The sequence below is a fragment of the Saccopteryx bilineata genome, chromosome 7 (assembly GCF_036850765.1).
Source record: "Saccopteryx bilineata isolate mSacBil1 chromosome 7, mSacBil1_pri_phased_curated, whole genome shotgun sequence".
Classification (NCBI taxonomy): domain Eukaryota; kingdom Metazoa; phylum Chordata; class Mammalia; order Chiroptera; family Emballonuridae; genus Saccopteryx; species Saccopteryx bilineata.
In genome coordinates, this window is record NC_089496.1 from 22,709,211 (window position 1) to 23,862,643 (window position 1,153,433).

Below are 1,153,433 nucleotides of genomic sequence, written 5' to 3' on the forward strand. Positions count from 1 at the left end.
AAGAACTGCTTGAGCAGGAAGGGGAGATGGTCTTTGAGATGGGAGTTCACCATTCTCCCAGGTTGTGGTTCCTGAATAAATCTCTTTCCTTTGGCACCAGCACTTATCACAATTTTGGCTTGTTGTGGCAAATTTCTGTCTCTCTCCTCCCCTCCCGCAGCCGAGGCTCCATTGGAGCAAAGATGGCCCGGGCGCTGGGGATGGCTCTGTGGCCTCTGCCTCAGGCGCTAGAGTGGCTCTGGTCGCAACATGGCGACGCCCAGGATGGGCAGAGCATCGCCCCCTGGTGGGCAGAGCGTCGCCCCTGGTGGGCGTGCCGGGTGGATCCCGGTCGGGCGCATGCGGGAGTCTGTCTGACTGTCTCTCCCTGTTTCCAGCTTCAGAAAAATGAAAAAAAAAAAAAAAAAAAGTTTTATTAAAGGAGGAAATTATTAAATATGCCAGCCGCATATGGCTGACACAGGGTAACAGACCCAAATTGTGCAGCCCTGAATATATAACCCTGAGACAGGTTATATACCCTTGATCACGCACAGGTTGGCGGGAACAAGAGGCAGGGGGATGACACAATCATTATCAAGCTTGTAATATTTTCTTTTTTTTATTATAATTTTATTTTTTTAATGGGGTGACATCAATAAATCAGGATATATATATTCAAAGATAACATGTCCAGGTTATCTTGTCGTTCAATTATGTTGCATACCCATCACACAAAGTGAGATTGTCCTCTGTCACCTTCTATCTAGTTTTCTTTGTGCCCCTCCCCCTCCCCCTTTCCCTTTCCCTCTCCCCCCTCCCCCCGTAACCACCACACTCTTATCAATTTCTCTTAGTCTCACTTTTATGTCCCACCTACGTATGGAATAATACAGTTCCTGGTTTTTTATGATTTATTTATTTCACTTCGTATAATGTTATCAAGATCCCACCATTTTGCTGTAAATGATCCGATGTCATCATTTCTTATGGCTGAGTAGTATTCCATAGTGCAGGGGTCGTCAAACTTTTTATAAAAACCGCCCACTTTTGCAGTGCTGGTCAACCTGGTCCATACCGTGCAGCCAAACAGCGCAGTGATTGGCCCATCATGAAAGCTGGAACGCCCACTAGTGGGCGGTAGAGAACAGATCTACCAGCACTGCAAAAGTGGGTGGTTTTTATAAAAAGTTTGATGATGCCCTGGCCAGTTGGCTCAGTGGTAGAGCGTCGGCCTGGCGTGCGGGGGCCCAGGTTCGATTCCTGGCCAGGGCACATAGGAGAACCGCCCATTTGCTTCTCCACCCCCCCCCCTCCCCAGCGCCTTCCTCTCTGTCTCTCTCTTCCCTTCCCGCAGCCGAGGCTCCATTGGAGCGGAGATGGCCCAGGCGCTGGGGATGGCTCCTTGGCCTTGCCCCAGGCGCTAGAGAGGCTTTGGTCGTGGAAGAGCGCATCGCCCCCTGGTGGGCAGAGCGTCGCCCCTGGTGGGCATGCCGGGTGGATCCCAGTCGGGCGCATGCAGGAGTCTGTCTGACTGTCTCTCCCCACTTCCAGCTTCAGAAAAATACAAAAAAAAAAAAAAAAGTTTGACAACCCCTGCCATAGTGTATGTGTGCCACATCTTCTTTATCCAGTCATCTATTGATGGGCATTTTGGTTGTTTCCATGTCCTGGCCACTGTGAACAATGCTGCAATGAACATGGGGCTGCATGTGTCTTTGCGTATAAATGTTTCTGAGTTTTTGGGGTATATACACAGTAGAGGGATTGCTGGGTCATAAGGTAGTTCTATTTGCAGTTTTTTGAGGAACCACCATACTTTCTTCCATAATGGTTGTACTACTTTACATTCCCATCAACAGTGGATGAGGGTTCCTTTTTCTCCACAGCCTCTCCAACATTTGCTATTACCTGTCTTGTTGATAATAGCTAATCTAACAGGGGTGAGGTGGTATCTCATTGCAGTTTTGATTTGCATTTCTCTAATAACTAAAGATGAGCATCTTTTCATATATCTGTTGGCCATTTGTATTTCTTCCTGGGAGACGTGACTGTTATGTCCTCTTCCCATTTCTTTATTGGATTGTTTGTTTGTTTGTTGTTGAGTTTTATGAGTTCTTTGTAAATTTTGGATATTAGGCCCTTATCTGAGCTGTTGTTTGAAAATATCATTTCCCATTTAGTTGGCTGTTTATTTTCTTTTTTTTTTTAATAATTTTATTTTTTTAATGGGGTGACATCAATAAATCAGGATACATATATTCAAAGATAACAAGTCCAGGTTATCTTGTCGTACAATTATGTTGCATACCCACCACCCAAAGTCAGATTGTCCTCTGTCACCTTCTATCTTGTTTTCTTTGTGCCCCTCCCCACCCCCTTTCCCTCTCCCTTTCCCCCCTCCCCCCTGTAACCACCACACTCTTATCAATGTCTCTTAGTTTCACTTTTATGTCCCACCTACGTATGGAATAATGCAGTTCCTGGTTTTTTCTGATTTACTTATTTCGCTTCGTATCATGTTATCAAGATCCCACCATTTTGCTGTAAATGTTCCGATGTCATCATTTCTTATGGCTGAGTAGTATTCCATACTGTATATGTGCCACATCTTCTTTATCCAGTCATCTATTGATGGGCTTTTTGGTTGTTTCCATGTCCTGGCCACTGTGAACAATGCTGCAGTAAACATGGGGCTGCATGTGTCTTTACGTATCAATGTTTCTGAGTTTTGGGGATATATACCCAGTAGAGGGATTGCTGGGTCATAAGGTAGTTCTATTTGCAGTTTTTTGAGGAACCACCATACTTTCTTCCATAATGGTTGTACTACTTTACATTCCCACCAACAGTGTATGAGGGTTCCTTTTTCTCCACAGCCTCTCCAACATTTGCTATTACCTGTTTTGCTAATAATAGCTAATCGAACAGGTGTGAGGTGGTATCTCATTGCCGTTTTGATTTGCATTTCTCTAATAGCTAAAGAAGATGAGCATCTTTTCATATATCTGTTGGCCATTTGTATTTCTTCCTGGGAGAAGTGTCTATTCATATCCTCTTCCCATTTTTTTATTGGATTGTTTGTTTGTTGTTGAGTTTTATGAGTTCTTTGTATATTTTGGATATTAGACCCTTATCTGAGCTGTTGTTTGAAAATATCATTTCCCATTTAGTTGGCTTTCTGTTTATTTTGTTAACAGTTTCTCTTGCTGAGCAAAAACTTCTTAGTCTGATGTAGTCCCATTCATTAATTTTTGCCTTCACTTCTCTTGCCTGTGGAGTCAAATTCATAAAATGCTCTTTAAAACCCAGGTCCATGAGTTGAGTACCTATGTCTTCTTCTATGTACTTAATTGTTTCAGGTCTTATGTTTAGATCTTTGATCCATTTTGAGTTAATTTTTGTACAGGGGGAGAGACTATAGTCCAGTTTCATTCTTTTGCATGTGGCTTTCCAGTTTTCCCAACACCATTTGTTGAAGAGGCTTTCTTTTCTCCATTGTGTGTTGTTAGCCCCTTTATCAAAAATTATTTGACTATATATATGTGGTTTTATTTCTGGACTTTCTATTCTGTTCCATTGGTCTGAGTGTCTATTTTTCTGCCAATACCATGCTGTTTTGATTGTCGTGGCCCTATAATGTAGTTTGAAGTCAGGTATTGTAATGCCCCCAGCTTCATTCTTTTTCTTTAGGATTGCTTTGGCTATTCGGGGTTTTTTATAGTTCCATATAAATCTGATGATTTTTTGCTCTATTTCTTTAGAAAACGTCATTGGAAGTTTGATGGGAATTGCATTAAATTTGTATATTGCTTTGGGTAATATAGCCATCTTGATTATATTTATTCTTCCTAGCCAAGAACAAGGTATATTCTTCCATCTCATTATATCTTTTTCGATTTCCCTTAACAATGGTTTATAGTTTTCATTATATAAGTCCTTTACATTCTTTGTTATGTTTATTCCTAAGTATTTTTTTGTTGTTGTTGCAATGGTGAAGGGGATTATTCTTTTGAGTTTGTTCTCAATTGTTTCATTGTTGGCATATAGAAAGGCTATTGACTTTTGTATGTTAATTTTGTATCCTGCGACCTTACTGTATTGGCTTATTGTTTCTAGTAGTCTTTTTGTGGATTCTTTGGGGTTTTCGATGTATAGGATTATATCATCTGCAAAAAGTGATACCTTTACCTGTTTATTTTCTTATCAGTTTCTATTGCTGAGCAAAAACTTCTTAGTCTGATGTAGTCCCATTCATTAATTTTTGCCTTCACTTCTCTTGCCTGTGGAGTCAAATTCATAAAATGCTCTTTAAAACCCAGGTCCATGAGTTTAGTACCTATGTCTTCTTCTATGTACTTAATTGTTTCAGGTCTTATGTTTAGATCTTTGATCCAGTTTGAGTTAATTTTAGTTCAAGGGGACAAACTGTAGTCCAGTTTCATTCTTTTGCATGTGGCTTTCCAGTTTTCCCAGCACCATTTATTGAAGAGGCTTTCTTTTCTCCATTGTGTGTTGTTGGCCCCTTTATCAAAAATTATTTGACTATATATATGTGGTTTTATTTCTGGGTTTTCTATCCTGTTCCATTGGTCGGACTGTCTATTTTTCTGCCAATACCATGCAGTTTTGATTGTTGTGGCCCTATAATATAGTTCGAAGTCAGGTATTGTAATGCCCCCAGCTTCATTCTTTTTCTTTAGGATTGCTTTGGCTATTTGGGGTTTTTTATAGTTCCATATAAATCTGATGATTTTTTGCTCCATTTCTTTAAAAAATGTCATTGGAATTTTGATGGGAATTGCATTAAATTTGTATATTGCTTTGGTAATATGGCCATCTTGATTATATTTATTCTTCCTAACCAAGAACAAAGAATATTCTTCCATTTCATTATATCTTTTTTGATTTCCCTTAACAATGGTTTATAGTTTTCATTATATAAATACTTTACATTCTTTGTTATGTTTATTCCTAGGTATTTTATTTTTTTTGGTTGCAATCGTGAAGGGGATTATTCTTCTGAGTTTGTTCTCAAATGTTTCATTATTGGCATATAGAAAGGCTATTGACTTTTGTATGTTAATTTTGTATCCTGCGACCTTACTGTATTGGCTTATTGTTTCTAGTAGTCTTTTTGTGGATTCTTTGGGGTTTTCGATGTATAGGATCATATCATCTGCAAAAAGTGATACCTTTACTTCTTCTTTTCCGATATGGATGCCTTTTATTTCTTTGTCTTGTCTGATTGCTCTGGCTAGAACCTCTAGCACCACATTAAATAAGAGTGGAGAGAGTGGACAACCCTGTCTTGTTCCTGATTTAAGGGGGAAAGCCTTCAGTTTAGTGCCATTTAATATGATGTTAGCTGATGGTTTATCATATATGGCCTTTATCATGTTGAGATATTTTCCTTCTATACCCATTTTGTTGAGAGTCTTAAACATAAAATTGTGTTGTATTTTATCGAAAGCCTTTTCTGCATCTATTGGTAAGATCATGTGGTTTTTGTTCTTTGTTTTGTTGATATGGTGTATTACGTTAACCGTTTTACGTATGTTGAACCATCCTTGAGATTCTGGGATGAATCCCACTTGATCATGATGTATTATTTTTTTAATATGTTGTTGTATTCGGTTTGCCAGTATTTTGTTTAGTATTTTAGCATCTGTATTCATTAGAGATATTGGTCTGTAGTTTTCTTTTTTTGTGCCATCCTTGCCTGGTTTTGGTATAAGGGTTATGTTGGCCTCATAAAATGTGTTTGGAAGTATTGCTTCTTCTTCAATTTTTTGGAAGACTTTGGAGTAGAATATGAACCAAGTCTTCTTTGAACTTTTCATAAAATTCGCTGGTATAGCCATCAGGGCCTGGACTTTTATTTTTGGGGAGGTTTTTAATGGTTTTTTCTAATTCTTCACTACTAATAGGTCTGTTTAGGCTTTCTGCTTCTTCTTGACTCAGTCTAGGAAGGTTGTATTGTTCTAGGAATTTATCCATTTCTTCTAGATTGTTGAATTTAGTGACATCAAGTTTTTCATAGTATTCTACAGTAATTCTTTGTATATCTACGGTGTCCGTGGTGATTTCTCCTCTTTCATTTTGGATTTTGTTTATATGAGTTCTTTCTCTTTTTTCCTTGGTAAGTCTTGCCAAGGGTTTGTCAATTTTGTTGATCTTTTCAAAGAACCAGCTCCTTGTTCTATTAATTTTTTCTATAGTTTTTCTGTTCTCTAATTCATTTATTTCTGCTCTCATTTTTATTATCTCCTTTCTTCGGTTGGTTTTGGGTGTTCTTTGTTCTTCTTTTTCTAGTTCCTTAAGGTGGGAAGTTAAGTGGTTCACGTGGGCTCTCTCTTGTTTGTTCATATATGCCTGAAGTGATATGAACTTCCCTCTTATCACTGCATCCCATAGATTCTGATATGTCCTATTGTCATTTTCATTAGTCTGTATATATCTTTTGATCTCTGCGCTTATTTCTTCTTTGATCCATTCATTTTTTAAAAGTATGTTGTTTAGTTTCCACATTTTTGTGGGATTGTTTTCCTCTTTTTTGCAGTTGAATTCTAGTTTCAAGGCTTTATGATCAGAAAATATGCTTGGTACAACTTCGATTTTTCTGAATTTGCTGATGTTGTTTTTGTGGCCCAACATATGGTCAATTCTTGAGAATGATCCATGTACACTGGAGAAAAATGTATACTCAGTCACTTTGGGATGAAATGTCCTGTCGATGTCTATCATATCCAGGTGCTCTAGTGTTTTGTTTAAGGTCACTATGTCTTTGTTGATTCTCTGTTTGAATGACCGATCTAGAGCCGTCAGCGGTGTATTAAGGTCTCCAAGTATGATTGTATTTTTGTCAGTTTTTGTTTTAAGGTCAATAAGTAGCTGTCTTATATATTTTGGTGCTCCTTGGTTTGGTGCATATATATTAAGAATTGTTATGTCTTCTTGATTCAGGTGTCCCCTTAGCCATTATGAAATGGCCATTTTTGTCTCTGAGTACTTTTCCTGTCTTGTGGTCAGCATTATCCGATATGAGTATTGCTACACCTGCTTTTTTTTGGATGTTATTTGCTTGGAGTATTGTTTTCCAGCCTTTCACTTTGAATTTGTTTTTATCCTTGTTACTTAGATGAGTTTCCTATAGGCAGCATACAGTTGGATTTTCTTTTTTAATCCATTCTGCTACTCTGTGCCTTTTTATTGGTGAGTTTAATCCGTTTACATTTAGTGTAATTATTGACTTGTGAGTTCCCTATTGCCATTTTATATCTTGCTTTCTGTTAGTTTTGTATATTGTTTGATCCTTCTCTTTCGTTTTTCTATCTTTTGTTTTTATTTGGTTGTATTCCATACATCTTTCCTCTGTTGCTATCTTTTTTATCTCATGTGCTTCTGTGGTGGTTTTTTCAATGGTGGTTACCTTTGAGTAATGAAAAGGGTCCCTACCCTGTTCATTGTAGCGCACTATTTTGTGAGTACTTTTGCACTCCATCATCCTTTGCTACTGTTAATCTCCATCTTCTCCCTCCCTTTCTTTTTGTTGTTGTCACAGTTTAAATTTGGTTTTATTGTGTTCTTCTTGGAGCTTTTACTTGTGGCTCTGTTTTTTTTTTGTTTTGTTTTTTGTATCTGATTGGAGAACCCCCTTTAGTAATTCCTGGAGTGGGGGTTTTCTGATGATAAATTCCCTCATCTTTTCTGTATCTGTGAATGTTTTTATTTCTCCTTCATATTTGAAGGATAGCTTTGATGGGTATAGTATTCGTGGCTGACAGTTCCTCTCTTTCAGGACTTTAAATATTGGGGTCCACTCTCTTCTAGCTTGTAGAGTTTCTGCTGAGAAATCTGATGGTATTCTAATAGGCCTTACTTTATATGTTGTATTCTTCTTTTCCCTGGCTGCCTTGAGAATTTTTTCTTTGCTGTTGGTTTGTGCCAATTTCATTATGATATGCCTTGGAGTAGGTTTGTTGGGGTTAAAAAACTCGGAGTTCTGTTTGCTTCTTGAATTTGAGGCTTTAGTTCTTTCCACAGGCTTGGGAAGTTCTCATCTATTATTTGTTTGAGTATGTTCTCCATTCCATTTTCTTTCTCTTCTCCCTCTGATATACCTATTATTCTTATGTTATTCTTTTTGATGGAGTCAGATAATTCTTGTAGGGCTATCTCATTTTTTTTAATTTTTGAGTCTCTTTCTTCTTCTCTCTGTTGTGCCTCAAGTTGCTTGTCTTCTATTTCACTAATCCTACCTTCTATCTGGCCTGTTGTATTAGCTAAGCTTGTTACCTCGTTTTTCAGCTCATGTATTGAGTTTTTCATCTCTGTTTGATTTGTTTTTATAGTTTCAATTTCCTTGGAAATATATTCTTTGTGTTCATTGAGTTGTTTTCTAAGCTCCCTAAATTGCCTTTCTGTGTTTTCTTGTATATCTCTGAGTATTTTTAGGATTTCTATTTTAAATTTGCTGTCATTTATCTCCAAGGTTTCCAATATATTAAATTTTTTCTCCATAGATTTTTTTCTCATCTATCTGTGCTCCCTCTCTTTCTTTTGTATCCATGATATTCGATTTTCTTTTCCTTAATGGCATCTGAGGGTGGTTTCGTTGATAGTATTAATGAGATTTAATAAAGAATAAAATGTTAAAAAAATAAAAAATCAAAAAGAGTGTTTTTAAAAAATAAATAAAGAAAAATAAAATAAAATTAAAAATTTTAAAAAAAGAAAATTATTCCCCCCTCTCCCTTTTTCCTCTCCTCTCCTCTCCCCTCTTTCTAGAGAAAATCTTGTGGTGAACTGTGAATTATATTGTACTAAATAGAACAAACAATGCCTGTACTGGAGGGCTTGAATTGGGGAGAAGTAATAAAGGGGCAAAAAAAAAAAAGGAAAGAAAGGGGGTATGGACCCACAAAAAGCAGATAAGGAAAAAATTTGGGTCAAGAATAAAATGATTTGCTTAGAGTTGTTGGTTGACTAAGAGTTATAATTAGAGGAATAAGAGGGAAACAGGAAAATGGGGGGACAAATTAAAAAATTACTATTGTATTTAGTGGAACAAGAACTAGATAAAATGAAGAGCCAGGGATGGGAGCACTGCTAGTGAGTTAATAAGGTGCAGTAAAAAAACCCCAAAATGCCACAAACATAAGTTTGAGTCCCAGCTAAGATAATTTGTTCATTATTGAGGTTTGAATGAGAGGAGACGTAATGGAGAAAGGAATAAACTGATATAGAGGGAGAAAAGAAAGAGAGAGAGAGGAAAAAAAAAGAGGGAACCACTAAAAGAAGAAAAAAGAGGAGAGAGAGAGAGAGAGACTTAGGGTTTTGGAGTGCAACCCTCATAGAGAGAAAGGAAGAGGAAAGAAAAGATAATGGGAGATGTAACACTTATGGGTAGTGTAGTTGAAGGAGAGGAGAGAGTAAGACCAGCAGAGAGTTAAACAACCAAATTGGAGGAGGAAAAAAAAAAAACAAGAATGAAGATAAGAGAAAGAAACGAACAAATATAATAAAATGGGATAAGTTATAAAGTCTGCGGATTATTCTTGATTTTGAGAGGTTATCTTCTTGCTTTTTCTTTTCTCTCCCTCTTCCTGGTCGGTGACTCTGTACCCCGGGTTCTGCCCCTTTGGCACGCTCAGATAGAGGTTTGCAGTTGATAAGTCTCTATGGCAATGTCATGTATTGTGCTTCAGTCTCTTTGGCAGTCGAGGCTCATTAGCATTTATAGGCTCCAACAATGAGAGAGTCCGTGTTCCTGGAGCCTCTCTCCTAGTCTTTCCTTCCTCAATTAGTAGCCTGATAATCCAGCTATGGGGTTGCTGCTGCCTCTGCCTGGATAGTTAGAGGCTCAAAGAGCTGGCCACTCCCCACTCTATTCCCATTCAGCACAGGGCTCTGGGTAAGGCTCAGTCAGTCAGAGCTGCTAACATAATCAGGCGGGGCTTCCGCCTACTCAAAGACCTCTGGCTCTGCCACTCTGTCCGGTAACACGGGTGGGCACCCACTCCTGGGGCGCTTGGAGGAAACTCTCGCTCACTATCTGTGCGCAGACCAGGATATCAGGCTGGAAGTCTCACCCTCTGAGTGAAACCCCCTCCCACACGGAAAAGTTGCAGCATTGGAATTGGCTCTTGCTCCCTCCCCGTGCGCAGCTCCCTCAGGGCGCTGGGGCGGCTCGAGATTCCGCTTTTGGCCCACACAAAGGCCCCTGACTCTGCCTCTCTGTGGGATAACACGGGCTCCCACTCCTGAGGTGCTGGAAGGAATCTCTTGCCCTCTTTCCATGTGCACCGACCAGGATATCAGGCCGGCCACCTCATTCTCTGAGTGAAACCCCTCCCACACGGAAACGTTCCAGCGTTGGAATTGGTTCTTGCTCTCTCCCCGTGCGCGGTTCCCTCAGGGTGCTGGGGCGGCCCGAGATTCCACTTTCAGCCCACACAAAGGCCCCTGACTCTGCCTCTCTGTGGGGTAACATGAGCGCCCACTGCTGAGGCACTCGGAGGAATCTCTCGCCCACTATCTGCGCGTGCTGACCAGGAGATCAGGGAAAATGGCTGCTCCACTTGTCTTTCTTTGTCTGGGTTTGGCACAAGTCTTAGCTTGATTTGACTGGGTTGCTACAGGCACAGTTTTTTCTCAGCTTGGATCACCGTGCTACAGCCTGGTTCGGCCGTTTGTGCTGCGGCCTGGATCTATTCACCCCCTTTACCCGCCTCAGTTTCTATGTTCTCAGTTTCTAGTGAAAGCCGCCCTGTTAAGGTTAGTGAGGAAAGCGGATCATTTCTTACTCCCTATTTTCTTCGGGGTTTGATTATATATTTAGCCAATTTTTTGCTCGACCATACCTTCGGGTGTATTGCGAAACATCTAGAGGCTCCAAGTATAGGTTTTTCTGTTTCTGGTTTAAAATCTTGTTGAGTTTTGGGGGAGATTTATCGGTATCGCTTCCTACCATGCCATTACGCTGAAGTCATCCCTATAATATTTTCTATAGGATTTATAAAAAACATTCCTACATATTCAAACTTATAAGGTAACACAATAGTGAAAAGTGTTGTTTTTCATATTAAAAGACATTCCCAAATCTTTTAGTGTTCATTTTCCATCCCTTTGCAGGGGTCATCAAACTTTATAAAAACCGCCCACTTTTGAAGTGCTGGTCAACCTGGTCCCTCCCGCCCACTAGTGGGTGGTCCAGCTTTTATGGTGGGCCAATCGCTAGGCTGTTTGGTTGCGTGGTAGGGACCAGGTTGACCAGCACTGCAAAAGTGGACGGTTTTTATAAAAAGTTTGATGACCCCTGGTCTAGAGGTATATACATGAATCACACGTTTTCAGGATGGGAGAGGGAGCTTACATGGTGTCAGGGGATAAGTGTTTGTGAATGGCCCATTAAAGAAAAAAAGAGGGGAGAGGAAAGGGCCTGCTTAATCCTCCCTCTCTGCACCTGACTAGCTAGTCACCCCTCCTCCCATAGGTATGGGGGAAGGTCAGGGAATCCAAGTCTCCTTTCTCTCCTGCATTTACAACACAATGCCATTGGCCATCTTAGTTTTCATGCTAATCACACAAGCATAGAAATTACACTTACAAAATCCTTCTGCACGCCTAGCCCAAATTAATAAAATGTTCTTTAAATTTCCAAATTATTAATATTAATTCTGTAGCTCTTGGGACTTTACAACACTAGGATTTGCTATCCTATTATCTATATCTCTGTGTTATGTTGAGATAAGAAACCCCCCTTTTACTAAGAGTCTTAAAAGGCATTTTATGATTTAGGCCAAGCGTTCAGAGAGAGTTTGTGTTGGTCAAATAAGTTTTTAAATATGATATATATGTTTCCTCGCTTATAGTTTGTATTGGGTGTGGGGGATATGCTGTAAGCAGACAGGGTGGTCATAGTTGGGGTTTTTTTCTTGTTTTTTTTTTTAAGATTTTTTTATGATTAGCAGAATGGATTAAAAAAGAAAATCCAACTATATGCTGCCTACATGAAACACATCTAAGCAACAAGGATAAAAACAAATTCAAAGTGAAAGGCTGGAAAACAATACTCCAAGCAAACAACACCCCAAAAAAAGCAGGTGTAGCAATACTCATATCTAATAATGCTGACTACAAGACAGAAAAAGTACTCAGAGACAAAAATGGTCATTTCATACTGAATAAGGCGACACTGAATCAAGAAGACATAACAATCCTTAATATATATGCACCAAACCAAGGAGCACCAAAATATATAAGACAGCTACTTATTGACCTTAAAACAAAAACTAACAAAAATACAATCATACTTGGAGACCTCAATACACTGCTGACGGCTCTAGATCAGTCATCCAAACAGAGAATCCATAAAGATATAGTGGCCTTAAACAAAATACTAGAACACCTGGATATGATAGACATCTACAGGACACTTCATCCCAAAGCGACAGAATATACATTTTTCTCTAGTGTACATGGAACATTCTCAAGAATTGACCGTATGTTGGGCCACAAAGATAATATCAGCAAATTTAGAAAAATTGAAATTGTACCAAGCATATTCTCTGATCATAAAGCCTTGAAACTAGAATTCAACTGCAAAAAAGAGGGGGGAAAACCCACAAAAATGTGGAAACTAAACAACATACTTCTAAAAAATGAATGGGTCAAAGAAGAAATAAGCGCAGAGATCAAAAGATATATATAGACAAATGAAAATGAAAATACGACATATCAGAATCTCTGGGGTGCAACAAAAGCAGTAATAAGAGGAAAGTTCATATCACTTCAGGCCTATATGAACAAACAAGAGAGAGCCCAAGTAAACCACTTAACTTCACACCTTAAGGAACTAGAAAAAGAAGAACAAAGACAACCCAAAACCAGCCAAAGAAAGGAGATAATAAAAATCAGAGCAGAAATAAATGAAATAGAGAACAGAAAAACTATAGAAAAAATAAATAAAACAAGGAGCTGGTTCTTTGAAAAGATCAACAAAATTGACAAACCCTTGGCAAGACTTACCAAGGAAAAAAGAGAAAGGACTCAAATAAATAAAATCCAAAATGAAAGAGGAGAGATCACCACAGACATCATAGATATACAAAGAATTATTGTAGAATACTATGAAAAACTATATGCCACCAAATACAACAATCTAGAAGAAATGGATAAATTCCTAGAACAGTACAACCTTCCTAGACTGAGTCAAGAAGAAGCAGAAAGCCTAAACAGACCAATCAGCAGGGAGGAAATAGAAAAAACCATTAAAAATCTCCCCAAAAATAAAAGTCCAGGCCCAGACGGTTATACTAGTGAATTCTATCAAACATTCAAAGAAGACTTGGTTCGTATTCTACTCAAAGTCTTCCAAAAAATTGAAGAAGAAGCAATACTTCCAAACACATTTTATGAGACCAACATAACCTTCATACCAAAACCTGGCAAGGATGGCACAAAGAAAGAAAACTACAGACCAATACCTCTAATGAATACAGATGCTAAAATACTAAACAAAATACTGGCAAATCAAATACAACAACATATTAAAAAAATAATACATCATGATCAAGTGGGATTCATCCCAGAATCTCAAGGATGGTTCAACATACGTAAAACGGTTAACGTAATACACCATATCAACAAAACAAAGAACAAAAACCACATGATCTTATCAATAGATGCAAAAAAGGCTTTCGATAAAATACAACACAATTTATGTTTAAGACTCTCAACAAAATGGGTATAGAAGGAAAATATCTCAACATGATAAAGGCCATATATGATAAACCATCAGCCAACATCATATTAAATGGCATAAAACTGAGGACTTTCCACCTTAAATCAGGAACAAGACAGGGTTGTCCACTCTCTCCACTCTTATTTAACGTGGTGCTAGAAGTTCTGGCCAGAGCAATCAGACAAGACAAAGAAATAAAAGGCATCCATATCGGAAAAGAAGAAGTAAAGCTATCACTTTTTGCTGATGATATGATCCTATACATCAAAAACCCGAAGGACTCCACAAAAAGATTACTAGAAACAATAAACCAATACAGTAAGGTCGCAGGATACAAAATTAACATACAAAAGTCCATAGCCTTTCTATATGCCAACAATGAAATATTAGAAAACGAACTCAAAAAAATAATCCCCTTCACGATTGCAACAAAAAAAATAAAATACCTAGGAATAAACATAACAAAGAATGTAAAGGACCTATATAACGAAAACTACAAGGCATTGTTAAGAGAAATAGAAAAAGACACAATGAGATGGATAAATATTCCTTGTTCTTGGATAGGAAGAATATATATAATTAAAATGGCCATATTACCCAAAGCAATATATAAATTTAATGCAATTCCCATCAAAATTCCTATGACATTTTTTAAAGAAATGGAACTATAAAAAACCTCGAATAGCCAAAGCAATCCTAAGGAAAAAGAATGAAGCTGGGGGCATTACAATACCTGACTTTAAACTATATTATAGGGCCACGATAATCAAAACAGCATGGTATTGGCAGAAAAATAGACACTCAGACCAATGGAACAGAATAGAAAGCCCAGAAATAAAACCACATATATATGGTCAAATAATCTTTGATAAAGGGGCCAACAACACACAATGGAGAAAAGAAAGCCTCTTCAAAAAATGGTGTTGGGAAAACTGGAAAGCCACATGCAAAAGAATGAAACCCAACTACAGCCTGCCCCCGTGTACTAAAATTAATTCAAAATGGATCAAAGACCTAAATATAAGACCTGAAATAATAAAGTACATAGAAGAAGACATAGGTACTAAACTCATGGACCTGGGTTTTAAAGAACATTTTATGAACTTGTCTCCAATGGCAAGAGAAGTGAAGGCAAAGATAAATGAATGGGACTACATCAGAATAAAAAGTTTTTGCTCAGCAAGAGAAACTGGTATCAAAATAAACAGACAGCCAACTAAATGGGAAATGTTATTTTCAAACAACAGCTCAGATAAGGGCCTAATATCCAAAATTTACAAAGAACTCATAAAACTTAACAACAAACAAACAAACAATCCAATAAGAAAATGGGAAGAGGACATGAACAGTCACTTCTCCCAGGAAGAAATACAAATGGCCAACAGATATATGAAAAGATGCTCAGCTTCATTAGTTATTAGAGAAATGCAAATCAAAACTACAATGAGATACCACCTCACCCCTGTTAGATTAGCTATTATCAACAAAACGGGTAATAGCAAATGTTGTAGAGGCTGCGGAGAAAAGGGAACTCTCATCCACTGTTGGTGGGACTGTAAAGTAGTACAACCATTATGGAGGAAAGTATGGTGGTTCCTCAAAAAACTGCAAATAGAACTACCTTATGACCCAGCAATCCCTCTACTGGGTATATACCCCAAAACCTCAGAAACATTGATACATAAAGACACATGTAGCCCCATGTTCATTGCAGCACTGTTCACAGTGGCCAAGACATGGAAACAACCAAAAAGCCCTTCAATAGAAGACTGGATAAAGAAGATGTGGCACATATACACTATGGAATACTACTCAGCCATAAGAAATGATGACATCAGATCATTTACAGCAAAATGGTGGGACCTTGATAACATTATACGGAGTGAAATAAGTAAATCAGAAAAAAACAGGAACTACATGATTCCATACATTGGTGGAACATAAAAACGAGACTAAGAGACATGGACAAGAGTGTGGTGGTTACCAGGGGTGGGGGAAGGGAGGACGCAGGAGGGAGGGAGGGAGAGAGTTAGGGGGAGGGGGAGGGGCACAGAGAACTAGATAGAGGGTTACGGAAGACAATCTGACTCTGGGGGAGGGGTATGCAACATAATTTAATGACAAGATAACCTAGACATGTTTTCTTTGAATATATGTACCCTGATTTATTAATGTCATCCCATTAACATTAATAAAAATTTATTTTAAAAAAAAGATTTTTTATTCATTATAGAGAGGGGAAAGAGAGAGAGAGAGAGAGGGAGAAGGGGGGAGGAGCAGGAAGCATCAGCTCCCATATGTGTCTTGACCAGGCAAGCCCAGGGCTTTGAACCGGCAACCTCAGCGTTTCCAGGTTGACGTTTTATGCACTGCGCTACCACAGGTCAGGCCTAAGGCTTAGTTTTAAGACTAAGCTTTTTCCCACACTCTTGACTGATTGTATGATGTGGGGTGGTGCACTCTCATGAGGAATCCCATTATGCTTCAGATAACTGACTTTGTATCAGAGACTTCCTTATTTGTATATTGGATTAATGGTTTTGGTTTCTACGCTATAAAGTGGGGCTGACCAGGAGCTTGCTCTCTCTCATTTCCTGAGATTAACATTAGAGAGGAGGGCAGAGAAAGGCCATGTCGAGGAGGCCAAGAGAAGCAGCCAAGATGGTGGAGTGCTGAGTGAGAAGCCAGTTTGTGCAGGGAGAAGGAAGGAGATGAGGAACAGAGGTGAATAAGTCTGGTGAGCTAGAAACCTTTGATTCTAGGAAACTCGGTTAAGTCAGTGGCTTTGTGAGCACTGAATGAGTGGATTTTGGAGCCCAGTGTGTGTTTTTACTTGCCCACCAGGTGCAAGCTAGGATTAAAGATGATGGCCCACCAGTTTTTGGCTTCATTGTTTCTTTACCAGCTGTCCGAATCCAATGTGGACCTGCATGTGAATGGCCACGATGGCGGCTACTGGCTTTAGAGTTTGTAAATGTTAAGCCTAATCCAGAGGGACCCGAAACATTGAAGACACGAACAAAATCCATGGATTCCACACCAAAGCTTTATTGTCTAGCTTGGCCAAGCAGCGGCAACTCCGACAGAAATCTGAGGGAGAGAGTGCTGGCCCTTTGTTCTACCTAGTTTTTATAATTTTGCAAGTGGGAAGTATAGAAGCAAAAATTGCAATTAGGTGCCCTTTACCACTATTGGTTATAGTCATGTCCTTTAACATGATAGGACCATGTTCAATTTGCAAGCCATACATTATTTTGGAGAAAACAAAATTTATAAGTCAACACAATGGTAGAAAGATGTCTCTTTACATATTAAAAGGCATTCCTATATTCTTTTTTTTTTTCCTGTATTTTTCTGAAGCCGGAAATGGGGAGAGACAGTCAGACAGACTCCAGCATGCACCCGACCGGGATCCACCTGGCATGCCCACCAGGGGGCGATGCTCTGCCCCTCCGGGGTGTCACTCTGTTGCAACCAGATCCACTCTAGCACCTGGGGCAGAGGCTGAGGAGCCATCCCCAGCGCCCAGGCCATCTTTGCTCCAGTGGAGCCTCGGCTGCGGGAGGGAAGAGAGAGACAGCAAGGAAGGAGAGGGGGAGGGGTGGAGAAGCAGATGGGCACTTCTCCTGTGTGCCCTGGCCGGTAATCGAACCCGGGACTTCTGCACGCCAGGCCGACGCTCTACCACTGAGCCAACCGGCCAGGGCCTATATTCTTTAATGTTTATCTACCATCTCTCTGTCCAGAGTCACACACATTAACCACATGCATTCACATAGGAAAGGTAGTTTCCATGGGGACAAATACCAGCAAATGGCTCATTACTATAAGAAAAGGTTTATTTTGGCTTTTCTCTTCCTGTACCTGGCTAGCCATTCACCCCTTTCCCCACAGGTGTGGTGGAATGTCAGGGAATCCATGTTTTCCTTCCTTTTTCATTTGCAATACAATGCCAAGGGCCATCCTGGTTTTAGACCAATCACACAGTACAGAGATTATTCTCAAAATTTCTCTGCACACCGTAACCCAAATTAATAAAATGTTCTTCAAGCCTCTTAAAATATTAATATTAATTCTGCAGCTTTTGGTACTTTACAACACCTGTGGGTGAACTGGCGCAGTGGCTCCTCAGTAAATGTGATTTTTATACTTATGTGTGATTTACACCAGCTCAAGATGGCTGATCGCATTCCTGCTCAGGTAGGGCTGTTACATTGTAAATTGAGAGGTTTTTGTGTACTAGAAGGTTTTGAGAGGAAGGAGAAAGGAGACTGGGACCCCCTCTGTTCCCCACACCTGTGAGGAGGAAGGTAAACAGCCAGGAATGTGGAGGGGGAAGGGAGATTTGAGTAGCCCCTTCCTCTCCCCTTTCTTTCTCCTTAATGGGCGATTTACAAACGCTTATCCTCTGACATCATGTAAGCCCCCTCCCATCCTGAAATCATGTGATTAAGGCAGGGGTCTCAAACTCGTGGCCCGCCCACCAATTTTGTGCGGCCCGCAGACTAATCAAACTTTGTGGATTAGTCTGCGGGCCAGTCTGCGGGCCGCACAAAATTGGTGGGCAGGCCACATGCGGCCCACAGGCCCGAGTTTGAGACCCCTGGATTAAGGTATGTACCTCTTTGTCTAGATAGACTCTAGACAAAGTAATCACAAGATCCATGTATGTGAACCTGTGTTCTGTAAAGGGTATATAAAATGTAAGAAATCTAATTTCAGGGAGCACATGTCTTTGGAGCCACAGGCCCCATGTGCTCTGCTGGCTTTAATAAATTCTCTTTTTCCTCTTATACCAGGGATGGGCAATCTTTTGAGGTTGGTGTGTCAAAATTCGCCAAAAAACCGAGCATAACTCGGGTGGTGTGTCACTTTGAGAAAAAACCCCATAATTTCCCGATATTTATAGTTTAAATAACAAAAATGTATAATTTAAATATATAACTGGGCCCTGGCCGGTTGGCTCAGCGGTAGAGCGTCGGCCTAGCGTGCGGAGGACCCGGGTTCGATTCCCGGCCAGGGCACACAGGAGAAGCGCCCATTTGCTTCTCCACCCCTCCGCCGCGCTTTCCTCTCTGTCTCTCTCGTCCCCTCCCACAGCCAAGGCTCCATAGGAGCAAAGATGGCCCGGGCGCTGGGGATGGCTCTGTGGCCTCTGCCCCAGGCGCTAGAGTGGCTCTGGTCGCAACATGGCGACGCCCAGGATGGTCAGAGCATCGCCCCCTGGTGGGCAGAGCTTCGCCCCTGGTGGGCGTGCCGGGTGGATCCCGGTCGGGCGCATGCGGGAGTCTGTCTGACTGTCTCTCCCTATTTCCAGCTTCAGAAAAATGAAAAGAAAAAAATAAATAAATAAATAAATAAATAAATAAATAAATATATAACTGTATTTAATAAACCAAAAACTAATTATTTAACTTACCTGCCTAGTGACTTCTTTGTTCATCTGTCAGTTGGTTTCTTTTGTTAGTCTTGATATTATTTAACTTGTGTGGGGTGCCCTGAACTAAGATAAGTGAGGGGGAGGGGGAATTCTTTAACTAACCTGCCTATTAGTGTTGCTGAATTTCATTGGCTAAATCTTCAATTGAAGGTTGGTATTTTGTACACTTCAAGCCCAAGCAAGCACTACTAACTTCATCTGTCAATCTGTTCTTTTGTTGATTTTGATATTAGTTAATGCTGAGAATAAGGTCTCACAAAAGTATGTAGAGGGGAAAATTGTGAGTAAAGCCATTGCTATATTTTTCAGGGTGCTAAAAGTGTCTGGTAATCGGTTCCAGGCACTCCAAATTTCCTGTTTGTAGTGGCACTCCTCTTGATTCTCCAAGTGGCACCTTTCCAGATTCTCAGCTTTGACCTCAAGTTGACAAACACCTGAGCCCAGATGCTGTCTTGAAATTCTGCAAATTGCATCTTATGTAAATTAAGATGGCTGTCGCTATTTCTAATGGCGGGAAACGGCACCCATAGCACAGGCCCTTGCCTCTCCCAGCCTCCCCCTCACTTATCTCAGTAATGATGGTCAATTAGAAATCCACGACACCCCAGAACAGTAGATTGGATAATGGTGCTGTGGTTATGTGGTTGCTGGTAATGGCGATCACAGGGCCCCCAGAGATGCGTCCCTCGTGGCATTCCGCTGTTCCCTACTCCACCAGCCAGAAGTGAGGTCAAAGATCCCCTAAGGGCCTAACCGGAAGTCCCAGAACTAGACTGCTGTGTGCTGGAGTTCTGTTGTTTTGGCCTACAGACCTCCGGCACAGAGTGTCTGCACTATAGCAAATGTTTTATCCTCGGCTACTGCACCTGGCCGTGCAGAAGCTGAGGATGAAACGTCCTTCTTGGCATGTGGCCCCATACTTCTCTGGTATGTGGCCGCATGCAGCTGCATGTCATCGAAAATGGCTACACGGGTCAGTGCTGACACGCGTGTCATAGGTTCGCCATCACGGTCCTTTACTGGTGTCTGAGTGTCTATCCTCCATTGGGTTGCTTTCCTGCAACAGATTTTGGTGCGTTGGCCAGGAAGCAAGGAGGCAAAGACACCGCGTTTGGCGGACTTTGGGTACCCCACTGGGGGCTCCCAAACCATCCTGTAGACATGCCCACTGAGTGCACACCGGAAATCTTCCCTGTGTGGATGCCTCACAGGGCGGAGAAAGGAGTTCCCATCTGCAGGTCCCAACAAAATTCAGGTAACAGAGGAACGAGAATCAGAACGCGTCTAAAGCACAGTAGGGTATACTAGGCAAGGGAAGCTAGCTGAGGTCCTGCCCTACCAGGCAGAAGGGAGGCCTAATCACCCTCTGGAGAGTCACTAATCACCCTAGGTTAGGAACAGCGACTGTGCTCTCTCCACAGTGTGGGGAAGGGGCTCCATGTGTTTAACTTGCCGCCCTCTCCTGGTGTGTGGGAGGTTGTGTGGAAGAGAGTGAGTGTGGAGCAGCCGGAGACAGTCTGAAGTGAGTGACTTCCCCTCTAAATTTCCCCTACCCTTCCCCAATTCCTTCCTGTGGTGTGATTGTTGTCTGTTGTGAAAGCATGGGAGGTTCACAGGGGAAACCCACTCCTTTAGCCACAATGGTTAAGAATTTTAAGAAAGAGTTCTCAGGATTATGGAGTTACTATGTCCCCATGGAAATTGAGAACCTTTTGTGAAGTAGAGTGGCCAGCTTTGGGGGTAGGTTGGCTGGCAGAAGGAAGCTTGGACAGGTCTGTGTACAGAAGGTGTGGCAGGTCATCACTGGAGATTCAGGCCACCCAGATCAGTTTCCCTCCATAGACACTAGGCTTACGTTGTTTCTGCACCCACCCACCCACCTGGCTTAGAGGTCAGGTTTCTACAGTCCTGGTAGCTAAAGCAGGGAAGCGTTCCACCAGACCCAGAGAGCTGCTGCAGCCACTGGTGCCAGAAATTTTTTTTTTTTGGTGCCAGAACTTTTAACCTCTAGTGAGCCAGAAGAAGCAGAAGCTCTGGCTCCCCAACCTCACGTGCCGGCAAGGATTTATCCTTCCATACCAGACTCTCTGTCCACCCCAGAGACCGCCTCTTAATCATGCCCGTCATTGCCAGATTTATCAAGTCCTAGCATAAGCTCACTGGAGTTGGAGGTGACTCCCATTGCTCAGTTAGAATTGGGTCCTGGCTCTCCTCCCCTAGCTGGGAGGTTATGCTCAAAAACAATGCCTGGTATGCAGATGCCTCTGAGAGAAGTAAGAAATAAATGAGCAGGGGAATATAGTAGAAGGATGGGTACTGGTGTATCAACCTTTTACCACCACTGACCTTCTCAATTGGAAGCACCACACCCCTTCTTATACAGAAAAGGCTCAGGCTTTAATAGATTTGATACAATCCATGTTTCAGACCCACAATCCTACATGGGCAGATTGCTATCAATTACACCTCACTCTGTTCAATACACAGGAAAGACATCAGATAATATAGGCAGCCATTAAATAGCTAGAGGAGAATGCTCCTTAGGAACACCAGGATCCCCAGGAATTTGCAAGGGTCCAGATGCCAGGAGAGGATCCTAAGTGGACCCTAATGAAGAGGAGGGCTTGGGACGGCTGAGAAGATATAGAGAGGCTCTTCTCCAAGGCCTGTAGAAGGGGGGCTAGAAGGCTACTAATATCAACAAGGTGGCAGAGGCTTTGCAGAGGAAGGATGAAAGTCTGGGAGACTTTTATGAGAGATTGTGTGAGACTTACAGAAGGTATACGCCTTTTGATCCAGAGAGTCCAGAGAACCAAAGAATGATAATATGGCTCTTGTCAGCCAGAGTAGAGGATATATAAAAAGGAAACTCCAGAAATTAGAAGGTTTTGTGGGAATGAACATAACCCAATTCATGGAAGTAGTCAATAAAGTCTATGTGAACAGGGAGATTACAAGCAGAAAAGAAGATGAGCACTGAATGCAGAGAAAGGCAGAATTTATAGCAGCAGCCCTCCAACAGAAAGGAAAAGGAAAACCTCCTTTTGAAAACGGGAGGAAAACAGGCAAGGGCAAGAAAAAGCAGTCTGGCAGAGCTGCCCTGCAACGTGATCAGTGTGCCGTCTGCCGGGGAACCGGTCATTGGAAAAATGAATGTCCCAGTCGGGACAAGAGGGAGGCGTGCCTGCCAGCCGCTCCCAAGCAGAAGGCACACTGTTCAACATAGCTGAGGAGTCCCTCGTGGACTGCGGGTGACCAGACTCAGGGGCCCCCACTGAGTCTGTGACACATGGGCCAGAAACTAAACTTCCTGATTGACACAGGGGCTGAACACTCGGTGGTGACACAGGCAGTAGCACCACTCTCCACCCATGGAGTGGACATTGTGGGAATCACCGGAAAACAAGCCAAGCAGGTGTTTTATATGCCCCATAAATGTACAATAGGAGGTCATGAAGTTATGCATCAGTTTTTATACATGCCTGACTGTCCAGTGCTCTTGTCAGGACATGATCTGCTGAGCAAATTAAGAGCTACTATATCCTTTGCTGACAATGGCCGGCTGGACTTGCAGGTGCCTAAGCTGAGGCTTGCTTAACTCTAACTGTTCCTAGAGAGGAGGAATGGAGGGTTTTTGCTACCAAGTCTGGGCAGCCGCTGAGCCAAAAACTAATTCAAAAATACTCTGGAGTTTTGCTGAAGAAAATCCCCCCAGGTTGGCAATAAACCAAGTGCCAGTGAGGATAGAGTTAAATAAAGCCTGGGGCACTGCCTGTTAGCCAAAAACAGTACCTGATTCCTAGGGGGGCCTTGGAAGGAATCCAGGTGCATTTACAGAGGCTTCCGGAGCATAAAATTATTATCCCATGTCAGTCACCCTGGAATACTTCTTTGCTTTCTGTCAGAAAACCAGGGACTAATGATTATCGGTCAGTACAGGACTTTAGGGTTATAAATGAGGCAGCAGTGACTCTACACCTGACAGTGACAAATCCTTACACCCTCCTAAGCCTCCTCCCTGCTCAAGTCTTATGGTTCACTAGCTTGGACTTAAAAGAGGCCGTCTTTAATATCAGACTGGCTTCTGAAAGCCGGGAGCTTTTGCCTTCCAATGGGAGGACCCAGCCACAGGGGCAAAGGCACAGTACACTTGGACTAGGCTCCCACAAGGGCTCAAGAACTCCCACCATCTTTGGGGAAGCCCTCGCTCGAGACCACCAGAGGTTTCCTGCACAGGATACCGGGTATGTTCTCCTTCAGTACGTGGATGATCTGTTGCTAGGTCATGAGATTCTCCAAGGATGTGCTCGAGGAATGAAGAATGGATACAAGATCTTGAAAAAGAAGGGTCAGATCTGCCAAAGGCAAGTAAAATACTTGGGATTCATTCTCCAGCAGGGGGAGAGGAGGCTAGGAGTAGAACAGAAACAGGCTTTTCAGAACATCCCAACCCCACCACTAGGAGACAAGTCATAGAGTTCCTGGGTGCAGTAGGATTCTGCTGTTTGTGGATCCCCAACTTTGCAGTATTGGCCAAGCCCCTCTATGAAGTCACAAAGCAGGGAGAAAAAAGCCCATGGAGTGGGGGCCAGAACAGGACTGTGCTTTTTGGACTCTTAAAAAGGAGTTACAAGCTGCCCCTGCGCTAGGTCTTCCTAACCCGGCGAAGCTTTTTGTACTGTACGTCTCAGAGAGAAGCAAGACAGCGGTGGGTGTACAAACCCAGGATATGGAGTCATGGCCTAGACCGGTAGCCTACCTCTCCAAGCAACTAGATGGGGTGGCAAAGGGCTGGCCACCATGCTTGAGAGCCCTAGCAGCCACAGCTATGCTGGTAGAAGAGGCAGACTAACTAACTTTAGGATGAGACCTAAAAGTATGGGAACCACATGCTGTGGTGACTCTAATGAATGCCAAAGGACATCACTGGCTCACTAATGCTCGCCTCAGCAAGTACCATGGTCTACTATGTGAAAACCCAAGACTAGTAATAGAGGTGTGTACCACTTTAAATCCAGCAATGCTGCTCCCAGTGAATGAGGGAAAGCCGCAGCACAGTTGCTTGGAAGTACTTGACTCGGTATACTCCAGCCAGCTGACTGGACTTACTGGATCAGCCCCTAAGGGAGCCTGAATGGGAGCTGTATGTAGAGGAAGCAGCTCCGTCAGCCCAAGGGGAGAAAGGCAGGCGGGATATGCTGTAGTGACCCTAACAGAGACGGTAGAGGTGCAGCCTCTACCCCAAGGCACTTCTGCTCAGCCCTCAGAACTGATTGCCCTGACTCGAGCCTTAGAGCTCAATGAAAAGAAAAGGGTGACTATCTTCACAGATTCCCCGTTTGCCTTCCTCACTCTCCAAGTACATGGGGCAGTTTATAAGGAGAGAGGACTCCTGACTGCTGGGGGCAAGGATCTTAAATATCCAGGAGAAATTCTCCAGCTGCTGGAAGCAGTCTGGAAGCCAAAACAAGTAGCAGTAATCCACTGCTGAGGCCACCAGAAGGGAGGAACGGTAGAAGCCCAGGGAAATGCCAGAGCAGATGCAGAGGCAAAGAGGGCTTCTACTCTGCCCTACCACGTGGGCACTATAGCCCCTCTCATCCTGTGGGCCCTGGAACTTGCATCCAGATATTCCAAGGGAGAGAAACGATGGAGAAAGAAGGGGCAAAAGAATTAAAGGACGGCTGGATGCAACTGCCAGGTGGTAGAGTTCTCGTTCCTCACCTACTGGCACCAGCAGCAGCCCAGGCTTTGCATGCTGCCACCCATCTGGGACGGAAACGACAGAAAACTGCTAGGGAGGTATTTCTATATCCCTGCCTTGGCTTCCATAGCCAAGAAAGTCAGCCTGCGTTGTTCATCCTGCCATCAGAATAATGCAAAACAAGGACCTTCAGTGCCCCCTGGTGTCCAGTCATATGGCGCAGCCCCCTTTGAGGATATTCAGGTGGACTTCACTGAGATACCCAAGAGTCAAGGTGACCAGTACCTGTTGGTGTTAGTATGCACCTACTCAGGATGGGTAGAGGCTACCCCACATGGACTGAAAAAGCCAGAGAAGTAACAAGAGCATTGCTCAGAGAAGTTATTCCTAGGTTTGGACTGCCACTCTGGATAGGCTCAGACAATGGCCCAGCCTCTCTGGCTAAGGTAGTACAAGGAACAGCTCAAGCACTGGATATTACCTGGAAGCTTCACACGGCATATAGACCACAGGGAAGGTGGAATGCATGAATAAGACTCTGAAGTTAGGCCCTGGCCAGTTGGTTCAGTGGTAGAGCATCGGCCTGGCGTGCGGGGGACCCGGGTTCGATTCCCGGCCAGGGCACATAGGAGAAGCGCCCATTTGCTTCTCCACCCCCCCCTCCTTCCTCTCTGTCTCTCTCTTCCCCTCCCGCAGCCAAGGCTCCATTGGAGTAAAGATGGCCCGGGCACTGGGGATGGCTCCTTGGCCTCTGCCCCAGGCGCTGGAGTGGCTCTGGTCGCGGCAGAGCGACACCCCGGAGGGGCAGAGCATCGCCCCCTGGTGGGCAGAGCATCACCCCTGGTGGGCGTGCCGGGTGGATCCCGGTCGGGCGCATACGGGAGTCTGTCTGACTGTCTCTCCCCGTTTCCAGCTTCAGAAAAATACAAAAAAAAAAAAAGACTCTGAAGTTAGGGCTTAGCAAATTATGTCAGGAAACAGGTCTTAATTGGGTGCAAGCATTGCCATTAATATTGTTTAAGATTTGGTGTACCCCCTCCAAGAACACTGTATTCACCTTATGAAGTATTATACAATAGGCCTCCTCCCAGTATTACGTAATTTGCCAGGGACTGCCCGAGAATTAGGAGAAACAGAACTACATAGACAATTAGAAGCTTTAGGCCAGATGGCCGATGCCATATCCAACTGGGTACTAGATAGGGCTCCAACCAGTTTGTTTGCCCCTGTACATTCTTTTTCTCCAGAAAACCAAGTGTGGGACGAGGATTGGAATCCAACTACCCTCTGGCCCAATTGGAAAGGACTCTACACTGTGATCCTGACCACTCCCACTGCTGCCAAGGTAGAAGGCATATCCGCCTGGATTCACCACAGTCGGCTGAAGCCTGCAGCCGCAGTGAAAATGCCCTCATAGACAGCAGAGACTGACCCTACCAATGTAAGTTAACCCTGGGGGGGACAACATGCCCGCTCCAGCCACAAACCAGGAGCTGGCTGATCCACGTATGACCGAAGCTTGAGGAACCTCACCATGGGGCTCCTTTTAATTGGACTCTGGGGAAGGAGGGAAACTAGGGCAGAGGCCTGTGAGCTGTGTGTCCATATCACCAAGGAAGGTCAGGAAATCTCCACCACCTTGCCTTTCTATGGTTTCTATGAATGCCAAGGAACTCAGAAAGGGGGGACGAGTTTGCGGATGGAAAGATAGACCAGTTATGGAACAAACCAGGGTCAAAGGAAAGCCAGAACAAGTCACTTTAAGTTTTGATGCATGAGTCATGCGGATAGGGGGTGTAGATCTCTCAGCAAGGAGAGAAGCTATAGTGGACAAGAAAAGTATATAAGTCCTTTTATAAGGAAGCAACTGAGCCCCTGCCTCCAGCACCACAGTCAACTAAGAACTTATTCCTTAGGATGGCTGAGGGAATAGCCCATTTCCTAAATGTCACCTCTTGCTGTTGTTGTAAGGTACCAGAGGCTACAGAATTAATATTAATATTTTAGGAAGCTTGAACAACATTTTATTAATCTGGGCTAGGCATACAGAGAGATTTTGTAAATGATATCTGTACTTGTGTGATTAGCATAAAACTAAGACGGCAGATGGCGTTGTATTGTAAATGCCAAGGGTAAGAGACACTCGGATTCTCTGACCTTTCCCTACACCTATAAGGAAGCAAGTGAATAGCTAGCCAGGTGTAGGGAGAGAGAAATTAAAATAAACCTTTTCTTGTACTGATGGGCCATTTACAGGCATTTGTCCCCATGGAAACTACTCCTTCCCTCCTAAAAGCGTGTAGTTAATGTATATATCTCTGAACAAAGGAATGACAGGTGAACACTGGAAAATATAGGAATATTTTAATATGTAGAGTGACATTTTTACTATTATGTTACCTTGTCAGTTTTAATGTGTAGAAACATTTTTTGTGAATCCTATAGACAAATTCAACTTGCTAATGAATTGTGTCCCATCCCCCCTTCATCCTTTTCCCAAACCTGTGTAGGTAAAGACAAAGGTTGTGATTCATGCTTTTTCCCTGCCCATGTATGATTAAGAATATATAATCAACCCCTAGAATATTAATGGGACACATGATTTGGGATTTTGGAACTGCCTGTGTAAGCTATCTACGGCCGGCATATTTAATAAATTTTCTCCTTTAATAAAACTTTTCAAAACTTATTTGGACTACGTGCCTCTACGAAAACCCGCAGAATTGTGGATTAGGTACTTTATAACACTGTGTATGTGGGGGAACTCTAATGCGGGACAAATAGCCATGGGAAGCCAAGAAACTAGTTCCCACTAGGGCTAGGCCAAATGTAACAACCTGCCACCCCTCTGATGACAGCCAATGGATTTTAAAATATGCTATCATAGGGCAATATTGCTTAGCCAGAGGAGGAGGAAATCTGACTGAATTAGTTGGAGAACTGACTTGCCTTGGGCAATGGTATTATAATGCCACCTCCAAGCACAGTGAGTGGTGGGGAAACCAGACAGAGAAATCCGTTGGCCAGATTCCTGAGTTAACTGGAGCTTGGTGAGACCCAGGCAGGACCAGAGACTGGATAGCACCATGTGGACTTTACTGGATCTGTGGGAACAGGGCCTATACCCGCCTCCCCAGGAATTGGGAAGGAAGCTGTATAATAGGTATGATAAAGCCCTCCTTTTTCCTCTTGCCTTTGAAGACAGGAGAACTGCTTGGCTATCCAGCTTCTTAGCCCTTAAAATGGGTAAAAAGAAAACTCCAGTGTAAAGCCAGTAGCTGTGGCCACCATCACAGCCACCTGGCCCATGCAGGTTCGCATTAGATTCGGACAGATGGTAATGGAACAACGGAGCCAAAAACTGGTGGCCATTAGCTTCAATCCTAGCTTGCACCCAGCAGGCAATTAAAAACACATTCTGGGCTCCAAAACCCACTCATCCAGTGCTCACAAAGCTACTGACTTATCCGAGTTTCCTAGAATCAAAGGTTTCTAGCTCACCAGCCTTATTCACCTCTGTTCCCCATCTCCTTCTCTCTGCACAAACTGGTTTCTCCCTCAGCACTCCACCATCTTGGCTACTTCTCCGGCCTCTTCCACATGGCCTTCTCTGCTCTCCTCTCTAATGCTAATCTCAGGACCTGAGAGAGCAAGCTCCTGGTCCTCCCCACTTTATAGTATAGAAATCAAAACCTTTTTTTATTTTTTTTTTTAAATTTTTTTTATTTATTCATTTTTTAGAGAGGAGAGAGAGAGGAGAGACAGAGAGGGAGAGAGAGGAGAGAGAGACACAGAGAGAGAAGGGGGGAGGAGCTGGAAGCATCAACTCCCATATGTGCCTTGAACAGGCAAGCCCAGGGTTTCGAACCAGCAACCTCAGCATTTCCAGGTCGACGCTTTATCCACTGCGCCACCACAGGTCAGGCCTGAAATCAAAACCTTTAATCCAATATACAAACAAGGAAGTCTCTTATACAAAGTCAGTTATCTGAGGCATAATGGGATTCCTTATGAGAGTGAACCACCCTACATCAAAAAGGGTGGGAAAGGCTTAGTCCTAAAACTAAGCCTTAGGCTATAAGAATCCTGCCTGCTTACAGCCTGTCCCCCCACATCCAATGCAAACTATAAGCAAGCAAACATATACATCATATTTACAAACTTATTTGACCAACATTCCATCCCTTTTGCTTGCTTCATAATCTAAAGCAGTGGTCCCCAACCTTTTTTGGGTCACAGACCGGTTTAATGTCAGAAAATATTTTCATCGATCGGCCTTTAGGGTGGGACGGATAAATGTATTACGTGACTGAGACAGGCATCAAGAGTGAGTCTTAGATGGATGTAACAGAGGGAATCTGGTCATTTTTTAAAAATAAAACATCGTTCAGACTTAAATATAAATAAAACGAAAATAATGTAAGTTATTTTTTCTTTCTCTGCGGACCGGTACCAGTCCATGGCCTGAGGGTTGGGGACCACTGATCTAAAGCACAGGTATTCCTGCACAAGGAAATTAGCCACATTACACAAATTACAACAACATGACAAATCATACAATTTCAACAATTACAAAGGTACATTTTACTAGTCTCTGAGCACTTTGCTAAAAGCACAAAATGTCCTTGGCCTTCTTTCTAGCCATGGGAAAAGCTTCCCGGGGCAGGAGAGTGCTTCCAGCAAAGCTGCCCCTCACCCCCATCAGGGTATTTCACATTGTCTAAAATTTGTAAGTCCATCCAACAATGGAGCCAATGCCCACTCGGTTATAGTCCAGAAATCAGTCCACGCACATGGGGCCTCAGCCAGCCCCCTCATTTCTGCCATCCTGGCAGGTCTTACACTGTCCCAAGGAGGAGCACGAGGCAATGGCAGTCAGCATTTTCATCTCTGCTCCAGAGAGCATGATGGCACCCAACCCTATGCCCCAAAATCGCAGACCTACCAGGGGTGTAGTAGGTGCTCCTTGCTGCTGGGCTCTCACCTTCTGGAGACTACAGATTGCAACTCCAGCCCGATTCTCCTCATCCTCCAAAGAGGAACTGAAAACATCACCTCCTGCTGCCAGGCTCGAGCCCTGGGCCACCGCTGCCTTCTGCTCAGCAGGCCTTGCAGCCCCAGCTCCGGCCTCAGCCCCAGCCTCCTGCCACTGCTGGCCCTGCACAACATCCAGGGCAAACTGCAACTCATGAACCTGTGATTCCTTCTCCAGCGTCTGCTTCATTTCCAGACAACTCTCGCAAACCTGGTCGGCCTCCTCCTCTGGCTTTTCCTCCAGCTCCAGGTTCAGCATCTGTTTCTCCTACATTTGCTCCAGCTCCTTCCACTGCTCGGTTTGCAGGTCCCAGGCAGCCTCTTCCACAGAGCTTTTGGTTTCCTCACGCATGGCTGTAAAAGTCAACCAGCCTACGGTCCCCAAAAGGACAGCCATGGGGAACCATAACAGCAGCCAATCCTCTACTCCACTGCTCAAAGGTGGTGGTGGCTCCATACTGATCTCTGAATCCTGCCAACTATGTAAATGTAAATCCAGTAGCTGTGGCCACCATCACAGCCGCCTGGCCCATACAGGTTCACATTAGATTCGGACAGACGGTAATGGAACAACAGAGCCAAAAACTGGTGGCCATTAGCTTCAATCCTAGCTTGCACCCAGCAGACAAGTAAAAACACATTCTGGGCTCCGAAACCCACTCATCCAGTGCTCACAAAGCCACTGACTTATCCGAGTTTCCTAGAATCAAAGGTTTCTAGCTCACCAGCCTTATTCACCTCTGTTCCCCATCTCCTTCTCTCTGCACAAACTGGCTTTTTCCTCAGCACTCCATCATCTTGGCTGCTTCTCCTGGCCTCCTCCATGTGGCCTTTCTCTGCTCTCCTCTCTAATGCTAATCTCAGGAACTGAGAGAGAGCAAGCTCCTGGTCCTCCCCACTTTATAGTATAGAAATCAAAACCTTTAATCCAATAACAAACAAGGAAGTCTCTCATACAAAGTCACTTATCTGAGGCATAATGGGATTCCTCATGAGAGTGCACCACCCTACATCAAAAAGGGTGGGAAAGGCTTAGTTTTAAGCCTTAGGCTATAAGAATCCTGCCTGCTTACAGCCTGTCCCCCCACATCCAATGCAAACTATAAGCTAGCAAGCATATATACATCATATTTACAAACTTATTTGACCAACGTCCAAATAGGAGACTGGAAAGATAATGAGTGGCCCCCAGAGCAAGATAATTCAATACTATGGACCTACCTGGTCACAGGATGGATCTTGGGGATATCACACCCCCATTTACATGATAAACTGAATTATCCAATTGTAGGCAGTTTTAGAAAGCATTATTAATGAGACTGTCAGAGCCCTAACCCTCCTTGCACATCAGCCAACTCAGATGAGAAATGCTATCTACAAAAACAAGTTGGCACTAGACTATCTGCTAGCAGCAGAAGGAGGAGCATGTGGGAAATTCAATCTCACAAATTGTTGCCTGCAGACAGATGACCAGGGCCAGGCAGTTGAGGACCTATTCAAAAGGATGACAAAACCAGCACGAATCTGTGCAAGTCTGGCATGGAAGGGACCTTGATAGCCTTTTTGGGGGATGGTTCTCAACCTTTAGTGGGTTTAAAACCCTAATAGGAGCAGTGTTACTGCTCCTAGGAATCTGCCTAAGAAGTCCATGTCTGTGTCACTGTTAATAAACAGCTTAAAGAATATGATTTAAAAAAAAAACATCACACAGCCACTCTCAGGCCTTACCCCAGGGGCCAGATGAAGAAGGTGAGACTCCAGTATAATAAATGAGGTTCTGGAGGTCTCAAAAGGGGATTGTGAGATAGGAAACCCCCCTTTTTAACTAAGAGGCTTCAAAGGCATATTATGATTTAGGCAAAGCATTCAGAGAGATTTTGTAAATATGATATTTATACTTGTGTGTGATTTAGATGAGAACTAGACAGCGCCGCTCAAGATGGTCGATCCGTACTCCTGCTCAGGAAGGGCCGTTATATTGTAAATGGGGAGGTTTTCATAAGAGAAGGTTTTGAGAGGAAGGAGGAAGGATCTCTAACCCCTCCCTTCTCCACACCTGTGAGGAGGAAGATAAACAAGTACGGAATGCAAGGTGGAAGGGAGATTTGAGTGGCCCCTTCCTCTCCCCTTTCTATCTCCTTAATGGGCGATTAACAAACGCTTATCCTCTGACATCATGTAAGCCCCCTCCCATTCTGAAATCGTGGGATTGACGTATGTACCTCTAAACAAAAGAATCACAAGATCCATGTATGTGAACTTGTGTTCTGTAAAGGGTATATAAGATGTAAGAAATCTAATTTCAGGAAGCATGTGTCTTTGGAATCACAGGCCCGGCATGTTCCGCCAGTTTTAATATAAATACTCTTTTCCTCTTATATGGTGTCTGAGTGTCTATCCTCCATTTGGTTGCTTTCCTGCAACAACTACATACACCTCTGTTAGTAATACCCTATTAACTCTTTCCCAGAGACAGCTCACCTTCAATCTTTGTTCCTTTCCTCTCCCTCTTTTAATTTGTCCCTAGTTAATTCCTGAATCTCTTTCTCTCCCTTGATGTGTTTTTACAAACTTCCTTCGACCATGTCTGTGATCATGCTTAAGCATAAGACTAGTTAGTACCGGTATGGCCAGGGGCTGACATCATGGCCATTCACATGCAGGTTCTCATTGAATTCAGGCAGACAGTAAAGAAATGGTGGAGTCGGAGGACAGTGGGCCATTCTGTTTATTGGTATCTCACCAAGACAGGCAAGCCACAAGAAAACCAAGGGATAAGGCAAAGGATAAAGGAGGCCTCTGCAATGCTGATAGCAAGAACAAAGAGAAAGCGAGAGCCCCTGGTCTGCTTCATTTTATAGTGTAGAAAATTAAAGCCTTTAAGCCAATATACAAATAAGGAAGTCTCTGATACAGAGCCACTTACCTGAGGCATAAATGGGATTCCTCATAAGAGTGTACCACCTCCTACCAGGTCAAGGGTGTGGGAAAAATCTTAGTTTTGAGAAGAACTTAGTATTTGAAGGGAGGGAAAAGGCTTAGTCTTAAAACTAAGCCTTAGGTTTAATGACTTGGCCAGCTTACAGCCTATTTCCCACACCCCATGCAAACTATAAGCGAGCAAACATATATATCATATTTACAAACTTATTTGACTAACATTTCACCCCTTTTGCTCACCTTACAATCTAAAGCACAGGTATTCCTGCACAAGGAAATTAGCCACATTACACAAATTGCAACAACAGCACAAATCATACAGTTTCAACAATTACAAAGGTGCATTTCACCAGTCTCTGAGCACTTTGCCAAAAGCACAAAATGTCCTCGGACTTCTTTCTAGCAATATAAAAAGCTTCCCAGGGCAGGGGGAAGGCCTCCAGCAAAAACGCCCTCTGCACCCATCAGGGTATTTCACATTGTCCAAAATCCATAAGTCTATCCAACAAAGGAGCCAGTGCCCACTCCAGTCATAGTCCAGGAATCAGTCCATGCACATGGGTCCTCAGCCCCTGCCCTTTATCCCTGCCATCCTGGCAGGTCTTACACTGTCTCTAGGAGAAGCACGTGGCAATGGCGGTCAGCATTTCCATCTCTGCTCCAGAGAGAATGATGAGATACACCCCTATGTCCTCAAATCACAGACCTACCAGGGGCGTAGTAGGTACTCCTTGCTGTTGGGCTCTCACCTTCTGGAGACTGTGGGCAGCATCTTCAGCCTTCTCATTCTCAGTAGAGGAGCTGGAAACACCAGCTCCCACTGCTGGGCTCAAGCCCCGGGATACAGCGCCTGCCGCCCCGCAGGCCTTGCTGCCCCAGCCCAGGCCTTGGCACCAGCCTCCTGCCACAGCTGGCTCTGGGCAACCTCCAGAGCAATCTGTAACTCATGAACCTATGATCCCTTCTCCAGCACTTGCTCCATTTCCAGGCAAATCTCATGACCCTGGTCGGCCTCTTGATCTGGTGCTTGCTCTAGATCCAGGGTCAGCATCTCTTTCTCCCAAATTTGCTTCAGCTCCTTCCACTGCTCAGTTTGCAGGTCTCAGGCAGCCTCTTCCACAGAGCTCTCAGTTTCCACATGCATGGCTGTAAAAGTCAGCCAGCCTACGGCCCCCAAAAGGACAGCCATAGTGAACCATAACGGCAGCCAGTCCTCTACTCCACTGCTCAAAGGTGATGGTGACTCCATACAGATCTGATCTGAATCCTGCCAACTATGCCAGTTGTATAGCCAACGGCTGCCGCCCTGGCCATTCATATGCAGGTTCTCATTGAATTCAGGAAGACGGTAAAGAAATGGTGGAGTCGAAGGATGGTGGGCCATTCTGTTTATTGGTGTTTCACCAAGACAGGCAAGCCACAAGAAAAGCCAAGGGAAAAGCAGAAAACCTGCTTTTCCCATGAAGGGCAAGGAATCAGGGAGGCCCCTGCAATGGTGATAGCAGGAACAGAGAGAAAATGAGAGCCCCTGGTCTGCTTTATTTTATGATGTAGAAAATTAAAGCCTTTAAGCCAATATACAAATAAGGAAGTCTCTAATACAAAGCCACTTATCTGAGGCATAAATGGGATTCCTCATAAGAGTGCACCACCCTCTATCATGCAACAGTCAAGGGTGTAGGACAGGGGTCCCCAAACTTTTTACACAGGGGGTCAGCTCACCATCCCTCAGACCGTTGGACGGCCGGACTATAAAAAAAAACTATGAACAAATCCCTATGCACACTGCACATATCTTATTTTAAAGTAAAAAAAAACAAAATGAGAACAAATACAATATTTAAAATAAAGAACAAGTAAATTTAAATCAACAAACTGACCAGTATTTCAATGGGAACTATGGGCCTGCTTTTGGCTAATGAGATGGTCAATGTCCAGTTCCATATTTGTCACTGCTAGTTGTAACAAGTGATATGATGCGCTTCCGAAGCTGAGACATGTGCTTCTCACGTCACCGAAAGTAGTACTGTATGTGAGTGACGCTGCGCTTTGTGGCGCCGCCACATACATAGTACTCCAGGAGGACAGGATGCAGATACATCCTGTGCTCCTCTCACTGACCACCAATGAAAGAGGTGCCCCTTCCAGAATTGTGGCAGGGGCCAGATAAATGGCCTCAGGGGGCCACATATGGCCCGCTGGCCGTAGTTTGGGAACCCCTGATATAGAGAAAAGCTTAGTTTTACAAAGATCTTAGTATTAGAAGGGAGGAAAAGGCTCAGTCTTAAAACTAAGCCTTAAGCTATAATGACTTTGCCAATTTATAGCCTGTTTCCCAAACCCCATGCAAATTATAAGCGAGCAAACATATATATTTACAAACTTATTTGACTAACAGTACGTGTGATGTATTTAAAATGGAGAAAAGAGAAACTTTTTTTTTTTGTATTTTTCTGAAGCTGGAAATGGGGAGAGACAGTCAGACAGACTCCCACATGCGCCCACCGGGATCCACCCGGCACGCCCACCAGGGGCAATGCTCCCGGGCCATCTTTGCTCCAATGGAGCCTTGGCTGCGGGAGAGGAAGAGAGACACAGAGAGGAAGGAGGCGGGGAGGGTGGAGAAGCAAATGGGCGCTTCTCCTATGTACCCTGGCCAGGAATCGAACCCGGATCCCCCGCACGCCAGGCCGATGCTCTACCGCTGAGCCAACCAGCCAGGGCTGAGAAACATTTTTTAAAGTAAAATTTTGATGTGAAAAGAAGCAGCCTCTAGAGTCCATAAAAGTGCTAATAAAAACTCCTCAGTTTCCACAAAGGTCTGTGTTCTCCTATTCTTCTCAAATGAAACCTTTTCTTCAGAAATCAGAATTCAACATAACTGTTGTTGTTGTTTTTATTTTGACAGAGACAGAGAGAGGGTCAGATAGGAACAGACAGACAGGAAGAGAGAGAGATGAGAAGCATCATTGCAGCCTCTTAGTTGTTCATTGATTGCTTTCTCATATGTGCCTTGGGGGGGGGCTACTGCAGAGCGAGTGACTCTTTGCTCAAACCAGCGACCTTGGGGTCAAGCCAGTGACCTTGGGCTTCAAGCCAGTGACCTTTGGGCTCAAACCAATGACCATGGGGTCATGTCTATGATCCCACATCAAGCCAGTGACCCTGCGTTCAAGCTGGTGAGCCTCTGCTCAAGCCAGCAACCTCAGGGCTTTGAATGTGGGTCCTCTACATCTCAGTTTGACATTATCCACTGTGCCACTGCCTGGTCAAGTATAACTGTTATTTTTAATTGTTTTCTGCTTTGGTACTTGTTTTACAGCAGTTACAAGATTTTAACTATTCTTTGGCACTATTTTTTTTTTTTAGTTTATTCATTAGAGAGAGAGAGAGAGAGAGAGAGAGAGAAGAGGGGGAGGAGCAGGAAGCATCAACTCCCATATGTGCCTTGACCAGGCAAGCCCAGGGTTTCGAACTGGTGACCTCAGTGTCCCAGGTCGACCCCACTGCAGCACCACAGGTCAGGCCGGCATTATTTTTTTTACAACACTTTATTTTGTGAATTACTGAAAGAACATTACCACCCAGCTATAACATTGTCTTAATTGAAAATTCTCCTCCGAGTACCAAAGTTTTGGAGTCCAACTCATCTGTAAATTGAAGACTACATGAACGTAAGTGCACCATGCTGGGCATTCCCTTAACTAAGAACTCTGCTTTTCCAGTGTCACAAGGGACAGCCCTTAAGGTTTGCCAAAAGAGAGAAATAATTATGAGGGCAGATTTTTTTTTTAATTTATTCATTTGAGAGAGGAGAGGGAGAGAGAGAGAGAGAGAGAGAGAGAGAGAGAGAGAGAGGAGAGACAGAGAGAGAGAGAAGGGGGGGAGGAGCTGGAAGCATCAACTCCCATATGTGCCTTGACCAGGCAAGCCCAGGGTTTTGAACCGGCGACTTCAGCATTTCCAGGTCGACATTTTATCCACTGCGCCACCACAGGTCAGGCTATGAGGGCAGATTTTAATGACATCTGTTTCTGTTGATAAGATTGGTGACTTCACAGCCATTCGTGACATGGGGGAAATTATTCTATTCTTTTTTTTTAACATTCCTTTTTATTATTATTTATTTTAGAGAGGAGAAAGAGAGGGAGAGAGAAAGAGAGAGAGAAGCAGGAAGCACCAACTCCCTTATGTGCCTTAACCAGGCAAGCCCAGGGTTTCGAACTGGTGACCTCAGCGTTCCAGGTCAATGTTTTATTCACTGCGCCACCACAGGTCAGGCATTATTCTATTCTTCAGTTCAAAGGAATCTACTACATATGCTTTTACTAGTTCCAAGAGGAATATCATGACATAGCATGCCTTAAACCCACTTAATTACTATGACAATCTCTGAAGATTGTCATGGTAATTGACATGCAAAACTTGCCATCCCAATTTTAATGTCTAAAAGTATTCTCAGAAAAGTGCTTTTAAAATTCAAATATTTGTCAAATTAAAGAGAACTACTCTAAAATGTGTTCATTTTTCTTGACATTAAATATAAACCTTAGCCTGATTCTGTTCTCTATTTTGACCAGGAACTGTGATTCTCTGTGAATATTAGCAAAAGAGCAAAAGAGATTGTTTCATTTAATTTTATTTTATTGATTGATTGATTTTAGAGAGAGAAAGGGAAAGAGAGAGAAAGAAACATTGCCTTGTTGTTCTACCTATCTATGCATTTATTGATTGATTCCTGTATATGTCCTGACCCAGGATCGAATCTGCAACCTTGGCATATGGGGACAATGTTCTAAAAAATTGAGCCAACCAGCCAGGATGAGAGATACTGTTTTAAAGTACATAAAACATTTTTTTATTATGTAATAAAGTATGTGTTCTATATTGCCCTTGAGAATATCACAATCATGATTTGTGTTCTGTGTGTATTTTTAGTACATATTTAAACTAATCGTGAATCAGATATTCTAAGATCATTTAATTAATTACCTGCATTACCTAACCCCTACTTAAATTTCTTCTCTAGACATATTACTCCTACAGACTAAATTATTCATCTCACCAAACTTTCTAAGCTGACAAAGCCACTTGACTTTCTAGCTAAAGTGCGATTGTGAAAGCAGGTCTTAGCTCAACAAATACTTTCTCTTTTATTAAAAGATAAGAGTGAAGAGCCATCATGTCTAAAAATAGATACTTGCAGCTTAAAATCTGTCAGACCATATGTTGTACCACTCCAAGATCCAGGAAACAAAGACATCCTTCTCCTGGGGGTATGTATTATTATAATCATTCTAGGGGATCAAGTGCAAGTCCATTTGTATGACTGGGCAGTCATTTAAACATCTTTACAAGAGAAACGGAAATTGAATCCTGGGGATGGTGGTGGGGGGGGAACATTAGTGAATTGGCACTGGCCTGATCTGCATGCATTTATACCTGTGTGGTGGGAATGCATATGACAATGTGAATTTTCTCCCAATGTCCTTGGGAATTCTTTTAAGGAAATTACTCTTCTTGTTTCTCATTGACAGTAAATGGAATGACTACAAAATACAAGATTTGAGGCAGTTTTCACCCATCAGCAAGATAGCATTTTATAAAATATTATAAGATCTTTGTAATTAATTTTCTGTTTGTAATTAGTTTTTGTATTGGAATTTTAATATTTTTTCTAGTGGAGATATTATTCCATTCTTTTCAAGTGTAAAAACTTGTTTTAAAATTTGAAATAAGATTTTCAAAAATACTGCCATTAGTCTCTGTTTTACATGCATAGTGTACATTTTAGAATATTTTCCTTATTTTATGTGGTGTGAACTCAACCATTTTCAGAGATTTAATTATAGTGTTATGCTAGAATATCATTTTGAAGCTGTGTATATAATACATTGAAGCAATTTGGCAGTTATTTAGTTTGGAACACAAACAATTTAAACTTCCAAAGGGGATTCTTTCCTACCTTTGTAACTGTCAAATCTCCACTTCCCTTTAGATTGCAGAGACCCAGCTACACTGGCATGTTTACGAAGCCAAACACTTTAGAAATGTTAAGGTTAACAGGTCCGTATCTTCTCTGCTTGGCAATGATTGTGTAGGCTAGTTTTAAAGGTGAGATGTCTGGGTTTTGTCAACTAACAAAAGAACTTCCATCATCTTCAAGTGATGTAAGGGAAAGGAGGAAATGCTATCAGGCAGTGTAATTCTACTAGGATGTGAGGCTATGTTTCTTTTCGTTTTTAAAATTATATACATGTGTACATTTATGTATATGAAAAGAAAGATTTACATACACGATACAAAGATACAAATGAATATACAGTAAAAACTTAAGTCTCTCTCCTTTTTCTTAGTTACCCAATTCCCCTCTCTGGAGGCAAACACTACTAGTACCCAGTTTCTTGGGGATTCTTCCAATGATAATCCATGCATTTGCCAACATATATGATATGTCCTGTCTTTTTCTTTTTCTTTTCTTCTTCCTTTCTCTCCTTTCACACAAAATGTAGTATACCATACACTAGTCTCTGTTCCTTGAGTTTTTACTCTTAAAAAAACAATTGTTCCAACTCAGTACATATAAAAGTCATCATTCAAGCTACTGTTTACACTGTAATCCATTGTACGAGTATACCATAATTAAACAAGCCTCTTAAAAATGAGCATTTAAAATATTCCCCATTCTTTACTATTATAAATAGGCTAAAACAAATATTTTATTTGGACATATTTTGTGTTGCTCAAATGCAACATTATCAAATGAAAACCTAGGAATTGAAATTATTGGGTCAAAGAATATAAGCATTTATTTAATTAATTAATTTATTTATTTTGTATTTTTCTGAAGCTGGAAACAGGGAGAGACAGTCAGACAGACTCCCGCATGAGCCCGACCGGGATGCACCCAGCACGCCCACCAGGGGGCGACGCTCTGCCCACCAGGGGCGATGTTCTGCCCCTCCGGGGTGTCACTCTGTCACGACCAGAGCCACTCTAGCACCTGGGGCAGAGGCCAAGGAGCCATCCCCAGCGCCCGGGCCATCTTTGCTCCAATGGAGCCTCGGCTGCGGGACGGGAAAAGAGAGACAGAGAGGAAGGAGAGGGGGAGGGGTGGAGAAACAGATGGGCACTTCTCCTGTGTGCCCTGGCCGGGAATCGAACCGAGGACTTCTGCACACCAGGCCGATGCTCTACCACTGAGCCAACCGGCCAGGGCCAATATAAGCATTTTTAATTTTGACAAATGGAACCGAACTGTCCTCCATGAAAGTTGTGTCCAGTTTCGCTTCCAACAGGACCTACTTCGTGTTTGTATTCCAAAAGGAATAAAAGAACGAATGTATTACTTTCACATTTTATAAATGTCAGAAAATTCCAGTATTTGAAAGATAGAAAATATAAAGTAAGAAATAGAAATCTGACATTACATAGTAACCATTTCATTGTTTATGGACAAGCAAGAAAACCATCATTACGTAATAAGGAAGAATTTTGATTGAAAACTGTTAAATCTTTTTATTTCTATTGATAATGCTATTATTAAAAGTAATACAGAGTTATTGCCAAGAATAATGATAACAAGAGAGGAAATGTATGGTATATACAGAACTTGCATGATACATAAAACAAGTAAATATATAATTAGACTGTGGCTTTTAAAAAATCTGTTTTACAATATTAGTTATCATAATGCTATAAGATTCAAAATTAGCCCTCAAATATACTAATAGCTATTTGGGAAGTTCATCTAAAAATTATATTAGGAAAAATATTCCTTGAAGATATAACGAATCTTGACCAGAAGACCAGATACTGTGCTATTTATAAAATGAAAAAAGCTTTATAAACATAAAAATAATAGACATGATACAGAAATATCTAAGTTTTGGAGGTAAGAGCATTAAGGGATATGTACAACCAGATAGTTCTTTACTTGGTAAGGTTTCTATAGGTAGCAGATGATTATTTCATAAAAAGGAGAATGAAGTATGCATTGGCACCAGCTCAGACTGTCACTCTAGACTAGATATTTGTGATGTGAATTGATTAAAATGAAATTTCATGAAGAATTGACAAATTAAAATCAGAGTTATCTGCTCTATAAAATTTTGTAAAATGCTATGAACTATAGTTTTAAAAATTAGAAACAAAAATTAAGTCCTCTTTATTAGAAAAATAATTCTTAAGAATTCTCAACATCTTTTTGTCATTGAAAGTTCATTTTGTCATTCAAAATTCATGTTCAACTGAAAGTCAATACCACTGTCTGGATTTTTCTGACTCTATTACAAGAAATGCTCTGAGTAAGAGTGACTGAATGAAAAGTTTTTAAAACAAAGTCCCACATAGCCAGTTATTACATTTAAATTATGTCTACAACATTAAAAAAAAAAACTTGATCAAACAGCTAATGGTCAAGTCAGTGAAATATAAAGCAGTCAAACAAGTCTTTGGCATCATATAAGCAAGGGATAGACTGTCACTTGATTTTTTATTATATAATCACCCAAATATTTATCATACTACGTATATTGTTAGCCCTGTTGTCAAATGACATGAAAAGGGTGAGGAAAAAAATCCTTCTTTTCAGTAGTCCTTTAAAATTAACCTAATTGTAGAACTCTCACATATTCTAGCACAACATATGAGTCAGAAAGCAGAGCCCCAATGTAGGATGCACATCAAATGAAAAGGAAATAACACTTCTTTAAGCAAGAATGAGCAAGAAATGTACTAAAATGATTATTTGTGTTTAACACTAATATTAAAACTTCTGCCCTGATTCACTCACACCTGCATGTTCATAATTATCATCATCGTCATCATCTTCATCATCATGATCATCACCACCACCATTTCCAGCTTCAGCATCATATGTAGTACCAAAACATTAAGTTTTAAGTTTAAAAGGTAAATTTTTCATCCTATAATCTTTTTGACACTGATTTTATTTCTGCAGCTATTTGGTTTTGGCCATCTTTAAAATGTTCTTGAATTTTACACACCAGTATTTTCTCTCTCAAGAAGATGTCATTTCATACAGTTCAGAAAATATAAAGAGAATTGATTTGACATCTCTTCAGATAAACAAGTCTCCTTGTGTAAAATGCAGGCGTCAACCTCCGGATTTCTAGAATAATTTATCTTACATGTTCTCCAGGTGCTGCTACCATGGTGACAGAATAACTGGTAACATTCTGGACTGTTTTATTAAGACAGCTGTTACCATTATTCCTTAAAACAGTAAAAATGGTTTTAAAAAATGAATGATAACTAAAATGAAATGTTTCTCAAATTATTGCCCCATTTTCTGTCTCAGCTAAACACAATATCTAGGCTGAATTAATATTCTACAGACATTTCTCACCTGCAACTTCTATTTTTTTCTTCATTTTTATGTAATTCTTTTAAAAAATCATTGAATTCATTAATAAACAGGACAAGTGCCCAGCCTGACAGCCAAAATCTTCACAATCAGCTAAAAATCATTCATACAGGTTGATTAGACTCAGTTATTAAAATATTCAGAAGGCAGAAGGATAGAATAAAATATATCTTTTTATTTCATTTTTGTTTTTCTACATATTATCTTTCTATAAATTTTGTTTTATTTTTAATTAAATTTATTGGGGTGACATTGGTTAATAAAATTATATAAGTTCAAAATATACATTTCTATGACCATGATCTCTATATTACATGTGTGCCCACCACCCAGAGTCAAGTCATCTTCTGTCACCAAAAATTTGGAAATATTTATTTTTAGATTATGTTTAATTATTTTTGAAGCAAACATTACTTATGATGAAATTAGCCAGACATCTAATTATCTTTCACACTTTGCAAAAAGATTCTCAGATAAGATCACAATGATTTGTTTTCTATAAAAATAGCCATGGGTAATGAGTTCTATATTTTTATTAGCTCATTGAAGTCTTAAAAATGATCCTGGAAATAAGAAAGTATTAGTTTTGCTTTACAAATGAGGTGAGTGTAGCTCAGAAGAATTAAATAACTCATCCACAGTCATACAGTTAGGAAGGTTGTGACAGAGCTGGACTGGTAACCAGATCAACCAACTGCAATCACTAAGCTCACTTTTTTTGTGAGTGAAAGCAAAGCTATTTCATAGTACTCATCTCCAGAGAATAGAGCCAGAAGAAATTAGTTTGAATCATAACAGGAAGTATTGAAGTTAGCTACAGCAAATGTTATTTTGGCAACGAGGGAAGGAGCACTCAGAGAGTTACTACGATGGAATTGGTAATGTTCTAATTCTTGAATTGAGTACAGGGTTGACTGGTGTTCATTATATCACCATCCTTTATCCCTTATGCATGTGTTACATTTTTAGTACGTATTAAGATATTATGTAATAAAAATATTTAAAAAAAAACTTTTTAATGAATTCTTGAGGGATGTTGTGAAATTTTTGTCTAAGTATCTTAAGAAATCAAAGCAGATATTTCCCCCAGGTAACCTCAATGTAGTTAATGAGCAGGTATCATGCAGCCCACCGTGGCACACTCAGAAGTCTTGACCATACACTTACCTACCATTACTGTTTCTTTGCTATTTCTGTGTCAGAACTCAAATGACTCCACTAGGTATTAGAGAAAATCTGTTCCTAAAATAAGATTAGTACAAAATCCCAAGAGGATTAAGTCTTCCAGGAAGGTCATTTCGATTCAAGAGGACATTTTTGAATTTAGATTTTAGTATTTGGGTAACTCTTATTAAGCCAACAGGCATCTTTCCTTGATATTAAAATACTAGATTGAGTTTTTATAATAACAAATCATTGTAACATCATGTTAAAGCACAAACATTCATTTTCTTAAAATAATTATTTCTTTCTGTTAGTACATGTGTTCTATCAAAGTGACCTTATTAAAAGGAGGCAAAATCACGATTATTTTCCAGGCCTATCTCATTCTCACAGATATTTGCTGTGACAACCTGCATTATGATTTGGTCTTGTTCTTTTGTTTTTATTGTAAAAGCAATCATGCAATGGTCAGGAAAAGTCAGCCCCCAATTCCACTTTCAGAGATAACCATTGTCTTTGACCACTTGTGTTTAATTCCTTCATTACCTCCATAATTCTAAATGACATTTATACAATATGATTTCTTCTTTTTACATGACCTTATTACATTTTATTTTTTACTTTTATGAAATTACATTTACGTAACCTAAAATGTTAAATACTACTGGAAAGCTTCTAATGAAGAACAGGAGACTATGAAGGCCCTATCTTGCTCAGTCTCTCACACCCAGTCTTCAGAGGCAAGTTCTTTCAACTCTTATCTCTTCCTTTAGCTATTATACCCATAATTCTAAATACTATTCTTATGCTGATATTTTTTTTTCCATTTTAGGTGTCTCTATATCAACTTCTTACTATGAAAATTTTGGATTTGGCTCCTGTACGTAACTTTTCCACATTCTTTTCTACTTACCTTATAATTTTTATCAAATCATTTTGACTATTATTTTGCATTACTATTACTATGCCAATATTGCTTATAACTAAGCCACATATTGTTGTTTTGTTTTCTGTTTGCCTACTGCTAATTATTTCATGAACTAAGGACTGTAGAAGTTTATTTCATCTATTGAGCAAATGTATCATGTGAGCTCTCAGTTCCAGGTTTTTTTCTCAGACACATCCCTCTTGTAGTCCTCCTGATTCTGTCTGGATGGATCACTCTCCAGACCTTTTGCATGGTGGCAGCCTAGAATTTATCTAATTATTATGCTAAGTTTTCCCTTTGCCTCATCCCTTGTGTTGAATTCTTATTTCCCGGAATTTATGTCTTCCTGCTTCACGACGTTTTCTGCCTCATTTTAGTGGAGTCTATTAACTAATAGCTTTCTAAGAAAGAGTTTGTAAGAATAATATGTTTTAAATTCTGTAAATCTAGAAGTGTCTTTAATTTACCCTCTGTAATAACTTGTTCAGAATCCAGGGAGGCTGGGAATAATTTTTCCCTAAAGTTTTTATAATGTTAGTCTCTTGTCTTTTAGCTTCCAATGTTGCTGTTGAGAAGCATGGTACCCTTTTAACCCCTAAATCTATTTCTTTCCCCATGGGAGCCTTTTAAAACCTACATGGTTTCATTCATAGATGTTTATTAAGCAGCTGTTACTGTGATATGTTCTGTTTTAGAGGCTAGGGAATTATAGCACTGAAAAAGAAAGGCATATATCACTGCATTCTTGTGGTGGTGGGGGGGCACAAATAATAAACAAGATGAATAAAATATATAGTATATTAGATAGCAGTAAGTACTGGAGCAAGGAAGGAGAATATGCAGTGTCATGGGTGGAAAGCTCTATAAGAAAGGCCTTATTTAGAAGGGAACTTTGCGTGAAGACTTGAAGGAAGTAAGGAAGCAAGTCAAGCTGATACCTGGGGCATGAGTGTGTTGGGCAGAGAGAACACTAAATGCACAGACCCTGAGTCCGGAATGTCTGTCTTGGCTAGGGAACAATTAGGAAGTCAACATGGCTAGAGCAAAGCGAATGAGGAAAAATGTAACAGGCTATGAGCTCAGAGCAGCAGGATGCAGCCAGCTCTGTAAGAACTTGGCTTTTTATTCTGAAAGAGATGAGATGCTATTGGAGAGTTTGAGCAGACCTGTGACTACTCTGACTTTTGGTTGTTGGGTAAAGAATGAACTGAGGGCAGAGGTAGGACAAGCACTTAGAATGCTATTGCAGTAATCCAGGTGAAAAGTGGGGTGGCCCCAGTGATGGCAGTGGAGTGGTAAAAAATGGTCAAACTCTGAGCATATTTTAAAGGTAGAGCAACATTGTTTGCTGACTTACTGGATGTGGAGTGGGAGAGAAAGAGAAGAGTCAAGCATGCCTCTCAGGTTGTTGACCTTCAAAAATAGAAGAAAGGAGTTGCTTACAACTGAGGAAAAGGTTGGAGGGCAAATACCAAAAGTTCAGTTGTGTTCATATTAAATTTGAGGTGCCAAGTGGAGATACAAATAGAGAGTCTAGGAAGAATTCCAAGCTGAAATATGAATGTAAGAATCATCAGCATGCCCATGGTATTTAGAGTCATGTGCATGGATGAGATCACCCATGAAGTAAGTACATATAAAAGTCCGAGGACTGAACCCTGAGGCACTTTGGCAGTTAAAGGTGAAAGAGCTGAAAGTAATCAGTAGAAAAGACAGAAATGTCGCAGCCAGAAAGTTAAGAGGAAAACTAGGTAAATGTCAGGTGTCCCTGCAGTCAAGTGAAGAAGTGTCTCAGAAAGAATCATCTGTGTCAAATCTTGCTGATAGATCAAGGAAGATGAGGCTGTAGAGATAGATGACCATCGATTGGCAGCATGGAGAGCAGCAGAGACTTTGGGTAGAGCAGCTTCAATGGCATTTTGTGGATGAAAAAATGATTAGAGTGGATTTAAGAGAGAATAGGCAGAGGGAAATTGCAGATGGCTGGAATGCTGCCAAAAAGCAAAAGTGAAAAATAAAGAAGCAATTGGGGAAGTGAAGAAAAGATTGTTTTTTCACACACACACACACACACACACACACACACCAAGACAAGAGAGGAGGGAGCGAGGGAGGACATATTTGTATTCTAGTGAAAAATAATCCTGTAGAGAGAAATTTTGATGATTCAGGAGAGGAAGGGAAGAATTACTGGAGCAATCAATCTTGCTGAGTAGACGACAGGGGATGAAGTCCCCAAAAGTTAGCCTTCTTAGAAATGTTCATCAAAAGTAACTCAAGAGGGTAGAACATGGGTCTCATGATACAGGTAAAAAGATATTGTTGTAGTAGAGTTTGTGGAAGATCTCTTTTAATTGATTCCAAATTTTTCTCAGCAAAATAAATAAAATAGCTGAAAATGAGATGCTAGTGGACAGTTGGAGTTTAATGAAAGAGAAAGTATAATATAGTCACTGTGAGAAAAACTGAATCATGGAACTATGGTATGAGTCATGTAGTATTAGGAGCCCACTTGGGGTTAGTACCATTAAAGTGAAATAATTCAGCATGATTTTTCTGTAGTCTTATTTGTGGAGTTTAGGTACAAACAAAGAGTGAGCTTATAGTTGGATTTAACCAGAGTTGTGGTTTTCTTAAGTAAGTACAAAGAAGGAAAAGGCATAAGAGATGAAGTTACAAAATCTCTTTATCCCCATAGCTCTGTGATTTTTCAGTGGTTTTCTTACTGTAGTACTTTCATGCATCATACTAAGCAACCTGTGGACTCTTTTCAAAGTGTAATGTCATACTTTTTATTTTGGGGGAATTCTCTTGTGTTTATACTCTCCACTTTCTCTGATATCACTTTCTAAAACTTGTGCTGGTTGGATGTTGGACATCTATTTTTTCTTATCTTTTCCTATATCCTTCTCTGCTTTGTTTTTTTCTACCTTCTGGGAAATTTCCTAGAGCCTATTTTCTAACACATATTGAATTTTTCACTTTTTCTCTTCTTTTGTTTTTCAAGAGCTGTTCTTAGTCACTGAGTATTAGTTTTTAAGAGCTTCTCATTCTTGATCTTGTACATGAACAATACTCTCTCTTTATCTCTAGGGATGTACATTATATAGGCTTTAGAATTTTTTTCTCCAATTTCTATATTGACTTTTTTTCCCCCTAAGTTCCTTGTTTATTTTGGCTCCCATTTTCTCATGTTAAAAATTTCCTCCTGGAAAGGGAACCCTCCTGCACTGCTAGTGGAATGCAGACTGGTGCAGCCTCTGTGGAAAACAGTATGGAGATTCCTCAAAAAATTGAAAATCGAACTGCCTTTTGTCCCAGCCATCCCACTTTTAGGAATATACCCCAAGGACACCATAGAACGGTTCCAGAAGGAGAAATGTACCCCCATGTTTATGGCAGCATTGTTCACAATAACGAAGATCTGGAAACAGCCCAAGTGTCCGTCAGAGGACGAGTGGATTAAAAAGCTTTGGTACATATATACTATGGAATACTACTCAGCCATAAGAAATGATGACATCGGATCATTTACAATAACATGGATGGACCTTGATAACATTATACAGAGTGAAATAAGTAAATCAGAAAAAAACTAAGAACTATATGAGCCCATGCATAGATGGGACATAAAAATGAGACTCAAGAGACATGACAAGAATGTGATGGTAACATGGAGTGGGGTGGAGGGGTGGGGAGGGGACGAGGAAGGAGAGGGAGGGGGTGGGGGGAGGTCAGGGGCACAAAGAAAATGAGATAAAAGGTGACGGAGGATGATTTGACTTTGAGTGAGGAGTATGCAGCATAATCAAAGGTCAAAATAATCTGGAGATGTTTTCTCGGAACATATGTATCCTGATTTATCAATGTCACTGCATTAAAATTAATAAAAATAAGATTAAAAAAATTTCCTCCTGGTAATTCTTGCTTATCGGTTTATATATGTATCTATATTGGCAGGACCTGAGTGTACTCCTCTGAGGATCACTTGGTAGAGTTAGGGAGTCTGAGAGCTTCCAGAGAAAGACTTCTGTGTCTTCTCTCGGATTGATCCATTTCCTCAAAGGATTCTTGCAATATCCCATTTAGGAGTATACTCTAGCCTTTGAGGTTCTGGAAGCCAAGAAGGGAAATGGGGTCAGAGAGATTTACTAAATCCTCCTGTATTAGTTTGGCATCTTGCCCCTGACCTCAACTGTTCCTGTGTCTTCAAGTCCAGAACCAATCTGATTCAAAATTTCTAGGTATAAATTCTAGTTTCTACTTACACCATGTAAGGATCTTGGAAGCTGAACACACTGAAAAATCAGCACCTCTTTTTGGAATCATGAGAGAGAAAGACACGGGGCAAAATGGCTGCCCCCAAGATTGTAGAGACATATGAAAACAGGAGGTCATGGATTATCAGAACAGAGACTCCTGAGCGGAAATGGTTTTAGAAACCAGTGCTCAGGTAAGAAAACCTGAGTTGTAATTGAAAAGTTGCTGAAAGCTCAGTGTGGACAAGTATGAGAGTTAAAAACCTGTATGTTTATATGAGCTAGATAATTGAGGCTTGAACACTAAATATATATCTAGATAAGACTTGTATAAGAAACTAAATAGAGCAAGAAATGCCAGATGGTCAAGCTGGATTCAGAAAAGGAGGAGGTACTCAAGATCTGGAGCATTCATTTGATACTGGAGTTCTCCAAAGAATTTTTGGAAAAGATTAGTCTGTGTTTTATAGACTACAGGAAAACCTTGGACTGTGTGGGTCATGAGAAGCTCTGGATTACTCTGAAAGAGATGGACATGCCTCAGCACTTGATTGTCCTGATATGCAACCTGTGGACAGGAAGCCACTGTCAGGACAAAATATAGAGAGGCAAAGTGGTTTCCTATAGACAAAGGTGTCAGACAAGGTACATTCTATCTCCCATTTGTTCAATTTGTACATAGAACATATCATATGAAAAACTGGGCTAGACTTGAAAGAAGAATAAAAGTTGGTGGAAGAAACATTAATAACTTAAGATATGCAGATGACACCATCTTACTGATAGAAAGTAGCAAGGATTTAAACAACTTCTGGTGTAAGTGAAAAAAGAAAGTGCCAAAGCAGGACTGCATTTGAATATGAAGAAAGTAAAAATCATGACTACAAAAGAAATATATAACTTTATATTGATGGCAAAACATTGAAATTGTTAAATATTTTCTTACCTTGGTTCAGCCATCAGTTTAAATGGAGACTGCAGTCAAGAAATCAAGAGAAGGCTAAGACTTAGAAGGGCAGCAATGGAAGAATTAAGAAAGATCATCACGAACAAAGATGTGTTATTAGAAACCAGGGCATCATCTACACCCTCATTTTCCCAATTAATGTGTACAGATGTGAAAATTGGAGAGTGCAGAAGTCTGGTTTAAAACTATTTATTTGAAATAAGGTGTTGGAGGAGAGTTCAACAGATACCCTGGACCTCCACAAAGATGAACAAGTGCGTCCTACAGCAAAATAAGACTGAAAATTTGTTGGAGGCAAAATTGACAAAAGTGAAGCTGTCCTACTTTAGGCTCATCATAAAAAGGCATTTTTTGAAAAAGACAACAATAGTGGGAAAAATAGCATGGAGCTGGAAAAGAGGAAGACCAAATATGAGATTAATTGATTCCATGAAAGAGGTCAAAGGCATGAGTCTCCAGGAGCAGAGCTGTTAAGGACAGGACATTGTAGACACGACTTATTCATAGAATCTCCAGGAGTCAGAGCTCATTCAATGGCACATAATACACACACTCAAATGTGGGTGGAGCATGCAGCGCATTCCTAGCAGCTGCGGCTAATGCAATGCTGTGAGAATACTTCAGCTCCCAGAAGCCTCCTGGGCATACCCAGGAAGGAGGCTCGCCTGCTTTAAGGAAGTGACTTAGCGCCAACCACACAGCCCCCTGATCTTTTCAGCCATTGGCTATGAAGGACACGCTGTAACATCCTATTGGCTGAACCCATCTATATAAGCTAGCTTACTTCCTGAATAAAGTGGATCTGCATCACTGAACCTGGTCCCCGGAGTCGGGTTTTTGCGTCTCCGTCGTCCTCACCCCCTGCAGGACTTGTCCACACTCAAACACAAAATTAAAAATAATTCAATAGAACAACAATTCTTTATTCTTGTCTCTTCTCATTCTCCAACCTTGCAGAAAATGAATAGTGAATTATAAATGTTATTTCTGTTTTCTGAGAATGAAGGAGATTAGCATACAGCAAATCTTTATGACTTGACCAGGAACTATATTCAGTTAAAAATATTTTTATAGATGGCCCTGGCCGGTTGGCTCAGTGGTAGAGCATCGGCCTGGCGTGCCAGAGTCCCGGCTTCGATTCCCAGCCAGGGCACACAGGGGAAGCACTCATCTCCTTCTCTACCCCTCCCCCTCTCCTTCCTCTCTGTCTCTCTCTTCCCCTCCTGCAGCCAAGGCTCCATTGGAGCAAAGTTTGCCCGGGCGCTGAGGATGGCTCTGTGGCCTCTGCCTCAGGCACTAGAATGGCTCTGATTGCGGCAGAACAACGCCCCAGATGGGCAGAGCATCGCCCCCTGGTGGGCATGCCAGGTGGATCCCGGTTGGGCGCATGCGGGAATCTGTCTGACTGCCTCCCCCTTTCCAACTTAAGAAGGATACAAAAAAAAAAAGTAAAAAAAAAAATTTATAGGAATTTCTCAGATGCTTTACATAATTAGCTGGGGAAGGTACTAGTCTCTATTTTTATTTTATTAGTGTTTCCTTAAAAAGCTTCCAATATTTCCTTATTTGGAAGAAATGTTACTTAATTTTTTGAAACCACTTTATCACAGATTAGTTTTTTTTAGTATTATTAATTTTAATGGGGTGACATTGATAAATCAGGATACATATGTTCAGAGACAATATCTCCAGGTTATTTTGACATTTGATTATGTTGCATACCCATCACCCAAAGTCAAATTGTTTTCTGTCACCTTCTATCTGGTTTTCTTTGTGCCGCTCCTCTCCCCCCACCACCTCCCTTCACTTCCCCACCCCCAGTAACCACCATACTCTTGTCCATGCCTCTGAGTCTCATTTTTATGTCCCACCTCTGTATGGAATCATATAGTTCTTAGTTTTTTCTGATTTACTTATTTCACTCAGTATAATGTTATCAAGGTCCATCCATGTTGTTGTACATGATCTGATGTCATCATTTCTTACGGCTGAGTAGTATTCCATAGTATATATCAGCTGTCAAACTTTTTAAAAAAAACCACCCACTAAAGCAGTGCTGGTCAACCTGGTCCCTACCACCCACTAGTGGGCGTTCCAACTTTCATGGTGCGCCAAACATGTGCTGTATGGTTGCTCTGCTACCGCCCACCATGAAAGCTGAAATGCCCACTAGTGGGTGGGAGGGACCAGGTTGACCAGCACTGCAAAAGTGGGCAGTTTTTATAAAAAGTTTGACAACACCTGGTATATATGTACCAAAGCTTTTTAATCCATTCGTCCACTGACGGACACTTGGGATATTTCCAGATTTGCGCTATTGTGAACAATGCTGCCATAAACATGGGGGTGCATTTCTACTTTTGAAATAGTGCTATGGTGTTCTTGGGGTATATTCCTAAAAATGAGATAGCTGGGTCAAAAGGCAATTCGATTTTTAATTTTTTGAGGAATCTCCATACTGTTTTCCATAGTGGTTGCACCAGTCTGCATTCTCACCAGCAGTGTAGGAGGGTTCCCTTTTCTCCACATCCTCGCCAGCACTTATTCTGTGTTGTTTTGTTGATGAGCACCATTATGACAGGCGTGAGGTGATATCTCATTATAGTTTTAATTTGCATTTCTCTAATGATTAGTGATGTTGAACATTTTTTCATCTGCCTATTGGCCATCTGTATATGTCCTCTTTGGAGAAGTGTCTATTCATTTCATTGTTCATTTTTTGATTGGATTGTTTGTCTTCCTGGTGTTGAGTTTTACAAGTTCTTTATAAATTTTGGAAATTAACACCTTATCAGACGTATTGTCAAATATGTTCTCCCATTGTGTAGTTTGTCTTCTTATTCTGTTCTTATTGTCTTTAGCTATGCAAAAGCTTTTTAGTTTGATATAGTCCCATTTGTTTATCCTGTCTTTTATTTCACTTGCCTGTGGAGTTAAATCGGCAAATATATTGCTGCGAAAGATGTTGGAGAGTTTACTGCCGATGTTATCTTCTAAGATGCTATAGTTTCACAGCTTACATATAAGTCTTTCATCCATTTTGAGTTTATTTTTGTGATTGGTGTAAGCTGGTGGTCTAGTTTTATTTTTTTCCAGGTAGCTGTCCAATTTTCCCAACACCATTTGTTAAAGAGGCTGTCTTTACTCCATTGTATGCTCCTACCTCCTTTGTCAAATATCAGTTGTCCATAAAGATATGGGTTTATTTCTGAGTTCTCTGATCTGTTCCATTGATCTATATGCCTATTCTTATGCCAATACAAGGCTGTTTTGAGTACAATGGCCTTGTAGTATAACTTGATATCAGGAAGTGTTATACCTCCCACTTTATTCTTCCTTTTCAAGATTGCTGAGGCTATTCATGTTCTTATTTGGTTTCATATAAATTTTTGGAATATGTGTTCTATATCTTTGAAGTATGTCATTGGCATTTTAATTGATATTTCATTGAATATATAAATTGCTTTGGGTAATATAGATATTTTAATGATGTTTATTTTTCCTAACCATGAGCACGGAATATGCTTCCACTTGTTTGCATCTTCCTTGATTACTTTTATCAATGTTTTAAAATTTTCTGAGTACAAGTCTTTAATGTCCTTGGTTAAATTTACTCCTAGGTACTTTATTTTTTTGGTTGCAATAGTGAAGGGGATTGTTTCCTTAATTTCTATTTCTGACAATTCATTTATAAAACTGCCTCTGATTTCTCAGTATGACTTTTATATCCTGCCACTTTGCTGAATTCATTCATCAGGGCCAGTAGTTTTTTAACTGAGACTTTAGGGTTTTCTATATACAATATCATATCATCTGCAAATAATGATAGTTTTACTTCTTTTCCAATTTGGATGCCTTTTATTTCTTCTTCTTGTCTGACTGCTGCAGATAGGACTTCCAGAACTATGTTGAATAAAAGTGGTGAAAGGGGGCACCCCTGCCTTGTTCCTTATCTTAAGGAGATTGCTTTTAATATTTACCCATTGAGTATGATGTTGCTATGGGTTCGTCATAGACGGCCTTTATTATATTGAGGGATGTTCCCTGTATTCCCACTTTGCTGAGAGTTCTGATCATGAATGGGTGCTGCATTTTATCAAATGCTTTTTCTGCATCTATTGAAATTATCATGTGGTTTTTCTCCTTCCTTTTGTTTATGTGATGAATCACATTGATTGATTTGCGACTATTGTACCAGACTTGCCTCCCAAGAATAAATCCCACTTAATCATGGTGTATGATTATATTCATATATTGGTGGATCCGGTTTGCTAATATTTTGTTGAGGATTTTAGCATCTAAATTCATCAGGGATATAATTTTCTTTCTTTGTGTTGTCTTTACTTGGTTTTGGGATCAGAATTATGCGTTCCTCATAAAAGGAGCTTGGAAGTCTTCCTCTTGAATTTTTTGAAATAGCTTGAGAAGGATAGGAGTTAGTTCTTCTTTGAATATTTGATAGAATTCAATTGTGAAGCCATCAGGCCCAAGACTTTTCTTTGTTGGGAGTTTTTTGATAACTGTTTCAATCTCATTTGTTTTAGTTGGTCTGTTTAGGTTTTCTGATTCTTCCAGATTAATTTTTGGAAGATTATATGTTTCAAGGAATTTTTCCATTTCATCTAGGTTGTCTAATTTTTTGGCATATAGTTCTTCATAGTATTTTCTTACAATATTTTATATTTCTGTTGTGTCAGTTGTTATTTCTCCTCTCTCAGTTCTAATTTTATTTATTTGAGTGCTCCCTCTTTTTTTCTTGCTGAGTCTGGTTAAAGGTTCATCAATCTTGTTTACCTTTTCAAAGAACCAGTTTCTGGTTTCATTGATCCTCTGTATTGTTTCTGTAGACTCTATGTCACTTATTTTTGCTCTGATCTTTATTATTTCCTTTCTTCTACTACCTCTAGGCTTTACTTGCTGTTCTTTTTCTAGTTTTTTTAGGTGCAGGGTTAGGTTGTTTATTTGAGCTTTTTCTAGCTTCTTAAGGTATGCCAGTAGTTCTATAAACTTCCCTCTTAGGACTGCTTTTGCTGTATCCCATAAATTTTTTATTGTTGTATGCTTGTTATCATTCATTTTTAGAAAATTTTTTATTTCTTCTTTGATCTCATTGTTAACCATTTGTTATTTCATAACATGCTATTTAGTTTCCAAGTGTTTGAGTATTTTTCAGTTTTTCTGTTGTGGTTGATTTCTATTTTCATGCCATTGTGATCAGAGAAAATGCTTGATATGATTTCAATCTTCTTAAATTTGTTGAGACCTCTTTTATGCCTAACATGTCATCTATCCTAGAGAATGTACCATGAGCAATTGAAAAGAATGTATATTCTGCTGCTTTAGAGTGAATAGTTCTGAAGATATCTATTAAATCCAGTTGATCTAGTGTGTCCTTTAAGTCTGCTGTTTCTTTGTTAATTTTCTTTATTGAAGATCTATCTAGTGATGTTAGTGAGGTATTGAAATCCCCTACTGTTATAGTATTGCTGTTGATCTCACCCTTTATATCCATCAAAGTCTGCTTTATATATTTAGGTGCTCCTATGTTAGGTGCATAGATATTTATAATGGTTATATCTTCCTGTTTGATTGCTCCCTTTATCATTACGTAGTGACCTTCTTTATTTCTTACTATAGCCTTTGTTTTAAAGTCCATTTTGTTTGATATCAGTATTGCTACCCCAGCTTTGTTTTTCATTTCCATTTGCATGAAATATTTTTTTGCATTCTTTTACCTTCAGACTGTGTGCATCTTTTGTTTTAAGGTGTGTCTCTTGTAAACAGCATATGTATGGGTCCTGTTTTCTTATCCACACAGCTACTCTTTGTCTTTTGATTGGATCATTTAATCCATTTACATGTAAGGTTATTATTGATATGTAGTTGTTTATTGCCATTTTATTTTTTAAAGCTGTATTCCTCTTTTGCTATATTCTTTTTCCACTTTGATTTGTTTACAACAGGCCCCTTAGCATTTGTTGCAGCATTGGTTTGGTTGTAGTGATTTCCTTAAGTTTTTTTTGTCTGGGAAGCTTTTTATTTCTCCTTCAATTTTAAACAATAGCCTTGCTGAATAAAGTAGTCTTGGTTGTAGGCTCTTTCTGCATTACTTTGAATATTTCTTGCCATTCCCTTCAGGCCTAAAGTGTTTCTGTTGAGAAGTCAGATGTCATCCTTATGGGAGCTTCTTTGTAGGTGATAGTCTTTTTTTCTCTAGCAGCTTTTAATATTTTCTCTTTATCATTTAGCTTTGGTATTTTAATTATGATGTGTCTTGGTGTAGATTTCTTTGGGTTTCTCTTTAATGGAGTTCTCTGTGCTTCTTGAACTTGTGAGGCTTTTTCCTGCATTAATTTAGGGAAGTTTTCAGCTATGATATGATTGAACAATGTCTCTATCCCTTGTTTTTTCTCTTCTTCTTCAGGGACCCCTATGATGCGGATATTATTTCTTTTCATGTTGTCACAGAGCTCTCTTAGAATTTCCTCAGAGTTTTAGAGCTCTTTTCTTTTTTATGCTCAGCTTCTGTGCCTTTATTTATCTTGTCCTCTAACTTGCTGATTTGATCCTCAGCTTCATCCATCCTGCTTTTAATTCCTTCCATTGTGGTCTTCATTTCTGATATTGTATTTGTCATTTCTGACTGATTATTTTTTATTATTTCAATGTCCTTTTTTATATTTGCAATGTCTTTATTTAGGTGTTCGTAATGACCATCTATTGTTGTTCTAAGATCTTTGAACATCCAAACAATTGTTATTTTAAATTCTGCATCCAGTAACTTGGTTATATCTGACTCATTCAGGTCCTTTTCTGGGGATTTCTCTTGATTCATTTGTGTTGCATTTCTCTGCCTTCCCATTTTGTCTGTGTATAAGAAGGTTTGGCCACTGGTGTCCAATGGGTGCAGCCTCTGTGTTTCCTAGGTATGGTCTGTCTGCAAGCTCACCATCCTCTCTGCTGCTGCTGTCTAGGGCATTGGAATATGGGTGTTGCTGGTGCCAGCCCGCTGGCGCTGTCACTCAGATTTCTGCCTCTCCTCTATGGGAGGACCTATGATCACATACCCAGGTCTACAAGGTTGAATGGCCTTGGCCTCAACCCGCCCACATGGGTGGGGTTATGCACTGAGAGGGGCTGCAAGCCTCCGCATCACGGGCTGGGGTGAACACCTTTGCTCAGCTGTGGTCTTCACCTGTTTCCAGGCTTTCGCCCGGCTCCTGGGGGTGGAGCCTGCTCACCAGTCGGCTGCCAGCCTCAGCTTCGTGAGCTGGGAAGGGCTGTGCACCTGCACTCAGTCACAGGACTCCACCTGTTTTGGGCTTTTGCCCCATCCCTGTGGAGGAGCCTGCTCTAGTCAGCTGGAAGCCTATGTTCCACAGGCCTGGTGAGGCTGTGCACCTGCGCGCCCTTGCTTTGAGGCAGGTTTCCACCCCTTCAGGGACTCCTAGCCTTCCCCAGCATGTGGGATTGCAGGCAGGCCCACAGCTGGGCCTGACAGCTTTTGTGCATTCCCTTCCCCCACACCACCAGGCAAGACTGAGCTCACACCCAGGACCTCAGTTTTGGCCAGCTGGCTTCTGCCCCTGCCGACTGAACCGGGCTTCTACATCCCACCACCCATCCTCCAGAGAACCCTCAGCAGTGTGGGTGGGGGCGCTGCAGCTCAGACCCTAAGACTCACTACTGTAGTCCTGAAAGCTCCATCCTTCTAAGCAACTCTGCTCTGAGTGCCGCGGGAGAGCTTGTATGGCTGGTGTCCTGCTTCCCTTTGCTGGTATTGCTGGTTCCAGGGGAAATATTCGCTTCATACTTGGCATGTGACTCAGCCCAGGGGTTAGGGTGGCTGTCCCTCAAAGTGTTTTTCCCTGTACCTCCTAGATTACACTCTCTTCCCACTGCTACAGCCCTCTTCTCTCTCTCCATTGGGTGGTTGTGAGAGAGGTTTTCTGCTCGGTCCCTTTAAGAAGAATCCTGGGTCTGAGAAATCGGTTTCTTTCTCACAAACAGTATCCTGACTTGTTTTGCAGCTAAATACTGTCTGTACACCTCTTCTAAGCTGGGGCTTTGTTCCTGGGGCTCAGGACCCTCCCCTCTCTGTTAAACTCACTTATCACTACGCAAGTCTCTCTGGGCTGCCATTTGTTCCCAGGAGCTGGGCAGCCCTCTCCACATTTCTGCTTTTCCTGCCAGTCTCTGTGGCTTCTTTGGTGTTCCTTGGTTAAAGAGTCCTCTTAGTTTAGTCCAAGGTTGGTTTTTCCAGATGATGGTTCTTAAAATTAAGTTGTAATTCACTTTGGTTCTGGGAGGTGGAAGTTTGTACATCCATCTACTCTATCGCCATCTTGCCGCTACTTGTCACTGACTAGTTTTAATTAATGTATTTGCAAATTATACTACTACTGTCCTATGAAGATTACAACAATGTAATTGCAAAATTTATATTCTAGCTACCTTTAGAAAGTTTCACTGTAGATATTACATATAATTATCTTTTGAATTCTTTGAGACTCTAATTATCTTAACAGATTATAACTGATCATTATTATAATATCCTATTCAAAGTTCTACCATCATTTAAATGTTTAAATGAAGCTAGTTTATGGAATGTGTCAAGCTACAGAATTGCAGTGTGGTCTACAAAAAGTATAATTAATAGCCACAATATCTTTCTTTAGTTGAAAGTAAAATTTCTACTTTTAATTTTTATAAAGCATTCCAGTTTTTAAATTTACAGTTTTAAGGACAAAATTGTCAAGTTCCTTTTCATATATTTGATAGGCAAAGATATATAAATTAATTAAAAATCCTGATTTAAAACCACCAAAAATTAGGATGCAGTGTCCTGTGGTAGCAGGGAGAAAGTAAACATACCATGATTAAGGGGACTAAACTTTACTATATAAAAGGTCCAACATCAAGTCCTGTTTCTGCCTTTTATCAGCCCCAAGACTTTAGGAAACTTTTTTAACCTCTCTCTAGTTCAATGTCCCCATATCAAAGTGGAGATAATGCTTTCTTCATAGAGTTGTTAGAATCATATTGAGATAATGTGTATAAAACATTTCGTACATGACTGATAGATACTTGAGAGATACTCAACAAACATTAGCTGTCACAAGTATTTTTATGATGAGCAATTTGAACGTTTTTCAGGTTTCATAATTTCTGGTTCAAAGAGATTGGACATTTTATTGCTGAGCAGTATTCTATAGTCTATTCCTTTTTTTTCAGGACACCAAAAACTTTCCTAGTATATGTCTACTTGTATCTCATGGTTCATGTCTGGTCACATGACCACTCCTTGCTGCAAGGGAGGCTAGAAAAGTACTTGTGTTTCTAGCTTCTGTCATGAGAGTTTACAAAGGGAAGACAGGTTGGGAATTGCTTTTGAGTAGCCAATCAACAGCCATTGAAATAAATTTCCCAGTTTTAAGTTTTATGATGAAAGTTACATGTCATTCCTTTTATTAAAAAGTTCTGGTTATCTTATTTATATATTACTATTTAAAATGCACACAACATATTCCAAAGTAAATGTAAATTTAAATTGGAAAGAAACCAGTAAAATATTTTAAATTTTAAATGGGAATAAGAAGCTACTTGCTTTACAATTAAGAAAATAATCTTAAATTACCATAAAGAAATCTTTTTAAAAATAAAAATGTAAAATTATGAAATGTGTAATTGAAATACTAAAAAATCATATTGTTCAAAACTGCACTGTCCAATAAAATATCCACTAGCGACAAGTGCCCATTTAAATTAAAGTTAAATTAAAATTTCAGTCCCTCAGTTGCACTAGCCACATTTGAAGTGTGCAGTAACACATGTAACACATGTGCCTAGTGGCTACTGTATTAGTGTGGACACAGATATATTTCAGTGATTATGGAAAGTTCTATAGAACAACACTGCTCAAGAATGAGGGGGAAAAGAACAAGTAACAATCATTTTCAATCTTTAGAGTAGAATCTCAATTGATTCCAGGAACTATCAAAGAGTTATGGGTATGTTACCACAAAAAGATTTAGTTAAACATTTAAGAAAATATTGAAGCATGAGGAGAGAGAGGAATAAAATATTCATTTGTTTTTTAATAAATATTTATTGATCACCTACCACATGCCAGAATTTTGGGATATAAATGAAGAAACTAAACAAAATAACCATTTTAGGGGCACTTCTGGCATGAGATTGGGGAGAGACATAAAATAAACAAATGGTGTCAGGTAGTGGCAAGTGCTGTGAAAAAAAAAATGAAGCCAGGCAAGGAATGGAGTATAGATTCAACATCCAACTAGTACAAGTTTTAGAAAGTGATAACAGAGAAAGTGAAGGGGTAAATATGAGAGGAGGATACTTTTATAGGGTATTAGGAACAGCCTTCTCTAATAAGATGATAATTATGCAGAGGGGATTAGGAAGTGAGCTGTCTGGCTATTCCTAGAAGAACATTTCAGGCACTGAGAATATCAAATGCAAAGACCCTGAGTCAGGTGCATGTTTGGATATTTGAAGAAAGGCCAAACAGGTCAATGTAGCTAGGTCACACTAAGTAAGGCAGAGAGGGTAGATAAGTTCAGAGACTAGATTTGATAGGTGTTAGGAGGATCTGGGGTTTTACTCCAAATGATATAGAATTCTATGAAAGGGTTTTGAGTAGAAAAATGACATGATGTGACATATTTTATACGAATCAGTCTGTCTGCTGTGTAGAGAATATACTATGAAGATGCAAGAGAAGACCCAGAGAGACCAGTTATGACCTTGGTGAAAATAAGGTGAGAGATGGTGGTGGCTTGGTCCAGTGTGGCATTTGTGGAAGTGGGAAAAAGTGGCAGGATTATGGATACATTTTAACACTTTACTGTTGGACTGAGTGTGAATTATCAGAGAAAGAGAAGAGACAAGGATGACTGCAAGATTATTGGCCTAAGGAACAAATAAAGTAGTATTACCATTTACTAGGATGGGGAAAACTATCAGAAGAGCAGGTTTTGGGCATTCAGTACTAGCTTTGTCCTCAACCACCTGTGTCACTGGTACATGAGTTGTTTGTTAAATGTGCAGTATTCCTGTGTCCTTTAGGTTTGGCTTTGGACCCATGATATATGAAATTTACATTTCCAATAAACACTCCATGAATGCATATTCATCTTATGTTTGAGAACCACTGTAGTAGAAGCTATGAAATCAAGAAATCAACAAATATAATCTGGACATTAACAAAATATCAAGTTTTTTTTAAACTACTATAGAAATGTTTAAAGATAAAAGCTAAGATCACTCTTATAAAGGAAAATCAGCAAACTTTATAATTCTAAATCATAATTACATCTGTAAACAATGAAATTCCATATTTTAAAGTAATAATTTGGCACTGGCTGATTGGCTCAATAGGTAGAGCATTGGCCCAGTGTATAGACATCCCAGATATGATTCCCAATCAGGGCACACAGGAGAAGTGACCATCTGTTTCTCTCCCCCTCTTTCTCCTCCTTCTCCTCCCCTTCTCCTCCCGCAACCAGTAGCTTGATTGGTTGAACACTGGCCCCAGGCTCTGAGAATAGTTTGTTGGTTGGAGCATCAGCCTCAGGTGATTAAAAAAGTTCAGTTGATTTGAGCATCAGCCCTAGACTGGGGTTGCTGGGTGGATCCTGGTTGAGGCATATACGGGAGTCTGTCTCACTATCTCTCCTCCTCTCATTAAAAAAAAAGTAATTTAGGATATTTTTTCAAAAAGTAGTAGTTTGTCATATATCAGTTTTCTTGTCCATCTAGATGTCAGATTCAATTCCTTTTAACACAATTAGTGCTTTCAATTTTTTTTGGGGGGGGGATTTTTCTGAAGCTGGAAACGGGGAGAGACAGTCAGACAGACTCCCGCATGCACCTGACCAGGATCCACTCGGCACGCCCACCAGGGGCGACGCTCTGCCATGACCAGAGCCACTCTAGCACCTGGGGCAGAGGCCAAGGAGCCATCCCCAGCGCCCGGGCCATCTTTGCTCCAATGGAGCCTTGGCTGCGGGAGGGGAAGAGAGAGACAGAGAGGAAGGAGGAGGGGGGGTGGAGAAGCAAATGAGCGCTTCTCCTATGTGCCCTGGTCGGGAATCGAACCTGGGTCCCCCGCACACCAGGCCGACGCTCTACTGCTGAGCCAACCGGCCAGGGCACGCTTTCAAATTTTTAGGTAGCTTTTAGTAAATCATGGCTGCAGAGTTCCAAATGGTACTTCAGTCATTTGATTTAAGAAGGAAGTTTGTGGTTATTATTGCCTGATAATTTATTCCAAGAGATTATCTAGTAAAGGTTAATAGACTGCCACACATATGCACACATAGGGGTATATAAACACATTCAGAATCACTTTACATAGCTTCACAATGGTTAGTCATAGTCCTGGTTTCCTGGATGAAGGATGGGGGCATATAAATTAATGTGAAAATGTATACTAATTATGAGGATATAGGAAGAATTCAAATAGTTTGTTATTTTGCTCATTTTAAAAAAGGTATACAGTTCACATAAGATCAATTTGTTAAGCTCTTTAGAGAGGCAAAACAATTAATACTCAAATCACCTTTGGCAGTGAAGGTTGTGGTTTTTTTTTTTTTCTGAAGCTGGAAACGGGAGAGACAGTCAGACAGACTCCCGCATGCGCCCGACCGGGATCCACCCGGCACGCCCACCAGGGGCGACGCTCTGCCCACCAGGGGGTGATGCTCTGCCCCTCCAGGGTGTCGCTCTGTTGCGACCAGAGCCATTCCAGCACCTGGGGCAGAGGCCAAGGAGCCATCCCCAGCGCCGGGGCCATCTTTGCTCCAATGGAGCCTCGCTGCGGGAGGGGAAGAGAGAGACAGAGAGGAAGGAGAGGGGGAGGGGTGGAGAAGCAGATGGGCGCTTCTCCTGTGTGCCCTGGCCGGGAATCGAACCTGGGACTTCTGTACGCCAGGCCGACACTGTACCACTGAACCAACCGGCCAGGGCTGGCAGTGAAGGTTTTTTGCAAGGACATGCTGGGATATAAGATAGCCCAGGATGTTATCTTCTGAGTCATAGAGTTACTCTGGAAACATCCAAGACTGAGAACTATAGCAGAGCAGGTCTCATGGAAAAGTGGAATCATGCCTAAATTCTCTTAGTTCACAAGACAGCTTACTTTCCAAGAGGGAGAGACTGTGATTAGGTCCATACATCACAATTCAAAATGGAGTGCTAAAACTGGTTAGTTTTTTGACACACTAACACACAGGAGGTCAGTCTCCTTTTATCCAGTCTTTTCAGAGGTCCAAACATTTGTAGCCCAGGATAAATAAAACTAGTTTTATTCAAATCCAGAACAAGTCATTGCAACTCAAGACAGTTTTCCTAAGAGGACATTATAAGGGTAGTCAGTAATTAACATTTCACAGATCATGGCTGAAAGAGACGAGGCCCTGGAAGATAAATTATTTAAAATTTTCTTGCATATTTAGATGAAATATATTTTTACTCCAAAACCATTTATACAATGCCTAAGAAAACTCATTTAGTTTGTATTTTATGACTGCTGAGAAGTATAAAAATCCTTGAAGATTGGAAATTAGTATACATTATATACAGTAATAAATTGCAATGTCTTAGATCATAAGTTTATAATTCCATCTTGATAATAGTAACAGCTTAAATTTCCCTAATGCTTTATTAGGTTCAGTAGGCCACACTAAATGAATACTAGTATTATAAGTCATAAATAACCACTTGAAACCAAAACCTTTAACCAAAAAATGTCCTACATTTTTAAATACATTTTGTAAGCATGTACAGGGTGGGGCAAAAGTAGGTTTACAGTTTTGAGTACACAACACACAGTTTATTGTTTTTTTTATGATTTTAATTTGTGTTTACATAGATTCAAGTGTCCCACCAAATATATCTCCCCCCACCCCCTTATATCTCCTCTGCCCTCCCATGCCCCCTCCCTTCAATGCGCTCCCCCCTTCCCTCCAGGATTTGCTGTCCTGTTCTATATAATGCTGTGTTATGTATATATAATTTCATTAATCTCTTTCCCTTCTCTGATCCCATCTTCTCTTCTACTTTCAGAGGGAAAGTAGAACGCTTTCCCTCTGGTCCCTTTGATCCTGCCTCTGCCTCTGTTCCATTGCTCAGTTCACATTGTTCATTGGATTCCTCAAATAAATGAGGTCATATGGTATTTTCCTTTCTCTGCCTGGCTTATTTCACCTGGCATAATATTTTCCAGGACCATCCATGTTGTCATGAAATGTAAGATTTCCTTCCTCACGGCCATGTGGTATTCTGTTGTGTGTGTGTGCATGTGTGTGTGTGTGTGTGTGTGTGTGTGTGTGTATACACACACCACAGATTTCACTGAGGGAAAAATTTTTTGTTGCATCCACAAAAACACTTGTTCTTACCTAATTTGAGTGTGCTGACCTCAAATCTGACATTACTTTTTTCTCTGTAAGCTACAGGTTTTTTGCAATTCAAGATTTTAGGTTTTCATCTTGTAAAATTTCCAACATTTAGTTTAACATAATGAAGTAGAATGTCTTCTTGGACATCATCTTTGTGAAAATATAATAATTTATATAATGTAGTAAATACACTAATACACTAAAATATATGATTGCATCAGGATTTCTCTACAATTTCAAAATAGAACATATTAAAACACTTATTTTAATCAAAAAATTTGCACAAAACTTATTTAAATTCTATTCAGGCAAAAATTTGAGTTTGTAGTTCTTGCGTTTGTGCACTTGTTGAGGACAATCTCATTTGCTGCTCCAGCAGTTCAATCCAAGAGTCATTGCACTTTAACTCCAATTTAAAAACCAATGCAGGTGACGTCACGGAAATGGCGCCGTGAGCAGCGCGTCCGACAGATCTCCCCAAAATCACAACAAATTTATCAACTAGAAACAGAAAAATTTATCCTCGGAGCATTCCGGAGTTCCACACAAACTGAAAGCAAAAGGACTGTTATCACTTGAATCTGAGAGACGAGGGTGTGGAGGAAGCTACCGCAGGGACGTTCATTCAAGCCGCGGAGGAAGTGCCTGTGGTGAGTGAGCCCACACTTGGGAGCCGGGAGCAGCCGCTGGCGCGCGCCCGGTATGATTACAGACCGAGTACCGCCCACACTCGGGAGCCGCGGAGGGAGTGCGCCTGTGTGCTATCAACAAGACCACCCTCAAATGCCAATAAGAAAGAGGAAATCGAATATCATGGATACAAAAGAAAGAGAGGTAACACAAATAGATGTGGAAAAATCTATGGAGAAAAGACTTAACATATTGGAAGCCTTGGAGCTAAATGACAGAGAATTTAAAATAGAAATCTTAAAAATACTCAGAGATATACAAGAAAACACAGAAAGGCAATATAGGGAGATCAGAAAACAACTCAATGAACACAAAGAATATATTACCAAGGAAATTGAAACTATAAAAACAAATCAAACAGAAATGAAAAACTCAATTCACGAGCTGAAAAACGAGATAACAAGCTTAGCTAACAGAACAGCCCAGATTGAAGATAGGATCAGTGAAATAGAAGACAAACAACTTGAGGCACAACAGAGAGAAGAAGAAAGAGACTCAAAAATAATAAAAAATGAGAAAGCCCTACAGGAATTGTCTGACTCCATCAGAAAGAATAACATAAGAATAATAGGTATATCAGAGGGAGAAGAGAAAGAAAATGGAATGGAGAATATACTCAAACAAATAATAGACGAGAACTTCCCAAGGCTGTGGAAAGAACTAAAGCCTCAAATTCAAGAAGCAAACAGAACACCGAGTTTTCTTAACCACAACAAACCCACTCCAAGGCACATCATAATAAAGATGACACAAACCAATGACAAAGAAAAAATTCTCAAGGCAGCCAGGGAAAAGAAGAGTACAACATATAAAGGAAGGCCTATTAGATTATCATCAGATTTCTCAGCAGAAACTCTACAAGCTAGAAGAGAGTGGACCCCAATATTTAAAGCCCTGAAAGAGAGGAACTTTCAGCCAAGAATACTATACCCATCAAAGCTATCCTTCAAGTATGAAGGAGATATAAAAACATTCACAAATACAGAAAAGATGAGAGAATTTATCAACAGAAAGCCCCCACTCCGGGAAACACTAAAGGGGGTTTTCCAACCAGATTCAAAGAACAAAAGAAAACAACACCACAAGTAACAGCTCCACCAAGAAAACAATAAAACCAAACTTAAACTGTGACAACAAAGGAAAAAAAAGGGGGAGAGGATGGAGATTAACAGTAGCAAAGGATGATGAAGTGCAGAAATACTCATAAGATAGGGTACTACAATGAATATGGTAGGTACCCTTTTCATTACTTAATGGTAACCACCCTTGAAAAAACCACCACAAAAACACTTGACTCAAAAAAGGTAGCAACAGAGGAAAGAAGTATGGAACACAAACAAACAAAAACAAATGATAGAAAAACAAAAGAGAAGAATCAAACTAGATACAAAACCAACAGAAAGCAATTTGTAAAATGGCAGTAGGAAACCCACAAGTGTCAATGATTACACTAAATGTAAAGGATTAAACTTACCAATAAAAAGACACAGAGTAGCAGAATGGATTAAAAAAGAAAATCCAACTGTATGCTGCCTACAAGAAACCCATCTAAGCAACAAGGATAAAAACAAATTCAAAGTGAAAGGCTGGAAAACAATACTCCAAGCAAACAACACCCAAAAAAAAGCAGGTGTAGCAATACTCATATCTAATAATGCTGACTACAAGACAGAAAAAGTACTCAGAGACAAAAATGGTCATTTCATAATGATTAAGGGGAAGGTGAATCAAGAAGACATAACAATCCTTAATATATATGCACCAAACCAAGGAGCACCAAAATATATAAGACAGCTACTTATTGACCTTAAAACAAAAACTAACAAAAATACAATCATACTTGGAGACCTCAATACACCGCTGACAGCTCTAGATTGGTCATCCAAACAGAGAATCAATAAAGATATAGTGGCCTTAAACAAAATACTAGAACACCTGGATATGATAGACATCTACAGGACACTTCATCCCAAAGCGACAGAGTATACATTTTTCTCTGGTGTACATGGAACATTCTCAAGAATTGACCATATGTTGGGCCACAAAGACAATATCAGCAAATTTAGAAAAATTGAAATTGTACCAAGCATATTTTCTGATCATAAAGCCATGAAACTAGAATTCAACTGCAAAAAAGAGGGGGAAAAACCCACAAAAATGTGGAAAGTAAACAACATACTTCTAAAAAATGAATGGGTCAAAGAAGAAATAAGCGCAGAGATCAAAAGATATATACAGACAAATGAAAATGAAAATACGACATATCAGAATCTCTGGGATGCAGCAAAAGCAGTAATAAGAGGAAAGTTCATATCACTTCAGGCCTATATGAACAAACAAGAGAGAGCCCAAGTAAACCACTTAACTTCACACCTTAAGGAACTAGAAAAAGAAGAACAAAGACAACCCAAAACCAGCCGAAGAAAGGAGATAATAAAAATCAGAGCAGAAATAAATGAAATAGAGAACAGAAAAACTATAGAAAAAATCAATAAAACAAGGAGCTGGTTCTTTGAAAAGATCAACAAAATTGACAAACCCTTGGCAAGACTCACCAAGGAAAAAAGGCACAGGACTCAAATAAATAAAATCCAAAATGAAAGAGGAGAGATCACCACAGACATCATAGATATACAAAGAATTATTGTAGAATACTATGAAAAATTATATGCCACCAAATACAACAATCTAGAACAAATGGATAAATTCCTAGAACAATACAACCTTCCTAGACTGAGTCATGAAGAAGCAGAAAGCCTAAACAGACCAATCAGCAGGGAGGAAATAGAAAAAACTATTAAAAACCTCCCCAAAAATAAAAGTCCAGGCCCAGACGGTTATACTAGTGAATTCTATCAAACATTCAAAGAAGACTTGGTTCGTATTCTACTCAAAGTCTTCCAAAAAATTGAAGAAGAAGCAATACTTCCAAACACATTTTATGAGGCCAACATAACCCTCATACCAAAACCTGGCAAGGATGGCACAAAGAAAGAAAACTACAGACCAATATCTCTAATGAATACAGATGCTAAAATACTAAACAAAATACTGGCAAACGGAATACAACAACATATTAAAAAAATAATACATCATGATCAAGTGGGATTCATCCCAGAATCTCAAGGATGGTTCAACATACGTAAAACGGTTAATGTAATACACCATATCAACAAAACAAAGAACAAAAACCACATGATCTTATCAATAGATGCAGAAAAGGCTTTCGATAAAATACAACACAATTTTATGTTTAAGACTCTCAACAAAATGGGTATAGAAGGAAAATATCTCAACATGATAAAGGCCATATATGATAAACCATCAGCCAACATCATATTAAACGGCATAAAACTGAGGACTTTCTACCTTAAATCAGGAACAAGACAGGGTTGTCCACTCTCTCCACTCTTATTTAACGTGGTGCTAGAAGTTCTGGCCAGAGCAATCAGACAAGACAAAGAAATAAAAGGCATCCATATCGGAAAAGAAGAAGTAAAGGTATCACTTTTTGCTGATGATATGATCCTATACATCGAAACCCCAAAGGACTCCACAGAAAGATTATTAGAAACAATAAACCAAAACAGTAAGGTCGCAGGATACAAAATTAACATACAAAAGTCCATAGCCTTTCTATATGCCAACAATGAAATATTAGAAAACGAACTCAAAAAAATAATCCCCTTCACGATTGCAACAAAAAAAATAAAATACCTAGGAATAAACATAACAAAGAATGTAAAGGACCTATATAATGAAAATTACAAAGCATTGTTAAGGGAAATCGAAAAAGATACAATGAGATGGAAAAATATTCCTTGTTCTTGGATAGGAAGAATAAATATAATCAAAATGGCCATATTACCCAAAGCAATATACAAATTTAATGCAATTCCCATCAAAATCCCTATGAGATTTTTTAAAGAAATGGAAGAAAAAATCATCAGATTTATGTGGAACTATAAAAAACCCCGAATAGCCAAAACAATCCTAAGGAAAAAGAATGAAGCTGGGGCATTACAATACCTGACTTTAAACTATATTATAGGGCCACGATAATCAAAACAGCATGGTATTGGCAAAAAAATAGACACTCAGACCAATGGAACAGAATAGAAAGCCCAGAAATAAAACCACATATATATGGTCAAATAATCTTTGATAAAGGGGCCAACAACACAAAATGGAGAAAAGAAAGCCTCTTCAACAAATGGTGTTGGGAAAACTGGAAAGCCACATGCAAAAGAATGAAACTCGACTACCGCCTGTCCCCGTGTACTAAAATTAATTCAAAATGGATCAAAGACCTAAATATAAGACCTGAAACAATAAAGTACATAGAAGAAGACATAGGTACTAAAATCATGGACCTGGGTTTTAAAGAACATTTTATGAACTTGACTCCAATGGCAAGAGAAGTGAAGGCAAAGATAAATGAATGGGACTACATCAGAATAAAAAGTTTTTGCTCAGCAAGAGAAACTGATATCAAAATAAACAGACAGCCAACTAAATGAGAAATGATATTTTCAAACAACAGCTCAGATAAGGGCCTAATATCCAAAATTTACAAAGAACTCATAAAACTCAACAACAAACAAACAAACAATCCAATAAAGAAATGGGAAGAGGACATGAACAGACACTTCTCCCAGGAAGAGATACAAATGGCCAACAGATATATGAAAAGATGCTCAGCTTCATTAGTTATCAGAGAAATGCAAATCAAAACTACAATGAGATTCCACCTCACCCCTGTTAGATTAGCTATTATCAACAAGACGGGTAATAGCAAGTGTTGGAGAGGCTGTGGAGAAAAAGGAACCCTCATTCACTGTTGGTGGGACTGTAAAGTAGTACAACCATTATGGAGGAAAGTATGGTGTTTCCTCAAAAAACTGCAAATAGAACTACCTTATGACCCAGCAATCCCTCTACTGGGTATATACCCCAAAACCTCAGAAACATTGATACGTGAAGACACATGTAGCCCCATGTTCATAGCAGCACTGTTCACAGTGGCCAAGACATGGAAACAACCAAAAAGCCCTTCAATAGAAGATTGGATAAAGAAGATGTGGCACATATACACTATGGAATACTACTCTGCCATAAGAAATGATGACATCAGATCATTTACAGCAAAATGGTGGGATCTTGATAACATTATAAGGAGTGAAATAAGTAAATCAGAAAATAACAAGAACTACATGATTCCATACATTGGTGGAACATAAATACGAGACTAAGAGACATGGACAAGAGTGTGGTGGTTACCAGGTGTGGGGGGAGGGAGGACATGGGAGGGAGGGAGGGAGGGAGGGAGAGAGTTAGGGGGAGGGGGAGGGGCACAGAGAACTAGATAGAGGGTGGCGGAGGACAATCTGACTTTGGGCGAGGTGTATGCAACATAATTTAATGACAAAATAACCTAGACATGTTTTCTTTGAATATATGTACCCTGATTTATTAATGTCATCCCATTACCATTAATAAAAATTTATTTAAAAAAAAAACTCAAATGCATGCCATTAATTGTAACAAAAAATTAAAATTGCATAAAAACTGGAGCATACATTAAAAAATGGATTTCAGCTCTGAAATCAGTGATGCAGAGATATATAGAAACAGTTCTAAAACATCATGCAACAGAAAATGGAAAGAAATATTGTTGTTCAGCATTTTAATCCACTCGTCCACTGACAGACACTTGGGCTGTTTCCAGATCTTGGCTATTGTAAACAATGCTGCAATAAACTCAGGGTGAATTTATTCTTTTAAATCAGTGATTTGGTACTCATAGGCTATATTCCTAAAAGTGGAATAGCTGGGTCAAAGGGAAGTTCCATTTTTAATATTTTGAGGAATCTCCATACTGTTTTCCACAGTGGCTGTACCAATCTGCATTCCCAACAGCAGTGCAGGAGGGTTCCCCTTTCTCCACATCCTCACCAGCACTTATTTTGTGTTTTGTTGATGAGCACCATTATGACATGTGTGAGGTGATATCTCATTGTGGTTTTAATTTGCATTTCTCTAATTAGTGATGTTGAACATTTTTTCATCTGCCTATTGGCCATCTGTATGTCCTCTTTGGAGAAGTGTCTATTTATTTTCTTTGCCCATTTTTTTATTAGATTGTTTATCTTCCTGGTGTCGAGTTTTACAAGTTCTTTATAAATCTTGGTTATTAATCCCTTTTCAGACATATTGGCAAATATATGCTCCCACTGTGTGGGTTGTCTTTTTATTTTTTTAATGGTGTCTTTTGCTCTGCAAAAGCTTTTTAGTTTCATATAGTCTCGTTTGTTCATCCTGTCCTTTATTTCACTTGCCTGTGGAGATAAATCGGCAAATATATTGCTACAAGAGATATCAGAGAGTTTACTGCCTATGTTTTCTTCCAAAATGGTTATGTTTTCACGACTTACATTTAAGTCTTTTATCCATTTTGAGTTTACTTTTGTGAATGGTGTAAGTTGGTGATCCAGCATTTTTTTTTGCAAGTACCCGTCTAATTTTCCCAACACCATTTGTTAAAGAGACTGTCTTGACTCCATTGTATGCTCTTACCTCCTTTGTCAAGTATCTATTGTCCGTATAGGTGTGGGTTTATTTCTGAGTTCTCTGTTCTGTTCATTGATCTATATGCCTGTTCTTATGCCAGTACCAAGATGTTTTGAGTACAATGCCTTTGTAGTATAACTTGATATCAAGAAGTGTGATACCTTCCACTTTATTCTTCTTTTTCAGGATTGCTGACGCTATTTGTGTTCTCTTTTTGGTTCCGTATAAGTTTTTGGAATATTTGTTCTATATCTTTGAAGTATGTCATTGGTATTTTAAAAGGAACTGCATTGAATTTATAGATTGTGTTGGGTAATATAGACATTTTAATGATGTTTATTTTTTCTATCTATGAACACAGTATATGCTTTCACTTGTTTGTATCTTCCTTGATTTCCTTTAATAATGTTTTTTAATTTTCCGAGTATAAGTCTTTAACCTCCTTGGTTAAATTTACTCCTAGGTTTTTTATTTTTTTGTTGCAATAGTGAAGGGGATTGTTTTCTTAATTTCTCTTTCAGACGGTTCATTGTTGGAGTATAAAACTGCCTCTGATATCTGAGTATTAATTTTATATACTGCCATCTTGCTGAATTTATTATCAGGTCCAGTAGTTTTTTGACTGAGACTTTCAGGTTTTCTATGTATAGTATCATATCATCAGCAAACAAAGATAGCTTTACTTCTTCTTTTCCAATTTGGATGTCTTTTTTTTCTTCTTGTCTGATTGATGTGGCTAGGACTTCCAGAACTATGTTGACTAAGAGTGGTGAAAGGAGGCACCCCTGCCTTGTTCCTGATCATAAGAGGATTGCTTTTAATATTTGCCCATTGAGTATGATGTTAGCTGTGGGTTTGTCATAGATGGCCTTTATCATGTTGAGGTATGATCCCTGTATCTTATTTTGCTGAGAGTTTTGATCATAAATGGGTGCTGGATTTTATCAAATGCTTTTTCTGCCTCTATTGATATTATCATGTAATTTTTATTCTTTCTTTTGTTTATGTGTTGAATCACATTGATTGATTTGCAGATATTGTACCAGCCTTGTCTCCCTAGAATAAATTCCACCTGATCCTGATGTATGATTTTTTTCATGTATTGCTGTAACAGGTTGGCTAATATTTTGTTGAGAATTTTAGCATTTAGATTCATCAGGGATATTGGCCTATAATTTTCTTTTTTTGTGTTGTCTTTGCCTGGTTTTGGAATCAGGATTATGCTCACCTCATAAAAGGAGCTTGGAAGTCTTTCTTTTTCTTGAATTTATTGAAATAGCATGGAAAGGATAGGAGTTAGTTCTTCTTTGAATATTTGGTAAAATTCGCCTGTGAAGCCATTTGGCTCAAGAATTTTTGTTGGGAATTTTTGATAACTGTTTCAATCTTATTAGATGAAATCAGTCAGTTTAGGTTTTCTGATTTTTCCAGATTGATTTTTGAAAGAATATATGTTTCGAGGAATTTGTCCATTTCACCTAGGTTGTCTAATTTTATGGCATGCAGTTCTTCATAGTATTTTCTTACAATTTTTTTTTATTTCTGCTGTGTCATTGTTACTTCTTCTCTCTCATTTCTAATTTTATTTATTTGAGTTCTCTCTCCTTTTTTCTTGGTGAGTCTGGTTCAAAGTTCATTAATTTTGTTTACCTTTTCCAAGAACTAGCTTTTGGTTTCCCTGATCTTCTGTATTGTTTTTTTAGCCTCCTTATCATTTATTTCCACTCTGATCTTTACTATTTCCTTCCTTCTACTTCCTCAGGGTTTTACTTGCTGTTCTTTTTCTAGTTCTTTTAGATACAGCATTAAATTGTTTATTTGAGCTTTTTCTAGCTTCTTAAGGTATGCTGGTAGTGCTCTGAACTTCCCTTTCAGGACTACTTTTGCTGTGTCCCATAAATTTTGAGTTGTAGTATGTTCTTTTTTATTTGTTTCAAGGAAATTTTTTATTTTTTTCCTTGATCTCATTGTTAACCCATTCATTATTTAGTAACATGCTATTTAGTTTACAAGTGCTTCAGTGTTTTTCAGTTTTTCTATTGTAGTTGATTCCTAGGTTCATGCCATTGTGATCCAAAAAGATGCTTGATATGATTTCCATCTTCTTAAATTTGTTGAGACTCATTTTGTGTTCTAACATGTGGTCTATCCTAGAGAATGTACCATGAGCACTTGAAACAAGAATGTATATTCTTCTGCTTTCGGATGAAAGGTTCTGAAGATATTTATTAAATCCAGTTGATCTAGTGTATCCTTTAAGTCTGCTTATTTTTTTGTTCATTTGCTTTTTTGAGGATCTAGCCAGTGATGTTAGTGGGGTATTAAAATCCCCTACTATTATAGTATTGCTGTTGATCTCACCCTCTATGTCCATCATAATGTGCTTTATGTATTTAGGTGCTCCTATATTAGGGGCATAGATATTTATAATGATGATATCTTCCTGTTGTATTACTCCCTTTATCACTATATAGTGACCTTCCTTATCCCTTACTATAGTCTTTGTTTTAAAGTCTATTTTGTGTAATATAAGTATTGCTACCCCAGCTTCTTTTTCATTTCCATTTGCATGAAATATTTTTTTCATCCCTTTACTTTCTGTCTATATGTATCTTTTGTTTTGAGGTGTATCTCTTATATACAGCATATGTATGGGTCCTGTTTTCTTATTCACACAGTTATGCTGTGTCTTTGATTGGAGCATTTAGTCCATTTGCATTTAAGGTTATTATTGATATGTAATTGTTTATTGCCATTTTATTTTTTGAAGCTGTATTCCTTTTTTGCTATATTCTTTCCTCCCTTTGATCTGTTTACAACAGGCCCCTTCACATTTCCTGCAGCATTGGTTTGGTTGTAATAAATTCCTTGAGGTTTTTTTTTGTTTGTTTGGGAAGCTTTTTATTTCTCCTTCTATTTTAAACGATAGCCTTGCTGGATAAAGTAGTCTTGGCTGTAGGCTCTTGTTCTGCATTACTTTGAATATTTCTTGCCATTCCCTTCTGGCCTCAAGTGTTTCTGTTGAGAAGTTGGATGTCATTGTATGGGGGCTCTTCTGTAGGAAATAGACTGCTTTTCTCTTACAGCTTTTAGTATTCTTTCTTTATCTCTTAATTTTTGTATTTTAATTATGATGTGTCTTGGTGTTGGCCTTTTTGAGTTCATTCTTAATGAAACTCTCTGTGCATCTTGAACTTGTGTGACTTTCTACTGCATCAATTTAGGAAAGTTTTCAGCTATGATTTCTTCAGTCAGATTCTCTATTCCTTGTTATTTCTCTTCTCCTTCAGGAACCCCTATGATGCGAATGTTATTTCTCTTCATGTTGTCACAGAGCTCTCTTAGAGTTTCCAGAAACTTTTTGAGCCTCTTTTCTTTTTGCTACTCTGCTTCCGTAATTTCGTTTATCATGTCCTCTAACTTGTTGATTCAATCCTCAGCTTCATCCATCCTTTTAATTCCTTCTATTGTGGACTTCATTTATGATATTGAATTTGTTATTTCTGATTCTTTTTTATTATTCCAATGTCCTTTTTTTGTTGTTACTTTTATTATCTTTTTTCTTTTCTTTTTCTTTTATTTTTTTTTTCAGTTTAAAATCCCACATCTTTATCCTTAAAACTCACCTTAATAAGAGATTCAGCAACTCTCTTAACCTATTTCTGTGTATTTAATTTTTAAATTTTTTAAATTCATTTTAATTTATTGTGTTTACATAGATTCTAGTGTTGCCCTGAATGTATCCCCTCTCACCCATATTCCCCTCAACATCTCCCTTGACCCCTCACGATAGTGTCTTCCCCCTTTCCTTCAACTTTATCCCATACTATCATCCCCTTTCCCTCTGTTCTCTTTTTCTCTGGTCCCTTTGATCACTCCTCTATCTCAATTCTATTCCTCAGTTCACATTGTTCATTGGATTCCTCAAATGTGTGAGGTCATATGATATTTTTCTTTTTTGCCTGGCTTATTTCACTTAACATAATAGTTTCCAAGCCCATCCATGTTGTCGCAAAAGGTAAGGTTTCCTTCTTTTTCACAGCCCCATAGAATTCCATTATATATATGTACCACAGCTTCTTAATCCACTCATCCACTGATGGATACTTGGGTTGTTTCCAGATCTTCGCTATTGTGAACAATGCTGCCAAAAACATAGGGGTGCATTTCTTTTTTTGAAACAGTGCTATGGTGTTCTTGGGGTATATTCCTAAAAGTGGGATAGCTGGTTCAAAAGGCAATTCGATTTCCAATTTTTTGAGGAATCTCCATACTGTTTTCCACAGTGGCTGCACCAGTCGGCATCCCACCAGTAGTCCATTGGGGTCCCTTTTTCTCCACATCCTCGCCAGCACTTATTCTGTGTTGTTTTGTTGATGAGCACCATTCTGAATGGTGTGAGGTGATATCTCATTGTGGTTTTAATTTCTCTAATGATTAGTGATGTTGAGCATTTTTTCATCTGCCTATTGGCCATCTGTGTGTCCTCTTTGGAGAAGGGTCTATTCATTTCTTTTGCCCATTTTTTTTATTGGATTGTTTATCTTCCTGGTATTGAGTTTACAATTTCTTTATAAATTTTAGTTATTAACCCCTTATCAGACATATTGTCGAATATGTTCTCCCATTCTGTAGTTTGTCTTTTTATTCTGTTCTGATTGTCTTAATTGCGGAAAAGCTATTCAGTTTTATATAGTACCATTTGTTTATCCTGTCTTTTATTTCATTTGCCTGTGGAGATAAATCGGCAAATATATTGCTGCGAGAGATGTCAGAGAGCTTACTGCCTATGTTTTCTTCTAAGATGATTATGGTTTAATGGCTTATATTTAAGTATTTTATCTGTTTTGTGTTTATTTTTGTGAATGCTGTAAGATGGTGTTCTAGTTTTGTTTTTTTGCAGATAGCTGTCCAATTTTCTCAACACCATTTGTTGAAGAACCATTTACACCATTGTATGCTCTTAACTTTTTTGTCAAATATCAGTTGTCCATAAAGGTCTGGGTTTATTTCTGGGTTCTCTGTTCTGTTCCATTGATCTATATGCCTATTCTTATGCCAGTACAAGGCTGTTTTGAGTACAATGGCCTTGTAGTATAGCTTGATATCAGGAAGTATGATACCTCCCACTTTATTCTTCCTTTTCAAGATTGCTGAGGCTATTTATGTTCTTTTTTGCTTCAATATAAATTTTTGGAATATGTGTTCTATATCTTTGAAATATGTCATTAGTATGTTAATTGGTATTGCATTGAATTTATAAATTGCTTTGGGTAATATAAATATTTTAATGATGTTTATTCTTTCTAACCATGAGCACAGTATATGCTTCCACTTGTTTTTTTTGTTTGTTTTTTTTTCCATTTTTCTGAAGCTGGAAACAGGGAGAGACAGTCAGACAGACTCCCGCATGCGCCTGACTGGGATCCACCCGGCACGCCCACCAGGGGCGACGCTCTGCCCACCAGGGGGCAATGCTCTGCCCATCCTGGGCGTCGCCATGTTGTGACCAGAGCCACTCTAGCGCCTGAGGCAGAGGCCACAGAGCCATCCCCAGCGCCCGGGCCATCCCCGCTCCAGTGGAGCCTTGGCTGCGGGAGAGGAAGAGAGAGACAGAGAGGAAAGCGCGGCGGAGGGGTGGAGAAGCAAATGGGCGCTTCTCCTGTGTGCCCTGGCCAGGAATCGAACCCGGGTCCTCCGCACGCTAGGCTGACGCTCTACCGCTGCTTCCACTTGTTTGTATCTTCCTTGATTTCTTTTATCAATGTTTTATTATTTTTTGAGTACAAGTCTTTAATGTCCTTGGTTAAATTTACTTCTAGGTACTTTATTTTTTTGGTTGCAGTAGTGAAGGGGATTGTCTCCTTAATTTCTATTCCTGACAATTTATTGTTGGTGTATAAAAATGCCTCTGATTTCTGAGTATTACTTTTATATCATGCCACTTTGCTGAATTCATTTATCAGGGCCAGTAGTTTTTTGACTGAGACTTTAGGGTTTTCTATATACAATATCATATCATCTGCAAATAATGATAGTTTTACTTCTTCTTTTCCAATTTGAATGCCTTTTATTTCTTCTTCTATTTGATTGCTGTGGCAAGGTCTTTCAGAACTATGTTGAATAAAAGTGGTGAAAGGAGGCACCCCAGCCTTGTTGCTGATCTTAAGGGGATTGCTTTTAATTTTTGTCCATGGAGTATGATGTTGGCTATTGGTTTGTCACAGATGGCCTTTATCATTTTGAAGGATGTTCCCTATATTTCCACTTTGCTGAGAGTTTTGATCATGAAAGGGTGCTGGATTTTATCAAATGCTTTTTCTGCATCTATTGAAATTATCATGTGGTTTTTCTCCTTCCTTTTGTTTATGTGATGAATCACATTGATTGATTTGCGAATATTGCACCAGCCTTGCCTTCCCAGAGTAAACCCCACTTGATCATGGTGTATGATTTTTTTTTTCATATATTGCTGGATCTGGTTTGCTAATATTTTGTTGAAGATTTTAGCATCTAAATTCATCAGGGATATAATTTTCTTTCTTTGTGTTGTTTTTGCCTGGTTTTGGCATCAGAATTATGCTTTCCTCATAAAAGGAGCTTGGAAGTCTTCCTTCCTCTTGAATTTTTTGAAATAGCTTGAGAAGGATAGGAGTTAGTTCTTTGGATATTTGGTAGAATTCACTTGTGAAGCCAAGGACTTTTCTTTGTTGGGAGTTTTTTGATAACTGTTTCAATCTCATTTGTTTTAGTTGGTCTGCTTAGGTTTTCTGATTCTTCCAGATTAATTTTTGGAAGTTTATATGTTTCAAGGAATTTTTCCATTTCATCTAGGTCAGTGTTTCCCAACCTTTTTTGTGCCATGCCCCACCTTAACCTTTTTAAAATTTTTATGTCCCCCCTATGTAACATACATAATTTTTAACATTAAAAAATTGATTTGTTCACTTAATAAACATAAATGATAGGTTCTAGGAAGAAATCACTATGAAATTGTTAACAAAACACAGTAAGTAAAATTTCAAAACATATAATGAAAAACAGAAACTTAAATTCCAAATAATTTTAATACAGATTTTTCTATATTAATTTATTATTTTAATTTAGTGTGATCCTTGCACTTGATGCTTGCTGCACAGAGATTTTATATTAGGTTCCAATTTGGTTAGGTTTAGTCTCAAGTCTCCACGTTGTGTTATATCCAGCCGATTTCTTTTTTTTACTAGTAAATCATTTACAGCACTAAATCCACATTCAGCTAAAAATGAAGATGGAAACGGTAGCAATAGTTTTCTTGCACATTTGGTTGAATTTGGGTATTTGATTTCTGTTTCCTCACAAAGCCATGCCATCGCTCCTTTGATATTAAATAAAGCTTTAACTGACTCATCATTTTGCAATTCTGCGAGTTCTTCTTGATACTGCATATTTGATATATCAGACAAATCCACTAACATTGGCTGAATCATCCATGTTGGGAAATCAATTTGTTTTTTGGGGTTTTTTTAATAAATTTTTATTAATGTTAATGGGATGACATTAATAATTCAGGGTACATATATTCAAAGAAAACATGTCTAGATTATCTTGTCATTAAATTATGTTGCATACCCCTCGCCCAGAGTCAGATTGTCCTCCATCACCCTCTATCTAGTTTTCTCTGTGCCCCTCCCCTTCCCCCTAACTCTCTCCCTCCCTCCCTCTTGCATCCTCCCTCCCCCCACCCCTGGTAACCACCACACTCTTGTCCATGTCTCTTAGTCTCGTTTTTATGTTCCACCAATGTATGGAATCATGTAGTTCTTGTTTTTTTCTGATTTACTTATTTCACTCCGTATAATGTTATCAACATCCCACCATTTTGCTGTAAATGATATAATGTCATCATTTCTTATGGCTGAGTAGTATTCCATAGTGTATATGTGCCACATCTTCTTTATCCAATCTTCTATTGAAGGGCTTTTTGGTTGTTTCCATGTCTTGGCCACTGTGAACAGTGCTGCTATGAACATGGGGCTACATGTGTCTTTACGTATCAATGATTCTGAGGTTTTGGGGTATATACCCAGTAGAAGGATTGCTGGGTCATAAGGTAGTTCTATTTGCAGTTTTTTGAGGAACCACCATACTTTCCTCCATAGTGGTTATACTACTTTACATTCCCACCAACAGTGTATGAGGGTTCCTTTTTCTCCACAGCCTCTCCAACATTTGTTATTACCCGTCTTGTTGATAATAGCTAATCTAACAGGGGTGAGGTGGTATCTCATTGTAGTTTTGATTTGCATTTCTCTGATAACTAATGAAGCTGAGCATCTTTTCATATATCTGTTGGCCATTTGTATCTCTTCCTGGGAGAAGTGTCTGTTCATGTCCTCTTCCCATTTCTTTATTGGATTGTTTGTTTATTTGTTGTTGACTTTTATGAGTTCTTTGTATATTTTGGATATTAGGCCCTTATCTGAGCTGTTGTTTGAAAATATCAGTTCCCATTTAGTTGGCTGTCTGTTTATTTTGATATCAGTTTCTCTTGCTGAGCAAAAACTTTTTATTCTGATGTAGTCCCATTCATTTATCTTTGCCTTCTCTTCTCTTGCCATTGGAGTCAAGTTCATAAAATGTTCTTTAAAATCCAGATCCATGAGTTTAGTACCTATGTCTTCTTCTATGTACTTTATTGTTTCAGATCTTATATTTAGGTCTTTGATCCATTTTGAATTAATTTTAGTACACGGGGACAGGCGGTAGTCGAGTTTCATTCTTTTGCATGTGGCTTTCCAGTTTTCCCAACACCATTTGTTGAAGAGGCTTTCTTTTCTCCATTTTGTGTTGTTGGCCCCTTTATCAAAGATTATTTGACCATATATATGTGGTTTTATTTCTGGGCTTTCTATTCTGTTCCATTGGTCTGAGTGTCTATTTTTCTGCCAATACCATGCAGTTTTTATTATTGTGGCCCTATAATATAGTTTAATGTCAGGTATTGTAATGCCCCCAGCTTCATTCTTTTTCCTTAGGATTGTTTTGGCTATTTGGGGTTTTTGTATAGTTTCATATAAATCTTATGATTTTTTGTTCCATTTCTTTAAAAAATGTCATAGGAATTTTGATGGGGATTGCATTAAATTTATATATTACTTTGGGTAATATGGATTTACTGTATTGGTTTATTGTTTCTAGTAATCTTTTTGTAGAGTCCTTTGGGTTTTCAATGTATGGGATCATATCATCAGCAAAAAGTGATACCTTTACTTCTTCTTTTCCGATATGGATGCCTTTTATTTCTTTGTCTTGTCTGATTGCTCTGGCCAGAACTTCTAGCACCACGTTAAATAAGAGTGGAGAGAGTGGACAACGCTGTCGTGTTCCTAATTTAAGGTAGAAAGTCCTCAGTTTTACACCATTTAATATGATGTTGGCTGATGGTTTATCATATATGGCCTTTATCATGTTGAGATATTTTCCTTCTATACCCATTTTGTTGAGAGTGTCAAACATAAAATTGTGTTGTATTTTATCGAAAGCCTTTTCTGCATCTATTGATAAGATCATGTGGTTTTTGTTCTTTGTTTTGTTGATATGGTGTATTACGTTAACCGTTTTATGTATGTTGAACCATCCTTGAGATTCTGGGATGAATCCCACTTGATCATGATGTATTATTTTTTTAATATGTTGTTATATTTGATTTTCCAGTATTTTGTTTAGTATTTTAGCATCTGTATTCATTAGAGATATTGGTCTGTAGTTTTCTTTCTTTGTGCCATCCTTGCCAGGTTTTGGTATGAGGGTTATGTTGGCCTCATAAAATGTGTTTGGAAATATTGCTTCTTCTTCAATTTTTTGGAAGACTTTGAGTAGAATAGGAACCAAGTCTTCTTTGAATGTTTGATAGAATTCACTAGTATAACCATCTGGGCCTGGACTTTTATTTTTGGGGAGGTTTTTAATAGTTTTTTCTATTTCCTCCCTGCTGATTGGTCTGTTTAGGCTTTCTGCTTCTTCATAACTCAGTTTAGGAAGGTTGTATTGTTCTAGGAATTTATCCATTTCTTCTAGATTGTTGTATTTGGAGGCATATAGTTTTTCATAGTATTCTACAATAATTCTTTGTATATCTACGATGTCTGTGGTGATCTCTCCTCTTTCATTTTGGATTTTATTTATTTGAGTCCTGTGTCTTTTTTCCTTGGTGAGTCTTGCCAAGGGTTTGTTGATTTTGTTGATCTTTTCAAAGAACCAGCTCCTTGTTTTATTGATTTTTTCTATAGTTTTTCTGTTCTCTATTTCGTTTATTTCTGCTCTGATTTTTATTATCTCCTTTCTTCGGCTGGTTTTGGGTTGTCTTTGTTCTTCTTTTTCTAGTTCCTTAAGGTGTGAAGTTAAGTGGTTTACTTGGGCTCTTTCTTGTTTGTTCATATAGGCCTGAAGTGATATGAACTTTCCTCTTATTACTGCTTTTGCTGCATCCCAGAGATTCTGATATGTCGTATTTTCATTTTCATTTGTCTGTATATATCTTTTGATCTCTGCGCTTATTTCTTCTTTGACCCATTCATTTTTTAGAAGTATGTTGTTTACTTTCCACAATTTTGTGGGTTTTTCCCCCTCTTTTTTTACAGTTGAATTCTAGTTTCAAGGCTTTATGATCAGAGAATATGCTTGGCACAATTTCAATTTTTCTAAATTTGCTGATATTGTCTTTGTGGCCCAACATATGGTCAATTCTTGAGAATGTTCCATGTACACTAGAGAAAAATGTATACTCTGTCGCTTTGGGATGAAGTGTCCTGTAGATGTCTATCATATCCAGGTGTTCTAGTATTTTGTTTAAGGCCACTATATCTTTATTGATTCTCTGTTTGGATGACCGATCTAGAGCCGTCAGCGGTGTATTGAGGTCTCCAAGTATGATTGTATTTTTGTCAGTTTTTGTTTTAAGGTCAATAAGTAGCTGTCTTATATATTTTGGTGCTCCTTGGTTTGGTGCATATATATTAAGGATTGTTATGTCTTCTTGATTCAGTGTCCCCTTAATCATTATGAAATGACCATTTTTGTCTCTGAGTACTTTTTCTGTCTTGTAGTCAGCATTATTAGATATGAGTATTGCTACACCTGCTTTTTTTTGGGTGTTGTTTGCTTGGAGTATTGTTTTCCAGCCTTTCACTTTGAATTTGTTTTTATCCTTGTTGCTTAGATGAGTTTCTTGTAGGCAGCATACAGTTGGATTTTCTTTTTTAATCCATTCTGCTACTCTGTGTCTTTTTATTGGTAAGTTTAATCCATTTACATTTAGTGTAATTATTGACACTTGTGGGTTCCCTATTGCCATTTTATAAATTGCTTTCTGTTAGTTTTGTATCTTGTTTGATTCTTCTCTTTTGTTTTTCTATCATTTGTTTTTGTTTGTTTGTATTCCATACTTCTTTCCTCTGTTGCTACCTTTTTTAAGTCAAGTGTTTTTGTGGTGGTTTTTTCAAGGGTGGTTACCATTAAGTAATGAAAAGGGTACCTACCATATTCATTGTAGTACCCTTTCTTATGAGTATTTCTGTGCTTCATCGTCCTTTGCTACTGTTAATCTTCATCCTTTCTCCCCTTTTTTTTTCTTTTGTTGTCACAGTTTAAGTTTGGTTTTATTGTTTTCTTGGTGGAGCTGTTACTTGTGGTGTTGTTTTCTTTTGTTCTTTGAATCTGGTTGGAAAACTCCCTTTAGTATTTCCCGGAGTGGGGGCTTTCTGATGATAAATTCTCTCATCTTTTCTGTATTTGTGAATATTTTTATATCTCCTTCATACTTGAAGGATAGCTTTGATGGGTATAGTATTCTTGGCTGAAAGTTCCTCTCTTTCAGGGCTTTAAATATTGAGGTCCACTCTCTTCTAGTTTGTAGAGTTTCTGCTGAGAAATCTGATGATAATCTAATAGGCCTTCCTTTATATGTTGTATTATTCTTTTCCCTGGCTGCCTTGAGAATTTTTTCTTTGTCATTGGTTTGTGTCATCTTCATTATGATGTGCCTTGGAGTGGGTTTGTTGTGGTTAAGAAAACTCGGTGTTCTGTTTGCTTCTTGAATTTGAGGCTTTAGTTCTTTCCACAGGCTTAGGAAGTTCTCATCTATTATTTGTTTGAGTATATTCTCCATTCCATTTTCTTTCTCTTCTCCCTCTGATATACCTATTATTCTTATGTTATTCTTTCTGATGGAGTCAGACAATTCCTGTAGGGCTTTCTCGTTTTTTATTATTTTTGAGTCTCTTTCTTCTTCTCTCTGTTGTGCCTCAAGTTGCTTGTCTTCTATTTCACTGATCCTGTCTTCTATCTGGGCTGTTCTATTAGCTAAGCTTGTTACCTTGTTTTTCAGCTCTTGAATTGAGTTTTTCATTTCTGTTTGATTTGTTTTTATAGTTTCAATTTCCTTCATAATATATTCTTTGTGATCGTTGAGTTGTTTTCTGATTTCCCTAAATTGCCTTTCTGTGTTTTCTTGTATATCTCTGAGTATTTTTAAGATTTCTATTTTAAATTCTCTGTCATTTGGCTCTAAGGCTTCCAATATATTAAATCTTTTCTCCATAGATTTTTCCACACCTATTTGTGTTACCTCTCTATCTTTTGTATCCATAATGTTCGATTTCCTTTTTCTTATTGGCATCTGAAGGTGGTCTTGTTGATAGTGTTAATTAGAATTAATAAAAAAGAAAAAGAAAAAAAAAAAGGAAAACACTCCACAAAAAAAGTAATAATTTATTATTTCCCCCTTTTTTCTTTCTTCTCTTCCCCTCCTCTCACCTCCTTAGGGAAATACCGTGATGACCTGTGAATTATATTATGCTAAATGGAACAAAAACTGCCTATAATGGAGGGCCTGATTTGGGGTGAAGAGTTCAAGGGGCAAAAAAGGGAGTAGGGACCTACTAAATACAAAAAAGAAAAAAAAAGTAGAAAATCTTAGACAAGCATAAAATGATTTGCTTGTAAGTGATGGTTGACTAAGAGATATAATGAGCGGGATAAGAGGGAAACAGAAAAAAGGAGAGGAAAAAAAATAATTAAAGAAGAAAAAAATAAAAATAAAAATAATAAGTAAAAATCTGTTGTATTAAGTGGAGCGAAGACTAAATACAATGGAGACTTTGGGTTGGGAGGAATGCTAGTGAGTTAAAAAGCAATGTAAAAAGTGCCCAAAATGCCACAAAAGCAAACAAATAAAGGAAAACCAAGAACAAAAGCAGAAGAAGAAAAAAAAGAACAAAAAAAACCCCAAAAAAACTTGAGTCCCAAATTAAATAATTTGTTTGTGATTGAGGCTTAAATGGGAGGAAAAGTAAAAGGAGAAAAGAAGAAATGAATATAAAGGAAAAAATAAGAAAAAGTGAGAAACGAAGGAAGAAAAAAAGGAAAGGAAAAAAACCCAAAAAAACAAAAGGGGAAAGAGTGAGAGTTAAGGGTTTTGGAGTGTAACCCTAAAGGAGAGTTAGGATGAAGAAAAGAAATAAATGTAACACTCATGGGTAGTGTAGTTCAAGAAAAGGGTAGCATAAGATGGGCAGGGAGTAGAAGGACCGAGGTGGAAGAAATATAAATAATAATAAAGGCAATAAGATAGAAGAAAGAAACAACAACAACAAAGAATTAGTGGAACAAGTTATAAAGTCTGTGGATTTTTCTTGATTTTGAGAGGTTAACTTCTTCCTTTTTCTTTTCTCTCCCTCTTCCTGGTTGGTGACTCTGTTCCCCAGGTTCTGCCCCTGTGTCACGCTTAGGTAGGAGTTTGCAGTTGATGGGATTCTATGGCAATGTCATATAATTGGCTTTAGTCTCACTGGTAGTCAAGGCTTGTTGGCATTTGCAGAGTCCAACAATGAGATAATTTGCTTTCCTGGAGTCTCTTTCCTAGTCTCCCCTTCTTGAATTAGCAGCCTGGTGATCCAGCTATGAGGTTGCCACTGCTTCTGTCTGGGGAGTAAGAGGCTCAAAGAGCTGGGAAATCCCCACTCTATCCTCACTCAGTGCAAGGCTCTGGGTAAGGCTCTGGCAGTCAGAGTCTCCAGCGTAATGAGGTGGGGCTGGGAGTCAATTGTTGTCAAGGTGACTGTTCAGCGCCTATCATTCAGTTGGACCACTCAACCCAGGCTTTCCACACTTGGTAGCCTGTTTTGGCTGGGAAGAAGAAGCACTAGTCACTGCTTGTTGTATAGATCTTAATATCTGCCAAGTCCCTCTTGTTAGGTATATCCCTGAATATGGAGGCTCTGTCAATCAGAAGTTGCCCCCACCCCTTTAGTGAAAGGCACTGAAAAATATCACGCCTCTTGTCTTGGATCGCTGAACTGGGAGAGATCTTATCAATTAGAGCCCCGTGGGTGCGTAGATTTCGTGGGTTAAGCTAATTTCAGTGATTGGATCCGCAGCTGTGCTCTAGAAAGTATTTCAGGCTGCCTGCGCACCCCTCCCCCCAATGCTTGATTGTTAGCTTGAATGGTTGGGTGAGGTGCCCTGCCCACGGAGAGAATCTCCTGACTAGGAAAGACAGTCTTGGCGCCCCTCCCGGACCGCAGCACGGGGCACGTGCGCGGTTTCTCGGCACGCCAGTGGCCGGGGTCTCTCCGGACCGCGGCACAAATCAATTTGTTTTAAATCAGAAAATCTTTCTTTTAAATCAGCCGATAGAATATTCAAATGATTGACAATAACAAGTAAAGCGGTATCAGTTACTTCATATTTTTGGAGCCAATGAAACTGTTTAAAGTTTTTGTTGTTAATATGTTTCTGACATAACTCAATATTGGTAATGAAACAAAATATCTTTGCTTTTGCATTGACAAGAGTTTTATTTGTTCCTTGAAGTTGCTTATTTAATATATTTAGTTTTTCAAAGATATTGGCTAAATAACTCACAAAATGCTTTACCATCTATTGTTAACAGATACTTTATTTCAGGTTTGTCACTTAAAAAATCACTGAGTATCAAACAGTTCCATAAATCTTTTCAAATAGTTTCCTTTAGATAGCCATCTTACTTCAGTATGAAGTGAAAGTCTCACATGGTCTTCATTTTGTTCTTCACAAAATAGCTTGAAAAGACGCTCACATTTGGCACTAGCTTTAATAGCATTAACACACCTTATTACTGTATGTAATACTTCATTCAGAACAGGCGAGATGTTTTTAGCTACCAAGTTTTCCCTATGAATAACACAATGCACAAGAATCATTTCTGGACTCGCATCTTTCATCAATTTTAAGCAGCCATTTTTCTTGCCCATCATATTGGGAGCATCATCTGCAGCACAAGATGTTATATTTTTCATTGGTATATCATTGACATCTAAGTAGTTTTTTAGCTTATTATATATATCTTTGGAGGTAGTGGTGCTTTCTAATCTTTTACAGAACATTTCTTCAGCAAAATGTCCTTTATCAATATATCTTATGTAAGTTATCAATACTGCCTCACTGTCTCTCAAAGTTGATTCATCCTTTTGCAAGGAGAATTTTCTTGTTTTCAGCTTTTCAATAAGTTGTTTTTCAATATCCTCACTCATTTCGTCTATTCTTCTGCTAACAGTATTGTCACTGAGTGGCATAGCTTTTACATCTTTGTCATCTTTTTCAAGAACCGTTTTAAGAAATGCTGATATTGACGGTTTTATTAAATTCTCTCCTATAGTGTGATTTTCTCCAGTTTTAGCGTTGAATAAAGAAATTTGATAACTAGCTTCCAGAATACGATTATTGAAGTATGAGTAGTAAATAGAGACTTTAATGTTGTTCTTTTTTCAAAATTTTTCTTTAAAGTTTTAAAGTAACTCAAATCTGAATTAATATGAGCACTATGTTTCGCCTTCAAATGCACTTCAAGACGACCTCGTTTCATTGATTAGTTTGTCAAGCATTGCTGGCATAAAAGACAAAAAGGAATCCGCTCATCGTGAACAGCGGGTATGAACCCAAATTTTAAATATTCCTCCGAATATTGAAGAGTTTTTTTCTTGCTTGCACCACTCATTTTACTATGGGCTATAAGAAATAAAAATAAGATCAATTAAAAACTAATATTAAAATATGTGTTAAAATATATTCAATGTGACATAGAGTAAATGTATACTAAAAATTCATATTTATTTAAATGTATATAACACATTTACTACAATACCACTGCAAATCAAAAGGTATCTATATTTTTTCCACTTGACAAAATTTTCTGGAAAGTTATGCTTCTAAAATTAAAATTGTTGTGCATGCACTATTATAGCCCCAATAATATTCATAAAATATTAGTGCTTTCTAGCCCTGATACAAGAAGTACTTAATACAGAGTTTAATATTGATAAAAATAAAATCAAATACTTTCCAATTATATCTATACTATATATATGTATATTTATTAAATCAACGAGCTTTTACAACAGTTTTGACTGACACTTATTTCAAATTAACACCAACTGAATGATGTGAAACACTACAGAAGTTGCAATGGGCCAATTAGGTGAGAATAACTGTGTTGTTTAGCGAGTTTTTAAAACATCCGGGGTTCCCCGCGGCAGATGGCATGCTCCGCGGTGAACCCAGGATGAAGTTTACTTGACGACGCCAATCACCCAGTTGATATTTTGGTCTCATCAAACAAAATTATACTTAATAATTATTTACCGCAATTATTTAAGAATTGCATTTTTTATTAAATTTGGCACCGATATCTAGGATTGCATTTAAATGGTCTGGGGCAAAAGAGTTAAAGTCGTGTCGAGTCCATTTTCAAATTGCCCCCCTTAACTATCGAATTGCCCCCCTGTGGGGCATGGGCCCCACGTTGGGAAACACCGGTCTAGGTTGTCTAATTCTTTGGCATACACTTCTTCATAGTATTTTCTTACAATATTTTGTATTTCTGTTGTGTTAGTTGTTATTTCTCCACTCTCATTTCTAATTTTATTTATTTGAGTCCTCTCTCTCTTTTTTTTTTTTTTTTTTTTGGTTAGTCTAGTTAAAGGTTCATCGACCTTGTTTACTTTTTCAAAGAGCCGGCTCCTTTTTTCATTGATCCTCTGTATTGTTTCTTTACCTGCTATGTCATTTATTTTTGCTCTGATTTTTATTATTTTCTTCCTTCTACTACCTCTGGGCTTTACTTGCTGTTCTTTTTCCAGTTTTTTTAAGTGCAGGGTTAAGTTGTTTATTTGAGCTTTTTCTAGCTTCTTGAGGTATGCCTATAATGCAATGAACTTCCCTCTCAGGACTGCTTTTACTGTGTCTCATAAATTTTGAGTTGTATGTTCATTTTCATTTGTTTCAAAGATATTTTTAATTTCTTCCTTAATCTCATTGTTAACTCATTCATTATTTAATAACATGCTATTTAGTTTCCAAGTGTTTGAGTATTTTTCAGTTTTTCTGGTGTAGTTGATTTCTAGTTTCATGCCATTGTGATCAGAGAAAATGCTTCATATAATTTCAATCTTCTTATATTTGTTGAGACCGCTTTTGTGCCTTAACATGTGGTCTATCCTAGCGAATGTACCATGAAGAATTAAATAGAATGTATATTCTGCTGCTTTAGGGTGAAAGGTTCTGAAGATATCTATTAAATCGAGTTGATCTAGTGTGTCCTTTAAATCTGCTGTTTCTTTGTTAATTTTCTTTCTTGAGGATCTATCTAGTTATGTTAATGAGGTATTGAAATCCCCTACTATTATAGTATTGCTGTTGATCTCATCCTTTATATTCATCAAAGTCTGCTTTATATGTTTAGGTGCTCCTATGTTAGGTGCGTAGATAATTATAATGGTTATATCTTCCTGTTACCTTGCCCTGTGGGTGGGACTACAGGCTTGACTATTCTTGCTTGCCCGACCTGCAGCCACAGTTCGGACCACATTTGTGCACCCCTTTCACCGGAGTGCCACCCTCAGCTTCCGCCCCGGCCCAGCATGACTGTGCTCATGCCAAGCCTCAGTTGCAGGCAGTCCCGGCTTTTGCCCCCATGTTCAGGATTTCGCTTACGACCAGTCCGCAGCTGCAGCCGGCCCCTGGCTTGAGGTCCTGCTGTCTTGCGCCCTTTGGTGAGCCCTCAGCAGTGTGGGTGGGGGCGCTGTAGCTCAGACCCTAGCACTCAATACTGTATTCCTTATGGCTCCCTCCTTCTAAGCGACTCTGCTCTGAGTGCCGCAGGAGAGTTTGTTTGGCTGGTGTCCTGCTCCTTCCCTTTGCTGGTATTGCTGGTTTCAGGAAAAATATTCACTTTAGATTTGGGGAGTGACTTAGCCTAGGTGTTAGGGTAGCTGTCCCTCAAAGTGTTTCTCCTTGAGAACACTCTTAGATTATACTCTTAGATTATAATCTTCTTAGATTATACTCTCTTACTGCTACTCCAGTCCTCTCAGCTCATCCCATCCCCCACCCCCAGGTGAGTGGTTGTGAAAGAGGTTTTCTGTGCGCTCCCTTTAAGAAAAATCCTGGGTCTGAGAAATCTTTTTCTCGCAAACAGTATCCTGTCTTGTTTTGCAGCTAAATACTGTTCATACGCCTCTTCTAGTCTCTGGGGCTGCAGGCTGGGGCTTTGTTCCTGGGGCTCAGGACCCTCCCCTCTCTGCTAAACTCACTTCCCACTGTGTAAGTCGCTCAGGCTGCCATTCACTCCCAGGAGCTGGGCAGCCCTCTCTCCACATTTCTGCCTTTCCTACCAGTCTCAGTGTGGCTTCTTCAGTGTTCCTTGGTTGAAGAGTCCTCTTAGTTTAGTCCAAAGTTGGTTTATCCAAATGATGGTTCTTAAAATTAAGTTGTAATCCACTTTGGTTCTGGGAGGTGGAAGTTGGTATGTCTGTCTATTCCACTGCCATCTTGGCATGCCACTGTTTATTCTTGTATTATTATAAACTATTGTATTATCTTCCATACAAACAAATGTAAACCTACTTTTGCCCCATCCTGTACTCATTCAAGTACTCATTTTGTTTGGAGAGGAACTTAGCAAAATGAAATAATATTTAAATCGGGCTCTTGGATCAGGACTAGGTAGAACTTCTGCTCCCCAACTATGGAAACCTGGGAAGGTCATTCAGCTTCTCAAGTCTTTGGTATTTTATTCTATAAAATGTGGAAGATACACTACTATGCTTCCTCCTATTTTCTTTATTTATATACCTCTCAGCTCTAAATTTTACTCTTAGTAAAAATAATTATTTTTGGCCCTGGCCGGTTGGCTCAGCGGTAGAGCGTCGGCCTAGCGTGCGGAGGACCCGGGTTCGATTCCCGGCCAGGGCACACAGGAGAAGCGCCCATTTGCTTCTCCACCCCTCCGCCGCGCTTTCCTCTCTGTCTCTCTCGTCCCCTCCCGCAGCCAAGGCTCCATAGGAGCAAGGATGGCCCGGGCGCTGGGGATGGCTCTGTGGCCTCTGCCCCAGGCGCTAGAGTGGCTCTGGTCACAACATGGCGATGCCCAGGATGGGCAGAGCTTCGCCCCTGGTGGGCGTGCTGGGTGGATCCCGGTCGGGCTCATGTGGGAGTCTGTCTGACTGTCTCTCCCTATTTCCAGCTTCAGAAAAATGAAAAGAAAAAAAAAATAATAATAATAATTATTTTTGGTTTTAGTATTTAATATTTCCTTTTTCTTTAGTTTAACTCTAATTATAAAGGGCAGTAGTCACATTTGCAAAAGAAGCTTAATTTTATATTCCTTAATTATTTGTTATGAAGACCTGCCATTGTGAATGGATTTCTAATATTGTGTAAAATGTGATTCAGCAATTACTACATGGGGGTCTGGTGAGTATCTGTCTGACTAGAATTGGGAATTGGTTGGGGGGAGGAGGTAGAGTTAGAACTACAGAGTAATACAGGTAAATTATGGAAGGCCTGGGATGATGGATTTAGGAATCTGACGTTCATCTTATGGGCAGTAGGAAATCATTTAGTGAAAGTTGAATCTTAGAAAGCTAATCTGACACAGTTATGAGAACTAGAATATCATGGGAAGGAGTGAAGCTAACACACACGCCTGGAGTCTTCTGAGATATTCAAAATATGACATAATGAAAGTCCAGTCTACTGTGTTGGCTAAGGAACAGAAAAAGCTGGAAAGAAGTCAAGAGACTTTGGGAAAGAAAGGACACAGGCCTAATAGATATGATGGATGAAATAGAGAGAGGAATACAAGATGTCTCCAAGATTTCAAATTGAGGAGACTAAAAGAAGGTCATGAAACTGAAGTAGAAAAGTTTGGAAGTGTTGCTGCTGGAGGGAAGACCTTGAGCAGTTTTAGCCATTTTGCATGGCACGTGATGGTGAGAAATGTTCAGTAGAAATGATAGCTGGCAGTGTCTTCTAATTAGGGAAGCAAAGCCATGAAGATGGAAAAAACAGTGAAACAACTCAATAGATAATTATTCTATCTAGTTTAGCATAAAAATCATAAATTAAAGTTTCCTCCGAATAATTTTGGTCCAGGTTACAATAAGATAACCAGTTTTATTACCATAGGACCATGTATCTGGATCCTCAATGTATTATTCCAGACTTGGACAATTTAAAAGAAGTAATCAGTAAAATCCTTGGTATTTCAGTTTCACAATGAATTCTTTTGAAAAATGAGAAAGATGAACACCTATTTGTAAAAAAGTCATTGAGGAGATATTTGAGGGAGTCTAACTTATGTGAAATCTGACTCATTTGTAAATAGTTTGTATAACAAGATACAGAATTCACCAGTGGGTGAGGTACATTAAAGAGATTACTATTGTCCTGAGCAGACGGTGGTGCACTAGATAGAGCATTGGCCTGGGACACTGAGGACCCAGGCTGGAAACCCTGAGTTGCTGGCTTGAGCACAGGCTTACCAGCTTGAGCGCAGGTCACTGGCTTGAGTGTGAGATAATAGACATGACTCCATGGTCGCTGGCTTGAGCCCAAGGTCACTTGCCTGAGCAAGGGGTCACAGTCTCGGCTGGAGCCCCCCGTCAAGGCATATATGAAAAAGCAATCAATGAACAACTAAGGTGCTACAACTATGAATTGATGCTTCTTATCTCTCTCCCTTCCTCTCTATCCCGTCTGTCTGTGTCTCTCTCCTCTGCTAAAAAAAAAAGAAAAAAATGATTACAATTGAAAAAGCCTATGTACATTTTAAATATTTGTAGACAAGGACATGATTAAATTGCATATTGATAATTTACTCAGGTAAAAACTCCAGAAAGTCACATGTTAAAGAAAAAATAAAGCTAGAATTATAGGGGGGAAATGTGTCTGCATTTAAATGAAAATGAGTTTAATGTCAATCCTATTATATTGTCATTAAAATATGTGCCACACAAATATGAATTAAGCACGGAGAAAAACACAAGATAATTGTGCATTGGTTAAATTAAATGAGGTATATAGAATTTGGTAAGAATCCAGGAAATAGAAACTAAAATGATCGAATATATTTTAAACTGACTATATAAGAAAGGGCTAAAGAAAAAGACAAGTTGTGGCCCTGGCTGGTTGGCTCAGCAGTAGAGTATCAGCCTGGCGTGTGGAAGTACCCAGTTTGATTCCTGGTCAGGGCACAGAGGAGAAGCAACCATCTGCTTCTCCACCCCTCCACCTTCTCACCTCCCACCCCCACCCCCCGCAGCTATGGCTTGGTTGGAGCAAGTTGGCCCCTGGTGCTGAAGATGGCACCAAGACCTTGCCTCAGGTGCTTAAATAGCTTGGTTGCTGAGCAATGGAGTAACGGCCCCAGATAGACAGAACATCACCTTATAGGGGTCTTGCCGGGTGGATCCTGGCTGGGGTGTATGCAGGAATCTGTCTCTTTGCTTTCCTGCCTCTCACTTAATTAAAAAAAAAAATAAAGAAAAAGGCAAGTTGTAATATCCTGCCTTCTGAATATAGTAGGTATATGTTGTCCCAGGTAATAAGACAATATAGGAAAAAAGATCACCTTTTTGTTTTTTTCTTTCACAGAATCTAATGAATTGCTTCAATTGCTTCTGCAGTTTTGTGAGGTCCAAGTCTAGGAATACGTACTGGTTATTAAAATGAATTGACTGATAGGTTTTATCTGACCAATTTGTGAAATACCAAATAACATGGAAATGGCAGTCATGATATACTGGGGAGAGGAATGGAGAAAGCTTCTCAAAATAGGATTTAGCTACAGTTAGAGCCATTTCTTGTGTGATGTTCGCAATAGGTACTCTGTCTTGCCAATAAGGCATCAACACTATTTAAATGAAAAATATAAAAAGTACCTTTAGAAATCTCTAATTCCTTTGGGCAAAACAAGTGTAGGATAGTATTTTCACTATTAAGAAGGCAAGTCAACACTGAAAGAAGTATAGCTTAATTATTAATTTATACATATTATAAATAGAGGATCACTAGATTCAACTCCAGTCAGGAAAGACAAACAGGTATCATTTCCCTTTTCAATTCCAGTCATTGGAAGTGACTTCCACAGGTCCTTGTTGAGAAGGAAATTGAGAATCAGATTCAACTTTATGTGATGTGACCAGTAAGTGCAACTCTATCACAGGACCTATACTATATATTTATGGTTCAGACAGGGCATTCACACAGGATGGCTATTGTTATGCTGGCTGTCATATTTTTATTTAACAATCTAAGAGAAGAGAGGTCAGAGCCCCTGACTAAATAGTCAGGTATTGCATGTTTTAAAAATTCTTGTGGTACACCAGTTGAAAATCGCTGCTTTATAAAGTTTTTGAACATTTTCAGCACATACTGAAACAAATACCCGACTTTCTTAGTTAATGAGAAAATAGTATTAACAAACAGAAATGTCTTGCCAGATATCCTAGGGTATCTTCCTCCTAGGCACGCCAATCTACAAACATAATCTCTCAATCCAGGCAGTATTTAAATTACTGCTCTGTTAGAACACTTGGTCCTAGTCCTAGCTTTATTCCTAGCTTGGTGGGTGACAGAATAAAAAACTTTTTCTTTATCTCAGTCCTTTTAGTCTTATGATATAATGTCTAATCTCCACTTTCCAATTCAAGTTAAGATAACAAGACAATATACTATATTTGGGTGTGCTACAAGCTGGCGCAATTATGTATGCATCATGGAGCTTGAGAACAAAATTTTTTTTTTCAAATCTAAGAATATCTAAATCAGGGATACTTAAGACTAGTCTTCAGTTTGTGGTAGACTTAAAATCTTTTAGTCTATTCTTTTTTCTCTTTTAACCCCACTTTTCATTTAATACCCCTTCTATGATTGAACTCACAGCTTATTTTAGTTCACACATAGTAGTTTTTCAGTCCAACCTATCTTAAAACAAAGAAGAAACATCCTCAATCTGAGTAATCAGCCAGAGACATTAAAATGTGTAGTTTAAATCGAGGAATGGAGAGTAAAGGGAAGGGGGGAAGTACTGAGGGAACAGATAAAAAAAAAGGAAACAGTAATGTTTAATTTATTAAAATGGCTCACTTCAATCCAACAAGTGTTTAAGGGTGCTATTCATCTTAGCAATGCCAAGACGAGGAAGACAGTCTCTACCATTCAAGAGTCGGGAGTATGAGGTAAAGCAAAAAGCGCTCAAATTATTATATTATCCTGCAGAGTAGCTAAAGGAAATACAAGGAGAAAGAAAACGGACATTAATTGAGGACGTTTTAATATACCAGGGACACTCACATATGTTAACTCATATATATTTATATTAACAACCCTTCCAAAACTTCCAGCTAAACTCAGGGAGGATAGGTAACTTGTTCAAGACCATTCAAGCTGGACAGTGTATACTGGCTCTGTCCTCAACCCAGGTTCCAAAGCCTAGGCTCCTTTCAGGACACCAGTGCTATGGAAACATCCAAGAAGGAGTGGGAGGGGAATGTTACTACGTGACACGAAGTTGCCACGGAAGGAACAAAGAAATCAGAAAAGCTACTTGGGGCGGCGAGTGAGGTGGGCCTTAAAGGATGAGCCGCAGATTAGGGGGGACCAGTGTGGGGAAGAGGAAGGGGTTTTCAACTAGAGAACTGATGAGATTTACTGGTACTCTCTCGAATCCAGCAGTCATTTTAGGCTGAAAACTGATGTCGGATGGGTCCCCCCATCTTTTCCTTTGGGTTTTTTTCAAGTGTTAATCAACATCACAGTTATGCATCTGTCGTTTTTTATTATTATTATTTCCTCCCATCTTCCATTCTGTGGGGTTGTTTCACTTTCTTTTTTCTCTTTTCATTGGATTCATTGGGGTAACACTGATTAACAGCGTTGGGGTAAAATTATACAGGTCTCAGGTGCACAATTCTACAACACTTCATCTGTACACTGTATTGTGTGTTCACCACCCAAGTCAAGTCTCCATCCATCACCAGGCATCTGTTATTTTTATACCTGAAAAAGCTCAATGTGTTAAAAGCGACCAGAATCCCTAGGGTGCTGGGTGGGAGTCAGACCGCAAGCCTGCCCCCCCCCCCACCTTTTCAGCCAGGCCAGCACGTGGGGAGCGTTAGTTCCTGGGAGACAGGCTCCTGACCCACCCGCTCTTCGCGCCGCAGGACCGGGTAGGAGGCTGGTGGCGGTAGTCCCCCGGGCCGTGCGGGGGCGGGGTGACGCGCGGGGGGCGGGGCCGCGGGCGCACCTGCCGGGCTCCCCGCGGCTGCGCGGACGACGTGCCCCACCTCCCCCCGCCCAGCTGCGCCGCCGTGTGTTTACGTGGAGACGAAGATGGCGGCGGCGGTGAGGGCGCTACCCGTGCGGCGGTGGACCGTCAGCCACTGAGCGCAGAGACTGGTTCCACCCCGGGAGGGGCGAGCGCAGGGCCGCCCTACTCCCTGGGCCGCGGAGCTTGTGGTCCCGCCTCCGTGTGACCCCACCTCTCCTTCCTGCCCCCGACCCTCTCTGTCTTCCCCAGCCTTCTCCGCAGAGGCCATGGAGGACGAGGAGAGACAGAAGAAGCTGGAGTTCGGCAAAGCGAAGGTATGAGCCGAGGCTGCAGGGTCCGCGGTGGGAGGCGGTGGCTGGAAGGGGTGGGAGAGGGCCTGGGCGGGGGAGATCGCAGCGGCCCTGGTGCGCCGCCTGGGACGGGGTGCTGCAGGGTCTGCTTGTCCCCCTCGCCACCCTCTCTCCTTTTCCCATGTCAGAAGCCTGGTGTTGCTACCCGGCACATACTTCCGTGACGATTGGTGGTGTGGCTTCTTTCTCGTGAGCCCCCAAATAAAACCTTTTTTACTGTATTCCTGTAAACTGGTACTGCTTTTAAATCTCCGATCTTTCACTTTTTGGAAGAGTTTTCTGGTAGTGCAGTCTTTGTGCTTTTCAGGGTGGGGATTTAGGGCTTTTCTTGATTCGGTAGGGGATTTGTACGCTGATCATGATCTCGGCTTTCTTAGGTGGCACGCTGGCACCCTTGGGTGTGTGATTGGCCTGTGACAGCTGCCTCATCAGTGGCTTGAGTATGCCACAAGTGCCAGCTGTGAACTTTGCGTTAAGGGCGTTTTTAGAAGCATGGCTTTGTGTGTTTGTGTTTGGAGGTCTTTGTCATGGCATGCGCTTTTGTCTAGTGTGGAATGTTAATGCAGTCTGTGAATGGAATTTCTAGGGAGAAAAGGTTCCCTAGTCTAAGCAACACCTATGGAATTCCTGCTTCAAAGAATTGAATTATTTGTCTTGATGAGTCCTTATGTGTTTGTTTAAAAATACCTTAAACACTACAAAATTATACAGTATTTTGCTAGGCTTCATGAAAAATTGGACATAGACAATATAAATTAAGTAACATTTTTTAAAACTGACATATTTGAGCACAGCTTTTGGCTGGCCTGAAAGGCCACTTTCCTCCCTAGAATGAAGTTGCCATTTATAGATTATATTCTGTTTTATTAGAGTTGATTGTTAGCAATTATCCTTGAAGCGCAATCAAATTATAATCTAGTTAACTGTTTTTTTTCTCTTCCTTTCCTTCCCCTTCCTCCAAAATAAACAAAGAAACAAAGGCGAAGTGGCCTATGATTTCAGTAATCATTGAAGGGTCATACAGCAGAGATGTAGTAGTAGATGCGCAACACAACTTTCTTAAATGAGTATGTTTATAAACTAGCTTCATACTCCTAAAATATAGTTGGCTTTCCCACAAGCCCCTTCAAAGGTCAAAGCTAAAGTGCTTGTATATTACTAGGCAGATTATATTACTGTGAGATCTATAAATGGAGAGAAAGGGGAATCGAGGCATCTTCAAAAGCCTAAGGTTGCTTACATTTCTGCAGCCTGAGGATCTGAGCAACTTCTATGAATCCAAGAAAGGGAGGTAAAGTGCACCTCCTTCCAAATGCATTGAAGTTCTAATTAGACATTGTTTGTTACTTAGAATTTTTCTCCTTGCCCCCCTGAAATATCTTTTCTAAATGTGAATCAGTCCTACAAAACATAATTTACTTTGGACAACACATTTCATAATAGAGTATTTATTTAAATTGCTTTGATTTGGCAAAAAAGAATTCTAAGAGTTTCTTTGTGTGTATGTGTGTTTTTTGTCTTTCAAATTCTGCCAATGGGGTAAAAATCTGACATTCATTTTTATTGTAGAAGATTATATTATTCTAGAGTTGACCCAGTTTTTCCAGTCAGAAGTAAATCTGTGAGACTTGTAGTAAGGGGAGGTGTGTTTGCTGGAGCATTAGCTGTACCGTATAAAAACACTGGAAACAACCTTCAAAGACTATTAGGAAAATTATTTTCTGAACTATATTATATATGGAGGGGAGAGTTTGGGTGAGGGTGGTGGAGGGATAGAGCAAAAAAGGACCCCCCCCAAAAAAAGAAAAACCTCATGGCTACAAACAAGTGTGGTGATTAGTGGAGGTGGAGGAGTTTATAGGAGGAATAAATGTGATAAGAGACTTGACTTAAGGGGGTGGACACAGAATGCGGTATTCAGAGATGTGTTATAGAATTGGGCTCCTGAAATCTGTATAATTATGTTAACCAGTGGCACCTCAAAAAATTATATTAAAAAATTATGTTATGTAAATGTGATGGGATATTATGCAGCATTAAGATTATGAAGACTGATAGGAACATGGAAAATATAAATAAAACAGCATCATCAAAAATAATGCATACAGGCCAGGCCCTGGCTGGCTGATTCAGTGGGTAAAGCGTTGTTCTGGCACACCAAGATCCCAGGTTTGATCCCGGATTAGAGCACTTTCAAGAAACAATCGATGAGCACACAACTAAATGGAACAACTAAGTGGAACAATGAGTTGATGCTTCTCTCTGTCTCTCCCTCCTCCCACTTCCTTTCTCTCTCTCTCTTTTTTTCTGTTTCTTTCTCTCTCTCTCTCCCTCTATCAATGGAAACAAATTTATTTAAGTACATACATTGTTTCATTTGTATAAACATGTGCTTTTAGATTAGGACTTAAAAAGTTTGGATTGCCAATGTAAAGTCATTCAGCAAACCTGTGCTGAGCTTCTGTTTTATAGAAGAAATGCAGAGGTGGTGACAGTCTTTGTTCTCATGTTGCTCACAGTGTAGTGGGAGAAACAGACACTGGATAATAAGTACAAGGAGTGGAGGAGGTAGTAGGATTTGGGGCGAATTTTTTCGTTTGTTAGTATGTGTTAAATGCTGCTACATTATTTTTAAGGCTTTTACAAAGAAGTCTCTTAATATTGATATTAATGCAGCCTAGCATAATGCCTATCAAATAGTAGATACTTGATAAGTATTTGCTTAATGAATAAATGAGCAGAATGAGTTGTTAATGGGTGCTGCATTACTAGCATGTTGTAATTTAGTAACAGTAATCCAGAATTCTGTTAGTTGAAAGTCTGTTATTGCTGGCATTAGAAATCACTTAAAATGATCATTTCTAAAACTTATTTAGATACTTGGTTCTCTAAGTGTCTTGTTTGTTCATTGAATTTAAATATTGTATTTGATGACCTGGTTTTACAAACCACAACTTAAAATTTTTTTGTCTAGTCACTGAAAAATTTTCTTTCTGTTTCTAGACCTTATAAATGATCATTTTTTAATGACTGGTTATGTATACAGTATAGTATACTTTGTAAAATGTTTTATACCAGCCAAAATTTATAATGATAGAATAAATTTTGGTATATGTAGGCATTAAAATAATTCTACAAAGACTTTTGAGTTGGGAAAATGCCACAAATAATGTGGAGTTAATGAAAATGTTGCCAAAACAAGCACAGGTACATCATTTGTATATGAACACACGGGGGGGGGGGGAAATCCACTATGATGTAAGTGATAATTGTTTCTGGGTGGTGGGTTTTAGGCAGTTTTAATTTTCTGTGCACTTTTAGCATCTCCAAATTCTCTACATTATATTTCTCTTATGAGCAGTAAAAAAATGTTTAAATGCCATTTTTAAAAAAACAAAGCTTAAGTTTTGTTGAAGAATATGTGATACAGATCAAGAAAAGAAGGCACAGAGTAACTTGGATTCCTAAGGGGCCTTGCTCTAGTGTAGTCCTGGAACTGTAATTCTTACTCCAGGCCTGCTTGTATTACATATACTACTCACAAAAATTAGGGGATATTTTATAGCTTCATATTCATTTTGAAATATCCCCCAATTTTTCTGAGGAGTATTGTTGGATTTTGTACTGCAAGACATTTATAGTTCTTTCTGTGTTTGTAGTTTTTACTGATTTTCCTTGCTGTCAGTTCTCATTGCCATGGACATGCTTGTCTTGCCTTGCTCCTTCTCATTGGCCTCTGCCCCTAATTCGCTATTTAGATTAGCTATGACAGGAGAACCCAGTAACTAAGGTAGGTAAAATGGTTGGTAAAAATAAAAGGCCAGTGGAGCTTGGTGAAAGGGCTTTATGACAGTTTAATTTTTCTTTTACTTACTGGTTTTTTGGTTTGCTATTTGGTCCTCAGCTACTTCCTCAGTGTTGATGTTGCAAGAAACCTCACCCGTGGAGGTGGGAGACATTGCTGCATCATTATTACTGTCATTTTACTTTATTGCTTGACTTTAGAGAGACAGAGAAAGGAAAGGAGACAGAGAGACACAGAAAGAGAGAAGGAGTTGTTCCATGTAGTTGTAAATTCACTGGTCACTTCACATACTATATGTGCCCTGACCAGGGATAAACCCACAACCTTGGTGTTTCAGGATGATGCTCTCACCGGCTGAGCTAACCAGCCAGGGACAAGACATTACTGCATTATTAAGTAAATATTTTCAGTTCTGGGCTCACCCCATTTACAAGGTGCTGACAGAGACTGCACCAAGCAGGTTGTCCTTGTGTTGAACCAAACTATTCTAATTTCTAACTCCACTTTAAATGATTTCATTGTTTTTCGAAGTAATATTATTTGCAATATTATATAAAGTATTGTAATACTAGCGAACAAAATTAGAGGACAGTGTATTTAGTATAAAATTATTACTTCTGTAAATTCACATTAAGTATAATTTTTAATATTCTATTTTATACTTTCTAATATTCTAATATTCGAGTGTAACATAATGCAGTAAAACCAAAGTTTTTAAAGATGTGAAACAGTATTCTATTTTATTTGTTATTTAATATACTTTGTTTTACAGCAGTTTTAGACTTGCAGAAAAAAATGTGCAGTACTTCTCCCAGGAAGAAATACAAATGGCCAACAGATATATGAAAAGATGCTCATCTTCTTTAGCTATTAGAGAAATGCAAATCAAAACAGCAATGAGATACCACCTCACACCTGTTCGATTAGCTATTATTAGCAAGACAGGTAATAGCAAATGTTGGAGAGGCTGTGGAGAAAAAGGAACCCTCATACACTGTTGGTGGGAATGTAAAGTAGTACAACCATTATGGAAGAAAGTATGGTGGTTCCTCAAAAAACTGAAAATAGAACTACCTTATGACCCAGCAATCCCTCTACTGGGTATATACCCCAAAAACTCAGAAACATTGATACGTAAAGACACATGCAGCCCCATGTTTATTGCAGCATTGTTCACAGTGGCCAGGACATGGAAACAACCAAAAAGCCCGTCAATAGATGACTGGATAAAGAAGATGTGGCACATATACACTATGGAATACTACTCAGCCATAAGAAATGATGAGATCGGAACATTTACAGCAAAATGGTGGGATCTAGATAACATGATACGAAGCGAAATAAGTAAATCAGAAAAAACCAGGAACTGCATTATTCCATACGTAGGTGGGACATAAAAGTGAAACTAAGAGACATTGATAAGAGTGTGGTGGTTATGGGGGGGAGGGGGGAATGGGAGAGGGAAAGGGGGAGGGGGAGGGGCACAAAGAAAACAAGATAGAAGGTGACAGAGGACAATCTGACTTTGGGTGACGGGTATGCATCATAATTGAACGACAAGATACCCTGGTCTTGTTATCTTTGAATATATGTATCCTGATTTATTGATGTCACCCCATTAAAAAAATAAAATTATTTATAAAAAAAAAAAAAATGTGCAGTAAACATAGAGCTCCTACCTAGCCCCTCAACAACCCCACTTCCATCCGTATCTCCTCTTATTAACATCTGGCATTAGTGTGGTATATTTGTTATAATTGATAGGCCAATATTGATGTTATGTTATTATTAAGTAATACATAACATCCATAGTTTACATTAGGGCTCATTTTTTGTGTTGTACATCCTACAGGTTTTGACAAATACATAGTGTCCTGTATCTACCATTACAATTTCATACAGAATATTTTCACTGCCCTAAAAATTACCTGCACGCCATGTATTCATCTCTCCTTTCAACCTCTGGCAACAACTGATTTTGTTATTGTCTTCATAGTTTTGCCTTTTCTAGAAGTCATATGCTTAAAATCTTATAGTGGATAATATTTCCAGACTGACTTTTTTTTTCCTTAAGTGAGAAGTAGGGAGGCTAAGAGACAGACTCCCACATGTGCCCCTGACGGATCCACCTGGCAAGCCCCCTATGGGCCAATGCTCTGCCCGTCTTGGGTCTTCGCTCCATTGCTCAGCAACGAACTATTCTAGCACCTGAGGCAAGGCCATGAAGCCATCCTTAGGGCCTGGGGCCAGTTGCTCCAACTGAGCCATGGCTCCAGGAGGGGAAGAGAAAGATAGAAAGAGAAAAGGGGGAGGGGTAGAAAAACAGATGGTCACTTCTCCTGTGTGCCCTAATCAGGAATCAAACCCAGGACTTCCACACACTGGCTGATGCTCTACCACTGAGCCAACCAGCCAGGGCCTGACTGACTTTTTTCACTTAGAAATATTCATGTAAGTTTCCTCCATGTCATTTCATGACTTGATGGCCCATTTCTTTCAAATTTTATTTTACTGATTTTAGAAAAAGAAAGGGAGAGAGAGGCAGAAGTGAAAACGTGTATGTGTCAGGGATCAAAGCCATAACTTTCATGTTTCGGGATCATGCTCAACCAACTGGCAAGGGCTCCCATTTTTTTCAATCGTTGAACAATGTTCCATTGTCTGGATGGACCATACTGTATTTATTCATCACCTACTGAAGGGCATCTTGGTTGCTTCCAATTTTTGGCAATTATGAATAAAGCTGCTGTAAATATATATGTGCAGGTTTTTGTGTGAACATAGTTTTCACCTTAAGTGACATTGCTGAATCAAATGGTAACAATATGTTTAGTTTTGTAAAAAACTGACACAGTCTTCCAAAGTGGCTACACCGTTGCGTTCCTACCAGCAATGAATGATAGGAAACCAAAGTTTTGTACCTGTTATTCAGCATTTATATAATTGGCATTATATGAGCAATAGTTATTAAAATTTTTGCCTGTTAACATTCAGTAAGTAGTAACTATAGTATATGGTTTTTATCTTGATTGATTTTTTTTTTTTTTTACAGAGACAGAGAGTCAGAGAGAGGGATAGATAGGGACAGACAGACAGGAACGGAGAGAGATGAGAAGCATCAATCATTAGTTTTTTGTTGTGACACCTTAGTTGTTCATTGATTACTTTTTCATATATGTCTTGACCATGGGCCTTCAGCAGACCAAGTAACTCCTTGCTCAAGCCAGCGACCTTGGGTTCAAGCTGGTGAGCTTTGCTCAAACCAGATGAGCCTGTGCTCAAGCTGGCGACTTCTGGGTCTCGAACCTGTGTCCTCCACATCTCAGTTGGACGCTCTGTCCACTGTGTCACCGCCGGGTCAGGCAGTATATGGTTTTTAATTGTTAAATGAACATTATCATTTTGAAAATGATACCAGTTTTATGCAAAAAGAACAGTGCTCTTGGCACGCTTTGTATTAGGTTATTACTAGCAGGACTTTTCAATTACCGACGAAGTTATGGTGTGAAATTCTTCTTTGCATATTTGCGATATACTGCTCCACCACTATGAATGTTGCTCTTTACTCCTGTTTCTTTTAAACTTTCTAATTCTTTTATTCTTGCATGTGGCATACCTTGTTTTAAGAATGGATACAGCAGTTTGATATCTTCATCAACATTTATTGCAACAATAGTGCATTGTGAGTAAAAAACTAATACATTAACTTCAGGCTTTGTTGAAAAAAAACATGGCTTTTAGATCATAAGCTTTAAGAGAGATAATATGGAGGAAAGAAGCGGCAGAACAGGCTTCTTGGAGTATATACTACTAAAGAGAGGTTTCTGAAGGCAAATGGCAAGAACAGGGATAGGGAAGTGATTGGGTAAAAGAGCCATAAGATCCAGTGAAGATCCAATGTCCTGTCAGTGAAACTCAAAAAAGTTGAATGAGCACGTGGAAAAGAGGAGGTGAGAAGATTGGCTATATCCAAGTGACTGGAATATGACAAAATTGGGGCAAAAACTATTTTCAAACAAAAACACCTCTTATTTTTATTTATAAAATTTTTGTAGTAAGAGCTAAAATATGACTACAAAATATTTATCTATTATAGATTACTGGTTATTGAAATACAAGTAGGCCCTGGCTGGTTGGCCTAGCAGTAGAGCATCAGCCCAGCGTGTGGGTTTCCCAGGTTCGATTCCCAGTTAGGGCACACAGGAGAAGTGACCATCTGCCTCTCCACCCCTTCCCCTTTCCCTCTCTCTATCTCTTCCCCTCCTGTAGCCATGGCTTAAATGGTTCAAGCAAATTGGCCCAGGCACTGAGAATGGTTCCATGGCCTCACTTCAGGTGCTAAATTAGCTCGGTTGCTGAGCAATGGAGCAAAGACCCCAGATGGGCAGAGAATCGCCCCATACGGGGCTTGTCAGATCCATCTGGTCAGAGAGCATGCGAGAGTCTGGTCTCTGCCTCCTTGCCTCTCACTTAAGGAAAGAAAAAAATAATATAAGTATGTAAGTGAGTTTCTTCTAATATGGAAGCTAAACAAAATTCTCTTGATAAATTATTGTTAAATGAGAAGGAACATTATATTTATTTCTCATTAAGATTCCACTAACATTGAAATTAGGCATCTTTTATTGGTCAGCATCTCTTTCAAAGCTTTAATTTGTAAAAGCTTCAGAATTTTTAAAAGTTTATTTATAGGCCAGTCCTGGCCAGTTGGCTCAGTGGATAGAGCATCAGCCAGGCATCTCAACGTCCAGGATTCGATTCCCAGTCAGGGCACATATGAGAAGTGGTCAAGTGGTCATCTGCTTGTCTTCCCTTCCCTCTCCCCTTTATCTCTTTTCCTCTCTCGCAGCCGGTGGGTGGCTTGATTGGTCTGAGCATCAGCCCTAGAAGGGAGTTGCCAGGTGGATCCCAGTCATGGCTCCTGCAGGAATCTGTCTTTATCTTGCCTCCTCTCACTTTAAAAAAAAAAGTTTATTTATAGCCCTGACCTGTGGTGGTGCAGTGGCTGATGGCCTTGTCCTGGATTGCTGAGGTTGCCAGTTGGAAACCCTGGGCTTGCCCGGTCAAGACACATACAGGAAGCAACTACTACAAGACACTTCCCACTTCTTCTGCCCCTGTCTCTCTCTCTCTTTCTCTCTCTCTCTCTCTCTCTCTCAAAAATCAATAAACAAATCTAAAAAAAAGTAAATTAAAAAAAATAAAGTTAGTTTTGCGTCGTATGTGAGGTCATAATACTATTTGGTGTACTAGAAAAGGCACCAGGATGTTAGACATTTATTTGCTTATTTGTTCAACTGACATTTTTGAACGCCGTTTACAACTGTAGCTATGGACTTTTACTTAGCAAGCATATATTTCAGTGATCACAAATTATGTGTCTTATGTTGTGTGGGAATAATCCTGTCACACTACATAAATCTCAACAGGTGTTTTAAAGAATAAATGAGTTAATAATTGAGAGTTTTTTGTGTTAATAGTGCTAAATATAAAGAAGCTATGATTTATTTTTTAACTGAGGTGAAGTTTGCATAACAAATATCTCAAAATGAACAACTGTGGTGTTTATTTAGTACATATACAACATTGTGCGACTACCATTTCTATATAGTTCCAAAACATTTTTATCCCACAGTAAAACCCTGTACCCATTAAGAGCTCCTCTTCATCCCTCCTCTCCCTAGAAACCATGTCTGTTTTCAGTTTTTGTGGGTTTACCTGTTCTAGATTACTTTAAATGAATGGAATCATGTAATATTTGACCCTTAGTGTCTTTTTTCCCCTCAGTATGTTTTCTAGGATTATCCATGTTGTTGTATACGTATATCAGCACTCTATTTCCTTTTATAGCTGAATAATATTCCATTGCGTGTATATACCACACTTTGTTTATCCATTGATGGGCATTTGAGTTGTTTCTACATTTTGGCTATTTTAAATAGTGCTGCTATATATATTTTGTATTTTTAAGTATCTAAGTACCTATTTAGAGTTCTCTTGGATATATACTTAGGAGACTTACTAGATTACATGGGAATTCTATGTTTTTATTTTTAAGGAATTTCCAAACTGTTTTCTCATAGTGACTTATCTTTGTGTGAGAGAGACAGAGAGGGACAGATAGGAACAAACAGGCAGGCAGGGAGAGAGATGAGAAGCGTCAGTTCTTTATTGCGGCACCTTAGTTGTTCATTGATTGCTTTCTGATATGTGCCTTGACCGGGGGTGGGGAGCTCCAGCTGAGCCAGTGACCCCTTACTCAAGTCAGCAACCTTGGGCTCAAGCCAGCGACTATGGGGTCATGTCTATGATCTCACACCCAAGCCAGTGACCCCACGTTCAAGCTGGTGAGCCCATGCTCAAGCCGATGACCTCAGGGTTTCAAACCTGGGTCCTCTGCATCCCAGTCCGATGCTCTATCCACTGCGCCTCTGCCTGGTCAGGCCCCTCTTGGTTTTTTAAAGGACTTTTGGACTCTTCCCAAATTTAAACTGTTGCTTCTTTTGAATCATAGGTTCTTGGTGAGTTGACTAGAGCATGATTCTAAAGTTTGTTTTTTGTATGGGTCAGTGAGTCATTCCATTCCATAGCCAGCTGTTTTACAAGTGCATGCAGTTGGTTCAAGGAGCACCTGTTGGGTTTTTGGCTTGATCATTTTCTATAGCAAAGAGAGAAGAGAGAGAGAGAGAAACATTGAATTGTTATACTCATTTATGCATTCATTGGTTGACTCTTATATGTGCCCTGACCAGTGATTGAACCAGCTACCTTGGCATATTGGGATGACACACTAACCAGCTGAGCTAACTGGCCAAGGATTACCTTCTAAATATTTCTTGATTTATCCTCATTGTCTCTCATTTGGACAATGAAAAGGTTGAGAGTGGAAGAAAGAAAAGTATGAATTTTTTTAAAAGTTATTGATTTTAAAGAGAGAGAAAAAAAGAGAGAAAGAGAAATACCAGTCTGTTTCTGTATGTGTCCTGACCAAGGATTGAATCGGCAACCTTTGTGTATGGGGATGATGCTCTAACCAACTGAGCTATCCATCCAAAGCAAGAACGGTATGAATTTGGTAACAGTAACTGCCAATTTTGAGCCATTTCTGAAGCTAGGCATTATGCTAAGGCTTTTACACTTACTATCTCATTTGATCTTTATAACTATTTTAACAGCTGTGGATACTGTTATCTTTATTTTATAGCTGGGAAAACCAAGAAGTTAAATAATTTGCACAAAGTGATAGAGGCAGAACAAGGATTCAAACCCAGTCTCTCTGACCCAAGACATTGTGTTCTTTTTTTTCTAAGTTAACTGAGGGCAGTGGAGGCAAAGACGGACTCCCGCTTGCGCCCGACCGGGATCTGCCTGGCAAGCCCCCTATGGGGAGATGCTCTACCCATCTGGGGTGTTGCTCCATTGCTATATAGCAACCAAGCTGTATATTTTTTTAGTGCCTGAGGCAGAGGCCACGGAGCCATCCTTAGCACCCTGTGCCAACTCCCTTGAATCAATTGAGCCACAGCTGGGGGGGGGGGCAGGCAGATATAGAGAGATAAAGAAGGGGGAGGGGAAAAAGCAGATGGTCACTTCTCCTACTTCTTTGTGCTCGAACCAGGAATCTATCCCAGGACATCCATACACTGGGTGACACTCTACCACTGAGCCAACCTGCCAGGGCCAACATTGTGTTCTTAATTCAGCTCAGCACTGGCTCTTACATCTTTGATCAGGGTTCAGTAGGTAGGATTGAGAAGCCTTGCTAATTGCTATGGTCTGAATGCTTGTTTCTCCAAAATATACGTGTTGAAATTCTAACCCCCCAAGGTGCTGGTTAGGAGATGATTGGGAGGCATTTGAGAGGTGACTGGGATTAGTGCCCTTATAATAAGAAGAGGTATAAAAGAGTTTCCTTGCTCCTTCTGCCAAGTGAGGTTATAGCAAAAAGGTGGCCATCTGTGAACTAGAAAGTGGTGTCTGTACCCTAACTTGGACTTCTTACTCTTCAGAACTGTAAGAAATACATGTCCATTGTACATGCCCAGTCTGTGGTATTCCGTTATAACATTCCAAACAGACTAAGACAAGAGATGAGTACAGCTTTCCGACTTGAGCAACTGAAGAGATATTGGTGCCAGTCTCTGAAATAGGGAGCATGGACAAATTCGGGGGAAGAGAGAGTTTTAATGAAAAAGGCCTTTGAAATAATAAACATGGGCATATTTGGAGGGAAATAAATATTTGAGTAAAATAAAAATGAGTCTGTTTTGGATATGTTGAGTCGGGTGCCAATAGGACATTCTAGAGGACTGATCCAGTGTAAAATTGAATACAGGTCTGGAACTTAAGAGTGAAAGAAGCTCATGCTGTATATCAGTATTTGGTTTAAAGATACTGGCTGACATTCTGGGAATGGGGACTTCCCTCAGGAAGAACACTGAGTGGGATGCAGACTAAGAGTTGAATCCTGTGGGAACACCCAGGTTTAAAAGGCAGGTGGAGAAGGAGACTGCAAAGGAGACAGATCATTCACAAAGCTAGGAGTTGGTGATGTCTGTGAAACCAAGGGAAGACAGATTTTTCAAGTAAGGAAGAGCGGCCAGTTGTCAAAAATGAGAATTCAAATTACTGTGAGATGGAGAATAAATGGAAATGAGGAGAAGGTGGTGAATTCTACCTTATCTTTTCCAATTCTACCTTATCCTTTTTTTGGAAAAGCAGTATAATTGTAGTGATTATGAGCTTGGATTATACCAGACCATCTGGGATCAAATCCTGTCTTTACCATTTATTAGCTTTATGACTGTAGAAAAGTTACTTAACCTCTTTGCACTTCTATTCTTACATCTAAAAAATGAGGACAGTAATAGTACCAGCCTTATGACGATTCAGGTAATAGCTATAAAGCGCTTAGAACATTGTTAGACTATAAAAAGTGTTCAAGAAATATTAGTCGTCATCTTCCTCCTTATGCTGGAGCAGAGAGGATTAAGTTACATAGCAAAAAATTAGATTGGAGAAGTAGCTGGGATCAGATCATGAGGATCTGTATGTGTCATTAAAGTAATATGGATTTCATCATAAAAGTGGCAGAAAAACTATTGAAGAACGTATATATTTGGCATATTTAACCTCTGAAGAGGTCATTCCTTTTCTAAAAATATATTCCATATACCTATAGATATACCAGGTGGCAGTTTTAATGTTGTTGCTATACAGTAAAGCAGTGAAATCATGTTATTTTTTAATATCATATAATATATGGACTTGATTAAAATAGTTAAGCATAAACACCCTAATTCTAGTAGCATTTTTTTGTTCCCCTCAAAACAGATTGGTTAAGTGAGGGAGAAATACTAGAAGGTTTTTGTAAAGATACAGAGATTTCAGAGGAAGGTAAGAGTAGTATAGTTGGGCCTCATGGGAAACTGAAAAGCCATTTGGAACCAAGATAAGGTTGGGACAAAGTGCCATTCTTCTCACTGTTCTTTGTAGCAATAAATGAGGTGACAGTGGAATGAAACAAGTTGGTGGCATTTGAACAGTGAAGTGTAGTGACCTGTCAGTGTTGGCAGTTAGTTATGCTTACGAGATGTGGGAAAGTGTGTGGAGAGGCTAATGGAAGAGTCCAGGCCCCGGGACAGCATATTCCTGGGGCTTCTGCCTTATTCCTGTCTTTGGGATGAGAGTATTGGTAGATGTGTGATATTCGCATATAGGTCCGTGATAATTTATTAGTGAACATTCTTTATAGAACTGTAATGTGTGTTGGGGGGAGGCAGTGAAAATCTTTCAAAGAAAAAAAACAGTCACCATAGATTCATAACTTAAAGTAGTCACTATTAACAGCTTTAGAATTCTTTCTTTCTGTGTATAAGTATATTTTTAAACATAACTTCAATCGTACTCTTATTTGCAATTTTGGCCTCTTTTTCTCCAATTTTATGTTGAGAGCATTTTTTCACATTAAAATTTTTTTGAAAACATTTTTTCTTTTTAAAAAGATTTATTTAGAAAATTAAATTTAATGGTGGTGACATTGATCAATAAGAGCACATAGGTTTCAGGTAAATATTTTTATAGTATTTGAACTGTTGATGGTGTTGTGTGCCCATCACCCAAAGCCAAATCATTTTCTGTCATCGTATACTTGTCCCTCTTTACTCCCCTCCCCCTGGTAACCACTCCACTTTTTGAAAACATTCTCCTCTTTACTCCCCTCCCCCTGGTAACCACTCCACTTTTTGAAAACATTCTCAGTAGCTACATATACTCTATTGTGTGGTTGTGCAGTAGTGTAACCATGGATCTGATATATCACCTTATTTTTTAAAAGAAACTATGTAAGTTCTGAGGAATAATGCCTAAAATTATTTAGTTACGTCTCTTCTGTAAAAAATTATTTTTTATGTGCTGGCACTGTGCTTGACTTAGAATATTATATAGGCTTTGAATTTAATTTAAAAATCCTTCCCGTCTTGGAGTCTACCTTCTAGTTATTTTTCCTGAAATAATAATTTGACTTCATATAATCAATAATATGAGCCTAAAACAGTATTTTGATAATTTTATATACTTAGATGTGATTTGTTCTTAATACTATAATCTTTCCACTTTTCATTCTGTATCTTTTTTTATTTGGGATCATTTAGTAATAGACAATTCAATAAGAATTATTTTTTCAAGGAAGTTTTTTTAAAGTGTAGAATTCTAGTTTTCCTCTTTTATAATTAAGTGAAAGGGAGAAGAGATAAGAAAGGTAATAATTGAAAAAAAATTCTTCATAAAAAAAACAAACCCTGAAATCTGGGAGAAATCTTAAAAGATCCTTCAAATCTGCCTCTTCATTGTACAGTTGAAGAAACAGTTCTGCTCAAGTTAAGCGGCTTGTCCATTGTCACAGAGCTAGCTTATTAGAGGCTCTGTAGACACAACAGTCCAATAATCTATTAGATGTAATCCATATTCTTTTTGTAACATTGTTTTCTTTAAACAAATATTGGTGCCTACTATCTGCCAAATAATGAAATATGTTAAAATATGTAAAATTATGATCCCTGAGGCTGTAGAATCTGGTTTCTTCTTAGACATGGTTTTCCAACACCTTTATTGAAAAGAAATATGCACTGAATGAGAGATTATAGGATATAAATAGGACTGATGGCTCAGTAATGTAAAGTCTTGTGGTCTCTTCCATATCTGATTTCCTCAGTCTCTTTGGCACTGTTATTTTCCAACAGTTTGTTTCTCTGTTATGTTGTTGGAAAATGTGCCTTAGAGCAGTGGTCCCCAACCCTCGGGCCACGGACCAGTACCGGGCAGCAGAGAAAGAATAAATAACTTACATTATTTCCATTTTATTTATGTTTAAGTCTGAACGATGTTTTATTTTTAAAAAATGACCAGATTCCCTCTATTACACCCACCTAAGACTCACTCTTGATGCTTGTCTTGGTCACGTGATACATTTATCCGTCCCACCCTAAAGGCCGGTCCGTGAAAATATTTTTTGACATTAAACCGGTCCGTGGCCCAAAAAAGGTTGAGGACCACTGCCTTAGAGCACAAAATGTTGCTTTTGTCTTCTTTGCTTTCAGTTGCCCTATTTCCCTCTACATACAGATTGTCTTTGGGTCAACTGTAGTAATCTTTTGTTTCCATAGTTGGGCCCCTGCAGTTTTGCTGTAATAGTTTGTACAACATTCTTGTGCACGATTCATTAAGGAAAATTTAAAAAGTTTAAAAGCAGCACTGACAAGTACAGATAATCACCATAATTAGTATTAATTAGGATATCTTAAATTTTATACAGCAAAAACATAGAAATAGCTCTACTTTTAGCAATTTTTGAAAACTGGAAAGATTAATATTTTAAAAATATTTTATCATATTCTCTTTGGGATGTGTTGTGTGCCCGCCCCACCAGTCTTATCAAAAAAGTATTTGTTGCTTTGGTGATTTCATTTATTTATGCCTTTAAACTTAGTATTCTAGAATTTGAAGTATAATGACAAATGAAGGGAAAGGGAGATTAGAAAGCATGGCATGCAGATTGGTATAGTGGAGAGAATACTGGATTCTTGTTTGATTCTGTTCTGCCACTTACTGATTATGATCTTGGACAAGTCACTTGTATTTGTCTTCAAATCTCAACTTCCACATTCTTTTGTCAATACTTTCTGACTTCTCCCCATGTCCCCATGCAAATTAAATCTTTCTGTTGTATGCTTTCTTTACTACTTACACTCTTCCTTCAAAGTACTTTGTATTTTTTGAAAAGATATATTTCTGTATTTATATTTGTTTAATTTGTCCTTTTTACCCGAATTACAGTTTATAGAAGTAGGGTTTGTACATGATTTATCATTACCTGCCCTACCTTTAGCGCTGGGGTGGTCACATGACAGTCAGTAAATATTTGCTAAATAAATTAACTACTTAATACCTGTCATATGCCAAGTTATTTTCTTCATAGATATAATACTACAACCATACCTTACAGCAGGGGTCCCCAAACTACGGCCTGCGGGCCACATGCGGCCCCCTGAGGCCATTTATCCGGCCCCCACTGCACTTCGGAAGGGGCACCTCTTTCATTGGTGGTCAGTGAGAGGAGCATAGTTCCCATTGAAATACTGGTCAGTTTGTTGATTTAAATTTACTTGTTCTTTATTTTAAATGTTATATTTGTTCCTGTTTTGGTTTTTTTTTACTTTAAAATAAGATATGTGCAGTGTGCATAGGGATTTGTTCATAGTTTTTTTTTTATAATCCGGCCCTCCTGTGGTCTGAGGGACAGTGAACTGGCCCCCTGTGTAAAAAGTTTGGGGACCCCTGCCTTACAGAAAGGCTTCTTTGAGAAAATTAAGACAAGAGGTTCCACCTTCTTAACGATGTATAGAGGACTGTTGAGTTTATGAAATTGTACACTTAACTTTTATTTGTATCTCCCAACTCATTAAAACATCCTACCATTAGGACCATATATTTTATTTTATTTTTTTATTTTATTTTTTTTTTTCATTTTTCTGAAGCTGGAAACAGGGAGAGACAGACAGACTCCCGCATGCGCCCGACCGGGATCCACCCGGCACGCCCACCAGGGGGCGACGCTCTGCCCACCAGGGGGCGATCCTCTGCCCATCCTGGGCGTCGCCATGTTGCGACCCTCCTGGGTGTCGCCATATTGCGACCAGAGCCACTCTAGCGCCTGGGGCAGAGGCCACAGAGCCATCCCCAGCGCCCGGGCCATCTTTTGCTCCAATGGAGCCTTGGCTGCGGGAGGGGAAGAGAGAGACAGAGAGGAAGGCGCGGCGGAGGGGTGGAGAAGCAAATGGGTGCTTCTCCTATGTGCCCTGGCCGGGAATCAAACCCGGGTCCTCCGCACGCTAGGCCGACGCTCTACCGCTGAGCCAACCGGCCAGGGCCAGGACCATATATTTTAACTCATGTCTAGCACAATGCCTGGCACATAGGAAACATTCAAATGGACATTCAAGAAACACAACAGATTTTAATTAGCAGGTTTTTTGAAGTGACATAAAAAACCTTGGCATGTTTTTATACATCATTTTCAAAAGTCCTTGTTTTATTGAAAATGATCATTTATAAAGTTACAAATATTGAGTTTAAGGAATAATTTATAAATCATTTTTATTTAGTTTATTCAGCTTCTAGTCAGGTGATATTTACTTGAGGTCTGAATCATTTTTGAAAGTCAAGTGTATGTGGACATAATATCGTTCTAGTAACTCTTACAACTATTTCTGTGCCTGCATATGTTAACATTTTTATATTTGGCTTTCAGGTGACAAACACAGATGGCTATAGTATGAATTTTCAGCATTTCTTAGACTGAATGTTTTCCCAGTAATTTAAAGTGAATCATTTCAGTATCAAATGATTAATTGAGTAGTTTCTTATATTTGCCTTTCTGTTAGCTTGCCATTTTTTAGATTTAGAATAAAAATTTTTGATAGCTATAAGAAATTAGATTTATGATGGTCTTGTTCTATCTCTTTTATAAAGCAGAATTCTTGCTCAAAAACTATTGTAGGGGTGGACTCACAATATGATATACATAAATGGGTTGTAGAATTGGACACTTGTAAAATTATGTTAACCAATGTCACCCCAATAAAAAGCTATTGTGGGCATTACTTTGAGAATTTAATTTTGTCTTGTTATGGGGGGATGTTGTGGGCTATTGGAGGAGAGACATTATGGTGAGAGATTATTTTGTGTTTTAATTCATGTAATTGCTAATTTTAATTTGAAACCTTAGAACTATTTTATATAATAGAATTAGATAGGCCTATTATATCATCTTAATTATTAGGTTCTGTGAAACAGTACTTAAAATGATTACTTAGTGGTGACTTTAAAAGATAAGTTACTTCTTTTTGCTCAACATGTATTTTTTTTTTTTTTTAATTTTTTTTTTTCTGAAGCTGGAAACAGGGAGAGACAGTCAGACAGACTCCAGCGTGCGCCCGACTGGGATCCACCCGGCACGCCCACCATGGGGCGACGCTCTGCCCACCAGGGGGCGATGCTCTGCCCATCCTGGGCGTCGCCGTGTTGCGACCAGAGCCACTCTAGCGCCTGAGGCAGAGGCCACAGAGCCATCCCCAGCGCCCGGGCCATCTTTGCTCCAATGGAGCCTTGGCTGCGGGAGGGGAAGAGAGAGACAGAGAGGAAAGCGCGGCGGAGGGGTGGAGAAGCAAATGGGCGCTTCTCCTGTGTGCCCTGGCCGGGAATCGAACCCGGGTCCTCCGCACACTAGGCCGACGCTCTACCGCTGAGCCAACCGGCCAGGGCTTGCTCAACATGTATTTATCAAATACTGTTCCAGCCTTTGAAAATGTAGCAGTGAGCAAAAGTTCTTACCCTCATGGACTTTACCTTCTGATTAATTGTTCTGAAAAAGAATATTACCTCATATAATCAGTCACAGGCCTAAAACAATGTCTTGGTAATTTTATGCCCTTAGATATAATTCATTCTGAACACTAATAGGACCATTCTACTTTTTATTTCATATCTATGATTAACTTTTCACTTGGGTTCATTTAGTAATGGATGCTGTTGTCTTAGAGGTTTCTTTTTTAATCAAACGTTTTTATAATGCAGTTTTAATTTTCTACTTTGTATGTTTGTACATATTAATAAATGTAAATTATATATATAACCTAACAGAGTTGAAATTTTAAGCAGAGTCTTCATCTTTGTCCTGATATCCTCTGCTATCTGAATATATTTTCTAACACAGATAATAACATGGGCCTTTAAGAAGCTTTTGAAATTGCATAAATATCAAGAATGTCATCATTAATATATTTCTTGGTTTTGCATTATTTTTGAGGGATCTTTTTAACAATGTGCCTAGACTTTGGATTCTATTTACAGATAATAATGGTGTTTCAGTTGGTTTATTTTTAAGAATGAATCTGCTATCCTCAAAGTAGTTTAAATGCATTCCAGCAGCTTAATAATATACAAATAGAGGCAACTGGTGTTGCATCTGTTCCCTAAGCAGACATGAGGTAGAATAACTGGCTAGTTGCTGAATTGCTGGGAAAAAATTAAATGTGATATTTTTATATTCTACAAGGTCAGTGATTAGATAGTTCTGACTTATGAATTAGACTTTCTTTTTAATCAACGCTATATACTTTTCTTCATCTACACCAGACAAAATAAGTATAAAATATATGCTGTGTTATTCAGTAGAATCTGGTATTTGTCACATATTTTGATAATGATAGCAACACCATTATTAACACATGCGGACCAGTAGTTTTATTCCTAGCTTTACCCCAGTAGCAAGAGTACAAAAAAAGTTTTACATAAATGTTAAAGGCATGCTTTAAAATTAAATGCCCATTGCATTTTGAAGTTATTTATTACATGTTCTTACAAGCTAATACCATAAAAGAAGGTTTTTGTATCTTACTTGGCTTTCTGGATTGAGCACTTCATAAATCCTGAATGAATTGAATAGTCCACAATTAAATCAGGTAAAGCTACTTTCTTCATCCATTTTATTGTTTTTCTAAGGTAATACATGTTGAAAAATATTGGTCATTGGTCGGCAAGATCAACACCTTGCACATACTGTAGTTATACTGCACATGGAAACTGCTTCTTTATTTCCTCTCCAGTATGCCAGTTTGTCTTTTCTGTTTCACAAGAGGAAGCATCATGGATAATTGAAGTAATTTGAACTTCTCTTTTATCCTTCCAAATCAGTAATAAAATGTCACCTTTTTTCCGGAAGGCTATTTCACCTCTTTTAAGCATAAATGTGTTATCTTTGAAACGTTTTGTCAAGCCTCATTTGTTTGAATTGTTCACAAGCTCCTCTTTTATGTAGTAATAAAGTTTCTGCAATTGTAACGCTATTGTAATAGTTATCTTGGTATATGTGATGCCTAATTCCAGATACAGCCGAAGTAGTGACAGAATAGAGTCATTCAATTTTTTTTCTTCACCAGAGGAAATTTCCATATTGCAAATATACCCAGTCTTACTCTCACATGCCATTCTTACAAGTAAATCATATTTAATAATTTTAGCTGGGCTGTAGGTTTGAAATAGAAGACATCCCCTCCAGGGAATCATGCCTTCATCTAATGATAATTCTTGCATAGGTTTATATATTGTTTGAAATTTACTAATAAAGTGGTCGGGTACAGATTGAATTTTAAATAGCCTGGATGAAGATTTAATTGTATTTACATTGTCATTGAAATGCCAATAAGTCCAGATTTGTTCAAAATGATTCGACTCATCATCTGAGGAAATACTGGAACAGCTAGAACTGGATTTGTAGGCCAATATTCTTTCCAAGTATCCTTTCAAGTTCGTCTCATCAGCGCTATACGTCCTAAAAATTGTTTCGTATCTGTTAGAGTAACAGGAGACCACTTTATTGCTTATGAAATTTTGTGCTTTCCCAAATTTGGTTATAATATTATGTTCGATTGATGACAAAATAGTTCAAACAGATTGTCGTCAAAAATCAAGTTGGTGACTTCAGTGATGTTCTTAGAATCAGACATTATAACTGCAACCCCAGAATTACCTTCAAAAATTTTCCAAATTAGGTTAGTCCTCTTTTGACCAATCATTATCTTGGCAACCAAAAAGCAAATTACACTCAAAATCATGTGTGCAATTGTTCAAATTTTCAGATTCAGAATCACTTGAAATGACAATTTTTCGCCTTTTTGAAGGAATAACTATATCACTGCCACCATCAAAGCTTTCATCAGTTTCAGTTGGAATATCTGATAAATTGTCAGCAAGTATATCCAGAATTTTATCATGTTCTTTGTCACTATCTATGGTTACAGAGCACCTTAAAATTATCAAATTGATAAAAAAAAGTTATTTTTATTACTAACAAGAGCCTAATCACTTTTAATTACTTTTGTAATTTTTAACTTCAGCGATTGCATTTTCTGTTACACTGTTTCTCTCTAAATGACAATGAAAAACCAAAAATTCTCATGATTGGCCACAAGCATTAGAACAGAAAACACCAGAATTCTCCTGATTCATCTCCAGTGTGTTAAGTTGCTTTAATACCTTATATCATATGATATTTAATGGCCATCTTTGTAATTTGTCTAATTAATAGTTATATAATTAATTTATTGCTAGTATATTTCCTCTCTTTAAGGCACAAGGGACTTACACCTGTTCTTATGCTTTTGTTTCTCTTTTTTTTATTTATTCATTTTAGAGAGGAGAGGAAGTAAAGGGGGGGAGGAGCAGGAAGCATCAACTCCCATATGTGCCTTACTTAACCAGACAAGTGCAGGGTTTTGAACTGGCGACCTCAGCATTCCAGGTCGAGGCTTTATTCACTGCGCCACTGCAGGTCAGGCTTGTTATATTATTAAAATTCAAGCTAGTTATAATGAGGTGATGAAGGCTGTGAGTCTGAAGCCTGCTTTATCTTTGTTAAAAGAGACGCACATAATTTTTTTATTAAGAAAAATGATACATTGCAATATTTTATAACTACTATTTGTCATAAATTATTAATAATGGTTTGTATTAATATTAATATTATTTTAATTGAGTTAATCCAGTGTTACCAAAGGAAATAATACATACCTCTGATTTTAGGTGGTGACAGATATTTTAGGTGATATCCTAATCTAGTATTAAATACCTCTGGATAGTATTTTAAGAAAGTTACTACCTTTCTAGATTTCCTTTAAGTTCATCTGCTAATGACAAACCAAACGTCTGTTTGATGCTCATACATTCTTTATACCCTTCTCACAATTGCCTGTTTGTTTTATAACCTTCAGCAGTAATATCTAACTAGAATTTTAATAATGCAGTTTTATTTTTCATTGTATTTACTTCTGTTCACTATTTTGTTAAAGAAATTACAATTGCTACTGGCTATTAATTTCTATCAGGGGTAGAAAGTCTCCTTTTAAAATAAACTTAAATAAGTTAAACACAAGTTAAACATGTTAAGTAGGCCCTGGCCGGTTGGCTCTGTGGTCGAGTGTTGTCCCAGCATGTGGATGTCTCAGGTTTGATTCCCAGCCACAGCACACAAGAGAAGTTTCCATCTGCTTCTCCACCCTTCCCCCTCTCCTTTCTGTTTATCTCTCTCTTCCCCTCTCACAGCCAAGGCTCCACTGGAGCAAAGTTGGCCTGGGCACTGAGGATGGCTCCATGGCCTCTGCCTGCCTCAGGAGTTAGAATGGCTCCAGTTGCAATGGAGCAAGGGCCCAGATGGGCAGAGCATCGCCCCCTAGTGGTCATGCCGGGTGGATCCCGGTCGGACGCATGCGGGAATCTGTCTGCTTCCCCGCTTCTCACTTCAGAAAAATACAGTCAGTCAATCAAGAAATAAGCAAACAAACATGTTAAGTAAATAAGTATAAGTGGCACTAGGACATGGCAAAAATTCTGATGATTAAGGTATGAGAAGCACTGTTTCATATTTAAAGTTTTTGTAGTTTTTTTCCATTATAAACAAGGCTTGCAGTGATTAGTTGTATAGCTAATTCTTTTTACATGGACTAATTTTATTTAGTGTAAATTAATAGAAGTCTCAGAAATTCCACAAAGTACATTTATTTAGAACTCTTAGGTATTAATAATCAGAATTTACACTTTTAATAATTCAGAACTTATACTTTCACCAAGTGGTGAATGAGACTGCCTGGTTTTCCTTACTCTACCAATTCTGGGCTAATTTTTTTTCTTTAGACATATTTTTAGTTCCTCTCCATATTTGAAAAGCATTTATTCAGAAATACTTAATGTCTTTGCTATTTAATAATTATTTGTATAATAAAGACTAACAATTATACTTTTACTTTGTCATCATTTTAGTGATTGTTTAAAGAAAGTGATTCCAAAGCTGTTTTTTTTTTTCAGTGGTGATAAAGAAAAAGGATCTTTGACAGTAATGGCAATTTCTTTTTCTTCTTCTTCTTTTTTTTTTTTTTTTTTTTTTTTTTTTTTTTTTTGGTAGCTTGCGCAGTTTCGACAAAGGAAAGCTCAATGTGACGGGCAGAATCCTTCCAAGAAGAAAAAGAGGAAGAATACTTCAAGCAGTAAACGTGATGTAGCAGCATACCATGCTTTGAATATTGAGCAGTCACAGAGTGATGAGATGTACAGGAATAGTTCTCAGGAAGTAGAATCAGCCGTGACTCCTGAATCCACAACAATGAGAACTCTACACAGTGGAGAAATAATCAAACGTGACCAGGTCTTCTCTGCTGAAGTAAGTATTCATATTTTTAAACATTAAAATTGTAAGTGGAAAGTAGTGATGATAACACTCTTTAGCACCCTGTGCAACCTTTATAAGTTTGATTCAATAAATGTTTATTAAGCAACTGTAATACACCAAGAATTGAGCACCAAGGATACACAGGTAAATATGAGAGTCTCTGCCCATTAGGAAGGTCAGTCCACTGGGGACGGCAGATGTAAGATAGACTGTGTACCCTGATTCAAGCTATGCTAGCAACAATGTCCATGGTACCCTAGAGCAGTGGTCCTCAACCCCCGGGCCGCGGACCAGTACCGGTCCGTGGGGCATTTGGTACCAGTCCGCAGAGAAAGAATAATAACTTACATTATTTCTGTTTTATTTATATTTAAGTCTGAACAGTCTTTTATTTTTTAAAAATGACCAGATTCCCTCTGTTACATCCAAGATTTACTCTTGACGCTTGTCTTGGTCACGTGATACATTTATCTGTCCCATTCTAAAGGCCGGTCTGTGAAAATATTTTATGACATTAAACCAGTCTGTGGCCCCAAAAAGGTTGGGGACCACTGCCCTAAAGTATCATGATTTGGGAGAATGCCCAAATCAGCCTTGTGTGCTTATTGAGCTAGAGGCAGAGAACTAGGAGATGCAATCTCTGTGCCAGAGATTACATCCACGAAGACATGAAAAGGTATGATGTACTTAGGAAACCTAAAGTGGTCTAGTTTTAAATGGATCACAAAGTGATGGGGATGGGATAGTGGGAATAATGAAGGACAGGAGATTGTACCTGGTCTGTAGAAGGTTCTCAATAAATATTCATTTTCTCCCTCCCCTTAGTGATATACAGTAATTTTCCAGAATATAGAGATGAAGGAGAAGCTTAAGAGTGGGTTAGGATGGTGACTGGAATGGTGGAACCACCAACTGAGACCAGGAGCAGAGAATGATGGGGTGTTTAGGAGGAACAGAGTTAGACAAAGCAGATTATTATAATTTGGATTGTGCCTTAGTATATTCATATGGAAACAGAAAGATTTAGACATATGGGGGATTGAGCTTTATTCAGGAGATCAGGAGTGCCAGAGAAATTTGTTGTTCATCACAAAAAATGTATCTTTTTTAGGCTTGACCTGTGGTGGCGCAGTGGATAAAGCGTCGACCTGGAAATGCTGAGGTCGCCGGTTCGAAACCCTGGGCTTGCCTGGTCAAGGCACATATGGGAGTTGATGCTTCCAGCTCCTCCCCCTTCTCTCTCTCTCTCTCTCTCTCTCTGTCTGTCTCTCTCTCCTCTCTCTCTCTCTTGCCCCCTCTCTCTCCTCTCTAAAAATGAATAAATTAAAAAAATATATCTTTTTTAGTTTTTCCTACTGAGAGTGTGTTGAGCCTCTTGGTGTAATGTTTTTCATTCATTTGAGAAGTTGTCAGCCATTGTTTATCTTCAGATATTCTCTGTCCCTTTCTCTCTTCTCCTTCTGGGTCTTCCATTATGCATATGTTAGTATGTTTGATATTGTTGCACAGATCTCTGATGCTCTGTTCATTTTTCTTCATTCCTTTTTTTTCTTTTCCTCAGACTGGATAAATTCAGGTGAACTATTTTACAGTTTGCTGATTCTTTATTCTTCATCCTTACATCTGCTCTTAAGCTCCTCTAGTGAAATTTTTATTTGTTATTTTTAACATCAGAATTTTTTTTTTTTGGTTCTTTCATACGTTTCTTCTCTTTACTGATATTCTGTATTCAATGAAACATTTTTATAATTTTTTTCAGTTTTTAAAGACATTTTCTACATTCATTTGACTTTATTTAAAATAGCTAGTTTAAAGTCTTTGTTTATTAAGTCCAATATCTGTGTTTCATCAGAGACAGTTTCTCCTAACTGCTATTTTTTTGTGTGTATGGGCCATATCTTTTCATTTGTATAGCATGAAATTTTTTGTTGAAATCTAGACCTTTTGAGTAATACAATAGGGCAGTTCTGGTACTTAATTTAGTTTGAAGATGTGTTCATTATATTTTTCTGCATAATAAATCAGCATTTGCTCTCTTCACTCACTGGTTTTCGGGTGCAGAGAGTGTCTTTTTATCGTCAGTCACACCGTTTTTAGTATATAATATGCATCAGCAAGTGTACCATGAGGGCTTCTGTCATAACAATATTTCGAATGTAGCCCTGGTCAGCTCAGAGGTAGAGCATCCATCCAGCGTGTGGAAGTCCCGGGTTTGACTCCTGGCCAGGGCACACAGGAGAAGCGCCCATCTGCTTCTCCACCCATCCCCTTCTCCTTCCTCTCTGTCTCCCTCTTCCCCTCCTGTAGCCAAGGCTCCACTGGAGCAAAGTTGGCCCGGGCACTGAGGATGGCTCCGTGGCCTCTGCCTCAGGCGCTATAATGGCTTTGGTTGCAACAGAGCGATGGCCCAGATGGGCAGAGCATTGCCCCCTAGTGGGCATGCTGGGGGGATCCTGGTCAGGCACATGCAGGAGTCTGTCTGCCTCCCTGCTTCTCACTTCAGAAAAATACAACAACAACAAAATATATATAGAATTTAAAAGAGGGTCATATGAATCAGGAACCACTGCTACAGAATTTTAGAATAGGGGTAGGGCTTATTTCTGTTCCTGGCATCAGTTACTACATCCTAGAGGTAGACTTAAAATTTGGTCTTCGGTGATAAATAAAATTTCCTTAAGTAGAGGAGAAAGGAGACAATGATGGTTCATATTTGTTGAATGAAGAGGTGAAACATCTGTGTCTTCTCACTTGTAAAAAGAGAGGGGGCCTGACCTGTGGTGGCGCAGTGGATAAAGCGTCGACCTGGAAATGCTGAGGTCGCCAGTTCAAAACCCTGGGCTTGCCTGGTCAGGCACATATGGGAGTTGATGCTTCCTGCTCCTCCCCCCTTCTCTCTCCCCTCTCTCTCCTTTCTAAAATGAATAAATAAAATAAAATAAAAAGAAACTGCTGTAGGCCTGACCTGTGGTAGAGCAGGGGATAAAAAGCAACCTGGAACACTGAGGTCGCTGGTTCGAAACCCTGGGCTTGCCTGGTCAAGGCACATGTGGGAGTTGATGCTTCCTGCTCCTCCCCCTTCTCTCTCTCCCTCTCTCTCTTCTCTCTAAAATGAATAAATAAAATCTTAAAAAAAAAAAAAAAAAAGAGAGGGAGAAGAATGAAAGCAGTGAAAATTTTAGGTTTTCTCTTTGACTCTTCTAAGCACAGTACCTCTCAGCTGAGAGCAGCTTGGAAAAGCCCCTTACTTCATCCCAAATTCCAGGGATATAAGGATGAAACAAGAATGTCTTTAAATGTACTTTCTAAGCAGCAAAGATATTAATAACAACAAGGGTGGTGGTTTTTCTTCAAGTTGTTACTACTTTTCTAGCATCAAGATTTGTTGATTCTTCCTTTTGAAGAAATTGAACTTTTTTATACTAACATGTTAGTACTTTTTAATTTAACAGAGACACAAGAATTAGTGGGATGATATCTTAATTGATGTTTTGTCTTACAAATGATTCTTAGTGATATAAGACCTTGTGCTAATGTGATACTTTTATATAGAGAAAAATGCCTGGTGTTAAATGATATGTTATATAGCCATTCTTAATTAGAGTGAAAATTTTAAAGATCTGAACAATTTTTAGTTTTTCAGTGATATTTTTATGAGTTTTATATTATTAGTACCAATAATGATAAGTTAATAAAATACAATATCTAGGAAGGGAAAGGACTTAATGTAATTGGTTTTTACTTCTGTTTTAGCCAGAAAGTGAAATTTCCACCACAGCCGATGATTATAGTTCAGAGGTAAGAATAAATAACATTATGATTGGCATTGTATATTTTTCTTGAAACTGTTATTGATTATTAGTACTTCATTTTATTACTTTTTTTCTTTGTTAGTACTTTACTTCTTGAAACTCAAATGGTCCTGTATTTTTATATATAACAAAGTAGACCATAACATGATTTAAATGACCTAGAAAACGTGAAGGTTATGTTTTTCTGATATCTTTTTTCCAGGTTATTAACTAAGGTCTTAAATCTGTATAGATAAATTGGATGTTCATTAGATAAAAAGCCCTTTTTTATTTTCTAGGACTACTTCATACTGGTTTTCTAGCATATACAATTTATTATAGGTATCCATATTTAACCCAGTAAACATTTCATAATATAGGCTATTTCATTTTGAGCTATTCTTTTTGCAAATGATTGAATTCTAGTTAATTATACAAAATTCATTTATTGAAATTAAGGGTGCAGTAATGATTTTTAATTTAATAAAAATCACTGATTAGGCATTAGCTACTTTAAGAAACACCTTCTTTATGTGTTATTAATAAATATGTCATTTTATTAACTTTTTCTTATTCTTTTAGATATGATTGTTATTTCTTTGGTCCACAATTTGAGGACATGGAAAATATTCCTTATTATTAATGGTTCAGCACTCAATGTATTCCATAAGTTTTGATTCCATAAGCACTCGATGATTTCCATAATATTGTAGGTTTCTAATCTTTAAAAAAAAAAACTGGCCCTGGCCGGTTGGCTCAGCGGTAGAGCGTCGGCCTGGCGTGCAGGGGACCCGGGTTCGATTCCGGCCAGGGCACATAGGAGAAGCGCCCATCTGCTTCTCCACCCCTCCCCCTCTCCTTCCTCTCTGTCTCTCTCTTCCCCTCCCGCAGCCGAGGCTCCATTGGAGCAAAGATGGCCCTGGGCGCTGGGGATGGCTCCTTGGCCTCTGCCCCAGGCGCTAGAGTGGCTCTGGTCGCAACAGAGCCACCCCCCGGAGGGGCAGAGCATCACCCCCTGGTGGGCAGAGCATCGCCCCTGGTGGGCGTGCCGGGTGGATCCCGGTCTGGCGCATGCGGGAGTCCGTCTGACTGTCTCTTCCCGTTTCCAGCTTCAGAAAAATACAAAAAAATAAAATATAAATAAAAAAAATAAAATAAATACTTGATTTTCCTGAATAAACATACTACTATTTTGGATTGCTAATGTGAGTGAAAACTTTGACACTTCTAAGTGTTTAAAAGCTGAGAACATACTTATTAGTAATCTGGTCAGGAAAATAATTAAGTAGAGTTAAATCAATAAATTGGCTACATAAAGTTGCCTCTGTGTGAAGAATCCCAGTTTAAAATTACAGTTTACAATTCAAAGAATCTGCCCTTGTGCCTTTAAATCTGGGACTTGTATATGAAAATACTGCTTTTCTCTTTCTGTGGTGCCTTAATTTTTATAGCTTGTCTTTCTTAATTGAAAGTTTTAGATGTTTCGGCAGCTCAGAACTTCACAAAGTGCATTTTTTCTTTAAACCAAAGTGAATTTTTATAAGCCATGTGTCTGTACACCAAACTCTCTCATGCAGAGCTATGAAATTTAGGTAAAATATATATAGCCATGTTTTCAAGTTTAGGATAAGAGTAAAATTTAATTTTTATTAATATAAATTTAAATGCTAAAGAATCAAAAGATTGATTTTAAAATTATTATGAAAACATAAAGTGATAATGGAAATTTTTGTTACAGTGAGATACTTTTGCCTAAATTTTTAAATTAAAACACTGTTGGAAATTTTGAGGTCCAGAAAAATGTATGGAAGCTGTATATCTGTGATACTTACTAAATATTTTGTATTTTACAATAAGGTACCAACAGTATTTATTTACTTATTTTTATTTAGTTTATTGAGGCGACATTGGTTAACAAAACCATACAGGTTTCAAGCATACAACTCAACAAAACAGTATCTGCATAGTGTATCGTGTACCTGTCGCCCAAAGTGAAGTTTCTTTCTGTCCCTTATTTATCCCTCCTGCACTTACAGCTTTAAATCACTGTATAGTACAGTGTTTTTTGCATAATAAGCACTCAAATGTTGGAAGAATGATTGACATTTGAAATGGTCGTAATGACTTTTAGATACTTAAATTTAGTCATTATGTCTTTGCCAATGAGGCATTTTTCTAGGCATGAGTGGTTAGCAGAAATATAATTGTTAGCTTTAAATAAAGTTCTATTTAAAATTATAATATATCAGGAAATTGTTTTTATACAGGTAAATGGTTGCAGTTTTGTGGTGAGGACAGGAAAGCCTGCAAATTTATTAAGGGTACAGTATTTAAATCTACTTGTAATACTAATGTTTTATACTATTTAAAACCATCTGGCTTACTAACAAGCTTTTTCTTGCATGTACTTCTTTCTGTGGGTGAATCCTCAATGCTTTTAATGTTTAACAAGACAAAATCACCCACTTTTTGCTCTAAAACTCAATTTTAACAGAATTTGCAGGTACTGTGTTTTTACTTTTGAGGAATGTATAACATTAACAACAGCGTAGGTTGCCATGCTGGTAAGTTCCCAGGTCCTGAGGGATGTTTTAAAGTGGATTTTGCTTTGAATATTTTAATTCCTCTTTCTGAGCATTTATGCTAGTGTCAAATTATTCAAAATCTTGGATTGATTTAGGACGAAGAATTTGGTGTTGATGATTCTTATTCTGAACGTGGAGCGCAGACCCACCTAGAGGTAATGGAAAGTGAATTGATCGGGAAACAGCATGAGATTGAAGAGCTAAACCGAGAACTGGAGGAAATGAGGGCCGCCTATGGGACTGAAGGACTGCAGCAAGTATGTTTACTTTGTGTGGCTTTTGTTACACAAACAAAAATAGGAAATTTGAATGATTGTATATATACATTCTTTAAAGATAGCCTTATTAAGTGGTAGTTTATAGTTATCGTATAATATCTGTCATCATATATTGTATATCATAAACAACCTTAAAAGCAGGATTTCATTAACTGGGCTAATAAACTGTGGACTCTTTTTATTTAACTTTATGAGATAGGTAGGCTGAAATCACTTCAGTACAGTAGATGTTTTTGTAATTAGCTTGAGAGAAAATTATTGTGCACATCTCATCAAAATATGATGTAAGCTCATTAAAAATGTCAGCAAGCCCTTGTAAATAGCCTCTTGTGGTTAGAATGATATCTGTTTTTCTTGAAAGTCAGTTATAAAAAGAAGAGGAAATAGGACATTGATGAGGAGGACAGGATACATCTCAGTTTCACCCTCTCCAGAGGAGAGGAAGGGTTGACCGTGGCTATGATGGTGTTGCCTGGCAACAGGCTGAGGCGTCCCCAGACAGAAAGGCACTGTCCTTCTGGAAGTAAGGACGTGGATAAGTTAGACCTGATACATTTTGTTCCTACATTCAGATACTTAGTTTAAAAGTTGATCTGGAGGTAAAACCAATGCTTGCAAGCTCTAATAACTTCAGATATGGAAAGGATGGCTTACAAATTGTGATAGTTCTGCCAGTGAATTTTTAAATCATATTTTTGAAAATATTACTTGCAATAATCAATTCTGTTTTGAAAAATAAGTCTAGCACTGATGTCTTTTAGTTACAAGAATTTGAAGCTGCCATTAAACAGAGAGATGGCATCATAACCCAGCTCACTGCCAATTTACAACAAGCGAGAAGAGAAAAGGATGAGACAGTGAGAGAGTTCTTAGAGTTGACAGAACAAAGTCAGAATCTACAGATTCAATTTCAGCATGTAAGTATTACTAGTGGAACAAAGTTATTAAGTAATTTTTAGTAAGCAATTTAAATTTCCCCCCACACTTTCCAAAACAAATTTAAATTACCTTAAATCCATTTGCTCTTACAAATGATTCTTAGTGATACCATGTTGGAAAAACTGGTAAATATACCTATTTGTTAACCAAGAATATAATTTATACTTGTTGAGTGGTTTCTTGCTTTTATTTTTTGTACTTCTTCTTTGTCTATATTTTGAAATCCTACAGAATTTTGTAAGTCTGATTTGGTGGAATTTTGTAGAAATTAACATGTAGTCACATCCTCCTTTTGCCAACTCTGGTCTGAGCCACAATTGTAACTGGACTGCATAGACACAATTTACCCTTAATTAGAGCCATCGTAACCTAATTGTTTAATCAGGGTTTCTGATGGCAAATAGTGGGAAATAGTTGGAGATAGCTTACAAAGGGAGGGATTTAATGTAAGGAGACAGGCTCATGGAACAGACCCCAGCCAGAAGCGCACGGCCTCTGTAGTGGGTTGGAGTCAGAAACCAGCAAGTCCTCAGAAATCCAGGAAGGACAGTCTCTCAGGCCCCAGTTCTTCCTGCTTATCTGCCTCAGTCTTACCTCTCTCATTGGACTACTTCCTCACTTTATCACGGGAAAAATAATCTTCCTGGTTCAGTTGGGGTAATGTGCCCATCCTTACCCTTTCAGCCATGGCAGTGTGTTTGCTGGGATCTCAAGCCTGTAAATTCAGCCCAGTTCCCAGAGAGCAATTGTGAGCCAAGTTAATAGACACCCCCAAGAGGTGTCTGTTCCTTAGTGCAGTCACTTCAGAATTTAATACTTTGGGGTTTCTTTTATGTTTTTAAGTTACAGGCCAGTGAGACCCTGAGAAACAGCACTCATAGCAGCACAGCTGCAGATTTACTACAAGCCAAACAGCAGATCCTCACTCATCAGCAACAGCTGGAGGCACAAGACCATCTCCTGGAAGATTATCAAAAAAAGAAGGAAGACTTCAAAAAGCAAATCAGTTTTTTGCAAGAGAAAATTAGAGCATATGAAATGGTATGTTTATTTTAAAGGGGCCAACTTGCAGCAGCTTTATAGTTAACTTTAAAGTTTTGTATGCAAGTGTTTCATTTTCTTCCATGAATGACAAGATGTTGTCATTAAGAAGAAAAGTTCTTTAAGTTTATTTAATTTAATTTTTTTTTTAATTTTATTTATTCATTTTTAGAGAGGAGAGAGAGAGGGAAACAGAGAGAGAGAGGGGAGAGAGACAGAGAGAGAGAAGGGGGGGAGGAGCTGGAAGCATCAACTCCCATATGTGCCTTGACCAGGCAAGCCCAGGGTTTTGAACCGGCGACCTCAGCATTTCCAGGTCGACGCTTTATCCACTGCGCCACCACAGGTCAGGCCGAAAAGTTCTTTAAGTTTATAAAATGATTTATTTCAAAAGCTATTAGGAAACTCACAATAGTAGTTTTAAGATAATACCCACTACTGAGTTCCTTGAAAATGATCAGCGTATGTTAAACTGAGTTTTCAGAAGAATCTAAATTTAAAACTAGAATTTCTTCTCTCTCTCTCTCTTTCAGTCTATAGGCATTTCTACTCATTTTGGCCATGGTTATGAAATTCTGAAAATACTATTATGACAAAATGAAATTTTATGGATTTTAACTAGAAAAAATAAAGTCAGTTCTCTTTAATTACACTAGTTATGGTTTTTAGTTGCATGGAACACTTACTAGCAAATAAGTGCTCCTGGGAGGGGGGCACACACATACATAAATGTCTCCTGTAGATTATAATCTTAAGTATAAAACAGCTCATCCTGGTAGATTATATTTTATTTATTTTTCAAAAGATGAAATGAAGTTCAGAGTTTTAAGTGACTTGCCTGTGGCCACCCCACTAACAGTTGCCAGTGTTGGGATTCAAACTGTCCGGCTGGCCCAGAGTCAGACATCATGCTACACTGCACGGCCCCCTAACGTCTGTCCTCTCCTCTGCATCCGTCCTCTCCGCAGAGCTGAAACAAGAAGGCAGAGTATGGTTGCCTTGTTTGACATCAGCTGGGAATGTGCATGTCCAGCAATTCAATTTTTTGCCACTGTGCACTTCTGAAAATGATTATGAAGACTGATTTGGGAGTTAAAAATCAATTTTAGCAGTAGGTAAATTCACAAGTTTGTCCTCATTCACAGATATAGAATTGTGAATAATGGGGACCGATTGTATATACAATACATTATTTTTATAAACGTAGGAGATTCTTCTGCAAGAGGTTGAGAAATTACCAAGACAAGACTATTGTATGGTTAATAATGAAAGTATTAGCTAGCATCTAGTTTTGTTCACTTGGTACCAGGCAGTATTCAAAGTCTTTTGCACATATTAACTCAGTGAATCATTATAACAGCCTCTGAGGCAGAGGTACCGTTGTCCGTTCTACAGATGAAGATACCAAGGCAAAGCAAGATGAAGCAATTTGCCCAGGTGCACAGGTAATAAGTTACTAGAACCAGATAGCAAACCTAGGTAGTCTGACTTCAGAGACTGTGCTCTTAGAAAAATAGAAAATACACAAATTTAAGATACTGAAATTAAGAAATGGGCATGGTTTACAATCAAGGTAGTTTAAAAATTGTTATCTGAAGGTTTACAAAACACCTGTTCCATACCAGAGATAGTTATGCTTAAAATGTGCCCTTTTCTTCACTGGACCTCATGGAATAGTTGGCCATGTACACAGGACACCACAAAACAAGGATGAGTGTAAGTAAAACATGTTGAAAGTTCTTAGTAGATCTGGCTTCATAAAGGAAGTGATTCAGGGTAGGCTTTAGGGAGGTGATATATGAGGTAGGTCTCTAAGTTGGAACAATCTCTTTTTACTTGTATTCTGTTTCCTCGGCAGTTGGCCCAATGTCTGATACATAGCAGCTACTCAGTACTTACTTGGTAAATAAGTGAATAAATTATGGATCTGAACTGATAAAGGTGGGGAGGACATTTTAGACAAAGAGTGGAAGGTGCATAAGGACCCAGACTAATACATGTTGAAAATGTATAGGAAATGGCCCTGGCCGGTTGGCTCAGCGGTAGAGCGTCGGCCTGGTGTGCGGGGGACCCGGGTTCGATTCCCGGCCAGGGCACATAGGAGAAGCGCCCATTTGCTTCTCCACCCCCCCCCTTCCTCTCTGTCTCTCTCTTCCCCTCCCGCAGCCAGGGCTCCATTGGAGCAAAGATGGCCTGGGCGCTGGGGATGGCTCCTTGGCCGCTGCCCCAGGCGCTAGAGTGGCTCTGGTCGTGGCAGAGCATCGCCCCCTGGTGGGCAGAGCATCGCCCCTGGTGGGCGTGCCGGGTGGATCCCGGTCGGGTGCATGCGGGAGCCTGACTGACGGTCTCTCCCCATTTCCACCTTCAGAAAAATACACACAAAAAAATTAGAGAAAATGTATAGGAAACAAAAAAATAGTTTATAAAACAATAGCCTTTGAAAGTGAGTCCTTCCAGGAAGAAAGGAGAAAGATATTCTAGGTTAGAAGAGCCTAGAAATTGGATTTTATTGTATTATATTATACTTATTTGGCAGAATAATTTAAGATTATTTAAAATTTAAATCACATATATAGAGGGAATAACTTTTGTTTATTTGAATGCTACAAAGAATACTTTTATTGTCAGTCTCTTTTTCTTCATATACATATTTTAAATTCTCTCTTTGTTTCTTTGAATGAATCCTCCCCAGGAGTAGTTCCATCAGAGTAGCTGAGGGAACTAGAGCAGTAGGGTGATAGTTGAAACTGTGTTGGTTCCCTAGACCAGTGGTCGGCAAACTCATTAGTCAGCAGAGCCAAATATCAACAGTACAACCATTGAAATTTCTTTTGAGAGCCAGATTTCTTAAACTTAAACTATATAGGTAGGTACATTCTTTATCGAGGTAGTGCCTGCACATGGTATTTTGTGGAAGAGCCACACTCAAGGGGCCAAAGAGCTGCATGTGGCTCACGAGCCACAGTTTCCCGACCAGGGCCCTAGACAATTGTATTGATAATTCCAGGCTTACTCACATCGTCTTAGTCCTCTGTACTTCCCACAGTACAGTAGTCATAGGTAGGAAGTGTATTATTCCCTACTCTCAGGTCTGTGTCCAGAAGTAGAGGGATTGTATCTCTAACCACAGGGCTTTTTAAATTTTTTTGCAACACAAAATAAGTGGTTTAAAACCATATATTTTGAAATAAAGAATACTAAGAATAATGAACCACAAATTTGTATCATGTAATAGTTGAGTGAAGAAGTAATGTTGTTTGTTTGCAATTATATCTGGTAATGGACAATTTTGTATTAAATGATACTGTTTTATGAGGGATTTTCTCCCACAGAATATCAGGAAATAATATTACAGATTTAAAACAATGTTGACATTTACTGTCTTATAGTTCCCAAATGCCTTATAGATTTTTATAGTATGTAAATATATTACATTTATATATAATAACACAAAATATATTATTTTAATATAGTTTCAAGCATATACTGTGAGACAGAAAATACTATCATTATTTTATAGAGATTTCAGAGATTAAACTAATTTAAATGTCATATGGTAGTGCAGAAATTAAAGTAAGAAGGCTTAGTCCTTGGTAATAACTTATGGTGACATTGGATGGAATATGTGATACCAGGACAAAAAGCTGATCGTATTTTGCTTGAGTGGCTGCCCAGGAGAGCATCCATTGCCTTGGTTAATTTATGTAATAAAGAATCTGGCCTTTTACTTGTAGGCTCAGAAATCTGATTTGGTTTTTTTTTTTTTTTTTATCAATTGAGACTTGTGCTATCTCAGAGGTGAACTCAGGTTTTCCAGTTCAAGAGACTGTTTAAACTTTGATTGTAGGATTATTAATTTGTAATGAGAAATAATTTTCCCAGAGACCTGTATACTTCAAGTTTATTGGATTTTTGGAAAATCCTATACTTTTGGGAAGCCTATTAGTAATCAGAGAAAGTTGTTTAGTGGGCATGAGATAACGGATGTTAGAGGAATGAAACATTCAGGGCATTAGGCTGTGATAACCTGATGTATTCATCTCACAGTAGGAATATTGTGCCTCTGGACTGAAATTCTTAAATTCTATTAACTACAACCTCCTACTTTGTTTTCTACATTTGGAATGTTTTTCCCAGAGGGATCAAAATTCTTCGTGTCAGGGTGCCTTGGTCCTCTTCCCTGGACTGTGCATGAATGGGCTGCCAACCTTTTCCTCCGAGGCTTTGCTTTTTCTGGGCTTTCACATTCTTTCGTTATACATGTTAATATATTCATTCAAGGTGCCTTTAAGTCCACTTGGCCTTGGACTTTTCTTTCCTTAAGGTGATATAGCTTACCTATTTATATTCTGTCCCATTCTGTGGATTTCACTTTTTTCTTTGTTCTTGGAACTCTAACCCTTAACTACTCAGAGTAACAGAGGCAAAGCTTCACTTCATCTCCAGGGCTTCTGCTGGACTCTCTTTTGGTAGAAAACTCCTATGAATGAGTGTGATTATTATAATCACAGCTTGGACATGTGTGCTGGGTTTAGGCTTATCTATATATTCAATACTTCCAAAATAGAATCCCAAACCAAGAAAAAGTATCAGTCCTGCTTTCAAATCTCTATTTAAACCAGAAGTGTAGGATCAAGTTAATATGCCATAAATTGTGTGGTTGTCTTGCATCTCATCTAAGTCTATGCAACTTAAGTGTTGCATATTCCTAAATTTCTAAGCCCCAGAAATGAAGTTAAGGCAACTGCCCATCAAACACCTTCAGGTTGTTAGAATACATGAGAGGAACCTTGGTTTTTAATACTTTCTTCTATAAAGAGTACATAATAAATAAATACTCTAGCTATAGAAAATACTGAATAGTTAGAATGTTGATCAGTTGGTAAGAAAGATGAAAATATATATAATAGTTTAGACAAATTTTAAATTTACTCACTTTTTTAAAAGATTTTATTCATTTTGAGAGAGACAGGAGAGAGAGAGAAAGAAAGGCAGGAGGAGCAGGCAGCATCAACTCCCATATGTGCCTTGACCAGGCAAGCCCAGGCTTTTGAACCGATGACCTCAGCGTTCCAGGTTGATGCTTTATTCATTGCGCTACCACAGGCCAGGCTTAAATTTACTGACTTTTTATGTTAAAACTTTTCATTATTACAATATAAGAAAATTACTTCTTCTCAAGAAAGCCATATTATTGTAATGTTTGCTCACAAGTAGTGCTGGGTAAATAAGTCCTTTGTCTCGTTGACTTAGGAAGAATTGAGGGATAGGCCCAACAATCACTTTTTATAGAACTATATAAAAATATTACTCTTTTGGTAATGGGATTAAGTGACATTAGTAGCCAGGAACTAAAATGTCATTTTTATATTTTCATTTTTTTTTTCAGGAACAAGATAAAAAGGTAGAAAGCTCAAATAAAGAAATAAAAGAAAAAGAGGCAATCATCAAAGAATTAAATACAAAAATAATTGGGAAAGAAAAAACAACTCTTGAGCTAAAGGATAAAATTATAGCTGCTGACAAATTATTGGAAGAATTACAAGAACAGGTTGTACAAAAGAACCAAGAGATAAAAAATATGAGTTTAGAGCTAACTAATTCCAAGCAAAAGGAAAGACAGTGTTCTGAGGAAATAAAACAATTAATGGGGACAGTTGAAGAACTTCAGAAGAAAAACCATAAAGATAGCCAATTTGAAACTGATATACTACAAAGAATGGAACAGGAAAAAGAAAGACAGTTAGAACAGCTCCGGGCAGAGCTGGATGAGATGTACGGGCAGCAGATAGTGCAGATGAAGCAGGAGTTAATAAAACAGCACCTGGCACAGGTAGACGAACTGAAAACACAGCATAAGGAAGAAATGGAAAATGCTTTAAGATCATGTCCAAATGTTACAGTCAATGAAGATGAAATAAAGTTAATGAATATGGCACTAAGTGAACTGAATATAAAATTAGAAGATACTAACTCTCAAAAGGAAAAACTCAAAAAAGAACTAGGAATACTTTCAGGAGAAAAGTCTGCTTTACAAAGACAGCTTGAAGACCTTTTTGAGGAATTGAGCTTTTTGAGGGACCAAATTCAGAGAGCTAGACAGACAATAGCTGACCAAGAAAGTAAACTCAATGAAGCACATAAGTCCCTTAGTACAGTGGAAGATTTGAAAGCTGAGATTGTAGCTGCATCAGAATCCAGGAAGGAACTTGAATTAAAACATGAAGCTGAAGTTACAAATTATAAGATAAAACTTGAAATGTTGGAGAAAGAAAAGGATGCTGTGTTAGACAGAATGGCTGAATCACAAGAAGCAGAATTAGAGAGACTAAGAACGCAGCTTCTGTTTAGTCATGAAGAGGAACTTTCCAAACTAAAGGAAGATTTAGATATTGAACATCGAATAAATATTGAAAAACTGAAAGATAAATTAGTCAGTCACTATAAACAGCAAATAGATGGCTTACAGAATGAAATGAGTCAAAAGATAGAAACCATGCAGTTTGAAAAAGACAACTTGATAACTAATCAGAACCAATTAATTTTAGAAATTTCAAAGCTAAAAGATGTACAGCAGTCCCTTATGAATTCAAAGTCAGAAGAAATGACTCTTCAAATCAATGAACTTCAAAAAGAAATTGAAATACTCAGACGAGAAGAGAAGGAAAAGGGCACACTCGAACAAGAAGTTCAAGAGTTACAACTTAAAACTGAATTATTGGAGAAACAAATGAAGGAAAAAGAGGATGACCTTCAAGAAAAATTTGTGCAACTTGAAGCAGAGAATAGCATTCTTAAAGATGAAAAAAAAGCCCTTGAAGACATGTTGAAAATCTGTACTCCTGTTAGCCAGGAGGAAAGATTAATTTTCCTGGACTCCATTAAATCCAGGTTCAAAGATGGTAGCTGGCAAAAAGAAATAGGAAAACTGACGGAGGCAAATGAGGACCTCAAAAAACAATGTATTCAGCTAACTGAAGAGATTGAGAAGCAAAGGAACACTTTTTCATTTGCTGAAAAAAAATTTGAAGTTAACTATCAAGAGTTACAAGATGATTATGCTTGCCTTCTCAAAGCAAAAAATGATTTAGAAGACACTAAAAATAAACAAGAGGTAGAGTATAAAAGTAAGCTTAAAGCACTTAGTGAAGAGCTTCATCATTTGCAAAGAATAAACCTAACTACAACAAAAATGAAAAGTTTAATCTTTGATGACAGCAAAAATTCTATAGCAGAACCACTGGAAATTGGTGAGGTTGTTGAGAAAGATACAACAGAACTTATGGAAAAACTTGAGGTAACTAAGCGAGAAAAATTAGAACTGTCAGAGAGACTGTCTGATCTTTCTGAACAATTAAAACAGAAACATGGTGAAATTCATTTTCTAAGTGAAGAAGTTAAATCTTTAAAGCAAGAGAAAGAGCAAGTTTTATTGAGGTGTAGAGAGCTAGAGATCATAATTAACCATAATAGGACAGAAAATGTAAGTGGATGTGATGTCCAGTTGAGCTCTTTAAAAGATGGAGTTGTGACTATGATAAGCAGGGATTCTGGAGGATCAGTTTCTAAAATAAATAACAATTTTGGTGAATCAAAAATAATGGAGGATGAAAAAATACCTTTTGAAAATCTGACAACTGGAAAAGAAAGCACAGACGAGCAGTTGTTTCTGGACCAGTTGCCAACAGCGACAGAGGAATTGTCACTTGGGATGACTGAGCCAAGGGAAAATGATAAACATCAGCAGGAGCTTAGTGTACTTAAGTCAGAGCAGGTATGTTTACTCATTTACTTATTAGCTAAATCACATTGCTAATGTACATTTCATACTAAAAAAAAGCTCTTATCTTCCTGAAAGATAAATTAACCTCCTTGCTGGAAAATGAAAGTGAACCCTATACTATAATTCTCATTTGAGTCTATCATTTATTATTTCTTTTATCTGTTTTTTTAAAAACACTGTTGGCTTGCTTTCTGTTCATTTATGTTGTACATTCTGTTCAATAAATAAAAAAATAGTAATGGTTTTACATTTTCTTTGGAAAGGCAAGAGTTTAAATAACTTTGTTGAGAATGCTATAGAAAGGTTACTTTTTACTATTTTGTTACAATCTCAAAGATTGGTTTCAGACGTTTATTTCATACTGGTGTTTTTAAGGTTCCCAATGGAAAATTAACTCTTAAACTTTAAAGTATTCTATATAGTTGTTCAGTAGTTATGAAACTATATTTCCCTGAAAAAAAAAAAATCTCAATTTAAGTCCTAGAATATTCTTCGAGTATTGTTATATCTACAAGGGGAAAAAAGTATTAATCCTAGACACAGGTAAAGAATGCATGTCATAATAATAGATCACTCCTAACAATTTATATTTGCTAGGGACTAATATTTGAAATAACCAGAAAATTTTGCTGGGTATCTTGTAACATAAAGATGCTAAGTCAGGCTTTATGTGTTTCTTCATTACTTAACAAGTATTTCTTGAATCTCTTGCCAGGTATAGAAGTATAGTGGCAAACAAGAGAAAGAAGATTGCTGCTCTCAGCATATATTCTAGCGAGGAAGCAGGCAGTATATCAAGAAACAAGTAGAGTAGTTAGAAATAGTTATAAATCCTATCAAGAAAATAAAACATGGCCCTGGCCGGTTGGCTCAGCGGTAGAGCGTCGGCCTGGCGTGCGGGGGACCCGGGTTTGATTCCTGGCCAGGGCACATAGGAGAAGTGCCCATTTGCTTCTCCATCCCCCCCCCCCCCTTCCTCTCTGTCTTTCTCTTCCCCTCCCGCAGCCAAGGCTCCATTGGAGCAAGGATGGCCTGGGCGCTGGGGATGGCTCCTTGGCCTCTGCCCCAGATGCTAGAGTGGCTCTGGTCGCGGCAGAGCGACGCGCGCCCCGGAGGGGCAGAGCATCGCCCCCTGGTGGGCAGAGCGTTGCCCCTGGTGGGCGTGCCGGGTGGATCCCGGTCGGGCGCATGCGGGAGTCTGACTGTCTCTCCCCGTTTCCAGCTTAAATAAAGAAAAAAAGGGGGCGGGGAGAAAATAAAACATAATGCGATAGAAAATGATGAGTAGTGATGGTGGCAGCATTACATAAGCTGGTCAGGAAAGGTCTTTTGAAGGAGTTGACACTTGAACTGAGATCTGAATGACAGGGAGGAGCATGCCACATGGGAGTGAGAGCTATTGTGAAGACATAGATGACTTTGAGTTACAGAATGAAGCTGTGTTTAGTTGATTTTGAGAGGGAGAGTAGAGGAAGAGTTTGAAGAAAAAGCTAAGAGACCAGATCTTAGAAAGCCTTACAAATTTTGTAATATGTTGATATTTTACTCTGTATACAGTAGGAAGCCACTGGAAAGTTTTCTCTTTATTACTCTAATAATGTTCATATTTGTGATATAGCAAATGTGAAGGTGTTTATCATTTTAATAATTTAGAGTTAAATTCAAATTGCATAACTATTAATGCTTTTTTAAATATCTGGAATTGTTTTCAAAACCATAAACTGGTTTTAATCTTATTATTCCTAAAAATACCAGAAGTCATTTAAATATTTTTAAAAAGCATTATTAGGAGAGGGCCTGAATTTGAATGGTCAAATTTTTTTCAATAAGAATTTTATTTCTCTACTAAAGACATTTTCAGTGATGTTTAATACCTTCTCCTTGACATAACAGGAAGTGAAGAGAGGCAAGGCCATAAACTCTCCCTGCTTAATCATCGCTACCAAGACAAACCCCCTATTCATAGGGAGGAGAGTGAAGTATGTGTGTGTGAAGGAGCTCACAGAAGAAATTGAGCAATATTTTATACAACAGTGACACGAGCAATCTAAATATGCTTAGAAATGATGCTAAGGCCACAGAAAAATAATGCCACTGCAGGAATAATAAATAGAATATATTTATTTCTGCTTAATAAATAGAATATATATCTTTCACAGAAACTAAAATAAATGCAGGTGTTGAGTTTTTTATTTAATAATTAAAGGTAACAATTTTTTTTATTTAAATAATTTTATTTTTTTAATGGGGCAACATCAATAAATCAGGGTACATATATTCAAAGATAACAAGTCCAGGTTATCTTGTTCAATTATGTTGCATACCCATCACCCAAAGTCAGATTGTCCTCTGTCACCTTCTATCTAGTTTTCTTTGTGCCCCTTCCCCTCCCCCTTTCCCTCTCCCTTTCCTCCCTCCCCCCGTAACCACCACACTCTTATCAATGTCTCTTAGTTTCACTTTTATGTCCCACCTACATATGGAATAATGCAGTTCCTGGTTTTTTCTGATTTACTTATTTCACTTCGTATCATGTTATCAAGATCCCACCATTTTGCTGTAAATGATCCGATGTCATCATTTCTTATGGCTGAGTAGTATTCCATAGTGTATATGTGCCACATCTTCTTTATCCAGTCATCTATTGACGGGCTTTTTGGTTGGGTAACAAACAATTTTGAAGTATTTTTCCTTACTATTTTAATATAATTAGGAATTTTGACCAGGAGAAAAATAAAGACCTCAAAGAAATCTTGTCACTGATGAAGTACAAGGAAATGGGAGAGTGGCAGAAATGTTACTGATAAGATTGATTATTGATGCTTGGGGACAACATGGATTAAAGTGTGTTTGTGTAAAATTGAAGATAGTAATGAAAATTGAAAAAGATATTGGGAGGCCTGGCTGGTTAGCGCAGTCAGGTAAGAGCATCATCGTGAAATGACAAGGTAGCAGGTTAGGTCCCTGGTCAGGCACCCATGGGAAGCAACCAGTGAATGCATGCATGACTGACTGGAACAACAAATGAATACTTCCCTTCCTCCACCCCTCTCTCTCATCCTCTATCTCTTAAAAAACTAACAAACAAAATAAACAGAAACAAAGCTCTGGTGAGATACCATGGTTGGTTGAAACATCGTCCCCGGAGTGCAAAGGTTACCAGTTTGATTACCTGATCAGGGTACATACAGGAGCAGCTCAATGTTCCTGTCTCTCTCCCTGCCTCTCTTGGAAAAAAAAAAGAAAAGAAAAGAAAAAAGAGTCTTGGACCTTAAAAACTACAAGAAGAACCACTAGAATATCAGCTTCTTGAAATCAAGGACCCTGTCTGCTGTATCCTTAGGGACTAGAACAATGACACATGATAGGCAGTTAGTAAAAATTTTAAAATGAGTGAATAAAAGGAAAAGTAAACAAAACAAAGCCAGTTTATTAAAAACCAACAGTGAAGCAGCGTAGGCCTTCATGTTGGAGTTGGAACAAGATCAGGATAGCTTTTGTCACTGGCTATTCATCATTGATCCATAGGTCCTAACCAATGCAGAGACAAAAAGGTTTGTGGTATAATTGGAGAAACACATAGTTGTAATAATTAACAGATGTAATAATGACATACCTAGAAAATTTAAGCAAATGAACTGAAAAGCTTTAATGTATGATAAATATGAAAAAATCAGGAAAGTGTAAGAACAATATAAACAAGTGTCCTTAACGAAGGACATGAGACATAAGTGAGAAAACTATTTTCTCAATGGGAGATATTTAATATTTTAAAATGTCAGCTCTATAAAAATCCATAAGACATATAATTCTAATCAAAATTATAATGAAAAGTTTTTGAAATTTGATTTATTTGGTTTACAGTTCATCTAGAGGAATAAATGCATGAGAAGAGCCAAGAATATATTTGAAAAAGTAATCCAGAATGCATGGAACATGCCATGCAGAGGACAGTTTTTAGCTTTATAGCAATTTTACAAACAAATATTAAAAATTATTAGGCTATTTAATAGAATAACAAAGTAACACACTCAAAGAAAGTAGAAGGAAGGAAATAAAATTAGGAACAAAAATAAGCAAAGTTGGAATAACCAAAAGGGGAAGAGTTTTTAATGATATTGAAAGCTTATTCTTTGAAAAGATTAGCAAGGTGAAGGTATTTGACAAACCTCTGAGAGAATGATCAATGAAGAATGAAAGTGACTTAAGTACAGGTATCGTGGAGTTTTTAAGAATCATAAAAGAATACTATTCAATAGCCTATGTCAGTAATTTGAAAATATAAACTAGATGGTTTTCTGGGAAAATACAAATTGTCACTAACTCAAATAGAAATGCAAAAATCTGGGGAAAAAACAATATCCATTTAAGCATTTGAAATAGTCAAATTTACACTCTTTCCCAACCAAAAATATTCACTGAGACCGTTTTATAAGTGGGTGTATCAGCTCTTCAAAGAACAAATTACTAAAATACTACGAAAGAGGAAGGAAGGGAGGGAGGAAGAATCAGTACCCAGTATATTTTAGGAGGCTGGTATAATATTGATACCAAGACTTGACAAGAATGGTATAAGAAAATAAAATTACAGACTAATAATCTCAATTATGAGTATAGTTGCAAAAACCCTAGATAAAATATTAGCCGATTATTCCAAGGAATGGAAACACAGTTCAACATGTGAAAAAAAATCTATTAATATAACCTCTACATTCATGCAGTCATACTAAGAGGAAACCATTATCATTTTAATAGATGCTGGGAAAGAATCCATAATTATAAAAATTCATTTATAAATTAAAAAACTAAGAAATCATGCCTGACTGGTGGTGGCACAGTGGCTAGAATATCAATCTGGGACGCTGAGGTCCCAGGTTCAAAAACCTGAAGTCGCTGGCTTGAGTGTAGGCTGACCAGCTTGAGCACAGGGTTGCTGGCTTTAGCGTGAAATCAACAGGATCCCACGGTTGTTGGCATGTACAAAGGGTCACTGGTTCTGCTGGAGCCCCCTGGTCAAGGCACATACGAGAAGTAATCAGTGAACTACTCAAGTGCAGCAACTACGAGTTGATGCTTCTCGTCTCCCTGTCTCTTTCTCTGCCCCCCTCCGTGAAATTTAGAAGCATTTCTATTAAAATCAGGTGTAGGGCTAGGATGCCCACTATGAACTTTACTGTTTTAACATTGTCTTGTAGTTACTGTCCCATGCAGTATGACAAGATATAAGAGAGGATTTGAACAGAAGAGACAAGTTTTAAACCCTACATAAGATGTTTTGAGCTTAAGAAAATTATGAAACATCGACGTACCTCAAGACCTGCCTGTGTGGCGATACATACTGTGTTGATAGTGATATAACACAGAAATGTAATTTCACTCAAGTTAATCTCTATATTCACTGTAGTTCCAATGAAAATTCCAATGAGGTTTTTCATGGAGCTTGAAAAATTGATTCTAAAATTATGCTGAAGAGTAAATATTCAAGAACAGCTAAAACAGTCCTGGAAAATTAATTTTATCTGATAGGAAGACATTAAAAAATCATAATAGTGTGGTTTTGATGCTGGGATGGAGTAGGAGATGAGTGGAGTTTAGTGGAAAACCCAGAAACATAACCAGGTGTTTGTGAAATTTTAATATGTGAAAGAAGAGGCCCTGCAAATTAACATTTATTTAATATAATTTAATGAGCCTCTAGTATTCTAGATATTGAGGATATAATAGTGAATAAAAATAGGCAATAAAGAAGAAAGCTTATATATCAGAGGAGCTAGACATGAAATAAAACTGACAAATGCATAACGTCAAATGGTAAGAAATGCAACGAAGAAACTAACAATTATAGTATAAGGAAACACATCTACAGAAGTGGGTTGGTGCATGCTTTTCTTATGAAGGGCAGGTCAGGGGAGACCTCAGGTGGTACTCACGCAGACTTGAGTGAGGTGAGAGAAGCCAAATCAGCAGGTCAAGTCTTTGGTGTTTAATGAGTGCTTCTTTGGAAAATATCATTTTGATGTTTGGGGAGTTAGAGAATTAGATCCTAACCCTGTAGAATAAAATAACTCCAGGTTAGTCAAAGATGTTAACATAAAATCAAATTAGGATCTTGATAAGGAAGGACTTTTAATGACAAAAATACACGGGTAAAGATTTAAAAATGTTATTACGTCTGTTTTACAAATACCACAAAACAAGTTAAAGTATTGGGATTAGATGTTTTCCACATAGAGTAAAAATAGGATTCATATCAAGAAGGTGTGAAGAATATGTAATATACAAAGAGGGTCAAAATTATACAAATTAAGGATATGTATAGACATTTGTTTCAGAATAGGAAACCAAAATGGCTAATAAACATGAAAAGATACTTTTAACCTTATAACATATAACAATAAAACAATTTTCTTCCTATTAGATTGCAAAATAAGTCTCAGTATAAAGTGTGGTGGGGCTAGGGAGGCGATGAGTACTCACATACACTGCTAATGTCAATGTAAATTGGTACAGTTAAATAAAAAATAATTTGGTAAAATCTAATATAGTTAATGTGCATTAGCTACTATCCAGAAATTACATTTCTTGGTGGTTCTCAGCGTGGTCCCTGACCAGCAACATCAGTATCACTTGGAAACTGGTTAAAATTCAAATTCTCAGACCCAGAACTAGAAATTCTGGGGGAAGGGCCCAGCAATATATTCTAATAAGCACTCCAGATCTGATGTATGTGCTAAAGTTTGAGAACCACTCCATTAGTGCCTGACCAGGCAGTGGCGCAGTGGATAGAGTGTCGGCTTGGACACAGGATCCAGGTTCGAAACCCCAAGGTCACTAGCTTGAGCGTGGGCTCATCCGGCTTGTTTGCGATCTCACCAGCTTGAGGGTAGTGTTGCTGGCTTGAGCATGGGATCATAGACATGACGCCATGGTCGCTGGCATGAAGCCCGAGGTCGCTGGCTAGAGCAAGGGCCACTTGCTCTGCTGTGTCCCCCTCTGGTCAAGGCACATATGAGAAAGCAATCAATGAACAACTAAGGTGCTACAACTATGAGTTGATGCTTCATATCTCTCCCTTCCTGTCTGTCTGTCTCTCTCTGTCTCTCTGCTCTCGCTAAAAAAAAAAAATATTTATATAAGGCAGTGGTAGTCAACCTGATCCCTACCGCCCACTAATGGGCATTTCAGCTTTCATGGTGGGCGGTAGTGGAGCAACCAAAGTACAAATAAAAAGATAGTTTTGACTATAGTAAGTTGTTTTATAAAGATTTATTCTGCCAAACTTAGTGAAAATCCAATATAAAGTACTTGGTAAGTAATTACCATTATATACTTTAACTTGCTGTAACTCTGCTTTATAAATTTTATAAAGTAAAGTTATTTCCCTATTTTATAAATCACCATTACTGTGGAACCGGTGGGCAGTTAGAAAATTTTACTACTAAAAGAGATAGAAAAGTGGGCGGTAGGTATGAAAAGGTTGACTACCCCTGGTATAAGGGTATGTGTATAAGAGTTATTGCTGTTTTGAAGCATCAAAAATTTGAAATAATCCAGTTGATCTCCAGAAAGGAAATGAGCAAATTGTGGTATATTCATATATACTATACTACAGTTCAAGTAACAACCTGTACCTCATGGATAACTCTCAGAAGCATATTGAATGCGAAAAGTAGTTCGTAAATTAAATGCCATTATGCACCATTTATGTAGATAGTTTATTTTTAAAATTGAATTTATTGGAAGTGGAATGTAAATTATTAGAACATCAAATATAGTACATTGTTTACAGATGTATTGAGAAGTGATAGTATAAGGAATGGAGGGAGTGGACTTGCAACTAATTTGTGATAATGATTGTTTTATGGGAAGTAGGAATGAGAATACAGTGGATTAAATTTTATATTTCATTCTAAACCAAAAAAGCATGTAGGGAGCAGAGAAATGGAAAAAAAGACAAAATGTTAGTATTTCTTAATTTGGGGTATGAATACATAATTGTTTATTACATTATTCTTTGTATTTATTATATTCAATGTACTATTTTTAAGGAGAAATCAAAGATAAAGTCATACAAAATATCAAAATTTACCGTAAAGTTGATCTAATGAGAGCATTGTGCTACTTTCCTTGAAAGATGTTGATCAATGCATCAGAATAAAAAATGAAAAATTAAATTAGACTTCACTTATATGACATTTTAAACTATAATTTTATATATTTTCCCCATTGTTCAGTATATGTAAGAAAATAGAAGTTAAATGATTTATCATTTTAAAAAAATGTAATGTGTATATGCATTCACTTTTAAGAATGATTTAAAGCTCCAGATGGAAGCTCAGCGCATATGCCTCTCTCTGGTTTATTCAACTCATGTGGATCAGGTTCGTGAATATATGGAAAATGAAAAAGATAAAGCTCTTTGTAGTCTTAAAGAGGAACTTATTTCTGCTCAAGAGGAAAAGATCAAGGAACTTCAGAAAGTGCACCAGTTAGAGCTCCAGAATATAAAAACACAAGAAACAGGTAAATATTTTTGACAAAATTACAAGTACTATGAAGCCAATAAATATCACTTAGAGGCCACCATCCTGTGATTCTGTTCTTATCTTAGAACCTACAGAGGAAGGTAACTGTATATACTAGTCGTGGATTCATTTGTTCTTATAATCATTGAACATTTATTAAGTGCTTAGGAAATCTACAATCACTGAAATATTTTCCCACAGGAAGTCACAATCCAGGGAGAAAGTAATATAAAATAAACTGTTACAAAATGGTAGGACAATTTCTATAATAGAAGAATGAATAAAAAGACTGGTGGTAGGAGGAGAAAAGTCCAGAACTCCTAGGAGGATGAGTAGGGTAAGAAAGTGGGCAGGAGTAGGGAGGTTGGAATTTTAGGGCAGCCTTGTGAGTTTTAAACAGAGATGTGAGAGACTGCATCCATCTGAAGTATTGAAGCTCAAGGCATGTGAAAAATTAGTGAGAGATAAAGCCCAAATTATTGGCAGGAGCTTGATCAGAAATAGCTTTATGTATCCCAACTGAACCATGTTTAAGTTTTGAGCTGTAGTGGGGGTTAACATAGTAAGAATTTTTAGATGACACTGTTGAAACAAATTAGGGAAGATGAGATTAATGGTGAGAACAGAAGCAACTTTGGCAGTAATTTCAATAAATAATAAGATGTTGAACCAAGTATCATTGAGGATGTTAAAGAAAGTTCAAGAGTTAAGAAGTAGGCTATTGTCTATAATTAATATTAGCTGTAAAAGGGGGAGAAATTGAGAATGATCCCTAAATTTCTAGCTTGGGTAACTGGATCCATGATGACTCCAGTTACGAAGATGATAAAGAGCAGACTTCTGGGGAAAATACAGTAATAAATTCAGTTTGGAAGGTATTGAGTTAAAAATAGTTATTGACTTTGAAAAAAAGATATGTCCAGTAGGTAGTTAAAAATAGAAGTCTGAAATTCAAAAGAGAGGGTTAGGCTCAAGACAAAGATTTGGAAATCACCAAGTGATCTGTGGTCAAAGACAGGGATAAGATGGCCTGGGGGACTACTGAGAGCCAGAAGACTAAGATGGTACTATGGGAAGCAACATTTAAGGAACCTTAAATGGATTTAAGTCAACATCCTCCATTCCAGGTATCCCTAGGTCTCCACTCTTGACATTTTCCTGTGGGAATTTGAGATGGTTCATAAGTTTGTCCCATGGGATTGGTCTGTTGAACAGAATAGAATTTAAAAAGTGGCTTAAATAAGAATACTATTCTTTTTCACTTTGAAAGGTCTTGGGTTTTAATTTAATAAGAGTTTAAGTGTGTATTTTTATTGATATCCTCTTCAGATAGAATCTGTCCATTGTTTTTCAAGCTGCAATTTAATGCGTGATGAGTCGGTTTAGTGAGTGATGACCAGTTTTGTTTTTTAATAAATAAAAGAGTGGGGTAGAACAGAAAACACTGGAATGCATGGTATGTAGAAAGTAAATATTGATTTGTAAAATTTTTGTTTCAGTTTTACATGGATGTATATAATGGATTATGATGTATGATTTATTTCTTATATTGGGTTGCAGTAAAAAATTGGTCATGGCTTAATATTTTGTAGATAGAAATTGAAAATCCTACATATTATCTGAACCAGTTAACATTGAGCAACAGAACATAACTCTGAACGAAATAAAGAATTTAAAACTAACCTTGAAGTTGCCCTCTTAGTGCATCAGGCAGCACTCATAAAACTAATCTTATTGCAGAGAAAGCTTTCCAGGTCACACAGGTTTACTCTGATAATAGTACTTAAGTCTGTAAAGTGAATGTCTTTCTGCATTATCTTCAATTAGGTGATGAAGTGAAGCCTTTACAAATGCTCATTGGAAAACTTCGCAAGGCAGTATCTGAAGAATGTGCTTATTTTACACAGGTAAGATATAAAACAAGTACTTTTAGACAAGAAATGCTAATTTTTTTGTGGGGAGGCATGAGAGGAGGGGAGATAGTGAGGCAGACTCCCTATGTGCCCCACCAGGATCCACCTGGCAACCCCATCTGGGGCTAATGCTTGAGTACCAAGATATTTTTAGTGCCTGAGGGCACTGCACTCCAACAGAGCTATCCACAGCACCCAGGGCCATGCTTGAAGCAATTGAGCCACTGGCTGCAGGAGGGGAAAAGCAAGAGAAGGGAGAGAAGAACTGGGAGAGTAGCAGATGGTTGCTTCTCCTGTGTGCCCTGACCAGGAATTGAACCCAAGATGTCCACACACCAGGCCAACACTCTACCCACTGATCCACCAGCCAGAAATACTAAATTTGAAGTTACTACTAATTTGATAAGCAAAATCATCTAACTTAGTTTTCCTTTCTATCTTACTTCACTAAACAAAATACTCTGGAGTTTTTAAATTTCAAATGAGCAGTTTAAGATTTTTTTCCTGATAATAAGTTTGAAACAAAGGAAATTCAGGTAAATTATCACAGTGGTAGAACAGACAACAGGTATAGCTAATAAGAAAACACTGAACCAGTAGAGCCTCAGGCAAGTCTGTTTCCTGCCCCACTTTGGTGGTTGTGTGAAAAACTATAACTACCAATTATAATAATATTTGTGAAGATGGGGTGAAATGGGAGGTCTTATACCAGGGGTCTCAAACTCAACTCAGCATGTGGGCCGCAGAGCAAGATCACAGCCATTCAGCGGGCCGCACTAGGTCTACAAAAGGCAACTGTTATGCAACACTTTTCTCACTGCAGTTGAAAACAAAAAAAAATCAGTACAACAAGCACAATCGTACATGCAGTTACTCAGTGTCACAAAACGACCAGAAACTGTAGTTTGCATCACAACTGCTGTTAACTAAGCTAATATCTAGCTAGGATGCTAGAGAAATGAAAAATACAAGTAGGCCCCTAGGCTTACTTAATTTTATCCAACATATTTTGAACTTCGTGGATTAGTCTGCGGGCCGCACAAAATTGTTCGGCGGGCCGCGATTTTGAGACCCCTGTCTTAAACACTGCTGGTGGGAGTGCACTATCTTGAGAAGCAGCTAGGCAGGGTTGAAGACCTCATGAGAATCCCACAACCCCTCCTCTACTTCTAGATTGGCTCACATGTGCACAACTAGGTATGTTCATTGCAAAAGTGTTTCTATTAAGTTGAAAATTGGTAACAACTCATGTTTCCATCTACAGCAAATGTGATATATCTGTTTAATAGAACACCACTTAGCAGTGTTTTATTTGTGTGCTAATGTCAGTAAGTCTGAACATTAAAAAATAAAAACATGCGTCCTAGAGTAATCACCTCTGGGCAGAGAGAGAAGTGAATTGAAATGAGGCACAGAGCTTCAAATTTGTATGTAATTCTCAATTTCATTTAAAAACTGGACATAATATGACAGAATATTAGTATTGATTAAAGCTAGGTAGTAAACTTTTTTCTGCATATTTGAAATAGTTCAAAATTTAAAATACATGTTTCAGCTTGTCCCTGATCTCTATCCCTGCCTGTCTGTTTCTAAAGTGAAGGGAGGGTAGTTCAGTTGGGATAGGTAAAGGGGCATTACTGATTCTGATGACCTATAAAATAGTTCAGAGCACCGACTACATTGCACACATGCGTGCACGTGCACACACACGCGGCAGAAATAACCACACCCAAGGCCTTTATTCATTCAGCGACTCTTCAGCCTCCACCTGCATCTCCCTTGAAGGGTTCAGGCATTGTTCTTTCCTGTCCACTGTTGATAGTAAATATGAAAAGAGGGTCCACATCACAAGAGTTCAGCTTTTTGTAATGGGGCAGCCCTCTGAGGTTGTCACGAATCCTAGTTTTGTCATTTATCATCGTTGTGGTGGACTAATTATTATATCTCTGAATCTTCTTCATCTGTAAATTGGATGATTATTCAGGTTTCTATCAACTCTGATGAAAATTCCAACTTAGGAACTGTGCTGAAAATGTAATCAACTCAGTTATTGACAATAATAGTTTAAGCAGATTTCAAGAAATAGCAGTAGTAAACATTTGGGCTTTTAGGTCTAGAAGTTCATTGTTATTTTCAGTTGTGTGAGGGGCTTATGTTAGAGAGGTTATCAAAGGATTATGGGGGCCCTGGCCGGTTGGCTCAGTGGTAGAGCGTTGGCCTGGCGTGCAAGGGGTCCCGGTCCGATTCCAGGCCAGGGCACACAGGAGAAGCGCCCATCTGCTTCTCCACCCCTCCCCCTCTCCTTCCTCTCTGTCTCTCTCTTCCCCTCCCGCAGCGAGGCTCCGTTGCAGCAAAGATGGCCCGGGCGCTGGGGATGGCTCCTTGGCCTCTGGCCCAGGCGCTAGAGTGGCTCTGGTCGCAGCAGAGCGACGCCCCGGAGGGGCAGAGCGTCGCCCCTGGTGGGCGTGCCGGGTGGATCCCAGTCGGGCGGATCCCGGTCGGGCGCATGCGGGAGTCTGTCTGACTGTCTCTCTCCGTTTCCAGCTTCAGAAAAATACACACACAAAAAAAATGATTATGGGACATGTGTTTTATTTTTTTTATTTTTTATTTTATTTATTTTTTATTATTTTTTTTCCGAAGCTGGAAACGGAGACAGTCAGACAGACTCCCGCATGCGCCCGACCGGGATCCGCCCGACTGGGATCCACCCGGCACGCCCACCAGGGGCGACGCTCTGCCCCTCCGGGGCGTCGCTCTGCTGCGACCAGAGCCACTCTAGCGCCTGGGCCAGAGGCCAAGGAGCCATCCCCAGCGCCCGGGCCATCTTTGCTGCAACGGAGCCTCGCTGCGGGAGGGGAAGGGAGAGACAGAGAGGAAGGAGAGGGGGAGGGGTGGAGAAGCAGATGGGCGCTTCTCCTGTGTGCCCTGGCCTGGAATCGGACCGGGACCCCTTGCACGCCAGGCCAACGCTCTACCACTGAGCCAACCGACCAGGGCTGGGGCATGTGTTTTAAATGATGATAGAGTTGTCTGTTGCTCAGGAGAAAGAACCAGAATAATGTGTCAAATATATTTTTTTTAATTTTTGTATATGAACCACAGAAAACTCTCCTTTGTTACTGAAAAGTGTATGAATATGATCTACTTAATGTTATAATTTCTATAAAATTTATAGACTTCTTTCTAGTCATTTTTAAACTTTTTTAAAAATTGATTTTAATTTATATGTTTAATTTACATAGATTCAAGTGTCCCACTGAATACATCCCCCCATCCCCGTGTTCCCCTGAACATCGCCCTTGCCCACCTCCCCACAACAACCTCCCTTCTTCCCTCCAGGATTTGCTTTCCTGTTCTCTATAACGCTGTGTTATGTATATATAATTGCACCAATCTTTTTTCCTTCTCTGATCCCATTCTCTCATACCCTTTCCATCTGTCTGCTTTCCCTCTGGTCCCTTTGATCCCGCCTCTGTCTCTATTCCCTTCCTCAGTTCACATTGTTCATTGGATTCCTCAAACGAGTGAGGTCATATGATATTTTTCTTTCTCTTCCTGGCTTATTTCACATAGCATAATAGTTTCCAGGTCCATCCATGTTGTAGCAAAAGGTAAGATTTCCTTCTTTTCACAACCACATAGTATTCCATTGTGTATATGTACCACTGCTTTTTAATACACTCGTCCACTGACGGACACTTGGGCTGTTTCCAGATAGATTTTGGCTATTGGAAACAATAATGCAATAAACATGGGGGTGAATTTCTTCTTTTGAATCAGTGATTTGGTATTCATAGGATATATTCCTAAAAGTGGGATGGCTGGGTCAAAAGGCAGTTCAATTTTTAATATTTTGAGGAGTCTCCATACTGTTTTCCACAGTGGCTGCACCAGTCTGCATTCCCACCAGCAGTGCAGGAGGGTTCCCTTTTCTCCACGTCTTCACCAGCACTTACTCTGTGTTGTTTTGTTGATGAGTGCCATTCTGAAAAGTGTGAGGTGGTATCTCATTGTAGTTTTAATTTGCATTTCTCTATTGATTAGTGATGTTGCACATTTTTTTCATATGCCTATTGGCCATCTGTATATGTCCTCTTTGGAGAAGTGTCTATTCATTTCTTGTGCCCATTATTTGATTGTATTATCGTCCTGGTGTTGAGTTTCATAAGTTTTTTATAAATTTTGGTTATTAACCCCTTATCAGATGTATTGTCGAATATGTTCTCCCATTGTGTAGTTTGTCTTTTTATTCTGTTCTTATTGTCTTTAGCTGTGCAAAAGCCTTTTAGTTTGGCATAGTCCCATTTGTTTATCCTGTTCTTTATTTCACTTGCCTGTGGGAGATAAATCAACAAATATATTACTGCAAGAGATGTCGGAGAGCTTACTGCCTATGTTTTCTTCTAGGATGCTTATAATTTCACAACTTACATTTAAGTCTTTTATCCATTTTGAGTTTATTTTTGTGAATGGTGTAAGTTGGTGGTCTAGTTTCATTTTTTTGCAGGTAGCTGTCCAATTTTCCCAACACCATTCGTTAAAGAGACAGTCTTGACTCCATTCTGTGTTCTTACCTCCTTTGTCAAATATCAATTGTCCATAAAGGCGTGGGTTTATTTCTGGGTTCTCTGTTCTGTTCCATTGATCTATATGCCTGTTCTTAAGCCAGTACCAAGCTAATTTGAAGTATGATACCACCCACTGCATTCTTCTTTTTCAAGATTGCTGAGGCTGTGTTCTCTTTAAGTTCCATATAAATTTTTGAAATATTTGTTCTATATCTATGTCTATGAAATATGTCATTGGTATTGTAATAGAAATTACATTGAATTTATAAATTGCTTTGGGAAATATAGACATTTTAATGATGTTTATTCTTCCTATCCATGAACACGAAATATGCTTCCACTTGTTTGTATCTTCCTTGATTTCTTTTATTAATGTTTTATAATTTTCCAAGTACAAGTCTTTAACCTCCTTGGTTAAATTTACTCCTAGGTACTTTTTGTTGTTGTTGTTGCAATAGTGAAGGGGATTGTTTTTTAATTTATCTTTCAGATAGTTCATTGTTGGTGTATAAAAATGCCTCTGATTTCTGAATATTTTATATCCTACCACCTTGCTGAATTCATTTATCAGGGCCAGTAGTTTTTTGGCTGAGACTTTAGGGTTTTCTATGTACAGTATCATATCATCAGCAAATAATGATAGTTTTACTTATCTTAAGGGGATTGCTTTTAGTTTTTGCCCATTGAGTATGATGTTGGCTGTGGGTTTGTCACAGATGGCCTTTATCATGTTGAGGTATGTTCCCTGAATTCCTACTTTGCTGAGAGTTTCGATCATGAATGGGTGCTGAATTTTATCAAATGCTTTTTCTGCATCTTCTGATATTATCATGTGACTTTTCTTCTTTCTTTTGTTTTTATGATGAATCACATTGATTGATTTCCGAATATTGTACCAGTCTTGCCTCCCCAGAATAAGTCCCACTTGATAATGGAATTTTTTTCATTTATTGCTGGATCCAATTTGCTAACATTTTGTTGAGAATTTTAGCATCTAAATTCTTCAGGGATATTGGCCTATCATTTTTTTCTTTGTATTGTCTTTGCCTGGTTTTGGAATGAGAATTATGCTCAACTCATAAAAGGAGCTTAAATTTTTTGAAATAGCTTGAGGATAGGAGTTAGTTCTTCTTTGAATATTTGGTAGAATTCACCTGTGAAGCCATCTGGCCAGGGCTTTTGTTTGTTGGAGTTTTATGATAACTCTTTTGATCTCATTTGTTGTAATTGGTCTGTTTAGGTTTTCTGATGCTTCCAGATTGATTTTTGAAAGTTTATATGTTTCAAGGAATTTATCCATTTCAACTAGGTGATCTTAAGTTTTTGGCATACATATCTTCATAGTATTTTCTTACAATTATTTTTATTTCTGCTGTGTCAGTTGTTACTTTTCCACTCTCGTTTCTAATTTTATTTATTTGAGTCCTCTCTCTTTTTTTCTTGGTGAGCCTGGTTAAAGGTTCATCAGTCTTGTTTACTTTTTCAAAAAAACAGCTCTTGATGGGTATTGAAAACCCCTACTATTATAGTATTGCTGTTGATCTTGCCCTTTATGTCCATCAAAGTCTGCTTTATATATTTAGGTGCTCCTGTATTAGGCACATAGATGTTTATAATGATTATATCTTCCTGTTGATTTTCTCCCTTTATCATTATGTAGTGACCTTCTTTATCCTTTACTATTGCCTTTGTTTTAAAATCTATTTTGTCAGATGTAAGTATTGCTACCCCAGCGTTTTTTCATTTCCATTTGCATGAAATATTTTTTTCCATCCCTTTACTTTCCGTCTATGTGTATCTTTTGTTTTGAGGTGGGTCTCTTGTAGACAGCATATGTATGGGTCCTGTTTTCTTATTCATGCAGCTTCCCTACATCTTTTTTTTTTTTTTTTTTTTTTTTTTTGCATTTTTGCATTTTTCCAAAGCTGAAAACAGGGAGGCAGTCAGACAGACTCCTCATGCACCTGACTGAGATCCACCTGGCATGCCCACCAGGGGCGATGCTCTGCCTCTCTGGGGCGTCGATCTGTTGCATCCAGAGCCATCCTAGCACCTGAGGCAGAGGCCACAGAGCCATCCTCAGCGCTCGGGCCATCTTTGCTCCAATGGAGTCTCGGCTGTGGGAGGGGAAGAGAGAGACAGAGAGGAAGGAGAGGGGAAGGGGTGGAGAAGCAGATGGGCGCTTCTCCTGTGTGCCCTGGCCGGGAATCGAACCTGGGACTCCTGCACGCTAGGCCGACGCTCTACCACTGAGCCAACCGGCCAGGGCCCTACATCTTTTGATTGGAGCATTTAATCCATTTACATTTAAGGTTATTATTGATATGTAGTTGTTTATTGCCATTTTATTCTTTAATCTACATTACTCTTTTACTAGGTTTTTTCCCCCCCACTTTGTTCTGTTTACAACAGGCCCTTTAACATTTCTTGCAGCATTGGTTTGGTTGTAATGAATTTCTTGAGTTTTTTTGTTAGTGAAGCTTTTTATTTCTCCTTCAATTTTAAACGATAGCCTTGCTTGATAAAGAAGTCTTTGTTGTAGACTCTTGTTATGCATTACTTTGAATATTTCTTGTCATTCCCTTCTGGCCTCAACTGTTTCTGTTAAAAAAGTCAGATGTCATACTTATAGGGGCTCCTTTGTAGGTGATTGACTGCTTTTCTCTTATACCTTTTAGTATTCTTTCTTTATCTCTTAGCTTTGGTATTTAAATTATGATGTGTCTTGGTGTAGGTCTCTGGATTTCTCTTTAATGGAATTCTCTGTGCTTCTTGAACTTGTGTGACTTTTACCTTTATCAGTTTATGGAAGTTTTCAGCTATGATTTCTTCAGTCAGGTTCTCTGTCCCTTGTTCTTTCTCTTCTCCTTCAGAAACCCCTATTATGCGGATATTGTTTCTCTTCATGTTGTCACAGAGCTCTCTTAGAGTTTCTTCAGACTTTTTGATCCTCTTTTCTTTTTGCTGTTCTGCTTCCATGGTTTTACTTATCTTGTCCTCTAAATTGCTGATATAATCTCTTCTTCATCCAGCCTGCTTTTAATTATTTCTAGTGTAGTCTTTATTTCCGATATTGTGTTTGTCATTTCTCTCTGATTCTTTTTTATGATTTCAGTGCCTTTTTAATGCTTGTTCACTCTTTGTTTAGGTGCTCATTATGTCCATCTATTGTTGCTCTAAGATCCTTGAGCATCCTCACAATCATTATTCTAAACTCTGCATCCAGTATCTTGGTTATTTCCATCTCTTTCTGGTCTTTTCCTGGGGATTTCTCTTGTTGATTCATTTGATTTGCATTTTTCTGTCTTCCCATTTTTCTCTGAATAGACTGCTCCTTTGGATGTGTTGTTTGTATAGCTAGCTGAGTATAAGATTGGTGTTGTCTGCCTCTAGCTTTCAGTTGTGTTGTTTCTAGATCTTCTTGAGTTGACCTCAGCTGTTTGTAATCTGCTGTGGGCTACTTGTCTGCTGCTATTGCTCTTTTTGCTATTTGTGTCAGTGTTTTCTATGCCTTCGCTGGGTCAGGTGTAAGGAGCCTTGCCTTAAGATACCACTCTAACAAGGGTTGTTAGGTTCTGAACTGGTGCTTTCCATATCTGGCCACTGGATATCCCAGCCCTGGACCTCCTTGGCTGGAACCTGACACAGACCAATGGGGGTCACTGCTTATGACTGGCCCTTAGCAACCTTATTCTGTAGCTCCAGGTGATCCAGAATTTGTAGCTGCCTTTGCTGGGCCCTGATGTTGCTGTAAATATCAGCTGCACTCTGAGGCTGGCTTTTATCTACTCTTTGTCAGTGTGTGTGACCTCTCTCTTCCTGAGGTGTGGTCTTTGTCAGGCACTGGCACTGTCAGGCGCACAGGCTTGCTGGCCACAGCTTGGGCTGCCCCATGGGCATGGCAGACTCCTCGCTTCACTGGGCTCTGCCCCTCATCATTGCCGTGCAGGCCACTGGGCTCTGCACCCTCTGGGCTCACATGAGGTCTCTCTGGGTTCCACCCCTTGTTGCTGCTGCATGGGCCACAGGGATCAGCCCCCCGCTGCCACACAGGCCAAGCTCTGCTGACGCTGCTACACCTGGGCCCTCCTGCCTTTTGGAGGGTACTCAGCAAGTTTGGGGGCGTGGTGTAGCCCAGACCTCAGCACTCAAAATCTGTGTCCCTCATGAGACCCCAGCTTCTAAGCATCTCTTTGCACTGACTGGAGCAGGAGAGTCTCTGGTGGGTGGGTGGGGTAATTGCTTCCCTTTGGTGACTTGGTTATCCCAGGGAAAATGGTCACTTTAGATTTGGGGAGTGACCCAGTACAGGGGTCTGGCTGGCTGTCTTCCACAGTCTGTCCCTGTGCCCCCGAGACTACACTCTCCTCTTGCTACTTTAGTCCTCTTGGCGCTCCTCGCTCCCGGAGCCCCGGGTAAGTGGCTGTGTACGAATTTTTCTGTGCAGTCTTTTTAAGATGGAGCCTGGGTCTGAGAGTTCTGTCTCCCTCTCACAAACAGTAACCCAGCTCTTTTCAGCTAAATACTCTCTGTATGCCCCCTCTAGTCTCTGGGGCTCCCTGCTGGGGTTTCTGTCCTGGAGCTGAGGACCCACGATGCTCCAGGCAACCCACCTTGCCATGAGAGACCCTCCTGGCCGCCTCTCACTCCTGGGTGCAGGGCAGCCCTTTCCACGTCTCCACCCTTCCTACCAGCTCAGTGTGGCTTCTTCAGTGATGCTTGGTTATAGATTCCTCTTAGTTTAGTCCAAAGTTGCTTTTTCAAGATGATTGTTCCTAAATTAAGTTGTAATCCACTTTGGTTCTGGGAGGTTGGAGTTGTAACATCCATCTATTCCGTCGCCATTTTCTCATTTTTTTTTTTTTTGTATTTTTCTGAAGCTGGAAACGGGGAGAGACAGTCAGACAGACTCCCGCATGCGCCCGACTGGGATCCACCCGGCACACCCACCAGGGGCGACACTCTGCCCACCAGGGGGCGATGCTCTGCCCCTCCAGGGCGTCGCTCTGCCGCGACCAGAGCCACTCTAGCCCCTGGGGTAGAGGCCAAAGAGCCATCCCCAGCGCCCGGGACATCCATGCTCCAATGGAGCCTTGGCTGCGGGAGGGGAAGAGAGAGACAGAGAGGAAGGAGGGGGGAGGGGGAGAAGCAAATGGGCGCTTCTCCTATGTGCCCTGGGCGGGAATCGAACCCGGGTCCCCTGCACGCCAGGCCAATGCTCTACCGCTGAGCCAACCGGCCAGGGCCCATTTTCTCATTTTTAAACTTTGATCCCTGTCTTCAGGTGTTTTTTCAAGGGTAGTTGACATTACAGAGAAAACATCACAATAGAATCCAAGCTAAAAGTGGCAAAGTACAAGATATATTCATTATTAGAAAGAAACAGAAAAAGTTTTGTGCAGTGATAATTAACAATATTTTCCTGATCTAAGAAGCATTCCATTTCCTATACAAATAAAAAAAAAGAGTTAGACTTGGTTATTTCTTTTGCAGATTGAATTGATGTATGGAAGAGTGTTTTCTTACTGATTTTTCTGTCATTTTGTCTGTCTTTTGCATATAGGAAAATTTAATAATCTTTAGAGGAAGAAATCTCTTTTAATTTAGTAAAATACTCAATTTTTTTTTGTTAACAGACTTTTTGCAATATCCTTGGTGAACATACTCCAGCTTCAAAATGCAAAGTAAATGTAGAAGAGAGAGAGTGTTCTGGTGTTCATACTTCTGAAAATCGGGAACTAGAATTGCAAGATTGTAAATATGAAGTTCAAGGTAATAAAAGCTTACTGTATTATTAATCAGAATATTTAATTTTCTTAAGTCAGTTGATGATAAACTTTTACTTTCAATTATGATTTAATTAGCCAATTTGTCACCGTAATATCTTTTCTTTATTTCATATTCACGAAACTTTATTCAGTATACATTTTTATTTATTTTTGTTTTGTTTTTGGTTATTTTGGGGTTTTTTTTTGTATTTTTCTGAAGTGAGAAGCGGGAATGCAGACAGACAGACTCCTGCACGCGTCCTACCAGGATCCACCTGGCAAGCCCAGTAGGGGGTGATGCTCTGCCCATCTGGGCAGCTGCTCCATTGTGACTAGAGCCATTCTAGCACCTGAGGCAGAGGCCATGAAGCCATCCTCAGCACCCAGGCCAGCTTTTGCTCCATTGGATTCTTGGCTGCGGGAGGGGAAGAGAGAGATAGAGAGAAAGGAGAGGGGGAAGGGTGGAGAAGCAGATGGGCGCTTCTCATGTGTGCCCTGCTGGGAATCAAACCCGGGGCTTCCAAACGCTGGGCTGACACTCTACCACTGAGCCAACCGGCCAGGGCCACGTTTTTATTTTTATAATGCGATACTTGTGATATGAAAAGAGCTGGAGCTGCCCACAGGTTTTCCTGACTCTTTGTCCCCTGTTTTTCTACTCACTCCCATTTTTTCCTGATTATAATTCTCTCCTTAATTTTATACCATAGATCCTGACCTTTAAAAGTTATTTTATTTATTTAATAAGTTTATGTCAAAGGTATTTTTTTTAAAGAAGATAAATTTTTAATTGAAATCTTATATTAGTTTTTTGTTTTGTTTGTTTGTTTTAGATAGGAAGGGAGAGAGAAAAACATCGATTTGTTGTTCCCCTTAGTTCTGCATTTATTGGTTGATTCTTACATGTTCCCTGACTGGGAATTGAATCCGCAACCTTGGCATGTTGGGACAATGCTCTGTCTAACCAGCTGAGCAACCTGGCCAAGACTTTTTAAATTAAATTAGTTTATTTTTATAAATTGCAGCTTCAATTAGTTTCTTGGTGTCTCTTGACATAAAATTTTTTACCCTTATCCATTTGAACAAAATGTATACAAATTCATGAATACCAAGAGAAATTAACATATTAATATGAATTTGTCAAGTTAATCTATGTAGCAGCTGTTTTACATTAATGAGTTTCTTATTAAATATAAAAAGTTGACTTCTAACAGGCATATGAATAATGAATAGATGAATAATACTTATTAAAAGCAGATTTTTTCTATGGAATGAAATTATAATTGTTTGTTTATCATCTAGACTTTCAAGAAAATATGCAAACTCTTCTCAGCAAAGTAACAGAAGAATACAAGAGACTTTTGGTACTTCAGACGCGATTAAGTAAGGTCTGTGAAATGGAAAAATGTAACTTAATGTTTTCATTTATTGTATTACCTGCTGTTTTGTAAGCTTTATCAATCAAAAGTTTTTTAAATAAGTAACGTGAAAAAGGAGATTAGGCAAAAGTGACATATTCATAGTATCAGTGAGTTGAAAAAATTTCTACAAGTTGAACACTATTTACTCCTTAAGCGAGTTTTTAAAATTATGATAAAGTAAAATATATATAAAATGTCAAAGTGTAAACTTTGTGAAGGTGTTGCATTTAATTTTATGTATAACTCTAAAACAATGAGTATGTTTTAGAGAAAAATAGTAAGTAGTTGTTTCGAACACAGCTAATATGTTTCACACAGTGTTATAATTGTCAGATTTCTTTTCAATCAGTTTTCCAGGGTTCCAGTAGGCAGCAAACTGCCTCCCAAACTGTTGGCTCCTTCCCATGGGCTTAGCTGCAGCGTCCTCCACCCCGTACTCAGCTCTCACTCCCCTTTTCTGTTTTCCAGAAACTGTATGAAAGTTCTCTTGATCTCTTTTATTTTCTTTTTTATTATAAGTTTATACTTTTAAAGATTCTTCACTATCATTTTTAATTGAGTTCTGGAGAGTAGAGAAGAGGTGTAGATCAGAGATCACAGACGTAATGCCTACCCAAGCATAGCACATAAAGTAAATGGGAAGACCAGGTGAGAATTGGGGAGGCAGGACCAGGGAAGCATGCCTCATCTGACGGGGCAGAGGCTGTTCCGCTTAGCTCTGACGTGGCCACATGTTGAATGGGTCCAGTGGTGCTATTCTTTCAATTTACAAATTTCATGTGGTCCTTTGCTTTTAAAAATGTTGATAAGTATTAACAACCAAAAAGCCCATCAATAGATGACTGGATAAAGAAGATGTGGCACATATACACTATGGAATACTACTCAGCCATAAGAAATGATGACATCGGAACATTTACAGCAAAATGGTGGGATCTTGATAACATGATACGAAGCGAAATAAGTATATCAGAAAAAAACAGGAACTGTATTATTCCATACGTAGGTGGGACATAATAGTGAAACTAAGAGACATTGATAAGAGTGTGGTGGTTACGGGGGGGAGGGAGGAATGGGAGAGGGATAGGGGGTGGGAGGGGCACAAAGAAAACAAGATAGAAGGTGACAGAGGACAATCTGACTTTGGGTGGTGGGTATGCAACATAATTGAATGACAAGATAACCTGGACTTGTTATCTTTGAATATATGTATCCTGATTTATTGATGTCACCCCATTAAAAAAATAAAATTATAAATAAAAAAATAATAATAATAAAAGATTGTTATTTTAAATTGGAAAGCAATTAAGAAAAAAACCAACAAGAAAAACTGGTCCCCAAAAGAATACTGTGGCCTGAATTTAAAGCTACGTCTTCACTTTGCAACTTTACGTGTTAAACACATGCTCAATATATCTTGAATTAATTTTCTTTTTATTTCTATACTTTTTTGACATTGTAATATTTGCTACTTTTTTTAGAATATTATCTTCCCATGGCCTCTGTGGCTTTTTAAGCCCTCACTGGCGGCTCTGTGCAGCCTGTTTGTAGTCACCAAGAATCTGTACTTCACCCCTTACCTGGGCACCACTCTGATCCACACTCTCGGCTTCCAGGCGCCATCCTAGATTAGTTCTAACTCCTGAGATGCGGAATCCTGTATCTAATTGGATAGCTCTATAGTTGAATTTCCTTTAGGTATATCTCAATGAACACATTGAAATTTGAATTTATTAATTTTTCCCCATTAAGCCAGTTTCTTTTCTCAGTTTTGAAAAACTACATTTAACCAGAAACTTGGGGTTAATCTAGACCGTTTTGTCCCCTAACCCCTGATCTTCCAATATACTGCAATGTGTTCTGAAGGGAATGTAAAAGGAATGAAGGATGTATACTTTGTTCTCATCCAGTTATCCCACCATTAATTTTTTTTTTTTTTTTTGTATTTTTCGGAAGCTGGAAACGGGGAGAGATAGACAGACTCCCGCATGCGCCTGACCGGGATCCACCCGGCACGCCCACCAGGGGGCGACGCTCTGCCCACCAGGGGACGATGCTCTGCCCCTCTGGGGCATCGCTCTGCCGGGACCGGAGCCACTCTAGCGCCTGGGGCAGAGGCCAAGGAGCCATCCCCAGCGCCCGGGACATCCCTGCTCCAATGGAGCCTTGGCTGTGGGAGGGGAAGAGAGAGACAGAGAGGAAGGAGGGGAGGGTGGAGAAGCAAATGGGCGCTTCTCCTATGTGCCCTGGCCGGGAATCGAACCCGGGTCCCCCACACGCCAGGCCGACACTCTACCGCTGAGCCAACCGGCCAGGGCCCCACCATTAATTTTTATTTGCTAATTATATTCCAGGTTGTTCTGTGTAGTATGAATAAAGCAACATACCATATAAATAAAGTCACTAGACTGAATTAATTTATAAACTGGTAGATTTTATAAACTAACTCAAAGGATATGATTTACATAGATGAAATAGTTATCCAACATTTAATTAAATGTTTAAAAGAGAAGCACTTTCAAAATTAAACACACAGGTAGATGAGCGTAGGCACAAGTAATAATTAAGGAAGATTTCTTGGAGGAAGTGGTGTTTGAATTGGACCATGAAAGATGTCCAGGCTTACATAAGAAAGGGGAGGGTGAATAGCATTCCAAGTGGGAGAGGTGATATGATCAAAGTCTTGTAGGTGTGGGTGTGATATATTTGGGACCTGTTGCCTAGAGAGTAATGGACTCTAAAGTTAGAGAGGATAAGCTACACCAGGGGTCCCCAAACTTTTTACAAAGGGGACCAGTTCATTGTCCCTCAGACCATTGGAAGGCCGGACTATAAAAAAAAAATGAACAAATCCCTATGCACACTGCACATATCTTATTTTAAAGTAAAAAAACAAAATGGGAACAAATACAATATTTAAAATAAAGAACAAGTAAATTTAAATCAACAAACTGACCAGTATTTCAATGGGAACTATGCTCCTCTCACTGACCACCAATGAAAGAGGTGCCCCTTCCAGAAGTGCGGTGGGGGCTGGATAAATGGCCTCAGGGGGCCACATGCGGCCCGCAGGCCATAGTTTGGGGACCTCTGGGCTACACGAAACATCGAATGTTAGGCTGGGCTTTTATCTTGTAGACACTGAAAAGCTGTTGGTAATTTGTGATTTTGGACTAGACATCAGAAAGTTGAACATTTAGAAGATTATCTGGTGGCAATGGAGGTAGAAAAGAAGAAGGGACAATTCATAATATATTTTAAGGAAGACCTAAAAAATTTAAGTTATTTTATGTGGAAGGAAAGTAGAGAAACAGGGCCAAGTTAACTCTTTTTTTCATTTCTTGTGTCAATATAACTTGTACCTTATGTGTATAATGAGGCACAAAGTATGGGTGGTTGAGAGTCCCAAAGACCAGCTCCAGGTCCAGTGATGGTTTCTTAAAAGGGCTCACAGGATTCAACATACATTTGTACTCAAGGATAAGATTTACTACAGCAAATGAGTGCAAAGCAAAATGCGCTTGGGAAGGCTTGAAAAGGCTGTTGGAGCAGAGTCTGGAGGAAAGTAGGGCAAACTTCTGAAACCCTTTCCCAGTGGAGTCATAGGACAGCATTTCTGTAGTAATAAGTTGTGACAGTATGTGCTAAGTGTTGTCTCTGAGGAGGCTCACCTAAGCCTAAGACTCCATAGGTTTTGAAATTTTTTATTAGGTATCAGTCGTATAGGAGTCTTCTGCTTTGGTGTACTATAGGATACACCAAAATCCAGACTTCTAGAAGGAAAGCATATGTTCAGCATAAACCATTGTGTTTACACAGTTGAGGCATGAAATGGTCTTATAATTTAGGGTTTTATTTTAATGTATGCTACTGTTTACCAGCTAAGGATCCAGTTGGCAACCAAGGGTCAAACTTGTAAACAGGCCTTTCTAAAAGATAGCCAGTTTTGCAACCACTAGGTTAACTCTTTTCTGCACAATGGGTAAAAGTGAGTATACATTTTAACCCAGTAAATTAACTACAGCTGCAGAGGGGGGCACCTCAGAGGCTGGTTGGAATCAGTCAGCTGTGCAGTAACCAGCGCCTAACCTATTAGCCTCTTGTTCTAAACCTCCTCATTTTAGCCACATGGAAATAATTAATTTCCCAAATGCACCCTGATCTGTCACACCCTTGGGCTTTTTTGCATGCTGTTCTTCCTGCCTCACCCTACCTATCTCCCTCCAGTCTGCTTGGTGTGTTTCTGCTTGTTCTTCCAGTTGGTTCAGATGTTACTTCTTCTTGTCATCTTCTTTGCCTATTCCTAGACTTGGACATTTCTTCCTCTATTCTCTTAGCATCTATATATTCTCTTAGCCTCTGCTTATTGCACCTGATAAGGGCAGTAACCAACTGAAATAGCCTTCTGGGGAAACAGCTTTTATCCTGTTGCTCATCTGTTTCTACAGTACCCTTTGTTCATCTATCCTAGTAGTTCAGTCCTTTCCTCTTGCTTTTAAGTTGCTGAGTAATCTAGATTCTATCTTATCTAATATATTTTAATCATTCTTACCCAAATCAAACCCCTCTAAACAAGACCATTAATTTCACTACCTATAGTCATTCTTTCACAGACGCTCTTACTTGATCTTCCTTATTGCCTTTTCTAATCATGGCCCAAAGTAATTGAGGCACAAGTCAAATTTGACTTCTTCCCATAGTTACTGAGACCCATGTCTGTCTTCTCTGTCATTGCTCTTAGAGTTAAACTTTATAGTTTAGCACCTAATTATTTTATTTCCCACTAGTTGATAAAAGTCTGTGAAGGCAGTATATCATATTTATATTGATTCTTTTGTATTCTTATTCTCTTTTGTCACAATACTGGCCACATAGTAGATGACTATTAAATATTTGATGAATGACTAAATACATATATGCATCTGACATATTGCTGGTAGTTTTAATAGTTAAGGAAATAAGCTGAGGTTTGTTTTTATTATGTTTCTTCCTTTTGTGTAAAGAGCAGCATACCAGTTGTCGGTTATTAGATTGCACATAGATAATATCCAGAGATGAATAAAAGTGATATTATCTAATATTATAAAATTTACTGTTTATGAGTTGCAATTTGAAAGGCCAAATCATATAAATTGTCATGAGTTTTATACCAAAACAATATGCATTTCCTGTTTTTGTAGTGAAATAAATTTTCTTCTGTATATTAAAGAACATTATACTTCACTAATATATTTTCAGAGCTCTGGAGAGAATGGGATATGAATCACTGTGTCAGGAGAACATGGAATAACTTAGAAGGGAAAGTATTTATATCAGAGTATCACAATTTTAGGTGATTTTGAAAAAAACATTTTAAATGTTAAGTTGCTTCAGTGTGGTTTTCCAGATACTGGATCATATATTTATGTCACTGCTTTTCTTCTATTATTTTCAATAGGTTCAAGGACAGCAGACGGATCATGTGAAACTTGAGTGTGCAGAGGAAAACATACCAAAGGAGGAGACAGAGTTTTCACCAACCCGTTCTCAGACGACTGACTTGCAGGACATGGGTACATTTTGATTGTATACCACAACATGGTATTTTTGTACCAGATATTCAGTAATTTGATCTTTTAATTAACAGTTTGAGGCAGCCTAGTGACTTTGAGTATTTCATTGTCACGTCTCTTATTCTCATTTTTCCCATCCTCAAAATTAAAGGTTTGGACTCATGTCTCTGACCCCTTCTCACCTTCTTACTTCTGTGATTCTAAATTGTTTTCACTTAAAAAGTATAAAAGTGATAGGCTTAGGGGTTCTATAGTTACAAAGATAGAAGTGATCTTGAATTAGACAATTCATGATTTCTGGGTTTTATCCATCAAAATGAGCTTAAATTGAAACCCGAGTTGTTAGTACTAAAAAGCATTATTTTTTCAAAGGGGACTGAATATTCTCTGCATACACAAAAAAATTGATTGTGGTATTTCACTAAGAAATTTGTATTAAGTGTATGTTTTCTTCTGTTTATATAACTTAGATGTCAGTCATAAAAGCAAATTATCTACTCTGCAAGATACCGAAAAAGTTAAACAACTTGAAGAACAAGTTCAAGAATTAGAAAACCTCGTATCCTCTTTGCAGAAACAACTGAGAGAAACTGAAGAAAACTATGGGGCAGAGATCCATTGTTTGCAGAAAAGGCTTCAAGCTGTTCCTGAGTCCACGGTTCCGCCCAGGTACCCATCGCCGTGTAATTTCACTCGCTGGTATTTGTAACTTAGTGACAATCATAGTGTGGTTGTTTTAGGAAGAAAATATAACTTGAGCAAATTTTTTGAAAGAGATGGGTGTAGCATTTCCAAGAAATAAGGACTTTAGGTAATTCTTTATCTTGAAGCAATAAAGGAACAGAGACAAAATGGTGAGAAAGATAGGAGAACCAGAAAGAGCAGAAAAGAAAGTCAAGAGAAATGAGTTTTTTCATTTGTTTAATATGAACATAGAACATGAATTAATGATTCACAGCAGAAGAAACTTACTTGGGCCTATAGCATTTGAAAGAATGTATCATCTCAAAAATAAAGATATACATGTTTTAACAAATTTAATAAGACTGTTAGAACTTCAAGTTACTGAAGTTTTTAGAAAATACTTAAATGATACTGTTATGGGAAGAAAATTAATGTCATTTTTTGGAATATGGCATTATAGTAAAATTTTGAATATTAAACCTGATAATTATTGAGATTTTATCACGTAGAAACATCCATAGAGGTGTGCAGAGATATTTATGCAGTTCTATATTGTTGTATCATTTGTAGTGAATATTTGGAAACAATCAAATGTCTATCATTACAGATGTAAGTTATGAAATGGGATGATGACAACTTGTATCTAGCCATTTGGGGGCAGAATGAAAAGAGAATGGGAGAAAGGAAGGAAGAGGTGGGACGGGGAGGGGAGTCGGGAAGGCAGCATGGGTGCACGTGGAGAGGGGAGTGAGGAATTGTGTTAGCTAAAAAGAAAATTATAATTCCCCCATTAACCTTTCCCCCATTGTTCCTAAATATTAATCTTACCTTACTGTTATGACCCAAGTTAAACATTTTAAGAATTTTTTTAATAAAACACCAAAAAGTAACAGATTAAAAATAAAAGCATTTCAGAAGTGACTGCATAAATTAAGAATCTTCTTCCACTCACTGCCACTGCTCCCCAGTTCCACTAGAGATAATCATTGTCACTTTCACGTACATTCTTTCAGACTTTTTTGGTGGGGGTGGGTGTAGATGAGTGTGCATATAAATAATTTTTTAAGAAAAATGAGGTTTTACAAACTTTTTTACTCAATAATTTTAGATAATTTTTTTTAAATGTCTGCACCTATAAATAGCACCATGTCATACATTTGTAGTAGACTTTATAAAATGACAGCAAATTCAATGGTGCTGTTAAAACACTGTCATTCAATTATGTTACTTGTATGTGGAAAATTAATCAAACATGTGATTTAAGTACAGTATCTATAACTTTTGACCTATCATTTTTGTTTCCCCTGCCCAGTACAGATTCATGCATGCTTTGTATTTGGACTAACAGTAAAACTTACACAAGACTCTTAATTATTTCTTTTATTTATATTTAGCTTCTCCATTGATTCAGCGGTAATTACTGAATCTGATATTCAGAAAGCCGTGTACCCTGGAAGTTGTCTAAAACAGAACATCGATGGTACAGTGGAGGTAGTATATCTTTTTTTTTTTTTTTAATAAATTTTTATTAATGGTAATGGGATGACATTAATAAATCAGGGTACATATATTCAAAGAAAACATGTCTAGGTTATTTTGTCATCAAATTATGTTGCAAACCCCTCACCCAAAGTCAGATTGTCCTCCGTCACCCTCTATCTAGTTCTCTGTGCCCCTCCCCCTCCCCCTAACTCTCTCCCTCCCTCCCTCCCATGTCCTCCCTCCCCCCCCCCCTTGGTAACCACCACACTCTTGTCCATGTCTCTTAGTCTCATTTTTATGTTCCACCAATGTATGGAATCATGTAGTTCTTGTTTTTTTCTGATTTACTTATTTCACTCCTTATAATGTTATCAAGATCCCACCATTTTGCTGTAAATGATCTGATGTCATCATTTCTTATGGCTGAGTAGTATTCCATAGTGTATATGTGCCACATCTTCTTTATCCAGTCTTCTATTGAAGGGCTTTTTGGTTGTTTCCATGTCTTGGCCACTTTGAACAGTGCTGCAATGCACATGGGGCTACATGTGTCTTCACGTATCAATGTTTCTGAGGTTTTGGGGTATATACCCAGTAGAGGGATTGCTGGGTCATAACGTAGTTCTATTTGCAGTTTTTTGAGGAAACACCATACTTTCCTCCATAATGGTTGTACTACTTTACAGTCCCACCAACAGTGAATGAGGGTTCCTTTTTCTCCACAGCCTCTCCAACATTTGCTATTACCCGTCTTGTTGATAATAGCTAATCTAACAGGAGTGAGGTGGTATCTCATTGTAGTTTTGATTTGCATTTCTCTAATAACTAATGAAGCTGAGCATCTTTTCATATATCTGTTGGCCATTTGTATCTCTTCCTGGGAGAAGTGTCTGTTCATGTCCTCTTCCCATTTTTTTATTGGATTGTTTGTTTGTTTGTTTGTTGTTGAGTTTTATGAGTTCTTTGTAAATTTTGGATATTAGGCCCTTATCTGAGCTGTTGTTTGAAAATATCATTTCCCATTTAGTTGGCTGTCTGTTTATTTTGATATCAGTTTCTCTTGCTGAGCAAAAACTTTTAATTCTGATGTAGTCCCATTCATTTATCTTTGCCTTCACTTCTCTTGCCATTGGAGTCAAGTTCATAAAATGTTCTTTAAAACCCAGGTCCATGATTTTAGTACCTATGTCTTCTTCTATGTACTTTATTGTTTCAGGTCTTATATTTAGGTCTTTGATCCATTTTGAATTAATTTTAGTACACGGGGACAGGCTGTAGTCGAGTTTCATTCTTTTGCATGTGGCTTTCCAGTTTTCCCAACACCATTTGTTGAAGAGGCTTTCTTTTCTCCATTGTGTGTTGTTGGCCCCTTTATCAAAGATTATTTGACCATATATATGTGGTTTTATTTCTGGGCTTTCTATTCTGTTCCATTGGTCTGAGTGTCTATTTTTTTGCCAATACCATGCTGTTTTGATTATCTTGGCCCTATAATATAGTTTAAAGTCAGGTATTGTAATGCCCCCAGCTTCATTCTTTTTCCTTAGGATTGTTTTGGCTATTCGGGGTTTTTTATAGTTCCATATAAATCTGATGATTTTTTGTTCCATTTCTTTAAAAAATGTCATAGGAATTTTGATGGGAATTGCATTAAATTTGTATATTGCTTTGGGTAATATGGCCATTTTGATTATATTTATTCTTCCTATCCAAGAACAAGGAATATTTTTCCATCTCATTGTATCTTTTTCGATTTCCCTTAACAATGCTTTGTAATTTTCATTATATAGGTCCTTTACGTTCTTTGTTATGTTTATTCCTAGGTATTTTATTTTTTTTGTTGCAATCGTGAAGGGGATTATTTTTTTGAGTTCGTTTTCTAATATTTCATTGTTGGCATATAGAAAGGCTATGGACTTTTGTATGTTAATTTTGTATCCTGCGACCTTACTGTATTGGTTTATTGTTTCTAATAATCTTTTTGTGGAGTCCTTCGGGTTTTCGATGTATAGGATCATATCATCAGCAAAAAGTGATAGCTTTACTTCTTCTTTTCCGATATGGATGCCTTTTATTTCTTTGTCTTGTCTGATTGCTCTGGCCAGAACTTCTAGCACCACGTTGAATAAGAGTGGAGAGAGTGGACAACCCTGTCTTGTTCCTGATTTAAGGTAGAAAGTCCTCAGTTTTATGCCGTTTAATAGGATGTTGGCTGATGGTTTATCATATATGGCCTTTATCATGTTGAGATATTTTCCTTCTATACCCATTTTGTTGAGAGTCTTAAACATAAAATTGTGTTGTATTTTATCAAAAGCCTTTTCTGCATCTATTGATAAGATCATGTGGTTTTTGTTCTTTGTTTTGTTGATATGGTGTATTACGTTAACCGTTTTGCGTATGTTGAACCATCCTTGAGATTCTGGGATGAATCCCACTTGATCATGATGTATTATTTTTTTAATATGTTGTTGTATTCGGTTTGCCAGTATTTTGTTTAGTATTTTAGCATCTGTATTCATTAGAGATATTGGTCTGTAGTTTTCTTTCTTTGTGCCATCCTTGCCAGGTTTTGGTATGAGGGTTATGTTGGCCTCATAAAATGTGTTTGGAAGTATTGCTTCTTCTTCAATTTTTTGGAAGACTTTGAGTAGAATAGGAACCAAGTCTTCTTTGAATGTTTGATAGAATTCACTAGTATAACCGTCTGGGCCTGGACTTTTATTTTTGGGGAGATTTTTAATAGTTTTTTCTATTTCCTCCCTGCTGATCGGTCTGTTTAGGCTTTCTGCTTCTTCATGACTCAGTCTAGGAAGGTTGTATTGTTCTAGGAATTTATCCATTTCTTCTAGATTGTTGTATTTGGTGGCATATAATTTTTCATAGTATTCTACAATAATTCTTTGTATTTCTATGATGTCTGTGGTGATCTCTCCTCTTTCATTTTGGATTTTATTTATTTGAGTCCTTTCTCTTTTTTCCTTGGTGAGTCTTGCCAAGGGTTTGTTGATTTTGTTAATCTTTTCAAAGAACCAGCTCCTTGTTTTATTGATTTTTTCTATAGTTTTTCTGTTCTCTATTTCATTTATTTCTGCTCTGATTTTTATTATTTCCTTTCTTCGGCTGGTTTTGGGTTGTCTTTGTTCTTCTTTTTCTAGTTCCTTAAGGTGTGAAGTTAAGTGGTTTACTTCGGCTCTCTCTGGTTTGTTCATATAGACCTGAAGTGATATGAACTTTCCTCTTATTACTGCTTTTGCTGCATCCCAGAGATTCTGATATGTCGTATTTTCATTTTCATTTGTCTGTATATATCTTTTGATTTCTGCGCTTATTTCTTCTTTGACCCATTCATTTTTTAGAAGTATGTTGTTTAGTTTCCACATTTTTGTGGGTTTTTCCCCCTCTTTTTTGCAGTTGCATTCTAGTTTCAAGGCTTTATGATCAGAAAATATGCTTGGTACAATTTCAATTTTTCTAAATTTGCTGATATTGTCTTTGTGGCCCAACATATGGTCAATTCTTGAGAATGTTCCATGTACACTAGAGAAAAATGTATACTCTGTCGCTTTGGGATGAAGTGTCCTGTAGACGTCTATCATATCCAGGTGTTCTAGTATTTTGTTTAAGGCCACTATATCTTTATTGATTCTCTGTTTGGATGACCGATCTAGAGCCGTCAGCGGTGTATTGAGGTCTCCAAGTATGATTGTATTTTTGTTAGTTTTTGTTTTAAGGTCAATAAGTAGCTGTCTTATATATTTTGGTGCTCCTTGGTTTGGTGCATATATATTAAGGATTGTTATGTCTTCTTGATTCAACTTCCCCTTAATCATTATGAAATGACCATTTTTGTCTCTGAGTACTTTTTCTGTCTTGTAGTCAGCATTATTAGATATGAGTATTGCTACACCTGCTTTTTTTTGGGTGTTGTTTGCTTGGAGTATTGTTTTCCAGCCTTTCACTTTGAATTTGTTTTTATCCTTGTTGCTTAGATGTGTTTCTTGTAGGCAGCATATAGTTGGATTTTCTTTTTTAATCCATTCTGCTACTCTGTGTCTTTTTATTGGTAAGTTTAATCCATTTACATTTAGTGTAATTATTGACACTTGTGGGTTCCCTACTGCCATTTTATAAATTGCTTTCTGTTAGTTTTGTATCTAGTTTGATTCTTCTCTTTTGTTTTTCTATCATTTGTTTTTGTTTGTTTGTGTTCCATACTTCTTTCCTCTGTTGCTACCTTTTTTAAGTCAAGTGTTTTTGTGGTGGTTTTTTTAAGGGTGGTTACCATTAAGTAATGAAAAGGGTACCTACCATATTCATTGTAGTACCCTATCTTATAAGTATTTCTGCACTTCATCATCCTTTGCTACTGTTAATCTCCATCCTCTCCCCCCTTTTTTTCCTTTGTTGTTACAGTTTAAGTTTGGTTTTATTGTGTTCTTGGTGGAGCTGTTACTTGTGGTGTTGTTTTCTTTTGTTCTTTGAATCTGGTTGGAAAACCCCCCTTAGTATTTCCTGGAGTGGGGGCTTTCTGTTGATAAATTCTCTCATCTTTTCTGTATTTGTGAATGTTTTCATATCTCCTTCATACTTGAAGGATAGCTTTGATGGGTATAGTATTCTTGGCTGAAAGTTCCTCTCTTTCAGGGCTTTAAATATTGGGGTCCACTCTCTTCTAGCTTGTAGAGTTTCTGCTGAGAAATCTGATGATAATCTAATAGGCCTTCCTTTATATGTTGTACTCTTCTTTTCCCTGGCTGCCTTGAGAATTTTTTCTTTGTCATTGGTTTGTGTCATCTTTATTATGATGTGCCTTGGAGTGGGTTTGTTGTGGTTAAGAAAACTGGGTGTTCTGTTTGCTTCTTGAATTTGAGGCTTTAGTTCCTTCCACAGGCTTGGGAAGTTCTCGTCTATTATTTGTTTGAGTATATTCTCCATTCCATTTTCTTTCTCTTCTCCCTCTGATATACCTATTATTCTTATGTTATTCTTTCTGATGGAGTCAGACAATTCCTGTAGGGCTTTCTCATTTTTTATTATTTTTGAGTCTCTTTCTTCTTCTCTCTGTTGTGCCTCAAGTTGTTTGTCTTCTATTTCACTAATCCTATCTTCAATCTGGGCTGTTCTGTTAGCTAAGCTTGTTACCTCGTTTTTCAGCTCGTGAATTGAGTTTTTCATTTCTGTTTGATTTGTTTTTATAGTTTCAATTTCCTTGGTAATATATTCTTTGTTCATTGAGTTGTTTTCTGATCTCCCTATATTGCCTTTCTGTGTTTTCTTGTATATCTCTGAGTATTTTTAAGATTTCTATTTTAAATTCTCTGTCATTTAGCTCCAAGGCTTCCAATATGTTAAGTCTTTTCTCCATGGATTTTTCCACATCTATTTGTGTTACCTCTCTTTCTTTTGTATCCATAATATTCGATTTCCTCTTTCTTATCGGCATCTGAGGGTGGTCTTATTGATAGCACTAATTAGAATTAATAAAGAGTAAAAAGAAAAAAAAAAAAGGGTAAAACACCCCACAAAAAAAAACAGTAATAATTTATTATTTCCCCCTTTTTTTCTCTCTTCTCTTTCCCTCCTCTCCCCTCCTCAGGGAAATATCGTGCCTATAATGGAGGGCCTGATTTGGGGTGAAGAGTTAAAGGGCCAAAAAAAAGGGAGTAGGGACCTACTAAATGCAAAAAAAAAAAAAAAAAAGGAAGAAAATCTTAGACAAGCATAAGATGATTTGCTTGTAAGTGATGGTCAACTAAGAGATATAATGAGAGGGATAAGAGGGAATCAGAAAAAAGGACCAAAAAAGAATAATAAAGAAGAAAAAATAAAAATAATAAGTAAAAATCTGTTGTATTAAGTGGAGCAAAGACTAAATACAATGGAGACCTTGGGTTGGGAAGACCCAAAATGCCACAAAAATAAACAAACAAGAGAAAAAAAAATAAAAACAAAAGCAAAAAAGAGAAATAAAGCCAAAAAAAAAGCCTTGAGTCCCAAATTAACTAATTTGTTCGTGATTGAGGATTATATGGGAGGAAAGTAAAATGAGAAAAGAAAAAACGAATAGAAAGGAAAAAATAAGAAAAAGAGAAAAACGAAGGAAGAAATAAAATAGGAGAAAAAAACAAAATAAAGCAAGACAAAAAAAAAAAACAAAAGAGGAGAGAGTGAGAGTTAAGTGTTTTGGAGTATAACCTTAAAGGAGGGTGAGGATGAAGAAGAAAAATAAAATGCAACACTCATGGGTAGTGTAGTTCAAGAAAGGGGAAGCATAAGATGGGCAGAGAATAGAAGGACCGAGGTGGAGGAAATAAAGGCAAAAAGATAGAAGAAACAAACAACAACAACAAAAAATTAGTGGATCAAGTTGTAAAGTCTGTGGGTTTTTCTTGATTTTGAGAGGTTAACTTCTTCCTTTTTCTTTTCTCTCCCTCTTCCTAGTCGGTGACTCTGTACCCCAGGCTCTGCCCCTGTGTCACTCTTAGGTAGGGATTTGCAGTTGATGGGATTCTATGGCAATGTCATATAATTGGCTTTAGTCTTGCTGGAAGTAAAGGCTTGTTGGCGTTTGCAGGGTCCAACGATGAGAGAGTTTGCTTTCCTGGATTCTCTCTCCTAGTCCCCCCTTTCTGAATTAGCAGCCTGGTGATCCAGCTATAAGGCTGCAACTGCTTCTGCCTGGGGAGTAAGAGGCTCAAAGAGCTGGGAAATCCCCACTCTATCCCCACTCAGTGCAAGGCTTTGGGAAAGGCTCTGACAGTCAGGGCCTCCAGTGTAATCAGGCGGGGGTGGGAGTCAATTGTTGTCAAGGTGACTGTTCAGCGCCTATCATTTAGTTGGACCTCTCAACCCAGGCTTTCCACACTTTGTAGCCTGTTTTTGCAGGGAAGAAGAGGCACTAGTGTCTGCTTACGACTAGTGTAGTATAGACCTTACTATCTGCCAAGTCCTTCTTGTTAGCGTTTATCCCTGAATATGGAGGCTCTATCAATCAGAAGTTGCCCCCGCCCCTTTAGCGAGAGGCACTAAAAAATATCACGCCTCTTGTCTTGGATCGCTGAACTGAGAGAGATCTTATCAATTAGAACCGAGGGTGTGCAGATTTTATGGGTTAAGCTAATTTCAGTGATTGGGTCGCAGCTGTGCTTCCGAAGGTATTTTAGGCTGCCTGCGCGCGCCTCTCCCCCAACGCTTGATTGTTAGCTTGAATCGCTGGGTGAGGTGCCCCGCCCACGGAGAGAATCTCCCAAGCCTCTCCCGCTCGCCCCGCCGCTGGCGGCTGGACCGCACCAGGCGCAGGATAATGGAGCCCCCTGGGTGTGCGGGCCAGCAGGGCGCCCTGGGCGCGTGGAATGCCCAAGGCACGCGCGCGAATGGGGCGCTCCGGGCACCGGTGGCCGGCGACCCCCACTCGCAGTGTGCGGGCCGCTGGGAACGTCAGCGGTGCTCAACCGGACCGGGTGCGCTCGCGGCGGCGGCTCGTGGCGGCCGCTCGCGGTGGCGGTTCGCGTGGGCTCGCGGTGGCGGCTCCCGGTTCCCAAGTATATGGGCTGACTCACCGCAGGCGCACTCCCTCATGGCTTGAATGAGCGTCGCTGCGGTAGCTTCCTCCACACCCTCGTCTCTCAGATTCAAGTGATAACAGTCCTTTTGCTTTCAGTTTGTGTGGAACTCCGGAATGCTCCGAAGATAAATTTTTCTGTTTCTAGTTGATAAATTTGTTGTGATTTAGGGGAGAGCTGTCAGACGCGCTTCTCACGGCGCCATTTCCGTGACGTCCGGTAGTATATCTTTAAACTGTAATGTGCACTGGTTTTTTCTTACTGTCATTTTTATGTCTGTGGTTTAGTAATGATCCAATAAGTAGAATATGTTTGCTGAGAAGTAAATAGTAAAATATGAGGATCCCTTTATACGAAAAGACCCCAGTGGAGACTCCAATATGCTCTAGTTTAAAATTTACCTTATTTTGTATTCCACGGGCTGTGTAACAGATTAGTGATAGTACCCCAGCCAACAGCTTTTCTTCTCACCAAGGAAGTTGGACCAGACCATAAAATAGTGTTGAGGAATCTCCTGAACCCAAGATGCTAGGACTGGCACAGTGGATGAGGTATCCTTCAGCACTGGCCATGTGATATGTAAAAAGCCCTCATCTTTTACAGTATAGGCCGTCGAGGTACACCACCTCTCTGCTCTCCTCAACATTGTGTGTATTCCTGACTATGGACATTTTCTTTAGACTTAAACTGCAAAACTCAGGTCTTAGTAGATTTATAGTTCTTAAGTCCTACAGAAAATAAAGTTCCTTGTCCTCTCATTCTGGATACAGAGAAGAGATCTTGGCTGAATTTTCTATTCTTTTGTACTCATCCATGTGGAGTATCTGTTTTGAATATTGTTCAGATAATTGGTAAACAAATGCTTTTATGCTGAGAACACATATACATTTTTAAGTATGTTTTTTCTATTTATAAAACTAATTTGTATTTATAGAAAATTGGATAATATTAATAAATACCAAGAAGAGATTTTCTTATAATTTCATGAGCAAAGCTAGCTAGCCACTGTTAACATTACTTAAAGTGCAATACATCCATATTAGGCATTACATTTAGGGAGTATCTTTATCCCACCCTAGAACTCTGGGTTAGTAATTATAAATATATAAATACTTTCTCACTTTGCATCTTTAAGTTCACAGTAGTTAGTACAGTTATTTGTAGGATTATACACTAGAATTATTGTTTTTAGTTGAGAGCAGAACTGAAATTTATTTATTAAAACTTCTCAGAAGTTTTCTAAGAAATAGTGATCTTATGAAATATATGAAAGTAGAGGCTTAAAAGTAAGCTGTGTATAATAAGTGTAAAGAAGTACGTCATATTTTGCTTTTTCATTTAGTTTTCTGGCGGTGAATTTGGAGGGGAACAGGAAACAAATATGGTTAAGTTGCTAGAAAAGCAGTACCAGGAACGATTAGAAGAAGAAGTGGCTAAGGTAAGTTCATGGTTTGTCTGGAAGACTATTGGGGTTTATACTCCCTTTGAGCCTTCAAAGTACGTAGATTTTATTGATGGTAATGCACATTATTTTTTTGTTATAAGTTTCATCCACAGCTCATCTTTAAGTTGTCAGATACTGGTATTAACCACAGTTGCCTTTAATTGAAATGTCCTTCTCTTGATGTGGAATAGTAATTAGAATCTTATAAGAATATCAAAACAATTTTTTATAAATTTGTTATCTTGTGAGTAAGCAGTACCTTGTGTAGGAGTTTGGCCTTTTTTAAAATAAAGTTGGGGAATATGACAGGAAATGAGAAGGAAGGTGGTTGGTCTTTGTATATTATTTTTGCCTATCTTCTCTCAGAGAAGTTACTGTGATGTTAATAACTATAGATACTCTCAGCTAATATGCCAGAGCCATTCTTCTAAACTCTTAAATACCAAATGTATCACCTAGTCTACCATTATGATCCCATTTCTTTTGTCTTTGATAGGATATACAGGAAAGGTAAGGAATTAGGTTAAAGATAAATTAGATGAAGAGGTTAAGAACCAAGGGCAAGGACTTATTCCCATACCACCAGTTGTGTTGGTTCTGGGCCCACTTAGATGGGGAGGTCGGTGTCAGCCATTGCCTGTAACCAGCCTTGGGCTACCTGTTTGGAGCCACTGTGCTAGTCACTGATGGTGACTGCGTCTACTGGGCCTGGGTATGTGAGGGACAGGCCAAGCTGTGTACAAGGGTGGGCTTCCTGCATACTGAGCTAGGCGTAGATGAATAAAATGTCCAGGGCTTTCTGAGATTGGTGTCCACCTGTTGACTCTTCCACCACCCCCTGATATTGTGTGGACTTCATAGCCTTTGAAGAAAGACTGTAGAGTGGGCCCCAGCTGGCCATGCCCCACTGCCCCTTCCACAGGGCACAAGCTCAATAGGGCAGGGAAACCGTGAGACTGGGTCAAAAGGGTAGAGCTAATGGGTCTTCTTTTTAGGGTCATTGTAGTCAGGCACTCAATGGGGAGAATGTACCCCTGTTTCAGAGACCACTCAGTCTCTGCCAGAGGCTCCAACCCTAGTTCTCCCAGGAGCATCACACCTCAGTTCATGTTGAGTGCAGCCAGCTGTCCCCTCTGCAGGAGCAAGCACAGCATGGTGGGGCTGCCAGAACTTGGGAAAATAGATCTAGGCAATCTTTTGTTGGGGTTAGCATTGGCCAAGCCCACCAGAGGGGTTGAGCTTCAAACTGCCTAGCCACACCCACTCGAGCCCCAGACCAGGAGCTGGGATCCAGAGGTCCCAGCTCTGAGCAGCTTTCCTTGAACATATGTTTTGCTAAGTTGTGTTGCCTCAGTCACTGATATTTCATCTCTGCCTTTTGACATTTTGCTATAGTAGGCATATTTTCCACATGACAATATCCAGAACATTGTTACCAAACTCTGGTTTTGTCTGAGCTAGCATAGGCATTCAGTAGGTCCATTTTGGTAGGTGAGATATAGTGGTAGAGTTGTCTGGGTAGAAACTGTATAATATATAGTGTTTAAGGTGGTTGAGCTCTATAGCTAGACATACTTTGATTAGAATCACTGCTATAACATTAGAATAAACATTTAATATGGCTCCTAATCTTGCTACATGTCAATTTTCTCAGCATTGACTATTGCTATTATAATTATTTTTCCTAAGTCAGTTGTACCATTATACTTCTACGAAGATTTGTTCAGATGTGGAGGGTAATAGTATAATACTGCATTTTAGAAGATGAGCTTACAGAAGACTGCAGGATTTTGATTACCACCTTTCACCATGTATTTGCTTTGTGTTTTAGGGTGAAATTACTTTTATCTTTCTCTTAGTTTTCTAATCTATTAAATTGAGGTAATAACAATACCTATCTATATGATTAAATAAAATATAAATCTAAGTGAAAGATAATATAAATGAAATTTCCTATAATACGGATTAAATGAAATAATAGGAGGCTTTAATAATGATTGCCACTGCTTTTATTGTTGTTCTTGTTACCATTGATATTCTGCTGAAGCAGGACATTGTTCAGCCTCTTGAGAGGAGATAGCACTTGGGGGGAAGAAGGCTAGCAGGAACCAAAGGGAATCTGGATCCCAATGGGTACATCAGGTTCAAGACCAGGGTATTAAAGCAATAGTTCATTTATATTACCTGGACCAACAGAAAAAAGCATTGGTTAACCGCCTCACCAGGTGGTGGCTCAGTGGATAGAGCATCAACCTGAGACGCTAAGTACCCAGGTTTGAAACTCTGAGGTCTCCAGCTTGAGTGCAGGCTCATCTAACTTGAGCACGGGCTCACCAGCTTGAGTGTGGGTTCACTGACTTGAGCATGGGATTGTAGACATGACCCCATGGTCACTGGCTTGAGCCCAACGGTCACTGGCTTGAAGCCAAGGTCACTGGATTGAGCCCAGCGTTGGTGACTTGAGCAGTAGGTTACTGGCTCAGTCGGAGCCCCCTGGTCGAGGCACATATGAGAAATCAATCAGTGAACAACTAAGGTGCCGTAACTATGAGGTGATGCTTCTTATCTCTCTTCCTTCCTGTGTGTCTGTCTCTCTTTAAAAAAAAAAGGGGTTGCCCTGGCCGGTTGGCTCAGTGGTAGAGCGTTGGCCTGGCATGCGGGGGACCTGGGTTCAATTCCCGGCCAGGGCACATTGGAGAAGTGCCCATTTGCTTCTCCACCTCCCCTCCTTCCTCTCTGTCTCTTTCTTCCCCTCCCACAGCCAAGGCTCCATTGGAGCAAAGATGGCCCGGGCCCTGGGGATGGCTCCTTGGCCTCTGCCCCAGGCGCTATAGTGGCTCTGGTCGTGGCAGAGCATCGCCCTGGAGGGGCAGAGCATCGCCCCCTGGTGGGCCGAGCTTCGCCCCTGGTGGGCGTGCCGGGTAGATCCTGGTCGGGTGCATGCTGGAGTCTGTCTGACTGTCTCTCCCCGTTTCCAGCTTCAGAAAAATACAAAAAAAAAGAGGGGGGGGTTGAAGGTCAGTAGGCACGAAGGTTTCAAAGCCCTTGAATGCTTTATCTTAGACCAGGGGTCCCCAAACTTTTTACACAGGGGGCCAGTTCACTGTCCCTCAGATTGTTGGAGGGCCAGACTATAAAAAAAACTATGAATAAATCCCTATGCACACTGCACATACCTTATTTTAAAGTAAAAAAACAAAACGGGAACAAATACAATATTTAAAATAAAGAACAAGTAAATTTAAATCAACAAACTGACCAGTATTTCAATGGGAACTATGCTCCTCTTAACTGACCACCAATGAAAGAGGTGCCCCTTCCGGAAGTGCAGCGGGGCGGGATAAATGGCCTCTGGGGCATGCGGCCCTCGGGCCGTAGTTTAGGGACCCCTGTCTTAGACTATGGCAACCAGACTTTCTGCTTTGCAGATTTGCTCTGGAGATGGGACTTTTATAAAGTTATTTGTGCAGTTGGTTATGAAAGGTTTGGATTTGTCAGAGCTAAGTCTGCTGTTGAGAGTTTCTAAGTACCTGTGCTAGATGGGACAAAAGTAAGTTGGGATTTAGGATCATAGTTGTTGTGGAAAGTGAAAATGAATGAAAGAGTCATACTTACCAACCACATAGATCAAGTATTTCACTTCTGGATATTTATTATAAAGAAGAAAGGATAAGCACAATGATATAGTTATGATTTTATCACAGTGGTGTTTAAAATAGTGTAAGAATGGAATCAGTCTAACTGTCCAACATAGAAAATTGATTGAATATATTTATACTGTATTTGTTTAATCTGAAACTTTAAACTTATTGAAAATTATATGGAGGCCTGACCTGTGATGGTGCAGTGGATCAAGCGTCGACCTGGAAATGCTGAGGTCGCCGGTTCAAAACCCTGGGCTTGCCTGGTCAAGGCACATATGGGAGTTGATGCTTCCTGCTCTTCCCCCCTTCTCTCTCTCTCTCTCTGTCTCTCTTCTCTAAAATGAATAAATAATAAAAGAAAATTATATGGAAACGTATTTTTAACATGGAAATATGTTTATTATAGTTAAGCTATAAAGGAGATTATAATATTAGAACTGACATTTTTCTAAGGAAAACACATAGCTGTATGCGTATCCATATTGGTATTGAAAGAGGAAGACTGGGAGAAGTGTTACTGAAGTCATTTTTCTTGGAAGAGAGAAATCTAAGGGCTTTATTTCTCTCTTTCTAATTTCTGTACTGAACATTTTTATTACTATCATAGTAAGAATTTTAAAACTTTAATTTTAAAAGGCAGGCAGTATAATAAATACTTTTACATTAGATTCAGCGTAAAATAAAGAGTCTTCCTATATCACTTTATCATAGGGTTTCTTTTAGTCTTAAACCATGAGGCTGTTGTTTTCTTTAATTCATGTAATTTTTAATGGTGAATACTTTTTAAATCCTGCTGGTATTTAAAAGTCTAATCCTTTTTTGTTTATCTTTTAGGTCATTGTGTCGATGAGTGTAGCATTTGCTCAACAAGCTGAGCTATCTAGAATATCGGAAGAAAAAGAAGATACTCCATCATCCCAACAAGCACATGCTCTCTGTCAACAAGGACAACGACATTATTTAAATGAAATGAAATTGCCACAGGGTCAGGTTGGTTTTCAGACTTTTGAGACAATGCACATGAAATTTAAAGAAGAATTTAAACCACTTAGTAAGGAGTTAGAAGATGGAAAGGAAGTTCTTTTATCAAACAGTGGTAATCTTGATGATACACTCGAATCAAAGGACCATGAACTAACTATTTCAGAAGAACTCTTCTCCAAAGATAAAACGTTTATAGACAGAAAATCTGTAAGTATGCTTCCTTTAACATAAAAACTTATATAAAATTGTGACAGCCTTTGCTATACAGATACTATATTAGCAGTGATGTTGCTTAACGGAGAAGGAAAGTATCAAATTCAGTCATAACAGTGATTCACATTATGAATGTGTTTTATTACTTCTGAGGTATAGGAATAAATGACAATATTATTATTGAATAATGCAAGTCTGGATCCTAGTATTCTTATTTGTCTTATGCACATTGTGCATGGTAAAATCTTAAAGTTATACCTCTATTAATTTTGTTTTAGTCAATTCAAGATTAATTATACTACAGTTTGACAGTATGAATAAAAGCTTTACTTAATTTAATATGATACTATCACAAGAAAAGAGCTACCCACGCAAGACAATTTAAAGCAGTGGTTTTCAACCTTTTTACACTTGGGTCTGGTGAAAATAGGAGAATTATTACCGCTAAGGCGGAAACACCCTGACATAAGTGAATTCAACTAAGATCATTGGGTAAATGATCTTCATACAACATCAGGGTGGTTAACTCTTTCGCAGACTAGCCCAAAATTTCTGACAGACCAGTCCATGGACCAGTGGTTGAAAAACATGGATTTGATAGTTACCTGGCAGGGGATATTCCATGATCATGAGGTGGTTTTTCTGGGGCGATGCTCACCCATTGCACTCTGGTTGTGCTGACCCTTGTGATTTCCCTAAATGTGGGAAACTCAACTGTATAATTTGTGGTAGTGATGGACTGCATTCATGTTCTCCCTTTTAAAAAAGAAAAGGAAAAGAAAAACACGGATTTAAAGCATTCTAGTCTGTAAATATCAATTCTTTACTTATTCACTAATGGAGAATCAATTCTGTGTCTATATCTCAGCTGTGCCTTTAACAGAAAATAAAGTCTACCTATTTTTAAATTATCTAAGTTCAAATTTTTATTAATGTTTAGGATAGGTTGTGTCTTGTTAGTGGCTTATTCAAATAAAATTGTCAACTCTTTATACAATACAAAACAAGATATTCATGAAAACAACTTTAGTTTACCAGCAACTATTCAAGGCTGAGTAATCAGGATGATTTGTTTAAGTAGTAGCTCTTTAGGAATTGAAGTACTTGTAGAAACCCATAGGAGCTGACTTCTTATGAGTAGGAGAAAGTGGAATAATAGCACTTATTTCCAAATAAAATTTATTGGAGATTGGCTCTTATCAGGCAGTTCTCTCTCTGTATTACTGTACTGACCACTAGCATAATATAAATTAAATAGGTAACATTTCTCATGTTTTATAAATTTAACTTCAAAATATAGGTATTACATTTATATAGGGTGGGGCAAAAGTAGGTTTATAGTTGTGAGTACACAAAACAAAAAGTTTATTCTTATATTATTATTTACTAATTGTGTTATTTTCCATATGAACAACTTTAAACTAACTTTTGCCCTACCGTGTTATTTCCCCATTATAAAATGTCAAGAGGAGAAATGGAGTTTTAGCTTCATTAAGAGTAGGATCTTGAGCCCTGGCCAGTTTGCTCAGTGGTAGAGCATCGGACTGGCTTGCAGGAGTCCCGGGTTCGATTCCCAGCCAGGGCACACAGGAAAAGCGCCCATCTGCTTCTCCACCCTTCCCCCTCTCCTTCCTCTGTCTCTCTCTTCCCCTCCCGCAGCCAAGGCTCCATGGGAGCAAAGTTGGCCTGGGCGCTGAGGATGGCTCCATGGCCTCTGCCTCAGGTGCAGAATGGCTCTGGACGCAACAGAGCGATGCCCCAGATGGGCAGAGCATCTCCCCCTGGTGGGCATGCCGGTTAGATCCTGGTCGGGCACATGTGGGAGTCTGTCTGCCTGCCACCCCATTTCCAACTTCAGAAAAATACAAAAAAAAAAAAAAAAAGTAGGATCTTGAGTATCCTTCTTAATTTTTCTCTCTTAGAACTAGACTACTTCTAAACTAACTGATAAATAGCTATTTTGCTTTTGAAGAATAACATTTAGAATGATAATAAACTAACCTCACATTAAGAATTATCATTAACTCATCTCTCTCCTTTTTTTCCTGTCTATCCCTCTCTCTGACTCTCTCTCTGTCTCTGTCCAAAAAAAAAAAAAAAGTCTATTTTAGCCTGACCTGTGGTGGCACAGTGGATAAAGCGTTGACCTGGAACACTGAGGTCTCCAGTTGGAAGCCCTGGGCTTGTCTGGTCAAGGCACATATGGGAGTTCATGTTTCCTGCTCCTCCCCCCTTCTCTCTCTTTCTTTCTCTTTGTCCTCTCTAAAATGAATAAAATCTTAAAAGAATTATATTTAAGACATGCTTTTTAAAAAATCATTTATAATAATTATGTATATAAAAATATCAGATGCTTTGTGGGGTTAATAGTAGAATTGCTTTCATATTTCTTTAAAATATTGATTCTGACTTATTTCTACGAAATGTGTTATGGTTGAATTTTTTTTAACTTTTATAGATCCATGATGAGATTTTGGTATCAAGCATGGATGCTTCTCAACAGCTATTGTTAAATGAAGAACAGTTAGAAGATATGAGGCAGGAACTAGTACGACAATACCAAGAACACCAACAGGCAACAGAACTGTTGAGGCAGGCACACATGCGTCAGATGGAGAGACAGCGAGAAGACCAGGAGCAGCTACAGGAAGAGATTAAGAGACTGAATAGACAACTAGCCCAGGTAGGTGTCTCAGCGACCCTTTTCTCCCTGGTTAATATAGTAGTAGTCTTTATATAACCTTAAAAAAAAAAGGCAGAATTATTGCCAAGATCTGAATAATACAAATACTCAAAATCAGGAATAGGCTCCATCAGCATAGCAGCCTTAGGTCTTGTTAGAGAAATCTGACTCATTGTTAGAGTGTGGTGTGTCCCTACCATTTTATTTCTCTTTGCAGGCACTGGAAAAGGGGCTGCAGGGTTGTTTGTTTTTTCTTAATCATTCCATTAACTGTATGTGGCAAAAACACTGACAATTTTGGAAAATTTTTGTGCTGAGGTGCAGTTAATATTCAGTTTTCCCATATTCATTTATGATTTTATGACCACCAATTAGCATCTCCAAGGTTTACCTTTATCTGTCCTTAACTCTTATCTTTTAAATCGTGAATGGAAATCTGAAGTAGTATGTTTCTTGATCTTTGTCCAAGGAACCATCTCTTCGTGATTTGAGAAATGCAAATTTACGTAATGCTCTAATCCCTTTCTTGGCTGAATTTACATACTCCTTGGTATTTGGGATCTGGATTCTTATCAATTGCTGTATATGATATACTTACAAAATCATTGCAGAAAAGCAACAAATATTTTATAAAAGTTATTTAAAATTTATTCAATTTTTCAAACTTAAGCTAAAAGGAGAAATAAGAAATAGAGAACTATTTAAAAATGTTCTTTCAAATAGAGAATAATAGCAAATTGGGAATTGACAAATCATTTGGGAAAACTATTTTTTGCTTTTCTTCATCTCATTTTGTGAATTTAAACTGAATTTTTCAATGCAAAATTGGTATATAAAATAATATTATTTGAGTTGCACAAATTTTGTTTTGTTCAAATTTTGCATTGAACTTTATATATGCTTTTAACCCCTTATTAATGGGATAAGAATCATAGGTAGAACCGGGGTCTGTTGGTCCCAGGGGGTTAAAACAAAATCTGCTTAATATTTCTGCCTTTATCTTCTATCGCAAACAATATTCTCTCATGACCTTTTTTCTTATTTAGAGATCCTCAATAGATAATGAAAACCTGGTTTCAGAGAGAGAGAGGGTGCTTTTAGAGGAGCTGGAAGCACTAAAGCAGCTGTCTCTAGCTGGAAGAGAGAAGCTGTGTTGTGAGCTGCACAACAGCAGTACGCAAACACAGGTAGTGTGGACTTTGACTCCCCTAGGAGCAGTGGATCAACAATGCAGTACGATCTGTTTGTCTTTATTGTTGGCGTGAAATGTGTTTCTTATAGGTATTGCACTTAAAATATTTGTGATTGCTTACATGTGAGGTAGGTGGAGCCAAGATGCCTTACATTCCACTTAAGGTAATATGAATCTGACATTGCTGGGCAGCAGCTTGTCTCACCAGCGACCAACCCAACAAACTTGATTGTCATACTATAGCATGCATTAGCTTGAACTCATTGAGCTTTTCATCTGTAATCTAGAGTCTTTTATCTTTTTTTGATAATGCTAATCTCTTGATAGAATATAGTTAAATATTATTTTGTATAGTATCTATTCTGCATGTAGAGCTTTCTTTTTCACCTCATAAGAACTTAAAGAATGACATGCTACTTCCAAGATGACAGGGTTTCTTTCTGTCTTGTCCTCTCTACCTTTACACAAACTTAAACAGGATGAAAATGAAAGCCAGGGGGAAGTAGACGAACAGACCATTAAAGAAAAGGAATTGGACAGAAAACTTGAAGAAGTGCCTCCTGATATTCTGTCCAATGAAAGGTATACAGAATATGTGTTTTTTTTAATACAAATGAATTAAAATAGTTGTTTTAGTGTTATAAACTTTATTTGTCCTTTTTATCTTGTACATTTATTTATATGTTATGCTGATATGTAAAGAGTAACAAGTTTTGGTCATTTAAATAGACAAACATTTAAAAATCTTTTGTATATAAAGTAATTTTTTAAGATACTGATCAGATAATTAACACAGTAACTGTTTAGGCATTATTTGGTTCTTGAACCTTTCTGGATTAATTTTAGTTTGCTCATAAGGCATTTTTATACTAAAAAACAAAATTGTATTTGTGGGTTTATGCCTTCACTGGATAGAAATACATTCAGTGCAAGGTTACCCTCTGGTTTGTTCATGATGAGGAAAAAAATTAAGTGTGATAAGTCCACATGTAGCTTTCATTCATTTACTGCTTAACAAATGAGAACTTTTAATCCATATTCCACTTTTACAGAGTACTAAATTAGTCATCCAATGTTAACAAAACTTTCCCTGACTCTGATTTTGTGATGTGTAAAATATAAATGAGAATAGTTACCCTACAGTAATATTAAGGACTTTAAGCACAATATTTTAAATTTTTTGTTCAAATGAAAATAGTTTAATTTTAAATTAAAACTAATATCTACTAACTTAATTTCCTCCTTTTCCAATTTCTGTGATTGTCAACCCTCTGTGTCCTCCTAACCTCCTTCCTCAGCTTGCATGGAGGAATTTGGCCCCTAAGGTTTTGGCTTCCCCATTGGATCATCAGTATGGAACACAGTCAGTACGGAACTCAAACAAGAAAGACAGTGTATGAAAATTAGAGTTACCATAGCAATATAAAATAAACAAAATGTTTATTTTATAATCATAAAATAATTATTTTATAAATGTTTATGTTATAATAGAGATAACTTATTTTTTATCTCAATTAGGTATATTTTTTAAATTATGCAATATTTAATTATTACAAATTTTTGTAGTGAGTGCTGATAAATTAGTATTCTTTTTTTTTTTTTACCACCATATTAATTTATTTTTCTTATGTAGAAATGTTTTCAAAATATTCTAGTCCTGGGGTGTTGGGCTTGAACAAAATCTGAGGAAAAGTTAAACTAAAACCCTTGACTTACTCTCTACTAACTAAATTACTTAGAGTTTTATTTTTAATATCCTTGCTTATATAAGCATAGAACTTGATCTAGGTGCAAAAATAGAACTGCCTCTTTCACTTGACAGATACTGAAGGGAAAAGTCTGCATTTATTACCTTGTCTTAAAATAGTTATGCCATGTGCCTGTGTAAACAGATATCCTTTAACCTGGTTGTTGGTGCTCTCCCACAGTGTGACATTGAGACAGAAAGCTGTCTTAAGACAGACGACCTTCTCTATGAAAGTCTTTTATTTTGTCTACATGTATTAAATATCAAGTTTGCCACTGTAATACCTTTGTTGAATTAAGCTGTTAGGATAAGAGAATTGTTTAGTTATTCAGAAAATTAATCAGCTCATCTTATGAATCACCATTTATAGAATTATGTTTTTTGACATGGAAAGATGTTTGTGTTTAGCAAAATTGAGCCCTTACAAAAAACAGTTTGTCCACAATAATCCCATTTTTTAATAATTTATTTATGAGAGAGATGGGGGAAAGTCTAGAAGGATAGGCATTAAAATGTTAATGGTGATTATCTCTGAGTGCTGAGATATTTTGGTGGATGGTTAGCAGTATTTTCTAACTTTTTAAAAAAATAAAAATTATTACTTGTCTTTTAAAAAAAGAGAAATACAACTTCATTTTATGTGGTTGAAAATAGTTTTCTTCTGCTGGTTGAAATGAGGGTGGTGTATGTAACCTGAGAAATTTCTGTGTCTGGAGTGGATATAAGGGCCTGTAATAATCTCCTCTGGTGTTAGCAGATAGTGATATTGCACAATAGACTTTTTTAAAAGTAAGTCTTTGCTAATTTTGTAATTTAATCATCTAGCTCATCACCGTTAATTTATACAAATACATATTTTTTATGGTAGAATTTTAAAATATGTTGTTGGACCCAAAGAAATTAAATGTAAAACATACATGAACAACCATGAATGTTATTACCAGTTTAATAATTTACATATGTGTGGATTGGGTACTACCACACTTTTTAAAAATTACCTTTTGCATCTCCTTAAAATTATTTTTTAATCTGGAAACTTTTAAATTTGTAAAGTAAATCAGAAACAAAAAGGACTTCATTCTAGGTGCTGTTGCCTATTATTTTAATAGAGATGGTCATATGATGCTTTATTTTTTAAGCAAATATTTTATAGTGCATTTTCTGTGAGACATAAGCAAAGTGCTTTTAAAAAGGTTAAACATTTTAATAAACGTTTCTTGATTTCTGCAGGTATGCACTTCAGAAAGCTAATAACAGACTCCTGAAGATCCTTTTAGAAGTTGTAAAGACAACAGCAGCTGTTGAAGAGACAATTGGTCGTCATGTCCTTGGTATTCTAGATAGATCTAGTAAAGGCCAGTCATCTGCCAGCCTGATTTGGAGGTCAGAAACAGAGGCACCTGTAAAGTCATGTGTCCATGAGGAACACACAGGAGGTACTACTTTATATTCTACTGAAACTATCATCAATAAACCTTGGAGTTCAAGGCACTGTGCCATTTATTGAAAATACAGAAAATACTGAAGTATTTTCCAGTAAAAAGATCTCCAAAAACAGTCGTTAGAGCCACTCTTCTCAAAACACCATTATGGATAGTATTTGCAAGTAGATGTCTTAGAGTTGTCATTATAAATACTCGGGGATACCACTGCACTATATAAATCAGAGGCTGTTTAATTTCTCTGCCAATAAAAGAAAAATATTGCATCACCACTCAGGACCATTCAGTAACCATAATGTGTAGGCACTGTCATGCAACCACCCTATAGATGAAGGAAAGATTAGAGCTAAAGAGCCTTTAAGAACCATACATCAGTTTCACATTGTTGAGATGGTTAGCAGAAAGTCTTTTTAAGAAATCCAAGATTTGAATTATGTTTGGACTGTCTGCTGCTCCGTCCTTTCTTCCTTTTGAAAAAGTGGTGTGAAGTATGGCAGAATGTGTGTGGATCCAGCAACTGGGTCCTGACATGACATAGCAGCTTCCTGCCTTCTGCTGTGCGAGCTCAGCTCTCCTTTGAATCTCTTCATTTCATTTTGCTGACATCCAGTTTCCTTTTTACCCCTCCCTCCCTCCCTCCCTCCCTCCCTCCCTCCCTTTTTTAAATTTCTTATTTCTTAGTGGAGAGGAAATTAGGAAATTAAAAGGGGAGAAAGATTTTGTCAGATGGAGAAATTAGGGTCGGCTCTTGGATCAGATCAGGCCCATACTTGACTACCATTCCACACCTAAGCATATCTCCCCAGTTAGAGGCTGACAGTCTAAAACTGCCAGTTTATGCAATTTTGAGAGCATTCTGTTTTTTTAGTTTCATGTGTAGAAATGAGAAGAAATTATGCCATTAACAGCAGGTTTGCCTTTTATAGGTTGGCCAGTTGCATGTTTCTGAGGGCAGAAAAAACTTGATTTGGAATCTTAAGTAAAAATACTTTTAAAAGCACCTCAGTTGAGGGCAAAGATCATATTAAAAATTGCTTTTAGTAAAATAAGATCTGAAATAATACGATATTTTAAAATTTTCACATTTATTCTTTTAAAACTTTGAAATATTATTCACACTAACTTTACCCTTGAGTAAGCTCTCAGTCAAGGGCTATTTTATTTCTAGAAATAAATCTCGATATATATATAAAAGAATTTGGTAGTATTTTCTTGGTCTCATAGTAAGATAAGAGTATTTATCAAATTATGCATTTTTAGAAATAGATATTTCATAAACTGGTTTCACTTCACCATTGGGGGCGTTGTTTTTCTGTTAAGAACTAAGCTAAACCTTATTCAAAAGACAATCTAGCCTGACCTGTGGTGACGCAGTGGATAAAGCGTCGACCTGGAAATGCTGAGGTTGCCGGTTCGAAACCCTGGGCTTGCCTGGTCAAGGCACATATGGAAGTTGATGCTTCCAGCTCCTCCCCCCTGTCTCTCTCTCCCCCTCTCTCTCCTCTCTAAAATGAATAAATAAAATAAAATAAATTAAAAAAAAAAAAGACAATCTAAAAAATGTTCTCTAGAGTACAAAAATATTTTATGCCTTTTTGTTAGCAGTTCTCTTAGACCTTTCTCAAAATGATTGCTGTAGTGCTCAGCAAATAACATGTCTTAAAAGAGAGCAAACTCACTCCCACAGCAGTGTTCTCCTAGCTATAAGAAGGAATAGATTGGCAATGCAAGTACAGAGGTTTGTGTTTATGTTCATTTTTTATGACAAAGTAGATCTTCAAGGACATCTGATTAACTTTCTTGCATGGTTACATCTAAAGCCCCTATTATAGGTTAAATATGTCTGGTCTATTTCAAGATATCCAGTAATACAGTGGTTTTTCAGTTATAAGCAATCTTATCAGTTCAATTCCATAAATATTTATTGAGCAACTTCTCTATGCCCTCTGCTTTATAATAATTTACAGTCTAGTGAAGTAGTCACTGAGGTTACAATTCAAGGCAAGGTAAATTTATAGTACTTAATACTTAAAAACACTTTATGTGCACTTGAATAGGTTAAGCCTCTTAAATATTTAATTATTTAACTGTTAACTGATTCAGAAAGAATAGTATTAGAATACAAAAGGTAAAATTAAATTCACAGTTAAGAAATAGTGTGTATAGAATATTAGAGCAGAGATAAGAATTTTGATGTTATTAGCACCATTCGGTATAATATTCACTTATTACCCTGGCTAGATAGCTCAGTTGGTTAGAGCATCATCCTGAAGCTCAGAGGTTGCCGGTTTGATCCCCAGTCACAGAGCACATACAAGAATAGAATGATCTTCTTGTCTCTTTCTCTCCCTTCCTCTCTCTCTAAAACCAATAAATTAAAAAAAATTAGTAATATTCATTTATCGTTTAATTACTCAGTCTTTGTTTTTATGATATTTAATGTATTTAATGATATTCTAGTCTTACTAGTAAAATTAGGATGACCATTTAATATCATTTGGGGACACTTACTAGATTCATTTTGCATCTTGAAGGTGTTACTGGTGATGTCAGCTCTCAGTTCTTGAGTTCAGCAAAGAAAGAATTTAGAGCCAAGAACTCAAGTGCAAGAGGAAGTTTATTTAGCCTGCAAAGCTAAAGTACACTCAGAGAAGGTTTGAGTGGGCTGCTCAGAGCACCGCCTTGGCCTTTTAGAAAGAAAGTCACGGAGGGAAGGAAGTGAGCCAGCTGCATGAACTCAGGAAACAAGTTACAGAGGCAGAAGAAAGGCTCTCTGCAAGAGACCTTCAGAGGGGTTAGCCTGGGACGAGCTGCCACTGCCCACTACTCCCCTGGCTGCAAGTCTCATGGGGATCCTCGGAACATAGGAGAAAAAAAGCAAAACCACAAGCCTGAAGAAAGAAAACTTGGGCATGCTCTAGATAGAGCACGCGTTGGGTTCTTTGTCTATAAGAGTTTTAATCTATTTTCTAAAGGTGGGAATTTTAGGGGAGGTTGCAGAGGAGGATCTCAATAGAATATTCATTAGCTTTCCAGGTGTGCCTTATATGTGCTGATGCATATTGAGGGGTCAGGGTCATTCTCTCTCATCAGTTTTCACCTTCAAAGAACATCACTAAAGAGGGACTGGGACCGCGGCAGGTCCACCCCAGTACAGTCTGGAATGTATAAAATAAGACCTTGCAATTCATTATCTGCCTGTAAATTGCTCACCAGTTGTTCAGCTGTCTGTCTCAGTTTCCTCCTCCCACTTGCCAAGGAATTTTCCTAGCTTCTAACTTACCTGCCTCAAAGGAAATGCAGAATTAATGTAATTTATAATTTAACACCTTGAATTTTTCATAAACTTTGAGGAAAATAATTGGCTTTAAAATATTGACAGTGTTTCAAATGTAAGAATTATTCCTGACATTTCTTCATATTTTTAATAGATGCATTATTGTAAAACTAAAATGAACTTTTGGTCCTATTTAATATAAGAGGAAAAGTTCACTCAATCCGATTATGATGCACCTTCTGCTTTTTCATTTTCATGTGAGTTTGTGTCGGAGCTAGCACTTGTGATCTCCTTTCAGCCTTCATGTCGGAACTTGCTTAGATTTTAAACATGTATGGACTTGTTAACTCTAAAAAAACAAATAATTGGTTTGTTAATGTTTGCTTCCTCATAAGAGTAACCTAGTTTATGAATTTGAAGGGACATTTTGAGACAGTGTGAAATCACTTGAACATGAGTGAATATTAGACTAGTTCATAAAAAGGGATTCCCCCAGGACATGTTGAAAGAAAATTGCTGCAGCCTGCACTGTGCTGGTTCCCAGTAGAATGCATATACTCCCTTAGGAAGCCAAGGGCTGAAGGAATCTCGTCTGTTGGAACTTCCTTTTGGAGCAGTGTGATGTTACAGAAAGAATGCTGGATTAGTAAATAGAAGGCCCTTGATTCTTGTCCTAGCTCACTGTGACCTGAGTACATCTCTTAGTCTCCTAGGGCTCTTCAGTTGAGCTTTTTCACCTGTCAGGTATGAGAGTCAGACTAGAGTCAGTGGTTTCCAGTTGGAGTCTAGAGATCTTCTGAAGGCCATTGGGACAGAGGAGGGCTCTATCATAACACCCACCCTACTTTAACTGAGAACCTTATTGTCATCTGTGTGGAATCAACCTGGTATAACCATTATCTGCAATTTATTTGTTTAATTTATTGATTTTAGTGACAGAGGAAGGGCGGGAGAGAAAGAGACAGGAACACTGAGCTGTTCCTGCATGTGCCCTGACTGGGGGTCGGACCCGCAACCTCTGCTTCCAGACGATGCTCCAGCCCGAGAGCGCTCAGGCCAGGGCCATTATCTGCTATTTTTAAGACACAGAGCTGAGTAGGCCCAATTGGAAATCATGAATCTATACACCAAACTGACCATTTTGAGATTTCTGTTGGTATGCTATGATATTGCCCTGTTGATGTATATTCTCTGATTTCCTCCTAAAACTATTATAAATGAAGTATAAACTTGATGTATTTCTCCTTATTTCATGGGAATAAACAAAAAGTTTTATTTCTTCTTTGGAACATATTCAGATTATTTTTGTTTACATCTTCAAAATATTAATAATATATATTAAGCTAGTTAATATCTTCATTTTTTTTCTAGGTACTTTAATATCTTCTTTGTTCATTATACATTTGAAAAAAATTAACACCAGTGACCTTTTATAAGCCATGTTGTTTAAATATCCTCTATTTTTTGCTTGAGATTTTCTCTGTGTAATACACAGTCTCTCCAGTCTTTTCCTCACCACTGGTTGCTTCTTTGTACCCAAAAAAGGAAAGAAAAGGCTTTTGTTGGCTTTCTCGACTTTGCTCCTCCATTTCTAGGTAAACCTCAGCAGCCTTGACAAGAGTCTGGGCCAGTCCTCCCTCCAGCAGCACTGGTTTCTGTCCCTACAGCACCAAAACTGCTTTCTCAAAGGTCAATAGCACCTCGCAGTTGTCAAATCCAGTATATCTTCTCAGTCCTTGTCCTGTTTGACCCGGGACAATAACATTACTGTACTGAAATTTCTACCTTTTGAAACATTTTTGTCTCCTGGAATATCTTTCTACTGTTTTGTTTTTTTTTTTAAATAATGACTTCTGTCATCTAAGAATCATGTAAGGTGGAAACCAGAATCATCTTTTACTTTTCTTTCTCTCTTGTCTTAAACATTCAGTCTTCTCCAACCTGTGCCCGGTCTTCCTCATAGTATTTCGTGTCTTCCACACTTATCATCTGGGCGATTGATACTGCTTTCTCATCACCCTCTTTTTTTTCTCCAGCTCTTCCTCTGCACTGCTGCAGTTTGTGTCCTGGTTCACAGGTTGGATGTTATCTTTCCTGCTCAAAAAAATTATTTACGGCCCTGGCCGGTTGGCTCAGCGGTAGAGCGTCGGCCTAGCGTGCGGAGGACCCGGGTTCGATTCCTGGCCAGGGCACACAGGAGAAGCGCCCATTTGCTTCTCCACCCCTCCGCCGCGCCTTCCTCTCTGTCTCTCTCTTCCCCTCCCGCAGCCAAGGCTCCATTGGAGCAAAGATGGCCCGGGTACTGGGGATGGCTCTGTGACCTCTGCCTCAGGTGCTGGAGTGGCTCTGGTCGCAACATGGCAACGCCCAGGATGGGCAGAGCATCGCCCCCTGGTGGGCAGAGCATCGCCCCATGGTGGGCGTGCCGGGTGGATCCCGGTTGGGCGCATGCGGGAGTCTGTCTGACTGTCTCTCCCTGTTTCCAGCTTCAGAAAAATGCAAAAAAAAAAAAAAAAAAAATTATTTACTTCCCCATTATTAGCCAAAACCCAGTGTCCTGTGAGATTTAAAACCATTCCCAACTTGGGTCCAGCCTACTTTCCATCTGCCTCTTTCGGCTCTTCCGGTCACCACACCCTCCTTCTCCACATGCTGTCGCCCCAGCCAGCCTTGACTCCCATTGTATCAGGCCATCTCTTCCCCAGATTTGTCCTGTTCTCTGTGTACATTAGAAAGAAAAGGTCACTAGCATGCATTTAATTCTCAGGTAAAGTTGCTGTACAATACAAGTATTTTTTGCTTGCTTAAACACTCATTGTAAACCATTAGTATTTCTTGCTTCCATAGTTTCTTTAAAAATATCATTTATTTTCTAGAGTACTTTAGTAACTTTGCAACATCAGAATTAATTTTAAATGCCAGGATCATTTGAGCTCATGTATATAAAATATCTCTGTTAAAACATTTTGTTTTGAATATGTGGTTAATGTAAGTAAATACCAGTCTAGTCTGTTTTTTAATTTTGAGAATAAAAATACAAAGTGAAAATTATATTAACTGTTCTTCCAATAATTAGATAAAGCTGTGAAATAGCAAGCTTATAAAATCATTTCCTAGAATGCAGTTATGTACTTTTCAGCCAGTGACTTATACAGAGTAGATGCCTGGTGAATCGTGAATATTGATTGTGCTGAGTTCAGATCTTGTATCTGAAACTGCATCTGGCATTGTTAGTACACGAGATTAAAGATGTATACTTAATGTGGCACAGCTACATTAACAAGACTTTCTAATAAATAGCTCTTATTCTCCTGGCTGACTGTGTCAATGTGAATGTTTATTCCACAAATTAAAGTTCCTATACTTGTAATTTGCTAACTTAGCAGTTACTGATAAATATATACTACGTGTAATGAAAGAATAGGTCATTTCTCTTCAGGAAATGTTCGGTGTTGGGCTGTAGCACGTTTTCTCGGTTGAGTGCTGTATTCCATGGCAGTGATAAATAACCTATGCTTTTGTTTCTAAAGCTTATCTTCTGCCCATGTAAACTCAATTTTCAATGTAAAAAATAAGAATAATGTATATTCATAAGTCCATAGTTAAATTAGATGCTCATTAGTCTAACTTCTTCCCAGTTTACCTCTTATAAAAGTAGCAAGCTGCAAAATGATCTTAGTCTCTGTTACTGCCCAAGGTGGCATGAGTGATGGTGCCTAGTATGGTGCTCAGAATCAGAGGGTCTGCTCCAAACACAAGCAGGCACTTCTGTTCTCCATACATCTGGAACATCCCATTGCATAATTTTTCTTTTCATGTGTTTTTTTTCTTATTACACTATGTAAATTCCTTGAGGATGGGATCTAGCTCTTGTCACTTATGTGTCTCCATTACTTAGTAAACCCTACATGGTAGGCACTTGCCTGTTGAAGGTTGTTTGAAAAGTTTTTAATAAAAAAAAAAGGTGGCAAGTAACCCAAATACTAATTTCTGCAAAGCTCTATTGATATAGCATTATTCCTTTACATTTTTACCTATTTGGTTTTCAGATAATATTATATTCTGTATTTATTTATTTTGTTGCATTGTTGTTGTTAAAAGACCTTTGTAGCGTCAATGACTTTAAGTGTTAATTTGATTTTATTTTTTAACCTTTTTTACTATAGTTATTTATTATAATTAATTTGTGCCTTTAAAATACTGTTATTCTAATTACAGATGTATCTATACCAGCTTATTCTGGAAGTGACATGCCAAGAAATGACAGTAGCATGTGGTCAAAAGTAACTGAGGAAGGAACAGAGCTGTCACAACGGCTCCTGAGGAGTGGTTTTGCTGGAACTGAAATTGATCCTGAAAATGAAGAACTTATGCTGAATATAAGCTCTCGACTACAGGCAGCAGTTGAGAAACTGCTAGAAGCCATAAGCGAAACTAGTAGTCAGGTAACCTCCTTATATTGCAAATGTACTGAGTTTGAAATATGTTTTCTTTTAAACCAGGGAACAATGAAATGTTTTCTCTCTACAGTTCCACAGAAATGTGTATAGGCTTCCCTTAATAATTGGTTGTCTTTGTGACAGCCAACACTGACTGGTATCAGTAGTCTTCTTTTCAGGAGGTAAAGGTTCATGTAAAGTGCTGATAGATTCTTCTGGTTCTAAAATTGATTTTCTAGATTGTTACGTGTTACTTGTTTTTTATACCAAAAGAGATTTTTAACTTCACTATTATATGAAATATTGCACTATAATTCAAAGGACCTAGTATAGGCTAAAGAATCTTAAAAATTAAGAACAAGTTTGGAGGACTTATGCTACCTGAGGTTGAGATTTAATATAAAGCTACAGTATTCAATACAGTTCTGTACTGGTAAAGAGTAAAGACCAATGGAGCAACATAGAAGTTCCAGAAATAAACCCACATGTGTAATAATCAAATGATTTTTTCAACAAAGACTGCAAAGCGATTCAATGGGAAAAGAAAAACTTTTCCCAAAAAATTTGGAACTAGATATCTAGATGGGAAAAAAAAGTAACCCTAGCCCCCACTTTACAACATACAAAACAATTATTCCAAGATAGATCATAGATCTAGTTATAAAAATAAAGCTATAAAGCTTCTAGAAGAAAACCTAGCATAATATCTTCATGACTAGGGAGTAAACATAGCATTGTTAGAGAATCCACAGAAAGCTAGCCATAATTTTATTTGATTGAGGATGTTAATCTTAATCGTTATATCTTCTGTGTTTCTCTAAAGTAATTACTTTTTTCTTTGTAATTAATATCTTGGACAGTAGTATAGGTTTTCCATAAATTTCCACCCACTAATTTTAGCATCCATTGGCAGATTTTTTTTTTTTTTTTTTTTTTTTTTTTTTTTTTTTACAGAGGCAGAGATAGACAGGGACAGACAGACAGGAACAGAGAGAGAGATGAGAAGCATCAATCATCAGTTTCGTGTTGCGACTTCTTAGTTGTTCATTGATTGCTTTCTCACATGTGCCCTGACCGTGGGCCTTCAGCAGACCGAGTAACCCCCTGCTGGAGCCAGGGACCTTGGGTCCAAGCTGGTGAGCTCTTTGCTCAAGCCAGATGAGCCCGCGCTCAAGCTGGCGACCTCAGGGTCTCGAACCTGGGTGCTTCCGCATCCCAGTCCGACGCTCTATCCACTGTGCCACCACCTGGTCAGGCTTGGCAGATTTTTGTGTACAATTATTACTATGGTGTTCTACTGAAGCTTTTATTTTCCATATTCCTTTAATTTTCAATTGGTGTTTTCTATAACAGCTGTCTCCTCATTCACATTTATTTAACTAATCAGGATCCATATGGACTCGTGGCTATTTTTTTTACTGGATTATAATCTAGTACAATAGTAATGTGTTTTGTTTCCAGCTTTGGCATTGAGAACTCTCAGGTTGGCTTTTGTGCCCTTTCAAAGTGTTTAGTTTTTAAGCATGTGTACTATGAGTGGGTCCAGGCCCATCTTGTATTTTTTCAGACCCAATCCTGGAGTCAACTGCTTTTCCAAAGACTTCAGGTTCTTTTTATTGGAGAATGACATTTAGAAGCCAAGATATGGATGCTAGATGTGCTTATTATTACTAGGGTGTCAATGACTTCTAGATCCTCTCAGCAAACAACTTGAAAATAAATGTAGTATATTATCCCATGCATCTATATATATATTTCTTTATCTGTATATATAGTAAAAAGCATAAGTTCATACTTATACCCATAATTTCACAGCTAACCTATATTCCTGTGAAAAGCAAATTTAATAATTAGAGTACAGTATTTGTGCATGTTTTGTCCTTAGCCTTATAAAGTCAAAATACTGTTTTTTCAAAGTATCTTAGTTAACTTTTTCCTTTCCAACACCATTCAATTTAATATAGTTAGAATCATTTGTTACAATTTTGATTCCATTTTGGGTTCTCCCACATTCTGGTTAATTTTTAAATTTTACATATCATAAAATTCACTCTTTGTGTGGACAGCTCTTTTGATTATGACAGAAGCATAGAAATATGTATCTGTCACTACAAACATGTTACAAATAGTTCCATCACCAAAGTTCCCTGGTGCTGCTCTTCTGTAGTCTGCCCCTCCTCCAACTCCTGCCCTTGGCAACCACTGGTGGCTTTCTATCCCATAGTTTCGTCTATTCCAGAGTGTCATAAATGAAATTATGTATCATGCTTTCTTTTGGATCTGGCTTCATGGCCTTAACAAAGTATATTTAAGATTTATATGTGTTGTTACCTGTATTAATAGTTCCTTTTTATAACTGGGGAATATTTTATGGATGCTATATATCCATTTACTGTTTAGAAGACATACAGATTATTTCCAGTTTGGGGTCATTAGAGAGTTTTGCATAGTAATCTAACTTATCTTTCAAAAGGATTAGAAATAGACTGGATGGATGGCAGGAATGAATGGGGCCAGGGCAGAAGCATAGAAACCAGTTAAGAGGAGCCACTTTGCTAGACTTACAGGTTAGGTGATAGAGTTAACATCTGAACCCTGGCAGTCTGGCTTCAGAGTCTATGCTCTTAACTGCCACTTTCTCTGCCTTTTGGAAATGAAAGGAGTTAATCACTCTGTCAACTACTGCTACTGGGACATGAAAGTTACAGACTGAGACATGGATCTGAAATCTGTGTGGTCATGGTAAGCTTACAAGAGCAGTTTCAGTGGAGTAATGAAGATGAAAGTGTAATTCGAGAGAAAATTTTAGGAAAGGAACAAAAGACTAAAAAGACAAGTACAAACTAGGTAAGTTAAGAAGAAAATTTGTGGTGAAAGGTATAGCATGTTGGTGTAGCTGGTATGATGTGTGCAAGGCCTGAATAGTTTTGTGTCCTAAACAGTCAAAGGGGGAGTGTGGGAAACTGCTTGAAACTGAGGGTAGAGGGCTGGGCATTGGTTACATGTCAAGTTCTTTATGAAGTTCAGGAGTATTAACTTTTTGCTGAAAAGTTGGGGAGTTGTTTAAATATTTTTGGCAATAAAATAAAAATATCAAATATGTGTTTTAGATTTCTGACATGGTAGTATGATTGATGGATAGGCAGGAAGATGGTAAGGACAGGTGCTGAATGTAGAGAAACAGGAAACTTAAAACATTCCAAGAGAGAAGTGATAAAGATCAAGTTAAGCCCTGGCTGGTTGGCCTAGTGGTAGAGTGTCGGCAGATATCCCAGGTTCAATTCCCGGCCAGGGCACACAGGAGAAGCACCCATCTGCTTTTCCACCCTTCCCCTCTCCTTTCTCTCTATCTCTCTTTCCCCTCCAACAGCCAAGGCTCTATTGGAGCAAAGTTGGCTCAGGCGCTGAGAATGGCTCCATGGCCTCCACCTCAGGCGCTAGAATGGCTCCAGTTGCAAGAGCAGCACCCCCAGATGGGCATGTCGGGTGGTTCCCGGTGGGGCACATGCAGTAGTCTGTCTTTCTGCCTCCCTGCTTCTCACTTCAGAAAAATACCAAAAAGAAAAAAAAAAAGATCAAATTAAGTAAGGAGGAAATTGATATAAAAATTTTTAGGAAGTTGAATTTGATAGAAGTTGGTGTCAGTGGTTGGATGTGGAAGATAAGGAAAAGGGGAGGACATCAGGCATGATTCTTGACTCTACCAAGTTGTTAGTATATTTTGTTTACTGAGATAAAGGATGCAAAGTAAGTGACTAATGAATTCTGTTTCAGATTATCTGAGTCTGAAGGGGGCATCTAGTAAAGATTTGCTGGAGTCTAGAGTTTGGGGAGAACTAGACTGGATGTTGTCATCACTTGAAAACTTTTGAATCCTTGGTATTAGAGAGAATACAGAACTAATATTTTTGTGCTGGTGGAATGCTGACACTTAAAAGAGACAATAGGTAGATATGTCTACAAAGGAGATCAAGATTGGGGAATAAGAGGAGCATTAAGCCAATCGTGTCATTAAAGTGAGAAAAGGAGTGATTTTGTAAAAGTATCAAATACCATGAAGAAGTCATAGAAGCTGAGGATGTGGTGTTACCAATGACCTTGTTGAGAACAGTTTTATGGAGTTGGTAGAGGAAAAATTCAATATTCATGGAGTTAAAGAAAAGGAGTTGAGCCTGACCAGGCAGTAGCGCAGTAGATAGAGCGTCAGACTGGGACATAGAGGACCCAGGTTTGAAACTTGAAGGTCGCCAGCTTGAGTGTGGGATCATCTAGTTTGAGCAAGGCTCACCAGCTTGAGCCCAAGGTTGCTGGCTTGAGCAAGGGGCCACTTGCTCTGCTCTAGCCCCCCAGTCAAGGCACATATGAGAAAGCAATCAATGAACAATTAAGGTGCTGCAATGAAGAATTGATGCTTTTCATCTCCCTCCCTGTCTGTCCTTATCTGTCTCTCTCTCTGTCTCTGTCACACACAAAATGGAATGGAGTTGAAAAATAGCAATTTCATGACATAAAACTGAGAAAAAACAGAAGAGCACTGGCTTAAGAAGGGGAGTGCTTTTTTAAAGGTTGGAATAGTTTATATTCACTAGCAGAGTTGAAGATGCAGGGGATGCACTTTGTATGAAGATACAGAGGGGATGTGCTTTGTGGAGCCAGCTCTGGAGAGGTGAGGGTGGACACCAGAACACAGATGGAAGATGTGGCCTTTGAATCAGAGACACCCACTCTCCATTAAGACTGGAGAGGGGGATTATTGCAGGTGATTTGGGGCTTGTGTTTGGGCTTGGGGAGGAAATGCATTGAAAAGGCCCCATAATCAAAGTAAATATTGTCAAGTTTGTTTTTTTTAATTTTACTTAGAAAATTAAAAATAACAGGGTAACATTGATCAATATTAGTACATAGGTTTCAGGTAAACATGTGTATAGCATTTGAACTGTTGATTATGTTGTATACCCATCACCCAAAGTCAAATCATTTTCTGTCCCCTTATATTTGACCCTCTTTACGGTCTCCCTTCAAATCCCCCTGGTAACCACTTCACTTTTATCTATGTCCACAAGTCTCAATTTTGTGTCCCACCTATGTATGAAATTACACAGTTCTTGGCTTTTTCTGATTTACTTATTTCACTCAGTATAATGTTCTCAAGGTCCATCCATGTTGTCATAAATGTCACTATGTCATCATTTCTTATGGCTGTGTAGTATTCCATTGTATATATGTACCACCTCTTCTTTATCCAATCTTCTATTGAGGGACACTTGGGTTTTTCCATGTTTCGACCACTGTGAATAGTGCCGCAATAAAAATGCGCGTGCATGTGTCTTTACGTACCAATGTTTCTGAGTTTTTGGGGTAGCTACCTAGTAGAGGTATTGCTGGGTCCTATGGTAGTTCTATTCTTAATTTAAGGTTCTTTTTTTTAATGATATGTTTTTTTATATTGTATAATTTTAGTGGAAGATACATGATTATGCCTTGTACTTAGTTTTAAGGTTTGGGGCTGCTTTAGGTTCCATAGGTACCTCCTGCTTTAATAAAAGAACTAGTAAGCAATTTCTATACTAAGTATCAGGGCATCTGCCTTATAGGCTAACTTCATAATATCTATTATAGTAGTATTTTACTGTATGTATTTGATTTGACACGTGATTTGCTCAGGGATATGACCCAATTCATATAATAATACATTAATTATGATGGATTTTACTTCTCTTTTGTCCAGACGGGCTACTTTGAAATTGGGCTTATAGTGAATCTATTGTGGTTTCCTGTTGTTTGGGATAGCTTTCATTATAACATGAGAAGAAGTGATTACCCTTATCCCTTAGAAAGGTAAAGCTCTTTAATGTATGATTTATTCAGTAGTCTCTTAATGATTCTGCAGAAAAGTTATGTTTGAGAATGTGGTTTCAGATTCTTGATTCTTGAGTCAGGTAGAACTAGAAATCAGTCTGTTCTGTAGGAATAGACTTTCAACAATTAAAGTTTTCAGAATCCAGAGAAGCTATTTAGAGCCATAGAAGATTGTTTACCAAGAGATTCCTAAGGCCTTGGTAGAAATTAATGATTAAGTAATTGATTCCCATGGAAAGACTTTTATTATATAGGCAACTCTCACAAATTAATTATCAGTTTTTAAGAATAATGGGTCCTCAGCTACATGTTTCTGTATTTTCTCAAAAAAAAAAAAAAAAAAAAAAAAGATTTTTCCTGAGGATGAAACAGTAGTACAAGTTAGGGTTTTGTTTTGTCACTTTTGTGTTTTAAATATAACTGCAAAGTATTGAGACACATTTTGTCAGTAGGTGTTGCCTCCAGTGCGCTGATTATAAGCATTGTTGGGGTTTTGTATCCAGGATTCACTCTCATTAGAGAAATAAGGAAATCAAAATCCAAAAGAGAGCAACACAGGTGTTTTACAATAAGGGACATATTTATGGGAAAAGGGGTTCAATAATTTGACATTGTACAAATAAAGCTATTTAGTTTGGGAAACATAACTCTATACCCCAAATTAAGCCTTCATATATACATTAAAATCTTGATTATCTGAAATCTTGGAATAATGAGCTAGTCTGGATAATTAAGTGTGTCTCCTACATATTGAACTTATTTTATTTTAACTTTTTTATTGCAGAAAGTTTTATACTTTCTAAAATTAAATATATATACATATATTACTAGAATTAGGCTAATTCAGAGTAATCTGCCTGAACAATAGTTGATGTTGGGAGATCTATTTGCCCCTATCCTAAATCATCTTAACTGCTGATGTGAGTCTTTTCGCTTCTAATTTTACTGTATTTTTGTGTGTGGTTATTTTCTTAACCTTGATCTATATCTTAGTTACAAAGGGATAACACTTAAAAATACACATGTGTGTATGTGTGTTTTCACATGGATGGAAACAGGTTTTTTGTTTTCAAAACTGCGCAGGGCGACTATAATTTGAATTATTTTAATTCAGGATCACCTTTCTGAACATGAATTAATATAGTAGTATGCTATCAGTTAATATACTGTTGTTATGAGGGCTGTTTGCCCCATTCTAAATCATCTTAATCTACTGCTTTCTTGAGTCTTTTTTTCCTCCCTAGTGTATTCTTTCTTTTCTTTGTAATTCTTACCTTGACCTAAATGTTTCTATTTATAAAGGAATACTTCTTACTTTCATGGTTTTGTTTTTGCTTCAGATAAGAGAAATTAGACACCAGATTATCCAAATAAACTGTAATTTGCAGTGGAAGCCAAGAAAGAGTTTCTCGAGAGGTATTTGACATGCTAAGCATGGATCCCACCGGTTCATAAATCTGAGCAGCTAGAATACTGATGATTTTGTATCTGCTGACGCCCCAGTAATGTCACATTTAGCTGAGTCAGTGGTAGGATTACCATCCTGGACAGGTGTTCAGACAACTAAAAGGCTCACATAAGAAACCATAATAAACAGAAATTTGTCATCGCCTAACCCAGAATTGTAAGAGACAGCTTCCCCTTCCTCACCAAAAACCTTCTCCCTAAAGGTTCTGGGCTTTTTGTAGAAACCCCATTTTCTCGGCCCTAATTATTATTGGCCTGAGTATTGACTGCTTTAAAAATTCTATGCAGTGAAAGTGTCTATGAAATGGATTTTTGTAAATAATACCTCCTTGCTTTAATATGGTTTTTCCATTACTATAGATAAAGATTTTATGGACTTAAGATATTTAACTACTAGATAGAGAAAAGACATCACAGTAAAAGCTTTTTCATTTATTTAAAACAACTTTCAGTTTTGAGGGTCTTTTAATATTAAAAAGTAAGTCGTTCATCTTTTAAAATTTTGCCTGGCTGGTTTATTCCCTATGCCCAGGTTTCTGGAGCTACAAGAAGGCTATTTAATACAACTTGCACTTTTAAGTTTTAGAGAAAGTATATAGTTTACCTTAAGTGATATAATTACCAACTAATATACAATGCAGCTTCTCAAAAAAGATGTGGATTTTTTTTTTCACATTAACGTTTATTACAGTGCAATATGGAAATAGGTTATAACTGGACTGTCTATACAGGGTGGAGCAAAAGTAGGTTTACAGTTATTCATATGGAATATAATACAATAATTAATAAATAATAATACAAGAATAGACTTTGTTTTGTATACTCGCAACTGTAACCCTACTTTTACCCCACCCTGTTTCTAGTAACTGCTTTAAAGAACACGTGTTATTTCTAAGGAAATGTCAAAAAGAAGTACTAACTTAGTTTTCCCGAAATAATTATGATTTCATATAGTGGAAGAACTAGATAATGTGAACTCAAACCTATTTAATTTCACATTTTTAAATTAAAACAAAAATTGTAATGGAATTGAAAAATGCTTGCTTATCTTAGAAGCATTATAAACTTGCCTAAATACCCTTTCCATAGCTCTGACGTGGAATTGGATCCTGTTAGGCAGACTTCTTCGTGGGCGTATTAATTCACATTCCACCTGTCAGGGTACCTATAGGTAAAGACATTAAACCACACCCTCTGTTCTGACCTTTCCTCAGGGGACACTGACTGAAATCCTTGGCTCCCTGTGACAGGCTATTTGAATAGCTCAGTTCATAAGAGGTTTTGCTTTTGAATTGAGTGAAGCAGCAAGAACAAGGGAAACAATGTTGCAACTACATTTCTCAAGACTGCTACTGTGGAGATTTAAAACTTGACCTTCCTTCACTGCCAGGTTTGGCTTGGAAGGGTTATTTATTTCAACAGACATATTTGATACTGAAAGCAGCTTTATTGCCCAGCCAATTAGATATTTATATTTTTATTCTTCCATTCTTCAAGGATTTAGTTAATCTAGTTAAAAAGGTGTTTGCTTGCTTTTACTTTTGTTTTGTTTTTGATGAAAACTGAAAGATCTAGTTAGGGTTTTTTTTGTTTGGTTGTTTTTGTTTTTTTTTTAGATTTGTGGGGTTTTTCTTTCCTTGTTCAGTTTTTTACAAATTAGTTTTGTAATGTTTCTTGGATGGTGCTAAAAATTTTCATGCTGTTATGGTATAGCTTGATAAACTTAAAAAGAATTTTTAATGTAATGGAGAAGTGATAGAGTAAATAAGGAAAATTGGCAGCTGCATCTCCTAGAATGGATTCTTACAGGACCTATTTGGCAACTGTCAAACTCAGTGGCTCATGGTTGGAAGAACAAGATGAAGACATTTATGAGGTTGAATCTCGGGTGCCTTTACCACATCCATTTCCTCTTTGTGAACATTTGGATGAAAATAACTCAGTAATTATTAATACTTCTATTTTTCATTTTATTCACAAAAGAAATGGGCACATATTAAAGCTTATTTCTAAAATTTCACTGCCTACCCCTCCTTATTCAGTAAGTATAAAAATTTGGTATTTTATACTTTTAGTTTTAGCTTATACTTTAATATTTATTTTTTTAAAAACTGTGTATAATGAGAAATAATGTTTAATGTGTTCAGGAAGGGTAAATGGAATAGAATCTTGTTTTGTTGTTTGATGTGTTATTACTATTTATTCATCCTGAATGTATGAAGGGTTAAATTTGGTCTCAGAGCCTGCAGCGTTGTCTTTAATTCCATAAAGCAGAAGGACATCATATTACAGTTGTCCTAGGCCAGACGAGCTTAAAAAGATCCTGCTTGTCCTGAAGTAGCTTGCTTTTATATGTTTATGAGGTCAATCCTGAGTGAAAATGCAATGCTTATATTTGAAAAAATAGCACCGTGGTACTTAAAACAGCTATGTGAATTGTCATGAGCCAATTAGGAAATGTTTACAATCCAATGTTATAGAGGCCAGAGTTCCAAAAAAGAAAAGGAGACCTGGAGTCTAATTTTCATTTCCTCGCTCACTCCCTTAGGAACTTATTTTCAGTGTTTTTAAAATGTCTACCCATCCTGTAGGAAATACTTTTCTTTGCTTTTTATATGAAATGTATTTTTATAAAGATTTTTCAGGATACAAGTATTTAACATAGGTTGGTATCTCAGGTTCATTTGACTTAAATATGTTGTGAATGATTTACTACAGGTTATTCCGTATAACTACAAGTTACTCAGCACTTTTTATGACTTTAATGGCTTTAACTATAATATATTAGCTAATATTTAACAAGCCAGATGGTTTTCAGAACAGTTTTGTTACTGCCCCTAAACTGTTACAAAGTGACAGAATATTTACTGATACTTTATATGTAATGGTAGGTTTCTTAAATTATTTATAAATATTGAATATGAAATATTTCATATATAGTAAATATTTGGTATTATATAGATATTAGGAATACATCATACCTCAACTGGGGAGAAGAGTTTTTCTTAATTATAAAGTATTTGGATGAACATTTGAAGGGACTCTCTTATTCTGTTAAGTGCTGATGCCATCTGCTATGATAATGAAATTTGTTGCCTAACTTCACTGTATTTGATTCTTCCAACTTTTTTGTTTTGTTTTATAAAACTGAAGTTATTTCTTGTGGTTTTATGGCAAATATTAAATGCCCTTTAAGGCTGGCTTAGATCCGATTAAGAAGTAGAATTTAGAAGCAAAGGTTTACCTAATTTTCTTAGCTGAAAGTACTAATTTTGTTGTAAATGCTCTGTTGTATTTGTACAGTAAATTTGAAAAATAGGGGAAAAAAATTCATATCCTTTTTAGTTAGAGCTTTTAACTCTTTTGGCAATTTCATATATTTACCAGGCGCCCAGTTTATAATGTACAGAAAAAAGATTACATATAAAAAAGCTTACGTATGTGTATTTAGAAACAATTGATTTATTTTTTAATATAGGCTGTGTTGTAAATTCAGGAGAGTAATTATGTAAAAACTAGTTTATCCTTTATGATCATGTTTCTTTATAATAAAAAATTAATGTATATTAGTTACCCACATTTAAAGGAAAATGCTCATTTTACCAGTCTAAATAAATATATACATTTTATTCTAAAAAAATGTATACATAATTATTTCTTTGTTGAGGTAACCACACATTATATGTAGTTTAGGAAATAGTTTAATTTAAAATGTATGCTTAATTTTTTATTATGAGTCCTAAATAGAATAATTGCATACTAGATATTTTAGAAATTGATTTAGAGTGACCATAAGAAGCTTTATTTAGTAACTCTAAAATCTGTTTGCTATGGCAAATATTTAGATATAAAGAGCAGATGTCTTTGAAAATAAAATATTCTTAAATATTATAATTTTATAGTACATTATTCATAACTGACTGTAAACCAGAAACTACTATGTTTGACTTATATTTTAAGTTTAAGATATCATGATATTTTAAAAATATACTTAATACTTTATATGTGAAATTTCCAATTCTTAGGACATTGTTGTGAGCCTGTGTATATGGTCGTTGCTTCAAAAATGTTTTTAATAGTGTTAATCAACTAGGACTGAGTACTCAATCTGAGCTCAGTTTTTTCCCATGTAGTTGTTTCAGTAAAAATAGATAAGCAGTCAGCAACCTAGAAAGTGGTTTTTCTGTAATTTCATGCAGCTGGTAACAATGATCAGTTTTTTTGAGAGGTTTGGCCTTGAGTCTGTATAATACTTGGGTTGTCATATTAAAATTTGTTTTAGAATGTATTAGAGTATGCCAGTAACAGCATTTTAAGAAGGCTTTGTTTATGGGTATTGCCTCTAAGGTTCTAAGGTTTTGAAAATAAACTAAGTATTCATAGAGAGTCTTGATGTTTCACAAATGCATAGAACATAAGGCTTTTAATTAAAACGGGTTATAAATGTAATTTCATTTTGTTTTGCCACTGTGATTTTGTTCATTGATGCCATTGTATTAATCATATATTATTAGTTCTTCACAATGTGCAGCAGGAGTCACAATTAAAGAAGAAATGTAAATGTAAAAAAAATTAAAGTCTATCATCAAGCACATAAACAGTTACATAAAATTCTTTAGTAAATATAAAAAGAACCTGTCTCATTAACTTTTTATATTGCTTTATACGATAGAATTCAGATCTTGTGATTTAAAGTGGTTTATTTCCAAAGTAATCAAATTTTTGTTTAATAAAACTAGGATACATCTTTTATGGAAAGTTGTGCATAATCTGGCTCTGGCCGGTTGGCTCAGTGGTAGAGCGTCGGCCTGGCGTGCAGAAGTCCCGGGTTCGATTCCCTCCCGGGGCACACAGGAGAGGCGCCCATCTGCTTCTCCACCCCTCCCCCTCTCCTTCCTCTCTATCTCTCTCTTCCCCTCCCGCAGCCGAGGCTCCATTGGAGCAAAGATGGCCCGGGCGCTGGGGATGGCTCCCAGGCGCTAGAGTGGCTCTGGTCGCGACAGGGCGATGCCCCGGAGGGGCAGAGCATCGCCCCCTGGTGGGCAGAGCGTTGCCCCTGGTGGGTGTGCCGGGTGGATCCTGGGAGTCTGTCTGACTGTCTCTCCCTGTTTCCAGCTTCAGAAAAATACAAAAAAAAAAAAAAAATACAAAAAAGAAAAAAAAATTGTGCATAATCTACTTGTCTTCTGACTTATGCCGCCTACCAATGTTAGCATATACTAGAAATATAAAATGACTGATGTTCAAAAGCATGCTTTTATTTTTATTTAAAACTTTTTTGAAAGCTTTAATGAGAAATGAAACTGGTATGCCCAACACTAATTGTTTTTCTTCATGTATACTTTCCCTCCTTGTGTAGCTCGAACATGCAAAAGTTACACAGACAGAATTGATGCGTGAGTCCTTTAGACAGAAACAAGAAGCAACAGAGTTCCTTAAGTGCCAAGAAGAACTACGAGAGCGCCTTCATGAGGAATCCAGGGCCAGAGAGCAGCTGGCTGTGGAGCTCAGCAAGGCTGAAGGTAAGCAACTGCTTTGGCAACTAAAGGTGGGGGAATTCCAGGTGTGAATACAGAGATTCTGATGCAAACCCGGTTTAGAAACCACTAATCTGCTCTGAGTTAGAGTGACCATTGAAAGGTAGTGTAATTTGCCTGGCCAGTGAGTGGTGGTGCACTGGATGGAGCCTTGACTTGGAGTGCTGAGGTCGCCGATTTGAAACCCAAGGTCACTGAGCTAATCCCTGGACAAGGCATGTAAGAGAAACAATCAATGCACAAGTCAAATGAAGCAACTACAAATTGATGCTTTTCACTCTCCCTCCCTCTGTTGCCCCTTTTTGTCTTTTTCCCTCAATAAAAAAAAGAAAGAAAGAAAAGAAAAATATGCCTGACCAGGTGGTAGCGCAGTACGTCAATCTGGCATGCGGAGGACCCCAGTTCAAAACCCCGAGGTCACTGGCTTGAGCACGGGCTCATCTGGCTTGAGTGCGGGATCACTGGCTCATGGACATGGTCCCATGGTCTCTGGCTTGAGCCCAAGGTTGCTGACTTGAGCAAGGGGTCACTGGCTCAACTGGAGCCCTATGGTCAAGGTATATGTGAGAAAGCAATCAATGAACAGCTAAGGTGATGTAACTGTGAGTAGATTTATCTCATCTTTCTTCCTATCTGTCTCTCTCTCTTGCTTAAAAAGAGAGAGAAAAGTAGCCCTGGCCGGTTGGCTCAGCGGTAGAGCGTCGGCCTAGCGTGCGGAGGACCCGGGTTCGATTCCCGGCCAGGGCACATAGGAGAAGCGCCCATTTGCTTCTCCACCCCTCCGCCGCGCCTTCCTCTCTGTCTCTCTCTTCCCCTCCCGCAGCCAAGGCTCCATTGGAGCAAAGATGGCCCGGGCGCTGGGGATGGCTCTGTGGCCTCTGCCCCAGGCGCTAGAGTGGCTCTGGTCGCAACATGGCGACGCCCAGGATGGGCAGAGCATCGCCCCCTGGTGGGCAGAGCGTCGCCCCCTGGTGGGCGTGCCGGGTGGATCCCGGTCGGGCGCATGCGGGAGTCTGTCTGACTGTCTCTCCCTGTTTCCAGCTTCAGAAAAATGCAAAAAAAAAAAAAAAAAAAAAAAAAAAAAAAAAAAAAAGAGAGAAAAGTAGTGTAATTTGTTTTCAAATTACTCCAAATTATTTTTTAAACTGTATATATTTTTAATTATAGAAAGTACATATAAAAAATTTTAGAAAATACAGAAATGGATGATGGTTAGTTACCATGATCTCACCATCCTAAAACAACTCTTACAATTTAAAGATGAGAAGCTAAAGCTAAGAGATGTTCATTTTTTAAGGTCACCTACCATTAAATGGCGATGCCAGGCTTTAGGCCTGTAAAGCCACATGCTCTGTTGTACCATGCTGTTGTGGGTGTTGGCCTTCTACAATCACCGAAAGTACCAACTAACTCTCTCTAGTATATTTAAAATGTGATTTAGTTCACAAGCATCTGATTTATATTAAACTTTCCAGGAACTTGTCTATTTATATCTGTTTAATAAAGTGAATTAACCCATATGATATGATACATTAGCATAGAAAGTTCAGAGAAATTTTATATTTGGGCATAATGATAACAAGAAAAAAGTTGCATTGAACATACTGTAGTTGCTATCAGCAGCAACAAATTGATCTAAGATTTCTAATAGCTTGGAATGATTTAAAGTTTTGCTAGCAATCTTCCCCCCTTTTATTGTTTCTGTAAAATGTAATAGTACAATTTGAAATAAGTAAGAATCCCATTTCCTGTTAATTTTTTCTTATAGGTGTCATTGATGGCTATGCGGATGAAAGAACTCTTTTTGAAAGGCAAATTCAAGAAAAAGCTGACCTAATAGACCGACTTGAGCAGGAGTTGTTGTGTGCCAGCAATAGATTACAAGAGTTGGAAGCAGAGCAGCAGCAGATCCAAGAAGAAAGAGAGTTACTGTCCAGGCAGAAGGAGGCTATGAAAGCAGAGGCAGGCCCAGCTGAACAGCGTATGTATTTTTTAGACTTTGTATGAAACAGTCCTTAAAATAAGTTGGAAGTGTCTTTTTTTCCCTTTCAGTGCCATTATTCAGGTATTTTATATAGGGATTTAAAAACCTGTAAGAATCTACGTTACTGGTAAATGTCTTTTTAGCCAACAATGTGGAATAAGGATACTTTTTTCTTTCTCCCTTGGCAAATTTTAACAGGAAAATACAATTCTTTATTTTTCTTTAAACCTCTAAGAGAAAGCTTCACATAATGAAGCAGGATATTTTTTATGTTGTGTAAGATTTAGTTCTTTTAATAGCAAAAAGACAGCAAAAACGTACACTTGGATTAAATAACTACAAGCACCAATCTGTCACTAATAGTGAGCAGGTGTGGGTGAATTTTGCCCTGCAAGAGAATAGCTTAGAAAGGTCAGTGGCTATTAAAAGCAGATCTAGTTCAAAGAATAGATTACTTTACCAATAACTTTTAATCTTTTCTTCAGTGAGGAAGTAGGTAACATCTTAAAATATTTTAGCAGAAAAACATAAATACCAGTTTTTGTAAGAACATAACTTGAAATGCTTTTTTGTCATATCCTTTCACTTTTAAATTTCACAAGCTGTTGGAACTGTGTGTAGTTTTACTAGTTCAATTTTATCAGTTTAGAAATACAACATATATTTTTGTATTATATGCTGTTTATTTCTGGTTGCTCAAATTTGTTCAACACAGGGTTACATTTGGAATTTTTAATGTGTAAAGTATACAGGTTGTATATGTAAAATATTTAAGAAACTCTGGTACGTCTCAAAATGTTACAAATGATATTCAAAATGGTTCTAACTTTTACTTCTTAATTCTTCAGTGTGTATATTATCCTATTTTAGAAAATAGAAAACCTGTAAATTATATTTTTGTTCTGTATGTGTTTGTGTTTTGTTTTATTTTATTCTCATAGGACTAGTAGATGCTGCAGTCGATGCAGCACCTGAATCAGGTGTGTTGATACAGTTGCATGGCCAGTCTTTGGGTGGTAAACTTGCAACTCCAAACACTGGGTGACCCTTTGGACTTTCAGCCAACTAGCATATCTCTAATTTTGCTGTTGTGTTTTATACTAATTTTTCTCTGTAACAGGCCTTTCCTTACAATAAAAAGACATCTTTATATTTGAAATTAACAACAAAGTTTCACAGTGACCATCATCTTATTATGTCTATTTTTCACAAAGCTTAAGGCAATTTTTATTTTTTCTTAAATGTTGGTTTATTAAGTATTTTTTTCTTGAACAGATATATTAAAACTCTTACAGCCTATGACTTTTCAACATGCTATTTCTGAAGCAGGAAGTATTAAGATGATGGTATCAACGGAACCAATGAAATTTCATATAAAGACTTTTTGGTTGACTTATATTAACATCTGAATCAGTATTGTTTTAATAGCTTTTGTATCTTTTATTATTGTATGATTGATATTAATAATAATAGCTAACAGTTATATAGTGTTTACCATACCCTAGGCACTAGTCTTTACATACATTAACTCATTTGATCCCACAGTAACTCTTAGAGATTAGTACTATTACTTTTCCCATTTTACATAGAAGGAAAAATAAAGGACATCATTTTAAGTGTCACAATGGAGATAAGTGGCAGAGCTAGGATTTGAACCCACAGCCTGCTCTTAAGCCCTGTACCATACTGCCTTTTCTGTTTGGCAGTTTTCCCTTGATCTACATACATGTGAGCATGCAAGACAACTCAGGGATATGGATCTGATCCCTATATGACTAACAGGAAATTCTGATTGCAGTTGTATTTCTTTTTCTGTAACTCTTACTTGTCTTGGTTAAAGATTTGCAGTGTTTGATCTTGTGTATTGTGTGCATATAAAATTGACTTTATGGGTTTAGAATGAATTGATTTTTGCCTGAGATGAGTTATTTCTGTGCTTAAATTTAATTAGACTTTGTTCTTTTCCTTATAGTAAAAGTGGGTTTTCTTTTTTTTTTGTCATTTGCTATGTTTTCAGTAATAGGACTTTTTTTGTTAATGCTGTTTAATTTTATTAATACTACTTGCTTACTAACATAGGAATGTTATTTTGATATTTTTATTAGAATATTTTCTCTATACATGTGGTTGAAATAAAACTGATCTTTATGTGATAAGGGTAAAATCTGAACATAGTTATGGGTTATTTTACTATCATAGCATCACTGACTTGAAATAATATATTTTTGCATTTATAAACAGAATTACTACAGGAAACAGAAAAACTAATGAAGGAAAAACTAGAAGTACAATGTCAAGCTGAAAAAGTACGTGATGACCTTCAAAAACAAGTGAAAGCTCTAGAAATAGATGTTGAAGAACAAGTCAGTAGATTTATAGAGCTGGAACAAGAAAAAAATGCTGAACTAATGGACCTAAGACAGCAAAACCAGGCATTGGAAAAGCAGTTAGAAAAAATGAGAAAATTCTTAGATGTAAGTATTCTCAATTGAATACTGTTTTTTCTCAGTGCTACCTGCTGCTATACTAGGTTGTGAATTTTAAATTATAAAAAAACTTACAAATTCTGTATTTTCATCTATATGTCTTTACCAGTTAATTGAAAAGCACTATTAAAAACAAAAATCCTAATAATTGTTAGCATCAGCAATCAGTACAGGCAGATTATGAAAAGGCCCTATAGGTTAGCCTTTCCAAATACATAGTTAAGAAACTCATTCTAGTCTTTCCTTTAACCAACAACCAAAGAAGGTGAAGATCCTAAGAGCTAATTGGCCACCATTGTTTCACCCACAAAAGATACACATATAGGTCCCTTTTCCCTTGGAAACAAGGAACTGGGATAGTTGTCATGCTGTCATTATCTCTTTCATAAAGATGTCACTTCTCCAATTTTGTGTGGATTTTCTTCTTTGGGGTTTTCATTTAAGCCCGAAGTTCTCTTCACAGATCAGAGAAACAGATCCTTACACATTATATAATTTTAAGTGTAAAACCTAGATTAGGATTGAAAGAAATTAATTTACTAAACAATTTATTCTATTTATTTTGTTTAATAACTAAATTAACAGTGGATTTTCTCCTTTGTTCCAAAAAAAGTAAATTCATTTAAGGAGAATATTTTTATTTAATTTTGTATTTAACATTACTTGAATTTTAAAAATGTGCTTCAAGTAATATTTAAATGCTTACATTTTTGTTGAAGAACCTATGTAGGATCTTTGTAAATATTTTGGTTTGGGGTATTCTCTGGTCATCAGTTGTTCATCTTCAGACAAAACTACTTATAACCAGAGGGATGGGAGGGAAATAATAGCTTCAGTACACATTATTACTTAAATTTCTATTATTAACTTTAGGAGCAAGCCATTGATAGAGAACATGAGAGAGATGTATTCCAACAGGAAATACAGAAACTAGAACAACAACTTAAGGTTGTGCCTCGATTCCAGCCTATCAATGAACATCAAACCAGAGAGGTGAGAACTTTACTAATATTGTCTACCTTTCAATAATTTATATATTGTCTGTAAAACAAGATGCATATTGTGAAAAACTTAAAAGGAATTCTGTTGTATGTAAATCTTCAAAATCAGAAAATTAAATATTTCTTTGACATGAGGAAGTTTTTTTTTGTTTGTTTTTTTTTCTGAAGTGAGAAGTGGGGAGGCAGAGATACAGACTTGAGCATGTGCCTGACCGGGATCCACCTGGCAAGCCCACTAGGGGGCGATGCCCGGCTGGGGCTTTGCTCGTTGCAACCAGAGCCATTTTAGCACCTGAGGCGGAGGCCATGGAGCCATCCTCAGCGCCCAGACCAACTTTGCCCCAATAGAGCCTTGGCTGTGGGAGGGGGAGAGAGAGATAGAAAGGAGAGGGGGAGGGGTGGAGAAGCAAATGGATACTTCTCCTGTGTGCCCTGGCTGAAAATCGAACCTGGGACTTTCACACACCTGGCCAACACTCTACCACTGAGCCAACCAGGCAGGGTAGGAAATTCTTAAAGCCCTAAAAATTGTTTGTATTTGACATTTGCAATCGTGTCCTCCTTACATTTATCTTGTAGTACTGCCCAATTAAACAAACTTCCCTACTCATTTCTCTATTCCCCATGCCCAACAAAACCAATCAAGGCTTGTCTGTTCTTTCACTCTTGACTTCCCCATCTCCATTTCTCTTCTCCGTCCACTCCAGTGAAGTTCCTAACCCCTCTGTCCCGGTGGGGTTTTTCCTCAACTCTGTTGAAGCTGGTCTGTGAAGGTACCCACAGCCTCATGACTAGGTCCAGAAATCACTTTGTCTTTGTTGCGCTAGACAGAGGCATTCAGTACAGCCTTCTTCCTGAAACACTTCCTTCTCATGGCTTTGTGACACACCTACTTCATTGGTTTCTTTCTCTTTGTTTTATGACTGAAAATAAAAGCTAGAGAACCCTAAGTCTTAGTAGTGGGCCCTCTTTCCTTCCCTATTTATAGTCTCTTCCCAGGCAGTTCTGTATAAATGACACCACATTTCTATCACTAGTCCTAACATCTCAGCCAAGCCCCAGGCTTGAATATTTAGCTGCCCACTGTGCTCTCCAGCTTAGATGCTGAGAAATTAGCATGTTCTCTTGTTGCCTGCCTGGCTCCCACCAAGAAAGATAGAGCATGTTCCTTCATTTCAGTAATTTTCCTACCATCTCTACCTTCCTCCTTGTTAAGACCCAGAATTCATTCTTGACTCCACTCTTTTTCAACCCCTACATCTAATCTGTTAGTGAGTGAGGTTTCACTACATTTTCCTATTCTTTCCCTTTTGTTCATCTTCCTGAATCCTAGCTGTTGTCATTTTTTTGCTTAGATAATTTTGGTAGCCGCCTTATTCTCTCTTGCTCCTATTTTTTACAAGTGTCCATTATTTCCTCATATAAAAACATAGCTAGAACTCCATACTTACCAAATGAATGCTACATGAATGAGGGAAGATGGATTGTGTAAATTGTAAAGATAGTTATAGAGAGATTGTGCCTGAGGTGAGACCATCCCAGTGTGTCATGACTCTGCCCTTCACTTGGTATCTGAAAATGGCTAAAGTCGCTTTCTAAAACTTGTTTACTTGTTTCTGAAACAGAGATTGTAAAAGAACTCATCTCATAGAAGTATTGGCCTGGTACATAATGAACACAAATATTATTTCTGAAAATAATTTTTATTTTAAAAAAATGATAGTATATCAATTTCTGTGCAGTTTAGTGGATTTTATTTCTCTTAAAAGTATTCCAAAGGAGTATAAAATGGCTATAAACTCAAGTAAAATGTTATCTACATTTTCATTGAATAGAAGTAATCTGATACAGAACAGCCTTATCTACTAGAACAGTGGAAGAAAAGTTATCAATCCCTACGGAGTTTGTAGTTATTGACCTTATTTCTAACAAACATATTTTCAGCTTTTAAAAAACAGCTCTGTTTTTTGAAACTCAAAAGAATATTTAGCTCTAGAATACGTCATCATTTCCTATTATTTGCTTTTTTATATCTGAGAATTGTGACATACTTAATGAAACTTCAAGAAACAAACAATGATGTATGTGTGTATTAGATTTTTCTCCAAGAACATTGAGTTCATCAGTTCTCTCCTTACCTTGCTAGATCTGATTCCCAGGCTTCTGATTTTCTCAAGATCAAAAATCTAACTGTAATAGTAGAAAATGCCATTTTGTTGTTCCTGCTTTGTTGTCTTTTCCTTTGACTTGACTCCAAATCTTAGTCTACCCAGTGGCGTTATTACTGTCATTCTTGAACCTATAATTAATTATAGATAAGTTTGCATATCTTTTAATGTTTTGATGAGTTAGTATCATTTTTAAATAATTTTCTCAAAATAGTTCACTTAAATAGGGTAGTATTTTCTTAGTATTACATTTTTAATTTTAGTAATAAGCTTTCTCTCTTCACTTAACTAGAACTAATACCATAAACTATTACTAAACCTTCCCGTGGCCTTCCATCATAGAACCATTTACTTGAATGGACCTGTGTGTCAGGCTCACATAGGGAACTTTCAGGGTGCACAGATCCCCCTCACCACCCCACATTCTCATATCTGCTGGGCTGCTGGAATGTGTAGGCCAAAAAAGCTTTCCAAGTGATTATATTAATGCCCCCCAGCCCCTCTCATCCCTGTGGTATTTAAAACCATTGCATTATTACGCATTCATTCTAACCATTGTGGAAAGAAAATAGAATCCATGAAAGATTTTTATTTAGGTAATCTTATCTCACATAAGATTCTAAGTTGGTACTATGTAAACTTGTCATCTTTATTAGATTTTAATGTGATTATGCCACTAGAGCTTATAATTCAACATTATTTAAAAACTAACTTTTTCCCGCCCTGGTCAATTGGCTTAGTGGTAGAGCATCGGCCCAGCGTGTGGATGTTCCAGGTTCAATTCCCAGTCAGGGCACAGACGAGAAGCGCCCATCTGCTTCTCCACCATTCCCCTTCTCCTTCCTCTCTCTCTCTTCTCCTCCCACAGCCAAAGTTCCATTGGACCAAAGTTGGCCCAGGTGCTGAGGATGGCTTCATGGCCTCTGTCTCGGGTGCTAGAATGGCTCTGGTTGCAACTGGGCAATGCCCTAGATGGGCAGAGCATCGCCCCCTAGTGGGCATACTAGGTGTATCACAGTCAGGCACCTGCGGAGTCTGTCTCTCTGCCTCCCTGCTTCTCACTTCAGAAAAATACAAAAAATTTTTTTTCTTTCTAACAAGAGAAAGTCTAGTCTTAAGAGAAAGCACCTTTTTAAAATGTAGTTCAAAGCAATGTTATTTCTCTGCTAGGGCTTAGTTCTATCAACTCAGAAAATGTTCCCATAGTTGGAGGCAGTAGTTGCTATTCTTATTTAAAAAAAAAAACAAAAACAAAAAACCCCATAACATCTAAAAATACTTTCTGAAATGAGGATAGATATATTATTAACTTGCTGAAAATTTTTAAATTTACAGTTTTTGTTTATTATATATTTCCAGGTTGAACAGTTAACAAATCACCTGAAAGAAAAAACAGACAAGTGCAGTGAGCTTTTGCTCTCAAAAGAGCAGCTTCAGAGAGATATACAGGAACGGAATGAAGAAATTGAGAAACTGGAGTTCAGAGTCCGAGAGCTGGAGCAGGCCTTACTCATTAGTACAGACACTTTCCACAAGGTGTGACATTGTCTTTGGGTTAATTTTTATCAAGTGTTTTAATGCAGTTTACTCTTAGTTACATGAACACAGTTCTTGAAACAATTGCTACTGACTTTTTTCTAGTACTGCATAATGACATATATATCTTTATGTCTTTGTTGACATTATAACCATTTCTGTTTATTCTTGTTTCCAAATGTTGCTTGCATGCCTTAGTTCTGAGAAAGGAATATTAATTAAACCAGAAGGATTTGGCCTGACCTGTGGTGGCACAGTGGATAAAGCGTCGACCTGGAAATGCTGAGGTCACCGGTTTGAAACCCTGGGCTTGCCTGGTCAAGGCACATATGGGAGTTGATGCTTCCAGCTCCTCCCGCCCTTCTCTCTCTCTGTCTCTCCTCTCTCTCTCTGTCTCTCTCTCTCTCTCTCTCTCTCTCTCTCTCCTCTCTAAAATGAATAAATTTTTAAAAAAAGTATCTTTAAAAAAAAAAAACCAGAAGGATTCATTACCTTTTCCACAATCAATAAGGTTGTGATTCTAAAATAATAGCCAAGTGAAAATGAATGTGGACATCAATTTAGGTTGATGCTTTAACCCAGATAATGAAATCTATTCCCATTATACTGAAAAAAGCAATAATGAATGAAAACAGAAGAGCAGGCTAAGGAAGCTTGAGAGGGTGGCAGATGAGAGGATATACTTCATTTTATCTGATGAATGAATTTTAAGAGTATCAAACATTCCAGTTTGAATTTGTGTAAAATGCATTCAATATCTGTAACTTTTTGATTATTCACTAATGTAGATTATCTATTTCTACATAGCAATTCTATTTCTATGAATTTCTAAATAGCAATACTATTTCTCCAATTAAAGAGAATAATCAAGATTTAATATCTGAAATTTTGAGGAAATTCTTATATATTTAAAGGTAGAGGACCGCAAACAGTTCGGAGCTATAGAAGCGAAAGCGGAATTGTCCCTAGAAGTACAATTGCAGGCTGAGAGAGACGCCATAGACAGAAAGGAGAAAGAGGTAAAGAGTTTCTTTTTAATGACAGATGTGGTTTGAATTATTTTAAATTCTTGAAAATATTTGAACAGAGTGGAGTTGATGGTCTAAAGCCAAATTTAGACTGTTTCTTAGCTCCTTGCCTGTGTTAACCTTGAAGACAGTAAACATTTGCTGGTGTGAGGAAGTGTGCCAGGTGGAGGGGACAGCGATGTAAAGGCCTTGATACAGCAAAGGGAGGCCGCTTTGGTAGATGTGCATTGAGGAAGAGGACAGTAGAAAGACAGTAATGTTAGGACAGAACGCAGTGTCTCTTCTGCTCACTTTACTTTGAGCTTTGAGTTATTGTTCCTTTGCTGTGGGGCTTTTTTCCTTTATATTGTATTGCCCTGGGAGATTATAGTGCTATTTTACAATATACTAAACATATTCTTAAAAGATTAATAATAATTATATAAAGTTTTGTTTTCTACTTTCCCTCTTCCCTTAAGAAACCCACTTGTAAAATAGTAGTAATTTCCAAGTCCTAATTAAATTATAACATTTAAACCTTTGTCTACTGTTAGTTTTCCTAAAATGTACTCAATATATATTGTCTAGCTATATCATATCATTTAAAATGTTTAAAAATTTTTAAATTACATTTTTATCTCCCCATAATTTTCTCAGGACATTTAATATATTTTAACAAATATTAATTGAACTTAAACAGTATATAAATGTTAATAAGTACTTTGAAAAATATAAGAATGATTTAGGGACATTTCATTTCCATGGAGAGATAGCACATTGTCATTGACACATTCTTCCTACCTGTCCATCCTCCACATTGGAGCTGGAGGCTTATGCCAACTCCCAATGACCATGTAGGGTGATAATTTGGGATGAAAACATAAGCGGGAAGCACACTGTTGAACTGCCTGCTGCGCGTGGCAGGCCCGGGCAGAACCTGCGTACTGTCGCCAGTGACCTGCCCTGCTGGCCTCCGCTCTTCCTCCCGAAGAGAAACCGTGGGTCAGAGATACCAGAACAGCCTAGCATCCGCCGTCCCCAACGACGACACACGCGTGTCCTTTCATGACCTTTCGTGACACGGGAGTAACACATCAGCTGTACTGGGGGATGACATCTTGGTGGTACAAGAATAATTTATGCTCTTATAAAGCCAAACAAAACATAATTGGGTAGGATGAGACCACCAAAAGTTATGTTCACAATGGAAAACAGAATGAGGACTAATTACCCTGGTGCAGCGTTCCATTAGCTATAACTCTACAGTCAGTATTCTGTTTAATTGTACAATTAATGAAGATATAAATTAAATTCATAGTTTATTTCTTCCACTAAATTACTTATTTGAATTGCCTCTCTCTGGAATAAAAAAAAAAATAGGGAGAGAACAAAAAAGAAGGAATGATTTAGACATCAGCTAAAACTACAATGCAGAATGTGTAGTTTAAAGAAGAAAAAATATAAATGACAGATAAAGATAATCATTTCTATGAACAGGATTATTTTCTCATTAACACATAATACTAATGTTTATATAAAAGGTTGTTGTTTATTTTCTTTTTTGGTTTTTGTGCAAGAGGTGGGGAACATTTGTGTATATGTAACCACTTCTTTATGTTTTGAAAAGAATTAACATTTAAAGATATATTTCACACTAAATAATTAAATTGTCCCTTAAAAGGATGGACCTTCAAAACTGTACACCCAAGTAGTGATAGTTAATTATGGATAGTTGATTTAAGTTTACTAATTTTATATTTCTATCATCATTTGAATTTTATATAACATTACTAATACCTTAATTTCTAGAAGCAAGTACCCAATGACTGTCTACTTTTTACTTAGAATCATAATTGTTTAGAACTGCAAGAGATCTTAGCCAATTTCCAGTTTTTACAGATCAAACCGAGCCAGACATGTTAGAAGAGTAAAGAGGTAACCTGACAGACGGCCCTCATCTACTAGTTTTTAATAACAGTGAGGTATCAGAACCTACTCAGCCTGTAACTGGAGGCTGAAAGACAGGAACGTAAAATTAAAACATACATCCTTTAATAAAAACCACTTAAGCAGTCTCTCTTGCACTAGGCAAATGTTTTCAGATATCTGATGGCATATAAACGTAAGATGTCTATATGTCATTATACCTGAGATACCTTTAGGCTACGATCATAGCCTAAACTTGTGTAAAACTTTTTTAAGTTATTATAATGTTTAGAAAGCAGAATGAATAGAAAAAGAAGAAAATTTTAAGAGATAAGATTTTGAGGAAGTTAAGAGAAAGGTAGAATGTAGAGAGAAATAGAAGGAAGAATTTCTTAAGAAAAAGAAATTTACCTAAGTTAAACCAGTAGGTTTTAACTGTCTAGAGCTCATGAAATCTACCTTACAGGTGGCAATAATAACTATAATAATAATAATAATAATAAAATAGTTACCTTTGTTTAGGTCTTTGCTAGAAAGTGCTAAGTGTTTTAAATGTCCTATGTTATTAATCCTTATGCTGTCCCTAAGTATAGGCTCTGTTGTCATCTCTATTTTATAGATGAGTAAACTGAGTCTTCAGAGGTTAAGGAACTAGCTTGTGGTCATATAGTAAGTGGTCGAGCAAAAATTCCTCCAAGTTATGTCTCTGATTCTGGAGCTGTGTAATGCTGTACAGCGAAAGTATTGGAGGGTGTTTTGCCCTCTTGGTATGAGTATTAAAGACTGTCACTCAGCATTTATTGAGCTCTTACCACATGGAGACCCCTGCGGTTTTGGGGTTCTTATAGACTCAGTAATAAGATAACCTGGGACTGAAACTGGCTGAGTGAAAGGAAAGAATGACCCGACAGTGTTATTTTTAGGAATTGAAGTCTCTCTAGTGATACCTCAAGTTCAGCTATTTATAACAGGAATATTAATGCTTTAGACCAGTACTTTTTTTAAAAAAATTATTTATTCATTTTAGAAAAGAGAGACAGAGACAGAGAAAGAGAGAGAGAAGGGGGGAGGAACAGGAAGCATCAACTCCCATATGCTCCTTGACCGGGCAAGCCCAGGGTTTCAAACTGGTGACCTCAGCGTTCCAGGTTGACACTTGATCCACTGCGCCACCACAGTCAGGCTAGACCAGTACTTCTTAAACGTGAATGTGCACATGAATCCCCTCAGGATCTTGGAGTAAAAATTCTGATGCAGTGGGTCTGGAGTAGGGCTTGAGAAACTGTGCATCTAACATGTTCCCAGGTGATGCCAGTTCTGCTCTTCCCTGTACCACACTTGAAAGAGCCAAGCTTTAGATCACAGAATAAGTATTTGACCTTAATCTAGTGTATCAAAAAGAAAATAAATACCATGTGTGGTAGGGCAACAATTTTGAACTTAAATATCTGTGTGTTGAAGTAATACCTGTCATCAAAAGTAATTGTAGAAGAGAGAGATAGGCATAAATACTACTGTATTAGATAATCTTGAAGATGATATAATCATCACAGTTTTCAACAAACTAATCTGATAACTATGTCTACACCACTCCTAAGTGTATTTAAGGTGTGTCTTCTGAGTTTAATACCACTGTTACAGAAAATAATTTAAATATGTCTTAGACATTAATTAATAGTAGCAGAATAAATATAATTAAGAATGGAAGGCTCCAGCCAGTCAAGATAGTGTAGTAGGTAAATGCTGTGCTCCCCTCCTCCGGTGACCACATCAAAATTATAGCTACATTATAGAACAGTCGGCCTGGAGAACCTAAGTCCTATGATGAAGGATACAAACAAAAAGCCTTATCAGGACTGAAATGAAAACAGCTTTCTCCCTCTTGCAAAAAAACAGCAGCAGTAAAGCTGCAGAGTATACTAGCCTTGTGACCTCAGGACTAGACACTCTTCTGTCTTCCTAACCTCTGAAATGGGGATGACCTTAGCAAAGATCTCATAATGTTGTTACAGGATTTTAAAAAATAATAATTCAAATAAAGCAGCTTATGGAGTACCTGACAATAAATTGTCTATAAATGATGGCTATTATTAATATTTTTCAATACTGTTTCTGTTAAGAAAGTATTAAGCTAAACAGTTTTGAAGGTCTCCGCCAGTGGTAAGATATGATTCAAATTAAGTGTCTACATGTGTCATCAGTATATGCCCCTTTCACATTATAAAGGTGATAAATGACTTATAGCAGGGGTCCCCAAACTACGGCCCGCGGGCCACATGCGGCCCCCTTAGGCCATTTATCCGGCCCCCACCGCACTTCTGGAAGGGGCACCTCTTTCATTGGTAGTCAGTGAGAGGAGCATAGTTCCCATTGAAATATTGGTCAGTTTGTTGATTTAAATTTACTTGTTCTTTATTTTAAATATTGTATTTGTTCCCGTTTTGTTTTTTTACTTTAAAATAAGATATGTGCAGTGTGCATAGGAATTTGTTCATAGTTTTTTTTATAGTCCGGCCCTCCAACGGTCTGAGGGACAGTGAACTGGCCCCTGTGTAAAAAGTTTGGGGACCCCTGACTTATAGACTGCGCTCTGAGCCAGCTGCCACTAAATGCTGTTCCTGCATCTTAGGTTGTTTTTAATACAGCAGTTCGATCATCTGGTAAATACACATTTGCAAATCTATTCATTAAATATTTATTTATTTATTATTTTATTTAGAAGATTAATTTTAACAGGGTGACATTGATAAATATAAGAGTACATAGGTTTCAGGTAAACATTTCTATAGCATTTGAACTGTTGATTATGTTGTATTCCCATCACCCAAACTCTGATCATTTTCTGTCACCTTATAAATATTTGTCCTTCGTTACACCCTTCCTCCCATCTCCCCCTCCCCACTTCACTTTTATCTATATCCATGAGTCTCTTTTTTATGTCCCACCGATGTGTGAAATCATACATTCCTTAGCTTTTTCTGATTTACTTATTTCAGTCAGTATAATGTTCTCAAGGTCTATCCATGTTGTCGTAAATGTCACTATGTCATCATTTCTTACAGCTGAGTATTATTCCATTGTGTATATGTACCGCATCTTTATCCAGTCCTCTATCGAGGGACACTTTGGTTAGCCATTGTGAATATGTTGCAACGGACATGGGGTAAATGTGTTTTATGTACCAATGTTTGCAAGTTTTGGGGGTAGATACTCAGTTAGAGGGATTGCTGGGTCATAGGTAATTCTGTTCTTAATTTTTTGAGGAACCCCCATACTTTCTTCCATAATGGTTGTACTAATTGCATTCCCACCAGCACTCAGTGAGGGTTCCTTTTTCTCCACAGCCTCTCTAGCACTTGTTACTACCTGTCTTGTTGATAATAGATAGCCAATCTAACAGGTGTGAGGTGGTATCTCATTGTAGTTTTGATTTGCATTTCTCAAATAGCTAGTAAAGATGAGCATCTTTTCATATATTTGTTGACCATTTGTATGCCCTCTTGGGAATAGTGTCAGTTCAGGTCCTCTCCCCATTTTTTAATTGGACTGTTTGCTTGTTTGTTGTTGAGCTTTGTGAGTTCTTTGTATATATTGGATATTAACCCCTTATCGGAGCTCTTGTTTGCAAATGTCATCTCCCATTTTGTTGGCTGCCTATTTGTTTTGTTGTCAGTTTCTTTTGCTGTGCAGAAGCTTTTTAGTTTGATAAAGTCCCATTCATTTATCTTTGCCTTTACTTCCCTTGCTTTGGGGGTTAAATTCATAAATTATTCTCTATGGCCAAGGTCCATGAGTTTAGTACCTATATTTTATTTTATGTAATTTGTTTCAGATCTTATATTTAGGTCTTTGATCCATTTTGAAATAATTTTTGTGCAGAGGGACAAGCTGTAGTTAAGTTTCATTCTTTTGTATGTGGCCTTCCAATTCTCAGCACCGTTTTATTGAAGAAGCTTTCTTTTCTGCATTGGGTGTTTTTGGCTTCTTTGTCAAAGACGATTTTTCCATATATATGTGGTTTTATTTCTGTGTTTTTGATTCTGTTTCATTCTGTATGTCTGTTTTTCTGCCAGCACCATGCTGTTTTAATTATCATGGCTCTGTAGTATGATTTAAAGTCAGGTGGTATGATACCTCTGGCTTCATTCATTTTCCTCAGAATTGCTTCAATTATTTGGGGGTTTTAATGGTTCCATGCAAATCTGGTAATTTTTGTTGTTTCTTTAAAAAATGACATTGAGATTTTGATGGGGATTGCATTAAATGTGTATATTGCTTTGAGTAGTATGACCATTTTAACTTTGTTGATTCTTCCAATTAATGAACATGGAATATTTTTTCCATTTCATTGTATCTTTTTCAATTTCTTTCAATAATGTTTTATAGTTTTCAGTATATAGGTCTTTCACGTCCTTGGTTAAGTTTATTCCTATGTATTTTATTTTTTTGTTGCAGTTGTAGAAGGTATTTTTTTAGTTCATTTTCTGAATTTTATCATTGGCATATAGAAAAGCAAAAGACTTTTGTACATTGATATTGTGTCCTATGACTTTACTGTATTGGTTTACTGTTTCTAATAGTTTTTTGGTGGAATCTTTGGGTTTTTCTATGTATAGGATCATGTCATCTGCAAAAAGTGATATCTTTACTTTTTTCCTGATATTGATGCCTTTTATTTCTTTCTCTTGCCTGATTGCTCTGGCTAAAACTTCTAGAACTATGTTGAATAAGAATAGAGAGAGTGGGCAGCCTTGTCTTGTTCCTGATTTTAGAGGAAAGCCCTTAATTTTTTCACTAGTTAGTGTGATACTAGTTGATGGTTTGTCTTATATAGCCTCTATTATGTTGAGGTACTTTCCTTCTATTCCAATTTTATTATTTTAAACATAAAGGGTTGTTGTATCTTATCAAGTGCCTTTTCTGTATCTGTTAATATAATCATATGATTTTTCTTTTTGTTGATGTGGTGTATTACACTGACCACTTTTCCTGTGCTAAACCATCCTTGTGCTCCTGTAATGAATCCCACTTGATCATGGTGTATTATTTTTTTAATGTGTTGTTGTATTTGATTTGCTAGTATTTTGTTTAGGATTTTTGCATCTGTATTCATTACAGCTATTGATCTGTAGTTTTATTTTTTTGTGTTCTTGCCAGATTTTGGGATGAGGGTTACATTGGCCTCATAAAATATGTTGGGGAGTATTGCTGCTGCTTCTGTTTTTTGGAAGACTTTGAGAAGGATAGGTACCAAATCATCTTTGAATGTTTAGTAGAATTCACTAGTATAGCCATCTGGACTTTTGTTTTCTGGGAGGTTTTTAATAGTTTTTCTGTCTCCTCCTTGCTATAGGTATATTTAGGTTTTCTACTTCTTCGTGACTCAGTCTAGGAAGATTGTATAAGTTCTAGGAATTTATCCATTTCTTCCAGGTTGTTGAATATGGTGGCATAATAATCTTTTATAATATTCTACTATGATCCTTTGTATATCTAATTTCTCTTTCATTTCAGATTTGTTTATATGAGTCCTCCCTATTTTTTCTTAGTGAGTCTAGCAAGTAGTTGGTTGCATTTATTGATCTTTTCAAAGAAACAGCTCTTTGTTGTATTAATTTTTCTATAAATTTTTGTTTTCTATTTCATTTAGTGCTGCTTTAATTTTTACAATTTCCTTTCTTCTGTTGACTTTGGGTTGCCTTTGTTCTTTTTCTAGTTCCTCAAGGTGTGATATTAGGTTGTTTACTTGAGATCTCTCTTGTTCCTTTTTTTCATGTGTGACAGGGACAGAGAGAGGGACAGACAGAGACAGACAGACAAGAAGGGAGAGAGGTGAGAAGCATCAGTTTTGTTTTTTTGTTTTGTTTTGTTTTTGTATTTTTCTGAAGTTGGAAACTGGGAGGCAGTCAGACAGACTCCCGCATGCGCCCAACCGGGATCCACCCGGCATGCCCACCAGGGGGCGATGCTCTGCCCATCTGGGGTGTTGCTCTGTTGCAACCAGAGCCATTCTAGTGCCTGAGGCAGAGGCCATAGCGCCATCCTCAGCGCCCGGGCCATCTCTGCTCCAGTGGATCCTTGGCTGCGGGAGGGGAAGAGAGAGACAGAGAGGAAGGAGAGGGGGAGGGGTGGAGAAGCAGATGGGTGCTTCCCCTGTGTTCCCTGGCCGGGAATCGAACCCGGGACTCCTGCATGCCAGGCTGACGCTCTACCACTTAGCCAACTGGCCAGGGCCGAGAAGCATCAGTTCTTTATTGAGCACCGTAATTAGTTCATTGATTGCTTTCTCATATGTGCCTTGATCAGGGGGCTACAGCAAAGCGAGTGACCCCTTGCTCAAGCCAATGACCTTGGTCTTCAAGCCTGTGACCTTTGGGCTCAAGCCAGCGACCATGGGGTCATGTCTATGATCCCATCATCAAGCCAGCGACCCTGCACTCAAACTGGTGAGCCTGCACTCAAGCCTGCAACCTTGGATTTTGAACCTGGGTCTTCTGCATCACAGGCCAACATTCTAGTCACTGTGCCACTGCTTGGTCAGGCAAGGCTGATATTTCTTTGATTTTCTGTTTGGATGATCTAAGGCTGTCAATGATGTGTTAAAATCTCCAAGTGTGATTGTGTTTTTCTCTGTTTCTATTTATAGATCAACTTGTAGATGTCTTATATATTTTGGTGCTCCCTAGTTCCATGCATATATATTAAGAAGTGTTATGTCTTCTTGATACAGTGTCCTCTTTATCATTATGAAATGACCATCTTTGTCTCTGGTTACCTTTGTTGTCTTGAAGCCAGCGTTGTCCGATATGAGTATGGCTACACCCACCTGCTTTCCTTTGCATATTATTTGTTGGGAGAATCATTTTCCAACCTTTCATTTTGAATCTACATTGTCCTTGCAGCTTAGATGTATCTCTTGAAGGCAGTATATGGCTGGCTGGTTTTGCTTTTTGATCCAATCTGCTACTCTGTGCCCCTTTATTGGTGAGTTTAGTCCGTTTACATTTAGGGTAATTATTGACACTTGAGGATTTCTTACTGCCATTTTTTTTTTTTTTTTTTACAGAGACAGAGAGAGTCAGAGAGAGGGATAGATAGGGACAGACAGACAGGAATGGAGAGAGATGAGAAGCATCAATCATCGGTTTTTCATTGTGACCTCTTAGTTGTTCATTGATTGCTTTCTCATATGTGCCTTGACCGTGGGCCTTCAGTAGACCGAGTAACCCCTTGCTCGAGCTAGAGACCTTGAGTCCAAGCTGGTGAGCTTTGCTCAAACCAGATGAGCCCGTTCTCAAGCTGGCGACCTTGGGGTCTCAAACCTGGGTCCTCCGCATCCCAGTCCGATGCTGTATCCACTGTGCCACCGCCTGGTCAGGCCCTTACTGCCATTTTATGTTTTGTTTTATGGTAGCTCTGTGTCTTTTTTGCTGCTTCTCTTTTTTGTTTCTGTCAGTTGTTTTTGTATGGTGATATTCCATACTTTTTTCTCCTGTTTCTTTTTTTTTAAGCTGTGTATTTCAGTAATGGTTTGTTTTTTTTTCCCTGAAGTTGGAAACGGGGAGGCAGTCAGACAGACTCCCGCATGCGCCAGACCGGGATCCACCCGACATGCCCACCAGGGGGCGATGCTCTGCCCATCTGGGGCGTTGCTCCATTGCAATCAGAGCCATTCTAGTGCCTGAGGCAGAGGCCAAGGAGCCTTCCCCAGCGCCCGGGCCAACTTTGCTCCAAGGGAGCCTTGGCTGCGGGTGGGGGAGAGACAGAGAGGATGGAGAGGGAGAGGGGTGGAGAAGCAGATGGGCGCTTCTCCTGTGTGCCCTGGCCGGGAATCAAACCCGGGACTTCCGCACGCCAGGCCAATGCTCTACCACTGAGACAACCGGCCAGGGCTCAGTAATGGCTTTTCCATGGGTAGTTACCATTAGGTTATTAAGAGAAAAATGTTCATATGTACAAGAGTCCTTAGTCTTATGAGTTCTCCTGCACTCCATCCTCTTTTGCTACTGCAGATCTTTATCTTCTCCCCTTTTATGTTATTGTTGTCACAAATTATCTTTGTTTTTATTGTGACCTTGTTGGAGCTTTTTTTAGTAGATTTTATTTGTTTTTTGTTTTCCTTTTCATTTTTCTGAAGCTGGAAACAGGGAGAGACAGTCAGACAGACTCCCGCATGCGCCCGACCAGGATCCACCCGGCACGCCCACCAGGGGCGACGCTCTGCCCACCAGGGGGCGATGCTCTGCCCATCCTGGGCGTCGCCATGTTGCGACCAGAGCCATTGTAGCGCCTGGGGCAGAGGCCACAGAGCCATCCCCAGCGCCCGGGCCATCTTTGCTCCAATGGAGCCTTGGCTGCGGGAGGGGAAGAGAGAGACAGAGAGGAAAGTGCGGCGGAGGGGTGGAGAAGCAAATGGGCGCTTCTCCTGTGTGCCCTGGCCGGGAATCGAACCCGGGTCCTCCGCACGCTAGGCCGACGCTCTACTGCTGAGCCAACCCGGCCAGGGCTTGTTTTGTTTTTTGTCTCTGGTTGAATAACCCCCTTGAGTATTTCCTACAGTGGGGGTTTTCTGATGATAAATTCCTCAGCTTCTGTCTGTCTGTAAAAGTTTTTATTTCTCCTTCATATTTGTAGGATAACTTTGATGGATGTAGTATTCTTGGCCTCTCTTTCAGTACTTTGACTATTTGGGTCCGCTCTCTTCTGGCTTGTAGAGGTTCTGCTGAGAAGTCTGGTGATAACCTAATGGGCTTTCCTTTATATGTTATGTTCTTCATGCTGCCTTGAGGTTCTTTCTTTGTGATCGGTTTCAGGCAATTTTATTACAATGTGCCTTACAGTAGGTCTGTTGGGGTTGAGGTAACACTGAGTTCTGTTTGCTTCTTGGATTCAAGACTCTTTCCATAGGCTTGGGAAATTCTCATCAATTATTTGTTTGAACAGGCTCTCCATTCCCTTCTCCCTCTCTTCTTTTTCTGATATACCCATTATCCTTATATTCCTCTTTCTGATGGAGTCAGACAATTCTTGTAGAGCTCTCTCAGTTTTTTAAAAATTTGTGAGTCTCTCTCAAGCTTTTCTCTCTGTAGTTTCTCTAGTTGCCTATCTTCAAGGTCACTGATTTTTCCCTCTATATGGCTTATTCTATTAGGTTAGCTTGCTACCTCAGTCTTCAATTCATGTATTGAGTTCTTCATCTCTGTTTTTAAAGTTTCAATCTCCTTGGGGAGGTATTTGTTTGGTTCATTAATTTGTTTTCTCAGCTCATTATGTTGCCCATTGGTGTCTTCTTGCATCTCCTTGAGTATTTTCAGAACTTTAATTTTGAATTCTCTATCACTTAACTCCAAAGTTTCCATGTGATTGAGATTTTTTTCTGAAGATTTTTCATTTTCTTTCTGAACTATGTCTCTGTCTTGTGTAGCCGTGGTATTCAATTTTTTCTTCCTTAATGGCATTTGAGAGTGGTATTGTTAAGAACCCTAACTAAAAAATTTAAAAATATATAAAAATTTTAAAAATTATATGCAAGAAGAAAAACCACATAAAAAGATAGAAAACAAACAAAATAAAAGACAAAACACTCTAAAAAATAAGAATAAAATATATAAAAATTAAAGAAAATGAAATTCAAAAGAGGAAAAGAACAAAAAGAAGGAAAAAAAGGAAAAATAAATTTCAGTTTTGAGAGGTTTCTTCCAGTAGGTGCCACTGTATTACAAGTTTTAGCTCTGGGAAGTTCCTGGGCTTTCCTCTGCTGAGATGTTGCTGTCACAATGATGTATGTGGGGCTGCATATGCATTGGTGGGTGGGGCGTGTTGCAATGGCTTTTCAGCTTCGACTTAATGGCTGTAGCAATGGCAGTCTTAGGTCTCCAGGTGCTCCTGCCCGTCTCAACAGACTCGGGGACCAGACACTGAGCACCTCTGTTCTTCAGGGGAGAGAGTGTCTCTGGAGAGCTAGCTAGGGGGCTTGTCTCTGTCCCTCTCCTTACAGTAAGGTGAAGGCGGCAGCATCTCGGAGGCTGGGGGACCTCCATTTAGCCTTCTCTGTCTCTGCAGAGTGCGGGCTGCAGGCAGAGCGTGGCCATGACCCTGCACTCGGGCTGCTTTGGTTTATCTCCCCCCCCCCTCCCGGCCCCTCCATTTCATTGCTGCTCCTGGCAGAAAGAGACCCAGTCACTCCAGGTTGCCCTCTCTGTACCCCTCAGAGAAAATACAAACAGCCTGAGCCTTCCTCCTTCCCGTAATTCAGCAAAAAAAAATAACCCAGTCACTCCAGGTTTTTCTCCTCTCCCCTCCAAAGCCCACCGGGATTGTGTTTTATCTTCCGCCCCCCTTTCACCCGTCCCACCGTTAGTCTATTCAGTGTGCAGATCTCTCAGGTGTGCCTGCGAGCCCAGCTGGGGTTCCTTTGCTGCCTTATAGTTTGTTAAATTTGTTGAAATTTCAAGGGGAGAGATCGGGAGTATCTCTCATGCCGCCATTACTGTGACTTCATCTCTTATTAAATATAAAATATTTATAAGTTGCTACAAAGCAATGACCTAAATGACTGTTCTTGTCCTCAGTCAAATCCAGTTTTTTAAATATAACAATAAGGAGCTGCTAATACTCATCATTAGCTTCAGTCTCTATATTACCATCAAAGAACAATTGCTTTATCATTAATGATCATCTGTCCTCAGAAGTGAGCTAAAAGTCCATTGTCCTATATATAGTTGGTCTCTAATTTTCTCCTAAAATGATATTAATAACTAACTTATTTTTTAGTTTTCTGTGTTTCAGACCTCTGCCTCTTGCTTCCTTCTGCTTAAACCAGGTACATGGTAGCCAGATAATTCATTGGGTATTAATATGAATTAATTGAGCTATTCTCACCTGGTGGTGAAATAACAGATTTAATTCTATAGCTTTCTTCAACCTTTTGATAAAAATTAAATTTAACATACAGTAAGAGTTTAGATATAGACTTTTCCTTCTCCCACAATCCTTTTCTGCTTTCTCAGAGGATATTTTAGATAGGAAGTATCCTCTGAAGTTTGCTTTGGGAGGCTAGTCTCAGGGTGTCAAGTTTGAGAAGGTGGAGGAAACACAGTTTCACCTGACTCGGAGGAGCCCCTTTCCTTGTCCTTACAGCGCACGTGTCTTCAGCATACACACTTTCTAGAGCTAATACAGCGTTCTTCATTCTTCTTTCTTGACAAACATATGTGTAAACAGTTTCTTCTCTTTCCTTTTGATAATTTTGGTTCCTAAGATTGCAAACTTAGAAGAACAGTTAGAACAGTTTAGAGAAGAACTGGAAAATAAGAATGAAGAAGTTCAGCAACTACACATGCAATTAGAAATACAGAAAAAGGAATCGACTACCCGACTGCAAGAACTCGAACAGGAAAACAAATTATTTAAGGTAATTAGTTAAGAAAAACTTTGCCTATAAATAATTTATAGTCTTTGTCTTGTGCAAATGTTGATATTATAAGCATTTGCTAAATGCAACTGTTAAGTAGCACTTAACAGAGGAACATTAGCTAAAGATGGATTATAATTAACTTCATTAAAAATGAAAAAAATCCATACCTTTATTTAAAATCAATAATATTTTAAGAATTATTGATTTACAATAACTATGATGTCTCTGATTTCTTTTTTAAGTGACAGGAGATAGTGAGACAGACTCCCACATGCACCTCAACCGGGATCCACCCAGCAACCCTGTCTGGGGCCAGTGCTTGAGTACTGAGCTATTTTTAGCACGTGAAGCTGACATGCTTGAACCAACCAAACTATCCTTAGTGCCCGGGGCCAAGGCTCAAACCAATTGAGCCACTGATGCTCTAGCTACTGGCCAGGATCTCTCACTCTTTTTAATTTGTACATTTGGGCACTATCTTTATAAGAGTTAATTTAAAGAAAGTTTAAAAATCACATGTAATGATCTGTCCAACTAAAATGGTTTTGTCCTCAGGATGAAATGGATAAACTGGGATTTGCTATAAAGGAATCTGATGCTGTCTCTACCCAGGACCAACATGTGCTGTTTGGGAAATTTGCTCAAATTATGCAGGAAAAAGAGGCAGAAATTGACCGATTGAATGAGCAAATTACAAAACTTCAGCATCAACTTAAAATTACAACAGATAACAAGGTACACTAAAATAGATTGTTACATGAAGTTATTTTAAGGGAGAATTTTAATGGGCAAAATGATGGGGTTTTTTTCTCAGTTTCTCTTTGAATGCAAAAAAGCAAATTTTAATTCTCTTTACCATTAACTTTAATTTAACAATCTGTATATATTTTTATCCCTTCTAATATTATCAGAGATTTTTCATGTTTTACAGGAATCCCTGGTGATTTAGAGTTCATTATATCATTCTAATGAAACCTATTAAACATTCTGTTTTATTATGAAGAAAATAAGATAGTGAAAATTTGGTGCCATCTGCTATAGACTTTCTATTTATATACTTCATTCTTTCAGTTAGAATATTTTGATGTTATTTTACTTACAGGAAATCAGCTACTAAAAGTGTAGATCACTTTGACAGAACTTTCTGAATGAAGGTCTAAATTAGGTGATTCTTTGATATGATGGACTGTTAGTCTATATTAAAATTAATGTAGTATATCCAAGAAATATTTTATTTTGTGTGATAAACATTTGAAGATCTTGCCCTAAAATAAAATAGAATTCTCAAAAATATAAATACATATTTATTGTATATATTACTTTTCTCCACTAATAGGTTATTGAAGAAAAAAATGAACTGATAAGGGATCTTGAAACACAAATAGAATGTTTGATGAGTGATCAAGAGCATTTGAAGAAAAATAGAGAAGAAGAAATTGAGCAGCTTAACGAGGTGATTGGAAAACTTCAGCAGGAATTGGCAAATACTGAACAGAAGACACCAGTGCATGCTCATTCTCTTCCAGAAGAAGCAGATAGTTTAAAGCATGAGTTGGATGTGGTAATAGCTGAAAAACTGGCTTTGGAAAAGCAAGTAGAAGCCACTAATGAAGAAATGGCCTTTACAAAAAATGTACTTAGAGAAACCAATTTTAAAATGAACCAGCTAACCCAAGAATTATGCAGCTTAAAGAGAGAACAGGAAAATATGGAAGAAACCCAGAGTATACCAGAGAAAAGTGTAAACGTGGCTGTGGGTGATCTGAGCAGAAAGAAACCTGAGCCAGCAGTAGTCCTTCCCGAGGGTGCTCCTCAAGCCCTAGAAACTCAAACTTACCTCAGATGTTTTGAAGAAAACAGCAGAGTTTCCATAAACAGTTTGGAAACAAAGGTGCTACAACTTGAGAGCACTGTGAGTGCAAAGAACTTAGAACTTACCCAGTGTTATAAACAAATACAGGACATGCGAGAGCAAGGCCAGGCTGAAACAGAAGTGCTGAAGAGGAAGATTGCAGACCTGTGCGCTGTACTTGAGGAGAAAGTGGCTGCTGCGGTTGTGAGTCAGGCCCAACTAGAAGCAGTTAAGGAATATGCAGAACTCTGTCAACGTAAACATGTGAGTTCTTCAGAGCCCCAAAGGACAAATGGACAGATTTTAAATCCACCAGCAGAAAATGAGATGGAATCAACTGTAGCAGCGTTAACCTTAAGAATCTCAGAATTAGAAAGCCAGGTGGTTGAAATGCAGACTAGTTTGACTTTAGAAAAAGAACAGGTGGAAATTGCAGAGAAGAATGCTGTGGAAAAGGAAAAGAAGCTACTAGAACTACGGAAGCTGTTGGAGGACAGTGAGGCGACACAGGGGGGCAAAGGGAGGAGCAGGAGCTCTCAGGGAGATTTCCAAGTTCCCAAGGTAGCTTGTGTTTCCCTTTTTTCATTAAGTTCGCTAAGAAATTTTCTTTTCCTTTGTTCATTAAGCTGATTGCTAATGTGCTAATCAATAATGGTGTTCTTTACATCTAGCGATTTATATATAAAATATTTTTATAAAAATATTACTATTCTATGCAGTCTTATCGCTAGAATAAATGATACAAACTAGATTTTGTATTCATTTTTTTTTTTTTTTTTTAGATTTTGTATTCATTATTGTGGTCTTAAATAAAGTAGTTAGAAGAAACTTAGAAATGTTAAGTTTAGCAAATGTCCTCTGAAACTTGTGTGGGGTTTCTCCTTTTCCCTCTAACCTGCATGTTATGTGATCACACTTTTAGGTAGTTGAAAATATTGTATCAAAATATATTAGTGTTCTATGGAATTAATATATGAGTGATAAAATTCTTTTCAGGTTTTATATCTGGTAATAAATTTTATTCTTATGAAAAATTTGTATTTCACCTGTACCTAGTAAAGGTATGAAATCACAGTTATTTCTTAGCAAAGGACTGATATGAAAGGACTTTAACTTTCAGAGCCTCACTTTATATATGTATTTTTGATTTTGAATAATAAACACATAGTCTTATCTGAACAACAGGAAATTAACTGATATATCAGGATTCTATAAATATATAACTTATTTTACAAAGAATAATAATGCCATTTACTAGGCTTTTTCTTCATAGCTTGCTAGAACTATAAATTACTATAAATAATATAAAAATAGTAATGTGATTTTCCGGATATATAGTATGTCTGTAAAGTCATGGTGCACTTTTGACCAGTCACAGGAAAGCAACAAAAGACAATAGAAATGTGAAATCTGCACCAAATAAAAGGAAAACTCTCCCAGTTTCATACCTATTCAGTGCAGTTTGATGTGGGCTCATGCACAGATTTTTTTAGGGCTCCTTAGGTAGCTATCCCGTATAGCCTCTACAGACTCGTCACTGACTGATGACCTACCAGAACGGGGTTTCTCCACCAAACTGCCGGTTTCCTTCAACTGCTTATCCCACCGAGTAATGTTATTCCTATGTGGTAGCACTTCATTATAAACGCGCTGATATTCACGTTGCACTTTGGTCACGAATTCGAATTTAGCGAGCCACAGAACACACTGAACTTTCCTCTATACCGTCCACATCTCCACTGGCATGGCCGTGGGCTGCTCTGCTGTATACACTGTGTTACGTCATCATCTGCGCATGAGCACATGCTGCCACATCATTCTATAGAAACTGGGAGGGTTTTCCTTTTATTTGGTGCAGATTTCTTTTTTTTTAAACACTTTATTTTTTTTAATTTATTCATTTTAGAGAAGAGAAAGAGAGAGAGAGGGAGAGAGAGAGAGAGAGAGAGAGAGAGAGAGAGTAGGAGCAGGAAACGTCTACTCCCATACGTGCCTTGACCGGGCTAGCCCAGGGTTTTGAACCGGCAACTTCAGTGTTCCAGGTTGACGCTTGATCCACTGTGCCACCACAGGTCAGGCAGGTGCAGATTTCACATTTCTGTTGTCTTTTGTTGCTTTCCTGTGACTGGTCAAAAGTGCACCATGACTTTATGGACACACTGTATAAGACTTCTAAGAACTATTTAGTAACACCTGGTATCTTTTGAAGAAAGTGATATAAATATGAAAGTTTTTTTAAATGGTACCAAAAATATTCTAAATAGTTATAAATTTTTAGAATATATATGAAAGAGTATTTACTTTTCATTTCTAGAAAATCATTCTTACTGTCTCAAGGAAACAAAATGATGGTTTTGGAAGAGTTCCCCTATTTGTTGAAAGAACATGGATCATTTCAACCTCTTTTACCTGATAGGCTGTCATTCCTAAAAAATCTTTATTTGAATACATACGTGCATTGAACTTGATTATATTTTTTGAAAACTTTGTGTTTCTTATGTTTTTCCATTGCCATATAGACTATTACCGAGCTAATTTATACCAATGAAGAAAGTGGATATTTTGGACAACTTGAGACTCTTAGAGCCGAGTCAGCAGCTGCCAAAGAAGAACTATACAGTTATAAAGAAAAGGCAGAAAAACTTCAAGAAGAGCTTTTGGTAAAATAAGTAACATAGCTCCTAGTTCACTTATTTTAACCTAATTTAATTTTATTTCAAAATATATTCTTGTCTATGAAAACAAACACAAATCCATAAGTTAAAGCTAGGAAGAAAATAAAGCTCTTGTGAATTTGATGAGAAGATACTATAAATTTTTTTTGCCGGTATCTTCTTACTTGATTTTCCTTGGAATCTTTGTTAGGAAGATGCTTTTAATATCTAATCTATTAATGAAGGAGGAGAAAGATAGATGTTGAAGAGAACTATATATCCCATGAGAATTAAAAATAGAAGCTGATAAAATGATTTCACTTCTATAATAATATATATATATATAGTTTCATATATATTTGGAGACTGTGTGTTTTTGAATTTTTTTTTTTATTCTGAGGAAAAGTATGAGAAAACATATTAGCATGAATTATACTCTCCTCTCTATCCTAAATTCTACATCCAGTATATCTAATTAAATTTTCTACTGTTTTCTTCATTATGTTTTTAGGTAAAAGAAAGGAATATGACATTTCTCGAGAAAGATTTAAACCAAGTTAGAGATCAACTCACAGTGGCAAAAGAGGAATTATCCTACTTCTTAGAAAGAGAAAATAAGACGGAGGTACAAGAAAACAGAAAGGCCAGCATATCAGAACCCCTTCCCGTTAAAGAGGGCAGAAACTCTGCAGCCCAGACAGACAGGACTGTCAAGGTCAATAGCAGCAATCAGACTCCACAAATCCGTGTCAGAAATGCAGGAATCCAAATTGATTTACAGAATGGATGTTCATCAGAAGAAGTTACTGAAATAATCAATCAGTTTACCGAAAAAATTGAGCAAATGCAAGAGCTACATGCTGCTGAAATTTTGGATATGGAGTCCAGACATATTTCAGAAACTGAAATGTTAAAGGGGGAGCAGTATGTTGCTGTTCAGCTGCTGACAGAGGAATGTGCTACCTTGAAGGCAGTGATACAGTGTCTGAAATCTAAAGAGGTATTTTGTTTTTTAGTTTCCACAAAGTTCTTGTACAGATTTGGAACCTGATGTTATTGTTCCTTAATTCATGAACATTTCTTATTTTGATAATATCCATGAAAAAAAAAGACTGTTGTAAGCCATGGATTACGTTTATTTTGAAAGGTCTGACAGACTTGAGTTCTTGTGTTTTTTGTGTGTTTATTTTTTTTACAGCATTACAAAGAACAGAACTATTCATTGGATCCTATATTTTTTGTTTTCTTCAATTAGGGATCGTCAGTTCCTGAATTAACACATCCTGACGCTTATCAGACTAGAGAAATATGTTCTAGTGGTAAGTTATGTAAATTTCAGAAATTTGTTTAGTACTTGTTTAAAAATTGTTTCTTATTTTAATAGTAAGTTGTTCTTTTCCTTATTTTAGATTCGGGATCAGACTGGGGTCAGGGAATTTATCTTACACAGAGTCAGGGGTTTGACTCGGCATCAGAAGGCCGAGGAGAAGAAGGTGAAAGTTCAACAGATTCATTTCCAAAGAAAATAAAGGTAATAAAAGATATCTTTTAGTAAAAGTTAGCCAGTGTGGTTTCTACATTGAACATAATAGTTTATTCAAAGTTATATAGTAAGATCCTTTATGGAGAGAGAATTGCAGAGCTAGAAGAAACCTTGGGGATCTATTTAGGTTTTTTTTCCCATATTTTACAGATAATAAAGTACAATATACTTATATAAAGATATTTAAAAAAGGCCCTGGCCGGTTGGCTCAGCGGTAGAGCGTCGGCCTAGCGTGCGGAGGACCCGGGTTCAATTCCCGGCCAGGGCACACAGGAGAAGCGCCCATTTGCTTCTCCACCCCTCTGCCGCGCTTTCCTCTCTGTCTCTCTCTTCCCCTCCCGCAGCCAAGGCACCATTGGAGCAAAGATGGCCCGGGCGCTGGGGATGGCTCTGTGGCCTCTGCCTCAGGCGCTGGAGTGGCTCTGGTCGCGACATGGCGACGCCCAGGATGGGCAGAGCACCGCCCCCTGGTGGGCAGAGCGTCGCCCCTGGTGGGCGTGCCGGGTGGATCCCGGTCGGGCGCATGCGGGAGTCTGTCTGACTGTCTCTCCCCGTTTCCAGCTTCAGAAAAATGAAAAAAAAAAAAAAAAAAAAAAGATTTAAAAATATTTTTTATTACTGAAATTTTTGTTTGCCAAAATGATTAAAGTGGTCTCAAGGACCATAATTTATCTCCTACATACTTCTTTTGGTCAAATTAGTGACTAATCATTAAATCTAAGAAGAGCACATTAGATAAATAGAAAGAATAAAGTTATAGGCCATCTTTTGGGATTGGCTTTCCCTCCATAGGAAGAGGGAGGGATGGTGTTTCCTATCTGTGATGGCTTTTCTAAATCAATCTAACTACAATAGATAGAAAGCTGCTTTGTTTAAAATATCCCCTTGTTTGACTTTGCAGTCTTTGAAGAAGTTGTCATAATTCTGGCTTGTGGGTTTTGGTTTCTAGGGATTGCTGAGAGCCGTCCATAATGAAGGCATGCAGGTGCTCTCTCTCACCGAGTCTCCCTATGGTGATGGAGAGGACCATTCTGCTCAGCACGTTTCAGAGTCTTGGCTAGAAGAGAGAAGGTCTTACCTCAGTACAATCTCATCTCTTAAGGATTTAATTACCAAAATGCAGGTGCAAAGAGAAACCGAGGTAATCAAGAATATGCACCTAAATAGTTTTATGATTTTTCTCAATCTTAAGGCACTTTACACATTAAGTTGTTGTTAATGATGTATTTTTACATAAATTACTATATATTACTTAAGTGTCCAAATCACATACTTGAAATTAAATTCACCTGCTCTTAGACTTATGATACTGATTTTGGTTAGTAGATAAATATTTCTTTTAGAGCCTTTTTTTAAACATGCTTATTTGGAGCTCACTTTTGTTTTTTACACTGTACTAGGTTTATGACAGTTCTCAAGCTCACGAGAGCTTCTCAGACTGGCGCGGGGAACTTCTGCTTGCCCTTCAGCAAGTCTTCTTACAGGAGCGCAGTGTGTTGCTAGCCGCCTTCCGGACCGAGCTGACAGCTCTGGGTACTAGAGACGCAGCTGCATTATTAAACTGTTTGGAACAGAGAATACAAGAACAGGTATCAACATGGAACTATATAAAACTTAAAAGAAAGAGTGCTTTTAAATAGTAATAAAATGAATTATTAGTTTTACAGTAAGTCTGAAGATTAAAATTTTTTTTTATGATTTTTTAAAATTTATTCATTATAGAGAGGGGGAGAGAGAGAGAGAGAGAGAGAGAAGGTGGGGAGGAGCTGGAAGCATCAACTCCCATATGTGCCTTGACCAGGCAAGCCCAGGGTTTTGAACCAGCAACCTCAGCATTTCCAGGTTGACGCTTTATCTACTGCGCCACCACAGGTCAGGCTGAAGGTTAAAATTTTAACAGGAAACACTAAGAATATTTACAAGAAAAATTATTACCTTAAATATTTTTATCTTAACTTAGAAAATGAGCAAGATTGATTTTTTGTGTGTATGTGTGACAGAAACAAAGATAGGAACAGACAGACAAGAAGGGAAGAGAGATGAGAAGTATCAATTCTTCATTGTGGCACCTTAGTTGTTCATTGACTGCTTTCTCGTATGTGCCTTGATTGGGGGGGGGGGGGGCAACAGCAGAGCAAATGACCCTTTGCTCAAGCCAGCAGCCTTGGGCTTCAAGCCAGCAATCTTTGAGCTCAAGCCAGCATCTATTGGGTCATGTCTGTGATCCCAAGCCCAAGCTGGTGAGCCTGTGCCCATGCCGGAAAAGCCTGTGCTCAAGCTGGTGACCTCAGGGTTTTGAACCTGGGTCCTCTGCATCCCAGTACAACACTATCCACTGTGCCACTGCCTGGTCAAGCAAGATTGAAAATTAACGAGAGGAACAAATATACAGTGATGGAAAACGATTTGCTTTTGGGTGATGTTATATAACATAATCAATAGTTCAAATGCTATAGAAATGTTTACCTTAAACCTGTGTGCTCTTTATTGATCAATGTCACCTCATTAAATTTAATTTTCTCAATAACATTTAATAAAAAGAAAGAAAATTAATGAGCTAATCATTCAACTTGGGACGTTAGAAAAAGAGCAACAGAATAAGCCCAAAGAAATTAGAACGGGTATGATACAGTCAGTTCTTAACATTTGCAATAATTCAGCTCTGTGAAGTTCCCATAAATGCTGAACTATCGTTACTAGTGGAAATTCAGGTGTCAATTTCTATGAGCTCCTGCTTGTGACACTTGTCAAGCAGTCAGTACATAAACTTGTTTTATGTGTGTTTCTGTTTAAAGACACTGTATTTGTATTGTTGATTCATTGATGTTAACTCATAGCCATCAATGCTATAACATACCTAAATGAAGCTTTTATCCAACATGTATCTTCTTCATAATATAAAGCTGTCTTATGCTTAGAAACTCTAGTACTTTATCACTATGCTTGGGGACCATTTTAAATAGCAAAATCACCAATAAAAAGCACAAAAGTACAGAACACAGCACTTAATGGTTGGCAACAAGGATACTTGTTCATGGAATAAGGGATGAAAAAAAAAAGCATAGCATCACCTTGTTTGACTTCAACTAGGAACTTGAACATCTGGGAATTTAAATTTTCTGCCACTGCGTGTTTGCAGATAACTAAAAGCACTGCAAGTATTGTTTTTGCATTGCAGATACATGTTAGTGAATAGGCAAGTTCAGAATACATAATCCACAAATAATGAGGCTCCACTGAAATAAATGAAAAAGAAGTTAGTGGAATATATACACTAGTACAATAGAGGCTAAAAATGTTAAAAGTTGATTCTTTGAAAGGCTAAGGTAATAGATACTTTTCTAGAGAATTAGTTAAGGAAAAAGTAAAGCACACTCTTTTAAAGTTAGCAGTGAAATTGGGGTCATAATCAAAGATAGCTAATACGTAAAAATAATTGAATGTTATGAATAATTTTATTTTAATTAAAAAGCTTTGGTGAGCCCTGGCCGGTTGGCTCAGCGCTAGAGCGTCGGCCTAGCGTGCGGAGGACCCGGGTTTGATTCCCGGCCAGGGCACATAGGAGAAGCGCCCATTTGCTTCTCTACCCCCACCCCCTCCTTCCTCTCTGTCTCTCTCTTCCTCTCCCGCAGCCAAGGCTCCATTGGAGCAAAGATAGCCCAGGCGCTGGGGATGGCTCCTTGGCCTCTGCCCCAGGCGCTAGAGTGCCTCTGGTCGCGGCAGAGCGAGGCCCCGGAGGGGCAGAGCATCACCCCCTGGTGGGCAGAGCATCACCCCTGGTGGGCGTGCCGGGTGGATCCCGGTCGGGCGCATGCGGGAGTCTGTCTGACTGTCTCTCCCTGTTTCCAGCTTCAGAAAAATGAAAAAAAAAATTAAAAAGCTTTGGTGAAATGGACATATTCTAGAAAATATCTTTATTCAAAACTCATTAAAAAAAAAGAACAGAAAACCTGAAAAGAGCTATAAATAGTAAAGGAACCAAATCAGGTGGTTAAAATTGGTTTATAACATGGCCCTGGCCGGTTGTATCAGTGGTTTGATTTCAAGTCAGGGCACACAGGAAAAGTACCCATCTGCTTTTCCACACCTCCCCTTCTCACCCCCCCCTCTCTTCTCTCTCTCTCTCTCTCCCTCCCCTCCTGCCCTCCAGTAACCATGGCTCGATTAGAGCGAGTTGGATCCTGGCACTAAGGATGGCTCTATAGCCTCTACCTCAGGCGCTAAAAAATGGCTCCAGTTGCAATGGAGCAAGGGCTCCAAATGGGCAGAGCATCGCCCCCTAGTGAGCTTGCCAGGTGGATGCCAGTCGGGGCACATGCAGGAGTCTGCCTCTGCCTCCCCTCCTCTCACTAAAAAAAATATAAATAAAATAAAAAATAAAAATTGGTTCATAATGCTTAGCGCCGAGATCTTGATGTTTGAGTACAGTCTCCATCAAAAGGAACTAGGACTTCTAGGAAAAATTACTGATTCCAGGGCTGGAGTGGGAAAGAACAAAGATGAATCTGAAATATCTCAGTTTACTAATAAGGAATTACTGAAAGAATTAAGAGGGTATGTCAAAAGATCACAGAAGCCAGCTTGAAGAAGTCCCTACTGGCTAATTTTGGGACAATTTGAACACCAAAGTATATAATGAGAGTGACATTATAAACCAAAGGGTAAAATAAGAATTCATGTGTTTATACTGTTATAAGATATAAGTAAAAATTATTTCTTACAGTAGAAAAACAACTAGCTTGTAGGAGAAATGATGGAATCAGTAAAGTCCCCTTCATTAAATGCTATGGTAGTATGATCAGGAAAGTATATTTTCATAGTCTAAAAGTAAACCCCCAGAAAATTCTTTTAAATCACAAAAGGAAAAGTAGTAACTTTATAGTGGAAAAACCTTCAGATACTGCCTTATTCAAGTGGTCAGTTAATAGCACAAAAATGTAACAGACATCATGTACTTCCTGATACAAAGGATACGACATCTCTTGTGCATAATTAAAAATCTACTCAGAGAGACATATTAACATACCAAATTCACCAGTGTATATATTTTTAAAGACACAATCACCTTATATTTCTACAAAGGTAGAAAACTGTTAAAAAATAAGTCGTATGATTGCCTGACCAGGTGGTAGTACAGTGGCTAGAGCATCAGCCTGGGTGCTCAGGTCCCAGGATCAAAATCCCAAGGTCGCCAACTTGAGCACAGGCTCACCAGCTTGAACTTGGGATCATAGACATGACCCCATAGTTGCTGGCTTGAAATCCAAGGTTGCTGGCTTGAGTCCAAGGTCACTGGCTTGAGCAAGGGGTCACTAGCTCTGCTGGAGTTCACAGGTCAAGGCACATATGAGAAAGTAATCAATGAACAACTAAGGTGCCACAACAAAGATTGATGCTTCTCATCTCTCTCACTTCCTGTCTGTTCCTGTCTGTCTTTCTCTCTTAAAAAAAAAAGTCATGTTATTATTATTACTTTAACAAATTAAATGGGAAAAAAAGTGATCGTCTCAAGAGAGAAGGCCAATTAATTAAAATGAAGGATTTTATATTTTAAAATACTTTAAGGCAAATAAACACAAAAAAAGAATTTCTTGCCTGACCAGGCGGTGGCGCAGTGGATAGAGCATCGGAATGGGATGCGTAGGACCCAGGTCCGAGACCCTGAGGTCACCAGCTTGAGCACGGCTCATCTGGTTTGAGCAAGGCTCACCACCTTGAGCCCAAAGTTGCTGGCTTGAGCAAGGGATTACTTGGTCTACTGTAGCCCAACGGTCAAGGCACATATGAGACAGCAATCAGTGAACAAATAAGGTGCCACAATGAAAAACTGATGATTGATGCTTCTTATCTATCTTTGTTCCTGTCTGTCTGTCCCTATCTATCCCTCTCTCTGACTCCCTCTCTGTCTCTGTAAAAAAAAAAAAATTCTTGAACTAAATGAAGGGTATGTCTGGCAAAATTCTATTACAAACATCATCTCTTATAGTTAAATGTTAAAAATATTTCTAAACAAAAGGTTTAGTAGTTTGTACAACTTTGTCCTAAATGTTTAGCTAGCAAAGCAAGAAAAATAAAGTAAGAATTGAAGGTGAGGAAGACCCCTTATTCAGTTACATAGTTCCAAGGAGAATCTATACACACAGATTTTTAGAATTGATGAAGTTTGATAATTTTGCTGGATAGAAGATGAAAATGTAAAAATATGATTTCTCAACAAACAAAATGTAATTTAAAAAATAATTATTTACAATAGGATTGAATGGACAAATTCCTAAAAGTACACCAACTATCAAAACTAACTCATGAATAGAAAATCTAATAGATCTATAATAGAGTTAGGTGGTCATTCTAAAATTCTCACAAAGAAAAGCCCTGGATCAGGTGGCTTCACTGGTGAATTCTACCAAATGTTTAAAGAAGAATTAATACCAGTCTTTCACAAACTCATCCAAATAAAGCAGAGAAGAGAGTACTTCCAAACCATTCTGTGAGGCCAGACTTGCTCTGATTCCAAACCAAAAGTATCACAAGAAGAGAAAACTATAGACCAATCATCCAGTGATGTAAAAATAACCAATGGGAAAATGGTTATTTTTTTATTATATCAAGATGATATAAATTTATGTTCCCATGGAAGACGGTGAAGAGTATCCAATAAATATATGAAAAGATGCTCAAATAAAATGTACTGTATTATTCATACTATGTAATAATATATATATATTTTTTGAGAGCGAGAGAGAGGGACAGACAGGAAGGGAGAGAGGTAAGAAGCATCAGTCTTTGTTGCAGCACCTTAGTTGTTCATTGATTGCTTCTCATATGTGCCTTGAATGGGGAGCTCCAGCAGAGCGAGTGACCCCTTGCTCAAGACAGAGACCCTTAACAAGCTGGTGAACCTGCAGTCAAGCTGGTGAGCTCCGGATTTTGAGCCTGAGTCCTCTGCACCCCAGGCTGGCGCTCTATTCACTGCACCACCACCTGGCCAGGCCATAATATTGCAATGAGTGTAAAGTGGGGCTACATGTGTCAACCCATTGGTTCACCAGCATGTTAAGTAAAACAGACAAGCTACGCCAAAATAAATACAATATGAGACCGAAGTTTTAAACCATGCAAAACAGTATGTTGTTTAGCATGTGTGTATGTAGCATAATATACAGAGTGTTGTGAAAACAACAAGGCTTAGGATTTGCTTCTTTCTTGGCCAGGTGGTGCAGAAGAGATATTTTCAGGGAGTTGTACACAGGGCCTTTAATTGCACAAGTGCTGTTTCTTAAACCAAGTACATGGGTGATTATGATACTATTCTTCATGTAAAGATTAATAACCAGAAGTAAATCCTAATGAAAGGGAAAAGAAAATAATGTCTTTCCAAAATAGTAGCATGTATGTTCCAATCACTCTTCTGTAGACTTCAGGTTGTTAATTTCATTGTCTTTATAACTCCCTTCACTTGATTTTTCACTTTGCACTATTACAGGGTATTGAATATCGAGCAGCTATGGAATGCCTCCAGAATGCAGATAGAAGGAGTTTGTTATCTGAAATTCAAGCACTGCATGCTCAGATGAGTGGTAGAAAAATGACTCTGAAAAAGGAACAAGAGAATGATCAACCAAGCCAAGGTATGCTGTATGCCAGGCTCATGTGATAACTGAAATAGGTGAAATATTTCACGTTGTCTCCCTTCTTATTATTCAGTTAAAACATATTTTGTTCTCAGTCTCAAATCAGAGAGATGATCTACATTAACTACACTAGGGGTTAAAGGATTGTCCGGTTGGTATTAAATATGTTTATATACGGGGTTGGGCAAAAGTAGGTTTACAGTTGTGAGTATGTGAACACATAGTTTATTCTTGTATTATTATTTTTTTTATACAGACAACTGTAAACCTACTTTTGCCTCATCCTTTTATCTGTATGTATATATATGTAGGTATTAACACACACACATACACACACACTTGACCCTTGAGCAACGTGGGGGTTAGAGACAGTTGAAATTCTGAGAATAACCTAAGATGGCCTTCTGCATACATGGATTCCCAGCCACAGATCAAAGATATAGTTGGTATTTTTCTTAAGAGTTGAAAAATATTGATTTGCATTAGGCTTCTCCACCCAAGTACAAACTTATACTTAGCTTTGGGATTAGAAATAAAATAAATGGATAATACTCAGTTTTGCTACACCATCTAAGATTATTGCTCCATCTTAAAAGCAACAGTTCCTGAAATTGGGGAGAAGCGATGGTTGTGAATGTGAGGGGGTTGCACAGTTACTACAAAGAAAACAATGCCCTGTGTGACAGCCCAGTAAGGACTTGCTTTAGTTAGTATAGCAAAGGATTTGCTTTTCTCTCCTGTAGAATTTGGAAACACCTTTTGCTAGCTATGTGTAGAAAGAGCATGACAGTGACTCCCACAGAATACTTGAATCAAAGAGACTGCAGTTTTCTGACATATAAACAGATATATTTAATTTAAAATGAAAAAGCATTGCCTTGACCCAAGTTGTTTAGCCCAGTGCTCATTATCTGTCTTTGTTTTGTTTGAAGCCCTTTATGAGGATAACCTGAAAGAAAAATCCACAATGAAAATAACTATTTATTAATCCTTTTTTAATTGTAAACTGTAATAGACATACAGAAAGTACAAAATGCAAAAATGTGCCGTATAACAAATGAAATGAGTCTCTGTGATAATGTTACCCGTGTCAAGTATCCCAGAAGCTCCCTTCCCAAACACATTCCTCCAACCTAGAAGTGACGATTATCCTGATTTTTTATTTTGTTTTCTACCTATTTATAAATATGTATTCATAAACCGTATAAGTTTAAAGTTTCTCTGCTTTTGAACTTTATCACTCTATGTATTTGTGTCTTGCTTCTTTTGCCTCTCTGTAACACTCTTCTAAGTCCCTGCAGTTCTCTCTGCTTCATTCATTTTTGTTACTTACAGAATTCCCATGTGTGGATATTCTACAATTTATACATATTTTAGCTAGTAAATCCAGTGCTAGTCTGTATATTGTCATATCATGTTTCTGATACATACATGCATGACTTTTCTGGGTATATACTCAGGAGTGGAATTGTGGGTAATAGGATACATATCTTCAAATTTATTAAATATTGCCAAACTTTTCCACAGTGGCCATATCAGTTTGTGTGCTTACTAGTGGTATATGAGAGTTCTGTTGCTTCACATCTTTGCAAACTGTTGTTACTGTCAGACCTTTGTTGCCAATCTGGTGGGTGTGCAGAGTATTGTTAGTGTAGTTTTAATTTATATTTACTAAGTACTGAAATACTTTAAACCTTTTGTCATATGATTACTAGCTAGCTGAATTTCTGCTTTTGTGTTGCTGCTTTAGATCTTCTCCCCACTTTCAATGAGGGTACCTCTTAATTCAGAGTTGCAGGTGGAAATCATTTGAGATTAAATTGAACTCTAGTGCCTGACCTGTGGTGGCGCAGTGGATAAAGCATCGACCTGGAAATGCTGAGGTCACCGGTTCGAAACCCTGGGCTTGCCTGGTCAAGGCACATATGGGAGTTGATGCTTCCTGCTCCTCCCCTCCTTCTCTCTCTCTTTCTCTGTCTCTCTCTCTCTCCCTCTCTCTGTCCTCTCTAAAAATGAATACATAAAATTTAAAAAGAAAATAAAATAAATGAAAAAAAAAAAGGAAAAAAAAAATTTGAACTCTAATTTTCATCATCTCCAGTGAAGACACATATCTTTGTCTTCAGTTTTGTTTATTGTAATGGTCCAAACACCTAAGCTTTTGCAAATTTTTTAAATTATACCATAGTCTTACATTTATCATTTAAAAGCTGAAGATTTTTAGACCCTGGCCGGTTGGCTCAGTGGTAGAGTGTCGGCCTGGCCTGTGGAAGTCCTGGTTTCGATTCTCGGCCAGGGCACACAGGAGAAGCGCCCATCTGCTTCTTCCGCCCCTCCCCCCCCCCTCCTTCCTCTCTGTCTCTCTCTTCCCCTCCTGCAGCCAAGGCTCCATTGGAGCAAAGTTGGCCCGGGTGCTGAGGATGGCTCTGTGGCCTCTGCGGCAGGTGCTGAATGGCTCTGATTGCAACAGAGCAATGCCCCAGATGGGCAGAGCATCGCCCCCTAATGGACATGCCGGGTGGATCCCAGTCGGGTGCATCCGGGGGAGTCTGTCTCTCTGCTTCCCTGCTTCTCACCTCAGAAAAAGACAGAAAAAAAATTTTTTTTTTAAGATTTTTATTTATTAAAAAGCAAAACAAAAAAAACCAACAGGTTTTTTGGAGTTTAGATTTAGATTTTTAGGGGACAAAAAAAACAAAACAAACAAAAACCCCACAAGATTTTAAGTATCTTTAAATATTTCAGAGAAAATATGTATAATGAGATCACAAGTTAAATATATTGCTTATATTAGGACATAGAATGAATTGAAGATCATTTTAGAGAATTGATTTGTATTAATTTACTTAAATAGAACTTCACTGAAAGCTTAGTTTCACTTTTTTTTTTATAGAGACAGAGAGTGAGTCAGAGAGGGATAGATAGGGACAGACAGGAACAGAGAGAGATGAGAAGCATCAATCATCAGTTTTTCATTGTGGCACCTTAGTTGTTCATTGATTGCTTTCTCATATGTGCCTTGACTGCGGGCCTTTAGCAGACGGAGTAACCCCTTACTTGAGCCAGTGACCTTGGGTCCAAGCTGGTGAGCTTTTTGCTCAAACCAGATGAGCCCATGCTCTAGCTGGCGACCTCGGGGTCTCTAACCTGGATCTTCCACATCCCAGTCCGACGCTCTATCCACTGCGCCACCGCCCGGTCAGACAGTTTCACATATTTATATATGTAGATCCTAGCCTCCCTGAGAAACAGTTGTAAAAGCCTGAATTAACATGACTGTCTTCTAAATTCAAGTCATTTCTGTCTCTTAATGTCAATAATAGGAATTGTAATATGACATGATTAACTTTAATAAAAAATTTTTGTTAAAAATACATTTATGGTAGAATAAAGTGTAGAGTAAAAATCTCCTCTAGAGTTGCCTTAACCCTAACGTTTAATAACAACTGTTAATACCCAGGTGAATATTTCTTCAGACCTTCTCAATGTGCATATGTATGTAAGTTCATATTTTTCACAAAAAATGGGATCCTGATGAATATTTCCATTTGTTTTCATTATAACAGGAATGTAGCAAGGGTTTAATTTTATTTAATTTTTTTTTTTAGAAATTAAGTTTAATAGGGTGAAATTGGTCAATGAAAATACATAGGTTTCAGGTAAACTTAGTTTGAACTGTTGATTGTGTTGTGTGCCCATCACCCAGTTTTTAAAGGAAAAAAACATGATTCAAATTGGGGTTTGGACTTCCCGCTTCTCTAGTCAAGTTCCTAGGGCCTGTCTGCGGAAGAGGACGGCCCTCACCAGCCAGCAGTGCCGCTCACGCGTCAGAGTTACAGGGCAACGCCGGGAAGCACTTTGTGTGGCTGTCAAAACCCATTGGAATTGTTTAATGTGAACTATGGAAATTCTGAATGAACAAATTCAGGTTTTTATTTACTAGTATTGGGTGAACACAAATAATTTTATTTCACATCTTGTGTCCATTTATATATTCTGTTAATCTTTTGTCATCCTTATATATTTATTATTCTGAAATCTTGGCCATTTAGGACTGTGAGGAAAATATGCATTAAAAATACAGTGTGTCCGTAAAGTCATGGTGCACTTTTGACTGGTCACAGGAAAGCAACAAAAGACGATAGAAATGTGAAATCTACACCAAATAAAAGGAAAACTCTCCCAGTTTCATACCTATTCAGTGCAGTTCGATGTGGGCTCACGCACAGATTTTTTAGGGCTCCTTAGGGGTTTCTCCACCAAACTGCCAGTTTTCTTCAACTGCTTATCCCACCAAGTAATGTTATTCCTATGTGGTGGCGCTTCGTTATAAACGCGCCGATATTCACGTTGCACTTCGGTCACAGATTCAAATTTAGTGAGCCACAGAACACACTGAACTTTCCTCTGTACCGTCCCCATCTCGACTGGCATGGCCGTGGGCTGCTCCGCTGTATACACGGTGTTGCGTCATCATCTGCGCATGCGCACATGCTGCCACATCATCCTACAGAAACTGGGAGGGTTTTCCTTTTATTTGGTGCAGATTTCACATTTCTGTCGTCTTTTGTTGCTTTCCTGTGACTGGTCAAAAGTGCACCATGACTTCATGGACACACTGTATTTATTTATATGAATTGCTAACTTTTGGGACTGTAATAATTTCATTTGCTTTGTAGTAATTACCTAAACTACAAATCAATTCTTATCAACAAAATATTAATAAACCAAGTGTGAGTTGCTAGAACACACTTTCAATACGAATCGTTTCCCGCTTAGAGCTCCTGGAGTGTGACATCCAGCAGAAGCAGTCCCAGATGCTGGAGGTGCAGGCGGAGCTGAGCAGTGTGAAGGACAGGGCCGCAGAGGTGCAGGAGCAGCTCAGCGCTGAGAAGATGGTGGTTGCCGAGCTGAAGAGTGAACTCGCACAGACCAAGCTGGAACTGGAAACAACACTGAAGGCACAGCACAAGCACCTGAAGGAATTAGAGTCATTCAGGTGTGCCAAGCTTCCTTATTATACACCTGTGTTAGTAAAGAAATTGGGATGATTTTTCTCAGATGTTGTGCAGATCTTGCAAAACTATGACATTATACATGATGTTTAAAAAGCATGAAATGCCCTGGCCATTTGGTTCAGTGATAGAGCGTCAGCCCATCATATGGACATCCTGGGTTCCATCCCTGATCAGAGCACACATGAGAAGTGACCGTCTGCTTCTCTCCCCCTTCCTTTTGCCTTTCTCTCCCTCTTCCCCTCCCACAGCCAGTGGCTCGAGTGGTTTGAGCTTTGGCCCCAGATGCTGTGGATAGCTCTGTTGATTCAAGCATCAGCCCAGACAGGGGTTGGCAGGTAGATCCCGGTCGGGGCACATGCGGGAGTCTAGGAGTCTGTCTCTCTATCTCCCCTTCTCTCACTTAAAAAGAAAGAAAGAAAAGCATGAAACTGTTATTTATAGGAAGAACCAGTGGAAAGGAGAACTCCAAATGTTTCCAAATAAGAAACTCATGATTAAGTATTGGCATATTCTCTACTGTGGCTTCCGTTCTAGTTGAGATCTCTATATAAGATAAACAATTTTGACCTTTATTTTGTTTATTTGACCAATTAATTTGAAATGGCATTTATGATCTCAAGAGAATTTATGCTTCAGTTAGCTAATATATGCAAAGTGCTTTAAAAAATTATGCTTGTAAAAGGAGTAAGTTTGTTGGTGTAAATACTGAGATACTCTGCTTGCTAAGGACATGTTACAAGCACAGTTCCTCTGAACACACAAACACATGGTATTTCTCATATTTAGTAAAAGAAGGAAAATTTTTTTATGTTATTTTGTAATAAGTTGTTTGCAATGATAAATAACTAGTTAGAAACAGTTAAATTGAGATGAACCACAGTCAAAAATCTTTAATCTTTACATGGTTTATATGTTCCTATTAGCTAGTTTATTATGTCGTTTCACTTTTCATTGGAAGCTGTACTTTCTCTCTTTCTCTCACCATATAGTCAAAGTACTTTTATGGAAGTTTGTCTCTCTGATTTAGGTTGGAAGTTAAAGATAAAACAGATGAAGTACATTTGCTTAATGACACATTAGCAAATGAACAGAAAAAATCCAGGGAGCTCCAGTGGGCCTTGGAAAAGGAGAAAGCCAAGCTGGGACGCTGTGCAGAGCGGGATAAGGAGGAGCTGGAGGTATTGTTATCTCCGTCTTTCAATACCTGTGGAAAATCCAAAACGGTAGAGATGAAATAGGTTGTTTGCTGTGTTGAATACTATTATAATGTTATAACTATACTAGGAAATGCTAGTAATGTGATGTTTTTTGTTTTGCTACATCCAGGGATAAATACAGACTGTTCTCTTGTAACATGTATTGTGGGATATGAATTAGTGCATGTACAATTTCATAAATAGGACTGTCATGTCAGTTTAATGCAGAAGTAGTTTGAGTTCCTGTTACCTCCTGGGGAAGAGGAGCAGTGATAGTTTTCTGAGAGCAGGAGTCCCTGCTACTGTATTTTAAGAAAATTTAAAATGAGTCCCTTCACTCTGGGCTCCGTCCTAGTCTTGCGTGGCTCTCAGCTCAAAGCATTTGGTCCTGCACACTGTCCCCACTTGAATGGTAGCCCCATGGGCTCAGGGCTCTCTGTCCACATGAATTCAGGACTTGCTAGCTCTGTGCTAAAGTCTGTGTAGCCAGCATTTCTGCCCTATTATTTTTGAGGGTTTTGTTAATATCCACCCTGGTATCCTGCAGGCTTAGTGAGCTCTCTGCCTGTCAAGGGCATGTCATCTCCTCAGATACTGATTACTATATTTTTATCATTACAGATTTACAAAGGTTTTGAGTAGTTTGCCCCTAACCCTGATTTCCTCTAAGTCCTATTATATATTATTAGTAAGTGATATCGGAAAACACAAAGTTTTTCAGGAATTCATATCACATTATACCAGAAATATTTGTATTTTTAAAGGTTATTATCTCTAGAAGAAATATACCCTGCGCCTGACCAGGGTATGTGGCAGTGGCAAACTGGATAGAGCGTTGGCCTGGGATGCGGAGAACCCAGGTTCAAAACCCCGAGATCGCCCTGGCTGGTTGGCTCAGCGGTAGAGCGTCGGCCTGGCGTGCTGAGGACCCGGGTTCGATTCCTGGCCAGGGCACACAGGAGAAGCGCCCATTTGCTTCTCCACCCCTCTGCCGCGCCTTACTCTCTGTCTTTCTCTTCCCCTCCCGCAGCCAAGGCTCCATTGGAGCAAAGATGGCCCGGGCGCTGGGGATGGCTCTGTGGCCTCTGCCTCAGGCACTAGAGTGGCTCTGGTCGCAACATGGCGACGCCCAGGATGGGCAGAGCATTGCCCCCTGGTGGGCAGAGTGTCGCCCCATGGTGGGCGTGCCGGGTGGATCCCGGTCGGGCGCATGCGGGAGTCTGTCTGACTGTCTCTCCCTGTTTCCAGCTTCAGAAAAATGCAAAAAAAAAAACAAAACAAAACCCGAGATCACCGGCTTGAGCATGGCTGACCATCTTGAGCAAGGGGTCTCCAGCTTAAGAGTGGGATCATAGACATGACCCCATGGTTGCTGGCTTGAGCCCAAAGGTCGCTGGCTTGATCTGATCAAGGGATCACCTGCTCTACTAGAGGCCCCCAGTCAAGGTGCATATGAGAAAGCAATCAGTGAACAACTAAGATGCCACAATGGAGAATTGATGCTTCTCATCTCTCTCCCTTCCAGCCTATCTGTGTCTATCTGTCTCTCTCTCTCTCTCTCTCTCTCACACACACACACACACACACACACATCCTGTTTCATATTTGTAAACTGGATATGGTTATTGTCAGGAGAGAAAGTATTATTTAGCTTAGATGTTTTTTGTTTATATTTTTTTGATGAAAACCACCTAGCTGTCCAAACAATTACGCTCTAACCACTGAAAATTTAAGTTAATAAACTGGATAATCAATGCTGTTACCAAATACTACCAATTTAGTATTAATAAAAGCACAATTGTGTACTTATAAAGTACTTTTAATAGTAATAGATTCTTAATATCAATTTCTTCTACAAGGATCTGAAATTTTCACTTGAGAGTCAGAAACAAAAGAATATTCAGCTAAATCAACTTTTGGAGCAACACAAACAACTACTGAACGAATCACAGCAGGAAATAGAGTCGCAGAGAGTGCTACATGATGCCCAGCTATCAGAAGAACGAAGTCGAAACTTAGAGCTTCAAGTACTTCTGGAATCCGAGAAAGTTCGGATTCGGGAGGTGAGCTGCACGCTGGACAGGGAGCGGGAGGTGCGCGCGCAGCTGCAGCCAGGCAGCGATGACAGCGGGCAGCCCCGGCCCCCCCTGCCCTCCGAAGACCTTCTGAGGGAGCTGCAGAGACAGCTGGAGGAGAAGCACAGTCGCATAGTCGAGTTGTTAAATGAGACTGAGAAATACAAACTGGATTCTTTGCAGACAAGACAGCAAATGGAGAAGGATAGGCAGGTTCATAGGAAGACGTTGCAGACAGAACAAGAGGCCAACACGGAGGGACAGAAGAAAATGCATGAGCTCCAGTCCAAAGTGGAAGATCTTCAGCGTCAGCTGGAAGAGAAAAGGCAACAAGTCTATAAGTTAGACCTTGAAGGGAAGCGACTGCAAGGAATTATGCATGAGTTCCAGAAGCAACTGGAACGAGAAGAAAAACGAGAAAGTAGGAGAGTTCTATATCAGAATCTTAATGAGGTAAATTGACAATTTAAAATATTTTTTAATGAATATTGCAGCTCACCTGACCTGTGGTGGCACAGTGGATAAAGCATCAACCTGGAACACTGAGGTCGCAGGTTCAAAACCCTGCACTTGTCTGGTCAAGGCACATATGGGAGTTGATGCTTCCTGCTCCCTTTCTCTCTCTCTCTCTCTCTCTCTCACTCTCCTTTCTATGATAAATTAATTAATTAAAAAATATTGCTGCTCTTTGATCATATAATTTTGATATTGGATTAAATTATTTAAATAACTATGGACAAATCACTTTAAAAGAAAATCTATAGAACTTTATTTTGGAATATAAATAATACAACAGATTCTCGATTAACATTCTTTTCAGCTTTGTTCTGTTGTAACATTGATGAGATGCAGTAGGAACTTAACTCTTGTTTACATAAATAAGCCTATGGCAAAGTTGGTTTCGTTACTTTGTTTCACTTGAGGCCATAGAACCTAACAACGACATTAAATGAGAGCTTACTGTAAATTGTGTTCCCTTCAGAAAGAATGCTGTTCATTTATAATTACTGCTTTTTCTTTTTCTGTCCAAAATTGCCAGCCAAGCACATGGAGTTTAACTAATGATCGAACGAGAAACTGGGTTCTTCAACAGAAAATAGAGGGAGAAGCAAAGGAATCAAGCTATCCTAAACTGATTGAAATGAATGGAGGAAGAACTGGCTGTAGTCGTGAATTAGAAATGATCGAACAAAAGCTTCAACATATGGCTTCAAAACTACAACATCTAGCCCAGAAAGCCTCCAATCGGTTAGCCCTGTCTGCCTGACCTTTGGAAAGATCTTTCTTAGACAAGCTGGGCAGAATCTGCTTCTCACTAATAGTTAGCCAAGGGTGGGGAGTTGGAATTTTAAAGTTAATGCCTGTTTACATTAGGAGGTGGTATTTTCTAACTCCTACTCCTGAGAACAGGCGTGTTAGCCCCTTGCCCGGGGAGAGAGAACACTCAGTTCAGAGGAGAGGCGGTAGGCCAGCCGAGTGCTTGTCTGACCCTGATGTTGGTGCTCGTGACACCACTGAGAGGATGTTTTGACTTTTTGTCTTTTTTTTCTTTTTAAAGACTACAGTTTGAAACCGGAGATGATGAAGATTTCATTTGGGTTCAGGAAAATATTGATGAAATAATTTTACAACTGCAAAAATTAACTGGCCAGCCCGGCAAAGAGGTATGACTCAAAAAAAAACCCAAAGGCCCTAGCCGGTTGGCTCAGTGGTAGAGCGTCGGCCTGGCGTGCAGAAGTCCCGGGTTTGATTCCCGGCCAAGGCACACAGGAGAAGTGCCCATCTGCTTCTACACCCCTCCCCCTCTCCTTCCTTTCTGTCTCTCTCTTCCCCTCCCGCAGCCGAGGTTCCACTGGAGTAAAGATGGCCCGGGTGCTGGGGATGGCTCCTTGGCCTCTGCCCCGGGTGCTAGAGTGGCTCTGGTCGCGGCAGAGCGACGTCCCGGAGGGGCAGAGCGTCGCCCCCTGGTGGGCGTGCCGGGTGGATCCCGGTCGGGCGCATGCGGGAGTCTGTCTGACTGTCTCTCCCCGTTTCCGGCTTCAGAAAAATACAGGGGAAAAAAAAACCCAAAAATACTCTTAAAAATATGGAGAACAAAGATGTAATGGAAACTGAACCATTTGAAACAGGCACCATATTTTTTAAAGCATTTTAATTTTATCATTTCATTCAAATATTAATAAAACTGATTGTCTTACCCCAATAAAAGAGTGAAACTTGAGGGGAAATTAACTTTCATTGTCATTATTGAATAATTAAGTCACCCTCTTATATTATGATAACCAAGTTTTGTTTTTTGTTTTTTACAGAGACAGAGAGAGAGTCAGAGGGATAGATAGGAACAGACAGACAGGAACGGAGAGAGATGAGAAGCATCAATCATTAGTTGTTGTTTTTTTTGTTTTTGTTTTTGTTTTTGTCTTTTTTTTTTTTTTGTATTTTTCTGAAGCTGGAAACAGGGAGAGACAGTCAGACAGACTCCCGCATGCGCCCGACCGGGATCCACCCGGCACGCCCACCAGGGGCGATGCTCTGCCCACCAGGGGGCGATGCTCTGCCCCTCCGGGGCATCGCTCTGCCGCGACCAGAGCCACTGTAGCGCCTGGGGCAGAGGCCAAGGAGCCATCCCCAGCGCCCGGGCTATCTTTGCTCCAATGGAGCCTTGGCTGTGGGAGAGGAAGAGAGAGACAGAGAGGAAGGAGGGGGTGGGGGTGGAGAAGCAAATGGGCGCTTCTCCTATGTGTCCTGGCCGGGAATCGAACCCAGGTCCCCCGCACGCCAGGCCGACTCTCTACCACTGAGCCAACCAGCCAGGGCCCAATCATCAGTTTTTCATTGCAACACCTTAGTTGTTCATTGACTGCTTTCTCATATGTGCCTTGACCGTGGGCCTTCAGCAGACGGAGTAACCCCTTGCTCAAGCCAGCGACCTTATTGAGTCCAAGCTGGCGAGCTTTGCTCAAACCAGATAAGCCCGCGCTCAAGCTGGCGACCTCGGGGTCTCAAACCTGGGTCTTCCGCATCCCAATCCAACGCTCTATCCACTGCACCACTGCCTGGTCAGGCAGTAACCAAGTTTCTTGAAAGATTAGTCTGGCTGCTACCCTCAGCACTCTGTGAATGTTATCATTGTCTTCACAGTTGACTAATCTGGTCAATCTTTTCAGCCCTTGTCTTTCTTGACCTCTTTGGAGCCTTGGACACATTTTACCTCTTGCATCTTAAAAACCCTCTCCTTATTTTTGTATCAGTATTATCTCATCTCCTCCATTCTTCTGTCAGTCACCTTCATGAGGTCCTCTTTCTCCTATCTGAATATTATTTTCTCTAACTATACCTGTGAAAGTTTATTCATTCATGCAGCCTGAGTTTCTCAGTATATTTATTTATTTTTTATTCATTTTTAGAGAGGAGTGAGAGAGGGAGAGAGAGAGACAGAGAGAGAGAGAGGAGAGACAGAGAGAGATAAGGGGGAGGAGCTGGAAGCATCAACTCCCATATGTGCCTTGACCAGGCAAGTGAAGGGTTTCAAACCAGTGACCTCAGCATTTCCAGGTCGACGCTTTATCCACTGCGCCACTCAGTAGATCAGCGGTTCTCAACCTGTGGGTCGCGACCCTGGTGGGGGTCGAATGACCAAAACACAGGGGTCGCCTAAAGCCATCGGACCCACCACCCACCGGGGTCGCAACCCACAGGTTGAGAACCGCTGCAGTAGATTTATTTATTGAACAAATACTTACATTGAGCCCTACTATGTGTCAGGTATTATCCTGGGTTCTGGAGATAAGTAAATAAAATTGAGAAAAATCTCACCCTTGTGGAACTTATATATAGTGCAGTGGTCCATATTTATTTATTTATTTATTTAGTGAGAGAGGATGAGAGAGGGACAGACGGGGAGAGAGATGAGAACCATCAGTTCTTCACTGCAACACCTTAGTTGTTCATTAATTGCTTTCTCATACGTGCCTTGACTTGGGTGGGAGGGGTGGCTCCAGCCGAGCCAGTGACCCCTTGCTGAAGCCAATGACATGGGGTCATGTCTATGATACCATGCTCAAACTGGTGACCTCGGGGTTTCGAACCTGGGTCCTTGGCATACCAGGCCGACACTCTATCCACTGTGCCACCGCCTGGTCGGGCCATCTTTATATTTTCAATTCATTACTAGACATCTTTCTTTGGGGAATGTACCCCATAGGATCTTTACAAATACCCATAGGAACTTGGGCCCTTAGGAACTTTACAAATACATTTCAAACAGCATTCCTTTCCTTTTCTCTTTCCTGTCCCAAATCCACATTTCTGGTTATGATATCACTCAGTTTAGAAAGTTCAAGTCACCATAGAACACCTGCATTCACTGTTACTTGCACATCTGAGCAGTCACTAAGTCCTGTGCCTCTGCCTCCTAAACACCTGTCCTCTGTGCCCTAGTTACTGCCCTCATTCAGGCCTCCAGCATTCCTCACTGGGCTGTGTGGTAATTCCTGATGTGTCTGCCTGACACCAGGATCTGTCTCTGCTAATTGGATCTACTTTACACTGTTTTACCAAAGAAGTCTTTCTCACACGTAAATTTTGTTTGTAGCATGCACATGCCTAAAGCCTTCCATGGCTCTCCACTGCCTACATGTAGGGCTGTTATCCATAAAGCGAAGGCAGCCTTTACTCTAGCCTTCCGAAGCAGCTGTAGATGCCTGAAACCAACACACTCTGCTCAAGCCTTTGTGTCTTTACACAGGCTGTTCCTTCTGCTTGTTGTATCCTCCCCTGTCTTCTCTCCTGCCTGGTAGATTCTGCTTACTATTTAAGGCTTAATGCAAGCATTGCTTCTTCATGAAATTGTTGTTCTTACTGGCTGTCCTTATTTTGTATGAGTTATTTAAATGTTTGATTTTATGCAATCTTACAACATTTTATCTTTCTAGACTAACTTCGTGGCCCCAAGTACCACTTGTGGCTCATTGACTGAAAGACTACTGAAACAAAATGCTGAGCTGACAGGACATATCAGTGAACTGACAGAAGAAAAGAATGATTTAAGAAACCTGGTTATGAACCTGGAAGAACAGATCAGGTGGTACCGACAGACAGGAGCTGGCAGAGACTATGTATGTCTGTTTTTAACATGGCCACATAGTAGAAATACTGCGGTTACAGTTCCAGCTGTCTAGTTTTAATCTTTACCCCTGATAATGTAGAAATATTAACAATCTCATTCTTAGTAGGATTATTGGAAAATTTTATAGGTATGACAAAATAATAATAGCTAATATTTATTGTATTAGTTGCAAAATTAATCTGCTCAGCAGAGGATCTTATACTTAAAGTTACTGTATAATTCTTCAATATCATTGCAGATTAGAGATTGGCTTTGAATGCTCCCTTGTTTGAGGTTGGAAAGCTGAGACTTCTGTGTCTCCCAGCAATATTTTTAGTATGTTTAAAGGAGGTTTTTCTTCAGAGACTAGTTCATAAAAGTCCCTTAAGTAGGCTCTGGTCTCTGCAGCCTTCTAGGTTTTCATTCGGTGGTGGCGCCAGCGTTGAAGCCATCGTTGCCTCTGAAAAGGAAGTCTGGAACAGAGAAAAGTTGACTCTCCAAAAATCCTTGAAGAGGGCAGAAGCTGAAGTGTACAAACTGAAAGCTGAACTAAGAAATGAGGCTTTACTTCAAAATCTAAGCCCTGATCCTGAGCACGCCGCCATAAAGGTAGGAGACCTCTTCCGTCTACACAAATAACAAGCGAAGCTGGTTTCTGCTCTTGCCTTGTTTCTTTTCCCATTAACCTTAGTTCTACAGACCAGGATTTAGGTGGCACTCGGGCTGTGTCTCTAGGTCTTTATTCAGTCTCTGTCATGAATGCAGGTCTGTGGCTGGTCACAGGCACGCCCAGGTCTGGGCCAAGTTCAGCTCTGTTAATGGTCACATTTGGCATCACCTGAGCTCATGGCTCTACTTGCCACAGTCTCGTTCCTAATACACCAACGGAAGTTATCTTTACAACTCCCAACAAACACTCTGCTGCTGTCAGTGTTAGATCATCGTGCTCTGTAAGATGGTAAGCCTTCGGAATAGCCTCTCTGCTGACTAATAATAAATATTGTAGTAAAACTATCTTAATCGGTTAACATAAAATCCAAAACCAAAAGAAAGTGTTTGATACTCATTTCAGCTACAGAGTTAACATAAATTTGATTTGATTCTTCAAGGGACAGAAAACATTAATGATGAAAAAGTTAGATGAACAACCATAATAATAAAAGTAGCTCTATACAATTAAATTTACAAACAGACAATACTGGAATGACAGAAATTTTTACAATAAATATGGTGATTAGGGGCCAACATCCAAAATAAAGAGCGTAACTATACGAAGAGTTCAGATTCCATTTTCTAAAAGAGGTGGATGTAGATGTGGAAGGTGCAGGGTAATTCTCTGTACTTTCAACTTTGCTGATAAAGCAGAAAACAGTGACAGGGTACCTGTGATTGTTGTTCTACTATTATTACTACTACACCTATTTAAAAAATAAAATTTAGGTTATCTTCCTCTAGAGAACAATATGAATGACTTTCCTTCTGATTGATTTTTAAACAGAGAGAGAGAGAAGCATTGATTTGTTGTTCTACTTATTTTTGCATTCTTCAGTTGATTCTTGTATGTACCCTGACCAGAGGTCGAACCCACAACCTTGGTTTATTGGGACAATGCTCTAACCAACTGAGTGACCCGGCCAAGGCCTGACTTATTAGTAATGCCTTTATGTTCTTCCCTTTTTTAAATGTAGAAAATTTATGGAAAGTACCTGAGGGCAGAAAGTTTTCGGAAAGCTCTTATTTATCAGAAGAAGTACCTGCTGCTGTTGCTGGGTGGCTTCCAGGAGTGTGAGGACGCCACCCTGGCCCTGCTGGCCCGGATGGGGGGGCAGCCGGCCTTCACGGAGCTGGAGGTGATCACCCATCGTCCAAAGGGCTTCACCAGGTTCCGGTCAGCTGTCAGAGTGTCCATGGCAATTTCTAGGTAAGCTACTTAAAAGAAAACTCATTTTAATAGACTCTAAAAGGTTTAGTTATTGTTCGTCTCTCTTTTCTCTGCCTGCGTGCTCTGTCCATTCATGTGGTATGAGACATTTACTACACCATGCCTGCCCCTTCGTCAGCGTGCACCCTTGTAGAAGGACACCTTATGCTGTCCTCTAAGACCCGGGCAAAGGACTGTCCCAGCTGCAGGCAGCTGGTGGTTTAGGGTTGGCACATTCAAGCTAGACTTTCTTTTCTTCTTCTTCTTCTAAATTTGAATAAGCCCTTGAACTAGTTCAGGCATATAACTAAGGGGGCAGGAGGTTATTTAGGCTGTGATGTAATTCATTTTCTTCATTCCTAAAACCACCCACTCTTGGCCCCGCTACAGAAAGCCCTGGCCTAACTGCATTCTGACTTGAGGGAAGCCTTCAGGGTGCTGGACTTGGCTCCTGTTCTCATCATTCTCCTAGTAGTTCCAGTCTTGGAACTCTGGGACCTGTTCTGTCGGGTTGACGTGGAGTCAGGACTCAAACTACATTGGGGACCCGGCACCTGGGCTTCCCATGCTTTCCTCCCTTTATTCTGTAGGAGACAGGCAGTCTCAGAGGAGTTTGTTTTTGTTTTTGTTTTTCCATTGATTTGAAAGAGAGAGAGAAAAGTAGAGAGTGTAAGGAACATCAGCTCCTTGATGCACTTAGTTCCATCTAGTTGTGCACTCATTGGTTACTTCTTGTATGTGTCCCGACTGGGGATCAAACTCATGACCCCAGCATGCTGTGGCAACACTATCCACTGTGACACCCGGCTAGGGCCAGAATTTGGTTTTTAAAGTGCTCCTGTCGGGTCACATCTGATGCATCTTCAGCGGTTTACCCTTTTTTCTTTATTTTTTTAAAAATTTGACTTAGAATTTTATAATTAGAAGCTGTCAGAGATCACGTAGTCCAGAATGTCATCTCACAGATGAGGAAACTGGGGCAGGGAGATGGTACAAGGCCAATAGTAACTGAGTTGGGACAGCCAGCCAGCTCCTGTCCTCATCCCTACTGGCTCTCTAAGGGCTCCGGTTTTCTATCTCACCAGTGATCTGATCCTCCCTGCCTCTGCCACTGGGCGCTGTGGCAGTCACATGGTTCCTGTCCCTCCCGCATCACCTGGCACAGCTTAGTGAGTCCTAGGAGAGGCGTTGATGAAAAAGACACAGTCTCTGCCTAAGTCCCTACAGGCAGCTCACATCCTAGGGGGGAAGGCCAATGTGCCCATAAGTAGAGGACATGAATTGGAGAGGTCAGAGGAGTTAACTGTTAGTTTTGATTAGAAGAATTTGAGAAGTCTCCATGAAAGCCAGTTGCCATTGAAGGACTTTGCTCTATCTCCCTCTTTTTCTTTTCCTTACATGTTCATTATATTTTGATCCTCCTTAAACTGAACCTTGAACTGATTGGAATTAGGAAATCAAAATTGGTGCATCAAAAACTCAGGGTGGTGTGAGGCAGGCAGCAGCTTACGGCAGCTGGTCTGAGACATTACCACCGCGTTCCCCGCGGCCCCTGAATCACACCCCCTCCTCCTGCCTTCCCAGCGGCCTTTGCTGCAGCTCAGGTCTTCTTCTCTTCCGTTGTATCTGCCCTTCAGACTCCATTCTCTTCTCCTCTGTTCCTTCTCACCCTTTCTTTGCCCATCCACTCTTCTCCTTTCTACTTTTGCCCTCCATCTCTTGTGCCCATTTATCCCTAAACCAAAACTGACGTTAGCAACACGGAGACCTCTGGTGCCTCTGGGAAAGCCTGTTCTTCTGCTCTTGTCAGTTTTGCCAGAAACCAAGGGGATGTTTGCATAGTTTTAGATTAGGCAATCACATGATTTTGAAATTTTTTCTGCATTCATATTTAAATGTTTGACTTGATTTTTGTGTAAAGTGTGTATTTATACCCTACAGCAGTGGTCCCCAACCCCCAGGCCGTGGACCAGTACCGGTCCGTGGGCCATTTGGTACCGGTCCACAGAGAAAGAATAAATAACTTACATTATTTCCATTTTATTTATATTTAAGTCTGGACGATGTTTTGTTTTTTTTTAAATGACCAGATTCCCTCTGTTACATCCGTCTAAGACTCACTCTTGACGCTTGTCTCGGTCATGTGATACATTTATCCGTCCCACCGTAAAGGCCGGTCCGTGAAAATATTTTGACATTAAACCGGTCCATGGCCCAATAAAGGTTGGGGACTACTGCTGTACAGTACATATATATGCTGTAAAATTTTTTCTGGGATCTTTTTTAGAATGAAATTTTTGGTTCGACGATGGCATCGAGTCACAAGTTCTGGTTCCATCAACATTAACAGGGATGGTTTTGGACTGAACCTAGGTGAGATCAAAATAGAATTTTTTCTTCTGTTTCTGATTGTCTAAAATTGCTGCATGTGTTTAATACCTTCAAAATAATGTTGTATCCAAAGATAGAGAGAACCTTTATGGCTAACAGCTGAGGACCTTTCTGCTTTAAAGAGTACTAATAGCTCATTTTTGTGGAGCACTTAGTCTGCACAAGGCCCTGCTGTTTTTGTCTGTATTCTCATGTGTTCTCTGAATCCTGTGATGTAGGCACAATTACTGTTGTTATCACCTTACAGGTGACAAACTGAGGCCTGAAAAGCATTTGTCATTTGCTCCAGGATACCCACCAGGAAGTGGTGGGGCAGCATCGAATCCTGGCAGTCTGGCTCCAGAACCCCTCCTCACGACTGCATTTACAGCGCTGTTCTCAGTCAGATGGAAGAGTTCTGGTTGGAAGTGTTCACAGTTTAGCTAGGTTGTATAATAATGATTGACAGTTAAAAATCTCTTCCCTCTACACCTAGAAGTGGAAACAGACATTAGGGTTCAACACTTCAGGCATGAGGAGGGCAGATGTGCTCTGTCTCGCTGTTGCACCACCAGTGTGTCTTCTACCAGGCCCTTGAGCATGAGCGAGAGAAAGAGGAAATGCACTTGGTATCCTAAGCAGAGTGGTTTGAAATGTGAATCTAAGCTTACACAGACAGCTGGAATGTGTACCATAATGATTTCTGTGTTGTAAGTTAGTAAATCTTGATTTCAAGTTTTTTTCTAATGAAGTCGTACTAGAATGGCTTGGCTACATTAATCTAATATTTTTTTAGCCACATCATCTTTTCCCCTAAACCGTACACCCTCAGGCACCATTCACCCCACCTCTAGTTATGTTTGTTTGTTTGTTTTTTGTTGTTATTTTTTTTCTGAAGTTGGAAACGGGGAGGCAGTCAGACAGACTCCCGCATGCGCCCAACCGGGATTCACCTGGCACGCCCACCAGGGGGCGATACTCTGTTGCAACCAGAGTCATTCTAGCATCTGAGGCAGAGGCCATGGAGCCACCTCCAGCGCCCGGGCCATCTTTGCTCCAATGGAGCCTTGGCTGTGGGAGGGGAAGAGAGAGACAGAGAGGAAGGAGAGGGGGAAGGGGGAAGGGTGGAGAAGCAGATGGACGCTTCTCCTGTGTGCCCTGGCCGGGAATCGAACCCGGAACTTCCGCACGCCAGGCCGACGCTCTACCACTGAGCCAATGTTTGTTTGTTTTTTAAGAAAATACTTCAATTAAAGAGTTTATTTTCTTTGAGCTGTAGTTCTAGGTTAGCAGAAGTACTCATGTTGAAATATAAACAAAATAACAGTGTTTCTCTCCTGCAGCAAGAATAACTAAAAATAACTTTAAATGAGGCATACTATTGTACAGCATAGTAGTAATCTTTTGAGCCTTTCTGTTTTGTAGAAAATTTTCAAGGACTTGGTATTTCTTTTAACAAGGTATGTTTGAATTATCTTAGGTGCTGAAAAGACTGACCTCTTCTATCATTCTTCTGGGGGACTGGAGCTGTATGGGGAACCGAGACAGACTACATATCGCTCAAGATCAGATCTGGACTACCCTAGGTCCCCTTTACCGTTTCAGAATAGGTAAGAATTTGCTACAGCTTGCCTAGAGTAGTTGAATATGCTAATACCTAGTAGACAAGGGACAGAGTTAGGGCTTTGACTTCTTTTCATTAAAATGGCTAAATACATCTTCAGGGATATGTAATTTACATAATCAAAGGCTCAGAATCAAAAATAGCTTTTGAATTTGTAACTGATTTTCAAAGATATAAGAAACAACTGCTCAAGTGTTATTTAGTAAATGCTGTAGATTAGGTATTGGGAAAGTATTGACTAAAATTAATAATCCCTGGACATTATGAAAAAAAGCTCTTGAAGTCTGCATGACAAGCTGCAGTTATGCAGTCAGCATTATCACGGACCTGTGTGCGCAGGGAACACAGATCAGCGGGTCAGTGCTCTGCCTTTCGAGGGCAGGACGGAGGCTGGGGGGTAAGTTACCTGCCTTGTTTCTGGCTGATACGGATTCATGTTTATATTTTTTATATCATAGGTACCCAGGCCCTCCAGCTGATTTAAATCCTGCTTCCTTAGCATGTTCTCAGCTCCAGAATTATGATCCGGACAGAGCCCTGAGCGATTACATCACTCGGCTGGAGGCTCTGCAGCGACGACTCGGGACCGTGCAGTCAGGTACTCGGCCAGAGTGTGAGACAGGCCTGTCACTCCCCTTTCTCTTGTGGAAACTGCTTGACCTTCCTCATTAGGATAATCAGATCTTACTGTTCTGTGCATACACTATCAGGTTAGACTTAGGAATTTAAGTCAAGACCTGATTTATCACCCCAGATCCCACTGCTCCCCTAAAAGATTTCCTGCTGTCCTCATTCAGCAGATACAACAAAATGCCCAGTAAGCACCAAGTACTCTGAGGCTTACAGAGGCAGCTGGAGAACATGTCCTTAAGTAAAACATGCAGATATGCAGATGCGCGTGGCCAGGTGACAGGAGGGAGCAAGAGCTTTAAGCACTTAGTGCAGCCATTAATCATACTAGCACTGTGCTTTTATGTGTGATCCATAAAACCCATCCCAGTCAGGGCTTTGTAAAAAGTGACCTTTTGCCTGACGGGTGGTGGCACGGTGGATAGAGCATCAACCAGGGTCACTGACGTCCCAGGTTTGATACGCCAAGGTTGCTGGCTTGAGCTCAGGGTCTCCGGCTTGAGCAAGGGAACACTCTTGGCTGAAGAGTCCCCCTGCTCCTCAGTCAGAGCACATAGGAGAAGCAATCAATGAACAACTAAAGAGACACAACTATGAGTTGAAGCTTTTCATCTCTCTCCTTTCCTTTCTTTCGTGCACACACTTAAAAAATATTTTTTTTTCTTTTTTTTTTTTTCCTGAAGCTGGAAACGGGGAGAGACAGTCAGACAGACTCCCGCATGCGCCCGACCGGGATCCACCCGGCACGCCCACCAGGGGCGACACTCTGCCCACCAGGGGGCGATGCTTTGCCCCTCCGGGGCGTAGTTCTGCTGCATCCAGAGCCACTCCAGCGCCTGGGGCAGAGGCCAAGGAGCCATCCCCAGCGCCCGGGCCATCTCTGCTCCAATGGAGCCTTGGCTGCGGGAGGGGAAGAAAGAGACAGAGAGGAAGGAGGGGTTGGGGGTGGAGAAGCAAATGGGCGCTTCTCCTATGTGCCCTGGCCAGAAATCGAACCCAGGTCCCCTGCACGCCAGGCCGACGCTCTACCGCTGAGCCAACCAGCCAGGGCCAAAAAAACATATATATATATATATATATATTTTTTAATTACCTTCTATTTTTTCTGCTCAAAAACACACAAAAATTTCATACTTAATAGCAATGGATTCTCTGTTCATTGTGGGAAAATCTCTTTTCCCTTCAGTTCTCTCCTGAATCAGAGGTTTTGGATCATTTTAATTTAATGTTCTTTAAGTCAGCTTTTACATTTTCCTTTTGCTTTTTTAAAGAGTTTTTTTCTCTGCTATCCCAGGAAACTTTCATCCTCAGAGCTGGACTTTGGCTTGGTTTGGTCTGGTTTGTGCTTTGTTTTGAGTACCCAAATTTCATAAGACTCAGATTTTGAAGTCCAGATTTTTCAAGAGACAGAACATTCAGCCTATGAGGGTACTTATTTTATTTATTTATTTTGAAGAGTCTCTCTCTCTCTCTCTCTCTCTCTGAGAGGAGGGGAGGTAGAGAGACAGATTCCCACATGCGCCCCAACTAGGATCCACCTGGTAATCCCCATCTAGGGCCAATGCTTGAATCAACCAAGCTATCCTCAGCACCTGAGGCCAACACTCAGACCAGCCAAGCCACTGGCTGCGGGGGTGGGAGAGGGGGCTGGAGAGAGACAGGGGAAGAGAAGTCACTTCTTATGTGCCATGACTGGGGATCGACCCCAGGATATCTGCACACTTTATCCACTGGGCCAACACTTTATCCCTGAACCAACTGGCCAGGATTATTTTTTTTAATTTTATTTATTGAATTTACAGAGGAGATGGGGTGAGTGAAAATTACCAACTCATAGTTGCTTCACTTTAGTTGTTCATTGGTTGTTTCTCGTATGTGCCTTGACCAGGCAATCTCAGGGTTTCAAATCGGCAACCTCAGCGTTCGAGGTCAACGATCTAGCCAGAGCCACCCCAGGCCAGGCATGCAGGGTACTCGAAAGAGAATCTTAACATTAGTCTTACCTTTATATAGAGCCAGCCACAGTGACTTTTAAATATATTCAAAATCTCTTAAAAATCTGTTCAGTATGAAGAAATTTTTAGGAAAATAAAAAGCATTATTATTTTTTTTTTTTTTTTTGTATTTTTCTGAATTTGGAAACGAGGAGGCAGTCAGACAGACTCCCGCATGCGCCTGACCGGGATCCACCCAGCATGCCCACCAGGGGGCGGTGCTCTTCCCATCTGGGGCATTGCTCTGTTGCAACCAGGGCCATTCTAGCGCCTGAGGCAGAGGCCATAGAGCCATCCTCAGCGCCTGGGCCAACTTTGCTCCAGTGGACCCTTGGCTCTGGGAGGGGAAGAGAGAGATGGAGAGGAAGGGGAGGGGGAGGGGGAGAGAAACAGATGAGCGCTTCTCCTGTGTGCCCTGGCCGGAAGTCGAACCCGGGACACCTGCACACCAGGCCGACACTCTACCACTGAGCCACCGGCCAGGGTAAAAAGCATTATTTTTAAATGGAGAGTAATAGTAATCTTCTGTATTTCATTGACTAGTTAACCTGGTATAGGTAACAATCCAATATTGTCATTGAACTATCCTGGTTTTCTCTCTTAGGTTCAACTCATTTTCATGCTGGCATGAGAAGATAATCCTTTCAAACATCATGAATCAAAGTGATTTTAAACAAATTACTTTTTATAAATCAATGGTTCTTTTGTGCTTTTGTATTGTGGATATTCAATGGGACCAACACGAACACAGCTTATGATTGTACACAAATCCCGAGCCAGCATATGAGGACAGACTGGAATTTGTATATAGAAGCATTGTGTATGTGTTCATGCACAATAATCATTAAATTACATGTGTATTTGTGGAATGCTAATTTAAATGGTTAAATTATAAACCTGGTGTATTTATCAAATGGGTGAAAAGATTAAACTGTTACGCATTATGACACTGCTGAATGTGTAGCTCGAGGTGTCCTGCACTTTTCTTATAAGGCTACTGAAGTTACCTGTTTCTGCCTAATATATTTGCTACTGGTGATGATGACAGATATCACTTGTAGAGACCTATTTTTGTATAATGGTAGAAGTTTTGAATTTTATGGGGTATTTTGTCAAGTACTGAAATAAAACTGACTTCACCATTTTAACCACTGTATTTGAACCCTCTTCATTTTTAACTAAGCCATCGTTCTTGGTGCATGTCTTAGTCCATTCTGGCTGCTCTAACAAAATACCATAGATTAGGTGCCTTATAAATAACAGAAATTTCTCTCTCACAGTTCTAGAGGCTGGGAAGTCCAAGATCAAGGTACCAGCACATTTGGTGACTGGTGGGGCCCGCTTCCTTGTTCACAGAAGGCTACCTTCTTGCTATGTCCTCATGTAGCAAGAGTCAAGGGAGCTCTCAGAGTCTCTTATGAGAGTAGCAGTCCTGTTCATGAGAGCTTCCCATGATGTAATCACCCCACAGAAGTTGCACTTCTGAATCCCAACGAAGTGGAGATTGGGTTTCTTTTTTTTTTTTTTTTTTTTTTTTTTTTCCATTTTTCTGAAGCTGGAAACAGGGAGACAGTCAGACAGACTCCCGCATGCGCCCGACCGGGATCCACCCGGCACGCCCACCAGGGGCGACGCTCTGCCCACCAGGGAGCGATGCTCTGCCCATCCTGGGCGTCGCCATGTTGCGACCAGAGCCACTCCAGCGCCTGAGGCAGAGGCCACAGAGCCATCCCCAGCGCCTGGGCCATCTTTGCTCCAATGGAGCCTTGGCTGCGGGAGGGGAAGAGAGAGACAGAGAGGGAAAGCGCGGGGGAGGGGTGGAGAAGCAAATGGGCGCTTCTCCTGTGTGCCCTGGCCGGGAATCGAACCCGGGTCCTCCGCACGCTAGGCCGACGCTCTACCGCTAAGAGATTGGGTTTCAACATATGAATTTGGAGAGGAGGGACACATTCGATCTGTGGCAGTCTGTATCATCTCATTACTTATCGGAAATATATACGACTTAATTTCAGAGAATATTATTGGCATATTCTCCCCCTCCATTGAGGAAGAACTTCCCGTGTACCTTTGTATCAAGGTTACATCTATGTATAGTATTTATAGATGTTATTTTCATGCTTAATCATTATTTTCTTTATATAATGTTGTGTCCAAAGGTGTATCCTCACAAAGCCACATCTACTAAGGTGATACTGAACTCATTTCACTCAAATAGTTGTAAATTTTATTAACCACAATATAATAGAATTAAACAGTATTTCTGCTGTGTAAGCCAGATCTAGATTGGGATCTCTCAAAGATAATAGAAATATCAATGTTATTTGTCAGTTAAGAGTCCTCCCTGATAACATGGCAGGTCACTAAAACAGCAGTAATAGTTATTTGATACAAAAAAAAAATATTTTTGTCTTACCATTGGGTATTCCCTGATTTATACCAATATAGACTATGAAAACAAATTCTACATTCTTGAAATTTTCCTCTACCTAAAATTTCCCTATTAGCAGCTGGCTTCCAGTAAGAGTTCTAGAAATAACAAATGTATTCTACAGCAGGTAGTTGGGAGGGGAGGGTTGTGGGTAAAAACCCTTCCACAGCTTACCATCCCAGGCTGTTTGCTGTGAGAGGAGGAGCAGGCGGACAGGTGCTCTGCTCACTCCCACTGGGTGACCACCAACCCTCTGACATTAGGCCTCTGCCATGAACTTGTCAGTGCTTATCAATACGAAGTCTTTGATTAGAAACTAAGTCTATTAAAAGTCTAAAATAAACTATTCACTAAACATGAATTAGCCTTTCCTCAGGGTTTTAACTTTGTACCATGTACCTCTCAAGCTTGTGAAACTGTAGGTCTCTTTTAAGAATAATGCTTTTTAAAGATATAAAATATATAGGATTGTAAAGGAAACCAATTATATAAAAACAGACAAATTAAAAAAAATTGTGATATAACATGTAAGAAGAAATAAGATCTAGCAGATCTAACAACTACCATAATTTCAAAGTAGTGATGAGAGTAAAAGATACTTCAATATCTACAATATCTATAATGTGATATGAAAATCCCTAGGATTTCTGTTTATAATCATGGTACTGCTAATACTAGTGTGTGGTTCATTGCCTAAATTCATAAATAAAGGAAATACTAAATTAGTTTGAAATTAGTACAAATAAGGATGGATTTTTTTCCCCATTCAAGTTCCTAGATTCTTGAATTCTCACTAAAGCACACATTTTACAATTCACGAAGACAGACTACATTTTTCTCAAAGATAATTTTAATGTGAAAAAGTAACAACAGAGTTCAACATGAGTCGTCCAGCCTTTTTTTTTATATATAATAATTTTATTTTTTTAATGGGGTAACATCAATAACATCCAGCCTATTAAACAGACTGTTATACCCATGAGGGAAAATAGTTTGGCGTTATTTGGTAAATACAGACTATGTGGTCAAAGTACAGGTGTAAAGACAGGCCCCAGTTATAATTTGAGTTGATTCTTGAACACAGCCTTTGCAGAATGTGACCAACGACACCACTCTCAAGGACCCTGCTTCTTAAAGCCTGTGTTCCCTGATCTCAGATTTTGTATTTAAAAAAAAAAAGCTTGTTGACCTACATTAAGTTTTAATAAACAGAACTAGTAACAGAAACATCTAAATAAATTCTGGAGAGGAAATGGAACCACCTTCGGCCCACATTACCCCTTAGAGCCTCTACTTTGGGTTTTTCACAACAGTATGACCATATGGAACCAGATACAGCTTTATCAGGTCAATGAAATATTTGGTAATTAAATCAAGTTAATGTAAGCACTCGAGAATTAATAATTACATTATTTTTAAGGAAATGTAATTAAGTCATTGTCATAGATCTGTCTGTTTCCTATAGAACATACTTCTTCCTAAGGACATATTTTTCTACAACATAGTTTCATCACTGCTAAGTATCATCATACCAAAACAATTAATAGGATTCTCTTACCCAAGGCTTTAAATTCTCTACCCACCCGTCCTCATACAAACACCACCCAGTAAGTGCATAAATAACCTAAGGCTTCCAAGTATCTTATTGGGCTTTTATACTTGCAGATCCAGTCCAAGATTTGAATACCCTGAACTTACTTCCCAAGAGCGATGTATGCTCTTAAATACCTGGAAATTGTATTATTTAGAATCTGCCAATAACCAATATCCCCCTAAACGATATTACTCATGAGCTTGATTTCCTTAAATAAAGCATATACAGTAAAATATCCATCATAAAACTATTAGGAAATGTCTGAAATGTCATTAGAGTTTATGAAACCATTCAATGAAGAAAATATAAAAACTGTTAAGCTGGCTGTCTTTTAAAGTTACACACAAAAAAGTACACTGAGAGTTGTTTCATAAACTTCATTCTCTTCAAATGCTTCTGCTGTTTACAGTGATGTTGCATGTATTAGTTCCTTGCAATATTTTTCATTCTGATCTTCGTTTGTACCGGATGACTGGGTTTTCAGGGGTGTGAATCATGGTTGTATAATTCACAGTGGGAAAATAACCATTAATGAGATCAAATTCATATAAACGAAGCATAGTGGACCAAATTGTCTTGATTTGCACATAGGCAAAATTCTCTCCAATACACCGATGACGTCCTGTAAATCGAAAGTTCATAAAAATCAGTTGAAATTCTTTTTCACTTCTTTTAGCCTGGAGTGATGAAATTTGTCTAGCTGCAATTTAGGTGAAGAGCTGATACAAGTATTCTAATAAAAAGATGATATTCTTTTTACATTATACGAGAATATAAATAGTTAATAAAAATCCCAGGAGTATTTCAACATCTGTTTTTAGAGGAAATAGCACTTGGATAATTATAAAATTACTTTTACAAATCACTTTTTCTGAAACTTAACATCTATCTAGTTTAGATAGATGTAAAGTTTGAAATAAACAATGCTAATCTAATTTGGCAATACACTAAAATGTTCCTAGCATCTTTCCCAAGAGAGCCCTAGTTAGTTGTCAATATAAACCTTCCAATCAAAACTTTAAAGGCCATAACAAAGGACAATGGAAGAATTAAAAAGGATTTAATAAACCTCAAATTGCAAAACATACTGAGTTTAAATTTGAAAGGCCATATATACAGAAAAGCTGACAAGCTGATTCTACAATGCATATGGAATGCAAAGGACCTAGGATATCCAAAGCGATCCTGAAAAAATCAAGTTGGAAGGATTTAGACTGACTTCAAACCTGACTTCAATACTAAAAGTATAGCAACTGATGTTTTAATCTGTAACAAATATATATTTGGTCTTCCTCTCACCATTGGCATAGAGCTCCTCAAACTCTTGGAATTTCTTAAGTGGAAAGAGCAAGGCGTCTTTCCAGCCACCTTTTTTTTTTTTTTTTTTTTTGTATTTTTCTGAAGCTGGAAACGGGGAGAGACAGTCAGACAGACTCCCGCATGCGCCCGACCGGGATCCACCCGGCACGCCCACCAGGGGCGGATGCTCTGTCCACCAGGGGGCGATGCTCTGCCCCTCCGGGGCGTCGCTCTGTTGCGACCAGAGCCACTCTAGCACCTGGGGCAGAGGCCAAGGAGCCATTCCCAGTGCCCGGGCCATCTTTGCTCCAATGGAGCCTCGTTTCCAGCCACCTTTTGAGTTTACTAATGAGGTTACTTAGAAAGCCCCTGAGGATGGTGGCTGCCTGCCAAGGGAACCAACCATGTGATCAGAGGGTTGGAAATGACTTCCAGGAGGGAGAGGTGTAGAATTAATGACTCAAGACCCATGGCTTAATCATGCCTTTGTGATGAAGCCTCCACAAAAATCCTTAAAATACAAGGGGTGTTCAGAGTTTCCAGGTTGGTGACCACTGGAGGTGCTGGGAGCGGGGCAACCAGAGGCACAGAGCTCCGTGCCCTTCTCCCATACTTGCTCTATGCCTCTCTTCTTCATTCAGGATATTCCTGAGTTGTATGTTCAGGCTAGTAAATAAACTGTTTGCTGAGTTCTGTGAGCCATTCTAACAACTTATGGGATCCCAAGGAGGAGATTGAGAACCTGTGATTTATAACGAGTTGAGTCAGAAGAACAGGTGACAACTGGACTTGCGAGTGTTATCTGAAATGGGGTGTGGGGAGCAGTCTTATGGGACTGAGCCTTTAACCAATGGGGACTCTGCTAACCCCAAGCAGAGAATGTCAGAAATGAACTGAATTGTAGGAACTCCGATAGTGTCCACAGAGAACTGGTTTGGGAAAAATCCCTGCACATCTGTAAAAATGTCCCTATTAGGAAAGGTTAAAGGTATTTGCAAATAAAATTCACACGGATTACTTTTGTTCTGATAACATCTGGCAAGCTATCAGAACAAGCACTTCAAATGTAAAATATAATCATCTTACCAGCTCCAAATGGCACATAGGCAAACTTCTCCCCTGATGCTGGATTGTCTTGTAAGTAGCGATCAGGGTTAAAGTCCAGACGTTCACTCCATGAGTCCTTAAGCCTTTGATTGACGGTGGGAGAAACACACACCTGATGTCCTGGAGGAATGGTATACCCTGCCACAGTCTACCAATGAAATCAAATCATTTCGTTAGATAATTTTAAAATAGTCTATCAAATAATCAGGTCATTGTGTAATAAAGCATTAATATACATCAGATATACATATATTTAAAAACTTGCTAGATGATAGGCCAGCAAAAAATTATTTTAACCCAAGATGAATTCCAAATGATCCAATATTGTGCTACAAGTACATACACAAATAAAAAAGTCAATAATGCCTCAGAGGTAGGAGTGGAATTTCAAGGAGCCTAGCATTGTCTGAGTTTTACACTTCCGTAGTTAAATTTTTTTTACAACAAAACATTATTTTTTAAAGATAAAAATATGCATTTCCATTTGAAAAACCCTAATCATTACATTTAAATACTGGGAACAGATTCACCTGTTTACTGTCTGTAGTTATGTGAAAAAAATTACTAGTCTATATTTAGAATATGTAAAACAAAATTAAGTAGAAGTGATTATTCTATTTTTTAATTAAAAAAAATTCTTTCTGAAAATCATCTTTTTGAGAAATTAAAATTGGAGGCATAGAAAGGGAGCTCTAACCGAGAGACGCACCTGAGGAGTTTTGGCCATTCTCATCATGGTCATTATAGGAGGTCGAAGTCTTAATGTTTCTTTTATACAGCGATCAAGTAAATTTAAATCCTTGAGCTAAAAACAGAAAACATTTCCTGAATTTTAAAAATATTTAACATACTTAAATAAGTCTTTTTTTGTTGTTTAATGAGAAGAAGGGATGCAGAGGCAGATTCCCACCTGCGCCCCGACCGGATCCACCCAGCAGGCACACTAGGGAGTGATGCTCTGCCCATCATGGGGCATTGCTCCATTCCGATTGAAGCAGATTTTTTAGCGCCTGAGGCAAAGACCATGGAGCCATCCTTGGCGCCCTGGACCAACTCCCTCTAATTGAGCCATGACTGCAGGAGAGGAGAAGAAGAGGAGAAGACAGAGAGAGAAGTGAGGGAGGGGGGTGCAGAAGCAGATGGGCATCTCCCTTGTGTGCCCTGACTGGGAATCGAACCCAGGACTTCCACACGTTGGGTGACGCTCTACCACTGAGCAAACTGGCCAGGGCCACTTCAACAGTACTTTAACTTAAATATTATGTTATAAATTAGAGTTTATTTAGTTAATTTTAAGTTAAAATTATCTTTTCTGGGTATTACAAAATAGCTTAGATTCTAGGTAGAAGTGCAGAGGTAAATGGTTCAAGGTAGCTGGGATTATCTTGTTCTTGTGGTGTCCAAGGCCAACAAGGGGAAAGAGGGCAAGGTATAACAGGAAGAGAGGAGATCACCCTGAAGAATGGCATAAAACAAATACAGAAATTCATCTAAAAAATAAAAACACTAGCAAAAATCATCCATGTAAGCTTTTCAAAACTTGGACACAAATGGTTATAGCAGAATTATTGATAATTTCCAAAAGGTGGAAACAACCAAATGTCCATCAAGGGTGGAGTGGATAAACAAGTGTGGTACACGCATCTGCTGGAATGTTACCAGGCAATAAAAGACTGAAGTACTGATACACAAGACAGCATGGATTAGCCCTGAAAGCATACTACATGGAAGATCATTCACAAAAGACCACATAGTGTACAGTATGAATGTCCTACTGCACATACGTCCAGAAGAGGTGAATCCACAGAGCAAACACAGATGAGTGGGTGCCAGAAGGAGGGTGCAGGGAAAGTGGAGGATAACTGCTAATGCATACTCGTTCTTTCAGAAGTGATGAGAATGTTCTAAAGTTAAGTTATGATGGTTTCACAACGGTTAATATATTTAGAAACCAGTAGATTGTATGGACATTTTAATATAATTTATTGATTTTAGAGAGAGAGACACTGATTTGTTGTCACACTGATTTATGCATTCATTGATTGCTTGCTTGTATGACCCTGACAGGATCAAACCCGCAATCCTGGTGTGTCGGGACCGCGCTCTAACCCACTGAGCTTCCAGCCAGGGCTAAGTGAGTGGATTATAGTATGTGAATTATACATCAATTAAGGCATTATTTGAAAAGTCACTGAAATCAGAAGTGAAAGAGGAGACATTACAACTGAACTTATAAAAAATAAAAGGGATTATAAGAGAAAACTATAACAATTGTATTCCAAAAAATTAGGTAATCTAGATAAAATGTATAAATTCCTAGAAAAACACAAACTACCAAAACTGACTCAAGAAGAAATAGGACAACTTCGTAAACCTGTCACAAGTTAAAGAAACTGAATTAGTAATCAAAAACTCTGACAAAGAAAAGCAGACATAGAGATGGCCTGTCTTGTGAAATGTTAGACATGTAAGAAAGAATTATGACGATTCCTTCACAAACTCTTCCAAAAAATAAGAAAAGGAAACACTTCCAAACTCATTCTGTGAGTTTGTATTATCTGATACCAAACCTATCAAAGACATAACATTAAAACCACAGATCAATATCCCTTATAAACACATGCAAAAATCCTCAGCAAAATACTAGCAAACCAAATCCAGCATAAGAACCTTTCAGGGAGGACTATAGGGAATTTTCATAAAGCAAAGAAGCAATGAAATTAATCTGTAGTACACAGAGAACCTCAAATTGTCCGCTTTATTTTTTATATTCTATTTTTTAAAAATTATTTTCAAGGCCCTAGCCCATTGGCTCAGTGGTAGAGTGTCAACCCAGCATGTGGAAGTCCTGGGTTCAATTCCTGGTCAGGGCACACAGGAGAAGTGCCCATCTGCTTTTCCACCCCTCCTCCTCTCGTTTCTCTCTCTCTCTCTCTCTCTCTCTCCCCCTCCTGCAGCCATGGCTCCATTGGAGTGAGTTGGCCCCAGGCGCTGAGGATGGCTCTATGACCTCACCTCAAGTGCTAAGAAGAGCTTGATTGCCGAGCAACAGAGAAAAGCTCCAGATGGGCAGAGCATCGCCTCCTAGTGGGCTTGCCAGATGGATCCCAGTTGGTGCACGTGCAGGAGTCTGTCTCTGCCTCCCCTCCTCTCACTGATTTAAAAAAAAAAAAAAAGTATTTTCACCCATCCCCACCCTCTCCTCTTTGGTAACCATAAAATTGGTCTCTGTATCTATGGGTGTTTGTTTTGCTTATTCATTTGGTTTTTTCTTTTAGATTCTACATATAAGTGAAATCATACAATATATCTTTCTCTCTCCAACTTATTTCACTTAGTATAATACCCTCTGAGTCCATCAAATACCTTCTTATGACAAACAGCAATTTTTTATTCTTTTTTACTGCTGAGTAATATTCCACTATAAATAAATATATTATATATATTATGTATATCATATTTTCTATATCCATAGATAGACACCTAGGTTGTTTCTATAGGTTGGCTATTCCAAATAATACTACAATGAACATGGGGTGCACATATCTTTTTGAATTAGTATTTTTCTTTGGATAAATACCCAGAAGTGGTATTCCTGAGTCATAATGGTAACTCAATTTTCATTTTTTGAGGAATCTCCAAACTGTTTTCCCTAATGGCCATACCGATTTACAATCCACTAACAGTGCATGAGTGCTCCCTTTTCTCCACATCCTCAACAGCACTTGTTTATTGATAGCTGTCTGACAGACTTGAGGTGGTATATGGTTGTGGTTTTGGGGTTGGTTTTTTTGACAGAGACAGAGAGAGAGTCAGAGAAATGGACAGATAGGGACAGACAGGAAGGGAGAGGGATGAGAAGCATCAATTCTTCGTTGTAGCTCCTTAGTTGTTCAGTGATTGCTTTCTCATATATGCCTTGACCAGGGGCTACAACAGAGCAAGTGACCTCTTGCTCAAGCCATTAACCTTGGGTTTCAAGCCAGCAACCTTTGGCCTCAAGCAAGCGACCATGGGGTCATATCTATGATCCCGTGCTCAAGCCAGTGAGCCCATGCTCAAACCTGCGACTTTGGGGTTTTGAACCTGGGTTCTCTACATCCCAGTCTGACGCTCTATCCACTGCGCCACTGCCTGGTCAGGCTGTTGTGGTTTTGATTGCATTTCCCTGATGTTAGTCATGTTGAGCAACTTTTCGTATGTCTACTGGGCATCTGCATGTCCTCTTTGGAAAAATTAGTCTACTCAGGTCCTTTGTCCATTTTTTAATCAGACTGCTTCATGGTTTTTGGTGTTGAGTTTTATGTAATCCTTAACAATTTTGGATATTAACCCTTAATTGGATAAATCATTTGCAAATATCTTTTGCCATTCAGTTGGTGTCTTTTCATTTTGTTGATGGTTACCTTCACTGTGCAAAAAAATTTAGTTTTATAACTGTTGTTTATTTTTGCTTTTGTTACTAAACTGTCCCCTTTAAAAACTAGCCTCTGATACTCAAATAAGCAGGAAATGAAAATCCAACAAACCTGGTCGTAAGTTAAAGGAGGCAGATTCTCCCCACAGACTGTCTTCTGTTCTAAATAACATTTTTCTTGAAGTGCCTTGTCCCTGGCCAGAAAGAAGCCCATCCAGGCGCTAGTGGTTGAGGAAGTGTGCTGCCCTGCCAAGAGCAGTCCAATCAGCATGCCTGCCACCTCATCGTCTGTCAGAGGACGTCCGTCCCTACAGAATGACACACACACAACTTTAACATTTTGGCAGACACATTTCATGCTTCAACCTTTAAAAAAGGATCATACATAATAAATTAATTTTTCATGTAAAACAGTCTTTCATGCATTTGCCCATCAGAAATGAAAATTTTTTTTCCGTTACGGAAATGACAGAGACCAACAGAAAATATGATTCTGACTGCAAAAGACTTCATCGTGGCCCTGGCCGGTTGGCTCAGTGGTAGAGCGTCGGCCTGGCGTGCGGAAGTCCCGGGTTTGATTCCCGGCCAGGGCACACAGGAGAGGCGCCCATCTGTTTCTCCAACCCTCCCCCTCTCCTTCCTCTCTGTCTCTCTCTTCCCCTCCCGCAGCCGAGGCTCCATTGGAGCAAAAGATGGCCCGGGCGCTGGGGATGGCTCCGTGGCCTCTGCCCCAGGCGTTAGAGTGGCTCTGGTCGCGGCAGAGCGACGCCCCGGATGGGCAGAGCATCACCCCCTGGTGGGCGTGCCGGGTGGATCCCGGTCGGGCACATGTGGGAGTCTGTCTGACTGCCTCCCCGTTTCCAGCTTCAGAAAAATACAAAAAAAAAAAAAAAAAAAAAAAAAAGACTTCATCGTGATTTCTAGCAAACTTTTCACTGTGTACAGTCACAGGGGTGCCGGTAATTTATGTCTTATCGATTTAAAAAGTCCAAAGGTTATAGTTACCAATTTTGCCAGGATCATTATTTTTTTAACTGGGCATATTATTTAACTGTGTAATCTCCTGCTTCAGCTTAGTATGAGATCTGAACAGCTCTTACTTGTAGGTAGAATCTAGTAAAGTTTGGAGAATGTCATCAATTTTTTCTTCTGATTGTCTGCGTTTCTGGATTGCCTTATAAAATATACTCTTGATCTCTCGATGAGCTCTGTCTCTGCGTCTAAAATTCAAAGATGGAAATAACTTCAAAAAAAAATAATAACTTCAGCCTGACCTGTGGTGGCGCAGTGGATAAAGCGTTGACCTGGAACGCTGAGGTCACTGGTTCAAAACCCTGGGCTTGCCTGGTCAAGGCACATATGGGAGTTGATGCTTCCTGCTCCTCCCCTCTTTCTCTCTCTCTCTCTCATTCTAACTCTCTCTCCTCTCTAAAATAAATAAATAAATAAACGAATAATTAAAAAAAATAATAATAACTTCAAAAAATTCTGACAGGAAATTCCTTTTGAAAATGACCAGGAACTAGCTTAAAGCAACCTTATTCAACTAACTTTGATGACTCTAAAATAACTGACAAAATTCAGAACCAAGTTGAAAAAAAAAGGCACCATGAAAATCATGTATTTTTAGGAATTTCTAGGGTCATTTCAGTGCAAAAAAATGTGTTTTAACATATAGATCCCTGAAGACACACTACCCTGTTCTAATTAAAGGTCTAAAACGACTGAAAAGATTATTCCCCCCCTTTTTTTTTTACAGAGAGAGAGCAGAGAGAGGGACAGATAGGGACAGACAAGAACAGAGAGAGATGAGAAGCATCAGTCATCAGTTTTTCTGTGCGACACCTTAGTTGTTCATTGATTGCTTTCTCATATGTGCCTTGACTGCGGGCCTTCAGCAGACTGAGTGACCCCTTGCTCAAGCCAGCAACCTTGGGTCCAAGCTGGTGAGCTTTGCTCAAACCAGATGAGCCCGTGCTCAGGCTGGCGACTTTGGGGTCTCAAACCTGGGTCCTCCGCATCCCAGTGTGACACTCTATCTACTGCACCACTGCCTGGTCAGGCAAAAAGATTATTCCTTTAGTATCATTTTTCAGTTGAACAGTGTAGCATATTCTTTTTCAGCTAACATGAAATTCTGATTTTAACGAAATAAACTCTTGAAGCAGATCAAGAGTCACTCTGGTTCTTCTATAGGATCTTGGGTTTGAAGAAGCCTAGGTTTTATTTAAGATTATTAAAACCTAGAATTTAGAACATGACTACAGCGTAAAGATTTGATTCTATTCATTTTCTGAGACAACAAAGTTTTATAGGGGGTAAAAATACCAGTAGAATCAGAAAACAAATTTCAACTCCTAAAATTTTACCTTTAAAATAGGGTGCTCACTAGGTAACAGGACCTGTGTTTTACATGAATTACCCACTTGACATCCTGTGAGGTAAAAGCTGTTATCCTCACACTTCCAGACAGCTGCATAAGATCACAGAGCCAGTGAGCAGTGGAACAAAAATGAAAACCAGGCAATCTGACTACCTTGCCCCCTCTTAATCAAGACTTCTACCAAAAATTACTGCCCTGCTTCACTATTAAGACTGTCACTGAGGATAATTGGCCAGAAGGGAAGATGTTGAAGTTTTAACAATATGAATACAACAGAGCAAAAAAACATAAGGCCTGTTAGGAAAAGGAATGGAATAACTCGGTTGAATCAGTCGAACTGAGTTAGAGAAAGATGGCTGGTGAAGGGCCTAGCACACCAAGCCCAGGAATTTCTAACTTCAGGAGACGGGGAAGGTGGAACTGGGTTCGACGCACATTCAAGGAGAACCCACTGCAGGCCCAGTCCCGTGCTGAAACTGAGAGGTGCCCTACCATGTAAGGTATCATGAATTCCAAAGAACTCCAGACCCTCCCCTGGCTTTCCCTTTCGCTCCCACGCTGTTTTTTCTGTTGCGTAGAGAGAATTGGCAGACATACAAGGAAAAGGGCCGACTCAGCTCCTCTCCATCTCTTACCTGAACACTAAAGAACCAACAACGGTAGAGAAAGCCTAGCAACATGCAAGTCCTGAGCGATACTTCTTTGTATCACAGACACTCCCTGCCATTCAGGTAACCCAACTACACTTGGCAAGGAGACAAAGAGGAAATTGAAGAAAGGTATTAATGTGTCAAACAGAAAAAAACTTCATTTACTATAAAATAGTCAAATGCTCGCTAACAAGTGCTTATAGGGCCGTATCGCTTTTAGGTAGAGTCAGAGATTTTCCTGAGGAGAAGGAATACATGAAATAAGTAGGATTTAAAATATTAGAACAGAGACACAAGTGACCTTTTTAATAAGCTGAAACTCACCTTAAATGAGCTCACTATAAAAAGAAAGCCTGTTGGCCCTGGCCAGTTGGCTCAGTGGTAGAGCGTCAGCCTGGCGTGCGGAAGTCCCGGGTTCGATTCCCGGCCAGGGCACACAGGAGAAGCGCCCATCTGCTTCTCCACCCCTCCCCCTCTCCTTCCTCTCTGTCTCTCTCTTCCCCTCCTGTAGCCAAGGCTCCACTGGAGCAAAGTTTGCCCGGGCGCTTTGCCCGAGAGCTGAGGATGGCTCTGTGGCTTCTGCCTCAGGCGCTAGAATGGCTCTGGTCACAACAGAGCTATGCCCCAGATGGGCAAAGCATCGCCCCCTGGTGGGCATGCCGGGTGGATCCCGGTTGGGCACATGCAGGAGTCTGACTCCTCCTCGTTTCCAGCTTCAGAAAAATACAAAAAAAAAAAAAAAAAAGAATTTACAAAAGGAAAGCCTGTCTTGAATTCTTAGAGAAGAATGCAGACTTATAATCTCTTCAAATTTATTTCCTTAAAGTTTAATTTTTTATTTTTCAATTACAGTTGGATTCAATATTATATTAGTTTCAAGTGTGCAGCATACACATGAGACATTATTTACTTATTTGTGACAGAGACAGAGAGAGGGACAGATAGTGACAGAGAGGAAGGGAGAGAGATGAGAAGCATCAATTCTTCATTGTGGCACCTTAGTTGTTCATTGATTGCTTTCTCATATGTGCCTTTACCGAGGGGACACAGCAGAATGAGTGAACCCCTTGCTCAAACCAGATGAGCCCGCACTCAAACCGGTGACCTTGGGGTTTCAACCCTGGGTCCTCTGCGTCCCAGTCCGATGCCCTATCCTCTGTGCCACCGCCTGGTCAGGCAGTCATGAGACATTTATATAACTTGCCAAGTGATCCCCCCAGTAAGCAGTACCTTGCACCAAACACAGTTATTACAGTACTATTGACTACATTCGTCATGCTGTACTATACATCCCCATGACTATTTTGTAACTGCCAATTTGTACCTCAGTTTGTTTAATGTTTAATTTTTACCTTTGTTAACACAAAGCATACCAACACTACAGTAACTATACAAAGTTAAATCACCAAAGGTAGTTCTTCATACCTGAAACTAGGCAAAGGGAGCCAACCTGGCAACAGCCAGGCTGCATGGCTAAAACCTCCATCCAAATCCGCATACAGTTGTGCCACCTTCTCATTGAGTTGACTTCTAATTTCCTTTCCATGCAAACAATGGCTGGCTGTTAAAATTATGAGCTCAGAAAGAGCTTCAAACAAATCTAGAGGGGAAAAGGTCATTCCCATTAATATTATCAAAATTTCTTTTGAAATGTCCTGTTTTCTTAGAAATACAAAACTGTAAAGGATAAAAAAGAATAAAAACTTAAGCAACAAAGACCTATTCATACCATCAGTACACTACATAATGCATACCATCAGTACACTACATAATGCATACCATCAGTACACTACATAATGCATACCATCAGTACACTACATAATGCATACCATCAGTACACTACATAATGCATACCATCAGTACACTACATAATGCATACCATCAGTACACTACATAATGCATACCATCAGTACACTACATAATGCATACCATCAGTACACTACATAATGCATACCATCAGAACACTACATAATGCAAGAAAGATATAATACATTTTAAAAGATTTCCACTGGGCCCCAGCCAGATAGCTCAGTTGGTTAGAGCATCGTCCCGATACACAAAGGTTACGGGGTTTAATCTCCAGTCAGGGCACATCCAGGAACAGATGTTTCTGTCCTCTCTCCCTCACCCTCTCTCTAAAAATCAATAAATTAAAATAAAAAAAATTATACTGGAAAGGGCTAAAATCAAACTTTTGGTAAAGGTAAAGCTTATGTATTTAAATTTACTTTTTTGATAGAATAAATCATTCCCATAGAACATTAGGTACTAAACATGTAATTAAATCAGTTAGACTTTTACTTGCCCATTGGAGGTAAAAAATAAACTTGCAAAAGTTTGTGGGTTTTTTTATTCAGTGGGAGGCAGGGAGGCAGAGAGACTCCCTAATGCGCCCCAACTGGAATCCACCCAGCAAGCCCCCTATGGGGCGATTCTCTGCCCATCTGGGGCATTGCTCTGTTGCTCTGAAACTGAGCTAATATTTTAGTGCCTGACACGGAGGCCTTGGAGCCATCCTCAGTGCCAGGGGCCAACTTGTTCCAATGGAGCCATGGCTGTGGGAAGAGAAGAGAGAAGGAGAGAGAGAAACAAGAGGGGGAGGGGTAGAGAAGCAGAAGGTCACTTCTCCTGTGTGCCCAAACCCAGAATCAACCCAGGACATCCACACGCCAGGCTGATGCTCTACCACTGAGCAAACCAGCCAGGGCCTGCAAAACTTTTACATTGTTTATTTAAAAATCTAATCATAACCATTTTTATATTATTTGTGCAACTGAGATGAATAATATATATATGTTAACTCATTTTAAGGTTTTGCTAGTGAGGTGCAATAATCACTTCCTCTAAGGTCTTTTGACTCCATAGTAAGCATAGCATGCTCTTTCTATAAAATTTAACATAGTTTTACATTATGTTATAGTTTGTTTTTTATACACACACATATATCCTTACATTTCTAATTATAGAAAGTAGAAATATTAAAGACAAATGCAAAACAAAAACATTCTGCTTACTTTTTTCTCCATTATCTCCCCAACTTTGAAAGTATTCCTTTGTTTCGCTTTCAATTATAGCAACATGCTGTCTAAAATGGGCTATGTTAAGGCCACTTTTTAACATTTTCTTCTGCTCCAAGAAAACCTTAAAGAAATTGAGGGCATACAGCATTAAAACACAATTGTGTTTTACCATGAGATCAGATCCATTTGGGTTGTAAGACTCAAAGAAAATAACTGTCAGAAAAATAGAAAATAAAAACAGAAAGAGGTTTTTTTAAAACTACACTAAAGGCACTTGCTGGTTAGCTCAGTACAGCATTGTCCTGATACGCCAAGGTTGAAGGTTCAATCCCCGGCCAGGGCACATACAAGAACCAGACAATGAATGCATAAATAAGTGGAACAACAAATAGATGTTTCTCCCTTTTTCTCTAAAATCAATTTAAAAAACTACACTGGTAGGGGAAACTTAGAGCATTTATGCATATAAGTAAAAGACACCTGTTACACAGGTCCTAGACAAATGATAAATTAGGAATCCCACTTCCTGACTTCTTTCCTATAAAACCTTTTCCCACTTCTGACTCCAGGACTTTGAAGAGGGCTTCCAAAACAACCCATATACCAATGCAATCTCCCAAAGGCCCATTATGCTTTGATAGGTTTATATTTCTTAACATATTCTCCTGTTTTATTCCCAAAATAAATATCATTCCTCACTGACACTATCTTCCAGAAGTTTAGTTAGAATATAATACAGTCTTAAAGTTAATTCACACTAGACAACTAATGGTTTTAACCCTTTTCTATTATAAGAATCTGATAAGTTGAGTGGAAAAATGGGTATATCTGTCCAGAGGACTTTTCCAGGGTTCTTGCTTATTTTGGCCTTGAGGAGAACCAACCATTTATTCCTCCCAAACTCCCCCACCCCAGAAACAACACTTAATGTCAACTGTCTTAACTACTAGTTGTTAGGGTAGTAGGTAATGTGTGATACGTTCACAGCCAGAGCCCACACCAAACAACTGGGCCAATTATCTGCTTTGTGTTTTACATCAACATGCAGCACTTTAATATTTGACTTTAGTAGGGAAAGAAATCACACAAACTTCTAAATCAAAGATCTCTAGCTCAAAAGAGCTCTTATGCTAGAATTTCAGGCAGGAGTGGGAAGGTAGGGCCTCCTAACATGAAAATGGGATTTTCTTGTTACCCTCTCAGATCAAATCCCAATGTCAAGTCATCATTGATTCTATTTCTTTGTACAGGACACCATTTAAAATTGCTCAGCCCGTGCCAGCCGCTATAAAACAAATACCCATTGTTTGTCAGTTACTCATGGCTTTCCTTCCTTTAAATGTCTCATGATTCTCAAATAAAAAGTCTCATGATTCTCAGATTTTTGAACCAAGGAATAAACTCTTTCAACATTTTAAATGTATATTATTATCCTACTGGCTATAAGTAGTAGGGTACAGATTTATCTTTCTTGAAGATAACAGTGTCACCTACTGGGTTAGGCACATCGTATGCAACTCCCTTCCCAAACACAGGCGTTGTCAGGCGACCGTAGACGTCTTCTGCACTCAGGTCTTCGTTTTTACTATTAAAAAGCAGTGCGGCAGCATCGCTCCCCAGAAGATAGGTAAATGTCTTGCCCACCATCGTAAAACTAAACACAGGTCCATACTAACGAGAAAAAAGTACCCATATGGAGGTTACCAAAAAATAGCACTAAGACACTAATTTCTTAAGTCACAAAACAACACATTATTGAAAATAAAAAACATTCATAAATCGTAATGCAATTCTTCCCCAGTCTTTGTCCAAATTTATAATTATGTTCATCCAGTTGCAAATGGAATATAAAATTTTTTATTGTTTTTTTCACTGTTTCTATTGAAAATATTTTCTATCTTATAGGCATCATAATGTCAGTAATCAACTATTCTTTCATTATTAGACATGAGTGATGTGTCTATTTTTTTATTTGTATACAATTCTGCAGTGAATATCTTTGAGAATATAGACTCCCCCACTTAGTTAAAGATAAATTTACAGGACTAGCTAAAGAATATGACCTTTCTTATGGCACTTGCTATGTGAAGATACCAGAAGTTTTAGTTATTTCATGCAACAATGTGCTTCAGTTTCCCTCACTTAAAAAATGGGGAATCTCCATCACAGGCATTGTTTGTTATAATTCACAGTCCACCACAAGATTTTCTCAAGAAAGAGGGGAGAGGAGAGGAGAGGAAAAAAGGAGGGGGGGGATAATTTCCTTTTTTTTAAATTTTTTATTTTATTTTATTTTTCTTTATTTCATTATTCATTTTTTAAAAAAAAAACAACTCTTCGATTTTTTATTTTTTTTATTTTTTTTTAACTTTTTATTCTTTATTAAATCTCATTAATACTATCAACAAAACCACCCTCAGATGCCATTAAGGAAGAGAAAATCGAATATCATGGATACAAAAGAAAGAGAGGTAACACAGCTAGATGAGGAAAAATCTATGGAGAAAAAATTTAATATATTGGAAACCTTGGAGCTAAATGACAGAGAATTCAAGATAGAAATCCTAAAAATCCTCCGAGATATACAAGAAAACACAGAAAGGCAATTTAGGGAGCTCAGAAAACAACTCAATGAACACAAAGAATATATGTCCAAGGAAATTGAAACTATAAAAACAAATCAAACAGAGATGAAAAACTCAATTCACGAGCTGAAAAACAAAGTAACAAGCTTAGCTAATAGAACAGGTCAGATAGAAGAGAGGATTAGTGAAATAGAAGACAAGCAACTTGAGGCACAACAGAGAGAAGAAGAAAGAGACTCAAAAATTAAAAAAAATGAGATAGCCCTACAAGAATTATCTGACTCCATCAAAAAGAATAACATAAGAATAATAGGTATATCAGAGAGAGAAGAGAGAGAAAATGGAATGGAGAATATACTCAAACAAATAATAAATGAGAACTTCCCAAGCCTGTGGAAAGAACTAAAGCCTCAAGTTCAAGAAGCAAACAGAACTCCAAGTTTTCTTAACCCCAACAAACCTACTCCAAGGCATATCATAATGAAATTGACACAAACCAACAGCAAAGAAAAAATTCTCAAGGCAGCCAGGGAAAAGAAGAATACAACATATAAAGGAAGGCCCATTAGATTATCATCAGATTTCTCAGCAGAAACTCTACAAGCTAGAAGAGAGTGGACCCCAATATTTAAAGTCCTGAAAGAGAGGAACTTTCAGCCACGAATACTATACCCATCAAAGCTATCCTTCAAATACGTAGGAGAAATAAAAACATTCACAGATACAGAAAAGATGAGGGAATTTATCATCAGAAAACCCCCACTCCAGGAATTACTAAAGGGGGTTCTCCAATCAGATACAAAGAATAAAAAATGGGGAAAATAGTACCTACATCATAGAACTGTTGTCAATATTCAATAAATTAACATATATTTTAAAGAATGTTATATATGTTAGAATATACATAATATATATAATACATATATATGTATTCTATATTAGAGTATATATATATTACAGTGCCTTGGACATAATAAATATTATGTAAGTGTTTTATTGTTATTATTACTACTACTAAAAGCATAAACTTGGAAATCAAACTATATGTAAACCCTAGATTGGTCACAAGCTAGCAGTGAGCTTACGAACAAATTATATCACCTGTTTCTCAGTTTTAGCCTGTATAAAATGAATATACCTAAAGGGATTTGTTGGCCTTCATTGAAGTAAACTATAAAGTACTAAGTACTGATACAAGTGTTTTATAATTATTAGTGTAATAAGAAGAAAAGAGAGTAAGATAGTATAGCCATAAACAGGTTTGTATATTTTAAATTAAGAACATGAGCTAGTTCCCATTGATGATTTTTGATTTCTCTTTAAAGAGAACACAAAGTCATCTGCTTTGATAGAAAGGTAGGAAGATTCAGACATTTATAAAAATAAAGATTTGAATTAGTCACTGTGGTGAATGGTAAAGTAAGCCAACCACAAGAACATAACAGGATTGTTGAAGAGTATTCAAAGTTTATTTAAGGTAAAGCAGGCAATTATGGTGCTAAAAAGGAGAAAATGATTAACAGGCTCCTTCTAAGGTTGGTATTTTACCAAATTAACATAATGAAAAGATCCAGGGGCAAGTCAAATTATGGCCCACCACTCAAATGATGGGCCATGGTCCCAAAGTAGAGGAAGAAGGAAAGTAAAGAAAGACAGCTGACAGATCAGAACAAAGTAAATGGAACTATGGACTGGAAGAGCTAATGAAGTCAAAGATGGTTATAATGGAAGGAGTTGCACAGGCAAACAAGGAAAAGGAGTTTTGTGGTCTAAGAATAGGGTGTCTATATTCTTCTTCTGGAGGTGAAAGTTAAGAATAATGACAAGTTCAAGGTGAAATGTGGAGTAAATGGCTGAATTGGTATGAGATAGCTCACTGGAGAGAAGGAGGGCAAAGACTTGAGTGGCCATAGTGTTGTGTGTGTCATTTAAATAGAACTGAAGTCACAGAAGACATGGAGGGCAGGTTAGAAAGTTCCACAGATGCACGGTTAAGAAAAAGATGAGTTAACTACGATCAATGAATACAAAATTTATGCCCATGATTTTTGCAAGAACTACAGGTTTTCTCAGTGGTATCTCCTAGATCACCCTAGGACATGGGAGAAGAGGGTCTCCAAGGCCCCCTCCCGCTCTTAAAGAGGAACAGCTCCAATTTTACCAGTTTCTATACCTGGGATAAACATAAGATCACAATTTTTTTTTTAATGTTCTGCCATTTAAAAGTTTGAAAAGCACTAATTTCTTGTCCTCTAATCATTCAGAAGACTTACCTTCTCATATGCATTTTCTAGGAATTCAATTGGACTTTTCCCAAATGCTATGGCATGCCCAAGAAATGGAATTGGAGAGAAAATGTATGGTGGACTTTTCTGCAAGAGAAAACAAAAAACTTCCAGTTCACATTTTAAGAGAGAAATCCAGTGAGGTTCATGACTAAATGAAATTTGCCATTAATACTAAAAAATTATGAAAAAATGAAGCATCGAAAATAATAAAGAACAGCCAAAATGCAAATATCTTAGGAAAATATCCATAGTAAAAAGAACAGAAACTCAAAACATGATGTAAGATAATGACTAGACAAACACTAAGGTATTGCAATTATAAAAGCTGAACAGTGTCCAGAATGTTCAATACTATCATTGGTGGCTCTAGCAACTTTCTTAAACATTAGTAGCAAACACACATATATGCACACACAATTCAGCAGAAAAATCAAACTGTAGTTTCTTCACCACTTATTCCTACCACCACTCACAATTTTAGCCCCAGAATCTTGCCTGAAGAAGGTATAGAAAAAAGCAAACAGCCTGACCAGGCTGTGGCACAGTGGATAGAGCGTCGGACTGGAATGCTAAGGACCCAGGTTCGAGACCCCGAGGTCGCCAGCTTGAGCGAGGGCTCATCGGGCTTGAGCAAAAGCTCACCAGCTTGGACCCAAGGTCGCTGGCTCGAGCAAGGGGTTACTTGGTCTGCTGAAGGCCCACGGTCAAGGCACATATGAGAAAGCAATCACTGAACAACTAAGGTGTCAAAACGAAAAACTGATGATTGATGCTTCTCATCTCTCTCCGTTCCTGTCTGTCTGTCCCTATCTATCCCTTTCTCTGACTCTCTCTCTGTCCCTGAAAAAAAAAGAAAAAGAAAAAAGAAAACAGTAAACTGAGGTAGAGAGATACGGGAAATGTTTAAGAAGTGACATATACCGATGAACAGAACACAGCTCATGCTTCTTTCACTGCAGATGAACTAGACCCACCGACTTTAGAGAGGAGATCCACTCTAGCAGGAACTCTTGGGCATAAAAGGTACTTCAGATGCCCCAAAGTGAGACTTGTAGTCTGACTTTGCAATATTAAATCTCCTGGAAATCAAATTTGCAATGATGAAAAAGCATGAGACTCCTCAGATCTTTGTTGGCCTCAAATATATAGTAAAGAGCACTGAAAATTCATTTTTCAGAAAATAGTAACAATCTTAAAATACTAAAGCTACCTTTCTTTCCAAAGATAAATACCATTTCTTCAAAAATCCCACGTGTATAAAAAATAACTGCCCCAAGCCTGTTACATCCAAAGAAAAATTATTTTAAAAGCTACTTGGTCAATAATTTGTACATTCCATTGCCAGTAATAGTGTAGTTTTTAAAAGCTGCTGGTTGTTGGCTGGTTAAGGATGCATTCATCAAGTAGAGAAATATGAAGCTCTAGTCAATAAAGCCAATAAATTAGAGAAATTGCTTTTATTAGCATCTTAGGAAGGTCCCTACAGCACTCCAATCACTCTCATTCTACCAAACTGAACACATCCCCCCTTCATGCTGCTAAAAATCGCGATCAGGGGCAAGGCCACAGCCCACAGGACCACACAAGGGCAGTCACTAGGACGACGGCCACCACGGCCCCCTCCAGACCTGCAACACACTATGGCGGCCAGTACGGCTACCAGAGCACTCAGCGCCACAGCCCTGACCCACAGCCTCCAGTTCTGCCGCGGCCATTCCGGCCACCAGTATCGCGCCCAGCACAGAATCAATGTGACCAAAAACGCGACAAGCACGACCCCGGCCAGGCCCGTCAGCAGCAAGGCCAGTGCAGTGGCGGCTAACCCTCGACCCCCGCGCGCCCGCCACCAACGCGCAGCGGGGGCACAGTTGCGGTTCCCGCCCCCGCTAGCCTTTCTGCCACGTTATTTGTCGTGCCCCCCTACCGTACCCCCAAAGATGCACGTACCGCCCCGGCTGCCAGGGGGGCAAGGTGGCCGATGGCAAGGCGGAGCAGGTAGACCAGGCTGAGCGTGAAGGCGCAGGCGATCAGTAGCATGGATAGGAGGTTGCCGCCAGTCACCTGCTCCATCGCCTGCTCCAACACCGACCCGCCCGCCTGCAGAAACCCCAGCAACACCATCCCAGAAGCTTCGATTCGCCGGAGACGCTGGAGGCCGAGGTCGCCGCCGTTCCTCCGAATCAACGGAGCGAGAGAAGTCGGCAGATGGGCGTCCGGGGGCGGCCCCGGCCCCAGGTCTTTTACTAACCCCAGACCCACCCCCTATTCCCGGTCCCGCGCGCACCACTTTGTGCGTCACAGGACGGGGGCGGGGCCTGACGCTGGCCACGCCCCTTAGTGTGGACTCTATAACGCAAGTGTCTCCTTACGCCTGGAGAGCGCACCTGAAGAAGCAGGCTGCACCTATGGCACAGGTCGTGCGGGGACGGACTAGAATGTGCGTTTAAGAGGAGATCACCCCCTGGGAATCCTGGGCCACCCGAGCACGTGTGCTCTGTATGTAGGGCGTCAGGAAGAGACGCTGAGAGGACGCGGGCGGAAGGATCTCAAGATGATGATCACGATGGTCCGGCCAGCGGCAGCGCATTCTGTGATTGCACCGCAGGCGCGTGAGGCGATCTCAGCCTATGTCGCGTCAGCGGGGCGGGTGCCGTGAGCTCCGCCCCCAGCCTGGGCGCGGGGGCCCGCTGCACCTGAGCGTGTGCAGGGGCCACGGCCTGGGGACTCGAGTGACAGCCCCAGTTAGACAGGTGAAGGAAGATTGTGAAACACGCCCGCTACGTGCTGGAGTGGGGGACGATGAGGTTAGTCCCGTCTCACCCTATCTGGAGTTGTTTAACGAGTCTGACAGGTGTTAACATGTGACCAGAAAGGTAACAAATCTTGCTAATTGGGTATGCTGGGTTACACAGGAACAGGTTTTCCAAAATAAAATTTTATGTTAACGGCTGTCGTGACCTGTTTGAGCCAACAGTTTCTACTTACTCTGGCCGTTTAGCGGGAATTCAGCCCCGCCGCCTTCATCTCACCCGCTCTTGTGGTTTCCAGTAAGCATGTCTGTCAAGGGAGTGCCAAGTGTAAGTCTCCTGGTTGCTGTCGCGAGCCATGGCTGGAGCTAATGGCTGTAGACAGTCAACGGAGCTAAGTATTGTGCTGGGCGCTGGGGCTACAGCAGCGAATGCGAACATCGCAAGGCCCTCGGGGAGGGGCAGGGACACCCAGCTGCCTGCCGGACACCCTCGCCCGGAGCTCTCCCTACCTGCCCAGTCGGCAAATCCAGAACACCCACTGTCTCCTAGCAGCCCCCCGCAGCAGTGGCAGAGCCCCGTCGTTTCAGAGACCCCCCAGGAACATGCTGTCGGTGTTGATCTGGGGCGGGGGAGGGGAGTAGGTACCGGAAAGGACACTTCTCACTGGAAGAGCCAAAGACGGGGTCCACCGACCATCGCAAAAAAAGACCCTGGAGGCTACCCTGTCCATCCCTTCCCCCCACGCCCCGTCCTGTGGGACTGGCGGTCCGCGTGATTCGTGGACGCCGACACCCCCCACCCCGGGCCTGTAAGTGAGATTGCAGTTAACTACTGTAAGGAGAGGAGCGCACAGGGAAATGTGACCATGAGAACAGTTTAGTGACACTGGTGAGGAGAAGAATAAATGCCTTTGTAACAGCAAAAGAAAAAAGAAAGTCATTGAAATTAAACTTAACCTTTATTCAGTGTTGGAATTCAAAGAATTTAACAACCATTCTCTGCCCTAATGACTGTTTTAAGTATAAAAAAAAGATAAACCTAAAGGTAGTCTATTATTTCATGCATTTAATAAATAAGAATAAAAGAGGTACTCAAAACTAGATTATGTTATAAGAAAGAATTTTAAAATATTAAAAAATATCAGCCTGACCAGGTGGTGGCACAGTGGGTAGAGCACGGGACTTGGATGCAGAGGTCCCAGGTTAGAAACCCCAAGGTTCTGGGCTTGAGTGCCGGCTTATCTGTCTTGAGCACAGGCTCATCAGCTCGAGCCACAGGTACCTGGCTTGAGCATGGGATCATAGACATGACCCCATGGTCGATGGTCGTTGGCTTGAGCCCAAAGGTCACTAGCTTGAAGCCCAAGGTCCCTCATTTTAGCCCAAGATGGCTAGCTTGAGCAAGGAGTCACTCGCTCTGCTGTAGCCCCTGAGACAAGGCACATATGAGAAAGCAATCAATGAACAACTAAGGAACTGCAATGAAGAATTGATACTTCTCATCTCTCTCCCTTCCTGTCTGTCTGTCCCTATCTGTCCCTCTCGCCAACCCTCTGTGTCAAAATATATATATATATATAACAAATAATACCTGACAAAAAAACAATAAAACTGATATTTAGGATATTTCCAGCCTGACTGGGCGGTGGCGCAGTGGATAGAGCATCAGACTGGGATGTGGTGGACCCAGGTTCGAGACCCTGAGGTTGCCAGCTTGAGCATGGGGTCATCTGGTTTGAACAAAGCTCACCAGCTTGGACCCAAGGTCACTGGCTCGAGCAAGGGGTTACTTGGTCTGCTGAAGGCCCACGGTCAAGGAACATATGAGAAAGCAATCAATGAACAACTAAGGCAGGGGTCCCCAAATTTTTACACAGGGGGCCAGTTCACTGTCCCTCAGACCGTTGGAGGGCCAGACTATAAAAAAACTATGAACAAATCCCTATGCACACTGCACATATCTTATTTTAAAGTAAAAAAGCAAAACGGGAACAAATACAATATTTAAAATAAAGAACAGTAAATTTAAATCAACAAACTGACCAGTATTTCAATGGGAACTATGCTCCTCTCACTGACCACCAATGAAAAAGGTGCAGCAGGGGCCGGATAAATGGCCTCAGGGGGCTGCATGCTGCCCACGGGCAGTAGTTTGGGGACGCCTGAACTAAGGTGTCAAACCAAAAAACTGATAATTGATGCTTCTCATCTCTCTCTCTGTTCCTGTCTGACTCTGTCTCTGTAAAAAAAAAAAAAAAAAAGAAGTGACCAGCTTGAGCCCAAGGTCACTGGCTTAAGCAAGGGGTCACTTGGTCTGCTGTAGTCCCCAATCAAGGCACATATGAGAAAGCAATCAATGAACAACTAAGATGCCGCAATAAAAAATTGATGCTTCTCATCTCTCTCGCTTCCTGTCTGTCCCTCTCTCTGTCTCTCTCTGTCTCTGTCACAAAAAAACGCCCCCCAAAACAAAGTTCACTCTTGAATCAATACAAATTGCAGCCATTTCGGCCTGACCTGTGGTGGCGCAGTGGGATAAAGCGTCGATAAAGCGTCGACCTGGAACACTGAGGTCGCCGGTTCGAAACCTTGGGCTTGCCTGGTCAAGGCACATATGGGAGTTGATGCTTCCTGCTCCTCCCCCTTCTCTCTCTCTCTGTCTCTCTCTCTCACTCCTCTCTCTCTAAAAAAATCAATAAAAATAAAATATTAAAAAAAAAAATTGCAGCCATTTCTACAGAGAGTTCTTCCATTCAAACCGGGCTTTGAGCCTCTGCTCACATTTCCATAATTCCTCAATAAGGAATTATGCTTATTGACAGGAATTATGCTTACAGGAAGGATGAATTCTTTAAAATGCCCTAAACCAGTGGTCAGCTAACTCATTAGTCAGCAGAGCCACATATCAACAGTACAACGATTGAAATTTCTTTTGAGGGCCAAATTTTTTAAACTTAAACTATATAGGTAGGTACATTCCTTATCGAGGTAGCGCCCACACGTGGTATTTTGTGGAAGAGCCACGCTCAAGGGACCAAAGAGCCGCATGTGGCTTGGAAGCCACGGTTTGCCGACCATTGCCCTAACCCACACTGTACATATGAATTTACCTTTACAGTTTTATTGAAGGATAGATAATAAAATTTTGAAAGAGAAAAACTAAAAAATCAGATGCTAAAGTCAAAGAACAAAATGTTAAACAGTTCACAAGGACTAGAAGTTCCCTTCATGGACACAGCAGTATCTGCTTGTATTGCCTAAAATGTACTTATCTGTCAGTGACAGATGCATTTCACTGCTCCTCAGTAAAGGGACTTTATTTCCTACTGTAAAAAAATCTCCATGTGGGAGAAATTTAATCCCTACCCACAGAGATTATGTCATCCCAGGATCCACAGCCTACACCTAAACCCAAACCCAAACCCCAGCCTTACCCCTCCCCAGCAAGGCTGTTCACAGGACACAATAACACGAAACATTTCTCTTGAGTTTTTCAGTAAGTGGCAGTTAAGCAAAACTGTCCCATTTGACACCTCAAGTCTAGACCCCTCAAGTCTATACTGCTGTGAAATGAAATGTGTATCTTTTTTTCCATTGATATTTTGAGAAAGAGGAAGTCAGTGAGAGAGAGAAGCATCAACTTGTCATTCCACTTACCTAAGTTGTGCACCCATTGATTGCTTCTCCTATGTGCCCTGACTTACGCTTGACCTGTTCACCTCAGGGGTCAAGCCAGTGCCCTTGGGATCAAGCCCATGACCTAGGCACTCCAGGACGATGCTCTGTTCACTGGACCACCAGCCAGGGCCATCTTCACTCACTTCTGTAGTTTTCTGGTAACTCATTGTACCAAACACACATCCACTAAGGACAAACACTTCTCAGCTCTGGGATGATGCAAGGCTGAGTAAAGGAAGAGAAACATTTTCCTAAATGCAGCTGAATTCATACATATTTCCCTGCTTTTAACAGAGATGACACTGTACATGCAGAGAGAAGTAGTTTCCCATTGTGTATCTTCTGGGTTTCAAACTATGCCAACCAGAGCATTTGATATAATAGGACTATCTATGCTGATGGATAGTTTTTAGTGACACAAAAGGTTTGGCAGTAGCTTTGAGATTACATCTTTATTGTAATAGGTCACAGCTAATTATCACTATTTTTTCTTTGATGCTTGCACTTGGTTTCATATCCAAGAAACAATTGCTTGACCCAAGGTTATGAAGACTCATGCCTGTGTTTTCTTCTAAGAGTTTTATAGTTTTACATCGTATGTATAGGACCAATCACTTTTGAGTTCATTTTTGTATATAGTGTGAGATAGGGGTCCATAGTCATTCTTTTGCATGTGGATATTCAGTTGTCCCAGCATAATATATTGAAATGCTTGTTTTAGAAACCATGTGTCTGTCAAAGAGGCAAAAACTATGGGTCCTGGTTCTGGGTTTGAAATATAGAGCCTGCATCTAATAAAGATATATATACACATACATACCCTGTTAGTTCTGTGTCTCTGGAGAACCCTAACACAGCTGGATTCCATCTCTCTCCACCCAGCTTCAGAAAGACTACCATAAGCTGTACATGACAGACCAAGACTTCAGGACCCATAAACCAGCAGAAAGAGTGCATCTTCCCTGATAGCTGTACAGAAAGAAAGGTCCAAAGGAAATTCTTAATGGCCTGGCTTGAGTCAAATGTCTTTCCCTGAGTCATTCGCTGCAGTTAGATGGGTAGAGGACCTTGGTATTAGTAGCTTCAGGGGTGGGGGAAGAGGATTGTATATGACAAGGTCAGCTCCACCTAAAATATAGGAAATGGTTTCCCCATACAAAAGAATATTTCTGATAGAAAGGGAGAGGCAGGCATGACAGGCAAGGCACCACTCACCAGTCCTATCTGGACACTCAGTTAGAGGATTACTGACCCAAGCCTTGCTTTGTGTGTAACAGAGCTCTCCCATTCCTAATGGAAAAACAGTAGGGATAGTACATTGATTTCAGTTTTTAAACCAGTATCTAAAACGAAACCACTCTGCTTTCTAACTCCAATAAAAGTTACTAATGTCCTAACTGCCTATAAATCTGGGGTCATATAAAAACATTATATTAAAAAAAATTTTAAGTAGAATTATTTGTTTTTAAATTCATTACCAGCCTGACCAGGCGGTGGCACAGTGGAAAGAGCGTCGGATTGGGATGCGGAGGACCCAGGTTCGAGACCCTGAGGTCACCAGCTTGAGCGCGGGCTCATCTGGTTTGAGCAAAGCTCACCAGCTTGGACCCAAGGTTGCTGGCTTGAGCAAGGGGTTACTCGGTCTGCTGTAGCCCCATGGTCAAGGCACATATGAGAAAGCAATCAATGAACAACTAAGGTGTCGCAACAAAAAACTAATGATTGATGCTTCTTATCTCTCTCCTTTCCTGTCTGTCCCTATCTATCCCTCTCTCTGACTCTCTCTCTGTCTCTGTAAAAAAATATATATATATCATTACCATAATTCCAGGGCAATAGAACAATGTACAAAATGGTGTTTGATATTTTATTTTAACATATTAGAATGGTAGTCATAAAATGTCATCATCTCTTAGAAATGCATATAAAGAGACATGACCTGCAATTCTCTTATATCCAGTTTTAATTGTATAGGTGCATCTTAAGTTTTCAGTTTTTATTAGGGTACACTGTTCAGAATTTAATTGCACATGTAAAAAGTTTGAAAGCTCTTATTTTGTCCATTATTTCATATGCTCCTATCATAGTTAGTGCTCGAGTTAGTTGGTCTCCTAAAGCAGCAGTGGACAAGTTGTTACTTTGCATTTTCCACCTATCAAGTGCTTGGTGGATTCTCTCCCTTAATGGAACAGTGCTGAAAAAAATGTTTAAATAATATGTAAATAAAATTGTTTTAAACTAATTAAATATATTTTTGTATAAATAGGTTTTTAGAGCAATTTACCAGATTGAAATGGGGATTAAATTAATTGGTAGGCCCTGGCCAGTTGCTCAATGAGAACATCAACCTAGCATGTGGATGTCCCAGTTTCAATTCTCTGTCAGGGCACACAGGAGAAGCAACCATTTGCTTCTCCACTACTCCCCTCTCTTTCTGTCTCTCTTTCTGTCTCTCTTTCTGTCTCTCTTCTCTTCCCTCAGGCATGGCTCAATTGGTTCAAGTACATCGGCCCACGTGCTGAGGATGGCTCCGTGGAGCCTCCACCTCAGGTGCTAAAAATAGCTCAATTGTGAGCATGGCCCCAGATGGGCAGAGCATCAGCCCCAGACAGGGGTTGATGGGTGGATATTGGTTGGGGCACATATGGAAATCTGTTTCTCTATCTTCCTCTTCTCACTTGGAAAGGAAGAAAAAATAATTGGTAAGGACAGTCCATATAAAAATGTAGCAGACTTTAGCACATAGAAAGGAAATGTCAGCCCTGTACCACCCCTTGATTTCTTGTAGAAAATAATCAATTCGTTTAACTTTCAACTCTGGCCTGGCCTGTGGTGGCGCAGTGGATAGAGTGTCAACCTGGGACACTGAGGTCTCTGGTTTGAAACTCTGAGCTTGCCTGGTCAAGGCACACACGACAAGCAACCAGTGAACAGCTAGAGTGAAGCAACTACTTCTCGTTCCCCCCGCCTCTCCTTCTCTCTCTGTAAAATCAATAAATAAAATCTTCTAAAAAAATTCAATTCTGATTTACACAAAACCTCAAAACAATAATTATGGATTATTTACCATAAACCAGTCCATTACTGCTACAGTACTACATGCTTGATAACTGTATCTCATGGCAACTCTAGGTAAGTGTATTCATTTTGCCAATGAAGAAACTGAGACACAGAAAAGTTAAAGGACTTTGAGAACATTCTACTAAATGAAATAAGTAAATCAGAAAAAACTGCCTGACCAGGCGGTGGCACAGTGGGCAGAGTGTTAGACTGGGATGCGGAAGACCCAGGTTCGAGATCCTGAGGTCGCCAGCTTGAGCACGGGCTCATCTGGTTTGAGCAAAAGCTCACCAGCTTGGACCCAAGGTCGCTGGCTCGAGCAAGGGGTTACTCAGTCTGCTGAAGGCCCGTGGTCAAGGCACATATGAGAAAGCAATCAATGAACAACTAAGGTGTTGCAACAAAAAACTAATGATTGATGCTTCTCATCTATCTCCGTTCCTGTCTGTCCCTATCTATCCCTCTCTCTGTCTCTGTAAATAAAAAAAAGAGAAAGCTAAGAACTATATGATTTCACACATAGGTGTGATATAAAAATGAGACTCATGGACATAGATAAAAGTGAAGTGGTTATGAAGGGGAGGGGGTTGGTGGGGAGGGGAGTAAAGAGGGACAAATATATGGTGACAGAAAATGATTTAACTTAGGGTGATGGGCACACAACACCATCAACAATTCAAATGCTATAGAATGTTTACCTCCTAGAACCTATGTACTCTTATTGATCAATGTCACACCATTAAATTTAATTTTCTAAATCAAATTTTAATCTCAAAACTGATTGAAATTTAAGTCATCCTCAGAGCCCTTGCCTTTTAAAAAATATATTTTTTTTTAATGTTTATTGTATTGGTTTTAGGGAGAGGAAGGGAGAAAGTGAAAGAGAGACAGGAACATTGCTCTATTTCTGTTCGTGCCCTGACCAGGGATCAAACCTGCAGCTCTGCACTTCGGTCAGTGTTCTAACCAATCAGGCTATCCAGCCAGGCAAGAAAGGGAGTGAGGGGGAATAAAGAAATATCAACTCATAGTTGCTTCACTTTAGCTGTTCATTGCATACTCGTTGTATGTGCCTTGACCTGGCAAGCCCAGGTTTTCGGACTGGCGACCTCAGTGTTCCGGGTCTACACTCTATCTACTGCACCACCACAGGCCAGACTCAGATCCCTTGCTGTTAACTACTACCCATACCAACACGGGTCACAAATATATAATAAACTAAAATCAGTGTTTTATAGCAAATTAGAGTTCATGTTAATATGAATGTTTTATAACCATGTAATATTAATATAATATAAATCAGAACATAAGAATAAGCTTATACTACATGTTGTCTTTCATACATACCTCTTCGTAGACATATCAGTTTCTGAGATTACCAGTTTTAATTTTTGACACAAAAATTGAAAATTTGTTTCAGTGATGTTGTTGGCAACTATCTTGAAGATCTTTTCTAAGATTTTCTCTACATTTGAACATGAAAAAAAATTTGGGTCATCACTTTTGAAAAACATAATCTATTTTAAGTTAATATTACACCTAAATTTCTTCTGTGCTCCCACCAAATGCATATGTCAAGTAAAATTGAGAAGTAAAATGTAGTAAAAACTTGATATATAAACTAGCTTTTTAATGTGCTTTATGTAGTATGTTGAGAAGCCAAGTTCATGCCTACTATAAATATGGTATATATATGTATATTTTATATTTTATATTCAGGTCACTTATTTAATGAATGTTGGCTTAGATATGGAGAGTCTGTAGTTTAATTTTAAAAGTTTCTAACTAATTTGAAACTATACTTATTTTGTTGTTGTTGTTGTTGTTGACCCAAGGTACTTTGGGAATTTTTAATAACTAGCAATCTCTCACCCCTCTGCGATCAACTCAAATATGTTCTGTGCTTTCTGGGTTTTTAAAAAATTATATTCATACCATTAATCCCTCAAGTTAGATTGTATTCTAATGATAGAAATGAAAACTCAACCTTCTAAGTAAAATTTTTAGTAAAGAACCCCATGTTCTTTATTAATTGTTCAGTAAGTACATCCCCATGATGACATCCTCTCTACTGTCTCTAGGTACCCATCCTGTAGTATGAAGACCCCTCGGGCATAAAGAAAGGAGATGAATGGCTAGGATTTTCTTGCTTTCACTGACTTTGATCAGTTGCCATTGCCCATTGTACTTTCACCATAGAGGCTAGAACCACATGAGTCCTCCTTCCTCAAAAACTTTAGTAACAGAATTTTAGCAAGGTGGTTGAATCATGAAATTTTCATATCTTTTATAAAGTACTGTTACCTACCAGGAATTAGTTATGGATCCTTCAAAATCCCTAAAAACTTTTTTTTTTCAGTGACAGAGAGAGAATCAGAGAGAGGAATAAACGAGAACAGACAGACAGGAACGGAGAGAGATGAGAAGCATCAATCCTTAGTTTTTCGTTGCAACACCTTAGTTGTTCATTGATCACTTTCTCATATGTACCTTGACCATGGGGCTACAGCAGACCAAGTAACCCTTTGCTCAAGCCAGCGACCTTGGGTCCAAGCTGGTGAGCTTTGCTCAAACCAGATGAGCCCACACTCAAGCTGGCGACCTCGGGGTCTCGAACCTGGGTCCTCCGCATCCCAGTCCGACGCTCTTTCCACTGTGCCACCGCCTGGTCAGGCTCCCTAAAAGCTTTTATAGAAATAAAATTACCACACAATGTCCCATATTTGTGATAATAATTAGCAGAACTGACTTGGTCAGCAAGTTAGAGAAAACAGCAAATGTGACTTTTAATTAAATTAATCTATTTATTTATTTATATTCAGTGAGAGGAAGGGAGGCAGAGACTGACACTTGCATATGCCCCAACTGGGATCCTCCTGGTGAGCCCAATAGGGGGCAGTGTTCTGCCCATCTGGGGCTTTGCTCAGTTGCTCAGCAACTGAGCTCTTCTTAGCACCTGAGTCAGAGGCCATGGAGCCATCTCAATGACAGGGCCAACTTGCGCCAGTGGAGCCATGGCTGCAGGAGGGGAAGAGAGAGAGAAACAAGAGGGGGTGATGTGGAAAAGCAGATGGGTGCTTCTCTGTGTGTCCTGACTGGGAATCGAACCCAGGACATCCCACCCACCAGGCCGACGCTCTACTACTGAGCCAACCAGCCAGGGCCTAATTTTATTTCTTGGGTTTTTTCCATCAATGAGGTTCAAGTCTTACAAAAGTTTCTGGATGGTAACCATGTATATGGATGTTTATTGTGACTTACAAGATGACTGTACATTTTTAGTTATCATCTCACTAGGTTATGAGATTATGCTGATGTAAGCTTCTGATTACATAAGACAAGAGTAAATAATAGAGTAATTTTGGGGACAGCTCTGTATATTCAGATTTTAGACATCCAGATTTCCGCAAGTCTGGAACAATGTTTATTAAATTGATTCAATACTTCTTAAATACTGCATTAAAATGGAGGACCTAAATCTGAATCCATTCTGAGGATTGGCAGTGAGCGGCAAAGTCAGAGTCATAGGAAAAAAGCTTAGTTGTCGGGAACCCAGACCCAGGGAAAAAATTGGATCGTGAAACTTCCCTCCCAGAGACTTGGAGAAACCAGTCTCCATCTGGTCCAATGGAAGGGCAACTAGAGAAAATGGACCTGCTCTATAAAATAATCAGGACAACCAGTGGGCACTTAAAGACAGAAGAAGGAACAACTGCAGACAGATGATCATGGTGGGCCAAATATTGACTGTCATCAATAGAAAGGATCTGTGGACTTCCTTCAAGGCCAAATATGACTTTTAGAACTACAGTCGTCCCTTACCATATCATGGTTCACTTTTCGTGGTCTCACTGTATCGTGGATTTCTAAATTGAATATATCTAATTTTGTATTGTGGATTTTTCATTATATCACGGGATTTTGTGATATATAAGTATTTTTATATATTTATTATTTAAATTAATTTTTGCAGTAAAATAAGCATTTTCTAGCCTAAAAAATTGAAAACTATAAAAAATATAAACAATATTAATTAAAACATATTAAAAGAATATTAAATCGAGCCTGACCAGGTGGTGGCACAGTGGATTGAGTGTCGGACTGGGATGCAGAGGACCCAGGTTCAAGACCCCGAGGTCGCCAACTTGAGCGTGGGCTCATCTGGCTTGAGCAAAAGCCCACCAGCTTGGACCCAAGGTCGCTGGCTCCAGCAAGGGGTTACTCGGTCTGCTGAAGGCCTGCGGTAAAGGCACATATGAGAAAGCAATCAATAAACAACTAAGTGTTGCAACACGCAACGCAAAACTAATGATTGCCTGACCTGTGGTGGCGCAGTGGATAAAGCGTCAACCTAGAAATGCTGAGGTCGCTGGTTCGAAACCGTGGGCTTGCCTGGTCAAGGCACATATGGGAGTTGATGCTTCCTTCTCTCTCTCTGTCTCTCCTCTCTCTCTCTCTCTCTCTCTCTCTCTCTCTCTCTCTCCCTCCCTCCCTCCCTCTCCTCTCCTCTCTAAAATGAATAAATAAATAAAAATAAATTTAAAGAAACCCAAAAAACTAATGATTGATGCTTCTCATCTCTCTCCATTCCTGTCTGTCTGTCCCTGTCTATCCCTCTCTCTGACTTACTCTCTGTCTCTGTAAAAAATAAATAAAATTTTTAAAAAAAGAATATTAAATCAAAATAAAATACATAGCGTACAGCAGATGAGTAGACAAAGACACACATATGGAAAATGAAGCTTTGGCCGCTTCCACTTGAGCTAGTTTGCCCATGTGAGATTGTACAGGGCACACTATTGGCTGATGGATGGGGGTGACAAACCAGAGCACTGTGTTCTGTACATATAAATAATAAAATAAATATAAGTTCACTACTTTGTGGATTTTTGCTTATTGCGGTGGGTTCTGGAACCTCACCCCCGCGATAGATGAGGGACCACTGTACCTATGGTGATATAGATCGGAAGTGATGGAGAAATAGGGGAGTGAATTCTCTGAGTCTGGACATAACCATGATGAAAAACATATCAAAGGGCCTTGAGACCAGTAGGTTGGAAGCAGACCACCCTCCACTTGGATTTAACTGTTTTCAATAATTTAGTTTGTTTGGGCCCACATTAAATAATCTGAATTATCAAAATAAAATTTTAGCCTTCTGAAAAGGGAAGATGATAAATATTTTAATGTCTCTGCCAGACTGTAAGTCTCTAATTTAAGCAAACTCATGTAATTTACAGATGATACTAGAAATATATAACTTATAAACTAGTCTCTCACTCATCACCTACCGTCTCTTTCATCTGCCCTCTGTAGATAGCATGCAATAGTGTACAATTGTTTTCCTTCACAGATTTCCACTGGAGGTCTCAGCAAAGGATTATCATCAAAATTTATATCCTCCAGTGAAGAAAGGTTGTAGATACCACTAGGCAGAGCTGTAAGATTATTTCCTAATAGAAAAAAAATTATAATTGAGTTGTACCATCTTTCTGTAAAAGAAAACTATGAAGACAAATAATAACTATCTAGGCCCTGGCCGGTTGGCTCAGTGGTAGAGCGTCGGCCTGGCGTGCAGAAGTCCCGGGTTCGATTCCCGGCCAGGGCACACAGGAGAAGCGCCCATCTGCTTCTCCACCCCTCCCCCTCTCCTTCCTCTCTGTCTCTCTCTTCCCCTCCCGCAGCAAGGCTCCATTGGAGCAAAGATGGCCCGGGCGCTGGGGATGGCTCCTTGGCCTCTGCCCCAGGCGCTAGAGTGACTCTGGTCGCGACAGAGCGACCCCCCGCCCCCCGGATGGGCAGAGCATCGCCCCCTGGTGGGCAGAGTGTGCCCCCTGGTAGGCGTGCCGGTGGATCCGGTCGGGCACATGCGGGAGTCTGTCTGTCTCTCCCCATTTCCAGCTTCAGAAAAAATAAAAAATAATAATAATAACTATCTATAGGGCATCTACTGTGCCTCTCTGGCAAAGTACCAGCGAACCCTCAAAATGCTGGTAAATCATAAGAATCGTAGATTCTTAGTTGTCCACTCCCTAGGATTGAAAAGGAAGACGTATAGAAATGGCAGTGGTTTCTTTCGCTCATAGAGGATGGCAAAATGAGAAAAGAGGCCGTCCTCTTAGAATACAGAAAAGGATTTCACCAAGTAGGTGTGATGGTAATTTTTTAAATGAACTTTTTATTTGGAATAATTTCAGATTTACAGAAAACTTGGAGAAATTGTAGAAGGTTCTTGTATACTCAGCTAGTTTTAGTTTCCCCTAATGTTATCATCTCATGTTATTGTGTTATGTTTGTCAAATCTAAAAAACTAACATTCGCACATCACTATTAAGTAAACTTTGGACATTTCTGGATTTCATTAGATTTTCCATCAATGTCCTATTCCTGCTTCAGAATCCATTCCAGGATTCTACATAGTTATGTCTTCTTCGTCTCCTCTGGTCTGTGGCAGTTTCTCAATCTTTTCTTATTTTTCAGTACATTGACAGTTTGAGTTAAACTGGTAGGTATTTGTAGAATATTCCTTAATTTGTATTTATCTGATATATTTTCTCATGATTAGACTGAGTTTTAGCTTTTTGGGAAGAATACCATGGAGTTGAAGTGCTCTCATCGTATCTCATAGGGGTATGAAGCTTGATTCCTTCAAGCTTCAGTAGGAATATTAAACTTGATACTTTGGCTAAAATAGTATCTGCCAGGTTTCTCCAATATAATGTTTGGATTTCTTTTTCCTTTCCATACTGTTCTTTAGAATGGAGCCTCTAAGCCTTGTCCACCCTCAAGTGGGGACTAAGCTAATAACACTCCTTCAAAATATATTTTTTAAAATTGACAAAGCAAAACATACACAATTCTACAACCATAGTTGTAGATTTTAACATCCCTCTGTAAGCAATTAACGTAGCAAGACATATATACCAGTAAAGACAGAGGAGAATCTAACAAAACTATTAATCAACTTGACCTATATGAATATCTATTAATAATACACAGTACCAAATATCTACAGAATACTTTTTTTTTTTTTTTTTGTATTTTTCTGAAGCTGGAAATGGGGAGAGACAGTCAGACTCCCGCATGCGCCCGACCGGGATCCACCTGGCACGCCCACCAGGGGGCGACGCTCTGCCCCTCCGGGGCCTCGCTCTTTTGCGACCAGAGCCACTCCAGCGCCTGGGGCAGAGGCCAAGGAGCCATCCCCGGCGCCTGGGCCATCTTTGCTCCAATGGAGCCTCGCTGCGAGAGGGGAAGAGAGAGACAGAGAGGAAGGAGAGGGGGAGGGGTGGAGAAGCAGATGGGCGCTTCTCCTGTGTGCCCTGGCCGGGAATCGAACCCGGGACTTCTGCACGACAGGCCGACGCTCTACCACTGAGCCAACCGGCCAGGGCTCAGAATACTTTTTTTAAAATAAAGAGTAAATGGTATGTTTATCAAGGTAGGCTATATTCTAGGTCATAAAGCTAGTACCAATCAATTTAAAAAGATGGAAAGCAAATAGTTCAGTTGGCCCCAAGGAAACAATTGCTTTCCTACTAAATATTCAATAGCAGAATAAATAGAAGAGTACATTCATATAGTGGACTAGATACAGCATTGTGTGAACTGTTTACAGCTACAAAAAATATTAATGAATTTCACAATGTTGAGTGAAAGAATGCAGACACAGAAGAGTACATACTTTTTATGAATTCATTTAAGGCACACTATTGGAAATCATGATAATAGTTAACCTTGGTTGTGATAAGGGAGAGAAATTACTGGAGGGAGCAATAAAGGGTTTCTGGAAATGTTCCGTTTCTTGATCTACGTCTTGAAATATGGGCTTTTTCAGTGTGTGAAAATTCATTGAACTGTACACTTACAATACATACTTTTTTATAATTTGAGATAGTCCTGGCCAGTTTGCTCAGTGGTAGAGCATTGGCCCAGCATGTGAATGTCCTGGGTTTGATTCCCAGTCATGGCACACAAGAGAAACAACTATCTGCTTCTCCACCCCTCTGCTTCCCTCTTTTCTTTCTCTTTCTCTCCCTCACTCTTTCCCCTCCCGAAGCCATGGCTTGGTTAGTTCAAACAAGTTAGCCTTGGGCACTAGAATGGCTCCATGGGCTCCACCTCAGGTGCTAAAAATAGCTCAGTTGCTAAGCAACAGCCCAAGATAGGCAGAGTTTTGCCCCAGAGTTTTGCCCCTTGCCAGGTGGATCCCAGTTGGGGCACTTGCAGGAGCTGTCTCTCTGCCTCCCCTCCTCTCACTAAAATAAATAAGTAAACAAGTGGCAACATTTGAGATATAATGGACATATTATTTTCAGGTGAGCAACATAATTTTTTTTTTTTTTTGTATTTTTCTGAAGCTGGAAACTGGGAGAGACAGTCAGACAGACTCCCGCATGCGCCCGACCAGGATCCACCCGGCACGCCCACCAGGGGCGAAGCTCTGCCCACCAGGGGGCGATGCTCTGCCCCTCCAGGGCATAGCTCTGCCGCGACCAGAGCCACTCTAGTGCCTGGGGCAGAGGCCAAGGAGCCATCCCCAGCGCCCGGGCCATCTTTGCTCCAATGGAGCCTTGGCTGCGGGAGGGGAAGAGAGAGACAGAGAGGATGGGGGGGGTGGAGAAGCAAATGGGTGCTTCTCCTATGTGCCCTGGCCGGGAATCGAACCCGGGTCCCCCGCACGCCAGGCCGACGCTCTACCACTGAGCCAACTGTCCAGGGCTAAGCAACATAATTTGATACTCGTATATATTGTGAAATGATCACTACCATAGATCTACTTAATAGCCATCACCATACATTGTTATTTTTTGTGTGTGATAAGAGCTTTTAAGATCTACTCTGTTAGCAACTTGCAAATATACATAAAGTATAATTAATTATATAGTCACCATACTGTATATTACATCCCCATGATCCATTTATTTTATAACTTTTGACTCCGTTCACCCATTTTGCCTATCCCTTTTCCCCCACCTATGGCAACCACCTGTCTGTCTCTGTATCTATGAATTTTGTTTTGTTTTTAAGATTCCACAGATAAGTAAGATCATACAGTATTTTTCTTTATCTGGCTTATTTCATTTAGCATGATGCTCTCAAAGTTCATCTTGTTGACACAAATGGCAAGATTTCCTTCTGTTTATGGAGGAATAATAATGTACATATACTACATTTTATTTACTCATCCAGCCATTGGTGGACCCTTAGAGAAATAATGCTGCATTGAAAATGGGGGTACATATTTCTTCAAGTTTCTGTTTTTGTTTCTTTCAGAGGAATACACAAAAGTAGAGTTGCTGGATCATATGGTAGTTATATTTTTAATTTTTAGGCAATATATACCTTTTTGATATGTGTATATATATATCAATAAAATATTTTAAAATACTGGCAATAACAAAGGGGAAAGAAAGAGACTATAGATGGGAGTCCTTTCAGAGACTGTTATACTCGTCTATGTAAGAAATGATGCTATTCAGAGCATTTAACAACTGGTATAGCACAGGCATGGGCCATCAGAATAGATGCCAGTTGTAAACACATACAACTATAGTGGCATAACCAGCAGCCTTGCAGATAGGGATGATAAAAGCCTGCAGGCTGGCGGCCCTGGCCGGTTGGCTCAGCGGTAAGAGTGTCGGCCTGGCGTGCGGTAGACCCGGGTTCGATTCCCGGCCGCGTCCATTTGCTTCTCCACCCCCCCCCTCCTTCCTCTCTGTCTCTCTCTTCCCCTCCCGCAGCCAAGGCTCCATTGGAGCAAAGATGGCCCTGGGCGCTGGGGATGGCTCCTTGGCCTCTGCCCCAGGCACTAGAGTGGCTCTGGTCTCGGCAGAGCGACACCCCGGAGGGGCAGAGCATCGCCCCCTGGTGGGCAGAGCGTCGCCCACTGGGTGGATCTCGGGTCGGGCGCATGCGGGAGTCTGTCTGACTGTCTCTCCCCGTTTCCAGCTTCAGAAAAATACAAAAAAAAAAAAAAAAAGCCTGCAGGATGGCATTAACAATGCAGATCTGTGGAGAGAGAGAGACTCTTCCCTGGGGACAACTACAAGCAGCTCATGTCCACCTACCTTCCTTTCATCTGATATTTTGGCTCCTTGGAAGAGAGGCTAACATCTGTTTTAAAAAAACAACCTAAACTGCATCAATTTCTGTTCTTAGTGAGTGATCACTTATATAGCTTTCTTATCTTGTGATGAAAAAACTAAGATTCTGATGTTATCTTCCTAAATTCACTATAGTTAGTGACAAAGAGGGATTATTCACCAGATGTCTTTTGTTTGAATGGTACTTTTACAGTATGCTACCTGCTTTCAAAATCTCATTCAGCCCTGGCCGGTTGGCTCAGCGGTAGAGCGTCGGCCTGGCGTGCGGGGGACCCGGGTTCGATTCCCGGCCAGGGCACATAGGAGAAGCGCCCATTTGCTTCTCCACCCCCCTTCCTTCCTCTCTGTCTCTCTCTTCCCCTCCCGCAGCCAAGGCTCCATTGGAGCAAAGATGGCCCGGGCGCTGGGGATGGCTCCTTGGCCTCTGCCCCAGGCGCTAGAGTGGCTCTGGTTGGGGAAGAGCGACGCCCCGGAGGGGCAGAGCATCGCCCCTGGTGGGCGTGCCGGGTGGATCCCGGTCGGGCGCATGCGGGAGTCTGTCTGACTGTCTCTCCCCGTTTCCAGCTTCATAAAAAATACAAAAAAAAAAAAAATCTCATTCAGTCAAAAATCACATCTATGACAGCTATTCCTGTTAGCTTTATTTCATGAATGGAGGAAACATGAACTTACAATATTTGAAGTCAGTCCTTCTGACTTCAGATTCAGCAATAAAAGTTGGTGACTGTGGGCATGCCAATTGTTTAAGCAATTTTCTTTTAGCTCCAAACCTACCTCTGTGGGCTTCTGAACTGTGTCACTCCTTCCTCACGCTTTTACCCCACGAGCCGCTGTGCCTGCCCATAGAAACAGCTGAATACAGTTTGCTGTTTCCCAACACTGGCAAAACTAGCGTTCTCTCTCTCTGTCTGTCTCTCTCTCTTTCTTCCTCTCTCTCTCTCTCCCTCCCCCCCCACCTCTCTCTCTCTCTCTCTCTCTTTCTCTCTCTCTCTCTCTCTCTCTCTCTCTCACACACACACACACACACACACACACACACACACACACTAAACCCCAAGCTCAGAGAAACCAGCACAAACTGAGCAGTGCTCCATCCTCAGATGTTCTTAAGTGCGGCCCCTCCTTCAAGCTTTTAAGTTATAATACTTCCAACTTTAATTTCAGCCATAGGGTGACTACCTTTGTGAGATAACCTTAAAATTCTCTTTTTATCCTTTCAGTTATGTAGTTAATAACATACTTGGTTCTGTACTAGAAGGCCTCCAGAGAACTATGCTTCCATTTGATACTGTGTTCTCCAATGCACCAGAAGGCTCTGGTCAGCCTATTTTATTCCTTTTCTTTTTTTCATGCACATATAATAGGTGAGAGGAGTATGTCATGTCCTTCACTTGGACATATAACCCTCCTGAAATACAGTAAAACTTTGTCATAGCACAAAAGTGGAAAAAGTTAAATTGAAGGGCTGAGTTACTATGACTTACTGCAAAATTAATGAAATGACTGATGCACACCTGCATTGCCATCTTACTGGGATTTCTGGGCTTCAGGAGAAAATGCCAGTTGCATTATATCTAAGAATTGGTGCATTCCTGTAGGTTTTACTGTACTACTGGTACAGTGGTACAGATGGTACAGTGGTAACAAAAAGATGAGCTTTGTTTTTAATCTGAAATTTTTCTAAATTTAAGAGGGTTTCCTGCCATTATGAATATGTTTATTAAACTGAAAGATATAATTTTATAAACTCAACTGTTCTTGTGGTTAGCTGGTAAAACCACTATGAAGATTCATTTGCCCAAATCTGATATAATTGGAAATGTATATACCCTCTGATCCAGCAATTCTACTTATAGCTTTGTGTTAAAGAAACTCAGTGCCTGTAATTTTTATTGTATCTAGAATGGTGCCTGATACGTGGTAAGTACTCAGTAAATATTGAATTAATAAATGTATGATTAGAATATGGAAGAGAATAATGGAATAATAGAAAAAAATCTATCAGTGATGGTTGTCTTTGCCTATGGGTTTAAAGGGAATATTAACTTTCAAACATGTTTTCTTGTAATGTTTTTTATAATAAATATGCATTACTTTTGTAATGAGAAAATAAGAAACTCATTGCTGATGACTACCAGGAACATGTAGAAGGATATTTACAATAGCAAACAAATTGGAAACAACTTAATTGTCTATCAACAGGATAATGGATTAATTGTTGTTTAATCATATAATTTAATATTATACAGTATTTTAAATGAATAGGTATGTATATATTATATTACATTATATTAACATGGATTAATTTTAGAAGTATGACCAAAAAAACCATTAGAAAATGGTAAATTACATACCATATATTGTGTTTTAATAAAGTTTAAGCCCAATACTTTTTATGAATGTATACACATATATGTATAAAAACATGGATAGTACACATCAATTTCAGTATAGTGGTTACTTTTAGTTTGGGGAGAGATACAAAAGAGGTTTCAACTCTATTATTTTATTTCTTAACAATAAAAAATACCAAGTAAATGTCACAAAATCAACATTCTTTATATCTGGAAATAGGTACATAGGTGCTTATTATTTTCTATAAGTTTGAAACATTTCGTAATGAAAATTATTTTTTAAAATACTAGTATAGTATTTGTTGTGCTTTGGGAAATCTTTAAAGAGAGTGTTTTACTTTTTGTCTGTTATGTAGTGACTTATTTTGTAAAAGACTGAAAGGTATTAGAATATAATAGGGTAATAGGGTATAGAAGTGGGATCAGGAAAGGCAGCAGAGAAGGGAAAACAGAAAATGACCTAAGGTTGTGTAGGTAGAATGTGTATGCAGGGAGGGATAAGGTCAGGTTCAGAAAGGGAAGAGAGGGTACAGGCAGAGAAGACAGAATGAAAAAATGTTCTGGTTCCCCAACTGAATCATTACCTCTTTCAGGAAAGAAACTGGACCTTATGTTCTGCTCACATTTTCTGTACCTATGATAGCCATTTCCTTTCAATAGACCCTTAATATGTTATCTGTTTGCTGTTGTGTTATTGTTAGTGAAATGCTTGACACTCACCACTTAAGTTTAGTCGCTGGAGTTTGTTTAGCGATAGAAAAGATAGTGGCAGATAACTTATTTGATTGTTGTGTGCATTTAAACTAACCAGATTTCTCAGTTCCCCTATATTACTTGGAATCTCTCTGATTGCATTATTTGAGATATCAAGTTCTTTAAGTTGAATCATATTAGACAGCTCTTCTGGAAGTCTTGTTAACTGTAATAAAGATGAAACAATTATATATATTATTATTTTTTACAGAGATAGAGACAGAGCAAGGGACAGCTAGGGACAGACAGGAAGATAGAGAGATGAGAAGCATCAATTCTTTGTTGCGGCACCTTAGTTGTTCATTGATTGCTTTCTCATATGTGCCTTGACCTGTTATAAAGTATTGTAGCCAGCGAATTCCACAGAGACACCAAGGTAGGTTATAGAAGAAGTTTTAGGAGCTTTATTATTAAGCCAGCGACATGCACGAGGCATAATCCCAAATCATGCAGTCTAGAATTTAGCTCTGAGGCTGCTTTTATAGACATAATCACATACTGGTTAGAGGAAAAAGAGGGGGAGCATGGTACAAAAGTCAGTTATTAACAAGCTTATTGAGTTTTTGCTGTCTTGTTACATTTATCTAAAGGATCTATCAAAAGGAAAAAAACATTCCTACACGTTAAGACCATAAGATAACACAGTAATGATGAATGTTTTACACATCTGACAAAGACATTCCCAAACCTTCTAGGATTTACAACCTATCCTTGTCGCCACAATAGTGGGAAATGTTTAGTTTAGGATGAGAGAAGCTAATGAAGTTACTTTTGCTAAGAGTGTTGGGGCTACTTATTAAGCAGTCTAAAGCTAGTCCCTGCTTGCTTAGTTTACAAGTTTTGTACATACAAAGAATTTCAAAATGATCCTTATTAAAAAGCATATAAAATGTTACAGAATACAGGTTTTCATGCAAGGGAGGGGGCTTGTGATCCCTGTGATCCCTTTGTCTAGAGCAGCGGTTCTCAACCTGTGGGTTGCGACCCCAGCGGGGTCGCCTAAAGCCATCGGAAAATACATAATGCATATCAGGTATTTACATTCCGAATCATAACTGTAGCAAAATTACAGTTATGAAGTAGCCACCAAAATTATTTTTTGGTTTGGGGTCACTGCAACATGAGGAACTGTATTGCAGGGTCACGGCATTAGAAAGGTTGAGAACCACTGCTCTAGAGGTATACGTCACTCTCATAACTCCAGGATGGGAGGGTAAGTCAGGATTAGTGTAGGAATTTTTAATTAAGTCATGTAAACATTGTTTCCTGAGGCTTTTAAGAAAAGAAAAGAGGAAGGAGTTTTCAGATAGGTTCTATCTTCTTTGCTTTGTCTAGCAAGTGGCTTCAGTCATTTCAGAGAACTATAGGAACTAGTTAAACTATGACTAGCTGACTTTTACCCCTGTAAGCTCTTCTTGTTTTTTCCTCCTCAGAAAGGAGAGGTAAGTGGGCCTGACTGTTCCTTAGCTTCTTAGTTGTTCAGTGATTTCTTTCTCATACATGCCTTGACTGGGCGCTACAGCAGACCAAGTGACCCCTTGCTCAAGGCAGTAACCTTGGGCTCAAGGTAGTGAGCCTTGCTCAAACCAGATGAGCCCACACTCAAGCTGGCAAACTTGCGGTTTTGAACCTGAGTTCTCTGCGTCCCAGTACAATCAATGCTCTATCCACTGTGCCACCACCTGGTCAGGCTAAATGATTATATATATATATTTTTTTTTTTTCATTTTTTCTGAAGCTGGAAATGGGGAGAGACAGTCAGACAGACTCCCGCATGCGCCCGACCGGGATCCACCCCGCACGCCCACCAGGGGCGACGCTCTGCCCACCAGGGGGCGATAATCTGCCCATCCTGGGCGTCGCCATGTTGCGACCAGAGCCACTCTAGCGCCTGGGGCAGAGGCCACAGAGCCATCCCCAGCGCCCGGGCCATCTTTGCTCCAATGGAGCCTTGGCTGCGGGAGGGGAAGAGAGAGACAGAGAGGAAAGCGCGGTGGAGGGGTGGAGAAGCAAATGGGCGCTTCTCCTGTGTGCCCTGGCCGGGAATCGAACCCGGGTCCTCCGCACGCTAGGCCGACGCTCTACCGCTGAGCCAACCGGCCAGGGCCTAAATGATTATATTTTTAATAAATATTTTCATGACTAAAACTTTTTTTTTTTAAGTAACAGGAGGGGAGGTTGTGAGAAAGATTCCTGCATGCATCCCAACTGGGATCCGCCTGGCAAGACTATCTAGGGCCGATGCTAAAATCAATCAAACTATTTTTAGCACCTGAGGCTGATGTGCTTGGACCAAAAGAGCTATCCTCAGTACCTGGGGCCAACTCAAACAAATCAAGCTACTGGCTGTAGTAGGGGAGGAAGGAGAGGAGCGAGAGTAGGAGGGGGAGAGAAACAGATGGTTGTTTCTCTTGTGTGCCCTAATTGGGAATCAAACCCAGGATATCCATTCACCGGGCTAATGCTATATCCACTGAGCCAATCGTCTAGGGCAGGGGTCCCCAAACTTTTTACACAGGGGGCCAGTTCACTGTCCTTCCAGCCGTTGGAGGGCTGGACTATAAAAAAAACTATGAACAAATCCCTATGCACTGCACATATCTTATTTTAAAAGTAAAAAAACAAAACGGGAACAAATACAATATTTAAAATAAAGAACAAGTAAATTTAAATCAACAAACTGACCAGTATTTCAATGGGAACTATGCTCCTCTCACTGACCACCAGTGAAAGAGGTGCCCCTTCCGGAAGTGCGGCGGGGGCCGCATGCGGCCCGTGGGCCGTAGTTTGGGGACCCCAGGTCTAGGGCCACTAAAATTTCTAAAATCAATGGAAGAGGGAAATTTTGGTCTTTTTTTTTTTTTTTTTTTTTAATAAATTTTTATTAATGTTAATGGGATGACATTAATATTTCAGGGTACATATATTCAAAGAAAACATGTCTAGGTTATCTTGTCATTAAATTATGTTGCATACCCCTCACCCAGAGTCAGATTGTCCTCCGTCACCCTCTATCTAGTTTTCTCTGTGCCCCTCCCCCTCCCCCTAACTCCCTCCCTCCCTCCTGCGTCCTCCCTCCCCCCACCCCTGGTAACCACCACTCTCTTGTCCATGTCTCTTAGTCTCGTTTTTATGAAATTTTGGTCTTAAAAAGGAGATATTTTCATTGTCACAAATTCTTTGCAACTAACTCCCTTGCCAAAGCTCACCACATATTGTATAGCATCCAAGTACCTCCTCAGTCTGACCCATCCTACTGATTCAACCCTAGGCTTGTTAACCAGCTTTCCTCACTCTCTAAACACTTGGTGTCCATGGCCGCCATATCCCTATCTCCCATTCCTAAATCTGACCTTGCTTTCCTTTATTCTCTTCCCTGAATTCTTTCCCAATTATTCTGTCCCACACTTAATCTCATTATTCCTACTTTAATCAGAATTACTTTTTATTCCTTGTATGTTTTCCTTGGCTTTTTAAATGACAATATACCTTTTATATTTTTTGTGTATATGTTCCTAAACATGATACATTTTGAGTAAAGGCTCAATAAACCCCTTTAGAATATATTCACATAGTTTAGCAATGTAACCTAAATAAATATTCCTAGTACAAAAAGTATTGCAAAATAACAGGAATTAAGATACTCTGCCAAGGTGAAGAAAAAATATGTACATTCAGAGAAATAAGACCATCATAAGTGGCTTTTGAAATAAAGGAAGTTCTATGAGTAAGTAAAAGAATTTTAAATATACAGGTCCCTCAGAAATATCTTTTTAAGATATATACTGGATATTGTGCTGAGTGTTCTTCCAGATATAAAAGAAATATAAGAAACAGTCCCTGGCCCTGGCCGTTTGGCTCAGTGGTAGAGCGTCGGCCTGGCGTGCAGAAGTCCCGGGTTCGATTCCTGGCCAGGGCACAGAGGAGAAGCGCTCATCTGCTTCTCCACCCCTCCCCCTCTCCTTCCTCTCTGTCTCTCTCTTCCCCTACCGCAGCGGAGGCTCCACTGGAGCAAAGATGGCCTGGACGCTGGGGAGTCGCCGCAGAGCAACGCCCTGGAGGGGCAGAGCATCGCCCCCCTGGTGGGCAGAGCTTCGCCCCTGGTGGGCGTGCCGGGTGGATCCCGGTCGGGCGCATGCGGGAGTCTGACTGTCTCTCCCCATTTCCAGCTTCAGAAAAATACAAAAAAAAAAAAAAAAAAAGAAACAGTCCCTAACTTCAAGGCGAGTAACTATGTGAAACAATTAGGAAACAGCCTTAAGTAATAGGTAACCCAGTGCCAAAATAAACAGTACTATAGCAGATATGTGGATGTTTAGAGAAGGAGATCTGTTAGAAAAAGGAACATGGAACCAGGCTATGGCACGACTGGAGAGCCAGGCCTATGAGGTAGGAGGCAGATCCAGACATGTGGGCAGCTGCATAGTCTGACATTCTTTTTTTTTTTTTAATAACTTATGTTTTTAATTTTTATTCTTTGTGAAATCACATACTTTTTTTTTTTTCTTTTACAGAGACAGAGAGAGTCAGAGAGAGGGATAGACAGGGATGGAGAGATGAGAAGCATCAATCATTAGTTTTTTGTTTCACGTTGCAACACCTTAGTTGTTCATTGATTGCTTTCTCATATGTGCCTTGACCGCGGGCCTTCAGCAGACCGAGTAACCCCTTGCTCGAGCCAGTGACCTTGGGTCCAAGCTGGTGAGCTTTGCTCAAACCTGATGAGCTCGCGTTCAAGCTGGCAACCTTGGGGTCTAGAACCTGGGTCCTCTGCATCCTAGCCCGACGCTCTATCCACTGCACCACTGCCTGGTCAGGCTAGTCTGACATTCTTTCAAACAAACATTCTTGTTTTTCTTTTAAGCAAGAGGAAGGGAGATTGAGAAAGACAGACTCCCACTTGTGCCCCAACCTTGATCCACCCAGCAATCCTCATCTGTGGCCAATGCTTGGATGAACCAAGCTAGCCTCAGTGCCTGGGCCTGATGCTCAAACCAGTCAAGCCACTGGCTGCGAGAGGGGTAAAGACAGAGAAGCAGGAAAGGGAGGGAAAAAGAAGCAAATAATCACTTCTCATGTGTGCCCTGACTGGGGATCAAACCTGGGATGTCCACACACTGGGCTGGCACTCTATCTACTGAGCCAACCAGCCATGCCCCAAACAAATATTCTTTACTTGCTCAAAATTTTTTACATGGAATGCCTAAGAACTATGTGTTGATGATAGATTACTATGGAAGGAAGATTCCTTTTGTGCACTATTCTTCACTTGGCAAAATAAAAGCCCAGTGTTTAACCTGACCCATCTTCAGGTAACTGTTTAGTGACCATCTGCTGTTATATAAATTAATCCTTTGGGTATGTCACTTCTACCCCAAAGAAGTTATCAAAGTGATCTTACCAGTCACTTTGTAGAGGAGTTTTTGCAAATCATTTTTTTTCTGTCTGTTGACCTTTGAAACAATGTAATGATGAGGAATGGTGCCTTTGTAACCACTCAATCTAAGTAGGCAAAAGATATGCAATTTGGATTCCAGAGAACAGTCCTCTGGAATGATGATGTCTGATAGTTTTGACAAGTTCTGATAAAAGGAAGGAGACTGGATGACAGAATAGTCAGGAGGCTCCTAGAGTAGTCTAGGCATGATGTCAGTGATGACGGTGGACCAGGATGGAGACAGTGACACTGGAAAATGAGGGAGATGGTCCAAGACCTTTTTTTTTTTTTTTTTTTTTTTTTTTTGTATTTTTCTGAAGCTGGAAACGGGGAGAGACAGTCAGACAGACTCCCGCATGCGCCCGACCGGGATCCACCCGGCACGCCCACCAGGGGCGAAGCTCTGCCCACCAGGGGGCGATGCTCTGCCCCTCCGGGGCGTCGCTCTGCCGAGACCAGAGCCACTCTAGCGCCTGGGGCAGAGGCCAAGGAGCCATCCCCAGCGCCCGGGCCTTCTTTGCTCCAATGGAGCCTTGGCTGCGGGAGGGGAAGAGAGAGACAGAGAGGAAGGAGGGGGTGGGGGTGGAGAAGCAAATGGGCGCTTCTCCTATGTGCCCTGGTCGGGAATCGAACCCGGGTCCCCCGCACGCCAGGTCGACGCTCTACCGCTGAGCCAACCGGCCAGGGCCATAAGACCTTTTTCAATGAGACAATTTTAGTATAAGATTCAGTGTGATGGTGATGGAAAAGGAACAAAGACAATTCCATGATTTCTAGATTGGCATAGCAAAGAGAAATGGAGAGGTTTCAAGGGAAGAAAGATAAAGTTTGAAGTTATGTTGAGTTTGAGACAATAGAAGAATAAAGGAACGAGATTTCCAGGGAAATTAAGAACTGTGGGACTGGACCACGTGAGAGATCAGCTGCAGTTATGTCCATGTGCATGTGGTGGTATGGCCTAGGAAGGAATTAATAGAAAAGAGAAAATTAATGACACAACCTATAGACTTAACATAGTTAGATACAAGAGGAGAAAGTGAGAGGATTATAAATTAGATAAGGAATGCATTGATTATAATACAGAAAATGTGTCTTTTAATACCAGAGCATGTTTTAAAACACAACATGTATTATTATTCATTCCATCGAACTTCAACTATTTCCTAGAGTAGCCTTCCTGGAAATGTATAATAGAGAGGTATTAGGTTAAGAAAGGTGATAAAAGTTTGGGAACTATGAATTAAACAGACAAAAACCCGTTTCTTTAATGCAGGACTCTTCTGAGCATTTAATATATTAACATTTATTGTGATTCTAAGAGAGCCCAGTGCTTCTCAAAGCCATCTGATAATAGGAACCCCTCTACCTACCTATCTTTCTTTCTTTTTCTTTCTTTCTTTCATTCTTTTTATTTTATTTTATTTTTATTTTTTACAGAGACAGAGAGAGAGTCAGAGAGAGAGATAGATAGGGACAGACAGGAACGGAGAGAGATGAGAAGCATCAATCATCAGCCCTTAGTTGCGACACCCCAGTTGTTCATTGATTGCTTTCTCATATGTGCCCTGACCGTGGGCCTTCAGCAGACGGAGCACCGCCCCAACACCCCCCCCACCCCCCCCACCCCCCACCCCCACCCCCCGCTCGGGCCCGCAACCCTGGGTCCAAGCCGGTGAGCTTTTGCTCAAACCAGATGATTCCGCACTCAAGCTGGGGACCTCGGGATCTCAAACCTGGGTCCTTCCGCATCCCAGTCCGATGCTCCATCCACTGCGCCACCGCCTGGTCAGGCCGGCTTTCTTTCTTTCTAACTTTCTTTCTTTCTTTCTTTCTTCTTTCTTTCTTTCTTTCTTTCTTTCTTTCTTTCTTTCTTTCTTTCTTTCTTTCTTTCTTTCTCTCTCTTTCTTCTTTCTTTTTCTTTCCTTCTTTCCTTTCTTTTTTTCTTTCTTTTGCCTCTCCTTCTTCCCTCCCTTCCTCCCTCCCTTCCTCCCTTCCTCCTTTCCTCCCTCCCTTCCTTCCTTCCTCCCTCCCTCCCCCCTCCTTTCCCCTCCCTCCCTCCCTCCTTCCTCCCTCCTCCCTCCTCCCTCCTCCCTCCTCCCTTTTCCCCTCCCTCCTTCCTTCCTTCCTTCCTTCCTTCCTTCCTTCCTTCCTTCCTTCCTTCCTTCCTTCCTTCCTTCCTTCCTTTCTTCTTTTTTGTTTTCTTTCTTTTGAGGAACAGTTCATGGCACTACTTTTTTTGAGGAAGACTTTGGGAAATCTTGTTCTAGATAGTAGTCTGGCCTCTATCAAAGGACTTTAATTTGACTGTGATGGTCAAATTAAAGAAGCCAGATAGTGTCCTTTTCATTACTGCAACTCAATATAAATCAGTTATGTTTTGATTTTTTAAAAGTAGTTCATAAAATTCACTCTTAGAGTTTAGGTAAAATGGAATGCTAAACTGTAAGAACATTCATTCCCATTGATCTAGCAATTTTAAGAAATCATTCCTGCCTGACCAGCGGTGGTGCAGTGACTAGAGAGTTGGATTGGGACACAGAGGACCCACGTTTGAAACCTGAAGTCACCGGCTTGAGCATGGGAGCATAGACATGACCCCATGGTCACTGGCTTGAGCCCAAAGGTCGCTAGTTTGAAGCCCAAGGCCTCTGGCTTCAGCAAGGTGTCATTCGCTCTGCTGGAGCCCCCTGGTCAAGGCACATATGAGAAAGCAATCAATGAACTAACGAGCTACAACGATGCTTCTCATCTTTCTCCCTTCCTGTCTATCCCTAGCCATCCTTCTTTCTGTCTCTCTTGTCTCTGTCTCCCCCCCCAAAAAAAAATTTCCTAAGGAAATAATAAAATATAAAAAGGGCTTTATTTATGAAGTTCATCACAGCATTATTTATGATGATGAAAATCACAACATCTCTAAATGAGATTAGTTACATAACAATATATTGGCTATAAGAATTATATCATGGGAAAATGCTTATGATACATTAAGTAAAAACAGAAGTTAAACTTGAATATAACCTTTTTATAATTACTTATAAAACCATATACATAAGAAAAAAAAGACTAAAGTACACTGTCAATATATGACTAGTAGTTATATTACAGCAACGTGCTTGTGAATGTTTTTTTTACTTTTCTTAAATTTTTCAAATTTCCAAAACTGTGTTCATATTAATCCATAATTTTAAAATTCCTTTTATAATTAAACTAAAATAAAAAGAAATGCATAAAATTGTCAACTTCACTTGGCATTTCATTTTAATGAAATGTTTTTCTATTAAACTTTGTATTGAGAAGTATATTTGTAAGTCATGTCTGTGGTTAAAAAAAAGTCTATCTTTAAAAAAAATAAGAGTCTAGCTAAATTTAAAACACATATACATACATTTCAGTTTAGATTCTGATCCCCTCTAATTCCACCTTTCCCCCAATGCCCAAAGTATCAGTCTCTTACCTTTCTCCCATTTATCTGACTTATATTCAGCTCTTCCAGTGATTGAAGTTGACAGAGTTCAGTAGGAAAATACATAAAATGATTGCTTGCGATGTTTAATTTCTTGATTCCTTTTAAGTTACAGATCTCTGAAGGGATTTTCTCTATTTGGTTTTCTGAAATATCAAGTACTTGCAAATTTTCTAAAGTACATACTTCTATAGGGAAAATTTTAAATTTATTACAGCATAAGATAAGAACATGAAGTGATGCCATATTGGAAATAGATGGTGGAATTTTCCTTATTTGGTTTTTACCAAGATCCAGGTATTGAAGGTTAATAAGAGAACATAAGTGATCTGAAAATATGAAGAGTTTGTTTTCACTAAACTCTAAATGAAGCAGTTGTTTACTGAAAGATATATCCACAGGTATTTCTGAAATATAATTTCCACTAATATTCAAATAATTAAGCTGCTCTAAGGCACACAAACCTACTGGAAAATACACTATTTTATTATAACTCAACTCAACTTCAGCTATTTTCCTGCAGTTTTTTACTTCAATGGGAACATCTGTGATTGTATTTCCTGAGAAGCCTAGACTGATCATATTATTAAGATGTGAGATATCTTCTGGCATTTTCACTATATTATTTCTGTTTACATAGAATTTTCTTAAATTTTTAAGCTTGTGGATGTTCTTAGGAAGCTTTGTTAATTTATTATCACGAATACTAAGGTATTCCAACATTACACAGTGAGAAATTTGCTCTGGTATTTCTTTCAATAAATTTTTATCGAGTATTAGAATCTCAAGTTCCCTAAAATTTTCAATTTTGTGTGAGATAACTTCTAATTTATTATCAGAAAGTTCGAGAGCATGCATTTTGAGCAATTGAAAAATTTCTACTGGCAAAAATGTAATTTTATTATGAGCCAGTAAAAGTTTTTCTAAATTTTTAAGCTCCCTAATTTCTTTTGGCAAACTACTCAGCAGGTTTCCAGAAACACTTAGTGAAACTAAGTTTGGAAGGAAGCACAGAACTTTAGGAAATATTGTTAACTCGTTATATTCCAGATTGAGAATGCTCAAGTTTTTTAAACTAGACAGAGTATCTGGTATATGTCTTAACTTATTATCAGCCAAACCTAAAATTTGCAAGTTTCTGAGATTCTCTAAGCCAGAAGGAAAATTCTCAATGTAATTGTCATCAAAATATAGTTCCCTGATATTCCAAAGCTGTGATATATTTTCAGGAATATATGATATTTGGTTGTGACAGGCATTTAATATCCTTAAATTGTGAAGTAACTGGATTTCAGGTGGAAGTGAGGATAACTCATTATCTTGCAAGGACAGAACTTCAAGTCCTAGGAGATCATGTAAGTCTGCTCCTTCAAAATTTTTTATTTCATTCTCATCTAAATATAGATATTTTACATATATATTTTTAAAAATATCTTTAGGGAATTCTTGTAAACCCTTGGCCCTGAGGTCAACAGCAAGGTTATCTGACCCTGAGTTAAGTCCTTTCTGATTTTCTTCAGAGAGTTGTGAGCTAATTTCTCCTATTGTTTCATGAGATAGGTCAACAGAGTCCTGATATTCAGCAATCATATCAGTAATTGATAACGATGGACTTTGTAAAGGTTCAGTTGTTGACTGCAAGCCGTCACATGTAGTGACTTTTTCGGAAAATTGAGGTTCCCTGTGTTTTTCATTTCTCTTAGACTTACTTTCAGAGGAGGGTGTTGATATATCCTCATGCATACCTAATGTATCCATTCTAGGAAGTGTTTCACAAATTTGGTCAGAAGGTTTCCCATCATAACCTTCCCTTAATGAATCTGGTGTTTCTTTAATAAATCCAGGTTCTTCCACCAACTGTGATTTAGATTCTTTCCTGAAGTGACTAGTGATATCCTCTAGCTCTTCTGAAATAACCTCTTCTTCAGACATCTTATTTGCTGACAGGTTTTATACCAATATAAGATTGTAACTCAGTTTTAATTTTCATGTTTAATTTTTTCCTTTGAACCTAGAAAACAAGTGTTGATATTAAAAGAAGATATGTAACAAAAATGTCAAAATTACAAATGAATTTAAATACACTTTTTATTCTATAATGAGTTTAATAAATATAAAAATAATATATTTATAACTAATAATTTAAATATGATTACTGAGTATGGATGGTTTATTGATTACATAGATCACATGATACTCTTGAAATCATATTAAAATTATAAACAGGAATAAACAGAAAAAAATATTAGAAAGGCTACCTAAGGGAATGAAGGAATTCAAGAGATTTTTAGAAGATGAAGAGGCTAGCCAGTGTCCCCCCATGCCACATGCCCAGTGCCATACACATTACCGACACTGTACAGATCTATAGATGATACTGATGTGTCTTGTCCCACAAGTTCAGTACACTATGACAACTTCCCAATAGGCAAAAGGAAAGAGGGGTTGCTTTCTATAAGAGTAACTAGAAGTAAAACAATCTTTTCAAGGACTAAAGACTGACTCTAAGTCCTTTAGGTGACTCCTGAGGTGCGTGCACAGCAGGGCAGCTCCTCTCCTCAGATGTCTGGGTCTCAGCTTGCATACGCAGGTCCCCTCTCTGAGTCTGTAGGGTTTTTTTTGTTTTTTTGTTTTTGTTTTTTTTTAAACTGGGATTTTTTTTTAATTTTTTTTTAATTTTTATTCATTTTTTTTTTTTTTTTAGAGAGGAGAGAGAGAGAGAGAAGAGAGAGACAGAGAGAGAGAAGGGGGGAGGAGCAGGAAGCATCAACTCCCATATGTGCCTTGACCAGGCAAGCCCAGGGTTTCAAACCGGCGACCTCAGTATTTCCAGGTTGACGCTTTATCCACTGCACCACCACAGGTCAGGCGAGCCTGTAGTTTTTAATAACTCAACCTCTTTATTTTGTACCTTTATCCCCAGGATGGCAGCTACTCCCGAGATTAAATCTTTTCTGTTAAACTAAGATGATTTCAATATTTCACAAACTCTCCAAGAAAACAGATAAAGAGGTAACATTTTCCAGCTTCTTTTATGAGACTAACGCTAAACTGTACATCAACACCAAACAAGGACAATATGAAAAAGAAAATTACAGGCCAATTTCACTCAAGGCAAAAATGTAAAAATTTGGCCCTGGCCGGTTGGCTCAGTGGTAGGGCGTCGGCCTGGTGTGTGGGTGACCCGGGTTCGATTCCCGGCCAGGGCACATAGGAGAAGCGCCCATTTGCTTCTCCACCCCTCCTCCTCTCCTTCCTCTCTATCTCTCTCTTCCCCTCCTGCAGCCAAGGCTCCATTGGAGCAAAGATGGCCCGGGCGCTGGGGATGGCTCCTTGGCCTCTGCCCCAGGTGCTAGAGTGGCTCTGGTCGCAGTAGAGCAACGCCCCGGAGGGGCAGAGCATCGCCCCCTGGTGGGCAGATCGTCGCCCCTGGTGGGCGTGCCGGGTGGATCCCGGTCGGGCGCATGCGGGAGTCTGTCTGACTGTTTCTCCCCGTTTCCAGCTTCAGAAAAAAATAAAAAAATAAAAAATAAAAATAAAAATTCTGCCTGACTAGTTGGTGGCGCAGTGGATAGAGCGTCAGACTGGGATATAGAGGACCCAGGTTCGAGACCCCGAGGTCGCCAGCTTGAGCGCGGGCTCATCTGGTTTGAGCAAAGCTCACCAGCTTGGACCCAAGGTCGCTAGCTTGAGCAAGGGGTTACTCGGTGTGCTGAAGGCCCGCGGTCAAGGCACATATGAGAAAGCAATCAATGAACAACTAAGATGTCACAATGGAAAACTAATGATTGATTCTTCTCATCTCTCTCCGTTCTTGTCTGTCCCTATCTATCCCTCTCTCTCACTCTCTCTCTGTCTCTGTAAGGAAACAAAAATGTAAAAATTCTAAACATTAAAAAATTGTTCTAAATATTATAAAAACCAGCAATATATAAAAAGGAAAATGTTTTATGACTTGCATTTGTCTGAGAAATGCAAGTTTGGATTATTATTTTTTTTTTTTTGCATTTTTCTGAAGCTGGAAATGGGGAGAGACAGTCAGACTCCTGCATGTGCCCGACCGGGATACACCCGGCACGCCCACCAGGGGCGATGCTCTGCCCACCAGGGGCGATGCTCTGCCCACCAGGGGGTGATGCTCTGCCCCTCCGGGGCATCGCTCTGCCGCGACCAGAGCCACTCTAGCGCCTGGGGCAGAGGCCAAGGAGCCATCCCCAGCGCCCGGGCCATCTTTGCTCCAATGGAGCCTTGGCTGCGGGAGGGGAAGAGAGAGACAGAGGAAGGAGAGGAGGAGGGGTGGAGAAGCAAATGGGCACTTCTCCTATGTGCCCTGGCCGGGAATCGAACCCGGGTCCCCCGCATGCCAGGCCGACGCTCTACCACTGAGCCAACCGGCCAGGGCCGCAAGTTTGGATTTTAACATTAGAAAATTAACATAATTTGCCACATTAAGAGGTTAAAGAAGCCTGGCCTATGGTGGCATAGCAGACAGAGCACCAGCCTGGAATGCTGAGGTTGCTGGTTTGAAACCCTGGACTTGCCGGGTCAAGGCACATATGACAAGCAAGCAGTGAACAACTAAAGTGAAGCAACTATGAGTCAATACTTCTCATCACCCCCCTCCAACCTCCTCCCTATGTAAAATCAATAAATAAAATCTTTTTTAAAAAAAGGTTAGGCAGTTGGCTCAGCAGTAGAGCTTCAGCCCAGTGTGTGGATGTCCTGGGTTCAGTTTCCAATCAGGGCACACAGGAGAAGCACCCATCAGCCTCTCTACCCCTCCCCCTCTTGCTTCACGCACACACATACTCTCTCTCTATCTCTCTCTTTCCCTCTTGCAGCCATGGCTCCATTGGAGTGAGTTGGCCCCGGGCACAGAAGATGGTTCCATGGCCTCCAAGAAGAGCTCAGTTGCGGAGTAATGCAGCAGTGCCCCAGAAGGGCAGAGCATTGACCCCTAGTAGGCTTGCCAGGTGGATCTCGGTTGGGGCGCATGCGAGAGTCTGTCTCTCTGCCTCCCCTCCTCTCACTGAATAAAATAAATAAGTAAATAAATAAATATTTTAAAAAGGAGGTTATAAGAGAAAAAACATGATCATTTCACTAGATGCAGAAGCACTTGATAAATTGTAACATTTATGATTTCACAGAAAACTTTTAACAAACCAGGAATAGATGTTAATTTTTTAATCTGTTAAAGGGCATTCATAAAAATATCTATAAAAGCCTGACCAGGCGGTGGCGCAGAAGAAAGAGCGTCGGACTCGGCTGCAGGTTCAAAACCCCGAGGTTGCAGGCTTGAGCGCAGGCTCACCAACTTGAATGCAGGGTCACTTGCTTGAGCATGAGATTATAGACATGACCCCATGGTCACTGGCTTGAGCACAAAAGTCATTGGAAAGATGCGAAGCATCAATTTTTGTTGTGGCACTTTAGTCATTCATTGATTACTTTCTCACATGTGCGTTGACCCGGGGGCTACAGCAGACCTTGTGACCCTTTGCTCAAGATAGCGACCTTGGGCTCAAGCTTGTTCAAACCAGAGAGCCCGTGCACAAGCCGGTGACCTTGGGGTTTCAAACCTGGGTCCCAGTCCGATGCTCTATCCACTGTGCCACCATCTAGTCAGGCTCTTTTAATTCTTGAGACATGCAGAGAAGTAACTGTTTTCTCCTGGCTCCATGTTTCCATTTGGAGGAGACACTATTTGTGTAATGCCCTTGGCCTTGAGCCTCATCTCCACAGTATTTCCCCTACAGAGACTTAGATGACTAATGATCTCAGCTCCTTCTGGGCTGTTTCCTTAGTGTCTTTCTGACTGTAAGATTTGTATTCTAAGTCAGCTATCTTCCACAGAGGTTTGCATACCTGTTGGCGGAACCAAGGTTGTTCACCTGTGTGATGACAAAGTGTTTACCATATTTCTCCATGTATAAGATGATCCCATGTATAAGATGCACTTTAATTTTGGAGTGCAAATTTTGAGAAAAAAATGTATTACATAGTTATTGAACTCAAGTTTTATATTCATCATAAAATTCATACAACTCCTCATTACTGTCAAAACTCCCATCCATTAGCTTGTCCTCTTCTCTGTCTGATGACAAATCACAATCTTCAACAACAATCGCAAAAACGAGCATGAAAAAGCAGGAAATGCAAGTAAAAAATCTACAACCACTGTATAAGACACATCCAGTTTTAAGACCCCAAAGTTTGAGGGGGAAAGTGTGTCTTATACATGGGAAAATACAGTATGTTGAATTCAGGTACAAATATTACAAGTCCACTTAGCTGCATACCAAAGCCACTTTCTCTAAACTTTTTATCAGTAATAAATGTAATATGCTGATGCCCCTTCTACCTAATTATATAAAGATTTTATTACATAAATATTTATTATGTAAAGATTTTAATATTGATTTTACGGGAGAGGAGGGAGGGGAGAACAAGTAATAGGTGCTTCACTCTAGCTATTCATTGGTTGCTTGTTGTATGTGCCTTAATCAGGCAAGCCCAGAGTCTCGGACCAGTGACCTCAGTGTTCCAGGTCGGTGCTCTATCCACTGTACCACCACAGGCTAGGCTGCCTGATTATATTTAATGACAAAGAATTTGGGGGAGGATTACAGTGTGTCATTCTTTGACCACTTCTCAAATTACAACATCTGGTGCATTGGCTGAATACCTTAAAAAATAAATACAGTTGGAGAAATTAAGGCTCTGGAGTGGTGCCTGACCAGGCAGTGGTGTAGTGGATAGAAGGTAGGGTGGGGATGCAGAGGACCCAGGTTTGAGCCTCGAGGTCGCTGGCTTGAGCACAGGCTCATCGACTTGAGCGGGGGATCCTAGACATGACCCCATGGTCATTTGCTTTGAGCCCAAAGGTTGCTTGTTTGAAGCCCAAGGTCGCTGGCTTGAGCAAGGGGTCACTGGCTCTGCTGGAGCCCCTCCACCTCCATCAAGGCACATATGAGAAAGCAAGCAATGAACAACTAAGGTGCCGCAATGAAGAATTGATGCTTCTCATCTCTCTCCCTTCCTGCCTGTCTGTCCCTGTCTGACCATCTCTCTGTCTCTATCTTTCCACTAAAAACAAAAACCAGCTCTGTGGTGGCAAGTATTCATAGTTTATGGCTTTAGAGATTTGACCTTGGCATTTTTGTAGCAGACCAGATTGTGCAGTTGGCTTTTGTGGGGATGGCATCTTCAGGTGGCTTTAGTAAACATGACACATATGGAATTGTGATCTTGATTTACAGGAGTGTTATCCCCAGGTGTTTTATTGTTTTTCTGCAAAAGGAATATTTTTGTTTTATTTTTATAGTGGTAAAATAGACATAAAATTTATTACTTTCACTATTTTAAGTGTAAAGGTAGTAACATTAGATACATTCACATTGTTTAACAAAAGGTGGTTTTATCTTTTTTTTGTTTGTTTGTATATTTCTGAAGTGAGAAGCAGGGAGGCAGAGAGACAGACTCCCGCATGCACCTGACCAGGATCCACCCGGCATGCCCACTAGGGGGCAATGCTGCACCCATCTGGGGCGTTGCTCTGTTGCAACCAGAGCCATTCTAGCGCCTGAGGCAGAGGCCATGGAGCCATCCTCAGCCCCTGGGCCAACTTTGCTCCAATGGAGCCTCGGCTGCAAGAGGGGAAGAGAGAGACAAAGGAGAAGGGGAAGGGTGGAGAAGCAGATGGACGCTTCTGCTGTGTGCCCTGACGGGGAAGTGAACCTGGGACTTCCACATGCCGGACAACACTCTACCACTGAGCCAACCAGCCAGGGCTCTTTCTTTTCTTTTCTTTTTTTTTTTATTGGCAAACTTATTAAACAAGGGCTGCTCTGGTTTCCATGTGTGGATGCCTACATGTTGACCATGAATGCAACACCCAACTTGTACTGGGAGACCAAGCCAGAGATGAAGTCTTTTCTTCCACTGACCTGTGTCCAACCCTGAATCAACGACTGAGGAACCAGAGTAATACTGTTATTTTAGATACTGCCACATGGTTCACTCCCAGGGTCAGTGGTAGCATATGCCTTTTCCAAATCTAGATAGATAGATATATATGTACATACATACACACATACATACAATTATACATAGACAGATCATAGGTATCAAGAGAGATAAAGCAACCTAAATCTAGAACAGATGCGGGAGAAGCAACTACCATGTCTCCTGTAGCCACTTCTTAGAGATAACCAGTGGTGAATATCATACAGATATTTTTCCCCCAAAATTGAGGCCTTACTATGTAGCATCATTGTCCAATACAGTAGCAACTAGTTATAAGTGACTGTTTCAATTTAAATTAAATTAAATTACAATTTAGCTCAATCACAGTGGCCATATTTCAAGGGCTCAGTAGCAACAAATGACTGGTAACTGCCTCATTGAACAGTGTAGATATTGAACATTTCCATCTTAACAGAATGTACATCAGAGTTAACATGATTTGAAATAAAATATTTGAAAAGAGTACCTTTTATGCCTGGAATGTATTCTTTTGAAAGGTTGCCAACACTTACTTAACCATTCCCATGTGAACATTTTCAAGGCTGACACACAGCTAAATAACATTCTAACAATGTATGTGAGAAAATGGTTCTCTCAGCCTCACAAGCAGTAAAGTCTCATTGCCAATTTAACAGGCAAAAATAGATCCCAACTCTGTTCTGTAAATATTAATAAAGTTGAACAATGATCCAGTGGAATTTGTTACATATATGAAAAACATGGACATTCAGGGAGCCACAGGACGATTTTATACCATGAACAGTAGCAACAAGTTGTTTCCTAGAGTGCCGGGAAAAGGCCACAGAGGCTAAAGCAACGTGGGTCAGGATGCACGCACATGAGGGGCGGGCATCCTTGGGCCAACGCAGAAGAGGGAGATGTGCAGAGCTGCAGGTGATGCGGGGAAATGGGAGGAGAAAACCGGAGTTTGGTTTAGAATATCGCTTAGTAAGTCAGCCCTTCAGTAAGTATCACCTGGAGTTTGCCGCGTCGCGCAGCGGAGCATCCGGTAACGGCGGTCCGGTGCCCGCGGCGAATGTCAGGCGTCTCGGCCGGCAGCTCCCTGGCGCGCTTGTGAGCTGGCCCGGGTCACACTGGAACACGGGAGGAGGGGGGCAGGCCAGCGCTTCCGTTCAATTCCCCAGCAGGGTCGCGAGCCAGCCGCCGTGTGCACGGGGAGAGCGCGCGTCTGGGTCTTTGGCTTGTGCATTGGAAAGTCCCTGAGACTGAGGTTCTGATTTAATTATCTGGAGATGGCCCCGGGCATCTGATTCTAAAGAGCAGCCAGGATAGAGAGCCACTGGCCTGGGCCCTGGTGCTCGGAGGTTCTCACCACGCCGATCAACCTGAGTCCGACTTCGTGGGTAGCCACGCCGAGAGGAGCTTCACCCGAGCTTTGTACATCTGATTGCGAGGTGAACAGCCGGCGATATAGGCCTGGTGAAAATGCCGCTTAGTAACGCGAGGGAGCAGCTGTCACAGGTCCACCAAACTGCACCAGGGAGTCCGACCTCTTTGTCTCGGTTACCCCACGCTGGTCAGACCTGTCGGGCTCCCCAACCGCCACAGTGAAGGTGAGTGACCGGAGCCCAAGGATAACCGAGCACCTTCATCTGGGAGAGGCGGTGACTGAGCCACTGATTAAAGGTATCCTCGAGACCTCACTGATGTGGAAATTTGGAGGCGGGTCTGCCTTTGCGATTATCAAGAAGAAAACTGGGGAGTGAGTGTGGGCAGGAGAGGTGGCTGAGCTTTTTTCCATACCTTCTCCCAACAGGAGGACAAGTCAAGCAAGTTACAAGACTAATGTACTCCTAATATAATCAAAACACCCAGGGAGAAAAACAGGATGTATTTGTAGAATTTGAGGATGTAATTGAAGAACTGGATATAAAGAGCTTTTAGAAAAGGGAAATAGAAAACTTAAACAGAATCTTGCTTGGTTTATCTATATCTAAAATAAAACGATTTAATAAACCAATAAGTTTTACCATGAGTGAAATATTCTGAAACTGACACTTGAATTCATATATATCTTTTGACAAACACTATTACATCTGTATTTCACACAAAATGTTCTTAGGGTGCTAGCTTAATTGCCAATGTGTAATTACTTTCCATAGCCTTGCAATTATTAATCAGTTTTAGGTCTTCCAATCTCTTCCATCACCACCAAATTCCAATTTGGAATTTAAAGTTGACTAATGAATGTGATTAACTTTCTAGAATTTATGAAAAGCAGTGAGGCTCCCTTTTATATATTCTACATGTGTAGCCTTAGTATGCTATTTTGGGGATTGAATTTACAGGTGTCATCTGCTTAATGCAGTGGTTCTCAAACTTTTAGAAGTCGGGGCGCATTTAAAATCCTACAAATAATTGTAGGTGCATTATATACAAATTTCTGAGAAATATAATAATTAAGTCAGATATTAAAAAAAAAAATATAAAGTCCAAGTGTGTTTTTATGGTAATTAAATGAAATAAATATGACAAAATTAAATTTATTCTGATATTAAAAAACATTTCAATGTTACATATTTTCATTTATGCTTTTTAGAATTTGTAAAAAAGGGGTTAAAAAATTAAAAAAGACAAAAAAGTTATCTTTTTATATATATAGATACATTCTTAGTAAGATTTAGTAAATTGTGGCCCTGGCCGGTTGGCTCAGTGGTAGAGCGTCGGCCTGGCATGCAGGAGTCCCGGGTTCGATTCCCGGCCAGGGCACACAGGAGAAGCGCCCATCTGCTTCTCTACCCCTCCCCCTCTCCTTCCTCTCTGTTTTCTCTCTTCCTCTCCCACAGCCAAGGCTCCATTGGAGCAAAGTTGGCCCGGGCACTGGGGATGGCTCTAGGGCCTTTGCCTCAGGTGCTAGAATGGCTCTGGTTGCAACACAGCGATGCCCCAGATGGGCAGAGAATCGCCCCCTGGTGGGCGTGCTAGGTGGATCCCGGTTGGGCGCATGCGGGAGTCTGTCTGACTGCCTCCCTGTTTCCAACTTCAGAAAAATACACACACACAAAAAAAAATTAGTAAATTGGGCAGGTCCCGGAACAAATGTGTTAAGTTTTTTCATTCTTATGTTTATGAGAAACATGAGCCTGATGTGTCCTAGTGATTTCTTCAATGTCTGGGCATATATTTGAAAGGCAAACTCCCATTTCCTTGTCAATACACTGAAGAATTCCTTTCTTTTTACTCTTGTGTTGAGTGCAGAAAACCCCACCATACATATCTTAACTTTACACCAAAGGATAGAAGAAACTTGCCTCCAGTCTTTCCGGGGAACATGGGGGTAGTGTAAACAATCCAGCACCTAATCAGGCAAGTGAGGTGGGGGGTTGGGCAGACTGTCAGCTTACAGCCAATTCCCCACACCTCTGTCCCCCAAAAATCTAAACTCCAAAAACCCTCTTGGTTTTTTGGTCCCCAACAGGCACATATTTCTCTGGAATACCATAGGGCACACCTGGAAATCTTCTAGAGCGCACCAGTGTGCCCTGGCATACACTTTGAGAACTGGCAATACAAAATTTGCTAGTGTTCTAGAAGTCTTTTTTTTTTAATTGAAATATAATTGACGTATAACATTTGATGTACATTTGATGTACAAAATAATGATTTGATAATTATATATATATATTGCAAAATGATCATCAGAAAATATAGTTAACATGTCATCATACATAGTTCCAAAAATCTTTTCTCGTGATGAGAACTTCTAAGATCTCTTTTAGCAACTTTTAAATATACAATACAGTATTGTTTACTATGGTCACCACACAGTACATTATATCCCCTGGATGTGTTGTAACCGAGTTTGTGCCTTTTGACCCTCTTCATCCATTTTCCCCACCCCATATCCCCTGCCTCTGGCAACCACTAATCTGTCCTGTCCTTGAGCTTGGGGGTTTTTGTTCTTAGATCCCACATATAAGTGAGATCATATACTATTTGTCTTTCTTGTTGACTTATTTCACATAGCATAATGCCCCTGAGATCCTTCATGTTGTCACAAATGCCAAGATTTCTTTTTTATGGTTGAATAATATGTATCACATTTTTAAAACTATTCCTCTATTGATGAATATTTAGGTTTCTTCTGTCTCAACTATTGTGAAAAATGCTGCAATAAACATATAGGTGCATTAACTTTTTAAGTTAATGTTTTCATTTTCTTCTGATAAATACCCAGAAGTAGAACAGCTGTATTATATGGTAGTTCTATTTGTAATTTTCTAAGGAGCTTCCATACTGTTTTCCATGTGGCTGCACCAATTTACATTCCCACCAACAATGCACAAAGGTTCCCTTTTCACCATTCTCATCAGTTATTTCTTGTCTTTGATAACAGCCATTCTAACAGGAGTGAAGTGATATATCATTGTGGTTTTGATTTCCATTTTCCTGATTAGTGATGTTGAGTACCTTTTTATGTGCTTGTTAGACATCTGTATGTCTTCTTTGGAAAAATGTCTATTCAGACCCTCTGCCCCTTTTTAAATCAGATCCTTTTCTCCCATTTAGTAAGTTGTTGAGGTTGCCTTTTCATTTTCTCGATGGTTTCATTTCCTGGAAGCTTTTTGGTTTAATGTAGTCCTGCTTATTTTTGCTTTTGGTGTCAAATTCAAAAGATCACCAAGATTGATGTCAAGGAGCTTACCCCCTATGTTGTCATTTAGGATTTTTAGGATATCAGGTCCTACCTTCAAGTCTTAATCCATTTGAGTTGGTTTTTGTGTATGATGTTAGTTCGTTGTCCAGTTTCATTCTTTTGCAGTAGCTGTCTAGTATTCCCAACACATTTTATTGAAGATCCTATTCTTTCCCCGTTGTACATATATATCCTTGGATCCTTTGTCATGAATTAAGTGACCATATATGTGTGGGTTCACTTCTGGGAAGTTTATTCTGTTCCATTGATCTGTGTGTCTAGTTTTGTGCCAATAAGATACTGTTGGAAACACAGATAATTTGCTGGTGTTCCAGAAGTCTATTGTGTTTGTGTGTTTGTGTGTGTGTGGGTTCATTAAAAGCTGCTGTTTAGTATATTTACCTTCTTTACTCAGCATAATGTAGAGGAGGAAAAAAACTCTTAATTTTAACATGGCAATTTATATTACCATTGCTCTTGGGAATATAGTCAGTTTTCTTTCTTTGGCTTAAATAACAGAAATTTATTTTCTCACAGTTTAGTTTTTGTATACCCTCCTTCTTTTAGAAAATTTAAATATGAAGGTTTTTTTTTTATTTAAACTTCACATTAGATTTAAGCAGATTGGGATTATCCTTATCTGAGAATTGTCTCAAGTTTTATTTATTTTATTTTTTAATTTTATAAGGCACACTCTTAGGTAAGAGGTGCTTTTCTTTTTATTCATTTTAGAGAGGAGAGGGAGAGACAGAGAGAGAGAAGGGGGGAAGGAGCAGGAAGCATCAACTCCCATATGTGCCTTGACCAGGCAAGCCCAGGGTTTCGAACCGGCGACCTCAGCATTTCCAGGTCGATATTTTATCCACTGCGCCACCACAGGTCAGGCTCAAATTTTATTAATTTGAAAATGAATACCAAAAACATTAATAGTCCCATTTCTCCTATAATAGTGTTTATCTGATCCATCTTGGAAAAATGTCTGTTCCTGTATCTTTCCTCATGCATATAATAATGTAAATATAAAATATTTTACCATTCATTTCATGACTGATATGATGACTAAGAAAGAGGGAAATGATTATTAACTTTGTAGCACTTAGTAAAATCCTGTTTTAAAACTGTTATACAACATAAAATAATATGTGGTCTGTGAAGAGCCCTATATTTTAAAATAGTAAATAACAAGTAAGCCAAAGTTCAAATAAAATTAATTAAAATCTAACTTTTAACTATATCCATTTAATTGTCAGTGAAATGGCTGAAATACATAAAATATCCAGACTGGCTTTTCTTCTTCAGAATGGTTCTGTGTACAAAATTAAATTCACTATTGACTGAAAGCAAACAATCTAGATGAAAAAATGGCACACGTTTGACTTTAGTAAAAATTGTTTATCTGTTTTTCTATCTGCAGATGACTTACCCTTTTAGGTTCATTCCCTTTCACTGCCCTACTGGTATATATATATTCACTAAACACAAACAGAAAGTATTATCAGCATCTGTAAACTATTACTGAGAAGGCATGCTTTTAAAACATCATATAGCATATTACAAAGTCAACAAATGATTTGCTAATGACTGGTTTGGGATACTTGTTATTGGCTTATATAATTGAGCCAGTGGCATAATTACATGATTCTGTAACAAGCAAAGCACTTGGTATGCTCTGGAGGAGACCTGCTTTGGGAAAACAATTGAGTTGAAGATATATATATATATGAAGATATATATATATATATATATATATATATATATATATATATATCTTTTTTTTTTTTTTTTCAGAGACAGAGAGAGAGTCAGAGAGGGATAGACAGGGACAAACAGGAACGAAGAGAGATGAGAAGCACCAATCAGTTTTTCGTTGAGACACCTTAGTTGTTCATTGATTGCTTTCTCTTATGTGATTTGACTGTGGGGCTACAGCAGACAGAGTAACCCCTTGCTCGAGCCAGCGACCTTGGGTCTAAGCTGGTGAGCTTTGCTCAAACCAGATGAGCCCACGCTCAAGCTGGTGACCTCGGGGTCTCAAACCTGGGTCCTCGGCATCCCAGTCCGACACTCTATCCACTGCACCACTGCCTGGTCAGGCTGGATATATATATTATTTTTAAACTGTACAATTTTGTTCCTTTTTTGTGGTAATGCTAGAAAACTATTTTTTTTTCCTGTTGAATTGTAGCACATACAATTTACTTCCTGTGCAAGTAGAGAAATTTTACTTGTAAAGCCCTGCAAATGAGTGAGTGGGGACAGGGGCTCATCCTTGGATTGTCTTCACTGTGCGATCATCAGGTCAAAGGGAATGAACATTTTCCAGACTGCATTACCAGATTAAACCAATTTTCAGTGCCACCCAAAATATATTCCCGTATGTTGTCTCAGCATTGTGCCATCATTAATTTTCATTAATGTACTTTGTTGAATTTTATTATTACATAAGTTTAATTTAGTAAGATTGTTTTTGCATTATTGTTAGCAAAGATTTATACTTCCCCAATGTTTAAAGTGGTTTGCATTTTCAAACATCTTCTTTGACCACACTTTATTGGAATTTAGGTATACTGATTTATATTTCTATTAAATCTTTAAAAAAATTTTTATTCATTTTAGAGAGAGGAGTGGGGAGCACGAAGAATTCGTGCATCTCATCTCTCTCTTCCTGTCTCTGTCCCTTTCTCTGTCTCTGTCTCAAAAAAAAAATTTAGTCATGTTGTTCATCAACAGTTTATTCTTTTTTGTTGCTGAGTAGAATTCCATTGTATGGATATACCTGAATTTGTTGCTTTCTGTTTTAGTTTTTATTTTTTTAATTTTTATAGGGAGAGAGAGAGAGAAACAGAGAGAGGGACAGATAGAAACAGGCAGGAACGGAGAAAGATGAGAAGCATGAATTCTTGGTTGCAGCATCTTAGTTGTTCATTGATTGCTTTTTCATATGTGCCTTGATCTGGGGGCTCCAGCAGAGATAGTGTCCCCTTGCTCAAGCCAGTTACCTTGGCTCAAGCCAGCAACCTTGGGTTTCAAGCCAGTGACCTTGACCTTCAAGCCAGCAACAATGGGGTCATGTCTATGATCCTGCACTCAAGCCGGATTAGCCCACACTCAAGCCGGCAACCACGGAGCTTGAACCTGGGTCCTCTGCATCCCAGGCCGACGCTCAATCCACTGCACCACCACCTGGTCAGGATGTAACTGATTTTTTTTTTTTTTTTTACAGAGAGAGAGGAGAGAGAGAGAGAGAGAGAGAGAGAGAGAGAGAGAGAGAAGGTGGGGAGGAGCTGGAAGCATCAACTCCCATATGTACCCTGACCAGGCAAGCCCAGGGTTTTGAACCAGCGACCTCAGCCTTTCCAGGTCGACGTTTTATCCACTGCGCCACCACAGGTCAGGCAGGATGTAACTGATTTTGTTTATTCACTCACCCATTGAAATATACTGCTCACAAAATCAAGGGATATTTTATCGCTTCATATTCATTTTGAAATATCCTCTAATTTTTGTAAGCAGAATATTTTGTGTTGCAGAAAATGTATCCTATAAATATAATACTTGCATACAGATTTTTGTGTGAACATAAGTTTTTGTCTTTTGGGTAAATATCTGAGTGGAATTACTGGGTCCTGTCATAGGAGTGTATTTAAATTACAAGAAATTACCAAACTGTTTTCCAAAAACAGTTGTGCCATTTTGCATTACTACTAGCCATGTATGAGTTCCGTTGCTCTAAATATCTATTTTTTTGCTTTCCTTTTTACTATGTACATTTAAAAGGCATTTTAAACACTTATCTCTCATGATGTTTTTAAAATATCTATAAATGAATATGCTCTCTGCCATCAAAATATATTAGTTTTTCTCTAATGAGAGACATTGAACAAAACTATAGATAAATGGAATGTGTAAGATGATTAAAGAGGGAAAAGTTGAAAACCACTCTGAGGTTTCCAGGCTAAGCAACTGGATGCAATTTGATAATGCCATTAACCAATCAGAGAATAGCAGTGTGGGGATAGAATGGAGTAAGTAGAAACAATTCTGTTTCCAGCTATGATGAAATTGAAGTTCCTTGTATAGGCAATTTAGGTGGAGCTAGAATAGCAGAAAATTGGAAATTAAGATCTAGAGTTCAGAAGAGAGATTGAGGCTGAAGTTTTATATTTGCAAGTCAACAGGGTTTTTAGTAACAGTTGAGGCCATTGGAATGGATAAAACTTGAAACAGGATATTGTCTATGAAGAATCAAAAATGCTTAGCACAGAATTAAATCAGACTTTTTCATTAAACTTACATAACCAAAGTTTTAATAGGGCTCAGATAGAGCACCATTAAAAATAAGCACAAGTTAATGTTAATGTGAAGAGTAGATGATGACATAGAAATCCTGTAATCTGTAGGATAACTTTAAATATAAGTATGTGTCTCTGAATTTACTTAGAACACATCAGTCTATTAGATTGGAAAGATCAGTTTCTAAGCTTATTGAATAGCAGATTAATCAAGTCAGCTCCTCAACTATGATATCACTGCTCCCCTAAATAAGGCAACCAAATATTTGGTGATCTACATCCTACAATGTAAAGGCACTATAAATAAATAAATAAATAAATAAGTTGTTAAGTCAACTCATTAAAATACAACATATAATGGGCTCAGTGGTAAAGCATCAGCCTGGCATGTGGATGTCCTGGATTCGATTCCCAGTCAGGGCGCACAGGAGAGGCACCCATCTGCTTCTTCACCCCTCCCCCTCTTGCTTCTCTCTCTGTCTCTCTTCTCCCCTCCTGCAGCCATGGCTCGATTAGAGCGAGTTGGCCTCGGGCACTGAGGATGGTTCCATGGCCTCCACCTCAGGTACTATAAAATGGCTCCACTCAGCGGTAGATCATTGGCCCTGCGTGTGGAAGTCCCGGGTTTGATTCCCAGCCAGGGCACAGAGAAGAAGCGCCCATCTGCTTTCCCGTCCTTACCCCTATCTTTTCTATCTCTCTTCCCCTCCCACAGCCAAGGTTCCACTGCAGCAAAGTTGGCCTGGGCTCTGAGGATGGCTCCATGGCCTCTGCCTCAAGCTCTAAAATGCAATGCCCCAGATGGCCCAAGCATTACCCCCTGGTGGGCATGCCAGGTGGATCCTGGTCGGGCGAAAAAAAAATGGCTCCAGTTGCAACAGAGCAAGGGCCCCAGATGGGCAGAGCATCACCCCCTAGTAGGCTTGCCAGATGGATCCGGTTTGGGCACATGCAGGAGTCTGTCTCTGCCTCCTCTGCTCTCACTAAAATAAATAAATAAAAATACAACATGTGCTAAATAAATGCAACTATGATTATCTAGAGATTGCCATTCAATCTGTCTGTCTATGTACTATGTGCTTGTGTGCCAGGTAGTTTTGTGAAATTCAATTAACTTTAGTAATCCAAATTCATTCCTGGTTTGGAATTATTTCAAGAGAAAACTAATCAAAAGTTAAGACTGACAGACCCTGTTACTTTCAGAGAGTGAATGGACTTATTTAGAGTGAGTCTCTGAAATCCTTGTTTTTTAAAGAAGTACTTAGGGAATTATGATGCAGGGGTCCATGAACTATACTTACAGAAATACTAGTTTATCAGATCCATTCTAACCAAGTCTTTTAAAAACATGTGAAGAAATGTTAATATATTACAGAATAATGTTTTAAATACGTGTCATTTATGGTTTAAGTAGAAAATACATTTATTAAAATCATACTGACTTTCAAGTATGTTTTGAAATTACACACAAAGTTATAGCAAAGCTGTATTTTAATTTCATCACATTCCACTCTAAATTCTTTAACATTTACCAAAAATAACTTTTTATACAGCTTACTATTTTTTCTAACATTATACAGATTATGAATCTACACATTTTTGTGTTTCTCTGAAAAATTAGAATAGCTTTTGAGGACATTATATAAAAGTAACTGGTATATTACACACCAAACACAAGTACAGATTCTGTACAACATAATAGTATATTGGTATATTCCAAGAGACTAAGTGCCTTGTTAAAAGTAATAGTTTAAGAAATCTTTCATGGAAAAAAGTCTGTATCACAAAATGTGGTGGCATAAATATCAGCCGTTTTCCTCTCAAGAATTTCTTTCGGTGGGCATTAACTGTCCATTTAGCTTTATTAACAGTTTTACCACGAGGCCAGCCTACAAATTAAAACACATTGATCATAAATACGAAACATGTTAGATGAGTAAATGACATACAGTGGGCAGTTCTCTAGCTATTTGAAAAGGAACTTTCTCATCAGGAGGCAACTTGTCAAGAAGAGTTTTTACTTGGGCTTTGAAGGGATTTAAGAAATGACCTGCTGCAAACAACTAGTGGCTCAGACAGGATACTGCTCAAAAACAGGAAGGACCGGCCCTGGCCAGTTGGCTCAGTGGTAGAGCGCCGGCCTGGCGTGCAGAAGTCCCGGGTTCGATTCCCGGCCAGGGCACACAGGAGAAGCGCCCATCTGCTTCTCCACCCCTCCCCCTCTCCTTCCTCTCTGTCTCTCTCTTCCCCTCCCACAGCCGAGGCTCCACTGGAGCAAAGATGGCCCGGGCGCTGGGGATGGCTCTGTGGCCTCTGCCCCAGGCGCTAGAGTGGCTCTGGTCGCAACAGAGCGACGCCCCCTGGTGGGCATGCCGGGTGGATCCCGGTCGGGCGCATGCGGGAGTCTGTCTCTCCCCGTTTCCGGCTTCAGAAAAATACATAAAAAAATAAATAAAAAAACAGGAAAGACCACTTATACCTTGATAGAAGAGATAGGTAATACTGACCAGATGTTTTTTAAATGGCAGAAAAGGAGAGTTTTACTATTACAAAACTGAAATAAAATATTCAGATAAATTTCTGACTTTGTGTGCTTAGGAAAAGCCTGCTCTTTTCCTTGGTCTTATATATTTTAATTTCATGTCATATTAGCTGTTTCCCTTGAAGTAAAATGGATTGTCATTTTATAAAAAAATAATTTTACTAATATAGTAGTTCATTATTAGAAATCCAGAATAATTGATAAGTACTTACCTGTTTTGTGTGTACTATAAAGCTCATTTTATTCTCCATACTATGGATCTGAAAACATGTATCAGCATCTCCCAACTGCCACATAAAACAGCCATACTTAAGACTGATGAGTAAAGCCTATAACATAATTAAAAACTATTGTATTGAAATATCTATTAAAAACACTAATCTCCTCTTACTATCTACACATATCTAGTCAGGTCTAATGTTAAAACAAAAAGTATTCAAAGAAAGCACCACACTAACCACACACAGCCTGCAGGACAGAGTTACATACTGTATATGGTAGACTCTTAGGATACTGCCTCAAACAATAATATTTTTCATCAGCTTGACAAAAAATTTTAAAATGTCCATTCTGTAGTATCTACATGCATATACACATATGCACAAGTATTATTTAGCCATGACAAATAAAGAAATCCCGTCACTTGAGACCACATAAATGGACCTTGAGGATGAAAAAATCAAAAGGTGAGGCCCTGGGTGTGTAGGTTGGTTGGTTAGAGCATTGTCTCGACACGTCAAAGTTGCAGGTTTGATCCCTGGTAAGGGTAGATAGAAGAATCAACTAATGCTTGAGCTGTGGTGACGCAGTGAATAAAGCATCGACCTGAAACACTGAGGTCACCAGTTCGAAGCCCCAGGCTTGCCTGGTCAAGGCACATATAAGAGATAATACTTCCTGCTCCTCCCCCCCTTTTTTTCTTTTTCTTTCTCTCTTATCCCCTTCCTCCCCTCTCTAAAATGAATAAAGAAAAAGAAAAAAGTGAAACAGTGCATAATTAAGTAGAACAACAAATCGATGTCCCTCTCTCTAAAGTCAATGAATAGAAGAAAAAAGTGAAAGGGATTAAGATGTACAAATTGCCAGATATAAAAACAGTCACAGGGATATAAAGTACATCATAGGGAATATAGTAGTCAATAATATTCTAATAACTATAAATGGTGTCAGATAGGTACGAGAATTACTGGGGTGATCACTCTGTAAAGTATATAAATGTCTAATCACTATGTTGTACACTTGAAACTAGTATAATATTTTATGTTAACTGTAACTGAAAAATAAATTTTAAAAACTCAAGTTCCTCCCTGACCAGGTGGTCACGCAATAGATAAAGCGTTAGACTGGGACACGAAGGACCTAGCTTTGAAACTCCAAAATCGCCAACTTTAGCATGAGCTCATCCACCTTGAGCATGGGCTCATCTGGTTTGAGGAAAAGCTCACTGGCTTGGACCCAAGGTCACTGGCTTGAGCAAGGGTTACTTGGTCTGCTGAAGGCCCGTGGTCAAGGCACATATCAGAAAGCAATCAATGAACAACTAAAGTGCCTCACTGAAGAACTGATGCTTCTCATCTCTCTCCCTTCCTGTCTGTCCCTATTTGTCCCTCTTTCTGACTCTCTCCCTGTTTCTGTCAAAAAAAAAAAAAAAAAAAAAATCAAGTTCCAGGTCAATTACTGAACTGAGCCCCATTCAGCCCAATGTCCCTACATATTCTCTATCTCCATTCACAGCATGGTAAAATAACTGTTGTCCATAAGGGTGATCCTGAGTTACCATGAAATGACTAAACTACGATTGGATACTTTGAGAAGCTCTATGACTACATAATAAAAACAAAAATGAGCCTGACCAGGCGGTGGCGCAGTGGATAGAGCATCGGACTGGGATGCTGAGAACCCAGGTTCAAGACCCTGAAGTCGCCAGCTTGAGCGTGGGTTCATCTGGTTTGAGCAAAGCTCACCAGTTTGGACCCAAGGTTGCTGACTTGAGCAAGGGGTTACTTGGTCTGCTATAGCCCCATGGTCTAGGCACATATAAGAAAGCAGTCAATGAACAACTAAGGTGTTGCAAGGAAAAACTAATGATTGATGCTTCTCATCTCTCTCCGTTCCTGTCTGTCTGTCCCTGTCTATCCCTTTCTCTGACTCTGTCTCTGTAAAAAAACAACAACAAAAAAACATAAAAATTAGGTTTATGATGAAATTGCCTAATCTAAAGTGTCCTTTTAAAATATACATATAAGCTTAGTTATTACTTTAACTGACTTGGCAAAAGGTCTATTCTCAAGAATCTAAATGAAAAAAATATATTTGAAATTTATTCACTTCCTATACAAACTAGAAAGCTACTCACCCTGTGAAATGTGTTAAATATGCTAAAAATAACAAATGACCCTATATTTGATATTATAGTGACTGGAAAAAGGAGCACAATACAGTAGTAAGTTGACATATTCCAGTGGGTATTCATAATCCCATCCACACTTCTTCCTGTCCCCCCAAAAGTTTTTTATTTTGTTTAAGATTTTACTTACTGGTTTTTTTAGAGAGATGAAAGAAAGGCCAGGGAGGAGAAGCAGAAATCATCAACTCATAGTATTAGCTTCTCATATGTACCTTGTCCAGGCAGGTGTAGGATTTCAAACCGGCAACCTAAGCCAGGGGTCCCCAAACTACAGCCCATGGGCCGCATGCGGCCCCCACCGCACTTCCAGAAGGGGCACCTCTTTCATTGGTGGTCAGTGAGAGGAGCATAGTTCCCATTGAAATACTGGTCAGTTTGTTGATTTAAATTTACTCGTTCTTTATTTTAAATATTGTATTTGTTCCCGTTTTGTTTATTTACTTTAAAATAAGATATGTGCAATGTGCACAGGGATTTGTTCATATTTTTTTATAGTCTGGCCCTCCAACAGTCTGAGGGACAGTGAACTGGCCCCCTGTGTAAAAAGTTTGGGGACCCCTGGCCTAAGCATTCCAGGTCAACACTTTATCCACTGTGCCACCACAGGTCAGGCTCCAAAAGGTTTTTTAACTAATTCTAATTTTCAAATGAAGCTTCTGTGTTAGAAATGATATTTTCCGTCGGCCTAGCGTGCGGAGGACCTGGGTTCGATTCCCGGCCAGGGCACATAGGAGAAGCGCCCATTTGCTTCTCCACCCCTCCGCCGCGCTTTCCTCTCTGTCTCTCTCTTCCCCTCCTGCAGCCAAGGCTCCATTGGAGCAAAGATGGCCCGGGCGCTGGGCATGGCTCTGTGGCCTCTGCTCAGGCGCTAGAGTGGCTCTGGTCGCAATATGGCGACGCCCAGGATGGGCAGAGCATCGCCCCCTGGGGGGCAGAGCACCGCCCCTGGTGGGCGTGCCGGGCGGATCCCGGTCGGGCGCATGCGGGAGTCTGTCTGACTGTCTCTCCCTGTTTCCAGCTTCAGAAAAATGAAGAAAAAAAAAAAAAAAAAAGAAATGATATTTTCCTTTTTCAAATACATATCTTTTTCATTTAAATCTGATTTTTAAATTACATAATATAATCACAGCTAAATTGTTTTTTAAGTTACAACTAGCATAAAGTGAAAAACCTCCCTCCTATTCTTGTTCCCAGTTACCTAGTTCCCTTCTCTAAAGGCTTCAAGAGACTTTGTATGCTTCACAAGCATATGTATTTTTATAAACATAATGTTCAGTTTCCTCCATTTAAAAAAATTGAACTATAATTGATATATAACATTAGTTTCAGGAGTAGAACATAATGATTCAATATTTATATATAATATATATTGCAAAATGATCATCAGTGTAAGTCTAATGTCTGTTACCATACAGTCAAAAATTTTTTTTACCTTGTGATAACTTTTAAGATTATTTTAGCATCTTTCAAATATGTTATACAGTATTAATTTTTAACTGAATTTGGATGACAGGGTTAATAAAATTATACAGGTTTCAGGAGCACAATTCTATAATACATCATCTGTATATTGTTGCAATACAGTATTAACTATAGTCCCCATGACTTATTTTATAACTGGAAGTTTGTACATTTTGGTCCATTTTGCCCACCCCGAATGCCTTTCCCTACTAGCAACCGCCAGTCTGTTTCCTGTATCTATGAGCTCGTTTTATTTTTTTGTAACATTGCACATATTAAGTAAAATCATGATATTTGTCTTTTTCAGTCTAACTTATGTCACTTAGCATAATGTCCCCAAGGTCCATCCATGTTGTTGCAAACGGTAAAATTTCATTATCTTTATGGCTGAATAACATTGCAGTGTACATTTTCTCTATACATTCATCCACCATTGGATACTTAGGTTGTTTCCATATCTTGACTATTGTAAATAATGCTACATTCAATGTGGTAGTGTATATATGTATATCTTTAGAAGTGTTTTTGTTTTTATACTCACCTCCATCATTTCTACACAAAAGGTAGCTTATTATATATGGTTCAACAACCTTGCTTTTTCACTAACTATATCTTAGAAATCATTCTACACAAAAATAATCTTCATTCTTTTGTATGGCTGCAAGGTATTTCAATGTAGAAATGTAATATAAGTATTAATATGTTAACCCCAATTGATAATCATTTAGTTTTCACCCCCCCCCCATCTGTTGGTATTAAAAATGAAACTGCAATGAATAGACTTGTATACATACCATTTCTAGATTCTTTATGTAGGCTGGTACTGTTATTTTATTGATTGACTGATTTTTATTATTTTTTTGTGAGGGAGAGAGAGAGAGAAAGGGAGAGGGATGAGAAGCATCAACTCACAGTTGTGACACTTTATTTGTTCATTGATTGCTTCACATATGTGCCTTGACCAGGAGGCTCCAACTGAGCCTGTGACCCTTGCTCAAGCCAGCAACCTTGGGCTCAAGCCAACAACCTTGAGCTTCAAGAGAGCAAACTCTGGGCTCAAGCCAGCGATCATGGGTCAGAGCCATGAGCCCACTCCCAAGCTGATGACTCCACATTCCAGCTGGTGAGCCCGCATTCAAGCCAGCAACCTCTGGGTTTTGAAGCTGGGACCTCAGCGTCTCAGGTGGATGCTCTATCCACTGTGCCACCATCAGTCAAGCTGGTACTGTTATTTTAGACATTATAGAACATGTCTAGTCAAAAACAGCTGAATATTTACCTTAGTTTCCATGTTGAGGAGATGAAGTCCTTTTATATTCACACCTACATACACAGGGATGACTTTATGATTGCTGGGGCTTGCCTTTGTAAATATCTGTCCTGTGAAAAAAGCTGCTCCATACGTAGGAATTTCCCAACAATTCTGCAAGAACATGCGCTGAAGGTGATGCATTTCTTTACTGACTCCCTCACTTGTACTAAGATTCTAAAACCAAATAAAGTAAAATAAAGAGATGTGAAAGGAGAACTTTGATTATCCAATAGGTCAACTAAGCAGTTTCTAAAATTAAGGCTGCCCCCAAAGAATAATAATATTGTGTGACATTACCCCAAGAGCACTTTTTCTTTTGAGATCTTATATTTTTAAAAGAAGTACCAAGGTCTAAAAACATTTTTTGTCTATGCTACTGTGTTTTTTAAATGTGTCATGGAGATATTTTTTCATGTTTTTAAAAATTCACTAGCCCTTACCACAGTATCCAATATAAAGAAGGTATTTAGTAAAAGATTCTACATTATTAAAAATAAAAATAGTTTCCTTTCAGTGTCAAGCATGTGAACCAGAAGATCCATTTTTAATTTCAGGACTATGTATTTTATAGTTTAAAACATATTAATAATACTAACAAAATTTCAACTACATTACAAAATGTCTTTTTAGTTCTATTAAATAGCTTACCTTATATTCATGAAGAATTCGATTTGTCCAGTGAGGTGCCTTACTTTTCAATTTGGTAATAGGTACTATGGATTTTAGATTTTCTTCACTGTAAGCAAATATGCCAACATCTTTTAAAGAAATTATCTTTAGTAGCTAAAGTCATATAATCATTTAGATAAGACTTTTAAGTAACTTTGAGTTAAAAAATACTATGTTGTAAAATATCAGAGAGCTTTACAAAAATTTAGACAAAAGACACAATCTTAACATTGCTCAATTTAGAGAACTGTTTCTTCTTTCAATAACTACAAAGTACTTTTGAAAATTAAAAACCACAATAAATAAACTTTAGATGTACTAGAACCTGTTCTTTTTCAACACATGAAACTAGTTTTTATAGTGGGATTCTTCAATGCATCTACCTTCTAACATTTTTCTAGTACTCATTCAGGTTTTAGTGAACTTATTTCAACATATAGTAGAGAAAGATAAATTGAAAAAGTGTACAGATTATCAAACTATAGTGAAATATATGAAAAATAACTTCGGAGAGAGTGTAACTTAAAGAGTGCTTTAACATAGGTGTTTTTTCCCCTTCTCATTCTATGCCTTTTATTACAGTTGTCCCTTGGTACCTGAGAGGGGCTGGCTCCAGGACTCCAGAGGACAGTCCTTTTTCTGCTGTATGCGTGGTTCACTCTGTGGTTGGTTTGATGTGTGAGTGTGGAAGCCACGGACACAGGGCTGATTGTATTTAATTCCAAACCAATATAAAAATATTTATTTCTAAACTTTCTGGATTAAACTGAATCTTAAGCATAGCACAAGACCACACATTATGTGAAATACTTACTTTAGGAAACCTTGCTTGTGTTTCTTACTCTCATAATTTCCATAAACTATTTGCAATAACAGACTTGCCAGTGTTATCAGTTTGGCATCAGGAGCTGTATAAAAGCCCTTCAATAAATTATATCTGGCTTCGTCAAAGAGAATAAGAATAGCTAGTGGGTCTTCAATCTTAAAAGAAAAAAAGTATAATTTGGTTATTTTAGCTATAATTTCGTGTTGGTTTCTTCTTTTTCCATTCATCCTTCAGATGGTATTACATCATCTCTCCTCTAACATTTACAGTCTAATTCAAATCCAAACATATTTTTTGGAACAGATCTTTTTTTTTTTCCTTAAGTAAGAAGCAGGGAGGCAGAGAGACAGATTCCCCTGCATGCGCCCCAACCAGGATCCACCTGGTAAGCTCCCTACCAGGCGATGCTCTGCCCATCTGGGGCTGTTGCTCTCTTGCTCAGCAACTGAGCTATTTTTAGAACCTGAAGCAGGCAGAGGCCATGGAGCCATCCTCAGCACCCAAGGCCAACTTGCTCCGACTGAGCATTGGCTACAGGAGGGGGAAAGAGAGAGAGATTGAGAAAAGGGAGAGGGAGAAGAAAGAAGCAGATGGTCATTTCTCCTGTGTGCCCTGACTGGGAATCAAACCTGGGATGTCCATACGCCAGGCTGACACTCTACCACTGAGCCAACTGGCCAGGGCCAAAACAGATCCTTTTATAAATGTAAATTGTATTCTTTTTTAGTGTGTATATATATACACACTCGTATCATATATACACACACACATATATATACATATATATACGAATATATATTCGTATATATATGATACGAGCTGCAACTCGGTCGGTATTTTTGTTCGAGATCCGAGCGAAATTCCGAGATACAAGTCGTGATTCGGGAAGCTGCCGCTAGTTGGCGCGTTGGTGCATGGGTCCAGTATCGGCAGTTTGATATACGAGTTGACTGACTTACGAGCTCGGTTACAGAATGAATTAAATTCGTATCTCAAGGTACCACTGCAGTTCTCTGCTTGACTAGAGAACAATATTTTATGTCTTCTGAAAATATAATTTCCACTTAGAATTTTCTTTTCTATTCTCCCTCATACCAAATTTCTGCTCCGTTGAAATTTATACAACTAATTAGCCCTTTATTAAGTTTATCTTTGACACTATACTTCCTATTTTCAAAAAAAATTTTTTTATACAATCTGTCTTCCATGTTGCTAATTCTCTAGGATAAATTCTCTTGATTCTTTTGTACTCTAAGACAATGGGAGTAAAAACAAAAACTACCCAAGGGCTTTATAAAGCAGTCAGACTCAAACCCTACCACTTACCAAAGGGATCTAAGGATTGAACAGAAAAAGCAAAGCAAACCCACCCGTGCAGGAAGAGCACAATTTCTACCTCTAGTGCCTGCCTATGACAGAAACTCAATAAATTCTGTACATTTAAATGATTGTAAATAAGATTTCCAAGCAAACCTTTTTTTCAACTTCCAAAGGAAGTCTCACGTCTCTTCTCAGGAAAAGCTGTGGTGTTTCCCTTTGGGGATCCAAATTAGTCAATTCAGCAAGTATTTCTGGCCAATCACGAACATGTTGCAAGGGTTTATGATAAGGTTTGAGTTGAAGGCCTGAAAAACATCTTTCCTTTTATAAATGATAATGTAAAAATAAATCAATTATATCAATGCATAGAAACTTTGTATTAAACTCATTGTAATTAAATACTGAATACACACTCATTAAAAATCTAAATCGGTGTATGTGGGAGTCTGTCTCTCTGCTTTCCCTCTTCTCACTAAAATAAAAATAATTTAAAAGAAGTCTAAATCAACATGGACTTTAATTAATAGTACCCAATTTAAGGTTAATTGTTTTGTTTTTAAAAATATAAGAATTAAAAATATAAGAATGAGAATAATTCTTTAAAAAAAGAAAATGTATTAAAATCTATTCAAGATCCTCAATTTTATGATAGCCAATTTAATTACAATACAATCAGTATAGTTTGGTTTTAAAAATTACAATAAAACCATTAGATAACCAATCACAACTTCAAAAAAATCCTTTATGTATTTGCAATACTTTGAGAGACAAATTATAGTGACATCAGAGTGATTTTAAATTAAAATATCTGAGAAAATTAATATAAAGAAAAATATTTTGTATTATTTTGAGCACTGAAAATAAAGGCAACATGGATAAGCACCATGTTTACTGGCATTCAAATAAAATTCCATTGCAGAAAATAAATGTTTTGGTTTTTGCCACATTGTTTGAATGAAATGGGAGCTGGGGGAGAGGGTGGGCCCAGAGCTTCCTGTTTCAACAGTTTGAACACTAATAATTTACATAAAAGAGACACTGTATCATTTCAAAATTTAGAAGTCAGTAATAAACTGATACTATACTGAAATTTACCAACCCACTCTCAAAAAAGAATAATGAAGTCCACACAAAAAAATAACTTTCTTACTAAGATTTTCTGAACAGATCCAAATAGTGAAATATTGCTGTGTTTCTTGAGAGAGACGCATTCCTTCCATTATCTGCTGCACTGAGGTATTATTTCCATGCTTCAGTTCAACAGAACGGTACGACCCATCCATCCTGTATATTCGAACTTTTTCATACTAGAACAAAGAAAGATAATAAGTTATACAACCCAATCCAACAAAATGCTTTAATTTCAACTTCATCTGCTAGGTATAGATTCCTAACATGAAAAATATCAGGAAAACAGCTTCGAGTGAGAATCTGCTGGCAATATTTTAAAAAATTTTACTTCTATTATCTATTATTTATATTTTCTAACATGTTTTCCTCTGGATATTCCATGGTCAAATTAAATATGAAAAACTAAGGCAAATGACTTTTTAAAAAATTCAATTTCAAAAGCTTCTGAGAAGATATTTTAAAGCCATTATGTACCAATGTAACTATCAAACAGGGGATATACATTGGTTAACTAAATCTGGCGTTTGTCAAGTACTTCACAAGTCTAGTGGGTCACAGATTATACTATAGAAATATGGACCAGCAAGAATTTGTCCAAAGAGGAATCTGCGATAAAAGACTTTGCAGTTAAAAAGTTATAAGCAATGCACCTTGAGCAAGTTTCTTTCCTCCAGTTCAGAAAATCCCAGAGACAAATGATATTCTCAATACATTTTTGATGTTATGGGAAGTAAATGATGCCTCTAAACAATCCAGGGCTTTGGATAAAAGTACCTAATTCCTATTATCTTATACATTCTAATATAAAAACTATGCCAAGAAAAAAAGTATGTTAACTATACAATTAGAAACTAAACTGCAATGAATTATAACAGAGAAGTGCCTATACCACTTATCTACTTTCTTGCTTTGGTCTTGTGCTCATGGAATAGTGTTTTGACAATACGTGTGTGAGTGTGTATGTGTAATTATCCCTAAAGGGAGAGATCATATATTATCACTTACCACTTTCAGCATTTCATGGCAGTAAATTCACAGAAATACTCAACAAAGCCTGACCACAAAGGCTGTGGCACAGTGGATGGAGCATCAACCTGGGAGGCTGAGGACACAGGTTCGAAACCCTGAGGTCCCTGGCTTGAGCATGGGACTATAGACATGACCCCATGGTTGCTGGCCTGAGACCGAAGGTTGTTGGCTTGAGCAAGGGGTCACTGGCTCATCTAGAGCCCCCGGTCAAGGCACGTATGAGAAAGCAATCAAGAAACAAATAAAGTACCGCAACAACAACTTGATGCTTCTCATCTCTCTCCCTTTCTGTCTGTCTGTCTCACTAAAAAAAGAAGAAATACTCAACAAAGACTTATCATCTCATTGATGGCAATGTCTGGAAAGTCTGTCTCACTAAAAAAAGAAGAAATACTCAACAAAGACTATCGTCTCATTGATGGCAATGTCTGGAAAGGCTCAGACATATATAGGTTATATCTGTTGGTTTCAAATTTTTATTCTGTATCTGTTGGTATGAATACTTTTATCTGATTTGCAAGTTTTCAAACCATTTCTAAACTGGTGATAGATTTATCATCACAGTAACTTTTAGGATTGGGTTTTTTCTCTAATTGTTAATTTTTTTCTACTTTAATGTCACTGTTATTGCTTTGGACATAATTAGATGGAAAGGTCAAGTTAAAAAGGCAGAACAAGGCCCTGGCCGGTTGGCTCAGCGGTAGAGCGTCGGCCTAGCGTGCGGAGGACCCGGGTTCGATTCCGGCCAGGGCACACGGGAGAAGTGCCCATTTGCTTCTCCACCCCTCCGCCGCGCTTTCCTCTCTGTCTCTCTCCTCCCTCCCGCAGCCGAGGCTCCATTGGAGCAAAGATGGCCCGGGCGCTGGGGATGGCTCTGTGGCTTCTGCCTCAGGCGCTAGAGTGGCTCTGGTCCCAACATGGCGACGCCCAGGATGGGCAGAGCATCGCCCCCTGGTGGGCAGAGCGTCGCCCCTGGTGGGCGTGCCGGGTGGATCCCGGTCGGGCGCATGCGGGGAGTCTGTCTGACTGTCTCTCCCTGTTTCCAGCTTCAGAAAAACGAAAAAAAAAAAAAAAAAGGCAGAACAAAAAAGGAAATCTCCTATTTTAACCCATTCACTTTCTTGAGGAGGAAAAATGAATCTAATAGTTAAGTAATTTGCTGAAACTAAATTAGTGAGTGACATTTAATGTCAGTTTTTACAAGTATAAAGTATCTCTGAGAAGGCCTAAGTAGAGACATAATGCTTCAATGAATAGAGTACAATTTGTAATTAGCACACCAAGTATAGAGATGATACTAGAAATTAGATTAATTTTAAGAGATTAAAAAATGTATTTATTAATGCAAGAATAAATGTCCAGGTGTTGTGGATGATAACCAATTTAATACTTAGGAAGTCTAACGAGGTTCTATAAAAGCAGTAGAGAAGCTAGCCAGCCATCCTTCCCCTCTTGCCAGAGATCCTCAAATTACTTTTCAGTTTAAGAAGGATGCTTGGCTCTAATAATTCTTACTGGTTTATTAAGGGCTTCCTTCAACAATTTTGCAGTCTCTTCCCAATTATTTTGTTTGTTTTCTTCACAAATATTTAAAGGGGATTTTCCTTGTTGATCTGTTATGTGCTAGAAGTGTGGGGAAAAAGAAGAGAATAAAGGAAAAAGGCATTACAAATATATGCAATCTAAGGGAAAATAGCATTCAATCAATCAAAGTTTGATAAAAAAAAAGTAGACTCTTCTCAAGGAATAAGTAAATGTTAACTATACTTAGTACAAACTGCTTTACTTAAAATAAACATGAACTGTCAAATATGAAAGACTTAAGGCACTAATGATGTCATTACTGTTTTTTAAAAGTTATAAATATAAATACAACAAAGGTTTTGTTAAAACTATTATTTTTCCTTCACAAAATAATTGTTAGTACAAATTCTAGAAAGTAGGTAGAAAACCTTTATCACTCTTAAATACATTTTTTGAGGAAATACGAAATTCAAAATGAAAAGAAGTTAAATTTTATGTACATTTGGAGATGGACAGTGGTGATGACTGCACAGCAATACGAATGCACTTAATGCCTCTGAATGTATTTAAATGGTAAATTTTATGCAAAACATATTTTACCACAATAAAAATTTTTATGTACTAAAGCAAAGTTTATATGTAATATTATTTTATATAATAAGTGAAATTTGTTTTTATTTTTCAGCTAATCTCTCAAGTATACTATTGAACATTTAGTGTCATTACTTGTTATTTACTGCTTAAACATTAGAAAAAAACCCTGGAAAATAACTTACCCTGTCAATTTCTGGATGCTTTAAGAGAATCTGCACTATTTCAGCATGTCCTCCTCCAGCAGCAAAATGAAGAGGAGAACTCAGATGTCCATTTAGAAGGTTTGGGTTGCACTTTCCTTTCTCTAACAATATGCGAGTTGCCTCAACTTTTCCAAGCCTACAAAAAAAAAAAAAAAAAAAGGCACCTAAAAATGTAATCTTCAAAGTTTTAAAACTTCAAATTTTAGAAGACATCTCAAACATATCTAAGATTTTTCTAGGAAGAGAGCAAGACACTGACAATGTGCCCTGGTCGAGTGGCTCAATGGACAGAGTGTCATCCCAGCACACCAAGGTCTCAGGTTCAATCCCCAGTAGGACAGATACAAGAAGCAACCAATGAGTGCAAGACTTAATAAAACAACTAAGTGAAACAATAAGTTGATGTTTTCTCTCTCTCAAATCAATGGAAATACTTTTAAAAAAAGACACTGACAATGTTTTCAGTGCCTAGTGACTGATTTCTTATGAATTATTCTGGTTCACTTCAACTAGATTTATTGCTGATCAACTTGGAGAAAATATAACCTCAAACACAAGATAGAGCATACAAAGTACAAAAATTATAAATTAGAGAGATAAAAAATTTAGTCAAAAATACAATGTATTCAGAATCAGAAAATAAACTTACTGCTTTTTACAAAGGCCTGACTATAATTTTTAAAATGGGCCCAAAAATATAATTCTATACGTAGTTGTTTATTGGGTAATTGTGATGCATGAAGACCTGTAAAAAACAGTCTCTGCTCTGATAAAGGAGTATAATGTAATTAGAAAGTAAAAAAAAACAAAAACATGGAAAAATTATATAATGCTCTAATATTTAAGTGACAGTTTAGGATACCAACCAACAAAATAAGATACTATATATACAATAGTTGTTAAATCATGATAGTATATAAATACTTTAAAAAATGTTGGAAAAGGAAGATTATTATTTCATTCTCAGATGATCCTGTAAAGAGTTTTGACAGACAAACAATTTGAACTGGATTTTAAAAAGGAATGAACTGAAGGGAGTTTGAAGAGAGATGTAAAATATTTCAGGTACTGGGAAAGGAGTAAGCAAAGCAAGAACCCAGACAGAGTGAGTCTGCCATTTGATGACAGCAGACACTGACATGAAGCTGCAGTTTGAAGCAATGATGGAAAATTCACTGTTTGGAAATAAATGGGTGTGAGGAGGGAAGAGGAAAGGAAATTTATTTTTGGATATGGTGCATTTGAGGGGAAAATAGCACATCTTCAAAACTGATCTGATTTGTCCTCAACTTACCTTTCTTCCCCTTCACATACCTGATGGTTTTCCTGTGTCCTGAACCTGCCACTTGTATTCTACCTCTTCTTACTCATGGGAATTTTTGCTCACGTTCTTTGCTATTCCCAAGAAGTCCTCTTCCCCTCCTCATTTTGTTCAGGTTAAATACTATTCTTTCTCTGAAACAGTTTAAAACTCCACCTCTTCCATATTCCTACTACATTTTAGAACTTTATTTTTGCCTCTTTTATGGAATGTACCTCATTTTCTCTATTTACACCCTTGTTTATGTACATTTCTTCTCTATCAGCCTAAAAATCCCTTTAGGGTAGGCTCTTTATCTTTGCATTCTCCATCTGCCTTGTACACAAAAAATTAGTAACTTAAACAGTTCAGTAGGCAATTGAAAATGCAGGTGTGGTATTCAACAGGAAGGCAAAGGCTTGGGAGATGTGAGAATACACAAATTCATCTAACCAAAGGAATTGCTGTTAAGGCTAGGAGAACGAATGAAATCTTAGAAAAATGAAATGCATCTTGAAATATACTCTTTCAGGAAAAGATACTAAGGGAGCATTTCAAGAAGTAATAAAAATAAGTAATACAAACTTTTTTTTTAGGGGCCTTCTGGCAAACACCAGAAGACCTACTAGACAAATTCAAAAAGAGCTGTAAGCACTAATAATATGACAAATATTATCAGATATAATTCACATAACAAAAGCTCTTTGGGACCCCACTTTTTAAGAGTGAAAAGGAGTTCCAGTAACAAGGTTTAAGAACCACTATTCTTTAAAATTCTCATTTTAAAGATAAGGAAGAGACCAAAAGGAGTAAAATAGCTTGTCTAAACTTATAAAGACAGACCCCAATAAACTTATAAAGATAGACCCCAAGCCTTAGTCTCTTGATGAGATAATACTGTCCTCCTCAATCCTTGTACCAATTCATTTATGAGTACATTTCCAAGATAAAGTCATTTAAGTTCTTTACTATATAATTAATCAGTCTTCATTCAAATTCACAATAATAAAATGATTCATCTGATTAAAAGTATAGGAAGGTGACCTATACCTTTTGGTATATTAAACTTGGTATCAAAGGATGAAACTCTTTTCCTTGGTGTATTGTAATAATAATATTTTCCAAAGAAATATACTGATGATTAATGAATTTTAGATTTAGACATCAAAATCTTTAAAATTATTACAATGCTTTAAAAGTTAACAGCCAAGCCTGACCAGGTGGTGGCACACTGGATAGAGTATAGGCCTGGGATGCAGAGGACCCAGGTTTGAAACCCAAAGGTTGCTGGCTTGAGCGCAGGCTCACCATCTTGAGTGCAGAGTCCCTAGCTTCAGCATGGGATCACAGACATGACCCCATGGTCACTGGCTTGAGCCCAAGGTTGCTGGTTAGAGCAAGGGGTCACTGGTCTGGCTAAGGTGGAGCCCCACCGTCAAGGCACATAAAAAAAACCAATCAATGAATAACTAAGGTGCCACAATCAAGAACTGATGCTTATCATCTCTCTCCCTTCCTGTCTCTGTCCGTCCCTAGCTGTCCGTCTCTCTCTCTCTCTCTTTCTCTCTCTCGCTAAAAAAAAAGTAACAGCCAACATTTATTGAGTACTTATTATATGCCAGGTACTCTCAAAGCATTTTCATTTTCATTTTCATTTTCTTCTTTAATCTTAAGAAAGGCACTATGACTAAACCCATCATACAGATAAAGAAACAGATCCTTGGAGACATTAAGTAACTGGCTAAAGGTCATACTTTTAGGAACTAAGACTTGGGACTAAAATCTAGGGACAATCCAAAGTACATTAAATACTACACCATACTTTTGTTTTTATGTAATAGAAGTTATTTTCTTCTCTTATACTAGAGAATAACTCCCCTGACTTCACTGCCTCTATCTTTCCCAATTCTACAGTGTACTTTCTTGAACTATATTCTCTGCCTCTTTTTTGTTTAGTTCCAGGTAAAGTATATGGGCTTTTTGAAATTGTGTTGCTGCTGGCAGTATTTACTAGTAATATGAAGAAACAATTATAAATTTAAAGAAGATTTGGGTGACTCTTTCTAAATCTGATATAACAATTTTCTGTAATAAGTGCCCTGGCTGGTTGCACATTGGATTAGAGAAGTGGTATTCAACCTGGTTCCTACTGCCCACTAGTGGGCATTCCAGCTTTCATGGTGGGCGGTAGCGGAGCAACCAAAGTATAAATAAGATAGATTTAACTATAGTTAGTTGTTTTCTGAAGATTTATTCTGCCAAACTTAGCAAAAATCCGACATAAAGTACTTGGTAATTATTATTATATGCCTTAACTTGCTGTAACTCTGCTTTATAAATTTTATAAAGTAAAGTTACTTCCCTACTTTATAAATCACCATTACCGTGGAACCGGTGGGCAGTTAGAAAATTTACTACTAACAGAGATACAAAAGTGGGCGGTGGGTATAAAAAGATTGACTCTCCCTGGATTAGAGTGTTGTCCCAGAGCACTGAGGTTGCAGGTTCACATCCAGGGTTGCCGGCTCAATCCTGATCCTGAGGTCACAGTTTGAGCACCCCTGAGGGCTTGACCCTTGGGGCTCTAGCTGGATCCTCGGTTGCCAGTTTGAGTCCTGGTCAGGGCACATATGAGAAGCAGTCAATAGCACAACTAAGTGGAACAAGGAGTTGTTCCTTCTTTCTTTCAAAAAAAAAAAAAAAAAAGAATTCTGTAATGGGCAAGCAAGAACACATGCATAGACTAAAGAAGCATACTGTTCAGGAAACAGCACATTTTTAAGGGAGAAAAGATGTATATATAGAGCAACTATATTTAGCTTCTTGATCACAAAATTGGAATCAGTGAAAATGAAGGCTTTGATCCTAATGAATGCTTTTAGGGGTTTCCTGAAACTGCAGCTTCCCAAAGAACTAAAAGGATACTTTTCTTACATGATGCAAGGTCAAATCATAAACAGTTAACACAGATAAGTTTTATAGAAAGTATAAACAAATAATTCTAATACAAAACAATAAAAATTACAAGAATAAATAAGGAACCTTGTGCTGTGCAGTGACACTTGTTCATCATTAGCTATCCTTCTGTATGACCTGGTAATGCCTGAGAACACTAACAATACATTTCCCATGGGGCAGACCTGGCAATTCTGAATAAAGGCACACAAACAGTAATCAAAGATCTAAACAGAAAGCTCATAGGCTAATACGGTAGGTAAAAAATGGCTGGAATGAGAATAGTTTTGAAAAGGAGCACTAACATTTATAAGTAAGGATTCATTCTTTCTAAAAGGAAAATAATAAATAATCTATTTACCAGCATGCATAATGAATGGGTGCCCAGTGGTCATTATCTAACTGGTTGACTGAAAATCTTTCATTGAGAAGACGGGTTAATAATTCTGAATCTCCTTCACAGGCACTTCGATGGAGAGGAAAATCATCTACCCACGGTCGTTCCCTATTCGTAAAAACAAACAGAAAGCTATATATCACTGAGCAGCTACAAATTAAATCACTTATGCAATGACTATATTAACTGCATGTATCATTTTAAACACTATTATAACAGCAGATTATAGTTTAAGAATTTAAGTTTTAAAAAAGCAATGTGGAATAAAATCAAAACAGTACTTGTCTTCTGTGACACTGCTCATGCTTCTCTGCCATTTTTCCTGTTTTGGAATTTGGATTTTTGAGTAGTCTGGAGCTCCAAGACCAAAGTATGGATTTATTACCACTTTATCAACCTAGAAAGAAAAATAAAAAAACCCTTAAGAGCTTTAGATACTTGACTTTGAGATATATATATACACACACACACACACACACACACACACACACACACACACACATAAATATAGCTAAGTATGGATGTCATCTTAATGTTTACAATTAGTAGATACATTTATCTCAGGGAAAAAAAAGCACATTGGATATGAAAGGTCTTTTGAAATCAGAGCCAAAATACATTCAATTCTTACCCGGTTTGTATACTGAAGATCTGATCCAAACAAAGGGTTGTAAATACAGGTATCTGCTTTTTCTAGGGCTAACATTTTACTCTTTATTTCTAGTGCACTATAGCCCATATGTAGTGAGTTTTCGGTCTGACCTGAATCAGTAGCATATGCAGGATTTATGACATTAGTTTTTATCCGCTCAAGAGGAGATGGTCGGAATAAAGCTGGAATAAAGTGAGATTGTGCATGACGTTCATCTAACCACCTGGCAAAATAGAAGAGATAGTAGAAGCATTTGCTCAAAAGTGAAGGTAAAAGCAGAACACCATCCAATTCTGATATGGGATACTTTCTAATATTCAGATCTTTGTAATTTTAATTAATATTGATTAAGTATTTCATTTACTATTAATTAGTTTTGTTAATGGACATAGCAAACTACTTTTAAAAATGCATATATCCTTATAATAATAAAAATCCCTTTCAAAACCACAAAACACTTTTAAGACGTAAACCACTGAGATACAGATACTTTAGCCCTGTTGTTACCGAAAGACAAAGGTATGATAGGTTAAACGTTCACTGATGAGACTAACTCAATACTAAATCTAGTTTTATAACAAAGGTATCTTAACAAGGCAGTCCTTGTCATTTTTGAAGATAAAACATGTTGCAAGCAAACAAGAACAATCCTGTTTCTGGAGTTTTCAGTTTTATAGTATATTTCAAAAACTGACAATTTCTTGCAAATCAAAACCACAATGAGATATCACCTCATAACTGTTAGAATGACTATTATTAAGAAGGTAAGAAAAAAGTGCTGAGGATGTGGGAAAAAGGAAACCCTCAGGCACTGTTGGTATAAATGTAAATTGGTGCAGCCACTATGTAAAACCATATGGAGGTTCCTTAAAAAAATTAAGAATAGCCCTGGCCGGTTGGCTCAGCGGTAGAGCGTCCGCCTAGCGTGCGGAGGACCCGGGTTCGATTCCCGGCCAGGGCACACAGGAGAAGCGCCCATTTGCTTCTCCACCCCTCCGCCGCGCTTTCCTCTCTGTCTCTCTCTTCCCCTCCCGCAGCCAAGGCTCCATTGGAGCAAAGATGGCCCGGGCGCTGGGGATGGCTCTGTGGCCTCTGCCTCAGGCGCTAGAGTGGCTCTGGTCGCAACATGGCGACGCCCAGGATGGGCAGAGCATCGCCCCCTGGTGGGCAGAGCGTCGCCCCTGGTGGGCGAGCTGGGTGGATCCCGGTCGGGCGCATGCGGGAGTCTGTCTGACTGTCTCTCCCTGTTTCCAGCTTCAGAAAAATGAAAAAAAAAAAAAAAAAAATTAAGAATAGAATTACCATATGATCTGGCAATTCCTCTTCTGGGGATTTACCCAAAAAATATGAAAACGCTTATTTGTAAAGATATATGTACCCACTATGTTCACTGCAGCTTTATTTACAATAGTCACGACATGAAAACAATCTAAGTGTCCACTGACAGATGACTAGATACACACACACACACACACACACACACACACACACACGCTGGAATACTACTCAGCCATAAATAAAGAAGAAATATTGCCATTTGCAACATGATGGATCTTGAAGGAATTATGCTACATTAAATCAGACAAGACAAAAACCATATGACTTCCATCATATGTGGATTATAAAACAAAAAGCAACAAATTAACTCTAACAAACCAACTCATACAGACTGTAGGATGGTAGTAACCAGAGGGCTGGAGTGGGGTGTAAGGGACAGGGCGTTGTTTAAAGGGAGTCAAAAATATGATATGGGAAGGAAACTAGAGTTTGGGTTGTGAGCACATAATAGAATATACAGATAACACATTCTAACGCTGTACATCTGAAATGTATATGTTATTAATGGATGTTACCTCGAGAAATTTAATTTTTAAAAATTCACCATTTAATAATACATATATTAGTAATTTCATTATTTCCTTCCCAAAGTGTTGATATCTATCAGAGCTAATTTGTACTATTAACATGTATTTGATTTATTAAAAAGTATTTTTAATGGTGGTTCTTACTTATCCAAGGCTATTAACATCCTTGCTGTAAGAGTAGCAAAGTGAGTGCTGGATTCACTACAGACTCTCATAATATCCTGTAAGCAGTAAAAAATTGGGCATCCTGGAATATATGTGTATTTAGTATTATCTGGAAAAGAAAAATAAAGAATTATGACACCATGTAAAAGGTTTAGAACTACATATTTTTTATTTAAAAGAATATAGTATGTTTAATAAAATTGTTAAGTATAACATAAACATTTAGATTTGGAATTAGAAGACCTGGATTCAAGTGATGGCCAGCTCTGTTAACTTAGCCACTTGGGTGAATGCAGTATTTAGAATCTTGGGAGAACTAAAGGAATTATCTCCTCTTTCTCCTTCTCAACAATGTTATAAAAACTCTGATTAATAAAATTTCCAACACCATTTAAAATACTGACCTTTTTAACTTACGTATGGCTGGGAGAAAAGTACATCTGGAATGCTAGATCTGGCTAATAAAATACATGTAAGTTCTATGTAGCAGCAAGCTAATGGGATGTCCACAGTGGGTCATTAATACAGAATTAGTATTATTGCTACCTTACATGAGGCTAGTACTCTACAGGTTCCAAAGTGATTTTCACATCTAATACCTCACTGAATTCACCCAACACAATGGATCAGATACATATGCTACAAATAAACAGCTGAGGCTTAAAGAGGTGATCTGCACAGGGCCACAACATAGTGGGCTGTGAGGTCTGCACTGAAACTCATTATTTTTTCTATTATTTTAGATGTCAAAGGCTCAAATCCATTTTTCATATTAAATTTAAGTTCTTTAAATATTGCCACTGCTGTTGGGCAGAGTGTTTTAGAACTATTAATGACACTGTCTTGTTCCAAATACAAGATAGGTGCTGATCATAATCCCTTAATTTTCCAAAATACTTAAAGATCTATTTCTATTTTAGCTATAGCATATGTTCTGAAAAATCCCTTGGTATAAATCTGACAACTTGTAGTTTCAATTATGACTTTCCTCCTCACATCTTTATTCTATATTTAAAAACAGAAGCAAAAACATTCAGAAGCTTGAATATTACAATTAACATGTATTTTACAACAATATTATAGTAGTAACTATAATTCCTAAATTCCTCAATAGATTTTAATATAGCATCTGAGGCACAAAAAGATTCATAAGATAAAACTTGAACTTTACCTTTGACAACTGATGGAACAATAAATAATGCTGCTTCTCTGCCCATCTTCTCTCCATCTAGAGGAAATTTCTTAAGTAGTACCACTCGTTTTCCTAATCATTTTTAAAAGTCAGTAAAGATAAAAATAATGGGCTTTAAAATTTTATATATATATTTACTTTGAGAATTAGAATTTTAAAAAAAGGCAGTAAGAGAAATTAAAACATAAAAACAGCCAGTTTTATTATATGCCCTAATAAAAACTGGTAATTCTGATAATATCCATTTTGTGGACAGTAGTCATGGTCCTGGTCTTGTCTCTGTAGAAGAGAAGCTAGCTTACAATGCATAGGAAGAAAAGCTGTCTTGCTAAGGACTAACAGAGCAGCTGAACAGCAAGGCACGGTGCAGGCATATACTTCCTCACTTAGAGGGGATGTAGATGGTACAAATTTTACTATAGTCTAAGCTGGCTAAGCAGGGTGGTACATATAAATTGCAAAATCTTAAAGTTTAGCCCCTCTTTACTTAATCTTCAACCTCTGCCTTCAATTTCAGATTTTTATTAAAATCTGATTGGCCTACAAATTATTGTTTTCAATTGAAACCAATATTCTTAGTCGGTTTTTCCTGATTGGCCACAATGAGGACACAAATAATAACCTACAGGCTTTGTACTCTAAAACCTCGTATCTTCTAGATATCTTTGCCGTAATTTTTATCAACCCTTCCAATCTCCCCATGCCAAAAAATAGAACCCCTTGCCTGACACTGTATGGATGCCTTCTGTGACTAGATAGATAATCTAAGAATTCAAGCAGCTTCATTTACTCACAAAAGACTGCAGTCAGTATTTGTGATTATTATGGCTCATTATTAATGTATCACCCAAACAATTATTTCACAAAATGGATTCTTGTACAAAATATAAATTTTAGATAAGACTAACATTCTAATAAACTTCAGAGGCAATATTTCATTTGCCCAGCTAGAGGCCTTGTCCTACTTAATCTTTCCTGCCTTGCTGCTTCCCCAAAACCAGTTCTGCTCCATTGTTTGATTGCCTGTTTTGCAAATAATAGCTGTAACTATGAGATCTGTTGTGCAGAAAAAAATAAAATTGACTACAAGTTGGGAAATGAAAGTTCTAGCCTTAACCCCCACCCCACTAATTAGAATACTATTTAAGCAGGTGACAACCTATGTCTACATTTTATAGATATGAAAATGATCATTTTCACAGGACCAATTTAACAATTTCATGAATAAATAAGTATGGTAGTGTTTTGTAAATTAGACATAGTATTGCATAAAAGGAAAGGCATAACTACTGCTATTATAAAATCACTGTGATTTTTATGTTTAAAAAAGGGAGCATATTAACCTATATATAAAACTATTTCCTACATTTAGAAAAACTCAATTGACTATGAGAGTCAGGATATGGTATGGGTCATTAATATAACTATTTAGTTAAGTAAAACCTTTGTATTTTAATTTCTTTTAAGAGCTACCTGAAAAAAAAATACTAGCATGTTTTACCAAGTCTACAGGCCTAATTGTGCTGGACACGTTGCAGGGTACTTGTCTACTCATAACTTCTTTTCGAGAAATTATCCAGGCCTCTGGGCCAGGGGACATTTTTGTTAATACTGACACCACGTCCATCACTTCTTTTGGTTGAATGGACTGACTGGTAGGTTTGGCTAATTTATAGCAAATTATGGCTTGTCTATCTCAATTTAAATATGTGATTTGGGTAATTGGACCTTTGTTTCAGGAATTTGATCTCAGGATAGATCCTAATAACTATAACAATTAGCAACAATGAAACAAATCTAAACGAAAATACAAGAGAAGTCCAAGACTGTGGTAAAAAAGACTGACAAGGCCCTGGCCGGTTGGCTCAGCGGTAGAGCATCCGCCTAGTGTGCAGAGGACCCGGTTTCGATTCCTGGCCAGGGCACACAGGAGAAGCGCCCATTTGATTCTCCACCCCTCCGCCGCGCCTTCCTCTCTGTCTCTCTCTTCCCCTCCCGCAGCCAAGGCTCCATTGGAGCAAAGATGGCCCGGGCGCTGGGGATGGCTCTGTGGCCTCTGCCTCAGGCGCTAGAGTGGCTCTGGTCGCAACATGGCGACGCCCAGGATGGGCAAAGCATCGCCCCTTGGTGGGCAGAGCGTCGCCCCATGGTGGGCGTGCCCGGTGGATCCCGGTGGGGCGCATGCGGGAGTCTGACTGTCTCTCCCTGTTTCCAGCTTCAGAAAAATGCAAAAAAAAAAAAAAAAGACTGACAAGTCTGTGGCACTCAGAGACAGCCTTTGGCATGCCTTCATCACCCACAAGGATAATCCCCTTTACAGCTAAGACCAAGCTCTAGATCATTTTATTAAAGAGTCAATCTGATAGAGAAAGGAAATGCTCTTTGTGGGACTCAGAATATATATCAAAGATCTGTAAACTTATGCACATACTTTAATCTTGTGTTACAATGCTCAGAAGGAAGGGAGAACAAATATCCAAAATAACTCATCAATCAAACTACAGGACTCAGCTTTATCTCTGCAACAAAAACAGTGTGTACTGAAACAGATGAGTTAGGCAACTACTCTCTATAAAGATGAATATAAAGAAAAAACACTGAGGAAGCTTTAAAGAGATGCTTTACCTCACTAACAACTGTTTCAACTGCTGTTTGACTGGAATTAGCTTTAACTTTTTAATTATAATGTCTGAACCTTAGACACAGTTTATAATTTCTGTAACTGCTAACTGCTATCTGCTTCTTGTGAGGTAACGGCTTGAAAAAAATTGATCATTAATTTTTAATAACTTTTACAGGCTATATATTACCTAACATTTTAAATGGGGCCTCAATCTTTCACGGTTAATACATCTGTAATTCTGTTTAGCTCTTTAAAAAAGGTTTTCTTCTTGTGACAGATTGAGAAGGAAACCTCTTGGTAACTTATAGGACACTCTCTGATCCATGAATCTTAACTTTTACTTAGTTATGAAGAGAGCTTTACAGTTTTCTCTGTCCTGGAGTAGAAAAATAAAAATAGCAGTTCAAAGAGACATAGGAAACTACACTTCAGCAAAAGTCGTTTGTATGTTCTTAAGTTTCATGCCACCCGAGTTTTCCCGTCTCTACTGAACAAATCATCAACAGTGACTTACTTAAATTTTTCAATTAAAAAAAATAAAAGATTACTTTTTCTTTTTTCAGGTTACTTCATCTGCGGGTTTGGCTTGTACCTTAAAATTTTTTTGAGTATTTTTCAAGTTCTTTAATTGGAAAGGAACTTTTTTTTTTGTATTTTTCTGAAGTGAGAAGCAGGGAGGCAGAGAGACAGATTCCCGTATGCGCCCGACCAGATCCACCCGGCATGCCCACTAGGGAGTGATGCTCTGCCCATCTGGGGTGTTGCTCCGTTGCAACTGGAGCCATTCTAGCACCTGAGGCGGAGGGCATGGAGCCATCTCAGCACCTGGAGCCAACTTTGCTTCAATGGAGCCTTGGATGCGGGAGGGGAAGAGAGAGATAAAAGGAGAGGGGGAAGGGTAGAGAAGCAGATGGGTGCTTCTCCTGTGTGCTCTGGCCGGGAATCAAACCAGGGACTTTTACACGCCTGGCTGACACTCTACCACTTAGCCAACAGGCCAGGGCTAAAATTATTTTAATATATTTCATAAAAGATTTTCTCCACAAGCATTTAAAGCAACTCTGTTTAAAAAAAAAGAAAAAAAGAGTTTCCTACCTCTGATACCCTGGTTTGCAGGAGAAATTGGTTTCGTGGTTTCTACTACATAATCCAATATGCCTTGTGTTATTTCACTGTTGCCTTGAAGTTTTGTTGCCAACAAAACTTTCTTTCTCTTTTTTTTCTGTCCTTCAATGGGAACTTCATGCAATAAAATCTTAGATAAGAAAAATAATATTAAGAGAAAGTTAAATCAAATTTTTCTGCCCTAGAATATAATAAGCCAGCAGGTTTTTTTAAAAATTTTTTGACAGAGACAGAAAGTCAGAGAAAGGGACAGATAGGGAAGATAGACAGGAGGGAGAGAGATGAGAAGCATCAATTCTTCGATGTGGCATCTTAGTTGTTCATTGATTGCTTTCTCCTATGTGCCTTGAAGGGGCAGGGAGCTACAGCAGAGCAAGTGACTCCTTGCTCAAGCTAGCGACCTTGGGCTCAAGCCAGCGACCTTGGGCTCAAGCCAGCAGCCCATGCTCAAGGCGGCACCTTGGTGTTTCGAACCTGGGTCCTCTGCATCCCAGTCCAATGCTCTATTCACTGTGCCACCACCTGGTCAGGCACCAGCAGTCTTTCTTAACCCTAGCCGCATATTGGAACAATCTGGGAGATTTTTAAAACAACATCACTGCTCAGCTTCACCTCAGACCTATTAAATCAGTGTTTAGGATGGGATCCTGGTGCTGGACCTCTTCAAGTTCCCCAAGTGTTCAAACAGTGCAGCCAGGACTGAGAACCAGAGCAGCAGCCTCCTGGGAACCTCTGCAATAGTCTTTAATATCATTCATATAACTAAACCTAAAAAGGTAATTTAAGCAAAATGCTACAGAAATTAGCTGGAGTTAAGTTAAATTACAAATATTTTATGATGTTTGGAATATGTTGCATAGAAAAAAATGACAATTTTATTTTGTTTTCCTTCCCACTCCAATTACATTTACTAATATATGTAATATGTATAATTGAAGACTATAGAAAAGTAACAATCTCCTAAAACTTAAAGGTAAAAGGATATTTTTTAGCAAACTATTAAAAGTAGTTCTTTGAAAAAATAACCAAAAACAATGTAAATTTTACTTTTAAATAAGCTGACTTTTGCCATTTAAATTTTTTTTTTTTTTTTCTCCTGAAGCTGGAAACAGGGAGAGACAGTCAGACAGACTCCTGCATGCGCCCGACCGGGATCTACCCGGCACGCCCACCAGGGGGCGATGCTCTGCCCCTCCGGGGGGTCGCTCTGCCGCGACCAGAGCCACTCCAGCGCCTGGGGCAGAGGCCAAGGAGCCATCCCCAGCGCCCGGGCCATCCCCGCTCCAATGGAGCCTTGGCTGCGGGAGGGGAAGAGAGAGACAGAGAGGAAGGAAGGGGGGGAGTGGAGAAGCAAATGGGCGCTTCCCCGCTTCTTCGATTTCGAAGCCGGGAATCGAACCAGGCTTCCCCGCACGCCAGGCCGACACTCTACCACTGAGCCAACGGGCCAGGGCCGCCATTTTTAAAAATTTTGGAAAGCCATTCCATAAGTTGTATTAAAAATTAAATGTGTAAATTAAAAGGAAAACCCAAACAAGTACTTTTAACATCTAATAATTTACATATATCAGTGAATAGAAAATGGTCAAAAGGGCCTGTCCAGGCAGCATGGATAGAGTGTCAGCCTGTGATGCAGAAGATCCAGGTTTGAAACCCCAAGGTCGCCAGCTTGAGCATGGGGTCACTGACTTTAGTGTGGGATCATAAGCATGACCCCATGGTTGCTAGCTTGAGCCCAAAGGTAGCTGGCTTGAGCAAGGGGTCACTGGGTCAGCTGGAGAGCCCCCCCAACCCCGTCAAGGCACACATGAGAAAACAATCAATGAACAACTGAAGTGCCACAACAAAGAATTGATGTTTTTCATCTCTCTCCCTTCCTGCCCGTCTGTCTGTATCTGTTTCCTTTTCTGAAAAAAAAATAAAGAAAATGAAGTGGTACCTTGACACACGAGTTTAATTCATTTCATAGCAGAGCTCGTGACTCAATTTGCTTGTGCGTGAAATCAAATTTCCCCATGTAAATTAATGGGAATGCAATTAATCCATTCCAGCCCCCAAAAACCATACAAATTTTTTGTTTTATATGCTTTTAAGTAAGAAAATGTACTTTATAAATAACAAATACATATATATATATTTATATATATACACACACACATAATAAGAGAGAATGTACAGAAATAAACTGGTTTATAGAGTATTTATCTTCAAGGTCAGGGAAAATGCTGGTGGAGGGGGAGGAGACTGGCAGAGGAGGTTTTCATAATCTCTACACACTTAACTCTACATTTAATTTAAAAAAGTAACTTAATTTCTATTTTTTTACTTTGCTTAATCATCATTATTTGGCTTCCTTCTCCTTTGCTCTTTTCAAAACGTTTTGGTGTGAAAACCCCTCCTCCAGCAACATTAGCATAACAATGTTTCTTCCCAAGCAGGAAGGTAATTAGCAATTTCACAGACAGCTGCTTAGTGCCATTTTTAACAATAAAAGTGAGCAAACCCAGAAAATACAAATTTTACAAACTCATTTGCCCAATAATCATCATTTTCTTCACTGAATTTTGGCTTTTTTGCCATACTTTCCTCACTTTGACTTAGAGGCCATTTCAACAAAAATCTTTCCATGGAAGTTTGTTTCTTCTTCCCTTTCAGAATGTTCGGCAGGCCATCTATTAGAGGGTGGCGGAAGCTCGTGATTCAAATATCCGCTCCTGACTTAAAGCAAAAAATCTCATAAGTGGCTACTCATCTCTCAAATTGCTCATGATTTAAAGTGCTCGTGTGTCAAGGTACCACTGTGGTCAAAACGTATACAGCAGAAAAAGAGATCTAGGATTGTCAATTCTAGCTTATCAAGATCTAGGTTGCCAACAAGAATTTACAGGATGCCTGCCAGGTGGTGGCGCAGTGGATAGAGCGACGGACTGGGATGTGGAGGACCCAGGTTCAAGACTCCGAGGTCACCAGCTTGAGCACAGCTCATCTGGTTTGAGCAAAAGCCCACCAGCTTGGGCCCAAGGTCACTGGCTCAAGCACGGGGTCATTCAGTCTGCTGAAGGCCCACAGTCAAGGCACATATGAGAAAGCAATCAATGAACAACTAAGGTATCGCAACGCGCAACGAAAAACTGATGATTTGATGCTTCTCATCTCTCCGTTCCTGTCTGTCTGTCCCTGTCTATCCCTCTCTCTGACTCTCCCTGTCTCTGTTAAAAAAAAAAAAAAAAGAATTTACAGGATATGGTAAGACTACACATAAATAAAAATAATAATGCAGAATGACATTCAGTGATAGCATATCAAATGTTAGTAAATTGTTCTTACTTCATATGACTTAGCTTTGTATTCCCGGGAATTTAGACTGGCAGTATTCTTTGGACGAATAACAGCAACATATGCATCTTCTATGTTTTCTGGATTTCCCATTGCTTTATCAAAGACAGAAATACCTTAAAAGATTAAAGGACACATAATCACTTTATACACAACTAAATAAGATGTTGATTTTTCTTAGAACATATATGCTTAGGTAGGCAGAGATGATTGATTATATCTTACCATTTAACTATTCAATACCTAGTTTATAATTTAAGATTTCCTTGTAGCCCTTTTTCCTTTTCTGTTAAAAGTAACACAAATTTAATAGGAATACCGCTTTTTAGAAGCTTTAACTGCATAACAGTCTGTCTTTTGTATATAAAAGTGACACAATTATAAAAATGTCTTATAAATACTAAACAAATATTGTCTTGTAATAGTGATTCATAATATTAAACAATTATTTTCTACAAATTACACAAGTAAATACTTTGTTAATAGTTTGAAAGCTGGAACTAGGTTGCTGCTATTAACATTTTCTTCAGAATCTGTAGAAAGAACTTTGATATGGATATTTGTATGACTTTATAATTTCTTTTGGAGGTACTTATCACAGTAAAAAACAATTGGTCAGTCGATAAAAGCTTTCTGACAGAGACAAAGACGTAAGCATATTTTCCACTTTCATTATCGAGTCCCTAGATAATACAAATTTTTTCCTTCAAATACATATGTATACATATAGCTGTGCACTTTTCTCTCCGGACTAATTTTAAATCTCTATTGTTATTTCCAAGGAGTAAATGAATTTCAAGCACTCTCTTGGTTGTTCAATAGTTCTATTTCATTAAATGCTATTATTGTTTTTCATGGCTAGATCAAAATGTATCTCTTTGTATTGTACTGAATATATTTTATTTATCATTTTTGTTTTTTAAGCTTTCTCTCATTGACATGCCAGCAAATTTCTAAAAGAGCATCAAATTTAACAAAAAAAAAAGAGCACCAAATTAGAAGTTTTCTGGTCGTGCTGAGACAAACCTTCTTCAATTTTTTTAAAGTACATTAAGCATTACAATGATCTGTTCATATTTAATGATTCTTTATTGCTTCAACTCTCATAGAAAAAAGCCATCTTTTTTTTTTTTTTAAGATTTCATTTATTTTAGAGAGGAGAGAGAGGGAGAGGGCGGGGAAGGAGCAGGAATCATCAACTCCTGTAACTGTCTTGACCAGACAAGCCCAAGGTTTTGAACTGGCAACCTCAGTGTTCCAGGTTGAGGCTTTATCCACAGAACCACCATAGGTTATGCCTTCATTTTCAAGATAGGTTTCTGAATGTCATTTGAGAGGAGATAGAGGAATTTAGATTTTGTATTCTCTTTTTTTTTTAACAGAGACAGAGAGTGAGTCAGAGAGGGATAGACAGGGACAGACAGGAACTGAGAGAGATGAGAAGCATCAATCATTAGTTTTTCATTGCGCGTTGCAACGCCTTAGTTGTTCATTGATTGCTTTCTCATATGTGCCTTGACCGTGGGCCTTCAGTAGACTGAGTAACCCCTTGCTGGAGCCAGCGACCTTGGGTTCACGCTGGTGGGCTTTTTGCTCAAACCAGATGAGCCCGCGCTCAAGCTGGTGACCTCGGGGTCTCGAACCTGGGTCTTCCGCATCCCAGTCCGATGCTCTATCCACTGCGCCACCGCCTGGTCAGGCAGATTCTGTATTCTCAACTGAAATTAAGACAGTCACTTTGGAACCTTTAATTCATCTCCCTATATAACAACAAAAAAGTCTTATAATTGGAAAATTTCTTTCAAAAAATTCTTTTATAATTCAGTGGCTTTTATCATTTTTTTTAGACATTTAAAAAAAATTTTTTTTATTTATTCATTTTTTTAGAGAGGAGAGGGAGAGACAGAGAGAGAGGAGAGACAGAGAGAGAAGGGGGAAGGAGCTGGAAGCATCAACTCCCATATGTGCCTTGACCAGGCAAGCCCAGGGTTTCGAACCGGCGACCTCAGCATTTCCAGGTTGATGCTTTATCCACTGCGCCACCACAGGTCAGGCAGCTTTTATCATTTTAAATAAACATTAGTCTAAGATTAAAACAACCATTAAAATTATTGCACAAAAATTTAAGATTTGGCCCTGGCCGGTTGGCTCAGCGGTAGAGCGTCGGCCTGGTGTGCTGGGGAGCCGGGTTCAATTCCCCGCCAGGGCACACAGGAGAAGCGCCCATTTGCTTCTCCACCCCCCCTCCTCCTTCCTCTCTGTCTCTCTCTTCCCCTCCTGCAGCCAAGGCTCCATTGGAGCAAAGATGGCCCGGGCGCTGGGGATGGCTCCTTGGCCTCTGCCCCAGGCGCTAGAGTGGCTCTGGTCGTGGCAGAGCAACACCCCGGAGGGGCAGAGCATCACCCCCTGGTGGGCAGAGCATCGCCCCTGGTGGGCGTGCCGGGTGGATCCCGGTCGGGCACATGCGGGAGTCTGTCTGTCTGTCTCTCCCCGTTTCCAGCTTCAGAAAAATACAAAAAAAAAAAATTTAAGATTTAAATAATCTTAATTTTTATTTTATATTATAAAAATTTTCACTTATTTAGATTCAATGAAACTACATATATTTCACCAGAAAAACAACAGTAAAACATTAGGATTGCAATATTCATTTTGAAGATGTATCATTGATTCTCACTGTGTATCTCACAGAATTTTTTTAGTTTTCCATAAGATCACTCTTTTTTTTTTTTTTTTTTCATTTTTCTGAAGCTGGAAACAGGGAGAGACAGTCAGACTCCCGCATGCGCCCGACCGGGGATCCACCCGGCACGCCCACCATGGGGCGATGCTCTGCCCATCCTGGGCGTCGCCATGTTGCGACCAGAGCCACTCTAGTGCCTGAGGCTGAGGCCACAGAGCCATCCCCAGCGCCCGGGCCACCTTTGCTCCAATGGAGCCTTGGCTGCCAGAGGGGAAGAGAGAGACAGAGAGGAAGGAGGGGGGGTGGAGAAGCAAATGGGCGCTTCTCCTGTGTGCCCTGGCCGGGAATCGAACCCGGGTCCTCTGCACACTAGGCCGACGCTCTACCGCTGAGCCAACCAGCCAGGGAAGATCACTCTTAAAACCTACCTCATGCAACAGAGCTTCCTATACTATGTGAAAAAGATGTTTCTTTTCTTCTCAGAATTTTATTAAGCAATTACTTTTCACTTTGATTAATGATTTCATAATCTCACAAATTACAAAATGTATGGATGCCTCTTTGAAGACTACAAGCCCCGAAAATAAAATCATTATATTGTAAATACATTATATAACATATAAAGCACAATTACTGAAACCTTTTTGTTTTTCTTCCTATTAAGCATATAAAAGAGAACACAAGTAAATTCTTAGTTATCTAAACACAATTTAAAGCAAATCAACTCCTGTGCTGATCAACTCATATTTAAAAAAACAAACAAACAAAAAACCCAGCCCTGGCTGGGTGGCTCAGTAGATAAAGCATGACCAGCTCACCAGAGGTTGCAGGTTGTGTGCGCACCCCCTCGGGGCACATACAAGAAGCAATCCAGAACACAGGTAAATGGAACTAGGTGAAACAATGAGTTGATGCTTCTTTCTTTCTCTCCCCCTTCCTCTCTCTCTCTCAAAAATCAATGGAAAATATTTTTAAAATAAAATGTTAAGAACCTATAAGCAAATTGCTTTATCAATGCTCATCATTTCTCTAAAAGATAGATATAAAAAACATAAACATATGGGTTACAGTATTTTGTTTTTACATCATTTAATGTTAATATACCACCAAGAGACTCTAAAAATTAGTTTTCAAGAAATATTCATACTTCCAGTGATATGAAAAAAGAAACAAAGGCTTAATTTAGGAAAAGAATAAAAGCTACTAATATATGAAGACAAAACTGCTAAGGCAGAAAATACATGCGAAGAGACTGGAAGAGCAACTCTTAGCTAAAAATAATAAAGGTATAACTAAAGTTTGCAATATACTTAAACTGCATTTTAAATAAGGATTCAAGTTACTCACTATAGGAAATATGGCATTTTTTAATATGGTTCATTCTATTCTGGAAAATGCTTAGGCATAAATGATGACTTGCTGCTTAAGTTACAAAGCTTTACAAATATGTAAAGTGGTTCTCAGTTGGTGAACCACTCACCAATGCCCTCCCATCAACATCCACTATGGGGAGAGCAGCATGCCTCCTAGCTCAAAGAGCTGTCATCCAAAAAGTGCCTAACTGGGATCATTTGAAAATACATAGAAGCATTTCTGGCTGTCATTATGACTGGGGTAGGAATGCCATTTATTCCCCATGGGGCACTTGTTAATATCTCTTTGGTATGCTAAACAGTCCTGTTTAACAAAATGCCAATGCCTTTAATAAGAAAATATCTACTATATAGAGTACAGATGTACAAACCTAAAAAAACTTTTACAATGGAAGAGAAGATTCAGTATAATATCAGGATCATAAAGTTATATCAGAAGTTCAAGTGGTGGTGGCACAGTGGATAGAGCATCGACCTGGGATGCTGAGGTCCCAGGTTTCAAACACTGAGGTCACCAGCGTGGGGTCACTGGCTGTTTAGAACCCCAGGGCCCCCCTCAAGGCACGTATGAGAAGCAATCAAAGACCAACTAAAGTGCTGTGACTACAATTTGATGCTTGTCATATCTTTCCCTTTCTATCTCTCTAAAAAAAAAAAAAAGTTGACGTCAACAGGATTGATTAACTGGTTTGCAAAGTACATGCTAATAGAAATTACCAACAATCAAAAATATCTTTATAAATAATTATAATAATAAAGTGTTATCTTAGGGCTTTGTAAGATGTTCTTGAGACAAAAAAAAAAAAAAACCCATCCTCCACCCTTGAGCAATGTTTCTCAACCTTTTAAAACCCATGTCATCTTTAAATAACCAAAACAACCCAAAAAAACCTGACCACAGCTGAAAACTCAATAACATGCTTTTTATTTTTATCCTGACCAGCCAAAATTACTTTCAAGTCTTTAAGTTTTTATTGCTTTCACTTTCTATATATAACATTTAATAGGCTTTAAAATATAAATAATACTGATGATGCTTATGTGCTAGACACTGTGCTAAGTGTTTTCAATAAATTAATTCATTTATTCTCCCTCAAACCTAATGATGTAGGATATATTGCTATCCCTGTTTTACAGAAGAAAATGTGGGTAGAAAGGCTAAGTTCCTTGTCCCTTCCAGACCTTTCATTCTCCTGAAACAAATCCACTATTTTTAAAGCAGGGGTCCCCAAACTATGGCCCTGCAAGCCGCATGCGGCCCCCTGAAGCCATTTATCCACCGCCCCCCACTTCCGGAAGGGGTACCTCTTTCATTGGTGGTCAGTGAGAGGAGCATAGTTCCCATTGAAATACTGGTCAGTTTGTTGATTTAAATTTACTTGTTCTTTATTTTAAATATTGTATTTGTTCCCATTTTGTTTTTTTACTTTAAAATAAGATGTGTGCAGTGTGCATAGGGATTTGTTCATAGTTTTTTCTATAGTCCAGCCCTCCAACAGTCTGAGGGACAGTGAACTGGTCCCCTGTGTAAAAAGTTTGGGGACCCCTGTTTTAAAGCATTATAACAAAGAGAAGAGATGGAAACTAAGTATCAGTAAGAATTCTCTCCCCTACAGGGATTTTTCTTACCATAAAAACCTCATTCTTTTGCTACTTAAAATGGTTTAGGGCAATAAAAAGAGAGGAAGTAATAATAAAGCAGAATAGAAAATACTTATTAGTGCTGCTTCCACCTCAGCTTGCTTTCAACCAATTCTACCAGTCGTCACTAATCAGGAACAAGCATCACCAATAAATTTTAAACTATGTTAATGACATTCTACTCTGCAATTTAAGATATTTAATAATCTTCAAATAGCTTTTGAAGGCAATTAAACTATATTTGGCTAACAAAAAAGGGACTAAATAATTGGAATCGGGAACCAAGTGAATTCCTACAGTAAACACCAAGTACATCTACTGAGGTTATTTGGAGAAGCATGATTTCATCTCTAGAATATATATTAGGTGTTACTGTAGTTCTATAACCCAATTCCAAAAGGGAACCAACTAATGCATTAACATGGAGTTACAAGAAAAAGATCATGGGATGAATTATTTTATATTGCTATGAAAATATTTTTGAGTTTTTGACAATTCTCCCAAAAAAGCTGAGGACAGCAAAGCACTTAAAAGACGAGAAGAAGGGAGAAACTGGGAAGACAGACAAGCTCTCCAAGAGTGAGATAGGAAAGGAAGTGAGATCCTGCGTCGGGTCGGCTAGATCAAAGACTTCTGGTGAAGCTTAGAGCAACATAGAGAAAAAGGAAAGGAAGAAAGCCAATAGCCTTAATAGATGGAGGTGCGCTGGAATGACGCGCTGTGAATCATTTTCCCTGAAATGACAAAAATAAACACTGTGCCCTGGAGGCTGTTCCTCCCCCACGCCTCTTACGTCCACTCCCGGGGACGGACGTGCACGCCTCTTGGCTCCAAGAGCTGCTACCCAAAAAGTGGCTCTGGCTTCTTCGTAAGAAATAAACTCCTTGCCTGGAGAAACTAGATGCGGAGACAGTCCAGCCTCCCACTTCTGTTTTCTCGCTGGAATCTGGATCTTGCTGCTCCTCGTCTCACCCGCGTGGGCGGCCGAGCACCTCCCAGGCCGCTACATTCAAGTCACTGAGTGGGACAGTCACCTGGGGGCTGGGGACCGTCACCGCCTTCTCACTCCTCCTACCCTTCTTTTTCCCAGCGGCCGGGCCCAACTTCCTGTGACAGGAAAACCCTCGGTCACCACCCGAAGGGGCCGGACGTGTTCTGTCGCGTTCCCTACCCCGCGCCTCGAGACCTGGGGTATCTGGACTCGCAGAACCTCTTGCCCACGGGCGGGTTATTGTTCTTCCGAGTCTTCGCACCTCAGCTTCACATCCCCCTCCTCCTCTCCCGAAACTACAGGATTCCAGATCTGTAACGGCCTTAGCGTCCCATCCCGCCGCCACCGGAGAGAGAAAACCGCTTCCGGGTTCACACCCCTAGCAGCCTCGCGGTTGGCGGCGGAAGAGCTTCCGGGTCGGCTCCGAGCTGCTGCCGTTCCTGCCGCTTCTCGCTGGGGTTGCGCGCTGTCTGGGGCTGCAGGCTGCTGGCTCCGGGACTGGGGCGCCGGGGGCGGGCGCGCCTGCGGCTGAGCGGGAGGCGGGCGACGGGGACTGTGCGCGCGCTCGCGCGCGAGGCTGGAGCATGAGCCGGACTTGCCCGTGAGGCGGCGGCGAGAGCCACCGCCCCCTCCTCCCCTCCCCCGAGGGAAACGGCGCGGCGGCCGGAGAGGGATGGGGGGCGCCCGCCGACTCTGAGCTTCGCCGCGGGCGCCGCCGGTCACGCAGTGCTCCCGCGGCTCTGCCGTGCGCACTCTCGTCCCCGCAGCCTCCGCCCCGCGGGCGCACCCGGGCCGGCGAGGAGGGGGCGCCCGCCCGGGTGGGTGGGGCGGGGAGGGTGCCCGAGGTCACCCGCTGCGCGGGAGAGGCAGGGGCCCGCCGAGAACCGCAGAGCTGCGGGGTCCAGCCGACCGTTACCCTCAGCCCGGGAAGTAACCGTAAGTCTCAGCTTCGCGGTACGGGTCTGTTTGAGGCTGTCTCAACCCATTTGGGGCTCCGAATTCAGCACTGCTAGTTCACGCCCTCCTGGTCTCCTGCAAATATGCCTCCCTGCTCTTATGGAGGATTGTCTGTCTGTCTGTCCCCATTCCTTTACAGGCAGTGTCCTCTATCTGCCCCGTGGGCTTTTCTCCCAGAGAATTTGCAAGCCTCCGGATCTCCGTGGCGCGTCCCATCTTCCTCATTCTGGATGCATCTCCTTGTCACTGTCCTCAAAGGATCTGTGCCTCCCATTTTTCTTCCTGGACCCCAGACCTTACAGCGTCCCCCGCCCATCCTTTGAGGTGTGAAAAGCCATGGGATCTCGAGGGCTGTAGTCTGGAGCGGACCGATGAAAGGGCTGTGATGGGTGGGGATAGGTGCGGATGTCTCTCGTGAACCTTTAATTTTGCAGCTTCTGACACCAAAACAAAAGAATGGGCCTCTCCCCTGGACCTTCATTCCTCTCCCTTCCTAACTGTGCATAAGCTGTTGTCTGTACGTTTCTTGCGTGAGTCGCAGGAAACTGAAACTATATCTGTAATTAAGCATATCCAGAGGAGGTTTTGAGAATGAGTCTCGCAAGCTGTTCACACGGAATAGCATATTAAACAATCTCTATTTAAATGAAGACCCGTTCCATAAGAGCTTCAGTAGTAGTAGATCTGAGAAATGTTAGTGAAAACAAAAGTTTGATGTTTCAAATGTTTTTTGGTTTTACATTTAGTTCTTAATTTACAAAGTGTGTGTGTGAGGTGAAAATCTTTGTCTTGGAAGATTTTGTTTTGTTTAGTGCTTAAAAAAATCCTATGCAGTGATTTTTAAAGATTGTATCAGATTATATCTGTTATTATTTTAAATCTTCAATTCCAGAGAGAGACTTTTTTTTTTAACTCATTTGGATCAACTACCTACAGATTAAATTGCTTAGTGCTGTGACCTTCATTCTTTTTTAATTTTTAAAAAAATTAACTGTATTTCCACGTTTTGGACTAGGTGTATTTTTCTCATTAAAATTTGGTTTGCTTTTTAAATTGCCACTGCAGAAATTAGATTTTAAAGTAATTTTAATGATGTCATTGATTGGCCAATAGCTCTTATGTGCCTTTATTCATTTGATATTATTCAAGGCACTATAGGAAGCAAATGATAATTTAAGAATAATTTTACTTTATTTATTTTGTTTAATTTTATTCAGAAAATTAACAGGGTGACATTGATTAATAAGAGTACATAGGTTTCAGGTAAACATTTTTATAGCATTTGAACTGTTGATTATATTGTATACACACCACCCAAAGTCAGATCCTTTTCCGTCACCTTATATTGTCTCTAGAATAATTTTACTTAAAATATTGCAAGTTCTTGAATAAAGAGGGACAAGTATACAATGACAGAAAAGGATTTGACTTTGGGTGATGGGCACACAATGCAATTAACAATTTACATCGTTTGTGGAAACCTACCATGTTTCTCCATGTGTAAGACAATCTCATGTATAAGATACACCTTGATTTTGGGGCCCAAAATTTGAAAAAAAATGTATTACATAAAGTTATTGAATTCAAGTTTTATTCATCATAAAATTCATACAATTCCTCATCACTGTCAAAACTTCCATCCATTAGCTTGTCCTCATCTATGTCTGATAACAAATCACTGTCTTCAACAATGAGTGCAAAAACAAGCGCAAAAAAGCAGGAAATGCAAGTTTAAAAATCTACAATCACTGTATAAGACGCAGCCAGTTTTTAGACCCCAAATTTTTCAGGGGAAGAATGTATCTTATACATGGGGAAATACTGTATGTTGATTAATGTCACTATTAAATTTAATTTTTTAAAAAATGCAAGTTATTCTATAAACTGTTCTGTAATACTATTAGCTTTGTTTTGTTTTTTGGAAAACATTGTCACTTTGTTAAAGGTAGATGTGTTTAATGGTTTTTTTCTTTGTTTGTTTACTTTCAAAACCTCCAAGAAGTTGACTTGGAACTGTTATTTGATTTTTAACTTCATACTGTTCACAGATTTCAGTTTGAAGTAGGCTCAGGTGTAGCTCCGGTTGTCTCTGGAAATGTCCTTTACTGACTACTTTCAGAAACCAAGCACTGTATGGAGATGAGTGTATTACTAAGCGTGCTTTTGTAAAATTGATCAGTTTCCAGATAAGAAGGGTACAGTGCTGTAGTGATGTGATGGGCGATAAGTTGGAAAGGTTTTTAAAAATCTCCACTGATCCCTGTTATTCTTGGAGGTAGCATATGGAAGATAGGACTGTATTTTCATATTATACTTTTTCTCTTGCCCACTGCACTGAGATTTTTGAGTCTTCAACAGAAAGCATTTCCAAAACCAAGCAGACTATGCCTAAGTGTGGGCTCTAACAGGTGGCTGCTGAGATGGGGAGAGTTTTGTTAGGTTCTCTTTTGTACTTCTAGAGCACTTCCCATTTTATTTTTTAAAATTTATTTTAGAGAGGAGAGAGAGTGAGAGAGAAAGGGGGGAGGAGCAGGAAGCATCAACTCCCATACGTGCCTTGACCAGACAAGTGCAGGGTTTTGAGCCGGCTACCTCATGTTCCAGGTCAGTGCTTTATCCACTGCACCACCGCAGGTCAGGTCTTGCCCATGTTGGAGAGAGTTGTCTTCTTTCCTCTTCCTTTTCTGCGGTGTGCACTTGAACTTGTGAAAGTGAAATACATGTGTTTTCAACTTACTTGTTGGTAAAAGTTTAAGCTAATTTTCATGTGTAAATAGATGGGAGAACTATGAATTAAATTGATCTTATTCTCTTTGAGTGGAAGTTAGAAAAGCTTCCTTAAGTGCTTTGGGTACTTTTTCACCTTTGAGAATGAAAACATTTTTTAGATAAAATTTTTAAATGATTTTCTATTAGACTTTATTTGGACACATTTACCAAAACAGATTTGAGAGTAGCTCAGTCATTATTAAAAAGAACAGTCTGAGATGAGGTTTTTTTCCTCTCCTTCCTGAGATGAATTTTATGCCTAGTTCTAAAAATGCTTAGGTATTTTATTTCTCGAAGTGACTTGCTAATGGCATAATTTTTGGATTCAGTTTATTTTTCAGACAACCTCAGACTACCTCTTTTTTTTTTCTTTTCCAGATAACTTATGTTCATACTCACTTCGTTTTACTGAACTGCTATTGAATACCTACTATGTTTGTCAGACACTGTGTTAGATTCTGGGACTAAGAGGATAAATAAGTTAAGGTTGCTTTCCTCATTGAATTTGCCAAGTCTAGATAATCAACACTGATACTATCCATCTGTCTTAACAGATTTCTTTACTAGGTTATTTAAGTCACTTGAGCAAGGGGTCACTGTATTTCAGGGTTGTTTCACATCTTTTCTATAAGAACAAACACAATAAATGCTATTTATTGAGTGCTTAATTCTTGTTAGCCAACATGCTAAGTGCTTCTTATATATTTATTGTACATTATCTCATTTAATTTTTAGGACAGTCCTAAGAAGTATTTATCTCCATTTAAAATCCATACGATTCTGGTTTAACATGCTACAAAAGATTTGACCTTATGAAGAACTATAATCTAGTTATAACCATTTTAAATTCCCTAATAATGCTTTAAATTGAAGAATTCTAATTTCATAAAGTATTAGTAACTTTTTTCCTTCTTATTTTAAACGAGAGAGACAGACAGGGATAGACAGGAAGGGAGATGAGAAACATCAACTTGTTGCGGCCTTTTATTTTTATTTATTCGGCCTTTTATTTTTATTTATTCATTTTAGAGAGGAGAGAGAGTAAGAGAGAGAGAAAGAGAGAAAGAGAGAAAGGGGGGAGGAGCAGGAAGCATTAACTCCCATATGTGCCTTGACCAGACAAGTGCAGGATTTTGAACCAGCGACCTCAGCATTCCAGGTCGACGCTTTATCCACTGTGCCACCACAGGTCAGGCAAGTTGAGGCACTTTAGTTGCTCATTGATTGCTTCCCCACATGTGCCTTGACCCGGGAGCTTCAGCTGAGCCAGTGACCCCTTGCTCAAGCCAGATGACCCTGCGCTCAAGCCAGTGACCACCGGGTTTCAAACCTGGGTCTTTGGTGTCCCAGGTCGAGGCTGTAGCCACTGCACCACCGCCTGCTCAAGCAGTACCTATTGTTTTCTAAAACAGATGAACTGTTATCAAAGGTAATTTTCAGTTGTTTGAACCTTTGAAAAGACAATTCTGTAGTTTATCATTGTTAACTGTAACAGCCCTTCAGGCATGTATAACTTTTTTTTTTTTTAATTCTTTATTGATTTTTAGAGGAGGGGAGAGAGAGCAAGGGGGTGGGGAGGAGCAGAAAGCATCAACTCTTTTTTTTTTTTTTTTTAATTCATTTTTAGAGAGGAGAGAGACAGACAGACAGAGAGAAGGGGGGAGGAGCTGGAAGCACCAACTCCCCTATGTGCCTTGACCAGGCAAGCCCAGTGTTTTGAACCGGCGACCTCAGCATTTCCAGGTCGATACTTTTATCCACTGCGCCACCACAGGTCAGGCTATAACTTCTTTTTGTTAGTTCAACAATGGTACCCTGGGCCTATAAAATGTATTAATAAAAAATGTGTGTATTCTCCTGGAAGGACAAAGTGTTGAGGTATATGAAGTTATTCACCTTTAAATTTTTTGTTTGTTTGTTTTTTGTATTTTTCTGAAGTTGGAAACGGGGAGGCAGTCAGACAGACTCTGCATGTGCCCGACCGGGATCCACCTGGCACGCCCACCAGGGGGCGATGCTCTGCCATCTGGGGCATTGCTGTGTTGCAACCAGAGCCATTCTAGCACCTGAGGCAGAGGCCACAGAGCCATCGTCAGGGCCCGGGCCATCTTTGCTCCAATGGAGACTCGGCTGCGGGAGGGGAAGAGACAGAGAGGAAGGAGAGGGGGAGGATGGAGAAGCAGATGGGCGCTTCTCCTGTGTGCCCTGACCGGGAATCGAACCTGGGACTCCTGCACGCCAGGCCGACACTACCACTGAGCGAACCGGCCAGTGCTTTTTTTTTTTTTTTTAACCTTTAAATTTTTTTGAGTTCAGCCCTGGCTGGTTGGCTCATTGGTACAGCGTCGGCCTGGCATGCAGGAGTCCCAGGTTCGATTGCGGTCGGGGCACACAGGAGAAGCGCCCATCTGCTTCTCCACCCTTCCCCCTCTCCTTCCTCTCTGTCTCTTCCCCTCCCGCAGCCGAGTCTCCATTGGAGCAAAGATGGCCCGGGCCCTGACGATGGCTCCGTGGCCTCTGCCTCAGGTGCTAGAATGGCTCTGGTTGCAATAGAGCGATGCCCTAAATGGGCAGAGCATCGCCCCCTGATGGGCATGCCAGTTGGATCCCCGTAGGGCATATGTGGGAGTCTGTTTGACTGCCTCCCTGTTTCCAACTTCAGAAAAATACAAAAAAACCCAAAAAACCATGTATAAATTTTTTTTTGAGTTCAGTTTTGACAACACTCTAAATGCCTTGGACAGTTTTGGTTTCTGTAATGACAATGTATTCCTTCTGGTTTAAAGATTATCTTACCCTTCTACTAATAGAATATGTACTTTATCAGCAATTCAATATGGTTTAATCGATCATTTTCAGAGCCTCTCACATTTTTTAAAAAACATGGTCTTCAATTTTCAATCCTTTTTATCGAAAGCCTCATTTATATTTTAAATTTTTTATTTTATTATTTATTTTTTTGGCCAAAAACTGTCAACAGCTTGCCATTCTTTAGGCTAAGACCTTTTGCTACTGGTTATATGTTCTTCTGATTTTAGGGCAGAAAATAATTATTCTCTATAATTTACTAAGAAAGGTAATTCTTGATATTTTTCTATGCTCAGTCTGATATATATTTTACTTGACATAGACAGTTTCTCCCTTTCATTGTAGCAGATTCTTTGATAATCAGGTCACTGTATTTTCTGATTGGAACAAAATTGGGTGTAGAATTCCTGTTCAAGGACAGAACAATAATTAAAGTATAAATGTGTTAAGTGTTGGGACCACAAAGATGAATAAGTCAAGATTCCTTTTCTCATTGAACTGTAAAATGCCTATTTAAAGTTCAGGAAGAAAAAGAAGGTTCTTTTGAAAATATTGAGATATTCTTCTCCAAATAGGCATAAAACCATTACTCTCCTTGTTAATGTATCTCCTCAGGATTTTAAGGATGGTATGTAAATAAATATATGAAGCCAGGGTTTTCATTCTGTGTCCTGGCATCAGATAATAAATGATTATCATTTGCTCTAGCAGTAGATGTTCTATATTACATATTTATTTCTAATTTTAAAATTATTTTGAAGTAATGTCAAACTTACAGAAAAGGTGCCAGAACAGTACAAAGTACTCCCTCACTCAGATTCCACCACTGTTAATTTTTAACTGCATTTCTTCTGTCACTTGCCTTCTCTCTCTTTCTGTCTGCATACATAGATTACATATGTGTGTGTCAATACATACCTGTTCTCATAGTTTTGGGTTTTTTTAAGATTTTTATTAATTGATTTTAGAGAGAAGGAGAGGAAAGGAGCAGGAAGCTTAAACTCATAGTAATTGCTTCTTATATGTGCCTTGACTGAGCAAGCCCAGGGCTTCGAACTGGCGACTTCAGCATTCCAGGTCATTCCTTTATTTTTTTTTATTTGTATTTTTTTTGTATTTTTCTGAAGCTGGAAATGGGGAGAAACAGTCAGACAGACTCCCGCATGCACCCGACCGGGATCCACCCGGCACGCCCACCAGGGGGCGACGCTCTGCCCCTCCCCTCTGGGGGCTTCGCTCTGTTGCGACCAGAGCCACTCTAGTGCCTGAGGCAGAGGCCACAGAGCCATCCCCAGCGCCCGGGCCATCTTTGCTCCAATGGAGCCTCTGCTGCGGGAGGGGAAGAGAGAGACAGAGAGGAAGGAGAGGGGGAAGGGTGGAGAAGCAGATGGGCGCTTCTCCTGTGCGCCCTGGCTGGGAATCGAACCCGGTACTTCTGCACTCCAGGCCGACGCTCTACCACTGAGCCAACTGGCCAGGGCCCAGGTCATTCCTTTATCCAGTGTGCCACCACAGGTCAGACTCATACTTTTTTCTGAACTCTTTAGAGCAAGCTGCAGATATGTTCCGTCATCCTTAAACCCTTCCTTCAGTGTCTGTATGTCAGAAACAAGATACTCTCATCCATTGCAGCGTATAAGCCTCCAAATCAGAAAATGAGCATTGGTCCCAACACTACTATGTAGTCCAAAGAACCTATTCACAGTCCATTGACTACCCCAACAATTTCTCTTTCTTTTTTTGTTCCTATCCAAGAACACGTCGTATTTAGTTTTCATGTCTGTTTAGACTTCTTAGCTGCTTTTTTCCTCAACAGTTTAGAAATATAGGACCTACATTTTGTAGTATGATTCTTAATCTAGGTCCATGTGATATTTCCTCATGGCTTCAAACAGGTCATGCATTCCTGGTAGGAACACCACAGAAATGAGGCTGTGCCTTTCAGTGCACTGAATCCAGAGGCATACGGTGTTGAACCATGCCACTGCTGGTAATTAACACCTTAGTCATATTGGTGTGCTTTCCTATTTGATCAGTAATTGTGGAGAGGTATTCCAACATTGTGCCAGCATCCTGTTTCTCATCAGACTTCTACTTACTAGCCTTAGGGTGGTGTCAGTGATGACTCCACTCTACACACTTTTATGATGATTGCCAAATGATATTTCTCTATTCCTTTCGCATGTATTAGTTGGTATCTTTTTGTGAGGTAGAACTTAACTTTCTTCGCTGTTAATTTCTTTATTTATTAAATCCGTAAGGACTCATGGTTTGCAGTTTATTTAGTGTGTTGTGGTTTATTATTGTTATTATTTATTTTGCTGTTTAAATTGTCCCTGATTTAGCCAGTGGAAGCCTCTGCAAGCTGGCTCCTCTGCCTGTTTATCATGTGCCATCTCATTCATTGTGCATTTCTGGCAGAACATGCTGTTCCTGGTTCATTTTGTACTTTGCCTGGTCTAGTCCTGGAATCAGCCATTTCTCCAAGTAGCCCTGTTTGGTTTTTGCTGTTATTGTTTATTTTGGTAAAACACGGTATTTAAAAACAAAGATTTAGGGGCTTAGTGTGTTCATTGCTACTGTGGTGTCATTGTTCATAGGCACAAGAACATGTATGAGTATTGAGTATGGTTTGTACGCACACACGTATGTGTATATATTATAAAACCGTAAGTTATGTTTCTGTACTTCCAGTTCCAGTCCAGTTCCTCGGGGTTCTTTCTAGCCTGCCTTCTTTCCATGTTTATAAATGCCTCCTCTGGCAGTAAGAAACTTGGCTTCACATTAGGCTCAATATGGTTATCATTTGCCCAGCTGTTTTCCTTACTTGCTCAGTGTGTTGTTATTCTCCCTGCCGTGTAGACCACCCTGTATCTCCCCCTACCATTGTGCATCACTGATTACAAGGTCTGGCTGTGCCTCTTTGTGGGTCCACAGCCCCTCACAGACGAGCTGCTCTCTATGCCCACACAGCACCCCATTATTCTCAGCTGTGGGCCAGTTGGCTCACACCTCTGCTGGCCTTCCTGACATGCCCTCAGTGCCCTGCATCCTCAGCCAGCATGCTGACTATTTTGCGTGGCTCAGTATTTCATTAGTTAATTATTAACTGTATTACCAAGGATTTACAAACATACATATATGTGCTGAAATATATACATAATTTCCACACACACAAATGATAACATACTATAGTAAATATTCTACATCTTGTTTTATAACAACTGCGGTATATAGTATATTCCATTGTGTGTGTACAGGTGTGTAAATACACAGGCACACACATCCGTGTGCACACACACTCCTACTGACCTCTGGTAGATTGAGTAATGACCATAAATTCCTTGCATCCTGGTATGCACTCCCCTTTGCAATATGACTTTGCTGCTTCTCCTATCTAGAGCTGGAATCTGTTTCTCCATCCCGTGAGTCTCGGCTGGCCTTGGGTTTGCTTTGACCAGTAAATGTGGTGGAACTGATGTATGAGTTCTGGAGCTTAGTCCTTAAGAGGCCCTCAAGGACTGCTTTCCTGCAACTGTGGTGTAAGGAAAGGAAGCTGGTCTAGCCTGTAAGAGGACGAGAGGTCTTTTGGGAAAGAACCAACATGCCTCAGTTCACAGCATCAACCAGCAGACCTGAAAGTGGGGTGTCTTGGACCCACTCACTCAGCTGACCCTTTATCTGAATGTACCCACAGAGGAACCAGAGGTGGAAGCAGAAAGAAACTACCTGGCCAACCTACAGAATTGTGGTTGGAGACAATAAGTTTGGGTTGGTTTGTTCTGTAGCAATAGGCATCTGAAACCATATCTGTGTTCATTTTTTTTAAATTTATTTTTATTTTAATTATTTTCTCTTTTTTTGTATTTTTCTGAAGTTGGAAACAGGGAGGCAGTCAGACAGACTCCTGCATGCACCCGACCAGGATCCACCCGGCATGCCTACCAGGGGGCGATGCTCTGCCCATCTGGGGTGTCGCTCTCTTGCAACCAGAGCCATTCTAGCACCTGAGGCAGAGGCCACAGAACCATCCTCAGCACCCGGTTCAACTTTGCTCCAATGGAGCCTTGGCTGCGGGAGGGGAAGAGAGAGACAGAAAGGAAGGAGAGGGGGAGGGTGGAGAAGCAGATGGGCGCTTCTCCTGTGTGCCCTGGCCGGGAATTGAACCCGGGACTCCCGTACACCAGGCCGACGCTCTACCACTGAGCCAACCAGCCAGGGTAAACAGCATTTTTATAGTCATTCTGTTGTCAAAGAAAAGCATCAGTGATAGTGAGATTATGGGGGAAAGTTCCTCTCAGACATTAATGGTGGCAGTAAGAATTGTGTCAACATTTCTGGGAAATAATCTGGTATTATTTATTAAAATGAAAATGGTATATACTAAGTACAAGATATTCATTGTAATCTTCTTTATAATAGAAGACTAGAAACAACCAAATGTCTGAAATGAGGCCCTGGTAGGTTGGCTCAGTGGTTCGATTCCGGTCAGGGCACACAGGAGAAGCACCTATCTGCTTCTCCACCCTCCCCCTCTCCTTCCTCTCTGTCTCTCTCTTCCCCTCCTGCAGCCAAGGCTCCATTGGAGCAAAGTTGGCCCGGGTGCTGAGGATGGCTCTGTGGCCTCTGCCTCAGGCGCTAGAATGGCTCTGGTTGCAACAGAGCGATGCCCCAGATGGGCAGAGCATCGCCCCCTGGTGGGCATGCTGGGTGGATCCCGGTCAGATGCATGCGGGAGTCTGTCTGACTGCCTCCCCGTTTCCAACTTCAGAAAAATACAAAAAGAAAAAATGCTGTTTATACTTAATTCTGCATTTCCCTAACCACCTGTGAAGCTGATGATCTTCTGTTTGTTTGTCCTTTTGGTTTTTCAATTCTCTGAATTGCTTATTCATAGCTCTGCTCATATTTTCCTATAGGAGATTTATTTTATTTTATTTTATTCTTTTTAGTGAGAGAGACAGATAGGGACAGACAGACAAGAAGGGAAAGAGATGAGAGGCAACAGTTCTTTGTTGGAGCACCTTAGTTGTTCTTTGATTGCTTTCTCATATGTGCCTTGACCGCGAGGCTCCAGCAGAACAAGTGACCCGTTGCTCAAGCTAATGGCCATGAGGTCATGTCTAGGATCTATGCTCAAGCCAGAGACCCTGCACTCAAGCTGGTGAGAATCATGCTCAAGCCAGATGAGTCCGCGCTCAAACTGGCAATCTTGAGATTTCGAACCTGGGTCCTCTGCGTCTCAGTCCGACGCTCTATCCACTGCACCACCACCTGGTCAGACTCAAAGGGTGTTTTATATGCCAGTATAAAACAATATTGTGTGATCTCTGTCCTCAAAAGTTTACCAGATAATTGGGAAAGTGGATTAAACATTTCATTACAGTATTAGATGGTAGTAAGTATTGATATATTATCAAGTTACAGAGGCAGGACATCTAACTGTTAGTAATGGTTAGGTAGCTATGATCAGGAAACTTGATAGAAATATGGCTTCTAAGCTGAATGACTTAGTAGGAGTTATCCTGTTGAGGAAGAGCTTGTAGGGAGAAGGGAGGAACATTCCTGGAGGGTTAGTAGTTCAGAAGTGGATCTGACTTATCAGAGATAGGCAGTGATGAGATAAATTCTGGGCTTGACCAGGGACTTTTCAGTAAGTCCTCAAGGGCTAGGAGCCTTGGGAAGGTTTTAAAATGGAATTATTTAGACAAGATCAGATTTGATCAAGTTAAGGTGGGGGTGGGGGTGAGATCTGGAAGCAAGGGCACCTATTAGGTAGGAAGTTTATCTGATGTATTAAAATCTAGTCCATGTTAGTTAACTAAATACTTATTGAGTACCTATGTGACTATAATGTGGGGAGAGATATATAAAATATTTCCTATTCTAAAGGAGTCAGTATTTTTAAATGACTAGAGACTAGATATCAACAATATGAGTCAGTATACTAATATTATGGCTTCTATCCTATGAAATGAGGGCAAGTAAGAAGTAGAATTAAAACTCAAATAGAGAAGATCTTTATGACCTCAAAGCACATATTCCTAACGTGTACTGAGCTGCCTTCCACAGCACTTATTTAACTATCACTCTGTTGCTTGTCAGCTACCTCAGCATCCCTGTGATATACGATTGGAGTACTATTACAAAGGTTTTCAGCTTAGGACACAAAGTATGTATTGAGGGATCTCTAGGCTTTCTCCAGGAGTCCTATCAGTTGGATGGGCTATAACAGGAAGATAAATGTTGGTCAGCAGAATGGCCACATTATCTGAATGAAGTAGTTTTTGTAAGTTTCTGGGAAACTTAGTGTTGAACTGATGGAACTGTGGAGGACAGGACTCTCGCTAAGCAGGCCCTGTTCCTAGAGGGCTGAATAGCATTCTTATTAATGTTGTCTCTTTTTTCCCCATTGTTAATCTATTAAATTAGCAATTTTTGACTCAAGCAAAATAAAGTATGGCTATAAATAATAATTTTATCGTTTGGTATCTGTTGGTCAAATAAGTTTGTAAATATATATGTTTGCTCACTTATAGTTCGTATTGGGTGTGGGAGACAGGTTGTAAGTAGGCTGGGTCGTTATAGCCTAAGGCTTAGTTTTAAGACTAAGCTTTTCCCCACACCCTTGACTGATTGCATGATGTGGGGTGGTGCACTCTCATGAGGAATCCCATTATGCCTCAGATAAGTGACTTTGTATCAGAGACTTTCTTGTTTGTTATTGGATTAAAGGTTTTGATTTCTATACTATAAAGTGGGGCAGACTGAGAGCTTGCTCTCTCTTGGTTCCTGAGATTAGCATTAGAGAGGAGAGCAGAGAAACTGGGAGGAGAGAAGAGGCAGCCAAGCTGGAGGAAGCGCTGAAGGAGAAACCAGTTTGTGCAGAGAGAAGGAGATGGGGAACAGAGGTGAATAAGGCTGGTGAGCTAGAAACCTTTGATTCTAGGAAACTCAGTTAAGTCAGTGGCTTTGGGAGCCCTGAATGGAAAGGGAAGTTTTCCCACTGTGTGTATTTCTCACCCGCCAGGTGCAAGCTAGGATTAAAGGTAATGACCACCAGTTCTTGGCTCCATTGTCTCATTACCGTCTGTCCGAATCTAATGTAAACCTGCACTGGCCAGGTGGCTGTGATGGTGGCCACGGCTACTGGCCATACAGTATCTCTCTAATTCTGTAAGGCTGTGCTTGCTATGTGATCTCTCCAGGGCTCAACGTTCTCAACTGTAGATTGATACACTTGGATAAATAATCTTCTGAGGGTAGTTCTTGTGCTGAAGTATGGCTTGACAGAACATAACAAGTACTTAGAAACTTAGGATATGAAATTCTGCTTGGAAAAACATTACATTTCCCCATAGAATAGAGAGGACTGGGAAGGAGGGACAAAGGTCAGGCTGATAACTTGGTATCATAGTGTGAAGAAAAACAAGGAAATTCAGGGGGGAGGTACTTAGGACTTTTTAACTGATCAAAAACGATTTGAATGTGGGTTAAGTGTTAGATATGTAAGGCAGTTGAAAGTGAAAAATAATAAGGCTCCTGTGTTCAGGGACTTTATATCCCAGTAGCCTTTTTCAGCTGACATTCCTTGAAAGAATTGAGTCCTAATGTTCCAAGCTAGAGGTTCTCAAAGTTTAACATGTGTCAGAGTCACTGAGAGGATTTATTAGTGCACAGTTGCTGGGCCCTACCCCCAGAATTTCTGATTCAGTAAGTCTGGGGTGGCACCTGAGAGTTTTCATTTCTAACAATTCCCCAGTTGCTTCTGGAGTTGCTAGCATCTATTGTATGAAATTAATTTATTTCTCTCCTGCCTCTAGAATGGTACTTGTTGTATACAAGCATTGAGAAAACTGGGGGGGGGGGGGGTATTTTCACAAATCATTTTTCTCTGTTCAGAGTTCTGTAGATGAGGGCTCTGATAGGGGAAGTAATAATATGAAATCAATTAATCTATAATTGCAAACCTGATCTCATAAGAGAAAGTAAAAACTTTACATGGACTTAGGAAGATTGATTTAGCAGTCAGGTGCAGATGGATGGGTTTGGGAAAAAACAAGGTTTAGGTCCATTTACTTGGGAACTTCTCTTATCTACCTTCTATCTAGAATGTGCCATAAAAGAGACCTCTCTTCATTTAGAATTGTGTGCCCTGAAACCTAGGTGGCATCAGACATGACAAGGACCAGGTTTTTCTTGCCTTTTTTTTTTTTTTTTTAACATGATCTAGGTTTTTATTGGTACTATTTCAGAAACTTGAATACACAAATATGAGCAGTATATAACCAGAAGGTTAAAAGTAAACATACGTACATGCAAGTTTCTGTTTACAAAGGTCATATGTGCAGATATATGGATTAGAAAAGTGTACATCTAGATTATGGCCAAACTTTTTAAAATGCAGAAATGTAAAATTACATCTGGAAAAAATGAAGAGTAGGTCTACACACTTCAAAAATCAAATGTTGCTTGTACCATGTGTATGATAGCTACAGGATTCAAGTGACAAGCAGTAAGGTCTCAAGAAATTAATATGGGAGGACCAGTTTTAAATATAGCATGCACCGTAATGTCAATATGCCAATTTGTTACCTAAAAGTTGTATTCATGATTCCTCTCATCACCTGTCTTATTCATACCTTTTATTCTTGGTGTAGTTTGTATATACTTGTTTCTCTTCAATTGGATTTCTGGCTTATAGTTTTTGTATCTTGTTTAACATATGTACATATACACACACACACATACTAAATAATTAATAATTCAGTAGGCTAGATTAGATAGAAAAAGCATTGGAAAAGTATGTGTGGAAAACATCAATGGCTTTATATCTTAATATTAAATTGCTTATACAAGAAGTATACAAGCTATACATTGCCAGCTTCCAGATCATATCTCCAGCCCAGATCTTTTTCCTCACTTCAGATTTGTATATCCTTTGGGCTACCTGACATCCACTAAACCTCTCAGATGTAATATGTTCAAAAACAGCAGAACTCCTGCTTCCCACTCACCTCACCTCCTGCCGTCTTTCCCTCTCAGTTATGGTAACTCTGACCTTCCAGGTGCTCAGGCCAGGAAATTTAGAGTTATTATCTTTTCCTTTTCTCTCAATGTCTACTTTCAAGATGTCAGCAAATTCTGTCAGTTCTTAGCTTAAGAGTACACCCAGAATCGGGTCATGTATTCACCATCCCCACTGCAGCCTCCCAGGTCTAAGGTACCATCATCTTTTACTTGGATTAGTGCAGCCACTTCCTAAATAGTCTTCCTGCTTCTAGCCTGGCTGCCAACCTCATTAGTCTTCTCGAGACAGCTGGGATGATCCTGAAATATAAGTTAGGTCATTTTATTCCTTTGCTAAAAACCCTCCAGTGGCTTCCCTTTTCACCCAGAATAAAAGCCTAGTGATTTACAATAACCCTTCAAGACCCTAAACCAGCGGTTCTCAACCTGTGGGTCACGACCCCGGCGGGGGTCGAAGGACCAAAACATAGGGGTCGCCTAAAGCCATTTATTATACAATACATACATACAATACATTTTTAAATAAAATATGTATTTCCGATGGCCGCGACCCACAGGTTGAGAACCGCTGCCCTAAACAGTCCACCTACCCCCATTATTTTTCTTGACTTCAGAGACTACTTTCTTCCTTACTCAGCTCTATGGTAACACTGGCCTCCTTTCTGTCCTTGAGCACATAGGCCATGCTCCTTTTCACCAGCTGGTTCCTCTGCCTGGAATACTCTTACCCCTATAGTACATGGCTCACTACCTCCTTCACTCCAGTTATGACATCTCAAAACTCATCTCCTTTCTGGCTTTATAATTTTTTAAAAATAACACCTTACACTGTTGAATATAGAGGGTAAACCCCATGAGGACAGTAGTTTTAGTTTATTTTGTTCCTGCTGTATTACCCTACACCTAGAGTAATGCCTGGCACATACTAGGTGCTGGATATTTGTCACATGAATTTATTATTTTTCTGCTTAGAGGAGTATTTCCTCTGAGACATGCCCCGGACAATCATGTGCTTCTACCATAGGCTACCAGTCATGGACCTCGAGCCTTTGTTATTCTCCTCCCTTTTCTAAAAGTGGTATCTTCTACACCTCTATTTTTAATTTGAAATTAGTGTTTGACTGATTTTTATTGTAACATATTTCCCCTGACATAAATTCTAGTTCCTAAGTTCATTATTATTTTGGGAAATAATTAAGCATCCTTTAATCCTCTGTAAAGTACATGAGTTTTTATATGCTGTCATTAAATGTAGTGTTTCCTAACAGTCATAGTAATATTTTGGTATACATCTTGCTTTTAGAAGACTCTATATCATGATTTATAACTTTGTACTATAGCTTTCATATTCTCCCAAAAGGTCAGTATCAGTTTCCCCTTGTAACACCCTAGACTGAGAGTACTTGATCTTGTTTTGGTTTTTGAGAGTTTGTAGGTTTTAGTGTTTTTGTGTAGCCAGTGCTTAATACCTACCTTGATTGGAGCAAGCCACAAAAGCACCTTGCTCTCATACTCTTTTTTTGTTTTCTCTTGGCCCAGCAAGACTTGAAGTTTATGTACTTGCTATGAAAGTCATACACTTTGAATTTTTCATTTCAGTTACTGTGTCAAATTGGTGGATCATGTTTTGAATCATGTCCTAACTTTTCAATTTGAAAGAGTTACTACAGCACTTACGTTCATTGTGTTGCTATTTCTTTTTTTTTTTTTTTTTTTTTTTTTCTGAAGCTGGAAACAGGGAGAGACAGTCAGACAGACTCCCGCATGCGCCCGACCGGGATCCACCCGGCACGCCCACCAGGGGCGATGCTCTGCCCACCAGGGGGCGATGCTCTGCCCATCCTGGGCGTCGCCATGTTGCGACCAGAGCCACTCTAGCGCCTGAGGCAGAGGCCACAGAGCCATCCCCAGCGCCCGGGCCATCTTTGCTCCAATGGAGCCTTGGCTGCGGGAGGGGAAGGGAGAGACAGAGAGGAAAGCGCGGCGGAGGGGTGGAGAAGCAAATGAGCGCTTCTCCTGTGTGCCCTGGCCGGGAATCGAACCCGGGTCCTCCGCACGCTAGGCCGACGCTCTACCGCTGAGCCAACCGGCCAGGGCCTGTGTTGCTATTTCTTCAGGATGCAGGGAGGCATAGGTGGCTCAAATTTCAATCCTTCCTATTTTTTTATATGTTATTATATTTCTGTGCCCTTCATTACTTCATTAAGATATATGAAGTAGCCCTGGCCGGTTGGCTCAGTGGTAGAGCGTTGGCCTGGAGTGCAGGAGTCCGGGGTTTGATTCCCGGCGAGGGATCACAGGTGAAGTGCCCATCTGCTTCTCCACCCCTCCCCCTCTCCTTCTTCTCTGTTTCTCTCTTCCCCTCCCGCAGCAGAGGCTCCATTGGAGCAAAGTTGGCCCAGGGCACTGAGGATGGCTCTATGGCCTCTGCCTCAGGCGCTAGAATGGCTCTGATTGCGGCAGAGCGACGCCCCGGGTGGGCGTGCCAGGTGGATCCCCATCGGGCGCATGCGGGAGTCTGACTGCCTCCCTGTTTCCAGCTTTGGAAAAATGCAAAAAAAAAAAAGATATATGAAGTATAAAGTGAATTAAAAAACTAAGTCCAGTACATGGGATGCAGGTTCTTATTTCTAATGTGGGAGAGTTCCCATTCTCAGACTGGGTCTGTTATGGCTTAGATAATAGAGAGTAGACACTAGGAAGCCCTTTATTTTATTTATATTTTGTTACTGTGGTAATAGAATATACTTAATTCTAAGATTCAGTATAAGTAGCTAAAGTTACATAAAGAATAAATGAATTATTTCTTCCAGATGCAAACCAGAACTTGAATATCAATGTGTATAGTAATATCTAGGGGCTTTGCTGAGAAAACTGATACCTACATGGCTTATGACATCCTGTGGGGAGGGGGAGAGCATAGGTTCAAAAATATATATAAACTTACCCATAATAGTGGATACATTAGAACCAACTTATGTTAAGCAATAAAGGACTAAATTATTACTTGTATGTCAGACTTCAATAGTATTATAATGTGTTCAAGGGCTATTAAATCAAATGAGAAAATGCGCATGATGAAAGTGAAGTACAAAAGGAAAAATTCCAGCCCTGGACGGTTGGCTCAGCTGTATAATGTTGACCCAGTGTATGGAAGACCTGGGTTCTATTCCCTGTCAGGGCATACAGGAGAAGCAACCACCTGCTTCTCCACCCCTCCCTCTCCTCTTTTCCCTCTCTCTCTTTTCCCCTCCCACAGCCATGGTTCAAATGGTTCAAGCAAGTTGTCCCCGGGTGCTGAGCATGGTTCCATGGCCTGCTTCAGGCACTATAATAGCTCAGTTGCCGAGCAACAGAGCAGCTGCCTCAGATGGGCAGAGCATAGCTCTGTAAGGGGCTTGTGGGCTAGGTCCCACTTGTGGCACATGCATGCAGCATTCTGTCTGCCTTCCTTTTTCTCCATGTCTCACTTAAAAAAAAATTCCAGTGTTATTATACAGGATGATCCATTTCTGCACTTAAAAGAAGGCCTTATGCATATGGAAAGAAAATAGTGCCAACATGTTAACATTGATTATTCCAAGGTTTAAAGATTATAATGATCTTTTTATTTTGTTCTCTATATTCTTCTGTATATTTTTCAATTTTATACTTTATATAATTTTACTTGTTTTTTTAAATTGTTTTTAAATAGAGGAGGGAAAGAGAGAGAGAGAGGAGAAGCAGGAAGCATCAACTCGTAGTAGTTGCTTCCCGTATGTGCCTTGATCACTCAAGCTTATTAAGTATTTTTTTAAAAAGGATAATTGTGTGATTCTAGTCGTTAATACTAATGATGATGGCTACAGTATTCTGAGTACTTACTGTTTAGCAAATATAGAATGAATTTTATATATTTTTCACCCTGTTTTATAATAACCCAGCAATAATGGCTTAATTACCTAGTTTTACATATTGAAGGGAAAGCCCCCAAAATTTTAAGTATTTTGTAAGCTAGTAATGTTCAAACCAGGATTCAAATAGAAGTTTGTCTTCAGAATTTTCTAAATATACTATAAGGCCTTTCCAAAACAATTTAGCCCCCAAAACCTGTGTTTACTCTAAAATGCAGGTGGGATTGTTGTATAGATTAAATAACAGAAAGTACATAAGCCACAGTACTAGATTTTTTTCCTTGAGCATTTCCTTATAAATCTAGCTTTCTGACCTTTTTATAATCTACTTCTGCAATATACTGATTACACTTTTGTTAAATATTGTCATTAACAACATCATCTGCAATTTAATTCTTTAATATTAAACCTGTTGCATTTCTTCAAAGAAGAATGAAGTTAATCTGTTGATGGGAATAGTGTTCTTTCTAGCTTGTGTTTATATAGTACAATTTTGCAATCACTTTTGGAAGTTTTGTTTTTATGAAAATCAGTGATATTTTGTTTAACGGGGTAAAGCTTATGTTTCTCACCTTTCTTTAAAAATGTTTAAGAATCTTTTTTTTTTTTTTTTTAATGTTTAAGAATCTTAATACTTTGTTGAGGCTTGAAAGGTTGTTGGAAGGACTTCTATTCCTTCCCTGGGTTCTGAACCAATTGAGAGTTCGAAACAGTCAACACATCCAGTTTTTTTCCTCCTAATTTGCTAACACCCCTAGGATAGGTGAAGGTCAGGAATAAGATACCCATTGGCTCCTTGCAAATGGAAGAAAGCATTAGGAATTGGAAAGAAGTGTTACTTTCAACACCTTTTTCAAGTTTTGTACTTTTATTTAGAAGTTAGTATCAAATGACTGCTGAAATGTATGATGAATTGAGTCCTAGCTGATAGCTATTCTTATAGTCAGCAAAATACGTAGAGATTAAATATAAATTGCTTACTCTGATGTGTTCAGAGTTACACTGCTTTTTATGGGTTCCATAAACACCTCCAAGAAAATCCAGAACAAATGTGAAGTACTTTTATATTTGGGCTCTGTATTTTTCTACTTGAGTGTCCTAAGTCCCATGTATGGAAAATATAAAGAAATATAAAACAGCCTACTCACAAGTTTACATTTTGATTGGATTTTTAAAAAACATTTCTTTAAATGATTTTATAGATTATTTTGTGTGGTTTAGTATTCCATTGAATGATGAACCACCATTTTCTCTGTTCAACTGATGAATAGCTAGATTATTGTATTTTACATTTTAAAAAAACTTAAAGATAATGTTTTTTTCTGAAAGAGGTGAGGGAAAGGATTGTGGCAGAGGGAGAACCTTCTTAAAATATAGAGATGACAATAACATATAGGCATAAGTAAACTGAAGTTAACAGTGTCTTGTTTGAGATCTTTTTGCTTTTCCTAGTCATGCAGATTTTCCCTACATTTTTTTCTGAAAGCACTTTTTTAGCCTTTCACATTTAGCTTTGTAATTCATCTGGAATTAGACTTTTGTTTGGGGTTTTAGGTAGGGTTCATGTTTTTTTTCCCCCATGTGGATACAATTGATCAAGCATTTATTGAGAGGAGATGTTTTAATGATGGAAAATAGTGGAACATGTTTGCATGTTGATAAGTAATCTAAGCTTAGATCATTAGGGAACTGATGGCATAGGAATTGGGATAAGGTAAATGAAAGATCATATATTTTGAAAAGGAAGGAAATGTTTTTAAGAAGGAAGGGATCAGGCCCTGGCCAGTTGGCTCCGTGGTAGAGCGTCAGCCTGGCATACAGGAGTCCCGAGTTCGATTCCTGGCCAAGGCACACAGGAGAAGCGCCCATCTGCTTCTCCACCCTCCCCCTCTCCTTCCTCTTTGTCTCTCTCTTCCCCTCCCGCAGCCAAGGCTCCATTGGAGCAAAGTTGGCCCAGGCGCTGAGGACGGCTCCATGGCCTTTGCCTCAGGTGCTAGAATGGCTCTGTTTGCAAAAGATCAATGCCCCAGATGGGCAGATCATCGCCCTCTGGTGGGCATGCCAGTTGGATCCTGGTCGGGCGCATGCAGGAGTCTGTCTGACTGACTCCCCATTTCCAACTTAAGAAAAATACAAAAAAAGAAGAAGAAGAAGAAGAAGGAAGGGATCAATAGCACAAATAGAACATTTGCCTTTGCTTTGAAAGGGATGTGCTTTCCTCCTAACAGGAATAAGAGAAAAGGCAATGCAGGTGCAAGTTGGTTTGTAAGATTGACTATGAGAAGATTAAAGCATTTCCTCTGAATGCTTTGCTTTGTTCATGAGCTAAGGGGGGTCCTGAGAGAGTAGGCCTAGGGTTGTAGAGGATTGAGGAGAAGTGATATAGTATGAAAGCTCAGTTTATTCTTCTTTCTTTTCTCTCTCATACCTTCAAATTCTGTTTGAGAGAGAATCTGATTGATTAAATTAGTGATTCCAGTATAGAGCCTTCTGTTTGGGGTAAAATCTTGAACATACCTTGTAGTAGGCTACCGCTGTGGACTTGCCTGAAAGTTCCCTTTGGATCAGATGTCCACCCTTACTTAGTCTAGGTAGCTACAGGCCAGTGGTAATGGAGAAAACACATGCTCTAAAACATGGTGGCTCACATGGCTGTCTTTGTTTAGAGGAAAACACTTCTTTCTTGGTCCCTCCAACAAAAGTCCTAGAATTAAGTTAGTGGTCCAGTTTGGATGATATGAACTAATCACTGGTTAGGGTAAAAGAAAACACTGATTAGCTAGATTTGGGCATTATGCTTTCCTCTGAAGTGGCTCCAACTAGCCCTATCTAAACCATGTACTGATTGTGGGGGGGGGGGGGGGGTTCTCCAGAAAAGTTGGATTGCTTTTTACCAGAGAACGGTGTAGCAGCTGCTGAGTAAATAAAAATATGTGTGAATATAATGGAAGGAAGCATTTGTAGACCTTTGATCTTTAAAGGACTATGACTGTCTTTTTGTAAAATCAGTGAATTAGGAACTGAAGCAATCATGTTGTAAAATGCTTTAATCTTCTTTTGGAATCTGTCTTTACTGTTAATTAGTGTCCTTTGACTTAATAGCAATGGACTGTGGGTATAAAATTATATATTTATTCCCACAAGTATAAGGAGTCTCAAGGAGCTCCGAATTTATCATTTGAAAATGATAAATTTCCTTTCAGCTTGCATCTTTTCCTTTTTTACCTTACATTAAGTTTTTCTTTAGTATGTTTTGTTCAGGGGACTTAATGGAGAAACATCCTTGTCCCAGTGGAGCCCGAGCTCTACGTCGATCAGGCGTCCTTGATTCTACTTGCCCGCACAGTGAGACACTCCTGCTTAACAACAGGGCTGCAGCCCCTTCCAGACTACTCTTGAGGCGGCTATGAAGAATTCTCCTTATTGGTACCAAGACCAGTTGCCACCTGAGGAAAGACACAACCAACACACAAGTTAGTTGCAAGAATCACACTTTCGGCCCTGGCCGGTTGGCTCAGCGGTAGAGCTTCGGCCTGGCGTGCGGGGGACCCGGGTTCGATTCCCGGCCAGGGCACATAGGAGAAGCGCCCATTTGCTTCCCCCCCCCCTCCTTCCTCTCTGTCTCTCTCTTCCCCTCCCGCAGCGAGGCTCCATTGGAGCAGAGATGGCCCGGGTGCTGGGGATGGCTCCTTGGCCTCTGCCCCAGGCACTAGAGTGGCTGTGGTAGCAGCAGAGTGACGCCCTGGAGGGGCAGAGCGTCGCCCACAGGGGCGTGCTGGGTGGATCCCGGTCGGGCGCATGCAGGAGTCTGTCTGACTCTCTCCCTGTTTCCAGCTTCAGAAAAAAAATACAAAAAAAGAAAAAAGAAAAAAGAAAAAAAAAAGAATCACACTGGCAGTTTATTACTCACAAATCTTATGGTGTGCCTGGGTACAGCTTAATGGGTCTCTTGGCATGCTCCTCTCAGCTGTTCTTGGTCAGAGCATCCATGTTCAACGTTGGAGTCTGGGAGACTACAGCAAGGGGGGAGGGCACTTAGCTTTAGTACCTTTCAAAGAGGTGTCAATCTACAGGATTATCACCTCAAACCACCTTTTTGGGAGTTCCTCGCAGGGAGCCCTTTTTATGTTAATCTACTGAAATGTCACATCAAGCCACCTTTAAGGTGTTCCTAGGGAAGCTTCTTGATTATGTTAACCTACAGAGTTATGACATCAAGTCACTTCTTATCTATATATAACTTCACTAACTGGGCCCTGAGCCAAAGGCAGAGTCTGCCTATCACATCTGTACACACTAGATTAATTCCTATCCAGACGGCATAGCCTTATTTATGTGCCTTCATGGCTTTTAATATTATATCCTAATTTATTTCTATATATCTTCCATATTTTTCTATATTTCTATATATTTAATTACTATAGATTATATTACTGTAACAACCCTTCATTATTTTAGAACAGGCGGTGGTAGGGTGTTTGGGGAGGACATTACTCCGAAGTATAAATTATTCATTGCAAGAAGATGCTTTTGCAGACATGGCAACAGACCACACACACTGTTTGTCAAAGTTGTCTTAATGTTTGACTTTAAGCACAAAGAACATTAGAAATTGTATCTTTTATCATCTTATTATACAATTGAAAGTATTAGATTGTGCCTGTAGGGTAGGTTCACTTTTGAATCTCTGTAATAGCATGTTTGCATGATTAGACGGAATCAGTGGGATAGCGCTTAGGGACAGAAAAGTAGTAAAATGTCCCCAGATTCTAAACCAGTTTAAGTTGAGGGCTATAGTTTTTAGTAGTAGAAGAGTTTGGTTAACATCAGATAAGCCGGATTCTGAAATGATCTTTGAGTTAGAAAAATGAAATAGAATCTGATAGAAAAGTAAATGTCTTTGTACTGTTTAAGAGAAAGGAAATAGAAATACATAGAAAAGTGCTTTTGTGTGGTACTTTTCTTGAAACAGTGATTGCTCAGTTACAGATTCTGAATATGTGAAGAATAGGAGAACGTAGGATTTCTTTGGAAAGCTGTGTAATGAAAATTCTTTTCCTGTTAACATGTTATTTGGTAGGCACGTGTAGCCCTACTATGAACAAGAATTATTCTGACATTCTTTTCCATAAACCCAAGGAAACTTGATTCATTGATACATTCAAAGGTGTTAGTTGGCTAACATCACACAGTATACATTGGTTTGGTTACATCAGCATTGTATCCTCTTTTTCTCTCACAATTGAAAGCATTTGACTCTCTTTCTTGCCCAACTATTCACAATATAGTTTCCAGTCATTTTTAAGTGCTTCACTGTCAATAGTGTACCAAAATGACACTGAGGAACATCTGTATGATAGAGAGAAGCTGAAACAGATAGAAAGATACTTAGATGATTTTTCAATAATCAGGGAGCAGAAGAAATATTTTTAATTATATAGTTATATTCACCTTTCTTGGTATGCAGTCCTGTGAATGTTAATACATTATAAATTGGTATGTACTCATTATCATAATCAGAATACAGAACAGTTCTGTCACTACAAAAAACCTTTGTCCTATCCCTTGATAGTCACACCCTCTTCCACCCTTAAACCCTGGCAACCACTGATCTGTTCACCACTATAGTTTTATCTTTGAAAATGCCATGTAAATAGTATCATACAGTATTAACCCTTTGAGATTGGCCTCATTTATTCAGCTTAATGCCTTTCAGGTTCATCCACTTTGTGAATTTCCTTTGTCAGGTGTATGATTTGTTAATATTTTCTCACATATACTGGTTTGTCTTTTCAGTCTCTTAACAGTGTTTTTTGCAAAGCAGGGTTTTAATTTTAATAAAATCTAATTTATAAATTTTTTTCTTTTGGAGATTATGTGTGTTTTTTTTTTGTAGTGTAGAGAGAGAAGAGAGAGAGAAACAGAAACATTGATCTGTTTCTGTCAAACCCACAGCCTTGGCATAGAGCAGGGGTCAGGAACCTTTTTGGCTGAGAGAGCCATGAACGCCACATATTTTAAAATGTAATTCCGTGAGAGCCATACAACGACCCATGTATGTTATGCATTATCCAATAAAAATTTGGTGTTGTCCCAGAGGACAGCTGTGATTGGCTCCAGCCACCCGCAACCATGAACATGAGCGGTAGGAAATAAATAGATTGTAATACATGAGAATGTTTTATATTTTTAACGTTATTATTTTTTTTATTAAAGATCTGTCTGCGAGCCAGATGCAGCCATCAAAAGAGCCACATCTGGCTCCTGAGCCATAGGTTCCTGACCTCTGATATAAAGCCAAGCTATGCCAAGGCTGAAGCTTGTGTTTGGGTTGTCATGTTAAGAATATTTTGCCTAATTTCAAGTCATGAAAATCTTCTCCTGTTATTTTCTTCTTAAAGTTTTAAGTTTTACTTTTAGCTCTATGACCATTTTTAGTTAATTTTGTGTAAGTTTTCCTTTTGGGTTCTTTTGTTTTTTTCTCACTTACTTACTTTATTTATTTAATTTATTTGTTGCAGGTACATATCTAGTTGTCCCAAAACCATCTATTAAAAATACAAAACAAAGAAACAGAAGAACCCTTTGTGCACTTTTGTCAAAAGTGAATTGACCAGCTTTGAATGGGTTGCTTTCTAAAATCTGTTTTCTGTTTCATGAATCTGTGTGTCTATCTCTTTGCCAATGCCACACTGTCTTAATTATTGTAGCTTTAGAGTAAGTCTTAAAATCAATTAGTGTTTATCCTTCGATTTTATTCTTTTAAAGATTGTTTTTAATTATTCTAGTTCCTGCCCTGGCCGGTTGGCTCAGCGGTAGAGCGTCGGCCTAGCGTGCGGAGGACCCAGGTTCGATTCCCGGCCAGGGCACATAGGAGAAGCGCCCGTTTGCTTCTCCACCCCTCCGCCGCGCTTTCCTCTCTGTCTCTCTCTTCCCCTCCCGCAGCCAAGGCTCCATTGGAGCAAAGATGGCCCGGGCGCTGGGGATGGCTCTGTGGCCTCTGCCTCAGGCGCTAGAGTGGCTCTGGTCGCAATATGGCGACGCCCAGGATGGGCAGAGCATCGCCCCCTGGTGGGCAGAGCACCGCCCCTGGTGGGCGTGCCGGGTGGATCCCGGTCAGGCGCATGCGGGAGTCTGTCTGACTGTCTCTCCCTGTTTCCAGCTTCAGAAAAATGAAAAAAACAACAACAAAAAATTATTCTAGTTCCTTTGCTTTTCCATGTAAATTTTAGAATCAGCTTGTCTCCATAAAAGTCTTGTCAGCATTTTGATTGTAATTACATTAACTCTGTAGATCAATTTGAGGAGAATGGACATTTCTAATTATGTCAAATCTGTAAAGTTTAAAAAGATCAGTATCTTTATAGAGATGAGATAGTATACCCATGACTTGAAAATCAAATACTATAGGGGAAGGAACAACTGGATGACAAGAAAGAGCTATGGAAATTAAAATATGATAGCTGAAATTTAAATTTAATAGAATAGATGGAGGATAAACTTAAGAAAATCTCCCTGAAAGTAGAACAAAAAGGAAGAGCGATAGAGCATGAAAGATTAGAAAATTAGAGTGTAGTTAGGAGATCCATTATCCAAATAATAGGAGTTCTAGAACAGGAGAACAGAGAAATTAAGAGGCAAAGATGATCAAAGATTTGTTCTAGAATTGAATGAGGGAGATAGAGCTATATTTTGGAAAAGTGAATGAAAAAAACCACAACTTTGATAGAAACAGAAAATAGAATAGGGTTGTTAGGAGCTGGGGGAGGAAGAAATGGAAGTTGGTGTTTAATGGGTACAGACTCTCAGTTTGGGAAAATGAAAAAGTTCTGGAGATGGATGTTGGTGATGGTTGCACAACAATGAGAATGTCCTCAATGCCACTGAAACTGTACACCTAAAAATGGTTAAAATGATAAATTTTATGTTATGTCAGAGTTTTATATTGAGGTCAAAAAAAATATGAGAGGAGACCTCAACAGCAGACAGAAAACTTCAGAAAGCTTTGAAAGCTACAGCGCACACACAGAACAAGCAACTACAAAACTAAACTGATTAAGAAAAACTCAAATCTAATTCTACAATTGTTAAAGGAAAAAGCAAATCAGGCTGATATGTGCTAAAGAGCACCCCCCCCAAAAAAGAAACAATTCTCCCCAGGAATTAGAGGCACAAGTAGCTCTGAATGAAAAAGTATAGAATATGGCTAAAAAGCAGAGACTAAATTCTTTATGAGGAGTAAAATTAGCCAGATCTTCTGCCCCATTCTGTGCAGCTGAGCCACTCCTCTTCTGTTATGGAAGAAGACAGGAGGTATGTTAGTGGGACAAAGTGCCAGAGGCTCAGGGACAGACAGTGGAGGATGATGCACCATTCTGGAAATAGGATAAAGTTTAAGTATACAGGCTAAATGCTATGCATGTCCCCAGCTTCTTTCCTCCACTTAAACTAAAACAATAGACCTAAACATCCCTCGTTGGGGGTCCACAGTGAAACCTTTCAGCCAGTTTCATCCTGTAGTGGAGCTTGCTGATTGCCAAGCCCTGCAATTACATATCCCAAAACAAACCTCAGTGTACAGTGCAGGTCTCTGTGTACCTCTCAGGAGTTATCCTAGGACATACTGTTAATTTTTTAAAACTATAACCATAGTAAGAAGTAATTTTGTATATCAGAACCCAGTATACACACACTACCTGCTAACTGTATGTGTGGGTGTTTGTATATGGGTGTGTCTTTATTTATTTATAGACTGTGTGTGATTGTAACATGAGGTTAATCATAAAGGTTGAATGCAACCTTATAACCCTGTTCATGTTCTTCAAATAGCTCATTTGAATGTAGGTTTGGATTGATTTATTCTATGACTTTTCTGTAAATTAGAGAAATCTCATTTAATATTATTCAGATTCATTAACTTTGTGGACATAAAAGGCTAATACAAATTTGTCCCATTTAAAATTTTAGTATATGTTTGGCATATATTTTCTTGTCTTTTTGTTTGCTTTGTTTTAGTGCATGTGTATGTTGGTTTAGTTTAAGTAACTTTAGTTTCCAGGACTATTCAGAAATGAATTAGAAGGAAGTAATGATAAGATTCTATGTTCTTCGAAATTGTCCTGCAGTGTGGGTTTGGATAGTCATTCAGCCCTTGTCTAGTGCTCGGATTTGGAGCTCTTTCAACCATCCTAAAGTTATCAACCAATAAGCAAGCAGAAAAAGGTTTCTGGAAAGAAAAAAATGGAAGAGTACTTATATTTATTAAATGCCTTCTAAATTAGACACAGTGCTAAACACTTAACAGTAGTTTTATTTCTCACAATAACTCATGCCCATTGTATAGTTAAGGAAGTAAATACAGAGGATTAACGGAAAGATTGAGATTCAAGTCTTTTTTAGTTTTTAAAACATTTTTACTGCTTTTTAGTTCACTCAAAATTGAGAGGAGGGTACAGAGATTTCCCATATATCCCCTTCACCCACACACATGCATGGCCTCTCCATTTGTCGGTTTCTCACCAGAGTGGTACATTGTTATAGTTCATGGGCACGCATTAACACATTGTAATAAGTAAGTCTGTAGTTTACCTTAGAGTTCATTTACAGTTAGTGTCATACATCTTATGGGTTTGGACCAATGTATAATGGCAATTATGCATCATGATAATATCATACAGAGAATTTTCAGTGCCCTAAAAAATCTTCTGCGGTGTGCCTATTCATCCCTCCTTCTCCCCGGTCCCTGGCAACCACTAATCTTTTTACTGTCTGCATAGTTTTCCTTTCCAGAATGTCTTGCAGTTGCAGTATTACAGTTTATAGCCTTTTCAAGATTGGTTTCTTTCACTTAGTAATATGCAGTGTTTTCTTCATGTTTTCATAGCTTGATAGCTCATTTCTTTTTAGCAGTATTCTATTGTCTAGATGTACCACATTTTATTTATCCATTCATCTAGGAAGGGCATTTTCTTTGCTCCCAAGTTTTGGGACTTACAAATAAAGCTGCTGTAAACATGGGTGTGCAGGTTTTCCCTTTGGAGAAATACCAAAGAGCATGCTTACTATATTGTATGGTAAGAGTATGTTTAGTTTTGTAAGATGTCACGGTCCAGCCATGACGAGTTTATTACGGGGTCTTCCAACGGGAAAAGGTGTGGAATTAAATAAATGATTGACAGAGACTTAAAGATATATACATACAGATGGGTTTGGGAGGACAGCACAGCGCACAGTCTCTACTGTTCCTAAGCCAATGCAATGGTGGCTCCCAAAAGCGCATCCATTTTTATTCAGGGAAAAAACGTCTATTAGCAATTTAATTTTTTCCAAGACAACTCAAAGACAACCCCCACCATACCATTTAAATCTAACTTTATACCAATAAGAAACTAGCCTCCAACCTCTTCCGGAGAACATGGGTGGGACAAGCGAGAATCAGGTATAGCTTTTTGTTAACTAGGCAGGTGAGGTGGGGGGTTTGGCCCAGCACCTCTGTTCCCAAGATATCCAGATTGTAAAAACACCCTGTTTATATATCAGATCCCCCTTTTGTATTTTTTTAAAACTTCAATTTGTGTTCTGTGATTTATACTCATTTAAATTCCCATGTTCCGATTTGGAGGCAGACTAGAAAAAAAAAATAAACAGCAAAATTAAAATAGCCAATGCTAACAGATACTATAACAAGTGTTCTAATACCGTGAAGTGATTAAAGCCTATTATATTATTAAGCAAAGCCTTAACTAATACAACAAGATTTAAAATAAAATTCTTATAGTCTTAAATGTCCTTATATATTAATGTAATTTTACTAAGTCCCTGTTGACATCATTACTGCTTCACATTACACTGGGGAACAATTTTTTTTTTTTTTTTGTATTTTTCTGAAGCTGGAAATGGGGAGAGACAGTCAGACTCCCGCATGCGCCCGACCAGGATCCACCCGGCACGCCCACCAGGGGGCGACGCTCTGCCCCTCCGGTGCGTCGCTGATTGCGACCAGAGCCACTCTAGCACCTGGGGCAGAGGCCAAAGAGCCATCCCCAGCGCCCGGGCCATCTTTGCTCCAATGGAGCCTCACCTGTGGGAGAGGAAGAGAGAGACAGAGAGGAAGGAGAGGGGGAGGGGTGGAGAAGCAGATGGGCGCCTCTCCTGTGTGCCCTGGCCGGGAATTGAACCTGGGACTTCCGCACGCCAAGCTGACGCTCTACCACTGAGCCAACTGGCCAGGGCCTCACTGGGGAACAATTTTTATTTTCATTTTCTGTTGCATGATGTTTTAGAACTGTTTCTGTATATCTCTGCATCACTGATTCCAAATCTGAAATCCGTTTTTTGGTGCATGCTCTAGTTTTTATGCAATTTTAATTTTTTTTGTTACACTTAATGGCATGCATTGGTTTTTAAATTGGAGTTAAAGGGCAATGACTCTTGGATTGAACATAACCACAAGGCAATTAATGTTTTAAAAACATCACTTTTACATAATTGTAGTTGTTTTTAAATGTAAAATATTATTATCTGATAAAAGCACCCTATTATTTTAAGTTTGAATCATGGCTTCTTTGAGTAGGCATAAATGTAAGAATAGTCCTGACACCTTCTGTTATATATGTGGCTGTTACACACTTCAACATCAAAGGCGCAATATTTCATCATTTGTGACATGTGCATATATTGCCTATTTTCAAGTTCCCCTTGGCGATCAAGACAAGAAATGGGCTCCTCATATTGTGTGTCATAATTGTGAGGAAATGCTTCATGACTGGACAAAAGGAAAACGCAAAGGAATGCCTTTTGGTATTCCCATGGTTTGGCATGAACCTAAGGACCACAGCAGTGACTGTTATTTCTGTCTGATCCATACAAAGAGCATGGGCAGGAAAAAATGGCATATGATCGCATATTCTAATATTCCTTCAGCAATACGGCCTACCCCACACTCTGAGACACTCCTGGTTCCACTTTTCAATGGTTGTATTTCTTCTAAGGACAAAGAAAGTGAACATGGTGATCAAGTGTATTTTGGTAAGTTGCATGAGGAAATGCTTGTAGAATCTGAAGGGTCTTCAGACTCCTTTGGACACAGAAGGAGTGTCCAAACGTGAAGCTCTGGAAGAAGGGATGCAAAATATTGTGAATGACTCTTTGGTTAATTGAGACAGGATCATTTTTCCCCCATTTCACATCAAACTTGGCTTAATGAAGCAGTTTGTTCAGGCTTTGAATAAAGAAAGTCAATGCTTTCAACATATTATTTCTGCTTTTCCTGCCTTGTCTTTTGAGAAGATAAAAGCAGGTGTATTCAATGAACCTCAAATTCGGACCCTCATACGTGATGAAGAATTTGCCAGGAAGATGAATAAGGAGAAGAAAGCAGCATGGCAGTCCTTTGTGGTAGTTACAAAAAACTTTCTTGGCAACAAAAAAGCAGAAAACTATAAACTTCTGGTTCAAAGGATGCTGTTGGTTCTCCACGACATTGGGATGTAACATGAGTGTTAAGGTTCACTTCCTGAACAGTCACCTTGATAAGTTTCCCGAAAATCTGGGAGCTTTAGTGATGAGCAGACTACTGCTGGAGCATCAAACAAGATTTTCCTCAACAAGTACACAAACGCAAGAGCTACAAACGCAATTTTTGCCTGAATGGAATTTAAATGTTTTGCGCAAATTATTGATTAAAATAAGTGTTTTAATATGTTCTATTTCAAAATTGTAGACAAATTCTGATGCAGTCATATCTTTTAGTGTATTAGTGTATTTACTGCATTATATAAATTATTATATTTTCACAAAGATGATGCCCAAGAAGACATTCTACTTCATTATGCTAAACTAAATGTTGAAAATTTTACAGTAAGATGAAAACCTAAAATCTTGAATTGCAAAAAATCTGTAGCTTACAGAGAAAAACTAATGTCAAATTTGAGATCAGCACACTCGAATTCGGTAAGAACAGTGTTTTTGTGAATGCAACAAAAATTTTGTTCCCCAGTGTTATTTGTAAATATAACCCAACCTCATTTCAGTTTGAGAACTGTTCCAAGGAGCAGGAGTCACATACATTTAGGAAAAGTCCACAAGGCATTGGAGTTGTGGTCACATTTCCACACTTTGTAGCTAGAGTCCAAGTCCCCATGACCACTGCTTCTAGCTGGCAATGATTCAGTTAGACTGGAAAAGCCATTTGTAGCATGTATGGAGACGGAGCTTCTGTTTTCTTTAAATTGGAGAGATGAACCCAGGGTGCCTTTTTCTGGAACTTCGCAACCATGGCATGGTGAAGAGAACCTTGGAATACACTATGCTGGGTGGCAGAGGTAAATTTGTCTAAATTAGGAGCAGGTCCCAGCCTAAATTAAGCATGGGGCATTAAGGCAGGAGGAATAAAGGAGACACTATATATTAAACAAAGGAGCAGAAAATAAGACTGTTAACACCCCACAACAGAGATTTTCGAGGGATGAATAAAAACCCGAATATTTTGGCAATGCATAGTAAGTGGCCCTTGTGTCCATAAGAAATGAGATCAGTTTACCTGCTACTTGGAAGAAATACCCTAGGCTCATCCACAGTGACTGGAGATTGGGGCAATGGCCCTGAGCACCTTTAGCCTTCAGTGGCAAGTACCAGCAGGCTGGGCAAGGTCAGGTCATAGGTGACTGGAACAGGGCTGGAAGAGATTGAATCCTCCCTTAAAGGAGCGAGGGGGAAGCTTACCTTCCAGTGTCCCTTTTCCCACAAAAAGGTATGGCCCTGGTGGAAGCTGAGAAGCCTGGCCGGCTTTAGCTCAGTGACCTTCCTTTCCACTCTTGAAGCAGGACCCTGATGAAGTCCTATGAAGCCCTTTTGGGGCATTGGAGCCTTTAAGGGCGTATGTCAAGAGCTGGTATTTTGCCTGATCTCTTTTGGGCTTTGTCTGCCTTTTCTATTCCTCTTGGTCATTATAGACCAGGTGTGGCCAACAGTTTTTGCACCTGGGCCAGACTAGAAAGAAAACTTTTTTCACGGACTGGACGAAATACTAAAATTTTAAAATGTTAAATACAAAAATGATTTGTTTAAGTAAACAAAATTTTATTATGTAATTTGTTTATGAATAAATGTGTGAAGAATATTTTAATATACAATATTTTAATAAAAATATATTTTAATAAAATAATTCCATACAGTATAAATATTCAAACTGTATTGCAATCAATTGAAACATTTAATTAATAGAATGAGCTTGAAGGGGTTATATTGCAAATAAAACAATTTTTTTATTTTACAAACAGCCTGGACACGTTTTCAGTTATCAACTGCAGCTATTGTCTATGCTACAATGCCACTCGATTCAGCACACTTGATCACAAAAATAACGAATTGTTTGACCTTGGGTGCGCACTGGCAAACTCCGCCTAAAAGAATGTGGGTTTCACATCACCGCTAAACGCCAAACAGTTCATATCAAGTACAGATGAGTACAAAAGTTGTAAATCTTTATAGTAGAATTTTTAAAAAAAATAAAGTATCAAGAATCCATTCGATCAATTATTGGAAGTTAACCCTAGATTAGTCATATGCAGAATTTTCCGCATATCACTATCTTCTTAAATATCTCGATTTCCAATAAACAAAGACACTTCCGCTTCTGAGTAGCTGAGATTTTAAAGTAGCAGATAATATTAAAAACTTAATCACAGGCCGCATAAACTCATTACGCAGGCCAGATTCAGCCCATGGGCTGTATGTTGGCCATACCTGTTATAGACATTAAAAGCCATGCTCAGATGAGGGGTTTGAGGTTCCTCATCCACCTATATAAACTTTTTGTATATTTGGAACTATTTGGAAAAAGAGAAAAACAACGTGATTAGCTGGATTAAAGAAAAGAGGATAGAAGTTTGCAGGAGAAACAGGTTTGGCATCTCCTGTAGGATTTCAGAGTCTCTCAGCTGCTGAATAACCCTGTACATCAGTATTCAAAAGAAATTTTTTAAAGTAAAAAGCATGATAAAAAAGATTTGCAGGAGTTCCAGGATATGACTCCCCCCTTTTTATATGTTATTTACAATTGACCTTTAAGCATTTGTTGAGCACACTTTATAATACCTTGACTTCAAATATTGTAAGAAATACTTGTCTTTATGTTAACTTTTAACAAAATATAGTAAACGCATTTTCAAGTAACATTTCCATACTTATAAAAACATTTCTACCCCATTAATTAACAGGCAAATTAAAGAGCACCTTAAAGCTGGAAAAATCCAGTGTGGCTTTCATTATTTTCCTGTATTAAAAAAATCTAGCCTGACCTGGTGGTGGCGCAGTGGATAGAGCATCGGACTGGGATGCGGAAGGACCCAGGATCGAGACCACGAGGTTGCCAGCTTCAGTGCGGGCTCATTTGGTTTGAGCAAAAGCTCACCAGCTTGGACCCAAGGTCGCTGGCTCCAACAAGGAATTGCTCGGTCTGCTGAAGGCCCACGGTCAAGGCACATATGAGAAAGCAATCAATGAACAACTAAGGTGTTGCAACGCACGATGAAAAACTAATGATTGATGCTTCTCATCCCTCTCTGTTCCTGTCTGTCTGTCCCTGTCTATCCCTCTCTCTGACTCACTCTCTGTCTCTGTAAAAAAAAATATATAAATAAATAAAATTAAAAAAAAAATTACACCTTTGTTAGGTAAATCTACTCTGCCTCAAGCTTTGCAGCTATCGCAAGCAGCCTGAAGTTTGAAGCAGTTTAGCCAAAATTAGCAAGTCTTTAGGGTCCATATTCCATTCTATTTAAATTTAAATGAGCGTGCTTTACTTATTCTATTTAAATTTAAAAATTTGTAGGGATATTTTAGTTTTTCAGTATTAAAGCCAGCATATCCAATTTTTGCATGCAAGAACTTAATTCAGGCCTTAAAAATAGACACATTTAGACAATATTAAACAAAGACTTCACATATAATTACATAAATCAAGAGTGAAACCCGGGATTTTAGAGATTACAACGTGGCCTGCTTGATGTTACTCAGGGCTATTTTGATAGGAACATAGTAATGAATAAAAACTAAACAGAACTCTCTTTGAAAAGTTTTGAGGCAGCCACATATTAGATTCTGTTTAGCCATATACGAACAGGCGTTTCTTTTGCCTGCTTTTCAGGCATAGAACAGGAAAGAAATAAAATGAGTTTAGAGAAAGAGAGTAATGGGGAAAAGCTGTAATTTTCCCAAACTCTTAAGTCTTTTCATTTACTAAAGAAAATTGGGTAATAGTACAACTTTAAAAAGCATTTGAGTCTTTTAAATATTTTTTTTTATTTATTCATTTTAGAGAGGAGACAGACAGACAGACAGACAGAAAGGAGGAGCAGGAAGCATCAACTCCCATATGTGCCTTGACCAGGCAAGCCCAGGGCTCTGAACCGGTGACCTCAGTGTTTCCAGGTCAACACTTTATCCACTGCGCCACCACAGGTCAGGCTTTTTTTTTTTTTTTTTTAATTTTTTTTTTTTTTTTTTTACTTATTTACTTTTTTAGATTTTTTTTTTATTTATTCATTTTTATTAGAGAGAGGGGGGAGAGAGAGAGAGGGAGAGATAGAGAGAGAACAGGGGGAGGAGCAGGAAGCATCAACTCCCATATGTGCCTTGACCAGGCAAGCCCAGGGTTTTGAACCGACGACCTCAGCATTCCAGGTCGATACTTTATCCACTGCGCCACCACAGGTCAGGCGCATTTGAGTCTTTTAATCATTCTTAAATTCTAATAGCTGATACAACTGGCAGCCAAAATCCCTCCATTTCAGCTCCCACCGAAAGGCAGGTATAGCTTATCCAGGAGGGGAATATTTTCCCGCTCCTCTTGGGCCTCCCGGGCACAGCCGTACCCCACTTGCACAAAGGTCAGCCTGTCGTAGAGCCGCCATTGCCACCATTTCCATGGCCACTGGGATTTGGGACCTGAGGCCTAAGCGGCACTTCCTTTGCTGCTGTGCTGCGAGCTCACAGGAGCCACACATTCCAGCACAGGAGGCTGTGTTGTGCACCCAACCCACACGCCCATGGGACACGTCCCCTCCTCCGCATGTGTGTGCTCTTGGGGCACGCCTCCTTTGCCGCCTGCACAAGTGGCTTCCTGCGCTTCCAAGAGGGGACCGTGGCTGGCCGCACTGGCAGTTGCTCGGGCGCAAGGAAGAAGTAGTCTCCACGGCTTCTCTGAATTCTTTGCCCCTCGGCATTATATTTAGACTTATACTCGTTCGCCTTTCCATTGTGGGAAAGTGTTTCCCTTTCCCACAATGTGGGCAAAGGTTTGGATCCTTAGGAGCCATTCGGGCTCCAAAAAGAGGCCAAGGGTGATATGGGGGGGGGGGGAGCAAGGCAGTTTCTAGCAAAATGCCCTGACTCCCCTCATTAGAAACAAGATCCACTGGCATAAATATTTCCCTGACTTTCCTTCTTTCGTTTGTTTTGCCTTTTATCAAAATACCCTGGAATTCTTGCCCTAGAGCCTGTGGCAAAAGCAAGACCTTCCGTGTATGAAGTCCTGATATCAGTACATGTTCTGATGTAAACTTTTTTTACTACTATTCTTTTAACTTCCTTAATCAGCCATGAAACAAATTCTTGATATTGTTCATCAGGACCTTGCCTGATATTGCTGAATTCCTCCATTTCTTCCCCTGCATCTCGAGCTTGATCCAAAGCTTGTTGGAGTGGGGATTTCCAAAGACCTTGGGAGCAGAGGGCGATAGAGACGCAAAGTTTAAAATGGCCACAGCTGTGATGTTCTTACCTCCTGAGTTATTCTCAGACTCCAAGTTTTTCTCATATTTACATTTCTCTGTTTCTACCTCATTCTGATTAAGCAACTTATTCTCAAATAAAAATATTTGTACAAAAAGAAAAAGGTCCCTCACTTTTGATCCTAGTTGTCCCATGGTTATTTACTCCCAAATTACTTTATTATTATATTCTCCCCCACACTGTCCTTAAAAGCATCACTCTCTAAAAGCTTTATACTTACTTCATGTGCACACTTCTGGGGAATTCCATTACCTCTCCTCTTTCCCTTATTCAATGGCCCCACGTTGGGCACCAGTTGTCGCGGTCCAGCCACGATGAGTTTATACGGGGTCTTCGAATGGGAAAACGTATGGAATTAAATAAATGATAGACAGAGACTTAAAGATATATGCATATAGATAGGTTTGGGAGGACGGCAGAGCTAACAGTCTCTACCGTTCCTAAGCTGATGCAATGGCGGCTCCCAGAAGCGCACTCGTTTTTATTCAGGGAAAAAACATGGTCCATTAGCAATTCAGTTGTTTTCAAGACAACTCAAAGACAACCCCCACCATACCATTCAAATCTAATTTTACACCAATAAGAAACTAGCTTCCAGTCTCTTCCGGAGAACATGGGTAGGACAAGAGAGAATCAGGTATAGCTCTTTGTTAACTGGGCAGGTGTGGTGGGAAGTTTGGCCCAGCACTTCTGTTCCCAAGATATCCAGATTATAAAAACACTCTGTTTATATTTTGGTCCCCAGCAGTAAGAAACTAAACTGTCTTCCACAGTGACCATACAGTGAATCAGAGTTCTGTTATTTTAAATCCTTGCCAGTATTTGGTGGTGTTCGTATTCCAAATTTTGGCCCATCTAATAGGCATGTAGTGGTATCTTGTTTTAATTTGCCTTTTTTTCATGACATGATAATAATATATTTTAATGTACTTATTTGGCATTGGTATATCTTTTTTGGTGAGGTGGCTGTTAAAGTCTTTAGTCCATTTTTAAAGTGAGCTTGCTTTCTTACAGTAAAGCTTTTACCAGTTCTTTGTATATTTTGGGTAACGGTCCTCTTTCAGATGTATCTTGCAAATATTTTGTTCCAGTCTGTGACTTGTATTCTAATTTTCTTGATACTAGTTTTTAAAGAGAAGTTTTTTGTTTTATTTAGTTTTTTTAATTACTATTCATTTTTAGAGAGAAGGGGGCAGGAGCAGGAAGCATCAACTCCCATATGTGCCTTGACCAGGCAAGCCCAGGGTTTCAAACCAGCGATCTCAAAATTCCAGGTTGATGCTTTATCCACTGTACCACAACAGGTCAGGCGAGAGCCACAGTTTTTAATTTTAATGAAGTCTAGCTTATTTCTATCATGACCTGTACCTTTTGTCTTATATCTAAAAAGTAATTGTCACATTCAAGATCATCTAGGTTTGGCCCTGGCTGGGTAGCTCAGTTAGTGGAGTGTCATTGTAACACACCAGTCAGGGCACACACGGGAATCAACCAATTAATGCATAAGTGTGTGGGCCGACAAATTGATTTTTTTTTTCTCCTTCTCTTTCCTCCCTCTCTCTAAAATCAGTAAATGAAAGTTTTTTGTTTGTTTTTTAATGATCATCTAGGTTTTCTCTTTTGTTATCTTCTAGTTTTGAGTTTGAGGTGTCTGGTCCATTTTAAGTTCTTTTCACTGACAATTTTTTTTTTAATTTTTCAATTATACTTTGCATTCAATGTAATTTTTTACTAGTTTCAGGTGTACAGCTTAGTAGTTACAATAATACACTTTACAAAACGATCCTCCGATATTTTATATATCCACCTGGCACACTAAGTGGTTATTACAGCATTATTGAGTATACAGTATTTTCTCTGCTGATCATTATGTCCTGTGACTATTTTGTCACTACCAATTTGTACTTCTTAATCTTTTTACCTTTTTCACCCAGCCCTCCTCATACCTCTCTCCTCCTGTCAATCTGTTCTCTGTATTTATGAGCCTGTTTCTATTCTGTTTACTTGTTTTTTAGATTTCACATATGGTATTTGTCTTTCTCTGACTGGCTTATTTTACATACCATAGTTCTTTCTAGGTTCATTTATGCTGTAGCAAATGGAAGGATTTCATTCTTTTTTATGGCCAGGTAATATTCTATTATACATATATGCCACAACTTTCTTGTCCGTTCATTTATTGATGGCCACTTGGTATTTTGATAGATTGTTTTGGGTAGTGTGGACATTTTAACAATGTTAATTCTTACTATCTATGAGCATGGTAAGTGCTTTCGTTTATTTGTGTGCTCTTCACTTTCTTTTTTCAATTTCTTTGTAATTTTCTGAGTACAAGTCTTTTTTGTTGTTTTTTTTTTGACAAAGTCAGAGAGAGAGACAGATAGGGACAGACAGACTGGAAGGAAGAGAGATGAGAAGCATCAATTCTTTCTTGCAGCATCTTAGTTCGTTGATTGCTTGTTTGTTGATTGCTTTCTCATATGTGCCTTGATGGGGGGGACTACAGCAGAGCGAGTGACCCCTTTCTCAAGCCAGCGACCTTGAGCTTCAAGCCAGATATCTTTGGGCTCAAGCCTGTGACCATGGAGTCATGTCCATGATCCCATACTCAATCTGGTGACCTCAGGACTTCGAACCTGTATCCTTTGAGTCCGAGTTCGATGCCTTATCCACTGCGCCACCGCTGGTCAGCCCTAAGTACAGATCTTTTACCTCTTTAGTTAAATTTATTCTTTACTATTTTAGGGTTTCTTTTTTTTTTTTTTTTTTGAGACAATTGTAAATAGTATCATTTTCTTAGTTTCTCTTTCTGTTAGTTCATTATTGGTATATAAAAGTGCAACAGATTTCTGAATATTTTGTATGCTGCTGCTTTACTGAATTCATTTATCAGTTCTAATAGTTTTTTTTTATATTATCTTTAGGGTTCTGTATATATCATATCATCTGCAAAAGAATGGCATTTTACTTTTCCCTTTCCAGTTTGAATGCCTTTTATTTTTTTCTTCTTTGTCCAATTACTGTGGCTAGGACTTCCACTACTATGTTTAATAAAAGTGGACATCTCTGTCTTGTTCGTAATCTTAAGGGAAAGGCTTTCAGTTTTACCCCATTGAATATGATGTTATCTCTGGATTTGTGACATGTGGTCTTTATTATATTAAAGTATGTTCCCTCTATTCCTACTTTGCTGAGACTTTTTTTTTATCATAAATGGATGCTAACTTTTGTTAAATGCTTTTTCTGCATATGTTGATATGATTATATGATTTCTATCCTTTATTTTGATCATGCACTGTATCGTATTTATTGATTTGCAAGAATTGTACCATCCTGGCATCCTAGGAATAAACCTTGCGTGATCATAGTATGTGATCTTTTTAATGTGTTGCTCAATTTAGTTTGCTGATATTTTGTTGAGGATTTTTGCATCTATGTTTATATAGAGTATTGGGCTATTTTTTTTTCTTTGTAGTGTCTTTATTCAGTTTTGAAATTAGGATAATGCATGTGAGTGAGGTTTATTGTCCGCCGGTCCTTTAAGAGGGTGCCTGACTTTCCAGCTGCCTCCCATCTCTCTTGGGCAGACAGAATCCCCACTGACTTTCACAGCCAGATGTTATATGGGCTTTTCTTCCCAGTACTGGTGCTGTGGGCTGCGGAGTCCAGCTTGTGGTCAAGACCTCTTCAAGGGGGACCTTTGCAATTGAGATACCTCTCCAGATCCTCAACTGCTGCACGTGGGTGCTAGGCCAGGCTTTTTAGTGTCCGCTTTTCTACCAGTTTCGATATGGTTTCTTCTGTAAATCCTGGGTTATCCTACAGCTAGTTTTCAGTGGGTTATTTGGGTTAATTGTTCTAATAGTTGTAATTCCACTTTGCTCCTGGGAGGAGGTGAGTGTAATTCTCACCTAGTCTCCCACCATCTTGAATCCTTGTGATCTGACCCATTTTAAGTTAATTTTTTTGAAGTGTGTAAGGTCCTTGTTTAGATTCATTTCTTGCATGTGGATGACCAGTTGTTCTAGTACCATTTCTTGAAGAGACTGTCTTTGCTGCATTATATTGCCTTTGCTCCTTTGTCAAAGTTCAGCTGACTGTATTTAAGTTTGTCTATTTCTGGGCTCTCTATTTTGTTCTCTTAATGTATTACTGTAGCTTTACAGTATGTCCAAAGTCAGGTAGCATTAGTCCTCTTAACATTTTTATTCTTCTTCAGTATTGTGTTGGCTATTCTGGTTCTTTAACCTCTTCATATAAACTTTAGAATCAGTTCATCAATATCCACAAAATAAAATTCTGGGGTTTAGTTTGAGATGACATTTCTTCTATCAATCAAGTTGCAAAGAATTGACATTGTGACAATATTGAGGCTTCCTTTCCATGAATGTGGAAAATTTCACCATTTTTTCAGTCATCAGAGCTTTGTAGTTTTTCTCATATAAATTTGTATGTATTTTGTTAGATTTATACCTAAGTATTTTATTGTTTTGAATGGTTATGTAAATGGTATTGTGTTTTTAATATGAATTTACTTGTTTATTGCTGGTATATATTATAGAAAAGCAATTGCCATTTGTGTATTAACTTTATATCCTGCAAGTTTGTTATGATTATTTGTTAGTTCCAGTTTTTTGGTTCATTTTTTTGGATTTTCTGTACAGATGGTCATGTTATATATGAACAAAGGCAGTTTTATTTCTTCCTTCCCATTCTGTATACCATTTATTTCCTTTTCTTGTCTTGCTGCATTAGCTAGAACCTCCAGTATGATATTGAAAGGAGGCCCTGGCCGGTTGGCTCAGCGGTAGAGCGTCGACCTAGCGTGCGGAGGACCCGGGTTCGATTCCCGGCCAGGGCACACAGGAGAAGCGCCCGTTTGCTTCTCCACCCCTCCGCCGCGCTTTCCTCTCTGTCTCTCTCTTCCCCTCCCGCAGCCAAGGCTCCATTGGAGCAGAGATGGCCCGGGCGCTGGGCATGGCTCTGTGGCCTCTGCCTCAGGCGCTAGAGTGGCTCTGGTCGCAATATGGCGACGCCCAGGATGGGCAGAGCATCGCCCCCTGGGGGGCAGAGCACTGCCCCTGGTGGGCGTGCCGGGTGGATCCCGGTCGGGCGCATGCGGGAGTCTGTCTGACTGTCTCTCCCTGTTTCCAGCTTCAGAAAAATGAAAAAAAAAAAAAAAAAAAAAAAAACAGAAAGGGAGTAGTGAGAGGGTCATCCTTGTACCATACCTTTGCATTGTACCTGTTCTTAGTAGGAAAGCTTTAAATATCTTCTTATTATGATGTTAGCTGTAGGATTTTTTTCCTGAAGTTAGAGGCGGGGAGGCAGTCAGACAGACTCCCACATGCGCCTGACTGGGATCCACCCGGCATGTCCACCAGGGGGCAATGCTCTACTCATCTGGGGCATTGGCTCTTGTTTCAATCAGAGCCATTCTATTCTAGTTCCTGAGGTGGAGGCCATGGAGCCATCCTCAGCGCCCGAGCCAACTTTGCTCCAATGGAGCCTTGGCTGCAGGAAGGAAAGAGAGAGAGACAGAGAGGAAGGAGAGGGGGAAGCGTGGAGAAGCAGATGGGCGCTTCTCCTGTGTGCCCTGATTGGGGATTGAACCCAGGATTTCCACATGCTGGGCCCACGCTCTACCACTGAGCCAACTGGCCAGGAGCAGCTGTAGGATATTTTGTATATGCTATTTTCAAGTTGAGATAGTTCCCCTGTATTTCTAATTTATTGAGAGTTGTTATCATGAATGGGTGTTAGATTTTGTCAAATATTTTTTCTACATCTATTGATATGATCATGTGATTTTTTTAAATTTATTTTTTAGTATCCTGATACAATGGATTACATTAACTGGTTTTCAAATATTGAAAGTTTCAAAGCGGTTTTCTAATATAAGATAAGTATGTCAGCAATCCCCAGTATAGCCTACAGATTTGGTAGTTTGCTAGAAGGACCCACAGGACTAAGTTGTACTCATAGCTAAGAATTATTACAGCAGGCCCTGGCTGGTTTGCTCAGTGGTAGAGCATCGGTCCGGCCTATGAATATCCCAGGTTCGATTCCCAGTCAGGGCACATGAGAAGCACCCCACCCTTCTGCTTCTCTACTGTCTCACCGCTCTTGCTTCTCTCTCTCTCTCTCTCTTCCCCTCCTGCAGCCAGGGCTTGATTGGAGCAAATTGGCCCTAGGTGCTAAGGATGTCTCCATGGCTTCCACCTTAGGCACTAAGAAGAGCTCAGTTGCTGAGCAATGGAGCACCGCCCTACATGGGCAGAGCATCGCCCTCCAGTGAGGTTTTTTTTTTCTTTTTTCTTGTGGGAGAGACAGAGAGAGTCAGAGAGAGGGACAGATAGGAACAGACAGACAGGAAGGGAGAGAGATGAGAAACATCAGTCCTTCGTTGTGGTTCCTTAGTTGTTCGTTGATTGATTTCTCATATGTGCCTTGACTGGGGGGCTACAGCAGACCGAGCAACCTCTTGCTCAAGCCAGCGTCCTTGGGCTCAAGCTGGTGAGCCTTGCTCAAACCAGATGAGCTCACACTCAAGCTAGCGACCTCGGGGTCTCGAACCTGAGTCCTCCGCATCCCAGTCTGATGTTCTGTCCACTGTGCCACCGCCTGGTCAGGCTTTAGTGGGCTTGCTGGGTGGATCCTGGTCCAGGTGCATGTGGAAATTTCTCTCTGCCTCCCCTCTTCTTGCTGAATAAAAAAAAATGTTCTTACAGCAAAGGGATATGAAGCAAAATAAGCAAAGAAAAAAAGTGCATGGGGAAAACAAAGCCCAAAGGAAATTAGGAGAAAGCTTCCAAGAATCCTCTCCTCGTGGAGTCAAACAGGCTGTGCCTAACTCCTCCAGCTTCAAATTATGACAGCACTTGTGAAATGTTGTCTAGTAAGTAAGCCCACTAGAAGGACTCAGTGCTAAGGTTTTATTGAAGTCTGGTTATGTACTCTCAGAAGAAAAGCTAGTGGTTAGCATATACAACACTGTTTGAACAAACAACTTAGGCACCCTGAATCATTCCTATGAGTTAGAGCAGCAATTTTCACCAGGCGTGCAATATGCTGCAATAATTTTTAAAACATGCAGTAGCTGACTTTAGTCAGGGGCATTGACCTCTTTACCCTTAGATTATCAAATAAAAAAATGACGACTGCCAATATAACAATAGCCATCTACTGTGAATGAATCAAAATTATAGCTATTTTTTGTCGTGCTTCAATATTTTAGTAATTAGTTTATATATGCCATGAGATGAAAAAGGTTGAAAATCTCTTGAGTTAAGTAATAGTGGGGACCCTCTTTAAATCCTCTTTAAATGAAGATACCAGCTGGCCAGTCATTAGGAACAGGCCTTGCCAAATATAACTGTGTCAAGCCTGCTATGTTAACTTTTTTCTACATACTTTTTTCTACCCCTTGGCACTTGGCTGAGGCATCTTGGTACCTGTGCCTTTTAGAGGCTAAACCTTTAAATTTCATTAACCATAAAGATCTATCTTAGCCAGGTGGCTTCCTCCTTAAGTTTTTATATTTAAGTTTCTTTTTTATGTAGCCCAAGTCATCAATACGAACAGCACAAATCAGACTGATAAGTTGAAATTGATCTGGAAACCCAACATAAGTCAGCAGCAGTGAGCCATCCCCCAGAGGGATCCAGAATGCCATCTGTTAGGAGTAGAGTGGGTAGAGGGGCCATACTCCTTGTGATGTGCTCTCCTCTGACTTGCAGCTTTTGGCAGGAATCACAAAATGCAGTTAGCCTCGACATCAGAAATATGGAGCTAGTCAGTAGCCAAATTTTAGATGGTCCCATCAGAGAGTAGTAAGTCATTTCTTGTGGGCATGTGGATGTGACCCAGACAATCCAGCCAGCATCCAGTGATGTTTTCATAGTTTAGGGCCCCACCGAGGAGTGTTCTAAATGTGCAGCACTGCCAGAGTCTAAGTTGTGTTCATTGAGCCTCTGCTCTCAGTTCAGTGGAGCTTGTGCTGAGGCTGAAACAGCCCATACCACACAGCTTCATCTTTTAGCATTAGAGTGAGGCCAAGACAATTCGAAACTGAATTAGAATTCCAACAGACCTAGCAGTTAGGCTTCTGCAGACCCAGACTCTACAAGGCCAGACAGCTGTGTTCCAAATCCAGGTAACAAGCATGGCTTTCTTAGCCCTTTTATCTTGTCAATCTTAAGAGTCCAAATTGACCCACTCAAAAATATACTTACCGGCCCTGGCCGGTTGGCTCAGCGGTAGAGCGTCGGCCTGGCGTGCGGGGGACCCGGGTTCGATTCCCGGCCAGGGCACACAGGAGAAGCGCCCATTTGCTTCTCCAACCCCCCCCCCCTCCCTCTCTGTCTCTCTCTTCCCCTCCCGCAGCCAAGGCTCCATTGGAGCAAAGATGGCCCGGGCTCCTTGGCCTCTGCCCCAGGTGCTAGAGTGGCTCTGGTCCCGGCAGAGCAATGCCCTGGAGGGGCAGAGCATCGCCCCCTGGTGGGCAGAGCTTCGCCCCTGGTGGGCGCATGCGGGAGTCTGTCTGATTGTCTCTCCCCGTTTCCAGCTTCAGAAAAATACAAAACACACACACACACAGACACACTTACCTGGCTGAAGAATCCTCTGCCTCGAAGGATCAGAACTTGATTTCATAAGAGCTTATTAACAACTAACTAAAAGCTGCTTTTTAAAACACTAAAAGTATATTACATCTAGAGATTGCCTCTCTTTTATGTTGTCTTTTTTTTTTGCTGAGGCTACAATAGGCAAAAGTCATCCATTATGAAGACTTACATTGTTTCTGATATGCAGGGTTTGAATTCCATCTGCTCACCAGCAGCAAAAGGCAAGGAAGTTTTGTCCCACTGCTTTTTTTTTTTCTTTGCAGCTTTTCCTGATCTAGCATTTATAAAATTAAAAGCACATAATATTTTACATTAGTTTTCTCATACATCCAGATGCAGTAGCCACAAAATTACAAAAATCATTTGGTAAAATTTGTCTGTTTTTCTTTGTAAATTTATTTAAATATTCTTAGAAGTAAATTTAGCATTTATATGGTTAGTATTATAGCCGTGTGTGTGTGTGTGTGTGTGTGTGTGTGTGTGTCTGGGGATATGTCCTGGCTGTAATGCAGAGGGGTGGGGTTGCTGCAGCAACAGCTAGATTAAAGAAACTGTTGAAGGTTATCCCCCTCCACCTTTTTTTCTCCTCTGGGTTTAGCTAAAGCTTTGCTCCAGCCCTCGCAACTGATTTAACCTCTTTTCTCTCTCACTTGTAGGAGAAAACAACGCAAACATTCAACATTTTTGGCCCCCCCAAAGCTCACCTTTGGGAATGTTTGGGCCCTTTATCCTCCAACCTTCAGAAAAGAACAGATACCAAAGATATCACCTGGGATATAATTCTCCCTCTCCCCCATTTTGGCCAGCACAGGCAAAAGTCACCAGAGGATCAGCAAACCAACTCCCCTGGGAGATGTTCCATCATTTTCACATTCCATAGGCAACCCTATCTCATAACAGAAAGAAGCTCATCTGCTGTTTCATGTTGTGGATAATTGCATAATTACTGAGGCATCAAAGACTCATAATTCTTCACTTTTTCATTGTTTCATTTCTCAAACAATGCTTTCACCATATTTTAGTGAGTCCAGGGTAGTCTAGCAAATCCCACTTCTGACAATGTATTTGTGGGCGTGGTCCTCAAAATCACCTCTAGGTTCAGTGATCTCTTGGAAGACTCACAAGATGTAGCATGTTGTTGTACTCAGCCTAAATTTATTACACAGAATTAGCAAACTGAAAAGGCATAGGAGGCATAGTCCAGAGGAAGCTAGACATGGTTTCTAAGAGTCCTCTCCCCATAGAGTCAAACAGAATGTGTCTGATTCCTCCACTGTCAAATTACAGCAATGCACGTGAAATGTTTTCTACAAAAGAAGCTCACTACAGACTCAGTACCTGAGGTTTTATTGAAGGCTGGTCACATAGGCACATTTTGTCTAGTATGTACCAGATTTCCAGGCTCTCAGAAGAAAAACAAATCTTTAGCATATGCCACATTGTTTATACAAACTAATTAGGTATAGTGAGCAACATCCATCAGTTATGGGATGGTGAACACCTTACTTAAATCCAGGTTTCCAGACACAAATCAAGTGACAGTATATTGTAAGCTGGCATTTCTAAGGATAGCCATCTAAAACCTGCAATGTTAATTACTCTTTTCTGCAGAATAGGGTGGCACATGCTAAGAGAAATGGGGCTGAAATTGTAATACTGGACATAGTTCAAATTGATAAATTCTCTTAGGTTCAGCAGGACAATGGGTAAGAAATGGTGAGAGCTAGAAGCTAAATAGTGCTATACTTTGACTCACTACTTCTAGATTTTTCCCCCTATACCAATAACTTAAAATTAGTCCTCAAAATGGAGGCTATAGTAAAGCCAGGTAGACTCACTGACTTGAAAACAATATGGAAGAGTGGGGTCTTTTCAAATAAGGATAATGTAAAACAACTTCTTTTGGCCCTGGCTGGTTGGTTCAGTGGTAGGAGCATCAGCCTGGCATGTGGATGTCCTCCTGGGTTCAATATTCGGTCAGGGCACACAGGAGAAGTGACCGTCTACTTCTGCACCATTACCCCTTTCATGTCTTTCCCTTTCACTCCCTCTCTTCTCCTCCCACAGCCATGGCTCCATTGGTTCAATGCATTGGTCCCTGGTGCTGAGGATGGCTTCATGGAGCCTCCACCTCAGGCGCTAAAAATAGCTTGTTGCAAGAGGCCCCAGATGGGCAAACGTGGCCTTAGATGGGGGTTGCCGGGTGGACCCCAGTCAGGGTACAAGCAGGAGTCTCTCTGTTTCCCCTCCCCTCACTCGGAAAAGAAGGGAAAAAAAAAGAATTTTTTTATTACAGCAATATTGTATTCTTTGTAGTTAGTGTAAGGAAGGAAAATGTTCTCGTTTAATACTATTTTGTAAACTTGTATTAAATTTGAATATACATAATTATTAGACATACATTAAGGAGCACTTATATTCCCTGAAGTTTAAACACAAATTTCCAATCATAATTCATTTTTTTAAAACTTCAAGTGTTTAATACTGCTTGCAAACAGTAAACATTAATTATTATCTTTACAAACAATATTTGATTACAAATTTCTAAACTTCCATAAATAGTATGTATTTTTTATCTTTTTTTTTTTCAATAGAATCTACAGTTGATTTAAGTTCAAGGACCCTCAGCTTGAGGCTGAAGGTTTACTTTTTGAGGCATAAGTAATTGTGTCTTTTTCTCAATGGCATCAACTTTGAGACGTTGGCTTCCTAGGACCAAGATAAAAGACTACCATTTTTCCATTTTCACTTCTGTTTATAAAATGAAGACAATACATTATTCAAAAATTTTGAAAGCAAACACTGCTGAAGAGTCAGAAATGCCACAGTTGATGGAATTAAGCTATTTGCTGACAGCATAGCATCACAGTCTGAAATGTTCATTTTTCAGCACTATGAACTCCTGAATTCAAATTCTGAAAGATAGTTGTGAAGGGGGAGTAAAGTTTAACACATAACATATTTTGAGTAGTTAGAAAGTCAAATGTATGAAAGCTGACTATTGCCTAGGAAAAATTTTAACTATCTGAAAAATGTACTTGTGTGGAGAGTTCTGTGTTCTGTGATCACTGAAAATGATTATGTGTTAATAAGAAGAGGGATACTTCACACAGAAGTTGCATCCCAGTTTGGACTCTTCTACTGTGGGCCTCATGCTGGCTATTTTCAGTGTTCACTTGCCAATTTGGCAAAAAGCAATCTGCTGCTGCCCTTTGCAGCTGTCTTCATTTCTTCCTTTTCTGAGTGTTGCATCGTTTTCCATACTCTGAAAGCCATTAGATATATAAGGTATCCAAAAGCAGCCAGGATATACATATGTTTTGGGTTATCTCTTTTTTCTTGGTTGCTTAGAAACCTCAGGTGGCCAGACTACTACATAGGGTTTTTTCATACTGTCATAATACCTTTATGTTTGTGTAGCCATTTTATTTTGAATGCTGCCATAGTGATTTATTGTAATAACAGTGGTTAATTCTCATTTTGGAATGTATATTACAGAGAAAGTTGCTTTGTGAAAAGATTTTTCTCAGCTTAGATCACTGTCATAGTATTCTCAAATAGTCATAAGTTTTCATGTAGACTGAGTATTTGTGAACTTTCCAGGGAGCCAACAAAAGTAAAGCCATATTTGACTTCAACTTAATATACAGTTTGGCAGGATAAACCCCAAATCTCTTAAACCATAATACATTTTTAGCAACGTTTTAGACTAAGATCTCTTGCTCCCTGCTAAATGTGTGTGTGTCTCTGTGTGTATGTTTGTTCCATATACTCCCAATGTAAGAGTCTATGTACAGTTGTTCCTGGTTTTATAGTAAATTCTTTGTCCCTCCAGTTAGGTTTTTTTGTTTTTCGTTTGTTTGTTTGTTTTAAGAAAAAGAGTGTGGAGAAGTGGGAAGCATCAACTAGTAGTAATTGCTTCCTGTATGTGCCTTGACTGGGCAAGCCCAGGGTTTCGAACTAGTGACCTCGGCATTCCAGGTCAATGATCCAGGCATCCTCCACTTAGTATCTTTTTTTTGGGGGGGTGAGATCAGTATTTAATTTTTTGTATTTTTCTGAAGCTGGAAACGGGGAGGCAGTCAGACAGACTCCTGCATGTGCCCGACCAGGATCTACCTGGCATACCCACCAGGGGGCGATCCTCTGCCCATCTGGGGCATTGCTCTGTTGTGACCAGAGCCATTCTAGCACCTGAGGCAGAGGCCATGGAGCCATCCTCAGCTCCCGGGCCAACTTTGCTCCAATGGAACCTTGGCTGCAGGAGGGGAAGAGAAAGACAGAGGGGGAGGGGTGGAGAAGCAAATGGGCGCTTCTCCTGTGTGCTCTGGCCGGGAATTGAACCCGGGACTTCTGCATGCCAGACTGACACTCTACCACTGAGCCAACCAGCCAGGGCCGATCCACTTAGTATTTTTAAATGCAGGTATAGGCTCTGGCCATTTGGCTCAGTGGTAGAGCATCGGCTCTGTGTGTGGAAGTCCTGGGTTCGATTTCTGGCCAGGGCACACAGGAGAAGCGCCCGTTTGCTTCTCCACCCCTCCCCCTCTCCTTCCTCTCTGTCTCTCTCTTCCCCTCCTGCAGCCAAGGCTCTATTGCAGCAAAGTTGGCCCAGGTGCTGAGGATGGCTCTATAGCCTCCACCTCTGGTGCTAGAATGGCTCTGGTTGCAATTGAGCAATGCCCCAGAGGGGCAGAGCATCATCCCCAGGTGGGCATGCTGGGTGGATCCCAGTCAGGCTCATGTGGGAGTCTGTCTTCCTGCCTCCCTGCTTCTCACTTCAGAAAAATAAAAAATAAATAAATGCAGTTATATAGAGAAGATTGGTTAGTACTGACAGTGACCTAGAAAAATAGTGACAATGCAGTTAACCTTGGTTCAGAAGATAGTTGAAAAAGAAATTTTTTTAAGTTGCCAAAGATCGGACAACTAATAAAACATAAAGTCTAGACCAGTGGTAGTCAACCTGGTCCCTACTGCCCACTAGTAGGCGTGCCAGCTTTCATGGTGGGCGGTAGCAGAGCAACCAAAGTATAAATAAAAAGATAGATTTAACTATAGTAAGTTGTTTTATAAAGATTTATTCTGCCAAACAGCGAAAATCTGACAAAGTACTTGGTAAGTAATTATTATTATATGCTTTAACTTGCTGTAACTCTGCTTTATAAATTTTATAAAGTAAAGTTACTTCCCTACTTTATAAATCACCATTACTGTGGAACTGGTAGGCGGTTAGAAAATTTTACTACTAACAGATACAAAAGTGGGCGGTAGGTATAAAAAGGTTGACTTCCCTGGTCTAGACTATTATGTAGTTATATATTCCTGATCTAAAATGTAAAGTTGGTGACATTTATCTTAAGGATTTACTGTCTTTTAAAAAGAGTATTGACTGCTAGCTACATACCTGTATAGCATGTTACTGTCATGAATATTGTGTGCAACTGTACACAGTGCATTTGTGTATTTATGTGTAGAAAAGCTACTGTAAAATAGGAAACAAAGATTTAAAAAATGCTACACTTGTATAGGGCACTTACTATGAATGGAACTCGCAGGACGGGAAGTTGCTCTGAGTGTCAGCAAGTGGTGTGTGACTGTGAGGGCCTAGGACATTATAAACAGCAAATACTCAGACTACACTCCATTTATTAAAAATAATTTTCTTTAATATTAAATTAACCTTGGTTACTGTAACTTTACTTTATAAATTAAATTTTTTAAAAACTTTTCTACTCCTGTAGTAATACAAGTTAAAACAGGACCACATTTTACAGCTATACAAAAATGTTTTCTTTGTATCCTTCTATAAACTTTATCTGTTTTGATTTTTGGTGGTTGGTTTGTTTGTTTTTTGACAGAGAGAGACAGACAGGGATAGACAAGGACAGGGACAGACAGGCAGGAAGGGAGAGAGATGAGAAGCATCAATTCTTCATTGCAACACCTTATTTGTTCATTGATTGCTTTCTCATAAATGCCTTGACCTGGGGACTACAACAAAGTGAGTGACCCCTTGCCCAAGCCAGTGACCTTGGGCTCAAGCCAGCGACCTTGGACTTCAAGCCAGCAACCTTTGGGCCCAAGCCAATAACCATGGGGTCATGTCCATGATCCCATGCTCAAGCCAGTGACCCCGCGTTGAAGCTGGTGAGCCCACATTCAAGCTGGCGACCTCAAGGTTTTGAACCTGGGTCCTCCACATTCCAATCTAGTGCTCTATCCACTGTGCCACTGCCTAATCAGGCAACCTTTTCTGTTTTTAAGTTAATTTTTTGTTTACTTTATAAGCTTTTTTGTTAAAAAATATAGGCACACACATATTAGCCTAAGCCTACACAGACCCACAGGGCCCTAGAGCTACAGGGTCAGATCATAGTTATCACTGTCTCCCACCTCCGAATCTTGTTTCACTGGATGGTCCTCAGGGGACTAGCATGCATGGAGCTGTCATTTTTTTTCAGTGCCTTTTCTGGAGCACCTAGAGGACCTGCCCAAGGGTCTCCTCAAGGAGCTGTCATTCTTTTCAGAAATATGTTCGCTGTGGTTTACCTGCTGGTTTCTTCTTTTTTTAAATCATAGATATGCTTATAAGCAGATAATGCACCATGAATATTCCTCTCTATTAATGAGAACCTCTCAGTGTTTTTGTCCATGTTTGCAGACTCGAAGGAATTTTTTGAGGTCTGCAAAAGCTTCTACTAAACCCTTCACTGATTTCTCTTAGGTTCTTTTTCTTCTACAGTTTCCTTTTCTCTGGCCTTTTCTTGAGCTGTGTGTTTCCAGTTCCCACAACTCCTCATTAGTCAGGTTCTCAGGAACTACCTTGAGGCACTCCACAATGTCATCCTCATCCACACCATGTTCAAGTTGTTTGCAATCTCAGCTACAACCTTGTTGCTTTTTACAAATTTCTGTTAACAACATTGCAGTGGCTATGATGTCACTAGGAAATAGGAACTTTTCAGCTCCCTTATAATCTTATGGGAACACTGTCATATGCAGTCCATTGTTGACCAAAGTATTGTTATGCAACATATGACTTTATTTTTTTAATGCAATTATAAATGAGATTAGTTTCTTAATTTCTTTCTGTTTTGTCATTAGTATATAGAAATGCAACAGATTTCTGCATATTGATCTTGTATCCTGCAACTTTACTGAATTCATTTATTCTAACAGTTTTTTGTGCAGATTTTCTATATATAATGTCATCTGCAGTTACTGATAGTTTTACTTCTTCTTTTCCAATTTGTATCTTTTTTTGCCTGATTGCTCTGGCTAGGACTTCCAAAACCATGTTGAATAAAAGTGCGGCAAGAGTGGACATCCCTATCTTGTTTCTAATCTTAGAGGAAAAGCTTTTAGATTTTCATGAATGAGTGTATATTAGTAGTACCCTTGTCAGAAATGGCCTTGATACTGTTGTGGTGTATTTTCTCTATATCCACTCTGTTGAGAGTGCTTTTCCTGCATCTTTTTTTTCTTTTGTATTTAGTGAGAACCAAGAAGCCAGAGAGACAGACTCCCATGTGCTCCAACCAGGTTTCATCTGACAAGCCCACTAGGGGACGATGCTCTGCCTATCCGTAGCCATTGCTCCTTTGCAACCGGAGCCATTTTAGCACCTAAGGCAAGGCCATGGAGCCATCCTCAGCACCTAGGGCCAGCTTGCTCCAGTGGAGCCTTGGCTGCAGGAGGGGAAGAGAGAGATAGAGAAAAGGGAGAAGTAAAAGGGTAGAGAAGCAGATGATCCCTTCTCCTGTGTGTTCTGACCAAGAATCAAACCCGGGGCATCCACACACTGAGCTGATGCTATACCACTGAGCCAACCTGACAGGTCTGCATCTATTTTTTTTTAAAGATTTTATTTATTCATTTTAGAGAGGAAAGAGAGAGTGAGAGAGAGAAGGGGAGGAGCAGGAAGCATCAATTCCCATATATGTGCTTTGACTGGTTAAGCCCAGGGTTTCAAACTGGTGACCTCAGCGTTTCAGGTCAATGCTTTATCCACTGCGCCACCACTAGTCAACCCTGCATCTATTGAGATAATAGGATTTTCATTCTTCATTTTGTTAATATGATATATCACATTAATTGATATGTGGGTGTGAATCATCCTTGCATCTCTGGAATAAGTTCTACTTCATTATGGTGTATGATCCTTTTCATGTATTATTGAATTTTGTTTGCTAGTCAGTTGGTGTGTGGTAAGGGTACAAAGGCAATTCAGTGAGGAAAGGATACTCTTTTCAGCAAATGGTGCTGGAAACTGTTGGGTGTCTATGCATAATATATAATAAACCTCAGTCCATACTTTATATAGAAATTAACTCAAAATGATCACACTTAAATGTAAAACATAAAATACAATTTTTTAGAGGAAAATTAAAGAGAAAATCTGTGACCTGAGTTAGGCTGAGTTTGACATATGACTCCATCCATAAAGGAGGAAAAACGATAAACTTAATTTCATCAAATTTAAAACTTTTGGTCTGTAAACAATGCTGTTAAGAGAATGAAAAGAGTCGGGGCACAAAGAAAACTAGAATAGAAGGTGATGGAGGACAATCTGACTTTGGGTGATGCGTATGCAACAGAATTGAATGACAAGATAACCTGGACATGTTTTCTTTGAATATATGTACCCTGATTTATTGATGTCACCCCATTAAATTTAATAAAAATTTATTTATTAAAAAAAAGAATGAAAAGAGAAGGAAGCTACAAATTAGAAGTATTTGTAAATTACATTTCTAACAAAGGACTTTTTACAGAATACAAAAGGAATTCATACAGAACAGCAAGCTATCTTTAAAAATGGGCATAAGAGCTAAATAAACACTTTATGAATCAAAAAATATTCATGACAAATAAGCATATGAAATTCTGCTCAATATCATTAGTCATGGGCATGGAAATTAATACCATTGTGAGGTTCCACTATACATTCATTAATATAGCAACCAAAAAAGGGGGGAAAGAAACCTGACAATTCACAGTGCTAAGAATGTTTATCTTGCCTGACGAGGCGGTGACGCAGTGGATAGAGCATGGGACTGGGATGCGGAGGACCCAGGTTCGAGATCCCGAGGTCACCAGCTTGAGCACGGGCTCATCTGGTTTGAGCAAAGCTCACCAGCTTGGACCCAAGGTTGCTGGCTCAAGCATGGGGTTATGTGGTCTGCTGAAGGCCCGCGGTCAAGGCACATATGAGAAAGCAATCAATGAACAACGAAGGTGTCGCAATGAAAAACTAATGATTGATACTTCTCATCTCTCCGTTCCTGTCTGTCTGCCCCTATCTATTCCTCTCTCTGACTCTGTCTCTGTAAAAACAAACAAGCAAAAAAACAAAAAACTTTTTTTTTTTTTGTAAATAAAGTTAAACAGCTTACCACATGTCCTAGTAATTCTACTCCTGGATATTTACCCAAGAGAAATGAAAACATACGCTCACATAAAACCTGTATGTGAATGTTATCGTAGTTTTTATTTAACAGTTGGCCCAAACTGGAAAGAACCAACATGTCCTGCAATGTGTGAATGGTTAAACAAAAAGTGATACATCCACACAGTGGACTACTATTCAGCATTAAAAAGGATTGAGCTACTGGTTTATGCATCCACATGGTTAAATCTTAAATGTATTTTTCTAAAAATGCTAAAGCCTGAAAAAGCTGTAGCTCAAAAACCTGGAATAGATTCCTCCTGCAAACAATAAAATCAAAGCCTTACAATGTTTATCTGTATTCCCATTGCAATATAAGTTCCATAGATGTGTTGGTTTGTATTTGTTTGTTCACTTATGTTCATTAGCTGAGCAAAGTGAATTTTAATACTTCTGGTTTATAGGTGAATAAACAACTCAAAGAGGTTATTTGGTAAAATAGAAACAATTTGAACACAGGTCTTTCTTACTCCTACTCCCCTTTTCCTGCCATCACAGTTCTTGCCAATACCTTTGTCTTAGCATAGTTTCAAAACCAGTCCATGGTCCTTAATTTAATTCTGTCCTATATGTTATAGTAAATTGGATAGCTTTTAAAATTCTCACTCTGGCCTCATCTTCCCTAGACCAGTTGAAATTAACCTTCCCTGGTGATTCTAATGCATGGTGATCAATGAAAGTTACTTCATGTTAATAAGTGTTTATTGAGTGAGTGAAGGAACAGAGTTGATAGCTTAATATTCTGTTTGTATATATGGTTTCTGTTTGCTGTAGTATATTGACTTCTCATGGCTTTTTTCTTTATATCCTTATTTATCTTTTTACCTTATCCCTTCACAACTGTCTTTTTTAGAGTCTTTTTAAAAAATTATCCTCTCCTTTTCACTAAGTCTTATTGCAAAAATAACTAGAGCATTTCTTTGAATGCAGAGCTTTCTGGAATTTTCTTCCTTGAGACATATCTCGATTTCAAGAGAAGGGTGGGGTTAGGACATACTGTTTGAATGAACTTTCTACTTGTTTCTATTCTGCCTAAAAGGAAGTTTACTTTTAGAATTAAAATTGTTATTCTTATCAATTGTTCTTATCTGCAGAAGGATGAATTGTGGATGTGCATGTGTAATATTGGGTTTTCTTCCAGTTAAATGAAGAATGAGAGCTAGTTATTTTGTTTAGATCAACAATGTAAATCCATGTTTATGACTTTAAAATAATTTACCTTTGTGGAAACATAAATTAGGAGTTACTTATTTCTGAAACATTTCATCTTCTGTAAAAGACTCCTGGTAGTAGTTTATTAATTTAAATGCACTTAAGTTGTTGCAGATTAACCTATAAATGGGAAAGCTGAGAGACAAATTTAAAGTGAAAGTTACAGAGCCCTTCACAGGTAAAAGTTAATCAAAAATTAGGGAGAGCCCTCTGGTGTTCATTGACAGGGTATATGTAATTTTTTAAACTTTTTTTTTTCATTAAATACTTATTAAGTTGTTGTGCTTACTAGTCAATTATGAAACATCACATAGATTTTTCTGTATAATTTTGAAGCCCAGAATAAGAAATTATTCATGTCTTTGAAATCAATGTCTTTAATAATCCATTAACTGCTGTGTCCAAAGTGAAAGGACACATCAGGCAAATTTCTAAACAAGACTTGTGGGAATAAATCTGAGAGGGAATGGAGCCATGACTGCTTTAAATGATGCGTTTCCTGGTGACTTTCAGGCTTATTGAGCTCATATTTTAAAAATGAAACATACTTGAAAAATAACTCAGAACCACAAAAAGGTTTTCAGATGCCATTATGCTTTCAGCATGAGTAACAATAATGTTTAAATGCACATTTAGAGTGTTATTTTAAATAAGTATACCCAATATGTCATTGCTTTCATAGATGTTTTTTCACGTCTTGGAGAGAAAATATTTTTTTATAGAACATTCTCTAAAGTAATAATGTAAATCAAAGAAAATGTTTTATTTATCAGTTTAATCCAGAACTCTGAAAATGTTCATAATTTGAGCTATAGTCTATCAGGGAAGAAGGATAATACCAAGCAACTGAAAATTTACAAATCCTTAGGAAGGACCCTTTAGAACTCACATGATATTCTTTATATTTGTTTATAGATAAAAATATACAATAAAATGAATGGAATTCTCAGTAAGAATAATAAATTCTTAAAGTGCTTAAAGCAGTACAACACAACAAATTATTTTACTGAGGATAATACATGGCTCCTCGATTCTATGAAAACCAAAAGAAAAATAAAATCCAGACTGTTGCTGAAAAATCCCCAAAGTGGCTATAGTATATTGTGATATCAAAGCACAGATTGTGGGAAAGGGGCATTTGCTCCTCGTTCAAGATGAAATGAGCCTGACCAGGCAGTGGCGCAGTGGATAGAGCGTTGAACTGGGATGCGGAAGACCCCATTTCGAGACCCTGAGGGCGCCAGCTTGAGGGTGGGCTCATCTGGTTTGAGCAAAGCTCACCAGCTTGGACCCAAGGTCGCTGGCTCCAGCAAGGGGTTATTCGGTCTGCTGAAGGTCCACGGTCAAGGCACATATGAGAAAGCAGTCAATGAACAACTAAGGCAGGAGTCCCCAAACTTTTGGCCAGTTCACTGTCTCTCAGACCGTTGGAGGGCCGGACTATAAAAAAAACTATGAACAAATTCCTATGCACACTGCACATATCTTATTTTAAAGTAAAAAAACGGGAACAAATACAATATTTAAAATAAAGAACAAGTAAATTTAAATCAACAAACTGACCAATATTTCATTGGGAACTATGCTCCTCTCACTGACCACCAATGAAAGAGGTACCCTTCCAGAAGTGCGGCGGGCGCCGGATAAATGGCCTCGGGGCCGCATGTGGCCCGCGGGCCGTAGTTTGGGGACCCCTGAACTAAGGTGTTGCAACGAAAAACTGATGATTGATGCTTCTCGTCTCTCTTCGTTCTTGTCTGTCCCTATCTATCCCTCTCTCTGTATCTTTCTCTGTAAAAAAAAAAAAAAGATGAAATGATAAAAAAGTACTTTAGGCTAAAGGTTCAGCAACTCCCTAAAAATGTAAATAAAACTTTACAAATTATGTAGTACAACCAATTTATGTATATAAATATTTGTGTATATATGTGTACAAGCACATATTTACATTATAAATAAGGTGATTATTTATCAAAATGTTAATAGTGGTTATCTTCCAATAAATAGACTATCCGAGGTGTGTTTTTTGTCCTTTTCCTTTATTTATATTTTCAAAATATACAAAAATATTTGCATAAAGTAAAATAATCAGTAACAAAGAACCTTATAAAACCCAAATGATGACCTCATTAAGTATAGCTGTGTGCCAGAAGATGTGCTGCTGTAGTAAGTAGGTAGTTAATGCCTGTCTCTAAAATGGGCTTAGTAGATAGATGTATTACCTGCCTGCTCACCTTGCTCTCCATACTCGGATATAATATTTAGCTAGAGGTATTCAGGAGCTTTTTATACAGTGGTTGTGTGCTCACCCAAGGAGTTTAAAAACCAATGCCTAGGTGCCACCCACTAGAGACTCTGATTTAATTGGTTTGGGATACAGCTTAGCCATGGGGCTCCGATGTTCTCCAGGTTATTAAATGTGTATAGCCAAGGTTGAGAATCTCTGTTTTATAGGAAACCTTAAAAAAAAGTTTTTGTTTTCTGTTGAAACGGTTACTGCCTCTACCAGGCATGGCCAACATATCGGCCCAGCCCACGGAATGAGTTTATGCGGCCTGTGATTAAATTTTTAATATTCTCCGCACAACGCACTGTGGAAATGAAATAAGTGATACTTTTAAATCATTATACATAAACTACGATATCTAACCATTGTACAACAATGAAAGTTAAAATCTCAGCTACTCAGAAGTGGAAGAGACTTTGATTATTGGAAATTGAGATATTTAAGAAGATAGTGAGCCTGACCAGGTGGTGGCGCAGTGGATAGAGCGTCGGACTGGGATGCGGAAGGACCCAGGTTCGAGACCCCGAGGTCGCCAGCTTGAGCGCGGGCTCATCTGGCTTGAGCAAAGAGCTCACCAGCTTGGACCCAAAGTCGCTGGTTCCAGCAGGGGGTTGCTTGGTCTGCTGAAGGCCCACGGTCAAGGCACATGTGAGAAAGCAATCAATGAACAACTAAGAAGTCGCAATGCGCAACGAGAAACTGATGATTGATGCTTCTCATCTCTCTCCGTTCCTGTCTGTCTGTCCCTCTCTATCTCTGCCTCTATAAAACAAACAAACAAACAAAAAAAGAAGATAGTGATACACGGAAAAGAATTCCGCGTGTGACTAATCTAGGGTTAACTTCCAATAATTGATCGAATGGATTCGTGATACTTCTTTAGTTTTTAAAAAAATTCCATTATAAAGATTTATAACTTTTGTACTTGCCTGTGCAATTTTTATAAGCAGTTGAATAATGGAAAATATGGAAATTTAAAATAATTTGCCAAGGAATATTTAGTAATCTTCAGCTCAACTTATATTTGTGAACAAACTTTTTCTTTAATGAATCTAAATAAAAGTACAAGATCAAGATTGAATGGTTTACATTTGGAGGTTGTGTTAAAAATAGCTACTACAAGTATAAAACCAAGATATTAAAAAAATAATAGGCGACACAAAGTGCCTCCACACGTCACATCAGTTTTTTTGTTCATTTGTTGTACTAAATTAAGTATATTTATTCATAAACAAATTACATAATAAAATTTTGTTTACTTAAACGAATCGTTTTTGTATTTAACATTTTTTAATTTTAATATTTTGTCCAGCCTGTGAAAAGAGTTTTCTCCCTAATCAGCCCGGGGGCAAAATCTGTTGGCCACATACCAAGCTTTGAACAAGTATATAGTATTTTCAACTTTTCTTAAAGCTATGTTTTTTTGTTTGTTTGTTTTATTAAATGAGAAGCAGGGAGGCAGAGAGACAGACTCCCATATGTGTCCCGATTGGGATCCAACCTGCAAGCCCCCTATGGGGTGGTATTCTGCTCATCTGGGGCCATTGCTCAGCAACCAAGCTATTTTAGTGCCTGAGGCAAGGCCATGGTGCCATTCTCAGTGCCAGGGGCCAGCATGCTCAAATGAGCCATGGCTGTAGGAGGAGAGGAGGGGGAGGGGTGGAGAGGCAAATGGTTGCTTATCCTGTGTGCCAGGACTGGGAATCAAACCCAGGACTTCCACACACCGGGCCGACACTCCAGCCAGGGCCCTTCAAGCTATGTTTTAATGTCCAGCCTGCCACTGAGTGTAATTGGGTAACTTGACAGACTTGTATTCTTGCCCCCCTCATTGATTTGAGAGAGAGAGAAAGGAAGAAAGGGAGAGAGAAAGAAGCACCAATTCATTGTTGCACTTAGTTCCATTTAATTGTGCACTCATTGGTTGCTTCTCATCTGTGCCCTGACCAGGGATTGAACCCATGACCTCAACATGCCGGGTTAAAGCTCTATTCACTGAGCCACCAGACAGGGCTTAGACTCTTCCATGCTTCTAGGTTTTCCTCCCTCTAGTCTGACTTCTACACTGTTAAAATAGCTGACTTTCTAAAGCATAAAATAATTACATCACTGCCCTTCATAAAAGCCTTTAGTAACCTGTTCTTTACAGGTTAAAGTAAAATTTTCTTAGTCTGAACCCAACCTATTTTCAGTTTTATTTCCTGTTAGTCCAACAATCTGCACTCACCACTTGAAATAAGGCTTTTGTTTCATACCTGCCTTTGCATATGCTGTTTCCTTTACCACTTACTTTGATCATAGTTCAAGAGTAGGTTCAAACTCATTTCTTGGAATGGACTGAAGTTAGCACTTATTGAGTACATTACTCAAGGATTGGAGTAGGTACTTTAAATAAAGCAGCTCTTACAATCCTCACAGCCATCCTTTAGCAATAGAAATTTTCCTTTTCTGTGCAGTTGGAACCTGAGCCTTTTAGAGGATAAGTAACTTGCTCAAAATTGCACAGCTAATGTACATACATAAACGTGAGATTTTGAACTTCAAATCCAATGATTGTTTTCATATTCTGTCCCCCAACCCACTTCACACTGCTTCATTAGTTAATGCCCATATGGCCTGACCTGTGGTGGCACAGGGGATAAAGCGTTGACCTGGAACACTGAGGTTGCTGGTTCCAAATCCCAGGCTTGCCTGGTCAAGGCACTTATGGCAGTTGATGCTTCCTGCTCCTCTCTCTCTCTCTCTCTCTCTCTCTCTCTCTTCTCTCACTCTGAAAATAAAGAAAATCTTTAAAAAAGATAAAATAATACCCATATGACCATTATTATTATAACCTTTTTCTAAACAGTAGGCATATTTTTTGTATTTAGCTTTGTTTTAAATTCCTTTTTTTGTCCTTTTTTTGCTCAATCTCTCCACCTCCATTTTAAATTCTTTATAGTAGAAGGAAATAAATTTAATGGTCTTAAGGTAGAATAAGTAGTTTCCATTGTTCTGTGTATAATCAGTTTTATTAGTTTGCTGTGACTGTCTCATTAACCCATGAGTTGTGTAGTCCTATAAAACCTTTACATTTGTAACGTGTTTTCGCTGATGTCCTTGTAAGTACTGAGCAGTTTCACCTTTTCTTTGCTATAACATCTATTCTGGATTCCTTATATGAGCATTACCCCACAAATTGGCTGAGTCAGATTTCTGCATAGTTTAATTCAGAGATTTAAGCGTATTCAACCATAAAACTCAGTTAACCTCATTTCCTGCCCATGTGAGGAGGAAAATTTAAAAGTTCATCTATGTAGATAACTTTTATAGTACAAAGTGCAGCCTGCAAACCTTAACAGTTTCTGTACAGGAAATGTTACAATTTAACAAGAAGTTAATTTGGGCAATGTTAAATTTTTGAGGGTTCTGTTTTTTTGTGGGGTTTTTTTTTGGGCTATTAAAATAAATTTAGTAAAATATAATATAGTTTGTCACTTCGCACTCTTTCCAGATTTATTAGTGTTCCTAATTGTGGTGGTTTCTTTAGGATACTGCTTCATAATTATTGTTTCCCAATTTAATTTGATCCTTTTTTCCTCTATTAGAATGTGAAACATGTTTCAGAAACATTCAAGAAGTGGCTGAAAGGGGAAGGAAAAAAGTGCCACTGCCTTTCAGAAAAAATAAAACAATATAAAATAAAATAAAACATGGGAAATACAACCACCAAATTCCGTAAAGCACTCATCAATGGTGATGAAAACCTGGCCTGCCAAATATACGAAAACAACCCTCAGCTGAAAGAATCCCTTGATCCAAATACATCTTATGGGGAGCCCTATCAGCACAATACTCCATTACACTATGCTGCTAGACATGGAATGAATAGAATATTGGGGTAAGTATTACTGTAACAAATTAGTGATAGGGGAAAATGCCCTCATCTCTGAAAATCTGCGCATACATACGTACATGTTATATGGTATCATAGTGAATTAAAGTTTCTAAAACTGCATATGCTTAAATTATTAAATATGACTTTAAATTATGTGTATATTACACCAAAACTTTTAATAGTGAGGTTGGTTCACATATTCTATTGCTATAAATATATTTTGCTTCTCAGTATGTTTCATAGTATGAATTCTTGACAATAGCTTAGTGTTTAATAAACGATTTTGGTTCTAGAAAAGTACTTGTCAGCTATCTACAAATTGCAGGAAATGGTGCCTACAGCAAAATTCTAAGCTCTGATTTACTTGTTTAAGTTGAAAAACAGATACCTTTGCCTTACTAGTTATGATCAGATTTGAGTTTATTTTAATGGGCTTCAGTTACTCAAAAAGTCTCTCCTAAAAGCAGAACATTTCCTTAAAACTAAAAATACTAAGAAACTTAATAAAGCCTCCTTAAGCAAATATATTTATTCGAAGATTCTTACCTGAATATGAGAGAATTAAATTTGATATTTGCTAGCTTATAAAATGAAAGAAGCTAGGATAGAAAAGTTGTACAAAAACAAATTTAGTTCTTGTAGAAGTAGATTAGGCAGCTGTGGAAGAAACTTTGCTCACACAGGGAAATAGCATTCTTAAACCTGTGTGCAAAGCTTTTTAGAACTTGACCAAAACCTTTCAACATTTTTAACACTTCCTTTAATACAAATTGTGGTTCAAATTAAGCTGCTCTTTTTCATACACCTGAACATACCGTGGGTGTTGTGTCTGCCGTGTCCTGCTGCTCTCTGCCCAAGTGTCCCAGGCACCCCTGCTCTCAGCTCTCTCTTTCTCATCTACATCTTACCTGCCCTCAAGGTCCTGGAAAGGCTTTAGCTATCTTCCTAGCCTGTCACAACCCACAGGAACCTCAGTCATCTTTTTTTCCCAACTTATATGGTTCTCTTTTGTTTTTAGTACTCATTTGGCATACACTATTTCATTGTATTTTAGAATTTGTATATCTTTTCTTTACCTACCTAAATTACAACTTTATAAAAGTGTCTTTTGTGTACTTCTAGCATCTAGCAGAGTATTTTATACAAAGTAAAAAGGAAATTTTATAAAATCATTGCACAAAGAAATATTCTTACAAATATTTCTGATAAGATTGGTAGTGATATAAATTAATGTGATTTTTAAAAAATATTGTGCAACAAGCCTGACGAGGCAGTGACACAGTGGATAGAATGTCAGACTGGAACACGGAGGACCCAGGTTTGAAACCCCAAGGTTACCAGCTTGAGCACGGGCTCATCTGGCTTGAGCATGAGCTCACCAGCTTGAGCACGGAGTCCCTGGCTTGAGCATGGGATCATGGACATGACCCCATGGTCTCTGGCTAGAGCCCAAAGGTCACTCACTGGCTTGAGCAAGGAGTCACTAGCTCTGCTGTAGTCTCTCCTCCGCTTCCCTCCCTGTCCATCAAGACACACATGAGAAAGCAATCAGTGAACAACTAAGGAGCCACAACAAAGAATTGATGCTTCTCATCTCTCTCCCTTCCTATCTATTCCTGTCTGTCGTCTCTCTGTCTCTCTGTCTCTGCCTCGGCCTTTCTTGCTAAAAAATAAAATAAAATAAAGAATATTGTGAAACGAAATGTGACATCTAGAAAATCTGTATACCTCAGTGAATCTGTATTTATACATAGATTAAAAATTTATTCAAAATGCAAGATAGACCAATGGATTGTAATGTAGCAGTACAAAAAGTTCATTGATATAATTTCAGATTCTACATTGCAAACTAATCTTTAAGATTCCAATTTGTTGAATTTTTGGTATAGTATCAAATATGAATATTCACAATTATCTAAGAAGGCTATTTTAAAATATTTTTACCTTTTCTAAGTGCATAAAGTCTAGATTTTCTTCCTGTGCTTGAACTAAAGCAAGAGAGACAGAGAGAGGGACAGATAGGGACAGACAGGAAGAGAGAGAGATGTGAAGCATCAGTTCTTCGTTGTGGCACCTTAGTTGTTCATTAATTGCTTTCTCATATGTCCCTTGACTCGGGGACTCCAGCCGAGCCAGTGATCCCTTGCTCAAGCCAGTGACTTTGGGCTTTAAGCCAGCAGCCATTGGGTCATGTCTATGATCCCATGCTCAAGCCAGCAAACCTGCACTCAAGCTGGTGAGCCTTTGCTCAAGCCAGCCACCTTCGGGTTTTGAACTTGGGTTTTTTTGTGTCCCGGGCTGACATTCTATCCACTGCGCCGCCACCACCTGGTCAGGCCATAAACATAAATTCTTAGGAGTCTCCAGTTATTTTTAAAGTTGTAAAAGGGTGCTTGAACCACAAATTCTTAAGAATAGCCGATCTGGTCAATATTCTTGGTTCCTGTAAGCAGGAATATATCTGTCTGTCTCCATCATGTGGTTATCATTCTATTAAGTGAATATTTAAAGACCTACAAAAAAGACGGCTATATATTCTCTTTTAGTTACTAGTTTGGACTACTTTTATGATTTGGCTATAATGTATATGATTATATTTTTATTTTATGTTTATCTTTCAAGTTCAAGCTAAAGTGTGTTTTCTTTTTTCTTAATTGCTTGGAGATTGGTGCCTCATAATTTTTTTATTAAAGCCTTTATTATCTTATACTAGAATCAGAAATTGCTTTATTGCTCTCCTATCCTAAGAATAAACAGTTCTAAATCTTTTAACCTGCCTGACCAGGCAGTGGTGCAGCATCGGACTGGGATGCAGAGGACCCAGGTTCAAAACTTCGAGGTCACCAGATTGAGCACGGGTTCACCCAGGCTTCAGCGCGGGGTTGCTGGCTTGAGAGTGGAATCATACACATGACCCCATGGTTGCTGGCTTGAGCCCAAGGCCACTGGCTTGAGCAAGGGGTCACTCGCTTCGCTGTAGCCCCCAGTCAAGGCATATATGAGAAAGCAATCAATGAACAACTAAGGAACCACAACGAAGAATTGATGCTTCTCATCTCTCTCCTTTCCTGTCTGTCCCTATCTGTTCTTCTCTCTGTCTCTGTCACAAAAATTAATTAATTAATTAATTAATTAATTTTTTAGCCTGTGTATTTTTTTGTTTTTCAAAACTTATTTAAATAGCACAGAGAAAATCACAAGTCAAATTAATTTAAATGTTGGTTGCTTTGGAATTAACTCTTAACATTGTGTCATGCAAAATCAGGATAAATAGCATTTACTCATTAGCATTGAGTGAAATCGCCATGCTATTTTAATTATTTGTGATCTAGGTTGCTTCAAATATTTCATTATATTTAACCTTGTTAATATTTCTCACAAATTTGTGGGCATTGTTTTCTCATGCTGCCTCATGTAACCTGGGTTACCTCCTTGTTAGCCTCAGTCTTGACCCTGACTCAGCTTGGTTAGATTTCTAACACTTGACATATATGGGTAGACAAAGGTAGACATACTACTCAAGGTCCACATAGCCATAAAGTAAAGCACCCATTTGGATTAAGGCCTTCATTTTATCTGCATTTCCTTTAGCTTTATGGTCCCTGCAACAGTAAGCATTAACTTTCCTCCTCTTCTTAGGCAGAATAATATGGTAAAAGAAGAGTAATTTAAAGCTTAGCAGCTAATTTGCATTCATATCTCTGAATCAAATGGTGTGTGTCTATATTGTACCACAGCACAGTGCCTCTTTCATGGGAAGCTAAGTCCATATTCATAAATAGTTATTATTTAATGTAGCACATACACTACTGGACTTTAGAGTCAACATGTTCTAGTATAGATATACAATTCTTTAGTTGTAACTTCTTGGAAAGTGATGCATAAAATGAGGATTATAATTTTTATTCCTTAGATTTTATAGAATAGCTTCTTTGGAAATAAAAGGGGTGTGTCTTTTGATATAAATAAATATAAAATACTTATTATATCATATATTAATAGCAAGCTCTGAGAATAAAAGTAGAGTTTCCAATTATTGATTTCCTTTTTTTACTTTCTTCTTCACAATATGCCTCACTTCTAGAATAGAATTTGGCAAATAACAACTGCTCAATAAAATGTTTGTTGCATAAAAGATTTAGAAGGAGTTAAAGGTATATGTCTTTGTTAGTCACTGGGAGCAAAGACTGTTATTTTGGAGAGAATTCAGTTGAAGATGATAGTAAAATATTCAAGAGAAAGGAACCTATAAGAATTTAGAATATGTCTTGAGGACAGATGAGAAGTTACTTAATCACAGAATAATAGTAGAAACCCTTTGAGAGAAACCATGATTCTGCCTCTACTGCCCATCATTTGGGTTCTGATAATATTTTTCAAATTATAAAGTGTATTCACAGAAACCATTGAAAGGTAAGTGGCTTTGTAAGACGATCTGCTCTCTAAAGAAAGAAATGTGTATGAAGGAGAAAATGGACTCAGGAACTGAATTTGCTTCCAGGAAGGGTGTGGAAAGTGGAGCCATCATTATGGGTAAAAGAGAAGTTGTACTAAAAAAATTTAAGAAGATATTGAAAAGGATATGAAAACCAAGATAATAAAAAAGGTCAGGATATGAACCAATAGTTAGCAATTTCAAGGTAAACACAAAAATTAAGGACAACAATGAAGAATTCAGCCCTTTACAAAAGTTCTGGTGATATGAAAATGCAATGTAGAATAAATGGAAGTAGCAGTTATAGGCTGGCCATTTGAAAATTAATTTAATCACATCTGCAAAGTCCCTTTTACCATATAAAGTAACATAGGCATAGCTTCAGGGATTAGGACATGGACCCCTTTGAAGAGGGGTCATTATTCTGCCTATCACACTCATCTACAGTGCACAACTCAGTCCATGTAGAATGACGTCTCATTTGGCGCTTACTGCATTTCCCCAGTGGGAAGAGTTCTGGTATGAGCAACTGGCATAGTTACTATAAGTAATAATAATTCATTTGTTCCTGCTTCAGAGACCATGTGTGCTTTCAGGACAATTTGATTAAATGTAGATGCTTAAAACTTACAGGGTAGTTTTGAAGGACTATACAGTGGTACCTTCAGATACGAGTTTAATTCGTTCTGTAACTGAGCTCGTAAGTCAGTCAGCTCGTATATCTAACAAATTTCTCCTATTTAAAATAACTGAAATAGATTTAATCCATTCCAGCCCTGTGAACCATCCCCAAACCATCCTAAATTATGAAAAAAGACGTTTTTAATTAAGAAACACACATGTATACTTTACCAATGCATAACAAAATATATGAAATAAAAGAAAAAAGTGTTATTTTGTACTGTATCCTTACCTTGGAGACAGATGAGTGCAGCTAACGGAGGTGAATGGCGGAGGAGGAGGGAGGGAAGGAGGAAGGGATGCAGGCACTGTAGACATGTAAACTAAAACTGCACTTTCTTAACACTAAATCTAACTAAAACTGCATTTTCTTTACTTTAAACAAAACTAAAACCACTTTCTTTACGTAAAATGAAACCACAAAAACTTAACTGTAAAAAAATGCACTTTTGGCCTGACCTGTGGTGGCGCAGTGGGTAAAGCGTCGACCTGGAAATGCTGAGGTCGCCGGTTCGAAACCCTGGGCTTGCCTGGTCAAGGCACATATGGGAGTTGATGCTTCCAGCTCCTCCCCCCTTCTCTCTCCCTGTCTCTCTCTCCTCTCTCTCCCTCTCTGTCTCTCTCTCTCCCTCTCTAAAAATGAATAAAAAAAAAAAAAAAAGCACTTTCTGAACCTTAAACTTAACGTAAGCGTAACATTACATATTTTTCATTTAATCATCACCTGTTCTTGCCTTTTTGGCTGCACTTTCGGGACTTTCACTTGCAGGACTTTTGAATAAAAATCTATCCAAAGAGGTTTGATTTTGCCTGCCTTTTAAAATGTTACGAAAGTGTGACAAGTGTCATTAGAAAGTGCTGAAACAAGTTGAAACTTTTTCTGGGTGTTTCTTTTCAGTGAAACTTGAAAGCTTCTCCCACATTGCCAGCATGTCTTTAATTTCACTTGTAGAAATCACTTCCTCTGACTCTACCTCCTCCTCACTACTAATCTCTTGCAGAAGCTCCATATGTTGTGTCATCTGTAGCTCCTTCAACTCCTCAGTTGAGAGTTCCTCCTCACGTTCCTCGATGAGCTCATTTCCATCACCCTCATCTACCTCCAGACCCATCAACTTTCCGAGGGACACAGTCTCCTCCAACGCTTCTACCTCAGTCTCGGTCTCTGATTCAAATCCTTCAAAGTCTCTGTTGGCAACAACATCAGGCCATAACTTTTTCCATGCCGAGTTCTTCTTGTAACCTCTTGCCATGCCAAGTCAATAATGCATAAACATATCACGATGTAGTGATCTTTCCAAAACTCTCGAAGGGTTAAAATTGTATTCTCAGTCACCTCAAAGCAGCAGTGGAACAAGTGCTTTCTGTAAAACTTTTTAAAGTTGGAAATGACCTGCTGATCCATAGGTTGCAAGATTGAAGTCGTGTTGGGTGGGAGATAGAGGACTTTCACGAATTTGAACTCATTGAGAATGTCATCCTCAAGACCAGGTGGGTGAGCTGGAGCATTTTCAAGGATTAGTACTGCTTTCATTGGAAGTTTATTATTTTCTTGAAGATATTTCTTCACTGCAGGACCAAAGACGAGATTTACCCATTCAATAAAAAACTGCCGCGTAACCCATGCCCTAGCATTGGTGTGCCACATAACCTGCAGTTTTTCTTTAAGAATCTTGTGAGTCTTAAAGGCTTGAGGATTTTTGGAATGATACACTAGCAGTGGCTTAACTTTACAGTCACTGCTAGCATTTGCACACAATACAAGGGTCAGACGGTCCTTCATGGGCTTATGGCCTGGCAGCTTCTCCTCTGTGGTGATGAAATTCCTCTGGGGCATTTCTTTCCAAAACAATCTTGTTTCGTCCCAGTTGAACACTTATTGGGGGAAGTAGCCTTCCTTTGCGATAAGCGCAGCAAAACATGCAATGTACTCCTCAGCTGCTTTAACGTCAGCATTTACAGCTTCACCATGCCTCACCACCGAGTGGATGGCAGATCTCTTCTTGAAATTTTGAAACCAGCCATAACTTGCCTTAAATGTATCTTCTGCCTCTTTTGAGGTTGATGGTTCTTTCTTCTTCATGTCGCCATAAATAATACGTGCCTTTTTGCATATTACAGTCCCCGTCACTGTATCTCCTGCCAGCTCTTTCTCTTTCAGCCACACCAGCAGAAGCTTCTCCATTTCTTCATGGATATTTGTCCTTAATTGGGACAGAAGTGTAGTTCCTTTCACTGGATTTGCGCTTTTGATGGCATTCTTTTGTTTAAGGATGGTACAAGTTGTAGATGTATTGCAGTCATACAGCCTTGCCAGTTCAGTCACTCGTACACCACACTCATGTTTTTCTGTTATTTCTTGCTTTACTTCTATCAACATCATTCTCTCCTTCTCACCACTGTCCTTTAAATTCACTTGTTTCGGCTCCATGATAGCATACAAAAAAAGTTAGTAAAAAATGAAAAACTGATGCAAGAACAAGTACAGTGCACGAGATTCAACTTGATTCTACAGGTAACACGTGAGAAAGAACGAGATGCTGGTGTTGTGCTGCTGATACTGTACCCGTGCGCCAACGCACCAACTAGCACCAGCTTCCCGAGTCACAACTCGTATCTTGGAAGTTTGCTCGGATCTCAAACAAAAATACAGACCAAGTCGCAGCTTGTATCTTAAAATATTTGTATGTTGGTCTGCTCGTATCTCAAGGTACCACTGTACTATATATACTTGTTACTGAGCCAAAGTCTTGTGCCCTGACACTTCAGGAGGTCAAAGGTGAAAATTAAAAATGTCAGAGCTTGGAGTAAGGCAAAGTTTATTGATAGAGAAGGCACCAGCTGAGAAAATGGGAGCCCTAGTAGTTCCTTGGATCCATTTCAGGAAAGTACTGAGTTCAGGCTCTGGCCAGTTTGCTCAGTCAGTTAGAGCATCTTCCCAAAACATCAAGGTTTCAGGTTTGATCCTGAAAGGGCCAAACAAAAAACACAAGGCTGGTGTGTTCACAAAGGAAATTTTATTTTTAAAATGCCTGGGTGTAAGGCTGAGACCAGCAAAGGATGTCAGTCCCAAATGGGGGCTATTGTAAAGTAGCGTTCCGCAAGTTTATGTAGAGACACCAAGGCAGAATACAGAATTTTTAGATGAGATTTATTGATTAAGCCGGCTGCATATGACGTACACGGGGTATAGCTACCCAAATTGTGCAGTGTCAAATACAACCCTGAGGCTGGTTATATACCCTTGACCACATACAGGTTGGGGGAAAAGGGGAGAGAGTGGAGCATGACACAATCATTGACAAGCTTATAACATTTGTCTAGATGATCTATAAAAAACACTAAAATTTTCAAGGTAACACAATAGTGATGTCATTTTATATATCAAAGACATTCACAAATCGTTTAGTGTTTATCTCCCCTCCTTTTCCTAGAGGTATATGTTACTCTCAGGATTCCAGGAAGGGAGGGAGAGTTAAAATCAGTGTAGGGCAGAGTTTGGGAATCTTTTTGGCTGAGAGAGCCATGAACATCACATATTTTAAAATGTAATTCCGTGAGAGCCATACAACGACTCGTGTACATTACGCATTATCCAAGAAAAATTTGGTGTTGTCCCAGAGGACAGCTGTGATTGGCTCCAGCCACCCGCCACCAGAACATGAGCGGTAGGAAATGAATGGATTGTAATACATGAGAATGTTTTATATTTTTTTTTATACTTTATTTATTGGTTTTTACAGAGACAGGAGAGAAAGGGGAGCATGGAATGGGAAGTATCAACTCATAGTTGCTTCATATTAGTTGTTCATTGCTTGCTTGTTGTATGTGCCTTGACCAGGGAAGCCCAGGGTTTCGAACTGGCAACCTTGGCATTCCAGACCGAAGGTTTATCCACTGCGCCACCACAGGCCAGGCGTGAATGTTTTATATTTTTAACGATATTTTTTTTATTATTATTAAAGATTTGTCTGCGAGCCAGATGCAGCCATCAAAAGAGCCACATCTGGCTTGCGAGCCATAGGTTCCTGACCCCTGGTATAGGGCATGCAAACATTTTCTCCTGTTGAATGGGAAAGAAGTTCTTCAGATAACCTTTATCCTTTTAGAGAACTATAGTTAAACTAAATGACCCAGTCGTCCTTGCAAGCCAGAAAGCTTCTGCATTCTTCTCCCTCCATTCTCTAAAGAAAGGATGAGGAAGAAGCCTGACTTTTCCTCTTTAAAATGGCGTTGCCAATACTAAGTTTTACAGTTCTTTGACACCTTACTACAGGATAGGGCAGGATTTATATGGATTTATCAGAGCTTTCGGCAAAAGCGGCTAATGTTGCTACATCTGCTGGTACATGACAGTTTTCTCCATGGGTTGGAGTGGCACCACAGCTCCTCAAAATGTTTGTGCCCTGACTCAATCGTCCCTTATCAGCATCTGGTTATAAGGGAGGTCTGGGCTGGGTGACTAAGTAAGCAAGTCCTCCCCCTCCTTTGGACCTGCATTATTCTTGAGATGGCAGCTGAATAGCCATTTTTATCTATCAGATCCCTGGTCAGGGCACATAGAAAGCTACCTATGAATGCACAGCTAAGTGGAACAACAAATGAATACTTCTTTTTCTTTCTCCCTTCCTCATTTGGTCTCTGTTGGGCAGATAAAATATATTATGCTCACTTTGTTAAAGATGGTGCTGTCCACGAGGAGGCCGTCACCCAGGTGATATTGATGTGTGTTGGGGGTTGGCTAAAGGCAGGCAGAATCCTTGTAGCCTGGGGCTTGGTTTTAGGATTAAGCCTTTCCCACCCTTTTTGATGTTGGGTGGTACAATCCAATCATGCCTCAGAGAAGTGACTTTGTATTAGAGACTTCCCTATTTTGTATACTGGATTAAAGGTTTGGATTTCTACACTATAAAATAGGGACAAAACGGGATCTTGCTCTCTTGGTTCCTGAGATTATCATGAGAGGAGAGAGCAGAGCAAAGAGAGGCCACATGGAGGAGGCCAGGGGAAGCAGCCAAGATGGCGGAGTGCTGAGTGAGAAGCCAGTTTGTACAGTTTGAGACTGGTGAAGTGTAAGGAGATGGGGAACAGAGGTGAATAAGACTGGTGAGCTAGAAACCTTTGATTCTAGATAAACTCGGATAAGTCAGTAGCTTTGTGAGCACTGAATGTGAGTGGGTTTTGGAGCCCAGTGTGTGTTTTTGCTTGCCCGCCGGGTGCAAGCTAGAATTAAAGATGATGGCCCATCAGTTTTTGGCTCCGTTGTTTCTTTACCGACTGTCCGAATCCAGTGCGAACCTGCATGGGTCAGGCTGCTGTGATGGTGGCCCTGGCTACTGGCTTTACAGTCTCTCTAAAATCAGTGAAAAATAAATACAGAATTCAGGTTTCTTTTATATCAAAGGAAGGGAAAATGGGAGGGGCTGTTTTTCTAAAAAATTCAAGTTCCAAGGATAATACTTGTAATGATTGGCATGTCTAAAGCAGGAGCTGTTAGCTTACAGACAGGAACAATGCAGACTTGAACAAGAGCAATTCACTGTTGTTGGTCAAGTAAGTTTTTAAATATGATATATATGTTTGCTCTCTTTTGATGTGGGAGACAGGCTGTAAGTAGGCTGGGTTGTTATAGCCTGAGGCTTAGTTTTAAGACTAAGCTTTTCCCCACACCCTTGACTGTTGCATGATAGGGAGTGGTGCACTCTCATGGGGAATCCCATTATGCCTCAGATAAGTGACTTTGTATCAGAGACTTCCTTATTTGTATATTGGATTAAAGGTTTTGATTTCTACACTATAAAATGGGGACAGACCGGGTGCTCGCTCTCTCAGTTCCTGCTATCACCATTGCAAGGGCCTCCCTGATCCCTTGCCCTTGCTTCTCTGGCTTGCCTGTCTTGGTGAGACACCAATAAACCGAATGGCCCACCATCCTCCGACTCTGCCATTTCTTTACCGTCTGCCCAAATCCAATGGAAACCTGCATGTGAGTGGCCACGATGGTGGCTCCTGGCCTTACAACTGAGCTCTAGAGTCTTGAATAATAAGAATAGGAGAGACCTGGAGTTCTCAAAGTTGTCTGGGATTCTCTGTTGCCTTAGAACCTCTTAGCTCAGCCTTTTTCTCATAAGAGATTTCTAGCTTGGCTAACTCATTCAAATTGAAGAACCTGGCTAGCCTGCAGCTAGTTTCTTTATGGTCAGGGGTTTTTGTTGTTTTTTAATGTAACTAGGATTTAGAGTTTGGCTGTGCTCCCTTTTAGTCCAATGCTAGTGATAACGGCCCTTCACATAAATGTAGGCACTATCTTTAGATATGGGGCATGTAAAGCCAGGAGCCACGGCTGCCACTATCAAAGCAGCCCGACCCATGCAGGTTCACATTGGATTCGGACAGTCGGTAAAGAAACAATGGAGCCATTTTCTTTAATTCTAGCTTGCACCCGGTGGGCAAGTAAAAATATACACTGGGCTCCAAAACCCGCTCACATTCAGTGCTCACAAAGCCACTGACTTATCTGAGTTTCCTAGAATCAAAGGTTTCTAGCTCACCAGCCTTATTCTCCTCAGTTCCCCATCTCCTTCCTCCTCTCTACACAAACTCTACACAAACTGGCATCTCACTCAGCACTCCGCCATCTTGGCTGCTTCTCCTGGCCTACTCCACGTGGCCTCCTTCTGCTCTCTGCTCTGCTCTCTCCTCTAATGATAATCTCAGGAACCAAGAGAGCAAGCTCCCGCTCCTTCCCCATTAGTGTAGAACTCCAAACCCTTAATCCAATATACAAAATAGGGAAGTCTCTAATACAAAGTCACTTCTCTGAGGCATGATTGGATTGTACCACCGCACATCAAAATGGGTGGGAAAGGCTTAATCCCAAAACCAAGCCCCAGGCTACAAGGATTCTGCCTGCCCACAGAGACACACATTAATATCACCTGGGCAACGGCCCCCACGTGGGCAGCGCCACTTTAACAAAGTGAGCATAATACATTTTATCTGCCCAACAGGGCATATCCTTAGATATGGAACTTATATGTTCATGTTATCGTGTATTTGTGTGTCTTTTAGTATAAGGTGACTGTATTATAGCATGTTTTTCCCAACTCATTTTCCAGTATCCTATTATAACCACTGAATTGGCTCAACTATTGATCTTATGACCCTAGCTCAAGAATACATGAAGAGTGTCAACGTAAAACAATTTCCAAACTTGTAAGGATTTTTTATGAGTTTATTTGAGTCAAGCTGTCAACAATTGCTGGGAAGCAGAGTCTCAACAGATTGAGAAAGTGCTCCCGAAAATGGCAGTTTCACCACATATTTTATACATTAGAATCAAAAGGAAAGCTGGGGTGGGGGTACATGAAGGTGATTGGTAACAGATAAGGGAGGCAGGAGAAAGTAAAGCAGAGAAATCTCTGGGATTGGATAAAAAGTAAAAATGTATACACTGAAACTTCTTTACATAGAGAGGCATAAGATAGGTAAATTAATTAACATGGTAACAATTTAGGGGTCTTGCTGGCTCCTGGTCTGGTGGGATGCCTGCCCTGAGGGGGCAGAAAGAGAAGATCACCCCTACATTTCAAAGGCATGTTATCAGGTACATTATTGTAGATGTAAAAGGCAACAGACAGGCTTCAGAGCAAGCATCACCTTTGTTCAGATAGAGAATAACTCCCTAGGACATGACCATTAACTATAAACCGCTTTTAATTAAAAAGTCTGAATTTCAGACCATCCTGTGTGTTTACTTTAGTCCCTGAGTCTGTAAGGCCACCATCCAGGCTTTCCCTGAGCTTGTCAGGTTCAGCATGTGGCCCTTTTTCATCCACAAGAGCCAGGCACAGCTCTCGGGTGTGGGTTTGGCAAGAGTTAAGGGAACTCCCCTAGACCTATCATTGGTAAAGATGACAATGTTAGAGCTACATCTTGGTCTCCTAGAACTAACCACAATTTACTCCTCTCAAAAAGGATTACACTTTATAAGTATATGCCTTATTATTTCAAAGGCTAGGAGATGACTTTTTTTTTTTTAAGATTTTACTAATTTATTTTTGAGAGGTAGAGAGAAGAGACAGGTGGAGCGGGAAGCATCAACTCACAGCAGTTGCTTCTCACGTGCCTTGATCGGGCAAGCCCAGGCTTTTGAACCAGCGACCTCAGCGTTCCAGGTCGACGCTTTATCCTCTGCGACTAGCAGATGATCTTTAAGTAGGGATATTATTCCTAGATTTAAAAAGTCCTAAACTTATTTATTACTTGCTATGCTTAAAATAAGGCAGAGAATAAAGAAAAATGTTGGTGCCGAATATTCAATAATGTACCCTAAAGCATTTATGTTACTAACATATCAGTCTCTAAGTGGCCCTGTTGCTCTCCTTCCTCTTCCCTTCTTTTTCTCTTGGCTTCTTTTTCTTCACTCCTTCATCTTCCTTTCCCTTTCCCCCCTTCCTATCTCCTCTTCTTTTATTGGCAAATACTGTAAAGATATTCACCCTTGCTTTTCTTAGTATTATTATTCTAGAATGGAGTTTTTCTATAACTAAGAATTAGTCATTCAACCTACAGTATTGTGAAAAAACAGTTCAATAGAAATTGTATTAACAGTTTAGAAGTAGGTTGTCTTTTAAATTTGTTACTGTCTGTGTATTCTTATTTCAGAGTAGGAAATAACTGGTTTTTTATTCTTCTTTTCCTTTACCATTTTAGGACTTTTCTTTTTGGTAGAGATGGAAATCCAAACAAACGAAATGTGCACAATGAAACATCTATGCATTTGTTGTGTATGGGACCTCAAATTATGATATCTGAAGGAGCCCTTCATCCTCGCTTAGCAAGGCCTGTGGAAGATGACTTCAGAAGAGCCGATTGTCTGCAGATGATCTTAAAATGGAAAGGAGCAAAACTTGACCAAGGCGAATATGAGAGAGCAGCTATTGATGCTGTAGATAACAAAAAAAACACCCCCCTGCACTATGCTGCTGCCTCAGGGATGAAAACTTGTGTAGAGGTAAACCTTTGTTTCTTTAATATTCCCTACAGTAAAATTTGTGTCTTGGTAATATGTAATAATCAGTGTTTGTTTTCTTATCTTAACAGTAACTTTCACTAGTCCTTTTTGTTATTTTTGTGGTTCTAAAAGAATCGTGTTTCCTTATAATAAAGCCATTCCCTGTTTTAGAAAAATATTAAAAACAAACCCACATTAAAACAGTCAACCTTGGGAATAAAATGAGATAAAGAGCAATTAAAAATGTGCTAACATCCCTGAAGACAGCAGGCATCAGTGAACCCTTGGAGTAGTACAAAGGTTCATGTACGCCCTCGTGCCTCCTGACCATCCAGAGGACAATCGGTTTATTTTAAAAATGTGGAAGGCAACATTAAAAAAAGGCAAATGTATGTTCTTTTTGTTTCCATAAATTGGTTATCAAACAAACATGATTTTAAGTTAATAAAACTGTAACTGGAACTAATTTCATTTTTTGAAAAAAAAACTCACTCCCAGAGGTTAGCGAGCATGAAAAGAACTCACTACTCAAAAAGTTAAACACTATCATATTGAGAGCAAGGGCGTTAGTAGAGATATGTTCTACCTTTTTTCCTGATTTTTAGCAGCCATTGTGTAATAAAGTTTATACATACTGGATATGGCAGCTGCTGGGACTGGGACTTACAGTTGGAATCTAGAATTGATCTTCTGTAAGCGAGGGATACGTGTCAATAAATATGTTTATTGGGGTCTTTTAAAAACATTGATAATTTTTAAATGTGCTTTTTTCTGTTTAATCTGTATTAAAATGTTTCTGAATATTATATTGAATTTAATTTTTTTCCTCTATATATTTCACATATATATGTATAATATCTAACAACAGGTTTAGATGAGGTCAGCCATATAATGTAGGATCTTAATTAAGCTAGGAAATCATTACTCTTTATAATATCACCACTACCTACAGACAGCAGGTTTTTCTCAGCTACATTCATGTCCATTTATACAGAACTCATAGAAGTTCTCTTGTATATTGTAGGTATATTTAAGTATGATTGGGGAGCACTATCAGTTGGATCACAGAGTTTATCTGCCTTTCCAGAAAGGTATACCTTTACTGAAAAGCAATGATCCTAATCAGAATAAACTATCTGAAAATTTAGTATTTCCTTAAGGTTATTCATGTATATATACTTTATACTTCTGAATTGATAAATATACCAACAAATATGGATGTCCTCCATTTTCTTACTCAGGTTAAAAAATTAGTTATGATTTCTTTTTTTTTTTTTTTTTTGTATTTTTCTGAAGCTGGAAACGGGGAGAGACAGTCAGACAGACTCCCGCATGCGCCCGACCGGGATCCACCTGGCACTCCCACCAGGGGCGACGCTCTGCCCACCAGGGGGCGATGCTCTGCCCCTCCGGGGCGTCACTCTGCCGCGACCAGAGCCACTCTAGCGCCTGGGGCAGAGGCCAAGGAGCCATCCCCAGCGCCCGGGCCATCTTTGCTCCAATGGAGCCTTGGCTGCGGGAGGGGAAGAGAGAGACAGAGAGGAAAGCGCGGCGGAGGGGTGGAGAAGCAAATGGGCGCTTCTCCTGTGTGCCCTGGCTGGGAATCGAACCCGGGTCCTCCGCACGCTAGGCCGACGCTCTACCGCTGAGCCAACCGGCCAGGGCTTACTGTGTTTTTTTAAAACTAGTACATAAAATGTATGTATTTAAAAACCCTAACTAGATAACTACTTCTTAGAATATTGTTATGAATCTTTGTTGTGTCCTACTCCTTTGATGAACAGGGAAGGTTTAGACTTCTCTTATAAAGTTTACTATCATGGGTAATTTAAAATTTTTCCCCCTAACTACTTATTTGTCTGCATCATTGTTTTTAGTCCTTTGGCCATAAAAATAATAATTATAACATTTGTATAACATTTTCCTAATTTTCATAATGCTCATTGGTACCAAGCATGATATAAAGGTTTGGGTTGAGTAAAATAATGTTATCGGGTATATATTACTTTTTCAGTAAAGCTAAGAGTACTGGTGTCTAGTTTACTCTTGTTCCTCACAGTAACTATTTGTTGGACCTTAAGTGAGTCACTCAACTTCTCTGACATATCATTCCCTACCATTCAAGAGGAAGCTATCACAATTATCTCAAAAGACGCTATAGCACTAATTTTCTGTTAATCTATCATTGCAATGAAATATATCCCAGTTCAGTGTCTACCCTTTAAGGTTAAATTACTTTATTCCATGGTTAAGGCTAAGCTGAGTATTTTTTAGTTTATATCTATGGTAGTATATCTTTTATATTTGTTGTTAAATTTTTTTCTCTGTATGTTTATTTAAGAACAGAGTTGACAATTATCAGTTAACTTTTATATGTGCATTTAATAGTTATTTAGAACCATAGAAATGAAAACTTTATTTTAAAACTTCACCTTCTCTTAATAAGAATTGTGCTTCATTTATTAACACAATTAATAAATATGTGTCTCTGTGTGTATCCATAGTAAGCTTATGGATACACACAAAGACACACATATACCTACCATAACAAAAAGCCTCTCAATCATAGAGTTTTGGGAACCTCCCTGGTGTATCAGTGGCTATACATAGATAATGCGGTGGGATTTCCAGCCCTGAAATTTCTCATGCTTTGTTGCTTCCTACCTAATTGACTTCATCATGAAGTTATTTCAACAGTCTCTCAAATTCAACATTTCTGAAACTGTACTGTCTTCTTTAGCCACTTGCTTCTCCACTTGACTCTCTCATTTCTTTAAATGATGCTACTACCAGTAAGCCTTGATACCTGGATTTACCTTGAACTGTTTTTTTGTTTTGTTTTTGCATTGAACTTATGCCACTTTTTTGCAAAATAGAGCTCTTCCTTTGTCTCTTGGCCAACCCTTTCTTTTCATCTTTATTGTCTACCCTTTTTAACACCAGGTGCTTATAGTGAGCTCTCACTTTGGTGAATTTTTCAGACCTTCATTAAGTAGGAAAATCTGGAGTTTCACAAATATTAATCATTCAGAATTATTTATGAGGTAACATAAATGCAAATAATAGCTATAATCGTTTGAAAATTGGAAGTGTTTATATGTTAAACACTTATTAAGGACAAACTATAAATAAAGCCCTTTTAATTCTAATTGTTTCATATTTTAAAGAATTGTTCCTGGCCCTGGCCGGTTGGCTCAGTGGTAGAGCGTCGGCCTGGCGTGCGGAAGTCCCGGGTTCGATTCCTGGCCAGGGCACACAGGAGAAGCGCCCATCTGCTTCTCCAGCCCTCCCCCTCTCCTTCCTCTCTGTCTCTCTCTTCCCCTCCTGCAGCCAAGGCTCCATTGGAGCAGAGATGGCCCAGGCGCTGGGGATGGCTCCATGGCCTCTGCCTCAGGCGCTAGACTGGCTCTGATCGCGGCAGAGCGATGCCCCGGATGGGCTGAGCATTGCCCCTGGTGGGCATGCCAGGTGGATCCCGGTTGGGGGCATGCGGGAGTCTGTCTGACTGCCTCCCCGTTTCCAGCTTCAGAAAAAAAAAAAAAAAAAAAAAAATTGTTTCAAGGATCAGCAAACTTTTTTTCCATGAGAGCACAGATAGCAAATATTTTAAGCAACTGCTCAACTTTGCCCTTATAGCCTGAAAGAAACTATAGATAATACACAAATAAATGAGCATGTGTATTCCAATAAAGCTTTGTTTGTTGACACTCCCACATGAATTTCTTATAATTTTCACATACTATAAAATAGTCTTTTTTTTTTCAACCACTTAAAAATATAAAAAGTTTTTAGTTCTTGGTTTATGCAGAAACAGGCAGCAGGCTGAATGTGGCCTGCGGGTCTCAGTTGTAGTGGATCCCTGCATTACGCAGATTGGGAAAGGGAGAAGAGGACTTCTGCTTCAGAAGCTTAAATATATGAAATAGCTTTATCAGTATGTAGCTGGCTCTGTATGGTTTAATTATACAAAGAACTTAAATATACTAAATAACGGATGCCCAGTGCAAAAAAAAAAAAAAAAAAAAAAGGACTGTAATACAATAAAGAATACACTTTTTTCATAGTTGTTGAGGTTTGTTTTTCTACTTTGCAATAGAGATGGTAGAGATGGACTTTGGAGAGGAGTGATGGGTTATGTCTATTAGCATAGCCCAATTAAAATCCAGTGACTTCTCGTCTTTTGGCAGACTCCCTAGAGAAGCCTAGTCATTAGACTTATTTTATTTATATTAGTGCTTCACCTGTTACAGTGATTTAATAAATGGCTGATGTGTCAGAGGTGGTTGTTTTTGACAGGGCTTCACTCTGTGAAAAGCATTTTTTTAAAATGAGTTTTATCTTAGATATTTCTTGTGCACTCCGTCCTTCTTGTGTATTCATAGCTTTAACTGCAGCTGCTTATTGTCTGATGAAATAGAGGTCACTAGAAAACCAAAGATGCTAAGTCACACTTTTCCTTTATAGCTATTAGGGCCTGTCTGACACTTTTTCAGTTATCAGAGCATTTCACACTTCATTGAAAAGCCATAAGAACCAATCACAGGTCAGACTGAAGAGTTTTACCTGATATATTGTTTTTAACATTTGGAGTTTTAAAACTGAAAAGAGTACAGAATTTGTAGTCCCATCTCAGCAATGGAGTCATGTTGCCTATCTGGGCCTCTGTTTTCTAATTTTTTAAAAAATATTTATTTTATTGATTTTAGAGAGAGGAAGGGAGGGAGTGAGAGAGACGGAACATTGATCTGTTTCTGTATGTGCCCTAACAGGGGCTTGAACTGGTAACTTCTGTGCCTTGGAACAATACTCTAACCAACTGAGCTATCCATCCAGGGCCATTTTCTAATTTTTAATCAAGAAAGATACTATCTGCCTGACCAGGGGTAGCGCAGTGGCTAGAGCATTGGATCGGGACACAGAAGACCCAGGTTCAAAACCCTGAGGTTACTGGCATAAGGGTTGCTGGCTTGAGTGTGGGGTCATAGACATGACCCTATGGTTGCTGGCTTGAGCCCAAAGGTCGCTGGCTTCAAGCCCAAGGTCGTTGGCTTAAGTAAGGGGTCACTCGATCTGCTGTAGCACCCCAGTCAAAGCACATAAGAGAAAGCAATCAATGAAGAACTAAGGAACCACAGCAAAGAATTGATGCTTCTCATCTCTCTTTCTGTCCCTATCTGTCCCTCTCTCTGTCTTTCTCTCTGTCACTGTCACACACACAAAAAAAGACATGATCTCATTAAATAAGAAAATGTCTTTATAAATAACAAACACTCACACGTACAAAATAAGAGAGAATGTAAAGAAATAAACTGGTTTATAAAGTGTAATTACCTTCAAGCTTAGGTGAAGATGCTGGCAGGTAGGGGGACATTAGCATAACAACAGCCCTTTCCAAGCAAGAAGATAATTAGCAATTTCACATATAGCTGCCCAGCACCATTTTTAACAATAAAAGTGAGCAAACTCAAAAAACACAAATTTTACAAACTCATTTGCCCAACATTCCACCCCTTTTGCTCACTTTGCAATTCACACCATAGGCATTCCTGTGCAAGGAATTAGGCACATTGCACTAACAAATTACAGCAACAGCATAAGTCATACAATTTCAAACAGACCTGTTACCCCCTCCATCAAGGTCTCTCATATTGTCCATAAGCCACATGTCCATCCAACAAGGGAGCTGGTGCCCCCTCTGGTCGCAGTCCAAGAGTCAGTCCACGCACATGGGGCCTCAGGCCTCCCCTTTCATCCCTGCCATCCTGGCAGCTCTTAAGATGCTGCCCCAAGGGGGAGCACGTGGCAGTGGTGGCCAACATTTCCACCTCTGCTCCAGAGAGCATGCTGCCATCCACCCCTATGTCCCATAATCATAGCAAACCTACCAGGGTCTCAGTAGGTACTCTTTGCTGCTGGGCTTTTACCTTCTGGGGTCTTCAGACGGCAACTTCAGCCCCAGTCGCCTCATCCTCAGAAGAGGAGCTGGAAACGCCTGTTTCTGCTGACTCAGAGCCAGTCCCCTGGCACAGCTCCAGCCTAGGCTCCTGCAGCTACCGGCTCTCCACAACTTCCAGGACAAACTGCAACTCATGAACCTGTGATTCCTTCTCCAGAGACTGCTCCATTTCCAGTTGCAACTCGCAAACCCGGTCGGCCTCCTCCTCCAGCGCTTGCTCCAGTTACAGGATCTGCATCTCTTTCCCCCATGGCCATTCCAACTCCTTCCGCTCCTTGGATTGTAGGCCTCAGGCAGCCTCTCACACAGAGCTCAGTTTCCTCTCACAGGGCTGTAAAAATCAACCAGCCCATGGTCCCCAAAAGGACAGCTATGGGGAACCATAACAACAACCAGTCCTCTATCCCAGCCCTCAAGGGTAGTGGTGGCTCCATACCGATCTGATCCAAATCTTGCTGCAAACTATGCCAGTTGTATGGCCAGTAGTCATGGCTGTCGTGGCCACACACATGCAAGTTCCCATTAGATTCGGGCAGATGGTAAAGAATCAATGGAGCCAAAAATGGTGGTATTCATTCAAGACTCATACTGGCCAACAATCAAATGCACGCAGGGCTCCCAAAGCCACTAACACATTTCCTGGTTCCACAACCAGGATAATCTTCTCCAGTTTTTCCTAGAATCAAAGGCCCCACCAGTCTCAGTCACCTCTGGTTCCCCATATGCACACCTTCTTCCTTCTCCTCTCTGCACAAACTGGCTTCTCTCAACACCCTGCCATCTTGGCTTCTGTCTCTTTGCCTGCCATCTTGGTTCCTTCTTCAGCATTCTGCATCCTCTCTCCTCTCACTCTGCCACCATGGCGTCTTCTCTTCCTTTTTCTTCTTCTCTCCTTTTTAAAACTTTTCTGGCACCAGAACCTCTCCTCCAGCTAACATTAGCATAACAGTGGCCCTTCCCAAGCAGAAAGGCAATCTGCAATTTGCAATCAACTGCCCTGCTCTGAGGGCAAGCACACATGTGCTACTCAGTGCCATTTTTAACAAGAAAGTGAGAAAACTAAAAACACAAATTTTACAAACTATTTGCCCAATACTCATGATTCAAGTAACCGTTCATGACTTAAAGCGAAAAATCCTGCCATGACTGTTCGTCTCTCAAATTGCTCGTGATTTAAAGTGCTCGTGTGTCGAGGTACCACAGTAAGTATTTGGAGGAGGTTCGTTAAAATGTAGCCCTCAGACCTGTAGCATCAGTAACTACTGGGAGCTTGCTTGTTATAAATAAAAATTGTTGGGTCCACCAGACCTCCAGACTCCAAGTCTGCATCCCCAGGGGTAGGCAGACTCTAGCAATGTTTTAAGAAAGTTCTTTTGATTATTATTTTGCATGTTACAGTTTGAAAAGCACCATTCTAGATCTCAAACATACATAGATTGAAGTATTTTATAGAGGAACAATAAGATATTTAAAATTAAGATAGAGTCCATAACAAGAAGAAAAGAAACTAAATGGTAAGGTCAAGAATTTGGGATTTGAGAGCAGCCCAAGATAGCCGACTTGGAGGATTGGGTGTCGGATGAGGAGAAGATGGTTCTGGATCGCCTGTAGCTCCAAGAAGGTTGCTGAGGGCCAGTCAAAAGCACTGATTCCCACTGGTCTTCGCCAGTTTCCAGCCTGTGAGTTCCAGGGCCAGTACATCCAGCGGCCAGATACAGAGCATCAGCTCAAGACCTAACAACCATAGTTAGAGTGGTATCTTAAGGAAAGGCTCCTCACACCTGACCCAGCTAAGGCAAAGAAAACGTTGTCACAAACAGTAAAAAGAGCAGTAGCAGCAGACAAGTAGCCCACAGCGGATTACAGACAGCTGAAGCCATCCCAGGAAGATTTAGAAATTACACAACTGAAAGCTGGAGTCAGACAACACCAACCCTATACTCAACTACACAAACAATATATTTGAAGGAGCAGTCTATATGGCGACAAAATGGGAAGACAGGGAAGTGCAATTCAAATGAATCAACTAGAGGAATCCCCAGAAAAAGAATTGAATGAAATGGAAATAACTAAGATGTCAGATGCAGAGTTTAGAATAATGATTGTGAGGATGCTCAAGGATCTTAGAGCAACCATAGATAGACAACATGAGTACCTAAACAATGAGATATCTGGCATCAAAAAGGACTTTGAAATCATAAAAAAGGATCAGACAGAAATGATAAACACAATATCAGAAATGAAGACTACACTACAAGGAATGAAAAGCAGGCAGGATGAAAAAGAGGATCGAATCAGCAATTTAGAGGACAAGATAAGCAAAAGCATGGAAGCAGAACAGCAAAAGAAAAAGAGGATCAAAATGTCTGAGAAAACTCGAAGAGAGTTCTGTTACAATAGGAAGAGAAACAACATCTGCATCATAGGGGTTCCTGAAGGAGAAGAGAAAGAACAAGGGATAGAGCACCTGATTGAAGAAATCATAGCTGAAAGTGTCCGGAATTGATGCAGGAAAAAGTCACACAAGTTCAAGAAGCACAGAGAATCCCATTAAAAAGACACATCATAATAAAAAAACCAAAGCTAAGAAATAAAGAAAGAATACTAAAAGCTGCAAGAGAAAAGCAGTCAATCACCTACAAAGGAGACCCCAAAAGGATGACATCCAACTTCTCAACAAAAACACTTGAGGCGGCCCTGGCCGGTTGGCTCAGCGGTAGAGCGTCGGCCTAGCGTGCGGAGGACCCGGGTTCGATTCCCGGCCAGGGCACACAGGAGAAGCGCCCATTTGCTTCTCCACCCCCCCGCCGCGCTTTCCTCTCTGTCTCTTCCCCTCCCGCAGCCAAGGCTCCATTGGAGCAAAGATGGCCCGGGCGCTGGGGATGGCTCTGTGGCCTCTGCCTCAGGTGCTAGAGTGGCTCTGGTCGCAACATGGCGACGCCCAGGATGGGCAGAGCATCGCCCCCTGGTGGGCAGAGCGTCGCCCCATGGTGGGCGTGCCGGATGGATCCCGGTCGGGCGCATGCGGGAGTCTGTCTGACTGTCTCTCCCTGTTTCCTGCTTCAAAAAAATGAAAAACAAAACAAAACAAAAAAAACACTTGAGGCAAGAAGAGAATGGCAAGAGATATTCAAATTAATGCAGAACAATTTCCTACAACCAAGACTTCTTTATCCATCAAGGCTATCGTTTAAAATAGAAGGAGAAATAAAAAGCTTCCCGTAGAAAAATTAAAAAAAAAAACCCTCAAGGAATTTATTACAACCAAACCAATGATGTAAGAAGTATTAACGATCCTGTTGTAAACAGAACAAGGGTAAAGAGGAATGTAGATTTAAGATTTTAGAAATGCATCCAAATTGAAAAAGAGGAAGTAAAACTATCATTATTTGCTGATGATATGATATTGTACATAGAAAACCCTAACGTCTCAGTAAAATAACTACTGGACCTAATAAATGAATTCAGCAAGGTGGCAGAATATAAAATTAATATTCAAAAACCAGTGGCATTTTTATACACCAACAATGAACTGTCCAAAAGAGAAATTAAGAAAACAATCCCCTTCACTACTGCAACAACAACAAAGAAAGTACCTAGTTGTAAATTTATCCAAGGAGGTTAAAGACTTGTACTCAGAAAATTATAAAACATTGATAAGAGAAATCAAGGAACATAATCAAATCAAAAATGGGCAAAAGAAATGAATAGACACTTCAAAGAGGACATTCAGATGGCCAATAGGCAAAAGAAAAAATGTTCAACATCACTAATCATTAGAGAAATGCAAATTAAAACCACAATGAGATATCACCTCATACCAGTCAGAATGACACATTAACAAAACAAAACATAAGTGCTGGTAAGGATGTGGAATAAAGGGAATCCTGCACTGCTGGTGGGAATGCAGACTGGTGCAACCACTGTGGGAAATGGTATGGAGATTCCTCAAAAAATTAAAAATGGAACTGCCTTTTGACCCAGCCATCCCACTTTTAGGAATATATCCCAAGGACACCAAATCACTGGTTCAAAAGAAGAAATGCATCCCCATGTTTATGACAGCATTGTTTACAATAATGAAGATCTGGATACAGCCCAAGTGTCCTTCAGTGGACAAGTGGATTAAAAAGTTGTACTACGTATACACATGGAGTACTATGGGGCCATGAAAAAGAAGAAAATACCTTTTGCAACAACAGGGATGGTCCTGGAAACTATTATGTTAAGTGACATAAGCCAGACAAGAAATAAAAATATTATATGACTTCACTCATATGAGGAATCCAATGAACAATGTGAACTGAGGAACAGAATAGAGGTAGAGGAGGGATCAAAGGGACCAGTGGGCAAGCGGACAGAGGGAAAAGGGATGAGAGGATGAGATCAGAGAAGGGAAAGAGCTTGGTGAAATTATATATACATAACAGCATTATAGAGAGCAGAAGAGCAAATCCCAGAGGAAAGCAGAGAGGGTGTTGGGGGAGGGGGCAGGAAGGATGTTGAGGGGAATTCAGGGGTGCGGGAGGATGTATTCGGTGGGACATTTGAATCTATGTAAACGCAATAAATTTAAATCAATAAAAAAATAAAAAATTTTGGGATTTATGTATAGAAAAATTGAATCATTGAAAATTTTTGGTTGGAAAAGTGCTATTGTGAAAAAGAAATACAGTTAAGATTAGCTTAATGGTTGTGATATAGGTCAGGTTTGAATGGAGTAATTCTAAAGCAGTGTTTCTTAAGGTCTTGCTACCCAAACAATGGTCCTAAGACTGGCGCTGGCATACATCATTTGGGAACTTGTTGGAAATACAGAATCTCATGCCTCATCCCAAGCTAACGGAATTAAAATCAGTAGTTTAACAAGACCTCAAGGTGATTCACAGTTACATGAAAGTTTGAGAAGCCCTGGCTCAGAGCACAGTCTGTGGGGCACCTACAATATAATCACCTGTAGAAAGTCCATATATCTACTCCCCACCCCAGATCCCTAGGACGACTGTCAGGCTGCCCAGCTGATTCCTACACAGTCTGACAACCATTGTGCTGGAACAGTGGTTCCAACCATGGCTGCACAAAAAGATCCCCTAGTGGAGTCCATACCTCTCAGACCAGTAAAATTGGGATTTCTTAGGGTGGGTCCCAGGCTAATATTTTAAACTTCTCCAGATGAATCTAGCGTGCAGCCCAGGTTGAAAATAAGTATACTAGAGGGAGTGATAAGAGTGAGATTATTATTGTACTAATTCTGGCATAAACTGCTAAAAAGCCTAGACTTGTGTGGTGGTATTGGAAGTGGAAAGAATAAGGAAGATGCAAGGGACATTGTAGAGACCTGGTAGTGTCTGGTGATTTAACCAGTTGATGCTGGTAAACAAGGGAGAAAGATTGAAAATGATGGAAGCTTTACTTTATTTACAACATTAATATTAACATAGTGAGCTACCTTTGTATAATATAATTTTTCTCGTTGATTTTTCCACATTTCCTATAAGTTTGTTCTCATAATCTGTTATGAGAATAAAATTAATTAACTTTATTTTTTAAGTAAAATGAACATAAATTTGAACCTGGGACTTTGAAACCTGTGAACAATAAACAGACATTTAAAAACTAAGAAGAGGTGACGGAATCGGTTGGAGCAAAAGGAGAATATATATTTTCATTTACAAGGATGGAGATTGAAGTAATATACTGCTCATAAAAATTAGGGAATATTTCAAAATTAATATGGAGCGATAAAAAAAGCATTTGATTTTTTTATTAAATAAGAATGTCAGAAATGCAACGACAAGTCAAAAAAGTTGTTTGGTTATGCAAATGACATGCAAATTAACTTTTTTTCATTGGTGAAAATGTGCTATACAAAAGGCTGAAAATATTGAAGTATCTGCATGTTCCCTGACCCTCTAATTTTTGTGAGCAGTATAGATTACCTACTTGATAGTCTTATTTCAGTCCACTGAAAATTAGGACTTGTTGGAGTAAAGAATATAGATCTAGAATTGAGTGTTACCTGCATACATCGAGTTGATAACTAAAAAACAAGATAAGGTATAGATGTGCAATCCAAGGAAGAGACTTAGATTAAGAATGAAATTACATCATTAAAGTCACAGCATCAATTTGGAGAATGCCTGTGTTTAAAGGAAGTGATAAGAAATGGCCTGTAAGAAAACAGAGAAGAGAAACAAAATAATACAGTGACAAGGATGCCAAGAGTATTTCAGGTGTGTGTGTGTGTGTGTGTGGGAGGGGGTCTGTCATGTGACATGCCACAGAAATGTAAAGGAATTAGGAGACTGGGGAAAGCTGTTGGCTTTGAGAGGTCTTAATGGCTGTCAGGAATATTGTTGTAGTAAAATGGTCAGGGTAGAAGTCAAATTGCTGGGTGTAATTAAGTCACTTGTAGAGGAAGTGGAGAGAAAGTCGGTGTCAGTCACTAATTTGAGAAATGTGGCTGAGCACAAAGGGAAAGGAACTAGAAGAATAACAGGACAGAGGGCCCTGCACTGGGACCCAGTAGAAAGTCAAAGTGAAAATGGAGGCAGAAATGGAGTGCTCTGGGTCATACAGGAAACACCGTGATGATGTGATTTTACAACTTGAACAGATTTTAAGAATCATCTTGTTTTTTTACATTTTTTCTCAAGATTACATAAGCCTCATTTTACAGATGGACCTGTGTAAACTGAGATTTGTGGAGGTAATATGCAGAAGTTATCTTTAGATTATGGGTGAGTGGGGTGGGAAGGGATTTGTCTTAAATACTAGGGGCTGCCCAGCTCCTCTTCCTCTGAGATTATTAATGGAAAGGAAGGCAGAATGGATGAACAGATATTTTGAGATGTTTCTTTTAAGATAGAACATTTTAGGTACCACCAAGTGTGCAAGAGAGGCCAAAGAACACATTCAAATAAAATATGCAGTCCTTACTTGAGAGTGAGGAAAATGATACTTAGAATGTTTTGGTTGAAGCATTTTGAGGCCAACTCTTTAGAACTAGATGTAACTAGATGCAAGGGCAAAACACCTTTCTTTGTGCAGCAACAATTTAACATACATCTCCACCTAATGCATCTTTTACTTACTGGTATCCCCAACCTTATTCTCCAAAGGTCAGCAAACTGAAATACTTTTAAAAAATACTCTTATAATTTCAGGCAGCACTGCTTTTAGCTAGCCAAAGGTGGGATACATGCTGATTATCCTTGCCAAGACAAGTGCTGCAAGTGTGGGCCCTCCATTCAGTCACTGATTATGATTCTCTTGACAGGTGCCAGTGTTACCAAAATCAAGGGGTTTGCCACTTGGGTTGCTGAATTCAAAAACAAGGTGCTCTGACTTGACTGGTGATGGCACAGTGAATAGAGTATTGACCTGGGACACTGAGGTCCCAGGTTTGAAACCCTGAGGTTGCTGACTTGATTGCAGGCTCACCAGCTTGAGTGCAAGGTTGCCAGCTTGAGTATGTATCATTGATATAATCCCAAGGTTGTTGGCTTGAGCCCAAAAGTCGCTGGCTTGAGCCCAAAAGTCGCTGGCTTGAGCAAGGGGTCACTGGCTCAGCTTGAGCCCTGTAGTCAAGGCACGTATGAGAAGCAATCAGTAAACAACTAAAGTGACATAACTACGATTTGATATTTCTCATATCTTTTCCTTTCTGTCTGTCTTTCTCAAAAAATAAAAAACTACATGTAGTTGCAAGGTAGATTTATTTATTTGCAGTAAGTAAAGGAGACAGGGGAGTCATATCCAAAGCTTTGTCTCTTCCAAGGGAGGCTTAGCCCTTGCTTATTACACTATTTGGTCAATTATATGTTGATTTCTTCTCTGTAGTTGGCTATTTTCAGCTCATCCTGTTTACTGACACATCTGCAAAATACTGTGCTATATTTTAACATTTAGTAAGAATAGAATTTAGAACTGCTCAGACCTTGAGACCCTTGTCCTAGCTAACAGTTCTTCTCATGCCAAGAGTCACTATTCCCAGAATTAATCATACATATGGTGCTTCCTTCACATAATGTATGGAATCATGGGTTGCTTTTACTGTTTTCCAAACTAGCCCTTGAGAACTGCATGTCTTTTTGTGTTCATTTATCAGCCACCCCTTAGACATCGCTGGCCAATATTTAGATCGTTTTCAGTGTACACAAGAGTGTACTGATTTGAAGTCAGTCTGGGAAGGCGGGCCAGCTGCATTACTATTTTGCTTAGAGCTGCTCATTTCCCTGTGGCGTCTGCAGGGCTATTTCCTTTACCACATCCAAGTCTTCTTTCTGGTAGCCCTATAATATTCTTAGGATCAGGGGTCCATATTTTATGTCCTTGTTTCCAGCCATCAGCAATCCCCATTCCAGATAGCCCCATGGGCATGGAGTATAGATTATGCATATTCAAAACCAGGATATATAGTCAGGGTTCTGTTTTCTCCTAAATCAGGGCTCAGCTCAATGCTATAAGTTCAGCTTTTTAAGCAGAAGTCCCAGGGGAAGAGCTCCTGCTTCAGTGGTGTTGAACCAGGATATCACTGCATGCCCTGCCCTCCTGGCTCCACTGGTTATAAAGCTATTCCCATCATTGAATTATATTTCTTCTGAGTTGGCTGATGGCTCACTTTTAAGGTCATTCCTACTAGAAATAATTTCAACACAGTTATGATCTGGGCTTCAAAGACTTGCCGTTGTGACAGCTTTCTTTAGTGATGCTAGGATTATCCAACAACATGAACTGGTATTGACTCATTCTCCTTCTGTCAGCCAGTTATTTCCCTTGGTTTCAGTGACCATGACTGCCTGGTGTGAGGCCCATAGTGAGAGGCTCTCCCATTGTTAGCTTTTCTACTTGTAATATTAACATGCATGTAACAAGCAGGGCAGCCTTCCTTGTACCACTGTGTCAACTTGCTTAGAAAAATAGGCAGCGACCCCTCTCATAGGCCCCAGTGTTTGAATTAAAACCCCTAGGGCAGCCTGACTCGTGGTGGCACAGTGGATAGAGCGTTAACCTGGGGTGCTGAGGACCCAGGTTCTAAACCCCAAGGTTGATGTCTTGAGTGCGGGCTCATCCAGTTTGAGCACAGGATCATCAACATGATTCTGTTTTTGCTGGCTTGAAGCCAAAGGTCGCTGGCTTGAGCCCAAGGTTGCTGAACTGAGCAAGGGGTAACAGGCTCAGCTGGAGCCCTCTGGTCAAGGCATGTATGAGAAAGCAATCAGTGAGCAACTAAGGTGACGCAACTACAAGTTGGTGCTTCTCATCTCTCTCCTTTTCTGTCTCTCTTCCTTTCTGTCTGTCTCTTTGTATCTCTCTCTCTTTCTCTCTTTATATATATAAACAAACAAACCAAAAACCTAGGGCAGTTCCTCAAGTCTTATGCACATACAGTTCAAAAGGCTTTTTCAAATTGGGCAGGCCCAAGGCAGGAGCTTCCTATAGTTTCATATTGTTTTTCAGAAGCTTTTTGTACTCTTTGTCCTACTCCAAGGGGGTATCCTCTTCTCCTTTCAAATATAGGTCTTGGCTGTAAGACCAAAATTAGGGATCCAGATTCTACGGAAGCTGAGAAAACCTCTCAATTGCTCCAGTTTCTTGGCAGTGCTGAACTGGCTAGTACAGCGTTAGGCTGCGCCATAGGCATCTCTGTCCTTGGAAAATAAGAAAACCCAGGTACTTAACTGCCGTTTGGATATCTGGGCCTTTTTCTAGGCTACTTTGTATCCTTTTTCTGCTACAAAGTTTAAGGTCAGCAGGTATTTCTGTCTGGGTTCTTTACCAGGGCTGGCAATTAGAATGTCATCTACATATTGTTGAATAGCCCCATTTTCAAGTGGGAGGTCCCCAAGTCTTTTTGCAAGGGCCTCTCCAAAGATGGTTGGGGAGTTTTTTAAACATAGTAACATAGTCCAGCAATGCTGAGACTTTATATGGCTGTCAGGATCTTCCTATTTAAATGCAAAAGTCTTCTAGGAATCAAGGTCCAAGAGAATGCAAAAGAAAGCATCCTTTTGGCCCTAGCTGGTGGCTCAGTAGATAGAGCGTTAGCCTGGCATATGGATATCCAGTTTTGATTCCTGGTCAGGGCATACAGGAGAAGCGACCATCTGCTTCTCTCCCCCTTCTCTCCCTCTTCCCCTCATACAGCCAGTGGCTTCATTGGTTCGAGCAAGGCCCCAAGTGCAGAGGACAGCTTTGTTGGAGTGCCTCAGCCTCAGGCGCTAAAAATAGCTCAGTATTCAAGCATCAGCTATAGACAGCATTGCCTGGTGGATCCTGGTTGGATCACATGCAGGAGTCTGCCTCAATATCTCCTTTCTTCTCACCTTAAAAAAAAAAAAAGAAAGAAAATCCTTTAAATCTAAAACTGGAATATTTGCTAGATCCTGGGAGACTGGACAACCAGGGTATAAGGTTAGGGACAGTAGGTTGTGGATTTGTACTACTTTATTCGTGGCCTTTAAGTCTTTTATAGGCCCTGGCTGGTTGGCTCAGCGGTAGAGCGTCGGCCTGGCGTGCAGGAGTCCCGGGTTCGATTCCCGGCCAGGGCACACAGGAGAAGTGCCCATCTGCTTCTCCACCCGTCCCCCTCTCCTTCCTCTCTGTCTCTCTCTTCCCCTCCCACAGCCACGGCTCCATTGGAGCAAAGATGGCCCGGGCACTGGGGATGGCTCTGTGGCCTCTGCCTCAGGCGCTAGAATGGCTCTGGATGCAACAGAGCGATGCCCCAGAGGGGCAGAACATCGCCCCCTGGTGGGCGTGCCAGGTGGATCCCGGTTGGGCTCATGCAGGAGTCTGTCTGACTGCCTCCCCGTTTCCAGCTTCAGAAAAATGAAAAAAAAAAAAAAAAAAAGTCTTGTATAAATCTATAGTCTCCCGTCCCTGGTTTCCTAACAGGAAGGTTGGTAGTGTTACAGGGTGACTGACAAGGCCAAATGGTCCCGGTTCAAGAAGCGCTTTTGGGATGGGGCAATTTCTGTTTTTGCCTCAGGTTTCAAGAAGTGGTGTTAAGGCCTGGGCCAGTGGTCTGAGTGCTTGAGTACTACTTTAATCAGCAGGTCATTCTTTGCCTATCCAACTCTGTGCCAAACAGCAGATTTACCTGGTCAAGAATCTCTGTGGACCCTGGTCTTTTGGGACCTGGTGAAATAAGACCATGAAATTAGTCCTTTCTCCTTGGGACTGAGTACATCAACTTTTTATTGATTTAACTACATGGTAGCCCCCAATTTACTTAGTAGGTCCCTTCCTAAGAGAGGAACTAGACACTCAGGTACATACATGTTAGGGTAGGGGTCGGGAACCTATGGCTCATGAGCCAGATGCGGCTCTTTTGATGGCTGCATCTGGCTCACAGACAAATCTTTAATAAAAAAAAATAACGTTAAAAATATAAAACATTCTCATGTATTATAATCCATTTCCTACCACTCATGTTCATGGTTGCGGGTGGCTGGAGCCAATCACAGCTGTCCTCCGGGACAACACCAAATTTTTATTGGATAATGCGTATGTACACTGGTTGTTGTATGGCTCTCATGGAATTACATTTTAAAATGTGATGTTCATGGCTCTCTCAGCCAAAAAGTTTCCCGACCCCTGTGTTAGGGGCTCAAAGAATTTCTTTGTGTTGGGCTTTCCTGACACCCCTTTTAATACTATATTCCCTCTTGGAGAGGAGACTCTTCCGGGTAGTAAGAACAGAGAAAGTGACACCATCATCTAATGGAAATTCAGTTTTCTTCCCTTTGATATTGAAAGTAACATGGGGCTCCTCATGGGAGAGTCAAACATTATCTTTTGGAGTCAAAAGTGGAGCCCCTTGGTTCCATCGGTTCTCTTTTTCTCTCTGGGGTAGCTGCGAAGAATGAGGAGCTTTCCTTCCCTGAGGGTGACTGGGGCCTTCTTTCTGCCAGGGTCCCTTTTGTTTGCAGTATACACGTTGTTTAGGCTCCAGTTTCACTGGGCATCTTTGGTCTCATGGTGGGGACCAGGGTTACTTACTCAGTGGTCTTCCTCCTCTCATTCCCGCATTCCCTGAAGCCTGGAGGGTGACAGCCAGAAAAGCAGCTTGCGTTTCCATCTTTCCTCTTCCTTTTCTTTCACATCCCTGTTGTCAGAAACCCTAAAGGCTCCCAACTGGGAAATGAGTGGTGGGTTCGGCTGTCTTGGTAACTTCCTACGGATATCCGAGCACTCTGGGATGTGAAGTAGGTCTTCAGGATAGCTTCATTCCTGGTCCTCAGTGTCTGCTGTGGTATATTGTCTTAAGCATTTTTTCAATCTTACTAGGAAGGCTGAAGGGTTCTCATGGGGCTCTTGGTAAATGTTTCCAACTTTGCCTCAATTTGCAGGGCAGCTTCTATAATACTCAGGGCGAGCCCTATCTATCTGGTCATTGGAGTCTCCCTGAGGGTTAGTGTTGGGAACTGAATCAGCCACCAGCCATCATATGTGATTATTAGGCTGAGTGGTATGTTGTTTATTAATAGCCTTTTCTTTGGCTTTTAACAATACAGTCATTTTTTTCTTGGCAATGAGGAGGATGGTAAGGAGGGATTGACTGTCTCCCCAATGAGATTAGGGATCATGAATATGCCACTAGTCAAGTGATAAACCTCTACAGATCAGCCCTAAGTCCCTTAGCATTTCCCTTCCAATTATACAGACCTGATGTCGAGAAAAGAATAGTTGCAGTGACCATCCCCCTCCCCTGTCCCAACCTATCTGAGGGGCACAGTTTGGTCTCTGGCTGCAAGGTGGGAGTTTTAATTGCCTGTTCAGGGGAAGTTTTCAAAGGTGTCCCTAACAGATCAGGGGTAACAAAGGAATCAGGAGGCTGATAGCTGGGAGGGGGAGCAAAAGAGCCTAGAAGAAACAGGCCTGGCAAGGGAGGCAGGGTCCCCCAGTTTAGAGACACCTGTGGACAGGAAATCAAAGGACTGAGGAATCCTCGAGAACTGGCATTGTAATGGCTGATGCTCAGCTTCCAACCCTTGGGTCTTCTTTAATATATTTTTCATTTTTCTTAAGAGGTTGTTTTTTTTTTTAACAGAGACAGAGAGAGAGTCAGAGAGAGGGATAGATAAGGACAGACAGACAGGAACAGAGAGATGAAAAGCATCAGTTTTTCGTTGCGGCACTTACTTGTTCATTGATTGCTTTCTCATATGTGCCTTGACCGTGGGGCTACAGCAGACCGAGTGACCCCTTACTCGAGTCAGCGACCTTGGGTCCAAGCTGGTGAGCCTTGCTCAAACCAGATGAGCTCACGCTCAAGCTGGCGACCTCAGAATCTCAAACCTGGGTCCTCCGCATTTCAGTTCGATGCTCTATCCACTGCGCCAACGCCTGGTCAGGCTCTTAAGAGGTATTTCTAACCCCTCAGACAACCTGGCCCTGATCAGCCCACCAAGTACAACTGACTTCTAACTCGTGAGGAAGGCCAGTAAGAGAATCCCAGAGTGAGTACCAGAAAAATGCCAGCACATTTACATGTGAGGCAAACGAGGCTACCCAAATGCCCACGCAAAGAACAATATCCAGCTCTTGCAGGTCAGACAGCCAGGCCAGAGATTGTCACCCTAGGATGTCCTGGATTGCCCTGCAGATGGTCCTCAGTCCTCCAGAGTTAGTCCTGGGTCAGGCCCTGAATCCAGCGTCCTGGAGACAGGTCCTGCCTGACCAGCCAGAAACCAAGTGCGCAGCAGAACTGAAACTTCCTTTCTGGCATCCCCATACCCAGAACAGGAATAGAAGCAATAAAGTACCACTCGCTTCCCTTTGGAAGCACTTGCTGAGCCACACAGGTGCAGGGGGCCACTCTGCTTCACTGTTGAGGCAGGCAGGCTGCGGTTCCCACAGAACGCATCCTCCATCCTCTAGAGACGCAGGCAGGTAAGCCCTGGTATAGCTGCTGCTGCCCACTGCTTCTCCAAGTGTCTACACCAGATCAAGAGGGAGTCCTTTTAGGAGAGTCCCGTCTGAGTCACCATTGTGTTACCAAATGTAAGGGGTTCGCCTGTTTGGGTGCTTTATTCTCAAGTAGACATGCTTGTTGCAAGATAGTTTTATTTATTTCATATCCAAAGCTCTGCCTCCTTAAAGGGAGGCTTGGCCATGGCTTATGCACCATTTGGTCAAATACATGTTGATTTCTTCTTCAGAGTTGGCTACTTTCATCCAGTTGAATTTCTGTAAGCTCAATCTGTGCACTGATACATCTGCAAACTACTGTGCTGTGTTTTTTGGGTTTTTTTAATTAATAAATAAATTTGTATTAATTTTAATGGGGCCTGACCAGGCGGTGGCACAGTGGATAGAGCGTCGGACTGGAATGCAGAGGATTAATGGGTGATATCAATAAATCAGGGTACATAATGTGCTATGTTTTAATACAGCAATAAGTAGCATTTAGAACTGCCCAGACCTTGAGGCACTTGTTTTGTCTAACACCAGGGGCAACAGTGAGATATAGGTCTTTGTGGACCCCTCACTCCTACTCCAGTCAAATCCATTTGGGGCTTCTCTGTGAAGACAAATTACCAATCCAGGCAAGAAATCTCACCCAAGTTCTAGAAATGGTTGGCAGTGACTTCCCATATTCCCTCTTCACAGACCCTTTTAAGCCCCAAAGTTGCAGTCTGTACTCAGTTATATCCTTTTTGTGTGTGTGACAGAGACAGAGAGAGGGACAGATAGGGGCAGACAGCCAGGAAGGGAGAGAGATGAGAAGCATCAATTCTTTGTTGCAGTTCCTTAGTTCATTGATTGCTTTCTCATATGTGCCTTGACCGTGGGGCTACAGCAGAGCGAGTGACCCCTTGCTCAAGTCAGTGACCTTGGGCTCAAGCTGGTGAGCTTTGCTCAAACCAGATGAGCCCGCGCTCAAGCTGGCAACCTCGAGGTCTCGAACCTGGGTCCTCTGTGTCTCAGTTCGATTCTCTATCCACTGCGCTACCACTGGTCAGGCGGTTATATCCTTTTGAGGTTTCCCTTACCAAAATTCTGGAATGGCAAAACCTCTTAAATTCTGTTGTCTTTGCTATTTTTAAAGACTGGGGCTTTAGAGTCAAGGTAGTTTATCTTGTTTGCTAATATTCAGAATCTCTCTTTTGGTAATATCTGTTGTGAAAGTAAGTCAAAGTATGGCTTTAAAGGTATCCCAGGTGTGCATTTTTTAAATCCTTTCTACGACCCTGATTAAAGAATCAGAGAATAAAGTCAGTCCTATTAGTTTTGTGGCAGTCAGAAGCAAATAATTTATTTTGTGTTTAGATATTAGATAATCTATGAGGCAGAAAGGATAAAAACAGTAGTAGAGTGTGCAATAGGTACAATAAGTCGTGGGCCTTTTACAAGTCCACAGTATGGAGTAGAGTAGGTAATATGAATACTAAATTCTACAGCCACATAGATTCTACTCTAGTGTCATTGTTTCTCAGTTTGTTTGTTTTTTTAATTTAATCTAGCTACTAATGCTGTTTTGTCCTTTTCCAAGAGTTTATACAGACAAAGACCCTCTAGCCTAGGGGTCTCAAACTCGCGGCCCGCCGAACAATTTTGTGCGGCCCGCAGACTAATCCACGAAGTTCAAAATATTTTGGATAAAATTAAGTAAGCCTAGGGGCCTACTTGTATTTTTCATTTCTCTAGCATCCTAGCTAGATATTAGCTTAGTTAACAGCAGTTGTGATGCGAACTACAGTTTCTGGTCGTTTTGTGACACTGAGTAAACTGCATGTACGATTGTGCTTGTTGTACTGATTTTTTTTTGTTTTCAACTGCAGTGAGAAAAGTGTTGCGTAACAGTTGCCTTTTGTAGACCTAGTGCGGCCCGCCGAACGGCTGTGATCTTGCTCTGCGGCCCACATGCTGAGTTGAGTTTGAGACCCCTGCTCTAGCCCCTCAGTGAGATCTTCTGAGCATGACTTTTTTTTTTTTTTTACAGAGTCAGAGAGAGGGATAGACAGGGACAGACAGACAGGAATGAGAAGCATCAATCATTAGTTTTTCGTTGCGACACCTTAGTTGTTCATTGATTGCTTTCTCATATGTGTCTTGACCACAGGCCTTCAGCAGACTGAGTAACCTCTTGCTCGAGCCAGCGACCTTGGGTCCAAGCTGGTGAGCTTTTGCATCAAACCAGATGAGCCTTTGCTCAAGCTGGCGACCTTGGGGTCTCCAACCTGGGTCTCCTGCATCCCAGGCTGATGCTCCATCCACTGCGCTACCGCCTGGCCAGGCTGTTTCTCAGTTGTTGTTTTTTTCTTTCTTTTTTTTTTTTTTTGTATTTTTCTGAAGCTAGAAACGGGGAGGCAGTCAGACAGACTCCTGCTTGCGCCCGACCGGGATCCACCCGGCATGCCCACCAGGGGGCAATGCTCTGCCCATCCAGGGCGTTGCTCTGCCGTAATCAGAGCCACTCTAGCGCCTGAGGCAGAGGCCACAGAGCCATCCTCAGCGCCCCGGCAAACTTTGCTCCAATGGAGCCTCAGCTGCGGGAGGGGAAGAGAGAGACAGAGAGGGGGAGGGGTGGAGAAGCAGATGGGCGCTTCTCCTGTGTTCCCTGGCCAGGAATCGAACCCGGGACTCCTACACGCCAGGTCGATGCTCTACCACTGAGCCAACTGGCCAGGGCCTGTTTCTCAGTTTTTTGTGTGCTAAGAATCTTCTGTAGATCAGAATCAGATTTGATTTCAGAGGCTTGGAGTAGGAGGGATATTCGAGGTGATGCTGAGATGCTGTATTCCTCACAAACTCCCTGGTGATGCTAGCACTGGTCCTCGGGTCACACTTTTTTTTTTTTTTTTTTTTTTTCATTTTTCTGAAGCTGGAAACAGGGAGAGACAGTCAGACAGACTCCCGCATGCGCCCGACCGGGATCCACCCGGCACGCCCACTGGGGGCGATGCTCTGCCCACCAGGGGGCGATGCTCTACCCATCCTGGGCGTCGCCATATTGCGACCAGAGCCACTCCAGTGCCTGGGGCAGAGGCCAAGGAGCCATCCCCAGCGCCCGGGCCATCTTTGCTCCAATGGAGCCTTGGCTGCGGGAGGGGAAGAGAGAGACAGAGAGGAAAGCGCGGCGGAGGGGTGGAGAAGCAAATGGGCGCTTCTCCTGTGTGCCCTGGCCAGGAATCGAACCCGGGTCCTCCGCACGCTAGGCCGACGCTCTACCGCTGAGCCAACCGGCCAGGGCTCAGGTCACACTTTGACTAAAGGTTCTGGGTAATAAATAGCACCTTACTTGACCATGCCCTCTGGCTCTGGAAGGTGGCTGCAAGAGAGACTGATTGGAGCCATGCTTAGCAAAATTTCTATAAAGGGCTGGGTGTAAAAGGTAAATATTTTAAGCCTCCTGGCCACAGTCTGTTTCATTTTCTTCTCGGTTTGTTTGTTTCCTTGTTTTTACAACTTAAAAAAAAACAACTTTAAGCCATCTTTGCTCTGAGGCTTACTCTTGGCCTAGAACAGGAAGCTGATATCATATCCCTTGAGCTTGTCATGTTAGTCCATGGCTTCCAGTTCTGTCATTGATTTAATTCTTTATTTTGTGGGGTTTCTTAAGATGACATTAGAGGAACTATAAGGATTCCAGTTCCAAAAGCAATAAAGGAACTTGACAGGAAGGTCAGTGTTTTTGTTGGAGGGAGGAGAGATAAAATTACTTGGAAGAAAATGAAAATAAGGCACTTTTATGATTAACTCCCATACAAAATTAAAACATCTGAAAAGTATTCACATGCAGATCATAAGTAAGAACCTGCAGAACTTTATGGTGGACACAGGATGCATCTGACTTTATTTAATTTATGTGATCAACCTATTACAGCAATTTTCTACTAGTGAGCTGCAAGAATTTTTAAAGCATGTACTACCTGACTATTTAGACAGGGGCACTGACCTCTTTTCCCTTAGATTGTCAAATAAAAAAATAACAATAGCCATCTGGTTGTGAATGAAACAAAATTATAACTACTTTTTTTTGTCAGATTGGCAAAAAATATATATATATTGGTGTGCCACAGAATTGTAGCAATTAGTTTATGTGTTCCTGAGATGAAAAAGGTTGAAAATCGTTGATATGTTCTGTGTGTTGGTATGATACCCAGTCATGGTTAAGAACTTGGTCAAACTTATATCTGGATCCCAGATCTACTACTTTCTAGTTGGGTAACTTTGATCAAGTTATTTAATTTTTCTTAAGCTTAATAATATCCCTGTCACATGGGGTTGTTAATATTAAAGAAGAATGTGCATTTAGGAAAACAGTCAGTATTTTGTTAGTACAATTGTTAAAAAGTACTGCACCCCAGATTCTGAAAGGCACTGTACCTCATTTCATCGACTTCACTTAGAGACATCCAGTTCAGATGAATTTTGAAGAGTTTTATTAGAGGAGGAAATTTTAATATGCCGGCCGCATAAGGCTGACAGGGGGCATCTGCAAGCCCAAATCGTGCAGTGCCAAAAATAGTTCAGGGGCTGCTTATATACCCTTGCTCACACACACGGGGGGTGGGGGGGTGGGGGGGAGCATGACATCATGGTACGAGCAGGCAACATTTGTTTAGGGCAGGGGTCCCCAAACTATGGCCCGTGGGCCGCATGTGGCCACCTGAGGCCGTTTATTTGGCCCCCGCTACACTTCCAGAAGGGGCACCTCATTCATTGGTGGTCAGTGAGAGGAGCAAAGGATGCATCCACATCCTATGCTCCTGGAGTACTGTATGTGGCGGTACCGCAAAGCGCGGCGTCGCTCACGTACAGTACTACTTCCGGTGACACCAGATGCACGGGTCACGGCTCCAGAAGCACGTCATATCACTTGTTACGGCTAGCAGTGACAAATATGGAACCGGACATTGACCATCTCATTAGCCAAAAGCAGATCCACAGTTCCCATTGAAATAATGGTCAGTTTGTTGATTTAAATTTACTTGTTCTTTATTTTAAATATTGTATTTGTTCCTGTTTTGTTTTTTTACTTTAAAATAAGATATGTGTAGTGTGCATAGGGATTTGTTCACAGTTTTTTTTTATAGTCTAGCCCTCCAACGGTCTGAGGGACAGAGGCCCCTGTGTAAAAAGTTTGGGGACCCTGGTTTAGGGGATACACAGAAACATTAAGACCTTAAGGTATCACAATCAAAAGATATTTACAAATCTTTCAGGGTTCATCTTCCCTCACTAGCCTAGAGCTATTTTACACTTTAGATTCCAGGAGAAGCCCTGGCGGGTTGGCTCAGTGGTAGAGCATCGGCCTGGCGTGCAGAAGTCCCGGGTTCGATTCCCAGCCAGGGCACACAGGAGAAGCACCCATCTGCTTCTCCACCCCTCCCCCTCTCCTTCCTCTCTGTCTCTCTCTTCTCCTCCCGCAGCCGAGGCTCCATTGGAGCAAAGATGGTCCGGGCGCTGGGGATGGTTCCTTGGCCTCTGCCCCGGGTGCTGGAGTGGCTCTGGTCGCGCCCCGAAGGGGCAGAGCGTCGCCCCCTGGTGGGCAGAGCGTCGCCCCCTGGTGGACGTGCCTGGTGGATCCTGGTCGGGTGCATGCGGGAGTCTGTCTGACTGTATCTCCCCGTTTCCAGCTTCAGAGAAATACAAAAAAAAAAAAAAGATTCCAGGAGAAGGGAAGAACTACAGTCAATGTAAGGTGGTATGTAAATTCTGTCTCCCATCGAAAGAGAAGTTTTTAGATTAACCTTTCATTTAGATTTAAAACTAAATGACCCATTGTTCTTGCAAGCCAGAAACTTCTACATTCTTCTCCCTCCTCTCCCTAAAGGAGGGCCGGGACAAGAAAGCCTGATAGAAAAGCCTGACCTTTCCTCCCAGAATATCAATACCAATTTTCAGCTTTCTGGTACCTTACAACACAACATTGTATTAGTTTTAAATGTACAACCCAGTGATTAGACATTTATGTAAGTTAGGAAATGATCACCTGATATATGCAGTACTCATCTGACACCATACATAGTTATTAAAATATTATTGATTATATTCCCTATGCTGTACTTTACATCCCCATGACTGTTCTCTAGCTACTAAGTACTTCTCATTCCCTTCACCTTTTTACCCATTAACTGAGCCCCTTAGCCATCTGGCAACCTTCAAAATAGTCTTTGGATCAAGTGTTTCTGGTCTTCTTATTGGTTTACTTTGTTATTTAGATTCCACTTATAAATGAAATCATATGGTACTTGTTTTTCTCTGTCTGACTTATTTCATTCAGCACAATAACCCCTTAAGTCTATCCATGCTGTTTCAGTGGCAAGATTTTATTATTTTTTATGACTGAGTCATATTCTATTATATATATGCAATTTATCTGTTGGTGAACATTTAGTTTCCTTTCATATCTTGCCTATTGTAAAATGAACATATAGATGTATATGTCTGTTTGATTTAATATTTCTCATTTCTTCAGATAAATACTCAGAAGTGGAATTGCTAGGTCCAACTTCGTCTCTTTTTATAATCTTGGTTTTAAAGTCATTTTGTTTGGTATAAGTATTACTACCTCATTTTTTTTCTGTTTCATTTGCATGAAATATATTATTCCATCCCTTTCAGTCTGTTGTCTTTCAATCTGAATTGAGTCTCTTATAGACAGCATATGTAAAGGTGTTGTTTTGTTATACATTCAGCCAACATATGTCTTTTTTTTTTCATTTTTCTGAAGCTGGAAACAGGGAGAGACAGTCAGACAGACTCCCGCATGCGCCCGACCGGGATCCACCCGGCACGCCCACCAGGGGCGATGCTCTGCCCACCAGGGGGCGATGCTCTGCCCATCCTGGGCGTCGCCATGTTGTGACCAGAGCCACTCTAGCGCCTGGGGCAGAGGCCACAGAGCCATCCCCAGCGCCCGGGCCATCTTTGCTCCAATGGACCCTTGGCTGCGGGAGGGGAAGAGAGAGACAGAGAGGGAAAGCGCGGCGGAGGGGTGGAGAAGCAAATGGGCGCTTCTCCTGTGTGCCCTGGCCGGGAATCGAACCCGGGTCCTCCGCACGCTAGGCCGACGCTCTACCGCTGAGCCAACCAGCCAGGGCCAACATATGTCTTTTGATTGGAGCATTTAATCCATTTGCATTTAAAGTAATTGGTGATATATATGTACTTATTTCATTTTATTATTCATATTTTTGATATTTTTTTCTTTTTAAAGAAAACCTTTTAATATTTCATATAATACTAGTTTGATGATAAAACTCTTTTAGCTTGTTTCTTGTCTGGAAAGCTCTTTATCTGTCCTTCAATTCTAAATGATAGCTTTGCTGGGTAGAATAATCTTGGTTAGGTCCTTGCTTTTCATCACTTTGGATATTGCTCGCCAATCCCTTCTGACTTGCAAAGTTTCTGTTGTGAAATCAGCTGACAGTCTTATGGGTTCTCTTGTAGGTAACTAATTGCTTTTCTCTTGCTGCTTTTAAGATTCTCTCTTTATCTTTAATCCTTGTGTCTTGGTATGGGCCTCTTTGAGTTCATCTTGTTTGGGACTCTGTGCTTCCTGGACTTGCGTCTGTTTCCTTCACCAGGTTAGAGAAGATTTCTGCCATTATTTTTTCTAATAGGTTTTCAGTTCTTTGCTGTCTCTCTTCTTCTGTTGGCTCCCCTGAGACACAAATGTTGGTACTCTTGAAGTTGTCCCAGAGGCTCCTTACACTATCCTCATTGTTTTGGATTCTTTTTTTCTTTCTGTTGTTCTAATTGGGTGTTTTCTGCTTCCTTATCTTCCAAATCACTGATTTGATCCTCTGCTTCATCTGCTGAACCGTTGATTACCTGCAATGTATTCTTCATTTCAGTTATTATACAGTGTGTCCGTAAAGTCATGGTGCACTCTTGACCAGTCACAGGAAAGCAACAAAAGACAACAGAAATGTGAAATCTGCACCAAATAAAAGGAAAACCCTCCCAGTTTCTGCAGGGTGATGTGGCAGCATGTGCGCATGCGCAGATGATGATGTAACACCGTGTATACAGTGGAGCAGCCCACGGCCATGCCAGTCGAGATGTGGACGGTACTGAGGAAAGTTCAGTGTGTTCTGTGGGTCGCTAAATTCAAATCCGTGAACAAAGTGCAACATGAATGTCGGCGCGTTTATAACGAAGCGCCACCACATAGGAATAACATTACTCGGTGGGATAAGCAGTTGAAGGAAACCGGCAGTTTGGTGGAGAAACCCCATTCTGGTAGGCCATCAGTCAGTGATGAGTCTGTAGAGGCTATACGGGATAGCTACCTAAGGAGCCCTAAAAAATCTGTGCGTGAGCCCACATCAAACTGCACTGAATAGGTATGAAAAAGTATGAAACTGGGAGAGCTTTCCTTTTATTTGGTGCAGATTTCACATTTCTATTGTCTTTTGTTGCTTTCCTGTGACCGGTCAAAAGTGCACCATGACTTTACGGACACACTGTATTTTTTATTACTTACTCATTCTTTTTTGTGGTTTCCTATTTGTTAAAATTCTCACTAAGTTCCTCTACTCTTCCCCTAAGTTCATTGAGCATCCTTATAACTAGTGTTTTGAACTCTGCTTCTGGTAGATTGCTTGTCTCCATTTTGTTTAGTACTTTTCCTGGAGTTTTATTCTGTTCTTTCATTTAGGACATATTTGCTCCTCATTTTGGCGGCCAGGGGACAACCCCATGGAGCAGAACTCACTTCAGCTGGGCTCAGGTACCCACTGAGTCCCCTCCTTGTGTCGCTTGTGGAAGTGGTTGGGTTGCTTCAGTGTAGTCTGTCAATCAGGTGCTCTGGCTCTTGGACCTTCTGGGAGGTGCATGCCATGATCATTTGCTGCCTGTGCCCTGCCCAAGGCCACCCAGCATGAACTGAAAAGTGATCTGCAGATGGCTGCGACTTGTACTGGGCTCAGAGGTGTCCAGGAGAGGCCAAACTGCAAACTAAGGCTGGCTGCCACCAGTGCCAGGCCTGGGGCCACTTAGAGAGAGGTGCAAGGCACACCAAGGCCAGATGCTGCTTGTTTGAGAGACTTTAGTCAAGTCCAGAGCCTTAGCCAAGACGGGCCATTTATGTAGATAAGTCACGGAAACAGCTTGGGTGGGTCCACAAGTTGGGTGGGGTGGGGTGTCAGGGAATCACTGGGGGGAGGGATGAACAGTATGAGTTAGTGGGTGGAGACTCAGATATGGCACCCACCCGCAAAGGAACAATGGCCTCTGCCAGCACTTCTTTCCAGGGGAAAGCTGTTCCTCCAGCCCTTGCCCTGAGGCCAGCAATTTGTTTCTCCCCATGTGTCCCTGGTGCCTTTCAAGCTGTTCCTCCAGTGCTGGAGCTCAGTGTGAATGAGTCTAAGACAGTCCAGGTGAAGGCCCTTTAAGAGGAATACCTGCTGGATGGTTCATCCTAATTCACAAATGCTGGAGGTTCAATCCCCAGTCAGTGCACATATAGGAACAGATCAAAGTTTCTCTCTCTTCCTCTCTTTCTAAAATCAGTCAATAACTTTTTAAAAAATCTTTAAAACCTAACTAGGTAGTGATACAGTATATAGAGCATCAACCTGGAACACTGAGGACGCAGGTTCAAAACCCGGAGATTGCGGGCTTGAGCACAGGCTCAGCAGCTTGAGCGTGGGATCATAGATGTGTTCCCATGGTCAATGGCATGAGCAAGGGGTCACTGGCTCAGCTGGAGCCCCCAGTCAAGGCATGTATGAGAAACAATCAATGAACAACTAAAGTGCTTCAACTACAAGTTGATGCTTCTCATCTCTCTCCCTTCCTGTCTCCCTCACCAAAAAAAGAAGAAAGAAAGAAGGAAGGGAGGAAGGAGAGAGAGAGAGAGAGAAAGGAAAGAAAGAAAGAAGAAAAAGAAAGAAAGAAAGAAAGAAAGAAAGAAAGAAAGAAAGAAAGAAAGAAAGAAAGAAAGAGAAACAGAAGAAAAAAAATGAAAAGAGGAACACCTAGAACTTCAGCAGCCGTCCATCTTACTCAGCCACAATCCCCACTGGTTTTCACAGCCAGAAGTTATGGGGACTTCCTCTCTTGTCACTGGAACCCTGAGTTGAGGGGCCTGGTGTGGGGCTGGGACCTCTTCAGGGGCAAAGCAACCTCCGTAGCTTAGACATCCTTCCCAGTTTTTATTCGCAGCACACAGCTGTGGCACCTGCCCATTCAGCTTCTGTGCCCTCCTACTAGTCTAGATGTGTCTTCTTTATGTCCTTAGCTGGAGAACTTCTGTTCAGGACATTCTCAATCATGGTTGTTTAGTCGTAATTTTGATGTGGTTATGGGAAAATGTGAGTACCACTATTCCCAATTTCACCATCTTGACCAGAAGCCTCCATCACTTATTTTGAGGAATATTAAGAATAATTTCTAGAAATTTATACAAGTGAAAGCACTGAATAATTATAAAATTTTAAGTAAAATTTTATTTTAAAATTGGACAGAATGCTTAAGAATTTCTTTTTAAGGCCCTGGCCGTATGGCTCAGTGGTAGAGCATCGGCCTGGCATGCAGGAGTCCCGGGTTCGATTCCCGGCCAGGGCACACAGGAGAAGAGCCCATCTGCTTCTCCACCTCTCCCCCTCTCCTTCCTCTCTGTCTCTCTCTTCCCCTCCTGCATCCAAGGCTCCAGTGGAGCAAAGTTGGCCCAGGCGCTGAGGATGGCTCCATGACCTCTGCCTCAGGCGCTAGAATGGCCCTGGTTGCAACAGAGCAACACCCCAGATGGGCAGAGCATCACCCCCTGGTGGGCTTGCCAAGTGGATCCCAGTCAGGCGCATGCGCGAGTCTATCTGACTGCCTCCCTGTTTCCAACTTCAGAAAAATACAAAAAAAAAAAGAATTTCTTTTTAAGTTTGAGAAATTGATTGATTGGTGGTGGTGTTGCTGTTATTTTTTTTTTTCCCCAGAGACAGAGAGTCAGAGAGAGGGATAGACAGGGACAGACAGACAGGAACAGAGAGATGAAAAGCATCAATCATTAGTTTTTCGTTGCGCATTGCGACGCCTTAGTTGCTCATTGATTGCTTTCTCATATGTGCCTTGACCGCGGGCCTTCAGCAGACTGAGTAACCCCTTGCTCAAGCCAGCGACCTTGGATCCAAGCTGGTGAGCTTTTGCTCAAACCAGATGAGCCCGAGCTCAAGCTGGCGACCTCGGGATTTCAAACCTGGGTCCTTCCGCATCCCAGTCCGATGCTCTATCCACTGCACCACCGCCTGGTCAGGCGTTGTTGTTATTCTTAACCAAAGGAAGTCCTCTTAATACTGATAAACAGAAATGCTGATCTTGGCCCTGGCCGATTAGCTCGGCAGTAGAGCATCAGCCTGGTGTGTGGATGTCCTGGATTTGATTCCTGGTCAGGGCACACAGAGGAAGCAACCATCTGCTTCTCTACCCCTCCCCCTCCCCTTCTCCCTCTCTCTCTTTTTTTCTTGCTCTCTCCTCCCCTCTTCTCCTGCAGCCATGGCTGGGATGGATCAGGACACTGAGGATGGCTCCATGGCCTCGCCTGAGGCACTGAAATAGCTGGGTAGCTAGCAACCAGCACCCCAGATGGGCAGAGCATCACCCTGTAGGGGATTTGCCGGCTAGATCCTGGTGGGGGCACATGTAGGAATCTGTCTCTGCCTCCCCACTTTCCGCTCTCACTGAATAAAAAATGAAAAAGAAAGAAATGCTAATCTTAAAATCAAAAGCAGCTAGTATCTAAATAACTTTAATTGTCATTTTGGGTACATACTATTGCATTCTTATTGTGTTTATTATACTTTTAATATTTTTAAATTTGTAGTATGCACTTATTTAAATGCATGGCTGCAAGTTTTTGAAAAAATCTTTTTTAGCTTTTAGTAAAACATGGAGGAGACTTGTTTGCTGAGAATGAGAATAAAGATACTCCTTGTGATTGTGCTGAAAAGCAACACCACAAAGATCTGGCCCTTAATCTGGAGTCTCAGATGGTATTCTCACGAGATCCCGAAGCTGAAGAAATAGAAGCTGAGTATGCTGCACTAGACAAACGGGAGGTAAGGTTTTTTTTAAATAAAAATTATATGGATTTTATATTAAATTTTTTTTCTGTAAATCCCACTTTGTGTGGTCTTCTTTGCAATATGCTAAATATCCTGTCACCTACATAGCCATAGTAGATAAATACATCCAGAAACCCTGGAGCTGGAATCTTCCCTCTAATGTATGACAGTATGTTTACTTACATATAAATAGAGATGCTGCCAGTTGATATGAATCCTAAATATGCCTACTAGTCTAAGACTCCGGTCTTCCTGTTCCTCAGCCTCTCCCTGTATCCCTGTATTCTGGATTGCTCTTATCAACAAACATGATTTGGTAACTCCTATATTTTTTTTTTTTTTTGATAGAGGCTGAGAGACAGAGAGAGAGTCAGAGAGAGGGACAGATAGGGACAGACAGAAAGGGAGAGAGATGAGAAGCATCAGTTCTTTGTTACGGCTCCTTAGTTGTTCATTGATTGCTTTCTCATATGTGCCTTGATGGGGGGAACTCCAGCACAGTAAGTGACCCCTTGTTCAAGCCAGCGACCTTTGGGCTCAAAGCCAGTGACCATGGGGTCACGTCTAGGATCCCACACTCAAGCCAGTGAGCCACGCTCAAGCTGGTGAGCCCACACTCAAGCCGCATGAGCCCATGCTCCATCTGGCAACCTTGGGGTTTCAAACCTGGGTCCTCTGTGTCCCAGTCCAGTGCTCTATCCACTGCGCCACCACCTGGTCAAGCAGTAACTCCTATCTTAAGAACAAAGACAGCTAGGCAGCCTTTCCCATTGACCACTATTCCTCAGCCCTGTTCCTATCTTCCTTCTGTTGTAGCCCATATCTCTAATCTTATGAGAAAAACAAACTTGAGAGTTAACTATACAAACCAGCATTCTTACCTTCCATTCACTCTTCAGTCCATAGCAATCTAACTTTCTTCCCTTATGTGATGTAGTTGAACTTGTCATGAACATCAAGAGTCATTTAAGGTGTTCATTATCTGAGTAAGCATTACCTCCATTTACTGAGTTGTTCAAGCATAAATTTGACATGCATTCTTGATTCCCCACATCTTATATCCAACCAATCTGGAAATTTCAAAAAATACATCCAAAATCAACTTACTCCTCTCAGTCTCCACTCCACCTCCCTAGGCCCTGGTCATACTCACTTTTTTTTAATTAAGTGAGAGCTGGAGAGGCAATGAGACAGACTCCCACTGGATCTACCTGTCAAGCCCCTACCAGGTGATGTTCTGCCCATCTGGGACTGCTGCTCTGTTGCTTGGCAACCAAGCTATTTTAATAGCACCTGAGGTAGGTCATGGAGCCATCCTCAGCACTTGGGACCAACTTGCTAGAACCATTAGAGCCATGGCTGTGGGAGGAGAAGAGAGAGTGAAGGGGGAGGGGTGGAGATGCAGATGGTCACTTCTCTTGTGTTCCCTGACTAGGAATTGAACCTGGGACTTCCACATACCAGGCCAACACTCTACTGCTGAGCCAACCAGCCATGGTCTACCTTCACTTCTCATCTAAGCCAATGTAACAGTTTTTTCTTCCTGGTTTCCTTCATTCTATTCTGGTTTCCTTAGAATCCATCTTGTACACAGAAGCCAGAGAAACAACTTTAAACATAAATTAGGTCATATCACTTAAATCACTTAGTAACTTTTTATTGTACTTAAAATCCAAACTGTTTGCTCAGATATACGTTATATCAGTGATTTTTAACTTTTTTACACTTAAGGATTGGTGAAAATAGGAGAATTATTTTGGGGACTGCTAAGGCAGAAATCACCCTGTACTTAAGACATTCGACTAAGACCATTGAGTCTATAATCTTCATATAATGTCAAGGTGATTAACTCTTTTGTGGACTGGCAACAGATTTCTAGCAGACTGGTTCATGGACTGGCAGTTGAAAAATATTATATGGTCTGACTGCTACCAGCTCTTCAACGTTATTGCAGACTTTTTTTCCCAGCCCACTTGGCTCTAATTATTATACCTAGACTACAGCAAGACTTTTGCATTTGCCGTTACCTGTGTGTGAAATCTCCCAGTTGTTTCTTGCTTGGCTCAATATCACTTCTTCAGACAGACAGTCTTTAATCATTCTTTCTAAAAAGATTCCTTCCTTCCATTATTCTTTAGTATCATATCCTATTCATCCTCCTTAGCACTTGTCATGTGCTATAATTATTTTGTTTATGTATTTGTTCACTTGTTTATTGCCTTTCTCTCCTATTAGATTGTCAGCTCCACAGAAAGCCAGTGCCAGTCTGGCCAGCTAGCTCAGCAGTAGAGCATCAGCCCAGTGTGTTGAAGTCCTGGGTTTGATTTCCTGCAGGGCACACAGGAGAAGCACCATCTGCTGCTCCACCCTTCCCCTTCTCCTTCCTCTCTGTCTCTCTCTCTAACCCTCCTGCAGCCAAAGCTCCATTGGAGCAAAGTTGGCCCCGGGCACTGAGGATGGCTCCATGGCCTCCGCCTCAGGCACTAGAATGGCTGTGGTTACAACAGAGCAACGCCCTGGATGGGCAGAGCATCACCCCCTGGTGGGCATGCCAGGGCATGCTGGGGTCTGTCTCTGCCTCCCTGCTTCTCACTTCAGAAAAATACAAAATAATAATAATAAAAAAGCCAGCGCCATAATTATCATTTTCAGCAGAATATTTTCAGTGTCACACACTGATGCATGCACAGTGGGCACCAGTAGATATTTCTTTAAAAAATTATAAGGCAATAAAATTTTTCTTTCTCAAATGATTGATTTTACGTTCAGTGCTAACTTGATTGTAAAAGAAACTAGCTATTGTTTGTGTTTAATCTTACTGTTTACTTTATTTTTTCCCATTAATTCCTAGTAGTTTTTGAACTGCTGTACTCTACAAATGGGAAAAAGAGATGAGTTTCTTGGAATTTACAGATTTACATTTATTACCTTTTGTGTTCCTTTAGTTTGGTTGTTTGATAGGAATGCTTGTTCAGATTAAGTACATATAGAGAGAGTGCTGATGTCCTAAGCACTTTCATGTGGCTGTTGAATTCACATAGTAACCTTGAGAAGACAATTATGATCCCTTCTGTTTTTAAATGAGAAAGATAAACCAGAAAATAGTTGAATAACCTGACAGGATCAGAGTGAGCTGAGTCTGATTCTTATGACTTCAAGTCTAAGCATTTTATTCCTATACTGCCGACATTTGACAACCCTTAATCTTGAATTAGACAGAAATTACAATGTAATGATTGATATAATAATACAGTGAGAAGATATTTGAACAATAACATTTCAAAAATGATGATGTGATTAAATTGAAAGACATTTATGACTATATTTAGGTCTTTTCTCCAAGATACTATCATAATTTATAATTAAATAAAAAATAATGATACTCATTATCAATAGATTTAACATTAAATGAATGTAGTGTAACTATAATAAACTATTATATTAAGTTAAAAAATACTTAACAGTTTGACACTAATTATATAGAAAAAACTAGTGTATATTAGAAGAAAATTGATGTATACTACAATGATCATTGTGGATATGGGTGATTTTCTTTACTATTATTTTTCTAGTCTTATGCACTTTATAAAATTTATAATAAATATATAGTGCTAAAAAATTTTTAAAATTTTTCTCCTTCCTGACTTTACTCATCAGTGCTAAACTTCCTTAGTGTGCTAGCAGACTTAAATATATACTCATATGGAATTTGTCATGTAACAGTGAGGTCACTTATCTGCTAGAGTATCTTCAACTTAGCGGTAAATCGTTAACACCTTTCCCAAATCAGAAAATATAATCAGCATATTTCTTACCTATTGATGAACATTGAAATAATTTAGATATTTTTGCCATTATAAACAAAGCTAAAGTGAATATTTACCTACATTTTACATACATATCTTTATCCTCTTGTATCACTATTGTGGTTAAAAACATGGATTCTGAAACCAGACTGACTGGATTCAGATCTTGACCCCACAACCTACTAAGTGACCTTGAACAACTGGCTAGTTAGTCTCCCTGCTACTTCAGTTTCATCTTCCTTAAAATGGAAATAATATGGCCCCTGCTTTATAGCGTAGTGATTCTTAAGTGTGTTAATATATTAATTGCTTAGAACATTATAAGTGTAATCTGTTTGCTGTTGTAATCATTGTCATTATTATATATACATTTTAAAAGTATAGTTCTTAAAAACTTATAGAAATTGGTTGAATCATGAGATATATACATTTTTAAGTTTAATAGAAGCTGTTAAATTGCTGTAAAAGATATTAATTTACTTTTTATCCGGTAACATCTTAGAGAATTCTTTTCCTCGTGTTCTTGCTAGCATTGTATAATATCAGTGTTCTTATTTTTTCCACTTTGGACAAAGATAGGGTACCTCATTGAATTTATTTTTTTTATTATTCTGTGGCTTGTTTGTTCATTTGCTTTTTTCCGTGGATTGCTTGTATATTCTTTTTTTTTCAGAGACAGAGAGTCAGAGTGAGGGACAGACAGACAGGAACGGAGAGATGAGAAGCATCAATCATTAGTTTTTCGTTGCGCATTGCGACACCTTAGTTGTTCATTGACTGCTTTCTCATATGTGCCTTGACCACGGGCCTTCAGCAGACTGAGTAACCCCTGACTTGAGCCAGCGACCTTGGGTCCAAGCTGGTGAGCTTTTGCTCAAACCAGATGAGCCCGCGCTCAAGCTGGCGACCTCGGGATCTCGAACCTGGGTCCTCAGCATCCCAGTCCGACATTCTATCCACTGCGCCACTGCCTGGTCAGGCTGCTTGTATATTCTTAATGCTGTGTATTATTCCATAGTCTAAGTTTTTCACTTTTATGGCATTCAGAGATATAACTTTTTTCTTTTTTTTTTTTTTTCTTTTTTTTTTTCTGAAGCTGGAAACGGGGAGAGACAGTCAGACAGACTCCCGCATGCACCCGACCGGGATCCACCCGGCATGCCCACCAGGGGGCGACGCTCTGCCCACCAGGGGGCGGTGCTCTGCCCCTCCGGGGTGTCGCTCTGCCGCGACCAGAGCCACTCTAGCGCCTGGGGCAGAGGCCAAGGAGCCATCCCCAGCGCCTGGGCCATCTTTGCTCCAATGGTGCCTCGCTGCGGGAGGGGAAGAGAGAGACAGAGAGGAAAAAGAGGGGGAGGGGTGGAGAAGCAGATGGGCGCTTCTCCTGTGTGCTCTGGCCGGGAATCGAACCTGGGACTTCTGCACGCCAGGCCAACGCTCCACCACTGAGCCAACCAGCCAGGGCCTAACTTTTTTCTTTTATGACATGCTAATATTATAATCATATGCCCCTATATTTTTTCTAGTTTTATACTTTGTTTTTAACCCATATTGGTTTTATTTTTGTCTACTATTTCATAATCTTAAAAGCACTATTTTCATAAATAAATATTTATAGCAACACTATTCACAATAGTCAAAAGTTGAAAACAGCCCAAATGTTTATCAACAGATGACTGGATGAATAAAGTGTGAGATATGTATACAATAGAATGTTACTCAGCCATAAAAAGAACCAAGGTGCTAATACATGCTACAAATATGGACCAGTCTCAAAAACAATGGCAAAGTAATAAAAACTGGACACAAAAGGGCAAATATTGAATTACTTCATTTATATGAAATGTCTAAAGTAAATAAATTCATAAAAACAGAAAGTACCGTCGTGGTTGCCAGGGGCTGGGAGGAAGAAGGAATAGGGAGTGACTGACTTGAGTATGGGGTTTTCTTCTGGGAAGAGGAGAATGTTTTGAAACTAGATATGGAGGGTGGTTGTACAAGATTGTGAATGTAGAGGCCACTGAATCGGACACTTTAAAGTGGTTAATTTTAAGTTTCATAACAATTTTTTAAAACACAAAACAATGCTTTTTTCAAATTTTATTTTTGTGCCTTTTACTTTGACCCTGATCAACTTTTAGATTTTTCTTCCTATACTAGAGTTTTACATGACCTACTATGTAATTGTATTAAGCTACATAATAATTAGGTTCTTTTAAAATTTATGTTCCCAAGGTGAAGTGTTTTTTGTGCTGTTTTTATCAGTAGAGGTCATTACCTCTACAGTGTATAATGCTATATCTCTGTAATTTCTTGACACATTTTAATTTAGCGTTTTCCTCCAGGTGATTACTTTAAAATGCTAAGATCCACTTCTTCATTCAGTCATTCTGCAAAACTCTGAGTGACTGCTCTGCCAGACACTGTTTTAGAAGTTTAGATTCAGCAAGGAACAAAGATAAACTCCTGCCGTCTAGGTGCTTATATGGGGATCCTCGGATTATGACAGTCTTGACATATGACGTTTCGACTTTACAACGCTTGCTCCCCTAAAAACTTTTTAAAAAATAGAGACATGAGTGTTTCTGCTTACACTGTTAGTGTTGTACTTACAGATTTCATGGGCGAACTAGTTTGGTTGTGCACAGTAGAAGAATACACAGTAACATGGAAAATGAGTGAGGGAATTGACGTCCCCCCAGTACACTTACCTGTGCTATTTTGGACTGTTAAAAATACTAGTGTTCCACCTGACCAGGCAATGGATAGAGCATCACCCTGGGATGCGGAGAACCCAGGTTCAAAACCCTGAGGTACCCTGGCCGGTTGGCTCAGTGGTAGAGCGTTGGCCTGGAGTGCGGGAGTCCCAGGTTCGATTCCCGGCCAGGGCACACAGGAGAAGCGCCCATCTGCTTCTCCACCCCTCCCCCTCTCCTTCCTCTCTGTCTCTCTCTTCCCTTCCCGCAGCCGAGGCTCCATTGGAGCAAAGTTGGCCTGGGCGCTGGGAATGGCCCTATAGCCTCTGCCTCAGGCGCTAGAATGGCTCTGGTTGCAACAGAGCAGCGCCCCAGATGGGCAGAGCATTGCCCCCTGGTGGGCATGCCACGTGGATCCCAGTCGGACGCATGTGGGAGTCTGTCTGACTGCCTCCCTGTTTCCAACTTCAGAAAAATACAAAAACAAACAAACAAAAAAAAACCCTGAGGTAGCCAGCTTGAGCATGGGCTCATCGGGTTTGAGCACAGCTCACCAGCTTGAGCCCAAGGTCGCTGGCTTGAGCAAGGGGTCACTCGGTCTGCTGTAGTGTCCCCCCCATCAAGGCACATATGAGAAAGCAATCAATGAACAACTAAGATGCCACAATGAAGAATCAATACTTCTCATCTCTCTCCCTTCCTATCTGTATGTTTAAAAACAAATGAACACAATTCCTGAGAATGGCAATTGCTATAAGGAAATAAAAACAAGGTGAAGTGTTAGAAGGCTGGCTGAAAGAAGTGTGCTCAATTTTTTGAAACCCAAAAGAAAAAACAGAGACACCAGCAAGTACTGGGCCTAGTAGAGCAGTGGTCCCCACCCTTTTTTGGGCCACGGACCGGTTTAATGTCAGAAAATATTTTCACAGACCGGCCTTTAGGGTGGGACGGATAAATGTATCACGTGACCAATACAAGTGTCAAGAGTGAGTCTTAAACGGATGTAACAGAGGGAATCTGGTCATTTTTTAAAAATAAAACTTCGTTCAGACTTAAATATAAATAAAACGGAAATAATGTGAGTTATTTATTCTTTCTCTGTGGACCAGAACCAAATGGCCCATAGACCGGTACCGGTCCGTGGCTCAGGGGTTGGGTACCACTGTAGTAGAGGACAGGCTCTGTAGGAGTGGATTGTGTGGTTACATCAGGGTGAAAGAAGGGGAAATTGAGCACTGTGGTGCTGAGAGTCATCTAAACACTCCCCCTTCCACCCTCCCACTCAGCAAGGCCGAGGCTCTTTCTCTAGTAGGAGACCTGCACACAGGACTTCACCTTCACTGGCTCCCGTTAGCAGAAGGTTTAACCTCTGAGCAGCTGCCTCATCTTAGGTTGAAGTACAGATCATGGTGCCTAGGTCTTGATTCCCCAGGTGGGAACAGCTCAGTAAGAAGTAGAGAATCTAAAAGGAAGGAAAGGGTCTGAGAATCCCAAAGACTTGAGCTGTTTTTCCCCTCTCTCCCAGTCTAAGCTCATGGATCAACTAAAGAGAGATTGGTATTAAAGGAAATTTGAAATATTTTTTCTATGAATGCCTTTCTTTTAAAATTTTAAGTTACTGATGATATGTTTGGGTAAATAAGTACTTGTTTTTTTCATTTTTTTAATGCACATGGTTTACCTATTTAATCAGGGGGAAAGCTGTTTTTATTGTGAGAAAAAATAAAGACAAATACTTCTTTCATAACTCCTTTATCATAGTTTTTTCTGAAACAGTTTTTGAAGACATTATCACTTTCTACATGCATCAAAGTGATATAGTTTGTATATCGGGCTGTTTCAAATTTCTTTTTCTTTCTTTTGTTTTTCTTAAGTGAGAAGAGGGGAAGTAGGCAAGTTCCCACATGCACCCTGACCAGGGATTCAGTGGCAACCCCTGTCTGGGGCTGATGCTAGAATCAACTGAGCTATCCTTAGTGCCCAGGCCGTCGCTTGAACCAGTCGAGTCACTGGCTGTGAGAGGAGAAGGGAGAGAGAAGAGAGAGGGGGAGAGAAGCAGATGGTCACTTCTCATGTGTGCCTTGATTGGGAATCAAACCCAGGACATCCATACACCAGGCCGATGCTTCTAGCCACTGAACCAACTGCCGGAACCTGTTTCACATTTCTTTAGTGATATTTTGGTAGCAGTCGTATATCTGATGCAAAAGAGGCATTTTCATACTCATTGTCTCTTTTTAAATTAGTTTTTTTTTCTTTCTTTGTATCAGGACTGACTGCTTTGATGGTTATTTCAGGATTGTGTTTAATCTGAAAATAGAAGCAGTTTATCTTTATAACAAAAGAGAAAGGCACCTTCATTTTAATCCTTCCTGCAGAAGAAAACACTAGTGTTCACTTGGGACTGAGCGATGTATTGAGATGCTTCACACAACCTAATTATAGTTCTGTTGCAGAGATTCAGAGCAAATGTCTTACATGTTCATGAACGCAGTATGTCTTTCTCTGTCAATAACTATTTTTTTCCAGTGTAACCTATTTAAGTTTAAAACTACATTTTAAAGACACTTAATCTATGCAGATTGCTGTATATTATACCTTTTGTTAATATTTCTATAATCAAATCTTGTTTTACTCAACACAAATGAGGTTGAATGATGGCTATTCTGGGAAAAAAAGCATTTACAAAATAATACCAGGAAATACACAATGCCACCACTAGAAATGAAAGCAGTCCCCAGGTTACGAATGAGATAGGTTCTTTAGGTTTGTTCTTAAGTTGAATTTGTATGTAAGTTGGAACAGGTACATTATTAGTGCAACTTAGACAGATATTTGTCTTAACATAGTGTTTATTTTTACCTTTCTGTGAATATAATTACTTAAACAATTTCAAATACAACCAACCTTAAACAATCTTGGATTACGCAGAAGGTGATGGTCTTGTTGGAGAGGATAGGACTGGTGTTAGAGACAGGGTTTGATTCTGCTGCTGGAGTCAGTTTCTGGAAGTAGGCATCAAGGGAGGCTTGTACAGAGCTTTTCTTTTTCTCATCATAAATGGCCCTGTAGCATCTCAGGCCTTGGTAACTGTGCGGTAACTTAGATGAACCTCTCTGTAACAGGATCTTGTTCCTCTGCTACTTCTGCTTCAGCAAGACAAAAGGCATCAGTTAACTCTTATAGAACACTTTTTCAGCCCTGGCCAGTTGGCTCAGTGGTAGAGTATTGGCCCAGCATATGGATGTCCCAGATTCGATTCCTGGTCAGGGCACACAGGAGAACCAACCAGCTACTTTATCCTTCCCCCTTCCCCTTCTCTCTCTTTCTCTCTCTCTTTCTCTTCTTCCTCTCCCACAACCATGGCTCAGTTAGAGCAAGTTGGCCCTGGGTGCTGAGGATGGCTTCATGGCCTTACCTCAGGCGCTAAAATAGCTCAGTTGCTGAGCAGCAGAGCAATGACCCCAGATGGACAGAGCATCAGGGCTTCTCAGGTGGATTCCAGTTGGGAGGATCCCACTTGGGGCACATGCGGAAGTCTGTCTCTCTGCCTCCCTGCCTCTCACTTAATAAAAAAGAAAAAGGGAACTTTTTCAGTTCTGGTGTTTCTAGGTCCCTGTTTTCTTCCCTAAATATCATCACCTCTGACCTGTGGTGGCGCAGTGGATAAAGCGTCGACCTAGAAATGCTGAGGTCGCCGGTTTGAAACCCTGGGCTTGCCTGGTCAAGGCACATATGGGAGTTGATGCTTCCTGCTCCTCCCCCCTTCTCTCTCCTCTCTCTTCCCCCCTCTCTCTCTCCTTTCTAAAATGAATAAACTAAAAAAAATTTTAAAAAAATGTTATCACCTGCTGCTCTAGTTCCATAAGGTCTTCATTGGTTAGTTCTTTGCCGTGGGAGATGAGTAACTCTATGATATAATTTTCACTGATGTCCAACTGCAGTTGATTACCAGTAGCCCTTATGGCACTCCATTTGTAAGTACCACTTATAGGTGAATCAGGCGTTTGTAACTCAGAATATCTGAGTTTGTAACTCTGAATATCAAGAAATATTTACCCTCTTTGCTGATTTAAGAGAGGTACCTGGAATCTTAAGTTTGAATTTGGAACTCATTTTCTAGAAGCCATGTCATGAGTAGTGTATAATTTATGTACTGGAGTATTACAAATTTAACTATATAAGAACTTGTTAGTCTTTTGCAGAGTAAAATGTGGTTCATAAATTAGCTTAAAAGCAAACTGGACATGCTGATTTGGGGGACTTTTCAAATGACAGTATGGAATTAAATGAAATTTTTTTCTTTTTTAGTTAATAGTAGCTCTATATAGAATAGTTTAGGTTAAATTTTTTCTTCTAGTTAAGTTCATATGGTATCTGTATATGTAGAGGCTCATGGCAGTGTAGCTGAACACCTACATAGGTACAGTAGGCTGTTAATGCAGTGTTGTGTGAAATGTATTGAGCATAAGTTTTCACTATGGTTTTTAAAAGGAATAGCACTACAGCCTGACCAGTAGTGGCACAATAGATAGAGCATTGACCTGAGATGCTGAGGTCCCGGGTTTGAAACCCCAAGGTCACCGGACTGAGCGCAGACTCACCAGCCTTGAGTGTGAGATCATCAACATGACCCGTGGTCGCTGGCTTAAGCCCAGAGGTTGCTGGCTGGGAGCCCAAGGTCGCTGACTTGAGCATGGGGTCATTGGCTTGGCCTGAGCACTCCGGTCAAGGCCTGTATGAGAAACAATCAATGAACAACTAAAGTGCGGCAACTTTACTACAGGTTGATGCTTCCCATCTTTCTTCCTTTCTGTCTCTTTCTCTAAAAAAAAAAGGAATAGCACTGTAGGACTGATTGAGTGATTGAGTGTGTGCTCTGCCACTGTTGAAAAATCTTTAACATCATCATGACTTTTTTTTTTTTTTTTTTTAGTGAGATTTAGGCACACAGGAAGCAAAAAGCGGGAGAGATGAGAAGCATCAACTCATGGTTGTGGCACTTTAGTTGTTCATTGATTGCTTCTCATATGTGTCTTGAATGGAGGGCTCCAGTCAAGCCAGTGACCTTGGGTTTTAAGCCAGCGACCTTTGGACTCAAGCCAGTGACCATGTGGTCATGTCTATGATTCCATGCTCAAGCCAGTGACCCTGCACTCATGCTTATGAGCCTGTGCTCAAGCCAGTGACCTCGGGGTTTCAAACCTGGGTTCTCCTCAGCATCCCAGATCAACACTCTATCCATTGCACCACCATCTGGTCAGACAGTGATTTTTCTTTTTATTTTTTTAATTATTTTTTTCCTGCAGAACATGTTCTGTATAAAAAGAAGCAGAATGAAAACTTTTGATGTTTTATTATTCTACCACTTATAAATAATCCTTGTAACATTGTGCTGATTGTCTTCCACTTTTCATCACTGGAATGACATTTTATATCTTGTTTGTTTTTAACCTGTATTCTTGCTATTACAAACTCATCATGGAAATCATTTTGAATGACTACTGACTATTCTAACTTGTAGATGTTCTGTAACTCCTTTAATGTACATTTGGGTTACGAACATTTTGTTACTTTTATAGCAAACATTGCAAATAACCAGTTATGCCCACATTTATGATTTTACCTTAGAATAGATTCACAGGTTCATGATAGATGCTTGGTTGTTAAATGGTATACCAATTTTTATTTTTACCCACAGAGGACCAGAGGGCCATCTGACTGCAACCTTACCAACATTGAATATTGTCTCTCTCTTTTTTTCTATTTTTAAGACTTGGCCACTTTGCTAGTAGTTAAAAGTAAAGCAATTTTTATGTTTAAATCTTGGCAGAGATTTATACAGTCAAGTCTGTTGCTCGTTTCTGTCAATACACTCATTGCTATTTACGCATTCTTGCTGCAAGGCATCCAGGGAGCAAGAAATTGACCATGTCAACTGAGAAATTATCCCTGGTGAATGGAGCACCAGTCACACAAGTTTTACTAAGAACTGATGAAATGGTTTCCATGATACCAAAAAAACAAAGCAAGAAATAAAGATAATATCTAATTCTAGAATATCTGTAAATCAACTACAGTGGATGAGGTTTGTAACCACCCAGAGCTCTCTAGAGGCTGTGATAAATGCTACCAGACAACATCCTCAATGGTTGTTGTTCTAAGTACTTGGGGATTTCTACTGCTTTTTAGGCTGTAGCCTTTATTCTATGCTTATTGCATGCAGTAAGCATAAATCTGCTTAAAGGATTGAGGTAGATATGTGTATCGATATTAATAATGAAAACGCAATACTGAATTAAAAATTAAAAAGCAGGTTGCCTAGTGATACATATAATGTTATGCCATAATATTATGGCAGCTGTAAGCCACATTTATGGTAGTGATTGCCATAGACAAGGGTGAGGAAATTCAGGGAAGTGTAGTGGGAAGGCATGTCACAGATTATGGGGTAGTTCTTCTTTTGTTTTATTTTGTTTTCAAAAGGACTTGAAACAGGTAAGATAAAAATGTTATCAATAATTGTTTTTCAGTAATAAGACATGTGATTTTATTTTTTATGTTTCCTGTTAAAAGGAAATAAAAGATAAAAGGATAACAAAAGAACAAAAAACCTGACATGATATATCACCTATATGAAAACTAAGGAGCATTAATGAACACTTGAATAAAAATACTGAAATAATGTTTATGATAAAAAGCCTGAACAGCCCTGGCCGGATGGCTCAGCGGTAGAGCGTCAGCCTAGCTTGCGGAGGACCCGGGTTCGATTCCCGGCCAGGGCACACAGGAGAAGCGCCCATTTGCTTCTCCACCCCTCCGCCGCGCCTTCCTCTCTGTCTCTCTCTTCCCCTCCCGCAGCCAAGGCTCCATTGGAGCAAAGATGGCCCGGGCGCTGGGGATGGCGTTTTGGCCTCTGCCCCAGGCGCTAGAGTGGCTCTGGTCGCAACATGGCGACGCCCAGGATGGGCAGAGCATCGCCCCCTGGTTGCCCCATGGTGGGCGTGCCGGGTGGATCCCGGTCGGGCACATGCGGGAGTCTGTCTGGCTGTCTCTCCCTGTTTCCAGCTTCAGAAAAATGCAAAAAAAAAAAAAAAAAGCCTGAACAATATGGCATAGTCACCACTGTCCAAATTAATAGGTACTTTATCATCCCAGTAGCATTCTCTCATCCAAGTAGTAACAGGCCCAACCCCGCTTAGCTTCTGAGATAAGAAGAGACCGGCGTGTTCAGGGTGGTATTGCATAGACCACAGTAGCATTCTAAATTGGATCTTAATAAGTGAAAATGTTTGAGGCTTTAATGATTAAAACTTCCTGAATGAACACAGTTATATTCATATACGACTCATTTGCAAAAAGACTGGATAAAAATACTTGAATTTTAATCATGGTTATCACTCAGCGGTAGGGTTATAGAGGCGTTTTTCTGGTTTGTTTGTTGTTGTTTTTTTGTATTATCCAAATTTTCAAAACTGTAAAGTAAGATGGTCTTGTCATTATAGTCTGATATTTTTATTTTAAAATGATAAGGTGCATGAGCTATGGCATCCTCTTTCCAGTTTAAAAAAGACTTGTGAAAGAGTACTTTGAAGTCCATGATATGGAGCATAAAGAGCTTTTTGCACGTCAATAACCAAACTGAAACTGAAAGATTAAATAAATGATCATCTTATCTTTGATTATAGGCATTTATGGTTTCCTAAGAGTGTAATAGCCAATTAACTTTACTTTTTCTTTTCAAAGCCATATGAAGGATTAAGGCCTCAGGATCTTCGTCGATTGAAGGACATGCTTATTGTGGAAACAGCAGACATGCTGCAGGCCCCACTGTTTACTGCTGAGGCTTTGCTGCGAGCTCATGGTAATAAAACAAATGTTGGGCTTCTGATAACATGTAAACCTTTTAGAGTTGAAAGATGGCTCTTTTTGTTAATTTTAATTCAGAACAGAGTAGTTTGTTAAACAAGCCTGAGGTTTTGGGGCAGTGGTTACTGTACAGAACTTAGTATCTTCATAACAATGTGTATTTTGAAGTACTTATGAACTGGCTATAATTATAGAAGAGAGCCTGACCAGGAGGTGGCACAGTGGATAGAGCATCAGCCTGGGATGCTGAGGACCCAGCTTGGAACCCCCCAAGGTCACCGGCTTGAGCACCAGCTCACCTGGCTTAAGCACAGGGTTACCAGCTTGAGCACGGGATCATAAACATCACTCTGTGGTCACTGGCTTGACCAAGGAGTCGCTTGCTCACCTGGAGACACACACACACACACCATCAAGGCACATAAGATGAGCAAGCCATCAATGAATAACTAAGGTACCACAACTATGAGTTGATGCTTCTCATCTCTCTCCCCTCCTGTCTGTCTCTCCTCCTCTCTCTCTCTCTCACTCTCTCTCTCTCTATCTCACTTAAAAAAATCATACAGTAGAAATAGGAAATTTCAACTTAAAAATCAAGCTACTAGCCTGACCAGACGGTGGCGCAGTGGATAGAACATCAGACTGGGATGCCAAGGACCCAGGTTCGAGACCCCGAGGTCACCAGCTTGAGCGCAGGCTCATCTGGTTTGAGCAAAAGCTCACCAGCGTGGACCCAAGGTCGCTGGCTGGGGTTACTTGGTTTGCTGAAGGCCCGCAGTCAAGGCACATATGAGAAAGCAATCAATGAACAACTAAGGTATCGCAACGCGCAATGGAAAACTAATGATTGATGCTTCTCATCTCTCCATTCCTGTCTGTCCCTGTCTATCCCTCTCTTTGACTTTCTGTCTCTGTAAAAAACAAAAAAACAAAACAAAACAAATCAAGCTACTAAATCAACTTATAGGTTGCCTAATTTTAGAAATGTGTCTGATTTGAGCAGAGTTGAAAGTTGGAATCCATAGTCTTGGTCCTGGTTTTGTTTTTGTGGGGGGTTTTTGTTTGTTTGTTTGTTTTTTATTATTCATTTTTAGAGAGGAGAGAGAGACAGAGAGAGAGAAGGGGGGAGGAGCTGGTAGCATCAACTCCCATATATGTCTTGACAGGCAAGTCCAGGGTTTCAAACCAGCGACCTCACCATTTCCAGGTTGACGCTTTGTCCACTGTACTGCGCCACCACAGATCAGGCATTGGTCCTGGTTTTAACATTTTTCCTAAAGTCAATTAAATACTTAATTTAACAGTTGTGTTATTAGTATTGTGTAAAAACTATTTCCCACCATGAAATGCACAAAGCGGAACTGTAGAGTCAACATAAGAACATACTATTCCTCTTAAGGTTTTTGTTTCTTTGTTTCTCTGTTTGTTTGGAGGACATTACTCACTTTACTGAGGAAAGGTACTCAGCTTATCTGAAGTTCTCTGATACTCAGGTAGCCATTCTGAGAGTTGTCACAGGCTGAGATGAACCCTCTCGTTACACACTTGGTATTTGACATTTAGGCTGGTTTCAAATACAAATTTTTTCTGATTTAAAAATTAATTTTAAAAAGATAAAGGTAAATGGCCATTTCAGTTTAGTCATTTTGAGACTTACCTATTTTAACTATAAATCTTTATGTAATCTATACTAAAATAGAATGTCAACTTCCAAAAATTTTATGTAATTATTTGATCAGAAGAAAATTTAAAAGTCCATATTTCATCATCCCTTGACCTCCATTGAATAATGTGGTATATAACCCTCCAAAACTGCTACCTTTAACATTAATATTTCTTGAGGTTCTGTACTTGACACTCTTTTCCACTTTATATACCAGTGACTCCTAAATTTTGGCATAAATAAGAATTGCCTGGGGAACTAACCAGAGATTCCTAGGATTAATTCCAGAAAGTCTAAGTCATTAGGTGAGAATAAGGCATAAAAAATGTGTTGTAAACAAGCCTACCAAGTGGATGGCTCTCTGATGTGCTGTGCACATTTATCTAATGAAACAAATGGTTTCAAACACCACTGAACGATAAAGGGTATATCTACAACCTGACTTTAATAAGGTAATCAAGGCTGTATTTCTAAAGCCCATTTAGCATTTCTCCTCAATCTAAGCGTATATGTACCTGACCTCATCATTTCTCCTGCTGTCTTGATACATGGGCATAGAACATTCATCTAATTACTCTAGCCAAAACTTGAAAGTCAGACTTGACTCCTCCATTTCTTATATTTGGCCAGTCTTCTCATTCTCTTCCTAAATATCTCTCTTCCTGCTCCCACCATCCCTAGTTGTTTCTGTACCCACTGCCCCCACCTTAAATTCAGGCTGTCATCATTTTTCATTTAACTGTAGTCTCTCAAATCCTAGTTTCTAGTGTTTCCTTTCATCCTTCACTCTGTTAATTATTTTCTCTTGCTATTAGACTTTTTTTAAAACGCAGATTTAAGCATCTTGCTCCCCTGTTGTAAATCCCCTCACCAGCTCTCCTCAGACTTGCACCCACCCAGAGTCCCTAGTAGACCTTCAGAACCAGGTTCCTTCACCTGGCTGCCAGTCTCCCCATTTCTTCACTTACCCACTCTTCCTTGTCTTTAGAAATTGCCTCTTCCAGGAAACCTTTTCTGCTCATTTGATCCTAAGTCTGCATTGAGTCCCTTCCTGTCTGTTCCCATTATATTCTATGCACATGAGTCATCTACTTAGACTGTAACATTGTGATAATCTATTTGCTTTTCTGTATTAACCTGGGAGCTCTTAGAGGGCACCTTTTGTTGGTTTTGTTTTGTTTTCTTTCTTCAATATCTGACATACATTAAGTCCTCAGAAATAGTAATAGAATGAATAGGTAATATTCCTGAAATGTTACTTACATATTTTTTGAAAATTCACCTTTTTATTATAAATTACATTTCTTCATTGCTATCTTTTCAAACTTGAAGTAAATCCTTTGTAGACAAATTTAGATCTGGGTCAAAAATGAAATTTAGAAATTCAGAATAACTTTTAAAATAATAGAATTTAAAAATAAAGTATTTTCTTTTTAGCCTGACCTATGGTAGCACAATGGATAAAGCATCGACCTGGAACACTGAGGTCACCAGTTTGAAAACCTGGGCTTGCCTGGCCAAGGCACATATGGGGGTTGATGCTTCCTGCTCTTCCCCCCTTCTCTCTCTCTCTCTCCCTTTCTCTTTCTTTAAAAAATGAATAAATAAAATCTAATAAAAACAAAAATAATATTTTCTTTTTATAGAGTAATACTGCTTAATAGTCATTATATAAAAACTTGTAAAGAAACACAGATTCCCTTAAATTGTGTTTTTTTAGGGTTTCACAGCACCAGAGGGTACATTTAAATATAATGTAGAGCCGGTAGAAAAGAGGAAGCTGTCTGTTAATGGGGAGACATGACACAACAGTTGTATTAGTCAGGGTAGGCTAACTGCTGAATGAAAAGTCTCAGTTCAAACACAGTAAACATTTATTAATCATGTATGGTTAAGAGTTTCTATTTATGGTTAAGAGTCAAATAGGGACTCTGTTCCACTCATTTATTCAAGGACCCCTAACTAATGGAGACTTTGCCATCTTATACAAAGTAGGTTTCTGGGATTAATTTCCTTGGGATTATTGCCACTCCAGCCAACCAGTCAGAAGGGGGGGGAAGCTTGGAGAAAGAAACGTGGGAAATTTTTGAGCCAGTCAGGAAATGGCATGAAACACTCTTGCACTTATTCCATTGGCCAGAATTCAGGTACATGGCCTCACTTAGCTGCAAGCAACAGTTCTACACTGTAGCATTTTGTATATCCCAGCCATTTCTGCCATAGATATCGGCATTCAGCTAGGTAATATAATGTATTATAACTCTTAAGTTACAGTATTTTATAGAATCTAAGGTTAAGTTTATCAGCAATTTTATTGTAATTAGAAGAAACATTTTCATCTCTGTGTACACATTATATCATCGGGCATTATTAAATGATTAGCTCCATTTTTACTCCATTGATATTTTTCTAAGTTACTTCTTTTACATAATAGAGATCAATTCTAGTAAAGTGATATCTAATTGACTTTTCTTATCTGTGATAAGTTTTCTGATAACTTAAGAATTCTATATTCATTTGCCTTTTAAGTCATAAAATAGAAGCTAATGCAGGTTTCAAATGAACATCTCTTCTGTATTGTTACTATAAGTAATATCAGTGACATTTGATAATTAAATAAGATATACAGAGATAAATGGTGTTAGTAAATAAAATAGAAAGTGTGCAGAGCTACAATTTATACTAATTGCTCTCAAAACCAGGACAGGCTGTGTTTGAGAGCTATTAAACAGAACTGTTTGGAAGATTTATAGATTGTATCCTTGGTAACATTCATTCATCTTTACACAGGAAAACTGATTTGAGTATTATATTATCTGTTGTCAAATTTAGTCCCAAAGTAATGAAATTGATCTTTGATTAAGCAGAAGATAAAAATATTTGGCAATATTAGCTAAGTAGTAACTGAATTTTAAGGAGGACTCTGTTAAGAATAGAAAGGTCATTCTCTGAGCATTTCCTCAGTAATAAAAGTAACATATAATTGAATACTACCTAATGAGAAAATAAAATTTACAAGATATGAGACCAAGGCTAATTTTGCTTGTGCTTAGAGTACATTATATTGAAGTATTTTTTAAAGCTCTGTTGGAGGCTCATCCTCTTCTGTAGGCGTTACACCGGTAGTTCAAACTGCTCTTCTCACTGCACTATCTTTCTGCAGAATGATACCCTTGCCTAGCAGGGCTTCTATAGGCATAGAGTTCTCCCTCTGGACTAGCCCTCTTTCTTTTTTTTTTTTTGTAACATTTTTTTAATTGCTGAGTTTTCTTTTTTTTTAACCATTTTATTTTATTTTATTTTATTTTATTTACAGAAACAGAGAGAGAGTCAGAGATAGGGATAGATAGGGACAGACAGACAGGAACGGAGAGAGATGAGAACCAGCAATCATTCGTTTTTCATTGCGACATCTTAGTTGTTCATTGATTGCTTTCTTATATGTGCCTTGATCGTGGGGCTACAGCAGACCGAGTAAACCCCTTGCTCAAGCCAACGACTTTGGGTCCAAGCTGGTGAGTTTTGCTCAAAACAGATGAACCCGCGCTCAAGCTCCGACCTCGGTGTCTCAAACCTGAGTCCTCCACATCCCAGTCCAACACTCTATCCACTGCGCCACCCCCTGTCAGGCTGGACTAGCCCTCTTTTTTATGAAAGCTATACCTTTATATATAACTGCCTGTTTAAAAGCACAGAAGATGATTTGACTTTGGGTGGTAGGCACAAATTGCAATATACAGATGATGTGTCATAGAATTGTATACTTGACACCTATACAATTTTATTAACCCCAATACATTTAATTAAAAAGAAAAAATAAATGAATAACTAAATAAAAACACATCCGGGATATCTCCAAAGTGCCATAAACTTCTCATGTCTAAAAACTAAAAACCATGTTCTTCCACCTTTACCTGATTCTGTAACATTCCCTATTTACGTAGAGAGCAACACCAACCAACTGGGTAAACCTGAGACACTAACTTTGACATTTCCTGTCCTTTAGATTTTATATCTTATTTTCACCAAATTGTCAGTTTCCTCTCTCAAATTATAAACTTCTCCCTTTCTCTTCATCGACGCTGCAACCACCCACCTAGTCTTAGCTGCCATCGTCTCTCACTTACACGACCCAGTCTTGCCCTGTCCAGTCTTTCATTTGTTTTCCAAACTATAGTCAGACTGATCTTTTCAAATGTAATCATGAGAACCTGCCCTTTTTTTTTTTTTTTTTTTACAGAGACAGAGAGTGAGTCAGAGAGAGGGATAGACAGGGACAGACAGACAGGAACAGAGAGATGAGAAGCATCAATTATTAGTTTTTCATTGCGCATTGCAACACCTTAGTTGCTCATTGATTGCTTTTCTCATATGTGCCTTGACCACGGGCCTTCAGCAGACCGAGTAACCCCTTGCTGGACCCAGCGACTTTGGATTCATGCTGGTAGGCTTTTGCTCAAACCAGATGAGCCCGCGCTCAAGTTGGCGACCTCGGGGTCTCGAACCTAGGTCCTCTGCATCCCAGTCTGACGCTCTATCCACTGCGCCACCGCCTGGTCAGGCCACCTCTTTTGATTATTAGAAATGAAAGGAAATTTTTACCAAATTGTGATAGACATGATTGTTATCCATGGAAGATTATAAAAGTCTAAATTCAGTTTTTAAATATTAACGAATATAACAGACCTGAATATTAATTTCCAATTGCTACTTTATAAAAAAATTTCCTTCTTTGGATGGCCTGTATCTCTAATTTATCCTCATCTTCTTTTACTATTATGAAGCTCTTAAAACATCCTATTTTCTGTTTTCTTACACATATTCATTTTGTTTTTCTTAAAGACTGGGACAGGGAAAAATTACTTGAAGCTTGGATGTCCAACCCAGAGAACTGCTGCCAACGATCAGGTGTTCAAATGCCAACTCCACCACCAAGTGGGTACAATGCCTGGGACACACTCCCTTCTCCAAGAACCCCAAGGACTACACGCTCTTCTGTCACCTCTCCAGATGAAATAAGTTTATCTCCTGGGGAATTGGACACCAATTTGGTATGGTTTGGTATTCAATGTACTTCCCATAGTTTTCTGTTTAACTTTTCCTCTTTTTTTCTGAAGTGAGAAGTGGGGAAGCAGAGAGTCAGACTCCTGCATGCTCCCGACCAGGATTCACCCAGCATGCCCACTAGGGGGCGATGCTCTGCCCATCTAGGGTGTGGCTCCATTACAACTGGAGCCATTCTAGCACCTGAGGCAGAGGCCATGGAGCCATCCTCAGTGCCCAGGCCAACTTTGGTCCAATGGAGCCTTGGCTGTGGGAAGGGAAGAGAGAGATAAAGAGAAAGGAGAAGGGGAGGGGTGGAGAAGCAAATGGGCGCTTCTGCTGTGTTTCCTGGATGGGAATCGAACCTGGGACCTCCACACGCCCGGCTGATGCTCTACCACTGAGCAAACCGGTCAGGGCCTGTGTTTAACTTTTTAATTATTTAATACTGTTTCTAGACCCTCTGGTCACATTCTTTTTTTTTTTTTTTTTTTTTTTTAAATGTTTTTTATTTTTAACTATTCTTTTTTTAATTTTTTATTTATTCATTTTAGAGAGGAAGGGAGAGAGAGAGAGAGAGAGAGAGAGAAGGGGGAGGAGCAGGAAGCATCAACTCCCATATGTGCCTTGACCAGGCAAGCCAGGGTTTTGAACCGGCAACCTCAGTGTTTCCAGGTTGACGCTTTATCCACTGCGCCACCACAGGTCAGGCAGGTCACATTCTTGTAATTGAATCCTCTACCTTTCTTAAAGGATTCCATTATTTCACACTTTGTTAAAATTTGTTATCACAGAATATCTTTGTGATCTCTGAATTACGGACTGAAAAACAGAAGTTTCTTTTCTCATTTCAAAACAGAAAATATAAAAATAGTTCAGGAAAACCACTTAATATATTTCTACTTAAAAGCTCTAGTTGCTTAAAGTTTTTACTCTACCATACTGAAATATTAAAAGTTGAGCTTGTATAGGCACTCAAACCTAAAATATGAAAATATGTTTTATATTTTCTTAAGGCATTGATACTATATTGATAATTATGTATTTGTTTTAGTAAAGCCTCTGGCATTTGTTATCTAGATATATTTCCATAATAAATGTTATTGAGAAACAGTACTGCCTTTGTCTGCATTTTTAGTTAGCATAACATTGGTATACTATTAAGGGAAATTTTGATGTTTCTTGAATGATTCAGCCACTCAAAATATCTAGGCCTTACTAGAAAACAAATTCCTACTTTTATAATTTACATCTGTAACATGATAACATTTGCTTCTAGTAAGTATGTCATTGTTTAGAAAATACGTAGTTTTATAGCAGGGTTCTCTGGGTAAAAATCATTAAATTGCTACTCTGAATATCCTAAGTTGCTATATTGAAAGAACAGCTACTCTGTTTTTGTAGATTTTCTGGGGTGAGTAGAGAATGAAGGATGTGATATTGAGGTGGTTCCTTTGAAATGGGCAGTTTGGCCTGACCTGTGGTGGCACAGTGATGGATAAAGTGTTGACCTGGAACTCTGAGGTCACCAGTTCAAAACCCCCGGCTTTTCTGATCAGGGCACATATGGGAGTTGATGCTTCCTTCTCTTCCCCCCTTCTCTCTCTCTAAAAATAAATAAATGAAATCTAAAAAAAAAAAGAAAGAAAGAAATAGGCAATTTAATCTTGATCTACTGTAATGGTTTGTTTCTTATACTTCCTTTTCCAAATGCAGTCACTGATTAAGGTCATACATAAATTTGGAATGTAAGAGTTTGACTTTTGCATTGAAACATTTAGATCTCACAATCATTTATAATGAGGTAGGCATGGTATTTGTTATTCAATCAAAGGTAGGCACTTTAATTTCCTTCATAACTTTGAAACACTTAACTTTTTATAATTACCAGTGTTTTTGCCTTAAACAAATGAACAATTAAATGTATTGCTCTCTCTCTCCAACATGTGACTTTATTAAAATCATTGCTCTTCTTTATCTCCAGTGTGACATTTGTATGTGCAGTATTTCTGTATTTGAAGACCCAGTGGATATGCCCTGTGGACATGACTTCTGTAGAGGGTGTTGGGAGTCGTGAGTATATATCCACCTTAGTATTTCTTACTGCATGATAGCTCTCTGCCTTGAGTTAATACTATGGATTACTTATATTGGGTACAGAGTTACGCTTTCATAGATTATACTTTACTACTAAGGAAGAAATTTATTTTTCTTATTTTAACATTTTCCCATCATTAATTTAATAATATTACTTAATTTAGCAAGTAGTGTTATTTAGTTTAATGTAAGGTACTGTAGGGAACAAAGCAGGTATATGTGAATATGTTTTCTTAGTATTTTAATTTATATTACATATAAATTTCAAGGCTACACCTAAAATCAAGTTTTTTTATAACCCAAGAATTTTTAAGAATCTGTTTTTATACTTTCTAACAAAAAAGTCACCTTGAAAATCTGTAAAAATATGAATGTTTAAAATTCCTTTTTAATCAATTCTAAATTAAATGTTTTTGCTCGACATGTTTGGGCATATATTACAGAAGAAAATTTTATTTTGTTCTCATGTTTATCTCTGTTCTCCTTCCCGTTACCTTGCCAAGATTTATACTTTCTCACATCTATTAACTTTGCTCCAATGTTGCACTTTTTAAGAGAGGTTTGTGAACAAAATGAAGATCAGTATAATGAGCAATAGGATATCATGTTTTCTCTGGAGACACATAAACCTAAGCAAAACCTGTCAATTAGTATTTAAGGAAATCTTTAAAATCAGAAGTTTACAGACTGTTGTATTTTCATGGAGTGCTGGGTATCAAATTTAGGGAGCAGGGAATACCATGTTGGGTGAGGGAGCATGAACATGTGCAAATTAAACAACTTTGTTGGGGTGTAATTGACATACAAGAAACCACGTATTTAACATAAATAATTTGATTGGCTTTGGCATATGTATATCACCATGGAACAATTACTGTGTTCAAGGTAATGAATATATATCCATCAGCCCCGAAAGTTTCCCCATTTCTCCTTGACATCCCTCCTGCCCTCCTCTTCCTGTCTCCCTCTTCTGTTCCACCACTGCCCTTCCCTCCAGTCTCTAGGCAACACTGACCTTTTCCCTGTCACTGTGGTTTCATTTTGAGTACATTTTTTTACCTGTTTTCCAACCAGGGTGTGAGGCCAGATTTCATTTAGAGCAGAAAAAAATTTGCTTTAAGAAAAGCTAGAATAAATAAGAATATCTAGTTGTTTATTTTAAAACATAGGCTAGATTCTAAACACAGTCTAATTAGCTAGGATCAAATCAATAGAGTTGATGCAGGTAAACTAATTGGCATGGGTCAGAGCTCACCATCCAAAGTGAACTATTAGCTATATTGTACTAGGAAGTATTATCTGAGTTCTACTAGGTTTGCTACTGTTGACCTTGGTCTCAGTGTGAAAACTGAGACACACACCTCTCCCCCTCCCGGAGGTTTACTGGAACATTTTTCAACTTCCTTGCCATTCCTAAGGTAACTCCTGACACAGGAACCATCGCCCATACTCCTCACAGACTAGCCTTGAGAAGTTTATGGTAAGATTTAAATATGAAAGATCTAATTGATGTTTTCCATGGAACCTTATCAGCCCACCTAGGAATCTCCTACGCACTCCTGCCAGGAAGTTCTTGCCAAATCAAGTGCCAGTAAAGCAAGTTTCAGGTTGGGTGATTCATATGTTGATAAAGCTGTTTTTAAATTAATTATAGACCTTTCATATTTCATGGGCATATAGAAAAAAACTCTTCTGTCCAAGAAGCAAAGAAGAATTTTTAAAAGTCCTTAAATATATAGTTTGAAAACCTCTCAACTTATCTTACACATCTCTACCCCCTTATCTCATCAGTCCAGCCAGATGCCTTGAAACATCTATGCCAGGGGTTGGGAACCTGTGGCTCACGAGCCAGATATGGCTCTTTTGATGGCTGCATCTGGCTTGCAGACAGATCTTTAATAAAAATAATAATAACGTTAAAAATATAAAACATTCTCATGTATTACAATCCATTCATTTCCTACCGCTCATGTTTGTGGTTGCGGGTGGCTGGAGCCAATCACAGCTGTCCTCCGGGACACCACCAAATTTTTATTGGATAATGCATAACATACACGGGTCATTGTATGACTCTTACATTTTAAAATATGTGACGTTCATGGCTCTCTCAGCCAAAAGGGTTCCTGACCCCTGATCTATGCCAAGAGCTTAAACGAAAGGGGAATGATTATTTTCTACCCAGACTGGAATAGCCTTCCTGCTGCTTGTTGTTGATTTAGTTAAGTGGTAACCTCTCTGTTTCAATTTTGTAATATATAAAAGTAATAGTATATAATAGATAATAGTAAGTACTTCATAGATTAGTGTCAGTTTATTGTTAAATGTCTTAATATATATAAAATGCTTAGAACAGGGCCACTCAATAAATGTTAGTTATCATCTTCCTAAGCACGGTAATAATCAGAGAGAACCTATTTATGATATAATCTGTGAAGCTGACCTACAAGATAAAAGTATAAGTAAAGTTTGTCCCAGATTTCTCTTTCACTGACATTTATCAGCTCCATGTTCTGCTTATGAATATAATGGAAAATTGTATTCTGATGTTGATTAATAGCATGGCTCTCAGGGAAATGGTCCTGTTTTCAGTGAGGTCTTCTCAGTTCTGTCATTTAATTTTCCAGAGATAATTAAACTTGCTCAAATGCATTTAGAATATATAAAATTTAAAAGTCATCACATAGTAACTGTGTCTAAGCAAGGTGTGTACCCTAATGGGGCTGCAGACATGTACCACATAACAATGATTTGATCAATGAAGAACCACATATATGAAGGTGATTCCATAAGATTATAATGGGTTATAAAAAATTATTGTTTGCAACGTTGAAAGGAAGGGCTGGACCTAACTATGATGTCAAATTACTGTTAGCTCTGGGTGGTTTAAGTAAATGAGGCTTAGCATGCTGTCCACCAGCTGTGTGTCCACACGTGTGTGTGCAGAACTCCTTTCCCTTTCCTCTCTTTCCTCTCGGTCCTTTCCCTCCTGCTCCTTCCTTCTTCTCTCCTTTTCTTCTTTTCTTCTTTCCTTCTTTCCTCCTTTCCTCCCTTTCCCTTCCTCCCTTTATCCCTTCATCCCTTCATCTCTTTTTCCCTCCCTCCCTCCCTCCTTCCTTCTGATGTCTACTCCCTCTCCAAAGGTACCACCCCCCACAGCCCTCTCCCTGCCTCCCAGTGTTTACATACACAGATGCACATACTTTACCTTTGATATCATATTTTCATTGTAGCCTCTATTTTAGATATACAGATACTTATCATTGTGTTACAACTGCCTGCAATATTCAGTACAGGAACATGCTGCATAGGTTTATAGCCCAGGAGCAATACCATGTAACCTAGGTGTGTAGTCGGCTATACAATCTAGGTTTGTGTTAGTATACTTTATAATGTTCATACAAGAATGGAATCACCTGATGACACATTTCTGGTATACATGACTGTATCTGATAAATTATATCCAAATTTTCACGGAACCTATTAATAACTAAAATAAAGTGATTGCTCTTATATGAAAAGGGGAATTCTACAATTAGCACCTTTTAATCTCAAGATCTTTTTACACTCTTAAAAATTGTCAAGGACTCCAAAGAGCTTCTGTTTATATGAGTGATTGCAATCTATATAGACACTGTATGGCCGGTATTCACAGCCATCATCACAGCTGCCTGGCCAGTGCAGGTTCGCATTGGATTCGGACAGTCGGTAATGAAACAACGGAGCCAAGAACTGGTGGGACATTAGCTTTAATCCTAGCTTGCACCTGGCGGGCAAGTAAAAACACACACTGGGCTCCAAAACCCACTAATTCAGTGCTCACAAAGCTACTGACTTATCCGAGTTTCCTAGAATCAACGGTTTCTACCTCACCAGCCTTATTCACCTCTGTTCCCCATCTCCTTCTCTCTGCACAAACTCTGCACAAATTGGATTCTCCTTCAACACTCCACCATCTTGGGTACTTCTCCTGGCCTCTTCCATGTGGCCTCTCTCTGCTCTCCTCTCTACTCTCTCCTCTAATGCTAATCTCAGGAACAGAGAGAGAGAGAGAAAGAGAGAGCGCTCCCAGTCTGCCCCCATTTTATAGTGTAGAAATCAAAACCTTTAATCCAATATACAAATAAGGAAGTCTCTGATACAAAGTCACTTATCTGAGGCATAATGGGATTGCACCACTGCACATCAAAAAGGGTGGGAAAGGCTTAGTCCTGAAACCAAGCCCCAGGCTATAAGGATCCTGCCTGCCCACAGCCCGCCCCCAACACACATTAATATCACCTGGGCAGCGCCATCTTTAACAAAGTGAGCATAATATATGTATTTTATCTACCTAACACACATTATAATAGAAATTAACACTGAAATAATTAATACTTGTTTATTCACTTTAAAATAATAAACCCATTCTATGTTATCATAAATAACATTTACTATGAACAAAAACTACTGAATGAATTAGAAATGTGGTACTGTTTGCCTTTCTGCAAATCTTTTTTTGTATTTTCCTGAAGTGAGAAGGGGGGGGCGGGCAGGCAGACTCCTGCATGTGCCTGACCGCGATCCACCCAGCATGCCTACCAGAGGGCGATGCTTGGCCCCTCTGGGGCACTGCTCTGCTGCAATCAGAGCCATTCTAGCGCCTGAGGCAGAGGCCATGGAGCCATCCTCAGTGCCCGGGCCAACTTTGCTCCAGTGGAGCCTTCGCTGTAGGAGAAGAGAGCACTAGAGAGAAAGGAGATGGGGAAGGGTGGAGAAGCAGATGGGCACTTCTCCTGTGTGCCCTGGCTGGGAATCGAACCTGGGACTTCCACACAGCAGGCCAACTCTCTGCCACTAAGCCAACCGGCCGGGGCTGCAAATCTTTTTAATGTCTAGCTTAATAGAAGATAGCTGTATTCTCATGTCTATTTATGTATTCAATCTGTTATAGTACACTGGTCACAGAAATTAGAGGATCAGGGAACATGCGGATACTCCAGTACTTTCAGCCTTTTGTATAGTGCTTTTTCACCAATGAAATAAAAGTTGGTTTTGCATCTCATTTGCATAATTGAACAACTTTCTTTGACTTGTTTGCTTTTCTGATGTTCTTGTTTAATAAAAAAATCAAATGCTTCTTTTCTTTATCACTTCATATTTATTTTTTCAAAATAAATATCCCCTAATTTTTGCAAGCAGTATGTATATATTGTTTGGTCAACACATATAAAGAAAATCTGAGTCCACAAACGTATGTAGATGGAAAAGAAGTGTATTCAGATAAGTGGGGATACTCTTTGGTACACATCAAAGCTCAACAATGGTCATTTCTTAAAGGTGTATTGGAGTGTAAAATTTAAAGCCATATCAGTAGGCTTTTTTTTTTCTCCTTTTCCAAGTGAGAGGAGGGGAGATAGAGAAACAGACTTCAGCCTGGTTTGACTGCTAGGTTTGAGGTGTGGTCAGGAGGGTATAGAGAGGACTCTGTTTTCTCTGAAGCCAGCTGAGATTGTGGAGGATGAAAGAGATGGAACAAAGGGGGCAGATGTGATGAGATCTCAGTAAGCTTTATAAATATATATCTATTTTACAGTGGAATTAAGAGATCAAGAGGACTAAAGGAGAAAGATACTGTAGGCAGTGGAATAATCAATCTGTTGTTGATGGTGATGACTAGAGAATGATGATTTAATTGCCTGGTTTTCCATTTATTTTCTGTAGAATTAAGTGTTAAATGCACACTTGAAAAGTTTGTTTTTTCTTTTTCTATAGGCAATATTAACAATAATAACAATAAAACTTTTGCTAAAATTTATAAATTTTTATTCTATGCAAGGTACTATGCAAATATTTTACATACATTATATAATATAATATGTATAACAACCCCAAGAAGTGCATATTGTTTCCATTTTACAGATACTAAAACTGAGGTCTAGAACATTTCAAATAAGTTGTTTAAAATCATATAACTTTTTAATGGCAGCCCTGGAACTCAAAATCCTGTTTTTAACCACTTAATTCACCTTGGACTAGATTCCTTCCATATTTCAGAATACCCTACTACCTCAGCCAGTGCACCTAGAGTAAGACCTGAAGACATTTTAATATTTGTCTAAATGAAATATAAACCTTTTCTTCAAAAAAGCATGCTATATTGTAGTGCTACCCCAAAATCTCTTGAATTATGCATGGTTTAATTCTATATGAATGCTCCCTTTTATTTAAAGATGTAGAATTTTGAGAATTGAAAGTGACCTTTTTAAACCACTCATTTCTGAATTTTTTTAAAATTTATTTATTAAATTTAATGCAGTGACATTGATAAATCAGGGTACATATGTTGAGAGAAAACATCTCTAGATTATTTTGACATTTGATTGTGCTGTATACCTCTCCCCCAAAGTTAAATTGTCTTCTGTCACCTATCTGGTTTTCTTTGTGCCCCTCCCCTCCCCCAACCCCTCTCTCCTTCTTCACCCCCTCCCCCCTCCCCCCACCCTCCACCCCTGTTGCCATCACATTCTTGTTCATGTCTCTGAGTCTCATTTTTATGTCCCTTCTATGTATGGATTCATATAGTTCTTAGTTTTTTTTCTGATTTACTTATTTCACTCCGTATAATATTATCAAGGTCCATCCATGTTATTGTAAATGATCCGATGTCATCATTTCTTATGGCTGAGTAGTATTCCATAGTATATATGTACCAAAGCTTTTTAATCCACTCGTCCTCTGACGGACACTTGGGCTGTTTCCAGATCTTCGCTATTGTAAACAATGCTGCCACAAACATGGGGGTGCATTTCTCCTTTTGGAGCTGTTCTATGGTGTCCTTGGGGTATATTCCCACTTTTAGGAATATACCCCAAGGACATCATTTCTGAATTTTTAATGTTAAATATGTTTCAAATATTAGAAAAATAGGAACATGTAAAATATATAAAACATGCAAATAGGTATATCTATATATTATATGTATAATGAATGGTTGGGCAGATTGTAAGTGTTCAATGTTTGTAAATTATGAATCAATGTATTACAATTGATATTTCACACTTAGTTCATTGGTGTTATTTTAATTATATTCTAATAGGAAATTCAGCATTAAGAAAAAAAATCTTAGATTGTATAAATACTATCTTTTCCTACTTTCTATCAATTGATCATTTTAACAGGTTTTTGAATCTGAAAATTCAAGAAGGTGAAGCTCACAACATTTTTTGCCCTGCATATGATTGCTTCCAGCTTGTACCTGTGGATATCATAGAAAGTGTAGTTTCTAAGGAGATGGACAAACGATACCTACAGTTTGATATTAAGGTATGCAGGCAATTATCTTTCCAAATTACATAATTTACTTTTATGAAACCTATACAAGAGATTTTATTTAGTATTTTTTTTATTTCTGAAAACACGAAAATTACATAAAGAGAATACAATTTGCTTTTGTCTCTGAGAAAGATTGCGTAGAAGAATGGTAGCATTGGCCCTGGCTGGTGGCACAGTGGTTAGAGCATCATCCTGAAGCACCAAGGTAACTGGCTCAATCCCAGTGTCACTGGTTAGACCCCAAGGTCAGCGGTTCAGGCCCCAGTCAAGGCACATATGAGAAGCAATCGGTGGGTGCACAACTAAATGGAACAATGAGCTGATGCTTCTCTCTCTCTCTCTTTCTCTCTCTCTCTCTCTCTCTCTCTCTCTCAAAAATCAATGGGAGCCTGACTGGTAGTGGTGCAGTGGTGGATAGAGCGTTGGCCTGGGACATTGAGGTCCCAGGTTTGAAACCCTGAGGTCAACAGCTTGAGCACAGGCTCATCCAGCTTGAGTGCAGGCTCGCTGGCTTGAGCATGGGATCATGGACATGGTCCCATGGTCGCTGGCTTGAGCTCCCCCTCTTCTATCAAGGCATGTACAAAAAACAATCGGGGAACAACTAAAGTGCTGCAACTATGAGCTGATGCTTCTCATCTCCCTTACTGTTTCTCTCTCAGTCGCTCGCTAAAAAAATCAATGGGGCCTGACCTGTGGTGGCACAGTGGATAAAGCGTCGACCTGGAAATGCTGAGGTCGCCGGTTCGAAACCCTGGGCTTGCCTGGTCAAGGCACATATGGGAGTTGATGCTTCCAGCTCCTCCCCCCCTTCTCTCTCTCTCTCTCTCTCTCTCTGTCTCTCCCTTTCCTCTCTAAAATGAATAAATAAAAAATTTTTTAAAAAAATCAATGGGAAAAAAAAGAATAGTAGCATTAATTAAAGTTTTAAGCTAAAACATTATTTTATAATCATAAAAGAAGTAAAAGTGGAAAGCTAAAGTAGTAAGTAGTTTACCAAGAGAAATAAAACTATTGCCTGACCTGTGGTGGCACAGTAGATAAGCATCGACCTGGTGTGCTGAGGTCGCCAGTTCGAAACCCTGGGCTTGCCTGGTCCAGGCACATAGGCAAGTTGATGCTTCCTGCTCCTCCCCTCCTCTGTGTGTGTGTGTCTCTCCCCCCTAAAATGAATTTTAAAAAATTATTTTAAAGAAAAAAAGCTATTGTTTTTATAACTGCTTGACTGTGGTAATCACAGATGTCAAGTCACTTTGTTGTATCCCTGAAACTAATAGTTTAAAAAAAGTTATACTTTATTATACTTCTTAAAAAAAAAGTTGTTTCATACTTTCCATTAGTGTTTTAAGTATTTTGAAACTAAAACTACTGCTTGTTTATTATTTCACTCTTTTTTCTTTTTGGCTTTAAAGTAAATTGACATAGGAACACACTGTGTATTAGAATTTAGAGTTAAAATATTTTCTGTTGTGTTTTGTTATTGCTGTTTAAACAGGCCTTTGTTGAAAATAATCCTGCCATTAAATGGTGTCCTACTCCAGGCTGTGAGAGAGCAGTCAGACTGACAAAACAGGGGTCCGATACATCTGGTTCCGACACACTCCGCTTCCCCTTGCTCAGAGCTCCTGCTGTGGACTGCGGAAAAGGACACCTCTTCTGCTGGTCAGTACAAGAGAAGATGGGTTCACCCTCGTCACCTTTCTAATCGTTTTTTAAAGACAATTTGTACCTTGCAGCAGGTCTTTAAATTGTAGTGTTTTATATCATTTCTTTAAAATTTAAAAATGTGTTTTGAGTTTACATTTATTTTGTGCGTGACATGTGCTGGGTACTGTGCCAAATATTTTGATACGTTGAGTTCTCCCGACTTTGCTGTGAGTTGAGTGCTGTTGTTATACCCGTTTTACAGATAAAGAAACTTGAACACAGATAAATTGCTCAGGGTTATGCAGCTAGGAATGGGAGAAGTGGGATTAGAGCCCAGTTCCATTTGATTTCAGAGCCCATGCACTTGAACTCTAATATCAAATTGCTGACCACAGATTAAAAAATGTTTAGAGTTTCACTTTTTTCCTTAAAATAAAAGTCTCTAGCATTGATTTTTAACCAGGGAGGCCTGGAATTACTAGGACAAGTTTTCCAAAATTTTATTCTCGGCCCCAGCAAGTAAGATTTTTATACAGTAGGTTTTAGAGTGGGACTCCAAAAAATAAACCTCTTAGATCAGGGGTCCCCAAACTACGGCCCGCAGGCCACATGCAGCCCCCTGAGGCCATTTATCCGGCTCCCACCGCACTTCCGAAAGGGGCACCTCTTTCATTGGTGGTCAGTGAGAGGAGCATAGTTCCCATTGAAATACTGGTCAGTTTGTTAATTTAAATTTACTTGTTCTTTATTTTAAATATTGTATTTGTTCCCGTTTTGTTTTTTTACTTTAAAATAAGATATGTGCAGTGTGCATAGGGATGTGTTCATAGTTTTTTGTTTTGGGTTTTTTTTTTGTATTTTTTGTATTTTTCTGAAGCTGGAAACGGGGAGGTCAGACAGACTCCCGCGTGCGCCCGACCGGGATCCACCCAGCACGCCCACCAGGGGGCGATGCTCTGCCCATCCGGGGCATCACTCTGTTGCGACCAGAGCCACTCTAGCGCCTGGGCAGAGGCCAAGGAGCCATCCCCAGCGCCCGGGCCATCTTTTGCTCCAGTGGAGCCTCGGCTGTGGGAGGGGAAGAGAGAGACAGAGAGGAAGGAGAGGGGGAGGGGTAGAGAAGCAGATGGGCACCTCTCCTGTGTGCCCTGGCCAGGAATCGAACCCGGGACTTCCACACGCCAGGCTGACACTCTACCACTGAGCCAACCGGCCAGGGTATAGTTTTTTTTTATAGTCCGGCCCTCCAATGGTCTGAGGGACAGTGAACTGGCCCCCTGTGTAAAAAGTTTGGGGATCCGTGTCTTAGATGATTCAAATGCACAGTTTTAGTTAGGAACTACTTTGTGTGTCTTTAATTGTCAGCCCCTGATAAATGCTCAGAAAGTATGAACTGATAATAAGTCAGTAATGAGTGACATGTAAGTATGTTTGTCTGTCATCAGTACTCTCTTCAGAGTAGATTTAATGATAATTCACTTTTGTTTTATTTAATTAAATGATCAAAGAAATAGTATTCTGCTTTTTGCTCGTTAACACATTTATCACATATGCAGGGATACTCTTTACTTATCTACTTATTGGAAACCAAAATCAAATTGTAGCACTGCTGGATAATAAAATGGCATATAATATAGTAGTCCTACCCTGAAATATCTGTCTCACCTTCGTCATCATTACCCAAACAATGATAATCATTATCATTTTTTCATTATCATTTTTATATGTATATAAATATGGCACTAAAGTCTAGGTCAGAAGTCACCAAACTACTGTCCAAACCAGGTTTTTTTTAAGTGAATGCTTTTTTTTCCCTTCAGTTCATTTATTGATTTTGGAGAGAGAGTGAGGGAGAGAAATAGACAAACAGAGCACTGTTCTGTTCCTGTATGTGCCCTGACTGGGGATCAAACCTACAACCTTGGCAAATTAGGACAATGCTCTAACCAGCCAAGCTATCTGGCCAGGGCTCCCACACCAGTTTTTAAAAATAAAGTTTATTGGAACATAGCCATATTCTTAGTATTAAATTCAGAAACATAGTAAAATTTTTTCTATAATCATAAATTTCAAAAACTGAAAGAAAAACTAAAAGAAATTCTGAGTGGAATTCTGCCCTTCTCTAGTGTATTAAGGAGAAGCAAATTTTGCTTCATGCAAAAGGAAGTTTTGCAAGAGATCTTTATAAAATAGGACGTGATTTTGGGTTTGCTTCTTTTTTTTTTTTTTTTTTTACAGAGGCAGAGATAGACAGGGACAGACAGACAGGAACGGAGAGAGATGAGAAGCATCAATCATCAGTTTCTCGTTGCGCGTTGCAACTTCTTAGTTGTTCACTGATTGCTTTCTCATATGTGCCTTGACCGCGGGCCTTCAGCAGACCGAATAACCCCCTGCTGGAGCCAGCGACCTTGGGTCCAAGCTGGTGAGCTCTTTGCTCAAGCCAGATGAGCCCGTGCTCAATCAAGCTGGCGACCTCGGGGTCTCGAACCTGGGTCCTTCCGCATCCCAGTCCGACGCTCTATCCACTGCACCACCACCTGGTCAGGCTGGGTTTGCTTCTTTCCCCAAAAAGCTCAGAAATATTCTTTAAAGATGATTACAAAACCCACATGAAATGTCAATAATAATTTCTTCTTTTTAAGAACTGCATGTGACAGTCAGTTGAGAGTCACCCCCAAGAGATGTCTGCCTGAATATAACTAAATGTATTCATTGTTAGGAGGGAAGGTGGGTGTAGGCATTTATTTCCCTTCCCACCACAGAGTAGCCCTTTTTATTATAAATTGTTTAGCCACTTTTGTACCCTTCATAACTCTGCCTAGAATGCTTTCTCCCTTAGCCTGTATGACTTGCAGCTTGTCTCATCATCGTGACAACATTATCCCTAGACAGCGTTCAAAACCTGGATGGACTCACTTAAGCCAATGACTTTCTCCTCTTTTTCTTTTTATTAAGTAGAACATGCTACTACTTATTTGCCCTCTAAACTGACACAAAGTCTTTTTTTTTCTGAGTTAACTCTTTAAAGATTTGTTATCAGAAATATTTCTTGACCATCAAAATCTTAATCTGAGAGAAAAATAATCCAAAATTAGCCTGGCCTGTGGTGGCGCAGTGGATAAAGCGTCAACCTGGAAGGCTGAGGTTACTGTTCAGAAAACTGGGCCTGCCCAGTCAAGGCACATACAGGAAACAACTACTACAAGTTGATGCTTCCTGCTTATCCCACCTCTTTCTCTCTCCATCGCTCTCTTTCCTCTCTCTAAAAATCAGTAAATAAAATCTAAAAAAAAAATTAGCCTGGTATAGTGGTCATTTCTCTCCTGTGTCACCTCTGAATATCTCCTGGTCCCTTTAATCACCAATATCTCCTTTAGAAAATGAGAAACTTACTTGGAATTCATCTCTTTTAATTCCAAAGAAGTCAAACATATTTTAGAGCTGTTCACTGAAATTTACTGGCAAGAATATTCTAAATAATAGAATAGTGAGGTTTTTAATCGGCTATGGAGCATTTATTTACTGAAACTACGCAAAGAAGCTTTTAAAATAGTGTCTTCACCACCACAGAACAAAATGAACCCCTGATAGGAAGGTTTGAACTGTAGTGATGAATCTGGTGAGAAATCACAGTATCTGCTTTCTAGTCTAGTTAATTTTCCAGGGAATTAGAGTACAATGTGGAGATTTGTCAGGGATTTGGGAAAACTTTGAAAGTTAATGTCTTGACATTAAAATTGTCTTCAGGGTGTTCTGATTCCTCCAGTAGCCAGGATGAGGATTTTGGTAACACATACTCCCTTGTTGGGATCAGGATTCGTGAGTTAAAGCTATAGTTTCATGCTTTGTCCACTCCTCCCTAGATGTCACAGACAAAGGGACCTTTAAGAGTCCACTGGACAAAATAAATTAATTTGTCCTTGTTTGTGGGCCTAGCAGTTGAGTCTCATCTTCTCTTGCGAAATCAGTCTCAAACCTTTAGCTTAATAGCTCTTGTTACGGAAAAAGATTTTTCCAGATTGGCAGTATTCAACTATTTAAATAGTAGAATCCTTTCATCTAACAGAACATTCCCAACTCTTTCTAGGCCAGGAATGAAAACATAATGCTATTTATTTGGTAGAGATCAATCCTAAGACCCTGTTTAAATAGCATGTCCTCCATACACAGTAGCATTATCCATCTGTATATATGCAGGTTTTCCCCACTACCATAAAGTGGAGTGTTCCGATGAAACCTTTCATAAGCAGAAAGGGCATAAAGTGAAGAAGCAGTTACCATTAATTTATATGAAAAATTTTAGTGTTCTCAGACCCAAAATATAACTTATTGAATCATATCAAATAACACATAAACCCTAAATAGCACTAACGTGTGGTAAAAGCCGTGCCACTCTTGCTGCTTTGGGTTTGTGGCCTGTACAACAGCTGCAAAACAGACGCTGAATGCTGTCTTCACTTTTCACCTTTTTTGTTTGTTTGTTTTTCTGCCAGTAGCATAGTATATATTGACACATTTTCAAGGAAAGAGCCATCCATTAATTTTTTTTTTTTTTTTTTTTTTTTTTTTAGTGAGAGGAGGGGAGGCAGTGACAAATTCCTACATGTGCCCCAACTAGGATCCACCCACCAAGCCCATTAGGGGGCAATGCTCTGCCCATCTGAGGCGTTGCTCCATTGCTCAGCAACCGAGCTCCTAGCACCTAAGGCGGAGGCCATGGAGCCATCCTCAGCACCCAGGGCCAACTCACTCCAGTTGAGCCATAGCTGCAGGAGAAGAGAGAGAGAGAGAAGTGGAAAAGGGAAGGGGTGGAGAAGCAGATGGGCGCTTATCCTGTGTGCCCTGACCAGGAATTGAACCCAGGACATCCACACGCCAGGCCAATGCTCTACCACTGAGCCAACCGGCCAGGGCCCATCCCTTAATCTCTTGATATTAGCAATCATATTTGGACAGGGTTAAGGATTTTAGGTTAGACAACCATTTTTTTTCTTTATAATTTCTTACCAGGCACCCTTTTCCCTGAATGAACCCACTCTATTAATGTCTCTAAATTTCAGTTCATTTTATGTGCCAAGATTCCCTTTCCCATTCACTTGTTTTCAGTGACATTTTGAGGTGCAGTCTCAACAGCAGGTACCGGATCTGTCAGAGTACTTGTCACCAGTCATTAGTGTCTTGGTTGAAACTTTGTTTAGGAATCTAGTTTTTACATACGTGCAGAACATTCCAGTATCTTTATTACTTCACTCAGAATAGCCTCTCTCCCTACACACTGATAATCCTGATCTCAGTCACCTCTCAGTCTAGTAGCATTGTTTTTACCACACTCAAAGAGCAAGTTTATTTTCTCAGATGCCTTTGTTTTCAGAGATCTTTCATGGTATTTAATGGCAGCCTCTAGCTCTTTCTAACCTACGGCCCTTGCTCTAGCTTCTCCTTTACTTATAAGCTTCTCCTTTTTATACACACTCTTAGCTTGCATAGGAAACTAGTAGAAATTCTGTCAACCACTTATAACACCCAGCAGTGATCCTACTAATTGGACTAGGACCCAAGGGAGCAGTAGGTGTGTGTCCTGTGAGATTCTAGAAAAGGAGACCTTCTGTTGCTGTCTAATGCAATGCAACTTCAGAGAATCAAGCATACTGATAAGTAGTGGACTTTTGAATAAATGGCATTTATATTTTCAGACTTTATTTGAAAACATTGGGCCCCCCCTCCCCCACGGTGATTATTTCCTTCGTTCTGTCAGAAAATGCTCTAACAGCAGAGCCAGTGATACCGGTATTGATTTTACTAGGTGAAAAAATACTGACCATGCTATTTAATTTCCAGGGGGTGGAAATCTTAAATTTAAAGGAAATAATTTATTTCATTGACTTCATTTGTTTTGTTTCAGATATTGCAGATATGTAAGTTTATTCTACACCTTAATTTTTGTTTTAAGTGAGTCATGAATACAGATTCTGTATTCCTACATACATTCTCAAGTACCATATGGACACACTGTCCCTAGATCTGTGCTGTGTTTCTATCACTAGCATACGATAGTGTGTGTGTCAACTTAAAATTATTACAGGTACCCCTCACATTTCTGGAAAGCAGAGTTGATTTTGATATTTACTAAAGTAAATTTACTACACTTGATCTTAGCCAAAAGGCCGAGAAGCGATATACTACTAAAGTAAATTTAATATATCTACTTCCATTTTTTAATCAACCCAATATTTTTTGGGAGTGACTGTTAAGTTACCACAGAGTCACTAAGGAACTCTACAAAACTGCATTTACAGAAAAGATTTTTCAAATACCAGGTTTGGTTATGTCAAGAATTTAAGGAAACTAAATTACTTTCAAAGTAATTGGTAATTTTGTTTTCTTTATTTTTATTTTGCTGAAGTAAGAAGTGGGGAGGCAGACAGACCAGGCAAGCACCCGACCGGGATCCACCTGGCATGCCCACTAGGAGGCGATGCTCTGCCCATCTGGGGCTGTTGCTCCTTTGCAACCAGAGCCATTCTAGCACCTGGGGTGGAGGCCATGGAGCTGTCCTCAGCACCTGGGCCAACTTTGCTGCAATGGAGCTTGGTTGCGGGAGGGGAAGAGAGAGCTATAGAGAAAGGAGAGGGGGAATAGTGGAGAAGCAGATGGGCGCTTCTCCTGTGTGCCCTGCCCGGGAATCGAACCCGGACTTCCACATGCCGGGCAGACGCTCTACCACTGAGCAAACCAGCCAGGGCTTGTTTTTTTTCTTTAAATGATTTTTAAGTATATGATTTAGTGGTACTAAGTACATTCATAATGTACATTTTTTCAGAATTTTTTCATCACCCCAAACAGAAACTCTGTAACTACTAAGCAAAAATTCTCTATCCTCCCGCCTCCTCATTCACTGGCAAACACCATTCTACTTTCTTTCTCTATGAATTTCCCTATTCTAAATATTTAATATAAGTGACATTATGCCATATTTGTCCTTTTGTTTCTGGCTTATTTCACTTTGTATAATGTCCCTTCTGTCTCAAGATTGATCGATGTTTCAGAGTATATGTAGCATATATCAGAATTTCATTTCTTTTTATTGCTGGCTAATATTCCATTGTGTGTGTTTACATGCCACGTTTTGTTTATTCATCTGTCAGTAGACACTTGGGTTGTTCCCATCTTTTAGCTACTGGGAAAAATTCTGTTATAAACATGGGTGTAAAAGTATGAGTCCCCGCTTTCAGTTCTTTTAGGTGTATACCTAGAAGTACAATCGCTAGATCTTGTGATAATTCTGTTTAACATTTTGAGGAACCACCAAACTGTTTCCCATAGCAGCTGCATCATTTTACATTCCTACCAACAACACACAAGGTCTCTATTTTTCTACATCCTCCCCGACACTTGTTATTTTTCATTTTTTAATATTAGCCATCCTAATGGATATGAAGTAGAATTGATATATTTTTAATATAATGAAATGTTACTTTTTAGTTTGTAAGATTTTACCTGAGAGAGACATAAAAATAGGAAAGGAGAGAGATGAGAAGCATCATCTCATAGTTGGAGCATCTTAGTTCTTATTGATTGTTTTCTCATATGTGCCTTGACTGGGGGCTCCAACCATGCCAGTGACCCCTTGCTTAAACCTGCGACCTTAGGCTTCAAGCCAGCAACCATGGGGTCATATCTGTGATCCCACACTCCAGCTGACAACCTCGGGGTTTTGAACTGAGCCCTCAGCGTCCCAGGCCAATGCTCTATCCACTGCACCACCACCTGGCCAGGCAAGAGTTAGGTTCTTAACAAACTAAACTTTGCAAATATAATCTTTGTTTAAAATGATAATGATGGCACATGCAGTTTGGGTTTTTCTCCCCCCAAAATGATATGTTGTTATTAACTATAGTAATTACCTTTGTATTATAGCATATGGCATTATATTGAATTAAAACAAGTAATTTATAAATGCTTTATGCCCTTTTTTTCCAGTGAGAGTGGGTAGGCAGAGACAGACTCCCTCATGCTCCCTGACTGGGATCCACCCAGCAAGCCCCCCACCTTGTGATGCTCTGACTGTCTGGGGCTACTGCTCTGTTGCTTGCAACCAAGCTATTTTAGTGCCCGAGGCAAGGCCATGGAGCCATCCTCAGTGCCTGTGGCCAACTTTGCTCTATCATTCAAGCCATGGCTGCAGGAGGGGAAGAGAGATAAATAGAGGAAGGGTGGAGAAGCAAATGGTTGCTTTTCCTGTGTGCCCTGAGTGGGAATCGAACCCAGGACTTCCACATGCTGGGCCGACACACTACTTGCACCTGTTCTTTTACCCTAATATTGGTGGAGAGTATTCTTAAATTGACTTTTCTGTTTTCCTCTTCAGGGAGTGCCTTGGTGAAGCACATGAGCCTTGTGACTGCCAAACGTGGAAAAATTGGCTACAAAAAATAACTGAAATGAAACCAGAAGAACGTAAGAGAAATTTTAAATAGCCGTGTTACATGTTTTCTAGCAGCCTGCAAAAGATAGTATGGTCCTATTTCGTAGAGTCTTCATTTAAGAAGTATTCAGGTTTGTTAAAGCTAGAGTCCCCGTTTAACATCACCTTTTTAATCAATATCCTTTTGATTTTGGAGATGACAGGTTTTTTGCAAGAGGGAATCATAGACAGATTCAGTGTTTCCAACTGACTTATTTTCAGCCTAAGATAGCCAGAGTAGACAAGAGTCTCCTTTAAGGATCCTCCTGCAGCCTTCCCTGTTATTCTGGGGTAGGACAGTTAGCTTCTCTAACTTATGGGTACAGATACATGATCTCTAGTTAGAGGAAGCTTTTCATTTCCTTGGAAGCTTACACTGGAGAGTAAGACAAGTTAATTACTTTGCTAACGCTCTGTAGACTAACATATTAAATATGATGTCTATAACTACAATGTTTTTACTGAGACTCTGTAAATACATTATCTCTGTTAATTCTCACAGAAGTGCTGTGAGGCTGGCTAAACAGAATGGCCATTCTAATAGCAACTCCTGCATTTAACAAGTAACTGTATCTGCTTTATAGTAGTTTTTTTTATCCCTTGAAGTGTTTTATGGCAACTATTTTCTTTCAAATTAGTATAAATGAAAATTAAGTTAGGGGTTTTTTTCTTTATGGAGTTAGTTTGAGTTATTACATATGGAGTTAGTTTGAGGCATTACAAATCAAGATTAAGAATTCACTCACTGAATCTACACTTATCATAAGCCAAGTACAAATAAAGATGATGCCATATTCAAAGAGTGCAGAGGCTCGAAGGAAAGCAGTCAGGTAAGTGTCATGTCATATGAGAACAATACAGAGTCAGGCAAACAGATTTGTAGTTGTATGTGAAACAAATTATTCTTCTGTTATTATTAATTATTGTGTCATTTTTCATACAAACAACTATAAACCTACTTTTGTCCCATTCTGTATAGTTGGGTAAAGATGAGAGTACAAAAACAAGAACAACTCAATCCAGTTGAGGGAGTGTGTCAAAGAACTTTCCTGAAGGGAGTGAGATATTAGTGGGATTTTTGCACATCTGCAGAGATGTGGTGGGTGTGCATGTCAACCGCCAAGATGACACTGGGAGAGGTAGCAGCAGCCATGAGACCTGCTGCAGGCTTGTATTATGTCAGGCAACATACTATGGTCTGAGAGCTGGTCCTCAGCATTTCAGATCACGAGGTACCGACTCAGCATTATTCAGATCATGGAGAAGAGACTGCTGTGTAAACCGGAATGCCAGTTTATTCATTGCTAATGAGAGCGATCCCTTTCACATGGTGAGGAGGCTCGTGTCCCTTATCCAGGAGCAAAGGGAAGTGGATAATCTCAGGATATTTTAAAGTGAGGTCTGATTAAATATTTCTGTCCTATACATTCATCATTCAATCAGCAAATACTCTTTTGAGTACCTGCTTTGTGCTAGGCACTTCCCAAATCAAAAACACCTGTAGAGATGGTTTCTGTTCCCCAGGTTCATCATGTCTGTCTCTTGAAAGCCACGTAGAGCTTGCCATTGCTTCTGACACCAACCCATTTCCCTGTTCTCATACCTATGGGTCTGTATATGAGTGTGAGTTCCATAAATAAATATGATTACCTACAACACCTTTGAACATACCAACACAATTGGATTTTGCATTCTTATCCTGCTTCTGACACCTAGAAACATCTGGGTTTCTATTAGGGATGGCTTGCTATCGTCCACATGCCTACCTTTTCTTATGCATACCTGTGGAGCTTAAAGTTAAGGTCCATGGGAGGAAATTGCAAGAGATGCGGCTGGAAAAGTAGGTGTTGCCCGATTGTGAAGGTTCTTGCCAAATTATCTGAATTTATCCTACTAACAGAATAAGCATAGAATACATTTTTTAAAATAGGGAAATGGCATTATCAGAAATATTCTTTTTTTTTTTTTTTTTTTTTTTTGACAGAGCGACAGATGGGACAGAAAGACAGGAAGGGAGAGAAACGAGAAGCATCAATTCTTCATTGTGGCACCTTAGTTGCTTAGTTGTTTATTGATTGCTTTCTCATATGTGCCTTGACTGGGGTCTTCAGCAGAGTGAGACCCCTTGCTCAAGCCAGCAACCTTGAGCTTAAGCCAGTGGCCCACACTCGAGCTGGTGAGCCTGCACTCAAGCCGGATGAGCCCTCACTCAAGCTGGCAACGTCGGAGTTTCGAACCTGGGTCCACTGCGTCCCAGTCCAGTGCTCTATCCACTATGGCACCGCCTGGTCAGGCTATCAGAAATATTCTTATCAAGATAGACAACTAAGAAAGGTAGACTGAAGGAGACAGAAACCAGAAGTAAGACAGCTAATTTTTAGTTTGAGACAGGTGGTGATTCATGATATCATTGGTCAACTTAGAAAATTCAGATAAAGAAGTAACTTTTGGGGGGAAATAATGAGTTTTGTTGTGGTCATTTTGAACTTGAGGTTCAAAATTGGTGTCTGCAAATTCAGGACATGTCAGGATATGTTTAATAAGATTTTAAAAGTTGCCTGCAGCTCAGAAGAGATGCTGAGAAAACTTAGAAGTCACTTGTCAGAAATAAGATGCCCTCTACACTTTTGAAGTGTACATTTAGAGATGGAAAGAGCTATATACAAAACTAAGGAATAAAAGAGTGTTATAAACTCTTTGAGAGAACAGTGTACCTGCGGTACATTGTGAAGATGTGAAGGGACAAAGGAGAGGACTGGTTGTCTCCAAAGAGGGTTAGACAAAGCTTTATAAGAGAATTGATGCACAAGCTGAACCTGGAGGCAGATCGATGTCCTTCACAGAGGCCAGAGTCGGAGGGCAGTCCAGGCGTAGGACAAGGGGGGCCGTGAAGCAGCATGGCATGTTCAAGGACTGCAGACAGGTCAGGACGACCAGGTGCCGAGACAGTGCAATGAAAGACCAGCTGCTCAGGCAGAAGTCCAAATCGGGTGTCTGGGGAGGGGTCCTGTGCGGCCCTGGGAGGTCTGGCCTTGTCCCAAAACATTGAAAAAGTATCAATAGGTGTTGCCAGATCATGAAGGTTCTTGCCAAATTCTCTGAATTTATCCTTGTAACAAAATAAGCCATTGGAAATATATTTTAAAGTTGGGAAGTGGCATTATCGGAGATATTTTTATCAAGATAGACCCTAGAAAGGGTGGACTTCAGGAGAGATAAGGAGTTTTGAGTAGGAGAGTGATAACTAAAGATGGTTACTTAGAAAGGTCACTCACCTGCTCCAGGGAAAGACATATCATTGTAAATAACTATAGTTTAACATGAACTAGCGTGTGAGAGTCAGGAAGGAACCTAGCAAGGCTTCTCTGTGTCCCATTGTACAAGCTGGACCAGCAAAGGTTTGTTTGCCAAACACTTGCTTTTCATCTCCATATGAATTGCCTTTACAACCCCTTCCCCCTACTCCTTAGCTCAAGATGGCATAGAAGCCTCAAATATCAACTTTGTCTTGGAATCTCAAATTTTTATGGAACTTGCATATGTACACATGTAATAAATTTGTTTATTTTCTAAAAAAAAAAAAGAAAGGTCACTCAGACAGAAGTGTGGATGATGAATAAGGAACTATTGAAACACAAGGTAAAAACTCTATTTCTCAGACAACCTCTGAATGTCCAGGTGAGGAGATGCGAGGGCTTGAACACGACAGAGGCAGCGCAAGTGGGAGAGGAGAGTTAAGATGTCACATTAAGTAGAAAATCGAGTGTACTAACTAGTTGCCTAAAAGAGTTAACAGACCACACAAGGTAATTACTACAGTTTATTTATATTATTTGATTCTTTTTTTTTTTTTTACTAATTTTTAGAGAGGAGAGAGAGAGAGTGAGAGAGAGAGAGAGAGAGAGAGAGAGAGAGAAGGGGGAGGGAGGAGCAGGAAGCATCAACTCCCATATGTGCCTTGACCAGGCAAGCCCAGGGTTTTGAACGGTGACCTCAGCGTTTCCAGGTCGACGCTTTATCCACCGTGCCACCACAGGTCAGGCTATTATTTGATCCTTTAATAGAAAATAGCTGCAAGTGCCTGATTTGAGATGTAAAGCAAGTATTTTGAAGTGGGTGATTATTTTCAGTTATCCCTTACAGTTCTAAAGTTGGATCAGTTACTTCTATCCACTAGTTTTTACTAGGGAAGGAGAGGGAGAGTGACCTGCCCAGTGAGTCCTGATTGGAAGCACTAGGACAGAATAACCTTACGCATGGTAGCGATCCTGATCATGAGGAAGGGAATGTAGTGGAACTAGAAAATGGTATACGTGGTTACTTCTGGTGGCCAAAGATAGGGAGACCTCAAATTAAAAACTGAAGATCACCCTCAGAAAGTCCCAACTAGGGTTTGAATTCAGAAACGTGGAGGAACTTGAGAAAATTGGATAGGAGGCGAGAGACATAGGGTACCTACATGGTCTACCAGAGAAGATAGAGCCAGCACCGCAGATAATGCTCCCAGTTGCCCAGAAGCACCCAGCAGTTTTCACTGTCCTCCACAATGAAAGGTGCTGAGCGCTACACTACTATAGTAGCCAGTTAAGTTCATGAAGTTTACGGTGAGGCTTAAAGCAAACAATAATAGGCCAGTTATAATACTTAAGTAGAACATCATCCTTAAATATACAAAAATAATATTCCAAAAAAGAAAAGTATGATTAAATGCTCTATTGAGTTTACATATTACTTGGGCTCATGATCTCATATCTGGCATAAACATCTTCAACCAAACTTGTAGATTCATGAGAAAGATTTTTTCTTTATGCCCAGTTTTCCAAAGTTATTGAATAATGAGACTCAAAAGGAGAGACAAAATCTAATTAATGGGAAAACCTACTAGAAAATAAACTGGCATCAGTTCAAATAATTAATGCCACATAAAAGTTCAGATGCTGTTTTTAAGCTCTGAAACTGCCTCTTGTGTGTCTAATCAAAGCAGGAAGCAGGAATGATTATATTTTTAATGAAATGATGGTTAACTTATCAAGTTGTCAAATAAGTTTTTGCATAGTAGGTAAATGGTTATTGAATGGAATTCAAATTGTCTTTTTAAGAATTCAGTCTTGCCTGACCTGCGGTGGCACAGTGGATAAAGCGTCAACCTGGAACACTGAGGTTGCTGGTTCGAAGCCCTGGGCTTGCCTGGTCAAGGCACATTTGGGAGTTGATGCTTCCTGTTCTTCCCCTCTTCTCTCTCTCCTCTCTAAAATGAATAAATAAAATTAAAAAAAAAAAGAATTCAGTCTTTAAAAAGAACTTTGATTTCACCTTCATACATGTTGACTCTACTAAAAGGTCTCACGTTCTGTTGTACTCTAATATTTGATTAAATGAAGTTAATATTTCTTAGAAGGAGACCTAAGCATGCAGGATTATAAAGGAAAGATGATCAAGATACAACAGACTTGTAACTGAAGTGAAGGGAAGAGGATGGGTGTCAGTGGAAGTAAAGAAGACTTACCAGGTAGATTGACGGGAGATAAGGTGTGCAGGTGTGAAGAACAGGATGGACAAAAGGGCAAGTATATGAAATGAGCGTGCTCATAGAACTAGAAGGGAAGGCATTTTACCCGGCACAAGATTTTTTTGTAATATCATGCTGAACATGATTTACTTCGTGCAGTCCACTAGAATGCAGTTAGGAACTAGCATTCTCTCCAAAAGGGGGAGAGAAACACTGTTCTGTTGCAGGCCACACAGCTGCTTTGTTTGAATGGCTTTGTGCTTTATTTATTGTAACAATGGACAATAAAGGTCATAAGAATATGTGAGAGCCTCTGAGCTAAAAATAATGTTGATGCTGAAGGGAGGAGAGAGACCAGTACATGTAAACAACAATTAGACGTTTGGACTCGGTGATTAGCTTTATAGCAGCAATACCCTTTGTAAATGGCATTACCTACCTCTCCTGTGACCTTATTGGCCATGAGTATAGTAATTTCCTTCTGAAACTCCTGTTCTCTACCAATTATCTCAGAATTCTCTCCACTAACACCTTAATCAAACTATCATCTACCAAATGGGTTTTGATCTGGAGTGCAGTCTAATCAGGTCATTTTGCTGTTGTTTTTCTTTGCTCTATGGAATTGAAAACCAGTACTTTACCATCGCGGTAGCTGCTGGGCTGTGGTTGACACAAACTTAAGGGTTCCTGTGGCAAGATAGCCCCTCCTCCAGTGCTGGACTGATCAGCGGGCTGCTCCTAGTCTCAGCTCTTCCAGTTCATATGCAGAGCCACGCCGTTCCAGGGCTCAGTCGGCTCAAACCTTTTTGCCTCCTTCCCTCTCCAGGGATTTATGTATGCAGGTTGGGTAACTTTTCCTTTTAAAATTCAAAATATCTGATTTCTCCCCTGCCTTTAATATTCGAGCTAACCTCTTACCCCCACCCTTCTGAGTGTCTGCATTTAATCAGACTTGACTGGATGGACCACTTTCAATGATTCCAGAGTGATTTCCGGACATCTCTTTCAGTAAAGAAAACATGGCTTCCATGAGCACATAGAGCTAGAAAACAAAACAAAACAAATTTGATTACTGACATGCTTACCGGAAAAAATAAGTGTTTAATCATCTGTTTAGAACTCTCCCCAGACCCTAACTCTCTCCACTGGGAGGGACAGAGAGTTTATAGAATGTAAAATGTCAAATTTAGAATATTTGTTTTTTGTTTGTTTGTTTTTTCAGTGACAGAGGGATAGATAGGCACAGACAGGAACGGGGAGAGATGAGAAGCATCAATCATTAGTTTTTTGTTGCGACACCTTAATTCATTGATTGCTTTCTCATATGTGCCTTGACCGTGGGGGTACAGCAGACCGAGTAACCCCTTGCTCGAGCCAGCGACCTTGGGTCCAAGCTGGTGAGCTTTGCCCAAACCAGATGAGTCCTCGTTCAAGCTGGCAACCTCGGGGTCTCGAACCTGGGTCCTCCGCATCCCGGTGGCGCAGTGGTTGGAGCGTCAGACTGGGATGCGGAGGACCCAGGTTCGAGACCCCGAGGTCGCCAGCTTGAACGCGGACTCATCTGGTTTGGGCAAAGCTCACCAGCTTGGACCCAAGGTCGCTGGCTCGAGCAAAGGGTTACTCGGTCTGCTGAAAGCCCGTGGTCAAGGCACACTTGAGAAAGCAATCAATGAACAACTAAGGTGTCGCAACGAAAAACTGATGATTGATGCTTCTCATCTCTCTCTGACTCTCTCTGTGTAAAAAAAAAAAAAAAAAAAGATTGTAGATCTCAAATATAATAGAATAAATTTAGTGTAAGATGATGAAGAGCATAAGGTTTGTGTGAGGAGGCGAGAGAGTCTGGCCAGGTAGACGAGGGCCACATCATGAAGGGCTTTATATTTTTGCTAGAGCAATTTGACTATTTTGTAATCAGTAGTAGTCAGTGGAGAGCAGCTGAAAGATTTAAAGCAGATTTGTGTTTCAAAGAGATTACTATGTAGGCTGTATTGTGGAGGTTGGGAGCTGGGGAGATAGGTTGGTTTTATGTTTTAATGTCTAGGGAAGAGGTGTGAAGGACCCTAGCTAAAGCAGTAAAGTCAGAAATAGAAACAGGTATGAAAAAGAGGTAGAGTCAGTTGGACATGAGGAGTGAGAGAAGGAGAAGGGCATGTCCAAGCTCGTGCTCTTCCTGGATTAACTCTGTGTTACTGGACTACAGGGGTTTGGGTCACCCGCCACTGCAATAACCTATAAAAAGAGACTGAGTCTGAGAGGGGAAACAGGCGTCTTTAATCAGGATTACCAGCAACTAGAGGAGACTGGCAGCATATCCTAGCCCAAAGTCTGCCTTTCCAGTCTCAGTCGCAAGGGCTGATTATATACTTTTTCAGGTAAGGTTAGTACAATGGGGCGTATGCAATTAGTCATAAAGTAGGATAGCTAGTTCCCATTCCCAGCGTCGGAAGAGTCATCAAGCAGGGTGGCTGGTTCCCAGAATCATTTCTTCTCCATGACGTTCTGATCTAATTGCAGTCTTGATTGCTTCTTGGGGTCAGACATCTCCTCAGGAATATGGGAGTGCCCAGCTTCGGTAGTTCTCCTGCATTCCTGAATGGAGGGGTGCTAAAGACAATCAAGGAAATAGGTTACATATGGTGGACTAGCAATCACATATATGTATGTATGTATATGAATATGAATATGTATATTATTGACTGTATACTATATATATAGATAGCCTATCGTCTGAGTAGATATTATATCACTTACCAGGGCAGGGGCTAGAGAAAAGAGCAAGTTTGGAAGCAAGGATAAGTTTAGTTTTAGCTATGTCACATTGTATTTAGTTTTAACTTATCTGAAATAATCATGGGTAAAGAAAGATGTTGATATTTCAATATAATTTTCATGTTTTTTACTATGAGGAAGACTTTATAGCAATTATATTTATAACTGGCCTATTTCAGAAATTACTGTCTAAGGTAACCATTCTTCCTATAATTTTCTTTGATGCAATAGTTATTGTAAACGGAGAATAACATAATGGTTTTTTATTTTTAACTTTGGTTCTCCCTCACCCCAGTTTATTCAGACAACTTTAGAAAGACATCTGTTTTAAATCAGGTTTCATAAATAGACCTTTTGGAATACAGCTCCTTATTCTATAATCATGCTATTTAAAATGAAGCAGTTTTTGCCCTGGCCGGTTGGCTCAGTGGTAGAGCATCGGCCTGGTGTGCAGGAGTCCCAGGTTCGATTCCCAGCCAGGGCACACAGGAGAAGCGCCCATTTGCTTCTCCACCCCTCCCCCTCTCCTTCCTCTCTGTCTCTCTCTTCCCCTCCTGCAGCCGGGGCTCCATTGGAGCAAAGATGGCCCGGGTGCTGGGGATGGCTCCTCGGCCTCTGCCCCAGGCGCTAGAGTGACTCTGGTCGCAGCAGAGCGAAGCCCCAGAGGGGCAGAGCATCACCCCCTGGTGGGCAGAGCATCGCCCCTGGTGGGCGTGCCGGGTGGATCCCGGTCAGGCGCATGCGGGAGTCTGTCTGACTGTCTCTCCCCATTTCCAGCTTCAGAAAAATAAAAAAAATAAAAAAATGAAGCAGTTTAAAAATGTTGCCACAGATCCTAGCTCTATGATTACAATTGAGAGACAACCTGCAAAGAACACTTTGGAGTTTTTCCCCTGCAGTTGTACTCTAAATCGTTTGTTTTTGTGTTTGTGTTTAATATCCCAAAGTTGTGGGAGTAAGTGAAGCTTATGAGGATGCTGCCAACTGCCTCTGGTTGCTAACTAACTCCAAGCCTTGTGCTAACTGCAAGTCTCCAATACAGAAGAACGAGGGATGCAATCACATGCAGTGTGCCAAGGTAAGAAACTAAAGAGAGTTCTGAATGTGTTGCAGTTGGAATCTGTATTTGATTGGTAATCCAAAGGAGTGTTGTAAACATAAAAATGGGGGGGGGGTTCAGATGGATTCTAGGATACTGCATTCTACATTCTTTGATGAATAGTTTAAGTGTTGATTTATATTACTAGATTTTGCACTTGTAGTGAATGTTAAAAATAAGAGTAAAGGATTCAGTGGTATTTGGCCAGAAGATCAGAAATGCCTGAGTCCTTCCCTGCCAGTCACCTTCCCCGGATAGGATCCTGAGAGTTTTGTGTACATATACATGATGGTATTAAGTGGTAGAGTGCTACTGTATATGGTTCTCTTGCAAAGCTGCTTTTGGAACACACAGCTTAGACTCAATGCCCAAGCCAGGCTCCAGGCAATCTCCATAGGTCCAAATCTAAATCTTGGTGTCTGTATATAGATGTGTGTATAATAAAGGTACCCAGAACATTGAGCAGACTTTAGATCTGCTGATGAAACTGTCAAGCAAGTAATTTATTACTATATTGAAATTGAAAATGCCAATAAAGACCTACTTCACTGAAAAATAATTAATATAAAAAATTACTGTTAGAAGGCTAACCTCCTGACTTAGTTGCATAGAAAGGAACTACTATATTTAAAACTAATACTCTGGAATTTGGCTAATAATATTTTATTAATCCATGCCTACACTTGTGAACATTTTTTAAATTGTAATCATAGTTTGGTTTTTTTTTCATTGGAATTACCATGTATGTAAAAAATATTTTAAATTATTGAGAGAATGACAATGTAATTTTTTATAATTTAGGATATGAAAGGAATCCAAATAATTAAGAAGATTCTAGTAAAATATATCAATATTTTCTAAGTATTACTTGATTTTTAACCTTGAAACTAATGATCATTATTATTATTATGCTTTTAAAAATAATGGCAGTTACCCAATGATTTCTAGATGCCTATACTACCATGAAATTAACATAAATGAGTTAGTTAGCTTAATGGAGACAGTAATAATAATTTCCTAAGAGGCAAGAAGAAAAACCTAATTAGTACAGCCTCTGAGCAACATGCTTTAAAGTGCTAATTAGTTCAGCTGATTAGGCCAACATCATTTCATTTATTTTGTGGTCTTCTCTCCAATATCCATATTAGTTTTTTCTTGGAAATTTTGATGTAAACTACATAGATATGTAAAGAAATGCAGGTTGGCTATAAAAATCAGTGGTTGGGCTACTAAAAAAGGGGCAGGAAGGATCCAGGATTACCTTTATCTTTTATAGCACATACCAGTAGTAAGTACTTGATAAATATATATTTATTGAGTGAACATTCTCACAAATTAATCAGACTGATGCTATCAGGAAGTTTATCTAAACAGATCTGCTTAAGCTCCTGTTGCATTTAAAAGGAACTTTTACTGCCCTGGCTGCTAGAGCATCGTCCCAGAGTGCCAAGGTCGCTGGCTCAATCCTAAGAGCACTGGCTCAACTCTGAGGTCATCGGTTCAAGCCCCAATCAGGGCACATATGAGAAGTAATCAATGGCACAACTAAGTGTAATGAGTTGATACTTCTCTCTTTCTCTCTCCCTCTCTCTCTCTCTCTCTTTTACCCTCCCCCTCACTCCTTATCTTCCTTACCTCTCTCACAAAAAAGAAACATTTACTTACATACTATGTACATGTAGTAGTCTTATTTAATATACCATCTCTAAAGTATTTGCATTGAACCAAAAAAAAGACAAGTAATTTTCTTTACTTTTCTTTAAATTTTAGTATAGTTGACATACATATATTAGTGTCACATGCATAACATAGTGATTCAACATTTCTATACCTGCCTTACAATGTGATCACACTAAATCTAGTAATCATCTGCCCCTTTACAAATTTTATCAATATTATTGACTGTATTCTCTTTGAGAAGTACTTCTTATGATGTAGAGGACATCTATAAAGTAATGGGCTTTCTACAGAAAAATTTTATATTTTTGGAATTAAAAAAAAAACATAAAGATGGAACAACAAGCAGTTTATGTGTAATTGAATTTATGCTCTAACACAATGACTAAATCATAATATACTTTTTGTAATGCCTCAGTGTTTATTATGATTCTGTAGAGTTGTTACTTTCTGAAATCAAATTGTTAAACCTTTTCTTTTTAATGACTAATTTGTCCCCAAAATAAGTTCATTATTTTAAAAACACTCCATATTCTATTCATTCCCCTTTATAGCATTTTCATGAGACCATTTAATTTGCATTCTTAGACATTTACTTTTAATACACAAATTTATTGAATTCATTGGGTTGTATTTGTTAATTAAATAGGTTTAAAATGTACAATTCTATAACCCATCATCTATATATGGTACTGTGTGGTCGCCCCCATAGTCCAGTCTCCGTCCAGCACCGTTTGCCCCCTCCTCCCTCCTCTCCCTCTTCCTTAGCCTCTTTCCCTCTGACAGTCACCACACTGTTGTCCTGTCTGGGAGGGTTTGTTGTGTTGTTGGTTTGGTTGGTTGGTTTTTTTCTTCTTCTTCTTTTTCTTATTTGCTTAATCCCTTCACATATTTCACACATTTTAAATCACTCAGTAGTAATTTTCTTCATTTAACTGTATAAACTGTCCTGCAACTAAATAATAAAGATTATTCAAATTCCATATTCTTTTTATCATAGAATATAGAATTTGGCTGTTTTATAGAAAAAGTCTTAAACTGCAGCAAAGGGTACTGGATCCAGTCAGGCACAGGGTTTGCTTATTGCCAGGCAGCGAAAGAATGTCAGACCCTTGAAACAAGCACCCAGTTTCTTGTGTCAGCGTGTGTTTGTATAGGGGCAGATGAGTGCAGAGACTTGAATTCAGCTTTCTGGTCATGACATACCACATAGAGAAAAAATGAGTAAAGACAGAGAAGACAGCGTAATTAGTAGGGAATATTCGATTGCTATATTCAGACTCCAGACTGTGCCCCTGGAGCTTTCACAAAATACTTGATCATTGATCATCAAAGCAAATTTCAATAATTTTTTTAGAAAATAATAATATAAACAACTTCTAGTCATAATAGAAATATAGAAATAATAATAAAGTTACAAAAGGGCTTTTCATTTAGAAATTTCAAATCTCTCCAACAACTCTAGAGAAAAAAAGGAAATTAAAGAATTTCTAGGAAACTAGGATAATGAAAATACTCTTATATCAAATCCTGAGGGCTATATCTAAGGCAATGCTCAGAAATGTATATAGCCTTACTCACTTAAAACAATATAATATAAGGAGTAAATAAAGGATATGACTTGAAAGTAGAAAAACAGAATAAATGTGAGAAAACCAGAAGGAAAGATTTAAAGATAAAAACAAATGAGTGAATTAAAAATTGAAAAACAGGCCCTGGCCGGTTGGCTCAGCGGTAGAGCGTCGGCCTGGCGTGGGGGGGACCTGGGTTCGATTCCCGGCCAGGGCACATAGGAGAAGTGCCCATTTGCTTCTCCACCCCCGCCCCCTCCTTCCTCTCTGTCTCTCTCTTCCCCTCCCGCAGCCAAGGCTCCACTGGAGCAAAGATGGCCCAGGCGCTGGGGATGGCTCCTTGGCCTCTGCCCCAGGCGCTAGAGTGGCTCTGGTCGCGGCAGAGCATCGCCCCCTGGTGGGCGTGCCGGGTGGATCCCGGTCGGGCGCATGCAGGAGTCTGTCTGACTGTCTCTCCCCGTTTCCAGCTTAAGAAAAAAAAAAAAAAATTGAAAAACAGCCTGACAAGGCGGTGGCGCAGTGGATAGAGCGTGGGACTGGGATGCGGAGAACCCGGGTTTGAGACCCGGAGGTCACCAGCTTGAGCGCAGGCTCATCTGGTTTGAGCAAAAAGCTCACCAGCTTGGACCCAAGGTCGCTAGCTTGAGCAAGGGGTTACTCGGTGTGCTGAAGGCCTGCGGTCAAGGCACATATGAGAAAGCAATCAATGAACAACTAAGGTGTTGCAACGCACAACAAAAAACTAATGATTGATGCTTCTCATCTCTTTGTTCCTGTCTGTCTGTCCCTTTCTATTCCTCTCTCTGACTTTCTCTCTGTCTCTGTAAAAGAAAAAAAAGTTTAAAAAATATAATTGAAAAACCATACAACTAATAAATTCAAAAAATTGGTTTCCGAAGAAAAAAAGATAAACCACTAAGCTTACATAAGAAAAGGGGAGTGAAGGAGTTCAGATACACAATATACAAAATAAGGGCAATTACCAATAAACAAAGCAAACTAAAATAATAAGAGATAGCTTGCCTCAACTCTTACAGGTAAATTTGAACTTGGGTTTGAAATGGATTGATTTTGTAAGAAAATATAATATAATAAATCTGACCCTAAAAGAGATATCCAAACCTATTGTCATAGAAGAAAATATTTCAGTGATCTACCTCCTTTGAATATGTAGGTCCTGAGAGTTTCACAGTAGAATTTCATCAAACCTTTAAAGAACAGGTAATTCCAATATGATTTAAACTGTTTCTGAGAGTTAAAATAAGGAATCTTTCAAATTATTCTAAGAAGATTAGAACCCTGATACCAGCATTTTACAAGATTTTTTAAAATTTTTATTTAGAAAATTAAATTTAATGGGGTGACATTGATCAATAAGAGTACATAGGTTTCAGGTGGACATTTCTTTTTCTTTTTTAACTTTTCTTTAAGACTTTATTTATTCATTAGAGAGGAGAGAGAGAGAGAGAGAAAGAAGGGGGGAGGAGCAGGAAACATCAAGGCCCATATGTGCCTTGACCAGGCAAGCCTAGGCTTTCGAACTGGCAACCTCAGCAATCCAGATCGACGTTTATCCACTGCGCCACCACAGCATTTCTATAGCATTTGAACTGTTGATTGTATTATGTGCCCATCACCCAAAGTCAGATTTTCCATCACCATATATTTGTCCCTCTTTAATCATTTTCCCCCAAACTCCACACCTCTTTTTAGCTATGCCCATGAGTCTCATTTTTATGACTTCACAGGATTATTAAAATTAAAACTGTAGGTCAATCTTACTTTTAAATGTGTAAGTCCTATTAAGATATTAGATGGGGGAAACCCACAGGTATTTGCAAATATCCAGCAAGTACATTAACAGTAATCAACTGACAATTATATATCAATAAAAAAATTTTAATTAAAAAATTGAATAAATGACAATGTGGGTTTTACTGTAGGAATACAAGAATGGTTTGGTTTTAAAACCATTGCGCTATTGCGCTACCTCGTCTTATCAGTAAATCCATGGAGAAAAAGTATATGTAATTTCTGTAGATGCCAAAAACTCATTTGACAAAAAACAATCAAAAACCATTCTTTATAAGACACTCAAAGAAATAGAAATAGACAAAATCTTCCTTGGTATTACAAAAGGAAACCTGTCTCAGACCGAGAGTTAGCATGGTATTTGATGGGGTGGCTGGAGGTGTTCTGACTGAAATCAAGGGAAGATCAGCGTGTGCTGCCTCACAAATGTTACTGATGTTGGACTGGAAATACCAGTCAGTATCCTGAGACCATGGAAAGGAATTGGTGATGTGAAGAATTGAAACAAGGTGATAAACTTATCATTTTTTACAGACAGCATGATTGCATATCTAAAAAACTCATAAACAATGAAAATTTAACTAACATTACAAAATTAATATGCAGAAAGTACTATCTTTCATGTGTGCCAAAAGCATCCAGTTAGAATATATATTGAAAGAAAAGACCTCATTTATCTAGAAAAAAGTTAGGTAATGTATATGAATTAAATGAAATATGAAGAAAATTTTAGACCTTGTGGTGGCGCAGTGGATAAAGCCTCGACCTGGAACGCTGAGGTCGCCAGTTCAAAACCCTGGGCTTGCCTGGTCAAGGCACATATGTGAGTTGATGTTTCCTGCTCCTCCCCCCCCCCTCGCTCTCTCTCTTCTCTAAAATGAATAAAGTCTTAAAAAAAAGGATTTTTTTTTTTTTTGACAGAGAGAGGGACGGATAGGAACAGACAGACAGGAAGGGAGAAAGATGAGAAGCATCAATTTTTCTTTGCAGCTCCTTAGTTGTTCATTGATTACTTTCTCATATGTGCCTTGACTTGGGACTAGAGCAGAGCAAGTAACCCCTTGCTTAAGCCAGTGACCTTGGGTTCCAGCCAGCAACCTTTATGCTCAAGCCAGTGATCCCATGCACAAGCTGGATGAGCTCCTGCTCAAGCTGGCTACCTCGGGGTTTTGAACCTGGATCCTCTGTGTCCCAGTCCAATGCTCTATCCACTGCACCACCGCCTGGTGAGGCAAAAAAGGGGGGGAAATTTTAAGATCTCTATCTATAGGACATAAAAGATGACAAATGAAAAGAGCAAAGTTCTGGAACAGAAAGAGTCCAACAAAAATACCAACAGGGTTGGGTGTTTTCCCCTCTGCATCTAGATCTGTTCATTCAAAAGTTCACGTATTAATAGAAAAACAAAGTTAAGCCCTGGCAGGGTAGCTCATTTGGTTGGAGCATTGTCCCAAAGCACAGAGGTTGCCGATTTTATCCCCGGTCAGGGCACATGCGGCAACAGATCAATGTTCCTGTCTCTCTCTCTTCCTGCCTTTTTTGTTAAAATCAATAAATAAAATTTAAAAAAAAAACAAAACAAAACAGAAAAACAAAGTGAAAATAGCTAGGAAAACCGAAAAAGAACAGTGAGGAGGAAACAGCCTTGTCAAACAGCCTTGTCAAATAGTAAACCACCTCCCACCAGTGGATAAACCTGAATGTCCAATGAATGGTAGTGAGACAACTGGACAGCTGTGTGGAAAAAAATGAAGCTGAATTCACACTGTATACTGTATACCCAGATAAAAATATATACAACTCAAAGATTTACTTTTTTTTTTTTTTTTTGGTATTTTTCTGAAGCTGGAAACGGGGAGAGACAGTCAGACAGACTCCTGCATGCGCCCGACCGGGATCCACCCGGCACGCCCACCAGGGGGCGATGCTCTGCTCCTCCGGGGCGTCGCTCTGCCGCAACCAGAGCTACTCTAGCGCCTGGAGCAGAGGCCAAGGAGCCATCCCCAGCGCCCGGGCCATCTTTGCTCCAATGGAGCCTTGGCTGCAGGAGGGGAAGAGAGAGACCGAGAGGAAGGGGGGGGGGGGGGGTGGAGAAGCAAATGGGCGCTTCTCCTATGTGCCCTGGCCGGGAATCGAACCCGGGTCCCCCGCACGCCAGGGTGATGCTCTACCGCTGAGCAAACCGGCCAGGGCCAAGATTTACATTTTTAAAAAATAGCCTATTAAAATACTAGAAACAAAAACAGCCTTGGAGTGAAAAGATCTTTCTAAGCATAAAAAAGGGAGGGGAGGTGCATTTTCATACTGGAATGCTCATTTTTCGGCATTGTCTAAGAATTATGGTAATTGAGAAACTGAAAATTTCTAAAAAATAAAAAACAGGTTTTATGTCAACTGTCCAACTAAGAGCCTTTTAAACTTGTTCCCAGTTTCAAAAACAATTTGTCAAAGTTACCAGATGTTTTCAAGTACACTGGTGGAGCTTTATCGACCTAATGAATAAGATTAACATGCCCTTAAAATGAAACATTTGTTGGTGTTCATTTTTATTATTTGGAAAGACTATCCTGTTGGTATTTTTAAAGATTCCTTTAGATCAGTGGTAATCAACCTGATCCCTACCGCCCACTAGTGAGCGTTCCAGCTTTCATGGTGGGCAGTAGCGGAGCCACCAAAGTATAAATAAAAAGATATATTTAACTATAGTAAGTTGTTTTATAAAGATTTATTCTGTCAAACTTAGCGAAAATCCGACATAAAGTACTTGGTAAGTAATTATTATTATTATATGCTTTAACTTGCTGTAACTCTGCTTTATGAATTTTATAAAGTAAAATAACTTCCCTACTTTATAAATCACCATTCGGTGGAACCGGTGGGCAGTTAGAAAATTTTATTACTAACAGAGATACAAAAGTGGGCTGTAGGTATAAAAAGGTTGACTACCCCTACTTTAGATTATTCATAATACTGTGACTTTCATTTAATTTATTTGTATAAGCAATAATTTTAAACTAACCCCACATCTTTCCATCATGCACGTAAGATCTCTAGAAGAAACATGAAAAAGAGGGTGGGTCTTTAAGATTTGTTCCTGGTCACGTGGGCAGGATTGTTTTATCTGTACAGATTGGTAGACTAGAAATCAGAAAATAACTCTCATATTAACATGGACAGATGTTTGCATATATGTTTTCTTTTGAAGTGCAAGTATGACTTCTGCTGGATTTGCCTAGAAGAATGGAAAAAGCATAGTTCTTCCACGGGTGGTTATTACAGATGTACTCGCTATGAAGTCATTCAGCATGTGGAGGAGCAATCCAAGGAAATGACTGTGGAGGTAAAGCCGGCACCTCTGGCTGAGCATGTGACAGCATTGGAAGTGTTTGCATTTCTTCTCCCATCTTCATCATAATGAGACATTAAATTGAACATACTTTAAGTCAGAGGTCTTAAATTCGCGGCCCACGGGCCGCATGCGGCCCGCCGAACAATTTTTTGCGGTCTGCAGACTAATCCACGAACTACAGTTTCTGGTCGTTTTGTGACACTGAAAAGTGTTGTGTAACAGTTGCCTTTTGTAGACCTAGTGCGGCCCGCCGAACGGCTGTGATCTTGCTCTGCGGCCCACATGCTGAGTTGAGTTTGAGACCCCTGCTTTAAGTGGTCTTTAAACAAAATAGCTCTATAAACTTGAGAGCTTTTTTAAAAAGTGTATTTTTTTATGTTGAAGATAAGAAAAGTCTTTTTTTTTTTTGTATTTTTCCGAAGTTGGAAACAGGTAGGCAGTCAGACAGACTCCTGCATGTGCCTGACCGGGATCCACCCGGTATGCCCACCAGGGGGCGATGCTCTGCCCATCTGGGGCGTGGCTCTGTTGCAACCAGAGCCATTCTAGTGCCTGAGGCAGAGGCCATGGAGCCATCCTCAGTGCCTGGGCCAACTTTGCTCCAATGGAGCCTCAGCTGCGGGAGGGGAAGAGAGAGACAGAGAGGAAGGAGAGGGGGAGGGGTGGAGAAGCAGATGGGCGCTTCTCCTGTGTGGCCTGGCTAGGAATTGAACCCGGGGCTCCTGCATGCCAGGCTGACGCTCTACCACTGAGCCAACCGGCCAGGGCCAGATAAGAAAAGTTTTATGAATCCCAGCGTTCCTCTAGAACAGGGGTAGTCAACCTTTTTATACCTACCGCCCACTTTTGTATCTCTGTTAGTAGTAAAATTTTCTAACCACCCACCGGTTCTATAGTAATGGTGATTTATAAAGTAGGGAAGTTACTCTACTTTATAAAATTTATAAAGCAGAGTTACAACAAGCTAAAGCATATAATAATAATTACTTACCAAGTACTTTATGTCGGATTTTCACTGTTCGGCAGAATAAATCTTTATAAAACAACTTCCTATAGTTAAATTTATATTTTTATTTATACTTCGGTTGCTTTGTTACCACCCACCTCATGAAAGCTGGAACGCCCACTAGTGGGCGGTAGGGACCAGGTTGACTACCACTGCTCTAGAATGACTTAAAAACAATTTTTTATTAAAGTATGGTTGATGTACAATATTGTGTTAGTTTCAGGTGTCTGGCATAGTGATTTGACATGTATATATCTTATGAGTGATCACCACAATAAATCTGGTAACCATTGTCACCATATAAAGTTATGATATTATTGACTATATTTTCTGTGTTGTATATTACATCCCCATGACAAAAACAATTTTAACATACTATCAACAATACAGTATTATGTTATAGCCTATAATAAATATCTTAGTGGGCTTGGCTGCCATAACAAAATAGTATAGACTGGGTGACTTAAACACAGAAATTTATTTCTCACAGTTTTGGAGACTAGAAAGTACAAGATCAAGATTCTTGTTTCTGGTGGTGACTCTTCCGGGCTTGCCGACAGCTCTCCCTTTGCTCTGTCCTCACATGGTGGAGAGAGAGCTCCAGTGTCTCTTTCTCTTCTTATAAGGGCCCCAGCTCTATGTGATTAGACCCCATCCCAATAACCTTTATCAGCTCACAGGCCCTCTCTCCAAATACAGTCACACTGGGTGTTAGGGCATCCACCTGAATTGGGGGGGGGCGGGTAAAGTTTATTTCATAGCAATAAGCAATGTAACAAAACATTGAAGATACGACAGACATAGCGTTTGAGAGACTTCTTTGCCTTACACTCTAGGATTATGGCTTTGATGGCTTGTCAAGAGAATACAAATGCAGGACTTTGTTTTATTTATAAAAGTCATTTATGGCCTGACCTCTGGTGGCATAGTGGATAAAGCGTCGACCTGGGAACACTGAGGTTGCTGGTTCAAAACCCTGCACTTGTCTGGTCAAGGCTTATATGGGAGTTGATGCTTCCTGCTCCCCCCCCCCTCTTTCCCTCCTCTCTAAAATGAATAAATTAAAATAAATTAAATAAATAAATAAATAAATAAAAGTCATTTATGGATTTTGTTTCCTAGGCTGAGAAAAAACACAAACGGTTTCAGGAACTTGACAGATTTATGCACTACTACACAAGATTTAAAAACCACGAGCATAGCTATCAGGTATGTCCCAAATAATTTCAAAAGCACTGAATTACACTGCTGTAAATAAAGAGAATGATATAAATTATTTCTGTTTCTTTAGTTAGAACAACGCCTTCTTAAAACAGCCAAAGAAAAGATGGAGCAATTGAGTAGAGCTCTCAAAGAAAGTAAGTTATAAGTGGCATGTGTGGTAATTAATGTAAAAGAGCCTTCAATGCTTATTAAATCGGTCACTTCATGGATAGGAAGTTAAGGCCCTTAAAGGAATACATCATCTCCATTAGCTCATTCTGGTGCTGTTTGCAATTCTCCAAAGCCCAGAGTGCAGCTTAGCTTTTGAAGCCTCTGGGATTTAGATTTTCCACCCTGTTTACCTTACCTCCTCTTGTGCAGCCCACAATGTTAGCAGATAAGCACAAATCATGGTTTTGTTTGCTCTGCGCTGCTGATGCTCTGTGATGTCGGGAAAAGTGGATGGGCCTAGACATCATCCCTGACCTAGTCAAAAAGAGCAAGGTTTGCATGCCACCCAGTTGCTGCGTCACTAAATTCTCAGAGACTTTAGAAAATTCAACAGAGTGCATATGAAATGGAAATCAAGGGTGGTTTGGGGAGAAATCATCTCACTGGTAAATAATGGACATTAGAGTTAAGAAGCACAGACCTGAGATAGAGTAAACTTAAGGATCCTAAAATGGAAATTCAAGAATAATATTCACAAAAATGAGTTCAGTACCTGAAACCTGTATGGTTTTATGAACCAATGTTATCTCAATAAATTCAATTTTTAAAAAAAGCTGAAAAAGAATGGATCGAGTACTGGTTCATCATTAGAATATAATATCTCACAATGACCAGAGTATAGATTCTAGCTTGTTCGCTTTAGTCATGTTTTAAAAATAATCAGAGTTTATATATAAAAGATATTACATGAAGCCCAAAAAGTAAAAAACAAAAAAATAAAAGCAACAAAAGATATTAAGCCTAAAAATGTAATCAATTATACAAGTGTTTTCTCCGGTTTATAAAAGTATCGTATTTCTCCATGTACAAGACGCACCCTCTTTCGAAAAATTTGGGGTCTACAAACTGAGTTCGTCTTATACAGTGGTTGTGGCATTTCAAATGCCACAGATGAACTGAGAACGAGGCAAGATATGAAAAAAGTCATTCATCATCAGACACAGATGAGGACAAGCTAACGGATGACAGTGATGAGGAGTTGTATGAATTTTACGATGAATAACACTTGAGTTCAATAACTTTATGTAATACTTTTTTTTCTTTTTTTCAAATTTGGGCCCCAGAATTACGGTGCGTCTTATACATGGGGAAATATGGTAACGGATGCTAACATCCTTTTTATGAGGATAATTCCCTAATTAAGACAAACCATGTGTGTCAACAGCAGCTTAGTCTCCTTAGTAATTATTAGCTCTTAGACTTCAGTAATGCCGTAGCTATATCACATTAGTATCAGCCTCTTGAAGTACTGTCCATGGTAAAAACTAAATAGAAAAAACCCTCACGGGCTCTCCCCGTGACTCAGGGGGTTTTGTCTGTCCATCACTGATGTATTCCTAATGTTTAGAACAGTGCTTAACACACAGTAAACATTCAGTAACTACCCGTAGCTGTGAATTCCTGTTTCTGTTCAGTCTCTCTGGGTTCTAGACAGCAGAGTCAGCTATGGAAGAGAAAGATACAAGGATTGGAGAGGAAGAAACAAAACTTCACACACTTCTCACTTATTATAAAGAGGAAGGATGTTTGCTTTGTTTTGTTTTTTTTACATCTTAGTTCAGATACCTACACTGGTATTTTGGAGTGGCCTGTATTTCCATGTGTGTACATACCCATGTAATTTCTCTCTACATACGTACAAATAATCTTATTTACAAAAGTACATATGAATTTAGACTCGACTGCTTAATTTTGATTTATTTGTAGTCTCAGACATTAAGGCCGTGAAGCATGGGACCTTTGAGTTGACCTAAAGCTGGATTGTTTGCCAGCAGGTGAGAACAGAACCCAGGGTTGGTGCATGGATTCCGTCCTAACTGCCACCAGTGCTCCTGGGCCACTGCAGTGTGTGTTTCATGTGTAATGCACACGGGTCACTCATGGGTGCTGTATGTAGGTTTAGTCTAGTTCAAACAAATACTGTTACACCGCTTCTTTAAGCTGTTTCTTACTGGGATCCTTGTCCTTTTTTTTTTAAGAATATGTAGTTGTGTAATTAATTTTATAATAGTGTATTTGCAAAAAAAAATTTCACCCTGCCTGGTTTACTTTACAGCTGAAGGAGGCTGTCCAGATACCACTTTCATTGAAGACGCAGTTCACGTGCTCTTAAAAACCCGGCGCATTCTCAAGTGTTCTTATCCCTATGGTTTCTTCTTAGAACCTAAAAGCACAAAGAAAGAAATTTTTGAACTCATGCAAGTAAGATATCCTTTTTAAATTAAATGTAAATGCAGTTATTATGAAAAACAGATTTTCTCTTTCAACCACTTAAGTTTTATCTTATTTGTTGTGGCTAGTAAATGATTTTGTTTTCATTTTTAGAATAGTTTTTAAATAAAGAAAAGTTTACCAGTAATAAACTAAAATTTTGTGGGCAAACGAGTATGTTAGGCTTGCTGGCTTGTGCTCTGCCTGACTGGTGCATGAGCACGGGGCAGCACCACGTGTGTGTGGTCTGTTTGAGGCTGCAGGTGCTTGCCCTCAGGGAGGCAGGGTGTAGATTGCGGATTGCCTGCCTCCATTGGGAGGGCCCGTGTTTGCTGTTGTTTGCCTGAGAAGGAGTGTTGTTGTCACACACACACCCCGCCCCCCATGACCGGGGCTTGTTTGCTCTTCCGCCATTACAAGACTTTAATAAACGAAATGGCTCCACAGTTCCTTCACCATCGGCCAGATCCAGTGAGAACCTTCATGGCCACGGCCACTGACCTAATATATTTTCTTTGTTTAAATGGTCACTCTACAGATCTGAATGAGTTCTGAGCTATACAGAGATTTCCTACCGCGTTTATTTCTTTGTTTTAAACTATTTGAGGTTGAAATCTGGCCTCATCCTAATTACATAATTAAGAATTTTATCTTTAAAAAAAATTACATACTAAGTGGGAAAGTTAGCATTTAGCAGTTTATCTTTTTTTTTTTTTTTTGTATTTTTCTGAAGCTGGAAACGGGGAGAGACAGACAGACTCCCGCATGCGCCCCACCGGGATCCACCCGGCACGCCCACCAGGGGGCGATGCTCTGCCCCTCCGGGGCGTCGCTCTGCCGCGACCAGAGCCACTCTAGCGCCTGGGGCAGTGGCCAAGGAGCCATCCACAGCGCCCGGGTCATCTTTGCTCCAATGGAGCCTCGGCTGCGGGAGGGGAAGAGAGAGACAGAGGAAGGAGAGGGGGAGGGGTGGAGAAGCAGATGGGCGCTTCTCCTGTGTGCCCTGGCCGGGAATCGAACCCGGGACCTCTGCATGCCAGGCCGACGCTCTACCACTGAGCCAACCGGCCAGGGCACTAGCAGTTTATCTTAACTAAAAAGTTACGTTGCTTAAAATACAAAAACACCTAAGTCAGCTGACAGCTGTGACTTCACATTCGTCTTTGTTTTTGAAGCCACCAAACTTCCTCCCCATTCTACAATTTTCCTGTCATCCTTTTGTAACACCGTCTGCTAATGTATGTCCCATATTTCTTCACTTCTCGGTATTCTTTTTCTCCACGAAGCCTTCCACACCGAACCCCAATCATAGGGGCCTTGCCTTGCCTCAGATTCCCTCAGTATTTGCATGTAGTCTGCACCGCGGGTCACGCGTTTGCATGTCCAGTGACTTGACTTGAAACTCACGAGGGTTTTTTTTCATATAAACAAATAATAAATACCTCATGCACAGCTGGTGTTCTCACTACTTCTTTGTGATCTATACCAATTGCATTGCTATAAACGCTTATCAAATGAGGGCTATTTTCTTGTCATGTGCAAATAGAAAAATGTTAAATAAAAGTTACTGGTAATTCAAAGTTTGGATTAATTTCTGACTTAAAAAGAGTTAGCTTTTACAGAGAAACCAGATAAACACTGGATTTGCTGTTGACTAATCCACTCAGCCAGTTATTTTTTTCCTCTTCTTACCTTAGACAGACCTAGAAATGGTTACTGAAGACCTTGCCCAAAAAGTCAATAGGCCTTACCTTCGCACGCCGCGCCACAAGATCATCAAGGCGGCGTGTCTCGTGCAGCAGAAGAGGCAGGAGTTCCTGGCGTCCGTGGCTCGGGGCGTGGCTCCTGCAGACTCCCCGGAAGCTCCGAGGCGCAGGTACGAGAGGTGCTCACTGTGGGGCTCATGCTGGCTCCAGATGCCGCCAGGCTTGTTTTTACCCAACTAGGATTTATACAACATGACTGATAAAAGCATAGTAGCTTCTTTTTGGTGATTTTCCCCCAAGTATTGTTTGTTTTTTCTCATTTTTTGTTTGGCACTTTGTAGTTTCTCACTAAATTAGGTAAGGTGAATTTCATCCTTCAGTGAATTCACAATTCAAAGAGTATGCTAATGTGTCATTTCAAATATGCAATATATGTGTTGTGGTGAAAGCCATAACCATCTTACGTTGTAGAATTTGGAAGCTTTGCCAACTTGTCATCATATTTTGTTTTGTGGTAAGAGGTTGTGAAGAAGTTAGGAATCTGATACTATCGGTTATTTAAGTGATCCATAGTCATCCATTAAGGAACAATTGAGTTTTCATTGTTTTAGATACTTATACTACTAATGCCTTTATAAATTGAAGTATATTTTTTATTCATAATAATCACAAGTATTAGAAATTTCTTTGACCCTATTTTTACATAAACATTTGTAACCTAGAAATAGAAGCAGTCATAACATGTTCTTTTAGAGCGTGGTGGTTTTTATTTTTCCACTGTTTGCACTAACATGAAGTAACTTAGAATTTGAGGGAAATAATGAAGGTATCATTTTAATTATATTCTACAGTTGATCTACTTGGGTTAAGCAAGTTCCAAGCATAATTAAAAAGTAATGTTCAAAGGGCTAGGATTTAATTTCTTGTACTATGTAATATTGATAATAAATCAAATGGTGTATCTAATTTCTTTGTAGCTTTGCTGGTGGAACATGGGATTGGGAATATTTAGGATTTGCATCACCTGAGGTAATTGCTTTGGGGGGGTATTGTTTTATTTTGTTAATTATATTTTTCCTTAGTGCAGTCCTGCTTGTATTTGCACCCTCTTCTGTTCTAAATCCTGAGATTGTCAGCAGTGTCTTTCTTTTATAATAAAAATGCCTTAGCAGAGACTACCTTTATAGTTTATGGCAGGAGTTGGGAACCTATGGCTTGCAGACAAATCTTTAATAAATAAAAAAAAACGTTAAAAATATAAAATATTCTCATGTATTACAATCCATTCATTTCCTACCGCTCATGTTCATGGTTGCTGGTGGCGGGAGCCAATCACAGCTGTCCTCCGGGACAACAACAAATTTTTATTGGATAATGCGTAAGGTACACAGGTCGTTGTATGGCTCTCACAGAATTACATTTTAAAATATGTGGCGTTCATGGCTCTCTCAACCAAAAAGGTTCCCGACCCCTGGCTTATGGTATTGGATTATGATCACATTATTAAATGTATCTCCCCTTTTATCATTTTAAATTATTGAACAGTCATAATTAAGGCCAATTTATAGCATGTATTTTTGGAAAATATCTTCAAATTGGTTAATAGAGATACAAATTTTATTTATTGGAAATGCATTTTTAATTGTATTGTTTTAGTCTGAATCTATTTTTTTAAGTTATTGCAGTAACCTGAGAGAATTGATTTATAATCAATTGCTAAGGTGGAGATGACATTGATAATATTTATGCAATAAGAAATGCTTTGCTTGGTTCCTTTCTGCTTCTCTTTAAGATTTTCACACTCTTCTTGTTTTTTCTTTGTTGTTATTATTTACCATTTTAAAATACAGAAGATCTAAAATATTAACACTGCAAATAGCAGTTGCTGAAATTAAAAATAAAATAGAGTGAAAATCTTCATCACATTGCTGCTTTCTGAGATTTAAATTGCTACTGTCACTGTTGAGTCTAATTTTTAAAGGATTTTAGCCATTCTCTCTACTTCTGTGCTTTTTTTATTTTATTTTATTTATTCATTTTAGAGAGGAGAGAGAAAGGGAGAGAGAGAGACAGAGAGGGACAGAGAGAGGAGAGAGAGAGAGAGAGAGAGAGAAGGTGGGGAGGAGCTGGAAGCATCAACTCCCATATGTGCCTTGACCAGGCAAGCCCAGGGTTTCGAACCGGCGACCTCAGCATTTCCAGGTCGACGCTTTATCCACTGCGCCACCACAGGTCAGGCTACTTCTGTCCTTTTTTATTCCATCTGATGCTTATGATACAAAAAGCTTTTAACTTTAATTCTTGGAAGGGAGCTGGACAGTGAATCCTTTATCATTTATAGCCCATTTGTTATCTGCAACTGAAAAACAGTGAAATTTATTATTATTTGGAAATGACTATGGCTTGTTTAAATCAGATGCTTTCTCTTTTCATCTTGTGAGAAATCACCCTATGCCTTTTCTGTTGGTAGATGTAGCCAAGAAAGTACTGACTTAGAAAACAGTTTGTGCATAGAGCTCTGATAGGGGAATTTGAAATTCACTTAACTCCCCCCCCCAAAAAATGTAACATCTTAATTAAATGTTTATTGTAAAACATTATGAACCCTTTCTGTACCTAATCTGTGCTTATTATTTCTATGCCATAAATACAGCTTTGGAGATATTGGGGGAAATGTATACATAAAAGGAGAAATAAAAAAGCTTCAATTAGCAAAAAAAAGAGTACTAAAGCTTTCAAAATTTTAAGGTAGAAACAATTTAGCAAAAATAAAACTTTATATGTAGCCACCATCATGTATGCATCATCTTATAGTTTCTGGCGCACAGTAACTTTAGGAGTCCTGAAATACTTGTCCTTGTCTATTTAGGACCTGCTAATATGACTGACACAGATTCATTTTGTGAAAAATAGGAAGGCTTCTCATCTCACTTGTGAATATTTAGAAATAAAATTATTGAGCTTTTGTTCTCTGGAGATTGAGAATTGTGAAAGTATAAATAACAATTCCTTCTTAAGGTTATTTTTATGAGTTAACAAATTGTATAGAAATTATTTAATTCACTTTTACTTTTCTCTTCTTTAAAGTCTTGGGCACATTGAAACACCAAGCTTTTATGTAAACCTTATTGCAAGTCTAAAGAATTAACACACCGTGTGAAACCTTATAATTTTGCATGTATGTAACTATCAAGTAACTGCCAAAATCATCTTTAAAAGTTAGCTTTTTGCCTTTATATAGATTCTGAAAAAAACATGTTGCCAAACTCCAGTAGACTATAAGGTTGAATTTATATGTTTTTCAGTAAAGTTAATTCTATCTTTTTGTTTTGTTTTGTTTTTTGTTGTTGTTTTTCATTAAAATGAACCAGTCAATAACAAGCACAACTGCTTTGTATCACTTTAAAGGCAATGGAGCCCAGAGAGAAGAGCGTGTCTGGAAGTCTGAGGGACACCAGAATGCAAAACCTACCTGTGTGACTTACTAGACCTTGGGCTATGTTCTTCCTTAATTGCTCATCTTCAGAACGGGGGTGGTGATACCATGGAAGTTCTGGCAGGACTAAAGCATCTCTTTCAGTCCCTGATAAAATTGGTACTCAATGAATGGTAGCAATTATTATTTAAAACAAAAATCTCCTAACCACTTATTTTACTGTAAATCTTAGAACCTCTTAATCTTCTCTGTAGCCTTAACACTGCCAAACCATTTGTAATATCCCAACTCAAGCCTTTCATATGCTTACATGAAGATCTTAGGATCCTTGGAAATGTTCAGATAAGTTTAATTTTATGAGAACAATTTATTCAAGTCTGCTGCATCCTGAGAGAATGCCATGTAATTTCTATCAGGAAAATTATATAACAGGTTTTTTTTATACAGTTGCTTTAAAACTGTTTAGTTTTCTTAAATTGAAAATAGGTATAATCTATGGGCAGTACCATTTTATTTAATTCAGAATAATTTTGTACAGTTATCAAGTATACAAAGTAAACAAATTTTCCCTAAACATAAGTCTCAAACTGAGCTAAAGTTTCACGTCATCTTGTTTAAGCGATGTGGTTCTCAGTGGTCCAGTGAACCATGAAGACGCAGAACAGTCATCCAGTTTTGGATGCGAGGCCTCCAGGCAAAGGGACGTGGAAACCCAGCTTAGCAGGAAACTTGAAAGAACCTAAGTATTCCCTCCAGGCACTCGTTATATCCTACACATTTGTTCCTAACCTGGTAACATGCTTACCATCTCTATTATTATTGAAGTCCCACTGCTTACACGGATGAAGAAGTTTAAGTTTAACCAGAGGTTATGATGTAAAAGTTTTATTTGTGATATGAAACCTGTCTTTATTTCAGTACTTTCCCAATGTAAGCGTATTGAGGACTCGGGGAACCAGGATAACCATAAACCTGCTCATGACTGAAAGAATCCATAGATTCTCAAAATTAGCCTTCTTATGTTGGTGTCATGCACACTGGCCTCTCTTCTCCTGTCTTGTGTCACTAAAATCTGGAAAAGTACATTTGTGTCCAGGTAACTAGCAGGTAGTCCTAGGTTCTGCCCTTTGTTGTAGCAAGCCCATGTTATCCCATTATCACAAATGTAAAACACAGTCAGAGACATCTGCCCAACTGTGCTCTTCCCATATGTTAATAGAAAACACTTCCCCTGCCTGTGTTGTAGATAATAGCTAATAATCCCCACATATTAGCTAATATAGGAAGGAAGCCAAGCAACATCTTGCTTTAAAGCTAACCTCGCATTTTTCTCTTAATCTAGTGATTTCACTTGTATGATTATACAGCAGTCTCCAAAATACAGAATCTAACAAGTCTGATGAGGATTTGTCAGTGTGTGCTTTTCTTTCTTCCTGTTGCAGAATATGAGTCACACTTTTCAAAGCAGACCTCCAGGGAGAGCCTAACTTGTATTAGTAAAGTCACTATAGGATTAGTTATAATACTTTTTAAAAAGATTTTATTTATTGATTTTAGAGAGAAAGAGAAGTGACAAGGAAGAATGATAAGTATCCACTCATAGTTGCTTCCCGTATGTACCTTGACCGGGCACCTCAGGATTCCAGGTCACCACTGTATCCACTGTGCCACCACAGGCCAGGCAGATTACTTATAATAGTAAATAACAAGACCCAGGCATATGAAATAAGGCTCCGTTGTGATTTAATATTAGAGCTTGTAAGTATTCTCGATTTACCCAGGCAATTGTAACGACTACTTAAACTATTTATTTTTTCATTTTTTCTTTTCTTTTTCCTTGGCATGGCAAAACCTGAAGTTTCTTCCTCCAAAGCCAAGTGATTTTATAATATGTTTATAAAATCACACATTTTTTTTTCCTGGAAAAAAAGTGTGCTGTTTGTTTTATTTGCATTTAAAAATTGGCATGCTCTCCTGTATTTTATAACCTCTGGTTTATGCAGGAATATGCTGAATTTCAGTATCGGAGGAGGCACAGGCAGCAGCGCAGGCGCGGGGATGCGCACAGTCTGCTCAGCAGCCCCCCAGACCCCAGTGAGCCGGCTGAGAGCACTTTAGGTAAGTTCTCGCTGGGTATGTTTCAGTCTCTTACTTCTCTTGAACTTATTCCTAAAACTGAGTGAGTGGTTATGAAACAGTTGTAATTTAGCTGCACCATCAATATGTCACTGCTTCTAGTGGCACAGGATGCAGCAAACGGGGGGGGGGGGGGAGAGCATGGGTTGCGGAGTCAGACAGGGTTCAGGACCCCGTGCCGGCTGCGTGTCACTCTGCGTCCCTGGACCTCTCCAGTCAGCACTCTCCTCATTCTAAAGAAGTAACACTAATAGCGCCAGTTTGGGGCTCATTGTGAGCTCTGAATGGGGTGATGTGTGAAGTCCGTGAGCGCGAGACGTGCCCAGGGAGCACTCGGAAGCTGTCGCTGCCGGTACTGTGTTCCTGGACTGCTTCTCTCTTAGCCTCGTTCCTCCTGTGAGCGTTCCATGAAAGAACATTTCTGATGTTAGAGGTAAATTATATTCATTATCAGCCTTCAAATGTTAAATGATAATTGAAAGTCTGTGTATTGTCCACGGATCATCTTTAGTAAATTAGGATCAACAGGCCTAAAGATTTGTTCTTTACGCATTATAAGCTCACAAATTATAAGCTCATGTTCTTTAAGCTCACAAAAATTAGGGGATATTTTATTGCTTTATATTTGTTTTGAAATATCCCCTAAATTTTGTGAGCAGTATAGTTCCCAAGTTCTTTTTTTTAACTCTGAAACTTAAAACACCTCTATTATTGCTTAAGGAAACAAAGAGGCTTGGATGGCAGCATTGCTGTTTCTCATAGAACCCTATGTGGTGTGAGCAAAACGGCAGAGTCAGCATGGACTTGAAGTAAATAGCACAGCTGCATGTTGTTGCTTATGGTGAGACAGATATGCATGAGAAATTGCTGGAAGACTCAGTGAAGGTGTGAACACAGCTTTCACCAGCACTGAAAGAGAAATCGCCGACTGAACTGACAAGCTGTATGAAATCTGCATGACTGAATTGTCCCTGGTCCCACTTGCTTTGGAACAGATATCCCGGACGGTGGCGGTGGCCGCAGGCCCGTCTCCTCGGTGGTCAGCTCGGCGTCGATGAGCGTGCTGCACAGCACCTCCCTGCGTGACTACGCCCGGGCCAGTCGCTCCGAGAACCAGGACGCTCTCCAGGTAGCTTCTTGGCAGCCTCAGGGCCTGCTCGGCTCCTGCTGTTCCACCTGCTTTCCTGATTTCTCTTTTATTGCTTTCTTTTTCTTCCTTCCAGTCTAAATTGTTTCAGCGGTGTGCTGGAGCAGTGTTTTTCAACTGCCGGGCCACAGACCAGACCACCAGAACTTTTTGCCGGTCCACAAAAGAGTTACTCACCCCAATGTAGTATGAAAGTTATAGACCCAGTGAATTCACTTCTGCTCCGGATGATTGCTGCCTTACGAGTCCCTAAAATAATTCTCCTATTTTCACCGATCCTCAGTGTAAAAAATGTTGAAAACCACTGTGCTAGAGGAAAATAGAATTTTTTTAAAGATGTTATTTATTAACTTTTAGAGAGGGGATGGAGAGAAAGGGGAAGGCTGGGGGAGGAGCAGGAAGTATCAGCCTGTAGTAGCTGCTTCTGTGTGCGCCTGACCAGGCAAGTCCGGAGTTTCAGACCCACAGCCAGAGTGTTCCCGGTCAAGGCTTTGTCCGTTGTGCCACCACAGGTCAGGCGAAAAAGAGATTTATCTTAAGGAATTTTTCCGTAACATGGACAAAGAGAAAAATAAAGTAAGGTTTGAGTAGATGAAATAATTCTGTGTAAATAGAGGTAATGTTAATTATCTTTTAGGTTAGAAATAAAAACAGTAGTAAGCCTCATTGGGTTAGATCATTTTTTCACTGAATCAGACAGTGATTTCACTCTCTGCTGCCCTCAGGCTCTGAGCTCTTTGGATGAAGATGATCCCAACATACTTCTCGCAATACAGTTATCACTGCAAGAGTCTGGGCTGGCCGCTGACGAAGGCAGCAGGGACTTCCTCAGTCATGAAGCATCGTTAGGGGCCATGGGCACCTCGTTACCTTCCAGGCTGGACTCTGTCCCCAGGAGCACAGAGAGCCCCCAGGCTGCGCTCAGCAGCTCCGAGCTGTTGGAACTTGGTGACAGCCTATTGAGACTAGGAGCAGAAAGTGACCCATTTTCAAATGACAGCCTGAGTTCACACCCTCTCAGTGAGGCCAGAAGTGAATTCTGTCCCTCATCCAGTGACCCTGACTCAGCTGGCCAGGACGCCCACGTCAATGACAATCTCCTCGGCAACATCATGGCTTGGTTTCACGACATGAACCCTCAGAGCATTGCCCTGATCCCACCGGCCGCTGCAGAAGTCGGTGCAGACGCCCCGCTGCCCTGTGCCAGAGATGGGTCAGAGGGCAGGAGGGACGTGGAGCTGGTGCCGCCTGAAGAAGAGGCAGTGTTTGAAGATGCTGTGGTCAGTGAAGGCCGAGGAGCCCAAAGAGAAGAAGAAAACTCTTTGGAAGAGAATAATCTGGCGGGGGAAGCAGCGCCTCCAGCTGGCGGAAGTGGTAACGAGGCAGCCAGCAAGGGGGGTGGTTCAGATGTTTCAAGTCAAACACCTCAAACCTCAAGTGACTGGCTGGAACAAGCACACCTTGTGTGAGCTGTGCACCTCGGGGCCCAGTGGGTCGCAGGTCCAGGCGGCATGCCCAGTGCAGTGTGCTCTGTGGAGACCCGGCCCGCTCCGTTCCAGATCAGTTCTGACCCGCTGATGGGAGGGTTGAGGGCGAGGAGTGCCCTTGAATGGTAGCTTCATTTCCGAGTTAACCTCACAGGGAACCTCTTTGTGTTTATTGGACAGCTTTTCCTTTTGCTTACAGAGAGCAGGAGAGAAAGAAACAAATGGAATAAGTAGGTTAGACTCCACTCTAAGAAAATGAGTCCTCTGTTTAGCCTGAGGATGGCAGTGCTTAAACTGAACATTTAAATTAAAGGCTGACTCCCTAATCCTTGGGTGGTTTTCCTCTTTAAAAAAAAGGGGGGGGGGCTTTCTTCATTTTAGAAGTTGTTTGGCCAGATGTGGTGACATTGAGTTCCTCGCTGTCCGTGCTCCTCTGCGACCCTCCCCGCCTCTGTCTGCGGTGTGCGTCCACGCGTCCTGCCGCTCCTCTGTGCTGCCTCTGCCACGCTGTCGTTTCCATTTCACAGGAGTCAGGATTTCTGTCCGTGTCTGTTTCCATCCACTTGTGCCAAACGCTGATGCGTGCACTAGACGGCGTGAGGTCTGTGGCGTCCCAGAGGGCCCCAGAGCAACTTCGCCTTCCGTGAGTGACAGGTGCCACTTGGTAGCAATGAAATTCAGACTTTGATGGGCTTTTGTTGCCATGGAGACTGCATTTAAATAAATGTAGCCTGTAGCTTAAGTTAACTAAACCTAATGCTGCTGTTAAAAACAGTTTATTTTAATATTAAAATACAGTTGGTTAGCAACAGCGGTGCTGTATTTTAAGAGACACTTTATTGGAAGTGCAATCATAGTTCTTTGTTTTCACAATTTTACAGTGCATTCTAACTACTAATGGGTGCAATTACTTTTAATGGTAAGTGTTTTATAAAACAGAAAAAAGTGGAGTTTTCATGAGTTATAGTAAATCCCACAATTATTTAAAAAATCTAATAAAACATCCTGCGCAACATGTTACTGTGCCTTTGCCTAACCTATTGGATAGTTGCCAGTTAAATAAGTGAGTAGTTCAATGTCAGTGTCTCTTCTGAAGTAACTATGCTATGAATTGCAAAGACCTCCATAAAACCACCCATGGCCTTGCCTTTACAGTAAATATAACAACCAAGTTTCCAGTCAGTTTGTCTGCCTAAATAGCAAATGCTGACATGTGTTTGTTCTTTTGCACAATATTCATTTGCTATGTGATTACTGTTTAGTGTTGAAAAAAATCAACTTCCTCGTTATCAGTGTCTTAATGTGAAGAAAATACTGGTCTTAGTTGTAATTAAGATACAATGGTACAGTGTGTAATTAAAACTAGAGTAAACTCTTGGAATGGCTGTTTTACTTACATATTATCAAAACTAGCATAACATAGCATAAACATAAGAAAATAGATATGCAACACTCCATTTAATGTTTTGCCAGATTCTTACCAGAAATCTACAAATACCAAAATTTCAGTACCGAGTTTGTACAGGCAAGTCCTGGGCTGGGTAAAAGCTTACATTAGCATTGATATCTACATGAGTTGTAATTACGGTTTTTGATTACTTTTTATTTTCCAAACTCTGCTTTTGAAATATTCTTGTATTTGGAATTTATGTGATTAGGACATTATATTACTTGATATTCCTATTTCCCTGGGATAAAAGTCTGTGTGCGAATTGTTCCTATGCTATGGCTATCACAAGTCCACATTAATTTTTATTTCTCCAGTTATCAGAACATTGATATCAACCCCTTTTAAAATTTGTTGGGGTAAATATTAACTTTTATCTACAGTGTATTACTGTATATTAAACTGAAATAGTCCATTAAAGGATTTTTTTTACAAATTTATTTTGGATTAAAAATATCAACACCAATCAGTTTTTAGACCGAGTTGTAATTTTTCAATAGAAAGGGTCTTTGTATCATGTGGAGGCATCTTGCAAAGCGGCAGAAAAGTGAGGCAGAGCGACGTGAAGACCATGAGCTCAGGTCCAGTGAGTCTGGCTCCCACACCTTGCAGGACACCCTTGATTTTGTGGCATTCTCTACCGAGCGTGAGAAAAGGTCATTATCCAATTTGTATTTCCTGAGTACATATTTTAAAAACAACACAGTCATTGACTTTACAATTCAGAAATAAAGTTTGGCAAAGACTATTTTGTAAACAAGTTAATTTTATAATGTAAGAAAAAGAAAATTGCTCTACCTTGACTTGTTATTTGCACTTTCATAGTCTATACTTGATACATTCCCACTTTATATACAGTAGGGTTCTACAGCCATGGAGATGTTTGGCCAAATGAATGCTGTCAATAATATGTAAAATTCTTTGATTAAACATTTATTACTTAAACTATTAAACTACTTTTGTCTCATTACGGTATAGACTTTGTTTTAACCAAGTCAGGACACTGACTTTCTTCAAATAAAATTCCCTTGGATGTGATGGGATTAATTTGTTTCTTACATGTAATTGACTAGTGCCAATATTTTTTATGCTGAGCATTTCATACCCCAAAATAGATTTCTTTCTAGAAAGATGTAAGTGCCTCTTTCTAGACTATTGTATGACTGGCCTTGTTTTAGCAAGTGGCAGCAGTCATACTTCCTAAAGAAAGACCAGAAATTTTGCTTTTGCCCTGTGTCCCACTTAGGAATGACAGGTGGCTGACAGACTGAGTGGTGGCCAAACTTGTGAAAGAATAATTCTTCAGCTTTAGAACTGCATTTAGAAAATATTCCTGACCAGGCTGTGTCATATCTTTTTGCCAACTGTTGCACGAGGGCCAGCATACACGAGGCGTCAGTTGATACTCATGAAAGCGCAAACACACACAACATAGAGAAGGGAACCTGACAAGACAATCCAGTTCTATTGCACCTACACATCCTGTTGGATGTGCCAGGACAGCGAGGCCTGACCACAGTCGCCGGCCAGCTCTGCGGTGAGCAACCTTAGGAGCAGGCTCCCCCAGAGAGCATTGTGTCCCTGACCCTTGGAGCTGAGCCACTGGGGCACAAACCCCACGTGCGTGGCGCTCATGCGGCCATGACACCTGCTCCCGGGAGCTGGGGGCAGGGAATGGACACATATGTGCTGATGTCATTTTGCATGCTGAGCTGGATGTGATAGAGGCCTCGACCTCTGACCCAGGGGTCTTGGTACTCCTGTCAGCATCCATGAAGCGGGCAGGCTTACTGGTTGGGAGCAGTCTAAAATGAAACCCCAGACCTGACCGTTTTGACCCTGAGGATGGAATGCTGACAGACATGATTTTCTGGAAGAGCAACTGTGGCCCAATTCAGGAAATGAGACTCCCCAAAGTCTATGTGGTAGTGAATGCTCTCGCCCCAGACAGATAGGACGTCGGGGGAGAAGGGTCCCACTGTCCCACCTGTTACTGAACAGGCGTGGAGCTGATATTTACAGGCTTGGGGGTAAGAGCTAGGGTTGGAATGAGCTATTGGAATGGTGCTATGGTTGTTGCTAACTCCTGCAGGCAGGCGGAGGAAGGGAATGTTTCGTGACAGAGTTAGCAACTCCTATAGCCCCGCTGAAAGGCAGTGTGGCTGCACCTGCTGACTCCGGGGGTCCCCACATGTGAACTAAGTGGTAGCAGCAATAATAAGCTTACTTTTTGAGAGCTTAGAGTGGACCAAAATCATGAGAAGGTATTTGGTTGGGCTGCAGGCAGTTACAGCACTGTCCAAATGGAAAAGTGAATGCAAAGTCTGCCTAAAAGTGCAGGTCAGGCGTCCTCACAGCACTGGCCAGACCTCCTGGCAGTGAGGGTGAGGTGCTGGGTGTGGAGTGACCTGCGATGGCGAAGACTACTGCGTGGGCGGAGGGTGGGCCCTGCGCCGGCTTCCCTGGCTGCAGCTGGGCCTCTACTGCTGTGGGGCAGTGTTGTGCCAGTTTTCCGACGCTGATCTGGAGCAAAGGGCTAGAGGAGGAGGAGGGCCCTCACTTACGTTTCCTCCCCGAGCTCCTCGCCTCCGGGTTGGGGGATGTGGTGGTCTGCTACCCATTTGTAACTTGCACACATTGTTGACTTTTCAGTTGGATAAAAAGCATTTAGAGACACGCGCACACACACACACACACACATGAAGTGGTGGGGAAGGGGGGGTTCCCTCGTGGGTCATGCCCTTTGAGTGACTCAGTGTAATGTGGCTTCTGAATCCAAATGTCTAGTACAGCTGACGTGCCCACAAATATCTGTCTTATCATTTCCAGAGGTTTCTCTCCTTCAGGAACTGCACATGCAGAGAGGTGCTGGTGGGGCTTAAATTAGACCCTAGCCTGCCTCCTTGTCCTGTCTCTGGTGGTGCAGCAGAAACAATAGAGAATCTGCAAAGGATAAAGTGAAATCACCGTTTTTTCCAACTGCCAGTATCATTTATTTTTCCTAGAATATGGACACAATTAACTTTGTGTTGGGAGGGGCGATAATTGTTTATATAGTAAAGAGCTATGAGAGGAGATTTGTTAATGCAACACTATAGCTTAGGACAGATAAGCAAAGAGTAACTTTGTTTATGTGTAAGCTAGTGTAAAGGCCAAATTCTATAATATTAAGGTCCATGTGTTGCAAGTAAAATTCTTTGTAGTTACATCAATACTGAATAAATGTATTGGTATGTCACACTTTAGTTTTTCTGGAAATCATTCCTATTTTTAAATATTAAATAGTAACCCCAATATTGTACTTGGGCTATTTCCTAGTACAACATCGCCACCTGCAGGACACAGCCACCAAGTATACCCATTTTGGACAAAGGCAGCTGTTAACCTGCTCCTAGCCTCTTGTTGAAACTGAATGACCTATGAGGCCTTGTGTGTGTCATCTGATGTGACATCGCCACTTTAAGGTGTGTGGACTTCAGTTGGAGAATCAACACCAAATGCTGGCGGGGATGCAGAGAAACTGGACCACTCATGCATTGCAAGTGGGAATGTAAAATGGTTCAGCCGTCCTGGAAAATAGTTGGGCAATCTCTCTAAAAAACAAGCATGTACTTTGCACAATCCAGCATGTGCACTACTGTACTTTTATCACCTGGAACAGAAAGCTTGCGTCCACATAAAAGCCTGTATAGATTATTTATAGCAGCTGTCCTTGCAATAGCCAAAAACCAGAGTCTGTCAAAATGTCCTATAGTAGGAGAATGGTCACCAGTGGACTAGCTGTGCACAGGAACCCTACCTGGCAGTGAAAGGGAATGAACTACTGAACCAGCTTGCAACAACTCGGATGGATCTCTAGGGCATTATAGTGAGTGAAGAGAGCCAATCTTAAAATGTCACAGACAGTGTAATTCCACTTATGTGACATTTCTGAAATGAAAAAATAATAGAGATGGAAACAAATTAGTGGTCTCCGGGGGTTAGAAAAGACTGACTACAAAGGTATAGCACAAGGGACATCAGTGGTGAGGGAATAGTCTATCTTGGGTACAGTGGTGGCTACATGAATCTACACGTGACAAAATAACAGAATTGTACATACATATTGTACCAATGTCATCTTTCTGGTTTGGATATTGTACATTTTATAAGAGATAACTGTCGGATGGGGCAGGGGGACCAGGTAAAGAGTACACAGGGCCTCTGTTATCTTTCTGTAAGAATACTTCAAAATAAAGTTTTTTTAAAAGATAAGCCCGATTTGACATGTGGACTATAGTTTGCTGACCTCTGCTTTAGAACAGCAGTCAGATAAATGTTGTCTTAGCACATTGTGAGCTGTTAATAGTGCTACAACTTGGCAACCATTGAAGATATCTTCAGCAGCTGAGTCATTTGTTTCAAGGACTTTGACTTAGTAAATGATACTGAGGTTGCCAGCATTGATTCTTGATTGTGATATCAGATATGTGCCACAGCATTGTGGCCGTTGGCATTCTTTGAGCCTATGAGTGCAGTGCAGCATACTGATTTTGAGAAGAGCGTGGCTGACTGCACTAGCCTGTAAATGAGTAGTTTCACCACCATCCTTGTGTGTAGATAGACATGCTTATCAAACTATGCCCAGAGCTAGACGAGGGGGTACCCACTGGGATAATATGAAGAACAAAAGTTAAAAGTAAGTTATAGGCCCTGGCCAGTTGGCTCAGTGGTAGAGCGTCAGCCTGGCGTGCAGGAGTCCTGGGTTCGATTCCCGGACAGGGCACACAGGAGAAGCGCCCATCTGCTTCTCCACCCCTCCCCCTCTCCTTCCTCTCTCTCTCTCTCTCTCTTCCCCTCCCGCAGCCAAGGCTCCATTGGAGCAAAGTTGGCCCGGGCACTGAGGATGGCTCTGTGGCCTCTGCCTCAGGCGCTAGAGTGGCTCTGATCGCAACAGAGCAGCGCCCCAGATGGGCAGAGCATCTCCCCCTGGTGGGCGTGCCGGGTGGATCCCGGTCGGGCACATGCGGGAGTCTATCTGACTGCCTCCCTGTTTCCAACTTCAGAAAAATAAAAAATAATAAAGTAAGTTATAGGCAGCAAATTTGTGGGCATTATAAAAAATATAACCTGAATTCTTCTATAGATGCTCATCTCTTTCCTGGAAGCTTCCATTGCCCCATTATGAACCCCTTGAGTTGATTTACAAGTGGATTTGGGACCACTGCTGACAGATGTTCAAATTGTGGACTCTTCTCAAAAGATTAATTTCTAATATTGAGAACAAATTAGCCCGACCTGTGGTGGTACAGTGGATAAAGCATCAACCTGGAACACTGAGGTTGCCAGTTCAAAACCCAGTCAAGGCACATATAGGAGTTGATGCTGCCTGCTCCTCTCTCCTTCCCTCCCCATCTCTCAAATGAATAAATAAAATCTTAAAGAGAGAATAAATTAGTCTATTCATTTGATTGGCCTTCGGAGGTGTGTCTTGCTCAGTGTTTACTAAATGCAGAAATCAAAAGATTATCATAGAAGCATTAGAATTTCTCGTAACTGAGTGATCACCGCTATGCAATGGTGCATACAATAACCTCACACACTAGACTGTGTGGTAGCAACATTGCTGAGGCAACAAAAATGCCTAACGAGGTGCGGGGACAGCAGAAACTGAAGTGGAGAAAAGTCGGTCAGCATGTTCCTGTGATTCGCAGGAAGGTATTCTTGATGCCAGGAGAATATGCAAAACTTCAGGCTTTCCAGCTAAATTTGCTTTCTTGTGGAATTTACCATGACTTTGGTACCAACACCTTTTACAGGTTACACACAGGAATGTTGAGATATCCAGACCCAGAAGCTTGAGCGTGTCCTCCCAGACGTTTTGCTGATGGCTTTGAGGTCCCTTTCTGTCCTCCTTGCCCGTGTTTCAGAGGTGATGCCGTCTTCAGGACTGTGCTGGTAGTGATGAGATTATAAGCACAGTGAGAAACTTGACCAGAGTCATGGAGACAGGGCTAATCTGAAGGGACAGTTGTTCGAAGAGTCAGGTGTATGTGACTATAGTGCTTGCACTTAAGTTCAGATGTCTTACTTGAGACCTGCAAATTTAGTTAAATCTAGAAGTTAAGCTCTGTGGTAACTCTGGAGACCAGAAGAGCCCGTCTAGTTTCCCCACCCTCCCCTTCACCGTGCTGTGAAGGCCATCCAGTTGGTGTCCCTTGGGGACGTGTCAGATGGATGTGAATAAGTCAGTGCAAAGTACGTGGGGCTTCTTGTTGTCTAGTTTTGGTGGTTTTTTTAATTTATTGATTTTGAGAGAGAGAGGAAATGAGAGAGACATCAATTTGTTCTTCCACTTTTTTATGCATTCATTGGTTGATTCTTGTATGTGTTCTGACCAGGTATCAAACCTGCAACCTTGGCGTATCAGACAATGGTCTAACCAGCTGAACTACCCAACCAGGGCTGGAGTTTCAGTATTGCAAGGTGAAAAAATTCTGGAGATTGGTTGCATAATAATGTGAGGATGCTTAATGGTACTTTACACTTAAAAACAGTTAAGATGGTAAAGGTTATGTGTGTTTTATCACAATTAAAATTGAAATAATTTTTTAAAAATATAGGACTTTAAAGGAGGCTAGTTGTCCCAGACAGTGAGAGAGGTGGTGTCTGAGGTAAGCCCGGAAGTGGGGGTGGGACGGTGACAGTACCAAGTGACACCGTGTACTGAGCCTTCCCTATACGGACAGTGACTTCATTAACCCTCTCCAGCCCCAACCTGGGAGAGTCGGTCATTCCGCAGTCTGACTCTGGGATCAGGAGGAAGGCAGAGTATTTTGGTTTACCTTACTTACTCTTACAGCCAGAATGTGTCAAAGTATTCCCACAGAATGTCCAAGTCAAAAGAAGAGGATGCAATAAACATAGGTTTCTACAATCAGTTTTATTCATGTAGAGAGATGTTGTTCACAGCTTTAAATAGCATCTGAAAAACTTCAACAAAGTAACAGACATTTTGCTGTTTGTATGTCATTTTGATGCTCATCTTTTGAATTTAAAAAATTAGAAATGTCCACCAGAAAGATTTGCAACATGACAATGGAATTTAAAATATAAGTGGCAGCTACTGTCTGCTGATTGCTTGCTTTCATTTGAAAAAAAAATAAGTACTTTAAAAAACTTTTTTTTAATAGAAAGGCATATGAAGTGGCCGCCTCTGCAAATCTAAGCCTATGACACTTTGCAGATGACTGTCCTTCCCTCTTATCAGCATGACCCCGCCCTGGCCATGAGACTACCGTCCCAGTCCAATCAGTTGCAAAATAAAAAGGAAAAGGTTGATTATATCCAAATAGATGTTCAGAGCAGCAAACACGTACTCCTCAGGGCTCAGGTCAGAATAGTGGTGGCGTCCTCCCATCATCAGCTGCACATCCATCACCAAGTACTGAAAGAGAAGAGAGAAAAATTAGCTACTTAAATTATTCATCTATATCAAATAACTGTTCTGAACCATCTCGAAAAATTATTTTAGCACCAGTATATATATTGCAGAAAGTCCATTGTGGCTCTATATGTTATTCTGACAACCTCAAACATTCACGATGTTCCCAAGTCTGTACTCTGTTGTTTTTTTGCTTTTTTGTTTTTTTTTTATGTACTCTCTGTTAAGGCAGGTGCTTTGCCCTGAATCTGGTGGGGCCAGATCTGTGAGCCTGCTTTCCACATCTGGAAGGCCTGAGCCTTCAGTCAACGATGCGGACCACAGTGGGCATACTGGGCACAGTGGCAAACTACAAAATGCCTTGTGTTTGCCATTTCCCCACATGTTCTTACTGAACAAAGAATGCACATAAAATGGTTCCCCAACATTTCAATTTATACACAGCAATAATTCTGGATTCCTGTGGCCCTGGCCTTTTGGCTCAGTGGTAGAGCATTAGCCCAGCATGTGGGTGTCCTGGGTTCAAGTCCCATTCAGGGCACACAGGAGAAGTGACCATCTGCTTCCCCACCCCTCCCCCTCCTTCTTCTCTCTCTTTTTCTCTCTCTCTCTTCCCCTCCAGCAGCCATGGCTTGATTGGTTCAAGCACATCGGTCACAGGCACTGAGGATGGCTCTGTGGAGCCTCTCTGCCTCAGGCGCTAAAACTAGCTCATTTGGGAGCATCAAGCCCCAGACAGGGGTCGTCCAGGTGGATCCTGGTCGGGGTGCATGTGGGAGTCTGTCTATCTCCTCTCCTCTCACTTAGAAGAAAAAGAAAATAATTTTTAAAATCATGATTTTGCCTAACCAGGTGCTGGTGCAATGGATAGAGCATCAGACTGGGACGCGGAGGACCCAGGTTTGAAACCCTGACGTTGCTGGTTTGAACACGGGCTCATCTGGTTTGAGCATGGGATCATAGACATGACCCCCTGGTCACTGTCTTGAGGCCAAAGGTCGCTGGCTTGAAGCCCAAGGTCGCTGGCTTGAGCAAGGGGTAACTCACTCTGCTGTAGCCCCCTGGTCAAGGCATACAGGAGAAAACAATCACTGAACAACTAAGGAGCTGCAATTAAGAACTGATGCTTCTCATCTCTCTCCCTTCCTGTCTGTTTGTCCCTATCTGTCCCTCTCTCTGTCTCTGTAAAAAATAATAATAATAATAATAATCATGATTTTTATTTGAACTCTTACTTAAATTTTTTTTTTTAATTTCTGGAGCTTTATGATAATGTCAATATTTCCAAAATACAATGAGGAGAAGAGGGGGTTGTATGATTAAATAATTCCCAAACTAAATGTTTCAGCTCAGCTGCAGGAGGTAAAATTATGAGCTCCGAAAACATCAAGAGAAAGGTCAGCGAGTCCTCTGCCCCGTTGGTTACAGTGCGAGCGCAGAGTCGCACTGTCTGGGCGTGAGGGCCCCCTGCTGGAGGGAAGGACCACCTGCGGCTCTCCATTCCAAGAGCCTCGTGCCTGAGGCAGAGCCCTGTCAGGCAGAGCATCGGGAATTTGGAGGTGGGGGTGGTGAAGAGTTCTTTAAAATAATCTATTTTAGAATAATACCCACTTCAGTGAGACCTATGCCTAGTGATTCAGGTGCTGGCTGTCCCTGGGTGCTGGTTCCCACATGAACTTGGAAGCGGGGGCAGGAGGAAAGGAACAGGCTAGCGCCTCCAGCTCATTAGTATGCAGACAGCCCAGCGGAGGCATGGGCGAGGACAGCCTCCGAGAAGGGAGGGTCACGCTCAGTGATCAGAGTGGCAGAGGGCGGGGGGAAGCCGAAGCAAGTGCCTCACCTGCACCACTGAGTCCCTTCTCCCCGTGTTCCCTCCCCTCTCCCTATGTGATTCCAGCAACTTCGGGGGAAGGTTTTTACTTTTACGTGTGATCCAGCAGTCATACTCCTTGGTATTTACCCAAAGGAGTTGACAACTTTCGTCCACACAGAAACCTGCACGTGAATATTTACACAGCTTTATGCATAACTGCCAGAGCTTGGGAGCAGCCAAGAAACCCATCAGTGGGTGGGTGGATACATAAGACTGTGGTGCTGTCAGGCCGAAATGAGCTACCGAGCCATGAAAAGACACAGGAACCTTAAGTGCCTGTTACTAAGCGATAGAAACCACTCTGAAAAGGCTTACAGACTGTGATTGCAACTCTGACATTCCGGAAAAGGCAACACTTGGAAACGTAAGAAGCTCGGCGGTTGTCAAGGGTTGGGGCTAGCAGAGGAATGAACAGGATATTCAGGGCAGTGCAAGTGCTCTGTACAGCAGGTATCATAATGCGGGAGCACGTTATTCATCATACATTTACCCCAACCCATAGAATGTACACCGAGAGCGAATCCCAGCGTTAACTGTGGACTTTGGGTGATACTGACTTGTCCGTGTGGGTTCACCAGTGTAGCAGACGCACCACTGTGGCGAGTGTGTTGACAACAGGAGAGACTACGCATGTGTGCGGCAGGAGTATATGGGAAATCTCGTACTTCCTTTTTTTTATTTTGCTGTGAACTTAAAAGGGCTCTGAAAAATTATCCCTATAACTGAAGATGGAAGTGGAGGAGAAGCAAGTCCCAGGAGCGCTCTCCAGTGAGCTGCGACTACGCGACTCCATGCTTAGCAGAGGCTTAGGCGGCACTGTCAGTGAGAGCCTCTACTGTACTGTCAAAGAGCGAGAGGTGGACTTACCATCGAGAAGAGCACAGTTCCAAGTCCAGCATAAAGTACGTGAAGCCACTACAAAAGGAAGGAAACAACTGAATATTAAGTACAAGAGCTGAAATAACAGGGCTCACGTAGGTCACTGCTGTGGAGGACACAACACCCCTGTGGGGGAATTCATCTGGTTTGAACATAACCCGTCAACAGCGTCTGCTCCGTTCCATTCAGCAAACATGGAAACCAGCCTTGCTGTGCCAGATAGGGTTCCTGAGGTAAGTGCTCGTGCAGGCATCCCATGCGTGGTAGGACAAGCAGAATGGACTAGGTATGTTTCACTTTTGGTCCCACCCACAAAGTCCTTCTAGAGAATCTCCCCTACCCCTCAGCTCTTAGAACAGGTCTCTGGGGACATGTGACCACACACCATTGCTAGGGTTAACTGAAGAGAGGTGGGAGATAATTCACTGCAACGCAACCAACCTCTTCACTGACCAGGTACCTCTTATATGTGATCAAACATGCTCCAGACCAGTCAGAACTTTCAGAATAGAGGGATCCAAGCAGCAGACACTGTTGTATTATTAGCTGGTGCTGGACTCATTAGTGTACAAACAGAGGTGGCCAGTCAACTTAGCCCGAGAGGAAGGTGGGGTTTCCACTCTGGTGAACCCTGACTCTTCTAGGAGTACCATGAGATTCCCTTTGGTCTTTTCCTCAAGCTAGGCTCAGCAGTATCTATCTGCACCTTGCAACCAAAACAGCCCTAATCAGAGTATGAGCCTGACCAGGTGGTGTCACAGTGGATAGAGCATCAAACTGAGACGCAGAGGACCAAGGTTCAAAACCCCGAGGTCGCCAGCTTGAGCGCGGGATCATCTGGTTTGAGCAAGGCTCACCAGCTTGGACCCAAGGTCACTGGCTTGAGCAAGGGGTCACTCGGTCTGCTGTAGCCCCTGGTTAAGGCACATATGAGAAAGCAATCAATGAACAATTAACGTGCCATAGTGAAGAACTGATGTTTCTCATCTCTCTCCCTGTCTGTCTCTATCTGTCCCTCTCTGTCAAAAAAAAAAAAAAAAAGCAAAACAAATATAAGACTGGTCTATATGCCAAAGGGTTTTGTTCTGTGTGGGGAGAGAATAAGAAAGTGCTATATAACAGCTGAGAAAAACTGGCGTTCACTCCTCAGGACAAGAAAGCTGTCCCAGAGGGACTGCAGGGCACTCCACTCCCAAGGGAAGGGTCCTGCTGAGTCTTGAGGAAGGAGGGCACCAGGAGTTAGTGATACATTGTGAGGCGTGCTGTTTCCAGACTGAGCTGATGGTAAGAAAACACCAGGTTTCTGGAATCTAAAGAATTCCAACAAGCATATATGCTTAGGCTGAGATTCTGTCAAAGTCTTCCATTTCTACATACGTGTGAGATTATGTACGGTTGACATTTGTAAAAGGAAATTAAACTATCCAGTAGGAAACAATTTCTTTTTATATATATATATAGTAGTTGTTACATTTATATATATATATATATATATGTTATTTATTGATTTTCAGAGAGAGAGGAGTGAGGGGGAGAGAGAGAGAGAAGGGGGAGGAGCAGGAAGCATTAACTCCCATATGTGCCTTGACCAGGCAAGCCCAGGGTTTCAAACTGGTGACCTCAGTGTTCCAGGTCAACGCTTTATCCACTGCGCCACCACAGGTCAGGCCAGGAAACAATTTCTTTCTTTTTTTTTTTTTTTTTTTTTTTCTGAAGCTGGAAACGGGGAGAGAGAGTCAGACAGACTCCCGCATGCGCCCGACTGGGATCCACCCAGCACGCCCACCAGGGGCCATGCTCTGCCCACCAGGGGGCGATGCTCTGCCCCTCCGGGGCGTCGCTCTGCCACGACCAGAGCCACTCTAGCGCCTGGGGCAGAGGCCAAGGAGCCATCCCCAGCGCCCGGGCCATCTTTGCTCCAATGGAGCCTTGGCTGCGGGAGGGGAAGAGAGAGACAGAGAGGAAAGAGGGGGGCAGGGTGGAGAAGCAAATGGGCGCTTCTCCTATGTGCCCTGACCCAGGTCCCCCGCACGCCAGGCCGATGCTCTACCGCTGAGCCAACCGGCCAGGGCCCAGGAAACAATTTCTTAACTGCACCTATTGTAAAGACCTATGGAACCCACGTAATACATATTTGTATTATTACTACCAATATCTGTGCTACAATCAATAATGATAAATGGAGCACTGTGGCCTTTTAAGATCTATCTCTGTGATGTCTTTGAGTTTATCTCTAAAATACAAATGCTGTCTCACAAGCTGTAAGATCCTATGGTCATTTAAAAAGGTAAACCAAGACCTATGGTGGCGCAGTGGGTAAAGCATTAAACTGGAACACTGAGGTCGCCAGTTCAAAGCCCTGGGCTTGCCTGGTCAAGGCACATATGGGAATTGATGCTTCCTGCTCACTCTCTCTCTTTCTTTTTCTCTCTCTCCCCTCCCCCCCTAAAGTGAATAAATAATAAAAATAAAGCTAAACCAATTCAGGCAGAGTTGTCAGTTATATGTCTGAAGATCAGTGAATAAGTCCACTTGTTGCCAAGGAAGCTCTGACTCAGTCATTGGACCAAGTTGGCCTTGGGCCATTAGTCTAGTGGGCACAGGCCTCGGGCCAGTCCTCAGTGGACCTGTTCCCCAGTGGGGTCTACACTCAGGGGCCACTGGCAGCTGGCCCACGGGGCCAAGTCCTGTGCTGCTTCCTCTTCGTCCCCTCCTGCCCCGGCCCTGGCCCACGCCCACAGATGCTGCCAGGCGGTAGGAAGAGCATGGGCTCCAGGGTCACACAGCTCTGGCTCTGATCCCATTTAACTCCACGAGGGAACTCGGATAAATTATTTAATTTCTTTGAACCTGTTTTCTTATCTATAAAATAGATGAAATGTTTACTTTTCTGGAATGCTGTACAAATTAAATTTGACACCTATGTGAAAAAATACACTGGCCAATGAATAGATTAAAGCATAAAAGAGGGGGGGGGATCTGGAATTGGAACGAGGAGCCTCCTCTAGGCTGTGGTCAGGGAAATCCTAACAAGCCCACCTCTCCACTCCTGTAATTTCACCCACGTACAGGAGACTGAACTACCCTGGGGATGGGTTCGTCCCAAGCTCCCTTAGGGCAGGATGGCTGCAGTCTAGGGTAGCAACTCCATCTTTATGCCGCAAACCTCCTGTCCATGGTAACCCCAACCACATGGTACTAGGCAGCCACTAGAACAGGCCTTACAGACCTCCAGCTGCTGGGAGGGACTGTAACTGACCCAGGACCACTGCAGTTAGCTGCTGGCCAAAGTTCCACTTCTCAGTCATTGATCGGAGCAGCAGGGCCCTTCCTAGGAGACCTGGGACCACTGCGCTGTGGTGTCAACTTAAAACCCAGAACTTGGCCCTGGCCAGTTGGCTCAGTGGTAGAGCGTTGCCTTGGCGTGCAGGAGTCCCGGGTTCAATTCCCGGCCAGGGCACACAGGAGAAGCGCCCATCTGCTTCTCCACCCCTCCCCCTCTCCTTCCTCTCTCTCTCTCTCTCTCTCTCTCTCTCTCTCTCTCTCTCTTTCCCTCCCGCAGCCAAGGCTCCATTGGAGCAAAGTTGGCCCAGGCGCTGAGAATGGCTCTGTGGCCTCTGCTTCAGGCGCTAGAATGGCTCTGGTTGCAACAGAGCGACACCCCAGATGGGCAGAGCATCGCTCCCTGGTGGGCATACTGGGTGGATCCCGGTCGGGCGCATGTGGGAGTCTGTCTGACTACCTCCCCATTTCCAACTTCAGAAAAAAACAAACAAACAAACAAACAAAACCCAGGACTTCCTGGTGGCCTTGCTGAACCTTCCATAGTCTAGAATGCTCCTACCCGATGCTCTTCCCTGTCCTACACTTGGGGTCACATGTGCTATCATGGTCTATTTCTCCCAGCCTTCACTGGCCCTCCCACCCCTTTTCTCTTGTAGACATTTTTCCCATGATGTCCTTCCATCTCCCACCTTGGGGTCTGCTTTACAATGGGTCCATTCTTACACCACCAACACTCCACCCTCGATTTCTTTCTTTATTTTATTTATTTTATTTTTTTTACAGAGACACAGAGTGAGTCAGAGAGAGGGATAGACAGGGACAGACAGATAGGAAAGGAGAGATGAGAAGCATCAATCATTAGTTTTTCATTGCGCGTTGTAACACCTTAGTTGTTCATTGATTGCTTTCTCATATGTGCCTTGACCGCGGGCCTTCAGCAGACCGAGTAACCCCTTGCTGGAGCCAGCGACCTTGGGTTCAAGCTGGTGAGCTTTTCCTCAAACCAGATGAGCCCGCACTCAAGCTGGTGACCTCGGGGTCTCGAACCTGGGTCCTCTGCATCCCAGTCCGATGCTCTATCCACTGTGCCACCGCCTGGTCAGGCCACCCTCGATTTCTAACAACTCTCCGAGATTTCAAAGTAAGATCCCACTTACATAGGACGGTATGAAGAGTAGGATGATTCCGTAGATGATAAGGACGAAGAGAAGGACGAACAGCACTCCATTTAGCAGCGTGAAGTCCCACTAAGGAAACACAACAAGACAGAGCAGCTCGGTCACCGTCCGTGAGGAATTCCGGGGGTTACACACGCACCTTATACCCCATAGATAGAACTGGCCCATTTGCTAATAACTGACCCAGGCCAGGCCCGAGAACCATGGAGATCCATTAGCCCCAACCACTGGAACCGCGGCAGAAAGTGTTGTACTGCCTGCGACTTACTGCCAGAGGGAGGAGACGGTGGGTCGAAGGATGAAATGATAGGGCCCGCGAAGTGATAATGGTTGAAACTGGGTAATGGGTACACGGGAGTTCATTATTCTAGTCTATTTTTGTATTTATATAAAATGCCCCCTAATAAAAAGGTACACTTAAATGAGCAGAATGTAAATTTTATGTACAGTATGATCATAATTATGATCACAATCATATTTTGTAAAGTGTGTGCATAGCATATATGTATATATATTAATGAAATGAAACAGACAACAGGTTACCTGGGTATATACACTAAGCTTTCAAAAATTGCTTTAATGATTCTTTTGTAATTTTTAAATTCATTAATGTGCATTTTGGTTTTACCTTTATAAATCAGTGACCAAATCAGCTTGGGCTGGGAATTTTTAAAAAGAATGGAAATATTCATCTTCTGGCCAGAAAAACTGGGGATTGTTCTGCAAAGGAAGACCCTTGAATCCTGGACATTTTCTTGGAAGAGCTTTTTCCTAATTCCTCTTTCTGCCCTCGCTCCCTACCCTTAATCTGAAGCCCCACATCCCCCAGCGCGGTCCTCACAGCAGCAGCAGCAGCAGCGCCACCCCGGAAACGCAGGTTGGGGGGCCCACGCAGACCCGCGGACGCCGCAGGCGGGGGCGGAGCCCAGCAGTCTGATTGACGGCTTTCCAGGTGAATCTGCGGCTGCTAACAGCTTGTCTGCAGGCGTGCTTCCAATACACGTGGCTCCTGAGCTCTTGAAACCTGGCTAGTCTAGATTGAAATGTGCTCTCAGGATCAAACACACTGGATTTTCACGTTCATTCAGAAAAAGAATGTAAATTAGCTCATTGATATTTTTGTTATTTTGATTACACATGTTGAAATGAAAATACTCGGCGTAGATGGGGTTAGGTGAACTACATTATTAAAAATAACTCCACCTGTTTCCTTGTACTTTTTCACTGTGGTTACCAGAAAAGTGAGAGGCCAGAAGGCGCAGAGGAGATGGAGGTGGGGAGCGGAGGACAGCAGAGAGCAGGCGGGAGGAGGGAGGAGGATGGGGCGGAGGCGCAAGTGCATTCACTCCCTTAGCACAGAAATTTGTTTCCATTATACATACTTTTGTTTGAAGAGCAAATAACGTGAGCAATAGCGTCAGCAGAGCAGTTGCTGCTGTAGCCCATAAGACTTCCTCCGCTTTAAAGAAACTAAAATCAGAGACTGTGATTACTGTTCACATACAATCGAAGGGGAAAAGCACACACAAAAATATGTGTACAAAGACTTACACTGATATGGCTCCTAGCAGCAGACCTTGAAGAATTGTCTAAAAACAAAATTCACAATCAGAAGCCCGATTCCCAAAGCCCAGCATCCGGAGATGACTGGACGGATGTGTGTCTGGGCGGGGTCTAGGGAGCAGGTGGGAATAAGCACAAACTAGCACACAAGCTACAGGAAATAATGATTATTAAAGGAAAAACTAAGCAGTAGAACTAAACATTTCTTTAACATTCTCCCTAAAACTACCAAGAGAAAATTTTTTTATTAGTAAAAAAAAAAAGTTTAAGACACAATAGCAACTTCCCACATATTTAGTGAATTAAATATGTAATGATTAGGAATGTGGACCCCAATAAAAGCCATCGGAAATACATATTTTATTTAAAAATGTATTGTATAATAAATATGTATTTTCCGATGGCTTTAGGCGACCGACCCCTGTGTTTTGGTCGTTCGACCCCCGCCGGGGTCGCGACCCACAGGTTGAGAACCGCTGTTGTAGACTGTATTATCATTAATCAAATGGGGCCGTCCACACGGAATCGTAATTACATTTTATCAGAGTGGGATATGCTATTTTTACTGTTGCTCCACCAACAGTTTCCGTATGGACCTTTGTCAAGGTGCTTGATGAGAATCAACTTCTTCAAACCTCAGAGGTGGCATGAGGACTGAGGCGTTCTCTGAAAGAGGACGGCACTTAGTGACAGAACGCGAGGTGCACCGGCAGGTGCCATCCCGCGCTCGGAAGAGAGCTGCGCTGAGGCCGCAGCCCGCTGCAGGGTTCTCATGCGCCAGGGGCGGCCAGAGACGAGCAGTGTGGAGAGAGGAAGGTGCGGAGAGCCATCGGTCAGTCACTCAGGAGGATGCGACCAAACGGAGCAGCAAGGGTGTGCCCAGGCCGGCACGTCAGGACAGCGGGCAGGCCCTGGGGAGAAGTCTACGGAGCAGGGAGCGGCTGCAGGGCCTGGGGACATTCCCTAATGGGTGGGGTGCCCCGCCAGAGGTGAATCCAGAATCTCTGCTGACCCGTGAGAGCCAGAAAAGGATCTTCTAGTATCAGGGAACGAAAATGAAGCCACATCCTCACCGCAGGGGTAGGGACTGGTATAGCGGGGTGGCCAGTGACATCCGTACAGGATGACAGACGGGAGAAGAACGGGCCGAGAATCCTGGGTTGCCTCTGCACTTCCCAGCCCGGGTAAGGATCTGGTTTGTTAAACACACGGAGAAAGCTGTCCTTATCTCCGTGGTAGGTTTTTAAAAAGTGTATCTATTCCACGCACACACGGTATTTTAACAATGTGCTTGCTTCTGACCTTCCTCTCAAGGTTAATTTTCTTCTATTTGCTCAATTTGTTCAAGAAGTGTATGAGAGAGAGAGACAAGGGGGGAGGGGAGGAAGAAGAGGGAATAATTTCAAGCTGAAAACCACCCTTCAGTTTTCCCAAGGGTAGGACAGTAAGTAAGTTACAAGAGGCCTCAAAGTCATGTCTGCCTGATGGTTTCCGGAGCTCAGCCCATGGGCTCGAGGGGCCACGGTTCTACGGGACAGAAGCAGTTGTTACTGTGTGTGTTTTCCTTTTGTTCCTCAGCTCCTTCTCTGAAATGGGCTTCTCAATAGATTTCCTAACATTTGAGCAAGATATAAAGTCTAGAAAATAAAATTAATCCTTATCCCTCTATAATATTTCTTCTCTTAAGCTTTACCTGCTTTGGGATAAACAGCAAAACATCAGAGATGAGGCTTCCTTTAAGACCAATAGCTTTGATCCCTTCTTGTAAAAATAATTTTAAAATTAGAAAATCAGTAACTTCTGGAAAAATACCCCAAGTCCTATCACTTCTGCTCCAGGATCCTCAGTACCTTTCTCTTTGGCTTTTAGCCCCCACCTCCTCCTGAGTGTGTCCTTGCAAGAACTGCGAGACCTACTTATTCACCTGGTCAATGAGCAGGGCATCCCCACCAGCTAAGAAGGTCCCCACAATGCGCTGGCCCAAATGTGGGCATCCGAGAGCCAGTTTTCTCCATCCTCGGGAAGAAGCTATCTCCCCGAAGTAGAAATCACATTGGATGCTTTCTGCACTGTATGGATGTCTCACATTAGCCATTTGTCCTTGCTCGCTTTGACCACCAGGCGGTGAGGAGGAACCAAACCCAGGCTCCACGCTCCAGTGCAAAGGACTGCATTTTGTGTACTAATTTAACCACTGGCTTTAGTTTTCTACTCTTTTTTTTTTTTCATACGTTCCCCCACCAATTTATTATTTTTTTAAATTTACCAAATTCATTCTTTATTGGATAGTAACTGGAAACAAATTTGTCATTAACTTTGTGAAAATTTTGCTAGTTTATAATGATCCCCACCAATTCATCTTAATTTATATTGTGTATATATTTTTTTATTTTTTTATTTTTTTTGTATTTTTCTGAAGCTTGAAACGGGGAGGCAGTCAGACTCCCGCATGCACCCGACCGGGATCCACCCAGCACGCCCACCAGGGGGCGATGCTCTACCCCTCCGGGGCATCTCTCTGTTGCGACCAGAGCCAGTCTAGCACCTGAGGCAGAGGCCATGGAGCCATCCCCAGCACCCGGGCCATCTTTTGCTCCAATGGAGCCTCGGCTGCGGGAGGGGAAGAGAGAGACAGAGAGGAAGGAGAGAGGGAAGGGTGGAGAAGCAGATGGGCGCTTCTCCTGTGTGCCCTGGCCAGGAATCAAACCCGGGACTTCCACATGCCAGGCCGACGCTCTACCACTGAGCCAACCGGCCAGGGCCTATTGTGTATATTTTTATAAGCTACTTTAGATCTGAGATGGAACCAGATGAGGAATAAATGAATTGGTAAATAAATATTTACATGGAAGGTTAGTCAACAGAGCTTGGGAGGGAACACCCGCTCTCCCAGGAAGAATCCCTTACTGACACACTGGGTCACACTTGAGTGTCCCAAAGAGAGACCACGGCCTCTGGGAGGCAAGAGGTTCGGCCTGACTGGGAAGGGACGATGCTACTGCATCCCTGAGGGTGAGCCCTGTGGTCTCCACTGGGATGGGATGGGGAACAATGATAGAAATTCAGATTTTTTTTTCTTTACAGTGACAGAGAGAGACTCAGAGAGAGGGATAGATAGGGACAGATAAGAACAGAGAGAGATGAGAAGCATCAATCATTGGTTTTTTGTTGCGACACCTTAGTTGTTCATTGATTGATTGCTTTCTCATATGTGCCTTGACCATGGGGCTGCAGCAGACTGAGTAACCCCTTGCTCGAGCCAGTGACCTTGGGTCCAAGCTGGTGAGCTTTGCTCAAACCAGATGAGCCCACGCTCAAGCTGGCAACCTCAGGGTCTCAAACCTGGGTCCTCTACATCCTAGTCCAACGCTCTATCCACTGCGTCACCACCCCGTCTGGCTAGAAATCAGATTTTATCTAGGTTTTAAAAAGCTCAGAGCTCCAGGTACCTGCCAGGAGTGGGTGAGGGCCTCGAGTCCGGGTGGGCAGCACAGAAAGGAGCCCACGGGTGTCTGTGGCCCAGAGTGGTGCTGAGCCACAGAGCAGGCCAGTGTAAGAGGCCTGCTGAACGGAAGCCCCACGAGGAGGCAACAGGGAAGCCAGGAACCGGGGCATGATACACAAGGTCCAAGGACCAGAACCACCCTCCGGCCACCAACTTTCCAGAACTGGGAAAGCCCCCCTGGACTGAAATGCAAGGTGGGAAAGAGTGGGAGCTTGAGCTCAGCTGGCCTCTGATCCCGCTCAGACTTGAAATAGGAATAAAATAAATTTTATAAAAATTTTTAAAAAATTATGATTCTTGCACACTAGTTTGTGAACCAAATGTGGAGGCCACTCTCCATAACAAAATGTTTGTTGTGCTTGACAGAGGTCCAGGGACAGGCAGGTTGACCATTCCCGGAACAGAGCCCTGAGGTAGAAGTGGGTTCCCAGTGTGGCCTCTGAAAGTAATAGTCCAGGGTCCCCAAATTCTCCAGTTTACTAAAAGGGTGCAGATACTATCTCATAAGGAAGTTTATGACTTCACTGAAACCAGAATTCAGCCAAGAGAATGTCTCATTTCAATCCTGATTTGAGAATGTCTCAAAGGAAGATGGAGAGAGAGAGAGAGAAGCATCATATCATGTTTCATTTAATTCCATTAAGTTGTGCACTCTCTGATTGCTTCTCGTACCTGCCCTAACCAGGGATAGAACCCACGACCTCTGGAACGCTGGATTGACACTTGATCCACTGAGCCACCTGGCCAGGGTCACAAATAATTTACATCTGTATTATTCCACAGGAAGATTGTCCACAATAAAAGGAATGAATTTAATAATGTGACAAAAATGTATTTGACAGGCGCTGACAAGGTACTTACAAACAATCCCAGGAGAATGTAGTTGGCAGGCACTTGACGGCGGAGGTTCCCACAGCAAGCAAGTACAACAAGTGCGACAAAAAATATTGGGCTGAGGGTAATTGAAAACCATGCGTTAGTTGCTTCCAATATAGAGATATAGATATCATTATATTATCTGATAATAAGTATTTAAAGTAGCCTGACCAGGCAGTGACGCAGTGGATAGAGCCTCGGACTGGGACACGGAGGACCCAGATTCGAGACCCCAATTTGCCGGCTTGAGCCCGGGCTCACCAGCTTGAGTGCAGGGTCACTGGCTTGAGTGTGGCTGGCTTGAGCAAGGGGTCACTCGCTCTGCTGTAGTCCCCCAGTCAAGGCACATATGAGAAAGCAATCAATGAACAACTAAGGTACCGCAACAAAGAATTGATGATTCTCATCTCTCTCCCTTCCTGTTTGTCTATCCCTGTCTCTCTCTCTCTGACTCCCTCTCTGTCTCTGTCAAATATCAATAATAATAAATATTTAAATATTGTTTAATGTTTCCTTTATTTATTTAATTAGTTTATTTATTTATTTATTTATTTATTTACAGAGACAGAGAAAGGGATAGACAGGGACAGACAGACAGGAATGGAGAGATGAGAAGCATCAATCATCAATTTTTCGTTGTGACACCTTAGTTGTTCATCTATTGCTTTCTCATATGTGCCTTGACTGCGGGCCTTCAGCAGACCGAGTAACGCCTTGCTGGAGCCAGCGACCTTGGGTCCAAGCTGGTGAGCTTTTTGCTCAAACCAGGTGAACCTGCGCTCAAGCTGGCAACCTCGGGGTCTTGAACCTGGGTCCTCGGCATCCCAGTCCGACGCTCTATCCACTGTGCCAGTGCCTGGTCAGGCAATAATAATAAGTATTTAAAGTAAACAAAAAATGTGATTATTACATTTACTCTTTAAAAAAAAAAATCGTTTTTCTTATTGCCATCCAGGAACAGCTTATGAACTCTTTTTAAAAAAATTTTATTTTGAAATAATTGTGGATTCACAGGAAGTTACAAAAGGACAGAGGGGTCCCATTTACCCTTTAGTTAGTTTCTTTTAATGGTTGCATCTTACATTATCTATAATACCTAAACCAGTAATTTGACATTGGTACAATGTGTCTATATAATGCTATATCATAGAACTATGACAGAAATATATGTGTAGATACATGTAAGCAGCACCACAATAAAAATTTGAGACTATCTCATCATTAAAACATCAACAGAGATCTCCTGATGCCTTTCCTATAGGGCCACGTGCATGCAGTGAGTATGCGCGCGCGTACTCTCTCTCTTACACACACACACACACACACACACACACACACACACTCCTAGCTCCCGGCACTCCTGGCAACCACTAATTTGCTTGTTTTCCATCTCTATAATTTTGTCATTTCAAGAATGTTATATCTTTTTTACCTTATTTTTAATGAAGAATCTCGATTGGGGGAGGGAGGGGGTTGGGGGAGGGGAGGGGCACAAAGAAAACCAGTTAGAAGGTGACGAAAGACAATTGGACTTTGGGTGATGGGAACGCAGCATAATCAAATGTTAAAATAACCTAGAGATGTTTTCTTTGAACATATGTACCCTGATTTATCAATGTCACCCCATTAAAATTAATTAAAAAAAAGAACCTCGATCAATAGCTAGTAGGAAAACCCACCTTTTATTAAGCCCAATCATACTCACAAGATTGCATAGGTAAACCAGGCATTCTTGAGCACCCAATTTTTTAAACCATTCCTGGTTAAAAAAAAAATCAATAGTTTTACTCAATAACTAGTTAATTTTGCTAATTAATGTAATACTTAAATATAAGTAAAACAATCTCAGGAGGAAGGGGAAACGCTAAATGATTGACAAGGATAGATGTGAACAACTTAATATTTAATTTACATCAGTGGTGAAGACTTACGAGAAAAGAAATATGCTGATAATTGCCCCAGTGACCATTAGCTGAGCGGACAGGATGAGGAACACTTTTACAATGAAAGCTGAGGAGACAGAAATGTTATTTTTGTGATATAGTATTCAAAAGTAAAAATATAAATGTAATGGTCTAGTTTTGATACTTAACCAAAGAAAATTTTCCTCTGATTTTCTGAGGATGGGGAAAGGGGGGGCTAGTTTTGAGTTAGCTGACTAAGAACAGAAATGCGGCTGCGCATAACTCGCGGGGGGGCCGTCTTGATTGTCCCAGGTATTTTGTTGGAGATCTGAGGATTTACCCATGGAAGTCCCCAAATTTTAAAGACAAACTCAGGAACTGAATTCCTTATGATGCACAGCCTGTCCTCTGTACACCCAAAGTGAATGAAAAGTCGCAGAATGTCGCAGATCCAGCTCCACCCGTGCCCAGAATGGAGAAGAGCGCAGTGGCAGGGCCGGCTTCCAGCGCCGGCATTTACCACTCAGGCGTGGACTTGGCCTGCAGGGACTTTGCAGCGCTTTGCACGTCTTTCCTCTCCTGCCACCTGCCTTTAGCCACTCCCTTCCCTTTCACTCGTGGGGAAACGGGGGGAGTAAAACCACGGGGTTCCACGTGAATGACACGAGGAAGGGGAAATTACATGATTGACAAGGACAAATGTGAACAACTTAGTATTTAATTTGCATCAGTGGTGAAGACCCCCGCGTGAACGCAGAGTGGAGACGCGTCTCTTCTTGCTCCCTTCCTTCTGCACAAGTCTTCAGGGGCCCTCCGAATATGATGCTGTGATGACAATTTACTTTTTTGTGGCTTGATGCCAATCTTAAAAGTAAAAAAAGAAATGCTGCTTAACGTTGACTTATAGGATCGTGACTGTGTCCTTCCGCAGGGTGGTTTCTGAGCATAGGAACTGTGACAGGGGAGAAACAGGCCAAGCTATCCTAAAAATACCAGAACATATATAACCAAATGTGTGCTGCTTACAGTAAAAATTCATTTAGCTAACATTAATTTCACATCTATTATGTATCAGGGACTATGAGGGAATAAATATTAAATGTGGCCCAGCCCTGTAAGACTAGACAGGCAGATCGATGGAATCGAATTGAAAGTTCAGAAATAATCTCTTACACATCTATGGTCAACTGATTGTTAATAGAAATGCCAGAACAATTCAGTGGAGAAAGAATAGTCTTTTCAACAAATGGTGCTGGGACGACGGGACATAGCCATACAAAAGGACAAATTTGTACCCCTTCTTCATGTCACACATGCGCAAAGTTAATCCATTAGAAATGAACTGTACATATAAACATAAATAAAACTCTTGGAAGGAAGCATAGGTGTAAATCTTTGTGAACACAAATTAGGAAATGATTTTTAAAGACAAGGTGCCTAAAACACAGCAAAGAAAGAAACATAAAAATTGGATTTCAACACTAAAAGCTTGGTACTTCCAATGATACCATCAAGGAAGTAAAAGAAAACCCCAAAACTGGGGGAAAACATATTTGCAAGTCATATACTTGGCAAGGGACATATCTAGAATACATAAGAACTACAATGCAATGACAAGAAAATAATTAAAAATGGGCAAAGCATGTGTGGTCAGTGCCCTTGCACACTGACCCTGGGCTTGGCCACATGACTTGAATTGCCCAGTGAAAAGTTAGCTTATGTCATACAAGAAGAGGCTTGGTAGATGTCTTGCACATTGGGCTTGTCCACCTGGTATATATAATATCTTCCTGGGACCCAGCTGCCATGTGATGAGAAACTCAAGTCACAAGAAGAGATGCACAGAACCAACGTCAACTGGCAGCCATTGTCAGGGAGTCTTGCTGGTCATTGCAGCTTCAGCCACTGCTGATTAAAACTGCATAGGAGCCTCCAATCACCACCAGCACAAGAACTGCCCTGCTGAGCCCAGTTAACCCACAGAATCGTGAAAACTGATGACTGGTGTTTCTTAAAACGTGAGCAAAGGAACTGAACAGACATTTCTTCAATGGCCAATCAGCATGTGATTCTGATGCTCAACATCAATTAGTCTTTGGGGAAATGCAAATCCAGGCCACAACGAGATGTCCTCTCACACACATTAAATGACTGTAATGAAAAGAAGTAGCAAGTGTTGATGAGGAAACAGAGAAACAGAAACCCTCATACATTATTGGTTGGAATGTGAAAAAGTGCAGCTGATTTGGAAAAGTTTGGCAATTCTTCGAAATATTAAATGTAAAGTTGCCATATAGCTTGGCAATTCCTAGGTACCTAAAGAGAAATAAAGACACATGTCTGCACAAAAATTAATATATGAATGTAAGTCATGGCATTATTCATAATAACCCAAAAGTGGAAACAACCCAAATGTTTGTCAACTGAGAAATGGATAACAAAAGGAGCTCTCTCCAGGTGACAGAATACTATACAGCCCTAAAGGACTACTGATACACGCTGCAACATGGGTGAGCCTTAAAAGCATTCTCAGTGGAAGAAAACAATCACAATTGACTATGTATGGCTGACCTGCAGTGGCCCAGTGGATAAAGCATTGACCTGGAATGCTGAGGTCAACAAATTGAAACCCTGGGTTTGCCAGGTCAAGGCACATACAGAGAAGCAACAACTAGATGCTTCCTGCTCCTCCCCACTGCCTTTCTGTTTCTCTCTCCTCTCTCTAAAATCAATAAATAAAATATTTTTTTAATGACCATATAGGCCCTGGCCCGTTGGTTCAGTGGATAGAGCATCGGCCAGGCGTGTGGACTTCCCAGGTTCCATCCTGTCAAGGCACACATGAGAAGCAATTCTCTGCTTCTCTTCCCCTCTCGCTCCCTCTTCTCTTTCTCATCCCCTCTCACAGCCAGGGGCTCGGTTAGGCCAAGACCCCTGGCACTGAAGATAGCTAAGATAGCTCAGCTGATTCAAGCATTGTCCACAGACTGGGATCCCAGTCAGGGCGCATACAGGAGTCTGTCTCTCCCTCCCCTCCTCTTACTTAAAAAAAAAAAAAAGACCACATATTATATGATTCCATTTGTATCAGTGGTAGTCAACCACTAGTGGGCGTTCCAGCTTTCATGGTGGGCGGTAGCAGAGCAACCAAAATATAAATAAAAAGATAGATTTAACTATAGTAAGTTGTTTTATAAAGATTTATCCTGCCCCTGGCCGGTTGGCTCAGCGGTAGAGCGTCAGCCTGGCGTGCGGGGGACCCGGGTTCGATTCCTGGCCAGGGCACATAGGAGAAGCGCCCATTTGCTTCTCCACCCCCTCCCCTCCTTCCTCTCTGTCTCTCTCTTCCCCTCCCGCAGCCAAGGCTCCATTGTAGCAAAGATGGCCCGGGCGCTGGGGATGGCTCCTTGGCCTCTGCCCCAGGCGCTAGAGTGGCTCTGGTCACGGCAGAGCGACGCCCCAGAGGGGCAGAGCATCGCCCCCTGGTGGGCCCCTGGTGGGCGTGCCGGGTGGATCCCGGTCGAGCGCATGCGGGAAGTCTGTCTGACTGTCTCTCCTCGTTTCCAGCTTCAGAAAAAAAAAAAAAAAAGTGGGCGGTAGATATAAAAAGGTTGACTACCCTGCTTTAGATGAAACATCAAGTCCACAGAGACAGACAGTAGATAAGTGGCTGGCTGAGATGGGGGGGGGGGGGGGGATGGGAAGAAACTACTAATAGGTACAGGTTTCTTTTTGTGACAATGGTTGCAGAACTCTTTAAATATACTAAAAATTATTTAATTGTACATTTTAAAAGGGTGAAATTTATGATATGTTAAATATGTCTGTATAAAGCTGTGTTTTGCAAATTGTAGCTCTCTAGCTTCCTAACTCTTAATCCATCATCCTGCTGTGCTTTTCCTTTCCTTTCCACACACTTTCACCTTTCTATAAACTGTATAATTTGGGGGGATGGGAAGCCTCTGCCCTCTAGGAGAGGCAGCTACAAATAACTAACTCAACTAGTGGGGAGGCGGCTTTACTCATGTTTTCCGTTATACCCCCGTGAGCCTCAGTTTCTCGTCTATGAAATGGCAGCACGATAACTTCATTTCCAGGGTTGTAAGGACTAAACTCAGTAACGTTCCCCTTGCACAATGCCCAGTGATAAAGGACTGGCACCCGTGATAAAGAGCTGGATGGCTTGGTGGCATCCCCAATTTCCTATCTAACCCAGATCTTGTTAAAGACAGCAATGGACCCAACTGAAAAACTACAGATGGAGGTGTCCACGTGGCCCAGGGAGGGTCACTGAGCAGTCATTGGAAACTCTTGGGTATGGTTTCTGCAGAAGCCTCTACCCAGAGGATATCTATCCAGGAATGGTGGCCCCTGGAGTTGTCAGGACAGCAGACCAGCCTTTGCTTTTCTTTGCTTTTGCCTCTTCCTACCTGGAAGGCTGGAGGTCCAAAGGCATCCAGCCCCGAGGAGGGTGAGGGCCACAAGGAGGCAGCAATGACATTCAAAGTCCCCCTCCAAGTGGTCCAGGCCTGAACAAGGCCTAAGGGTGGTAGAGTGGTCACAGGGACCTGAAGCATTTGCCTTGAATTTTTTGCCTTTGAACTTCATATTTCATGAGAGAAAAACGCTTTGCGTGTATTTAAACCACAGTTTTTCAGATTTCTCTACTCACAACTGAATGTATTTCCTGTACAGAATTACTATCTAGGGCACTGAATTAATCGTCCTTAAAACTTAAGCCAATATTTTGGCCTTACATTGTATGTAGGTGAGACCATTCTACTACCAATGACTAATTTATATTTCCTAAGAAAACCACAAGTTCTTTACTGTAATATGTTTTTTAGGAATTTCTGAATATCCTGGACAATTTGTCAGCAGCCTATCATAGTGGCCCTGCACCATGTTTCATGGTAAAGCATGCCTGGGAAAAACTAAAAGCAAAATTCAATCTTTCTGACAATCCACTCTGTGGAAGCATTTTAAGAAAACATTTGCTTTTCTCTCCCTAAAGGGTAATTTCTTTATTCTCACCGCTGCGGATAGATGATTCTGAGAATGGGCCGGTGGTGCTATCAGTGGGCATGGTCTCTTCTGAAATTTCTATCACGTAGGCGTCCGCTTGCTGAGTGGTCTTTGAATGTGGTTTCTCATGAGTTTGTTGGGGCTCAGCTGAAGATGCGGATTCACTGGACTTCTTGGATTTGGTCTGGACGTTATCATCTGCTGCTTTCCGGATCAGATATTGATGATCTCCAGCACTAAAATCTATTGGATCACTGACCTCCAAGTCCATCTTCCTGAAAGGGGAACATTGTTACTCATGTCCTTACAATCATACCACCAGAACTATGGTGTCCTCATAATGTTCAAATGATTTTCCCTTATTTTAACTCCCTTGGCTCAGTACTTACCCAAGCAATAACTCAATGCTTAATAAGTATTTGTTGAATGAACGAACAACTGCTTTTAAGATGATGCCTATAGAGTAAAACTGTTTGCATTCTATTATGAAATAAACACATTAACCAATTCATTCAGCAAGGAGTTGTAGTTCCCTCTCTTTTTTTTTCTTTTGTCAGAGACAGAGAGAGAGTCAGGGAGAGGGAGAGGGACAGACAGACAGGAAGGGAAAGAGATGAGAAGCATCAATTCTTCTGTGCAGCTCCTTAGTTGTCTATTGATTGCTTTCTCATATGTGCCTTGACCAGGGGGCTACAGCAGAGCGAGTGACCTCTTGCTCAAGCCAGTGAACTTGGGCTCAAGCCAGTGACCTTGGGCTTCAAGCAAGCAACCTTTGGGCTCAAGCCAGCAACCATAGGGTCACATCTATGATCCCACACTCAAGTTAATGATTCCATGCTCAATCCAGCAACCTTGGGCATCCGAACCTGGGTCCTCTGAATCCCAGTCCGATGCCCTATCTACTGCACCACTGCCTGGTCAAGCTATAAGTTCCCTCTATGTGCCAAGTGTGGAGCAGCCCTCATCACAAAACAAATGATAATATAAGGAGGGCCAGGAACAATGGTAGATGGCACGAGAGCTCTAACAGTGCCTGGAAGAATATGCAATGAGTAGAAGAGGTTGTCAAAAGCTCCCAGAAAAAGTGAGGTGTTATCTAAGACTGCAAGATGAGTAGGAGTTCGTCAAGTGAAGAGGTGAAGCAAGGTTTTCCCAGGAGAGAAATCAGCTTGGGCCAGGACTGCAGGGAGCAGAGAGGGCAGGTTCTGGGAGCTAAAAGAAGTTCATGTGGCTGAAGCAGGCCAGTCAAAGGGGTGAGCAGAATGAGTTTAGGCAGAAGAGCAGTGGGAGCTGGTCACTGACCAGCCAGCAAGCCAAGTTCATCCTGAAGGCCACGGCTGTGGTAGGCAGAATAACGGCCCTCAAAAATGTGCACACCCTAATTCCTGAAACCTATGAATATGGTACTTTGCATGGCCAAAAGAAAGTTGCAGATGTGACTAAGTTAAGGAGTTTGAGGTGGGATAGGATCCTGGATTATCTGGGTGAGCCTGTAGAATCACAAGTGTCCTCATGATCATACTTATAAGGAGGAAGCAGAGGGATTGGTGTCAGAGAAGAAGATGTGACAACAGAAGCAGAGGTCAGAGTAATACAGTTACTGTCTTTTTTTTTTCTTTTTTGTATTTTTCTGAAGTTGGAAACGGGGAGAGACAGTCAGACTCCCACATGTGCCCGACCGGGATCCACCCGGCATGCCCACCAGGGGGCGATGCTCTGCCCATCTGGGGCGTCGCTTTGTTGCAACCAGAGCCATTCTAGCTCCTGAGGCAGAGGCCACAGAGCCATCCTCAGCACCCAGGCCAACTTTGCTCCAATGGAGCCTTGGCTGCGGGAGGGGAAGAGAGAGACAGAGAGGAAGGAGGGGGGAGGGGTGGAGAAGCAGATGGGCGCTTCTCCTGTGTGCCCTGGCCGGGAATCGAATCCGGGACTCCTGCACGCCAGGCCAACGCTCTACCACTGAGCCAACCAGCCAGGGCAACTGACTTTGAAGATGAAGGAAGCCTGACCTGCGGTGGCACAGTGGATGGGGCGTCAACCTGGAATGCTGAGGTTGCTGGTTCAAGGCCCCGGGCTTGCCTAGTCACAGCACATATAAGAAGTAATTACGAACTCATGCTTCCCGCTCTCCTGCTCCCCCCACCCCTGCCTTTCTCTGCCTCCTCTTCCCTCTTAAAAAAAAAAAAAGTTTAAAAAAAAGATGAAGGAAGGAGCCATCAGTCAAGAAATAGAGGAGGACTCTAGGAGTCGGAAAAGGTAGGAAATGTATCCTCTCCTGGAGCCTCCAGAAGGGAATAAAGCTGTGACTCTAGCACAGTAAGTTGATTTTGGTCTTGTGACTTCCAGATAAGAAGTTAGTGTTGCTTTAAGACAGTGGTTCTCAAAGTGTGCCAGGGCGCACTGGTGTACCCTAGAAGATTTCCAGGTGCACCCTATGGTATTCCAGAGAAATATGTGCCTGTTGGGGAACAAAACCAACAGGGTTTTTGGAGTTTAGATTTTTCGGGATCAGAGGTGTGGGGAATTGGCTGTAAGCTGACAGTCTGCCCAACCCCCCACCTCACTTGCCTGATTAGGTTGCAAAAGGCTGTTAAACTGTAGTGCTGGATTGTTTACACTAATCCCCATGTTCCCCAGAAAGACTGGAGGCAAGTTTCTTCTATCCTTTGTTTGGTATAAAGTTAAAATGATATGTATGGTGGGGGTTTTGGATTGATGATTAAACATAAGAAATCGTCCCTTGAAGCCTTTTGGATTTCTATAAAAGAAGAATATGTGGCAATATCTAAAAGAGCTTTGAACATTTTACTACAATTTTCAACATCCTATATATGTGAATTAGGATTTTCTACCCTCAACACAATTAAGAGTAAAAAGAGAGGAATTTTTCAATGTATTGATGAGGAAATGAGAGTTTGCCTTTCAAATATATGCCCAAACATTGAAGAAATCGCTAGGACACATCAGGCTCATGTTTTACATAAATACAAGAATGAAAAAACTTAACACATTCATGCCAGGACCTGCCAAATTTACTAAATCTTACTAAGAATGTATCTATAAATATAAAAAGATAACTTTTTTAACCCCTTTTTTATGACTTCTAAAAAACATAACTCAAAAAATGTTTTTCAATGTCGGAATAAATTTAATTTTCTCATATTTATTTTGTTTAATTACCATAAAAGCACTCTTGGACCTTATATTTTTTCCTTTTTTTTTTTTTTTTTTTTACACAGAGTCAGAGAGAGGGATAGACAGACAGGAACAGAGAGATGAGAAGCATCAATCATTAGGTTTTCGTTGCACGTTGCGACACCTTAGTTGTTCATTGATTGCTTTCTCATATGTGCCTTGACCGTGGGCCTTCAGCAGACCGAGTAACCCCTTGCTTGAGCCAACGGCCTTAGTGGGTCCAAGCTGGTGAGTTTTGCTCAAACCAGATGAGCCCGCGCTCAAGCTGGTGACCTCGGGGTTTTGAACCTGGGTCCTCCGCATCCCAGTCTGATGCTCTATCCACTGCGCCACCTCCTGGTCAGGCTTTTCTTTAATATTTGACTTAATTATTATAACATATTTCTCAGAAAGTTGTATATAGTGCACCTACAATTATTTGTAAGATTTTAAATGCACCCCGACTTTAAAAAGTTTGAGAACCACTGCTTTAAGGTCAGATGTTCAAGGCATTATGTTCGTAGTTACAGCGGCAATAAGAAACTATAAAACAAGGAATCACTGGAGAATTTCCAGAGGGGACCGTGGGGACCCAGGGGTCTCCAAACTTTTTATACAGGGGGCCAGTTCACTGTCCCTCAGACCATTGGAGGGCTGCCAAATACAGTGGTCCTCTCACTGACCACCAATGAAAGAGGTGCTCCTTCCAGAAGTGCAGTGGGGGCTGGATAAATGGCCTCAGGGGGCCGCATTGCGGCCCGCGGGACGCCTGCCTGGGCACAGTGTGGAGAGTGAGTCAGAGGGAGCAAAAGGGGAAGCAGAGAAACCAAAACCCCCGAGCAGAGATGGTGGTGGGCTTAGCCACAGTGCTCTGCAGCAGAACACAGTTCTCAGATGACTAGTGCTAAATGAGCCAAAACAGGCAAAAGAGAAAGTCCGCATTAATCTCGTGGGGACAAGAGACTCAGACAAGCCCCTCCGCTGGCCTCTGGCCCCACAGAGAGAGCCTGGGAGGAGCTGAGAAGAGGTCGCTGGGACGGGGAGGGCTTAGACAGAATCAGGAATGCTTGTAACCTGTCTGAACCCAATGCCACGGTCTTGGAGAGGCAGACATTTTGTAAAGGCGTCCCTTCTCCTCACATCCATCTGTAATTTTCCACAAAATTCACCGGGATGTTTTCAGTACTTGAAAAAGTAATGCTAAATTTCATCAGATAGATTAAATATGTGAGAATAAGCAAGGGAAAAAAATGAAAAGAGAAGGATTATGGGGTAAAGGGAGGATGGGAAAAATAATTTATCAGAAATCAAAATATCATAAAGCTACATAATTAAAAGTGTGGTGCTAGCATGCGATAGATAAATGGATCGATCAGACGGTAGTGATTCGAGAAATAGACTCGTATGTGAGAATTTAATATTTGATAAAAATGGTATTCTACGCTCAGAAAGCAAAGTTTAAAAGCTATTTCACATCTTCTACAAAACCAGATTCCAGATGAATTAAAGCTATTATAGACCTGTGGTGGCGCAGTGGATAAAGCGTCAACCTGGAATGCTGAGGTTGCCGGTTCAAAACCCTGGGTTTGCCCGGTCAAGGCACATATGGGAGTTGAAGCTTCCTGCTCCTCTTCCCCTTCCCTCTCTCTCTCTCTCTCCCTTCTAAAATAAACAAATAAATAAAAAATAATTTTAAAAAAGCTATTATAAATAATAATAGGAACAGGTATGCTACAAGAAAATATCGATGAATATTTGCAGAAGCCTTTGTAAGAATGATCCCCTACACGACAAGGTGCTTGACAGATTCCAGCTGGAAGGACATTTTAAATATGACAAAAGGTACCAGTTAATCTGAAATGAAAAATTGTGAAAATAAAATTGGTAATATTTACTATAATGTAAAAAAGATGAACAATGGGTTAGAAAGATGAGAAAAGAACATATAAAGGCAATTAATAAAGGAAATTTAAACGATGAATGAAGTTAGGAGGCGATACCTACATGTCACAACCAAAGAAGTGCAAGTAAAAACCATTGTGAAGTGTCATTTTATTGTTTTTGCATAAAAGACAAGAAAAACTGGTCTGAGATGCAAGGGTATGGAGAAATGGACAACCCAGGGCCACATTATGACTTGAAGTGCCCTATACACATTTGTCCCCATACAATCCATATCTGTAAAAAATAAGGAAAAATATATTTTATGGCTGTATTGGTATATAAAATATACAGGCCGGTCTGGATTCATTGTATATTATAAATTCATTATTATTACATTCTTTCTCCTGATTTTAAGAGAAGTTAAAATATTTTTATGACCCCTAAAATGATCACGGGCCCTTGGCAGTGTGCCTGCTCTACCCAGCGGCTAAGTCGCCCTGAGATAACCTCACAGGAATGGGCAGGTGTGCAACTTTTTTGGTGAGTGATTTAGAAGCATCTGTCAAAATTCAAATTGTGCCTTACTTTAGACCCATTAGTTAGATTTTTAAGAATTTACCCCATAAAAATATCCACACAAATAGGCAACCATACATGTGTAAGGACATTCATTACATCATTCATTGTCACTATAAAAATTTAAAACAGGCTAAATATCCAACATCCAGGGATGGTTAAATTAATTTTGGCAAGGAGAGAAGTCAGGTATATATAGATTGGTGTGGTGAGTTCACATCAATGCACTTTTGAATTTAAAAAGTCAGATTAGAGCCTGTCCAGGTGGTGGCGCAGTGGATAGAGTGTCGGACTGGGATGCAGAGGACCCAGGTTCGAAACGCCGAGGTCACCAGCTTGAGCGTGGGCTCATCTGGTTTGAGCAAAAAGCTCACTAGCTTGGACCCAAGGTCCCAAGGTCGCTGGCTCGAGCAAGGGGTTACTCGGTCTGCTGAAGGCCAGCGGTCAAGGCACAAATGAGAAAGCAATCAATGAACAACTAAGATGTCGCAATGCGCAATGAAAAACTGATGATTGATGCTTCTCATTTCTCTCTGTTCCTGTCTGTCTGTCCCTGTCTATCCCTCTCTCTGACTCTCTCTCTGTCTCTGAAAAAAAAAAAAGTCAAAAGTCAAATTAGAGCCTGACCAGGTGGTGGTGCAATGGATAGAGCATTGGACTGGGACGCAGAGGACTCAGGTTTGAAACCCCAAGGTCGCTAGCTTGAGCATGAGATCATTCTGCTTGAGCACAGGATCATAGATATGACCCCATGGTCGCTGGCTTGAGCCCACTGTCTCTGGCTTGAACAAGGGGTCACTCCATCTGCTGTAGCTGCCCAGTCAAGGCACATATGAGAAAGCAATCAATAAACAACTAAGGTGCCGCAAGGAAGAATTGATGCTTCTCATCTCTTTCCCTTTCTGTCTGTCCCTATCTGTCCCTCTCTCTGACTCTTTCTTCATCTCTGTCCAAAAAGAGGAAAAAAAATCAGATTAGAGAATAATATTTAGTAAGATTGCATTCATGTTTTATATCCACACACATTTCTAGAGATTGAAAAGATACACGACAAACTATTACTATGGTTATCTAAGCAGAGTTGGGGAATACCTCTGAATTGTATAAATTTTATAATGAGCATGTATTGTTTATATAAAGAGAGATAGTTACATTTTGAAGAGAAAAGGAAATATTTCTCTTCTATGAGAAAGCGTGGAGCTGCTCCGAGGAAAGCAATCTTTGCACACAGCTGGGAGGTGTTAAGAAATGCTCAACCAACCAAGCCGGTCTCTTCCCCAGCCATCCTGCAAAATCAGAAGGGCGAGAGGTCGCAGATTTTCAAAGCACTGAAAACCGAAACCAACAAACAAAAATCAAAGGCAGCTGAGTTTTCCTCAGGAAACTATGGTGGACTGGTGCCCGAATCACAAAATGAAGCTTTCACCTGGGCCCCGAAAGAGTTCCGGCTCCTAAGCCAGCAGTCATCCCAAGGACGGGCAGGTGCTGGGACTGGGAAGTGAGGTTCTGAGCGACAGTTAGGGGAGTGGCAGTTGGAGGGGGGGGTGACCCAGGGAATCCTATCACCTAGGAGAGGGGTTCTGGGTCAAGTCCATCTGCCACACTTCATACTGGTCAGAGTCACGGCTAGCCTCCTGAGGCTGGCACCAGGCTTCTGGGGCATGTGGCATCCTCCCACCACGCCACCACCTCTCCTGAGCAGGAGAGAGCTGCTTATGAAACTCAGCTGGGGTCCTGCACAGTTCTTTCACATAAGTAAGACTTGTTCAGGATGAAGCAGGTGTTGGTTTTTCTGGTGCATGTTGTCGACATTGGTGCCTCCCATGGTTCAGGGAGATATCTATGCTGGGCCAATGAGGAGCTGGGGAGGCCTGATTCAGGCTGTCTGATGAGAGAAGTCAGATGACAAGGTGGGGGTAAGCGAGGAGGGGCATGGGAGCAGACCTTTGTCCTGAATGGAGACGATTGCTGAGAAGAGGCTCATTGATATACAGTGTGTCCATAAAGTCATGGTGCACTTTTGGCCGGTCACAGGAAAGCAACAGAAGATGAAAGAAATGTGAAATCTGCACCAAATAAAAGGAAAAGCCTCCCAGTTTCTGTAGGATGATGTGGCAGCGTGTGCGCATACGCAGATGATGACGTAACACCGTGTATACAGTGGAGCAGCCCACGGCCATGCCAGTGGAGATGTGGACGGTACAGAGGAAAGTTCAGTGTGTTCTGTGGCTCGCTAAATTCGAATCCATGACCAAAGTGCAATGTGAATATCGGCGCATTTATAACGAAGCGCCACCACATAGGAATAACATTACTCGGTGGGATAAGCAGTTGAAGGAAACCGGCAGTTTGGTGGAGAAACCCCGTTCTGGTAGGCCATCAGTCAGTGACGAGTCTGTAGAGGCTCTACGGGATAGCTACCTAAGGAGCCCTAAAAAATCTGTGCGTGAGCCCACATCGAACTCCACTGAATAGGTATGAAACTGGGAGTTTTCCTTTTATTTGGTGCAGATTTCACATTTCTATCATCTTCTGTTGCTTTCCTGTGACCGGTCAAAAGTACACCATGACTTTACAGACACACTGTATTAATCTACATATTACACTACTCATTAGTGGTAGGCGTGGGAAAGTAGAAAGGGACAAAAGAGGGAAAAGGCAAACTTCCTTTCCTCAACATGCTCATAGTACAGTGGAAGGGGTGCCCCAAAGTACAAGGAGGAGTCACAGCAAGAAATAGCTATTTGAGTTAGGGGATTGCACAAGGGAGGTGTAACTTCTGGTACAGCAGCTTCCTGAAGGAAGTGAGCAGGTTCTAGAAAGGAATAGGGTCGGTGTGAAGTGTTGGGAGGAAGCATATTCCAGACGGAGGACACTCAGAGGGGTAGGAACCATGGGACACACTGCACAGCAAGGAGTGCTGTCGGCGTAAAACATAGAAGGTCTGAGTGCGGTGGGAGATAGAGATATTGTGATGGCCCCCAAGGTCAGCAGGAACAGCGGCCGTGGCTCTTCCCTTGCCCCTTCTTGCAGTTTCATGGGTCTCACGCTTTCTCTCTCTGTCCATTTGCTAATGTTAACAGGCAGTTTGAGTTCATCGCATTTTTGACGAGATTCCCTGTGGCCGAGGAAGGGGTGTAATGAATGCCTTGACTGGGCTGGTTAAAAGAAATGCGCTTCCTCCTGTCCCTGTTTTATTAACCTCAGAGTTGATGTTAATCAAGCACATACCAGACCTAAAGGTTGCTTATGACTTCATGTGCACTACCTCACTGAGCCCTCACCTCATCCCTGCGTGGTGTTGGGACAGGGAAGGAAACGGAGACTCAGTGGCCCAAAGCCCCTGATATCCAGAACAAGGGCAGGAGTGGTCCAGGACTCCAGCACTGCCTGTCCTCACCAAGACGCCATGTGTTCTGAAAAGTTCTCTCTTAAACCAGCCCATGATATATATATTTTATGCATCTGCTTTTTTTAAGTGTCATTTTTTTTTTTTTTTTTGACAGAGACCGAGAGAGAGGTATAAATAGGGACAGACATGATCGGAGAGAGATGAGAAGCATCAATCATTAGTTTTTCGTTGCGACACCTTAGTTGTTCATTGATTGCTTTCTCATATGTGCCTTGAACGTGGGCCTTCAGTTGACTAAGTAACCCCTTGCTCAAGCCAGTGACCTTGGGTCCAAGCTGGTGAGCTTTTTGCTCAAACTAGATGAGCCCATGCTCAAGCTGGCGACCTCAGGGTCTTGAACCTGGGTCCTCCGCATCCCAGCCCAACACTCTACCCACTGCGTCACAGCCTGTGGCAGATTCAGGCTGAATCTGCTTTTTTAATTTTTAATTTTAAGAGTTTTAATTCATGAACAATGCAGCACCTGAATCATGCAAATTAGACTGCAGGCTGACCCTCATAATTCCCTGGGAAGCTCAGCTCCTCCCCGACTCCCTTAGTCTTAACTTGAAGACCTTGGAAGGTACTGTATTTCCCCATGTATAAGATGCACATTTTTTGGAAAAAATTGGGGTCTAAAAACTGGGTGCATCTTATACAGTGGTTGTAGTTTTTTACTTGCATTTCCTGCTTTTTCACACATATGAGGAGTTGTATGAATTTTGTGATGACTAAAACTTGAGTTCAATAACTTTATGTAATATATTTTTTTCAAATTTTGGGCCCCAAAATAAAGGTGTGTCTTATACATGGGAGGGTCTTATACATGGGGAAATATGATATTTATTTCCGTCTCCACAGCTGCCTCTCTCCCTCTCTCCCTCTCTCCCTCTGTCTTCGGTCTCTCCCTGGGTACCTCCCTGGGGCCTGGCCTGGCCACCTGTGTAGCTCACTGCTCTTCCCCAGACACTAAGGAGGAAGAAGGGGATTGGGTCGATGTCTTCATTGACAGCGCTCTCCGGAGTTCTTGTCTCCTACCCATGTTCCTCATCTCCCTACTCCACTCTCCATTACCTTCTCAACCTAATAGTCCTATTTGTGCTCACAGCACACTACTCTAGGTTACACTAGTATAGCAATTTCCAACCAGAGTGCCACTAGAATTTTTAAAACACATAATACCTATTTATTTAGTCAGGGGCACTGACCTCTTTTCCCTTTGATTGTCAAATAAAATAATGAAAACAGCCATTACAACAGTAGCCATCCAGTATGAATGAATCAAAATTACACCTATTCTTTGTCAGATCAGCAAGAAATATATTTTTTGGTGTGCTGCAACGTTTCAGTAATCACTGTGTGTGCCATGAGATGAGAAAAATTGAAGGTTGCTTGCTCTAGTCCATCAGCGCAGGTTTTGTGAAGCTGCAGCCTAGCTGCTTGAAGGAGAAGGCCCAGTTGCCGACTTAGAACCACGTGCCAAACACAATTACGGATCAAACCTCACACAGCCAGCCCTGAGGTGGGCAATACCATCCTCACTTTACAGCGGAAACGAGCTGCAGGGCGGAGGTTCATTGCCAGTCCTTGAACCAGATACTGCCCATTCTACACCACTACCTCCAGATTTGGTTTTTGTATAGACTGTGATCACACATAAGTTCAGTTAACATTCATTACCAGACAGTTAAAAAAAATTTTTTTCTTGTGATGAGAATTTGTAAGATCTAGTCATTTAGCAATTTTTAAATATGCAGTACACTATTTTTAACTATAATCACCATGCCCTTGACATCCTTTTGACTTACTACCCACCCCCTACCTCTGACAACCATCAATTCATTCTCTGTATCTATGAGCTTGGTTGTTGTTGTTTTTTGTCTGGTTTTTTTTTTTTTTTTTAGATTCCACATATTAGCAAGATCACACGGTAGCCATCTTTCTCTGTCTGCCTTATTTAACTGAACATGTCCTCAAGATCCACCTATGTCATCCTAAATGGCAAAATTTCCTTCCTTTTGTGTGTGTGTGTGTGACAGAGACAGAGAGAGAGAAACAGACAAGAGGGAGAGAGATGAAAAGAATCAACTAGTTGCAGCACTTTAGTTGTTCATTGATTGCTTTCTCATATGTGTCTTAAGTAGGGGGGGCAGCTGAGCCAGTGACACCTTGCTCAAGCCAGTAACCTTTGGCTTAAGCCAGCGACCATGAAAGAAATTGAGGAAGACACAATAAATGAAAAGCAATTCTGTGCTTCTAGATTGAAAATATTAATATTGTTAAAATGTCCATGCTACCAAAAGCAATCTATAGATTTCAGTGCATAGACATGACCCCACACTCAAGCTAGTGACCTTGCGCTCAAGCCAGTGAGCCCACACTCAAGCGCAATATGCCCGCACTCAAGCCGGTGATTCGGGCTTTGAACCTGGATCCTCAGTGTCGCAGGCTGATGCTCTATCCACTGTGCCACCCCCTGGACAGTCCAGTTATTTATTTTTGCTTTTGGTGTCAGTTTCAAAAAAGAATTATTGTCAAGACTGACATCAAGGAGCTTACCACCTATGTTTTCTTATAGTAGTTTTATGGTTTCAGGTCATACATTCAAACTTTTAGTCCATTTTCAGTTAATTTTTGTTTAGAGTAGAAGATAGTAGTACAGTTTCATTCTTTTGCATGTTGCTGTACAGTTTTCCTGACACCATATATTGAAGAGACTGTCCTTTCCCCATTGTATATTCTTGGCTCCTTTGTTCTAAATTAACTCACCATATATGCATGAATTTATTTCTGAGCAGTTCTGTTCCACTGATCTATGTGACTGTTTTTATTCTAATACCATATTGTTCTGATTACTATAGTTTTGTAATATAGTTTGAAACCAGGGAGTATGATGCCTCCAGCTTTGTTCTTCTTTCTCAATTGCTTTGGCTGTTTAGGATATTTTGTGGTTCTATAGAAATTTTAGGATTGTTCTATTTCAGTGAAAAATGCCATTAGAACTTTGTTAGGGATTGCACTGAATCTATAGATTGCTTTTGGTAGCATGGACATTTTAACAATATTAATATTTTCAATCTAGAAGCACAGAATTGCTTTTCATTTATTGTGTCTTCCTCAGTTTCTTTCATTAATATCTTATAGTTTTCAGTGTACAGGTCTTCCACATTCTTGATTAATTTTTTTTTATTTTCTTTACAGAGACAGAGAGTCAGAGAGAGGGATAGACAGGGACAGACAGACAGGAATGGAGAGAGATGAGAAGCATCAATCATTAGTTTTTCGTTGCATGCTGCAACAACTTAGTTGTTCATTGATTGCTTTCTCATATGTGCCTTGACCGCGGGCCTTCAGCAGACCAAGTAACCCCTTGCTCAAGCCAGTGACCTTGGGCTCAAGCTGGTGAGCTTTTGCTCAAACCAGATGAGCCCGCATTCAAACTGGCAACCTTGGGATCTCGAACCTGGGTCTTCCGCATCCCAGTCCGACGCTCTATCCACTGCGCCACCGCCTGGCCAGGCAAATTTTTTTTTTTTTTACAGAGTCAGAGAGAAAGTCAGAGAGAGGGATAGATAGGGACAGACAGACAAGAACGGAGAGAGATAAGAAGCATCAATCATCAGTTTTTCATTGCAACACCTTAGTTGTTCATTGATTGCTTTCTCATATGTGCCTTGATCGTGAGCTTTCACCAGACCGAGTAACCCCTTGCTCAAGCCAGTGACCTTAGGTCCAAGCTGGTGAGCCCTACTCAAACCAGATGAGCCTGTGCTCAAGCTGGCGACCTCGGGGTCTCAAATCTGGGTTCTCCACATCCCAGTCCTATACTCTATCCACTGCGCCACTGCCTGGTCAGGCCTCTTGGTTAAATTTATGGCTTCTCCTCTTCTTAATTATATCTGAGATTTTTTTCATATCAATATATATAAGAGCCTTGAATAGTTTCCTGTCTCACTCCTAAAAAAATCCACATTCCTTAGTTTGATTGACATAAGCTTGATGCCAAAGCCTTGCAAAGATATTACAAGGAAAGAAAATGAGGCCCTGGCTGGCTGGTTCAGTGGTATAGCATCCACCCAGCATGGGTTTGATTCCAGTCAGGGCCACACGGGAGAAGTGAAGCGACCATCTGCTTCTCCACCCTCCACTCCCCCCTCTTTCTTTCTCTCTCTCTCTCTCTCTCTCTCTCTCTCTCTCCCCCTCCCACAGCCATGGCTCAAATGATTCAAGAAAAGTTGGACCAGGACATTGAGGATGGCTCCATGACCTCGACCTCAAGTGTTAAATAAATAGCTCTATTGCTGAGCTGGGCAGAGCATCACCTAGTAGGGGCTTCCAGGATGAATCCCAGTTGGGGCGCATGTGGGAGTCTGTCTCTGCCTCCCCTCCTCTCACTTAATAAAAAAAGAAAGAAAGAAAAGAAAATGATAATCCCATCTCACTCATAAACATACATAGAAAAATCTTTTTTAAAATTTAGTTAACCAAATCCAGCAATATGTGAAAAGGATAGTACATCACAACCAAGTTGGATTCATTTCAGGAGTTTCAATGTTAATTTAACATTCAGAAATCTGTATAATCCATATATTAATAGGTAAAGAAGAAAAAGCATTATGATCATGTCATAGAGAATACCATTTAATAAAATTCTGCATTTGTGATGAAAATAGGAATAGAAGGGAACTTGCTTAACCTAACAAAAAGAATCTACAAAAATGTACAGTGTTATAAGTCATTATAATGGTTATCTCTATGTAAAGTGAGTACGAGGAGGGTAGTTTTATGATAATAATGTTTTATTTCTTAATTTGGTTGCCCAAGTGTGGATACTTTGTGATAATCAAGCTATGCAGCAATGAGTTGGATACTTTACAGTATCTGTATAACACTTCATTTTAAAAGGTTGTAAAAAAAATTTACAAGGAAGAAAATGTAGTTCTTCCTGATTATCTTAGAAGGATAGAGGGTGTGACCAGTGATTATGGAGCTGTCAAGAAAAGGAAATAAAGATTGGCGAGATGAGGAGAAATGGAGAAAACAGGGTGTTGGGTGGTTATATACGTGGCTATTTACCCTACCCAGGATACCCAGGATGGCGTCTTTTGGTGGAGAGGAAGCTGTTGAACTTCAATGAAGAGAGGGAGTAACTTGGAGATGAGATGCAGAGAAGAAAGGAAGTAGGAAGCATGAAATTTTTTAGACTTAAAATAAGAAAAAAAAGTTTTTTTAAAATATATACTTATTTTATTGATTTCAATGAGAGAGGAAGGGAAAAAGTAGGAGAGAGTCAGGAACATCTGTTTCTGTATGTGCCCAGACTGGGGATCAAATGGACTAACCAACTGAGCCATCTGGCCAGGGTAGGAAAATTCATTCTTTACCTATCCTCCTGAACCTCTTTTACAGTTGGTCTTAAAGCATTGCAAAGCAGTTAATATTTTGTTTTGCCATTGGGGAAATGTAGACTCAGAGCAAGGAGAACTGAGCCACAGCCCAGACCCCAGGACTGTTATAGAGGCCTGCCTAGGTGTGATACTAAGAGCAGCCATCGTGTTGGCAGCCAATGCAAATTATGGTTTCTCTGTTGATCAATTAACAGTAAAATAGGGATAATAATATCTTGTTGCAGAGTGGTCATAAGCTCTAAATGAGATTTCATGACATCACAGGCATTCAACACATTTGTCTTCCTCTTCAATCCATACCACCTACACATTCATCAAGAGCTCTCCAGAAACATCAAGTCCAAAATATCCAGGATCATGAAGACAGATGTACAATCACTTGACCAAGTGAAGCTGAGGAGAGACTCCTGTTCCTGGTGAAGCCTATACTGACGAGACATTAGTAGATGGGGGGGCTGCCTTTTCAGGAGCTTGCCCAAACCAGCTGTTTTGAAATGTGGTCCAGGGAGGTTCCATGACCCTTTCAGGAAGTCATTGGTGTCAAAACGGTTTCCCAACAAGGCCAAGCCAGTTACTTGCCCTTTTACATTCTCTCTCACTGGGTACTGTTCAGAGCGCAGAGGCTGTAGTATGACATCATCCAAGCCTGATGACTTTACCCAATGGTTAATGAATATGTGCTTGACATATTAAGCTGAAATGTCCATTTCAACCCCTAACACATAAATGTCTATGGATATAATTTATATAAACAAACGTACTAGTGAGTCTAAGTTATAATTTTTTAGAGTGTAAAGGGTCCTAAGTAGGGGTGCCATATTTAGCAAAAATACAGGACGTCCAGTTAAGTTTGAATTTCAGATAAACACGAATATTGCATGGGATACACATATTCAAGAAATTATTTATTGTATATATGAAATTCAAATTTAACTGGACATCCTGTATTTTACCTGCCAGCCTATGCCTAAGGCCAAAAAGTTACAAACGTTACACTGAATGCAGCGCGTTCCCGCTGGGGCACTTCCTGTCAGGCGGGTCGCAGGCAGGCGCAGGCCCCGCCCACCCCGGAAGCCGCTTCAGGGCCAGGCGGGGCGTTCCTCCCGGACTAGACCCCGCCCCGGCCCCGCCTCCGGGCTGCTCGGGTGGCGGGGTGGTGCTTGCCACCCAGTAGGCGGAATCGGCTTCCTGCCTGCAGGGGACAGCGGCCGCGGCCTGGCCCCGGCGGGGAAGCTTGGCGCCCGCGCCCTAGCCGCTCTTCCAGTCTGTGGACGTAGCGGGCCGGCCATCGGGCGGCCGGGTCGGCGGTCGCCATTCCTGTGTCGCTGCGCCCGCGGGGGCCGCCCGAGCCGGCCACGATGCCCCTGGGCCTGAAGCCCACCTGCAGCGTCTGCAAAACCACCTCGTCCTCCATGTGGAAGAAGAGCCCGCAGGGGGACATCCTCTGTCACCACTGCACCGGCCGGGGCGGCGCGGGCGGCGGGGGCGCCGGCTCGGGGGCTGCCGGCGGCACCGCGGGCAGCAGCGGCGGAGGCGGCTTCGGGCCAGCGACCTTCGCCACCACCTCGGCCCCCCCTTCGCAGAGCAACGGGGGCGGGGGCGGCAAGCAGGTGAGCTCCGGCGGGCCGGCCGGGCCGCGCCTCCGGGAACCCTGTCCCTGCTGCTCGGGTCGCCACCCCCGGGAGATCCCAACTCGTTGCTTCCATTCTAAGCACCTTTTCTCTTGTGAGAAATTAATAGTCTAAGGAAGCAAGAAAATTAAAAATCCTTCGGAAGTTTCCCCATCGTAATAATATTTTGGGTAGCAGCCAGACATCTCATGAACCACTGTACTTGCCCCTGTTCATAAAGGACATTTTGTCATTATGTTAGTAATATTAGTACTTCATTATTTTAAATGGCAGAAATATTCCATCGTCCTAACCCGTTCCCTGGCGTGGGACAGTTGAGTTGTTACGGGTTTTTCTCTGTTATAGACACAAATGAATAGACAGCTCCTCGTCCTGCCCTTGGCCCTGTTGTAAGGGGCATCACACCTTTTTGGAGGCTCTGGAGATGCTCACTTAGGGCCCTCTCATTGGTTCTTTGTTGTTGTTGTTATATTTTTCTTAAGTGAGAAGCGGGGAGGCAGACAGACTCCCACATGCACCCAGCCGGGATCCACCCGGCATGCCCACCAGGGGGCGATGCTCTGCCCATCTGGACAGTTGCTCTGCTGCAATCTGAGCCATTCCAGCGCCTGAGGCAGAGGCAGTGCAGCCATCCTTAGCGCCCGGGCCAACTCTGCTCTAATGGAGCCTTGGCTGTGGGAGGGGAAAAGAGAGACAGAGAGGAAGGAGAGGGGGAGGGGTGGAGAAGCAAACGGGCGCTTCTCCTGTGTGCCCTGGCCGGGAATCGAACCAGGGAGTTACACATGCGGGCCAACGCTCTGCCACTGAGCCAACAGGCCCGGTTGGAATTAGCCCAGTTAATATGATTACACAGCATAAAAAGAACAAGGTAGCTTTTAATTTTTGAGTGTCCCTATGAAGTGCCTACTCTGGGATCCTTGCAAGATGGTTGTATCAGGCCAGCAACCTTTCCACACTTTTTATTTCTTTGTCTATTTTATTCTTTATGTAACAGAGTAAGCAAGAAATTCACAGGCGGTCTGCTCGGCTCAGAAACACCAAGTACAAATCTGCTCCAGCTGCTGAAAAGAAAGTTTCCACTAAAGGAAAAGGGCGAAGACATATTTTTAAATTAAAAAATGTAAGATGATTGTGGGTAGTGTTTTTCTACTGGAATGACATGTGTGTAATGTGTCCTGCCACTGCCTTCATCTCCCACCACTGAACCTGAACCCTCCTCTGGGGAGTGACCCAGACTTTCTCAAGAGGCCTGAGTTACAGGAGCCTTATGGTTTGTGAAGTTAGTAATATGTTTCTCTGTTTCTAGCTTTTCTTTTTCCTCTGGTAAATATAAAATAGGAGTCTAGAAGAAACATACACCGTGGATGCATTTTGTTGGGCTCTTCATGCAAAGGATTATGGTATGGCTAAGTACAGTCAGGAAACTTTTTTTTTCATTCTTTAAAGATCTAAGTAAATAATGGAATTCATTTCCGCATTTGTTTGTTATTATACCCCCAGAAAAATGTATTTTACTGTCTTGTGATCAGTTTGATGAATATGAATTAAAATTTTGCCAAACCTTTATCCCTTTTGGTGTAAGAAAACATTGTTGGGAGATTTATGGTGGAGGGTATTTGAAAGCACATTTTAAGTGCCATAAATTCTCATTATCTTTGGAGATATGTAAGGGGACATGGTCAAACACAATGGACAATGCAGTAGAGACAGTTGTTTAAAACCTCAGTGTGGTATTTCTTCCTTTTCAGAACAGGAATGGTTGCCTTCCCTGTATAGGCATTTCTGAAGTTAGGCATATTCATTCATAAAACAGAAAAGGGCCCTCCAGTATATTGTGCAGGTCGTGGATTCTCATTGAGAGTAATTGTCCCTAATTTGTTTAAGATTGTTATAACTTAGCTTTCTAGAAATGAGACATTTGTTGATTAGATAGAACATGTTAAGTAAATATTCATTTAATTGTAGTTGTATAACTTAAACATGTTTTCCTCTTAAGTGCGGTAGAATATGTTCTCTGCAATTATTTTTATATCAATTTCTCTAATGACCTCTTTAAGCATGATACCAAGACATATTTGGGGAGCCTTGCATTCTCTGCTGTGAGATAAAAGTGTGTATTTCAGCATAAGAACAGATTTCAATGATGGGTGGGTGGTGGCAGGTTACTAAGAATTCCCGAGGAAGTTTCTTTTAGCTTTAGTTCAGGCTAGCTAGCGAATCAGTTCCGAGGATACCGAGTCTCATAGCTGGTTCCATAGTTAGGCTGAGATGGAAAATATCCCCAAGGAAGCACTTTCTTACTTTGTGCTCACCTACCCATTTTGTACTCCACTGCTGTCATGCTCAGGCCATTAGAGGCAGTGTATTTTTATACCTAAGATCTTAATCTGTAATAAAGCTCTGAGAGGGCTTGTGTTAGCTCTCAGCGGCATGAACAGAAGCTGTCCTCTGCTTCCCAGCAGTTTTTAAGCTAGTGGTTGCAGAAGTAGCAGTGGAAATATTCTATTGTGTTTTGCCACAACATTCAGAAAATCGATAAACTTAGTATTTCTTAAATTACATAACTCTTATACATACATGGCTGGAAAAATGCCTGTGCGCACACATACACAGTATGAACATGCTAATATTTTTACTTTTTTTTCGTAGCCCATCAAAGCTCCTGAATCAGTTTCCACCATAATCACTGCAGAATCAATCTTCTACAAGGTAAACATCTGTAGAGTGACTGAAGGAGGACTTGGGGCTACTTTATAATGTGCTGCTAAAATGTGGGGCTAGTCTACAGGCCTCTGCCACTCTGTAAAAAGAGTGATTGTATGTTTTGTTCTTTTTTGGGCTATATCTCCCAGGTGTAGCTTTTAAAAAACATCCAGAGCTGAGGTGGGAGGGTTGCCTGTTGATATGAGAGCCCTGGCCACTTGGCTCAGTAGTAGAGCATTGGCCCAACGTGTGGATATCCTGGGTTTGATTCCCAGTCAAGGCACACAGGAGAAGCGACCATCTGCTTCTCCACCCTTTCCCCTCTCCTTTCTCTCTATATATCTCTCTCTTCTTCTCTCTCAGCCATGGCTCTGTTGGAGCAAGTTGGCCCTGGGTACTGAGGATGGCTCCATGGCCTCATCTCAGGCACTGTAATAGCTTGGTTGCTGAGCAATGAAGCAATGCCCTAGATGGGCAGAGCATGGCCCGGCAGGAGGCTTGCCAGGTGGATCTGGTCGGGGTGCATGCAGGAGTCTGTCTGCCTCCCCACTTCAAACTTATGGGGAAAACAATTATATGAGGATCTTAAGAATTTTTCAATGTAGATTATGGGAATTTTTCTAAAATGCTAATGTATAGTGTGGAGCCATGGGAGAATGATCCATCTGGTCTATGAAGGGTGAGAAGGACAGAGGTGGGATTTAGACGAGTAGAGGGTGTCCAGTGAATAGAGTAGGCACAGAGGTTCTAAATGCTTTTAATCAGAACTGAGATGATAAGGGCAGTGGTTGTTGTTAATGTTCAGAGTTTCATGAAGAGGAGCCACAAAGGAATGAGGCAGCAACAATACTGCAAGTGGTGAACCCCAATCTCTCAGGATTGAGGTGCCTTGGAGAGATCAGCTATCCAATTAATTAAGCAGAGATATGTCATCTTTTTTTTTCTTTTTTTTTTTTGTATTTTTCCAAAGTGGGAAACAGAGAGGCAGTCAGACAGACTCCCACATGGGCCCGACTGGGATCCACCCGGCATGCCCACCAGGAGGCGATGCTCTGCCCATCTTGGGGCATCACTCTGCCGCAATCAGAGCCATTCTAGCGCCTGAGGCAGAGGCCACAGAGGGGGAGGGGCGGAGAAGCAGATGGGCGCTGCTTCTGTGTGCCCTGGCCGGGAATCGAACCCGGGACTCCTGCGCGCCAGGCCGACACTCTACCACTGAGCCAACCGGCCAGGGTCCAGAAATATGTCATCTTGTGTAAAAAACTAACAAGCAGAATACAGTGTACAATTTTATTATTTAGTTTTGCAAAACTGATTAGCTTTCTCTCACCCTTTCTGAGACATAACACCACACCATCTGCTGTCTGACTCCTGACCTGCAGAAAACTCCAGCAGGGCCCAGCATCCACGTCCTTGGGCCTTCCCTGGATGTGTCTGCTTTCAGTCATGTGTGCTTGGTCTCGACCTCGACTTCCTCAGGACGGGAATAGAAAGTCACTCGGTGCTTTGGCTTTCCTCCAACAAGCGTTGATTAGCACCTACTGGAAGTCCATAGTGAGAGAGAGGGTCCAAAATGTCTGATCAGCCCGAGGGTCAGGTTTCCTAGGACCAATGCCCAGGACATTTGATACCTCAGGGAGTGAGGTGACATTTTGTTATTTTTGAACCAGAACACTAGGAAAAGAGTACAGGAAAGACCTGTAAGGCCTGGCACAAGCAGTAACCACTAAATACATAGGGGTGGCGGTATGAGTTAGTGCTTTTTATTTAGCCCAGAATCTGTGTAGGCTAAAACAGTCTATACACAGGCAAGTATCTCCTATATTCCAGCATTTCATACATTGTTAATAATACACAGCTAAAATTTCCTCTGTGATTGCTGTTTATCAGGCACTGAGGTGAGCATTTCACATGCTCTATTTCATTCAATCCGTTCCATGAAGTAAGTAGGGCCTGTTATCCCCGTTTTATGGATGAGGACGTGGGGCAACGAGAGGTTAATTAACTTGTCCAATATCACCTAGCATGAGGCTGCCTTAGGCCAGAGGCCGCGTCCAGAGCTCAGCTCCCGGCTCTGCTACTTCAGACAGTGGTGGTGTGACTGGGCTAGGACCAACCTCTCCGATGTTTCTTCTATAAAACAGGGATTGTACATAGAAACTACCTCACTGGGTAAGTGAGATTACATATGTTAAGCATCTGACACAGTAAGCACTCAGTGAATAGGAAAAACAATCATCATCACATTTTGAAATTTGTGCATTATTTTCACAGCTGAACATAGAGTTTATAGATTACATCCAGAAGCAACTGATTCAGCTACTAACTTAGTGTACTAATAACTTTTAGACATGTCTCAAAGGAAAGTCTATCAGACCTGTTAATGCAAGTATCGATGATTTATTACTGTCTGCCGTGGGTCCATGAACTAGCATGCAGTGGATTGTGGCCCACAGAGACTGTACTGGTCCATAATGATCCAGATGGCAGCACTCGCCCTTGGACACATGGATAAAGAGTCCACCAAGAGAGACTCCTGGCCTATCAGATGCTCACCTTGCAGCTTTCAGAATCGTTTACCTGCTGCCAAGGCCTGTTTTGAGGGAAGCAGCAATGAATCCCCCTGCGGACTGGTTCCTGCAGTGAGGAGAGTATGGTCTGCTGAGACCCACACCCACCTAAGGAAGTGCTGAGCGACATAAATGTTTGCATCAGCCATTACAGGTGTTCAGATGAGAGGTTATTTCCAATTTAAGACCCAGGGAAGAGGGTAAGGGGTAGATGGCAGGAGCGGAGGTAGAGGGGCCTAAACATAAGACACAGATTAGTTAGTTATGTATGAAGTAGAATATGGATGACACACGAAGCCTTGAATGCTGGGATACCAGGAGCTGTCTTGTTTCTTGTGGGAGGCTGTCACCGTGAACAGGAAGGGAAGAGACAGGTGCCAGTGACACTGAGGAACAGGGTGATAAATTGAGGGAAACATCCTGAAGACTGCTAAAATACAGAGTTTCTATCATTTCACTGGTTTGAATTTATAGTATCTCTTTTCCTTAACTGGTGGTTGAAGAGGAAGGTATATAGAGTACATTTTCACCAGATAAGCACTGATTTTTAAGCCAGTACAGAGATAGACCACTGAGCTGGCGTAGGCACCTCAGCTGCGGCTCTGCCTCATGTGGCTTTCAGCAGGTCACCGAACCTTTCTGCAGCTCGCTGGCTGCAGTACTGTTGGGATAGAAAATCAGAGTGCTTTCATAAACACGTTTTCTCCAGATGCAAGTTGTGTGTTTGTGAAACTTTTTCAAAAGTGAAACAACTTGAGAATTGGCATCAACTGTATCAACATTGGTACATTAGTCCATCTCAGACACCTTTTATCAACCACTTTGAAAACACTTGCTTTGACATTTAAAACATTTCGTTTCATAGCTATGGTGCTGTTCTATTTATTTTAAATATGGGAGTATTGTCTGTTTCCCCAGGGAGTATATTACCAAATTGGAGATGTCGTCTCTGTGATTGACGAACAAGATGGAAAGCTGTACTACGCTCAGATCCGGGGTTTTATCCAGGACCAGTACTGTGAGAAGAGCGCAGCGCTGACGTGGCTCATCCCCACTCTCTCCAGCCCCAGGGACCAGTTCGATCCTGCATCCTACATCATAGGTGAGACCGGCACACAGTACAAGGTCGTGAACCCAGTGATGCCCCTGTTATTATGTATGAGGATGCAGTAGTTGCTTGGACTGTCATGGCAAATACCGCAGACTGGATGGCTTAAACAACAGAGTGTATTTTTTCACTGTTCTGGAGGCTGGAAATCCAAGATCAAGGTTCTCAGGGTTGGTTTCTGGTGGAGCTCTTCCTGGCTCGGGGACTGCCACCTTTCTGGTGCGCACACTCCTTCAATTTCTTCTGAGAACACCAATCCTAGCGGATTAGGGCGCCGCTCTCATGACCTCGTTTAACCTTCATTGCCTCCCTCGTCTCCAAATACTATCACATTGAGGGTTAGGGCTTCAACACAGGAACTTGGGAAAGATACAGTTTAGTCCATAACAAAGAAGCATAAGTATCATGAAGTACAATAAAGTAGAGAGCTTTATAAAAAACATGAAAGACATTCTATATAGCTAGGGCTTGGGTGCTATCAGTTAGTTAGAGTCAGGGCAATATGCACCTATAAAAAGTGATGTGGATAAGATTTTTTTGAGTGACCCAAGATTAAGCTATTAAAAAAATTGATTGCTCAGGAACTAGGTTATTTAGGTTAGTTATAAAAATCTACTCAAAAATAATTTCTTAAGAAACTGTCATGGTTCTTCCTGGAATCTTACATAGTCTCAATATGCATTCTTCTACATGTCACACATGCCATTCTAGACCTTTTATAACATACGATTGTGGATAACTGAAATAGCTGCCATTATACTCTTATTAAAATTTTAGTGCTGCCAAAAAGAAATAGTGCAGACAGTTCTTTATGTAGACTCAGAAGAAGTTAGTGATGAATTCAACTTTGAAAGTTCAGAGGTTTTAAATTACTCTGAACTTTTTAACTTTTCTGCAGTGGGCATGCGTTACTTTGGCATTCTGAGAATAAAAGAAAATATTTTTCAGAGAGAGCTCAGGGACAAATAACATTCCACTGTTATTCTCACCTACATGTCAAGTTCCATATGTGACCAGTTTTAGTCTTCTGCTTGTGCGTACATAATGGTGGGCTTTCATCTAGCTGATATGTAGGTGGGATTCTCATCAGGGGCGGTGGTGTGACAGTGGTATGGTTTGTACATACCGTTAGAGGTCAGCCATTTTTAATGATCTTGGGATGACCAAACCAGCCTGTGGAGAATTCTCTGTCCTACTTCCCACTCCACTTGTGATGTGACCATGTGCATTATAATCTCAAAGGAGGAAAAAACCTTGTAAAAAAATGAAAAACAACAACAAAAAGACAGTCTTATTCTGAGCGTTCCAATAACTGTTTTTGTTTGTGTACTTAACTATACTATAAGTTAAGTACATAAACTTAACTGTACTCTGTATGAGGTGATTAAAAAGGCCAAAGGTAAAAGGTTTCTTTTTTTCCATTTTTTGTCTGCAAAGTTGCTGTTTATTTTTATTTTTTTGGCCTGTTTGATATATGTATGAAACAGGGTTGTCCAATAGTAAACTGGAATTTTATTTTGCTGATTTGTTCTAACAACAACAAAAAACCCCTCTGGGAGTCCTCTCCCACCTTCTTTTCTTAACCCTCAGATCCCAGCACTGACTCCGGAGCCAGACTGTCTGGGTTCATAGCTCATGCTCTTACTTGTTGTATGATATAGGACAAGTATTTTAATCTTGGTAACCTCATTTTTCTCATATGTAAAATGAGAATAATAATAGTGCCTACCACCGAGGCTTTTGTGAGGATTCCCAGTATTGATATATGTACAGTACTAAGGACAGAACAGGCACACGATAAACACTATATAAGGCTAAATGTTGTTTTTAGGTTCCTTTCTATGTTAAGTCACTGTTTGGGGGAGAATGCTATATTCCTTAAGCAGTTAAATAGAAAAAAATGATCGAGTAACTTCACAATAATACATGTTCCAAGGGCTGATGTCAGGTCACTGCCAGAACAGCTTGTCCTAGTGTGTAAGAATTTCAACATTTTATAATGATATATATGTTCAAATATGTATTTAACCTTCCCATTGGCTGCCTTTAGGACCAGAGGAGGATCTTCCCAGGAAGATGGAATACTTGGAATTTGTTTGTCATGCACCCTCTGAATATTTCAAGTCACGTTCATCACCGTTTCCCACAGTGCCCACCAGACCAGAGAAGGGTTACATATGGACTCATGTTGGACCTACTCCTGCAATAACTATTAAGGAAACAGTTGCCAACCATTTGTAGTTTAAAAAGTGAAACTGGATGTCTAGTTATTGTCTATTCAAACTACTATAAAATATGCCACATCCTTATTTAATGAAATTCCTAGATGAAAAAATGACTAAAAAAAACTTTTTTCTTACTACCCAGTAATCATTAGCTTATTCATTACTAGTCACTTGGAAAACTATAAAAGGATAGAAAAAAATTAAATATATTTTGAAGTTAAATATTACATTCTGTATGTGTATCTTCCCAGGGAGGCCATTAGTTACATGGTGTCTCTTTTTAACCATAATTTATTTCTAGAACCTCATAAAATGGATTGTATTTTTCTGTAAGAACAAACATGAATTAAGATTTGAATTTCTGATCAAGGACTGAACCGAATAAGCTGTAGCTGTGACCAACAGACTCGATTACAGTGTTACACGAGCTTTATTTTCTAATCTAGAAAATGTGATGGGAGACTGCTGGCCGCTTTAACCTTAAGGAAAGTGATTGGTGGATAATTTTATTAGCCCAGGCTTTTTAAATTTTTCATCTAATTCTTCTGTAGAAAACAGATTCATAATCATTTTGTTGATCTTAATATCACTGTTCTCACCTACCTTCAAAACGAGGCTTTTAATCGAATCATAAAATGTTACAGTGCGGACAGTCAGTCATAGCACACAGGAGACGTAGCTGGTCAGGCGTCCCACTGGTTGTTTCTTGACTACCATTAGAACAACCACTGGACAGTCAGAAAAATGATTAATAGGTCAACTATAATTGAAATATAAATTTTAACTTTTTTAAAAATTAAGAATAAAGGCATTATAGGTTGCCAGCATTGGTATCTAAAAAGTGTTCACCCCAAAGTTAAACCACCTGCTACGAACTCATAATAATATGCTTAAACCAATGCCTTGGCCTTAGAAGGCCTGTTGTAAGTGAAACTTCCCAGAATTCAGGTACAGGCTTATTTCAAGTGCAAGTCAGTTAAGTCAGGGAGTAACTGTGAAAATGGGAAGAACTGGAGATCGTACACACTTACCTCCTCTTCTGACTTAACCAGAAGAGCTTGTCAGGATCTAATGTAATCATGGTGATTTTGAGCGGTAGCACCTTTAACTGTTACCCTTTTCTACACAGTTGTGGGTTGTGTGTAGATCGCTCGATGTCCATAGTGAGCTCTCTGTATATAGTTGTCTTTCTGTTTACAAAAATTATAGCAAAATTGATTGTAAATACCATTGCAAATAACTAAATGCTAATATTCGTTGTATTTTAAATGTATTAAAATGTATTTTTTACATTTAAAAAGTACATTTTAATACAATGTATTTTTCACAATGTATTTTTTACAATGTATTAAAATGTATTTTTCACAATATATTTACTTTTGAATTATCTCATTTAAACAATTAAATAGGGCCTTCTATCCAAAAATGTTATACACAGAAAACAGCAGTGTTGTAGTATTCATAAGTTGGAGTGACAGGTTCATCATGGATATGTAAAAGATTTTAGGAAAGTCAAAGAATGGCTGATAAAATAAACATTTTATGTAAGATGCTTATTAAAATGAGAACATATTTAGGCCTGACCTGTGGTGGCGCAGTGGATAAACCATCAACCTGGAACGCTGAGGTCACTGGTTCAAAACCCTGGGCTTGCCTGGGCTTGCCTGGTCAAGGCACATATGGGAGTTGATGCTTCCTGCTCCTCTCTGCCTTCTATTTCTCTCTCCCCTCTCTAAAAAATGAATAAATAAAATCTTTAAAAAAAATGAGGACCTGTTTAAAAATATACATACATATTGACCATTTGTTTGTAAATTGTACATTTGACCATTTGTACATATTGACCATTTGTTTGTAAATTGTACATTTGACCATTTGTACATATTGACCATTTGTTTATAAATTGATAGATACTTGTATAGTATCTTTTAAAATAGATTGAGCCCTGGCTGGTTGGCTCAGCGGTAGAACGTCGGCTCAGCATGTGGAAGTCCTGGCTTTGATTCCCAGCCAGGGCACATAGGAGAAGTGCCCACCTGCTTTTCCACCCTTCCCCCTCTCCTTTCTCTCTACCTCTCTCCTCCCCTCCTGCAGCCAAGGCTTCATTGGAGCAAAATTGGCCCAGGTGCTGAGGATGGCTTCATGGCCTCCGCCTCAGGCGCTAGATTGGCTCCTGTTGCAACAGAGCAATGCCCCAGATGGGCAGAGTATCGCCCCCTAGTGGGCATGCCTGGTGGATCCCTATCCATTGCATGCAGGAGTTTGTTTGTCTCCTCACTTTTCACTTTAGAAAAATATAAAGAAGAAAAAGGAAATATAGATTGAATTTTGACTTTCTTCCTCAGTCAATGGTTCCCATTACTTATGGGTAGATTCATACTTTTCCCAGTCTATATTCCCAGCCTGTCTCCCCTCCTTACTACAACAGAAATGTTTCCCCTGGCACCCTCCTCATTTTCCTGGCTCTGAGTTCATGTTCATCCTGTTTTCTTCAACTTCACCAAAGGCTTTTCTCCCCCTCCCCCAATCTATACATAGTTTTTATTGCTTAAAATCTCACAAATGAATCTGAAGAACCATCTGGCATCTTGCTGTTTCTGTAGCTGGAAAACTTATATCTTCCTCCTCAGCCTGCTGAGTGGTTCCTTTTTCAGCAACACAGATACCATCCCAATGTTTCCGATATCCTTATTTTAACTTGTGGCTTACTTAAGGTCCTCAAATTCTATCCGTGAGACCTTTCAGATTCCCATGGCTCTTTGAAATCAATCTGTTTTATTCTATTACTGCATTTAAGTTTCCGCTTCTGTTGTCCCCTGTGTGTCCTGGATGGCAGAAGTAGCTTTCATTTACTCATCTTTGTAACCCCCACAGAACCTAACCCCGGTCCTGGCTTATGGGAGGTGTTTCTCATAGAGTTCAGGTCAGATGCTTTTCATTAAGGTGCCTGTCGATGCTTTATTTATTTATTTATTTATGTGACAGAAACAGACAGGGACAGACAGACAGGAAGGGAAACAGATGAGAAGCATCAATTCTTCATTGTGGCACCTTAGTTATTCATTGATTGCTTTCTCATATGTGTCTTGACCGGGGGGCTACAGCAGACGGAGTGACCCCTTGCTCAAGCCAGCGATGTTGGTTGGGCTCAAGCTGGTGAGCCTTGCTCAAATCAGATGAGCCCTCGCTCAAGCTGGCGACCTCAGGGTCGCGAACCTGGGTCCTCCGTGTCCCAGTCCGACGCTTGGTTCACTGCGCCACCGCCTGGTCAGGTGGTTGGTACTTTAATATTAGTTCATATTAACTGGCTTAAACTTCAAGTTCTCTTGTGAACAGCCAACTCAAGTAAAATTTTAAATGGTTATATTCTAGATTAGTATTAGATTGTCTTAAGATTGTTTAACAAGATGTTAAGATGATCTTCAATTAGTTCTCTTACACAAATAAATCTAACATGAATAGCTTTAAAAAAAGTTATTCCAACTGGTTCTTCTCTGTGAAACACATTCCAGGACTAACTATTCCATAGAAAAAATTGAATCACAATTGCATTTCAGTCATAAATTAAATATAAAGACACTGGAATAAATATATATAAATTTGCATATGTATGTGTGTATACATAAATATATATATTACACATACTCAGAATTATGTTGTCATGGAGCAGAGAAGGGAGGGGAATTTTGTGGATTTTGTTTGCCACCCTGGGCATATTTTAGGAATTGTGTTTTTTTACTTCATACCAGATATGTGAGTCAGAACTTTTATAGGAGTGTGTATCTCATTCAGCTCCAAAAATACAAGGCAAGAGGTTGGCTCCAGTGAGAAATAACAAAGAGCCTGAACGACAAGAGAGGAATGCCTAAGTAAGTTAGAGTGCGTTTGTATTCACTTTTCTTTATGCTTTTCAGTACTTTCCAACTTTTCTACAATGAGCATACATACCCAGACGCATTGCAGACTGCACAACTGGGGCAAGGGAACGCCCATTTTTAGTTAATAAGTGTACAGAACATTTAATAAATAGTAGTTCTCAAATTCTTGCAAAGGAGATAAATGACATACTGAGGAAATACGTTCAGGGACGCAGTTTATCCACTTAGTGAGTCTAGGGAAGAGCTCAGGTGTAGCCTTTTCCAGCTTCATCAGCTCCTGGGCCAGGCACACGTTTAGCTCTGCGATGAAGGGCACCTGCATCATGCCAGTCTGAGGCTTGGCAGGCATGGAGGCTGATGCAGGTTCAAGTTTGTCTTTGCTCTCCTCCATTTCTAGTCTGTCTTCTCTTCCAAACTGCCTACCCTGCTGGTTCTAGGCCCCAGCACCAGACACAGAAGCCAGAGCCTTACCCAGACTGTTCGACAGCCTCCCACAGTTGTATCAGGTCAAATCTCTGTCATAGCTCCTCTGTTCTAGATCATTCTAGTGTTCTGTTTCTTTGATGAAGTCCTGATACTGAGATACCAGTGGTTAAGGCAAGGCCCTGCTGTTTTTCATTATAAACTATGTAGAATTATTTGGCATTTAAAACAAACCATGTAAATATATTCCTGCGATAAATTTCTTAAAATGAAAATGAAGATTACATAAAGAAAGATGAACAGATTAGATTATAAAAAATTAATTTCTGTCAAAAATATAAGTATACAAAATTAAAAACCAAACAACTCTCTCTTCCTTTTTGCCTTTTTTTCAGTTAAAGAATTGGGAATCATTACCGTATTTTTCGCTCCGTAAGACGCACCTGACCATAAGACACACCTAGGGTTTTAAGGAGGAAAATAAGAAAAAAATATTCTGAACCAAATGGTGTGTTAAAGTATTTAATAATGCCTGACCAGGCGGTTGCGCAGTGGATAGAGCGTCGGACTGGGATGCAGAAGACCCAGGTTCGAGACCCCGAGGTCGCCAGCTTGAGTGAGGGCTCATCTGGTTGAGCCCAACGTTGCTGGCTCAAACAAGGGGTTACTTGGTCTGCTGAAGGCCTGTGCTCAAGGCACATAAAAAAAAAAAATTTAATAAACTATACCACAATAATATTTTAACAATGTAAATTCAACAGCAGTATTAACAACTATTAGCACAGTTATTAACATGAGAAGAGACTTTAATGTTCAAATACTCTTCTAGTTGTCTGGGAACCCACAACAGCTAAAAAAAAAAAAAAAAAAACATTCGCTCCATAAGACGCACAGGCATTTTCCCCTCCACTTTTGGGGAAAAAAAATGTGTCTTATGAAGCAAAAAATACAGCAGTTTCTTATTCAAAATGACACACTGGCATGAAATTACTCAATTTACCTCAACTTTTTCTAACATAATTATTTCAAATCACTCTAACTTCTGTGTTGGAAGCTGGGTGGAGGGGAGGAGGTTTATAATAAAAACCCCTATATAACCTATGTACCTTAAATCCTTCTCCCCATGGATTGGAAAGGTGTGAATAAAAAAGACAGTAACTAAAAAAAAAAAAAAAAAAAAAAAAAGACAGTAACTAGAATAAAGGGAGGAGTTGCTGAGGAAATATAATTTTTTTAAAAACCTGAATCTCTCAGCCCAGAAATCCTCTCCACAAAGGTAGGTAGCAGGGAAAGGAAACACTGATTTTCGATTGAATGTTAAACTGGAATGTGATGCTTATCACAGGCAATTGGCTAAGAGATTGATTGCAAAGACAAATCTCAACCTTTCATACAGCCAAGCAGATGTGCCCATCATGTCTGTGTTCTCAAGATAATATGTATAATATTATAATAACTAGTTAACTAAGAGAACTTGACAGCACCGTTAGGCACATGCAGTTCCTAACTTTACCTGGTGACCACCGATGTTAGCTAATCGACTTTATCCAGAAGGGTGGGGGGAAACAAACTCCCATCTTTATGACAGGAGGTGCCCTTTACAACCTGAACTTAGCCTCCTACCTCCCACAGACACTGGGGAGGGGGTGCTAGCTCCCGATGGCACTATTTCAAAGAGATGGCTCCCAAGGCTCTCAGAAAGACATTCCTACGTCATAAAGCCGGCACAGACTTATTTAGCTTCTAAAATGGTACATTTCAAAGGGACTGAGAAAATACTTGCATTTTCAAGTTATTTAAGGTAAATATTCTGACAAAAAAGGAGGGGAAGATAATCTCTCCCCTCATTTTTAACCAGGGAATTAAGCCTGTTTTCTGCCCTTACAGTGCACACCCTACATTTGGAAGGAGAGGTGGGCAGCGTTGTGCCAGGCCCTGGGGTCCGGGCTGCTCCTAGTATACACTGGCGTTTTTGTGAGTTTCCATGTGGAGGCCACTTCGGGGTTTGGTTAGAGCCGGAGGGCTGGGTTTCATTCTCAGCTCACCCAGACACCTGTGGGCAAGGCCTAACCCGCCCAACCATGCCTGGTGATCCGCATCATTGTGCCTGTTAACAGGGCTAAGAGGTTCTGAACCTACAAAGGCCAGAAACACAATCCTGCACAGGAGGAAAGCCATTTTCTAGTCGTCCTCCTCCATGGGCACTGACAGAACATCACAACACGCAGGGGCACACACATGATCTCGTTTGATTAGGCCGTTTTATATTTCAATACTTAACATGCGGCGTTTGAACATGTATTTTGATTCCACTGCCATCCCCCACCTGTATACCAATAAGGTGACCAACTTTTTTACAGTGAAAAGGACAAAAATAAATTGAAGAAAACAATATTGTGAATAAAAGAAACATTTTATTCATTGCAACAATAATACACTATATGATAAATGCATAATAAAAACATTTGTAGCCTGACCTGTGGTGGCGCAGTGGGATAAAGTGTCGACCTGGAACACTGAGGTTGCCGGTTCAAAACCCTGGGCTTGCCTGGTCAAGGCACGTATGGGAGTTGATGCTTCCTGCTCCTCCTCCTTCTCTCTCTCTCTCTCTTTCCCCTCTCTCTAAAAATCAATAAATAAAATATTTTAAAAATTTGTAGTATTTTATATTGTAATTATGCTTACATGCCTATTAATTCTTAATAATGATTGTAAGAAAAAAGTACTCATTTAGATACAAATATGTCACATCATATGCAACGGATCGACTCTGCATGGATCAAATATGGACATTTACAGATTAGTCTTCCAATATCAAAAAGGAGGACATGGCCTGACCAGGCGGTGGCGCAGCGGATAGAGCGTCGAACTGGGATGTGGAGGACCCAGGTTCGAGACCCTAAGGTCGCCAGCTTGAGCACAGGCTCGTCTGGTTTGAGGAAAAGCTCACCAGCTTGGACCCAAGGTCACTGACTTGAGTAAGGGGTTACTCGGTCTGCTGTAGCCCCATGGTCAAGGCCCATATGAGAAAGCAATCAATGAACAACTAAGATGTCACAACGAAAAACTGATGATTGATACTTCTCATCTCTCTCCATTCCCGTCTATCTGTCCCTATCTATCCCTCTCTCTGACTCTCTGTCTCTGTAAAAAAAAAAAAAAAAAAAAGGGTGGACATGTAGGAGGACACTTTTAGAAGGAGACAGAACTTACAAAAGAAGGACTGTCCTCCCTACAGGAGGAGGATTGGTCACCTTAATACCAATGAGTCGTAAACAGCAGAATTGCTTCTGGAGCTTAAAACAAACAAAAAACGAATGAAAAACTGCTGCTCTGCTGCTCGAAGGTTCCACAGCAACCAATTAAATTAGCATCTCTGAGAGCGAGACTGGGGCCTCACGAGGTTACACAGAATCTAGTGACCTAAACATATAAAAAAGTGTTCGAGGCCCTGGCCAGTTGCTCAGTGATAAAGGGTCTGCTCGGCATGTGGAAGTCCTGGGTTCGATTCCCGGCCAGGGCACACAGGAGAAGGGCCCATCTGCTTCTCCACCCCTCCCCCTCTCCTTTCTCTCTGTCTCTCTCTTTCCCTCCCCCAACCAAGGCTCCACTGGAACAAAGTTGGCCCGGGCGCTGATGATGGCTCCATGGCCTCCACGTCAGGAGCTAGAATGGCTCCAGTTGCAACGGAGCAATGCCCCAGATGGGCAGAGCATCGCCCCCTAGTGGGCTTGCTGGGTGGATCCCCGCTGGGTGGATGCGGAAGTCTGTCTCTCTGTCTCCCTGCTTCTTCAAAAAAAAGTGTTCAATATCTCAGAAGTGAGCACCAACTGCTTAGGCTAGTTCTCCCGCGGGATGTATGTATGATCAAGTTCAGCAGATACATGCTTTCATCTCTACAAAGGGAGAAGGAGATCGGATAGTCTCCCGCTTTGGGACAATTTAGGAAGGATACTGCAGGTGTCCCCAAACTATGGCCCCCTGAGGCCATTTATCCGGCCCCCACTGCACTTCTGGAAGGGGCACCTCTTTCATTGGTGGTCAGTGAGAGGACCACTGTATTTGGCAGCCCTCCAATGGTCTGAGGGACAGTGAACTGGCCCCCTGTGTAAAAAGTTTGGAGATCCCTGAAAGGCTTGTTTATACCAATTAGCCCTGAAAAAGGTAATTCATGTATCGGGGCCCACAAAATGGGAGTTCACGTCACAAATCTACACCTGCACGAAGTCAGCCTGGAACTATAGGGAACACCTGTCGTAAACCGACTGTGTGTGCAGCACTTGCCTCCAGTTCAGCTGAGGCGAGTCCCCCCCCTGGCGAAGAGGAGCGGGAATCTCCCGCTGAATCTGTGGAGACCCGCCGGCCCCGCCCTCATCAGGCCCCGCCCCTCATCAGGCCCCGCCCCTCCGCCGGCCTCGCCTCTCTAGCCCGCAGCCTCGGGGTGCGCTCCCCTGGACTCCGGTGGGGCTTCCTGCTAGGCTCTCGCTGTCCCCGTCCACGGCTAGTTTCTTCTGGGTAAGGGACACCCAACTTGTTAGTACATTGTTTTAGTGTTGTCATTTGGGTGTTTCGGCGACGAGCCGGTACCCATAACAGCTGCTGAGGACCCCCGGGCTGCTCGTGGACCAGGTGAGGGAGCCCGGGAGGCCCCGCGGGCCCGCTGCCAGGGTCAGGTGAGCTGCTCGGGACTGAGCTCCGCTGGTGCGTTCTGCGCTCTTTCGGCTTGTTTGACCTAATCCTTTCGGGTGGAAAGTTGAGGTGAGAGACCCCGAGTTTTTCATGGTGAGACTTAGTGGGCCGCAACATTTGGGTTTGAGACCGACTTCGTCTCCAAGGGCCTGACGGGTCTCAGGAACTGCGCACCGGCGGCCTGAAAGAGCAAACCTGGTTGGATTTGGGTTATTTCAACAAGGAAATATAACAGGTGCCCTTCATCTGAAGAAAGCAAGATGGCAGCTGTTAGGGGCCCACTGAAATCTCCCGCTGAATCTGCATGAACTGCTGGGGACCTGGGCAAGTAAGGAAATTCAGACTGTTTTGAGCAGTGGCACATCAAAATCAAAGTAGGCATCCATCAGACTATTAAAAGCCTAACTTTTTTTTCAATTACAGTTGACATACAACATGACGTTAAGTATCAGGTCTACAACATGGTAATTAGACATCTACAAACCCCACCTGGCATCATGCATAGTTATTCCAATATTATTGACTAGATTCCCTATGCTGTACTTTTCATCCCTGTGACTATTTTATAATTAACAATTTGTACTTCTCAATCCCTTCACCTTTTCCTTCCAGTCTCCAAGCCACCTCCCATCTGACAACCACCAATTTGTTCTCTGTATCTGAGTTTGTTTATAATTCTTTTGTTCATTTATTTTGTTTTTTAGATTCCACATATAAGTGAAATCATATGGTTTTTGTCTTCCTCTGACTTATCTCACCCTCTAGGTCTATCCATGTTGTAGCAAATGGCAAGATTTAATTCTTTTTTATGATCAAGTAATATTCCATTGTATATATGTACCACTACTTCTTTATACATTCTTTCTTGATGGACACCTAGGTTGTTTCCAAATCTTGGCTGTTGTAAATAATGGTTCGGGGAAGATGTGGGCCTAGAACTTTTTCAATTAGTGTTTTGGATTTGAGTTTGTTAGAATATATTCTCAGAAGTGGAATTGCTGGGTCGTAAGGTAGTTCAATTTTTAATTTTGTGAAGAACCTTGATGCTGTTTTCCACAGTGACTGCACCAATATGAATTTGCGCCGGCAGTGCATGACCGGTCCCTTTTCACCACATCCTTGCTAAAATCTGTTTGTTAATTGATAATAGCCATTCTGACAGTTGTGAGTAATATCTCATTTGCATTTCTCTGATGATTAGTGACATTGAGTATCTTTTCATATGTCTATTGGCCACCTGTATATTCTCTCTGGAGAAGTGTCTCTTCAGGTCCTCTGCCCATTTTTTAATCAGATTGTTTTGCTGTTCTTGTTATTGTTAAATTGTATGATGAGCCTGACCAGGCAGTGGCACAGTGGATAGAGCATCGGACTGGGATGTGGAGGATCCAGGTTCGAAGCCCTGAGGTCGCCAGCTTGAGCACGGTCTCATCTGGTTTGAGCAAAGCTCACCAGTTTGGACCCAAGGTCGCTGGCTCAAGCAAGGGGTTACTCGGTCTGCTGTAGCCTCACGGTCAAGGCACATATGAGAAAGCAATCAATGAACAACTAAGGTGTCACAATAAAAAACTAATGATTGATGCTTCTCATCTCTCTGTTCTTGTCTGTCTGTCCCTATCAATCCCTCTCTCTCTCTCTCTTTGTCTCTGTAAATAAATAAATAAATAAATTGTATGATGAGTTCCATATATAGTTTGGACATTGACCCCTTATGGGATGTATCATTGTAGAATATCTTCTATTCAAAAGGTCTTTTCATTTTGTTGATGGTTTCCTTTGTTGTGCAAAAACCTTTTAGTTTGATGTAGTTCTATTTGTTGTTCCTTTTGTTTCCCTTTCCCAAGGAGACATATAAAAAAAATATATATATATATTACTGCCTGACCTGTGGTGGCTCAGTGGATAAGGGCATCGACTTGGAAAACTGAGGTCACTGGTTCAAAACCCTGGGCTTGCCTGGTCAAGGCGCATATGGCAGTTGATGCTTCTCTCTCTCTCTCTAAAAATGAATAAATAAAATATTTTTTAAAATATTACTAAGAGCGCCTGACCGGGCGGTGTTGCGGTGGATAGAGCGTCGGACTGGGATGCAGAAGACCCAGGTTCGAGACCCCGAGGTCACCAGCTTGAGCGCAGGCTCATCTGGTTTGAGCAAAGGCCCACCAGCTTGAACCCAAGGTCGCTGACTCCAGCAAGGGGTTACTCAGTCTGCTGAAGGCCCGCAGTCAAGGCACATATGAGAAAGCAATCAATGAACAACTAAGGTGTTGCAACGCACAATGAAAAGCTAATGATTGATGCTTCTCATCTCTCTTCGTTCCTGTCTGTCTGTCCCTGACTATCCCTCTCTCTGACTCACTCTCTGTCTCTGTAAATAAATAAATAAATAAATAATTTTAAAAAATGTTACTAAGAGCAATGTCAAAGAGTTTACTGCTAGGGGTTTTATGGTTTCAGGTCTTATATTAAAATCTTTTAACCCATTTTGAGTTTAGTCTGGTATATGGTATAAGAGAGTGGTCTAGTTTTATTTATTTATTTATTTTTGCATTGTTCTGTCCAGTTGTCCCAATACTCTTTATTAAAGAGACTGTCTTCACTCCATTGTATATTTTTGCCTCCGTTGTTACAGAGTAATTGATCACGTAGATGTGGGTTTATGTCTGGGTTCTCTATTCTGTTCCATTGATCTATGTGTTTGTTTTTATGCCAGTTCCATGCTATTTTGATTACGATGGCCTTGCGGTATAGTTTGATGTCAGGTACCATGATACCTCCAATTTTGTTCTTTCCCGAGATTAAAAAACCTGACGTTTCGGTCTTTTAGGCCCACAAAAGCGATGTTGAGACAAATTTCTAGGAGCTTACTGCCTATGTTATTTTTTAGGAATTTTATGCTTTCAGGTTTTACATTCAAGTCTTTAATTTACTTTGAGTTAATTTTTGTGTATGATAGTGGTCTAGTTTTACTCTTTTGCATGTGGCTGTCCCATTTTCCAAATGATTTATTAAGGAGACTGTTCTTTCTCTTTTGTATATTATTGACTCCTTTTCATAAATTGTCCATATATGTATGGGTTTATTTCTGAGCTCTTAATTCTGTTTCATTGAGCTATGTGCCTGTTTTTATGCCAATGCCATACAGTTTTGATTAGTACAAGGACGTTGGAATAATCTTTGACAAGTTACATATATGTACTTTCTCAGACAGCTGAGGAGATTAAATGTGATAATACCTGTAAGGTGATTAGGCATAGAACCTGGCACATAGTGAATGCTCAATAATGTTACTGTTACATTTTCAGAGAGTCCAGTTACGTGTAACACAGACTGGATTTTAAAAAGAGAACAGACTATCTGGTGATGCCATTCAGTTTCTTTAGTGACCATTTTAGTTTGGCTGGCCCTGTGCTTATTACTCACAGGTGAAAAGAAATAAAACAGGAAACTCTGATACTCTTCATGGGTTTGTCTTGAGGATTTTTTTCTGGTAGTGGTGGTGGGTTGCAGTATCAATCCCACTGTCCCTTGGGATCAACATGCACTGATCATATTATATGACACAGGAGGGCGTCCCTACAGCCTCTGGTCTCCCTCTCAATCAGATGCCAAGAGGGCTTTGGAGAGGAGGGATTCCAGCCCCACTTCTGTTGTGCTGGGCTCATCGCTGTCAAAACCAAGTCTCTCTGGCACTGCCAATTGCTGCTGCAAATGTTTCTGAGCTGCCGGGAGACTGATCAGAGACCCCCCAGTGCAAGCTGAATCTATATCCAACGCACTAGAGCCCTGCCCTGTCTCTTACAAAATGGCATTAAGATTCACCATTCCCAAACCTCTGTGAAACTTATCTAACACTTTGTACACCTGTTGGACTGACAGATCCATCCTCAGATGTTGTCACATGACTGTTCTTGTTGGGTTTGTCACAATGTCCTCAGGAGGGAAAAGATTCAACTCGAAAGGGTAAGCACTAGTTGCTTGATTTATATGTGGGATGATTTTTTAAACTCTGTAATCCCTTCAAAATTGGGATAGGTGAACTAATTCAATAATTGATCCAAATAATTTTGGGGTGACATTGATTTAATGATGAGTTTACTGATCTGAATTTACTGGAGAACATGAGAGCTTTCAGAAGCTATTGAATGGCCTGACCTGTGGTGGTGCAGTGAATAAAGCGTCAACCTGGAAACACTGAGGTTGCCAGTTCAAAACCCTGGCTTGCCTGGTCAAGGCACGTACAGGAGTTGATGCTTCCTGCTCCTCCCACTTCTCTCTCTCTCTCTCTCTCTCTCTCTCTCTCCCCCCTCCTCTCTAAAATAAATAAATAAACAAAAGGCAAAAAAAAAAAAAAAAGAAAAGAAGCTATTGAATGAAAGTTGTATCAAAGAAAAAATATCTGCCTGACCAGGCAGTGGCGCAATGGATAGAGTGTTGGATTGGGATGCAGAGGACCCAGGTTCGAGACCCTGAGGTCACCAGCTTGAGCGAGGGCTCATCTGGTTTGAGCAAAAGCTCACCAGCTTGGACCCAGGGTTGCTGGCTCAAGCGAGAGGTTACTCGGTCTGCTGTAGCCCTGCGGTCAAGGCACATATGAGAAAGCAATCAATGAACAACTAAGGTGTCGCAACGAAAAACTAATGATTGATGCTTCTCATCTCTTCGTTCCTGTCTGTCTGTCCCTGTCTATCTCTCTCTCTGACTCTCTCTCTCTCTGTTTCTGAAAAAAAAAAAAAAAATCTGCCCTGGCTGGATATGGATAGCTTGATTGGTTGGAGCATCATTCCAAAGCTCAGAAGTTGCCGGTTCGATCCCCAGTCAGAGCACATACAGGACTAGATCTGTGTTCTTTTCTCTCCCTCTCTCTCTCTACCTTCCTCTCTCACTAAAATCACTAAATTCTAAAAAATTAAAGAGAAAAAAATCTATCTACTGTAGGATTTTATAATACTTTTCTAATACTAGGGCATGCTTTTTCTTAGATGGGTTATACTTTGCTGAGAAAGCCATAGGTTTAAAGTGTTTTTTTGCTTTGTGTGTGTTCAATGTACGTACATACATATATGATCATAAAATATAAAGCAATTCTTTTTTTTTTTAAAGATTTTATTCATTTGAGAGGGGAGAGAGAGAGAGAGAGAGAGAAAAGGGAGACACAAGGAGGGAGGAGCAGGAAAAATCAACTTCCATATGTGCCTTCACTGGGTAAGCCCAGGGTTTTGAACCAGTGACCTCTGCGTTCCAGGTTGCTTTATCCACTGCGCCACCACAGGTCAGACCAAACCAATTCTTTTTTAAAAATATATATATTTTTTATTTTAGAGAGGGGAGAAAGAGAGAAAGAGGGGGGGAGGCAGGAAGCATCAACTCCCATATATACCTTGACCGGGCAAGCCCAGAGTTCCAGGTTGGCCCTTATAAAGCAATTCTGTATTCCACTATTTTATTCCTATTGAGGCAGGTGTTTTCAGTTTGTAAGTCTCAACCTGTGAATGGGTCAAACTAGCATTATTTATATGAAATACAATAAGAGAGAATAGAAAGTATCAAAACATCACTTGTGGTAATGTTGTAAAGTGCCAAAAGCTACAGAATTAAAATTAATACTTTAGGAAGTTTAAAGAACATTTTATTAATTTGGGCTAGGCATGCAGAGAGATTTTGTGTGATTTCTATGCTTGTGTGATTAGCATCAAGACTAAGATGGCCAATGGCATTGTGTTGTAAATGCAGAAGAGGAAGGTGAATAGCTAGCCAGGTACAGGAAGAAAAAGATTAAATTAAAACCTTTTCTTATACTGATGAGCCACTTACAGGCATTTGTCTCTATAGAAACCACCCATCCCCTCCTGAAAGCATGTGGTTAATGTATGTATCTCTAAACAAAAGGTATAAACTTATGCCCTGACGTCAGGTTTCTCCCCTCCCATGTATAATTAGGACTATATAAACAGCCCCTGAACTGTTCTTGGGGGCTGCACAGTTTGGGTCTGTTGCCCTGTGTCAGCCACATGCGGTCAGCATATTTGATAAATTTCCTTCTTTAATAAAACTTTTCAAAAACTTACTTGGACTACATGCCTCGATGAACACCCGCAGAATTGTGGATTTAGTTACTTTACAACAGTAAGAGTCCGCATTATTTTGTGAGGCTTGTTTCAGCAGCGTGCGTATAAGAACTGGATGACTAGTAAAATGTCTTACTCTGGGTTGTGATAAAACTATTTTGAAAATCAGTGATTTAGGTCCCAGCATTTTTAGTTCTCTTAAGAAGCTGTAGCATTCCCTGCAGCTGACACTAATTCCTGCGAAGTATCTGAGTAATAGGCCAGAACAAACATCTAGGCCAAAATGGCTCATTTCAATTTCCTGTCTAAAATCCTGGGCAAAATTTTTCTGTGAATAGATGCTTGATGGTTTTTGTCATCCTAGAATACTCCTTTGCTTTAGTTATTTGTTTGATTCCTGGAAACTTCCTGGGAGGTTGAGTCCTATGTTAGTTTTCCCTAAAATACCAGGTTATCTAGGAAACTGGTGAACTCCGTGGATTAATGCTGTTGTTCAGTGTTTTACATTTTATATTTTTCTCTTCCTTATACTTATAAGCATCGAGTAGTTTACTATTGAAATCTAAGATGCCATTTATTTTAAGAATCCATGCTTCTCAGTCTCCTGAAACTATTGTAGATGGCCAATTTCTATTGCTTTTATTATCAAAACTGATTCCTAATCAATCATGTATGCTCTAATTTAAAAAAAATTAAGGGTTAAATTATTAAATTCTGTTTTGTTTTTAAAACACCATACTGTTTTCCACAGTGGCTGCACCAGTCTGCATTCCCACCAGCAGTGCAGGAGGGTTCCCTTTTCTCCACACCCTCACCAGCACTTATTCTGTGTTGTTTTGTTGATGAGCGCCATTCTGACTGGTGTGAGGTGATATTTCATTGTGGTTTTAATTTGCATTTCTCTGATGATTAGTGATGTTGAGCATTTTTTCATATGCCTATTGGCCATCTGTATGTCCTCTTTGGGGAAGTGTCTATTCAGCTTCTTTGTCTAGTTTTAATTGGATTGTTTGTCTTCCTAGTGTTGAGTTCTATAAGTTCTTTATCAATTTTAGTTATTAAGCCCTTATCAATTATATCAGAGAATATGTTTTTCTATTGTGTGGATTGTCCTTTTACTTTGTTGATGGTATTTTTACTGTGTAAAACCTTTTTAGTTTAATGTAGTCTCATTTGTTTATTTTTTTCCTTTGTTTCTCTTGCCCGAGGAGATCTATTGGCAAAAATATTGCTGCAAGAGATGTCTAAGAGTCTACTGCCTATGTTGTCTTCCAGGATTTTTATGGTTTCATGACTTACATTTAAGTCTTTTATCCATTTTGAGTTTATTCTTATGTATAGTGTTAGTTGGTGGTCTACTTCCAATTCTTTTTTGCAAGTACCTGTCCCAACACTATTTATTTAAGAAACTATCTTTACTCCATTGTATAAGATTGCTCCTTTGTCAAACATCAATTGTCCATAAAGGTGCAGGTTTATTTCTGGGTTCTCTGCTCTATTTCATTGATCTATATGCCTGTTCTTTTTTTTTTTTTTTTTTTTTTTGTATTTTTCTGAAGCTGGAAATGGGGAGAGACAGTCAGACAGACTCCCGCATGTGCCCAACCGGGATCCACCCCGCACGTCCACCAGGGGCGACGCTCTGCCCACCAGGGGGCGATGCTCTGCCCCTCCGGGGCGTCGCTCTGCTGCGACCAGAGCCACTCTAGCACCTGGGGCAGAGGCCAAGGAGCCATCCCCAGCGCCCGGGCCATCTCTGCTCCAATGGAGCCTCAGCTGCGGGAGGGGAAGAGAGAGACAGAGAGGAAGGAGGGGGGGGTGGAGAAGCAAATGGGCGCCTCTCCTATGTGCCCTGGCCGGGAATCGAACCTGGGTCCCCCGCACGCCAGGCTGACGCTCTACCGCTGAGCCAACCGGCCAGGGCCTGTATGCCTGTTCTTATCTGTAAGGCCAAGAGCCACCATCGTGGCCATTCACATGCAGGTTCACATTGGATTCGGACAGTTGGTAAAGAAACAACGGAGCCCAAAACTGATAGGCCATCATCTTTAATCCTAGCTTGCACCCGGTGGGCAAGTAAAAACACACACTGGGCTCCAAAACCCACTCATTCAGCGCTCACAAAGCTACTGACTTAACCGAGTTTCCTAGAATCAAAGGTTTCTAGCTCACCAGACTTATTCACTTCTGTTCCTTATCTCCTTCCTTCTCCCTGCACAAACTCTGCACAAACTGGCTTCTCACTCAGCACTCCACCATCTTGGCTGCTTCTCCTGGCCTCCTCCACGTGGCCTTTCTCTGCTCTGCTCTCTCATGCTAATCTCAGGAACCAAGAGAGCAAGCTCCCGGTCTGCCCCACTTTATAGTATAGAAACCAAAACCTTGAATCCAATATACAAAATAAGGAAGACTCTAATACAGGGGTCCCCAAACTTTTTACACAGGGGGCCAGTTCACTGTCCCTCAGACTGTTGGGGGGCCGTACTATAAAAAAAACTATGAACAAATCCCTATGCACACTGTACATATCTTATTTTAAAGTAAAAAAACAAAACGGGAACAAATACAATATTTAAAATAAAGAACAAGTAAATTTAAATCAACAAACTGACCAGTATTTCAATGGGAACTATGCTCCTCTCACTGACCACCAATGAAAGAGGTGCCCCTTCCGGAAGTGCGGCGGGGCCGGATAAATGGCCTCAGGGGGCTGCATGCGGCCCGCGGGCCATAGTTTGGGGACCCCTGCTCTAATACAAAGTCACTTATCTGGGGCATGATGGCATTGCAGCACCCCACATCAAAAAGGGTGGGAAAGGCTTAGTCCTAAAACCAAGCCCCAGGCTACAAGCATCTTGCCAGCCTACAGCCCACCCCTAACACACATTAATATCACCTGGGTGAAAAGATTCAATCTTTTCTCTCCCTACACCTGGCTAGCTATTCACCCATTTCCCCACAGCTATGGGGGAAGGTCAGAGAATTCAAGACTCCTTCCTCTTCTGCATTTACCACACAATGCCATCAACCTGTTGGGCAGATAAAATGTATTATGCTCACTTTGTTAAAAATAGCGCTGCCCACGTGAGGCCTTTGCCCAGGTGATATTAATGTGTGTTGAGAATCCTTGTAGCCTGGGGCTTGGTTTTGGGATTAAGCCTTTCCCACCCTTTTTTTTTTTTTTTAATTTTTTATTTATTCATTTTAGAGAGGAGAGAGAGAGGGAGAGAGAGAGACAGAGAGAGAGGAGAGAGAGAGACAGGGGGGAGGAGCTGGAAGCATCAACTCCCATATGTGCCTTGACCAGGCAAGCGCAGGGCTTCGAACCAGCGACCTCAGCATTTCCAGGTTGAAGCTTTATCCACTGCGCCACCACAGGTCAGGCCTTTTCCACCCTTTTTGATGTGGGGTGGTACAATCCAATCATGCCTCAGAGAAGTGACTTTGTATTAGAGACTTCCCTACTTTGTATATTGGATTAGAGGTTGTGAAGCTACAGTATAAAGTGGGGGCAAAACGGGAGTTTGCGCTCTTGGTTCCTGAGATTAGCAAGAGAGAGCAGAGGAGAGCAGAGAAAGGCCACGTGGAGGAGGCCAGGGGAAGCAGCCAAGATGGTGCAGTGCTGAGTGAGATGCCAGTTTGTGTAGAGTTTGTATCTGGGATAAGGAAGGAGATGGGGAACAGAGGTGAATAAGTCTGGTGAGCTAGAAACCTTTGATTCTAGGAAACTCGGATAAATCAGTAGCTTTGTGAGCGCTGAATGAGTGGGTTTTGGAGCCCAGTGTGTATTTTTACTTGCCCGCCGGGTGCAAGCTAGAATTAAAGATGACAGCCCATCCGTTTTTGGCTCCGTTGTTTCTTTACCGACTGTCTGAATCCAATGCGAACCTGCATGGGCTGGGCTGCTCTGATGGTGGCCCTGGCCTTGGCTTCTGGTTTTACAAACCATATTGGTTTTATGCTAATTACATAAGTACAGAGAAGTCATCCACAAAACCTCTCTGTAAGCCCAGCCCAAATCAACAAAATGTTCTCTAAGCTTTCTAAAATATTAATATTAATTCTGTAGCCTTTGGTACCTTACAACAACATATTGTAATAGCTATGACTTTGTGATTTATCTCCTTAAATACTGCTCTCTCCCTAGGCTTGGGGCTGTTAGCTGTTTCTCAGCTAGCCGTCGTGGGCCAGCTAATAAAGACTCGTTAAATTTATAATCAATTTGAGCTCCAATCAACAATTACTCACATTTGGTCCACAACAGCTTGATGTTGATAGTGTGATACCTCCCACTTTGTTCTTTTTTTTTTTTTTTTTGTATTTTTCTGAAGCTAGAAACGGGGAGAGACAGTCAGACTCCTGCATGCAACCGACCGGGATCCACCCGGCACGCCCACCAGGGGTGATGCTCTGCCCCTCTAGGGCGTCGCTCTGCCGTGACCAGAGCCACTCTAGCGCCTGGGGCAGAGGCCAAGGAGCCATCCTCAGCGCCCGGGCCATCTTTGCTCCAATGGAGCCTTGGCTGCGGGAGGGGAAGAGAAAGACAGAGAGGAAGGAGAGGGGGAGGGGTGGAGAAGCAGATGGGCGCTTCTCCTGTGTGCCCTGGCCGGGAATCGAACCCGGGACTTCTGCACACCAGGCCGACGCTCTACCACTGAGCCAACTGGCCAGGGCCTCCCACTTTGTTCTTTATTTTCAAGATTTCTGAAGCTATTCAGGTTCTGTTTTGATTCCATATAAATTTTAGGAATAGCCTGACCTGTGGTGGCGCAGTGGATAAAGCGTCGACCTGGAAATGCTGAGGTCGCCGGTTCGAAACCCTGGGCTTGCCTGGTCAAGGCACATATGGGAGTTGATGCTTCCAGCTCCTCCCCCCATCTCTCTCTGTCTCTCTCTCTCTCCTCTCTAAAATGAATAAAAAAAAAAAAAATTTTAGGAATATTTGTTCTAGATCTGTGAAGCCTGCTATTGGTATTTTAATAGGAATTGCATTGAATCTATAGACTGGGTAGTATGGACATATTTTTTAAGTGAGAGGAGGAGAGCTATACGCCCTCATGCACCCTGACTGGGATCCACCCCCATCTGGGGCTGATGCTCAAATCAGCTAGCTATCCTTATCACTCAGGGCTGACACTTGATCCAATTGAGCCACTGGTTGCAAAAGGTAAAGAGAGAGAGAAGGGGAAGAGGAAGGGTGTTGGGCAAATGAGTTTATAAAGTTTGTGCTTTTGAATTTGCTCATTTTTGTTGTTAAAAATGGCGCTGTGTTGTGGACCGTTAATGGCAAAAAGCCATTATAGATTTGAGGCTTGGCAGGGGGCTAAGTTCTCCCCCCTCCATCTCCATATTTGGCTTTGATGCTGAGTATTTGCACCCACTCCACTTCCTTCCTTGGGTTGCAGGAAGCAATATACATGCCCTTCCTCTGACTCTTTGTTTGTAAATTTCACTAATGTATCCTGTTTTTGCCTTGGGAGAGTTCCTGTCTTAGCCTTTGATGTGCAACTTTGTATCAGGGTCAAATAAGTTTGTAAATATGATATATATGTTTGCTCGCTTGTGACTTATATTGGGTGTGGGGGACAGGCTATAAGCAGGCCAGGCCGTTGTAGCCTAAGGTTTGGTTTTGGGACTAAGCTTTTCCCCACACCCTTGACTGATTGTATGATCTGGGTGGTGCACTCTCATGAGGAATCCAGTTATGCCTTGGATAAGTGACTTTGTATCGGAGACTTCCTTGTTTGTATATTGGATTAAGGGGTTTTGGTTTTCTACACTATAAAGTGGGACAGACCAGGAGCTGGCACACCCAGTTCCTGCTATCACGATTGCAGGGGCTTCCCTGATCCCTTGCCCTTCATGAGAAAAGCTGGTTTTCTGCTTTTCCCTTGTCTTCTTTTGTGGTTTGCCTGTCTTGGTGAGACACCAATAAATAGGATGGCCCCCCATCCTCTGACTGTGCCATTTCTTTATCGTCTGCCCGAATCTAATGGGAACCTGCATGTGAATGGCCACGATGGCGGCTCCTGGCCTTACAACTGGCGTAGTTTCCGGCAGGATTCAGAGATTGGTATGGGGCCACCACCCTTGATGGGTGGGATAGAGTACTGGTTGCTGCTCTGGCTCCCCATGGCTGTCCTTTTAGGGGCCATGGGCTACGTGTTTTTTATTCAAGAGGAAACCAAGAGTTCTGTGCGAGAAGCTGCCCGAGGTCAAAAGCTTCAGTATGAATTGCAAATAGAACGGCAGAAAAGGCTGGAATTGGAGCGAGCACTGGAGAAGGAATTACGGGTTCCCGAGTTGCAGTTTACCCTGGAAGCTGAACGTCTTCACCGGCAGTTGTTGGAGAAACAACTGCGGATTCAAGAGCTCGAGTCTCAGCTTCTGGCCAAAAGCCAGCAGCCATAGGAGCCTAAACAGTCACCAAAGGAGCAGCAGCATCCGTGCCGGTGGATTGGCTTTGAGTCAGCGGGAGCAGGCGCTTGCGACTCCTCTTCTGAGGATGAGAAGGCTCAGGCTGAAGCTGCCATACGCACACTGAGAGCCCGACCAGTTGTCGCCAATAAGGTAAAAACCCAGCAACAAAGAGTCCCTCAGGGGCAGCCACAGCCTCCTGCCCAGGTAATGGAACACTCTGTGGTCCGGCCCTATACCCAGGCAGAGCTGATGGAGTTGGGGGCACAATTTAGGCAGAAACCTACTGAATCCCTGGTAACCTGATTACTACGATTATGGGATATAGGGGTGGATGGCATCATGCTCTCCGGAACAGAGATGGAGAAATTGGCCGCCAATACCACACACTCTTCCTTGAGGCAGTGTCTTCAGAACTGCCATGGCAACCCAGGAGACCATACCCTATTAGAATGGGTGATGGCTGCCATTCGTATGGTCTGGCAGAATGCTGGAGAATTGCCGGGGGCAATGAGTCGGTGGCAGTGCTACAGTGAGTTAGTAAAGGTCCTTCGGGAACTAGGTATGAAGAATGCTGTTTTCAACCGTGGGTCCCGTGGGCCAGACGAGGAAGTGTTTACGGCCAAAATGAGGGAATTTGTCCTTGCTAGCGGCCCGTCAGCCCTTTTTGGGTCACTTGTGGCTATCTTGGGCCCCTATGTGGGGCAGCCCATCAATGCAGTTACACAGATGGTAGCAGATTTGGGAGAGCTGGAGGCCGCTCGGGATCATAAAGCAGTGAGGGCTGCTGCCTATGTTTCCCCCCCAACTAACAAGGGAAACGGGCCTGTAAAGGTTACCCGAACGCAGATGTGGGTAGACTTGATTGCGGCTGGAGCAGATAAGGGGAAATTGGATGGCCAGTCTAATAAAATTCTTTTGGAGCTTTGGCGGCAGCTTAAACCGGAACAGAAGTTCCAGCCACTGAGACGAAAGGCCCCAGCAGCTACCAATAAAACGTTTGGTGCGCGTACAGCTCGGTTACAAGATTATATGATAGAGACGGCCGAGGGAGAGGGGAACTCCCAAAGCCCATTGTACCAGTTTGAATAGGAAAAAGGCCGAGGGACCCGTCTAACGGGGATGGGCGGGGACCGGAGGCCACATGTGGAACTGGCTATCCACTGGTCCCCTTCCAATGTACAACAGGTGTTGGCCTTGGTGGATACAGGTGCAGGATGTTCCCTTCTCTATGGAAACCCAGAGCGGTTTGCTGGGACCCCAGTGGCCACTGACGGTTATGGGGGCCAAACTGTTCAAGTGAAGCCAGTAACTATTCCATTGGGGATAGGGAGACTGCCTCCTAAGCCATATAAGGTGTATGTATTTCCTATTCCTGAATATATTTTGGGGGTAGATGTCTTGCAAGGACTGTGGTTGGAAACTACTACAGCTGGGGAGTTCCGGCTGCGGATCAGGGTTGTGAAGGCAGTATTGCGGGGACACGCATCACATCCCCTTTGCAATTACCCGTCCCTCGGCGTGTGACTAACACCAAGCAGTACCGCCTGCCAGGTGGGTATGAAGAAGTCACAGGGACAATCCTCGAACTAGAAAAGGTGGGGATCATCCGGCCAGCACACAGTCCTTACAACTCCCCAGTATGGCCTGTGCGCAAAGCAGATGGAACCTGGAGAATGACAGTAGATTACAGGGAACTTAATAAAGTTGCTCCCCCTTTGCACGCTGCTGTTCCCTTGATAGGTAACATGATGGATCGGCTAAGCCATGAGTTGGGGACATACCACTTTGTGGCAGACTTGGCCAATGCTTTTTTTCTCTATTGATATAGCCGCAGAGAGTCAAGACCAATTTGCCTTCAGTAGGGAAGGGAGACAATGGACCTTTACAGTGTTACCCCAGGGCTATTTGCATAGCCCCACCTTGTGCCATGGGCTGGTAGCTGCTGACCTGGCTAAATGGAAACAGCCAGAGGTAGTCCGCATGTACCATTATATAGATGATATTATGCTAACTAGTGATTCTCTTTCAGAATTGGAGCAAGCAGTCCCTACCCTGCTATCCCATTTGAAAGCATGTGGCTGGGCAGTTAACGAGAACAAATTACAAGGACCTGGGTTATCTGTTAAATTCTTGGGAGTTGTCTGGTCGGGTAAGACAAAAGTTATCCCTGACACAGTTATAGATAAGATTCAAGCATACCCCGTGCCCACTACGGTAAAACAGTTACAGGAATTCTTAGGTTTGTTGGGGTATTGGCGAGCATTTATACCGCATTTGGCTCAGTTACTACGCCCCTTGTACAACCTTATTCGAAAGGGGGTTCGCTGGGATTGGACTGAGAAGGCGCAAGGTTCATTTGAAGCTGCTAAGAGAGCTGTCAAGGTGGCACAGGCCTTGAATGTGTTTGATCCTGTCAGACCCTGTGAGCTGGATGTTCATGTAACCTCGGAGGGGTTTGGATGGGGCTTGTGGCAGCGGACAGAGCGCCTACGGCAACCTATTGGGTTTTGGTCCCAATTGTGGAAAGGTGCTGAAGTTCGTTACTCATTAGTAGAGAAGCAGCTGGCAGCTGTGTATGCTGCCCTCCTGGCAACTGAGAGTATTACAACCACAACACCAGTTACAGTCAAGACAACATACCCTATTGCTGGATGGGTGAGAGATTGGGCAACTAAACCACGCAGTGGTATGGCCCAAATGTCCACCCTGGCCAAGTGGGGTGCCTACCTGCAGCAACGCTGTGCTCTTAGCACCAGCCCATTGAGGGCAGAACTGCAGGAAGTCTTGGGTCCAGTCACCTATGTGACCTTAGAGTCAGGTGCAACTGGGGCTCAGGAGGCAGAACCTGAGGTCAGTCCCTACCAGGAGGGGCGGGTGCCCATCCCCGAGGATGCCTGGTATACTGATGGTTCCAGCAGGGGCCAACCTGCCAAATGGACGGCTATCGCCTTCCATCTGGCCACTGAGACTATTTGGATGGACACGGGTACAGGCCAAAGCAGCCAATGGGCAGAATTAAGAGCTGTTTGGCTAGCTGCCCATAATGAACCTTCACCTCTGGTAATCTGTATTGACAGCTGGGCTGTCTATCGTGGACTGACCCTTTGGATTGCTACTTGGCACATTAACTAGTGGATGGTAATGCACCGTCCACTATGGGGTCAGGCTATGTGGCAGGACTTAGGGAAATAGGACACCAGAAGCAGGTGACAGTATATCATGTCACAGGGCATGCCCCTCTAGCCCATCCTGGGAATGATGAGGCAGATACGTTGGCAAGGGTGCGATGGTTGGAGACTGCCCCTGCAGGTGATGTGGCACAGTGGCTCCACTGGTGCCTGCTCCATGCAGGACAGAAAACTATGTGGGCTACGGTTAAGGCTTGGAACTTGCCTGTGTCCTATGCAGAGGTACTTGCAGCCTGTGAGCAATGTGCAGTATGTTCCAAGGAACACCCTCGGAGACCACTGGTGTCGCCTGGACAGATTCAGAGGGGTCATGTTCCACTGACACGATGGCGGATAGACATTATTGGACCCTTACCAAAGTCAGAAGGGTACCAGTATGCAGTCACTTGTGTAGATACTGCCACCGGGCTGCTTGCTGCTTACCCTGCTCGTAACCCTGACCAGAGGGCAGTCATACAGGCTCTGGACCGCCTGAGTGCTGCATACGGGCGACTGCTGGTCCTTGAAAGTGACAATGGTACCCACTTCACTGGTTCAATGGTGAGGCAATGGGCTCAAAAGCTGGGGGTGGACTGGAAGTACCATGTTCCCTACCACCCCCAGGCTGCTGGTATCATTGAGCGGTATAATGGACTCTTAAAGCAGGGACTGCGACAGGAGGGGGGCACCGGCTCTCTTACTGGATGGACACGCCGCTTATGGACAGTACTCCGGATTTTGAATGAGCGACCTCGACGGGGGAGGCCAGCTCCAGTAGAGGCCCTCCTGCATCGGACAGCTGCCCCCATTCAGTTGCAGATACGCACCAAGGACATTTTACTCAAGCCAGGTTTCGGACAGCAGGGCAACGTGCTCTTACCTGCTCCAACAGCCCTTCTTAAAGGACAACGGCTTCAATGGACTTGGCCCTGGACTGTACAGGCCCCCCATCTGAGATGGGTGGCCTTGTTGGTACCATGGTGAAAGGGGCTAGAGGTGGACCTCCAGTTAACTCCTTGGGCAACCAGCACCTGGCCACCTACGGTAGAAGTGTATTATCCCTTGAGCGCTCAAGGAGACAGCATTTTGAAGGGTACCTTTGTAATTTCTTTATGGCCAATAATGAATTCTCCTATTTTATACACATAGATGCTGGTATATTGGCCAATAAGGTTTGGTATGCCCGCTCAGGGCAGCCTCTGGTGCCAACTACGGTGCTGTCTGCAGACAAAACTCTGGCCTGTATTCTGCCAGAGGGAAGGGATTTGCCTCTCTTGGTGCCACTGACAGCTCTCTCATTTCGCCCATAGTTTTTGATCTGTTAATCCTATTGCTGTAGTTGGTACTATTTCTGTTTATGCAATGTATCCCACTACTTGCACAGTGACCATCATGGAAGATGCCTGTGGTTTAGATTGTAAAGCGAGCAAAAGGGGTGGAATGTTGGTCAAATAAGTTTGTAAATATGATATATATGTTTGCTCGCTTGTGACTTATATTGGGTGTGGGGAACAGGCTATAAGCAGGCCAGGCCGTTGTAGCCTAAGGTTTGGTTTTGGGACTAAGCTTTTCCCCACACCCTTGACTGATTGTATGATCTGGGTGGTGCACTCTCATGAGGAATCCAGTTATGCCTTGGATAAGTGACTTTGTATCGGAGACTTCCTTGTTTGTATATTGGATTAAGGGGTTTTGGTTTTCTACACTATAAAGTGGGACAGACCAGGAGCTGGCACACCCAGTTCCTGCTATCACGATTGCAGGGGCTTCCCTGATCCCTTGCCCTTCATGGGAAAAGCTGGTTTTCTGCTTTTCCCTTGTCTTCTTTTGTGGTTTGCCTGTCTTGGTGAGACACCAATAAATAGGATGGCCCCCCATCCTCTGTGCCATTTCTTTATCGTCTGCCCGAATCCAATGGGAACCTGCATGTGAATGGCCACGATGGCGGCTCCTGGCCTTACATATGGACATATTTTTTAAGTGAGAGGAGGAGAGCTATACGCCCTCATGCACCCTGACTGGGATCCACCCCCATCTGGGGCTGATGCTCAAATCAACTTGCTATCCTTAGCACTCAGGGCTGACACTTGATCCAATTGAGCCACTGGTTGCAAAAGGTAGAGAGAGAAGGGGAAGAGGAAGGGTGTTGGGCAAATGAGTTTATAAAGTTTGTGCTTTTGAATTTGCTCATTTTTGTTGTTAAAAATGGCGCTGTGTTGTGGACCGTTAATGGCAAAAAGCCATTATAGATTTGAGGCTTGGCAGGGGGCTAAGTTCTCCCCCCCTCCATCTCCATATTTGGCTTTGATGCTGAGTATTTGCACCCACTCCACTTCCTTCCTTGGGTTGCAGGAAGCAATATACATGCCCTTCCTCTGACTCTTTGTTTGTAAATTTCACTAATGTATCCTGTTTTTGCCTTGGGAGAGTTCCTGTCTTAGCCTTTGATGTGCAACTTTGTATCAGGGTCCTTGATTTGCATAGGTCTATATAATAAAGTGAACTGGGGCTGTGAGGCACTCAGATACTGCCAGGCAGTTTGAAGAGTCCTCCCGGTCCCCTCGGTTTTGTTTTGACAAGTGTGTTTCCTCAATTCCGCATATTTGGAGCAGCGCTGGTCCGTAAAATTGCTAATCACCTTCCTGCTTGGGAAGGGCCATTGTTATGCTAATGAAGGGAGCGGGAACCTACGGCTCATGAGCCAGATGTGGTGGCTCTTTTGATGGCTGCATCTGGCTCGCAGACAAATCTTTAATTAAAAAAATACGTGCCTGACCAGGCAGTGGCACAGTGGATAGAGCGTTGAACTGGGATGCAGAAGATCCAGGTTTGAGACCCCAAGGTCGCCAGCTTGGAGCGCGGGCTCATCTGGTTTGAGCAAAAATTCACCAGCTTGGACCCAAGGTCTCTGGTTCAAGCAAGGATTTACTCGGTCTGCTGAAGGCCCATGGTCAAGGCACATATGAGAAAGCAATCAATGAACAACTAAGGTGTCATAATGCGCAACGAAAAACTAATGATTGATGCTTCTCATCTCTCCGTTCCTGTCTGTCCCTGTTTATCCCTCACTCTCTCTCTCTGACTCTGTAAAAAATAAAAAAGTTGCTCTTTAAAAAAAATAATAACGTTAAAAATATAAAACATTCTCATGTATTACAATCCATTCATTTCCTACCACTCATGTTCATGGTTGCGGGTGGCTGGAGCCAATCACAGCTGATCACACCAAATTTTTTTTTTTTTTTACAGAGAGAGTGAGAGAGAGGGATAGACAGGGACAGACAAACAGGAACGAAGAAGATGAGAAGCATCAATCATTAGTTTTTCATTGCACGTTGCAACACCTTAGTTATTCATTGATTGCTTTCTCATATGTGCCTTGACCGTGGGCCTTCAGCAGACTGAGTAGCCCCTTGTTGGAGCCAGCGACCTTGGGATCAAGCTGGTGGGTTTTTGCTCAAACCGATGAGCCCGTGCTCAAGCTGGCAACCTCGGGGTCTCGAACCTGGGTCCTTCCGCATCCCAGTCCGATGCTCTACCCACTGTGCCACCTCCTGGTCAGGCACAACATCAATCTTTTATTGGATAATGTGTAACGTACATGGTCGTTGTATGGCTCTCACATCTTTGTTTTTCATCACTTCGAATATTTCCTGCCAGTTCTTTCTGGCCTGAAGTGTTTCTGTTGAAAAATCAGATGACAGCCTTTTAGGGGCTCCTTTGTAGGTAATTGATTGCTTTTTTCTTATAGCTTTTAATATTTTCTTTGTCTTGAATCCTTTTCATTTTAATTATAATGTGTCTTGGTGTGGGCCTTTTTTGGGTTCATCTTTATTGGGACTCTCTGTGCTTCCTGAACTTATGTGACTTTTTCCTTCACCAGGTTAGGGAAATTTTCAGCTATAATTTCTTCATACAGGTTCTCTATCCTTGTTTTCTCTCTTCTTCAGATACCCCTATGATGTGGATGTTATTTCGCTTAATGTCTCAGAGGTTTTATATTCTGCATCTGGTAGTTTGGTTGCTTCCAATTTATTTATTTCTATTTAATTCTCATTTTATTTGGTGAATATTTCTTGGACCATTTGTGTATTAAGTAACTCTTCTCTGACTCCCAAACTTGTTGTGATGTCTTTATGAGGAAGTTGTCATGTTGGGCTCAGTGGTACAAACCTCCAGGCCACCTGGGATCCTTGCTCTAGGAATGTTTCTTGTGGGTTATATGTGCCCTGCTATTGTTTATGAGTCTTGTATGCTGTTGACCCTTTTGTGGGTGGAGTTAACCTTTCAAGCTGGCTGGCTCTTAGGGTTAGCCTCGGTCACTGTGTCTGTTCCCTGGGGTGGACTTAGCCCAGCAGGGTGTGGTGCCTGCTTGACTCCCCTTTTGGGTGTGCCCTTGTGAGGTTGGGTCTTATGCTGGTGTGGTCTGAAACCCACTATTGGTTGTGTTGTTAATATTCAGGGTTTCATGAAAAGGAGCCACAAAGGAATGAGGCAGCAACAATACTACAAGTGGTGAACCCCAATCTCTCAGGATTGAGGTGCCTTAGAGAGATCAGCTATCCAATTTATTAAGCAGAAATGTCACCTTGCATAAAATCCTAACAAGCAGAATACAGTGTACAATTTTATTATTTAGTTTTGCAAAACTGATTAGCTTTCTCTCGCCCTTTCTGAGACATAACACCACACCATCTGCTGTCTGACTCCTGACCTGCAGAAAGCTCCAGCAGGGCCCAGCATCCACGTCCTTGGGCCTTCCCTGGATGTGTCTGCTTTCAGTCATGTGTGCTTGGTCTTGACCTCGACTTCCTCAGGACGGGAACAGAAAGTCACTCGGTGCTTTGGCTTTCCTCCAACATGGCTGTGTTGGTTCTGGGTCCTCGTGTGGGGTTCGGGTATGGGTTGATGTCAGACATTGTTTGTAACCAGCCCTGGGCTCCCTGTCTGGGGCTACCACTCTGTTCACTGTGGCTGTGTTTACTGTGCCTGGGTGTGTGGGAGGGATCAACCTGTGGATAAGGGTCAAATTCCTCCCACTTGTAACTGAGGGCAGCTCTGTAAAAGGGCCCCAGCTCCTTGAGATTTGCCTGCAATTGTCAGCTGCTCTACCTCCCCTTGCAGTTGCCTGCTCTTTCCCGAGCCTTCTGCAGCAAGTCTATCGAGTGGGACCAGAGTGGCCTTGGCACCTCAGAGTGGCAGGGCACCTGAGGTTGGGAGGACAACGTTAGTGGGACCCCTACTTGAGCGGTCTCTTGGCTAGGCACTCTGTGTGGGGAAAGTGAGGAGCTGATTTTCTGAGCAACGTGTCTCTTCCATTTTGCCATGAGGCAGAGATGTCTGATATAAAATCTATACTGATTCCTAGACAGTGGCAAATGACTTACTCAGTGTATCAGAGGTTTGGAAAGAGCATCACGGAAAACTGGCCACCAGGAGGGCTGGGTAAAGGTGTAGCCGGAGTTCTTGGGCTCAGCGCAGGAGTGAGAAGGTGCCTATGTGTGCTTTTAGTACTCGGGTGGACTCCATGACGTCTATCTCGACAGCCAACTTGTCAGTGTTGACCCTCCATGTAGGTGCAGCGGAGAGCAGTGTGTGCCTGGTGTGCATTTGCTCCTCTTCTGTCAGAGGAGGCGCCAATGTGTTCTCCTTGGACATTCTGGAATGGGATTTGCTTTGTCCTTCAGACTTCTGCCAATACCATTTTTCCCGGACTCACTGCAACTTTTCTGTTATGCTATCCTATGAGACTTGTTTCTGATCATGAAACTTCCTTTACAGTGAACAGTAAGGTGGTGGGCTGCTCTTGGAATTCACTGGACTTAAAAACCCACCATCCTGAAACAGCTGGCCTTTTGCAGAGAGAAGTCTTCGTGAGGTTGGAGGACTGATACACTGTGAGCCAGGGACCGTGACCTTAAATTAACACAAGGATCTGGGGACCAAAGTGCAAGGAATGACACTTCTCAGTTATTACCTAATAGTGACCCCCAAATCTTTGCTCTATTCCATGACTGACTTTGCTTGGAGGGAAACGAAGGAGGAATGCCTCTAGAAGGAGAACGCGGCCGATTCCAGTGGTTTAGAAAGGGAGGCACGTGTCGGCTGAGTGAGCAGAGTGGCTGCTACTCAGCGGGGGATCTGGTAATATTGGAGACTTACAGTAGTTTAATGGGGGACTTCGTGATCTTAGGCAGGCCACCAACGGACAGATGGGAATGAGGATTAGAAGATCCTACCTGGCAAAGGACTCTAATCCACAGGTGTTGGCTGAAGTCAGGGAACATGTAATAAGACAGAAGTAAAAATTACCAGCCAAGGCCTTGGGATGAGCTGCAGAAAGGGCAGTGGTTGCTGCCTGTACATTTTTCTTTGCTGTCTCATGTTATTTATATTTTACCTAACTTTCTCCTCTCTGGCATTACTATATATAGTCTGTGTTGATTGTGGCTGACTTTACAACATAGTTCACAGATTAATGAATATCGACATAAAGTCATGATGAAGCTGGGGAGGAATGGGTATCATTCAGGACCCTGGCCTTGCAGCTGGATGTAGTGCACTGGGGGCGTGCTCTTGTTTTGGGTGGAAGGAGTAATTAAATTCATTTGAATTTTGTATAAAGGCCACATTAGCTGATATAAGAACAGATCACTGAACTTGTAAATAGTAGGACAGTCTATTTCCAAAACAGTCAAGAAGTTGCTAAGCATAAAACTTGTCAAATGCAAGAAAGATGTTGAATATGTATTGTCAATGAGTTAATTACATTCTCTACTATCTTTTCTTCAAAGGAGAAAAAAGTACACTATTTGGCCGATATTATGCATTAAGGATTTAACATAGACTTATAGGAAATAAGATACAGAATCTGTTGTAAATTTCCCAATTTATTATACAGTATTAATCTCAAGTAACCTGATCATTATGTAACCACAGGTTTACAAATCTGTGATTTTATAAATTTATTAAATTAAAAATAAATTTACAGACACCATTTTTACTATTATATCATAGGGACAAGTCACTTAATAAGAAAACAAAAAAAGAAGTATATTTTATGCTAAAGTTACTTTCTGACCAGGTCGAAACATTGTTCCACTTTGATTTTTTCTCTTCTTTGGATTTTGAAAGGTTTCATACCTAAAAAAAGGTGATAATATTTAATACATGTAAATGCTAAAATTACAAAAGACAATAGATAGTTTGCAAACAGAATTGTTTTAAGAAACAAAGAAAATAATTGGAAAATGTTCATAACAGAAATTAAAGTTCTTATAAATATTTTTTCAAAAGTTGAACACCCAACTACTGTAGAAAAAGGAGCAAAGGGGATGAACAATTTAGAAAAGATAAAATACAAATGGCAATGATTAATATAAAAACTACAACCTTTACAGTTTTTTGTTTTTGTTTTTGTATTTTTCCAAAATTAGAATCAGTGAGGCAGTCAGACTCTGGCATGCGCCCAATCGGGACCCACCCAGCATGCCTACCAGGGGCCGATGCTCTGTTGCGGCCGGAGCCATTCTAGCACCTGAGGTGAAGGCCATGGAGCTAACCTCAGCACCCAGGGCCAACTTTGCTCCAATGGAGCCTTGGCTGTGGGAGGAGAAGAGAGAGACAGAAAGGAGAGGGTGGAGAAGCAGATGGGCGCCTCTCCTGTGTGCCCTGACCAGGAATTGAACCCGGGACTTCCATATGCTGGGCCAACTGGCCAGGGCTAACCTTTACAGTTTTAATCAAAGAAATTGTACTTTTTTTTTTAAACAAGGTAGAATTTTCCTCCAATCGGCCAGATTTAGAGAAATACTATGCTACTCAACGTTATTGAGTGTTGCACTAGGGACATTCAGTATATGGGAACAGATTTCAAAAGCCTTAAAAAATGTGAGTGCCCTGTGATACAATAATTCTGCCTCTGTCCAGTGAAATAAGGATATGTGTGAACATTGAGCTCCAAGAATGTTACTGATCACATTGCTTATAAGTGAAAAGCTGGAAACCGATGTTGCAAAATTAGATGTGTGATCTAGTTATGTTATAAAATGTGTCAAAAACAATATAGTGGTAACATCTGAAATGTGAGTGTTCACAATGTCTGCAGGGATGCAAGGGAGACTGCTCTATAGCAGGGCATACAGCCCCAGTCTCATTTTAGTTAGAAAACAGCTGAGCATACAGATACATAATGCTTTGGGAGGCAGAGGGATTAAGGGAAATTTTATTTTTCCTTCTGTTTTCTAATTTTCCTATAGTAAGTGCAAATTACAGATAACTTATGTACGCTGAAGGGGAGCAGAATATGCCGCCCCAAAATGTAGAATTTTAACAGGTGGCTCATTTTGAACTGAAGGGACTCAAGACCAACAGACTCAGGAGATGCTTTTCACCTTTCCCTTCACTGTCTAGGATTAGACGGGCCTTTTCCAGAAGCAGAGCTGCTACCAGAGGTAACCACTTTCTCTGAAAGCCTGACCTGCCCAGCAGGGCAAACGTCTGATTGCCACAGGCCTGCTCTCTCGCTGTGAACTGCGCCCCTTGAAACCCTGTCCCTTTATTTAGCTCTGTGCTTCAACCGCCTCACTGCCTTTGAATTTCATATTTTTATGGGGCAGTATAAAACTAAATGTTTTTCTCCTGTTAGTCGGTCTTATGTCAATTTTTTTGTGTGTGACAGAGAGAGGGACAGACAAGAAGGGAGAGAGATGAGAGGCACCAATTTTTCATTGAGGCACCCTAGTTCACTGACTGCCTTCTCATATGTGCCCTGACTGGGGGGGGGGGGCACAGCAAAGTGAGTGACCCCTTGCTGGAGCCAGCGACCTTGGGCTCAAGCTGGTGAGCCTTGCTCAAACCAGATGAGCCTGCGCTCAAGCCGGCAACCTCGGGGTTTTGACCCCAGTCCAATGCTCTATCCACTGCGCCACCACCTGATCAGGTAGTCTTATGTCAGTTTAATTCACCAGCCAAAGAACCCTGGAAAGGAATCACTTTTCTGCCTCTAAAGTTTGGCTGGCACCCAACACAGACCCCACCAATGGCTTGCTGCTGCAGCTGACAGACCTTAGGACCTCCAAGAAGAGCTGGCAAAGATAAGAACTGTTACCTCACAGTATCTCAGATCTCTGTCAATGGAAGTGACACTGGTGGGACTCCTTTTCCTTTTTCTAAATTTAGATTAGCAGGAAAAAACAGTTGGGTCAGCTACATAGTTCTTTGGGTACAGCAACTCTGGTAAAGGTTTGTTATGAGTACTTGTCTCCTATTGATCCTTTCCTCCCCAGAGATTGTTTTCTTTTGTCTGTCTTTTCTGTCATTTGTCATAGGAAGGAAATCATAGGGTATAGAACGTAGACGTAAGTCCTATAAACCTGTGGTTCGAACCAGCCTTACAGACTGGTGAGGTCAGAGATCTCACTAGACCTGCAGCTGCTTAGACTGCTGTAGGTTCCCTATATAAAAACCCAACCAGGTGTTCCAATTTCCTTGTTCTTTGTCTTGAGAGCTTGGCTTTGCCACCAGTAGAACATTTTCTCTCATCTTCGTCAGCCAAAAGGTGCAAGGATCAACCTGGCGGCCAGCGAGTAGACTCAACACCTGAGACGTGAAGTCACAAGCAGCACTGTCTTTGTCCGGCTGGGCCAGCTCTCAGGAAGTTGGTCCTAAGGGCTCCCAGTCTACAAGGGGCCTTTGTCATCTCAACCTCACTGTTTTACTTGTGCTGGAAAAGTCCCCTTCTAATCGTGCCTGCCAGTGTCACAGATTAGTGGGTTTGTGATGGGAGGCACCTCATGGAAAACCAGACTCCTTTCTACGACCTATGATGATGGAGGTCTTTGCTTTCTTTGGCTAATTCTGGGAGTAAACTTTATGGACCTAGTGAGGGCTGTGTTATTGTATCCTATTTTGAGACACTTATTGCATTCATGGTTAAGTCACAGAAAAGCTTATTGGTTTTAATCACTATTAAGATAAATATAAGAGCCTGACCAGGCAGTGGCGCAGTGGATAGAGCGTCAGACTGGGATACCAAGGACCCAGATTCGAGACCCTGAAGTTGCCAGCTTGAGTGCGGGCTCATCTGGTTTGAGCAAAAAGCTCATCAGCTTGGACCCAAGGTCGCTGGCTCGAGCAAGGGGTTACTCGGTCTGCTGAAGGCCTGCGGTCAAGGCACATATGAAAGCAATCAATGAACAACTAAGGTGTCGTAACGAAAAACTGGTGATTGATGCTTCTCATCTCTCTCCGTTCCTGTCTGTCTGTCCCTATCTATCTCTCTGTCTCTGTAAAAAAAAAAAGATTAATATAAGATACTACTTGTCAATGGTCAATGATGGATTCTTTTAGAGAGCTCTCATACTAAGCAATTGCCTTATTGGCACCTGTAAAAAGATCAACTTAGAGGACAAAAGAGCAGACCAGCTTGCCTTAGCTACATGAAAGAACAGAAATGACCACGTCCAATGTCAATTCCAGTCTCCAAACCCAGCCCTGTCTGCCTGGTTTTCTTTCAATTACGGTTTACATTCAATGTTTTAAAAGTACTAGTTTTAGATGTACAGCACAGAGGTTAGACAATCACAGACTTTACAAAGTGCTGCCCCTGATATTTTCAGTACCCACTTGGCACAGTTATTATAATATTATTGACTAGATTTCCTGTGCTGAACTTGATGTCCTTGTGACTATTCTGTAACTTCCATTCTGTACTTCTTGCTCCCTTCACCTCTTTCACCCAGGCAGCCATCAGTCTGTTCTCTGTATCTGAGTCTGTTTCTATTTTATTCATCAGTTTATTTTGTTCTTTAGATTCCACATTTAAGTGAGAACATATGGTATCTTTCTGACTTACTCAACTTAGTATATACCCTCTGTAGGTCCATCCATGCTGTCACAAATGGTTAAGGTTTCCTTTTTCGTGGTTGAGTAATATTCCATTGTATAATATATATGAACCACTGTCTGCCTGTTTTAACTTCTCTTTCCCTACAGATTTACAGAGAGCACTCAGACCTGGGGGTTATACATGTTACTTATGCAAATGCTGAAAGCCAGGAAGTAAATTTAGAAGAATCATGTCCTTTGTGGATGTATTTACCTCCATGTTCAGAACATCCTACCAAATTTAGAAAGATGACTATTAAAACCCCACTCACAGGGACCCTGACTGGCTGCTGAGGGGTATTCTTCCCCACCTTGACTCTACTGTACTTATTGGACAAACCAGATGCCCTCTTCCCCGGGGAAAGTCCCCTCATAGGAGAAACACTGTCCAGGGGCTGAAGAAGCACTACTAAGAGCCTTTCCCTCTAAGGCAGCGGTTCTCAACCTGTGGGTTGCGACCCCAGCGGGGTCACCTAAAGCCATCGGAAAATACATAATGCATATCAGGTATTTACATTCCGAATCATAACTGTAGCAAAATTACAGTTATGAAGTAGCCACCAAAATTATTTTTTGGTTTGGGGTCACCACAACATGAGGAACTGTATTGCGGGGTCACGGCATTAGAAAGGTTGAGAACCACTGCTCTAAGGTGAATTGAGGCGAGGCAGAATTGCACTCAGGAAGAAAGGAAAACCTTCAGATGCCTTTTTTGAACACTTTATACAGGCTTTTTAAAGGTATACGCGTGAAACCTTGAAGCTTTAGAATACAGGCATCTTTTGATTTCTGTCTTAACTGAAAATATGCATGGAGCCAGAGACAGTCTGCCCGACAGCACTCATGCTGCAGTCTAGTTCTTCAGGGAACCAGACTTACTTTACGGACTGGAGTCCTGGCCAAAACAGAAACGGAGCTCTAGGAACAGTTCAGAGTCCACCTGTCCTGAACCCTAAAACTGATCCTATTCCTCTTAAAATGCTTACAGCTACTATTTAGAACAGAACTGTCCTAAAAAGAAGGAAAAATTTAAAGGTAATTATCCTAAACCTTGTCCTATATCATAGAGAAATAAACCTCACAGCTCCTAGGAGGAAACCTGCATTCTTTCTCTGTCTCTTAAAGATGTCATCTTACCATGTCTTGGAATATAAACAACACAGGACATAACTAAACCACTGCCACATGACTGGAAAGGGAAAAGAGGGGGAGAGGACTTTCTAAAATACAGACTGCTATAAGAACCCTTGCCCACAATCTAGAGTGCGGCCTCTGTAAGTATTTGTCGAGGGAAAATACAAATCTTAGAAGTCATGTCCATAAACATTAATAAAAAGCTTTAGCCATTTGAGAGGGAATCTTAACTGGTTCGACCAAAGACACAATTTGGAATCAACTGTTCTTTACAAACTAAGGAGTTTTACATTGTTGTACCTAAACTCTTGGTTAAAATTTTGGAATGGAAGCAACAGGGTCTCTGCCTGTTTCTGGGTCTGACTGAGGATACAGGTTATGCATGTGATATTCTCCTCTATCCAGATGGTATTGCCCAAATTAATTTGTAAAAAAGCTCTACTTAATTGGCTTAATGAAAAATAAGCACTTATTATATATGTCTAAACTCTCAGGAATACAGTAATCCAAATGCTTTTCAAATTTATGTGATATGGAATAATCTTTAGTTAAAAAAAGTTTATTTGTTGGTTTAATTACAATAGGCATATTTCAGTTATCAGCATTTAATGCAGACATATAACTTTTATTTTACCTTGGTTTCTTAAGTAAGCTCATGTTCTATTACAAAATTTCTCATAATGGCTACTTTAATGTCTCATGCAATCTAAATAGTATTACTTAGGAAAAATTAAAGTTCTTAACTTTTCAGCAATAATTATATTTTATGAGGTCTACTTGAATAGTTTTCCAAATCTCTTGGGTAACTTACATCAAGAGTTTTGCTAATTGAAATGATGGACAGTCACTGAATATCTAGATCTTTTAAGTAAGATAAAATACCAAAACACTACTGAACATAGGTTTATCTACTTTTTGTTTATTACAGAGAAACTAACAGTATTTGGATGTATTACTAAACCTGTCCTAAGCTACAGTGAAAAATTGTAGTATTAAAAAGGTTATGCTTCTAGAAATTATGAAATGTATTCACAGATTTGCCAATCTGCAGAATGCTGGTGTAACATTTCACAATTAGTATTTAAGGATTTCAAGAGTTAAGAATTCTAAATATGTAATTCACACTATAAGAAAGAAGACAAACAGGCCCTGGCCGGTTGGCTCAGTGGTAGAGCGTCGGCCTGGCATGCAGGAGTCCCAGGTTTGATTCCAGGTCAGGGCACACAGGAGAAGTGCCCATCTGTTTTTCCACCCTCCCCCACCCTCCCCCTCTCCTTCCCCTCTGTCTCTCTCTTCCCCTCCCGCAGCCGAGGCTCCATTGGAGCAAAGATGGCCTGGGCACTGAGGATGGCTCCTTGGCCTCTGCCTCAGGCGCTAGACTGGCTCTGGTTGCAACAGAGCGACACCCCAGATGGGCAGAGCATCGCCCCCTGGTGGGCGTGCCAGGTGGATCCCGGTCGGGTGCATGTGGGGAGTCTATCTGACTGACTCCCCGTTTCCAACTTCAGAAAAATACAAAAAAAAAAAGTAAATAAAAATAAGACAAACAACTTTATACATAGGAAATTAGGTTTGTTTTTGGTTAAAAGGTATGAGGTATGGAGATGGTTTTTGTTAAGGGAAAAAGAATAGTTTTATCTTAAAGTAAAACAACTGAATATTTCAGAATGGGAAAAAAGTACCAACTAAATATTTGGATATAGAAAGGTGGAGAGAAAATTTTACTTTGTGTAGTCAAGCTGGCTGAAATGAAAGGGTTTTAAAAAATAAACTTTAGCCTGACCAGGTGGTGGCACAGTGGATAGAGCGTCGGACTGGGATGCAGAGGACCCAGGTTCGAGACCCCGAGGTCGCCAGCTTGAGCGCAGGCCTCATCTGGTTGGAGCAAGGCTCACCAGCTTGGACCCAAGGTCACTGGCTCAAGCAAGGGGTCGCTCGGTCTGCTGAAGGCCTGTGGTCAAGGCACATATGAGAAAGCAATCAATGAACAACTAAGGTGTTGCAACAAAAAATTGATGATTGATGCTTCTCATCTGTCTCCATTCCTGTCTGTCTGTCCCTATCTATCCCTCTCTCTGACTCTGTTAAAAAAACAAAAAAAAAACTTTAATATCAATAGTACACTTATATAAAACTTAATTTTCTTTCATCTGCTAAAAGGACAATTTTTTTGGACTATTGGTCTGCTACTGAGAAAACTGAAAGGTTTTTCTTTACCTTTTAAATCATCCTAGAAAACATTCTATGTTTTATAAACAATTTCTTATGCTTCCTGTTTACTTAAAAAATAGCTTTTTGAATAAGAAGACTCGGTTTTCTAAGTGTATAACATTCTGTATTTGCTTGTGAAGTTTTTGTCACTTTGGATAACTATATCGTTACACAGAGACATATAATCCTATTTGTTTTAAAAAATCTTTTGCCTGACCAGGTGGTGGCGCAGTGGATAGAGCGTCGGACTGGGATGCGGAAGGACCCAGGTTCGAGACCCCGAGGTCGCCAGCTTGAGCGCGGGCTCATCTGGCTTGAGCAAAGAGCTCACCAGCTTGGACCCAGGGTCCCTGGCTCCAGCAGGGGGTTACTCGGTCTGCTGAAGGCCCACGGTCAGGGCACGTGTGGGAAAGCAATCAATGAACAACTAAGAAGTCGCAACGCGCACAAGGAGAAACTGATGATTGATGCTTCTCATCTCTCTCCGTTCCTGTCTGTCTGTCCCTGTCTATCTCTGCCTCTGTAAAAAAAAAAAAAAAAAAAAAAAAAAAAAAAAAAATCTTTTGACATTTTTGACAAATGTCCCCCAAATCAAATTCTAAGTGAAGTCTTTTACTCTAGAATTTCTAAGAGAGCCCTGAAACATCTCAAAAGATTTGTTCTCTCCTTATACAAAAAGAGATTAAAAAAAAATTTTTTTTTTTAATTCATTTTTTAGGGGAGAGAGAGAGACAGAGAGAGAAGGTAGGGAGGAGCAGGAAGCATCAACTCCCATATGTGCCTTGACCAGGCAAGCCCAGGGTTTCGAACCGGTGACCTCAGCATTTCCAGGTCGATGCTTTATCCACTGCACCACCACAGGTCAGGCCAAAGAGAGATTTTAAACTAATTAGGCTTATCTGATACAGTCATGCACCACCAAATGACTGGACTATGTTGAGAAATGTGTCATTAGACAATTTTGTAGTTTCATGGAACATCATGGAGTGTACTTACTAACACAAACCTAGAATACTAAACCTTTGGTTATATCTGTATGCGTGTATGTTATTATGTGTTCCTAAAAGTCTGATGCATAATGGTATCAGTCATAATTCCAGGCGTCATCTTAAAAATGTTGTGTCACAGAACCAAATTACCTTGTCAACTTAATCATAATGAATTTGCATCAGCTTTTGTCATTTACAGACAGTAGCTGTTCTATTTAGATCAGGGGTCTCAAACTTGCGGCCCGCAGACTAATCCACGAAGTTCAAAATATTTTGGATAAAATTAAGTAAGCCTAGGGGCCTACTTGTATTTTTCATTTCTCTAGCATCCTAGCTAGATATTAGCTTAGTTAACAGCAGTTGTGATGCGAACTACAGTTTCTGGTCGTTTTGTGACACTGAGTAAACTGCATGTACGATTGTGCTTGTTGTACTGATTTTTTGTTTTCAACTGCAGTGAGAAAAGTGTTGTGTAACAGTTGCCTTTTGTAGACCTAGTGCCGCCGAACGGCTGTGATCTTGCTCTGCGGCCCACATGCTGAGTTGAGTTTGAGACCCCTGATTTAGATGCTTCGGCAAAAGTGCTTATCTTCAAGGATGCTCACGGAAAGGAAACTAACAAGTACATGTTTATGATCATTTTCAGATCATACCACTGAACTGGGTAAGAATCTCTAGTGGATAAGACCTCTCTAATGGAGAAACTGATGACTTCACAAAACTGGTAACAATAGAGCTAGATCTACAAGAATTAATTACATGGGACTGAATGAACTGATGAGGTGATTATATAATTTTTTTGTTTGAAACACTGTTGGTTCTTTTATGTTCTATTCCAGATTTAAGGAAACCTTTTAAGCTAGCATTAATTTGGTAAAACAAACATCCCTCCAGAATTCAGAAACTCTTAGTGAATATTCTTATTTCCTAACAATATAGTTATTTGCACAACTTCAATTAGAATCTTTTCTCCTTGTGACAGGACAAAATTGAAAACACTGATTATACTTCAAAGGCTTGAATGAAATATCACATTTGAGAATGCACACAGAAAGAACTAAGGTTGACTTTATGGAACCAGCAAAGCATCTTGGAGAAGTAGCCTGGTACCTGGCTTACAGGGTTCTAGCAGCCTTACAGGTGAGTACAGAACATCACTTCCTGGCAGACGTAGAACCCTCAGGATATCTTGGGGACCTCCAGAAGAGAGGAACGAACTCAAATGTATAGGTATCATAAGAAAATCTGATGGTGATTCCCTGGCTTTGCTTCCTAGCTTTGAAAGGTTTTTAGAAGTGCAAGCTGAGCTTCCTATGAAAAGTTCCAGTAAAGCAGATTTAAGAGCCTTTAGTCAATCACTATTCTTGCTGCACTTATGTAAATCATCAGGCCAAGAAGATTAGTGTTACTATGGTTATGTGGTAGAAACAAGGATGAATGTAGTGAGGAGTTACATTTCAGTAATACACCTTTGTGGATATCATATCCTAGTGCTGTTAATTCTCTTTCATGTTTTGTTTTCTACCTGTAAGCTGGACTGGATCCTGAATTCTTTTCTTTCCTCCAGTATTTGGCTACAAATCTCCAAATTAACATTTCTAAACTCTCCCACTCTTTTGACTTGGAAACACTAAACAAAAACTTGCCCTCTTCTAAAGCCCCGAAAACTGAATGTGAACAACTTGATATAAACTTTCCAGAAATCACAAGAGCTCGTTTGTGTATGGACAGTCTTTGTGTCTATTGCTGTGAGGGCCCTCAGAAAGTATGCCTGAATACCCAATGACATCACTGAAGACGTTCAACCTGCAAAAGATGCTTTCATCCGGTCTCCAGAAATCTCAGAACTGAGACTGCGTTTATGGTCTGCTCTAATCATTAACCTTTGTTTTTCTTTTGTTGCCACAGAAATGCCTCTTATCAAATACCTGCCCACATAGGCCTACCTTGAGGAGCACCTGTCCCACCGCCTCCTGCTATGAGACACAACAGTTAACTAAGCTGACCCACTCTCAGGACTGATGGACTGGTTCAGTGAGATGCAGCAACCTAGCAACAACTTCTGGCCTATGAACTTTAGAGCATTTCACAGGCAGGATGCAAAGGAGCAGAATCTGCCAGCCCAAAAGTGCCACAGTGGGAAGACCCAGCAGACTGAAGAGATGCTTTTTACCTCTCCCTCTACTATCTAGAAGGATTAGACAGGGGCCTGCTCCAGAAGGAGAGCTGTTAGCAGAGGTAACTTTTGTCTGAAAGCCTGACCTGCAGGGCGGGGCAAACGTGACTGCAATCCACTGCTCTTCTCACCTTCCTCCATCCTGGGCCCTCTCCCTTTCCTGAGCTTAGAAGGGAACGTAAGCCTCAACTGTCTAACTGCTTTTGTGTCTCCTACTTTTATGGGGCTCCTGTAAGCATGCAATTAAATTTTTCTGTTAATCTATCTGTTGTCAATTTATTAGACCAGCCAAACAATTGAGAAGAAAAAAGGGAAAAATTTTCTGCCCTTACAATGTATACACACATGCATACCCCAAAGTACTGCGAAATTAAACAGGAAACCTGAGTTGTAACTTCAAAGAACAGGAAAAATCATTTCTTTTTTTTTTTTTTTTTTTTTTCATTTTTCTGAAGCTGGAAACAGGGAGAGACAGTCAGATAGACTCCCGCATGCGCCCGACCGGGATCCACCCGGCACGCCCACCAGGGGGCGATGCTCTGCCTATCCTGGGCGTCGCCATGTTGCGACCAGAGCCACTCTAGTGCCTGAGGCAGAGGCCACAGAGCCATCCCCAGCGCCTGGGCCATTTTTGCTCCAATGGAGCCTTGGCTGCGGGAGGGGAAGAGAGAGACAGAGAGGAAGGCGCGGCGGAGGGGTGGAGAAGCAAATGGGCGCTTCTCCTGTGTGCCCTGGCCGGGAATCGAACCCGAGTCCTTTGCACGCTAGGCCGACGCTCTACCGCTGAGCCAACCGGCCAGGGCTAGGAAAAATCATTTCTTGAGTTGACTAGTTCACCTACAATGGTTCCTAGTTCATGCGTCTTAGACTTCTAACTCACCACAGAGACAACTAGAGGAAGCCCATACATCCAAATGAGTACAACTGAGGAAACTCAAATGAACTAGAATTTTTTTTCTTTTTACAGAGAGAGGGATGGATAAGGACAGACAGATAGGAACAGAGAGAGACGAGAAGCATCAATCATTAGCTTTTTGTTGCGACACTTTAGTTGTTCATTGATTGCTTTCTCATATGTGCCCTGATCGTGGGGCTACAGCAGACTGAGTAACCCCTTGCTCAAGCCAGTGACCTTAGGTCTAAGCTGGTGAGCTTTGCTCAAACCAGATGAGCCTGCATTCAAGCTGGCGACCTTAGGGTCTTGAACCTGGGTCCTCCACATCCCAGTCCAACACTCTATCCACTGCGCCACCACCTGGTCAGGCTAGAATGTTCTTGAGATGGCCAGTTGGCTCAGTGGTAGAGCATCAGCCCGGTTTGATTCCTGATGAGGGCACACAGGAGAAGTGACCACCTGCTTCTCTACCCCTCCTCACTCCTTCTCTTCCCCACACACAGACATGGCTTAAACAGTTTGAGCATGTTGGCGCTGAGGATGGCACATGGCCTTGCATCAGGCATTAAAATAGTTCGGTTGCTGAGCAATGGGGCAGTGGCTCCATATGAGAGCATCACCCAGTAGGGGGCTTGCCTAGTGGATCCCAGTCGGGGCACATGTGGGAGTCTGTCCCTGCCTCTCACTTAAAAAATATATATATATATTCTTGAGATTAATAAAATACAAATTATTTTGAAAGTGAAACATTTTTCATAATTTTTGAAAACTAGATTTGAATCATTTTGAGCTTTCAAAATTAAATCATGCATTAATTCAAATATACTCAAATGAATTGGTTAATAAAATTCATTTTTAAGTTTTTGGGTATTTAAATGCATAGCTACTGAACAAATTTCTGAACTGGTTTTTAAGTATTCAAAATAAAATAAGAACTTTAAAAGTTTAGGTGAATAATCGTCACCTCTACTACCTATACTTATGAGTCAGAATCTGTTACTTACAGCTCAGCAAAATTCTTCCAGTCGTCTTCACTAATGGACGGCCTTGTGTGACTGAGTGCAGTCATTAAATGAGACTGGCTAATGGCCAGACTGGCTTTGATCGGTCCTGGTTGATGAAGAGAGTCATCCTCCTTAAATAAAAAATGACAAAAAGTTAACTTGGGGACATGATTAAAAAGCAGCAGTCCAAATGTCATCTCTTTGTCAGTGTTTTTCAGGATACTCTATTACTTTTCTAAAGAGATTGCTAAACTTGTTTGAAAGTAGGAAGCAAAACATGATTTAACTGATCAATGTGTTTAAGTCCCTCATTGATAGCTTATTTACAAATTAAATAAATATATATCAAAAAAGGAAACACAGTTTTAAGGAAGTTTTTATAATTATAATGGGTGGGGGGAGAGAAAAGCCATACTCCACTTTGGCTCTGGTATCTGCTTTTGATGATACTGATGTCCGCTCTCAGTTGATCTCTCTGTTCCTGTGTGAGTTCTTGGGAACCTTCTTGGGAAGCTGTTCTGAGCGCTGGAGGCCATGAAAAACACTGCTCCTTCCCAGGGGCCCCAGAAACGTCCTGAGTCACGGAGCTCGGTGCAGACAGGCACTGTGAGCTCTGCACAGTTATGTGTGATAATAACAGAAAGAAGGAAGAAGAAAAAAGGGGGAAAAAAACATGTATTTATCAAAGATAAAATTAAATTTTAAACACTAAGACCTTAACATGGATAAGCTTATATTTTAATTAACTGAACTTAAGCAAACTGGTCATGTTCTATGAAAGTCCGTTTACATCTATGTGGCTGAACCACTAGAGTGAGAACTGCCACAACACAAGGTTCTCTTAATTCCATAATTAAACCCACCATACCAACGCCCTGGGGATAGATCCCAAATGAGCCTTATTCTGAGTTTTCAACAAATAGAAGGTTCTGGGACATTTCTACACAGAAGTTAAGAAATAAAAAACAATTGAAAACCAGAATTAAAACATTAGCTTACTATGCTTGGGAATATAAATGAGTCTCATATTTTTTTTTTTTTTTTTTCATTTTTCTGAAGCTGGAAACAGGGAGAGACAGTCAGACAGACTCCCGCATGCGCCCGACCGGGATCCACCCGGCACGCCCACCAGGGGCGACGCTCTGCCCACCAGGGGGCGATGCTCTGCCCATCCTGGGCGTCGCCATGTTGCGACCAGAGCCACTCTAGCGCCTGGGCCATCCCCAGCGCCCGGGCCATCTTTGCTCCAATGGAGCCTTGGCTGCGGGAGGGGAAGAGAGAGACAGAGAGGAAAGCGCGGCGGAGGGGTGGAGAAGCAAATGTGCGCTTCTCCTGTGTGCCCTGGCCGGGAATCGAACCCGGGTCCTCCGCACGCTAGGCCGACGCTCTACCGCTGAGCCAACCAGCCAGGGCAATGAGTCTCATATTTTTAAAAAAAACTTAATAAAGCAAATTTCCAAAGACCAAGAAAATAAACATATAAAAATGTGTGTGTCAATAAAGTAACCGCAAACCATTAATTTTGGAGGAATATGGGTTGACTGCCATTTAATTTAGAAAAACAATGATATTGCCCATATTTAATCTAAACATTTTCCTCATTAAAACAGTACCGGTTGGCTCAGCGGTAGAGCGTCGGCCTGGCGTGTGGGGGACCTGGGTTCGATTCCCGGCCAGGGCACATGGGAGAAGCGCCCATTTGCTTCTCCACCCCCCCCCCCCCTCTCTGTCTCTCTCTTCCCCTCCCGCAGCCGAGGCTCCATTGGAGCAAAGATGGCCCGGGCGCTGGGGATGGCTCCTTGGCCTCTGCCCCAGGCGCTGGAGTGGCTCTGGTCGCACGGCAGAGCGATGCCCCGGAGGGGCAGAGCTTCGCCCCTGGTGGGCGTGCCGGGTGGATCCCGGTCGGGCGCATGCGGGAGTCTGTCTGACTGTCTCTCCCCATTTCTAGCTTCAGAAAAAAAAGAAAAAAAACAGTATCACTACTGCCCGATCAGGCGGTGGCACAGCGGCTAGAGCACCAGACTGGGAAGCAGAGGACCCATGTTTGAAACCCCAAGGTCACCGGTTTGAGCACGGGCTCATTACCTTGAGCGCGGGGTCACTGGCTTGAGTGTGGGATCACAGACATGACCCCATGGTTGCTAGTTTGAGCCCAAGGTTACTGGCTTGAGCAAGAGGTCACTCTGTCTGCTGTAGCCCCCCAGTCAAGGCACATATGAGAAAGCAATCAGTGAGCAACTAAGGTGCCACAATGAAGAATTGATGCTTCTCATCTCTCTCTCTGTCTGTCTGTCCGTGTCTGTCCCTCTCTCTGACTCTGTCAAAAAATTAAAAAACAAAAAAAGCAGTATTACTACTAAGTTTTTTAATGTTGCTTATACTAGCCACCAAGAGTGTTACAAATAGATATCATTTTGTTGTAAAAATAGAATCTAATATGAAATGGACCTGCCGCTACAGATGTCCAAGAGCCCCTGATGAGAGGGGTAAACCTGAAAGAAACCCACCGGTTCTTTGGCCCCCCCCCGTGCTGCCAGCTCGGTCTTAGAGTTCTTACCAAGGAGTGAAAATGACCAGTTAGTCTAAGAAGGAAAACAAGACTAGTATTTTACTCACCAACCAACCAATCAGAAAGATCACATGGGGCTGGTTAGGAGACAGATCACTGTCCAATTTTATATCCATATATGACTTTCTCTCTCAGAACTGTACAGTGACAACTGCACAACATACCAAATCAGAAGAGGTTCCATTTCCAAGTTCTGATTCGTAGGAGCTGCCGAAGTAGAGCCGGTACATATTGAGTTTTGACTCATCTGGAAGCATCTCAGACAACTCTAGAGAAACGAGGGACTGCTCTAAGCCACACTCCCCGTCTCCAGCTGAGTCTTCAGAGCCACTGCTGTGGTTAAGAAATACCATTGAAGACAGACTTAGGTCACTGTCAGAACTGGAACTTCCATCCTAAAACATACAAAAGGACAAACAGTTGTAAAGATCTAAATATCTACAACTCAGAAATAGCACAACACATCCCAACAGACCAGTACAAGAAAAGTTGACACATTTTTCAAAAAAAGCTCTTTCTAAGGTTCTGAAGGCATAATAAAATTTTATTAAAATAAAAAAATGATGGCCCTGGCTGGTTGGCTCAGTGGTAGAATATCGGCTGGGAGTGTGGGTTCGATCCCCAGTCAGGGCACACAGGAGAAGCAGCCATCTGTTTTTCCACCCTTACCCCCCTTCTCTCTCTCTCTCTCTCTCTCTCTCTCTCTCTCTCTCTCTCTCTCCCTTTCCTGCAGCCACAGCTCCAATGGTTTGAGCAAGCTGGCTCTGGGCACTGAGGATGGCTCCATGGACTCACCTCAGGTGTAAAATAGCTCGATTGTTGAGCAACAAAGCAACACCCCTAGGTGGGCAGAGCATTGCCCCACAGAGTGCTTGCCAGGTGGATCCCAGTTAGGGCATTTGTGGGAGTCTTTCTGCCTCCCTGCTTCCCACTTAATAAAAAAAATAATTAAAAAATAAAAAAAAAATAAAGACAAGATGCAGTGTATAGATAATATGTCAACCATCTCCCCTAAAATTGTAACACATCTAGGAGTCAGACCTCTGTTTTTATTTTTATTTCCATTTCTCAATTTGTACTTTTCTACTCTGACATGATGAATCACCAAGCTATAGAATGCTTTACAGATACATACCTTTTCTGATAATAAAAAAGGGAAAAAAAGAACTTCAATGGCTTACCAAAATTAATAGCAAAAACTTAGCAGTATCTGATGTAGGAACGTCAGGCCCTCTAAGACCCTCCATAAAATGTAGGGAAGAGGACCTCACAGGAAAGCCCTTCCTAGATTTGTATGGTAAAGTCCATATATAGAGCAAGGTAGTGAAATTCAAATTGTATCTCCTGTAAAAATTAAAATCAAAATACTGTCCACAGAGAAAAGGCTGATACTACGGCTGGGATATAGAAAGTACAAAATAAACCTAGAATACCTTGTTGTATCAGAAAGTAAGTTAAGTGACCAAAGAATGACAGAACATATCAAAAGGACACAGAAGCCATCCAAACACAGCAACTATTGGCCAGATCTGGGCAATTTGAACTTCAATTTAACTTTTTAAAAATTAAAGTATAAAACTAAAAACCCCAATATTTTTCTGTCTATATTATCTAATTCATGATATCCTGATTTAAATAATCTTTCCACAGAACAATATATTTTGCCAATAGTTGGCAATGTTAAAGAAAAAGACACCAAATTCTTCATGATTACAAATTCTCTGCAAAGCCAATATTCCAGCTAGGGTACATCTGACTAACGGTAAATGTCCATACAGTTACCAAAGTCACTAGAAAAAATGGGATATTTTTAACATTGAACTTTTCTTCTCATTCACGAAACACCGTAGTATGGGTCTCGAGTAACTTACCGGGAGTCCCGAGGACAGCCTCCCGTGTGCGGCCTCTAACTGCGCGTTGTAAAGCAGGGCTTTCAGATCCGCTCCCGTGAAGGAGTCGGTCAGTGAGGCCACGTGCTGGAGGTCCACGTCATCCGCCAGGGGTAGAGAGTCACTGAGAACATTTAAAATTTCAAGACGTGACACCTGAAGGGAGGAAAACTAACTGATTTAACCAATAAAACATACGTATTAGACTGTATCTTAGGATTTTTTATAAATTAACTTTATATATATATATCTAATAAGCTTTACAAGTGAGTTGGAAAATGTGCCACCATCTACCATCTATCCTCCTAGGAACTTTTTCCCTAACATGAAATATAGGGAGAAAAATGAATAAAAACCAACATGAACTATTCAGTGTAAATCATTTCTTATTTGTCCAGACTCAGGCCTTCTGGACAGGGACTAAAGCAACAACCAGAGTCTTATTCAATAAGTGAAATGCTTCTTTCTTAATAAAAGTAAATATAACACCTTTATTTCTTTTGTAAAGTGCTTATTCATGTTTTTCTGTCCATTTAAAATTTGGCAAACTCATTATTTGCATATTGTTTTGTAAAAACTATAAAATATATTTTGGTTATATATATTTCCTTTATCCAGAGACTGCTTATTTTCTAGATTTGGGCAAATGTGCTGAGAAAGTTTCAAAAGGAAAATTAAAAGAATTTAAATTAACAGCTGCATGTGACATAGCTTTGGATATTATATACCTTTGACTAATTTATTCTCTAGTTTCTCAATTTGGGAGCAAGAGTTGGAACAACACAGGACTAAGACCAGTTAAATATAGTATTTCTGTGCAGACTGCCTACGTGCTTCCCAGTTCCTGTGTGTGATTCTGCACCAGCGGCTCTTGTTGGGATGCTGAAGTGTGTGATCTTTAAATGCAGGGAATGTGGACATGGGACACTTGAGGGTCCCTTCCCTTTGCTCCAGCTGGCCAACACTGAAAGGTCGTCATGTTTTCAGGCTTGCACGGGAAACTGGACCAGAGGGAGGCTTAGTATCTAATTCAGAATCTTTTCATGCTGGGAGTAAACAGTGACTAAGACCTTTACCTACAGGTGGTCTTCTAAGGATACTTGCTGTCACCTGGCAGAAGTCAAGTTAACAAGGAAAGGGTTTTGTTGGGTTTTGGACTCTAACTGAAAGTGTCACCTGGTCAGGAGGAGGACAGTATACACATCTGTCCAGTCGGCCAGGCCTGAGCAGGGCAGGGTCTATCAGGTCGGGGCGACTCGTAGCAGCCAAAACATAAACACCTGGGGGGAGAAATAATTCTTTACTAAATCCTGGTGAGATTTTGTTATAATAAAATATTTCACTATTTACAATTATTACCCTGTAAGCCTTCTACTCCATCCAGCTGAGTCAGCAACTGATTAACTACGCGGTCCGTGACTCCTGTATTATCGTGGCCTCGTCGAGGAGCAATGGATTCAAATTCATCGAAGAAAAGAATGCAAGGCTTTGCAGCCTGTGCTCTGGGGAAAACAAACAATATTTCATAGTTGAACAGGGCGCTTCTGAGTTTGCAAAGCAATTTTATATACATATACACACATATAATGTATTAAATCTTCACAACAAATCCTTAAAAAAGGCAAGGCATATGTATTTATCCTAGTTTTCAGTAAACCAGATCTCAGGTCAAGGGTGTGCTTAAGACTCAGGCCTTCTGGACAGGGACTAAAACAACAACCAGAGTCTTATTCAATAAGTGAAATGCTTCTTTCTTAATAAAAGTAAATATAACACCTTTATTTCTTTTGTAAAGTGCTTATTCATGTTTTTCTGTCCATTTAAAATTTGGCAAACTCATTATTTGCATATTGCTTTGTAAAAACTATAAAATATATTTTGGTTATATATATTTCCTTTCTAATTTAACTGACTTTTATTAATTAATTATGTTTTAATTAAAAAGAGAACATATATTCCATCTCTGGTAATGGGCTGGACTAGATGTCTGAAGAATTGTCCCTGATACAAAATACCTGTCATGCTGACTAAAAAAATAAAATGCAACGAACATTAAATGCATGACAAGTAAGATAAGTCCTCTGAGGCTAACACCACACTGGAATGATCTGCTTAGTGAATGACTGCCAAAACTCTGGAAAACAAATTGGGTCTGATATCTGATTTGTGTAAAGGTTTTTTAGCAAGTGACTCAATTTTTTCTTAGTTATAGACTATTCAGATTTTGTTTCTTTTTTCCTTGATTTTGATTATATTTTTGTGTCAAATAAGTTTCAAAAGTACTGGCATAAAGTTTATAAGGGTGTTTCATAATTTTCCCTTATTATCTTTTACATTTCTGGTGTATCTTTAGTCATATACCCTTTTTATCCCTAATATTATTTATTCATACTCTCTTTCTTCTTGATCAATCTTGCTGGAAATCCAATATACCAGGCTTTCAAAAGAGATTTGAGTTTGTGAATGTCTCTATTGTTTTCTATTTCATTAATTTTTTTCTTTATTATTTCCTTTCATTATTTCTTTATTTCTTTCTTTATTGCAGGCGGAATGAGAGGAGAAGGGAGAGAGATGAGAAGTATCAACTCGTAGTTGTGGCACTTTAGTTGTTCATAGATTGCTTTCTCCTATGTGCCTTGCTTGACCGGGGGGCTCCAGCGGAGCCAGTGGCTCCTTGCTCAAGCCAGCGACCTTGGGCTTCAAACCAGTAATCATGGGATCACGTTGATCCCACGCTCAAGTCGGCAACCGTGGGGTCTCAAACCTGGGTCCTCAGCATCCCAGGTTGAGGCTCTATGCACTGTGTCACCACCAGTCACGCTCCTTTTCTTATTTTTAGTTTATAATTTCCTAATTTCATGAGATGGATACCTACTGATCAAATTTCAACCTTTTTCTCCCCTAAGAATTTAAGGCTATAAATTTCCCTTGAAATAAGTTGTGCAACATCTGATAATTTTAATAAATAGAAATTTCATTAATAGTTTCAAGTATTTTCCGTTATGATCTCGTTAACCTATGAATTATTTAGAAGAGTTATTTTTATAAAGTTATCTACATGAATGGAAAGGGATTCTTTTTTGTTCAATTTAACTGACATGTGTTTTCAGAAAATAGAGTCTGTATGGTACCATTTCTTTGAAACTTACTGCCATTGCTATATATATGGCCTGGCATATGGCCAGTTTTTCACTACGTTCCAGGTGTGCTTGGAAAGAAACCATATTCTCTAGTTGTTGGGTACCTGTTCTAAATGTGTTTAGATCAATCTTGTTGAATATATTGTTTAAATCTTCTACATTTTTACTATTTTAATTTTTATTTTATTTTATTTTTTTACAGGGACAGAGAGTCAGAAAGAGGGATAGATAGGGAAAGACAGGAACAGAGAGAGATAAGGAGCATCAATCATCAGTTTTCGTTGCGACACCTTAGTTGTTCATTGATTGCTTTCTCATATGTGCCTGGACCATGGGCCTTCAGCAGAATGAGTAACCCCTTGTTCGAGTCAGCGACCTTGGGTCCAAGCTGGTGAGCTTTTTGCTCAAGCCAGATGAGCCCGCGCTCAAGCTGGCGACCTCGGGGTCTCGAACCTGGGTCCTCCGCATCCCAGTCCGATGTTCTGTCTCCTGCGCCACTGCCTGGTCGGGCCATTTTTACTATTTTTAAACCTCAATCTATTTACTGAGACCTGTGTTAAAATCTACTGTGAAGGTGATTTTTCTATTTCTCCCTGCAGTTCTATCCATTTTTGCCTTAAGTATTTTGAAGCTATAGTATTACTGTATTTTTCACTCCATAAGACGCACTTTTCCCCCCCAAAAGTGGAGGGGAAAATTCCTGTGTGTCTTATAGAGCAAAAAATATAGTATTTTATTAAATTTTTTTTTTTTATTTTTTTTTTTATTTTTTTTTTTTTTTTTTTTTTTTTTTTATTTATTCATTTTTAGAGAGGAGAGAGACAGAGAGGGAGAGAGAGGAGAGAGAGAAGGGGGGAGGAGCTGGAAGCATCAACTCCCATATGTGCCTTGACCAGGCAAGCCCAGGGTTTCGAACCGGCGACCTCAGCATTTCCAGGTCGATGCTTTATCCACTGTGCCACCACAGGTCAGGCCTTATTAAATATTTTAACACACCATTTGGTTCAAAATATTTTTTTCCTTATTTTCCTCAAAACTCTAGGTGTGTCTTATGGTTGGGTGCGTCTTATGGAGCAAAAAATACAGTAGATTCAAACAATTTTAGAATTGATTTTTCTCAATATGTGGTACTTATCTTTATAATAATGCTCTCCTGGAAATGTTGCATTTCTTAAATTGGGTGGTAGATATATGAGTTCATTTTATTACTCTTCTTCAAAATGTATATGTATATTGTGTTTATAGAAGAGTGAAAAAAGTAGGTTTTTAATTTAAAAACTCCCAATAATCTAATCATATTTAAATAATTATTTTGATTCTTTTTTTCTTTTGTATTTTTCTGAAGCTGGAAACGGGGAAAGACAGACAGATTCCGGCATGCGCCCGACTGGGATCCACCCGGCACGCCCACCAGGGGCGACGCTCTGCCCACTAGGGGGCGTCGCTCTGCCGTGACCAGAGCCACTCTAGCGCCTGGGGCAGAGGCCAAGGAGCCATCCCCAGCACCCGGGCCATCTTTGCTCCAATGGAACCTCGGCTGCGGGAGGGGAAGAGAGAGACAGAGAGGAAGGAGGGGGGGTGGAGAAGCAAATGGGCGCTTCTCCTATGTGCCCTGGCCGGAAATCGAACCCAGGTCCCCCGCACGCCAGGCCGACGCTCTACCGCTGAGCCAACCAGCCAGGGCCTTGATTCTTAAATTTCAGCTTATGCATATGTATTCTTTTTTGTGTGTGTGTGACAGAGACAGAGAGAGTCAGAGAGAGGGACAGACAGACAGGAAGGGAGAGACGTGAGAACATCAATTCTTTGTTGCGGCACCTTGGTTGTTCATTGATTGGTTTCTCATATGTGCCTTGACCAGGGGCTATGGCAGATGGAGTGACCCCTTGCTCGAGCCAGCAACCTTGGGCTCAAGCTGGTGAGCCTTGTTCAAACCAGATGAGCCTGTGCTCAAGCTGGCAACCTTGGAGTCTCAAACCTGGGTCCTCCACTTCCCAGTCCGACACTCTATCCACTGCGCCACTGCCTGGTTAGGCTGTTCATACGTTTTATGTAAATGCAGTAATATTTATACTCTATTTTAATATTTGGCCATATAGAATCTTAATGTTAAATAAGAGATTAACTAGTGATGATGTAGTTCATATAAGGACCTACTTTGAGATTCCTCTGAATAAACAATTATGATTCCACTAGCATTTCAGAAATATTTCCATTGTAAACATAAAACCAAATAGTTTCCAAAACTTAATCTTGAAAATGTTTTATATTTAATTGGCATTTGGCAAAACATTTGTTCTCTAGTTTATTAATAATCCACATAAATCACTGGTTTCAAATATCAGTTCTGAAAAAAAATTTTTTAAGACCAAATAGCATTGACTGATAAATAATGAGTCAGTTACTTAAAAAACACTCATAGGGAACCAACCTAATAAAAATATCCCGAACAGCTTGTTCACTAGCTCCAATATATTTGCTGAGTAACTCTGGCCCCTATTAGATAAAATAAAATGAAATTAGAATTAAGATACAATTATTTAAAAACAAAATATAATTTTTGTTTATGACTAAGTCTAAATGCAGTCATGGAAAAAATTTTATGTGATTAAATGTTCCTTAAACACATTTAAAATTATGTGTCCAGAATAAATATTCCACAAGTTCTACACATGGTATTTCTCCTGCCTAGACAATGTGTCTGCAGAGAGTCTCATGGCCCATTGCTTCATTTAATTTTTAAAAACTTTTGACTGATTTTTGAGAGACAGAGAGAGGAGGGGGGGGACATTTATTTGTTGTTCCACTTAGTTGTGCATTCATTAGTAGCTTCCCGTATGTGTCCTGACTGCGCATCAAACACACAACTTTGGTGTATCAGAATGGCACTCTAACCGACTGAGCTACCCAGCCAGAACCAGCTGCTTCATTTCATTTAGATCTATGACAAAATGCCACATCTGCAGAAAGGCCTTAACTGACAACCCTGTCTACAACCCACTCCAGTGACTGCACCTCCTATATCCTGCTTGTCTTCCTAAATAGCATCTACTGCCACCTGATGGTATATTATATATCAAATGTGTCTGTTTATAATCTCTCACCATTAGTAGAATATAAACTCCAAAAAGGAAGTTTTGTTCACTAGTGAATCCCCAGTGCCAAAAAGAATGCCTGCCACTAAATAAGCACTGAATAATTACTTTTTTAGTAAAGTAATGAATGGTTCACAAAGGGAAAATATTCCAGCTCTGTCAAATCTTTGGAGACTCCAAAAAATATGTAACAAAATGAATTACTTTAAATGATGACATCAGATCATTTACAGCAAAATGGTGGGATCTTGATAACATTATAAGGAGTGAAATAAGCAAATCAGAAAAAAACAAGAACTACATGATTCCATACATTGGTGGAACATAAAAATGAGACTAAGAGACATGGACAAGAGTGTGGTGGTTACCAAGGGTGGGGGGGGAGGGAGGACATGGGAGGGAGGGAGGGAGAGTTAGGGGGAGGGGGAGGGTCACAGAGAACTAGATAGAGGGTGACGGAGGACAATCTGACTTTGGGCGAGGGGTTTGCAACATAATTTGATGACAAAATAACCTAGACATGTTTTCTTTGAATATATGTACCCTGATTTATTAATGTCATCCCATTACCATTAATAAAAATTTATTAAAAAACAAAAAACAAAAAAAAAAACAAAAAAACAAAATGAATTACTTTAATCAGCACTTTCAATTACTGAGAACAGTTTATTTGTACAGTAGAATATGTAATATAAAACTTCACTACATATAACAAAATCAATAACAAAAATAGTCTTTTAAATTGGGATCTTTAAAAATAAAAATAAATAGGGATCTTTAATCAATCAATCAACCAATCAAATCGGCCTTAAAGTGATCTCCAGTGAAAAATCACTACCTTGAAAAGACCAAATACTGATCAGGATATGTGACCAAAATAAAGAATATCTAATACACCATCATCTGGATATCTGGTAATATACTAGCATTTAATTAGATTTCCTTAATGTAATCAGAGAAGCTTAGAGCAGTGGTTCTCAATCTTTCTAATGCCATGACCCCACAATACAGTTCCTCATGTTGCGGTGACCCCAAACCAAAAAATAATTTTGGTGGCTACTTCATAACTGTAATTTTGCTACAGTTATGATTCAGAATGTAAATACCTGATATGCATTATGTATTTTCCGATGGCTTTAGGCGACCCCGCTGGGGTCGCGACCTACAGGCTGAGAACCGCTGCTTTAGAGGGTAGAACAAGAAACAGCTAAGGTGAAATATTAGGGACAAGGACACATACCAGTAACAGTAAAAGAACTCTGACACATGCCTCCTAGGACTGACCCTGGCCCACCTAGACAGAATTAGTTCTCTACTGAAACCTCTTCATAGAGAAATCACCCCAAATTGTGATTTGAAGGTTTACTAAAGAGGTAAAATGTTCTCCCTAATGGAACGATCTAAAATACAATCTTCACAAGCTTTAACCTTAAAAATTATGTTTTTTAAAAAATATGAAACTACATTCTAGTGACAAATGAAAAAAGAAGAGCATGGTTACAGTTACTCCAGAACCTAGAAAAAAAGACAGGGAAATTCACGTTACAGCCTGAAAAGGCGGTGGCGCAGTGGATAGAGCGTCGGACTGGGATGCGGAAGTACCCAGGTTCGAGACTCCGAGGTCGCGCGCGGGCTCATCTGGCTCGCCAGCTTGGACCCAAGGTCGCTGGCTCCAGCAAGGGGTTACTCGGTCTGCTGAAGGCCCACGGTCAAGGCACATGTGAGAAAGCAATCAATGAACAACTAAGAAGTCGCAACGCGCAACGAGAAACTGATGATTGATGCTTCTCATCTCTCTCTGTTCCTGTCTGTCTGTCCCTGTCTATCTCTGCCTCTGTAAAAAAAAAAAAAAAAAAAAAAAGAAATTCACGTTACACTGTTTCTCCACTATTGCAAGAGGACCTGTGTAACCAGCTCACAAAAAAACACATGATAAAAGAATGATGGTATAACTCAATTGCAAATAGCTAAACTGGCTTTCAGATTACAAATCAATTCTGAGTAAAGTTACAATATATGATTCCTCTGCCTGTAATATAATCACTCTTTGGTAAACTGATATTGTCGGGCACTGAAACTGTACAACTAAACTACCAGACTCAAGAGTGGTGGACTATGAGGCATTCATTGCCCATGGACTATGACAGATGCTAGCATGCCCCTTAATTATCACACTCACCTAATATCTGAAAAAACTCACACAAGTAAAGGTGAAATACAGCCAACAAATAACAACCATGAAAACCCCAGCTTCCTGCCTCATCGCTTTTACTAATAAATGCTCCTACTGGCTTTCCAAATATTAGACTAACCCACAATCAAAAAACCTATATGGTGCTGGTGAGTAAGTGGAGAAAGAGGCACCCTTGGGCAATGCCGGTGAGAATGTAAAATGGTGCAATTGCTGCGAAAAACAGCTCGGCAGTTCCTCAAAAAGTTACACATACAATTACTGTATCACCCAGCAATTACACTCCAAGGTGTATACATTCAAGAGAAATGAAAACATTTCCACACAGAAATTCGGACACAATTTATAGCATTATTCATAGTAGCCAAAAGGTGAAGCAAACAACCCAAATGTTTACCAGTGATGACTAGACAAGCTGTGGCACATCCACACAATGGAGGATCACTCAGGCATAAGAAGGACTAAAGGACATGCTACAACTTGGATGAATTTTGAAAACGTGGGGGTTACACTAACGGAAAAAAGCCAGACACAACAGGTGACATATGTCATGACTCCCTTTATCTGACCTGTCCAGAACAGGCAAATCCAAAGACAGAGAGCAGATTAGTGGTTGCACCAGGGGACAGAAAAAATAGGGAATGAGATGAAAAAGTTTTGAAACTAGATAGAGGTGGTGTTTACGCTGCATTGTGATTGCATTAAATGCCAATGAACTGTATGCTTTAAAATAATTATGTTATATAAATTTTATCTCAATAAAAAAATAAAAAGAAAAAGAAACACAAAACATACCTTGACACTAATAAAATTCATTCCACTCTCCCGTGCAATTACTCCCGCTAGCAAGGTTTTTCCTGTGCCGGGAGGGCCGTACAACAGTACTCCTGTTCTCTGTCGTATGGGCAAGTCTGCAAATAATTCTGGGTACTGAAAAATACAAAAATACGACAGAGCTCAGATCTAAAATAAAGGACTTAACAGCAGCCAAAGATTAATGTATAGAAAAAACTATTCAGATGATGTAACTGCCACTTTTATTAACTGAACAATACAAATAAAGATACTAGAAAATAAAATTACTACTCAAAATAATAAATGAACTCAAAGGAACTATCTTATATCTTAGATTTTTCCCTGTTGGACCATGGAACACATTCTACATAAAATGCATGTAGCTCCATCGAATTTCTTTGCATTTTTTCCTTTTTTTTTCTTTTACATTATAGAAGTACTACAGTAAGAAAATAAAAACCAATCTTTTACAAGTATACTGCATTCCACTTGTATGGTTCATGGGCAAGTTATAACAGCTATGTATATTCAAAGAAAAAAAGCAACAGGAAAGCTGTGTAATGATAACAGTAACATCTCCCACCTGGTTCTATAAATGGAGGTCCTTCCTCACCTCACCCATTTCTCTTCTCTGGGCATGGGTCCCTGTTCCCATGCAACGACCCTTACCTCTAGGTTTCCGATTCAAACACACTACCCCCGACTCTACCGTCTGATCTGAAGAACAATCGCCTTTCCCCTATATCCTGCCATTGGCCCGATCTAGGCTGCTGATAACTCTGCCTGTCCAGAACCGACACCCAGAGCCTGGAGATCGGGCTTCACCATCTGTATGGGACCTGCATGGCTCTCCCACCTCCAGCTCATGTCTATATTTCTGTTCAAACCCCACCTCACAGTTCATTTTGCTTTAATACACCTGAGTCAGCCAAAACATAAGAATTATAAAATTAACATCAAAATGCAGTTAATGCAAATATCACCCCATTTTTCTTTATAAGTTTCTTTCTTTATGAACAAGGAATATATCAAGCATTTTTTAAATCTTCAAAAAATTTAGCATACCAAAAATAATGCTGGATATTTCTTTGGTAACTAAGTAAATACTTGTTGAACCAAACTGAAATTGGGCAGGTTGACACATGAAGCCAAAGCCAATATATTCAGTGGTTCTTCTGCGAGTAAGTCCTTGATTACTTAAGTACCTTGGCTGGTAACTGGATAGTATCCACAAGTATCTGCCGAACTTCATGTAACCCACCAATCCTATCCCAGCCCAGGTCCCGAGGTTTATGCAGGTTGACGTTTCGCAGAGATGCCGGAACAAATCCTTGGAGAGCCTTTTGGAAGTCCAATGTTGTTAGAACTAACTCTGTTTAAAAATAAACACAACTTTTGGTAGTCATATCTGTATATAAATTTTCAAAATATGCCATCAATTTAGCTGGCAATGCCAATTTTCTACTCAAATAACTATGTATTTGGAAATTAAAATGGAATATATTTAATTCTTGCCTGACAACAATGCATTTCTCCATCATGAAATGAAGATTCTAAATTTTGGGTTTAGTAGTAAAGCATACCTTCCCTCGTGGCTATATTTTGATGAGAGAGACGAGAATGGACAGCTCGGTCCACAAGCACTGTAAAATCTCTGGCCACAAACCCGTCAGTTTCTTTAGCTATACGCTGCAGGTCAAGATCAGTGAACTTTTTTATATCACAGTCCAGTTTATTTTTTATTACATTATGCAGAATTTCACATCTTTGTACCTAAAGAGAAAACAAAATTCAAATTTTTAATTTTGCTCGGCTGTAAATTTTGTACAGATGTTTTTAAAACTATCAGGCTGGCATAATGCACAGTGACAGGAAGCAGATTGCGGGCTGTCTGCAGGTGGGTAGAGAAGAGACTGCAAAGGGACTCTAGGAGGCTTCTGGAGCGATGGCAACGTCTGCTATCCTAACCATGCTTATGTGTCATGGCATATACACAGGATAAAAGTGATCCAATCAGACACTTTAAATAAGGAGTCTGTTTTCTTCAATTATAGCTTAATAAGTTATTTTTTTAAAATCACACTGATAAATCATTGCTATTTTTCTTCAGTAAGAAGGCTTTTAAATAAAATCTGGCTCCTTTTTTTTGTTCCTATATATAAAACTTATTTCTAAAAACATATTCAATGACTAATACCACTATCAGTCTGTTATGCTTAATAACAGGTATAATACTATTCTTCATTAACATTAATTAGCACAGGGTCTTAGTATTTAGGGTAGATGTCAGATAAGAATTTTAAACAAGATGTTAAAATGTGCTTGCCAGTCCCAGATGAGCCATTGTCACTGACACTGTTATAAACTTGGGTCCCCAAAGGGGATAATGTGCCACATGAGCCTGTGATACTGTGATTTATAATATGAAATAGATATTTGGTCTTTGTTCTCATTTCTAGCAGACTTCCTAAAACCCTCAGAATTTTCTAAGTGATAAGAGTGATAAAGTTGTCTGGATATTCATAACAAACCCCTTTTAATCACATCTGAGTATATGTTAACCAGGTGACTTCTGGAAAGCACCTAGGGATAGGTGCTGGTTGCCAGGGGAACCAACTGTAAATAGAGGGTTGAAACTTCCAGCCCCACCCCTGACTTGCAAAAAGAGAAGAGGGGCTGGAGGCTGAATCAATCGCCAGCCGTCAATGCTAATCCATCATGCCAGTGCAGTGAGGCCTCCGTACACCCCAAAGGAGGGGATTCAGAGACTTCCTTTGGTGAACTGGACACTTCCATGTGCCAAGGTGCTGGGCCCCAACTCCACACGACAGAAGCTCTTCTGTGTGTCAATTCATCTGGCTGTTGATTTACATCCTTTGTAATAAACTGGTAAGTGCCCTGGCCGGTTGGCTCAGCGGTAGAGCGTCGGCCTGGTGTGCGGGGGAACCGGGTTCGATTCCCGGCCAGGGCATATAGGAGAAGCGTCCATTTGCTTCTCCACCCCCGCCTCCTTCCTCTCTGTCTCTCTTTTCCCCTCCTGCAGCCAAGGCTCCATTGGAGCAAAGATGACCGGGATGCTGGGGATGGCTCCTTGGCCTCTGCCCCAGGTGCTAGAGTGGCTCTGGTCATGGCAGAGCGATGCCCCGGAGGGGCAGAGCATCGCCCCCTGGTGGGCAGAGCGTCGCCCCTGGTGGGCGTGCCGGGTGGATCCTGGTCGGGCGCATGCGGGAGTCTGTCTGACTGTCTCTCCCCGTTTCCAGCTTCAGAAAAATACAAAATAAATAAATAAATAAATAAACTGGTAAGTAAAAGTTTTCTGAATTGTGTGAGCTACTCTAGCAAATTAATCAAACCCAAGGAGGGGGTTGTGGGGACCTCTGATTTATCCAGTCAGAAGTGCAGGTAACAACCTGGACTTGAAACTGACACCAGAAGTGGAGGGTTGTCTTGTGGGGCTCAGCCTCTAACCTGGGAGATCTGACCGTATCTCCAGGAAAACAGTGTCAGAAGTGAGTTGAATGGCGGGACACCAAGCCGGTGTCCATGAAGCCTAGTGGTGTGAGGCAAGACCCACACACTGGAGTGAGATGCTGAAATCTTAGTGGATACAGAGTATTAGTGCTGATTAAAAAAAAAAAAGTGCCTGACCTGTGGTGGCGCAGTGGATAAAGCGTCAACCTGGAAACGCTGAGGTTGCCGGTTCAAAAAAAAAAACCCTGGGCTTGCCTGGTCAAGGCACATATGGGAGTTGATGCTTCCTGCTCCTCCCCCTCCTCTCTCTCTCTCTCTCTCTCTTCCCTCTCTATAATGAATAAATAAAAAAAAAATCTTTAAAAAAAAAAAAAGTATGGTTAATCAAATTTTTAAAAGACATCTATTTGTATCTCACTGCTCTTTCTCATTAAAAATGTCTTTAAAAAGGTAATTACAGCCCTGGCTGGTTAGCTCAGTTGGTCAGAGTGATGTCCTAATACCCCAAGATTGTGGGTTTGATCTCGGTCAGGGCACATACAAGAATCAACCACTGAATGCAAAAATAAATCAAACATATTGATGTTTATCTCTTTCTCAAATCAATTAAAAAATTTTTTTTAAATAATTAAAAAAGGGTGCCTGGCCAGGCGGTAGCACAGTGGATAGAGCATCAGTCTGGGATATAGAGGACCCAGGTTCAAAATCCCAAAGTCGCCGGCTTGAGTGTGGGCTCATCTGGTTTGAGCACAGCTCACCAGCTTGAACCCATCCACAATAGCTGGCTTGAGCTCAAGGTTACTGGCTTGAGCAAAGGGGTTGCTCACTCTGCTGTAGCCCTGTGGTCAAAGCATGTATGAGAAGGCAATCAATGAACAACTAAAGTGCCGCAACGAAGAATTAATGCTTCTCATCTCTTTCCCTTCCTATCTGTCCCTCTGTCTCTCTCTCTCTTTGATCTATCACAAAAAGATAAATAATAATAATTTTAAAAGGGTAATTATATGAGGTGATGGATGTGTTAAGCTTATTGTAGCAAATATTTCTTTCACAAAGTAATCAAATCATCATGTTGTACTCTTTAAATACATACAATTTTGTCAATTACACCTCAATAAAACTGAAAAAAATTCTAATTTCCATGATGTATTTAGAGATTTCACCAATGAAAAATTGAAGCAGTTCCAAATTTTCAGGGTTTTTCTTTTTTTGTTTGTTTCTTTTTATTTTATTTTTTTTATTTTTTTATTTTTTTTCTTTTTCTTTTTTTTCATTTTTCTGAAGCTGGAAACAGGGAGACAGTCAGACAGACTCCCGCATGCGCCCGACCGGGATCCACCCGGCACGCCCACCAGGGGCGACGCTCTGCCCACCAGGGGGCAATGCTCTGCCCATCCTGGGCGTCGCCATGTTGCGACCAGAGCCACTCCAGCGCCTGAGGCAGAGGCCACAGAGCCATCCCCAGCGCCCGGGCCATCTTTGCTCCAATGGAGCCCTGGCTGCGGGAGGGGAAGAGAGAGACAGAGAGGAAGGTGCGGCGGAGGGGTGGAGAAGCCAATGGGCGCTTCTCCTGTGTGCCCTGGCCGGGAATCGAACCCGGGTCCTCCGCACGCTAGGTCGACGCTCTACCGCTGAGCCAACCGGCCAGGGCCGTTTGTTTCTTTTTAAATGGAATAAAAAAGAAAACTTTAGTTTAAAAAAAGAAGAAATGCTGTTTTCAAAAAAGCCATTTCCTCAGAAAGTACACAGTAACACTGCAGACAGTTATAAATGCAAACTGTTTCTAAGCACAGTAGGCACCAAACGTCACCTTTTCAAATATTTTTAACATCATTAACATAAGCATAAGTTTCAAGCCACCAATCATTAATAAAACTTAAAACTGATTTACATAAAGGCTACACTTCAACACTCTCACAAGCAGCGTACCTGATCCGGAGGCTGGATATGCTGGGCACACTGGAATATGTGAGGTCCTCGGGCAGAAACAAGCCAAGGGTGCAGAGAGTGCGGAGACTGGCTGGTGGCGACCAGTGCCACCAAGCTTCCCATGGAAATGAACTCTTTCAAAATATCACTCAAAGCTAGAATTAAGCAATAGAGTATAAAAGCTTAGTAAACAGAAATATAAATATTTTAAATTATACATTCATAAAAATGATAGCCTAAGTTGTGCTGCAAGATAAAGTCTGAATGGTTAAGCTCCTGCACACCTTTAAAGATCACATCTTCATTCAGTCACTGATTTATCTATTAAGCAGCTGAAGTTTTTGGCCAGGCGCTAACCAATCTAATGGAGGGGGAACAGAAGGCACTGTATGCTCAGAACAATGCCTACTGAGATTCTTACTTCTGAATCTTACAAAGTAAATGAAAAGGAGTCTCTGAAATTAATATTATGAAAGGATAATGAACTTCCATAGTATATACTCTAGTAATAAAGCAAAATATGTCTCACATTCCTAGAACTTCCTGAACAATCTCTTTCCACCCCAGGTCCTGCAGGTTTGGTTGGAATAAGGTAAAAAATGAACCAGGCATTAGTAATATATCTGAGTCCTAACCTAGAAATCTGCAGCATTTCCTTAAACACTACACTCACGTCTTGCAAACGCTATAGGGTTCAAAATGTGTGAGAAACATTAATTTATAATAACCCAAGCCATGTGGTTGCATTTTTGTATCAAAAACCTTGCAGCAGCTGAAAATGCTGCCAAATCGTCCAGTGCTCCTGCCCCCAGCTCTCTCATTGAATTCTAAGCTCCAGTCATGGGTTATTCCTGAATATACTATGATTTTTGTACCACTGTGCCTTTACCTGTGGACATTCCTTTGGTTCTTCATTAGCATTAAACTGCTTCATGCTAATTTCTAGTCCTCAATCAAAACTCATCTCAGTTATCAACTCCTCCAAGAAGCCTACCCTGATAACTCTTTAAGCCCTCACCACCTCCAGTTTGGGGCATGTGCTCTCTGTAACACTCCAAGTAGAGTCAATCCAGCCACCTCCTCCTAGTTGTGTCACCTGCTCAAATGACCTATCCTTTGAATTTCTACTTGCCCACCTGTAAAACCAGGAGAATATCTGCATGTAGAATACAAAGCAATCCCTAGCCTGGAAAGGCCGCTAAACATATGGCAGCTACCACTATTATTTATTGTTATTTTTTTTAAAGAGACATAGAGAGGAGAGAGGAGAGAGAAGAGAGGGAGAGAGGAAAAGGGAGAAAGAGAGGGAGGGGGAGAAAGAGGGGAGGAAGGAGAGAGGGAAAGAGGGAAAAAGAGAGAGGGAGGGACAGAGAGGAAAAGAGGGGGACAGGGGAAGAAGGAGGGAGAGAGGAAGTGAGGGAGGGAAGGAGGGGGAGGGGCAGAGAGGGGGGAAGGGAGAGATGGAGAGAGGGTTAAGGGGAGAAAGAGGAAAGGAGAGAGAGACGGAGGCTTAATGGGGATTGAACCAATAACTATAGTGTTTCAGAGCAATGCTCTTACTGACTGAGCTAACTGACCAGGGAAACAAATGTCAATTACCACCAGTATTCTGAACTAAAACCTTGTTTCCTCTTCATCACTCTCCTAGACTTTAAACATGTATTGTGTGCAGAAGGGTGTGGGGAAGGTGGAGGAGGGTATAGGTGGGATAAGTGGTAATGGAGACTTGAGGGCATGAATACACAATACACTGTATAGAGATGTGTTGTAGAATGCGCACCTGATACCTGTATAATTATAACTAGTGTCACCTCAATAAAATTTTTTTTTTTTTCATTTTTCTGAAGCTGGAAACAGGGAGACAGTCAGACAGACTCCCGCATGCGCCCGACCGGGATCCACCCGGCACGCCCACCATGGGGCAACGCTCTGCCCACCAGGGGGTGATGCTCTGCCCCTCTGGGGTGTTGCCATGTTGCGACCAGAGCCACTCTAGTGCCTGAGGCAGAGGCCACAGAGCCATCCACAGCGCCCGGGCCATCTTTGCTCCAATGGAGCCTTAGCTGCAGGAGGGGAAGAGAGAGACAGAGGAAAGCGCGGCGGAGGGGTGGAGAAGCAAATGGGCGCTTCTCCTGTGTGCCCTGGCTGGGAATCGAACCCGGGTCCTCTGCACGCTAGGTCGACGTTCTACCGCTGAGCCAACCAGCCAGGGCCCAATAAAATTTAATTAAAGAAAAAAGCCCAATTGGTGGTGGTGCAGTGGATGGGAAGTTAGCCCAGGACAATGAAGGCCTGGGTTCTAAACCCTAAGGTTGCCAGCTGAGCGTGGCTCATCAACTTGAGAGCAGGATTGCCAGCTTGAGTGCAGGGTTGTAGGCTTGAGCATGGATCATCAACATGATCCTAAGGTCACTGGCTTGATGCCCAAGGTTCCTGGCTTGAGAACTCCCCCAACCCAGCCCCAGTCAAGGTACGTATGAGAAGCAATCCATGAACAACTAAAGTGAAGTAACTAAGTTAATGTTTCTCATCTCCCCCACCCCACTTCTTATCTGTAAAAAAAAGAGAAGAAAATATACAGATTATGCACAAGTGTTACCAGTACCTGTTGAACAAAGCAAGAGTAAATCTGGCCTGACCTGTGGTGGCGCAGTGGATAAAGCATCGACCTGGAAATAAATGCTGAGGTTGCCGGTTCAAAACCCTGGGTTTGCCCGGTCATGGCACATATGAGAAGTAACTACTAACAACTGATGTTCCCTTCTCCCCCCGCCCCAGCCCTTCTCTCTCTCTCTCTTCTCTCTCAAATTAATAAATAAAGTCTTTTTTTAAAAAAAAAACTAAATTTGTACAATTAAGCCATTTCTAATCAGTACAGGAGAATGAAAAGTCCTCAAAGACTGATCACAAAGTTGCAGAACTTCCACACTGCTTCTATTCTAGGATTTGTGGTGATACAGAACAACTGTGGAATGCTATCAGAAGCTCAAAAGCAATAGATAACATAGCATACATTCTATCTTTGAAGATAGCAGATTTACCATTCAGATGAAAAATGCTGCCTGACAAAAGAAAAAGGCCTGGCCCCGGCCAGCTGGCTCAATGGTAAGGCATCAACCTGGCATGTGGATGTTCCGGGTTCAATTGCCAGTCAGAACACACAGAAGAAGCGCCCATCTGCTTTCTCCACCCCTCCCCCTCTTGCTTCTCTCTTTCTTCCTCTCCCACAGTCATGGCTCAATTGGAGCAAGTTGGCCTTGGGCACTGAGGATGCCTCAGGCGCTAAGAGGAGCTTGGTTGCTGAGCAACGGAGCAATGCCCCAGATGGCCAGAGCATCACCCCCTAGTGGTTTTGCTGGGTGCATTCACATTCCAGTTGGGGCACATGTGGTAGTCTGTCTCTCCTGCTTGCACTCCTCTCACTGAATTAAAAAAAAAAAAAGGCCTGAAACCATGAGCAGACACTTCCATTACCATGTGCCAGCTGCTGGCTCTGCACTGCCTCTGGACTGCGCTCATGCTCCGGGGCCGCAGGCAGGCCAACAATGAGATCCAGGTCGTCGAGCAGCACGACAGACGGCTGCCTCCATGTTGCCTCCGAGAAAGCTGCCTCTAGGGTTCTATGTATGTTTTCAAGCCTTTTTCCTTAAGACAGAAGACAGCAAGCGGTTTAATGTTATTTCAGGGTGGAATAGGGTCTACAAAAGGTTTTGGTTAGAAAAAAAACAGGCCTCCATTAAATATGGAGTTTTAAAAATTTCATTAAAAACAGTAGAAAGCCAGCCAAAGATTTAAAATTTCTAAAGAATTTAAAATTAGACATTTGTATTTATTAGATTAACAGTGTTAAACAATAACATTTCTGCCTTTCTACCAAAAAAGGGATGTATGTAGGGTGCTACCCTGTCCATACCTCGTAAAGCTTTACAGCTGACTGTCTCCACATGGGCGTCCAACATGTCAGATGCTTCTTTACAGACTGCCTTGGCTACCGTGGATTTTCCACTCCCCTACAAAATAATTACCATGTAAGAACTCACAATATAGTCAACCACAGAGATAGTCCCTCTCACTGTGGCAACCACACAGATTAAACTTCATTAATCAGATATTCACTACACAGCGTTATATGACAATTAGAGCTCAGTAAAGTGGGGGGGGGGCACACACCTGGAACTCAAGAATCACACTATGGGCCTGACCTGGTGGTGGCGCAGTGGATAGAGGATAGAGCGTCAGACTGGGATGCTGAGGACCCAGGTTCGAGACCCCAAGGTCACCAGCTTGAGCACGGGCTCATCTGGTTTGAGCAAAAACTCACCAGCTTGGACCCAAGGTTGTCGGCTCAAGCAAGGGGTTACTCGGTCTGCTGAAGGCCCACGGTCAAGGCACATATGAGAAGGCAATCAATGAACAACTAAGGTGTCGCAATGCGCAATGGAAAACTAATGATTGATGCTTCTCATCTCTCTGTTCCTGTCTGTCCCTGTCTATCCCTCACTCTAACTCTGTCTCTGTAAATAAATAAATAAATAAAAATCATGCTATGGTAAGTGACATTTAATATAAAGTAAACTAACAGGAAGTAGTGAAAACATGGGTTCCGGAAGTTGTAAGAGAGCACTACAGGATAAGTGGGGGGAAAATATTCCTAACTACTCAAATCTAGCAAAAGAAACACATAATAGTCGACAAAGCAGGAGGTTCCAGCTTCCTCGATTTAATAGCAGTACTCAAGTATTACATAACCACATTAAAGGTTAACAGATGACAACTCAATCTCAAGAATATAAACACCAAAAGGGGCATTCCCCCACCCCAACTCCAACCTTCATTTATACTAATATTAAAAATAAGAAATTGCTTTGAAAAAAAGTGAAATAAGTAAAAAATAAAATGCAAATTCTATCACAACCTTCTTTGATCTTATGATCAATTCAAAAATATTTTTCTATTTCATTTTCCAGCTTAATTGAGCTATAATTGTCATATAAGTTTGGGAGAGCTTACGGTATATGATGACACTGTGATTGATATCGTATATACTGCAAAAAGAGACTACCACAATCAGGTCAACACCTCCATCATCTCACATAGTTACCATTTTCTCTTTTGTGGTGACAACATTTAAGATCTATTCTCTTAGCAACTTTTAGGTATATAACACAGTATTGTTAACTAAAATTACCATGCTGTATATTAGAAGATCATCTCTTTTTTTTTCTTATTTGGCTAAAGGCTTATCAACTTTATTGATCTTTTCAGAGAATCAGATTTTAGTTTCATATATTTTCTCTACTGATTTTCTTTTCCAATTCATTGATTTCTGCTCTAATTCTTACGTCTTTTCTTCTGCTTATGTTGGATTTAATTTATTCTTCTTTTTCTAGTTCTCTAAGGTAGAAACATAGATTATTGGAGTAGCTGCTGTATTTTAAATAGAAATCAGAAGAAAGCAACTGGGCTAGTAATAGAAAAAATTATATTATATTATAATTATATTATAATGGAATTATATTATATTATATTATATTATAATGGAATTAAAAGTGAATCAGAAACTTAAAAGCTTTAAAATTCTAAACTGAAAGAAAGCACAAAGACTTACAAATACCACACCATATCCCTGGCACTAATACTGTTAGTAGAGAATAAAACTGTAAGCCATTCAGGTCAGGGAACGGCCCTGGCTGGGTGGCTTAAGAGAACAAAGCATCGTCCCAGTGTGCCAAGGTCATGGGTCGATCCTCGGTCAGGGAACATGCAGGAAGGAAGCAATGGAATAACGAGTTGATACTTCTCTCTCCCGCCCCATATCAATGGAAAAATTTAAAAACGAAACCAAACAAACAAAAAAGATCAGGGAACCTCTAGCAAGATTGAAAAGTTAAAAAAGAGAGAAGATATAAATCACCAACCAGAAAACAGAACTTTACAAAAAATTCTGCAGTCATTAAAAGGATAATAAGCCTGACTGGGTGGTGGTGCAGGGGATAGAGCATCAGACTGTGATGCGGAAAACCCGGGTTCGAGACCCCAAGGTCGCCAGCTTGAGCGCGGGCTCATCTGGTTTGAGCAAAAAGCTCACCAGCTTGAGCCCAAGCTTGCTGGCTCAAGCAAGGGGTTACTCGGTCTGCTGAAGGCCCGCGGTCAAGGCACATATGAGAAAGCAATCAATGAACAATTAAGGTGTTGCAATGTGCAACGAAAAACTAATGATTGATGCTTCTCATCTCTCCATTCCTGTCTGTCTGTCCCTGCCTATCCCTCTCTCTGAAAAAAAAAAAAAGGATAATAAGAGAGCCCTGGCTGATGGCTCAGTTGGTTAAAGTATTGTCCTAAAACGCAGAGGCTGCCGGTTCAATCCCTGGTCAGGGCACATACAAGAAACCTGATCAGTGTTCCTGTTTCTCCTCATTCCTTTCTCTCTAAAATCAATAAAAAAAAATTTTTTTTAAGATAAGAGTATAACTTAATGCTCATAAATTTGACATAGAACAATTCCTCAAAAACTACAAAATATGTAGAGCATCAGCCCCATGTGTGGAAGTCCCAGGTTTGATTCCTGACCAGGGCACACAGGAGAAGCACCAATCTGCTTCTCCACCCTTTTCTCTGTCCTTTCTCTCTCTTTCTCTCTCTCTCTTCCCCTTCCACAGCCAGGGCTCCATAGGAACAAAGTTGGCCCGGGAGCTGAGGATGACTCCATGGCCTCCGACTCAGGCGCTAGAATGGCTCCAGCCGCAATGGAGCAACGCCCCAGATGGGCAGAGCATCGCCCCCTGGTGGGCATGCCAGGTGGATCCTGGTCAGGCACATGTGGGAGTCTGTCTGACTGCCGCCCTGCTTCTAACTTCGGAAAAATACAAAAAACAAAACAAAAAACTACAAACTATCAAATGTCTACCAAGATAAACATTTAAGGAAATTAAATTTATAATTAAAAAATTAAGAATAAAAACATCTCCAGGCCCAGATGGCTTCACTGGAGCTTTTTCCAAGTAAGGAAGAATGAACACCAATTCTATATAATCTCTTCCAGAAAATAAAACAGTAAGAAACATCTCCAGCCCTTTATTACTCTGACCGCAAAACCAGACAAAGTAGGAAACAGAAAATTGTAGGGTAATATCTCTCATGAATTTAGATGCAAAAATCAACAGAATATCAACAAACAGAACTCAGCAAAGTATAAAAAGAATAATATACCACAACCATGTGGGATTTATTACAGGTATGTAAGGCAGGCTCAACATTTTTTTTATTGTTTATATTTTTTTAAGAACTTCTTTTTTCTTTTTTTAATTAACTTTAGAAAGAAAGGAAGGTAAAGAGACAGAAACACTAATCTGTTCCTGTATGTGCCCCGACTGAAGATTGAACCAGCATCCTCTGCATATTGGGATGATGCTCTAGCCTACTGAGCTAACTGGCCAGGGCTGGTTCAATATTTAAAATCAATCAACCCTGTCAACACACCCTATCAATACCCTGAAAAAGAAAAACCATACAATTGCAGAAAGTGACACAGACGAGGGCACAGAAGCATCACCTTATTCGTCACCACTTTCCCAATACCTGCTAGCAGGCATTCAAAAATATTAGTGAACAAACGAGTGCTCTCCACTTCTCATATTCATAACCCTATACAACGGATGATCAAAACCCAGATAGGCATGAAAAGTGACTAGGTAATGAAAATGCACACTTGAACCTCCTACCTTCCCTCCTGTGAGTAAAAGGGCCCCATTCCGAAGTCCTGCCACATGAGACGTCAGCTGACGGGATAAAGGGCGTCCCAGGAGGCTGTGAGTGACATGCTCCACGGACGGTATACCTAAGGAAGCCACTCCTCTGCAAAATATGTAAATTGTTGCATGATAGAACACTGAAGCAGAATAAAATCTAGCTATAAAAAATATAAAACTGCCTGACCTGTGGTGGCGCAGTGGGATAAAGCGTCGACCTGGAACACTGAGGTTGCCGGTTCGAAACCCTGGGCTTGTCTGGTCAAGGCACATATGGGAGTTGATGCTTCCTGCTCCTCCCCCTTCTCTCTCTCTCCCCTCTCTCTAAAAATCAATTAAAAAATCAATAAAAAAAATATATATATATATAAAACTTTCTTTTATTTAGGGTAATGATTTTTTTTTAAATTTTATTTATTTATTCATTTTAGAGAAGAGAGAGAGAAAGAGATAGAAAGAGAAGGGGGGAGGAGCAGGAAGCATCAACTCCCATATGTGTCTTGACCAGGAATGCCCACGGTTTTGAATGGCAACCTCAGCATTCCAGGTCGATGCTTGATCCACTGCGCCACCACAGGTCAGGCCTAGGGTAATGATTTTTAAGAGTAAAATCTTAGAAACTCTTCCTTACTTAATACCAGATCTGAGTCACAGCTTTAAAACTAGTTTTTTTAGGCCCTGGCCGGTTGGCTCAGTGGTAGAGCGTCGGCCTGGCGTGTGGGGGACCCGGGTTCGATTCCCGGCCAGGGCATATAGCAGAAGCGCCCATTTGCTTCTCCACCCCCCCCCCTCCTTCCTCTCTGTCTCTCTGTTCCCCTCCCGCAGCCAAGGCTCCATTGGAGCAAAGATGGCCCGGGCCCTGGGGATGGATCCTCGGTCTCTGCCCCAGGCGCTAGAGTGGCTCTGGTCGCAGCTGAGCGACGCCCCCGGGGGCAGAGCGTCGCCCCTGGTGGGCGTGCCGGGTGGATCCCGGTCGGGTGCATGTGGGAGTCTGTCTGACTGTCTCTCCCCATTTCCAGAGTCAGAAAAATACAAAAAAAAAAAAAAAACTAGCTTTTTTACTTTCAAACATGTACAATAACTAAAAGTTTTGTCCAAATAGAACTCCTTAGGGAATCTGACTTAACATACACAAACACCCCCTTCAAAATGACTTTCAGACATAAATAGGTGATTTCGAAATACTAGGATAGCTGGAGACTTTGTCTTAAAAATCACCTTTGAAATCCAGTTTTAATAATCTGTGGATTATACAAACCTGAAAATCAACCTACTTCCTGGCTCTGACTGCCAATTTACTTCTGATAATATAAGAAATTCCTAAATAATTGTTATTTTATAGTTTAATTCTTTGAATAAAACATTAATAGACTATACTACCACAGAAAATCAAACCACTACTACCTCTAGTAAAAGCCTCTGTGAAAAATTCTAAAAAGTAATGTTTCCATGAGATTTCATATTGTATAAGATTTAAAAAATTAAGAGGTTCTAAAAGTTGAGGAAAACAATTAACTCCCATTAACACATTAATAAGATACTGAAGGAATAACTTAATTTGAAATATTTTTAAACACTCAATGAATGTTTTTAAATTTACATTTTAAAACATAAACTTTTTAGCTTTAAGAATAATTTTTTAATTCAAACACATATGATCCAGGTCATATCCAGTTGCTTTCTTCTCACAAATCAAATCTCAAAGTAAAATTTGTTTTTAAAGATTTTATTTAATGATTTTAGAGAGGAGAGAGGGAGGGAGAGAGAAAGAGTAGGGGGTGGGGGGGAATAGGAAGCATCAACTTGTAGCCGCTTCTCATATGTGCCTTGACCTGGCAAGCCTGGGGCCTCGAACCGGCAACCTCAGCGTTCCAGGTTGACACTCCGTCCACTGTGCCACCACAGGTCAGGCTCAAAGTAAAATTTCTAATAAGCTTCACTTTGTTATTTAAGAAGACAAGGTAAATTATTAAAGTAGGTGTGAAAACAGAACCGGTCTTTGAAAAATATCTACTAATGCATTAGTAAGATTATTCATTAACATCTACTTTAATATTTACACATAGAAACCTCGCCAGAGATAATGTTGAACATGTCTCTGAAAATGCTAGTTTGTCCATGACTTCTTACCCCAGATGGCTCAGCTTTAAAAAAGGAAGAATTAAGTCAATTTCCTCACTGCTTTCTTCTTTTAGCATAGGATCTAGAAGGACCTATAGTAGCAAGGAAAAAAACAGTTTTTAATTTTAAAGTTGCATCTTTTGCCTGTTTTTCTTGAGTCCCAGAAAACGAAATTGATGAATGTTATACCAGAGAGAAAAGATACAGTGTACATGCAAGATCATTACTTAAAATAGCCTTGACAGTAATAATTTACTCATCCAAGGAACAGAAATGTTTATAGTCAATAGACAGTATAGACTGTCATCTTCTTAATGTATTTTATAGATCTTCATTTGCAATTTTGATTTGGGTCACCCATTCTTTTCATACATCTTACATTTGTATCTTCTCTGAATGGTATTCCTTCAGTTAAATTTTAAAAGAGATATAGTGTCTAGTTCCAAACCAATGAAATTCTAAATGACTAGAACATCTTCAATTTTACAATGACAAGAGTAAATATACTAAAACATAATGGTCTAAAATAAACACTTTAAAAATACTTCTGGAAGTAAAGTGATAAAATATTTGTAAAGAGTTGAGAATTTAAGAATTGCCAAAATTATAATGGTTGTGCACCAAAACTGTAAGAACAAATTTGAATTTTAAAACTCAAACCATTAAAAAAAATAAAAAAACTCAAACCATTATAGCTAAGTTTTTCTTTGTTTCAATTGAGGAAGCATTATAAATCATGATCAATTTGCCAGTTAACACAATCAGCTCTATTTCTGATATTTAACTGCACTGAGACATCAAATTTAACTTTAGGGTTTATTAAGTTAAAAAGATAATAGAATGAAATATTTTAAATCAAGTTATTCCTTACACGTATCATTTGAGTTTCTAATAATTTTAGGATGCAAAGACTTACAGGTAAATTCATACTTTATTACCAATCACAAGTGACAAACTTTATTTCATTAAATATTCAATAGTATGCAATTACTTGTATTGTGATCTTCTGCAGCAGATTGGTACTCAAAAGAAAAATATTTTTTTCTTTTTCTTTTTCCCAAGAATGAACTATATTCAGAGAAAACTCCTTCAACCCTATTGAAAAGAAAGTAATAAATGTACAGTACCAAAACTGAGATGAGATAATTTAATATTTTAAATATTAAATTTATTTAAACTTAAGTAAAGGCATTCTTCGGTATGTAAAATTTGTTTAATTATCACTGTTATATTTCCTGTTCAGATGTGTCACAAGTGGAAAACTGAAAAATTTCATGACTTCAATAGGAAAAATATCAAAAAGACAAAATTTACATACCATCTTTCATTTCCAGCTTAATATATTCTTCCTCTGATATTATTAAAGGAAGAGTGGTCGTAGTGGACTGTTGTAGCCATGAATAGAATACAGTTTTTATGTTTTCTTCACTTATGTCTTTAGGCTACCAGAGAGAATAAAAATAAAAACAGTAATAAATTGTCCTAATACCAGACTTTAACCTTAATGTCCCTATTTTTAAAATTTATTTATTTATTTATTTTTTACAGAGACAGTGAGTCAGAGAGAAGGATAAATGGGGACAGACAGACAGGAATGGAGAGAGATGAGAAGCATCAATCATTAGTTTTTCGTTGCACGTTGCAACACCTTAGTTCATTGATTGCTTTCTCGTATGTGCCTTGACCGTGGGCCTTCAGCAGACTGAGTAACTCCTTGCTGGAGCCAGTGACCTTGGGTCCAAGCTGGTGAGCTTCTGCTCAAACCAGATGAGCCTGTGCTCATGCTGGTGACCTCGGGGTCTCGAACCTGGGTCCTCCGCATCCCAGTCCGACGCTCTATCCACTGCGCCACCACCTGGTCAGGCTTTAATGTCCCTATTTTAACATCTTATCTTGCTAATAAAATGTAAACCTTACCAAACAAAAACAGAAAGCTGTTCACATTCTGTAAATACAGATTTAAGATGTGACATTACAGCCAGTACCAGTACAATGTAACAAAGTGGCAAAATTTTAAACTTTTTCTCTATGCCCAGCACTATACACGCTGTAATCTGGTCCACTGGATAGTAATTCCAGCCCCACTCTCTTTGCCTCTACTATAGAGGTGGGAAAGCAAACTCTGAGCTTGGATTCCTGGCCTGGAGGGGGAGGGGACTCGGGTGAGAGGTAGGTATGTGTGTGGGTGTGTGTTTATGTGTAAGGGAGGTGTGCATGTGTACGCACGCACGTGGCTGGCCTCTGGCCAATGCCATGCAATCAGCCATCCTTGCAAAGGGCTTCTCCTCCTAATTAAACAGTACAGAAACCTTGCAAGGAAAAGGCATTTGCCTTGCGCCTTTCCTGGGGCTGCCTGGAATGAAGAGGTGATGCCAAGTAGTAAAACAAATCTCAGGCTTCTAAGAGAAGGAAAGTCACAGGCTAAGGATGGCAGAAGAGAAAGACCAAAGGAGGAGCCTAGATCCTTGATGACATGGTCTAACCACCTAGAGCTCCCTGAAACTTCTCCGTACATGACAGAAATAAACTCTGTATGTGAAATCACTTTTTCTTTTTTTGTGTTAAGTTGACTTCAGTGCTGATATACTCAACAAGTAGAGTGTTAGTTAATAAACTGATAATAGATATAAAGAAATTCCAAGAAAAACATTGCTAATTTTAAGGCTTTCAAATTAAAATTATTAAGTTTTTAAAACCTATTTTATATTAAAAATAGGAAAAACAAAAACTCATATAGGAAAAATGATGAATATCTGCCTAGGAAAGTAAAATCTCTGTCATTTCTCAACTAGTAAATTATCTCACCTCATCCAGAGTCAAGCATTTTTCTGCCAATAAAGCCAGGCCAGAATCTAACCACTACTAAAGCAGTCTAAACCAAGAGAGATACCACTTTCCCACTCTTAAGTACCACAGAAAGTTACTTCTTTGGATATTACTAGGCAATGGGATTAAAGACCTAAGTGAAATCATAAAATAAAAATGAGAATTATTTAAAATCAAGACTTTTAGAATCAGAAAGTAACTCACTACTCCTCTAGAGTCAAACACCTTTATGCCCCAAGTGATATATACAGTGTGTTCATAAAGTCATGGTGCACTTTTGACCGGTCACAGGAAAGCAACAAAAGACGATAGAAATGTGAAATCGCTAATAACACTATTTTGTCTTTTTCCAAATAGCTCCAGATATATGGAAAAGATTTATATAGGCGGATGGGGATCCTCAAACCCCTCAGTGAGATCTTCTGAGAATGGCTTTTTTTTTTTTAATTTATTTATTTATTTTATTTATTCATTTTTAGAGAGGAGAGGGAAAGACAGAGAGAGAGAGAGAGAGGAGAGACAGAGAGAGAGAAGGGGGGAGGAGCTGGAAGCATCAACTCCCATATGTGCCTTGACCAGGCAAGCCCAGGTTTCAAACTGGCGACCTCAGCAATTCCAGGTCGAAGCTTTATCCACTGCACCACCACAGGTCAGGCGAGAATGGCTTTTAAGATACCAAGAGGCAGAAAAAGCCCAATAGAGATCAGGTGAACTACCAGCTTTTAGGATACGCCCTTAAAGGCTCCAATGCTCCAAAGGGGTCTCATAGGATGCCATCTGGGTCCTGCTTCAATAGTGGAAAGGAAGGTCATTGAGCTAAAGCCTGCCAGGCTTACATGCCTCTGCTGTGAGGAAACAGGGACACTGGAAGGTAGGCTTCCCCCTCGCTCCTCTAAGGGAGGGTTGTCTCTTCCAGCCCTGATCCAGCCACCTATGACCTAACATTGCCTGGAATGCTGGGGTTTGCCACTGAAGGCTGAAGGTGCCCAGGGCCGTCAGCCCCATCTATGACACTGTGGACAAGCCTAGGGTATTTCTCCCAAGAAGCAGGTAAACTGATCTCATTTGTACAAGGGCCACTTAACTATGTCTTGCCTGAATAGTCAGGTTTTTTATTCTTCCCTCGAAGATCTCTGTTGTGGGGGTTGATAATCCTATTTTCTGCTGCTTTGTTCAATATATAGTGTTTCCTTTATTCCTTCTACCTCAATGCCCCACACATATTTCAGGCTGGGACCTACTCCTAATTTAGAGCTCTCTTTCCCCTTTTTGCCAACTTCTATTATGAATCTACCTTTGCCCCACCCAGCTTAGTGTATCCCAAGGTTCTCTTTTCCACGCCACAGTCGCAGAGCTCCAGGGAAAAGCAACCTGGTTTCATCTCTCCAGGCAGAGGAGAACAGAAGCTCCATCTCCACACATGCTGCAGATGGCTTTTCCAGTCTACCTGAATCATTACCAGCTAGAAGCAGCGGTCATTGGGACTTGGACGTGAGCTGCAAAGTAGGGAATTGTGACAACAATTCCAGTGCCATGAGGACTTTTCCTGGATATGGACTTTTCCTGGACTCCTGCTCCTTGTGACAGCTCCTAACGGACTGAACTGGGGTTAGGTTGCATTTTTCAGGGATTTGGCATGGTGATGGTGCCAACTTGGACTTGGTGAACATGTTAAGGACACTACTCTTTTATGGATTCTTGCTGTATTAGCCAAGAGTTTGCTTAAAGGTTTTAATCACTGTAAAAAAAAAAAAATAGAAGACTGGATAAAGATGTGGCACATATACACCATGGTATACTATTCAGCCATAAGAAATGATGACATCAGATCATTTATAACAAAATGGTGGGATCTTGATAACATTATACGGAGTGAAATAAGTAAGTCAGAAAAAAAACAACTACAGGATTCTATACATTGGTGGGACATAAAAACGAGACTAAGAGACATGGACAAGAGTGTGGTGGTTACAGGGGGTGAGAGGAGGGATGGAGGGAGAGGGGGAGGGGCACAAAGAAAACTAGATAGAAGGTGATGGAGGACAATCTGACTTTGGGTGATGGGTATGCAACATAATTGAGTGACAAGATAACCTGGACATGTTTTCTTTGAATATATGTACCCTGATTTATTGATGTCATCCCATTAAAATTAATAAAAATTTATAAAAAAAAATGTGAAATTGCACCAAATAAAAGGAAAACCCTCCCAGTTTCATACCTATTCAGTGCAGTTCGATGTGGACTCACGCACAGATTTTTTTTAGGGCTCCTTAGGTAGCTATCCCGTATAGCCTCTACAGACTCGTCACTGACTGATGGCCTACCAGAACGGGGTTTCTCCACCAAACTGCCGGTTTCCTTCAACTGCTTATCCCACTGAGTAATGTTATTCCTATGTGGTGGCGCTTCGTTATAACGCGCCGATATTCACATTGCACTTTGGTCATGGAATCAAATTTAGCGAGCCACAGAACACACTGAACTTTCCTCTGTACTGTCCACATCTCGACTGGCATAGCCATGGGCTGCTCTGCTGTATACACGGTGTTACGTCATCATCTGTGCATGTGCACATGCTGCCACATCATTCTACAGAAACTGGGAGGGTTTTCCTTTTATTTGGTGCAGATTTCACATTTCTATCATCTTTTGTTGCTTTCCTATGACCGGTCATAAGTGCATCATGACTTTACGGACACACTGTATATAACCATAGTACAGAGAGACTTGCCACGGTCAAAGCTTCCACTAAAATAAGCAACTTAGGACAGAAAAGGAGCTCTCTAGTAATATCCCATCATTGAGACAAAAAGAAAAAAGAAAAAAGAAAACCTTCATGACCATGGCTAATTATTTTCAAACATAAGAGCCCTAACTTTGAAAAATACCAAGGTCAATAACCAAAAATTTTAAACCACAAATCACTGCGTATTGCTGAGCCAATGTGTTAAATGCTCAGTTACACAATCTTCTGGAAATGGCATTTATTCTATTTGCTTTCCTCTTCTCCAGTCATGTAATATAAGCTGTCTCATCTGGGGTTTCATCAGCGAGAAAGTTCTATTCAATTGGTTCTTCCATAACATAGTGACTTATTATGATCCTGAGGATGCAAAAGTACCATCTGAATATTCAGAGAAAGAATTTTTTAAACATATAATACAATAACTTTCCTGCATTATAATACTCTGAGATCTGGTAACCCAAAATGGTAGATGACAATGCACTATTAAAAGATTTTAAAATTAAGTTCAAGCCCTGGCCGGTTGGCTCAGCGGTAGAGCGTCGGCCTAGCGTGCGGAGGACCCGGGTTCGATTTCCGGCCAGGGCACACAGGAGAAGCGCCCATTTGCTTCTCTACCCCTCCGCCGCGCCTTCCTCTCTGTCTCTCTCTTCCCCTCCTGCAGCTGGGGCTCCACTGGAGCAAAGATGGCCCGGGCGCTGTGGATGGCTCTGTGGCCTCTGCCTCAGGCGCTAGAGTGGCTCTGGTCGCAACATGGCGACACCCAGGATGGGCAGAGCATCGCCCCCTGGTGGGCAGAGCATCGCCCCTGCCCCTGGTGGGCATGCCGGGTAGATACCAGTCGGGCGCGTGCGGGAGTCTGACTGTCTCTCCCTGGTTCCAGCTTCAGAAAAATGCAAAAAAAAAAAAATTAAGTTCAATCCCTCATTTCCTGACCACACCAGTTTCTAAAGAATTAACAGAGTAGAAAAGTAAAATACATGCCACAACATGGATGTTAAATAAGTCAGACACAAAGGATAAACATTATATAATTCCATTTATATGAAATACCTAAAACAAGCAATACATATAGATTAGAGGTTACCAGGGTCACAGAGTTTCTGATGGGGGATGGAAAAGGTTTTTTGGAAATAGACAGCATGATGGTTGCACAACATTATGAATGGAATTAATGCCACTGAACTGTACACTTGAAAACGGTTAAAATAGCATTTTTCTGTTACACATATTTTGTTACAATAAAGCAAAAAGGAGTACTACCTATTATTCAAAAAAAGCAACTAGAAATTTGACAACACATGTAAAACAATTGTGACATGACATAAATTTGAACTTACTAAGTTTTCTCTAGGCTGTAATTTTAGAGATCTTGGGATCTTAGGGGTAACTCCCACTGAAGTTATTCTGACTACTGCATGCATTTCTATATTTAGTCTCTTTCTCAGGTCATCTGGAATCTGAAATTTAAAAACAAACAAAAATATAATTGTTTAATGCTTGATTAAAAAACAGTCCACAGCAGATAGTCAATTTAACTTCTATGAATTCAGGTGAAATTATATTATCATGACTCATAGTATATCCTCTACATTTCTTTAATATCCTCTTTAGAATGTGATCAATGTCTACCTATCAAGTCAAACCTGTCTGAGCACCTGATGGAAAAGAAACTACTGACACTCTTCAGTGGCATGGCCCCACCTTTAAAGTAGTAGGAGGTGCACACTCCTCGCTGCTAGCTTTGTGGTCCCAAGATTTTACCATCATCACTTCTTCACTCAGTCCTCACCAGACAATTTCAAGGGAATATAAGGGTGTTTGCACCTAACGGCAAAACCATTAATAAAGGAGGTAAGTCATGACAAGTTTCCCCGCTAGGCAATGCAGTGGGACCTCCTAAACTGAATTTAGAGCTAAAAGAAAAGAATAAGCAAGGGTCCAGAGCCTTAGAAAATGATGTAGCCACAGAGTTTAAATCTTTGTAAGTCTCCTGTGTAAAGGTCATACATTAAACTGTTAACAGTAAAAGAAACCTACAAAGGAATCCCGTCTCTTCCTATTTTTCTTCACTACCTTAACAATTTCTTCCCTTCCTCACCATGAAGTTTCACTTCACAATGGTTCGAAATGAGGAGAGCAGAGGGGGGATAGGTGGTGATGGAGAGAGATCTGCCCTGGGGTGGTGAACACACAGTGGAATGTACAGATGATGTGCTGTAGAACTGTGCACCTAAAACCTCGATCATTTTATTAACCAATGTCACCCCAATCAATTCAATAAAAAATTTAAAAAACAGTAAAATTAGGTTCAAATAAATGGGGCTGGTGACTTATTTCACAGAAGGGTTGCTTTCATATTTGAGACTCAGATAAGGTGGAACACTAGTTGCTCTACTTCCTCTCCCGGTTACGCAAAGAACCGATACCAGCAAGGTGAGCAGCTTCTGGGTCCATTCCAGTCCACGTACTGTTAGGGGCGGCCGTGGGCCCCTCCCTACATGGGGCATTTCCCCCAGTACACAACACACCCGTCCTCTGCTTTCAAGAACTTGGAAATGAGCCTGCTGCAGGTATTAAAGATGTAAGGCTTTGCAGGGCACCTCAAGCTAAGCATGAACTCCAGTCACCTTGCCTGGGTATGACTCCTCATTCCAATTCCTATCTATTCAATCCTGCCAAGTAATTGTGACCTCTCTGGGTCTGCATCAAGATTTTATGCCCGCCTGACCTGTGGTGGCGCAGTGGATAAAGTGTCCACCTGGAAATGCTGAGGTCGCCGGTTCAAAACCCTGGGCTTGCCTGATCAAGGCACATATGGGAGTTGATGCTTCCCAGCTCCTCCCCCCTTCTCTCTCTCTCTGTCTACCTCTCTCTCTCCTCTCTAAAAAGGAATAAAATAAAAAAATAATAATAATAATAAAAAAGATCTACTTTTGGCCCTGGCCGGTTGGCTCAGCGGTAGAGCGTCGGCCTGGCGTGCGGGGGACCCAGGTTCGATTCCTGGCCAGGGCACATAGGAGAAGCGCCCATCTGCTTCTCCACCCCTCCCTCCTTCCTCTCTGTCTCTCTCTTCCCCTCCCGCAGCCGAGGCTCCATTGGAGCAAAGATGGCCCGGGCACTGGGGATGGCTCCTTGGCCTCTGCCCCAGGCGCTAGAGTGGCTCTGGTGCGGCAGAGCGACGCCCCGGAGGGGCAGAGCCTTGCCCCTGGTGGGCGTGCCGGGTGGATCCTGGTCAGGCGCATGCGGGAGTCTGTCTGACTGTCTCTCCCCGTTTCTAGCTTCAGAAAAATACAAAAAAAAAAAAAAAAAATAGATTTTATGCCCAAGTTTACTTAGGTACAAAATACCCAAACAAGGACTTGACTCTACAACCAGAAACATGTCCCTGCACCAATTTTGGATACTATTTCTTATTATACTGGTTTTCAATTTATATAGAAGATACTATTCTAGTTCATAATTTGGGGAAATTGAAACAACAAAATTATTTTCTAATTATAAAATTTATACTAACCCAGACCTTCCCAAGATGTAGGGCTTCTACATTTTTGGTGTATTTCATGGCATTCTTCAATTCTTCCAGTCCATTCCAGACTACCTTTACCACACAGGCCTCACCACCTTCCTGACTATGTCCTGGGCTAATCTGTTTTTGATGCAGTGGCTCTGACATCTGCTTCTCTTTTTCCAATGACAAGACATTTTGCTTTGTTTGACTTTGCTGTTGCTTTGGAGAAAGTAGATGAACTAACTCTCCATAGGTCACAGTAAAGCTGGGCTCTGATTCAAAATATTCCTGGTCCCATGGAAATACGTGAATGGCACAGTGTTTGTGAAACACAGACGTGGCCGATGTGCTGCGTACGCTAGGAGGCTGCAATCTGCATACTCTGAAAATATTGTCTAGAGGGACAACTTTTGACTGCATACTTTTGAATGCACTGATTTCAGTTACACCCCAGGATGTCTCTTGTTTCTTCTCAGACCCAAAAGAAAAAATGCTTCCTATCATAGTCCATAAGCTTGGTATTGATGGTGAGTCAATAGTATCCTCTGAATCTGTGACTCTTCCAGTGTTTGACTGAAGTTGATCGGTTCGCAGTTCTTTTGTCAATCCTTTTTGGCCTCCGACATAATTATAAAATGTTCCACGTGCATCATCTACTTCTGAAAATGTATTCTCTTTAGCTTCGCGGGTCTTTGGCTGAATAAGGAGTCTGGTGTCACCCTCCAACCTTCCATAAGTAGCAGAAGGCATTAGTGCAACTGTGTAGAAAATAAAGCTTGTTAGTGCATGTCACTTCTGCTCTAGACTCAATTCTGTGTGGTACAGTATGATGGTAAATACTACAATGGCACCTACCGATTTGGATAAATATGTAAGTTTGTTGATCAACCCAAACAGGAAAAATGGCATTTGGAAATACTATTCTAATTTGATCTAGAAGATGCTGTTCAAGGGAAGCAGCATGCAGTTCCTAGAACCAACAACAAAAAGATCAATTCATTTTACATTTTGCTCATTCCATGTTTAATAGGAAAATATTAACTCATTCTTATAACTCAAACTAACTCAGAATATATATGATGACCCTCAGAGAAGAGAAATCTAAAGACACTGAGGCCTGGCCTGTAGTGGCGTAGTGGATCAAGTGTCGACCTGGAACGCTGAGGTCGCCAGTTTGAAACCATGGACTTGCATGGTCAAGGCATATATGAGAAGCAACTACTACGAGTTGATGCTTCCCACTCCTCCACTCCCTCCTTACTCTCTCTTTCCTTTCTGTAAAATTCAATAAATAAAATCTTTAAAAATAAATAGATAAAGCCCTCGCCGGATGGCTCAGTGGTAGAGCGTCGGCCTGGTGTGCAGGAGTCCCAGGTTCAATTCCAATCCAGGGCACACAGGAGAAGCGCCCATCTGCTTCTTCACCCCTCCCCTTCTCCTTCCTCTCTGTATCTCTTTTCCCCTCCTGCAGCCAAGGCTCCATTGGAGCAAAGTTGGCCCGGGTGCTGAGGATGGCTCCATGGCCTCTGCCTCAGGTGCTAGAATGGCTCTGGTTGCAACAGAGCAACGCCCCAGATGGGCGGAGCCAGGTGGATCCTGGTCAGGCACATGCAGGAGTCTGTCTGACTGCCTCCCCGTTTCCAACAGAAAAAAAAATACAAAAAATTAAAAATTTAAAAAAACAAATAGATAAAGACATTGATATCTTGAAGTAGTTTAATCTTAAACTAGAATAGCTGTCATTTTATTCTCTTTACCAGTATCTCCCAGTCATCTGCTGAGAGGGGTTCCACCTCAACTTGTTGACAAGGCACCACGTGGGAGCATGGCTTGAGAAACACCTGGAAAGAATGAAAATGTAAAACTACTTTTAAAAGACATTTTTCATCCTAAAAAAATAAGTCCTCTCTTTAGATATGTAACTCTGTGTGTGTGTGTGTGTGTGTGTGTGTATGTGAGAGAGAGAGAGAGAGAGAGAGAGAGAGAGAGGAACAGGAAGCTGATGTCCCCACAGGGAAGTGGCACACACTCAGAGAACTGGAATTTGCTATGAAATCCTGGACAAAATACTCCATCTCCCTAGGTTTGCAGCACAAAGCACCAAAGTTAGAGATTTCCTGACACTCTGGTGCTAAAGTTTTAAGATTCTGGCAAAAATCTAGGGTAAGCAAAGGACTAGTGCTAGCCTATGGATTTCCCATCAGTTGTCTGTTCTCATCAGAAACATGCACGTGCTCAAAACAAGTTTAAAAGGTATGACACGCTTGTGTACTGTTGGGGGAAACCGGTACTAGAAAGCCAGTTAGCCCCACCTATCAGATTTTCAAATGTGCAGTCACTAAACTTGGTGATTCAGTTTTCACTAAATCCCTATATATAGAAATACTCAATGCATATTGTTCATAAGACATAAAAAAGTATCTCTGATACAGTTTCTGGGAAAAGATGGCAGAAATATGTATCATCTCATTCTTTAAATCCTAAAGGTCTAGTGAGATCCCAACATACAGTACACATTAATTCTGAGGCCGGGGTTAGAGAAAGGAAAAATGTTTTTACTTTCAATTATAAAGTATTTGTAATAAACAATACATTATCTCTACAGTTTAAAATATTTTTAAAAGAACTGATGAATAGAATAAAATAATAAAATAGACATGAGTCCTTAAGCTTTGGACTTTACAATTTAAGCATATTAAATTCATAGGCAAGCCCTGGCCAGCTGGCTCAGCGGTAGAGAGTCGGTCTGGCGTGCAGGAGTCCTGGGTTCGATTCCAAGCCAGGGCACATAGGAGAAACGCCCATCTGCTTCTCCACCCTCCCCCTCTCTCCTTCCTCTCTGTCCCTCTCTTCCCCTCCCGCAGCCAGCCCAGGCGCTGAGGATGGCTCCATAGCCTCTGCCACAGGCGCCAGAATGGCTCCAGTTGCAACAGAGCAATGCCCCAGATGGGCAGAACATCGCCCCCTGGTGGGCATGCCGGGTGGATACAGGTCGGGCACATCCGGGAGTCTGTCTGACTGCCTCCCCCATTTCCAACTTCAGAAAAAAAAAAAAAAAAAAAAAATTATAGGCAAGATAAAAATGGAAAAATAATAACACTCTTTTACAGGATTTTAAAAAGTCAACTATAACTCTGGAAGGTTAGAAAATTTGTCAGAAACAAATAAAACAAAGTTCAATAATAGAAAGTAAGATGAACTAATTGATAAAGCAAAAATAATTGTAGCCCTGGCCAGCTGGCTCAGCAGTAAAGCATCGGCCCGGCATGTGGAAGTACCAGGTTCAATTCCCAACCAGGGCACACAGGAGAGGCACCCATCTACTTCTCCACCCTTCCCCCTCTCCTTTCTCTCATTCTCTCTCTTTCCCTTCCACAGCCAAGGCTCCATTGGAGGAAAGTTGGCCTAGGCACTGAGGATGGCTCCATGGCCTCTGCCTCAGATGCTAGAATGGCTCCAGTTGCAGTGGAGCAACAGCCCAGATGGGCAGAGTATTGCCCCTTGGTGGACATGGTGGGTGGATCCCCATCAGGTACATGCGGAGTCTGTCTCTGCCTCCCCGCTTCTCACTTCAGAAATAATAATAATAATCGCACAACAACAAAATTAGGGAACCTGGGAAGTGAGTAAAACAATACAAAAGCCAACTAGAGAGCATGGTGGACTACAAGATAATAACTTAACAGAGCACATAGTGCATAATAACTTAGCAATGGTATATGTAGTCAACTTGAACATCCTGGACTAATTATAGTAGCAAACAAGTTAGGTGTCATCTCTCCTTCTTAAAAAAACCCCACAAAACTAAACTTTAAATTTTATCTCCATTGCTATTTTACATGTTGTTAGAAGAATGTCATTGTCATCACATTTTGTGCTTACCTGTTCTCCACTTGAGAGTCCAAGTTTCTGACCAACTTGTCTGTTAATTTCAGCCACATTTTCACCTTGATCACTAAAATGCCTGCCTTCCACCCAGCTCACGAATGCCAGCTGCTCACCCCAGGCGACTACTATAGCTTGATTCTATTTATTTAAGAAATAAAAAACGGGGGAGAAAGGTTGTGAAGGTTTTTAACATGCTTTTCTGAAGTTACATAAATGATAAAACTATTACTGCAATACATAAACACAAAAAGAGTTCTACAGATAGTTGATTGCTCTGTTATCCACCTATCATTGCATTTAAAAAGCTATAATCATTTCCAACAATCAACACTGGTGATACTATGGGTGAAACCAATACACTTCCATTTCTATGATGGCATTATAAATTGATTCAACCCGAATTCAAAATGGCAATAAATAGTCAATGAACTTATATAATAGCCTTGATACATGTGTGTGTGTATGATATTCTGTATATAAGTATATTCTGAATTAATGATTCAAAGAAGAAAAAGCCTACAGCAAAACAGATCTCTGCAGTACCTTCTATAAAAATAAAAACTCAGGACTGGCTTAAGTGTCAATCAATAGGGAAATTATTAAATAAGCTATAAATTTACTGTTTTAGTAAAGTATGAGTCAATAACTAGAAACACATCATGATCATTAACAATATAACAGTACTGGCCCTGGCCGGTTGGCTCAGTGGTAGAGCATCAGCCTGGCGTGCAGGAGTCCCAGGTTCGATTCCCGGCCAGGGCACACAGGAGAAGTGCCCATCTGCTTCTCCACCCCTCCCCCTCTCCTTCCTCTCTGTCTCTCTCTTTCTCCTCCCGCAGCCAAGGCTCCACTGGAGCAAAGTTGGCCTGGGCGCTGAGGATGGCTCTATGGCCTCTGCCTCAGGTGCTAGAATGGCTCTGGTTGCAACAGAGCAATGCCCCAGATGGGTGGAGCATCGCCCCCTGGTGGGTATGCCAGGTGGATCCCAGCCAGGCGCATGCAGGAGTCTGTCTGACTGCCTCCCTGTTTCCAGCTTCTGAAAAATAGGAAAAAAAAAATTTCAGGTGTATAACTTTATAACATCTGCATACTCCATTGTGTGCTCTCCACTCAAAGTCTAGTCTACTTTGGTCACATCATATATGTGACCTCTTAATCTTCTTCATCTTCCCCTCCCTCCTTCCCCTCTGGTAACAAGTTAATTTTCAGTTATATATTATACAGTCATGATTTAGTATCCTTTATTCTCCACTTAACAATGCACCATAAGCATTTTCATATCCAGATCATTTTTAAAAATTGGTTATATTTAAATTATTAAATAAATCCATTCATCTATATCAGTGGTAGTCAACCTGGTTCCTACTGTCCACTAGTGGGTGTTCCAGCTTTCATGGTGGGCAGTAGCAGAGCAACCAAAGTATAAATAAAAAGACAGATTTAACTATAGTAAGTTGTTTTATAAAGATTTATTCTGGCCTGACTGGGCGATGGTGCAGCAGATAGAGCGTTGGACTGGGATGCGGAAGAGTCATGTTTGAGACCTCGAGGTCGCCAGCCTGAGCAAGGGCTCATCTGGTTAGAGTAAAAGCTCACCAGCTTGAGCCCAAGGTCGCTGGCTTGAGCAAGGGGTTACTCGGTCTGCTGAAGGCCCGCAGTCAAGGCACGTATGAGAAAGCAATCAATGAACAATTAAGGTGTTGCAATGCGCAGTGAAAAACTAACGATTGATGCTTCTCATCTCTCTGTTCCTGTCTGTCCCTGTCTATCCCTCTCTCTGACTCTCTCTGTGGGAAAAAAAAAAAAAAGATTTATTCTGCCAAACTTAGCAAAAATCCAACATAAAGGACTTGGTAATTTTTTTTTTTTTTTTTTTGTATTTTTCTGAAGCTGGAAACGGGGAGAGACAGTCAGACAGACTCCCGCATGCGCCTGACCAGGATCCACCCGGCATGCCCACCAGGGGGCGACGCTCTGCCCACCATGGGGCGATGCTCCGCCCCTCCGGGGCATTGCTCTGTTGCGACCAGAGCCACTCTAGCGCCTGGGGCAGAGGCCAAGGAGCCATCCCCAGCACCCGAGCCATCTTTGCTCCAATGGAGCCTCGGCCGCGGGAGGGGAAGAGAGAGACAGAGAGGAAGGAGAGGGGGAGGGGTGGAGAAGCAGATGGGAGCTTCTACTGTGTGCCCTGGCCGGGAATCGAACCCAGGACTTCTGCACGCCAGGCCGACGCTCTACCACTGAGCCAACCGGCCAGGGCCAATAATTATTATTATATGCTTTAACTTGCTGTAACTCTGCTTTATAAATTTTATAAAGTAAAGTTACTTCCCTACTTTATAAATCACCATTACTGTGGAACCGGTGGGCAGTTAGAAAATGTTACTACTAACAGAGATACAAAAGTGTGCGGTAGGTATAAAAAGGTTGACTACCCCTGATCTATATCATATTTTACCACCTCAAAATGCTTGTTTCTTTCTTTTATTGATTGATTTTAGTGAGAGAAGAAGGGGGGGGAGAGAGAGAAACATTGATTTGTTGTTCCACCCATCTATGTATTCATTGGTTGATTAATATAATAGTAAGTGCCTTGACCATGGATCCAACCTGCAACCTTGGTGTCTCAGGACAATGCTGTAACCAACTGAGCTACCTGGCTAGGGATCTATTGTGTTTCTTTAAATGACTGAATATCTAAGGATACTGGAGCCACTTCTGAGGCCATATAACCTACTTTAAATTGACCATGTTATTAAAACTTTGTATAGCCTGACCTGTGGTGGCGCAGTGGATAAAGCGTCAATCTGGAAACGCTGAGGTTGCCGGTTCGAAACCCTGGGCTTGCCTGGTCAAGGCACATATGGGAGTTGATGCTTCCTGCTCCTCCCCCTTTCTCTCTCTCTCTCTCTCTCTCTCTCTCTCTCCCCCCTCTCTATAATGAATAAATAAAATCTTATTTAAAAAAACAAAAAAAAAACTTTGTATAAAGAAAACAGTGTATCACTTAGTTGTGTAATTTGTTTTTACAGTTCTTTCCAGGACAGTCCACGGGCTCTGCTGACAGAAAGCTTTCCACTATGTACAGGGTGACCACACAAAAAGATCCCCAGAGCTGGAGTCAAAAGTCCTAAGTTCCTATGTCAGCTGTCACCGTGGGAGCTGAGGTTACAAGAGTGAAGTTGATCAGTCCCCCAAATGCTTTCTATGGGTTGTCATCAAAGGTTTTGTCAGAGTAAGTGACATATAATCCAGATCAATTCCCTTATTTCATATGAAGCAAATCTTATATAAGGAAATGTAAAATATACCCTGAAATGTCAAAAAGGAGAATTCCACCAACTCACAGAAAAAGAGGAAAATCAATTTTATTAAACAGGAAAAATACTGCAATTATTCATTTAGTCAAAATATAGTAACCAGCTCCGTAAGTCATCCTATATATTCAGCTGAATTTAGCAAACTTTGCAGACTAATGTTTTAAGTTTATTTTTATGTCAAAAGGTTCTTCACTTGAACCACAGAGCCCCTGAGCACTCAGGTAGGGAAGGAGAGGACTGGAGAGGAAGGAGTCCCATTTCCAGTTCAATCTAATTAACAGATGGCCGACTGCCGGCCTCTGGCCAAGTCTAGGTGAAACCATTGGTTGCAATGCCTCAGGACTGGCCAGGCCCCAGGCCTGGGTCATCTCTGGCTGAACCAAAGGAAATGACAAATCTGTACCTTACTACTTCTGGGAGGCAATTTAGGGTCGTCTGTTTGCATTTAATGTGGCTATGAATCTTTTCCCCCATTTCATCAGTCATAGCAAGTCTTGAGCCCAGAGTACAAAGTAAGTGAGATAAAGGAACTGTTCTCAGTTGGAGGTGATTTTGTCCCACAGTACAAAATGTCCGGGGATATTTTTGGTTGTTACCCTTGGGAGTAAGGGTGCTACTGGCACCTAGTGGATAAAGGCCAGGGATGTTGCTAAGTACCCTCTAATTCCCAGGACAGCCCCCCACAGCAAAAACTTATCCAGTTTAAAATGCCAACAGTGCTAAGATTAAGAAATTGTGAGTTAAAACTACTGCATACCTAGTCCTGAAACAAGGTCTTGGATAAACAAAAGACAATACTTGAAACACAGAAAAGAGTGTAACAAGTGAGTGTGTCATATAAACACAGGTATGAAGTTTTGAAAAGACGACAAATGTAGGCAACAGAGAATTTGAGAGCTATGTGGAGGAGGTAGGATGAGGCTCAGCTGTTAAAGGCATGGGATGCTGGAAAACGTACAGAAATGGGAAGAAGCTTGTCTGGACGACGCAGAGTAAGTCAGAGACAAGGCACCTTCACTGCATGGGAATGGCACTGGCCTAGGAGCGCCAGTTTCCTTATGTGCACACGTGCAGAAATAACCTATAGGCATAACTTGTTCTATTGCATTTAGCTTTATTGTGCTTCACAGGTGTTGCCTTTCTTTCTTTCTTTCTTTCTTTCTTTCTTTCTTTCTTTCTTTATTTATTTATTTATTTTTACAAATTAAAGGCAAGACCCTCCACCAGCAAAAGATGATGACTTGTTTTATTGCTAAACTCGCTTTACTGCAGGGGTCTGGAACTGAACCCTAATACCTCTGAGGCCCACCCATAGGTACCAAAGGTCCCTTTCACCATCAACAGTTTATGATTCTACCACAGTGGGTCTCAGCTCATTTGTGCATGCAAGTAGCTTGGGAGGGAGGGGGAGGAGGGGGGAGGAGGGATGGATGGTGATGGAGCTAACTTGACTTGAGAGTGGTGAACACAGTGCGATATACAGATGATATGGTACAGAATTGTACACCTTAAACCTGTGTGTTTTTATTAACCAATATGACCCCAATATAGTCAATAAAAATTTTTTATATTAGAGATGCCCAGCCCCCAAGGTTTTGATTCAGTAGCTCTGAGGAAGAACCAGAACATCTGCACTATTTTTAAAACAGGGGAACGCAATCCCTCACTACCACAAATTATATTGTTTCCCATATTCAGGGAAAATGCAGGGTCAGCCCACCTGGACTGCAATGGGTGGGCCTCACTTTGGGAAAACCACCTCATGATCATGGTATCTCCCCTGCCAGGTTAAGCATGAACATCTGTATTTTTAAAAGTGTCAAGGTAAGTCTGACACAGACTGGAAAACCACTGTTCTAACCTCCCCATTACAGCATTATCTGTATTATGTACTCAATGCTTCAGCCCAAATAAAAGAATTCAACCTATTAATTCCCAACTCATGACTTTCTGTTTTAATAATTACCTATGCCATTTACTCCAATAATTTGGGAACCTATCCTAACCAGAAATAAAAAGTGTTAAAACAAAGATGTGGCCCTGGCCAGTTGGCTCAGTGGTAGAGCATCGGCCTGGCGTGCGGAAGCCCCGGGTTCGATTCCCAGCCAGGGCACACAGGAGAAGTGCCCATCTGCTTCTCCACTCCTCTCCCTCTCCTTCCTCTCTGTCTCTCTCTTCTCCTCCCACAGCCGAGGCTCCATTGGAGCAAAGATGGCCTGGGCGCTGGGGATGGCTCCTTGGCCTCTGCCCCAGGCGCTAGAGTGGCTCTGGTCGCGACAGAGCGACGCCCGGGATGGGCAGAGCATCGTCCCCTGGTGGGCAGAGCGTGGCCCCTGGTGGGCGTGCCGGGTGGATCCCGGTCGCATGCGGGAGTCTGTCTGACTGCCTCCCTGTTTCCAGCTTCAGAAAAATACAAAAAAAATTAAAAAAATTAAAAAAAATAAAAAACAAAAGAAAACAAAGATGTGCTATTTTTATTAAAATATATAGTATCACTTTTCATGTCTAAAAGTTGAATACAATATAAATGTTCAATCACAGTAAACAGATAATGGCAAATTTATGACAGAGTACTATTTAACCACAAAAAATGATCATCTTTTAACAAAATAAAACAGTTAACACTATAGGAAAACAAGACAAAAGTTTGTGTTCATTTGTGTTAAGAAAAATTAGAGATTAGAAACAAAACTGGAAGATTTGACTAAAACTTAACATTGGTTATCCCTGGGTATTGGGATTATGGGTAATTTTTACTTTCTTGATTACAATTTTCCATGCTTTCCAAATTTTCTATATATTATATATTACTTTTATAACTGGGAAGAAAAGCTGGCCTATTCTGCTGATATAGGCTAGACAGAAACAATCTGTTTTAAGGTTGAAGAGATTTAAGTGTCAAAAAGATATCCACAAATTTTTTTTTAAGCTATAACAGAAAGTTTATTTAGAAAGTCACAGATGTAGAAGTGAGCCAGAGAAGAAATGGACTCAGGAAACAAGTTATGGATGCAGAAAAGAGCCCTTGGAGCTTAGATGAGAGAAGGGTAAAGGTATCCACCCCACGGGAAGAGGTGGAGGACCAGAAAGGCTAGGCTGGGTGCTCCGGACCCTGCCCATGAATGCTTATGAATACTTATTAAGGGCTCACACAAAAATAATTTTTTAAAAATTTACTGCTTTTAGCGAGAGGAAGGGAGGGAGGGAGAAAGTGAGACGGGAACACTGATCTGTTCCCACATGTGCCCTGACCAGGGATCGAACCGGGAACCTCTGTGCTTCAGGATGATGCTCCAACCAACCTAGCTATCCGGCCAGGGCTCAACATTTAAAACAAAGATCAAGACCGCTAAATTCTTATATAATGATGGATGTAACACAGTACTCACATTTTAGGATCAAATTATTAGAGTCACTATAAGGAAGTATTCCCATAAAGTTATCAGGTGGGGATTGAAACCACGCTGAAAATCTCTATCAAAGCTGAGAGCACAAGGCAGGGTCTACCTAAGACTTGGTGATAGCAACTAACTCTTTTCTAGCCGTGAATGAAGCTCAACAGGGCGGATAGATTGCTTTCTGGTAAAATAAATAACGGACAGATCTGAACTTGGTATTCTTTGAAAGATGGTAGAGGGAAATAATCTAGAAATACAGATACCGAGAAATAGCTAAAGCGGAAAGGTGGGATACTTGAAATTATAGCAAACAAATATTTTCGGCACGGATTAGCCAGCTGGTGGCTACCCCGCACCCAGGACTTTCGGGGATTTCAAATCCAGGTGTATCTTCTTGTATCAGGCTTCGTTTTATTGCGCTCCACAGATGTTGAGTTTTTACAAGTTGAAAGCAAGACCCTCCACAAGCAGCAAGATTAGCACTGGCTTTATGGCCGTGCCCGTTTTATTGCAGTGGCCTGGAACTGCAATAATAAGGTATGCCTGTATTCCAGCCTTTTACCCCCCCTAAGCACACTCAGACTCGGAGATCAGGAGCCTCTGTCTAATTAGGAAAATACGGATGTTGTATCTGCCAATGGTTAGAGCCATGAACCACAATCACAACCTCTAGAAGAGCAATTGACAACACTGGTTCAAATACGTACTCTTATCGACACACGTCCAAGTATGCATCACCCACGGCACATTCCCGGCACACCTCGGGGGTGTCCCAGCCAGCGCCAGCGACCCAGGGAAGAACCTTCATGTTCTTAACCTATTGCGCTCGTACGACTCGGCGCTCAGTCCTGGGTAACCCCCAGATTCTCAGCAAACCAACCGAGTCGGCCCCTCCTTCCAGAGTCCGGGACCACAGCCGCGCCAGTACCTTCCAGTCGCTGGCGGGAAAGCATTTTTTTTTTTTTTTTTTTTTTTTTTTTTAAATTATTTTTATTTATTTATTCATTTTAGAGGGGAGAGAGAGAGAGAGAGAGAGCGAAGGGGGGAGGAGCAGGAAGTTTCAACTCCCATATGTGCCTTGACCGGGCAAGCCCAGGGTTTTGAACCGGCAACCTCAGCATTTCCAGGTCGACGCTTTATCCACTGCGCCACCACAGGTCAGGCCGGGAAAGCATTTTTAAAAAACAAACACAAACAGCAACAAGAGAAACGACTTCTCAAGAGCTTTCCAACATGGAGTGGGTAATATTTGGGCGCAAAACCAGAAAGCCCAGTTTCACCGAGTGAAAGACGCTGGAATAAGGCCAGTGAGCTTAAAGGCCGGGGCGGCTGCAGACGTGGTGCGGGCTGCGGAGGCCGCCGGCCCGCCCTGCCCTCGAGGGGCCTTCGCGCCCCCGGAAGGCCTCGGCCCGCCCGACCCCACACCGCCGACCAGGTGTCCCGCGCCCGGGCGAGGGGCCTCGGTAGGGCGCCGGCGCGTTACCTGCAGCAGGTGCAGCTGGGACGCCAGGCGCCGCGGCAAGTGAAGAAAGCAGTTGCGAGCGTTAGTGAAGACCACAGTCACAGCCGCCCCATCTTCCCCCGCACCCACCGGCTGTTCACTGCCCCACATGGCCTAACGACGCGGCCCCCGAAGGTGCCACCCAGCAAACCCGGGCCGCCGGGCGTCCGAGCTAAAGAACCGGATCCGCCCCGCGCCCCGCCCCTGCTCCTCCCCGTGGCACGTCTCACCACTTGTAGGGGGCTGGGCATGCAAGCCTTCTCGCTCTCTCCGCGCCTCTCCGCCGCGCCGCTGGGGGGCGGCACGTCGTTCACCGAATCCTCGTTCACAGGAAACGATGGCCGACGCTGTCGATTCTCCAGCCAATCCCGACACGCCCTGACCCACCCCTCTCTCTTATTGGATAAACAGTGGTACAACCCCCGGATATTGCCTTTTCTGCGAGGGGCAAAGCCGGGAAGATGGCGTCTAGTGGCGGAGATTTGGGCGCGGTATTTGATCACCACGTCCAGAGAGCTGTATGCGACACGCGGGCCAAGTATCGGGAGGGGCGACGGCCTCGTGCTGTCAGGGTAAAGTGATTTTGGTTTCATTTGTGTTCCTCCGTAGTTTTTGTGAGTTCTTAGCTGCTCATGCCAAGGCTTGAAAGGCTATGGTCAGATCCAGCACTGGTTGAAGATGGGCATCTCATCATTGTAGCTTCCGTGTTTACGGTACCGCTTGGCCCGTAGTAAGCACTCAGTATTTAACTCTTACCAAAAACTTTTACCGAGCCAGCCTCTGGAAAACATGTGAATTGAAGTTAGTCTAATGCTTTAGTGAGGTGAATTCCCATGGGGTGAATTATCAGAGAGAAGGGCAAAGTTGATTTTCTGTTTTCTGTAGACTGACTGAAGAATATATGTTTTCCAAGCTTTTTATTTATTTATTTTTTAATTTATTCATTTTAGAGGAGGGAGGGAGAGAGAGAGAGAGAGAGAGAGAGAGAGAGAGAAAGAAAGAAAGGGGGGAGGAGCAAGAAGCATCAACTCCCATATGTGCCTTGACCAGGCAAGCCCAGGGTTTTGAACTGGTGACCTCAGCATTCCAGGTCGACGCTTTATCCACTGCGCCACCACAGGTCAGGCTGTTTTCCAAGCTTTTTAAAAGCAGATTTGTCTTAGGCTTATTTGTGGAATACATTTAACTTGTTTGCATTTCTTTTAGGTATATACAATTAACTTGGAATCTCGATACTTATTAATACAAGGAGTTCCTGCAGTGGGAGCGATGAAGGAATTGGTTGAGCGGTTTGCTCTGTATGGTGCAATTGAACAGTATAATGCTCTAGATGAATACCCAGCAGAAGACTTTACAGAAGTCTATCTTATTAAATTTGTGAATTTACAAAGTGCAAGGTAATGTGCAATTTAAGCAGTGTCTTATTCCCCCATTCTCATTGCTATTTTGGCCCCAGGTTTCCCTCATTCATACCTAAATTACCCAATAACCTAATAGGGCTCCATGGCCTCGCCTCAGGTGCTAGGTATGTAACTCTTGTCTTCCTCCAGTCTTTTTATTTTTAATTTTTAAAAAGAATTTTATTTATTGATTTCAGGGAGGGAGGAAGAAAGAGACAGAACCATAGATCTATTTATGTGTGTGCCCTGACTGGGGATTGAACCCACAACCTTGGCACATTGGGACAATGCTCTAACCAACCGAACTATCCAGCCAGGGCTCCTCTAGTCTTTTTAAATGTTAGACTTACCAAAACACTTTCCATCATATCATTTCCATGCTTGACAGTTTTGTTAATGTGGGGTGGTAGATTAAAAATTGGGTTTAGAATAAGTTTTCCAGATTTACTGCTTAATAACATGATGACCTGGGACAAATTATTAAACCATATTAAGCCTGTTTTTCCTGTTCTGTAAAACCCATATAGTAAAGGGAACTGCTTACTGAGGTTGTGTGAGGATGAAATGAGGTAATCCAGGTAAAGGGCTTAGCAGAGTACCTCCTGTTCAGAATACAGTAAACATTGGCTAGTGAGGTTGTTATTGTTATGAATCTATGTGAATTGACCCTCTCTCTTCCAATATTCTGTATAACATCAACTCTGCTCCAAAAAAGGCAGAAATGTGAAATGCCTTATCTATTTTTATGTGACTCTTACTGATTTGTTCCAAGACTCATCCTTCCCTGGTTATTACAGTTCTTTTCTGTGCCACAAATAGCACTAGTTTGCCATGAAGAACTTATTTTATGGCTCGGTGTCTTTTCCAGGTTGCTCTTTCATATGTAATCTCACTTCCCTAACCGACTTGCCAGCTCCTCATGGTTAGGGAAGGATATTTTCTAGAGTTTTGGTATATCCCACAGCACCTAGTACCACAGGCCTTAGAGTTTGACATTGGCATTTGAATCCTAGCTCCAGTAACCAATGTGAGCATGGCCAAGTTATAAATCTCCTGGGCCTCACATTCATCATAGGGTTGTTGTGAAGTGTTAATTCAAGTGAAACACTTAGGACACTCCCTGGCACATGGTAAAGTCTCAGTATTTCTTACTATCCCTGGACATAGAAGTACTTAAATATATTTTAAAAAATTTCTAGCTAGGCCCTGGCCGGTTGGCTCAGCGGTAGAGCGTCGGCCTGGTGTGCAGGGGGACCCGGATTCAATTCCCGGCCAGGGCACATAGGAGAAGCGCCCATTTGCTTCTCCACTCCCCCCTTCTTTCCTCTCTGTCTCTCTCTTCCCCTCCCGCAGCCAAGGCTCCATTGGAGCAAAGATGGCCCGGGTGCTGGGGATGGCTCCTTGGCCTCTGCCCCAGGCGCTAGGGTGGCTCTGGTCGCGGCAGAGCGACGCCCCAGAGGGGCAGAGCATTGCTCCCTGGTGGGCAGAGCGTCGCCCCTGGTGGGCGCGCCGGGTGGATCCCAGTCCGGCGCATCCGGGAGTCTGTCTGACTGTCTCTCCCCGTTTCCAGCTTCAAGAAAAAAAAAAAAATTCTAGCTATTGATTTTAGCCAGAGAGGAAAGGAAGGAGAGAGAGAGGGAGACAGGAACATAGATCTGTTTCTGTACGTGCCCTGACTGGGGATCAAACCAGCAACCTCAGTGCTGTAGGACAATACTCTAACCAAGTGAGCTATCCCAACAGGGCCAAAGTACTTAAATATTTATTGTAGTAATGTCTGATGAGTCACAAATGTTTAATAAGTATTTGTTGAATGATCCCATTATAGGAATACACTGTGCTGAAAATGCTAACTAACTAGATTTTAAGGTGGCTAAAGGGACTCTAAATACAGGTGGATGATTTAGCTTAAACTCCAGTAGCACTGTTGGGAGAGGGAAGGAAAGGCTGTAAGTATGTATATGCAGTGAATCAATAAGGTCAGTGCCATTCCTGACCTGTGGTGGCACAGTGGATCAAGTGTCAACCTGAAATGCTGAGTTCACCGGTTCCAAACCTGTGCTTGCCTGGTCAAGGCACATACAAGAAGCAACTATGAGTTGATGCTTCCCATTCCTTCTCCACTCCTGCATTTCTTTTTCTCTGTCTCTCTGTCTCTCCCTCTCCTCTCTCTAATCAGTAAATAAAAGGTCAATTCCATCCATAAGCACAGTATTTTACTTCCAAAACTGTAGAATGTACACATAGCAAAAGCTGGACTTCGCTCTTTATTTATTCATTAGAGAGAAAGAGAGAGAGAGAGAGAGAGAGAGAAGGGGGGAGGAGCAGGAAGCATCAACTCCCACATGTGCCCCGACCAGGCAAGCCCAGGGTTTCGAACCGGCAACCTCAGCGTTTCCAGGTTGACGCTTCATCCACTGCGCCACCACAGGTCTGGACTTTGCTCTTTAGATCAGTGGTCGGCAAACTCTGTTAGTCAACAGAGCCTGATATCAATAGTACAACGATTGAAATTTTTTTTTTTTTCTGAAGTTGGAAACGGGTTAGACTCCCGCATGCACCCAACCGGGATCCACCCGGCATGCCCACCAGGGGGCGATGTTCTGCCCATCTGGGGCGTTGCTCTGTTGCAACCAGAGCCATTCTAACGCCTGAGGCAGAGGCCACAGAGCCATCCTCAGTGCCCGGGCCAACTTTGCTCCAATGGAGCCTTGGCTGCAGGAGGGGAAGAAAGAGAGAGGAAGGAGAGGGGGAGGGGTGGAGAAGCAGATGGGCGCTTCTCCTGTGTGCCCTGGCCGGGAATCGAACCCGGGACTCCCGCATGCCAGGCCGACGCTCTACCACTGAGCAAACAGGCCAGGGCTGAAATTTCTTTTGAGAGGCTAATTTTTTAAACTTAAACTATATAGGTAGGTACATTCCTTATTGAGGTATGCCTACACGTGGTATTTTGTGGAAGAGCCTCACTCAAGGGGCCAAAGAGTCGCATGTGGCTCGCAAGCCGCAGTTTGCTGACCAGGGCTTTAGATCAATGCATTGTATACTAGTCAAGCTTTCTTCCTAAGTAAATCTAGAGTAATACATTATACTATCATGTATTTTTATTTAGGATAGCCAAGAAAAAAATGGATGAACAGAGTTTCTTTGGTGGATTGCTTCATGTATGCTATGCTCCAGAATTTGAGACAGTTGAAGAAACTAGAAAAAAATTACGAGAGAGGAGGGCTTATGTAGCAAGAACTACTAAAAATAAAGGTAAGGAAAGCGTGTTACTAAACACCTATGTGTCTGGCAGTCTGCTGGGTATAGCATCATGGAGCTCTCGGTCTACTGGGAAGAGAGGCAAGTAAATGAACACAGAATTCACTAACTGCAAACAACAGGGTTCTTTGTAGCACTGTACATAATCTAGGCTGGGAAGAGAGACATGTTGGGTCATGGAAGACTCCCAGAGGATGAGAGTGGTGCCTGAGTTTTGAAGGATAAATAGATATTACTCAGAAGGGAAAAGGTATGCCAGGTAGCATGTTTAAAGGCCCAGATAAATAAATTTGCATCATGTACCTTAAGGAACTATGAGTAGTACAGGATAACCACACATAGGGGCTTCAGTGAGAGAGAAGATTAGAAAAGTGGACAGGAAGTGAATCATGAGGGGCTTTGTGTCCCATGTTAAGGAATTACGGCTTTGACCTAATGGCAGTGAGAAACAATTAGTGTTTGAGAACCAATTACCATCTGCTAATCTAAAACTGCTAAATGTGGGAAAGTTTCACTTTTGATCAGCAGCTGGCCAGATGCCCTGCATACCCACCTGAGTTTCCCTAGACACAAACTGGCTGCCTGGAATGCAGTCTTGGAACCTGGCACATGGATTGTAGGACTAGAGCAGTCAGAAGTGGATTAGGATAGTGCGTGTCGTCTGAAATCTGAATACCCAGATTACCAAATTTCCACTCTTTGTTTCAAAGACAAAGTTGGAGTCCACACAGCTATTGAATATGATGATTTTATGGCTGATTGGGGAACAGGCATGTGGCAGTGGTGAAAAGAGGAATAAGGTAGAAAGACTCTTGGAAAACTTATCTGAAAAAATGGCAATAGAGCTGTTGACAGTCCCTGGTCATTTGTAGACACTGAACTTTAACCTGTGGGATATGTAAATAACTAGCTCCATGCAAACTTGTATGTGTGTGTGGCAAAGGAAATTAATAAATATGGGCCCAGCATATTGCATCCTTTAAAAACTAACACAAACTAAGCATTACATACACTAGGAGGGTAGAATACTCTGAAACTGTAAAAAAAAGAAAAAGCAGCTTTGTATGTAATGGCATGGACAAATTCTCCAAGATCTACAAGTAACTGGAAAATGTAAAGGTGCAGAGAAGTGGGTATTACAGGAGAGGAAGGGGTAGGTGGAAAGAAAAGTATAACGTACTGGACAGGTAAATAAGAAAGTAGGAATAGAGGTTACTTATTGAGGGTGGAAACCAGGCATATGGGGAGCAAAAAGTGTAGCTAGACCTACTGTACCTTTTATCCGGTTTAGCTTTTAAACCACACGAATGGGTCCTGGCTGGTTGTCTTAGCAGTAGAGCGTCAGCCCAGTGTATGGAAGTCCCGGGTTTGATTCTTGGTCAGGGCACACAGGAAAAGTGACCATCTGCTTCTCTACCCCTCCCACCTCTCTCTTTCTCTCTCTTCCCCTCTCTTCCCCTCCTGCAGCCATGGCTTGAATGAACAGGTTGGCCCCAGGTGCTGAGGATGTTTCCATGGCCTCGCCTAAGGTTTTGGAATAGCTTTGTTGCCGAGCAACAGCCCCAGATAGGGTTTGCTGGGTGTATCCTAGTTGGGGCGCATATGGGAGTCTGTCTCTCTCTCTGCCTCTCACTTGATTAAAAAAAAAACCAAAACGTGAGTGTATTGCCTGCTCAACAAATAAAATTTTCAGGATAGCATTTGTTAATATTTTAAAGTAATGTTTGTTTTTAAAATTAAACTATTCTGAATGATGAAGACAAATGAACCATTTCTGTTTCCCTTTCTCTCACCTTTTAAATTGAAAAGATTATTTCATGACAAAGAAGAAACTGGATACAGAGCATAAAGACCCAAAAGATTATAGACAGGACTTCCATTCAAAGAAATCTGGATTTTGTGCAACTGCTTTGAACACTTCTGCTGGAAACTCAGATCCTTGTCTTCCTTATTCTTGTGAGTTGCCTTTATGCTATTTCTCCTCCAAATGTGTATGTTCATCAGGAGAGTACATGGACAGACCATCAAGCTCCTCTCAGGATGGTAGAAACCATGGTGAGACGGTGGGGTATTGTAACCACAGTGACTCTTTGCCAAAAATGCAGGCGAAAACTTTAAGAACTTCATTGGCCGGCCCTGATGCACGGAAGGCTATTACTCCTTCAGAGGCAGTTGACAGGTTTATGCCTAGGACAACACAGCTTCAGGAGCGGAAGAGAAGAAGAGAGGATGATCGTAAACTTGGAACTTTTCTTGAAACAAGTGCCAGCAGTGATGAGGTTATGATTGGGCCGCAGTTACCAGACATACCTAAAGTGGATATGCACGACGACTCACTGAATACAACAGCAAATTTAATTCGGAATAAACTTAAAGAGGTAAGATCATTTTTTAAAAACTTTATTTTTTATAGGGACGGACAGACAGGAAAGGAGGGAGATGAGAAGCATCAGTTCTTCATTACGGCTCCTTAGTTCTTTGATTACTTTCTCATATGTGCCTTGACTGGGGGGCTACTACAGCAAGGAGTGACCCCTTGCTCAAGCCAGCAACTTTGGGCTCAAGCCAGAGACAATGGGGTCGTATCTAGGATTCCACAGTCAAGCCAGTGAGCCTGTCCTCAAGCCAGTGACCTTGGGCTCAAGCCAGAGACGATGGGGTCGTATCTAGGATTCCACAGTCAAGCCAGTGAGCCTGTGCTTAAGCTGGATGTGCCAGTGCTTAAGCCAAGTGAGCCTGCGCTCAGCCAGTGACCTTGGGCCTGGGTCCTCCGCGTCCCAGTCCGATGCTCTATCTACTGCACCGTCACTGGTCAGGCTAAAAAAACTTCTAAGAGACAATTTGACTGTACAACTAACACTAAATGGGGAATTATTTATGAAAACTATACTATGGTCATTAATTTTATTTTCATTTTTAGTTTTTTTTATGTTTTCCTATACTTGTTGAATTAACTGAATTTGAAAAATTTATTTGCTTTGATATCATTAATCCTTTCCTTAAACAATAAATAGAATGCATGGTGGGGCAAAAATAGGTTTATAGTTGTGGATATGCAAAACAGTTGTTCTTGTATTTATTAATTATTGTATTATTGGCCCTGGCCGGTTGGCTCAGCAGTAGAGTGTTGGCCTGGCGTGTAGAAGTCCTGGATTTGATTCCTGATCAGGACAAACAGGAGAAGTGATCATTTGCTTCTCCACCCATCCCTGTCCCCCTTCTCTCTCTGTCTCTCTGTCTTTCCTCCCCTCCCACAGCAGTGGCTAAATGGTTTGAGCAGTTTGGCTCCAGGTGCTGAGGATGGCTGCATGGCCTCACCTCAGACACTGAAATAGTTCGGTTGCTGTAGCAACAGAGCAGTGGCCCCAGATGAGCAGAGCATTGCCCTGTAGGGGGCTTTCCCAGTGAATCCTGGTCGGGGTCCATGCAGGAGTCTGTCTCCCTATGCCTCCCTACCTCCCCACTTCTCACTTAAGAAAGGGGGGGGGGGAATATATATATATATATATATATATATATATATTATTCCATATGAACACCAGTGAACCTACTTTTGAGCCAACCTCTATACCCCGCCTCCTCTGACAGTTTATTCTCTTGTACTCTAGGACTTAAGTTTTGCTGGTTTTCTTTTTTACACTAGGTGGTTTCATCTGTGCCAAAGCCTGCAGAGGACACAGTGGGAGATGTGCGTACAAGTCACCCATTAAAACAAAGAAGACGAATATAAGATTACTAGTAGGAAATTAGTATTTCCTAAGGGAGTATTTATTTTTTTATTTTTAGCCTGTCATTTTAATTCATGAAAATATTTTACTGCTTGTATTTTTTTTCAGTGCATTTCTCTTTGTAATTTTGTTCAAGCTACTTGTCTAATTTAATTTCATCTTTTAAAATTATTGTATTATGGGCCTGACCTGTGGTGGCGCAGTGGATAAAGCGTCGACCTGGAAATGCTGAGGTTGCCGGTTCGAAATCCTGGGCTTGCCTGCTCAAGGCACATATGGGAATTGATGCTTCCTGCTCCTCCCCCTTCTCTCTCTCTGTCTCTCTCTTTCCTTTCTAAAATGAATAAATAAAATTAAAAAAAAAATTATTGTATTATGGACAAAGTACATGCCAGTCACCTGTTTCCCTTAATAAAATTTTTCCAGAAACTCCACCCAGTGTCTTCAATTACATTTTAAGAACTGGCCCAGGACTATTCCTCACTGAGGAGTCTAAAATAGTGAATGTTTCAGGTTTCCAGCCTCTGTGTTTAAGGAAGCAAAAGAAAAGAGGGTTGGGCATGCCTGATGCCCAGTATTTGCCAGGTAAAATTAACTTCTCCCTACCTATTATGTTATTTTGATTCATACTTAATATTACAGAAACTTTTCTTGTAACTTTACCTTTCACATTGCAATAACTATATGTAAATTGAAGAAAATAAGATAGGCAGCCAGGATTTGGTTTTGATTTTAATACAAGTATTGAGTGATTCACATTCTAAAGATAGAAGTCAGGATGTGTCTATGTGTCTGAATGCCAGAGCTTCAAAGGCAAGACAAATCTGTAAAGTAGAAAAGTTAATAAACTATTAGAACAAAGCTGGAATTAGGAGCTTACATGCTTTGCTTATAAGAATTTATTTGATCTATAGCAGAAATAAATTAGAATTGTAAATAGTAGACTTCTACCACTACTTTTAGAATACCCACATTTTTTTTTCCTATTAGTAGACTACATAATGAAAAACCAGTTATGTCCAGGCTATTTCCATATTTTTACTGACAAAAATAGCTAGAGAAAGCCCATACCGAATTTTGTCTGGTTTTTTTTTCTTCCTATCCTTCCTATCTCAAAGTGTGTGCCAGGGCGCACTGGTGTACCCTAGAAGATTTCCAGGTGTTCCCTATGGTATTCCAGAGAAATATGTGCCTGTTGGGGACCAAAAAACCAACAGGGCTTTTGGAGTTTAGATTTTTGGGGGACAGAGGTGTGGGGAATTGGCTGTAAGCTGACAGTTTGCCCAACCCCCCACCTCACTTGCTGATTAGGTTGCAAAAGGCTGTTAAGCTGTGGTGCTGGATTGTTTACACTAATCCCCATGTTCCCCAGAAAGCCTGGAGGCAAGTTTCTTCTATCCTTTGGTGTAAAGTTAAGATATGTATGGTGGGGGTTTTCTGCACTCAACACAAGAGTAAAAAGAGGAATTCTTCAAAGTATTGAGGAAATGAGAGTTTGCCTTTTAAATATATGCCCAACATTGAAGAAATTGCTAGGACACATCAGGCTCATGTTTCTCATAAATAAGAATGAAAAAACACATTTGTGCCAGGACCTGCTGAATTTACTAAATCTTACTAAGAATGTATTTATGTATATAAAAAGATAACTTTTTTGTCATAAGTTTTTAACCCCTCTTTTACAAATTCTAAAAAGCATAACAGGCCCTGGCCGGTTGGCTCAGTGGTAGAGCGTCAGCCTGGCGTGCAGAAGTCTCGGGTTCGATTCCCGGACAGGGCACACAGGAGAAGCGCCCATCTGCTTCTCCACCCCTCCCCCTCTCCTTCCTCTCTGTCTCTCTCTTCCCCTTCCGCAGCCAAGGCTCCACTGGAGCAAAGATGGCCCGGGCACTGGGGATGGCTCCTTGGCCTCTGCCCCAGACGCTAGAGTGGCTCTGGTTGCAACAGAGCGACGCCCCGGAGGGGCAGAGCATCGCCCCCTGGTGGGCGTGCCGGGTGGATCCCGGTCTGGTGCACGCGGGAGTCTGTCTGACTGTCTCTCCCCGTTTCCCGCTTCAGAAAAATACAGAAAAAAAAAAAAAAAGATTAAAAAGCATAACAGGCCCTGGCCGGTTGGCTCAGCGGTAGAGCGTCGGCCTGGCGTGCAGAAGTCCCGGGTTCAATTCCTGGCCAGGGCACACAGGAGAAGTGCCCATCTGCTTCTCCACCCCTCCCCCTCTCCTTCCTCTCTGTCTCTCTCTTCCCCTCCCGCCCGCAGCCAAGGCTCCATTGGAGCAAAGATGGCCCAGGCGCTGGGCATGGCTCCTTGGCCTCTGCCCCAGGCGCTAGAGTGGCTCTGGTCGCAGCAGAGCGACGCCCCGGAGGGGCAGAGCACCGCCCCCTGGTGGGCAGAGCCTCGCCCCTGGTGGGCGTGCCGGGTGGATCCCGGTCGGGCGCATGCGGGAGTCTGTGTGTCTCTCCCCGTTTCCAGCTTTGGAAAAATACAAAAAAAAAAAAAAAAAAAAGCATAACAAAAAATGTTTTTTAAGGTCAATAAATTTAATTTTGTCATTTATTTTGCTTAATTACCATAAAAGCACGCTTGGACTTTATATTTATTTTCTTTAATATTTGACTTAATTATTATAACATTTTTCAGAAATTTGTATATAGTGCGCCTACAATTATTTGTAGGATTTTAAATGTGCCCCGACTTCAAAAAGTTTGAGAACCACTGCCTTAAGGGCCTCTTGCCTAATGCATTGTATTTGAACATGTCAGTTAAGAAGGTTATTAGGCCCTGGCCGGTTGGCTCAGCGGTAGAGCGTCGGCCTAGCGTGCGGAGGACCCGGGTTTGATTCCCGGCCAGGGCACACAGGAGAAGCGCCCATTTGCTTCTCCACCCCTCCGCCGCGCCTTCCTCTCTGTCTCTCTCTTCCCCTCCCGCAGCCAAGGCTCCATTGGAGCAAAAATGGCCGGGGCGCTGGGGATGGCTCTGTGGCCTCTGCCTCAGGTGCTAGAGTGGCTCTGGTCGCAACATGGCAACACCCAGGATGGGCAGAGCATCGCCCCATGGTGGGCGTGCTGGGTGGATCCCGGTCGGGCACATGCGGGAGTCTGTCTGACTGTCTCTCCCTATTTCCAGCTTCAGAAAAATGCAATAAATAAATAAATAAATAAATAAATGAAGGTTATTGGGCCCTGGCCTGTTGGCTTAGCAGCAGAGCGTCGGCCCAGTGTGTGGAAGTCCCAGGTTCAATTCCTGACCAGGGCACACAAGAGAAGCGCCCATCTGCTTCTCCACCCTTCCACCTCTCCTTTCTATCTCTTTCTTCCCCTCCCGCAGCCAAGGCTCCATTGGAGCAAAGTTGGCCTGGACTCTGAGGACGGCTTCATGGCCTCTGCCTCAGGCACTAGAATGGCTTTGATTGCAACAGAGCAATGCCCCAGATGGGCCAAGCATTGCTCCTGGGTGGGCATGCTGGGTGGAACCCGGTCAGGCGCATGCAGGAATCTCTCTCTGCCTCTCCCCTCTTCTCACTTCAGGAAAAAAAAGGCTTATTGTCATGTTAGGATGGCACTAAGTGGTATATGATATTAGTAGAAGCTGCAGGCAAGGGGTTTGGCCCTAGTTCCGTACAAGGTAATTAGATATATTTTTTCTGAATTCAGGTAAAAGATGCAGTAGAGACCTGAGCATAGAATAGGAAAGAATAAGTTGCTGTCTAGATGAGGCTTCTCAGACTTGAAGGTGTTATGAGCTTCCACCTGAGAGTTGTACTGTAATTCTGGTGGCGATGGCTGGCGCAGGTGGGTGGAAGGAATGGGGCGTTGTGTAGTGGATATAGTTTTTCAGTTTTCCAAGATGAAAGAGTTCTGGAGATTGCTTGCACAACAGTGTGAATGTGCTTTACTAAACCGAATACTTAAAATTTGTTAGGATGGTAATGTTTATGTAAGATGTATTTTACCACAATTAAAAATAATTCTCCCAGGGCACATAGGAGAAGCGTCCATTTGCTTCTCCACCCCTCCGCCGCGCTTTCCTCTCTGTCTCTCTCTTCCCCTCCCGCAGCCGGGGCTCCATTGGAGCAAGGATGGCCCGGGCTCTGGGCATGGCTCTGTGGCCTCTGCCTCAGGCGCTAGAGTGGCTCTGGTCGCAATATGGCGACGCCCAGGATGGGCAGAACATCGCCCCCTGGGGGACAGAGCGTCGCCCCCTGGTGGGCGTGCCGGGTGGATCCCGGTCGGTCGCATGCGGGAGTCTGTCTGACTGTCTCTCCCTGTTTCCAGCTTCAGAAAAATGAAAAAAATAAAAAAAAAAAATAAAAAAAAAAAATAAATAAAAATAATTCTCTGACATCCTAAAGGGAGGAGATGCTAAGTGGGTTGTGTTGAGCGCCTCCCTGATCTGTTCCGTGTGGAGGCAGCACTCTCCCGTCCCTGCCGACATACATAAGAGTGGGCCACGATGAGAGAGGGCAAGAAACCTTTGCTGTGTCAGGCACCCCAGCAGATTCTGATTCAGTTGCTTTGGGATGGGTCTGAGATTGTGCACTTCTCCTAACTTCCTAGGCGATGACCATTGTGCTGCTGCAGACTACACTGAGTAGCAAGGCTCTGGGAGCCACTGAAGACCTGCTGCTGTCCCATCCAGGCCCGAGTCCATCGTGCTGCACTGTTTCACCCATCCGTCTCTCAAAATGGGAAGTCTGCCTTTCACACGCGACTTGCCACCACACATTTCCGGACCATTACAATGTGGGAATGAACTACAGTGGGACATTAAGAGAGATTAGCTCAGATAGCTACGGATAGCGTAACATTATGCAAGTTTGTTCCCAAAATCACCTAAATTACCACAGAGAATTAAAAGTTCCTTCAAAAAGAAAAAACAGGCCCTGGCTGGTTGGCTCAGCGGTAGAGCGTCGGCCTAGCGTGCGGAGGACCCGGGTTCGATTCCCGGCCAGGGCACACAGGAGAAGCACCCATCTGCTTCTCCACCCCTCCGCCGCGCTTTCCTCTCTGTCTCTCTCTTCCCCTCCCGCAGCCAAGGCTCCATTGGAGCAAAGATGGCCCGGGCGCTGGGGATGGCTCTGTGGCCTCTGCCTCAGGCGCTAGAGTGGCTCTGGTCGCAACATGGCGACGCCCAGGATGGGCAGAACATCGCCCCCTGGTGGGCAGAGCGTCGCCCCTGGTGGGCGTGCCGGGTGGATCCCGGTCGGGCGCATGCGGGAGTCTGTCTGACTGTCTCTCCCTGTTTCCAGCTTCAGAAAAATGAAAAAAATAAAAAATAATAAATAAAAATAAAAAATAAAGATACAGGCTCCTGAAAAGCCTCTGGATGTTTAATAATTTTCTTTAAAAAAAAAAAAAAAAAAAAAAAAAAAAAGAAAAAACATCATTTATCATGTTGGCAAAGCACAGTTGATCAAAGGTGGAATTAAAGGAAATGTTAATGAGTCAAATAAATTATTAGGCTGGCTCTTCCAGCTCAGAAGACTTTGGTCAAGTTCAAACATTAAAAAGCTTTTATAATTATGGAACATTATGAGTACTATATATGTGTCCAAAGTTTTCAAAACTTAATTTATTGGCATTACAGCATTTGGGTTGAAAGATCAAGTTTTCTAACAGTCTTGATGAGTCCACTTTACTGTTCTATCCCTAAAGCAAGCCCAATACCCTGCTTTTCTTTGGGAAAATATTAACATGCAGGAAATCAGGACTTGTGTACAGCTGAAGTTAAAAGCTCAAAAAATAAAGAAGTGTTGAATATAATTACTTAAATAGTCACTATTGTTTTAGCTTCCAAACACTAGGATGGACTGAGCCCCTCACGGTGGCTCAAACGTAGCATTGCACCTACAGGGGTGAGTGTCTCGCAAGGGTTCTTTCAGATCCTTGAAAACATTCCCCCACCCAATGCGGGCTGCTGGCACTGTACCTCTGACTTGGGTAAACACTGTCCCAACACCTCCATCATTAGTCTGTCTTCTTTTACTGCCTTTTCAAAGTCTGCAAAAGATATCTTGCCATCATTGTCATAATCCTAGGAGAGGAAGATAATTTCTTGATAAATGAGTTTTTTAATTTTGCATGGGAAATAACTGTCTAGAATAAAAGGTGATAGCAAGTAAAACTAAGTTCACATTCTGTAACACTACCTAAATAAAAATACTTATTTAAGGAGGCCACTTACTTTACTCCTATGAATTGAATAGATAACCCTGGTGTTATAGACTGAATGTGTACTCCCTGAGCCCCAACTTCCTATGCTTTAACCCCAACATGATGATATTTGAAGGTGGGGCCTTTGCAAGGTAATTAGGTTTAGACAAGGTCATGGTATAACTAGTATTTTCTTTTGGATTTTATTTATTCATTTTTTAGAGAGAGAGAGAGAAAGGGAAAAATGAGGGGGGAGGAGCTGGAAGCATCAACTCCCACATGTGCCTTGACCAGACAAGCCCAGGGTTCTGAACCAGCAACCTCAGCGTTCCAGGTCGATGCTTTATCCACTGTGCCACCACAGGTCAGGCCATAACTAGTATTCTTTTAAGTGGAGGAAGAGACCAGAGCTCCCTCTCTCTCCAATGTGAGGACTTATAAGGAGGTGGCTGTCTGCAACCCAGGAGAGCCCTCACCAGGGAGGTGAATCAGCTGGCACCTGATCTTGGACTTGGCAGTCTCCAGCACTGAGAAATCCATGTTGTTTAAGTCACCCAATCTACGGTAATTTTTTATAGCAGCCCAAGACGAACAACTGAGTTACCTTATATCAAATGTAGCCCTGTACTCTATCTAAATAGACAAAAAAAAAATTAGAGAAAGCCGAATATTATATTGCTTGTTTTGTGATAAGTGCCAAAGGAAAAAAATTCTCAAGCTTAATTTGTAGAACTTGTTCCTCAGAGGATCTCTTACTTGGAAACCCATCATATCAAGAAGATAAAAGTGAAAAAGTAAAATTGCTCAATTAAGGAGCAAGGCACTGGGAGTTAGAGCACTAGCAGTAAAAGATGGACCAGCCATGCAGACCACTGCTGGGCCTTTAAGGATGGTTGGGATCTAGATAGGTGGACCGGTGTAGGGAGGAAATGCAGAAGAATGGGCCAACCTGAATCCTGACAGTAAACAGGAGCATAAGTATGAAAGGAGACAGACTGCCTGGAGTAGAGCATTTGCACAGGGGCTATGGGTGATTAAGTAAATCATAGGGGTAGCATCTGTGTAGATATGAATGCCTTTAACTGCTTAAATAAACTTGGATTTGATTTGATGGGTCTTGTCTACGGCCATACCACCCTGAACGCGCCTGATCTCGTCTGATTTGATGGGTCTTTGTTTTTTCACATCTGGGCATAACTAAATCAGCATTGCTGAAAGTCTAATCTAGAGAAAGGTTTGAATAATTGTTAGAAAGAGGTTCACTCCATTACATTTCCATTAAAAAAGGAAATGGGTTTGGTATGAAGGAACATACTGTCTCTCAAGAAATCCACCCTGAGCCCTAAAGGGGTCTAGTGAGAGTATTTCTAACGGACAAGGATACTCTGGAGCCTGTGTTAACTGAGTGAGACTTGGCAGTCCACATCATTTGTTTCCTTTCTGAACTCCAGAGTAATTAATAGGTGAGCCAGGCCCGGGCTACCTTAGGCTCCCAACCCTTCAATGGTATCTAGTTTAGGGTCATAGTAAGAAAAGGAGAGAAATTATTATGTCCATAATAAATCGATATTGGTTTCATTGAGAGATGAATTCTGCACCCAGTTTTCCAGTGTGACCTTGAGTATTCCATCTGTACTTCAGTTTTCTCATCTGTAAAAGAGAGATAATTTCTACTTCATAGGGTTGGTTTGAGAATAAAATGACTTCACATATTAATGTTCTGTGAATGGCCTGGCATATAGCAAGCACTCTATAAGAAACAATTTTTATTGTTATTTTGTTATGATGAGTGTTTAGATATACTGAAAGGCTAAGGTCATGAAGACAGATTACAATAGCATATGATTTTATATGAATTAAATTTGCTTTCCCTCAATTATTGTGGTTTTACTGATTTAAAAATATTTCAAAGTAAGAAAATTAACATTTATTTGGTGCAGTGATTCATTTAAGCACCCACTAATTCCATAACTATTTACCAAGCACCCCCTACCAGACAGGCGCTGCTCCGGGCAATGGACACAGCAGAGAACAGATGGAAACTCCGGCCCGTACATTGGCTACGTTTATTACTGAGGGAGAGAATTCCTTCTTCTTTAGCTTTATCCAATATCCACTTGACTGGGTATAATGAAATCAGTCTTTCATTCTTACCATTTTCTTCAGTGTTATATCTACCAACTCTTTTATTCCTTCATCAGTCTCTTCCTCAGGTGACTGTTGGTATAGACTGTTCTTCAACAGATCAAATATTTCCTCTTCAGAAATGCAACCATCATCACCATTCAAATAATAAACTTCAAAACAGACTTTTCAAAGCATAAGAAGTTTAAAGACTTGGATAAGGACAGTTAAAATGTCATTAATCTTAGTTATTTCAATATATAATAAAAAAGCATAGAAACAATTTATACAACCTACAATTATTAGTTTATAGCAGTGGATCTCAAAGTGTGCGCCAGGGCGCACTGGTGCACCCTAGAAGATATCCAGGCGCGACCTATGTTATTCCAGAGAAATATGTGCCTGTTGGGGACCAAAACACCAACAGGGCTTTTGGAGTTTAGATTTTTGGGGGACAGAGGTGTGGGGGATTGGCTGTAAGCTGACAGTCTGCCCAAGCCCCCACCTCACTTGCCTGACTAGGTTGCAAAAGGCTGTTAAGCTGTGGTGCTGGATTGTTTACACTACCCCCCATGTTCCCCAGAAAGACAGGAGGCAAGTTTCTTCATCCTTTGTTTGGTGTAAAGTTAAGATGATATGTATGGTGGGGGTTTCTGCACTCAACACAATTAAGAATAAAAAGAGAGGAATTCTTCAAAGTATTGACGAGGAAATGAGAGTTTGCCTTTCAAATATAAGCCCAAACATTGAAGAAATCGCTAGGACACATCAGGCTCATGTTTCTCATAAACACAAGAATGAAAAAACAACACATTCATGCCGGGACCTGCCGAATTTACTAAATCTTACTAAGAATGTATGTATATAAAAACATAACTTTTTTGTTGTTTATTTATTTTTAACCCCCATTTTTTTTACAAATTCTAAAAAGCATAACAAAAAAATGTAACATAAAAATGTTTTTTAATGTCAGAATAAATTCAATTTTGTTGTATTTATTTCATTTAATTGCCATAAAAGCACACTTAGACTTAATATTTTTCTTTAATATTTGACTTAATTATTATAACGTATTTCTCAGAAATTTGTATATAGTGCACCTACAATTATTTGTAGGAATTTAAATGTGTCCTGACTTCAAAAAGCTTGAGAACCACTGGTCTATAGGGTAGAAATTTTATAATAAAGCACTCTTCATTATATTTCCACAATATTAAATACTGTTTGGAAGGTGAAAAGACAAAACTTTTGGATTTTGAAATTAAGGCTTTAAAAATGTTATGAAACTGTAATACAGGGAATGTATATTATTAAATTTTTTTTTTTTTTTTTTTTTTTTTTTTGCATTTCTCTGAAGCTGGAAACAGGGAGAGACAGTCAGACAGACTCCCGCATGCGCCCGACCGGGATCCACCCGGCACGCCCACCATGGGGCGACGCTCTGCCCACCAGGGAGCGATGCTCTGCCCCTCCTGGGCGTCGCCATGTTGCGACCAGAGCCACTCTAGCGCCTGAGGCAGAGGCCACAGAGCCCTCCCCAGCGCCCGGGCCATCTTTGCTCCAATGGAGCCTTGGCTGCGGGAGGGGAAGAGAGAGACAGAGAGGAAGGCGCGGCGGAGGGGTGGAGAAGCAAATGGGCGCTTCTCCTTTGTGCCCTGGCCGGGAATCGAACCCGGGTCCTCTGCACGCTAGGCCGACGCTCTACCGCTGAGCCAACTGGCCAGGGCTATTATTAAATTTTTGATCATGCCTGACCTGTGGTGGCACAGTAGATAAAAGCATTGATGTAGAACACTGAGGTTTCCGGTTTGAAACCCTGGGCTTGCCTGGTCAAGGCACATATGGGAATTGATGCTTCTTGCTCCTCCCCCCTTCTCTCTCTCTCTCTAAAATCAATTAAAATTTTTTTTTAATCTTTGATCATACAATATACATACATATGTGTGTAAAAATCTCAGGGTTATGATTCTCTTCTCACATAGACTACAAAAACTAAGTACACACTTGGCTGTGTCACTGACATTTTTCAGTATATTTGCTTAGTGAGTCATGTCCTTGGGGCCTATGCATCTGTGCTATCCAAAATGAGCAATCTCTCTCTGGAGTGCCTTCCGTCTCCGGAATAAGCATTATCACAGTCCACTCCTTCACCTACACGTGACTCAATCAGGTACTAGAAGTCAGCAGGGAAATAGCTCTTCTGGCATTTCTAATCCAGTTAAATGTTTTACCAAGAGCAACAAAACCATGTATAAAACTCCAGGGTATCGGATTAGCTGTCTTTTTTGTTGTGTTTCTCCAATCTGTTGCATAAATGAGTTTGAAACACAACCTACTAGAAGTAGTATTTTCTCCAAATTAATATACCTTGAAGTATATATGAAACAGTTTTAGGAAGTAGGATTAGAAGAGGAAAAATTTTTTGATAGTGTGATGTTATTCAATCATGTATAGCTACTTTCAAAGTCACATTTTTACCAGGTATTGGTATTACCACAAGAATATACATTCCAGAAACTTAGCTTTTCACTTTTCCATGAGACTTTTGTATAGGAATGTTGCAATAAGCTTAAGTAATAACTATACTTAAATGTTATCCTGTAAAAAAATTAGACTAAAGAAGAAAGCTACAAAATTAGACAAAAAGGTATAAATGTTACAAAGTTGGTTATTTAAAAAAAAATGTTGCTATCACTTAAAAATGTGTTTAATGCCCTGGCTGGATGCTCAGTTGTTTAGGGCATTGTCCTGAAGCTCAGAGGTTGCTGGTTTGACCCCCAGTCAGGGCACATACAGGAGCAGACTGATACTCCTGTGTGTGTATCTCTCTCTCCCTTTCTTTTTCTAAACTCCATAAAATAAACAAACAAAAGAAAACAAAAGAGGTGTTTAATTTAGGGACCTTTTTTTGAACATCCAAACCCAAATTCAAGTGGAAGGATAAGGGATAAAAAAATTTGCTTACTTCCCCAGAACTCTTAGTCTTCTCTTAAGCAATTTGACAAGAAGCAATCTGTTTCCTTGAAAACTGCTATTTAAAATTGTTCCTGCCTGACCTGTGGTGGCGCAGTGGATAAAGCGTCGACCTGGAAATGCTGAGGTTGCCGGTTCGAAACCCTGGGCTTGCCTGGTCAAGGCACATATGGGAGTTGATGCTTCCTGCTCCTCCCCGCCTTCTCTCTCTCTCTCTCTCTCCTCTCTCTCTCTCTGTCTCTCCCTCTCCTCTCTAAAAAAATGAATAAATAAAAATAAATAAAAAAATTTAAAAAATAAAAATTGTTCCTATTCTCTTTCCAGGGTTCCTCACCCCAAATCCTGGCACCAGAGGTGTAAAACATAGGAAATAGGCCTGGCGTGTAGGAGTCCCAGGTCAATTCCTGGCCAGGGCACACAGGAGAGGCACCCATCTGCTTCTGCACCCCTCCCCCTCTCCTTCCTCTCTGTCTCTCTCTTCCCCTCCCAAAGCCAAGGTTCCATTGGAGCAAAGTTTGCCCGGGCGCTGAGGATGGCTCTGTGGCCTCTGCCTCGGGCGCTAGAATGGCTCTGGTTGCAACAGAGCAACGCTTCGGATGGGCAGAGCATCGCCCCCTGGTGGGCGTGCCAGATGGATCCTGGTCGGACGCATGCAGAGTCTGTCTGACTGCCTCCCGTTTCCAACTTCAGGAAAAAAACAAACAAACATAGGAAATACACTTCACACCAATGGTACAGGTGAGGGGGGGACAGTTATTTCTAGGCAAAATTGTGAACTGGGAGAGTTTTTGTCTTTAGCATTCCTGACATTCCTTTTCTTTAAGAAGCTCTCTCTGTAATCCTCCTCTCATTGGGCTTTCATTGTTCTCTGGCTTTCCCCCTTTTCAGTCACCTGCACTAACACTAGAACACTGATGTCTGGTGGTTAATGTGTTTTACCTTGTTTTCTGTCAATCTCTCGCTTTTTCTTTAAATTTCATTTATTAATTTTAGAGAGGGAAGACAGGTGGAGGCAAGAGCGAGAAGCATCAATTCATAGTAGTTGCTTCTCACATGTGCCTTGATGGGGCAATCCAGGGTTCTGAATGGGCGACCTCAGCATTCCAGGTTGACATTTTTTTACTTTTTATTTTTCTGAAGTTGGAAAAGGGGAAGCAGTCACACAGACTCCCGCATGTGCCTGACTGGGATCCACCCAGCACAACCACCAGGGGGCGATGCTCTGCCCATCCGGGGCGTCGCTCTGTTGCGACCAGAGCCATTCTAGTGCCTGAGGCAGAGGCCACAGAGCCATCCTCAGCGCCCGGGCCAACCTTGCTCCAATGGAGCCTTGGCTGCAGGAGGTGAAGAGAGAGACAGAGAGGAAGGAGAGGGGGAGAGGTGGAGAAGCAGATGGGCGCTTCTCCTGTGCGCCCTGGCCAGGAATCGAACCCAGGACTCCTGCACACCAAGCAAACGCTCTACCACTGAGCCAACTGGCCAGGGCCCAGGTTGACATTTTATCCACTCTGCCACCACAGGTCAGGTTCACATTTTTGGTTTGTTTTTAAATAGAAGGACAAGCAATGGCCTCGATGTGACTAGTGCACTGCCCCATAGCAAGGTCCATTCCTGTTGAGCCCAGAGATAGCCTGAGACCTCCCCCTTGCTAGCTGATTAGGGTTGGCATTAGCCTGTGTGCCTTAAGCCAAAGACCCATCCTGATGACAACTAAACATTAAAGAACCACTGAACGAAGTGTTTGGGGATCCTGGAACTAGGAGTTTCCTATGAAATAGGTCACCCATTTCATCTGGTTTTTATTTTTTATTTTTTTTAATTTTTTTAAATTTTTTATTTTGTACTTTTCTGAAGCTGGAAACGGGGAGAGACAGTCAGACAGACTCCTGCATGCGCCCGACCAGGATCCACCCAGCACGCCCACCAAGGGCGATGCTCTGCCCACCAGGGGGCGATGCTCTGCCCCTCCGGGGCATCGCTCTGCCGCAACCAGAGCCACTCTAGCGCCTGGGGCAGAGGCCAAAGAGCCATCCCCAGCGCCCGGGCCATCTTTGCTCCAATGGAGCCTCAGCTGCGGGAGGGGAAGAGAGAGACAGAGAGGAAGGAGGGGGTGGGGGTGGAGAAGCAAATGGGCGCTTCTCCTATGTGCCCTGGCTGGGAATCAAACCCGGGTCCCCCGCACGCCAGGCCGACGCTCTACTGCTGAGCCAACCGGCCAGGGCCTTATTTTATTTTTTTACAGGACAGAGAGAGAGAGTCAGAGAGAGGGATAGATAGGGACAGACAGACAGGAACGGAGAGAGATAAAAAGCATCAATCACCAGTTTTTCATTGCAACACCTTAGTTGTTCATTAATTACTTTCTCATATGTGCCTTGACCGAGGGCCTTCAGCAGACCGAGTAACCCTTTGCTCAAGCCAGCGACCTTGGGTCCAAGCTGGTGAGCTTTTGCTCAAGCCAGATGAGCCCGCGCTCAAGCTGGCGACCTCCAGGTCTTGTACCTGGGTCCTCCGCATCCCAGTCCGATGCTGTATCCACTGTGCCACCGCCTGGTCAGGCTGGTTTTTATTTTTTAAAGCTGTCATGAACTACATACTTTTGCAATACCAAACACTAATTTTATATTTTAAAATATATTTAAACATTCACTAAACACAAAATTGATATATCACTAATCTAGTAAACCCATATAGAATTCTTACACTTCAACTTTTCTTCCAAAGTCCCTCGAAGAAACACTGATAATCCTTTAACCCACTCATTTACGTTTATGCAGTTATCACTGTCTTTGTCAAATGCAAAAAATACTGAAAAAAAGTACAAGTATAAAATATTTATATTATAACATACAGCTATTTTGTAATTAAATAGTATGCATGTATAAATAGATTTTTAAAAATTTCCCCCCAAACTGAGGGGAAAAGGGGGTCTTGGCACTATCATTCCTGAAAGAGTCAAAATTACTAAAAATATGTTTCCTGCAGATTTTTATAGGAAAAATAGTCATACTTCTCCATGATCAATGATTGGCTTTATTTGTGATACAGTTCCTATGAGCCAAGAAGCCCAGTGAGGGAGCTAATCAATGTGGTCGTTTTTATTCTAAAACGGGGACAAAATTCTGTTCTGAAGAGTCTGCACAGTGCCTAAAGATGAATTACTAAAATAACACATGGTTTTTAAATTACCAGTGGAATCTATTATCCTATAGAAAATAAAATACTACTGACTCTTTTGGGGGTGATAGGCATGTTAATTATTTTGATTATGATTATGGTTTCAAGGATATATATCTATATCTATATCTATATATATATCAAAACTTACCAAATTGAATACTAAAAATCTGTTAATGAAAATGACTATTACATTAAACTTCCTCTTTTTAATGTTATCTTTTGATTTTTTCAGTATGAGTATTATTTTTTGTACTGACATATTTTTAATTTTTATGAGAAAAAGTCATTAAAATTTTACATGTCTAGCCTGACCAGGCGGTGGCGCAGTGGCTAGAGCGTCGAACTGGGATGTGGAAGACCCAGGTTCGAGACCCCGAGGTCGCCAGCTTGAGCGCGGGCTCATCTGGTGTGAGCAAAAAAAAAAAAAGCTCGCCAGCTTGGACCCAAGGTCACTAACTCGAGCAAGGAGTTACTTGGTCTGCTGAAGGCCCACGGTCAGGGCACATATGAGAAAGCAATCAATGAACAACTAAGGTGTTGCAATGAAAAACTGATGATTGATGCTTCTCATCTCTCTCCGTCCCTGTCTATCCCTCTCTCTGACTCTCGCTCTGTCTCTGAAATAAATAAATAAAATAATAAATAAAATAAAATTTTACATGTCTATAGCATATGAATCCATAGACATCATGATTTAAAGTCACATGCTTATCTTTAAAAAACAATACTGAGCTGGCCTGTGGTGGCGCTGTGGAGTGTGCACCGACCTGGAACACTGAGGTTGCTGGTTTTTGAACTGCTGGGCTTGCCCAGTCAAGGCACATATGACAAGCAACCAATGAACAGCTAGAGTGAAGCAACTACTTCTCATTCCCTCACCTCCTCTCTCTGTAAAATCAATAAATAAAATCTTTATTAGTTTAAAATTTTTTATTTATTGATTTTTAGAGGGAGGGATAGTGAGAAAGAGAGAAACATAGACCTGTATGTACTCTCTCTGGAGATAGAACCCACAACCTTTGTGTATCAGGATGATGCTCTAACCAGCCAAGCTATCCAGCCAGGGCAATAAATGAAATCTTAAACAAAAACAATACTGCTAGCTTATTTAGTCCATTACTGGTTATCTCTCAAAGTGGTACAGCTATGAGATAAGAAATCCTGAGCAAGTTTACATTGAAAATGATCCTGACAATAAAATCTACTACTGATTTGAATTGGCAGCACTATCTTTCTAGTTTGATATTAAAAAATTCAAAGTGTTTGTTGAAAATTAAATATATATTTGCCATATATTAATCTATATAAATATATATGTGCCACATGTTTATATGTGTTTGACACCTCAGCTTGACCGTTTCAGTCTCTCATGACTTCTTACCCCTATTCAGTAACTTATCATCGGTCATTCCAAATAAACCATGCAGGATCGTTCGAAATGCAACACGATCTAGTCCAACGTTATCAAGTCTCACATCAGCTCTTTCCACCAAGTCGTAAAAAAGTATTATGAGACACTCTACTTCATATTTCTTGACTGTAAAATGAAAATATAAATATGACTTAATCATTAAGTTCTCCAACCTAATTAAAAATATTTTACTAGAAAGCTATTTTTTTCCCCTTATGAGAGTAGATGCCATAGTGAGTTTTATGTATGATCTAGACTTGTTACTTAAAAGCTTACACAATGCCCTGGCCAGTTAGCTCAGTTGGTTAGAATGGGGTCCTGATGAGCAAAGGTTGCCAGTTTGATCCTGAGTCAGGACACGTAAGAAAACAGACTGAGCCTGACCAGGTGGTGGCGCAGTGGATAGAGCGTCGGACTGGGATGCGGAAGGACCCAGGTTCGAGACCCCGAGGTCGCCAGCTTGAGTGAGGGCTCATCTGGCTTGAGCAAAGAGCTCACCAGCTTGGACCCAAGGTCGCTGGCTCCAGTAGGGGGTTACTCAGTCTGCTGAAGGCCCACGGTCAAGGCACATGTGAGAAAGCAATCAATGAACAACTAAGAAGCCGAAATGCGCAACGAGAAACTGATGATTGATGCTTCTCATCTCTCTCCGTTCCTGTCTGTCTGTCCCTGTCTATCTCTGCCTCTGTAAAAAACAAACAAACAAACAAACAAACAAAAAAACCAACAGACTGATGTTTCTGACTCTTTCTAAAATCAAATTTTAAAAAGAGCTTACATAATTAAGATGGGTCTCACTCAGAAGAGGAGTCGAGCCATTTTCATGGGAATGGACTTTGAATTAGGCCTGAAGAAGGCACAGTATTTTACAGGAAGGAGTGAGTTGGGGATGGTGAGGTGGATTCAGGGAGAGGAAACAGCCTGAGTCAAGGAAAGCGGTACAATGGGCGTCAACATGAGGTTGACCATGCCTCACTGAGAGCCAGCTAGTTGGGAAGAAGTAAAAAATAAGATAGAATAGAATAGGCTGATGGTAGAGGGCCTTGAATGCCTGGTCAGAGGATTAGCATTTATTTACAGGAACAGTGTTTCTCATGGTATCAGCTTTGGACGATCTGTATGATGGTCCTTCTCCATTGCTTCTTAATCATGCAAATTGCCAAGCCTTGCTCCAGACCCACCTCAGAATTGCTAACAATGAACCCAGGAATTATCTTTTAAGTAAGAGCTCAGTTGACTTTTATGCCTTAAGGCAGTGGTTCTCAAAAGTGTGCGCCAGGGTGCACTGGTGCGCCCTAGATTTCCAGGTGTGCCTTATGGTATTCCAGAGAAATATGGCCTGTTGGGGACCAAAACACCAACGGGGATTTTGGAGTTTAGATTTTGGGGGGAGAGATGTGGGGAATTGGCTGTAAACTGACAATCTGCCCAACACCCCACCTCACTTGCCTGATTAGGTTGCAAAAGGCTGTTAAGCTGTGGTGCTGGATTGTTTACACTAATCCCCATGTTCCCTAGAAAGACTGGAGGCAAGTTTCTTCTATCCTTTGTTTGGTGTAAAGTTAAGATGATAGGTATGGTAGGGGTTTTGGATTGATGATTAAACATAAGGAATTGTCTCTTGAAGCCTTTTGGATTTCTATAAAAGAATATGTGGCAATATCTAAAAAAGCTTTGAACATTTTACTACAATTTTCAACATCCTATTTATATGAATTAAGATTTTCTACCCTTAACACAATTAAGAGTAAAAAGAGAGGAATATTCAAAGTATTGACGAGGAAATGAGAGTTTGCCTTTCAAATATATGCCCAAACATTGAAGAAATCTCTAGGACACGTCAGGCTCATGTTTCTCATAAACACAAGAATCAAAAACCTTAACACATTTGCACCGGGACCTGCCGAATTTACTAAATCTTACTAAGAATGTATTTATGTATTCAATATATAAAAAGATAACTTTTTTGTTGTTTTAAAATTTTTAACCTTTTTTATGAATTCTAAAAAGCATAACTCAAAAAATGTAACATAAAAATGTTTTTTAATATCAGAATAAATTTAATTTTGTCATATTTACTTCATTTAATTACCATAAAAGCATGTTTGGACTTTATATATATTTTTAAATATTTGACTTATATTTCTCAAAATTTGTATATAGTGCGCCTACAATTATTTGTAGGATTTTAAATGCGTCCCAACTTCAAAAAGTTTGAGAACCACTGCGTTAAGGGTTGAGAAGTGTTTAGAAAGAGAGACGCGGCAAGCTGCACTGAAGAGGAAAGCTGGACGCACAGAGCCAGGCTTGGAGTGATGGGCTTAGGAAGGTGGAAATGAGGTCAGAGTGGGAGGGAGCCTGAGATACTGCAAAAAATCAGTAGGACTTGGTGACTGATTTTCAAACCAAAACTTTTTAACACTCATATACCTGATCTCACTTCAGACTTAGTAAACAAATGATAGATTTAAGAAGTGTACAGGTGCCTGGCCAAGTAGACAAGGTTGTGGGTTCAATCCCTGGTCAGAGCACATACAAGAGCAACCAATGAATAATTAAGTAAGTGGAACAAATCGATGTTTCTCTCTCTCAAATCAATTAAAAAAGTGCTCAGGTGCTTCTAATGCATCAGGACTGAGAACTAAGGGATTAGACTTAGTGGGTACTAGTCTACTAGTTCTACTTCCTTTTCTGAGACTGAATAGCTGAGACAGACACATTTATATAGTATCTGTATGCCTCCGAGTCCTCACCTATGAAAACTGGGTATTGTCTGCCCTAGATGATCTCTGAGAGTCCTTAGGTTTCTAAAAGTGTAATTCTATGAATCAAAGAGTGAAAAAACTAAGGGGAGGAAAAGGAAGTCACTACTTTTTTCTCTTCCTTGTACTCCCCTTTTTTCTGTGGGGAATGTGGGGAGAAAAAAAATGTTATTTTAGATGCTGTTTTTGAGATAATTTCAAATACCTAATTGAAACTAATGACAACTGTTAACAACAGGGTTTCCACTGTGATGAGAATGACTTCTCAGGACAGTGATTCACAAACAATAATTACAAAGGTACCTAATACTATTTAACAAACTGAATGAGATCATCAGGCTTCACACTGTAACTATTAGTCCTGAAATGATAGAAAGGTCTTCCTTATTTATCCAATAAGCATTTAAGGGTATTTCATGAACCAGGCAATGAATATGCTATGCTTTCTGACCAAAAGGAATAGTAACTCATTCCTTTTTTTAAACCGTTAACTATAAATACCTTCTTTGTGGAAGACTATGGGATATGGGTCCAATCAAGAGTTGCATATTCATACCTACAAGCTATTTCAGAGAATTACTTTCAAAGAACAAATTATGGTATTTAACACTCATTTCAGATATTGCTAAAAATGATTTAATTAGGATGGGGATAGGAGTTAAGTCTTCAAAATTTTTTGAATGTTGTAAACTCAGGCTCAGTTAAAAAAGCAGCAAATGACAGAAGATATTACATTAAACACTGGCTAAATGTGTTGGATGAGACTTAGGGCAGTATGGACTGGAAAATGGGCCCTAGAAGTAATTGAGTTTAGATCATTTAAAATCCAACTGGAATAAGAGAAAACAGAAGTAAGTCTTCACTGAGATTCCTAGAAAGGTGGTGCCTTATCCTAATGAGGACACATGAGAAAAAGTGGAAGTGCCCAATAATAAGGCTGTGGAAGTGGCTGAAGAGTAACTTTCTCAAATTCTAAAAACTGATTCTCAAAATTATCAGTCAGGATGACTTGTGGTCATGCCTGAGAAAAAATTCACAAGATTCCTTTTTAGCCTGACCAGGCGGTGGCGCAGTGGATAGAGCGTCGGACTGGGATGCGGAAGTACCCAGGTTCGAGACTCCGAGGTCGCGCGCGGGCTCATCTGGCTTGAGCAAAGAGCTCGCCAGCTTGGACCCAAGGTCGCTGGCTCCAGCAAGGGGTTACTCGGTCTGCTGAAGGCCCACGGTCAAGGCACATGTGAGAAAGCAATCAATGAACAACTAAGAAGTCGCAACGCGCAACGAGAAACTGATGATTGATGCTTCTCATCTCTCTCTGTTCCTGTCTGTCTGTCCCTATCTCTGCCTCTGTAAAAAAAAAAAAAAAAAAAAAAAAAAAAAAAAAAAAGATTCCTTTTTAGGCATGTCAGGGTTAAGGAACCCCCCAAAATCTGTTAAGTTGGCCTAGTTTTAATCAATACTTGCCACATTCAAAGCACCATGTTGTTCTTTCAACATCTGTAGTGCCTGTGTTATGTACCCCTACCAGTCCCCTGAGGTAGAGCCATCATTGGCTTCTAGGGGTTTTGTGCCTGAGAACTCAGGAAACTGCTCAGAGTAAACCTTTATACTTGAAGACTTTTTTTATTTTTAAATATTATTATTTATTCATTTTATAGAAGAGAGAAGGGAGAGAGATGGGGGGAGAAGCAGAAAGCATCAACTCCCATATGTGCCTTCACCGGGCAAGCCCAGGGTTTTGAACTGGAGACCTCAGTGTTCCAGGTCAATGTATTATCCATTGTGCCACCACAGGTCAGGCTGAAGTCTCTTATTAAATTTCAGGTCATAATAAAATCAGTCCTTGGTTGGCAGATAAATCTGTTAGCACTTATGAGTCAAGTAAAATTTCAAGCTCTTCTTCCTATATAGACAAAATTTATTTTAATTTATTGATTGATTTTAGAGAGACAGGAAGAGAAAGATAAGAACATCGATCTGCTCCTGTATGTTTTGTGACCAGGAATCAAACCAGCAGCCTCTACACGTCAAGATGATGCTATGCTCCAAGCAACTGAGCTACCCAGCCAGGGCCACATATACTGTATATACCTGTGATTTTTTTCAGCCTAAGTGCAAGGACAATTATACACTTGCTATCTATTTTTTAAAGTGACCAAAATATTATATAGAAAACAGCTACTCTTTTGGATGTTACAAAGCACTTGTTAATGTCCAACTAGCATGTCTACCAATGTTTGTATTTGAATAAAGGTGCTCAGACAGTGTTGGGTGTGGTCAGTACTTACAGCTCTTGACAGTTTTACTGATGGATTCCACCAGTTTCCTCAGAGCCCTTGGGTCCATATTGAATGCAGCTTTAACACACTGCAGACATCTTGCATAGCCTAGCTCCCAGCCTGGCGTCCTGGGCTGCCACTGATTCCACAGTTCATTAGGCCATTCCCCAACATAGAATGTGAACATGGCAACATTCTAGCAGCCAAACACAGAAGGTTCTCAAGTAATTAGAAAAATATGCAACAATGGCTGTTACCTCAGTACTAACGCAGTGACTGCATAACATGGTTGTGATCTGAAATATGACAGCAATTCTAACATTCACCTTTCGTTTGGGTATAAACAGCACTTCAAGTGACACCTGATACTGCTGCCATTTGTATTTCCTCAGCATGAGTTCTACAGTGGAAAATGTTTCCCTATTTAAGCACAATTAAAAAACTAAGTGGTTAAGATTATAAAGACCTTAAATTGGAAATAAAATAATTTCCCAGGCTACAAAAAGTTCCTTCAAAAGTTATAATCTCATTTGAAAATTCAAACCAAGTACCTTCTGATAATAACCAGAGGCATCACTCTGGGAGCTTCTGGAGAAACGCTAGCCCCCACTTTTATCGCTCCCACTTACATCTGACAGTTGGGAAAACAGGGTGTAACTATGCCAAAGGTGGCCAAGAACCAACTGTTTTAACTCTTGTCTATTGTTAAATCCTAGTATAGAGAACAAGCATCCTTTAGTTTATGTGTGCTGGACCTCACTGTGGATAAGGCCAAAAAAAAAAGGTACTAAAATAATTTTTATAATTTGGGACACTATATTCTTACTAATTTTAAATGAAATATAAAAATCAAATTTAAAATAAGGCAAATACAACTGGGAGAAAAAAGTTTTCTTAAAACTTCTTTACAGATTTTAAGTTCAAAACTGGGGCTATTTTTAAAAAGTGTGAGACCTGTCACTAAAGTCTGAAGAACTTTTCTCATGTTCTCTCAGGTTAGTCTACTGTTCTCCATAAAATGAAAAAATAATCAGGCAACAGGCTTTTAGCACATCTTTACTGATAGAATATGAACCTATATTCTACATAAAATAAATTCAGGATACTCATCTGGTATTTAAAACACCTAAATATCAGGGCAGCCAAATAAGTCCAAAACAACCAGAAAGTAGCAGCACAATTTTTCTATCCAGACAGTCATTAATTTTGTTGCAGTTACTTTGGCATAATCATCCAAAATGCATGTCTTGTGTAGAAAAGGGGTGGTTAAGAGGAAGGAGGAGATGTAGATTTGCACATAACATTACCAACCAAATTTTCTTCCCATACCTATTAGGAGAATGCTAATGCTACCATAAGAGAAATAATGAAAAATATTATCTCCCAGATGGTCAACAGTCTGGAAATAGTATACTTTTTTTTTTGCCAAATCACTTTCTTCCCAGTCTAATACAACAAACAACTGCCTCTAGTGGAACACACTCATCCTGTGCTGTACCTGTCTGCAGAGCTACCCTTCTATGTTCATAGCAAAACTAACACATACGTACCCTGATAAACTTATCCTTTAGGAGATTCATAAAATCCTAATTCCGAGAAACTTCCTTTTGGATACAAAATGTACCTCAAACTTGATGTGTGCTCAAGAGCATATAGATATCTTTTATTAGGTAATAGCGTAAAGCTTTAAGCATAAAATTTAAGGAAACTAACCAAGAAACATGTTATTTCTAACGACTAAGAACTTGGGGACATGTCGTATCCTCTTAGCACTTAACATCTAGTAATGTTTCTTAATCATTATAACTTTACTTGTGACTCAGAGTTGATAAGAACACAGCTATTTTTAAGTAAAATAGCTATTTATTCAGCCTCTTGTCATGCCAAAACATTTTGTGCATATACCACTATAATTAGCACACAGGCAAAGTTATACATCAAATTATATTTCAAGTTACCTGATTATATAAAAATGTAAAGTGAAAATGACTTATCAATTCTTTTTAACATAACTAGTAAACAATTCAGCAGGAGATATGAGGCACAAAATCTTAAATGACACAAAAAGAATAATGTAATTCTCACTTAAGTTTAACTTGTCATTAATTTTTTATGAACATACAAACTTTTAAAATGTTATATTTACTAAGATTCAGGCAAGAGCTTTATGTAACAAGACAGCATACTTGGTCTGCCACTTAACTTGCATATGGTCTCAGCTTCAATATGAAGCTGTTACAAACCAAACCAAAACAAACCTAATGAAAACAAAAATCTGCTTTTCACATGCTAAAGTATTTTGGCAAGCGTGCCATTAAATGCAGTAAGGAGTTTAAGATAGCAAGGATAAAAAGTTAATAAAAGCTAAACATTACAGCCTAAACAAAATCCATACAAAAAATAGCTATCACTGGTTACATAAAATCTTCCTGGCTAGTTAAAACTTAACAGTATAAAACATGCATTTTAGAATCTTTAGCTATCAAGTTCAAAAAGTACCAGTGTCTACTTGAAATGACTCCTTTCCAAAGCCAAAGCGTAGTCAAAATTAATTCAAATGTTATAACATATTCTACCACTAAAAATCATTCAGTATTATCAAAGTGGAGGTAAACCCAGAGCTTCCGGGTCTCTCTCGTGCTGCAGAAGGCTGTTTCTCTGGTTCGCTCAAAGCAGCATACGACTGACTCCAAGGACACACAGGAAGCGCAGGGCAGCCATGCCCAGCTCTGACCTCCCATGAAGCATGGCTACTATGTCTGCAAACATCGGATGTGAGGATAAAAGGCACGCTATTCTGTTGGCTAAAGAAATAGCAAACCAACCCCCACCCCTAAAAGCTCTTTCCCCAGGTAAATAAAAATATACAAGGGGAAAACTTTTAAATAAACTTATCTACACTGTAAGGATTTTCAAATATCAGTGTAATCCCTACTTCAAAAATGTTAACTAGAGTCAACTGGTCATTTCTGTTTACATCTTAATGATGTATCCAAGCTCAATTTCTGTTGATTTATCATTAGACACTTCTGGTTAACATGAACTTTATTCCCACTACAAAGCACTAGCATGACTGCAGTATATTATCTCCCAGACTTACTAAGCAACAGAAGAGGAAAAGGTGGATGTTCTAGCAGCAGGCAACTAGCAGGGCCCTTTCACACAGTGCATCTGAGTTGCTACTGAACAGTCCAGGAATAACTCCAGAAACGACAAAATTCATGCATTTAGTAAATATGTCATTATTTTCACAGTTGAGATCTCCTCACACATTGCACTTTCTTTATAAGGGAATCTTGATTTTTCCTAACGTCACGGCGAGTCAGGACTTGAACTAGCAGCCTTCTTTTTCTTTTTCTTACTGTGTTTCTTATGCTTCTTTTTCTTTTTTGTTTTTTCCTGTAAAGATAGTTCTATGTTAGACATTGATACATGAAAACATCCGAATTAAAAACAAGTACTCCTGAGCTACTGTACAGTTATATCAATCCACATAACCAAGAAGCTATTCAAAACATTTCTTAAAAAGTTTCAATAATCAATATAATAATGACAAAGAGTGCTTGTGGATTTTCAAAAGGATAAGGAAAAGCTCTTAAGTCACCAGCACATTAATGCAGCTTTTAACAAAATTTCCTGTAGAAAATAAATTCAACTGAATCATGGTATCAACTGCTATGTTTCATTTATTTAATTTCTAATGGTAAAGTAATTGTCACTTCAAAGGAATCCCCGCACAACAAAACAATGTATTTGCAAAATGATAATTTTCAGGGAATAGATATATTAAATCTGCTATTTTTAAGTAAATAGAAACACAGATATCATGTACTGCTTAGATTGGGAGCACTTAAGTTAATTGGTACAAAATACTGATGGTACAGTTGAAAATCTTTTTCAGCTTAGAGGAAATGCCACTGACGCCTAGTAAAAGTAATCCAGTTATCACTGGATAAAGGAAGCCAGAATTTTGCTGAACTCTGATTCTCATGACTGTTTCAGATGCAGAAGAGAAGGTGCAACTTTAGAAACAGATGGTATGGTGGTATCAAATGAAAGACTAGTTCCTGATGTTCAGAAGAAAATAGATATAAAGCAATAAAAGAGACATATAAGGGTAGTAAAAGCAAAACTTCCTATCTATTTCCACATATACCAGAACTTTCTCCAGTCCTCCCTTCTCTCTCAAAGACCTCTACCACTTTGTGGTTCTAAACTAATTTTCATCACTTTCATTATAAGCCCAAGTACACAGGGACAGAAAGTCCAAAATCTTGTATTTGGGCTTTTAAAAATAAGTTTTGGATCTTGATTACTTTTTCATCAAAGGATAGTTGCCCTCTCTTTTAAAAGACTTTTCTTCTTGGCCTCCATGATATACCTCATTCTGCTGCTTTTCCTCTATCACAGACTTCTTTACTGCCTTTGTTGGTTCTTCCTCTAGTCAACTTTTCTGAATTTACTTACTTTCTTTTCCACATGCTCTTCCAGTCATACTTTAAATGCCACTTACATACCAAATCTTTATATCCAGTCCCTTACTCTGAATTGAAGACCGCAAATGCTTCAACAGCTCCACCTAGTTATTTAATAGGCATATCTAAAATTACCATAAAAATATTTAATTTTTCTTTCCAAATCCATTCTTAGCCGTATTAGTAAATGGCACCATTAATCTGTCATCTTACTTTAGCCAAAGAATCTAAGCTGTCTTTGTCTTTTACTCTTTGCTTTAACTCCATTCTTCACATTCACAGCACCAAGCAAGGCCTGCCATCCAAGTCCAGAACACACCTCAAATCCGTCATGCCAGTCCCTCTCCATTACTACCACTGTGACACGAACACTCCTCAGCTCTGCCCGTTCAGCTCCACTGCCAAAACTCTTTAAAAAAGCAAAGTTGATTCAGGTCACCTGTTTGCTCAAAATCCTCAAAACAGCAACCTCTAACACTCTAATGGAAACCCAAACCCTCTGCTGCGGGATGCACGCTGCTGATCTCCCAGCTCACTGTGTATGGCTCCCCCTGTCTGCTGAGAGTAACCAGGCCGTGCTCCACGCTCCCAGCTCCTCAAACACGGAAAGCCCCTTCCCACACAGGCCTCCAGCGCCTCTGTGCCTAGAATATTCCTCCTCTGATCTGCACATGTGGGCTCCTCCTCGTAAATCCGATTTGTTTAATTTTCCCTCCTCAGAGGCTCTTCCTCTCCGAAGCCCCTCTCTCAAACCACCCTCTGTTCTTGTTCTCCACACAACAGCACTCTCAACACCAGGCACCGTGCCTGCAGAGCTAGCAAAATGCACGAGGCATGAGGAATGCAAACACAGAGCAAAAATTAGTTAATCTGATAATTAATCTAAGCCAAAGACCAAAGCAGTCTTCACTTAAAAGTCTCTTAAATGTCACCTTGGTCTTGAACACATATAAAAAGTTAATTCGGAATCCTACATTACCAAGTGAATCTTATCAGAGAAGGAACCTCATTTTAAGAGCTAGGGAAATTATGGAAGTTACGCTCACATCTACAAATGATGCTGTTTGTATTTCTGTTTTACCTCTCCCTAAGAAAAATGCCTTCCCAAGGCCACAGTCCACACTTGCACTGAGTGCTCCCGTCACTCAGCTGACAGGTGGTCCACATTACTCTGATAATCTGGATTCATTTTCTCTAGGTTGGTCTGCTTTTCATTTGAATGCCACTTTCATTTCCTTTATTCTCCTCCTCCTCTCTCCTCTCCTCCTCCTCAACCTGTGCACTAGCAGAGCTGGCTGTAGAAATGATCTTCACTAATGAGTCATTCATATTGGCACACCCCAGCTTATTACTCACTGCAGCTTGTGCTGAGAGGCTTTCCCTGTTATTACCAGGCTTGGCTGATGTGGAAGTAACTACTAAAGAAGATGGGGGAATCACTATAACTTAGTATCACATTTCATATTACACCTTAATAAAGTCAAACAAGGCCCTGGCCGGGCGATTCAATGGATAAAGCGTCATCCTGGCACACCAGAGGTGGCGGGTTTGACCCCTGGTCAGGACATCAGGGCATGTACGAGAAACAACCAATGACTGCCTAAGTAAATGGAACAACTAAGTGGAACAGTGAGTTGATGCCTCTCTCTCTCTCTCAAGTTTGACCTTACATTTCGAAAAGTAAAATACTGAAATGGAAACAGAATACGTTTGCTACCAGGGTATTTTTCCTTTTTTCTGGGGCAATGTAATTTTCTCCAACACATTAAGTGAAGTTGCCAAACACCACAACAGATATTTATTTGGTCCTAGTAAATGCAATCGTGCTTTACCATGACTCATTTTATATGAAATAAATGACAGCTTGCTGTGATGTAAAAACATAAGTGATACTTGCAGTTGCTTTTTCTCTGTCTTCACTGCTTTTCTTCTTCTTTGCTCGCACCTAGAAAGTGTAGGTTTTAGTGGAAAAGACAAACATTTAACTTGTACTCATGGCATTTCTCTTCCATTTAATATACATTGCATCTTAAAATCTATATGTAAAAAACATTTTGATAACCAAATGACATTTTAAATGCCTTATTTTACCCAAACCCCTGTTATATCACAATGCTGATAAAATAAAAAACATTTAATGTGAGAGAAATTAAGATTTTAAGTCTCTAAAGGTCTTCTCTTATATTCCCTTTCAGCACCCAAAAAAGGCAGTAAGGCCCTGGCCGGATATAGCTCAGGTGGTTAGAGCTTCATCTCGAAGAGTAGAGGTTGCCAGTTTGATCCCTGGTCACAGCACATACAGGAACAGATCTATGTTCCTCTCTCTCTCTCTCAAATCAATTTTAAAAAAAGGCAGTGAGGTACAATGGATAAAAACACAAGCTCTGAAATAAAAGAGACTAAGCTCTGAATCCTTCCTCTGCTGTGTATTATCCCAGCTTCACTGACTGTAAAATGGAAATTATATCCTCCCTCACGGGAAGTGCCTGGAATAAGGTGGTCCTTTCTCTGACTCCTGCTGTTCAATAAATAATAGCTGTACATGCAGTATACTCAGTATAAACCAACTGATTAAAATTCTTTTAAGAATTATCACTTCCATTATTATTTTGTTTCAATCTTTTAAAGTACAGTACACTGGATACAGACTAAATTCAAAGTTGATAAAGCTCACGTGTACTTAATGTTAAGTTCAAATACAACATATTTTAAGACAAGTGCTCTAGAGAGCACTTAGGAAATTACTGTTTTTTGTTATTCCTGACATAACAATGACAGGAGCAGCAGCAGCTGTGCTGGATCCACATTTAACCAGGAGACAGAGGACGCTGCCCCACAATATCCAGGATGGCCCTGACAGGACTGCTGACAGCCCACTAGACATTCATGTAATGAACCTAATTATAAAAGAAAAGCTATGAACACAGCATAGCATTTATTTACATACCAAGATAATTTAATAAAACTATGCATTATTACTTTCTTGTATTTCTTCTATTTCTGTTAGGGGACAGTAATATAAAAATATATAGGTTATACATACACACACACACAACCTAGAAATTTAATTTCAGGGGGAATTATAAAATACTGCTACAAAATGAGAGCAGTAGGCCCTATTTTACAAACAGGGAAACCAATTCCAAGAAATACTTTAAGGATGGTTACTTACGACCTAAAACTAGCTAAAAGTGGACTCCAATTCTAAGACAGGGATATCAGAGCTGAAGCGGACTATACAGATGACCTTATCCTAGTCCTTCATTTTACAGACAGAGAAACTGAGACCATGCCAGCATTTCTGCTCCACCTCACACCTCCGCACTCCCTAAACAGTGGTTCCAACCGAAAACAAGAAAATGCTGGGCTTCAACATGCTACACATCATACAGCATCTGTCATGTAGTCAAAATGACAGTATAAGAAAATATTAAAAGAATAAAAATAAGCCCTGGCCGGTTGGCTCAGCGGTAGAGCGTTGGCCTAGCATGCGGAGGACCCGGGTTTGATTCCCGGCCAGGGCACATAGGAGAAGCGCCCATTTGCTTCTCCACCCCTCCGCCGCGCTTTCCTCTCTGTCTCTCTCTTCCCCTCCCACAGCCAGGGCTCCACTGGAGCAGGGATGGCCCGGGCGCTGGGGATGGCTCGGGCGCTGGGGATGGCTCTGTGGCCTCTGCCCCAGGCGCTGGAGTGGCTCTGGTCGTGACATGGCGAGGCCCAGGATGGGCAGAGCATCGCCCGCTGGTGGGCAGAGCATCGCCCCATGGTGGGCGTGCTGGGTGGATCCCGGTCGGGCGCATGCGGGAGTCTGTCTGACTGTCTCTCCCTGTTTCCAGCTTCAGAAAAATGAAAAAACAAAACAAACAAAAAATAAAACAAAACAAAAAAAATAATATACATCTCAGATTGGAAAGGTACGTAAGAATATGGTTAATTATCAAAATAACAATAATGTAATTATCTATATTTTTGAGAGAGAGAGGAAGAGAGAGATGAGAACCACCAACTCATAGTTGCGGCACTTTAGTTGCTCATTGATTACTTTTTCACATGTGCCTTGACTGGGAGCTCCAGCTGAGCCAGTGACCTTTGGGCTCAAACCAGCGACCATGGGCTCACGTCTATGATCCCACACTCAAGCCGGCAACCTTGGGTTTTGAATATGGGTCCTCAGTGTCACAGGTCGACGCTCTATCCACTGCGTCACCACCTGGTCAGGTGTAATATAATTATCTTATGGGAAAATGCAAAACACTCTAAAGAAGAAAAAACTTCCTTTTCTGTTTCATAGTGCACTATACCAGAAAAGTAATTCAAATCCTTATTTTTTTTAAATCAGCATTTACTAAATCAAATAATTAAACATTTTAAAGTGAATAGATTTGATCATATACTTACCTCCTCAATACAATCTGACTCTGACAAGGACTCAGATGATAAAGGTTTATCTTCAGGATACATCTTTCTCTTTTTGCTGAGTCCTTTAATATCCTATTAAAGAAATAAAAGACATGTATTTTGATTCAAAAAGATATATCACTATGCCATGCAAATACAAATTATCAATTGTCATTTTAGATATCTCTAAAACTGGTGACATTTACCAGGATTCAGTCTCTAATTCCAATAAGGTAATGCCTTTTTTAAATAAACAAAAGAAATAACTTCATACCCAATTACACAGAATATCCTCCCTACTTTCTTTATTCATGATACAATTTAAAAAGTCATACAGAACTATATAAATGTTGTAAGATTTGAGTCCTCTGTATTCTAATTCTTTTGTTTCGATCCAATGTTGGATCAGACAGGTCTTGCACTACAAAGAACCAATGGTAACTGTTTGCAATGACCTAGAGAGATATATATACAATAAGTCCTTAGAGCAGTGGTTCTCAACCTTTCTAATGCCGTGACCCCGCAATACAGTTCCTCATGTTGCGGTGACCCCAAACCAAAAAATAATTTTGGTGGCTACTTCATAACTGTAATTTTGCTACAGTTATGATTCGGAATGTAAATACCTGATATGCATTATGTATTTTCCAATGGCTTTAGGCGACCCTGCTGGGGTCGCAACCCACAGGTTGAGAACCGCTGCCTTAGAGCATTCAGTGTTCAATTCACATTTAAAAAAACCTGCATCTCTTAAGTGAGTATGTAGCTCTGGGGAAGGAGAGGGTCTCAGAGTGAGACTAGAGGAGTATTTATAGCGACTTTAATATATATTTTAAGAAATAAAAAAAATGTTAGGATTAAAGCTTCATATTGGACATGCTGGTTATCATTTTATTATTTTCCATATACTTTTTCTGTCTCAAGTAGTTTATAACAACAAACACAAGAAAACCACACAATGAAAAATTCTCACCACCTAATCCTATACACACACACACACACACACACACACACACACACACACAAACAAGATAGAAAACTTTTATAGCACAAACCTAATTTTGAATAAGCAAAAAAAATCATGCTTCAGAAAATAAACTAATAGCAATGATCTTATGTGTTAGATTATAGCTGACTAAAGCTTTATTATTTTGGTAGAAAAGAGAAATGCTCATTATAAGAAAACTCACCTAAATCCACTACCAGGGATTTGATATCATCAAGATTTTTGGAAATATCCCCCTATGTGTATATTTACAATTTTACAGAATTATTTGCTGTTTGGAACCTGCTCTTCTCCCCCAAGAGTACCTTTCCATGCCAACTACATAGTCATTTAAGGTGGCCTTTGACATTCACTGAAAGTGTATGCCACCATTTACTTAATCCGTCTCTTTCAGAGGGCAGGCACAGGGGTTCTTTGCTGTTAAAAACAAAGTTGAAATACAGTGAAGGGTATTTGAGCACAAAATCTTTATCTAATAATAATGATTAAGTCAAAGACCAAAGTAGCCTTCACTCAAATTCCAAATGATTTTCTCAATCTCCCACAACCCCATGATTATTTTAAAAAATATTTCGAATTGATTTGGGGGGGGGAGCGACAGGGGTAGGGGAGGCAGAGAGGCCCCAACTTGTTTCACTTGGCTGTTCCATTCAGTTGTACACTCAGTGATTGTTTTTCACATGTGCTCTGACCAGGGGTTGAAACCACGATTTATGGCATGCCAGGCTGTCGCTTTATCTATTGATCTACCTGGCCAGGGCCCCTACAATTCTTTTTAATATTTTTATTGATTTTAGAAAAAGAAGGGGGGTGGGGGAGAAAGGGAGAGGGCAGAAAGAGAGAGACAGAGAGAGAGAGAGAGAGACAGGAACATGAATCTGTTCCCTTATGTGCCCTGACCAGGGATTGAACTAGAAACCTCCGCATTTCTGCATGATGCTCTAACCAACTGAGCTATCTGGGCAGGGCACAATTGTTTATTTTACTCTTTTGAGTAAATACCTATTTTATCAGGCTCTTTTATCATGTTAATTTCAAATAGGCTTATAGTTCATATTTATTTTTAGAATTACTAACACATATTTTACCAATTTTTCCTATGAGGTGTTCTTTAATACTGAAAATCACTAAGTTTTTAAATTATGCATTCCTAGTTTTTCTTAAGTCTGGTCATTATATTTAAACTTCTTCATGATTTTTTTATCTTTCCTGCCACTCAGAATTAGAATTATGTGCTCATAAGTTCCTGACTCTGAGGCAGTTGTTTCCCACTCCAATATAATATTGTCCATGTTTTTCTCTAGTTACATTTTCATAATTTAGAACTGACTTATCTGGAATTTAGTCTTAATGAGTGTCCAGCTTTACATTTTCCAAATGGCTAGTCAGTGTGTCCCAGGAAAAGCTACCTTTATCACATATTAAATTCCACAAACATTATAATTAGAATATTTTTTCCATTATGTTTTTAAACTGGATATCACATTGCACTTTCACAACAATTTAAATAAAAATGAGGCTAAAAACAATGACTAATACATACTAAAGTCACAACCTTTCCTTTACATGATTACAACAGACACCCTAAATAAGATTAAAAGACACTACAAACCAAAAGATGTTAATCATGTATATAAAAGAGTAGCAGTATCCAAAATATATAACTCTTATTAATCAGAAAGACCAGGGCCCTGGCCGGTTGGCTCAGTGGTAGAGCGTCGGCCTGGCGTGCAGAAGTCCCGGGTTCGATTCCCGGCTAGGGCACACAGGAGAAGCGCCCATCTGCTTCTCTACCCCTCCCCCTCTCCTTCCTCTCTGTCTCTCTTCCCCTCCCGCAGCCAAGGCTCCATTGGAGCAAAGATGGCCCGGGCGCTGGGGATGGCTCCTTGGTCTCTGCCTCAGGAGCTAGAGTGGCTCTGGTCACAACAGAGCGATGCCCCGGAGGGGCAGAGCATTGCCTCCTGGTGGGCGTGCTGGGTGGATACTGGTCGGGCGCATGCGGGAGTCTATCTGACTGCCTCCCCGTTTCCAGCTTCAGAAAAATACAAAAAACAAAAACAAACAAACAAACAAAAAGACCAAAAACAATCCAATGGAAAAACGAGCAAAGACTAAACAGGCAATTCACAATTCACAGAAAATAAAATCTGAATGGCTAATAAGCAAACACTAGTGATTCTCAACCTTTTCATCTTGTGGCACATGTAAACTAATTACTAAAATTCTGTGGCATACCAATACAGAGAATTTTTGCCAATCTGACAAAAAAACACCCCACAAAACCCCAAAATAACCAAAATCAATTAAGTTTGAGTGATTCACACCAAATAGCTATTGTTTTATTGGATACTGTCATTTTCTTTTATCTGACAATCTAAGGCAAAGAGGTCAGTAACCCCAACTAAATAGCCAGGTATTGCATGTTTTAAAAATTCTTGCGGGGCCCTGGCTGGTTGCCTCAGTGGTAGAGCATCAACCTGGAAATGTGCAAGTCCCAGGTTTGATTCCCCGTCAGGGCACACAGGAGAAGTGCCCATGTGCTTCTCCATCTTCCCTCTTACCCTTCTCTCTATCTCTCTTCCCCTTCTGCAGCCAAGGCTCCATTGGAGCAAAGTTGGCCCAGGCACTGAGGATGGCTCTATGGCCTCTGCTTCAGGTGCCAGAATGGCTTCGGTTGCAACAGAGCAACAGCCCAGATGGGCAGAGCATCGCCATCTAGTGGACATGCCTGGTGAATCCCGGTCAGGCGCATGTGGGAGTCTATCTGCCTCCCTGTTTCTCACTTCAGGAAAAAAAAACAATTTCTTGTAGCACACTGCAACACTGGTTGAAATTGCTGATCTACACACATTAAACTAACAAAAAGAAGAGCCTCCATGTATTGACAAGTATGTATGTGGAACAAGAAGACTGTCATATGCTACTAGCAGGAATGCAAATTAGTAACAAGCACTTTGGTGAGCAAAAGGTAGACAAGTTAAATGTATGTATATCCTAGGACCCAGAAATTATAGTCCCAGGTATATCTCAAAAAACTGACAATAACTTGTGGAAAGGAAAAAATAGATAGAGAATAGCTACTGAAGCACTTGTTCACATTACTGAAAAATGAAAACAATCTAGATGTCCACAAACGGGAAAATGGAGAAATAAATTGTGGCAAATTAATATAATGAAATAATATAAGCAAAAAAGCCAAATTTGAGAGCATCAACAAGGATAAATGTCAACAGGAATGCTGAGTGAAAAAAGTTTCAGGAATAAGCCAATACAGTAAGGTCGCAGGATACAAAATTAACATACAGATAGCCTTTCTATATGCCAACAATGAAACAACTGAGAACGAACTCAAAAGAATAATCCCCTTCACAATTGCAACAAAAAAAAATAAAATACTTAGGAATAAACATAACAAAGAATGTAAAGGACTTATATAATGAAAACTATAAACCATTGTTAAGAGAAATCGAAAAAGATATAATGAGATGGAAGAATATTCCTAGTTCTTGGTTAGGACGAATAAATATAATCAAGATGGCTATATTACCCAAAGCAATATACAAATTTAATGCAATTCCTATCAAAATTCCAATGACATTTTTTAAAGAAATAGAGCAAAAAATCATCAGATTTATATGGAACTATAAAAAACCCCGAATAGCCAAAGCAATCCTTAAGAAAAAGAATGAAGCTGGGGGCATTACAATACCTGACTTCAAACTATATTATAGGGCCACGACAATCAAAACAGCATGGTATTGGCAGAAAAGTAGACACTCAGACCAATGGAACAGAATAGAAAGTCCAGAAATAAAACCACATATATATAGTCAAATAATTTTTGATAAAGGGGCCAACAACACACAATGGAGAAAAGAAGGCCTCTTCAATAAATGGTGCTGGGAAAACTGGAAAGCCACATGCAAAAGAATGAAACTGGACTACAGTTTGTCCCCCTGTACTAAAATTAACTCAAAATGGATCAAAGATCTAAACATAAGACCTGAAACAATAAAGTACATAGAAGAAGACAAAGGTACTAAACTCATGGACTTGGGTTTTAAAGAGCATTTTATGAATTTGACTCCAATGGCAAGAGAAGTGAAGGCAAAAATTAATGAATGGGACTACATCAGACTAAGAAGTTTTTGCTCAGCAAGAGAAACTGATAACAAAATAAACAGAAAGCCAACTAAATGGGAAATGATATTTTCAAACAACAGCTCAGATAAGGAACTAATATCCAAAATATACAAAGAACTCATAAAACTCAACAACAAACAAACAAACAAACAATCCAATAAAAAAATGGGAAGAGGACATGAACAGACACTTCTCCCAGGAGGAAGTACAAATGGCCAACAGATATATGAAAAGATGCTCATCTTCTTTAGTTATTAGAGAAATGCAAATCAAAACTGCAATGAGATACCACCTCACTCCTGTTAGATTAGCTATTATTAACAAGACAGGTAATAGCAAATGTTGGAGAGGCTGTGGAGAAAAAGGAACCCTCATACACTGTTGGTGGGAATGTAAAGTAGTACAACCATTATGGAAGAAAGTATGGTGGTTCCTCAAAAAAACTGAAAATAGAACTACCTTATAAGACCCAGCAATCCCTCTACTGGGTATATACCCCAAAAACTCAGAAACATTGATATGTAAAGACACATGCAGCCCCATATTCATTGCAGCATTGTTCACAGTGGCCAGGACATGGAAACAACCAAAAAGCCCGTCAATAGATGACTGGATAAAGAAGATGTGGCACATATACACTATGGAATACTACTCAGCCATAAGAAATGATGACATCGGATCATTTACAACAAAATGGTGGGATCTTGATAACATTATACGAAGTGAAATAAGTAAATCAGAAAAAAACAGGAACTGCATTATTCCATACGTAGGTGGGACATAAAAGTGAAACTAAGAGACATTGATGAGAGTGTGGTGGTTATGGGGGGAGGGGGAAAGGGAGAGGGAAAGGGGGAGGGGGAGGGGCACAGAGAAAACTAGATAGAAGGTGACAGAGGACAATTTGACTTTGGGTGATGGGTATGCAACACATTGAAAGACAAGATAACCTGGACTTGTTATCTTTGAATATATGTATCCTGATTTATTGATGTCGCCCCATTAAAAAAATAAAATTAAAAAAAAAAAGAAAAAAGTTTCAGAAGGAAAACACAATATACTACATTGAAAATAGGAGCTACTCTATGCTATTTATGAATATCTGTAACCAAAGTAGAGGTGAAGGAAGGATGCAACTAATTTCAGAAACAGCTGCTTCTAAGGAAGTAGAAAGTGTCTAGTACTTTTAAAAAAATAAAACAAGACCTGAAGCAAATATGACAAAATGTAAATCATGTTAGTTCTAGTTGTTTATGGATACTTGTTTATTACATTATGTTTATTTATATTACTCCGTACCTTATATTTTGAAGTCATTCAAAATCAAATGCAGTGCTAGTATTTCATGTTTGTATAAGGTCTACCGGAATGTTCTTCCGTTTTTAGAATAAAACAAAATACAAATTTTTCTTACCATCAATAAACTTCATTAAATAATATAATTGCCATTATTACTAATGATTTCTTGCCAGCGTCAGGGCAATCTGCATATCCCATTTTTGAAAAATGTTTTGTTTTTTTTTTCCTGAAGCTGGAAACGGGGAGACAGTCAGACAGACTCCCGCATGTGCCCGAATGGGATCCACCCGGCACGCCCACTAGGGGGCGATGCTCTGCCCCTCCGGAGCATCGCTCTGTTGTGAACAGAGCCTCTCTAGCACCTGGGGCAGAGGCCAAGGAGCCATCCCCAGCGCCCGGGTCATCTGTGCTCCAATGGAGCCTTGGCTGTGGGAGGGGAAGAGAGAGACAGAGAGGAAGGAGAGGGGGAGGGGTGGAGAAGCAGGTGGGCGCTTCTCCTGTGTACCCTGGCCAGGAATCGAACCCAGGACTTCTGCACGCCAGGCCGACGCTCTACCACTGAGCCAACCGGCCAGGGCCTGTAGTTTCTTTTGTTAGTAATTGCTGTCTTTAGGTTTCTTTTCTGTATTTTTAATGATCAGAACTCAAAATTTAAAATCTAAATCAGAAACATGGGTAGGGATAAATCTAGCATTAATTATAGTTAAATCACAAGTAAAGATAAAGTATGTACTTACAATAGTAAATTTTTTTTAAAACTTCTCTATGGTATACTCAATTTGAAACAAAAGTCCATATTCTTTAATTAAAAGGGCTTCCTTTAAAATGTCTTGAGGAGACAAAGGAAATGTTTAATATCCATTACTTTGAATTTTTTTTCTTTTTTAAAGATTTTGTATTTATTCATTATAGAGAGGGGAGAGAGAGAGAGAGAGTGAAAGAAGGGGGGAGGAGCAGGAAGCATCAACTCCCATATGTGCCTTTACCAGGTAAGCCCAGGGTTTTGAACCGGCAACCTCAGGGTTTCCAGGTTGACGCTTTACCCACTGCGCCACCACAGGTCAGGCCTACTTTGAATTTTTAATCTAATTTTTAATGAGATAATCCATTCAGCTATATAAATGCAAACTTCCTGTTGGAATTCTCTTTTGATCTTCTAACTTCAATAATTAACCCAATAAATAATTTCCTTAAATCAACAGGAAAACCCACAAAGGCAAATATAAATAAATCTCAAGTTAAAAAGGGGAACACATTATTGTTTATTTCTTTTTTTTTTTTTTTTTTGAGAGAGAGAGTCAGGGACAGACAGGAACAGAGAGATGAGAAGCATCAATCATTAGTTTTTCGTTGTGCGTTGTAACACCTTAGTTGTTCATTGATTGCTTTCTCATATGTGCCTTGACCGCGGGCCTTCAGCAGACCAAGTAACCCCTTACTCAAGCCAGCGACCTTGGGCTCAAGCTGGTGAGCTTTTGCTCAAACCGGATGAGCTCGCACTCAAGCTGGCAACCTTGGGGTCTCGAACCTGAGTCCTCTGCATCCCAGTCCGACGCTCTATCCACTGCGCCACTGCCTGGTCAGGCTTGTTTATTTCTTGAAGTGATGTATGACATACTACCTTAACGCAATGTAAAATTATACTTACCTTTTCTTTCTCAACTGCATCCTTTGACTTCTTTTTCTTTTTTAAACTATCCTAAATAAACAAACATATATCAATTTTAAATGTAAAAGACACAGCATAATAATATAAAGACAAAAATACCAAAAAGGTGATCTACTCTATGGCTGAAAAAAGTTTATTTTGATACCAGAATTTTATTTTAAAAATATGTAAGAAATGTATATTGTGAACATGTATGCTTGTAAGGAAAAGAGGCTTCTTAATTTATCTGGCTGAATACCAAATCTATGTACAACAACATATTGTCTTTGATAACCACACGGTCTACTTTAACATAAGACTTTATTCCATTGCCTACTTTTGCCTGTGGTGATCATATGCACTGGAGTTCTAATTCACACTGTAATCAGACATCTACCAATATAATTTCCCTATTCTCTTTATAAGAAGGGGAGGTAAGAATTTTTGCTTTTGAATACCTCAGTTCTAGCTAGTCATGTCCATGAGCCTTTCTTATCCATAAAGTAGGATAACAAACAAATATCTACTTCATAGGGTTGTTGAGAGACTTGAATTAACATGTCAAGTGCTTAGACCTGTGCATAACATGTAGTAGGCATTCAGTAAATGTTAGCTATCAGTATCATTAGAGGGGCTCTTCTACTTTAAAAGACAAAGGAAAAAAGCCACCAACATTTACTGAATACTTCCTAGACACCAGGCATTGTGTCACAAGAAATATCACTAGGGGAGTAGGTATCTGCCACAAACTAAGACAGCTGCTTTATCCTCCTGAGATCGTAGGACCTGTTTTCCCATCATGGTCCATGGATACCACTGTGTCAGAATCACAGAGGACATCTGTGAAAAGTGTAGACTTTTTGAGCCTAATTAATTAGACTTACTAAATCAGACTCTGAAAATGAGGCCCAGGAACCTACATTTTTATTGTAACATGTATTTCTTATGACCACTGTTTGAGAGCAAACTGTGTTAGACAATTCTGTATAGTATAGAACAGACAGATATAGTGGAAAAGACACTAGACCAGCTTGACCAGGCAGTGACACAGAGGATAGAGCTCAGGTTCAAAACCTTGAGGTCATCGGCTTGAGCACGGATTCATCCCTTCTGAGCGTGGGGTTGCTCGCTTTAGCATGGGATCATAGACATGACCCCATAGTCGCTAACTTGAAGCCCAAGGTCACTGGCTTGAGCAAGGGGTCCACTTGCTCTGCTGGACACACACACACACACACACCCCAGGTCAAGGCACATATGAGAAAGCAATCAATGAACAACTAAGGTTCTGCAATGAAGCATTGATGCTTCTCATCTTTCTCCCTTCCGGTCTGCCTGTCCCTATCTGCCCCCCCACCCACTTAAAAAAAAAAAAAAGACACTGGACCGGATAGTCGAGTCAACTGCCACATTAACTGTAGAAATTTAAGCAAGTTTTTCTCTGAACTATGACTTCTTTATGAAGATGGGAAAATAATGTCTACCAGGCTTATCCTAAATCTGTAATGGAAAGGCTAAGATGGAGACACACATGTGAAAGTGTTTAGAGAACAATTAAATGCCTTCAAAAGGTATCAAGTGACACAATGTCACAGTATAAAAAAAGTATCTAATTTTTAAACTGAGAGCCATCTAAGACAGGAAGAACTAAAAGAAAAACCGAATCACATGTCTTTGCTATCCAAAATGTTGCTAATTGAGATAATTTTACCTTACTGTCTGATTCAGTCTCTGACAGGGAGCTTTCAGAAGATTTATGTGAACGGTTCTTCTTTTTCTTTTTCCTTTTTCCTTGTTTCTTATCCTATATAAAACATTTTTTAGAGACATTTGCTTTCAGTTTCAAAATATAATTGATGCATTAATATCAATATCTTTATCATTGAACAGATGTTAACAAAAGGACCAACTTATAAACACGTGTTTTGCTTATTATTTAAAATGTAACTTCTATCACTTTCTTGTTTTATAAAAGGGTGAAATGATTTGAGGCACACATAATTCCTAGCATCTAGTCAAATAGCATTTTAGATTTTTCAAATCCAATTCTTCTCCTGATATTTTTAAATGAACAAGACAAATTCAGAAATCTAAAACATATATATAACAATATATAAATATCCCCAGATATTTATTCATGTCAGTGTTCTAAGTTATAGATAAGTAATCAAAACCTGGAAGTAAATGTTTTTAAATAATATTTGTTTCCTTCGTCATTAAAGAAATTACAGACATTTCATGAATCGTTAGAGGCAAACCTTACCTCATCTTCAGAATCTGAAGAACTGCTGGAAGAATCAGAGCTTGATGAAGAAGAAGATGAATACTTGACCAAGCACAAAACAATTAAAGCTTGTGAGATGCAGGAATTTTTTTCTTTCAATAAGTTTCTCAAATACTTAACAAAATCAACCCAGTGTCTGAGAAACAGATGCCACCTTCATAAGGCTTAAATATGAAACCATCAAATTTTGTCATCAACAAATCAATCAATAATAAAAATAAAACACTCAATTAAGTAACATATAGCAATGGTTGTCAATTTTCCCTCTATAATAGCAATATAGGAGTTACTAGGTTATAAGGAGGTTAGCACCTGTCCTTTATAGCAGAAATAGAACAAAATTACGTGTAACTACCAAAGACCTCCAGACTCTGACTCATCTAGAGCTAGCATACAGGAAATAAAAATTATTCTTACTTTTTTGTAGGTCCTTAATTGTAACTTTTAGAAAAATGGAAAAGTTTTGCTCACCCTACCAGATTTCTTCTTTTCTTTTTTCTTTCTCTAAAAGCAAACAAAGTAGAAATCTGAATAGGTTAATGTGAATTTTCAAATGTATCAATAACAGTACACAACAGTATCATGACTATCCCACTGTGAGATGAAGGATAGCAATAAAGTAAAAATGGTATTACCAGTCTTTTTTTGGATGAGCTTTCACTTCCACTTAATAATTTCTCCCTGTGTTTTTCCAATTCTTTCTTCCAGTTCTGTAAAAAGGTTATAAACACCATCAGAGGACACCCATTCCTTCCCAATGTACCCACTACATGAGAGAGCCACTGTTTCCCCCCCTCAGTCCTCTCGCCCACCCGCCTCTAACTGCAAAGGACGCTCCAGGCGCCAGAACCCTCTACTCGAGATCACCAGACGAGCCTCTACCAGCTCTTCTCAGAGGGTATTAAGGGATGGGAATTCTCCACTACAAACTTTGTATATTGAGAACAGGTATAATTATTGAGGCTGACTAACAACAGTACAAGTTAATCTATAGTGGCTGAAATACTTCATACATGTTTTAATCAAAACAAGCAAATATTACCATGGAAATCTCAGGGAAAGAAAGGGGCATGGAGATGGAGCAGAGAAGAGAAAGAACCTAAGATTTAGAAACCTTCAAGATGAATTAAATTACCGTAAGATGTTTAAAAAAAAATCAGGTATTTACACATAAACTTGTACTCAATATAACAAAAATACCTATAAAATACAGAGCTCCCTTAACCTCAAGAGCTAGTCCCAAAGCCTTGGTTTATTAAAAAAATATTTCATTCTTCTTATAACAAATATTAGCCTACTTAAAAAAAAAGAATTATTTTCAAACCTCATTCATTTTTTCTTCAAATTCAGCCAATGCCTTGGAGCCTTTCTTTTTCTTTTCTAGTTGTTCTTTCACTTCTTCCCTTAAAAAACAGAACATAAAAATATGCTTTCAAGCAAATTAAGTTTAAGATGGATGCTTACAAACAATACAACAAAATTTCATAAACAAATTTCTTAATATCCTAGCAAACCTCCATTCCAGTGTTGATACATTTCAAATTTGCGCTCACATCTCTGAAAACCAATGATCATAAAGCCTATCAGATAATACTAATCACACCTTTTCTAAACATGGATTATAAAAGCTAATACAGGAAATATTTGAGCACTTACATGCTACAGACACTGTTTTAAATATATTTTCATTTAATCCTCACAACAATCTTGTGAGAAAAAGTAGTATTATTTTACAGCTAAAAACTGTGCTAGGAGAAGGTAAGAAATCTGCCAAAGGTCACAAAACTTTAGTAGTTACAGTGTTAGTGTGAGCTAGTCTATCTGACTGCACTACTATATTCTATTACTTAACTATCCATCATATAATGTGCCTCACACATGAGCAGAAAAGAACACGGCACACCTGACTGCTTATTCTTAGGAAGGCCTGTTGATATGAACGGCCCCAGCTGATGTCTGGGAACTTGGATTTTAGGGGGGTCGTTACCCTTCCCTGTTAAGAGTGGTTCACTGCCTGTTTGTAAAAACACTATAGTTTAGGCTGAACACCTGCATTCCTCGGGGAGTCGGTTTGGGCACCTAATAGGCAGACTGGCCAGTCCCCAATAAAAACCCTGGGCACACAGGTCCTCTATGAACTCCTGGGGTTGGGAACATCCGACGTGTTATCACAACTTTTGTTACAGGAATTAAATGTGTCCTGTGCATCTGCACAGTAGAGGAAGCCCTAGAAGTCTGCACCCAGTCTCCCTCAGACTCCTTTGCTGACTGGCTAGAATCCTTTCACTCTAATAAATCTTATCTATGAGTACAACTACCGGAGTCCTAACAAATTACTCAACCTGAGAAGTATTCTTGGGGGCCTCTGACACACATGTAATATGCTTTTAAGCACATCCCCTTTAAAGTTCATGCCTTCTCCCCAATCTTAAACACAAAATTGGCCCTGGCCAGGTGGTTCAGTGGATAGATCATTGTCGTGGTGTGCTAAGGTCACAGGTTCGATTCTTGGTCAGGGCACATATAAGAAGCAACCAATGAGTGCACAATTAAATAGAACAACTAAGTGGAACAAGTTGATGCTTCTTTCTCTCCCCCCCCTTTTCTCCCTCCTCCCCTTTTCAAATCAATGGAAAAGTAAAAAAAAAAAAAGGCAAAGTAGACCTTGTTTTGGGATAATTTATTTTGTGGTATGCTGCAGCAGTTAACAATAGCACTCATGAACACCGTAAGAGGCGGACATGCTTACTTCTTATTTAAGTCAAAGGACGGATTCCGTTATATGTGAGCACAACTTCCCCTATAGCTGTCCAGCTTTCAGAGGCACTTAGGGGTCTGAACTCACAATTCTGAAGTTTGTCATGTTACTTCACGAGTATAATATTTAATAAGACATACTAAAAATAGTAAGGCTAGTGCCATGAGCTCTACTTAAAAAAGATCAGTGCCACTCAACAAGGGCAAAAACACATCAATTTAAAGCAAATTACTTACAATGGGAAACTGTAACTCACTGAAAAGCCAATAGATAAAACTAGAAACAAGGCCTAATGCTCTCCTTCCTAACACCTAGTTACACCTCTACGAAGGATGAGATTACTCAAATCTACTATTTAATTAAAAAAAAATTTTTTATTGATTGATTTGAAAGAAAGAGAGGGAGAGGAAAGGAAGGAGAGAGGAAGGGAGGGAGAGAGGAAGGGAGAGAGAGAAACACTGATCTGTTGTTCCACTTAGTTGTGTATTCATTGGTTAATTCTTTTTTTTTTTTTTTTTCATTTTTCTGAAGCTGGAAATGGGGAGGCAGTCAGATAGACTCCCGCACGCGCCTGACCGCGATCCACCCGGCATGCCCACCAGGGGGCGATGCTTTGCCCCTCTGGGGCGTCGCTCTGTTGCGTCCAGAGCCATTCTAGCACCTGAGGCAGAGGCCACACCGGGCCATCTTTGCTCCAAAGGAGCCTTGGCTGCGGGAGGGGAAGAGAGAGACAGAGAGGAAGGAGAGGGGGAGGGGTGGAGAAGCAAATGGGCACCTCTCCTGTGTGCCCTGGCCAGGAATCGAACCCGGGACTCCTGCACGCCAGGCTGACGCTCTACCACTGAGCCAACCGGCCAGGGCCCATTGGTTAACTCTTATATGTGCCCTGACTGGGGTCAAAGCTACCATTTTAAATATAACACTGCAAAGTTAAGTTCATTTTTAGGAGATTGAGAAGAGATTGGTATGAAAAGGTTATCTGGCACTGCATCAGCTATTTTGGGTGATGGGTTCTTGAATATTTGCTTCAAACTGATTCCTGTGTTTCATACATTAAAAAAAAATTAAATATTACTTCAAACATTGCATATCTGGCAACTGCTTGGCAATCAGTAAAATTTGTAACAGTAAGCTTTAAAAAACTTATGAAAACTTTATAAGTAGGTAATTATTTTACAAATACCAGGTAGGCCTTGGTCGATTCAGATAATCTTGGATCGTTGGTCCCGAAGACTGGACTGGACCCCTCGATCTGGCCATTGCTATTGGGTTCATATAGGCCTTGAGGAAAGAACAGAAATTTACTCCGTCTTAAAATAACCATTAAAAATGCACAGTATGTCCAACTAAGCATGAATAATCTGGCTAACCAACTTTCCATTACAAAAAATATATTGAACACTGTGTTAAGACTCACAAGGTTTGAAAGATGAGTAATATCACACTTTCATAAAAATGTACCAGGGATTTTATGAAAATAACGATACCTATTTCTTACTGTAAGATGGCTTTCCATTGCTTTCCCCTAAAGCCCAATAACCCTGAAGGGTGATAACACTGCTCTCCGGAAAATGAAACTCAGGTCGGAAGAAGGTAAAGAAGATCTAACTCTAAATTCATTGCTTATTCTATTGGATCTTCTGTCTCTGCAAGTACTGTGCCATACCGAAGACAATTTTATTCACAAATTGTTAACATCAAAAGTTAAATTATGCAAAGGCAGCAAAAGAAAAAACAGATAAACAGGACTTACTTCATCAAAATCAATAATGCATATTAATGGGCAATGCCAAAAGAATGAAACCACAATCCACAGAATGGGAGAAACATTTGCAAGTTATATATCTGCTTAGGTATCAATATCCAGAAAGCATCAAGAAATCTTACAACTCAGTAGCAAAATACCCAAACAAAATTAAAAAATACACGAAGGGCTTGAACAGACATTTCTCTGAAGGAAATGTTCAATAATCACATGAAAAGATGCTCGACATCACTAATCAAGAGGGAAATGCAAATCAAAACTAAAACAAGATGCAGCCTCACACCCCATAGGATGGCTATTATCAAAAACAGAAAATAACAAGTATTGTCAAGGATGTAGAGAAAATGGAACCTTATGAACTGCAAAAGAAAGAAGGGGCCTGACCAAGTGGTGGCACAGTGGCTAGAGCATCAGACTGGGACACAGAGGACCCAGGTTAGAAATCCCAAGGTAGCCAGCTTGAGCACAGGCTCATCTGGTTTGAGCAAGGCTCACCAGCTTGAGTGTGGGGTTGCTGGCTTGAGCAAGGGGTACTGGATCTGCTGTAGCCCCTTGGCTGGTCAAGGCACATATGAGAATGCAATCAATGAGAAACTAAGGAGCCACAACAAAGAATTGATGCTTCTCATCTCTTCCTGTCTGCCTGTCCCTCTCTCTGTCTCTGTCACAAAAAAAAAAAAAGGGCTCAAACATGTGTACTATGTTCATAGCGGCATTATTCACAATAACCAAAAGATAGAAACAACCCATGTCCATCTATAGAAGAATAGATAAAGTGTGGTACATACACAGGGGTCCTCAGGTTACGACACCCTTCCATTCCTATGACAATAACATAACCTGAATTTAGATGTAAGTCAAAACACACCCTAGCCTAACTCACTTACCTGTCCTAACACAGTTGTAAAATCATAATCTAGAACACAAAAACACAAACACTCCACACAACTGCGTATTCTTCCGCCACGCGCAACCAAACCAGTTTGCCCAAGTAGTCTGTAAGTAGGACACTAATAGCGTAAGCCAAAACACTCACATCTCAATTATTCTCAGTTTTAGTGGAGTGATGTTGAGACTGTAGTAACCCGAGGACCCTCTGTATACATTGGAAGATTATTCAGCTTTATAAAGGAATGAAATTGCTACATACTACAATATGGATAAGCGTTGGCAACATGCTAAGTGAAATGAGGCAGACACAAAAAAAGACAAACATATGATTCCACTCACATGAAATCCCTAGAATAAGCAAATTCATAGACAAAGTAAATAGAGGTGCAGAAGGGAAGAGGTGATTGGGAGTTATTATTTAACGAATACAGAGCTGCTATATTCTATTACTTAACCATCCATCATATAATGTGCCTCACACATGTGCAGAAAAGAGAACACAGCACACCTGACTGCTTATTCTTAGGAAGGCCTGCTGATGTCTGGGAACTTAAATTTTAGGAGGGTCCTAAAATGAGAGTTCCAGAGATAGATAGTGGTGACTACTACACAACACTGTGAAAGTACTTAATGCCACTGACCTATACATCTAAACATGTTTAAACTGGTTAACTTCATGTTATTAATATTTAGCACAATAAAATACCCACAAAAAATTTAAACTACAGTATATGCTGTATGCTGCACTCACTATTGCAGATTAGACCATGTTTCAAAGACATATTGAGACAAAATAAAGCAGGTCTGTTATAGTGTTCAGCAGAGACGTTTTATTAAAATTCAATATAAAATCTGTTTTTCAGTCTCAATCTCTTGGTCCTTATATTGTCTTCTAAATTTAATTCACATCAACAGGCCCTGGCCAGCTAGCTCAGCAGTAGAGCGTTGGCCCGGCATGTGGAAGTCCAGGTTCGATTCCCAGTCAGGGCACACAGGAGAAGCACCCATCTGTTTCTCCACCCTTCCCCCTCTCCTTTCTCTATCTCTCTCTTCCCCTCCCAAAGCCAAGGCTGCACTGGAGCAAACTTGGCCCGGTGCTGAGTGTGGCTCCATGGCCTCTGTCTCAGGCACTAAGAATGGTTCTGGTTGCAGTGGAACAATGGCCCAGATGGGCAGAGCATTGTCCCCTGGTGGGCATGCTGGCACATGCGGGAGTCTGTCTCTCTGCCTCCCCGCTTCGCACTTCAGAAAAATACCAAAAAAAAAAAAAAAAAAAAAAAAAAAAAAAGAGGTAAGAATTTACCATCAACAAACATTTAAAAAACGTCAATTTAAAAAAATGTTCCGGCCTGGCCTGTGGTGGCACAGTGGATAAAGCGTTGACCTGGAACGCTGAGGTTGCTGCTTCAAATCCCTAGGCTTACCTGGTCAAGGCACATATGGGAGTTGATGCTTCCTGCTCCTCCCCCCTTCTCTCTGTCTCTCTCTCTCTCTCTTCTCTAAAATGAATAAATAAATTTAAAAAATAAAAATAAAATAAAAAATGTTCCATTGATTTGAGAGAGAGAGGGGAGGGAGAGGAGGGGTAGGGAAAGAGGAGGAGAGTGGGAGAGGGGGCACAGGGGTGGGGGGAGGCTTCTTATCTCTCTCTCCCTTTCTGTGAAAGAAAGAAAGAAAGAAAGAAAGAGAGAGAGAGAGAGAGAGACAGAGAAAGGAAGGAAGGAAAGGAAAGGAAAGGAAAGGAAAGGAAAGGAAAGGAAAGGAAAGGAAAGGAAAGAAGGAAGAAAGAAAAAAAGAAAGAAAGAAAGGGCTCAAACGTGTACCATGTTCAGAGGGAGGGGGAGAGAGAGGGGAGAGATGGAGGTAGAGAGAAAGAGAGAAAAAAGAATTAACTTGTTCCACTTAGCTGCTCTATTTAGTTGTGTACTCATTGATTGCTTCTCATAGGTGCCCTGATCAGGGGTCAAACCTGCTGCTTCTGGTGTGCCAGGTTGACGCTTTATCCACTGAAACACCTGTCCAGGGCCAAAACTTTTGTTTTTACATAAAAAGAATTTTGGTTGAAAATGACCATTTTCAAGGCTTATTTTAAGGCCTTAAACCTACTAGTTAACATTCCAAAAGAAACGAAAGGAGGCAATGTATTTGTTGCATTTTACTTAACAAAATCTGTAAAAATGACCAACATTTTCCACATTCATGATAAATATTAGTTATGTATTTCTAGATTTCCATCAGAGTAACCAGTTTAAAACCACAATAAACAACATCACGCCTGACCAGGCGCTGACACAGTGGACAGAGTATTGGACTGGAATGCAGGGGACTCAGGTTCAAAACTCAGAGGTCCCTGGTTTGAGCATAGGCTCATCAGTTTGAGCGCAGGGTCATTGGCTTGAGCTTGGGATCATCAACATGACCCCATGGTCACTACCTTGAGCTCAAAGGTCGCTGGCTTAAAGCCCAAGGTCTCTGGATTGCGCCCAAGGTCCCTGGCTTAAGCAAGGGATCACCTGCTCGGCTGTAGCCCCACCCCCAGCCCCTATCAGGACACATATGAAAAAGCAATCAATGAATAACTAAGGTACCACAACGAAGAACTGATGCTTCTCATTTCTCTCCCTTCCTGATTGTCTGTCCCTATCTGTCCCTTTCTCTGTCTCTGTCAAAAAATAAAACAAAACAAACAAACAAGAAAACCCCCACACAATACTGAGAACTACATATTTCCATGCAATTAGACACTGCCTAATTACTTGGGATGAAAAAGTTCAACTTTTAACAATGTCTTACAGGAAGGAAGGAATTCCAGAGAACCTGTTGTCTGAGATGTTACAGAATAAGGGCTAGATATGGATGTTAAATGCAAGGTTGAAGACAGTGGCATATATTTTTCAATTTTTTATTTTTACTTAGTGATTTTAGAGAGAGAGAGAGAGAAGGGAGGAAGGAGAGAGGGAGAGAATGAGGAAGAGAGAGGAAAAGAGGAAGAGGGGGAGAATGAGAGGAGAGGGGGAGAAACATTAATTTGTTGTCCCACTTATTTATGCATTCACTGGTTGACTCCTATATGTCAATCCCTAACCAAGGATTGAACCTACAGCCCGGAGTTATCAGGACACTTTAACCAACTGACCTACCTGGCCAGGGATATTTTTTATATCAACTGTTATGCCCTCAAATATTTCATTCAACTGTCTTTGCTGAGAATTTCCATCATTTCGTGTAGAAATATGACAACCAATAGTGGCCACAATAGAGGAGCTGGTGGCCCAGCTAATGACACTGACAATCCTAACCAGAAGCAAATACAGTGCGAAAGCTAAGTTCATCTTTTTTAAAACAGGAGTATCACGTCACAATTTTAGCAATATCCAATGGTACAATATTTTAAGATTGTAAAAGCTGTTTATTTCCAAAGAATGCAAATACACATAAGGATGTTCAAAACTAAATTACTCCCTGACCAGGTGGTGGAACAGTGGATAGAGCGTCAGACTGGGATGCGGAGGACCCAGGTTTGAAACTCTGAGGTCTCCAGCTTGAGCAAGGGATTACTCCATCTGCTGTAGCCCCCCCAGTCAAGGCACGTATGAGAAAGAAATCAATGAACAACTAAAGTGCCACAACAAAGAATTGAGCTTCTCACTCATCTCTCTCCCTTCCTGTCTGTCCCTATCTATCCCTCTCTCTGTCAAGAAAACAAAACACTAAATTACTAAAATAGAAAAAAATGAAAACATCCAAAGAGTCATCGGAACTGGATTTATTAAGTATATTAAAGTATACCCCAACTAAAATACCATGTAGCTAATAAAAAGAATGAGGTAGATCTATAATAACTGATATGAAAAGATGTCCAAGAGAGTCCTCAAGTAAAAATCAAAAACAAATTGTCCAAAAATAAGATACCATGTTAATAAACAGCTATAAAAAAAAAATCTAAAACCTAGATGCATATGCACCAAAATGTAAAAGGAGATGTCTGTCCATGTCTCATCATTTCATACGCTGGAGAAATTTAAAAAAGATTTTATTCATTTTAGAGAGAGGAGAGAGAGAGAGATATAGATATAGATATGGGGGGAAGGAGCAGGAAGCATCAACTCCCATATGTGCTTTGATCAGGCAAGCCCAGGGTTTCAAACCGGCAACCTCAGCATTCCAGGTTGAGGCTTTATCCCAGTGGTAGTCAACCTGGTCCCTACCGCCCACTAGTGGGCGTTCCAGCTTTCATGGTGGGCAGTTCCGGAGCAACCAAAGTATAAATAAAAAGATAGATTTAACTATAGTAAGTTGTTTTATAAAGATTTATTCTGCCAAACAGCAAAAACCCAACATAAAGGACTTGGTAAGTAATTATTATTATATGCTTTAACTTGCTGTAACTCTGCTTTATAAATTTCATAAGGTAAAGTTACTTCCCTACTTTATAAATCACCATTACTGTGGAACTGGTGGGCGGTTAGAAAATTTCACTACGAACAGAGATACAAAAGTGGGTGGTAGGTATAAAAAGGTTGACTACCCTGCTTTATCCAATGCGCCAAGTCAGGCCTGGAGAAATTTTTTAAAAAATAACTCGTTATTGCCTGACTTGTGGTGGCACAGTGGATAAAGCCTTGACCTGGGACACTGAGGTTGCTGGTCAAGGCACATATGGGAGTTGATGCTTCCTGCTCCCCCCCCCCTTTCCCTCTCGGTCTCCTCTATAAAATGAATAAAATCTTAAAAAAAATTAAATAAAATATTTAAAAAAGAAACTCATTACCTTTATAAAAGAAAAAAACCAAACTACACACAAACATTATTATAATATTAATGTTAAACAAATGTGAAAAATTTAATCACAATACAGCCACTCCAATTCAGAGAGTTGCAATGTCTTCAATAAAAAATCACAAATAGTGCAATGGTAAATTTTTTTAAAAAGTAAATTCCTTGTGAGCTTTTTTATTCTTAATTCATTTTAGAGAAGAGACACAGAGCAATAGATAGATAGATAAATAGATAGACAGACAGAGAAGGGGGAAGGAGCAGGAAGCATCAACTCCCATATGTGCCCTGACCAGGCAAGCCCAGGGTTTCAAACCAGCAACCTCAGGGAGCTTGATCCACTGTGCCACGACAGGTCAGGTACAATGGTAAATTTTTATTCTAAGTTCAAAAAATTGTAATACAACATTTACTGTGTTTTACAGCAGGGGTCAGAAACCTATGGTTTGTGAGCCAGATGTGGCTCTTTTGATGGCTGCATCTGGCTCACAGACAAATCTTCAATAAAAAATAATAACATTAAAAATATAAAACTAGCCCTGGCCGGTTGGCTCAATGGTAGAGCGTCGGCCTGGCATGCAGGAGTCCCAGATTCGATTCCTGGCCAGGGCACACAGGAGAAGCGCCCATCTGCTTCTCCACTCCTCCCCCTCTCCTTCCTCTCTGTCTCTCTCTTCCCCTCCCGCAGCCAAGGCTCCATTGGAGCAAAGTTGGCCCAGGTGCTGAGGATGGTTCCAAGGCCTCTGCCTCAGGCGCTAGGATGGCTCTGGTTGCAACAGAGCAACGCCCCAGATGGGCAGAGCATCGCCCCCTGGTGGGAATGCCGGGTGGATCCCGGTGGGGCACATGTGGGAGTCTGTCTGACTGCCTCCCCATTTCCAGCTTCAGAAAAATACAAAAAAACAAAACACAACAAAACAAAAAAAACATTCTCATGTATTACAATCCATTCATTTCCTACCGCTCAGGTTCATGGGGGGGGGGGCTGGAGCCAATCACAGCTGTCCTCGGGGACAACACCAAATTTTTATTAGATAATGCAAAACGTACACGGGTCATTGTATGGTTCTCACGGAATTACATTTTAAAATATGTGGCATTCATGGCTCTCTCAGCCAAAAAGGTTCCCGACCCCTGTTTTACAGTCTTCCATTTACCTTAAAAGTACAGTAACATTTTTATGTCTTAATGTCTACTGTGAAACTGCTTTCCCAAAATACATATCCATTTATCTTACTGTTTATTTTTTGGAGGAAACTAAAATAGTAATATAATGTATTCACACGCTAGGACTTTTTTTTTTTTTTTTTTTTTTAAACAGAGACAGAGAGAGTCAGGGAGAAGGATAGATAGGGACAGGCAGACAGGAACGGAGAGAGATGAGAAGCATCAATCATCATTTTTTTGTTGCGACACCTTACTTGTTCATTGATTGCTTTCTCATATGTGCCTTGACCATGGGACTACAGTAGACCGAGTAACCTCTTGCTCGAGCCAGCGACCTTGGGTCCAAGCTGGTGAGCTTTGCTCAAACCAGATGAGCTGGCACTCAAGCTGGCGACCTCAGGGTCTTGAACCTGGGTCCTCTGCATCCCAGTCCGACACTCTATCCACTGCGCCACTGCCTGGTCAGGCTAGGACTATTACTTATAGACACTATAATACAATTACATCAGATATCACTGAGTATACAATAAAGCTTAACTTTCAAGCTTCTGACAATAAACATTACTCTCAATCTGCTTAAGTATACTCCAAATATTTTAATTTATTCCAGTTATTTATTGAGTGCATCTTACATACTAGGGTCCTTGAAAAAACACTTGATATGTTTGTCCTCATGGTCAGTAAGCAACAATGCTTTTACTATACACAACAGAAAGGTTTTTAAAACAAATGAAAAAGTCTATTTTACAAAGGTAAAGCTTTTTTCACTTGTGCTTCAGTGTGAAGAATAATAATGCTAACATTAAGGGGGTGGGTGGATAAGCATCAGTTAAAACAGAAATTGTGCAACTTCTTGAAGCATTAATTATCACTTAATCACTTTAAATACTATCAGAAACTCATATTCATATACAACTAGAATTGTCTGTGGCTCCAAACTGCTGCATGTGTTTGGGAAACAAAACAATTTGTTTTTGAAATTCAGGAGGGCAAACTGGGCTCCAAGGAATGTTAAGTGGGCAGGCTGGAAAGACCATGCAGTAAAACAGTTAAGGACAAAATGTGCAGAACTTCATTTGTTACTTTGATTACCTGTTTTTATCTAGAGGATACATCTATGTACAAGGCAGTGAGTAACAGGAAAAAAAACATGAAGGAAACTTCTGGAGAACAATGGGCACCAAGGGTGACCATCATGATTTTAAGGGCCCCTTACAAATCTTGAGAATAAAAATGTAAAACTGGAAAAAAACAAAAACAAAAAATGCTCAATACCAAAGTGAACTCAATTTAACTATGGACTTTGGGTGAAAATGGCACATGGATGCTGGTTCATCATTTGTAACAAATGTACCACTCTGGAGCGGGATCTTGATAATGGGGGAGAGGATGTGGACATGTACCGGCAGGAACTAGATGGAAACACTACTTTCTGCTCAATCTTGTTATGAACCTAAATCTGCTCTAAAATAGTCTATTAAAAAAAAACACCAAAAAAAAAAAAAACACCAAAAAAAAAAACAGCCTGACCAGGTGGTGGCGCAGTGCATGGAGCATAGGACTGGGATGCAGAAGACCCAGGTTTGAAACCCTGAGGTCGCCAGCTTGAGTGAAGGCTTATCTGGTTTGAGCAAGGCTCACCAGCTTGAGCCCAAGGTCGCTGGCTTGAGCAAGGGGTCCCTCGGTCTGCTGTAGGCCCCCCCCCATCAAGGCACATATGAGAAAGCAATCAATAAACAACTAAGGTGCCACAACGAAGAACTGATGCTTCTCGTCTCTCTTCCTGTCTGTCCCTGTCACACACAGAAACAACTTTCAACCCAAGATTTAAGTTTTTAAAAATGCAATTTATTTTTAAAACTATAACTTTAACAATGTAAGAAGTGCCAATATTTTCATTTTGTTATTTAAAATCAAGAATTATGATGCCCTGGCCTATGGTGGCACAGTGGATAAAGAAAGCATTGACTAGTGTAGCAGGTTGGAAACTCTGGACTTGTCCATTCAAGGCACACATGACAGTCAATGAACAACTAAAGGGAAGCAACACTGAATTGATGTTCCCCCTCACTCCTCTCTCTGTAATGCCAATTAAAATATTTTAATATATTATATTAAATATATTTATATTAAAATTAATATTTTATATTAAATATATTATATATTAAAATATATAATTCATATTAATAATTCATGAATTATGATGTACTGAGCTAAGTATCAGATGATCCAAGTTTTGGTCCCAGTGGAAAATTCCATCTCCTCCTGTATACATCGGAAACGCTGAATTTGACAGTCTGTGTTTTCTGCCTCTTAATTTCATGTTCTCATTCCCACAACCTTTGAAGTGCAAACAAATGTCACCAGGACATTCTGTGCCAAGATGCCATACCCAGAGTTTCCAAAATGCTTAGATTTAAAAGAAACTCACTTGAAAAACGATGCTTTAAATCAACACTTTTTCCCCAGTAACATCAAACTTCTTAAGGTTTCTGTTATTAAACTGCACCCAAAGCCTAGTTATTTCTAAATATTCAAGGCCCAAGCACATTAAAAGAGCCAAAACTCTCAAAGAGCCAAAACAGTCTTTAACACTTGAAGCCTACATTAAATGTTCTAGCAGAACATCATTTCAACTCTATGAGAATCAGGATACAACTCGCTCTGACCTACAGCTAGGGAAGGAGGAAAGAACATTCCTCAACCTGTAATCAACATTCACTACGGTTGTTCCTAAACATCTTTGACTTGTGAAGACTACATAAAGATAAACGTTTTGAAGATGGGAAATGTCATCATTTTATAAAAGCAAAGATCATTCAGCACTCTCCATCCACCCCCCAAAAAAACTGCGCAAAGGAAATAATCGTTGAGAAAAGCTAGTTCACTCAATTTAGCAGATTATCTTTAATTGCATTTATTTTTTCACTGAGCTGCTCAGTGGTCAAAACTCCGTCGTAGGCAAACCCAGAAACTGTAAGGCTGTCGTGTACGTTTACTGCTAATCTTTTACGTTTGTGGCTCATTCAATCTGATACAAACCAACCAATGAGTAGTCACATAGAATGCCTTCCCATCTCTACCTGTGAAAAGCACCTCTTTTGAATGCCCTCAGAACCTCAAATCTCTATCAGATATCATTTCTTAGTCTATTACTTATGTATCTCATTTATTAGAATAATAACTTTCATGCCAAGCATTCGCCTGTTCCACCTTCCTTTTTGTGGTCTCAAGAAGGCTGAACAGACAGACCAATGATCTCCTTTTACAGAAGAAACTGAGGCTCAGAGATAAACTTGTCTTAAATCACCCAACTCCCTTGGGATCACAACTGCCATTCCGAACAATCAACATTGCCAAGTTGATGCCCAAGTCAACTATATTCACGCCATCCATGCCCCCACGGGGCCTACCAGGTGCCAGGCAGTGCCGGGCGCTGCGGACACCAAGCGCTTTGGTCCTGTTTCTGAAACGGGAGCGCGCCTGCGCTGGAACCGGGGCGCCGCGGGGTGCAAGGACTGCGCAGCGAGCCTCCGCCTCCATACCACCCGGTGCAGACGGGAAGCGCGCAGAGGTGGGCTGCAAGGTCCCGGAGAGGGAGTCGAGTCCCCGCACTCCGACTTCCGACTAACAAACTGGAGAAGAGGGGTCTCCCAGAGCTCGTGCAGCTCTAAACAAGGGCACTGACGGCCCCGGTTCAGCAGGGAGGGGGCTAGGGAGCACGACCGAAGGCTGCCGCGAGGTGGAGATGGCAGAAGAAAAAGGGGGACAGCGCGGGGAAGAAAGAGAGGGGGAGCGGGGAGCCCCCTCAAGGCGCCAACGGCGTGCGTGGCGCACGCGCGTGGGGCTGGCGTGGGGGCGGGGAGAGCAGAGTCTCCGGGATCCGGCTCCCAGCGCCCAGCGCCGCAGCCGACCCTCAGGCCCGGCCGGGAAGAGCTGGGGGTCCTACCTTCTACCGCGGGGCCTCCGCGTCGCCCCATTGTTTTCCCCGCCGGCTACTCACCACCCGGTTGTCCCGCTTCCCCATGTTGCCGGACTGAGCGCACAGTCAGACGCCGAGGGAGACCAGGCCAGCGGAGCGGCCAAAACGGGCCCGCACGGGTCCTTCGGTCGACTCCCCCTTCCCGCCCAAAGAGCGGCACCGCGCGGACCGGGCGGCCGCGTCTGGACACAGCGCCACCTATCGCCGCGGAGGAGAGGCCAACGCCATCCGTCACCTGTGCTTCCCAGGATTTGCCCAGGGGATTCCTGTTCTTTACCACCCACTAGGGACAGGTGGGCACTGCTCTTCTGTACAGCAGCCCTCACCAAGGCAGCTCACTCCGTTTGGCCTTGCATTGTTTTGCTGTCGTCCATTTCTGATGCGCTGAAGTACTCAAGGGGATTCAAAAATTATTCCAGCACTTATTGTGCACTTAACGTCGTCGTGCAAGTGCTAGGGATAAAGGGATGACCAGGACAGACATGGGCCTTTACAGAGTCCATCAGGTGGTGAGGAAGAAAACAGGACTGTCGTAGAGGTTGCTAAGGAAATCGCCCTTTAAGTAGAATCCCATTCATCCATCACCCATACACTCATTTCACACTAATCTTTGAACATCTACTTTGTGTAATTCACTAATTAGGTGACTAGAAGCTGGATCCTAGGGCAGGACTCAAAGATGATAAAAATATAATTCCTACCTTCAAGGAGCCTGTTTGTAACCTGGTAGGGAAGATAAACCTACACAGGGCCAATTTGACTGCATGGTTTGTTATAATATTATCAGAACAGAACTAAAACTTCAAGGTGGGTGATGGAGGCTCCAGGGGAGGTATACTTATTAAGTATCTATAGACCTGCATAAAGCGCGAGCGTTCTGGGCCCATCTCAGCACAGGGTCGTTAGACATAACTTACAGTGACTCAATGAGAAGAGGAAAGAAATGCTTTACACATGCTCACTGGTGGGATTAAAATAATTTAACAACTGGTTCTCTGCCCTAATGACCATTTTAAGTATAAAAAAAACAATATACCGAAAGGCAGTGTGTTATTTCATGCATTTAATACTTAAATAAGAATAAAAGAGGTACACAAAACTAGATTATAAGAGTTTTAAAATATTAATGAAAAAATATTAAATACTACCTGACAAAAAACAATAAAACTGTTGTTTAAAATATTTTTAGGCCCTGGCGGGTTGGCTCAGCGGTAGAGCGTCGGCCTGGAGTGCGGGGGACCCGGGTTTGATTCCCGGCCAGGGCACATGGGAGAAGCGCCCATTTGCTTCTCCACCCCCCCTCCTACCTCTCTGTCTCTCTCTTCCCCTCCCGCAGCCAAGGCTCCATTGGAGCAAAGATGGCCCGGGCGCTGGGGATGGCTCCTTGGCCTCTGCCCCAGGCGCTGGAGTGGCTCTGGTCCTGGTCGCGGCAGAGTGACGCCCCGGAGGGGCAGAGCATTGCCCCCTGGTGGGCAGAGCGTCGCCCCTGGTGGGCGTGCCGGGTGGATCCTGGTCAGGCACATGCGGGAGTCTGTCTGACTGTCTCTCCCCTTTCCAGCTTCAGAAAAATACAAAAAAAAAAAAAAAAAGATATTTTTAATGACAGCTTGTCACCCCCTGGTTGTTCGGCACTTTTTCTCTTTACATTATATTTGTTTACTGCAGTAAACATGAGGGAATTAAAATGTAGTATTTCTTCAAAGGCATAATGAGTTTCATGAAATGAATAAATAAATATTACAAGCATAGTTCCGTCAAATTTTTTTCACCTATTGAATATTACACCTATTGAATTTTTCACCTATTGAATTTCACCTAATGAATATTACTATGGGTGCTTAGAATACGCTGTTGCACAGATGAATGTTAAAAAAGAGCAAGGAATGTAAATTTGTGATTTTCACATTGGGCAGCTGCCCAGGCGCCCACCTTAGAGAGAACCCTGATTACAAGGTTCGCCGAACTCAACAAAAAGTTAGGTATCGGTTCTGCTGAACCGGTGTGAACCAGCTGAATCCCACTGCTATACATGTGCAATACACGTGTGAACACATTTTCCTTCTAGCTGTAGCCCCACATGTCCTCCCAAATGTCCTAGGCATAATAACCAACTGTTTACACTAATTTTCAGATAAGAAAAACTGAGGCGAAGAGAAACGAAGTTATTTGCCCCAGGTCCCACAGCTAGAAAGTGGAGAAGCTGGAGATTCAACACAAGTGTGACAAATTTGAAAGCATGTGCTGTTCTTACATCACACTGGTTTTGGGGGGAGGGAGGTGAAAGAGAAGAAGTGGTATTACAGGTGAACTATGAAGAATTCCCACAGAGGAGCTAAGAAGAAAGGACATTCCAACCAGAGGGAACAGCCTGAGGAAAAGGAAAGGTGATGGGATGAGATGAGGCAGCATAAACGTGGTAGAGGGGCAACACAGGAAAGGTACATTGGAGCTGGAGGTCAAATGTTTGAATGCTAAGGGAAGAAGTTTTCATTCTGCAGGCAAAACTTTTTGAACAAGGGAGTAGTAACATGAGCACTGATAAAAGGCAAAGCTTTAATTAAATAGGCACAATGATAATAATAATAATACAGTAATAATAATTGAGGGAGGGATTTTCAATTTGAAGAGCATTCAAAGATTTTAACTCAAATGTCATCTTTAACAAAATCTTTTTTTTTTTTTTTCATTTTTTTTTTTTTTTTCTGAAGCTGGAAACAGGGAGAGACAGTCAGACAGACTCCCGCATGCGCCCGACCGGGATCCACCCGGCACGCCCACCAGGGGCGACGCTCTGCCCACCAGGGGGCGATGCTCTGCCCATCCTGGGCGTCGCCATGTTGCGACCAGAGCCACTCTAGCGCCTGAGGCAGAGGCCACAGAGCCATCCCCAGCGCCCGGGCCATCTTTGCTCCAATGGAGCCTCGGCTGCGGGAGGGGAGGAGAGAGACAGAGAGGAAAGCGCGGCGGAGGGGTGGAGAAGCAAATGGGCGCTTCTCCTATGTGCCCTGGCCGGAATCGAACCCGAGTCCCCCGCATGCCAGGCCGACGCTCTACCGCTGAGCCAACCGGCCAGGGCCTGTTTAATATTTTTTAAAAGATTTTGTTAAAGGCCCTGGCCAGTTGGCTCAGCGGTAGAGCGTCGGCCTAGCGTGCGGGGGACTCGGGTTCGATTCCGGCCAGGGCACATAGGAGAAGCGCCCATTAGCTTCTCCACCCCCCCCCCTTCCTCTCTGTCTCTCTCCTCCCCTCCCGCAGCCGAGGCTCCATTGGAGCAAAGATGGCCCGGGCGCTGGGGATGGCTCCTTGGCCTCTGCCCCAGGTGCTAGAGTGGCTCTGGTCGCGGCAGAGCAACGCCCCGGAGGGGCAGAGCATCGCCCCCTGGTGGGCAGAGCATCGCCCCTGGTGGGCGTGCCAGGTGGATCCCGGTTGGGCGCATGTGGGAGTCTGTCTGACTGTCTCTCCCCGTTTCCAGCTTCAGAAAAAAACAAAAACAAACAAAAAAATTAAAGATGGACTTGGTCTGTATCAAAATTTAATAATATAGTTGATTAAATTTCTTTTTTTTTTTCATTGTTGTGTGGGCATTTAAAAATTTTAACAATAGAGATACAAAAAACCTTGGGAAATAAGAAGTAAAGGTTTCACTTTTTGCAGATATGATCCTAGACATCGAAAACCCCAAAGACTCCACAAAAAGACTACTAGAAACAATAAACCAATACAGTAAGGTCGCAGGATACAAAATAAATATACAAAAGTCCATTGCCTTCCTATATGCCAACAATGAAACATCAGAAAACAAACTCAAAAAAATAATCCCCTTCATGGCTGCAACAACAACAACAACAACAACAACAAAATACCTAGGAATAAACATAACAAAGAATGTAAAGGACCTATATAATGAAAACTACAAAGCATTGTTAAGGGAAATCGAAAAAGATACAGTGAAATGGAAAAATATTCCTTGTTCTTGGATAAGAAGAATAAATATAGTCAAAATGACTATATTACCCAAAGTGATATACAAATTTAATGCAATTCCCATCAAAATTCCAATGTCTTTTTTTAAAGAAATGGAACAAAAAATAATCAAGTTTATAGCCAAAGCAATCCTAAGGAAAAAGAATGAAACTGGGGGCATTACAATACCTGACTTCAAATTATAAAGCCACGATAATAAAAACAGCATGGTATTGGCAGAAAAATAGACACTCAGACCAATGGACCAGAATAGAAAGCCCAGAAATAAAACCATATACATACGGTCGGTCAAATAATTTTTGATAAAGGGGCCAACAACACACAATGGAGAAAAGAAAGCCTCTTCAACAAATGGTGCTGGGAAAACTGGAAAGCCATATGCAAAAGAATGAAACTTGACTACAGTTTGTCCCCTTGTACTAAAATTAATTCAAAATGGATAAAGACCTAAATATAAGACCTGAAACAATAAATTACATAGAAGAAAACATAAGTATTAAACTCTTGGACCTTGGTTATAAAGAGCTCTTTATGAATTTGACTCCAAAGGCAAGGGAAGTGAAGGCAAAGATAAATGAATGGGACTACAACAGACTAAGAAGCTTTTGCACAGCAAGGGAAACTGACAACAAAATAAACAGACAGCCAACTAAATAGGAGATGATATTTTCAAACAACAGCTCAGATAAGGGCCTAATATCCAAAATTTACAAAGAACTCATAAAACTCAACAACAAACAAAAAACAATCCAATAAAAAAATGGGAAGAGGACATGAACAGACATTTCTCCCAGGAAGAAATACAAATGGCCAACAGATATATGAAAAGATGCTCATCTTCATTAGCTATTAGAGAAATGAAAATCAAAACTACAATGAGATACCACCTCATACCTGTTAGATTAGCTATCATCAACAAGACAGGTAATAACAAGTGTTGGAGAGGCTGTGGAGAAAAAGGAACCCTCATCCACTGTTGGTGGGGATGTAAAGTAGTACAACCATTTTGGAAGAAAGTATGGTGGTTCCTCAAAAAATTAAAGATTGAACTACTATATGACCCAGAAATCCCTGTACTCAAAAATCCTGGTACGTAAAGACACATGCAGCCCCATGTTCATTGCAACATTGTTCACAGTGGCCAGGACATGAAAACAACCAAAAAGCCCTTCAATAGATGGTTTGATAAAGAAGATGTGGTACATATATACTATGTAATACTACTCAGCCATAAGAAATGATGATCGGATCATTTTCAACAACATAGATGGACCTTGATAACATTATACTGAGTGAAATAAGTAAATCAGGAGAAACTAAGATCTATATGATTCAATACCTAGGTGGGACATAAAAATGAGACTCAGGGACATGGACAAGAGTGCTGTGATTACAGGGCGGGGGGATGAGAGGGAGGGGTAAGGGAAAGGAGAGGAACAAAGAAAACCAGATAGAAGGTGACAGAGGACATTTTGACTTGGGTGATGGGTATGCAACATAATCAAATGTCAAAATAACCTGGAGATGTTTTATTTGAATCTATGTACCCTGATTGACCTATGTCACCTCATTAAAATTAATAATAAAAAAAAGGAAAAAAAAAAGAGATGCAAAAAACTAATCCACAAACCCAAGCATCTATTCTTTGGGTGGGTACATACCTATACTGGAGATGGAGGTACAGTACTTTCATGTTTGAAGAGATAGCCATTTTTATCATTCAACTTCATTAACCAAAAGAACAAAAGACAGGAAACAAGTAAAATGTCCATTACAAGGGAACTGGTTAAATAAAGTATGGTACAACCATTCAATAACAAATTATGCAGGCATTTAGAAAGTGTATATGTTGAGATGGGAAAATGGCCACTTTAAGAGAGAGAATTATAGGACACTATATAGAATATGAGAACATGTGCATTAGCAATAGGATATATTGGTTGAACTACATGAAATTGTTGATATCCAACAATCTCTAACCTATAAGAATGAAAATTTCATAAGGTTCATTGTTACATGTATATGCTTGAATATGTCCAGAAATTGTTCTCAAACATTTACACAATAAACTCTTAGTGCTGCTTACTTCATTATAGTACTAGTAAGTTGAGGAGGGAGCCTAGGAATTTTTATTTTTCACCATATCCCTTTCTCTTCTGAGTTATTTTATTTTATGAAAGATTGCTCAGCTAATCAACTCCCCTTTCTCTGACTCGACATTCTCCGTGTAACTTCTGGATGTAATTTTGCCTACACAGACAATAATGACCAGTGAACAGGATTATCTTGTGCTCTTGACAGGTATATTTCTCACTGTAAAAGACATAAAGAAGATTTTTTAAAAACAGAATTTGAATTATAAAACTCAAGCAGCAATTCACTTTAATAAACCTCTGATTCAATATTATTAATGGTTGAAGGCAATGGAAGTTACCAAGTGAAATGACTCAGAAAGGAAAATTTCTGATATTCATGAGAGTTTCAACTGAATCAATGTGTAATAGTTTTACTATAATTCTCCCCTTGTTCCATTCCTGCTGACGTGACTCACAAGCTATAAAAACTTTTGGCCAATTATTTCAGGTTGGCTTTTGTTAGCATTCAAAGAGAATGCCTTTAATTTAAAAAAAAAAATCACAGCTCTACTGTAGTTTACAAACAATAAAATTTATCATTTTAAAATGTACAGTTTGATGAGTTTTTGACAAATGTAAAATCATGTAACCATCACTACAATCAAGATATAAAATATTTTCATTTTTCTAAAAAAATTCCCTTGTGTCTCTTTGCAGTTAATCCCCTTTTCTGTCTTCTAGCCCTTGGACACTACTGATCTCTTTTTTGTCCCTATGATTTTGTTTTTTCTAGAATTTAAATTCCATATAAATGGAATCAAATAGGAGGTAGCGTTTTGTGTCTGACTTCTTCCACTTACAACACCTTTGAGGTTCACTGATGTTGTGTATATCAATAGTTTTTCCCTTTTATGGCTAAGTAGTATTCCGTTGTATTTATAAACAACAATTTGCTTATTCATTGACCTCTTGATGGACATTTGGATGGTTTCCAGTTATTTGCCTATTAGGAATAAAGCTGCTATGAACATTCATATACGTGTTTGTATCTACATGGTACCATTTCTTTCCAGTTAAGTACCTAGGATACATTTACATTGAATTGTAAATGCATTAAATTGTAGAAACATAGAATTGAATTGAAAGTATATATTTAACTTCCCAACTGTTTGAGAAGTGGCTGTATCCTTTTGCATTACTGGGCTCAATGGTGAGAGTTTCAGTTGTTCCACATGTCCACCAATACTTGGTGTGAAATTTGAACATTTTATCCATTCTAGTAGGTGTGTAGTGATATCCTATTGTGGTTTTAATTTACATCTCCTTAACGACTGATGCAGTTTATCTTTTCAGGTTTTGGGTTTATTTATCGTCTTTGGTGAAGTGTCATTTCAAATCTTTTTCCCATTTAAGAAAATGGAGTATTTGTCTGAATACCAATACTTTACCGGAATATGTTTTGCAATCTTTTCCTCCCAATCTGTGGTTTGCCTTTTTATTTTCTTAAGAATGTCTTTTAGCCTGACCTGTGGTGGTGCAGCGGATAAAGCATCAACTTGGAACGCTGAGGAAACAGGTTTGAAACCCTGGGCTTGCCTGGTCAAGGCACATAAACGAAGCAACTACAAAGCAATTAGGAGTTGATGCTTTCCACTCCCCCCACCCTTTCTCTTTCCTCTCTCTAAAATCAATAAATAAGATTTCAAAAAAAAACATCTTTCAAAGAGTTGAAGTTCTAAATTTTGATGAAGTGCCATTTATCAGTATTTTCTATTTTGTGTCTTCTTTTTTTTTGACAGAGCCAGAGAGAGACAGGGACAGACAGGAAAGGAGAGAGATGAGAAGCATCAATTCTTCGTTGAGGTACCTTAGTTGTTCATTGATTGCTTTATCATATGTGCTTTGACTGAGGGTCTACAGCAGAGGAAGTGACCTTCGCTCAAGCCAGAAACCTTGGGTTTCAAGCCAGTGATCTTTGGGCTCAAGCCAGCAACCATGGGGTCATCTCTGTGATCCCATGCTCAAGTCAGCGACCCTGCCCTCAAGCTGGTGAGCCCATGCTCAAGCCGGATGAGCCTGTGCTCAGACCGGCGACCTCAGGGTTTCAAACCTGGGTCCTCTGCATCCCAGTCCAACGCTTTATCCACTTCGCTACCGCCTAGTCAAGCTATTTTGTGTCTTCTCTAAGAAAATTTTGCCTAAACCAAAGTAAAAATATTTGCTCTCATGTTTTCTTATGTTGTGAGATAAAGATCAACATTCATTTTTTTCTCATATGGATATCCAACTTCTCCAGAAACATTAATTGAAAAGATTGTCCTTTCCCATTGAGTGACTATATTATTTTGCTAGAGTTGCCACAACAAAGTACCACATACTGAATGGCTTAAGCAACAGACATTTATTTTCTCACAGTTCTGGAGGCTAAAAGTCCAAGATCAAGGTGTAAGCTGGGCCAGGATCTCTGTAAAGGCTATAGGTAAGAATGTCTCTGTTTAATTTGACTTTCTGTGGCCCCAGGCATTCTTTGATGTGATTGAATGATTGTTTCATATAGTGAAAATTGGGAGTAGGGTGGGGGAGAAATACCTACTAATAGAGGACTGGTTATGTAAATTATAGTATATTTACACAATGGCATGCTATATAGCTAAAACAGATGGTGATGTGTTTATTACTATGTAAAGTAATAAACAAATATTTCCCAAAGCACAACTTATTGAATTGGGTATGCAGCCTGTCTCCAAGGGAAAATTATAGTCACATAGCTTGCACGTATCTATGTAAAGTTATGTAAAACTTTACATAAAACTCATCAAAATGTGATTTGATCAACATGGTGAGATTTCAAGTAATAATTTTCTTTGCAGTTTTGTATTAACTACTTTATGGTGACAGTTACATATGAATTGTCTAGTCCCTGGAAACTCATTCACTCATTCATTCAACACAAACTGAACTTCTCTGTTCGAGGCACCTCTAGACCCTAGAGCAGCAATTGTATTTCTTTCTTATGTGTTATGTGTGATCTTATTCCAGAACTGTTTGGAGCTGACCACACCATTTGCTTCTCACTGGAAGATAGGAATGACCTGATGAAATAAGTTTGTACGAAATATTCCAGAATGCCTGGCACTTGGGGGTTCACTGAATTGCTTGAGAGTACCATTTTTTGCTGCACCCATAGTTAACTGTATCATAATGAAATTCAACAAAGGTCTATTACCATCGACCATCACAACCAAACCAATACATCTTGACACTTCTGCCTATAAGATATCTTTGAGAGTTGAGGCCAGTAGTAGATGCTCAATGAATATGAGTAAACTGACTTTCCTTAGCAGCTTTCTGAATACACTGTTAGAACGAAGTCAGTTTCCAATGGGAATAAGTCCTGGAGACCACAGGAGGTTCAGCATGCAGAACAAGGGTCCCATTTCAAATGCTAATGTCTCCTCTTAGCTGAGAGAGTGCTTCTCAAAATTTTGTACAGGAGAGTGAATCGTATCAAGAGGGATCTGGTGGCAGATCTAGTCCTGTGCAGTTTTTAAAGTCATAAAATGTTTTTGAAGTCAGTTATATTTTTTTAAATTTTCATTCTGTTCTATACCTTTTTTTTAATGTATTTGAAAAATAGCATTTCTTTACTAAGAACATTTTTCTCTTTTAGGTAAAATTGATGCTTGAGGAAGGTCGACCTTGTTTATCTAGCTTTGTATTCTCCCCTTTATACCCAGGTTTCTGGGAATCCCAATTTGAAAAGTGCAGGCTCGGTTATTTTTGTTCTTATCTACACTTAAACAAAGACACAATTTTTGCCCTGGCCGGTTGGCTCAGTGGTAGAGCGTTGGCCTGGTGTGCAGGAGTTCCGGGTTCGATTCCCAGCCAGGGCACACAGGAGAAGCGCCCATCTGTTTCTCCAACCCTCCTCTCTCCTTCCTCTCTGTTTCTCTCTTCCCCTCCCGCAGACAAGGCTCCATTGGAGCAAAAGTTGGCCCAGGCGCTGAGGATGGCTCTGATTGCCGCAGAGCAATGCCCCAGATGGGCAGAGCATCGCCCCCTGGTGGGCATGCCGGGTGGATCCCGGTCGGGCGCATGCGGGATTCTGTCTGACTGCCTCCCCGTTTCCAACTTAAGAAAAATACAAAAACAAACAAAATCAGTGCAAAGGCTGTTAATGGGATGAGGTTCAACGTGAGCAGAGCAGAGATGCCTAGAAGATCGTTTTGTACACTGTATAGAAAAAAAGTAGTCCAGTCCAATCTGGTTGTAGATGCCTATGGATTGTAAACAAGTATAACTATGACTGACCTCTTAATAAATTACAAACTTCAAATTTCATAGTAAAGAGCAAATGCTTGACTTCCTGTATTATCCCTTTTGAATATTTCTTTTGTGTGTGACAGAGACAGAGACAGAGAGAGAAACAGATAGGGAGAGACAGGAAGAGAGATGAGAAGCATCAATTCTTCGTTGAGGCATCTTAGTTGTTCATTGATTGCCGTCTCATAGGTGCTTTGAAGGGGGTGGGGGTGAGGTGTGGGGGCTACAGCAGATGGAGTGACCCCTTGCTCAAGCCAGAGACCTTGGGCTCAAGCTGGTGAGCCTTGCTCAAACCAGATGACTCCGCCCTCAAGCTGGCAACTTCTGGGTTTCTAACCTGGGTCCTCCGCATCCCAGTCCGATGCTCTATCCACTGCACCACCGCCTGGTTAAGCTGAGTATTTCATGTAGTTAAAAAAATTTTTTTCCATAGAGGAAGAGAGAAGGATGGAGATGTCTATGTGTTGTTCCACTTACATGTTCATTGGTTTATGCTTGTAGTATGCCCTGACCAGGGAATCAAACTCACAACTTTGGTGTATCAGGACAACGCTCTAACCAACTGAGCCACTGGGCCAGGACTTTCATGTAGTTTTTAAAATTTAGATGAAATTTAGGGTCTGTTAAAAATAACCAAGGCAACTGTGTGATTCCATACATAGAGGGGACACAAAATTAAGACTCATGGACAGAAATAGGAAACACGAGGTGAATTTAACAGTGAGTGCACCGGGTGCGCGCCCTGGGCCCCAACTTCTGAAGGGCCCCGCAAAATCCAAACTTTACACTTCTTTCTAGTGTAAGGGGCCCAATATTTTCTTCAGTGCTCGAGGCCTCAACTGACCTTAATCCGCCTCTGAATAGGAGTGCAGTGGTTACTAGGGGGAGAGGGAAGGGCAGGAGGGAAGGGGTAGGGGAGGGACATAAAGAGAAACAAATATGTGACAGAGGATGATTTGATTTTGGGTGATATACAACATATCAACTGTCCAAATAATGTGGAGATGTTTGCTCAAAACCTATGTACTCTAGTTGACCAATGTCACCCTGTTAAAATTAATCGTCTAAATAAAAAATTAAAACAAAATATAACCGAGGCAAGTCCCAGTGAGAGAATTCCCAGGGAATTCTGGAGGACTGATGAAAAAAGGCCTGGTATTGTACACAAAGGGGGGGGGGGGATGCATGTATCAGACAGCAACTATTAGTGTGGTGTGGAATCCAGGAACTGCTTGGTCTGTCTGCACCTGGGATATATGTGGCTGAACAAAAATGGGCCAAAATAAACAGAAATGATCGCCCTCTTAAAACCCTTCAGTGGTCCCACACTCCTTTATACGGCACATGGAACCCTTCCGGACATCCCTTCTGGACTCCTTCATACACCGCCCCCACCTTTACTAATTGTTTTCAAACATTAAGTCATGGGTCTCTTAGTGGGGTTGTGAAATCAGTTTGGTGGGTTGCCACCAGTATTTTCAAAGAGTGGAGACAATAAAACAGAAAAGAGAACACATGTGGGACAAGGCAGCATTCTGTGAAATCCAAGTTCCTGATACATGGCCACGCGTGCCCGTGTGTATGTCCCAGACCACGCTGTCAGATTACACTTTTCTCTCTGGGTTATGATCCAGACATCTGCCGGCTACTGCTTCCCGGGGGGGCGTCTCCAGTCCTGCCGCCGCCCTTTCAGGACCGTGTGCCTCTGTGCTCACAACGTAGTTTCTCTGGTAGGACCGGCAGACGTGGACTTGTTTTTGGGAGTCTGCTCAAGCATCATTTCTGATAGGAATCCTGGCTCATGTCCAGGTGATCAGCAACTGGTTCCACAAACCCTTCACAGGCTCTGTAAGCTCAGGACTGCCCATGCCTTACTCATTTTGAGTCTTCAGTGGTTAGTAGGGTCAACTCATAAAAGCCTATTCGATATCTGCTATTGAAGCTCTAAATTCAGGGAGCTATTTACTTTTTTTTTTTTTGCATTTTTCTGAAGCTGGAAACGGGGACAGTCAGACAGACTCCCGCATGCGCCCAACCGGGATCCACCCGGCACGCCCACCAGGGGGCGACGCTCTGCCCACCAGGGGGGATGCTCTGCCCATCCTGGGCGTCGCCATGTTGTGACCAGAGCCACTCTAGCGCCTGGGGCAGAGGCCACAGAGCCATCCCCAGCGCCCGGGCCATCTTTGCTCCAGTGGAGCCTTGGCTGCGGGAGGGGAAGAGAGAGACAGAGAGGAAGGCGCGGCGGAGGGGTGGAGAAGCAAATGGGCGCTTCTCCTATGTGCCCTGGCCGGGAATCGAACCCGGGTCCTCCGCACGCTAGGCGCTATTTACTTTTTAAAGACATTTGAAGCTTGAAAAGTAGCCTCTTTAAAACATATTCTGCTAAAACTTATGTTATCACATATTACTTTACTTCTGGCAATTATATTCACTTGACATTAATAGTAAACAGAAAAACTAGGACAAGTAATTCATCTCCAAGAAAGCAGTTTAAATTGCTGTTTTTATTATTTTTATTTGCTACCAATATTCTTACTGTAAGAATACAAAAAGCATGACAAATATACAAAACATTTTCTTTTGTTTCGGTTTAACTTGTGCATGTGAAAACAATGACCTGGACAGTTAAGAATTAAGCACCAATTCTTAACAAAACAATAAATTTTCCATTATTTGACAATAAATACCTAAATTTGCATTCTAGCACCCAGTAAGACATCCAGTTTCCAAAGGATTATTGATCTGTAACCCTCTGAATTTTCTGACATGTTACCTTTGCCACTGCAGTGGAGACTATCGGCAGTTCTCGCCCTCCAAGTACAAGCACATGCTAGAATGGCTACCTCTGACCTCAGGAACTTGGGGTCATAAAAATCCTTTACTTGAGCTCCTTTTAAAAACAGACTGCTAGTGATGGGGTATTTAATGTAAGTTTTGGAGGTCACTGATTGAAATGTTTTACACTACACAAATACCTACTTTTTAATTTTCTTCTTCAGGGGGGAAGTCTAGATTAACTGGCCTGTGTTTTCATCTACCGTTAGGGAAGGAAGCAACATTATTCAGCTCAGGGTGCTCTGAAGAAGATAATTTTACAGATAAACTTAATGTCCTTTGTTGGGGTGGGGCTCAGGAGGTTTTTCTGTATGGAATGGAGGAATGGTCACTAGAGCAAGACAGTCCTGTCTACACCCCAGGACATTTTTCTTTCAGGACTAAATGGTCGGGGTACGTGGGAAGACTCCCTGTTTAGCACTGCAGCCGCACTAGGACTTGGAGAGCGCAGGGTTTCTGTACCCTGTGGGAGAGATCCCCTGGCGAACCTGTCAGGCCAGTGTGCTAATTCTCAATCTTGTGTACAGAGAAAAGAGCAGAGCCATATCTAGCAACAAACCATCTGCCAACATGTTTGTAAGACTGTGTTCCAGGCAGTAAATTTCCACACTGCTTCTTAAACCTGTGGAACCCAAAGCACCCAAACAGCACTCTGTAGCAACATGAGCAAACGGAATGAGAGAGGTTTTGCACCTTTAAGGAACATGCACCCTTGTAAGTCTGTACCCTGATATTAAAATAGCAGAATGAGTTTCAAGTATGAAGAAATACAGTAAAAGTATAGCCTGTAAATGGGTAGAAAACAGCAGCCTAAAATGTGGTTTGTATTCTGGGTTAGTTTTCTCTTTCTATCACTGCCCAAACTGAATGCTCTGTAGAATAACTTGTTTAAAAAAATCAAGGTATATACAAAGATGCTAAGGGGCACCTGATCGCTGTTGTGAGCACACTGTGTGCCCAGCACCGGAAACCTTCTCTTCATGACGGTGGCCAAGCCTGAGCACACCCGTGATGCCGAAAGTATCTCTCATTATGTCCCTGACACCAAAGAGCAGCAGAGGAGGGTGTAGAGCACCAGAGGGACTAGCCAGGATGGGAGCAGGGAGCACTTCAGAGGGTGGGAGGAGGGGTTGCAGGGGATGGGTGACTTCTGCTGGGCTGGTGCACAGTCTAGATCAGTAACCGATATGCAAGTGCACAATCCCTACATCTCTGGAACTGTGACTTCAAACACAGAAATCAACACATCAAGTGTCCAAATTAAGATATTTTTCTACTCTCAGCACATTTTCTATCATAAGTCAAAAAAGAAAGGCTCACTGGGTATGACGTCCTTGCTGAAACCTGAAAGAAAGTTTTAACTGGGCCCTATGGGAATGCAGAAACACTAAGACACTTTACACATCTCAGAAACGATAACCCTCTGTAACCCTCTAGTTCTAACCTGCACTCTAACAGGAACCGATACTGTGCTTTTCTTAACACATACTGCTCTTCTAGACCAAACACTTGCCATTTTACCTTCAAATCAAAACTTAAAATACCAGAAATGCAACAAGCTCTGAGCCTGTCGGGCACTGTTGGCTAAAATCCCCTTGTTGATTACTGTACACACAATCCTCATTTTTATTAGCAGACTAGATTGCTTCTGTACAAAACCAAGTTGTGTCAAGCATGGAAACTTGGACCTCTCTATCTAACACGTTCTGGAAGCTTCAAGGCACAAGCTGACAGTTCTGCTACTACAGAAAACTCTCACACTGCTCTCCTTTTGATAGTACTACCTGTTCCCACTACTGCACACACCACCAGGGCTCTAAGTCACAAGGGGGAGCTTCTCAAGGCCAGACAAGAGGCACTGCCCAGGCATCTACTGTCTCTCCTTGGCATCTGCTCTGATAATCAGCTGGCAGAGCTCCTAAATTAAGGCAGTATCGGATGCTTTTCTACTTGTAGTTTTTATCTTTGCTATATGTTCACACTACATTATATATTTGATAAAAGAACAACTACAAAGTCCTTTGCTTTAACTCCTTTATATAATAACTAAAACACTTAGACACAAAAACTATCTATAGACTTAAATTTTACCATTATGTTAAGAGGCATGAAGCTTATTTGGGGGCTTAGTCTAATTTTTATTTTCTTAGCTCCGTCAAGACCGTGATAATGTGTTTTAAATGCATATCCTAATGCGGTTTGGTTTCAGTTACATTTTCACAGGACTAGTGTAATACAGAAATAAATAATATAAATGAATATAATAGAAATAATTTATGCAAATGTAGAAAACTTGAAGTAGATATTCCCCCCCTTAAGTGCTGATCCTAAGGGTAATTGATGCTATTCATTCCATGTACTAACTAATGTATTTATTACTTGTTATAGCAAAATAAATGAATGCAAACTAAGTCAAGAACTATAATAGTCACATATACATTGTTGCAAACACAGGACCAAAATGAGAAAATATATAGTACACTAGGGGGGGGGGTTCCAGAAATGTATTATTATTGGAATATGTTTTCATTATTCAGGATTTCAAGGTCAAATTCAGAGTTGCTGATGAGCATAGAGCTATTGCTAGCTAATAGATATTACTGCATGTCATAAAACAAAATTAGAAACTTTCAAGTGAGGGTATAAAGGGTATCTTCAGGACTGTAACCTAAATGCATGAACGGAATTTGGCTAGAAACGACAGAGCTAGAAATTAAATAACTGTGTTGCTCTATGCTTGCTGATTAGTGCTAGTCATAGTTCTTAGTAGTTATATGTACAGTTATGTGCCCCCTTTAAGATAACCTACATTTGTTATTTGCTTAACAAATCAATTCACACAAAAGTTCCTCTAAACAGGAAAATCCCTTAGTACACTAGATCATTTGCTTACATACCTTTCATTACTTGACAAAGAAAAAGAAAGAAAAAAAATTAAGAATAAAAGAGTTAGGAGCTTTTGCCAACGGAGGATGATGCAGAAAATAAAACACATTTTCACAACAAAATTTTTCCAGGCACATCTTTTGCCATCATATATGTAGAATGAATAGAAAATAAAAAAATAAAAAAATCTTTCCTGTGATTATACATCTTCCTTTAAAATCAAACAAACAAACAAACAAACAAACAAAAAAAAACGAGCTTAGACCTTGAGAGATACCTGATAGGCGGCCTCATACAGAGCGGCATCTCTTTATTACCTGAAATTTTGGAGAATTGGGTTGTACTCATTGACGCACAGAGAACACCCGTTTGCGTCTAGGGACAATTTACGTCCGAAGATTGCGGAACAGATGCCTCTGAGACAGCAGCAGGGAACGTGGACCTCGGGCAGTTTCCTGCCGGGTCGCACATTTCAGCACTACCAGGTGAGCGGTGGGCAGGTCCCAGCCAGCCCTGCCCACTGCCACCCTACTGCCGAGGGGAGGGGTGGCAGTGCGGAGCTTTGGAAGTTTTCCCAGCAGGAGGGAAGTTTTGAATACAAGCAAATAGACACAGCTTTCACTTATCACCGACTTCGGTGGGACATGTTTAAGGAGAGGGATGAGAATGACGATATCTCAAAAGGTTTTGGCAGCCCTTAGTGTGTGCGGTATTTTGTGACTCAGCAGCAATCACTGAGACTTGCTGGCTCTTTAGGAAAGTTAAGGCACTATTGAGTTTCTGTCCCTCATTAGGACTAAGCTGCCTTCTGTTATGTTGTACTAAGGACACGCTGAAAAATACTGGAATTTCTTTCTTTCTAAATTTCGGTGACACTACTGAGCAAAGTGCTAACACTAACTAAAATCTGGGGATTAATGGGTCTCGGAGAAGACTTGGGAATTATAACATGAGTATATGGATAGTTATATCTATACTAAAGTTGCCAAGAACTTCACAAATGGAGGAATTAAAGACATGTACATATAGCCCTAAATTATTATGCTCTCATGTTTAGACAAAAATTTAAAAAATTATAATTTCTTGTGAATTTACACCTGTGATTATACAATTGTAAAAATTACCAGGTTTTTTTCAGGGTTATATTTCAGCATAGTCAATTCTTTAAAAAAACAGTTTTGCTATTTTAATAACTGATATGTTCCTTATTTTGTTCATCTGATTTTTAAATAAGAATTAAAAATTCAATGTCTGAAGGCTGCCATAGTAGGGAACGGGGGGAGTGTGATGGCAGCCGATGGGCCTGGAGCACTGGGCTGGAGGCACTGGAGTTTCACACTCCTCACAAAACTGAGTGTTGTCTCTTTAGTAATTGGCCTTTCCATCTTTGAAACTTCTGCACCTAGAGAAAGTGAGGTAATCAGGTACCTCAAAATAATATTTCTTAAATAAATCATGGCCTAGACTTTATGCATTTAAATCATCGAAATGAGACTATTATCCGTCTTTGAGAACAATTTAACTGTAGACAATCCTTTAGAACCTAGCTAACAACTAAAATACCTAAGTTACAGAACAGTATGAAGACTATTAGCCACCCTGAAACACAAGTGCTAGCCAAGAGTTAACTACGTTAAATCATCAAAATGAGACTATTATCCATCTTTGAGAACAATTTAATTGTAGACAATCCTTCAGAACTTAGCTAACAACTAAAATATCTAAGTTACAGAACAGTATGAAGACTATTAGCCACCCTGAAACACAAGTGCTAGCCAAGCGTTAACTATGTGTGGAACAATAAACTTAGAAGTCTTCAGGTATACTTTAAGCCTTGCTCTGATTCCCACCCCCCACATTGACAGCACCACCTTGTGGAATATACTGGAATAAAACAAGAAAGCTCATCTCTTAAGACAGTGTGAATTTTAAAACAGACTTTTAAAACCTCTTTTTCCTACCATATTAACTTCTAATTGCTGTAATAGACTTTAAATAGATGCTTGAAAAAATCCTGTATTTATTTTCAGGTGGATCTTGTTTTCTTCTTGAAGGTCAGAGCACCAATATAAAGGAAACAAGTATATGGATAGAAGTCCATTCATTTATCTAAATTAACTCTCTGGGACTGCTGAGAAATAGGACTCATTTTGAAAAGGCCACTTGCACTTCACTGAAAGAAAAATCCCCAAACAACTGAGGAAAAAGATAAAAACCAGAACCTTTCTTTTTTTGTTGTTGTTTACAAAGGTCAGAAGATAGAAGAGGCCAAAAGAATATTTTTGGTTTATTTTTTGAGAAAGTACCTGTTAGAAATGCTTGAGATATAGGTATGTGAAAAAAGGAGGCTAAAAACTGCATTGATAAGAAATTAAAATGCTATTTTTTCCATGCTTTTGAGGAAAACACCATTATTAATTCTCTGAGGACTTACATAGCATGCCAGTTTTTGGTAGCCTTAAGCTTTTCCAGTGTGGAGAAGGAATATGTAGCTATTGTCTTTTTTTCTCTTAAGATTTTATTTATTCATTTTAGACAGGAGAGAGAGAGAGAGAGAGAGAGAGAGGTAGAGAGAGAGAAGAGAGAAGGGGGGAGGAGCAGGAAGAAGCATTAACTCCCATATGTACCTAGACCAGGCAAGCCCAGGGTTTCAAACCGGTGACCTCAGCGTTCCAGGTGGACATTTTGCCCACTGCGCCACCACAGGTCAGGTTATCTTCCTAATCATATATCTGATTGCTCTGAATGCACACACACATGATAAATTATTTGGATTTCACAAATTTTTTAAAATCCTGGTGGCATAGGGAACACGAGCCTTTTTAAAATTTCCTTTTTTTTTTTTTAAACGGACATTCTTAGGGTTGCATACAAATACGGCTTTATGTGGCTGCTTCTTTCTATGAATCGAGAAAGGAATACAGATAGTTTAGTTTCCTCGGCTCAACTCTTTGGAGTGGCTTCTCCATAAAATTTGGTTTGAACACACCAAGTTTACAGTTGCCAGATGACTTCAATACAATATATTTGTTAGTAAAATATATATCCCTCAAAATAGATTTAGCTTGGAAATAGTCCTCTCTGAATACCGTCATTTTCTCTAGAATTTCCTGTATTGATTGCCTGCTGTTTTATGATTTTTAAAGATTTAGAAATCAGATAACATCTTTATTTTTATAAAATACATTATTTTTGTGTCATAAAAAAAACATGCATTCTTTTGATTTCTATCAATATCTAAGAACTTATATTTCAATATTTTCTTTCCAAAGTAAATATTCTATGGTCTCTATACTAATCCAATTAAGTAATTATAGGGACATATTAACTTTTAACATTATTCTTTCTTGGATCCAAGTATGCAACAAAAGCCTGCTTTTGGAAAATGGGAGCCAGTCTCATGTGCTTATCATAAAAATAGTCAAGTTGTCACTTAAAAGAAGCAATTCTTGGTGATAATATATTTATATTATGAAGCTTTCATGATTTAATTTCCATAATGGAATGAGAATTGCCATTACTGACTGTTAGTCACAACTTTTAAGCAGCTATAATTAGTTAAAAGCTTGATTTGAATACATAATTTAAGATTTAAAATGTTTGGCCCTGGCTGGATAACTCGGTTGGTAGAGCATCAGCCCGAAGCGCAGAGGTTGCTGGTTCAATTCCCAGTCAGGGCACATGTAGGGATGAATCAGTGTTCCTGTCTCTTTCCCCTCTTTCCCTTCTTCTCTCTCTCAAACCAATAAACATTAAAAAAAGAAGATTCAAAGTATTTGATATAATTTAAGTTTTTTCTCATCATTATGAACAATACCACATCCTACAAACTATAAATTTTTCTGTTAAGAGGCGCACATTTTCTTTTAAGACATTAACATCCTGAAATTTTCATTTTTACTTAAAACTGAAAGGCTGAGATTCTATTTTTAGGTGAATATTTTGAACTACTTTTATTAAGTCACCCAGGGCTAAATGAAATGCCTGCCATTCACTGTGTGTTTCCTGAGAGAAAATCGTGAGAATACAGGGGGTGAAATGGGCAGGAGCTTTCTTCCAAAACAGGTTCTCTGCTCCTTGAGTTCACAACCACTTCAAAGTAGAGATGAAGATGAAGTGGGCGCCCCAACGCACCGGATTCTCACAAGCTCCTCGAAGTTGTATATATAAGGTTAGAAGGTTAGGTTTTCATTACCCTTTGCCATGCAATAGCTATGGTGCCTAAGTGGGCAGGTTTCTCCTTTACTCTTTTTAAATTCTTCCCCCATTGATTTGAGAGACAGAAAGAGAGAGAGAGAGAGAGAGAGAGAGAGAGAGAGAGACATCAACTCGCCATTCCACTTAGTTGTGCACTCACTCATTGCTTCTCCTATGTGCCCTGGTCAGGATTGAACCTGCGACCTAGGCGAGCTGGATAATGCTTTATCCACTGAGTCATCCAGCTAGGGCTCTCCTTTACTCTTTTTAAATGTAGGTTTCCCCAGTTCCACCCTGCACAATAGTTCCACAATGTCTGCACCACCAGGACAAAACATCAGATAGAAAGGGTCATGCCCATTTACAGACCAATTCTAGAAAGACATTCAAATGTGATTTCAAATCTGTTGCCGTATTTTTACTGCTGCAATTTGCTTCAGTATAATTCTGAGGCAGCCTGACCTTTTTAGCTAATCACTGCCTAGCCTTTGGCAAAGGTGTGTGAAAACATACGTCACAGAAGAATAAGCTGTATTCAGTAAGTTTGCATTCTCCTCTATGCTTCAAAGAGCCCTCGGGGCCAGTGTGCTTGTGTGGGATCCGGATTTCACAAGCGGTGAGCCTGAAGTAGATGACATAAAACAAGAGACGAATCACTCGAGCGTCACAACCACAACCATGGAAGACCTGGCGACAGACTCTTAAGTTCAGAGAGGCTGAAATGACCTCTCATTCTGCCTCTCAGAGGATAATGTGTCAAGTATTATCTAATACCAAAATGTTGGTGCTTTAAGTTTTTATAAACACTAATGAGAAATGAAACCAAAGCATGTGCTAGAAATAAAAGTTGAGCTCTTGTTCAAAATTCTAAAGAATGCTAAAGCAATTCCAGTTTAGATCAGCTGCATTTTCTTGAGCAAGCTTATGAAACTTTTTGCAAAAGCAAAAACTCAAGTTATATTCACTCTCAGCATGGATACTACCGAAAAGCTCATGACGAATCAGTGCGGTGAGTGTTAAAATTCACTTTCTAGGTCCCAGCTAAAGTGTTTTTGTATTTTGCCCCCAATCTATGGACAGGCAGGACTCATGTTTCCAGAGGGAGATGGTAAGAACACCTTGCGAAGTGCTCTGGGCTCATTATATCTCAAGCATTTCCAGTGATGACAGAACATAACGTCACAATGGAGAAAGTGACACACATTCTTAAGGCCCATCGTCTCATCTGTAGCTTGCTTTAGAAAAATGTCCCTGCTCTGTTCATGATCAAATCACCCTCTGAGGTTCCTTTCCAAAATATCCCCTTTCTTGTCTGCAACACTTAGCTCTCTACGCTAACTGTATTAGTGTAATTAGTCCAACTTCTGGGAGAAGAGAAAAGTAAAATAAAAAAAGAGAAATATCCTGCTCTTCAAGTTACTGAATCAGAACAATGTTAAACAATATATGTATTGAAAACAAATGGTTCCTGATTCAAAAAGTTCTTAAGAAGAAAGCTCCCCTAATTTTTCTCTGGTTCAAGATAGTCATACACAATACTAAGCTGTGAATACTTTAGGAAGGCTTGACTATGCATAAATATCACTAGGAACTTTTTCTACTGAGTGAAGCAATGTCCACTCTTTGAAAATTCTAACCTTAAACATGAAGCTTAACTCTTTCATAAAGTCAAAACATGAGCCAGAAGGCAAAGGTAGCTAAAATTCCCTAAACATACCTAATCTCTGTGTCTCTCAGTTATTAGAGCCCCATGAGCTCTAAGCACAGGTAAGGCAGAGACGGTATGAAATATAAAGCACTACAAAAGAAATGGCACGAAGGAGAGTAAAGCTGTTCACAATGCCCAGGTCAGGCTGGCTCTGCGGAGGGCGGGCGTGTGCACAGGGCCCTGGAAACGAGCACAGCCTGGGGAGGGGAAAAGACTGTTTACAGAGTAAATATTCACTTCTAAAAATAGGTAAAGATATTCCCTCAGATACTACACTGCCAATGTAGTCAATAAAAACACAAAAACACTAGGTAACAGCTTAAAGCAATCTATGTGCGGGAGATAGAGAAGAACCAGTCTTCTACTCGCTGCCTAGGTAGCAACAGTGAATGCCAGGCAGGAAGACTGAATTGGAGCGAGAACATAGGGAACCCTGTCAGGATTGTGGAATTGGAGACACAAGCCATAATCTGACTCTATCCACGAAAGGTTCACTAAAAGAAAGAAAGTGCATGCAAACATCTTAAGCAATCTGTTATTAGTTATGGAATGGCAGTAATGTATATTAGAGGCACTGTAGGATAGATAAATTGGATATTTTGCAAATAAGGCAGTGCATTGTAGAAAAAGTACAGTGTAAATAGGTGGGGAGAAATCGAATGGCAGTTTTGTCTCTAGTCAGAGACCTACTCTCCGAACCAAACCAGGAAACAGTTTCTGACAACTTCCTAAAATAAAAAAACAAAACAACAACAACAAAAACAATAAGGAAATCCATTCCAAACCAAGAAATTAAGGCTTCTTCTACTTTTTGGACAATTTTACCTATTTGAGGTAAACTCCCTAAATCTATAGCAAGTAAGAAAGAGATTTTTTTTCCCAAAAGATACAATAAAGCATATGATACAGGTTAACATTGATTTAGAATGAGTAAATTCAGCTTTCTGAAGAGTAAATAGGATGGGTGCTTTAAAAAATAGGTCTCTTAAAAGATACTAGAATTTCTTTTCCTCTTTGCTGTGTTTATAAAACTTCATCTAGATAGTTTTTACTACTAACACATTTACTACTTTTGGCCAGAAAAGAAATTCTAAGGACCCAGGCTCAACTTTCTAATTTGAGAAGCTCATTCTGGTGAATCACCTTTGGGCAACAGGCGCTTGCTATTTATGGGTCACTTGGAATCTCCAAAAGTCAGTTGTTGTTGTTGACAGAAAGTAACACTTTAAGAGATCAAGAATCACACACACACTCGCTCACGCACCCATGCTCACTACAAAGTACCAAATCAGGTTTGGGCAGCTGCAGAGAGATTACAGCATAACTCGGCTGTGCCCGGTTGCTCACTACACTGGCAGCATTCAAGGTCAGAAAAGTGAAATGGCAGCACAATTGCCTAGCAGCTTCTCTTCTGGAATTTTTCCAGGGTTTTTTTTTTTTTTTTGAAACAGACAGACAGACGAATGAACATAAAGCTGCAATCGCTTTTGCATTGATTTCAAACGGTAAACTAGCCGGTTTCCTTGGAGAAGCAGAGCCTATGCAGAAGAGGCAGCCGGAGAGTCTCCGGCCAGGGGTCTTCAAGCAGCTCTGCAGGGCTTCCTCAGGGAGACCGCCCCTGCCCACGGGGCTCTCCAGGGGACAGCTCAAGGCAGCGGCTGAGAGCTCAGGCCGTATTCATCTCCGAGCTGTTCTGGCCAGGCGGCAGGTGGGAATCCAGGTTCTCCTTGCACCTCTCCAGGTCGTGGAAGTATGGGTGAGACAGGGCACCGTAGGCAGATATTCTTTTGGCTGGATTAAATGTCAAGCACTTCTGTGATAAAGAAAAAAGAAGTGACATTTAAAAAACGTGCTCATATGGCCCTGGCCAGGTAGCTCTCTCAGTTGGTTAGTGTTGTCCTGATACACCAAGGTTGAGGGTTTGACCTCTGGTCAGGGCACATACGAGAATCAACCAGTGAGTGCATAACTACATGGAAAAATAAATCAGTATTTCCCTTTCTCTTCTTTCCCTTTCTCTCTCTCAAATCAGTAAATAAAAATGTTAATAAAAAAAAAAAGCTCAATGTGCTCATAGTTACACATCTTCACTGCCATAAATTACGCTGGTTAATACTGATATCCATTTCAAGGGACACTAAATAAACTGTAGACAGTACTCATCTTTTTATTTTATTTTATTTTTTTAAAGATTTTTTTATTTATTCATTTTTTAGAGAGAAGAGACTGAGAGAGAGAAGAGGGGAGGAGCAGGAAGCATCAAGTCCCATATGTGCCTTGACCAGGCAAGCCCGGGGTCTCGAACCGGCCACCTAGGCATTCCAAGTCCACGCTTTATCCACTGCGCCACACAGGTCAGGCTGTTTTTCTTATCTTTTTTCTTTTTTTTAGTGACAGGAGGGGAGATAGTGAGACAGACTGCCGCATGCACCCCAACTGGCATCCACCCAGCAACCCCTGTCTGGGCCGATCCTTGAATCAACCAAGCTATCCTTAGCACCTGAAGCTGACGCTTGGACCAACGGGTGCTCAAACCAATTGAGCCACTGGCTACAGGAGGGGAAGAAGGAGAGAGGGGGAAGAGGGAGAGAAGGGGGAGAGGGAGAGAAGGGGGAGAGGGAGTCGGTAAGAAGTAGATGGTCGCTTCTCTTGTGTGCCCTTATCGGGAATCAAACCTAGGATTATCTATACTCTGGGCTGATGCTCTATCTACTGAGCCAACTGGCCAGGGCCATCAGTACTCCTCTTATATGTGTCCTTTATTTTATTTTTTTTGACAGAATCCGAGACATGAGAGAGGGACAGACAGGACGGGAGAGAGATGAGAATTATCAGTTCTTCATTGTGGCACCTTTGTTTCCATTGATTGCTTTCTCATATGTGCCCTCACTGGCTCCACCTGAGCCAGTGACTGTGGGGTCATGTCTATGATCCTATGCTCAAGCCAGTGACTCCACGCTCAAGCTGGTAAGCCCGTGCTAAAGCCGGATGAGCCCCCGCTCAAGCTGGTGACCTTGGGGTTTCGAACCTGGGTCCTCTGTGTCCCAGTCCAACGCTCTATCCACTGAGCCACCACGTGGTTAGGAATATATGTGTCCTTAATGTATAAACTGCCCCTCATGAAAAGGCGACACCTTTTGGTTTGCCTGTAGACTTTTACTACCCAGGATTTCTCTGCAACCCATCCAGGTCCTTTAAAATATATTATTATTATTATTGTAGTATGTTTAACTTTATTTAGGTAGTGATTTTTCTAATGCTAGCAAACAGTGCTATCTATATTCAGGGACTTCACCCTAACTTTGAACTCTTCGCCAAAGTTTGTCAATGAGCAGGGAATGGCGGGCGTTGTTCAGGTGTAAAGGGTAATGACCGAACTATTCTGCAAACCAAAACAGCAGTTTCTGACAAATTCCTAAAATCCAAAATAAAACAAAACAACACTAAGGTGCCATACTGGCTAGCAGCACCCTATAAGGAATCCATTAGATTAAATTAAAATCACTAAACTCTATTACAGGCTGTCAACTCAAGTGCAGGTAGAGGGTGAGAGGAGAAGAAGGCGAAACCATGGGACAGCAGTCTCCATTCCCAAACTGCCGGTCCATAACCAATTAGAAAGTTTCCCTAAAACAGCCCAAGTGTCCATCAGTGGACGAGTGGATTAAAAAGCTGTGGTACACATATACAATGGAATACTATGTGGCCATGAAAAATAAGAAAATCTTACCTTTTGCAACAACACGGATGAACCTGGAGACTATTATGTTAAGTGAAATAAACTAGGCAGAAAAAGAAAAATATTATATGACCTCATTCATCTGAGGAATCCAATGAACAATGTGAACTGAGGAACAGAATAGAGACAGAGGAGGGATCAAAGGGACCAGAGGAAAAGAGGACAGAGGGAAAGGGGATGATAAGATGGGATAAACCTGAAGGGAAGGGGGGAGGACGCTATGGAGGGGCAAGAGGGATGTTGAGGGGAATACGGGGAAGGCGGGATGCATTTGGGGCAACACTAGAATCTATGTAAACACAATAAATTAAAATCAATAAAAAAAAAAAAAGAAAGGGGAGGAGTGGGAAGCTTCAACTCACAGTATTTGCTTCTCACATGTTCTTTAACCAGGCAAGACAGGGGTTTCAAACCAGGGGCCTCAGCATTCCAGGCTGAACCTTGACCCACTGAGCCACCACCACACATATGGTGTATACAGTTTTACAGTGTTATTCTATCTTATTGGACTGGCTTTCCCTCACTGTTCTCCTTTATTTTAAAAGTAAGGTTCTTGTTTATTACTTTGAAGGGTTTTTATTTGTTTCTTTGTTTTCCAATAAGAACTTTAAAATCAGTTTTTCTACTTCTAAAAAAATTCTTTTAGTGCTTTCATCGACATTGTTAAATTTATAGATTAATTGGGAAGAGGTAGACAACTTTATTGATATTGAAACCTCCTAAGAAAAAAATGTGTTTTTCCATTAAAGTTTTGTTTTGTGTCCGTAGAATTTTTGAAAGTTTTATTTGTATAGATTGTGGATATTAATTTTATCCTGCGGCAGTTTGTCATTTCTGTGACTGTCATATATGGCCCCTTTAACACATTATTTTTTCTCAGTGGTTGTTATTTATTTTTGTTAGACAAATGAAATCGTCATTTCTGTAAGTCAAAAAAAGGTAAGCTCAACACTGGCAATCTTATAGCTTTCCTAATAGGAATGCTAATGATTTTTTAATATTTACTTTGTTCATAATTACCTTAGTGTTGCTTGTCATTCTTTTTCAGGTGATTTTCTTGAGTGTGTCAAGTGTGCGTAATTATATTATTTGTAAATAATGATAAATCTTAACTTTATCATTAAAATCCAATTCTCACACCTCTTAAAAAAAAGAAAGTTTCCCTAATCTCAGCTCCATTACCAATCCAATCCCCGGTCACCCCATTCTTTGCATCCCCGCCCCCTCCTCCCACCAACACCTCTGGGCATGACGCCCGGGTGGGCAAGCGTTGTGCCCCAGGAGCTCACAAGTAGGAGAGAAGCTGCACCAGCTTGTCCATCCTCATGATGCAGGGTTCCCTGAGTGAGCTGGGTATCTGACATGTCTGTGAACTCGAATCTGCTGTGCAATCTAAGGATTTAACATTATCATGGCTATGTAGACCACTTCCATTTAATTTGGGTTTCTGCTTTTATGGAGCTCTGTTGAACTACAGGGAAACTTTCTTCCCTTCCTTCCCGCCATGATGGGAGTACTCTTGCCTCTACTAAAGTTGACCTTGCCGAGGTAACTTGCTTTGGTCAGTGGAGTGTGGATCAAGGAAGCAGGGTGGCGCCTCCAAGCCTCGGCCTTCAGGGGCACCCTTTGTTTTTGCTTGCTCGTTTGGGAGTATCCTCCTTGGACCACGAGGAAAACACGCTCCAGGGAGCTGAGGCCTCCAGGCCCGGCCTAGCATAAGGCTCAAGGAAAAGACCTGCACTTGACCTGAAGGTTGGTGGAGAGCTGTCTCTGCTGTCTGCAGACCCATAAACAGAAAAACCCCACCTACTGTTATATGCTAGTGAGGTGTTTCTTGGTTATTTTTATGAAGCCAAACAGACTAAATACAAGGATAAAAAAAATGTGCCCTGGGCTCTGAAAGTGGTTAGATAGCCAAGACTCCAAACTTCTCAGCAAGAGCGTCATGACTGGAGTGAGCTCAGCCTCTCAAGTTACCCATGACCACTGGGCAGCACTTAGAAAGATGTGTAGCTATAGCTATTAAAAAGAACTCTCTTCTCCTAAACCAGGCGTCTCCAAACTACGGCCCGCGGGCCGCATGCGGCCCCCTGAGGCCATTTATCCAGCCTCCCACCGCACTTCCAGAAGGGGCACCTCTTTCATTGGTGGTCAGTGAGAGGAGCACTGTATGTGGTGGCCCTCCAACGGTCTGAGGGACAGTGAACTGGAGCCCTGTGTAAAAAGTTTGGGGACCCCTGTCTAAACTGTCTTATGTGCAGGGGTGGGTAAAAGTAGGTTTATAGTTGTTTGTATGGAAAAAGACATGCAGGTTGTGATTATTACAATAGCTTTATTAACTCAAATGAATGTCATCACAACTACAAACCTGTTTTTGCCCACGACTGTATGATGTAAGGGCATTTATAAATGTCGATGTATACACACACACACACACACACACTCATACATATATGAACTGAGACTCTATATAAAGTTAACCTTTTTTTCAGATAAAAATAAAGAATAACTCTTAACATGCTAAATTTTCAAATGTTCATTGTTTCTTACATAATACAAACTTTCTAAAACACTTTTGATTTTTCTTCCTTAGTAAATGTTTTTCAATGGAGGCAACAAGTACTGGGGGCTCAGTGGCCTGTCCCGTACCAAATGGCCTATGGTCAGCTTTCCAGTTCTAGCTGTGCCCCTCCAGCAGCCCCTGGGGGTTCTGGGCTTGGAGGTTTGGGCTGCCCTTTCTCTGAGTGCCTGCGCATGTTGTGCTTTACGCTCCAGTTTCTCCTCGCCCTGACACCACCGGCTCTGCTTCTCACTCCTCAACGTGTTCCTTCCTTCTCTCTCTGCTACGTTCCTTGTTCCCTTATCTTGTTTTCTCCTGCTTCTCTTCCGATCTAGCACTGGTATATCGTCTGGCTTTGAAAGCCACCACGGCTAGCGGAGCACCCTAAATGCGGATGTGACACTGTCTATATTCTTTACATTTTAAGTTCTTGGGGATGCCTACTGATGTTGCACCTAGGAGATATTTGGGGTCACTATGGATAATCTGGTAGCTGATGGAGTTAAATATGTCCTTACTAATGTTCATCCCTGTGACTGTCTGTCCAGAACCCTCTTCTCAGCAGGAATATCTTATCATTCAAAGCTCCTGCTGAGAAGGAGAGCCTGGAGTGGCCATGCTTTATCCACACGGTCCCCACACCCCTTCCTAGCACGGCACACTGGACCAACAGCCTGGCGAAAAGGTAAGGTGTGTCGGCCAGATTCTTCCTTCTAGGCATATGATGTAGGAAATTCAGACGGGCAAATGCTAGCAGTGCGGGTTCGAGCTGAGAAAATACACACGCTCGCTGAAGTTCGGAGTCTGGGGATCAGTGAACGTCCAGGGGAGCAGACAGTACAACTGAGAAGAAGCAGCGAGGCAAAGAAAAGGGTCGCAAGGCAGAGCAAAGCAGAGTTGCTGAGAGCAGGTGAGGCACAGGCCAGGATGGAGCATCAGCACTGAATGGCTTTCCACATCCAGGTCGCGTGAAACATTCCAGGTAACCCCTCTTCTTAAGGTAATGCAAATCCATGTCTGCTATTTGAAACCAAGGAAAATGTTTCCTAAATAGTAGGTGAGTCAGCAAGTGGGTATAGATTGTGAGCCTTTGTCTAGGCGAATAGTTTCCCTTCTAATTAATTTATTTCAAAAAATGTGGGCCTTAGTGAGTGTCTTAGAAATAACAGTGGGGAGGGAAATATAGCTGTCCTTGTCCATAACTCGGCAGTGGAGGGAACTGTTGCCTACACATCAGAAAATGAGCCGCCATCAGGTGAAGATGGAGTTAGGTTTCCTGGGAACATCCATGGCTGTGCAACCATGGCAACCACTGGCTGTGTCCACACACAGCTGAAGCATAACACTCCTACTAAGACCTCTAAACTCTTGGGTCTGTGTCTGAGATTCAGAATACAGTGACAGAATGGGAGCATGTGCTCCTCCCGGTCTACGGGCACTTTCTTGGCCAGATAGTCAAGGTAGTTAATTCAGCGGTGGAGGATATACTCATCACTCATTGTATTCCAAATACGAAGAGTAGCCCAGCGGGCGCACCCCTTACTCACCTATCGCTCTCGCCACTGAGTACAGGAAATTCTATAAAAGGCCAAGTATTATGATTTGAGTCTCAAACAGGACACTGAAGTCCTTAATTTCAGTGAGGTATTTTATATGTGCACGACACATTCAATACTTATTAGGCACACAAGTCTAGATGAATGGAGAGGCTTCAAAAGCTACATCCAAATGAACATGCAAAGTTGAAGAATTGAAAGTATGTGTATCAGACTCTCTTTTGACAGGAACTGAAGACATCCCAGAATCAAAGCCGCCAGCGGCTGCAGGTGTGGAAATGAGAGCTGCAGAAAGGTGGTGGCCTTGCCTTGTGCGGGGGTGCGTGACGTCCCCGCCACCCAGAGGGGACAGGGCCAGTCTCTCAGCAGCACAGTGCAGACCAACTGTGCAGCACGTGAACTTACCAGAAGTAGGTCTTTGCCTTGTTCATCAATATCTGCTACAAAGTTCTCAATAGGCTGAGGAGATTTGGAGTGAAAAGCCTGCCTGGGAAGGGCGACATCTCTAGGCCAGTCCTCTTCTCCCGGGAGTCCAATCACACTGCAACAGAACCATGTGTGAGTACCAGCATTACTTCCTATGCAGAAGCTGTTTTCCCACCAAAGTCTAGAGAAAGCTCAAGTCTAAGGGGAAGGCGCGAGGAACACAGAGTCCCGGGGCCCCTCACATGTATGACTGGCAGGATCCTCATTTCTCTCTGTACAGTTGAATTCGGTACTCATGGAGTCCAGGGTAATCTCACAGAAGAATTATAAAATTCCAGAGCAAGAGATAAGAGATTGCTCTGGAAGCAGATGGTAAATGTAAGAAGCAATAAAGAAATGGAAAATGTTGTATTACCAATGGACCCCGACATACTGACAAAGTAGGACCTATATATTCAAAGTAGACCTACTTGGGCATATAATATTTTCCTTTATGCCTAAGAGTGCTTCTTGTGTTCTGATCAAACATTTCCATATTGACATGCTTTATGAGGCTCATGTAACATGATTTCCTAACACAAAAATTTGGAAACCTATGTATTCTTATTGATCAATGTCACCCCATTAAATATAATTTCTAAATGTAAGAATAATTCCCCAAACAGTAATTATATACATTAGATTCAGGCAAAGAAAAAAAAGAGGCTAAAGGTATATTAGAACTGTGTTTTGCAAACATTATTTTATAATTTAATATCAAAATTAATTCATATGTCTTTATTATGCTCTTCTTTGAAAGTACAGTGTGTCTGTAAAGTCATGGTGCACTTTTGACCGGTCACAGGAAAGCAACAAAAGATGATAGAAATGTGAAATCTGCACCAAATAAAAGGAAAACTCTCCCAGTTTCATACCTATTCAGTGCAGTTCGATGTGGGCTCACACACAGATTTTTTAGTACTCCTTAGGTAGCTATCCCGTATAGCCTCTACAGACTCGTCACTGTCTGATGACCTACCAGAACGGGGTTTCTCCACCAAACTGCCGGTTTCCTTCAACTGCTTATCCCACTGACTAATGTTATTCCTATGTGGTGGTGCTTCGTTATAAACGCGCCGATATTCACGTTGCACTTTATGTTTTCTCTGAAAATCATTCTGGGATCAGAAATGTGGACAGAGCATCAAATAATATAAAAACAGCACAGGCTTTGGAAATAGGCAGACCTGGGTTCAAATTCTGCACCTGCCACTTCTGGGTAGATAAGGACAAATGACTTAACTTCTATGCAACTATAATAATTTATGGTTGTTACGGGGATTAGCATTAACTATATAAAGTGGATAGCACAGTGCCTGACACAGTACTTGTCAATATCAATACATTACTCTTTATTATTATCATAAAAGGAAAATAATGTTTTAATCTAAAATGTGTAGGTAATGCATCACTACCACCCTAAAATATGAACTGCTTGAGTTCTATTAATGTATAACTAAGGTTCCTCAGAAATATTAACAGGTAGGTGGCCTTACACAACATAATACACATTAAGTAGGTATTATTTATAGGTTATGCATAGGTGGTATGTAGGTTTGAACAAAGAAAATCAAGGGATGCAAGAACTTACAGCTCACACAGACTAATTCTGAACTAAAATATTAGAGTTTAGAGAACAGAATCTATGACTACTGAAATATCGACCAAACGACTTAAATGACAGAAATGCTGCTGGCCTGCCTGCACTGGGGTCAGCTGGGCTGCCCTCGCTGGGACTAAGGCCCAGGATGGATGTTCTCCTGAAGATGTGGTGGTAAATGTCACAGGGTCTCTGTAGGGCTTGTTCTGCTTCCCTTACTGAAAAGAGCCCAGGTCCTGGACCTCACCTGGGAAAAGCAGACACCCATCTCAGACCGCATCCACCTTGGGGTATCTGGGCAAAGACAATCCCACCTTGGTAGGACATGCTGGGAGAGCCCTGCTATTGAGGCAGATGAACAGAGACTCAGTGACGCATTTACTGGGACAAATGAATGGAAGTATCAACTAGAGCACTATACATTTTTTTTTGAGAGAGAGAGGGAGGGGGAGAGTGTCAGACAGGAAGGGAGAGAGATGAGAATCATCAACTCATAGTTGGGGCACTTTAGCTTTCTCATACGTGCCTTGATTAGGGGCTCCTGCTGAGCCAGTGACCTTTGGGCTCAAGCCAGTGACCATGGGGTCAGGTCTATAGTCCCACACTCAAGCTGGTAATCTCGGGACTTCAAACTTGGATCTTCAGCATCCCAGGTCGATGCTCTATCCACTGTGCCACTGGCTGGTCAGGCTACAAATTTGTTTAAGAGCAAGACTGAGACTAAGAGTAAGAAGAAGAAATCTCACTATGACTGAACAAAGGAGATAAATGTGTATGCCTTTGGGTAGAATGACACTGGCAGAGGCAGAAAAGAATGCTTATTAGAGAACATTTCCTTTCATTCATTTTTAGTTTTTTTAGTCATTTTTTTAATCAACATACTTGTATATCATCATGAGTTACCTAGAAATTGGTTATAACACTTAGTAATAATTTAAAATCTTTTTATTTGCAGCTTTTAATAAATTTATATTGAGTTAAATCTGGCAACTGAATGCCAAAAGCCCTCTGAAAAACAGTATCTCTATATGTATGTGTGGTATATAATTAGATACATGTTTACATCATGTTATATTATGTTATATTACTGCTTATATAAATAACTTTTTAAAATGTTTGTAAATCTAGCACCTCCGCTGGATCCCCATTAACTTCCTATAACAAGTAAGTCAAGTATTATTATTTCTGTTTTATAGATGAGGAAACTGAATTAGAGGAATGAAATAAACTGCTGAAGTCACACATCAGCCACAGAGCTTGGAGTGAGCCCAGTTCTCCTTATTCCAAATCCAATATTTTGTTTCTATTTAACCATGACTCTGCTCCTAAAAATGCTCTAAAATGCCATAGGCTAAAAGCATTCAGTTTCATTTTCAAAGTAATTGCTCTTCTTTGAAAGTATAAATCTCCCTAAACACAAACATTTCTTTTTCCCTTAAGAGAATGTGAATATAACTTTCTTAAAAAAAAATTCAGTTTAATGCTATATGAACTTTTACGGCCCATGTGTGAGTGTGGTGAAATTCTGATAGGTCCGTTGAAAAGTGCTTGCATCAAATTTCAGTATTTGGACAGCTGAATATAAGCTTTAAAAGTTGACATTTGTACTGGAAAGAATGACAGAGCATAAAACCTATAAATGGCAGTGATGGTGGGGACAGAAACCATTTTTTCAAGTTCTTTAGGAGTGACACTAGGGTGCAGCATTGTCCCTTCCTCTACACCAAAGTAATAAAAGCATTCAGAGGAAATAGAACATAATTTCGGTGAAGCAATGCCAGAAACCAAGAAGTAAAATCTAAAGGCACAAAACATGCAGAACTTTATGGCGGCTTTCTGCTGGCGAGGACTTTGCCAGAAGTGGACCGGCTTTCCCTTGGAAGCTAGTCAAACATGCTTGTCAAAGGTTCATCCTGGTCTACCTCACTGCTTCATGCACTCAGGGGCACCAACAATGTGGACCAGACTGCAGACGCCAGTGCTGGAGGTGGACCACATCCCTTGGTGGTGTCAGTAAGGGAACGCGGGGGAAGGACTTCAAAGCCTGGCAAGCTTCCCTTTTAACAGAGGCTCACTGGGGTATGTCTGACTTTCCCAGTTCCCTCCTCAAGATCACACACACACAGAATGTATTCAGCAGTGATGGGGAAGAGTAGATGGAAGCTCATCACTGAATGACAAAGAACCTGACACCCAGAAACAAGTTTTGTCCTGAATCCATCCATCTTACAGAGTGGTCAACGGGAGAAGCAGCAATTGTGCAGTTGCCCTGGACCCAAGCAGCCCCCAGATAATAAAACTAGCAAATGCTTTCAAACCTTAAAGCTACCACGCTCTCACTCGGCAGTGGCACTACACTAACAGATGGCCACTGAAGCAGCTTCCAGCCATGGAAAAGAACAAGGTCAGGTTCCAGTTGTACTCCAACTGTTTTAAGCAGTCATGCTTGAGTAGACAGGGTTAAATTAGAATTATTTTCTTTAGGGGTACTTCTCCCCAGTTTTACAGACTGCAAATATCAAAAAATCACTGGGATTCCTATAAAGTGTCACAGACCAATGATCAGCGCTATTTTTGGTTCTACGACTCCCACCTTCTTCCTACTCCACCCCACTCCTGATGGGACTGGGCAAAAGCACAGGTCTCAAAAAGGATGCCGTACTGCATGCTTTGTGGGAAGAAGAGCCCCTTTTACATTCTAGACACATGGAAGCACACACCCCCCCCCCACGGCCACATGCAGACATGAACGCAACTCTGCAAGTCATCACGGAGCTATGTTAACAGACAACTGGAATCAAAGAACCTGAGCACCAGAAAGGAACTTAAAGAGAATTTTAGCCCAAAGTCTCATTTCTCAGGTAAAGAAGTTGAGGAACAAAATAGTTAAACAACTAATAATGAATTATGATAATAGCTAACATATGTAAAGCATTTACTATGTATTAGGCACTGTGTAAGCTCTTTTTAGGGTATGTTAAAGACTGCATAGTTATGTCGTCACGGACATAGGATTAGAACCCAGGGTTCTCAGTGCTCCAAAGAAAAATGGATTGCATAGCATACTATTCTTCATCCAGGAAAACAATGCAAAACCAACTGGGGTGACCAAAGAATACTCAACGGGGACAGGAAGCCCAGCGGGCAAAGATGGGCACCAGGCCAACAAGCATGCCATCTCTGATGGTGGATGCATCTGAAATGACTCCAGGCAGACAACACATCTGAAGTAACAATCAGGAGCTCAGCCAAGCAGAGGAAAAGGAGCGGAGCAAGGTCCACACAAGCAACATACAAGATTCCAGAGTACAGCGGTCAGGCTACACGGCACGACAGGCTCCGCACCAAACAGCACACCTACCATGTCCCCACTCATCACACAAACAGTAACACTGTCTGCAGCAGCAGCTTGGGGTAGGGAAGACAAGAGATAAACTATTATATGAGCGTCAGAGGAATGTCACTGTTAATGTTTCAATGCTACGACACAGATGTAAAATTATAGTCATTACTTACTCCAGGATTTTCCCTAGTTGATCCACATCTGAACTTCCACGGAAAAGAGGCCTAAAAGAATAAAGATACAGATTAACCAATGAATTATCTCAGGTTACATTTCAGTCTTATTTGCCATTATCACTGTTTTATAGGAAACACAATATTCTTTAAGTGTGAGGGAGAAGGAAGGAATCGAGACATCTTCCCTTTGGTAAAGGAACGTCACTCAGGGTAAGGATCACTCATGAATATCTGGTGGTACCCGACGGCCATGTTTTAAGATCCCAGCTATCCTGTTCATGGCCTTTGTAATGGCGGTGCCACCATCACACACAGGCCCTGGCTTCCAAGTTCCAACCACAGTGCTTCCATCTGAATCCCTCTCCTCCCACTGGTCCTGAACGCTATAGTCAGCTACCTCTGGGTCCCTTTTTCGGATTATACCATTCCCCTTTCTCCCAATATTATGGTAGAGAAGCACTACAAGTTCAAAATCTTAACTCTGAACTTCAGAAGCATTTGTGAAGCCACAGCCCTCATTGTTTACACTGAGAATTTAACTAGCAATTAAATTGGCACAATTGGTGACACTTCCCGTGTATTTTCCCAGGAGATCAAATACCCTCTGAGAACAGGGACTTTTCTAGGTTTGTACCCAACCTTTGGCCTAGTGCTTTACCTGAACAGGTGCTGGGTTAGTAAATATTTTATTTGATTACACACACACACACACACGCACACCTATGGTATACATGTAAATGTTCCCTATCTCCTTGCTCAATGAATGACATAAACAGGTATTTTTCAACAATAATGTGTTTAAAAATATTTAAAGACTATTAACAGAGATCATATTTAAAAATTATATTTAAACTTATAAATATTTAAACTTTACCCCTTAAATATTTTCTATGCACAGTAAATAAACTCATTATATGTAAAGTTCTGCAAAGTCACAGAACTTCAGTGCTCAGAAGACACCGTAAAATTCTTCAACCATACTTTCTATTTATTAGTATTCTTAAAATGGTTCTTTTTCCAGTGTAGTGGAAAATAATTTATTTGTGGCAATGTTATAGGTTGAATTGTGCTCCCCCACCCCAATTCATATGTTGAAGCCTACCCTTAGTATCTCAGGATTCTGTACTCAGATTGCTTTGCATGTGTCTAAGTGTCTTCACATTCTTGCTCTATTTTAACAAGGAGTAAAGTAATTCACCAAACCGACTGTGGCTCTCTATACCCTCCATAAACTTACTGACTCATGCTCCTTCTAGATTTTCAAATTCTTCCTTCAGCTCAATCTTTAACACGGCCGTTTGCTCTCATCTTAATTGGCAAACCAAAGCATAGAACTTGAGTTGCGCAAAAATATGTCTTTCTTTTTACATTTCTCTATTTCCTCAATATTTAAAGTATAAAATGACAAAATGAAGTATAACTAGCATTATGAGGTTTGAGACTAAACACGAATAACTCTTCCATGTTGAGCATCTATCTCAAATGGCTCCATTATGCATTTAAGCAAATGCTTGATACATTTGTGAGAGGTGTTAGCAGGGTACTCTCAAGCCCTGCAGGCCAGCAAGCTGCCAGAGCAGCATGTACCACTGTACTCGAGGGAAAGCTGGCGCATCCGTTCCGCCTCCTTTGATAAAGATTATGGCAAGTCAAGGTCTGAATCATGATCACTCTTCTGTGAATACTCAGCAAAACCTGCGATGGGAATACAGGAAACCTGGAGGCAGCAGTTCAGTATATAGATCAGTGGTCCCCAACCTTTTTTGGGCCACGGACCGGTTTAATGTCAGAAAATATTTTCACGGACTGGCCTTTAGGGTGGGATGGATAAATGTATCACGTGACTGAGACAACCACCAAGAGTGAGTCTTAGATGGATGTAACAGAGGGAATCTGGTCATTTTTTAAAAATAAAACATCATTCAGACTTAAATATAAATAAAACGGGAATAATGTAAGTTATTTATTCTTTCTCTGCGGACTGGTACCAAATGGCCCACGGACCAGTACTGGTCCGCAGCCTGGGGGTTGGGGACCACTGATATAGATCACAATGACTTCTGTCACCTTAGGAAGACCTGGAGTGTGACTCTGGTCATTTAGTAACTTGGCTTTGTAGCAGGTGTGGGTTGGTTTGAATTATACAAAACCACTGAACTCTGACTGTATGCAATTAACTCATAAAAAATTAATCTTTGCATGTAAACACATAGTCACAAGACAACGGAAATAGGGCCTAAAAAGGGGGGAAGAGGCCAAATTGGAACCTGTACATTCAGCTGTGCAAGCGGTTAGATGTAAATGTGATCAAACTCTAAGAACCATCTATTGGCCCTGGCTGGTTGGCTCAGTGGTAGAGCGTCGGCCTGACGTGCAGGAGTCCCGGGTTCGATTCTCGGCCAGGGCACACAGGAGAAGCACCCATCTGCTTCTCCACTCTTCCCCTCTCCTTCCTCTCTGTCTCTCTCTTCCCCTCCCGCACGCAGCCAAGGCTCCATTGGAGCAAAGTTGGCCCGGGTGCTGAGGATGGCTCCACGGCCTCTGCCTCATGTGCTAGAATGGCTCTGGTTGCAACAGAGCAACGCCCCAGAAGGGCAGAGCATCACCCCCTGGTGGGCATGCCGGTGGATCCTAGTCGGGCACATGTGGGAGTCTGTCTCACTGCCTCCCTGTTTCCAACTTCAGAAAAATACAAAAAAAAAAAAAAAAAAAAAAGAACCATCTATTGACTTTCTGGCTGAAAATTCTGAGTATTTTATACAAACTATGATAGAGAATCAAGAGCATGGAAAGAAATAATGGATTCAGAGGAAGGATGAAACCTTTAACACGACCAACTCTTGGGTGTGCTATGGTGGGGTATGAAGATGTGAGAATAAGACTGGGTCAGGGACCTTGTGTGATAGAATCTGTTTTGATAAAGGCTCTATGGAAAAACGTCTTGGCTATATCAGGTCTCTGAGCTATGTGCACCATGTAATGAAGAAACACTCAGGACTGGATTTTCATTGAGATTATGTTGAATATTTCTTCCTTCCTCAGCTTAGCTGAGTTAAGTTGCCTTTAATTCATATAATTTATGGTTTATTTCAGGTGGGAAAATATGAACATAATCTTCGATTATATTCTTTGGTTTCTTGGTGGTGGTAAGAGGCAGTTTAACTCTACTGCCTTGAATGAGTTTCTAATTGGAAGAAATGATTCAGTAAAACATACCCATGCATGAATCAGCCTTGGCTGGCTCTTTGTGACCATGACATAGAGCTGAGCTGGAAGGAAGTAGAGGGCTGAAGGAGGAAATGGGAGAATAAAGACACCAAGACCGTGACACTGATGGCAGATACAGAGGCAAGCTGAGGAGGTCCAAAGTAACTTTGAACCGTTTCTGCCCACTAAAAACGTACCCCTCCTGGAAATCTTTACAGAGGCCTTGCACAAAGACCGAAGACAGAAGAGGAATGTTCAATTTCATGCCACGAGACAGAGGCTCATAAAAGATAAAAAGTCAGGCATTTTTTCCAAATCATGGCAGGGAGAGAATCCACTAAGCTATCCCATCTTGTCTGTTTTTAGACACAAAACCCCCTCACAGGTGACATACTTACTAATTATTCTTTTAAACTAATTATTTAAAGATAAAACTAGCAATAGAGATATTCTACCGAGAGTAGTAGATCTGAAATGTATTTTTAGTTTTTTAAAAATTTCTTTTTTATATACTCATTTTTTGGGGGAGGAGGAATTAAGTAATAAAATTATACCTACCAAAATCATTACCAAATAAAGACTGTGCAACTGCTCTGATGGTAGAAACACACTAAAAAATATCATTTTTTAAAACAGGACAATACTTAAAAGTCAGCAACTTTTATGTAGTTTACTGTATCAAAAACTACAGTCACTTACTTTACATGATTTTCCAGGAGTTTAACCAGGTAATGATATTCAAACATTATCTGCTAAAGCCCTTTACTGCACCTCAATTTCATGAATCCCATTTCTGATTTTGTACCTACATTTCTCTGAGGAGCCTACTGGAAAGGCTTTGCTACACTACCCTTTGAAAAAAATTTATTCGACAAGATAAACAATATTTGGGAGAAAACAGCTGAAATTGAACATTGCTAGGAGTTTTAGGAAAGAGAATTTTAGGTTATTTCCAAGTATCTGCTTCAGATGTCTTCCTTCTCCACTATACTTGATAATAATAGTTAATGCTGATAAGATAAGCTCTTTATGAAAAAAATACATATAACCATTTTTTCTAACTAAAGGGAGATTATTGCAAAATATAATGGCAAAATTTACATTCATTCATTCATTTAATTTTTTAAGACTTTATTCATTTTAGGAGAGAGAGAGAAGGAGGGGGGAGGAGCAGGAAGCATCAACTCCCATTGGTGCCCTGAGCAGGCAAGCCCGGGGTTTCGAACACTCATCACTCAGGTTGACATTTTATCCACTGCACCACACTGCGTTCATTTCAAACCACAGCGAAGTCTATTCTTTTCTCTCATCACCTTAGGTGCAATCATGCCAAAACAAATATGGTTCTTGGGGGTTTTTAGCAAGGATTTCCCCCAGGCTCTTTTGAATTTGTGAGAGTTTAAGCCTTAATGTTTCTCCTGCCTCTCACATGTTGATTTTCCAGGATATTTGTTGACTTGGCAAAGGGTGTCGACTTTGGTGATGGACTGTCCAGCGTGTGAATCCCCACCAGCTCTGTCTCCTGAATGATGTAGGAAAGTCACATACCCTCCCTCTTTGAACTTGATCTGTTTCATCTATAGAAGGTCCAGTTTATAGTAGACCCACAGTAAGTGGCAACTAAAGACTCACATACTCTGTCACACGCACACACGCGAGACCTCTCTTGGTCCTGGCCTGTTATAAATACAGATGACAACAAAAAGCATTTCACATGGTGAACAAGAAAGGAAGGGGACATTAGTCACCATGTGGTGGGTGTCCAAGTCATATTTAAGACTAAGAGTCCTTCCTCTGAGGTCAGTATATGTTCTCTGTACCGGTTACAACTCTTACACCTTTTACACCTTTATCATCAAGGCAAAAAATAATAATGTCAAAATTTCCAAAATGGATCAGTTAATCTTAAATTAGCAGACTCATTTCTTCTTCCATAGGTAGTTTTAGCTAAAAACTTTTATCAGTAAAAAGAATTTTCTTGGGTCAAACTGCAAAGGAACTAAGTTTCAGATTACATGCGTTTTTAAACAAACGGCTAAAAGAACATATAAATATCACTCACAACCTCAATGAACAGTGGAAAACAACACTTAGACGTAGGGTATGTTTTCTAGTAGTTGAGAAGTGCATGCTGATGTGTCTGTTATAGAAAGGAAATGATTCATGCAGAATGAAAGATGAAAGCTTGCATTTAGTTATGATACTTTCATTGTACTAAAAAGAAGAGGAAGTCATGGATCATCCTATAGAACACCTCTGTAACCTGCCTTTGACCTGTAGCTATGGTTTAGCTGTTAATTTTCTTGATTAGAAGAGGAATTTTCCACATTTGTAAAATGACCTTCTGAAAAATATTACTATTTAATTAATTTATTTATTAATTTAAAAGAGATGAGAGAGAAAGAGAGAGAGAGAAGGAGGGAAGAGCAGGAAGCATCAAGTCCCATATGTGCCTTGACTGGGCAAGCCCAAGGATTTGAACCAGCGACCTAAGCATTCCAGGTTGACGCTTTATCCACTGTGCCATCCACAGGTCAGGCCATTACTACTATTTTATAGTTGCTCCCATGTTCATTTCTAGAGCTGTCATCTGTTAAAAATATTTATCACCTTACTCTTACCACCTAGTCAACTAACCAGAATAAGCATAAAATCAGTTAATTGATTTACTTTGTAAATACTAATTGAGTAATCACTCAAATACATAGGGCTGCATTAGGTGCTGGGAGATAACCACTCACCTAAATATATATTAAATACTATATATATAACCTTAATATGTAATATGCATATATTTAAGTTATATTATACATTTTAAGACAAATATATTAAAATGTAAGTTTATAAATATCTATCTACACACACACACACACACACACACACACACACACACACATACCACATGCTACCATATCCTTGCCCTGTGGCAGACAAGATATACAAACACATAGCCTGACCTGTGGTGGCGCAGTGGATAAAGTGTCAACCTGGAAACACTGAGGTTGCTGGTTCAAAACCCTGGCTTGCCTGGTCAAGGCACATATGGGAGTTGATGCTTCCTGCTCCTCCCCCTTCTCTCTCTCTCTCTCTCTATCTCCCCCCTCCTCTCTAAAATGAATAAATAAATAAAAATTAAAAAAAAAGAAAAAAAATAGATATACAAACACAGGACCATGAACTAGAGAAGTCTGTCTCATTTTGCTGGTGGGAGACAGGAGCCCACAGGGCAATCATTTAATTATTACTAGGCTCTTGGGAGGTGGTCTGATTAATTTTTTTTTAACAGGTGAGAAGTCAAGTAACTTATCCAAGGAAACGGGTCAGTAGGTGGCTAAGGCTGGTCTGACTCCAATGAGCAGCAAACAGCAGTGCTTTAGAAAAATTAATCCGGCAGAGGTTTACTGAGTTAATCCGAGGGGACGGAGATGGAGCCAATGGGGAGCCAGGGGGGCCAATGGGGAGGGTTCTGGATGAGTGAGACGACAGGAAGAGAGACTAGGTGGACAAGAAAATGGGAAGGACAGTAAGACATTTAAGGGAAGATGATCAGAACTTGGTGAAAGACTGAATGTGACTTGGAAGAAGAAACATTATTTTGAGTTTGTACTACAACATTAGTAAAGCCAGGCTGAATGAGCAGGTAGGGAGAGGGGGGTGGGGGCACGGAGAAGAAGACTGGAAGATAATTAACTTAGTTTTAAACTTGTTCCTTTACTGTAACAAATAATGTATATAATGATCCTTATGACATTTGAGAATGAAAAACATGCAAAAAGGGTAGTAGTTAATCATATCCAAGAGTATTGAAAACGTATGTCCACACAAAAACTTGTACATGAATGTACAAAGTAGCACCATTCATAACAGCCAAATGTGGAAATGACCCAACGTCCACCAAAGGATAAAGGGACAAGCAGAATATAGCAGAGATGCACAATGTGGTGTCTGTCAGTCATAAAAAGGAATGAGGCACCGATAAATGCTACAAAAGGATGACCCTTAAAGTCACTATGCTAAATAAAAGAAGCCAGTCACAAAAGAGCACTATTTATAGTATGATTCCATTTATATGTATAGAAGAAGTAAATCTATGGAGTCAGAAGTTAGATTAGTAGTTGCCTAGGATGGGGAGGGTGAAATGAGGAGTGACTGCCAATGAGCATGGGGTTTCTTTTAGAACATGAACATTTTAAATGGATTGTGGTGATGGTTGCACAACTCTGTGGATATACTAAACTAAAAACCATTGGACTGTACAATTTACGTTGGTGAATTGCGTGGTATGTGAATTATATATTAATAAAAGCTGTTTTTAAAAAAAGTAGTTAAGAAATGATATTTCCAACAAACGTTAGATTTGTAAGTAAAAAACTGTTAAGAAAATTGCTTTAGCCCTAAATATATGAAAGGCTTAAGTACAATGGTTTAAAGTACAGTGACAAACTTTATATTTTACCATACAGAATGGGACAAAAATAGGTTTATAAGTGTGAGTACACAAAACACAGAGTTTATTCTTGTATTATTATTTACTAACTGGGGAATTATTATTTATTAATTATGGTATTATTTTCCATATGAACAACTGTAAACCTACTTTTGTCCCTCTCTGTATATTCAATAGTAAGATTATGGGGGATTTGTTTGTTTTCCTGTATTTTTCTATTATTTTGTACTTAGCATTTTATGAGTATTAATTACTTTAAAAATGAAAAGAAAAAGATCCCAGCATGGCCACTTGCGATACGTTGTGTGTATACGTGCTGTTCACCTCACCTCTTCCCTACCCCTATGATAACCCACAGCTATTAATAGTTTACTTGTTGGTCTCGATTGCCAACTTGGAAGCCCTCTGAGGACAGGGCTAGCTCCCTACTTGCTTCTGTAGCCAGGGCACATAACTCACTGCCCACTTTGTCCATAACTGGCACTCATTTAATACCTAGAAATGGTTACTGGTCCTCCTACCAAGAAGGCTTTCTCTCTCCCTTCTTTTCACCAGCTTCAACCCCTCCCATCTCAATATTCACTTGCTTGGTTCATTTCAGGGTAATTCAAGTATGAGCATGAGTATTTGCACATATATGTATGTGTATATGAATAGATATATATACACTCAGAGCCAAACTGGATTTGATTTATATTGTTGCATACATTTGTGCTTTAATTGGTCTGCAGCACTAGACAGCATTTGCCTGCAAATAATGGGGATTTAAAAACCAGAGCTGGCTGACAGTGCCCTAAATCTAAAATCTTGCCAAAACCATCAAAGAGGGAACAGGCACTCAGGAAGGGAACCTTGGCCTTAGGTGCTGACTTCACCCAGGAATGCAGGACAGGGATGGGCTCCTTGAAAAGCAAAGACACGTGTTGGGGAAAAGTATAGCAAAGGCAGAACAAAGAGTGAGAGATACTGAGGGCGTGGAGGGGAGGGAGGCACTCGAAGGAGGCCAGTTCACGAAGGAAGATGGGCTGGTGGGAAAGAACACAGGAGGAACAATGGAAAAACATACAGGGGAGGACTGGGGCAAAGAAGAACCGGAGACGAGTTGTGACATCGAGACAGAGACCTGCAGAAAATAAACTACCAGGGAATGAAGGTGCCATTCACAGTGAAGACCAGAGGAATACAGATTAGAGAAGGTGGTGCCCTATCTGTCCATAGTAGGGGACTCTTGAGTCTGATAATTTCCTTCAAATAAATAGCTGAGTTAACTTTTCTTTGTTACCAGATGTAAACAGTTTATTTCTCCACAGAGGGCTCATATTCACAGGACTATGAGTAACACACACACACACACACACACACATACACACACACGGAAACTTCACCGTTTTTCAAGACAGAATTAAAATTAAACCAGAATTCACCAAACCACATGAGATTTCTGAAACTTAAAAATTAATATATTAACTGACTTAGTTGATTTTCTCTATGACTAAAGAAGCCAAGTGATCATTAAGATAAAAAAGTTTCTTATCACTTGAACATTTACTGGGTATCTGTTATTTGCCAGAAATAATCATTCCTCTTCAATACTTAAAGAACTGCTCTTTTCTTCCAGTGCCATCTCTTCCTGTCTTAGTCAGCCTGGGATGCCCTAACAAAATACCACAGATCGGGTGGTTAAAACAACAGAAATCTACTTCCCACTGGGTGCTGGAGGCTGGGAAGTCCTAGCTGAAGGTGTCTGGTGAGGAGTCTCTTTCTGGTTTGCAAACAACCACCTGCTTGCTGTATACTTACACTGCCGAAAGAGCAAGTTCTCTGGTGTCTCTTCTTAGAATGGCTTTAATCCCATTTGGTAAGGTCCACCCTCATGGCCTTATCTAACATGAATTATGTCCCAAAGGCACCATCTCCAAATATTATTAAATTGGAGTTAGGGCTTCAACATCTGAATTTTGGGAGGCACGCAAACATTCAGTCAATAACACTTTCTTCCTCATGTTACTAAATACAATACCTTTCATACCTTTAAAATTAGAAAGTGGGGTCCTGGCCAGTGGTTCAGTGGTTAGAGCACTGGCCAGCATATGGATGTCCCAGGTTCGATTTCCGGTCTGGGCAAAGAAGAGAAGCAACCATCTGCTTCTTTCCCCTTTCCTCTCCCCCTTCTTGCTCTCATCCTCTCCCACGGCCAGTGGCTGAATTGGTATGAGCATCAGCCCTGGGTGCTAGGATGGCTTGGTTTTGTCTAAGCACATCAGCCTCAGGTGCTGAAAATAGCTCGGTTGATTCTAGCATTGGCCCTGGATGGGGATGGGGATTGTCAGGTGGATCCTGGGTGGGGAACACACGGGAGTCTGTCTATCTCTCCTCCTCTCACTTAAAATAAACAAACAAACAAACAAATAAATAAAATTAGAAAGCTGGGCTGGTACATTCTTGTCCAATAGGAGTAACAAACGTGATTGGTCTCATTCTGCATCTGGGATCCAAGTGTTCATTTTATATACCTTCTGGAAAGCTTTCTTGCCAAATTACATGTTCATTTCTTCCTCCAGTGCCTCCCACATCTTTTGCTATCCAATCACACTTCCCAGGGGATTTCTTAAGGCAGGAAAGAAATGTTTATATATAAAGCATTTTCTAAAGTCTGGGTTCCTAAATACATTTTGCATTTTCATTCTTATTCTAACCCTTTCATTTGAAAGAAAATTTTAAACCCAGGAAAAGAAATTGGGAGTCAAATCTAAGAAGCAACCTTGCGAAGGGTGAAATATTTATATTAGTATTGCTAATCATCAGGAAACTAGAGGCAAATCCAGGGTCTGTGACCCTCATGAAATCACCTGTGAACACGCTTCTCTAATAGACATCTCAGGCCCAATGCCCTGAGGAATGCTGCCTTCTGTCTCTTCATGTAACCACGGACCTTGGATGACAGTCTTTCTCCCTTATGGAAATTCCAACTATAATATTCGCTGTATTTTAAGTTGGGCTCAGTTATGGAAAACTTTAATGACAACATAATGGAAGATCATTTGGAACAAGGGTGATGGTGGTGTGTGAAGGCAAAATGGTTTATCAGAGATTACCAAAGACACCAGGCCAACTCAGTGTCATATTAATTAGTTAGGCTTTAATTATTAACTGGGCTCTGGGCTTATCAATTACCTTCACTCTACAGAAGAATTGTAGAGACTTTCATCACTCAACCAAACTATAATCTCACCATACCCCACAATAAAATCATTCTGTCTCACAGCTCCTAGCCATTCTTCATACTGTGCCTTCCAGGGATAGAAAAAAAAGTTGTAACAGGGAGGTGGGTCCATGAATGAGGATCTTAGAACTCATGTTCCTCAATATCTAGCTATTTGGAGGTAGGGCACCCACAAATAAGGTGACCAACCAGTACAGTTTGCCCAAGATGGTTCTGGTCTTAGTGAAAATCCTGTATCCTGGGAAGCCTCTGTCCCAGGCAAACTGGGATGGCTACTCAACCTATTCAGCATACCCAGAACAAGAGGTTATTTCAAAGGGCTGTTTAGAAAAGTCAGACGAACATCTCTCAAAATAGTACAAACAAAAGGTGGTCCAGACAGGTTTCATTCTTTTTTCCTACTAACTCACTGCTACTATGTAATAAAGGGTTAGACCATTTGTAGCACCCTCCTCATACCATAATTCAAGATGTTATAGCCCTGGCCAGTTGGCTCAGTGGTTGAGTGTCGGTCTGGTGTGTGCATGTCTCAGGTTTGATTCCTGGTCAGGGCACAGGAGAAGCGACCACCTGCTTCTCCACCCCTCTCCTCCTCTTTCCCTCTCTCCTTCTCTCTCTACCCCTTCCTATAGCCATGGCTTGACTGGTTTAGTGCATTGGCCCCAGGTGCTGAGGATGGCTCTGTGGAGCCTCAGCTTCAGGCACTAAAAATAGCTGGGTTAGAAGTGTGGCCCTAGATGGGCAGAGTATCAGCCCCATATGGGGATTGCTAGGTGGATACCAGTCGGGGCGCATGCAGGAGTCTGTCTGTCTACCTCCCCACCTCTCACTTGGAAAAAAGAAAAAGAAAAAAAAAGATGTTATTACTCTCTTTTAGCAAAGGACCTTGTAAAACTATATACATCTTGCCCAAAGAAAGCAATGTCTGTGATTCAGTCCACACCATTAGAGTAACAGTCTGAGGGAAGTGGACGATCCAAAGAGGAAGACACCCACAGAGGTTGGGGAGGAGCTCCCTACATATCTACAATGACAAGGACAATTCATTTTGTTCAATCTGATTGACTGGTAGTAAGTAACAGGCTGTGAGCTGGGATGAGAATGACTCTGAAGTGCTGCCTAGGTATAGCAGGAAGGTGTCACGATTAATTAGCAACAGATTAATTAACACAATTAATTAGTTAGGCTTTAATTATTAACTGGGCTCTGGGCTTATCAATTACCTTCACTCTACAGAAGAATTGTAGAGACTTTCATCACTCAACCAAACTATAATCTCACCATACCCCACAATAAAATCATTTCTGTATCACAGAAAACAAACGAGCTGCAAGAATCAAGGTGATCCAAGTGACTCAAGCTTTCTCTCTGATGGACTTGGCATCAAAGCAATACACAAAGAACAATAGTTAGAAAATTCAAAAGCTTATTTAATGGTGGCATACTGCTAAGAACTAACTATAACAAAATATGGCATTCAAAGCAACTTCTTACTTTTAATCTAGGAATCCACGGGTCTTGTCTTTGACACAACATTTTTGTCAAAGGGAGTCTTATGGGCTCTACTGTGAGTGTGTCTTTTTTTATTTATTTTATTTTTTTATTTTTTTTTATTTTTATTTTTTAATTTATTTATTTTTTACAGAGACAGAGAGTGAGTCAGAGAGAGGGATAGACAGGGACAGACAGACAGGAATGGAGAGAGATGAGAAGCATCAATCATTAGTTTTTCATTGCGCATTGCAACACCTTAGTTGTTCATTGAGTGCTTTCTCATATGTGCCTTGACCGCGGGCCTTCAGCAGACTGAGTAACCCCTTGCTGGAGCCAGCAACCTTGGGTCCAAGCTGGTGGGCTTTTGCTCAAACCAGATGAGCCTGCGCTCAAGCTGGTGACCTCGGGGTCTCGAACCTGGGTCCTCAGCATCCCAGTCTGACGCTCTATCCACTGCGCCACCGCCTGGTCAGGCAGCGTGTCTTTGAGTATATAATTATGATCACTTCTATGCTATTATGCACATGCTTTCTCTCGCAAACACTCCAATATTGACAAGAGCCATCTGTCAGCAAAAAACATAACCCAAGGCTGAAGATTTTAATGTTGATTTTGGGGGGAAATAATCACTAGAAATTTTCTGAAATAGAAATGTCTCTCTTGGGGAGTGACGTCACGGAAATGGCACCGTGAGAAGCGCGTCCGACAGCTCTCCCCTAAATCACAACAAATTTATCAACTAGAAACAGAAAAATTTATCCTCGGAGCATTCCGGAGTTCCACACAAACTGAAAGCAAAAGGACTGTTATCACTTGAATCTGAGAGACGAGGGTGTGGAGGAAGCTACTGCAGCGACGCTCATTCAAGCCGCCAGGGAGTGCGCCTGCGTGCTATATAAAGACCACCCTCAGATGCCGATAAGAAAGAGGAAATCGAATATTATGGATACAAAAGAAAGAGAGGTAACACAAATAGATGTGGAAAAATCTATGGAGAAAAGACAACATATTGGAAGCCTTGGAGCTAAATGACAGAGAATTTAAACTAGAAATCTTAAAAATACTCAGAGATATACAAGAAAACACAGAAAGGCAATATAGGGAGATCAGAAAACAACTCAATGAACACAAAGAATATATTACCAAGGAAATTGAAACTATAAAAACAAATCAAACAGAAATGAAAAACTCAATTCACGAGCTAAAAAACGAGGTAACAAGCTTAGCTAACAGAACAGCCCAGATTGAAGATAGGATTAGTGAAATAGAAGACAAACAACTTGAGGCACAACAGAGAGAAGAAGAAAGAGACTCAAAAATAATAAAAAATGAGAAAGCCCTACAGGAATTGTCTGACTCCATCAGAAAGAATAACATAAGAATAATAGGTATATCAGAGGGAGAAGAGAAAGAAAATGGAATGGAGAATATACTCAAACAAATAATAGACGAGAACTTCCCAAGCCTGTGGAAGGAACTAAAGCCTCAAATTCAAGAAGCAAACAGAACACCAAGTTTTCTTAACCCCAACAAACCCACTCCAAGGCACATCATAATAAAGATGACACAAACCAATGACAAAGAAAAAATTCTCAAGGCAGCCAGGGAAAAGAAGAGTACAACATATAAAGGAAGGCCTATTAGATTATCATCAGATTTCTCAGCAGAAACTCTACAAGCTAGAAGAGAATGGACCCCAATATTTAAAGCACTGAAAGAGAGGAACTTTCAGCCAAGAATACTATACCCATCAAAGCTATCCTTCAAGTATGAAGGAGATATAAAAACATTCACAAATACAGAAAAGATGAGAGAATTTATCAATAGAAAGCCCCCACTCCAGGAAATACTAAGGGGGGTTTTCCAACCAGATTCAAAGAACAAAAGAAAACAACACCACAAGTAACAGCTCCACCAAGAACACAATAAAACCAAACTTAAACTGTGACAACAAAGAAAAAAAAGGGGGGAGAGGATGGAGATTAACAGTAGCAAAGGATGATGAAGTGCAGAAATACTTATAAGATAGGGTACTACAATGAATATGGTAGGTACACTTTTCATTACTTAATGGTAACCACTCTCAAAAAAACCACCACAAAAACACTTGACTTAAAAAAGGTAGCAACAGAGGAAAGAAGTATGGAACACAAACAAACAAAAACAAATGATAGAAAAACAAAAGAGAATAATCAAACTAGATACAAAACTAACAGAAAGCAATTTATAAAATGGCAATAGGGAACCCACAAGTGTCAATAATTACACTAAATGTAAATGGATTAAACTTACCAATAAAAAGACACAGAGTAGCAGAATGGATTAAAAAAGAAAATCCAACTATATGCTGCCTACAAGAAACACATCTAAGCAACAAGGATAAAAACAAATTCAAAGTGAAAGGCTGGAAAACAATACTCCAAGCAAACAACACCCAAAAAAAAGCAGGTGTAGCAATACTCATATCTAATAATGCTGACTACAAGACAGAAAAAGTACTCAGAGACAAAAATGGTCATTTCATAATGATTAAGGGGAAGTTGAATCAAGAAGACATAACAATCCTTAATATATATGCACCAAACCAAGGAGCACCAAAATATATAAGACAGCTACTTATTGACCTTAAAACAAAAACTAACAAAAATACAATCATACTTGGAGACCTCAATACACCGCTGACGGCTCTAGATCGGTCATCCAAACAGAATCAATAAAGATATAGTGGCCTTAAACGAAATACTAGAACACCTGGATATGATAGACATCTACAGGACACTTCATCCCAAAGCGACAGAGTATACATTTTTCTCTAGTGTACATGGAACATTCTCAAGGATTGACCATATGTTGGGCCACAAAGACAATATCAGCAAATTTAGAAAAATTGAAATTGTACCAAGCATATTTTCTGATCATAAAGCCTTGAAACTAGAATTCAACTGCAAAAAAGAGGGGGAAAAACCCACAAAAATGTGGAAACTAAACAACATACTTCTAAAAAATGAATGGGTCAAAGAAGAAATAAGTGCAGAAATCAAAAGATATATACAGACAAATGAAAATGAAAATACGACATATCAGAATCTCTGGGATGCAGCAAAAGCAGTAATAAGAGGAAAGTTCATATCACTTCAGGCCTATATGAACAAACAAGAGAGAGCCGAAGTAAACCACTTAACTTCACACCTTAAGGAACTAGAAAAAGAAGAACAAAGACAACCCAAAACCAGCCGAAGAAAGGAGATAATAAAAATCAGAGCAGAAATAAATGAAATAGAGAACAGAAAAACTATAGAAAAAATCAATAAAACAAGGAGCTGGTTCTTTGAAAAGATCAACAAAATTGACAAACCCTTGGCAAGACTCACCAAGGAAAAAAGACACAGGACTCAAATAAATAAAATCCAAAATGAAAGAGGAGAGATCACCACAGACATCATAGAAATACAAAGAATTATTGTAGAATACTATGAAAAATTATATGCCACCAAATACAACAATCTAGAAGAAATGGATAAATTCCTAGAACAATACAACCTTCCTAGACTGAGTCATGAAGAAGCAGAAAGCCTAAACAGACCAATCAGCAGGGAGGAAATAGAAAAAACTATTAAAAATCTCCCCAAAAATAAAAGTCCAGGCCCAGACGGTTATACTAGTGAATTCTATCAAACATTCAAAGAAGACTTGGTTCCTATTCTACTCAAAGTCTTCCAAAAAATTGAAGAAGAAGCAATACTTCCAAACACATTTTATGAGGCCAACATAACCCTCATACCAAAACCTGGCAAGGATGGCACAAAGAAAGAAAACTACAGACCAATATCTCTAATGAATACAGATGCTAAAATACTAAACAAAATACTGGCAAACCGAATACAACAACATATTAAAAAAATAATACATCATGATCAAGTGGGATTCATCCCAGAATCTCAAGGATGGTTCAACATACGCAAAACGGTTAACGTAATACACCATATCAACAAAACAAAGAACAAAAACCACATGATCTTATCAATAGATGCAGAAAAGGCTTTTGATAAAATACAACACAATTTTATGTTTAAGACTCTCAACTAAATGGGTATAGAAGGAAAATATCTCAACATGATAAAGGCCATATATGATAAACCATCAGCCAACATCCTATTAAACGGCATAAAACTGAGGACTTTCTACCTTAAATCAGGAACAAGACAGGGTTGTCCACTCTCTCCACTCTTATTCAACGTGGTGCTAGAAGTTCTGGCCAGAGCAATCAGACAAGACAAAGAAATAAAAGGCATCCATATCGGAAAAGAAGAAGTAAAGCTATCACTTTTTGCTGATAATATGATCCTATACATCGAAAACCCGAAGGACTCCACAAAAAGATTATTAGAAACAATAAACCAATACAGTAAGGTCGCAGGATACAAAATTAACATACAAAAGTCCATAGCCTTTCTATATGCCAACAATGAAATATTAGAAAACGAACTCAAAAAAATAATCCCCTTCACGATTGCAACAAAAAAAATAAAATACCTAGGAATAAACATAACAAAGAACGTAAAGGACCTATATAATGAAAATTACAAAGCATTGTTAAGGGAAATCGAAAAAGATACAATGAGATGGAAAAATATTCCTTGTTCTTGGATAGGAAGAATAAATATAATCAAAATGGCCATATTACCCAAAGCAATATACAAATTTAATGCAATTCCCATCAAAATCCCTATGAGATTTTTTAAAGAAATGGAACAAAAAATCATCAGATTTATATGGAACTATAAAAAACCCCGAATAGCTAAAACAATCCTAAGGAAAAAGAATGAAGCTGGGGGCATTACAATACCTGACTTTAAACTATATTATAGGGCCACGATAATCAAAACAGCATGGTATTGGCAAAAAAATAGACACTCAGACCAATGGAACAGAATAGAAAGCCCAGAAATAAAACCACATATATATGGTCAAATAATCTTTGATAAAGGGGCCAACAACACACAATGGAGAAAAGAAAGCCTCTTCAACAAATGGTGTTTGGAAAACTGGAAAGCCACATGCAAAAGAATGAAACTCGACTACAGCCTGTCCCCTTGTACTAAAATTAATTCAAAATGGATCAAAGACCTAAATATAAGACCTGAAACAATAAAGTACATAGAAGAAGACATAGGTACTAAAATCATGGACCTGGGTTTTAAAGAACATTTTATGAACTTGACTCCAATGGCAAGAGAAGTGAAGGCAAAGATAAATGAATGGGACTACATCAGAATTAAAAGTTTTTGCTCAGCAAGAGAAACTGATATCAAAATAAACAGACAGCCAACTATATGGGAACTGATATTTTCAAACGACAGCTCAGATAAGGGCCTAATATCCAAAATTTACAAAGAACTCATAAAACTCAACAACAAACAAACAAACAATCCAATAAAAAAATGGGAAGAGGACATGAACAGACACTTCTCCCAGGAAGAGATACAAATGGCCAACAGATATATGAAAAGATGCTCAGCTTCATTAGTTATTAGAGAAATGCAAATCAAAACTACAATGAGATACCACCTCACTCCTGTTAGATTAGCTATTATCAACAAGACGGGTAATAGCAAATGTTGGAGAGGCTGTGGAGAAAAAGGAACCCTCATTCACTGTTGGTGGGACTGTAAAGTAGTACAACCATTATGGAGGAAAGTATGGTGGTTCCTCAAAAAACTGCAAATAGAACTACCTTATGACCCAGCAATCCCTCTACTGGGTATATACCCCAAAACCTCAGAAACATTGATACGTGAAGACACATGTAGCCCCATGTTCATTGCAGCACTGTTCACAGTGGCCAAGACATGGAAACAACCAAAAAGCCCTTCAATAGAAGACTGGATAAAGAAGATGTGGCACATATACACTATGGAATACTACTCAGCCATAAGAAATGATGACATCAGATCATTTACAGCAAAATGGTGGGATCTTGATAACATTATAAGGAGTGAAATAAGCAAATCAGAAAAAAACAAGAACTACATGATTCCATACATTGGTGGAACATAAAAATGAGACTAAGAGACATGGACAAGAGTGTGGTGGTTACCAAGGGTGGGGGGGGAGGGAGGACATGGGAGGGAGGGAGGGAGAGTTAGGGGGAGGGGGAGGGGCACAGAGAACTAGATAGAGGGTGAAGGAGGACAATCTGACTTTGGGCGAGGGGTTTGCAACATAATTTGATGACAAAATAACCTAGACATGTTTTCTTTGAATATATGTACCCTGATTTATTAATGTCATCCCATTACCATTAATAAAAATTTATTAAAAAAAAGAAAAAAAAAAAAAAAAAAAAAAAGAAATGTCTCTTGGTTGGAGTGTTTTGATTGATTGATTGATTGATTGAGAGGAGATAAGACTCCTTCATGCACCCGGATGGGGATCCACCTGGCAACCCCCGTCTAGGGCCGATGCCTGAATCGACCGAGCTATCCTCAGCACCCGGGGCCAACGCTTGAATCAACAGAGCCACTGGCTGTGGGAGGTAAAGAGAGAGAGATGAGGGGGATATAGGGGGAGAGGAACAGATGGTTGCTTCTCCTGTGTGCTCTGACTGGGAAGTGAACCAGGGATGTCCACATGCTAGGTTGATGCTCTATTTACTGATCAACCAGCCAGGGCCAGGAGTGGCTTATTATTATTATTATTATACTTTAAAGCAGTGCTGCTCAAAAGGGAACCAAAGTTTCACTTGCTGAGTATTACAAATGATCCAAAAATATCCTCAAATTGGATTCAATCATTGGTTAAAAAAAACTCCTAACAGTGGAAGACTGATTATCTCACTTTTTCCTTTAAAAAAAACAATCTGCTTAGCCTACAAAGCTGGGTGCTGGCCCTTGAATGTCAGTGATGTTATCTACATGACTATAGTACTGAGAGATTAGTGCAGTGGTCACTCGCCAAGGCTAGCATTTATTTTCTCAGGATAACATTTTACTGACCTAAGAGCCAGCTTAATTTTTTAAGAGGCTTATTTACTGCATTTATATTTTTAATGATGGGTGGGTACTTAAAAAATAAATTATTTTGCTGATTATAAAATATATATGCCTGGAGAAAATTTCCAAAATAGAGAAAAATTAGCCTAAAAGAAACCACACAACATCAGTCCTTTTCTCTCTTTTATATACAAATGGGTAAGATGGTATCTCCAAAGATCTCTTTCAAACAAATAACGGATGGGGATGGCACCATACCCCCGAGCAGGATCTGAACCCTGGCTATATAGTCCTTGGTTGAATAAGAACAAAGAAACAAGAAAGTGGTCAGCAGTCATAACAAAGCTGAGACTGAATACAACTCAAGCCTCTATAAAAAAGAACCAAGGACATACAGGGGTGGGCAAAAGTAGGATTACAGTTGTGAGTATACAAAACAGTGTAATTTATTCTTGTATTATTTATTAATTATTGTATTATTTTCCATATGATCAACTGTTTTGGCCCACTCTGTATTTTAAAAATTATTTACACACACATTTCCCTCTTAGTCTATATCTTATGAGAAAAAGCAATAGTAACTTTTCCCTTTCTTCCCCTTCTAAATGGTAAAGACAACTGGCATTTGTATGAATATAATATTCCTACCCAGCACATTTTGGGTGGAATCCAATAATGTGTGATAACTCAACAATTTAGCACAGGAAGCAAAGCCCACAACATTCCTTAGAAATTTCACAGACTATCTAGACAGAACAGATCCATTTAAATGGGATTTTTTTTTCAGTGACATCTGAAGAATGCAGTTTTTCACGGTGGACATACTGGGTTTGTGACAGATGCAAATGCAGATATGAGAAAAAAAAAAGAAACCACAATTAAATGATTCAGACTCTCACAGTTTGCTTCCACAGACCTTATTTCTGCACGGGTCAAACAAAGGAAAGTTGGTGTTTGACAACTGTGGATGACTCATCAGAGGAAGTCCTTGCCATATGGATGTGCTTGTTGAAATAAAGCTGGTTAACAAAGCCAGCCTTTTTTCTCCCTGTGGGCCAATGAGGGTTTCATTTTAGGAAAGGCAAGTGTCAATGTGGACAAACTGTCCTGAAGTGTTTATAGCATAATGTGTACTTCCCTTAAACTGCCTTTGAACAAAGACGGTGCGAAGGGAAAATAAGATCTGAATTTTTTTCACTCTCTTGTGTCATCTGAATTGTGTTCTCTGTATAAAACCCACTCAGCACTGTGACATATATATAATGTAACAGGGGTGTGCCAGCGGTTTCCAATTAATTTTAAGAGCTCCTTATTCATTAAGGCTATTATGCCTTTGTCATTTTCATTACAAATATTTTCTCCAAGATTACCACATGGCTTTAAAACTTTGCAGCATTTTTGTTTTTTGGTGAGCAAAAGTTTTCAATTTTTATATAGGCAAATATTAATCTTTGTCTTTGTGATTTTTTAATGCTTCGAGAGTCTGTCTCCATTCTTGAGTCATCAATATTTTCTAGTTTCTTTATCCTTTTATGGTTTCATTTTTAATATTTAACTTTTTGGGCCATTTGTTATTTGCTCTGTGGTAAGAAATAGAATCTAATCAGATTACCATCCCCCCCAACAAGCTGACCAGTTACCCTATCTCATTTGTGGAACAAGCCATTCTGTCCTCCAGGATTTGTGACTTATGATAAATTACATCACTTCCTAAACTGGGGCCTTCTTCTGGGCTCTCTATTCTGTTTCAGTAATGTCTGTCATTGCTTCTGCTGGAACCAATTTGTTTTTATTATTGTAGCTGCATAATGCATTTTAGTGCTTGATGGTGGGAGTTTCCCTTCATAACTTAAAAAAAAAAAATTCTTGGCCAATCTCACCAATTTAACTCTTCCCAAATGCATTTTAGAAAATCCCACTGGGATTCTGTTTGAAGTTGCACAAACCTAAAAATTTATTTCCAAAGATCTTATTTCAATATTCACCTCTCTCATTCAGGAAAATGTAGTATCTATCTAATATGCAAATAGTCTCTATATCTATGTTAGTCTTTTATATCTCTCAATCTAGCTTTTAGTTTTCTGAACAGTATAGGTGCTACACATTTGCTTATTTTATTTATGTATTTATTAAGGGAGTGGTGGGAAGGCAGAGACAGACTCCTGCATGCGCCCCCAACCAGGATCCATCGGCAAGCCCCTACCAGGTGATGCTCTGCTCAACTGGGCCGCAGCTCCGTTGCTAGGCAATCGAGCTGTTTTAGCACCTGAGGTGGAACCCATGGAGCCATCCTCAGCGCCCAGGGCCAACTTTGCTCAAACCATTCGAGCCATGGTTGTGGGAGGGGAAGAGAGAGAGAGAGAGAGATTGAGAGGGAGGGGTGCAGAAGCAGATGGTCACTTCTCCTGTGTGTCCTGACCAGGAATTAATCCCAGGACTTCTACACACTGGGCCAATGCTTTACTGCTGAGCCAACCGGCCAGGGCATTTGTTTATATTACTCTAAATATATATTTTACTTTTACTGGGAGTGAGATGGAGCTGTTACCAGCTGGAGAAACTGTCACTCTTCTGAGGTCACTCTTTTGACTGTTCTCTGAAATCATGGGTTACCCTAGGTTTGAAAAGGAGAAGCAGAAGGAAAAAGGGGACATGGGGGATGGTTTATATTCATGGTGTGAAGACTGTGAACCGCCCAGAAAAGCTCTACAGGGTAAAACACACGGACGCAAAAGCACTGGCGGTTAGTAAAAAAGAGAAATAATGTGCTAATGAGATCTGAGAGTGATGACTCATTGCATTGGATCATCCTTAGAAAACTACCTACTAAGCAGAATTTAGCTCTTAAGGCATTATTTTTGGTACATGATTTATTGCTACTTCCTCTTGGGAAAAGAGTGATTAAACTCTAGCTTCCTAAATCACATGGATGTGGCCATCCTGCAGAGCAGCCTGTCAGGTAACAATACTGTCTCTAGAAGAGGGGAGGGTTGTGTTCCCAGTAAAGATGCATTTAGCCACCCGTAGTGGAAAGAAGGATAAACCACGAGACAGAAGATCCAGCTCCTAATGCTGGCTCTGTAACTGATTAACAAATTACTGAGAGCAGGCAGGCCAGCCACGAAACCTCTGCTCATCTGTTAAAAGAACAGATATCGCAGCTTCTGTCCCACTCTGTACCACACAGGTCATGCATCCTCTGCTCCTCTGTTCAAGAGCAGATACTGCAGCTTCTGTCCTGTAGATGTGCTACAAAAATAATAAACTATGTGGATGAGGGAGAACTGCTGAGAAGTCAAATGAGCTGTTCAGTAAAGGTAATACCGTCAATCCATAATACTATAAGGAACTCTCACTCCTTCCAAAGTTACTCATTTTTGCTTAATACTGTATTACTTTCTATCCCTCCCCACCTCTCTTGATTTCTTTTCCTTGGTTTCTTATGGTTAAATATGCAGAGGGAAAAAAAGTTCAATGCTGCTGTTTTGGCTCTATCTCTGAACCAAATCTCTGAATTTAGTTTACCCATGATATTCTGCTGTGCTATTTATTTACAAAGACTGCTGGCTGAAAAACCTTTAAAGATGATGTCACGAAAATCACAAACACAGGCAACAGTACATTTGGAGTTGTCTGTATGGCAAATAATGCAATGATTAATTAATAATACAAGAATAAATGTGGTTCATGTCCTCACAACTGCTTTCATCCCCCCCCCCATGGAAAGCAATTTCCTTATTCAGTACCCACAGCAATCTGTCTTGCCCCTCAAATGAGTTTGAAAATGGTCTTTTCCTTATATTGATGAAGAAACTGAGGTCCTGAGAGATTAAATGACTTGCTCAAGGCCCTGGCCGGTTGGCTCAGTGGTAGAGCGGCGGCCTGGTGTGCAGGAGTCCCAGGTTTGATTCCCGGCCAGGGCACGCAGGAGAAGCGCCCACCTGCTTCTCCATCCCTCCCCTTCTCCTTCCTCTCTGTCTCTCTCTTCCCCTCCCGCAGCAGAGGCTCCACTGGAGCAAAGTTTGCCCGGGCGCTGAGAATGGCTCCTTGGCCTCTGCCCCAGGCGCTAGAGTGGCTCTGGTCGCAACAGAGCGACGCCCCGGATGGGCAGAGCATCACCCCTTGGTGGGCGTGCCAGGCGGATGCCGGTCGGGCACATGCAGGAGTCTCACTGATTGCCTCCCCGTTTCCAGCTTCAGAAAAATACAAAAAAAAAAAAAATTACTCGCTCAAGGCTTGATAAGTATTTTGTTGATTCATTCATTCCTTCAGAGAATATCTACTGTGTTACATGTTCTGGATGCCAGGAATACCGCAGTACATGAAATATACTTCTTTCTTTTTTTAAAATTTTATTTAATTTATTGTGTTTACATAGATTCTAGTGTTGCCTCGATTGCATCTCCTCCCCTGGAAATACACTTCTTTTTAAGTACATTAATATACTGTTACTAGAATGTGTATTTCCTTGATCAGTGGTTAGTTTGAACACTTTTATTCCTATGCTTATTTAACACTTCTGTGAATTTCTACGTCTCAATTTCCAACACAGCCAGATAATTTTGTTTAATGAAACAGGGTAAAAACTATAGGTAAGACATTGTTCTAATCCTTACAAACAATCCTGAAACACAGGCATTACTCTCCTCATTCTACAGATGGAGAAGCTGGAGCTTAGGAGAGCTGTGTAACTTAAACAGCTACAGTCATGTATGTGTAAGCGTAGAAGCCAGAATCAATATTGTTAATCATGATTTCTTAGTGACACTATTTTATCATCTGTATAAATGCAATCTAATAAATTTAAATGCAATCTATCATATATATATGTATGTGTGTGTAAACCACCGCAGTACCTTTAAATATATGTTACAAAATAAATATTAAGGTCAATCTTTGGTATCAGTATGAAGTACTTAATTTATTTATGAAATAAATGAGTTTATAAGAATGGAGGGGGGGCCTACAATTCTGATGACTTATTTGCATCACACGTGCTCTAGAGCTTCGCTCGACCTGCCGTGTATTCAACTTCACAACTGTAAGAGACGGTCTTCAAGGGCAAAAGGTTTTCTCAGTCAAAAGCAAAACATTTGGTAAAAAAAAAAAATAGTAATAACTATATTTGGTAAAATTATATTAAAAAGACTGGAAATATAAATTAAAGATATGTTTATATAATACAAAATATATATTAATGTTATATAAATACATATTATCAAAAAGACTAGAGAAAAGGATATCAAAGGTAAAATATGTTATCTATCTACAGGTTATAGATAATTTTCATCCTCCCTTTTTCTGCTTTTCTAGTTTTCTAAATTAAACTTTCTAAAATTTTGCTAATATATTGCTTTTAATATAAAAAATACAATAAAACATTAAAAATAAAAATCCAGTTATATGCTGCCATCTCCATAAATTTATGATCTCTTGCCCTGGTCAGTAAGTAGCTCAGTTGGTAGAGCATCGTCCTGACAAACCAAGGTTTTGGGCTTGATCCCAGTCAGGGCACATATACGACTCAACCAGTAAACGCATGGGTAAATGGGACAACAGGTGGATGACTCTCTCTCTCTCTCTTCGGTCCTCTCTTTAAAAAATCAGTTAAAATATTTAAATTTACTGTTTTAGAAAAAACGAATATAGAGACATTAAAAAAAAGCTTTGGGGAGTATTTTGCAAATATTTAAGACATGCGGCCACAGCAGGCTGTCACATTACATGAAGTTTTTCACACATGTAACTAAATTGAAGATTTAAATGGCAACTGAACATTTTACTCAAAAACTGCTTCTGGATTCAGAAAAATCTCTGGTCTATTTTAGATATTAAGCAAATAAATGTGTGATTTCTAATATAAAGGATTATTACTTCCTGACCATCTATATCTCATGATCATCACTGGCAGGCTTGGCATTGTGACCGAGGGACACATCTTCCTTGAAAATGGAACGTAGATTCTTTCAACCTATAAAAGAACTGTGGACCAGTTTGGGCTAGATTAAAACTCTGAAAGAAAGTTTCAGGAAATATATAATAAATCTTACCCTCAAGACCATTATTTTAAAGAAACTGTGCAGATAAAAAAAACAGTGTAACCTAGAAATTGTTAAGTAATTTTTCTTCAACATCTTAAGCTATTAATGATAAAAGATGCAGTTTGTTATGGAATAAATTTTAAAAAATGTTCCCACTGGAAAAAAAAAGATGCAGTTTACCAAGCATCTCTTATAGGACAGCGGCTGCTTGACTCTATTCTACATGTATCATCACATTTAATTCTAACAACACTCTGCTAGGTAAATACCATTTTCTTCATTTTAAAAGCAGGAACTGAGGCATAGAGAGGTTAAGATCAAACACCACATGGTGAAAACTCTAACATCTACTAGGCAATAGTAAACAGGGCACCTCATGTTACACACAGAAGATGGTTATCCTATTTTGAGAACACAGACAGAAATGAGATTTAAAATACTTTAAATTTGAACATCTGTACTATGTTGTCTCAACTAATTATTAAAGCCCTTTTAAAGCTTACATATCAGTATGGGTGAAAGTATTTAATATATTTCAAATAATATACTGGTGTAATTTTGTGATATACACATGGTACGCTTTGCTCATAAAATGCACTTTCAGATTGTGTAGCTTAAGCACAGAACTTATACATACTTTAGATTACTTTGGTTTGGCACACTTAGTCTGAAAGACATTTAAATTTTATATGGTGACTGAACTCTCTTTTATTAATTTACATATATATATGTTTAGTATATCGTTGCTGTCATTATTTTATTAGCATCAGTTCTATTTTTTAAATAAATGATTTATTTCCAAAAGATAAACCTGGCACCCGAGAGCAGGAAGGCCTTGGTCCCAGGGAAGAGTCTGCAGGCTGAGCCCGGAGGAGCTGAGTAACACGCCGCACCAATCCCGCGGCCCATCACGGAACAACGTCTCACTGTCTCATGTTTAACTGATCCACTCATTTGAGGCTAAACTTTCCTGGTACCTTTCCCCACTTGTTTGGGAGTTCTGCCAAGGCCCAGATAGAAGGACGCTTCAGAGCAAATGTGGGGTTTGCCTCACTGAGTCCTGCTTTGTAAGGCTTGGCCTCCAACGGGCGGCAGGACAACATGCCCTGTGTGAACCCTGCAGGCTGGGCACGGCCCCCAGCCCTGTTCTGCCATCGATCAGCTGTGACCTGTGAGGGCTTCTCTAACTCGGAGCCTCAGTTTCTTCAGTCTATTCCTTGCATTACCCAAGGACTATCCCTTACACACTAAATTATAAGAAAAATGCCCACAGATTAATACATTTTCTCTGCCAGGGCCTGAAAAATGTCTCATGACTCCTAGACTTAACCAGCTATTGGAAACCAATGATATGCAGAAAATGATTAACTTTTTGCTTTTTCAGCAGAACCACTGAATTTCATCCAGTCTAACATACTACCATAAAAATCTATTTTGATTTACATCCTGATTCTAGAAATGATCAAATATGAAGGTCCATCTGAGAAACACTGAAATATGGTAGAACAGCTGGTAAAACTAGCTATTGATACTTTCTTGCTGGGAGGTAGTGGATGCTTCAGGTGTGCTGTGCGCTTCAGACTCTCCTGGACGCTACCCTGGAGTTTTTTATGTCTTTTCTTCCTTTACACATACGTTTAAGTTTTCGGTTCACTGCACAGATTTATTTACTTAAAGTTACTTTCTTTTGAAAACATAAAACAAACACCTTGGAGCTGCCCGTCTCAAGTTTTTGATATAACAGCAGCAAACTGGAGACCCTGATTGCTAGGCACTTCTCAGTTACAACACACCTTTCTTGATAACTGATGAATGGAGACAACATCATTGAACATTTGTTCTGGAAAATTCACTAAAGAGGATTATGGGGTAAACTCCTTTGGACATAATTTGGTGACCAGACCCTCTGCTTCCTTTGTGTAGTAACGGTCTGAGAAGCTGACAGAACACAGCTTCAGTTAAACTCCAGTCATTCTCTTCCCCCAGAAAGGCTTTCTTGCTCAGCAGTATTACTGGAGAGCTCGGGTTGGTACTTAAAGCCTTCCTGTTCTCACTGGAAAATTGGAGTCAAGGCCTGTGGCACCGCCACACCAGCCTCATCCCTGATGACTGCATCGGACTACAGGCCTAACCGCTTCGTACAGTTCCCTTTGTCCCCCCGCCCCCCCTCCCCCCATTGCTGTAAGTTTTTTTTTTGTTGTCTCGTTGTTATGGGTAGTGACAGTTTCTGGTTTCTTTCGTTTATCAACGGTTTCCTTTACCACAGCCTCTATTCCTCCCGCTGGAAGCCTGGCAGGGCTGGAAGCTGGAAGAAAAACCACAACTGAATAGCCTGGCACTTACATTAACAGTCATTTCCAACCACAGATTAATACTATTACTGGATTTGACTAACGGCTCTCAATCAGCCCAACTGTCATCACTTGAGAACACACGAGCCAGTGAAAGCCAAAGGGGAAAATATAAGCAAATCCAAATCATGGTATAATTTTTTGATTTCTCATCTCTTGAACCCAAAGGTAACTCTGAATAGCTGCTTCTTGGTTTTCCCTAATAACCAGTATAACGTACGGATCAGGAGATAATATCCCCTTGCGCCAACCAGCTAGGCTCCGTCAGCTGGGAAGGGCTGCCCCGGGCACCCCTGCTCAGCTGTCCGTGGAGTGTCTATGCTTCCTGCACCCTGCCCTGTCCACCTGGGAAACCGCACTGGATGCTGGTGTTGAAGCGTGTTAGGAGCCCAGCACTAAAGTCCAAATGAAGAAGGCCCTCCTGGAGGCTGTGTGTTGGTAACAGTGGTCCTCAATGGTAGCTTATCTCAACCCGGAATCAGGTGTTCCTCTTCATCATCTACCTTGAAATAACAGACTCCAGGCCTAGGGCAGCTGATAGGGTTTTTCTACAGACGCTAAGAGTACGGTATATGATATGATACATGACTGGCTCCACTAAAATCAGAGTCTATATCCCAACTTGGAGCTTTTCTGCATGGAAAATAAAAAACAACCTCCTTATATAAGACTGAAGCCTTTGGAAGACTGTTAGTGACCCCTATCTTTTGTTCTTGACAGAAGCTAACCTACACCACTCTGGTGTTTCATCAACATTAACCTCAATCTTCCTCCTTCAAACTGCAGTGAAAGGCATGTGTAGAATATACCACTGGTGGAAAAATAAGGTAGAAAAATCTTTCTAGAAGGCAATTAAGTTCCTGCTATCAGAGGACCTAGGGTTCTGAATATTCTTTACCTCACTATTCCATTTCCAGGAAGTAGTCTTAAGGAAATGGTTGTGGGAATGCAGAACTTTAGTTACAAGAACATGCATCACAATTTTATTTTAAAAATCCCTGCTAATTTCATTCATTCAGTAAATATTTACTATGCCTACTATGTAGGGGAACATTTAAGATTTTCTTTTTTTTTTTTTTTAATTTTTTTTTTAAATTTATTTATTCATTTTTAGGAAGGAGGGAGAGGGAGGGAGGGAGAGAGAGAGAGAGAGAGAGGAGAGAGACAGAGAGAGAAGGAGGGAGGAGCAGGAAGCATCAACTCCCATATGTGCCTTGACCAGGCAAGCCCAGGGTTTTGAACCGGCGACCTCGGCATTTCCAGGTCGACGCTTTACCCACTGCGCCACCACAGGTCAGGCAATGTAGGGGAACATTTAAATAGAAACAAGATCACGATATTTTTATCTGAGAAGAGGTTACAAAAAAAGCAGGAATTGATTTTTGTAAGAAAATCCAAACATTATAATACATAGGAAATACAGTCAAAAGATACTAATTAAACCATTAATAATGGTCATCTCTTGGATACTGGCCTATGGTTTCTTTTCTTTTTTCTTACCTTGATTAAAAAAAATCTGATAGAGAGCTATTTTGAGATGATGTAAATCTCCTGATCTGTATCAAACATCCACTCAAAGTTTTAGAGTCCATTGATTATTTTTCTAACACTACCCTTCCAGGTATATTTATCAGATGACATTCCACTATGAGAAAGAGCTTTTTCTTCTCTCCTTTTCATCTGTTTATGGCAGTATAAATTTTTTTTTTTAATCCAGTAGGTTATAACCCATTACTCTAACTATAATTATGTATTTTGATGCTCAAATTGTCTCAGATCTGTCCAGTGGTCCCTTCAAGCTAAATTTTGTGCTCTGTTGATTGTTCCCCTTATTATATTTTTTAACATTTTCTTACTTGCTCTAGGCTTGTCTTTATATTCTTTACTCATAGTTTTTAAAAATATTTTACAGTAACTTGTTAAGTGAAAAAACCCAACACTATTTTAGAGTAAATCATATAAAGTGCAAGATTTGTTAAAACGAATCCAGACTGCTGACCCTGCATGGCTCAGAACCATTAAAACAAATGGAACTCTTTTTTGAGTTCCAACTGAGATGGGAGAGGGGAGCATCTGCCTTATGAATCTGTATGGAAAGCAGTTATGCCCAGTAAGATCATTAAATGCATAAGTCATCGCTCTCTTCTTGATTGAAACCAGTGAGCCAGCCACACAACCCCAGATATGAAAGGGAACAGTTAAAGTACATTCTGTTCAATTAATGTCTCATAGCCAAATGTCTCCTGTCTCCCCCTCCCTACCCCCCAGAAAACTTCATAGAAGAATGGTGAGACAAAATCATTTTCATCTGTGATTGAGTTTCTTCCTGCTGACTGTTTGGAGTTTCCCTATGAGCTGGTATGAGGCACTTCTTCCTGTGGCTCAGAACAAGACTCTGCCAGAGTCAACACACCCTGGGGGCTGCGCTCCTGATACTGTAAGGTACTAAGGAAAATAAACAGGAGCCCTTAATTTGTCCCTGTCAAGGAGTCAGTAGACCCCTCACCCCATACTGCTCTGCCTGGTTTCTCTAATCTTGTTACATGACTTGACTGAAATTTGCTGGGTGCTCAGCCTCTGGCCAGACTCTAAGATTAGTTCTAGTCTTTGTGGTGGGGTGGAGGGGAAGAGGCATAGGAGCCCTGCGACGATTAGTCATTACTTAAGTATTGAGTCATCTGGCCATACCGCCCTGTCGACTGTGACCTAAGTTCATAATTTGTGCTCCAGGCACGAGGTTCTGCCCGGAATCCCAGCACTCCAGGTCAGAGGTTTTTTGACTCTGAATTCTCCTAATGTCCAATGTTACCTCTGACAAGAAGTCACCCCTTATCCCTTTCCAGAAGAATGATACACTAAGGTGCTTTAACAATAGGAACAATAACAGTGCCTGAGTTTTATTAAGCATATGCAATGCAAATACAAAGCCCAGTGCTTTACAGATGCTGTCTTATTTAACTTCAGACAAACATGAGGTGGGAGATCTATATTAATGTCTTTAGTTTACAGTTCAGCAAACTGCAGTTGAGAGCTGGGTAATAATGAGTCACCATCACCCAGCTCAGACGTGAGAGAGACAGAATGAGATGCCTCCAGCCAGTTCCTGCAACTACTGCACTATATTATGTCTTTCAGATATGACTATGGAACTGTAATGGACTGGAGACTCTGACTGAACAAAAATTCCGGGTTAAAAAAAAAAAGAATGGAAACCACGCTGGTAAGCTGATGTTGATACCAAGTAATGTTCTTCTTTTTCATTTTTAAGGGAGAGCAAGAGAGAGGGACAGACAGAAAGGAAAGGAGAGAGATGAGAAGCATTAACTCATAATTACAGCACCTTAGTTGTTCATTGATTGCTTTCTTATATGTGCCTTGATTGGGGGCTCCAGCTGAGACAGTGACCCCTTGCTCAAGCCAGAGACCTTGGGCTCAAGCCAGTGACCTTGGGGTTCAAGCCAGTGATCTGACACTCAAGCTGGTGAGCCTGCGTTCAAGCCAGTGACCTCGGAGTTTCGAACCTGGGGCCTCAGTGTCCCAGGCCAACGCTCTATTCATTGTGCCACCACCTGTTCAGGCCCAAGTAATGTTCTTAAGCTGAATCTATGAAAAAAAAAAAGAGGTGATCCCGAGGACCTATGGGTCTCCTAGAACACAGAACAAGTTTGCTACATGGCACTTCAGTCGTTCATTCAGCCCCTCAGCAAGCTTGGGGTCTGCAACGCCTCTTCACTGGGCAGAGTGCAGGGAATACAGAAAGGACAGGACTGACGTGGTCCCTGACCTTGCAGGGCTTACGGACTAGGTCAGGAGAAAGAAACATAGGTAAACAAAGGTGAGTGCCATGCAGTCAATGAGATGTGCTGGTGAAGAATAATAATGGAGGGGTTGGAAAAGGCCTCTTCCAGGAGGTGACATTTAACCTACAGGGTGACACTGAAGGGGTAGAGGTGCTGAGGTCTATTCACTTCCTTTTCATCTTTGGTAACAGCTGGAACTTGAGCACTTTTCAGGGTGCTTTACAACTTGGGTTCTGTGAAACAGGTCAACCACTACTTTACAGCTCACATGCTTTACCTCTTCTTTACCCAGCTCAACATGGCACATGTGACAGGAACGAGATTTTACTCTCCAGTCTAGGACTGTCCCCCCCCCCCTTTTAAATACAGAAAGTCACTTCAGAATCGGGGACGAGAGGAAAAAGCTCTCTGTGTTCTGCGAGGTCATCCAAGTGTACTATTTATTTCTTCCCCGTGGAACTGTCATATCAGCTTTAGTAACGATGATGAAAGAAAAGAAATGGGCCTGGAGGGTCCTCAGGAAACAAGGCCAAACGAATTATTCCCCGGGCCCTTCGGGGGAGAGTGAAAGGCCAAAGCGATGAATGGGGGCCAAATGTTTTTTTCCGTGAGAGCCATCTGTGCAGGGCTGGATGTGGCACCCAGCGCCGAAAGGTTTTGTGAGTGCGTACTGCTGTGTCCTGACGCACCGTCCTTATCCTCCTGGAAACAGCGCTGTCCTCGCTTCACAAGCAGGGACTTTGAAGCATCTAATACAGGCGACAGCATGGAAAACCAGGGCCTTCTTGCCTGGATGCCAACTGCACAGTCTCGAGGAGCAGGCAGCGTCCCTAAGAATACGTGGGGTTGGGACTGGACACCATTTGTAGCTAATAACAGAACATTCTTGATGTGTACAGAATTCGAATCATGCTTCTTTCCTTGGGTCTGCAGACTGTAAGAAGAAAATTGCCTGTACTCTCTTCATGGAGCAGTCGGATGTTTTGAGACCCTCTCCTCTATAGCTTCCAGAAGGCTGTATTTTTTCCATCAAAGTATTTCCTCTAACTACCAAATAACGAATCCCAATGACTAACTGAGTCTCTTAGGAAAAAGGCTTGTGAAATCGGCTCCCAATGCACATGTAAGTGCACAAGGACACATGAAGTAATGCGTCCAGTCTGCGAAGGCCAACGTCCCCGTCCTGAGGCCCAGTCCACCCTGAAAACAGGAAGGAAAGCCAGAGCTCCAATGATTGGAGCAGCCACCTGATCATTGCACAACCAGCCACCCGGGCCCAGAGGTCTCTTCTTTGCACACAGAAGTGACAGGGACAGCTCCCCTGCTCTCCTCTGTCTGCCAGCGCAGCCCCGCACCGACTGGCCGAAGCTGTCGCCACCCAGGGCTGCCAACGTGGGCCTCCAGATTGCGAGGCCACAGGGTCAGCTATGTGGCCTGGCGCTGCGCCGTCGCAGTGCCGTGTGTTCAAGGAGGCCAGCAGCCAGGCAGAGCCCTCCCTGGGACAGCTTGCCACCTGTCTGCGAGGGACGACAAATCCCATTTCATGAGGTCTGGCGCGTCCAACCCGCATCCAAAGAGCCCGAGTGGCGGAGGGAAGGAGAAGCGCGACTCCCCGGCTGGGTTTCTTCAGGGGTGAACCTTCCGGTGAATTTGGTCTGGATCCTGCGGCGTTTTCACCCAGTTCTCATCGGTTTTGTGCTGTATTTCTTAGGCTTTTAAGATAATTCTCTTAATGAAGTAATGCAATGCCAAAGCGACGGCATCACAGTGCTTTGCCCTTTCCTGCTTTTTAAAGGCTATCAAAGCCATCGTTCCCTAACACACCCGTGCAGAAAAAAAAGATGAGGGCTCATCTTTTTTTTAAGCTATTGTGTTACCAGCATTTCAATGGCCCGAGGAAGATAAGTACAGGCTTGCAAAATAAAGTCTGACCCACAGCTCACCTGAGACGGTTTGTATTTTGCTGAGTACACGTGGTAGTAAGACCTCAAACTCATTAGAAACTGGGGTTTAATCCAGACCTGTGCTTCTAAAACACAAAAGGGCTCCTGGTTACTGTGCAGTGAAGCCACCGTCACAAACAGGATTTCCTAAGGAGGACTTAGGGCAAGGAAGCTTCGCTCTAACCTTGGCTCTGCCATCTGGGCAGGCCTGCTGCTCCTCCCCTACTGTAAACAGGCAGTTGGAGGGGACAGGGAACACTCCTTCCCATTGTTCCTCTGGCCTGTTGCTTCCCTTTCATCTCTAGTAATAGCTGGAATTTATTGGAACATTGGATGGACTTTTACGTCTTTGCTTCGGAGTGTATTTACTTCATGGGGACTCTGGAGAAGGGCTCCATCTTTGGCCTCCCCCATCCCAGCTGTATCTGCCCAAAGGTGTGCATCATCGCTCCACACAGTTCAACGGAATGGGGAAAAGTTATAAAGGCTTGTGTGCAGTTCTCGCAGTCTAACAGTGATTGTGCATCAAGGACTAGTTCCCAATTTATACCTTCTGCTCTGGCCGGGTAGTTCTTTTCCAAGACCACATGGCTTTGTCTATTGCTTGCTTAATGATATTCCTGTTAAAAGACCCAATCGAATATGTCCAAAATCTAGCTCAGGACTACCCTTGTGATTTTCTGTTATTCTAGTCTGGTTTGGAGTAAAACTGAAATTTTCGAAGCTCTTGTAGTAGTCTGTATCACATGACTCAGAACTCACATGTGCACAGTCTAACAACACTTGCTAATTATTGCCTGCTAACACATCACGTCCAGTTTTCTTATTTGCTCACGTTGGTTATAACCTCCTGAGGTCATGGCCACAACCTCGGTGAGAAGTGAAAAGCAGTCTTTCATTTCTTTGCTATCTCCCTCAGTACCCAGAATAATCTTAACCAACTGGTAGGTTTCTCAAAGAATATTTGAAAAACCATAGGAGTTCCTAGTTTCAGTAAGTGTGAGTTTCTATGATGCAAGTGTGCTGAATATATAAAGTGTAAATGTTAGAGTGATCTAAAGGAATAATGCTTAGATCACTCTATTTAATATGTTTACATCATTTTGATTAGGAAAATGATGTAACATCTCCATATTTAAAATTAACTGCTTTCTGGAATATAAAATAAAAAACAAACTTCACTGAAGAAAAACTTCTGAGATTGTATCAACAGGGAGAAATATAACAACACTGTTTTGAGGAAGGCAAGGACCAAATGATACACCCATTTCATGCCAAAGCTACTCAGAATGATAGGCTCTAAGCTACAGGCTGCAACACGTTTGTTCATTCGTTCATTCATTACTTATTCACCCAGGGACCTCTTGCTATGCTCTGTTAGATATTAGGTATACAGCAGTGAGCAAAACAGAGATGGTCCATAGCTTCAGGTAATGGAACAAACAGGTTTTAAACCAGAAAACACTAGAGTAATAAATATGTAATCACAAACTGTGGCCTGTGCCATGAAAGAAAAGAACAAGATGCTGTTGCAGTCAGTATCAGAGGGTTCTGATTTTACTTTGGGTTAGAGAAGGGCTCCGGGAGGAAGTACACTTAAGATGATATTTGAAGCACGGATGAGACGGAGAGCGGCCAGGAGGTGAACTGGGGCGGGGGTGGGAATGTTTCAGGCAGAGGGCTCCAAGAATCACTGTGGGCAGTCTCTTGAAGGTACTGATAGAACTGCTGTGTCTGTATCGGTAAGGCTAAGCCAATAGATGTATGAATCCCAATAAAAGGGACATAGGGGGAAATTGAAAAAGATATAATGAAATTGAAAAAATATTCCTTGTTCTTGGATAGGAAGAATAAATATAGTCAAAATGACCATATTACCCAAAGCAATATACAAATTCAATGCAATTCCCATCAAAATTCCAATGGCATTTTTTAAAGAAATGTAACAAAAAACCATCAAATTTATATGGAACTATAAAAAAAACCCGAATAGCCAAAGAAATCCTAAGAAAAAAGAACAAAGCTGAAGGCATTATAATACCTGACTTCAAATTATATTATAGAGCCACGATAATCAAAACAGTATGGTATTGGCAGAAAAATAGACACTCAGACCAATGGAACAGAATAGAAAGCCCAGAAATAAAACCACAATATATGGTCAAAATTTTTTTGATAAAGGGGCCAACAACACACAATGGAGAAAAGAAAGCCTCTTCAACAAATGGTGCTGGGAAAATTGGAAAACCACATGCAAAAGAATGAAACTCGACTACAGCTTGTCCCCTTATACTAAAATTAATTCAAAATGGATCAAAGACCTAAATATAAGACCTGAAATAATAAAGTACATAAAAGAAAACATAGGTACTAAACTCATAGACCTTGGTTACAAAGAGTATTTTATGAATTTGACTCCAAAGGCAAGGGAAGTGAAGGCAAAGATAAATGAATGGGACTACATCAGACTAAGAAGTTTTTGCACAGCAAGAGAAACTGACAACAAAACAGACAGCCAACTAAATGGTAGATGATATTTTCAAACAACTCTCAGATAAGGGCCTTATATCCAAAATATACAAAGAACTCATAAAACTCAACAACAAACAAACAAACAATCCAATAAAAAAATGGGAAGAGGACATGAACAGACACTTCTCCCAGGAAGAAATACAAATGACCAACAGATATATGAAAAGATGCTCATCTTCATTAGCTGTTAGAGAAATGCAAATCAAAACTATGATGAGATACCACCTCACTTTTGTTAGATTAGCTATTATCAACAAGACAGGTAATAACAAGTGTTGGAGAGGCTGTGGAGAAAAAGGAACCCTCATCCACTGTTGGTGGGAATGTAAAGTAGTACAACCATTATGGAAGAAAGTATGGTGGTTCCTCAAAAAACTGAAAATAGAACTACCTTATGACCCAGCAATCCCTCTACTGGATATATACCCTCAAAACTCAAAAACATTGGTAGGTAAAGACACATGCAGCCCCATGTTCATTGCAGCATTGTTCACAGTGGCCAAGACATGGAAACAACCAAAAAGCCCTTCAATAGGTGAATGGATAAAGAAGATGTGGTACATATATACTATGGAATACTACTCAGCCATAAGAAATGATGACATTGGATCATTTACAAAAAAATGGGTGGACCTTGATAACATTATACTGAGTGAAATAAGTAAATCAGAAGAAACTGTGAACTCTATGATTCCATACATAGGTGGGACATAAAGATGAGACTAAGAGACATGGACAAGAGTGTGGTGGTTGGGGTGGGGAGGAGAGGAAGGGAGTGGGGTGAGGGGAAGGGCACAAAGAAAACCAGATAGAAGGTGACAGAAGGCAATCTGACTTTGGGTGATGAGTATGCAACATAATTAAATGTCAAAATAACCTGGAGATGTTTTCTCTGTACATATGTACCCTGATTTATTAATGTCACCCCATTAAAATTAATAAAAAAGGGAAAAAAGTACTGGTAGTACTAAATTGGATGTTGGGTACACAGGTATTAATTCTCATTTGATTATAACATACATATATTATACCATTTTCTCTACCAAATCAATACTTAATTAAAACAAAAACAAAAAGAAATGGATGATAATGTTTGAATGAACTCTTGGGGATAATGGCATGTAAGCCATATTTAGTTGAACAAAATTTCACTCTCCTCTGTTGTATAGTTTATAATGAGGCTTTTAAAAACTGAAAAGTTCTTGGCTGGTTAAAAACAATAAATGTGAAAATAAACCACACACACACACACACAAAAAGGACACAGGAAATTCATTTGCTCATTCAACAAATATTTATTGAATGCAGACTATGCCCTTAGGATACCCAAGTAAATAAAGCAAATGTCCCTGCCTCTGTGGAGTTGATGTTCAACTCCACAAGACATAAAAGTATTAAATTATATTCATCTGAATACTGTAGGTCTGGCTTCTGGCTACAGACCTTGGTATGTGCATGATGAACCTAGAGGAAGTAGTAGTGACTCAAGGATTCAGGGGACAGCTTTTGCATGGGTACCTTGTGCTTTTGTACATGTGAGTAGAGGCACTGACTGCTTTTCTCCTGGACTAGCTTTTCAAGTGAACAGCCTTGGGTGATAGAAACAGTATCGCCCTAGAGTCAGGCATGCTGGTTTACTCTTCAACATAATAGTGTCTCCTGCTAGGGCAAAAGTCAGGCAGACCTACTGCTCATTACAGAAGAGGCAGGCTCCCTAAGCTTGTTTTCTGTAACACACCTGTTGTATGGATAGGTGTCACACGGCCCTCTTCTCATTTCCCTATGGGAACTGCAGATCTGGGAACAGGAGCGAATGCTGACGCTTTAGCTTTTGTCTCTAACCCAGGAGTCTTGTGTCTTCTGTCTGTGTCCATGAAACTATGGCAGGCCAATTTGTTAGCTTACAAAGAGAGTAAAATCTCAGATCTTTCACAGTTCTCAATATCAGTCAACTGATATACAGAAGAGGGAACCTTTTTAGTTTATAAGGACAAAACCCAAGAGGGATACAAGGATGAAGTCTATCAAATCAGCAAGAGGAAACTTGGCTGTGTTCACCAGTCTTAAAGATCAAATCAAGAGGTGAATCCTTCACATCTGGGAGAGGTAAGTTTGAGGACCAAAGGAAGGAATTTCATCACATGGAGGTACTAACCATATACATCTCACTAAATTTAGGGATGAAAGACCTAGAATGACCAATCAGTATGCATTTAATGACTCAGTCTTTGCAAAGTGGAGGAACACGTCCACACAATCCTCATTATCTTTGTCAGAGGACCATTGGAAAAGGCCATTAACCTGATCAAGCCAGGACCATTTTTAATCTTTAAAATAAGAATTAGGCTCTTCATTGCTTTAGCTAAGTCTCATTTAGATACATATACATAGACACAAATATTTAGGATCTATAACTATAAAATTTCCTCTAGAACAAGCTATAATTAATAAGAACCCAGACACATAAATGTGAAGTCACCTTGGTAAAATATGCTCATATTTTAGGGCAGTTGTTTCCCAAACTGGATGTGCAGAACACTTCCAAGAAATCTGAATAGGCGTATTTTGAAAAAAATATTCTGCGGTTTGGGGAGCAATGTACTATATAGCCTTGAAATTTCAAAATTGACATTAATAAGGGCTCTGACAAGTCCTGAGAAAGGAAACCTTTGTTTAACCTAGCATTTCTCAAATTATTTTAGTGCTATACTGCCATTTCACCGAATGCTTATTATCTCATAACATCCTTCCATAAATCAGCAAATAGAGAAATGTTCTTTTAAGGTATTAAAAATGAAGATATATGTGAAAAAGTATGTGCCATTATAACGCCAACTTTATCTATAAAGACTTACTAATTTGAAGTGAAAAACAACAGCAGACAGGGACCAAAAGGATTTCCTGGTTTGCCTAGCTGGGAAAAGAAAGGTATGTCATCTCTGCTTGGGGAGACCATGGGATCAACTGTTTCCTGGGACCAAGAAGTCAGAAAGCCCCCATTCGGGAAAGCTTAACAATCATAGTTAACATTTATTTATTGCTGCCAATTGAAGAAGTAGGTGCTATTTGAAGCACTTTACATTACATTCTCGCAATAAACTATGAAAGACGTGTTTTCACAGAGAGGAAAACTGATGCACAGGGAGGTTTAGGAACTGGTCCAAAACTACATAGCTAGGAAGTGAAAAAACTGGGATTTAAACCCAGGCAGGATGGCTCCAGGGTGGCACTCCTTATGCTCTGCTACCTTTGAAATTACAGCACAGAGTAGCAAACTTCCATATCACCAGTGTTACTTCGTATCACAAAGCAACTTGCTGTACTTTCTAGTTGGGTTGATGCCTTATGCAAGTAGCCTTCAGAATTTAGGGACATAAAACCACCTAGAACTTGTGCTAACACATCCTAAAAAGTTGTCAAAGTTTTACAGTTGTACTGAAAGAAATAAAGTAGAAACGGGACAGCATGTACACATTGTCAAAACAATCTCCCCTTTGCATAATTTCTTCTTTTTTTTTACCCATTTGTTACTGTATACAACATTAACCTTTCAGCAAACAAACAAGAAACTACCAAATAAACACACCCTCTTTTCATCACAAGGCCACTTAGTTAATGGTTCACCTCCAAAGTATTTTTCTTACAAAAAGATGATACATATGTACATACATATTTGTACACAAACACTCAATCTTTTGTAAACTCTTAGTCAAGCACCAAGTGCAGGATCCCACGGGGTCCTTTCAGCCTATGGAACTGGTGTTCCTCAAGGCACGACATTCTCAGCCAGTGAGCACCTCAAAAGCCATTCTGAATTGTGTGCTATGCAGTGTTTACTGTAGTTCCACTGTGTCCTACCGGATTTTTATTTTTTGGTCATGTTACCATTATTTGATAAGTTGGTGTGTTAATTTTCTACTGCTCCTGTAATAAATTACCACAAATGTAGGGGCTTAAAACAACACTCATGATTCATCTCACAGTTCTGTGGATCAACAGTTTAGGCTTAGCTCGGCGGGTTTCTTGTTTTGAGTCTTACAAAGCTGAAATCAAGGGCTGCAATTCAATCTGGAGGTTCTGAGGATGACTAACGTCCCATCTCACTCATGTCGTTGGCCAAATTAAGTTCCATGTGGATGTTAGGCTCTGGTCCCGGTCTTCCTGCTAGCTGTAGGCAGGTGCTGGTCTTTGCTCCTGGAGGACTCTCTCTAGTTCTTAAGGCACCAGCAGTAGGCCGGATCCTCACATCTGGACTTTCTCTGACTTCTCTTCTGCCTCTAGCCTGAGTAAGGACTCTCTTCTACGGGGCTCATGTGATTAGATTAGGTCCACCATGCTAATCCAGAATAATCTCCCCATTTTAAGGTTCATAAATTTAATTACATCTGCAAAGTCCCTTTTGTCATTATAATGAAAGAAATTCATAGGGATTAGGGTACAGACATATTTAGGGTCCTTTCTAGGTACAACTTTTGGTGAACATTTCTGTGCCATGATGTCTAACAGGGGTGAATAATAATGCTAACCATGTCTCAAAAAAATTGATTTAATAAAACACAAAAACAAAACAAAGAAAGAATTTCATAGCTTGATGATTCCAAGTGTTACCTGTTCCCAGAGCGTTTAGGTTCAGGAAACATTGTAAAGGTCAGCAGCTAGTCAGGGACTAGTGAAAGGTCTTTGATATAAAAAGCACAATGAATTGCCCTAGATCAGCAATTCTTCAAATGGAAGAAATGACCAAAAGAAATACAGAATGACTTCAGGGGACTTAAAGGAATTACTGCAAATACGTATTCCTAGGAATGATCTCTATAGCCTGAGATAATATTAAATTTTTTTTCGAACATGGAAGGGCAGGAGCAGAATTCTTGGTATTCCAGCTTGTAACCCTTTAGTTGGATCCCAAGGAGGCTCTGGAGATCTTGGGAGAGAGGTAGGGGAATCTAGGGAGCTGAAGTATCTGGGCAGTTGCTTTTTTACCAATGGGTATGGAAGTATGTCAATATTCTTTTTTTTTTTTTTTTTTTAATAAATTTTTATTAATGGTATGACATTAATAAATCAGGGTACATATATTCAAAGAAAACATGTCTAGGTTATTTTGTCATCAAATTATGTTGCAAACCCCTCGCCCAAAGTCAGATTGTCCTCCGTCACCCTCCATCTAGTTCTCTGTGCCCCTCCCCCTCCCCCTAACTCTCTCCCTCCCTCCCTCCCATGTCCTCCCTCCCCCCCCCACCCTTGGTAACCACCACACTCTTGTCCATGTCTCTTAGTCTCATTTTTATGTTCCACCAATGTATGGAATCATGTAGTTCTTGTTTTTTTCTGATTTGCTTATTTCACTCCTTATAATATTATCAAGATCCCACCATTTTGCTGTAAATGATCTGATGTCATCATTTCTTATGGCTGAGTAGTATTCCATAGTGTATATGTGCCACATCTTCTTTATCCAGTCTTCTATTGAAGGGCTTTTTGGTTGTTTCCATGTCTTGGCCACTGTGAACAGTGCTGCAATGAACATGGGGCTACATGTGTCTTCACGTATCAATGTTTCTGAGGTTTTGGGGTATATACCCAGTAGAGGGATTGCTGGGTCATAAGGTAGTTCTATTTGCAGTTTTTTGAGGAACCACCATACTTTCCTCCATAATGGTTGTACTACTTTACAGTCCCACCAACAGTGAATGAGGGTTCCTTTTTCTCCACAGCCTCTCCAACATTTGCTATTACCCGTCTTGTTGATAATAGCTAATCTAACAGGAGTGAGGTGGTATCTCATTGTAGTTTTGATTTGCATTTCTCTAATAACTAATGAAGCTGAGCATCTTTTCATATATCTGTTGGCCATTTGTATCTCTTCCTGGGAGAAGTGTCTGTTCATGTCCTCTTCCCATTTTTTTATTGGATTGTTTGTTGTTGAGTTTTATGAGTTCTTTGTAAATTTTGGATATTAGGCCCTTATCTGAGCTGTCGTTTGAAAATATCAGTTCCCATATAGTTGGCTGTCTGTTTATTTTGATATCAGTTTCTCTTGCTGAGCAAAAACTTTTAATTCTGATGTAGTCCCATTCATTTATCTTTGCCTTCACTTCTCTTGCCATTGGAGTCAAGTTCATAAAATGTTCTTTAAAACCCAGGTTCATGATTTTAGTACCTATGTCTTCTTCTATGTACTTTATTGTTTCAGGTCTTATATTTAGGTCTTTGATCCATTTTGAATTAATTTTAGTACAGGGGGACAGGCTGTAGTCGAGTTTCATTCTTTTGCATGTGGCTTTCCAGTTTTCCCAACACCATTTGTTGAAGAGGCTTTCTTTTCTCCATTGTGTGTTGTTGGCCCCTTTATCAAAGATTATTTGGTATGTCAATATTCTAACCGTGGGTAAGGGGTACAGTAATATGAGCAACACCAAGACATCCTATAGCACGAATACTATGAGAGTTAGCACTTCTTCTAGGGAGGAATACTATAGCACACACACGCTCATACTTCAATACTCTTCATAAATTGTATCAATACACTGCTGTTTATTAAGCAATTCTACCAATTTTGAACATTTTTTTTTTTTTTTTTCATTTTTCTGAAGCTGGAAATAGGGAGAGACAGTCAGACAGACTCCCGCATGCGCCCGACCGGGATCCACCCGGCACGCCCACCAGGGGCGATGCTCTGCCCACCAGGGGGCGATGCTCTGCCCATCCTGGGCGTCGCCATGTTGCGACCAGAGCCACTCTAGCGCCTGGGGCAGAGGCCACAGAGCCATCCCCAGCGCCCGGGCCATCTTTGCTCCAATGGAGCCTTGGCTGCGGGAGGGGAAGAGAGAGACAGAGAGGAAGGCGCGGCGGAGGGGTGGAGAAGCAAATGGGCGCTTCTCCTGTGTGCCCTGGCCGGGAATCGAACCCGGGTCCTCCGCACGCTAGGCCGACGCTCTACCGCTGAGCCAACCGGCCAGGGCCAATTTTGAACATTTTAACTTCACTTTTGGTGTCAATATAATCTTTACACAGAGAAATTCAGCATTAAAGTAAAATGGGAAAATGCCAGAAGTGATACTACCTGAAGGAACAAATCGCCTACCTGCAAGTTTAGCCCAGTCTGTTTTCTGCATCATTCTCCATTCTCCTATGTGCAATTCTGCACTGTGTGCCTCCTAAGGATTGTGACTTGGCTGCTCTACTTTATGTCTTTATAGTTATTTCTAATTCCATTTATCTCCCTTTCCATTTTATCTTTAGTTTTTCACTCTGACCTACTCTTCTCTTTATATTTTTTAAGGTCTTTAGAGACCATTTCTTTCTAGCTATAGGTGAGTTAAAATGAAACATAATTTTAGTCATAGTTAATTAGACTTTTAAATCTGATGGTACACTCTGCCTGAAGCTTTTTCAGGGGAATTTCTGAAGACCAATTATAGGGCTATTCTTATAATAAGGACTATTAATTCATGATGAAATTATTTGCTTTAAGCTTCATCCAAATGCCGTTGTGAAAAATATACTAACCCAACTACATTCTTTTTTTTTTTTTTTGTATTTTTCTGAAGCTAGAAACAGGGAGAGACAGTCAGACAGACTCCCGCATGCGCCCGACCGGGATCCACCCGGCACGCCCACCAGGGGGCAACGCTCTGCCGCGACCAGAGCCACTCTAACGCCTGGGGCAGAGGCCAAGGAGCCATCCCCAGCGCCTGGGCCATCTTTGCTCCAATGAAGCCTCGGCTGTGGGAAGGGAAGAGAGAGACAGAGAGGAAGGAGAGGGGGAGGGGTGGAGAAGCAGATGGGTGCTTCTCCTGTGTGCCCTAGCCAGGAATCGAACCCGGGACTTCTGCACGCCAGGCCGACGCTCTACCACTGAGCCAACTGGCCAGGGCCTATACCAACTACATTCTTATAGGGTCATTAGTACGGCCAATACAAACAGGGAAAGTCTGCTGACGTCACAGTTCTCTTCAAAATTTTGTGAAGAGTTGGGTGTTGCATCTATAGACAATTCCTCCAAGAGTCCTACTAGTCCTTTCACACTGGGGCGTACCATTCCTGATGTGCTAATTTTGATATACCAGTCTAGTCAGCTCAAGAATGTCCAATTCAACTGGTAATTAACAAACCACCCAACAAACAAAACAATAATTGAATCCTTGCACAGATGAACCTTTCTATTGCCTTCACACATTTAGGACAACTCACATGAGAACAAAGTTCTGGGTCACAGCCTTCCCTTTTCAAGCTACTGATAAGTCTCTATTTTCCTGTGGATTTAGTTAAATATAAGAGAAGTCTGAGGGCAGCCTGATTTTCCTTCATTTCCGGGTAGCTTTCAAAAAAATTTATTTGGTCCTTACAGGCCTTTTTATTTCTCCATGCAATTCAACCACATGCCAGCATGTATGTGCCTTGTGTCGGTCTCTGATGCAGATTCCACGGGTTGCCTGCCCAGTACCCATTTTTCCCTATAACCCTGTAACAGAGCCTGGTGTTCTTCAAATTACCATCTGTCTGATCACCAAATTCCACTTCTCTGGTCTCAGTCCCTACTTCAGCTGCAGGTATATGCCATAAGCAGTCCTAAGGATGATCCACTTCTCTGGTCTCAGTCCCTACTTCAGCTGTAGGTATACGCCATAAGCAGTCCTAAGGATGATCCACTTCTCTGGTCTCAGCCCCTACTTCAGCTGTAGGTATATGCCATAAGCAGTCCTAAGGATGAATTCAGCTTCTGTTTGGACCCCAGGTACAGAGGAATGTACTCTTTGTCTGAGCATCCTGGTGTATGTCCTGAGTGTCCTTGTCTAAGAAACATGGAACTTCTATAATCAATTTGCCATGAGGAAAGACAGTCTTTGAAGATACCAAGACACAGAAAATGAAATCTTAAAGAAATGGAGCTGCAGCTTCAGGATTGAACCAAACCTGAAGTTTACCTATCTCTGGAATCACTGTTTATGTGAGCCAACAAATAAATTCCTTATTCTTTAGCCGATCCAAATTGTTTGCTATTCTCACTGCCCTAAGTGTCCCAAATAACAGTGTCTTTTTTTTATGATGTCCTCCATGTATTGTAAAACCTTTCTTTCTTTTTTTTTGTATTCCTCTGAAGTTGGAAATGGGGAGGCAGTCAGACAGACTCCCACATGCGCCCGACTGGGATCCACCCAGCATGCTCACCAGGGGGCGATGCTCTGCCCATCTGGGGCGTCGCTCTGCCGCAATCAGAGCCATTCTAGCGCCTGAGGCAGAGGCCACAGAGCTATCCTCAGCGCCCGGGCAAACTTTGCTCCAATGGAGCCTTGGCTGCGGGAGGGGAAGAGAGAGACAGAGAGGAAGGAGAGGGGGAGGGGTGGAGAAGCAGATGGGCGCTTCTCCTGTGTGCCCTGGCCGGGAATCGAACCTGGGACTCCTGCACACCAGGCCAATGCTCTACCACTGAGCCAACTGGCCAGGGCCTGTAAAACCTTTTAATTCACATACTCGTCTTGTCTCAGTTTAAGAACATTACTTTATGTTTTTGATTACTGAATATTAAGACAAGACCATCAATTTCTTAGGTCAGATTTCTACTCTCTATCTTTCATATTTGTCATTTTCTTACTGTTTTATTCTTTTCCTCAGCAGTCTGTGAGAAGTTCTTAATATTGTCTCCTGATCTCACTGTGCACGTTTTTCTGGTATCTGTACTCCAACCAGCAAGAGAGATATAATTCTGATGGCAGAGGGGAGTCAACAACACTATGGAGATATTGATAAGAAAAGTGTTGGGAACAGCTGCCTATTTTTTGAATTGACATTAAACTTGTGTTTCTGAAACAAGGCGGTGAGGGAGGGGAAAGAGCTATTTAACTACTACCAGGTACATATAATAACAAACCTGAGTCACCAAATGGGTTTTTAAGTCTAGTTCTGGAAAAATGGGAATTCTTCCAAATAATTTTGCCATTTTTAATTTGGGCTGTATACCACTTAACTGAGTGCCTTTGAAATTAATTTTACTGCATGCTGGTACCTGGAGAATTCAGTATGACTCTGACCAGCAAAAAAAAAAAAAAAAAAGAACAAAAACACAGCAATTGGCTTCAAATTACTTCTGAATATATATTTGTATGTCAAATTATTACCAATTAAATGATTGGGCAACACAGCACAAACACATTTGGCAGGCTCCTGATGCCTGACTTCCAAAGTTTTGGATCTTCTCACTGGTTTTGGATTAAGAATGTCAGCAAACTCTAACTGTTCCAGTGATAAGAGAAGAGCTGGTAGTATCCAGTTCAGCTTATCGTGAAATCCAGTTTCCAATGGGAACCTGTTGTTTCGAATATTTCAATTTGCAAGTAAATATAGCCCCACACGCTTATAGTTGTCTGTCATACCTTTCTTTCTCCATAATAAGACTTTGCAAAATGTGTGTAAGAAAACAATAAGATTCAGAAATATATTTACCATATCCCTGGTTTTATAGAAGTGCATGAATGTGGATGTGCGTGCCTGGGCACACACATACCCCTAAGCTGCCAATGGCTCTTTAAGCCTATTCTGAGTATATTCTAGTACTTGCACATTGAATGTAGCCAGCAAACTGGACAATAAACGAGAAGCCCCTAACTACCATGCATTATCAGTGAAGAAGACACGTATTATCAGAGAAGGTATATGCAGGAGGCCATGTGGGATGCTCCGTATTTCCCATGGTTAAACTGGCAAGAAGGGATGGGCTAGAATGACAGGCAGAGTGAACAGAAAGGGTAAGAGGTACAAAAGAGAACAGCAGCTTGGAGGAAGGGTAGAAGAGAAAAGGAGATAAAGGGAGGGGGGAAAAGAACACTGGGTAGTAATATCTTTTAGTTTTGTAAGAAAAATCCCGGTTCCTTTCAGTTAAGTCAAGTCCTGGGTCTTATCAGACTGCAGCTCCTCTGGCCACCGTGGGAGGCCAGATGGGAGGCTGGAACTCCCCGCAAAGCAATGGGGCACGGGTCTCGGACAGACACAGACCACCCTGCAGCAGTGGCCATGGGGAGTTGCCAACAGATTGTCACTACAGCTTATCCTATTAGGACAAGATCAAGGAGAATCTTTTGTCACATTTTACCATTTATTATAATTAAATAAGCACCTTAGGGCTCTTCTGTGGAAAATTATTAGGTATATAAAAAAATCCATAAATTCATATTTACCTGAAATATCTTATACTGTTCATTACATTTATTTCCTGGTCTAGTAAATTTACATAATTTTATAAGGCAACACATGTAATGTAACATCATACTTCGAAGGAGTTATGAAGGCCAGACTCGACTCAGGTCAGAGGTTCCAGCTCCAGCTAAAATTATTTTATATGAAACTGGAACTTCTCATTTTGTGAGGCTGGGAACCACCTCTTGTTCATGAGAGCCAAGGGACAATGACGAGAAGTCTGCCACCAACTAAGGATTAGACTTGTAAGAAACAGCTTTCAATATATATATAAAAGTTACTTATTCTGCGAGTGCTTTATAATAAAAAGTGGCTTTTTGCCTCAAACTAAGTATTTTTTATCTACATCAATGGTTGACGTATGAGACCAGAAAGCCCTGAGACTTTATGACCATGGTAGAACCGAGACTATTAGTCCGATTCTTTTCCTATTTAGAGGAAAAGGCTAATGTAAGGGCTTCCAGAGTTAGTTCAATCAGCAGACCCAGAAGGAAAATCTGAAGCAAAGATGCATGAGGTCTGGTGACGAATACGACTTAGAAGGAAGAGCGGGCCCACGCTCCATGTCCTGCCGGGAAGGAAGACCAGAACTCAATGCACATTATTTGGAAGTCTAGGCACTCTGAAACTCTGCAGAACGACCTTCCTGCTCTCTGTGCACTGTAAAAAAACTAGTCTGAAAAACTGTTTGGAACTTCTCTTAAGATAATTTTTAACTGACAAAATGAGGTTGGTTCCGTCCCTATTGCTACACAATTGATAAAAAGGAAACCCACAGAGAGTTTTACAGTTGAAAGCTGCTTCAAATCAAGCTTAACAACAGCTTTCATAAAACTGCATGTTCATTTACATTTTCCTCCTGATATTATTTTTAAATAGGGGTAAAGGAGTGGCCAAGGCTTACATGAGTCCTCCTCTTGTTTTACTCTTGACAACCTTTCTTAATCTTTGAGAATCTCAACCATATGTCCCACCTTAAGCTAAAAACAAAGTTTACTTGCCCTTGCTAGGTGGCTCAGTTGGTTGTGGGTTTGATCCCCACTCAGGGCACATCCAAGAAGCAACCAATGAATGCACAGCTAAGTGGAGCAGCAAATCAATGTTTCTCTCTCTCCCACTAAAATCAATAAATACATTTTAAAAAAGTTTCCTTAAAGCTCTTTGGAGGGCAGTTTGGTTTAGCTAAGCAGAATTTTCAATATGTGTGTTATCTGACCCTGTAATTTCACTTCTGGAATTCACCATACAGAAATGCTTGGACAAATGTTCCACAAATAAGCACCAGGATTTTACTGCAACGCTGGTTATAATAAGACCACAAACAAACAACCGCTAAATATCTATCAACAGGAAATTAAATTATGAAATAAATGAATGAACAAATTATTCACCAGTTTAAAAATAAGATAAGTGTGTACGAACTGACATAATAAAGTGAATAAGGCAATGTACAGAAGAGTATGGGGGTCTAGTATAAGCCCATCCTTGTGAGAGAAATTTACAGATGTGAGTGTGTGGGTATGTAAACATGTACTTATAAAAACACACACTTTTAAATTTGCAATTAAGAAGATCTGGAATTATCTCCAGGGGGTAATCTTTGGAAAGTGGATTTTGGATGGTAGAACAGCAAAAACAATATTCACTTTTTATACTTTGGTATTATTTGACATTTTTGCAACCAGACTATTTCACTTTGTGGTAAAAACCATTAAAAATAATAATAAAGCTATCTGGCATCTAGATCTCCTGATTTGCCCCTTCCTTCATCAATGCCTGCTTCTGAAAGTGGCACGTGGAGTGACGGCACAGGCGCTGTGCCTCCCAGGCGCAAGCAAGCGTCTTTTAAAGAGCACAGACAGGGGAAGATCTGCCAGCGACACACTCGCCGTTTGGTGCCCAAGTGCCACTAAGTAGGGGACAAAGGGCAAGCAGCTGCCTCCACGCTGGCTCTCTTGGTTTAACAGACAAGGACCCTACCCAAACTAGAAAAGACGAGAACGTAGGAGAGACGGGGACTGAGACATCAGTGAGCCGAGGAGAGAAGGGCACTGAGACTCATTTTCTCTCCCTTTCCCAATAAGTGGCAGGTTGCCTGGACTTTCTTTAATTCATCCTTTCATTTGAGGGTGTAGACCCGCGCTGCCCAGCAAGGTCCCTGTGGCTACTTCTAAGCGAGATGGGCTGTAAGGGTAAAATTCACACTGGAGTTCAGGAACTTAGTACAAAAAAATGTAAGATACTGTACTTCATTCATTCATATTTTTATACTCATTGTATATTGATATAACAGTACTTTGAATATTCTGTGATAAGATATATTAAAACTGCATGGAATATCTATATAGTTAAATGTTTTAAAAAAGGATTGGCAGGGTGGAGAGGGAGGCAGTGCACACATGCACATGTCCACTCGTGCCAATTGTTATATTGTTGTCCTCTATCTTTTTAAAATTTTTATTGAACTTATTGGGGTGACATTTGTTGATAAAATTATATAGGTTTCAGGTGTACAGTTCTACACTACATCATCTGTATATTGTCCTGGGTGTTCACCACCAAGAGTCTCCTTCTGTCCACCCTTTATTCCCCTCTGTCCTTGTCTCTCTCCCAAGGCCATTTCCCTCTGGTAATAACCCTGCTGTTGTCTGTGTCTATGAGCTTTCTTTCCTTAATCCCTTCACCTTCCCTACCCAGCCTCCCAACCCACCTCCCCTCTATTAGCTGTCACTCTGTTCTCTGTGTCTACGAGTTGGTTTCTATTTTGTTTGTTTATTTTGTTCATTAGACTCCCCACGTAAGTGAAAGCAGTAATATGCTCTATCAAAAAGTGTGTGCCAGGCCTGGTAACAGTTCCAGAAGTGACCCAGAAGCAAAGGAGACCAGTGTTAGTGTGAATCTTGGACATTATTCACTCCCATGTTTTAAAAACCCTTTTAAATCCCCCATATATTAAAGATGAGCCCAAGCCGCCCAGGATGAAGATGGGGACAGTGCCTGAAGGGTGGGGAACTGGGGACTGCCAAGAGGGGGTACCCGCAGGCTCTGTGAGGCTGTGTGGATGCCTCAGACGTGGTGTCCTGTCCTGGCTTCTCCATCCTATAGAGGAAGACACTAAGCTCCAGAGGTCGGTGGCGTGCCTTTGGTCACAGAGACGGCCGAGGCAGGGCCGGCACACAGACTGAGGATCTGGTTCCTAAGAAAGAACACTGCATCCCATCATCGCTGCAGGGGCCCCGTGTGCCGGGAAGGAACAGGGCTGAGAAAAGCTCAGAGGAGCTGCTGAGGTTGGAGCAGGGCGGGGGTGGCCGGTCTCGGCCCTGAAGGGGCAGTTTCCACATTTAGCTTTCAAAGAGGAAAGGGCAGGTAGGCACCCAGGATGAGAGAAGTGCATGGGTTTAAAGAGGAAAACATCGAGGCTTAATTTGGGTCCAACTGGTAGGTCACTTTCGCTAACATCTCAGAGACCAGAATGAACAGGCTTCTTTAGAAGGTCTGGAGGGCCAAGGGTCCTACACCAGTTTTTACATGTTTTTAACAAGGGGTGACACTAGGAAGACTACTTTATTCTAAGTCAAGGAAGGGACAGGAAACAGAATAACAGGCTGCTGGGCTACTGCTCTTTTGTGATTGACAAATTGGGGTGATGGAAGTAGTGACAAGATCTGAGACAGAATCCAGAGGACCTGATACAGGAGAAGGATGGAGGGGAACCGAGGCGAGTCCAAGGACCCCGCCAGGTAACTGGGCATGCGGGTCCCGTTAATAGGAACAGAGAAGGCATTGGGAAGAGTGGGTGTGAGGGTCTGGTGAAGGGAAGTGGCCTGTGAGGTGGCCCATACGGAGTCAGTCCATCAGGGAACTAACTGACCTGTGGCTCTGGAACCCACCTGAGAGTCACCTGCATCTTATCTAGACAGAACTCTTTGGGAACACCTGGAGGAAGGGAGGTCTGGAGAAAGGGAGATGAGGAAGAGATCGTAAAGGAACGGGCAGAGGCACCCGGGACTGTGCTCTTCGCCCACAAGCAAGGGCAGGGAGGGTGCCACGGAATGGGGCCACAAAGCTCAAACACCAAGTGAGATGAGAATGGAGAGACAGACCCAATCAACCGCTCAGGCAGCAGCTGAGTGCCATGGCGACTGTGCAGTCAGACAGGCTGGCTTCCGAGCCTCTCCTTGTCACTCACTGGCAGTGGTGCTCTGCACTACTTAGCCTCTCCAGGCCTCAGTTTTCCTACCTGTAAAACGGGGGGAAACAGTATTCTCCAAAGTTATGCTAAGATTTAAATGAAATTATATATTTTAAGGCACTGAATACAGTGCTTAGCTCATAGCAAGTGCCCAATAAATATTATGCACTGTTTGTATCACTAGAAGGATTTAAGGAACGAACAAATGGTGAAGAGATGGAGGCTGTATGGAGAGGCCCTGCTCCTGTGAGAAGTCTGGCCATGGAAGGAGAGAGACGGAGGGTATAGAAGGGGGCGTGAGGTCTCTTCCAGGACGGAGAGATGAGAGCTACGACATGGGAGATTCCGAAGAGGCAAATCCGATGGAGGTGATGGGTGAGGAGAGAATCCAGAAGCAGGGCAGGACCGAGGACATAGGTTGAGGGATCAGCCTGGATAGGAGGGAGAAGGCATCGTTCTCAGAAACAGGAGAGAGGAAAGAAGAGAGAGGGTAAAGATAAGAGATTTTTTTGAGTTGAAAGAAGCACAGAGGGGCTCACTTTGGATAGCCTCACTCACCTCAGTTAAATGGAGAGGAGTTTAAATGTTGGCGTGGGCATGTGGGCAGAGACTGGGGCGTAAGGACTGTGGGGATGGACGGGGAGGGAACCGTGGCACGGGACTGGGTCTGACACGAAGGGAGGGGAGCCAGAAGGGGGGACAACGAGCCCACCAAAGGCCCTCATAGCAATGCTGGACAGGTATGCCCTTGCTGCTCCTATTTCTGTCTGTAAGCAGAGCTTTCTTTTTTAATGGTGGAGCGTTTGGATGACAATGACCTCTAAGATGCAATGCCCCTGAGAAGTGAGCAGAGGGCATGAGTTCATCAGAAGGTTACTGAATGCTTAAGTACTGGCTGGGGGACAGGAAGAGCAGAACACAAGCTGAGTCACTCAGGACCCGCACACTGCTGTCTCCTCGCTCCTGCAAAGTACCGGGAACATTTCTTCTAACCCTAGAGTAGTTCTACGGTTAAAAAAAACTGGTCTGCAAAATGAACTAACAAGCAAAACAGAGACAGACTCATAGACAGAGAGTAGGCTCACAGCTGTGTGTGTGTGTGTGTGTGTCGGGGTGCTAGATGGGGAGAATGGAGGAACTGAGCAAAAAAGAAATGAAAGAGAAATAAAAAACCCATGCACACGAACAACAGTGTGGTGAGAGCCCAGGTGGGTGATGAAGGTGGAGGGAGGCGGAGGAGGGTAGAGGAGGATTTATGGTGATGGATGGAGACTCGACTTGGGGTGGGGAACACACAGGACTGTGTGCAGATGACGTGTTGTGGATCGTGCAGCTGAAACCTGTATAATTCCGTTAGCCAGTGTCATCCCAACAAATTCAATAAAAAAGAAAAAAATATCACTGGTTGCCAATGGGACAGGAGATGAAACTAAAACTGGGGAGAGAGGGAGTGTGAGAGGATGGCAAAACGATGTTGAGAGGCTTTGGCAGAATAACGCCCCAGGCTGCAGACGGCCCAGATGGCTTAGAGCATCCCAGCTCCCTTCTCTCGGGACAGAGCATTGAGGGTAAAAGACCTGGTTTTTGTTACCTTTAAGAAGGAGACTGTGAGGAGAAGTTCGGAAGGATGGCAACCTGAGTCACAAAGCTGGGATTCCAAGCAGCCGAGTGGAAGGGATTACAGCTGGGAGTGAGAGGGGAGAAGGCGGTTTCTCAGAACAGGATTGGGACCTTGGGAAGCAGCCACGGACCAGTGGTTGTAGTAAAAGGGAAGCAATGACTCAGGAAGTTGTGGGAAAAGACATGATGGAAGAATGGTAGAAAAAGTACAAAAACGATAAAATCGAGCTTCAGAAAAGACCATGAAACAGGCAGACCCAGGGTGCTAGACTGGAGGGGCGCTGGAGGGCGGAGGGGCGCTGGGCGGGGGGCTGGAGGGCGGAGGGGCGCTGGGCGGGGGGCTGGAGGGCGGAGGGGTGCTGGGCGGGGGGCTGGAGGGCGGAGGGGCGCTGGGCGGGGGGCTGGAGGGCGGGGGGCTGGAGGGCTGCAGACCTGAAACAGGCAGACCCAGGGTGCTAGACTGGAGGGGCACTGGGCGGGGGGCCGGAGGGCGGAGGGGCACTGGGCGGGGGGCTGGAGGGCGGAGGGGCACTGGGTGGGGGCTGGAGGGCAGAGGGGCACTGGGCAGGGGGCTAGAAGGCTGCAGACCTGCCCCAGCAGGGAGATGCCACGCCTGATGGTGGCCTCTCAGTGTACAAGTGTCTTTTTCAAATTCATGTTAAACTAACATACACATTAAGAAGAAGAAAAATCAATGTTGATTACATTAAAAGGTATTCATTTGTTCTTACTTAGAACTACCTGGTATGTATTATTCAACCAAGATCAGTTCTTTACCTGGGTACCACCTTGGGTATATCCTTACTCAAGAAAATGCTTCTTCAGAGTTTTTCTCATTTGCTTGGTGAGAGAGAGAGAGAGAGAGAGAGAGAGAGAGAGAGAGAGAGAAGTAAAGGAAAATATGCAAGAAGAGATAAGAAGTCTCAAGGTCCAGCTGGGTGCCCTGGTGTCCACACATGTGCTCTGACCTAACCTGAGTGACGGGTCTCCTCTCACAGGCTGGAGCTTGCTTTCTGGTGCCCTGGTGTGCAGACCAGCCAGTTAAAGACCTCATTTACTTCATGTCATTAAGGAGAGCACTCAGATATGGGGACACAGCAGCACAGTAACCAAAGGGAAAGTTGGCAAAGCACTCGGTGACATTTTAAAGACATTTGCTCAAAGACCACTGAGCCACAGAGAACAGTTTTACTGTTAGTTTCTTAATTACTGGGTGTTTAATTCGTAGAAACCAATGATGACAAGCCTAGACAGGCCACTACCACACATGGGTAATATAACCATGAAGCCTTGTTTCTTTCTAACAGTGACTGTATTTGTTATAGTCTTTCTGGTGTCATTTGGCATTTCTTAGTGAGGGATCAGTAGAACTTCTAAGAATTGCTATCAGCTTACCACAATCTCCATATTCAAAGAATTACTGGCATGTTTTATTTTTTAAATGTGTATTTTCTTTTTATGACTTTGCTGTACCCTGGAAAACCCCATAATGTTCAAACCACAGACAACAGTTCTGACCAGGATCACAAGGTAAACTAATAAGATACCTGTGGAATTAACAACTGTTAATTTAATTTGCCATGAAGTTAAAAAATAATCAATTTATCTCATCCATCTGTCTGTCTGTCCATCTATCCATCCATCACATCCAATTCCATCCTATCCCATCCTTCAAGTTGGCTCGTTCTCTATTGACCAAATTTGTAGCAATGTTTTTTAGTATTAAAATATAGCTCAATGTGGAGTAAAATTGTATTACCCATGGACAAAGAATAAAAGGAGGAAGATAAAATATCCAGCTCTTCCTCATTTTGTAGAATGCTACTGTGGGTCAGTGTGGGCAATTATTAAACCCAGATAATAATGACAGATGGTATTTAAACTCTCTGGCTCTTTGTCAACCATCTGTCCTAAGACTCTTTTTATTGAGTTCATATTTCCTAGGTATTCCATTATAGAATAGAAGGCATGCATCCCATAATAATATCAGAGAATTGGTCAACCTTTGCAATATAGAAGAGACCAGAAATCAAAGCTATTTAATGTGTGGGTTATTTCTTGACCTCTCTGAAATATCACTGCTGCTACTTTGTCATAATCTACAAAACATTCCAGAAAAAAAAATGTGGCTTAGTAGGTAAAACAGCAGCAAGGGCAGAAACATGGCAGAGTATAAAACTCAAAGGCTCAAAGGGGGTTCAGCCATTTCAGAGCTGTGTGCCCATGGACACATTATTTATCCTCCTGGCAAAGGCTCTACTAGTTCATCATCTGGAAACTGGATAACAGTTCTCAGAATGTGGGTTTAATGAGAGGGAAGGGCCCTGCCCTGGGTCTGTCACATAACAGACCGATGTTAACTCTCTTAGCTTCTTTTTTCCTCCCTTATTTATGGAGTATGGCAGCCTTGCTGATGCATACATGCTTATTGCTCAGAGAGTTTATACAAACAACTAGGCTGTGACCCTGAAGGATGATTATCCCATCTTCTAGCCTTCTACTGAGAAATCTCTTTTCCCTCATTGGTCTTCACATTAGACTCATTCATGGAACCCTACACTTCTTCACAGCTTTTATGCCAGCTCTGGTTAACTAACTAGTCCTGCATGCAAAGCCTCTCTTTGCCGCTAGGATTTAAGTTCATCTTGAGAAGTGCCTTGCATATAGTAACCACTCAATAAGTTATTTGTAGACTAGATGAAAAGCATCTGTTACAGGGTTTCCAACATGTGACATGTACCATTGGTGATATGAACTAATTTCAAGGATTGAACATGGACTAAATTTCTTAATAATTTTAATGGTTATATTTTAGTGTGTATTAGATAAATAGCTCATCAAATCTGTGATTTTATGTATTTTTGTTTAAAGGGGCCAAATAAAAAGTTGAGTTAGGGTAATAAAAAAATTAACTGAGTATAGCTGTCATAAGAATGGGATAAAACCGTAAAGGTGTTAGAAGAGATGACAAAATTAGGGAAGTCTGCTCTCAGATTCTATGACTTATGACTTTTCCTCTAGACATAGCAACAGGTGGGTCGACAATGAATCAAGAGTCAAGTGAGAACCAGACCACGCTGAGAGATGGACCCTAGAACACAGCTGGCGTAAGGAAGAAGCAGGCGCATTCAGATATCTGGGTGTTACCACAGGAAACGCCCAACATGAACTGAGCAGGAACCAACTAGGAGACAAAGCATCCACCCCAGGAAGGGTGAATGGTAGTCCTGATTCATTCTCCTTCAGCTTTAAAGGCACAAGGGCCTGGGTTCTGATTCTGCTTCCCACTACATGCAATTATTTCTCAGTTTACTTCCTCTGTGCGAGGCTCCTCTTCTGAGCACATGTGAAGAGTCAGTGGGTCCTACCGAGCAGCTTTATTTCCCAGCAAACTGAAGCAGGCAGTTGCTGCCGTCATCAAAGGGTCTTCTCTGAGCCTCCAGCATTGAGCCCCCCCAGACTCAATGCTGGGGTGAAGATACAATCCTGTCATTTTGTATTGCAACATAAAATGAATTTTCACATAGGAAAAAAATGTAAAAAATGGAAAATAGGTTTTGACGAATCAGTACAAATAATGTTTCATGTATGTTCCAGGTTATAGAGGATTCTGCAAGCTAGATTTCCACTTCAATGCGAAAATGTTTTAATACTATAAAATGAAATTTTGGGTCCCAATTTTTATTTACATAAGGGGTGACTACCAATCCTTACAAGTACAGCATATTCTTCACTAGTGAATGTTTAACACTATATATATAGATCTTATATTTTATCTTTGTTTTCACATCTTTCGGAAAAATGTTAATTTTGTCATCAATTATGAGTGGTCAAGTCTTGTACTATTGAAAAAATAACTAATCACACTCCCGCCATAAAAGAAGGACACAATCTTTACATTTGAGGACAATTCTAGACATATAAATGTAATTCCAATACACAATTCTCTAATCAACTCCCAGCTACACCGAGTTATTCCTGGGATTAACTATATCGACAGCCTTAGCTCTCACTCTGCCATATAGACAGTAAATTATTCCTTGTTCAGACCATAATCCTTTAACCCAATGTTTTCCACACTTGTCTGAGGAAAAGAATTACATAAGGCATTTTAAAAACAAGACTGCGTGGCCTCAGCCCAGTATGAATCAGAATTTCAGAAGGCTGAGAGCTGAACAACTCAAGAATGCTCTTTGGAGGGCCTGTTACCACACAGGTTGCCTGGCCCCAGCCCAAGAGCTTCTAACCCAGTTGGTCTGGGGTGGGGCCTGAAATACTGTGTTCCCAACAAGGTCCCCAGTGATGCTGATGTTGCTGGTCCAATGACCATATTTCCAAAACCACTTATGGCAGACGTCCGCCATATTGTGGGTTCAGTTCCAGCCCACTCACTGCAATAAACTGAGTACCGTCAATAAAGCAAGTCATAATCTTTTTGCTGGTGGGAAGGTCTTGCCTTCAGTTTGTAAACAAAATGCAACATCTATGAAGTGCAATAAAAGGAAATATGCCTGGATTTAGGCTGTTTGGCAAACATTGCAGCTGAATTCAATATTACTTTTCTATTTCCCTCCTTGGTAGAAAACATTGAACTAGCGCTTGTAAGAGTCCCTTTGGAATAATACCCCTGCTACTTTTTGTTTTTTCTTAGCTGCTTGACAAATAAATTCACCACAACACCTCACTTATTACTTAAAGTAACATAAGGGAAGAGGTTCGGTCCTGTATTTGGCACACAGTAGGCCTGCATTTAAGATATGTGTATTTTGATCTCCTGGCCATGATCCCTTCTTGTGAGCTACAGAAAAAACTGCCTAGTTCTAGAAATGGGTTTCAAATATTATTATATGCACAAAACTATATGTGGTTTTAACACATAAACAAGCAATGCCTGACCACTTCTCTTTGTGAGCAGTTATGTAGCTTTGTTTTGAATATAACATGTCCAGTGGGAATATAGTCAGCTTCCAAACTCACATTTTCCCATGGAAGTAAAAATAGAATAACAAGGAGAGATTAGATTATAATTAGGTTCTCTGTTTAATTCAGACCTAGCTGAACTTGGTGCCCAGGTATGGGTAATTATCCTGGCAGATCTTCATCATATTGTTTGGCTATTTCTTATGACCTGAAAATCAAACAAATGAATCACATTCTCCCAGAGTCAGTGGAACCCCTGAAGGTCATCCACCCCACTCCCACACTCCTTTATAAGGCCACTGGAACATCCCAGGGGTGGTCCAGCCTCTTCTTGGACACCCGATAAGAATGTACTATTTTCACGAATCCCAACCCCTTCCTCAGATAACTGTCTAATCATTAGGTTCCCCTTGCTTCTGAGGAAAAGTCTTTATTCCTGTAATTTTAATGTCTTTGGTCCTAGTTTTGCTCACTCTCCTGCCTTTATCTCTCCTCCACACGAAAGCATGTAAAGTATTTGGAAGTAGTAACATTTTCCTCGCCTGTACCTTTTCAGTCTAAACATTCTGTTTTTTTCCAACTATTCTCACCATCAAAATTTCCATTATATTTAATAGCCCTAGTCCCCCTCCTGAGGACAAAGGCCACCTTGAGGGTACTTCTTCCCTAAAAAAAAAATACCATAATATGCTTCATGTTCACTATGTCCTATTATCACCAACAAAAACAAAATAAATTGTAAGGATGGGGGAGTGTTCTTTTTCATACGGAGTTCCTAAGAGCTGGAAGTCACAGTCAGACACGAGGACACCATGAGGACTGAGACAGCGGTGCCGGGGTCGGCCGGGCCGTGGTGGCCTGGAAGCCAGGAGACCTGGATACTGGACACTGTGACCCTCTGGAAACAGACATGCTACGCTGCCACTTAAATTAGTGAAGACCCAGAAAGTTTCTTTCCAAGAGAGCAGAGTGAATAAAGGTATTTCTTACTTTCTACGAAACATTTCTGCAAATATGCAGCCAACGCTCCAGAGGTCCACGGGGGTGGCGTAGCTGGACTGCAGCAAGACTTCTGGGGCTCGGTACCACAGCGTGACGACCTGCAAGGCAAAGGGACCTGGATGTTACTGTAGGGCCGTCTGTCCGCGTCAGCGCCTACCCGGGGCTGGGACACCAGGGCTTGCTTCGGAAGACCACGTGGGGACACCCAGACAGAAGTGACAGGGAACCAGGACTCCCTGCTGACAGGCCAGGAAATTACATCATCACCACAGCCTGGGTGCCTGCCTCCGACTCTGGGTCTTACTAGGAGCGTAAAATGTCTGCGTTTCAGAAAGCAAAGCAAAGGAAAGACAAAACAAACCCAAAGCTGTATCTTAAAACTATTACATTTTTCTTAAGGGGCTTACAAACACAGTGCATGGAAAACGTATATTGGCAACGACTACCACTCAATTTCCAGGTCAGCATTATTGGGACATTAGAAGATGCTCCCAGTGGCTGCTGGATGGGGACTCTGAAGCCTATAGAGCACCCAGGATAAGTCAAAACTACTCTTATCATGAGACTGTGGGGAATTAAAATAAAGCCACCTTCAGTGCTGATCTTGTCAGAAAACAAATGAAAAGAAGAACTTAAGAGACGTGTGTAATCCAATTGTTTACACCACGTGCAAAAAAGTCATCCAGAGGAAGGGATTCCAAAATGGGAAGAACCCCACTTAATACAGACACTACATAATAATAGATGGAGCACAGCTGTAATTATTTCTGCCAGGTTGAGAGGTGAGGAAAGCACAGCTTTAAGGCTTCAGATTTATAAGCGTACATAAGGGTTCAAGTGCTTCTGTTTTTGAGGGAGGGAGGAGCAGATATTTTATGAATGTTTGGAATGAAGGTGTATTCTGTATTGTCAGAGAAGGAACGTAATACAAAAATCTATGACAGAAGCTTTTTAAAAATATTACTCAGATTCCTTTTATCCTTACTTATTGTTTTATCTAACTGCATTTTTACCAATGTCTATCTAAATTCCCTGATATTCTGCTTTCTGTATATTGATGGTAGAGGACTCGGCACATGAAGGCTGCAGTAGTAAGTCTCCAAAACTGGGTGCTACCGATTTCCTTCTCTCCTTGTGTGAACACAATGCTCCCCACAAGAAGGCCTGAAGGCTAATTCACCTTCCATGGACTCTGACTTGGCCTTGGACGGTGGAAGTGACGTCTGAGACTATCAAAACCAAGTCACAGGAATTCTGGCCCTGAATCTTTCTTTCCTTTCCTTTCCTTTTCTCTTCTCTTCTCTCTCTCTCTCTTTTTTTTGAGAGAGAAGTAGGGAGACAGGAACATTGAACCAGCAACCTTCGTGCTCCGGGACAGCGCTCCAAACAACTGGCCAGGGCTTACATTTTATTGATTTTTATTTCTCAGAGACAGAGGAAGGGGTAAGGGAAGCATTTATTTGTTGTTCCACTCAGTCGTGCATTCATTGGTTGCTTCCTGTGTGTGCCCTGACCGGGAATCGAACCCTCAACCTTGTGTTTTGGGATGATGCCTTTAACCAACTGGGCCCCTGAACCTTTCTAAATGCTTTCTATTGAGACGGTTCCTCTTGAAACCCAGATGCCATGCAGTGAGAACCCCACAAAGATGTTCCGGTCGACAGCTTCAACTGAGTTCTCAACTAAAAGCCATCTGAGCGGACTATCTTAACGTTCAAACTGATCCTCCAGATGACTGTGGCCCCTGCCAACATCATTTGGAGCAGAACTACCCAGCTGAGTCTAGTCAACACAAAAAATTGTGAGTGATAACCCAATGGTTGTTTTAAGTTTGGGGTGGTAATATAGCAATATTTAGTAAGACTCTTGCCTGGTTCTTCCTCTTTGTCTCATTTAGCATATTTTGCTTTGAATTCACGCAAAGGGTCAAGTTTTGCTTATGTTATAGCTGGTTGATATCTAAGGGAGAGACGGTGGTGATATAATAGAAATTTAAAAAAAGAAAGAAACTGAACAAACAATACCAAAACACTGTTACTCGGTTATCACTGGCCTCCAACCTGTCTTCCCAGCAGTCCTTCCATATTCCTTACAGTTGAGTCACGAGACCACATCACTGGGTCTCAACCCTGACTGCCCATCAGAATCATCAATGGGGCGCTTTTAGGAAAACAGGTGTCCAGGCCTTATCTCACCACTGAATTAGGTCTCCATGGATGGGGGCCCTGGAGTTCTTTAAAAAAAATAATTCTTCTGGTAACCCTAACCCTTGGCTAGGTTTGAGCACCGCGTTTAATTACGCACGCACATCCTCCAGCTCTTGCCTAAATCCCTCCCCATTCTTTTGTTACAAAAGAATGGGGAGGGATTTAGGCAAATGTCCTAGGCTGGAAAGTTTTGCTTTCTCCTCTCCACAAGTGGGAATTCTCCTCACCGGGTGGTGCCGCCTATCTCTGAGGCCATTACCTCCCAGAAACCACTGCCTCCTGAAAATCATAACTTGTAACATAGTTGCTAACAAGTAAGGCTGGTTCTAGATGGGCCCAATTTTATGCATTGTTATGCCTGTAAATTTCCACTTCAATACTGAGCACATTACAATTGTGGTTTAGCAAATAGCAAATTAGCGATTTCAAGGCAATCATTCCTAGAAGATAACCGGGCAAAATTTAATTACTAACCCATTCCCAAATGAGAAGGTACTTACTCCTTTTGCTGAGTTGAGTGTCCAATTCCAAGTGTTAGTTTTTAGCTATCACTGATTTCTGCTTTACTTATGTTTTTAGCTGGAAGGACCCTTACTTCCCTACTTCTCTGATACACTGTAAACAAACGTGCAGGTGCAAACTGTCCATAAAGTTCCACTTGAGTGGTTTATAGACATACACAAACACTGTGAAGTCACACACTTATTTTCTCTCCTCAGTTTGAAATAAATCTAGCATCATCTGAGATGAAAACTTTAATGTGAATATAGCATTATTTTAGGCTGTTCTATAAAGAGGCTGTGATTTCTGATTACCATCATTTTGTTGAACTATTTTCATTTTCTGTACTTTAATCAGCAATACTTATTACAAACATCAAATAAATGTTTAGATGGCTTAAAATAACAATATCGATGTGTTTAGGAAGTTCCCTTTTATTCCTTTTAAAATTTGGTTACCACCCAAAATAGATAATGCTTCCAAGATTTTAAAAAATGTTTAATAATGACCATATGGTCATTCTTTTATTCTATTAAAAATATGTCAATTACATTAATACATTTCCTAATACTGTACCATCCTTGCCTTCTTAGAGTAAATCATTGTAATCATGGTTTATTATTCTTTTTTTTTTTTTTTTTTTTCATTTTTCTGAAGCTGGAAACAGGGAGAGACAGTCAGGCTCCCGCATGCGCCCGACCGGGATCCACCCGGCACGCCCACCAGGGGCGATGCTCTGCCCACCAGGGGGCGATGCTCTGCCCATCCTGGGCGTCGCCATGTTGCGACCAGAGCCACTCTAGTGCCTGGGGCAGAGGCCACAGAGCCATCCCCAGCACCCGGGCCATCTCTGCTCCAATGGAGCCTTGGCTGCGGGAGGGGACGAGAGAGACAGAGAGGAAAGCGTGGCGGAGGGGTGGAGAAGCAAATGGGCGCTTCTCCTGTGTGCCCTGGCCGGGAATCGAACCCGGGTCCTCCGCACGCTAGGCCGACGCTCTACCGCTGAGCCAACCAGCCAGGGCCTGGTTTATTATTCTTTTAATAGACTCTTAGATTCTATTTGCTAATATTTATTTAGGAAATTAACTAATATTCATAAGTGAGACTGATCAATAGTTTTCTTTTTTTTTAAATTTTTCGTGTTTTGATATTAGGGATATAGGGATATGCAAGCTTTCCACCTTTTTCTATATTCTGAAATAATATGAGCAATATAATCAGTCCCTTAAAGGAATTTATATGTAAAACCATGTGTGTGTGGACCTTCCTTGGTAGTGTGCCTTTAATAATCTTATGAGCATCTTTGGCAATTAGTCTGTACATGTTTCAACCTCTTTTTGAATCAATTTTGCTAATGATAACATTTTCCTTTGAAAACATTTAACTTAGATTTAAAAATGTATTGGCTTAATTTTGTATATGGTATTCCTTATAATTATTTTAATATCTGTTTCCTGAGAAAATCTGATTTTCTCTTTCTTAATGTTGTCTATTTTTGTTTTAGCTTTATGTCTGTCAGGTTTGTCAGCTTAGCTATATAATTTACTTTTTTGACAGAAAGAGAGAGACAGAGAGAGGGGCAGACAGACAGGAAGGAAGACAGATGAGAAGCATCAATTCTTTGTGCGGCACCTTAGTTGTTCATTGATTGCTTTCTCATATGTGTCTTGATGGGGAGGGGGGGCTACAGCAGAGCGAGTGACCCCTTGCTCAAGCCAGCAACCTTGGGCTCAAGCTGGTGAGCTTTGCTTAAACCAGATGAGTCCGCGCTCAAGCCAGCAACCTTGGGGTCTCGAACCTGGGTCTTCCTCATCCCAGTCCTACACTCTATCCATTGCAGCACCACCTGGTTAGGCTAGCTACATAATTTATTTTAAAAAACTGACATGAAAAAACAAACAAACAAACAAAATGACATGGCCTGACCTGTGGTGGCACAGTAGCTAAAGCATCGACCTGGAACACTAAGGTCGCTGGTTCAAAACCCTGGGCTTGCCTGGTCAAGGCACATATGGGAGTTGATGCTTCCTGCTCCCCCCCCCCTCTCTAAAATGAATAAATAAAATCTTAAAAAAAAAACACACCAAAACTGACATGGAGTTTTATTTCCATTTTGGGAGGATTATTGTTTTATTTTATAATTTACTGACTTCTACTTTTCTCCTTTTGTTAATCTTTGAATAATATTAAATTTAAAGACTTTTAAAATCTTTAAATAATATGTAGTTTTCTCTTAAATCAAGAGTAAACTAATTTGAAGAATAAATTATTTAGAAAAGGGTTTAAAATTTCCATATGGTCATAACATTTCCACAAAATGCATCATTATTTATGGTTTTTAATTGCTAGATTTCTGATTTCATTGCATCATAGGCAGAGAATGTAACCTCTATAATTTCCATTTGGTAAAATTTATTATTGTTTTCTTTATAACTATTTACAAGAAGAAAAAAACATGAAAAGATATTCAATCTCATTAAAGAAGACAGACAGGAAAGAAAGAAAGGAATAAAGCCATCACAATAAAGGGCCTGATGGGCAGAAATGAGCAGAATGACACTATTTAGGATTGGCTATGTATGCGAAAATGTTTAGATTGTGAACTGGCACAACCTTTTTAGAGGACAATCTGACATTATGTATAAAATTAACAGTGTCTATGTCCCTGACCCAGAGTTCCACTTGTGGAAATTTATCCTATAGAAATATTAATACTAGTGTGCAAAGAGATATTCACAAGCATGTGGACTCCACAATAATTTCCAATAGGGGAATATCATTCAGTTGTCAAAAAACAATGAGAGCCCTGGCCGGTTGGCTCAGCAATAGAGCGTCGGCCTAGCGTGCGGAGGACTGGGGTTCGATTCCCGGCCAGGGCACATAGGAGAAGCGCCCATTTGCTTCTCCACCCCTCCGCCGCGCCTTCCTCTCTGTCTCTCTCTTCCCCTCCCGCAGCCAAGGCTCCATTGGAGCAAAGATGGCCCGGGCGCTGGGGATGGCTCTGTGGCCTCTGCCCCAGGTGCTAGAGTGGCTCTGGTCGCAACATGGTGACACCCAGGATGGGCAGAGCATCGCCCCCTGGTGGGCAGAGCGTCGTCCCCTGGTGGGCGCATGCGGGAGTCTGTCTGACTGTCTCTCCCTGTTTCCAGCTTCAGAAAAATGAAAAAAAAAAAAAAAAACAATGAGAAAGGTTGCGGGTTCGATTCCTGATCAGGGCACACACGGGAAGTAACCAGTGAATGCACAGCAGAGTGGAACAACAAATGAATGCTTTCCCTCCCCCTCTTTCTCTCTTCTCTGTCTCTCTAAAAAAAAAAAAAAAAAAAAATCAATTAAAAAAAATTAAGCCCCAGCCAGATAGCTTGGTTGGTTGGAGCACCATCCCGGAGTGTGGAGGTTGTCGGTTCGATTCCCCAGTCAGGGCACACGCAGGAGCAGCTTGATGTTCCTGTCTTTCTCTCCCTGTCTCTCTCAGAAAACAAACAAATGAACAAAACAATGAATGAGTTCTTCATCCTGCTCACATACATACTACACCATTTACTGACAAGTTTTGTCATTGTGTGAAATACAATCTATTTTTATTAACAGGTCATGTGTGGGTATAAATATAATAATCATGTATGCCTACAAATATGTCCACCAGAGCACACAGACATCAAGCTTCAAAAGGACAGTGGCCACGAACACATGGCAGGGCAGGGGGCAGAAAGCTGGTAGGGGCTGCAGGACAGTTTCAGAGGCGCAGGACCAGCCCATGGCTGTCAGGAAGCACAGTCTGTAGCTGAGAAAACGGAATTTCAGAGAGGTTGAGTACTACAGCCAGAGCTACAGAGCCGAGATGAGAAAGGGCTGAGATTCTCATCAGGACTGTTCGACTTTAACCCTGTGTGCTTTCTTCAACATCCAAACACCTTTAATTCAGCGTACCAAACACCCACATATCAACAGGCAAATGCACAGGCTGTAATTAAACAACCAAGAGGAAAAGATTCTAAATTTACTTTGAAATATTTAATGTGAACTTTTGAAAGAGTCTGCAAATCTCAAAGACTTCAGCTATCCTTTGGGGTGAACAAGGCCGACTTTAAAAAGAGGGTTAAAGAAAAGATTTCAATTCTGATTCATAGCAGTGCTCTGTGTGGTATAACATTTGTTCATCAAATTCCCACTTGATAACTTCCATGAAAGCTAGGATGTAAAAATCCCTTTGGCATTTCCTAGATTTTTGCTTGGTCTCTGTGTATGTAAGTCATTGTAGCAAAGTGAGAGGAATGAGATTCCTTAACCATGTTTACACTGTATTTGTACTACCAGTATTTGTCCACCAAGACATCTTTTTGGTTTTATCTTTATGGAATTCAACATGCTTAAATTCCAAAACAAAGTGTGAATTGTACAAGACTTACATTTCTGGTTAATTCTTTAAGAAGATAACTCCAACAACACCCAAGGCCTACATTTAAAAATAAGAAATTACTAGCCCTGGCCGGTTGGCTCAGTGGTAGAGCGTCGGCCTGGCGTGCAGAGGTCCCGGGTTCGATTCCCGGCCAGGGCACACAGGAAAAGCGCCCATCTGCTTCTCCAGCCCTCCCCCTCTCCTTCCTCTCTGTCTCTCTCTTCCCCTCCCGCAGCCAAGGCTTCATTGGAGCAAAGATGGCCCGGGCGCTGGGGATGGCTCCTTGGCCTCTGCCCCAGGCGCTAGAGTGGCTCTGGTCACAACAGAGCGACGCCCCAGAGGGCGTGCCAGGTGGATCCTGGTCGGGCGCATGCGGGAGTCTGTCTGACTGTCTCTCCCCGTTTCCAGCTTCAGAAAAATACAAAAAAAAAAAAAAAAAAAAAAAAAAAAAGGGAATTACTACCTTTTTGCAACAGATATAAATTTAATAGTTGTCCCCTAGTTTATGTAATATTATCTCTTATGTCAAGAGAACATCCCTGATTTTAATTTGCTAATACTGGGGAACAAATTTTTTTTTCATTTTCTGTTGCATGAGGTTTTAGAACTGTTTCTATATATTTCTGCATCGCTGATTCCAAATCTGAAATCCGTTCTTTGGTGCATGCTCCAGTTTTTATGAATTTTAATTTCTTTTTGTTACAGTTAATGGCATGCATTGGTTTTTAAATTGGAGTTAAAGGGCAACACAACTCTTGGATTGGACATAACCACAAGACAATTAATGTTTTACAAACATCACTTTTACATAACTGTAGTTGTTTCTAAATGTAAAAAATTATCTGATAAAAACATCCTCTTATTTTAAGTTTGAATCATGGCTTCTTCAAGTAGCGTAAATGTGAGAATAGTCCTGACACCTTCTGTTATATATGTGGCTGTTACATACTTCAACGTCAAAGGTGTAATATTTCATGACTTGTGACACGTGAATATATTGCCTATTTTCAAGTTCCCCTTGGCGATCAAGACAAGAATTGGGCTCCTCATATTGTGTGTCATAATTGTGAGGAAACGCTTCGTGACTGGACAAAAGGAAAATGCAAAGGAATGCCTTTTGGTATTCCCATGGTTTTGCGCGAACCTAAGGACCACAGCAGTAACTGTTATTTCTGTCTGATCCATACAAAGGGGATATGACCGCATATCCTAATATTCCTTCAACTATACGACCTAGCCCACACTCTGAGACACTTCCGGTTCCAGTTTTCAATGGTTTTATTTCTTCTAAAGACGAAGAAAGTGAACATGGTGATCAACTGTATTTTGATAAGATGCATGAGGAAATGGTTGTAGAATCTGAAGGGTCTTCTTCTGATGCCAAGCAGTCATTAACCCCTCAGCAGTTCAGCCAACCCGAATTGAATGACTTAGTAAGAGATTTGGGCCTATCAAAGAAAGCAGCTGAGTTATTAGCCTCCAGGCTTCAAGAAAAGAATGTACTTCATACGTCAGCTAAAGTATCCTATTTCAGGAAGCATGAACAAATTATTGTGGACTTTTTTCCAAAGACAAACACTTTGTTTACTGACATATCAGTAGTCTTCTCAGCCAGCTAGGTGTTACCACTTACAGACCAACAGAATGGCGACTATTTCTTGACAGCTCTAAACGGAGTCTGAAATGTGTTCTCCTACACAACAGTAATGTTTATGCAGCAGTTCCAATTGGTTATTCAACTCATCTGCAAGAAGATTATAATGACATGAAAATTGTCTTTGATTTTCTGAAGTATGAGGAGCATAACTGGATCATTTGTGTGGATCTTAAAATGGTAAATTTCCTGCTAGGACAACAGAGAGGTTTCACAAAGTATCCTTGCTTTCTGTGTTTGTGGGACAGCCAAGCTTGGGAGAAACACTGGACACAGAAGGAGTGGCCAAAACATGAAGCTCTGGAAGTAGGGATGCAAAATATTGTGAATGAACCTGTAGTTAATTGAGACAGGATCATTTTTCCCCCAGTTTACATCAAACTTGGCTTAATGAAGCAGTTTGTTCAGGCTTTGAATAGAGAAAGTGAATGCTTTCAACATATTATTTCTGCTTTTCCTGCTTTGTCTTTAGAGAAGATAAAAGCAGGTGTAGTCCACGGACCTCAAATTTGAACCCTCATACATTACAAAGAATTTACCAAGAAAATGAATAAGGAGGAGAAAGCAGCATGGCAGTTTTTTGTGGCAGTTACAAAGAACTTCCTTGGCAACAAAAAAGCAGAAAACTATGAACTTCTGGTTCAAAGGATGCTGTTGGCTTTCCGCGACATTGGATGTAACATGAGCGTTAAGATTCACTTCCTGAACAGTCACCTTGATAAGTTTCCCGAAAATCCTGGAGCTGTTAGTGATGAGCAGACTACTGTTGGAGCATCAAACAAGATTGTCCTCAATAAGTACACAAACGCAAGAGCTACAAATGCAAATTTTTGCCTGAATAGAATTTAAATAGGTTTTGCGCAAATTTTATGATTAAAATAAGTGTTTTAAAATGTTTTGAAATTGTAGACAAATTCTTATGCAATCATATATTTTAGTGTATTAGTGTATTTACTGCATTATATAAATTATTATATTTTCACAAAGATGATGCCCAAGAAGACATTCTACCTCATTATGTTAAACTAAATGTTGAAAATTTTACAGTAAGATGAAAACCTAAAATCTTGAATTGCAAAAAACCTATAGCTTACAGAGAAAAACTAATGTCAGATTTGAGATAGCATACTTGAATTAGGTAAGAACAAGTGTTTTTGTAGATGCAACAAAAATTTTGTTCCCCAGTGTAATTTATGTGGCTGCTTTCATTCTGACTCAGTGTCCTCTAACCCTCACTTTAAGCCACAGTAATTTAAAATCTCAAATGATGACAATTTCTATAATTTCTTGGGATTTAAAATACATAAGTTCCAAGTTTGGTTTTTTTTGTTTGTTTTTGTTTTACAGGGACAGAGAGAGAGTCAGAGAGAGGAACCCAAGTTTTTGAGAAGAAATTGTAACAATTTTCCTTGATCGTAAAATATAAATTCAGTTTACTTGGGAATAATTATACTTCTGTGCCTCTACAACCTTCTAACAGGAGACTGCTGAAATGAAAAGCAGTTTAAATCACATATACGCAAACTTACTTAATTTTGTTCGAAAGCTTTACAAAAAACAGACAAAACTGATGCAAGTACAGTATTTCAAGATTTTAGTGCATGAAATAAGGAAGTTCTCAACAATGTAACTAACTTCTACCTAAAAGCTCTTAACACTCTATAATTCTAAACAGCCTTAAAAACAAAAGTGTAAGGGTAACTTTTAAAGCATGTTGTGGGGAACAAGGATTGCAATGTATAAAGATCAACATTTAGAAATCTATGACAAAGGTGGCTCCTAATGATAACAATGCAGTTATCTACTAAGCAAAGATAACAATAGGAACTATGGACAGAGTTTGGTGGCGGGAGCCAGCTGGAACCAAAGCAAATACGATGTTTATTACAATCATTACATGTATTAACAGCCTCTAGAGGCACTGAATGGATTTGGCAACTAGAGGGGGAGCGGAAGCAGGAGCGGAGGCATTCAAGGATATTTACACAAGTGGATGTATCTGTTTAAAGTGCTTTGATCTCGATTCACAATTTTTTGAACCAAATCAATAACAGTATACGATAAGGTAGCCAAGGCCAACTCTGACTTAAAATACATGTCAGAGGAAACCACTCCTGCTGAATATTCAATTTGTCTTTTTTTTTAAATTTTTATTCAGGTATCCTTTCAACCAAGAACCTGAAGAAACTCTATATGTTAAGTGAATCACCCTTCTTACATGGCTACATGCTTACAGAGCAGAAAAGCATGTAAGGATCTGCGCTGGATGGCTTCCTTCTGCCTCTCCTAATGGTCTCTGTCTTGGGAAGTGGATCCATATCTATCTCACCCCTCCAACTCTTTGCTGGGTTTGGCCAATGGGAAGGCGAGACAAGAGTTAAGTGAGAAGAAAGGGGAGGCAGACTCTTTCACTCCTTGATTTCCTCCCAGCCCTGTGGTCTGGAGCTGGCAGTGCTGCTGTTGCAAAAGCCATTGTCCATCCCGGGCAGCCGACTCTATCCGATTCCAGTAACTGCTCCCCTCTTCCCCTCACGCCTGGGAATGGTAATAGCCTGGCAGCAATTAGGACTAAAGTTACAGCACCAGGCCTTGCACTGCCCCTAAACCCACTTCTTTGTAACCCTTGTCTCTGTTAACAGACCTTCCTTGAATTACCTTATGTTGAGGGTGCCATCTATTTCCTGTTGGGACCTCACCTAATACATTCAGTTTGTAGATAAAAGTAGTGTGGGTGGCAACTTCTCCAAGCCTCAGTCTCTCCATCTGTCTAAGAGGACGTTTAGACTGGGTGGTCTGTAAGATGGCCTCAGTGAGCATTCTAAGAGTCCCTAAATGATGTGTCAATGGTAATAAAGGTTTTTTAAAATGTATATTCTGTACAGACCCAAGAACTCTACCTCTGGATATCCTTGCCTGTCCTTTGATTTGGTAATTAGTCATGGAGTGTCCCAGCGTGGGGATATTCTCCTGCCGGGGCCCCTTCAACAATTCTCAAATGCAAACACAGATCATGATTTCTGAGGAATATGGATGCGATCCTTGAAATAACTGAAACTCTTTATGTTGTCAAAGTGAAGGCTTGCTAAGGTATCCTGGAACCAATCCTCTGTGGATACCAAAAGATGACTATAATTACGTATCTTTAAAGAAGAAACTGGACCTGTGGGGGAAGGTGAGGCCGAACCAATTTGATTCAGAGGATGTGTGAGAAGACTCGAAAGGCAATGAATGGCACAGGAAAAATGAGCTGAAATGTGTGTTCCCTCCGAGAATAGATGAAGGCAATCCTTGAGGAAGAGTCATTCACCACACAGGGCTTGACTACATGCCTGGGGGGGGGGGGATGATAATGACCCACTGAAGAATGAATGGAAAGGGAGTTCAGGGATCCAGGCTTCTGACCTGTCATGGGATCAGCGGCACTTACCATCTCCTTCTGAGCAGATCTAGTATCTAAGCAGATTTACCTAAAAAAGGTTTTACTCCAGACATCAAATCAAACCTTTAAAGGTCCAAGTGAGTTTCAATTCAATTTAATTCAATTCATCCTGTGGGTGCCCGCACCACGAGCGTTATTACCCTGGAAGTCCTGGAAAGGGCAGTCGCAATCAGGAAAACAGTCAGCTAAATGACGTGGCTGCAGGATTACAGGGGTTGGGTGGGGTCTGTGTAGTGGTTTAAGAGCAGAAAGCAAGGGTCCTGGGCTTGTGTTTCTCCTACTTTCCCGGTACTCCCTGGAGGTCTCTTCTCCCACCAGTCCCTTAAATAATTACTTTCTCTAAGGCTAGGTCCTCAGGCACTTACATTTCTTACGTGATACACAATTCCTGGGGAGCATCACGTGTGGATGCCCCCCAAGTCCGTACTTTGCAGAGTATCTGACCCACATTTCCAACTGTCTCCTGCACATCCCCACTCAGTGCTCCCACAGGTACCTGGATTTCAAAACGGGTGAACTGTCTTCCCTCTGAAACTCGATTTTCTCAGACGTTCTCTCTCCGCAGGCCGATGGCCACCTGGGCTCCCCACTCATCTCCACTATCAGCGAAGCTGACAGGTCCTGACGATTCCTTTGTGAGCTCCGTCATCTCCTGATGGTCACTACAGCTTCCTCTGGGGACTTTTCCTCCCAGTCTGTCTCCTTCCTCCCTGTCCAATCTGCTGCATCTGAAACTGTGCTCACCATACTCCTTAAAATCCTCCATCTAGGGGTGAACACGCAATACAGGGTACAGATGGTGTACTGCAGAACTGGGCACCTGAAACCTGTGTAACTATGTTAACCAGTGTCACCCCAATGAATTCTACTAAAAAAAAAGTCAAGATATGTAAACTTAAAAAAAAAATCCTTCATCCATTCTCCCAAGTTTTTTTTTAAATTATTTATTTATTTATTTATTTACAGAGACAGAGAGTGAGTCAGAGAGAGGGATAGACAGGGACAGACAGACAGGAATGGAGAGAGATGAGAAGCATCAATCATTAGTTTTTCATTGCGCGTTGCAACACCTTAGTTGTTCATTGATTGCTTTCTCATATGTGCCTTGACCGCGGGCCTTCAGCAGACCGAGTGACCTCTTGCTGGAGCAAGCGACCTTGGGTTCAAGCTGGTGGGATTTTGCTCAAACCAGGTGAGTCTGCGCTCAAGCTGGTGACCTTGGGGTCTCGAACCTGGGTCCTCTGCATCCCAGTCCCACGCTCTATCCACTGCGCCACCGCCTGGTCAGGCTCTCCCAAGTTTTTAAGGACAAGTTCAAGTCCAATTTTCTCATAATGCCCTGGTGATCTGGCTCCCACCCTCTGGTTTTATCACCTGTTCTTCACACGAAAGCTTTCCTCCACCTGCTCAGCGGCTTTATGGTTGTTCAAATATGCGTGCTATATCATGCCCCGTGGCCCTCCCACACGCCGAAACCTTTCTCTGGAATGTCCCCTCACAATACCATTCTTAATTCTTGTGAACCTTGCCCTGCCTAGTCTTCCCCAATTACACGTAATCACAGCACTTACCAAACTATATCCCGTTCATTGTGTACTTACTGCCTGCTCGGCCCAAAGCCAGCCCTTTGAGGAGACCATCCCTAAGGTGACTTTTCATCTCCGGCCCCTCACGGAGTGCCGTGTACAGCATGCATAAAACAAATGTATGTTATAAGACACGTATGGGCAGATAGAAAACAGCAGAATGGGGGGATACTGGGTTAGGATGTATAACCTAGGGTGGGATACAAGGGTCTCCATTAAAGTACAAATTTACAGACCATAGCCATGTCCTCATACCACACCAGGCATTTGGTGAATCCACTAACATTATCTTTAGGGAACAGATGAGTTTTTAACGAAGTGTGACGACCATTTTATTTTTGTAATATAAACTTTTAAATGCCTAAAAGACCCATGTTTTCCTTCAGGCTGTACTGTTTAGATTTCATCTTGAACTTGTGAAACTTAAAATAGTTACCGCTTGCTAAATGACTATTATGTTACAAGTAACAAACTCATTCTCTTTTTAGAAGTACAGTATAGTTTTGATTTTGACACTAAACAATCACATACTTGATCTCTCTCTGCCTTCACCATAGAAACCAAGCAAATATTTGTAGACATTCCTTCAATCTTCACAGATAGGTAGAAATAAAAGCTATTCTGCATACAGGATACAGCTGGCTACAGAGCTCATCATTTCCTTTCAAAAGCTGTTTTAACTCTTAAGAAAAACCTATATGCTTTGGGAGTCCACATAACCACTCAGATTTGTAAGAGAATTTAAAAATGGACTTTTATTATTATGAAAATAGTCCATGACTTCTTCCCCCTTGGTCACTACGTTCATTTTTACATAGGCTGCTTGTGAGATATATTGCTAGTGCAAGTGATGAATGAAAAATGGAAGCATGGTTTTAAAATCCAAGTTCAGGCTCCAACATTCTTCAACATCTTAACAGGCTGTGGGCACTGCCTTCCTTAAATGGGAAGGACTTGGAGACCCTCAGTTGGAAAGAACTATTAAGGTATAGTTTACTCTGCAACACCTACTCCCCCCGCCCCCTAGTTTCTGCTACGCATCTCCATCTGGAAAGATTCACAGAGATACATGCAAGAAAAGAAAGCCAACCATGCAATTTCACACTAGTCTGGGCTACCAGAAATAAAGTTTAAGTCTACAGAGGGTTCTGGAGCTCCCACCGTATTCTGTGCTTTCGGCCCGAAAGGCAAGAACTAAGAAAACATGCTTTGAAAGATTGCGACATTTCATGCTGTTTATTTAACAGGAGTAAAATTGTAAAAAAAACACAGGACACTGACTGAGAGAAGAACTCAGATTGCAGCATTAGGGATTCGGGTTAGATAGAAGGACGTCTTTCCTGACAAGAACTGTGAAGTGTCAGATGGGTTATTGTGGGATTTGGGTGATCTCTTCTCTAAAACCGTTGTATGTTTAACCTATCAGGAGCAAAGAGATGAGGGCTAGGGAAGGGGGGAGAGAAAACATTCATAATCCAGCACAGAACATGGAAAGTAGTTTGCTGGACTGACTTTTTCTTTATAATCTTCAGTTTAATGGTAGGAGGCAGAAATGTCAGTAATTTTAAAGGTAAGGAAGTTGATACTCTCAGGAGTTAAGTAACTTGTCCTGGACCAACCATCTAGCAAATGGCAGAACCAGGTTGTGAAGCAGGGCGTACCTGAACCAGGGCCATTCTCCTCACTGTGGAGGCTGAATGACCTCAGGTTTTTGTTTTTTGTTTTCTTTCCTGAAGCCCAATTATAATTTTTTTAAAAGTCTGTATTTCCAAAAACAATAATTTCCACAGTAATGTAGGTTTAATAGAAAAGCAGACGAGAACAAAAGAGATTCTTTTTCTAGGATAATGGCATCCCAAAGGATTTCACCAAGATGGTCACCAGTGGAAGGATCAGGCGGTAGATGTGCAAACGGCTGGGTCCTGGGAAGGGGCCCGGGGGTGGGGATAGGGGACAGCTTCCTACCCACAATGCTCTGCACAGGACCTGGAGTCTGGTGCTCTGGGCACAGAATGTTTCTGGTGACAAAAGTTACATGCTGTCCTCCCATAACACTCCTTCCTTCCCATACTTGTTCTTTTGTATCCCCTGTCTCTGCAAACAAAACCGACATCTAAACAGTTCTCCAGGTCAGACTTCCTCACCCCCCCATCCCCCATCCCATCCGCTTGTGGAGTGTAAAGAGGGTGCCTTCTTATTTTTACAAAAGAGCACAATGCACAGAGGACTAACACTGGAAATGGGAAATGGGAAACACAGAGTTTGAGGACCCTGACTACTTTCATCCACCATTTTATAACATTGTGCCAGAGTAAAAGAGAAATTCACATCACTGGACATAAGAAAGGCCCAGGTTTGAAGACTGCAACTGTATAGATGGGATGACATCACTCTGGATATTACTGAGTCCAAAGTTACTTAGAAAACAGTCTGATACGAAACATTTGACCTAGCCCTTTACTTCCCCCTCTGTCTTTTATAAATCTTATTCTTTTAATTCTTGCCTTTTAATTTTCACCATTGTTCTTTTCCACAATACTTTTCTATACTCACAGAATTTTTAATATCTTTATGTCTTCTATGAGTTAAAGGGAAGGAAAGGATCACTTAAAGGGAATACAGTTCCATTCATTAAACAAGTAATTATTAAAAAATATAAATTCATTTATTCTTGATGAGCTGCAATGCTTCTCTTAAAAAATGGTCTCAGTTTCTAAGAAGAACCACACCACTACCAAGGACTTGGCAGAGTATTTCTAGGTACATCCGCTATCAGCAGAGACGTGTGAATGTGAAGGCCAGCGGAAGGCTGATCACCTAGGCTGGGGCTCCTGCACGCCTGTGCTGGGGCCGTGTGGTTGCTGTGTGCAAACACTACTTGAAAGGAAAAGTCACCCTCCAGCTTGGGTAAAACTTGTCTTTTACCTCAGAACTAATTCAAAGAAATACTGCTTTTCCATTTATACACATTTCAAAGAATGCTGCTGCTTTCTAGAAATTTGTGGCAGGTAGCTTCTTTCATCCTTGAGGCCGCTGAGGCTTTTGAAAATGGTCTAAGAAGTGATGACAGTGGTATCTAAGAAAACATCTAGAGCACACACAAGAGTCACAATATTCTTTAGGAACTGAGGAGTAGTCTTAAATAACCACTGCAGATGCCTAATATAAAGAGGACTCCGATATACGGCAAAAATAGAAGTAGGGGCCCTGGCTGGTTGGCTCAGTGGTAGAGCGTCGGCCTGGCGTGCGGGAGACCAGGGTTCGATTCCCGGCCAGGGCACATAGGAGAAGCGCCCATTTGCTTCTCCACCCCCACCCCTTCCTTCCTCTCTGTCTCTCTCTTCCCCTCCTGCAGCCAAGGCTCCATTGGAGCAGGGATGGCCCGGGCGCTGGGGATGGCTCCTTGGCCTCTGCCCCAGGCGCTAGAGTGGCTTGGTCGCGGCAGAGCATCGCCCCCTGGTGGGCAGAGCGTTGCCCCTGGTGGGCGTGCCAGGTGGATCCCAGTCGGGCGCATGCGGGAGTCTGTCTGACTGTCTCTCCCCGTTTCCAGCTTCAGGAAAAAAAAAAAAAGAAGTAGGAGCTAGTGATGCCATCTCTGAAAGCCTTCCAGAACATTCTGAGGGGGAGTGTCCACAGCTCATGCTTCCTACAGCCCTGCTTCCACCTCTATCACCCCTACAAGCCTGAACAGCGTCTTAGTGATCTTTGGGTCTCCAAAGCTAGCACACATCAGGCATTCAGTAACTACTTGTTAAGTGTGTGACCAAGAAATTCTTGAGAATTTGCTCCCAAACTACAAAAATAAAGCAAAGCTGAAGGGAAGAAATCCACCTATCTGCTTTTGGATTACTCTGAACATAAAAAGGTGTTCCAGACTCATAAATATAGCAAGAGAATCAAATTGTACATCATACCTTAGAGGAAACTTCTTATAAAGAGCAAATTAAGTTGTTGCTACCTATTCGCACCTACTGATAGGTAGGTAGGTAGGAAGGTAGCTAGACTGCTTAAAACATTTATTTGTTTACATTAAAGTGTGCACAGATCTTAAAATGAAACGCACTTTTACATATGCATGCTTCTACGTAACTGTTACTCAGACCAAGGTACAGAATATTTCCACCACTACAGAAGGCCCTCTTGTGCCTTTCCTAGTCAGTATCATTCCTGCACTACCACTCGGACTTTTATCACCATGGATTAATGTTGCTGGTCCTTGAACTTCTTATAAAAGAAAATTGGCAGTTTCTGTGTCTGGCTTCTTTTGCTCAACCCAATATATACATTGTCCATGTTGTTGTGCCTATCAGTCATTTGTTGCCTTTCCTTGTTGTTTGGTATTTCATTGTGTCAACACGTCACAATTTATTCAGTTTTTATTTTTCTGTTGTTGGGTGTTTCTAGTTGTTGGCTATTGTGAATGAACATTCTTCTATGAACATTTCTGTATATATTTCTTATTGGACATGTACTCATTTCTCTTGCATATATATAGAGAGAAAAAAAGAGAGTAGACATATGTTTAATAGATTCTACAAAATAATTTCCAAGCAGTTGAACAATTTTATACTTCTACTAGGAAAGTATGGGAATTCCTAGTTTCTCTATATCTTTGCTGCCACTTGATATTCTCAACCATTCCAGCTAGTATACAGTGGTTCTGCCTATACCTTTGCCTAATTTATAAGAATATATGGTTTTAAAGATGATAATATAGTTTAGATTTATTAAAGCACTAACTACAGTCTCCCTGTAAAGATAAATAAAAAATGGTATTTATCATTTGAACATAGATGTGTGACTCATTAGTTTAAGACAATTTTTAAAATGTTAGGCTTCTCTTCTCACTTTTGCCCTTGTTACGTCTCACTCAGTAAATTTCCAACTCTTTTAAGCACCTGCTTGTCCTTCTCTGGAGGTGTGTAAGTTATATATTGGTACAGTATTCTTAGACAATTTGGGCATTAATTAGGGAAATTAAACTGAAAAATTCTTTGAAATGTTTGTGCCAAGATTCTAAGTTTAAATATCAATCATGTAAGTCTTAGAATTTGTTGGATAATGGTCTTTACTAGCTGTCCTCTATGAACATAATTCTGAAGCACCATTATAAACTAAAGTACAAAACCATACCTGTCGGTATAGTCCCTGAGCTTAGTTAAGGGGCAAACCTAAATGTTGCCACATTTCCTTCCTAAGGGGTCAAGGAGTCGCCTTCCCATCTGTGATGAGCCTACTTTCAAATTCACCCAGGCATGAAATTTAAACATGGGAACCATGGCAACTGTTTTGGAGGTGGGCTACAGGCCAGTCATCAGTATCCATGTGGTAGCATTTTCCCTTGTTTAGAAACTCTGAAAAACTGTGGAAATTATTCTTCATTTAGTGGACAAACACTTGTAGAGCGCTGCTCGGTGGCTGGTCCTCACTGCTGGTGAATACAGCCCAGCTCCTACCGTCACGGGTCTTACAGTCTGACTGACCGAGAAAGGGTCTTGGAGAAGAGGTGGAAGGACTCATTTGTTACATCCTGGTCACATTTTTACCTATTTACCATATTAAAGGCTCTGATAAGTTCTACAGTTTAAAAAGAAACCTATTCAATCCAACATTTACAAAGTTTTGTCCATGGGATGACGAACCCCCCCCCCCCCCTCATATAATACCTGCTGTCATCCTATGGAATTAGGGTTCCTTGGAAATGCTTTGAAAAGCCATAGTATATAATAATGCACAAAGTTAGAAGTGCAAATAATCCAAAATAAGATCTGAAATGTATGCACACATGCAGCTTAACATCTTAACCAGGGTCACCCTCAAAAATTAGAGCAGATAAAAACTGCTTTGGCCCTGGCCGTTTGGCTCAGTGGTAGAGCGTCGGCCTGGCGCGCAGAAGTCCCGGGTTCGATTCCCGGCCAGGGCACATAGGGGAAGCACCCATTTGCTTCTCCACCCCTCCCCCTCTCCTTCCTCTCTGTCTTTCTCTTCCCCTCCCGCAGCCGAGGCTCCATTGGAGCAAAGATGGCCCAGGCGCTGGGGATGGTTCCTTGGCCTCTGCCCCAGGCGCTAGAGTGGCTCTGGTTGCAACAGAGCGACGGCCCGAAGGGGCAGAGCATCGTCCCCTGGTGGGCAGAGCGTCGCCCCCTGGTGGGCGTGCTGGGTAGATCCCGATCAGGCGCATGCAGGAGTCTGACTGTCTCTCCCCGTTTCCAGCTTCGGAAAAATCCAAAAAAAAAAAAATTGCTTTAAAGCAAACAGCATATACAAAAATCTGATTTTGCATTGAAAATGAAAGTACAAAATGAAAATTAAAGTTGCAGGGCTTTGGTAAACATCGATGACCACTATACACATCTAGATGGCGAGGAAGTCCTGATATGTCTTTATTAACTACTATCTTATCTCTGTTACTACAGATATGCTCACATTTAGGCAGTGACTGCTCTGAATATATACTTTATTTACTTTCAATGACCTCATTATTACAGTAAAAGTAGAATGTCGAAAAAAAAATCTGGTTATTTAAACTCTCTGGCCGTTTAGACACCATTTGGGAAGACGTTTATTGTAGTGTAATGTTGAAATTCATGAACATTTACTGGTAACCTAACATGACAGGGGTTGGGACTCTAAAGACAGATACTAGACAATGCCTGTTCCAGAGGAGTTAGTTATAGAAGTGAGGCATCTATAAAAAGAAACAGAAGGTAATACAGTGTGGCTGGAATTATAATAAGGCATGGAGAATGTGTTATGAAAACACAGATAAATTTTTATTATTTTTTAATATTTTTTATTTATTCATTTTAGAGTGGATAGACAGAAAGAGAGAGAGAGAGAGAGAGAGAGAGAGAGAAGGGGGGGAGGAGCTGGAAGCATCAACTCCCATATGTGCCTTGACCAGGCAAGCCCAGGGTTTCGAACCGGCAACCTCAGCATTTCCAGGTCGACACTTTATCCACTGCGCCACCACTGGTGAGGCCCAGATAAATTTTTTTAAGATTGTTTATTTTATTGACTTTAGAGAGAGGACAGGAGAGAGCAGAAGAGAGACAAACATCTCTTCCTGTATGTGACCTGACCAGGGATCGAGCCAGCTACCTCTGTGCTTTGAGACAATGCCCTTAGCCAACTGAGCTATTCTGCCAGGGCACAAATAACTTCTTTAAAGAGAATGGGTGATTTATTTTCCTACAATGAAGTACACACAATCTGCATACAATAAAAATATGATCACAATCAAGAAATTAATATTTATGAACACCTATTTTATACTATATTTCTTCATGCCTTTCATAAATGTCAAACTACTACTAGTCTCAGGGAATTTCATATTGTTCTCAAAAGGAATGTTCAATATTCTTGGGTGATTTTATATTTCAAATTAGAGGAAGCTGAACTAAAGTTTAATTTTACACTTTGGAAAGAGCCTAAGGCAAAAATCATATTCAAGCATTCTCCGGGGTCTGTAATCAGAAATACAGTAGGGCCTTGAATAACATTATTTCCTTACAATGTTAATGAAGGGAGAGAAAAAAAAAAGATTCCTGCTGGGGCCACTGTGTGTGTGGAATCTGCCCTCTCCCCACACTGTGCCGGTTTTCTCTGTGTGCTCTGGTTTCCTCCCACAGGTGTGCGTGTGAAGTGACCTGGCGTGTCTACACTGTCCCAGTCAGAACAAGTGTGGGTATGGGTGTGAGTGGACCTGTGGCAGAAGGATGTCCTGTCTAGGGTGGGCTCCCTCCTGGCACCCTGAGCTGCTAGGACATGCTCTGGCCACCTATGACCTTGAACTGGAAATAAGTGGGTTGGAAAGTAACTACCTTACTTGTTTTAATTCATCTCTCTTAAATGTATGTATAGCTCACACTTATTTCAATATTTAATATTAGAAGTGGTTGGGTCTTTATTTAGAAGTTTGGCAAGATTTTTGTGACCAGAAATATGGCATAGGATCTTAATTCTTGCTTATATCAATTAGCCTGTGCTGAAACTGGTTTTGTTATAAGTAGTTTCATAGCTTTCAATTATCTATCAACGACATTAACTGAGGACTTAATGTATACTTACTACCTGCTTTCATTTCATAGAGCCAGCAGAGGGAGTAAACCTCCCCGCCCCTCCCCTTGCCCCAAAACAAAAACAAAAACAAAAACAAAAAATCTCAGTATATATGGAGAAATGTAAGATTTCAGATGTAAAAATGTCTTTGATACAAATGAAAACCTGGGTGTAGAGACACATATTTCAAATGTAGGGAAGTAATTTAACTGTATTTTTAAAATTCCTGAAATACTATATAATACTAGAGAGTAACAAGCAATCACTGAATACCCTGCAGGAGGTCATCTAACTGACCCGATGAGTCAGGACTGAACTATGTAGTGTCCCATCTGAAAGCCAGGGCCATCAGAAATTTCTGTAAAATACGTCCCGCAGCAAAATCTAATGACTGGCATTAATAGAAAGGAGCTTCAATAGGGCATATGTTGATTAGCAACAGCAACTGTCTTTCAAGTGCCCGTTTTACTCCAAAGGTAAGTCCATGTACACCAATCACAGTACATTAATGCCTCAATTTCTAAGACTAAGAAGCTGCTACCTATGAAGATCAGAATAGAAGCTTCTTTCTTGGGATTCCCAAATCCTTTGTGACTGTTATAATAAATTCATTTTTTAACAGAGCCACACAGGACTAAACCTTTCTTATTAATGGAAACCAGGTACTTTATTCACTTTTATTTCTGGTACATCCCCATAAATTTACTCCTGTCTCCTGATTTATATAGGCCTTTTTCTGATTATCATTTTGTACAATGTTTCTATGTATTTTTCATGATGAGTATATATGACATTTGTCTTTTAAAAACAATAAATTCAGGCCCTGGCCGGTTGGCTCAGCGGTAGAGCGTCGGCCTGGCATGCGGGGGACCCGGGTTCGATTCCCGGCCAGAGCACATAGGAGAAGCGCCCATTTGCTTCTCCACCCCTCCCTTCCTCTCTGTCTCTCTCTTCCCCTCCCGCAGCCAGGGTTCCATTGGAGCAAAGATGGCCCAGGCACTGGGGATGGCTCCTTGGCCTCTGCCCCAGGCGCTAGAGTGGCTCTGGTTGCGGCAGAGCATCGCCCCCTGGTGGGCAGAGCCTCGCCCCTGGTGGGCGTGCCGGGTGGATCCCGGTCGGGCGCATGCGGGAGTCTGTCTGACTGTCTCTCCCCGTTTCCAGCTTCAGAAAAATATAAAAATAAAATAAAATAAAATAAAATAAAAACAATAAATTCAATAGGGGCTTGTTAAAAAGAATTCTCTTTTACGGTCCTTGGATGAAGGCTTTGACCGTTATAGTCAATCTTTCCTATTGAACCATAAAAGCATTTAGTGCTCTCAATTAACCTCCATGTGTAACTTTGGCTGTATTGTCAGCTTTTAGGTCAAGTTCACTGTTGTAAGGTGAAGTCATCTTCACTGGACAAGGTATGAGAAAGAAGAGGATTCTACAGAAACAGTGAGAATCACATCACACTGAAATTGAGGCATGCCACGCTGATGTGGCAAGGGAACGGTTGACAGGCCTGTCCCCAGGGCCCTTGGAAACATGTTAAGACAAAGACTTCATGTCACCTCCCGCTCAGTGTACAAAATATCTCTCGTAATCACTTGTGCGGACTTCTACATGCTGTGGTACACCCACGATGCAAATACCAGCCACCTGTTAATCTCACCTTTGGTCGTCAGTAAACTCATCATATAGTACATGGGGCACAAGACTGGATGGAGTTAGGGGAAGAATCCTGGCTTGAGATTTGGACACTTGTGTGTTTCGTCTCAGATAATAACACTAGACATCCTTGCAAAAAGGGTAACTTTATCTCCCAACTATAAAATCAAGAGGTCACATTAATTTCTGAAGTCCTTTCAACCCTAGAATCCTAAATCAAGAACGAATAAATTCTACATGCCGTTCTACATCTAGGTCAGGGATATGGTTCACAGAAACTTCACATTTAAGAAATGAAATTTTGACCAGAAGGAAAATTTAAAGGACATTAATTATTACCCAATAGAATTTCTGATTCTAGAAAGCAAACGTGGAATTCTAGAAGAGACCATGAAGAACCTTAAAGAGTCATTTAGCCGGAGAGACAAAAGGCAAAGCCACATGTCTCTTATCAAGTGCCGTTTCAAGCTGGAGAGCAGTCTTGCCTGCATGTCTGTGCAAAGGGGTGGGGGCTGTTGTCGGTCTTGTATTCTTTTCATAATCATAATGAGTATCATTATTCAAATAGGAATGTACAGTGACTGACTGTACTTTCTGTCGGCAAGCATCCAAATTTATTGCAAATAACACTCATAATAGCCACGTCAGAAGAAAGCGGTGAGATTTTATGTCTTCCCAAGGAATAGAGTCCCTTCTAAAAAATAAAAAAGAAGAAGACCATAGCAAAGAGGAATGGTATGGGTTATAATCTTTCTGTCCTTACCTATTGTAACATATGGAGCTATTGCAATGAATTCCCTGTTCATGTCTTTAGAAATCACCACAGAGAGAAAAATGATCATATATCACGACTAAAATTACATGAAATTACTTGATAGCTGGAATGATATTAACCCCTGTACAAGACACTGAAAAGTTCAGGAGGAGAAATCAAGGCTCTGGGTAATACCTCTGAAAATTCCATTCTGTTTTCATGCAACTGAATCAATGAAAGTTATTATAAGTTACGTGGATAAGTTACAGACTTTTGAAGAATCACGTATAAACAGCAACATAAATATATGAATCGTCTTGGGTTTCTTTTAAATATCCTCCGACAACTATGACCTCAGGGCCATGATAACCTTACTGAAATTAAAGAAAGCCTCACAACTTCTTCACTGGCGATAAAGGAACTGAGTTTTTTTAAAAAGAGGAAAACAAGAAGCCATGCTCAAGGTAATGAGTGCTTTCATGTTACCAGTCCTCCTATCCGAGGGCACTGGATGGAGCTAAAGGACAAAGAGATAAGGGCAATATTGCTAGTTACTAACAATTGGCAGATAAAAGAGCTCTTCTGGGTTCTGATTAAGTGACAGCATTCTAGACATTCTTTGGACTTGAGAAAGTCAGACCCAGAGCCGCAGCTAAGTTACATGTGAAGCACCGCTAAATAAGCGTGTCTGCGTGCTCTCACATTCCAGCAGGACAGGATTCCTTTCCTTTCACTGAGCAGAAACATGCTCTCTGTGCTCACAGCAATAATGCGTCTTTGCTTCAGCTTCCCCCAAAAAAGCATACGTGTATATGCTGAAAGCACAGAGAAGTTCTGTGCAGTGGGATGTGGTGGCCGGGAGCCAACGTTTACAAGCCCCTGGGTGGGAAAGGCAGGGTGAAAGGCTCAGGACTGCAGGCTTTAAAAGTCTTTGCTGTTGCCGCCAGTGACCTTCGCCTCTGTTTTCAAAGTAGCTCTCAGGTTAACCCCTTGGATTCTGTGTGCACTGGTGCTGCACAAAGGAAATACCTTTCTTTGAAGGACACCTCTCTCATGCACATCGGTTTCTGATTTCATTCGGAGCAGCTCAGAAACACTAGATTAAGGAGCATGTATTCCATCTGCTATCAGACCCACGGGCATGTCAGGGTTATTGAATCAGGATTTCGATGTGCACTGTGTTCTACAAAGTGAAAGTTTCCAGCTTCAGGCAATGGACTCAAAGCTTATAAACCAAGAGATTGTGAAACATGAGCATATTTGGTCTCCAGGGAAGAAGGAAACATCCAATTTATGCAGAAATGCTCTTTTCCTGGCTAGCCAATGAGAGGCAAGGCTACGAGAGTGGGGCTTCCTATAGGGATCTCCGGACTGGAAGAATGGTGCTTAAAATTAAAGACAGGCTAAATTGCTAACAGCTCAACTTAAAAAGCAGCTGAAGAGAAAAAGCCAATTGTAAAAAACGAAAAAGGAGTTTTCCAGTTTTAAGTTAAAGCTGACCACATTCAGCTTATTACTATAGCTGTTATTGTTTCAGTGGGAGAGAATTAATAATCTTTTTATTCCTAATGCAAAGAAGTAAAGATCCCATAAAAATAACTTACTGCATACGTGTATGTTTTCTTAGACTTCACTTGATGACTCAAAAGATGGTATTCAATAGTAACATTATTGAAGGCCTCAAAATGTTTTCAGGACATAATAAGATCTACTTCGAGAAAAACTGGTCAGATGTTAAGGACTCCTGTTTATTTTAAGAAATGCTTTGGCCTATGAGAAATTTTGTGGATTTAAAAAAGGTTGGAACCTATACATTGGTCATCATGAATACTGTTTTCCCTTTATTGAATGAAGATTACACTGAATTCCTGGGTGCTGAAATAAATCGTGTAATTCTAATATTCAGTGTGCACGAACCTTTTACACATGTTTAAGGTTAAGGGTTAAGATTTCTGGGGATGAAATGAAGAACACACACCAGAAAATGTAATTAATATTTACAGAAGTCATTAAAATGTCTTATGCATATCATCCAATCAAATATGAGACAGTAATGGCCTCTGTTACCAGACAGTAGTCTATAACATCATACAGTATGCATATCCTGTAGCCAGAAGTCCATCTCTAGAAGAATGACGCTATTGGAGGCTACAGTTTTCAGTTTTTCTTTACTAATAACTGAGTCTTCATAAGTGCTTCTGGGAACACTTATTCAAATTTCAGCTTCTCACAGAATGTTTAAGAGTCATCAAGATCACTGCCCCAGCTTTTGCTGCAGACCAAACAACCTGTTCCTTGCTATCTATTGTGGAAGCCGATGGAGGTTACATAAATTATCTTTAACGTTAACGCAGACACTGACCAGAAATAATGTTACGAGATGCTAAAAGAAACCCCAGAGCGTCACAACAGAGAAGATGTAATAACAACAGCAGAAATTTACAGGTTTTTCATTTGCCTGACCCTTCACTAAGGATTTTCCCATTTTTATGTCATTTCAATCCTGTAGTAGCCTGAGGGGTAGGCTTTTTTTTTTTTTAACCCATATTCTAAGCAAGAGACTGATGTTCAGAATATGTTAATAACTGTTAGTAAAGTCCCACAGCTAAGTCATGTGTCAGAACTAGAGTTCAAACCCATTGTAACCCGGAGGCTGCAGGTGTCACCGCCGGGCTTGAGAGCCAGACATGCAGACAGATCACTCACCCTGCGGAAGAAGCCCCTGGCATGCGCACTTCACAGCTCTGACGGTTTGGTATACATTATAATTATTATTACTGGGAACCCTGAGACTTATCAATCTTTCAAGAAGGGAGCTGTGTTCAGTTGGAGAGTTTTCATTTTATTACTGAATTAAAACAGTAACATATGACTTCTAACTGAGGTCATGAAATTGTAATACTTAAGTTTCTGTGATAGATTTACTAATATCTATAAATCACTTTTGCATTTTTAATGGAATCCAAAACTAGCGAAGGCGTATCCCTATGACAAACTTTCATGTTTTACAAACCAGTTGGAGACTATTTTATTTGCAGGCTACAAGCTCTAGTTACTGCCAGTCTGGACATCTCTCTCCTGTCCCCAGTTTTTTAAGACATTGTTTCTTTTCTGTCTCTATAAATGAATATTGTCTTAAAAAAAAGTTGTGAAATCAATGAAAATAATTGTTGTCATCTTTTAAACAGTAATGACATGTCACTTAAAAGAAGTTTTCAGCTTAGACTTGGTGTTTGAAACAGCTTCTAAGTAACTCAGAACATAACAGCTATCCATGAACTTTAATTATTGCAATATAATTATTAGGAACAACCCGTCACAACTGAGCTTCTCCACACACAGTATAAAGTTAAAACTGTACAAATGAAGCCAAAATATGCACAGCTAAAAGGAATGTTCAGGGGGCCTCTCTTAGTGAACAAAGCGAGCTCAGTTTGGCTCTTTCTTTTTCTCTCGCGCTACCACATCCGCACATCGTTAGTTGGAAAATTCCTGATATATGCTGTAATTTTTGTGCTTTTCTTCCCCCCAGTACACTTGGGGCTTTAATGTCCAGATGCCATTTTCCCCCTTATCTGTCCATGTTTGGGGCTCTGCCAGCTCCGGTCAACAATTAATACAGCTGGAGAAAAAATACAGTACACTCCCTGGCAACTGGTATAGCCTCGCAGGAAATACCAAATAAAAACTTGATTATGTATTGTTTAACCATTTTGTTTGCCTGTAGGCCACCCCGTCGTCAGTGTAATTCAGACGAGCATGCTTTATCTGGACGGTCTGTGCGCTGTGCCATTGTTCCCAGAGTCTGTCACGCACAATCACGGGCTTCAGCCTGTGGCCCTCTAAATGAAAGGAGCACATTCGTGGCAGCTTTCCAACCCGCATTCCTTTTAATTAGTCAACTTGTGGCCCAATGTTATAATAGATAAGTAACCTCTTAATATTCATGTAATTAATTAATTTTTTTCTCATTCAGTTACAAGCCTTTACATGGAGAGAAAAAAAGTTTTTTTTCCTCTACGGTTTATGAAATAAGCATGTTTCTATTTATTACAAAGAACATCGGAGACCATGTTTCAATGATTCTCCCTAAGGACTTTCAAAATCCACAGGATGCCTGCACCTATATTTGAAGCATATTATTTTTGCATGTAAAATAGTAGTTGGAATCTTTCTTATGTATACATGTGATATTTGCAAGATGAATAATCTTGCCACTGCAACTAGGCTGGGAAGCCTCCCTTCCATTTTAACCGATAAACTCCTTGGCCATGGGAAGGTGGAGTGCTCCTCCTTGTTTAGAATCCCCTGAAAGCAGGCTGACATGAGAAGTGGCCAGCAGTTCACAAAGTATTAGAAAATCTGTCAGCTCTAGATCTTGATGAAGTCAATAATTAAATGACTGTTGCTGTTAGCTATTAGCCCATATTGAACCCTTCCTTAAAAAGATAAGTTACTTCCTATAAATATTATATTAATAATGTCCATTGGGAATAGGAATAACTTTTCAAGCTCAATATTTAAGTTCTTTCAACTATTTAAGTTTCTCGTTGAAACTGAATTCTTCTCAAAGGCAGTAACGACATTTTTATTATGTTAGGTCCTCATAGGCAAAATACCTGGTAGGTGAAAGACAGACAGATCTGTGCTGCTCCCACCTACTCCTCAGGTCACTTTTCACGCAGTTCAGGAGACATCACAACATCACTTCAATGAGTCACTCACCAGTAACTCACTAAGGCCCACTATGTGACAAGTGCTGGATCCCAGTTATGGAGACGATATGAAGATGATATGCAGATGACTGAAGACATGGTATCTGTACTCAGAGTTCACATTCGAGCAGGGGAGGCAGACGTAACTACTCATTGTATTAGCTCTCATGCCAGGTAGAGACATATAACTGAAGAGCCTGGGTTCAAATCCAGATGCCTGCTTTACTTTATGAGTCACCTTGGTGGACTGCATTAGCTTCTCCACACCTTTGTCTCCTCATCTGCAAAATGGGGACTCACAGAACCTACGTCATAGGACAATCAAGAATTACGTGAAGTAAGATCCATATAGTACTTCGCAGGTTTCTGGTTCTATAAATTTTGGCTATCAGCAAATGTGACATAAACATCAATTCCGCAAGGGTAGGGCAGGTGCAAAGCAGGAGCGTGTAATGTCGGAGTCTCCACAGAGCGGGTGTACAGGCATGCCCGGCAGAGGGAAGAGCTGGAGTAGGAAAGTTGAGGAGCACGGAGCTGCATGAGCCAGATGAAAAAGGACCCCGAGTGCCAGCCGCTGGAGCTTAGGCATTATCCTGAGGGGAACAGAGAGCAGTGAAGAGTTTTATGCAGGGGGTGCATGTCAGATTTGCATTTCAGAATGACTAGTCTGGTAACTGTGGAGGATGAACCTGGAGATGATCGTTGAGGCCGGGAGTGCAATCCAGGTGCACAGGCAGGAAGACCTACCGTCCAACTGGAGTGAGGGGTGGAAGTGTAAGGGGAATATCTTTAAACGAGGCAGAAGGAGAGAGAAATCTAGGACAAGGGCCAGGTTACTGGCCTGGGTGACAGGGTGGATGGTGAACCATCGACCTGAATGGGGACACAGAAGGGGAATGACAGGCAGGCTTACTGTGTGGGATGATGTCCAGTTGGCTATGTGGATCTAGGGCTCAAGGGAGTGGATCGAATTGGACGGAAAATGAGCTCTCTTCCTTCAGGACGACCAGGAAGTGGAGACTGGTTAGGGAGAGAGCACACATTGGACAGATCTGGGGGGACATGGTGGAGGGCAGCCAGCAAAGAAGAGGGAGACAGGGAGGACACAGAGCAAGAAGTGTCACAGAAGTCACGATGGATGTTTATCAGAAATAAAGGAGACAGAAGTAAATATGTACCAGAAGATGCTAAGCAAAATGAGGGCTTCAGACTATCTATGATACGTGACCAGGCGGTGGTGCAATGGGTAGAGCGTCAGCCTGGGACACAGAGGACCCAGGTTCAAAAGCCCGAGGTCACTGGCTTGAGTGTGGGCTCATAGACATGACCCCATGGTCGCTGGTTTGAGCCCACAGGTTGCTGGCTTGGGCAAGGTCACTGGCTCAGCTGGAGGCCCCGGCCAAGACACATATGAGAGAGCAATTAATGAACAACTAAGGTGCAGCAATGAAGAATTGATGCTTCTCACCTCTCTCCCTTCTGGTCTGTCCCCCACTCCCCGGAGAAAAAGAAAAAGAAACAGAAAAAGAGTATCTATGATAGTAACATGGTGGAAGCAGAAGGGTGCCTGGATAAAGTTGAAGGGTTAACAGCACCCAGCATGAAGGCCACTCCAGTGCCATCTGATGGGAGGGAAGTGCGATGGGGCGGAGGTGCAGAGCCTTATCTGCATGTAAAACAGCTTACTCTGCAACTAAAGAAAAAAAAGACCAGATGAACACATTGCGGGGGCCTTTCCCATGGCCTTGGTGTGTGTGTGGGGGGGCTGCGAGTGAGGGGCTCTGACGCTGAAAACCCACTGGGCACTCAATCCATATTTGCTCATAAATAATCCCAGCTGAACTTAATTTCATAATGAGTAATGACAGATTTTTTAAAAAAAATTCTCTTTTTATACTGCATAATAATTAATGATACTACTACTCATTTCACACACGCACATTGCACATCTCGGGATGGGCAAAAACACATTTCCAATGACCTCATTAATCATTACAATATCCCAGTGAAGCAACCGCAGCACAAAGCAAGTATCCTCAATACTCTGGCCAGAAACGGCACATTGTCATGACATGAGTGTGTCATGAAAAGAACATGTGGTGTGTATCTGTGTTATGTGGATGTACGTAACTGATATTTTCAGATCTCATTTATCTGGGAAGATGAATGAAGATTTAGATATAACAGGATTTCCTAGACTAAGTTGCTCTCTTCAAACGCTAAAAGAGTATTACTTTAATCATTTAATTTTTTTCTTGCTTGTGTCCTCTTATCAATGGTCTCTTCCTGCTGCTACACTGCCTGTTTATCAGACTAACTCCCCTCCTAGTTTCTAGTATGAACTAGGTTCCTTATTTAAAGGCCTTGCACGGCCTCCTATTAAACTTAAAAATGGATTCTGCACTTTCCCTAGAGACCGCAGACTACCTCCCTGATACCAGCCCTGACCACCCTCTCTCCCTAAAATATTCCTGGTCTGTCATACTCAGCCTCCAACAGTGCTTCCTAGGAGTTACCACCACTTGAAATTATAGACTGTATTAATTTGTTGACTTACTTATCATGCATCTTCCCCACCAGAGTGAGGGGAGATTTTTTTTGTTTCATCAACTTCTACACTCGCGATTCAGTGCATGGCCAGCAGAAACCATGCAGTAAACGTCAAGGAATAGTGTGAAATGAGTCTAAATAGAGCCCAGGGAGGGAAGTGCAAGGCTGCAGTGACGTTCTAGCTATTCGGGTGTTCAGAGCCCTTCTCCCTCCGTTAGTTTTTCAAACGCTTTTTAATTGCATCCCCTTCCTCCCTGCCTCACTTTGCCTCCACCTCTTTTTTTTTTTTTTTTTTTTTTTTTTTTTTTTTTTAGCGAGAGAGACAGGAACAGAGAGAGAGGGGCAGACAGGAACAAACAGGCAGGAAAGGAGGAGAGATGAGAAGCATCAATTCTTCTTTGTGACACCTTAGTTGTTCATTGATTGCTTTCTCATATGTGCCTTGACCGTGGGGCGGGGGAGAGAATGACCCCTTGCTCAAGCCAGCAACCTTTGGGCTCAAGCCAGCGACCATGGGGTCATGTCTATGATCCTATGCTCAAGCCAGCAACACCACACTCAAGCTGGTGAGCCTGTGCTCAAGCTGGATGAGCTCACGCTCAAGCCAGCGACCTTGGGGGATCGAATCTGGGACCTCAGGGTCCCAGTCCAATGCTCTGTGCCACTGCCTGTTCAGGCATCCCCACTATTCCACTATTCTAAGTCTCGTATTTTGCATTTCCTTACTTAAAAAAAATGTTTTATTCCATAAATATACCTACATAATGTTTAGTATTGCTTGTTTCTGAAGTTTATAAATATTTCGTATAGTTTATAACTTTCTTTAATTCGATTTTTTTCACTCAATACTGTTTCTAGGTCCATCCACAGCAGCGGTTCTCAACCTGTGGTTCGCGACCCTGGCAGGGGTCGAACGACCAAAACACAGGGGTCACCTAAAGCCATTGGAAAATACAAATTTTTTAGGTGACCCCTGTGTTTTGGTCGTTCGACCCCTGCCGGGGTCGTGACCCACAGGTTGAGAACCGTTGATCCACAGTATGGCTATAGTTCATTCATTTTCATTACTGCATAATTAATTTTATTGTGTGACTAAACCAGGGTTGATTTAATCATTATTTTGTCTGTGAACATTTGCGTTGTTTCAGTTATTTGCTATTACAAACAATGTTTCTGTGGATAATCCTGAATATACCTCTTGGTGCACATGTGAAGATTCTTTAAAGTATGTAAGTAGGCACAGACTTACAGGGTTTCATGGTATGAGCATGCTAAACTACACAGTTAATGTCAAGTTATTTCTCAAAGTAGTGCACCATTTTGTCTTCCCAACAGAAGATCAGAGTTTTATGTGTTTCTTGAAAAAAAGCAGAGTTGGTATTTCATAAACTTTTTAAGAATGCAATCTAACATTCTCTATCTTTTCACTGGTGAGTTTTGTACATGAATATATTTACTGTGATTAATGACTTACTTCGATATATTTACCAATTTATGTACTCTTCATTCTTTCTTGCATCTCAGACATTCCTTTAAGGTTTATTTTTCCTTCTCTTGGAAATAGGTCTTTTAGAAGTTTTTTAGTGAAAGCTGTTGGGAGTTTATTCTCTTGGCTTTTGTCTATTCAAAAATGTCCTTATCTCATGAGTATACTCTGTACTTAGAATTCTATATGTACCCATAAATAGTAATAAAATATCTGTAGTAATAGTGTTATTTCCACTATAAGGTCCTACAGGCACCAGGAAGAAAAGAATATAACAAGGAGTAATTCACCAAGCCTCACCCGTTTTCTAGGTTTCTGGTCTACACCAATGACGGTAGGCACGCTTAACAAACAGGAGTCGCTGCTCCTGAGCTCCATGAGCTATATGAGCAGCGTTAAAAAAAGGATGTCACATTAAATTTAAGTAGAGAACGAAAGGCTTCATGTAAAGGCTGAACTGGGTGGCTTAAGCAGTTCTATGGGCATTCAGAGCAGGAAGTGTCTGTCTAAAGAGCGCTGGATCCTAGTCAGGTCATGTTGCAGGAGCTGCTGACTTACATTTCCACACAACACGGCTATGTGGCCAAACCACACCTTTACCTTGAATTTAAGAGAAGCCAGGGTATGTTTTCTTCAGAGATGGTATCATGGTTTAATCTGAATCCTGAATCAGGCACGAGATTGATAAGAGCCAGACTAAGACAACTGTTCTTAAAAACTAAATGAGAAAGTAAGCAAATGCATAAAATGCCACACACCAATTCTCTGAATGGCAGGCGGAACATGCCATTGAGGTATTAGTTTAGGTACCAACTCCTTTTGTGAATGGGGGACATTCCGGCATGGGTTGCTAAAACAAAACAAGACAGTGCAGGTTGTACAAGGGCTGGGCCGAAAGCCTCAGGAATTTCTTTCAACTAATTTTTTTTGAAAGGTTAATAGCTGGAAGGGTGATGTGACACATCTTAAGCAGACTATGAGAAAGAAGTGTATGTTATTTGTGACATTAATTCCTAATCCATGGTACAATGAGTCACTTATTGACCAGGGAAGAATCTAGCCTATTTAAGAAATGAAACTTTCTGAATATTAACTACTAAATACCTACACTCAAGAGAAAGTGATAACTAAAGTATGCTTTAGTCTAGAAATAAGACTAGAGGATCCATTTTGACTACAGTGAGGAAAGGAATTTAGTTTCATAATTTAGGAGTTGTTACTTCTCAGTCATTTGTCCTCCTCTCTACAAAGATTAAATGCAGAACATCTCCATTCTGAAAATAAGAAATTCTTTTCTTTCTAGAGTTTGTCCCGTAAGTGGTAAAAACGAAAAAGACAATCAGGAAGGTTTCTGTTTTGAGGTCAAAACTCATTTTTCTTCTCCCCCCTTAACTACTTGCCTGGCAAGTGAAAAGTAAGCAGGGAGCAAAGACTGAAAAAAAAAAAGCCCTGGATTTCTGGGGCTCTGGGACCTCACACTGAGATGGTACCACAAACTAGACAGTCATTCACAGCCACACACTCGCCCGTTCTGAGACTCTGGGGAAAATTCTGTGACTTTTTGGATCTGTATATTCAATTTTCTGTATTCAGAGATCAGGTATGTGTACTTCTTGGAAGGAATTTTTTGAACTTTGGCACTATTTAAAAAAACAGTGATCATGGAAATATTTCCTCAACATACTCGTTTCAGGAATACCAGACACACTCTCCCCTTTGAGAAACACTTAAGTAACCACAAAAAAGGAGAGAATGGTCTTCCTGAGATATCAGTAACCTAAACTCTGATACGCATGGCCCTTAGGTAACTGGTTAGTAGTAGGAGAATGGTTTAATTGGTTATACTCATTTTGAACTTGTCTTCATGTTCAAGTGCAAAGATGAATATTACCATTATGTAATTCAATTAGAGGGACTTTATTGAGTATGTAAAGTCTTTTCATGTTATTAAGTAAATTCTCCCAACAATTCTATATGGTAAGTATGGCTATTTTCTATATTTTGACAAATAAGAAACCCAGAATACAGGCTAAAGAATTTATTTAAGGTCATAGACCTTGTTAAATAGCAAGGTAAAACGTACAACAAAAAGGCTGGGTCCAGAATGTGTCCTCTTAACCAATGTGGGGCTGTAGTACTTCTTGAATGAAGATTATTGGGGAGAAAAATCTCTTTGCCTTTCGTTGAAAATGATAGAAGAGAAAAAGAAATATTCCAGGAACACCTGAATCAATTTAACACTTCAAAAACAATGTTGCCAAGAAGGAAGACAGAACCACGGGAAGAAGTTTTAAAACAGAATCAATAGAGTCACTGTTTAAAGAAAATAAAGGACGTATTCTCTTGGGGAGGGTGTGAACTATTTACTCACCAATACCTACCTGCGGAGATATAGAGAAAACACACACACACACACACACACACACGCGCGCGCGCGCGCGCGCGCTAAACAAACACAACATTAGAGAGAACACCAGTCATCTACTGTTTTAAATTCTGGTATCTTCCCCAGCACTTCCAACTTAATAAAATGTGACCTCAAGAAAGTGACAGTGTTCTTTTAAGAGAAACGGCCATTATCTATTAGAGTATGACATTTGGGGCTGGAGGAGCACATGATGGTGCTGGTGAAATGACTATTTCATTTTTTAAAAAATCCTCTGACTCAACAGATTCTTACTAGAATTACAATGAACACCTAATTTCTATACTTGCTATCCTTAGCAGCAGTGAGGAAAGACAGGTGACAGTGAGTGCCCCAGGAGAAGAACACTCTAACAAATGGGGGGTGGAGGGAAAATACCCTACATCTTTATTTACATCTCCCTTACAAACCCCACTTTGACTCTCTGACTTTGAACATTGATAAATCCATGAAGTCATTAAAAAAATGAGTGGACAAGCTGACCCAAGAGAATGGAGAAGAGAGATAAACCAAGATCGTGCAAATTTGGCTATAATGAGTATATATTACAGTACTTTTTTAATGGACATAAAACATCTTAAAAGTACATCATCACAACCAATTACTATTTTTAGTGAGCATAATAGATGTGATGCCCAGTTTCCTCCCTCAAGGTGCTTGTTGTCTAAGAAAAGAGTAAATTAATGGTATTTTGTGGCTGTTGCCATTATAAACCCGTTATTAGGGTTTAGTCATATATAATGACTGCATGTAAGGTGTATATCATTTGCCAACTTTAGCAAAAGCTGGATTATGGGTATGAAAAAGGAGAAACAGAAAGACAGGTGGCTAATAAGATAGAACACAACCATGTTACTGGGTTTTTAGGCACAATAAGCTCGAGATTCTGTCATGTATGTCCTGATAAAAAGATATGTTTTTAGAAAAGAACTCTGCACATGAAAATAAAGTCATTTTATGATAGATACATCTTAATTACAATCAGATAAACATTAAACCATTAGACAATTTCTGACACAGAATTACTAGTGAAATATCTTATGCAGATTCTACATCACAGGATCTATTCCATTTTGAATGGAAATGTTCATCGTATTGAAAGAAATTACTATACCAATTTATGCAATGGTGATAAAATAACAATACTTACATCAATTATGACTACTATGTTCTGAGCATGGATCTACATTAACAACAGTGTAAAACAAAGAGATTTATGACCATAGACACTTACTTGACTAAAGAAATGTTATTATTTTTTTCATAAGGTAAATTTCATATCAGACTATGACATGGATGAGTATCTTCCCATAATCCTCTGGATCTATGGTTAACTATCTCCAGTTTCTAACCCCTCCCTTTCCTGTCTTCATTGAGCCCCTCATTATAGATTATATGATAGCTACTATATTAGAGGCAAATCAAAATTACACAGAAGAAAGAGGAAGAGCCAAACTTTATCCTAAAGAAGAATCAGGCCGACTTCAAGGAGGAGGTGGCATTTGCACTGAGTCTTCTTTCTTTTTTTTAAATACAGGGACAGAGATAGAGTCAGAGAGAGGGATAGACAGGGTCAGACAGACAAGAATGGAGAGAGATGAGAAGCACCAATCATCAGTTTTTCATTGTGACACCGTAGTTGTTCATTGATTGCTTTCTCATATATGCCTTGACCGCGGGCCTTCAGCAGACCAAGTAACCCCTTGCTCGAGCCAGCGACCTTGGGTCCAAGCTGGTGAACTTTTGCTCAAACCAGATGAGCCCGCGCTCAAGCCGGCGACCTCAGGGTCTCGAACCTGGATCCTCCGCATCCTAGTCCAACGCTCTATCCACTGCGCCATCGCCTGGTCAGGCTGCACTGAGTCTTGAAGAAGACTCTGGGAGGCTGAGAAGGGGAAACGTCATCTAAGTGCTGAGAAGACTGTCTAATGACACAGAGGCAAAGAAATCTAATGGCACATTGTTTCAAACAGGAGGAAACAGGCTGAGAGTGGCAAGATCATAGGGGTGTGTGGATGGATTTAGGGTGGGCAGGAAGAAGGGAAGAGGAAGGTTAAGAACAGACTGTTGCATTCCAGAGCTCAGAATACACAGACCTGTGGACAATGGGCAATTTTTACTCTTCTGCGTCTCTGGAGGCTCACTGGGTTCCCACAGTTTGGTTCATGCTACAGAGCCCCTCCCACAGTTCCTTTCTAGATGCCAGTCTTGTCTTTCCAGGAAAAAGAAAATCTGATTTTCTGACTAATAGTACTCCTGATCTTTCATCCCTCTGGAAGGGGGGTGTGTGATTTATAGTCGAGCACAGAAATGTTCATGAATATATGTGAAGACCCTCGCTTTTGGAATTCATTTCATATTTTTGATAGCAACTTTTCCCATTCTTTAGAAAGTTTTAGTTGTAATTTTTCAAATCTGCCTTTTTTTTTTTTTTTTAAACTAATAAAAGCTAGTTTTCTGGAACTAGGTTACAGACAGACTTTGGCCCATTTAACAAGGTCAGACTGTTTATTCTTGACAGAATTCTTTCCCACTGTAAAAAGGTACTTTTAAATGCCACATTCCAAGAGCAGTGCCAGTAAGCCACTGAAGCATATTTTCCCACAAGAACTGATACCATGTGCAGTCCCCACCTCACTGAAGTCACCCGGAGTTACATAAGGTGCAGATAGCTCTCAATTGCACTGTGAAATCTATTAACTGAAGTATGCCGGCAAGTATTCAGAAAACTCCCATACGTTTCAAAACATCATATACTTTAAAAATGCATTCACCAAAATAAAAGTAGGAGAAAAGAAAGGCAAGGAGAGCTTTAGAAATTTTAAAAAAAGAAAAGAAAAAGAATTTAAGACAGCGGGAGAATAGAAATCTTCTAACTTTATATGAATACCCAAAACTAGAAGTAGTAGAGATTTTTCTCCCTTATTTTGGGGTTTTTATGGTTGAGTTGTTAAATTTACAGCCCCACTCTTAGATTCTGCCAGCCTTCAAAATAAACATATGAGCAGCGCTAAAGCAAATTCTATGCTTTCCCCTTCTTTCTTTTGGATGTTTCCCTGCGACTTGAAGGCAGATCATTCCTCCACAGCCAACTATAAAGTTTAACATTCAGATTTATGAGGGATTTAAAACTCATCGGAATCCTTACAGATGCTGGGTGCGGCAATGTCACACTCCCTGCGTTCAGATCGCTGCGGTAAAAGGACGGTAAAAGGACGAAGAGCTCGGGAGCCACATGAGGGACAGCTCAGCTGCCCAAAGAGCATCACTTAGAAGCAACACGGAACATTAGCAATGAAATAAGAAAAGGAAACCCAGGACTACAAAGCAAGCATAAAAAGTCCGGGATTAGATGAACAAGGACATGAGGCCTTTTATCTTCTCAGAGCCCAAATGGACTAAATAAAATGATGAAAAGAAATTACAACGCAGACATTTTCAACCTTTTCCTGTGACACTTTGGTTTCTCCAAAGAGCCCCCCAAAGATCTTAATTCTAAAAAACAAAACAAAACCACCACACAGAAAACGTTGAGTGCACATGTTGGGGAGGTGTAGAAAGGTTTGTGACCTTGGCTAAGGAGGGATGAAGCACAACTATCTGAAGGTTAGGAATGGCTGTCCAGGCAGACATTTGAAGTGTAAATGTTACTCCCTCAAAGCTCCAGTTACTATCAGGGAGTGACGCAGGTAATTGGGAAGATTAGCTAAAAGTTGCGTCTAAAACAAACAAACAAAAAAAACTTTAGATGCCTATAATTGATGATGCAATGGCCTCAGCAGTAACATGAACAACGCAGTTGGAAATTCAATCATTGATTCATTTATGAAAGCGAGGAATTGGGAAAGCACTTAAGTTCAAAAACTAGTGAAAAATTGGATGGTGTTACATAATAAGGAATATACATTTATGTGTATGGGGGTGGTCTCTGGGTGGGAGTGGTAATGGGAGCACAGAGGGGTAGCCTGGGGCTACCCTGCAAAAAACAATTCTGCGTGCCTAGTTACAGAGCTTGGAATTCACTCCTTAGGCACTGGATAACCTCGAGGATTCATTTCATTCATTCAACCATGTATTTATCAAGTGCCTAGCACCTGCCTGCTAGGAAGGCACTGTGGGAAACGCTAAAAAGTGTAAGACTTGGATTGACTGACTAAAAATGGATATGTCCAATGTAACAGATTTCAAAAACATATCCTGACTTAGGAACTTATACCATGAGACTATAAAAGCCCAAGCAAAATAAGGATACTGCCACTTTCTCCTTCCTTACAAATATCTGTTAAGTAGTGATATTTGCTAAACCAAGAAGCTCACATATCCATGCAAAGAATTAAAGAGGACTAAAAAAATCCAAGTTCTAGAAACATTATTTTACATTCAATTCCAAGGACCGTGTCTCACACTCCTTTGAAGGAATGTCACATAACACTTGAGTGAAGCAAATTCAGAGACTACGGAATGATCTCATTAAGCACAGTTTGTCAGACTAGCCCCTGACCAAGCATGGAGGGCAATTCCCATCATGTTAAATTTAGGAGGAAACGACTCCCCCTGCCTCCAGCTTCTGGATCCCAGAGGCACTCTTCGCTTGCAAATCCTCTCCAAACCATTTGGTGTGATTAACTTTAAGACATTCATACTTGGCCTCAAGCTTCTGAGATTTGCAGGGCATCATACAAGGTGTCTATAGATTGAGATATAAAAACCAGGTGATGACCAGACCCTGTCTATATCACACCTTGATAGGACATGCTGGCCCAACAGGTACATGGAGGAAGCAAAGAACACCCTGCCTACCCTCAGAGTCAGTCATCCTCCCTGCAGTAGCATTACAGTGAAATGCTTTTCATCCAGGACTAATTCGCAACAGTGACCAGTTATGAAGGAGCTGGAATTACATATGTGAGTCAAATGAATGACTACATATCTTTTATAAACAAGGAACACAGCCATAGGGTTAACTTCACGAGTATGCTTGGGCAATTAGACACCCACACGCACGCCTGTGGACCCACAGCAGCTCTCTGTACAGTGTGGCACACACATGTCTTTCTACATGGGGGACATTCTCACAGTGGTCCTCAGTGTCGATGTCACTGCGCGGGCCGAGTTAGCCGATCTGCTGGTAACTCAGAATGTGTTTTATTACCACTGAGAATGCGTAACGGAAGATCTGGATGGGTCTTCGTGTTTGTTTTGGCTCTGGCATTTTCCACATACCCAGCCTTGGGAATCCTGAAGAAAACGTGTCCTGTTCCCAGCTCCGTGCCCTGCCCCATTGTGTTCCACTTCCCTCACTGGCGAAAGTGAAAACGAAACCGGCACAAACACCCCATTGTTAACTGTGAAATATGTACTGGCAACTGGAAGTTTTCATAGAACAGACCCGGTTGTGTCATGGCAAGGAGATGCTGAGCAGAGAGGGAGTTCCAGGAGCCTTTCCGGCTGCAGAGGTGTGTCCAGCCCTGTCCCTGAGGTGCCCAGGCGACAGGGCTTTGGGTTTTTTCCATTACACTCGTGTAATGCTCTTGGTCTGGTCTCTCCAGGATGCCCTGGCAGCGTCTGCAGGCTTCTGTGGGAGCGACTCAGCTGCCCAAGCCCAGGCGCAGACCCTGCCAGGTCTCCATAGTAAATACAGCACGCACGGAGAGGAAACAAGCATAAACAATTTATTTTCTCCTGTAAAAGATGACATTGTTCTCCGATCTGTTCCCGTTTCACTCTGTCAACTTGGTGGTGCCAACTGGGTGCCATACAATGAGTGATTCCAAACAGACACAGAAACTGAGCGCGATTGTGCGGTACACACATGCACGGGGCTGGTGTCCAGGCGGGGCCCGAGAGGAGGACGCTGGCAACCTCTCTGTGCATCCCACATCCTGGCGAGGGTGAGCAGGCAGGACTCTGTCGCCCCCAGGCCAACCAGGGTTCTTGAGTCACATGGCACATGGCTCTATAGCACTGTGTCCCTTTATAGTTATCTCTAACTATATATCTCTTTGTGTGGCTATTTGACAGACATCTGTCCCCCCATTTTTATTGTAGGTTCTATGGGAGCAAAGACCTTACCCATTTCTGTTCCCCACCATTGCTCAGGTTCCCTGACACCTGGAAAATGATCAAAAATGATTTGTTTACTGAACACCACGCCATTTCATTAATTAATTTCCTCCCTTAGGCTTATCAAAAAGTTTCTTAACCTGAAAGTGCCTTTCAGTGTTTACTAAATGCTCCCATCCCTGGGGTCAGAGTAGGAAACCACCTATTGCTGGAGTCACAGAAAGGGAATGTAAGCAATTCAGTTTCTGCATCTTCACAGCAAGGAATAAACGAACAACCTTAAAGAAGGCGACTTCAGGAATCTTAGTGGTTCCATAGGAGAGAAATCTCCCAGTGAATTTCTGTGCTGTGTAGAGCTAACAAGTCTTCCCATGTTTACTATTTATTTGTAGTCTTTTGGTGATTTCTAGGGTCTTTTTGGAACATATATGTCTTTTAATAGGGAATATGATATGCCCCCCCCAAGGACCTTTGGAGAGGGGAATGTAATTCACTGAGAATTTTATTAAGTCACTAAAAAAACAGGAGAACATTCTCACTCCTCCATTTTTGTAGAAAGTGGACTTTTTCTCCAAACTACGTGTGTTAGGCACATGCGCTTGGAGGGGAAATGCTAATTCTACCTTTTGTCTAATAAGAACTCTCCAAAAACACTGGAAAGTCAGTGTAATACTGTTCCCTGTAGAGGAGAAGTTACGTTGAAGGCAGACCAATCCTGGACTCCAGCCCAGGACGTTAAGTTATCCAGGCGTCAAAAGGAACGGATCTCACTTTAAGGTGTGGATGCCTGTCCACCTGAGGCTTTCCAGTGACTGTCCTGGGTGTGAGTGGCTCTAAATTCCTGGGTGCTGGCAATCTCACCTGCATATAGAAATCTCAACACTGGCATTGCTCTGATGGCCCGCAAATTGGTCTCATATACATGACTGAAGCACCCCGTTGAGTGCTGTCTCGATGAGACATGGCATTTTAAGAGAGCTCACACACAAGCGAATGAAATGAAGGTTTGATTTTTTCCTAAGCAATGATACAGTTATAAGACATTCAGCAAAAGTTTCATTCTGAGGTCTATCTACATAAACAACGAGTTAACCAGGAGGCACAAACTCATGCCTCAGTGTTTTTCATTGAGTCAAAATGTGGCATGAGTTGTTGTTTTTTAATTTATAGTTTCGCCAAGACTTATAATAGAGAGATTTTTAAATGGCCTGTTGAACATTTGTGGAACTTCTGGACACCCTTTGTAGAACCAGAGATTTCCAAACAACACAGTTTGCTATGCTATGAGTTACGGGAGCCTACCTATGGTGGAGAGAAGAAAAAAAGAGTGAGGGTGGAGGGTTCACCAAGCCATTTACAATCTGGTGGATTCAGACCTAACCTGGTCACAGACTGCCTGTCGCAGTCCCAGTGTCCTCACTTGCACAATGAGATGGTTAATAAGGAGCTCCTAAACCACTTAATCCCATGGCCACAGTATTACCTTGAAAGCTGTGGTTGAGTTTAGAAAAAAGGTAACAAAGGTTTCATATCATAAACAGAGAAGACGACTTTCTCTCTAAAGTGCTGTTCAGAGCGCTTCATCATTATCAGCGTCAGCATGGGCTGGCTGGTGATGTCCCAGGCTCTGTTCTGATTCTCTCCCTGTCATGTATGAATAACCAAGACTTCTGGCTGAGTGGCTGGTCTTCATTTCCTATTTGTCTGACAGACAAAAATAAGTTGCACCATCCACCACATTTGACAAGGGAAGTACTTAGACACGTTGACATTAGAATGACTCTGAATATAATTTTAGTGAGTCTCATAGTCATTCTATTGAATAAGCATATATTTTTGACACATTTCTTCCACTGATGTTACATGATCACGAGTTATGTTTGTTTTTGTTTTTTTGTATTTTTCTGAAGTTGGAAACGGGGAGGCAGTCAGACAGACTCCCGCATGTGCCCGACCGGGATCCACCCGGCACGCCCACCAGGGGGTGATGCTCTGCCCATCTGGGGCATCGCTCTGTTGCAACCAGAGCCATTCTAGCGCCTGAGGCAGAGGCCACAGAGCCATCCTCAGCACCCAGGCCAACTTTGCTCCAATGGAGCCTCAGCTGCGGGAGGGGAAGAGAGAGACTGAGAGGAAGGAGAGGGGGAGGGGTGGAGAAGCAGATGGGCGCTTCTCCTGTGTGCCCTGGCCAGGAATTGAGTTATGATTTTTACGTATCACTTACGTGCAATGGAAAGGACCTCCCTGTAACCTGTTCTCTTTGGTTTTCCACACAGGTAGTATTTCAGCTTAGGTCACAAAAGTTGATTTTCATGATTTCAGAGAAACCCTTCTGATACAAAGAACCCACGCTAAATATAACGGTCCCCACTTCTCTTCACATTCCTAATTCGTTGGATCGCAAGGGGGCTCAGATGCTCACAGGCACTCCAGTCTACGTGTCCATACTCTGCCCTGACCCCCACCAACCACTGCGGGGAACACATGGGTGGAACAATCACCTATTAGGAGGAACAACCTGAGAATTGCTCATGCAGTTCCCATTCAGTCAGGGAATTCCAGTGCCCCATGTGGGGGGGTCGGATGGGGGTCTCAGGCTCCAGGTGGCGCACCTTCCTGGCATTCTAGGTGTCATGCCCCAGGAAGGGAGGCATGGCTGGAGCAGGGCAAGCGTAGCCAGCGTCTAAACCATGAGACCCAAACCAGTGGGCCCTCTTGTCAAGTCTAAGATATGTATACATTGTAGCTGTCCACATCTTAATTCTACCTTTTAAAAGAAATAGGCATAAACAACCCTGACTCGGTATTGGTACATGTGGACGCCTGACTGTATCGAGCAGCAAGCACCCAACACCTCCTCACCACACCTGAGTGTCTGCTGGAGGCAGCCCAGTACAGTTAGGCATCTAGAAGGCACTTATCCTCCCTTATCAGATGGAGACCAGTTAAGTCGTGGGGGCTTATGTTATAAATCTACAGCGACAACTGCCATCCAGACTCACAGTGACTGTCCTAAATTACCATCTGTCCAAAATACCAACTCCTTCAAGGAGCTTACAGCCTGATAGATAAAACCCCCCAACAATTACTAACAAGACAGAAAGCAGTAAAATGAAAGACATTAGAAAGCCACTGCTCGGAAATCACTGAGGGAGAAAGGAGGGATTACGTTCTGCAGGGGGCACCAGAAGGGAGCCTGAGTCAGGCTTTGGAAGATAAGTGATACATTAGTATTACTCACGGCTGTAGGACATCAGTTGTGAATCAGTTAACTTGCAAATCCTTTAACATTCCACAGATTAAACTGATTCCTAGTTCCTGTATGATGTAACTGACACACGAAAAAATGTGTATTTTCAGGAAGTGGAAAAATAAATACCAGTATAGTTTGGAAAATTGCGATCCCAAGTCTTTCTATGTCACCACATGTATGTGAACCAAAGTATCATATACTAAATGGACTTCTTCCTTTGAATAAAAAATATATAAAACAATGGAAAAAATGTAACTGCAGTATTCTATAGGAATCATACTCTTTATTATTACTGTTAAATTCCAACCATCACTTTCAAGTCAAATCTGCATTTGTTCCAGTGGCTTTTCCAGTGGCTAATGTTTTTACTTTATGTCACCACAAGTAATAGAAAGTCAGCATTACAGACTACATACTGAAAACTCAGGTATTTATGATCGTCTTTCCCCTTTCCTCTACAAAAAAATTTGCCTGCATTTTCTGTCTGAACCTATCAACTTTCAGCAAGAATGGAATGTTAACTGATGTTATGCACAAGCTGGACACATCATACCTCAAATTTAATAAGAAAAAAAAAATCAAAACCAACTGCGTTTCCTGTTTTTATTTATGGTTCTTTAGTGCCCGTTTGGGGGGATCAAAACAAAGTGTCAGTCTCAGGGATGGCTCGTCCTTCCCTCAATTAATGTACCCAACGAGGCCAGCTCCTTCCATCTGCTCTTCTCATGACCATCCGGACCAGAAAGCCTATTCAAGCGTCTCCCCAGGGCCCGAAACAGCATGCGCAACAGCTTCCTAGGGAAGCCTGCAGCCTACCTCACCCTTCCTACCGGGGAAACACACAGACGCAGCCCTTTCTGGCGTGATTATGTAAGAATACAAGGGCTGACTGACCCAGCCTGAAGCTGAGGCATAGCCTTTAAACACCCTCTTGTGCCTTGTCTTCTCAAAAAACGGTGCGTGCCGGACCAGGAGAAAACAAGTACGTACAACTGATCTTTCAACAATGGGGCCCCATTCCAAGTGTTGGGCAGATAAAATATATTATGCTCACTTTGTTAAAAATGGCGCTGCCCACGTGAGGCAGTCGCCCAGGTGATATTAATGTGTGTTGAGAATCCTTGTAGCCTGGGGCTTGGTTTTGGGATTAAGCCTTTCCCACCCGTTTTGATGTGGGGTGGTACAATCCAATCATGCCTCAGAGAAGTGACTTTGTATTAGAGACATCCCTATTTTGTATATTGGATTAGAGATTGTGAAGCTACAATATAAAATGGGGGCAGAACGAGAGTTTGCTCTCTTGGTTCCTGGGATGATTAGAGGAGAGAGCAGAGCAGAGAGCAGAAGGAGGCCACGTGGAGGAGGCCAGGAGAAGCAGCCAAGATGGCGGAGTGCTGAGTGAGATGCCAGTTTGTGTAGAGTTTGTATCTGGGATAAGGAAGGAGATGGGGAACTGAGGAGAATAAGGCTGGTGAGCTAGAAACCTTTGATTCTAGGAAACTCGGATAAGTCAGTAGCTTTGTGAGCACTGAATGTGAGTGGGTTTTGGAGCCCAGTGTGTATTTTTACTTGCCCGCCTGGTGCAAGCTAGAATGAAAGAAAATGGCCTATCAGTTTTTGGCTCCATTGTTTCTTTACCGACTGTCCGAATCCAATGCGAACCTGCATGGGCCAGGTGGCTGCTGTGATAGTGGCCCTGGCTGTGGCTGCTGGCTTTACACCAAGGAATCCCCTGTAAAAGTCCTGACGCCTGAGCTGAAGAGTGTAACGTTGGGACAGTGTGCCATCTCACGTGGCCAGGTGGTCGTTTGTATTCCAGTGGTGGGGAAGCAGAACACCTCTGTGAATCGAATGTTTCTCTCTGGCAAGTTATCTCGCTCAGAGAATTTCCAATTCTCCTCCCAGTCTTCTGCCTCTCAGTTGAGGCATTACTGGAATGTGGGGAAACAGTTTTTGCTGTGCAGCGTATTAGGCCCCCGACAGCCGCTTCCGTCCCCCTTAGGTCACTGTGATGACCAGAGACAAGGCCATACATTTCCAACAGCACTCCACACCCAGGGTGGCACAGCCCCTGACTGAGAACCACCTCGAGGCTAAAGATGGACTGTTTTTAACTGTTCTCATAATTAGCAATTTGTACTTATTCATCATCCCTTTCCCTTTTTCCACCCATTCCCTCAATCTCCCTCCCATATATATGGTGTTGGGGGGCACCAGACTTATCGGGGTGGTCACTTCATAAGTTATATAAATATCTAATCACTATGTTGTACAACTGAAACTAAAATAATACTGTATTTCAACTGTAATTAAGAAAATTTTAAAGCAGAAATCAATTGAAATAAGATATGAAAAAGATGGAATACATGTGTAAATGACATATTTAAGGCTTATTCTAATGCCGTGAGGGCCGTTTGTGAAGTCATCATAGAATCAAAGGGATTCTCCACACCAGCCTTATGTCCCAGATCAGCAGCACAGAAAGGGACACCTTTTGGTTTATTTATCTATTTATTTTCATCTATGCATGGATTCACTGCATGTAAAACAGGTCTTTCACAGAGAAAGGTTATCAGTGCTACTTTCAGGCTCCTCTTTTTATCTTCTGGGTGCAAAATCTCACAAAAAAATTATCTCAGAAACAATGACCTAGAAGGAGAAATAGAAGCTAAGCAAAGTCAAGAACTATTATGGTGTTGGGTCTAAATGAGACCTAGAATAGGATATCATAATTGTCATTCTTTGCCAAACAGAGCCCTTTCTCTTTGGCCAGGGTGGTACCACTTGTTTACTGGTCATCCAAGTTCACTGTAAATTTATACTTTTCTTTACAGTTCACAACCTGTGCAGACAACCCTGGCTGTTCCTCCAATCAGGATGCTACAGCCAGATCAAGGTTTCTGGCAATCTCTTCTTCCTGACCATGAGCTGTGTTTCCCCAGACTTTATAAATGCAGCTCTGAAAACAATGTTATGGCAAAAAGCATTTAGAAATGTGTAACTGATTCCTTTCTGGTGGCTAAGATGCAACAGTCTATTTCTGCAATGGGTGCTGTCCGCAAGCAGCCCAGCCAGGATGTGTCTGCAGCTGTAAGCAGAATGCTTTCTGCCTATCCACTGCTATATGAAAAAGAGCAGATATTTTGTCCACCAGTTGACCACTGGCAGTAATAATATGAGGGGCATGGAATGGAGGCAGTTCATCATTTAAAAGAGGGAAAATAACTTTAAGGCAAGAACAGCACTTCCTCACTCACCACTGAGGTAAGGGCCATCTGAAAACTGTAGATGCGAGCGAGGCCGAAGTCAGCCAGTTTTATTTGCCCGTTGCTGGTCACCAGAATGTTCTGTGGTTTTAAATCACGATGCACTACTCGGTGAGAGTGAAGGAAGTCCAGACCCCGGAGAAGCTGAAACATCATGTCCTAAATAAAACCAAAAGAGAAAATCAATAAACAGTCAAAACAGAAATTCAACATGCCAAATCCTTAGCACTTCAGGAGAGTGCTTGGTGCACGAAAAGCATTTCATAAATATTTGCTGAATATTTATCAGCAAATACTCTCTCATTCTCAAGATCCACTACAAAAAACTTTACTCTAGACCTGTGTTTTATTAATGAAAGAACAATTTAAAAATAGTTTCAGATTGCATAGGAAATATTCTGGAAGAATAGATACCAAACTGGTGCCAGTGGTTAAGGCTGGGGAAAGGAAAGGGTGTGAGAAAGGGATATATTTTACTCTATATACTTCTCTGTGGTTTAGTATTTGATCTCAACAATTAAAGTGCAGTGAATGATAATAATATTAATGGTAATTAGTTGTTTATAGTACCAAATATTAAGCAGACACTGTGTCAAGCTCTGGTCTAAGTACCTTCCGTTTAGTAACTCACTTAATCCATACCACAACATTCAGGTAAAAAATATCATCACCCCAATCTCAGGTCAAGAAAGTAATACACAGCAGGGTTTGTAATTAGCCCAAAGTAACACTAGTAGCAAGAGACAGTCCCGGTTAAACTAGAATCCAGAAACACTGGATTCAAATCCTCATGCACTGCTTTCTAGATCAGTGATTAAAATGAGTGCGTAAACCAGGAAAGCCACCGAACCTCGCTGAGCTTCAGCGTATTTGGTTATTGGTTTAAAGTACAGTCTTCCTTCAGAGATGGGAGCTTTGTCTTCATTTCCCAGCTTGTTTACAAACAAAGCCTTAGCTTTTCCATTTATATAATGGAGAAAATAGGGCTTCCTTTTCATAATCTTATGAGATTTAAATAAAGTAATGTATGCAAAGGGGTCATGCAGTTTCTGGCACACGGTAATCATTTAACAAATGATAAACATTAAAGGGTCTCATTTTCTAGGGGAGACAGAGTTGCAAACAACCAGAAAATGTGACCAGCACCACAAGGTCCATGAACAAAGTGCGAAGGCTGGGTATGCAGTGACAGAGGTGACCTGGAATCCTTTCTGAGATCCACCTAAGTGGACACAACAGTACCCCTTAGCGCGGTTTCATTCCCCAGGGTTTCAGTTACCTATGGTCACCCCCAGCTCAAAAATATTAAATGAAAAATTCCAGAAATGAACAATTCATAAGTTTTAAATGCTCTTCTGAGAGTGTGACAAAATCTTGTGCTTCCTGCTCCAACCCACTGGGCATGCGAATCATCCGTTTGTCCAGTGTAGTCACGCTGCATACACTACCTGGTTGATAGTCGCTTAGTAGCCCTGTGTCATTACACTGCCTATCAGATGTTTTGAGGCAAAGAGTGAGCGCACATTCACGTAACTTTTATTACAGTATACTGTTATAATTGTTCTACTGTATTACTGTTGATCTCTACTGTGCCTAATTTATACATTAAACTTTATCATAAGTATGTAAGTATAAGAAAAAAAGGAAAATACATAGGGTTGGTGCTATTGTGGTTCCAAGCATCCCCTGGGGGTCTTGGAACTACACCCTCTCCTGTGGGTAAGGAGGGACTACTATCTTCTGAACTGGCAGAGGTCACCTTCTAAATTTCCACAGGTGAAAACTTCAGAAGGTTGTACTGAAGTTTTCTTTGTCCACTGTTGGTGGACAGCGAGTTCTTCAAGACTTAAGAATGACTATAGGTCCAAAAGCAATGAATCAACATGGGTATAAAAATGGAGCACAAAATGTTAAGGAAAAGTATTCTTCCACTGTGGCAAGTAAGTTTTATTGGAAACATATGCACACACTTGTAAGCATTAAATTTTAAATAGCATGACTAACCTAAAGTAATGTCATGCTATTTCATCATTTTTAGCTTCTTGTACATTAAGTACCCAACACTTAAAACAGGACAAAGATGAAATCTGCTTGGTTCATATTTCAGTGTTAAAACAATAAGCAGCAAATTAGCAGAATAAAAATTTAAAAATTTGAACTAATTAATAGTAAGGCTCATCTTACTTTATAAAAAGCCTGAGCCACAGAGTAAAAAAATGTACATTGCTTTTATTTGTGCATTCATTTATAGAGCACATACTACATTTTTCTTAATTATAAAATTGTTACATGCTTAATGCAGATAATTAAAAATTTAAAAAAATTCACAGGAAGGACAAAAATCACTCAAAATTCTACCCCTCAGAAAACAGAGAAGCCTTTACTGTTAAATAATTTTTACGTCTTTCTTGTCTGTGTTTCAGAAATTACATGTACTGCTATATTTGTAGGTATAAATATAAAATGGTTATTCTGTATATATTATTTCATGGTTCTTTTAAAAACATTTAATAATTCATCATAAACATTTTGCCACTACAACAAAACTCCAAAAACTTTTTTTTATACAATATGGTTTTTAATGGTTGCATGGTTTTCCTTCCTGAAATATGCCATAACTATTATTTGGTTTTAGTAGTGTTACTTTGGAACGAATACTAAAGTCTAGCTCTTTGTTTAAAGGCAAGAGTAGATGAAAATGACTTAAGTCCTGGCTGGGTAGCTACTTGGTTAGAGCCTTGTCCTGATACACCAAGGCTGTGGGTTCAATCCCTGGGCAGGGCACATACAAGAGTCAATCAATGAATGCATAATTAAATGGAAAAACAAATCAATGTTTTTTATCTCTCTCTTTCCAAAAATCAATTAAAAGAAAAAATAAAATGACATATCTACACATGGGGTAAGCAGTGTGAATCCACTCTACAACGTATGAATGAGTAATCTGTAACACTACACAATGTACAAAAAAACACAAGGTATGAAAAAAACACAATTAAGACATGGTCCCAATTCTTGAGAACAATATGAATGAGTAAGTTGTAACACTACACAAGGTACGAAAAAAAAAATACCTTTCCTTCAGAATCACAAAAATTGCTCTGATCAAAGACATTTCAAAGGATTCTCTACTTAACGTTTACTGTATTATCTCTTCTATTTCAGTTGATAGTATCATGAGACATACTTTTAAATTAGCTCCTCAAGATTTTAATCTAAATTAATCTGTCTTATACAAGACTCAAATATTTCACAGTAATTTTAGTGACGCAATGCAATGAAACTACAGATACTGCTAATTAAAGCTCTTTAAGTTAAACACAGGTTTTAAAACCTTTTCATGTTATAATGCACAGTCCTGGTGTAAAAGGTTTGAATACCGAGTCATACTTATGATAAACAGTAACTTGGGGCCTCATTCTGTATCTTTCTGAAACACATGAGAAACACATGATGTTAAAGCTTGTTTCAACAGCACACCAGGATGGAATGAAGTGTGACTTCCAGTTGACTTTATCCTTGGCAACTCCCCTAAAAAGACTCTGGACTTCAGTGTGAGAACCAAAAATCTTTAAAGACTTGTAGTTGTTTATTTTAGGTGTTCTAGAAATCTAATCCTCTCATTTACTTCTCTTTTTTTAAGTGAGAGAAGGAGAGATAATGAGACAGACTCCCGCAGGTGCACCCAGCAACCCGTTTGGGGCCAATGCTAGAGTACCAAGCTATTTTTAGCTCCTTAGACTAATGCACTCAGGCCAACCCAGGTATCCTCAGCGCCGGGGACTGATGCTTAAATCAACTGAGCCACTGGCTGTAGGAGTGGAAGAGGGAGAGAAGCAGAAGAAAGAGGGGAAGAGAAGCAGATGGTTGCTTCTCTTCTGTGCTGTGACCAGGAATCAAACCCGATGTCCATATGCTGAGCCAACTCTCAATTCATTGAGCCACCAGCACGGGCCCTCTCATTCCTTCCTTCCTTTGGGGTCCAGCCCTGCCCTGTCCTCCCCTTCCCTCCCTCCCTCCTTCCTTTTTTTGTTTTTGTGTGTGACAGAGATAGAGACAGCGGGAGGGACAGACAGACAGGAAGGGAGAGAGATGAGAAGCATCAATTCTTCGTTGCGGCTACTTAGTTTTTCATTGACTGCTTTCTCTATGTGCCTTGATGGGGGGGGCTACAGCAAAGCGAGTGACCCCTTGCTCAAGCCAGCAACCTTTGGGCTCAAGCCAGAGACCATGGGGTCATGTCTATGATCCCACGCTCAAGCCACAATCCGTGCTCAAGCCAGCGACCAAGGGGTTTCGAACCTGGGGTCCTCTGCATTTCAGTCCGACGCTCTAACCACGGTGCCACCACCTAGTCAGGCTCATTTCTTAAAAAACAAAACAAATAAGCAAACTAAAAACTTTTCTAATAGAAAAAATTTTATCATTGGGTCCTATTCCCAAATACAAAATGGTATAAATGGGTCCAAAAGATATTAAAAACACCCAATTTATTCCTCCCAGTAAGTCACAGAAATGACAACTTTCAATAGACAATTCTAGATTTTTTAACATATCTACGTAATTGAAGTGATATATTCACATCCTCAAAATTTCAGCAACAAAAATGCACATCAATAGTTTATCTATTAAAAATACAAAATAAGGCATATATAACTTGTATATGTGGAAGACTGTGCCACTCAGTGAGCCCAACAAGACATCTATATCATAAAGCCATCATAATAAGTTTGAAAGTCATAGCAGATCTCCTTAATATGCAGAGATAAAATGGGGAGAAAGAGATATATACTCCAACTGAAGACACAGAAAAATCTCCAGAGAAAGAATGAAATGAAATAGAAGGGGAAAAGATACCAGATAGTTTAAAACAATGGTTACACTGGGGAACAAAATTTTGGTTGCATTCACAAAAACATTTGTGCTTACGTAATTCGAGTGTGCTGATCTCAAATCTGACATTAGTTTTTCTCTGTAAGCTACAGTTTATTCGCAATTCAAGATTTTATGTTTTCATCTTATTGTAAAATTTTCAACATTTAGTTTAACATAATGAAGTAGAATGTCTTCTTGGGCATCATCTTTGTGAAAATAGAATAATTTATATAATACAGTAAATACACTAATACACTAAAATATACGATTGCATCAGAATTTGTATACAATTTCAAAACAGAATGTATTAAAACACTATTTCAATCATAAAATTTGTGCAAAACCTATTTAAATTCTATTCAGGCAAAACTTTGCATTTGTAGCTCTTGCATTTGTGTACTTGTTGAGGACAATCTCGTTTAATGCTCTAGCAGTAGTCTGCTTATCACTAACAGCTCCAAGATTTTTGGGAAACTTATCGAGGTGACTGTTCAGGAAGTAAATCTTAATGCTCATGTTACATCCAGTGTCGCGGAAAACCAACAGCATCCTTTGAACCAGAAGTTCATAGTTTTCTGCTTTTTTGTTGCCAAGGAAGTTCTTTGTAACTGCCACAAAAGACTGCCATGCTGCTTTCTCCTCCTTATTCATCTTCTTGGCAAATTCTTCATCATGTATGAGGGTTCAAATTTGAGGTCCATCGAATAAGCCTGCTTTTATCTTCTCTAAAGACAAGGCAGGAAAAGCAGAAATAATATGTTGAAAGCATTCACTTTCTCTATTCAAAGCCTGAACAAACTGCTTCATTAAGCCAAGTTTGATGTGAAGTGGGGGAAAATGATCCTATCTCGATTAACTACAGGTTCATTCACAATATTTTGCATCCCTACTTCCAGAGCTTCATGTTTCGGCCACTCCTTCTGTGTCCAGTGTTTCTCCCAAGCTTGGCTGTCCCACAAACACAGAAAGCAAGGATACTTTGTGAAACCTCTCTGTTGTCCTAGCAGGAAATTTACCATTTTAAGATCCACACAAATGATCCATTATGCTCCTCATACTTCAGAAAATCAAAGACAATTTTTATGTCATTATAATCTTCTCGCAGATGAGTTGAATAACCAATTGGAACTGCTGTATAAACATTACCGTTGTGTAGGAGAACACATTTTAGACTCCGTTTAGTGCTGTCAAGAAATAGCTGCCATTCTGTTGGACTGTAAGTGGTAACACCTAGCTGGCTGAGAAGACTACTGATACCATGACAGTAAACAAAGTGTTTGTTTTTGGAAAAAAAGTCCACAAAAATTTGTTCACGCTTCCTGAAATGAGATACTTTAGCTGATGGGTGAAGTACATTCTTTTCTTGAAGCCTGGAGGCTAATAACTCAGCTGCTTTCTTTGATAGGCCCAAATCTCTTATTAAGTCATTCAATTTGGGTTAGCTGAACTGCTGAGGGGTTAATGACTGCTTGGCATCAGAAGAAGACCCTTCAGATTCTACAACCATTTCCTCATGCATCTTATGAAAATACAGTTGATCACCATGTTCACTTTCTTCGTCCTTAGAAGAAATAAAACCATTGAAAACTGGAACTGGGAGTATCAAGAGTGTGGGCTAGGTCACATTGCTGAAGGAATATTAGGATATGCGATCTTATGCCGTTTTTTCTTGCCGATGCCCTTTGTATGGATCAGACAGAAATAACAGTCATTGCTATGGTCCTTAGGTTCACACCAAACCACGGGAATACCAAAAGGCATTCCTTTGCGTTTTCCTTTTGTCCAGTCACGAAGCGTTTCCTCACAGTTATGACACACAATATGAGGAGCCCAATTCTTGTCTTGATCGCCAAGGGGAACTTGAAAATAGGCAATATATGCACGTGTCACAAATGATGAAATATTGTGCCTTTGACGTTCAAGTGTGTAACAGCCACACATATAACAGAAGTTGTCAGGACTATTCTTACATTTACGCCTACTTGAAGAAGCCATGATTCAGTCTTAAAACAAAATAAGAGGGTGTTTTTATCAGATAATTTTTTACATTTAAAAAAAACTACAATTATGTAAAAGTGATGTTTGTAAAACATTAATTGCCTTGTGGTTATGTCCAATCTAAGAGTTGTTGCCCTTTAACTCCAATTTAAAAACCAATGCATGCCATTAACTGTAACAAAAAGAAATTAAAATTGCATAAAAACTAGAGCATGCACCAAAAAACGGATTTCAGATTTGGAATCAGCGATACAGAAATATATAGAAAGTTCTAAAACCTCAAGCAACAGAAAATTTAAAAAAATTGTTCCCCAGTGTTATTAGGATGCTCAAGGACCTTAGGGGAGAAAGGATGAACTCAGTGAGAATTTAAACAAAGAGATAGTAAGCATTAACAAAGACACAGCAACCATAAAAAAAGGACTAGTCAGAAATGAAGAATAGAAATGAAGAATACATTAGAGGAAATTAACAGCAGATTAATTGAAGCTGAGGATAGAATCAGCCATTTAGAGGCCAAGAAAACAGTAAGCAACAAAGCAGAGCATCAAAAAAACAAAAAGAGAATTAAAAAAAATGACGACAGTCTAAGGGACCTCTGGGACAATATCAAACATAACAAACATCTACGTAATTGGTGTATCAGAAGGAGAAGAGGGCAAACAAGGATAGAGAGTCTGTTTGATAAAATAATAAAATAATGGTTGAAAACTTACCTAACATGGTAAATGAAAAGTCATACAAGTTCAGGAAGCATAAAGTCCCAATCAAGATGAACCGAGACCTGGCCAGTTTGCTCAGTGATAGAGCGTCAGCCTGGCACATGGATGTCCCAGCTAGGGCACACTGGAGAAGCGCCCATCTGCTTATCCATCCTTCCCCCTCTCCTTTCTCTCTACCTCTCTCTTCCCCTCCCACAGCCAAGGCTCCATTGGAGCAAAGTTGGCTCAGGCGCTGAGGATGGCTCCATGGCCTCCGCCTCAGGTGCTAGAATGGCTCCAGTTGCAGCAGAACAACACCCCAGATAGGCAGAACATTGACCCCCGGTGGGCATGCCAGGTGGATCCTGGTTGGGGGAATGCGGGAGTCTGTCTCTCTACCTCCTCGCTTCTCACTTCAGAAAAATACAAAAAAAAAAAAAAAAAAAGATGAACTGAAAGAGGCCCACCACACCAAAACACATCATAATTAAAATGGTAAAGGTTAAAGACAAAGAGAGAATCTTAAAAGCAGGAGTTAGTTACCTACAAGGGAGCTCCCATAAGGCTGTCAGCTGATTTCTCAACAGAAACACATCAGGCCAAAGGAATTGGCAGGAAATAGTCAAAGTAAGAAAAGCAAGGCCCTAAAACCAAGAGTAGTCTCTCCAGCAAGACTATCATTTAAAATTGAAGGTGAAATAAAGAGCATCCCAGATAAAACTAAGCTGAAGGAGTTCTTACCACCAAACCAGTACTGCTTTAAGAAGAAAAAAAGAAATACATTTAGAGAGAAGAACACAGGTATAAAGAATAAAATGGTAATAAATTAGTACATATCAATAATAACCTTAAATATAAGTGGATTAAAAGCTCTAATTCAAAGACAGGATAGCTAAATGGATAAAAAAATATGACCCATGTATATGCTGTCTACAAGAGACTCACCTCAAAACAAAAGATATGTAAGAACTGAAAGTGAAGAGATGGGAAAAAAAATGCCATGAAGATGGAAATGAAAAAAAAAAGCCGGGATAACAATACATATATCGGACAAAAGACTTCAAAACAAAGGCAATAACAAGAGACAAACAAGGTCATTACATAATACAACAGAGTATAACCCTTGTAAATATATATGCACTAAACATAGGAGCACACCTAAACACATATAAAAAATCTTGGTGGACATTAAGGGAGAGATCAACAGCAATACAGCAATAGTTAGAGATTTTAACACTCCACTGCCATCAAAAGCTAAATCTTCCAGACAAAAAAAATCAACATGGGCCTTGGCCAGGTGGCTCAGTGGTAGAGCACTGGCCTGCTGTGTGGAAGTCCCGGGTTTGATTCTCAGTCAGGGCACACAGGAGAAGCGACCTATCCCCTCATCCCCTTCTCTCTCTCTCGCTCCCTCTCCTCCTCCTGCAGCCATGGCTTGAATGGTTCGAGCAAAGTGGGCCCTGGGCACTGAGGATGGCTCCATGGCCTTGCCTCAGGTGCTAAAATAGCTCGGTTACTGAGTAATTGAGCAGTGGCCCCAGAGGGACAGAGCATCACCCTGGTAGGGGGCTTGCTGGGTGGATCCCTGTTGGGGCATATGTGGGAGTCTGTCTCTCTGCCTCCCCACCTCTCACTTAATAAAAAGAAAAAGAAATCATCATGGCAACAGCGACCTTAAACAACATACTGGATTGAATAGATTTAATTGATAATTACAGAACATTTTATCCCAAAGCAACAGAATATACAGTCTTTTTAAGTGCACATGGAACATTTTCAAAGATAGATCACATGTTATGACACAAAATAAATCTTAATAAATTCAAGAAAGAGGGACAAATACATGGTGACAGAAAATGATTTGACTTTGGGTGATGGGCACACAACCTAATCAACAGTTCAAATACTATACAGACGTTTACCTGAAACCTATGTATTCTTGTTGATCAATGTCACCCCACTAAATTAAATTTTAAATAAAAAAATAAATTCAAGAAGATTGAAATTATTATCAAGCATCTTCTGTGACCAAAATGGTATGACACAAGTTATCAATTACAGTAGAAAAACTGAAAAACATTCAAATACATGGAGGCTAAATGATTATACAACTATCTAGAATCTATGGGACACAGTGAAAGTAATCTTTGAGGGAAGTTTATAGAATCATAAGCCTACCTCAAAATGCAAGAACAATCTCAAATAAATAATTTACCCTTACTCCTTCCTAAAAGAAGTAGAGAAAAACAACAACAATGAACAAAGCCCAAGAATAAGTAGAAGAAAAGAAATAATAAAGATTAGAGTGAAAATAAATGACATAGAGACTAAAAAAACAATACAAAAGATCAATGAAACCAACAGCTGGTTCTTTGAAAATATAAACAAGACTGAATAAACTTTAACCAGACTCATCAAGGAAAAAAAGAGTAAGGACCCAAACAAATAAAATCAGAAATAAAAGAGAAGTAGCAACTGACACCACAGAAATAAAAAGTGTTGTAGGAAAATACTATGAAGATCTATACGCCAACAAATTGGACAACTTGGGTAAAATGAATAAATTCCTAGAAACATACAATCTTCTAAAACTGAATCAAGAAGAATCAGAAAACCTGAATAGATCGATTACAACTAATGAAATTGGAGAATGAAAAAACTTCCAGCAAGCAAAAGTCTTGAACTGAATGGCTTCAGGGACGTATTTTACCAAACATTCAAAGAAGAATTAACACTTATCATCCTCAAACTTTTCCAAAAATTCAAAAAGAGGGAAGATTTCCAAGCTCTTTTTACAAGGCCAGCATTATCCAAATCCAGACAAAGCCACTACAAAGCAAGAAAATTATAGGCCAATATCCCTCATGAACATAGATGTTAAAATCATCTACAAAATAATAGCAAACTAGATCCAGCAATACATTAAAAAGATCATACACCATGATTAAGAGGGATTTATTTTGGGGATACAAGTTTGGCATAATATTTGCAAATCAATAAGCATAAGACATCACATAAACAAAATGAAAGATAAAAAAATACATGATCACATCAATAGAGGCAGAAAGCATTTGATAAAATTCAGCATCCATTTACGATAAAAACTCTTGGCAAAGTGGGACTAAAAGATCATACCTCAACATGATAAAGGCCATATTGACAAACCAACAGCAAATATCATACTCAACAGGCAAAAACTAAAAGCATTTCTCTTAAGATCAAGAATAAGACAGGAATGTCCGCTTTCACCACTCTTATTCAACCCAGTACTGAAGTCCTAGTCATAGCAATCAGACAAGAAGAAATAAAAGGCATCCAAATTTGAAAAGAGGAAGTAATACTTGTCATTATTCACAGATGTCATGATACTGTACATAGAATACCCTGACGACTCCACCAAAAAACTACTAGATTTAACAAATGAATTCAGCAAAGTAGCAGAATATAAAATTAATATTCAGAAATCAGTGGCATTTTTATTCTCCAATAATGAACTATCAGAAAGAGAAATTAAGAAAACAATCCCATTTACTGTTGTAACAAAAATATAAGGTTTCTAGGAATAACTTTAACCAAGGATGTAAAAGACCTGTACTCAGAAAATTATAAGACACTGAAGAAAGAAATGGAGAAAGATACAAATAAATGGAAACATATACTATGTTCATGAATAAGAACAATCAACATCATTAAAATGTCTATACAACCCAAAGCAATCTACAGATTCAACACAATCCCTATTATAATACCAATGGAATATCCCACAGATACAGAACAAATATTCCAAAAATATATGTGGAACCACAAAAGACTCCTAAATAGCCTCAGCAATCTTTTTTTTTTTTTTTTGTATTTTTTTTTTTTTCTGAAGCTGGAAACGGGGAGAGACAGTCAGACAGACTCCCGCATGCGCCGGACCGGGATCCACCAGGCATGCCCACCAGGGGCGATGCTCTGCCCCTCCAGGGCGTCGCTCTGCCGCTACCAGAGCCACTCTAGCGCCTGGGGCAGAGGCCACAGAGCCATCCCCAGCGCCCGGGCCATCTTTGCTCCAATGGAGCCTTGGCTGCGGGAGGGGAAGAGAGAGACAGAGAGGAAGGGGGGGGGTGGAGAAGCAAATGGGCGCTTCTCCTATGTGCCCTGGCCGGGAATCGAACCCGGGTCCCCCGCACGCCAGGCCGACGCTCTACCGCTGAGCCAACCAGCCAGGGCCAGCCTCAGCAATCTTGAGGGAAAAACAAGTTGGAGGTATCACACTACCTGATACCAAACTATACTACAAGGCCACAGTAATCAAAATAGCATGGTACTGGCACAAGAACAGGCATACAGATCAATGCGACAGAATAGAAAGCACAGAAATAAACCCACACTTTTATGGTCAATTAATATTTGACAAAGGAGGCAAGAACACACAATGGGATAAACGCAGTCTCTTCAATAAATGATTTTAGGAAAACTGGACAGAGACATACAAAAAAAGTGAAACTTACACCATATACAAGAATAAACTCAAAAGCATTAAAGACTTAAATGTAAGTCAAGTCACTTCAGATCACTTGGAAAGTTGTAAGTTTTGGAGAAGTCAAAGCAAGCAATAAACAAAAGGACCTGGAGGCAAGCTACAAGAGTTGAGCTTACTTCCAGAGAAGAGCAGTCAAGCTGTGCCAGTTAGTTCAGGGTGGTACACATGTGGGAGTACACCTGTGGGAGGGGTGCTGGGGGAAGGGGAGGAGTCAGGGGGAGGAGATAACTGAGCAAGGTGACACACGACCTTGCGGCTTTTCAGCAGAAACAAATGCAAAGGCCTCCAATCTAAGTGCTGGCTTTCTATCTTTACAGTTCCTAGGCAACTAGATAAAAGCATAATAAAAGTGTCTTTGGATATAGATTTTATTAATACATATTCTGAAGAGAGAATGAAAAGAATTCATTTCCTAGCAGTGATGATAATGCTGAGTAAGTAAAGAATCAGTCTCAACCAACTAGAAATAAGAACAATTAATTTTCACCAGTCCTGGAAATACTGCCGGTGGTTGAGGAACAATGTAATGACTAAATGGACAGTCTGAAAGAAGTCATCATTATCTCATCATATGGCCATTACTAACCCACAGTAAACAGTCATCAGGAACTGAAACTACAAATATGCAATGCTAATTATAACTTCTTCAGAGCAGGATATAACAATCAGCATCACATAAATAAGAAAATACAAAAGTGTAAGTTGCCTAGGTTGTTGGCTAATGACTCAAATAATTTTTGTTCTATAAACACTGTTTTGTAATCCTTTTAAAAGCTCTTAATAACATATTGTGGATGGTTCTCCATTTCAACACATATTCTTTATAATATAAAAATTTAAAAACATTATGTGTTATAATGGCTGCATTTGGATGAACTATCTCCTAATATTTCCCTTCTCCCTCTCAATTCCCTCTTTTGAGAATGTTCCCCTCATTATGTACTTCCCTCCTCTCCAAATGAGGTAATGTATTAGAGAAGTTGGTTTTCCACAGAGTGGGACATTTAGCATTTCCATCACAGGTCAAGCAGCATTTTCCTACTATAGCAGACATTTTGGTTTCAGCCATTAAGGACTGACTCAAGGCAATCACGTTCCCATTTGCTAGGACGGATGCGGTGAGGGACCCGAGACCCAGTTGTGACCATGGGATGTATGGGCAAGTGTGCTATAGGGTTCTGGTAATTCTTTTCTTTTACAAGAGGATCACAGTATGAAACTCTCTGGTGTACTTCCTCCTCACCTCCACAAATCTTATACTAAATGCTACTGCTCAAGGGCATGAACTTGCAGCTGTAGCACCATCTGACACATCAAGGGAGACAGCATCTGCCCCCACAAAATGCCAGAGTGTAATTAAAAATAAAGAGTGTGGATCTATGATGGCATTAGTGAATAGCTGAATCAACTTTGGGGCTGCCCACCTCTGGCCCTGTAGTTATGTCAATAACAATGCCTTACTTAAAAGTGTTCTGCAACTTGCAGTTGAAATTTATTCTAATAAATCTAACTTAACTAAAATTATATTATGTACAGCGTGTTAAGGCCATGACCTTCAGTTACAACTCATCCCCTTGCCCCCATAGGGAATGTACCAATATCCCTTTCTTGTTGCCAATTTTCCCTTGCAGGTTACCCTTTTCTCTTTGAGACGTATATCTTCCATTAACGTTCACAATATCCCCTCTTCGTTGCTATCTTTTGCTGTCAATCCTCCAAATCCCTCAGGGACTATGCATGGCTCATCCTCTCCAGCCTGTCTCTGCCATCTTCCTTCAGGACTCCAACATCCCTAGGACGCCCTAGCTACCAACACCTTAGCTTCAGGGAACTTCGATGTCTTTAACCCCATTCCATTTTTTGCCATCTACTCCCATGGCTAATATGTTATTATTCACCTCTGATCTATTTTTTAATTTAAAAAGTTTTTGAGTTACGTTAATTACATTTATTTGAATATCAAAATACCACTTAAATTTACATAAGCTTATTAGACAGCATAATTAATTAAATTTGGAGAGCATCTTATTCACGCCTCATTTGCTAGCTCTGCCAATTCCCTCACCTGGCTTGCTCCACGGTCATTCTACCTTATCCTTTATGCAAAGCCTAATCTGCCAGTAGCCCACTGCTCTCTTTCTCAGCTGTTATGCCTGTGCTGTAGAGCAGTGGTCCCCAACCCCCGGGCCACGGACTGGTACTGGTCCGTGGGTCATTTGGTACCAGTCTGCAGAGAAAGAATAAATAACTTACATTATTTCCGTTTTATTTATGTTTAAGTTTGAACGATGTTTTATTTTTAAAAAATGACCAGATTCCCTCTGTTACATCCGTCTAAGACTCACTCTTGACGCTTGTCTCGGTCACGTGATACATTTATCTGTCCCACCCTAAAGGCCGGTCCGTGAAAATATTTTCTGACATTAAACCGGTCCGTGGCCCAAAAAAGGTTGGGGACCACTGCTGTAGAGAGCTTTTATGGGGTAAAACAACCACATGTGTGTTCATGATCAATATGAAGTGAGTCTCCAACACTGACTACTTTAGTGACACCAGGTAATCCTACAAATCCTTAGTTAACTCCCTTGCTGTCCTTGTAGGCCAGTCTAAAATTTGACGGCTGTCCCCTACCTTATCATCTCCCTTCCTCTCTTAGCAGACTAGTGAACACAGCAGAGAGAAACACAGACCATCAAGGGGAAGCTATCAACTCCCCAAATACCCGAGCTCCTCCTACAAATTTATAAGCACTGGCATTTACCCCTCTTCCTTATATCTTGGTGGGAAAGGGAAGGGAGTATTCTTCCTCTTATGGTCTGGATTGCATTCACTCCACTTCTTCTACCAACCTTGCTCTCCTAGCCTATTCCCCTTTTGTACTGTACCTGGGATTTGGTGCCTCTCTATTGTTCACTGACCAATAAACAACCCAAGCAACCCCCTTCCTTTCTCAGCCAGTGGTCTTTACACAGTAATGCACATTTCCTCGTTCCTCATTCACACGACATCACTGCAGTGGATGGGGATGCAAGGGTTCTTGCAAGATCACCAATAACCACTTGTTTGACACACCCAATGGGACATGGCATTTCACACTGGATCCCTTCCTCCTCTTCACTGTTCTCCAATGAAAAGATCTTTTACAGTTCTGACTAGAAATGTATACATATATACTATAAAATTAAAAAAAATACAAGGAAAAGAAAATAAATACCACCCACAATTCTTTCATCCAGAGGTACCACAATTAACATATAGACATATCCTTTCCATAATTTTTATACATATACATGCCATTTATTGTTTTATAAATGGAATGGTAGTTTTTCTGTTTTATAAATGGAATGATAGTGTATATGATTTTGCCTTTTTCACATCATAATGTATACTGAATCATATGTATGTCAATAAATACAGATCTATTGCTCATTTTTAATGTATGTGTGCTATTATCTATATATTATCTTTAGCCAAAGATTTTATGCATTTATTAAATTACTTTTTTCTTTTAGAGAAAAGATTTTTATCACATAAACAATTATATATTATCTAAAGCCTCATGTGAAAATTTCAAATATAAATAAGGTATAAAACTGGGCCCTGGACGATTGGCTCAGGGGATAGAGTGTCAACCTGCAGTGCAGGTGTCCCTGGCTCAATCCTTGGTCAGGGCAAACATGAGAAGTGGCCATTTGCTCCCCCCCCCCCATTCCCCCTTCTCTTCCTCTTCCCCTCTTGCAGCCAGTGGCTCAACTGGCTCAAGCATTGACCCAGGGCGCTGAGGATAGTTTGGTTGATTTGAGTATTGGTCCCAGATGGGGTTATTGAGTGGATACTGGTTTGGTCACGTGTGGAAGTCTGTCTCTTTATCTCCTCTCATCTCACTTAAAAAAATTAATACATGTAATTTAGATACTTTTATTAGTGTTCAATAAATAATTCTAAACTCTGAGATTCTAGGCTGAGAATAGAATACTAAGCCTGACAATAGACAGAACACAATCAAATGTATGTTTAAGCAAGACTTTTCAAAAGAAATGTTTTAAATGCCACTTTTATCATGTCCTAAGTTACTTAAATTTGTTCTGGACTTTGCCTTGTTTGGCTCTGTTTAGAATATCTCTTCTTTAATCAAATATTTAGAATATGCCTTAATATATGATAGGACAAGTTTCCTCTTTCATTTGTTGGATATCCTAACATGTTATTTTTGAGACTGATTTTTTTTTTTAATAAATTTTTATTAATGGTAATGGGATGACATTAATAAATCAGGGTACATATATTCAAAGAAAACATGTCTAGGTTATTTTGTCATCAAATTATGTTGCAAACCCCTCGCCCAAAGTCAGATTGTCCTCCGTCACCCTCTATCTAGTTCTCTGTGCCCCTCCCCCTCCCCCTAACTCTCTCCCTCCCTCCCTCCCATGTCCTCCCTCCCCCCCCACCCCTGGTAACCACCACACTCTTGTCCATGTTGAGACTGATTTTAAGTTTATTTTATTGAGTTCCCATATCCTCCTCAAAATCCCTTTATATCTTCACTGATTTTTAAAAAACTAAAGATTAATTTGGGGAGAACTGATGTCTACAATGCTAAGTCTTTCCTTTTCATCACATGGTATGGTTCTTTATTTATTGAAGTCTTCTTCTGGGTCCCTCAGTCAAGTTTTGTCACTTTTCCCCATACAATTCCTAGACCTCTGAAGTCCCCACGTTAGTGGGTCTGGTCCTCATCTTTCCCTACATGCATTCCTTACCGTTTCCCCAGTGATTCTATCCCTCAAATCCATCCTTAACACTCTGGCTGGTCTGATCTTTTTAATATGCAAACCTCATCCTATCCGATCACCCTCATGCCTGATCACCCTCAGACAAAGCCCACCTGAGTCTCTGGCCTTGCCTCTGGGAACTCCAGTGGACTCTGCCATCTTACTGGCTCCCTGTCCTGTGGCCCCATCTCCTGAGAGCAGGGTCTGCTTTAATCCCTCCTCTTCCAGATGTACTAGACTCTCAGCACACCATACTAACAGGTGCCAATAAATGTTCAATGACTATTCATAGTGTACCAAAATAAATTGGAAAATGACCATGAAATGTATAAAAGCCGCTAGCTCAAAAGGAACTCACTGACTTCTCCCAAGAGGAAGTACTTCAGCAGGTGATTAAACTCCAGGGGAATCAGAAAAAGTAGGTCTGGATCAGGGAACAAGGACCAAAGAGGCACGGCATATAGATCAGTATTCTTATGTATTAGCCGTTAAAATATCTTCACATGTATGTTAAACCTTTTAGTTCATTATTTCAGAAGTATAATGCTCCTACTCCTGTAATGAACACTGAAGTATGGAATAAAAATAGTGAAGGAGTTTCTTTTCTACTTAACTACCCCTATTTAGAATTCTTTTAGCAACTTGCCCTTCAAAAGACATAGATTTGAGCATGCTGTCCCATGGTTAGGGTTATGATTCTAAGCAAGTCACGTAGCTTCTCTCATCCCTAAGAGAAGCATTCTATGAATCAAATCACTTGGCATGAATCATTACTTGGACACAGAATTGGACCACTGGCTGTATCTCCTAATAAGACTTGAACTTCATACGGTCACATCAGTTGTTTCTCAGAGTGTGGTCTCCTAACCATTTCATCTAAACCACCAATCGACTAACCAAGTCCCAACTTTTCTAAAGCTCGGTTTTTCATTTACAAAAATCAGGTTAAATCCTGCCCTGCCTCCATCGTAAGACTACAGAGAGAACTGAGATCTTTGATGAGTCTATATTATATATTTATTTATTTTTTTAACTGTCAAGTGCTATCAAGCTAGACGGTGAATTCCCTGAGGAACAGGAATGTGGTGCATCTTTATTTTCTCCACAGACTCTACCAAGGCCCCTTACACAGACATATTTGTTGATTTCACTTGATTTGAAGAATCATTCAGTCGTTTGTAGAGAGGCATTAAGATGATGTACAATGACTTCTGCTCTTGGCTCTGTGCACTGGAGTTAGGGAACATCCTCACTAATTAAATTGATTCCTGAGTTGTTAGTGAAAAAGGCCATAATCCTCTATTGTGATTTAGTGGGTATTCACTAAGAATTTACTGAATGCTTGCCAAGTGGCAGCACAAAACGAATGTATATAACCTAAGTGCCTGCACAGGAGATGTAAAGACCATTTTTGAGAGCAGTACGACTTAAAAGAGCGAGCACTGACTTCCTAGCTAAAAGCACTGGTCTGAAGTCCTGCTTACTAGCTATATAATCTAAGGCAGATCTCTTGCAATCTTTGTGAGTCTGTATTTTCCCCTGTGTAAAAATGGAAATAAGCTCAAAAAGGAGATATCAATAATTATTATTTTAATAATATATTAAGTAGGACATTACATACTTAAGTACTTTATATAGTGTCAAGTACATGCACATAATGAATTGCTACAATTTTTATTAAAGAAATATGACGCCTCTACTGTGAGTAAGGCACTGTGCTAGGCAATGTTACACACACACAGCTGAAGACAGAGGGACCCAGGGAGCTCCTGTTTTCATGGGGAGAGAAGATAAAAATATGCACCTATACACGTCAAGTCAGTCTGTGGCAAGGACCACAAATGGCACAGAGCGATGGCACACGACACTGACTAAGCACGGTGGGGGAAGCAGCATCAAGCCAACCTCAGAGGGGAGCTAGCTACCACTAGGTTTGGTTGGGGAAGCATCCACCTGGAGGAACACACCAGCAGAGGCTGAGGGGGGAGCAAGTGCCTAGGTATTTGGAGAACAGAAACATTCCCTAGAGAGGGTGCACTGCTAAATGGGACCACACTGCAAAGGGCTTTACTGCTGGGCTGGTGTGGGAGTTTACAGTGCCTTACCTTCCAGTCAACGGGAAACTAGTGAAAATGTGTAAAAGAATGGCATGTTGTTATTGATATTTTAGCACAAAAAATAGATGGGAGGTGCTGTCAGGAGGCTGTTATTCCATTCTGGACATAAGACAGCAAGGGTCTGAACCAGAAACGTTAGAAAGGAAAAGCAAGGGGAAAAGCAACTTAAGAGACCAATGTAACATGTTAATGTTTATTTCCACAGGCCAACTTCAATGGGACGTCTTTCGAGGGCTCTACTACATCTCCTGATTACACACTGGGTGACTTTTGGCCTGTTATTTAACCTCCCCTCCCCTCTCCTAGCATCTAGCCTTAGTTTCCTCATCTGTAAAATGGGTCAGACAACCTTCTCTTGAATAGTGGTTATAAGGACTACAAACCATGTGTGAACCTCCCAGTTTGGGTCACAGGTTTGGAACTGGTGCCACTAAATCAGGAGGAGCACCTACAACCAGCAGTGGTGTCTGGCAACACTCCAGTAGGCTCAGATTTATCTAGTTCTCTCCAGTCAGTACATGGACAGCCTCCCATCACCTGAACAATCATTAAGATCAACAAATGCAACTGTGTGCATATTAGAGAATACAATCTTTTTTGGGGAGGGGGCAGAGACAGAGAGAGACAGAGAGAGGAACAGATAGCGACAGACAAGAAGGGAGAGAGATGAGAAGTTTCGTTGTGGCACCCTAGTTGTTCATCGACTGTTTTCTCATATGTGCCTTGACTGGGGGGCTACAGCAGAGCAAGTGACCCCTTGCTCAAGCCAGTGACCCTGGGCTCAAGCCAACGACCTCGGGATTTCAAACCTGGGTCCTCTGCATTCCAGTCTGACCCTCTATCCACTGCGCCAACACTTGGTCAGGCAGAGGATACAATCTTTAAAATATTTATTATTTTAATGAAATCAGTACTATGTTATCTGTTCTTAATTTGGAAAGTCTACAGGTTGCTGGGTATAAAAGGTCAAGATTTTAGGCACAGAAGGTCCATAGGAATCATCTGTTATTCACTGTATGTATGGTATTATGTCTCTTTTTGTAAATAACCCAACTTTCTAAGGTGGCTTTGCTACTTCGTACCTATTCTTGCACTGATTTCTCTAGGGGGCCTCTAATTATTGAGGTTCCCTCAAACTGTCTTACAACAGGTGCTTTCATGGGATAACTGTGCACTATGAAAATGCAATCTAAAGTTCTACTCAGTCAACATACACATTCAGAAGCTATTACAGAGTAGGGAAAAACATTACTAATGAACTTTCTCACATAATTAACTTCAGTTGCTTTCCCGGTTTAACAAACAGGAATGAGAATTTGTGCTATTATTTCCTCATGTTATCCGTTAATGCTGAACTGTGAGCATTCCAATACAGAGAGAGGGGCAGGCGAGGACTCCGAAAAGAACACTTAGCTTCATTTGGTCAAAAAACGGTCTTTACAAGGGTTTTTATTATCGGTCATAAAACACTGCTTACCGCAATGTACCTCTTCCCTGAAGAAGAAAAGAAATCCTTGCCGTGGTGATAAGCTGAAAATAACACAGAGAGTATCCGTGCCTCCTTCCCATAAACACATCTGTGCATATTATCTGTTTTGGGTACAGCTGTGTGCACAGCTGTTTATGGGGGCCTTCGAAGAGGCGGCGCTTCAACATTTTTCCTTTCGTGCTGTTGCAAGGACTGAATTTTTCAGCTGAAGCCTGTTAGGAGAGAGGCAGTTAATGCACCTCCAGGGAGAGGACCACCACATGCTCCTCACTAATGACTTCTTCAGTCTGCAGGAAGGGGCGCGGCCTGAGTGGTCCCATCTACTCAGGAAGCATGCAGGCCAAGAGAAAAGGGGATCATTAGGGTGAATGGAACTGAAGAGCTATTCACCAGGGCAAAACTGACAACGAGGTTATGAATCTAATCATGATCTTACAAAGAAGAATTCAGCACGGTAACATGAAAATGGGCATTACAGTAGGAAATGGCCAGTGAGAGAGGGCCGGTGCCACGATAGGAAACTTAAGAGTATCCAAGCGGTAGAGCGTCAGCCTGGCGTGCGAGGGACCAGGGTTCGATTCTCGGCCAGGGCACATAGGAGAAGCGCCCATTTGCTTCTCCACCCCCACCCCCTCCTTCCTCTCTGTCTCTCTCTTCCCCTCCCGCAGCCAAGGCTCCATTGGAGCAAGGATGGCCCAGGCGCTGGGGATGGCTCCTTGGCCTCTGCCCCAGGCGCTAGAGTGGCTCTGGTCACGGCAGAGCGACTCCCCCGAGGGGCAGAGCATCGCCCCCTGGTGAGCAGAGCGTCGCCCCTGGTGGGTGTACCGGGTGGATCCCAGTCGGGCGCATGCGGGAGTCTGTCTGACTGTCTCTCCCCGTTTCCAGCTTCAGAAAAATACAAAAAAAAAAAAAAAAGAGAGTATCCAGTCCCTCCTCTGACTTTGTCTCAAATATGTCCCTCTTGTGTTCAGATCATCTCCGGGCTCACCTAACACTCCCAGCCAGCTTTTTGGATCCCTCTCTTTCCAGGCACCATGCAATCAGCCTCCATTTTTCCTGACACTAGTCTTCCAAGGCCTCCCCTTAGTAACTACCTGCCCATCCCTGCTCCTACAATTAAAACTGCTGAGGAGAAATCACCATACAGAGGACTAGTTACACATCATAGCCAAGTTCACCTGAGCTCTTAGCGTTACTTTCTATGGGTATCTGGTAAGCTCCCTTTTCTGCCGGCCACAACGGTTACTGAAAACATTTACTATTTGTTTGTATTACCAATCATGTGTCTTATAAATATCTCAAATTCTAAATTCTGCCTTCACCTCCTCACCTCATCCATTCATGGCTCCAACCATGACTTAGTCATAATCTGAGGCATCATCCCAAGTCACAATAGCAGCAGGGGCCGCCCTCGAGTTCCAGACACGCAAATTCCAGCGTTCCCTGCACATATTTTCTAGAATACGCCATAGCAACTTCATTTCAATATGTCCCAAAATAACAACACAGTTTCTTCACCCCCATCAAAAATCTGCTCCTCAACCTGTATTTTTTACCTTGTGTAACGGTACCACCAGGCACACAAATGGCTGTCCCAGAAATCTGACAGATGTTTTAGATTCCTACCCTCCTCTGAACCACACAGCTATTCAGTTTCTAAACTACCTTTCAGATCAGCCCTCTCTCTGATCTCCACAGTCCTTGCCAGGTCACCAGTATCTCTTCCCTGGATGACTGCAACAGCATTCCTGAAATTCCTAAAATAGAAGTCTGAATCATACAGAAGTCCCCTCTTGTTCACTTTAAGACAAAGGTAGAACTTAGCTACCTACCTAATGAACTTAAATGTCTGATTACCTAAGTAGGTCTGGTTTTATTTCAGTCTGCTTCCACACTCTGAAGGTGACATGCTCTATTATATCTGTCCCTGTGCATTACTGTTCCCCATGCTCAGAATGTCCCCTCCATTGCTCTATCCCCAACACACACATCTTGTCTACCTGGCTCTTTCCAACTGGTCTTTCTTCACTATACCCATGACGTCTCCCTCACCAGATCAGAGCCCCTTAACCCTGAAGGAGAAACTGAAGTGGGGATAGGTGAGAAAAATAAAGGAGCAGCCCAGGCATTTCATAGGCATTTTCTGCCAGGCACTTTGCATACATTATTTCATTTCTCACAGCAACCTCTCTTGTAAGTTCATATTCATACATTTTGAACATGTGTCACAGGCCAACTCTGTGGCAGGTGCTGTGCTAGGCTGGAGCATATGCTGCCTGTTCTCACGGAGCTGACAACGAAGGGGGAGGCCGATTCTGTGGGGTCAAAAAAGGTGCTGACCGCACAATACCAGCACCACCTGATAGGGCACTTTACCTTCTCAGGCCTCAGTGACTAAATATAAAGAAAGTAAACAGAATGTTTTGTTTTTGTGTTTTTTAATTTCAGTGAGAGAAGAGAAGATGGAGAGGCAGACTCCCGCACGTGCCCTGACCGGGATCCACCTGGCAACCCCCCCACCAGTCTAAGCCCAATGCTCTGCCCATCTGGGGCTGATGCTCCCAACCAAGCTATTTTTAGTGCTTGAGGTGGAGGCTCCATGGAGCCATCCTCAGCCTCCGGGGCCAATGAGCTTTAATCTACTGAGCCATGGCTGTGGGAGGAGAAGAGAAAGAGAGAGAAGGGGCAAGGAGAGGGAGGAGAAGCAGATGGTTGCTTCTCCTGTGTGCCTTTACCAGGAATTGAACCTGGGACTTCCACATACTGGGTTAATGCTCTACCACTGAGCCAACAAGCCAGAGCCACAATGTTTTAAAAATATGCTATGACCTAGCAATTCCACTTAAAGGAATTCATCCTACAGACCAATAGCAAGTTTATCAGTTGATACAAAGAGGATCCATGCTAGTTTGTTTGAAAGAGTAAAAAAACCCACAAACACCAAAACACCTAACATGTCTACCAATAGATGAATAGTTAAATTATGATGAGTCTACAGTGTAAATCAAGCAGCCATTAGGAAGAACCTGAGTAATTCTAACATGGGACATATTTATATTAAAAAAGTATTTGTTGTTTACCTGAAATTAAAATTTAACCAAATGTCTTTATTTTATCTACTAAATCTGGCAACCCTATCTGAATGCATATAAAAATGTTTGAAAGGAGAAATAAAAAAAAGACATTTCTGCCTTTTTATGTCAAAGATTTAAAGTGGTAGCATTGTGGGTGATTTTTATTTTTTGTGTGTTTTCCTGGAGTTAAAATTACACACACACACACACACACTTTTACCAACCACAATTTTTAAGTTAGTAGCCATCAATCTTTTGAAAATATAAAATTTAATAAGTCTCTGATAAAGTTTGTTTCTTGTCATATAGAAGTTTTATGTAGTTATACATATTAAAAGGGTTTTTTTTTTTTTTTTTTGCATTTTTCTGAAGCTGGAAACGGGGAGAGACAGTCAGACAGACTTCCGCATGCGCCCGACCGGGATCCACCCGGCACGCCCACCAGGAGCGATGCTCTGCTCACCAGGGGGCGATGCTCTGCCCATCCTGGGCGTCGCCATGTTGCGACCAGAGCCACTCCAGCGCCTGAGGCAGAGGCCACAGAGCCATCAGCAGCGCCCGGGCCATCTTTGCTCCAATGGAGCCTTGGCTGCGGGAGGGGAAGAGAGAGACAGAGAGGAAGGAGAGGGGGAGGGGTGGAAAAGCAAATGGGCGCCTCTCCTGTATGCCCTGGCCGGGAATTGAACCCGGGTCCTCCGCACGCTAGGCCGACGCTCTACCGCTGAGCCAACCGGCCAGGGCAAAAGGGTTCTTTAGACTTGCTCAGATTTGGATTTTTATCATATGTCATACTTGAACACGTATCAAAATTAAATTTTATATCCATGCACTTCAGATAAATGGAACCACACTGTCCTCATAGCTCTAAAATTGCCTCTTTTTTCCTTTTCCTTACTCAACACTTTGCTTTAATGGCAATTTCTTATGGGTCTACATCATTCTTTTAAATTGTCACATAGAATTCCATACGGTATCACAATCTATTCAGTCATCCCCTCACTGATGAACCCTTAGGTCATTTTCTTTTCCCCCATTATAATTAATGTTACTGCAAACCTTCTTATTCATACCTCCTTTTGCACCAGTACTAGGGTTTCTCTGAAAAGTAAAAACGCTTCTTTACTGGATATATGCAGTTTTAGTTTTAACAGATTCAATCAGATTGCCTCCAAAATGCTGTACCAATTTATTGATATATTCCCATCAACAGTATACAAAACTATCCATTTCTTAAGAGTCTCACTAATACCTGACATCATCAAATGTTTTTTTTGCTTGCCCCATTTTGATGGGAGAAATAGTTCACTATCGTTTTACTTTTTAAAATTTATTAATTTGAGAGAGAGAGAGAGAGAGAGAGAGAAAGGGGGGGGGGGATGAACAGGAAGCATCAATGCCTATATGTGCTTGACCAGGCAAGCCCAGGGTTTTGAACCAAAGACCTCAGTGTTCCAGGTCAACACTTTATCCACTGCACCACCACTTGTTAGGTCTTGTTTTACTTTTTATTTCCCTGATTACACTGAAGTCTGGTAGCTTTTTATATTTATAAAGCAGTTATTTTTCTACATGCTCCCAACTCATCCGGTATCAATCTCACTGGACTGTATTTCGCAGAGTCCATTGTTTTTCCTATCCGAAAAAAAGGGAACCGTTTCTATTTCTAGTATTTTGGCACTTCTCCTAGATTCCACGAACCCCAAAGGGTACTTGGGGATCAGCTGCTGCAGCCCTAAGTTCTTGCAGTGCTCTTAGTTCTTATAATTCCCCCTTCCAGGACAACTTCAACAAGGCTCAGGTAGGCAATCGCCTTCTCTGAACTGACGACTGCTCTGCTTCTTTCTTACTCGGGACAAGTAACTATATCCGCCAAGTCTCTCCTCACAACGTCTCCTTCCTTTCTGTTCCATCCTCACTGCTCCCCTTCCAGCAGAGACCCTGATTAGCTCACTCCCAAATGACTGGAGGAAGCTCTTTGACAGATCTGCTGTAATCTCTCCTAAATGAGCACATCACAGCAGAATAACCATCTATTTATTTTTTCAATTTATTTATCAATTTTAGAGAGAAAGGAAGGGAAAGAGACAGAAACCTCAATCTGTTACTGTATGTGCTCTGACCAGGGATCAAACTGGCAACCTCTACGCATTGGGATGATACTCTAACCCAGGGGTCTCAAACTCGCGGCCCGCCGAACAATTTTGTGCGGCCCGCAGATTAATCCACGAAGTTCAAAATATTTTGGATAAAATTAAGTAAGCCTAGGGGCCTACTTGTATTTTTCATTTCTCTAGCATCCTAGCTAGATATTAGCTTAGTTAACAGCAGTTGTGATGCGAACTACAGTTTCTGGTCGTTTTGTGACACTGAGTAAACTGCATGTACGATTGTGCTTGTTGTACTGATTTTTTTTGTTTTCAACTGCAGTGAGAAAAGTGTTGCGTAACAGTTGTCTTTTGTAGACCTAGTGCGGCCCGCCGAATGGCTATGATCTTGCTCTGCAGCCCACATGCTGAGTTGAGTTTGAGACCCCTGCTGGTTAGAGTCTAACCAATCGAGCTATCCAGCCAGGGCCAGATCAATCATAGCTCAAAGATAATGTCAGCCACTCGCCCAAAGCCTTCCATTATTGCCTACGACTTTCATGATTAAGTCCATTTCTCTCCTGTTTAACTTCTCGTCCTCATCTCTCTGATGTGCCTAGCTGAATACTATCTTTCTCCAGGTGGAAACTGACAATTCTTGAGCAGGAGTTCCAAATCCTGGCTGCTTCTAGTTTCTTCCAGTCACGTTTCAGAGCAACATCTTCAAGGTACCACACGACTGTCACTTTCTCCACGATGCCAGTCCTTATTTTCCCTCCTCTGAATTTCTGTAACACTCTCATTTTAACACTGACATGGCATTTGTCATATAATACCTTATGTGGTAGCTATTTCTCTATATTTCAGTTTCCCTTTCTACATTTTAAAATAGTTAGAAACTGTTTTTACATAACATTCAAGTTATTTAGCACAGTTATTTGAACATTCTGCTGCGCAAGGACCTAGAGAATAAGTTAGATACAAAACTAAAATGTGTTTCTTTGCTAGACAGGCTTGCTTGTTCCCATTTAAAGCATGCCAATAAAAGTTGATGCATTTGAAGTACATCTAATATTAGAAAATTTTAAAGCTTAGTATTTCAATTTGATCAGCTGCCACCAGGAAAATATGACTAAAAATCAAGGGAAAATGCACAGATGTTAAATATATTATTCTCAGGGCTTTCACTTTTTACGTGTTCCAGTACACAATGGAAAATTCTTAAAATCAATTACCTAAACTTATGATGGCATATTGTGTTCTATACTTAGAAATTTCAGAGATAAAAGTTTATAGAATTTGACTTTTCTGAGAATATCAAGATTTTAAAAAAATAGTAATTCAGGAGGCAACTGTTGTTATCATCACAAAAAAGAGATGAAAGAAAATATAAAAAAGGCATTTTATAGTCAACAAAGCCCCAACAAAAAAGAAGAAAGGTCTTTAAAGTTACTGAATAGATCAAGTGACTGTGGTGGGTCACATAAAGGCCTCCATGCATTATCTACTTGGTATTACTCTAGACAATTTATTTTATTTATTTTTTTATTTATTTATTTTAACAAGCAAGTATGCAAGCGAGAGAAAGAGAGAGAGAGAGAGAGAGAGAGAGAGAGAAAGGGAGAGATGAGAAGCATCAACTCATAGTTACAGCACTTTAGTTGTTCACTGATTGCTTCTCATATGTGCCTTGATTGGGGGCCTCCAGCTGAGCCAGTGACCCTTTGCTCAAGCCAGCGACCATAGGGTCATATCTATAATCCCACACTCAAGCCGGCGACCCTACGCTCATGCTGGATGAGCCTGCGCTCAAGCTAGTGACCTTGGAGTTTTGAACCTGGGTCCTCAGTGTCCCAGGTCGACACTTGATCCACTAGCACTCTAGACATTTTTGATAAGTCACTGTCATCACCAGTCAGACCCTGGTGTAGTACTGTGACCAGTTAGGGTATCTACATTTGAAAAGTCCATGAGAGTAACTAGAGAGTACACAGGAGAACAATCCTCATCCTTTATATCATTAAAATACTGACTATTTATAAAATACTTTATACATTTTAACTCATTTGATGTATACATTTTTATTCTTGTTTTTAAAGATAAGGAAATTGAGGCTCAGATAAGTTAAGTGACTTGCTCAGGTGATCTGGCTAGTAACCAGGTGTTTGGTTGCCATGGATGTTCACATATAATCTATAAAATGATATAATCAGACAGTATCTCCTGGGCCTGAAGACCTTCAGGCAGTGCTAGTGCTTCCCGATATGTCGTTGAGGCGTTGCTTCTTCAGGGCTCCACAAACATGTAACTGCTCATGTCTCCCATTTGCCCAACCACATCTGTGGAATTCAGGACTATTAACACAAAGTGTGTAAGGTGATTTTTGTAACTTGATATCAACTGAGAAAATAAAGTATATGCCAGGGTCAGAAACCAAAGCTCAAATTCTTCAGGATAGGCATGCTAAATTCTGACTCCTTTAATCCCGGGTGTGTTTCTGATCCGGGGCCTCTACTGTGCCTCCTTTCCACACATCACAGGGAAGGTCTGGCGGCTCTGCGGCTCTTGCCCTGTGTGTCCTGCGAGTGTTTGAAGGCATTCAAGACTAAAAAAATAAAATTGGCTTATTAGCCATCCCTGGTCCTGTGACAGTGCTGTGCTTCGCATACAGAAGACACAAAAACAATATTTATTGAGTCGAACAAAAGCGATGCACTTGTTCGGCATATATCACCTATCTGACAAATACGCAAGTATTTGGAATCAGGCTCTACTAGAATAGAACAAAATGATAAGGAGGAAAAGTTATAGCAAAGAAAACAATATGAATCCTGGGGTTAGGTCAGTAAAAATAAGGACAAAATTCAAACTACTGTAACATTGTTTTAGAAAAATATGCAAATAACTCATTCAAACCAATAATAAAACGCTTTAAGTATAAGTCTTTAGTGAAAAAAAATCATGCTATATAAATGAGAACAAAACTACATTTATATGATTTTTTGGAAAGTCTGTTGGACTAGATTTAAACAGTGGTCGGCAAACTCATTAGTCAACAGAGCCAAATATCAATAGTATAACGATTGAAATTTCTTTTGAGGGTCAAATTTTTTAAACTTAAACTATATAGGTAGGTTCATTCTTTTTAAAGGTAGCATCTGTACGTGGTATTTTGTGGAAGAGCCACACTCAAGGGACCAAAGAGCCGCAGTTTGCCGACCAGGGGACTAAAATAATAGGACCTAGGTTCTAGTTCTAGCATTAGTCCTAATTGCATAATTTTGAGCAACTCACCTGATTTCTTTGGGATTCGCTGTCTTAAAGTAACTTGGAGAGGATGGACTATATATATTTCAAGTATTTCCAACTCAAAAAATGTTAAAATTTCACTAATTTATGTGTGATGTCTTCAAGCCTTTAAAAATGCCTTCCTTGCCTGACCAGGTGGCTGGCTTGAGCACAGACTCATCCGGCTTGACTGTGGGCTCACCAGTTTAAGAGCAGGGTCACCAGCTTGAGTGTGGGATCACAGTTACGACCCTGTGGTCACTGGCTTGAGCAAGGGGTCACTAGCTCTGCTGGAGCCCCCAGGTCAAGGCACATAGAGAAGGCAATAAATGAACAACTAAGATGCTGCAGTGAAGAATTGATGCTTCTCATCTCTCTCCTGTCGTGTCTTTCCCTGTCTGTCTCTCTCTAATAATAATAGTAATAATAATAAGTAAAATAAAAATGCCCTCATGAACAGGTTAAAAGTTTTCCCTCTAGTTTTGTTTACATGCTTAATTTGTAGATATTGTTATATAAACTTTGTCCACTACTCAAGACTTCAAGTTAAATTGGCACCATACCCACACACTTAGGAAATTACAAGAAAGAGTAAAATGCAAATGGGATGCATGTACCTGATGGACGAAGAATAATATTGAGTCACAACAACAAAACCGTATTGCTACAGGCCATTTCTGAATAAAAGTAAAATAATGAAGTGGATTTATGTCACACTGTGGAAGGTGAGCCTTTTCCAACATCCCAGGCATCTTCGTTTGGGACCAGGTGTAACCACTGAACCCTGGCTTTGACAATCTGTCCTGTGACATTTGCAATGTGCATTGTAATATGTTTTCACAAGCCCTGCTTGCCTTGCTTTAAAGCAGCTCTCACAATAAAAAAATGTACCTGGCATAAATGAGGGTTTAAAAAAGTAATGATATTTAATGATAGAGTTTATAATGGCTTATTAAGACTATCCCTAGGTTTTGAGGCAGAGTGTGGATTACCAGTTAAACAACTATAGCATATTTTCTACAGGGGTGTCATATTTGATCATTACAAAAGTTGACAGTAAAAATTACAGCCTAAGAAGCCTTCTCTTTTTTTTTTCAACAAAAGAAATAGACACAGATTCTAATATCTATAAATCACTAAATAAAGAACTTCCAGGAGTGCTTTCTAAACTTCTTGGAGGACAACATAATACATTAATTCCTTCAAAATAATAAAATTCTATTTTCAGTTATCTCTTATAATCTTTATTTGCTCTCAGATACAAGCATAAAATACTAAGTCACACAAAAAAATTGCTAAGAAGTTTTAAGATGATGATAAATCTATTTCAGATGCCAGATTATTACTGATATTTCAAGGAGAAAGGGATGTTTGTCTGGAACTAAATTGGGCTCCAATTCACAATTGGCGGTTAAATTCATGTATCTTTCTCCTTAAACTTACAAAATGGAAAGGGCAGGATCTTTCCATTAGAAGAAAATTTAACTACAGACTATCCTAGTGTGGACTCTTTTCTCAGTGATGACAATATGGCAAGAGCAGCCATAAAGAGGTGACAATTCAAAGATCTGTGAGGAAATATAAAACTAGTGATCACACAGGCAGTTCTGTTAACTTTTTATTGGACTGTTATGTTAAAAAAAAGTCTGTTATCATTGAAAACACACTGTATTTCCTAGTGGTTTAAAAGTAAATCTGCAGAAATAAGGGTATATTTTTTAAAATTCTGAATATAATTTTAGAGATGTTTAAACAAGCTACAATATATGTGACAAATAACTAATATCTAATGAGAAACTTTTATTTTGGAGTCCTGTCACTAACACCATGGGGTTTAATCATAATAAAGTTAAACGGACTTGTCTTCATTTTGTTTCTGAATTTATTTTAATACACTCAGAGGCCTGTACTAATTAAAATTATAAAAATAAATTGCTTTAATGGCCTAGAGGGCACGGAAATGCTAAAGCATTTATGTAAATAGGACTTACTCATTAAATAGCACTGACAAAGATATATAAATTATCTTTAATCCTACTATGGTGACTTAGATGAAAACAGTCTAATGGATTGTGCAAGAGTCACAAATACTAGCTCCTGGCTTTTTACATGTGTGAACTTGGGCAAGTCATTATTAACTAAGCTGGTTATGTTAGCTGCCGCCATCTGTAAAATGAGGACAGGGCTTCTTCCTTGCATGAGAACGTCCCAGGTCAGCTTTGAAAAGATTCTGCCAGAATTCAACCTTAAAAAGATGAAAGCCAGATCCAATCAAGGTATTAATGTATAGGAAATCATTTTCCTTAAATGTGCAGACTAGATAATGTTTTCCAATAACATCACAGAAGTTGAACTATTCAACTGTTCATGAAAATAGTCATGCCTATTGATTCACCAGGCTTGTGTCTACATGAGAAAAAACTCGGAGGGTAAACAAGGGATAAGTTCTGGGGAAAAGAATGCAGTGAGTCATTAGGACTAGAAGTGAAATAAAATGCTATACCAAATCCTATTGAAACTTCAGGACTTAAAATGAGAAACTATTTTTTTCCCACGAGAACTCAGCAATTATAATTTTAATGAATGCTAGGAAAGATTTTGAAGTTCTCAGTTGACATGTTTAAACGCAAGTGTTTCCAATGAAATATGTCATTTTTATAAAATATAGCCACTATTAATTAATGCCAAAACCAAGAGAATTTTTATGGAATTACATATTATGGACACATGACTACCAAAGCAGTTCATCACGATTGATGTTATGATTCTGAATACCACAGGAGTTAGTAATGATTCGGTGCCATCCCATGAAGTTCAAGCCAATCTTTTTTGCCTAATTGGCTCATCATTGTTCATTAAATTGTTATTTTCTCTGCTATCCCATTTCCCATCATCTGGTAACATTCTAGAGGCTACACAATCTTCAGGTATGTGCTTCAACTTAAGTGTGGTGCTGTATGATGGATCGTGAAATCAGGCCTAAGAAATAATTCTGAGAAAACATTGGTATTTAAACACAAATATGTATAATTTAGTTTCTCTATGTTCTTGTTTTTAATTAAATAAGAACCCACTTCATGATAAATAAATCCACTTCTGAACATCAAACTGACATTTAACTTATGAAATTATATGCTTCAATATTTTCCTAAGCTACAACAGAAGTCAATGACCAATTATCCCCTAAAATCAGAGCTCAGTAACAAGAGCAACAGAAAAACTTATATTGAAGCTATATGTCTATTAGACAAAATGAGATCCCACAGTTAGGGATTGAGCACATGTTTATGTGAATTCACATTTATGTATACATTACTGATTCTTCTTTGTGCTCTAATATTTAAAAGATTATAAATATCTAAAGAGGTAAATTTCTCCACACTATGTATTCCTTTGACATGAAGTAATATTTTTATGTATTCAATATTATCAGATACACTTCAAATTGGACAAGAAGACACTCTTTTAAAATTGGTATCTCTTGCTCTAACAGGGCCAATTAAAACTGGGGCATCCAATTGATAGCCTGACATGGTGTAAGCTGGCTATGTCCCTTTACTGAAGAAAGCCACCTAGACCCTAGATTTGTGCTTCCTTCCTACTCCCTTCTGTCAACAGGGCGGGGGGCACCGGTTGCGGCGGCTTGTACTAAGTCGCCTATGCAGTGACACAGACAGCTCATCTGGGAAGGGAAGACTTGAGTTCTGACTCTGCTTCACTGCGAGACCTTAGATCTAACCTCCCGAACTTCTGATTTCTAATCTATAAAAAGAGGGGCTCAGCCTAGAGAGATGCCATCAGAGGGTTGCAACAGCGCGAACACTCATTAGTGACAGTATTTCCAAGCTCTTCTTGGTGATCATGCTATCCCTTCTTCCATAGAGAGAGAGAGATGAAATCTAGACAATATGACACAGTGAAACTTCTACTCAATCATCCTAATGGCTGGTTCTAACCTTCACTTGGAAGTTATTTTAAATGGTGCCAGACTTTTCCTTAACACTAAGAAAGAACTCAGTGAAATCCAAGTATGAGTACTCCTTCCAATGTTTTGTTCTTGGTACAATCATTAGCTCATATCTCCTAAAGTCATTATTACTGATCATTTCAGAGCACCTGAGAGGAATAGTCACACCTCAAGAAAAATGGCATCTTTTCAGAAGAGAAAGTTCCAAGTTCACAAATGGGAACAAACCCAACAGCTGCTGCGGTTAAGACATTGTAATATACCATCCCCCGTTTTTCTCTAAACAGTTTTCATGATTAGTTCAGACAAGTGTCAGAAAACCTAATTTACACGGGACTGTCGCATTCATCTGTCCCCTCTGCGCTGGCCATCAGATTTTCACTAGACGAATCTACCCCAGAACAAAGTATGTGCTTACAAGGGTTAGTGAGGACTCGATTTGGATAACAACAGCTTAATCATTTCAATCTTTAAAAAATACAACAGTTTTTGGAAGCCTCTAATTAATTTCTAGTTTCTTCCATCGTCTTGGATGGTCCTCCTCCTCTAAAACTGGTTCTCATTTCCCAGAGCTCTGGCCTGTGCTCTCAGAACCACCCGCTTTCGGGGAAGCCGCTTGACAAAAGTCAGCAGGATTGAGCTCTTTGGAACTGGAAGCCGTCCGGAGCCCACCAATTCTAACGACTTCAGTCTGAACCGAAAAGGAGTTTATTGCCTCTCTAGCCCCCTTCCCGGTGGCAGTAAATTACCAACGATTAAAGGGCCGGTTTCCCCTCACCCTTCTGGCCCCCACCACTCTCTCTGCTCCCAGCAAACACAGGGGGAAAAAAAAAAAAAAACCTCTCCAAAGGACAAAACCCGCCACCAAGGCAGCAGCACTGTGGTAATTTCCCAAGGCATTATGATTGATAATGATCAGCAGAGCGTGGGATAATAGCTCCCCTTCATTTACCGGTCCCTTTGAAGGGTTAAAATATGGCAGATGTTGATAGCTGACACTCCTTGCTAACAGGAAAGACACATTGCTGTGGGGCCCACTTTTAGGCTTCCCCTTCCCCGCAGCTGTCTGTGTAGAGCTAATTGTATCCACTTGTTTAACCTCGGGGAACGTCTGGAGGGGACCCACTGCCACAAGGGTACCTTTTTTTAACGGTCATTTCCTCTCTGGTGTAACTTGCATGACAGTATGTGACAAGCAGAAATTAATGGGGACACTGCTGTGCCAATTCCTCCTGAATTGCTGACACTGGCTACAGGCTGCCTGCTCGCCACCCAGCCAAGACCTCACATGAAACATGGCGAGGGGCCCGCAGCCCTATTCACCAACAAGCCAGCTGGTCAGTGATGAGAGGATCCGAAACAATGCAGGGCGCACAAACCAGGAAGAAAATGCTTTACAAACTGCGTCCAGCCAAGGAGGTAGCATTTGCTGGGAGTTAATATGCTGGTTTATTTTCCTAAGGGGCAAACCGCAGGACTCCAATCTCCAAGGCATGTTAGAGATAAGTATTCCTCTTCCAAGGCCTTGTAAGGTGTAAGTTAGGGCAGCAACATCACTCAGGCAAAAGGAAGCACATGACTTTCATCTACCAAGCAGTCTCTTCCAGCAGGTAGCTTCCAGGAAGGCCTAGCAGCTAATCGAGTATCTCTTGCCTCTAGCTAACTACCATAGTGCTGCAAAATTCTATGCCTGGGGGAGCTCTTTCACTCTCTCCCACATACAAGCACACACACACAAAGGAATCTCCAGTTCAAGCCTATTAATTGCCTGCAACGTTTTGCAAGATTGGGGAATCTGCCCCAACCTTGGCAAGGTCCACTTTCTCCTCTTAATGTAATCAGGAATCAAGCCGCAGCTGGTGGTCACTTGAAATAGCGGCTCTGTTATAGATTAGGCCTTGTGGATTTCAGCTCAGATGAACAAACGAAGGCACTCAATTGAAAAAAAAAAAAAAGATAGAAGAGCACCTAAAAATTAGATGTGTATGCCTCAAAAGTCAAGTTTAAAGAAAAAGAAAAGGACAGTTGTAATGGGAAAATCATACTGGTGAGAGTTTTATAAAAATCCATGATGATCTAGGGGCATTTCAAAACGACACAACCAAGAGGCTCCTTAATTTTGTGTCTGGGCATAGTGTGGAGTAAAATTCTGGTGGCTCTAAAGTAGTGGATAGTCTCATAAAAACAAGAATCTATTCAACTTCCTTTTTATCCTTCCAAAGTTGTAAAATGTACTAGTTGATGTGAAAATGTAGCCAGTTTCTGAGAAAATAATACTCATAGCAACCAGGGAACCCAGTGAAAGAGCAGTGTGAAGGTTTTGGTCTAAGCTGGAAAGTCCTCATTACTTTGGGGGTGGCGAACAACAGGAGAAGGGAATGCAGTAACCTGCAGCCTTACCAGGTCGACCCGGGGAGAAAGAGGACATGCGCTGCCCCTTCAAGAGGGCTTTCAAACACAACTTTAGAGTGGGGGCCACAGAATGGTCATTCTTTGGCCACAAAGAGTTAGGGACAGGCACTCTATCTTTCCACCAACAAATGGAATTAGCAAAATTCTCCAATTCACTTTGGCAAGAAGCATAAGATCAGAGAGAATAAAATGGTATGCATGACCACTTCCATCAGATAAAGGTTCTGGAAATAAGTTTAGTGGATGGGCTGTTATTTCTGTAAATATAATCTGTGAGAGATCTACTGAATTTAGGAAAGGTTCCTAACTCAGAACTGGAATGTAGGCCTGGAAAAGAAACAAAACAAGAAATCATGGAAGCAGAAATGCTAATTTCTTAAACACATTTCCCAAATATACTTGTATATAACGCAACCTGAACCTTTTAACATATTCAATACCAACAGAATATTTAAGAATACCTGCTTTCGATCACAATATTTTAATGAAAATTTAAATACTCCACACATCTATAGGGTCACATCTATAGAGTACTAAGAAATACTGTGTAAGTAATGGGTCCTTTTTGCCAAGATCAATGTGGAAACGTTAATAAACAGAAATACCATTCAACTTTAGACATTCCCACTTATGTGACAATTATATAGATGGTGTGAACTGAAATTTCTCAAAATTAATTCTTCAAATATTACCAAAGATCCTGAGCTTGAAGTGTGAGGCCTAGTGCTCCCCAGCAGCTCTGCAGCCGGCCACACCAAGGACTCTGCAACAGGTGTGGTGTGTGTTGGTGTGTGTGTGTGGGTGGGGGGGGTGCTTCTTGTCATTTCTCATTACTTAAAATATTATTTGCATTTGTGAATTTAGCTCCAACTTTCATTTCTGAGTTCGCAAGTTATTCCAGCCTATAAATACCAAATACCCAATTTAATAATGCCAGAGAGAGTAAAAGAATTCTTCACATGAAATTTCATTTCATAGATACATTTTGAAATGTGTATTTTTAGGTTAGCTAGGGGCCACATGTCTTCATTAACACAGCTTCTCTCAGCTCACATGCCACACTGCAGTGGTCAAAAGCTACATGGCTCATCAAAGGTTATCCAATTGCACACATGTTTGATTTGAGAGTTGTCGTATTTTAAGAGGCAATCCAGCCTGACCAGGCAGTGTCGCAGTGGATAGAGCGTCAGACTGGGATGTGGAGGACCCAGGTTAGAGACCCTGAGGTTGCCAGCTTGAGCGCGGGCTCATGTGGTTTGAGCAAAGCTCACCAGCTTGGACCCAAGGTTGCTGGCTTGAGCAAGGGGTTACTCAGTCTGCTGTAGCCCCATGGTCAAGGCACATATGAGAAAGCAATCAATAAACAACTAAAGTGCCACAACGAAAAACTGATGATGCTTCTCATCTCTCTCTGTTCCTGTCTGTCTGTCCCTATCTATCCCTCTCTCTGTCTCTGTTAAAAAAAAAAAAGAAAAAAAAAAAGAGGCAATCCAGCAAGTGGCTGGATAGAACACATTTACGGGCTTCCCGTCCCTTCCCTACGCTTCCTTGGGCCTCTTATCAGAACAAGAAGAATGGAGATCTCTGTTATGGCTTTCCTGTGGCAAGTAAAAGACAAGGCGATGATTTTCCAGTCCATTTCCCCTGGCAACATGCTCATCAATCACCAGAGGCCAGGACTTTGTTATTCTGATAGAAGGAAAGAAAGCTCAGTGGTTTCTGTCTGAGTGAAATGGAACTCTCGCCTACTCCATAACTGGAAAACAGCAATTTTACCTAGTGTATAGATGGTTCGGTCTGGGGTAGAAGCTATTTTGAATGCGTTTGGTGGTGCCAATTTTCTAAATCCAACACGGAACTACCAAATAGCTGCGGGTAACTTCACTCTCTGTGAAGTGTATCTGCAACAGTTTCCCTCGCTACCATCCACACTGTTTTCATCTTCCTATGTTCAAAGGGCAACAATGGGAAGAAGCAGACTTGAGAGGAAGACAGGGGAAAAAAGCTCAGAAAGTAACGCACACACATGCACGTTTACGCTGCTTGGCACACTACTTTCCCTCCTTCAATTCCGAAGACATGTAGGTTGCCTCTGGGCAGCCCGCGGGGTTATTCGTGTTATTGTGAAAGCCAGTGCACTTATGAAGATCGCTGTTAGCATTTCGAGTCTCAAATATTTTATTACTTCAGGAAAAACTAAGACATCTGACACTCCCTTATTAAACTAATTCTGCATTCACAGTATCTTATATTTTTGTGGGCAATCTCCCTGTACAGGCCAATACAGGTTTCAAAAGAAAGGTTCCTGTTTTAGCAGATGCAGAAAAACGCGTATGTCCTAAAAAGCCTTTGCTTAACTCTATCATGTTATTGTTATGAGTTCATTTGTAACAAGAGGACTGAAAGCTGATTTCAAGTAAAACACACTGAAAAGCTTAAGATTATTACAGAAACCCACACCAGTGCCTGCCACTGTAGTAAAAAATAGGCTCATAACTTTACTCTATCTGCAGACATTATTTAAAAGTTCGCCACTCACCAGCAATTGCTTCCACTTATAATCTAATGAAATTTCTCCACAGCCCAGTTGTACTAAATGGTCAAATGCCAATAAGATTAGACATAATGGCCCTAGCTTGGTAGCTCAGCTGGTCAAAATGTTGACCAGATACACCTAGGCTGCAGGTCCTATCCCTGGTCAGGGCACATACAAGAATCAACCAATGATAGCATGAATGAGTGGAACAGTGTATCAATGTTTCCCTCTCCCTCCCCCTCCCAAAACCAATAAATAAAAATTTTAAAAATATTAAAGAAAAAAAAAGATTACCGATAATAACAATGGTACTTGTCAGTCTTATTAGAAAACCTCACATTATATTTTCTAGTCTTTCAATGTTTGCCATTTTATTATTATCAGCATCAATAAAAATGTACTATGTATTTTAAATGCATATCCATTATTTTACAAAATATGTCCTACTGTGTTGCCTAACAGCAAAGGAAACCATAATATGTTGCTAATTCTTATATTGGGCTATAAATATAAAGAAAATATGTATGTAGATATAAGAACTTCACCTTCTCTGTAATCGAATGCATTCTCCATAAAAACAAATGTTAAAGCAACCTTGTCAGATTATAAAAATATTAGGTTAAATGTTATGGAAATGCCATCACTGTAGGGCAACAACAGTCAACTACTTGCAATTGATACGGCTTAATGTGGTAAAAGTACACGTGCTCATTTTAGACCATAAATATAAACAACCCATAACACCTCAACAGAGACAGACACTATTAGTATTTTAGTGTAATTCCTTTCCATTTTCTATACATGTAATTGAAATGCATTTCAAAATTGGGATCACAATATATAGTGAGATAGTTTGAATCTCATTCTTTTGGCAATTATTCTTCAAAAATGAGTTTTTGGGAAAAATTATTCCGTCAAATAAATTTTCACAATTAATTTAATCATCTCCTAGCATGGTACATTCTGAATTTTAATGTGCACTCCTCTGGTTATCTGTGAGGTTTATATTTCCCCCATCTATCTACCAGTCATTGTATATACATGTAATTTCTTTGTGACTTTGTTTATGTTCCTTATCCATCTTTAAACTGGGGAATACCCTTTTTTTTAATTGGTTTGTAAGAGCTTTTCATATGTTAAGGATATTAAACCTCTGACATAATTTTTGCAAATATTTTATTTACCTTTTAGTTTATATAAATATTTTAAGCTTAAAACGTTTATAGTATAATCTATGAATTATTTCTTCTATGAGAACTATAGGTTTTTGCTTAGAAAATTCATGTCTCTTCCCATGTCTAATATTTGCTTATATATTATTCTACTCATCAAAACATCAGTAGCAGTCCTACTCATACACACATACTTTTGGAAAACTATGAAGTGTTCAGACCATACAAGAGAGCGCTTGCCCCATATCCAAAGCTGAAAGCGCTTTCTTCAGCCTCCTGACCAGCACTAACTGTTACTAAATCAGGCCTGTTTCTCGCAAAATTTACAAGCAAACTCAGCTGTCTCTTTTCTAAGGAAAATTTCCTGCTGTACAAAGGGTTACCTCTGAACAGTATCTCCATTATTTCACCCAGGACTCCATTCCTAATTTTCTGTTTTCTGGCAGCTGCTCTCTAACTTACAAATAATGTGTGTCTTTGTTTAGAGTGCCTAAAAAAAGTGTATATTCTAAACGTGGAAGAAAGCTCAATTTATTTTACTTTGAAACCTGAGAAATCAATAACATGAACCATATGTTAATTATGGAACTTGGTGATAAATAAAGTAAGAAGTCCTGTGAAACTGTGGCAGTGCAAGTGATGGTGAAATTGAAGCAGAAAAGGAGAGACGTCCTTTCTCCTGATGTGTGATGCTTTCATCAATCTCTCTGCTTGGGAGGGTACCAAACTGCGGCTCTTTTCTTAGTTCATTCCAATGCAATTTACATTTTACCTTCTTCCTAGTTCCTAAGTGGTTTTCTTGTTCGTTTGTTTTAATCAAGATCTTACAGCAATAATGAGATGCCTATCCAGGGCTACTGGTACAGTAGCAACATTTTTTAGAACAAATGATGTCCAAGACAAAACACATATTTTTGTCCTTCCTAGGTCATTTATTTGCACTCACATAGTTTTGCAGTAGAGACATAAATCAACCCATCTTTAATATCTGCTTTAAAAAAATAAAGAAATTCAGGATTATAATAAATTGCTATGATCAGAGTAATAATCATAAGGGAATAAGAATTAATAATGTAATGTTTCTGACATATACATTCAAGATAATGGTGTGCTTTTTAAAGAGCTACTTTGGGGAGTTTACTGCAGGTACATAAAACTCCCCTTTGGCCCTGGCCGGTTGGCTCAGCGGTAGAGCATCAGCCTAGCGTGCGGAGGACCCAGGTTCGATTCCCGGCCAGGGCACACAGGAGAAGCGCCCATTTGCTTCTCCACCCCTCCGCCGCGCTTTCCTCTCTCTCTCTCTCTTCCCCTCCCGCAGCCAAGGCTCCATTGGAGCAAAGATGGCCCGGGCGCTGGGGATGGCTCTGTGGCCTCTGCCTCAGGCGCTAGAGTGGCTCTGGTCGCAACATGGCAACGCCCAGGATGGGCAGAGCATCGCCCCCTGGTGGGCGTGCCGGGTGGATCCCGGTCGGGCACATGCGGGAGTCTGTCTGACTGTCTCTCCCTGTTTCCAGCTTCAGAAAAATGAAAGAAAAAAAAAACACACAAAAAAAACCCCTCCCCTTTGGTCCTGGGACCCAGTCAATCAACACTTTTGTTACTGCCAACCTATTTCTTCCCTCTTGTTGTATCCCAAACCTCTGACCCAGAATATGTTTCCATAGAAGAGGGGGACAGAAGGAAGTAGGGCCCTCACCTCCAGCTTTTGCACCATCTTAGTCTCCACTATCTAATACTTCAGGTCTTCTGCCATAGGCGATGATGCATTTCTGAACTCCAGGTCCAAGCATTAAAAAGTGATATATTAGCGAAATTAAAATGTCAACAAGGAGCAATTCAAGTGTTTGTTCTATGCTAACCATATCCTCAGAACATCTTCAGTTGAGGATAATGATGTCCAGATCAATCAGTATCTGATTGTTGAATGTAGACTTAATTAACCTTTAACATTGAAGTTCCTCAACTTAATTCATAGCAAAACCTCTTACTCCCTGTGGTTCCCAATTCCCTGCTATGCTCTATTTTAGATTTTCAATCCAAAAGTGGTGCGACTATACTAGAATAGATGATAAATATTTCTTTGATTTTATCCAAGAAAGGAAAAAAAAATAAGTATGGTCAGGGACAACAGAGAGCAACAGTAAATATAAAAATCAACAAAGCTACTACAATAGTTTATATTTGTTAAAGGCTCAGAATCACAATTGGAACAAACCTGAGCAATCCAAGTTTCTAATACAAGAGCCTCAAAGGGAGGCTGAATACTATGTTTGGCCCCATTGGTGTCAGTGCTAAAAATCTAGGACTTATTATCCACTTAATGTTCTACATGGTTTTGGGTCCTCATTTATAAAGCAAGGTTAGGAATTCTGACTAATAGTTACAACACTTGCAAGTCTGAAAAGAAAAAAAGAATAGATTCCTGGGTGGCCTAGAGTTTCTAGTTAGAATTCTCAGATTCCTAAGCGGCTTCTCTTTATTCATATTAATGAGTTAGCATTTTCCAACATAACATCTAAATGATTAAAACTTCAGTGCTTTTACACAAGTATTTCTGTGTGGGCGACTTCAGTTAAAATGCCACACCTGACTTCACCTGGTCTTAGGTTAGAGCCTTCTGAATGTCTAAGGTTACCTATGCACAGGCAAGCAAATGTTCCACAGGTCTGAGTCACCTTAGAATGTAAGGGAGATGTTTCCATTTCCCAGTCATGCCATCTGAGCTTACGAGAAACTCACTCCTGAGGTTTTGTTTGGGACTAGGGTCTGTGTTAGGGCAGGGCTGTCATGTTAAATGAGCACTCCAGGTAGTTAGAGAGGTGACTCACTGACTGCACTTGGAGAAATCAGGCATCATGTTGACCTAACTTCATGAACCTTTGATTAGATGGTAACTCATTTTTGCAAGTTTTGTTGGGTTTAGTCTATTTTACAGACATCCAAATTAAGCTTACCACTGTCTGATAGTAGTCAGAGTTTTGAGAGCTTAGATTTATACTTAATTTTCTAATATTCAAGGAATTCTCTATCACTTCCTAAGACTTCAAGTGTCACAGTATCCAGATTCTTGGTAACAAGGCTGTGATTTATAGATAGGAGTCCAAATTCAGGTCAAACACTCCTCATTGGATTTCCCACTGGAGTTTATCTTTCAGGAGAATTTTGCTCTTTGAGAGCAATGACAAGAAAGAAGAAGAGCAGAATGGCAGTAATTGCAACAATATTTCATACGCTGGAGCTATTTGACTCTCAGGACTGCCATGATGGGGTTGTTAAGGCTTCAGTACCAACTGCTCATGAAAGCATTTACTCATTCAACAAATATTTACTATGACCAGTAATGATTTTCTTAACTGCAGTGAAAGGGTTGATTAATCCTTCCACCTTTCTTAGGAATGAGATAAGATACTTATCTCAGATAACTGATAGATGTCTTCTCTACCTGCCTTTAATTTAAAATTTAGTGACTGTAAATTATTAGCAACTGGTGCTCTAGTAGGATGGTGCTTTCTTCATTTCCAAACTTCACAATACATAGAAGTATATAAAATTTCTGGATAAGAATGATAAAAACCCAAGTGAATGGATATAGGAGGAATTCTGTTAAGTCAGTGCTGTATTAAAGGAGAAAATGTTTTTTGTTATAGTGAAGACCAGTCGTTGGTTTTAGACTATATCTAAACCAAGCCAACAAAGCAAATCCTTGATTACAATATGGATAATCCCATAGGGTCTCTACCCACCCTAAAAAACCAATGTGAAAGAGCCAAGAGGATGTATTGAGATATGATATACTCTTATTTTTCTATTGCGTGTGTGTGTATACACAAAATCTATTCTTGAAAAAGCACAGTTTACTTACATATATAATAGGAATATTGATGCCTACATTTTAGAGTTTAATTAGAGGGTTAACAAGGTAAGACGTAGGATAGTTACCAACACTTATTTACTGAAGGTCCCTTATATTCCAGACCGTATGCTAGGACTGGGGATACTGTAATAAACTAGAGGTCTGACTTCAAAGCTCTTACCTTCTATAACAATTTGGAAAGAGAAGCAACACATAGAAAGAAAATAAAGAGATAATGTCAGCTCAGTCTGATGAAGAAGGACAAGGTTGTGTACTGTGGTAAAGCATCACTGAACGCGGAGCTTTGGCTGAGGCGGTCAGAGAAGGAGTCACAACAGTAGGATATGAGTTGGGACTAGAATAAGAAGAAGTACACATCCTACTTGTGGGGCTTGGAGAGAGAGAGAGAGAGAGAGAGAGAGAGAAAGAGAGAGAGAGAGAGAGAGGCGTGGAACAGTCCAAATGGAACAAACAGGAAGTACACACCGAGCTGGAAGCATGTTGGAAGAAAAGAAGAGAGAGCTAGTGCTGCTGAAGAACAGTGAACCGGGGGAGGGCGGAGGTGGACGAAAGAGCACCAGATCGCAAACCTGGAGAAGTTTCCAGTAGGGAAGTAACACTTTCATTCATGTTTTAACAGGTTTGTTATACAGAGGATAATCTACAAAGGACAGAAGTGGAAGCAGCATGCTGAGTTAGGAAGCTGGTTTGATGGGCTGGACTATAGCTTTAGCAATGAAGATCTTGAGAAGTAGTCAGATTGGGGACATCTTTGGAAGATAAAACCAAACTTACTTGCTATTGAATTGGATAAAGATAGTTAAAGAAAGCAAGAAACCAAAAATGATGCCTAGATTTGGGGCTCATACAGATGGAGAAGGCTTGAGGTAGGGAGGTAATTCTTGGGCACTGTTTTGATGAAGAGGTATCAAATGCTTGGTTGACTATAATGCATTGAGAGCATGGAGGAGAGGTCAAGCTGGAGAATAAATGCTATATGGAGACTTGAGACTAAATGACATCAGCCAGAAAATGTACACAGAGAAGAGAGGAGGGCTGAGGGTGAAACCTTGAATGTCCCAACATTTAGAGGAAAAGAGCCAGAAGAGAGACTGCAGCCAGGACCTTTAGGCTCATGCTAAACTTAGATAAGAAATACCCCTCTCCTATGCAAAGCATCACTCTGCTTTCTGTCACCATGGTGATTAGGCTGGGTATATACTGCCAGCCACTTTTTAATGGGCTCTGTAAACAGATTTAATGCCCAAGGTAAGAAAGCATTTTCTAAAGAGATTCCGACTTAGCTTGATCAAAGTGTCATTTGCTTATTTTAGTTAGTCATTATTTATTTTAGTGAGTCAGTCTAGCAGTACCTTTACAATGACACCAGCTTTTATTTTTTAACCCATATTTCCTTGTAGAAAAAAAAAAAAACAGCCCCAAACCACTAAATAAATGTTATAGTTTGTTTTTATATACTTTTAGATAAATGTATCTGCATAATTCTGTCCTCTTTCTCCTGAAATAAATCCCGCTACTACAAGGGCCTGGGAAACTGCTTAAGGACTTATTTCTGGGAGAAATCTCAAGTCTAGATGATCAAAAAATGTTCTCCCTGAAGGAGCTTCTTGAATTATTGTAAGTTTCCACAGCTGTGGCTCACCTGTCCTACGTTTCCCCCTAAATTCAGGGTTAACTCTGTGCTGACTCACTTCCAAACATCTCCCTACCGGAGTCAATGCCCAATTGTTGTGGCTGCTTAGATTTAACCCTCCTGCTGCTCTCAGACTGGCTGCTTAACTTCTGCTTAGCAATATAGCTGATGTCCCTCCTTCTAAAAAATCCCCCCAAGGCCCTGGCCGGTTGGCTCAGCGGTAGAGCGTCGGCCTGGTGTGCGGGGGACCCGGGTTCGATTCCCGACCAGGGCACATAGGAGAAGCGCCCATTTGCTTCTCCACCCCCCCTCCTTCCTCTCTGTCTCTCTCTTCCCCTCCCGCAGCCGAGGCTCCATTGGAGCAAAGATGGCCCGGGCGCTGGGGATGGCTCCTTGGCCTCTGCCCCAGGCGCTAGAGTGGCTCCGGTCGGCAGAGCGACGCCCTGGAGGGGCAGAGCATCGCCCCCTGGTGGGCGTGCCGGGTGGATCCCGGTCGGGCGCATGCGGGAGTCTGTCTGACTGTCTCCCTGTTTCCAGCTTCAGAAAAATACAAAAAAAAAAATCCCCCCAAATTCTGTGTGCGGGGGGCTGAGGGAGGACATACACAGAAAAGGGTGTGCGCAGAGTCTGGTTTGTGTGGAGGAAACATTGCGAGTCAAAAGACTATATATTTGAAGCTAACTTTCCATAGAGAAAAACTATACTATAGGTTATATTCCTGATAAAAGTTCAGATGCCCATTAATAAAAATAAAAACAAAAACAAAACCAGATGCCTCTATGCACAAGAATGAATATACTACGAATAACGTGCTTTTTATATGGCATAATAAGGGTTTAGAATGTGCATAAATCAAGTGGGTAAAACATCACAATAGTCAATCTTATAAAATGCTACCCTGATGTGGAGAGAGGCGGTGACACAGACAGGAAAGACTCTGAGGATTCAGGCTGGAGAGAGACTAAGGCTCCAGAGCCTAGGAGAGCAGAGAGAGAGAGAGAGAGAGAGAGAGAGAGTGTGTGTGTGTGTGTGTGTGTGTGTGTGGTGGGGGCAGGATGTGTACTGGTGAAGATGGTGGAGGCAGTAAAGGAAAAACTGTGGGGAACACAGGATCTTGAGTACCAATAAAAGAATAAACTGTCTGGACAGCCACGCTGGCCAGCTATGAGATACAACCGTACTAGAGGTAAACTGCTGGAAGTCAAACTGCTAACGTGGAGGCGCATCTTAGAGCGAGATTGACCCATGAGGCCTTTTGCACAAAAACTGTTATTGCAACATCCCACTGTGCTTATTAAAATTAAGTTTATTAAACAGTCTTCTCAGGCTTCTTTCACATGTGCACTTTCTTTTCAAATTATTTCATGTTACTACGAAACCCGTTTTGCATTAACTCTCAGGAAAGATGAGTGCTCATGTGTTTTAAAAACACATAGTCTGTTCAACGACTCCAGCCACGACAGTAGACTGAAAAGAATTTCCTTCCAGGATCCTTATCATTATTGTGGAATATCTGTTCTTTGAATCTCTTGCCTTGTTTTTAAGATCACCTTATTATGCAACATCTGCTCTGAATTTCAAATGTGATAAACAGAGTATGAGTGTCGGTGGCAGATGGCTGACGACCAGCAGTGACAGGGCATTCAAGCCTGCCTTGTTTTATGAGAGGCGATATTTTCATGTTAATTTGCTCTGTGTCCTGCAAAGATGAGACAAATCACCTGCTCATAATTCAGGCAAAATGGGGACCACCAGGAACAGAGAGGGGCTGTGGCTTGGCTCCTTTAGGCTAAGAGAAGAGAAGGCTCAGGGAGACTTTCCTCATGGGCAGTACAGGGGGCCAGTCAGTCACTTTGCATTATGTCAGCTCAAAAAAGATGAATCAGCCCCAGGCATCCCGTATTGACACCAGAGCCACTGTTTACTGTAAGCAGATATTATTCATGAAAGCAGGTATTTCCCAGAGGCAGAAAACAGGTGCTGTTAGGGGTGTGTGTCAGCCTCTGAAGTCTGGGTTTTGTAAAATAAACCTAATAATAGTACATTTTATCTCCTACTGAAACTAGTACAACCAACAGAAACCTCTAAGAAACATTCAACTGAAGATAAAATGAAATGTAATTCACAGAGAAAATGACGCACACAGACACACAAACCTGAGACTTTGGCCTTCTCAAGGCCTACAGAATTCATTTGTCAGAGATGCATAAGTGAAATATAATTTCTATTCCAAGACTGAGTCATCCGAAGAGGCCATATGGTCTTGAGCTAAAAGAATGGTTCTCTATTTTGGGAAGTTAGCTGTTATTTGTGAGACCTTTCAGGGTCTTTGAATTCCTACCTGTGAAATTACATTGCCAATTTCATTAAACGTGTTACCTTCACAGAATGTCCAAAGAATATTAGGTTCTCAAAGAGTTTATAAGATAACCAATGAGCCAGGTCATATGCTAGGAAAGATAATTACTACATAAAGGGAGGTCTAAGTACCAGATGACAGTTCAGTAAAATAGGGCAACACATTTTGAAAGCGTACAAAGATTATGACTTTACATAGGAGTCTCTCCTTATATATATCCTGTCATGTAGCAGTTCTTTTTCTGGTGGCAGTTACAAATGATTAAGGAACAGGTGAAGAAATTTCTTTATAGTTCTTTCTGATCCTTTTTCATAGGGTGGCAGATAAAGGAATGAAAGAGAAAAAAATAATCTAAAAGCCCCCTTTTTGCTCATAAAGTTATGGGAGGTGCTATATAAGTAAAACTGCTGAAAATTTATCATAAACCTTAAAAGAAAAAGATAAGGTGTTAATTTTTGCCTCATAAGTTTAATTAAATATGGGAGTCCAAGAAGGTAATATCAAATCTCAAATGGTCAAATAAAAATTCAGGATAGCAATGAATTCCTCCATAATTAAGTAGATCAAATAATAACTTCTGAATTAGGAAGAGGAAAACAAGGTATGGCAGTGATAAGCCTATAACGCAAAATTTGCTATTTCTTGACTTTACAGTACACTAGGCATGAAGCTTCTGTATGCAAATGTCACCATCAACAAGAATGGACATACCTTGGGACATCAAGAAAAGAGACTAAAGAATGTAATGAAAACCCCAAGATGGCCTGACCAGGTGGTGGCGCAGTGGATAGAGCGTCGGACTGGGATGCGGAAGGACCCAGGTTCGAGACCCCGAGGTCGCCAGCTTGAGCGCGGGCTCATCTGGCTTGAGCAAAGAGCTCACCAGCTTGGACCCAAGGTCGCTGGCTCCAGCAGGGGGTTACTCGGTCTGCTGAAGGCCCACGGTCAAGGCACATGTGAGAAAGCAATCAATGAACAACTAAGAAGTCGCAACGCGCAACGAGAAACTGATGATTGATGCTTCTCATCTCTCTCCGTTCCTGTCTGTCTGTCCCTGTCTATCTCTGCCTCTGTTAAAAAAAAAAAAAAAAAAAAAAAAAGAAAACCCCAAGATGAAGTATGAATGAATATATTAGTTCATTTCCTTTTTCTTCTTTTCTTTTTTGAGAGTGGCATGGAGAAAGAGAGAGACAGGAGCATCAAACTGCTCCTGTATGTATGTACCCTGCCAGGGAATTGAACCAGCAACCTCTGGGCTCTGGGATGACGCTTCAACCAACTGAGGTATGAGGCCAGGGTTGTTTTTTTTTAAATTGACATTTAGAGAGACAGAAAGAGGGAGAGAGAGGGGGGAGGGGTAAGGGAAGCATTCATTGGTTGCTCCCCATGCGTGTGTGTGTGTGTGTGTGTGTGTGTGTGTGTGTGTGTGTGCACGCACGCGCCGCACACACCCCCTGACTGGGGATTGAACCTGCAAGATTGTTGTTTCCAGACGATGCTCTTAACTGACTGAGCTAACAGACTAGGGCCCATTTTTTTTTGTTTTTTAGAATAAGGTGTATTTTTATTTATTTATTTATTTATTTGTTTATTTTTTTGTATTTTTCTGAAGCTGGAAATGGGGAGAGACAGTCAGACAGACTCCCGCATGCGCCCGACCAGGATCCACCCGGCACGCCCACCAGGGGCCACGCTCCACCCACCAGGAGGCGTCGCTCTGCCACGACCAGAGCCACTCTAGCGCCTGGGGCAGAGGCCAAGGAGCCATCCCCAGCGCCCGGGCCATCTTTGCTCCAATGGAGCCTCGGCTGCAGGAGGGGAAGAGAGAGACAGAGAGGAAGGAGGGGGGGGTGGAGAAGCAAATGGGCGCTTCTCCTGTGTGCCCTGGCCGGGAATTGAACCCGGGTCCCCCGCACTCCAGGCCGACGCTCTACCACTGAGCCAACCGGCCAGGGCCAGGTGTATTTTTAAATGCTGGCGAGATCCACCTACGATTTTATTTTATTCTCTTAAACCTCTCAATGATATTTTCAGTTCAAGACTATATACCCTTAGCCTGACCATGCAGCAGCGCAGTGGATAGAACATTGGACTGGGACACAGAGGACCCAAGTTCGAAATCCCGAGGTCACCGGCTTGAGTGCAGGCTCACCAGCTTGAGCACAGGACTGTAGAAATGACCCCATGGTCGCTGCCTGAGCCCAAAGGTCACTGGCTTGAGCAAGGGGTCACTCTCTCTGCTGCAGCCCCCAGGTCAAGGCACATATGAGAAAGCAATCAATGAACAACTAAGGAGCCACAACAAAGAATTGATGCTTCTCATCTCTCTCCCATCCTGTTGGTCTGTCCCTATCTGTCCCTCTCTCTGTCTCTGTCAAAAAATAAAAAATAAAAAGAAAGAAAAGGACTATACCCTTAAAAAGATTTCCCCAACGGATTCACCCTACTACCAACCTTCACAAATACTTAGCATGATTTCTGCTTTAAAAAAAACCCCAAAGGCATTTATTTTTTTGAAGCTAATTTATTGATTTGAGAGAGAGAGAGAAAGAGAGACAGAGAGAGGGAAACATCAATTTGTTGTTTCATGTATTTATACATTCATTGGTTGATTCCTGCATATGCCCTGACTGGGATCGAACTTGCAACCTTGTCAGGAGCAGGGGACAGTGCTCTAATCAACTGAGCTACTGGGTCAGGGAAAACCAAAAGGTATCTAAATAAACTTGAAAAATTGTTATATGATATATGGAAACTGGGAAAATAAGCCCATCACAGGTTCCTTTTTAACAAACAGGTTGATGAAAATGGTATTGAACACTTAGATTTTACCCATATATCTAGTCAGAGAGCATCAAGCTTTTTCAACTACTGCTCACCTAATACAATTTATATCCTGAACATGCAATAGAAAATCCTGAATTTAAGTAGGCTAATAGGTCAACAGTGCCCCAGAAAACATGGTAGGAGACAGGTGGTTGAGGAAAATTCCCTTAGCCTAAATGATCTGATACGAGGTCTTTTCTAGATTTTGTTTTATATCTATTTCATGTTAAAATATTCTGCATTTTTATAATTATTTTGCAACATAATGGGTCCCGATATATGCCAGACAGTGTCAAAAACAAGATCTATGACTTCGAAGAATACTTTAGAAAGTAGTTTGGTACCATAATGAAAAGAATCTGCTATAGATGTACGTATTGATAAATGTTTATTTTTTAACTTGAAAATACATCCTAAAGCAGTGGTCCCCAACCTTTTTTGGGCCACGGACCGGTTTAATGTCAGAAAATATTTTCACGGACCGGCCTTTAGGGTGGGATGGATAAATGTATCACGTGACCAAGACAAGCGTCAAGAGTGAGTCTCAGACGGATATAACAGAGGGAATCTGGTCATTTTTAAAAAATAAAACATCGTTCAGACTTAAATATAAATAAAATGGAAATAATGTAAGTTATTTATTCTTTCTCTGTGGATGGGTAACAAATGGCCCACGGCCCGGTACCAGTCCGCGGCCCGGGGGTTGGGGACCACAGTCCTAAAGCATTTAAATAACCATACAGAATGTGTACCACATGCTTCTGTGTGCACTTTATCCCTTCCCTTATTCTCTGAGGTCCTGGGTGTAGGTTAATGACTAAGTTTTGTGTCCCCAAAGTGCCTAGCAAAGAACTCTTCCTGTAAATATTCAATTAATATTTGTACAAGTATAGTCAGAAAAATACTCATTACAACAAAGCCTTCTATATAAAGAATCCAATCTATGTTCCCAATAGGTTTCTCATAATAACAATATCCTGTTGATATAGGTATTGAGATGTCTCACAAATGAGCCTATACCATGAAATATTTCTGTTCTCTGATTATGTACTTGAAAAATTCAGTTAACCAGCATCTCAATTAGCCAGAACTTCCTATTTAGCAGATGTTTATCTTGCATTCCAATTGTTGAAAAAAAAAGTCAATTATAGAAACAAAAGATACAAGTGTTTATTAAAAATAGATTTGAAGAAAAAAATGAAAAAAAAATTGTATCAATTATATATCAGCTTAAAACTATCCACTTTAATGGTACTCTAGTGCATTAAAATGATTATTCATTATTTTCAATAATGACCTTATAGGATCACAAATGCTCCATTTACAAAAAAATCCTATATATTTAATACAGAAGAAAAGTATAGTAGCATCATTTAGAAAGATTTTTTAATGTATTTAAGAAATTTTAAAATTAATTTTTAGAGAGAGAGGAAGGGAGGAGAGGACGAGGGGGAGAGAGAGAAACATCGATTTGCTTTCCCATTTATTTATGCATTCATTGGTTGATTCTTGTATGTGCCCTGACTGGGGATGGAACCCACAGCCTTGGCATGTCAAGATGGTACTCTAACCAACCGAGTTCCAGGGTAAGGGCTTTAGAAAATTTTTAAAAATTAAGAATGAAAACAAAATGGATATTGTGATTAGCTTGTAAGTTAACAAAAAATATTCAGTTAACCATTAAGATACAAATTAACTGCCAGAAATATTTCAGTTGACCACAGTTTTATTTTACTATGAAGACATCAATACGTCATCAACCACAAACCTTGAATGACCACGGCCGCTCTCCCCACCTCTGCGCCTACTGGCTAAAACCACCCCTAGAGGATCAGTGCGAGTGCTGCCCCGATGGCCGAAGAAATTTAACAGCCTCTGGGAAAATCTCCTGTTCAGCACAGAGTGAAGTGATGTGCCCTTTCCCTGGAGACAGATGAAAAACTCAGAAATACTGTGAACAAGTCACCTTGTCAAAAGCTTCTGGTGACAAGCATCCCACTTCTCCCCCACCCCAATCAACTCTCGCGTGGCCTCCCCTCCCCGCCTTTGGTGAGCACCTTTCTGGCTGTTCTTCGTTTTCCTGCTTAACTCTCCCTCCCTCAAAAATTCCACCCCCACACTACACATTTCTATTCCTACCAGATGAAGCCTTCATTTACCTCTACTCTAGCTTATCAATCATTTGAACTACAGATACTTTTGCAAACAATTCAGAAACTCAGCAGCCTCTAACATCCAGGAGAATTTAATGTGAAGCTTGAGAGATCTGTCAGTGGCAATGTAGGGCAGAAATATATGGTTACTTTCTCTTGTTGCCTGAAAAAATGTGATCTCCCCGAAACGAAAATTCTGAACTTGGCAGTATATCAAGAGAAGCTGATGATTACTTTGTCAGTCTATGCTTATGCTGTTGACTGGCAATGTGTCTTCGGTATTGGGTACCAATATGTATAAATCAGTGATTTTCAAGCAGCAGGGACACTGGTGGGTTGCAGGAACTGGTAACGCATGCAACACCTGACTATGCAGTCAGGGGCACTGACCTTTCTTCCCCCTTAGACTGTCAAATAAAAACACGACAACAGCCAACACAATAGCCATCTGGTGTGAATGAATCAAAATCACACCGTTTTTGTTTTTGGGTTTTTTTGGTCAGATCTGCAAAAAATGTATTTTTTGGTGTGCCAAAAACTAATTACAAAGTTTTAGTAATTAGTTAATGTGCGCCATCAGATAAAAAAAGGGTTGAAAATGACTGGTATAAATCCTTTTATACCAATCCTTAGAAGACAAAGATGAATAAATAAATAAGAAAGATATAGACATAAATAATAACAATTAAAGTAGAAAATATGGTAAAAAGGGAAAGATATGTAGAACAAGAGCTGCAAGACAAATGAGATCACAACCAGCTATACCAGTTGACCAAATGGTACCTGGATGGGCCTTGAAAATTTTACACAGTGATTATCGGTGGAGGGAGCAAAGAAACAAGGAGGACAACAGAGGTAGGAAATTATGAGCCACTCTTAGAGGTCAGTCCAGTGTGGTTAAACAACAGAACATGTGAGAAGAGGCTACACTCTGCTCTGCGTACTGAACATGGAATTTTGGACAAACCGAAAAAGTAGAGAACAAAAGCATCTGGTATAAAATTTGAGAGGGAAGTCGGGTACAGAGACAGAAGAAGACCAAGAACAGGTGATTAGGAATACCTACATTTAAAGGGACTTTCTGTCCTTGCAACTGCTCAAAAGAAATGAGACCATTACTGAGTACCACATTCTCTTATGAAAGTCAGATGGGAGGAAATAAATTCTGTAATCGTCTAAAACCAAAGGAATAAATCAAGTTCTAAATGTCAGTATCTGGGAATACCACCAACTATCATTAAAAGACATTTCTTACTCTGTTTAGAAGATAAACTATTTTCATCTATTTATTCCTATAAAAATGACATAATTAATTTCTAAACAGTGACTCACAAGGTAAGGGGTCTGTTTAATTAAGTCACCTAATTCACAAAGCACAAAAGGGTCTCCAGGAAGATCTGCACATGCTGTGCACAGACCTAAAAGATCCACTGGGAAGTTCAATTAAGTGGGACGAGGACAAAACAACCAAATTTCATAAGCAGCTTTTTCCATTAGACTAAAAGAAAGCATGTCTAGTCAGTATACTGCATTTAGCTTGCTGACCTCTAAAAAGTCTCAAGTCATCTTGGAATCCCAAGTTTGGGATAGTACCTGGCACTTACCTTTTAATAAATGTTTTATTAACGAGAGAAGGGCCTAACATCAGTATTTCAGATTTATACAGCATGGATATGTATATCACACAGGTTTATATATATATCAACCTGTGTATATATATCACACAGGTTTACAAGTGTGATATTCAATGTGCTCACAAATGACTTTTCAAATTACTTCTCTCGGAGTCCATGAACCATCAGAAAAAGACTGAGCTATATTTACAACACTATACTTTCCAAGGTTAGAGCCAGATACACAGAGATATTTTTCGATAAATGTACTGGAACTAAAGGATTTTTCCACTGAGTCCTAAAATTAATGAACTAAAATAATGTCCCATTCTGTAAACATCCCACTTAGTTATATTAGATATATTTATCTGTATACTCAGTTCCAAAAGCTCTAATTCTGGCAATTTTCATAAGGAAAGAATGCCATTGCTTAATAGACTATAATAGCGTGACTGTTGGCCCTGGCCGGGGGGCTCAGTGCACAAAGCATTGTCCCGGCGTGCCGAGGTCACGAGTTCCATCCCCTGATGGGGCACAAACAAGAAGCAATCGATGAGTACACAACTAAATGGAATGACTAAGTGGAACAAGAAGCTGATGCTTCTCTTTCTCCCTCAAATCAATGAAAAAAAAATTTTTTTAAATAGTATGACAGGCAGAAAGATGATTCTTGGTACCTTTATGGTTTCAGTGGGGACTCCAGGCTCTGGAACTTTATCCAAATAAGTGGTCAAGTCTTGATCAACATGTTCAAACACTAGTGTTAGTTTAGTTTCTCGGTCTGTTCGTGACACAGTGCACACATCAAATAACCTAGAAGAAAAAAGAAAGAGATATTAAGTAGGTGGCAATAAGCAAAGATGTAGCCTGTATGTCTTACACATATCCCTTAATTTGATCAAATAGGAATAAAATAAAAGGCCAGGGTTGACCATTCCTTGTGATAATACTTAAGGATATTCTACGAGACGTGACACTTGAATAGTGCTATGCAAGTTCAGGAGAGGAGCACTTGGCTAAATGGTGACAAAAGGCACAGTAGCAAAGAGACAGGAACATGGCTGGAGCTTAAGAGGATCTGCTTTGGAGTGTTTCCTTATTTAAGATGTTAGGTAGAACTTAAGTGATGTAGACAGTTTCAAAAACTGCAGCCTAGGAAAAATATGGTTCTTCTTAGCTCATGGTTCAAGAATTATTAAAAAGAGTGACTGAACATTCTTTGGAGATGCTGGAGTCCGCAATAAAGGTTTTGCTGGACTTTAAAGTGTTAACAATCATGCCTATGAAGACAAGCATGACGGAGTATGGAGAAATTTGGTTTATTTCTGAGAGAGCCTTCTCATCCTGGTGAATCAAATAACTTCCCTAGAAGGGCATAAATTCTTAGTTTTAAAATTCCAAATACCATGCTAATCAAAACTGAAATTCAAACTTTTTTTTTTTCGGGAAGGGAAAAGAAACTGCATTGGTAAACTATGTCATCGTTAAATAATAAAGACTAACCAACTTTGTAATCAAGTTTGGATGGGCACAATTTCTTTCATTAAATCCTATAACCAATTCAAAACTTAAGTTTCAAAAACAAAATTTTCAGTAGCAAAACGATTTTCAAGTCAAAGGACAGATTTTCCTTGAATTTCAACCCTACATAGCACACTATCTGGTACATTAGATGTTCACCAGATGTTTCCAGAATTAAATAAACCTCCCATAAACAAGCAGTAGGTAAATTTCTTGATAATAATGTAATAGAAACACCAAGAAAAGGTTAATAAAATGTTTCTCATATTATTTTCTTTCATTATTAAAATTTAATAATACTCTTCAAAGACACTAATTATATTTGTGCACATAACCCAATTACTAAAATGCAGGACTGCCTCTCAATTATCCACTTTGTATATTATCTCTGTTAAATTTTTAATGCTTAGCTGGTTCACCATACCACCCTATGCATTTCTAGGATATATAGGCCCCACAACATTTGGTACTTCTCTGTGAATCTAAACTGAACTTGAAAAGAAACTAAAGAACACTATAATTAAGTTAAATCTAGTGGGGTGAACAATACCACCACCAACCGCACACAATTCACAGCCAGATTCCAACTAGTTTTTCATTATAGGAAGTTTGCAGTAAGTTCTACAACTCAGCTAAAATCAATTAAGATCACCTGCATTTCTTCCTCACATTTATCTACTACCAAATATTTCAATTGCTAAATTTTTAATCACTGACAGTTCCAAAGTTATTTTTCCCCCTGAATTCTAAGGTCTTCCAATGTCACTAACGTGACTTACTCTGGAATATTATTCTGCTAAAGTAAAAACTAATTAGTAAATTTATTAAAGATAGTACAAGTCATCTGAGTGTCATACTATGAAAATATGGTTGCTGTTTGCATGGACCTGACACCTGGGATGTTTATCAAAACAACTTTAAATTTGGTAATTAGAGGTAACTACCATTTATTCACAGGCTCCTGTGAACCATCTTCTTCCCATTAAACCCACACGCTTTGACAGCTTCGCTTTTTGCTTGCTTCTGAAGAAAAACGAGCTCCACAATCACCATGCTTCTTCCTATCTGTTGCTTCTATTTTTGTAGTAAAATAAAATGGCAATGAACCAAAAATGGTATGTACTCAGATCAAGCACAAACATGGGAACGACGCCATTGCAACGGTGCCTTTTAAGTGATATTTCAAACATGTTTTCCGTTATAATTAACACATTTCCTCAAAGAGAAACAGTGTTTATCACTGCCTTGGGTCAGTGATGATTTTAGTAACAACTCCAGTTCTTACTGCACTTAAGAGTTTTTCCTATAAAAGACATTTTAGTCATTTCCAAAAGGAAAACACAAGTTTGCCTGGGACACAAGGGGACAATGAAGTGATCACGGAACACTGCTGAACCAGTCACCTTTCCAACCGTCTGAAGTTACCTAAGAGCCGTGGCAGGACACCAAGTTGCTTCATCTCATGAAACCATTCTCAGACACTCTTTGTATGACACAATACACAAAGAACATCTAACCCACCCAAGTTACTTTCCTCTAAGTTATATCACTTTCTTCAAAATATTAAGACTCACCATTTTTGAAAAAAGGCCCTAATTTTGTTTTATTTCTTTTTAAATTTTTATTAGTCTATTACAGTTTACAGTCACTATTATGCTGTATTAGTTTCAGGTGTACAGCATAGTGGTCAGACAAACCTGTACTTCACAAACTGTTCCCCCCAATATATTTCAAGTATCCACCTGGCACCAACACAGTTATTACAATATTATCGATTCTATTCCCCATGCTGTACTTTATATTCCCGTGACTATTTTGTAACTAGCAAAAGGTCCTAATTCTAACTAGTGATTTTTAAAAAGTGGAAATTTTAAAGAGTCATGTCACAGTGAACCAAGCAGGGCTTTCTTATATGAACTTTATATTATATAAATATCTTCTAGGCTACAAAATAAAGGTGTGAGGTAGAAATGGCTCACGCTGATTCAGGGAAATAATCCTTTTTATTAAGGTGCCATTATGAATTTCATTTGGGAAATGGAGTATATTACATTTTCTTCCAAAATTCACAAGTGACATCAAGGGAAGTAAAAGTCCCAGGAAGCCCTGAAGGATAGTCCCCTTTTTGGTTTTAATGCTGGATACCAACACCCTACAGACGCAGTGCGCCACAGAAGGCATTCTGGGAAATCATGCTCCACACTAAAATAAGAAATTTAGTTTGATTTAATTGTTTAGCAAACATTATCAGAGTAAAAATTAAGTTCTAGTAGTCATAATGGGGAGAAAATGCATTTTGAATCAACAGTTATAAATATTAATTTTAAGAATTTTAGGACATAATATACTGCTCACAATAATTAGAGGAGATATTTTATCGCTTCATATTCATTTTGAAATATCCCCTAATTTTTGTGAGCAGTATATAAATGATGCTTTTTCATCTACAGTGACTCCCTCTGGAATTACCCCAAATCAAATAACAGTCGCTTTGGTGGGAAAGGAAGAGAAGACAGATGCAAATCTCACATAAAACAACTGAGCTAAACAAGAACCGAAATCCCTGATATTTGGCAAGAGGTTAACAATCTGTGATATATTTATATAAATCAATGAGGAATGTGGCCAGGCTGCCTAGAACCCTTACACTTGCAAAACAAAAGAGCCAGACAGGTCTCAACATTTGAATATAAACACTGGAAAAGAACTCCAACTGTGTGACTCCTTGTGTTGACCAACATCTCAAGACTTTTTAAACTTTTTTTTTTTTTTGCTATTCAGTAAACTGACAAAAATACCATTTCAATGACTGCATGACTGCAGTTCCATAAGAGAAATATAATCACATTGCGCTGAATATGAACATTATCTCAGATTACTTTTAAAGGAAAACTACCATTCAATACTTATCCATTCCAGCTTAGCTTAATGTGACCCAAGAAAATGCTCAAAAAGTAGAAGCGAAAAGGGGTTCTCAGCACTTATTGAGGCTATGAATCCAGTTTAGCTGTAAAAACACAATCCCAAAGAAGCAGATAGGTTAATGCCATTTCACAAGTAAATCAGTCAAGCCCCTTGCTATTCTAGTAAGTAATTCTCTCGCTGTCTCTCTTGTCCTGATCTCCAGCTGCAGGGCAGAGAGCAAGTACTGTGGTTCAGCACAGCTCAGCTACCCAGCTGTCCCAATGATGTAATTATCTTCTAATAAAATATCTCCGTGAATTAACTCTGCATCCTACCCATTGTAATTCCTAATGACTGCTTCCTGTTCATGTTCTCAATTTAACTTGCTATTCTGGGTCTACTGCATGGACAAGTTGTCTTCACCTAATGGATGGGATTACATCCAATAGGTTTGGGATTGCCAAAGATTATAATTTACAAAGGTCTCCCAAACAACATGCTTTGGAAACACCAAGCCCTGCCTTTCTATTGTGGTTATAATAAAAGGGAAATCTGCATTATTTGCTGTGATTAAACTCTGACCTGTCACAGGAAGGTCTATGAGAATTTTTTTCCAGTCACTTTTCCCCCCATACTCTTCAATGTTTGGACATCAAACAGTAAGCTATCTGGCACAGCTGACTAAGGGCGTTAAACAAAATTATATTTGAACTACATCCTGCCTTTGGAATGGGGAAGAATTTTTTAAAATCTCTAATCTCTTCCTTTATAATCCATGAAGCACATTCTGTGGCTATAGATTGCATGTACCAAATTTATGTTCACACATTCCACTAGCTAGCCCTGCACCGCTGGATACTGCCCAGGGTTTTATTTTGTTCATTCAATATGGACTGGGCGTACGTTTTTTCTCAACCAACACTGGATGGTGTAATTCCAGAAGTATTTGCCACCAGCAATAATGAGCAAGCTACCAGAAAGACAGAGCCATTTCAGCGGCATTCATAAACCGACCATGTGCGCAATTTATCTACCTACCATGTGCAGGCAGTGTGGCTGGTTTTAGGGATTCCAGCAGATTCAAAGATGGGTACTGTCTTTGAGAGCTTTACTATCTATTGGTGGGAAGAGACTGATAATGTAAAACTAAAAGTAATTGATACATGGGCATGTATTGCTTCCAAATAAATTCTATAAGCAGTTAATATGAAACCATGTATCACATCAGAGTAAATTCACTCTACATCCTATTATGGTATATGTCTGTGGTGTTGCCTTACTACATCTATTTCCTCTTCTGGAAACCATATTCTCATTTTTTGTTGAGGAACTACTCTAGCCCCTATATTCAGGCAATACAGGCCGGGGGGCTGGGTGCAGGATGGCATGCAAACCGATCCTGGGAAAACAGGGTGACAGTGACTGATTCGAGGATGGACAGGCCCATGAGAATCGGTCCCAGGAATTTTACTAAAACTTCTTGGAGAGTAGAGCTGTCTTTATTCTGGGATTACCAAACTTGCAGCATACGAGCCTGCAGCTGCTGCTGGCCATCTTCGTCATCACTTTAGTGAGCCTACCGTGGTGAACGCAACCACCAGTGCAGAGTCGGAGCAGAGAAGCCCAGATTCCGGATGACACTGTTTATGCACCAGACCCGCTTACGCCAGAACTACCCCTGCATTTATCTGTATGTGAGCCAGTAATGTCACTTGTGCTTGCCCGGTTTGAATTGGGTTTCTATACCTGTAAGGTCCGTGGATAATGGGGAAAGGTCACGTGGGGAAAGGTCACTCAGACCCGGGAACTTTGGCTAGGACCGCCCACAACCAAGCGCGCCAAGAGAAACTTCCCAAGAGCCCTTCGGAAAAGAGCGATAGTCTGCCAGCCCGTGAGATTTCACCACATCATATTAGCTTGACCACCCTAGGGACCCTTGAAATATCTCTCACGCGGGTCACCCCTTGCGATTTCTCTGATCCCTGACGCCCAGGACCAGAGAACATCGTCAGGGCAGCACGGTACTCAATAAAGCCTTTACTATTCCACACTTTGTGGCTCCGGCCTCTTCCTTCTTTCTCAGCGGGGGAAAAATACCTTAAAATACCTTACAACAAAAGATAGTCCTAAGGCATCAGTATTTTGAAATTAAATGACTATGAAACATCAATATATGAATTCAAATACATCTTACATACTATTTAGGAAAACTGAATTAAGCTTAAGCACACAAGCAATGGTCACTTCCTCAAGGTAACTAACCCAGATTTTTGACTTGCAGGAAGACTATTCATCCTAAATGGTTCTCGAGTATGTACACTGGATGAAAGTAATTGATATTTCTAATTAACAGATAACTAATATTCAATTCATAATTAATATAAATACTTATTAATATTTCCCAAGGAGCCATGAGAATTCTTCTCAGGATTCCTATTTGAGGTCTCTGGTCTGACCACAGACACATTTTTATGGAGAAAAAGTAAAGAAAGGAAGAAGACAGACAAGCTTTCGCCAACAGGAATATGGAACCTAGAACAGGAAAGGTAGGAAGAGAGGAGGCAAGAGGAAGTACTTGAAAATAATACCAAGGTACAGAATTTAATCAGTGTAAAGGTAGAGGACAATGCTTGGACATATGTTCTCCTGAAACCTTCAATTAAACAATCCCTCTCCTGCTAGCTGTTGCTTGAAACTAGGAACTAGAAGTACAGTACACAGGAACGCCATATCAGCAGCAACTCTAAAAAAGCAGGGAAACCCTTTTTGTTACTTACTGTGACACTTAAGGCGACCATAACCTGACAAAGGAATACAAAGTCAACATCTTTTACTTTGTATTCTTTGTATACTTTTACTAAATTATTTTATTTCTTACAGCCTTAAAAGAGAGTGTTATAAGAATGTTTCAGCCTGACCAGGTGGTGGCGCAGTGGATGGAGCGTCGGACTGGGATGCGGAAGGACCCAGGTTCGAGACCCCGAGGTGGCCAGCTTGAGCGCGGGCTCATATGGCTTGAGCAAAGAGCTCACCAGCTTGGACCCAAGGTCGCTGGCTCCAGCAGGGGGTTACTCGGTCTGCTGAAGGCCCGCGGTCAAGGCACATGTGAGAAAGCAATCAATGAACAACTAAGAAGTCGCAACGCGCAACGAGAAACTGATGATTGATGCTTCTCATCTCTCTCCGTTCCTGTCTGTCTGTCCCTGTCTATCTCTGCCTCTGTAAAAATAAATAAATAAATAAAAAATTAAAAAAAAATATAAAAAAAAAAAAAAAAAAAAAAAAAAAAAAAAAAAGAATGTTTCACAGTTCATTTTCTTCCATAGTCCATCTATAAAGTTTCTACTGATCTAGTTTTAGCTTCTGTCTACATACCCGGGGCAATGAGGACCTATTGAGTTAATATCTTTGCATCCATTAACCAAAAAATGTTTTACAAATTAAATGAGAATCCCCCAAACTGGGCAAGTTTACAAGACGTGACTTGCCTACAGTAAATATTTAAAATTGAGCAAACTCTAAAACTTGTATATATAGAAGCACACAGCAACTGATCAGCACAAAACTGGCATGCTACTACTAGCTGGATCCCGAATAAGCCTATTTGAGATGTCTTAATAGGTATATGGGCTGCCTATCTATTGCTCTGCTCATATTCAAGGTGAATTCCTAAAATGGACATTAAATACTAGAAATCAAACTCCTTCCATAGTCCTACAAGAAGCATGAGAGTCACTCATATTATCAAACACAATTCTTTGAACTGCTAATACATTTTATCTGAATGAAGTGCAGCGATGAATGTGCAGCATCCCTCTGTTAAGCAAATGATACACTATTAGGGGAAGAAGAAAGCATTAGAAAAAAATCAAATGAGGAAATCACAAAAATATTTTTTTCTTTCATAGGAATGGTAGCAGGGGCAAAATATTCAATGAGTGAATACTGAATCACTATGCGGACGGACAACTATGTCCCCAAAGTCAAGAGAAGGGAAACAGCAAGATGATGAGTGGATACTGTTGCTGAGCCCACTTCCAATACAAAATAGTTTTGTAAATTAAAAAAAATAAAGTCAACTTGATGAAAAGAAACATGGCAATTGTAAAAATTAGGAATGTTTACGTCTTGATTAGTAGAAACACCACTGACCATCTCCAGCTACAGCCAGCAATGAGAAAGTACTTTTATCTGTTGAGGTCTCTACCTACACATGATTACCTTAGTTGTAGCCTTTTTCTTACACAATAGTTAGCTTCAACCAGCCATTCACACAGATATGCTGGTCAAAAATAAGAGCCTCCATCAGAAAGGGAAATCTAAGAATAATAGGCAAGCCAGAAGACAGGGAGAAGAGAGCAGAGAACCTATTCGGGCAAATAACTGATGAGAACTTCCCAAACCTATGGAAAGAGCTAGATCCTCGAATCCAAGAGGCAAACAGAACACCTGTGGATTCTAGTTACCTCAATCCAAAGAGCCCTTCTCCAAGACACACTGTATTAAAACTACCAGAAATTAATGACATATAATAGCCTAATGGGACTGAATGAATTAAAGAGACCAAAAAACTTGCAACATTTGGTGTGAGGAAGGGGTTGGGGGTCCCCATGTCCTAAAACCTACTGGCAGGTCAGAGATTCCAGATCAGCAAACCAAAGAATCATAAACTAAAAGTGCCTCTCCATATCTTTGCTTATTTTTTTAATTCTCCACAGCACACATCACAGTGTTGAACACACACTAAATAGCCAATAAATGTTTACTGAATGAATAATGTTTTTCAAAATTAAAACTCAGGCAAAAGTCAGGAGCAAAGTAAAAGAGAGGACCTTAAAGGTCATTAGGAAAGCGTGGTACTCTGACTAAGCCAAATCCTAAAACCAAGGACTCTCCCGCTACTACCCTGCTTTCATTAATCAACACTGGTTAGTTTGCTCCCTATCTACTAGCTACTTCTTCACATTTTAACATTTTGAGTCCGCACAACAACTCTATGGGATGTTACTTATTTTACAGATGAAGAAACAGATGTAGGTAAACAAATCTTCACTGCAGCATCATTCATAATAGCCAAAAAGTAGAAATGACCTAAATGTCATGAACAAACAGAATGAAGCATATTCACATAATGGAATACTATTTGGTAATTGAAAGGAATGATGTACTGATACATGCTATGACATGGATAACCCTTGAGAAATGACGCTAAGTAAAAGGAACCAGTTACAAAAGGCCACATAGGACATGAATTCTTTTCTATGAAATGTCCAGAACAGGCAGAGCCACAGACAGAGGCTGCCTCGGCTGGGGGCAGTGGGGAAGTAGAGGAGGGGGGGGGAATGGAGAATGACTGCTGATGGGTATTGGCTTTCTTTGTAGGATGATAAAATGTCCTACCATTACAGCACGGTGGTGTACACAACTCAGTGGATATACTAAAAAAAACCCCACTGAACTGTATACTTCGACAGGTGAATCTGATGTTATGTAAAGTATATCTCAATAAAGCTGTTTAAAAACAAAAAGAGAAAAGAAATAGCCATAGGGAGGTGCAGTACTTTGCCTAAGGCACAAGGACAGTAGGTGGTGAAGACGTGAAGCCAAGCAATCTGGTTCCATAGTCCAGTTTCCTAACCCCTCTGTCTGTGGCACAGCATTTGGGGGCAGTGACCTCTCTGTGGCAAATGAGACACTGCTGACAGGCACTGTGAGAACGCCAATGCCTAACTGTCTTTGGTAAGCTTGGCTATCCCAGTATGTGCTTTACATGCTGGGCTGGAAAAAGAAGATGTTCAGAAAATTCACAGGAAATATACAATGAAGTTGAGACCACTGATCCCCAAAACTTGCTTACATCCTTCCCTTGACTAGTTAGAAAAATGACATGCTTCCATTAACCCAGCAGAGTTTAAACAGATATTCTTATATCAAGAAGATGTGAGGCCCTGGCTGGTTGGCTCAGTGGTAGAGCTTCGGGCCGGCGTGTGGAAGTCCCGGGTTCAATTCCTGGTCAGGGCACAAAGGAGAAGCACCCATCTGCTTCTCCACCATTCCCCTTCTCCTTTCTCTATCTCTCTCTTCCCCTCCCACAGCCAAAGCTCCATGGGAGCAAAGTTGGCCCAGGTGCTAAGGATAGCTCTGTGGCCTCTGCCTCAGGGCTGGAATGGCTCTGATTGTAGCAGAGCAACGCCCCAGAGGGGTCGAGCATCGCCCCCTGGTGGGCATGCCAGGTGGATCCCAGTTGAGCACATGAGGGAGTCTGTCTGCCTCCTTCCCACCCCCAACCCCCACTCCCACTCCCACCCCGCTTCTCACTTCAGAAAAATACAAAAAAACAAAACAAACAAAAAAACAAAACAAAAAAGGGATCAGCTCAAGCTTGAGTCAGAAAAGCACAGTAACATCCTGGAGAACTTCCAACATTCGATTCTATCTCCACTTCTGACCTGTAAAGTCCTTGTTCCCCAGCTCTGGGCCTCTCTTGAGGAAAAATGATAAATCTGCCCAAACAAGGCAACTGTCTGTGATGAAGAGTATCTGCTGGGTCATAAAATAAAACCAAGCCAGTTCTTCCTGCCCCGTAAGCCAAAAACATTTCCTAATCACGTCTCTCCTAGGTGAGCAGATGTACCCCACCCCAATCCACTCAGGTCCTGACACTTAGGTTCCTATCTAACAAAACCAACACTGAAATTGGTTCCCTTTAAGGAAACAGGTATAACATAAACATTTGAGAAAATGTTAAACTACAGTAATAACCTAAAGAAACATAAATGGGAACATCAGGGATTTACTATTTAAGCCCTTCAAATTCAGTTAACAAAAGTTTTTCAATGATATGAACAGCACAGTATTTGTGAGGGGTTGTGGGAAACGGGTCCCCATCACTGTAGGAGTATAAATTGGTAAAAAAATAAAAAACAAAAATCTTCCTAGGGAGTAACCTGGCTAAAAAATTACATATGTATCTCACATACACACACATATATCTTACATCCACATATATATCACATACACACACACGTGGTTCTTAAAGTGATGATACAGATTCCTATTTATTGAACACAGAAAGATGGAAAGGCATTCAGAAAATAAATATTGTAAAAAGAAAATGCAGAAAAGAGTATATGCAGTATGATTCCACATACAAAATGGTAGAAAGACAAATCAAGATGCTAACATTGATTATTTCTAGGTAATGAGATCAAAGAATTTTTTTTCTGCTATCTTTTCTAAACTTTCTACAATGAGAATTTATTTTTAACAAGAAATCATTTTAAAAACAAGCATTTTAAAAGCTTTTCTCATTCAAGTTTTCTTCTTTTCATCACTCACATACTTCTCTTCAATTTGCTCCTGAGTACTGAGGAAATCCTACTCAACAATCCTGAAAAGGTGGCTTTTAATATTAAATATGTTAAGAACTTAAGTGTTTAATTTCGTTTTAGAAGAAAAAAATAATATTCATGTATTCAACTCATTAAAGGCATGTGATTTGTAATCCTCCCCCCATATGGGATGACTTCATAAAAAAGAATGGGGGAATAATAAAATTATTTTTCCAATATCTGGCTAATTGTCAGATCAAAAGTAACAATTACTATGGAATACAAGAGAACCAATGACAGCTCACAAAGTCTTCAAATTACTCTAGTGGCCATCATATAAGCCAAACAAAATTCTGCGTGATATAATTACAGAATTTTCTAAGTACAGCTAGTGCTCGACTTACAACCACGATTGGTTCCGACAGACCAGTCATAACACGTTTTGGTCCTAAGTTGAGTAGGCTATATGTACAGTACTGTGAAATGATGTTATAAAAAATTTTAAGTCAGATTTTATCATAATTTTCTTTCATTATTGTTATATATCATAATTTTCTTTGTTCATTTTATGTCATTTGTATCATCTCTACACCATTTTGTTTCTTATTTTTACATTCGTCAGGTTTAAGTAAAACACTGCATTACCAGTACAACTGGTTTAATATTTGCAAAGATAATTTCCTCTTGGTAGACATCTTGGGAGGGGCTTGATGAAAAATATCCAAGACACAAAACACAAATTGCTGTACCGAGTCTGGGATAACAGTTGATATGGTGCCTGCGGAGATGGTAGTGCTGCCGGAAGCTGGTCCGCACTGTCGTAAGCCCAGCTGGGTTGTGCTGCCAGACGCGGAGCAGTCGTGGCTAGCGATTGTGGTTGTAAGTTGCATAGGTTGTAAGTCAATCAATATTTGTATGGAGAGAGTGTTAGAAAGTATCTGGTTCTGTACAACTGTTTTAAACAAACATGCAGAAACACAGGCCAAGAGAGGGCACAATGGAAAAGCTAAATTAAAAGAGTAAGACATCTATGTCTCATGACTGTCAATTTGGTGCCCTTTCTAATAAGATATAAGCAACCAAAGCAAAGCATGGTTTTTTAAAAAGCCCTTCTACAAATTAACATCTAACATCTTGCACTTTAAAATGAGATTTTTTCCAGCAGCTATTGTGCTAAGAACACCATCAGGAAACTATTAAAAGATAGGAAAACAGAACACAAATGGAAAAGCTGAAAGAACTGGTATCTCTATCAACTGCTAAGCTTAAGGATCTGGTTAGGCTGTTCTGTGCAGATGTAACAATATATAATAAAAACTGTTATGATTTTTAATATGTCCACACATCAATTTTATTTTAGAGTTTGATCTTTGTTTGAGGTATATTCCAGATAACAATGTAAATATTTCACTGCCTTTGTAAAGAGCAATTAAAAACTGAAGCAGATAAGAATTTATAAATGTAGCTCCAACTATAACTCCACCAAGGCAGAATTTCTCTTTTGCAAACACCACAGGAATAACTCATACTGCAACTCTGTTAGGTGACTAGGCAGTCCACAAAAGTGAGTTTTTTAGATACCTTATTCTTACCCATCTTAAACCCTCAAACTATTTTTAATAATGAAAGGTTTTTCAAACAAAAACAAACTCATAGATATAGACAACAGACTGGTAGTTACCAGAGGGAAAAAGGTGGAGGGAATGAAGTAGGTAGAGGGTCAACTATATGGTCACAGAGGGAAACTTTGGGAAGGGAGCATGCAATAAAGTATACAGATTATAATCTTGTACACCTGAAATTATATAACGTTATTAACCAATGTTATCTCAGTACATTTCACTTAAAAAATGAAGTTTTTAATGGAACTCTTTTCCCCCTGATATAATGAAAAAGACAGATACCTGTAACAGTAATAAATCTGCAAATGGCCACACCAAGTATAAAGATGTAATCTGTGACAATAATAACACGAAAGGGGACAGAGCTGTGTAAGAAAAAAAGTTTTTAAATACTATAAGAACTAAGTATTATTTCAAACTAGATTGGTTATAAGTTTAAGATTCTGTCACCTCCAGTGTCATCACCAAAAAATTCTTTATTTTGAAACTATCTTCATGTCCTGAGAAAAACTTCCTAGAATCTCCTCTCTAATCTATCACTTATGAGCTTTAGGGTGAGTCTGGGACTGTGTCAAGAACTTTACCTATGAAACTCATTAAATTTTTTCAATATCCCTATTAAGTAGGTACTATTATTCTCATTTTATAGATGAAGAAGCTGAGAGTCAGAGGGTCATCTGTCCAGAGTGACAAAGCTCGTAACATGCACAACCTGGATTTCAAATAAAAGCCTTCACAGGGTTCTCTATCTCCTCCATCTGGACCTTCTCCAGTTCGAGCCTCATGGTCCTGTTCTCTTACCACCACCACCAGATAACAGACAACAAATGATAATTACACTGGAGAACAATTTTTTTTTTCATTTTCTGTTGCATGAGGTTTTAGAACTGTTTCTATATATTTCTGCATTGCTGATTTCAAATCTGAAATCTCTTTTTTGGTGCATGCTCCAGTTTTTATGCAATATTCATTTCTTTTTGTTACAGTTAATGGCATACATTGGTTTTCAAATTGAAGTTAAAGGGCAATGACTCTTGGATTGAACATAACCACAAGGCAATTAATGTTTTACAAACATCACTTTTATATAATTGTAGTTGTTTTTATTTGTAAAAAATTATTATCTGATAAAAATACCCTCTTATTTTGTTTTAAGATTGAATCATGGCTTCTTCGAGTAGGCGTAAACATAAAAATAGTCCTGACACCTTCTGTTATATATGTGGCTGTTGCACACTTCAACGTCAAAGGCACAATATTTCATCATTTGTGACACGTGCATATATTGCCTGTTTTCAGCAGTTGCAATTGGTTATTCAACTCATCTGCAAGACGATTATAATGAAATAAAAATTGTCCTCAACTTTCTGAAGTATGAGGAGCATAACTGGATCATTTGTGTGGATCTTAAAATGGTCAGTTTCCTGCTAGGACAACAGAGAGGTTTCACGAAGTATCCTTGCTTTCTGTGTTTGTGGGACACCCGAGCTCGGGAGAAACACTGGACACAGAAGGAGTGGCCGAAACGTGAAACTCTAGAAGTAGGGATGCAAAATATTGTGAATGAACCTGTAGTTAATTGAGGCAGGATCATTTTCCCCCACTTCACATCAAATTTGGTTTAATGAAGCAGTTTGTTTAGGCTTTGAATAGAGAAAGTGAATGCTTTCAACATATTATTTCTGCTTTTCCGTCCTTGTCTTTAGAGAAGATAAAAGCAGGTGTATTCGATGGACTTCAAATTCGAACCCTCATACGTGACGAAGAATTTGCCAGGAAGATGAATAAGGAGGAGAAAGCAGCCTGGTAGTATTATATTTTGTGGCAGTTACAAAGAACTTCCTTGGCAACAAAAAAGCAGAAAACTATGAACTTCTGGTTCAAAGGATGCTGTTGGCTTTCCACGACATTGGATGTAACATGAGCGTTAAGATTCACTTCCTGAACAGTCACCTTGATAAGTTTCCCAAAAATCTTGGAGCTGTTAGTGATGAGCAGACTACTGCTAGAGCATCAAACGAGATTGTCCTCAACAAGTTCACAAATGCAAGAGCTACAAATGCAAATTTTTGCCTGAACAGAATTTAAATAGGTTTTGCGTAAATTTTATGATTAAAATAAGTGTTTTAATATGTTCTGTTTTGAAATTGTGGACAAATTCTGATGCAATATATTTTAGTGTATTAGTGTATTTACTGCATTATATAAATTATTATATTTTCACAAAGATGATGCCCAGGAAGACATTCTACCTCATTATGTTAAACTAAATGTTGAAAATTTTACAATAAGATGAAAACCTAAAATCTTGAATTGCAAAAGAACTGTAGCTTACAGAAAAAAAACTAATGTCAGATTTGAAATCAGCACACTCGAGTTAGGTAAGAACAAGTGTTTTTGTGGATGCAACAAAAATTTCATTCCCCAGTGTTATCTCCTTCGTGGCCATGGGCTTCAGATAGTACCTAAAGGGGGTGAATTTCTAATTTGTCTTTCCAAAACAGTTCTCTTCCCACACCCAGTTACCTCTTGGACAACTTCAACCAATATTCTGAACGCTTCAATTTCGAACATCTAGAACAAAGCTTATATCTCCTTAATGAATCACACCACCACCTAACCAATTTAAGTCCAGAAACCTTCAAGTAATCCTAGATTCTTCCAATTCCCCACACATCCCACCAAACATCATCTGTCACCAAAATGTTTCTCCATCCACTTCCACTTCCCAAGTTCAGCTACTCATCACCCTTGGCTACACTCCTAGCAGAGGGCCTTTCTCCTGTCTCCCTGCCTCATGGAGACTCCCTGTCCTCACCTCTCACTCTGGTCAGTGAACCCTGTACAATGTACATCTGATTGTAACACTAAACAAATACAGTCACCCAACAAATTACTTACTAAATATTTGTTATTCCCTCACACATTGTATTGAATGCTAGGAATAAGAAGATCAAAGGATAAAATAAATTGTCTTAAGTTATTTAGTGTCTGGTGGGACGGCAGACACAAAAAGATGAGTATCAATCAATCTGGAAATGCTGAGGTAGAGAAATATACAGGATATTTCAAGAGTAATAAATAAAGAGGGACTCCTAATGAAAAACTGTAGAAAAAAGTTTGCAGCGGAATCGACAACTGAACTATCTTAGACCATCACGAGTTACCAGAGCAAGTGGCAAAGAGAGAGCCCTCAAGAACAAGATAAAGTGTGAACGACAGCAAGACATCCTCTGGGAGAGAAACCTCGCATGCCATAAGGACCTTATATCCTTTTGACTTTTACATAGCTCACTATGATCGCCGTGGATAAGAGGGGCATCGTGGCAGGAAGAGCATTAAGGAGACTGTAACTGCAGGAAAATAAAGAGGGTCTGTCCTAAGGAACTGGCAGCAAGGACGAAGAGCAGAGTGCAGATTCCAGAAATATTTAGGAGGTTGAATTGGCAGGACTCGCTAAGTGTCTGAATGTTGCGGGGGTGGAGGGATAAGGAAGGAGAAGAAGCCAAGGGTGACTCATAGGCTTTTGACTTTGGGGACTTGGTGCCACCCCATGAGATACAGCAGTGTTCCCAGAGCTCTGGTTTGCAGAGACCTGTACATTTTCCAACACATATAGGGCTCTGACCAAACATTGCCAACTCAAGACATAAATATACCCTACCATCTACTACTGTCAAGTATCATTTCATAAAGAAAGAGCATTTTAACACCCAAAAAGTAAATAGATTTAGCTTTCTGAAAAATTCACCACAGGCCCTTATTTTCTAATTTCTTCACAGACGATGGAAAATTGGTACCAGGCCTCCATCCAACACTGGGATGTCCTGAGATGAAGATACAGGAGAACAAGTTCATTTGGCTGCAAGAGGATGAGTTGAAGACAGAATACACAGTCCTGCCTTCACTAACTCTCTAGCCCAATAGGATTATCAATCCCATATACATTAAGGGTTGTGAAAGAATTCAAGAGTTTTTGGAGGCCCTGAAGAAGAAGCATGCAAATATGCCTAGAGAGGAAGTGGCTCGGGAGATGAGTCTCAAAGGATGACTTGGAATGTGCCAGAGAAATAAAGGAAGGTGAGTACAGTTGCGCAGAAGGAACGGCATGTCCAAAGGTATGTAGGTATGCAGGAAATTCACATTTAGGAACTGCGGACAGTTTGGCATGACTTGGTGATTATCTTGGAAAATTGAAAGAGAAGAGCTGGAAAAGTACACAGAAGCGAAATTGAGAAGAGTTTGGTAATCCAGGCAAAGAAGTCTGGAAATGATCTTACGGGCACTGGGAAGAGCTCAAGGACTTTGCAGTGAGCAATCCTTTGGCCAGTTTTAACACTTGGAAATACCACTCTGACTGCAGTCTAGAAGTTGGACTGTAGGAGAATAAAACTGGAGGTGAGGAAAATAGGTAAGAAGGGTCGGCAAAAGCCCAGATAAGAAATGGGCAGACGAGAGAAACAGGAGCAGCGGAGAAAAGACCCACACAACCAACCAGTGTTCCCTGAGCGCCTGCGTTCTTCAGGGGATAAAGACCAATGAGCTTCTTTCTACTTTTGTTAAACAAAAAGAGAATAATACTTTCACATAAGGTTTTGTAACTTAGGAGTTCTAACAATGCACCAAATGCTTTCACAAGCCTTTCTTTCATATACGTACGTGTGTGTGTGTGTGTGTGTATAAAACCATTTTTAAATTACACTAAATTATGCTATATGTATACTTTATTACACCATTTCCCTATTCTTGTAACACTGGCTCACTATAATAAATTCGTATAAGTGGCATTTGAGAAATCAAAAGGTATAGACTTTCTCAATCCCTGGTCAGGGCACATACAGGAAGAGATCGATGTTCCTGTCTTTCTCTCTCTCTCCCTTTCCCATTCTCTCAAATCAATTTTAAAAAATTATAAAAAGTATACACTTTTTTGGAACGAAAATATCACTTTTGAAAAAGTTCTTGATCCAAATGGCCTTAAAGATGATTGTATCAATATATACTCCCATAGTGATATCTACAAGGTTCAATCCACAGGATTTTGTGGCCAACCAGGATATAAAAGTTGAAGGAAGGAAAGAAGGTCAGAATGACTTGCAAGTTCTGGCTTAGGTTGCAAGGTAGATAACGGTGGTATTTCTAAAGAGTAGAACAAAAGAGGAAAAGAAGGTATGAGGAATAATTAATGTGTTCATTCCAGAAGAGATGAACTTGAGATGTTTGTGACATTCAGGTGGTAATAATGTCCAGCAAACAATTCTAAACACATACTTGGAGCTTTGGATACAGGTCAAGTAATAGTTTGGGAAGCTATCAGCATACAAATAAGACAGGGGGTTTTTTTTTTGGTGGTGGTGGTGAGGGCTATACCATGTAATAATAATAACATTCCTGAGTGGATCAGAGAAGTTGGCAAGAAAACAGGTGGAAAAAAATGTCACAAAAATAAAAGGAAATTACGAAAACAATTCCAGTTATAATAGCATCAAAAACAACAGAACACAGAACAAAGCAGCAGTACAAAAAGCTAACATTTATTGAGTGCTTACTGTGTGCCAGGCATGGTGCAAATAACTTTTGCCTGTGTTTATGTATTTCAACCTCTGAGCCCCATAAGGTAGGCATCATCACCTCTTTTATAAAGGAAAAGAACTGAGGTATTGAAGATGAGTAGAAAGCCCAGCATCAGAAAGCTTGTAAATGAAGGAGCCAGGATTTGAGCTCACAGATAATCAGCACGAGAACCCTCTCTCCTAACCACTGACTGTATTTTCCATTCCACGGCTTACTAGGATCCTCCTGATCTTGACCTAATTACCACTCCATTCTCTTCGTGTAAAGAGATTCTATCCATCTGTGTATCTGCAGTTCCTGAAATGTGCTTTGCCTTGACACGAACTGCTTACCTCTGGCTAGAAAGCTCTTCTTTTCTCTATCTGGTGACCTCCTCTCCTCGTCCACAAAGACTGCTCAGGGGTGAACATTGTCCGTGGCCCTCACTTATCTCCCTTCTGTCCTCCCACTTCCACGGTCAAGGCTCCTATGCATTATTACAACATACCTGACTCACTGGAGGCCCTCAGCCATGATCGTTGAGTGAATAAATGAATACACGCAAATATTCAATTATCCTATAAGACAGTACACTAAATTTTTAGAAATAGCCTGAGCCAACTCTGATAAATTAAGTGGAGGATTAGGCTGACTAATATTGTTTTGGGTCCAAAAAGAGGTGTGATGATAAAGTAAAGATGTTGATTTTGGAGTCTGGTTCATAAAACAGTTCAGAAGACAATTCCAAAAGAGTCTGAAAATGTTTTGCTCAATTACAGCAGAGCTAGAAGAACTGGACTGCTTCCCGTCAGACGAGATTTATTTGTTCATATACGCTCTAGTATGGCGTTTCTCATTTTTTTTCTTTGACTCATTATTTTTTAGTCACATGGTAATAATAAGGTGGTTGCACTTTTATTAAACATATTCCATTTCCTAAAGAGCAAGCCACTAAATAAGTCATCCTCATTTTTTCCTTCATGCTGTCTTTCTACAGTAAGTGTATTGACATGTTAAAGAAATATTTTATTATCAGAGGGTGATTCTGCTTATTTCCAAAGAGGGAAGCAATTTTGCTACTCTTTAATTTAAACCTACCCTTAAACCCAAGGAATGTCTGGCTTACAGAAGGAAAAAAAAACAAGGTCCACAATCCATTAACTTGTGATGCACAGCTTTCAAAGCAATTTATATTCAGTATACATTTGTTTACTTAGCTGTCAGAGCAAAGCCTAAATCTCCTGAGTATCTTGCCAGTACAAAAGTATACTTAGACCAAAACTAGATCACAAAATGTTTTAACATGACATGTTCCACTTTTCCAAGATTTTTAACAATTTTCTAGGAACTACAGATAGACAGCTTCCCCAGAGAAACAACATCGTACCCTAAATTACATCCCAGATAAGCCCTGCCCCAGTGTGGACTCAGGGCACCATCAAAATAGAAGAGAACCCACCTGGGCAACACATTTGATCTCACTGTTCCTTCCAAGTCTAAATCTTGACATAGCAATCAGCCCAACGTGTTGAACCGCTTTACAAAGTTTTGGTCCAATTCTCTAAGTACAACAATCCATACATTTAGTTCAACCAATTTTTCTTAGGTCAGAATTTTATAGATCTTTACATTATGCATTTTGAATTTGTATATCCGAAGGTTAGCTCTAAGCATTAGCCTAACAAACATGTCTTTGCTAATAGCAACGAGTATTTCTTAGCTGTTAACAGGATTTCGTTTGACCTAAAGCCACTCTCTTACGGTCCTACATGAGTTACTTGAGTGTAAGATCACAGTCTGAAGAAGACCCACCGGAACTAAGATGGGAAATAATAAACGCAGAGTAGTGATAGCGAATACAGAACAAAGGCAGCAGCACCAGCAGCTGAAATTAATTAGAAAAAGAAATCCTATCCTAAAAATAAAGAAAATAATTCAATTTTATTAGGTAATGAACAATAATTAAAAAAAATATAACCCCAGGAATGAACATATTTATATGAATTTTAAAGTTATAGACACGTGGATATTTAATCACTGCCCTCTTGGCTTATATTTCTTTATCAGAAGTAAAGCCAAACACCAAAATTGGCTGCATATGACCCTTTACCAGAGAAATGGGCAGAGTAAGTAGCTCAGTGACTTCATAGTTTTTACTGACTTGTTTTGAGATGCTAAAATATAATATTAAAGCCAATAGTTTAGTCTCTTTTTAGTCATTTTAATCATTCTTATAGGATAATTTGAGAGAAAATTATATTTTACAAGTTGCTAAATGTATAAATATTTTCTACTTATTGTAAACATATTGTTTTGATCTCCTCCTTTGATACTTCATTTCTTCTTCTTTTTTAGCTATACAGTATATTTCTCCTTTAGAGTTAGGATAACAGTTTCTTTATTTCTTCTTTTAGCAAGCGACACAGACAGACAGGAAGGGAGAGAGATGAGAAGCATCAATTTGTAGTCGCGCCACTTTAGTTGTTCACTGATCGCTTCTCATATGTGACTAGACTGGGGGGGGGGGTCCAGCTGAGCCAGAGACCCCTTGCTCAAGCCAGCGACTCTGTGCTCAAGCTGGTGAGCCTGTGCCAAACCGGATGATCCCATGCTCAAGCTGGGAACCTTGGGGTTTCCAACCTGGGTCCTCTGTGTCCCAGGTCAACTCTCTATCTACTCTGCCATCACTAGTCTGACAGAATAAGTTTCTTAAAGGAAAAAATTAGTTGGTAAAAGTGAGACATTTCCCCCTTAAATATATATATTTTTTAGAATTAAAAAAATCTATAAAATATTTAAAACCCCAAAGCATATTATTTATAGTTCAGTAGTTATTAATGATTTAGGTAAATAAAATAATAGAGAACTTTAAAATACTCTATTTCATACCAGTGAAACTTTTTTCAAATAACACTATCACATGATATGCCAAAATGTTATCTCTAGGAGGTTAATTTTAGGGAAGTTATTTTAATGCAGAGACACACAGGTATCGGTGAGTAGGACATGAGACAGAAAACATGCTAGCCCCTGAACCCAGCTCAAGAGAAAACTCTAACACTGACGTGGAGAAAACCAAAACATAGGTAATTTGAGTGAGCTACCAGCAGAAGAGCCCCGAGAGGTCACGACCACTCCAAATCTAAGAGACCAGGCTGTGACGGCTAACAGAGCAATAAAACCACCTGAATTCGCTTTTACAAAAAAATCCTGTATTTTATCTCTATAAAAGCAAAGTCTGGAAAGCTGTAATTTGGCAGTGTGGCCTGGACCCTGTCATAGGCGAGGGAGTTTGTGTGACAAACAGAACGTCCTTCTCTACAGTCGAGATGGATGCATCGGGTCCAGGGCTGGAGACCGTCGGACAGGAAGAGCACCAGCCAGCTCCCTGAATGGATTGCACACTCACCGTGCACTGTCCCACTAGAATCTGGCTTTCCCACAGATAACCACGCAAGGAAGGAGATGCCTTAGTTGGCAAACGCCAGCACACTTGAAAAGTACAGCTTTTATTGGAAAAGAGTAAATGAACAGTTTGGTTCAAACCTCGGTTTCTTGTGCGGTTGGCATGTGTCCACCATCCCTGGACTCTCAATCCCTCCAGGTATACTAATAAAACCAGGCTTCCAGCCTTTAATGCCAGGCGGATCCTGGAACAGGGCAGCCACACCACAGACCTGGCTCCCAGTGTGTGGCAGCCAGCCATCATTCTGCCTGCCTCCTGAAAAGGAAACAGTGGTTACCTTGACCTTGAGACATACCTTTCCTTCACACTGTAACAGAATGTTTCTGCGTCTTGACTATGAATTCATGCAACTTTTACAGTGCAAGAATAAAAGCAACATCTCAGGATATAGTCACTCAGGTTTGCTAGAAGAACTGCGAAAGAAACCATCTCTTTGGGCGCACAGATGAGCACTTTTGAAAAGGTCTAAGAATTATCTTAGACCTAGTTCCTACAGTACTGAATTGTTTTTATTACAAATTGCCTCCAGGGTGGGAAATACTAGAGGTGAGGACCTGATAGTACAACTCTGCCACCCAGGGTCTTGTCAAACACCTCTCTTCCTTACCCTCCCCTGAGAATCAGCCAATTAATCAACAGTGGGTTCTCAGACACCTCTGATGTGCTAACACTGGAGATATGGCAGATAGCAAAATTGTCCCCTCAGGAAGGGGACTGGAATTGTTGTCTGGGGGAACCAGTATTGCTCATGAATCTACTTCCAATCTCGGGGGTCCTGGGGGTAGAAATATACTGAAAATGACTCACCCTGAGTGAGATTAGACTTTTCAAGTAAATTTTGTCAACACCATTACAGAGAATTTTGTTCCTGGCTTTAACTGTTCAAAACACAAATTTGTCCTGTTCATCTGATATAAGACTAAACAAAAGCATTCATTAATAAAAAGCAGAGAAATGGTGCCAAAATCTTTGTATATTTTAGTGCACAATACATTTATCTTCTTCCAGGCAAATGGCATGCAACTCATTTCTAATTCAAAGAAAGAAAATGGAAAAAATTGTTTATAGTAGTAGAACAATCTTCAATAACTCAGAGCTTGATGATCTAATGAAATTACTTTAAAATGTCAAATGTCAAAATGCTGTATCAAATCTCCTCTTTTGCCTTTCAACTCTAAGTTAATATTTTGATGAAAAATGAATTCAACAAATAGGAATTGTGTTTTATGGAAGGCTCGCCCAAGTTTTACTAAGCCCAGTTAAGCACAATAATTTTGACAGATTGGCTACATACAAGTTCTTACTTTTTATAAAATGTCATCCTAGCGATTTTTAAGTGTCTACACTTAATTAATCCACTGTTAGTATACACCAAAACAAGTCTGTGTATATATTTAGAGCTTTTAAACAATACACAAAGAATGAAAAACAAGGAATTTAAGGTAAGCTCACCAAAACAGTAGGGTGGCTGTGAAGATAAAACCGTTTATTACAGCCATACTAGGGCTTGGGACATGTTTAATGAAAGATTAGTTGTGAGATGATGATAATTATGACAACTTATTCTTAAGAATTTTTGTTTTTATTGAATTTATCAGAGCTATGTTTTCAAGCATAAGGCTTCTCTTGATGCATGCCTTCGGCACCTTACAAAGCCTTCATTTATTGATGGACGAGGGACTTTCTCTCTCTGTGGCTAAGGGACTCCAAGAGCGTTGACCACTTTAGATTCTTCTATCAGTCCGAGTCCCTCTGAGGACAGCCAATCGCTCCACTATGTGGCTTTTTTTCCTCCCACCCTCTCTGCCAAACTCTAGACACTTCCTTCAGCCCTCATGTAAGACTACCATGCCTACCTCTCTTGTAATAAAAGAAAATCAGAGCTGTTCGCCTCAATGATGGATCCCTTGTCCCTCATAGGAAAGTATTCTCCCCTCCAAGGAGAGGTGTTCCCCACCACGTGTGCCCTCCACCCACTGCTGAGACCTCCTTCAGTTTCTGCTCCCTCCTGTCCTCCTCAACCTTCCGCTCCTTCTAACACCTACAGGCCTGCTCATGGCCTTTATGTAACAGCATCACTCCACTCTTACTTCAGTCTGGTTGTCCTTCTAGCAATGACATGAATTCCCCAATTTATGTAATGACAGTCTACATGTTGTGCTGCACTTTCGCACTCCTTTGCCATCTGTTAACTGGCTTCTCCTCTCCTTCCAGCAAAATCCATCTCTCAGATGGGTACTGATCACTTCCCACTACTCAATGCAGTTTTCCTTCTCTCGAACCTCTTGGCAGCGCCTGAGTTACCTGCACAAAGTGCCTCCTTTTTCTGAAAACTCTCCCCTCTCATGGCTTCTGTGAGTCTTCTGCTATTTCTCCCTTTACTTCTGTGTTAAATGCTGGTAATCTCAAGTTTCCATTTTCAGTCTTATTTCTCCCTCTAAGTATGGGAGTTCTCACTCATTCACCAATCTAACATGAGGATCCTATTTGCCAGTAACCTTGAAGATCCACTTCAGGGGGCAATTGTGTCTGAGGCACAATCTGAACCACCTGTGCTGTGAAGGCTGGAGAGTGAACGGGTCACTTAGCTGGTGACACAAGCTTAGGCACATGCTCGGCTTCACATAGGACATTTGTGGGTCACTCCTATGGGACACATGAGGTGCAACAGTGGTATTCCAAGTATGAGACTCAAAAAGATCTACAGCTCCTTTAAAAATGTTACAGGTTTTCTGGACTCCTCTCTGGAGCTCTTGATTTCCTGTACTTCAACTATAAAGCTGTCTTGGTTACTGCCTGAGAGCGCACATAACTACTAAACATGCCCCGAACGGAACTCATCAGTGTCCCATCAAAGCCATTCCCTCTCCTATGAATCCTGTCCTTTCTCCTCCCACGAAGTTATCAGCCCACTTCTAACCCCACTTCGACAAAGCGGGGACTGAGCATATATACACGTTTTGATTCCCCACTGTGTGTGCACTGCCCATAGTAGGTGCCTTGCACTGAGGAGGTGCTGTTAACCTCTGATAAGCGGTAAGATATCTAAGGCACTATTTTAGGAATGTATCCCATGTCATATTCTGCTATCCCCTATAAGCAAATACACTCTGGGAGTGAGATCCAAACTGCAGCTGGATGCCCCTAGCATCTCTGGGTCCATCCTAAACGCATCCTTAACTCAGGCAATCCCATTAGCCAAGTTCTAGAATGGGCCTTGGGGAAATTAATTATGCCAGAACCAACCTCCCAGCTTCTTCAGAATAGACACCATTGAAACAAGCTTCATTTCTTGGGTACTACATGATCCCCAACATGTTTGAACTGTCAATTTTAAGGACAGAGAAAGGAGAGAATTATCAACGTTCCATAACTTTCCATCCAGTAAACAAGACAACTTCATCATTTTCATTCAGAGCCCAGTAACTTACTAAACGGTAGACTGAAAACCTTAACACTGCTTCCAAATTTGTTTCACCTTTACAAACAGGAAATGTCTTAGATCTGGAAGCAGTCAGCTTAACATAAATTGTGTGAAAAATGTAGTATTAGTACTATTAAATATTTTCTTTATACTCATATACAAACATATAAAAGAAAGTGGGAAAACTTTTCCAAATTAGCTAACAATGATATTTTAAGATCAGTTGTAAATGTCCTTTGACTATTTTGTTTAGAGGTGGGGGGACAATTTCTATTTATCACAGGAATTCCTTTCTTTCTTTAGACACTGGAATAAGCCTTTGTGGAAGGGGTAGATCTGAAGTTAAAAAAAGAAAGAAACTGGAATAACTGATGCCTTCAAAGTGTCTCTTATAGAAGACGTTTCATAAACAATCCTTTTTTTTCATTCTTTGAAACTAAAATCACAGGAAGACGGAATTTTAAAGCTAGAGATCATCATGCCTTACTCTTGCCTTTTGAAAGTGAGAGAACTGAAGCTGGGAACAGTTACGGTGACCTGCCCAGGCTCTCCCTGTGCACAGTCCTCACCACTTTGCCATCCAGCCACTGCATGAAGCAAGGCGACCTCCCAAAATCAATTTCAGGAGGGAAAGCATAGAATTCTTCTACCTTATAAATGATCAAGGAAACCATTTGGGAAAGGAGAAGCTTATTAAAAATACCACCTAATATTCTAATACATCCTTCTGGGTTAGCAAATGCCTCTCATTTCCTAAAATCGTGGGCTGTGTACATTCAGCCTTAAGAGAATTCACTCCACTTACTGTCCTCTCCTCCCAAAGGCACAAAGACACAGAGTGTCTGTTTATTACACAAGCACTATCACATGTCTTTTTAACTGTCAGACTATTCTGGTTTAAGTACATAGCCACAGTTCCCACTGCTTAGGAGTTTATAATATACGATCATTTCCTCCATATTAAAAAACTGCACTACTTTTTGCATGTTCTCATTCCTTTCGGTAGAGAAGAATGTTAGAGGTGGTGTCTACACAATGCTTTAACTTGGGTTTCTCAACCTTGACACTATTCACATTTGAAGCCAGATAATTCTTTGTTGGGGGGGGGTGTCCTGTGTATTTATGGTGTTGAGCAGCATTCTTAGCTTTTACCCACCAGAAACCAGTATGCATGTGTGTGTGTGTGTGTGTGTGTGTGTGTGTGTATAGATAGATAGATAGATAGGTTGTCAATCAAAAAACATCTATAGACATGTCCCCTCAGGGCAAACTTGCCCACATATGAGAATTAATGCTGTCGAGGGAGGAGAGCTCACTCTGCATATGTTCTGATACAATTTTTTTTTGTTCTGACACAATTTTAAAAACATACAGTCTCCATGAAGACTCAATGCTAGTTTGATCAGTAGTAATGAATCATTTCAAGTTTTCTTTTTTTTTCTTTTTTGTATTTTTCCGAAGTTGGAAACGGGGAGGCAGTCAGACAGACTCCTGCATGTGCCGACCGGGATCCACCAGGCATGCCCACCAGGGGGCGATGCTCTGCCCATCTTGAGGCGTTGTTCTGCCGCAATCAGAGACATTCTAGCACCTGAGGCAGAGATCACAGAGCCATCCTCAGCGCCCGGACAGACTTTGCTCCAGTGGAGCCTTGGCTGCAGGAGGGGAAGAGAGAGACAGAGAGGAAGGAGAGGGGAGGGGTGGAGAAGCAGATGGGCGCTTCTCCTGTGTGCCCTGGCCGGGAATTGAACCTGGGACTCCTGCACGCCAGGCCGACACTCTACCACTGAGCCAACTTGCCAGGGCCTCAAGTTTTCTTAATACTCATTATTATGTTTGTGCTTATTATTTCAATGTAATTTTTAAAGAAATAAAATATCTCACACAATCAACTAAGAAATGATCCCATGGTTGCTGGCTTGAGCCCAAAGGTCACTGGCTTGAGTAATGGGCTGCTGGCTCAGCTGTACCCCCCAGTCAAAGCACATATGAGAAGCAATCAATGAACAACTAAAGCAATACAACTATGAGTTGATGCTTCTTATCTCTCTCCCTTCCTGTCTGTCTGTCCCCCCCCCCCCCCTCTTGCTTAAAAATAAAAAGCAAGCAAGCATTTATTAAGTACTCACAGTATGGTCAGTATGCTAACCACCAAGGAATAAGTCGTGGGCTCCCCTCATTGGACACTTTCATTATAGTTGAGGCTAGAAGACACATACATGTGAAGTAACCATGGGCATGGCAGAACCAGACAGAACACAGGGTTAAACCAGGTGAACAAACTTCTCCAGGGTGAAGTGATCAATGGTAGCACTCAGCTTCCAGGAATGAAGCTGATGGTGTCTAAACTTAACCTTTGAAGACAAATGTATATCAAATAGGTGATGACAAGAGAAGGCAACCATATAAGGGAGCCCCACAAGCAAGGCTGGCTGGAGAAAGCCATTAGGCTCTGTTGAGAACCAAGTAAGCAGAGTTAATTCAGAGGATGGTGGAGCATGAACATGTAAGGCAGATCCAGAGTATAGAGGGCCCTGAAAGATAGGAAAATCTGGACTTGATGTGGCAGACATTAAAGGTCATTTCAGGTACACAGTGATATGGGATGAGTGCATGATATGAAATAGAAGATGGTTAATCCATAAGAGAGGGCAAAAGCCTTCCAGCTTTATACTGATGGAATCCTGGAATAGTAATGATGACAACCAAGAGGAAAAATGGACACCAGGAACATTTTGAAGGGAAAACTTACTGGACCTGGTTAATATCAGACCATGTCAAGTAGAAGGAAAGTTAATCTTTAAGGTTCAAGTCTGGATAGAAAAATAAGTGAAGCCTCGATTCATCTATGCCATCTACCATATTCACAGATTTCAGTATTACCCACCTTAATTCATCTTAAGACTTCTTTTTCACTGATTATTTTATTTAATCACTTCATATGGCTCAGTGACATTTTATAAATGGAAGCATTAGAAGAACAACTATAAGACATACCATACCAACCACAGTGATATATACAATAAAGAGCAGAGATGAAACAACTTATCAGTTGTCTGGAATTACGTATACTCTTCACTTGAACGTGAGTGTAACTGCTTGTAAGGACAGGTCACTGAGCCATTACACTTCCTTACTCCTTTTATTAAAAATAAAACAACAACAAAACCCCTGATTCTTTAGCATGATCTAAATACAACTAATTCAAAAATTTAATTAAAACACAAAAAAATTCAACCACCAATTTACCTCTCAACCTCCATGATGGATTCCAGTTCCAAGCCGCACTAAGGAAATCCTGAATTTTCCAGTTGCCTTCAGCTCTATCCATCATGGACATCTCATCTTGCTCCAAATTAAACAATTAAAGAAAAGGTTATCCCTCCTCTGGGTTTTCCTTCTCAACCACTGATGGTAAGTAAGGGAAACCAGTAGCGTCAAGAATGCTGATGATAATGAATGTCGTCAGCTTATTAATGCTAGATGGTGTTGGCCTGTGTTTCTTACAATTTATGCCACAGACTTTTATTTTTTTTACCTCCTACAAATTGATATGAACTAGTGCCTTTTGCTAATGCAGGGCAAGTGAACCTTGGTGATAGTGACATTTCAAAGTTTCTTTGTTCGGGGAGCTATGGCATGCATTGTCAGTTATTTAACAGCATCCTTGACCTCTACCTAGTAGATGCCAGTAACACCCCTCCCCAGCTGTGGCAAAATGTATCCAGAGGCTGCCAAACATTCCCTAGAAGGTAAAAGACCAGTGGTCTCCATATCAAGACCACTGCTGTAAGCTGACCCTGGGAGAAAAATACTGGTCAAGCAGTGCTCGTACAATCCAGGTTCAAAGACGGAACAAATGAATAGAAGGAATAGACGGGTGTATATGAAAGTCTCTGAATTCTTCAACTCTAAAACACATACTGCCCTTTCTCTTGATTCAAGAGAGCTAGAAGCCCCAAGGAAAGAGAACTGGACACAAAACCTGTGTCCCCAAAGTAGGAACAGAGAGTGGTGGCACAGACAGACCCGGGGTGAGTTTAAAGCTGAATCGTGCAGCTGCGCGCTCTCGCTCCTTCTTTCCCCCTCCTCCACCACCAGCATCACGCAGAAGGGGCTGTCACTGTGTTGCCACTTCCCCAGGCTCATGTCATTCAGGATCAAAGAGATGCAGCTTTGGAAATTTGTTAACAAAAGCATCATCTAGTGAGTTAATTACACTTAAGGTGTCCTCTGGCCACCATGAAGCCAAGCAGCACTCCTGCTCCATGGTTTGAAATATAAATCTATTTTCTGTAATGATGCTGTAACACTTCAAGCTGAAGAGCATAATTTTTCCCACAAAAGTTCACTATGGCCAAGAACTGATCATGCTCCTCAGTGGAACCTACCTCTTCTTCAAAATGGGCTACAGGTGACGTTTCTCTAAGCTTTTATGGCTAAAAACTACTGTTACGTCTTGGCATGCCATTTTTAGTTTTTTAAATTAATTAATTTTTTTGAGAGAGAAGTAGGGAGAGGGGCGGGGGAGAGAGAGAGAGAGAGAGAGGAACAGTGAGCTGCTCCTGTATGTGCCCTGACCAGGGAATTGAACCAGCAACCTCTGTGTTCTAGGATGATGTTCCAACCTACCAAGCTATCCAGCCAGGGCTTTTTATTGATTTTTAGAGAGACAGAGAGAGGGGAGGGGTAAGGGAAGCATTCATTTGTTGTTCCATTCAGTTGTGCATTCTTTGGTTGCTTCCCGTGTATGTCCTGACCAGGGATCGAACCCACAACCTTGTCGTTTCAGGATGATGCTCTTAACCAACTGAGCTAACTGGCTGGGGCTGGGGTATGTAATTTTAAACCTGTCTAGAAACACATACATTGCTTTGAAATGCTTAACCTTAAATGATATAAAACAGGGGTAGTCAACCATTTTATACCTACCGCCCACTTTTGTATCTCTGTTAGAAGTAAAATTTTCTAACCGCCCACCAGTTCTATAGTAATGATGATTTATAAAGTAGGGAAGTAACTTTACTTTATAAAATTTATAAAGCAGAGTTACAGCAAGTTAAAGCATATAATAATAATTACCTACCAAGTCCTTTATGTCGGATTTTTGCTAAGTTTGGCAGAATAAATCTTTATAAAACAACTTACTATAGTTAAATCTATCTTTTTATTTATACTTTGGTTGCTCGGCTACCGCCCACCATGAAAGCTGGAACACCACTAGTGGGCGGCAGGGACCAGGTTGACTACCACTGATATAAAATGATATAAAGATTAACCTAAAGATGCATTTTCATGACAAACATTATTTTGCAGCTTGAAGCCTCAGGCCTCTGCTGGAACAACAAAGAATCAAATGTCAAACAATTTTCTTAACCACATGAAACTAGGACCGAAATCCAGTGTTTCCTAGACTGAAACTTTCTTCCCCACACCAGGCCTCAGACTCTCTGAAGTAGGAACTAAGAACCATGGTTGCACTCCGGTGTTGAGCACCACACCAACAACGTCACTCAGAGCCAGCTACGTGAAGATGGTGGTGAGCCCGTGGAAATGAAGGCTATGACGGGAGCCTGGGCGTGAAGACGCACAGAAGGCAGTGAGAGCAGACACCAGGAGCAGTTCCCCGGTCCCAGAGCCAGCTACATGCATGAAGACGGTGGTGAGCCCATGGAAATGAAGCTATGACGGGAGCCTGGGCGTGAAGACGCACAGAAGGCAGTGAGAGCAGACACCAGGAGCAACTCCCCGGTCCCAGAGCCAGCTACGTGAAGACCGTGGTGAGCCCGTGGAAATGAAGCTATGACGGGGTCCTGGGTGTGAAGACACACAGAAGGCAGTGAGAGCAGACACCAGGAGCAGTTCCCCGGTCCCAGAGCCAGCTACGTGAAGACCGTGGTGAGCCCGTGGAAATGAAGCTATGACGGGGTCCTGGGTGTGAAGACGCACAGAAGGCAGTGAGAGCAGACACCAGGAGCAACTCCCCGGTCCCAGAGCCAGCTACGTGAAGACCGTGGTGAGCCCGTGGAAATGAAGCTATGACGGGAGCCTGGGTGTGAAGACACACAGAAAGCAGTGAGAGCAGACACTAGGAGCAACTCCCCGGTCCCAGACAGACCACAGCACTCCTTCCAGACTCCTGGAGTCCAGAGCCCCTGTCCCCGCAGGCCAAATGTATAAAGAGCACATGAGAGCCCTGTCCCCTTACAACAAAACCCCTTTTCCTAACCTCGCTTCGGTGGGTCTCTATTACTTCTAATCATAAGACTAAGCCCACTGGCTCTGTATGGCATGAATTACCCCCTGGTTCTACTCTTCTGGTCATGAAATGTCATTTAAAACTTTATCTTCATGGGAGGGATAGTTATGACTTAATGAGAACATTTCCTTTATTTTTAAATTTTTTAAAAATTTATTTATTTTAGAGAGGAGTGAGAGAGAGAGAGAGAAAGGGGGGGAGGAGCAGGAAGCATCAACTCTCGTACGTGCCTTGAGCAGGCAAGCCTAGGGTTTTGAACGAGTGACCACAGCATTCCAGGTCGACGCTCTATCCACTGCGCCACCACAGGTCAGGCAACATTTCCATTTTTGATAATAAAAAAGTTTTTGCAATGAATAGTGGTTGATGGTTGCACAACAATGTGAATGTATTTATTTAAAGCCACTTAATTGTACTCTCGAAAATTATTAAAATGGTAAACTTTGTATTATATATATTCTGCCACTAAAGTAAAAAATAAAATCTACCTTTTTTTTTAATTTTTTTTATTTTTAGATGGTATCTAAGTATTTTATCTTTATTCATTTTTAGAAAGGAGAGAGAGAGGGCGAGAGAGAGACAGAAACAGAGAGAGAGAAGGGGGGAGGAGCTGGAAGCGTCAACTCCCATATGTGCCTTGACCAGGCAAGCCCAGGGTTTCGAACCGGCGACCTCAGCATTTCCAGGTCAACGCTTTATCCACTGCACCACCACAGGTCAGGCAAAATCTACCTTCTTGAAAAAAGTATGATCGAAATATCTTGTCTATGGAAGCTTCTAATCCTCCACATTAGGTAAAACTAGACCCTTTGCAAGATTTTCCCCTTGGAGAATATAATATAAAAGTATGTTCCAAACACCCCCCAAATTCAGCAACGTATTTTGAGACTGTATCTAGGACTGTTTAAAATACCCCTCTTAGAAAGTAAACTGTAGGCTCTGAAGTGGCTCTCTGTTTTTCAGTGATTCCTCAACCATCATTCATTTTCATCCCTCCTTACTGCTTTATCAGCATCTTTATAAAGATGTGCAATGAAATGTAAAATGGACATGCACAGGAGCCCACATGAAGAACCTGGAGAGGAGTGTGGGGAACGTGAGGGAGATAGGAAAACCACAGTGTCCCAAACTGATTACCACTTACCGTATGATTAAAGAAGTCAGTTCATGTTGTAACATAACAGGACCAGAGTTTCTCTATAACTTATACACTTAAAACTAATATAATAGTGTATGTCAACTAGAATTGAAAAAAGAGTCTCTGTAACCAGACAATGGGCACAGGATATACCATGTATAATAAAGCCAACAATAAAACCAACAGGAATTTTACATGCGGAACAGACTAAAAAAATCTTGTTTGCTTGTCAAGTACAACTCTTTTATCCATATTTTTATCCTATAAGAACAAAAGTTAAATGAATGTGAGATGGATTTACCTTACATTTCACACAAGAGACAGAATATGAAAAGAACATACAACAAATGGATGTTTAGGTCAACAATTTAAGATAAAGCATACTGAAGTTTTTTCCCCCTCAATTTTAGAGCCAAACTCATTTTAATTAATATCACTCCTCTGCACTCGGACATGTTTTTTTATTCTTTCCCTTTTCACTTTTTTCTTTCTGTCTAGTCTACAGCTACTCTCTCAGGACCAGGGTTTTTTTTGCCATACTGATTTGACCTTTTATTTCAAAACTAAAAAATAATTTGATTTCTTTAATTTGATCTCTTCTAATTTTTTTGGTTATTTTCTATTATATTTATCTACATACTTTCAGAATTTTCTTCTTCCTATATATTTCTCCTTTTTCAGCGTTCTATTCTTCATCTAAACTTCTGCTTGCCCTTCACTACTGCTATCTAAACCCCTCAACCATTCTCTCCATAATCTGTAAGTTTAAAGAACTTTTAAAAACTGATTTTAGAGAGAGAGGAAGCAGAGAGAGAAAAAGAGAGACAGAAAGAGAAACAGCAATTTGTTGGTCCACTTAATTTACACATTCCTTGGTTGATTCTTGTATGTGTCCTGGCCAGGGATAAAACCCGCAACCTTGGAGTATCAGGACGACGTTCAAACTAAATGAACTACCCAGCCAGGGTCCAGAATCTGTAAGTTTAAAAAAAATGAAATTTTGTATCTAACCAAAACATATTTATAATTGCTTTGGTTTCTTCAATAGACATGACATAAAGCCTTCTCTCACCTATCATGAATAGCCAAACCATAAAAGAAAGTAAATATTTTATTAACTATAATTCTCTAATAGCAGACAGAGTCAGTGTTCATTATAATTGGTCATAAGGATTACAACAAAATATAAATCTTAAAATACTCTCTCAATCAGCAAAGTATTAAATTATGAGTTTTAGTGTTAAATGTATTTTGTCATATTCTAATTCTTTGAAAACAGGACTTAGTGCACAGAAAAGATAGTAAGTTTCTATTAAGTAGGTTTTGTTAACTGGACTGTTCAATTCCTCAATTATGAAAGTTAACATTTCCCCATAATGTCAAAAAATTTGTAATTAGAAATCTCATTTGGTATTTTTCTTTTTCAGTGATACTTAAGTAGAATTTCTTGCTACAGATCAATATGCAGAATGCTAAGTCAGCAGATGAGAAAATGCAAAAGGAATCAAAGTACCAGTTTTTGTTTTGTGGGCAGCATCAGAAACTCGGAGTCTTAAGTATATGCTACAAATTCTCTGATTTCTACAGCAGCATCTCAGAGAACACACACACAAAGAAGGGGATTGTTTACTTTCACCTATACTGGTCACTATTCTTTGCTCTATATGGAGAGTTGGCCAATAGTTCGGTAGAAATGCTTACAGACATGTCTGAAAGAAATGATTCACACACTAAGCACCTTCTAGAAAGTAAATGTGGTTTAAAGTAATTTACTATTATTCATTGGACAGCTGTTCTGCCTGGCAAAAAGTGGGCTTGTAAATTCTGTTTATCTTCTCCCATTATTTGCTCTTTATTTTAATAATCAATGAAGTGAAATTTCACATTCAATTTTCTGACAGTCTGAACCTTTCTGAAAATCATATGCTTTTGGAGTGAAGCTCTTCGTGTAATTTCTCAAGTATTTTGAGGTTGGGTGGTTATATGAACATCCAGAACAGAATCCATTTTCAGCTGGTAGGAGAGTCAAATAAGCAAAAACGTGTTTCTGAATGAAAGACATTCAAAGAAATACATATTATTGCATATTTTCAGTATGATTATGTAACAACACGCCACTTCAAAGCTAACTTCGCTTTTGGATTACATTCACAAAAAGGTCAGGGCTCTATGTTTTCTGTAGGAATTTTTACTTTTACTTATTTAGAAGCAGTTAAAGGCCCAGAAATTCTTGCTATTTAGAAACCTCTGTAAAGATGAAAACACATAAAAAAATTTAACAAATATCTGTTTTAAAGACAGCAGTATTCTTACTGTCACATAGGTATTTATTTCTTCACTATAAACTACTGCTTTAAATTGTCTTCAACAATAAAAACATATTTCTAAAGAAACTTTGGATAATCTATAAAATGGTTTTTAAATTGCTTAATAAATTTTAAAACAAATTGGTTGTCAACATGGACAAACTCTCAACCATGTCCTGTAATTAAATTTAAAAATCCTAGGAAAACAGGTAAAAAAGTTTTAAAATTTTATAAAATTTTTAAGGTTTTCTGAAATATTTCTCCAGATGTCACAATATTAATAACTGTAGAATAAAACAACTTGGCTAATTCTAAATATAAAACTAATTTATAAAAACAAGTCTGTTCTTACTCACAGAGTGGCCATATTCTGGACTATTCAGAAAGTGATGGGGTTCCACGGGACAGACTGGTGACTTCCCTGCCTGACTCCTCCTCTTTGGTCACTAAGCCTTTTTTAAAATTAAACAGCAAATACACTGCACCAGCACTTTGACCTTCTTTCCCTTCCACGCCTTCCCCAGTTATTAGATTGCACAGAATAAAACACAAAGACCGAATGAATTATAATAGGTCAGCTTTAATTGAGGTAAGGATATATATATTTATAGTTCAAGGCCAAAGCTACTTCCTTAGATTGTGAACATCTTAAGAAAAAGATGCCTGACGTCACTAATCACTAGAGAAATGCAAATTAAAACCACAATGAGATACCACCTCACACCTGTCAGAATGTCTATCAGCAATAAGTCAACAAAAAAACAAGTGTTGGCAAGGATGTGAAAAAAAGGGAACCCTCATGCACTGTTGGTGAAAATGCAGATTGGTGCAGTCACTGTGGAAAGCAGTATGAAGTTACCTTAAAAAATGAAAAATAGATGGAACTGCCTTATGACCTTGTGACTCCATTTCTGGGAATATATCCAAAGAAACCCAAAACACTAATTTGAAAGAATATATTCACCCCTATGCTCACTGCAGAATTATCCATAATTGCCAAAATTCAGAAGCAGCCCAAGTATCCATCAGGAGATGAGTGGATAGAAAGCTGTGATACATGTACACAATGGAATACTACTCAGCTGTAAAGAAGGAGATCTTACCCACCCTTTGTGACAGCATGACTAAACCTGCAGATCCTTATGTTAAATGAAATAAGCCAGTCAGAGAAAGACAAGTACCATACGATTCCACTCACATGTAAAATCGAATGAACAAAATTAACAAAACAGAAACAGACTCATAAAGAATAGACTGACAGCTGTCAGGGGGAAGGGGATTGAGAGGCTGGGCGAAAAGGTGAGGGGATTAAGCAAAGCAAAGCAAAACAAAAATTCATAGAGACAACAGTATGGTGACTGCCAGAGGGAAGGGGGGGGCGATAAAAGGGGGCTTGGGGGGATAAATGGTGGTAGAAAGACTTGACCTAGGGTGATGAACACACCATACAACAGGGGTCCCCAAACTACGGCCCGCGGGCCACACGCGGCCCCGAGGCCATTTATCTGGCCCCCGCTGCACTTCCAGAAGGGGCACTTCTTTCTTTGGTGGTCAGTGAGAGAAGCATAGTTCCCACTGAAATACTGGTCAGTTTGTTGATTTAAATTTACTTGTTCTTTATTTTAAATATTGTATTTGTTCCCATTTTGTTTTTTTACTTTAAAATAAGATATGTGCAGTGTGCATAGGAATTCGTTCATAGTTTTTTTATGGTCCGGCTCTCCGATGGTCTGAGGGACAGTGAACTGGCCCCCTGTGTAAAAAGTTTGGGGACTCCTGCCATACAATATACCAATGATGTGTTGTAGAACTGTATACCTGAAACCCATATAATTTCATTAACCAATGTGTAAAGCCAGAAGGCAGGGCCAGGGCCACCACTATCACAGCAGCCTGGCCCATGCAGGTTCACATTGGATTCGGAGAGTCAGTAAAGAAACAACGGAGCCAAAAACTGGTGTGCCACCATCTTTAATCCTAGCTTGCACCCGGCGGGCAAGTAAAAACACACACTGGGCTCCAAAACCCACTCACATTCAGTGCTCACAAAGCTACTGACTTATCTGAGTTTCCTAGAATCAAAGGTTTCTAGCTCACCAGACTTATTCACCTCTGTTCCCCATCTCCTTCCTTCTCCCTGCATAAACTCTGCACTGACTTCTCACTCAACACTCCGCCATCTTGGCTGCTTCTCCTGGCCTCCTCCACGTGGCCTTTCTCTGCTCTCTGCTCTGCTCTCTCCTCTAATGCTAATCTCAGGAACCAAGAGAGCAAGATCCCGTTCTGCCCCCATTTTATAGTGTAGAAATCCAAACCTTTAATCCAATATACAAAATAGGGAAGTCTCTAATACAAAGTCACTTCTCTGAGGCATGATTGGATTGCACCACCCCACATCAAAAAGGGTGGGAAAGGCTTAATCCCAAAACCAAGCCCCAGGCTACAATGATCCTGCCTGCCCACAGCCTGCCCCCAACACACATTAATATCACCTGGGCAACAGCCTCCACATGGGCAGCGCCATCTTTAACAAAGTGAGCATAATATATTTTATCTGCCCAACACAATGTCACCCCAATAAATTCAATAAAAAGAAATAAAAAAAAGACTTCCAGAAAAAATAAAGCAAGGAAAAAATAATTTAACAGGGCAGAGTCTGATGATTTATACTTAATATCATCATTTAATTAAAAACTGAAAGGAAGAAATGATGTCTGACTTCAAATTTTTGATGAGGAGGAAACCCAAGGTTCCCTGAAACCCTCAGTCTGGACCAAGGTCATTTGATATTATTAGCCTGAGCAGGGCTGCAAAGAGAAACCAGGAAGTGCTGAGTCATCGTGAGCCTAAGTGACACTGTTGTCAGCATTTCTGTGCCAGATTCAGAGGTGAGTGTACTTCCTTTGACCTGTCACTCTTCCTTCCTTTTCTCACTGGCCTGGGGGAGGTAATGGAAGGCTGACTGTCATCATGACTGTCATCATGACTTTCATCATGTGCACCTGTCTCTATATATAGCTATTACAACCAACCGCTAAAAAAAAATTAAACTAAATTAAAACACACACACATATATGGAATTTAAAAATCTGTCAGAATTAAACGATTACACGCCTAGTTTCTGGTAATAGAAGAGTTTCCTCCTCAAATAATCAGCATGCCTTTTTCCACATTCAGTTAGCTACATTTAATTCCCAAACAGAAGTTACCCAGTCATATTCAAATGATCTTTGCATAACTAAAACACTTGTAATACTAGAGAAAACTCGAAAAAAGAGGAAATAACACCAGGAGTCAGATGACCTTTAACAGGTCATTTAAATTCTCTATATCAGTTTCTTTTTCGAAAATACATATGAGAACGATGTTCCCCCAGCCTCTGTTCCTCCTGCTGTGACAGTAACTATATTACTAGTACTTCAGGAGTCTGCTTCTATCATGCAAAAAGGTATGACATTTCCATTCTCAATAAACAAAATAAAACAAAACCTTGATCTTATGCTAGCTTCTATATTTCATTAAAAACATTCAAAAATTTCACTGAATTTCAATGTTTATGTTGTCACACTGGTTAATCCATACAAGACAATTAACTGGGGAACACTAATAGTAGTATATGGACACCATTCAACACACTGAGTTATTTAAAAGTAAACCTTTTTTTTTTTTTTTTTTTTTTGCATTTTTCTGAAGCTGGAAACTGGGATGCAGTCAAACTCCAGCATGCGCCCGACTGGGATCCACCTGGCATGCCCACCAGGGGGCGTTGCTCTATTGCATCCAGAGCCATCTTAGTGCCTGGGGCAGAGGCCAGAGCCATCCTCAGCACCCAGGCCATCTTTTGCTCCATTGGAGCCTCAGCTGCGAGAGGGGAAGAGAGGGGTAGAGAGAGACAGAGAGGAAGGAGGGGGGGGGTGGAGAAGCAGATGGGCGCTTCTCCTGTGTGCCCTGGCCGGAAACCAAACCCAGGACTCCTGCACGCCAGGCTGACGCTCTACCACTAAGCCAACCGGCCAGGACCAAAAGTAAACTTTTAAAAAAATACAATTATATATGAGAAATATCACAATAATACTCCATCGAGGCAAAAGAAAGTTTGAAGCGATGCGAAGGCAGTACTCAGCATTTTCCTGCCGAATCCCTACAGGTCTCCACATACCTTATTCAAATAAAACCAATTTTGCCGAGTGACAATAAATCCTATGAATGGCATGAAAAAAAAAAAAGACAAAAAAAAACAATTTTTCCGCAGTCACCAGCAATTAGTTTTTAAAATCCTGTTTACTGTTATAATTGTGGTAATTGAACAAAACAAAACAAAACAGCAAGTATGACTTTTTGCAATATTTTATTGCACTGTAGTAAATTATTCAGTTACATTATGGAACAAAGAAGCATCGTTTGTTGCGCTAGCTAGGGATTTTACCAAGTTGTATCTACTAGAAACCTTGAGTTCCTAGATCTGGAGGCCTCTGGCCAATCATCTTTGCAGTCCCTTTACCATTTGTCTACACTTAGATGACATAGATGTGACTGAAAAGACTTATGGTCTTCCTACTGTGTATAAAAACAAAACAGGAAAATTGCTTCTTGTTCTGATTCTCAAAAGAACAGATTAGGGTGACTTCAAGTACGTTAAGTCTTATGACTAAATGTGGAAATGATTCTAGCACCTGAAGATGACAGAAGATGGAGAAAAGTCAAGATGAACAACATAACTCTATCCAACAGCAAACATTTATTGAACAGCTTCCATATCCACGCTACCTGAGTCATGCAACTCTGTACGGCCTCATACAATCCGCGCCTAGGGCTTGCTATCTATAGGAAAACTAGGCAGACCTGATAGATTCTTGCTGGACTTAATCATTTCATTCAAGAGAATAAAAGATGCATGTAACAATTTGAAGTGGACTGGATCGAATACAGCCATGAAGAAAATCACTCTCCTTCAAAACGTTCCAAGTAGTTGAGTAGTTGTATCCATGAGGAGAGAAAGAGGCAGTGAGGTAACTAAATATTTGCCAAGTATCAAGCACATGCAGGAGCCTAAATTCAGAACCATCATTTAATATGTGTCCTAATTTTACAAAAGAAGCAACTGAAGCTTAGTGGTAAGGAGCATAACATGGCCAAGTCTTACCATCACATAGAAAGAGAACATGAGCCCACATTTGACCTCCACTCTTAGGTTATCAATAACATTCAAGGGTCATTAACTAATAATGTGGTTTTATTCCCAAGGACCCATGTGTACCCTCAAATATTTTATTTAAACTTTCACACTCAAATTTTTAAATTTGTGATACTAGGAGAGTACATTTCCCAAGATATCATATATTAAGTTCATGAATTTATGTTCAAGGTTTACCCTACAGACATTAAGCCTCTGCTCATTTTTAATAACATATGTATGAAGTTCATGTCAACCCACAATCAGCAGAATATATTTTCAACTGTCATACTAACTGAGCAATCAGAATCTGTGTCAGAAGCAAGTATGTATATGAGATAAATGCTCAACACTAGTGTTAACAGGCAGCAATTTTCTTCTGTGCAAGCTACAACTAAATTTCTAACTTTGTTCTCCGTACCTAAGGTTTAAAAACATTTTACGCCATTCCCAACAGTAAGCATACGCAATTCATAGCCACTTATGATTTGGCTTCTATTACTATTTAAAAATGGGATAATTTTTAAGAACCTCAAAAACCTTCAAATCCTGTTAGGCTAGCAATCTATCCCTACCAAAGACAGGTTTTTAAAATTCCTAATAACTGTGAAAGGATGATGGAAGTGAAATCAAGGTTGCAGAAAAAGAGAAAGAGGAACAATCCTATATAGCACTGCTTGCCTAAATAAATAAATAAATAAATAAATAAATAAATAAATATTTGCACCAAAGCTTTCTTCACTCAAGTTGTTGGTTTTGTTCCCTGTCTGCTCCCCCACATATCTAAGTACAGTGAGTACATTCCCAACTCCTACTGCCAAGTTAAAATGAAAACGTTCTCAGTTTAGAAATGATTGAGGTGGTTTTCTTTAATCAAATTAGAGCAGCCAAATGTTCCTTTCAAAGGTAACTGTCTACTCTGCAGCTGTATGCAAACTACCACATCAAATGTGAGGGAAAAATAGCGATAGAATTGTGTCCTTACAGTACAGGGCTGGCTGCAGAGATGGAGAGACAAAAGCATCAGCACAGCTAAGAATGACACTCACATTGAGCTGCCAGAAATATGCTGACTTCACAAACTGGGAACATGCACTGAAACCCCCAGTATATAATTAGATACTTTGGGAGGGGAGGAACGTGGGCATAAATTTCCTGTTGAAAACAGCTAAGAAGCAATAGATACCTTGATGAGCCTCAATGAGAAACATTAAATGACTGGCTGAAACTTCACATGCACACACAAATCTCATAGACCTAGCTTTTTTACTTCCTGTCTCCATCAAAAACATACCACACTGAGTCATCTTGAATATCCAACACGCTTCAATTAAGCCTGCAATGATTCATTTATATGCAGAATTTATTCTTTTAAATCATCAGGCATGGGAAATTCCTGCAAAGAATTAATAGTGGGCTTAATTTTTTTCAGTTTGTCTCCTCTAAGAAAAATCGATTGGGTAACATTCCCAATATGTCAAATTAGTTACTGCATGTTATGGGTCTGTACCAGCTGTTGGCTTTGGGGATGGTTTTATTAACAGAATGAAAACCCAGAATAACAATGAATTTTAATAGCCAGGCTCAACCAGCAATGGAAGAATGAGATAGTCTTCTTTCTGTATTTATATAGCTTTTCTCCAGATGATTATAATGTCCCCCAAGCTAAGGAATATAGCACTACTAGGGGAGAAGGTTATCTCCCATGATCTCTCTATTTCTCCGGAGAAGCTGGTTCTTATTTTCTTTTGCTCCAGGTAAAATTTGCAGACTACTTCCTCAGGTCACAGTCCCTTTGAATTACCCAAATTTAAAGACTACTGCATAAAAACAAAACAAACAAATTAAAAAAACCCCACAGAAACAAAACCTGCAGGTTTTGGCAAATGTGAGGCCAATACCTTTAGCTCCACCCTTCTACTTCCCCTCAGGTAAGCAAACTGAGCTGCAAAAAATAATGACATTTTAATTATTCAGAAATTGATTTTAAGAACTACATCAGATGGCTTCCAGTTCAAAACATCAGATCCATCCGGAACACTTGCCCCCGATCCTTGTCAGATACTGCTGAATTAAAAGAAATGAACTCGTAAGTACAGAAGGGTATCACCAAAAAAAATGACAGTTTAGAGATTTTTCTTGATGATTGGAAAGAAACAGAAACAAAGTGACGGAGGAAATTGATGAAAAAAGTCAACAAAATGACTGTGGTCTCCAAAGTGGAGAACACATAATCCAGGAGATATATTAAGAAAATGCCTTTTATTTAGAGGCATTTTAAAATCTCTTCATTTCAAAATCATTATTTTTGTGCCTTTTAATATATATATCTGCATATGTATTATCACTTTTATATTAGTGAATATCACTGGCATGCTTAAATATTTTCAATGGAAGGGAGACATGGCCCTAAACAAGCTACAAAGAACAAGCCAGAGGAAGCAGGAGCTGGCCTGAGTCAGCAGGTGCAAAGGAGAAAGGGAGAGAGCAAAGCAGCCCAAGCAGGGGAGTCAACTGAAGGTCTGCACCAGGTAAGGGCACCAGTCAGCCTCTGCACTGCCATCCCCTACCCAAGACCTAGGGGAACAGCCTTTCTTAGGATGGCAGGCCCAGTAGTTGTGGCCGTCGTCGCTGCCAGGCAGGTGCAGGTTCCCATCAGACTCGGGCAGACAGTAAAGAAACTGCGGAGCCAAAAACGGGTGGGCCATTCCTTTATTCTAGCCTAGCAACTGGCCAGCGAGTAAACACACAGCGGGAAAACAGTTCCCTTTCCATTCCGGGCTCCCAAAGCCACTGACTCATCTGGTTTTCCTAGAATCAAAAGCCCCCACTAGTCTCAGCCACCTCTGGATCCCCATCTGCCAACATGGCTTCTTACTCTGCAAAACTGGCTTCTCTCTCCTTCCCTTCCATCTTGGCTTCTTTTCCTTCTCCTTCTTCCTCCTTCTAAAAAACTACCTGGGCCCACAAAGACCCCTCCTCCAGCAACATTAGCATAACAATGGCCCTTCCCAAGCAGGAAGGTAATTAGCAGTTTCACCTGGGCAGCACCATTTTTAACAAAGTGAGCAAACATAAAAATCATATTTTACAAACTTATTTGCCCAACAAGTAACCAGTTTTACCATCCACTCAAAAGTAAAGCCTGATAAAGAATGCTCTCACTCCAAGGTTCCCTAGTGCAAATAAGCCTCCCAGAAATTTTACTCACTCATGAGATTTGGCTCATGAAATTACTCACTCATGAAATTTTACTCACTCAAGAGCAAGATTTACCTACCTGCTATAAACAACGAGGAACTGGACAAATACATGAAACAATGTTTTCAGATGCTGGACTATGGGTACTATAGGATTCTGACCCTTAGGGGAAGGGAAACAAAGAGGGAAATAAACTGCTCGGGGTTTCAGCGTGGAGGCGATTTCCAGCCCACAGGCACAGGGAGAAGCAGCTCCCTGTGAGGTCTATAATTTCTCTGAGTTGAACACATAGAGCTAAGACAAGGAAGCTGAAGAGCCTAAAATTTGTGAGACACAGAGTACTGAAGAAAAAGCGGCCCAGAAAAAATGTTTCAGAAATCATATGGGGTCTACTGAGTTCTTGCCTGAGTACCAACTTGCACATGCAGAATTGCACAATGCCAGGTGAAGAACTGCTTCTGAAGAAAGGACCGTTATCCGGAGGTTATAAACTGAATGATTCCTAGAGCTCACACAGGGAAAGAGCTCTTTCTAGTTCCCAGCAGCCAAAGGAGAGCGCCCAGGAAAGATGAATGCCTCAATAGTGCATCTAAACTAGCCCTAAAGTAAAGCCTACACTAGACTCCTCTCTATAATATAAATAAGTAAATAAAAAAAGAAAGCCTTGGAAGGATCAAACTGAACTATAACTAACTTAACTGCCCATCAGAACAAAGTCCAACATCTTTAAAGAAATATATTTTTTTAAAAATCCACCAGTGTTGGGCAGATAAAATATATTATGCTTACTTTGTTAAAGATGGCACTGCCCACGTGGAAGCCCGTCGCCCAGGTGATAATATTAATTGCCCTTCTTTGCTTGGGATGGGCGTGATTATGTTAATGTGTGTTGGGGGAGGGCTTTGTTACCAAAGGTTTTAAAAGGAAGAGAGATCCTGTTGTTCCAAGGGGAGGTGTGATTACATTATAGGAGGAGCCCATGCTGTAGGAGAGCAGAGAAAGGCCACATGGAGGAGGCCAGTAGAAGCAGCCAAGATGGCAGAATGGTGAAGGAGAAGCCAGTTTGTGCAGAGCTTGTGCAGAGGAGATGAGGAACAGAGGTGAATAAGGCTAGTGAGCTAGAAACCTTTGATTCTAGGAAACTCGGATAAGTCAGTAGCTTTGTGAGCACTGAATGAGTGGGTTTTGGAGCCCAGTGTGTGTTTTTACTTGCCCGCCGGGCACAAGCTAGGATTAAAGGAAATGGCCCACCAGTTCTTGGCTCCGTTGTTTTATTACTGTCTGTCCGAATCTAATGCGAACTTGCATGGACCAGGCAGCTGTGATGCTGGCCTTGGCTACTGGCTTTACAACCAGTCAACAATGTAACATTCACAATGTTTGGTATCCAATAAAAAAAAGTATTAGACATGCAGACATACAGAAAAATGTTGCTCAGAACCAGAAGAAAAGTCAGTCAATAGAAATAAACCCAGAAAGAACAGAGATTATGGAATAGCAGACGAAGCCATTAGAGCAATTATTATAAATACTATGACTATGTGCAGAGACTTCAAGGAGAACATGAACATAACGAGGGGGGGATGAGACATTAAAAATGAATCAATGAAACATGTACCGAGATGGAGTATATGCACCAAAACAAGTCTAAGGAAATTTTTAAAGGAGTAAAATCAAATAGAGTTGTTCTCAGATCACAACAGAATTTAATTAGACAGAAAGGTATTTGAAAAATCCTGAACATGTTTGGAAATTTAGAAACCCAAATCTAAATAACTCATGGATCAAAGAAGAAATCACCAAAATAAGGCTGAAATTTTTGAATCCCATGAAAATAGAACCACAATATATCAAAATTTGTGGGAAGCAAACAAAGCAACATAAATGCATATATCAGAGGAGAATCCCAGAATCAATAAGCTAAGCTTCTATTTTAAGAAGTTAAAGCTTAAACCCAAAGTAGGAAAAGGAAGTAAAGTAAATATCAACAGAATAGACAATAGACACAAATGACAAAGGAAATTTTAAAAAATTGGTTTACCATCAATAAAACCAACAAAACTATTACTTGTATTGTCAAAATAACAAAGGTAGAATATACAAATTACTAATATCAGGAATGAAATGAGACATTCTAAAGATTCCAGACCTTAAAAAATATAAGAGAGCCCTGGCCGGTTGGCTCAGCGGTAGAGCGTCGGCCTAGCGTGCAGAGGACCCGGGTTCGATTCCTGGCCAGGGCACATAGGAGAAGCGCCCATTTGCTTCTCCACCCCTCCGCCGCGCCTTCCTCTCTGTCTCTCTCTTCCCCTCCTGCAGCCAAGGCTCCATTGGAGCAAAAGATGGCCCGGGCGCTGGGGATGGCTCTGTGGCCTCTGCCCCAGGCGCTAGAGTGGCTCTGGTCGCAATATGGCGACACCCAGGAGGGTCGCAACATGGCGACGCCCAGGATGGGCAGAGCATCGCCCCCTGGTGGGCAGAGCGTCGCCCCCTGGTGGGCGTGCCGGGTGGATCCTGGTCGGGCGCATGCGGGAGTCTGTCTGACTGTCTCTCCCTGTTTCCAGCTTCAGAAAAATGAAAAAAAAAAAAAAAAAAAATTAAGAGAATAAAGATGAAGAATTTTTATACTAATAAACTCAAAAACCTAGATGAAACACACAAATTCCTTAAAGAACTCAAATTACAAAAAGCAATTCAACCTGTATGTTCCCTTAAGGAAATAGAATTTGTAGTTTAAAACCTTCCTATAAAGAAAATACTAAGCCCAGATAATTACATTTGTAAATTCTATTAATGGGTAAGAAGGAAATAATACTAATGCTACATGAACTCTTTCAGAAAATTTTTCAGGAGCTAGAAACACTTATCAAATAATTTTATGAGGTCAACATAATTTCAAAACCAAAACCTGGGCCTGACCTGTGGTGGAGCAGTGGATAAAGAGTCGACCTGGAAATGCTGAGGTCGCCGGTATGAAACCCTGGGCTTGCTTGGTCAAGGCACATATGGGAGTTGATGCTTCCAGCTCGTCCCCCCTTCTCTCTCTGTGTCTCTCCTCTCTCTCCTCTCTCTCTCTCTCGCTCTCTCTCTCTCTCTCTCTCTCTCTCTCGTCTCTCCCTCTCCTCTCTAAAATGAATAAATAAAAAATTTAAAAAAAAAGTTTAAAAAAAAAAACAAAACCTGAGACATACACATAAATGTAAAGATTCTTAGCAAAACTTCAGGCAAAACTGCAGAAACAATTTTGAAAAAGAACAAAGTTGAAAAACTTACACTACCTGATTTCAAGGTGTATATAAATCTGTATTAATTAAAACATCATGACATTGGCAAAAGACAGATATATAAACCAATGGGACTGAACAGAGTCCAGAAATAGACCCAAATTTACATCGTCAATTGATATTTGGCAAAGGTGCCAAGGAAATTCAAAATGAAAAAAGCACGGTCTTTACAAGAAAATGGGGATAGAACAGCTGAATATCTACAGAGAATAAAACTGAACCTCGACACTTACTTACCTCAAGCCACATGTAAAAAATTTAACTTGAATGTATCATGGACTTAACATTAAAGTAAACATACAGTATTCCAGAACGGTGATTTTTCAACAGGTGTGCCACAAGAATTTTTAAAACATGCAGTACCTGACTAGTTAGTCAGGGCACTGACCTCTTTTAACTTGAATTGTCAAATAAAAGAAAAATGACAAGAGCCAACACAATTGCCATCCAGTGTGAATCAAAATTAAACCTATTTTTCGTCAGATCAACTAAAAATATTTATATATTTTTTTGTGTGCTGCAGAGTTTCAGTAATTAGTTTATGAAAATGCCCTTGTAGTAAAAAACACATAAAAGAATCTATGGGTCTTTGGGTAAGCAAAGATTTGTTTGCATACTAAAAAAAAAGCACAAACCATCAAAGAAAAAAAAGATAAATTATATTTTAGAAAAATTAAAATCTTTTCTTTGACAGACACATAGGAAAATAAAAAGGCAATATTTGCAATACAAATACTTTACAAAAGACTGTTTCTGAATATATAAATAAGTCTTACAATGCAATAGTATAACCCAGTTTTTAAATACTTCCCCCAAGAAGAGAATGGCCAAAAGCAATTGAATAGATACTTCCCCAAGGAAGGTAAGTGATGGCCAATAAGCAAATGAAAAGATGTTCAACATTAGTCATTAAGTAAATGCAAATTAAAACCACAAATGGAACATCAGTTCACACTTAAAATACAGTAGTAAAATTAAAAAGGCTGACAATGCCCAAAGTGTTGAGTAGGATGCAAATCAACTGAAACCATTCATTGCTGGTGGAAATGTAAGATGGTACAACCAGTTTGGAAAAGACTGCCCATTTCTTTAAAATTAAACACACATTTGCCATTTGAGCCAACAAACCACTTCCAGGTATTTATCCAAATGAAATGAAAGCATATGTCATATCAACACAAAGACTTGACTTGTACATGAATGTTCATAGCAGGTTTATTCAAAATAACTCCTAACTGGAAGCAACACAAATAACATTAACAGGCGAATAGATAAACATTATTGTGGCAAATTCATATAATGGGAAAGAATGAACCACTGAAAAAGTCAATGAAAGTAATAAATCTCAAAAATATTATCTGTGAGAGCCAGGTACAAAAGAGCACAATACTGTTTGACCCCATGTATGTGGAACTTTAGAAAGGACAAATACAAGCTATAATGACAGAAAGATGAGTGGCTGCCAGGGGCTCAGGGTAAGGGGAGGACATTGACTGTAAAGGAGCCTGAGGGAGCTTCTGGGGTAAGAGGAGTGTTTTAGATCTTGATTGAGATGGTGGTTATATGAGAATATAAATTTGTCAGAACTCATAATAAAAAAAACATACTCTTAAAACAAGTGGTTTTTATTGTATATAAACTGTATCTCAATAAACTTGATTATTTGTTTAAAAGCAAAAGGATATCTAAACATCACCAGACATTTAAGGAACCCAGCAACAAGAACAAAACAGTTAAAAACTAAACACTGACTAAAACAGAGATAAAATAGAGAACTTAATAAAAATGTAGTGCAATTCAAGGATATAGTACACTCATGTAACCAGGGTAGAATACTTTAAAAACAAACAAGAGGAGAACAAAAACAGAAAGATGTTTTAAGGTTAAAATAATCGTCCAATAAGTAAATTTAATAGATGTTTGGAAAATAATATAGAGAAAAACAAAACCAAAGAAAATAGCATAGTTAGAAAATAGAGGAAAAGAAGGTAAGAGACACAGAAGTCCAGTCTGCAAGACTGAACTTGGAGACTTAGAGGTCCCAACTGAAAGATGGAATATCTAATAGTCAAGCCTCAGGAAGCAAGAACAGAACAAACAGAGGAAGAAGCAATTTTAAAGAACGAAATATAACAAATCTACATAAAGAAAGATCCCATGAATGCCCAGCAAACTGAATTTTAAAAAGCATCCCACCTAAGCCTGACCTGTGGTGGCGCAGTGGATAAAGTGTTGACCTGGAACACTGAGGTCACCGGTTCAAAATCCTGGGCTTGCCTGGTCAAGGCACATATGGGAGTTGATGCTTCCTGCTCCTCCCCCTTCTCTCTCTCTCTCTCTCTCTCTCTCTCATTCTAACTCTCTCTCCTCTCTAAAATGAATAAAATAAAAATTTTAAAAAGGCATCCCACCTAGACATGTATTTCTGAAGATCACATCTTAGCAGCTTCCAAACAAAAAAGCCATGAAGAATTAATCAGAAAATGAATATTGGCAGATGATTTCTCAATGGCACACTCAATACAGAGAGAACAAAGGCTTTTAAGTTCTGAGGTAACCTTTTTCATTCTGGACTTCTAAAAACAGTCAAATCATAATGAAATATGAAAAAGACAATAAAGATGTTTCCAATAAGTGAGGGTTCAGAGAGTTTACCTCTTATACACATTTCTTAGGAAGTTACTCACAAATGTACACTAGCAAAACTAGGGTGTGAATCACGGAAGAGGAAGAGCCAGATGCAGGAATGAGCGACTCCAACCCAGAGGACCAAAGAGTCCCAGGGAGACAAGTGATGATCAGATCCAGTAAATAAACAGTCCAGAGTAGACCAAAACTTAAAAGAAATTTCAAGAAATGGGACAAGTCAATAGAAAAAGATGGTATGATGAAGGATATGGTTAAAAAAAAAAAAGAGAAAGACAGAGCACGCTTAGGCTGTGATAAAGGCAAACAGTGCAAGAAAAAAAAAAAAACAACACAAAGGCAATTACAGACTCCAGGAAAAACAAAACTACAAGAAAGCCATGGTCTGAATAAGAAGTATGTAAAATAGGGTATAATTATAAAAAAAAGGGATGCAGAATAAGAAAACAGAATCCAGATGTCTGTATTTAAGAAAGGAGGACTCCTATGGTCTCACAGCAAATGACAACAGCCAACACAACATTGGCCCTGCAGTTGTGGTTGTAGAACAGAGGCACATGTTTAACAACTTTAGCAAAGCACCTGATAGACATTATGATGTTATAGGGAGTAAAAGGTGGAAGAAAGGTTGGGGGGATAAAATATTCTTCTCTTATCTCATGGAGAATCAAGAGATCTTCCAAAATGAAAGAACAAAAATATAACATTTAAATATAAAATTGTGGCCTGACCTGTGGTGGCGCAGTGGATAAAGCGTCGACCTGGAAATGCTGAGGTCGCCGGTTCGAAACCCTGGGCTTGCCTGGTCAAGGCACATATGGGAGTTGATGCTTCTAGCTCCTCCCCCCCGTCTCTCTCTCTCTCTCTCTCTCTCTCTCTCTCTCTCTCTCTGTCTCTCTCTCCTCTCTAAAATGAATAAAAAAAAAAAAGATTAAAAAATATATATATATAAAATTGCATTTATATTATGCTAAATTTAAAATTACTATATGAAATAAATATATCCCTATCTGATTAAAGTTGAAGGAGATGAATAGAGAGTAGTATTGATGAGCTAAATTCCCATTTTTCAGAGTAGGAAGTCAATAGATATTATCTGAGGTTTAAATATCAAGAAATAGAGCACTGCATATTATCTAGACTTACAGAGGGAACTACCAGAAACACCAAAAACAGAGTTAAAAGATGTATCTGAATACTGGAAACAGGCATAGTTGAAGAGGAGCCTTGCTTTTTTTTTATCATAAACCCCTTTGTACTAGTCATTATATTAGTGGCATGATTATAAAAAAAGGGGAGGGGGACAAATTCTTTTAATACTCTTTCCAATAAGAGATGCCTGTATGTCCCCTCTCCTTGAATACATATTTGAACTCTCTTATAACCATCAGAATGTGGCAGAAGTAATACTGCCTGTTCCTGGGGACATTGACCAGCTTCTGGAGCCATGAGCTAACAGGTAAAGTTCTGATACTGAGAGAAAGCCCAGGCCACAAGGAGAGGCAAAAGATAGGTGCTTTGGTCCACAGCCCCAGCTCAGGTCCAGCCTTCATCAGCCAGACCACAGGAAACACTAGACTTGATAGTGAAGACATCTCAAGATGAACAGAACCCTCAGCTGCTGTGTCACTTCCAGCTGAAGCTTCAGACGTCATGGAGCAGAGATATACCATTCTCACTGTGCTTTGTCTGAATTTCCCACCCAATGAGTCCTTGAGCATAAGCAAATGATTGTCTTATGCTCCTAAATTTTGGAATAATTTACTACACAGCAATATTAATCAGAGCAAGAACTTAAACAAAAATATATAATTACTTTAAATTAAAAAAAAATGAAAACATCTCCCCTGGTACTCTAGTAACTCCTTGCAATACACCTGACAATTGAATGGGAACATGAAACATTTTCATTATTCTATTTTATTCTATTCTATTCTAAGAACATGACATATTTGCATTCTACTCTACTCTATTCAATTCTAGTCTTCCCTTTTTTCTTTCCTTCCTTATTATTGTTATTCTTTATAACTGGTTATGACTAAGTAATGTCAGACCCCTTCGATGATCACCATCAACCAATCTAAGCAGAGAATGAAGGTGCTTGGAATGGTAGCACCAAATAGGAGTATTGGGGCAACGTTTATGATGGGACCAGCCACTTCATGACTTGTAAGGATAACTGCAGCTGCTTACACAAGGGCTTTACAGCTGTGTCGAATGCTTTAGGACAGTGACTTTCAACCAACGTGCAGCAAGAATTTTTAAAACATGAAATTCCTAACCATTTCATCAGGGGCACTGACCTCTTTTCCCTTAAGATTGACAAATAAAAAAATGACAACAGCCAACACAACCATAGCTGCCCGGTGTGAATGAATCTAAATTATGCCTATTCTATTTTGTCAGATCAGCACAATATATATATTTTTTTTTTTTTTATTTTGCAGGCTGCAAAATTTTAGTAATTCGTTTATGTATGCCATGAGGTGAAGAAGATTGAAAATTGCTGCTTTAAGACAATGTCAGTCAATTCTACTTACAGAATTTCACAACCCAGAGAATCTGAAACTGTATCTTAAAATTTTTACCAAAATATCTAAATCAATTCTTACACAAATGGTATGACCATTTAAAATATCACTTAATATTGTTTAAGATTATATCCATAATTCAATAAACATTAGTGTAAGAATTAGCTTAGAAAGGATCTCAGTGTCCAATCTACTCACTAATCATTAAGTTAAATAACTCCTAATTCCTATGTCAGAATACAATTTACTATCACATTAGAGATTGTATTATCTAAACAGTTTGAAATGCAATTGTAAGAAGTGAATAAAAAAATAACACCTGTGGCCCTACCCAGTGGCTCAGTGGATAGAGCGTCGGCCCGGCATATGGATGTCCTGGGTTGGATTCCCAGTCAGGGTCACAGGAGAACCCCAGAGGGGCTGCTGGGTGGATCCCGGTCGGGGTACATGCAGGAGGAGTCTGTCTATCTCCCTCTCACTTAAAAAAAAATCTGCTGAATTTTGGTGTTAGTTTATATTTTTACTTTTAACAAAATTACTATAAAAGAGTAATCTTTAGTCACAGTTGAACTATTCACTCAGTTACTCAACAGATATTTACTGAACAATATGTCAAGAACTGTTCTAGATAATAAGGACAAAACCGACAAAAATTCCTGCCCTCATGGAGTCTATGTTCTGATGAGCAGCCTACATTCTATATTAATTCATGCATTACTTCAACAAATATTTGAGCAGTAGGCAAAATGAACAATATAAAGATGTATTAAAATAAAGTCCCCAAGAACAAGAAACAAGACAACTGTATCATTTTATTGCTATGGAATTAAAGGAATTGCACTAATTGAGGACTTTCTAAATACGCCAGAATTTTCATCTCCTTTCGTATCCCCAGTTTTCGGATTCTGATGTCTAGGAAACTTCAGATACACAAACATAAGTGATCCCAGGTTCTGTAACTGTGCTGTATCTTCTATTGCTTTTCTCACCTGTACCTCAACCTAGCTCATTCATTGCCACCTTTCTTCCTCCTTTTAATGAGTAGGTTGTCCCTTTAGTTCACAAGTTATGTCTCTAGACCATTCTCTATTTACTTAATGATGGACTCACTTCTTAATTTTATCAACTAAAATAGGAAGGAAAAACGAGACCATTTTTCATTAACAAAGATGCTACTCGACTCATCTCAAGTCTTGTTTTTTAGGATTAGGAATTGGTACCAGTGACTCAGTCACACTCTTACATAGTTCTCGAAATCAAGGCCATCACTCTGCATCAAGCCAACATTTAAGGGGTAGAGAATAATGTCTTAAGAAGCCTTCTTTTCATTGCAAAACTATTTAGTTGAGAACCCAACTGGTATCATTAACCCAAAGTTCTAGTCTAATGATAGTTAGCTAAATAACCACTGACTAAATCCTATGGGCTCAAAATAAATTTTAATGACTAGTAGGACATCACAACTTTTCTTTTGAGTCTTCATGTGTAAAAAATGTGTTATTTCAAAAAAGGTATTCTTTACCTGTTCTCTAAGGGAGCTACCATATTTTAATACACTACATTCATGGTTAGCTCTGAGAGTCTGTTCTAGCCCAATCTCTAAATCCGTGTTTTGGTTTCTCACGGCTCACCAGGAAAACATCCCGTTTTTACCCAAGAGCTATTTAATAACTTCTTTAAGTGATTCTACAGGGTTGGAATGTAGACATCATCTAAATCTGCCAACTTGAAACCACTCAGATAGTTTCTTGGTCTCCACTAATAAGTTTTAAAATGTATTGGTCAGAGCCAATGATCTACAGTTTGAAAGTCTGCCCTTGAAATGCAAAGATGTTAGTTGTTTTTCCTGTTCGGTTGCAGAACGGGGGTTCAATGTTAATATTCCCAACTTCACACCTTCTAAAAATAAAGCATTTTAGGAAAAGTATGTTTTACACTAACCATTAGAAATATGTAACACAGAAAGGCATTACTTAGCAACAACAACAAAAAAGATATAGTGTCCCCCACCCTAATCCTCAGAGGATAGATTCCAACACCCCCAGTGGATGTCTGAAACCAGATAGATTCGAACCCAATATATATTTTTTCCTGCATATTCAAACCTAAGCTAAAGTTTAATTTATAACATAGGCACAGCAAGAGATTAACAATAATGAAATAGAACAATTATTACAATACATTGTAAATAAAAATTATGTGAATATGGTCTCTTTCTCTCCTCAAAGTATCTTACTGTACTATACTCATCCTTCTTCCTCTTATGATGTGAGATAATAAAATGCCTACATGATGAGATGAAGTGAAGTGAATGATGTAGCAACCTCAGCATACAATTTTTTTTTTTTCTTATTAAGCTGAGAACGAACCCTGGCGGTAGAGCATCGGCCCAGCGTGTGGAAGTCCCGTGTTTGATTAAGGTCAGGGCACAAAGAAGCAACTATCTGCTTCTTCACCCTTCTCCCCCTCCCTCTCATCCCCTCCTGCAGCCATGGCTCTAATGAGCAAGTTGGCTCTGGGGGCTGAGGATGGCTCCATGGCATCACCTCAGGCACTAAAATAGCTCGGTTGCTGAGTAAAAGAGCAGCAGACCCAGATGGGCAGAGCATCAGTCCCAGAGAGTGGTTGCCAGGTGGATCCTGGTCCGGGCGCATACAGGAGTCTGTCTCTCTGCCTCCCTGCCTCTCACTTGATTAAAAAAGTTGAAAATGTTCCTTTCCACTTTTAAAGGAAGCATTTTACAGCTTCTCTTTGGCTTATCTAAATTGCCAGCATCGCTACTCCTGTGCTTCAAAGCCAGTAGTAAGAAAAATAAGGATTACTTGAACACAAGCACTGTGATACCATGCCAGTCGATCTGATAACCCAGAGGCTACTAAGTGACTAAAGGGTGGGGAGCATATAGAGCGTGGAAACCCTGGACAAAGGGATGAGTCACATCCCTGGCAGGAGGGTGAGAGATTTCATCACGCTCCTCAAAACAGATTTCATCACGCTCCTCAGAACTGCGCAGGGTTTAAACCAGGGGTCTCAAACTCGCGGCCCGCCGAACAATTTTGTGCGGCCTGCAGACTAATCCACGAAGCTCAAAATATTTTGGATAAAATTAAGTAAGCCTAGGGGCCTACTTGTATTTTTCATTTCTCTAGCATCCTAGCTAGATATTAGCTTAGTTAACAGCAGTTGTGATGCGAACTACAGTTTCTGGTCGTTTTGTGACACTGAGTAAACTGCATGTACGATTGTGCTTGTTGTACTGATTTTTTTTTGTTTTCAACTGCAGTGAGAAAAGTGTTGCGTAACAGTTGCCTTTTGTAGACCTAGTGCGGCCCGCTGAACGGCTGTGATCTTGCTCTGCGGCCCACATGCTGAGTTGAGTTTGAGACCCCTGGTTTAAACATAGTGTTTTCAGACCATGGTTTAATGCACGTAACTGAAACTCCTGAAGACGAAACTGCGGATAAGGGAGGACTACTGTATTTTGCAACACATTAGTGCGCCTGAAAGAAAGCGGCTTCCTTTCTGTGGATATAAGTCCTTAGCAACTTCAACAGAGTACATGGAATAAAATTTTAAAGTCATATGGCAGTCATGCCATAGAAAGGGCCTCAGAAAATTAACAAGCAGATATTCCAATGTATGACATTAAAAAGGATAATTGTTTTGAGTTTCAAAATTTTAAATGAGAAAGAACAAGCAAAGAATTCATTGAAATGCTGAAATACAATAAAAATCATCAAGCTCCCTTCCATTCTGACAATGTTCTCAGGAGCGCTGTGGTCTCAGACCCTCCCACAGTAAATCTACTAATGAATAACATATAGATTGAGTAAACATGACAACGACTACCAATACCCAGATTAAAGACTGTATTTTACTATAATTATTCTAAATCCAATACACATCTTTTCAGAAATATCTAGTTCCACTCATCCCACAGCACTGTGTGTATGTGTGTGTGTGTGTGTGTGTGTGTGTGTGTGTGTAGGGGGGTACTTCCAATCAGTAATACAGGTGTCTGTGTACATGTCAGTTTTCTCTGTGTACATGTCAGTTTTCTCCACAAAATTATAAACTACTTGAGGAGAGGAATTCACGTTAATACCTTATGTTTTATTTGTATAATACTTGATCTTTATATACATAATTTCATTTAATCATAATCAAAATAGTAGCAATAATTCTGATTTTATTGTAGGAAAACTGCAGTTAAGAGACATAAAGGAATTCACTCTAGGACATTCAGCTAATAGTTGAAGGAGTCAGGACATAGAACTCTGACTCCTTTACAAACTCATACAAGGAACTTCCACAGCTTCAACAATGGTTATCTTGTTTCATCTATACCCCGTTTTGAAATGAGCTCCAGACTCAATACCCTTTTTTTGGCAAACATTTCAGGATGTAGGTACTTTGAATGATTACTGTCAGTCACGTTAAACAAAATGTTAAATATAATCAATAAATAGTTGTTGATTATTATAGATCTCAAATATGATTGCAGACATTGTTACCCAATTCTGACTTAAAAAAAAATCAATTCTGAATTCCTAGATGGCACATATTCATTCACAAATACTTATTGTGGGCTACAAGATGTCAGCCACAACGCTAAGTGCTTGGGGGCAAGAAACAAGAAAACTCCCAGGAAAGAAAAAGCTAAAGGAATTTACCACCAAACCAGTATTATAAGAAATGTTAAAGGGACTGCCTAAAGAAAAAGAAAAAATATCAATAACTACATACCCATCAATAATTACCTTAAATGTAAATTAATTAAATGCTCCAATCAAAAGTTACGGGTGGCCAAATGGATAAGAAGACAAGAACCGTACACATGCTGTCTACAAGGAGATCCACTTTAGATTGAAAAACACACACAGAATGAAAGTAAAGGGGTGGAAAAAGATAGTTCATGCTAATTGAAATGAAAATAAAGCTGGGGTAGCAATACTTAGACAAAACAGACTTTAAAACAGAGGCTACAACAGAGACAAAGAAGGACCCAGCAATTCTACTTCTGGGTATTTATCCAAAGAAACCAAAAACACTAATTTGAAGACATGTGTCCTTATGTTCATTGCAACATTATTTACAATAGCCAAGATATGGAAGCAACCTACGTGTCCATCAATAGATGAATGGATAAAGAAGTGGTGCATAAGTGTACAATGGAATATGATTCAGCCATTAAGAAGAATGAAATCTTGCCATCTGCAACAACAACGGACCTAGAGGGTGTTGTGCTGAGTGAAGTTGAACATAGAAAGAAAAATACCACATGATTTCACTTACATGTGGAATCTAAAAAACAAAATAAACAATACAGAAACAAACCTATACATACAAAGAGCATTTTGATGGTTGCCAGATAGGAGACTGGAGGTGGGGAAGAGAATGAAAAATGGAAAGGGATTAAAATGTCCAACTGCCAGTTATAAAAACAGTCACGGGGGTATAAAGTACAGCATAGAGAATATAGTCAAATATATTGTAATAACTGTATCGTGGAGATGATAATAGACTTATTGGGATGAGTTATATAAATGTCTAATCACTATGCTGAACAACTAAAACTACTATAGTGTGTATCAACTGTAATTGAAAAATAAAAAATGTGTGAAAACAGTATCTTCTTTTAGGGACCTTGCATTTAACTGTTCTGGGTATACACATGCACACATGTACATACATGTTCACACACATATACACACACACACACACACCTACCATGTGTCTTGAGAAACTAGAATTAGTTCAGCTCAAAGAATGCTTCTGAAGTAAACCAGCTAGTCTGTCAAGGTGGAATTCAAATTCTCTGTACACAAATTATGAAAAGCAGTAGAAGACAAAGTTTTAATGGAACTCAGTACCTTGATATCCTTTTAGAAATTATTAGGAAAGTTTTACTTAATTTTGCTCCTCTTAAGAATTTTTCCAGTATAGAAAGCCAACGATATTAAAATTAGTGGGAAAAGACAAAAGTAAAAGAATTCAAGCAATTGATTAAAATGTATTCCTACCATTCTTACATTAAAAAAAGTTCAAATCATTTTCAACATTTACTGCATGTGTGCACATTTCCTAATGTTAATGTCTTCTTCACAGTATATGAATTAAGTGCAAGACTGTACTTAACTATGGGAGTGGCTTAAATTTAAAACTTGTTAATATAAACTACGTTTATTGGAGTAAAACAAAAATGAAGCTTTCTCTTTATCCTCAGAACCAAATAAGTATAATCCAATATATGGATCCATAGTCCCTCTTTACGTGACACTCCTTAGTACTAACATACATGTCATGGAAATAATCCATATGGTTCCCTCCTTAATAACTGGACCTCCTTTCCATTATTCATGCGTTCTTATTTTCATTTTATTTCCACTGAATGTAGACTGTAAATGATCACGACCACAATACACACTCTGCCTCAAGGGCTTGCAATTGGGGTGTAAAAGGGATCTAAAGAGAGTGGTTGGGGGAAGATGGACATTTTACCTTATATAACAGACATAATACTATAAAGGAGCAGACATATACTAAGAGCCATAAAGAAGGTCCAATGTTGTCAAGGTTCAAAGGAAGCAGAAATTTTATCTCAGTGGAGGTGTTAAGGAGTATGCCACCAAAAAAGGGAGGGGCATTAGAACGTAGCTCTGAAGGATGGGTAGCATTTCAACAGGTGGAAACAGTGAGACAGGGAGGGGAGCTGCATGCACATTCTGACATCGCCCCAATTCGAGTCAGAGGTGGATGGCAAGCAGCATATTCAGCGGAAATAGTAGACTGACTGTAGGATACAGGTCGCAAATGGACACAAAGAACACAAGAAAATCCTACGAAAGCGGAAGCCAGTATTGAAGCCAAAAGATGGACACGGGAAAAGTTTAAAACATCAATAAGTATTTGAAAGCTCTTACTAAATAGTCATGGTATGTAGATGCATTACAGTTAATGCCCAATAATCTTCCAGTGTTTAGCCTTAGATACTTGCTAATGTTGTAGGCAACTCCAGAAGGACTAAAAGTTGTCATTGGAGGGATTTATAATCTAACTTATTTTACTTCTTTCATTCAGGAAACATATACTGGGCAACTAATAGTTATGGACACTGTTATTTATGGATATAAAAGATACAATCCTTGTCCTCAAGTCAGGAAACATAAAATCATTAAACTGAAAATACTTTTACATCCCTAGGGAGTGTTTTCGGATATGCAATGACCATTAGTCATCCTGTCCTGCTAACAATGGAGATAAACCTGTGTTTGAACCTTACTATCCTCAGTGTGTATATATAATGTATATAAATGTGGAATAACACAGTTGACTAAAAATAAGACAGTTCTTTTCTGCACTTACAACATAGACCAAAGGGGGTGGGACTATGTTAAACTGAAGACGCCTTCCAATTCCAAAACTCTTATACTGTCATTCATTCTAATTTTATTGAGCTAAAATCCCTAAAGGCGGCCAGATAAGAATTAATACTTAAAATAGCTACATAAATGACAAAGCCAGTAGTTCCCCAAATTTAGGTAAACTACCAAATGTTTAATAATCATCCTATCCCAAATGGATTTCCAGACTACCACTGTACATTCACAGTACTGATCCTGGTCACACGCTGTAGGTGCCTTTACTTCACCTCTTGGTGAACAGCAGCTACATGTGCAGTTGGTAAAACATAATCAAGTAGGGTGGCCAACTGGTAATATTCAACAACTGTTCAGCGAGTCTTATAAAACTCCTCCCTCTAACTACTGCCAGCCTGCCCAGCAGACTTCGCAGCCACAGAACATCACTGAAATGGTGACCTTTCTGTAGGCATGCTTGGGCCATTTTACCATCCTAGGGCCATTTTACCATCCTAGGGCCATTTTCACTGCTGCCTCCTGGCCCTTCGGCAAAGCCCAACAACACACACACCACCTTCTCCTGCTACCAATCCTCCTGCACCCAGATCCCATCTAAGCTATGTTTTATCACACCAGGAAGCTCACAATTTCCTTCCTAAGAAGACTGAAAAGCTCAGCTCAATGTCATGAGAAAGAGCAATAGTGCGGTAAGTTCTTCCAGAAGCACAGGTAACATATGTTTACAGGGCTGGAAATTTTTATGCTGCCTAATTCCCAAGTATTATGGTATTTCATTAAATAAGGAGTAGATGCCAGAGCCACACTGTGCAATAGTTCACTCACCACCAGACAAGTACCAGGCATTTAGATTTTCCCACTGTTCTTTGTCTAAAATGAACTCAATATTACTTGATTATTTAACTACATTATTTACTTGTATTATTACTTAACTATAGCTATTTAAATAATCATAGTTATTACTGAAATTCTTTAAAAGCAGAATTTAATGGATAATCATCATACTTTTGACAGATATACTTCAGTAGGGCATACTGCAGAAGTCAGGAATTTCCTGAATTGGTATGTCATTTATTCCTGGCAAACCAACACCTTTGTCTACCTATAATTCATTTTTTCCAAAGTAGAAATGGACTCACTTGATTTAACTTCTATCACACAATTAAAAAGAATTTTTTAAAAAACTGCTACTCAGCTTCTAAAACAAGTCAACAACTTCAAAATGGCAGGACAGACAAGTTGCCTGACCTCTGGGCTTTAGTTTCTTTATAACGTAAAAGGGTTGAAAGACTTCCAGACCATATTCCAACCCTAATATTCATGCATTCATAATGATATAGTACAAATCTACTGCTCACAAAAATTAGGGGATATTTCAAAACAAATATGAAGCAATATAATATCCCTAATCTTTGTGAGCAGTGTCCTAGATGTCTCATTCTTTTTTTTTTTTTTTTTTTTTTGTATTTTTCTGAAGCTAGAAACGGGGAGAGACAGACAGACTCCCGCATGCGCCCGACCCGGATCCACCCGGCACGCCCACCAGGGGCGTCGCTCTGCTGCGACCAGAGCCACTCTAGCGCCTGGGGCAGAGGCCAAGGAGCCATCCCCAGCGCCCGGGCCATCTTTGCTCCAATGGAGCCTTGGCTGCAGGAGGCGAAGAGAGAGACAGAGAGGAAGGAGGGGGGGATGGGTGCTTCTCCTATGTGCCCTGGCCGGGAATTGAACCCCGGTCCCCCGCATGCCAGGCCGACGCTCTACCGCTGAGCCAACCGGCCAGGGCCTAAATGTCTCATTCTTAAAACACATTTCTAGGGAGTCCTTAACAGTGAGGTATATTTTTTCTTAAAATAAAAAAAAAACAAACTTTTAACATGGAGTCTGTTTTCATAGATATTCATTTACCCATTTCTTAAACATAGAAAACCATACCACTAAATATTCAACTTTATACAAATTTCCCTCTTATATGCCATTTTATTCTTGACAGAGAAATTCTAACAATTCCATGATGATAATAGTTATGTAAAAAGAATACAAATGAAATGTCAACTACTCAGCATTACCAAGTTCTTCTGCAGGAACAAGGCATGGGCAGAACATCACTGTTAAAATGTTTATTTATTAAATAGCCTTGATAAATTGGAAACTTTTCAAGGAATTCTTAGAGAATGAGGGACCAAACATACTTTTAACATACTGAAACTTAAAAAGAGAATTAAACTCCTACTTTTCTTTTCACTGAAACAAGCTCTACTAAATGTATCATTCATCTGCAAAATAACACATTTTCCCCCCCAGAGGGCTCATCTTTCTGCTGCACCAAATAATATGTCATGTTTCTTCTACTCTGTTAATGACCAGATTTTCCTGGAAAATAACACATTTAAAAAAATTTTTTTATGATCTTTATTACTAAGATCTTTAAAAAGAGAAAGTTGGAAAACTCTCCTTGAATAATCATCGAGCTGCGTGGGTTTTTCTGTTGGCTTTATTATGTGTGTGTGTGTGTGTGTATGTGTGTGTATTTTTTTTTTTGCTATAGAGAGAAACAAAGACAGAGAGGACAGAAAGAAACAGGAAGGGAAAGAGATGAGAAGCATCTACTCATAGTTGCGGCACCTTAGTTGTTCATTGATTGCTTTCTCATATGTGCCTTGATGAGGGGAGTGCTCTAGCTGAGCCAGTGACCCCTTGCTCAAACCAGTGATCTTGTGCTCAAGCCAGTGACCTTTGGCCTCAGGCCAACAACCATGGGGTCATGTCTATGATCCCAAGCTCAAGCCAGTGACCCTGCACTCAAGCTGGTAAGACAGTGGTCAATCCAGGGCAACCCTGGGATTTTGAACCTGGGACCTCAGCATCCCAGGTCAATGCTCTATCCACTGTGCCACACTTGGTCAGGCTGTTGGCTTTATTATATTTATTTATTTAATTTATAACAAGAGAAAATAACTCAATTTAGTACATGCATACCTGAGAGTCAAAGACACACAGGCAGAAGGGGTCCTCTGTTAGCATTCTTTTTAAAGCAGTGGTTAAATATGCTAATAAAAATAATTAAGGCCCTGGCTGGTGGCTCAGTGGATAGAACACTGGCCTGGCAAATGGTTGTCCTGGGTTCAATTCCTGGTCAGGGCACACAGGAGAAGGGACCATCTGTTTGTTTCTCTGCCTCTTCCCCTCCTGCAGCCAGTTGCTTGATTGGTTCGAGTGTGGACCCCAGCACTAAAGATAGCTCAGTTGGGCCAAATGCATCAGCCTCAGGTGCTAAAAATAGCTCAGTACTTGAGCATCGGTCCCAGACAGGTTTGCTGGGTGGATCCTGGTGGGGGTGCATGTGGGAGTCTGCCTTGCTATCTCTCCTCTTCTTACCTAAAAAATAATAGTAATAATAATAATAATAAGAGAACATATTTAGACGTGACAAGTTTATTCTGGAATGCCATGAGTTTTAGTTTCTAGAATAAGTACTTGTATTTGGATTACTTTTACACTAACGAATTTGATTCCTAGGGATACAATGGTTGCATGTACCAGGATCTTTGTAATGGCATAATACTGTAATGTATCAGGGTTATAGAGATCACCTTATTTCTTCAAATACAGGGGGAATTACTTAAGGTGAGGAGTCTGGTGTGATTTACCCAAGTATCTTTTCCAGCCCTGAGCACCCCCATGATTTTATAAAGTAGGTTCTTCCTAAATACTCGCTGAATAAATAGAACTCAAATGATCATCAATATTTATTTGATATGTGTCAAAGTTTTCTTATATAGACCTATTTGTATGTCCCTAATGTGAATTTTTTTTTTTTTTTGTATTTTTCTGAAGCTGGAAACGGGGAGAGACAGTCAGGCAGACTCCCGCATGCGCCCGACCAGGATCCACCCGGCATGCCCACCAGGGGCGACGCTCTGCCCCTCTGGGGCGTCGCTCTGCCGTGACCAGAGCCACTCTAGCGCCTGGGGCAGAGGCCAAGGAGCCATCCCCAGTGCCCGGGCCATCTTTGCTCCAATGGAGCCTTGGCTGTGGGAGGGGAAGAGAGAGGCAGAGAGGAAGGGGGGGGTGGGTGGAGAAGCAAATGGGCGCTTCTCCTGTGTGCCCTGGCCGGGAATCGAACCCGGGTACCCCGCACGCCAGGCCGACGCTCTACCGCTGAGCCAACCGGCCAGGGCCTAATGTGAAATTTAATCTTCAAAAAGCATTTGATTCTGATTATGGACTTGATTATTTTACCTATTCAATCAGCAAACTTCTGGTAACCAAACTGTCACAAATATGAGCTGCTCTATAAAACTGGTTACGTTAAATATAGCAAAGCAAGCCCATGGAAATAAAGTGCATTTTTCATAAGAAAAAATAACTTCTCATCCTATTACAATTACAAGGTAAGTTCTAGAAGTATAGACTTTTCTGACTTGTTCACTGCTGTATCCCTGGTTTAAAGTGGCTGGCACATAGTAGGCCTTCAATAAATATTTGGTGAATGAAAAGATTGCTGATAAAACATACTATTTTATATGCCTATATTTATTTAATTCAGAATATAAAACAGAATTCATTTGCAGAGTGCAGAAACTTCAATATAGGTTCATACTGAGTTAAGTCTGATGCTTGCAAAGGCTCTTGGATTTGGGATTACCAACTATAAAGAATAAATTTACACCCCAGAAACTGATCAAGCCCAGGATACATGAAGTGCAGGTAAGCAAGAATTTCAAGTCATTATCCCTGCGAATGTACGCAATGCCAGTGCCAGCAATAACAAGTAAGCTTTTCTGGCAAATCCATCAAAATTAAACCTTACACTTTTGAAAAAATTAGTATGTTTATTATTTTCCTTCAAGCTTAGAGGCCTATCTGTGGGAAGGGCTTATAATTATGATCAATTACTTACGACTTGAAGGCACTTATAAAAGCATTTGCAGTTTAAGAAACCTTTCAAGAACCAGGTAACAATCCTGAGGGGCAACAATAAATTACAGCTTTGGGGGTTCAACTTTGACAATTCTCCCTTGGACAGAAAAGAACTGCTGTCACCTATCCTTGATTTCCTGACCCTTCCTGAGTATCAGTAACTTCTTTAGTCCCAATTTCCTAGTCTAGCCAAGCAAGTTGTGAGGGCCAATGACTGCCCCAAGGCAAAGGTGGAAGAGAAGAAATGGGAAGGAAAGAGACTGGAATGGGGATAAGTAGCTTGTGAGGAGACACCATTAATAACTTTCTCAATGTCACTGAATTTCATGGCATATGATGAATAAGCTTTTCTGACCTACTACAGGCTCATTATATTTGAGAAGCATCTTGGTTCCAGAGCCTGTAATGTCTGGGTCTGGGTATGATTTGTTCTACAGTATAGGTCAGGCAAACTGATGCCTTATTGGGAACCTGCTCCGAAGGAAGGGCCCCACTAATCTGCCTGGACACAAATAATACTTGTACATTTGAAACACTTTTAAATTAACAAAGTGCTCTCATATACACTAATCTCAGTTTCTCCTCACAACTTGTACGAGGTAGGTGTCATCATCAACACTTATTAACATGTAAAGATAATTTTAGAAAACAATTCATGGCTTCAGTTCATCAACATAGCTTCCTGAAAGTTCTCAGTACAGAATCTAAGTCGTGGGTTCATAAGAAATTTCTAAAGACAAATCAGTCTCAGGAGCATAAACCAAGAGAATAAGATAGATTAGTCAAAATCGAATAGCACAAGGGTAAAAATAACCTTTCTGTTATAAAAATAGACTGTGCTTTGTAAAAAAAAAAAAAAAAGAAGACACTGTTATACAGAGGTGCTTTTATAACATCTCTACATTGGAAGGACAGCATCTATTTGTATAGATAATAATTATCCTTGATTGGACATTCTCCATAGTTAACAGACAGAATAAAACAAGAATTTTGGTCCTAAAATTCTAGTGGTGGAATTTATCCTTTGGGAATCACCTGTGATTCCTCTAGGAAAATGAGTAAGTTACAGGAGACAAAATGTACCCTCCCATTTCCCTCTTATACCTCAAAGACTCCCCGAAAGGGTTTCTGTTGTTTTTCAACAAAGAAAACACACACACAAAAGGTAATCTATGACTTTTATATATGATCCCATCTTTCTAAAATACTGTTCTCCCAGTCTCATTATCTTTTGTCCCACTCTGCTTTACTGGTTAAAGTGGAGGTATAACGGGGTCCTTATCTTTATAGCCATTTATTACCTTATTTATGTATTTATGATTCTTTGCTGCCTTCTAGCCTGAGTCTAATTGTGTTGAGAACAAAGCGCCACACAAATCATCCAGCCTGGGATAAGAGGAGACAAGTTAAAACCTCCCAAGAAGATTCTGTAGACACTTGGGCTCCCTGAGTCTGTAGAGAGCTTGGTATTTCAAAGGTCAGTCTTGGGTCTCTTCACTTTGATGACTAATGTTAATTTGTTTGACTTGTTACAAAAATATTTAGCTGTGCTTATTTACATATTTTCATCCACAGCGCACACAGTAGGCATGTATTTGTTGAACAGGATCCTAGATGGATAAGACAGGAAGAAGACTCCAAGACCGTTTCCCAACACATTATCTTAAGAGTTGAGAAAGGTAAAATCACACCCTAATCTGTAGAAGTTTCTATGCATTCCTTCCTGACTTAAAACTATGCATTTGTTTAGAAAATAAGAGAGAACACACCACACAATGCCAACCACACAATGGGGAAATTCCAAGAACACTAAGAAAACACCATTATCCTAAGTCACAAACTTTACTACTGGTTACCACACCAGAGAGGCTTGAAGAACTGCTGTCTCCCCATCCACTAGCATAACCCTCCAGAAAAGGCAAAGGTGTAATTTAGAATTAGAATCTAGACTCCATATCTTGGACTCACTTACCTCCTTGGAGCAGTAGTCCGAAGACTATGCTAACCCAGAGACATAAAATAATAGACATACAAGCAACATTTTTTAGAATAAATATTTTAAGCAATGCTATCCTCAGAAAATGGGCATCAGCACTTTAGTCCTTAGACCACCAGGAATCCTGCTTATATCATTACGCAAGTTTAGCAAAAAGAAACTGTGGGTGTAACTGGCAAAATATTAAGTTTCTGCATTTTTTTAACTTCAGTAAAGTTCTCTTCTAATTATGACTGTGCCCTGCTACTTCTCACTTATCCTTAGTCTTTCAAAAAAAAAAATCCTAATGGCAGGGAGGAGGTGGGGAGAAGAGATTGAGCAAAAAAGAAAAAAGAAAGAAAAAAGCTAACGGACACGGATAACAGTGTGATGATTGCCAGGGGAAGTGGGTGGAGGGTGGTGGAGGAGGTATGGCGGGATAAATGGCGAAGGATGGACTTGACTTTGGGTAGTGAACACACAATACAGTGTACAGAGAATGTGTTGTGGAACTGTGCTCCTGACACCTGTATAATTTTCTTAACCAATATCACCCCAATAAATTCAATAGAAAGGAAGAATAAAAACCAGAGAAAAAAATTTCCCAATGGCCATGGAACTATTCGGGGGCTGGCAGGGCGTGCTTCAGGTTGGCTTGTTCTGTGCCTAGAAGGTCCCCATCTTCCCCGACACCCTTTCAGGGAGGTTAGCCTGAGCAGGTCACATTTTCTGATTTGTCTTTCTGCCCGTTGTCTGGCAAGGTCACCGGCTCTGGCTCGTGGCTCTGTCGACAAAACTTATTCTCACTCTGTAAGGTCAACGGGTAGCGCCGTGCTCCGCCAGCCGCCCTCCTCCCAGGCTCTTTCCTGGGCCATTGGATCCCCCCCACCTGGCCCTTCCCGGGCGCGCGGCCCCCGACGGCGCGGGCACGGCTCCCCAGCTCACCTGACCACGTTGGGGTGCTCGAAGGTCTCCAGGTGCCTCAGCACCGCCACCTCGCGGATGGTGGAGAGCGGCATGCCCTCTTCGCCCGTCTGCACCCGCACGCGCTTCAGCGCCACGAAACGGCCTCCGTTCTTCAGGTCCCGGGCCTTGAACACTTTCCCATAGGCGCCCTCCCCGATCTCCGCCACGCACTCGTACTGCTGGTCCGCGCGGCTCAGGCCGTCCTTCTCCATATCGCCCAGACGCCGCCCGGCGCGGCGCCGCTGGAGCGGGCTGGGGGCGCGCTCGGCTCGACCGCGGCGCCGCTCGCCGCCTCTGGGACTCCCCGGCCCGCTCCCTCGCGCCCCGGGGCTGGCTCTAGCTCTCACCCCCGCCGACTACCGCGCTCCGGCGCTCCGGCTCTCGCGGCCGCCGGGTCTGGATGGAGCGACCTCCCCGCGGGCGGGCGCAACCCTGGTGCCGCCGCGAAACTCCGCCTGCCGAGTCGCGGAGGAGCGAGCCGAGCCCTCCTCTTCCCTCCCCGAAGCACAGTCCTCTGCACAGACACTGAGGCGATTACATAGTCTCTGCCCGAGCGCGTCTCAGTCCACAGTCATTCCACCTAAAAGAGGATATGGGAGGACAAGAAAAAAGTGCAATCAGACATTCCAGGCGCCTTCCTCTGGGTTCCTGCAAGCTCCCCTCCTCCTCCTTCACGAAGCCCCCGTCGCTACCCTCCGCGCGCTCCTGCCTCTCCCAGGCCGATTAATCCTTCCTGGTTCCTCCAAAAAAAGAGACGTTACTTTTCTTTCCCTCTAGGGCTGGAGCCGTCTTCGCGCGGAGAGGTTGCAGGGGCCCCTCGGGGATGAGCACGGCGCGCGGCGCGGGACGCAGTAGAACGGGAGGGGGCGTGCCGAGCAGCCCAGAGTGTGCCGGGAGCGCGGGGGAGGGGAGGCGCCGGGCACGTCAATGTCACGGCTTAATATTTATCCCTAAATCACTGCGTTGCGCTGCTACCCTCCCTACCTCCCCTGACCTGGACGAGCAAGGAGAGGGGCTCCCGGGGTGCTGTGGGTCGTTCAGGGGTCTCTCATAGGCTGCAGTGGAGGGACTGTGAGTCCCCCCGTGTGGGGCCGCAGAGTGTGGGTGGGGGCTCCTAGGACCCTGTAACCCGATGCTTGGGAGTGTACGAGAAGGGGTGGTCAGACATCTGCTCGGAAATTGCTTCCTTTCTTTCTACTTTCAGTTTTTCTACGAGGAGACATTTAAAAACGACTTGCATCACAAATGGTCTTTTGGGGGGTAAAGGAGTCTGGGTTGGAAACAGCATTCTTCCTCCGACTCGGAGGACCTCCCTAGTGTAAACCCATCAGGTCGGGGGAAGCTGAGGTTCCCGCTATTCGGGGGAAGGCGAATGGTGGAGCCCTGACTGGGGGTGTCGCCCACGGGACCCTAAGTGTGGGAGAAGGGGTGTTCGTCACATTTTAGCTTGTCTCTTTAAAGAATAACTTAAGGAAGAAAGTAACAACGGTGACTCGCCCTGAAATTTTCCAGCTGATTCCGATCTAAGAAAAAGTCCATCTCCCCATGGGAAAGGGTGGGGGTGGGGGGTAGTAAATGCTGAGCCTCGAGGGGTGAGAGAGAAGAGGCTCTACTCTCCCGGCCGGGACTTGCGAATCTTTCCCTACTCCAGGATCATCACGGATGTAGGTAGCAGACAGACGTTTCCATTCCCCTTTCGGCTTAAGGCCTGATGCCTTCTGTAGCCATTCGCTCCCCGAAGTCTTATGCACAACAAAGTGTGAGCTGGGGGGGGGGGGGTCACCTTCCCTCCCCATTCATTTGCAACCCAGTACCTAGGAAATCTCCAACCCACGGCCACCGCGGCCTCGGTTCGACACGCCGGCCGCGTGTCCGGATTTCCCGGGGCACCTCGGAATTAACCTGCCCCGCAACCGCTGGCCAGCTCGCCTTCTTCCAGTAATTAAAGAAACAAATGGCGCGACCCCCACGGTGTGCGGTGAGAGGGGACCGTAGCGAGGATTGAGCCCCTCACACTCACTCCATTCAAAACTCTCCTTAAAGAGGGAAGGCGAATCCTAAGGGACGCGAGGAATGAGCCCCTAGAGCCTGCCTGAGGGTCTGAGCCAGGCGGAGGGCCACACAGGTAGCGGAGGAGCCGCCCGCGGCTGCGCAGCCCTCCCTCCCGCGCCCCCCCCCCCCCATCCCTGCCCCTCCAGCCAGAGGCTCTGCAGCGAAGGAAGCGTCGCGGACGTCCCACCCCCGCAGGGAACTGAGCCCGCTGCCCCCGCCCGGCCCTGAACCACCCGCCCAGACTTTTACCGCCCCCACCCCCTCGCTCCCCGGACCATCGGCTCCAGCGGGGAGAAACGGGAGCAGCAGTGCCTTTCCCCCCTCTCCTCCACTTTTTTTGTTGTTGTTGTTGCTTTCCCACGCTAGCTGAATGTGACTTGACCCCATTTCAAAAAGTTTGACATAGTGCTTCAACATTTCCGCATTCCTCCGCGACTACAAAGGCTGCAGCCGCCTCCTTCTGCTTTCTGTCTCTGCTCTCTGTCTTCACACTCAATGAAATCCTTCATGTGCCTTTCTCGAAGCCTGCCAAGCACCGCAAGGGTCGCCACCAGTGCAGCGACAAGAGGCCGCACCAGGGACCTCGGCTCCCGCGTGTGCGCACACACAGATGCGCCCACGTGCACACTGACCGGCGCGCTGCGGGGCCGCGGCTACTCACTGCAGGGTGTGCGTTTGAACTTCAATATTTGAAATTATAAAAGTAAACTGGGAAACTAAAGTAAATGTGAGTCCTCGCGGGGCTCCAAGCCTGGGCACTGGCAGCCAGCACACACTCCTCCAAGTGTGCATAACACGCCCGCAGGGGTTGCCAGCGAGAAGCCTGCGTTAACATTTACCTCGTGGTGAGAAGGTGGAGCCCACACCCACACCTCAGCGAGCTGGAGAGGGAGCTCTCGTGGGGAAATCCATATGGGGCAAGGAAACACATTCTCCCGCAGGGAGTCCCCAGAGGCAGTGCATTTTCAACCCTAAATTATTTGTGCGTTATTTTTGTGTGTGTGATTATTGTGTGATTGTCCGAGTGGAGTTTTAATTACGTTTAAAGAAACTGGATAAGGAGTGTCTGTGTGGGTGTTTTTGCGCACGGCTGTGTGGGAGCAGGCACAGGCTCTCGGTGTTGGGGGGGGTGTCCCTAGTGTGCGATGTCCTCCTCTCTAGCCAGATTAGGAGGGACTTCTTTAGCTTCCTAAACTGGCCCCCGTAACTGCCCGCCTCGGTTCCTAAGGGGTTAACCAAAGCGGATTCCTAAAACATACCCCCCAACCCAACAGTCACCCCCACCCACACTCTCGCTTCAGACCCCAGCCAAGCCCCCAAATCTGCCCCTAGGGACCACCCCGCCCACTTCGCAGCCCACCCACCCGAGCGCACAGATCCTTACCTGAGGGACCTGGCAGCATCCGACCACCCGAAGGGTCTGCGTGTGTCAGTCCGACCTCCGCACGTGTCCAAGGCGGCGCGGAGCAGGTAACCCGGACGGGAGGAAGGAGTCACCAGCACTCTCTCCGGCTAGGGGGTGGGCACAACGGCGGAGGGCGGAGGGACGGCGGAGGGCGCCGCCCGCGCGGCTCGCCGGGGGCGGACGGGGGCCGCGGGGCTCCGGCCTCCGCTCGGGGCCCGAGCCGGGGAGGCAGGCAGCAGGGGCGAGGGCGGAGGCCGGGGAGGCCAACCCCGCCCGAGACCTACAGGACCGCAGGGTTGGGGGCTCGCGGCGCAGTGGCAAGCAAGTGTGCAAATTAAAGCCTTCCGGAGAGAGGGGAGGCGGCCGGGACCAGGCTGTGCTCAGAGCCTCCCAGTTCCACAGCTCTCCGCTCCAAGTGGGGGCCGAGGAGGGGAGAAGGGGGGAGAGTTAAATGAAAATTTCCGGCTTTCACTGCAACTGGAGTGGGGGAATCTTGCGACTAAAATAAGAAGCGTGAAAGGGAGAGAGGGGTGTGTTCCCGGAGTCGGCGGAGTTTCCAAACCCGGGGTCGTCAAGAATTGGAGTTTTGACAGTGAGGCGGGGATATCAGCAGTTTGAGATGTAAGCAGATGGGAAAAACAGAAAACAACCAAAAATAATTATGAGGGGCCGCTGGGGGTGGTAAATACCCACACTTTCCAAGAAACTGAAAAATCAGACCGAAAAAAAAAAAGTTTGGCAGGATGCCTTGCAGAAAAGAAAACACTAATCTGTCCAAGCATTTTTCATTTTAAGCATAAGCTACATTTGTTTTGGTTTTCTTCTCTTCCTTTCGGCCTCACAAAACCCTATCTTTTCCTTTTGGACAGAAGATAAGATGTGGAAATTGTCAGGCACTCTTGTGGTTAACGATCTACTTGAAGGGACTGGGCGGTTCACAATTATTAAGTGGTTAGCAAATGCTGAGGGTTCACTAAGGTATTTCTAAGGGGCTAAAAAGGACTAAAATTCACTTCACTGTAAATAACAGAACCACAAGATAAGAGACACACATACCCACACACATACACACAAAGAGAAGAGGAGAACGTGATTCGGTGGGTGCTCAGTTTAAATGCATTATTGGAATTCTGAAATTTGAAACCTTGTAAGAATGTATACTTTACCTGCTGAGAAAACCTGAATACAATTATTTCAGGTGAAAATGAGATTTTGGAGGGGAAAAGAGTCTTTCATACTTTCTACCATGGAGTAAAACAAAACTTAAAAATAACTGAGTTTTGTGTGTGTTTTTTAAGAAGAATTCGGTGGTGATTAAAATCTGTATCTGTAGAATACTTGAAACCTTTAAAACATCTTAAAGCAAGGCTTTAAAAATTATTTATTTCAGTGCTCTGTGGAAAAATTAAAACCCAAAAAAATTCTGTTTGAATTAGAAATACTACCTGTATAAATCTTTTGACTTTTTAAGTTAAGTCATTTTACTGATTTCACACTACATCAAAAATTTACCTTTATATAAAATTAATTCTGTGGTACACTGTGAAGTAACAGGTTAGATAAAAATTGTTGCATTTCCACTAGCAAATATTTTGCAATGCATTATAATTTTTTCTTAAGTAATAAAAGTGAATAATTGTGTTTATGCTTAAGATAATTCATAAAATGCATTTTATGTTTAAGAGTTTATCTCCTAAAATAAAATCTATTTTCTGAACATTTGTATTTGTAAAGATATCTATAATATCATATACCTTCTAAACTTAAGAAAGCAAATTGTTAAATTTTGTGTTTATATAAAATATTGGATCATTACAAATCACTAATTAGACTATAAATCAGAGACATGAGTGGGAATCCTCCATTTTAATTTTTTAATCATTGTTCCCACTTATCAATGCTTTTTAAAACAAAATTTATATTCTGGTAATCAACACAATTCAGAAATAATTGTTAATAGTCATAGGAACCAACAAATGATTGTGAAAATTAATTTGAGTAAATACTTTGTTTTAAAAATATTAAGCTGTAAATATCTTTAAAATTAACAGAAAAATGTGTTTCCTACACTGCATTGCATTTTTAATTACTGAATTTGACAACAACCATAGGTGGATTAGGAATTCCATAACTTGAGTCACTAGATTACTTGGTTAATGTAAAAAAAAAAAGAAACTTTAATTACATATGTTAATGCTGAATGTTTTTGTCATCTGCTCTCTCTGATACTGTTAACTTACCATTGTTCACTCTCCCTAGTGTTGGTTCACATTAACATCTGGTTGCTTAAGCTTCAGACCAAGGAAGTTTTACAATGAATTTCATAAAATTAGCAAAATACCAGATTGTTTTTGTTTATGGATAACTTCCTCTGTGGGTAACAGGTTATCATAACAAAATTTGTGCAAAGTTTATAAACTGTGAACCAAATTCCGACTCTTTTGTTTAGGAATCTTCAAGGAATAAAAACATAGCACTTAAGAATAAGTAATTATTTGTACCAATATTTTCACACTGCATATCAGGTAGTTTAAAGTTGCAAATCATTGTACAAGCTTTTAAAAATTAGAATTCATGACTGTCTCCAAAGATGTTGTAGCTTACACTGAAAGTTTTCGTAGTGTCACAGATGAGATGTATTTCATGTGTGAATATTTTATATCAAATATCTGTAAACTTTTGTTATCAATAAAATAAAAAATATATTAAATTCTGGTCTATAATTTATAAGCTATTTTAAGTGAATAATTTATTTAAAGTTAGTAATTATATAATATATATCTAATTCTAAATAATCTCTGAATTATATTAGCCACTTGAATTGATAAAATACATTTTCCAGAAACCAGAAATGAGGCTTTGCTATAATCTGCACAATAATTTTAATTGGAGGTCCATGTAAATGTATACTTTTTGTCTGTAAAGCTCTCATTTTTATTGATTTGATAAAACCTTTTCTGGTTTAATAACTGTGAAATCAGCTACACTTACTTTACACTTGATTTCTATGTGGATGTAAATGTTATCTTTGTTGAGTAATTACCATGAAAAATTGTACTTTTAACAGAAATAGCATAATTTTTAAAAGGCAGTGCATTTTAATACATTAACCCCCCACCCCAGGCATTTCCAAGGTGTTTTCTTGGGTCTTCCTTTAAAATATAATACTGAAAGTTTTCTAAATATCCTAGGAAAAAATCTTTTGTATTACCAAGTTTTTTAATTGTAAAATTATGAACTTTAAATAGATTTTTTAAGTTCGATCTTCTCAGTGAATTGCTTTCCATCAATTTGGAAATAAACTGGGGTTTTCTTTTTGTTTTTGCTTGAGATCTAGTGTATTGCTTTGAGCAGTGAAACTTGAAAAGATCTTGGTGTTTGCTGTGAGGGAAAAAATATATGAGGTAGTAGCTTATAAATTTAAGGAGAAAAAACCAGACATTATTATCTATTGGAACATTCTGTTTTCATGGATTCTACTGCTCTATAATTATCCCTGGGCAACATGTCAGTACTGTGTTCATATTTGTGTAATTGTCATCATCTTTCCTATTTTTTTTCCTTTTGATAGTCACTCATATCTTCTTTTTCCTTTGTGTGTGTGTAGATATACCTGTATGTTCTTGACATATTGTTGTGACATGTTTGAAACTTGTTCTTAAGATCCTTTCATCAACTATATTAGAATTCTGAGTAATCAGAAAAATAACTACGGAAATACACTCAGAGAAGTTGGTGATGATGACATGGAAATACTTATATTTCCTCTCCATTTATCGTGTCCTGTAATTTTCACTGACTTCTAACATTTCTTTTTTAAAATAATAAATACTTGCATCTCAAATGCACAGATGGCCTAACAGTTGTGCTGCCATAGCTGTCTTTGGTTGAGCTCACAGGTGTGGTTGTGTTTTCGATAGACCGTTCAGATGAAGCAGTAAACAACAGTACACAGTGGTGGTGAATGATGACAAAGTGGGATCTGGGAAGCAGGAGGAATGACAAAGAAAGGCACCTGTGAAAAACTTCTGTAAATGGCCTGGCAGCAGGTACAAGTGAATAAAGCTCACGTTGAGGTTCTGGAGCCAAAAGATGTTCCTCAGTGCTCCAGGTATGACATATCCAGGCAACCTGATTCTTTCTGAATGGATAGCATTCTGCATCTATCCTATTGTGCAATAAAATCTGTTTTACTGAGTGAGACTGTATAATGTATGTCCATATACATGTAACTATTTAAGTTGTCTTATTATGGATTTTCCCTAAAAATGATATACAATGGAATTGTTGGCAGAATTCTTTGAATGCCTAGAAAAGAAGCATATAATAAGATAGCTCTGTGGATCAAACGTTTTACCATAAATTGAAGACAGGGTCCAGTTTTTAAACTCTACGATAAATTTGTTCAAAGTTACTCAGAGCTTCTTACACCCAGTACCTAGCACAATAATTGGCAAGTATTTTATGTTCAATAAATGTTTGTCAATGGGAAAATTAGCTTTATTATCTTTTAGTCTGTTTTCTTTGGGACTATTTCTTTCAATTTCCTAAAGGGGGATATACTAGAATAATTTTTAAAAATATAATCCCAGCAAAGTTTTTAGCTCAGAGCGCTGATTTCAGGACCTCAGAAACGTGCCATCTCTGCTTGCGGTGCCCCTTTCTGCCTTCTTCTCGAAATTCTGTCATCCTTTCAAGGCCCAGCTCCTTCATAAAACCCAGAAGATTCTCTCAGCTGAACATTTCTCTTTGCTTTAACTCCTTGAGAACATCTACTTTCTACCTTCCGAATGGCTTGATGCTCTACTCTCCACCACCCTGAGCTCCCAAAGCATCTCCCACGCCTTGTTCCCTTGAGCGATGCTCCAGCACCTGGCTGTCAGGCTGGCCATAGTCGGTGGTCAGTCAATGCAGCAGTGGTTCTTGTCACTCTGTGAGTGTGACCGAGTCAAGCAGGCACCGGACAGACTGGAATAGTGTGACATAACGAGAATAACATTTGAAAAGTTGGGGAACATGTTCCACTTCGCTTAAACAGGAAAAAAAACAAAAAAATACACATCATCCTGCTACTCTATGTGAATCTAAGTTTTCTATTGTGTTGCATATATTAGTTATTTAAAACATTTTTGTCTAAAAAAACATGTGTTTACATGAATTTCTGAATTTGTCAGAAATACAAATTCTCAAATCCTATCTGAAAGAAAATGTGTTTAGATAATTTTCTCCATTCCCTACCACAGAAAATGGCAAACAAACGATTTTTCTTTGAAAAGAGAAAATACCTAACTTTGAGATAAATTACATACTATATAGCACAGAACCTGGAAAGATTGATCATTTTATTTGCCAATATCTATAATATCTATGTGAGTATATCCTAAAGGTCAGAAGGCTTGATTTCTAAGTCTGACGCCTTGTGCTTTGTTTCTACTTCTTCCTCTTTCCGGTAATGCTTGTTGTACACGCAGGGACCAGTCATTTAACCTTTCTGACCTTCAGTGTCTATGCCTAGTAAGTGAGTTTGCTAATCATTCAGAGAGATGTTATGAAAATAGTGTAGAGAGAGGCAACAGTTTTACTTCACAAGCTAGGCAGGGATAATGGAACTTGCTGGTCTATGTGTCGGAGGACCTGAAATTTAATCTGAAGTTGGCCACAAACTGTCTGTGTGACCTTGGACAACACACTTAAACTCCTAGGCCTTTTAAGGTCCTTGTCAGTAAAAGGGATGGCTAGTCTGGATGATTTGTATAGCTGCTGCAGCTTTAAAATACTGAAGTCCAGACCAGCATTCAACACCTGGCAGCATCATTATACAGCTGTTTCTATAACCCCCTAACCAAGAGTAGTGCCCGAGGATGGGACTCTGATGTCAGCAACCAGGAGAGGGGTCTGAATTTCAAATACGATTTATTACTGGAGTCTCCCTAACTTAACCTTCTGGATTTTCAAGACTGAACAGAAATGAGGACCTCTATAAAAAACTAGTGTTTTCATTAGAAATGGGGAGAGAGGAGCCAGATTTTAATCCTTTGGCTGAAACTAAGATGAATTAACTTAAACATCCCTCATTGCTAGCATATGATAAATAAATTACAATAGTACACATAGAACCAGGATGCTCAAGACTAGAAATTTTGGGTGATCACAGAAATTCCTCAAAGAAAGGAAGCATAACCTCGGGATATGCAACATGACCATAAACCCCTGAAAACATCAGAGGCGGCCAGTCTTTTCTGAGGCAGTGGGAAATGGGGTGGGGGGGGTGTCAAAGGCAGTAGGCTGTGAATCTGAGGGGTTCTGGCAATATCCGAAATTTCGAGAGCTGTTGAGCCAAAGCCATTATTAAAATGCATGTAGAGGAACAACAGGCTGTTGCCTCTGTATTCCTGTTTTTCACCACACTGGTCCAAGTATGTGGTTTTAAGGTCCCTCCTAGACGTGTAGGGTAAGGACATTTAGGCAGTTGGAACCAGATAGTCTTGTGTGATAAACTTGGCCTCACCATGTGACCTTGGTTCTTAAACTTTCAGATCCCCAGTTTCCCTCACCTGTAAAGTAGGGATACTATTATCCACAATAGGTTCGTGTGAAAATTAAATAAGCGCCTACTGTGCATTTTGCACTTACATATACTTAATAGATATTGATGCACAATCAATATCCTTTTCATGAAATCACATTTCCTAGTCTTTCTCTTTTTAGCAACAGTTAACCCTTTGACATATCCTTTCAACTGGGTACAATATATCCACCCATTGCAAGTGGACCAGCCCTAAAAGAGACCACACCAAAAACTGTCTTGGGCTTTGACAAACCACAGCTGCCTCTGGGTATAAGAGGAATGGATGAGAGGGTGGGTTGTCCCACCTGAGCTCTCTCCTTTCTGTCCAGACCTTATTTCCATAGTCTGTTCTTCACTGTCTTCCTCATTCTCTTCCCTCCACTGTTCATCCCTTCTCCACTGCTTTGGTTTGGCCCTTGGGCCACTCTATTCTGCCCCTTAAATCTGTACACATAATTGTGTTTTTATTTTAAATTTTTAGTGTGACAGAGACAGAGAGGGACAGAGAGAGGGGGACAGATAGGGACAGACAGGAAGGGAGAGTGATGAGAAGTATCAATTCTTTGTTGCGGCACCTTAGTTGTTCATTGATTGCTTTCTCATACGTGCCGTGACTGGGCCTTGCGAATTATGTAGGGTTTTGCCCTCTTGATGGAACATCTGTGATTGACAATCCAGATATGGGCATTCATGTCAGAGTTCAGGCCTCCATCACCTTCGAGAAATGTTTGCTCCTTCTGCTGCTTCCGTGAAACTGTTCTCTCCAACATCATCACTGATGCCGTCAACTGCCATTTTTTTCTTAGTTAAGCTCTGTACTTCTAACACTGATTTTCAATCTTTTCTTGAAATTATCTCCTCTCTTAGCCTCTATGGCACATGATTTCTGCCACTTCTTGATTTGATGTTGTTGTTGTTTTTGTCTTGCATTACCAGCTTTTCCTGTTGGTCCTGCCCTATGATTAGAAGTACCTTCCAAGACTGAGCAATCAGTGGTTGAATTGTTCTTCTGTTCGTTTGTACCAGCATACAAGCTACAGACCTTCCCCCGTGGTATGCACATGAAGATGGAGTTCCGTCATCCTTGTAGTATTTGCTGACTCAAACGTAACCACAGACCTGACCTGTTTCATTCTTTCCCTACCTATTCTGCCACCTGTGGATATGATAGCTCTTCAAATTTATGTCTTCTGGCCCTGGTCGGCTGGGTCAGTGGTAGAATGTTGGCTGGGCATATGGATGTCCCGGGTTTAACTCCCGGTCAGGGCATACAGGAGAAGCGACCATCTACTTCTTCATCCCTCTCCTCCTTCCCTTCCTGTAGCCATGGCTTGATTGGTTCTAGCGCATCAGCCTGGATACTGAATATGGCTCCTTAGAACCTCCACCTCAAGCACTAAAAATAGCTCGGCTGTGAGCATGGCTCCAGGTAGGTAGAGCATTGGCCACAGACGGGGGTTGCCAGGTGGATCTGGGTTGGGATGCATACGGGAGTCTGTCTCTCCATCTCCCCTTCTCTCACTTGGAAAAGAAGAAAAAAAACACTATGGTTTCTCATTCTGTTGACCTTCACCTTTTACTTCTCTATTCAACCAACAGTTATTTTAGGCCACTCTTTGAAATACTTTGCCTAATCTAACCCTGTTCCTCGATCTTTCAGGTTGACCAATTTCCAGAGGCCAACGTTCCTACCAAGTTTGCCTTCACTCCATCAGTGCCCTCTCCCTGACTTCTGCAAGTCTTCTGTCTGACACCAAAGCTGAACCAGCCTGAGACTGACATTTGAATCTCAGAGCCAGCCCACCCACCTTGCTGCTCAACTGTGTTTTCCAAAGAAGTAGCTTTCCTGAGCAGCCTGCTGCCTCTAGACCAGGGGTCCCCAAACTTCTTACACAGGGGGCCAGTTCACTGTCTCTCAGACCGTTGGAGGGCTGGACTATAAAAAAAACTATGAGCAAATCCCTATGCACACTGCACATATCTTATTTTAAAGTAAAAATACAAAACGGGAACAAATACAATATTTAAAATAAAGAACAAGTAAATTTAAATCAACAAACTGACCAGTATTTCAATGGGAACTATGGGCCTGCTTTTGGCTAATGAGATGGTCAATGTGCTCCTCTCACTGACCACCAATGAAAGAGGTGCCCCTTCTGGAAGTGCGGCGGGGCCGGATAAATGGCCTCAGGGGGCCGCATATGGCCCCCGGGCCGTAGTTTGGGGACCTCTGCTCTAGATAGTGCTACTGTGTTTCCCTAGTCAGTTCTCTGTGCTGCTTTCCGGAAGATAATTTCTACCTTCTCCTGTCTTCTCACATCTCCAGTATTTCCTTCTCATCCTCACTATCATGATGCCCTTGTTTTTTATTCCACTGAGAAGTTGAGGGAGAAGTCCCACACGCTTCCATTGCTTACTCTTCCTGAACTGCTTTCTTCAGTGTCTCCAGAATTCCACTCCCTTGGCCTCTTTTTTCTCTCACAACCAATCCTGTTCACTCTTTGTTGGCTATTTTTCTTCTTCCCAGCCTCTCAGCTGGTGTGTGTCAGTCAGTCTTGGCTGCTATAACAAAAACACCATAGATTGGGTGACTTAAACGAGCATCTGTTTATCACAGTTCTGGAATCTGGAAAGTCCAGATGCCATGGTCGGGGTCTTGTTGAAGACACACTCCCTGCTTTATAGACAGCCTGGTTGTATCCTCACAAGGTAGAGAGCAGAAGAGAAAAGCAAGCTTTCTCATGTCTTTCCTTATAAGAGCACTAAGCTCTTCATGAGGGCTCCACCTTGATCTAATTACCTCCCCAAGACCCCTGTCTCCAAATACCATCACATTGGGTATTAGGGGTTCAACACAAACATGGAGTCCATACGTTTGTTCTGAGAAACAGTCCTTAGACCTGATTCTCCCCTTTCCTCACTCTCATGCTCTAAGTAACCTCATCTAGTACCAAAGCTTTAAATATCATTTGCATACTGATACTCACAAATGTATATCTCCATCTGGACGTCCTTTTTGAATTTTAGACATATATATGTAACTGCCTACATATTTCTGCTTAGATGTCTAACAGTTATCTCAAATTTAACATGTACATAATTAGACTCTTCATTCTCTTCCCAAAACCATTTCTCCCACACTTTTCTCCATCTTAGTAAACAAACAAACAAACAAACAAACACTCCTCATTCTTCTGGTTGCTTAGTCCAAAATCTAGCAACTGAGTTTGACTCTCATCTCTTTTTCACACCCTAATTGAGCTCCATCAACAAATCCTGCCAGCCCTACAGTCACTCTTAGACCGCTAGTGTAGCCACCTTCCTCTGTTACCTGGTCTGTTACACTAGCTTCCTACCTTATCTCCCTGCTTCTGTCCTTGCCCTTCTGCCTTCTCTACCCAGCAATCCAAATGATCTTTTTATTTTATTGTATATATATTTTGTATTTTTCTGAAGTGAGAAGTGGAGAGGCAGAGACAGACTCCCACATGTGCTTGACCGGGATCCACCCGGCATGCCCACTAGGGGGCGATGCTCTGCCCATCTGGGCCATTGCTCTGTTGCAACTGGAGCCATTCTAGCGCCTGAGGTGGAGGCCATAGAGCCATCCTCAGTGCCTGGGCCAACTTTGTTCCAATGGAACCTTGGCTACAAGAGGGGAAGAGAGAGACAGAGAGAAAGGAGAGGGGGAATGGTGGAGAAGCAGATGGGCACCTCTCCTGTGTGCCCTGGCTGGGAATTGAATCGAGGACTTCCACATGTCAGGCCCATGCTCTACCACTGAGCCAACCAGCCTGGGCCCCAAGTGATCCTTTTAAAACTGAAGTTACATCATATCAAAACTCTCCAGAGTCAAGACTCTCCAATGTCATCCAATTTCCTGCAGAGTAAAAGCCAAGTTGCTTGCATGGTTTAAAAGGCCCAACACAGTCTTGTCCTGCTCTACCATTACCCTGGTTCTTTCATCACTCCCCTTGCTTCCTCTGCAGCAGATGCACTGGCCTCCTCACTCTTCCTCAAACTGACCAAGCAAGTTCATACCTCCAAGCCTCTGCATTTGCTGTTCCCTCTGGCTAAAAAGCTTTTTGCCCACTCATCTGCATGGCCACCTTCCTCACTTCCTTCAGGTCTCACTCAAAAGTCATTAGAGGGCCCTCACTGGTTGGCTCAGTGGTAGAATGTCAGCCAGCATGTGGATGCCCTGGGTTCAATTCCTGGTCAGAGCACACAGAAGTGACCATCTGCTTCTCCACTCCCCCTTCTATTTCTTTCTCTCTCTTCCCCTCTTGAAGTTAGGCTGTTTGAGCTCATTGGCCCTGGAGGCTGAGGATGGCTCCATGTAGCCTCCACCTCAGGCACTAAAAATAGTTCGGTTTCAAGCAGGGCCCCAGATGGGCAAAGCATCGGCCCCAGATGAGGGTTCTGGGTGGATCCCAGTTAGGGCACATACGCGGATCTGTCTCTCTTCTCCCCTCCTCTCATTTGGAAAAGAAGAAAAAAAAAACCAAAACAAAAGTCAATAGAGGGATGTTCTCTAACCACCCTATATGATGCATCCACTCCAATTTCTACCCCTCTTACTTCATTTTTCTTTCTTAGCACTTATAACCATCTGACCCATATTAGGTTTATTTATTTATTAGTGTAGTGTCAGTTTCTGTCCCATCTCCCAAATGTGACTTACAGATCAGAACCTTTGATTTGTATTCTCTTGTATCACTAAAGTAATTGGTGTTCAATATATCACTTGGCACATTGTGAATATTGAATAAGTATTTGTGGAATGAACAAATAAATGAACTCTCCTCCTGTTAGCTCTCAGGCTTACCACCAGCAAGTCTTTGTCTGAGTGACAGTTTATTAACTAAGAATAACTGTCTATAACATGTGCCTTTGTGCAATTCTTCCAAATTTAGGTATTCTACATCTGGCCAATATTCTGCTAGGAGGCTTCAGCTGGGATTGTTCACAAAGGTGTTAAAAATAACTAGACTTACACATCATAGGTAAAGTTATATCTAAAATGACTAATGATTAAGACTAGCTTGACCAGCTGATGTTGCAGTGGTAGAGTATTGACCTAAGACACTGAGGACCAGGTTTGAAACCCCAAAGTGGCTGGCTTGAGCGTGGGCTTACTGGCTTGAGCATGGGATCATAGACATGGCCCCATGGTTGCTGGCTTGAACCCAAGGTCACTAGCTTGGGCAAGGGGTCACTGGCTTGGCTGCAGCCCCCTGCTCAAGGCACATATGAGAAGCACTCAATGAATGACTAAAGTACCACACTGCAAGTTGATGCTTCTCATCTCTCTCCCTTCCTGTATGTCTCTCTCTCTGTCTCTGTCTTTCTCGCTTAATAAAATAGAATAAAATAAAAGACTAAGACTATAAGTCTGTATATTCAAGTAGTTGAAACTTTCTCTTACACTTGAATGTGTGTGTAACAAGTGTAAGTTTTGTTTAAAACCGTTGTCTCTCCTCATATAGAGAGTGGGAAGCAGTTTGGAAGCAGAGGTGGCCAGATTCATATTTTAATCCATCACATTGTTTCCTACCATCTTATTACTCAGGTTCTTTCGTGCCTGATGATAGCCAGTGAGGGGTAGCATAGTGCTTAGAAGTTGGGGCTGTGAAGCCTGGTTATGTTGGTTCAAATCCAGGCCCTGCCACACAGTAGCTTGTGTTCACGGGTAAGTTACTTAACTTCTGTGAGTCTCGATTTCTCAATCTGGGCTCAGTCTCTGCCTTGAGGGTTGTTCTGAAGATGTAATAAGTTAATCCATCTAAAGCACAGGATTGGCACACAGATAGTACATGTTAGCTATTTTCTATTATTATTACCAATATTTCTCCTGATAAAACAGCTGTCACTTCTTGGAGTTTTACTGTCTTTGTTCCTGGGCATCTGTCCCAGGATTTACTGCACATGCTCTGTGTCCAATTGGTATAACCATCACACCCTTGGAGGGCCTGTTAGAAGTGTTATATTCTGAGTCTTCTTCTCCCCCAGCCCCCATCATTTTCCTTCCTTTCTCCTTCTCATAAATGCTGCCTTTCCTTACTTTCTTCTGTTTCCTCTTGTGACTAAGACTAGTTATGAGATCTAGTCTAGATTTATGCATTAGATCTCTCTGTCCTCTCCTTCATTCTTCTGCTATCTCTTTCTGCTCTCACTAACAGAGTAAGATTTCTAGAGCAAAAGGACCTGTCATATCACCAGGAAGAGCCACTTGAAGCAAATCTTTCAGAGCTCTTACTTCCTGGGTAGAATTTTGCTCCTTCAAGCAGCCTCTGCTTTAGAGATCAGAGGCCCTTTATCAAAGACTGTTCCCCGTAAAGTGGATCAGAAAGGCCATCTCAGCACTTTTAACCCCTGTGTGGGTTATACTGGCAGCATCTAGTGCTTTAGAAAACACTAACTTGTCTCTCAACAATCATGGGCTAACCAAAAAATGAATCATAACTTATTTGTATTCAGAGGCGGATTTAACAGTGGGCGCACCAGGCATGTGCTCTGGGCCCCGACTTCTGAAGGGTCCCACAAAACCCCAACTTTACACTTTTTTCTAATGACACCAAGTTTGGTTTCATATGTGCAATTTTAACATTAATAGTACATAATATTTTTTATTTATTTAAAAATATGGTTAACATGTATTTTTATTTTCCCTCTCTCTTTTTTTAAGGGGCTCAATATTTTTATCTGCGCCCGGGCCTCAACCAACCTTAATCCGCCTCTGCTTGTATTGCTTGTTGACCCTAGGAGGCATCAATGAAATAATGTGGTTGCTTTGGTGACTAATAAAGATCAGTTCCAGTGATGATGTGAATATAGGAAGGAATGAAAGACATGTTCGGTGGAAACATTTTTGTTTCTTTCTCCTGTTAGATTAGGAACTTGTTGTGTGAAGGGGCCATTCCTACTGTATTCACTTTTTTTTTTTTTTTTTACAGAGACAGAGAGAGAGTCAGAGAGAGGGATAGATAGGGACAGACAGGAACGAAGAGAGATGAGAATCATCAATCATCAGTTTTTCATTGTGGCAGTTTAGTTGTTCATTTATTGCTTTCTCATATGTGCCTTGACCGGGGGCTGCAGCAGACCGAGTAACCCCTTGCTCGAGCCAGCGACCTTGGGTCCAAGCTGGTGAGCTTTGCTCAAACCATATGAGCCCGCGCTCAAGCTGGTGACCTCAGGGTCTCAAACCTGGGTCCTCTGCATCTCAGTCCGATGCTCTATCCACTGCGCCACCACCTGGTCAGGCCTGTATTCACTTTTAATGCACACGACTTGTGTCCTGCTCAGAGCCTTACTCACAATATATGATCAGTATATAAATATTCCCTGAATTTTTGCTTTTCAAGATTTAGATAAATGCGGTAAAAAAATTCTGAGTATACAAGACTAAAAAGATAAAACCATGAATACAGTAAAGGTAATGTTTTATGTGATTGTCATTCAGGTAGCTTTGTAAACTATCCAATTCTAAGCACTAAAGTGTCACACTGGTAAAAAAAAAAAAATTACCATAGATCTCTACAGTCCTATAAATTTTTATAGCATCTATTCTGTGGTAATTATTACTATAAATTATAGTGATGTGGAAATATATCTTAATTTCCTCTATTACTTGTAACACTCCTTGGGGAACTAGTTCTTAACTGTTGTAACATACACATCATATACAATTAATAGCAGTTTGCTGAATAAATGAATGAACAATAAATGGATGACATTTTATTATACTTCCATTCACTCAGAATGTTTGAAAAGATTTTACTAAATTGAATGGTCTTAGTAAGTAAAAGTTACTATTTATATAATCTACGTGGATTGACATTAGAATATAAAATTAGTGCGGAGGACCCGGGTTCGATTCCCGGCCAGGGCACACAGGAGAGGCGCCCATTTGCTTCTCCACCCCTCCGCCGCGCTTTCCTCTCTGTCTCTCTCTTCCCCTCCCGCAGCCAAGGCTCCATTGGAGCAAAGATGGCCCGGGCGCTGGGGATGGCTCTGTGGCCTCTGCCCCAGGCGCTAGAGTGGCTCTGGTCGCAACATGGCGACGCCCAGGATGGGCAGAGCATCGCCCCCTGGTGGGCAGAGCATCGCCCCTGGTGGGCGTGCCGGGTGGATCCCGGTCGGGCGCATGCGGGAGTCTGTCTGACTGTCTTACCCTGTTTCCAGCTTCAGAAAAATGTAAAAAAAAAAAAAAAAAAAAAAGAATATAAAATTAAATAAATCAAAATTAAAATAAACATAACATTTTTATATGTTCCTGTCAAGATGGTAGAGTAGCTTTACTGAGGTATAATTGACAAATAAAAATTGCATATATTATGGAAAAGCAAAACAAAAGATCTTCAAGATCTTTAAATTACAAAATGAGGAGAAAATAACTGGTTTCCTAAAAATATATCTTCATCTTCTATTTTTGTCTACCAATACTTTACCATGTTTTTGAAAGAAATATGCTTTTTCTAGTTGACTAGTTGAATGAATTCTGAATAAAAGGCAATGTTATATTTTAGTTGGAAAGATTTAAGAAGCTGAAGTACCTAAAAAAGACAATATAATAACCAAAGTGATTAAAATTATTGCATTTTAATTTTTATTTAATACATTTGTATCTTGACACATTATATTCCTAGACCAAAATAGTTTGTACATCTCTATTGCTTGAGCAGGAGGAAATCATTATAATGAAAAGAGTTATTGAAAATGGTCCATGTTGTGTAATTCCCAGGATAAATGGGCTGAGTAGCAAATATTTCTGTTGTGAACTGTTTTATACTGAAATGTGCATTATTAAACCCATTTGTTGAATACATTGAAAGATCGGATATCTTTTTAACCCGACACTGGAAAATGGTTTTTGCCATTCCTCTCTTTCTTTGCTCAGATCTTGTTAGATATTGCTTCTGGGTTTTCTGGAATTCATCCCTGTTAAAGGGAGAAAAATCATAGATGAAGAAAACAGAAAAACAGAATTTACAATTTATAAACACATTTTAAACAAGATCGTAAGAAATTTAAAATAGTATCCATAACAGAAACAGCATGTGGGAAAGCATATAGAAAGACTTGGTGGGTGACTATGTTTTACACTATCATAAAGATCCTATGCACTTGAAGACCACAAAATTCACAGTAGTTATTAGGCTGTAAGAACTTGAATGTAAGGAAAAGAATGCTCACAATCAGGATGGTGTGGGGTGATTATGTCCCTTTGATCTTATAAGTATGTTAGTTTATGAATACTGTGTGTTAAAGTATATAAATTTAAGCACTGTCCTTTAAAATATTGTGTGTGCAATCAAGATATTTTATTTCATTTGGAATAATCATATGTGAGCCTGATTCCATGTTCCAATTACCACTAAAAAGTAATAGTTAAAGCCCTTGCTGGAACATCAGTGGAGCACCCAAACACTCGAGTTGAAGGTAATATCAACAGCTGGAGTGGAAGGAGCAGAAAGCAGTCCCCCTCCTTGAGGGTCCTTTTCTTTCTTCTCCAGTAACTTTATTTATCTAGAGTTTAATTGGAAGTAGGACATTCAGATGTAGATTCATTAATTTACTCATTCATTCAATATCTATTGAGTGCCCACTAGCTTGGTCCTAAGCATAGGGATGTATTATAAGAAAGTTGTTAATGTGGTATTGCGACTTCTGTAGAGATTACAAAATTAAAAATATAGAATTGGAAGTCATAAATGGTGGTGAAAGTGTCTGTGAAGCAGATGGACATTGAGGGAAGTTTGGTGCAGAGACAGGTGATGTCATGTTGAGATGTGAAGGGGATATGGGACCAGTTGCAGGGGTCTTCAGGTTATAAGTTTCGACATGACATTTTGAGTGTACAACTTTCACTACTATAAAAACTTTAAAAAATCGAGATATGAGTGTTTCAGCTTGTGCCATTAGTGTTGTACTTATGGACTACATGGGCAAACTAGTTTGGTTGCACGTGACGGAAGAATACGCAGTAATGCAGCATATGAGTGAAGGAGTTGGTGTCCCCTAGTACACTTATTTACACCATTTTGGACTGTTGAAAGTGTAAGTGTTCCATTTGAGTTGCTTTGTTTAGAGACTTTTTGGCTTTCATCATGCTAAACGAAAGTCAGAGTCTTCAGATGGTAGGGCTTCAGAGAAGCAGAAAGTCTTATGATGGAGGTGAAATTAGAAATTGTAAAGAAATCAGACAAAGGAGAATCAGTGATGAACATTGGCTGCATGCTAGGCCTTAGCCACTCTACTGTAGCAACAACTATCAAGGCTAAAGACTATCCTAGAGCATGTAAAGGGATCACATGGAGGGGAGTTCTCTGCTGAGGACCTCATTCAGTTGGAGAAGCAGCTGATTGAAAAGGAAGGACCCAAGAGATTTACTACCAAGGATTTGGCAGAAGGTTTTTCTATGGTAGGGGATGGGTTGGCAAAATTTCAGGCTGAGGATCCCAGTGATGACAGATTCAGTAAGGTCTTCAGAGCTGTTACGGATGTCTTGCAATGCTATGGGCAGATTTTGGAAGGGAAGTCATCAACCTTCCAGACCAGCCTGGAACAATTCTTTAAGAAGATAGAGAGGCCTGCAACAGATCCTGTACCCTCTACATCAGCTGCTTCCTGAGATGAAACACCTGTAGCACCGTTAGAATCATCTCCAGCGTCTCCTGCATGTTCCTTAGGCAATCCTGATTCACCTGACCCAGTATCTCCAGCACCTTCTGCAGGGTCTCCTGTCTCTCCAGCTTCCTCCTCCCAATAGGTCACTCTCTCCCACCTTGCAATGTCCCTTACAGTATGCAAGCCAACCACAGGAATAAAGGTAAAGAATTTTTTTATACTCATTTTTTTCTGTTACTACAGTACAGTGTACAGTACGGTTTATTTATGTCCTTTTCCTTTTTCTGTGGCTTAGTTGTATTTTTGTGTTCTAGGTTATGACTTTACAACTGTGTTAGGATAGGTAAGTGACTTAGGCCAGTGTCTTTCAACCAGTGTGCTGTGGCACACCAGTGTGCCATGAGATATGGTCAGGTGTGCCGTGGGGAAATTAAACATGGGTCCCCAAACTACAGCCCATGTGCCAGATACGCCTGTGGAGGCTATTTATCCGGCCCGCCGCTAGCTGCCTCCATCCGAACATAAACATTCCCCTCATAATCCCTCCAGCTATCAGCGACAGGAAGAGTGGAGGCACAAGGAACGCTCACTGACCAATCATCTTCTAGGATTCATCCCGATCACTAGCGATGAACCAATAGTAGGCTGCCTCTCATCCACACCCAGGAAGGTCTTGCTCAGGCTGCCGTGCACTTGTCATTGTGTGGCCCCAGCGAGTAGTTGAAGCTGCTACTCTTCCCCATGGTCCCGATTTCTAATCCTGGTCAGGACTGGAGGTAAATGTTGCCACCACTAGATGAAGCCTCAGCTTCAGCTGGTTATTTCTATCCTGATGGTGTATATAGATATTTGACCTTTTTCTTTTTAAAAGAGGCCCTCACAGAGGGTGATATACAATGCATCACAATACATCACAATGTTATCTAACTTTAAAGCTAAAGTTTGCTGATCTTCCTTTGGACAGTTTTTGGTTATTTGTTGCCAAGGAGTTCCCCATTCTGGCCAACAAAGCTATTTTGACATTGCTCCCGTTTTCAACCACATATCTATGTGAGCTGAGCTTCTCAAGCTTGACTGCGATAAAAACTAAAAACAGAGAGAGACTGAGAACTGTTGAGGAAGAGCTTCGTGTGTGTCTTTCTACCATTCCTGCCAGGATATCCCTTTTGTGTTCATCAAAACAGGCCCAGGTTTCACACTAGGTGAGTATAAATACATTTAGAAACTATATTATTAACTATATGTATAATATGTACTGTGTTAGAGTGTCATTTTGGTAGGTGGTGTGCCCCAGGATTTTGTAAATGTAAAAAATGTGCCGCGGCTCAAAAAAGGTTGAAAATCACTGACTTAGGCTATGGTGTGTTTTGACTTACACCAAAATTCATGTTACGTCACTGTCGTAGGAACAGAACTGTATTGTAACCTGAGGACAAGACTATACTTTCAGGGATCATTTCTATAATTTGTAACCTGAGGACCCCTTATATCAAGTATATTTGATTGTTTCAGTAAGTCTTTGCTGTGAACAATATAGGAAAGATTCAAGAGGTTTAAGGTACACAGGTGAGAATTATGCGTGTAGAGCTGTTGAGGAGACAATTCCCAGCGATGAAAATTGTCAGCAATTCCAGCACAGTGGAAGCGAACATGAGTGTGTCAGAGTGAACCAGAGCACTCTCAGGTTTTCTCCAGCAATGCTCTTGGGCGAAAACAGAAAAATCGGACATTGTGTATGTTGTGGGTTTTTGCCCACTGACATGGTGGATCACAAGGATGTGATGGGAGCCTCGGTGTTTGAGAGGGCAATGATGCCTGAGAAGAGTTCAAGAATGGATTAAACTATGAAGAATTTAGTGTTTATTGAACTTGGTGAGCAGAAAGCAGGGAGAGGCACAGGAAGAGGAGGGCTACCCTGGTAGATATTGCAGTTGTGTATTAAAAAACAAACATTCCAAATGCCTGTGATGGTTAAATTCTGGGAGAGATCTTGCTGGTGCATGGCTGAAGTAGGGTGGAGTTGGAGGACTGTAATTAACAAGAACATGGGACTCTACAGTTGAGGTAACTGATGGGTCCCTAGCATGAATTTTAAAATTGTCAGAAGTGATGATGGGGAATGAGGATGTGGAAGAAAATTAGAAGCCAGGTGTTGTATTCATCTAGAAAGGTGGAAGTGGGTCTCATAGGAGTTGAGTAAACAACATCTGTGGTATCTTTAAGATAGTGGAACAGAGAACTTGTGTCGATTTTAAATAAGGAGAAGAAAGAAGTCAACATTGAATAGCCCACAGATTTAAAGTCTGGGCTTGTAAATTACTGGAGGAAAAAATTCCAGGAGAATCAGAATTTATTTTGAAGTTATTCTTATACTATATATAATCAGATTCATTAAAATAAATGTTAATTTGTTATTGTTGATTAGATTATTCATCATTATCAATAGTTTTCCATAAGAAAAATATATTTTTATATTATGCCTCAATTATTTTACTCAATTCATTTTCGTAGTATTTATTTATAGTTTCCCAGCTTTAAACATGCCAAGTAGTGGGAAGATACACTTTCCCAGTTATCACATATCTCAGGCTATTTACATACATGAAGAATGAAAACCAGTGAGTAGAACTACTAAACTACAGAGCATGTTATTTTTCAAAGTAATCCTCTGTATCTAAAAGGAAGATAATGTATTATTACTAATTTTTCTTAATACCATAATTTATTTCATATTGTAGCAGTAAAGGTAAACATTGACAACCCCCTGTCCTTTACAGTTTTGTGCTAATCGGCAGGTATCCTTACATTTGTTATGCTTCTATTGTGCTTTTCATCACTAATATAATACTTCCCTGATAGTTTGAAAAACTGCATAGCGACACTACTGTTTGTGCTTCATCACTAAGAGCAAACAAACTCCATTAGTTGGGATGAATTTATTACTTTCATTCCTTATTTAAGCATACCAAATTTATGGAATTACAAAGCAAGATATTACCAGTTTCCTATTCTCCTTTCTGCAGTGTTAATTCTCTTTTGGAAGATGGTCATCTCGTCTGCTTGATCCTTCTCTTAGTCTGACTCTGTTTGATATGAGATCAAAGGGCTTTCATTTTCTGTATCAATTAGGCTGGCTGTCTTGTCTCAATGAGATTAAGTAGCTTCTGGAGACTACTGACACCAGAGCACGGGTCTATGAGCTGATTGATGGTTACCATACAATATGGCTGTCTTAATTCTTTCTTAATGATAGCTGTCTAGTCTGATGTCTTTCTTTTATGACTGTGTTCCTGGCTTATTTGTTCAGGGCAGCCATGCAGCACAAACCAGACCTGATAATCAGTTGAGTTTCTAGAAAGGCTGGAGAGACATACCCATTTCTCTCCTGGGGTTAACATATTTCCCATACTAAGGAAAGGCCCAGCTTTTTTGTCCTGCCTTGCCTTGCCTTCCTTTCCTGTCCTTTCCTTCTTCTTTCTTTCCTCCCTCCCTCCTTTCCTTCTTTCTTCTTTTCTCTTTTCTTTTCCTTCTTTCCTCCCTTTCTTCCTTTTCCTCTCTTCCCCCTCCCTTCCTTCCTTCCTCCCTTTCTTCCTCCCTCCATCCCTCCCTTCCTTCCTTCTTTCCTTTCCTCTGTCCCTCCCTCCCTTCCTCCCTCTCTCCCTCCTTCCTTTCTTTCCTTCCTTTCAGAGAATATGAAGTACCAGAATATTTTACTCCAAATAAAGTCCAACTCTTATATCCATAATTTACTTTAAAGTTTCTTAAAGGAAGCATTATTTGTTGAGCCCCAGGCAAAGCTATGTACAATAAGTCTGGTATTAGTCCTGCTCTAGTGTAGGCTCTTCTGTATCTAGAAGTTTATAGTCTGAATTTTCCACAGTCCTGTAACCATGTTTCTTTTTTTTTTTTTTTTTAATATTTTTTGTTAATTTTTTATTTATTCATTTTTTTTTAGAGAGGAGAGGGAGAGACAGAGAGAGACGAGGGGAGGAGCTGGAAGCATCAACTCCCATATGTGCCTTGACCAGGCAAGCCCAGGGTTATGAACCTGCAACCTCAGCATTTCCAGGTGGACGGTCCATCCACTGCGCCACCACAGGTCAGGCACCATGTTTCTTGAGATAAGACTTTGATGACCTTAATAGAGAAAGTGAAGCAATGTCTTTAAAAGAGTGAACAAGATGCTGCTTATTAACAACATTCTCTCTCATAGCATATTCAGTCTCACTTCACTTTCAGAGATTTCCCAGCCAGCTGCTGCTTCAAGAAAAAAAAGGTCCGTAGGCATAAACTCACTGAGTTTGCCTTCCTCGCCATCTTCAGACTTCTCTAGGTTTCAAACTTTTCTTTCCTTCTTCCTTTTTATCCTAGAATAAAAATGTCTACCTCTTTCTAAAACTCAGGCTTCCACCTGTGCCCTGATGATATGGTGTCTCCCTTGATCCTCCTGGTTCTGATCCTTCCTTTCTCTTCTGGGTACACATGTCCTCATGACTCCACCAGATGTTAAAGGAATAAAACACAGCGACAAAAACAACCACTCTTTCTTTACCTCAACTTCCTTTTTTTTCTGGGCTACTGCCTTACATTTCACTTTTCTTCATCATTAAATGCTTAAGAGAGAAGACTACATGACCTATTCTGTTCACCAGCTCCTATTCTCTTTTTAATCCACCACCACCTGATTTCTGTCCCCACCCCGCAGCTCTCACCAAGGTGGAGAAGACTGAGTTACCAATCAGTGGGCACTGTTCCATTCTCCTACTTGCTTACCTTCTCCATTTGCCACTAACAGTTAGTCTCTTCAGCAGGAAAGCATCTTCCCTTCTGAGTTGTCTCCCTTGCTCATCTTGGGAGCCCTTGTACATCCTTCTAAGTGTTCTGCCTCTTCCCTTATTTTCTGTCCCTCTGTCCATTACTTTGAAGTTAGGGTTACCTAGGGTTTCTTTTTTCATCCTTCACCTCTCCTCGCCCTCATATTCCCCCACTACTAGGCAATCTCATGATTTGGCCTGACTTCTCCTTTAGCTGTAGACCTGCATGTCCAACTACTCAAAGGAACTCATGAGGCATCTCAAAACTGATCACACAGAGAAGCACTGGCATGGATCCCTCCCTATGTATTGCTCACACAAGTTTCTCTTCTCTTTCTCCCAAGCTCAGTCAGGACCCCATTGTTCTCCAGGTGCCCAAGAGTGAATCATGACCCTCTTTCTTACCTCCTTATTCCCTCTCAGTTCTACCTCTTGAGAGGTCTTCTGTGCCTTCATTCTTCATTCTGCTGCTTCAGTCTAGACCACAGCTCAACACCTCATACCTGGAAGGCTGCATCCAGGCTCTTCCTTAGTCTTATTTCTATATCTCACCACAAGGAGTAAAGACTGTCTTCAATTCCCAGCTACCTACAGGATATACTTTATTACAAACTCCTTAGGGTGGTGTTTGATTCCCTCAGAATATGCCTGTGTCTAGTTTTCTAATTACTTTCTGGTCTCCCACCCGCACATGCCTTTACACACTGACACATGCCAGACTGTCCCCATCTGTACCTTCAGAGTAGGACCAAGGCACTCTTTTTCCCTGGTATGTTCATTTTTCTTCTCTCTTCTTCTCTGCTTGGCAAATCTTGATTTCTCCTTTGATATGGAGATCCAGTGTCACCTCCTTTCTACTGCATGAGTCTTCACTGACCACAGTCCTCACCCCATTCCCAAAATTTCCACAAAACTCATTGTTCTGCCTTTGGTGTTCCCAGAGCATATTGTGCGTGCTTCCACTTCAAGTCCTTGTCCGTTGTCTTATAGCTATCTGTTGGCTGGTCTCCCCCAGCAGACTACCAGCTCCTCTAAAGCGATGTTCGCCTCTCCCATACCAAAGGTGCCTCCCATGCTCTGACTGTGTCTTCAAGATAAACTAGAGCCTTAGCTGACTGCATCAGGCAGCATTAGTAGTCCTCTGTCCTGCTATAATTTTCTATTCATGTTCTCTATTAAAGCAATTATTATACTGAAGTTACACGTTTACTTTTCCATCTCTTCCGAGTAGACTAAGAGTATCTCAAGAGCAGGGGCCTCATCTGATTCACCATTGCCATCCAAGTAGCTAACATAGTGCCCAAAACGCAACAGGTACCAAAGAAATGTTTGTTAAATAAACTGTCAACCCTAAGCCTTTATTATTATTGTATGTAAGTTGTCTTTCAATGTCAAATGGTGCTTTTTTGTTTTATTAAGATATTGGTGCTTTTGTTTTGAACAACTATATAAAATATATTTCCTTAAGTGCTGTGCTTATTAATTTACTATGAACATTTCACACACATGACCACCACCTGCATAGATAATTTTAAAATTTCAACTGCCAGAGAAGAATCATATTAAACTGGTAGCAAACAACCTTGACTTGTGGAAACTGAGCCTTGAGGGAGCCCTGAGTTAAAAGGAAAGGAGTGGACACATAAAGTGATATATAGTGCTTACTCATGGTACTAGAATGCCAATAAATGTGTAACCCTGGAGTTCTTTTCTAAAAAATTATTATTAATCCCATCTATTAGAAAAGTGAGAATAAAAAGAAGGTAAGTAAAATTATTTAACAAATGTATGCTAAAAACTACACTAAAAATCTTTTTAGTTCCAAGAACCATAGTGTCTCTATACAGTGTCTTCCTACTGGTGTTTTCCTCATAATCATCAAGTTTTCAGTTACAGGACAGCAGAAAACATAATCATATTTTATCATATTTTTGATCAGCTGATGTGGGCTTAAGAGTGAACTGGGGAAAAGTTATAGGCAAGCAAAGATCAGAAGAACCAGCTCTTTTCTCTTCTCCCACATTTTCCTCCCTTTATAGATTTGCACAGATAATACATATTCACCATCTAAAAATCAGTCAACAAAGATAAGCTCACTGCACTATATAAATTAGAAGATTGATCTGAGTCTAGTTTCAGAGTCCCCATGTTCAATATGCTAACAACGGTGAGTTATTTTGTGAATTCTGTATTACCTATCTACTTACGGTGATTTAAATCACTAGAAATACAGATTAGTAATTATATTAAATAACTCCACATTTTCTTCTAGAATAGCAAACATCCTCTTAAAATAGGTCTGTATGAGCCAATCCAATACAGCAAATATCCCTGTATTTTTCTCTTTACTTCTTTTTAAATCATTTTTTAATTTTGCAATTACAGTTTACATACATTATATTAGTTTCAGGTGTACAGCTCAGTGATGAGACATTACACAACTTACTAAGTGATCATCCCTGGTAAGTCTTGTACCCATCTGACACCATACATAGGTATTAGACTTTTATTGATTGTATTCCCTATTCTGTGCTTTACATCCCCACTATTCTGCCAACATATACTTTTTAATCCCTTCACCTTTTTCACCCTTCCCCCCAACCCCCCCCCCCCCAATCTGGCAATTAACAAAATGTTCTCTGTATCTATGAGTCTGTTTCTGTTCTGCTTGTTCATTTATGTTTCTTCTCTTTCTTCCTCTTCTTTTTCTCCTCCTCCTCCTCCTCCTCCTCCTCCTCCTCCTCCTCCTCCTCCTCCTCCTCCTCCTCCTCCTCCTCCTCTTCTTCTTCTTCTTCTTCTTCTTCTTCTTCTTCTTCTTCTTCTTCTTCTCTTCTTCCTCTCCTTCTCCTTCTCCTTCAAGACCCTTTAACATTTCCTGCAATGCTACTTTGGTGGTGATAAACTCCTTTAGCTTTTTCTTGTCTGGAAAGCTCTTAGTGTTTTAGTGTGGGCCTCTTTGGGTTCATCTTGTTTGGGACTCCATGCTTCCTGGACTTGTATATCTATTTCCTTCACCAAGTTAGGAGAGTTTTCTGTCGTTACTTTTTCAAATTGGTTTCCTTGCTCTCTCTTCTTCCAGCACCCCATGATGTGAATTCTGGTATGCTTGAAGTTGTCCCGGCGGATCCTTACATTGTCCTCACTTTTTGAATTTTTTTTTTCCTTTTTGCTGTTCTGATTGGGTGTTATTTTCTTCCTTATATTCCAAATTGCTTCATCTACTCTACTGTTGATTCTCTGTAAATTATTCTTTATTTCAGTTAGTGTATCTTATTTTTGACTAGTCCTTTTTTATGCTGTTGAAGTTCTTGCTAAGCTTATTGAGCATCCTTATAATCAGTTTTGAACTCTGCATCTAGTAGATTGCTTGTCTCCATTTTGTTTAGTTCTTTTTCTGGAATTTTGTTCTGTTCTTTCATCTGGGACATGTTTCTTTGTCTCCTCATTTGGGCAGCCTCCCTGTGTTTCTTTCTATGAATTGGGTAGAGCTGCTACATCTCCCAGGCTTGGTAGAGTGGCTTAATGTAGTAGGTGTTCTGTGGGGTCCAGTAGCACAGCCTCCCTGATCATCCAAGCTGATTACTAAAGGTGCAACCCCCTGTGCGGGCTGTATATACCCTCCTGTTGTAGTTGAGACTTGATTGCTGTTGGCATATCAATTGGAGGGTTTACCCCCAATTGATCAGCTGCAAAGACTGACTGTGAGCACTGACCACTGAACCACTGTGGAGGATCAGCTGTGCAGGGTCCCACCCTGCAGAAGAAGCCTTACTTCAGTGGGGCTTTGGAGCCTGCTGAGTCTGCCCCTTGAGTGTGTCACTTATGGAATTGGTTGGATGGTCTGAAGTTGTCCATTGGGTATGCTGGCTCTGCGGCCAGCTGGGATGTGCAGGCCAAGGTCAGCTGCTGCCTGTGTTCTTCCAGGGGCCACACAGCATGAGCTACAAGGTGATCTGAAGATGGCTGCTGGGCTTAGAGGTGCCTAGGAGGGGCCAAGTTGCAAACCAAGGCCGACTGCTGTTAGTGCTGGGCTTGGGGCCACTTAGCAAGAGGTATGGGTATGCTGAGGCCAGATGCTGCTTGTTTGAGAGATGTTAGGAAAATCTGAAGCATGAGCTAAAATAGCCATTTGTATGGAAAAGCCAGCTTGGGTGGGCCTCATGTTGGCGGTGTGAGGTCTCAAGGAATCACCAGGGCAGGGTGAACACTGTGAGCCAGGTTGATGGAGTGTCAGATTTGGTGCCCACCTGCTGGCTCTGTGCGGGGAAGGGCTCATCAAAGGCACAATAGCCTCTGCCAGCACTTCTGTCTGGGAAAAAGAGCTGCCCCTCAGCTCTTGTTCTGATGCTGGACAATTCAGTTCCTCCCCATATGTCCTTGGTGACTTTCAAGATGCTGCCTCAGCACTAGAGCTCAGAGGGAGTGAATCCGAGTTAGTCCATGCATGCAGGGGCTTTAAGAGGAACTGGCTAGGACTCCAGCAGCAGGCTCCCCCAGCTTCAGTCCCTGCTAGTTTTTATAGCCAAAAGTTATGGCAACTTCTCTTCCTGGCACTGGAACCCTGGGCTGTGGGGATCGGTATGGGGCTGAGACCCTCTCACTCCTCAGGGGGGACCTTTGCAGCTGAGATGTCCCTTCCAATGTTTATCTGCCACATGAGGTTGTGGGACCAGCTTGTTCAGCATCTCAGCCCCTTCCATCTTATGTGGTTTCTTTTACTCCCTAGTTGTAGGACTTCCATTTAGCCAGATTTCAGGTGGTTCTGAATTATGGTTGCTCTGTAGTTTAGTTGTGATTTTGATGTGGTTGTGGAAGGAGGCGAGTACAGCATTTAGCTATGCTGCCATCTTGACCAGAAGTCTCCCCTCCACTTTTCTCTTTTTTTCTTCTTGAGTCATGTTGTGCTGTGTTATGGGTATTCCCCAATATCACCAACTCATGCACATACATTTTCTCTTAGCCCATATCCTGCTTCCTACACTCTTCTAATCTTTATTTATGAATCACTCAAAATTTTACCTATTCCAGAAATTACACACTGACTTTTCAGTACATAATAGCCACTTTCCTTCACTTATTTGAAATATTTTTAGCATTCCTTCTAAATGAACTCACCATTGTTCATCATAATTTGCATAATTAGAGTTGGCTCTTATGAGTAATTTTTAAGATTGTTTTTCCCCTTGCTCACCTTTTTAATTTTTTTATAGATGATGGGGGAGTTGGGGGTAGTTCTCTCACTGGGAGAAGGCATGTGACTGTGAGGCCACTTCTATTTAACATTGATTATCTATTGGGCATTGGCTCATTTAAAGAATGTTAAGCAGGTTGGGATGAGAGATGGGAGGAACCAGGGTGGAAAGAAATTTGTCTACCTTAGAAAAGAATTGAGAAAGACAGCCCCAATCTCAGAGAGAGATGTGATTCAGGCCTGTTAGAGAGGATTTTGGATTTAAGGATTTTAACTTGAAGAATGAAGAAAGCATTCCTGTATAGAATTAACAAGCAGTGCTTCAAGTTTAAAAACAATAATTTTAGCTTTACACAATGAAATAAAATTTGGGAATTTCCATAAAGAAGTACTTTAGGCTTATAAAATGATTCCTGGGAATGAAAATAAAATTGATTATTGAGGTTAAATGGGATGTTAGGATTTCATATTTGTCCTTTTAATAGACAGTAAATATAAATAAATATATATGTACAGTATAGATATATTTAAATAGATAATTTTAATTATGGCTCTAAAAATTCAAATAATGAGCCTGACCAGGGTGTTGCACAGTGGTTAGAGCATCAGCCTGGGATGCTGAGGACTCAGGTTTAAAACCCCAGGGTTGCCAGCTTGAGTGCAGGCTCATTTGGCTTGAGCACAGGCTCACCAGTTTGAGTGTGGGGTTGCCAGCTTGACAGTGGGATCATAGACATGACCCCATGGTTGCTGGCTTGAGCCCAAAGGTGGCTGGCTTGAGCAAGGGGTCACTGGCTCAGCTGGAGCTCCTCCCCATCAAGGCACATATGAGGAAGCAATCAATGAACAACTAAGGTGCCGCAACTATGTTGGGCAAATAAGTTGTTAAATTTGTGTTATTTGGTTTTGCTCACTTTGATTGTTAAAGATGGCGCTGCCCACATGAATGGCCATCGCCTAGGTGATAGTATTAATTACTTTCCTGCTTGGGAAGGGGCTTGGTTATGCTAATGTGTGCTGGGGTAGGATTGTCCCACCAAAAGGTTTTAAAAGGAGGAGCTAGGAGGCCATTTTGGAAGAGGAAGAGACCATGCTGTTCTAGAGGAGAGAGCCCACGTGGTTGGAGGGGAGGAGGCAGCCAAAATGGAGGTATTTAGAGGGGACTGAGTAAAACTAGTGGGCCTTTGATTCTAGGAAAAACTGGAGAAAGTCAGAGGTTTTGGGAGCCCTGAATGGAAAAAGAAGTGTTTTCCCACTGTGTGTATTTTCTCGCCCACTGGTTACGAACAGAAATAAAGGATGGCCCATCAGTTATTAGCGCCATTGTTTCATTACCATCTGTACGAATCAAATGCGAACCTCCATGGGCCAAGCAGTTGTGATGATGGCCGCAGCTACTGGCCCCACAAACTATGTGTTGATGTTTCTCATCTCACTCCCTTCCTGTCTGTTTGTCCCTGTCTGTCCCTCTCTCTCTATCTCTCTCTCACTAAAAAAAAAAAAAAAAGAAAAAAATTCAAATAATGGAAAGTAAGTCCTCCTGCGTCCCTCCTGCTCACAGTATCCCCTCCCCCCAGTTCCTTTCGACAAAACCACTGTTACTAGTTGTTATTTATCCTGTAAAAATTCTATGAATTTACAAACATATATGTGTAGGAGTTACTTTTTTTTTTTTTTTTTTTACCACATAAGTGATAGCATACTATATACATGGTCTTCACTTTACCTTTTCATCTTATCAATGTGTCTTCAAGATCTTTCCCTGTAACTCCATATAGAGCTGCTTTATGTGATACAACCATTGCAAAAATGTAATTAACCATGCCCCTCTGATGGACATTTAGGTTGTTTACACTCTTCTGCTGTTACTAAACTATAGTGTATCATGACTGAGCAGAAAAACAACATGAAAATCTCCTGATGGAAGAGTTAGAGGAACAGTTGGACAGAACGAACTGTTGTTACTCACATATGAACCATAATTTTTGAGGTTCCAGTTCTCTGTGTGCCTCATTGTCATGCACAAGTGGGGGGGGCACAGACATTCTCTGAGAGAGCCACTTACTGTAGTTTCCCTTTCAGATTAGGCATTTCTATTATGTGGAGTCATTATGTAAAGCATCCCAAGTCTTAAGTGGCAGTGTGGGTACATGCTAGGAATATACTTGAATTATTTGAGGAGAAAACTACAATGTTGTAGAAAAAGCACTGGGTTTAGGTCATAAAAACTTGGTTTGATACTCAGCTCTGCCTTTTACTGGTGTGAACACTGGAAGCCATTTTAGCTTTTCTGAGCTTTATTTTCTTCTTCTATAAAATGGGAATAATAGCACCACACTTGTGTTTCAAGGATTTAATGAGATAATGCTTAGGAAGTAATTATGTAAGCTAGTGGGTGATTCTCAAACTTTAAAGAGTTTTTGATTCAGAAGATCTGGAATGGAGCTTGAGATTTTACATTTTATTTCTAATAAATTCCCATGTGATGCCAGTGTTGCTGGTCTGGGAGCCAGAATCTGAGAAACACTGGTGTCAGCCATAAGCACTGCTAAGCGGTGTTGTTGTTTTTGGCATTATATATAGTTATCCTTCAAGAAAGAACACTACCTTTATGTATCTCCTTATGGAAATGAGAGAGGCAATGGTGATCATTTGTGAATTAAAGTGAAAATTCTTCCAGCTAACTGACTACAATGAAAATCACAAAAATGTAAAAGGAAATTGAACTTGTTGAGAGAGGGGTATTAAACACATAATTAGGCACACTTTGAGTTTATTTAAATGTTCATATATCTCTGAATTCACTGGTTAACAGCACTTGACAGGAAGTGGAAGTACAAAAATAAACAAAAAGAGCCTCATCTCGTGGCATTGCTGCCTTAACTGAACACAGGAAGTCCTGGAAATCTTGCAAGACTGTCTGTTCCTTCATGATGTCTAGCCTGATTTCAGGACACCCAAAGTAGCTTAAGTTTGTATTAGGGTTCTCCAGAGAAACAGAACAAATTGAAATATATAGCTAGATATTTATCTATCTACCTATGTATCTATCATCTATATATCTCCAAAGAAGTTTATTTATTATAAGGAATTAGCTCATGCATTTATGAAACTTAGAAGTCTAGACCCAGGAGAGCTTATGCTACAGTTCCTGTCTGAGTCTGAGAACCAGGAAAGCCAGTGGTGTAAGTTTAATTCTGAGTCTGAATCCCAAGGCAATGAAAGACCCATGTTTCAGCTTAAAGACAGAGAGAGAGAATTCTTTCTTTCTCAGACTTTTATTCTACTCAGATTTTCAGTAGATTGGACCAGACACACCTGCATTGGGTAGGGCCATTTATTTTATTCAGTCTATTGATTTAAGGGTTAATCTCACCCAAAAACACCTTCACAGGCATACTCAGAAATTATGTTTAACTTAATTTCTGGTTACCGCATGTTCCAATCAAGTTGGCACATGACATTAACCATCACATTGTTCTTAGTGAATATCTGAAATGAGCTACTCTTCATTTGCTTATCATTGGCTTTCCAGTCCACAGTGCTGCTTCAAAACATTTGAAATATCAAGGAGCACAAACTCACACAAGATGGCAATGGGTGTAGGTGGACATGCCAACTTCCACCTCCCAGAACAAAAGTGGATTACAACTTAATTTTAAGAACTATCATCTGGAAAAACCAACTTTGGACTAAACTAAGAGGACTCTTCAACCAAGGAACACTGAAGAAGCCACACTGAGACTGGTAGGAAAAGCGGAAATGCAGAGAGGGCTGCCCAGCTCACCGGAGCGAACGGCAGCCGGGAGAGACTCGCATGGCAGGAAGTGAGTTTAGCAGAGAGGGGAGGGTCTTGAGCCCCAGGAACAAAACCCCAGCCTGCAGCCCCAGAGCCTAGAAGAGGTGCATGGACAGTATTTAGCTGGAAACAAGTCAGGATACTGTTTGTGAGAAAGAGACTGATTTCTCAGACCCAGGATTCTTGTTAAAGGGACCGCGCAGAAAACCTCTCTCACAACCACTCACCCGGGGCTCTGGGGGACGGGGAGAGAGGAGAGGACAGGAGCAGTGGGAAGAGAGTGTAATCTAGGAGGAACAGGGAGGAACACTTTGAGAGACAGCCACCCTAACCCCTGGGACAAGTCACTGCCCAAACCTGAAGTGAATATTTCCCCTGACACCAGCAATACCAGCAAAGGGAAGCAGGACACCAGCCAAACAAGCTCTCCCATGGTACTTAGAGCAGAGTCGCTTAGAAAAAGGGAGCTTTTGGGACTACAGTAGTGAGTGTTAGGGTTGGAGCTGCAGCGCCCCCACCCACATGGCCGAGGGCTCGCTGGAGGGCAGACGGTGGTGGATGCGGAAGCATGGTTCTGTTGGCAAGGGCAGAAGCTGGCTGGCCACAACTGAAGCCAGGGATGAGCTCTTTCTTGCCTGGCTAGGGAGGTGGGGACATGTGAAAGTGGTCAAGCCCAGCTGCAGGCTGCTTGCAATCCAGCCTGGGGGAGAAGGGCAGGAGCCCTGGAAGGGGCAGAGACCCACCCTTGAGCAAGGGCACAGGAGCACAGCCTTGCCCCACCCATCTGCAGAACTTAGGCTTGTGGCCTGATGCAGGAGCTAGCTCCTCCCGTGCAGGTGAAGCGAAAGCCCAAAACAGGCAGAGTCCAATGACTGAGTGTGGGCATGCAGCCCAGCCCGGCCTGTGGAGCCAAGGCTTTCTGCTGTCCTGGGAGTGGGCTCCTCCTGCAGGGGCGGGGCGAAAGCCCGAAATCAGGCGGAGACCACAGCTGAGCAAAGGTGCTCACCCCGGCCCTCAGGGCTGAGGCTTGTGGCCCAGGCTCAGTGCATAACCCCACCTGCAGAGGCAGGGTGAAGGCAGAGGCCACCGAGGCTTGTACACCCAAGCACGTGATCAAAGCCCCTCCTGTGAAGGAGAGGCGGAAACCACAGCAACAGCCCCAGTGGCTGGCACTGGCAATGCCCATACCCAAACGCCTTAGGCAGCAGCAGCAGAGGGGGTGGTAGGCCTACAGACAGATCACACCTAGGGAACCCGAAGGCCACACCCAGTGGACTCCAGTGGCCAAAACCTTCTTTTGCACTAACAAAATGAGAAGGCAGAGAAATGCAACACAAATGAATCAAGAGAAATCCACAGAAAAGGACCTGAATGAGTCAGATATAACCAAATTACTAGATGCAGAGTTTAAAATAAGGATTGTTAGGATGCTCAAAGATCTTAGAACAACAATAGATGGTCACTACGAACACCTAAATAAAGAGATAGCAAATATAAAAATGGACATTGAAATAATAAAAGATAATCAGTCAGAAATGACAAATACAATATCAGAAATGAAGAACACAATGGAAGGAATTAAAAGCAGGATGGATGAATTGAATCAGCGAGTTAGAGAACAAAATAAACGAAGTCATGGAAGCAGAGCAGAAAAAAGAAAAGAGTCTCAAAAAGTCTGAGGAAATACTAAGAGAGTTCTGTGACAACATGAAGAGAAATAACATCTGCATCATAGGGGTTCCTGAAGAAGAAGAGAAGGAACAAGGGATAGAGACTTTGTTCAAACATATCATAGCTGAAAACTTCCCTCAATTAAGGCAGGAAAACGCCTCACAAGTTCAAGAAGCATAGAGAACTGCATTAAAGAGAAACCCAAAGAAATCTACACCAAGACACATCATAATTAAAATACTAAGTGATAAAGAGAAAATATTAAAAGCTGCTAGAGAAAAAAAGACTATCACCTACAAAGGAGCCCCCATAAGGATGACTTCCAACTTCTCAACAGAAACGCTTGAGGCCAGAAGGGAATGGCAAGAAATATTCAAAGTAATGCAGAACAAGAGCCTACAACCAAGACTACTTTATCCAGCAAGGCTATCATTTAAAATTGAAGGAGAAAAAAAAGCTTTCCAGACAAAAAAAAAACAAACTCAAGGAGTTCACTACAACCAAACCAATGCTGCAAGAAATGCTAAGGGGCCTGTTGTAAATAGATCAAAGGGGGAATAGAATATAGCAAAAGAGGAATACAGTTTTAAAGAATAAAATGGCAATAAACAACTACATATCAATAATAACCTTAAATGTAAATGGATTAAACGATCCGATCAAAAGACATAGGGTAGCTGCATAGATTAGAAAACAGGAGCCATACATATGATGTCTACAAGAGACACACCTTAAAACAAAACATGCACATAGACTGAAGATAAAAGGATGGAAAAAAATATTTCACGCAAATAGAAATAAAAAAAAGCTGAGGTAGCAATACTTATATCAGACAAAATGGACTTTAAAACAAAATGGATAAACAAAGGCTATAGTAAGAGATAAAGAAGGATATTACATAATGATAAAGGGAGCAATCCAACAAGAAGTGATAACCGTTATAAATATCTACACACCTAATATAGGAACACCTAAATATATAAAGCAGACTTTGATGGATTTAGAGGGTGAGATCAACAGCAATAGCAATAGTATAATACTAGGGGATTTCTTTTTTTTTTTTTTTTTTTTTTTTTTTTTTTTAGAGAGGAGAGGGAGAGAGAGAGAGGAGAGACAGAGAGAGAGAAGGGGGGGAGGAGCTGGAAGCATCAACTCCCATATGTGCCTTGACCAGGCAAGCCCAGGGTTTTGAACCGGCGACCTCAGCATTTCCAGGTCGACGCTTTATCCCACTGCGCCACCACAGGTCAGGCAGTAGGGGATTTCAATACCCCACTAACATCACTAGATAGATCCTCAAGATAGAAAATTATCAAAGAAACAGCAGACTTAAAGGACACACTAGAATAACTTGATTTAATAGACATCTTCAGAACCTTTCACCCTAAAGCAGCAGAATATACATTCTTTTCAAGTGCTCATGGTACATTTTCTAGGATAGACCACATGTTAGGGAACAAAAGCTGTCTCAACAAATTTAAGAAGACTGAAATCATATTGAGCACTTTCTCTGATCACAATGGCATGAAACTAATAGAAATCAACCACAACAGAAAAACTGAAAAATACTCAAACACTTGGAAACTAATTAGCATGTTATTGTTGTTTTTTTTTTTAATTTTTTTATTTATTCATTTTAGAGAGGAGAGAAAGAGACAGAGAGGAGAGACAGAGAGAGAGAAGGGGGGGAGGAGCTGGAAGCATCAACTCCCATATGTGCCTTGACCAGGCAAGCCCAGGGTTTCGAACTGGTGACCTCAGCATTTCCAGGTCGACGCTTTATCCACTGCGCCACCACAGGTCAGGCTAATTAGCATGTTATTAAATAATGAGTGGGTTAACAATGAGATCAAAGAAGAAATAAAAAAAATTCCTAGAAACGAACAATAATGAGCTTACATCAACTCAAAATTTATGGGACACAGCAAGAGCAGTCCTGAGAGGGAAGTTCATAGCATTACAGGCATACCTTAAGAAGCTAGAAAAAGCTCAAATTAACAATTTCACCCTGCATCTAAAAGAACTAGAAAAAGAACAGCAAGTAAAGCCCAGAGGTAGTAGAAGGCAGGAAATAATAAAGATCAGAGTAGAAATAAATGACATAGAAGCTAAAGAAACAATACAGAGAATCAATGAAACCAGGAGCTGTTTCTTTGAAAAGGTAAACAAGATCGATGAACCTTTAAAGAGACTCACCAAGAAAAAAAGAGAGAGGGCTCAAATAAATAAAATTAGAAATGAGAGTGGAGAAATAACAACTGACACAACAGAAATACAAAATATTGTAAGAAAATACTATGAAGAACTGTATGCCAAAAAAATAGACAACCTAGATGATATGGACAAATTCCTGAAACATATAACACTCCAAAAATTAATCTGGAAGAATCAGAAAACCTAAACAGACCGATTACAACGAATGAGATCGAAACAGTTATCAAAAAACTCCAAACAAAGAAATGTCCTGGGCCTTCACAAGTGAATTTTACCAAATATTCAAAGAAGAACTAACTCCTATCCTTCTCAAGCTATTTCAAAAAATCAAGAGGAAGGAAGACTTCCAAGCTCCTTTTATGAGGCGAGCATAATTCTGATTCCAAAACCAGACAAAGACAACACAAAGAAAGAAAATTATAGGCCAATATCCCTGATGAATATAGATGCCAAAATCCTCAACAAAATATTAGCAAACCGGATCCAACAATATATGGAAAAAATCATACACCATGATCAAGTGGGATTTATTCTTGGGAGGCAAGGCTGGTACAATATTCGCAAATCAATCAATCAGTGTGATTCATGACATAAACAAAAGGAAGGAGAAAAACCACATGATAATTTCAATAGATGCAGAGAAAGCATTTGATAAAATCCAGCACCCATTCATGATCAGAACTCTCAGCAAAGTGGGAATACAGGGAACATACCTCAGCATGATAAAGGCCATCTATGACAAACCCACAGGCAACATCATACTTAATGGACAAAAATGAAAAGCAATCCCCTTAAGATCAGGAACAAGGCAGGGGTGCCCCCTTTTACCAGTTTTATTCAACATTGTCCTGGAAGTCCTAGCCACAGCAATCAGACAATAAAAAGAAATAAAAGGCATCCAAATTGGAAAAGAAGAAGTAAAACTATCATTATTTGCAGATGATATGATATTGTATATAGAAAACTCTAAAGTCTCAGTGAAAAAAATACTAGACCTGATGAATGAATTCAGTAAGGTGTCAGAATATAAATTAAGGAAGCAATCCCCTTCACCATTGCAACCAAAAAGTAAAGTACCTTGGAGTAAATTTAATCAGGGATATTAAAGACTTGTACTCGGAAAATTATAAAACATTGATAAAAGAAATCGGGGAAGATACAAAGAAGTGGAAGTATATACCGTGCTCATGGTTAGGAAGAATAAACATCATTAAAATGTCTATATTACCCAAAGCAATTTATAAATTTAATGCAATACCGATTAAAATACCAATGACTTACTTCAAAGATTTAGAACACATATTCCAAAAATTTATATGGAACCAAAAGAGAATACGAATAGCCTCACCAATCTTGAAAAGGAAGAATAAAGTGGGAGGTACACACTTCCTGATATCAAGTTATACTACAGGGATATTGTACTCAAAACAGCCTGGTACTGGCATAAGAACAGGCCTATAGATCAATGGAACAGAACTGAGAATCCAGGAATTAACCCACACCTTTATGGACAACTGATATTTGACAAAGGTGGTAAGAGCATACAATGGAGTAAAGACAGCCTCTTTAACAAATGATGTTGGGAAAATTGGACAGCCACCTGCTAAAAAATGAAACTAGACCACCAACTTACACTATTCACAAAAATAAACTCAAAATGGATAAGAGACTTAAATGTAAACCATAAAACCATAAGCATCTTAGAAGAAAACATAGGCAGTAAGCTCTCTGACATCTCTCGCAGCGATATATTTGCCGATTTATCTTCACGGGCAAGTGAAATAAAAGACAGGATAAACAAATGGAACTATATCAAACTAAAAAGCTTTTGTGCAGCTAAATACAATAAGAACAGAATAAAAAGACAAACTACACAATGGGAGAACATATTTGACAATATGTCTGATAAGGGGTTAATAACCAAAATTTATAAAGAACTTGTAAAACTCAATACTAGGAAGACAAACAATCTAATAAAAAAATGAGCAAAAGAAATGAATAGACACTTCTCCAAAGAGGACATACAGATGGCCAATAGGCATATGAAAAAATGCTCAATATCACTAATCATTAGAGAAATGCAAATTAAAACCACAATGAGATATCACCTCACACCAGTCAGAATGGCGCTCATCAACAAAACAACACAGAATAAGTGCTGGCGAGGATGTGGAGAAAAGGGAACCCTCCTGCACTGCTGGTGGGAATGCAGACTGGTGCAGCCACTGTGAAAAACAGTATGGAGATTCCTCAAAAAATTAAAAATTGAAGTGCCTTTTGACCCAGCTATCCCACTTTTAGGAATATACCGAAGAACACCATAGCACTGTTTCAAAAAGAAGAAATGCACCCCCATTTTTATGGCAGCATTGTTCACAATAGCGAAGATCTGGAAACAGCCCAAGTGTCCATCAGAGGATGAGTGGATTAAAAAGCTTTGGTACATATATACTATGGAATACTACTCAGCCATAAGAAATGATGACATCGGATCATTTACAATATCATGGATAGACCTTGATAACATTATACTGAGTGAAATAAGTAAATCAGAAAAAACTAAGAACTATATGATTCCATACATAGATAGGACATAAAAATGAGACTCAGAGACATGGACAAGAGTGTAGTGGTTACAGGGTGGGAGGGAGGACAAGGAGGGGGTTGGGGGAGGGGAGGGGCACAAAGAAAACCAGTTAGAAGGTGACGAAAAACAATTGGACTTTAGGTGATGGGAATGCAGTATAATGAAATGTCAAAATAATCTGGAGATGTTTTCTCTGAACATATGTATCCTGATTTATCAATGTCACCCCATTAAAATTAATTTAAAAAAGGAGCACAAACTCCAACTGTGGTTATGTATATAGTCAGTTTCATATTCTAATTGTCACAGTTTACAATAAAATATTTTAATGAACTACTTATAGCTAAACCTTAAAATATTTCTTAAAAACAGTTAATTTTAGGTAATAATAGCTAGTGGCTGTCATCAGACATCACCATTATTATATTTATTACTGAAATATTAAGACTGATCAATGTTTAAATACAGAGGTAGGCAAAAGTAGGTTTATAGTTATAATATGAATACGTAATACAATAATTAATAAGTAATAATACAAGAATAAACTGTTTCATGAACTCACAACTGTAAGCCTACTTTTGCCTACTGTTATATGTGCTAAGAATAATTCAGAGTCACTTATTTTTATTTGTTGTCATAATTGTATAGGAGTCTAGACATGCAGCTTTTAGCATTGAAGTATTGTCTTCTGAAAATTGTATTAGACATCCCCCTATCCCCACTAATAAATACAGCCTATGGAATGATAGACATACCATAATACATTCCTGGGACCCCAGGAGGTATTTAAAATACAAATATTAAAACAGCCATAAAAGTGTCATGTTCAATTGTAAGAGTGATAAAACAAAATTTCCCACCATGGCACAGTCAGAAGAAAATGGCGAGTTTGTGTGTGAATAAAGCTTTTGTGAATGCGACATCATGTTGTGGTGGGTTTCCTTGCTTGCCATCTCACCGATTGCCTTTGTGACAATGTACAGCTATTTCCTTTGTAATACAGAAACTCTCCCTTACAGAATCTTTTCCCACAGCTGGCTTTCATCATTTCTTGATAGGTACCTAAATATTTCAGTTTCTTCCACTTTATTTTCCCTTAACAATAACTGCCATTCAACCAAATCATTCATCTCATCCCCTGTATAAGTATTTATGATGTTGAATGAGTGTTTCTCAAATACCATTTAGAATCCCTTGTTTTCTTTTTAAAAAAAAAATTTTTTTTTTGGCATTTTCACAGGCTCTTATTCTCAATTATACTTTGAAGTTTAAGTTTCTTTAATCATTTAAAAAATTTGAGTTCAATAATCACTGTGAACTCTTTCTTTTTGTCTTGCTCTATAGAGATTTTTGTGTGCAAATAGAAGACTAACCTTAAAATCTAAGTCTTACTGTGGGACAGAACTCCGTGCCGCATCCCCTTTCCCTCCTCACGGCTCCTCACCCCAGTGGCCAGTGGCAGATCTGACCAGGAGCTACCGGCCATGCCCACCCACAGGAGGCTTCCCCCCAGTTGCACCAGGTGGCAGTGTCCAGGGAGGTGCTGGCTACCTCTTGCCCAATATGCCCTCTGTTGGGCTAGATAATGTACAACTACGCAGGGCAGTTTCACCAGGACTACTTCTCAGGAATGGTGGCCAACATGTCCAGGACGTTCAGGGGCACCAACATGCCAAACCTGCACCCTAGGGCCCCTACCTTCCTATCTTCTCGGGAGTTTTGGGCAGCCCCCTTCCACCCAGCAGCCTGTTCCTCGGTATGGAATGTATCCACCCCTGGAGGAAACCAGCCATCTGAGATACCTTCATACCTCCCACACCCATGAGCCCCTGTGCCAGGCCAGCCCATGTCACCTCCTGGACAGCAGCCCCCAGGGGCCTACCCTGGGCAGCCTCCAATGCTACCTCCTGGGCAGCAGCAACAATAGCAGAGCAGTCGGTGCCAAGCTACTCAGGATACCAAAGGTCTAGGAACATCACCCCTGTTGTGCACCCAGCCCAGTTCGGAAAGCAAGGCACCATCACAGATGCTCCTGGCTTTGACCCCTTGCAAGATGCTGAGGTCCTCTGAAAAGCCAAGAAAGGCTTTTGGACTGATGAGCAGGAGTCCTCGACTGCCTGGGGAAGAGCTGCTCAATAAGGGGAGGCAGCAGATCCTCCTGCCTTTAAGACAGCACACGGGAAGGGTTTGATGAGGGGCCTGAAATCGGAACTGCCGGGGAAGTTTGGGAAGACCATTTTGGTTGTGATGAAGACCCTGGTCCTCTTTGATGTTTATGAGATAAAGGAAGCCATCAAGGGGGCTGGCACCAATAAAGCAAGCCTGATTGACATCCTCGCCTCCCGCAGCAAAGAGCACATCAGGAATTGAGCCTACCAAACAATTCAGAAAGAGCCTGGAGGCCCTGGAGGGTAGCTCAGTTAGAGCATCTTCCTGATACACCAAGGTTGTGGGTTTGGTCCCCAGTCAGGGCACACACAAGAATCAACCAATCAGCCAATAAATGTAGGAATAAGTGGAACAACAAATTGATGTTTCTTTCTCCCTTACTCACTTGTTAACTCTCTAAAAATCAATAAATACAATTTTTAAAAAATTATTTTAAAAAAAAGAGTCTGGAGGAGGCCATTTGAAGTGACATGTCAGGGTACATCCAGCAGCGTCTTGTCTCTCCCAAGGCAACTGGATAAAAGCACAAACGTGGACATGTCTCTCACATGCTCCAGAGAGATGTCCAGGAGCTGCACGCAGCTGGGGAGAACCACCAGGGAACAGGTGAGTCCAATATCGATGCAATCCTGTGCTCCCGGAGCCGGGCCCACCTGGTGGCAGTTTTCAGTATCAACTACAAGACCCTGAGAACAGCCCCTGCCAGGAAGATGCTCGGAGACCTGGAGCAGAGCAAGCTGGCTGTGGTGAAATGCCTCAAGAATATCCTTGCCTTCTTTACCCAAAGGCTCAACTAGGCCATGAGGGGAGCAGGAACAAAAGACCGGCCCCTGATTCGCATCACGTGTCTTGCAGCAAGATCGACATCGTGGACTTAGGAGTGGAGTGTAAGCGGCTGTGTGGCGAGTTGCTGTACCGAGATTATCAGAAGACTCTACTGAAGGTCTGTGCTGGCAACGATTGAGCATGGCTGGTGACTTCTGTCCCCCTGCCTGCAAGTGGTGCTCGGAAAAGGCCTAAAGAATGTTTGTTTCTATCAAATTCCCCAAACAACCCACAGGTATCTGGTGCCAACAATCCACGGCTTTGGCCCTGTCCTCCGCCTGCCCCTCCAATCACATATTGTGCTCACGCTTGGAAGCATGGGCTGGGCTGGAACTCAGTGCTTTTCCTCCCTGCCCGCGCCACCTCTTGCTGCTAACGTGTATGTACTGTTTCCTGACTCATGCAGTCATTCCCCTTTGCTTGTAGCTGAGACACTCAGCTTCGTTATAGTCATGTAATTTTAATATTTATTTGGAGGCACTTTGTTTAAATACCATTACCAAACGGGTGCATACAAGTCTCTGCTACCATCACATTGCAAATGAGAGAGGTCAGGTGAGGAAGTAAAAGGGAAGACCTTCAAGGGTAATCTTTGAATCTGGTAAGACTGTCATAAGCTTTGTTATTGCTAAATTCACTGTTTTTTAGAAAAGAAAAAAGCCAGAAAGTCATCTGTTCCTTCTTTCATGTAAAACCATGAAAACAAAGCCAGCTCCCCACCAGTGACAGGGCTTTGTGTAATTGAGACTGTGCCTTAAACCTAAATGTTTTGTTTTTGTTTTTGTTTTTGTTTTTTTTTTAAATTTTATTTTTTTAATGGGGTGACATCAATAAATCAGGATACATATATTAAAGATAACAAGTCCAGGGTACCTTGTCGTTCAATCATGTTGCATACCCATCACCCAAAGTCAGATTGTCCTCCGTCACCCTCTATCTTATTCTCTCTGTGCCCCTCCCCCTCCCCCTTTCCCTCTCCCATTCCCCCCTCCCCCCCCCCCCCCGTAACCACCACACCCTTATCAATGTCTCTCAGTTTCACTTTTATGTCCCAACTACGTATGGAATAATGCAGTTCCTGGTTTTTTCTGATTTACTTATTTCGCTTCGTATCATGTTATCAAGATCCCACCATTTTGCTGTAAATGTTCCGATGTCATCATTTCTTATGGCTGAGTAGTATTCCATAGTGTATATGTGCCACCTCTTCTTTATCCAGTCATCTATTGACGGGCTTTTTGGTTGGTTCCATGTCCTGGCCACTGTGAACAATGCTGCAATAAACATGGGGCTGCATGTGTCTTTACGTATCAATGTTTCTGAGTTTTGGGGTTATATACCCAGTAGAGGGATTGCTGGGTCATAAGGTAGTTCTATTTTCAGTTTTTTGAGGAACCACCATACTTTCTTCCATAATGGTTGTACTACTTTACATTCCCAACAACAGTGGATGAGGGTTCCTTTTTCTCCACAGCCTCTCCAACATTTGCTATTACCTGTCTTGCTAATAATAGCTAATCTAACAGGTGTGAGGTGGTATCTCATTGCCGTTTTGATTTGCATTTCTCTAATAGCTAAAGAAGATGAGCATCTTTTCATATATCTGTTGGCCATTTGTATTTCTTCCTGGGAGAAGTGTCTGTTCATATCCTCTTCCCATTTTTTTATGGGATTGTTTGTTTGTTTGTTGTTGAGTTTTATGAGTTCTTTGTATATTTTGGATATTAGGCCCTTATCTGAGCTGTTGTTTGAAAATATCATTTCCCATTTAGTTGGCTTTCTGTTTATTTTGTTATCAGTTTCTCTTGCTGAGCAAAAACTTCTTAGTCTGATGTAGTCCCATTCATTAATTTTTGCCTTCACTTCTCTTGCCATTGGAGTCAAATTCATAAAATGCTCTTTAAAACCCAGGTCCATGAGTTGAGTACCTATGTCTTCTTCTATGTACTTAATTGTTTCAGGTCTTATGTTTAGATCTTTGATCCATTTTGAGTTAATTTTTGTACAGGGGGAGAGACTGTAGTCCAGTTTCATTCTTTTGCATGTGGCTTTCCAGTTTTCCCAGCACCATTTATTGAAGAGGCTTTCTTTTCTCCATTGTGTGTTCTTGGCCCCTTTATCAAAAATTATTTGACTATATATATGTGGTTTTATTTCTGGACTTTCTATTCTGTTCCATTGGTCTGAGTGTCTATTTTTCTGCCAATACCATGCTGATTTGATTGTCGTAGCCCTATAATATAGTTTGAAGTCAGGTATTGTAATGCCCCCAGCTTCATTCTTTTTCTTTAGGATTGCTTTGGCTATTCGGGGTTTTTTATAGTTCCATATAAATCTGATGATTTTTTGCTCTATTTCTTTAAAAAACGTCATTAGAAGTTTGATGGGAATTGCATTAAATTTGTATATTGCTTTGGGTAATATAGCCATCTTGATTATATTTATTCTTCCTAGCCAAGAACAAGGTATATTCTTCCATCTCATTATATCTTTTTCAATTTCCCTTAAAAATGGTTTATAGTTTTCATTATATAAGTCCTTTACATTCTTTGTTATGTTTATTCCTAAGTATTTTATTTTTTTTGTTGCAATCGTGAAGGGGATTATTCTTTTGAGTTCGTTCTGAATTGTTTCATTGTTGGCATATAGAAAGGCTATTGACTTCTGTATGTTAATTTTGTATCCTGCGACCTTACTGTATTGGCTTATTGTTTCTAGTTGTCTTTTTGTGGATTCTTTGGGGTTTTCGATGTACAGGATCATATCATCTGCAAAAAGTGATACCTTTACTTCTTCTTTTCCGATATGGATGCCTTTTATTTCTTTGTCTTGTCTGATTGGTGTGGCGAGAACCTCTAGTACCACATTAAATAAGAGAGGAGAGAGTGGACAACCCTGTCTTGTTCCTGATTTAAGGGGGAAAGCCTTCAGTTTAGTGCCATTTAATATGATGTTAGCTGATGGTTTATCATATATGGCCTTTATCATGTTGAGATATTTTCCTTCTATACCCATTTTGTTGAGAGTCTTAAACATAAAATTGTGTTGTATTTTATCGAAAGCCTTTTCTGCGTCTATTGATAAGATCATGTGGTTTTTGTTCTTTGTTTTGTTGATATGGTGTATTACGTTAACCGTTTTACGTATGTTGAACCATCCTTGAGATTCTGGGATGAATCCCACTTGATCATGATGTATTATTTTTTTAATATGTTGTTGTATTCGATTTGCTAGTATTTTGTTTAGTATTTTAGCATCTGTATTCATTAGAGATATTGGTCTGTAGTTTTCTTTTTTTGTGCCATCCTTGCCTGGTTTTGGTATGAGGGTTATGTTGGCCTCATAAAATGTGTTTGGAAGTATTGCTTCTTCTTCAATTTTTTGGAAGACTTTGAGTAGAATAGGAATCAAGTCTTCTTTGAATGTTTGATAAAATTCACTGGTATAGCCGTCAGGGCCTGGACTTTTATTTTTGGGGAGGTTTTTAATGGTTTTTTCTATTTCTTCTCTACTGATAGGTCTGTTTAGGCTTTCTGCTTCTTCTTGACTCAGTCTAGGAAGGTTGTATTTTTCTAGGAATTTATCCATTTCTTCTAGGTTGTTGAATTTAGTGGCATAAAGTTTTTCATAGTATTCTACAATAATTCTTTGTATACCTACGGTGTCCGTGGTGATTTCCCCTCTTTCATTTTGGATTTTGTTTATATGAGTTCTTTCTCTTTTTTCCTTGGTAAGTCTTGCCAAGGGTTTGTCAATTTTGTTGATCTTTTCAAAGAACCAGCTCCTTGTTCTATTAATTTTTCTATAGTTTTTCTGTTCTCTAATTCATTTATTTCTGCTCTGATTTTTATTATCTCCTTTCTTCGGCTAGTTTTGGGTTGTCTTTGTTCTTCTTTTTCTTGTTCCTTAAGGTGGGAAGTTAAGTGGTTCACTTGGGCTCTCTCTTGTTTGTTCATATATGCCTGAAGTGATATGAACTTCCCTCTTATCACTGCTTTTGCTGCATCCCATAGATTCTGATATGTTGTATTGTCATTTTCATTAGTCTGTATATATCTTTTGATCTCTGCACTTATTTCTTCTTTGACCCATTCATTTTTTAAAAGTATGTTGTTTAGTTTCCACATTTTTGTGGGATTTTTTTCCTCTTTTTTGCAGTTGAATTCTAGTTTCAAGGCTTTATGATCAGAAAATATGCTTGGTACAACTTCAATTTTTCTGAATTTGCTGATGTTGTTTTTGTGGCCCAACATATGGTCAATTCTTGAGAATGATCCATGTACACTGGAGAAAAATGTATACTCAGTCACTTTGGGATGAAATGTCCTGTAGATGTCTATCATATCCAGGTGCTCTAGTGTTTTGTTTAAGGCCACTATGTCTTTGTTGATTCTCTGTTTGGATGACCGATCTAGAGCCGTCAGTGGTGTATTGAGGTCTCCAAGTAGGATTGTATTTTTGTCAGTTTTTGTTTTAAGATCAATAAGTAGCTGTCTTATATATTTTGGTGCTCCTTGGTTTGGTGCATATATATTAAGAATTGTTATGTCTTCTTGATTCAATGTCCCCTTAGCCATTATGAAATGGCCATTTTTATCTCTGAGTACTTTTCCTGTCTTGTAGTCAGCATTATCCGATATGAGTATTGCTACACCTGCTTTTTTTTGGATGTTATTTGCTTGGAGTATTGTTTTCCAGCCTTTCACTTTGAATTTGTTTTTATCCTTGTTACTTAGATGAGTTTCCTGTAGGCAGCATACAGTTGGATTTTCTTTTTTAATCCATTCTGCTACTCTGTGCCTTTTTATTGGTGAGTTTAATCCGTTTACATTTAGTGTAATTATTGATACTTGTGAGTTCACTATTGCCATTTTATATCTTGCTTTCTGTTAGTTTTGTGTCTTGTTTGATCCTTCTCTTTCATTTTTCTATCTTTTGTTTTTATTTGGTTGTATTCCATACATCTTTCCTCTGTTGCTATCTCTTTTATCTCATGTGCTTCTGTGGTGGTTTTTTCAATGGTGGTTACCTTTGAGTAATGAAAAGGGTCCCTACCCTGTTCATTGTAGCGAACTATTTTGTGAGTACTTTTGCACTCCATCGTCCTTTGCTACTGTTAATCTCCATCTTCTCCCCCTCTTTCTTTTTGTTGTTGTCACAGTTTAAATTTGGTTTTATTGTGTTCTTCTTGGAGCTTTTACTTGTGGCTCTGTATTTTTTTGTTCTTTGTATCTGATTGGAGAACCCCCTTTAGTAATTCCTGGAGTGGGGGTTTTCTGATGATAAATTCCCTCATCTTTTCTGTATCTGTGAATGTTTTTATTTCTCCTTCATATTTGAAGGATAGCTTTGATGGGTATAGTATTCGTGGCTGAAAGTTCCTCTCTTTCAGGACTTTAAATATTGGGGTCCACTCTCTTCTAGTTTGTAGAGTTTCTGCTGAGAAATCTGATGATAATCTAATGGGCCTTCCTTTATATGTTGTATTCTTCTTTTCCCTGGCTGCCTTGAGAATTTTTTCTTTGCTGTTGGTTTGTGTCAATTTCATTATGATATGCCTTGAAGTAGGTTTGTTGGGGTTAAGAAAACTCGGAGTTCTGTTTGCTTCTTGAATTTGGGGCTTTAGTTCTTTCCACAGGCTTGGGAAGTTCTCATCTATTATTTGTTTGAGTATGTTCTCCATTCCATTTTCTCTCTCTTCTCCCTCTGATATACTTATTATTCTTATGTTATTCTTTTTGATGGAGTCAGATAATTCTTGTAGGGCTATCTCATTTTTTTAATTTTTGAGTCTCTTTCTTCTTCTCTCTGTTGTGCCTCAAGTTGCTTGTCTTCTATTTCACTAATCCTCTCTTCTATCTGACCTGTTCTATTAGCTAAGCTTGTTACTTCGTTTTTCAGCTCGTGAATTGAGTTTTTCATCTCTGTTTGATTTGTTTTTATAGTTTCAATTTCTTTGGACATATATTCTTTGTGTTTTTTGAGTTGTTTTCTGAGCTCCCTAAATTGCCTTTCTGTGTTTTCTTATATATCTCGGAGGATTTTTAGGATTTCTATCTTGAATTCTCTGTCATTTAGCTCCATGGTTTCCAATATATTAAATTTTTTCTCCATAGATTTTTCCTCATCTAGCTGTGTTACCTCTCTTTCTTTTGTATCCATGATATTCGATTTTCTCTTCCTTAATGGCATCTGAGGGTGGTTTTGTTTATAGTATTAGTGAGATTTAATAAAGAATAAAAAGTTAAAAATAAAAAATCAAAAAGAGTTGTTTTTTTTTTTAAAAAAATTAATAATGAAATAAAAATAAAATAAAATAATAATTTTTTAAAAAAGGAAATTATTCCCCCCCCTCCTTTTTTCCTCTCCTCTCCCCTTTTTCTTGAGAAAATCTTGTGGTGAACTGTGAATTATAACAAACAATGCCTGTGATGGAGGGCCTGAATTGGGGAAAAGTAATAGAGGGGCAAAAAATAAAAAAATAAAAAAATAAAAAGGGGGGGTATGGACCCACAAAAAGCAAATAAGGAAAAAATTTGGGTCAAGAATAAAATGATTTACTTTTAGGTGTTGGTTGTCTAAGAGTTATGATGAGAGGAATAAGAGGAAAACAGAAAAATGGGGGGACAAATTAAAAAAATACTATTGTATTTAGTGGAACAAGAACTAGATAAAATGGAGAGCCAGGGATGGGAGTACTGCTAGTGAGTTAAAAAGGTGAAGTAAAAGCCCCCCAGAATGCCACAAACATAAGTTTGAGTCCCAGATAAGAGAATTTGTTTGTTATTGAGGTTTGAATGAGAGGAGATGTAAAGGAGAAAGGAAGAAACTAATATAGAGGGAGAAAAGAAAGAGAGAGAGAGAAAAAAAGAAGGAACCACTAAAAGAAGAAAAAAGAAAGGAGAGAGAGAGTTAAGGGTTTTGGAGTGCAACCCTCATAGAGAGAAAGGAAGAGGAGAAAAAAGATAATGGGAGATGTAACACTTATGGGTAGTGTAGTTCAAGGAGAGGAGAGAGTAAGACCAGCAGAGAGTTAATCGGCCAAATTGGAGGAGGAAAAAAAGTATCAAGAATGAAGATAAGAGAAACAAACGAACAAATATAATAAAATGGGATAGGTTATAAAGTCTGCAGATTATTCTTGATTTTGAGAGGTTATCTTCTTGCTTTTTCTTTTCTCTCCCTCTTCCTGGTCGGTGACTCTGTACCCCAGGTTCTGCCCCTTTGGCACGCTCAGGTAGAGGTTTGCAGTTGATAAGTCTCTATGGCAATGTCATGTATTGTGCTTTAGTCTCGTTGGGAGTTGAGGCTCATTAGCATTTATAGGCTCCGACAGTGAGAGAGTCTGTGTTCCTGGAGCCTTTCTCCTAGTCTTTCCTTCCTCAATTAGTAGCCTGATAATCCAGCTATGGGGTTGCTGCTGCCTCTGCCTGGATAGTAAGAGGCTCAAAGAGCTGGCAACTCCCCACTCTATTCCCACTCAGCACAGGGCTCTGGGTAAGGCTCAGTCAGTCAGAGCTGCTAGCATAATCAGGCAGGCTTTCTGCCCACTCAAAGACCTCTGGCTCTGCCACTCTGTCCGATAACACAGGCGGGCACCCACTTCCGGGGCGCTTGGAGGAAACTCTCATTCACTATCTGCGCGCGTAGACCAGGATATCCGGCCAGCAGTCTCACGCTCTGAGTGAAACCCCCAACCGCATGGAAAAGTTGCAGCGTTGGAATTCGCTCTCGCTCCATCCCCGTTCGCGGCTTTTGCAAGGCGCTGGGGTGGCCCGAGATTCCGCTTTTGCCCACACAAAGGCCCCTGACTCTGCCCCTCTGTGCGATAACACAGGCGCGCACTGCCGAGGCACTCGGAGGAATTGCTCACTTCCTATCTGCGCGCGCACACCAGGATATGAGGCCGGCCGCGTTTCCCTCTGAGTAAAACCTTCACCAGCACGGAAAATTTCCACCGTTGGAATTAGTTCTCGCTCCCTCCCGTGCGCGGCTTTCCCAGGACGCTGGGGTTGCCCAGAGATTCCGCTTTTGGTCCACAGAAAGGCCTCTGACCCTGCCTCTCTGTGGGGTAACACGGACACCCACTTCCGGGGCTTAGGAAGAAATCTCTCACCCACTAACTGCACACCAACCAGGAGACCGGGTAAAATGGCTGCCCCGCTTGTCTTTCTTTGTTTGGGTTTGGCGCGAGTGTTAGCTTGTATTGCCCGGCTTGCCACAGGATCAGGTTTTCCTCAGCTAGGATCGCCGTGCCACAGCCTGGTTCGGCCCTTTGTGCCGCAGCCTGGATGTATTCACCCCCTTTGCCCGCCTCAGTTTCTATATTCACAGTTACCAGAGAAAGCCGCCCTGTTTAGGTTAGTGAGGAAGGCGGAGCATTTCTTACTCCCTATTTCCTTCGGGTTTTGGTTATATATTTAGCCAATTTTTCACTCGACCATACCTTCGGGTGTATTGCGAAGCATCTGGAAGCTCCAAGTATAGGTTTTTCTGTTTCTGGTTGAAGATCTTGTTGAGTTTTGGGGGAGATTTATCAGTATCGCTTCCTACTCCGCCATTACTCTGACGTCATCCTCCAAACCTAAATGTTGATCGCCAAAACCATTTCTGAGTTAAAGTCAGCCAGCTCTGGGGGAAAAGAAAATCTAAGACTTATTTTGTAACTTGTATAATAGATTGTGCACATTTATAAATAGTATTCAGACATGTGGTACAAAAACAAATATGTTTTAAGATGTCCACAAATAATAATATAACAACTAATGTTTATTTTCTATTTACTATACATTAGGTGCATGACTATTTTTTATGTGCATTAATTAATTTCATCTTTCCATCAACCGTATAAGTTAGAAATTTCATTAAGTGCTTTATTGCTCTTAGTGTTCATGGGAAATCTCAGTATGATTACAATAGTTTGAGTTGAATTTCAGGTATTTATATGAACTGTTTATTTATGTAAGCATGATACATGTTATTATGTTTGCATGTCTCTTTGTGGGTGTATAAAACTGTACATCCTGGGCAAGAGGAGGTCAGGTAAAAAAAGGCATGTGCTGGCCAAGAAATGGAAACAACCAAAAAGCCCCTCAATAGAGGAATGGATAAAGAAGATGTGGCACATATACACTATGGAATACTACTCAGCCATAAGAAATGATGACATCGGATCATTTACAGCAAAATGGTGGGATCTTGATAACATTATATGGAGTGAAATAAGTAAATCAAAAAAAACTAAGAACTGCATTATTCCATACGTAGGTGGGACATAAAAAACGAGACTAAGAGACATTGACAAGAGTGTGGTGGTTAGGGGGGGAGAGGAGAGGGAGAGGGGGAGGGGGAGGGGCACAAAGAAAACTAGATAGAAGGTGACGGAGGACAATTGGACTCTGGGTGATGGGTAGGCAACATAATTGATTGACAAGATAACCTGGACATGTTTTCTTTGAACATATGTACCCTGATTTATTGATGTCACCCCAGTAAGATTAATAATAATAATAAAAAAAGGCATGTGCTCTGTCTGTCCCATACCCATTCACATGGATTGAATTTACAAATCTCCAGAAAAAACTCCTGGAGGTGGGGAATCATAGGATCTGGCCCAGAAAGCTTACTTGCAAGGATTTCACTTGCATGGCCCTAGGGAAAGACTTGACCTTAAGAGAAGAAAATCTGAAGATCTGAACAGGTATAACATAAATAGGATTTCAAAACATGATAATATAAAAAGATATTCAATAAAAATTCTCCCTACCATCCTTGCCCTCCATTCAACCAATTCTCACTCAGTCCCTCCCATTGTTAACCGTTGTCTTTCATTTCTTTTGTAAACTTCCATAGTTTCTTCATATGGGCAAAAACAAATACAGATTCTTATTTACCTTCATTTGTTTACAAAGGTAGCATATTTTACATACCATTCCTTACCTTTTGGTTTGCTTTTTATCTTGGGTTCCTTTCTCTACTGGTATAAAGAAAGCTTCCTCATTCTTTTTCACAGCTGCCTGATGTATGGTATAGCTATCATCATTTATTTCACCAGATTCTTTTGATAGACATTTGGGTTGTTTTTAATTTTTGGCTATTACAAACAATGCTACAATAAATTATAGTGCACAAACAGCTGCACTATAAATTTCTTCGTAAGTAATTTTGAGTGTTTAGTGGCTTTTGTTATTTAAAAGTGAACACTCAACTATCCCTTCTATGGAAATGCACCTTGGTAGGAGAAAGGGTATATAGGTATAAAGCTAAAAAGAGCTATCACACCTTAGCACCCAAGGCCCTATTATGGGAACCATCTTAGAGAATCCAACCCAGGAAGAAGAACCATATTTCTGTGCACTTGCAGAGGAAGAATGAGTATGGGTCTTAAAAGTTGCCAAAGAGGTGATGTTGGAGTGCAGAGAGTGGCCCGAGCGAAGCACGGGCTATGGTTCAAATGTGAAGCTATGATTGTGTTGTGGCGGGCTGAGGCTTGAGCAGAACTTTGCGAAGATTAGTGACCCTAGCAGTGCAGGTAGCCCTGGGGCAAAGGGTGGCACAAGGACAACTTTTTCCCATATTCTTACATCTTCTCACATGTTACTAACAAGCTAACAAAAGCCATAGTACTGTGAAGCCTGCTGACATATGAATAATACATGTATAGAAAGGGCTTGGAGACTAGAAAGATATTAACAAAAATTTTCTCTAGGAGTTCAGGGTAAGAAGTTAAATGTCCCACTTTGTCCATCTCTTGACTTTAATAAATGTTAACCAACTCTGTTGAGAGTTGATGTGTATTTTTTTCTGATTTTTTTCATATAGGTACATATATTTCCCAACATAAATACTTTTTTATTATATAAATAGGATCATTCTACATATACATATTATTTTGCAATTATCTAGCTTTATTTTAAATATATATTTTGGAGAGCTTTCCAAGTTAATATATAAAAATCTACTTCAATCTACTCTTTAATGCTGCATAGCAATCTACCATCATTTATTTGACTGGTCCTGATTTGGGGTTATTTCAGACAATGCTATGATAAGTACTTTTGTACTTGTCTCTGGCATATACGTGGATGCTTCTCTAGGACTAACAGCTAGATGTAGAAACCCTAGATTGAAAGGTATGCACATTTAAAATTTTGATAAATTCTGTTTATTGTCTTCTAAAAAAAGCTTTTATTAGTCTACTGTCTTGCCAACAGTACAGAGACTGCTTACATTCTTACTAATATTAGTTTATCAGATCTTATAAATTTTGCCAATTATGTTTTGTTTTAAAATTACTTCACATATTGTTCTTTTTTTATTATTTTATTTTATTTATTCATTTTAGAGAGGAGAGAGAGGGGGAGAGAGAGAGAGAGAGACAGAGAGAGAGAGAGACAGAGAGAGAGGAGAGAGAGACGGGGGGAGGAGCTAGAAGCATCAACTCCCATATGTGCCTTGACCAGGAAAGCCCAGGGTTTTGAACCGGCGACCCCAGCATTTCCAGGTCGACGCTTTATCCACTGCGCCACCACAGGTCAGGCTCTTCTTTTTTTTAATGAGTGAAGGGGAGGCAGAAACAGACTCTCGCATGTCCCCCAACTGAGATCCATCCAGCAAGCCCACTAAAGAGCAGTGCTATATCGGGGTCCTTACTCTGTTGCAACTGGAGCCATTTTTTAGCACCTGAGTGGAGGCCATAGAGCCATCCTTAGCACCTGGGGCCAACTCACTCTAATGGAGCCATGGCTGCGGAGGGGAGGAGAAGAGAGAGAGAAGCAAGAGGCGGAGGGAGAGGGGTGAAGAAGCACACGGGCGCTTCTCCTGTGTGCCCTGACTGGAAATCGAACCCAGGACATCCAAATGCCGGGCTGTCGCTCTACCAGTGAGCCAACCAGCCACGGCCTCACATTATTGTTTTAATTTACATTTCCTAAATCACTAGTGATGTTGAACTCTTTCATGGGCTTCATTTGTATTACTTCTATAAATGGCCTGTTTATTTCCTTTGCCCATTTTTCTATTAGGTAGTTGTTTTTAATTAACTTGAAAAAGTACTTTATGTTATTTTGTCTGGTCTGTATGTAGCAGGTATTTTCTCACTATCATTTAACTTTGAACTAGGCTGTATCTATTAAAATTCTTAGTTGTGTCTTAGTTGGTTCAGATGTTGTAACAAAATCATACAGGCTGGGTAGCTTATAAACAACAGAAATTGATTTCTCACAGCTCTGGAAGCTGAAAGTCCAAGATCAAGGTGCCAGCATGGTCAGGTCAGGGCCCTCTTCCTGGTTCATACCTGGTGCCTTTGCGCTGTGTCCTCACGTGGAGGAAGGGGCAAAGGATCTTTCTGGAGCCTCTTTTTTATAAGGGCATTGACTAAGTCAATGAAGACTCTGACTTCATGACCTCATCACTTCCCAAAGGCCCAATCTTCTAAGAATCATTTTAGTGGGGGGTAGGATTCCCACATATGACTTTGGGGGGCACAAACCTTCAGACCACAGCATTTCAACCCTGGCCCCCCAAAATTCATGTCCTTATTCCATACAGAATATATTCATTCCACCCCAACAATCCCAAAAGTCTTAACTTGTTCTAGCATCAACTCAAAAGTCCAAGTCCAATGTCTCATCTAAATCAGATATGGGTGAGACATTCATCCTTAGGCAAATTGCACTCCAGCTGTGACCTTGTGAAATCAAACAAGTTCTGTGGTTCCAAAATGCAGTGGGAGGACTGATATGGGATAGACATTCCTATTCCAAAAGGAGAAAAAGAAAAGAAAAGAGGGGTAATATTTTCTGAGCAAGTGCAAAATCTTATAGCCCACTGGTACCACCTGCTGGACACAGTGGGGTGGGAGTTGGGTCCTCAAAGCTCTGGGTGACCCAGCCCCCCCAGCTTTCACAGGTTGAAGTCCCCTGCCTATCCCTCTCTGGGTCTGGGGTCTCAGGGCAGTCCTACCCCCCCACCTCCTCTGGTCATCGTCTCAACAGAGACTCTCTGCAGCAGCCCCTCTCCTTCCTGAATGGGCTGCTCTGGAGGACCTATCCTTCCAAAGGTAAGTAGGGCTGCTCACGCCCTTGGGGCTCAGGCACTCTGAGTTCTCCCCCTGCAGAGGAGCAGCCACCTTGGGCCTCTTCCTCAGCACTTGGAAGCTGAGGGATGCAGCACGAGCACTTGGGAAGCAAAGCCTGCAATGGGAGGCAGCCCAAAGCCCCTCTTTTGAAGTCCGTCTCCTTTCCAGGTCCTTGAGCTCTGACCCTGTGATGGTAGAACCAGTCCGAAATGCCTTCAGGTTCATCCTGCCATTGTCTGGAATAACAGGTCCAGGATTCTTGCTTAGATGGCCAACCAATCTCTCCATTACCTTTAGAAAAGGTCCTGTCTTCTGCGATGGTCAGTCCACATAAATATCCTTGACAAATTTGCCCACACTCTGTGCTCTCTCCTAACTACTCTCTTATTTCTTTCAGATGGATAGGCTGGGAATTTTACAAATTTTAAAATTCTGCTTTTTTTTTAGATAACAAGTCTACTTTTAAATCATTCCTCCCCTTAAAATTTTTTTTTATTTATTCATTTTAGAAAGAAGAGAGAGAGAGAGAGAGAGAGAAGGGGCAGGAAATATCAACTCCCATATGTGCCTTAATCAGGCAAGCCCAGGGTTTTGAACCAGCGACCTCAGTGTTCCAGGCCCACACTTTATCTACTGCGCCACCACAGGCCATGCCATGCCTCTTCTTTTGAATTTTACTATAAGCATTTTAAGAGAAACTAGGCCCCTCCTTCAACATTTTGCTTAGATATTTCCTCAAAGCCAAATATCCACTTTTCATGGCTTACAACTGCTACCTTCCACAAACCACTGGAACAGGAACACAGTTCAGCCCAGTTCTTTGCCACTTATAACCAGGATTAGCTTTCCTCCAGTTTCCAAAAACATGTTCCTCATTTCCGTCTGAGACCTCAACAGAGTGACCTTTACCGTCCATACTTCCACAGCATTCTGTCAACGACTCGGATTCCCGAGATGCCCGAGGCTTCTGCTACAGCACTCCTCAGCTCAGCTCTCACCTGGATTCACCCTTCCTGGTCCACTGACAGCACTGGGGCTGTTTCTAGCAGGCTCCTTAACATGCTCCCCAGCCTCTGTCCATACTCGGTTCCAAAGCCGTTTCCACATTTTTAGGTGTTTGCTACGGCAGCAACTTTACTCTTGGTACTAATTTTCTTTTCTTTTCTTTTTTGTTTTTTTGTATTTTTCCGAAGTTAGAAGCGGGGAGGCAGTCAGACTGACTGGGATCCACCCGGCATACCCACCAGGGGGCGATGCTCTGCCCATCTGGGGCATTGCTCCATTGCAGCCAGAGCCATTCTAGCACTTGAGGTGGAGGCCATGGAGCCATCTCAGCGCTTGGGCCAACTTTGCTCCAATGGAGCCTTGGCTGTGGGAGGGGAAGAGAGAGATAGAGAGGAAGGAAAGGGGGAGGGGTGGAGAAGCAGATGGACGCTTCTCCTGTGTGCCCTGACCAGAAATTGAACCCGGGACTTCCACATACCAGGCTAATGCTCTACCATTGAGCCAACTGGCCAGGGCCTACTTTTCTGTTTTAGTCTATTTGGGCTGTTATAACAGAATACCATAGACTGAGGAGCTTATACACAACAGTTCTTGGGGCTGGTGTCTGAGATCCGGATGCCAGCATGCTCAGGCGAGTGCTCTTTTCTGGGTTGCACACTTCCTGTTGTAGCCTACGTGAGGATACAGCATGTAGGTTGAAGGGGCTAGGCAGCTCCATAGAACCTCTTTTGCTTAATTATTATTATTAGTATTAGTATTATTTATTAACTGAGAGGCAGGGAGGTAGACAGACAGACTTTCACATGCGTCTCTATCAGGATCTACCTGGCAAGCCCACTAGGGGGCAATGCTCTGCCCATCTGGGGCCACTGCTCTGTTGCTCAGCAACTGAGCTATTTTAGGGCCTGAGGCAAGACTATAGACACATCCTCAGTGCCTGGGACCAACTTGCTCAAACCATTCAAGCCATGACTGTGGGAGGGGAAGAGAGAGAGAGAGAATGGGGAAAGGGGAGGGGTAGAGAAGCAGATGGTCACTTCTCCTGTGTGCCCTGACCAGGAATCAAACCCAGGACTTCCACATGCTGGGCTGACACTCTACCACTGAGCCACTTGGCATGGCCTTAATTAATTATTTAAGTATTAATTTTTATTGATTGATTGAGAGAGGCAGGGAGAGAGAAGCAGGAACATCAATCTCTTCCTGTATGTGCCCTAACCGGAGAATCAAACCAGCAACCTCTACACTTAGAGATGACGCTCCAACCGAGCTTCAATTTTTCTGTAATTATAAATATATGCATCTATCCTTTCCTTTATTGTTTCTGCCATTTGTACCTCATTTAATGTCAGATTTACAAACATATTTTCCCATATTATTTTCCAGTGTTTATATATATTTAAAATAGCTCTTAATTCAACTTTGTTTTATTTTTGAGGCTGTAAGAATTGAATCTTTTAAAAAATGTGTGCTTATCAGATTTTTATATTGAAAAAGGATGGATTTGTGTGATCAAAAAGTGTTCTAAAAGATTGGCATTACAATAATATCCTAGCATGTACTAGGATGTTTATCGCAGCATGGTTCAGAGAAGGAGTATAGAGAGGTGACTCAGAGCAAGTGCATTGGAGGCAGGTGGACTAGGATTGCATTCTGCCACCAGTGAGCTCTATGCACTGAGCAAGTCTGAGCCTCAGTTCCCTCCCTTGTGAAATGGTGATAAAATCACCTAGTCATTGGATTGTTGTGACAAATAATTAGTCAACCTTTGTAAAAAAGATATGATAGTTCTTGGCATGTAATAAACATGAATAAATAATAGCTAGTATATTTAACAGTGAAAAAGGGAAACACTGTTCAATAATAGGAAATTATTTAAATAAATGAATCCATAAAATGGAATATTATATAGGCACTAAAAATCATATTTTAAAATAATACTTAATGATATGAAAAAATGTTCACTAAAATGGTTTTAAAAGCAGGATTCAAGAGTATATAAAGTTTGATTCTAATGATGAAAAATATATTTATAAAATTTTTTATTATACCCTTATTTAAAAAGTCTAGAAGGAAAACTTCCAAAATGTTAAAGGAGGAAATCTCTGGGTTCTGAGTTTTTTACATTTATCTCTGTATTTTTTAACCTAAAACCTTTCCTATTACAAGAATTACTTTTGTAACTAGAAAAACATTCTGAAATGCAATGTAATTTATGCGACAATATAGTACCTCTAGGCACGTGCAAAGGGGGAAGAGAGGCATAAAAGCCACGAGAGGAGGCCCTGGCCGGTTGGCTCAATGGTAGAGCGTCGGCCTGGCGTGCAGAAGTCCCGGGTTCGATTCCTGGCCAGGGCACACAGGAGAAGCGCCCATCTGCTTCTCCACCCCCCCCCTTCCTCTCTGTCCCTCTCTTCCCCTCCCGCAGCCGAAGCTCCATTGGAGCAAAGATGGCCCGGGCGCTGGGGATGGCTCCTTGGCCTCTGCCCCAGGCGCTAGAGTGGCTCTGGTCGCGGCAGAGCGACGCCCCGGAGGGGCAGAGCATCGCCCCCTGGTGGGCAGAGCGTAGCCCTGGTGGGCGTGCCGGGTGGATCCCGATCGGGCGCATGTGGGAGTATGTCTGACTGTCTCTCCCTGTTTCCAGCTTCAGAAAAATACAAAAAAAAAAAAAAAAAAAAAAAAAAAAAAAGCCACGAGAGGAGATTGAAGGAGCCGGTTTTGTAGTTTTAGGAAAGGGGCCAATAAAAATACCCATCTACTCATGGACTTTGGCACCAACAGAGAGAGGCAAATGGAGATCAAAACAGTCACTTTTATTACTAATAAAAGTTAGAGGACAAGCCTTTAGGTCTGTTAGAAGGCAGGTTTGCTAACAGAACTATAAGGTCTGAGCTACTCCATGGCAGGCAAGGACAGGCAAAGAAGAGTGTGTGTTCTTATGCAAGGAAGGCTGAGGAAGCACTGCTCTACCTTGTGCATTCATCATAATTCACCTAAACTATTTCCTATTACTGAGGATGCAAACTCTGCTCCTCCTCCCTTACTCATAAAATGGAAAATTCACTCCTTTCTTCTGCAGGACAAAGAAAATGTTACTTTAATGGCCTTTGCTTCACATAAAAACATGAAGGCAGAAAAAAATGGAGGTACCCTCCCAACATTAGGGAGTGTTCAACCAGGTCACATCCCATAGACAGATTAAAGAGGAAGAGAACCAAAATCATCTTTTGCAGAATGTTGAGGAAGAAAACAAATATGAAGAATTCATTGGAAGTAGAACAGTAGAGGTAATCTGTACAGATTACCACTTTAAGAAGTGTCAGTTAAAAATGAGAGGATTAAAAATTGAAGAGTAAATATGGTTTACTTTTGTTCTATTCCTATGTACTTATTTAAAAAGCTTTAGAATCAGAAAGACTGGGGTCCAGAGTGGACTGCAGACAGGGCAAAGTATTTTTTCCATAATTTGTTCAGTTCAAGAGAGAAGCCATGGAACTAATTAAAGAAAACAGTCATATTTGGGTAAGTGTGAAGTCCCCAAGAAATTTTTAATTGAATCATTAATTCAGTTATTTAATTTAATTTTTCTAGAAGTGCAGAAACAAAGGAAATAAAGATTTTGATGCATTTAGTTTCATGACTCATCAAAGCAGAATTTGATTTTAAGGACTGAGCAGACAAACAAAAAACCCCAAAGAAAATGTAACAGATCAAGCATTTCTTTTTAAAAGCAAAAACAAAAACCTATTCTAGAAAATAAAAGTCAAAATGAATTTTCAGAAGCATAAGGTTTAGGGTATGGCAAGCTTGAAACATAGATTAATTTTATTGATCTTTAAATTATGCCTTTAAATTATACTTTATGTTATTATGAAGTCTAGTTCCATCTAAAACAAGTGCATCTATTAAAGTAAGCTAATATGTAAAATATATTAGAAAACTTTCAGTGATGTAAATGTTGTAAATGATCTACTAAACTGAGAATGTATGCCTGTAGCGTTCCCAATTGGGATGACATATGCAGATTTGGACATGTTCAATGAAACAAAGCAGGCAAACATACATAAGCTTTGGTTTTATTTTGTTACTATGATTGTTAAATCCTTTGCTCTCATGGAACTTCAAAACTGGCAAAAGAACAAAGTTAGAACTTAACAGTGCTGCTATTTTTAATCAGTCATGTGTTCCAAATACATTAATTGCATACCAACTCTTTAAAATAAGTGTGCTTGGCTAAGAGACTGGACATTGTGTTTTAGATAGAAAGCATTTCCCCAAATGCCTACTTTCCATACATGTAATTCATGTGAAGATTTTATTACAGATTGATCATGAATGTGATACTGACTAAAATACAAACACTTGATCTTTTTGGCACTGATAGGCTCTTTTCATTGGAAGACTGGTTTATGTGTGTAGAGGGGCTCATCCTGCTCTCCTAAAACAAAGGAAGTAACAGAGATTCAGGGTCCAGATACTAGGTTTGAATAAAAATCTGAAGGAGAGAATCGAGAAAAGATGGTGAACAGAGGCAGGTTGCCGTGTTTAAATCAGGACTAAGAAAATGAAGCTAGGTTTGTCAAGTCAAGGTCAGGAGCACGTAGTATTCAGTAAAGTAAGGAAAGGTACGGGAAACATTGCAACAAAGGATAGGCAGATTGCTGGTAGAAAGGATTTTAAGTAGTATAATAATTCTTGTATCTCCCAACTGACCTCACCTATCATATAAGCCCTTATTTTGTCAACCAATGTGGTTCTCTGAGTATATACATAATATAATAATACAGTTCATGAAAACAAATCATCTACCATTTCTTTCTTTTTTATTTAGCGAAAGAGTCAAATAGAAACAGACAGACAGGAGGAAGGGAGAGAAATGAGAAGCATCAACTCATAGTTGCAGCACCTTAGTTGTTCATTGATTGCTTTCTCATATGTGCCTTGACTGGGGGGCTGCAGCTGAGTCAGTGACCCCTTGCTCAAGCCAGCAACCTTTGGGCTCAAGCCAGCGACCATGGGGTCATGTTTATGATGCCATGCTCAAGTTGGTGAGCCGGAGCTCAAGCTGACAACCTTGAGGCTTCGAACCTGGGTCCTCAGCGTCCCTGGCTGATGCTCTATCCACTGTGCCACTGCCTAGTCAGGCCAACAGGATGTTTCTGAACCACCATATGAGGGTATATTTCTTGAATGACTATAGCATCAGTAATGATGTACTTAGGATGGCCGAAGTGCCAAGTGGCATAGCTTTGTGATCACCTGCATGCCTTGGTGAAAGAGTTGACTGGTATTAGCAATTTGTTTGTAATTCAAGGTCATTGTACAGAATAAAATGTCAGCAACCAGTTAAGGGTCAAAGTCTTTACTTTGGCTTCAGTAGCAGCACCTTTCTCTAACCTATTGAACTAACTTGCCATAGACAGACTGTGATCAAAGTTGTGCATACAGAACCAAGTGAGAGGAAATTTTCTCGCTCTTCATTTTTATTTATATATATATATATATTATTATTATTATTACATTTCTTTCTGAAGTGAGAAGCAAAGAGGCAGAGAGACAGACTCCCGCATGAGCCCGATCAGGATACACCTGGCATGCCCACCAGGGAGCGATGCTCTGCCCAACTGGGGCGTTGCTCCATTGTAACTGAAGCCATTCTAGTGCCTGAGGCAGAGGCTATGGAGCCATCCTCAGCACCTGGGCCAACTTTCTCCAGTGAAGCCTTGGCTGTGGGAGGGGAAGAGAGAGATATAGAGAAAGAGAAAGGAGACAGGGGAGGGTGGAGAAGCAAATGTGCACTTCTCCTGTGTGCCCTGGCTGGGAGTTGAACCAGTCCGATGCTCCACCACTGATTTTTTATTATTTTTAATTTATCGTACTTACACGGTTGGCTCTTCATTTTAAAAATTCGTATTTGAGCCTGACTAGGCAGTGGCACAGTAGATTGAGCATCAGCCTGGAATGCTGAGGACCCAGTTTTGAAACCCTGAGGTCATTGGCTTGAGCATGGGCTCATCTGTCTTGAGTGAAGATTCATTAGCTTGATGTGACATCACTGGCTTGAGTGTGGGATCAGAGACATGACCCCATGGTCACTGGCTTTGGCCCAAAGGTTGCTGGCTTGAAGCCCAAGGTTGATAGCTTGAGACCAAGGTCGTTGTCTTAAGCAGGGGGTTGCTAGCTGAACTAGAGCACCCCCCCCATAAGGCACATATGAGAAAGCAATCAATAAACAACTAAGGTACCACAACTATGAATTGATGCTTCTCATCTCCTTTCTTCATGTCTTCCTGTTTGTCTCTCTTTTTTTTTTTTTTTAAAAAAAATCATATTTGAAATACTATGTTAGGAGCCCTGGCTAGTTAGCTCAGTCCATTACAGCATCCTCCCGAAAGGACAAGGTTGTGGGTTCCATCCCAGGTCAGTGCACATACAGGAAGCAACAGTGAGTGCACAACTAAGTGGCGTGACAAATGAATGCTTCTCTCTCTCTCTCTGTCTCCCCCTTCCTCTCTCTGTCTCTCTAAAATCAATCAATAAATAATTTTTAAAATTACAAAAAAAGAAATATTATATTAAGGCTTCTCTTTTTAGTCATGGCAAAAATAGAAAAGGAAGGGAGTGGAGGGATGTGAATAAAGGAGAACATCCTTCACACTTATTTCTTAATGATGTGTAGTAAGTGATAAGATTTCCTTGGGAAAATCAAACTTTATACCTTATAATAGGGTATCTATTCTTGTGAAGATAAAGCAGGTTCATTTCATCTCTTTCAAGTTATCATTTTTTATTTTCTAAATCAGGGGTTAGCACTGTTCCTCTATAAAGGCCTAGAGCAGTGGTAGTAACCTGGTCCCTACTGCCCACTAGTGGGCATTCCAACTTTTATGGTGGGTGGTAGCAGAGCAACCGAAGTATAAATAAAAAGATAGATTTAACTATAGTAAATTGTTTTATAAAGATTTATTCTGCCAAACTTAGCGAAAATCCGACATAAAGTATAATACTTAGTAAGTAATTATTATTATATGCTTTAACTTGCTGTAACTCTGCTTTATAAGTTTTATAAAGTAAAGTTACTTCCCTACTTTATAAATCACCATTACTGTGGAACTGGTGGGCAGTTAGAAAATTTTACTACTAACAGAGATACAAAAGTGGGCTGTAGGTATAAAAAGGTTGACTACCCCTGGCCTAGAGAATATATACTTTATTTTTGTGGGTCATAACCATCTCTGTGGCCACTATTCAACTCTGCAGAGTGAATGTAGCCATGGACAATATGTAAATGAATAGGCATAATTATGTTCCAATAAAACTTTATTTACAAAAACAGGTGACGGACTAGATTTGGCTTTGTTTGCTGACCCTTGCTCTAAATTCATGAAAAATTCTTAAAGGTTATTGTATTTAGAAAACTGAAACAATCAATTTGCTTTGCATGATAATAGTAATAGCTAGCTTTCATTGGATACTTACTATGTGCCAGGTTTTGAAATTTTAATTAATTCATTTCATCTCCATACTAATTTTCTTTCTCTAGATTAATTAACCTATCTAGAATCTCATATACTCAGCAAATGGTGAGACAGGGACTTGCACCTTGAGAGTTCAACTTCAGAGTCCGAACTTTCTGGCATGGAAAGTAAACATCACCCAGGAGACAGTTGACCCGTTTGCCCTGGGAAAGACTGGCAGGTGCGTTTCCCTTCCAGTACTGAGCTGTCCACCTGCCAGCGCCTCTCTTCCTGAGGACTGACTGGCCCTCGCTCTCCAGGCTGCAGCTTCCCCATGTGGACAGCCACAGGAGGATGTGGGCCAGGCCACACTCGTCTGGACCACCCTGGCTCTTTTTTCCTGACACCACACCACACCACACCACACCACACCACACCACACCACACCACACCACACCATACCACACCACACGAGCTTGTAGAGGTGCTGCTAATCGTCAGGAAGTTTTGGTGTGCGTTATGGGATTCTGACTTAGGGAGCAATATGCAGAACTGAACATGACATGGGTCTGTCCCCACAGCCCAGGGGGGAAAAACAAAAAGACAAACCTTTCACACAGGAGCCCTCAGTACGAACACTGCAGTTTCTAATCTTCCTTCCTAATTTTGAGACTCCTCTTCTCTTCAAGGAGCTTCTTTCTGAGTCTGAATCTTGATTCATCTTTTTAAGAAATCTCACATTCAACTCACAGAGTAGTCTGAGGAGCTTGATTCTGTCTCCTTCCCTCACACACCAAGCAATGTGTGGAATCCAGTAACCTGTAAGGATTCCATCAATGGCTTCTGCCTTCTGACTGCTGGTTGGGCTAGGCCAATGCAGAGCCCTGGAGAGCAAGATCAGATGGGTGTTCCCTGGTTCATGGCCTTCAAGTGAGCTGAGATGGTCAGTTTTATGTATCCACACATGACTGAACTATAGATAGTTCCTAGTTATTCACTCAGACACTAATACAGGCGTTGCAATGTAAGAATTTTATAGATGTTATTAAAGTCCATAATTAATTGACTGTAAATAAGAGAGATTATTTTAGGTAATCTGGGTGGGCCTAACTCAATCAGATGAAAGTTCTTAAGAGCAGAACTGAGGCTTTCAAAAGAAGAACAAATTCTCTCTGTGGACAGAAGCTCGATCCTGTGCCTGAGGGCTCTTCCTGCCCTTCTTGGTGGCTTGCTGCACCAGGGCTGGCCTGGCCTTGCCAGTCCCCACAATCACGTAAGCCAATTTCTTGCACTAAGCTCTTAATGTCAATCGCCTACTAGTTCTGTTTCTCTGGTTGAACCCTGACTGGTGCAGTAGCCTTGTGTAAACTGTGTCTCTTGACCAAAGGCCAATGCTTCTCACAGGCAGCTGACTCTATATGATTCTCTCCTTTCTGTTTGATAACTGCTTCTGTCCTAAAAGCAGTAAAATCTTAAGTTACTGTATCATTACTAGTGGTTTTTCTATACCCCATACTTTTACATAATCCCTTTGTAAGTTACCTGTCCCTGAATTATTCTACTTTTGAGTGTGCTCTTTCCTCTTGGGACCTATGTGATGCATCCAATCAAAACAAATCATCAAATACATTGAGCTGACCAAATGGTAGGCTCGAGGGATATGATGGTTAACAAAAACAACACAGTCCATGTCTTCATAAACTTACAATCTGGTGGGGAATGTAAACAAATATTTATTTATTTATTCATTTATTTACTTATATTGATTTTAGGGCGGAAACACTGATTTGTTGTTCCACTTATTTATGCATTCCTTGGTTGATTCGCATATGTGCCCCAACCAGGGATGGAGCCTGCAACCCTGGCGTATCAGGATGATGCTCTAACCAACTGAGCTACCCAGCCAGGGCCAAGAAGGTAAACAGAAAAACAAAATTATTGTTTTTGTAGGAAATTCTACAATAGGGAAGGGCTTGTATGCTATGAGAACACAGAGGAGGGGCTCCTACCTCAATACTGGATAAAGTAGGAAGAGATGTCCAAGCTGAGACCTAAAGTAGGAGAAAGAAAATGTGCCAGGCAGAGAGAGGTGTGGGACAGACGGTGTACGTGTGTGATTGGGCATGAAGTGCCACAGAAAAGGGTGTAACACAGGCAAAGCCCATAGTCAGGAGAGAACGCGGCTTTTTGGAGACCCTGAGAGCCACTGGGCACAGCGAGGAGACATCACAGGCTGAGGAACAAGCAGGGCCAGGTAAGGAGGACCTGTGCTCGTGGGAAAGGGTTTGGGCAGAGGAAGCCACTGAAAGGTGTCAGGCCTGCGGATGCCGTGATCATATTTGAGTTTCTGAAGGACGAGTGCACAGAGCGGAGAAGACACTGAGGGGTGGTGTGGGGGCTCCAGGTCTGCGGGCAAGAGATGAGGGTGACCTGCACAGGACTGGAGGCAAGTCTGGAAGAAGAGAGACTGGCAGAGATGTTTGGGAAGTATTTGATCTCAAGGGAAAAGTGGGATTTGGGCTCTGGGGATGGGGGCAGGTGAAGGACAAAGACGAGGTAAAATGTCCTTTAGTTTCAGCTTTGAGGAGGGTGGTGCAGTATCTGAGAGAGCCAAGACAGGGTCTAAGAGGAAAGAGTAAGTTTGCTTATGAGCATGTTGAATTTGAGGAACGTGTGGGATGTGTGGGGAGGACGAGTAGTAGGCTCTGCAGGTCTGAAGCCCAGAAAAGGGTTTTGCACAAAAAATAAAGATCCAAAATTTATTAGCAAATAGAGAGTCATTGATATGATGGGAATGGATGAGAAACTTAAGGGAAAGAACACAGTGAGGAACAGGAGGGTCTGAGACCAAACCACGGAATGCCATATTTGAAGGGATGGGGAAGAAAGGATCTTATGAAGCAGCGCAGAAAGTAAGAGGGTGGGAAAGAAACCGGGGGTGGGAGGGGTGCTTCTAAAGTCTGAAAGAGAGTATTTCAAGAGTTTTTATATAAAAGTGGAGCCGTAAAGGTCTGGAAATTGTACCGGAGAACGAAGAAGACACTGGCCCTACCTCTAACCCAGATGGAATGGGGGAAATGAACAACTTCTCCTTAAGAGTTGTAGCCTCCTCAAGGTGAGAACCATGTCTTAATTTAAGGCAAGGTGGTATACTGTATATTCAGAGAAGAATCTGAGAAAAGAGAGGGTGTTTCTTTATCTTTTTTCCAGGGGATGCAGTGGTAAGTTTGAAGAAAATGCCCAGAGAAGCATGGAGACGTGTTTATAGGGCAGTGGGATGGCCCAGACTCTCCCTTCTTTCACCACCAGTGTCCTAACATACCAGCGAGATAGAAGCACCATCTCTCTGCAGGCACGTATGTATATGTTAATCATCCAGATATGCATATTTGAAATATGCAGGGTTAATTTGGTGAGCTCTGTGTGCTGCTGTCTATATCAGTAATTCCCAAATGATAGACTAGTAAATTTACTCTCATACAAGGCAAAGTGACAAAAATGTAAATAACGTAGCACATTTTTCATACATCTAAATATATTCAATTTCAATAATTGCCCTTTTAAGTTTTATGATTCCTTCACTTGTTTGGCTGTTAAATGTTTCTCTTTTATGAAACAATGGTGGTGATAAATGGAGTTATTTTTTATTAATTTTAATGGGGTGACATTAATCAATCAGGGTACATAGGTTCAGAGAAAACATTTCCAGGTTATTTTGACATTTGATTATGTTGCATACCCATCACCCAAAGTCATATAGTCTTCCATCACCTTCTATCTGGTTTTCTTTGTGCCCCTCCTCTCCCCCCACCCCCCCTTCCCCTCCCCATCCCTGGTAACCACCACACTCTTGTCCATATCCCTGAGTCTCAATTTTGTGTCCCACCTATGTATGGAATCATATACAGTGTGTCCGTAAAGTCATGGTGCACTTTTGACTGGTCACAGGAAAGCAACAAAAGATGATAGAAATGTGAAATCTGCACCAAATAAAAGGAAAATCCTCCCAGTTTCTGTAGGATGATGTGGCAGCATGTGTGCATGCACAGATGATGATGTAACACTGTATATACAGCAGAGCAGCCCACAGCCATGCCAGTCAAGATGTGGATGGCACAGAGAAAAGTTCAGTGTGTTTTGTGGCTTGCTAAATTCGAATCCATGACCAAAGTGCAATGTGAATATTGGCACGTTTATAACGAAGCGCCACCACATAGGAATAACATTACTCGGTGGGATAAGCAGTTGAAGGAAACCAGCAGTTTGTTGGAGAAACCCCGTTCTGGTAGGCCATCAGTCAGTGACGAGTCTGTAGAGGCTATACGGGATAGCTACCTAAGGAGCCTTAAAAAATCTGAGCGTGAGCCCACATCGAACTGCACTGAATAGGTATGAAACTGGGAGAGGTTTTGTTTTATTTGGTGTAGATTTCACATTTCTATCGTCTTTTGTTGCTTTCCTGTGACCAGCCAAAAGTGCACCGTAACTTTACGGACACACTGTAGTTCTTAGTTTTTTCTGATTTACTTATTTCACTCAGTATAATGTTATCAAGGTCCATCCATATTGTTGTAAATGATCCGATGTCATCATTTCTTACGGCTGAGTAGTATTCCATAGTATATATGTACCACATCTTCTTTATCCAGTCATTTATTGAACGGCTTTTTGGTTGTTTCCATGACTTGGCCACTGTGAACAATGCTGCAATGAACATGGGGCTGCATGTGTCTTTATATACCAGTATTTTTGAGTTATGGGGGTATATTCCCAGTAGAGGGATTGCTGGGTCATATGGTAGTTCTATTTTTAGTTTTTTGAGGAACCACCATACTTTCTTCCATAATGGTTGTACTACTTTACATTCCCACCAACAGTAGATGATGGTTCCCTTTTTCCACAGCCTCTCCAACATTTATTATTACCTGTCTTATTGATAATAGCTAATCTAACAGGTGTGAGGTGGTATCTCATTGTAGTTTTGATTTGCATTTCTTTAATAGCTAGTGAAGATGAGCATTTTTTCATATATCTGTTGGCCATTTGTAGTTCTTTGTGGGAAAAGTGTTCATGTCCTCTTCCCATTTTTTTGTTGGATTGTTTGTTTGTTTGTTGAGTTTTATGAGTTTTTTGTATATTCTGGATATTAGGCCCTTATCTGTGCTGTTGTTTGAAAATATCATTTCCCATTTAGTTGGCTGTCTGTTTTGTTGTCAGTTTCTTTTGCTGTGCAGAAGCTTCTTAGTCTGATGTAGTCCCATTCATTTATCTTTGCCTTCATTTCCCTTGCCTTTGGAGTCAAATTCATAAAATGCTCTTTTTAACCAAGGTCCATGAGTTTAGTACTTATGTTTTCTTCTATGTACTTTATTGTTTCAGGTCTTATATTTAGGTCTTTGATCAATTTTGAATTAATTTTAGTACAAGGGGACACACTGTAGTCGAGTTTCATTCTTTTGCATGTGGCTTTCCAGTTTTCCCAGCATCATTTGTTGAAGAGGCTTTCTTTTCTCCATTGTGTGTTGGCCCCTTTATCAAAAATTATGTGACCATATACATGTGGTTTTATTTCTGGGCTTTCTATTCTGTTCCATTAGTCTGAGTGTCTATTTTTCTGCCAATCCCATGCTGTTTTGATTGTTGTGGCTCTATAATAAAATTTGAAGTCAGGTATTGTAATGCCCCCAGCTTTGTTCTTTTTCCTTAGGATTGCTCTGGCTATTCGGGGTTTTTTATAGTTCCATATAAACCTGATGATTTTTTGTTTCATTTCTTTAAAAAAATGACATTGGAATTTTGACGGGAATTGCATTAAATTTGTATATTGCTTTGGGTAATATAGTTATTTTGATTATATTTATTCTTCCTATCCAAGAACAAGGAATATTTTTCTATTTCATTTTATCTTTTTTGATTTCCCTTAACAATGTTTTGTAGTTTTCATTATATACATTATATAGGTCCTTTACATTCTTTGTTATGTTTATTCCTAGGTATTTTATTTTATTTTTTGTTGCAACCATGAAGGTTTTTTTTTTTTTAAGTTCTTTTTTTTTTTTTTTTTAACTTTTATTTATTCATTTTAGAGAGGACAGAGAGAGACAGAAAGGAGAGAGAGACAGGAGGAGCTGGAAGCATCAACTCCCATATGTGCCTTGACCAGGCAAGCCCAGGGTTTTGAACTGGCGACCTGGGTTTTGTTTTTTTTTTTTTTTTTTAGCTGGTTTTCTGATGTTTCATTGTTGCTATATAGGAGATTTATTTTAATGACCTTTCTTGGCAAGATAAAGTAGTGGCAACCTATTGATTTTACTTGCCTTTGAATACCCTACACTTGTGAATATTTTTTTTCAGTGTGATACAATTTGTTCCTGCCAGTTAGGAATGAGGAAGGCAGGATTTATTACTAGATATAATAATCTTTCTGTCAGTTGCCAAGTAATACCCACTAGCATAACTTTGGGAACACAGTTTGGGGAAGCCAGTGAATTTCCCAGAACAGGTTCTGCATTCAATTACACTTGGTAAATTTTGCATACCAAATCTCTCTGCTGGGCTTCATAATGCACATATCACAGGAAAGACCGAAAATTCCTGGAGTCAAGAAATCAATTAAAATTGCTTAAGGGATAAACAAACGAATTTGTTTGCTGCAGAAAAAAACAAATTTTGGCATACCTAATTAACATTTCCTGGAATAATCTGTTAAGACCTGTTTGAAAAGTGTCTGAATAGTTGCTCTTGAACAATAATCAAATATGTATCCCAAAGTTATTATATTATAGCCAGATATCTAAGGAAATCCAATCACAGCTGAAGCCTAGTTAAGTGCAGTTTCATTTGTTTTTCATTATAACATATTGGTTTTTAGATACCTCGATCTGTTGGCCACGCTCAAAAATAACAAAATCGACTGTGTTTGTGGCATTCACCAGACGTTATCTGACACATTTTTAGGTATGCTAACTCATTCCTCAAAATCAGCTGTGAGGTAAATACTATTATTATGCCCATTTTATAGATGAAGGTATTGAGGCACAGAATGGTGATGTTACTTACCCAAGATCATAGTGTTGGGTCTGGACCTCCATCTGCCCGTCACGCTGCTGCGCAGCTAGCTCCCTGAAGCACTCTTTGTAGGTAGCAATTTCCCCTGCACAGTGGGACTGGTCACCTGTAAACCTGCTGAAAAAATGAATGATAGATCAAGGGACGCTGAAACTCTTCAAGAAAGGCCCACCTGAGCTGGATTGACTGTTTCTCAGGTATGGTCCCACCACAAGACTTCCTGAACTTTTCATAGACTTTGAAATTAGTAACTGCTGGGATGAACCCTCTTAGAAAGCAGTCACCAAGGTATGGACTAACCACACTGCTCAGGAGCCACGGGCTCAGAGGAAGAGACTACCTCTGTCTCTCTGGAAGGATTTGGCCAGGATGGACTAACTTCTTGGTCTGTATTCACTCTGGGAGAAGTTCAGGTTTCAAAGTCTCTTGGGAAATGGTTAGACTAGAGCTGGCTAGTGTCTGAGGCTGGGGTGGGTGCAGGACTAGTGGGGTGCAGAGGCTTGCTGATCACTAACTGGGCCTCTACCCCAATTCTCTATTCAATTCTTAGCCTTTCATATACCATTAACCTTTCAATTGAGAAGAAATACATTCTGCTTTCGTGCCCATTAGGAAATGCTCACATAAAACCAATGACTCGGTTGGCCTCCAATGAACAAATTACTGTACATTACTAGTAGAGGCCTGTGAACTTTCAGTACTAATTTAAGTCCAAGATTATTCTGCTCCCATTTCATCAGAAAATTATATTGGGAAATACACTTCCAAGAACCTCTGGATACTTTTAAAGTTCATAAAGTTTATCCTAAATTTTAACAACACATAGGTGTTTTTCTGTTTGTTTGTTTTGTTTTTGCCTACCAAAGCCAATTCTCCTGCAGAGTGGGGTGGGAGAAAATGGAAACATTTAATTTAAAAGAATTAGGAAATCTATTTGGCTAATTTGGAGTGAACCAGGCATAGGAGGTGAGAAAGGGTGTTTGTCCTTAGGACATTTGCAATGAAGTCCAAGGGTGGAAGAGAAAAAAACTCTCTTCTGTGAGAAGGTAGTTTCTTTTTTTCCCCCTAAAATAAAAGTTTTCTTCCTGTTATCATGGTTTTTTTCCTTTCTCTTTAAACTGATGAAATAAATTTCAATTTTTATCACAACAGGTGATGGTCAGTCTTGAAATCAAATGGTAAGATGTCTTTGTCATTGCCTGACAAGTCACACCGAGATGAAAGCACTTTGCTCATTCAGAGAGTGAAATATTTTGGGGGTCAAACTGGTTTATAGGCCATTTGCTCATCAGCTCTTGCTTCAGAGGACCTCAGGCTTTGGAGAAATCCCATCCTATTATTCTTCTGAGTTGCCAGTTTGTTTTCCTGAGTAACTGCACATTAACCCTTTGAGTAGTCTGAACATTCATGTATGTCCTGTGCCTCCTGACCATCCAGAGTATGATCGTAACAAAAAATTTTATTTTAAAAATGTGTAGGGCAACATTAAAAATGGGCCAATATATGTTCTTCTTGTTTCCATAAATTGGTTATCAACCAAACATGATTTTAAGTTAATAAAACTGGAACTGGAACTAATTTCATTTTTTGATAAAAAACTCACTCCTGGGGGTCAGCAAGCATGAAAAAGACTCACTATTCAAAGAGTTAAAACTACACTTTGTTTAATCTAAGACTGTAGATGACAAAAGACAAATTAGCAAGGGATGTTGCAAGACGATTTTAAGAAAAAAATTAAACAGGAGTAATTAAACCCATCCAGGCCTAAAGTTGAAATCCAGAGAGTGCCTATTGGAGTCACTTCTGTCCCTAAAATAAAATTATTTTATGTTCAGCCCAGTCTTTGATATAAAAATTAACTATTAGGAGATAAATTAGGGTCAACAATAGATTATTTCTTAGTTATCTGTGTTCTTATCCAAAATGCAGGATAAAGAATTGCTGTAAATGTTGTAAGCCACATACTCATGCCTATTATTCTCTAAATAGCTTTATAGCATTTTTAGTGCCTTTTTGGTATTTATTTAATTCTATTTGGTTTTTAGATAAGGGTAGAATATAAACACTGACTTAATAGCATGACAAGAATTTTACATGCATGGCAAAAATGCCTAGAGGACAATGCAGTCATTTTCTGTTCATTCTCCAAGACCCAGCTGGAAGGTCACCTTCATAAGAAGCTGTCTCAGCTTTACTTATGCGAAGTCAGTTGTTCCCTCCTCTCTGCTCCTACAGCACTTAGTACTATAACATGTATCTATTAATAATTTTATTGTAATTTATTACAATATTTACTTTATTGCAATTATTTGCTTCCCTTCAAGCTAGGCACCTCTCAGAAGCAGAAAGTTGTCTTATGGTTATATCTCCGGTTCCTATCACAGTGTGTGGCAGGCAGCAGACACAGACTCCTTACTATCTACCTACAGTCTTTTCAGTAGGTAGTGAATATGTTTGGCTTGCAGATACAGCTGCAAATAGGCGGCTGAAAATGTTTGAGACTTCTTTTTTGCCATTTAGCTTGCCTTCTAAAAAGTTAGCTCATCCCTGACTCGATGACATCACCTGTTCAGTCTTTTATCTGCCAAGACTCCCAGAGAATGGTCCAAAGCTTTGATTATCCTGAATTCAATTTGAGGTTAGGATTCTGTAGGAGAAAAATTTGGAAATCTTTGGGCTTTACTAAAAGGCTTGATGTAAGAATTAACCAATTTCTATATACTCAACAGTAGTGTACCTCTTAGTTATCCTATTCCACTCACTATAAGGCGAAGGCTGGGCAGTCTTTCTGCCATCCAGTCGTAATTTAACTTAATTTTATTGTGTTTTATGAAACAACTCTTTACTGAGATATATTTTACGTCCATACTTTTTACCTATTTACAATTCAATGGTTTTCAGTACCGTATTCACAGAGGTGTGCAACCAACACTACTAACTCCAGAACATTTTCTTTTTTTTTTTTGTATTTTTTTTTCTGAAGCTGGTAACAGGGAGAGACAGTCAGACTCCCGCATGCGCCCGACCGGGATCCACCTGGCATGCCCACCAGGGGACGATGCTCTGCCCCTCCAGGGCGTCGCTCTGGAGCCACTCTAGCGCCTGGGGCAGAGGCCAAGGAGCCATCCCCAGCGCCCGGGGCCATCTTTGCTCCAATGGAGCCTTTGCTGCGGGAGGGGAAGAGAGAGACAGAGAGGAAGGAGGGGGTGGGGGTGGAGAAGCAAATGGGCGCTTCTCCTATGTGCCCTGGCCGGGAATCGAACCTAGGTCCCCCCGCACGCCAGGCTGACGCTCTACTGCTGAGCCAACCGGCCAGGGCCTCCAGAACATTTTCAATACTCACCCCAAAACTTTGTACATATTAGTAGGTATTCCTTATTTCTTCCCAACCCCTAACCCACTGACCAACGCTAGGCAATCACAACTTTACTTTCTGCTTCTATAAGTTTGCCTATTTTGGACATTTCATATAAATGTAATCGTACAATTATGGCCTTCTGTGTCAGGCTTCTTTCATTGAGAATGTTTTCAAAGGTCACTTATGTTGTACATGTATCAGTATTTTATTCTTTTTTATTACTGAGTGATAGCCCATTGTATGGATTTACCACATTTGTTTATTTATTTATTTATTTTTAATTTTTAGAGAGGAGAGAGAATGAGAGAGAGAGAGAGAGAGAGAGCGAGAAGGGGGAGGGAGGAGCAGGAAGCACCAACTCCCATATGTGCCTTGACCAGGCAAGCCCAGGGTTTTGAACCGGCGACCTTAGCATTCCAGGTCGAGGCTTTATCCACTGCGCCACCACAGGTCAGGCCTTACCACATTTATTTATCCCTTCAACAACTGACGGACATTTGGAATTTGTCTACTTGTTGGCTATTATGAGTGCTGATGCTGGGTACATTCTTTTACAAGTTTTTGTGTGGACATATATTTTCATTTCTCTTTGGTATGTACCTAACAGTGGCATTTAGGATTGCATGGTAACTCTTGCGTTTAACTCTTTGAGGAACTACCATTCTGTTTTCTAAACCAACTACATTGCCACCAGTGGTGTATAAGACTTCAATTTTTCCAAATCCTTTCCAATACTTGTTAGTATCTTTTTTATTATATCCAACCTAGTTGGATGGACAGTGGTGGCTCATTGTGGTTTTGATTTTTATTTATAAATGATACTGAGCATTTTTCATGTGCTTTTGGCCATTTGTATATAATCTTTGGAGAAATGTCTATTCAGATCTTTTGCCCATTTAAAAATTAGGTTATCTTTTCATTGTTGAGTTGTAAGGGTTCTTTATATATTTTAAGTCCTTTATCAGGTATATGATTTGCAAATACTTCCTCCCATTTTGTGGGTTTTCTTTTTATTTTCTGATAGTAATGTTTACTGCATATAAGCTTTTCATTTTGATGTAATTTGTCTACTTTATCTTTTATTACCTATGCTTTTGGTGTCATATCTAAGTAACTATTATCTTATCTAAGGTCATAAAAATGTAGGCCTTTAAAGAAAGAGTTTTATAGTTTCACTTTTACATTTAGGTCTTGATTTGTTTTAAATTAATTTTTCTTTTTTTATTAATTTTAATGGAGTGACATTGATAAATCAGTGTACATATGTTCAGAGAAAACATCTCTAGGTTATTTTGACATTTGATTATGTTGCATACCCATTACTCAAAGTCAAATTGTCTTCTGTCACCTTCTATCTGGTTTTCTTTGTGTCCCTCTCCTCTCTCCACCCCTCCCTCTCCTTCCTCTGCCCCCCCTCTCCCAGTAACCACCACAATCTTGTCCATGTCTCTGAGTCTCTTTCTTATGTCCCATCTATGTATGAAATCATATAGTTCTTAGTTTTTTCTTATTTACTTATTTCACTCTGTATAATGTTATCAAGGACCATCCATGTTGTAAATGATCCGATGTCATCATTTCTTATGGCTGAGTAGTATTCCATAGTGTATATGTGCCACATCTTCTTTATCCAGTCTTCTATTGCAGGGCTTTTGGTTGTTTCCATGTCTTGGCCACTGTGAACAGTGCTGCAGTGAACATGGGGCTGCATGTGTCTTTACGTACCAATGTTTTTGAGTTTTGGGGGTATATACTCAGTAGAGGGATTGCTGGGTCATATGGTAGTTCTATTTTTCATTTTTTGAGGAACCGCCATACTTTCTTCCATAATGGTTGTACTACTTTACATTCCCACCAACAGTGTATGAGGGTTTTTTTTTCTCCACAGCCTCTCCAACACTTGTTATTACCTGACTTGTTGATAATAGCTAATCGAACAGGTGTGAGGTGGTATCTCATTGTTGTTTTGATTTGTATTTCTCTAATAGCTAATAAATATGAGCATCTTTTCATATATCTGTTGGCCATTTGTATTTCTTCCTGGGAGAAGTGTCTGTTCATGTCCTCTTCCCATTTTTTTATTGGATTGTTTGTTTGTTTGTTGAGTTTTATGAGTTCTTTGTATATTTTGGCTATTAGGCTCTTATCTGAGCTGTTGTTTGAAAATATCATCTCCCATTTGTTTTGTCAGTTTCTCTTGCTGTGCAAAAGCTTCTTAATCTGATGTGGTCCCATTCATTTATCTTTGCCTTCACTTCCCTTGCCTTTGGAGTCAAATTCATAAAGTGCAAATTAATTTTTCTATATGCTGTGAGGAAAGGTCCAACCTCATTATTTTACATGTGGATATCCAGTTGTCCCACCATTTGTTGTGAAGATTATTCTTTCTCCACTGAATGTTCTTGACACTCTTGTTGGAAATTAATTAACTGTGAATACAAGCTTGATTTCTGGACTCTAAATTTTATTTCATTAATCTATATGTCTATCTTTATGCCAAACCCATTTCATTTTCTTTTATTTAATTTTATAAATTTATTTATTTATTTCTAGGTGAGAGGAGGGGAGATAGTGAGGCAGACTCCTGTATGTGCCCTGACCGGGATCCACTCAGCAACCTTGTCTGGGGCCAATGCTCAAGTACTGAGCTATTTTTAACACCTGAGGCTGTCACTCTCGGTGGAACTATCCTCAGAGCTGGGGGCCATATGCTCGAATTGAGCCACTGGCTGCAGGAGTGGAAGAGGGAGAGAAGGAGGAGAGGGAGTGGAAAAGAAGCATATGTTTGCCTCTCCTGTGTGCCCTGACTGGGAATCGAACCCAGGATGTCCATATGGCCAGCTGACTCTTTATCCACTGAGCCACCAGCCAGGGCCAACCATCTTTATTTTATTATTGCAGCTTTGTAGTAAGTCTTAAAAAGTTGAGAAGTGTGTCCTCTAGCTTTGTTCTTTTATTTTTTAAATTTTAAATTAAAAATTTTCCCTTCTTTCTTTTTTTATTTAGAAATTAAACTTAATGGGGTGACATTGATCAATAAGCGTACATAGGTTTCAGGTAAACATTTCTATAGCATTTGAATTGTTGTTTGTGTTGTGTGCCCATCACCCAGATGTTCTTCTATTTTAAGGTTTTTGTTTTTATCTATTCTGGGTCCCTAGAATTTCTATATGAATTTTAACATTAGTTTGTAAAAATTTCCAAAGAAGCCAAACTTGAGATTTTTGATAGAAATTGAGTTAAATTTGTCAATCAATTTGGGGAGTATTGCCTACGAACATGAGGTGACAATATCTCTGATACATGAAAATGAAATGTCTTTCTCTTTATTTAGGTTGTCTTTCATTTTCTTTCTCTCTTTTTTTTTGAGAGTGAGAGAGAGAGAGCGGGAGAGAGAGACAGGAAGGGAGAGAAATGAGAAGCATCAGTTTGCAGTTGCAGTACTTTGGTGCATTGATTGCTTCTCATACGTGCCTTGACTGGGGGGTTACAGCTGAGCCATTGACCCCTTGCTCAAGCCGGCTATCTTGGGCTTAAGCCAGAGACCTTGAGCTCAAGCCAGTAATCATAGTATAATGTTGATGATCCCACACAATCCCACACTCAAGCCCGTGACCCCATACTCAAGCTAGCGAGCCTCAGCTCAAGTTCATGAGTCTGCACTCAAGCTGGCGATCTCGGTTCCGAACCTGGGACCCCAGTGTCCCAGGTCCCAGGTCGATGCTATATCCACTGCACCACCACTGGTTAGGCAAGGTTTTCTTTCATTTCTTTCAACAATATTTCATGGCTTCTAAAATACAAGTTTTATACTTCCTTTGTTAAATTTATTTCTCAGTATTGCATTTTTGTGATGTTATAGCAGATATTAATTATTTGTTTAAATTTTATTTCCGCCCTGGCCGGTTGGCTCAGCGGTAGAGCGTCGGCCTAGCGTGCGGAGGACCCGGGTTCGATTCCCAGCCAGGGCACACAGGAGAAGCGCCCATTTGCTTCTCCACCCCTCCGCCGCGCTTTCCTCTCTGTCTCTCTCTTCCCCTCCCGCAGCCGAGGCTCCATTGGAGCAAAGATGGCCCGGGCGCTGGGGATGGCTCTGTGGCCTCTGCCTCAGGCGCTAGAGTGGCTCTGGTCGCAACATGGCGATGCCCAGGATGGGCAGAGCATCGCCCCCTGGTGGGCAGAGCTTCGCCCCTGGTGGGCGTGCCGGGTGGATCCCAGTCGGGCGCATGCGGGAGTCTGTCTGACTGTCTCTCCCTGTTTCCAGCTTCAGAAAAATGAAAAAAAAAAAAAAAATTATTTCTGATTGTTCACTATAAGGGTATAGAAACACAATTGATTTTTGCATGTTGATTTTGTATTCTGATGCTTTGCTGATCTCATTTATTAGTTATAGTGGATTTTCTGTATAAAAGATCATGCCATTTGTAAATAGAGATAGTTTTACTTTTTCCTTTCAAATCTGGATGCCAGGTTTTCATTCTTCTCCCCAACACACATTCCAAATTGTTACACCTAAAACCTACAGCAGTAGACATCCTTGTCTTGTTACTGATCTTAGGAGAGAACATTCAATCTTTCACCATTATGTATGATAGGATTAGCCGTGTTTTTTTTTCATAGGTGCACTTTATCAGGTTGAGGAGGTACCCTTCTATTCTTAATTTTTTATTTTATTTCTTTTTTTATTTTTTATTTTTATTTTTTGTATTTCTCTGAAGCTGGAAACGGGGAGAGACAGTCAGACTCCCGCATGCGCCCGACCGGGATCCACCCGGCACGCCCCCCAGGGGGGCGATGCTCTGCCCCTCTGGGGCATCGCTCTGTCGAGACCAGAGCCACTCTAGCACCTGGGGCAGAGGCCAAGGAGCCATCCCCAGCTCCCGGGCCATCTTTGCTCCAATAGAGCCTCGGCTGCGGGAGGGGAAGAGAGAGACAGAGAGGAAGGAGAGGGGGAGGGGTGGAGAAGCAGATGGGTGCCTCTCCTGTGTGCCCTGGCCGGGAATCGAACCTGGGACTTCTGCACGCCAGGCCGACGCTCTACCACTGAGCCTACCAGCCAGGGCTTTTTTTTTTTTTTTTTTTTTGTATTTTTCTGAAGCTGGAAACGGGGAGAGACAGTCAGACAGACTCCCGCATGCGCCCCACCGGGATCCACCTGGCACACCCACCAGGGGCAACGCTCTGCCCACGGGGGGGGGGCAATGCTCTGCCCATCGGGGTGTCGCTCTGTTGCGACCAGAGCCACTCTAGTGCCTGGGGCAGAGGCCAAGGAGCCATCCCCAGCGCCCGGGCCATCTTTGCTCCAATGGAGCCTCGGCTGCGGGAGGGGAAGAGAGAGACAGAGAGGAAGGAGAGGGGGAGGGGTGGAGAAGCAGATGGGCACTTCTCCTGTGTGCCTTGGCTGGGAATCGAACCCGGGACTTCTGCACGCCAGGCTGACGCTCTACCACTGAGGCAACCGGCCAGGGCCTATTCTTGATTTTTTATTGTGTTATTTTTCAGTCATGAAAAGGTGTTGAATTTTGTGAAATGTTTTTTTTGAATCTATTATGATGATCATTTGAGCACTTGTCCTTTATTCTATTGATATGATGTATTATATTAATTTAATTTTGGCTGTTAAATCAACCTTCCATTCCTAGGTTATTTTCCTTTCTTGTACCTGCTCAACTCCGACTTATATCTTGACAAACAGTAAGTCAGTGCTGAATCCTAGCCATGTTGCTGTCTTTCACTTAAATGGACTATTAATTACAAACATCAACATGGATGACCTCTCAAAAAATATTGTTGGACAAAAGAGGCAAAATCCAAAGAAAATATAAAGTATGATTCCATTTAAACAAAGCTCAAAAAAGGCAAAACTAAACTATCTTATTTAGGGATGCATACCCAGGCAGTATAACCATAAAAATACCCAAAGAAATAAATGAATATTCCAAATATTAGGGCGGTGATTACCTTGGGTAAAAGATAAAGGGTATTGTGATGGGGAGGTGAATTCAGGAAATTCCTGGTGTACTACTGACCTTTGACCTTGATGGCAATGACATGTTAAACTAAACATATGTGTTTTATGCTTTGTCTCCATTTTTATACTTAGTAAAAATGCCACTAGGGAACTTTCTGAAGCACTGGAAGTCTTTTTCTCTCCCATTAGTTTTGTTGAGATATAACTGACATATAACATTGTGTAAGTTTAAAGTGTACAACATGTTGATATGATACATTTGTTTGATCGTTAACAAATAGGCAGATATTTCTCTAGCAAAATGAGTTTAGAATTGGAATTTGGGATGTGTGATCTAATGGTGAACCATGTGCAAATCTAGGGAAACAAAGGAGAGGAACATTCTTTTATGGACTTGGGAGGAATTGTTATAAACGAAGAGGTCACTGGAGGAAACTAAAAGTTCATAGTGACTTTTTATTGGCAGAGTTATGGCAGTTTTCCATCGACTGAGCTGTTACTGGGCAAAGAAGACTCTTTTCTTCCTCTTGCTGAGAGTGTAATGTAGTATGTCTTCCTGTTGGGGTCAGTTATGTGTGTCGAGTGACATGTGCATGACAGTTTTTTCTTCTCCATTTCCAATGAGATTTTGGCTTGTAATGTTCACACATTTATAAATTGCAAAGTGATTACCACCCTAGTATTGGTTACTACCCCCATCCCATCACATATGGCGCTCGCACAAATTTTGCTTTATCATTTTGTAATCGTATGATTTCTATACTGTTGTTTGTTGTATTTGACTTAAAAATCATTAAAAATAAATTAGATTTTAAAAACCTTTCTGAGTTACTCCCTTATGAACAGAGTAACGTTCAGACTCCTTAGTCTGAACTTTCTTCCATACACTGACTACATCAGGCTTTGTAATCCTAACTCCCACTACTGTCTTCAGTGGAAACCATAAAAACCCCAAACAAAACAAAACAGAAAAAGACCTAACAGATACTAAGTTTACTAAATTGCTTTTACCAAAAAATATAAAAAAAATTGACCTTCCTTCTTACTCTTTATTTGAAAGTAAATGGAGGAAGATTTTGAATTGCCTACCACACGTTTTTCTCGGATGAATCAGAGCAGGACAAAATGCTTGCTTAGTCTTCAGCCATAATGAATATGTGTCTATGAGACAATTCTCAGAACGAACACATTCTCTCAAGTTATTATCTAGCTGACGTTGTATGTTTAAGAATTTTCTTTCAGTTTAAATAAGCTAAAAAAGTTTGTTAAAGGTGAGTATATGTGATGTTAAATGTTAGCTGTGCACACCAAAATATAGTGAAAAATAAATAAACGACCCAAATTGAGCCGAGTCTTTATGCACAGACTATCAGTTTCACACTTAGTCAAAGTCAGCTTCACACATAAATGCCACCGAAAGAACAAGGGCCAAATGTTCTTGGAAAACGGGACTTCTTAGGTTCAGAGACATTTGCTGCAAATACCTGAGCTCCATGCTTTGGGTGGAGATCTCGACAGCTCGATTGATGGGCAGCTTCCAGGGGAAATAATGAGGGAGGTGCAGGATGTGGTCTCAGTGATTCAGACTTGGCCCCCCTTTTCCACCACTAATCTGAGTCAGCATGCAGCCACACGGCCCCAAACGGGGCAGTGATGACTCCGGGTGAGCTGTCATACGAGGTCCTCTCTCTTGCCTTCATGAAAGCATTTGGTGATTTCAGAAGCCCAATGTGAGTATGATTAATTTTATTCCGTGTTCTAAATTAGTCAAGCATTAAATCGTTGAGGCTTTCTGATTTACATGATATGGTGGCATCAAATGTTGTTGGGCATTTTAACATCTGCTTGCCTCACCTGGTCTTTATTTTTTATTTTATTTTTTTTTATATTCATTTTAGAGAGGAGAGAGAAAGGGTGAGAGAGAGACAGAGAGGGAGAGAGAGAGAAGGTGAGGAGGAGCTGGAAGCATCAACTCCCATATGTGCCTTGACCAGTCAAGCCCAGGGTTTCGAACCGGCGACCTCAGCATTTCCAGGTCGACGCTTTATCCACTGTGCCACCACATGTCAGACCTCACCTGGTCTTTAAAATGATGAAGTAACATTACGCATTTGGATTCAGTCTAGCATTGTAGTTGGGGCCAACCTCACTGGGTTCAAATCCCTGCTTTCACCTCCGGACTTGTACTTTTAGAATTGTGCATATATCCTTGTTTTTGCCCCAGGTCATGTATTGTGTGCTCTTAACGATTGGTGCAGTGGTTGCTGAGAGTCATCCCTGCAGGTGCGACAGTGACAGAGATTGCAGGAAGCTCCCTCAAAGCAGTGGCAGTTCTGCTGGTGGCCATGTCTGAGTTCCAGAGCTGGCGGAGTATCTGAGTGGGTCACACTCTCCAATGCTGGGCATTAACTTTCTGTGACTTGATGTGGGGGATTGTTCCTGACTGCAAAGTCCTCAGCCTGGCCATACTGGCAATTCTGGGAATTATACATGACCTTTTAATTCATTATTTTTTGCTTATACCAAACTTTTGGTTTCTTTTAAATGTAACAAAGGATGTTGACTGCTACAATGACCTTGGAAAAATTTATTACATTTTCTCAACCTACTTTCTCATAAGTAAAGTAGGTAGTAATATCTATCTTTTAAGGTTGGTGGGAGCTTTAAATATGTTAATGAATGGAAACACTCAGTATAGTGGCACATAATAAGGATCCCTAAAATATTAGCTAATATCATTAACAATATGTTAGGCACAGGAAGAACACTGGACTGTCTGGAGTGAGAGTGAATCTTGGTATGAGGAGGTCCTCACCATTTATCTTAGAGTTAGGAATGCTAGATTGGAGTCTTAGAAATTAGAGGTCCTTTTGTTAGTTTCAAGATCTAAGTATTGTGACTCCGTGTGAATGGTTATGCAGGAGGAATAATTCCCTCTTTATTACAATGATAGAATTAAAAGTACCCTAGGAATTTTTATGGTTCATGTCTTTATGTTTGGTTGATTTATGAAACCACGTATCTTTTGTTTTACTTACTTCAAATTTAACACATGGACTGGAAAGGGCGCACATCGTAAGTGTGTAGCTTGATTATCCCGCAGAGCTCGCTCTGGTGACTGAACCCTGCCAACATCACAGAGGCGTCCTTTGTGCTTCCATCCTCCGAGGGCAACCGCTACACAGCTTCCTCTTACCACAAACAAGTGTTGCCCATTTTTGAACTTTATATAAATAAGATTACATCCTATGTTCTCTTTTTGTTGCTAAATGTCATGTTTCTGAGATGCATCCATGTTGTTATACATAAAAATAGCTGTTCTTCATTGTGATATAGTATTCCACTATGCACATTATATATACCACACTTTATTTCCCTATTCTATTCTTTTTTTATTTTTTATTTTTATTTTTTTACAGAGACAGAGAGTGAGTCAGAGAGGGATAGACAGGGACAAACAGGAACGGAGAGAGATGAGAAGCATCAATCATTAGTTTTTCATTGTGTGTTGCAACACCTTAGTTGTTCATTGATTGCTTTCTCATATGTGCCTTGACCACAGGCCTTCAGCAGACCAAGTAACCCCTTGCTGGAGCCAGCGATCTTGGGTTCACACTGGTGGGCTTTTTGCTCAAACCAGATGAGCCCGTGCTCAAGCTGGTGACCTCGGGGTCTCGAACCTGGGTCTTCTGCATCCTAGTCCAATGCTCTATCCACTGCGCCACCGCCTGATCAGGCTCCTATTCTATTCTTAATGGACATTTGGAGAGCTTCTAGTTTGGTGTTATTAAGAATAATGTACTAAGAATATTCTTGTAACTGTCTTTGTGTGCACATATGCATTTCTTTTGGATTTACACCTAGGGGATGACTTGCTGAGTCATAGGTTAAACTTATACTTAACTTTATTGACAACAAAATTTCCAAAATAGTTACATCAACTTAAACTCCCACAGCACTGTATGAGTTTCTGGAAGCTAGCCTCACAATACTTGGTATTGTCAACCTTTTTAATTTTAGCCATTCTGAGAACTACAAAAACCAATGTGGAAGTGGCAGCAGATGTATTCCAAAACGCTCCTTTTCTCTCCCTCTCCCCCCAACACCTTTTTCTATTAGAGGATTTTCAACAATAAGAATAATAACCTCCATCCACTTCCAATTGGTTTAAGGAATAAGTCCTTCATTTCCTTCAAGTGTCTGTTGAACTCTCACTTCCTTAGTGAGGCTGACTAACCCTCACTTCACTCAGCATCAGGATCTTTCCCCACTACCCCAGCACTCTCACTCCACTTTTCCATTCCCCCACTTACTACTTCCTTACATACTATACAGTTTTCTTATTTATGTTTGTAGCTTATTATCTCTCTTGGCTGGAATGTTATTTCCACAAGGGCAGAGCCCTTGTCTATTTTGTTCACTGAGATATTCCAGGAACCTAGACTAGGGCACCTGAAGCATCCCACATGGTAAGTGCTCAATAAATACAGTTGCATGAATAAAAGGGAATGTATTATTTTGCATAAGAAGAAGCCCTGAGTAGGGTGGTTCTAGGATTGTTGGTTCTGTGGCTCAGTCAGAACCATGCTCTCTTCATCCTCCCAGTTTGCCACCCTAAGTGCACTAGCTGTTCTCTAGGCTAGAGCTGTCCTCTCATGGTTGCAAGATGGCTGCTGCCGTTCCAGGCATCACTGCATCCATGTTGACAAGACACATCCAGACCCAGCGGAAGGATGGCTGCTATCTGCTTCTCATTTATTTCTTTTTTTTTTCTTTACTCAATGAGGAGTCATATGTTATTTTTTTTAAAAACCATACTTGCATATATAGCTATTGAAATGAAAATAAATGCATATAATTGTATTAGTTTTTAAGCTAATCCTTATGGACAAGAATACACATTTTACATACAAATTACTTGATTGTAACAAGGTTAGATTTGGAAGATATATGTTAATGTAAATTTATGAAATGTTAAGAAGACATTAATGGGTATAGTAAGTATAATAATTTGACATTGCTTTTGAAAAATTCAATAGCTGGAAAGTTATTTTTTTAAAATCTATATTCTTATTTATTTTGATAAAAATTTTTAGAGAGAAAATAATGAGTAAATCTGCCATGAAGATGATGAAAGGATTGACTTTAAGACAAAGAATCTTTAAAAACTATAAAAGTGTATTTAAAAACACACTGCTATAAAGCACGAGGCTGCCAGAACACATGGGAGATGAGTAATAGACTTTTAGTCTAATCAACTGAATGATATTTTAAATGACTTAGTTTAGGTTAAGTGGATTAAGAAAGTTCACTTTTGCTAAGAAAATGAGATAGTGGTCAAGGGCTTGTGGAGCTCATTCAATAATAACCGTTTTTGAAAAAATAAAGAATATTCAATGTGAAAATGTTAATTTAAAACATGGACTATATTGGTTGCAGTATTGCCCAACCTATCTGTAAGGCTCATAATTATAACATCTAAAGAGAAAATAACTACAAATCACCCGGTTAATCCATTGGGCATTTCTAGCTGAATTAAGTTTGTCCTTGTTAAAGAAATTATCTTTGTTTTCCCTCGTTCAGGAATGCATGTAAAACAGTTCCTGTCTCAACGTACGCCTAAGGCAAAAAGTTCAATACTCAATTACCTGCTGTCTGAAGTCTCATATTTTGCAGGGAGCCAGTGCAACAGCATTTTAATCAGACGCCTTGACCCATGCTCTTCTTTTTCTCTTCCTAGCCCTGCAAGCTATTTGGCATATGAAGGTCCTGACCGGAGAAAACCATCCTGGATAACCAGGGCAAGGAGAAGGAAAAATGCAACACCTAGGAGATTTCAGTAAACAGTAGAATCATGCCAACCTAATCTGTGTTAAAATGCTTGGAATGTGGGAGCCGCTGATGATGCCTGTTGTCTGTGTGTCTGACTGAATCCTTTCTTTTCTCAGAGCAGCAAAGCAAAGCCTGGGAACCAGGCCAAATGCCTGCCACTTACCTTAAATTGATCAGCCACTTTGAGATTAAAACCCTGAAAGCTGCCACACCGTGAAAACAAGGCCTCCTTCACATTAAAGGCAAATTGCGACTTTGGGTTTGCTGTGATCTTTTTTCCATTTTATCCAGTTTTTCACAGCGCACCCCCCCCCCCCTTTCCATTTATACTCCAATGTAGAAGCCAATAGTTACAGCGTCTTGGCCAAGCATTCATTAAGGTTTATAAGAACAAAATTTATGGTTATTTAGGAGTTGGCACAAAGACAGACTGTTGCTAGAAAAAGCAAGAGAAATACAGGTGGGAAATATAAGCTTTAACAAAGGCCCATACTATACAGTAGTGTGCTAGGCTCTCAGTAGTGGCCGAGAAGGAAAATTATATCATATGTAAAACCAGCTACTCCTCAGAGCTGGGTGGCTCAGTGGATAAAGCATCATCCAGCCACACTGAGGCTGCAGGCTCCATCCCCACTCAGGGCAGTTAAAGAAGCAACCAATGAGTGCAGAGCTAAGTGGAACAAAGAGTTGATGCTTCTCTGTCTCTGTCTCCCTTCTTTTCTTTCTCTCTCTCAATCAGTGAAAAACAAAACAAAAATGCCCCAAAACCAACAACCCAGCTATTTTTCTGTTCTGGATCCTTCCTACCTTAATGGCTCTCTAGATGATTGAAAAAAATATACTGGTCATTCTAAGAGATTTTTCTGTCTTGTGTGAGACTACCATTTACAGAAGGAGCAAGTATAGAGATAGATATGTGTTAATCTAAGTGATAATCTGTCAGTTTGGCTAATAGACAAAGTGCATGAAAAATATACAGATACATTTTGGATCAGAATATAGGCTCTCCCATGAAGAAAAGAGTCATGTTATCCTTCTTGGTAGACCTTACATAATGGCAGGGCTTGTGTTCCCAAAAATGTAAGGTGTGGGCAAAACACACCCTCACTCTTTGAATTCGGGTAGTAATGTGGAATTCTGGCACAGCTGGAAGTCTATATTCTCCCTCAGGAAATATTGTTAATGATTTAAAAAAAAACTTTCTGGTTTTCTGCTCTAGGGGAATAAGAAGGCTCCTTGTTCTGCCATTTGCAATATTTATGAGGCAAGCATTTTAAGAATATATTTTAGTTCCTACTAATTGTTGTCCAAGAACTACCTAGGAGTACTTGCATGTATTAAAAAATATATACAGCTTCAGTGTTTCATAATGTAAACTGTCCTCAAAATACCACTTGTTTTAGCTGTATACCATATGATGTAGGGAAAGTTAAATGTCTAACCATCTCCTATTATCAAATGGAAATATTAATACCAATAATATCCATAACGCTGATACTCTGATACTAACACGAGACTCTGTCGGATGCACTGTGCAAGGTGCCGCTTTCCCTCCGGGACCTTACATGACTGGAATATTGTCTTCCATCTTCTCCAAGACGTTAAGTTCATCTTTTTTTTTTTTTTAAAGTTTTTATTATTTTTTTATTCATTTTAGAGAGGAGAGGGAGAGACAGAGAGAGAGAGAGAGAGAAGAGAGACAGAGAGAGAGAGAAGGGGGGAGGAGCTGGAAGCATCAACTCCCATATGTGCCTTGACCAGGCAAGCCCAGGGTTTCGAACCGGGGACCTCAGCATTTCCAGGTTGACGCTTTATCCACTGCGCCACCACATGTCAGGCCTTTTTTTTTTATAAATAAGTTTTTATTTTAATGGGGTGACATCAATAAATCAGGGTACATACATTCAAAGAAAACATTTCCAGGTTATCTTGTCATTTAGTTCTGTTGCATACCCATCACCCAAAGAGAGATCGTCCTCCGCCACCCTCCATCCAGTTCTCTCTGTACCCCTCCCCCTCCCCCTCTCCCTCCTTCCCTCCCCCCACCCCCCATAGCCACCACACTCCTGTTCATGCCTCTTAGTCTCGCTTTTATGTCCCACCAATGTATGGAATCCTGCAGTTCCTGTTTTTTTCTGATTCGCTTATTTCACCCCGCACAATGCTACCAAGACTCCACCATTCCGCTATAAGTGATCCGATGTCACCATTTCTCCTAGCTGAATAATATACCATGGTGTATATGTGCCCCATCTTCTTCATCCAGTCCTCTATTTTTTTTACAGTGATTAAGAGCCTTTAAGCAAACTCTTGGCGAATACCGCAAGAATCCATAAATGAGTAGTGTCCTTAACATGTTCCCCAAGTCCAAGTTGACCCCATCACCATGCCAAATCCCTGAAAAATGCAACCCAACCACAGTTCAGTCTGTTAGGAGCTGTCACAGGGAGCAGGAGTCCAGGAAAGTTCCCCACAGGAAAAGTCCGCATGGCACTGGAATTGTCACCATTCTATACTTTGCAGCTCATGTCCAAGTCCCAGTGACCACTGCTTCTAGCTGGTAATGATTCAGGTAGACTGGAAAAAGCCATTTGCAGCATGCGTGGATATGGAGCTTCTGTTCTCCTCTGCCTGGAGAGTTGAGACCAGGTTGCTTTTCCCTGGAGCTCTGTGACTGTGGCCTGGTAAAGAGAACCTTGGGATACACTAAGCTGGGTGGCAAACTTTTTTATTGACTTGTTTTGGAAATTTCCCACCTAATTCTTTACAACATTTAAAAAAAATTTTTTTTATTTATTCATTTTAGAGAGGAGAGGGAGAGACAGAGAGGGGAGAGACAGAGAGAGAGAGAAGGGGGGAGGAGCAGGAAGCATCAACTCCCATATGTGCCTTGACCAGGCAAGCCCAGGGTTTTGAACCGGCGACCTCAGCATTTCCAGGTCGATGCTTTATCCACTGCGCCACCACAGGTCAGGCCCCCCCACCTAATTCTTTTTATTTCTTTTTATCAGTATAATCTCAACCATGGAAACACAGTGTTATATGAACTTGCATTTGTTCACATGCTGCTCTGCAAGGGATCTATTTACCTGTGCACAGGTATGAGTGCTTTCCCTAACTACGCACACGGCAGGGGTCAGGACCTTCTTGATAGGTCTCCACCAACAAGATCTCTTTAACTTTGGGAAATTAAATATGCACACCGTCTTCTGCATTATTTCACAAAGTGTTAAATAAAACTTTGGCTCCATGAGAACACGATGGGATCATCATTTGCTGATAATACTGATTATTTCAGAGCATTGTCAGGTCTGTTTGCTAGTAGTGATTAGAAGTCACTTCCCTTGTTTTGCAGTGTGAAAAAGCCAGAACCATCATAGAAAGGATAGAAAAAGCTACGATTCAGTCTGGTGTTGATCTTCGTCTCTGCAGCTTTCATCTTGAATGCCAATTTCATCATAAATTCCAAGTCTTCACACTTTGTTTTCCCGATTAGTTCTGATTCTTCCATTGTTCATGGGCTGTTAGGGAGGGCCTGATACATGCTCAATGTTAGGTTAAGGATAATTGGAAAATCCCTATATTACAAGAGATAGTTGATAAAAAAAAAAAAAGAAAGCAAGCAAACTGCTTGCAGTGATTTGCTTTGCATGTTGTTGCAAAGGGTAACGATTTGAGGACAATTCAAAAGAATGTATGACAGAGTCATAGTTCACAGTGAAACAGGTAATATGGCAATTCAGAAGATGTGCACGGAGGCAATCGTAGAATCTCTGGGGCTTGAACAGGAGCTAGAGGGATGACGGAGAGAGGAGGGAAGTCTCTCTACAAGAGAAAACGACAAACAAAGGCACAGAGGTGGGAATGACCTTGGTGAAGTCACAAATGAGTCGAGACATGGTTTGGGTAGAGAAGTGAGAGTGTGGCTGAGAAAATGTTTGGAAATAAGACAGAAATAGAGACCAGAGCCCACTATTAGAAGGCTCTGAAAGTCAAACAGAGGGGTTCTGATCGTCTTGGGAAAAAATGGGAGCCTCGTAAACTTTCGAGTTGGGAATGAAATGTGTAAGATCACTATCAATTCTTTTTGATGCAAAGAGCCTTAGACTTGGAATCAGAACACTTGGGCTTTGGTCTCAGTTTCACTATTTTCAAAACATGCTGTCTTGAGCTAGTCAGTGAATGTGTCTGAGCCTTAGTTCTTACAGCCATAAAGCAGGGATGGTAATACCTGCCTTGCCAGTTCGGTTCAGCTCTCCAATGACAGCCACCACAGCCACACAGGTGTGATGGAATCAGGACATGGAGGACAGCAAACAAATCACAGGTATGCTGCAGATGCTGACACTGTGTCACGCAGGCGACTCCAGAAAAAAACCATCTTTCCAATTGACTTCTTTCTGTAAAACTCTGTCTCCTCTCCTCGGGTACTATATGAATCCTGACATTTTGCTACTCTTTATTTCCTTGTTCCTTTTCAGAAAGAGTTCCCCTGCCCCCACTTGAACCACCTAAGAAAGTTCAGACCCTCTCTGAGAAGTCAGTGACAGATTCCCAAACGGCCTGTGTCTACTCAGTTTCTCCGCTATTCACTTTAGACCGGTGTTTCCCAACGTGGGGCCCACGCCCCACAGGGGGGCAATTGGATAGTTAAGGGGGGCAATTTGAAAATGGACTCGACACGACTTTAACTCTTTCGCCCCGGGCCATTTAAATGCAATGCTAGATATCAGTGCCAAATTTAACAAAAAATACAATTCTTAAATAATTGCGGTAAATAATAATAATTATTATTTTTTCTTTTCTTTTCTGAAGCTGGAAATGGGGAGAGACAGTCAGACTCCCGCATGCGCCTGACCGGGATCCACCCGGCATGCCCACCAGGGGCAACACTCTGCCCACCAGGGGGTGATGCTCTGTCCCTCTGGGCGTCGCTCCTCCACGACCAGAGCCACTCTAGCACCTGGGGCAGAGGCCAAGGAGCCATCCCCAGCGCCCGGGCCATCTCCGCTCCAATGGAGCCCTGGCTGCGGGAGGGGAAGAGAAAGACAGAGAGGAAGAAGGGGGTGGGGGGTGGAGAAGCAAATGGGCGCTTCTCCTATGTGCCCTGGCCGGGAATCGAACCCGGGTCCCCCGCACGCCAGGCCAACGCTCTACCGCTGAGCCAACCGGCCAGGGCCTGGTAAATAATTATTAAGTATAATTTCGTTTGACGAGACCAAAATATCAACTGGGTGATTGGCGTCGTCAAGTAAACTTCGTCCTGGGTTCACCGGGGAGCATGCCGTCTGCCGCGGGGAACCCCGGACGTTTTAAAAACTCGCTAAACAACGCAGTTATTCTCACCTAATTGGCCCATCGCAACTTCTGTAGTGTTTCACATCATTCAGTTGGTGTTAATTTGAAATAAGTGTCAGTCAAAACTGTTGTAAAAGCTCGCTGATTTAATAAATATACATATATATATTGTATAGATATAATTGGTAAGTATTTGATTTTATTTTTATCAATATTAAACTCTTTATTAAGTACTTCTTGCATTGGGGCTAGAAAACACTAATATTTTATAAATATTATTGGGGCTATAATAGTGCATGCACGACAATTTTAATTTTAGAAGCATAACTTTCCAGAAAATTTTGTCAAGTGGAAAAAATATAGATACCTTTTGATTTGCGGTGGTAGTGTAGTAAATGTGTTATATACATTTAAATATGAATTTTTAGTATACGTTTACTCTATGTCACATTGAATATATTTTAACACATATTTTAATTTTTAATTGATCTTATTTTTATTTATTTATTTTTTAAATTTGAGGTAGAGAATATGCTTTTTCAAATTATTTATTTATTTATTCATTTTAGAGAGGAGAGGGAGAGACAGAGAGAGACAGAGAGAGAGGAGAGACAGAGAGAGAGAAGGGGAAGGAGCTGGAAGCATCAACTCCCATATGTGCCTTGACCAGGCAAGCCCAGGGTTTTGAACCGGCAACCTCAGCATTTCCAGGTCGACGCTTTATCCACTGCGCCACCACAGGTCAGGCTTATTTTTATTTCTTATAGCCCATAGTAAAATGAGTGGTGCAAGCAAGAAAAAAACTCATCAATATTCGGAGGAATATTTAAAATTTGGGTTCATACCCGCTGTTCACGATGAGCGGATTCCTTTTTGTCTTTTAATGCCAGCAATGCTTGACCAACGAATCAATGAAACGAGGTCGTCTTGAGGTGCATTTGAAGGCGAAACATAGTGCTCATATTAATTCAGATTTGAGTTACTTTAAAACTTTAAAGAAAAATTTTGAAAAAAGAACAACATTAAAGTCTCTATTTACTGCTCATACTTCAACTAATAATCGTGTTCTTGAGGCTAGTTATCAAATTTCTTTATTCATCGCTAAAACTGGAGAAAATCACACTATAGGAGAGAATTTAATAAAACCGTCAATATCAGCATTTCTTAAAACGGTTCTTGAAAAAGATGACAAAGATGTAAAAGCTATGCCACTCAGTGACAATACTGTTAGCAGAAGAATAGATGAAATGAGTGAGGATATTGAAAAACAACTTATTGAAAAGCTGAAAACAAGAAAATTCTCCTTGCAAATGGATGAATCAACTTTGAGAGACAGTGAGGCAGTATTGATAACTTACGTAAGATATATTGATAAAGGACATTTTGCTGAAGAAATGATGTTCTGTAAAAGATTAGAAAGCACCACTACCTCCAAAGATATATATAATAAGCTAAAAAACTACTTAGATGTCAATGATATACCAATGAAAAATATAACATCTTGTGCTCCCAATATGATGGGCAAGAAAAATGGCTGCTTAAAATTGAAGAAAGATGCGAATCCAGAAATGATTCTTGTGCACTGTGTTATTCATAGCTAAAAACATCTCGCCTGTTCTGAATGAAGTATTACATACAGTAATAAAGTGTGGTAATGCTATTAAAGCTAGTGCCAAATGTGAGCGTCTTTTCAAGCTATTTTGTGAAGAACAAAATGAAGACCATGTGAGATTTTTACTTCATACTGAAGTAAGATGGCTATCTAAAGGAAACTGTTTGAAAAGATTTATGGAACTGTTTGATACTCTTAGTGATTTTTTAAGCGACAAACCTGAAATGAAGTATCTGTTAACAATAGATGGTAAAGCATTTGTGAGTTATTTAGCCGATATCTTTGAAAAACTAAATATATTAAATAAGCAACTTCAAGGAACAAATAAAACTCTTGTCGATGCAAAAGCAAAGATATTTGGTTTCATTACCAATATTGAGTTATGTCAGAAACATATTAACAACAAAAACTTTAAACAGTTTCATTGGCTCCAAAAATGTGAAGTAACTGATACTGCTTTACTTGTTATTGTCAATCATTTGAATATTCTATCGGCTGATTTAAAAGAAAGATTTTCTGATTTAAAACAAATTGATTTCCCAACATGGATGATGCAGCCAATGTTAGTAGATTTGTCTGATATATCAAATATGCAGTATCAAGAAGAACTCGCAGAATTGCACAATGATGAGTCAGTTAAAGCTTTATTTAATATCAAAGGAGCGATGGCATGGCTTTTTGAGGAAACAGAAATTAAATACCCAAATTCAACCAAATGTGCAAGAAAACTATTGCTACTGTTTCCATCTTCATTTTTAGCTGAATGTGGATTTAGTGCTGTAAATGATTTACTGGTAAAAAAAAGAAATCGGCTGGATATAACACAACATGGAGACTTGAGACTAAAGTTAACCAAATTGGAACCAAATATAAAATCTCTGTGCAGCAAGCATCAAGTGCAAGGATCACACTAAATTAAAATAATAAATTAATATAGAAAAATATGTATTAAAATTATTTGGAATTTAAATTTCTGTTTTTCATTATATATTTTGAAATTTTACTTACTGTGTTTTGTTAACAATTTCATAGTGATTTCTTCCTAGAACCTATCATTTATGTTTATTAAGTGAACAAATCAATTTTTTAATGTTAAAAATTATGTATGTTACATAGGGGGGACATAAAAATTTTAGAAAGGTTAAGGTGGGGCATGGCACAAAAACGGTTGGGAAACACTGCTTTAGACACTCCTTCTGTTGACATTGGTTCTTAGTGCCATGCCACTTTACTTTCGACTGAGTCTGACTCTAAATGATCTTTCATTTTCTCCCTGAAAGAACTCACCTTCCTCCACTTTTCCAAGTCTCCCACTGATTCCTTTTGCTCCTGTTGGTCATCTGATCTTCTCAATCACTAATGACCAGCACACCTCTGTTTCCTTCCAACCTCTCATCTCATTCTTCCACCTCCTTTGCATTTGAAAGGATACCAAATCCTCGGGAAGATATGGGAGACAAAAACTGATGTAGTGTAGGTGAGAGTGCAAACTGATACAACTAATTGGAAATCAATTTGGCAATACTTAGTAAGGTCAAATATGCCCAGACCCTCTTTCTGAATGTCTGCCCTAATAACAACTGCTGTCATATACTGAGTGCTTTTAGTATATATAAGACACTTTTCTCATTTTTTATTCTCTTTAAGGAGATGCTATCATTATCTGAATTTACTGAAGAGGAAACTGAGGCACAAGTAACTTATATAACACACCGTTGTGACTTGGCGGTGGAGCTTGGATTTGGAGTGGGCAAGTGGGCTTCAGTGCCTAAGCTGTTATCAATCAAACGCTGCCTGGAGAGATTCAGGCCCCAGGAGCGATGTTTATGGATGTTTGCTGCAGCACTGTTTAGAAAGCAAAGAGGTGTGAAAGGCCAAACTGCCCCTCTACAGGGGAATGGGTGACTGATCAGGAGCAAAAATAAATGAGCTGGATTCACAACTATCAACATGGACAAATATCAAAAACAGACACATGAAAATAGCATGATATATGCAATACCACCAGGGATGTAAGATTTTAAAGCACACAAAACAGTAATACATAGTCTATAGATAACTACATATGTTGTAGTAAAAAACCTGGGATGTGAATGAACTAGATCAACTGAAAGAGCTTATATTTAGAGACAAGGAAGAGAGAAGCAACGGGATGATTTTCTCTGCATTTCTAACATTTAAACACAAAAAAGAGGGTTAATGAGAATATGGCAAAATACCATCATTTGTTTAATCCAGGTACTGGGCACACATGTATCAAATTATTTTTTGGTTCTTTTCTGTATGTTGGAAATATTTCATATACACAATTCAAAAACACTTAAAAAAGAAATGAGTGATTAGCCAAAATGATGGAAGAGTGGTAAATATATACAATGGAATACTACTCAACCATAAGAAAGGATGAAATACTTCCATTTGTGACAACATGGATGAACCTTGAGAATATCACGATGAGTGAAATACGTCAGACAGAAAAAGTTAAGAACCATATAATGTCACTCATATGTGGGATATAAAACTAAAGCAACAGATGATAAAACACAACAAATGAAGGAACAAAAACTCAGATGACAGCAGTATGGTGGTTATGAGAGGGAATGGAGTGGGGTAGTAAAGGTGAAGGGTGTCAAATATATGATGATGAAAGATTTGACCTTGGGTGGTGGGACACAATGCAATATACAGATGATGCATTATAGAAATGTACACTCGAAACCTATATAATCTTATTAGCCAATGTCACTCCAATAAATTCAATTTTAAAAGGTGATTCTTGAGCCCAGATTAAGTATTCAATATCATGAGGAAATACAAAAGAAGGAAAGGACACTTTTTAGGAGCCTAAGATTAGTTAAGAAGACAGAACAAGACCCATACAGTAATTAGGAACAACACACACACAAGTAAGGAATTACGTAGCACAGCATACCCCTGCTGAGGCCTTTTACCTGAGAGGCTTTAGCAGCTAGACTGTGGTTGATGTTTTCGAGTAAGGGAAATTGTACTGGGTTAGTCTTTTTCAAATTAAAAATAAGTTTTATTGAAGTAACATTGGTTTATAACATTATATAAGTTTCAAGTGTACAATACTATAATTCAGCATCTGTTTAGACCACAGCATGCTTATCACCGGGTCTAGTTTCCACTGATCACCATCTAGTTGATCCTCTCTACTCACTTAGCCCTCCCCACCGCCTTTCCTTTGAACCACCAATCTGTTGTTTGATTCTGTGAGTCTGTCTTAGAAATGGGCTAGCCTTTGAGCTATGCTAGCCCTTTCAGTATAACCCCTGGTGTGAGTGATAGCTGAGGCTTTGCTCTTGAGGATGGAGGGTAGGAGACACCTTGGCTACACAACCATGTTGACAGCTTGCTACCAATATACATAAAACAGTCAAAAGATGCCTGACCTGGTGGTGATGCAGTGGATAGAGCGTCGGACTGGGATGCAGAAGGACCCAGGTTCGAGACCCCGAGGTCGCCAGCTTGAGTGCAGGCTCATCTGGTTTGAGCAAGGCTCACCAGTTTGGACCCAAGGTCCACTAACTCCAGCAAGGGGTTGCTCGGTCTGCTGAAGGCCCGCGGTCAAGGCACATGTGAGAAAGCAATCAATGAACAACTAAGGTGTTGCAATGCGCAATGAAAAACTAATAATTGATACGTAAAGACACATGTAGCCCCATGTTCATTGCAGCACTGTTCACAGTGGCCAAGACATGGAAACAACCAAAAAGCCCTTCAATAGAAGACTGGATAAAGAAGATGTGGCACATATACACTATGGAATACTACTCAGCCATAAGAAATGATGACATCAGATCATTTACAGCAAAATGGTGGGATCTTGATAACATTATACAGAGTGAAATAAGTAAATCAGAAAAAAACAAGAACTACATGATTCCATACATTGGTGGAACATAAAAACGAGACTAAGAGACATGGACAAGAGTGTGGTGGTTACCAGGGGTGGGGGGAGGGAGGACATGGGAGGGAGGGAGGGAAAGAGTTAGGGGGAGGGGGAGGGGCACAGAGAACTAGATAGAGGGTGGCGGAGGACAATCTGACTTTGGGCGAGGGGTATGCAACATAATTTAATGACAAGATAACCTAGACATGTTTTCTTTGAATATATGTACCCTGATTTATTAATGTCATCCCATTACCATTAATAAAAATTTATTAAAAAAAAAAAAAGAAAAACTAATGATTGATGCTTCTCATCTCTCTCCGTTCCTGTCTGTCTGGCCCTGTCTATCCCTCTCTCTGACTCACTCTCTGTCTCTGTAAAAAAAATAAAATAAAGTTAAAAAAAAAAGTCAAAAGATAATTTTATTATTTTGTAGCCAGCTCTCAACTTATTTATATACCACATGTTCATAGATTCAGTGTAATTAGAGCCTAAAGCTAATACCTGAGGTATTTATAGATTCAGTGTAATTAGAGCCTAAAGCTAATACCTGAGGTATTTATTTATATGCTGACTGTGAAATATTTGTTATTTATTTAACTCTCTACATGTACACAATACTTGACAAATATGTAGAAGGACAAGTTTCCTGTCCTGAGAAGTTTATGTCCCAGGTTCAATTCTCAGGCAGGGCACACAGAAGAAGAACCCAACTGCTTCTCCACCTCTCCTCCTCTCACTTCTCTCTCCCTCCCTCCCTCCTGTAGTCATGGCTCAATTGGAGAGAGTTGGCCCTGAATCCTGAGGATGACTCCATGGTCTCTGCCTCAGGTGCTAGGAAGAGTTCAGTTGCTGAGCAATAGAACAATGCCCCAGATGGGCAGAGCATCACCCCCTAGCGAGCTTGCTGGGTGGACCTTGGTCGAGGGACATATGGGAGTCTGTCTCTGCCTCCCCTTCTCTCACTAAAACAAAAAAAAAGTAAATATGATGTTCAGTTAGTATAATACCTTTGAATAAACTTTTTTGACAGTTGGAGTAATGGTTCAAAAAACTGAATCTGAATGTGACAATACAGTCATGTGTTGCTTAACGACTGGGATACATGCTGAGAAATGCACCTTTAGGTCTCAGTGAGTGAACAGTGAGTGAATGTGAAGGCCTAGGACATTACTGTCCACCACGGTAGACTTTATAAACTCTATCCCACAAGCCTCCTCCTTCTGACAGTGTTAGAAATAGAATATTGCCCTGGCCGGTTGGCTCAGCGGTAGAGCGTCGGCCTGGCGTGCAGGGGGACCTGGGTTCGATTCCCGGCCAGGGCACATAGGAGAAGCGCCCATTTGCTTCTCCACCCCCCCTCCTTCCTCTCTGTCTCTCTTCCCTTCCCGCAGCCAAGGCTCCATTGGAGCAAAGATGGCCCGGGCGCTGGGGATGGCTCCTTGGCCTCTGCCCCAGGCGCTAGAGTGGCTCTGGTCACGGCAGAGCGACGCCCCAGAGGGGCAGAGCATCACCCCCTGGTGGGCAGAGCGTTGCCCCTGGTGGGCGTGCCGGGTGGATCCCGGTTGGGCGCATGCAGGAGTCTGTCTGGCTGTCTCTCCCTGTTTCCAGCTTCAGAAAAATACAAAAAGAAAGAAAAGAAAAGAAAAGAAAAAAAAGAAATAGAATATTGAAGCCGTAGCCTGGCCTGCAGTGGCACAGTGGATAAAGCAGTGACCTGGAACGCTGAGGTTTCCAGTTTGAAACCTTAGGCTTCTCTGGTCAAGGCACATACAAGAAGCAACTACTAGAAGTTGATACTTCCTGTTTCTGCCCTCCCCCTTCTCTCTCTGTCTCTTGCTCTTCTCTCTCTAAAATCAATCAATAAAAAAATCGTAAGGAAAAAAAAGAAGCTGTCAGCGCTGCTCTGTGAACAGACATGTGGCCTGAACTAATTGGAAATACTGAGGAGAAGCTGGTTGGATGAGGCACAGTTCAGCATAACAGTGACTGTCAGGGGCAGTGAAAGGGGGCCTGAGGATCAGTAGGAATAAGAAATCAAGATGGAGACTTGATAAAGGGACACGGGATTGTGATAGCAGTGTGATTTGTCTATTGCATGTTGGAGTAGTGGTCAGATAAAGGAGCTTTGTGGTCCTAATAAAAATAGAGCGTGCTTAACTTGGAGAGGTGTAGAACGGAGGACTCACTCAATATTTTGATGTAAAAATTTGTTTTTGTTTCCAATGCCCTATTTGGCACAAAGGGCTCTATCTGGCATCAAATTAATGGATGGAATAAAACTTATGAATGCTTTACATCATTACAACCCCAAAATATTGCCAAAGCACAGGGCAGGCTGGCTCCACACGACCACAGAGAGCTTTACTACAGTGGCAGTGGCACTTGCTCCTGTGGACCCGTGTCCTTGTACAGAACCTTATGTTCTTAACATAGAATTTACATCAGTGAACTCTGTAGAGGCTATCACGCTAGATTTGGCAGGGCTGTGGCACCCTCCTGATCTCTAGCACAGGGGACATAGCCTTCCTGTGCTGCAACAGATAGTGGCTGGCTGACTGGGCTATAATCTGTGCACTCAAATTGAAGTGACAAGTAAGAGGCGATCCATTGCCAAGCCCTAGGGATATTGCTCCCATCAGAGAAAAAAATCCTCCTGAACCACATATTCTTCCATTTCTTACAGGAGACTCAGCTCCACTATAATCAATGGACCACTGTTGCATATGCAGCCCATCTTTGACCAAAATACTATGCACACATGACTGTAATAAGATGCCCAGCAAAGAGCCAGTGAGTACTTCCGCAGCAGCTACAATGCATTGAAGCTACCATATGCCAGACAACGTGCTAGAGTCTTTGCATATATTATTTCACCAATGCTGGATGGCTGATTTTAGTGTCATTACTTTATATGTGTGGAAGCTGAGATTCAGAGAGGTTAGGTAAATTGCTCAAGGTGAGCATGAATTCAAAGTCAGATCAGACTACAAAGTCCACGCTTTTTGTTCTTACCCTCAACACAAAGAGAACATCAATGAGGAACAGACAGGAAGGCTAGAACACAGGCTAATTGTGCACCTTCTACAACAATTACCTTTGTCAACAGTACAATGCAACCACCTCAGCATTGAAGGGAATACATTTCTTTATTCGAGAAAAGGAGAGTCACTGCTGGTAGGTTAAATCAGTGGTCTCCAACCTTTTTTGGGCCATGGACTGGTTTAATGTTAGAAAATATTTTCACAGACCAGCCTTTAGGGTGGGACGGATAAATGTATCACGTGACCGAGACAAGTGACAAGAGTGAGACTTAGACGGATGTAGCAGAGGGAATCTGGTCATTTTTTAAAAATAAAACATCATTCAGACTTAAATATAAATAAAACGGAAATAATGTAAGTTATTTATTCTTTCTCTGTGGACCGGTACCAAATGGCCCATGGACCAGTACGGGTCCGCGGCCCGCGGCTTGGGGACCACTGGGTTAAATGACTGACCTGAATTGCCTTTACCACTAGTAAATAAATTTAAAAAAAATCTGTTGAGACTTATGCTTATGTCTTGAGTAAGCAGTTAGAAAGTAGAAATACACAGGATGACAATGGAGAAAATGGACAATGAGGAGAGATGAGCAGAGTAAGCTTTAAAACTCCTAAAGGAATGGACATTTATGCCTGATCAGGAGGTGGCGCAGTGGATAGAGCATCTGACTGGAATGCGGAGGACCCAGGTTCGAGACCTCGAAGTCGCCAGCTTGAGCACAGGCTCAACTGGTTTGAGCAAAAACTCACCAGCTTGGACCCAAGGTCGCTGGCTTGAGCAAGGGGGTTACTCGGTCTGCTGAAGGCCTGCGGTCAAGGCACATATGAGAAAGCAATCAATGAACAACTAAGGTGTCACAACGAAAAACTAATGATTGATGCTTCTCATCTCTCTCTGTTCCTGTCTGTCTATCCCTCTCTCTGACTCTCTCTCTGTCTCTGTAAAAGAAAAGAAAAGAAAAGAAATGAACATTTAAGACCTCTGGAATTGCAGGTAATTGTGCCTTTCATTCTTAAGTCTTGGCTCAGGCTTCGTTTTGGCTGCCTGCCTCTTTTCCTCCCAACTGCATAGGATCTATGCAATTGAGGCGGTGGGGAGAGAGAGAGGTAGAGAAAGAGAGACAGAGAGAGAGAAAGAGAGAGAAGCATCAATTAATTGTTTTACCTAGTTATTATATTTAGCTGTGCACTCACTGATTGCTTCTTGTAGGTGCCCTGACTGAGGATCAAACCCACCCTCTATGCATTGTGAGCCGGGACGACACTTTATCCACTGACCCACCCAGGGCCTCCCTAAACTTATTTTTTTAAATGTGACATTATTACCTTGAAAATGCATTTTTCTTTGTTGTTGGTGAAATACCATTACAATCAACCATCAATGCAATTCACAAAGGCATTATATTTTTTAAGTGTCTGAAATGCTTTATTAAAATATATAATTTTAGGAAGTATAAAAATATATAGGAACTTCTGATTAAGCCAAAAGCTTAAAGACATGTTAAATAGAGATTAAAACAATATTATCAGTGTAATGTGATCATTCCTTCACAAATTCCAGTATCTACAATACATCATAAATGACAACCACATGGTAGTATTGAACAGATTCTTAATCAAAAGCATTATAAAGACTACCCAGAACACCAGCCCATTATCTTTTGTTTTAAAGAAGTTTGTGGTAAATTAAAAAAGTATATTGCCTGACCAGGAGGTGGTGCAGTAGACAGAGTGTCGGACTGGGATGCAGAGGACCCAGGTTTGAAAACCTGAGGTCGCTGGCTTGAGCACGGGTTCATCCGGCTGGAGTGCAGGCTCACCAGCTTGAGCACGGGGTCGCTGGCTTGAGCATGGGATCATAGACATGATCCCATGGTTGCTGGCTTGAAGTCCAAGGTCGTTGGATTGGGCCCAAGCTCACTGGCTTGAGCAAGGGGTCACTCACTCTGCTGTAGCCCCTCCGGTTAAGGCACATATGAGAAAGCAATCAATGAACAACTAAGGAACTGCAATGAAGAATTGATGCTTCTCATCTCTCTCTCCCTTCCTGTCTGTCTGTCCCTCTCTCTGTCTCAGTCACACACACACACACACACACACACACACACACACGCACACACACACAAATATTAGCTTATAGTGATTGGAACAGTTACCCACTAATTATAGTTATATTATAGCATCAATATAAGACTATATTTCATATTGAAATAAGATATTGAAATAAGATTATTTCAATCAGTTTAGGTTTGTCCTTCAGTATGATTGACTGAAAATAATATTAACCTAAAGCTAGTTACTTTTGGTGAGTTAAGCATTACATGCTTATATGGAGCGTCTGACATGCCAGTTGTGAGAGGAGGAGATAGAACTAAAGAATCCAAAGGGAAAAGGAGGACAAGACTAGAGGGTCTTAGCCCAGATCAAACTGAAGAATGGAATTCCTATTCCCAAGGCTTTGAGTTAGTCACTGCTTAGAAGTAGGTCTGTTGTAGGCACATTTTTTTTTTTTTTTTTTTTTTTTTTTTTACAGAGACAATGAGTCAGAGAGAGGGATAGACAGGGACAGACAGACAGGAGCGGAGAGAGATGAGAAGCATCAATCATTAGTTTTTCATTGCACGTTGCAACACTTTAGTTGTTCATTGATTGCTTTCTCATATGTGCCTTGACCGCGGGCCTTCAGCAGACGGAGCAACCCCTTGCTAGAGCCAGCAACCTTGGGTTCAAGGGCCTTCAGCAGACGGAGCAACCCTTGCTGGAGCCAGTAACCTTGGGTTCAAGCTGGTGGGCTTTTGCTCAAACCAGATGAGCCGCGCTCAAGCTGGAGACCTCGGGGTCTCGAACCTGGGTCCTCTACATCCCAGTCCGAGGCTCTATCCACTGCGCCACCGCCTGGTCAGGCGTAGGCACATTTTTAAAGTTAATCTTCATCTAAGAATGTCTTTATTTCACTGTCATTCCTGAAGGATACTTTTACAAGATGTAGAATTAATGGTAGACAGTACTTTTCATTCACATTTGAAAGAGGTTGTGCTACTTCTTCCTACACAAGTGCATTATTTTTTAATCATATGTCAAGTGTCCTCTCTTTTAGCATACAGGGGTTGACAAAAGTAGGTTTATAGTTGTGAGTACACAAAACACCAAGTTTGGTCTTGTATTATTATTAATTATTGTATTATTTTCCATACAAACAATTGTAGACCTACTTTTGCCAATCCCTGTATTTGTTTTGAGACACTGTGTGGTTCAATAAATAGAAGATGTACTTGGAATCATGTATCCTTAGGTTCATTTCCTGGGTCTGCCACTTATTTGCTGTAAGATCTTAGAAAAATTCCAGAACCTTTTTGAGCTCAGTTCCTCAGCTGTAAAAACTATATAAACAGTATATGAGGCAGTATACATAAGTACATAATATAGTGGCCCTCATAGAGTAGCCACTCAATCAATGATCGTTATTGTTAAGGATAAAATTCAATTATTACCTGGTGGCCCTTAACTAGGATACTCAAAAGCATTTCCCATATTTTTAGGGCATATATTATATTTCATATATTTTAGGAGTGAACACCTTTTAGGTTGTTCCCCTAGGGCATGTTGCCTTTGACTGTTGTCCCTGCTGATTGTTGCCAAAATGATCACTATCTTAGTTGTTCTTACTCAGGATGTTGCCATATCCTTGCAACAGGCGAGCCGAGCCGGAATTTTTGCCTATCTGAAGCCCTCTGGCTTCCAATGGTTACTATTTCCCCCTGGCATCTATCATACAAGTCCTTCCAGAGCAGAGACTAGAATTTTCTTAGATTTTTTCTGTCCTTCTTGAATCTTTGCAGCCAGCATTCTGGTCTTTATCGCCTGCATTCACTCACCTTGTGCTAGTTCTTTCTGTGCAAATGACCAGCACAATCCTCAAGCTCTGAGATTATTGTTTAATTATCCCTTTCAACAATTTAAGTGAGAAGATGTGCTAACCATTAGATTATGGCTTCATCCATATCAGTATTTTGTTTCTAAACCACAGGTAATTTTAAGGGGAGTCTCCAAAGGTTAGGAAAATACTTTAGTCATCTTTAACAACATTCTTATTTTATTTTATTTTTTAAAAATTTTTATTAATTTTAATGGGGTGACATTAATAAATCAGGGTACATATGTTCAAAGAAAACATCTCCATTTCCAGGTTATCTTGTCATTCAATTATGTTGCATACCCGTCACCCAAAGTCAATTTGTCCTCTGTCACCTTCTATCTGGTTTTCTTTGTACCCCTCCCTTTCCCTCTTCCCATATCCCTCCCTCTCCTCCCCAACCCCCCCATAACCACCACACTCTTGTCCATATCTCTTAGTCTCGTTTTTATGTCCCACCTATGTATGGAATCATGCAGTTCTTAGTTTTTTCTGATTTAATTATTTCACTCTGTATAATGTTATCAAGATCCATCCATTTTGTTATAAATGATCCAATGTCATCATTCCTTATGGCTGAGTAGTATTTCATAGTATATATGTACCACATCTTCTTTATCCTGTCCAGTAATCTACTGAAGGGCTTTTTGGTTGTTTCCATGTCTTGGCCACTGTGAACAATGCTGCAATGAACATGGGGCTGCATGTGTCTTTATGTACCCATGTTTTTGAGTTTTGGGGGTATATTCCCAGTAGAGGGATTGCTGGGTCATACGGTAGTTCTATTTTTAATTTTATGAGGAACCACCATACTTTCTTCCATAATAGTTGTACTACTTTACAGTCCCACCAACAGTGAATGAAGGTTCCCTTTTCTCCACAGCCTCTCCAACATTTGCTATTACCCGTCTTGTTGATAATAGCTAATCTAACAGGTGTGAGGTGGTATCTCATTGTAGTTTTGATTTGCATTTCTCTAATAACTAAAGAAGATGAGCATCTTTTCATATATCTGTTGGCAAATTTGTATTTCTTTCTGGGAGAAGTGTCTGTTCATGTCCTCTTCCCATTTTTTTGTTGGATTGCTTGTTTATTGTTGAGTTTTATCAGTTCTTTGCATATTTTGGATATTAGGCCCTTATCTGAGCTGTTGTTTGAAAATATCATCTCCCATTTAGTTGGCTGTCTGTTTATTTTGTTGTCAGTTTCTCTTGCTGTGAAAAAACTTCTTAGTCTGATGTGGTCCCATTCATTTACCTTTGCCTTCACTTCTCTTGCCTTTGGAGTCAAATTCATAAAATGCTTTTTAAAACCCAGGTCCATGAGTTAAGTTCCTATGTCTTCTTCTATGTACTTTATTGTTTCAGGTCTTATATTTAGGTCTTTGATCCATTTTGAATTAATTTTAGTACAAGGGGACAAGCTATAGTCGGCTTTCATTCTTTTGCATGTGGCTTTCCAGTTTTCCCAGCACCATTTGTTGAAGAGGCTTTCTTTTTTCCATTGTGTGTTGTTGGCCCCTTTATCAAAAATTATTTGACCATATACATGTGGTTTTATTTCTGGGCTTTCTGTTCTGTTCCATTGGTCTGAGTGTCTATTTTTCTGCCAATCCCATGCTGTTTTGATTGTCGTGGCTCTATAATATAATTTGAAGTCAGGTATTGTAATGCCCCCAGCTTCGTTCTTTTTTCTTAGGATTGCTTTGGCTATTTGGGGTTTTTTATAGTTCCATATAAATCTGATGATTTTTTGTTCCATTTCTTTAAAAAATATCATTGGCATTTTTATGGGAATTGCATTAAATTTGTATATTGCTTTGGGTAATATAGTCATTTTGATTATATTTATTCTTCCTATCCAAGAACAAGGAATATTTTTCCATCTCATTATATCTTTTTTGATTTTCCTTAACAATGGTTTGTTGTCTTCATTATATAGGTCCTTTACATTCTTTGTTATGTTTATTTCTAGGTATTTTATTTTTTTGTTGCAATCATGAAGGGGATTATTTTTTTGAGTTCGTTTTCTAATGTTTCGTTGTTGGCATATAGAAAGGCTATGGACTTTTGTATATTAATTTTGTATCCTGTGACCTTACTGTATTGGTTTATTGTTTCTAGTAGTCTTTTTGTGGATTCTTTGGGGTTTTCGATGTATAGGATCATATCATCTGCACAAAGTGAAACCTCTACTTCTTCTTTTCCGATATGAATGCCTTTTATTTATTTATCTTGTCTGATTGCTCTGGCTAGAACTTCTAGCACCACGTTAAATAAGAGTGGAGAGAGTGGACAACCCTGTCTTGTTCCTGATTTAAGGGGGAAAGTCCTCAGTTTTATGCCATTTAATATGATGTAAGATGATGGTTTATCATAAATGGTCTTTATCATGTTGAGATATTTTCCTTTTATATCCATTTTGTTGACTGTTTTAAACATAAAATTGTGTTGTATTTTATCGAATGCCTTTTCTGCATCTATTGATAAGATCATGTAGTTTTTTGTTCTTTGTTTTGTTGATATGGTGTATTACGTTAACTGTTTTATGTATGTTGAAGCATCCTTGAGATTCTGGGATGAATCCCACTTGATCATGATGTATTATTTTTTAATATGTTGTTGTATTCAATTTGCTAGTATTTTGTTTAGTATTTTAGCATCTGTATTCATTAGAGATATTGGTCTGTAGTTTTCTTTTCTTTCTTTCTTTCTTTATTTATTTTTTAATTTATTTTTATTTATTTATTTATTTTTGCATTTTTCTGAAGCTGGAAACAGGGAGAGACAGTCAGACAGACTCCCGCATGCGCCCGACTGGGATACACCCGGCACGCCCACCATGGGGCGATGCTCTGCCCACCAGGGGGCGATGCTCTGCCCATCCTGGGCATCACCATGTTGCTACCAGAGCCACTCTAGTGCCTGAGGCAGAGGCCACAGAGCCATCCCCAGCGCCCGGGCCATCTTTGCTCCAATGGAGCCTTGGCTGCGGGAGGGGAAGAGAGAGACAGAGAAGAAGGCGCGGCGGAGGGGTGGAGAAGCAAATGGGCGCTTCTCCTGTGTGCCCTGGCCGAGAATCGAACCCGGGTCCTCCACACACTAGGCCGACGCTCTACCGCTGAGCCAACCGGCCAGGGCTGTAGTTTTCTTTTTTTATGCTGTCCTTGCCAGGTTTCGGTATGAGGGTTATGTTGGCCTCATAAAATGTGTTTGGAAGTGTTGCTTCTTCTTCAATTTTTTGGAAGACTTTGAGTAGAATAGAAACCAAGTCTTCTTTGAATGTTTGATAGAATTCACTAGTATAGCTGTCTGGGCCTGGACTTTTATTTTTGGGGAGGTTTTTAATAGTTTTTTCTATTTCCTCCCTGCTTATTGGTCTGTTTAGGCTTTCTGCTTCTTCATGACTCAGTCTAGGAAGGTTGTATTGTTCTAGAAATTTATCCATTTCTTCTAGATTGTTGAATTTGGTGGCATATAGTTTTTCATAGTATTCTATAATAATTCTTTGTATATCTATGATATCTGTGGTGATTTTTCCTCTTTCATTTTGGATTTTGTTTATATGAGTCCTTTCTCTTTTTTCATTGGTGAGTCTTGCCAAGGGCTTGTCAATTTTGTTGATCTTTTCAAAGAACCAGCTCCTTGTTATATTATTATTTTTCTATATTTTTTCTGTTCTCTATTTCATTTATTTCTGCTCTGATTTTTATTATTTCCTTTCTTTGGCTGGTTTTGGGTTGTCTCTGTTCTTCTTTTTCTAGTTCCTTAAGATGTGAAGTTAAGTGGTTTACTTGGGCACTCTCTTGTTTGTTCATATAGGCCTGAAGTGATATGAACTTCCCTCTTATCACTGCTTTTGCTGCATCCCAGAGATTCTGATGTCGTATTGTCATTTTCATTTGTCTGTATGTATCTTTTGATCTCTGTGCTTATTTCTCTTTAACCTACTCATTTTTTAAGAGTATGTTGTTTAATTTCCACATCTTTGTGGGTTTGTTTACCTCTTTTTTGCAGTTGAATTCTAGTTTCAAGACTTTATGATCAGAAAATATGCTTGGTACAAATTCAATTTTTCTGAATTTGCTGATGTTATTTTTGTGGCCCAACATATGGTCAATTCTTGAGAATGTTCCATGTACACTAGAGAAAAATGTGTACTCTGTCACTTTGGGATGAAATGTCCTGTAGATGTCTATCATATCCAATTGCTCTAGTGTTTCGTTTAAGGCTAATATTTCTTTATTGATTTTCTGTTTGGATGAACGATCTAGATCCGTCAGCTGTGTATTGAGGTCTCCAACTATGATTGTATTTTTGTCAGTTTTTGTTTTAAGGTCAGTCCATAGCTGTCTTATATATTTTGGTGCTCCTTGGTTTGGTGCATATATATTAAGACGTGCTATGGATCAAGACCTAAATATAAGACCTGAAATAATTAAGTACATAGAAGAAGACATAGGTTCTAAACTCATGGACCTTGGTTTTAAAGAGAATCTTATGAATTTGACTCCAAAGGCAAGGGAAAGTGAGGCAAAAATAAATGAATGGGACCACATCAGACTAAGAAGTTTTTGCTCAGAAAGAGAAACTGACAACAAAATAAACAGACAGCCAACTAAATGGGAAATGATATTTTCAAACAACAGCTCAGCTAAGGGCCTAATATCCAAAATATATAAAGAACTCATAAAACTCAACAACAAACAAACAAACAATCCAATAAAAAAATGGGAAGAGGACATGAACAGACACTTCTCCCAGGAAGAGATACAAATGGCCAACAGATATATGAAAAGATGCTCATCTTCATTAGTTATTAGAGAAATGCAAATCAAAACTGCAATGAGATACCACCTCACACCTGTTAGATTAGCTATTATTAACAAGACAGGTAATAGCAAATGTTGGAGAGGCTGTGCAGAAAAAGAAACCCTCATTCACTGGTGGTGGGAATGTAAAATAATACAACCATTATGGAAGAAAGTATGGTGGTTCCTCAAAAAACTGAAAATAGAACTACCTTATGACCCAGCAATCCCTCTACTGGGTATATACCCCAAAACTCAGAAACATTGATACGTAAAGACACATGCAGCCCCATGTTCATTGCAGCATTGTTCACAGTGGCCAAGACATGGAAATAACCAAAAAGCCCCTCAACAGATGACTGGATAAAGAAGATGTGGCACATATACACTATGGAATACTACTCAGCCATAGAAATGATGACATCGGATCATTTACAACAAAATGATGGGATCTTGATAACATTATACGGAGTGAAATAAGTAAATCAGAAAAAACCAAGAACTGCATTATTCCATATGTAGGTGGGACATAAAAACGAGGCTAAGAGACATTGACAAGGGTGTGGTGGTTATGGAGGGGGGAGAGGGAGGGAGAGGGGAAGGGGGAGGGAGAAGGGCATAAAGAAAACTAGATAGTAGGTGTCGGAGAACAATCTGACTTTTGGTGATGAGTATGCAACATAATTGATTAACAAGATAACCTGGACATGTTTTCTTTGAACATATGTACCCTGATTTATTGATATCACCCCAGTAAAATTAATAAAAAAAAGACGTGTTATGTCTTCTTGATTCAGTGTCCCCTTAATCATTATGAAATGACCATTTTTGTCTCTGAGTACTTTTGCTGTCTTGTAGTCAGCATTGTTAGATATGAGTATTGCTACATCTGCCTTTTTTTGGATGTTATTTGATTGGAGTATTGTTTTCCAGCCTTTCACTTTGAATTTGTTTTTATCCTTGTTGCTTAGATATGTTTCTTGTAGGCAGCATATAGTTGGATTTTCTTTTTTAATCCATTCTGCTATTCTGTGTCTTTTTATTGGTAAATTCATTGACATTTAGTGTAATTATTGACACTTGAGGGTTTCCTATTGCCATTTTATATATTGCTTTCTGTTAGTTTTGTGTCTTGTTTTATTCTTCTCTTTTGTTTTTTTATCATTTGTTTTTTGTTTGGTTGTAATCCATACTTCTTTCCTCTATTACTTCCTTTTTCAAGTTGTGTGCTTCTGTGGTGGTTTTTTCAGGGGTGGTTACCATTAACTAATGAAAAGGGTACCTACTATATTCATTGTAGTACACTATCTTTTTTTTTTGTATTTTTCTGAAGCTAGAAACGGGGAGAGACAGTCAGACAGACTCCCGGATGCGCCCGAACGGGATCCACCCGGCACACCCACCAGGGGTAACGCTCTGCCCACCAGGGGGCGATGTTCTGCCCCGCTGGGGCGTCGCTCTGCTGTGACCAGAGCCACTCTAGCACCTGGGGCAGAGGCCAAGGAGCCATCCCCAGCGCCCGGGCCATCCTTGCTCCAATGGAGCCTCGGCTGCGGGAGGGGAAGAGAGAGACAGAGAGGAAGGAGAGGGGCAGGGGTGGAGAAACAGATGGGCGCTTCTCCTGTGTGCCCTGGCCGAGAGTTGAACCTGGGACTTCTGCACGCCACACCAACACTCTACCACCGAGCCAACCGGCCAGGGTGTAGTACACTATCTAATGAGTGCTTCTGCACTCCATTGTCCTTTGCTACTGTTAATCTTCGTCCTCTCCCCTTCATTTTTTTGTTGTCATAGTTTAAATTTGGTTTTATTGTGTTCTTGGTGGAGCTTTTACTTGTGGTTTTTGTTTTGTTTTGTTCTTTGTATCTGGTTGGAAAACCCCCTTTAGTATTTACTGAAGTGGGGGTTTTCTGATAATAAATTCCCTCATCTTCTCTGTATCTGTGAATGTTTTTATTTCTCCTTCGTATTTGAAGCATAGCTTTGATGGATATAGTATTCTTGGCTGGAAGTTCCTCTCTTTCAGAACTTTAAATATTGGGGTCCACTCTCTTCTAGCTTGTAGAGTTTCTGCTGAGAAATCCAATGATAATCTAATAAGCCTTCCTTTATATCAGGGGTCCCCAAACTACGGCCCATGGGCCACATGTGGCCCCCTGAGGCCATTTATCTGGCCCCCACCACACTTCTGGAAGGGGTACCTGTTTCATTGGTGGTCAGTGAGAGGAGCATAGTTCCCATTGAAATACTGGTCAGTTTGTTGATTTAAATTTACTTGTTCTTTATTTTAAATATTGTATTTGTTCCTTTTTTTTTTTTTTTTTTTACTTAAAAATAAGATATGTGCAGTGTGCATAGGGATTTGTTCATAGTTTTTTTTATACTCCGGCCCTCCAACGGTCTGAGGGACAGAGAACTGGCCCCCTATGTAAAAAGTTTGGGGACCCCTGCTTTATATGTTGTATTCTTCTTTCCCTGGCTGCCTTGAGAATTTTTTCTTTATCGTTGGTTTATGCCAATTTCATTATGATGTGCCTTGGAGTAGGTTTTTTTGGGTTAAGATAACTCGGTGTTCTGTTTGCTTCCTGAATTTGAGGCTTTAGTTCTTTCCACAGGCTTGGGAAGTTCTCGTCTATTATTTGTTTGAATATGTTCTCCATTCCATTTTCTCTCTCTTTTCCTTCTGATATACCTATTATTCTTATGTTACTCTTTTTGATGGAGTCAGACAATTCCTGTAGGGCTTTCTCATTTTTTAAAATTCTTGAATGTCTCTCTTCTTCTCTCTGTTGTGCCTCAAGTTGCCTGTCTTCTATGTCACTAATCCTCTCTTCTATCTTGCCTGTTCTATTAACTAAGCTTGTTACCTTGTTTTTCAGCTCATGAATTGAGTTTTTCATCTTTGTTTTATTTGTTTTCATAGTTTCAATTTCCTTGGTAATATATTTTGTGTTTGTTGAGTTGTTTTTTGAGCTCCCTAAATTGCCTTTCTGTGTTTTCTTGTATATCTCTGAGTAATTTTAGGATTTCTATTTTAAATTCTCCGTCATTTAACTCCAAGGTTTCCAATCTATAAAAATAGTTTCTATAGATTTTTCCTCATCTATCTGTGCTACATCGCTGTCCTTTGTATCCATGATATTCAATTTCCTTTTCCTTAATGGCATCTGAGGTGGTTTTGTTAATAACACTAATAAAAATTAATAAAGAATAAAAATTAAAAAAATAGACAATAAAAAATTAATTAAACAAATATTATTATTATTTATTTTTTCCCCCTCCTTCTTTGAGAAAATACTGTAAAAACTGGGAATTATATTGTGCTAAATGGAACAAAAACTACCTGTAACAGATGGCCTGAGTTGGGGAGAAGCAACAAAGGGGCAAAAAAGGAGGTATGGACCCACAAAATGCAAAAAAGGAAAAAATTTGGATCAAGAATAAAATAATTTGCTTCTAAATGATGGTTGAATGAGAGATATAATGTGAGAGATAAGAAGAAAACAAGAAAAAGAAAAACACTATTGTATTAAGTGTAACAAAAACTACATAGAATGGAGAGCCAGGGTTGGGGGAAATGCTAATGAGTTCAACAACGAAGTAAAAAGCACACAAAATGCCACACAAAAAAAATGAATCCAAAATAAAATAATTTGTTTGTGAATGAGGATCGAATGAGAGAAAAAGTAAAAGAGATAAGAAAAAACTAAGAGAGAGGGAGAAAAAAGAGAAAGGAATAAAAGGAGAGAGTTAAGGGTTTTGGAGTGTAACCCTCATAGAGAGGAAGAAAAAAGAGTAGAAAAAATGGGAAATGTAACACTTATGGGTAATGTAGTTCACGATGAAGAGAAAAGAATAAGACAAGCAGAGGATAAAAGGACCAAGGTGGAAGAAAAAAAAAAAAAGATAAGAAGATGAAAGAAACAAAAAAAAGTGGATAAAATTATAAAGACTGGATTTTTCTTGATTTTGAGAGGTTATCTTCTTCCTTTTTCTTTCCTCTCCCTCTTCCTGGTTGGTGGCTCTGTTCCCCAGGCTCTGCCCCTGTGGCACGCTTAGGTAGAGATTTCCAGTTGATGTGTCGCTATGGTGATGTCATATACTAGGCTCAGTATCGTTGGTAGTCGGGGCTTGTTAGTATTTGCAGGCTTCAACAATGAGAGAGTTCGTTTTCCTGGAGTCTCTCTCCTAGTCTCTCCTTCCTGACTTAGCAGCCTGATGATCCAGCTATGAGGTTGCCGCTGCCTCTGCCTGGAGAGTAAGAGGCTCAAAGAGCTGGCAAATCCTCATTCTATCCCCACTAAGCCCAGGGCTCTGTCTGGGTAAGGCTCTGTCAGTCAAAGCCACCAGCATAATCAGGCAGGGCTGGGAGGCAGTTGCTCTCAAGGTGCCTTTATATGAGCCTGGAGGTGTGTCCAGTAGGCCTCAGCACTCTGTGGGACCACTCTCACCAGGCTTTTTGCACTTTGTAATCTGTATTGGCTGGGAAGAAGATGCCCTAGTCACTGCCTGCAGAACAGGAGGTCTTAAAAGCTGCCAAGTCCCTCTTTTTAGCACACAGCCCTGAGTTTGAAAGCTCTGCTAATCAGAGCCACCAGTTTAAGCAGGTAAGGGGGCAAGTTGACTTCTGTTCAGGCTCCTTTCTAAGGTTCCCCAGGTATATCTAGTTAAATTTGCCTTAGCGTTCTGTGGGATTGCTCTCTGAAGGCTTCTTCCTTATTAAAAAGCCTATAGCCTAGCCTGTGTTCTCTGAGGTTTGTTCCATAGGAATGCATTTTTCACCCTGTATTGGCTGACAGGAAGTTGCCCCTGCCCCCACGTGCAGAGCAAGAGGCACTAAAAAATGTCACGTCTGTTGTCTTAGATCGCTGAGCTGAGAGAGATCTTGTCAGCCAGAGCTGCGTAAGCCACTTGGGCGGTGAGCAGACTGTGGGTTAAGCTAATTTCAGTGATTGGATCCGCGGATCTGCTCCAGAGACTGTCTGCAAGCTGCCTGCGTGCCCCTCCCCCTAGTGCTTCTGTATTTTTTCTTCCCCGAGATGTTAGCCTGAATGGCTGGCTGGGGCCTGCCTGCCCGGAGAAGTCTGGGCATAGGGAAGTTCGTTTTGCACTCCCCATGCGCTGTTGTTGGGGGAACAGGGACTACACCGAGACTCTGGTCACAGCCCACACAGAAGCCTCTGACCCTGCCCCTGTGTCTGGGAACCCGAGCGCCCATGCCCGGGGCGCTAGAGGAACCTCTCGCACACTGTCTGCGCTCGCAGACCAGGATATGGGGGGGGGGTGGTAATGGAGGCCACCGCTGGCCCGCCTTTGCCGGTCTGGCGTCAGCATTAGCTCACATGGCCTGAGTCACGGCAGGCACACTCTTTCCTCGGCTTGAACGTCTGTGCCCCAGCCCGGCTCCTTCCATGCCCCCAGCTCCCACTCTCTCAGTTCCAAGTGAAAGCAGCCCTTGCTCAGGTCAGTGAGGAAGGCGGAGTGTTCCGTTCTCCATCTTATTTCCTTCAGGGTTGATTGTATATTTAGCCACCTTTTCACCCAATTGTACCTTTCTGTTCAGTGTGTGGGACTTACAGATGCTCCAGGGATTGATTTTTCATCTCTGGTTGTAGAACTTGTTGAAATTTTGGGGAGAGGTATTGGGAGTGCTCCTCACGGCGCCATTTCTCTGACGTCACTCCAACAACTTTCTAATAACCTATTATCTGTACATCTAGAATTTCTTCATTTCCTCAGGGTAGGTTTCTTGATATAGATAATGACATCCTGTAGGATGGAGAGAGCCCCAAACGAGAAAAGACATGGGTCCTTTTTTAGTTTCATCTCAAACTTTCTGCCGAGAATGGGAAACAGTCACCTAAGGCAAATAAACTAAAGGTGCTTGAACTGAGGTGATAATTGGGATCATGTGTTTATTTCAACAAAGAAGTGGAGAGAAAAATTCTCCCAGTAAATGGGCTTCAGAAGGAAAATGCAAGGGGATATCTAGGCTTATATAGAAAAACAAATGACAAAGCTCTGCCTAGAAGGAAAGACAATAATAACTATGTGAAGTGGCCCCATTAATTTAGAATTTTCTTTTCCCAAGTTTCACTCCTCCCCCCTTTTTTTGTATTTTTCTAAGGTGACCAACATTTTTACAATGAAAAGAAGGACATTAAATTGAAGAAAACAATATTGTAAGTAAAAGAAACATTTTATTCATTGCAACAATAATACACTATAATATGATAAATGTATAATAAAAACACTTGCAATATTCTATTTATATTGTAATTATGCTTACATGCCTATTAATTTTTAATAATAATAATTGTAAGAAAAAAGTAATCATTTAGATACAAATATGTGACATCACACAGAATGGATCGACTCTGCGTGGATGAATACGGACATTTATAGATTAGTCTTCCATTATCAAAAAGGAGGACATGTAGGAGCACACTTTTCGAGGGAGGATGGAGCTTACAAAAGAAGGACTGTCCTCCCTAAAGAAGGATGATTGGTCACCTTAATTTTTCCGAAATGAGAAGGGGGGAGGCATACAGACTCCTGCATGCACCCGACTGGGATCTACCTGGCATGCCCACTAGGGGGTGATGCTCAGTCCCTCTGGGGCATTGCTCCGCTGCAATTTGAGCCATTCTAGCACCTGAGGTGGAGGCCATGGAGCCATCCTTAGAGCCTGGGCCAACTTTGCTCCAGTGGAGCCTTGGCTGCAGGAGGGGAAGAGAGAGAGACAGAGAGGAAGGAGAGGGTGACAGGTGGAGAAGCAGATGGTCACTTCTGCCGTGCACCCTGGCTGGGAATCGAACCCGGGACTTCCACATGCCAGGCTGACACTCTACTGCTGAGCCAACCAGCCAGGGCTCATTCCCTTTTTAAAATTCATTTTAGAGAGGGGGGAGGGAGAGAGAGATTGAGAGAGAGAGAGAGAAGGGGGAGGAGCAGGAAGCATCAACTCCTATATGTGCCTTGACCAGGCAAGCCTGGGGTTTTTATTCGGTGACCTCAGCGTTCCAGGTCAATGCTTTATCTACTGCGCCCACCACAGGTCAGGCCTCATTTCCCTTTTAAATCCTGTTTTGTGATCATCTGATATTGACTCAGTATTTAGGTGCTGAATTCTATAGCTTCCTATTTATCTCCGATTATAGGTAAACTACTCACCTGTCCATCAATCACAAACATTTCTTTACTGACTCTTACAAGAAAGCATTGTAGCCAGACATTTGAGCACAAATAAAGTAGCACATGACTGCAGTGGACAATTGTAGGATATTTGGTTTTTTTGTGCTACTCAGTTCAAGTCCTTCCTACTTGCAGGAATGTCCCTGTGTGTGGTATTGGTGGGATGGAAAGAGAACGAAGCAGATGTCCCTTTTCTGATCCCTCTTGTGCAGGGGTCCCCAAACTACGGCCCACGGGCTGCATGCAGCCCCCTGAGGCCATTTATCCGGCCCCCACCGCACTTCCGGAAGGGGCACCTCTTTCACTGGTGGTCAGTGAGAGGAGCACATTGACCATCTCATTAGCCAAAAGCGGGCCCATAGTTCCCATTGAAATACTGGTCAGTTTGTTGACTTAAATTTACTTGTTCTTTATTTTAAATATTGTATTTGTTCCCATTTTGTTTTTTTACTTTAAAATAAGATATGTGCAGTGTGCATAGGGATTTGTTCATAGTTTTTTTAATAGTCTGGCCCTCCAATGGTCTGAGGGACAGTGAACTGGCCCCGTGTAAAAAGTTTGGGGATCCCTGCTCTTGTGGGTAGGATATGGACATGCAATACAGGCTGAGATAATTTCTTCCCTTGGTGCTTTAATCCTGAAAGCAGTGATACAAAGACACAGGGGTCATTTAGAAATTATTTATGGCAGCAAAAAGAGTCCAGCAGCAGTGGTGTCTATCAAGGCAGGGGTGGTGTGGCCAGCAGAAGCATTTTAGCCAGAGAGTTCCTGTGGCCTGAGCTTGACTGGTTCTTACTGCTGAGTCTCTGCTTCCCGCCTACTTTCTGAATCTGCCTCTCCAGCCTCCCTTTGTATTTTGCCTCAGTTAGCTAGAGATGATTTCTGTTGCTTATCAGCTAAGTCTGACTAATAACATATAAATACAGCTCTTTTCTACCCATGCTGTCTCAGGGAGTTAGTCTACCTCCCTCTTGTGGCTCCACCATTCCAGCATGGCTTCCACGTTTGCTGCAGCAGAAAAAGAATGTGGTAACTCACACGTGCTCTTACATGCTCTGGCCTGGAAGCACACCAGGCACTTCATCCCGTGACCATTAGCCAGAACAAGTCATCTGACCCCACCTGACAACAACAAGGCAGGAAATGTCATCTTCCTTTGAGTCTAAGAAGGAGAGGAGATGTGCCTATGGTAGACAGTAGACGTCTGTGCCATAAAAAGTATAGGCTAAATGCTAAAAGTTTACTAAAGGTGGAAAGGGATAGAGGTTCACAGAGTCAGAGAAAGTGCATCCAAAACAGCCTGAGTGTTTCCTCAGAGTTACTGTGCACTGTCTCCTGGGCCCTCAGCCGCCAGCTCTGCCTCAGGCTCAGCTGCAGAGTCCAAGTGGTTCTAGGGCCTGGTGCTGACCAACCCCTGGAGAGGCTGGGCTGTGTAGCTTCTCCTGTTTCTTCTGGGCTTGAATGAAATGCTGCCCGTAGGGTGTGAAATCTGGCTTTCCAAGAGGATGCCAAAGGGGCTGACCGTGACAACCTGGAAGGGCTGGGAAGCAAATTGCCTGTGGGTCCACCTTTGACTGATGGAAAACAAGAGTCAGGAGGTAAGTGGGCAGATGCAGTCCATGTCCGTCCTCCTTACCCCAGGTGTGGTTTCTCCATACAGTCAGTGGGGGGTTTGCTGCTGGCCCCTCAGGAAGAGCACTGGCCAGCACGGATCTGCCAGCGCGGTCTTTCACTTTGCACGCCGACCTTCTTTTCAGTCTCACTTTGTTTTTCCCTTACTCTTGCTGGCATGGGATTGTACTCGTAAGAAAAGCTTCAGTTTACACTGCTGCTGTTTGACTCTCTACAACCACCGCCACACTCACTCTTCTGGAGACTACGTGTGTGGAATCTTCCCCTACACATTAAATATGTCTCCGATTCTCAGTGGACACCTATAAATTGGCTCATTTCTGAAACTATCGACCTCAAGTTATTGTCAGACACTACAAGCTAAGGGCTCAGACCCATATGACTATCCCCTTCTGTAGCCAATTGACAGTTCCAGGTTGTCACCTGTACTTCTGACCAATTAGCAATAATTCAGAGTCTCTATTCTCAAGTTCAATAGTTTGCTAGAGCAGCTCACAGAAATCAGGGAAATGCTTACATTTACTGGTCTATGAGATAATAAGAACCGTGATGAAGGATACGGAGTAACAGCCAGAGGAAGAGACACATAGGGCGAAGTCTGGGCGGGTCCTGAGAGCAGGGGTTTCTATTCCTGGGGGGTGGGATGTGCCATCCTTCCAGCGTGTGGATGTGTTTACCAACCAAGAAGCTCTCCGAACTCCATAGTTTTAGGGAGTTCTATGGATACTTCCTCACATAAGCATAATTGATTACTAACTCAGTCTTTCAACCCTCTCTGTTCCCCAGAGGATGGAGAATTGGGCTGAAAATCCCAAGCTCCTAACCATGGCTTAGTGTTCCTGGTGACTAACCCCCATCCTGAAGCTATCCAGGAGCCCACCAACAGTCACCTCACTAAAACAAATGATTCTCCTATCACCCAGGAAATTTTAAAGCTTTGTGTCAGGAACTGGAGTCAAAGACAAAATATTGTAATAAAAGATACTCCTACTAACTTTATCTATTAGGAAATTACAAAGGTTTTAAGAGCTCTGGCCAGGAGCCAGGGATTAAGACCAAAATATATATCTCTTATTATATATCACAGTATCACAATCATCACACACCAAGTATTCCTGCCTCAGGCTTTGCTTTCTAGACAACTCAGACTAAAAGAAGACTTTGTGCAAAATGAATTAATATTATACAATACATTGAAGGTTTAAAAATACTAATTATATGCAAGATTTACATTAAGAAAACTCAAAGAATAACAGTTTAGTTAATTATAATAGGTAATTGTGTATATTCAGAAAAGATACCTTTTTTTTTTCTTTTTGAGAGGAGGGAAAATAGAGAGACAGACTCCCGCATAAGCCCCAACCGGGATCCATCCAGCAACCCTGTCTGGGGCTTGAATCAACTGAGCTATCCTCAGTGCCTGAGACCAACACTCAGACCAGCCAAGCTATGCTCAGCACCCTGGGCTGATGCTTGAACCAGTCAAGCTACTGGCTGCAAGATGGGAAGAGATAGAGAAGAGGGAAAGGGTGGGGGAGAGAAGCAGATGGTTGCTTCTCTTGTGTGCCAGACAGGGAATTGAGCCCAGGACGTCAGCACACTGAGCCAATGCTCTATCCACTGAGCAAACCTGCCAGGGCCAAAAGATACCTTTTTGTATTACCAGTCTTTCACTGTTTTTTTCTCAAAGTTAAAAGGCAAAGCCATTTATCATCATACACACACACACACACACACCTGCATTTTTATTTTTCAGTTACAGTTGATGTACAACTTAGAGTGATTGAACATTTATATAACTTACAAAGTGATCATTACAATAAATCTAATACCCATCTGACACCATACACAGTTATCACAGTATTATTGACTATATTTTCTGTGCTGTACTTTACATACCATAACTATTCTGTAACTATAAATTTGTACTTCTTAATCCCTCCACCTTTTTCACCCATTCCCCCAAATCCCCTTCTGATCTGGCAAACATCAGTCTGTTCTCTATATCTATGAGTCTGTTTCTATTCTACTTGTTCACTTATTTTGTTTTTTTAGATTCCAAATATAGGTGAAATCATATGATATTTGTCTTTCTCTGTCTGACTTATTTCACTCAGCACAACATATTCTAGGTCCATCTATGTCATTACAATGGCAAGACTTCATTTTTATGCCTGAGCCATATTCCATTGTATATTATGCACCACTTCTTTATCTGTTCATCTATTGATGGACACTTAGTTTGATTCATATCTTGGCTATTGTAAATAATGATACAATGAACATATAGATGTATGTGACTTTTAGTGTTTTAGGTTTCTTCAGATAAATACCCACTGATGAATTGCTGGGTTCTTCTTTTCTCTTCTTATAGCCTTTGTTTCAGAGTCAGTTTTGTCTGGTATAAGTATTGCTATCCCAACTTTTTTGTTTGTTTGTTTGCATTTTCATGAAATAGCTTTTTCCATCCCTTTACTTTTAGTCTGTGTGTGTCTTTTGATCTGAAGTGGGTCTCTAGTAGACAGCATATGTATGAGCCTTGTTTTCTTATCCATTTGGCTACCCTGTCTTTTGATTGGAGCATTGGATCCATGTTGATATATATGTATTTATTGCCATTTTATTATTCATACTTTTTATCTTTTTATTCCTTTTTCTTCTTAAAAAGACCCTTTAACATTTCTTAAAATTCTGGTTTCATGGTAATGAACAAGTTTAGCTTTTTCTTGTCTGGGAAGTTCTTTAATTTGTCCTACAATTCTAAATGATAGCTTTGCTAGGTAGAATAAACTTGGTTTTAGGTCCTTGCTTTTCATCACTTTGAATATTTCATGTCAATCCCTCTGATCTGCAAAATTTCTGTAGATAAATCAGCTGACAATCTTATGAGAGTTCCCTTGTAGGTAACTAATTGCTTTTCTTTTGCTGCTTTTATATTCTCCCTTTGTCCTAAACCATTGGTATTTTTATTACGATGTGTCTTGGTGCGGGCCTCTTGAGGTTCATCTTGTTTGGAACTCTCTGTGCTTCCTGGACTTGAATTTCTAGTTCCTTAACCAGGTTAGGAAAGTTTTCC

General features: G+C 40.5%; 12 protein-coding genes, 2 long non-coding RNA genes, 5 other non-coding genes and 3 pseudogenes across 48 annotated transcripts; 9 read left to right on the forward strand and 13 right to left on the reverse strand.

Moving 5' to 3' along the window:
- Positions 1-95,920: 95,920 nt before the first annotated feature.
- AKAP9 (A-kinase anchoring protein 9) lies at positions 95,921-267,909 on the forward strand. 9 transcript variants are annotated; one of them, XM_066239573.1, is made up of 52 exons: positions 95,921-96,178; positions 119,533-119,787; positions 123,550-123,594; positions 125,855-125,908; positions 126,268-126,429; positions 127,212-127,367; positions 128,233-128,430; positions 133,820-136,204; positions 144,523-144,736; positions 146,566-146,645; positions 156,859-156,994; positions 158,293-158,378; positions 163,849-163,963; positions 164,434-164,632; positions 166,042-166,138; positions 175,037-175,132; positions 179,617-179,973; positions 182,438-182,662; positions 183,709-183,849; positions 184,333-184,436; positions 185,153-185,248; positions 186,832-187,037; positions 194,539-194,765; positions 207,445-207,607; positions 209,391-209,603; positions 210,548-210,586; positions 211,848-212,080; positions 212,966-213,085; positions 216,621-216,797; positions 217,712-217,816; positions 230,991-231,143; positions 231,702-231,881; positions 232,483-233,559; positions 235,518-235,658; positions 236,164-236,652; positions 236,908-236,971; positions 237,062-237,183; positions 238,145-238,336; positions 238,596-238,784; positions 244,679-244,823; positions 249,606-249,825; positions 250,872-251,022; positions 252,900-253,568; positions 254,155-254,363; positions 254,674-254,779; positions 258,050-258,232; positions 258,631-258,831; positions 259,911-260,143; positions 262,431-262,516; positions 263,994-264,123; positions 264,596-264,735; positions 267,366-267,909. In XM_066239573.1, the coding sequence occupies exons 1-52, from the start codon at positions 96,131-96,133 to the stop codon at positions 267,398-267,400; spliced, it is 11,847 nt and encodes a 3,948-aa protein (XP_066095670.1). In that variant the 5' UTR covers positions 95,921-96,130; the 3' UTR covers positions 267,401-267,909. The 9 variants fall into 9 exon arrangements, with proteins under 9 accessions (XP_066095670.1, XP_066095671.1, XP_066095673.1 ...); XM_066239574.1 differs by lacking the exon at positions 210,548-210,586; XM_066239576.1 differs by lacking the exon at positions 185,153-185,248.
- Positions 180,577-180,739, forward strand: LOC136311265 (U1 spliceosomal RNA). Its single transcript, XR_010726703.1, has one exon. It is a non-coding gene; the product is annotated as a U1 spliceosomal RNA (small nuclear RNA).
- Positions 267,910-270,085: 2,176 nt separating the features above from the next.
- CYP51A1 (cytochrome P450 family 51 subfamily A member 1) lies at positions 270,086-290,804 on the reverse strand. Its single transcript, XM_066239587.1, has 10 exons — positions 290,480-290,804; positions 288,518-288,616; positions 285,154-285,330; positions 283,654-283,780; positions 282,065-282,239; positions 278,707-278,826; positions 277,719-277,914; positions 273,899-273,994; positions 273,169-273,337; positions 270,086-271,405 (listed from the first exon to the last, which is right to left on the reverse strand). Exons 1-10 carry the CDS (start codon positions 290,651-290,653, stop codon positions 271,227-271,229), a joined length of 1,512 nt encoding a protein of 503 aa, XP_066095684.1. The 5' UTR covers positions 290,654-290,804; the 3' UTR covers positions 270,086-271,226.
- A 405-nt stretch (positions 290,805-291,209) lies between these two features.
- Positions 291,210-357,051, forward strand: LOC136310828 (uncharacterized). The gene is made up of 4 exons (XR_010726620.1): positions 291,210-291,336; positions 336,074-336,207; positions 352,016-352,205; positions 356,846-357,051. It is a non-coding gene; the product is annotated as an uncharacterized lncRNA (long non-coding RNA).
- Positions 296,952-322,064, reverse strand: LRRD1 (leucine rich repeats and death domain containing 1). Its single transcript, XM_066240412.1, has 5 exons — positions 320,124-322,064; positions 311,200-311,398; positions 303,311-303,472; positions 299,367-299,484; positions 296,952-297,153 (listed from the first exon to the last, which is right to left on the reverse strand). The coding sequence occupies exons 1-5, from the start codon at positions 322,062-322,064 to the stop codon at positions 296,973-296,975; spliced, it is 2,601 nt and encodes an 866-aa protein (XP_066096509.1). The 3' UTR covers positions 296,952-296,972.
- On the reverse strand, positions 305,338-305,413 carry TRNAD-GUC (transfer RNA aspartic acid (anticodon GUC)). Its single transcript has one exon. It is a non-coding gene; the product is annotated as a tRNA-Asp (tRNA).
- Positions 338,437-374,717, reverse strand: KRIT1 (KRIT1 ankyrin repeat containing). 5 transcript variants are annotated; one of them, XM_066239802.1, is made up of 17 exons: positions 374,323-374,460; positions 367,729-367,853; positions 364,372-364,531; positions 360,633-360,689; positions 359,441-359,570; positions 357,411-357,654; positions 357,061-357,176; positions 356,744-356,887; positions 352,107-352,263; positions 351,322-351,429; positions 348,797-348,953; positions 347,800-347,951; positions 346,315-346,481; positions 345,480-345,567; positions 344,799-345,005; positions 339,864-339,980; positions 338,437-338,998 (listed from the first exon to the last, which is right to left on the reverse strand). In XM_066239802.1, exons 2-17 carry the CDS (start codon positions 367,828-367,830, stop codon positions 338,930-338,932), a joined length of 2,175 nt encoding a protein of 724 aa, XP_066095899.1. In that variant the 5' UTR covers positions 367,831-367,853; positions 374,323-374,460; the 3' UTR covers positions 338,437-338,929. The 5 variants fall into 5 exon arrangements, with proteins under 5 accessions (XP_066095899.1, XP_066095898.1, XP_066095897.1 ...); XM_066239801.1 differs by lacking the exon at positions 374,323-374,460 and adding an exon at positions 374,606-374,717 and having other exon boundaries at positions 338,438-338,998; positions 360,633-360,725; XM_066239800.1 differs by having other exon boundaries at positions 338,438-338,998; positions 360,633-360,725; positions 367,729-367,832; positions 374,323-374,457.
- Positions 354,022-354,084, reverse strand: LOC136311360 (U7 small nuclear RNA). The gene has a single exon (XR_010726759.1). It is a non-coding gene; the product is annotated as a U7 small nuclear RNA (small nuclear RNA).
- On the forward strand, positions 358,317-358,392 carry TRNAA-AGC (transfer RNA alanine (anticodon AGC)). The gene has a single exon. It is a non-coding gene; the product is annotated as a tRNA-Ala (tRNA).
- Positions 374,718-375,221: 504 nt separating the features above from the next.
- Positions 375,222-558,603, forward strand: ANKIB1 (ankyrin repeat and IBR domain containing 1). Of its 5 annotated transcripts, XM_066239794.1 has the most exons (21): positions 375,237-375,361; positions 375,522-375,706; positions 436,840-437,132; positions 450,961-451,261; positions 483,050-483,232; positions 497,487-497,604; positions 504,115-504,323; positions 506,300-506,388; positions 513,570-513,714; positions 515,219-515,385; positions 523,742-523,830; positions 533,066-533,196; positions 541,483-541,617; positions 543,755-543,841; positions 543,924-543,990; positions 546,123-546,268; positions 547,975-548,153; positions 548,961-549,012; positions 553,423-553,537; positions 554,551-554,684; positions 555,428-558,603. In XM_066239794.1, exons 3-21 carry the CDS (start codon positions 436,945-436,947, stop codon positions 556,169-556,171), a joined length of 3,279 nt encoding a protein of 1,092 aa, XP_066095891.1. In that variant the 5' UTR covers positions 375,237-375,361; positions 375,522-375,706; positions 436,840-436,944; the 3' UTR covers positions 556,172-558,603. The 5 variants fall into 5 exon arrangements, with proteins under 5 accessions (XP_066095890.1, XP_066095894.1, XP_066095891.1 ...); XM_066239793.1 differs by lacking the exon at positions 375,522-375,706 and having other exon boundaries at positions 375,222-375,361; XM_066239797.1 differs by lacking the exon at positions 375,522-375,706 and having other exon boundaries at positions 375,222-375,361; positions 553,441-553,537.
- Positions 521,424-521,549, reverse strand: LOC136311289 (U2 spliceosomal RNA; annotated as a pseudogene).
- A 6,237-nt stretch (positions 558,604-564,840) lies between the features above and the next one.
- LOC136310827 (protein lifeguard 1-like) lies at positions 564,841-591,998 on the reverse strand. Of its 2 annotated transcripts, XM_066239804.1 has the most exons (10): positions 591,934-591,998; positions 585,157-585,422; positions 580,150-580,228; positions 579,924-579,977; positions 578,204-578,294; positions 573,826-573,863; positions 573,657-573,744; positions 572,254-572,343; positions 567,800-567,847; positions 564,841-565,062 (listed from the first exon to the last, which is right to left on the reverse strand). In XM_066239804.1, coding segments are annotated over exons 1-10 (909 nt in total). In that variant the 5' UTR covers positions 591,936-591,998; the 3' UTR covers positions 564,841-564,909. The 2 variants fall into 2 exon arrangements, 1 of the variants encoding a protein (XP_066095901.1); XR_010726619.1 differs by lacking the exons at positions 564,841-565,062; positions 567,800-567,847; positions 573,657-573,744; ... (3 more) ...; positions 585,157-585,422; positions 591,934-591,998 and having other exon boundaries at positions 572,135-572,343; positions 573,826-573,935.
- Positions 591,999-600,716: 8,718 nt separating this feature from the next.
- GATAD1 (GATA zinc finger domain containing 1) lies at positions 600,717-614,366 on the forward strand. The gene is made up of 5 exons (XM_066239402.1): positions 600,717-601,190; positions 602,206-602,331; positions 603,861-603,920; positions 607,403-607,586; positions 609,643-614,366. The coding sequence occupies exons 1-5, from the start codon at positions 600,939-600,941 to the stop codon at positions 609,831-609,833; spliced, it is 813 nt and encodes a 270-aa protein (XP_066095499.1). The 5' UTR covers positions 600,717-600,938; the 3' UTR covers positions 609,834-614,366.
- A 4,168-nt stretch (positions 614,367-618,534) lies between these two features.
- LOC136310314 (uncharacterized) lies at positions 618,535-652,123 on the forward strand. Of its 4 annotated transcripts, none has more exons than XR_010726545.1 (4): positions 618,535-618,633; positions 650,330-650,465; positions 650,666-650,823; positions 651,592-652,123. It is a non-coding gene; the product is annotated as an uncharacterized lncRNA (long non-coding RNA). The 4 variants fall into 4 exon arrangements; XR_010726546.1 differs by having other exon boundaries at positions 618,548-618,791; XR_010726547.1 differs by having other exon boundaries at positions 618,548-618,747.
- PEX1 (peroxisomal biogenesis factor 1) lies at positions 641,335-704,182 on the reverse strand. Of its 4 annotated transcripts, none has more exons than XM_066238749.1 (24): positions 704,127-704,182; positions 695,672-695,815; positions 693,547-693,630; positions 692,645-692,759; positions 691,796-692,547; positions 689,619-689,738; positions 684,025-684,148; positions 683,698-683,801; positions 682,716-682,798; positions 680,559-680,691; positions 676,751-676,847; positions 676,312-676,482; positions 672,838-672,992; positions 669,021-669,210; positions 668,643-668,809; positions 667,438-667,572; positions 663,788-663,852; positions 659,576-659,718; positions 659,393-659,496; positions 658,199-658,372; positions 656,492-656,722; positions 654,174-654,371; positions 653,759-653,889; positions 641,335-641,605 (listed from the first exon to the last, which is right to left on the reverse strand). In XM_066238749.1, exons 1-24 carry the CDS (start codon positions 704,145-704,147, stop codon positions 641,521-641,523), a joined length of 3,726 nt encoding a protein of 1,241 aa, XP_066094846.1. In that variant the 5' UTR covers positions 704,148-704,182; the 3' UTR covers positions 641,335-641,520. The 4 variants fall into 4 exon arrangements, with proteins under 4 accessions (XP_066094846.1, XP_066094843.1, XP_066094842.1 ...); XM_066238746.1 differs by lacking the exon at positions 704,127-704,182 and adding an exon at positions 703,879-704,083 and having other exon boundaries at positions 691,802-692,547; XM_066238745.1 differs by lacking the exon at positions 704,127-704,182 and adding an exon at positions 703,879-704,083.
- On the reverse strand, positions 700,644-700,793 carry LOC136311273 (U1 spliceosomal RNA; annotated as a pseudogene).
- Positions 704,183-704,342: 160 nt separating the features above from the next.
- Positions 704,343-712,707, forward strand: RBM48 (RNA binding motif protein 48). Of its 3 annotated transcripts, XM_066239959.1 has the most exons (6): positions 704,348-704,468; positions 704,947-705,016; positions 705,103-705,293; positions 708,406-708,551; positions 710,367-710,935; positions 712,201-712,707. In XM_066239959.1, exons 3-6 carry the CDS (start codon positions 705,166-705,168, stop codon positions 712,285-712,287), a joined length of 930 nt encoding a protein of 309 aa, XP_066096056.1. In that variant the 5' UTR covers positions 704,348-704,468; positions 704,947-705,016; positions 705,103-705,165; the 3' UTR covers positions 712,288-712,707. The 3 variants fall into 3 exon arrangements, with proteins under 3 accessions (XP_066096055.1, XP_066096056.1, XP_066096057.1); XM_066239958.1 differs by lacking the exon at positions 704,947-705,016 and having other exon boundaries at positions 704,343-704,468; positions 712,201-712,701; XM_066239960.1 differs by lacking the exons at positions 704,348-704,468; positions 704,947-705,016; positions 708,406-708,551 and having other exon boundaries at positions 705,162-705,293; positions 712,201-712,705.
- A 250-nt stretch (positions 712,708-712,957) lies between these two features.
- LOC136310906 (calaxin-like) lies at positions 712,958-733,231 on the reverse strand. The gene is made up of 6 exons (XM_066239961.1): positions 733,174-733,231; positions 728,094-728,249; positions 726,236-726,340; positions 720,590-720,744; positions 718,212-718,316; positions 712,958-713,109 (listed from the first exon to the last, which is right to left on the reverse strand). Exons 1-6 carry the CDS (start codon positions 733,229-733,231, stop codon positions 713,059-713,061), a joined length of 630 nt encoding a protein of 209 aa, XP_066096058.1. The 3' UTR covers positions 712,958-713,058.
- A 1,778-nt stretch (positions 733,232-735,009) lies between these two features.
- Positions 735,010-767,917, reverse strand: FAM133B (family with sequence similarity 133 member B). Of its 2 annotated transcripts, XM_066239722.1 has the most exons (12): positions 767,778-767,917; positions 756,359-756,456; positions 753,742-753,820; positions 753,053-753,127; positions 752,889-752,921; positions 752,397-752,459; positions 751,845-751,937; positions 750,134-750,184; positions 742,038-742,130; positions 739,537-739,584; positions 737,959-738,048; positions 735,010-736,563 (listed from the first exon to the last, which is right to left on the reverse strand). In XM_066239722.1, exons 1-12 carry the CDS (start codon positions 767,799-767,801, stop codon positions 736,477-736,479), a joined length of 834 nt encoding a protein of 277 aa, XP_066095819.1. In that variant the 5' UTR covers positions 767,802-767,917; the 3' UTR covers positions 735,010-736,476. The 2 variants fall into 2 exon arrangements, with proteins under 2 accessions (XP_066095819.1, XP_066095820.1); XM_066239723.1 differs by lacking the exon at positions 750,134-750,184.
- A 12,694-nt stretch (positions 767,918-780,611) lies between these two features.
- Positions 780,612-1,034,810, reverse strand: CDK6 (cyclin dependent kinase 6). Of its 4 annotated transcripts, none has more exons than XM_066240301.1 (8): positions 1,034,682-1,034,810; positions 1,031,225-1,031,825; positions 964,324-964,459; positions 910,170-910,337; positions 862,155-862,264; positions 803,204-803,254; positions 798,028-798,163; positions 780,612-791,580 (listed from the first exon to the last, which is right to left on the reverse strand). In XM_066240301.1, the coding sequence occupies exons 2-8, from the start codon at positions 1,031,455-1,031,457 to the stop codon at positions 791,434-791,436; spliced, it is 981 nt and encodes a 326-aa protein (XP_066096398.1). In that variant the 5' UTR covers positions 1,031,458-1,031,825; positions 1,034,682-1,034,810; the 3' UTR covers positions 780,612-791,433. The 4 variants fall into 4 exon arrangements, with proteins under 4 accessions (XP_066096398.1, XP_066096400.1, XP_066096399.1 ...); XM_066240303.1 differs by lacking the exon at positions 1,034,682-1,034,810 and adding an exon at positions 1,033,266-1,033,365; XM_066240302.1 differs by lacking the exon at positions 1,034,682-1,034,810 and adding an exon at positions 1,032,007-1,032,139.
- On the reverse strand, positions 958,935-959,010 carry TRNAS-GGA (transfer RNA serine (anticodon GGA)). The gene has a single exon. It is a non-coding gene; the product is annotated as a tRNA-Ser (tRNA).
- Positions 1,034,811-1,051,171: 16,361 nt separating the features above from the next.
- LOC136311126 (annexin A11 pseudogene) lies at positions 1,051,172-1,075,311 on the forward strand (annotated as a pseudogene).
- The last annotated feature ends 78,122 nt before the right edge of the window (positions 1,075,312-1,153,433 follow it).

What these genes read in the sequence shown, in the direction of transcription:
- AKAP9 (XM_066239573.1), top strand. Translation starts at nt 96,131, where the DNA reads ATGGAGGACGAGGAGAGACAGAAGAAGCTGGAGTTCGGCAAAGCGAAG. An exon ending in TGAATAGACAACTAGCCCAG is followed by an intron (nt 182,663 to 183,708) that starts GTAGGTGTCTCA and finishes TTTCTTATTTAG; the next exon opens with AGATCCTCAATAGATAATGA. An exon ending in TAAGCGAAACTAGTAGTCAG is followed by an intron (nt 194,766 to 207,444) that starts GTAACCTCCTTA and finishes CTCCTTGTGTAG; the next exon opens with CTCGAACATGCAAAAGTTAC.
- CYP51A1 (XM_066239587.1), bottom strand. Translation starts at nt 290,653, where the DNA reads ATGGTGTTGCTGGGGTTTCTGCAGGCGGGCGGGTCGGTGTTGGAGCAG. An exon ending in CATACGATGTGCCTAACCCA is followed by an intron (nt 283,781 to 285,153) that starts GTAGGTGACACT and finishes AATTTCTTTAAG; the next exon opens with GTTTTCTTGGAGCAGAAGAA. An exon ending in GAATGGCCAAAACTCCTCAG is followed by an intron (nt 273,338 to 273,898) that starts GTGCGTCTCTCG and finishes TTTCATTGGTAG; the next exon opens with ACTGTGGCAGGGTATACCAT.
- LRRD1 (XM_066240412.1), bottom strand. Translation starts at nt 322,064, where the DNA reads ATGTCTGAAGAAGAGGTTATTTCAGAAGAGCTAGAGGATATCACTAGT. An exon ending in GAGGGCAGATGAAAGAGACG is followed by an intron (nt 299,485 to 303,310) that starts GTAGGTGATGAG and finishes GTTCAAATGTAG; the next exon opens with AGAAAATCTTAGAAAAGATC. An exon ending in ACTGATATGTCTACGAAGAG is followed by an intron (nt 297,154 to 299,366) that starts GTATGTATGAAA and finishes CATTTTTTTCAG; the next exon opens with CACTGTTCCATTAAGGGAGA.
- KRIT1 (XM_066239801.1), bottom strand. Translation starts at nt 367,830, where the DNA reads ATGGGAAATCCAGAAAACATAGAAGATGCATATGTTGCTGTTATTCGT. An exon ending in GATCTGTTCAGAAAATCTTA is followed by an intron (nt 347,952 to 348,796) that starts GTAAGAAAGTTA and finishes GATGTTTTTCAG; the next exon opens with GCCTTCAACTCAAACCTTAT. An exon ending in CTTTGGAAGTTGAAAAAAAG is followed by an intron (nt 346,482 to 347,799) that starts GTTTGCTTGGAA and finishes TTTTCTTTTAAG; the next exon opens with ATTGAAGACCCACTAGCTAT.
- ANKIB1 (XM_066239793.1), top strand. Translation starts at nt 436,945, where the DNA reads ATGGGAAATACAACCACCAAATTCCGTAAAGCACTCATCAATGGTGAT. An exon ending in GGATGAAAACTTGTGTAGAG is followed by an intron (nt 451,262 to 483,049) that starts GTAAACCTTTGT and finishes AATCTTTTTTAG; the next exon opens with CTTTTAGTAAAACATGGAGG. An exon ending in TGTAGAGGGTGTTGGGAGTC is followed by an intron (nt 506,389 to 513,569) that starts GTGAGTATATAT and finishes TCATTTTAACAG; the next exon opens with GTTTTTGAATCTGAAAATTC.
- LOC136310827 (XM_066239804.1), bottom strand. An exon ending in ATCAGCATATTTCTTTTCTC is followed by an intron (nt 579,978 to 580,149) that starts GTAAGTCTTCAC and finishes TTTTTTAACCAG; the next exon opens with GAATGGTTTAAAAAATTGGG. An exon ending in ACATTCTCCTGGGATTGTTT is followed by an intron (nt 573,864 to 578,203) that starts GTAAGTACCTTG and finishes TTTTGTTTTTAG; the next exon opens with ACAATTCTTCAAGGTCTGCT.
- GATAD1 (XM_066239402.1), top strand. Translation starts at nt 600,939, where the DNA reads ATGCCCCTGGGCCTGAAGCCCACCTGCAGCGTCTGCAAAACCACCTCG. An exon ending in GGGGCGGGGGCGGCAAGCAG is followed by an intron (nt 601,191 to 602,205) that starts GTGAGCTCCGGC and finishes TTTATGTAACAG; the next exon opens with AGTAAGCAAGAAATTCACAG. An exon ending in CAGAATCAATCTTCTACAAG is followed by an intron (nt 603,921 to 607,402) that starts GTAAACATCTGT and finishes CTGTTTCCCCAG; the next exon opens with GGAGTATATTACCAAATTGG.
- PEX1 (XM_066238745.1), bottom strand. Translation starts at nt 704,007, where the DNA reads ATGTGGGGCAGTGAACAGCCGGTGGGTGCGGGGGAAGATGGGGCGGCT. An exon ending in ACTGTCCTCCTCCTGACCAG is followed by an intron (nt 658,373 to 659,392) that starts GTGACACTTTCA and finishes TCCTCCCTTCAG; the next exon opens with GTGTCACGTCTTGAAATTTT. An exon ending in ATGGAACCTCTTCTGATTTG is followed by an intron (nt 654,372 to 656,491) that starts GTATGTTGTGCA and finishes ATAACTGTGCAG; the next exon opens with AGCTCACAGTGCCTGTCTGC.
- RBM48 (XM_066239958.1), top strand. Translation starts at nt 704,358, where the DNA reads ATGGCGTCTAGTGGCGGAGATTTGGGCGCGGTATTTGATCACCACGTC. An exon ending in GTGAATTTACAAAGTGCAAG is followed by an intron (nt 705,294 to 708,405) that starts GTAATGTGCAAT and finishes ATTTTTATTTAG; the next exon opens with GATAGCCAAGAAAAAAATGG. An exon ending in AAGAACTACTAAAAATAAAG is followed by an intron (nt 708,552 to 710,366) that starts GTAAGGAAAGCG and finishes TAAATTGAAAAG; the next exon opens with ATTATTTCATGACAAAGAAG.
- LOC136310906 (XM_066239961.1), bottom strand. Translation starts at nt 733,231, where the DNA reads ATGGACCCAAGGGCTCTGAGGAAACTGGTGGAATCCATCAGTAAAACT. An exon ending in TTTGGAAGAAAAGTTGAAGT is followed by an intron (nt 720,745 to 726,235) that starts GTAAGAATTCTA and finishes TGCTTTGAAAAG; the next exon opens with TCTGTTTTGAAGTTTATTAT. An exon ending in AGTGTTTACCCAAGTCAGAG is followed by an intron (nt 713,110 to 718,211) that starts GTACAGTGCCAG and finishes TCTACTTTACAG; the next exon opens with ATTTGTCTTGCCTTTGAAGC.
- FAM133B (XM_066239722.1), bottom strand. Translation starts at nt 767,801, where the DNA reads ATGGGGAAGCGGGACAACCGGGTG. An exon ending in GCTCATCCAAAAAAAGACTG is followed by an intron (nt 752,922 to 753,052) that starts GTAATACCATTT and finishes GTTTGCTTTTAG; the next exon opens with AGAAAGAAAAAAGAAAAGAA. An exon ending in AGACTGAATCAGACAGTAAG is followed by an intron (nt 750,185 to 751,844) that starts GTAAAATTATCT and finishes TTGTTTATTTAG; the next exon opens with GATAGTTTAAAAAAGAAAAA.
- CDK6 (XM_066240301.1), bottom strand. Translation starts at nt 1,031,457, where the DNA reads ATGGAGAAGGACGGCCTGAGCCGCGCGGACCAGCAGTACGAGTGCGTG. An exon ending in GAGCACCCCAACGTGGTCAG is followed by an intron (nt 964,460 to 1,031,224) that starts GTGAGCTGGGGA and finishes TTTTTCTTCTAG; the next exon opens with GTTATTTGATGTGTGCACTG. An exon ending in GCAGAAATGTTTCGTAGAAA is followed by an intron (nt 803,255 to 862,154) that starts GTAAGAAATACC and finishes TTATTCTTTTAG; the next exon opens with GCCTCTTTTCCGTGGAAGTT.